This window comes from Leguminivora glycinivorella, chromosome 9 (assembly GCF_023078275.1).
Source record: "Leguminivora glycinivorella isolate SPB_JAAS2020 chromosome 9, LegGlyc_1.1, whole genome shotgun sequence".
Lineage (NCBI taxonomy): Eukaryota > Metazoa > Arthropoda > Insecta > Lepidoptera > Tortricidae > Leguminivora > Leguminivora glycinivorella.
This window is the reverse complement of record NC_062979.1, coordinates 6651645-7591277: the sequence shown is the minus strand read 5'-3', so window position 1 is coordinate 7591277 and position 939633 is coordinate 6651645. Positions and strand designations below refer to the sequence as shown.

General features: G+C 37.5%; 29 protein-coding genes and 1 non-coding gene across 35 annotated transcripts; 14 read left to right on the top strand and 16 right to left on the bottom strand.

The window, feature by feature from the left end:
* Positions 1-23674: 23674 nt before the first annotated feature.
* LOC125229496 (exostosin-2) lies at positions 23675-117349 on the bottom strand. The gene is made up of 7 exons (XM_048134345.1): positions 116729-117349; positions 115027-115777; positions 62179-62362; positions 33746-33905; positions 26857-26977; positions 25735-25893; positions 23675-24673 (listed from the first exon to the last, which is right to left on the bottom strand). Exons 1-7 carry the CDS (start codon positions 117253-117255, stop codon positions 24455-24457), a joined length of 2121 nt encoding a protein of 706 aa, XP_047990302.1. The 5' UTR covers positions 117256-117349; the 3' UTR covers positions 23675-24454.
* A 5939-nt stretch (positions 117350-123288) lies between these two features.
* LOC125229439 (guanine nucleotide-binding protein subunit beta-like protein 1) lies at positions 123289-125431 on the top strand. Its single transcript, XM_048134275.1, has 2 exons — positions 123289-123561; positions 124067-125431. The coding sequence occupies exons 1-2, from the start codon at positions 123412-123414 to the stop codon at positions 124880-124882; spliced, it is 966 nt and encodes a 321-aa protein (XP_047990232.1). The 5' UTR covers positions 123289-123411; the 3' UTR covers positions 124883-125431.
* Positions 125432-128120: 2689 nt separating this feature from the next.
* On the bottom strand, positions 128121-163523 carry LOC125229806 (sine oculis-binding protein homolog). Its single transcript, XM_048134746.1, has 4 exons — positions 163321-163523; positions 135671-135800; positions 130904-131079; positions 128121-130207 (listed from the first exon to the last, which is right to left on the bottom strand). Exons 1-4 carry the CDS (start codon positions 163390-163392, stop codon positions 128978-128980), a joined length of 1608 nt encoding a protein of 535 aa, XP_047990703.1. The 5' UTR covers positions 163393-163523; the 3' UTR covers positions 128121-128977.
* Positions 163524-203632: 40109 nt separating this feature from the next.
* LOC125229627 (LYR motif-containing protein 2) lies at positions 203633-204957 on the top strand. Its single transcript, XM_048134511.1, has 2 exons — positions 203633-203834; positions 203905-204957. The coding sequence occupies exons 1-2, from the start codon at positions 203793-203795 to the stop codon at positions 204124-204126; spliced, it is 264 nt and encodes an 87-aa protein (XP_047990468.1). The 5' UTR covers positions 203633-203792; the 3' UTR covers positions 204127-204957.
* A 721-nt stretch (positions 204958-205678) lies between these two features.
* Positions 205679-206669, bottom strand: LOC125229624 (membrane-bound transcription factor site-2 protease). Its single transcript, XM_048134509.1, has 2 exons — positions 206449-206669; positions 205679-206369 (listed from the first exon to the last, which is right to left on the bottom strand). Exons 1-2 carry the CDS (start codon positions 206521-206523, stop codon positions 205827-205829), a joined length of 618 nt encoding a protein of 205 aa, XP_047990466.1. The 5' UTR covers positions 206524-206669; the 3' UTR covers positions 205679-205826.
* Positions 206670-207761: 1092 nt separating this feature from the next.
* Positions 207762-218410, top strand: LOC125229618 (transmembrane protein 39A). Its single transcript, XM_048134501.1, has 8 exons — positions 207762-208088; positions 209123-209395; positions 210047-210186; positions 210657-210755; positions 212958-213177; positions 213490-213643; positions 214348-214487; positions 215577-218410. The coding sequence occupies exons 1-8, from the start codon at positions 207846-207848 to the stop codon at positions 215814-215816; spliced, it is 1509 nt and encodes a 502-aa protein (XP_047990458.1). The 5' UTR covers positions 207762-207845; the 3' UTR covers positions 215817-218410.
* A 317-nt stretch (positions 218411-218727) lies between these two features.
* On the bottom strand, positions 218728-220473 carry LOC125229616 (probable cysteine--tRNA ligase, mitochondrial). Its single transcript, XM_048134500.1, has one exon. The coding sequence runs from the start codon at positions 220366-220368 to the stop codon at positions 218839-218841; it is 1530 nt and encodes a 509-aa protein (XP_047990457.1). The 5' UTR covers positions 220369-220473; the 3' UTR covers positions 218728-218838.
* Positions 220474-227521: 7048 nt separating this feature from the next.
* On the top strand, positions 227522-537460 carry LOC125229619 (methionine synthase reductase). The gene is made up of 7 exons (XM_048134502.1): positions 227522-227992; positions 228692-228712; positions 534300-534482; positions 534586-534732; positions 535159-535383; positions 535667-536359; positions 537177-537460. The coding sequence occupies exons 3-7, from the start codon at positions 534360-534362 to the stop codon at positions 537390-537392; spliced, it is 1404 nt and encodes a 467-aa protein (XP_047990459.1). The 5' UTR covers positions 227522-227992; positions 228692-228712; positions 534300-534359; the 3' UTR covers positions 537393-537460.
* LOC125229628 (cytochrome c oxidase assembly factor 5) lies at positions 228735-233252 on the top strand. Of its 2 annotated transcripts, XR_007177426.1 has the most exons (4): positions 228735-228924; positions 229030-229125; positions 229469-231641; positions 231673-233252. XR_007177426.1 is itself a non-coding variant. In XM_048134512.1 (3 exons), exons 1-3 carry the CDS (start codon positions 228817-228819, stop codon positions 229508-229510), a joined length of 246 nt encoding a protein of 81 aa, XP_047990469.1. In that variant the 5' UTR covers positions 228735-228816; the 3' UTR covers positions 229511-233252. The 2 variants fall into 2 exon arrangements, 1 of the variants encoding a protein (XP_047990469.1); XM_048134512.1 differs by having other exon boundaries at positions 229469-233252.
* LOC125229828 lies at positions 237531-421750 on the bottom strand. The gene is made up of 4 exons (XM_048134769.1): positions 421585-421750; positions 240315-240553; positions 239452-239964; positions 237531-238186 (listed from the first exon to the last, which is right to left on the bottom strand). Exons 1-4 carry the CDS (start codon positions 421748-421750, stop codon positions 237914-237916), a joined length of 1191 nt encoding a protein of 396 aa, XP_047990726.1. The 3' UTR covers positions 237531-237913.
* Positions 348285-348368, bottom strand: Trnal-cag. The gene has a single exon. It is a non-coding gene; the product is annotated as a tRNA-Leu (tRNA).
* LOC125229621 (aminoacylase-1-like) lies at positions 350799-375332 on the top strand. Its single transcript, XM_048134506.1, is given in 10 exon segments — positions 350799-350936; positions 356070-356119; positions 356122-356235; positions 358251-358419; positions 359928-360074; positions 366147-366217; positions 370157-370273; positions 374097-374192; positions 374428-374561; positions 375112-375332. Coding segments are annotated over 10 exon segments (1200 nt in total). The 5' UTR covers positions 350799-350839; the 3' UTR covers positions 375317-375332.
* On the bottom strand, positions 437087-460882 carry LOC125229615 (ionotropic receptor 93a). Of its 2 annotated transcripts, XM_048134499.1 has the most exons (20): positions 460315-460882; positions 454606-454755; positions 454423-454518; positions 454125-454292; positions 453381-453598; positions 452974-453141; positions 452029-452187; positions 449545-449649; positions 449146-449252; positions 448715-448775; positions 447122-447224; positions 445715-445821; positions 444796-444958; positions 444305-444432; positions 443960-444052; positions 443665-443752; positions 440993-441112; positions 440574-440652; positions 438339-438499; positions 437087-437277 (listed from the first exon to the last, which is right to left on the bottom strand). In XM_048134499.1, the coding sequence occupies exons 1-20, from the start codon at positions 460397-460399 to the stop codon at positions 437180-437182; spliced, it is 2457 nt and encodes an 818-aa protein (XP_047990456.1). In that variant the 5' UTR covers positions 460400-460882; the 3' UTR covers positions 437087-437179. The 2 variants fall into 2 exon arrangements, with proteins under 2 accessions (XP_047990456.1, XP_047990455.1); XM_048134498.1 differs by lacking the exons at positions 452029-452187; positions 460315-460882 and having other exon boundaries at positions 454606-454626.
* On the top strand, positions 462401-463168 carry LOC125229625 (UDP-N-acetylglucosamine transferase subunit ALG13 homolog). The gene has a single exon (XM_048134510.1). The coding sequence runs from the start codon at positions 462488-462490 to the stop codon at positions 463097-463099; it is 612 nt and encodes a 203-aa protein (XP_047990467.1). The 5' UTR covers positions 462401-462487; the 3' UTR covers positions 463100-463168.
* LOC125229623 (transmembrane emp24 domain-containing protein eca) lies at positions 464852-467373 on the bottom strand. The gene is made up of 4 exons (XM_048134508.1): positions 467183-467373; positions 466827-467050; positions 465848-465991; positions 464852-465226 (listed from the first exon to the last, which is right to left on the bottom strand). The coding sequence occupies exons 1-4, from the start codon at positions 467316-467318 to the stop codon at positions 465077-465079; spliced, it is 654 nt and encodes a 217-aa protein (XP_047990465.1). The 5' UTR covers positions 467319-467373; the 3' UTR covers positions 464852-465076.
* LOC125229827 (DDRGK domain-containing protein 1) lies at positions 467855-476490 on the top strand. Its single transcript, XM_048134768.1, has 6 exons — positions 467855-468147; positions 468250-468339; positions 469146-469258; positions 469736-469867; positions 471243-471293; positions 475759-476490. Exons 1-6 carry the CDS (start codon positions 468054-468056, stop codon positions 476020-476022), a joined length of 744 nt encoding a protein of 247 aa, XP_047990725.1. The 5' UTR covers positions 467855-468053; the 3' UTR covers positions 476023-476490.
* Positions 476456-479136, bottom strand: LOC125229613 (nuclear pore complex protein Nup107). The gene has a single exon (XM_048134496.1). It carries the CDS (start codon positions 479008-479010, stop codon positions 476488-476490), a length of 2523 nt encoding a protein of 840 aa, XP_047990453.1. The 5' UTR covers positions 479011-479136; the 3' UTR covers positions 476456-476487.
* LOC125229614 (KAT8 regulatory NSL complex subunit 1) lies at positions 482657-512020 on the top strand. Its single transcript, XM_048134497.1, has 9 exons — positions 482657-484144; positions 487983-488109; positions 493955-494178; positions 494406-494533; positions 496158-496242; positions 497782-497916; positions 498784-498862; positions 500245-500424; positions 509335-512020. Exons 1-9 carry the CDS (start codon positions 483264-483266, stop codon positions 509560-509562), a joined length of 2067 nt encoding a protein of 688 aa, XP_047990454.1. The 5' UTR covers positions 482657-483263; the 3' UTR covers positions 509563-512020.
* On the bottom strand, positions 513725-533639 carry LOC125229620 (lipoma-preferred partner homolog). 2 transcript variants are annotated; one of them, XM_048134505.1, is made up of 4 exons: positions 533563-533639; positions 521662-522464; positions 519807-520042; positions 513725-516259 (listed from the first exon to the last, which is right to left on the bottom strand). In XM_048134505.1, the coding sequence occupies exons 2-4, from the start codon at positions 522442-522444 to the stop codon at positions 516019-516021; spliced, it is 1260 nt and encodes a 419-aa protein (XP_047990462.1). In that variant the 5' UTR covers positions 522445-522464; positions 533563-533639; the 3' UTR covers positions 513725-516018. The 2 variants fall into 2 exon arrangements, with proteins under 2 accessions (XP_047990462.1, XP_047990461.1); XM_048134504.1 differs by lacking the exon at positions 533563-533639 and having other exon boundaries at positions 521662-522578.
* On the top strand, positions 531055-534044 carry LOC125229622. The gene is made up of 11 exons (XM_048134507.1): positions 531055-531275; positions 531353-531398; positions 531485-531519; positions 531697-531717; positions 531806-531964; positions 532331-532511; positions 532610-532716; positions 532863-533006; positions 533168-533326; positions 533645-533762; positions 533959-534044. The coding sequence occupies exons 1-11, from the start codon at positions 531228-531230 to the stop codon at positions 533991-533993; spliced, it is 1053 nt and encodes a 350-aa protein (XP_047990464.1). The 5' UTR covers positions 531055-531227; the 3' UTR covers positions 533994-534044.
* A 2871-nt stretch (positions 537461-540331) lies between the features above and the next one.
* LOC125229580 (serine/threonine-protein kinase PAK 3) lies at positions 540332-547390 on the bottom strand. The gene is made up of 2 exons (XM_048134456.1): positions 546668-547390; positions 540332-542124 (listed from the first exon to the last, which is right to left on the bottom strand). Exons 1-2 carry the CDS (start codon positions 547362-547364, stop codon positions 541331-541333), a joined length of 1491 nt encoding a protein of 496 aa, XP_047990413.1. The 5' UTR covers positions 547365-547390; the 3' UTR covers positions 540332-541330.
* Positions 547391-553383: 5993 nt separating this feature from the next.
* On the top strand, positions 553384-768952 carry LOC125229281 (axoneme-associated protein mst101(2)-like). The gene is given in 24 exon segments (XM_048134076.1): positions 553384-553628; positions 574059-574524; positions 578521-578634; positions 582980-583060; positions 700178-700234; positions 728561-728629; positions 730790-730864; positions 740493-740639; positions 753882-754265; positions 754547-754664; positions 754667-755067; positions 755371-755477; positions 756052-756184; positions 758739-758843; positions 759729-759877; positions 760694-760904; positions 762022-762231; positions 762862-763098; positions 763543-763728; positions 764565-765092; positions 765501-765686; positions 766009-766077; positions 767008-767086; positions 768263-768952. Coding segments are annotated over 22 exon segments (3987 nt in total). The 5' UTR covers positions 553384-553628; positions 574059-574161; the 3' UTR covers positions 767065-767086; positions 768263-768952.
* Positions 575111-577439, bottom strand: LOC125229282. Its single transcript, XM_048134077.1, is given in 3 exon segments — positions 575111-575862; positions 576122-576300; positions 576303-577439. Coding segments are annotated over 3 exon segments (1881 nt in total). The 5' UTR covers positions 577369-577439; the 3' UTR covers positions 575111-575226.
* A 3030-nt stretch (positions 768953-771982) lies between the features above and the next one.
* LOC125229298 (hemolymph lipopolysaccharide-binding protein-like) lies at positions 771983-775918 on the top strand. Its single transcript, XM_048134098.1, has 5 exons — positions 771983-772064; positions 772741-772863; positions 774192-774329; positions 774590-774790; positions 775676-775918. The coding sequence occupies exons 1-5, from the start codon at positions 772019-772021 to the stop codon at positions 775798-775800; spliced, it is 633 nt and encodes a 210-aa protein (XP_047990055.1). The 5' UTR covers positions 771983-772018; the 3' UTR covers positions 775801-775918.
* A 5575-nt stretch (positions 775919-781493) lies between these two features.
* LOC125229299 lies at positions 781494-874462 on the bottom strand. 2 transcript variants are annotated; one of them, XM_048134099.1, is made up of 7 exons: positions 874362-874420; positions 818310-818374; positions 806033-806136; positions 799362-799478; positions 786010-786248; positions 785031-785252; positions 781494-784603 (listed from the first exon to the last, which is right to left on the bottom strand). In XM_048134099.1, exons 2-7 carry the CDS (start codon positions 818320-818322, stop codon positions 784432-784434), a joined length of 867 nt encoding a protein of 288 aa, XP_047990056.1. In that variant the 5' UTR covers positions 818323-818374; positions 874362-874420; the 3' UTR covers positions 781494-784431. The 2 variants fall into 2 exon arrangements, with proteins under 2 accessions (XP_047990056.1, XP_047990057.1); XM_048134100.1 differs by lacking the exon at positions 818310-818374 and having other exon boundaries at positions 874362-874462.
* Positions 800464-801604, top strand: LOC125229301 (glycine-rich cell wall structural protein 2-like). Its single transcript, XM_048134101.1, has 2 exons — positions 800464-800565; positions 800796-801604. The coding sequence occupies exons 1-2, from the start codon at positions 800554-800556 to the stop codon at positions 801513-801515; spliced, it is 732 nt and encodes a 243-aa protein (XP_047990058.1). The 5' UTR covers positions 800464-800553; the 3' UTR covers positions 801516-801604.
* Positions 874463-875788: 1326 nt separating the features above from the next.
* Positions 875789-882591, top strand: LOC125229592 (transmembrane protein 230). 2 transcript variants are annotated; one of them, XM_048134467.1, is made up of 3 exons: positions 875789-875849; positions 880329-880441; positions 881392-882591. In XM_048134467.1, the coding sequence occupies exons 2-3, from the start codon at positions 880420-880422 to the stop codon at positions 881751-881753; spliced, it is 384 nt and encodes a 127-aa protein (XP_047990424.1). In that variant the 5' UTR covers positions 875789-875849; positions 880329-880419; the 3' UTR covers positions 881754-882591. The 2 variants fall into 2 exon arrangements, with proteins under 2 accessions (XP_047990424.1, XP_047990425.1); XM_048134468.1 differs by lacking the exons at positions 875789-875849; positions 880329-880441 and adding an exon at positions 880880-881016.
* Positions 882592-883330: 739 nt separating this feature from the next.
* LOC125229492 (dnaJ homolog subfamily C member 21) lies at positions 883331-894392 on the bottom strand. The gene is made up of 7 exons (XM_048134340.1): positions 893975-894392; positions 892086-892230; positions 891642-891789; positions 890603-890817; positions 889506-889730; positions 884699-885043; positions 883331-884028 (listed from the first exon to the last, which is right to left on the bottom strand). The coding sequence occupies exons 1-7, from the start codon at positions 894163-894165 to the stop codon at positions 883483-883485; spliced, it is 1815 nt and encodes a 604-aa protein (XP_047990297.1). The 5' UTR covers positions 894166-894392; the 3' UTR covers positions 883331-883482.
* A 7647-nt stretch (positions 894393-902039) lies between these two features.
* LOC125229493 (MORN repeat-containing protein 5-like) lies at positions 902040-931508 on the bottom strand. Its single transcript, XM_048134341.1, has 9 exons — positions 931374-931508; positions 930211-930274; positions 923386-923438; positions 921635-921706; positions 918479-918603; positions 912266-912452; positions 907102-907269; positions 905331-905538; positions 902040-902324 (listed from the first exon to the last, which is right to left on the bottom strand). Exons 2-9 carry the CDS (start codon positions 930220-930222, stop codon positions 902265-902267), a joined length of 885 nt encoding a protein of 294 aa, XP_047990298.1. The 5' UTR covers positions 930223-930274; positions 931374-931508; the 3' UTR covers positions 902040-902264.
* A 1286-nt stretch (positions 931509-932794) lies between these two features.
* On the bottom strand, positions 932795-934424 carry LOC125229912. Its single transcript, XM_048134852.1, has 2 exons — positions 934277-934424; positions 932795-934189 (listed from the first exon to the last, which is right to left on the bottom strand). Exons 1-2 carry the CDS (start codon positions 934277-934279, stop codon positions 933755-933757), a joined length of 438 nt encoding a protein of 145 aa, XP_047990809.1. The 5' UTR covers positions 934280-934424; the 3' UTR covers positions 932795-933754.
* Positions 934425-939633: the final 5209 nt, after the last annotated feature.

The window sequence follows — 939633 nt, the reverse complement described above, 5'->3', positions numbered from 1 at the left end:
TTCAATTGTTCAATATTCTACCAATTTTGTAACCGATTGGTCAAAAATGAAAATCTTTGTCTATTACCTAGGTACTGGCTACTGTACCTACATCGAAGATAATACATTTGGCCACGCTAGTTGTAAGACTTTCAGAAGTTCTAGAGTTTTTTTTTTCTGAATACTCATACGACCCCAGCGATTTTAGATTTTTTTTGCGAAAGTAATTAATACCCGTACCGTAATAAATACAAAAGTCTTGGCAAAGAGTACTATTTTGTACCTTTTGGCGTAGAAAACTAGAAAGTCTAGGTCCATGGGGTCCCAGCGCGAACAAGTTTTTCACATATATCGCGATTCGCGAAGCGTCTGGTTGAGGTAACTGGGTGCATAGCCGAATGGCACAAACGCTCACGAAACGCTCACGAAACGAAACGCTAGTAGATCGCTGTATCGCTCTTGCGTATTGGCGCGACAGAGCCAGACTACCTTTCGCGGCGTTTCGTTTTCGTTTCGCGTCGGAGAAATGCCATTCGGCTACGGGGCCTGGTGACCGAAGAGCTGGCGACTTCCTCGCACAACGTATCAGCATTGCGATACAGCGAGGAAATGTCGCCAGTATCCTTGGCACAATGCCTCAAGGGCTTTTAGACATTAGCTAGCTTTTAAGTTTAGTTATAATAATTATGTAAATATGAACAGTATCTATATCCATAAGTACCTATAAAACCTGTGACATCGGCATCACTACGAGTAACATACGATATATCGTTCGGAAAGTAACAGTAGCTTTCTAGGCAAATAAAATGAGCTGGTGGCGCATTCCTTGCCAAATGCGGCGGACCGGGGATGGAGCGTTGACGCAACGCTATTCTACGTGTGAGTGGCTATGCTTCACACTTTTTACAGGATATGGTCCACTCTGTCCACTTTTGATACTTGATATTTTCTTGTTTTTTACTTTTTCTATTCGAAAAAATAGCAAAATTGCATTTTATATGAATATGATGAGCTGATAGAATTTTCTATAATTGATGATTTGGATAAAGGTACATTTTTTAGTTTCATGTTTTATAAACTAAAAATTGTGAGATGTATGGCAACGCTCAAGACTTTTTCTTTAGATTAGTAGCAGCAAAAGTGCAGCGCGAATCTATCTATGAGTTCATTCATCATTTCTCCATGCAATTCCGCGACTCGCTAACTAGGTACGTTTATAGTGTTACCTAATGTGTGTTACCTAGTGTTACCTAATGTTGAGCATGTAAAGTTTTGCTTTCGGTAAGTTTCGGGAAAACATCATCATCATCATCATCTGCAGTTAAACTTACAAGATTTATATTTGGTATCTAGTCCTGACCAACAAGCGCTTGGATTTCTGATTCAGATTGAAAACTGATTCATATTTCACATAAGACTCAGATACATTACAACCAAAAGTAGGATCAAACCAAACCTTCGGTTTTGATGTTAAAAAATTCTGATTTCGGCCCTATAATATCGTGGTGGTATTTGTCTATTGCTGCAATGTCCACATTATCGCACAAAAGGAATATAAAACCTCTTTTAAATTATCTCTATGAATCGCAACGTGGTAGTACACATTATATGGCCAAACGTTATAAATCAAACTTATATTGATCAGGATATAGATTAGATTTTATTGAGGTCCCGATATTTCGACGCAGTTGCATGCATGACATGCATCATGTTCTATATCCGACGACCACGACGACGACGATTTGACGACCGGTCTGGCGCAGTCGGTAGAGACCCTGCCTGCTACACCGCGGTCCCGGGTTCGAATCCCATTATGTGTCTCTGTCTAAACCCCAAATTGCCTTTGTAAAGGAAGGAAGACATATCCCAAATAAAAAAGTGTCATGGACACCACACGCACAAGCTAGGCCTCAGGGTGTGGGGTCAAACACCTTCGGACTTTGATTCTGTCATAAGTATTGCGAATACATACACAATTATACATTTAATTATGTGGGTACTCTTTGTTTCGATTCATATTAATTAGGTATGATGTTATTTTAGCAATTCAATACCCTTCTTTATATGGAGAGTCACGTTAGGTATTCGAGGATATTATTTCAGCCTTGTACTTTGATGTAGGAGAGGCCAAAGTATTGTCAGCATTAAAAATACTAGATGAAACAACGCAACGCACTAAAAGTATCAAACACCCTTGAATAATTTTCCAAGATGGAATAGGAAATAACTAGGTGTACTATTTCGACTCTTGGTAGTTTACATAAAAGTTACTTTTTTCGGGTTTTAGATTATATCTCTGACTATGCGCATTATGCCTAAACTTAAAAATTACTTAAACAAAATAAGCTGACCTAAAGCAGTGACGGGACGTCGATACAACTCGATTCCCTACGGGTTCCCTAAAATTCTCCAGTATCTGTAGAAGTTCATACAAAGCAGATCCCGAAAACCTCTCCGGCTTTATCAACGAAAATTTTCACGCCACGCCACTGATCTAAAGTAGGTACCTACTTATTGAAAATTCGTGTAGTAATTAATCATAACAACTCACCCTCAAAGTTACATTGAACCTTTATAGTTTAGGTACAGTATTGCTTTACCTACAATAACAAAGAACCTGCAATCTTCTGCATCGTGAAAATAATTCATGGGTCTATTTAATTCCATCTAGCTGCAAACAAAGTCTGTTAATTAAAATCAAAAGCTGTCAAATAATTTAGTTTTCCACGGATATCCATTAGCCCGCTGCATTGAATGCTGAATAGGGCATTGAGATTTTTAAATGAAGTCGCGAGCGAATATTCTGGGATTCTTGTATAATACAATGCCAGATAGGCCGCCGGACAATCGGCTGGATATCTGAGGTATCCGCGAGACAAGCGAATGCCCGGCATTGCCAGAATATCGTCATCTAGTCGCCAATTATTAAGGCATGCACAAATGGCCAGTCCAAACCCTCGGAATCTGGCAACACACTTTATGTCTCTATTCATTAAAATCCCTCGTTTCTAATTAAAATTGTTTGAGTTCGGTTACGCGTAAATAAATCGCGGCGGGGCTTGTTCGCGGTTTTGCTTTTGTTAGTCGCTACATATTTGTGGGAGCCGACATTAACACCTCGGGACGCTGGGTAGCTACAATGCGTCGGTAGGAGGCACAAAGGCTGAGTGTTGGGACGATTTGCGGGAGCTACAAGCGTTAAATATATCGCGTCGTGCACAATGCCATAGTAGAGTCGTAAGTAACGCGGCCGATATATGGACGCCCTGAGCTTTGTTCGCGCGATTACATCTTTTCCTGCTAATAGAATAGGTTTGTTTCGACGGTGATTGTTGGTATTTATTGTTTGTATTCAAGTGTAACGAATTGATGGTTCTAAGGTTGAATGGAAGCGTTAGATGCGGGAGAGAACATGCTTTTATTGTATGACTGTAAGTAAACTTTGTACGGCGGCTACCTAACTAGGCGCTACGCGGTCGCGCCTGGGTGGTTTTCATACTTATCGTATATTCAGCCACCTGCTAAGAGTAGTAGCCGAGAAGGGAAAGAAGTTTCCTTTTCTGTATGTAGATAATGTAGCTACGAGCTTAAATTGATTCTTTCAGTAGACTCATAAGCAGGTTAAGGGCGGTTACGTTAACCTATAAATGTTTTCTTCTCTTTCGGAGCTTTTTCCGACATACATTTTTTTTATCACAATAATTTTTGAAAATGACTAGCTACTTAACACTTTCGAAACCGGGCTCTACGCGGCGCTACGACATTTTCGCTACATACGGGGAAACCCATGTAATCGGCTACGCTTCTACGAGCGGTGTACCCGACAGTCGGGTTCTTGGTAGCGAAAGTGTTAATTACAGATGTAGTGCAAAAAGGGTTTCCTTCGGAAACGTTCGTATTTGTCATGCTAGTTCAGTCAATGTCAGTATTTCTTGTACTGACACTGACTGAAATAGCATGACACGTTCGTACGTTTCCGTAACAACTCTGTTAAAAGATATTGCGAAAAAAGCTTTCAAATCGAGGTTCCGCTCTCGACTGTTTCCTCCTTCTAAACTTAATCAATCGTAACGAAATTTGAGAATCTGAATAACAATGAAATAATTTGTGTCGGACCGTTTAGGTTTTTGGCTAATTGTTACCAATTCGAAGGCAAATCTTTTCGCACTGCATCTGTAGTTATGTATTTATGAAAAACCTATTCAAATGCCATCCCACATCCTGAAAACGAATGTCGACCCAACCATATAAATAAATAATAATTCCGTGCCAGATAAGTTTGGCGGCCTTCTTCTTTCTTCTACATTATTGCGGGTGACTATACCAAAAAATGTTTTTCTTAGTTTTTGATTGAGGTAGATACCATTTTGTATATTTTTAGGGTTCCGTAGTCAACTTATAGTTTCGCCATGTCTGTCTGTCCGTCCGTCCGTCCGTCCGTCCGTCCGTCCGTCCGTCCGTCCGTCCGTCCGTCCGTCCGCGGATAATCTCAGTAATCGTTAGCACTAGAAAGCTGAAATTTGGTACCAATATGTATATCAATCACGCCGACAAAGTGGTAAAATAAAAAGTGGATTTTTTTTTTGTTAGGGTACCCCCCCTATATGTAAAGTGGGGACTGATTTTTTTTTCATTCCAACCCCAACGTCTGATATATTGTTGGATAGGTATTTAAAAATGAATACTTAAGGGTTTACTAAAATCGTTTTTTGATAATATTAATATTTTCGGAAATAATCGCTCCTAAAGGAAAAAAAAGTGTGCCCCCCCTCTCTAACTTTTGAACCATATGTTTAAAAAATATAAAAAAAATCACAAAAGTAGAACTTTATAAAGACTTTCTAGGAAAATTGTTTTGAACTTGATAGGTACAGTAGTTTTTGAGAAAAATACGGAAAACTACGGAACCCTACACTGAGCGTGGCCCGACACGCTCTTGGCCGGTTTTTTTATTTAGACTCATAATATAGGTATAATTGCGATGCTGCAGCTTTCTAACAATAATAACGATCTTTGTGTAAAACCGCGGACAGTCGGACAAACTCAGGACTTGGATAGCTAATCGACGGAACCCTAAATTGATACTACGATTATATATGGGCAAGTGGTAGTCCACTATTCTCTTAACCATAAATTCCAAATTTGATTTTAGTCACGTAATTTTGACCGAGGAAGTAACCGCCAATTTACCGATGAGCCAAAATGTATGAAACAACCAATATTTTTTGCGGTTAGTTGGTCCCATTCCACAATTACAGTAAAATCGAATCCGATTATACAATTTAAATCCACAACGTAGACCCGTGTGGGGCATGCATTAACGCCGTAAAGTGAATTTTATGACAGGTAACGCCATCTAGTGATACCTATCTTCGTACCGCTAGGTAATTTAGAAAAGTTAGGGTGATTTCCTGTCGATTATGTGTTTAACTAAGTAGGAACAATAATTAACAAACTGAAATTTTATAGCCATTCTCGCGCGGGATCATCTGATATAAATATTTAGGACTTACTTAAACCAGTTGTTCTTTATCACACACGGCCACCGTTTGCCCATATTTAAATGTAAACCATTGGCCCCTATTTAAAAATAAATTTGAAAATGTAAACGTAGGTGTAGTGACGGGTTAAGAATTTCACCACCCCCTTTCTTCCCGTAGGTGTCGTAGAAGTCGAGGCGAGAGGCTGGCAACTCTGTCACTGCAATGTCACAATTTGGATTTTTTTCAACCTCTAAATCTAATGTCAATCTCTTATTTTGTTGTAATGAGTTTCTTCCTCCACTCGACCCTATCACTCGCATTTCCCCACCAGTTGGGATAAATTTTTTCCAGGTCGTCGCACCATTTCCTTTTTGGTCTGCCTGAACCCCGACCTACACCATCTATGGTAGTCCGTGGGTCCCACTCGGTAACCATTTTGGCCCACCTTTCAGGATGCATGCGGCAGACGTGTCCAGCCCAGTCCCACTTAAGCTTAGCGGTCTTGGCACCCACATCTACTACTCGAGTTCTGGAGCGCAGTTCCGTGTTTCTGATTCGATCAGTTCTCCGAACACCCAGTATACTGCGATCCATCGCCCGCTGGCAAACCTTGAGTTTGGACTTTAAAGCCTCCGTTAACGACCACGTTTGAGCACCATAGATTAGGATAGACAAGATACACATGTCGATAAGTTTGCGCTTGAGACACAGGGGAAGGTTGCCCTTCAATAGCGCTTTCATGGACCAGAAGCTCTTCCAGGCGTTTTCGATGCGTCTATCGACTTCTAGAGTTTGCCTGTTTTCGAAGGATGTTATTTGGCCTAAGTGGAAGTGCAAGTGGAGTGGGAAGAAAGGGGAGGCCTTTGCCCAGCAGTGGGACACTATAGCAGGCTAATAAAAAAAAAAAGAGTTTCTTATTTTTTCGATGTATTTTTATCAAATTTTTATACTGTCTTCCATATTTATTTATTTTTACAGTTATGCTGTATGACGTATTTGAATAAAAAATAAATAAACCTTCCATATTTTTAGATCAATAGATCTTATTTGCAGCCACTTATTAGTCTTACTACAGGAACCCTATAATGTTCCAATACTGCCCCCCGAAGTATTCGCGCCGCGCGCATACCGCCGCGCTAATATGGCCGCACGCGCACGCGCAAAACGACTACACGCATAGCGGAGCCTTCAAATATTTGAGGCGACGGACGATTTTTAACTTTGTGCGGTCGGGTAAAGGCAGTTAAGGCGGAACTTGAGTAGAATTTAATGTTATGGTTTAAGACTTGTTATAGGCCAGGCCACGATATAAATTAGGTTTAAAAAAACCGGCCAAGAGCGTGTCGGGCCACGCTCAGTGTAGGGTTCCGTAGTTTTCCGTATTTTTCTCAAAAACTACTGAACCTATCAAGTTCAAAATAATTTTCCTAGAAAGTCTTTAGTTCTACTTTTGTGATTTTTTTCATATTTTTTAAACATATGGTTCAAAAGTTAAAGGGGGGGGGGGGGGGGACGCACTTTTTTTCCTTTAGGAGCGATTATTTCCGAAAATATTAATATTATCAAAAAACGATCTTAGTAAACCCTTATTCATTTTTAAATACCTATCCAACAATTTATCACACGTTGGGGTTGCAATGAAAAAAAATATCAGCCCCCACTTTACATGTAGGGGGGGTACCCTAATAAAACATTTTTTTCCAATTTTTATTTTTGCACTTTGTTGGCGTGATTGATATACATATTACATATTGGTACCAAATTTCAGCTTTCTAGTGCTAACGGTTACTGAGATTATCCGCGGACGGACGGACGGACGGACAGACAGACATGGCGAAACTATTAAGGGTTCCTAGTTGACTACGGAACCCTAAAAAAAACCGGCCAAGAGCGTGTCGGCCGTCGGGCCACGCTCAGTGTAGGGTTCCGTAGTTTTCCGTAATTTTCTCAAAAACTACTGAACCTATCAAGTTCAAAACAATTTTCCTAGAAAGTCTTTATAAAGTTCTACTTTTGTGATTTTTTTCATATTTTTTAAACTTATGGTTCAAAAGTTGAGGGGGGAGACGCACTTTTTTTTCCTTTAGGAGCGATTATTTCCGAAAATATTAATATTATCAAAAAACGATCTTAGTAAACCCTTATTCATTTTTAAATACCTATCCAACAACATATCACACGTTGGGGTTGGAATGAAAAAAAAAATCAGCCCCCACTTTACATGTAGGAGGGGTACCCTAAGAAAACATTTTTTTCCATTTTTTGTTTTTGCACTTTGTTGGCGTGATTGATATACATATTAGTACCAAATTTCAGCTTTCTAGTGCTTACGGTTACTGAGATTATCCGCGGACGGACGGACGGACGGACGGACGGACAGACAGACATGGCGAAACTATAAGGGTTCCTAGTTGACTACGGAACCCTAAAAACTGGTATAATATGCTGTGTCACAGAAAAAGTTTATTATAGTCTGTATCTTTTAGTTTAACCCTTAAATGCATGAATTTTTCTTTTGACGAGATATTATATGTGATAGACAATGGTTTTCTGACTCTGGGAAAAATAATAAAAAAAATATTTAAGATCGATTTTTATACCAAATCAGTGTTAGAAGTTAAATAGGCCAAATCTTATTTACATAAATATATCGTAATTGGTAAGTTTTATTTAAATAAATTAATAGTTTAAAAAACACTATAAAACACGCTTTTATAAATGCACGTAAAAGCCAAAAATAAATTATGGATCGTTCAAGTTGTCTCTATTTGTGAGCTGAAGTTTAAAAACTATGTGCTTTTAATTATAATATTTGATTGTAAAAGCGTGGGGCGCTGGAACAGGAAAGACGTTTTGTATAACTTGCTGATAAATCAAATTATGCTATGCTACGGGAAGGAGGTTACACAGATTGACGCGCTAACTGGAGTTGCAGCATGACTAGTAGGTTCTACATTAAACAGTCAAATCAATTAAAAGTCAGTGTTCAAAGTAGGTACCAGTTTGTCGAACTCAGACAAAATATGCGCTAGTAGCGAGGAGAGTCGACAGTCACCGACACTTAGAACGCCGCTTTTTTCCGGTAATCAAAGTACAAAAGGGGAAAGTGTCTACAGTGACAGGATGCAGAGTTCTTGTTCGTGGACGAGATATCTTTGGTTCTTTTTGGTAACCCTTAGGCGGCATATGTAAACGTTATGTTCTTATGCAACTTCATTCGCCAGGAAGTTCGGATTAGTATTTGTTTACAAGAAAGTCTTTCCTGTTCCAGCGCCCCACGCTTTTACAATCAAATATTATAATTAAAAGCACATAGTTTTTAAACTTCAGCTCACAACTAGAGACAACTTGAACGATCCATAATTTATTTTTGGCTTTTACGTGCATTTATAAAAGCGTGTTTTATAGTGTTTTTTAAACTATTAATTTATTTTATACTTTTTAGTCATTAATAATGAAATACTTTTAACATTTATACATAAATTTATTTCAAGTAGGCGGATTTTACATGCCATTTGTGGCTTAACGTGTACTTATTGCTAATTGCTACTTAATAATAACCAGCGGCTACCTTCTTATTACGGTATTATCATAAAAATGTTTATACCTAGTAAGTTATCCGTAAAAGATAGACCCCTTTATTTGCTCTTAAGGGTCACAGGAAAACCATTACCCAACTTATTTTAAATACAACGTTGATCTTTCTTTCGTGCGGGGGCTTCGCCCCCGAGGCCCCCTTTTCTTTACACTTAAGGATCACAAGAAAACTTTTTTTTTGTTTTTTTTTTTCGTGGGGAATGCGTTTACGCATACCGCCGGGTCTGAGGTGGTGGGCGACCCGGTCGGTTATGTGGGGCTCGAGGCTGTAAAGAGTCCCCCTACCCACTAAACCCCACGGTGTCCTCTCACCGCTTTGTGTGCGGAGTCCCGGGAAGCTGTAAAGTGCATTCGCGGCCCCACAGCGGCCATCCTGGATCAGAATCCCTCGCAGGTCAGGCGATGAGCCGACCGGTCCTCACTGTGGGAGCGCTTCCTGGACACAAGGGTCGCACTATCCAACTCGAGAGCCAGCGTATTGGGCGGGGGCGCTCTCATGCATCCCTCGCCCGCTGGCTGTCTTTAGGGTGGCAGGTTCCGCTCGTGAGCGGCACGTCTGCGACCTATGCATCACAAGAAAACCTTAACCAAACTTATTTTAAAAACAACGTTGATCTTTCTTTTATGCGGGGGCTTCGCCCCCCGAGCCCCCCTTTGTTTGCTCTGAAAGGTCACAAGAAAACGCTATCCCAACTTATTTTAAATACTACGTTAATCTTTCTTTTATGCGGGGGGCATCGCCCCCCGAGCTCCCCTTTGTTTGCTCTTAAAGGTCACAAGAAAACGCTAACCCAACTTATCTTAAATACTACGTTGATCTTTCTTTCATGCGGGGGCTTCGCCCCCGAGCCCCCTTTGTTTGCTCTTAAAGGTCACAAGAAAACGCTAAACCAATTTATTCTAAATACTACGTTGATCTTTCTTTCATGCGGGGGCTTCGCCCCCCGAGCCCCCCTTTGTTTGCTCTTAAAGGTCACAAGAAAACGCTAACCCAACTTATTTTAAATACAACGTTGATCTTTCTTTCATGCGGGGGCTTCGCCCCCCGAGCCCCCCTTTGTTTGCTCTTAAAGGTCACAAGAAAACCTTAACCCAACTTATTTTAAATACAACGTTGATCTTTCTTTTATGCGGGGGCTTCGCCCCCCGAGCCCCCTTTGTTTGCTCTGAAATGTCACAAGAAAACGTTAACCCAACTTATTTTAAATACTACGTTAATCTTTCTTTTATGCGGGGGGCTTCGCCCCCCGAGCCCCCCTTTGTTTGCTCTTAAAGGTCACAAGAAAACGCTAACCCAACTGATCTAAAGTACTACATTGATCTTTCATTCATGCGGGGGGCTTCGCCCCCCGAGCCCCCCTTTGTTTGCTCTTAAAGGTCACAAGAAAACGCTAAACCAATTTATTCTAAATACTATGTTGATCTTTCTTTCATGCGGGGGGCTTCGCCCCCCGAGCCCCCCTTTGTTTGCTCTTAGAGGTCACAAGAAAACGCTAACCCAACTTATTTTAAATACTACGTTAATCTTTCTTTTATGCGGGGGGCTTCGCCCCCCAAGCTCCCCTTTGTTTACTCTGAAAGGTCACAAGAAAACGCTTACCCAACTTATTTTAAATACTACGTTAATCTTTATTTTATGCGGGGGGCTTCGCCCCCCGAGCCCCCCTTTGTTTGCTCTTAAAGGTCACAAGAAAACACTAACCCAACTTATCTTAAATACTACGTTGATCTTTCTTTCATGCGGGGGGCTTCGCCCCCCGAGCCCCCCTTTGTTTGCTCTTAAAGGTCACAAGAAAACGCTAAACCAATTTATTCTAAATACTACGTTGATCTTTCTTTCATGCGGGGGGCTTCGCCCCCCGAGCCCCCCTTAAAGGTCACAAGAAAACGCTAACCCAACTTATTTTAAATACAACGTTGATCTTTCTTTTATGCGGGGGGCTTCGCCCCCCAAGTCCCCCTTTGTTTACTCTGAAAGGTCACAAGAAAACGCTTACCCAACTTATTTTAAATACTACTTTAATCTTTATTTTATGCGGGGGGCTTCGCCCCCGAGCCCCCTTTGTTTGCTCTTAAAGGTCACAAGAAAACGCTAACCCAACTGATCTTAAATACTACGTTGATCTTTCTTTCATGCGGGGGCTTCGCCCCCGAGCCCCCTTTGTTTGCTCTTAAAGCTCACAAGAAAACGCTAACCCAACTGATCTTAAATACTACGTTGATCTTTCTTTCATGCGGGGGCTTCGCCCCTGAGCCCCCTTTGTTTGCTCTTAAAGGTCACAAGAAAACGCTAACCCAACTTATTCTAAATACTACGTTGATCTTTCTTTCATGCGGGGGCTTCGCCCCCGAGCCCCCCTTTGTTTGCTCTTAAAGGTCACAAGAAAACGGTAACCCAACTTATCTTAAATACTACGTTGATCTTTCTTTCATGCAGGGGGCTTCGCCCCCCGAGCCCCCCTTCGTTTGCTCTTAAAGGTCACAAGAAAACGCTAAACCAATTTATTCTAAATACTACGTTGATCTTTCTTTCATGCGGGGGGCTTCGCCCCCCGAGCCCCCCTTTGTTTGCTTTTAAAAGTCACAAGAAAACGCTAACCCAACTTATTTTAAATACAACGTTGATCTTTCTTTTATGCGGGGGCTTCGCCCCCGTGCCCCCTTTGTTTACTCTGAAAGGTCACAAGAAAACGCTTACCCAACTTATTTTAAATACTACGTTAATCTTTCTTTTATGCGGGGGCTTCGCCCTCCGAGCCCCCTTTGTTTGCTCTTAAAGGTCACAAGAAAACGCTAACCCAACTTATCTTAAATACAACGTTGATCTTTCTTTTATGCACGGGGCTTCGTCCCCCGAGCCCCCTTTGTTTGCTCTTAAAGGTCACAAGAAAACGCTATCCCAACTTATTCTAAATACTACGTTGATCTTTCTTTCATGCGGGGAGCTTCGCCCCCTGAGGCCCCCTTTTCTTTACTCTAAAGGATCACAAGAAAACCTTTTTCTTTTTTTTTTTTTTTTTTTCGTGGGGAATGCGTTTACGCATACCGCCGGGTCTGAGGTGGTGGGCGACCCGGTCGGTTATGTGGGGCTCGAGGCTGTAAAGAGTCCCCCTACCCACTAAACCCCACGGTGTCCTCTCACCGCTTTGTGTGCGGGGTCCCGGGAAGCTGTAAAGTGCATCCGCGGCCCCGCAGCGGCCATCCTGGATCAGAATCCCTCGCTGATCGGGCCATGAGCCGACCGGTCCTCACTGTGGGAGCGCTTCCCGGACACAAGGGTCGCACTCTCCAACTCGAGAGCCAGCATATTGGGCGGGGGCGCTCTCATGCATCCCTCGCCCGCTGGCTGTCTTTAGGGTGGCAGGTTCCGCTCGTGAGCGGCACGTCTGCAACCTGTGCGGCGGCGGCGCATCGGGGGTGCCTCGGCCTGGGCTTCCCGTTCGCGCTCCGCCGCCTCTTTCTCGTTGAGGACGTGCTCGCTAAAAGAGAGCAGAATCACAAGAAAACCTTAACCCAACTTATCTTAAATACTACGTTGATCTTACTTTCATGCGGGTGGCTTCGCCCCCCGAGCCCCCCTTTCTTTGTTCTGAAAGGTCACAAGAAAACGCTAACCCAACTTATTTTAAATACTACGTTGATCTTTCTTTTATGCGGGGGGCTTCGCCCCCCGAGCCCCCTTTGTTTGCTCTTAAAGGTCACAAGAAAACGCTAACCCAACTTATCTTAAATACAACGTTGATCTTTCTTTTATGCGGGGGCTTCGCCCCCGAGCCCCCTTTGTTTGCTCTGAAATGTCACAAGAAAACGCTAACCCAACTTATTTTAAATACTACGTTAATCTTTTTTTTATGCGGGGGGCTTCGCCCCCCGAGCCCCCCTTTGTTTGCTCTTAAAGGTCACAAGAAAACGCTAACCCAACTGATCTTAAATACTACGTTGATCTTTCTTTCATGCGGGGGGCTTCACCCCCCCAAGCCCCCCTTTGTTTGCTCGTAAAGGTCACAAGAAAACGCTAACCCAACTTATTCTAAATACTTCGTTGATCTTTCTTTCATGCGAGGGGCTTCTCCCCCCGAGGCCCCCTTTTCTTTACTCTTAAGGATCACAAGAAAACTTAACCCAACTTATTTTAAATACAACGTTGATCTTTCTTTTATGAGGGGGGCCTGGCCCCCCGAGCCCCCCTTTGTTTGCTCTGAAAGGTCACAAGAAAACGCTATCCCAACTTATTTTAAATACTACGTTAATCTTTCTTTCATGCGGTGGGCTTCGCCCCCCGAGCCCCCCTTTGTTTGCTCTGAAATGTCACAAGAAAACGCTAACCCAACTTATTTTAAATACTACGTTAATCTTTTTTTTATGCGGGGGGCTTCGCCCCCCGAGCCCCCTTTGTTTGCTCTTAAAGGTCACAAGAAAACGCTAACCCAACTGATCTTAAATACTGCGTTGATCTTTCTTTCATGCGGGGGGCTTCACCCCCCCAAGCCCCCCTTTGTTTGCTCGTAAAGGTCACAAGAAAACGCTAACCCAACTTATTCTAAATACTTCGTTGATCTTTCTTTCATGCGAGGGGCTTCTCCCCCCGAGGCCCCCTTTTCTTTACTCTTAAGGATCACAAGAAAACTTAACCCAACTTATTTTAAATACAACGTTGATCTTTCTTTTATGAGGGGGCCTGGCCCCCGAGCCCCTTTGTTTGCTCTGAAAGGTCACAAGAAAACGCTATCCCAACTTATTTTAAATACTACGTTAATCTTTCTTTCATGCGGTGGGCTTCGCCCCCCGAGCCCCCCTTTGTTTGCTCTGAAAGGTCACAAGAAAACGCTATCCCAACTTATTTTAAATACTACTTTAATCTTTCTTTTATACGGGGGGCTTCGCCCCCGAGCCCCCCTTTGTTTGCTCTTAAAGGTCACAAGAAAACGCTAACCCAACTTATCTTAAATACTACGTTGATCTTTCTTTCATGAGGGGGCTTCGCCCCCGAGCCCCCTTTGTTTGCTCTGAAAGGTCACAAGAAAACGCTATCCCTACTTATTCTAAATACTACGTTGATCTTTCTTTCATGCGGGGGGCTTCGCCCCCCGAGCCCCCCTTTTCTTTGCTCTTAAGGATCACAAGAAAACCTTAACCCAACTTATTTAAATACAACGTTTATCTTTCTTTCTTGCGGGGGCTTCGCCCCCGAGCCCCCCCTTTGTTTGCTCTGAAAGGTCACAAGAAAACGCTAACCCAACTTTTTTAAATACTACGTTGATCTTTCTTTCATGCTTTCCCCCTCGAGCCCCCCCCCCCCCCCCCTTTTCTGTTCTTATCTTCCGGCACCATCATCAGGCCTTGAAACCTAATCGTAGTCATAGTTCATTACAAGACTTTTCTAAGAAGCCCAAAAACAGCTATGATACGATGTTCCATCATGTAGTTCCAGTTCATATCTTCCGGCTCCATCATCAGACCTTGAAACCTAATCGTAGTCAAAGTTCATTACAAGACTTTCTTAAGAAGCCCAAAAACAGCTATGATACGATGTTCCATCATGTAGTTCCAGTTCATATCTTTCGGCTTCATCATCAGACCTTGAAACCTAATTGTAGTCAAAGTTCATTACAAGACTTTTCTAAGAAACCCAAAAACGGCTATGATACGATGTTCCATCATGTAGTTCCAGTTCATATCTTCCGACTCCATCATCAGATCAGCTCAACAGTACCATATTATTGTATTGTCATCGGAACTACATATAGCTGCCAATTTTCATTACGCTACGATCCTTGGAAGATGGTTAAATTAGCCTCCGCAGATTCCATTACATAGTTAGTTACATACACGACGACCTAATAAAAGCGTGTTAATTAAAAATAGCGGCCATAGCGTTTATACGGGAGTTGAGGCATAAGCTGAGAGAGAGGACCTCCGATCTCCGATGCTCGTGCGGGCTCGTACCTGGTGCAAAGGTTGTCCTGTCCACTGCCATCCAACGTGGCAATGCGGCAAGTTTGATGGGCACCTTTGCACCCGGTACAAGAGGTCTTTTTGATTAGTTTATACTTTTAATTTAGATTTAAAAAAATTTTAATTTTTATAGATGTTTAAGATTGTACATACTAGTTGATACTAGTAACTTTTTATTTATTGAATAAATTTCTTTGTTTAAAAAAAATACTACTATTAAAAAGGTACCTACACTATTTGTAAAACCTTAATGACAAAATGTATATATGTCGCAGTAAGATAGATAAAGCCGTTATATAGTTATAACCCTAGGGATATAATTATACGTCGTAACATAGTTAAACGAAAGCAATTTATTGCTATCTTACTAGGAATATAACTATAATACGTTACTAGTTTAGTCAAATAATTATATGACTGGATTCAGTTTAGTGAAATGATTGTAGACAGGAGTGTGGCGGTGCGGCGGAGGTATAGTTATAACCCTAGGGATATAATTATATGCGTTAAACAAACAAACCACAGTGAAGAATTGTTTAGGGCAAGAATTTGTTAATTATTTCCAATTCAATGTGCTTATTCTCTCTAAACACACAGACGGATGGACAGAGTCGCGACATAAGGGTTCCTTTTGATTTTTTTTGGTATAGAACTATAAAGAACCGGGACTTCCGGTTCCAGTCCCACTTAGAGACGTATTATAATTATATCCCTAGATTAAGTTTAATCCAGTGATATAATTATATAACTAAACTAGTACCTACCGTATTATAATTATATTCCTAGTAAGATGGTTATGAATCGCTTTTGTTTAGCTATGTTACGGCATATAATTATATCCCTAGGGTTATAACTATACCTCTGCCGCACCGTCGCACTCCTACCTACAATCATTTCACTAGACTGAATCCAGTCATATAACTATATGACTAAACTAGTAACGTATTATAGTTATATTCCTAGTAAGATAGCAATTAATCGCTTTCGTTTAACTATGTTACGACGTATAATTATATTCCTAGGGTTATAACTATATAACGGTTTTATCTATCTTACTGCGACATATACATCACCATGCATTTAAGGGTTAAATAAATACAAACAAAATCTACCCTCAAAAATGCTCCTTGTGCCAGTTGAGGGTGGGGATAAATGACAATAGTACACGACCAAATAAGAAAGTTAAAGATAGGCTCAGTGACAGATACGCTTGGTTTTTGTATTCGGTTGGTTAACCGACAAGTGTAACTACCCACAAATGTATAAATAATTTTTTGCGTTATTTTAAATACCTGAAAGTAGTGCATAGGCTAGACTAATCTGTGGTTAGATAGGATCAGATTATTTAAGGTACAGTCAACCAATTTGAATCCTAGGTCACTGTAGAATTTTACAGTCAACGAACGTCAAAAGTGGCATCTATGCACGGTGTCAATAAGACAGATTCTAGATTCTAGAGTGGCCTATGATTCAAATTGGTTGACCGTATGTTGACAACGAATTTGATAAGGCAGACTTTATTTGGCAAAACAAATGTACTTATAACTTACAAGTACAAAGAAGGGGTAAGAGAAATTGTAAGTCTTTATATTTATATATGACTGCAGGCTAAATTAAAGGGAAGGGCTTAGGAGAAATAATGAATAGAAACCACCATACATACAAATTGATATGTCTTCTTTTATTTACAATATATAGTATTTACAAGTTGTACATAAAACAAATTTAATGTCTATTAAGTACTTAAGCTATAATTTCCACATAAAAACATATACTTAAGACAACAACGAACATACAAAATCAGCTTTTGCGATTGCTTAGTATTTAGTTGATGATTGATTTAAAACTGCGGATCTGTAAGTTGCAGAAAGTTTCAATTTGGAAATTGAAGTTCTTGTTTATGCATCAATGAAAAGTTTCGAAAATGATATCAAGAAGAAAAGTCGCAATTTCAGAAACTTTCTGACGGCATATCAGGATAACTGTCGGTGTAAGACTGAGGCCATATTTTGTCTTAGTTTATTATATTATTATTTGATAAAAATATACAAAATTTAACTTTAGTCAATTAATATTATTACCGTATGACTGTTAGACTTATGATAGTTTTCAGTCTCATTCTTACAAGTGCAGAAAAGTGAAAAAGGTATTTTATATTTGACATAAAATACTTTACAAAAAAACAATAGTTATTTGTTATACAAGGGGGCAAAGTTGTATTTTAACGCCGAGTGTGGAATTGAAAAACGAGCAAGTGAAAGGATTCTATAGTTGAACCACGAGCGAAGCGAGTGGTTCGAGAATAGAATCCTGAACTTGCGAGGTTTTTAACACACGAGAAGTAAAATACATTTGCACCCGAGTGTAACACAAAACTTTTCCCCTCACTATAGCGAGGAAACTACAACGCAAAAAATGCATTTATCACTGCTTCCAGTAGTTCCACAGGTGGTAAATCATCTTTATTACTAGATTCACCTACTTTTATCAACTTTAAAGCAGTTAATTTGACTTTATTCAAGGTCAAATTACTTTACCCACTAGTGGATAAAATGCGTTTTTACCCGCTGGTATTAAAGGACAAAACACGTGTTTCCGAGCTAGTGAGGGGAAAACATTATTTTAACAACTTTTTGCACTGGTTAGAAATGAAAACTGTATGGCCAATAGTCGTTAGTGATTGTTTGCATGGGTTAATTATTACAATATTAAAATATTATGGTAAACCACTTATTACAAAAATGCAGACTGGACAAAATAAATAATCCATATGAAATTAATCCCTAATAATAGTTTATAATTAAATATAAAATTAAATTACTATTGAACAGCTGCACAAAAACAATGCAACTATCAAATTAAATGTCGAAATATAAAAATAAAATGCCAAAGATAAAACGGATAAAAATATCCCATGCAAAATAAAGATAACAAAAAACAAAGGTAGCAATAATTTCATTGCAAAAAAAATACAAACTTAAATCTCTTCATATCATCAAGTTATTATTATTTATCTACTGTACTCGATCTTCTCTCAGCCTTCAAAAATGTAACATTTAGTAGGTAGGTACTAAAGTAATTTTCAAACACTTCTTAAGACTCAGACTCAGACTCAGACATTTATTGGTAAAAAGTAATACATTTTTATCATTAGATTCCATTTACTTGTGATTGTTGATAATTTTAATACATATACAACAACAGACAATAACACAATAAGTATATTTCTATACATATTATAGTAATGCACATTGCGAAGAGTAGGTACAGATTCAGGTAAAAAAAAAAACATCATACAAAAAACGTATGTCAAAAATCTGAAATCATACTGTTTTCTTCTTGAAAAAAAAAACTAAAATTGTATACGAGTTCGCGCGCCGTCTAAAAGGCCCTTTATGGAAACGCGCGCGAGAAAGGAAGCTATAATAGACAGCCTGGTGTTGTAGATATCCATGAGCAATGATAATTCAAAACAGAAAAATAAGAAAGGCTTTAGAGAAAGATCGAAGGTACACAGTTCTACGCCACCTATCTAACTAGACTAGACTAGCATACGCCTAGCCGTAACCAAGTCGTCAGTCTGTAGTTTGATATACCTGGTAACTCCACTCCGACTCCCCCGGTACAGGTAACGGTAAAGTAAAAGATATGTAGGTATGGTCATCCTATTTAAATCCTAGGCCACTCTAGAACCTTGTCTTATTGACACCGTGTTTTATTTGCCATAGAAGGCACTTAGACGTTTACTGTGAAAGCACAGTATAATAAAGAGTACTATCGTACAGTATGGTTACCTCTCGGTTACCTGACAGTTACCGCCTGTCAAAAACGCGAACAATCGACCTGTCAATATCTCACTCATACAAGAAAAGTTCATGGTACGCGTTCACCTACAACTGAGCTTAGACTTTTGTCTATTGAACGCGCCTCTTTCATATATTTGATCGCCAGTGTCCGAGATGTGGTGAAAGGGAGACACTGGCCAAGGATTAAAATTGGTTGACTGTTCAGTTAAGTATGAGCCTACGCAAAAGTACTCAAATTAATTCATTCATTATAGCTCTTAATTCGCTGACTAATTATGTGTAAAATTTTGCACTTGGCTGTACCTACAAGGGATTGAAATAACAGATCTCATGGGATGGCGTAAGGAAACAAGGTATATTTTAGAGGGCCCAAATAGATTTCGGTTAAAAGATATGAAAGAAGTGAAAAGGTTTAGATGTAATACCTTTTTGTATATGAAATATGTTATGCGTATTTCGTATCAGCAAAAATATATGTCTATCAAAGAAATGAATCAATCAAAGCCTAATGATAAATTAAAGAGACTACAAAACTAAAAAAAAAGTATAATGGCATTATTATTTCGATGTCTTTTACTTTACCGGTACCATATACGATACAAATACAGTAAATGCGAAATAAACGTCGAGACTAGTCTAAAAGTTCTTTGGCTACGATTAAAAAAACTACAAAGTACAAACGAATGTCTCAAAAAACTCATAAAAAATAATTTAATAAAATTAAATTCATAAATAGAAAAAAATGGCGAATAAATTACAAAATGTACTTACACGATTGGCTCAAACATTAAATTACATTGTAATAATAATAAAGAAAATGGAGTTACTTTACATAAAATCGACTGAAATTCCATACGCTTAAAATATAGTTCAGTCATCGCAATTCAACTAGTGACGTGACGTTCCCGGGAATTTTCCCTCCGAATGGGAATTTCCCCAGAAAGGAATATTCCCATCACAAGGAATTTTCACTACTTTCCCAAATTCCTTGAAACGGCACATCACTAATCGTAATAAAATACAAAAGATATATGTTTAAAATTATGCCATTGATACGTCCATATTTAACTATACACTGTCCATTACAATATTAATTCATATAACTAGGTACGTAGGAATTAACCTCGACGCAAGCACCGATATGTCAAGATGGACTATTTTCTCTAACACTATCATTTCATTATTCTTTAGAATATTTTCTTTATTCTAGGGACAGACGGCATTTTACAGTTGCTAAGGGTTTGGCTGATCATTGTTAAGAATACTTCATATTTAATTACAAAAATATAACCACTTCAAATGTTCAAATCATATTGGCGACATGTTTCGAGTCATATGGTGATCCATCATCATCATCAGGCATGAGTGCTCGCAGTGGTTAGACTCTTTGCACTGTGTTTTAAAGTCTAATATAGTTACCAATTCGTAGTTTGTGTACAACTGTAAAGTCACCTTCAACAATTATGTCGCTCAACAAATGCCGGAATATATCGGACAAGACCATATGAATAAATAAATAAATAACACAACATATGGAGATATGATATATGTAGAAACATAAGAACGTGTCAAATATTTTTTCAAAGACTAACAACATACGTCTCAAATGTTTGTTTTAACAAATGATTTCACAAATTGAATCCGTACCTTATTGTATTCTAAACAATGACCAACCAAAACATTTATCAAGAGAGAATTGACATGAAACCTATCAGGGTCGTTGGAACAACTTATTGTCGTACAAAATTATTTATCAACTATACAGTGGCAAGGTTCACGAATATTCGTTCACAATTAGACCGTTTATTTAAGGCCTCTACAGACGTTACGATTTGCTATCATTGACTTCTTACTACGAGAGAATTAAGTTTTTTTTTATTATTATAAATGGGCTTACTCTTGGCCACAGACTAGCCGAAGGCAAAGACGTGGCCTACGATGGAGTGAGCTCGCCCAGAAGATGCCTGTTCATCCTTGATTTCACCCAAGGTGAAACGAAAGCTTGTGTTTGTTGTCAAATCGCAATTTGGAATTTATAATCACTATTAAATAGTGCGTAAAATGTAAAGGATCGTTTTTACGAAGCATAATAATAAGTCATTGGCATTGACGATAAATTGCGTTATTTTGTAGAACAATCTGAAATCGCATACAATTTGCTGTAAAGTCTGTAGAAGTCTTAAGAGATAGGATAGATCCCCATGGGATGTGACTTGGGGCATTATTGTATCTTAATTAAAAGATATGAAGAATAAAATTAACATATTCAACCCTTGAATATGCCGGAGTTAATATTACCTGATTGTAAGCGAAATTAACATTAATTTGATGTCTAATGAGACTGTACTGACACAAGTTTTTCCAAATGTTGTTGTTACACTTTTTTTTTACTTTGAACGTGTACTTTTAAGTAAAAATAGTAAACTGACCCATCTATCATAGGGACGTAGTAAGGTAAAAAGGACCCAACCCACAAAAACATGTTAATTTAATTTAAACTTTTTGCCAATATGTAAAGTCATTTATTTCAATGGCATTTTTTTTTGGGTTGGATCCTTTTTCCTGAACTACGTACGTATCATTATCGTTTCTATTAGAACATACAAAAGAACAAGTATGACATGAGAACTATTGAAGTATGTTACTAGTACTTCAGATAGTCTCAATAGATGGCGTTAATATTAATTTAGCTTACCATAAACACTTTGGTGTCTCCTAAACGCTAACACAGAAGCTCATTGTAAACAATAAATACATCCTACATCTAGAATTGACTCCGAAAACGACAAAACAACGATACACAACACAAATGGTTTCTCTAAAAAAATATATCGATAACTAATATTTGCTCAAATGATACTTATACGAAGCGTCTATTTATTTTTGCTTAATTTACAGTGTTTTTTGATAATGTATAGTAAAGGTAACTGTTTGCTTTACAACAGTGAAATTATTCGAATGCTTAATTTTAAATATGGCGTCTATAGACTGTCATCTTCTACAGCTTGGCAAAAAAATAGTACGGTCAGCCAAGAAAGTGGTTTACCACTTTTCGACTCTATTTTAAACACATAAGGTCGAAAAGTGGTAAACCACTTTTTTGGATGACTGTACAAATTAAAAAATGACAACATAATAATGCCGGTTTTCTCACACATATATATTCGAATGGGATGATACTACAATGTTGTCACTTTTTAATTTTTATTATATTCTGCGAGGCTGTATACAGCTACCAAGATTTAACTATTGACTTTTAAGGGCCAGTTGCATCAAACCACCTGTCACCGATTAAGCGTTCGTTAAATTTTATTGTATGGGAAGTTCCATAGACTGCTGCGTGACGATGACGTGTCTGTCAAATGTGGTTGATGCAACTGGCCCTAATGCTACTAGCGACTGCGTCAGACTCTATCGCAGTCCATCTCGCTCGCACTCTATTGATACTGAATCGGCGCCGCTAGTAAATGGCAAATACCATCTCACGATACCCGTGCTGAACTAAAATAACCAATAGATAAGTAGAATAAAACATTACAAATGAGAACTAGACAATAAATAAGTACCTAGTGTTTTTTTTAATTTATTGGGCGGGATAATTAGAAATTAAATTTCAATACACGAAGATATGGCGTAAAACTTATCTCTAAAACGTATAAAAGATGGCACAGCAATAAGTTAGTAACCTTTACTATGCATTATCAGTTATTTATTTATACACTAGATGTCTTCACTGAGCAATGTTACATCAACTTACACTACAACAACGTGACAACAAACAATGTTAGCAGCCATTTCGATTCTTTAGTACATAAGTAACAAATTATGTCGTTAAAATAAAAATAAATAATATTAATAAGGAAATTGTGATTAACTAGGAAATTTCGACCCATGCCAACGTGATGAGTGATGACCGAGATGTATAGGCAGGACGTTGGTTCGATACCAACTATGAACATCTTTCATAAATGACATTTATTAATGACTCACCATCATGAATATGGACATTATGGACTCAATCAGAAGTCCGTATAACCATAATTTATGTGAATCGAAAAGATATTTCGTAAAACTTTATTGAGATTTTTAAATACTAATTTATTTAACTCAAATACAAACGTCATCCGCCACATATGTATTTCGTTCGTCGTTATTGAGATTGGTTTATTACCGTTTAGCTTAACATTTTTTAAAGATAAAACAGCTGCTGCCGTCAATTATTAAGCTATCTTCAAAAGTCTCACTAACGACATCTAGTGTTAAACAAAAACAAATCAACTCGTGGCAGTTAAAACTACTTACCCTGGGTATTGGGGACGTATTCCCATTTCTCTAATCTCATACAGCCTTCATACACTTTATTGTCCGTCCTTCTCTAGCTCTCAACCTTTCCTATGCTACCTATAGTATAGCGTTATTTGATAATCTTGGCATCACATAACTCTAGGTTAACAAATTCACTGCCAACAACACAAACTTAGTATTCATCTTCGTACAAAATCATACCTCAATGGTCCATCCAATATTTCATTAGACTTATATTGACCGAGATATAGACCGTGATTACCTTTTAACTATCAAATATTAATAATAATATTTTTAACTATCAAATGTATGGAATCCAGTGATTTGTTTGTGTAAAAAACCGGTGAAGAATTGAACAAACGTAGTGAAACTGTGAGTGTAGTGTGTTTGGACAGACCATCGAGTGTGAATGCGACCAGTGGTAACGCTGAAAGTGAATGCAGCCGACGCACGCGTAGCTGCGCGCTGTCTACGCAACTTTGACATCCACCCGCCTTCGTCAGTTTTCCGTGATCATGATGCATGCAACTGCGTCGAAATATCGGGAGCTCGACAAAAATCAAAAAGGTAATCACGGTCTATATCCCGGTCAATAAAAGTCTAATTAAAATAACCGTGAATCATTCAAAACTCTCATCCAATATTTATTCGTTTTTTCCTTCCACATTTGTGACGTTCTCACGCAAAAGATACAACAATATCGCATACCATAAGAACGAAATTTACCCGTATATTTATACGGTGTAACCTGTCAAAGCGACTTTATGACAAGCGAAAACTTAGTAACATTTTTCGGGAACGTCACATTTGCATGTCTTAAGCATGATACAATAAGCAACTATACCTTACGGTACAAAGTTTTAACCCATTGAAATTAAACATTTGTTATAAATTCAGTAAATATTGAATGGACCACATAATCTCATCGTCATCATGACGTCATAAACCATAGTTTTCCATGTCCTGCAAAGGATCAGCCCTAAATTCTGCTGATTTCAAGGCCATGTGTGAAGCATTGCACACATGAGATACGCGGTCTTCGGCGTATTTGACCTTTTTACCTGGTTTATAGCATATATTCCTATGTGTGTGGTATTCCAGAATTTTCCATATACCTACTAAAGTGGATCGGCTCTAAACTCCACAGATTTCAAGGCCATATTTCATATATTATGCGTGAAGCATTGCATACAGATTATGTTTTCCTGAGTTACAACGCCATCACTTATTCCAGAATTTTCCATATAAATGGCTCTGCTCAGAATCTCAGATTTAAAGGCCATATGGCCATATATTTGCGTAAAGGGATTTTTAAACGTTGCCCCTTGATTAAAGCATTCCAATATCAGGATACATATGTGGTATTCCAGAATTTTCCATATACTGAAGTGGATCGGCTCTAAATTCCACAGATTTCAAAGCCATGTGTCCGTATATCTGCGTAAAGCGTTGTATGCAGGCGGAGCGCTGGGTCATGTGGCGAGCGTCGGCGGAGAGCATTTCGGTGTTGGTGCACTCGGGGCATTTGAACTTCTTGCGGGGGGTCACCTGCAATAAGAGAGTTTAGGATTAGTTATTTGGTTGAAATGTTTTTTTTGTGATTAATCCGGGGCGCCAGAAATGCTGTGGCCATTTTACCCACAATATGAAAACAAATGAATAGCTATTTCGAAAAGATCATTTAATTTATAACGACATCCAGGGACTTCGGCTTCGCCTGGGGCCTCCTATTCATACTTCTTACTTATGGATTCTAAACCGATACATCGTTAGCGCGATCTAGGATTCGCGTCATCCAGTACAGTGACATCTACCGGACGATGTGAACAACTTTACCTTGCCTGATTACTAAATTATACTTCCTACTTATGGATTCTACGTCGACACATCGTTAGCGCGTTGTAGGATTCGCGCCAACCGGCACAACGACATCTAGCGAACGATTCGGTAAACTTTACCTTAATCGGCGGCTTGCCCGTAACGTTGGCAACCAGGAAATTCATAGCGATGTCCTCGCAGTTGAAATTGTCGTCGACCCACGAGCGCACGGCGGCTGGCATGCGGTACGTGTAGTACCACGACCAGACCTTGTAGTGGAACGGTTTTTTTTTTTAATACTTTGCTCTACGGCATCCCTAAGGATTTTGCCGGGGGTCGTAGCTGTGCATGGGAGGGCTCCCGTGGGGCCTAACCGACGCAGCGAAGATTTGAAGTTTCACGAGCACTCTTAGTGCGCGGGCACTACGAGCTATGAGGCAGTGTTCGGTGATTTAATAATTACTGTAATTATTTGTCTTTTTCTGCAATTGTGTATACAGAGATATAGACACCCGGTAGCTATATACACCGGGCAGCTATGTGTCATCATGTACGGTACTATCATACTTCCTACTTATGGATTCTACGTCGACACATCGTTAGCGCGATCTAGGATTCGCGTCATCCAGTACAGTGACATCTACCGGAGGACGATGTGAACAACTTTACCTTGCCTGATTACTAAATTATACTTCCTACTTATCGATTCTACGTCGACACATCGTTAGCGCGTTGTAGGATTAGCGCCAACCGACACAGCGACATCTAGCGATCGATTCGACCAACTTTACCTTAATAGGCGGCTTGCCAGTGACATTAGCGACGAGGAAGTTCATAGCGATGTCCTCACAGTTGAAGTTGTCGTCAACCCACGAGCGCACGGCGGCTGGCATGCGGTACGTGTAGTACCACGACCAGATCTTATGGTGGAACGCGGCGCCGGTTAAAACCTGGAACGAGACATGAATGTGTTAATGTATTTGTCCAAAAAAGTTTTTATACAAGCATTAATGGTGGCCGGTTGCCGCCTGCAGCGAGGCAGTCCCCAGCTGCCGGTATCCGGTAGGCAGGACCGCAGAGAGAGGCACCGACATACTTTACAATTACTGCCTTCTGCATTACCTACTGCCTACCCTGGATCCATCCAGCAACTTGGCGAAGATGGAATTTAATACTCGCTATAAATCAATCGTATTTATCTGAAAAGATTTATCCGTGTAAAGCACGCATAGGCGAAAGTAAAACTTTTACTTAATTCTTGTATTATATCGAATTTAGTATATTAAATTAATCATTATCATTAGGTAATACATTATAGAGTACCTATTACTGAAATGATCTGCCACCACCAATCGTGTGTATTCACTTGTTAATAGAAACTATTGTACCACTCCCGGGATATTGTATTGGGTCGACCCATTCGTTTTCGTTCATTAATATTTCGTCACTTTCATCGGTGACAATATGTATTTTCCTTTTATCTACCCACGGTGCTGTCAGAATACGTCACACATCTAAACTCTTAGGACTAGTTCCTACAGACTATCGTACAGTCACTACAATATGACTGCAAAAATAAACACGCTAAAATAACTCTAAAAATAAGATCCAGTCAGATATTTTTTCAGCCTTCAAAAAGTAATATTATCAATATCTTATTGCAGGTGACTGTACTCTGACTTACCATGGAAATCTGATTGGTCCTCGCTGTGGTATCTCGACGGGAGGGGAATCCCAAGATCCGGTCAGGACATACCACAAATCTAAACTGAAACTACTTAACCTTTCAACGGTACTATAAGTAGAAAACAGGGCTGAATTTCTTTTGCTTACCTTGGAAATATGATTCGCCTCCCCAGGAGACTCAGGCCACACGTTCAGTCTTAATAACTAGAGACTATTTTCTGACTCACCATGGAAATCTGATTGGTCCACTCGCTGTGGTATCGCCAGGAGTGAGTCCCGTTATCCCAGACGTGGAGGCGGGACGGGAACCCCACGATCCGGTCGGGAAACTCACGCCACACGTCGAAACTGAAATTAGAATGATAACCATTTATACAAAATGATAATCTAAATCATTAATACAAAAAGAAATGAAATGCGTTTACGCGTCCATGAAGGAAGATTTTTGAACTTAGGTACCTAGTTTATCTACCTATTACTTAGCAGGATACGTTTTTCTAGCCGCAAGCTAAATGTAATTTTGAGTCGTTGAGCCAACAGAGTAAGTACGAGGGAATAAGTCATGCTTTACACAAATTATTCCTATAGAATCTTCATGAAAATTTACATGTAAGGTCTTCTTAGCAAACTCTCTGAGTCTACAAACCATACGATACATAACAAATGCCAAATACGGGAATACGGAACGTCTATCCGGGTACTTTCACCGCGACGCAAAGCGGTTTTAGCAGTTTTTACGCGAGCCTTACAAAGTTGCATACAGAGATACCGCATTCCAGTTTCAACATAAATCGAGTGAGACTTTTACGAAGGCGAATGCGTTAGTACACTTAATAAAATGAAGGGTTAACCCTCGGGTTAACCCTTCATTTTCGTTGGTGCAAGTGGCCCTTAATAGAACAAAATATCCAAACACGACTCTGATAGTATGAGCAGAAAAGCGTGTATAGATATTCATGTACGCGTAAAGCGTATAGTTCTCATTGAAAACAAGTGTACATAGTAAGAAATAAATTGATGTTGGATGCACTGACAATTAGCAGACTAATTATCGTTTTTTAGGAGGAGTGAATTGAGTGATAGTCTTGAAAATGTGATCAGATCAAACAGTGATTTTTTCCTGACACGCTTTCGTAGTAATGTGTCAGAATTGCAGAAATGTTACTGGATCGTTTGTGTTTTTAATTAAGGTGAAATTATTTCTTTGCTAAAAGGGATTATACCTATGAGAAAACCGTTAAATTGTATAACACCTTTAAAAGATAAGTACCTACTTACGCTCAAATTCCTATTAACCGCATTATATTTCTATGTTGTGGATTTAGTTGATCATTTTTTATTCAATTTTAAAGTAATCACACATTTAATCAGAGACCATATTCTCAAATCCGCAACGCAGGCTTCGTCAACTGAATACAAAATCCGTTATTAGCTACAAGCTTCGTCAAAAAGTAAGACAATGGAAAATCCGCAACATGCATCGTCAATAAACTAAACCTAAAAGTACATACTTAAAAAAAAAACACACACACACACACACACCTACAACTCAAAAACACCCTGCAAGTCGCCACCAACAGGCAGCGTGCCCAAAAGGCTGGCCGCATTGCCTCGCTGAATGGCGATGCTTATTCTCTGAGCAAAATACTGGCCAGCCCTTTTGTCACCCGTCACATCTACCAAACGAGACGCCAAATCTTTATAGAGGCGCCGAGCCCCGGGTCCCCAAGGTCCCATCGTTTCGACCGCAAACGCCTCAAAAATATACCCACTGCCCAGCGTATCGTACTTGCGACGTTTACGGTTGGTGTTGTGGATTGTAGAACTTTGAAGACATTTTATATTAATTTTTTATTCTACAGGATTGAATATAAGGTTGGTACGTAAGTATATTTAACTGCTTCCGCACGAAGTCGTGAAAGACAGCTAATATAATACAAGAATATTTTATAATTATTAATTTTATAGGTGCTTACTCATATTGTTTACATCACATAGCTATTTCTGTTTACGAGACATACTTATCTATTAATTGATTACTGACCATAACCCGCCAGAGAAATGACATGTTATTTAAAACTTTATCGTAACATATAAACTTAGTCAACTGGTGTTATATCAAGGGAGAGGTCAAGAGAGGCTATCTCGTCGACCGGCTGTAAGGTAACGCAGTCGATATCAAGGTACAATAGTATATTATATAACGGTAACGTTATGAAGGCTATAAAAGTTGAGTACCGCGGTTAGGCCACGAAGGCTTGCCGAGTGGCCTAAGTAAGGTACGAGACTTTTATAGCCTTCATAATGTTACGATTGTATACTATACTTTTTCTACGACAGCCACATAAATACCTATTCAAGAATAATAAAATGGGTTAGTTACTTACTTCATATAATGAATGGGAATATTTGTGTGGATCGTCGTAGCATTGAGTATTCTGTCCACAAAATGTTGATGGTGAGATATTGTTGCACAATTCTTCAAAATATGCCAACAATGCGATTTCAGAGAAAGTTGAAACATTTTTTTGCAATTTCCATGTCATAAAACAATCATAACATTTTTGCTACGCTGTATCCGACTTTTCATGTAACAAATTGTCAGTCACTTTGAGCGCCATAGCCTTTATTTCTTGGGGAGTATATTGTTCACCAGAATCACTCATAATTACTTAAGTTTTTGCACAACGTCGACTTAAAATAAAGTATAAAACACTAAAATAGTTCAAATAATTTTTTAAAAAGTTTACAAATGCGGGAACCAATAATGCACAGCCAGAGAATGCTCAACCCAAGAATTTACGACCCAGGAATTGGCGTCCATGATGTACGAGAGTTCTTGGGCCGTGAATTGATGTGTTGGGCATTCTCGGGCTGTACACGTTTGGTCCGGGCGATAATTCGAAGCCACTTTTTTTACAGGGCGGCAGTATTATACGACCCCGTAATTCGCGTCCAAAAAAGTGGACGCCGATTTTGGGCTGTACATTTCTGGGTCGTACATTAACCGAACTCTTCATGCCATAGACAAGAGAAATAGAAAATAAGCCGGTTTTCAATTACGAAAAATGTGGTTGCGTTCAAAAATATTTAAATGTCAAATGTAAAATTATTTGATAAACTTATGATTTTTACCTTTGTTTTGCAATATTTAATATGTAGAGTAGAAAAATTTATTAACAAAACTGCCGTGCGATACTGACTTATTAAACTTGTATAATTGGGTCACTCCACTCACGTAAAAATTGTCGAAGATCGCTCGCTCGTTCGTTCAATGAGCGCTCATTGAATATGCTCGTTACGGAGCGAAACATATTGAGCGATCTTCGACAATTTGAGTGTCCCGATTTTACGAGTTTAATAAGTCAGTGTCCTACGGCAGTTTTGCTATTTAAATTTTACCTTGATATCGACTGCGTTCATACATACAAATTGGTGTGCGGATTGCTCCGCGCGGACAGTCCGCGTGACACTAAAACCAGCTATAACAGACACTTCAACGTCATGCAGCAGAAGTCTATGGAAATTAATAAATAAATACATAAATAAATATTATAGGACGTTCTTACACAGATTGACCGAGTCCCACGGTGAAGCTCAAGAAGGCGAAGGTGTTGTAGGTACTCAAACAACGATATATATAATATACAAATACTTAAGAGTTTTGAATGATTCACGGTTATTTTCATTAGACTTATATTGACCGGGATATAGACCGTGATTACCTTTTTGATTTTTGTCGAGCTCCCGATATTTCAAAAAGGTAATCACGGTCTATATCCCGGTCAATATAAGTCTTACAAATACTTATATACATAGAAAACATCCATGACAGATATTTGTTCCTGTCGCGGTCCCGGGTTCGAATCCCGGTAAGGGCATTTATTTGTGTAATGAGCACAGATATTTGTTCCTGTGCTCATCACACAAATAAATGCCCTTACCGGGATTCGAACCCGGGATCGCGGCTTAGCAGGCAGGGTCACTACACGCTAGGCCAGACCGGTCGTCCCAATTCCCATACAAAAAAAAATTGCGAACCCTAGATTCGGTAACAGACATCAAACGATGCAACCGACCCTAACTGCCAAAGACAGAGCTATATCATCGAGCGTACTCATAAACTATGGGCCCAATTAATGTATTCCATGCATTCCGATAAGGCGCACCCACCCTAGCTATCATGCGTGCAACGGTCCGTTGGATGCATCTCGAATCTGATCACATGATATCATTAAACAAATCATTGGACACTGGACAGGTATGCAATACACGTATGGTTGCCAAATCGAATTACCCTAATAGGAAAGTTTTCTGAGTGTTTTTTTTTCAGAATATGTAAAATAAAATCAAATGAAAGATTCTTCCAACCCTTTACTTGTTTCTGAGATTAAAAATTGGCATTTTCGTTTCGTTACACAACAAAATCTAATAAAATTATATGTTACCAAGTGTAAATTTTACTTGGCAGTCCTGAACTGTGCGTTTGTCCAGAAACTTCCTGCCTCGCCTGTGTATTTCATATACAACCTTCAAACCTTCAAGAAAAGAGCGTACACCTATCTAAAAGGCCGACTACGCACCTGGCACCCTTCTAGTGTTTCGGGGTATACAAGGGCGGGAGTGATCGCTTAGTATCAAGCGACCTATCTGCTTGTTTGCCTCCTGCCGTATAAAATACAAAGTTTGATGTTAAGCGATATCATTGCCTTTAAGATGAAGCACTTCATCAAATCATCACTTAAGTTAAGACCATCCACCACGCAAGTCAATCAGACGTCACTGTCAATAATTTAATCGACAGACTTGAATTGCTTAAGTAGACAAATCATTGCGACGCATGCAAGTAGGCACTTAATGCAGATAAATAGGAGAAATGGGTACTTATAATGATAATTCATAAGAATCGTAAGTGATTGCGCCAGAAAGTTCATAAATTAATCGGAATATTATAGTGGGATGCGATATGGTCTATTGCTTTTATTGCACGGTTGGTTTATCCCGCATTGCAGTATTAGGGACTATCCACACTCAGGCGACGCACGTCGTAAGACGCGGAACGGACATCAGCGCCGCGCCGCCGAGTGTAATTTAAAAAACGTCTCCTAAGTACATTTTGTATAGGAAGGACGTAAGACGCACCCCAAGCGACGCCAGCTAACGTCCGTTCCGCGTCTTACGACGTGCGTCGCCTGAGTGTGGGTTGCCGCTTAAGAAGAATGAGAATGACCATCGCGAAATCACCCTGTCATAGAAACAAAGGTCTTGTTTTCAATTTCATAGAAACGAAGGCCTTTTTTTCTTCATCATCATCATCATATCAGCCCTTTATCGCCGACTGCTAACCTTAGTACCCTCCTGGAGAGTATCGTTTATTTATTAAACTTTATTGCACTAAAGAACTCTTATAGTACCTATATACAAAAGGCGGACTTAATGCCAAAAGTCAATGTCTACCAGTAAACCAGGCAAAGCTTGATAATGTTTTGGTACAATTTTTAGTTTGTAATATTTTCAAATTTTGTAAGTAGATTTTCGGTTACTATGTAAGTAACTATGGTAGGAAGAGCGGGATCTCCTTCTACAAGTATAAATTTACTTGGAGATTCCAACCATGTCTTGTATAACACGTTTATATTGTAACCAAAAAATTTATTTTCATTTTTTCATTTCATTTTCAATTTTATGTATATTAATTATTAACCGCAGCTATATTTAATTAGTTAAAAGTTCGTATGAAATCATTTTTTTCAAAAAAACGACAAAAGTATTAAATTAATTTTACAATAATCTATTGTTGCGACATGTTTCGGGCCAATTCGGAGGCCCCTCTTCAGGCGTATAGCCGTCTAAAAACGACAATGGTCACAGTATCATAGATATGATTAATATAGTTACATCAAATAATGTATATATCCAGAGAGGAAAATGACGACAAGGTTTTTATGGAGTAACAGTAACCCCTTTCCTCTGCAAGTGATTTTATTTCACATTAATCAGCTCTATACCTATATATAGGCCGGAGATAAACATCCATTCTTACTTTTTCTCCAAGTTATGGTAATGATTATATGAAGACGCAACTTGGATACGCACTGCTGTGCACATTTTTTGCGACGGACGCAATGGAATTGAAGGATGAAATTTTTGCAAATTTACTTTTGACGTATGTATATTCATTATCAAGATGATGTGCTTCAGTCACAGCTTTTGACTTTTGAGTCATGAGATTTTTTGACTAAGTATGTAGGTTAACTTTTAACAACTTCTAAAGTAATTATTTTTAAAATCGGGATTTAATCGCGTATGACTACATATTAAACTGACCTCCAACGTTTCAGGGACGGCGTTGTCCCCGTGGTCTCGGAAAAGACTGGCTTGAAATGACATCAACACTTTCTGACAGCCGCGCGAATTTTTCGAACTTCTCGCACTTGGTTTTGATTATCAACTTGAACTGTTTCCGCACTAGGGTTACTCTGTCGACACACAATACTAACGACATTCGATTTAACGACTATCAATATTATTTTTTTATTTTTTTAATGACATCCATGTGGATGAGATCCTAAAACCTTCGTCCCGATTGAAATTGCAATGTTTTTTTTATTTCAACTTCTAAAGCAAAAGAGGGCTCCAAGACCTCCGAGTAGGCTCAAATAAATACAGGATGATGCTTTTTTGACATGCAAATGTTGTTTTATAGCTCCTGATTTGTCTAGCACATAATGATACATGTGTATGAAAATCTGAATTTCGCAAAAATATCAGAGAATTGAGCATTATTCTGTAATCTAAGTTGGACAGTTTGTCCTTTTTGGTCTAAGTACGTGCGACTTTCGTTCTGGAGGTCGCGGGTTCGAACCCCGGCTCGCACCAATGAGTTTTTCAAAATTTATGTGCGCTATTCGGTGAAGGAAACATGAGGAAACCGGACTAATTCCAATAAGGTCTAGTTTATCCTTCGGGTTGGAAGGTCAGATGGCAGTCGCTTTCGTAAAAACTAGTGCCTACGTCAAATCTTGGGATAAGTTGTCAAAGCGGACCCCAGGCTCCCATGAGCCGTGGCAAATGCCGGGATAACGCGATAAAATAATGACAGCGAAAAATACTCACCCAAACTCTAATTCGTCGGGCGTCAACATGACAATATCATCGTCGATGGTCAGCTGGCATTCCGTCTCGATCTCGTCGTACGGGAAGAAACGATTGGACAGTTTGTTCTCTTTGGTCCGTATCACTTTCAGCGGTTTGTTGATCACTGGCCATTCGGACGCTGGAAAAAAAAAGAAAATGTTTTCAATATTGTTTTTGATTATACACAAACAAGGGAACAAAGTTACCCACTGCATTCGCATATTGTCGAAAGAAGCATCAACGAAGACCGATATAGGTCGAGTATGAAATGGACATTATGCCTGATTGGTATTTATTTATTTAAACTTTGTTGTACAAGCTTGAAAGCTTCACTTGAAAGCTTCAAAACTTTACTAAAGAATCATTACCTATCTCTGCCTTAATTTGCTGCTGTGTATGTTATGTTATGTATGTATGTTTGTGTGTATGCATTTGTGTATGTATTAATACTTATATGTGTATGTTTGTGTACATGATATTTTATTTTTATTTATTTATTTTTATATTTTATTTTTAATATTGGTGTATATAATTATTTAACTTAGTGTAACATGTGTAATTTTCCTATTCCTTTAATTATTTCTTGCACTACCATTTTCAAATGTCTATTCTTTATTTCCTGCTACCCTAAGGTTGTCTGGTAGAGATCGCTTACAGCGATAAGACCGCCTGTTGCTACCTACGTTTAATGTCTGCTATTTGTAATCTGTTATCCTTGTGGTGCAATAAAGAATATTTACTTGTTTACTTACTTACAAGTAAATAAAAATGTAAAAATGTACAAAACTTAACGCCAAAAGGCATTTTATACCAGTCAATCATTGGGTCAAACAAATCATATAAATGTATATTGGGTGCAGGAGAAATTAACAACTATGTAGGTTAGGTAAAAAAGAAACAGAATCATGACAAAGGTTAATTAATAATTACATATATAACTCTGATTTTATTTCGACTGCGACGAAATGTGCCATAATACTAAATATACTCCGCTCTGTTTCTTTAATAACATAAACGAAGTAGAATATTTCAAAAAGTCAAAGAATGCAATTACTAACGAGAGTTATTGAAAGTAACGTGACCAAACCATTATTTCTTATTAATTTTTATCATAAAAACGCATAATTTCTTATGAAAAAACCGGCCATGAGCGTGTCGGGCCACGCTCAGTGTAGGGTTCCGTAGTTTTCCGTATTTTTCTCAAAAACTACTGAACCTATCAAGTTCAAAACAATTTTCCTAGAAAGTTTTTATAAAGATCTACTATTGTGATTTTTTTCATATTTTTTGAACATAGGGTTTAAAAGTTAGAGGGGGGGGACGCACTTTTTTTTCCTTTAGAAGCGATTATTTCCGAAAATATTGATATTATCAAAAAAATTATCTTAGTAAACCCTTCTTCATTTTTAAATACCTATCCAACAATATATCACACGTTGGGGTTGGAATGAAAAAAAAATATCCGCCCCCACTTTACATGTAGGGGGGGTACCCTAATAAAACATTTTTTTCCATTTTTTATTTTTGCACTTTGTTGGCGTGATTGATATACATATTGGTACCAAATTTCAGCTTTCTAGTGCTTACAGTTACTGAGATTATCCGCGGACGGACGGACGGACGGACGGACAGACAGACATGGCGAAACTATAAGGGTTCCTAGTTGACTACGGAACCCTAAAAACTGGTATTATATTCGTTAATTAGCGTGCTTCGGTAATAAAGGTAATTAAATGATTTTATTGTTGTCTTAAGACATTAATATTCTGAACAGTTATTGCTGTTTTGCTCAAAGTTAACACAGTAGCATCAGTAGAATGTGTATGTGAAGCAGTTTATTTCATATACTTATTTCATATAATATTTACAGATTTTTATGTCCTTGATTTAAGAGGGCTTTCGTGTGAAAAACATTGAAATCGCAACCGAGCGCTTGATCATACCGTGTATGGTATCAAATTTGCGAGTAGTTTACAAATATATATCACATTATAGGACTTCTTCTACTTGGTCTAACAAAATATGAGAAAATGTCCAAAAGTGGTAATAATTGTACCGGTGAAGGCTCGTTTTCAAAAAATTGCCAAAAATAAATAATAGCAATTTATAATCAATTAATCACTAAGGCATAAGAGCAATTTAAGTAAACGTTGCAGATTCATTAAATACAAACATTATTTCGATGTGATGTAAATTTTCAAAGAAATTGTCACTTAATTTTAGGTAATTTCTGAAAAAAAATGATTTCGTCTTAGCCTCGTTTACCTACTCTTTTTTAAAACCTTACAATAAAAATGTAGTCTGAGAAGTTTGTAGTACAGGGTATACGAATTATAAATTTACCTGTTTTAGTAATCAAATTGTCCAAATTTTACAAATAAGATCGACTAATTCAGCTCTATACGTGAGTTTTTCTAAACGTGCTTTAGAGAAAAAATCATAATTAATTTAGTGACTTGGTTTTCAAAAATCCAGTCTTATAAAAATCAAGATAATAAGATGCTCTAACTGAAATTTGAATTAAATAAATCTATTGGATAACGGAAAATGTAGTATTTCACCGACTAAAACTACCAATTTTACATTATTTTGACGTTTTTTTTTAAAGCAGCCTTAAAGGCACAGAAGTTTGTTAGTTTTTATAAGGCCTAACTTACTAGGTACTACTAAAATATTCGTTTTAGTTTCAAAGGTTAACTGGAAGAAATCCCTTAAAGGGATAAGTTCGCCTTTGTACTGTTCTTTACAGTAATTACTGTGTTTTTTGTTATTACATAATTGTACAATAAAGAGTTTACTACTACTACCACTAAAATATAGGTACATAGTATAAAATTTATCAATCAATCAAATCATCATCATATCGTCACTACTTTTAAAAAATCAGGTCGCTTTTCACATTATAATCACGATTTACTCTGCTCGTAATCTCCACTATCAAAATAGTTGTTTGTAATTAATTACGTCAGTATATCCGATGCGATTTTTGTTGATATGTAAATTAAACACAGCCAGTACTAATTGACAATGACCGCAGGTAAGTCCATTGTAGTCCATTTTATTGTCGTGTTTAATTACTTTTTGCGATGTATTTTTTGCAATGTCATTGAATGAGGCGTTTTCTGTTTTAATAGGAACAATTGGGTTAGAGTCGGACCAACATATTATATGTTGGCAACGATTTTGATATGTAGCTGTCTCAGCAAGGGTTAAGAAAATGACAGCACTTCATCGAAGTTTAGCGTTTAAAATAACATTTTTTACAGAATACGTTCTTTACACAATACACCTTGTGCACGACGGTCACAAAAGGATTACCGACCCTTTCTATTGTTCGATCTGGACTCGGCGCTAGACCATTGTTACCCTACCCAGCTACCTGGCAGTGTCATGCACACCTTTTCCTTGTGTCTCATACTGATAGGTATTTTATAATTAATTTTTAGTATAACTTTGTAATCATATGGATTGCGATTCTAACCTAACCTAACCTAATTAAAATACCTAACTTTTCCATTCGTAACCTAACCAAATTTAATTAAAACCTACTCTTAGTTAACCTAAGTAGTCTAGACTTACCTTTATGAAACCTAACTGAGTTTCACCTACTTTTACTTTTATTTCTATAAATGTAGGTATTTATGAAATGTATTATAATTACGTTTTAACTTAAGAACTTCTGAGTTACATTTAAGTTTATCCAAATACCTAAACTTAACGATCCTATCTAGCGTATCTTTCTTTTTCTCGAATATTTATGATATCTTATACCTATTTCTATCATACATCTCTTTGTTGTATTACCAAATTTGTACATATGATTAATAAGTCAATTTTTGATTACGTCTTAATAAAAGTTAATTTCCCATCTTATCAACCTTTTTTTTTTTTACATATATTTCAATGTTTTGTATCTGAATAAACCTCGGTAATTTTGTGAAGTTGCGTTTTTGCTTAATTGCTTTATTTATTGTACCTTCTTTGAATAATTTACTTACCTATGTCTATTATTATTTTTTATGACTTGTGTATTGTTTAAGAGAATGCATACTTTCAATAAACTTGTTACGACGTGAGAAACTGAGAACCGGTTAAAACATGTTTAAGGCTAATTCTATGTGAATAAAAATGTCTTTTGTGCATTTTTAAAGATAATATATATTTATTGTTTCCGCTTATTTGAATAATTCGGGTTTTGGGTAAAGAGATCCTTCGACGAACATGTCAAGGCATGATACTTTCTATTCATATTTAACAAAGAGCATTAACTGGTGTAAACATGTTTTAGACTAACGCACCGGTAATTCTTGTGACTTGAATTTATTATTGTAACAACTTAGTTGCTTTATTATAGATGTTTATTGTATTGTAAAATGACAAAAAGTTTATTGTTTGCGTTCAGGTATAAGATGAACTGGTTGAAACAAGATTTATGGTACGTTCCCCTGCTCTCTACCATATTACGAGTATAAAAGCCAAAGAGAGTCGAGGCTGAATAAGTATTCCTGTAGAGGCAGCCTTCTGTACCAGAGCTCCTTGTATCTAGTGTGGTATATAGAGAAGTGGAGTGTGCGTTCAAAAGTGAAGTGTTTATAGACAGATCCAACAATGGACGTGAGTATGTTTTTCTTTTTAAATTACTGTAACCCATATTGCCTTTTTATAATATTGTTTCGTCTAGTGTTCTTTGTATTTAATTAATAGAATTGTTAATAGTGTTTAAAATATTGTCTTTCATTGTTTCAGTTCTCTGAAAATACTTTCAAGAACTATTACTACCCGGAAAATCAGGGTGATTCAACCGATGAGGAAGGTACAGCTGGTTTCAAAGTTAAGCAAGCCCTCGCAAAGAAACGTCCTGGAAATAATATTGACAGCTTCTTTGAACGACCTAAAAAGCAGTGTAAAACCTTGAAACGGTCTTCGAATGTAAGCAAAAGTTCGCCAGAAGGCGTGGCTAATTTATCATCTGGACAAGATGATGGGGCGTATTCATCTCACTTAATTAAAATAGAGATATATGATATGCAAACAATCAAAAACATCCCATCCACGGAACACTGGAAGCACGCGGACGTCAGACTGAAGTATTTTGCGTTGGAAGACGACTTGGAATTACAAAATACGCGAAATATTGTATATAATATTACAAAACAATTAGCTTCTAAGGACACATGTGTAAAATATTTTATAGATAATAAGAAACAGTGATAAATATAATTTTTAACGATAGCAGTAGGATAGTGTTAAAGTGTTTCACATTTCTTATCTTTCCTTTTTATGATTTAAGTAAATTTCCTTGTAAGATATTCTTTTGCATTGTTTCACATTCCAAACAAAATAAATAAGAAATAAAATGGTGTCAAATGTCTGTAGTTTTATAAAGGTTACTATGTGAGAATTCAAAATAAAAATCATTATTACCAGTACACGTATTTTTATTTATTTCACAAAAAAGGTCTTAAACATATTTCGTAATACTAGATCATTACATAAAGAATTATCAGAAAACAAGTTAAGCATATGTTTCATAGATTTTCCATGAAACTTAAAATACAAATAAACTAAACAATATTCACCACAAACAGAAGTGAAATGGTTTTGAAGTGATTTATTATTGTAAAACCACCGTCTCGTATTTCTATCTAGAAATGACTTATGATAACCGGAAGGTTTCCTGCCAAAGGAGTCAAAATATTCACCTACACCATTTACATCAATGTGTATAGCAACCCAATGGGAACCCGGTTTTGAATCAGGGTCCAAATTACTGACAATAAAGGTAGGTAGATTAACCCGAATAGGTATTTTGTTGGCAGCAAAAACATTTGAATTAAACAATGGGTTTAGTTTCCTCATACAAAATTGAATTTCTTTAGTATCCATAGTTAAGTAACATATACAAATTATTGATGATCATGCAAACAATGATGAATTCCAAATAAAATAAATTAAAGAGAACGGGGTATTTATATGTTTCTTAACTATTGTAATCTACAGATACATCACGATTTTTATTTATTTCAATTATATTATCAAATTCTGCATACACAATACAATTAATGGTACTAGTTAGAGCGGAATCAAAACGTACTTCTATCCGAACGCTACCATGTCTAACAAGATTCCAGTGTGAAGTTGAATTAGCAGATAAATCAGGAGTTAAATCAAAACACAATAAACAATAACCTTGACCAAAATCTGTTCTGCTTATTCCATTACCCTCGTTATGGAAATGAATACCAGTTCCAGAAAATAGAGTGTGATATGCTGCTGCTATTGTACCAGAACTAAATGAAGGTTGTAATGTTTTAGAAGGAACTTCATGACCATCTACGAACAAACTAAATGAATTCATATTATAATGTTGAAAATTAAACGGATTTAATGCTAAATTACCATTAAAACCTGAATTTGATACAAATCCAATAATACATCTTTTAGGAATTTGTCCGAGAAATATATTATCTAATGTTTTACCCTGAACCCCCGTTGGTATTGTGAGAACCTTAACTTCTGCCCTCGTAATGGGGTACTTCGCAGTTGTTGTGGCTAATACTTTTTGATGGGCTAACAAAACACTAGGATTGATTCTCGTTCTCCTTACAATGAGGCTGGCATCCATTATTTGTACTTTGAATTTTTTATCTTGGTGGCAAATAAGATTGAATGATTCTTTTGAGCGAACTAACTTAATACGTAGTTCTACACCATTTATTAAGAATTTCTCTTGATTAAATATATCACCATGTAAATGACCAATCATTTCTACTTCCTTACTCTCCTTGATAAATTCCAGCCTTTTGTTAAACCCTTTGTTGTTAACGTCAACAGTATCCATATAGCCCGGCGTATCTTCATACCACAATCCACAAGTAAGATGAGTTGTTTTGGCTGCTGGTCCATAGTTGAGAAGATTTTCCATATAAGCACGGTAGGCATATGTATTGTTTGGTGGTGATATGAGTTTTTGATTTAAATATACATCAAGTTGATTAAAAGAGAATGTAACCAGTTATTGGTGGGTCCAACTGCAGCATCTGCTTTTAATTTAGTACCATCTTGGTTCAACACTTTAGCAGTAATGTGTATCATTGTGTGTGATAGATCTATGTAGTCATCACCTGATCCAGGTACTTGAAATTCGATTGGACCGTCATCGCTTAAAGATGAAATTGGTTTATAATGAATCCACTGTCCGCTTTCAATGCTTGTTTGAGTTGATGGAAGGGCAAATATATCTAATTCAGATTTCGCACACTCACATGAATGATTATGTAAAAATGACATTATTTAGTTTGAAAATATATCGTTATTTATATCTTTTTTTTTTTTTACTTCCTCTTCGTCGCGATGCTTTTAGAGCAATGAGCGGTTCCCTTCTTTTATTGGACATTTTATACCCAGATCCTGACATAAGGGAATCAATTTTTTCATCGGCCTTTCTTTTCAGGTTTGCACTTGCTTCCTTGAATCGTGATCGTATGGAACTGTCTATAGGGCGAGCATTTACCATATCAGATAAGAGTCCAACTCCTGCTCCTAAAGTTTCTTTTCCAATGGTTCTTAAACCACTAGATAATAAAGGGAGTACGGATCTAAATAGTCCTCCCAAAAAACTGCCTATACCATGTCCTCTTTGATATGGAACTCCCTTATAGACAATTCCTACACCAGAGCCGGCTTGGTGTGAATAATAATGTTCGTAAGGACAAGAGGTTGATGATCTGTTATACATCATTTTACACGTTGAAAGTGTAGTTTCACGCAAGAAGACCCAAATTGAAATGGTACTCTGACACCGGTTGTTGTTCTTATATCTATTTCAATTGTATCAAACTCTCTTCGTAAAACTGGTACATAGTGAGCAGGTGAGAAAATATGTGTTTTATAAGCTCCATAAATGAACTTAGTTGGATCTAAAGGTATTATTCTAAGTAACGATGTTATAACATCTCCAACTACTTGTGGATGAATGATATCTGTATAAACAAATATTTGAGATGGTAAACCTAAATATAAATTTGCTGGGTTTTTTCCCAATGTGATTTGTTTCAAATTTGTTCTTGGTTTAAAACCCATTTGAAGACTTAGTATTGGAGTTGTTATGATAGAAGTGATATCTTTATTTGATGTTGTTACTCCTATCATTTTTGTTAGTTCATCATAACGAAATTTAACATTATTTTTTAACTGAGGGTTTTCATTAAACGCTTGAAGAAAGTGATCTATATTATCGTAAGTAGTGGCTGGTATATGAGCTTTTATATCCACAATTTTTGAAGTCTTGTCAGCAGGCGAAAACACTTTTTCTTTATATAAATTATGTTTTCATGCTCTTGTACATTATACATAGAACAAGGGTATTGAAATTCCACCAAACCAACTACCCATTCTCCATCCAATTTAATGGTCTTTGGTAATTTTGTTAAAAAATGTGCAGTCGTATTATCTGTGTAATAATCGGATGAACTATTACTTAACAAAGTTAAATAAAAGCTATTATCACTCATATTTTCTTTAAGCTTGATTCAGGTATCCAAGAATTAAATTTATTAGGATAACCTTGCCACTTCACTAGTATTTCCTTTCTGCCAGCAACTCGACGTGAACGTAATATTTTATCAATTTTATACTCGTTGGAGGGGAGGTAAGTTACTGTTTGTATTTCTTTTGAATAAAACGTCCCAATTATGCGTTCGCCTTCCAAATCCCTTAGTGTATAAACAATCCGAGGAGATCTTTTAATAATTGAATTAATTATAAATATTTCATCACTCCAATTACTTTCGTAACCTTTTTGAAATATATGTTTGTATTTAGTGATTCTAACATGATCTCCTACGTTTAGTTTTGCAGTTTCTGGTGAGATTTGTCTATCTGTATTGCGATCATATAAATTACACCAAACAGTCATAATATTATTAGAGTTAACATCAACTGGACACATTTTTATGCTTGAATGATAGCTGTGGTTGTAAGAATAAAGAAGATCTTGTAGAACATTTATGTAATTATATGTATTCTTATGAGTGAAGTAACGCCACATTTTCGTTTTAAGAGTTCTCTGGAACCTCTCTACTATACTTGCTTTAATATCAGGGTTATTAGTGGTATAATAATTAATATTTTTACTTTTGAAATAATCTCTTACCACCTTTGAAACGAATTCCGTACCTTTATCAGATTGGATATGACGAGGAACTGAGTTGGCTTCAGTAAATATGCTTTCAAAACAATGTTTAACTGTTGCTGAATCCTTCTTCTTCATGGCTCTTGCAAAAGCATATTTACTGAATACATCGATAACACAAAGAATATATTTGTAACCATCATTAAATTGACTATATGTACTCATGTCACTCAAATCAGCTTGCCAAAGTTCATTAAAGTTAGATAGAATGTATCTATTTCTAGTAAACCGCCTATGAACAGGTTTATGTAGTGTATACGTGTCTTGAGATTGTAACCATTTTTTTACATCTTCTTTATTCATTTGACCTTTCATTTCCTTTGTTAAATTATTTAAACTGCTATAACCAGCGGGATGAGAGATATCATAGTAGATTCTGTTAATATCTAATAAGGAGTCCATCTTTCCCAATTTATAGTTTTTGCAGATGATTTTTGTACTCGTGTAGTAAGAGGAGTAGATGTGTTGTTTTCTTTATCTAACGAGGCTCGTGTTCTTATAGAAGTAGAGGGGGTAAAGGGCTCAATCAAAGGAGTGTCATTAATAAATGCTAAATTTGTAGGATTACCTATGCATGACTTAGGAACTTTGATATCTTTTAAAAGTAAAGCAAACACTTCCCAGCCAATTGGTTTAGGACGTTTAAGACATCTAACCGTGTCGCTCACCAAATCAGTAATATTGCTATTTTGAATAGTCTGGTTGTTTATAACAACTTCACCAGTCTGCTTCCACCAAATTTTAGGTTTACTTAAAACAATGTAATCTAATAGCGTTCTAGCTTTTTTTTCATAAGATTTAGGTAATATCTCTATTATTTTTGATGGACTGATCGGCATTGATTCTTGATTTATTTCACCAGGTGTCGTGTTAAACAAAGATGGTGCAGCTATCTCAGTTACATCACCTTTCGCTGATTCCTTATATCCTGTCTCCTCCTTTTTGGGTATCTTTGAATTTATGATATCATTACTTTCTTTGTTGAATTGATCGAACCCCTCCATTACTATAGGTATCTTAAACGGTTTTCGATCTGTTTCAATAAAATGTAGAAACCGCTGCAATGCTTGAGAATAAAGCATCCATTTTTCACGATCGTTCATTTTACTTTTGAGAATTTTTTGCATCTCTTCATCTAGCCGAGATGAGGAATTTTCAGGAGGGTTCTCGTTGCGTTTCAATCAATCAATCAATCAATCAATCAAAACATTTATTCGTAATAAACTACACATTATGCATGAAATGGCTAAGAACTACAAAAGTATAAGGGATGGACAAGTTTATTACGAAATGGTCCCGTCTCAGCATGATGCCGACCCGGAGGACAGCGCTGATCTTCCGACGAGACCATTTGCGAGACACGAACGCAGCCGCGCGGTACGGCCCTACCGTAAGTTGAACGCGTCCTTACTGAAGGCGCCATTTTGTCTATTGTCTATTCTAGAGGTGTAAATTGACATTTGCACAGACTAATAAGTTTGCATTACTTACAATATGGCCATATCGCACAGCACAACAATAATAAATTATTACATTACGCTATGGCATAAATAGTTCAACAATAAATATTGGTGGTAAATCATTATAATATAAACAAGTGATTAAAAAACAGTACAATAAAAATTGGTATTAGAAAATATATGGTTTGTAAACAACACAACGTACCATGGAGACTTTATATGTACTTTGATAAATATGTACCTTGTGAAAGTTTAAGTAAGAAAATTAAGTGGTGATCATATCGAGTTTAAAATAATGCACACTACGGAAGGTATAAAGAGAACAAAACACAGCTTTGAAGACAATTACAGGATAGAAACATAACCTCAAATGTGGCACAGAAGACACAAACTAATCACAACTATGATAGCACACGAACATTTACATTACATTTGATAGTGAGGAAAGGACAGAAAAACAGGTATGCACTATTTAATATGTTAACATTTCAACTTTTCAATAAAGTCCGATTCAACTAATAACATTTTTTTCGTGTTTTCCATTTTGTTTATTTATGATAAAGAGTTAACTAAGGCACTTAGAACTGCTCCTAAAATAATAGGTAAAAAGGCACCTCCTTTTTGAATTATAACCGTTTTTCTTAATTTATGTTTACCTTTTGAAACTAATTTCCTTAATATGTCTTTGTACTTTTTTAACTTTGTTTTTTCCTTTTTTTCTAAAGGAATTTTCCCATTCAGAACGTTATAAATGCACTCGCATATAATGTTGATCTCTTCATCATCACAAGATTTAAGTAATGCAGTACGATATTTGGGTTTAAGCAAGTGCAATGCTTCTAATAAATGTTTATATGTGTTTACTCTTGCATGCATCATGTAGAACTGACTAAAATTTGTTGATTTTTATCATATTTAAATCCTTTTTTGGGTACATACACTGTGCAATGTCCATCAAATGGAAATATTTTTGTTTTAAAACGACATATGTCATTTGTATTTTGTTTCAGATCAATCATAAGGTAACCATGAGCATCCTTTGTAGCATCTTTGTAGGCTTCATCCACGAATTTTGAGTTTTCAGGACAAACTTGTCGTGACAGGTATCGTATTTGAGTTTTATCTCTAGGGTTCTTAAAAAATACAATGTAGCTTGTGTTCAGTGAAATATCACGTTGACCTCTTCCTTGATGAAATATGTTTTGTGTTATATAAAAAACACTTAAATTTCTATGATGACTTCCTTTAGTAAAAATATCAACAACTCGTCCATCTGATTCTCTCATTAAATCATCTATTATTAGAAGTTTAGGTTTTTCCCATCGAAAGTTGAAAAATCTGGTATTCCTTGACTATAATTTACATTTTCTAGATTATAAAGAGGTTGCATTTCATCATAACACCAAATAATTTCATCAAATTCTATGTTACATATCTCTTTAGTATTATTCAAAAAATTTGTAACAAATTGAGTTTTGCCACACCCACTGGGACCTGCGACAATGGTAGTGAAAGGATGATAAAAATGAATCATCTTTGAATGCTGTAATATGTTTAACAGTGTTGATATGAATGCGGATAGACATTAAATGGTGCTATTCAATAAACATATTACTATTTAAACTAAAGTAGAGTAAAAAAAAACTGATAAAAAATATGTATATTTATTCTGATATTAACACTTTTCTTTATAATCTATTGTTACATTTTATATACCCAACCACCAATTTAAATTTAAACATAAAAAACAATAAATCTATGTTTACAATATTCTTATGCCAAAACACGAATAAATGTTAAATTAAACAATTAATTAAAATATAATTTACAATTAAATTTAAGTTAACTATTCAAATTTACATACAAAATATATATTACAAACAATAATTCGAATTTGAATGTTCTGTCATTTACATGACAAAATTTAAATTATTTTTTTATTTTACAATGTCCCCACGCAAGGGTGTCACAAGTGTTTTCTAATAAGTAACGTTTTGTATCATCATGAGATAATGATATTTTATTAATTTTTTGAGTGAATATTACATGTTTTATAGATTTAAATCTTAGCATTTGAGCACGTTGCACATTTTTGTTAAATAAACATGTTTTGAAATTATTTAGAGTAAATTTCTTTGTAACACATACATTGACTCCTTTAGCTTTTGATAAAACACCATATTTACCTTTTTTGTCATCATTCTCATCATATTTTTCAACATCTAAGGCATACATTTTAGATTTTAGACCAACGAACTCTTTTAAAATTCTACCATTATTTTCATCTTTGAAAAATCCTAATCGCTTTTTATTTATAAGTGGGAAATTATATTTATTGATAGGAGGATAGTCAGATGTATCAAAATAGAAATTAAGATCTTTTTTTATATCTGTATAAAAATTTTCAGTGAAAATTTGATAAATTAAACTATCCGTATCTGTATAAAGAAGTTTGAGTTTGTTAGGATATTTGATTTTCATGTAGTTGTAGTGAAAGTCATACATTAAAGTTTTTGATATATCTAATACACAAAACCCCAAATAAATCGGTTTATTATAAAAGACTTTAGTTTTTTTCAATTGAACAGCTACTAAATTCTCTGAGAATATGGATAGACTGTGGAACTCAGGTCTAGCTATCAAAGACTGAACCCCTTGCGATTTCCCTCGATTTTCCCAGTGATTTAATAATTTGACGTTTACACGTTTTGCAACATTTTCCATAGTCTTACCGAACACTGAATTGTTCATTAGTTTAAAAAATCTTTTTCAAAATCAGATGATGCCAGCGATCTCATGTGGGTATTTAAATCTATGTAACTTTTTAACCACATAGACTGCTGAAATTTAAGAATGCGATGTATTTTACTTAATACCAAACCATTCTTCAAACACTGTTTTAGATTTCGATAATGAATTACATAATTAGTTTTTCTATTTAAATTAGGAATCAGTTTTTTTCTTTACAATTACCCAAACAAACGTTTTCAGGACAGAATGGTAAATCTGAATGTGAGTCATGAATTTCGTTAGGGTATTCGAGGTCAACTTCTAATATGAAACCATGATCAGCGTCATCGGCTATATTGAAGTCTGTATCTACATGAACCCATTCAAATTTACCTGTAGGGAGACATTGAGACATAGCCCATCCGTAAAGGTTGTTTGCATCAAAATACATAAGATAGGACGATGGTATGTTTGAATCAAAATCATCCATAAATTTATTATTAGCTTTCGCATATCTGTTACTACATTGCGATATGCCACCTCGAATATTTTTTGCAATGAATGATATTTTATCTATATCAGTTAGGAGTTCTAATTTTATTTTTGTAGTAAATAACATTGCATCCCAACTTAATCCTGGAGCAGTATAATAATGAGCGGGATCTAAACCATACGTCTTAAGACAAAGGTTTCTAAAATTTTCAAATACGTCAGCCAGTAACAAAACATCTGTTTTTAGGTATAAATCGGAGTAATCGCCCATATTTTTGCAACGAAAATGGGACCAAACATCTTTTGCATGATTATAATCATCTTCTGAGATGTGACTATCAGTCAAAGAACTAAAAAAATTGTCTTTAGAGGGAAGATCAGTTAACTTTAAAGAATCGTATGATGTCATGTATTCATACGGATACACACCCTTTCGTAATAAGCGTTTAAAATCGTCCTCACAAGTGAAATTCAATTTTAATTCATGAAATTGTTTAGGAAACAAGTTTTTTGCTAGTTTATCAAGACTGCTGGGCATAAATTTAAGTGAATCTACAAACCTCAATTTGATTGTGCGATTATTTATTTGTAACTTCTTAGAAAATGAAATGTATTTTTCTTTGTTCTGTGGAATCAATTCAATGTCCCCTTCCACCAAACCAAGTCCATGTACTATGAAATGACTATCATAGTTACTCAAATTATGAAAAAATACAGGTATAAATTGAGGTGCTTTGTATTTTTCAGAACAAAATGTATGCGCTACGCCTTCGTAAAGACCAGTATGGAAATTGTAGGAAATGATAGAATCACTATTTAAATTTCTATCACAAATGTAACATGTCCTACTCTGAGCAATATGTTTATTATTTTCAATGGATAAAGGCAATGGAGTTTTTCCGAAAGTATTCCTCTTACAAATGCTTTTTAAATCTTTTTCTATGTACTTCATAAATACCTGGGTGCAATCTTTACCTTTGTATGTTCTATACACAGACAATTTATCATTATAAGAACACTTAATATAATATCCAAAACTATATACCTCATGTTTTTGAATATTTGTAGTAGAAGATGTTGTAGGGTTATTTGACTGTGTTGCTATTGGGTTTAAAAAGGCTTCAAAATCAGCATAAACAACAAAAGGCACCCTTAATTTACGTTCGTAATTATCGAAGGTAACTTCATTGGTGGGAACGTTTTCATTGAACCAGTTTTTCTTTTTATCTTGTTCTGAAGGTAAATGTGTGCAAACATGGAAACAATCGTTTTTTTGATGTTTCATTAAATTTTCGTGAGTTGTGAAGTTGGATAAGCATCCATCGCAAATATGAACAGCATGCTGTGTATTTGATAATTGCTTAGATACTAATCTAGATAAGTTTTTGATAAAGCAATAATGTCCGTTACTATTTTTGGATATATACAATAAGTTCAAATGGATATCTTTTCTACACTTTGTTAAATGCAATGGTCCTACTATATCATGTTTTTTATTTTGAGAATTGTATTCAATTCCAAAAACGTTTATGCTCATATTATTATTATTTTCAAATTTTGGAATATCCCCCAATTTTATTGGAAAAGTTAAATCTCTAAAATTCAATTTATTTTTATGAACAATATACGATTTAGTACAGTTTGAACGATGGTTTGTTGGGGGGTATAATCCTGACAATACTGCCCATCTAAAACATTCTTGATCACTATTTTTTACATTAGTAACTGCTTTTTTATTTTGAATATCTCTTGGTAACTCAATATAAGAAGAACCGCGCAACGGATTAAATTTGTTAACATTAACATCTAGATAGTTAAATTTTACTAAACCCCACCCACTGTCTTTTCTTTCAAAGTTAGATAATTTTGTTAATATATCCTTAATCACGGACTCGAAAATTTCATCCTTGTCGCTACTAGTATCAATAATATTGTTACATAATTGGAAATCAAAAGTATTATTGATTTGTTTGCTCTCTTGTGTAAAATCGGCATTTAGAATAAAGTTAACTTTCAATGCAAAATGATTACTAAGGGAACGATCCAATAATGCAAAGATTTTATCTCTATTATTTTGTAAAATAGTTTCAGGTGTAAAAGGTTGGTAAACTTTTTCATTAAGTAGTATTCTATAAGTGGCCACCCTATTCTTAAACGCATTCTCAATTAATTGAACATCAATCCATTCTAAGTCAGATCTTATAACATTATTTTTATGAAGATTACTGTTTAAATGATTTTTAAAATATCTTTTAGACACTAACTTTTTACATACAGAACATTCAATTTCAGCATTATTATTTGTACTTACAATGACAGAAGGGGTTGGTTTAGATGACGTTGATGATGTAGGCTCAACAGCTAGGCGACTTTTCTTAACAGATACTTCTTCTTCTGTCTCTAAAACTGTAGCCGACCTTTTCAATCCACCTCCTATTTGAGAAGATCTAAAACAACGAAAACATATACATTTATAAATACTCTGATGCGAGATATAATTAAAAATATTTAAATGTTACTTCATTTATACTAACTCAAATCTTTTCGACACTGCTGACAATAGGCTTGCATCATTAAAACACCGTCAATTACATCTTCAGATACAGTTTTCTTCTTGGAATCGTTGATATAATGACCACTACATGGTGTAAAGTATGGTTTAATATCAAAATCTTCCACTAATGTAGAAGGTAACTTATTTTCTGTGTACCAGAGCCTTATACTGTTATGGAAACATTTTAAAATAAATTCTTTACTTAATTGTGCAATCTTGTCACGAGGTAAAGTGGGACCAATATGATAGTAAGTAAAAACCATTTTGGAAATGAACGTCACAAATAAGTATTACAATTATTGAAGCACGGTGGTAAAACACTGAATGATAACAATCTCAGATACCCCGTTTATATATGTGGGCTCTCCCACCTCACCATCAACGTAACAATAAGATCAAGTATCGCCTCGTTAAAAAACTATCCTATTGTTCAGCAGGTAATAGAATAATCGCTACAAGTAGAAACAAGATCCGGTCATAACAAGTTAAAACTCAACATGAAGCAGGTATTCGTTAAATGGTTTGAACATGCAGGAACATGAATATTTTAAGTGGAAATAACTTACGTCTCTCCGTGACATTGGCTCACAAGTCGGGCGGCTTCATATAACTCTTCATCTAGTTCGATTACTTCACAGAGTCTTATAAGTTCCGCATCATAAACATCACAGTTCAGAGAATCCATTGTCAAACGAAACCGCCTCCCCACATTGAGTTTCTGCGTTAAGTAATTCAATAAAGAGTATACATTTTATAAAACAAAGAGGGTTATTACATATTAACAAATGTAGTGGACCGACTTAACACTTTTCGTCATTTTTAATGTGAAACCACAGAATATATAATAGTACAAGTACAGAAGGCCCACTGCTTTGATGTTCACGACATGCCGCCTTTTTAAATGCCTACAAAATTCTTACAAAGAAACGAGCCGCACGTGCGCGGGGCCCGGCGATAGGGTTGCCTATGGATTAAAACGAATTACTACTCAGATAAAATATTATACTATTATATTCAAGTCTTGGGTACTTTCTAGGTATATCTATAGTATTTATATATTTTTGTTTAAATTCCAACATCACAAGCCTTATTGAACCTTTCCGGGGTACTTATTAATAGTAGATCTGTGTAAAAATATCCTATGGTATTTGTTTTATTCATGATATCTATTTAACTAAGCATTATTAGCCATTTCACAAGGGGACATCGCATAAGAACCTTAAAAAAACTCGCGACGTAAAGTAACAATAGAACGTGCGAACGTGCGTTCCGTGAGAACGCGCGCCACCCCTGATTAGGCCGCGAACTCGCGGCCGCAAGCATGTACTTGCAGCGCGGCGATAGAAACGCGGAGTGAGCCGCCCCTGGTGAAACAATGCAAAAGAATATCTTACAAGGAAATTTACTTAAATCATAAAAAGGAAAGATAAGAAATGTGAAACACTTTAACACTATCCTACTGCTATCGTTAAAAATTATATTTATCACTGTTTCTTATTATCTATAAAATATTTTACACATGTGTCCTTAGAAGCTAATTGTTTTGTAATATTATATACAATATTTCGCGTATTTTGTAATTCCAAGTCGTCTTCCAACGCAAAATACTTCAGTCTGACGTCCGCGTGCTTCCAGTGTTCCGTGGATGGGATGTTTTTGATTGTTTGCATATCATATATCTCTATTTTAATTAAGTGAGATGAATACGCCCCATCATCTTGTCCAGATGATAAATTAGCCACGCCTTCTGGCGAACTTTTGCTTACATTCGAAGACCGTTTCAAGGTTTTACACTGCTTTTTAGGTCGTTCAAAGAAGCTGTCAATATTATTTCCAGGACGTTTCTTTGCGAGGGCTTGCTTAACTTTGAAACCAGCTGTACCTTCCTCATCGGTTGAATCACCCTGATTTTCCGGGTAGTAATAGTTCTTGAAAGTATTTTCAGAGAACTGAAACAATGAAAGACAATATTTTAAACACTATTAACAATTCTATTAATTAAATACAAAGAACACTAGACGAAACAATATTATAAAAAGGCAATATGGGTTACAGTAATTTAAAAAGAAAAACATACTCACGTCCATTGTTGGATCTGTCTATAAACACTTCACTTTTGAACGCACACTCCACTTCTCTATATACCACACTAGATACAAGGAGCTCTGGTACAGAAGGCTGCCTCTACAGGAATACTTATTCAGCCTCGACTCTCTTTGGCTTTTATACTCGTAATATGGTAGAGAGCAGGGGAACGTACCATAAATCTTGTTTCAACCAGTTCATCTTATACCTGAACGCAAACAATAAACTTTTTGTCATTTTACAATACAATAAACATCTATAATAAAGCAACTAAGTTGTTACAATAATAAATTCAAGTCACAAGAATTACCGGTGCGTTAGTCTAAAACATGTTTACACCAGTTAATGCTCTTTGTTAAATATGAATAGAAAGTATCATGCCTTGACATGTTCGTCGAAGGATCTCTTTACCCAAAACCCGAATTATTCAAATAAGCGGAAACAATAAATATATATTATCTTTAAAAATGCACAAAAGACATTTTTATTCACATAGAATTAGCCTTAAACATGTTTTAACCGGTTCTCAGTTTCTCACGTCGTAACAAGTTTATTGAAAGTATGCATTCTCTTAAACAATACACAAGTCATAAAAAATAATAATAGACATAGGTAAGTAAATTATTCAAAGAAGGTACAATAAATAAAGCAATTAAGCAAAAACGCAACTTCACAAAATTACCGAGGTTTATTCAGATACAAAACATTGAAATATATGTAAAAAAAAAGGTTGATAAGATGGGAAATTAACTTTTATTAAGACGTAATCAAAAATTGACTTATTAATCATATGTACAAATTTGGTAATACAACAAAGAGATGTATGATAGAAATAGGTATAAGATATCATAAATATTCGAGAAAAAGAAAGATACGCTAGATAGGATCGTTAAGTTTAGGTATTTGGATAAACTTAAATGTAACTCAGAAGTTCTTAAGTTAAAACGTAATTATAATACATTTCATAAATACCTACATTTATAGAAATAAAAGTAAAAGTAGGTGAAACTCAGTTAGGTTTCATAAAGGTAAGTCTAGACTACTTAGGTTAACTAAGAGTAGGTTTTAATTAAATTTGGTTAGGTTACGAATGGAAAAGTTAGGTATTTTAATTAGGTTAGGTTAGGTTAGAATCGCAATCCATATGATTACAAAGTTATACTAAAAATTAATTATAAAATACCTATCAGTATGAGACACAAGGAAAAGGTGTGCATGACACTGCCAGGTAGCTGGGTAGGGTAACAATGGTCTAGCGCCGAGTCCAGATCGAACAATAGAAAGGGTCGGTAATCCTTTTGTGACCGTCGTGCACAAGGTGTATTGTGTAAAGAACGTATTCTGTAAATACTAGAAGGAGGCTTCTGAGAGCGTCGAGACCCAGCGCAATGAATCTAAATGGGGGGCTATTAGTTTTTTTTTTTTTTTTTTTTTTTTTTTTTTTTTTTTTTTTTTTTTTTTTTTTTTTTTTTTAGGTTTAGCAAGACCATGGATGGGCGGTGGTGGGGTCCTGGGAGCAGGCCCCAGACCCGGGCTGGTAACGGGGGTACCCTACTACTAACGCAACAGTATGAAGATTGAGTAGATTGATGATTCTGTAGACTTGGGTGTAATTCTTAATTTCGGATACTTGGCGTTAAAGAAAGCAAAACAAATGATCTAAGACACAAAGCTGCTTTATTACTCCTTAAAAGAAACCTAATTATCTTCTTAAACTAATACAAATCTGCTTTGTTACTACTTAAACTAAAACACAACAGAAAACGTATTAAACGTAAATTAACGTATCAATTTAATTAGAGTCCCAAACAAACATCGATCGCGGCGAAATGCGTCTACGGTAACATACTACACAAAAAATTTAATTCTACAATTTAATTATACTAATGTCAAAAGCTACGCGAAAAAGTCGATCACGGCGAAATGCGTCTACGGTAACATACTATACAAAAAATGTAATACTACAATTTAATTCTACTAATGTCAAAAGCTACACGAAAAAGTGCGTCAAGTAAAAAAATCTAGTGATATCTTTTTCATTCAAGGTGAAATGCGATTCGGTGAATTACTACAACAATTTTATGCTTTTGGGGTACAGGTCTAACAAATCTTGCACCGGCATGCATATATGAGCTTCCTGTATCGTACACCCTAAATAAATTTAGGATAAACTACCGCCCACCATACGAGTACCTAGGTATCAAGACCGATACGATTTTCAAACATTCAAGATAAGATCTATTCAGTGTCAAGAATGAGGGATTTCTGAATCGTTTTTTTTTTCGCCAGGCGGCGATACTGATGCGCCAAAGTACCTAGCCAAATGCTCAAACGCTCACGATAAAATCTATTTCGTAGTAATCTCTATCGCTCTTGCCTATTGGCATTGGCGCGATGGAGCCAGACTGCATTTCTGTCGGCGTCTGGCGTCGACGATTACCATTCGACTACGCCGGCAGATCTTTCTGACAGTAAACTTCAAAATCCACCAATCAAATAATTGTCGATTTAATATGTCTGTTTGCCCTTTGTTCATCTAGACTTCTAGAGCTACCTATCAAACCTAACCCACCTATTGTTTTGCACCTGCAACGAGTTTGCTACAAAAGATAAAAACTCTTCTATTGCAACTAGATTCGTACAAAAGTATTAAAATTGTTCGATCGCAAATGGTTAATGGTTATACCAACTGGCGGCGGTAGAGGCTCTGTAGCACCTTGTCACATCCATATAAATGTAGGGTAAAGAGCGATGCACGTCTAATAAATCGCTTGAACTAGCGTGGCACGGTTCCATGTTAGCATTTTTCCGATTGCACCCTCAGCTATTCGGCGCTCGGCTAGGTTTGTCTTGTTCTTCAGTTAGATATTATTTGAAAATGTCGAATAATTGCTGCAACTTTTCATTTGGACTTGTTTTAGAACGAAGATGAAGGGATGAAATCTATAAATAAAATGAGAGAGTGAAAAATCAGCTAAGTATTGTTAATATTGTCTCTATTGTGTGACGTGTCTCATGTACTAAGAACATAACATTGATAGAACATGGTTATCATTTTTTGTAACAAACACAGCAAAGAATTTATGTTAAGCCTACTTCTACTCTACACATTAATTAAATTAGTATTACATTGTTACTAAACACAAGTACCAATGTTAAAACAACCCGTACACACTATTTCTAAATATATAAAAGAAGAAACTGACTGACTGACTGACATATCAACGCACAGCCCAAACCGCTGGTCCTAGAGATTCCAAAATTGGCACGTAGGTTCCTTGAAAGGTATAGAGGAGCACTAAGAAAGGATTTTTCAAAATTCACCTTCTAAGAGGGTGAAATGGGGGTCCCAAAGTTTACACATACATACAACATACATACAATCACGCCTGTATCCCATAAAGGGTTAGGCAGAACACATGAAACTACTAAAGCTTCAGTGCCACTCTTGGCAAATAAGGGGCCCAAAGTTTGTATGGGAAAATAGATGACTACGCGGGCGAAGCCGCGGGAAACGGCTAGTAATGTATAAACAAGCCCTTTATTAGGTACAAGTGCTCAAATCTATCAGCACCCTTACAAAGTTGCGTGCAGGTTAGCAATTAGTTAGTGTCATCTGCGGATGACAGAATCTTCCACACTTTTCACAAACAATCTGCGAGATGTCATTCAATTCTCTCCCACTATTGTTCAAACTCCAACCATTATCTACAATTAAAACGAATCTAAACTGTTTCTTCTTGGATTCATTGCGGCAAGTCACACAGATCACCTCAACTACTAGACGGAGCATTCAAACCTACTCTCATCTTTCTCTTTCACAAACACCCGTGTTAAGGACAGGGTTGGGTGATATCCTTTTCTGATTTGAGTCATAGGCGGCATCTCAAAGTCACCAAACATATTATATTATCATGTAGTAATTTAGTATGGTAACGCAACAGCTTGATCCAGTAGTGTAGATTTGGAAAATTTATAAAAAAAAATAGTTGTAGAGTTCAACCTGGACTGTTATACTATGTAATGGTGTAAGATGTTATGCTACTCAATTGCATTGCTCAAATCGTTTTATTTTACCAACAAAATCCATACTAATAGTATAAATGGGAAAGTGTATGTGTCTTGTCCGTCTTTCACGGCAAAACGGAGCGACGAATTGTCGTGAATTTTTAAGTGGAGATAGTTGAAGAGATGGAGAGTGACATATGCTACTTTTTGTCTCTTTCTAACGCGAGCGAAGCCGTGGGCAAAAGCTAGTTGTACATAAGTATATGTCCACGCGCTCTTTATGAAGGTCTGTGTGCGGTGTCTGTGTAGTTTGCATCGGTACGTAACCAATCGATGAGTAATAACATATTAATTAACACTGCTGAACGAACTATTAAAGCAAACTAAACTTTAAACTAGCCCGAAAAAGCACATTTTACAATAACAAGTTTAGTAGGCCTATAAAATGCTCAAACACACGTTTTAAATTTGTAATATGAACTAAAACTTCGTGATTTACGAGTTCAATTTTATTCGATCAACTTGAAAGCTAAGAGTTTTTATTGTTATGGTGTTTTGATAAGCTAACATCTGTTTTATTGAAGATGAGTTCATTTGAAATCTATTGTACTATATTTTTATTAATAAACATTTTTATTGAATAAATAAGCAGTAAATAATAAGTACAAACAAAAATCCACAGCACAGGCTTCGTCAAATATAGTATCTATGTCATGTCAAGTAGGTTATTAACATATATATATATATATATATAAAAAGGAACACAACATACACCTAAATCTAAAATAACCCTCCCTGGATCGTACCTGGCTCAAACGTCCCCATTATACCCGCCGCATTTCCCCGCTGAACTGCAATGGAGACCTGTTGGACCAGATACGACCCAGAACGAGGATCGCAGCCCCTCTCCCGCAAACGACGCCCTAATTCCCTGAAAAAGGAGTGAGCCTCTGAACCCCAAGGCCCCGCTGTCTCAATTGCCACCGGCACAAAGTCATAAGCGGTTTCCAACGCGGAGTACTTTGTGTGCTTAGACTTTGCCGCGGACTCCGCCGCTGAGCCAGCACAACTTGTAGTCTGCCTCAAATGGGATGCAGCGTAAGTGCTGACACAAGTTGCATCCCACACGAGACAGCGCCCCCTTCGCCACGGAACCAAGGTCAGTCCGTCTGGCCGTTTGCCGTCTGTGCGACTCAACCCCGGTGGCTCCAAGACGCAAGGCACATTGGCAGAGACCAACGCGCGACGCACGATCTCGTTAATTGAGTGATGCCTCGGGAACCGCCCAGCACACCTTTGGCAACTAAGGCCGTGGTGCCCATCTTCCTCAACCATCACTCCACAGCGGCAACGGTGAGCCGCACACACCCTTGCCCCCAGCCTAAGAGCCGCTGAAATTCGTAACGAATCATTATCTAACAGCGTACCAAGCTGAGGCGAAGGCAAGGCATGTAACCACGCCCCAGATTCAGCCCGTTCGAGGGCTTTAAGGCGCGCCAGATCAACGCCCGATGCACCACCCACCAGCGAATCATATACCCGCTTGCTCAATATGTCATCCCACTGTTTTTGGATAACAGGGTTGTCAGGCCGCTTACCGCAGGGGATTGTGTCCGACCACTGTGCAAGTGCATCAGAAACGTACGAGACTGGAAAATTGCCGCCATATTCAGGGTAAATGCGAGCGACAAGATCCGCAGCCCCGTGAGCTGATGCAAGAAATGCAACTAGTCCCAACCCCTCAACCGCGCGTATCCCTAGACCCCCATATCTTATGGGAAGAGCAGCCTGAACCCACTGGGTGTTGCTCAGTTCCACGTTCAACACCATCTCCAAAGTCACCCTGAGCTCACGATCGATTTCCTTAGCCTCGTTAACAAATTTCCACGTTGGGGATGTTCTGAGGATGTAAGTCATCCGAGGCGTGGCAAAACAGTTCCGTAACAGCGTCAAAGCGACATGGGATGACAAATTGAGCAAATGGTCCCTAACATTAACGAGAGCATCCTTCTTCATCCGTAAAGCCGCGCTGACCCCCTCAAGAAAAATAGGCGCCCCCAATAATGATAACCCCGTCTTGTCAACCATTTTAATCCCAGGCAATAGAGACTCCAAATTATCCAAATGAAATTTCGACACTGGCCCGCACGTGAAAAGCTCGCACTTTGTTGGGTTCACCTCTAAACCCACATTTTTCAAGGCTGGTATCAATAGCTGTAAGTCCTCCATGACTTCACCCGGCTTACCCCCGATAGTACCATCGTCAAGATACCACGCGTTAAGCGGAGACTTGAGCTTAACAATGGTCTGCTGTATAGCCAGGCAGAAAATCAGGGGACCTAGAGGATCACCTTGTTGTGCTCCAACCTGAGAACTAATCAATTCGTCCTTTAGGTAAAGGTTAGACGAGGCGGAATAACATTGATACAAAAAGGGGTAGAGAGACGGCACACGCTCCAAGACCTGCTGCAACATAACGTCCCTGTTAAGGCAATTAAAGGCGTTTCTCAAATCTACCTTGACAAGGACACTGTCCGTGTTATCGCGTTCCAAAACAAAAGTCCTGGTAGCATGTATAGCCGCCTCGCAACCCCTTGTCGTACCAAACCCGATCTGGTGCGGCTGTAAGTATTGTGACATAACGTCTCTCACTGCTTGACATCCCAGCTTTGCTGTAAGACGCCGAATCACACTGCCCACAGCGATCGGCCTTATACCCCCATCTTTTTTGGAAAGGGCACACAACGATGCTCCGTACAAATAAGGCGTCACCTGTAAATTAAGCATCCCTTTTAGAAGGAAATTGCACAAGCAGGTTAATGATTCCAACAAACGTGGCCCGTTACTGCCTGCGGATGAGGACGTCAGTTCCTTAAGATGCTGCGGGCTCAGACCATCTAACCCCGAAGCGGACCCGTTATGGAATGAGCCCAACGCCTTAGCCACCTCAGCTGATGCTACCGACAAATGAACACTATGTCGGTCCGGCTCTGGTGGGAAAGACGGTGGTTTAGAAGGGGACGGATGCTTTTCACGCATTGCTCCTAACGTGTCTTCATTTATAGGCGCCAATGATGATTCCGACATAAGCAAACGAACCGCACCTCTTAAATCGCCGTCATAGACTTTAGCCTCTATTGCGCGATATTTAGAGCTCGACTTATGACCTACACAGCCATCGGGCAGGAATAGCTCTGAATTTTCAATATTTTCCTTGACAAGACTTGTAAGGGATTTGTTAGACCTACTCTCCGGAACCCTTAGAGCCGAAAAAGAAAAAGAAAGTAACGCTAACCAATCTTCGGTCTCATTTGTACGCAGCGCCTCGTTTATCACGTCACATAGTTTACCGGCAGCGAGACTTCGCGCTCCCTTTGGGATATGTCTCAAAACGCGTACGCTCGATTTCAAGGACGGCAAAACCTCCAAGCTATGTCCCGGAGCCGTCGGCGTAACCGTTATTGTCGGAACGGGCTGTGGCAAAGCAAGGTTTGAATTAGGAGTGCTCGGACTAGCTCCCGGATCAGGATTGGCCACATCCCGGTGCATTTTAGTAATGTGAACATGAAGTCCCCGAGGCACCACGTACAACTTAGGTGATCCCGGACAGTAAGGGCATGTTGCTTTGGTGGGGCTGCTCATGTTAACTAATTAAGTAAATATCAAAACATAATAAAATATTTTGAACAAACAAAAAAAATATATCAATAATCACAGTAACAGCCGACAAAAATTAAAAATATACTAAATAATCAAAATAAACTTGTAAAACATTTTAAAATAATAGTGTAAATAATTCAATATGCTTAATTATAACTATAACTATTAAATTAACTAGCAATACATAACTTAGCATTAAACCGTATAAACAACTCCATCTAATTTCGCCGAGATAAATAAAACCAGCAGTGCAGCCGTAGCAGATGCAGCAATAACTCGCACAACTCGTAGTCTCGAAGTATGTACACCCCGTAGTGGATTTCGTCTCTCAGTAGCTATATTGTACTATATTGTATTAGAACTCTCAAGAACTGAATCCCATCGAATATCACAGAATGTATAGGGTACCATACATTTCTCTTTAAGGCACGTCTCTTCTCTTTCTGAGCAGACTAAGAGAGACCTAGTCCGTTATTTACATCTATTGGATCATCAATAAGGAGTCCTGAACTATTAGAATGTGATATACTTACCTGTAATGATATAGGAACATCGTTCGTCATTATCTCAGGACTGATGATAATATTTATAAAACATGATCTCGCTCTCGACTGTTATTTCAAATGAACCTATTCTAATCTCGTTAGTACTCGGGCCACGAGTGCCATTTCCCTACGTTTTACTGGATATTTTTTAACGGGATAACAATTGGAAGCGTGTGATGAATAATTAACTATCAGTACGATTCAAATTTTATATACGCCGAAAATAAGTTATCGATACGATATGGATCGGATGTCAACTAATAAAGTGAAGTTTGAAAAAACGTCAGTTAAGACCGAGACTGATATAGGTAGAACTAATAAAGTGAAGTTTGAATAAACGTCAGTTAAGACCGAGACTGACATAGGTAGGTATCAAATCCAAACCATATCGTAGGTAGTCGTATACGTATAATTATATCACGCTATATTTTAGTATACGTCCGTCGTAATAAAATAATACATCTTTGTGAGAAAGCATTTTTTGACTTTGGTCTGTGCATTACGCGCTAATATTAATATTTGACATTTTAACACATATCAAGCTAACAATATGGGCCCAATTGTCAAGATTGAGGTTCAAAAGTTTTAAGCTTGTGTCGAGAGATGGCAGTCTATGCACTATGATTACACATTTTACTTTGACAGTAACTCTCTATAAAACTCGATCCTCTTTTGATGCATAGTAATACATAGATATCTACTACAAGACTTGTAAGGTTGCAGCTCCTACTGTCAGTAAGTTTACATCTCTCACTTTGGATGGACAGGTTTCAGTAACATAACAGCCACTGGAAGGGAGCAGAAGTTTACATGGAGGCGGCGCTTTCCGTTGATTAATCCATACGCGCGAATCTTCGCCAAGCTGGGTGTGCGCACCAGTTTCCGCACTAGCGTGAAAAGGCTGTCCCTCGGCTGTCCACTCGGTCATAGGTCAGTATGACCGCGATGAAGTCTAGGCCTTTTCTAGTCACTGAATGGAAACAGAAATTTACTTACAAGGAGGCGGCGCTTTCCGTTGATTAATCCATACGCGCGAATCTTCGCTAAGTTGGGTGCGCACTAGCGTAAAAAAGCTGTTCACTCGATCATAGGTCAGTATGACCGCGGTGAAGTCCAAGCCTTTTCTAGTCACTAAATGGAAACAGAACTTTACTTACATGGAGGCGGCGCTTTCCTTTGATTATTCCATACTACGAGGATCTCCGTTAAGCTGGGTGTGCGTACCAGTTTCCGCACTAGCGTGAAAAGGCTGTCCACTCGGTCATAGGCTAGTATGACCGCGGTGAAGTCCAGGCCTTTTCTAGTCACTGAATGGAAACAGAACTTTACTTACATGGAGGCGGCGCTTTCCTTTGATTATTCCATACTACGAGGATCTCCGTTAAGCTGGGTGTGCGTACCAGTTTCCGCACTAGCGTGAAAAGGCTGTCCACTCGGTCATAGGCTAGTATGACCGCGGTGAAGTCCAGGCCTTTTCTAGTCACTGAATGGAAACAGAAATTTACTTACATGGAGGCGGCGTTTTCCTTTGCTTATTCCATACTACTAGGATCTTTGCTATACTGGGTGTGCGCACCAGTTTCCGCACTAGCGTAAAAAGGCTGTTCACTCGATCATAGGTCAGTATGACCGCGGTGAAGTCTAAGGCTTTTCTAGTCACTAAATGGAAACAGAACTTTACTTACATGGCGGCGGCGCTTTCCTTTGATTATTCCATACTACGAGGATCTTCGCTAAGCTGGGTGTGCGCACCAGTTTCCGCACTAGAGTGAAGAGGCTGTCCACTCGGTCATAGGTCAGTATGACCGCGGTGAAGCCCGGGCCCTTTGGTGCGGTCACTGGCAGGAAGAGCGGGTTCACGGGACCGTACTGAAAGGGAAAAAAGGATATAAAGTAAAACTATAAAATAATCATTAAAAAAATTAGACTATAGACACCTCGGACAATGGCGATCAAATATATGAAAGAGGCGCGTTCCTACGCACACAGTCTAAGTTCGTGTAGGTAAACGCGTACCTATCAGAGAGATGTGACAGGTCGACTGGTCGCGTTTTTGACAGGCGGTAACTGTGAGGTAACCGAGAGCGGGTGGCCGGGACTTTCAGCGGGGAGCGGGAGTGACCATACTGTACGATAGAAGTACTCTTTATTATACTGTACTAGAGATGGCATTACATTAATTAAGAGCTGATTTACACGGTGCGAGTGTGCATTTGATCGGTCGACTAAATTGGATGCAAACTCATTATGTAGTCCGCAAATTTAAAATCGCATGCAAGTTCGAGCGCCGTCTAAATGAGCCGTAACTCGTGGATAGATTATATGTAACTACAAAATTACTTATAAATTATTTAGTTTGATGTACCCTCGGTTTTAACCACGTAATATTAATGCTAATAGAAAAGTTAAAGGACCCTGACAGACCCCTATGTAAATATGTGGCTTACTTGGGTGCTTTCAAAAGTTTTACTAATATTAGAGGATTTGTTTCTTGTTTGTCCGAGTGATATAGGCTATAGTACCTATATTGTGCAGCAAGGGAGGTAAGGGGGATTTTATCAACGAGTGTTGTTAATAACTCGCGACAGCCGCAGGCTGGAGAGAGTTATAGACACGAGTTTACAAAATCCTTACCTCCTGAGTTACACACAATATTTTTCATCAAATTTGAGAGGAAAACACAGAAAAAAAATCATAAGGCAAAACCTTCAATGAATGGCGGTGTTGTACTGCCCGTTGCTATGGCAAGGCGGTTAAGCGCAAATCGAGATGCAGTCACAATTTCCTGCCAGATTGCAAATTATAACGATTTATGATTTCTCTACGTGAAATTTACAACATAAATGTAAAACACACTGAAATAATTGTAAAACATAAAAAATGCATTTTTCATACCGTGTAATATTTTTTTATAGCTTAATAGTCAAATTTTAGTTGTGCAAAAAAAATCCTTGGCTGATTGAAAAATCCTTTGCCTGAAGTATTTTATCGATTGTATTAATTATTAAAACTAAATCCATAACTCCCTTGGGAATAAAATAGTACATTATTCTTCAGTACACGTAGATGCAATGAGGCCTTTAAACAGCAAATGTGATGAAAAATATTTTACCAAACAAAAAGGTGATGTTATTAAAAGTGCGGAAATAGATTAGTATTTTCTACATAACATTACCCATAAGGTCATTATGTAAGGAGTCAAGGTTTGTTTTGAAATAGTAATTTGCACTGATTTAGTAGGAAAGTAGTATCCATACTAATATTATAAATGGGAAAGTGTGTGTGTGTCTGTTTGCATGTCCGTCTTTCACGGCCAAACGGAGCGACAAATTGACGTGTTTTTTTAAGTAGAGAAGTAACCAATGCAATGTCACAGTTTGAAAAGAAAATGTCTTTCAACCCCTTACTTGCCAAGAGTGGCACTGAAGCTTTAATAGTTTCATGTGCTCTGCCTACCCTTTATGGGATACAGGCGTGATTGTATGTTGTAGAAGTAACCTTACTTTTTGCCTCTCTCTCCATCCCTTCAACTATCTCTACTTAAAAAAACACGTCAATTTCTAACTCCCCACTTCCCTAAAATGGGGGTGGAAGTTTGTATGGAGCATTCCGCAATTTTAGAATTTAACGCGAGCGAAGCCGCAGGCAAAAGCCAGTAAGGTATATAATATCTGTAGTTGCGTTTTCACACAAAAGTTCATCCAAAACTCGTTCTGCAACCAGCAACACCGAAAAAGAAAACCTAGCTTCCTCACACAACTCTTATCTAGCCTCTTGTACGAGAGTAAAAAGTACAGCAGCAACACATGTAGCTGACGTGGTGAAATTATTGCTCAAAACGAACACAAAGGAAATAGAGCATATTTTTTGCTGGCCTCATGGAAAAATATAATCAACTATAATAACTTCTTGGTCTTTCTATTACGCAAAAACATATTTTATACATCTTTAGCACAATCACATTTGCCGAGTCATAAGAGCGAATAAAATTGTGTATTTGCTCCATCGTGCAAGACGTTATTGAAAGTGACTGAATCTAAACTAGCAGAGTATTTTCATATGGTATGAATTGGCAACATCCTCAAATTAAAAGTGATCTGTAACGTCCGCAAATGTTTTATTTTAATTCCTCTATCTATACTACACACAAAATACAGACTATGAATTGAAACAATACGATGGGCAATTAAATTCTAATGATTACAACCAGATGTACAAGATAAACACTCTAAAAACATCTACGTACACATGTGCACTGTTTGTTAGTACTCAAACACAAAAGCTTTTACAGCTCAACCACATATATGTATGCTTTCCTCTTTCAAGTGATGCACTGGTTTTTTACGGGGACAAAGTGAAACTTAACATAAGACGAAAAGCACAGATTTTTGTCACTCACATAACTCTCAAATGGTGCTCCCACACTGACTGTTATAAATGTTATAAGTATAACATTGTCAGGGACAGCGAGATGGCATTGTCCTTGTCACGCAGTGTTATATAACATCTATAACAGCTAGTCAGCAACCTATGGTGCTCTTTATAGGTAAATTTTATGCCGCTGGTTTTTGTATGTCAAGTATCTCTAACTTCTCTAAGGTATTTGAATGGATCGCTTTGAGCTGTCTTGAATGTGGATCGTTCTGCACTGATACAGATTCATGGTCAAGTCATTGTACAACTATTCATCCTATTACGCGTACTAACAGCAAACTTCTGACCACCGGTGGACTTAATCTGGTTGCATTTATGTTCACGAATGGTCATTACTCTGGACAGTATTCAAAGCAGACTCCACTGCCGACGAGACGTGACATCGTAAAATAATAAAGGCAAACGAAATGCAAATACCTCAGATATATGCGTTATCCCGGTTTTACTACGTAAAGAGGGACAAGACAGGAAAATAGCGAATTGCGAGTTTAAGGAGAGCACGATTTCTCGGCATTATATTGCCCATTTTGCTTAGAACGATAAAAAGAAAATCCACGTATAAAGAGAGATATTCTGAAAAAGTTCGTGCATCACGAGTTAGGAATTAAAGAACACATGTTCGAAGAGTCATCGCTACACGTACACGCGTGAGAACTAGAAAAATGGTTTGTGCGTGACCTAAAGGAGAATCTAACTTAAATAACAAGTATTAAAGCCACCTACCATTTCATTGTACCTATTATACCTCTATGTAAACTTAATTGTTTAAGCGATTTCTTAGTAGTTTATAAGAAATAAGAATCGAACAATTTAGAAGCAATTTAATTCGATTATCTAACTTCGCCACCCGATGCAAGCTGGCATTGACTCATCTGCTTGCCGAACGCTGCTCGTAGAATAGACCGCTTAGGTTTAACTTCTTAAAACTATCACGTTTCAAATATCGATTAGGAAAGAAACCAAAAGAAATAAATTGGTTCGAACCTTAGGTACTTTTGAAGTAATGTTAACTTAGTAAAGACAGTTAGAAATGAAAAGATTATTTATTAAATGAATAAAACAAAACCTTAAAATTAATCTAGTCGATATTTAACACATCCACACTTCGTCTAATTGTTATTTAAACATGTAAAATATATTACATAAAACAAACATATTTTGCTATCTTACAAATAGAAGCGGGAAATGCTAGTAAATATATTCAGAAGGCACTGATCTTTTAATACTTCAACTAGATTCTGCTTGATTTAATTCTTCAAATGGCAACGCTCGGGAAAGTTCGCATAAAATTTCTCACGTAGCCTGTATAAGTGCCTCTTTATGCACACTCCCTGGGACGGAGATTAAAGTTGAACTATTGATTATGTTGCAGGGGAGGGGACCTACTAACCTTTATTACAAATGGCAACCATTTTAATCTCAAACATTATATTTTAAACGAAATTATTGAATGTTGTTGCTACATATTCTGATACCACATGTGACAATTGTCGCCCAGCAATGATAATACTTCCCCGTACATTGCTTGTCGATTAACCAACAAGTCAATTTGTGTCGCTTAACTTCAAACTCTGGTAAATCTATTCTGCTATAAGGTTGATTCTTTTTCAGATTATATATATTTTTATACATAATCAACCTTAAATCAGAATGGATTTACCCTAGTTTGAAGTTAAGCGTCACATTTAATATTGACACTGAAATGGGCACCACATTACCGGGTTCAACTGCCAACGTGGCAAGTGTCAATGTTACCGTCATAAAACAGGCCACAGAGAGATATCCAGAATTACGCTAAATAATTACTGTGCTAAACGAAAGCAATCACATATACTTATATATTATGAACATTTCATGAGGGCGAAAGCGACGAGGCAACAAATTATAGAACGTGACCACTTTTAGTAGTCTGAGGCCGCCAACTGTCCGCCACTACTAAAACGTATACCTAAGGACTGGAAAATCCGAAAACCTACGGTCAGACAATATTTTGGGTGGTATATTTCATAATCGTTTGTTTCTAAAGAAAATAATTTACATCATTTTGATTATATTCTTGGTTCTATATGATTCTCTAGAATGTACTAATGTCAAGCGCAACTTGGTTACGGGTCGTTCTATCTTTTCGTGCCGATTTGGTGTTTGAGCTCGGATCAAGCGTTAAGATGACTCTCATGTACAAGTGGTTATTTTTAAAAGTTGTATTTTAAGTTTTAAACATAAGGCGAGCATGTTGGAAATTTGCTAGCTCTTATAGTTTTTTTTATAAAAATAAAAAACATGCGAAATCTTCATTTCCCTCTTACCAAAAATGGCGTACCATGAAGTTCAAAATTACAAAACTCCCATAATTTACAGACAAACCCCGGTTTTCTTTATTGATTATAAGTAAGTATATAACTAATACTATATAAGTGCATATTCAGCTTAGCTAGCGTGCATCTTTGATAGAGAGAACGCACTTTTTAATTTTGGGCCTTTTTGTAACCTTAGCAAACTTACACGCGCGCAATTTCATTTCCAGTCGAAAAAATTGTCAGACTTGTCCAGTTTGAACGCGCCTTTATTTACAAACACCCGTGATCCCCGCGTGTCTCTGCCGCCTCAGCCTGTCACGATTTGTCAATGGGGAAGGACGCACGTTAATGGTTTACCAACAATTTCGATTCTCCTCATCAAAATCCAGTTTCGTCCTGGGTAAGTACTCATTACCATCCGGTTATTATTTTGACATTATGTAGTGAAAGAAATTGCTTGTCAAGTTAATTTATTATCATTTAGGTATGTCTTCATTTGGCTTGCTTGGTGGCCTTGAAGTCCGAGAGACGGCGAAGATATTTGAAATAAACGTTAAAACTTCATTCCGCTCCAATTCATTTCCGTCCATTTCCTTCCAATTTTGGCGTGGAAGGGAATGAATCAGTTTGGAAGGAAATGATAATAATGGGGCTACAGAGGGCGGGACCTGGCTATCCGCGTACCGTTTCAGATGCTACGTCTGTTTCAGGCACTTGAGCCATCCACCACCGTGTCGGACCAACGGCTATCGGATCAGGTGCGCGTCATTCAGCAGTCAAAGCGGCTGGATGACGCCACACTTGATTGGCTTCGCTAGGTGGCTCTCCCTGCTCGCGCGGACTTCGCTTCTCCTTCTCCGCGGAACTTCTGGCTGGCAACGCAATTTTAACAAGCCAAGCGCAAGATCTTGGATCCAACTGGTGTTACTTTCCTGCTGTATAAGTCCGGTAGTAATACGGAAGCAAAAAACTATCTTAGACCCATTACGTGCTTGCCTAATGCCTGCACTATACAAGCTCTTTCCATCTATTTTGAGAGCAAACGTTAACGCCAACATTACCTCTAACAATATTTTGGCTTCCGCTCAAAATGTCTTTGGTAGGGTTGGGTCACGCGGTACTAAAGAGCTCCTATTCTAATCTATACGCCAACAAGTTCAGCGGAACAAAAGGCCATCTTGGCCGCTTGGATTGACTATAAGAAGGCACAAATTCGGTGCCTCACATATGGCTGAGACGGATATTGGAGCTGTATAAACTTAATGCAGTTTTAATATCCGTCCTGGCCGCATGTAGGTATGAGGCAGTGGACCACAGTCCTTCGTCAGACAGGACACAGGGATGACCCCTTTGGCCCGCCGGACTTCATAATGAAATATTCCAGGGTGACATTTGAGTCCATAGTGGTTCTGCCAAGCTCTGAATCCTCTCGGCACGCTGCTGAAGGATTCTGGGCTAGGTTGCCAGCTTCAGAGAGAGGGTGAAGTCATTTCTCACCTTCTGTACTTGGAGGATCTCAAACAATTTTCACCGAACACCCAAGATCTGATGGTGCTATTGAAAACCACAGAAGTTTTCAGTACCGCCATCAAAATGGAATTTGGTGTCGATAAGTGTGCGGATATGCATGTATAGCGGGGGAAGGTAGTACTTAAATTCAGAAAATTTACACTTTTCTGAGACAATGTGTCGTTCAGATCTATCTCTAAATCAGAAACCTATAAGTACCTACCTTGGTATGCCACAGTCGTTGGGTATTGAGGATGATGACATTAAATGGTAGGTGAAGGAGCGCTTTTTCAGTCGGCTCACAAAAGTCCTTAACAGTATTTTGTCAGGAGGCAACAAAGTGCGCGTCTTTAATGTCTGGTTAATGCCCCTACTCATAATTATACTCTTTTGGCATACTTAAATGGACCCAGACCGAGCTGGACGCCCTGGATCGAAGGGTCCGCCTACTGCTCACCACACATCGTATGTTACAGTCATGAGATTGTACATCCCACGGAAGTGCGGAAGTCGAGGCCTCCTAAACGCCAAAAATCTGCTCGCATCATTGAACTAGTTAAGATTCGGGGACCTCTATGGAGAAACGGAGGGTTTTGCCTGTGCAATTGCGGATGAAGTTATGATAAATAAATAAATAAATAAATATTATAGGATATTGTTACACAGATTGACTGAGTCCCACGGTAAGCTCAAGGCTATATAATATATAATATATAAATAGGTACTTATATACATAGAAAACATCCATGACTCAGGAACAAACGAACAACTACCGGAAATATATCCTGAAGGACGGTACGGTCGACATTTGTCGGGCATGCTGCCGTCCCGGAGAGTCACTCAGGCATATCATCTATCATCTCGGGTTGTTCTCATCTTGCTAACGGTGAGTACTTGTACAGTCATAATCTTGAGCCAGGATTATTCACCAGCAGTTTGCTCTTCAATACGGTCTTGTGGACCGCGAAGTACCATACTGCCGTCCTTAGTGACTGCGCCAGTTATCGAAATCGGTCATGCCACGCTCCTGCGATACGCCTGCGATGCGCCAGCCAATACGGCTGACATTGTGGTAATAGATCGACCGCAACGCCGGGCCGTGCTCGTTGACATCACCATCCCCCATGATGAGAATCTCGTGAAAGCCGAGGACAAGTCCAGTATGAACCTAAACTTGGCTCACGAAAATTTGTAAAATATCGAACAGTTGATTATTATATTCTCTTCTTCTTTACATCCTGTTATCCTCTGCTGGGGTGTAGGGCTCGAATCATATTTCTCCATTTACTCCTGTCTTGGGCAGTTTGGGTGACCTCTTCCCACCCCATGCCTAGCACCCTGAGCTCCTGCTGAACCGAACGACGCCAGGTCGATTTAGGGCGGCATGGTTTGCGCTTTCCGGGTACATTCCAGGTGAGGGCCATTTTGGATAGGTGGGTATCAGGTTTTCTGAGGATGTGTTCAATCCAATGCCATTTCCGCGTCTGTATTTCTTCTTGTACGGGTGCTTGTCCAGTTATTCTCCATAAGTGGGCGTTTGTGATCCAGTTAGGCCAAAAGATACGCAGGATCTGCCTCAAGCATTATTATATTATAAGACAGGTATTTACTCGTTTTATTTTAAGTCTCCATCTATGAAAATATAATCAATTTCATTTCCATCCTTACGTGGTTCATTACCTTCCCATGGATTTTCATTTCCATCTACGCCTTCATTACAATCCTTACTTTTTCTTAGAAAGTAAAACTAGTATAAAGGTGCCTTTCACTGAAACATAATTACTATGTGTATCTACATTCGCAATATCAAAATAACGACCATACCTTTAAAAAAAAAAAGTTATCACAAAAAACGCCAAATCGGCACGAAAAGATAGAACGACCCAACCATATTGTCGCTCGATTAACGAGCAAAGCCATACGCTAGTCTGTATTTCCATATAAATAGAGCCGTTTAGTCAAGTGTAGTTTACTAGTGTCGGCTGATCAGCATGTACATAAGGAAGCGGCTAAGTACCCCGAGAAATAATTAATGAGTTCCCACTGCGGTATCGGGTTCCAAAATTAAACACGAAGTAAACCGGTAACGATTTCTGCTAAAACTAGGATTCCAACTCTTTTTATCTTGATATTGATTAAACTCCCGCAGTGTATCTCGCTGATATTTAATAAAATACTGTAAGTAAGTTTTTAAAAGGGCTTTTAAAAATCAGTTTTACGATTACTTCCGATTTCACCCAAAAACTGAAGGCCGTTTTGAAATTTCACAGGCTGCATGGACTCATCATGTACCTATAAGTAAGTGTATCAGTAGCCAATAATATATACCAGTGACCCATTTCTTAAAACTGACAGTTACAAGTTACAAGCGGAAGTCTCTTTCCAACTTGTCACAAGTAGGTATTAGACAGTGACTACCACTTGTAAATTGCAACTTGTTACAATTGAATCTTGATTATCTTGAATCGTGAATGTCATATACAAGTACAAACTAGAAAAAAAAAGAATGTGAGCAATATCCAATCAAAATCAGCTTTTTAACGCTTCTGCTCTACGATCACTCGTATTTAACGATATTCGGTTCTTGTTTAAAAAATGTTAAATGGTAATGAACTTGAGTTTTTACGGCCTGAATATTTTAACGACTTTTCAGACATGGCCAAGGACTGAGAAAATCAATGTTTCAGCTGAATGATATTTAGCTTGGACGCTCTTACCGTCGCTAACAGAGTTAGTCGGTAACATAGGTGAAACGGTATACCTACCCAGTTCACTGGGGCTTGGTCAAAAGTATTCAATAAACAATGGCGTGATGTCTCTTGTGTGCTTAGTGCTACGGTATGAAAAATTAGTCAGCAAGACTGAGTCCCACGGTAAGCTCAAGAAGGCTTGTGGTGGGTACTCAGACAACGATATATTTAATATACAAATACTTATAGGTATACATAGAAAACATCCATGACTCAGGAACAAATATCTGTGCTCATCACACAAATGAATGCCCTTACCGGGATTCGAACCCGGGACCGCGGCTTAGCAGGCAGGGTCACTACCCGCTAGGCTAGACCGGTCGTCAAAGTACTAAACCAAGAGAACCTAAAGTATTGATATTGATCCTTTAATGGGATATCGGTACTCGCTTTACCATATTTAGCGATATACGCCAACCAAAAACTGAATCCAGTGTGGGTTTTTTCGGTATCCGTATTTGGTAGCCCTTCTTGTTTAAACCCGAATCCAGAGCCGCATTAATTCAGATTTTGTAACCTTAGCAAACTTACTAAATTGCCTTACTAAAGCATATCTCAAGCCAATTACTTACAGAACCCGAATATATATTACTTACAGAAATTCATTTACTGCGTCTACCAAAAATCGAAGATTTGATCATCGCATCGAGACATGGATACGTTTTCAGTTAAGAAAGGTAATACTTTTTACTTTAAGCAACTCCCTCTTTAACTATAAAACTCCCGTGAGACTCATACATATTTAAAAATATTTTAAGCGGGTTACCCACGTATTAAGTCGATATAGCGTTCGACATGTTTCGGTTCAATTTCGAGAATCTTTCTCAAGAGTAGCGACACCCCGCCTTTACATGTCGAGAGCGCGACGCATACTCATGAGTATATCGTCGTATATCGACTTAATACGTGAGTAACCCGCTTAAAATATTTTTAAACTCCCTCTTTTTCAAGAATACACCAATTGTTGATTCTCCTTAGAGTGAGCCAAGAATCTTTTTAACGAAATTATATGATTTACCCTTTAATATGAAAGTCTGAATCCAAACCAGTAAAAATTAACAAAATCAACCCCGTTCCCGGCTCAACCATCACGAGTGGACTTAGGCGCTTTTTCTTTAATGTACCGATGATATGGATGTCTATTTCAGTTTCTAACAAAACTACTAGATACTCTCAAGTCTCACGTCACATCTCAAGAGTCGATTGCCCTGGACGCAATAGTAAATACGCGACCAGGGGGCCGATTTTTGAATCTCACGGCGTTCGAATTCAGAAAATTGTCACTGAAAATAGTAGGCAATTCACCGTTTCCAACCGGTATTTTAGTGACAGTGAGACTCAAAAATCGGCTCCCTGGTATGTGTATTGTCAGGTAATTGGGATTGAAGGTCGTTTTCACACCAGGACTATGTTACCTACATAATATAGGTGTAGTAAACATATCACTCGTATCAGTATACGTGAGTAAATAGTTTATTCGTTCATTAGCCAATTAGCTTTCGATTGACTTTGGGGAACCATTTCGATCGATTGGCAAATGATAAGAGTAAAAATAATGAAGAATAAGACATTTAATTTGCTTAACATGTCCTTAGTCTTTATTCAAGTGGTTGTACTTGACAGTCATCTTACTTAACAAATCTCCTTTTGTTGTCTAAGATAACGCTGACGTCTAAATACAAGACTATATACATATTCTAATTACGAAACAGACAATAGACTGTTATATACCCCTGTCTGGAGCAGCTTGTCGTGAGTTTACTTAAGAATTTAGTTAATCTAGGAACGTAGCAATTACCTAACATACACAATAATGTAGATCGTGATATAAACCCACATCTGAATGAGGCAGTAGATATCAGTGATATCACAAAAGCGACTAAATACCATGTGACTTTGCATTTCAATCCGAAGAAGACGCAAAGTGAAGAGTTTCATTATAAACGTCATACTTCCACCATTATTTATGTAATCATAATTAATAATCAAAACTTCACATTCATAAATCATAGTTCTGTGACGGGACCCTCTAAAGCCCCACATATCAAATGGAATGACGTATCAGTAACTTAAGCCAAACTTGTAATCAATACAAAACAGTCACGATTCGAAGAAACTCGATTCCTGGAGGCTTGCTTTTTGCAGAACACCGAAACAGTTTTCGAGGAATAAGTTTAAAAGCCTCCGCTAGTTCTCCGTTTTGGAGTTACAAGATTCTAAGGGTTTAAAAATATAGCTTGGTAGAATATTACACCTCTGTTTCGTGCGAGGTACTTAAACAGGCATTAATTAATAATTCGTGTCTGTCTGTCTGTCTATTTGTCTGTTTCTCTGTCTGTCTGTCTCTGTGTGTGTCTGTCTGTGGCATCGTAGCTCCCGAACGGATGAACCGATTTAGATTTAGTTTTTTTTTTGTTTGAAAGCTGAGTTAGTCGGGAGTGGCGACCGGTCTGGCTCAGTCGGTAGTGACCCTGCCTGCTGAGCCGCGGTCCTGGGTTCGAATCCCGGTAAGGGCATTTATTTGTGTGATGAGCACAGATATTTGTTCCCGAGTCATGGATGTTTTCTATGTATAGGAGTGTTCTTAGCCATGTTTCATGAAAATCGGTCCACTTATCCACTATGTCGGGGGTTTTTTCAAAATTTTAATATTTTGGTTAGGTTATTCAATAATTTATTTTATCTCTGTTACTGTTACTGAAAGTTACGCAAACATTAGCGTATGTAGACGTACTAGATCCGTCACAACATCATCCTCGTAATCAACATTCGTTATTTTTAACGAGCACGAACTAAAGTCAAAGACAAACATAACATTACGCTTCGAATTTGAAGCCCCCAGATCACCTTAACTAATAGACAAAGCATTCAAGCCAACTCAAAATCACAAATTAGTATGGGAACATTGCATGGGAACGCAACGCTTGGTCCAGTTTTGTCAACGTTCACAACCAGCATTTGTGTCGTTAAGAATATTTATAAAACAATAGTTTTAGGGTTGAACTTGAACTGTCACTATGTACCTAATGGTGTAAGATGCTACCTACCCATTAGCGCTGCTCAGATCGTGGTATTTTACCTGTAAAAATTGTCATATGTCGTGACCACGCGCTCTTTGTATTGCGGTGTCTGGGAAGTCTGTGAGTTCGCCCCACACTCCTCATTTCACTAAAGTAAACCGTACCGGTATCGATATCGAAAACTCTGTACTAACAAGATATAATTTATGCTCGAAGTTGTAAGTACACCTGAATGATATTTAACTGACTCCTACTCGTATTCGGAGTTCAGTTTACTTTAAGTTTAAGATCAGACTTAGTTTAGAAAGGCAAACAACTATTAGAATATAACCTTTTAGGCAAATTTTAGATAATAGAATGATACGGTTTGCTAGATCGGCCCTTTTATTGCCTCCAGATTTCGATTAAACATGAGGGTTAGGTAAAGTTCTCTCTCTCTATATAGGTGAGAGACCAACTAGATGAGGAGATGATATCACCAAAGCTGCCCAAGATCGGAGTTAGTGGAATACCACTAATGCTCCGAGCAGAGGGTAACATAGTAAAAAGAAGATAATACTACGACATGAGAATTTTGTGACTCGGCAGAAATATACCTAGGTACCAGTGGCGGGGCGTCGATACAACTCGATTCCCAAAATTCCCAAAATTTCAAAAAATTTCAAAATAAACTTACTTAAAAACAATATCTCTAACTGATAATGATAATGGTTTATTTTACGTACGGAAATTATTAAGTACTTAATGCACTATTCAGGTAAAAACGCTTGCATCAGTTGGAGTACAACTAGCTACTTTAATCTAATCCCGTAAGTGCATTACTACGTACAACACGGACAATCGAAATTCGCTTGCAGATAGGGTTTCCTTGATGACGTTCTTGTTATCATTTTATTAGACACTGAAATGTGTGTAGTGACATAATTTAGTTAATATTTAAGACAACCTAAGTGCATTATAAGCCATAGGCCTTACAGGTTTGAAAGATTCAAACGAATTATCTGCCAAGTGGGTCATGAATCAATTGGTTCGATAGTACATAATAAAACTTACTTTGTTTAGCATAGTATGGCAAAGAATGTTAATAGTCGTACGCGTAATTATTACAATATATGCAGCAACCATTTTATCGTCCATTTGCGTGCTACGTTTGATTTCTAGGCGACATGTCCATGACTCAGTGGTGTCGAAGTAATGATATAGTTAGCGGCAGGCCAGGGCCATAATGTTCATTGTATGAGGGCGTATTTTAATGGAGAATAACCTAAAAACCTTTACTTTTATGATTGTAGTGGTATAATTGTACTATGTGGTTTTTTAATGTGTTATCTGTCGAAGCATCACCAAATGGGCCCTACAGAAGACCAGCACTGGCTAATGGCTACATGGCTTGGCTAGCATTATTCTGAGTTGGGTCCATTATTTCCTGATGATCACTTTTGTTTTTCTTGTTATTGTATCCGATGTCTTTGCATGTAATAACTGTCATAAGAGAAGAGTTAGAGGTGCGTTACTGGCCTTTAAGATATGTGTACGCTCTTTTTTTGAAGGTTATAAGTATGGTATGTTTATTGGACAATACTTTGTTCAATGATAACTTTCTTGATACGATGATAAAGATGACTATATATATGTGTTTGCTTACTGGCATGAACTTACAATAAGGCAACAAGTTTCGCGGAAGGAGAAAGGATCATTTTCAGGTACTTACATCATAGGCGTCATCCATATATTACGTCACAGTGTAAGGGGGAGGGGGGGGTCATACTAAATGTGACAATCCCTGTTAAAGGGATACAAAAAAGCGTGACATAGGGGGGGGGAGGGGTCCAAAAACCTGAAATTTGGTGTGACGTAATATGTGGATGATCCCAATTACCTACATGGCAGATATCCGATGGACCGTGTTTATAACTAAAAATATATATAGAAGGTTTTGTCTAACAAATATCCCGTCGCTGCTAGAGGTATCATAACCTGGGACCGTAATGGTCACGTACTGTGGGGTTTTAGAGAAATGTCCTCCCGTGAATTCTCCACCGGCTTTTCCTGTAATGAGTTCCCTGCCGAGGTTTTAATTCTCGAGAGCGTTATTGAAAAAGCGTTCGGTATAAAGCTTTTGAAAAAGTCGGCGACGCACTTGTGAATGCTTTAGCGGCCATAGGTAACGGTAAACGCTTACTATCAGACTGGCATTATGCATGATTGGTCGTTTTGTTTATCAAATGGCTCCCTTTTTTATTTTGTTTTTTATTTTTTTAGCATATTTTCAGGAGGCGAAGACTATTCTTGAAATAACCTTTTGTCATTCAAAAATAAACTTCTACAAATACTTCGCTTCAGAGGGTATTCCTGAAAGTTCTCGTTAGTACGAGACATTATGAACAAATTCATGGAATGCTCCAAATACAAGTTCCATTTCATGGTAGGTAAGGTACTTATACGAGAAACTCCGATCAATTTACCTCTTTAGAAACTATTCGATTACCTACAACACAGGACAAATTTCCAGAACTAGAATCAAATAATCTTGAATAATGGCAAAGGTTTTTCATGAGAATTTGTTAAAAGGTGCTTTTTCTACGAATTCTCTTAATTCAGCAACTTGCAATTTATTTTATACCAACCCCGACTTAACCGCATCACGTTATAGTACTAATTCTCTTTCACAGCTAGAGGAATATTAAAATGAAAAAGAAGATAGATTTTTTTAAATTCTACTTAACCCTTTAACGGCCTAGATAATTGAAATCCATATTCAATTCAATTGATAAGAAATAAAACACAGACAGATGTTGGGTGTATGGCATTATTTTTACCTTATTGAGTAAGTAAGAGTTTATACTTTTGATTTATAACTGAGTATGTACTTAATTATGTACAGTTACATACGCTAAGATGTAAGATCATGTAAATGACAATTCGATGGAGTCATAGAGGTCTGCCGGACTAGCTAAAGTATATCACTGATAACTACGAGGGGCGTTCAATAAATTCTCGGTATGAGAATGAAAACAAACAGGTACGAAAAGTCTGATATTTTTTATTTTTCAATATACTCCCCCCCTATGTTAATACACTTAAAAGATCGATCAATTATTTTTTTTAATCCCTCAAAAAAATATTTTTTATCTTTGGTGAAAAAATGCTCCTCCACTGCTGCCTTCAATGCTTCATCATCAGAAAACCGATTTCCACGCAGATCCTTTTTGAGATTGGGGAACAAAAAGAAGTCGCTGGGGGCTAAGTCCGGACTGTACGGTGGATGGGTAATAGTTTCAAACCCACATTCAGCTATAGCTGCCTTGGCAATATGAGCAGTATGGACAGGGGCGTTGTCATGCAGAAACAAAACACCTTTGGTTAACTTTCCTCGCCTCTTTTCTTTGATTGCATCCCTTAATTGACGTAGAAGGTTGGCGTAGTACTGTCCTGTGATATTGACACCTTTTTCTTTATAATCGATTAGTAAAACACCTTCACAATCCCAAAATATTGTGGCCATGACCTTGCCAGCTGAAGGCATGACCTTGAACTTCTTGGGATGAGCTGAACCCTTAATGTGCCACTGCATGGACTCTTGTTTACTCTCTGGGTCATAATGATGAACCCAAGTTTCATCTCCAGTAACAATCTTTTGCAGGACCTCATCAGGATTTTCACCGCACAGGTCAATAAAATCGGAACAACAAGCGGCACGCATATCTTTTTGAAGCCGAGTCAGCATTCGCGGAACCCATCTTGCACTTACTTTTGACATATTAAGATGGTCATGGATAATATCATGTATGGTACCAATAGAAAGATTGGTTACTTTAGCTATTGATTTTATCTTAATTCGCCCATCTTCCAATATAAGTTTTTCCACCTTCTCAATATTTTCTTGTGAAGTGGCGACTACAGGCCGACCAGGCCTAGGGTCATCTTCAATACTCTCCCTTCCACGTTTGAATTCGCTTGACCACTTTTGAATAGTAGATAAAGAAGGAGAAGACTCACGGTAAACACAATCCATCTCCTCTTTTATGGTTTTTTGATTTTTACCCTGTTTAGTCAAGAATTTTATAACAGATCGATGTTCTAATTTCGTTAACATTGATAATTCGCTCATGGTGTGCGTGTTTGTTTGGCAATTGCAGAAAAACAAAAGAAAATCTCGGTTCGAATTATACTTTTTTTTAATGTCAACGAATGAACCTTAGTGGCCAGTAACAAAAGAAATTGTAAAAGAGGTTGTAAGATATCAATACCGACAATATATTGAACGCCCCTCGTAAAAGCGTTTCGATCGCTACGGACTGAGCGTAAGCGGTTGTGACGTCGGTTAGACACCCTGAACTGAACCTCTCCTAGTATACATAATTTGTTCCCGATTCGGGCAAAATTCCATACCAACAAAATGAGGCTTACGTTTGCGTTACGCCACCTTTGCGAATCAAAATTTACAATACATGTTCAGAACACGTTTCCCAGCTAATTGTCCGTTTGGGACAATGAAGGATACAGCACGTACAAACCATTTTCACAAATAAAAAAATATTCATCCGCAAATCAAATTAATTCGGTAAGTGTACGCGCGCACTCATTAACATTATCAAACCGATAAGATCTTTTCGATTTTAACCAAATTGAGTTCGTTTCATGCTCGTATTTTGTTACGAATCAGATATGTTCATTTATTTATTTAATGTTATATTTCGATTCAGGTAAAGTTTGTATTGTAAACAGAGCGAAATTACATGACATAATTAATGGGATTCTATGCACTTTTGCAGTCGTGTGGTTTCATGTAAATGGAAAAATTGGGAGGGCATCATTTTGATTCATATGCGATGGCGTTAAAGTAGATTATGGCGATAACTTGTGGACAAACTTAATAGTAGGTAGCTAGAATTGTGATTCGGAATGACCTGGCTCTAATGTAAAGTACTTGTCTTTCATTTCATGTACTTATGTATGTTCAAACACAATGTATATTGTTATTTAATAAAAATACTATGACTATGACTATGACTACTGACTCTACTGAGGTAGAATGTTTTTTTTAGTTGGTAGTTGGTAGGTACGTTTCTTTGGTAAGTTAGGGGCTAAATTCCGAGTAATATTCAAAAATATGGCAATATTCCGATAACAAGCATAATAGAACTTGTAAAATTAAATTTTCCAAGTCGCTGGATATATGTTGGCTGAATCTGAAATCTATATCGTCGTTCTAGAATGCTAATGACCCAATTTTCTCTAGGATCGTTAACTATGAGATGCGAAACTGAAGTTTCTGAACAACTGGATTGCAACTCAAAACTAGCTTATTCACTAGGTTCACGAGTTTCACGACTGGTGCTGCCCTCATTTGGTCGGCTTTAATGTGTTAAATATTATAGAGTAATATTAGTTTCAACGCCACTAATGTATCACCTGTATATGTGACAACCAGCACCACTCCTCTATGTGATGCTGTATATAGGCGGGTAAGATAAGACTAACCTTATTGCATCTAAACGTTTATGACAACCAAATCCAGTTAACAATGTTGCATTTAGTGGCAGTGAATGTGTTAAACGTTATCAGACCTAAAATACAGTCAACTACACAAACATTAAACCAACTTCAGAAGATACCTATATAACTGAACCGCGATTAGCTTGGGATTGAGACAGCTGTCACCTCATACAAACTTTGACGTACGTACTGTACGATATGGGAACATTGGGAACCCGTCATCGCTAATCCCAGTCCCATCAGTCATCACTATAGAGTTATTATTCTCACCTGACTTATCCTACTCCTCCAAGTTCTGAAGCATTTGTACATTTTGAATTTGGAACCTTTTGCTAGACAATAAAAGTTCAAAATACATTTTGGAATATGAACAAATGTGTGTACACGAAGACTTAATATCGGTTTTATTACTATTTCTCACAGTACTTAAATACAGCATACAAGCGATTATACATACAAGCGATTGATTTTATAATACAACCTACGTAGAGGTCATAATGCTTGGTTCGGGCGTTGCTAGACGGTTTCTTTTTCGTTTTTACCTGCAATGGAAGGGCAGTGACTAAGAGCGGGGAATAATTAAGTGCTACACTGCATAAAAAGATGCAATGCAGACTATATTTCCGCAGCATTTATACAGCGTTGGATTTTTAATGCAGTAATAGATTTTGGTATAGTATTAAAAGTGTCAGTGCTATTTATTTATGCTCTTGATAAATGGTATAAACTTAATGGCTTTAATTTAGTTTTACCTGCCTTGTCTGTCTGCGAGTCTATAATGAAATCTTGCAAGTTCAATTTGACCCACTTTCCGGTTTCCGATTGAGCTAAAATTTTGCACGTCTGCTAGGCGTGTGATACCTAATGCAATGGTGCCATCGAGCTGAACAAAAACTTGAAGTTAACTTTACAATTAAACTGTTACAGTTAATTTCTTACCCGCCTCTTTCAGTGAGTAAGATTCATCGGTAACATTTGCACTCAGTATATTCGTCTGAATTTTCCTCATACATGTTGACACCCCATTTCACCCCCTTAGGGGTTGATTTGTGAAAAATCCTTTCCTTGTTTGTGGGATATTTCTTTTTCTATACCCACTGATATGTGAACTTCGTGTCTTGTCAGCGCGATGTTTGTTTCTTACGTAACTTTGTCAGGAAATAAGACATTGAATTGACTTGATCTTGAAGGTACCTATATCTAAAATGAGCGTTCCACTGTCAAGAAATATGATGTCAAAAGGTATAGACACACAGTCAGTCAGTCACTCATTAGATAAGTTTTGATTACGAGAGTAACATCAGTGTGACGTGATCATGATCAATATGATCACTGTCAGAGCTTCTACCATTAGTCTTAAATTTACTTCAATTATATAATACTTATGTATATAATTGTGTTTACCATTGAATAAACTATTGAATCTGAATCTAAATGTAATGTATGTAATTTTTGTTTCTGGGAAGTAACAGTTTGGGGGCGCTGTTCAATTTCTCTCATGGTAAAGACACTGACGATATATTCAGTTTTAGTAGTTCTTGAAGATCGATTACGTAGTCTGGTGAAATTTGAAATACAATGAAAATAAAGTAAGGCGTACTAAAAATCACCAGTATTAAAACAAAATAAAATTCGTAGCAATTGGTCAAATCAAAAATAGCTCCTAAATGATTTGATGCTCTTTTCTGATGGCGGCGCTTTTTGATCGTAGAGCACATACCTACCTTCGTGATTTTCGTAAAATGTAAATGCAGCACCATATTAAGTTAGGGACTCGTCCCATCCAAAAGATATTCTCTGTGTTCGTACGTGAATGGAATAATAAAATTTGACTGTAAATTTTACTGTCAGTGTTTGATAGCTTTGCATGGACCGATTGGTTCTTAACTGTAAAATCAGTTGAAGATGTAGGAGATATATCGATATTTTGAATTCTAATTTCCAATACTCTGGTTACAACAGTATTATTTGCCGTATTTAACTAAAATATATTGACTTTTGCAGTAATAAGATTAATAGATATAAAGAGAAAACCGCTTCGGCAGTATGATAGTGAACTTTGAACGTAAAATTCGATATTAAGCCACGTACGAATCTTAAATAAACAGCCGCTCTCTAAATGAAGGTCCGTTTGGCCTTAAATTATCAAATTAACTTAGACTTAATAATAAAATATTAAGAGCTTTTAACGAGACAGCCTAATTTGTTGTAAAAACTTTATTAGGACTCAAACAGAGCCAGCCTTATTTCTATAGAACATAAAATTACTAAAGAATTAATTTATATGTCAATGGCAGAAGGGCGAATGAAGGTATAATCAGGATGTCGACCTTAATAACGAATGCTTAAGGTAATGAGTCTATTATAATGATTTATTAGATTTGTCTTCCTGGAACCTTCTGGATGACCCAAAAAGTGTCACCCCGGATTTAATTTATCTTCATACTTAAGATGTGCTAAAGACAGAGAATGAATCCTTATTCCAGGGCCCGATTCAAAATTTAATATGCGACAAATATAAGATACGAGTTGGAGAGGTTATGTGAGTGTCGTGTCGTCACTGTCGTTAGGGTATTGTTTAACTTTTTACACCCATAAATTGGTATCAAATCACGATGACATGTTACTGATTTGGAAACATTGAGAAAATTTTGTCAGTCTGAGAATGTTTTGTTACATTTTCATACTGAACATTGAAACAATCTCGGTCACAAGTAGCAGGCCATGATTGCAAGCAAGTAGACGACCGTCCCAAACCGCCTTTTCATACAATTGTATGTAGGTAGGTATCCTAAGTACTACTATTTTTCTCTATGTACATTGGATTTTTTCTTAATTATGTATATGAAAAGCAACATTCTGAAATGAGTTCTACTATTTTATGTAGAACAGTTCGTCCCCTTTCTCTTAATTACGTAAACTTGTTGCTATCTAGGTCTAGTTGTCAGTTACAGACGTCAGCAATATTGGCTATCAACAATATCCGTCTGGAAATGGATCGGAAGGCAGGTTCTAGGATTCTTGCAGACAAGCTTGCAAACAGATTCCCCGTACGATATCTCGTGATTCCTTACAAAAGTTGTTTATTTATCATCAAATCCATGAAATCAACGAAGAATAAATGAAACTAATGTAAGTATTACACTTTAAAGCATGATCGATGAGAACATCCGGACATACGAAAGCATTTTACCGATTCCACTGTTCCTAAGTAAAATCTTTCAGTTTTGCAAAATCGAATTTCGATTAAAAGTATATTTTTCAACTCATTGTATAAATCAAACATTCCTCTTTCCTCGAAGTAGTGTAGCTAGGTGAAATTTTTGACGTTCCCACTAAAGCACAGAACTTTACTATAATATCTAGGCATCCTTTATTGTTATGTAGATATTTGTGCGCAGAATTACCGGGATGTCCCACAACCCACAACTCGTCTATTGTAGCCAAAATTTTCCATGTGAATAGACATGCAAGTTTTCTCACTAGTTTTAAGAACATACCTATTTTTTTTCCTAAAATCTACTCATGCTTTGATTACAAAAATTGTAATACATGAAATAAAACTAAGGGAACGAGTGATTGCGCTTACAATGAAATTATAGCAAATTCTGAAGTTAACGAACACTTTACAACTCTTTACAGCGTTGATGATGTTTTGTTGCAACTGGGATGTAGACTAATGTAGAGTTAGCTTGGTCCAGCTCTAGTAGAAAACCTTTTCTGCTATATAAAGCGTAGCTTTTTCGGACCAAATAAAACGGTCCGTTTCTAGGTCAACCTTGAAGCGGGACCATAAATTATAGGGACAAAGTCCACTATTCATCTGAATTACGGCACAGGATATAATGGGAAGCGTGAATGGTAAATGACATTACTTGTTCTATATTAGAGCAGAAACTTGCCCGGGTTTATGAGATAATAGCGTGACCTTCGCCATGTTTTGCTCAGACCTATTTCAGTCACACGGGACAGTATAAGAAATGGAACTGACAGGTTTTACCTACAAGCCTTGTTTGGGTGAACTAGCAATAAATCTTGCTACAATGTAGATAAAGGGTTTAGCTGTAGCTGTTTTATTTTGCGAACATTGATGCTATTGTACGACTACGGACTATACATACTGATCTGTGCTTATTTAACAGTTAGTACAGTTATAGGCCGTGGGTCAGGCTTTCGTCAAAATTTCGTCAATCATCGCGTTCGCGTACCCTGCGAGCTCGCGACACTGCGTGCGATGACTGAACTGAATTTACTTTTAATTTACGAGTTTCGGTGCCTGCAAATATTTGCCAAAGCGGACCCCAGGCTCCCACGAGCAGTGGCAAATGCCGGGGTAACGCAAGGAGGATGATGATGGTTTGATGGTGCCTGCTACATATTTCTCATCCCACCAAAATGTTCATCTTCGTTCGTTCACCCAAATCTCTGCAACATTCGTTCAAACCCCACAACAGCCATTTCTCGCCGTTTAAATGCAACCCCTCTGAATCCGAATCCATCGATTGCCTAAGTTCGTTATCCGATAAGTAGTTCTGGAACTGGGGTGCGAGATCTGTCGGCGATAAACATCGCGGACTTGGACACCTGAGTACGTAGCCAAATGCACAATCGTTATCACAGCTATCTCTATCGCTCTTCTGTATGGGCGCGACAAAGCCACATTGCGTCTCGATCGGCGCCTACCGTCAAATGAAGGGTGATCGACAATTAAATCAATTTATTATCTAATTACTGGCTCAGTGACCCAAAAAGAATCAAACTTCTTCGACATCAGAGCACGCCACTCTCCCCTATTCTGAAAACCGATTAATGATGAAACCGGATTAATCCCAATAAGGCCTAGTTTACCGTTGTCGGGTTGAAAGGTCAGGTGGCAGTCGCTATAGTAAAAACTAATGCCTACATTTCCTAAGTCAATTTTAATTTGTCTCCCATGAGCTGTGGCAATATGCCGGGATAACACAAGGATGATGATGATTAATATTTTTGTACTTTATTATAGAGGGATTCTACTCCATACATCCATGCTGCCATCGATGTTTACGTAGTACTTTATGTGACGCCATTTGTAACTTTGTAAGTTACTTTGAAATTGCTAGTGTTTTACATCTCAAAGATTTAGCCTCTGAGATGTAAAACACGCTAGCAATAGCAGTGAAAGTGTGCGTATTGCTTTTTTTATAGAGTCAGTACAGAACAGAAGTTGCAAGGACAACGAAATAGTGACTATAGGGACCTGCGAATCCAGTAAATATTTTCTTTTTTACGTCAACGTATTTAAAATGAGGTGAGACAGAGGAAGACACAAGGCGGACCGCCCAAAACTTACCATGAAAGGTTCGATAGAAACTACAATTTTGCATTAGCCCTCAACCGGCTTACCCATCAGTTTAACCTTTAAGACACCTCATGAAAATGCAAAGTTTACGGGTTACCCCATCACAAAGTCAAAAGGTGAGATCCACGACCGATGGTCCCCTGGGAGGGACGTTTCGTCCCCAACTGGGGCAAGGGTTAATGCTACTTTGGGTGAGTTCCCGAACTATGGGCATCACAAATTGCAAGTTTGCTCGTTGGTTTCTGTCCGTCGATTCCGTAAGTTCGCTCGAGAGTACTTCTATAAGCGGGGTGAAGTGCAGACCCGATAAAACTCGATGAAACTTCTCACCTGGAGGTGAATTTTGAGCGTTTAAAGATTATTGGGGCTTTATGGTCTTTGTAAAGGCGGTATATTTTTGGTCTGTAGGAACTGTAATTGTGGCAGGCAGTAAGAGAGCTAATTTGTCATTATATGTATTAACCTTTTATACTCGAATGAAATATGTATTAGACATTTCTAATTAGACCATTCCTTACATTTGTAATCACTTTGGCTGCTTCAGCTAAGTTTTAAAGAGGCTATATAAAAAGGGAAGTATAAGATTAATCCAAAAATGCATCAGAAATAAATCATGCAGATGAAGCGATTTCAGTTACAGAATCTGGCTGACCACATTTGGCCTGTTTAAACAACGATTTGTGTTTATTACGAGTCCATACATTTTCAACTAAACGCGTGTAGCATATTTGGTAATGTATGAACTTTCAAAAGCACCTGTGTTTAACTAATGAGTAAAAAGATCAGCCACTATTCCCCTTATTGACCTTAGGTACATCATTTGGCCGGCATAAAAACTTTTTATGTGGACGAAATGATCTCATAAAACTCATAAGGCTCGCGAATGGCGAGTTGACGGCCCCTGAACAAGCACTAATGAAATCATTCATTATTTTCATATTTCACTAGAAACATGAATTACTTCCTGTAATCCACTGGCCCGATCACGTTATTTCCAACAAGCGTCATTCCGACCCACGGCCTGGCACGAACGAGTTGAAAATTTCAACCAGTATCCGAGCGATGTACATTTGTACAATGCACGCTTTATTACAGGCTTTTATTATCTTGCCGTGTTTGATGTTTTACATTTGAGCCATGTCCTGAATGCCAATAAAGATGAAATTTTGCATAGACAGTTAGACAGGACTGTAAATCGAATCTGATGATGAAGACAAAAGATAACCATGGGAAGTATGTGAAACAAAACAACGCAACCATGGTCCACTTGATGGTCTCATCAGAAGATCAGTGCTGAAAGCAACACACTGATGCATGAGATGAGACTATTTCGTAGCACTTTATTTCTTCTTTATATTTTTCTGTGTGTAATTGGTCAAGTCTGTGTATTTACGAATAAAAAGTATTAAATGTTCATATACATCCTTTAAGTAGTCTAGGTTTTAGGTAAATTAAACGGCGTAAGAGGAAAGTCAGTGTCAGTTACTTTCGCGTTAATATTTGTAGGGATTGAGATGGCCATAAAGGTCGATTTACACTGGTCCGCCCAATTGACGATTGAACGAGAAAATAGAAGGAAATGTTAATGGGGGTTTCGTGCTCAAAATTGGTCAGTGACGTACTCGTAATCTACGCATCTGGTTCGGTTGACGTCTGATGGCGGTCTGATTGTGAGTTCCTGCTTATTAAATATTAATAAAAGTGTTAAAGAGCACTTGAGCAGTATAAATACTTAAGCTTGTTATTTAAATAGTTTTAGAGTACAGTCGCCATCAAATACGCCGTGAGCTGTCAAGGCGTAAAATGTGTGTTCGTTTATAAGTATTAGAGCATCTCGGCAGCTTCGGTGACTGTACCAACCCATGATCAGTTGATCACGTACTATTGCTAAACTTGATTAGTGATTACTAACCCATTGAAAAACATATATTTACTACGATGATGGCTACAATGCTTTAATTGTGAAATTTTCTGTACAAAGAAATTGTTTTATTCCCTCATACCCGATACAACACCGTAGTGACAGTGACCGGAAAGGGTGCAGGCCGGGGTTCAGGCAGACCAAAAACGAGATGGCGTGATGCCTTGGATGCATTCTACCCGGCATGGCACGGTCACACTAATGACAGGGTTGAATGGAAGAAGCGGAAGAGGCCTTTTCCCAGCAATTATACTCGTGCACCAGGCCAGCTAAGTATTTACCAGACCACATTATTTAGTATATCAATAGAACTAAATGCCGATAAACAAGATCGTTCAATCCGATACTCGTGTAAGCGTAAAAGGGAGATTAGGGAGGAAAACCACAGATATGGATCATTTAATGATTAAATGTACGAAGACGCCCGGTTTAACTCGTATTATCATGCTGTTAAACGATAGATTTGACTAATCTAAGCGTCATCATTCATGACTAGAACTATCCATAAGGGAAAATATTCTTCCAAATATAAGATATGAAAAGCATAAAGATATTTGCTCGTGGAAATTTAATTATAAGGATAATAGTGAAGTTATTACATTACACTAAGCTTAAAGCTACATATGTCTATAAGTGGAAAATTCTTGAGCTAAGTCTTGAGTGTGTTGGTATCATGTCTAGACATGATAATAGTTTAAGATTTCATTTCAGCTATGTCGAAGAAAACCACAGTACATACACATTGTATACTTAGCATGTTAGCAAAATATATTTTCAGCTCTTAGTAATCTGATGGTACATAAATCATAAATCATAAATCATATTTTATTTGTAAACATAGGTACATATAGATCTTACATGGAGTTGTGTCAGTGTCGCTATGCTTTGCCTGTAGGCATACAAATATTTTTTGTCGATTCATGCAGCAAATATTAAACAAATAAGACCTGAGACTTAATCTTAATGATATTCTACAATTCAGAATCGGAGAGAAATTCTTTAATAGAATAGTAGGCTTTCCTTGCCAAAAATTTAAATAGACTTTTTTTTGACTTTGTACCAAAGAGTTATTCTACAATCTCTACTTATTTTTCGAGTTTCAGCAGATCATAACACTAGGTTTAGTTTTATCCTGAGAGTGGCGAATTCTAAGTTCGTTTCCACATTATTCGATCCGATATCGGATGTAGGATCGATATCCCATACATTCAAGCCGCCATCTTTGATTTTTGCCTTTGAAACCCTTCCGACATCCTATATCGGATCGGATAATGTGAAAACGCACTAAGGGACATTAACTTCATTCCATCATCATCAATCATCAGAATATTCATTAATTTTTCATTATTTAGGGCCGATATAGACGAACTGTGTAGTTTCCAATATGTATTGGAAACTACACACCGACGTTGCAGTTGGCAAAATTATGGATTCATGAAAGTACGTCAAAATATGAGCCATATAAAAATTTCACGACTCTTTACTTAGTGGTTTAGTATAGAAGTAATACAGGCTACAGGCTTTATGAAGGTAAATACATAGTAAAGGTAATAACGTTCTATTTTAATGATTACATTATAGTAAATGAGGACAGCGTGCTGCAAAAATTATGTTCTTCAAAGAGTGCGCCTTTTTTTACACACAAATGCGGGTTTACTAAAGGATAAAGGAACAATAGCAAACAGTAATGTTTAACAACTGGGTCATTACCGCCCCACTGCATTTTTCTGAACTGTGAGAGTACAATTTTCAGGTATTTTGTTTTCTTCCTTTTTGGTCGCTCATTTCTGAGGATCGTGACTACATGTCCTAGCAGGATAGCAAGTCCTGTTAATGTCGCCAATAGTTTCCATCTCCCGTAACCCTCACCGCTTGGAGCTTGTCTCAGGTGGCCCTTTTAACTGGGTCGAAATAGTTGGTTTCGCTTTCGCTTGCCAGTTTTCCGAGCACGATCACGTTTTCAAGTTTTACTAGATTTCATCGCCGCTGCGCATAACATGTCCAACGTAAGAAAACAGCCGATGTTAGCATACATATGATGGATAGCTACTACGATAGTTTTGACGTATTCAAAAGTTTGAACTATGCTTATGAACCGCGTGAGACTTGTACATTTTTTATGTAATTTTTAAAGTCGTGTGTAGGTCACAGACTAAAACTTGCTTACTCGACACGCCAAAATTATGGGTACCAGCAAGCGAATATATTATTCAACATCTCTATGTTTACGCCATAACACTCCACTACGGTTTTCACATTGACTACTATAACATTTTATAAGTAAATATTTTAGCTGTTTATAAAGCTGTGTCTCCTCTCGTACAATCCACACGTTTTTTTTTCTCTCAGAAAATATTAACCTTTTCCTGACACTGGCAATAACAAATACAGCATAGAATAGCCAAATTGATCCAACCGTTCACGCATGATGCTGCAACACCCGAACCTACGGGGAAAAAAGCGAAGGTGGAAGAAGTAACGTTTGTATTAAGAATATTATATTATATTTATATATTTTATATACAGAATTATGTCAAGAAGCATTTCGCAACGTCATATTTCATTTCACAGTTTTAAAGGTTAAGCTAAGCCTTACAAATAGGTAAGGTACACGCGTTTGACGGAGAAAGGGCCTTCTTTGTCAAAAGTAAGATAAGATAATATATCAACAAGTAACTTTCACAATCTCATATTATTACGAAAGTTGGAATTTCTGCTGAAGACTAACGACGTAAAGTTCAAAATACTTTATCACCGCACTGTCATTACTAAGGCTTGCGAACATATTTCTTTACCTCATTGCGTGTATTCTTATAGCTTAGCGCAACCAAGACGAACGCTCACTTTTTAAAGTAATATCAAGTATCAACAATCAACATAATATTGATCATCATCATACCAACCGAAAGGGTTCCCTCTATTTGGCATAACTTTAATTGTCCGAAACGATTTTCGCATAACAGACTTCGCATAATCGATTTTCGCCGAATGCTAATTTGGCAGAAAACTTATTTGTCATAATCGAAAATAATACGAATAACACATTGTCCGAAAATAAGTTCGCATAATTCTGTTTACGCCGATTGTTTTTATGAATAAAATTAATTCGCATTATTGTATTTGGCATATTTCTTAAAATCAGAATATCCACCCATACTAAATGCTGTTAAGAGAGTCGGTTTGGTTAGGTAAGAACTGCGACCTCAACAAATAAAACATTTTGTCAAGAATTTCGGTTAGGTTAGGTTAGAACTGCAACATTAATATAGTAGTATTACCTATGATAAAAATTCTGCGTAGTAAATTTTCACTAAACCATGTTATGCAGAAATAATTTATGCATAAAAACCATTCAGCGAATAACCTTTATGCATGAAATGTATTCGGACAAACAAAAATATGCCTAGACAAATTATGCGTAACTATACTATGCCATAACAGATTATGCGAAAGGTGAATTATGCCAATATAGATTATGCCAAAAAGAATTCTCGATTGTAAAATTATGCCAAAACAAGGGGAACCCAACCGAAAGCCTGCCTCACGTAAGGACATAAGTATACAATGGAGCGACTGGTCATGTGCTGAATTCATTTTACAGTTCTTTTGACCCGACCGATTTGGCTATTTCTGGCTGGAATCGCAACTATTCAGGAACAATATTTGCTTGCTCTGTAGTGTATGGCGATAATAAGAGCACTGTCCGCCTACGGCCACTTTAGTCATCGCCTCTCTCTAAGCTAAATCGACTCATTTCAAAATCGATATCGCAGAGATTCTCCATCGCTCTATTACGAATATGCATAATCGAAAAGTGAACCCAGCGACTCGTCTGCACTTTATCAGCGATTTGAACACTCCTTGACATGCAAAATCGCAGACCCTACCAGGTGAGCTCGCTTATCACAAGACCACGATAACGACTTACACATCAAAGCTCTTACAGCATTGTCAAACGGTTCATTATTGGCTGGGTAAAACGTATTAGGTTCTTGGCGTTACGCACCGCGCTCCTTCTAGGGAAAAGATAACGCGTTCCAGTTTCGGAGTTCCTTATTCCGCGATAATACAATAATATTGATGGAGCTAACTCGGCCCATTAATAATAGATTTGGCAAATAACAGTGACGAGGCAACTATTACACTCGATTCCCGTGAGCCAGTCCTGTAAGCCATTTAAGTTTCATATTTGATACGATTTTACTCCAAAATATGTTAAACTTCAGCCATTATCTCTAACATATTGTATATACATATCGTTAACCTAGATAACTTTTCTCAAACTGAAAACAGTTCACTAGTAAAAAGAGATTCAAAAATATCTCAAAAGCCCTCTTTTTTACGACAAAAGAAGGGCAATTTTAGTATAGATAGGATGTTAATCTTCCAAACGGTTGGACCGATTTCAATAATTCTTTCAAGATTCCAGATAAAAGTACCCGACGAGACATACTTATTGGAACCTCTTATTTTCTTAGGATAAGACCCTAAGAAAATAAGTGGCCCCAATATTTTTTACAAAATCTTCATGCTTTTTAATGGGTATTAACTTGTCAAAGAACAAAACAGTCGCGATAGCCCTAACATCTATCAAGTTATCGGTCACTCGACGTTATCTTGACAAAACTGAGAAAATATGGGCATAACGACATTTATAAATGACGAAGTCAAAGAGGATGGGCCGCCTAAATCAATAACATACTGGTTTCCTGATGGATGTTCGAGAATATATACCCAGAATACCGAAGACAGGAAGATGCTGATGTAATTATAAGTATAATGACATAAAGACTCGCATACAACCCCGATACCAATAATATACCTAATGCGAAAATGGTTGGATGAGTGCACAACATGCAGTGAAAGTCGATGGTTAAAAAAAGTGAACAAGAAATCTACAGTCTTCTTCACTGATTTTTCTTTCGTTTAGTGCTCATCCCAGTATCTGCATTTTTAGCTATTAATATTCTGTTTTGGAACCCAGCGTCCGTTAGTTCGTACACCTTCGTAAAACGTTCAAAAATGCATCAAACTTGATTCTGAATTTAATCAAAAACAATGCTTACCTTAACCTTTCTTATAATTGAACAATTAAGAAATTTAATGTTGTCTAACCCAGAATGCCGAGTTTACATTGAAACTCCAAAATTAAACCCTTATTAAAACATTTCACAAATTTTCGAATACCTTTCATTGCCTTCAGCACTACACGAACAAATTAAATTAAGCCAACCGTTTTTTGGCAAAATAATGGAAGTCCCTTGTAATGTTAAACGTATATACCTGTTCGTTTCAAGCCGCGAGGGAAAAATGGGCCAAGTGTCCTTGATGTGAGATTAGCGAGGAGGAAGATTCTAAAGGACGGGACATGTATTTATAAGATAAATATATGGTTAAAGTGCCCGTGCGATACCCGTGCAAAAGTTTTAAGGGCCACGTTCCGTTGCGACCAATTAGTGTGGACTTTTTCATGGCAACGTTAGATGTTACAATATTCCGTAGTTCCAAATCGAGTTTAAATTAAAGAACATTTGGACCATTTTAGTTTTGGCGTAACTTCATTATTTTCAAATTGTACAGGTACTCAATTTTAAAAAGCTGGTGCGTATAGTGGTAAATAGTCATGGATTATAAATGTATGCCAAGAGACAATTTTAATAAGGAGTACAGTGAGCTGCAAAAGTGCATTTATCAATGTGTTCATTCATAATTTCTGCATGCAATTTCACTCACTGTATATAGAATCAAAATGATGTATCGATCAGAAGCGCATTCGCCACTAGACATATAAGCATCGTAGAACTTGTAGAACAAACGAGGTGCTTTACCGGCGAAATCTATTATTCGTAGATAGTGGAGGAGAGGAGGTATACGTACTTAAAATACTGTTTGCGAGATGTAGATTTTTTTTTTGCAAAGGTGGTAATTGAAGGCAGTAGGACTAGTAGGTACGGGGACCTGCAAAAGTGCATAGAAAATTTATTAATGAATTCATTCATAATTTCTTCATGCAATTTGGCAGTTTGTGCTAGATCTACCAAGTGTATTATCTACTATATTACTAATATTACTGCAATAAATGTTGTGTAAATTTCCATACTATCGTATTAGGATGCCCTGTTATTGATAGTTTATGTGTATGTATAATAATATACTAGCTCATAAAACAAAATAACTCAATAAGAGTTTTATAGAAAGATAAATCAACAAAACTGCGACATATTTTTGATCAAAACAATAAAAAACTATGGACTCCAATGTTCACGAGTCCGATTGAAATTGCTGAATAAATCGTCATTGTAAAAAGGCAATTTTGCGAGAGTCGTGCCCAAAGTGATTTTTAAAGGACATATTGTGAATAAAAGCCTGCATAGGTAATAAACGTTTTTTTTAACATGAAAAAAGTAAAATCTAACATATTCGTTAAATAATTTGGTTTAAATTTCAATGGCTCAAACAAAATGTGGTGGGCAGGGCGGGGAAATGTTTTGTTTTCTTGAATAAGGAAACACTTTTAGCCATCGGCAACGTCAGCATCTCCTGTCGGAAAAACATTCCGATAGCAAATGTACAATTTAGTCTAAAAAAAAAGTAAAGGAAGGAGCTTTCGAGGAAAAACTGTAGGATAATCTATTGTTTTTGAAGAGTTCCTTCTAATTCTCAACCTGGATCATGTGACAAAAAAATCAACTTTTAGGTGTTCAGTCGCATTCACATTTTTTGGAGGTCGAAGTAAGTACTTAAAATATCTGAACACGCACTATATCGCCTTGCCAATAGACACGTGTTCGGATATTTATGAGCCGTGGCTGTTCCATATATCTGATGGTGACTGTACGTATGTACTGAGGTGACGAAACATAGTGGCACTAACCGATATGCAAAGGTAAAGGAACTGCAAAAGTGCATGGCCAATTTATCAATGAATTCATAGTGATGTATATATGCATCATCTATTTTTGACTCTATTGACAACATGCCAAAATTCAAATTTGAATAAATCTTTGTCAAAGTCATGCATTTAAGGGTTAATATTTCTCCATGTACTTTTGCAGGTGATAGTAGACCTTATACCCCCTACTTTATACCCCCTAGAGGCCGCAGAAAATTGCTAGTCATTTTTAGTTTTCATGATCCTGTAGCTGCCGTGGCCATATTTTTAGCGTTGTATAGCTCGTTTATTATGCGTAGGGCGGAATGCAAAACGAAAAGGTGGTCGTTGCATATTTAAATTCTGACAAAAGTTTGGTATCAGTTCACCAAAGCGAGAGCACGTTTTTCCTAAACCATGAAAAGGGTGACAAGACATTGCGACATTTTCGGGACAAGACTTGTCTGGACTATGATTTTTAAACTAATGTCTACAAATAAGTGGAGGTCACTGAATAAAATCTAATTGTGGTTATATGTTTACTGATTTTAATAAGACTATATTCCTTATATTCCAAATTATCTAATTGGCAAAGATCATCAAAGAAACATTCATAAACTATGTGTGTTCATTATTTCTCGTCTCAATTACAATATAACACCGTAATCTAATGCTCATTTCAAATGTATGTAAACTAGGTAAGTATTAGATTTTAAGCAAACACAACATCAGGATTACAATTTACAACTATGTCCCGAATTCAGCCCTAATCCCCTCATTTTTAATGTGTCTGTCCCGCAAATTCGGAGCGGTGGACCTGGTAACCGTAATCGCGAGAGACCTGTCAACCGTACATGTGACGCTGACGGACCCTGAGGGCACTGGATCAGCCTGTACATATGTAAGACAATAATTGTACTTTCCCAACAGTATATAATTTACCTTAAAATCAGATTTGGTATACAATTTGTAAATAAAACACAAAATGCGAATTTTTCGTTATGTGGGGGCTTGTGAAATAAAAGAAACAGCCTTACCAGAAAGAGCAACAATTAGAAGGCGGCAACACTGTACTGTCGTCTCTTTCAAATCAATTAATGTGAGAAAACAGGACAACACTACAATGTTGCCACTCTTTAATTTCTACTCGTTATTTGCCAGCCTGTAACATTACTCCTTATATACTTATTTTTTAACCCCCGACGCAAAAACGACGGGTTTGTTATAAGTTTGACGTGTCTGTCTGTCCATCTGTCTGTCTGTCTGTCTGTGTGTCTGTATGTTTGTCTGTCTGTGCGTGTGTCTGTCTGTGGCATCGTAGCTCCCGAACGGATGAACCGATTTAGATTTAGTTTTTTTTGTCTGAAAGCTGAGTTAGTCGGGAGTGTTCTTAGCCATGTTTCATAAAAATCGGTCTACTATGTCGCAGTCGGGGTTTTTTTCAGAATTTTAATTTTGTGGTTAGGTTATTTTAAACCATCGATTGATATTTATAGGCCTTATGTGCATGACACTAGTGTGATGTCATAGCTAGGGTTTGCTCCCGGGAAATACCGGTACCGAAAGTACCGGGAATTCCCGAACCGAAGAACCGAGAAATCAACTTGAAAAATCCCGGTACTTTCGGGAAATATTTTTAGTGACATTTTTTGCTACAACATTTATTTATTTCTGTTTATATTATTTAAACAGTTAAAAAATAGGCGTAGGTACAGTAACACGCGCTTAATCACTATTTAATAGCGTGTGGCAGTGGCAGCCTGGCAGCCGTAGCCACCGCGATACCCTAGCTAGCCCCACTAGCCAGTTCAGTAGTCGAGTTTTGTATTTTTGGTGAAGGTTTGTTATATTCAGTTGTGTTTTCTCTCTCAATCTCATTTGACTCATTTCTCTGCATGTTATAAAACCGTGTTCGCAAATTTTGCGATAGACTCAAAAACTACCAAACGGATATTTATGCGTTTTTCACCTATATATAAAGAGAGTGATTCTTGAGGAATGTTTAAGGTTTTCTTATTATAAATTAATTATTAAAACATGACATATGTGCTAAAAGTCGGTGAAAATCACGCTGCTAAGAGCTTCAATCGAAAACCCTGCCCGCACGTACCGATCGACTTATAACAAAATAATGTATGGTGGAATTGTCGCTCTGATACATAAATGTAGGTCTAGAAAAAAATTCGGCAATGGCTTATGTCTAACTTTTAATGATAACTGCTATAAACATCGCTTAGCACCCATAGTAAAGGCTTTGCTTAGTTTGGGGCTAAGTTGATCTGTGTAAGATGTCCCCAATATTTATTTATTTATTTAAACATGCTTAACTTTTAAAAAGATGTTTAGATATATTGTGATATTACGGTATTCCATAGAAATTTTCTCGAGAACGATCCCTCTGACTAGCAAAAAAATAGTGCACCATCTCAAATGTTTTGTTTCCTGGAGTTTATATTCTTTGATTCAAATAACATGTTTGGGGAATTTTGTGAGGTTTTACTACCGGTCGATAATAAATTATTATATTTCTTTAATAGTATTTGTCTTATTTCTTTTACTAAGCGATTAAACATCTCCCAGTAATGGCAGATCGCTTAATCGGAGCAATGTATTGCAACGGTAACCATTGGTGCCTGCCTATGGTAGCCAGATAGTAGTAGTAGTAGGTTGCAGAATTCTTCACGATTTTTTGTGGTTGTTGCACGGTATAATCTCACTATGAAAATGACTATGAAATAAAAAAGGCAGATAAAATAATACGCCGAGCGAAGCCGGTGCGGTTCAGTTATGGTAATATATCAATAAAAGATAAAAAATGCCAAAAAATATGTTGATATATTTGAAAAAGCGAAAAAATTAGACCAGTCCCGAAAGTACCGAAAATCCCGGGAAATCCCGGTTCCATATTGCTTCGATACCGAAAATCCCGGTTCTTTAAAACAGTACCGGTACTGCAATCCCTAGTCATAGCCAAATACGTGATCTTATATCGTGATATTTGAAGTTCTTTATTCCTTTAGGTTAAATATCAGAATGGTTTTCCATCAAAAAAAGGTTTTATGCTAATTTACCTACAAATACAAATTTAATTTAAGAACCTTTGTGCCAAAATTTGTGTAAATAAAATTACTGTGGTCCAAGTATTTCCAGAATTTCCTTGAGCTTAATTTCGTCCATGTTATTATATTATTTTATTTCAACTATACTCACCGCTCTCATTGTGAAAATACATTCATATATTTAGCACAAGGTATAAACTATTGTGAAATAAAAGTAGGACGCAATATCAGGTGAAATTTATGATTTTAATTTCACAATGCTTTCACCGAGACCATTATTTCAAAACTTCAACAAGTGTAAGTCCTTTCTAAATATTTATATTTCCCTGTTACCTACGAGGGTGGGTTGAAATAGACTTTATAATGTAGCTGTGTTTTTTATGAATACTTCTTAACAACAACTACGAGACGCGAGTACGTGATCTTATCATGGGAGTTTTTTCAGCATTTTCTTCATGTGTTTAGTTGAAAAAACTCTCATGATAAGATCACGTACTCACGTCTCGTAGTTGTTAAAAAGTATACACATCACACCTGTTTTGCATAAAGGGGTAGGCAGAGTACATGAAACTACTCAAGTTCCAGCGTCACTCTTGGCAAACAAGGGGTTGCAAGAAAACGAAAATTGTGATATTGCAGTAACAGGTTGCCAGCCTCTCGCCTACGCCACAATTTAATCCATTAGACGTTAAAATAGGATCCATGGCACTGGTTTTTAGGGGAGACACAGTCAGCTGCAGAGAAAAGGAATTACATAGATATGACTACTACCAAGCAACAATGGAGCAAAGTGGGTCAAACATCCCGAGACACCCTGGCTTGAGAGGAGCGCTATTTGATCAAAAGCACAGCGACACATTACCCTCATTCAACAATTTGTCAAGGACCTCTCAATCAGGGAAAGAGCCGTAGGCAAGTACCCGCCACGACTGCCTAGAAACGAATATTTTGAAGCACCTTTTACTATTGCAGATAGAATTTACGGATCAACATTTTTTATACCTGTACGGCGTGAGCCAGGAAAGACCATGAGGAGGAGGAAGCTATACTCGATACACGTCCATATGCATTTATAAAAAAAATTGTTCATTTATGCATGTATTATGTACTAAACGAAAACAGTTTTTCGTTGTTGAATAAAACAGTAAGAACATCAATATTGTTATGTAAATACATTCATCAAATACCAAAAGCATTTTCCCAGAAAATTACCCAACCAGCTCCCTTTAAATATGCTAAAATTAAATATTTATAACCAACTTCCAACGATCCTGTTCTACGTTCAGAGTCAGACAAATGATCCGAGAAATTTACAATTCCCTAATACCTATTCCGATATTCCCGAGTCCATCTTCAACGGATATTTATCAAGAAATATTACTCCGAAATCCCGAAGAGGAGTCAATCTGGCGAATGCAAAGAAAAGAAATCGAACTAAAAATGTGGAGGCCTCTTGAGAAATACCTAAATGATATCAGGGGCGGCTCATTCATGTTCCATTAACTTCGATACTTAGTAATATAAATGTGAGGGACGATTTTTACAGATCGGCAGGCTGTTATGTTACTTGGGAATTAGGAGGTGTATTTGGGAAATTATCACATACCTTCCGATATAAAGGAATATTACCTTGTGCGGTTTTACTTTGCAGATGTGTTGAAAATGTTAAATTGGATATCTGATTTGCGTAGAAACACCTAAACATATTGGGATTTCTGGGACAATCAGGTTTCTGTTGAAACACAGTGAGGAAGGTTATGTTATGGCAAAAGTTACAAGTTATCGACCGAAGTGAAAAAACCCTTTGCCTACAACATTTTTATCTAGTCATAACAAGTACCTTATTACGTTGCCTTAACTAGTAGATACGTACAGCATTGTGGAAAATGAAGCAAGGAGAAAATGAACGCCACAAAGGGTACTTTAGTAATGGCAAATAAATAATGGAAATGAATTCCGCCCATTGAAGGGTCTTCCGTAAATCGAGAACTAAGTAGAACTTTACAATGTTTGCATTGAACGAAAAATCGTTGTTGAATGTAAAGCAAGCATATTACTAAAATTCAATCAGGATTCTTGTCTTAGACAAACAAGAGAAACAATTTACCAAAAAAAAGAAATGTCCAAAATTCCAAGGCGAAAAACTGAAAATTATACAAAAAAAATAACCGCACAAGGCGTGCAGCTAAAACCTTAAGTTTTCGTAAAATTCTTGCAATATTTCTCACAAACAAACTGGCCGCAGCCGGTGCTAGATAACAAATGACTTCGGGAAATTTGGGTTTCCGACCGGCTTACCAGAACTCGCTTACCGAACTTCCAACTCAGATCACCAACCGACAATGATCCGCGGTAATCAAGGACTGCTTAGAAGGAAAAGATCACAGATAAGTTGGTGGTTGGATAATGTTTGGAAGTGATCAGTATAAAGGGAAAGTACTCATCTATCACGATAATCGACGATTTGACGTTTTTGCAGCGACACCGTAGGCGCTGAAAGTGATAGCGGGGTGATGCCGCGAGTTTATTTTTTAGTATCTCAAAAAACAAATCAGTTCACCTATTTTCAATGAGAGCGTATTCAGTCACTGTGGATTCAGATGATTTAGAAAACAAATTATTTTTAAATGAAGTCCTAAAGTATTCCTTAAAAAACGTGTGAGAAACTTGTATTTCATCCACATACTTAAGTGACGAAGTAATTGGATGCACATTTTGAGTTGTTTCCTCATGTTCGCTGGTAGAATTGACTTTTAAATGATAACTAACGATAAATATTTAATAGCGTTCTCTGGAACTGTAATGTTTGCCAGTTAATGTTTTCCTCGCGTTGGTTGGTATGTAGATAATGTTGTTTTTCCCTCAGGATTCCAATAACACTCATACTTTCTACGCTCGTGGTTCAATTTTGGCAACTATCGCTGACGACGCTGACTCGAGATATTGTGTATTAAGTAATACGAAGGGTCTTTTTCAAAGCCTAACTTTCCTTGTTACCAATGAAACTTGTTACTAATAAAGACAAAGATGCCCTTAATTCACGAACTTTGGAATACTCAGCTGTGCCTTCTTCTAAAACAAATAACTATTAATCAAACAAAATTCAATATCAAAGTCAGAAAAGACAAAAATCTTTTAGGCTTAGATATAAAAGCAAATGTGTGTTTGACATTTAATCTCAGAACAATGCTCTCAGCATCTTGGCGATTATTGTATGAGCGGAGGATCTTACACGCTTATCTCTTCTTTCTTTCTGTGATACAGTGGATTATCGGTATTATAGCCGCTATCCCTAGCTTGCAAACTTTTCTTACTTATTATATTACAACGGATGAAGTAGGTAGGTATGGAAGCTTAGTTATTTTTCTAACAGAACTCGACATACTAGCGGATTACATAGCACGTACTGAAATTAAAGAGCAGGCGAAACGCCAGGAAAATAGGGTGCGTGTGCAGAATGCAATTAAATGCATCTTTCTCTGTCACTCTAACTACACCTTAATTGGAAGAAGGAGTATGATTCCCGTTTTTCCAAACGTTCACTGTTTTCGGGTTGGCCCTACGAAGGGTTCAAAAAACCAGGCGCCTCAGGAAAGAAATGCGTACCGCGCGAATGCGAACATAGTGTGGCTTATGATATGACTTTTTACTGAAAATATAATTTTTAAGGATAACATATTGCAGGTCAGATTCCTTACCGAAAACACTAAGGACTGTTCAATTTACTAAGCGGACACACTAAAACATCTTTAAAATTTTTAATTTAAAAACAATTGATAAACAGTTGACGGTGACGACATTAGAAAAGCTATCAACGTTAATCGCTATTCGCTACATAGTTATTCTTCCATAGTTAATTATATTCCACGATGCAGCGTATTACTTTGAACGATCACAAAGCAATCTTGCACAAATGGTGTACTGGAAAGTGTTCTCCGCAAAAAATCGAAAATATGTACAATTTTTCAAAATCAGCGGTGTTCCAAATCGTTACAAAATTTGAAGAGCATCATAAGCTTGAGGATTTACCGAAATCTAGGCATAGAAGCGGTCCGGCAAATCCTCAAGTCAAGGATAAAGTTAGGCGCTTGTTAAAATCGTAAAATTATCTATCGGTTCACCAAATTGTAAAAAAAGTAGGCATTCGCGTAGGTACTGTTCAAAATATAAAAAAGTAAATAATATAAAGACTTATAAGAAGCAGAAAATGCAGAAGAGAAGTGCAGATAACAAATTGCGATCCAAAAAATGGTGCGGAAAATTGTATAAAATGTTGCTAAAGAATAAATCTCGTTGCATTTTAATGAACGACAAAACGTGCGTCAAATTTGACTGTAGTACATTACCAGGACCCCAGTCCCACAATGACGTCGTATAATGAGAGTATGTGCTAGATGAGGAGAAAACCATAAAAATGGATAAATTCTGGAAAAAAGTACTTACTTGTTTAGCAGGCAATAATATGTTCCTGTTGCTTTAAGAGTGTATCTTATTTTGCTACTGGTACTATTGGTGGCGAAATTTACAGAAAAGAATGCATTCAAATACGATTTTTTGTCATCTATTCCAGCCATTCTCAAAGTGTGCTCCGCGGACCCCTAGGGCTCCGTAAAGCCTCTCTGGGGGCTCCGTGTGAATTTTGGGTACCTGATATGCAACTTCAACTCTCTTCCATAAAACCAAATATTCACCAATTGATAAAAAATAAAAAACAGTTTCATGTAATACCTCACATTAGAATCTAGTGATTAGATTTTACTATCATGATTGCTTATTAAAATAAAGATTGCAATAAAAAAAAATTAAGGGTTCCGTCAGATATTTTACTTTCTAAAAGGGTTCCATGGGAAAATAAGTTTGAGAACCGCTGATCTATTCGATACATTATATTTCTCCTTTGTTTGGGCCTGAATTAGCAAGTGCTCACTATGCTGGTCAGACAGTTGAGCTACTAAAACCAAAAAAACATGGAATTTGTTAAAAAAGAAGCCAATCACCAAATTGTCCAGATCTCTGACCTATCGAGCGGTACTGGACCAATGTTGAGACATACTTACGAAAGAATGTCTGAGAAGATATATTTCTTAATGAATTCAAACGAATATGGACTGCAACTTGCCGAAAAGTAGCAAGAAGTTATGTGCAGGCACTCATGCGTAGTATCGGTATAAAAGTCCGAAATTTTTACCGATGTAGTTAATTAAGTTGTTTTTTCATATTAAATATTATCTATTACGTTTGTTGTCGTTTTAATAACATTCAGCTAAATGAGATGTTATACTATGCAGAAAAAAAAATGCTTTTTTAAGTGTCCGCTTAATAAATTGAACAGTCCTTATTCCATACTTACTCATAAAGTAATACTTCTATGATAACCATTCCTGGATAAAACCAATGATTATTTTTTTCAAATGAATTGTGGCGTTCACTCATAAAAGCTTGTGAAAAAAATCAGTTTTATAAGAATTTCGCTCGTAACGCAAAGGACCATATTGCACTTGAAGCATAAGGGCCCTTCTGGGTTGAAAAGCCACATATTTATTCACAATATAGGCGCCAATAGGCCGAGCCACACGAACATCGAAATTGCGTTGTCGCGTTGTCATCGGAAACAGCAAACTTTAATTTGATGGCAAACTTGAATTACTAGGTGACTAGGGCGAAAGCGGCGTACGAAACTAATTTCACAACCAATTTCAATTTCAGCTTAAATCCGGTGTTGTAATTAAATGTTAAATCAAAATCAATTTTGTTTTAAGCATAGACGTTTGGAAACGATTAGCAAAATTCTTAGAAATTATAGAAAACTCACTCCCCGATAGCAAGAAAATCAATTAGCTCGAGAGCTTTCTTTATTCATAAGAATTAATCAATTATTGTTTACACATTCGCATTAATCATCCAAAGAGGGCGAAAAAGCCTTTTAGAAGATAATTTTAGTATAATTACTTAGGTTTGACTCTGTAGAACATACAACGTAGCGTGCATAGCTGGGCATTAACTCGTTAATCCGTTAATCGTAAATTAACGAAGTTAACATTTCGATTAACGGATTAACTTTTAAGTTAACTTTAAAAAATGTTAACGGATTCGTTAACTTCCGTTAAATTTATCCTAGTCCATTAATCGTTAATCTAGCATGGCAGGCGCCAGCGGCGCAGCGAAAAACACGTTGTGAACGCTACTGAAAAAACCCGATGTCGATCGTTAAAAATACGAAATTATATATAAGCTAGTATTGTTCTCTTTGCTTTGCTTTTTACCCGTGGCGATTGTGTCAGGGCCGCTAATTGGAGTACAATTTATGACCACATTCACTTCAAAACGATATTTGTGAGTGTACACTGGAAAACGTCTCACTTTGTTGATTGCTATAAAGCCACTTCGTCAGTATATTCATATAAATATACAAGTAAATCTCGCCTTAATGGTAACCGACAAAGTGGGACGTTTTAATAAACACACTCACATTTGTTAACATTTCGGGATTTGACCTAGGCATCCCTTTAGGGATGTTTTGAGAGGCTTTGCTGTACTGTACAGTAACATAATACAATATAATGGATTATTGATGCAAGTAAAATTCAATTTTTATTACGTGTTAACGGATTATCGATTAACTTTAACTTCCGTTAAGTTTGTCGAAATGTATCGGATTAACGATTAACGAAGTTAACTTTTTTAGTAACGGATTAACGATTATCGAAGTTAACTATTTGATTAACGGTGCCCAGCTATGGTAGCGTGTGCCATAGCGCGCTGTGCACGTATAATAAAAGAAAGTGACATACAAGATGGAGCCGTGGTAATATACACTGATAGCCAAGCGGCGCTAAAGGCTCTGAAGAGAATATCGGTGACCTCGTCCCTGGTGAAAGAATGTAGGGAAGAGCTCAACTCGATAAGCAAGGATAGAAGTGTAACGGTTGCGTGGGTACCGGGACACCAGGGAGTTACAGGTAATGAGAAAGCGGACGAGTTGGCAAGGGCGGGGGCGGAGACGGAATTCTTGGGTCCGGAACCGGCTCTGCCGATGTCAGCTGACGTCACGAAAGGAGTCATTGAGAAGATAAAAGAGATGGAAGCACAAAGAGACTGGGAAAAAGAGACCAGTTGTAGACAAACGAAGATGATGATAGAAGGTAGAGACCAAAGGAGAACTAGGTATCTTTTGAAACTAGGTAAGAATAGTCTAAGAATGTTGACCGGCATCGTAACGGGACACAACACTCTCAACTGAACGCAGCGATCGACAGCCCGTGTATCCGGCCAGGCGCATGGTAGACATTGGTGTTAAAGTATTTGTCTTTGTATTTCCATAAAGCTTTTTGTATCAAATTTATCACGATGACTGATTTTATTTCTGGGTCTTTTTTGCAATTAGTGACTAAGTTTCTTCAATTAATGTACGCAAAAACCTGATTTTATGAGGTAATTGACATTTCTCAAAACGGCATAGGTATATGACTTTATTTTTAAATGCTAATGTACTCCTGTATATGGGATAGATATACATATATGCCGCCAATGATGTTCCATCTAACATTCCTTTCTGGACGTGTGCGGAATTAACTACATATAAGAATCTGCAGAGACTTAAATCCAAATCGGCCATAGAGGGTAAGTCGGAAACTTTAGCACTTAAGACAATACAGGAGGGGTCAATTCTCCATACAAACGCTCTCGACTATTTCCTTCCTGGTTTTTGAAGATTGAGCAATGACTTTTTCAACTCAGATTATTATTATTTTTATCTGTGTCGGACCATTATGTTTTTTTTTTAATTCTTATTTTTAAAGATTCTTATTTTCCAATACATTGATTATGGCGCAAATAAAGGTGTGGCATTTAAAATTGGTAACAATTAGCCAAAAAAACTAAACGGTCCGGCGGATAGATTATTTCATTGATATTCAGATTCTCAAATTTCGTCACGATTGATTAAATTTTGATGGAGGAACAGTCGAGAGCGGAACCTCGATTTAAAGATTTTTTCGCAATATCTTTTATTAACTGAGTTGTTCTGAATGGATTTTTTTTCTATAAGTCTAGTTAATAACACCAATATATTTAACTAAAATTCCAAAATCGAAAGGGGCTCCTTTCCATTTTACTCGTAGCATTTTTTCTCTTGTAGTTTTTCTCGTTCTAGATATATGAGGCTGTTTTTGGATATAAAAGACAACTCAGTATCAGACATTTCAATGTTCGAGGTTCAAGTTCCGGATCGTTTATAAAAATGTTTTATTTTTCCAAAAAAAAACAGACATTAAGAAAAAGAGAGAGAATTAAATTAAGGAACAACAATCCGTTCAAAAAAGTTATTAGAATATCGTATTCCGCAACTTTCTCATTTTCATTTATACATGAACCTATAGGTCCAACAGCACGACCAAAATGTATAGACTTCAATGAATCTGTTTTGGGCGACAGCAGTGGCCGCGTGTGTCCAGTCCGCACCTTACACTCGTAAAGTGTACTAGTATACTATTCCAACAATATCCTGCTTTGTAGAAGAAAGTAACTACAAACAGAGATATCAATGATAGTATCATAAGCGACTCAGTGCATGCCATACGAATAAATAAATAACTACAAACAGAAAACTCGGCGAGCAGGTTCTCGGCACTCAATGAATTGAGACATTTTGAAACACAACACTCCAATCAATAAAGTTATTCAGACTATCGCTTTCCGCAACTTTCTCTTTTTCATGTAGGTAGTTCTAGTTTTAGCAATATGAGTAAAAATCAGACAACATCAACAAAACTATGATAAACGCTGAACGTACAAGGGGGGGTAAATCGAAAGCTTGTGAACAAGGTGATTAGAGACAAGACGCCAATCTTATACTATTCGTAGCACATCGTAGTTTTCGCATTTTATTTCTCTCATTCGGTCTTTCCTGCTTGAATCCGAGACCGTTGTGTTTCGTTCGCCGTGTAAGCTTTAACTATTGGCATCTTGTCTACGCAGCCTGCTCTATTATCCCTCGTATTATCTTTTATGGGGCATTCCGGAGCATCGTATAATAATGAATATCTTTATTATACGTATTATAAGTAATCCCTTTGAGCCGACCAATCGAAGGGTGTAATGAGTTGTGCTTTTGGTGTCGACATATGATTGAATTAATCTTCATTTCGATTGTTATGTGATATGGATAATTAAGTCAAAAAGTATAGATACAATACCTACGAGTAAAACCACGTTTAGATTAGACAACTGCAGGTAGTCCTAGGATTGCTATAGTCGCCATCAGAGCGCGCAAGGCGCTCAGAAATATCTAAATAACAAAGCGTAAAAGTGTATGTTCCGATATTTGTGACCACTTCGCCCCCTCTGATAAATCAGAAACTATAGCTAGCAGCATAAAAGTGGGAGTGGGAGCATAGTGCAGTAGGTATGCACGGAAGAGTCTCGGCAGTATACAAGCCTCAAGATGACTAGCCCGTCTTTTTCTCACTGTATTAATAAATAAGGCGAAAGCAGGAATTGCAAAGCAGACTAGCGGATCCGCCGGACCAGATTGCAAAATTTGCTACCCGTAGGCGCAAATTCCAATGCGATCGGCTAACATAGGTAGGAAGAGAAGCGGACATATAGGTCAGCACTACAGGTACTTTTCTCTTAAAATACAAATAAAAATTTAACCTCCGTTTTCGGTTTCGGCAAAAATCATGATTCAGTCGAACACTAATGAGATAACCTAACCACAAAATTAAAATTTTGAAATAAAAACCCCGACAGTGGACCGTTTTTCATGAAACATGGCTAAGAACACCCCCAACTAACTCAGCTTTCATACAAAAAAAAACTAAATCTAAATCGGTTCGTCCGTTCGGGAGCACGTCAAACATAACACCCCGTCGTTTTTGAGTCGGGGGTTAAAAACCAATACATTGTATTAAACAACTCTTCTCTGTCAGCACATATTACCAATTTTAATTTTCGCGGTAGGCTCCCATAATGCTAGAATAACTGTTTTATGGTAGAAGGAATATTACATTTTATCTTTGTTTTGTATCAAGAAATCCTCAGTCGGGTCAGATTTAAAATTTATGCAGCAGAAATAACAGAAACCGAATAAGAGAAGAAAAACTTCCAACAGAGAAACAAACTTAAAGTTTCAACAGGTTCTATTTTTAAAGAGAATACGCGAGTGGAGTGGAGTTATGTTTAGTAAAATTGCTAATTAATGAAAATGTTTGCTACAATTGCAATGTTATTATTATTTTCAACAAGCCTTCTAACTACTAATCATTCTGGAAAAATTTAAAGTTGATCTTTATCCACAACAAGCTTGGCAAAGTGTGTTGATTGTTGGTGTGAATGATGATTGTCCCATGTTAAATTGCCTAGTCGTAATAAGTACCGAGTAACCGAACTACGGATATAATATTTTGATTTGATTTGCCATTAGGATTTCATTTATAATTATTTGGGTTTGAGTACGGTAGCTAACTAGCTAAGGGCCAGTTGCATCAACCACATTTGACAGACACATCATCGTCACGCAGCAGACGTCTATGAAACTTCCCATATAACAAAATTTAACGAACGCTTTAACGGTGACAGGCAGTTTGGTGCAACCGGCCCTAAACCCTTAAATATAACCTTCGCAACAAGTTAATTCTTTCAATATTTCGCTTGTTCGAATCAATAACTATACGTATAGGACAAGGAAGAATTCTGCCTCCTTTTAAAACAAATAACTATTGATATTCAGCATTTTGATAGAACGATGGCATAAATATCTATTGTTAGTCAGTTTGGTGAGTGTTTAAAAAACCAATCACAGGGATGCCGGAATATATCACGAAAACTGAATTTCTAGTTTCTATACGACGCACAGCGACGTACATGAAATTTTGAATATCGAACGTGAATTCCTCAATTTCAGCGGAATACTGGTTTTAAGGGCTTTTACCGTCAATACTACAGTAGCTGGGTTAAAATAAGAGATGCACAAAGAGATGGGTAGTGAGTAAATACTCAAGAGTAAATATCGAGTAAATACTCAGTATTTACTCAAAATACCCGTATTTACTCGTTTTTACTCAAATTGGTGGGTATAAACTATTTAGCGTGCTGAAATGGAAATACAAATTAGAAATATTGGTGTATTTTGTTATCGGCTACTAAGTTAAGTAATCAAATTTATATGAATTTTATTTTAAAGACGTGCTCTCCATACATGTAACTATTTTTCACAAAAATAAAATTCAGAAATTACCAGTGTATTATACATCATCTGATAGGTCTTTAAAAACTAATTGAATGTTTCTAAAAAAGTTTTTTAATAATATGAACAGTTTTGGAATAAAACGATAATTAAGGCCGAAATAATGTTTATACCTTTATAACTTTCGAATTCGTTGTTGGAAAAATATCCAGAAACCGTCAAATTATTGCCCATATTATACAAAACACAAAACTAGTACTTTAAACGTCATCAGCTGAGCCATTTTTGAGTTTTCTTTAGAAAACCCTTAATAAAAGGTCGTAAGTGCCACATTAACAATCACTTCCGAACGTCATGCCGTTATCTAGAACATCAATTTAATTTAAGTCTCATACTTTTACTGTAAATACCTGCTTTTTTAAAACAAAACTGCTAACTAAACATTATCACTATTTTTTCTCACAATGTTGACCTCTTTTTCGACAAACTAAGACTCCCATAAGCTTCTAATAATATAAATCTCATTTAAACATGTCCACACAGTTAAAATAAACACGACTAAATACTTAAATCTCATTTTTTAAATTATTTTTAGGTAACAGTTTCTACTCACCCAAATGAGTAAATACGAGTATTTACTCGGTGCTTTGAGTAAATTACGGGTAAATACTCAGTATTTACTCACCCCTACCCATCTCTGCACAACACTTAGTCACTTACGAGTGCATATGTTACGAGTAGAGCAACAGAGAAATAGACTAAGGGCCAGTTGCATCAACCACAGTTAACAGATACGTACCTACATCAACATCACGCAGCAAATCTGAAAATTCACATTAAAAAAAAATTGCGAACGCTAAATTTGGTTTGTTGCAAGCGACCCTAAATACGAGTGTGATTCGATTCGATAAATGAATAAAGATAAAAATCTATGATCCCCAAAAGATATTACGCGATCCCAACGGCATCCATGAATTGCTTAAAAGTCGAGGCGTCACAAAGCTATATTATTGTAAGTTTGCAACTGGGGGCGGCCTACTTAGCCAAACTTCGTAGCCGTTCAGCCGACTAAAATACCCATTTTGGAAGTTAGGTGGCCGTGGCCGCGGGATTATATTCCCGGGATTTTTTTCTCTATTTTGTAACGCCTGGCCGGAAACAGGCGAGCTGTCGATCACATGAAGCAGCATGAAGCGTTCATCAGTGATTTTGTAACCAAAGTATAACATAATTTATTTATACGCTGCGCTGTAATTATCACAAGACTACATTACCTATTGTAAGTTTGAAACTCAGGCGGGTTTCCTACTCTTAGCACAACTTTGTAGCCGTCTAAAATACCCATTTCGGGGAAATGGCCAAGGGAATATGTTCGAAGTTCTGAGAATATTAAGACGCTACAGGAGCGAAAATGCTAAAATGGAAAGGAGCCCCCCTTTCAATTGAGAATTTTAGTTAAATATACTAAAAAAATTGTCCATTAAGAACAACTCAGTTAAAAGATATTGCGAAAAATTTTTTAAAATCGAGGTTCCGCTCTCGACTGTTTCCTCCTTCAAAACTTAATCAATCGGAACGAAATTTGAAAATCTGAATAACAATGAAGTAATCTGTGTCGGACCATTTAGTTTTTTGGCTAATTGTTACTTGTTACCAATCTTTTTTTGCGCCATAATGTAAAAGGCCGTTTTTGGAAATTTTTGATGGGATCTAGCGTATTTAAAAATAAGAATATCAAAAATGAAAATGAAATGAAAATGAAAATGAAAAAATCAAAACGGTCCGACACAGATAAAAATAATAATAATGTGTGTTGAAAAAATCATTGCTCTATCTTCAAAAACCAGGGAGGAAATAGTCGAGAGCGTTTGTATGGAGAATTGACCCCTCCTGTATCGTCTTAAACCGCTTTTGTGGCGATAAAGGTTAAAATTGAAACTATTGTCACATCGTGAATCGTGAGTCATAATTACAATGAATTTTAAGATGAACTTGTCAAGTTTTATTAGTCATTTGCACGACATGTTTCTGTCATGTTGTTCAGGTTATTCTAGAACAATTTTGGACCACTATTAAGAATGCTGGACTGTCCTGTGATATATTACCCTTATAACTTATAACTAATCCTTTTTTTCACCTTTTCGCTGTATATGTATATGCAATGATCATTATTTACGATTGCACGCATGATTGCATCCTTATTTTTTCATCTTTCTTAAGCTTAAACGGTGAAAATCATCTTCACGGTCAACGGCTACAATACCTAAAGGTCTGAAAGAAAAATTGCACAGGGAAATACACCGGGCAAATATCGCGGCACACCACGTCACTATTCTCACTAAAAGGGACCGCAAGTCCGGCGGAGTACTTGCGACTTTCGAAACTGCGGCTGCCCCTGAATGCCTGAATGCAAGAAATCCCGGGCAAATCCCGCGGCACACCACGTCACTATTCTCACTAACAGGGACCGCAAGTCCGGCGGAGTACTTGCGACTTTCGAAACTGCGGCTGCCCCTGAATGCAAGAAATCCCGGGCAAATCCCGCGGCACACCACGTCACTATTCTCACTAACAGGGGCCGCAAGTCCGGCGGAGTACGTGCGACTTTCGGCACTGCGGCTATCTAAACCTATCAAGTTTGCGGAACACGGGCCATTCTCGTCCCCAGTGGCAGTTGCGGCTATTATTAGCTTTAGGGACACTAACGGTATCCGATTTATTGCAACTACTTCGGTTGTTCGACTGTCTATTCTGCAAAGTACCTTGTTACAAAGGATATTAGAAATAAGTGTAAGAACCTTCAATTTATATTAACCACTATACAATATGTTTTTCTTAATAAGTAACTACATAGCATAGTACAGATGTAGTGCGAAAAGCTTTTCCTTCGTATTTTTATGGAAACGTTCGTTTTTGTAACGCTAGTTCAATGTCAGCACGTCTTGTACTGAGACTGACTGAAATAGCATGAGACGTTCGTACATTTCCGTAAAAATACGAAGAAAAATCTTTTACCACCACATCTGTAGAGGACGTAGAGGTACACTTACCTATGATATGGTTTTTACGCGCTACTCGTATTCGTATTATGCTAACATGTGTACTTTGCTATTATACTCGATTATTTAATTTGTCTATTTTCGTAATAGACCCAGAGCCCAGGCCCGCCAGACCTTCCTCAAATTCTCAAGGATGGAACTTTGGGACAATGTAGAGTTCATATCGGCGGTTAATGTGTGCACATTTTCTAGTTCGGCCCATCGGCCAATTTTTTGCTATCAAGGTGAAAAAAAAAGTGCTTACTTTCCTTAAATTCTCAAGGCTGATTTTTATATATGTATTAGAGGACGTTGTTAGAAATTGGTTATCATCAATGCCAGACCGTTTCCGCCAGCCATAACTTTTACCAGACGCGACAAAGTTGGCAAAAAACTACTCTAACTTACCTCATTTTCTCAAGCCTGATTTTGATATATGATACGCAGGGACCTGTAACTAGACCGTTTGTAAGCAGCCAGACCAATCGGATGGACCCAACCATCCGCCAGACCGACTTAAAGTTTCGATATGAGCATTAGTAGAATTGAAATATTCCGGGTCTATAAAAGCTAAAAACTTGAATTTTCTACATTAAGCTACGTGTATATTGTATACTTGACGTAATAAGCGACTTTCAAAAATTTTACTTCTAAGGAAATAAAAAAATGAAAGTTTATATGTGGTGCAAGATTAATTTTAAGCTATGAATTTTATTTACACTGCGTAAGTACATGTGTATTTTATTATAAATATTGGTTGGGTCCATCCGATTGGTCTGGCTGCTTACAAACGGTCTGGTTACGGGTCCCTGCGTATCATATACCAAAATCAGGCTTGAGAAAATGAGGTAAGTTAGAGTCGTTTTTTGCCAACTTTGTCGCGTCTGGTAAAAGTTATATTTATAATAAAATACACATGTACTTACGCAGTGTAAATAAAATTCATAGCTTAAAATTAATCTTGCACCACATATAAACTTTCATTTTTTTATTTCCTTAGAAGTACATTTTTTGAAAGTCGCTTATTACGTCAAGTATACAATATGTCTCTTCTCAGTCGTTCCCTCATGGCTGAGGATCGTGACCAACAGTGATTTCTCTCCACTTGACGCGGTCTAGGGCCATATGGACTGCCATCTGCATGGAACCACAAGCTTTCTTCACGGTCTCAGCCCACCTTAGCGGTATTCCACCCCTGGAGCGTCGGCCTTCGACTTTGCCGAGGATAATGTTCCTTTCGAGAGTGTGCTGTTTAGAACGCATGATATGCCCGAAGAACCTGAGTATTCTCTCCACAATATGCACACGATGCAATATGTACACGTAGCTTAATGTAGAAAATTCAAGTTTTTAGCTTTTATAGACCCGGAATATTTCAATTCTACTAATGCTCATATCGAAACTTTAAATCGGTCTGGCGGATGGTTGGGTCCATCCGATTGGTCTGGCTGCTTACAAACGGTCTAGTTATAGGTCCCTGCGTATCATATATCAAAATCAGGCTTGAGAAAATGAGGTAAGTTAGAGTCGTTTTTTGCCAACTTTGTCGCGTCTGGTAAAAGTTATGGCCGGCGGAAACGGTCTGGCACTGATGATAACCAATTTCTAACAACGTGCTCTAACACATATATAAAAATCAGCCTTGAGAATTTAAGGCAAGTAAGCACTTTTTTTTCTCCTTCATCACTTGATAGCAAAAAATTGGCCGATGGGCCGAACTAGAAAATATGCACACATTAAACGCCGATGTGAACTCTACATTGTCCCAAAGTTTCATCCTTGAGAATTTGAGGAAGGTCTGGCGGGCCTGGGCTCTTGATCTATAAGATAATGTTAGTACGAGGGATAAGGTATTTTTCAGCAGTTCCCTGGGAATCTGTCGAATCCTACGACGTTTTCCTTTTTGACGCACCGTAATTTATTTAATCCGCACATTAATAAAACGTTGGCAATAATCGTCAGTGCGCGTCGAGCCTAAACGGGCAACAATATTTTTGACAACGAGAAGCGATACAAATCCTCAGCGAATTGTGTTGTGGATTGTTTCAGTGTATTTTCAAACAAAATTGCCTGAAATGTGAAATTTATGCCCGCGGCCAGATTTGCGGTCCTATTTATGATTACGACTGAGTAGCGGTAATATTTAATGAAAACGGGAAACCGTTTAATAAAGGTAGCTCACTGCAAACCTGTTTAACTTTCGCTTTGTGTCATTCACGAAGACGCGTGCGTCCTATTGGCGTCCCATTAAAGGTAGATTTGTCAAATTTGCGCGTTATCTAAGACGCAACAGGATGGGTCAATTTTCCATACAAACGCTCTCCACTATTTCCTCCCTGGTTTTTGAAGCTAGAGCAATGATTTATTCAACACAGATTTTTATTGGTTTTATCTGTGACCGTTTTTATTTTTATGATATTTTGATTTCAAAGACGCCAGAGCCCATCAAAAATTTCCAAAAACGGCCTTTTTCATTATGGCGCAAAAAAAGGTGTGACATTCAAAATTGGTAACAATTAGCCAAAAAAACTAAACGGCTCGACACAGATTATTTCATTGTTATTCAGATTGTCAAATTTCGTTCCGACTGATCTAAGTTTTGGAGGAGGAAACAGTCGAGAGCAGTATATTTAACATTTTTTCGCAATACCATTTAACATTTTTACGACCGGTCTGGCGCAGTCGGTAGTGACTCTGCCTGCTGCGCCGCGGTCCCGGGTTCGAATCCCGGTAAGGGCATTTATTTGTGTGATGAGCACAGATATTTGTTCCTGAGTCATGGATGTTTTCTATGTATATAAGTATTTATATATTATATATATCTTTGTCTGAGTACCCACAACACAAGCCTTCTTGAGCACCGTGGGCCTCAGTCAATCTGTGTAAGAATGTCCTATAATATTTATTATTTATTTTTATTATTATTTATTAATATCTTTTAACTGATTTGTTCATAATGGACCATTATTTTTCGATAAATACATACACACATACATACATACAATCACGCCTGTTTCCCAGAGGGGTAGGCAGAAATCACGGATTTCCATTTACTACGATCCTGACAAATCACTTTTCGATAAATCTAGTTAATAAAACGAGTATAACTTAAATTCCCAAATTTAAAGGGGAGCTCCTTTCCATTTTAGCATTTTCGCTGCTGTTGCGTCTACTAGGCTCGTCGAATCTTCGATTTCACTACGATTCGATTTTTCGATTTACTATGGCACTGCATCCATTGGCGTCATAGTAAAGGTATAGAAGGCGAATTTTTGTGATTTGATTGGGCCGGTTTGTTTGAGTGGACGCTAGCCTTTATGATAATTGACTATCTATATCAGCAAGTAAGAGACACCACGCCATCATTTTAGGATGTTGATGGGAAATAGGTATTGATGTTTTAATGTTCGCTCCGATTTATCCAGGACAAAATAAAATCAGAAAAATTGGTTTCGAAAAGAACTCGTTTTCGGGTTGTTTCGGTCAGACATTATTAAAATTAGCCTATGTCACATGGGACGTAAATCTTCCCACTGCTCATCATCATCACATTGAAGTAACAACCAATGAAGTTCTAACCTGAAAATGATAAAATTTATCAACTAAACTCACCAAATGCTCTGGCATGTTCCAATCCTCGTAACTCCTAGCTGCCAACGGGAACACCTTCTCGTTAATAATCTCCAACATAGTCATAGTTATCTTCTGTATACTCGAAAAGTATCTCTCGTACACCCATCTCTGCTGCCAATACAACTCCCCACGCCTCTCTTGACTCACTGCGTGCACTATCTTCAAAACATTCTTCAAATTCTCTTCAGGTACAAATATTGCTATTTTATTCCAATCCACATGCGAATTAAAAGGCATCACTATCGAATCTGCCACTATTATAGGAATACACTGAGATGCTATCATATCCATTAACATAGCTTGTGATAATCTTGCACTCCGTATGACTAAACAAAACATCCCGTTTTTTAATACTTCCGGGTAGTTGAATATCCTACCCGTTACATACTCACAGCGCTTACTGTGATCCGCACTTTTACACCTATCTAAAAGTATGAGATCGTTCGATGACGATGCTATATTCTGTAATATAGATAAGTAATCTCTTGGGATGTTTAGTTGTGTGGATAATATTAAGGATTTCTTGTCATCTGGTTGTGTGCCGTCTATGTGAGCAGCTAGAGGGCTGTAGACGGGGATGGCCACATCGAAGCCATACCGGAAGGACCAGGTGTCAAACCCGGCCCCTGCTATGATGGCCTTGCCAGTTTTGAGATCGAGGACAGTCTCATAGTTGGGTGCTGATCCGGGCAGCATGTTAAATATAAGGTGGTTTTCTCCATTGTTCCAGCTGTAAGAAAAAGAATATTAAGTATCTCTTGAAACTATATTACGTAACATATTGATTTATAATATTTTATAGACTGATTTATAATTATTTATTATTACAATTTTTAGTATGGCTAACATTTAATTAAATCTTTCCAGTACATAGGTATATGCCAAATGTAGAGAATAAAAAGCAAATTTATATTAATGCATCATTACATTCACAATAGAATATAACTCAGTTTTTTAACTCTCAGTTCATAATAGAAATTGAAGCTTCTTTGATTTTGTGTCTGGGTCCATACTAAAAAAAGTACACCTACTACATTAAATAATCAGTATTTAAAAACCCATTTAGATAACATAAGTAAGAGTGACTCAAAATTACACTTTCTATACTCAATAATTACTACGACTGTATATTGTATAATTACTAGAATGTTTGTAAACTTGACCTATGTTATACATACAACAATGTATGTTTGAGGAAATTCAATCTTAATGTATAGGCAATAGAGTTACACTTTTTTTCAGAAGTCAATAGAGTAAAAGATTTTCGTTACATGAAAATAGACTGTACAGTTGCAAAAGTAGTTATTATTAACGAAAAAAAATTAAACTTATAAAGTATACCTTAAATTAAATATCTGTATTCTAATTTGTTACTGTACTTGTACCTATTTTTCTTTATCTAGGTATATGTAAAAGGTTTGATTAATGGAAAAAATCAATTAAATTAAATGTCCGCGCCGTCGCTCCATACAACATATTACCTCTTAACTTAGAATAATCTGTATGTGAAAGCTTTGATTAATGGAAAAAATCAATTAAATTATTTATACTAAAAACTTATGCTACTCTCTTCATTAACTAATAAATGAAACAGTGGCATTGATTATTTAATAACAGACTGCTATTTACTATTAATAAAATTATAGAACATTTATTAAATATTAAACCATTGTCTACTTACTGTGAAAGACTGTAGAAAGCCTGTGACACATGTTTGCTTAAAAAACTACGTTGATTTAGAGTGTCTATACTAGGTATTAGCAAGCACGCCTCCTCAGGATTCGCTGTATAATATTTACTATGCCTTATAGTATCTAAAATTACGTAAAATTCTCTAGAAAATTTTGATATAGGACCCTCTGGCGTGTGGAAGTCCGTTCTCGGGTATATGTATATTGTTATCTTATTGTGGCCGCCTCTGCCGCACCGGTACACGTTAAAGCACTCCCAGTATGTGCAGTTTGCATCCCTGGGCTGCGCTGTAGCTGCATCTTGCCCCAACTTCACCACAACACTGCGGTCCAAATTCACTGCTTCGTGCACAACTGTCCGCGGCGAACTACTCGACAGAGCATTAAACAACACAGTAATCGCTAAAGTCACCAATATAAACAACAGCAACCCAACGAAAAACCTATGATACAATATTTTTCTATACGATATATACTTCGAGTGTTTCCCCGTTTTTAATAGCGAATCCGCAGCCATTTGTGAACGCCGCGATCGAAGTAATCTTCATAATTTACTTATATCACCCATTATACAGGCAAGATTGATTAAATTCTCATTCATAAAAGTAGCAAATTTGTAAATGCTGCACCACTTTCGGTGGTCTGAAATTGTGATTTGATTTGACAACTGGCCTGTCAAATAGGGGCAGTGGTGGTATGAGGGAGGGGTACGACGATGCGGGGCTCACTAGCGCCACTCGTTAAACCGTGTTTACACCTCCACACCATTCTGGCATTATCAAATTAAAATGTAAATATTACTGATAGCAAAGAGGATCGAGTATTAAAGAGCGTTACTGTCAAAGCAAAATGTGTAATCACAGTGCATAGACTGCCATCTCTCCACACAGGCTTAAAACTTTTGAACCTCAGTTTTGACAATTTGGCCCATATTCTGAGCTTGATATGTTTTAAAATGTCAAATTTTAATATTAGCGCCATCTAGCTGAGCCTACCCCAAAGGTGTAACGCCATCTAGGTCACCACTGCTTTATCTATATGGTACTGAGGTACGTTTTTTTCTTAGACTTTATCCGTCTAGATGGAGTTATATAGGTCTTTGGTCTTTGCTGATAGTAAATAAATACACCTCATCTAATTTTGTGGGTGAAATCATCTGAGACTTACAAGTGACGCAAAGCTGGGCGATGTCACTCAATAATAAAATAAAGAGATGTTTCCGATTCCATTTGACTCCAGGCAGGCAATTAGAGACTCACCACGATAAGTTATTTTAAACGTCAAACTTTGATGAAATTGTTGTTATGTCGTTGCTTATGTCCATGGGCGGCGATGACTGCTTTCCATCAGGCGGCTCGTCTGCTCGTTTGCTGCCTATTTCATAAAAAAAAAAAAATTATGACGTTTACTTAACCCTTGCAGAGGCTGGGCTATTAAAATCTATTCAGACTTATCGTGGGACGATTCTATGGTCGCGCGATAAATGATATAACATCTGGCCGTCCCTATCGCACTTACTAATAGTGCGATAGGGACGGCCTGATATTTTATCGTCTATCGCGTGGCCACGCTACCCGTGCAGGGTCAAGCTAGGAACATACTACGCGGACGTCCGTCGTAAATCGACCGTTACCGCGACCGATCAGTGTGCACGGTCACCAAAACATCCAGCGAGCCAGATTTCGATCGGACGTCCATGCGCTCAAGGCCACGTCCACGTCCGTCGACCGATAGTTTGCACGGTTATAAGTGTATTTCCATTGTCCTGATTCCCGTACGCGTAGGGCTGCCATCTCGAATTTTGCCAAACCCGGACAAAGATACAAAAAACCCCGGACATTTGGCGTAAATCGCATTTTTTCCCCGGACGAGTCAGAATTTATATTTATTTACTTTTTCATTTCACACCATGTGTAATTTGGGCATTTTCGCAAAAAGAACCACTGTTTTTCCTACTCAAAATCACGAGGCCTTTCGATCTAGGAAAAAAACCGGAGACAAAAAAGTGGTCACAAAATTGTCTATTATTTTGCGTACTTTCTACTTTAGTTTTTTACATACCGAATAACTTTATTTCGGTATCATGATTCCTTTTAAGATAATTACATTATGTATAAGGTAAGGAATAATATTTAGAATACCTAAAATATGACAAATTTGCATTCTATTCAAATCAGTACGAGTATACTTCACGGAGTCCAAAACTATACGCAAATCAGAAGTCCAAAACTAGAGAAATATAGATAGAGACTATAGAGAGCGATTGCGGGCGCCGGTCGGCTCGAGCGCGAGTACTTGCGCCGCCGGCGTACGCGTCTGTGTGCGTGCGCCACGCGCACACACAACTTTACTATACAGGGCCTCTCTGTGGGTTCCGCCCCCGTCAACGCGACGGCGATAAAGACCTAAAAATCTGAATTCGTGCTTGCCTCCTGTATCGTCTTAATCCTTTAATGATTCCGTTAACGTGAAACTTTAAGTAGACAGGTTTTATGAAGACAATTGGCCGGTGAGCCCTACAATTTTAAAATTTGCCGCCCTTTATACATGGTGTATATTCTATGCTGTTTCTTCCTATCCTAATAGTTTCAATATCAAGCATACACTATCACTGCACGTTCGCTGTTTATACGCCGAAAGTTGCAACTCAAGTAAATGAAGTAAACAAAACAAACAACCTACCTTCACCTTCATTGCCGGCCGCGGCCGGCCGGCTAACCGAAACAGAAATATACATGAACTTCCTGTGAAAAAGAGACAGCGAAAGGCGGCTCGTGCGTCGGCGAAAACGCTCGGCTCCGGCGCTCGCTACAGTCGCTATACCTACTCCCGCGCGGCTCGGAACGAAATAATATTGGTTTTAGGAACGCTAAAATTCTGTTCGTTCATTTAAACGTTACTGTAAGGAACTGTTCTTTGAGGGAACGAAATAAGAACCGAAACCGAAATTATTTTGTTCCCACTGAACAAAATTTATAATGAACCGTTCGTTTAGGGAACGATATAAGAACCGTAACCGAAATTATTTTGTTCCCATTGAACAAAATTTATAGGTAACGGTTTAAGAACGATATCAAATGGTATTTGGGAACGGGTTCCGATCCCTGGTTGCAAGTGTTGCAACACCAAAACTTTTTCGCTGTATACGTAACGTAAGGCCCTCTGGCTAAGAACGTCTACCCGAGAGTCCCAAGTGTAACTGGAATAGAGTCACGAAGTCATCAAAGATAAGAGGTGAAAATTATTAGAGAGAAAGATCATTCAGCCTTATTATTTAACAAAGCTAAATGGTGTTTGTAATATGTCATAGTTCTTTTTGCATTTGAATAAATCGGCAATGAAATCCTCGTAAATGCAATCTGATATCTAAACAAGGAGTAGGTCTAACAAGGTAATATTCGATCTAAACGATCACAACATGACGTTTTGCCTCATATGGCAATCAGATTATGTCTCTAGCATTAAAATTCATTAATATCAAATATTAGTCAAAATTACATAAAAATAAAATCATATATCTTATGAGCAACTGAAGTCATTTCATAAAAAAGGCAAGAATGAAATAACTAAGTAACCTAACCTAACATTAAGGTTACGAACAACAGCTGAAGCCTGATTATAAAATAACAATTTCCTACGGCGTTTTTTTCATATCGTAGTACATAATTATGTTACTAAATATGAGATTTATTAAATAAAATAAAAAATATTCGAAATATCCGTTTTATCCGAATATCCGAATTTTCAAATATCGAGTCGAATCATCCGGATTTCGAATTGGACGGATAATTGCAAGCCCTAACACCGAACCACTGGGCAGAGTTTCAGTATTTAGGTTTATGAAGGTTTAGTATAGGTAAGTAAGTTTTACTCAGTGGCTCATTCTGTGCATCGATCAAGTCATAAATATCATCATTAGTGCCCCTTTCACTCGCAGCAGTATAAGAACATTGAATGAATTGGGATTCTTCGAGTTCTGGGACACGGGAGTCTTGAATACTAAAAACAATTTATTTTTGTGACTAATTGCACATTGTCTTATCTTTAATTGTGACGTTTGTAGACTAAAGGTCCATTGTTGATAGTAGCTGATGTAATTTCTATGGTAATTGACTATCTACAGTACCAACAATGAGAGTCCTTTTAATTTAAAACGTCACAATTAATGGGAAAGTAGTGTATATTACACACACACACACACACATTATATATATATATGCTGTAGAAATGTAGTCTGGCTGTGAGCGTTTGTGCATTCAACTACGCACACAGATGAGATGACCGTACCAAGGTCAAATAAGGACGCTGCTATTTGTTAGAAATGTTAGAATGAGAAAGTTATTTAACTCTCACGCTCTTGCTAATAGCGGCGTCGCGTCCTTATTTGACCTTGAAAGGTACGGCCATTGCAACAGAACCGCTTTGCTCGGAAGTCCATCTCACAAAAGTGCTTACAGATGGGATGACCGTACCAAACCAAGGTCAAATAAGGACGCTGATGTTTGTTAGAATGAGAAAGTTATTCAGATCTCTCGCTCTTGCTAATAGCGGCGTCGCGTCCTTATTTGATCTTGGACTGTACGATTGCCTGTAAATAAATAAATACTTAAGCGTCGTGACATTACTTAAATTTTAAAATCGGTAAAATTGAAAGCACTAAATTAAAAAAAAACAAACTTACTTCATTGTGGTTGTGGTGCAGAATGTTTTCGACGTATTAGTTTCGTTCGACGCCACGTTTACTCACCGCTAGTCTCAAATCAAACAAGTTACTAAAGTGATGGCCGTGGCCGACACCGCTTGCGCATGGTTCCCCCCCACTGTTCGTTCAAATTCTTGGAAATAGAAAAACCGAAATAATTTCGTTCCTGCGAACTGTTCTTTAAAGAACGTATCATTTAATTCCGTTCCCGCGAACTGTTCTTTAAAGAACGTATCATTTAATTCTGTTCTTCGGAACAGTTCTCACTCATAAACGTTCGTTCACTGAACGAAAAAGAATACCGGTTAATGGAACCAGAAACGCTAAAATAAAGTTCTCGGGTCAACGTACGGAACCGTTCCGAAAAAAATACCGGTATCCGATCCCTGACTCGTAGGATCGAAAGGGCTCGTGATTCTGAGTAGGAAAAACATTAAATTTACCTCTTTTACAAAAAAAGTTTTTGAATCTTTTTTCGCGAAAATGCCCAATTGCAATAAACAATAACAAAAACAAAACAATTTTTCTTACAAAAAAATTAAATTTGTCTTTTTTTAGGTTAAATTTGTCTTTTTTTACTAAGTTACTAGGTTAAATGGGGGTATCGTTAGAAAGAGCTCAAATTGCACATAATTATCAAAACTATTTCTTATAATTTTTTTTACAGAAAAAAAAAAGAATTTTGAAGGAAAATGTTAAAAAATACCGCTCTCAACGAAAAATTGTGAAAATTTTACGAAACATTGGCTTTATGCTAAAAATTACAGGAAAAAATAAATTGAGTGTGTATCTTAGAAACTGTTTTTTAATTGACAAAAAACTTTTCAATTTCAACTTTTAATTTTACCACCCTTGCATATACATGTTATACTTCCATATCATATTTCAAAATTATACGAGATTTTACCTAAAACATTATCTTTCAAATAAAGTAAAAATTGTCGAAATCGGTTAACATTATAAATAATTATCCCTGAAAAACCATCGTATAATACAGGTCGCGTAAATTAGAGAATTCACCGAGAGATGGCACTATAATATTATACACAATAATGCTCATTAGTTAGTTACGTGGTTACGTGAAAAGTGTCCGGGTTTTCCCCGGACACTTCTTGACTCCCCGCCCGGACGGCCCCCGGACGGCCTCCAAACTAGGACAAATCCGGGGAAACCCGGACGGATGGCAGCCCTACGTACGCGGTCAATTTACGACGGACGTCCGCGTAGTATGTTCCTAGCTTCAAGCTAGGAACATACTACGCGGACGTCCGTCGTAAAACGACCGCGACCGCGACCTATCAGTGTGCACGGAACAAAACATCCAGAGAGCCAGATTTCGATCGGACGTCCGTGCGCTCAAGGCCACGTCCGCGTCCGTCGACCGATAGTTTGCACGGTTATGTGTATTTCCATTGTCCAGATTCCCGTCCGCGGTCGATTTACAACGGACGTCCGCGTAGTGTGTTCCTAGCTTAAAAGTGTATTTCCATTGTCCTGATTCCCGTACGCGGTCAATTTACGACGGACGTCCGCGTAGTATGTTCCTAGCTTCAGTTAAGTGAAAAATATCGGATAGTGTGAAACAGGTGTTTAAGAACCCAATTGTCATAAAAGTTTGTTCAAAAGCATTTCTTGTTTTATCAACGGCTCACATACATTTTAGTATTTTTTAGAATACAGCTATCACTGCACTGTTATAATAAAAAAATATATAATTTTTTAGAAAATCTATTGAAGAAGATATAACAAAAACTCAATTTAACTTAATATTTTGCATATTTCACTAAGATTTATACTACTGAAGTATATGTTCTGAACATATCAGTGCCGACGTTGAAACTTTTTTTTATATATTTTTGTGTCAGTTTTGTGTTGTGCGTAGTTATGGTTCAGTTACTGATGGCTTGATTAATTTATTATTATTTTGTTTTTAAATTCCGACCACGTATTTCGATTTGAGCTTGACCAAAAATGGCATTATTACCTCCCGACCCGGTTTACACTATTCGTAACGTTGACAACACGCCAGTATATTCACTGGCATTTAGCTTTCTTCCTGGCGGTCTGGAGAGGTTACTAGCCGGTTCGAAAAATGGTTATGTTTATGCATTCAACCTTCAGGTAAGATCTTGTATTCCAAGGATGCTGTGAGCATTGTTCATGGCGCTTGTAACTGCGTAAAACACTGACGCCGCATGCCTCTCTGTTATGCGCAATTCCTTTGTTTACTACCCTCATTTTCTGACCTAGAAAAGTGAATCACATTGCCCTACAGTGTGGCCAGTGTGGGTAACCCAATTTCTATGCCATCTGCTTTTATTATTATCATACTTCACTTTATATTTCCATGATGTCTATATTTGGGTTTATTTTTTAAAATCTACAAAGTTATTTATGAAATTATAATAAATACAAATTGTAGTAACTGCTACTCTGTTTTAGATCCAAAGTATTAACTTATTGCGCCATTTTAGTGGAATTTGTTGTAGCATTTCATATTATTACTAGCATATAGCAAACCTAAAACAGTCATGATTTGATAGGAAGCTAGCTAAAATCTAAAGTGGCAAAATAGAAATATTAATAAGATGTATGAATATTGAATAATGACTTTTATAATTTTCAGACTAACCGAGTGCAGCAGAAGATCCAAGTCGGTCAAGCTCCCATCCTTCACCTCATGCACACTGACAGTCAGCTCATTACCCAAGAAAAAGGCGGCAAGTACAAAGTCTTTACTCTCACCAACACCGGCTACAAAGAAGATGCCATTATCGACATAGACTATCCTGGCTTTTGTAGATTTGACGCCAACACAAAACTCGAAACACTCTACGTACCTGATAAAGATTCAAAAGTTTCCATTTATAGTTTTGCCGGAGAAAAAATTGGTTGCTTGGAACCAGAGAGCTCGCCCAAGCTAGGAGACCCAATGTGTTTGAAATATATTGAGTTATCAAGTGACAAGCATTGCCTCCTAGCGGGTTACGAAAACGGCTGGCTCCTCCTTTGGGATCTCAAGACTAGTCAATGCATCAGCAAGTTGCAAACGAAAGAATGTCCCATGTCCGTGGACTTCCATGTTGAACAGCAAAGAGGCATAATCGGCAATGCCTCAGATGTGATACAGATTTTTAGTATAGGGAGAAAAGACTCAAGCTTGGCCCACAAGACGGACATCACTATCAAGAATGCAGGAGTTAATAAAGTACAGTCTCGCATGGACGGAAAGGTGTTTGTGTCAGGCGGATGGGACGGGCACATCCGCATATTTTCCTGGTTTTCTTTGAGACCATTAGTTGTGCTCACGGAACATAGACAAGCCATACAAGATGTCTGCTATTCTTCTCAAAAGGTCTCTTTCTGGAATGCTAACATCATGGCAGCAGGAGGCTTGGATGGTGCCATCACACTGTGGGACTTATACAATAATAAACATTAATTCAATGCATTTATCAACGAAATTTCTCAATAAAATAGATTAGATTGTCTGTCTGACTCTGATGCAAAACCTTATAACTAAATAAATAATATTTCATAAACAATGTTTATAGAATACTTTGGATATTACTTTTAACACTTGACATGTATTCTATGAAACTTGAGTATGAACTTGTGCCAGAATTGCCTTTGAATTAGATAATAAATGTGATGTTTTCATACAAAAGGTAGCTCTTTGTTGCTAAGGACAATTTCTAATTAGATTTTCATCATGCGAAGCAACCACCAAAAAGGTACATTTTGTCTGAGAACTTAATTAATTTTGTTAATGCTTTAATGATTTGGATTTAATATTGAATGCAGTATCATGTTATTGTAAAAAATGAATTGGATCTCATGAGTACAAATGCCGGTAGAGGCGAACTTAACCACCTTGCGCGGCCGAGCTGTTAGTAAATTAAGTTTAAATGTTTGAAAGATATTTTCCAATGGTTTTTAGTGATTGTTTTCTCAGTAAATTGAGGAAATAAACAATTTGAATTTTTGAAAATTTTCTTTTATTTGACTTTCACAATCACCCATTTCCAATACCCAAATACAAAAAGGGATAGTTTATTTAAAAATAAAATTTGATAACTATTTACAAGAGCGACTAATATAAAGTAGGCCACTAATTGACCTACAATAAAAATACCTACATATTTTCATTTTATTAGGTATAAGTATGTATTTTAACCGTATTTTTTAAGCCATGGCGCGGTTTCTTAAACCTTGTCCGAATGAATTAAGGTTGATTTTGGTTAGTATGTTCGCCAGAAGGCCTACCAGAAAATCTATTCGAATAATTCGAACGATAGCAAGAAATAGCAGTAACGATTTTTATACTATTTATTTAGCTTGAAAAAAACAAGTGTTTTAAATTCAAAACAAGTTGTCAAACTATTCTCAGCAGCAACAACTATCAAAACATGTTGTTATGAAATGAACATAACACGTTGTTTGGCCAACGTTTGGCAAACTTGTTTTGTTTAGGAAGCCAGGTATTACCAACGCGTTTGATAACTTTAGATACTGTTTTGTTTTGGTGGAGAGGCCACTAACTGCTAATCTTATCCAGTCATGATACAATTATGTCTATGTGTGAATATCAAGGATGATTTATATAGGATTTACAATCTTCATACTAAGAATCGTAACGTACCGTGCGTACCTCAAGTGTATTGACGTGATATCATGATATTAAAATAAAGAAGCATGTAATTTGTTCTCATAAAAAATAAAAACTCGCAAAAATATTTCGGGGAAAATATGATTTATCCTCTTCCAGGCTGCGAAACAGTGCCATCTAGTTTTAAGCCCATACATTACAGGGGTAGGTACGCGTTTTTGTATTGGCTTTGTCTGTCCCGGTATTATATCGTCCTTGGTGAATATCAAATAAAAATACTTAGATCTTGTTTAGTGCATGCGATGCGTATTGCTATTTACGTAGTATTTATTCTAATCTTTTAGCAGGCAATGACGTATTTAGTTCTTATCATAGGTTATGAGACTTATGAGGTCAATTCATCCTGAACGAGTTGGTAACTAGTAGGAATAACCCCCTCACCCCGTACCCGTTATAGCATCACACAATCTTTAAATTTAACTTTATGGGCATTTTCAAAATTTGGGTCCCCCCAATTATACGTAGCGTAAGTTGTTAACAAAAATTAACTCGCTGTCAGTTTTGTTAAGCATAAAATCTGTCTAAAAATTTTCTTTTTTCACATTCTGAATGTAGATTATCGCTTCAAGTTTATGTAATCAACACAAAACAATATTTTTATTGAAATTTCATGCTTAGTTATAGTCAGATCGACACAAAACTGGCAGTGAGTTAATTTTTGTTAACAAGTTACGCTAATTGGGGGGTCCCAAATTCTGAAAATACCCTTATATCTATGCTTTAATAAAATTAACTCGTTGTTAGTTACATACAATAAACACACCTGTTAAAAACATTCTAAATACCTATATGTAGAGAATGACTCATAGAATGAGTCATAGGTTTCTTGTGTAAAATCAATATTGCTACAGCTGCGTACCTATTCATTGTATACCATAATCAAATTCTTATTGACACCAATATTTAAGACTGGGAGGAAAACAATTCTCAGTAGCTACGACTGATATTTATGTAACTACAAGGTGGTAAGTCAGGTAGGGTACTAACTACTAACTAGTGAGAATAACCAATAATTACCTATAGATTTAGTGAAATTGGCCAGTCGAAATATTTTCTACATGGCGCCACAGAATATAATTATAATAGTACAAGTACAGAAGGCTTACTCCTTTGATATTCACAAAATGCCGCCATTCAACATTATTACCTACATTAACGAACGGACCGCACACGAGCAGCCGACATTGAGTTCTGAATTTGTGATGCGCGGCGCTGAGGTCGTCACCACTGAATGGGCCGCGAATTCGCGGCCGCCAGCATGTACTTGTAGCTCGGCGAAAGAATCGCGGAGTGAGCCGCCCCTGATGGCGCCAAAATACCTCGCCCTGTCGATTCTTAGATTTGTGTCAAGTTCTTATCATCTCAATACTTAAGTTGGTGCCAGCTTTTCAAGTCAAATGTCATATAACACAATACAATTAAGAACAAGCAACCTATGACGGCTCACATCTACTATTATCATTCGCTAGCCCTGATCGCAGTGATTAGTGGCCGTCGTATTAGCATGTCTTCCTCTTCCATACCTCTATCGTCCGACCTCCTCATTGACTTGTTTTCGTTTTATATCATCTCTCACACAGTCGTCCCACCATTTCCTCGGGTTTCCTCTCCTGTTACTGTCTTTTCTATCTAATACAAACTTTTAATAGTAGTCAACCGCATTTGTTGATTTCCAACATCGTTTTTGAATTAAACTAAACATTTCATAATGAGATTTTATTTCCATTTATACATTACAGTTAATAAGTTACTAATATCACATTTACAGTGCGTTTATTATTATCTAGCGTATAGATCTTAGAGCTACATCACATCTTACAGCTAAGACTAGCAATTTAAATTGTTTTGAATACTATATTTCATTATTAGAGGTGTCAGAGTCACGAAAAGTCAATAGATGGCGTCACTTCTGATCAAGCGCGGATCCAGCTTCGTGCCCAGGGGGGTCACGTAGTAAAGGCCCGGGGCCCCAGGGGGGTCACGTGGTCATTTGATGGCCAACCTCCATGACCCCCCCATTACCCCCCCCCCACCCCTGTATCCGCGCATGCTTCTGATTCTGACTCTTTATAAGAAACTTTTAAGAGCTTTCTAAATAGGAAACGTTATGTATTTAGAAGTCTGTTTACAGGCAAGGGACTCCTAATATAATATCAACAGCAAAGTACTAGTAGTCAAAACGGTGAAAAAACAACAGAAACATATTTAATCTGATTCACTGCAAGCAACCCGCAAGGCAGACGCTCTGGCTCTGTCGTAATCGTTTTTCGCTAATCGCTACATACAAGTTTCCTGACCGTATTCTTCGATTCCTATGCTCGAAGCGTGTACGCTTTTTTATACTAAATTTATCAATGGATCTGTTTATCTAAGAATTCTAAGATTACAGTCACAGTTGAATTTAATTGCAGGAATTATTAATCAAGAGGTGTTATTGTATTAGCTCTAACTCGTACAATTCATTTAGGAACTCACTTGGACTTGTATTGCCAAGAGTGACAGCATTTTGTCTAGTATTGATACTTTAGTCAAAATGCCGTAAGTATCTCATTATATATTGGTATCTTAGTTCTGAAGTGGACGCTTTGTTCCTATAGAACGAAATGAAGTTAGGTATGAGCATAACCTAAAATGTCTTCAACTAGGCAATTTAGCTTAGAGTGGTCGGTGTCTTTTCCTATTTGTAGCTAATGGACTAGCAAAGAATACTTAAGACATTGGAACATAAACGTATAGGTAAATCCGATATTTGGTGGGGGCCAATCTACTGATATTCCGTTTTTCAGAACACCTTATAAGTATGAATTTGTGATATGTATTTAAAAATGGTATTATATTAATTTGAGAATAATGTGTCTACTATGAAATTTAAACTTGCACTATTTTCCTCGTCTTCGGGATTAGAGGGTCGTCTTCCGTCGCTACTTCAACAAGTCTCCGCCGTTTTCTGAGAGGCCTGGAAGCTTCTGAAGGTTCCCGGGCTTTTGTTACTATCTTCGCCATTTTATTTCCTAATCGCGTTATTTTGAATTTGGGTAGAGTCTGCTCTGCGTTACTAGTCTCACTATTAGATTCCGTTTCTTGCTTTTCTTCACTTCGATCCTCGCTATGATTTGAGTTCTTGTCTGATTCTGTGTTTTCATTCTTATTTTCTTTAGATTCTTCGTCCTTGTTTTTGTCGCTGTTCATTGTGAAATCTAACGGGCCTTCGGCATCGTCCGTTGATTCAGTTTTGACTTTGTTAGCGCAGTGTGCTTGAAGGAAAGACGCGAACGGTATCGGGATAGGGATAGGCAAGGGTATTGGAAGTACGACAGGATAAGGAACTAGGACTGTAACTGGAGGTGTTTGGCCTAGTGGTGGAAAGTTTAGAGGAGGCGGAATGCGAGGTCTTTCTTGATGCATAGGGATACCTGGTCGTGGTAAAAAGCCAAACCGGGGAGGAAACATATTTGGTCTATGCTCATGATTATCCATGAATACTGGAGGAGGCATACCGTACATTGGATTAGCGAATTGAGGAGGAGGTACAATAGGATGAGGATTTATCGGATGCGGTGGTGAGTGTATCGTACTGTTGCCAACTGTAGATGCTGGCGATGATCCCTCCATAGATGGACTCCGCATTCTTAGATCCTGGGGTTTGGGAGTTGGCGTGTGTTTTACCGTTTGTGAAGTGACTGTAGCGGAGCATTTGGATGTTCTCCGCTTCCTCAAATTCATCTTTAACCTGGATTCTTTTTTAGTTTCTGGTGATTTTTGCACGCGTTCTTCAGGTGTTTTTGGTTTCATTAATTTTGCTGAAGGAGCAATTGTTATTAAAGGTAAGGGTGATTTCCTAGCAGTTCTGTTCTCTTTTTCTTTTTCAGGTGGCTTGGTGACCTCGGTGGGTGATCCTGAGCGGTCAGACGCTGGTGAGGCAGATCTACTTTTGCAGTTTTTGAGCCAGAGTTCAGGAGTTATCAGGTTTGAGGTGGAGGAGGCGTTCACCAGGTGGGGGTTGAGATCGAGGTGCGCCTGCGTCTCTCGGCAGAAGATGTGCATCTTGTATTGGTTCAGGCATTTGTCGGAGCAGAACTGCAACTGCGTGGCTCCATCCTGGAATTTGAAAAACATGGAATTAACTCTACTATCCCGAACTTTTCTTGAATGAATATATTCAGGCTCACTAGTATTAAAAGATGTTTTGTATAGAACACACAGAACCATAAATGCTAGAGGATACAGGAAGCAAAAGTGACTTGATTTTTAAATACGTTGTTCATAACAGAATTACCTATTTTGGAGTAAAATCTAAAAAAATTACCAATGATATTTGGCTAGGGTTGTAAATAGAAAAAAACCAAATGTTTTTTTTTCAGAGAAAAAAAAAAGAGCACCATGGTTTTTTTTCTCATCTAAGACAAAAAATTCCATAGTTCTAAACAAAAGACCGCCTGTCTTGTGCACCTAATATCAATGATAATTTTGTTGCCAGAAAGATTCCTCAGGGATATCGTACTTTAGAAAAAAAACATACTCCAGAAAAAAACCTGTTTTTTGTCGAGGTTTTTTTCATGTTTTTTTTAAAGCAGAAAAAAAACCGGTTTTTTGCAACCCTAGATATGGCATCACGTGCCGGCACAAGTCACAGGTCTTTGCTCGCTTGAAATTGGCGCGCCATGATTGGCTGAAGTACAGCTCTGATCAAAACTGCCTCGGCCTGTTGAAGCGCGCCATTACTCTTGTAGGAGATGGAGAAATCAGGACACTGTCTGTCCTACTCTTATCTTCTAAGAGAGAAAGAGAACCAACCTGGAAGTCCACATAAGCCACGGTGTGTCGCACATGCCGGCACCAGTCACAGGTCTTGGCTCGCTTGAAGTTGGCGCGCCGTGATTGGCTGAAGCACAGCTCGGAACAAAACACTGCCCCGGCCTGTTGAAGCGCCCCGCTGTCCGTGATACTTTTGTTGCACCAGGAACATTCATCTGGAATATGGAAAACACGGATTTATTTGTCAACTCATGGTTGATGATTGAGCTGTAATAAAAGAAAGGGATTAACGACATAGAAAGGTACATACACACATAATTCTCATAAAGCCTGCGTCACATATACCACATGCACAACTAGCATGCCAGCCGCGTACAAACTTACTGGCCTGGCATGCAAGCATTTTGTATGCAGTGTAGGTAAGTATATCGCAGGTGTAAGTGAACAAGACCAATAAAGGAAATTAAGGGCCTGACAACACCCAACTGCGCGAAATTGATGTTACTTGGGCAGTTTTTTAAAACAAACTATTAGTTTTAGTAAGGCAAGTAAACTATACACCGTGTCCAATAAGTTTGAATACAGCACAAATAGTCAATAAAACAAAATGAACAAATAGTTACTACATTATTATTATATTTTATGAATGGCACTCTTATTTACTACATTCACAACAAATGTTTTGGAATAACTCCAGCATTAACTTGTTTACCAGCCTCAAACGCTTCTCAAACGGATCACACGCGGCACGCACCGTTTTCTTCACATTTCATCCCAAATACTCTCGATAACCTTTTTGAAATGATCTAGGTTTATGATTTTATAAAAATTTAGTCTTCAAAGCATGTATGACCATACAAAATAGTCTAATACGCCTAAACCTGGAGGCCTGGGTGGCCACTCATGTTTCGGATAAAAAACTGCCAAATTAGTCTGAAACTACGCTAGAATACCATTTGCCGAATGTGCTGGAGGTGCGTCCTGTTGGGACACATGATACTCATTCCCAAGCATCCTTTTTAACTTTAAGGCATTTTTTTTCCAAAACCTTGGTTTTAAAGAAAAAAACGTTGATTTTAACGCTTTTATCTGTAAGTACTGAAGGTAGTTTACCTCGCTTACATACTGCATCCCACACCTGGGCCGATGGTGAGCTTTGGAACCTAGGCACATTTTTCTAGTTGCCCGGAACGTTATCTATCCTCAGTACCCATAATAGTTTATTTTGGACACGTGGCGTCTGTTTTATCACATACAGATTCTCCTTATAAAAAATAACTCGTCACCTGCGTGCCGAGCAAGTATTTTGTTGGCACTTTACCTCTTTGTTTTTCTTAGACACTTCGGAAATTCCATGTACTTTGTGCTTGTATTTTATTAAGAGGAATATACTCTTTAGTTTAAATAAGAATTTGATGGCCTGTGATCCCTATATCTTTAGAACTGAGGTAAAATGTGAGTATTCGGACTTATTGGACACGGTGTATGTTATTATTCATTATATTTCAACGAACATAGCCGTACTCGATACACGATTTAACGAAATCGGCTCGATAGAAAAAAATTGCAAAGATTGGTCTCGAGTTCGTCATTTATAAAAACCCATCACAGATTTTTCTGAGCCACTAGCTATCGGAAAACATTCGTATAAACTTTTTCTAAAAGTAGCAGTGAATGATCGAGCGATGTATCGGATAACCCGGCGGATAGGATTCGTTAGAGCCACGTAAATTAATAAGGCGAGCCGGCGTAATGAGAGCGGTGTTCGGTTCCCGACTAAATGTTGCTTGTTTTTTGTTTTCTGGGAATTTTGATATTAGTGCGACCCCTAGTAAAAGGTACCTACAGTAGGTGTACTTACGCACTAAATGATTCGAACTTGAGTAGGTATACTACGTCAAAAATTAGTTTATATGTCAGGAGGCCGATTTTTGAGTCTCACGGCGTTCGAATTCAGAAAATTGTCACTGTAAATAATAGGCAATTCACCGTTTTCAACCGGTATTTTAGTGATAGTGAGACTCAAAAATCGGCCCCCTGTATCAAAACTATCAAACCTGACTTCAATACGAACGTCATTTCATTATGGACACTAAAATATCGGATCCATGTCGTATGTAGAGCTAATTTCTGATGTTCGAATCGGGCAATTAGACCGTTCGATCGAGAGAGAGAGGATCAAGCAAAGTAATTTGAAAAGAATTGATTTTGACCAATCCCGGTAATCCCGGTTTCGTTTAAATTTTTTTAAATGTTGGTAATATAAAAACTAGATCCTACTTATCATAAATACATCGCATATTTTTGAGGTTTGCATCCAAGATTTATAAAATTAATTGGAGAAGGATATCTGAGATTGGAGCTCACATTTTGTTTTTCAACTTGTTATATTCGTATGTAGCTACCGGATACTTCCATATTAATTATTTCCAGTTCTTTTAGTAAATATCTATTCGTATTTTGAGCGCGGCTAACAGAAAATATTGTGGTTTAATTAAAAAATGTTTGCACACATTTTTGTGCACCCAAAAAATTCACCGGAAAGGTTAATAATTTTTTACGAAAGGCGGATTAAATGTTACTTTACTACAAGAATATTTTTATATATAGTTTTACTTTAATAAATTCAGAAGAAATACGAAATCCATTTTTTAAACAGTTTCTATCTACCCAACCTTACAAAAACACGATTTTTACACGATTTTTTTTCGTAATTTTACGAAACCGAATATTACGTACTGACGTACAGTCACCGGCATAAATAAGTGATGATTTATGTACCTTGTCATATTAACGTCTTGTTTGAAATGTCATAGGAAATTGTCAACAATTTAACCCTTAAATGCATGACCTTGACAAAGATTTATTCAAATTTGAACTTTGACATGCTGTCAATAGAGTCAAAAATGCATGATGCATATGTACATCACTATGCATTTAAGGGTTAAAGCGACAAGATAAAGAAATCATCACTTTATGCCGGTGACTGTACCTACTCTTTCTTTTTATGGATTAGATATGTTTTAGGTACATATGGTGTATTGGTGTAATAATAGCCCCTCTCGACGCTCAAGGCACTCTATTCGCTTCTGTTTCCATAGTTACGTTTTGCGGTTTATGCACTCAAATTTTATTTCCGCAACGTAACTTATAAAACCGCAATACCTACATGTGCACCAAAAGAACTTCTAACTTTAGAAAGCGACCGCGTTTCAAAATATTCTGTGTTCATTAGAAATAGTAAGCCCGCGTATCATATTCATATTAACATCCTGAGCCCCGAGTTTCACGTTAATGTACTTAAAATCGGTAAATATCGCGTTGCAAAGAATTTGAGCTGAATTCTCATTAGTGCTAGTATACCTCTAGTATCACATGGAATATAAAAGAATGTGTAGTGAGACGATGTATGTTCTCATGTTGCATTGGTTTGTACCTTTATTCATATTTTTGAAACATTGAATTATCGCATAGTTTCTGTAAGAATATTCTACAAATGCTTCATTGATTTATTAATTACTAGCTTTTTCCCGCGGCTTCGCTCGCCTTAGAAAGAGACAAAAATTAGCCTATGTCACTCTCCATCCCTTCAACTACACTTAAAAAAATCACATCAATTCGTCGCTCCGTTTTGCCGTGAAAGACGGACAAACAAACAGACACACACACTTTCCCATTTATAATATTAGTATGGATTTTGTAATTCAACTGTGAAAACAAATGAAAGTAGCATTAGATTTGTAATTGAAAGAAACTTATGATACTAATGAAAACGGTCATGTCATTGTGACACTAGAAAACATTCTCGTTCTTCTTTGTTTTGATGTTGTGTAAAAAAACATCAGCTATATGACAAGTTAACACTACCCCATAATATTTACCTGTAAATTGATAACATGTACACCCCTAATACCAAGAATGATCGGTCAATCAAATGAAATAGCGGGAATCAGATTGTAATCGCCGGGACCCCTGCACATTTCCCGCCTTTTTCCCCGTCAACGTCAAAAACGAACGGGTGCGTTCACTTCGTCATGTTTCAAAGAAATACAGCTGCGGCAATGGGGGTTTTTCGGAGAAAAGTAATTCGTTAAAATATGATTTAATCCATCTAGGATCGGTGTAATTTATTTACCTAAGATTTTATCATCTGATAAACGACGATCGCTGGATTAGGTTCAAACAACGGTTTGTGGAAACATCATGAGTAGGACATACTTAAAGAACACACTTTAAAAAAACACAAATATAGCGGGTCAGTCAATGTCTAATATGACAAGTTGGAAATTGGAAAGAGACTTCCGCTTGTAACTTTCTGTTTTGAGAAATGGGCCCCAGTTGGTTAAATAAAATCTTACCTATATATATATATACCCAATATACCCATTAGACCAATCTACGTTATCTCAGGTAAATATCAGGTAAATAACCCTTGCCCGCAAATGCGCAGAGGCAAAATTCTCGACGAGCTTTAGAGTAAACGTCAGGGCCCCTGGACCACTACAGATATTTTGGATGTTTAGTACATACTAAAATTTAGTACCTATTTGATACATATTACCAGAATAGTGTACCACTTCAGCACGGGAAGCATGGTCGTGCGATAGACGATAAAATATCAGGCCATCCCTATCGCACTTACAAATAGTGCGATAGGGACGGCCTGCTATTTTATCGTCTATCGCGCGACCATGCTTCCCGTGCAGGTGACAATTATTTATGTCACAACTGCCTGTCTCGCATTGTTCCGGCGATGTTGGAATTGAATGAAAGACAGTGTCGACGCGCTCAATGTCAATTACTTACCTTTGTTCTTATGCTCGCTGGCCTGCTCAGGGCTGGCCCCGCGCGCCCGTGACGCGGCCCATCGCCGCAGTTCAAGACGCTCGTAACCGTACCAGCCTAGCAGTTCATTCATGGCTGTCTCCGCGAACTCCTGAAACAACCGAATTAGTGTTTAAGTAATGGTAAACAGGTAAAGCAAGAAGCGCTAATAATGTTGGTACTTAACAATCATTAATCTTTACCTAGCTAAAAACCGGTCGGTCAATAACATACACACATCACACATCATCATCTTCCTTGCGTTATCCCGGCATTTGCCACGGCTCATGGCAGCTTGGGGAGCTTTTGACAACTAATCCCAAGATTTGACATAGATATATAAATTGCTACATAAATTACACTATTACACATAAACAACAACACAACAAACATATACAATATTGGTACATAAATTATTGCTCCAACTACATTTTCGTACGTAAGGTACCGGCCACATCAGAGCGTCGCGTGTCTCGGGGCGCGCAACGGACGTCCGCGCCACGCCACCTGAGTGTAATTCAAAAAGCGTCTCCTCAGTACATTTTGTATAGGAAGGACGTAAGGCGTCCCGAGACACGCGACGCTCTGGTGTGGCCGGTCACTAAGGGTTCCTTTTGTACCTTTTTGGTACGGAACCCTAAAAACGAAATTTTAGTGACTTGCACTACTTATTGCAGTGTCTATCGCCACATCACAATTGAACCCATATCCTGCTTTCGACTTCTCCGACACCCATAGGGGAAAGTGTTAACTTGTAACACCACAAATATGTAGGTATGTAAAATATTGCCAGAATTACTTATTTTAGAGAATTATTGGTTTTATGTTAATATTACCGGAACCACGTTACGTATAGTCCTGTCTGAATAATAATGTTGATATAATAGATTCATCCGTTTTGGTTCCACGAATTCCCTATGAACACTGTTATTTAATATTGAACCGTATTTTCTAATATAGTCTGCCGGTCGAAACAGGATTTGAAAGCGTTAGAGAGGTACAAATACAAACCCTAAATAGTTATTTGTTTCACAAGGGGGCAAAATTGTTGTTTAACCACACGTGCCAATATTGATACCCGAGCTAGCCAAAAATTCCAAAAAGTGGAATCTTGAGCGTTGCAAGTGTTTCATTCAAGGCAGAAGGTAAAAAAACTTTGCCACCGAGTGAAACACAAAATTTTTCACCACACCAACACGAACAAAATACTGACTATACATGAAGCTAAATCAAGTCCATCAATCTATTCAATATTTATGTTTCAAAATCATCATTTATAGATACATTCTACCAGCCAGCTAAAGATATCAAGTTACAATTTGTATACTTTGCATTTTTGTGTTTTCGAATAGCAAAGTAAGCCTTTACCAGTTAGTGTGGTGAAAAATATTTTTTCGTCAAATATCAAAGTAGTAGACCGGTACTTTTCTGTTAACTCGTATGTTGCCATATGAAATATTACCTAAAGCTTGCCTAAAGCGAAAAAAATAATCTACAGATAATAAAATCGATTTCGACGATTTTTTTATCGATTAAGTGCCTACTAGAGTCTGTTTGTAAAGTGAAGAGTCGTGGAATGCATTGGACCCTATACGTTTCACGACTCTTTTCTTTGGTGAATATTTTGGAAAATCAGATTTTCAATAAATTTAAAAGTGGAAAATGTCTGCCTTGGGTGAGACTTGAACTCACGGCCTCTGGATCGATACTCCAGCGCTCTGCCAACTGAGCCACCAAGACTTCAACCAAGCCAGCGAAATTTTCCCCCACTTAGGTCAATGGCAAGACACCCAAGGCAGACATTTTCCACTTTTAAATTTATTCTAAGCCTAACGGCATCGATTGCAGACGTTTCTGCTAATCAGAAGTTAAAAATCAGATTTTCCTCAGAGAGATACTTAGAGGGGTTAAAAAAGTATCTACGCATTCTACACTGATATTGTCGGTCATATACATCTTTACCTTTCCCCTTCACTGTCTTCATGTTGACATTTTTTGTGACCATCGGACATTGAACTGTTATTTTAGACGTTTATTTTAAAATAAAAAAGCTATTTATTCAAATAAATGGCGCCACGATGACCTCCTTACGTTTAAGCGCCGCCGATCGCAATAAATTCGTAAGAATATAAACCGTGATTCAACGCGTGTAACTCAAGAAATATTTGTGCCAGCGAAAAATAAATGGTTATGAGAAACCGGTGTTATATTAGTTAGTAATACCAAAGACATATATAACTCCGTATAGACAGATAAAGTCTAAGAAAAAAACGTACCTCAGTACCATACAGAAAAAGGTACGGTGGCCTATAGATGGCATTACACCTTTGGGGTAGCTCAGCTAGATGGCGCTAATATTAATATTTGACATTTTAACACATATCAAGCTAAGAATATGGGCCAAATTGTCAAAACTGAGGTTCAAAAGTTTTAAGCCTATGTCAAGAGATGGCAGTCTAAGCACTGTGATTATACATTTTACTTCGACAGTAACTCTCTATAATACTCGATCCTCTTTGGTAATACGTTGATAGGACTTGTTACAATTGTGATACATTTGGCACTGGCACAATGAAAACTACCTTGAACTTTCAAGAAATTTGACAAATATTGCTACAAATATGATACATTTGAAGTGGCTGGAACGCCTATCCATTCTATTACTTACCTACTACATAAAAAAATCCGGCCAAGTGCGAGTCGGACTCGCCCACCGAGGGTTCCGTACCCGTACAAACTATCATTAGTTAAAATAATCTCATGTTTCTCATGTTACTCATGTAACTCTAAAGATTTGACTAGAAGTATACGTATAGCGCCATCTCTCGGTGAAATCGCTATGTTGGTTTTTACAGGTACCTACAGGTACAATAGCATAAGTAGTTCTCGAGATATTTAGGAATGTGACAGACAGACAGACGGACAGAGTAGCGCCATAAGGGTTCCTTTCCTTTTGTACCTTTTTGGTACGGAACCCTAAAAACAAAGTGTCGGACTTCTTGGCCAGGATCATGTAAGATCATGCTGCCTGTCGAGTCGTCGAAAACTGAGTAATTAAAGGATAATAATGTTTAAATGACAAAAGCGATTAACTCTAAAATGAGACTAATTATGAATTTAAAATATAGCTAATAATGTACACGCGTAGCCACCGAAAAATGAGTTTTTACCCGAGAAATTTTCTTAAAAGCAAAATGAAAGTAATAACGTTTCTAGAGGTTCATTAGATACCTTCTGATACAAGATATGTCGCTCGCAAACAAAGGGAGCTTTTACATATGTAAACTTTGCTGGGGAACCGTCCTTAGACACCTTCATTATGGCAGCTAGTAACAGTAGCTTCTTTGTCATACGAGCGCCTAAATAACCTTATTTAATTATGTCGTGTGCAGGCTGTGGACAGACAGGTTATATTTCAGACAAGATGGCCACTGGGCGTCTAATTGGTCTCGGATTTCACAAAGAGTTACAGGGAAAGTATTAATATATTTAGCTTTTAAAATGAAGGTCCCTCATTATCTATTTATTTAGCCTTCTTTATTTAATATGGCCCAGAAAAATGCTTTGAAAAACTTCTTACTTCGTATAATTATGTAGATTTGCTAATGGTCAAGGAACTTTGGTCAAACTGTTTGTTAAAATGCTCATGATTTCATGTCAACAAATAAGTAGATATAGATAGATAAATTAAAAACTCCACCGATTAGAGATACAAGCTAATAATATTGTTTAATGAGTTCCTGGTATTATTAACCGCTAAGCACCACCTGAAACCGTTCAAGTAGATAAAGTCAGAGATGATGTATTAATAGGCTATAAATCGATATAGGTTCGTGGTTTAATTAAAGAACATGAGCGAACGTGCATTACTCGTCCACACAAACCTGATACGTATTCTAATGGGCTCCACGGACGGACAGAGGCCGCTTGCACTCCGGCAGCTCGTTTTAATTCACCACAGTGTTGCCAGTGTAGTGTTGCGTAATAATTATCACTGAAAACACGATATCCTGAACGCACCGCAGCGAAGGCGTTGGTCTGACGTAAAACTCGTAGCCATTATTCAGCTTTTGCTCGATCAAACTGCAGCCGAAATTAAAAATAGGTACGTCGGTAGCCAGTGGGCTGATAATTAATATCGAGGTTTATCCATAATTAATGGTGCAACTGGGTTCAATTGTGAATTTCGAATGAGAAATGTATTATTTAAATAATATGACGGTAAATTAATTTGCTTTAATATTATGATGATTTTAAAGTTAAAACTCACGTGTATTTAGTCACGTGATATGTTTCGAAGAGCCTGGTCTCCGTTTTCACGTTTAATTGTGTGGTTTAATTCAAGTTTTTCAATATTATATACAGAAACGTGTTTAATAATTACGTACGTTTTCTCAAAAAATTTTTGATATAGGTACGGTACATAGGGTGCCTAGGCTGCCTACTTAATCGTTTGAATACTTCTAAGTCTAAGCGAGCTGTAGCCGACGTGTCCGTCCACTACAATATTTTTAGATTATAAATATAGAATAATTTAGTAATAAACTAAAACAATACTTTACAGGAACCTAACGAGTAAACAATAGACGACCGTAGCGGTCGTGGATTACGCAATAAAATAAATGTAACTTTATGGCTATACAATAAATGACCGTGTACGGGTCCAACTTGCTAACCTAACTGTTGCTTATTTACCTGAATGTTTAATTTATTTATTACTAAATTATTCTATATTTATAATCTAAAAATATTGTAGTGGACGGACACGTCGGCTACATGGCTCCCTCCTCAGCGAAGCGTACGGGTGGACGAGTGATGCGTCCGCTGCGGGTCATCCTTGGTTGTCCCGAATCTGATGATGCGGAGGTATTTTTAGACGATGTTGCAGGTATCCTCCTTGTATCAGCTGTAGTCACCGGTAGTGGTTTCGACGGCCTTGGAATTGGCGTCGGCGTCGGTGTCGGTGTCGGCGTTTGCGGCGTCTGAGGAGTCGGTGATGGCGACGTCGGTGTAAATCTGAGCTTGATTACAGAGCGTTGGATCTGCACCGGGTTGGCTTCTGCATTTTCGTTTATAATGTATGCAGGCTTCAGACGATCTATTGATATGTTTGTTTCGCGTGTCGGTAACTGAATAGTGAAAACCTTGTCGGTTCGTTTCAGTACTTTGTAGGGACCGTCGTATGGTGCTTGCAGTGGCTTCCTAACTAACTGCGTCGACTCGAACAAACACGTAGTCACACGTAGTCAGATCGCGGTGAATGAAGATAGACCGTTTGTTGCTGTGTGGTTGACTCGGTACAGGTTTCAGTTTTTGAATGGTTTCTCTCAGTTGTTCGACGTAGGAATTGTCCATTATGACGTCATTGCTTGTTGTGTTGGTTAGAAACTCACCGGGTAGACGGATGTTGCATCCATGTTTTCACTCGCTCACTCACTGACTCGTCGTCATTCGTTGTTCCGACACACGCGTTTGCTCAGTCAATATCTCTGTATAGTACTGTTACGCTAGTTGAGCCAAACCGTGTTGCTCCTAGCCGTGCTACTGTGAGCTCCTAGCCGCGCTACTGTGAATAAACGATTTACAACTCTACAAGATATCTTCTTAGGGAATATACCTATCGCTACTCAGCATCCATAACTTTTTTTTTTTTTTTTTTTTTAATACTACGTCGGTGGCAAACAAGTATACGGTCCGCCTGATGGAAAGCGGTCACCGTAACCTATGGACGCCTGCAACTCAAACAGTGTCACATGCGCGTTGCCACCCATTAGAAACTTGTACATTCCCTTTTGCTGTGTTAAGTAAGTACACAGCAAAAAGGAGTGTACAAGTTCCAAGGAGGGTTCGGGTTGCCGACGACTCAAAGGACAATACACGGAACAAGTTAGTCCCGTAAGTCCTCCCGTCATCAGCACACCGCACCCTCGTTGAGCTCTGGCAGCCTTACTCACCGGCAGGAACACAACACTATGAGTAGGGTCTAGTGCTATTTGGCTGCGGTCTTCTGTAAGGCGGAGGTACTACCCCAGTTGGGCTCTGCTCTAGATTCGAGCGAGACGATATCCGCTGTGCTGTGCCCTACCACACAAAGCGGAATATCATTCGCTATGCCCTACCTCCTACGTACTATACCTCCTACGTACTATATATCCTCCTACCTACTATAACGACCATAACCCTAAAGAGCCAATAGATGAGTTTTTTTTGTGTGTAGCATACTCTAATAGTAGAACCATTTTATTTAGCATTACCTTGGCATTACCTACTCTTACACATAGTTTTATTAAAATTAAACAAGAAGTAACTGGTTCGCCCTCAGTCAAATCTAAACACCCCTAAATTAAATTTGCAGTAATGATTAATATTAATACTACCATAGTTACCTTACCTAGACCGGTTTCAAAGAAGCGGTCAAAGCTTGTAACATAAGCTGTAGTCGATAATATTGTGATATCCAATATAACAAATGCTTTTAATGTCAGCTAGCAAGGTAAATTTAGGAGCGTTCGCAACATGACACCACGCGACCTACGCACGGCTACAGTTCAGTGTTGCCAATGTAAAATAAACGGACTAAACGGTGGCTATGGGAAATTATAGCTTCTACACTTTAGTATCATTGGTATCATTACAAGGCACAGTTTAGTTGGTTATATTTGGAAAACTTTCGCGGTTTATTGATGATATTTTTTACGAATGTTCGAGGTTTTTTTTTATTTCATTGGTTCACCAACAGTTATTTACACTGAAAAGTGAAGTTATACATTGAAAGAAGTATTTTCTAAGTGTAATAACCACTTATAGGTAAACAATTTAAACAAGCTAAACTTTAACCCAATATTAAGACTGAGGACCACTTCAAAGAGTCTTTTGTTGTGATAGACATTCACGGACACATTTTTTGAATATGCGTAGCGAATCAAAGTGCACATCCGTTGCATGACTTCATTTATTCAGAGTTTTACCACGCAATACTCTAAGATGCTACGTACAAGACTATTAAACATAAACATAAACATAAAACATATTTATTCAACTTTACAAATTCATATACAATTAAAAAGTATTATCTTTGTTGGTTTTGGTAATTTAAGAAGGCAAACTTTAGTTAGTATGTTGATGGTTACGTCCTTTAATTTTTTTCGTTTTTATTACATCTTTATGTATCGAAGTTCGCTTATTCAAAATTTAAGAAATGCCTGAGGCAATAAAAAGAAACGAGTGCCAGAAAGACGGGTAACTAAAAAACTTTGGGGGTAAAACATGTGTGTTTAAAAATATTGATCTCTTAGGGAAGGATTTCATTAGTCCTCTTAACTAGCGATTCTTGCCTTCTTTAAACTTGCTTGAAAGTGTCCAATTCATTCAACCATCCGAAAACTTACAGTTACAACACATAATAAATACGCATCTAAAAATTGTTGACTATGTATCATATACGATACATTATCTTATCTTAAATCTGCAGGGTTACGGATACACTTCGACCCATCGGGATCTTTTGTGCAATTACCCCCTATCGATCCTAAGATCCTTCAGCTATTCAGGAGCTTCTCGACCATCTCCACGTATCGGATGATGAGGCTCATGGGTAGCTCTCTGAAGTCCTTCGGTGCCAGGTAGCCTGCTCCAAAGTTCTTCATTCTTTGTCTGGCGAGGGCGTGACATTCACACATTAAATGTCTGACGGTCTCTTCCTCTTCGCCACACATGCGACAATCAGTGTTGTCGGCGTGTCCCATCTTGGCCAAAATTCCTTTGACCCCATAATGGCCTGTGAACACCCCCGTTATAATTTGGAGTTGTCTTTTGCCTAGCTTACCTAGCTTTTTGCTCCATCCAGAGTCTACCCTCTGCATAAAGAGCTTTGAATGCTTCAGACCAACCAGGGCATACGATACATCCATACTTCCATACTCCATACTAATATTATAAATGCGAAAGTAACTCTGTCTGTCTGTCTGTCTGTCTGTCTGTCTGTCTGTCTGTCTGTTACGCTTTCCCGCTTAAACTACGCAGCCGATTTTGATGAAATTTGGAACAGACAATCTTTAGACCCTGAGACAAAACATAGGCTACTTTTTATTTCGAAAAAAAGGGATGAAGGGGTTGAAAAAGAGGTTGAAAGTTTGTATGGGATTTCCTAATTTTAAAAGATAAAACCATGAAACTTTATATTTTAGCACTTGATAAGAAATCATTAAACATATATTTAAAGTCACATACAGGTCGAACGCGATTAATTAACATTATTTTTACCTTTAAAATAAACATGGTGGGAAATAAACATTAACTAAAAGCGGGTAGATTATATTTATTTGTCTACCCCGAACATTTATATAAATTAATATCGGGTAGTTTTGTGTTGTTTACATCTCCGGTGACATTTTGCTGGGACGTCAGTCTTCCGCGACCACGGCCAGTGCAACCTGGCCGAAACGTTGGGAAAAAAGGTAAAAATAATGTTAATTAATCGCGTTCGACCTGTATGTGACTTTAAATATGTATACAAAGCGCGAGAACTTAAAGTGTTATATCATTAAACATCTTGATAAGGGATAGGGATAGGGATAGCGATAGGGATAGCGATAGGGATAGCGATAGGGATAGCGATAGCGATAGCGATAGCGATAGCGATAGCGATAGCGATAGCGATAGGGATAGGGATACGGATACGGATAATATGGGTATCGTTAGAGGGATACGGATAATCGGTCGGCGGTCTCTTACAATCAATGTGCTCTAAGACGACCGTTGTTTGCTTGCTTGAAGATTACGTTTGCGATAAGTATAAGCAAAATGTAAAAAATTGTAAGGGATAATAGAAAAAAGTACTTTTTACCCACCGATCATAGTGTCGAAATACGGGCTATGTGGGATGTTTATAAAGGTTTCCCCAGCGTATATAGAATTACCTACGCTGTGGTCGATGTGTAATATTTCTACAATCATTGCAAGCAAAAGTATTATGTGCAATCGAAATAATCGCAGATAAATATACCTACAGAGAAACCTAAGGATTCAAATGAAAATCTTAATGAATACTTTTATTACGCGGGCGAAGCCGCGGGTAAAAGCTAGTTAATAATATGTACAATACACCCTCTCTAACTCTCTATTGTATTTTTCCTAACACAATTTTTTGCTTCCTCGGGGGCGTTCGCTGCTTAAACTCACGAAGTTTTTAACTTGCCACCAAAAGGGTTAAAATCGATGATTAAATACGTATAATTATTATTACATTTTAGGCACTGTAAGTAGATTAAACTAGAAAAAAATCACAATTAGGTAGGTACTAGGAAAGAGCCGAACCCACATTAGGAAAATCGGGGTAAAAATAGCCAGTGGATACATTTTAGGACCTACGAGTAGTTAACCGAATTTAGATACCTACCTAAGTAGGTACTATAAATTCGGTATTTGTGAGTGTGCACGGGAAAACTTTTTTCACTTTGTCGATTGCTAAAAAGCCGCTTTGTCAGTTTATTCATATAAAGATACAAGTAAATCTCACCTTAATGGTAACCGACAAAGCGGGACGTTTTACTAAACACACTCACATTTCAAGAACAATCAGTAAATTCAAAAAAGTCACAATTTATAATCACCTAACCTAACTCCATATTAGAAATCAGTGAATACATTTCAGAAACTGTACCTACAGTCAAGTGTAAAAATATGGGTGTACAGGTACACATCTTACTCAAAAATATGTCCTATATAGCATCTTAGTCCGGTGTAATATGAGCGTAGTACCATATTTATGAGACGATTATTTCGTTACGTATTTTTGCACTTGACTGTAAAAAGTAGTTACGAGAAATTAATTTTAAAAACAGACATAACTGTGAACTAGAAAAAAGTTACAATCCCAAGTAAAGAACCGAACCCCACATTAGGAAGATCGGTGTAAAAATAGCCGGTGTAACCCGATCCGCGATACCCGACACTGCGACGGGGCTAAAAGCGACCAAAACACCCAAAGATCAGGTTACACGTGTAAAGGGTATTGAAGTTATGATTCTCATGGCATGAATCTGGTTTTACTGGTTAACGGTGCAGTTGGATATTTGGTTAATTTTGCAGACAATGTAACGTATACACAGTGTTTTTATTTAATTTCGTTAACTTCGGCATATACATATAGTTAGGACCATTATAGGAAACAGAAGAGCATAACAATCATAGTTAGTTTTTTAAAATTCGTAACTTTTTTCTGAAAAACACCCTACACCTGCGATAGTTACATCATCAATTGCTGTTAAGAAACGGGCTTTGTGTGTTCGATATGTGATTGACGTGTCATAGTTTTGACACTTAGTGTGAGCTACTTAATTTTAAAGCCCATTTCTCAATCAGCAATTAAAGTAACATCTATATCAGGTGTATGTTTTTTTTAAATTAACGGAATTCAATAAAAATGTGTATGTTACCTACCAACATACTTGTACGTTCTTATTTGTAGCTCGCTATCTTTTGCTGCAGTAGATATTATTGCTGCAACAAAAGGTATAATTTTAAGCTTTATTTTATCGCAACTTTCCTTCTAGTCAAATGCTTTTTAAGAACTAACAAAAATGAATTTGAACAATTTGCTAAATGGGATTTATATGAAATCGAGTTGAGTGACGTCACGGTCAACTCATTTAATCTTTCTATCCGACTTGTTAAATATAAATTGGGCTTTAAATCTACTGGCCATGCTTTTCTTATTATTTGATGCTTTATTTCGTGCATAGTATGAAATATTTTACCCTACCTTATTCTAGTTTTTTTTTTAATTACACCACGAAACACATTGCAACCTATTTTTATAGCGTGAAAATAATTATTACCATAAAACTTGAATGAAACACGGTGCACCGTAGCTTGATTTCCTCCAAAATTGTCTAAAAACTAATACCTAACAACGTAATAATCTCACGTTTTGGACTAAGGTATATTATTGTGGACGATAGCTAACAAAATTTACTGTAACTAATATTATCCACAGGTACTACTAGTCCTAATATCACATGGTATCGATTAAACCCCAGTATTACCGATTTGCGTAATTATCGCTATGTCCACTGCGTAAAGCATTACACACCCAGGTTGGGTGTCAAGGCGATCCTGTTGCATCTCTGGAACTACACAGCTTATTTATAAACTCTATAGATGCCTGTTACGTTTGTTTAGTACTGTTACTAAATATTCAGTGCGAGTTAAAATAGCAAAAATGAAATGTAGGTAGGGTTAGGGTTGCAAAACAACGTTTTTTTTTCGGCGTGAAAAAAAACATGAAAATAAAAACAGTTTTTTTCTGGAATATGTTTTTTCTAAAGTCCTGAATCTCAAAATTTATACGGTTTTTAGACTTTATGTCAACTATTAAACGAATTTAATTCAATAACTTTAATTTCTGATTTTATAAAACTAACATTTACGAAATCTATAGTTAGTTGTTATCGCTATTTACTGTTGGCAACACCACCGCTCTCCACGCCGCATCGGGGATTCCCCAATAAACGTTTGTATACTGAATGTTTATCGAATTAAAATGTACGTTATTGTTAAATAACAATATCGTATTAAAATGTAGCGTTTTCACAATCGCTAAGTGTAACACAGGCTTTACAGCCGGTGCTGAAACTTGACTTATTACCTTTAGTGTTACTTAGTAACCGTGTCACCTAAGTCTCACATTATAGCTGCGGCGTAACTTTACAAAGGCGGGCTCCGGTGTTGCCATTTAAAACAATTCGCTGAAAGTGGGCGCAAAGCCAACAGGGTTGCTTGGTAAATACGTCACTAAATAATTGATGAGTAGATTTTATAAATTTCATTAGGGTTCAGTTAGGGTTGTAAATAGAAAAAAAACCAAATGTTTTTTTTTCAGAATTATGAAAAGAAACATGAAATAAAACCGAGTACCTTGGTTTTTTTTCTAAATATGGTTTTTTTTCAGATGAACAAATAATACGACAATAACGGTTTTTCGTGAGTTGTAACGTGTTTCAATAACAATAACGTACATTTTAATTCAGTATACAAACGTTTATTGGGGAATCCCCGATGCGGCGTGTAGCGTGGAGAGGCGGTGGTGTTGCCAACAGTAAATAGTGACAACTACAAACTACAGATTTCGTAAATGTTACTTTTATAAGACCAGCACGGGAAGCATGGTCGCGCGATAGACGATAAAGGCGTCATCCATATATTACGTCACAGTGTAAGGGGGGGGGGTCATACTAAATGTGACAATCCCTGTTAAAGGGATACAAAAAAGCGTGACATAGGGGGGGGGGAGGGGTCCAAAAACCTGAAATTTGGTGTGACGTAATATGTGGATGATCCCAAAATAGCAGGCCGTCCCTATCGCACTATTTGTAAGTGCGATAGGGACGGCCTGATATTTTATCGTCTATCGCGCGACCATGCTTCCCGTGCAGAAATTAAAGTTATTTGATTAAATTCGTTTAATAGTTAACATTAAGTCTAAAAAACCGTATAAAAGTATTAACTACTTTGCAAATTTTGAGATTTCGTACTTTAGAAAAAAAAACATACTCCAGAAAAAAACTGTTTTTTTTTTCACGGTTTTTTTTCATGTTTTTGTTTCAAGCCAGAAAAAAAACCGTTTTTTTACAACCCTAGGTTCAGTACGTTCCTACATACATATGTAAGAAAATAATTCAAATCCATACTTACGGTAGCTCGAACAAAATTAGGTCTGTAACTCAAAATACGTATTCAACTAATTCGCGTCGCGTCAAATTCGTCAAAAAACGAAACGCGAACGATTATCGTCATCATCATCATCATTGGCCACAGCATATTTACAGATGATAGTTGCAATGACTAAAGTAAGGACTGTGGAGGCAGTCTACAGCCTACATCGGTTGTGATGACTTTTAAATTAAGGAAGAAATTAGGTGCCATGAATGAAAAATACACACAACTACCCTTGCCAAAATCATTGAAATGCTGTCATAGTACCTACATAGGTTCCCCGAAGAAGACAACAGTTTCCTCACATTTGTAAGAAGTTGATGATCATCATTTGCTTCCCCTAATCTCAATTAGGTACTTGGGGTACCTCTCTATCGGATGTCGTCTCATCACATTTGCAAGAAGTACCTACGAGTAATAAACAGAGCAGAACCCAGCTCTATATCAATAATACACGCCATATTTCACCTAGCAACCCTACAGTTTTCCCGCCAAAAACACTATAATGTTGCCAGCGTACAAAGTTTCCCCGAAAGTGCGGGCTCGCATGACCGAACCGGTGAAGAGTAATGCACTGAAACTCGACCCACGCTTTGTTTCCACAGACTGTTATAATGAGAAGCATGTGAAACATAATCGATTGGCAACCGGAGACGTAACAGAACTCTCGGGCCTTTTGTGTTCTATCCTAGATGGAGTTAGTTTCGCGTTTGAGCCAGTCGATGCTATGCATTTTGTTACCTTTTGTTGAGCTTCACGTGTTTTCTGAGGTTCATTTTCATTTTGTTTTGTACTTTGGTCTGAAGCTCGCGTTTGTCATGATAACGTTGTATGATATTGTTACATGACTTACACGAGTTATTTTTATTTAAAATTTTGTTGCTTCCTTTTCTTTGGTATATTTTAGATGTTTCTTTGATTTCTTTTAAGTCTTGCCTTTGTCTGGATCATGGGACGCTCGCAGATGCAGCATCCGCCAGGGTGTAAATACTAATGCAAGTAGATTGAATCTTAAATCAAATAGGGATTCGGCGAAGACCATAAGCTAAGTACTGGTCATCTAATCAAATCTAACACCTGCCGAATAAAACGGCAATGGAATAAAATTACTCGGACTGCCCCTGCACCGCCACAAGATGGGCCCTTGTACTAGAAAAGTGACATCTAAGATGGCTCTTTAGCATAGCATTATTTTAGGATTACCCTTTGGCAATACCGGTGTGCGAGAGCTAAGGGTAGAGCGGCGATTGGTACAATCATCATTGGCCTTTATCTTTATTGGCGTCTATTGCAGACGATTTATGGTGTAACTTTCGTTCATTCGAGAACCTTTTCTGATGACTCAATATACCGATGCGAGACTGACATAGTCTACCGCAGAACTGACAAGAAAAGTTTGCGGAAATTGGCGCTGAAACACCTTGGCTTCGCTTCTTCGCAAACCATGACTCATCACAAATATTGCGACCCTCTACAATACATTGGTGGTTCTGGTTCAATATTATAATTATAAGTAGACAATGTCGCCTGATCAAAAGATGTCTCCTATTTGTCATTTCAGGAGATCCCTTGACCCAGTGACCGTAAGTTGCGTCAACTATCGCCATTCATTAGCCGCCGGCAAACATATCGGGTGGCGCCAGCGGAGCTTATAATTCACCTAATGCCGTGTAAGTCGATCCCGGTACGTAATGTACGGAAACAAATATGTAGGAGCGGCTTTGGTTTCGTGTGGCGCGGGTATTTTGGGATTTTATGGAATTATGGATACCTTTTACGTTTAGCGGTATGTCGTTTTCTATTGATAACTGCCTGGCAAGGCACGGAAGAGAAGGTTTTCCTAAATTGCGAATCTTTTCATGGAAAGCTGTCTGTATTGTTCTTCGCACATTTATTGCCATGTTTTAGGGTTAATTTACATGACATTTGATGAGTTAATAATAAATGCCAGTGCGTAACTAAAACATCAAATTAAGCGATAGTCAACTGTTGAGAACATTGCTTAATACATCCTAAGATTCCTTTTTTTCTCAATGGCAACTTGCATGATAATTTTTGTCAGGGAAATTTCCAGTAATTTAAGATTACTGAGAGAATTCATAAATAATAATAGTATCTCTTCCTAATAAGGGGCTCTTCCTATTCTAGTAGGTAATCAAGAAGATTTGAGGAACAGAGTCTCGCACTGAGCACTTCATGAGTTCATGACATATGGAACTTGATAGGTACAGTAAGTAACTACACAAACAACTGTTCTCACTATAAACATTGCAAATAAGTTTTGACTTTTAACATTCGACATGAAATGGTCATGAGACGGAAATGTGGCCGAAGTAACCTGATCGCCGTAACGTGAGCCGGAACTAAAAGCGGCCAAAACAGCCGCAGTACGGTCCACGTGTAAGACACTTACTTTTTATGACTCTCGTCAGCCCTTTATTACTTTTACAGGAAACTATTATATTACGTAGGTAGTAGGTACACAAATTACCTACGCAATCGTGTAATGTTCACGTTGAAAAATCATCATTCATCATTTCAGCCGTTAATCGCCCACTGCTGAGCATAGGCCTCCCTTCGTGTTCGCCACTTATCCCTTACGCTGGTCTCATCCAGAGATGCCCCGCAGTTTTTCGAATGTCGTCCACCCAATGAGCCAACGGATGCCAGGCACTACTTACATCCGATAGCGGTCACCATTCTGCCAAAATTTTGGTCCACGTGGAAACATAGTTTTTCAACACCACCGCCAAATGAACGCCAATCAAAAGCGTAGGTAGATTAAATACGTGTCGATTGCCCCATTTTCATTACCGCTATATCGGCTCTATGAAGTGGACCTTCGAACCAATAATCAGGTCGAGGTTCCAATAAAAGAAGCTTCTCCGATTTAAGAATACAAACTGTATGTAGGTAGATTCTACATAATTATTCTTCTTTGTCAAGTCCTCACATCATAATGACTGACGAACCTACCACGGATACCCCTTAACAGGGCAAGCTACCATAAATTGTAAGTCTGACGTCATTCTTCATCGCTTCTGTACATTCATGCTAAATCTGTGTTGGACGCCTTAGATCAGCGCTAGTTTCTGCTAAGACACGCCTCGTTTCCATTACCAATTTACTCAAGGAATTGGGTCCAAAGACCAGGAGCTCATAAGATATAAGGTCCGTCTACCTTATGACTGTATGCCATGACGTCGGTGCATTTTCAACCGGTCTCACTACACTCTAGCTAAGCCATCATTCTTTCTTGGCGCTGTATTTGCTAGCCTATATCTTGGCTTTATTGTCTACACATAATTACATTATACACACATAACTATGTTACATTCTATATATAATCTGTACTGTACTCGTTCTTTGTCGTATCCGACAAAGGCGACTCCATCAACAATAATTATTGTCCGGATGATGGAATGCTCTGATTTGGCTTGCAAACCCAAATTTGGTCTTAAAGACGCGGTCACACGTCGCAGAGTGGAGTTGTCCAGACGAATTACGAGTGCGAATTGTGAGTGTAGGAGGGCTTAGTATATGCGTCTTTCGGATATGACATTATATAATCTGTATGAAGTATTTATTAATAAAATTTTATCCCCTTTGCGCGTAATTTTCCATTAAATCCCTCCGTTTAATTAGGACGTAGTACCTACTGAGAAATTCCAAAATTCTCAAAGATTATACAGTGTAAAAAGCAGACGGGTCTGGTTCCAGCAAAATTAACGGAGTGACGCAGCGTCGGGTGGCGCGAGACGGGCGTAATTATAAGGATCGGGTTGCACTGGGCGTGAGCGTGGCGCTTACTAATACTTTGAGTTATCCTATGTTAGTCGAGATTTAGTTCACCCAAACCTTTTTCAGTGCTCTCGAGTCTCCATGGACTTCTTCTTCTTCCTCGTTCCCTCAATGCTGAGGATCGCGACCACAAGTAGCGTGTCTCCACTGAACGCGGTCATAAGCCATGTGGACTGCACGATATAGGCTGCCGCCAGTCGACTTCTTCACACAGTCAGACCATCTCTTACGAGCCCCACCCCAAGCGCGTTTACCATTCATTCGCCCCAGGATGATACACTTCTCCATATTATGCATTGGTGATCTCATGATGTGACTACAGTGCCAGGATATTAATGGTATAATTATTATGATCGGGTTACACTGGCTTGGGCATAGCGTTTATTAATAGCAATAATAGGTACTTTAAGTTATCCTATGTTAACCGAGATTTAGTTTAAGCTGTCTCTTTTTTTTACTACTCTATGATACCAGCATATGGCTCATTGAATAGCAAGCAGAGACTGTAGCCTACGCCAGCTCCAGTCTGGAGATATCGTGCGCGTTGCCAACCCTATCACACCCCATCTTCTATGAGTTCATATGGTCTAGTGTTCTTTGGCTGTGGTTTTGTGCAAGATGTAGGAACTTCCGCGGTCATGCACTTTTGAAGCTGCGTGATAGCAAAAAGTACCCTATTTCCTAAAAAGTAGTATATTGATGTCGTTCGGTGGACATGAAAGCTTTATTTAAAAAGTTAGTAAGTGCCTAAGTTTAATTAATGATTTTTTTTTTATAAAACAGTACTTAACACTACTCCCATGCGAAAATTCATCCGCAACGCAGGCTTCGTTCTTCACAAGTTAACATTTTAATTTATGTAAGTACACGTCTTTGTAATGGAAAACCTAACTACCAAGAAATGACCTCACGTGCGCAAAGGCAAACTTTACGCCGTTCGCACTAGGGATTGCAGTACCGGTATTGTTCTAAAGAACCGGGATTTTCGGTACCGAAGCAATATGGAACCGGGATTTCCCGGGATTTTCGGTACTTTCGGGACTGGTCAAATTTTTTCGCTTTTTCAAATATATCAACATAATTTTTGTCATTTTTCATCTTTTATTGATATATTACCATAACCGAACCGCACCGGCTTCGCTCGGCGTATTGCTTTATCTGCCTTTTTTTATTTCATAGTCATTTTCATAGTGAGATTATACCGTGCAACAACAAAAAAAAATCGTGAAGAATTCTGCAACCTACTACTACTTCTATCTGGCTACCATATGTACCAATGGATAACGTTGCAATACATTGCTCCGATTAAGCGATCTGCCATTACTGGGAGATGTTTATCGCTTAGTAAAATAAATAAGACAAATACTATTAAAGAAATATAATAATTTATTATCAACCGGCAGTAAAACCTCACAAAATTCCCCAAACATGTTATTTGAATCATAGAATATAAACTCCAGGAAACAAAACATTTGAGATGGTGCACATTTTTTTGCTAGTCAGAGGGATCGTTCTCGAGAAAAATTCTATGTAATACCGTAAGATGACAATATATCTAAACATCTATTTAAAAGTTACGCATGTTTACAGCAGTTATCATTAAAAGTTAGACATAAGCCGTTGCCGAATTTTTTTCTAGACCTACATTTATGTATCAGAGCGACAGTTCCACCATACATTATATTGTTAGTCGATCGGTACGTACGGGTAGGGTTTTCGATTGAAGCTCTTAGCAGCGTGATTTTCACCGACTTTTAGCACATATGTCATGTTTTAATAATTAATTTATAATAAGAAAACCTTAAACATTCCTCAAGAATCACTCTATTCATACATAGGTGAAAAACGCATAAATATCCGTTTGGTAGTTTTTGAGTCTATCACAAAATTCGCGAACACGGTTTTATAACATGCAGAGAAATGAGTCAAATGAGATTGAGAGAGAAAACATAAATACCCAACTTAATATAACAAACCTTCACCAAAAATACAAAACTCGACTACTGAACTGGCTAGTGGGGCTAGCTAGGGTATCGCGGTGGCTACGGCTGCCAAGATGCCACTGCCACACGCTATTTAATAGTGATTAAGCGCGTGTTACTGTACCTACGCCTATTTTTTAACTGTTTAAATAATATAAACAGAAATCAATAAATTTTGTAGCAAAAAATGTCACTAAAAAATATTTCCCGAAAGTACCGGGATTTTTCAAGTTGATTTCCCGGTTCTTTGCTTGGCCAAAAATCCCGGGAATTCCCGGTACTTTCGGTACCGGTATTTCCCGGGAGCAAACCCTAGTTCGCACGGATATCAACGTTTTATTGCACGGACAAACAGCTTATAATGCTATTTATTTTGTCACCCGACACCGATCAAACTGGCGCAAATATGCGTCCTCTCGAATTATTATAAACACGGTCCACTGGGACTACCAATAACCTAACCACAAAATTTAAATTTTGAAAAATAGTAGACCGCAACATAGTAGACCGATTTTCATGAAACATGGCTAAGAACACTCCCGAGTCCCGACTAACTCAGCTTTCAGACAAAAAAAACTAAATCTAAATCGGTTCATCCGTTCGGGAGCTACGATGCCACAGACAGACAGACAGACAGACAGACAGACACACACACAGGCAGACACGTCAAACTTATAACACCCCGTCGTTTTTGCGTCGGGGGTTAAAAACCTAGACTTAACTAAAATAAATATTAGCTACTAATCATTATGGGTTATATCATAATATGACATGACTAATAAGAAAGAGCCTATAAAGTGTTAGTGTATGTACTTGGCAGACTTATTTATCACGTAACATAATAAATCTCATCTAACATTGTTTAAATACATTGAAATGAATGTTGATGCATTTGTTGACAATAAATCGGGCAGATGACACTGCAAAGGCTAGTCGTCAGAAAATGATTTATCTTTAGCCAAAAATGTAACAGATATTTAGGGATGGGAATATTGGGAATAAGGCAGCGTCCCCACTTAGGCATCGCGTGTCTCGCGGCGCGCCACGCCGCCTGGAGCGCGTCTTACGTCCTTCCTATACAAAATGTACTGAGGAGAGTTTTTTGAATTACATTCAGGCGGCGTGGCGGAGATATCCGTTGCGCGCCGTAAGACATGCGTCTTATGAGTGTGGATGGTCCCTAATAGTGACCAAATCAAAGCTAGTTTCGTTGGCCACAGACAACGAAAGCTCGGAATGAGCTATGACGTGAGGTTTAAGAGTCTTACAATGACCTCTGCAAAATGTAAGTATTACAATAGAACTAGTCTCTAGGCGGGGTTTTCTTTTTATAACTTTTTTTTCTTATTCATATTTTAGTATTTTTTAATTATAAGTTCATTCTTAAATAGTACTTGTATATAGAAAGGAACCTTCCTACAAAACTGAAGTTTGACAACCATTATGGGTCGAATCGAATCATATCGTCCTTTTTTATGATGATAATGACTTTCCTTTTGACTATTTAGGGTTGCACAAAAATCAAGTAATTATCAGCGCAAAAGGAACGGTGCTGGAATAGGCCGATCAGTGGTGTAAGAAAATAGAAGAAACCTCAAGAAGAACGCATGTTACCGTGCGACAAAACGCTTTACGAATAGTCAACTCGTGAACTTGGCCGAAATCTCAGCCGCTAAAAATACGCGTGTAACTGTCAGTCACCGGAGATGTTATATCACTGGCACTGGGACTGAATTGCCCATTCAAAGTATTCAAACCAGTCTGGGTCATATTTAGTCTACTCTAATGTCTATTCTTTACCCAAGAGCTAAGAATATTGATGATGTAATTGTAAGTGTCAACTGTCAATATTACGACCTCATGAAAGACTCCGTAACTTTTCGTTGGGCAAGAAGAGTGCTCGGCGATGTATGTAGTATCCCTTCTGGGTTAGCTTTTCTATGATGTGTTTATAAGTAATTATTGTTTTGTACGTGTTTAAATTTAATTTTGTACCTATTAGCTAAAATTGCAAACGGAACTTAATCACCACGACCACTAATACTCTTTATTATACTGTGACCACGGGGACAACGCCGTTCTTTAACGTCGGAGGTTATAGTTTCAAACCTTAGTTTAAACGCGATAAAGTCCCGTTTTCAATTTTAAGTATGTGTAAAATTCGTGAAAGCTTATGTCAGTGTGTCTAATGAATACATCAAATTAATAAATTATTAAAATTTTGACTATAGGAGTCCTATAATAGGACCAACACTGACAAACTAAGTATGTATTTTATTGTCACAACACAAGCCTTCTTGAGCTTACCGTGGGCCTCAGTCAATCTGTGTAAGAATGTCCTATAATAATAATATTTATTTATTTATTGTAGGTACCTAGTTGTAATATGCTGCAAAGAGCGTCGTGTAAATTCTTTTCCCAGCTTCGTTTAATCCCCAGATATTTTTAATTACATAATTCGAGCCGGGGGTTCGATTGCCGTTTTAATTATTCTAAGTTGCCGATACCCGACGCGGTATCGTCGTTAATTTTAGTGTAAGAGGAGCCGCGGTATCCCATGCCGCCCGTCTAAATATTATGCCAGTATTGTGACTTGAGGAAAAAACGTTAAAAAACGAAGAAATAAACTTATTGCGAGTGTAATTTTCGTAAAGCGGTTCATTTTAATGATGATTAAATTTGTGAGATTCTGATTAGAAAGTAGAATTTAACTGATTTATGTAAGTACGACGCGCGTGTATGAGAAACGTTATGAAAGTGTGTGAAGCGAAAGTGGTTTGTCAGGATCGTAGTAAATGGAAATCCGCGATCTCTGCCTACCCCTCTGAGAAACAGCCGTGATTGTATGTACGTATGTTATATAAGTTAGGTACTATCATTATTTTATTTTCGTAGCTAAGTTTTTTTTTGTAGCTCAAGTTTTGCTCTTGATACAAAAACTACTGACCGTGCCTACTGATAGTAGCCTAATCGCCTGTTCGTTGTACTTTCGAGAAACGCGAAAAACTATTTATCCCCAAACGCCGGCATCCAGTCTGCTTGTGTTTGACTTGATACAACATTTTCCTTAGTGCGAGATGCCGACGTTCAAGATGCCAGCGTGTAGCCTGCCTGTTACTCAAGTCAAAGTACTGCCTTTATAGTGCCACCGTACTCCACCAGCCTGTTTATGCAGGAATAATTAATTTTCTACAGATACGAAACATGAGGTTACGTACTTCTAAGTATTTCCCGAAATTACGCGGCGTATCGGGTGGCTTTGTTAAAATTTAATTATTTTCTGGGTTGCGTGAGAAAAATGAGCGGTGTACGTTTCGAGGTGTTGGTTACTCTCGCAGGTACGCGATATTGCTATTGATTCCGTAAAAATCACGGCTAGATACTTACTTTGTATATTATAAATTATAATGTTCGCTTAGTTTGCTAGGGAACACGATCAAAACTAGTCTTAAGAATAATAGAATCATTTTCAAACTATTTTCGTAGACATTCTTAGAAAAAACCCACAAAAAAATTTTACTGATAAATCAAATAGGTACTATGATGTTTTAAAAATTAAAGACTCGGTAGCATTGGAAGTTTGATCCCTTGTACATCTGTCCGTCTCCCCACTGTCACCCGAGCCGAGTCACCCGATCCGTCATTATTGAGACAAAACTTAGTGTCAAGTCAACTGTCAGCTCACCGCAACATACAGAAACACCCTTTATAGTGTATCTACGGGAGGATTAAAGCTGATTATTTTGATTGTATTGTATAATAATGTCAGACTGTGAAATATCGTCTTTTAACAACAGTGACACTTGGTTTGGTATTGGAGGATTTCAGTAAAAGTGGTTTTATTTGATCAGGGATAAGTAAATACCGTTTAGACTCCACCAGCAAAAGCAACATCTGACCAAGTTTGCAGACATCAAAAAATTCAAAGCCCAATTGTTACTTTTTGCAAGCAAGTGCCATTTTGAAAATTAAAATAAATAATTTGCAAAAGCGTTTCAACACTTTCAACTGTTTTAACACAGTATTTTTCTTTGATAAGTTTAATGGTTGTGGCTTGTGGCAATATAGATTTTTAAGTTTTTACACTTCTTTCCCTCCCCCACCATTGTTCGGTCTACACGACCTATCCCGATTCTTATCAGGAAACAGTAGCCGCACAGCAGCACTTGACAACTCTCAACATATCGCGAGCATCCCCGTTGTCACCCGATAGCCCGTTGTAACCGATCCCGATGCGTTGCATTGTACATCTTGCCGAGAGTAGCGACGGAGACTGGACAAGGGATATGTAGACCTAGACGCCCAGATATAATGGAGAGCAGCATTTTAAATGTCACAAGGAGGCATTGCATCGAGACAACTACATCTTTTTGGTCTAAAACAAGTGCTGTTTCTATTTGCCTGTGCAGTGGCCAAATAGCAGCAAACACTTGACAACTCTGAACATATCGGAAACTGGACAAAAGATATGTAGCCATGACGATCAGGTATTATTTTGAGTTCTTAAGCTCTTGCTTGGCGAGAAATGGAGCACAGTTTTTTAACTTTCAGTCACAAAGTTGACAAGGATGAATCTCACTACAGAGGTTACGAAAGCACAGCTACCATAGGGGGGAAACAACAGACCCAGAAATACAGACCCTGTATATCTGTATCAATCATAGTAAGACTGACCGTGAGGCACGATTGCGATCGAGTATCACTGAAGATATAAAACAAAATTTCCGTTTATTATTTTACTTTCTTTTAAGATAAAGGAATCTTCTATAATTTAAATGTACCTGTTCTTCAATTACACGTTGAATCTGTAATAGAATCGAATTATTTTATTATGCATACAACTTAAAAAAATAAACAACAATTAACATTGAAAGAGATTGTGTACAAGAACGATATACGATACGGTTGCAAGTGCAACGAATTCCTGTGAGTTAGTGTTGATGCATTCTTTTTAAAGAGTAGCGATGAAAGCAGAAAGGCTGAAATGGAAATAAATAATACCAAAAGGACAAGATTATGATGATTATAAAGATTTAGACAGAGATATTCATCGAAAACATAAAATTGGAAATCAAAACACTTAATTGAAGAAAATAATCCTAGAGAAGTATACGAGTAAAACAACTAAGAGATCATGATCTACATTGAGAGCACCTACCTATCTGTTTAAGAGAATAGAGCTAGTAATATACCCTTGATCGTATATCCTGTATCCTTTTTAAAAGCGTTAACACCACTACACCGCCAACGTAACCTCTCATGTTACTCCAATCGGTCAAAAGAGTTACACCTCTGCGTTCTCCCTCCAATCTATACAAGGGGGGTGAATAAACAACACCTCCATCAGGAGGCGTGCATGCAAGTATCGTGTGACCATATCGGTTTCAACTGACACGGCCTTTGTGGCCCTTCCTCGGTTGACATAACGGCTATATTGTCCTGACAACCGCTGGACAATCAATCTGGCTGAGTAGCTTTAGAATTCATTTTGTGGAAAAATGTGCCGCAAAAATGCGTGGTGTGAAAACGAAGTGTCGGTGTTTCTGTGCAAAAAAATCACGATGATTCGATTGCCTCGAAATCTAACAGAACCATTTTGGCTAATTAATTAATTAATTCTATAACAAAATCATTATGTACCTCTATATACTTACCGTCTTTAAATACTTATACAGTTTGTAGGTAAGATACCTATTACTGTTACTCCCGGAAGTAAAAAAAATTGAAGATGAGGCCTCTGATAAACCAATAACGTTTTTCGGCGTCTGTTTTTTTTTCAGATGAGATGCACTCAACTACAGCATATCAGATATTCCTAGGATTATTAGAAAAATAATGATTGCCTTAAAACTTTAAAACGCATGAAAAAAAAACAACTGGCGATTTATAATTCCATGGGTCTGGTGACTGCAGGTAACACTGTCCGTCAATGAAGTCTGGTAAATCTGCAGCTTTACCAGGACGACCTAGAAGCACGATGAAGAATTGTAGATCATGTAGACATCCACAATAAATTATAATTAAAGGGACAAAGCGACCATTCATACAGACATTACTACAATCGGGCGGAGTTGCGAGACGCTGCGTGCGTCCATTATGTCAGCTCAGAATAATTCAACGCATGCACGGTCAAAACTTTGGCACTTGGTTTTGAGCTGCGTCCGTCACAAGGAACAAAAACTCAACATGATGGCGATGCTACTCGTTTATCATTGGTCAGTTGAGTAAAAACATGCCAAAATCCACACCCCCGGCAGGACTCGAATCTGTGACCCGTTCCTGAACCAGGAGGGGAAAAATTTTTTTTTTTTATTAAAAAAAACGCCAGATTTCGATAAAATTTTAAAGTTAGAACTGGGCGGAATAAAAGGAACAATCACGTAAGTAGTATCGTATCGCTACCTGACAGGGGCATTTCTGTTTGATACGTATTTATTAACACTCTCGTTGAAACATTAAGAAGAAAATCCATCATAGATATCTAATGTAGGTACTTTACAGTCTTCCTATTAGAGAAGCGTACACAATACCGTTAATACCACCTGTAAACTATTTTGCTCCAGTTTTCAGTTATTAGTAGGTACTTATAACAAAAAAGTCAATATACTAGTTCGATCAAGCTTAAATGACTGAAATGGTGCTCCTTTAATTAAATTATGTCTCATGACCGTGCCACAAGTTACTGCAAGTTCAAATGTTGTGACAGTATTGTAATTCAATTTTTTTGCCCTTAATATCTTTACGAAGTAAATTTGTGACCTCCATACAATCTGTCCAAAACACTAGTTATAATCATCAATAAAGCCAATTCCACCAGTAAAAAAAAAACAATATTTAAAAAATGAAAGTGCCAGAAAATTATAAAAAATTCTAATTTCGCGCATTTTTCTACTATGGACGAAGTTGTTGTTTGTTTGAAAAGCTTAAATAAAATCAATTCAATTTTTTATATAATAAATTATTTTTTTGACAATTTTGACAGACTATGCAAAATTATAGGCTAAATATATAAGTTAAGATACTGACAATATTGTAACTGCGTCACAGCCCCCAATAAAATGCGTGCGAGCATGTATCACATGTATGTTGCACCTGCATCGGTTTTAGGGACACCCGGTATATTATCTCTTTTCAGCCCAACCACGAACCTACACAGGTTCATGGTTGGTAGGGGTTAAGAATTTCACCACTCCTCTTCCTGTTGGTGTCGTAGAGGAAGCACAGATGAAAACTGCGTTTGGATGTTGAACATTTTTAAGTGGTGAAATTTTCTGCAGTTTGCTTTTAGTCTCAAAGTTTCCTGCTTCTATAGGGCTAAGGGAATCTATGGGATCTAGATCTTGGTGATGGAAATGCGTTTCAAGTTCATTCGTGGAGTAATTGTGTGAAATAAGGATCGATCTAATCTCTAATAATGTCGTACATGTTCATGCGAACTTGTTATTATTTTCAACATGCATTTTGCATGCCCGCTTCGACTCATGCACGAGACGTCCGACAATTTGAAATTTGCATTTAGAACGAAAACGATATCATTTCGTATATTCCTACCGTAATCTGGATAATTTAAACGGCATTTTAACCGTATTACATCAAGATTGGTTCTGACATGAACCGTTTAGATATATTGACTTTTGATGAATTTGTCAAATTTGTTTTGTGAATATTTTGCTGAACAAAAGATTTGTTTAATAACTAAAATCCCAGTTATTTTGAATAAGTATTTTTGCGGAGCAGCCAGGAAATATCAGGGGCAAATGTAAAGTGTCCTTTTAAATATCGTAGGTAAGTACTTGCTATGGGACAATAAATAAAATCCATACTAATATTATAAATGGGAAAGTGTGTGTGTCTGTTTGTTTGTCCGTCTTTCACTACAAAACGGAGAGACGAATTGACGTGATTTTTTAAGTGGAGATAGTTGAAGGGATGGAGAGTGACATAGGCTACTTTTTGTCTCTTTCTAACGCGAGCGAAGCCGCGGGAAATGGCTAGTAATATATAAACTGTAAATAGTTTAGGGGCATAGATATCTCGCAGAAAATTTGAATTGCTACAAATCAATGCTCAAAGTTCAAAATATCACCCAAAAATAAAAGTAAGTAGTATAAATTCATTCGGAACATAATACGTTTACGTTTCACGTCTGTTTTGTACTTGTCCGTAAATACTATACGAAAAGTCATTGTTAAATGAGAAAAAGTGACGAGTTCCGATTACGCCGCTTCAGAATGACGCAAGCGCAACCCTAGCCGCTTTATAACCGGGAAACAAGGAAATTTAGACGAACACGAGCAGCTTGCCAATCCAGCATTACACCTAAATATACCTCAAGAGTCTGCCATTACTATTGCTAGTGCTACCACGCAATAACACAGATACAAAATGTAGAATTTTTTTAAATAAGACGATCATTAATTTGAGACATAATTACCCACAAGAATAATGATAGGAGTGGGCGATAAATCCAATTGACCCCAAACTTTAAGAAATCGCGCAGTACCCGTGACGTCACAACGCGTGGACACCGCCAATGAGGTTATTGACATGTCAAACTATTTCTGCGGCGCCAAAATAAATGCGCGAGAACAGCGGGGGCGGCCATAGACAACAATCGCAACTTTTAATATGTTTACGCAATTATACAGTGTGATTATCAGATGAAAACAATAAATTGAAGCGTCGACTTGCGGCCTGGGACGGTCTCGGGTTACGTTTTGAGCAAAGGAACGTCTAAAATTACCCCGCACGCACACACGCCCCGGCCGGTGTCGGTACACACGCAGACAGAAGCGCCGCCTATATCTATTATCAAAACATCCAACGGCTCCGGTTACAGCGATCCGAGCGCGCTTCAGAGATCGTGTTACACACTTTAATGGCTGGAAAAGGCCTCGAAAACGTGATATTACACGAGTTTTATTGTGTATCGCAAATTGTAATTAATATTGTAACCGTACACTTCATAATTTATTCGGCGTAACCCCGCGCTTTTGTAGAGGTCCCCTTGACGTGGGCATATCGAATTTAAAAATACGACTCGCCGTCTCCTCTTACACGATCGCGCTGCCAAAGCCAACTCGGGAACAACGGAAACTCACATCAATGTCGGAATACAAATATAAAATTTCATACCTTGATTTCTTCTTCGTTTTCCTTTTTTATGGGTTTCGGCGGGGAGGGAGGTTTGCTTGTGCCGGAGTCCATTTTTTAAAGTTCCACTTTGTTTCGCACTATAGGAACAGTCATAAAATTGTATTTAAAAGTTTTCGTCGCGTAAGTTTAGCGCACGCGTAAACATATCGCAGCGTAAGACACACGTGTCACGCGGCCGACGGTTGCCCCGCGACTGGCGTGCCGTGATTGGCCGCTGTGCGGGAGTGTGCCGGAAAAAGCACATTTTTCGCGCGCTCGCCGGTGGGCGGGGCTTCAGCGCGCGTGCGTGAGCTTTCGTGAGCGCGTGTAATCTGTGCTTTCAGCTTTTTCACCTGTTCCATAATATTACAGTATACAGCGTGTTTAGGGTTGTAAATAGAAAAAAAACCAAATGTTTTTTTTACAGAATTGTGAAAAAAAACATGAAAAAAAACAGAGCACCATGGTTTTTTTTCTAAATATGGTTTTTTTTCAGATGAACAAAAAATACTACAATAACGGTTTTTCGTGAGTTGTAACGTGTTTCAATAACAATAACGTACATTTTATTTAAATTAACATTCAGTATACAAACGTTTATTGGGGAATTCCCGATGCTGCGTGTAGCGTGGAGAGGCGAATAGTGATAACTACCAACTACAGATTTCGTAAATGTTTCTTTTTTAAGACCAGAAATTAAAATTATTTGATTAAATTCGTTTAATAGTTAACATTAAGTCTAAAAAACCGTATAAAAGTATTGACTACTTTGCAAATTTTGAGATTTCGTACTTTAGAAAAAAAACATACTCCAGAAAAAAAAACTGTTTTTTTTTCATGTTTTTTTTTTCAAGCCAGAAAGAAAACCGTTTTTTTGCAACCCTAAGCGTGTTACCACCATACGGGCAATTATTAAAACTTATAATAATGTGATTCATTGGCATTTGGCAATCGTTTTATCAGAAAATCATAGTTATTTAAATTAATTACAAAATTAATTTTACGAAATCCGCACGTTCAATGTACTGCATGCACTTCGTAACTGTCGTTACTTACTTCGCTGACACTTATGAGCTGTCATTGCCCTTACTTAACGGTAACAGCGTCTAGACAGCAATTCGCTGGCAATACATTTTTGTAAGAAAGTTTATTTAAAGTATAGGCATGGCTAAGTTAAAAAAAAAACTATTTCAGACTACGCTCCTTTACAAAAAGCTCAATTTCTGGTAACACGATGTGTAGCGAAGACGGAGAGAAAACATTAAAATAAACATTAAAATAAATAGAAGGTATGTCTGTGCGCATATTCCCGTCTAATTGAGCATTTTAATTTGAGTTATTTCTTTTTTATTTCTCAAGAAGGAAAACCTGTTACAAATTACCAACTGCAGTAACCAAATTATAACTGAAATCAAAGGTACTTTATTCTGTAAAAAAAAATAATGCGCGGAAGAAGTTCGTAACATAATCTTATAAACATTCCGTCAAGTGACTGTCACGTTTTTGCGTTTAGTAACTGGGACACACTGTATAAAGATAGTTAGATACTATCACTTATTTAGGTAAGTAGGTACCTGCACCTTATATTATAAAGCAAAGTCACCCGCCGCATCTGTCTGTGTGTGCGTTCGCGATTAACTCCAAAAATTTTCATACGGTTAGATAAAGAATTTTAATTCTTGGAAATATACATGTATTAAAATTCCAAGAATTAAAATTCTTTATGTATAATCAGGGGCGGCTCACTCCGCGATTCTATCACCGCGCTACAAGTACATCCTGGCGGCCGCGAGTTCGCGGCCTACTCAGGGGTGGCGCGCGTTCTCACGGAATGAACGTTTGCACTTTGGGTCCATATCGGGTCGCATATATTTTTTTGTAATATCTTCTATGCCTATTTTTTTGTAATATCAGTCTCGTCGTACGCGCCATTGCGATCGGTCGTGTGTAAATTGCGAGTACCGTGCGAGGCAAAATGACCTCTAAAGTGGTGAAATGTCCAATGTGCAATATAGTGATAAACGAAGTTCTTGCGTTTGTGAGTAACAAGATTGATGTGGTATTAGAGGAAACAATCAGCCGTGTTTGTATCAGTGCTTTCTCGGAGTCTGACATCCTAGAGGCAAAAAACCTACTATTTGATGCCATACCTACGGTAAAGCGAAATATCTCTAGGAAAGGGAGTGGAAAGACACTACGTGAGATTGATGATATCATTTGGGTTTTTAAAAACACAATAGCCGAGGAGAGACCCATATTTGTGGCCAGAGACCTTCAAAAACTACCGCCTCTGTTGTTTGATCATCTTGATGTGACAAAATTATTAAAAGATATTTTGAAGTTACAACAGGACGTATCATCATTAAAAGAACAATCTGCCACAGTTACGCAGCTAAATTTGCTTAGGTCGGAGGTAGATTTAATTAAAAAACGGCCTCAGGCGGATTTGTCAAATATATCTATGCAACGAAATGTGAATAAAAAACGAGGAGCTTTTGTTAGAGATTTCGAGTTAAATAGCGGTCCCATAGGTCTGCCACCGATGTCCCAAGACGGTCAGATTGCTAGTAATGTCGACGTATCCTTATCTGATTGCAACAACCAAAATACCTATCGTGACATTGTACAACCGTCTTCATACTTACTCGAAGCGGAAAATACATCAAATATGGAATCGACATCAATATCGCCTCGCCCGCTACGAAATCAATCAGCTGAGAGTAGTCGAATTTTATCAACTTGTGAGGTGGATCGCGAAAAAAGTATTATGAATCATAAAGTAACCGTCCGCTCGCCTGCGCCGGCCGTTATGACGTCGTCGCTCGGGAGTGCGCATGCGCCGGGCGCCTCAGCCCCTCCCCCGCTCCCCGCGCAGGCGCCCACTGACAGTACTGCGTCGACCGCAGCGCATACACATGCATTACCAGCTGATCTAATCACCGACACGGAGATAAGCGGATGTAAACAAACAATAAAAGTAACTTCCATGGCTGATGTTGTGCGTGGAGGTGAATTTAAGCAGGAAACTTGTTCTAATGATTGGATATTAGTTCAGAAAAAGAGATTGAGAAACCGTTTCGTTGGAAATAGAGGGAATGCTATTCTGAGTAACGGGGAGAAACTTAAAGCCGCTGATATTAAAATACCTATTTATATATACGAAGTGGCAAAGGATGTTTCAACAAAAGATGTATCGGATTATGTTAAAAATAAATCTGGATTTGACGTTAATGTGGTTCAAATGAAAATGAAAATACAAAAAGAATACAATGCATTTAAAATCTTTGTGCCTAAGCACAAATTAAGCTTATTTTTAAGTGATGATTTTTGGCCAGAAAATATTGCTTATCGTCGTTTTATTGATTTTGGGCACAAAAAGCCAAATACTGCGAACGAATCCATAATGAGGCACCACACCAATATTTCAAATGAATAGTTTCACCAACACAAAGTTAATTACGTTTAACTGTAAAAATGTTGTGAGGTCAATCGACTGTGTGAGAAGATTATGTAACATGGCGGATGTGATCGCTCTGCAGGAGACCTGGTTACTTCCTCATGACCTAGCGTTCCTGGGAAACATAGACGACCGCTTCGCGGCGACAGGTACGTCGGCCGTTGACACGTCTGCCGGAGTGCTGCGCGGGCGTCCCTATGGCGGGGTCGGCCTCAGTGTTGCCAGATGGGTTTGACGTTCCGTTACGCACACTTCTTAAAAATAGTACGCCAGTTCAAGTTTGGGTACACGAAAATGACAAAAATCAAAATGTATAGTCTACCAAGAAATACATAACTCATGATAAAAAAAAAACAATATCTTTTCATACAGAGATTGCAAAGAAAGTAATACAGCCATTTGTGTTTGTTTTTAGTAAAAGGTACCACTTTATCGATAAGGTTAGTTTATAGACGAATCTTTATGGCATTAGCGCCTTGTCGGCAACCGGAAAAACGGTAAGGCTCCTCTACATATTCGCGCAAAATGGGCCTACAAACGGGACGCAGCTTTTTTAGAGGAGGACGCAGCAGTTAGAGGGAGTTCGCAATACTGATATCTCGCTCTGTTATATAGCTGCGTCCCGTATGTTGGCCTGTGCTGGGCTAATATGAAGAGGGGCACGTACGTTTTACTAGAACAAACACATATTATATTATGGCCGCTGTACACACATGGCCAACAGTTCCACCAACCCCTTGGCCATGTGTGTAGAGGGCTACTTGGCCGTAAGTTAGCAGTTGGCGCTTGCGCTTGCCGGCCAACCGATTCGTGTCGGTTTTTTGTCCACACATCAAAGGATCTTGGCGCCAATGGCCAACTGCGTTTACACGTTGGCGCTTCATTCAGTTGCTCGTCAGCCGTCAGAGAGGACAGTAGTGAAATATTTACGAAAATAATAAGTTTATCTATGCCAATAATAGTGTAGATTTTAGGAAATAAAATAACCTTGCAAATGTTTAATGTATTTCCTAAAAAAGATAAATGTTCTTATCAGAATATTCAAAAAATTGTTAATATTTCAAATAATTTAATTTTACTACGGGGTTATTATTTTTTAATCAATTTTTTCTGACAACGTCTATGACCTAGAATTTTCTAGACTTTTCCATTCCACGTCCATCTTTCATGAAGAGCCAATGCCAAGTGATTGGTTCGCCAATGTGTAAACAGCGGCTCTTATCTTGGCCAAGGGGTTTCACAAAGGGCTGGTGGAACCGTTGGCCATGTGTGTACAGGGGCCATAAAACACATTTATGATCGACTTTTGTTCAGCGTTATTAGTTCATATCATATATTTCTATGTAGATGGCTTTTAAGCAATAAAAATGCAATAAAACCACTTTTCCTTGAGGTGAAAACTATATGAATCCATATTACCTCCATATCCATAGTAAGGTAAAATACCCCATAATAGACGGTGATGCCATTATGGACAAAAAAATACAAATTCTTAAAAATAAGTATCTAAAATAAGTTTCTAAAAACTGACGGCTATGTACCATAAACTAGAGTGGTAGAGCTGTTTAATTTTGAAGTTTCAATTGATTCGGTTATTTCTGAAGGATTTGGAGACAAGATAAAATTCACCAGTTTACTGAAAAAAATATCAAGACGAATTCTTAGTACTTAATGTTGCTAAGAGAGATGAGTTCATGTATAAAATAATAAAAAAATAACGCACGGTGTAATCTTGAATGCGTTTTACTTACTGCATTAAGCATGAGATAAGGTATAAAATATACTAGTTTGTTGCTCCAAAGATATAAAGAAATGACGTTATTTTGCGAGTGTCCATTACTGGACCCGAAAAACTGCCTACCTCCTATGATGGACAAGGAACAATTTACAAAACCAAAATTTACAAGAAACAATCCTATGTTAAAATAACCCAAACTAATTTTATTTATGGTGTATAAAATTGACTCATTGCGTATCAGTTGGCTTTAAAAGTAAGATTTTAAACTTATTTCACTGTCCATGATGGGGGATCCATTACTGGAGAACTGCCGTCCATAATTGGAGAAAAAACACCTAGTTTTAATTTGTTAAAACCTAAAAAAACCTAACCTGGAAAAGCTAGCACCTAACACGTACACTTTCGTGAGTGACGCACATGGTTGTCAGCGGTGGCTAGACCACTGTTTAGTTACCTGTGCTGCGCGGCAAACAGTGCACGGCGTGTCAGTGTTATGTGATACATACTGGTCTGACCATTACCCCCTTCTTGTTGAATGTAATCTTACCATTATAAAACCTAAGATTGTGAAGCATATTGTAATTAATAATAAGATCGCGTGGGGGGAGGTAGGTATTAGAGCTCCTGGTCGTGACCGTGTTTCGTGTACCCGTAGCCGAATCTCCGTTGCCGTGTTACTCGGCAACGGAGATCCGCTCCGTTTGCTCCGTGTGATTCGGCTACGTGTAATTAAGATACGTAGCTACGTGTACACGGAGATACGTATCTTATTTATACGTAGATCGGATCCAGTCGTGACCGTGACGTTTAGTTAAGTGTAGATTTTATGCGTGTCACTAAGACCCCCGAATGTAATGCAAGGGGCGAGTTTTTAATTTCAGTTTCCATATTTTTGCATTTTAAATAAAGTTTTAAGAGTGATCAAAAATAATAAGATGCAAATATTATCATCATCATCATCATCATCATCATCATATCAGCCGAAAGACGTCCACTGCTGGACATAGGCCTCCCCCAAAGATTGCCACAATGACCTGTCCTGCGCCACCCGCATCCAGCGGACTCCTGCGACCTTCACCAGGTCATCAGTCCACCTTGTTGGGGGCCTACCCACGCTTCGCCTTCCGGTACGCGGTCGCCACTCGAGAACCTTTCCGCCCCAACGGCCATCGGTTCTACGTGCAAATATTATTTTGGAGGCAAAAATAATAGACCAGTACAAATTGTAAAAGATGTGTATCAAAAGAATTCGCGTATAATCAACATATAAAAAAATAGGTAAAATTCTAATTTTCATTCACATGACACAGACTATAATTAATCAACTTTTTTTAAATAATCTAACATGTACAGTCAGCGTCTTATAGTTGGTAGTATCCGAAGTAGTCAAATAGTTTGTTATTTTTGCTTTCACTTAACTTCACAAACAATAGGAACACATGGTACTTAATAACAGGTAAATCCCAAAGCCTTGAAGGTAATTATTATCAATGGCCCGCAAACTATTGTTTGTTATCTTTATCTGCACGTGCAACTATTTCTTAGTATTTTCACCGACGAAAGACGGTTGTCCAGCCAGTAATAATATTTATGAACAGTGTATATTATTATTTCACTTAAAATACTTTTAAATTGTTGCATTGGTCTACCTGTAGCATTTCTTACTAGGGAGTAAATATTAATTAGAGATATTAATATATTTATTTGGATGGACTTTCATATTCATCGACATCCCCAAGTAGGTACCTAGTACCTACCTGAGGTGCGATTTTTGATTCTCATCGGGTGGCTTATTTCGTACTAAATAGTCATCGGCTGCATACAAAACAAGGCACCGGTGAGATTCAAAAATCCCACCAATACCACCTCTGGTTTTTTTTGTACAAACTCATAATGTCTGGTTATCAGAGAACAGAATAATACCAATATGTAATTACTTAAAAAACATCTGGAATCAAATCAATGCAAAGACCACGAGTATAACACATAATGCGAAGGGTCCGTTCGACACTTACAAGCTCTCTTTCAACAACCGAGCGGAGCGGAGCCGAAGCCGAGATTCGCGGGAACGTAGCCGAATCCAGAAACGGATACGTATCTTTGACGTGACCGTGTAGTACGGGATCTTAGCACCGCCGGTACTAAGGCTACGTAGCTACGGTTCCGCGTGTAACACGTATATCACAAGCCCTAGTAGGTAATTTTAATAAAGATTTTGGAAAGTTTTGGAAATCCACCAACAAGCTTAACCCAAGGTCTGGGCTTCCCGTGAGCGTCGCGGGTGTGACTGATCCCTCCGAAATAGCGGACTTATTCAAAAGTAATTTTAAGGTAGAATCGCCACTGGGTCCGGCGTCACGGGTGTTTACCAGGGTTTGCTCCCGGGAAATACCGGTACCGAAAGTACCGGGAATTCCCGGGATTTTTGACCAACCAAAGAACCGGGAAATCAACTTGAAAAATCCCGGTACTTTCGGTACTTTCGGGAAATATTTTTTAGTGACATTTTTGCTACAAAATTTATTTATTTCTGTTTATATTATTTAAACTGTTAAAAAATAGGCGTAGGTACAGGAACACGCGCTTAATCACTATTTAATAGCGTTTGGCAGGCAACCTGGCAGCCGTAGCCACCGCGATACCCTAACTAGCACCACTAGCCAGTTCAGTAGTCGAGTTTTGTATTTTTGGTGGCTTGTTATATTAATTTGTGTATTTATTTTTTCTCTCTCAATCTCATTTGACTCATTTCTCTGCATGTTATAAAACTGTGTTCGCGAATTTTGCGATAGACTCAAAAACTACTAAAGGGATATTTATGCGGTTTTTACCTATGTATGAATAGAGTGATTCTTGAGGAATGTTTAAGGTTTTCTTATTATAAATTGATTATTAAAACATGACTGTGTATATATTTGTGCTAAAGTCGGTAAAAATCACGCTGCTTAAGAGCTTCAATCAAAAACCCTGCCCGTACCTGCCCGTGACTTATAAGAAAATAATGTATGGTGGAATTGTCGCTCTGATACATAAATGTAGGTCTAGAAAAAAAGTCGGCAATGGCTTATTTCTAACTTTTAATGATAACTGCTATAAACTCGCTTAACTTTTAAAAAATGTTTACATATATTGTGATATTACGATATTCTACAGAAATTTTCAGAAAATGACTAATTTTCTCGAGAACGTTCCCTCTGACTAGCAAAAAAATAGTGCACAATTTCAAATGTTTTGTGTAATTAGTTTACATTCTTTGATTCAAATTACATGTTTGGGGAATTTTGTGAGGTTTTACTGCCGGTCTATAATCAATTATTGTATGTATTTCTTTAATAGTATTTGTCTTATTTCTTTTACTAAGCGATTAAACTTCCCCCAGTAATGGCAGATCGCCTAATCGGAGCAATGTATTGGAACGGTGCCATTGGTGCCTATGGTTGCCAGATAGTCGGGTTTAGGCAGAATTCTTCACGATTTTTTTGTTGTTGTTGCACGGTATAATCTCACTATGAAAATGACTACGAAATAAAAAAAGGCAGATAAAATAATACGCCGAGCTAATCCGGTGCGATTCGGTTATGGTAATATAATAATAAAAGACGTAAAATGCAAAAGAATATGTTGTTTTACTTGAAAAAGCGAAAAAATTAGACCAGTCCCGAAAGTACCGAAAATCCCGGGAAATCCCGGTTCCATGTTGCTTCGGTACCGAAAATCCCGGTTCTTAAAAACAGTACCGGTACTGCAATCCCTAGTGTTTACTGCTGAGGACTTTCCCGTCGAGTTGAGTGTCACTTTTACTGCCAAACAAGTGGAAACAGTGATTAATAATATGGTCAGAGGTAAATCGCCGGGACATGACGGACTCAGCATTGAACACCTGAAGCATGCTGGAAAGCATCTGCCTAGAGTACTCGCCATGTTTTTTACACTTTGTCTGAGTCATTGCCACCTGCCTGACGAACTAATGCAGACGGTTGTAGTCCCAATCGTCAAAAATAAAACGGGTGATGCCTCAGATCTGTCGAACTATAGGCCGATATCCTTGGCTACCACTATTGCCAAAGTACTGGACGGTCTACTTGATGCGCAGTTGGATGAGCATATCAAGTTAAATGATGCACAATTTGGATTTCGGCGGGGATTTTCCACAGAGAGTGCGATCATGGCCCTCAAGAATACCGTGCAGTACTATACCAGCAGGAGTACACCGGTTTATGGTGTGTTCCTGGACCTATCAAAGGCATTCGACCTTGTAGCCTATGACATCCTTTGGGCCAAGTTACGTAATGAGACTAGTGTACCTAAGGAAGTGACAGCCCTGTTTAAATATTGGTACTTACATCAAAGCAACTTTGTAAGATGGGGGAATGCAATGTCACCGGGTTATAAATTGATGTGTGGGGTGAGACAGGGTGGGCTGTCCTCACCAAAGCTGTTTAATTTGTATGTCAACCTTCTCATTGAGGAGCTAAGCAGTACCTATGCCGGATGTCACATTGACGGAGTCGCCACAAATAATTTCAGTTACGCGGATGACATGGTGCTGCTTGGGCCCTCAATGGATGCAATGAGAAGGCTGTTGAAAATATGCGAGTCCTATGCAGTGGCTCATGGACTCAGGTACAATGTTAAAAAAAGCGAGGTGATGATTTTTAAGGCCGGTAGAAAAACGTATCCTGCGGTACCTTTAGTGACACTCTACGGTATCCCTTTAAACTTCGTCACCAAGTTCAAGTACCTGGGTCACTGGGTGACTGACAACCTGAGTGATGACCTGGACGTGGAGAGGGAGCGTAGGTCGTTGGCCGTCCGATGTAACATGTTGGCCCGCAGGTTTGCGAAATGTACTGCACAAGTAAAGGTTACACTTTTCAAAGCGTACTGTCAGTCATTCTATACTTGCAGCCTGTGGACCAACTTTACGCAGAAGGCGTACAACGGCCTGCGCGTCCAATATAATAATGCGTTCCGGGTGTTGATGGGGCTGCCGCGTTTTTGCAGTGCCTCTGGTATGTTCGCAGAGGCCAACGTGGACAGTTTCGCGGCAATAATGCGCAAAAGGTGCGCCTCACTAATGCGTCGCCTGCGCGGCAGCCCCAACAGCATCTTGAACGTATTTATAGAGCGTGAAAATGGCCCCATGCTCAACCGATGGCAAATGCTGCACGCTGTCGCCATGTCTAGGTTTTAAGTGTGAATTGTTTTAGTTTTTTAAGTCTTAGCATTAGGTAAATGTCTTACTAACACTAATATTAGTTTTTTTTAGAGTTGTAATGTTCTACTAACCATCTATGGACCCTGAGTCTGAAATAAATGATTTTTATTTATTTTATTTTATTATTTTTATGCGCATAACAACTTATGGCATCATCATCAATGTGCATACATATAGGAAATCATATTATTTTATGTCATACTTCTTTTGCTCTAATAATTAGTGTCATACTTAATAGATGTCATATACTCCTTATTCATACAAACTTAGATTATAATAATCAAATGTCATACTAAAATGTCATAAATGTAATTAAAAAAGGGTTTATTTTGAGAATAAACGATTTTTTTTTTTTTTTTTTTTACTAACTATCAGCACACTTATCAGGTTTGATAATTGTTTTATGCATAATGATTTTTAGCATATTTATTATCAGTAGTTCACTATATCCCCTTGAAACATTTAATTTTTTTTTGTTTTAATTAAGTACAATTTACTACGCATAATATTACTACAAATATGAATTTTTCTAAAATTTTACAATTTGTAAATTATTTGTTTGGTCACAGTTCTAACCTAACCTAAACCTAATTTAAAAGCGGTTCGTTGTTGTGTAGGATCGCAGTTCTAACCTAACCTAAACCTACTCTGTATGCCGTTTGTTTCTGTGTGATCACAGTTCTAACCTAACCCAAACCTACTCTGTAAGCCGTTTGTTTCTGTGTGGTCACAGTTCTAACCTAACCTAAACCTACCCTGTAATACGTTTGCTTCTGTGTAAATCAAAGGTCTAACCTAACCTAAACCTACTCTGTAAACTATTTGTTTTTGTGTGTGGTCACAGTTCTAACATAATCTAAACCTAATATAAAAGCCATTCGTTGTTGTGTAGGTCGCAGTTCTAACCTAACCTAAACCTACTCAGTAAGCCGTTTATCACAGTTCTAACCTAACCTAAACCTACTATGTAAGCTGGTCGTTTTTGTGTGTGGTCACAGTTCTAACCTAACCCATACCTACTCTGTAAGGAGTTTGTTTCTGTGTGGTCACAGTTCTAACCTAACCTAAACCTACCCTGTAATACGTTTGCTTCTGTGTAAATCACAGGTCTAACGTAACCTAAACCTACTCTGTAAACTGTTTGTTTGTCGATGAAATTGTCGTCGTCGCACCTAACTGGGCTATGTCATATGAGATTTGTGTTACTTATTAGTACATTAAATTCGAGCCTAAACAGAGTTATAAATGAAACGTATTATGATTTCTAAATATATGACTTCTTTTTTGTATACAATATTAATACTATGCATAGTATACATCGAAATAAACACAATTATGCTCAGCAAACTTATGACTTAAAATTTAATAAACATAAAAAATATTGCAATAAAAAATATGACATAACACAGCTATGGCGTAAAACAGCTATGTTCAAAAATTATTCTGACTTCCAAGTTTTATGACATACAATGTTATGTAAATAGTGCTCTGACAAGTGAAAATATGACAATAGTTTATAGGCCACCAGAATGTAACCCTTGCACTTTCTATTGTTACTTTACGTCGCGAGGTTTTTGTCCGCGTGTGGAATGCGGTTGTCTATTGTTTGCCCGACAGTAATTTAACATAATATTCATATGCCCGAATCTAACTTGCCTGAATTTCATTTGTCCGAATGATTTGTTTACCATAATAATTGTATGACATACTGGTTGTGTATCCGAACATTACCTTCCATAATCATACAGTGCCATACTATTTGTTAGCCATATTGTTACGCAATAAGAAATTATTGCCATATTAATTGTTGCCCATATTATTAAGTGCAATAATATTTGTTAATGGGATATTCAAACGCCATAAGGAATTGTCAATTGTTTCGGTTTTAGGAGGTCACAGTTCTAACCTAACCTAACCTACTTACCAAGCAGTTTCATCTTGTGGGGGTCACAGTTCTAACCTAACCTAACCTATTTTCCAGTAGGAGTTTCATTTTGTGGGGGATCACAGTTCTAACCTAACTTACTTTCTAATAGCAGTTTCATTTTGTGGGGGTCACAGTTCTAACCTAACCTACTTTGCAAGCAGTTTCATTTTCCAGGGGGTCACAGTTCTAACCTAACCTACTTTCTGATAGCAGTTTTATTCTCTAGTGATGTCATCTTTGTGATAATTACGCATTTCAATGATTCTATGCCCAGAGTGGCACTGAAACTTGAGTAGTTTCATGTGCTCTGCCTACCCCTTCATGGGATACAGGCGTGATTGTATGTATGTATGTATGTATGTATTTTCAATGATTCTGACAAATCACATTATGGAAATTGACTTTTCTGGTAGCTAATTTGGATGACAAATGATGTTATGGAATGTAGTAATTACGGATTTCGATGATTCTGACAAATGACATTATGGAAACTGACTTTATGGGAAACAAAGTTTCTGGCACATGATTTATATAGTAAACAATGGTTATGGCATAAGACGTTATGAGAAACAATATTATGGTTGTTGAATAGGATGACAAATAAAATTATGGCAAATGAAATTCTGGCAAATGGGGGTATCCCGTGGAATGCTAATAATATTTAGTTAAATAGACACATTGAATAAAATAAATACCACAGGACATTCTTACACAGATCTACTACTCATATGCGCATTGTAATATGCCTACTTGAAAAATAAATATTTCATTTTCATTTTCATTTACTGATTAAGTCCCACGGAAAAGTTCAATAAGGCTTGTGATGTTGGAACTTGAACAAAAATATAGAAATACAGTATATATACCTAGAAAGTACCCAAGACTTGAATATAATAGTATAACATTTTATGTGAGTACTAATTCGTTTGAATCCATTGTTAACCCTATCACCGGACGCCGTGCACGTGCAGCTCGTTTCTTTGTAAGAATTCTGTAGGTATTTAAAAAGGCGGCATTTCGTGAACATCAAAGCAGTGGGCCTTCTGTACTTGTACTATTATATATTCTGTGGTATAATCAGAAATTTAATAATAATTCCTACAACTAGTGCAATCACCAAAGAAAAATTCAGCTTCCTCACTTGGATACAAAGTGTAAAATAGTTACCAACCTTAAATTTTGCGTTGAAACTTTATCAAGCTTTGATTTCGAAGGTACCTGAAACCTGAAAAACAAATTACAACCAATTTCAAGGACTGTTTTTACAATAAGGGTGCGCGCCCACACGGGGGCAACAGTTGCTCGGCGACTTTCGTATTTGTATGAAAAGTTGCGTCGCCTCGCGTGCGCACTTTCATACTAAAAAGTCGCCGGCAACAGTTGCCCGTGTGCGCGCTCTCTAAGGAAGCTCAATAATTTTTTCGGTGCTTGCACTTGTTGTAGGAATTAGGCCCCGCTCAGACGGGCGACGCAAAAATCCGCTTACATGGGGTACCTATATTGAAATAGCTCGCGATGCGAGGCATCTAAAAAAAAATTTGGTCCTTAGGGTTTGGACCATTATTATTATCTTATACTTTTAAACGAGCAATTCTTGTATATTTAGATTTATTTATTTATACATACCGACGATCTCGGAAACCGCTCTAACGATTTCGCTGAAATTTGTTATGTGGGGGTTTTCGGAGGTGAAAAATCGATCTAACTTATCCTTAGGTCCCGGAAAACTCGAATTTTCGAGTTTTCATGCGTTTTTCTTCGCGCGCCATCTCGTGTGCAGTAGTTGTATTATTAAGACAGAATTATTTCGGTCGATGTAAGTACTATTTGCAGGAGGAGGCGTGGAGGAATGGAGAGGAGGCCTATGTCCGAAGACGGGCGCTTTAGAGGCTGCTATAGATAGATAGATAGAAGTACTATTTATTATAAAGACGATGGCGACACAGATCAAGGCGTCGTATACGAAACAACAAACATTAAGTTACTTATAATTCGCGGGCGAGGTGTTATAATATTTTCAAGTCATTTCATATTAATGAAAAGAATACTTAACACGAATAGAAAAATTCACTATTTGAGCTTTTGTAGTGTAACGCGCGCCATCTCGTCTGGAATAGTTGTGTTGTTAAGACAGAATTCTTTCGGTCAATGTAAGTACTATTTATGATAAAACTAGATGGCGACACATGTCAAGGATACAAAATAACAAACATTGACTAACTTATGAATTTTATGATTCGCGGGTGATAACACTTACGTATTCATCAAGTGTTTTAGTTATTTTTACGAATTTTAAGCTTCTTGTATCATCTCAGTACTATTTTAAAACTCAATACTTCAAACAGATGTGCTATTACATTCTAGAATTATCCGGAAATAATAGGCACAATACCGCCATCTCTTAGGGTTGCCAACTTTTTTTTAGGGAAATATAGTATTTTAGAAAATTCCATCTATAAAATATAGTACACCGAAATAAAATATAGTACAGTACAGATAATCGATAACCGAGTCGTGAAAATCGTTTTTTCTGCCCACTTTGAGGGGCTCCACTCGGTTTTCATCGATTTTCGGCAAGTTTTGTGTTGTTTTATTCTCTTATTTTATCGTCGAAAGTTGTACGGCTGAACATCACTTCCCAAGTCAAGTTTCGCGGAATTTTATGCCGCCGAATGTTCATTTCCCAACTTATCATATTGTTTTCACCACACCAACTAATAAAGGCTTACTTTGCTATTCGAAAACAGATAGCAAAATTGCATTTTATCCACAAGAGTGCAAAGTAATTTCATACAAATTTTTACTTGATGTCTTTAGCTGGCTGGTAGAATTTACCAACAAATGATGATTTTGAATCATAAATATTGAATAGATTGATGGATTTGATTTAGTTTGATGTTTTAGAGTCAGTATTTTGTTCGTGTTGGTGTGGTGAAAAGTTTTGTGTTTCACTCGGTGGCAAAGTTTGTTTAACCTCCGTGCCTTGATACCCTCGCAACGCTCAAGATTCCACTTTTTGAACCACTCGCTACACTCGCGGTTCAATATTGGAATCTTTCGCTTGCTCGGGTATCAATATTGGCACGTGCGGTTAAACAACAACTTTGCCCCCTTGTAAAACAAATAACTATTTATTTGCCAAGCTCACGTTTACCAACTTAACATTTGGACTTTTTTTAAAAAGTAAATTTGCATGTTGTCGAATGTTTTACTTGGCGGAATATACAACTAGTTGTGGATGATGTTAGAAATTATTTGTAACTTGCCTAATGTTTCGTTGCGAAACGTTATTAATTTGCCCAAGAGTTGTTCGAGTAAGTGAAACATTTGAAAAATGACAAGTATGCCAAAAGTCTATATGGATTTTAATAACCTGCTTTACAATAATTCTACCAATTGAAAAGTTGCCATACAAAAAGTTGCTAAGCGTTAGTTGTTAAAATGAAACTTCGGCGAAATGTTGGTTGGCAAATGAAACTCGGCCAAAAATAGTTGCGAAAAGGTAAAACACCCTATTTGTAAGACCCATATAAAAGAAATGTACATGTACTTATTTTTTTATAAACTTTGACATTGTCTTAAAAACATTTATGGAACTTTTGTTTTAGTGAAGGGTCTTACATATATGAAATCTAGACTTTTTTTTCTTGCATTTTTATGCAAGAGCGATTTTAATTTGAAACTAATAACCAGTTTTGGTCCTAGAATAGTTCAACTTTGATGCTAAATATCACAGAATCAATGAGCTGTGAAGTAATTATGGGATACTAGTTTGCTTAAAGACGATGCTGTTAATATGATAGGCTTTAGATACTATTATAATACCAATGGATTCAAATCGAAGCTCATCGGAGTACAGAATCCCCTTAAGAAATGCCGTTATTTAATATATCGTGGAAAAAATACAAATGTTTGCAAGCAACGGTGGCTTTATATATTTGTAACTGTAATAATTTCATGTTAGAACGAAGTAATGAAATGTACAATGGAGGCCAAATAGAAATGACAGCGCGAGCGTAGCGAGCGCGAAATTTTTTTCATTATAAAAACGCCGCCCCTGGCGGTTCGACTCTAGTGTAAATTCGCCACTGGCAAGGACCCCAAAAATATAGTACTTTTACGTACTATATTTTTGTCATATAGAATATAGTACGCTCGGCCAAAATATAGTACAATACTATATTATATAGTACGGTTGGCAACCCTATCTCTACTTACTGGGGACGCTATTGCTATGTCTTGTATGGGAACCCTGCATTTTATGATTAAGCACTGAGACTTGGCACAGTTGTTCATTGGGTGGCCCTGAGTAGATAAAGATCGGGAGGCATCGAGAGCCCCCCTTAATTTAGGAGGGAGGAGGGGGGGAAGGCTGGCGCCTTCGCGCTTCTTTTGAAACTATATTTCTCTAAAACTATACAAAATAGGGCATGCGATATATCATTTTCGGATAAGTGAAGAACGAGGAATTCATTTTTGGAACAAAAAAAATGTATTTTAGAACAAAAATACAAAATAAAATGGGAAATTCTGAAAACGAGATTTTTTTTATACATATTATTGCACATTTTATGAAAACTGTAATAGTTTTTTCTAAATAAAAAATATTATTTAATAGCTACATTTATCTAGTTTTAGAAAATGTATAATTTGTTATAGAAATATATTATAGGACGAGTGATAAAAAATAATTTACATCGCCCGATAGGGTGATTTGAATGCTCATTTCAATAAGTTTTGTCAATGATTTCAGGTATAATCACAATTTTTAACACAAGAAAGCCGTAATCATTGTATTTTATGGCTATTTTAGTGATTAATGTACTTAAAATAAAAAAAAATACAAAAATTAAAAAAAAATTAAATGTGATAAGTTTTTTATAACATTATCCTATTTTGTTCTTTCTATACAATATATATGTAAAAGCAATAAATATGAATGAAAAGCCACATTTATGTAGTTTATAAAAATATATAGTTTGTTATATAAATATATTACGAAACGCGAGATAAAAAATAATGAAAGTGACGTGGCAGGGCGATCTTGATGTACGGTACGGGTCAGCTTGTATGATTCGATGAGGTGAGGTAAAGGTACTCAAAGCTCTCAAAAAGTGTAGTTATTTAGAGTACTTCAAATTAAACAACATACTCCTATATAGTCTGAATTTAACTATTTATATTACATGAAATGATCGATTGATATGATAGGTCAGATATATACATCTGATCCTAATACATCTTGTGAACTAGTAGTTATCTATATGATTTGCATAATTTATGGATAATTCTTACTTGACATATTTATTATTCCAGATCTGCGTCCTGTACTTTGGTTAACGAGTGCCGAAAATAGTTATTAACCAAAAAAGACCGCCAAATTAACAGCATTTCACCGACAAAAGCTGCCTTGCACCATTTTTGTATGAGGTCAACTAAACCCAATTCAAAATTTGCCATTATTTGCTACTTGTGGCTGCACGAAAGTCTGTAATAATTGGGATTTGGGAACCTACTTGCCCGCAACGTTGCCTGTTGCTGCAGAAACATGCCTCGAAATTGTCGGATGCAGGTGTAATAAAAAACAGTGCCGCGTAAGGTGCAACCGTAAAAAAAGACTTTTTAAATTAAATGTTCGGAGCTGATGTGCTTATGCAGTGGATATTGTGATATACACATAATTAAATTCAGACTATTCATGTTGTTTTATTTGAATAACTCAAAATAGCTACACTTTTTGAGAGCCTTGAGTACTAGCCTCGATACACATGTTTTCGTCTAGTCAGACCATTTTTTGAGGTTCTCCTTTGTACAAAAGCGATGTCTTAGTTCAAAAATCATTAATGTTTAATGCTAATACGAATCTAGTTTATTTTTATGGCACTATTGCGCAATAACTATCATTGATACTGAAAGGAAGAATATGACTATTTTTATTTTATCTTTTATGGATGGGTAAAACCGATTTAAGGGGGCCCAAAGGAAGTAACTAAATTCTGCTAGTAAACTAAAAAATCTTCAAGCCTATGCATGCAGAACTGCTTTAGGAGAGGAGAACGTGATTAAGACATTTTTTTTGCAATATAAGTCACATGCAATTTTATTTTACAATCAAAATAAACTATATTATAGGACTTTTACAATTTTCTGTACTGGGTCGTGATATACCTACATGTGTAAACGTTATTAGAATAAGTATATTTCTGTATTACTAGACGAACTCCACTGCATAGCGGGTAGTAAGTACCTTTACCTCACCTCATCGAATAATGCAAGCTGACCCGTACATTAAAATTTTCATTTTCGTTATTTTTTATCTCGCGTTTCGTAATATATTTATATAACAATCTATATATTTTTATAAACTGTATAAATGTGGCTTTTTATTGATATTTATTGCTTTTAGATATATATTGTGTAGAAAGAACAAAATAGGATAATGTTAAAAAAAATTATCACATTTTTAATATTTTTTAAAATTTTTGTATTTTTTTTATTTTAAGTACATTAATCACTAAAATAGCCATAAACTACAATGATTACGGCTTTCGTGTGTTAAAAATAGTGATTATACCTGAAATCATTGACAAAACTTATTGAAATGAGCATTCAAATCACCCTATCGGGCGATGTAAATTATTTTTTATCACTCGTCCTATAATATATTTCTATAACAAATTATACATTTTATAAAACTAGATAAATGTAGCTATTAAATAATATTTTTTATTTAGAAAAAACCATTACAGTTTTCATAAAATGTGCAATAATATGTATAAAAAAAAATCTCGTTTTAAGATTTTCACATTTTATTTTGTACTTTTGTTCTAAAATACATTTTTTTTATTCCAAAAATGAATTCCTCGTCCTTCATTTATCCGAAAATGATATATCGCATGCCCTATTTTGTATAGTTTTAGATAAATATGGTTTCAAAGGAAGCGCGGCGGCGCCAGCCTTCCCCCCCTCTTCCCTCCTAAATTAAGGGGGGCTCTCGATGCCTCCCGATCTTTATCTACTCAGGGCCACCCAAGGAACAACCTGTGCCAAGTCTCAGTGCTTAATCATAAAATGCAGGGTGTTGTGCAATAGCGTCCCCAGTAACTTGAGCTTTCGTGGCAAAACGCGTGCCATCTCGTGTGAAGTAGTTGAGTTGTTAAGACAGAATTCTTTCGCTCGATGTAAGTGGGTCGTTCTATCTTTTCGTGCCGATTTGGCGTTTTTTGTGATAACTTTTTTTTTTAAAGGTATGGTCGTTATTTTGATATTGCGAATGTATATACACATAGTAACTATGTTTTAGTGAAAGGCACCTTTATACTAGTTTTACTTTCTAAGAAAAAGTAAGGATTGTAATGAAGGCGTAGATGGAAATGAAAATCCATGGGAAGGTAATGTCCACGTAAGGATGGAAATGAAATTGATTATATTTTAAAAGATGGAGGCTTAAAATAAAACGATTTAATACCTGTTTTATAATATAATAATCAACTGTTTGATATTTTCCAAATTTTCGTGAGCCAAGTTTAGGTACATCATACTGGACTTGTCCTCGGCTTACACGAGATTCTCATCATGGGGGATGGTGATGTCAACGAGCACGGCCCGGCGTTGTGGTCGATCTATTACCACAATGTCAGGCTTATTGGCTACAATAGTCCTGTCAGTGATAATAGATTGATCCCAACCCAATAGAGTGAGCGTGGCATAACCGATTTCGATAACTGGCGCAGTTACTAAGGACGGCAGTGTAGTATGGTACTTCGCGGTCCACAAGACCGTATTGAAGATCAAACTGCTGGTGAATAATCCTGGCTACAAGATTATGACTGTACAAGTACTCACCGTTAGCAAGATGAGAACAACCCGAGATGATAGATGATATGCCTGAGTGACTCTCCGGGACGGCAGTAGTGATGGGTAGGACATCAATTTCAAATGAGTTTGTATGAGTACCTCATTTCCAAAAATGAGGTGTTACAATGTCTTACTTCAAATGAGGTGAGGTACTGATCTGTATATATATATAATTTCTAGCATCGGCTGTTTGACAAAATCCATCGGCAACAAAAACTAGTATGTGTAGTTGTGTACTAGGTAAATATCCTTTATACATACTAAATTTCATTAGTCATAATGAGTACTTGAACATTTAACAAGAGAAAATAGATAAAATTAAAAAATATTTCAAGGACTGTCATAGACGCCTGCATAACAACTTAATTTGATGTTTTTATGGAACTGGGTCTAATTTTGCCATTGAATAATATTATTTACAGTTTGTTCCATTTAAATTACTGCTACAAATTACAGTGGTTTCATATTATTAACAGCTTAATAATAACATACTTTGATTAGCATAGTTACCATAAAACTGCATGTTTTAAAACAAACTAAAGTTCGTATTGTTTTATAATTAGTACCACTTTTACATAAAAATAACAAACTTACCACTCCATGTGTTTTAAAAGCAATATGATAGTAATTAAAAACACCATCAACATTCGCGACGCCGGTAAGTCTTTTCAGTTCAGTTTCACTATTTTTTTGCACACAACACACAAATGACACTAAGGCAGAATCACAGGTATATTTGATTATGTAAAAGTTGTCACCATTATTACATTTTGGCTCATTTATTAGTATTATCACTGTAGGACATAACTAAACTTTATGCAAATACACACAAACTAACTTTTCTTCTGTAAACTGTCATTACTGTTATCACAGGGTGCCTTATTGGTAAATAAACTTAAAGCTCCGGCTGTACAAAATTAAGGACACAAGTGATAATAATAAAAAAAAATACAGAAACTGAAAATAACAAAAACGGTGTCGAAATAAGCTTGCTAGGGGAAGTATATGGTGGAGATAAATAATTTAAGATTGTCTATATTTTATAACATTTATTTATATGGAAAATTCTTGCCAAAATGTGTTTGTTCAGTTGGTTCTTAATTTAGTTACTTACTGCGCTAACCGTGTGAAAACTGACCTATAATTCTCTTGTTCGACACCAATGAAATGTACAGAGCTCAGCGGGAAGCTAGGTCGCTTAAAAGGGTTCTAAGTAAATTTTCACACAAGTTATCTTAATTTTTAACTAGAAATTATACTACTAAAATACCTAGGTACCAGTTCTCAAAAATATTTGCTTGCTCTAAATTACTGACTCTATGAATTTAATCTAACTAAATTTCAGCTGACGCAGTTGCCCTGACCATTAGAAGGATAAATTGGACCGACCTCTAAGATGGTGAACCTTCGGGAAAGCTGTGGAAGGTGGCACGGGACCTCCCGGGGAATGTTGGCTGCACTGCGGAGACTTTTCAACCCGGAACGCGTGCCACGTGGACACCGAGACAAATGCGGCAGAGGCAGGCCGTCTTCCAGCAAACAGGACTCAGAACTTGCGCCGGTCACAAGGATTTCCAGAGTTAATAATATATATATCTATAAATATCCCGGCTCCGCTGAAGGTCAAAGAAATTTCCTAGCGGAGCACTCCCAATCCCACAGCAGAAGACAGATCATCCTCAATCCGAGGATTATTGCAGGCCTTCTGCTTCCACCGTTTTGACCACCATGCGGTATGGTCTTGTGGAGAAAGTGCGTGTGCACCCAAAAGGGTCAAAAAAGGAAATGGACCACCCAAGATCATTAACCTCTTTGCATATGGAGCAATCAAGGACATAGGGTGACAAACCCAGGAAGACATAATATATCGAATTAATATATTATATTTATTTGAGACTCCTTCAGAGTCATGAAAGATTTACTATGATGTACATAGCAAGATTGTCACTCCAGACAGGCCTCTTATTTAGAGTATTAATATTACAGTATTTTGTTATGTATTTAAGATAATTTTCTGCATTATTTCTATATAATTATATTAATTTAATTTATAAAAATGTACTGGAGTAACAATTAAAAAATCTCATACAACGCGTTATTTTTAGCTATCTGGCAACCCGTGCACAGATTATGCAGAAAAGTGCATACATGCGTGGATGCAAGTATTTTTGCACTAAGACAGGATTTAAAACAAAATAAAATTAAAGAAATTTCGATTTTAGATTTATAAAAAAAATATTAATTACGACCAAGAAAATGTACTACGTTACACTGTCAACGTCAACCGCCTGTGAATTACGTTTCGTGTCGGATTTATTTATCATTCTATTGAATTAAGAAATGAATTATTCTTTCTTATTACTGATTAAATACTTAATTAAACTACCATGCTTCACATAATTTATATTATATTTCGGTCAGTAATCTTGTACTAATTGTTTTTAAGCAAGCTTCGTAAACGCATCTTCTCAGTGGTTGGCCCTCTGTGTTGGTATGCTTGGTATTCCGAATATTCAAAACACTTGAGTTACTATTTCAACGCCCAGTCTAAGAGAGCTCCCTGATTACACATAACAATAGCCATACAAACTCTATTGCTGCGGTAGATCACGTTATACTGGTCATTGTGTTAGCACAATAATAGCTATCAAAAAATTCAAAAATGAAGACCTGCCGCGAAATACAACATTTTGCATCTCAGCTGCATTTATTCATGACTTCACAAATGCGACAGAGACAAAAGATGTGGTTCACGCGAAATCGTCTGATTTTTCGCGCGATTTTTGCGAGCAAGTTAACTATCCTGGGATCAAAAAGGCGTAAAATGTATGAAAACTTGCGGCGCATAAGATTGTTTTCTTTCGAGTCATGTGTAACGTATTTTTGGTGAGGCAAATTTGAAGCCCGCGTGTGTCTGTCTCACTCCCTCTTATGGTAAACGTAACTATCTGTTTCACTTTGAAAGGATTTTTGAAGTGTTGTTGTCACAGTGCCTCTTCTGTCTTTCCGGTACAAAGCGATTTCCGGTACAAACGAGTCAAACGATACATTTTATTTTATCGGTGGACCTTTTGTCCCGGCCATAAGGTCTGTAGTTCGGTAACTGAACGTGTGGTTGATCACTTCATTTGAGGTGTCGACTCTCGCGACGGAGTTTGAGGGCCGCGTCTGCCGCGAGGCGCGCGAGTGGATGATGAGTTTTTGACGTTTTGTGACATTTGAAGTATGTGCATGATCTGTGAGGAATGAGGTGTTTGTGTTGCGAGCGAGTATTTGAGGGCCGCGAGGCGCGCGTGTGGATGATGAGTTTTGACGTTTTTGTGACATTTGAAGTACGTGAATGCTTTGTGAGGCGTGAGGTGTTTGTGTTGCGACTGTCACAAGCGAGTAAAATGAGGTGCGGTGAGTTGAAGTGTGATGCAATACATTTTTGCCGTGTGAAGTACTGCGACAAATTAACAATATGAGTGGTACAAATGAGGTGCCTCACGAGTGAGGAACTCAACACTAGATGGCAGCATGCCCGACAAATGTCGACCGTACCGTCCTTCAGGATATATTTCCGGTAGTTGTTCGTCATCATAACTTCATCCGCAATTGCACAGGCAAAACAGGTTTCTCCATAGTGGTCCCCGAATCTTAACTAGTTCAATGATGCGAGCAGGTTTACATCTGGTCCCGTGAGGGCCTTGTAGAACCACCCTTGTAGCGGCTTGCTCTCCCATACCGCCTTGCGGTCCGCAGTACTTAGTACCACAGGTTTGCGCCAGTTTTCTTTCGCCAAGGAGAGTGGCGTGAGGTTTCTGTCTACTGCCAACACATCACGATGCATCCCACACTCGTTGTTAAGTAATTCCTGAGGTTGTCGAGATTTTTGTCGTTTAGGAAGCCTCGACTTCCGCACTTCCGTGCGATGTACAATCTCATGAGTGTAACATTCGATGTGTGGTGAGTAGTAGGCGGACCCTTCGATCCAGGGCGTCCAGCTCGGTCTGGGTCCACTTTAGTATGCCAAAAGAGTATAATCATGAGTAGGGGCATTTACCAGGCATTAAAGACGCGCACTTTGTTGCCTCCTGACAAAATACTGTTAAGGACTTTTGTGAGCCGACTGAAAAAGCGCTCCTTCACCGACCATTTAATGTCATCATCCTCAATACCCAACGACTGTGGCATACCAAGGTAGGTACTTATAGGTTTCTGATTTAGAGATAGATCTGAACGACACATTGTCTCAGAAAAGTGTAAATTTTCTGAATTTACTACCTTCCCCCGCTACTTATACATGCATATCCGCACACTTATCGACACCAAATTCCATTTTGATGGCGGCGATGGCTATTGAAAACCACAGAAAACTTCTGTGGTTTTTAATATCACCATCAGATCTTGGGTGTTCGGTAAAAATAGTTTGAGATCCTCCAAGTACAGAAGGTGAGAAATAACTTCACCCTCTCTCTGAAGCTGGCAACCTAGCCCAGAATCCTTCAGCAGAGTGCCGAGAGGATTCAGAGCTTGGCAGAACCACTATGGACTCAAATGTCACCCTGGAATATTTCATTATGAAGTCCGGCGGGCCAAGGGGGTCATCCCTGTCTCCTGTCTGACGAAGGACTGTGGTCCACTGCCTCATACCTACATGCGGCCAGGACGGATATTAAAACTGCATCAAGTTTATACAGCTCCAATATCCGTCTCAGCCATAAGTGAGGCACCGAATCTGTGCCTTCTTATAGTCAATCCAAGCGGCCGAGATGGCCTTTTGTTCCGCTGAACTTGTTGGCAGATGGTCATGTCTAATAGGAGCTCTTTAGTACCGCGGGACCCAACCCTACCAAAGACATTTTGAGCGGAAGCCAAAATATTGTTAGAGGTAATGTTCGCGTTAACGTTTGCTCTCAAAATAGATGGAAAGAGCTTGTATAGTGCAGGCATTAGGCAAGCACGTAATGGGTCTATAGTTTTTTGCTTCCGTGTTACTACCGGACTTATACAGCAGGAAAGTAAGACCAGTTGGATCCAAGATCTTGCGCTTGGCTTGTTGAAATTGCGTTGCCAGCCAGAAGTTCCGCGGAGAAGGAGAAGCGGAGTCCGCGCGAGCAGCGAGAGCCACCTAGCGAAGCCAATCAAGTGTGGCGTCATCCAGCCGCTTTGACTGCTGAATGACGCGCACCTGATCCGATAACCGTTGGTCCGACACGGTGGTGGATGGCTCAAGTGCCTGAAACAGACGTAGCATCTGAAACGGTACGCGAATAGCCAGGTCCCGCCCTCTGTAGCCCCATTATTATCATTTCCTTCCAAACTGATTCATTCCCTTCCACGCCAAAATTGGAAGGAAATGGACGGAAATGAATTGGAGCGGAATGAAGTTTTAACGTTTATTTCAAATATCTTCGCCGTCTCTCGGACTTCAAGGCCACCAAGCAAGCCAAATGAAGACATACCTAAATGATAATAAATTAACTTGACAAGCAATTTCTTTCACTACATAATGTCAAAATAATAACCAGATGGCAATGAGTACTTACCCAGGACGAAACTGGATTTTGATGAGGAGAATCGAAATTGTTGGTAAACCATTAACGTGCGTCCTTCTCCATTGACAAATCGTGGCAGGCTGAGGCGGCAGAGACACGCGGGGATCACGGGTGTTTGTAAATAAAGGCGCGTTCAAACTGGACAAGTCTGACAATTTTTTCGACTGGAAATGAAATTGCGCGCGTGACAAAATTAAAAAGTGCGTTCTCTCTATCAAAGATGCACGCTAGCTAAGCTGAATATGCACTTATATAGTATTAGTTATATACTTACTTATAATCAATAAAGAAAACTGGGGTTTGTCTGTAAATTATGGGAGTTTTGTAATTTTGAACTTCATGGTACGCCATTTTTGGTAAGAGGGAAATGAAGATTTCGCATGTTTTTTATTTTTATAAAAAAAACTATAAGAGCTAGCAAATTTCCAACATGCTCGCCTTATGTTTAAAACTTAAAATACAACTTTTAAAAATAACCACTTGTACATGAGAGTCATCTTAACGCTTGATCCGAGCTCAAACACCAAATCGGCACGAAAAGATAGAACGACCCAAGTACTATTTATGATAAAACTAGATGGCAACACAGGTCAAGGATACGAAACAAACATTGACTAACTTATGAATCTTATGACACGGTGTTTTCAGTCAAAGGAAATAGTAAATCCGATGTACTTTGGATATGTTTAGGAAAATTACCGATAGAGGGCGTGAAAACCAATTTTATGCCGTAGTGCAAGTTGTTCGCTAGATGTCACTGTTATCCCCGCAAACTGGGTAATGATTGTTATCGTAAAATGTTTAAGTATTTTTTGATGTCCAAAATTTTCGCTAGATGTCGCTGTACCACCCGCAAACTAGCGAACGGCATTCTATGGCCAGTTACATGTATTAAATTGTAAATTTTATTAACGTCCTCACGTCCTGTTTTATTGGCAAATAGGTTAGCGTTTAAATATTTATTAATTAATGTGACTGGTAGATGAAGGACCTATTTAGAAATCCTGCCATAAATATGTGGCATTCCATTTTAAGAGGGTCCACATCAAAGAATATAAATAATACTCACTAGGAGGTCCACATGCTTTATGTTCTTAAATCCTTTAGGCATGGAAAGTCACATGAAAAGTTGTCGTAACTTAATAATAGATGGCGCTTCATTCGAAAATCTTGACTGATAACTCTATACCATACTATTCAATATACTCTATGTCTTATGATTCGCGGGTGATAAAACTTACGTATTCATTAAGTGTTTTAATTATTATTATGAATTTTAAGCTTCTTCCGTTATCTCAGTACTATTTTATAACTCAATACTTCAAACAGAAGTGCTATTACATTCTAGAATTATCCGGAAATAATAGGCACATACCGCCATCTCTATTTGAGCTTTTGTAGCGAAACGCGCGCCATCTCGTGTGGAGTAGTTGTGTTGCTAAGACACAGTGGCGTAGCGAGGGGGGGGCCGGGGGGGCCATGGCCCCGGGCGGCACATGACAGGGGGCGGCAAAATCGGCAATTAAAAATTATAACATACATAGAGACAGAGTCGCACCATAAGTGTTCCTTTGTACCTTTTTGTTACGGAACCTAATAAATAAAATCTTATCTTATACTTTTAAACGAGCAATTCTTGTATATTTATTTATTTATTTATTTATATATATATACTTTTAAACGAGCAATTCTTGTATATTTATTTATTTATATATATATTTATTTACACTGACGATCTCGGAAACCGCTCTAACGATTTCGCAGAAATTTGTTATGTGGGGGTTTTTGGGGGTGAAAAATCGGTCTAACTTATCCTTAGGTCCCGGAAAACGCGAATTTTCGAGTTTTCGTGCGTTTTTCTTCGCGCGCCATCTCATGTGCAGTAGTTGTACTGTTAAGACAGAATTCTTTCGGTCGATGTAAGTACTATTTATTGCAAACACTAGATGGCGACACAGGTCAAGGCTAAAACGAATAGAATAAAATACGAAACAGAAGCTCGGTTGCCCAGATTTTTGTTAATTATGAGACCAACATTTTTCAAATCGCGCTGAGAAACGCGCCAATTCTCTGTTTTGTGCTGGCGCCGAATGCACCACGGCTGCGAGGGACGCGGGGCGGGGGCGCGAGCGGCCGCGCGCTGCCGAGCAGCCGCCGAGCTTCCACGAACTATATAGCTGGGGAGTTTATTGCAAAACCTTAAATTTTTTGACCAAAGCATGAAACTTGGCACAGTTGTTCCTTATATCAAAATAAGCCGATTAAGATCGGGAGCCTTCGGGAGCCTCCCCCCTGGGGCCCGGGAGGGGGGGTTAAAGTACCGCTTCACCCGGCTTGGTTTGAAAAATTCTAACTTACCCCGTTTAGTTAATAGGTCATGTTTGGTATCGTTTTCGAGTAAATTAATAACGTATAATTCGTTTTTAGTACTAAAATTATAATTTAATGGTAAATAAAATAAAAAAAAATAAAAAAATTGAAATTTTCATCCATGATTTACAAATTCTGGTCATCATAAATAACAAACTGTTTGCTTTTTCTATAAATAAAAAATAAGACATGATAGCCTATTTAATATAGATTATAAAAAATATAACTCTTATCCACCTTTACTAACGTTAAGTTCCACAAAAAAATTACTTTAAGACGCGCGGCGTCGGGACGCCGCGAGCGTAATTTTAAAATGCCTTTATTTTAGAAACTCTATTAGACCCCGTTTAGCTATTAGGTCATGTTTGATATCGTTTTCGAGTAAATCAATAACGTAGAATTCATTTTTGGTACTAAAATTATAATTTAATGGTAAGTAAAATTAAAAAAAAATTAAAAATTTGAAATTTTCATCCATGATTTACAAATTCAAGTCATCATAAATGACAAACTGTTTGCTTTTTCTATAAATAAAAAAATATGATATGAAAGCCTATTTAATATAGATTATAAAAAATATAACTTTTATCCACCTTCACAAACGTTAAGTTCCACAAAAAAAATACTTTAAGACGCGCGGCGTCGGGACGCCGCGAGCGTAATTTTAAAATACCTCTATTTTAAAAACTCTATTAGACCCGGTTTAGCTATTAGGTCATGTTTGATATAGTTTTCGAGTAAATTAATAACAAAGAATTTATTTTTGGTACTACAATTATAATTTAATGGTAAATAAATAAAAAAAATATTCATCTATGATTTGCAAATTCAAGTCAACAAAAATGTCAACTGTTTGCTTTTTCTTTAAATAAAAAATATGATGTAAAAGCCTATGCGTATGTCACCAAACACCCAGACAAGTTTGGTGGAAACTTTCTTCACGAACTGCTTGGTGTCTGATGACCATGGTCCAAATGTTTCAAATGCAATTGCCGCAAATATGTAGTTGTTTTTTAAAAATGCATATTTGCGCGTTTAAACTGGGCGTTTTGCAGCAGCAGTCCCTGGTTTCTGGGCCGAACGTTAGACGTTGGACGGAGCCAAGGTATCCACACAGGTCACGCGCCAAGGGTCGTCCCAGAAACCAAGGCAAAAGCGAGCAACCATCAGGCCGCTTTCCGTCTGCTGCTGACAAGCCGACAGGTTCGAGGGTTGTCGGTATGTTCGCTGTGCCGAGAGCCTTGCGGATTAAATCGTTAAGTGCAGCGTGTCACAAAATTCGGCCAGCACTAGACTGGCAGTGGAGTCCGTGGTGTCCTAATGCGTCGGCAGCAAGGGTGTGGTTGGCATGTCTTTAGCCCCAGTCTTAGACAAATGGCAGTATATGATGAAGTAAGGCAGCCTCGGAAGGAGGTATGTTTTCCAAGTGTCGATCTTTTCTAGTAAAGAAGTTCTTCCGGCACTCATTCACTGCTGCGTAAGGACCCTTGATCTGAAACAATATGTGCATTGTCATTTTATTTAAACAGATTCTGCAACTATCAAATTACAACATTTTGGTGGATCACCTTCACTATTACACACTTACCTTAATTACAAACGTTAGTAGAATCTGATTAGCCTATCTATGATATTGCTCCATCTCGTAATAGTTTGAAGCCTTGGGGGGCCATGTTTCTCCCTTGTTGATCGTTTCAAGCTGCGTTTATCGTACCTATCCCATACTATGTCTAATCTAGAAACGTTTTCTTTTGGCTTTGAAGCTTAGCCAGGCCACCCAAGGTGTCAAATTATTACAAGATGGAGCAATATCAGAGGCAAATCAGATTCTACTAAAGTTTGTAATAATTTTCTATGATACGTAACATAAGTGGGTAATACTGAAGGTTACGTGATCCACCAAAAAGTTGTAATTTGATAGTTGTAGACTCTAAAATGATAATGCACATATTGTTTCAGACCAAGTCGTTGCGTAACGGTGAATGAGTGGTCGAAGTACCTACCTCTTTAGGTACCAGAAAAGATCGACAATTGGAGAACATACCTCCTTCAGAGGCTGCCTTGCATCAGCATATACTGCGCACAGTGTACCAGGGGCCCATTTCTCGAAGCTACAAGTTACAATTTTCAACTGGTTGTCAATGTCTAATATGACAAGTTGCAAAGAGACTTCCGCTTGTAACTTGTAACTTTCAGTTTTAAGAAATGGGACTCAGGGCGTTCTTGTTTGGAGTCAGGCGTTGGTGCCACACCAAAATTTGCCAAGTCCGTCTTCTTGGGGATGGAAGGAAGAAGAAGACGAATGGGTAGTGTGGTACCCATTCGTCTCCTTCCTTCCATCCCAGTCAGGCAACACTGAAGTGGCCAGTATATGCTTAGAAGTTAAAAGATGTAAATGTAAATCAGGTTGCAAACACCAATGCAACTGCATAAAGAGGGTAGAGCCTTCTTTATGCAGTTCTATATGTACCCAGCTATGTCTCTGTGAAGGGAATGTATAGTATGAGTATGAGTAATCTGTCAATTAGGACACCACAGACTTAACTATAAGTGCTAACTTTTCAGTGTTGGATACTCTATGGCAGTTTCGACTCAATTATAATAAGCTCATTATAATTGACTTTAGTTAACTATAATAATTTCAAAAATAGAACTTCATACAATTTCTATACTAATTTGCGATATCTGGCAAATTTCCCTGCATCTGAAATACATTTTTTTTATCTGTCGCGTTATCGGCCAATCAGAGACGGTTATTACAAACAATTGGTTGCTAGGTAATTCGATGTTGATACAACGGTGAACGACTCTATTGACATTAATTTTAACTTGCATGAATGGTGATATTTCCGTCCATTGATGATGAAGATGATGACTCGTAGAAAAAGTATTGTATACAATAGTGATATAATTAAGCTTTTCACTCTCGTACCGTACTACACATGGTACTCGACTGAAAAGTTTTGTATTATATCACGATTGTATAAAATACTATTATATAAATTTCTTACAGGATTCACTACAATGAATAAATAACAGGTGCAGTCGGTCTTTAGATCGTGTGGTCGGACCCGAGTGTTGCCGTTGTCGACACCGGAGTCAATAATAATGAATCTTTTTCTATTTATGCATTAACACACCTCTGACACTGGCGATCAAATATATGAAAGAGGCGCGTTCCCCGCACACAGTCTAAGCTCGCGTAGGTGAACGCGTACTATCCTTTGTGAATAGGCTTTAATATCATATTTTTATATTTATAGAAAAAGCAAACCGTTTGACATTTATGGTGACTTGAATTTGCAACTCACAGTTTTTTTTTTTTTTTTCATTTCATTTAACATTAAATGGTCATTTTAGTACCAAAACTAAATTCTTCGTTATATATTTACTCGAAAACGATACTAAACATGACCTAATAGCTAAACGGGTTCTAATAGTTTTCTAAAATAAAGACATTTTAAAATTACGCTCGCGGCGTCCCGACGCCGCGCGGCTTAAAGGTTTTTTTTTCTAAAACTTAACGTTAGTAAAGGTGGGTAAAAGTTATATTATTCATAATCTATATTAAATAGGCTTTCATATCATATTTTTTATTTGTAGAAAAAGCAAACAGTTTGACATTTATGATGACTTGAATTTGTAAATCATAGATGAAAATTTCAAACTTTTCATTTTTTTTTATTTTATTTACCATTAAATTATAATTTTAGTACCAAAAATGAATTCTACGTTATTGATTTACTCGAAAACGATACCAAACATGACATATGAACTAAACGGGGTATGTTAGAATTTTTCAAAGCAAGCCGGGTGAAGCGGTACTTTGACCCCCCCTCCCGAGCCCCAGGGGGGAGGCTCCCGAAGGCTCCCGATCTTAATCGGCTTATTTTGATATAAGGAACAACTGTGCCAAGTTTCATGCTTTGGTCAAGAAAAAAAAGGTTTGGCCTCTTTTTGTCGATAAACGTCCCCACTAATAGGCGAATGTTCGAAAAACTATGGCGAAAGAGCTTAAGCGGCAGCTATATTACACGATGAAACACCTTATCTTCATACTGTTAAGCCTTACTTTGTAATGAATGGAGTTTTACATTTTTGTACTTACGACAGATGAATACTTGAGTTGAGCAAACAAAATTCGTCATTTTGTTCCGAAGTTTCGATTTTAAAAACTGCAATTACTTCTTAGTGCTAAGTTTAATTATAATAGGAAAATATTACATTTGATTTGTGGATTGATATTCAATTCACTTATTGTCAAATTGGGTAAGTGTCTATTTTAAGTATTTTTGAATTTGAATTGAATGTTGAATAGTTTTGTTCCAAGTTTGAAATATTTCTCGTATGTTATGTGCGTAAGTAAACAATAATATTTTAGCTTTGTGCTAAGGCCACCGAGTAATATTAGACGGTCAACCAAATTTTAGCACTAAAAAAATCGGCAAAGTGCGAGTCGGACTCGCCCACCGAGGGTTCCGTACAAACTTTCAGTAGTTGAATCATCAAATGTTATTCATATAACTCTACAAACTTGACTAAATCCCTCAAGACTCAATTCCCACATAAGTAATATTTGAATATACAATTTTATTGTTAGACAACGTCCAAAGAAAATCACAATTCAACTTCAATAGTTTACGACATGTAAGGACGCTCCTGAAGCGACCTCATTATATCAGGATAAATGCGATGTAGGAAATGAGCGTTCAACGTACAGCGATATCTTTCGGCAAATTAAGTAAATTAATGTGGGCGAGCTAGTATGGAGGATGATTTTTATGGGATAATTGTTTATTGTGTGAACCGATTTTAACCATGTTTCCTCTCTTTGAAAGCAAAAACTTTCATTTTTATTCTGTAAAAAATACAGGTACAATAAACACCCGCAAGAGTGTTCAAATTGAAAATGTAAATCTGGAAGGATTTTTTATAAAGTAAAAAAAAGTTCTTTTTTTTTTTCAAAAACATTTTTTTCCACAATAAAAAAATTATGAAAAAAATAGTTTTGATATGTATAGTTTGAGTTTTCTCTAACGATACCCCACTTGCCCGAGTAAATTTGAAATTTATAGTTTTCCCCCTTTTATTTTGGCCATTTTCTGTAATTAATATTAATACATTTCAAAATATATACTTTCAATTTGTAGAGATTAACGATGTTCATAAGTATTGCATATTTCAAAGCGATAGCATAAGTAGTTCTCGAGATATTAAATAGTGTGACAGACAGACAAACAGACGGACAGAGTCGCACCATATAAGGGCCTTTTATTTGTACCTTTTTGGTAAGGAATCCTAAAAAGGCGCGAAATTTAAATTTTATATGAGAATTTAACCTTCGCCCCTATATTTTCAATATTTTTTTGAAGTTTTAAAATATGGTTCGTCGATGATTCCGCCAACGCCAAGGTTTAGGAAGGCACGCGTTTCAAGAAATTAACTAGGCGCTGAGCCGTCTATTTTTAAATTTGCCGTTTTTTTAGTACAAGATTTGGTTGACCGTCTTCTTTAGTAGGAACAAAAGACAAAAGCTATTGGTTTGGATTACCTCAAAAAGGAAAAACGGATCCCTATAGGATCACTCGTGCGTCTGTCTGTCCGTCTGTCACAGCCAATTTTCTCCAAAACTACTGAACCGATTAACTTGAAATTTGGCACACATATGTCCTGTGACCAAAGACGGACAAGCAATTTAAATTAAGAAAATTTAATTGTAGGGGTCACTTTTGGTTGGTAAAAATTAAAATTAAAAATTAAAGTTTTTTAAACTCTATTATCATATCAAATGAAAGAGCTTTTTATAAGTATTTCAAAAATATTTTCTCAAATAATTATAAGTCAAGTAATTTAAGAAAATAGGTAAAAAATTCACAGAAAAAATACACGAGATAGCCTTCAATCTATGGATTACACAGGAAAGCCTATTATAAATCTAGTCAAGCGTAAGTCGGACTTAAAAGAAAGAAAACTCAAATTTCACTCTCTGCCGCTGAAAGGAGTTACCAAATCTCTTGAAATCTACCTAAATTATTCTCAAAAATGATTTAAGTGCCTTCAAAAAACGAGGCGCTTAAGCCTTCTTGTGGTGTACGGAGCCCTTACAACGATAGCACAACTCGCACTTATAATGACCAAATAATCTAGATATGTTGATCACAAGAGGGGCGGCATATCGGCAAAATGGGTGATCGGCCCCGGGCGGCAATCACAGACGCTACGCGGCTGCTAAGACAGAATTCTTTCGCTCGATGTAAGTACTATTTATGATAAAACTAGATGGCGACACAGGTCAAGGATACGAAACATCAAACATTGACTAACTTATGAATATTATGATTCGCGGGTGACAAAAGTTACGTATTCATTAAGTGTTTTAATTATTATTACAAATTTTAAGCTTCTTCCGTTATCTCAGTACTATTTAAAACTCAATACTTCAAACAGAAGTGCTATTATGCGTTACCTATGTTGATTGTGTTAACTGTCAGATAATTATGTTTAACATAAAATAAAGTACCTATACAACTTTAGTGTATCAATTATTTGTTTATTTAAGTGATTTAATGTTGATTTTTTCATACAAATTGGAAGTGGTAGGTCTGTCATGTAAAAAACACAAGAAGTATAATAAAATAGAACACCGAGCGAAGCTCGGCGGCCCAGGTACTGTTGTATAATATATAGCATTCATACCTCGCTTCCATGGACTGGTTGGTGGACTTGATGGCTGTAATCTTTCTGATGTGGTTTTATGTTCCTTATTCCTTTATTTATCCTTTAATGGCTTCTATTTCCTTCCAAAACCCGTATGATCTGTAGTTTCAGATTTTCACTTATAACACTTGATTCTAAATTCTCCTACATGTACTAAATACGGCCCTGAACCGCTGCGAATCTTACCTTGGTTATTTATCTAATTATCTCTGAAAATATTATAAAATCAAATAAATTGGTCAGAGTCTAGCAGAAGGGGCTCGATTCTGGGACTTAGAAAAAATTGTGTAAAATATTTTTTTTTGCGTTTTTTCATGTTTTTTTGTTCTTATTTGAAAGAATGCATTAAAATAAGCATCTTTTATAAATTAATGTTTTTTTAAAAACCTACTAATTTAGGAGTTAGAGTGGTGCAAAGCTGCAAAATTTTCCCATAGCATTACTAAGGCGCCAGAGAGAAAAATTAGTGAAAAAATATGTATATTTTCGAGTTTTTCCACATTTTTGTATTTTTATTTGAAAGAATGCATTAAAATAAGCATATTTTAAAGAATGAAGTTTTATGAAAAACCTACTAATTTAGGAGTTGAAGAGGTGCAAGAAGTTGCAAATTTACCCATAAGTAGTTTTACTAAGACGTCGGAGAATTAACCAAAAGTGAAAAATGTATAGGAATCATAACTTTAAAGCGATATCGATGGAGCCCCGCTTACGCGGGGCTCCTAATCTGTGCAGTTTGAAGATACCTAACGAACCTAACCTATACCTATATAAAAGTGGTCATTTTGTGTCCTAGACCTTTATTAAAGTGCTAGTGCCATTTAAAATTACTAATCTTAGAACCCTAATATCTCAGTAAATGTTAATGGAAGAGACAGAACATCCTTATTTAAACGTGTTCTATATGATTTATCAATATAACATAGGTTATATTGGTAAAAAAAATTCGTCGTAATTTTTTTGTCTCTGGCGCCTTAGTAATACTATGGGAAAATTCGCAACTTCGCACCGCTCTAACTCCTAAATAAGTAGGTTTTTCAAACAACTTCATTCTATAAAAGATGCTTATTTTAATGCAATCTTTCATGTTTTTAAATTACAAACACTCAAAAATCGGGCGCCTTTTGCTATACCCTATATTTATTTTAATTTGACATGTAATGTTTATTTATTGACTGACGCGTCAATCAGTGTTCTTCCGAAGTTTTAATCAAGTTTTAATCTGATCAAAGATTTATACTTTTAATGTAGGATTTATTTTATTATTTTTAATTTAGATTTTAGACCATATTTTGTAATTTAGTTCACAATTTTTTCAAGCTCGGGTATAAACTACCACTGTAATCTGTTCAGTAGACCGACGCAGTTACGACGTTTTACAGTTTTAACGAGGATACTAGGTCCTGCACAAAGAATATAATACTCCTGCATGTTACTCCAGTTCTAGCGAATCCAGGCCGTTTCTGGCCAGGTGCAAAGAGACAAGGGCTAGATGAAAGAATGCATTAAAATAAGCATCTTTTATAAATTAATGTTTTTTTAAAAACCTACTAATTTAGGAGTTAGAGTGGTGCAAAGCTGCAAAATTTTCCCATAGCATTACTAAGGCGCCAGAGAGAAAAATTAGTGAAAAAATATGTATATTTTCGAGTTTTTACACATTTTTGTATTTTTATTTGAAAGAATGCATTAAAATAAGCATATTTTAAAGAATGAAGTTTTATGAAAAACCTACTAATTTAGGAGTTGAAGAGGTGCAAGAAGTTGCAAATTTACCCATAAGTAGTTTTACTAAGACGTCGGAGAATTAACCAAAAGTGAAAAATGTATAGGAATCATAACTTTAAAGCGATATCGATGGAGCCCCGCTTACGCGGGGCTCCTAATCTGTGCAGTTTGAAGATACCTAACGAACCTAACCTATACCTATATAAAAGTGGTCATTTTGTGTCCTAGACCTTTATTAAAGTGCTAGTGCCATTTAAAATTACTAATCTTAGAACCCTAATATCTCAGTAAATGTTAATGGAAGAGACAGAACATCCTTATTTAAACGTGTTCTATATGATTTATCAATATAACATAGGTTATATTGGTAAAAAAATTCGTCGTAATTTTTTTGTCTCTGGCGCCTTAGTAATACTATGGGAAAATTCGCAACTTCGCACCGCTCTAACTCCTAAATAAGTAGGTTTTTCAAACAACTTCATTCTATAAAAGATGCTTATTTTAATGCAATCTTTCATGTTTTTAAATTACAAACACTCAAAAATCGGGCGCCTTTTGCTATACCCTATATTTATTTTAATTTGACATGTAATGTTTATTTATTGACTGACGCGTCAATCAGTGTTCTTCCGAAGTTTTAATCAAGTTTTAATCTGATCAAAGATTTATACTTTTAATGTAGGATTTATTTTATTATTTTTAATTTAGATTTCAGACCATATTTTGTAATTTAGTTCACAATTTTTTCAAGCTCGGGTATAAACTACCACTGTAATCTGTTCAGTAGACCGACGCAGTTACGACGTTTTACAGTTTTAACGAGGATACTAGGTCCTGCACAAAGAATATAATACTCCTGCATGTTACTCCAGTTCTAGCGAATCCAGGCCGTTTCTGGCCAGGTGCAAAGAGACAAGGGCTAGATGAAAGAATGCATTAAAATAAGCATCTTTTATAAATTAATGTTTTTTTAAAAACCTACTAATTTAGGAGTTAGAGTGGTGCAAAGCTGCAAAATTTTCCCATAGCATTACTAAGGCGCCAGAGAGAAAAATTTGTGAACAAATATGTATATTTTCGAGTTTTTACACATTTTTGTATTTTTATTTGAAAGAATGCATTAAAATAAGCATATTTTAAAGAATGAAGTTTTATGAAAAACCTACTAATTTAGGAGTTGAAGAGGTGCAAGAAGTTGCAAATTTACCCATAAGTAGTTTTACTAAGACGTCGGAGAATTAACCAAAAGTGAAAAATGTATAGGAATCATAACTTTACAGCGATATCGATGGAGCCCCGCTTACGCGGGGCTCCTAATCTGTGCAGTTTGAAGATACCTAACGAACCTAACCTATACCTATATAAAAGTGGTCATTTTGTGTCCTAGACCTTTATTAAAGTGCTAGTGCCATTTAAAATTACTAATCTTAGAACCCTAATATCTCAGTAAATGTTAATGGAAGAGACAGAACATCCTTATTTAAACGTGTTCTATATGATTTATCAATATAACATAGGTTATATTGGTAAAAAAAATTCGTCGTAATTTTTTTGTCTCTGGCGCCTTAGTAATACTATGGGAAAATTCGCAACTTCGCACCGCTCTAACTCCTAAATAAGTAGGTTTTTCAAACAACTTCATTCTATAAAAGATGCTTATTTTAATGCAATCTTTCATGTTTTTAAATTACAAACACTCAAAAATCGGGCGCCTTTTGCTATACCCTATATTTATTTTAATTTGACATGTAATGTTTATTTATTGACTGACGCGTCAATCAGTGTTCTTCCGAAGTTTTAATCAAGTTTTAATCTGATCAAAGATTTATACTTTTAATGTAGGATTTATTTTATTATTTTTAATTTTTTAACGAGGATACTAGGTCCTGCACAAAGAATATAATACTCCTGCATGTTACTCCAGTTCTAGCGAATCCAGGCCGTTTCTGGCCAGGTGCAAAGAGACAAGGGCTAGATGAAAGAATGCATTAAAATAAGCATCTTTATAAATTAAATGTTTTTTTAAAACCTACTAATTTAGGAGTTAGAGTGGTGCAAAAGTTGCTAAATTTTCCCATAGCATTACTAAGGCGCCAGAGACAGAAAAATTAGTGAACAAATATATTTTCGAGTTTTTCCACATTTTTGTATTTTTATTTGAAAGAATGCATTAAAATAAGCATATTTTAAAGAATGAAGTTTTTTGAAAAACCTACTAATTTAGGAGTTGAAGAGGTTCAAGAAGTTGCAAATTTACCCATAAGTAGTTTTACTAAGACGTCGGAGAATTAACCAAAAGTGAAAAATGTATAGGAATCATAACTTTAAAGCGATATCGACGGAGCCCCGCTTACGGGGGGCTCCTATTCTGTGCAGTTTGGCCTTCGGCCGTTTAAATATACCTAACGAACCTAACCTATACCTATATAAAAGTAGTCATTTTGTGTCCTAGACCTTTATTAAAGTGCTATAGTGCCATTTAAAATTACTAATCTTAGAACCCTAATATCTCAGTAAATATTAATGGAAAAGAAAAAGTTTATATAACAAAACATCCTTATTTAAACGCGTTCTATATGATTTATCAATATAACATAGATTATATTATTGGTAAAAAAAATTCGTCGTAAATTTTTTGTCTCTGGCGCCTTAGTAATACGTATGGGAAAATTCGCAACTTCGCACCGCTCTAACTCCTAAATAATTAGGTTTTTCAAACAACTTCATTCTATAAAAGATGCTTATTTTAATGCAATCTTTCATGTTTTTTAATTACAAACACTCAAAAATAAGAAAAATTGTCAAAAATTTTGTGTCCTAAAATCGGGCGCCTTTTGCTATACCCAATACCCTATATTTATTTTAATTTGACATGTTTATTTATTGACTGACGCGTCAATCAATGTTCTTCCGAAGTTTTAATCAAGTTTTAATCTGATCAAAGATTTATACTTTTAATGTAGGATTTATTTTATTATTTTTAATTTAGACCATATTTTGTAATTTAGTTCACAAATTTTTCAAGCTCGGGTATAACTACCAAGTACTGTAATCTGTTCAGTAGACCGACGCAGTTACGACGTTTTACAGTTTTAACGAGGATACTAGGTCCTGCACAAAGAATATAATACTCCTGCATGTTACTCCAGTTCTAGCGAATCCAGGCCGTTTCTGGCCAGGTGCAAAGGACAGAGACAAGGGCTAGATAAAATTGTGAGAAAAATACTGCTGTCTTCGTAAACTGAAAGAATCTCAAAATAAAACGCCCAAACAAAGGTGCTGGGTCCATAACCTGAACGATCTGGGAGTAAAAAGGAAATGGTCATCTGCAATAGGGGTCTCGCTCAGTCTGCGGTGTTGCTTTATAGTCATCCTGAGCTCTCCTCGAGCTATTTATTGTCCGTCCAAACCCCTTTGCCCCAAAGCATTGGCATGCCTCTCTTTATTGGAACTACAACGCCATCTTTCGATTATTCACTCGGCTTTGCCATGTCTATTTCTACGTTCGCCGCGACTCATTTCATAATTTAGTACCACTTTAGTACGAAGATTGAGTACATAATTAATCTGTGTACGGAATAAAACTGTTTTACTATGAGGGCCATTTACGAGAGTTACTTATGGTTTTTGTAAATAACTTGATATAAATATATTATGTAGTCTTAATTTCTTACTGGAACTGCGTAGAATAAAACGGTGTCACTTAAGAATATCCCAAAATGTACCCACTGGTCCTGCACTGGTCAGTCGAGTCGCTGACAGTGACATCAATCATAATTGTCACTTCTGTCAGTGTCACTGTCTCACTCGTCTCGTTGTTGATACTTTGATAGTAACATTCGTAGATTTCCTATTCTACATAAAACCAAGCTAAGGATGTTCATAAATTTACCATAAAACACATAAACAATATATTTAAAATGTCGTCTAAGCTACCGAAAGCGGCACTGAGTCTCAAGCAGGTAAAACCATTACAATCTACATAAACTACTTGGGAGTTGATTTGTGTTTATAATTGTCTTAAATTTACAGTTTATGTTGCGCCAAGAAGTTTTGAAGCTGTACAGGGATATCTTTAGAACACTAAGGCATGTATCTGACGAATCGACGCGCCAAGAACTGAAGGAATGGGCCAGGGCAGATTTTAGGAACAACAAACATCATACTGACGAAGCGACTATAAAATCTATGTTGTTTCACGGGAAAAAATCGTTGCAAGATCTAGAAAAATCACTAGCTTTAAGTAGATCATGAAAATAAATTTAGATTCTTAAATTCTACATTAGTTGGTACCAAATGAAGTGACAACACCACATAATTTTTTTACATATAAAATAAAGAGTTAGGTGTGTCAAATAAATATAATACTTCTATTTAAACACTGTATTTCATTTATCATGAGATTTATTTTTCCAATTTGTTCATGATTATAACATTGGATCTGCATTGCTACCCAGTTATGGCAATCTGTATCTACATCTACTGGCATGTTTGACATAACAAGGCAGATAGGTTTACAAACAACCTTCAGGACATTTTGTAATCACATTAATGATGTAAACATTAATAGTTTTGGAACTTAGATATGATGATACAGCTGGATAAATTATTATTACTATAAATGTAAAAGAATTAAAATTATTTTTTTAATTTTACACTATCTACACTATGTACAATAAATAAATTGTGCTGTCCAGAATTATACATATATAATGACTAATACATTCTGTAAAATTTGAAATGAGAATATATTTATATATGTTCTCTGATTGCTTCATATATGTAAGCAGTGTCTTATTCCTCTCACTCTCAACAGCTTAAAAACATAGCAACTAAGGTGTACAGTCTTCAATACTTAATATAACTACCACATTTCACTTTTAAAACTATAGTCTTATAATTATAACTGACAGGTAATGCAACTTGTTTGAACTAAACAATTTGTAGTAATTTTACTAAAAGTATAAATTGATTATAAACAATTGCAGCTTAATTCAATTATTCAAGGCTACACACATCAGACTTGTCACATTAAAAATTAAACAAATTCTAATCATTATGCCATGCAGACTTTGAATCTATTTAATATTTATCTACAAAAACTGCTTGATAGAATAGATACATCAAAATGGGAATTGTCATCCCAGTACCAATAACAATAGTAAACACATGAAAAAATGTGACAAAATCACCACTTTTGTTCAAGTACCTAGCCAAAATAGTGACCAAGTCCTTAGCTATGAAAGAACCATCAGTTCCATAGCAAGGCAATATATTCAAAAATGCTAAACCCATTGAAAGCATAAATATATACTTCAGGAGCTTCTCAGCCTGTGTGGGAGAGAATAATGAAAATATTGGACTTCTGGGGAAATACTGATCTACAAATACAGTTTTATGCAATTCATATGGCAATCCTAAAAACAGGACCGCATTATTATCTTTACGCTCAATGACCATTAAATAAGTGTGGTTGTTAAGGGACGGCCGGAGGCAGTGCATGCTACGTGGACATGAGTACCCACCGACTTCTGTACATTTTTTGAATGTGTTCTTCACCATGTCCCTTGGTTTGAGGCACGAATATTGTCCTGGCAAGACTGAGTCAGCACCTACTTTTGGTTCCATGTACTCAAAACAGAAACTGTAAATGTCATCTTTTCTGCAGCATTCCACAACATCATTCTCCTTAATTGATTCCATCATGATTTCATCATTTTGAGCTACAAATTCAGCACTTGTACATATCCCATATCGCTCATGGGCCATTTGGAGACATATAACCCAATCTTTGGAGTTTTTAACAACACAGTTGTTCACAGAAGTAACAATGTCACCTATTTCTAAACCCCTTACATCTTTTAAAACTGAATCATGAGTGAATCCCACAACTTTAACTCCTAAGTCAGTGTCGTAAGCGACACTGAATAAAATAGGAGTAGCCATAAAAATTGCTAATGCAAAAAAGCTAGGGCTAGGTTATGCCACACTCCGGCACAGAATATTCTTAATCGTTTAGTTACAGGGAGAGCCACTACATGGTCTCCATTTAGCTGGACAAATGCTATTGGGATAATAGCAAAAACAGAAATCCCTACCGACAATAGTTGCACATCATGTTGGCAAGCTGTCAGGGCATGCCCTAACTCATGGAAAATACTACTTATAGACATAGCTAAAAAGTACGCCCCGAAATCTGATGCAGGTATGTTAAATCCAGGTAAAATTGCTTTTACTTCTGGAGCAGTGCTCAGGTGAATACTTTCATGAAAATGTTGATAAATAAAATTGATTAATGTCCATAAGGAAAATGGTAGTAGAATCCAGATGCTTACAATGTAGCCGAAACCAAACCATTTGTTTAGAAGGTGGGTCAGATTCTTGCTCCAGCGATACAGGAACCTGTTAAATGCAGTTGTGGCCCATGAGAAATTCAAAATTCCCACTTTTAAGCCAGTGCCTTCCAGGAATGCGTAGTACGGATAGTGCATACAACTCTGTGGAAGGAATTGTTATGTTTAAGAACAATGGAACACTTTTTGCAGCATTTTTAAATAACAGTACCGAAAAACATACCTTGAAGAACGAATCGAAAAACCATATTACAACATAGAAGGCCACAACAAAAGTACACAGCACTGTGAAAGACATTTTGCAGAAGAAATGTTTTGTATGACTTTAAATCATTGTCGAGTTATTAATTAAATTCTCTGCTATCCTGTTGTTATTATTTTTCTTCTCTTGACCGGCTCTCGGCGATCTTTAGCAAATGCCGCAAATGGCACAGCTCCTGTCAAATCAAATCTGTCGTTGATAATGTTTTGCCAACCAATCACCAAAGCGCGCTTGTTTGAACATAATGAAGGGTAAGAATATGATTGGTTCTCAAACGATTTCAGAAAAGAAAAAAATTTGACAGGAAAGACTTTGACAGAAGTATTCCACTTAGCTATCAATGCAAATGAATAAAAATATACCCATAGATTTAGAATTATTAAACTAGATTGTGGAGTTAGGTCAAAAAGTGTGTCCACATGAGAGGTAATTGTTTGGGCTGGTGTCCCTCTCGCACTTACTGACAATGTCAACATTATTCAGTGACGTCATCACTGTCATAAATTGGGGATACCAGTCAATTTTCAAAGTTACTATCAAATCTACTAATACCCAATTGAAGGTACCTTTTTTAATTATACAAATCTTTGATTTATTGGCATCGTTTAAATAAGGATGTTTTGTTATATAAAAAATATATTATATATTAGGGTTTATAATTAGTTTCCAATTTTATAAAATATATCGAAACCCTAGTTTGAATATAACACTAAAATAATATAAGAAGTTATAAAGTCAGGTAATATACAGATAAAAATACTACTACTATGGGAACCTCATTAACACTGGCAACACGTGCGAGAGGGACACCAGCCCAAACAATGCCCTCTCATGTGGACCGTTTTCGCTAGTCTGATACGATCGACTTTCTGTTTCACTAATAAGGTTCAATTTCGTATGGCAAAAAATGTGATTGAGCTGTCCCCTGTAAAGGTCTTTGAATATACCTCATTATTTCATCTTTATCATTGATTGGAACGCAAACATATCTTGCCAGTATTAAATAATATTGATCCGTTTTTTTTATAAAGCAATCGATTGCTTCTAACATTCAATTCGCAATTTCTAATAATTCTAATCACCGACAAAATCATTTTTATTGTACCCTCGATCAAAGCATATCTTTTTTTGTTTTGTTTACATTGATAGTTCACAATATTTAAGTTTAATGTCATCCAAAGAACGTAATTCGATTATCGATTGCAATACCATTCGTTGCGATCCATTTTTCGTCACAACTTGGTAACACTGAATTCGATCTCCGATTTGACGTTTTCAATTTACGTACGTGCTTTGATGTATGTGTATCGCAAACAAATTAATCGTGACACTTTATAAAACATTTTAACATGTGAGTGATGAGTTGTACCGAAAATGAAAGTGGACCTTTTGTCGTATTCTTCCTGCCAGCGGTCGTCGGCTGCTTGACTATACTCCTGGCGAGGCGTTGGGCATACGCGCAAGTGAACAACACTTCTTCTACAGCGATCTCCAGGCGACGGAAAATCATCAAAGACCCTCTCGTGAAGCGGCCCTTGCCGCCGATCACCTGTAAAATGACGCCGCCAGGGCCTAAAAAGTCTTCTGGTGTCAGTAAAAAGGTATATACACCATGAAACAACTTGTAGTTGAAAACTTTTTGGTCGATGTTACATTCGATTTTTTCAGTGAGATCCAGCAATAACAAATGTATCTAAATTCAAAGATTGTTTAGCTTTGAGTTCTAACTACCTAGCAAATATTTGTCATACACATTCAACTCACTAAAATTACCAAAATACAAACCTTACCAGGAATTGTAGGTAATACCAAAGACATATATAACTCCGTATAGACAGATAAAGTCTAAGAAAAAAACGTACGTCAGTACCATACAGAAAAAGGTACGGTGGGCTAGATGGCATTGCACCTTTAGGGTACGCTCAGCTAGATGGCGCTAATATTAATATTTGACATTTTCACACATATCGAGCTAAGAATATGGACCAAATTGTCAAAACTGAGGTTCAAAAGTTTTAAGCCTGTGTCAAGAGATGGCAGTCTATGCACTGTGATTACACATTTTACTTCAAAAGTAACTCTCTATGAAACTCAATCCTCTTTGGTAATACTGACCTTAATAGTGTTTACATAGGCTATATCTATTAGAAACCACTGCATCTTGCCAAATCATCATACCTGCTGTTACAGGAGAAGAATTCTGAGGCAAACCATTCTTCTGTATTATAAAATTCTTCTTCTGCTTCATGAAACCTCATGACTGAGGGTCGTGACCACCATAAGTCGCTGTATGTTGCAGTGCTCTCCACTCAGGTCTATCTTTAAAGGATCCCTGGAGCGCAACGCGTGAGACCTTCATGATTGTGCTTGTACTAGACTATGTACAATCCAACCAAAAAGAGAAGAAATTAAAAAGTGGCAACATCATAGTGTCGTCTCGTTTTCTCACACATATTGGTTTGAAAGGGATGACACTACAAAGTTGCTACTTTTAATTTCTATTTTTTTTGGTCAGACTGTAACTACTAAAAACAACTGTTTTTGTATAGTAAAGGAATAAACATCCTATGTCAAAATATCCTATTTCCTATTTTTCAAACGTTCCTTCAGATTTATAAGATTAAATGTCTTTAAGGGTACATCATCACCTCAAGAGGAGGATGTAACCAGCAATGGAAAGCGAGTGGGACGTGTCCGCCTATCGCCCGCTCCCGCTACTCTTGAAACCAAGCTAGTGGACGGTCCGTCCCCTCCCAAGCATATACCGTTCCCGTACATACCACATGACCCGGAGCTGCTGTTTGAGGCCATGACGTTTGTGTTTACGGTCGTGGCTACGGGACTTCAGTTCCTCAATCTGTACAGGACGGCCTGGTGGCTTCCACATTCGTACACCAACCAATCTATGGTGAGTAGCATTGTAATATTTTCTTGTTTATGGTAATCTACATTTATGCATTGTGTTATATATGCCATAGTTGTGTTTTTAATCAATCATAATAAATTAAGTAAGTACCTAACAGCAGCGGCTGGTCGATACAAGCTGATTCCCACCGGTTTGCCTAAAATTGATTACTAGTAAAGTACCTAATGTTAAGGTAGGTATCTTTTTGCTCAGTGTTGCCTAGCATAAATTTTCACCAGCCGCCACTGGTACCTAACTCCTAAGTAAACTAATTGACCCACAAAGATAAAATATACAAGACATCAAATATAAAAAAGAAAGAAGAAATTAAACCCTTTTTTATTTCCAATTGCAAAAAGTTTTTAGAACAGTGAAACTTATTATCTGCCAAAAAGAGAAAATGGATATTAGCTTCCAACACTAAAGACTACTTTTCTGTCCAAAGCCTATATCTGTCCAGGGTGCGTCGCCGAATGGCACAAACGCTCACGAAACGCTCGTAGATATCTATCTCTATCGCTCTTGCGTATTGGCACGACAGAGCCAGACTACCTTTCGCGGCGTTTCGTTTTCGTTTCGCGTCGGAGAAATGGCTACCATTCGGCTACGGCACCTGTCCTGTATACAGTAAATCTTGAATAATTTTTGTTGCAGAACTTCTACCTGATAGATCCTCACCTCGTGGCGTTCATAGTGACGTTGCTGTCTCGTCGTCTGCTGCTGAGTCTCGTGGTTCAGCTGCTCAATGCTACGCTAGCACCACCGGCGTTACCCCATGGAATTGTAGCTGCTAGGTAAGGGTAGTAACGGTTTAGTGCTGTTTTTACTATAAATCGCTCCTTGCAAATTTGGTTTGCTAATTCTGGTTATGTCATCTCTCCATCATGTGTGTGGTAACTAATAGGCCTTAAATATTGGGATTACACCGGTTTCCTCACAATATTTTCCTTCACCGAAAAGCGACTGGCAAATATCAAATGACATTTCGTACATGCGATCCGAAAAACTCATTAGTACGAGCCGGGATTCGAACCCGCGACCTCCGGATTGAAGGTCACACGCTCTTACCGCTAAGCCATTAGTGCTTGTTTGTTATTATTATTATTTATTATTATTTGCTAATGCACACGCAGCTTAAAGCTGATACGTGCACGTGAATGTCCTGATGCACTTGTGTTTTGTCCATTCAAAAAATATTTGTCGAGTCTGTTTTTAAAAGAGTTCACTGTAGTGCAGTTGTGTTGAAGTTGTGTTTATGTTGTAGGATGTTCATCCTGGGAATGGTGATAGGTGCGCTCGCGTGGTGCGCCTACTTCATCGCCCTCAAATATCCCATCCTCAAAATCTTTTACCTCTGTTATCCGTAAGTATTATAACTTAGATATTTATGCCTAAAATGTTCATTTTAATATACGAATACAAAGGAATGTGGAAGGAGGAAGTGGGAGAGTGAACCGAAGACAGAGTGGATGGACTGTGTGAGAGATAATATGAAACGCATGCAAATGATCAATGAGATAAAGTCTTATGACCTATGGAAGAAAAAAACATGCTGCGCCATCCCCAATGATATTTATGCGATAGGCCCAAATTTTGAAGAACGACGTATTATTTTAAGCAATAATATAATTTATTGAAATTAATTTCCATAGAGTACCTAGTCTGTTCATATTCTTTGATGAATACTTTTGCATGTTAAATTGTATCTTGTTATTTAATGCATGTTAATTATAAGATGTAATGTTTTGAAAAGAAGTTGCCCGCCGAGTTTCTTGCCGGTCCCATAGTGGATACCCCCCTCCCAACTGAGGGGGGACTGAAATCTTCTCGAGGCTGAGGCGTAGGGTTAAAGCCGGCGTAGCTTTATTTGACGTTCATATGCGCATTGTAATATGCCTACTTGAAAAATAAATATTTCATTTCATTTTCATTTTGGCACCTTTTTGCCCGTTAAGGGTCTAAAAATACGTTAAAGAACTGTTAAATAATAAGAAACAATTAAATCTAACTATTGTAGAATCAATTGACATCAAACTCTATAGTTATCTATTCTAAACCTTAAAATGCCGCACAAGGGGCTGTTTCGACACCTGTTATATATTTTTATGTGTACAGTCGAGTCCATAAATATGTGTACATTTCTTCACCTTAACTCAATTCAATTCAATTCAAAATATCTTTATTCATGTAGGCCTAGTTACAAGCTCTTATGAATAGTTCATTACATATATATTATGATCTTAATCTAACCTAATTATCAGAGCAATTTATTGTTGTAAATTATTGTTCATAATAATATTGAGTCTATAATAATATATAATTAGGTATATGTATATATAAAAATACATGTCTAGAATATTTCTAGGAAAAATCCAATGTCCAAAAAAATACAATATTAATTTCATCAACAATAATAATATTAAAAAACGTAAAAAATAAGAAACCATTTCGAATAACAATTAATCCCACGTTGTTTTATCATTCATGTAGTCTTGTGTTGTATAATAAGCTTTGGAAATGAGTACACGCTTTACATGATTCTTAAATTTATTAATTGACAATTCAGTAATATGATTCGGAAGTTTATTATAAAATCGAACACAATTACCCATGAATGATTTTTTAATTTTACAGAGCCGTGTGAAGGGCACCGCGAGTTTATGTTTATTTCTAGTATTTATATTATGTACATCACAGTTTTTCTTAAAATTACAAATGTTTTTATGTACATACATAATATTCTCATAAATATATTGACAATGCACTGTCATTATATTAATGTCCTTAAATTTATCTCTAAGTGAGTCTCTATGGTTCATTTTATATATTGCTCGAATAGCCCTCTTCTGCAGAATAAATATGGTATTTATCTCTGAAGCACTGCCCCAAAGTAAAATACCATATGACATAATGCTGTGAAAGTAACTAAAATAAACTAATCGAGCTGTTTTCACGTCTGTTAACTGACGGATCTTGCTCACTGCAAAAGCTGCAGAACTAAGTCTATTCGAGAGGTTAACAATATGGGGACCCCACTGAAGTTTAGAATCTAAAGTTATACCAAGAAAAACTGTACTATCTACCAGTTCCAATTCCTCATCCTTCACAACGACACTTGTTTGCTCATTCCTTACGTTACTATTAGTGACAAACTTAATACATTTAGTCTTTTTTTCATTTAATAATAAATTATTAGCATTGAACCAGTTCACTACTTTAGAGATAGCATTGTTTACATCACTGTGAGCTTGTTGCTGTCGTTTGAGTTTGAAAATAAGTGAGGTGTCGTCTGCAAACAATACTATATCATGGTGGGTCTTTACAAGGAATGGCAAGTCATTTATGTAGATAAGGAACAGGAAAGGCCCCAATATTGATCCCTATATTGATCCCTATATTGAACTCTTTGCAATAAGGTGAATAAATGTACACATATTTATGAACTCGACTGTACTTTATACTAAATGGAACTATAGGTCTTTCTGTAATCTAAGAACTTAAACACTTTTGTAACATGTGACTGTTTGTGTCCTAAATAAAAGAAAAAAAAAACATTTGCTTACAGTGCGGTGGTATACTTCATACTCTTCGGGTTTCAATCGAGCCCCTTCCTAGAGCTTAGCAACTCGGACACCCCGCTCCACTGTTGCTCACACGACCCGGAACAAATCAGAGCTGAGGTGGACACTCTTCGGCAGGACTTCAATCTACGAGTGAAGAAGATTATATTCAACGCTGTGGTCGGGGCGTACTATTCTAGTTTAATACCGTGCTGTTTTGCACAAGTAAGTCGATTTTTATTGGTTTAGTGCTTCTTTTCTATACAAGATAATCCTTTAGCGAAAAGCGCCTACGAATTGAGAACTTGTCTATCGCATATCCAAAGTATCAACTGTAAAGACAACTTTTGATAAGGTTTAGGGTCCCCCCACATCTAGCTGTATGGAAAAAGACGCGCGCCTGACGCTGCGTCGACGTCACGCAGCATCAGTTTGCCATACACTTGGCCCGACGCTACGCTCGCGAGACGCTAGATGTGGGTGACCCTTTGGGCTGCACCATTAGTGCAGGAAACTGATTATTATTATTATTTTCAGTCGTACGTGTACTACGACGTGTATCTGGCGTCACAACAAACAGCCTGCGTATGCGGCGCGCTCGCGGCGCGGTTAGCCGCGCAGTTACTGCCCGGCGCGTATGTCGATACGCATCACCGCGCCGCACGGCACCTGGGCCGGTGGACGCAGGACGGTACGTTACTCTATACAACGTCATCGCAACAGACAGTGTGCGTGTGCGGTGCGCTCGCGGCGCGGTTATCCGCACAGTTACTGCCCGGCGCGTATGTCGATATGCACCACCGCGCCGCACGGCACCTGGGCCGGTGGACGCAGGACGGTACGTTACTCTAATCACTCTACACTACGATGTGTACCTCGCGTCACAAGTGTCACAACAGACTGATTGACTGTTGCCACCTGGGTCGCTGGAATCGTGGTGATAAGTTTCATTCAACGCTATGGTTGGAGCGCTGTGTCGTAAGCGTCTTCTTAGTCGTTGTGTAATGACGATCCTACCGACTGTGCCAGTGAAGTGAAATGAAATGAAATATATATTTTCCAAGTAGGCATATTACAATGCGCATATGAACGTCAAATAAAGCTACGCCGGCTCTAACCCTACGCCTCAGCCTCGAGAAGATTAGATCGAGAGTAGATTTCAGTCATTAACAGACTTAGGTACTCTATGGAAACTAATTTCAATAAATTATACAAAGTACAAAGTTTACAAGGTAAATGGTTTTGTTAAAAAGTCAACCAACTCGAATAATCATAACGTAATTAAAAATTCACACGCAATTGTATTTTGGTTTTTCGTTCATTTTGTCTCTGGTCCTTCTGAGCTATTAAGAACAACGAGCATCTCAGAAAATCAAATTAAACTGTTAATTCCAGACGCGAGCCCAGCCAACGAGTGGAGTCCGTTGAAACTATACCAGCGAGGAGCAGTTGTGTCACTCGACGGCGCCACGTATACTTGCGTCACGTCCGCAGCGGCCGCGCGGCCGAGCAGAACGGAGCACGCGCGGTTCTATGTGAGTTTAGTCGATGTCTTTAGGATACACGTTGTGTTCAAGCTGAACATTATCGGAAAGAAAATATTTATGGTTTGGCCATCTCAAGGCAATGTGATCGGATAGATGGCCTAGACGCTCATACGATCGACTAGAGGAACCTGCTCCTCTAGCACAACTTGCCTTGTCGCGCGCGAGTGCATACATCAAGAGCGACTTCAAGTATGGTATACTAAAGAGTCAGGTTGGCTACTTACCCTGATTTATACAAATGCTTTTGGAGCTCAACTCGAAAGTTCATTCCTGATTTTCAGAAGTCTGGGGGGCGTTCATGATTGACAAACTAGTATATTTAATGTGCAATTCAGATCTGTCTTCAATAAGCAATAACAAAAACGTCCCATACTAACGTCATCGCACACTGAGAGAAAATACAACCAGTTTTCATGTTCGTTCAACAAGTTTTTTGGTTAAAATAGCGCCTACGTGCTCTTTGGTTCAAACAACAAGCTACTTGTCATTTGAATCGGCAATATATTTGAATCAACAAGTCGATTTTATAAAAACAACCTGACACATATTGTTTTAAACATACGTTTGGCTGATTCAAACGGATAAACCGCAACAAGTCGAACTTGTTAAATTCACAATGCAAATTTCTCTCAGTGCATTGACGTCTAATCTAGTAGCAGTAGTCACAGTCGACTAACTGCACAGCGGCGCCATTTTCCCAAGCGTTTGATCGACGCTCAAAAGACGTTAGCAAAGGATATCAATACTATATATTGATTTAGACTGACACGATTTGCACTCATAATTTTAGAACAAAACGGGACTTAATCGCGTAAACACTTACATTTATATTTGGCCCGACGTTCCGAACATCACATTATGTTCGTGGTCACGGGTAGACTGGCGAGGAATAGCATCAACATCTTCTAGCCGCGCGAGTTTCTCGAACTACCCGCACTTGTTCTTGATTATTCACTTTTGCGCTAGGGTTGTCACCTTGCCTACACACAACACTCACGACATCAGCCGGTGTGTCCCTCGGTGTTTTTTAGGATATCAATACTACCAAATAATGAAACAATCCCGTATCTTCCACAGACCGTCTTCTCCAACCCCTCAACACTGCTCTGCCTACTCCTGTGCCTGCAGCTGTCCCTAATAGTGCTCCAGCTAGGCCTCCTCTACAGCTCGGCGCCGTGGCACAACTTCCTGGCCACCATACTGCTGCTCTTCATCAACTATTACACTCTGTTCAAGATGGCCAGGGACTATCTGGTGTCGTGGAAGGTTTATAAGGCGGAGAATATGATACAGGATAAGAACTCTGCTGTCAATTAAATTCAAACGTGTTACTGACGCCATTTAGATATCAGCCGGCATAGACTAAGGTTTTAGTGTCACGCGGAGCGATCCGCACTACCAATTTATATGGAGTTGATGTCGTCCGCGCGGATCCGTCCGATTTAAGCTAGGAACAAATGGGACGCGTCCGCGGACGCGCGTCATCTGCCGCGCGTCCACTGCCGCGATCTAGATAATGAATATACACTGAATTGTGCAAACTATCGGACGTAAGCCGTGGACGTGGCCTTGAGCGCACGGACGTCCGGACGTCAACTGGCGCGCTGGATGTTTTAAGACTGTACACTTGACAGTCGCGGTCGTCAGCCGCGTCCCTTAATTTGTTCCTAGCTTTACTCTAAAACGCTCCCCGAACTTAAAACATATTAGTCAGGTGCGAATCGCTCCGCGCGGTCGACCCGCGTGACTAAAACCGACCTAAGTGACAATCGTTGACGCTACTTGGCGACCGAGACGTAACTATCTCTGTCGCGCCAATACGGAAGATTGTGAGAGCTAGCTACGATACGCCTATGAAGCGTAAGCGATTGTGACGTTGGCTAGGAACAGTCAGCATCAAAAGTAACTACCATTCCGTAACCGCTAAACGGAAAGAGATGTGTGTCTCCACATACAACGAATAAGTTTTGATATTTCTAACCGCGAACTGTACAGATTTATCTCAGAAAAGTTATTCAGGATGTCAGATACTTTTGGTGCGTTGTTTCATCCGCGTAATATTGATGTTGACTGTACCATGACAGCCTGAGGTGGCCAAAAATGTTTGCGCTTTGAAAATAATGGCGTTTACACATTTGTGAGCACATTGACTGCTCCCGTATATCTAATGGCGACTGTAAGTATCCTTACTGGCCTCAGTGGACGCTCAGAGCGGAGCGTTCGGCGGGGCGGCGAGCGTGCGTCCACTCAGGACACTTGTACGAGTTTCGATTGTTTGACATGCACGCCGCACGCCCCGCTCCGCTTGTCGCCCAATATGAGCGCTCAGGCCTTAGGCCGATACTCTACTATCATATGTTTATCATAGAAATATGATCATAGGTCTGTATGCCTCCCTTTTTCTCCAACGTGAAGAAAAAGGACGGCACGTTGCCTGTGATCATATTTCTATGATAAACATATGATAGTCGACTATCGACCTTACACTAAGTTCTCACGCGCGCGTCCATACTTCACAAGACGTATGCATTCGCTTGAGAAAGCAAAGCGTGCGAGCTCTGATGAAAGTCATTCCGTATGTCCTATGTTAGGAGCAGCCACATTGGTTGGTAATAAAGTAATGTTTATTTTTCTTGTAGTGAGTTTTATTTAAGTTAAGATTGACTCACGATTTAGAATCTTCAGTTAGGTTAACTTTAAGTAGCGTTATTTACTGTTGAAAATTGTCTCGCATTAAGTCTTATTGAATTCCTATAGTTTTGTACTTAATCTTCAATTTCTTAGATTTGGAACACAATTTTTGTATTGAAAATAATTTGTGGAACTTTAAGACTGACTTTGACTGGCACATTCTTCCACTTACTTCACTTTGAATCAATATATTACCTAAAATTATTTCGCAGATAAAAACTCTGTAAACCAAACAATTTTTTGTCGAAACTTCAAAGTATAATGTGTACCATTGATAGTTATTTAGTAGGTACATTACAATAGGCTATTTTACTAACCATTAAAATCGATATGAATCTTCGAAACTCTTTTCGGGTAACTAAAACGTTTTAAAAGAAAATACAGTAAACTAGCCTATTGTAGACTTCATTTGAAACCTCAAGTTTCACTAAGTTAAGAATCACTGGGCCATTCTGGTAAGGTGTATCACTGACATAAGATATTAAATATTAACCACAAATATTAATTATCGTACATACTCCGAAAGCTGAAAGACAAAATTTTGTAACTAAGTATAACATTAATTTACTCAATGTGGGCACATATAACTATATTTTGTCGCTTCCTTTGTCTAAAACTGCCAGAGATTTGTACAAGCTGGTCAATCTGGGAATTGGGCGTCGTTAAGTTTGTAATTAGGATTTAGTTTTGTAACAATGGGGGTGACATTATCAAGTATGATAAAACCCATTTTTTATTAAATAAAGATTAAAAAAAAATCGTGCATACAATTTGTAAAATATAGATTGCCTGGGCACATAGGACGAAATGTGGCTCTTTTAAATAGTAGGCCCTCTATGGTTACCTTTGGATGAAACTAGCCTAGGACCATATTAAGTGGCGTACACGAAGGGAGGCCTAAGGCCTATGCTTGCGATGCAATGGTTACAAATGAAAACAACTGGCAACATAGGTAGTTAACTGACCTTTATTTATTTATCACAAGTTTACGTTTATATTATAAATACGATTGGAAACTAATATGTTATGTCGGTGATAACACGGTTACTATCTCTGGTCATTCACATTGCTCAACATCACAAACCATCTATTTATACTATTGTATCCGCCAGTCTGTTTGTATTTCATTCTCGTGCTCTTGATATAGGTAACAATGACTTTGCTTAGTGCAAAAAAAGTTCATATGACTCTGGTAAACAATTATATGATTACTTGCCATATTTTGTGTATTTATTTATATAACATCTGCATTACATTAAACCCTGTAGATGCCAAGAATCCTTATGATATCTTTGTTATGGATAACATTCTATCTTTCAGGCTACGAATTGAAGGTTGATATTGGCCTGTTTGTGCTAACAATGTGGGAGCCTGGGGGCATTTTAAAATTGAAAAATAAATCTTGGATAATCTATTACGTACTACTACCAAACAGCTTGATGTTCTATGACTCTTGTGATAATAATATTTTATCAATAATAAAGGAGTGGGGATTAACATGCATTTAAGTGATACTTAATGAAAACTCTTATCAAAGATTATAACTAGTATAATTATCTTAAGTCAATAAATTGCACTGTTATCTTATAAAATGTAATACACAATATACATGGTATATCCTGTTAGAGAGAAGGATAGAATTTGGATATTATTTCATTACCCAGGAAGGTGTTTTTTCACTATCATTAATTTGTACTTTTATTGCTTTCATTTTATCTCTGACGACGTCACAAGCGTTCAGCAACTCTTTGTCTTTCCTATTTAATGCATTTAACCTCACAGTATGTCTGAACTCCACCAGGGTGTCAATGAGATTGTTTGGTACCACATCATCTGTGCTTTCTTGTAGTTTGAGCCCAAATTTAGTCCATACATTAGTTATATACTCAGCTATCAGTAAAACTGGGATTGGATAAAAATCTGCATTCTCCAGCTTCATCACCCTGTTTGTTTTAATAACTAAGTTTAGCAAGTTATTAATACAGCTTGCTGTATCAAAGTCTGACCGGAGAGCTTCAAAATTTAACTCTTCAACATTTTGCAAGCTATCAAGGATTTGATATTTGTAGTCACCATTTTCTGTTGCATTGTTGTTAACATAGTTGTACGCATCTTTGAGAAAGAATTTGAATTTGTTTAGGACACTTTCAGCAGTTTTCATCAACTCGTCACTGTATTCCATTGGATACCTGTAGTTTGACATGAGGCAAGCCATCCTGAATGTGTCCGCACTGTGTTGAGACAGCATCTGTGGTATGCTGACAGTATTTTTCAAGGATTTAGACATTTTGTTGTCACCTTTCAGTTGCAAGTGCCCTATGTGTACCCAGTAGTTGGCCCACTGCCTGGTGTTGTGGAAGGAGCAGGACTGGGCTTCCTCATTCTCGTGGTGGGGGAACTGCAAGTCAATCCCTCCGGAATGAAAGTCTAATTGAGAACCAAAGAACTTGCTCACCATGGCTGAGCACTCTATGTGCCAGCCGGGCCTCCCTTCACCCCATGAGGCCTTCCAAGATGGCTCCCCAGGCTTGTGTGCTTTCCACAGAGCAAAGTCCATCTTGTTTCTTTTGTACTGATCTGCTGGTTCACCTGCATCTTGCATTTTCTGCAACTTACCATAAGCATTGTATTTTTCTGTGTCAAAATACACTGAACCATCTTTGGTAACATAAGCCATTCCAGATTCAATTATTTTTTGTATAAAGGTTTCAATGGAGTTAATATGGTCTGAAACCCTCGCAACTATGAGTGGTTTTTCAACATTTAGACTGGCCATGTCCAGCCAGAACTCATGCTCATACTGTTTTGCTACAGCTCTAAAGTCCGATTTAGTCTCTTTTGCCTTTTTAATTATTTTATCGTCGATATCCGTGACACCCATCGCAGTGACGAGTTTTATTTTAAAGAATTCCTTAAGTATTCGCTGTAGGATGTCTATTTTAACGTAGCAACTTGCGTGGCCAAGGTGGGCGGAGTCGTAGACGGTGGGGCCGCAGGAGTACCACGTCGCGATGTTGGGGTCGTTGAGGATCACAGGCACTTTCTGGTCGGCTACACAGTTGTAAACGTACGCCCCGATCGGATTCCCATTCGGCATCATCCATTTCGTCTCTTTATAAGGTTTTAAGGAGCAAACATGGGACAGTTTCCTGGAGAATACTGGTATGATCTTTCTCATTGTTAAATTGTGTACAATCTCGGCGATCACGAGTAAACAAAGTCTTATTATTAAAGCAATTAATATATAAGTTCATTGCTATGCAAGCGACCTTGATTGAACAAATTAAATAATGTGTCAGCTGTCATTATACAGCTGATTGGACTAATTGGATTTTTTTTTTTTTATAATTTATGGCCTGGATGCGAGTCCTTTAAGCCAAGTCTTTGTTTTATTATGTTTAAAGCACTTCATTTAAACAGTTTTATGGCATATTATGCACTAATAATTTGTTTTAAAACACTTCACTTGTTTAAATCTTCAGCGCGGTATTTTTAATATACTTGTACAACGGAACGTAACTGTCAATGTTTTTGAGAATGTCCAAGCCCCCCTAATAAAAATTCGTGTAAAATGCATATACTCATCCTTGACTTCCTTATGACTTAGATAATGTATTGAAAAAGGATGGATATATGCTAGTTATTTCTCTTTTTGGTAGGTGGTCCCTGGTTTTGTGTTAGCTAGGGATGTTACTTTGTCGATTCAATTATCGATAAAATATGCACTTACTTACGTTCTCACCTTAAAAATAATATAAACGTTATATATATAAAAGTAACGAAAACATACAATATTGATATAAACATTTCATTTGGATTATTATGTGGCTTTTTGGCTATGAAAGTCATATATTCATACATTCTTGCCTTCTTGGCTAACCGTACCTACTGATTGCAAATAAATGGCTTGTTTATGTACTTACCTACATAAACGGTCACTTCTCTTCTCTTACCAAGTCCTAATATTACATTATCATACCTATATCTCTGATCATAGGTCTGTATGCCTCCCTTTTTCTGTAACGTGAATAAAAAGGACGGCATGTTGTCTATGACTATATTTCTATGATAGTGTAATATCGGCCTAAATAGTTTGTAAAAAATAGAAGATGGGAGATACGAGTATAAAACAAATAAATACATTCTTCTCTTCTCCTTACGCAAAGACCTAAGTAATTTAATTCGTGTAGCATCCCTCTATTAATTTCTAGTCCACCACTCAAGAATCTACTTATACTTACCTCAACAATATTTTCTCTATCAAATAAAATAAAACAAAACGGCAGTGTAGGTACCAAAATTTATTATTTCAATAGTTTCACCTATTTTTAGTTTCTTTTTAATAATGTTTGAGAATTTCTGGAAAACTAAAAAATACTATGAGTTTAATTCACTAGAAATGTTACATTACCATTTACCCAGTCTGTGATACCTGATCATCATTAATCATTTTTATGTCCTTTTCAATGCAAGAATGTCAATAGAGTTAATGTCGGGACGTCGATAAAAATGACACATCACTAGTACAAAAACATAACCTAAAAACAGTTTGAAGAAACTTCAGAACAGAATTTAACATGGTAGTAGTTATTATATAAACTATGAAAAGATCGTATTTTATGCTTTGTTTAGATCCTACAAATAATAGTATCAATAACTGACCGAAATTCACTAATGAAACACAGCAGGTTCTTGGGAGTTTTCTTTTCTCCATGTACGTGAATTACAGTCCTTAATCACACAAGCCATAATCACACAAGGAACTTGAACACATCACAAATAAGAATTTAGCAGGATCATCAACTATCTATCAGGAATAAACACAATTAAATTAAAAATCGGCCAGACGACCGCCGAGATATTTGATCTAATATAATACGATTATGTACAATTGTCAAAGGTAGACACCTGGGGAGACATCTGGGGGCCTGCTCCATTTCAGCTTCTTGGCCTTCTTTTTGGTGGAGTTTTGGGAGTAAAGGAACCGCGAGCATCGCACCTTGAACTTCGTGTTTCCGGTCTTCTTCTTCGGAAATCTAAGAAATTTATATAAAGTTGAATTTGTAAAATAGCTAAATAACAAGAGAATCATAACAAAGAACAATAATCATTGATGGCGTTTTTAAGGTATGAATATTGATAGGTTATTATTGCAAGGTCGATAAAACACATCACATCACTATGCTAAAAAACATAACCTTTCCGAGTTTGAGAAAACTTCCAAAAAATATGCAAAAATCTATACAGAATTGAATAAGATTTGAATTGTATAAACTACTAATATGTACATTTATATTTCTGCCAGGTCGTATCAATAAATATTATCAAAAACTCAAGAAACTTACCGATGAAATGATATAACCTCTTGCGTGTTTTCTTTTCTTCCTGAATGTGATTTGCAACACTTGATCACACAAGCCATAGTCAGAAATGAAACTTGGAACTATCACAAATATACACTGAGCTATTTTTTCCACGATCTATCAGAAATCCTCACAAAATAAATAAATATCGTCAAGACGACCATTGAAGTCGCGCTAAAAACTCGAACCAATATAATACGACTATGTACAGTTGTCAAAGATGGAGACCGAGTGTGAAATGACAAACGTATATTTAATTTTGCCGTATAATAAATGGACCCCAGGTCCGTTTTGACATCAGCATTTAGGGACAACCTTCGAGAAAACGAAAGAAGTTGTGGAATATTGTCTCATTCGCTCATATAAAAAAGGTAATAGTGTGGTGTGAGTAAGATACATGTCACCGAGCTCTTATTTTAGCATGGCTTCCATGCTTTAGTTATACTTCCGTGAGAATGTCGCAAGAATTTTATATATATCTCTGGATAGTGCGTGCCGACCAATGAGTTGAAGCCAGGTTCATTCACCTTTACTCCTATGTTCTATCTCATTCCAACACTGTGATGTATTGCCAGATAAGTTAATAAAAAAAACGTATAAAACATTCTTCAATCAAATTGACTTACTTTTCTTTGTATTATACAAAAAAAAACTCAATCAAAAACCTTATTTCTCCGGTATTTACCTCCTGCGTACTATGGGAACACTAATAATAAAAAAATATGCCCGATATGTCAGAATTGTCAAAATTCATTCACCGATTCAGAGATTTATTTTGCAAAATAAACGTTTTTCGACGATTTACTTAAGTTCTGAGCTATGTATTGCATAGTGAACCATTGTGGAAGTAAATGGAAACCGAAATCCGACGTAAAATTTCACAAGTAAGTACTTATTTTACCAAAATGTTCATAAACCTCACTGGCAATAAATTTTCTTCTATTTTGCTTGTAATCTTGGTTAGTTCTTATCATTATATTGTTTTCATTGTCTCAAATTATATCAAAATTCCCACGAATAGGTTTAGAACGATAAATATGACCTTTAAAGAAAAATAATGCTATGTGTGGTTTTACGACTAGGGTGACCAATCTTTTATCTTGCATAGTATTTACTCTTATTGAATGGAGCTAAATCTATCAACTTGGTACGGTTTCTATGTTCATAGTTCATATCACAGTATACTTAATAATACCAACTTTTTATAATTTATGTCTTTACAATTAACATGAATAATATTAAACTTTTCAGTGTTCCAAAAGATGAAGGAAGGAGGCAGCATTGGCTGTTGGCTGTCGATTGTACCGATAAAAGGAAATGTTTCAGAGCGTTTGACAATTTGCAGATTTGCACTTTAAGCCTGAAGATTATGACACAGAAAGAAATTTTAAAAATCAGTCCAGTAACGACGGATATATCGTGGCATAAACATTAAATTGAGATACATATATTATATACATGCGAAGAGAATTGAAATACGTACGAATTGAGAACCACCTTCCTTGAGATTTGGGGCGGCGCTTAAAAATAAAGATACTGTTTTAAAACGTCCTAGTATTTCATTATTTCCCCATTGACAAATACTTCCCTTATATTTTTGTGGCTATTCCCACTAGTTACCACCAAGTTTTTACCTGTCCTAACTACTGGGATTTCCCCCACATTGTTAATTACCACATCGGGGGTTGATAGCTACTGGGATTAGTTTTCCCAGTAGTTACTACCAAAATATTATTGTGATGGTTTAAAGTGACCAAAACACTAAAATAGGTATATATTCCATTGCATGCTTTAATAAACACAGGTGTCAGTTAGTAAAAGACAAATACTTATGTAACTCCGTATAGACAGATAAAGTCTAAGAAAAAAACGTACCTCAAAACTATACAGAAAAAGGTACGGTGTGTCGCGGACTCCCGCGATGTGTACATATTACAACAGGCAACACATATGACAGCTTCAAATTAGTCTATGGTAAGCTAGACGTTTCCTTTTCCTTTTTGATTGCGCCATCTTTATGTCAAAGTTAGTTTGGGAACGTGCGATGTAAAAGTTATAAAGTGCCTCGTGAAAGCCTCATGCATCTTCCCTTCGGCTCTCCAAAAGCTAAGTATAATATGAATATAAAAGATATAAAAGAGGACGTGTTGATCCCACTCATATATTTATTTATTTGGAGCTCGAGATGCATACCATGTTTAATACTTGAGTCATGTTTGAATCATGTATCTTATTTGAGACTGAAATATGCTTACCGATCACTGTGATTAATGTGTTGAGACTGTTGACTTAATACAGAAAGATGTTCATGAGATTAGTGAGAGAACTGAGAGAGAATGATATCGTTTGTGCGTGAATTGAGTGTTGCGCACGTTTTGTTTATGTTACTAGTGAAATATTAAGAATGACTGAAATACCTTGTTGCGACAGGTATGCTTAACCTTTAAGAGGAATTTGAGACCTTACACAGCTAGAGACATCATGGCCTGGGCGAGATTGCGCCACATAGAGAAATGTATACTTACTTTATGAATGAGACTTGTCACCTTACTGTAGCTAGCAGACTTGTTAACTGATTATGGTTAAGTAGATTAGATGCCTGTGACTAGATCTACTAACAACTTTTATTGTGAATTCCACATGACATGACTTACTTAAGCCTTGAGAAGTCTTACCTGACAAATGTGCTTCCAGACTAAGCTTCAATGACACATGATGCAATGTATTGTTTATTTATGAGTATATAAAGGATGGTTGCGACCAGGTCCTCATGACTATTTACTATTTGATGAAGTATTAGAGGCTGCGGCCTGACTGCGGTCAACTTGTATAAGAGGCTGCGGCCTGACTGCGGTCAACCTGTATTAGAGGCTGAGGCCTATAAGGTGAAAAAGGATGGTTGCGACCAGGTCCTCATGACTATTTACTATTAGAGGCTGAGGCCTATAAAGTACGGTTATCGAACGAATGCGTAACGTTGTGTTGCAACCTGTGCAATTACTTATGTGTTGACATACAAATATGATCATATTATGCGTTATAACCAATCTTAATAAATCCAATATATGGATATATCTTACAATGTTTTACAAGCCATATTATTATTATTATTTTAAACCCAGATCGGTTCATACGATGAACTAGCAGCTATACTAATATAATTCTACAATATAAATACATTCATATATATCATAATTCTCATATGGATAAGGAATAATAAGGACCAAGTCCTCAGGATTGTTTCCCAATTGATTGAGACAGTAAAAACAATGGCAATCATAATACTTCAATATATTCTTGATATTACTATAATAATAATTGTTCATGTTATAAATACATAGGTTGTGTACCTTAGTGACCCATGGTCATAAAACTATTTTCTATACAGGTGGTGGCATATAATCCGGTGGAAGCTATCAGCTGTGCTGAGAGCTTATGGGCGAGAGAGCCACCGAGGACATATCTTCAGCTCAAGGTATGAATCATTTCCTTCTCAGTGTAACCAACCTCTTATCTCAACAATATTAGCGAAGCAGATGATGTTGATTTGTTATGTTACTAAAATGATGCACATATCAGGTTAAAGGTAGAATTGTACCTCATTATTTAGGACTGAAATTGTCCTCATAAACTCACAAACAAATGAGAGCTCAGGCAAGGAACTCATAGAAACGTTTTGTATCAGAGTCGATACACGGTGAGCTAGATGGCGATACACCTTTGGGGTAGGTACGCTCAGATAGATGGCGCTAATATTAATATTTGACATTTTAACACATATCAAGCTGAGAATATTGTCAAAACGGAGGTTCAAAGGTTTTAAGCCTGTGTCGAGAGATGTAATACGTCAAATTCCGCGGGATGTCCCTAATGTATGCTTAATCATGGACACCCTAAAGAAAGAGATGCAAGACCGGCGTGACGTAATTCAAGGTCAAATTTTCTGGCTTCAAAGTAATGTTCGGCGTGCAACATCCATGTATATAAGATTCTTGGGTGCTCCACATCTGCAATACTACCATTCTGGCAGTGAGGACATGTACCATCGGCTATTATTGAAAATCTGGCTAAGTGCGCTGGTGCACGATTGTGACCAAACCTTAATCTGTTTATGGTGGTTATAAAACTTCGACTTCCCATCTTCATCTTCTCATACCAAGGTTTTCCAGGTAATTCAGATTGAATACTAGCATACCATCTTCCTTTTGTTTCCCTGTCTCTGGTCCATAATTCCATCCATATATCAACAACATCAGTTTTAACAGAGGCCTGAGGACTAATTGGACTTTAGAACCTTAGGAAAGTACACACGAGCGCTTTTTAGTGGCCGTTAAAAAAAAACAGACGGAGGATGGTCCGCATTCGATTTAACCAAATACTATGTAAACTCTACGAGTTAATACGTGCAGCTCAGTGCCGAAGTTGGCAACATGCACACTAGCGCTCCTAGCGGCATGAGTTGATCAAAATAGTTTAGTTTTATACAGCATAAAATTAAAAAATGTCACAAATTCTTATTTTTTGTTTTATTCCGTCTAAAAATGTTAAAGTAGATCAAGTAATAGCATTTTCCATTTTAATTTACTAAAATAAAAGTCTGAACAACTACTTTGATCAACTCGAACCGCTATATGGCGCTAGTAAAATTGTTGCCGCTCAATTGTATGGGAAACGTTAGAAGCTGCACGTATTAACTCTAGAGTTTATATAGTATTTGATTTAACGTCCAACGCTTAAAATCAAACAGTGCTCGGTAAAAAACGCCTCGGTTTAAAACCACCTTCTCATGAATGAATACACGGTTTTAAATTTGTTTCATTTAAACGTTTTTTTAACGGATGCAAAAAATACGCTCGTGCGTATTATCTTTTGCATATTTCACATATTGTTAAAAACGCCCGTTTCGTAGCTTCTTCGGATAATAATGGTCTTAAACATACAATTTGATAACACAACTGTCAGATGCAGGGTTGCCAACCGTACGAGGTTCCTCGTACAAATACGAGATTTATGGTCTTACGTACGAGGTACGAGGATACTATTAACCTCGTACAAATATGTACGAGATTTTGATAATATGGCCAATGGCCAATTGGATATATATTATTAGCATTTTGCATATTTTACACCATTTACGCGATTATTGTCTATGGCAGCTATCGCTTCAACAACAACACCGCACCGCACCATAGAATGTTTTCACGAAAGTGAGAGCGAGAAAGTGTTATTTTTTTATCGCTATCACTTACGTGAAAAAAAATCCACAGACGCGGTGCGGTGCGATCATTTCTTAGGTACTTTACGGAGTGGTCCCGATAGTATAATATGCTTAATTTTGTTTTAAACACGTTTTCGATGCATAATAATAATATTTTTTATATGTACGAGGTTTGAAAGTCTAAATACGAGAATTTTAGCTGAAACGTACGAGGAAGTTTTGCTTTAAGCTAGGAACACACTGCGCGGACGTCCGTCGTGAATCGACCGCGGACGGGAATCTGGACAATGACATTACACATAACCGTGCAAACTATCGGTCGACGGACGCGGACGTGGCCTTGAGCGCACGGACGTCCGATCGAAATCTGGCTCTCTGGATGTTTTGTTCCGTGCACACTGTTCGGTCGCGGTCGCGGTCGTTTTACGACGGACGTCCGCGTAGTATGTTCCTAGCTTTAAGCTCGGAACACACTACGCGGACGTCCGTCGTAAAACGACCGCGACCGCGACCTATCAGTGTGCACGGAACAATAGATCCAGCGAGCCAGATTTCGATCGGACGTCCATGCGCTCAAGGCCACGTCCGCGTCCGTCGACCGATAGTTTGCACGGTGAAGCTAGGAACATACTACGCGGACGTCCGTCGTAAATCGACCGCGACCGCGACCGATCAGTGTGCACGGAACAAAACATCCAGCGAGCCAGATTTCGATCGGACGTCCACGCGCTCAAGGCCACGTCCACGTCCGTCGACCGATAGTTTGCACGGTTATATGTATTTCCATTGTCCAGATTCCCGTCCGCGGTCGATTCACGACGGACGTCCGCGTAGTGTGTTCCTAGCTTTATGTGTATTTCCATTGTCCAGATTCCCGTCCGCGGTCGTTTTACGACGGACGTCCGCGTAGTGTGTTCCGAGCTTTACGGTTGGCAACCCTGGTCAGATGTGACGTTAGAAATGTTAGAATATTATTGAAAATTGAGGAAAGAAATCAACAAATAAGAAAATTCTTCCTAATTTAATTGTAAACGAATACAGAAAAATGGTTGTTTTCGCTCCAGATGAAATAGGACTAGCCGACAAGTCTCCCTGTGCTGGCATCAGAGCTGATCTCAAGATGTGTTTGTTAAATACGGATTGCTGCAAAAAGGTTAGGATTCGTATTTTGTTTTATTACATTCTATTTAAAAATGTATCAAATATTACTTATCTGATTTAATGTGGATTATTATAAGAACTTTATTTACATTTCCAGGGCAAAAAAACACCGCGAGAATGTTTAAAGTCAGGGGACGTCGGAGACGAATGCCTGCAACTGCGACAGGCCTTCTTTGAGTGCAAACGATCCTTAGTAAGTACTAAATAAAGATTATATATGTTTGAACTTTTTATGTAATATAAAACTTAATAATAATACTTAGTTTTTTAAATGGTCTTTTCTGGATTTAGGAAAACACCTAATTTTGACACCAATACAAACCTGTGTCTAGAGGGTCAGTTGTTGACCGCAATAGGTAACAGTAATGAATAACATGCAACCGGTAATCTGTGGGTCCCCTTAAACTAGATTTTTTTGGCTCATTTCTCTTTCTATGTCTGTTCATGCTGGCTTTACTTTGATATTTATTGAGAAATATATTTAACTACAAATAAAATATAATTATATTAATTTGAAATTTGTTTGAATATTTCAGCTGGACAATAGAAGACGATTTCGAGGGCACCGAGGATACTGAAGCTATGTATGTCCATTTGTTATAGAAGTTTAGTTTAATATTTTATTTTAAAACAACAAATGTAGTATTAACTATTAATTCTTGTTTTCCAATAAAGTTACCAAAAATGCTAAAAGAAAGTTTTTTTTTGTAAAAATAATTGGTCTTTTGTTACATCTATGATAAGTAAACATATTGTAGGTGACAAATTTGTACTTGTGGGCTGTTTATGCTGCTCTGGTTAAGTTGAATATTAGCAATTTTCGAAATTACCTCCCTTTCAAATTGTGAAATCTCAATGTAAAATGATGCCTAGTAACTTCTTTGTTTCTAATGTATCAGCATTCTCACACACCTTATGCACTACGAACTTGTATAATGTATATATTTGTGTGGAAGACCACAACTCATGCTAGTAGGTCAGTTGTGGTAAGAAGTTAAATTACATAAAGGACAAAATAAAACCATTTTACGTTTTAAATTTTATTACAAAAATAATTGAAATTTCTTCAATTTGCTAATCATCTATTTTGCTTTCCAAGCATTTGTTCAACACATTTTTTTCATTAGAGATTTTTAAGAAGGTACAAAATATCTATTCAGCAGAAAAATATCTAAGATATTGTTGCTAACTGAAAATAACGGGATGTGAATTATAATATAGCCAGCCGGTCAAACAAGTTGGTCACTAGAAAAAGGCGCGAAATTGAATTTTTTGATGAGACAATAAATATTGGCGCTTACGTTATTTAAATTTGCCATATTTTTCTAGTGACAAATGTAGCTTGGCAGACTTTATTTTTTAAATTTAATAATAAAAACGAATGATTTCTATTTGGAAGTCAGCAATTTTAAAATTTCTTTGAGAAGGTAAATGTTAACTTCTAAGGGATAAATCTATAACTATCTAATGTTTTATTTAATTCAAATTGTTTCAGAATGTCCAAATCCTTCTCACACTAATTATTTAATTGGCAAAAGTTAAATTGTACTATTCTTACCCAAACAATCTTACTATAAGGTGGACCACTTAACCTGTGGTTAAGTAGTAGTCCTCTGATAATTATAAAAAGCAATAACTACCCTAGATAATTAACAAATGCAAGCCTTTATTGCTTCCTACGTATCAACTAGATTTAGCACCATAGCAAAAATAATCGTGCCTTGAAAATAACCAGTAGGTATTTAATTTTTTCATAAAACTTTCCATGCAATTTTGTTTCGAGTAAGTACAGTCGCCATCAGATATACCGAAGAGGTCGGAGCTTTCAAAAATATCTGAACACGGCTTAATGCCTTGACAATAAATGCGTGTTCAGATATTTGTGAGCACCCTGACCGCTCCAGTATAACTGATGGTGACTGTACCTAATAGGTTTAAGCCATCCTGTTTTGAGCACTTGAATGTAACCTCTACCTATTTTTGTTATTATTGATCACAATATTTCATACGTTTTTTGTCATTGCCCAAAAATGATTTCATAACAGTATAATAGTGTTTTTTTTTCTGTTAAAATGGAAAGCTGCCTGCACCAATATCAACCAACTATATTGTAAACTCTTATTGTTTATAAGTATTTATTCCCTAGTTTTCTTTTCAAATAATCGAGTCAGTTTTAAAACATCCAATAAAACATCAGCATCACTTTATAAAATATATGAAGACAAACAAAAAATAGACAAAATATTATAAATATTGATTTAAATAAATATAAATGTCAAAGTTCTGTATTATTTTAGCCACAAACAATATGGTAATTGACAAAGATAAAATAGAACAATTTACTTATAATTAAATAACAAAATAATTTAATACGTAATATATCTGAACACTTAATTAATTTATTATTTGTGCATTACAGCATTGAAGCGTATCTATTTATTTTAATAATTCAAGAGCTAAAATATTTTACATATAATAACTTGTTTGATTCCATAAATTTCCAGCTTTGCACATTATAGTGACTTATCCTAATCTTAAGTATATTATATTTGAAAATATGGATAAATTGGGAGGAAAATCTTTGCCATTGTGTACCTATTCATATGCGAAGGAAAGAGTTTTTTTAAATAAAAATTAAATCTTCTTGATTTGGTTAACGAACACCGAAGTACCTTAACAATGTAAATTCAAATATTTTTGGCATCCCAGGTAATCAATTATTACCTATTAACTTGCACAGGATGAGATACGCGAGAAACGCCTTTTCTAATATATTTAATCAATACTTTTATACATTGAAGGTGTAGTTTAAAACTAAAATGTACAGTCCATCGGCAATAACATCGTACAACGGTATTTTCAAAAATTGGGACCCATAATTAGTGAAAGTTGTTAACAAAAAGTAACTCGATGTCAGTTTTGTGACGACAATTAAGGACGAATAAAAATATTGCTTTTGTGTTAATTACATTAAAATATAAGCAATAATCTACATTTAGAATATGAACAAAGTTGGTTTTTAGACAATTTTCTTAATTGTCGTGACAAAACTGACATAGAGTTAATTTTTAACAATTGTCACTAATTTTGGGTCCCAATTTATGAAAATGCCCACAAAAGAAGGCTGCATAAATTATATCTTAGTTCTGACACACTAACATTGTGTCAGATATTTTATCGACCTTTTTTGTGCGATGTTCCTGCGGGTGACTGTATCTATTCGCAGAGCTGTGTGTAAAACAGTCATAAAATAATAATGGCTGCAAATGCCATGAGTACAATTATAGATATGTGTCTCAAAAATGATTTAGCAGGTCTTTTGTATTGTCTCATACAGAAGCTAAGTCAGTTCAAAATTAGGTATGTTTTTTTTGCAAGCTTAATAATCGAAATGCTCTCAATTCTATATTATAAATATCAATTAAATCCACGTCTAAAAAGTCGAAAATAGCTTGTGTTACCGGCCTCGAGAAAAGCTAAGTGGTCTAAAAAAAATACAACGTTATTATAGGAAACACAACTGATCAAATTGTGGCCAGTTAAAAAAATATTGCACAGAATATTCTACAATATATTGATCAAAAATTTGCCAAAATATTGCATTCTGAATCATTTTTTTACGTATGTCGGATACCTGTCTAAAGTTCTTACTATTAGGTTAATTATTTTTCGCATAGGTAAGTTTGTTACAATTATAATGGATAAAAACCAGTTGTGTTCCTGAAAACAGCTCGCTTAAAGGCCAAACCTCGACAAATGTGTAAACGCACGTGTTCTTTTGTGATGTGCTTTTCCGGGAAAATTCCACACGCAGGGAATATTCCTTATGTAAGGAATTTTCCCGGGAACGTAAATTGACTGTAGGTAAGTATTACGCGCCCGTTCTCCGTAAGCATTTGGCGTAACTGGGTCTTTAATAGGCTTCTACAGTTCTATGTTTCTTACATGATATGTTGTAGGATATGTGAGGAACTATAAGAGTGAGAAATATCATAATACCATCCTTCTAATTCCAATACTTTCGGGTCTTTGGAAGACGAGTTTTGATTCAGGGTTTCTTACTCTGTTTTACCTCCTATCCCTCGTCTACCAGCTAAGCGTGTAATCATTCGCAGCTTGATATCGTAGAAGAAGTTTTAGATGCATAAGTAATTTCATAGCTAATTCTAGTTTCCACATAATAACTTTTGCACTATTATTGTTCTTATTAGACAGTTACTGTTAGGCTGGTTTTAGTGTCACGCGGACAACCCGCGCGGAGCGATCCGCACTGGACTAATAATGTGTTAAGACGATACAGGAGCCAAAATGATAAAATGGAAAGGAGCCCCCCTTTCAATTTGGGAATTTCAGTTAAATATACTACTGTTATTAACTAGATTTATCGAAAAAAATAATAACTGTCCATTAGGAACAACTCAGTTAAAAGATAGGTATTGCGAAAAAATGCGAAAAATCGAGGTTCCGCTCTCGACTGTTTCCTCTTTCAAAATTTAATCAATCGTAACGAAATTTGAGAATCTGAACAGCAATGAAATAATCTGTGTCGGACCGTTTAGTTTTTTTGGCTAATTGTTACCAATCTTGAGTATCACACCTTTTTTGCGCCATAATGAAAAAGGCTGTTTTTGGAGAATTTTGATTGGCTCTAGCGTCTTTAAAAATAAAAATATCAAAAAAATCAAAACGGTCCGACACAGATAAAAATAATAGTAATCTGTGTTGAAAAAATAATTTCTCTATCTTCAAAAACCAGGAAGGTAATAGTCGAGAGCGTTTGTATAGAGAATTGACCCCTCCTGTATCGTCTTAACTTTTTGAGTGGTTCGCGCGGACGAAAACATCAACTTCATACAAATTGGTCGCGCGGATCGCTCCGCACGGACGGTCCGCGTGACACTAAAACCAGCCTCAACCCTTTCGCCGCCGACAACTTGAACTCAAGTTCATCGATGTAGCCACCCACCTGCCAGCAATACGAGGGTCATGCCAAAAGAAATTATATACTCAAGATTTACATACTTTATTCTTTATTACAGCTATCTATTTTTTCGAAGTATTCACCGTGAACACGTATACACTTTTCCATCCGTCTAAACCACTTAGAAAATACCGATGACCACTCTTCTTTAGACACCTCAGAAATTTCATAATTATACGTAGCCAGGGCATCTTCTTTGTTCTCAAATCGCTTTCCTTTTAATTTTTCTTTAATTTTAGGAAAAAGGTAAACATCACAGGGGGCTAGGTCAGAGGAATATGGGGGGTGGGGCAGAATAGTCACGTTTTTTGAGCTGAAATAGTCAAGTGTTCTAGCGGAAGTGTGCGGGGCAGCGTTGTCGTGGTGCCAGAGCAGGTGCCGGGTTCCTGACTTCGGCCGCTTGTCACACCAAGCTGACAGTACTCTTGGGGCACAAACTGTCACATACCATTCTGAATTAACTGTCTTTTGATCTTCTAGCACTATTTTAGCAATATGTCCCGTCTTGCAGAAAAATGAGGCAACCATTTGTTTTTGTGTGCTTCGGGTTCGGCGACATTTTGTTGGCGTCGGCTCATATTCAAAACACCATACTGTGGACTGTCGCTTTGTTTCGGGATCGTAGTTATATAGCCATGTTTCGTCACCTGTAAGTATATCATATACGTTTTTTTTCTCGCCTGCGTGGAATTTATCTATCATAAATTTGCACCAATCCACGCGACGGCCTTTCTGTAAATCGGTGAGCTTGTGCGGCACCCATCTTGAACAACGCTTATGAAGAGACAGATTACTATGAATTATAGTTTGCAATGCTGCTGATCCAATGCCCAGTTCACGCTCGAGCTCTACATATGTAATTCGTCGGTTCGCACGAATATTTTTTTCCACAGCCTGTACATTTTCTTCAGTGACTGCGGTTGGCGGCCATCTGGTCTTCGCCTCATCTTCAAAGCTCTCCCATCCTCTTTTAAATTTAGAAAACCAATTAAAAACAGTTGCACGTGAACACGCAAACTCTCCAAAAGTCGAAACTAAAAGTTCAAAACACTCATGAGGTTGTAAACCTTTTTTAAAGTCATAATATATCATAACACGAAAATCACGTCGAGTAAGCTCCATTGTTGCAGAAAATTCCCGCCAAAATTATTTAGAAAAAAAATAATTAAAAAAAGAATCCTAAGAATTTCCAAGTGTTCCATTTTTAAATTTATAAGCAAAAAACCTACCTTTAAAATGGTGTATAACTGGCCAGTATCGATCAAATGACCATGGAGTATCTAACTTCTTTTGGCATGACCCTCGTAATAGACAATTCTGATATTTCTGATATAGAACTTGCGTGGCGTGGGGCTGCAACATTCCTTGGCGGCGAAAAAGGTTAATTATGTATTTCCACAGAGAACCTGCTATAGAGTAGCAATCTTGTATATTTTGTTCGCGATACGAGTCACCAGTGTTTGGGGTGCGAGGAGCGGGCGGGGAATGTGTTAAGCGCGCTGTGATTGGCCGTTTCAAGGACGGCGGGCAGTCGCGCCAGATGAAAAGGGACAGAAGTATGACTGTCCCTCTACTGACGCGTAAGTGGCCAATGTAAGTTGACCTATGCCGGCTCTGAATAAATTATAAATATGACTTATTTGTGGAATGTAATGCCGTCTGTTTTTAAATTTGAGCTTCTTGTTACCTTTCCGCACCATTTCACACTACAGGTGGACATCTTTAAGGCATCAAAATACCCTTTTCCAATTTCTGCTTTCGGGTCTGTTACTTGGTCGATACTGATCGGGCACGGCGAGCGCCCGCGCTTATATCAGTGCAAATACTAGGAAGGCTGGCGACCGCGAGTCGTCTTGTAATGGATGTCTATAGGGGTTGGTCTGTGTGTATTTCGCTTAGCTGGTCGACGATTCTTAGACTGCTTTTCCATCAGAGTTCAGATCGATCGATTCGATTTTTATGAAAAGATTGCTTAGATCTGATCGAAAAGCATTATTCTCTTGATACATGTCACCCTCAAACCCCTCTAGGAACCTAAGGCCGGTTTTCTAACAGTACCTATTTGTGCATTTATAAGTTTAAAAATGTATTTTAATGTCTAACTCAAGATATTGACAAAACGACTTATTGAACACTTTGAAATTTTATCAGAATGTTATAGAAATAGGGTACAGCACGAGTTTTCTTGTAGAAGGTAATCTAATCCCAAGAAATCAGACAGCGATGTAACAAACGACCTCGTCTTACTAGATAATAAGAAAAGATAAAAAAAAACGTTAAAGCAATATATTTGGTATTCAGCAATCAAGGAATGAACTCACCGTCTCGGAAAATACTTTACATTTGTACTTGGTACCTACACGTACATACTAGTACTGATTGGGTCTTAACTTTGCTACTTCTTTACTCGGTCGCGTTGAATTATACCTATATACCTACCATTTCATCTCGTAAAGTAAGTAGATACGGTGCCCAGCTGCCTAGCATCTTAGTAAATATCAAGGATTATTTATATAGGATTTAGATACGTACTTCATACTAAGAATCGTACCTCGATTTTTAGCGCCACCTATTAAATACTATCATAACTACACTGATGATGCCTACAATTTTTTTAAAAATGTGTATTGACGTGATATCATGATTTTAAAGATATATAAAGAAATATGTTTTCTTTGTTCTTATTTACTGACAGACTTGTTTGACAGAGTACCTATATGTCATTTGTTATTATAAGAAATAAAACCACGCAAAAATATTTTGATTTTTTTTTCAGGTTGCGAACAGCGCCATCTAGTTTTAAGACTAAAAGGCCCATACATTTCAGGGGTACGCTTTTTTGTTTGGGCTTTGTCAGTACAGGGGGCCGATTTTTGAGTCTCACTGTCACTAAAATACCGGTTGAAAACGGTGAATTGCCTATTATTTTCAGTGACAATTTTCTGAATTCGAACGCCGCGCCGTGAGACTCAAAAATCGGCCCCCAGTATTATATCGATCTTGGTAATATCTATTTAAACTGTTACTAGCCTAGCCTCGTTGTTTACTTAGGTGTAAGTAAATATTAATTCTCTTCTTGTCCGTGTTTCAGTTCATGCTGCACCCTATTTTTAATGTGAACACGTTATATCCTCAGCTGTTAATAATACTTTGGTCCAATCAGGAGCATCTTAGGACGAGCAATCTTATACGCCTTTAGAAATTAATGCAAGCTCAAGAACTGTTTTAAATGACACAACTCGAATACACGTGACACGAATATATTAAGGAACTTAGAAATCCTTGCGTGGAAATGTAGTTAGTTTTCAAGGATATTTTTAGGCTTTAGTAAAAATAAAAATAGCTGAAATTTTAATGCCAACGCTTAATGTCACATCCTGGAGTTTCCATCTCCAGATACTTATGTATATTCTTGACTGCCACTGATTTGATATAGGTCAGCAATTCCCGAATAGTTTGTACATTTGGATCACGTCTCCGATTTTGATAAAAAGTGGTAGGTTTCCCAAAATGTCCTAGGTTGTTTGTATGAAACTTTCCTGTTTTGTTATCAGATTTCTATACATTTTCGGTAGTGGATCTTGCTCAGCATCATGGACTCTATCAGCCTACCAATTTTTATCAAAATCGGGGACGTGATCCAAATGTACAATCTATTCGGGAATTGCTCAGGTAGGTAAATAAAAATGTTCATTTGAGGTCCGATTAGATATTTTACTACAGTGGTGGTCGCTTTCAAAAGTCACTCGCTCAACTAATTATACAAATTTTTATCTATACTTGGCGTGCTAGCATAGCTTGCGTTGTCGCGCGCGAGTCCATACATCTAGCGCTTGAACTTTGAAACATGAACTCGCGCGCGAGAGCGCGTTGTGCTAAACCGCTTGATGTTGAATCAAGTTATGTCATTTAACAGATTTCAATATCTCACAAAATAGGTTCCAATAGCCTTTTACTCTAGCATATACTAAACATCAGGGCTTACCGCCCCGTCTCTCTGCTAGAAAGTCTGTATGGGCCTGTACAGCCCCGTGTATCCGCACAGGCGCGCGCGCAGCGCCGTGATCAGCATGGCCGCGCCCGACAGGTCGTCCAACAAGTTGGCACATTCGCACACCAGCAGGTACATCTTGTCGCCGTGGCTGGCGACGGACTTGTGGAGCGCTATCTTCCTCATCCCGACCGAGTGAGGGAGATGGCGGTAGAGCATGCGCGCGCCGGTCCAGTATAGCCAGTTGCGCTCGAAACGCTCGCCGTCGTCGCCTTCGAATACCTGGAAGATGATTAAGAGGCTCTTAAAGCAGTTAACGGGATGCGTCCCTCCAGCTCATCTCAATACCTCGATCTGGTCTGGTCAAGATCGTCGAAAGTGGGTAAGTACGTCAGGGTGCATAAACAAAGTTGCAAATCGTTCATGCTCTGTATCGTAGTTCCTTTTCTATCGCCCTTCCGTATTGGCGCAACAGAGCCAGCAAGCAGGCGAACGATTTTTACTTTGGCTAGGCCTGAAGAAGTACCTAATCAGTAATCAGTATGTTTATTGCTTTCATAGGTTATACAGGTGGTACATTATATTTGGTCTGCTATGAAACCCTGTAGGGCACTGCAATTATAACTTATATCTAACTTAACTGCTATAATGATATCTTCGTCCAATCGCTTTAAGCTACCCTGCTAACGTACTCTAAACGTTAAATTTGAATTTCAGTTGTCTTCGGTTAACACCAATGGTAATAATAGTTGAAAGTTAGAACGCTACCGAGCTTGAATTTATATTTCAAAATTATTCTTATAGGCCGTTTAGGGATAAATGACACATTAAACCCGTGACTTAGAAAACTTTCGTCCTAAAAATCTGTTTCAAACAACACTTTTACTCGTTCAAAAGTAGGCGCTTTTATTTTATCGTCTACTTCAATGCACCGTCTTTAAAGACGATCCAAGAGTCGCAGTTGGTGAAATCCCCCTGCCAAGACGGTTCCATACGGCTGTTTTAATAGGGCGGAAATGAGGAAAGTGGCAGATCACTTTTCTTAAGTGCTCCATTTGGTTTCCTTCCAAAAATCTTGGCACGCTCCCTTAAGATTCAAGGTGTATCTACTTAGTACAAGTTTGATTAAGAACTGGAGCCAAATTATAATGATGTCGTGTTTGTGCAAAGTTACGTTAATGTGATGTGATAACTTGATAAGCTGATGTAAATATGCGGAGCAGCGTAAGTATATTGGGTACAAATCACCGTCTGTTCAGACGAGTATAAAGTTCAGCATACTTATTAGGTAGTTTTGTTATATCAAGCGTTTAAATTCTCTATTATGTAATACGCTTCTCTTTTCTTATTCTAATAGACACAATTTACCAAAATAATACAGGGTCTCTCTTGAGGAGAGAGTAAAAAAAATGACGTCTATGTATATTATATAAAGACTCCTTTCTTTGCAATTGAAGGATTTTTAATGGATATTCTAATCTGGCTAGACCGCCAGCTTATTGAGTCGTACCTATATGGACTCAAAACTAGGTTTTTGAAGTACTGACCTTATAAACACTAATAATGAATCCAGTAGTCGGCGTGTGTGACTTCTTCGGCCCACCAGCTAAGTCCGTGAAGGGCGGCCGGCAGATCATCGCCACCTCGCTATACAGGTCCAGCGTATGCGCCGCCGAGTACCGGATCGCCTTCGGATCAAACTTGTTCAGTGAAGCACACCGCATGTTATTGTAGAAAAGCAAAGGATCAGTTTGCGTAGTATTTATCACATAGTATGATATGAATGGGAATTCTGCGTTCCGTTCCATATTAGCGAGTAGCATCCCTCCTACAGCTGTGTTAGCCTGAGCTACTTCTGTTAAAAGTTCCCCTGCCGCAGCCTTCTGTTTGATCAAGGGCTTAGCCATTGGTGATTCCAGTATTGGCTCTATAGGCTCGAGGGGGCTCATCAGGTGGGCCAAAATGCATAGCTTGGGATCGGCGACCTCCAGGATACTGAGCGAGTTTTGGGCAGTCTTCGTTGTTTGGCCTTTCTCTGGTGTTGGAGGGGGGACTGGAAGCTGGAATGAGAAAATGGAAATTTTAAACTTTTTTAGGGTACACATTATTAGGTATACCTACTCGTATTCATGAAGATGTTCGCAGAATTCACTGATGGGGAACTAAGTAGAGTTGTAATTTAGTAATTGTATGTCTTCCACTTATATTAAAGAACTCTCTTCTCCCTTTCTCAAGTTTTGTTGCGGCAGTTGCACGCAGTCTCACATCTCTCCTCCTACGACTCTTAGTACCATCAGTTTCAAACACAGGTTATTGCCTTTGCATGGGCAAAGGGCGAACTCCAACGATGATCAATAAGACCAAGATGAGAAAATATCGACCTCATGCAAAGTAAAGGAAGAAGACTTACAGGGACGCCATCAGGCAGGAACCTATCCAGCGCGTGCGCCGGTATGACGAAGCAGTCGCGCTCGAGCGTGGCGAGCGAGACGGGCTCTGTCCGCGTCTCCCTCCGGACCCGCTCCGCCGCGCGGGTGTCCGCGGGCCGGTCCCAGCGCAGCAGCGACACGCCCGGCTCGCGCGTGACCAGCGGCTGCGGGGGCTCCGGCTCCGGCCCGGATCCGCCGCCGAGCACTGGCCCGCATCGTTCTGGAACAATAGTCAATATTTAGGGACTTTGTATTCTGGCATGTTCGAGTCATGCGAATCATGCTCATTACAGTTCTTCCGCATTTGGTGCAGTGGGTGTAATTGTAGTTCCCAGTGTTCTAATAATCTACTTTCAACTACACCGAACAGCATACTTCTAAAGATGTATTGTTGTTTAGCATCTAAGTAATGCAGCTATGAAGGTACATCAGCTATCGCATTTAGGTACTCGACGGACTAACGGTAATTTCAAATTAGTATTTTTATGGCGTAAGTCTCTATTCCTAACCGACATAATTACAAAAGAGAATAATCAAATGGAAAACTATTTAACGAGGGTATGCCACAATTTGATCATGAATCAGTCCGTCAAAGTGTCAAAGTCAGCAAAAATCTCAGATTGAATGGAACTACGAAATGAAAATGTCGAGGAGTCATTAATTTGAGAGCATGACTGGCGATAATGCAACTCACACACTTGTATCCGCCGCCATCGCAGAACTTGCCGCTAGACGAGTGTTTTGTAATGCTGCGTTTTGGCCTCGCCGAAAATAGCCGGGAAGCGTTTACAGCCAAAACGGTCAGTTTGAGCCGGTTTGAGCTGGTTATAGGGATTGCACTCGCGGAACTGATGGGAAAGAACCAGCTCCGAAATAGGGATACGATAGCGGCAGTAGAAAATGTTTAGGTACAGTCTGTGAAAAGTTGATTGATCAAAACTTCACATTGATTGATTCTTCATTCTAGAGATGGGCCGAATATTGGTATTCGGCATATTCAGCAAGTCTTTCAATGTTCGTATTCGGCCGACTAGTTCAGTTACATTGCCGAACAATTACCGAATTTAAACAAAGTAAATAGCGTAAGTTGTTTCGTAATTCATCGGATAATGACATCGTATGTCAGCATTCTAAGGATGGTTCCCAATAATTTTGTAAAAAAGTAAAAATAACGTAGCTTAAGAAACAAAAACCAAAACATTCTTATGACCTAAATTATAGGAACATTAAGGGCCTTAGCAATATAAATGTACTTACCCATTACTAATCGTAATCATTCAAAAGTTTTTAACTCTAAGCCAGGATTTAAAACATGGCGCAACCGAATATTCGGCCGAATGTTCGGTTCGGTAACAGCTGAACCGAACGTTCGGCTGAATATTCGTGTTCGGCAAAGTCCGTATTCGGCCCATCTCTAATTTATTCCTTTAGTTTAGGCATTTTTGCCGTCAACATACTCGTATCGGTGCCGCCGGCCGATCAACGCATGATCTGTACTTACATAGGTAGGTCTGTTCTGATAGCAAGGACAAAAGTTAACGCGAATCGTACAGTTCACAGGCTTGCACAACAAATTGGACACCTAGCTAATTTACTGAAAATCTAGCTACTGTTTCCAAACGTAAATGATACCTGCAGTAGCTAGGTAGTGATTTCTTAAGTCAACATTATCTACGATTGCTCCAAATAAAATAAATCCTCAATATTAACTCGAAATTAGTCGACAGTGGACATTTGTTTCGCCAATTATTTACCTACTATGAAGTTCTTAATGTTCTTATTCACCTTTTGCGAATACCTAGTTAGAAAAGGCCAATTAGGCCGGCAACAGACAGTCTTAAAATCTTAAAAAAATACTAAATATTTCATTTTCATTTTCATTTACTTGTATAAAATCTGTCAGATCAATCTAAAAATTCATAATCTTAAAAAACAAGAGTGTGTGTGGACAGTCGCGAAATTGTATGGAACTCCGTGCACTCGATCTGATTTTTGTAAGATTATGATTTTTTCAGAATATGAATTTTAAGACTGTCCGTTGCCGGCCTAAGACTGTCTGTTGCTGACCTTAGAACCAGTCGTGGTTTTGACACGTTCGGAAACTGATAATTAAGTAATTATGTAAGTAGGCAGTTACAATATTAGTTATATCCGTCATATTGTAATCTCAAATGTAGCGACTGCCGCGTCAGTGTCGCTGCGTTCATTCAACCAGATGTGACGGCGCGTCACATTGCAGCGTCTGTCCGCTATTTATAACGCGCGATTTGACGCGACGCTGGCATGTTGTTGTTAACGACTAATGCGTCTGATTTTCCTGGAACTTGTTTTAAACTGGGACTAGATTACTAAATAATGGGTTTCTTTTTAACCCCCGACGTAAAAAATACTGTCTGTCTGTGCGTGGCATAATCGTAGCTTTCGAACGGATGAAACGATTAAGATTTCGTTTTTCATGTCATGGGGTTTTTTTTCAAAATCTAAATTTTGTTGGTTAGGTTTTTAACACCTTTGGTATTAATAATGAAAGAATATATCAAACAACGAGACAGATCCATACTGCATAGGATGAAGTTTAGATACTTTAGGTCTAGGTGCGCGCAACTTAAGATGGGTCTCTTTTTTAACACATTCAGCCCTTATTAACAGACATTTAAAAGTGGAAAATATCTGCTTGGATGAGACTTGAACTCACGGCCTCTGAATCGATACTCCAGCGCTCTGCCAACTAAGCCACCAAGACTTCAACCAAGCCAGCGAAATTTTCCACCACCTAGGTAAATAGTCTGTTCGGAAAGAAAAAGAATCCCAGAATGTGATTTTTATGTATTGACTCAAAATGATGAAAAATCACAAGCCATTAAGGTCAGTAGAGAGTCAGAAGACAGTCGAGAAATGTAGCCAGTTAAGATATCCATCGAAAATGCTCGAATTAGAAACATCGTTCAGTGCGTGCCAGTTGCATTCTGCATACCAAAGCGCGCCAACGTGACTGCGAGCACATGTGCAATGAATCATGGTTTGTCCTGCGTGAGCTTATGACGCTTCACGCTTCAAATCTTGTGAAAGAACGCTGTTTTAACACGATGACGTCACGATTCTAACTTTAAGATAATGTTGAGGTATGTCAAACATAAAAACACAGACCCAACACGCCTGTTTCCCAGAGGGGTAGGCAGAGTTCACGGGTTTCCATCTGCTGCGATCTTGAAAAACTACTTTCATAACGTTCCGCATACATGCTCGAAGGTTTCGAGTAACTACTTCTGTTCTGACCTATACATTAACATCAACTCAACTATTCAGTTCCCCCGCACGCCACCCGAATGCAAAACTTGAAAAAGTACCCATAACGCTTGCCCTGTTACCGCGTTGTATAAACTGTGCATGAGGAAGATCCCATCAAATTTTAGATATGGATAGGATATGTCAGTTTTAGAAGTGACGCTTTTGTTTGAAGAAGCTTTCTTGACACTAATAGCGTACCTAGGATAATGGTGCATGTTCTAGGGATCAAATAACTATTATTTTGACAGTAACATCAATATTATTTAATTTTAGACAAGTATACAAGTACATATTTACATAATATTTTAAAGCGCTGGTGGCCTAGCGGTAAGAGCGTGCGACTTTCAATCCGGAGGTCGCGGGTTCGATCCCCGGCTCGTATGTACCAATGAATTTTTCAGGACTTATGTGCGAAATGTCATTTGATATTTGCCAGTCGCTTTTCGGTGAAGGGAAACATCGTGAGGAAACCAGACTAATCCCATCAATAAGGCCTAGTTACCCTTCGGGTTGGAAGGTCAGATGGCAGTCACTTTCGTAAAACTAGTGCCTACGCCAAATCTTGGGATTAGTTGTCAAAGCGGACCCCAGGCTCCCATGAGCCGTGGCAAATGCCGGGATAACGCAAAGAGGATGATGAGTGCCCCGAGTTACCTATGTCTGTACAATATCGCGTTTTGACATTATCTCAAAGTTATAATCGATCCGTAAGTAGTAAATATCTGCAACCCGCTCGACGGGTTCGTAAGAGTCGTTTTCCTCTACAAGGCGGGAAAACGCTGGAATATGGCTATGCGTGTAGCGCTACCAAAAACTTTGGCAATGAAGGCATTAATTTAGTTAAACCTATTTTCGGTAACAATTGAGTTTTAACGATTGTCGACGTAAATAATCGTTATTTTAATATTGAGTATTTATTAACCATTTGTAGATTATGAACTTATTACGTTTAAAACTATAATAAATAACAGTCACATACAGTCATGTCAATTAGTAGATCAATGAAAGTTTAAACTTCGCAGTTTATCGACTTTGGCCGAAATATGTGTAGGTACTGAGTAATACCACTGTTTGTTTGTTTCCAGTTTGAGTCTTTGAGGACAATTAAATTACAACTAGCACGGGACTACAAACATAGAACAACAGCGAAACAAACAAAAACATGGAAACAACAAACCATCTATTAGGTATTTAAGTTTTACCTAGTTTGACGCTACGAAAAAAGTTATCGTTGTACTTACACTAAACTTACCTGTTAAGATTACTTCACAGTTGACATGTTTTGTTTGTATCAAAACACATATTGTACAAAACAAAACTCACACTTTCCGCCTTGACACTTTTACGATGTTCCACAAACTTTTTGAAAACTTCTAGAACTTACTTAGCGAACTTTCGCGCCATTACCTGAGCCCTCGTTGTACTGATTGCTGGCCCTCGGCGCTGAGAAGAAAAGATGCGTCCTGTAGTGAGTGTGTTCCTCCATAGAGGAGTATCGCTCGCGGCGCTTCGCGTTCCGGCCTGCCCCGAGCGCCCCCCGGGCTTTCCCCCCTCCGCCTCCTCCCCCGCCCACCGCGGTCTTCTCCCCGCTGAAGTTCTTCCGAAACATCAGATTCATCTTGGACCGGTGCCACTGCGGTCTCGCTCGCACTAATTAGGAACTAATTAGTCCCGTTTCGTTTCTTGGTTTATGGCTTGTGGAAATAGTATGTTATGGTTGATTTCTTAACAGGTGCAACGTTGCGGTTCGGGTTACGGGTTTTGGTATGGAGATGACATCTTACTATGTCTGTCTTCTTACTATGCCGGGTGTGCTTGCATTTTGAACAAAAGATTAAACTGTTGGCTGCTCTCCTCAATCTAACTTATATCATAAAACTTACAGCTTTATGGATGCCAAACTGAGAGAAAATACAACCAGTTTTCATGTTCGTTCAACATGTTTTTTGGTTAAAATAGCGCCTACGTGCTCTTTGGTTCAAACAACAAGCTACTTGTCATTTGAATCGGCAATATATTTGAATCAACAAGTCGATTTTATAAAAACAACCTGACACATATTGTTTTAAACATACGTTTGGCTGATTCAAACGGATAAACCGCAACAAGTCGAACTTGTTAAATTCACAATGCAAATTTCTCTCAGTGCATACTGTGGCAATAAGTGACAAAGACAATTAAGTAGATACCAAAGACATAATATGTAACTCCGAGATAAAGTCTAAGAAAAAAAATGTACCTCAGTACCATACAGAAAAAGGTACGATGGCCTAGATGGTATTACACCTTTGGGGTACGCTCGACTAGATGGTGCTAATATTAATATTTGACATTTTAAAACATATCAAGCTAAGAATGTGGGCCAAATTGTCAAAACTGAGGTTCAAAAGTTTTAAGCCTATGTCAAGAGATGGCAGTCTATGCACTGTGATTACATATTTTACATGGCGATTCCTATTGATGTAAGCTCGGAAAACGTGCAAATGTGATTTCCATTTCTTATTAAGGAAATATAGAAACCATCTGCGCTTTCCCACAAGAACAAACATAAAACTTCTAGACAATCAGAACAATTCTGTTGGCAACGACTATATTGTTGGATTTTAAGGAATTATACCTACTCAGTTTTAAAACCGAACATATAAGTAGGTACCTACTAAGTATTCCAAAAACAAATTAAAAAAAAGAGCTGTAGTAGCGCAAGTAAATGACAATGCTGGTAATGAAATGCAGAGTGTCTCTATTGCTCTTCTATATTAGTACAACAATGACGGTAGCACTTCGTTAGCTACCATACCCCTGTTCATCTCAGAGGAAAATTTAAACTATGAATTTTTAACCTTTTTATTCAATGCATTTTTCCGTGTTTCCATACTTTTCCGCTTGATGTCTAAAATTCATTAATAGACGCAAATCGTCTCAATGTCAAGCAAAATCGATGGAGTATTCGTGCCGTGAATATTTCAGCAGCGGATCGAACGCGCAACAAGTGCTTTTGCTGACACCACTTGCATGGTTAGCCTCTAAACTCTGCAAGGTAAGTATCCGAATGTTTAGTTTGTTGTCCATTTTTCCTAAAAGATGTCGCTGTCCCAGACGTAAACTGGGTAACGGTAGTTTGTTATAGAACATGTAACAAACTGTCTATGCATATCAGAATGAATGTTAGGTATCGTAGGCTCGTAGCAACGTGCCTTTTTTAGCAAACTGTTCTTCAAGAAGCAGGTATTTAGGGTTCTCAAAGGTCGGCAACGCATAAGTGGCTCCCCTGATGTTGCTTATGTCCATGGGCGGCGATGACTGCTTACCATCACTCAAAAAAAAAAAAAAAAAAAACCTAGAGCGATATGATACTCTTGACGTTTTGAATTTGCTCCAGTGAAAATGCTTCTAAGATGTGAGTAAGATGACATTGCGATGTGACACCGATCTATCAGTGTCAAAACGTAACGTTTGACGGTGACTACTGACTACTTGACACTGAAATATCCGATATAATATATCGAATCTGGATCTAATTTTTGATGTATATTAAAATACGAATTAGACTAAAGTCTAAACATGCTATTTAGGTACTGGAATAGTGTCAATCCAACGTCAACCAAACAGTAAACATTGTAAAGTACCTATTCTAAAACAACTGCACCAAATAATAATAACCTAACTTTGCTTGTGTCTTTGTTTGTGTCTTTGCTTGTGTCTTTGCTTTGCTTGTGTCTTTATGCATCTTTACTCCACAAGTAAGATTTGAGATCAAAACAAGTTGAAAATCGTACCAAATGTTACAAAATCGGGACCATAAATAGTCTTCGTAAATCCTTTACATTGGTACTATTATAACTTACTAAATTTTGCCCGCGGCTTCGCTCGCGTAAGAAAGAGACAAAAAGTAGCCTATGTCACTTTCCACCCCTTCAACTATCTCCACTTAAAAAAAATCAACTCAATTCGTCGCTCCGTTTTGCCGTGAAAGACGGACAAATAAACAGACACACACACTTTCCCATTTATAATATTACTATGGATAATAAGGGCATACAATTAACAACTTACACGTGTAATCAAAGCCCTTGAATAAATGGTCGTTATGGTCGTATGTAACTATAGATTGGTTATACCCTGCTTCGCCCACTATAATTGTCGTAAAATAGTTAGACCACGAGTTTATGTCATTCGTGTCCATTATAATTTACAGCCCGACTAATTCGCCGACATAAAGACGTTTTTACGAGAAAACTAACGATCCGCAATACTCTGCTTTATTGAGCAATCCGCGGGAAATTATGGCTTTTACCGTGTTTATGGTAGTTTTGTGGATTGTTCTTATTGTTTTATGGCTCTGTTAGTCCGTGGTCCTTGTAATGAAGCTTATGATACGCAAAAGACTTTATTTTTAAATTACGTAGTACCTACAAGAAGTACGATTTCTAACACATCTTTTTATGTCAAATCCATACTTAATATTATAATTGGGAAAGTGTGTGTGTCTGTTTGTTTGTCCGTCCTTCACGGCAAAACGGACCGACGAATTGTAGTGATTTTTTAAGTAGAGATAGTTGAAGGGATCGAGAGTGACATAGGCTACTTTTTATCTCTTTCTAACGCGAGCGAAGCCGCGGACAAAAGCTATTTTATATATCAGTGTCAATAGGCTAGTTTCCTATACTTAAAATAAAATATTTTTCCCCTCACTAGCTCGGAAACACGCGTTTTGTCCTTTAATACCAGCGGGTAAAAACGCATTTTATCCACTAGTGGGTAAAGTAATTTGACCTTGAATAAAGTCAAATTAACTGCTTTAAAATTGATAAAAGTAGGTGAATCTAGTAATAAAGATGATTTACCACCTGTGGAACTACTGGAAGCAGTGATAAACGCATTTTTTGCGTTGTAGTTTCCTCGCTATAATGAGGGGAAAAGTTTTGTGTTACACTCGGGTGCAAATGTATTTCACTTCTCGTGTGTTAAAAAACTCGCAAGTTCAGGATTCTATTCTCGAACCACTCTATGCAGTGCACGAAATAAAGCACCACATAATTAGAAGAAAAATATGGACAGTAGTTATGTTTAAACATAATTTCCATTTAATAAGTCAAAGGGAACGATATAAAGTAAATGAATTGACCGTGACGTCACTCCTCAGTATTTCATAGTAACTCCATATTAGCAAATCGTTTTGACAGTTCTTAAAAAGAAGCTGATTTGACTAGTAGGAAACTAGCCTATTCTTAGGTAGTGGAACATAAACGTAAAAGTCCGATAAACCTAAGCTCGCAGCCATTTTATTTAGTTTTTATGAGTCAATTGAACTTTTGTGTTACAATGGCAGTTGAAAACAGGGCTTAGCCTATTTCTACAAGCCCTAACGAATGTTATCATCGTGGCTATCGGTAGAAATGTCGACTGCTTACGCATAAGGTTGACATTTTAATCGCACGCAATCCTATCCTAACGTTATAAATCCCTATTTTCGTTAGAAATGATTAAAATTGTATTTCTAGAAATCGGTTGGGTACCTACATATTATGTGTCATTTTCCAGCAAAACGTCCCATTTTGTCGCTTGCCGTAAGAACGTTTTGACCTCTGGTACAAGTATCATAATCATTCATATAGTTACAGACGATAACTTATTTCCTTTTGGTAGTACTCTATACTAAATAGTTAACCACCTGTTTGTGCTAAGTAGTTAACCCTTCAATTTTTCATTAAATAAACATGGATGTCTTAGAAAGGTGGTTATCGTATAGATAACCACAAAGATGAAAAGAGACAAGCAACAAATAGGGGTCAATATTTTGTAGCTACTCAATTAGTCAAAGAAGCAGAGTTTACTTGATACAGGACTACCTGCGGTTTGTGTTCATGTTTATACTTCCATTTTTCACATCACACCCTTGCTTTGCAGACATAATGGGTTGACGGATTTTAAGGTAGATACATTGTTGTCAGTGTCAGAAGGCATTTTAGTGTATTTTTAAGTTAAATAAATATCGGTTAAATAAATATAATAGGATATTCTTACACACATTGACTGAGCCCCACGGTAAGCTCAAGAAGGCTTGTATTGTGGGTACTCAGACAACGATATACATAATATACAAATACTTATATACATAGAAAACGTCCATGCTCATCACACAAATAAATGCCCTTACCGGGATTCGAACCCAGGACCGCGGCTCAGCAGGCAGGGTCACTACCAACTGACCCAAACCGGTCGTCAAGTTATTCTTCTACTATGTTTATCTTATAATATCTTATAAATCTTCAAAAGTAAGAGTATCTTTAGCCTCATACCTAACAAATATCGAAACTGCAGGGAAGCCCATTTTCAGTGTTTATCAGTATTTATGATGACAGAGCCCCAATGAGCTACTTTATGACCCATTTTTGACCCGAAAACCAATACTGTTAAGTGCTTTTGGCGTTCAAGTCGAGTACACACCGCTTTCCTAGAGAAGAGGCACTTACAGGGGTCCAAGTTAAAAGCTACAGTAGTACCAGAAAACGATTCGATTCGGACTTTAAATTCGTCTAAAATTAACTCTTGATACCATATGTATCGGAATCATATACATATTAGGACAAATAAAACATTTTGAGGACGGTTAGTAGATACAGGGTGTAACAAAAATAGTGGTGATCCCTTTAAGGGCGTATTCAGTATCGTATTCTCATCAGGAAAAAGTAGAAGAAAATTTTTTTTCGCGAAAAAAATGTTTTCTTCTACTTTTTCCTGATCAGAATACGATACTGAATACGCCCTTAAACGGATCACCACCATTTTTGTTACACTCTGTATGTTTGACCACAGTGGGCGTTGGCCGGTCTATATAGATGATTTTTTTAAAGTAAGTAAGTATATTAATTTACGATACATTGCTTCTTAAATATGTTGTACCAAAATGTACTTAGTCATCAATTTTATTGCACCGGGGCTCCAAAATTTTGTGACAAATTTTAATTTTTTATAACGTGTTAATACTGATTTAAAGTTTTAAGATTTTTAGACATATTTAAAATTGTAAACGGGACATAATCGCGTATTAAATTACTATGTTTATTCGGGGACTAAGAATCAACCTCCTGTTGCTTTCGCCCGAGTTTCGCCGCTTTCCACTAGTCGTAAACATCCAAGTTTAGAGCTAAACAGATCATATGAACCGTTGCATTTACTACTGCGAATACTGTGGAATCGGAACATGGCATTATACACGGTACACGGTGTAACATGACCGAAACCGAATAATTTTAACAGCGTATTCTTTATCATATTAGAAGAGTAAAATGTCATATAATTTTTTCTTTATTTCGCCTACTTTCAGAGTTATAAGCATTTAAAAAAATAGCAATTACTTATTACTTATTTCTCAGAACAAAACGCTGTTGTGATGGCGATGATGCCGATATCGGACATAATCTAACTATCCTCGTTGATAGATATCAAGTGACTAATTGTAAAAAAGTATTTTTTTAGACAAAAATGTAATTTTTTATTTTAAGTGCAAGTTATAGGAATAACATTCACTTTTTATGTAAAAATACTCCCAATAAAATAAAATAAAAAACACAAGAAATAAAAAAGTCAGTGCAAAGTTGCATACCTACACCAAAATCTGTCTGGAGTATAGACTCCGATCCCTTGAAAAAACAAGATGACATCGGTAGACAACGCAAATCACAAAATTTTGACGAAATAATTCAATAACACTAGTTCTCAGCCACTATTCGTCAAAGAAACTGTTGCTGTTGACAATAAAAAAAATACTAAGCCGTTTTTCAACTGTTTGATTCAAGTTGTTATCAAAATCAACCCGCAAATCAAAGTAACCCCGGTTTACACTTCCTGTTACAAAGCTAAGCCGTATTTTAAAAAGTGAAATATTTAAAATCAGGTGAAGGCTGTAGCCACGGAAACGATAAAACCATCCATTACTGGCCACCGGAAACGGAAGCCACGCCCGGCGAGCTCGATAAAAAGATCGCTCAAGTGATAATCGATACTCTTGACATACGGTTGACGAAAAAAAAATGAATCCTGTAGAGGAGTTTTGGGAATTTAATAGGGAAATTTTAAATTCAAGGAAGGTAAAAATAAAAGTATGTTATACATATATTGATTTAAACTAACACGATCTTCACTCATATTATTAAATTAAAACGGGACTTAATCGCGTAAAACTTGACTGACGGGTTTGAGTCTACCCGTGACCACGGACGTAATGTCATGTCCGAAACGTCGGGTTAAATATAAACGTAAGTTTTATTTATTTATTTATTTATTTAAACTTTATTGCACAATTAAAAAAGTACAAATGGCGGACTTAATGCTAGCAGGCATTCTCTACCAGTCAACCATGGGCTAAACCGAGAGATCGTGTTGGTGCAGGGTCATAAAACAGTTAAGTAGAATTATATACATATACCTAAATTTGCCTAACTAGTTATATCTACATATACATACATAAATAATGCTAAATATAATAAATATACATAAAATACATATATAAAATAAAATAACCATTGTGAAACATCATGAGGACAACTATTGAACTTTTTCTAACAGGTGCTTGCGTAACATGCGCTTGAAAGACAATTTGCTCTGGGCCTGCCTGATGGAGAGCGGAAGATCATTCCACAGCCGGATCGCCTGCACAGTGAAGGAATTAGACATGAAGCCTGTGCGATGCTGGGGGACGATAAGTTTAAGACTACGGGTGGTTCGGAGATCAGTGCCGGGACGCGGAGAAACAAATTTAAATTTGGAACGAAGATAATCAGGGGTAAAAGGGTCAAATAAAATAGAAAATAAAGTGCAGAGAATACGTAACGACCGTCGTTGTCGAATAGGGAGCCAGTTTAGTTTCTTACGATATGCTGAAATATGGTCGTATTTTCGCAGTCCAAAAACAAACCGGATACAGTTGTTGAGCAATCGATCGAACTTATATAGAGAGGCTTGGGTGAGATTACTGGAAGTCACATCAGCATAATCCATGATGGGCAAAACGAGGGCTTGGACTAGGAGAATCTTGGTGCTAGATGGAAGAAAATGTTTAAATCGATAGAGACCTCTTAAAGTATTAGTCACTCTCCGGCTGACATCAGATACCAGGGGATCCCATGTAAGGCCACTGTCTATAATCAACCCTAGGTTCTTTACTTGCGGAACAAAAGGGATGGCTGTTTGTTCGTACTGGATCGGGGCTATTGTTGCTGCATTTGTCATGGAAAGCAAGCGCGTACTACCCAGTATGATGGCCTGACATTTGGTAGGGTTTACTGCAATGCCGAAACAACGTGACCAGGAAGCTATAAGGTTAAGATCTTCATTTAAGTCGGCGACAGCCCTATCCAGATCGTCAGCACTAGCCTGACTGTAAAGCTGTAGGTCATCAGCATACAGATGGTAAGAGCACTTAATGTTGCTTGTGATTAGATTAATGAAAATGGAAAACAGCAATGGAGACAAGATGCCACCCTGTGGAACCCCAGAAAGTAGTTTGCACCAATCAGAATGAGAGTTATCTGCACGGACTAACTGAAGTCGACCACGAAGGTAGGAAGCAAACCAATCGATGACAGATGAAGAGAGGTTCAGGTTTTTAAGGGAGGCCAGAAGTAAATCGTGATCTACCGCATTGAACGCATTAGAGAAGTCGATAAGGACCAGCACTGTAAGCAGCGAAGAATCCATACCGACCCTCACGTCTTCAATCACCTTGAGCAGCGCGGTAGCGCGGTTTTACGCGATTAAGTCCCGTTTTAATTTAATAATATAAGTTATATTAGATAGGTTTCATCTTAAATGCCTGCGTGACATTATGAACATCACTTGGGAAGATCGTGTCAGGAACACTGCAGTTCTACGCCGTGCTAATGTCAGCGGCATTGAAGCCTATCTGATGCGGCGACAGTTGCGATGGTGTGGTCATGTCTCCCGTATGTCTAATGACAGAGTGGCTAAGCGCATCTTCTACTCAGAGTTGCAAAGTGGCAAGCGGAAACAAGGCGGCCAACTTCTGCGCTACAAAGATGTGCTGAAGCGTCACATGCGGAGATGTGACATTGAACCGTTGCACTGGGAGACTTCGGCGCAAGATCGGCCGAAGTGGAGGCATACAGTGAGAGACAAAGTGCAAGCCTTCGAAGAGCAGAGGCGAGTGGATCTCGATGCGAAACGCGACGAGTTAAAGGCCCGACCAACAGCGGTCATAAATTACAATTACGTTGGAGGGGTGCTGACTTGCAGTGAGTGTGGTCGCACATTCAAGGCAAAAATAGGCTACGCCAGTCACCTGAGAGCTCACGACCGTCGCTCTCACTAACCGGTAAAAACCCAGTCGCCGAGGCCGAAACCGGCAGGGACAGGATGATGATGATAAGTTATACATAACGTTTATTCGATTTATATAAAAATAAGAAAATTTATATTATTATAACTAGGGAACAAATCAAATTATTTTATTGAATATTTTTTGATTTGTTCTGATTTATTCGGGCGGGTGGTCTAGTGGTAATGACGTTAGCCGCGTAAGCTGAAGACCCGGGTTCGATTCCCGGCTGCGCCACCAGTGGGCCTTGTCGTTTTTTTTTCGTGTATGATATCTATTTCAATTTATGAAATTTATATTTCTAGTAAGTCATCCTCTACATAGCTTCGTCAATCATTATAGCCATATTATCTCTTGATAGTCTTGATACTTATAACAAGTACGAGACAAGGTGCTACGCTGGCGTAGCAAATGTATACGAGTAAACCTCTTGTAGCACCCGCTACGTGTTTTCTGCGTAGCTGTTATCAGATGCCTATGCCTATCGGACAACTTCATCTACAATATTCAGACACTATCTGACCCGATCAGAACTGTCTAATATTAGATCGGGATAAGATATGGATTAGATAAGTCTATGACAAAAATGACGTGTTAGTAGAAGAATCCATATCGTATCTAGAGCCAATTTTGAAGTATCTTAAAATTTGAATCGGGCTTTGTAACAATTGTAACTAGTGAAGATTTATTTAAGATACCTATTTGTTTGGAACCAATTTTACTCCATAAGTTTTGACGTAATTAGTCTACAACATTAAGAGGGCAGCACCAGTCGTGTGCCTAGACTCTCTAGCGTGCCAAACACGTAATATAGTCAGATAAATCCTAATTAGATATATAACGGTAAATGCTCCCATCTCATTTCCTAATGGTTATGATAATCCTTGTTATCTTGCTTCGACACGCCTTAGTCACAGATTACTGGACTAATAACGTCATGAGTTTTTTTACGTTTTAAAATACGTTATACGATACCATAAATGTTACGGAAAATTACATTTTCAGTACAGATGGTGTTTTTTTTACGCACTAGTGCGAGAAGTGGTTCATTATATGTCAGGTCCATCTGTACTGAAAAACGTCGTTCGATACACGTGCGGAAAGGAAATTCGTAACTCGTGTCGATTTAAAACACTCCCTTCGGTCGTGTTTTAATTTATCGCCACTCGTTTCTAACTTCCTTTTTTTCGCACTTGTATCGAAATGTACTATTATTGTATGGAGAAAGTGAGCAGCACCTCAAAAATAGAAACAAAATTACGTGTAATATAGAAACAAAATTAATTGATGTTTACGCTATCGAGAGGCTCAGTGTTCCGTTCGTTTGATGAGAAGAAGGATTGTTAAAGTACAACATAAGTACCTGTTCTGGCTGGAAAATTTGTGTAAACGGATTGTTTTCGGCCAAAAAGCGGCAAGTAGTCTTTCATAGTTAAATAAATAAATAAATAAGCCTTTTATTTTTCTCACTTTTTACATGCATTATTAAAATTACTTAATGTACATGCGACAATTTTTGAAAGATAATTAATAATTTTACATTTTAAATTCAGGTACATTTTTAGTGTTACTTTTTATTTTTCTTTCATAGTTATTACCATTTATCTTCTTCATAATGGTCTTACAAAACTATTCCGCGTAATATAACTATCCAATTAGTTGCAGGTTTATTTGTTCACCGAAATTATTTACTGGGGTAATAATTGAACTATACATTTTTCTTTTCTGTACATAGTGTTCGTTTGTCTATCATGTTTTAATTATTTTTCCCCTCACTAGCTCGGAAACACGTGTTTTGTCCTTTAATACCAGCGGGTAAAAACGCATTTTATCCACTAGTGAGTAAAGTAATTTGACCTTGAAAAAAATCAAATTAACAATTAATCTGCTTTAGAATTGATAAAAGTAGGTGATTCTAGTAAATAAGATGATTTACCACCTGTGGAAATACTGGAAGCAGTGATAAACATATTTTTTGCGTTGTAGTTTTCTCGCTATAGTGAGGGGAAAAGTTTTGTGTTACACTCGGGTGCAAATGTATTTTACTTCTCGTGTGTTAAAAAACTCGCAAGTTCAGGATTCTATTCTCGAACCACTCGCTTCGCTCGTGGTTTAACTATAGAATCCTTTCACTTGCTCGTTTTTCAATTCCACACTCGGCGTTAAAATACAACTTTGCCCCCTTGTATAACAAATAACTATTTTCCTCTCAATTAGCTCAAAGGTTGACTGGAAGAGATCCCTTATAGGGATAAGATCGCCTATGAACACCATAACTATACTGTATTTATATGTCCTAACTTGTTTTATGTACAATAAAGTGTTTACATACATATTTTCAGTATTGCGTATTTAAAGTAAGTGATCTGTGCCTTAGCACATTTATTTCACGTGTATTTGTGTTCTTATTGTGCGTAGTTAGCAATAATGGTAAATATGTTCCTGGAATATAATTCATCCATCATCATCCATCAATCCATATAATTCCAGGGAATATTTCCTGATTTGGGAATATAAAAGCAAATAGCCATATTGCTGACTACTGGTGGTTTTCGGTATTAAGAATTTTAGCAACGTATCCTAAAGTGTCTTGTTTCCAAGAATAGGTGTTTAGTTACAGCCATTATGAGATGTGGATTGCACTTGCACTAAATAGTTAGAATTATATTTTTATGTCCCTAATATCTTGTATGACTTTTATGTTTTTTTTTTTTTACTTAATGTTTTTATTGACATTCAAATTAGAATAAGTTTAAAATTGATACTGACGATTAATGTTTAATAATGTTGTACAATTAATGTGTAAGTGTTTTGGTTCAGCACTGTAAACTTGCATGTGATTTATAAATAAATAAATAAATAAATGTGCCATTGTTATTTTACCATGTAAGTCTGTAAACTAATTATGTATCAACCCATGTTTATTATAAATGCGAATTTTAGACCTGAGTTTTAAATCAATATAAAAAAAATGAAACGAGATACATCTATTGCGTGCTGTTTTTTTGAGTAAATTAATTACATGGATCGAAAATAAATACTATTGCTCTATAAATGCGATATAGGGCGTAGACTCCTCTCAGTTGATGCGCTATAAGTAAGTACGGACCAATACCGCTAGATGGCACTATAACTGCCACAAAAGATTATTCTAACTTTAAACTCGATTTTATTCCATTTACATGTTAATTAGTAGACAATTTTGTAATCGAATAATGGTGTCTATATATCTCTTGTTTCACCTATGTTTGCCATTTCATGTCATTGCCATGTTATTTTAAAATTATAACACAGATAGATGAATGTTATCTAAACTTAAATTATGCTTTTGTACAGTCAACCCTCTACAACGATGTCAAAATGACAAGCAGTAAGAGATTTCTTACAAACTGATTTATAACGTCACTATAGCATAGGTTCTACAGTGGCCTAGGGTTCCAATTGGTTGACTTTACGTTGAATATACGTAGGAAATCTAATTACAGCACTCGAGTAAAACTACTACGAAAACAAAAACATTAATCAAGTAAAGGAAGGAAGCTCTGCGTATTTCGTTGCTACATTACATTAAGTTCCTACGATTCTAGCGAAAAAACCACGTGAACGTTGGCTATTTTATTAATACACCCAAGCCCGGACTAAAAACTAACTTGTATTTTGATTTTTATCACCCTTGAAAGTTTTTTCTAAGAGGTAATGTATTGCGAATTCTGTTAAGTCTAAAGTGTGACAGACAACGTCAATGACAACAATAATGGCGTACATTGAAGCTAATATTTATTTTGTATGAAAAATTAAAAATTTAAAGAATTCATGGTCGTGTGGTGACGATTTAAGAATTTCACCACCCCTTTCATCCCGTGGGTGTCGTAGAAGGCGACTGTGGGATATGGGTTAAATTGTGGCGTAGGCGAGAGGCCGGCAACCTGTCCCTGCAATGTCACAGTTTCGTTTTCTTTCAACCCCTTATTTGCCAAGAGTGGCACTGAAACTTGAGTAGCTTCATGTGCTCTGCCTACCCCTTCATGGGATACAGGCGTGATTGTATGTATGTATGTATGTAAAGAATTCATAATTTTTAAAAGTCACTGAACAAATGTTGATCAGTATAAGGAGAATAGCCTACAGTTCAATTCTTCGCCTTTGTTACAGGCCCCACTCTGTATACCCCTGTACAGTCAACCAATTGGAGCCCTAGGCCACTCTACAACCATGTCAGCATGACAATTAAGCATTAACAGATTTCTTCCAATCTGATTTATAACGGCACTATGACATAGTTCTACAGTGGCCTATAGGGTTCCAATTGGTTGACTGTACCTTTTTTTTATGGGATAGGAGGCAAACGAGCAGACAGGTTGCTGATGGTAATTTAAATAAATGTTAACAAAATTTACCCTCAAAAGGTTGAGGCCAACCCGTTAAGGGTAAATGAGAACATTACACGACCAAATAAGAAGGTTAAAGACAGGTCGCTAAGTAACAAATCAGCTTGGTTTTTGTATTGGGTTCGTTAACCGTAAAAAAATTAAACTACGCGAAAATGTAAACAGTGGTCATGTCACACACTTCAAGGACAGGTGGCCGGCCGCATACAATCATGACCTGAATTTATTATTTCTGACTTTTAAGTAAAAAGTTTTTAGTGTTTTTAGTGTAAAAATGATTTAAAAATACATATATATATACAGATATATTTTTAACACGCTTTTATTAGGTCGTCGTGTATGTAACTAACTATGTAATGGAATCTGCGGAGGCTAATTTAACCATCTTCCAAGGATCGTAGCATAATGAAAATTGGCAGCTATATGTAGTTCCGATGACAATACAATAATATGGTACTGTTGAGCTGATCTGATGATGGAGTCGGAAGATATGAACTGGAACTACATGATGGAACATCGTATCATAGCCGTTTTTGGGTTTCTTAGAAAAGTCTTGTAATGAACTTTGACTACAATTAGGTTTCAAGGTCTGATGATGAAGCCGAAAGATATGAACTGGAACTACATGATGGAACATCGTATCATAGCTGTTTTTGGGCTTCTTAGGAAAGTCTTGTAATGAACTTTGACTACAATTAGGTTTCAAGGTCTGATGATGAAGCCGAAAGATATGAACTGGAACTACATGATGGAACATCGTATCATAGCTGTTTTTGGGCTTCTTAGGAAAGTCTTGTAATGAACTTTGACTACAATTAGGTTTCAAGGTCTGATGATGGAGCCGGAAGATATGAGCTGGAACTACATGATGGAACATCGTGTCATAGCTGTTTTTGGGCTTCTTAGAAAAGTCTTGTAATGAACTTTGACAACGATTAGGATTCAAGGTCTGATGATGGAGCCGGAAGATATGAACTGGAACTACATGATGGAACATCGTATCATAGCTGTTTTTGGGCTTCTTAGAAAAGTCTTGTAATGAACTTTGACTACGATTAGGTTTCAAGGTCTGATGATGGAACCGGAAGATATGAACTGGAACTACATGATGGAACATCGTATCATATAGCTGTTTTTGGGCTTCTTAGAAAAGTCTTGTAATGAACTTTGACTACAATTAGGTTTCAAGGTCTGATGATGGAGCCGGAAGATATGAACTGGAACTACATGATGGAACATCGTATCATAGCTGTTTTTGGGCTTCTTAGAAAAGTCTTGTAATGAACTTTGACTACGATTAGGTTTCAAGGTCTGATGATGGAACCGGAAGATATGAACTGGAACTACATGATGGAACATCGTATCATAGCTGTTTTTGGGCTTCTTAGAAAAGTCTTGTAATGAACTATGACTACGATTAGTTTTCAAGGCCTGATGATGGTGCCGGAAGATAAGAACAGAAAAAGGGTGGGGGGTCTCGAGGGGGAAGCATGAAAGAAAGATCAACGTAGTATTAAAAAAAAAGTTGGGTTAGCGTTTTCTCGTGACCTTTCAGAGCAAACAAAGGGGGGCTCGGGGGGCGAAGCCCCCCGCATAAATGAAAGATAAACGTTGTATTTAAAATAAGTCGGGTTGAGGTTTTCTTGTGATCCTTAAGAGCAAAGAAAAGGGGGGCTCGGGGGGCGAAGCCCCCGCATGAAAGAAACGTAGTATTTAGAATAAGTTGGGTTAGCGTTTTCTTGTGACCTTTAAGAGCAAACAAAGGTGGGCTCGGGGGGCGAAGCCCCCCGCATGAAAGAAAGATCAACGTAGTATTTAAGATCAGTTGGGTTAGCGTTTTCTTGTGACCTTTAAGAGCAAACAAAGGGGGGTTCGGGGGGCAAAGCCCCCCGCATAAAAGAAAGATAAACGTTGTATTTAAAATAAGTTATGTTAAGGTTTTCTTGTGATCCTTAAGAGCAAAGAAAAGGGGGGCTCGGGGGGCGAAGCCCCCCGCATGAAAGAAAGATCAACGTAGTATTTAAGATCAGTTGGGTTAGCGTTTTCTTGTGACCTTTAAGAGCAAACAAAGGGGGGTTCGGGGGGCGAAGCCCCCCGCATAAAAGAAAGATAAACGTTGTATTTAAAATAAGTTGGGTTAAGGTTTTCTTGTGATCCTTAAGAGCAAAGAAAAGGAGGGCTCGGGGGGCGAAGCCCCCCGCATGAAAGAAAGATCAACGTAGTATTTAAGATCAGTTGGGTTAGCGTTTTCTTGTGACCTTTAAGAGCAAACAAAGGGGGGTTCGGGGGGCGAAGCCACCCGCATGAAAGAAAGATCAACGTAGTATTTAAGATCAGTTGGGTTAGCGTTTTCTTGTGACCTTTAAGAGCAAACAAAGGGGGGCTCGGGGGGCGAAGCCCCCGCATAAAAGAAAGATTAACGTAGTATTTAAAATAAGTTGGGTTAGCGTTTTCTTGTGACATTTCAGAGCAAACAAAGGGGGGCTCGGGGGGCGAAGCCCCCCGCATAAAAGAAAGATCAACGTTGTATTTAAAATAAGTTGGGTTAAGGTTTTCTTGTGACCTTTAAGAGCAAACAAAGGGGGGCTCGGGGGGCGAAGTCCCCCGCATGAAAGAAAGATCAACGTAGTATTTAAGATAAGTTGGGTTAGCGTTTTCTTGTGACCTTTAAGAGCAAACAAAGGGGGCTCGGGGGCGAAGCCCCCGCATGAAAGAAGGATCAACGTAGTATTTAAGATAAGTTGGGTTAGCGTTTTCTTATGACCTTTAAGAGCAAACAAAGGGGGCTCGGGGGCGAAGCCCCCGCATAAAAGAAAGATCAACGTTGTATTTAAGATAAGTTGGGTTAGCGTTTTCTTGTGACCTTTAAGAGCAAACAAAGGGGGCTCGGGGGCGAAGCCCCCCGCACAAAAGAAAGATTAACGTAGTATTTAAAATAAGTTGGGTTAGCGTTTCCTTGTGACATTTCAGAGCAAACAAAGGGGGCTCGGGGGCGAAGCCCCCCGCATAAAAGAAAGATCAACGTTGTATTTAAAATAAGTTGGGTTAAGGTTTTCTTGTGACCTTTAAGAGCAAAGAAAGGGGGGCTCGGGGGCGAAGCCCCCGCATGAAAGAAGGATCAACGTAGTATTTAAGATAAGTTGGGTTAGCGTTTTCTTATGACCTTTAAGAGCAAACAAAGGGGGGCTCGGGGGGCGAAGCCCCCCGCATAAAAGAAAGATCAACGTTGTATTTAAGATAAGTTGGGTTAGCGTTTTCTTGTGACCTTTAAGAGCAAACAAAGGGGGGCTCGGGGGGCGAAGCCCCCCGCATGAAAGAAAGATCAACGTTGTATTTAAAATAAGTTGGGTAATGGTTTTCCTGTGACCCTTAAGAGCAAATAAAGGGGGTCTATCTTTTACGGATAACTTACTAGGTATAAACATTTTTATGATAATACCGTAATAAGAAGGTAGCCGCTGGTTATTATTAAGTAGCAATTAGCAATAAGTACACGTTAAGCCACAAATGGCATGTAAAATCCGCCTACTTGAAATAAATTTATGTATAAATGTTAAAAGTATTTCATTATTAATGACTAAAAAGTATAAAATAAATTAATAGTTTAAAAAACACTATAAAACACGCTTTTATAAATGCACGTAAAAGCCAAAAATAAATTATGAATCGTTCAAGTTGTCTCTATTTGTGAGCTGAAGTTTAAAAACTATGTGCTTTTAATTATAATATTTGATTGTAAAAGCGTGGGGCGCTGGAACAGGAAAGACTTTCTTGTAAACAAATACTTATCCGAACTTCCTGGCGAATGAAGTTGCATAAGAACATAACGTTTACATATGCCGCCTAAGGGTTACCAAAAAGAACCAAAGATATCTCGTCCACGAACAAGAACTCTGCATCCTGTCACTGTAGACACTTTCCCCTTTTGTACTTTGATTACCGGAAAAAAGCGGCGTTCTAAGTGTCGGTGACTGTCGACTCTCCTCGCTACTAGCGCATATTTTGTCTGAGTTCGACAAACTGGTACCTACTTTGAACACTGACTTTTAATTGATTTGACTGTTTAATGTAGAACCTACTAACTAGTCATGCTGCAACTCCAGTTAGCGCGTCAATCTGTGTAACCTCCTTCCCGTAGCATAGCATAATTTGATTTAGCAGCAAGTTATACAAAAAGTCTTTCCTGTTCCAGCGCCCCACGCTTTTACAATCAAATATTATAATTAAAAGCACATAGTTTTTAAACTTCAGCTCACAAATAGAGACAACTTGAACGATTCATAATTTATTTTTGGCTTTTACGTGCATTTATAAAAGCGTGTTTTATAGTGTTTTTTAAACTATTAATTTATTAGTGAGCTACAACCTCGGCCTTGTCGTCACTTTCCATCAGGTGCGACTAAGGTCAATCACTGGCCAGTTTATAATAATAATAATAAAAAAAAAAATTCAACGGAAACATTCAAATTGTTTGTTGTGCCTACTAAATAGAGTACTGTAATACAAGAAAATAATAAAATGGCTATAATATTGAACAAAATGAAAGTTACGTTTAAGTTAATTGCGGGTTACTGAGCAATGGCGAACACAATTACACGTTAAGTTTTACTTTACCCATTATAGGGCTGAGGGGCAATTTACAAAGCTGTCCGTATTCATTTAATAATTACTAGCAATTAAATAAAAGTACCTATAAATATTTTATTGTTTATCCGGCAACCTGTGACATTATCTGTATATACTTATAGAGCATTTTATAAAAGCAATTTAGTTTAACCTTCTCCATGTTTTGGAGACAATTCACTTTTGAGCTGGTGGTAACATGGACTCTGGGGACGTAGCTAAATACACAAATGCTTACGATAATATCGTTAATTCTATCGCTTTGCCGTATTGGCGCGACAGAGCCAGCCTGCGTTTCGATCGGAGTCTAGCGTCAACGATTGTTATTTTAGCTAGCCTGGCTGGGAAGGGTAGAATCGTTAACGCTTCATGCCGAACGATACGCAAGTGGCTCTGTTGCATGAATACGGTGTAGACTGATAGAGATAACTGGGCATTTTCAGAATTTGGGACCCTCCAATTAGCGTATTGTTAACAAAAATTAACTCACTTTCAGTTTTGTGACGATAATTAAGCATGAAATTGCAGTAAAAATATTGTTTTTGTGTTAATTACATAAACTTTAAGCGCTAATCTACATTCAGAATGTGAAAAAAGTAAATATTTAGACAGATTTTATGCTTAATTGTCGTCACAAAACTGACAGCGAGTTAATTTTTGTTAACAACTTACGCTTGTTAGGGGGGGGGGGGGACTCAAATTCTGAAAATGCCCAACTACGATACGTTGCAGTTGCAAAACGAGAACGATTGTAGTCTTGGCTATAGGCCTGCAAGCGTTATTTGCAAACCGCAACACTGCGATAACTCCTTCCAGAGTGCATGGCCTCCACCACAAGCTTGCCTCATTTACATTCCCACTGACAAGAGTCTGCCAAATTATCCATATCTTGTCTTAGACCCGGGTGCGAGCCAGGGTCTGCACAAGTCGCTATCGGCTGGTGGTGAATTTACTAGGGCCGTTACGTCTGGCGCGTTGCCAGCCCTGAGATATCGTGTATTCTGTGGTCTGTGGTGGGAAGCGGCACATGTTTTGTTTGTTATTGGGGGAAGGAGTTCGGGGAGTTGACACTAGAGTGCGCTACTAGGAAGAAAAGTTACAAGATCTTTGTATTTTTCTATGTGACAGTATTTTTATGATGATGATGATTAATTATGGCCTTAACATTTTAGACGCGGTTTAGTTAGACGATGTTATGTTTGCCAGAGCTCGAGGCCCTATCTTAACATCATACTGTCCCGCTATGAATTTTAAACCTTAAAACATTGTAATAAAACTTACGGTGATACATATCCCCAAGATATGGTTAACTGAACAGTGTGAGCTGAAAACAGTACTAAATTATCGTACAAATTATCATCAAGGCACCTGTGATTCCTCCAATGTTCTATTGTAGATAATTTTTTTTAATACTAAGTCGGTGGCAAACAAGCATATGATCCGCCTGATGGAAAGCGGTCACCGTAACCTATGGACGCCTGCAACTCAAAGAGTGTCACATGCGCGTTGCCACCCCATTAGAAACTAGTTTAACATTTCTAGTTTATGTCGGTTATAGTGCCTGTTAATGCTTAGTCAGCTTTTTTGCCATCATAGTATAATATACAAGATTGTACTCGATTTAATTGCTCGTTTGTTAACCGCGGAATATAGTGGATAAAGGTCATAATCGTTAATCAAATGCGTTAATCACCAAACTTATCAGATCGCGTGTGGTCGCCCTAAATATTGTCCGGGCGAAATTGTTTCACGTCCAGTTATTTGCCACTGTTGTATGGTGTAGCATGAACCGTGACAAACCTTTTTGGTAGGTGAAATTAGGCTATAAAAATTTTTTTGGCTAATTTATATGGCTGGTTTTAGTGTCACGCGGACCGGCCGCGCGGAGAGCGATCCGCACCGCACTAATATGTGGTAAGTTCAAGGAGCGTTTTAGGCACGCCACAGACAGTCTGAAAAATTCATTATCTGAATTGAGTAAATTAATATCGATACCGTAATAGACCCAGAGCCCAGGCCCGCCAGACCTTCCTCAAATTCTCAAGGATGAAACTTTGGGACAATGTAGAGTTCACATCGGCGTTTAATGTGTGCATATTTTCTAGTTCGGCCCATCGGCCAATTTTTTGCTATCAAGTGATGAAGGTGGAAAAAAAAGTGCTTACTTTCCTTAAATTCTCAAGGCTGATTTTTATATATGTGTTAGAGCACGTTGTTAGAAATTGGTTATCATCAATGCCAGACCGTTTCCGCCGGCCATAACTTTTACCAGACGCGACAAAGTTGGCAAAAAACGACTCTAACTTACCTCATTTTCTCAATCCTGATTTTGATATATGATACGCAGGGACCTATAACTAGACCGTTTGTAAGCAGCCAGACCAATCGGATGGACCCAACCATCCGCCAGACCGACTTAAAGTTTCGATATGAGCATTAGTAGAATTGAAATATTCCGGGTCTATAAAAGCTAAAAACTTGAATTTTCTACATCAAGCTACGTGTATATTGTATAATTGACGTAATAAGCGACTTTCAAAAATTTTACTTCTAAGGAAATAAAAAAATGAAAGTTTATATGTGGTGCAAGATTAATTTTAAGCTATGAATTTTATTTACACTGCGTAAGTACATGTGTATTTTATTATAAATTTAACTTTTACCAGACGCGACAAAGTTGGCAAAAAACGACTCTAACTTACCTCATTTTCTCAAGCCTGATTTTGATATATGATACGCAGGGACCTGTAACTAGGCCGTTTGTAAGCAGCCAGACCAATCGGATGGACCCAACCATCCGCCAGACCGACTTAAAGTTTCGATATGAGCATTAGCAGAATTGAAATATTCCGGGTCTATAAAAGCTAAAAACTTGAATTTTCTACATTAAGCTACGTGTATATTGTATACTTGACGTAATTTCAATTCTACTAATGCTCATATCGAAACTTTAAGTCGGTCTGGCGGATGGTTGGGTCCATCCGATTGGTCTGGCTGCTTACAAACGGTCTGGTTACAGGTCCCTGCGTATCATATACCAAAATCAGGCTTGAGAAAATGAGGTAAGTTAGAGTCGTTTTTTGCCAACTTTGTCGCGTCTGGTAAAAGTTATATTTATAATAAAATACACATGTACTTACGCAGTGTAAATTAAATTCATAGCTTAAAATTAATCTTGCACCACATATAAACTTTCATTTTTTTATTTCCTTAGAAGTAAAATTTTTGAAAGTCGCTTATTACGTCAAGTATACAATATACACGTAGATTGATGTAGAAAATTCAAGTTTTTAGCTTTTATAGACCCGGAATATTTCAATCCTACTAATGCTCATATCGAAACTTTAAGTCGGTCTGGCGGATGGTTGGGTCCATCCGATTGGTCTGGCTGCTTACAAACGGTCTAGTTATAGGTCCCTGCGTATCATATATCAAAATCAGGCTTGAGAAAATGAGGTAAGTTAGAGTCGTTTTTTGCCAACTTTGTCGCGTCTGGTAAAAGTTATGGCCGGCGGAAACGGTCTGGCATTGATGATAACCAATTTCTAACAACGTGCTCTAACACATATATAAAAATCAGCCTTGAGAATTTAAGGAAAGTAAGCACTTTTTAACCGTCGCCTCATATCTCAAGAAGGACGGTTATCAAGTCGTCTGTATGTTTTTTATTTTTTATTTTTTATGTTTGTTCCTCGATATCTCCGTCATTACTGGACCGATTTTGAAAATTTTTTTTTTGATTGAATGTATATGCATACAGATTGGTCCCATTTTTCTCAGAACCCTGTTCTGATGATGGGATCCTGGAGAAATCGAGGGAACTCCTCAAATCTGAAAGGCATACATATGGTGATTTTTGTGTTTTTAAAGGAACAGCATGCATTTAGGTACGGAACAGTGACATTTGGTGCAGTGGAACTGCTGATGATGGCCAGAACGGAACTCTTCAAATCTGAACGGCACGCTTATAGTGACTTTGGTATTTTTATACGAACAGCATGCACTTTCGTCCAGAACAGTGACATTTGGTGCAGTGGAATTTCTGATGATGGTCAGAACCGAACTCCTCAAATCTGAACGGCACGCTTATAGTGACTTTGGTATTTTTATAAGAACAGCATGCACTTTCGTCCAGAACAGTGACATTTGGTGCAGTGGAACTGCTGATGATGGCCAGAACCAAACTCCTCAAATCTGAACGGCACGCTTATAGTGACTTTGCCATTTTTATAAGAACAGCATGCACTTACGTCTAGAACAGTGACATTTGGTACAGTGGAACTGCTGATGATAGTCAGAACCAAACTCCTCAAACCTGAACGGCACACTCGTAGTGACTTTGGTATTTTTGTAAGAAAAGCATGCATTTAAGTTCAGAACAGTGACATTTATTTAGTTATGTTTGTTAAGCATATTGAGTTTTGAAGTCAAAGTTTGTCAAGCTTCGATTTCTTATAATATAATCGGATTCATGAGGAATTGAGGAAACTCCTCAAACCTTAACGTTATACGTATATTTATTTGTGTTGCCATCTAATAATTAAAGCATTAAAAGCAGTTTTAAAAAATACTTACACATTTCTACATAATCCAACATTCGCAAGTAGCTTTCACCAGAACCCGAAAGGCGACGGTTTTTTTTTCTTAAAAATTATTTTTTTCACCATCACTTGATAGCAAAAAATTGGCCGATGGGCCGAACTAGAAAATATGCACACATTAAACGCCGATGTGAACTCTACATTGTCCCAAAGTTTCATCCTTGAGAATTTGAGGAAGGTCTGGCGGGCCTGGGCTCTTGATCTATAACCACCATTTCCATACTTAACCGTTTAGTCGTCACCCATTGTAAATCAGTACCTATTTTGAAATATATTATAGTCTACTTCATATTGAAGTTTTAATCAGTAGTCGGCTCCTAATCCTACGGCGGCTACATATGAATTTAGTAAATTAAGATTATGAATTTTTCAGACTGTCTGTGGCGTGCCTTAGAGTAAAGCGGACGAGTCTGCGCGGACGATAACATTAACTGCATACAAATACATAAGAGCTTGTAACTAGGCCTACATGAATAAAGATATTTTGAATTGAATTGAATTGAATTCAATTGAATTGAATATTGGCCGTGCAGATCGCGATAAAATTAAAAAAAAAGTCATACACTAAAGAAAAAAAAACCGAATTCACTGGTGGCCAAACCGAGAATCAAATCTACAGCTTACTCGGCTGAAGTCCTTACCACTAGATCGTTGGTTTGTCCCAAATTCTGACTACTTAAAAACACAAAAAAAATAATTATAAAGTAAATGTTACGTTCCTTACTTGGTTTATTATGTAGTCTACGAGTCGTATGTTTTAGGTTGTCTCTTTAATACTTTTATTGTTGAACTTCAAAGTGTGCAAAACAAAACATCATCATCAAATTATAGTAAATGGCCACTTAAAACAATCGATTGTTCTACAATTTGTGCTGAAAGACAAAGGACTCAGAATTGGAGATACCTACAACAAATGGTCTGCAATTTCAGTCAATCAATTTCGCTGCCATTACACTTGTAATCGTTTTCAATCTATCGGCTTTCTTGACTGAATAAAAAAACACCCTATAAACCTCTTTATATCTCTTTATAAACTGGTTAAAATGCATTCGGTGTTCAACCGATTTGGAGCCCTTCCAACTGTCAGTACAGGCTATGATCTGTCCACGACCTGTATGCCATCTTTTTTCCCGATTTTACCGCGAATGTTTTAACTTATTCACAGCTTACAATTAGAAGACACACTACGACATGAATATCACTATTATCATCAGTAGCCTATTAGGCTTCTAGCTAGAAGTGAATGGTGACCCAAAACTATTTTGATTTGAAATCAAAGTTTCAGGCACTCGTTAGTCAAAATATATGATAAGGTAATGAAATTAATACTCGTAATTAGTAATTAGGTACATCAGGTTTCCAATAAAATACCTGCTATATAAATATGTCTTAACTGTATATAATAAAAGTGTCTTGATGATTCCGTCAAAGGATTCCAAATTCCAAGTAAAAAATCTTGTTCATAATTAGGTATAAATTACTTAAGATATTATTACCAAAATGCGGAGATATATTGGATTTATTTCAAAGTCGTCTGAAGGAAAGAAACCCGTACCTTCATTTGACAACATTTGTATCGAAAACGAATCACTCTAAATTACTTTATACTTTTTGCTTTTTTCATTCATTCATTTATTTATTCTGCGATCAACATAGGAAAATAATTATATTATTAAAATTTAAAATTATAATACATTAAATTAATTAAATTAACATACACTACAGCTCAATTATAATTATCATACTTAAAAATCAACTTAATTAAATTTATTATAGTCCAGAGGACTTTGCTACCAGCATGTGAATCATGTGACAATGGTTCAGATACTGGCAGTCAAACCTCTCCGCCAACGCCCTCAAGATGCTGCTGGAACTAGCCCGCACTCTGCGCACCAGGCCCCGGGATGTCCGACGCCAAACGAAACGATACGCCGCTGGCTCTTCGCGCCAATCGATAGAGATAGATATCTATAGTTTGTGAGCGATTGTGAAACAATGTACAGCGTTTCCTCCTGGCCTCCGCGAACATCCCCGATGCACTACAAAAACGAGGTAGTCCCATCAACAGCAACACCCTAAACCTACCCTTTTTGAAACCTACTGTTAAACTTTATTACAGACACCATTTTATTGTTCCTCGCCAGTATTCACTATGCAGCTTACTGGTAAATTGTCTTAGGATCCACCTAGCATTCCAAATTTTGTCATAGTTTTCTAGCTATACATATTAATGTAAGCTTCATATGCTTTTAGATCTACGAGTATTTATACTATTTATGTCATAAATGCATCTATGGAAAGGTATGTCTGTCTTGATGTCAACTTGTTGTTCCAAATTAGGCACAGGGTTTTGAGCCGCCCCTCCAAATGAAATGGTTCTCGGACATTTAGGCTCTCCTCACTCAAGAAATATAACAAGACAGGGGTCAAACAGTTTGGACGAAAGTGGTCGCGACCAACCATGCGGTAAATGGGATGTCTTTCAGCATTCGCAGTGCCTGCAAGACGGCCCACTTTACCGTACGCAAATCTGTATCTTAAAGGCACATTGATACAAAACTTTTATGTCCTTCATGCAATTATGTCTCTAATTGCCCGTAGCAATTTAGTCTAAAATAGCGCGAAAAGGTGTGCTCTATTATGTCTGTTAGGTTTTCTGTGGAAATAAAAAGGGTATTTGAGTATTATTTGTAATGAAAAAAATGTCTTGGCAGATTTCACGGCAAATCTTTATGAATGTTATCCTATAGTCGTATATTGGATGAGTACCTACTCACCTACCTGTATTCCGAAGCCAGATCTTTTCTGCTCAATGTATTTTAGGTTCCGGATAGGAATATAGGTACATTTATTATGTAGTAAGGAGATATTTTGCCTGATTTTATCGACCTTGTTACTTTCTTGTTTGATATTATCTCTGAAAAATGTTGGTATGATTTGATCATAGAGAAATTCACACGCTAAAGCTGAAGTTTTTTTCTGGCTTATATTTTACCTATGTATAGTATTTCAAGTAAGCTGTTTCATCCTTATCTCCGAACAAAATATTTGAATCAGATTACTCTCAACTTATAAGGGTAGACTGTGAAGTATGATAAGCCATTGTGACTCATTATTCTAGATATAAACTGAATAAAATGGAGAAAAGCCTCGGTTAAAAGCTAGAATACATAATGTACAAAGAGTTGTGTTACTCGTCTTATTAATCTTATTAGCTACGTCCCTTGAGGACGGGTAGAACGAGACAAAGTAGAGATGTGGGTTATTTTATTAACCCCCGACGCACTAACGACGGGGTGTTATAAGTTTGACGTGTGTCTGTCTGTCTGTCTGTTTGTCTGTCTGTGTGTGTCTGTCTGTGGCATCGTAGATCGTAGCTCCCGAACGGATGAACCGATTTCTGATTTTGAAAGCTGAGTTAGTCGGGAGTGTTCTTAGCCATGTTTCATGAAAATCGGTCCATTATGTCGCGGTCGGGGTTTTTTCTAAATTGTAATTTTGTTAGTAACTAAATGTGTTACTAACGCAGTGGTAACAATGATAAGCATTATAATTTGAATACTAGATTTTATATTTTAGAATAAGAGAGCTAAATAAATATCTATATGTACAGATGTAGTGTGAAAAGAATTTCCTTCGTATCTTTACGGAAATGTAAGAACGTGTCATGCTATTTCAGTCAGTCTCAGTACGAGAAGTACTGACACTGTCTGAACTAGCATGACAAATACGAACGTTTCCGGAAAACTACGAAGGAAACGCTTTTGGCACTACATACTTACTAGTATAAGCATGAAAACAAAGAACAACTGTAATTAATTAACACTGGTATTACAATTTTGTGTTAGTAGGTGAATAGGTAGGTTTGAAAGTCTTCTCTTTAGTCGTTCCCTCATGGCTGAGGATCGTGACCAAGGTGATTTCTCTCCACTTGACGCGGTCTAGGGCCATATATGCCATCTGCATGGTTTTCACGGTGTCAGCCCACCTTAGCGGTATTCCACCCCTGGAGCAATCGACTTTGCCGAGCATAATGTTCCTTTAGTGTGTTTAGAACGCATGATATGCCCGAAGAACCTGAGTATTCTCTCCTGACGAATAGGTAAAACGCAGTCTACTGACCATACGAATGAGCAGTTGCTGTCCTGTCAATACAAACAAACTCGATATGTGCTACAGTGATACTCGATTTAATCGCGCTTGCTCATGTGACATGTCACACGCAATGTTGTTTACATGTCGGTAAATAGTAGATCAATGGTTTAATGTGGTATCAAAGGGAATTGGGTATTAAAGTCAATTTTGTAGTCACAGTACATTTACTGCCATCTTTCGATATAAGGTTAAAAATTTAACCCACTACTTGGCCCATATTCGTCCAGTGATATACCTAATGTGTTACTAGGGTTGCTGGATCGAACTATCCCAATATCGGGACAAAAGGTAAATTTTTCGGGATTTTAGGACTTTTGTCGAGAAATATAAAATAATATCAAATTAAAGACTCTTCAGCGCGATACGTTCTTTAATTTGATTTTATTTTTTACTCTTCAGCGCGATATGTTCACGTATTTCCGAGATTAAAAATTGGTCTATAATTTACCTATTATCAAACTACTACAAAAGGATAAAAAAATGTATTAAGTTATTTAGTACCATGAATATGTCTGACTTTTCATTTGTATTTAAAAAAAACCGGTCAAGTGCGAGTCGGACTCGCTCACCGAGGGTTCCGTACAAACTTTCAATAGTTGAATCATCAAAATGTTATTCATAGAACTCTACAGATTTGATTAAATCCCTCAATACTCAATTTCCCACATAACAAGTAATATTTTAATATACAATTTTATTGTTAGACAACATCCAAATAAAATCAAGACTATTCGACTTCAATAGTTTACGACTTACAACATGTCGCAAGGACGCTCCTGAACCGACCTCATTATATCAGGAAAAACGCGATGTAGGAAATGAGCGTTCAACGTACAGCGACATCTATCGGCAAATAGAGTAAACTAATGCGCGCGAGCTAGTATGGAAGATGATTTTTATGGAAAATTGTTTATTGCGTGAACCGATTTTAACCATTTTGCCTCTATTTGAAAGCAGGTAATTTCATTGTTATTTTGTCAAAAAATACAGGTGCAATAAGGGTGTTTATTGCACCTGTATTTGCAAGGGCGTTGAAATTGAAAATGTAAATCTGAAAGGTTTTTTATAAATAAAAAAAAAAGTTTTCAAGATACGTGTACGATTTTATTTTTCCTGTAATATTCATTATAATAGCCATGTTTGGTGAAAATTTCATAAATTTATGTTGGTAAACTTCGGAGATAAGGCGTCATCCATATATTACGTCACAGTGTAAGGGGGGGGGGTCATACTAAATGTGACAATCTCTGTTAAAGGGATACAAAAAAGCGTGACATAGGGGGGGAGGGGTCCAAAAACCTGAAATTTGGTGTGACGTAATATGTGGATGATCCCTAAGGGGGGGGGGGGGGGGGGGGAACGGTATTTTTTTTTACATTTTTCTTAAAAAAACATTTTTTTTCCACAACCAAAAAATTATAAAAAATGGTTTTGATAATATGTACAATTTGAGCTCTCATTTATATTAATTAATTTAAAATAAATATACTTTCACAATGTTTATAAATATTCCAAATTTCATATCGATAGCATAAGTAGTTCTCGAGATATTTAACAATGTGACAGACGGACAGACAGACGGACAGAGTCGCACCATAAGGGTTCCTGTTGTACCTTTTTGGTACGGAACCCTAAAAATGACTTATACATGGGTCGGATGAGCAACGTATCGCTTGTTGTTTTTCGGGATTTTTTTCATTTTGTCGGAAGTCGGGAGGACATGCAAGAATTCTAACCATCTGGCAACCCTAGTTAAAGCTGTTAAATTTCAGTGTCGCCATCAACTCGAGTATAGGTCAATGGAATAGCGCCATCTTTACGAGTGAATTTTATTTTTATTTTCCGAGGTACGTTTCGTTCTTAGACTGTATTTCAGCAGATCAGCAGTTGATCTAATCTTTCGAGTGAGTATAGTTTCATTAGCAAATTTTCTTTTGCTGTTATTCGCACATGAGAATAAAACTCGTCGTTTAGAAGCGTCCGGAATGCATGCCGGATATTTCGGGCTTTCACACGTGGGTGGACACTTACCGGATTGTAGTGTATTTGCTCGTACGTAGTATATGTGTCGTAGCAAAGAAAAACATATTTTTTCGGGAATATGTGCAATTTTCCCAATCTTTGATTAGCTTGTAAATTATATAGCTAATTATTGATTTTGCTTTAATCTCTTTATCATATTTATTTCTTTGAATTTGAATAATATTTAGTCTTGCAAATATTATTCAAATTCAAATTCAAACGTTTAATTTTTTTGTGGTAACTTCACGCTGAGTGGCAAAGATACGGTATTCTAATATGTTTAAAGTAATCAATAATAAAAACCTACATTTTTATACCGATATGTAAGTATACATAGCACGTTTTCACCGCGACTGTACTCGCTTAGTTAATTGGTCCTATTTATAAACGCTAGACATTTATTTCGGCTAAGCGACTCGCGCGATTCGCAACGGCCACGTTAAACGCTGGAACTTTTACGAATAAAGTTGCGGTTGATAGTGGGTTGATACGTAATGCATAAATGCATATGTATTAAAGTTAACTAATTTTTGCATAGCTACTTATATGAACATATTAACATAATTATTAATATTGCATTTAATTTTTTGTTTTGTTATAAAGTATATATATGTATAAACTCTTTTTAGGGTTCCGTAGTCAACTAGGAACCCTTATAGTTTCGCCATGTCCGTCCGTCCGTCCGTCCGTCCGTCCGTCCGTCCGTCCGTCCGTCCATCCGTCCGCGGATAATCTCAGTAACCGTTAGCACTAGAAAGCTGAAATTTGGTACCAATATGTATATCAATCACGCCAACAAAGTGCAAAAATAAAAAATGGAAAAAAATGTTTTATTAGGGTACTCCCCCTACATGTAAAGTGGGGGCTGATATTTTTTTTCATTCCAACCCCAACATGTGATATATTGTTGGATAGGTATTTAAAAATGAATAAGGGTTTACTAAGATCGTTTTTTGATAATATTAATATTTTCGGAAATAATCGCTCCTAAAGGAAAAAAAAGTGCGTCCCCCCCTCTAACTTTTGAACCATATATTTAAAAAATATGAAAAATATCACAAAAGTAGAACTTTATAAAGACTTTCTAGGAAAATTGTTTTGAACTTGATAGGTTCTGTAGTTTTTGAGAAAAATACTGAAAACTACGGAACCCTACACTGAGCGTGGCCCGACACGCTCTTGGCCGGTTTTTTTGTACAAATCACAAAACTTAAAGTCACATTGGTATAAATTCGGTTTATAATGAAGAACATTATGTTATTGTTGGTACCTACTGTTCTAAAGTTGGTAGCTACAAAATGCAAATAAACAATAGGTACCTATGTCCCCTATAGTCACCACGGTAACCACGGTTCTTAAGAGCAAGTTTAACGATACAGAAGTCTATATTGAATGTCCCGGATATAAAGTTTTTTTCTAATAAAATAAAACATGTGGTATTAAAGATAGGTATTCATTCTATGATCTAAAGGACAGTCGTTTTCGTAACATCACCTTAAACTATTACAATGAACAAAATGCCCCATCAAATAATGTCTCAGTGCTAATATAAAGTTATACCCCTACAAATATCTCCGTAACGAGCCAAGAGCCTACCGCGAGCAACAACGTTCACAAATTTGCAAGCATCTATTTCTTTTTCTCCAATTAAAGCGTAACTAAAATAAAAGAGAAGAATGCCCGCAATTTGTGAACCTCGATGTTCGCGGTAGGCCCTTATTAATCCGCTTCCTCACAGTATTGCCAAGACGTAGTGATAAAATGCTCCGTACGAGTATAGCACTAAGGGCGTTGATGCATTAAGAGTCGAAATTCGTCGCTGCGCGTGCAAAATTCGCTATGTGATTTTTAGCGATTTTTCGTTTTCAATGCCATTTTAAACCTTATTTCTAAATACATATGCTCCAAAAACAGCGTCGAGCTCATTTCAGTATTACAGGTTTTATCAAAAGTAGATATGTGATGCCCATACATTGAATGTTCTTCCTATAATCGCTAACTGCAATAAATCACATAACTACATTATCTTCTTATAACAGCAGTTTTGGAATTGCGCCTGCTATGTGAATTATGACACATAGCTATATTTTCGGAAATATTGTATAAAAAGATGTGTTAGATGTTTGTGCCCGATTTGTACAATCTCATACATAGCGATAATTTTGTACTATTTGTAGAAATCGTGAATGTTTCCAGATCGTGTGTTTTGCGTCACATAGCAGGGCTTTTCTTATAAAAAGCTAGCCTACTCTCTTAAAACTTGTTTAAATAGTGTATGGTAGGTGGGTTTGTCGTCAAGTATAACCTCTATAAATGAGGCAGAGAGTGTAGTTTCCCTTTTTATTGAGACTATGTCTGAAAGTACTCACTCTGACCGAATAGTTATTTTTTAATATTTGTTAAAAATAAATCATTTCAAATTGATTTTTAAGATTAACTGGTAGAAATTTATTAGTGTTTAGTATACTGACAAATTTCGTATAGGGTTCAGTACGTACGTACTTATATTACAAAATATTGAAATAAGATAAATTTATGCTAAATAACTCAAAAAAACAGCAAGTGATTTAACATTGCCTTGAAGTGGTAAGACATCGTTTTGTATGAAATTTTGTGTGATAAGATCTATCTATCCTTTCTGGAAACATTTTAAAATAAATTAATGAAAATGAAATGTTTAATAAATGAAAAAACGCTGACTTGAGAAATCACATAAAGTTTTGAATGACAAAGATTTTTTATCTTTTTCGGATCAAAAGGGAAATATGGAACCCTTATACAATTGTGTACTTTGTTGTCAATCCGTTTATCTATTTGGCAATATTCTTTATTTCGGAAAAACCCTATACTCAAGTGTACTGTACTGTACCGTTCCTTGAAGCTGTAAAAAAGCCTCATTTTTAAGTAGGTAAATACAAAATAGGTTAATTGAGTTGAAAAAAATACTACACTCTCTAGGAAGTCAAAATTAATAGGGTACTTCCGGTTGACCTAAACTATGAAATTTGGAAAATAAATCGTATTACACTATACATCAGTACATGATTATTAATATAGTTTTGAGAAAAAAAATAGTAAAATGTACACGTAACCTTCGGTGTTCGAGCCAGACTAGCATTATCCGGTTTTTTCAAGTTAAACATGCATAATGAAAACTTATTCAATACATAAATGTTTACATAATACCGCATTGAGCAACTTTGTAACTGAAATAACCACCATTCATAAAAAATAATGGAATAAATATATTATTATAGTTGTAATATATTGGTAGTAATATATTAATTTAATCGAGTTTTTTATAATGGTTAGTTAATACACAATTTAAGAGTATAGTTCTAATTCGTGGTTTTTCTGAAATAATTAATTCGAAAATGAATTGATAAATTACAAATAAACAACAACATAGTTGATTCAAATCATATGATTAAATAACTATGTGACGATAAAGTGCACAAATTGTATTTTGTTCCTTAAGAATAAAATCTAGTTATGTGATTGTAAGACACATACCGGTTATTTACGACTCAAATTTTAATCGCTATGTAACATATTTATGAAAAAATATTTTTTTAACCTTATAATAACTAAAATATAATTTCAAGTAATTTCTTAATGTATGCAAAAGTGAAAATACTTATTCCATAAAAATATTGATTTGTTTATGTTCAATAATTGCCGAAATAAACAGTTTTTTGTGTCTCCTGTAAAGTAGGTTAAAAACACATAGCGAACTTTGCACGCGCAGCGACGAATATTCATGTGTATTAGGCGGTAGTTCTTTCAGTGTTGGCGAGTTTCCAGTCTTAAGGGGTGTTCACACGCTGTTTAGAAGTGGTACGACGAATATTTTAAATGCAATTCGGATGGAAGCTGTATTTCCGCTCGTTAAAAGTGGAGGAGCTAGAAATAAGCGGCTATACTTAAGTTTGGTTTATATCTAAAAGACTGGCTTACCAAAATGTGAGAAAAGTAGTACGTAGTGGTGCTTACAGTATTTTTACGAAACAGCCCAAAATTTTACTAATGTATGGTATTTTTTTAATGTAAGGGGAAAAATACTACCGGTCTATGAGTTTGAACGTAATATTTTAATGAAGTAGTTAGGTAAGTTGTTATGTACAAATTTTATATTGTCATCAAATTAATTTCGTCAAAAAAACCATGCCAGGCCCGAAGAAGAATCACAAATTGATTTGAGTAGAACAGTGTTTTCATATTAGTTAATTGTGCGCTTATTCCGCACGATGTGTAAATCCGAATCCAGTGTAAAATCGCCTTTAATGGAGAAGTTACAACGGCCTAATTAATTGGTTTTTGTAAAATTGTTCTGTTTATAATAAATTTAAAAGTTGTAAATGTCTGCCTTGGGTGAGACTTGAACTCACGGCCACTGGATCGATACTCCAGCGCTCTGCCAACTGAGCCACCAAGACTTCAACCAAGCCAGCGAAATTTTCCACTACTAAGGTCAATGGGACCCGTAAGCCTAACGGCATCGATTGCAGACGTTTCTGCTAATCAGAAGTTAAAATTTGTTCTGTTTATGTTCGTCTTACGAAGTCTAAGGGGAGAAGCGTGTTATACCCTCGTTACAGTAAATCTTGTATTTATCTTAGCGTCTGGGGTGTTCCACGTATGTTGTTTGTTTACCAGAGTTACAGAGAACTGTAATTCAGGTTATCTGTGAAGACAACTGTATTAATAAACAAACTACATACATAACATAATATTATGATTGCAACTAACGTGCCAATGTTCGATTTTAATTATTTTTGTGTTCTGTTGCATACCGTTATGAAGAACGTAATTGAATAGGTACATATACTGGGATGCCACGTTATTACATTTAACTGATGTGAATGAAATGACGACTGTCTTTTATAAGAAATTGCAAGATATTATTGATACGCATGTACCTGTGACGAAACCAGTAAGTAACAATCGGTATCCTGTGTGGTACACAAAAAATCTTATTACTTTAATTAAAGAGAAAGATAAGTTGCGTAATAAATGGAAACGATTTAAAAATCCCATTGACGAATTGGACTTCAAAAATGCGAGAGTACGTTGTCATAAACAAATAGAAATATGCCATAGGAATTACATGACTTCTATAGAATCCTCTATATCTTCTAACAACATGAAGGTATTTTGGTCCTTCATCAAATCAAAGCGTAAAAATGAAGGGACGATACCGAGTAAGATGCAGTTTGAAGGGTCAACGTTATCATCGCCAGATTTAATATGTGATGCTTTTGCAAAATATTTTTCATCTGTGTACACTGTTGATAAAACTGATAATCCTGTTAATATTACTGACAGGACCCAATCAGACGCAAATTGTGATTGTACAAATAATAGTTTAAGCTCTTTGTCACTCACCCGTGACTGTATTGAATCGTCTCTTAAAAAGATCGACAAGAAAAAGGGACCAGGTCCTGACAAATTACCAGCATTTTTTGTAGGAAATTGTGCTAAAGGTCTATCATATCCACTATCCATTATTTACAATTATTCTATTTTAAGTGGCGTTTTTCCATCAGTATGGAAACATGCCAATGTAATACCTATTCCTAAAAGTGGAGATAAATCAAATATTCAAAATTACAGACCAATTTCATTATTATCTATTCTTGGTAAAGTTTTTGAGTCCTTAGTTAATTCTGTCTTAACCAGCCATATAAAGCCCGTCATTGTTCCCGAACAACATGGCTTTCGTAAAAATATGTCCACGGTCACAAATTTAGCAGTGCATGTCTCTTTTCTAGCGGAAAATATAGACAAGGGCTTACAAATCGATGCTGTTTACACGGACATAAGTAAAGCTTTCGACCGGGTAGACCATGGTTTGCTAATAAACAAATTGTGTAACTTTGGAATACATGGTAAATTGCTGGATTGGTTCTCGTCTTATCTTATCAGAAAGTTGTTATATGTGGACATGAATCTGAAAGTATTAAAGCTTCGTCGGGTGTACCACAGGGGTCACACTTAGGTCCTACATTATTTTTAATCTTTTTAAATGATCTTTCTAAGGAAATTCATCATTCGTCATTCTCATTTTTTGCAGACGACTTAAAGATAAGCAAAGTAGTCAACAACTCATCTGACTCGCAACTGCTACAGGAAGATTTAAATCGTATAACAAACTGGTCATATAGCAACAAGCTGCCTCTGAATATAGCCAAATGCAAGCACATTACATTTACGAAAAAACGATTGCCTTTGAAAACATCGTACGCCATAGACAATACACCATTGGAAGAAGTTGCGTTTATCAGAGATCTTGGGGTGACTTTAGACAAGGAATTATCATTTAACTCGCATCTTGACAATATAATAAAAAAAGCTAATCAACTGCTAGGGTTTATTTGGAGAAATTGCAAGAAATTCAAACACATCGCGGCCTTGAAGACGGTGTATTCAGCGCTAGTGCGCAGTCTGTTGGATTACTGTTCTAACATATGGAATCCATTTTACAAATGTCACGTTGAGCGAATCGAACGAATACAAAAGAGATTCCTATTTTTTCTCACTGTTCATCAGGGGAAATTGCGTTCACTTAACTCATATCGTAAACGGTTAAAGTTTTTTAAAATGATTTCTCTTGAGGACCGCCGTTGGATTTCTGACCAGACGTTGCTACACAAAATAGTCTCAGGAACGCTAGATTGCCCAGAACTTCTGGAAAAAATATATTGGACAGTTCCGCGACAGCATTCTCGGCCAGCTAATTTTCGACCTTTCTTATGTAAAACTTATCGAACAAATGTTGGTTGTCACAGTTTAATACCTAGAATTTGTAGAGAGCATAACATATTGTACAAACAAAATAATATTGACATGTTGAAAATGACACATAATCAGTTAAAAACATATTTACATACACTTAAGACTAAACCGTAAGGCGTAACATACATAATTATATATACGTAAAATACATATTAAAACTTTTTGAAATTAATTACATATTATTATAACTATTTCTACCTCCTTGCTAACTTGATTACTCATAGTATCAGTATTTAAAGTTGTACCTACCTACTTAGTTAATTTAGATGTATACTTCCATTTCAACTTAGTTCCTACTTAGGATTAAGAAAAATTTTGAAACATGCATGTCGTGTTTGCCTGTAATTGGGTGAATACTCGAGCAAGTTTATCTTAACCAATTTCAATGTATAAGTATAATTGTATTACACCTGTTGGTAAACCTAAATAAATAAATAAATAAATACTTATGAGAAGTTTGTATATTACTTAAAATACAGACACATAATTATGTAGGTACTTATTATTATTTCGTAGGACGAAGCAAAATCTAAGCAAGTAGGGCGTACAAAATTATTACTTTGTTTTAGGTCATTTTGTTAAAAAAAAAACGTCATTTTGAACAACCAGTTTTTTCCGCTGCCAACTTACACTTAGTTATAAATCGACATGCTTACATATAATATAACACTCTTCTATACCTCTAATATATATGCGTTCTGTCTCTATCGCCAGAATATGCAAGAGTAATACAGAGGTAGGTAATGGAATTTCGATTTTTTCTATAGGCCCTCTGTTTCGAGCTGTCGCCACCACAATGTTTACTCTTTTGTTTCTAACAGCTCTCGTGCCAAACTATTTTCTAAAAGTGTGCCACGACTGTTATGAAATACGAATCGACTAATTGCTTTCTAAATCTCGCTCCTCATTTGCATCAGTAAGATTCATACGTTAATTTACCTTTTTGATAAACGATAAATATTATTAATTTTAATTTTAAAAGTAAATTGATGATTAAACGATTGCAATACAAAATACATGGCAATGAATCGTGGTTTATAAAGTTAACTTAGGCCGATTTAGATTTTCCGTTTTGGTTTTTTTTAATCCTGTTTCAATACGACCTGGACAATCATTTGCTGATCGCTACTCATCGAATAGGTAGAAAAAGTCGTCATTAAGTTTGTAACAATTTTTTTAATAATAATCACAATTCGTTTCTATTTCATATTACTTGTATTCCATTTTACCTCTAAAACCGTTTACCTTTATCAAAGAGAATATAGTCTTCTAGAGCGCTACGGTCTAAGTCAATTGCGTAACGGACTACGTGAATTGCTTGGCTGTCGCTAGATGACTCTAGCAGTTCTTTTTCATGGAGTTACGTCCTTTTGCCTCAAATCATTTTGATTTTCTGCTGCTTTGACAGTTTCGGAATTCACAAGCATTCATTAAGTTGCGATAGCTTTATAGCCAACTAATTATTGTTAAAATGTCACATCAGATGGCGCTGGACTTGGGTTGTCGACAGATTTCATAGATTAAATAAGTTTTGTTCAATTTGACACAGTGACAATAATTGTCATTCTGGTTTTCAACTTGACATAAATTGTAAAAATGCCGTGTACATGTGCATACGTGAACTGCAAAAATCTATCCGGAGAAATTTTAGTGTTCCGATTCCCGGTTAACGAAGAAGATAGGTTGGCGTTATGGGTGGAAAATTCAGGTACCTACAGCTTCATAAAAAAAAGATTAAGTTGGTAAGCAAATACTTAAATGGTTGAGCATGAAACCCGAAGCACTTCCTGTCTCGAGTCATTAGACGTGATACATTAGGGGCAGGTACCGGTGTTATTTTTAACATTTTATCAAGCGAGCGAGTGCTGAAGAACCATGTTTTTAAATTTGAATCACACGGCTAGGACGCCCAGCACTTCGATGTTTTAAGTTGAACTATAATATTAAATTAACATCTGGGGAAAGTTATATCCAGCAATAAGTTACGTTTCTTCTAATTCAAATAATTATAGTACACTTAATTCTGGAAATTTCATAATTTCAAACGGGTACAATGTTTAGTTTCAGTGTTTGTGTAGGTACACAAATGATGACGTGAATATCTAATAAGAAACTATTCCATAATTCAATAACTCAGTTTTTAGGGTTCCGTACCTCATAAAGGAAAAACGGAACCCTTATAGGATCACTCGTGCGTCTGTCTGTCCGTCTGTAACAGCTAATTTTCTCCAAAACTACTCAACCGATCAACTTGAAATTTTGGCACAGGTATGTTAACCTGTGAGCCAAAGATGGACATGTAATTTAAAAGTGAAAATTAAAAACTGAAGTTTTTTGAAGTATACGTAGGGTAAGGTGGGCAACAGAGAACCAGTGGTACACAAGGAACCAACGGTTTTATTCGAAATGCTAAGGTTCCCCCGCTCGCTCCCCAGTCGGCGGCCGGTCCGCATTGAAATTGCACGTGTAGTGAAGTATTTTGTGATTATGGACAAGAAAACAAAAAAAAGTAAGAATTTAGTTTGTTTATTTTCTTAGAATGTAGTTATGTTTGATTTATCTAATTTATCAGTTGTGCGGAGTGACTATTTCTCTATCTTTTTGACATTCACTGATGCGGCTTTCTTGTGCCGTTTATTTTTTACCGAATTTAAAAAGTGAAAATGTATATATAGCACACATTGAACCACAAGACTAGAGTACTCAATGAACCAGGAGGTTCTCTAGGTAATTCTCTAGTTAGCCTTTGGAAGGTCTATTTTGTACAACTTTTGCCATGTTTAAGAGTTAATATAAATATATCTAATATAACGTTACTATATAGTACAAAAATATATGATAATACATATATTATTTAAGTTTTTTGAAGTGCAAGACTTTATTTTTCATATAACGAAGAATATTGTGACGATTACATTAGTAAACTACTCTTAGTTTAAATAAATAAGCATTTTTGACATTGTAAATGTTGTATTTATTAAATTGCCCCATATTTACCTAAATCAGTTTGTATATTTTGCAATTATTTATCAAAAACTATGAAATTATATAATGGTAGGTTCATTGTGTACTAGGCCGGTTCATTGAATACATAGTACCGGTTCAGTCTGTACCAGAGATTGTACACAATGAGCCATTGTTCATCTTTTAAAAAAACTAAAATATCTCGACTTCTATTCAGTTTTATTAAAAAATAATGATGAAAATTTAGAGCTAGATAAATAACAAATGCACTGAATAAAAAAAATTGAATTTGGACCTATTATGACTGACTTATTAAGATTTAAATTTTTGGTGGCTCATTGTTGGCAACCTCACCCTACCTATTGTGTTACATATCAAATGAAAGAGCGTGAGCGAGATACTAAGTTTCAAAAATATGTTTTTAAATAATTTTTTAACCATTCGAGTCCCAGCGACATCATATGATGTCAGTAAAATATAAGTAAATAGGTACATATAGATGCTTGGGACTCGAAGGGGGAAGCCCTTCTTGTAGTGTACGGAACCCTTGCAACGCGAGTACAACTCGCACTTGGCCGTTTTTAGGGTTCCGTAGTCAACTAGGAACCCTTATAGTTTCGCCATGTCTGTCTGTCCGTCTGTCCGTCCGTCCGTCCGTCCGTCCGTCCGTCCATCCGTCCGTCCGCGGATAATCTCAGTAACCATTAGCACTAGAAAGCAGAAATTTGGTACTAATATGTATATCAATCACGCCAACAAAGTGCAAAAATAAAAAATGGAAAAAAATGTTTTATTAGGGTACCCCCCCCCCCCTACACGTAAAGTGGGGGCTGTTATTTTTTTTCATTCCAACCCCAACGTGTGATATATCGTTGGATAGGTATTTAAAAATGAATAAGAGTTTACTGAGATCGTTTTTTAAAAATATTAATATTTTCGGAAATAATCGCTCCTAAAGGAAAAAAAAGTGCGTCCCCCCCTCTAACTTTTGAACCATAAGTTAAAAAAATATGAAAAAAATCACTAAAGTAGAACATTATAAAGACTTTCTAGGAAAATTGTTTTGAACTTGATAGGTTCATTAGTTTTTGAGAAAAATACGGAAAACTACGGAACCCTACACTGAGCGTGGCCCGACACGCTCTTGGCCGGTTTTTTTTTAACATCTTAGGCACATTTAGACAAGATTCATTTATTTCATAATACAATTTTTTTATACTACGTCGGTGGCAAACAAGCGTACGGTCCGCCTGATGGAAAGCGGTCATCATAACCTATGGACGCCTGCAACTCAAGTACATTCTTGTCACATGCGCGTTGCCACCCCATTAGAAACTTGTACATTCCCTTTTGCTGTGTTAAGTAGGTACACAGCAAAAAGGAGTGTATAAGTTCCAAGGAAGGTTCGGGTTGCCGACGACTCAAAGGACAATAGACGGAACAAGTTAGTTCCGTAAGTCCTCCCGTCATCCAGCACACCGCACCCTCGTTGAGCTCTGGCAGCCTTACTCACCGGCAGGCACTATGAGTAGGGTCTAGTGCTATTTGGCTGCGGACTTCTGTAAGGCGGAGGTACTACCCCAGTTGGGCTCTGCTCTAGATTCGAGCGAGACGATATCCGCTGTGCTGTGCCCTAACACACAAAGCGGAATATCACTCGCTATGATCGTCGATGAATCGTCACGAGAAACGTCAGTTAGAGAAGCTGTTCAGTCTCTCCTCACTTTAAATTATATCTACGATGTCGAACTCCGATAGTGAAGCGATTTTCAAGAAATACAAGGATACTCTACTAGCAGTGAAAATGGAACAAGCAAATACCATCGCGACTGTGAAAGAATTAATGAATAAACTTCAAGACCAACAAAAGCGAATCCAATCACTGTCCGACCAAATCACGAAGTTGGAAACAGCTAAGAAACAGGTAAAGACACCACCTATCAAGCGCGCGGTTACGAGAGCTGCCGTAAAAGCGCTCGCTTCGGCCAATGAGAGAGCGGCACAAATTGCGCCGCCATCCAATGAAGACGAGCGCCCAATCGAATTGGGCACATCTCCTTCGACCTCGCAATTAGGTAGTGTAACATCCCCGTTAGCCGTTACGAACAAAAATCAATTAAATATCACAGAAAAACGTGATGATAAATACACTTCAATCGACACACCCACTAAGGAAATCGATAGCCCCCGAACTCCAGAGCCAAAAAACAGAAGAACCGGCGATCGGAATACACGTAATCGTCGAAACAACACATCTAGGCTATTGATAAAAGGCTCTGCCACAAACACCAATCTGTCCGGAGTAGACCAACTAAAGTTTGTGCACGGATGCTTTTTCAGCGTACAATCGTCCCCACATAATGTTATCGAACACTTGAAAACAATTAAACCTGGTGAGTACTCTGTAGAAGAAATTCCCTCTAAGAGAAACGACTACAAGTCATACAAAATAGGAATCCCATCCTCAGTATTTGAAGATTTTATGTCTCCATCAGCGTGGCCAGTACACGTCAAAATAAATAAATGGCAGCCCTTTCTTTACAAGAAATCTTCAAATCCAAACGACGATCCCGCCGAAAACCACTCCGGAGACAATTGATTCACTACAAGTAGAGCAGCTGACTATTTGTCACCAAAATGTAAGAAGTTTAACAAACAAGATACAGCACATCGAATTTCTACTACGTCAGGAAATGGAATGCGATATCTTATGCATAACTGAGCACTGGCTTAAACTAAGTGAAATCAAAAACATCGTATTTAATTCTTATCAACTCGCATCTGCTTATTGTAGACTAAGTATGGAACACGGTGGGTCTGCTATTTATATTAAAAACAACATCTCTTTCACTGAGCGTACTGATATGTGTAACTTATCAATAGAACATATTTTAGAAGTGTCATGTTTAGAACTACCTAAAAGTAATACATTAATAGTGTGTATCTATCATTCGAATCTTAGTAACTTTCACGACTTCGTAAATGCATTTGAGACTTTATTCTCAAAACTGGCAAATGAGAATAAAAAAATCGTCCTGGTAGGAGATTACAATGTTGACTACTTACAGGATTCTTCCCAGAGGCGTGTTTTGGATGACTTAGTCAGATCGTACAGCTTCACTCAAGTAGTCACTTTCCCAACTCGCCAAATAGGTACATCGAGCACTTGTTTAGATCATGTATATGCCAATAATATTTTAAACACGCACGGTATCACGGTACAGTCCATAAACACCAATCTGTCGGATCACTACGCACAGAAAATATCTTTCTCATTACACTTAAGTAAACCATCACATTCATATACACGGACATTTACACAACAACAAATGGATAACTTTAAACAAATTATGATCTCGATTGACTGGCCCTCTTTATATACTAATAATAATTATAATCCCATAAATCATTTGACATCTATAATTCATATCTTAAATAATGCTAGTGACATTTGTTTCCCGTTAAAAATTAAACCGCATAAGAATAATAAGCCCTGCCCATGGATTACAAATGAAATTGTTATGCAAAAACAATTCCTAACCTCACTTGTTGATCTGTCTACGCGAATACCGACAAATAAACATCTGATTATGTTAACACTTTCTTTATCTTTAAAACTTGAGGAATCACTGACTACAGCCGAGCAATCTTATTACTGTAAGGCCCTTCAACAAAATAATAACCGTCATAAAGCTATGTGGCAAATAGTAAATAATTACACTGGCCGCAAACCTGCGATTAACCAGTGCAGCCTATCCAGCCTTAGAGATAACAGCGGACTGCATTACGAGTCGCAAAACCGGCTCGCGAACGATGTAAACAACTTTTTTCTGGCCGCCGCCGAGACAACACATGCACCTACTGCGGATCCTATCTTATCTAACCAACTCTTGTGCCAGTCGACTGGCCCCAGCAATGTAACTATATATTTAAACAAGTTTTCGGAAACCGAACTTCAAAAAATCATTTCACATGATATTGCTTGTAAAAATACATGCGATATATATAATATTTCCACTAAACTTCTCCGACTTGCTTTACCAATGATTTTGTCACAACTTGTAACAATATTTAATTATTTACTCAAGTTTGGAACATATCCGTCTATTCTCAAAAACGTCAAAGTTGTACCTATCTATAAGGGCAAAGGACCTAAGGACAATCTTTCTAGTTTCAGACCTATTAGTATAATACCTGCGATTGCTAAGGTTTTTGAAAACGGTTTATCTAATCGCATTTCAAGGTTCTTGGAGAACTTTTCTTTATTGAGTAACAAACAATATGCATACAGGAAGCGCAGGTCCTGCATAACAGCTGTGCGCGATATCCTACACAAAATTATGGCAGCCAAGGAGGGTGCGAGCCAAGTTGCCATATTATTGTGCGATATGACACGTGCCTTTGACCTCTGTAATCATGAGGTTCTGGCACAAAAAATTGAGCATTTAGGGATACGAGGTCCAGCGCTCAAATTAATGCTAGACTATTTATCTAGCCGCCGACAAGCGGTAGTTCTTAACAATGGCCAGGTTAAATCTGATTATGGTGGCGTTGAAATAGGCGTTCCGCAGGGATCTTCACTTGCTAATTTGTGTTTCCTAATTCAGGTTAATGACCTCCCTAACGCCGTCTGCGGAGACATGTATATTTTCGCGGACGATGCATGCAACATTATCACGGCTAACACAGTGCAGCAGCTGGAAGCCTTCCTCAGGTCGGACATGGATAGACTGCTCGGCTGGTTCCGCGTAAACGGTTTAGTGTTAAACTTAACCAAAACACAAATCCTCCACATTAACCTTGGTGGGAGACCTCCCGATCCGCTTAACATTGTCATTAATGGCACTACACTACCACAGGTACAACACAGCAAATTTTTAGGCATCACACTGGATTTCGGTCTCAAATGGGACGCTCACATAGATAATTTATGTGGTAAACTATCTGGTGCATGCTATGCCTTGGGTCGACTATCCCGAGTCCTACCCTCCAAAGAACTCCGTTCGTGTTACTACTCACTTTTCCACTCAGTTATGTGTTACGGTTTAGAATTATGGGCTACGGCAGCCGAATGGCGACGCGTCTTCATTCTGCAAAAGCGAGCTGTCCGCATTATATCTTCCGTTCCACCTCGTACTCCGGCTCAAAACCTATTCAAAAAGAACAATATTCTCACACTGCCTTCTCAGTACATTTACGACGTGGCAAAGCACGTCAATGAAAATTTGGACTCTTACCCGTTCAAAAAAATCACTCGCACCAGACAGGGCTCGAAAAATCAACTCCAAACTCATACTACCAAACTGACTAAGTCGTCTAAAATCATGTCTCACATAGGACCTAGAGTCTTCAACAAACTACCAGCAGAAATAAAAAACGCAGGCAGTACCCACCAATTTTTAAAAAAGTTAAGAAGGTGGCTCTTAGAATACTCCTTCTATGACATAAAAGATTTCTTTGACCTACCAAATAACTTATATTAGAATAAAATAATAATTATGTATAAAATCAAATTAACAAATCTAAATGACATATCATATGTAATATAATCAATGAATGCATCTTTCAATTAAAAATTCGAAATTATAACTAGACTGAAATTGTAATAATCTTAATGTAATTGCTGTTAAATAATTTTATTGATGAACGTGTAATATTTATAATATTATTAATAAAATGTCTATGTCTATGTCTATGTCTATGCCCTACCAGCCCTACCTCCTATGATAATTAGACTGTAAATTATTTATTCATAAGCAATACTACATTATGTTTTATACGAAAACTAAAATAAAATTTGCATGACAATCTACGATCGTTTAAGGAATTCATATTATGATCGTCAAGTATAGTACCTACGCTATGTTGTATGTGTTAAATCGTACAGTGACCTGCAAAATTGCATGGAAATATTATAAATTCGCCATCCACTTCTGCAGCTCACTGTGCATAGTTCTTAAAAGTAGGTAAATAATTACAATTCCATACCATTTCTAATAAATCTCCTGGAATGGATCGTCAAATTACAAAGGGTTTATTTATTGGATAGGGTTTCCTCAAACCTATTGGCAAAGCCGATTTCATGGCTTTCACCGACTAAAAATCGATGTCGCGAAAGCATCTATGAAGATGAACTAACGAGCGATTTTTGGTCGGCTAGAGCATATTTCGCGTCGATAGGTTTGGGGAGACCCTTACACATCAATTCACAATGACTACAGTGCTGGACAAAATGCTTCATACACCGGCATATAAAATAAACTTTCGATCATAAGTTACCTTACCTCTTTATACCTAGGTACATATATGTACAATTAATGACAAACAATTAATTTAAAAAGTAAAAAGTTACAAAGGTCATGGATTGACTGTGTCTCAAATACAGAGGTAAATTCCTATACCATTCTAAACAAACAATGAAGTGAATGTAATTTTTCAAATATAGTCTCATTAATAGATACCTCTATTACTGAGACTATATAAAAATACACTCTGTCTCACTAGTAGAGGTAAATGTGACTGTGCAGTCGAAAAAGCTTATCTCAGTTATAGAGGTCTTATTTGTCTCACTAATACAGGTAAAGTAGTGCACTTATAGTGACTTTGGTATTTTTATAAGAACAGCATGCACTTTCGTCCAGAACAGTGACATTTGGTGCAGTGGAACTGCTGATGATGGTTTGAACCGAACTCAAATCTGAACTGCACACTTAAAGTGACTTTGGTATTTTTATAAGAACAGCATGCACTTACGTCCAGAACAGTGACATTTGGTGCAGTGGAACTGCTGATGATGGTTTGAACCGAACTCAAATCTGAACTGCACACTTAAAGTGACTTTGGTATTTTTATAAGAACAGCATGCACTTTCGTCCAGAACAGTGACATTTGGTGCAATGGGACTGCTGAGGATAGTCAAAACCGAACTCCTCAAATCTGAACGGCACGCTTATAGTGACTTTGGTATTTTTGTAAGAATATCATGCACTTACGTCCAGAACAGTGACATTTGGTGCAGTGGAACTGCTGATGATGGTCAGAACAGAACTCCTCAAATCTGAACGGCACACTCATAGTGACTTTGGTATTTTTATAAGAACAGCATGCACTTACGTCCAGAACAGTGACATTTGGTGCAGTGGAACTGCTGATGATGGTTTGAACCGAACTCAAATCTGAACTGCACACTTAAAGTGACTTTGGTATTTTTATAAGAACAGCATGCACTTACGTCCAGAACAGTGACATTTGGTGCAGTGGAACTGCTGATGATGGTTTGAACCGAACTCAAATCTGAACTGCACACTTAAAGTGACTTTGGTATTTTTATAAGAACAGCATGCACTTTCGTCCAGAACAGTGACATTTGGTGCAATGGGACTGCTGATGATGGTCAGAACCGAACTCCTCAAATCTGAACGGCACGCTTATAGTGACTTTGGTATTTTTGTAAGAACATCATGCACTTACGTCCAGAACAGTGACATTTGGTGCAGTGGAACTGCTGATGATGGTCAGAACAGAACTCCTCAAATCTGAACGGCACACTCATAGTGACTTTGGTATTTTTATAAGAACAGCATGCACTTACGTCCAGAACAGTGACATTTGGTGCAGTGGAACTGCTGATGATGGTTTGAACCGAACTCAAATCTGAACTGCACACTTAAAGTGACTTTGGTATTTTTATAAGAACAGCATGCACTTACGTCCAGAACAGTGACATTTGGTGCAGTGGAACTGCTGATGATGGTTTGAACCGAACTCAAATCTGAACTGCACACTTAAAGTGACTTTGGTATTTTTATAAGAACAGCATGCACTTTCGTCCAGAACAGTGACATTTGGTGCAATGGGACTGCTGATGATGGTCAGAACCGAACTCCTCAAATCTGAACGGCACGCTTATAGTGACTTTGGTATTTTTGTAAGAACATCATGCACTTACGTCCAGAACAGTGACATTTGGTGCAGTGGAACTGCTGATGATGGTCAGAACAGAACTCCTCAAATCTGAACGGCACACTCATAGTGACTTTGGTATTTTTATAAGAACAGCATGCACTTACGTCCAGAACAGTGACATTTGGTGCAGTGGAACTGCTGATGATGGTTTGAACCGAACTCAAATCTGAACTGCACACTTAAAGTGACTTTGGTATTTTTATAAGAACAGCATGCACTTACGTCCAGAACAGTGACATTTGGTGCAGTGGAACTGCTGATGATGGTTTGAACCGAACTCAAATCTGAACTGCACACTTAAAGTGACTTTGGTATTTTTATAAGAACAGCATGCACTTTCGTCCAGAACAGTGACATTTGGTGCAATGGGACTGCTGATGATGGTCAGAACCGAACTCCTCAAATCTGAACGGCACGCTTATAGTGACTTTGGTATTTTTGTAAGAACATCATGCACTTACGTCCAGAACAGTGACATTTGGTGCAGTGGAACTGCTGATGATGGTCAGAACAGAACTCCTCAAATCTGAACGGCACACTCATAGTGCGCGTGCGTGTGTGCGTGTGCGTGTGCGTGTGTGTGTGTGGATGAAGTGCCTTGATGTGACCATGTTAAAAGTGTTACTCGCACCGATAGCATGGTCGCGCGATTAACGGTAAAACATTAGGCCGTCCCTATCACACTTACAAATAGTGCGACGGGGCGGCCTGATGTTATATCATTTTATTTTTATTTTTTATTAATCGCGTGAAAATGCTGCAAACGGAGACGGCAAAACTGCCGAATCTTGAAAAAATATTGTTGGTAATTAGAGATAAGAAAGTCTCTCCATAAGTTCCAACCATTCATTATTTATTCTTATTTATTGATCATATTTTTGTTTTTAGGAAATTCCGCCCTGCACTCCCTAACAAAAAAGAAATTGAGCCATAGATTTATATGTGCTGCTCATTTCCATCCTCTCCAAATAGCCAAAGGAAACGAGATGTGCCGCCTTCTTGGTCCACAATCTAAAGTCAAAAAGTTGTTGGGATAATGTTTATTGTGATTTACCCTGGACAATTCCTGACAATCTAAAATCAAAAAGTTGTTGGGATAATGTTTATTGTGATTTACCCTGGACAATTCCTGACAATCTAAAATCAAATAGTTGTTGGGATAATGTTTATTGTGATTCACCCTGGACAATTCCTGACAATCTAAAATCAAAAAGTTGTTGGGATAATGTTTATTGTGATTTACCCTGGACAATTCCTCACAATCTAAAATCAAAAAGTGGTTGGGATAATGTTTATTGTGATTTACCCTGGACAATTCCAGACAATCTAAAGTCAAAAAGTGGTTGGGATAATGTTTATTGTGATTTACCCTGGACAATTCCAGACAATCTAAAGTCAAAAAGTGGTTGGGATAATGTTTATTGTGATTTACCCTAGACAATTCCTGACAATCTAAAATCAAAAAGTTGTTGGGATAATGTTTATTGTGATTTACCCTGGACAATTCCTGACAATCTAAAATCAAAAAGTGGTTGGGATAATGTTTATTGTGATTTACCCTGGACAATTCCAGACAATCTAAAGTCAAAAAGTGGTTGGGATAATATATTGATTTAGACTAACACGATTTGCACTCATAATTTTAGAAAAAATGTAAGTGTTTACGCGATTAAGTCCCGTTTTGTTCTAAAATTATGGTTGGGATAATGTTTATTGTGATTTACCCTGGACAATTCCTGACAATCTAAAATCAAAAAGTGGTTGGGATAATGTTTATTGTGATTTACCCTGGACAATTCCAGACAATCTAAAGTCAAAAAGTTGTTGGGATAATGTTTATTGTGATTTACCCTGGACAATTCCAGACAATCTAAAATCAAAAAGTTGTTGGGATAATGTTTATTGTGATTTACCCTGGACAATTCCAGACAATCTAAAGTCAAAAAGTTGTTGGGATAATGTTTACTGTGATTTATCTTACAATACTCTTCTGAACAACTTTACAGCTCCAGAACACGCGACTCGCGAGGTTTTTGGAGGTTGGAGCCCGGGAAGACGGTTATTGGCTACATGCCCATCTCGCACCCAATACTGGTATTTTCTTGGATTCGACCTCCCTTATACTGGCGACTGGCTTGCGACTCGGAGTTTGGATGGGTATGCCCACAGATTCAAGAAAAATATTTTTTTGCTCTGAGTGTGTGCCATACATATGTATAAGTATGCTCTTGTGGCACAGACGTGGAACGTGGACCAACTGGGACATCATGGATTATCTTGTCAAAAAAGTGCAGGTTAATTTTTAGTCTTAGTTTCTATGGTAGCTATCTCTATCGTTCTTACGTATTGGCGCGACAGAGCCAGACAACCTTTCGCGGCGTTTCGTTTTCATTTCGCGTTACAGAAATGCCATTCGGCTACGGCACCTGTTATTTGTCATTTACAAGGTCGTGCAAAGTTCTTCAAAACCCTACATTAAATATGCCACGATAAGTCTATAGTTAATTTCCCAAATACGTATTGTGTTTTTGGATTTTAACGTACCTATGAAGGACATTACATTGTAAATTGTGATCAACTTATTTAGATAGTAGGAATGTACTATGTTAGCTACGCTTTATATAATTGTTCTGTTGTTGTCTGTTTCATTTTGGTGGTACAATAAAGTGTTTAATTCCATACTTATTTACTTAAAAACCCAGGAACAAACATGTGAACCATAGACGTGTTTTTCAAGCCGTCAAACTTTGTGTCAAAATGCAGGAGCAGTGTCGACTTCAAAGTTATTATAGTCTAGTTTCCTAACCGGAGCTACAGTCCGGTGTGGCAGAAATAAACTAATTCGTGTTGCTATAATGGTCAATTATCTTATCTATTGATTAAAAAAGTAAAGATTACAATAAGTTTCATTTAGGTTCTTAATTTGTCAAATTGCATTAGGTACAGTTTGTTGGCAGCAAACAAGTTTACTCTCCCAAATACTCCTAAATACAATATCGGTAGTGGCAATTGGCGACTTTGATAGTGTGGGCCAAATGAGTACCTATATAATTATTTTGTTCGCCCTGCCTCTGCAATTTAAGGAATTGAATCGCATTTTGATGTTTAAATATCATTTTCATCGGCGAGGCTATCAAAATCGTTGCTAACTTACCTTGGACTGACTCTACCAACGCAGTTAAGTCAACAGCCAGCAAGAGTAGAAATTGAAAAATGGCAACATCGGTGTCGTCCCGTTTTCTTACTACTGATTTGAAATGGACGACACTATGATGTCGCCACATTTTAATATAACTTTTTTGCCAACGTTTAATATCCATGCATGTTTGGATGTGATTCTTTCCTTCCTCAAACGTGACGTTAATTTTTGAAGAGAGAAGTCTACGAGTGGGTAGGTAATAAATACAATAAAATAAAGGCCCTCATTTTCAACAAACAGCGAACACAAGCAACAAACACGAACGTGTGGAATGTGTTTGTTGTTGTTTGTCGGTTTTTTTTCATGAATGAAACTTGCACGTTCTCTAAGCGTGGAGAGTGAGGACGACGGTAATAAAATTATAAGGTAAAGTAAATTAATTGAATAGTGCAAGATTTTTTGTAAGTATTAAAAAAAATGCAGGTATCAAAACGAAATAGGTGTTATGGAACATAATGAGGAGGCACACTGACATTTTATCCCGCCAGGCGGCGCCTGTGCAAGTGTCTAGGCATGTCACTGTCATTCATATGTGTAAGAGAGAAAAAACATAATATATCGTCTTATCGCTCTCTCGTATGGTACTATGGTGGTATGGTAGACAGAGACAGACATAGACTAAGGATTATTCTATTATTTTCGGACTAATACGGTGGCGCTATCTGTCATAACCTTTGAGGTTGCCTCCTCATTGGCTAAACCTAAAGATTTTTGAAGATAGGCAAATAATATTTATTTCTGATATAATACGTTATAACGATTACGCAAAGGTGGCTCTTATATTTCGTATTATTTATTTATTATCTTTTTTAAGTAACTGAAATAAAATGTAATAGCAGTTGAGGTGAAAATACGTGAATGCCTTTGCTCGTGTTGAATTGTAAGAAAAAAAAACACTAGTGACAAAGCTGTCAGTGATGTGGTGATACTTAGCTTTAAGTGACACTGACAATTGACATCGCTTTTTTTTCTAATTTCATATATTGAGCACACGCAAGGCATTGGTCACCTCATCTGCTATTAAATTTCGCAAAGGTCATTTCGGTCATGTAATAAGATAATAAATAAATGATACGAAATAATAATAAAAGAGCCACCTTTTCGTGATCGTTATAACGTGCTATCAGAAAAATATATTATTTGCCAATCTTCAAAAAAATTATCGGTAGTTAAATTTATAAACGTTAAAAAAACAGCTCATTTAAGTAGAGCTCTGATAGTTTGTCCCTTGTCTTAGTGCGTTTTCACATTATCCGTTTCAATATTGGATGTCGGACCAATATCCCATATATTTACGCCGCCATCTTTGATTTTTTTTCTTCGAAAACCTTCCTAAATCCGATATCGGATCGGATAATGTAAAAACGCACTTACTCTCACCCAAAGCTCTCACCACTCAAACAATTCTAATTATATCGCTAACCTTTTTCTGTTTTCATACTTTTTAAAGACCACGATAAGAAACAGGTTATATACCTATAATATACTGATTGATTTAATTGCCATCTATCGACATTTTAATAATTACCACGACAGAGTTGTGCATTTATACAATTTACTGCCATCTATTGACACGGGGTTATAACTTTTAGCACGGTATGTAACCTAAAAATTTAGGTCAAACCCATGGCCTTAAACTGACATGTTTTAAGTCTCAATCAGAGTCGCCATCTAGGTGAGCGCACCCCAAAGGGTGTGGCGCCCTCTGGTTGAGCGTAGCTTTTAACCGGGGTACGTTTTTTTCTTAGACCTTGTACGTCTAGAAGCTATATAGGTCTTTGCCTTTATTTAGAAACGTTTACAACTGTGGTTTACAAATACTTCTAAAACGAGTTAACCGGATATCCGCACTCTTTAAATTCGCGCCATTTTGTCCGCCATTTTGAAAAGAGTTCCACCGCCGAACAGGAAACGGGTAAACGTCACTCATAATGATTTATTGTTTGAATAATGGGAATCGAGACTTACAAAGAAACTGCTCTTTTGTGTTTCGATATTTGTGGAAAAGCTTAGGAATACATTAAAAGGTTGCTTCCACTTCGTTTTCTTTGACATAATTGATATTTTCTTATAACTCATCAATACATATACCTAAGCAGTCTGGATGCGTCAGAATCTTCCAGCGTCAGACGCATCCAGACTGCAGTATATGTTCACCGTTTCATTTTTGAACGTTTTGGAAAAAGCTGACTTTGTTATTGTCTGACCGTCAGACACTCACTTTATTAGTACCTACATAAACAAACCGACATAATATATACTTGTGACTTTGACTCTATAATTATTATTTATATTTAGTCAGCTTTTTCCAAAACGTCCAAAAATTAAACTGCGAATGTTTGACGTCCCAACGAAAATTTAATTTTCCCTCCTCAACCAAAGTGGATGTGCTCGAATTCGGTGTTCTTGTATTTCTAACTTGTTTATGTAACTTATTTGAGAATCGACTGTGAACTTTCACCTCTAGTTACAGAGACATCATTCATCAAACACCTAACCGCGACCGGACCGCTGAACTTTACGATCAAAAGGCTATAAGGTCAAGGCCCAAGTTTTCGTAGTCTCTACGAGCTACGCATTTTTTACGCGGCAGCACGCGGCCTTTGTGGAAATTCTTGAAAGAAGACGCGTGTCTTAATGGGGTAGTCCCTATAAAGCTATCTTGTTGCGATCAGAATGGGAAGGATATAAATATTCCCAAGTTGTAAAAACCAGAAAAAAACACCTAATTTCATCAGCCTGATGGTGCTACCACACTGGCTGTTATATAACGTTACTAGCTTTTAGGCTTGTGTCGTTCACGAACTATGAACTGTTAGGAATAAAATCCCATCAATGACCGAAATGAACTAAATCTTTCCGTGGTCTGAGAATCGGTCTTTGCTCATTTAGTTCAGTATAGGATCGGCGAGCGCGAGCGGTTTGGATCGAGAACAAATGTGTGACGCCGACCGAGAGCGAGAGCTACTTAGCAGAGCAACAAAAAAAGTCAAGTTTTCATATTAAACTTCAGTTACTTACAACCTTTCGGCCCGGAATGTTACTATCTGTGGACTATTCGTGTCACTTTGACACTATTCGGTCCCATTCGTTCTGATCTTTCCGACCGCAGTGTACGCTGGTCTGGCTGAACTAAATGATTCGTTGCTCCGTTTTGCCGTGAAAGACGGACAAACACACACACTTTCCCATTTATAATATTACTAGCTTTTGCCCGCGGCTTCGCTCGCGTTAGAAAGAGACAAAATAGCCTATGTCACTCTCCATCCCTTCAACTATCACCACCTAAAAAAAATCACGTCAATTCGTCGCTCCGTTTTGCCGTGAAAGACGGACAAACAAACAGACACACACACTTTCCCATTTATAATATTAGTATGGATAGTAAGTATAGTATATAGTATATGTATATAGTATATACTATATAGTATGGATTAACCGTCAGTCCGGGAACACCAAAATGGGGTCACTAGGGACGACTATATTTTTCTTTCCACATACATATGTATGTACAAGGCATATATATTACGCAGAAAACAACTCCAGATAACAGTTTTACGAGCAATACCCACAGTAAATGAAATCCCTAGACAAATAAGCCGTAATTCACAAGTCTGAGACGGGATTACGTAAACTTTTATGGTATTATTGGAATCAGAATCGTTAAATGTATATGGTTTTGTCGACCTTGGCATTGAAAACAGGAAAAATTACAGTGGGTTTTCAATTTTTCATAAGCATCAGTCAATATCAAATACGGCTATGGATGATATGGACATTGCGTATTGGAGGTCATTGGTGGTTGTTTGTTGTATCAAAGAGGATCGAGTATTATAGAGAGTTACTGTCAAAGTAAAACGTGTGATCACAGTGCAAAGACTGCCATCTCTCGGCACAAGCTTAAAACTTTTGAACCTCAGTTTTGACAATTTGGCCCATATTGGTAGCTTGATATGTGTTAAAATTTCAAATATGAATATTAGAGCCATCTAGCCGAGCGTTCCCTAAAGGTGTAATACCATCTAGGCCACCGTAACTTTTTCTCTATGGCTTTGAGGTACGTTTTTTTCTTAGACTTTATCCGTCTATACGGAGTTACGTATGTCTTTGGTTGTATCAAATAAATCAGTATAATTGACCAACACATTCAAGTCCCTGAACTGCTGCCCCAGCTAGCCGAACCAATAAGAATACCTGCTTATTACGGAACCCACTTAGAGTAAAAGTGTCCCAAGGTTCATTACATGAGGTCAAGGTGCATGGGGTGTTTACATTGTTTGCTTGGTCTATGGTTGATTTTTTTTTACCTCTTTTACAAAGTTTCGGCCAGGTTGCACTAGCCTCTGTGGTCAAGGAAGACTGATCGGCTGTCCAAAATCAAAACCTAGCAAGGGACATTTTTTGTCAAAATACGTTTTTTTAATCAATCAGCCTCAAATTTTGAGCTGCGTCTAATGCAAAAACACCTGTATTTCTATCTCAATTAGAATCAAAGTTACGGAACCCTCTAAACCTAGCAAGTGCATATCTTACATGCAAATATCAAAATCAAAATCCTAGTAAGTAACATTTACAAGTCCAAAAACCTAGTAAGTGCATGCTATACTAGGTTTCTGAGTTTGTAAACGGAACATACTAGGTTTTTGAATATGGAATTGTCCCATACTAGGTTTTAAATTTTAAAAATTGCCGAAGGGTGGAACAAGGAATTCAAATATGACAATAAATAAAACATAGCAAGTCAGTAATGAGTGAAGTTTGAATTCAAACGGTCGCCGTTTCCGCGCCCCCGCCCGCGTTTGTTCCGTTCGGGATCCGAATTTAGGGAACGAGTTTCAACCTGAAGTTTCTAGTTTGTCATACTTTGCGCTGCTGCGCGGACGCATGATGAATAAAAGTGATCGATGGAGACGAATTTTAGCAGCTGCTTTTAGATAGTCATTCTCATTATGTTCGTTGTTTTAGCCCGTGATATTATACTTATTTAATATTGTGTGTGGCGATCGCAAAAGTGTTTGTGGTGCTGAATTGTGGTTTTTTATTTGTGATGTTTTAATGGGGCTTGGATCGAGGTATTAAAATTCGGAATGCTTTTTAACATTATTTTTGCGATATATTTTACGTAGGTACCTACTTAACCTACTTATATATATTTGACGATGGGAGCAACTTAAAATAGTTCTAACAATTATGCCTTTCCAATCTACCAAAAGGAATAACTGCCAGTAGTACCTAGTGCTTGTAACAGGTTGTTTATGTGCAGTATATGGCGTGTGTTACATATGAAACTATCGTATTAAAAAAAAGACACTCTAGTTGCAAAATTAGTGCCTTTAATGCCAGAAACAAGGCGTGATTTTTGGAGTCGATTGCCAATTTAATGACCTTTCGGATGATCTTTAAACTGGAGGCGAATAGGCTACTAGACTCATATCTAATTTGGCACAATAAATAATTGTCTTCTGTAATATTTTGGGTGCCTATTAAATGTGTACGATGTCTACGTATTTTTAATTCAAAAATGTGAATAAATTTTTTTTGGCCAGCGAAAACTCTGTCGGCCGTGTAGTGACCTCATAGAATTCATGTCAAATCAATCGCTGACATTACATAATACCTTTATGCCTCGTACTTAAATTGTCAGAAAGTGTTGTTTTCGCACTGAATGACTTCATTCACAGAAAATTTATAGATGACATGGCTGATGTTGTTTTTGCCTGAAATATTACGTAAACGTATTCTTTAAAAATATTTTTTTGCGGTTTATAAGCCATAATAAAATATAGTGATATTTTTTTCCGTTAATTAAGTAATGCTATAAGACAAACTATAAAAAGGGTCAAGTAGGCTATTGTTTACCCGATGACTGATTTTTGTTTTATGCATAAAATTTAATTAATTGTCTAATAATGTTGCCTTTTGTTATTATGATCCCATCAAACAAATATTATAATGTGATCAGACACGAAATGACATTTTGATATTTGCTAGTCCCTTTTCGGTGAAGGAAAAAACGTGAGGAAACCGGACTAAGTCCAATAAGGCCTACTTACCCTTCGGGTTGGAAGGTAAGATTGCAGCCGCATTTGTAAAAACTAGTTCCTACGCCAAATCTTGCGATTAGTTGTCAAAGTGGACCCCAGGCTCTCATGAGCCGTGGCAAATGCCGGGATAATGCGAAAATTAACCATTTAAAATACTTAGTAAGACCACTTGCTAGCTTTTTGATTTGTAATTGACGAAACAATACTATTATTTTTTTGTAATTAATTGTTAGTAAGGCACATAAAAGTTCTAAATAGACACATACATTTAGTTTCAACTGTTTGTCTTGTAAAGCAAGTTATACTTCTTTATATAAAACCAAGTCTTGTGAGAAAAAGGTCTTTGGTACTAATTTTTTTTAACAAAATCTTTGTTTGCCTTTCCTGTAAAATTTCGGTAAATGCACTTGCTAGGCTTTGATTTTGGACAGCCGTGATGTCCCAGCAAAGTGTCAACTTTAAAAACTGTGTGAGACTTTGAAAATATGTAGATACAAAACGTGAGAGTTTATTAAGTAGAGTAACCAAGAAATCATAATTTGATATCAAAAACTCCACTGAATAAAGAAGATACATATTCCGATATTTTACATGAAATTTTATAAAAAAATGGCATTGGCGTCAATACACCTAGATTTCATAACGTTCGACCTCCAAACGTCTGTCATTGGTGTACAAGTGCGTAACCGTTTGATCTCGATATCAAAGCAGAGTGGCCAGAATCTCGACGCCATCGTTCGTAAACACTGGATTTACGGCGCTTCTACGCTAATAGGACACGTTGACATCGTGACCTTCGACTAGAACTTACAGACACAAATGTGTAAGAAAATGTACTATGATGGTAACATTAATATAATTTAGTGGCAATAGTGAGGCTGGTCGGAAGACCAGCGCTGGAAGTCGCCAGCAATATACTGAGGTGAGACCATTTTGTGGCATTTGTCATTCGTAATTATTGTTTATTATCTGTGTGCTTAAGCATTAAACTTTATCTATTCTATTCTATTCTAAAAGATGTCGGACGTCTTAATGTCTTTCTTTAAGTACCGATCCGACCGACATTTTTCGTAGAGAAAATAAGCAGACAAATACAGTTTGGTACAAAAATCGAGCGACAAATGTATGATTCCAAAATATTAAGATTTAATTAATACACACATTGTACTCAAATGTTTAAAAAAAATCGATTTCATTCAAGTAATTAATGAAAACGTATTTAAGTTTACATTGTCTACACTAGGTGTACAATAAAAAAAAAAAAGAAACTAAATGTACGAATTAACTAAATAAGTTTTGCAATTCTGCAAAGCTATGAATGGCTAGTCCATTACTATAATTTTGTTTCAAGTTTCCGTATTTTAATTCAAGGAAACAAATATACGACGTCGCATTGCCATATTCCATTTGACCTAATGCATATTAAATTTAGCGTCCTTAACTTCTTCCACGAAGAAATCTCAAGCAGACTGTAACCTCTAGCTGATAAGGTTTACATTTGCAAATTAAAGATTCTTAATGTATTTATAACTTATGAAGAATGATAGGTCGCTACAGAATTAATTTCAGGGATGAGATTTTCTCGAAATTGGAGAAATTTTGCTTTGCACTCGTTTTACCTATGGAAGGATTTCTGAGAAGGCATTTCCAATTGAAAGGAATTTATTCAGATGAGGACTGAGTAAAGTTGATTAGTGGAAAGGATTGCTTTTAAGGAGATTACATTTAAGGTAACAAAACTCTTACTAATTATTACTTATTTCATGAAAATTGTCAAAACATTTTCAAAAAGTTATGAAGATGAAACTAAAATATTGGTTATTATCAGTACACAGGATTGGTAGGTATGTAACTATGTTAGCTCAATGTGAATTTCAAAGGTCATCTAATGCCAAAGTTTAGTTATATTCGAGTACTTAGGCCCTGCTAAGCTACAAACTGTTGTATAAATGCTATATGCTATGCTAGATTAAATTGAGAGGGTAGCAAATGACTATTTCACAAAATAATAATCCTAGAAACAGCGCTCAATTAAGCAAACGCTCATTTAACTTTGTTAAATAATAGGTATTTATCCCTCATTTTTTTTTATAATTAGGGCTAAAAGGATACATTATAAGTGTCTACTTTCAACGTCCCACTTCTAAAACTGTTTTTGTTACAACTAGTTTTAATAAGTTATGTTTGGGCTCGGCGCGGTTTACAAAAACATCGTTAGGGTGTTCCATTGGAGGAAGGGGAAAAGAAACCTTCTTAATTGGAATTGTTGCTGGAACTTGGTTTTGCCACAAAAAAGTAAAGTACACATGTTCGGCAACAGATGACCTTTAGACCGGGATACTATACAATCATTACAAGTAATATAAATAGGTATTTATACCTACATAACTACATATTTAACCAACAATAATACTCGCTTGTAAAAATACGACCCAGCCTTTATCAAGATCACCCACTATTAAGCAGTAGTTCTTCTTACTGAATAATATAAAAGGTAGACATCAGACTTGATGAAATGTTATCAAAAATAAATACTATTTCTCACAGAGCACTATCTACGATTGAACCAACGAATTGATATTGCTCATCTAAAATACTTACCGTTTAATTTTACCGATATCTCAAAAGCTATCAATCGTAGGTTAATATCTACAGTAGTATTTACTCGTAGACTTTACTCAAGAGTAATAACAGTAAAAGCATTGTAGTACTTTCTTAGTCTCTTGATTATTCTTGGCATGACAAGATGCTTAGGTACCTAAGGGCCGATTGAAAAGTCGGTCATTCGTGGGTTCTTACTTCAGTAGCCTTTTTTACCATGAGCAATACAATCAATCAATCATAAGCATTTCTTTGACAACTGAGCTCTTTTACATGGTCTAGTGCATTTCCAGCCTCTTGGCTATTCTCAGTATGACAAGATGCTTACAATATAAGGACCGGTAGATTGAAGAATCGGTCAAATCTTTTTATCCTTATTTTATATTCATGGCAATAAACGGGGCTAGAAAAGATGAGACGCATTGGCATGTTAGGCGTGATTTGAATAGCAATTTTGCGTGTTAAGTAACTACGAAATCCCGAACCCTGGGATAGCTGGGATCTGCCCACGTTTGTCACAATTATGTGAAAAATTTGTGATAAAAACTTTTTAACAAAAAATAAAACCGCCTTCAAAAATAAGCGCGTTACAAAACACGGAGAAACTAAAAAGCCAAAAATAATAAACCTTTCAATTCAGATTTCTTATCGTATTGCAATAAGCTAAACATCCAAATTATAAACAAATCAATTATTTTTGTAGTCGGTACCAGACCTGTTCGTCGCCTTGCTATTGCCTGTTTGCCCCACCCAACCATACACAGGCTGGTACCGACTCCAAAAATAATTGATTTGTTTATAATTTGGATGTTTAGCTTATTGCAATACGATAAGAAATCTGAATTGAAAGGTTTATTATTTTTGGCTTTTTAGTTTCTCCGTGTTTTGTAACGCGCTTATTTTTGAAGGCGGTTTTATTTTTTGTTAAAAAGTTTATTTATTTGTTGATTTTTAGTGGTTCCTAGTGATATTATATGTATCAGTCCGAATACATGTACAGTAGTGAAAGAATTATCCTTTAACTCCTAACCATTGAGGAGTTGACCTTCCATCATCAGCTCAGTTGATTTTTAGTGGTTCCTAGTGATATTATATGTATCAGTCCGAATACATGTACAGTAGTGAAAGAATTATCCTTAAACTCCTAACCATTGAGGAGTTGACCTTCCATCATCAGCTCAGCCACATAAAATTATTACCATCAGACGTAAATACTGGTGTACCTTTGAAAAATAGACTAAAAACATTACATGTGCCTATAACATTTGAAGAGTTCCCTCGATTTCTCCAGGATCCCATCATCAGACCCTGACTTGGTGCCAATGGGACCATCTCGGGGTTATACCGGTTCGATCAAAAAAAAAATTTTGAAAATCGGTCCACGATTCTCGGAGATATCGAGTAACATACATACAAAAAAAAAATAAAAAAAAAAACATTCAGTCGAATTGAGAACCTCCTCCTTTTTTGAAGTCGGTTAAAAAGAGCTGAATAGAATAAAATTGAAGAAGAGCTTTGTATAAAGGCCGCTCTAGATGATGCTAAAATTATAATAATATCGAATTTTCCTGTCTATTTGTCAGTCCAGGGTCCAACTATTCTTAAGCAGCTTAGCGAGCAATTTTTTTTCTTGATCAATTTCTGTTATATTTGATGACTGCTTGCCAACTTTCGTAATGCCAGGCTTCATTTGGCACTTATTAAATGTGGTTAAGTCTGGGTTCGTGAGAGTTGGTTTTATCAAAAATAATTTGAAGATTGAGAGTTTTGAATGATTCACGGTCAATATAAGTCTAATTTGAAGATTGAAATTTGGAGGCCGACTCAGAATTAGGAATTTCTTACGGTTTTGATCACATTTTGATATGACCCTGAAAATCTCGTGTGAGAGGCGGCGAGACGATTATCAAGGTTACATTCAAAATATTCATAAGAAACAAACGTGAAACGTTTTCCACGTGACAAAGTTCCGTAGTAGGTACCTATTGAGTAATAATTAGTGAAAAATTGAAATCAGTGTTTCATTGAAACCGACCCAAAATCTCAAATGACTCAGAGGATTTTTTGCAATTTTAGATTATGTCAGGTTATTTAATAACGGAAATATTTCTAAATATGAACCACCAGCCGCACTATTAGCCAAGTTTAATGTAATAGAAAATGAATTCATTCTCCGAGAACCAACAACCTTTGTTTCCAAGACAAGCCTTGGCAAAACAACGTGATTTCCATTTAGACAGATGAATACAGATCTTTATGAATTATTTACACAGCACAATAGAGTTGAGGTTAAAATTATTTGACTTAACGAGGGATCTATCATAAAATTCAAAACAAACTTTAAATGCTATCCGTTAGTGTTTTTATTCTTAAACCGGATGCTAACTTTAAAGTTTAAGTAAACCATCGTGAATGTATCACAATATAAAAGAGTGATTGTGAGAAATTATGTTTCTTTCCTTACAACGCAAAAGATTGGCATATTAGACAGGCATTTTGATATGGGTCATATACAGAAAAACAAGTCTTCATATTCTTCCTTGCTGCAACTGCATTCATATTATAGATGCCATAACCACTAGACCAACTGGATCACATCAGTACCGATAAAAATAATTCAAAGATTATGGTCCCCGTTGTATTTCCATTAAATAAAAATAATTCAATTTGTTTTGCGTTAGTATTTTTTATATCGTATGCCGAAAGGCACACCATGGACAGACTTATTTATAATGTAAACTGACATCTACTCGTATTGTAACCCATGATGACGAAATAAATGAGTTCGCTCTAATAAGACTTTCGATCCTATGTAGCTCATTAAGCGGTTAGTTATACGATCCAGTTATATTAATATTGACAGTTTAACATACGAGCTCACTCTTCCTGTCATCGTTGGCATGGTTCCCGGCTACACATTATCGTTTTAGCACACCATATATCATCGCAGGGTTATGAGCATAACTATTATGTTTTCACTGTGGCTTCATGCTTCCGCTATCATTGGATACTTGCATATTTTGAGGCCAAATCAAGTATGTACATACAATTTCATTTTAAACAAAATAAAATTGGAATCCAGCAGTACAACTGATAATGGAACAAGCACGACGAAGACTGTGAGGCATTTGTGTTGTATGGTGTTGGACATTTGCAGTTTGTTTTTGTCAATTTTGTGTAGATTAATTGTAACCAAAGACTTATATAACTCCGTATAGACCGATAAAGTCTAAAAAAAAACGTACCTCAAAACCATACAGAAACAGGTACGGTGAGCTAGATGGCGATACACCTTTGGGGTACGCTCGGCTGGTTCACCCTGTTGTGGCATAATTTTTTTATGAATAATTCTATTGTGCATAATCGATTTAGTCATAATTGGCTTTGTGCATAAACTGCTATGGCATAGTCAAGTTTAGCATAATCTGTTTAGGCAGATTGTGATTTGTCCGAATATTCTTTGTACATAAATTTGGTGCTCCGTATCATTTTTACGCATAAATTTTATGTGCATAAACTTAGTGTTCCGATTCAATGTTTTGCCGAATTTATTTTGGCATAACATCAGTATAGGTCGAATCTTACCATTATACATTCTTTTGTATATAATAAAAAAAATGGTTACTACCAGTATAACAACATTATTGGAGCAATAACGATCTAATTCGTCTTTGCTCAGTAATTATCAGGTTAAAATTATAAACGTTATTGTTTTATTTTTGTTTCACTTTTACCTAGCAGTGCGTTTTTGTTGTGGTCGCAGTTGTAACCTAACCTAACCCACTTTTTCCTAGCGGTAATTTTCTGTTGTGGTCGCAGTTCTAACCTAACCCACTTTTCCCTAGTGGTGCTTTTCTGTTGTGGTCGCAGTTCTAACCTAACCTAACCCATTTTTCCCTAGCGGTGCTTTTCTGTTGAGGGCGCAGTTCTAACCTAACCTAACCCATTTTTCCCTAGCGGTGCGTGTTTGTTGTGGTCGCAGTTCTAACCTAACCTAACCCACTTTTCCCTAGCGGTGCTTTTCTGTAATAGTCGCAGCTCTAACCTAACCTAACCCACTTTTCTGGAGCAGTGAGTATCTGTAGAGTTCGCAATTCTAACCTAGTGTAACCATTTTTCCCTAAAAGCGCATTTCTGTTAACGAAAAATGTATGCGAAATAAGTTTCGGATAATGGGATGTATGCCAAAAATATTTATGCTCATCCAATTTCTTCCTAATGACACTCGGCTTCAATAATAGTAGGCCAATATATTTTCGGACAAAATAATATTCGAAATATCGTGAATTATACCAAACAATGTTTATGCTACATTAACATTCGGCAAAAATCGATTATGCCAAATCTGTTATGACAAAACCGTTTCGGACAAATAAATTTATGCCACATAGAGGGAACCCCGCTCGGCTAGATGGCGCTAATATTAATATTTGACATTTTAACACATATCAAGCTAAGAATATGGGCCAAATTGTCAAAACGGAGGTTCAAAAGTTTTAAGCCTGTGTCGAGAGATGGCAGTCTATGCACTGTGATTACACGTTTTACTTTGACAGTAATTCTCTATAATACTCGATCCTCTTTGATTGTAACTGTTTTTTTAACATAGTAATGGTAATTTTTTTGAATATTGTATAACTAGCTTTATTACCAGTGTGTGAACCTGCCTTAGAAATCTATATTATTTATGGTCATATTTCTTGTATCTGGGTAGCTTTTGCACATAGTAATTTTTCCTCAGTCACCCGTTGACCACGAACGCTCTAAAGTATTCGAAACGTCGGGATGAATTGTAAATTCATTATACGCGATTTCCATTAATCCGTTTCCATAGTTTTATTTCATTTAACAAATTAAATTCATTAAAACCGGTGTTTTAACTAGACGATCATTGTTCCAACAATCGCCCGGGACGGTTATATCTAAGTCATAAATGTCAGAATAATGCATTTCTAATAGCAAAGCTTGCAATTACGAAATAATGGACGACTGTCCTTAGATGCTGGGTACTGGGTAGTCTTGCAATTGAAGCAAATCGTTCGTTCCGTGACGTAGTCTCTCATTATCGCTCCTACATATTAGTGTGGTAGATGATGGAGTTTCGTTCGCTATGATGAGCAAGAAGAGAATTCTTATAATTTCGACTGAACATTCTCATTTGATGCTTCTTGGTGGAACGCTACAACGCGATTGGTTAATGAGTTTACATGACACACAGGATTGGACGCATAGACAGCACGCTTGGCACGCATGACACGCATTCGTGCACAGCGTTGTTATTGTTACTGACGCCGCTGTGCTGGCAGGCTGGCACCATTTTAGCGCCTGTATGCCACGTCTTTACGAAGTAATAGTACCTAATATACATGTCAATGGGCAAAGCACCAAGAAGGTAATGCGATCATCACTTAGCGGCGCTCCGCTTTGTTCGAGTCTGCTTATCGACGGTCTTGTGACGAACGCGAGCGGCATAATAGGGGGTGAAGAATCGAACGACGTGGCGGAAGTCACAATGAACGCAAGTCGTATAATAGCAATTTTAAAACGTCGTCGGCAGTGCATGCTGTAGAGAAATACAAAATATTTATTCATTACCTAAGTATATTCAGAAGTGATATAAGTTCTCTTGCGTAGATACTTGCAAGTTGAAGTTGTTTGAAAGAAGCCGTTAAGTAGGTATGGCGCGACAAACAAATATAACTTCGCCAGTTTACCTCGTAAATGTTGAACTACTTTTGAATTCATTCAGCACGTTAAATGACTTGACAAGTGGTGACGACTTTTATTTTGAGCGTTTTTATTTAATACACTCGACTAGGGTTATAATGATGAACAAAACAGTAAAAATAAATGTCTGTGCAGTTAAACCGGTTATAATAAAGACTACAAAATAAAATAATCGTATCGGTATTTAAATTCGCCCGCTTTCAAAATTTCTTAAATATTTATATAATAGATACTTTTGCACTAGAAGATGACATTTACATACTTTTGAATGAGCTTAAAATTAAGTGTCAATGTCAATGTGTCCATCGTTAGTAACTACCATGAAAAAAACTGAAACGTTATATTAAAATTACAACAATAAAAATAATGATGGGCTAACTTAGGTGCCCGTAACTTAGGTACATCAGATTGTATGATTTACTTAAAAGTATATTAAACTATAAAAAAAAAACACCGTAAGTAGTTCTGCCAGTAAACAACTAGTACCTTTATCCCTGTCTGTGATTTGTACAGCCATATAAATATTTAGAAGTCTTTATTTGTAGCTTATTTGTACAAGAAATAGGTCTAAACATGCCCTGTGTAAATAATCTGATTGGAAATTGGTTTTGCCTAAGGGTTCCCAAAACCACGCATTGAAAGTTGTTATTTGTTCTCCCCTCAGGTGGTTTTAACTCGCTAAGTGGAACTTTGGATAAAACATAGTGGTCGATTGTGCCTTAACAGTTTGTGGACATGTTGTTTCATCTACGAATTTCGTATCACAGCGCCATGGGCAACTAGTGTTATGGTGGGCGCTATCAAAAGTACCTTAACACTTTCAAGTCAGGTAACACAGACAGTTATCTTGGCTAGTGAGTAAATTTTTTGCTTATGATGTGAAGAGTTTTCGGTCACGTAGATTGGCTTTCGGCGAATCAGGCCCCGTGCCGAATGGCATTTCTGCGACGCGAAACGAAAACGAAACGCCGCGAAAGGTAGTCTGGCTTTGTCTGCGCCAATACGCAAGAGCGATAGAGATAGATATCTACGAGCGTTTCGTTTCGTGAGCGTTTCTTGAGCATTTGTGCCATTCGGCTACGCACCCAGGAGACGAAAACGAAAGGATACAGTATGTATAATTTGATACCAAATGACGACTAAAGGTAATATAAAAATAAAATAATATAAAATTGTGACTGAATTATCCAAGTCGAAAACTCCTTACCGCTCGCAGTGAATGGAAAAGGATCAAGCATTCACATAATTGTCTGACGAATGAACGAATGAAGTCGTCGTTCTTTGCGCTAACGAGTTTTAGATTTATAAAGGGTATTTGTAAATTGCGAAGTTAGAACGTTGTCTAAGTTTTTATCTCCCATTTACTTTTACGATGAATTCACGTGTACACGAGGAGATAAGCAATAGATAAATAAATCAGAAAAGGTTGCACTAATTATATCGGAACAAAAGCATTGGAGGTGGACCACCCAGTTCCACCGACAGTCATCAATCGACCTTTTTTATCACCCATTCCTACCGGCTTGGCCAAGGCGGCAATCGCTTATTCTACTACTTAAACAACCTATGCAACAATTAGTCATCCATCATTCTTCTAAATGCAACAGTTTCGTTCGATACCGAACGTGAGCGACGGGCATGTAGGCTATGCTGCCTGTCGTATATATGTACAATTGTACATATAGCTTGCTAAGGGTCGGTCGCACCAAACTTTCTCTCACCGTTAAAACGTTCTTTAAATTTTATTGTATGGGAAGTTCCATAGACGTCTGCTGAGTGACGATGATGTGTCTGTCAAATGTGGTTGATGCAACTGGCCCTAAGTCAGTATAAACATTTTACGAGTAAAAAAAGATCAAACCAAAGGATCAAACGATTCTAAATCATTTCGCTTGAAGGGCTGCTTTTGAGGGATGGAAAGCGGTGCTTATTAGTTACAATAGAGCGAAAAAGTCAGTCCAGTCATTTTGCGGTGTACAAATAAACCTTTCACTGAGGATAGACGAAATTAAATTCTATGTCCATAGTAAAAGGACGTTGATATGTGAAAGAGTTTTCTCTTTATCTGTGTTATAAATGTTATAATTATAATATAGTGTAATATACGCTTAGCATGCCAAGGCCTTCTTTTACGCATGTTTAATTTAAGGTTTTAATGAGCAAGGCGTGGCGTAACATGTTATACCGTCATGAAATTCGGATTTTCAGAAAATCTGGTCCGTCTGCCAAAATATTTGTCAATCAAATAGGCTACTTGCCTCCTAGTCAAATCAGCTTCTTTTTAAGAACTGTCAGAACAAATTTCAACGTCTTGCTAACATGGAATTAGGTAATATGAAATCGAATTGAGTGACGTCACAGTCAACTCAGTTACTTTATAGTATATTTCTAAAAAAGGAATTGGATTTTAAAATTTTATTAAAAAGGAATTGGATTTTAAATGTTTTTCTTATATTTATCTGATGCTTTATTTCGTGCATGGTATAAAATATTTTATTTTAAGTACAATCAAGTTCCCAGACGATATGCATAATAATTTAAAAATAAATAACAACAGGCGATTGTTTTCTTCGTGTTTTCAAACAACGTCGCTGAACTATTCGATCCATGTCGTATCTAGAGCTAATATTTGTCGTAACTTCTTAACAGCGTGCGTAGCCGAATGCACAAACGCTCACGATAATATCTCTTTCGTAGCTCTCTATCTCTATCGCTCTTGCGTATTGGTGCGACAGAGCCAGACTACCTTTCTGCGGCGTTTCGGTGGCGTTTCGCGTCGCAGAAATGCCATTCGGCTACGGGGCCTATTTCTTAAACTTTGTTTCGCATCGAAACTAGGTCATAGGACCAGATAGGGAGATCCAATATAGGAGGAAACTAACTTTGACTAGCCAGGTCAAAGCTTGGAAAGTCCTTTGCAGTAAGGCTCATCAAACATTCCAAATACGTCCGCGCGGCTGATTGTTGATGACTCTAATTTTAGATGTTGCTGCACAACCAATATTAATTATAGGGTGAATTAATTAACCTATCAGCTACGGATTTTCAATGCTTAATAGGCTTCTCCCGTAGACTGCGTAAGAGCGATCTCTAGCACACTTTCAGCCACTGACTCCGCGCTAACCTCTCCATGCCTGCCAGTCTATCGGGATCTACTTTCTGGGCTGCATATGGCGTCTATGATCAGTACATAAATATATGGCATTTTTGCTGCTTCAACTGTGCAGTCTTGTGGGCTACGACAGTTCTAGTTCTTCTATCTCGAATAACTAAATTATGTATCATTACTAATCCAAAATTCTGACGTCTCAAAATTTATAAAACGGAGGTAAGTGACCAGTGGCCTTCTGGTCTATTCATGTTTGTGTATATTGGGATATTTGGACGACATGTATAAGTAGGCTAATGGTTTAGTTTGGACAACCTTGACCAGCTATTACAGCTTTGTTTTGAGACAAAAAAGCTCTTCCGGTGCTGGGTAGCTGCTTTGTAGACTATAAATATAAAATGCGAGGGAAAATATTACGGTAGTCAATTCGATGACGTTAGAATGTACTGAATAATATGGATGAAAACGCTTATCGGTAGGGTCACTTTGGAATCTAGGAAAAAGAGTTACATGCGACTTTTTTCAAGCTTTTTCCTACATTAAGTAGATACATAATTTTGTATTGTTATATATTATATGTATGTAGTCAAATCAAACAGTAGTCTAGTTTCGTATAACGACGATAGAATCAGTTCTGCGGTGACAGTTACAGCAAACTACTGCGATGTATCAATTAGAGGCCCATCAGTCACGCCGACAAATTAACGACAAGGGCCGTGTCCAGAATTAATTGCACACTACCAATATAGCTACACTTTTATATCACGAGGAACCGTAAGGCCTGATCCTTATCTTAATCATGGAATAGGGATGACGACTACATAAAAAAATGGCATTCTGTTTAGTCCGATAGTTAGATAGATCGTCCAAAAATACTGAACACATATTTTTCGCTTTTTCTAATTAATGAAAAAATACAAAGATATAGAGCATCAAAGTTCCGGAGTGGGGGCTTGTGACGTCACTTCTAAGTAAAAATTGTACCTAGGCGTGACGTCACGCGAAACTTCAACGCACTGTACCGCCGTCATTGTTCGTTTACGAGAAGAAAGAAAAAATACGTGTCTAAAATTGTTTGATAATCTAACTGTCGGACTAATTCGTTTTTTTTCCCCTCACTAGCTCGGAAACACGTGTTTTGTCCTTTAATACCAGCGGGTAAAAACGCATTTTATCCACTAGTGGGTAAAGTAATTTGACCTTGAATAAAGTCAAAATAACTGCTTTAAAATTGATAAAAGTTGGTGAATCTCGTAATAAAGATGACTTACCACCTGTGGAACTACTGGAAGCAGTGATTAAACGCATTTTTTGCGTTGTGGTTTCCTCGCTATAGTGAGGGGAAAAGTTTTGTGTTACACTCGGGTGCAAATGTATTTTACTTCTCGTGTGTTTTAAAACTCGCAAGTTCAGGATTCTATTCTTGAACCACTCGCTTCGCTCGTGGTTCAACTATAGAATCCTTTCACTTGCTCGTTTTTCAATTCCACACTCGGCGTTAAAATACAACTTTGCCCCCTTGTATAACAAATAACTATTTCGTCCTCTCGCCTATTATCAATGTTACCTATGTTATATCATTTCTACCAAAAACCTCGTCAATAGACCAAAAAACTTAAGTTTAATTTTGAACAGTTATTAAAATGGGCCGGTCTCTGAAAGGTCATAATAGGGTCGAATTTTTTACAGAGGGATTTTTCACATCTTACCTAAATATCAAACTTTGAAAGGTGAACATCACTCCTACCTATGTTTACTCAGAATTACGAACTTTATCTCAGGCATTAATAATAAACGGAATGAAAAAATATTTATGAATACATTATGGACTAAAAAGGTAGCAGTTTTAATGCTATAGTTAAACAGTAAACACGCACGTTAAAACCAAGCCCTTAAATTTTAAAACTTTCTTCTATGTGACCGATTACGTTGTGACCTATTTCCTTCCGTACTGTAGTTATTATATGTAAATGTGACTATATGCTTGAGCTGCGATTTGTTTAAAAATTTAGATCAAGGATGTGAAGGACGTAGGAGCTAAATCGTTGTTGACTTTTTATTTTACTCTCATTTATTTTCAATTACTAAGAATTATAATAATGTGCCTAACGAATGAATTATTATACACAAAATTAATAAAACTAGCATAAACTATTATTTTAGCAAGAGAGTAAAGAACGCAAACCATCATAGTTTAAAATAATGTGCTCTCTTTAGTATTTATTTATTAACGCAAATAGATAATAAAACGCCCAGTTTTACTGCCTCAGAAATTTATTGAAGACAGGAATAAAAGTAATAAAGAACTAATATTTTGTTCCCCTCTTATTTGGCGTAATAGAATGAGACAGTAAATTGTAGGTGAACCCACACTGAACTGGGTACCTAACTGAGTCAAGCTTGAGCTACGATACGACATCGAAACGCTTTGTGTTCCATTAAAGCTCGGCCACACATGCGCGTTTTGAGAGACGCCCCCTTCTACCTGGTGGACCAGCATGACCAAACTCCTAAAAGAGGAAAACCTGCCCGACTCGACAACCCAGGCCCCGTAGCCGAATGGCATTTCCACGACGCGAAACGAAAACGAAACGCCGTGAAAGGTAGTGGCTCTGTCGCGCCAATACGCAAGAGCGATAGAGATAGATATCTACGAGCGTTTCGTTTCGCGAGCGTTACGTGAGTGTTTGAGAATTCGGCTACGCACGCAGGACAGAGCGTCCTGGCGCCGTAGAATTAGGAGAGCCGACCCTACATGAAGTGGGAAGAGGCAAAGAATAAGAAGAAGAACTAATACCCGTTTTAATTTAATTTGATAATAATTCGTATTCCATAGTTAATTTTTATCTTTGTATTTTCATTTAATCGATCAGTGTTTTGCTTCAAAACGTTAATGCTTTATGTTGCGCCCATCGCTGTCGCATCGCATCGCATCGCCGTCGCGGGGCCGTCGCTTACGCAAGACACTCCCATATGAAGACAGCGGTTTGATCGCATCGCGTCGCTTAACAAACGCACGTTCATCGCTAGTTCGTCACGTAACATCGCCGTCGCGTGTCCGTCGCCTACCTAAGACACGTCCATAGAGAGCGAAGATTTGATTTCGTCGCTCACGCAAGACTCGGCGTAAGTGTAAAATGTGTTCCAATTAGGGTATGCAAAAACCGGTTAACTTAAAAAACCGGTTAATAACCGAGACTTTTCCTTCAAAACCGGTTAACCGGTTATTAACCGGTTTTGAGGATTTTTAGTAAATGGCCGTACTACGCAATAATTACCATTACCTTTAAGAATTCTGATGTTAATGATATCGTAGCAGGTATTACTTGCACGATGAAGATCATTTTTAGCCAGTTTTTGGAAATTTGGTAAATGCGGAAATTGCTTGTGTGGTTTGAATTAGAGCTCCTGGTCGTGACCGTGTTTCGTGTACCCGTAGCCGAATCTCCGTTGCCGTGTTACTCGGCAACGGAGATCCGCTCCGTTTGCTCCGTGTGATTCGGCTACGTGTAATTAAGATACGTTGCTACGTGTACACGGAGATACGTATCTTATTTATACGTAGATCGGATCCAGTCGTGACCGTGACGTTTAGTGTAGATTTCATGCGTGTCACTAAGACCCCCGAATGTAATGCTAGGGGCGAGTTTTTAATTTCAGTTTCCATATTTTTGCATTTTAAATAAAGTTTTAAGAGTGATCAAAAATAATAAGATGCAAATATTATGTTGGAGGCAAAAATAATAGACCAGTACAAATTGTAAAAGATGTGTATCAAAAGAATTCGCGTATAATCAACATATAAAAAAATAGGTAAAATTCTAATTTTCATTCACATGACACAGACTATAATTAATCAACTTTTTTTAAATAATCTAACATGTACAGTCAGCGTCTTATAGTTGGTAGTATCCGAAGTAGTCAAATAGTTTGTTATTTTTGCTTTCACTTAACTTGACAAACAGGTAAATCCCAAAGCCTTGAAGGTAATTATTATCAATGGCCCGCAAACTATTGTTTGTTATCTTTATCTGCACGTGCAACTATTTCTTAGTATTTTCACCGACGAAAGACGGTTGTCCAGCCAGTAATGATATTTATGAACAACGGTGTATATTATTATTTCACTTAAAATACTTTTAAATTGTTGCATTTGTCTACCTGTAGCATTTCTTACTAGGGAGTAAATATTAATTAGAGATATTAATATATTTATTTGGATGGACTTTCATATTCATCGACATCCCCAAGTAGGTACCTAGTACCTACCTGAGGTGCGATTTTTGATTCTCATCGGGTGGCTTATTTCGTACTAAATAGTCATCGGCTGCATACAAAACAAGGCACCGGTGAGATTAAAAAATCCCACCAACACCACCTCTGGTTTTTTTGTACAAACTCATAATGTCTGGTTATCAGAGAACAGAATAATACCAATATGTAATTACTTAAAAAAACATCTGGAATCAAATCAATGCAAAGACCACGAGTATAACACATAATGCGAAGGGTCCGTTCGACACTTACAAGCTCTCTTTCAACAACCGAGCGGAGAGGAGCCGAAGCCGAGATTCGCGGGAACGTAGCCGAATCCAGAAACGGATACGTATCTTTGACGTGACCGTGTAGTACGGGATCTTAGCACCGCCGGTGCTAAGGCTACGTAGCTACGGTTCCGCGTGTAACACGTATATCACAAGCCCTAGTTTGAATGTGATTCGACAGTTGCGTTTTCTAGGCATGTCACGAAGGTCTACAGCTCCCATAGCCCCTAGTAATACAAGCAATTGATGTATGAAAACCAAGATCTCCATTTTACCTTTCTTTTAAAAAATATAGTTTGAAATATACGGTAGACTCCGGTTACAACGGCGCTCAAGGGACCGCTGATATTACGTCGTACTAACCAGATGTCGTACAAAACGAATTTCATTTCTTTTAATTAAAAGTTGTCTACATCTCTATTACTAAAACATTTCAATCAATAGGTTTATTTACAGGGTATTATTATCATCATTGTATTAATGCCTTATTTTATTGTGACTTGTTTAGTTAGAAAAGTCCTTTTTAGTATGCGTGCTTGCTCATCATTTGTAAGTAAAGCTAGTTTATACGCAATCGAAAAATACAAATTGGATTCTATTTAGCTTATAAGATTAGACTCGAGGCGAACAAATTGTTAAAATTTTAAATGCAATACTCCAAAAAGTTACGTGGCCACAATGTAATCTTGCTACTTGTTGTAGGCAAGACTGGGGGCCGTGCTCGGGTGTAAGTAGCCTTGTTTCCTCAATTTACTAGTAAAACTGAAAACGTTGTCCTCGTCTTTGCAACCGGACTTGACGGACGGATTCTGTGTAAAATGTGTCGTAAAAAGCGGCTGGTCGTTAAAATCGGAGTCGTAATAAACGGATGTACTTTCATACTATCACATACGAAAACCAAATACCTACCTGTGCTTATGTCGTTGTAAGAGGTTGGACGTTAGGTCTATGCGGAGTCGTAATATACTAACCGGACTCTACTGTATTGTATAAAATGTGTAATTGAGTAGACTCGGGACTAATTTTTAAAATAAAATCATTACAGATAATAATGTTGTCAATGAAAAGTAACAAATAAATCTTTATTATTACAAAACATTAAATAATTACGTATTTTTGAACCTTTTAATGCAAAATTTTCCAAATTTTGAGAAATAAATACGGTTTCGGTTATTAACCGGTTAGAGACTATAAAAACCGGTTTTTAACAGAGGCCAAAAAGTCTCGGTTAACCGGTTTTTCGGTTAACCGGTTAACCGGTTTGCACACCCTAGTTCCAATTTTGTGCCACTTTGGCATTTGGCATTATAAGGTACAATTTGTCATTTGCTTAAATAAATAAACTTGCATATTTACAAACATGCGAATATTCAGGTTCTACAATCTCTTAATCTCTATTGTACATTGAGCGTATTAAAACAGATGGCGGCTTAAATACTAAGCGGATTCTATTAAAAGGTTTTATTTCAGGTAAAGGCTACGTACAAACAGAGCAAGCGCCAATAAAATTATGTTTATTTTCATGAATCGCGATATTGTCGGATTATATCTCGTTACAATTATAATATTTATAATACATCCCGACATTTTTAACTCAATACGCGATATAAACCGTTTCCATAGATATATTCCACGAGTCTTAACTTTATCGCGGGTTCAATAACATCGTGAACCTTAGAATAAATTTAAAAATTGACAATTACTGCCCTGGCTGATACTTGAACTCACGGCCTCTGCATCGATACTCCAGCGCTCTGCCGACTGAGTCACCAAGACTTCAACCAAGCCAGCGAAATGTTCCACCATATTGGTAAATGGGACCTGTAGTGACATCTACCGTAAGAGCATTATACTTAAACGGATTGCAGACGGTTCTGCATGTCAAAAAGTTAAAAGATCGTTATTATCATAATTTCTGTAAGGATATCGGATAAAAGAGGTCCTGTTCATCCGATATCCTCGCATCCGATATTTTTTTTATGGGATAGGAGGCAAACGAGCAGACAGGTCGCCTGATGGTAAGCGATCACTGCTGCCCATGGACACCCGAAACACCAGAGGTGTTGCAGGTGCGTTGCCGGCCTTTAAGATACCGCAGGCGACAATTTATTCCACAGTTTAGCTGTATTGCAATTAAAACATAAGGAACCTTCAGGTACGGAAAGCCACACAATATTACGTATTTATTTTCATTTTCACCTTTACATTTTCATTCGCATACTCTAGCGTCGCCAAGTGCTTGTCACATTTGTTTCCGAATTTATATAAATGCTAATGTTATCCAGGAATAGAGCTGGCTGGTTCGCGAAATAAATCAACTACTCCCAAAATACTACGGAATTACTTCACACGGGACCGATGGACAATAATGTCTTATAATATCCCTGCAATAGGTCTCCGGCATGTCTAATGTCTATGTATACTCGTATTTTACCAAGTATGATTTATTTTCAAATATGCTTAGTGTAAACACCAATAGTTATTTTCCCCTCACTAGCTCGGAAACACGTGTTTTGTCCTTTAATACCAGCGGGTAAAAACGCATTTTATCCACTAGTGGGTAAAGTAATTTGACCTTGAATAAAGTCAAATTAACTGCTCTAATAACAATAGTTATTTGTTATACAAGGGGGCAAAGTTGTATTTTAACGCCGAGTGTGGAATCGAAAAACGAGCAAGTGAAAGGATTCTATAGTTGAACCACGAGCGAAGCGAGTGGTTCGAGAATAGAATCCTGAACTTGCGAGTTTTTAACACACGAGAAGTAAAATACATTTGCACCCGAGTGTAACACAAAACTTTTCCCCTCACTATAGCGATCGAGGAAACTACAACGCAAAAAATGCGTTTATCACTGCTTCCAGTAGTTCCACAGGTGGTAAATCATCTTTATTACTAGATTCACCTACTTTTATCAGTTAATTTGACTTTATTCAAGGTCAAATTACTTTACCCACTAGTGGATAAAATGCGTTTTTACCCGCTGGTATTAAAGGACAAAACACGTGTTTCCGAGCTAGTGAGGGGAAAAGATAATTAATTATATACAATAGGATAAATATATAGGATTTACAATCTTCATACTAAGAATCGTATACCTCCATTTTTTTAGCGCCACCTATTAAATACTATAACTACACTGATGATGCCTACTTTTTGCCTATTCTATTATTGACGTGATATCATGATATTAAAATAAAAAAGCATGTCATTTGTTCTCATAAAAAATAAAAACACGCAAAAATATTTCGGGAAAATATGATTTTGGTCACTTCCAGGCTGCGAAACAGCGCCATCTGGTTTTAAGCCCATACATTTCAGGCGTACCCTTTTTTGTATGGGCATTGTCTGCCCCATATGGTCCTTGATAAACACCATGCGCTTATCGTAGAGAGAATGCTACGGAGTGTTGACGACTATTATAGCATGTTGGCTACGCAGCCTTTTGTAAGATTAGTGCACCGATTCGGTCAAATAATATCTTGACATGGATAAAATAATTATGTTAGTATCGAACAGTTTTGACACTGACAGATCGGTATCAAAGTGTCATCTTACTCACATCTTAGAAGCATTGTTCGAGTATAGAACTACGTCTGCGATCTAAACTTATTGTTACGGTTTACTAGTTTGTTGGTTTCCCTGAATCAGTAAGTGCCTAATATTCTATTAAAATGTACTTTATTTTAGCAATAAAACAAGGGACATCGACGGTCGTAAACATAATCTTACATGTGTATAAACAACTAGCTTTTGCCCGCGGCTTCGCTCGCGTTAGAAAGAGATAGCAATAGCCTAGAGATAGAAGTAGCCTATTTCACTCTCCATCCCTTCAACTATCTCCACTTAAAAAATCACGTCAATTCGTCGCTCCGTTTTGCCGTGAAAGACGGACAAACAAATAGACACACACACTTTCCCATTTTTAATATTAGTATGGATACCGTTAACTCACTAATCGCGTAGAGAAAAGCTTTGTGAATTAAGCAGGAAGGTAGGTATTTACATTTACACGTAAATATACCTCTGTAGCTTAAAAGATTACTCCACATGGGTGCACCCAGACAATGCATTCACGATGCCGATACCGCCAGAAATGCTTATGTTCTTCACGTGGAAACAGCGGCTTTATTTTATGTTGGACTTTGGCTTTTAAATTATACTTGACAATTTTGTGATGGAGCCGTAAAGTGTCGAAAGATGTGTGTTAGTGGAGCTTGTGCAGAAATTAGACTTTTTGAGGCATGATTGACGCGATTTAAATATTTCTTTTACCTATCCTTTATTAAGATACTTTCTGCCGATATAGAAAACAGAAAATATATAATATACCTATTGCTAGTTGAGACAAATCCGATTTAAACATATTTTTCAATTAGATAGGTAATGACAAATGTAAGGGGGACGTAAATGTAATGTTGCGGGGACTAAGTACGCGAATGGCATTTCTCCGACGCCAAACGAAAGCGATTGCTGGAATTTCATTGGAACTAAGTATTTTCTTCATACTATAACTGAACTGTAACTGAGCTGTAGAACTTTTTTCAAGATATGTTCGACACACACACCCTGGGCCAAGGGTGAAATGTATGTCATTAAGTACAAAAACCTTCCGTTTGTGTACTGATTCATGAGTAGGTACCCTTAAAAGGGTTACCTAAGCCGTTTCTCTATTCCGGTACGTCACTGAAAATAGGTTTCGTCGAACGTTATCGTCTAGACGACTAGAGGTTTATTAATGATCATGTGAGTTACCTATTGCATTGATGTGATGCTGATGATGCACAACGCAGTTTAGTTATTTGGTTCTTAAATGAACAGTATTTTTGATTACTTTTAGTTTCAATCAGTATTATATTAAGAGCCACTTGCACCAATGAAAATGGAGGGTTAACCCGAGGGTTATTTTATTTTTATTGTTTACTTTATTTGGAATTTGACAGATAACAGCCCACTAACCCTGAGTTAAGTGGTTGGTGCAAGTGGGCCTAAGGGCATTAGTTACAAGAAACTATTCTACTTATGAAGAACTACATTGATTTATAAGTAAGTATCAAAACCAAATCACCTGGTTTTGATACCTACTAGGAAGTGATTTGGTGAAACGTGGGAAATATTTCATTTTACGGACTACAATGACTAATAAGTAATACCATTATTAAAATAATTTTTTAACAGAATACATGTATAATCGTAGGTATAAAGTATTAAAAACTTTGTTGAACTTGTTCCTACATCTATGGATTTATTAAACACACACTAGGTCATATTATCAAAGATAATGACCGTAAGCCGAGGCTATAGAAATATTTAATGAACCTTTTGAGAAGGTCAGCTGTACTTGTATTCATTGTGTGAATTGTATACGTGCGTATTTTTTAATGAAACTTACTTTAGAACCCAGACATTGCAATCCTGTTAAGAAATCTTACCATAACCTAATATTTGAGCACTTAAATAACACTAACACATCACTTAAAAGTTTTCGCACTCTCACATGCACACGTCAATTTCGCGAAAAAATCAAAACCGTCTGAACACATTTCGTGCGTTCGAATTTAGAACTCCGATTCCGTCATTCGATTTTTTTTATTGTTTTTTTTTTCGGCCGGTGAAGTACTGGCTGTTTACGTCGCGTCGCGTCTATGGTGCTCCCGTGGCGGTAACTTTTCGCCGACTGACGGCGCGTCGTGGTCACTACCTATCGTTGATTTTAATCTTGATTACCACTAACAATCGGGTCAGGGCTCCCGTGCTTATGTTGAGCGAAAATTTACGAAAATTCTTACCCGTGGAAAATTGACATGACGTGGGGCATTGTACTGCCCTTTGGTAATGGCAAAATTATAGTCGTTGAACTTGGCGTGATTGATTCTGTAATGGCATAATTTCATGCCGACATTTGTTCACCCCTGTTCGAATACAAAGGTTTATGCGGCCTTCTGTTATTGCTAAGCTATTCTAACGACTTCACGCGTTTTTTTACATACATTCAATGCAAGAGCGGTGACTCTAATGGCCGCTGTACACATATGGCCAACGGTTCCACCAACCCCCTTGGCCAAGCGTGTAGACTGTAGAGGGCTACTTGACCGTAAGTTGGCAGTTGGCGCTTGCGCTTGCCGGCCAACCGATTGGTGTCGGTTTTTTGTCCACACTTCAAAGGATCTTGGCGCCAATGGCCAACTGCGTTTACACGTTGGCGCTTCATTCAGTTGGTCGTCAGCCGTCAGAGAGGACAGTAGTGAAATATTTACGAAAATAATAAGTTTATCTATGCCAATAATAGTGTAGATTTTAGGAAATAAAATAACCTTGCAAATGTTTAATGTATTTCCTAAAAAAGATAAATGTTCTTATCAGAATATTCAAAAAATTGTTAATATTTCAAATAATTTAATTTTACTACGGGGTTATTATTTTTTAATCAAATTTTTCTGACAATGTCTATGACCTAGAATTTCCTAGACTTTTCCATTCCACGTCCATCTTTCATGAAGAGCCAATGCCAAGTGATTGGTTCGCCAATGTGTAAACAGCGGCTCTTATCTTGGCCAAGGGGTTTCACAAAGGGTTGGTGGAACCGTTGGCCATATGTGTACAGCGGCCATAACCGATCTGGCCCTCTAGCCAAGAGTAGTCCTTCACTATTCTTAGTAGCAAAGACATATATAACTCCGTATAGACAGATAAAGTGTAAGAAAAAAACGTGGCAGATTATGCAGTGTAATCACAGTGCATAATCTGCCATCTCTTGACACAGGCTTAAAACTTTTGAACCTCAGTTTTGACAATTTGGCCCATATTCTTAGCTTGACATGTTTTAAAATGTCAAATATTAATATTAGCGCCATCTAGCTACTAGCGACATCTAGGCCACCGTACCTTTTTCTGTATGGTACTGAGGTACGTTTTTAGGGTTCCGTAGCCAAAATGGCAAAAACGGAACCCTTATAGTTTCGTCATGTCCGTCTGTCCGTCTGTCCGTCTGTCCGTCTGTCCGTCTGTCACAGCCGATTTACTCGGAAACTATAAGTACTACAGTGATGAAATTTGATGGGAATATGTGTTGTATGAACCGCTACAAAATTATGACACTAAATAGTAAAAAAAAAGAATTGGGGGTGGGGCCCCCATACATGTAACTGAGGGATGAAAATTTTTTTTTCGATGTACATACCCGTGTGGGGTATCAATGGAAAGGTCTTTTAAAATGATATAAAGTTTTCTAAAAAACATTTTTCTTAAAGTGAACGGTTTTTGAGATATCAGCTCTCAAAGTCGTAAAAAGTATGTCCCCCCCCCCTCTATTTTTATAACTACGGGGTATAAAATTCTAAAAAAAATAGAGGTGATGCATGCTAATTAACTCTTTCAACGATTTTTGGTTTGATCAAAGTATCTCTTATAGTTTTTGAGATAGGTTGATTTAACTGTAATTTTGGCAGGTGTATAAATTGACATAATAAGTTTATTATATTTGCTGCTACGGAACCCTTTGTGCGCGAGCCCGACTCGCACTTGGCCGGTTTTTTTGTTAGTAGTTACGGAAAGTATGTGAAAATTTTGATTCCAGTAACTCCGTTTGGGGACTGTTTACTATCTCCTTACAATTATAATGTAACTAGCTTTTGCCCGCGGCTTCGCTCGCATTAGTATTGTATTCGAGTATAGAACCACGTCTGCTATCTTAACTTATTTCTACGGTTCACTAGTTTGTTGGTTTCCCTGAATCAGTAAGTGCCAAAGTATTATATTAAAATGTACTTCATTTTAACAATAAAACACGGGACATCGACTGTCGTAAACATGATCTTACCATATAAACAACTAGCTTTTGTCTGCGGCTTCGCTCGCGTTAGAAAGAGACAAAAAGCTTATGTCACTTTCCGTCCCTTCAACTATCTCCACTTAAAAAAAAATCGTGAAGGACGTCAAACCCTTGAATTCGTCCTATCGTCTACACAATCGTTTTGTCGTGAAGGACGACGCCAAACGAAAGCGATACGCCGCTGGCTCTGTCGCGCCAATCCGCTAGAGATGATATCTACTAGCGCTTCGTTTCGTATCTTGTCTCGGCTACAATCAGGTGCCGTAGCCGAATGCCGACGCGAAACGAAAACGAAACGCCGCGAAAGGTAGTCTGGCTCTGTCGCGCCAATACGCAAGAGCGATAGAGATAAATATCTACGAGCGTTTCGTTTCGTGAGCGTTTGTGTCATTCGGCTACGTACCCTGGAGTGACATGATCATATTATGTTTTTTTTTAAGCTAGTAATAATTATCTAAAATTAGGATCTCAGGGTAATTAGAACGATGACACGAGAATCGCGAGATCTTCAAATGCTGCGACTAAAATAAGTCTCTTAAATAATCTCTCTATTCTAGCGCATTTAAAATCACATATTTTGAATAAATAATTCTTAGAGACTGCGCTAAATTGAACCTTATTCCAGTGGCATGGATGACATGTGAAAGCTTTTAAATCTGTCTTTACCTACAGTTAATCATCGTTAAAGTGCGAGAGAGATGAGCTTATGTAACTTATAGTTTTGTCCCTCTTTCGCCACTATTACAGAAAGGAAGGTCGAGGTCGTTGATGTATTTTTAATATTATCAGTTTCTATCTCTGAAATGAATTGTTCCGCGTTTTTATATGTAATTGTGTATTTGGATACGAATATTTAGGTGTATATGAAATGTAGAGTACTTAAGTATATGTACAGGGTGTGGCAAAGTTGCACGATCATGATAAATATTCTAAACTCAAAAGAGTAAAAAAAAAACTCAAAAGTTAGGGACTTTACTAGTAGCTGAACAATGCTAATCATTTTCAGGAGTGCAACCTATGAACAGTTTAATTTATTGTTCATCTTGCATGAATCATTACGTATACTCATATGTAAAACAAGGAAAAATGCCTATAGAAATCGCTGACAAACACTATCATATTGTATTTGTATAAATTGTTAAAATTTTATTCGGCTGCCAGTCACAACACCTACCTCCAAGAGTACGTACATACGTACAACGTCCTTTGACCTGTTATAAGTACATATTATATTCCCAAGAATTTAATATTCCTTTGTGTAGTAATTCCAGTGGCTGCTCAAGTATCTTTGAGGTCTGACTTGTAGAATTCAGTTAGTAATCCAAATATAGGACGAATTCATTGGCTTTTGTAAAAAAAAAAACAATACCTACCTAACCTAAACCGTCCTATTGTCTTTACAGTTTCAAGTATATCACACTATACAGTATACAATACAATTTCTCAACCATGTAGGCGTTTTCGGCGATGTCGAGATCGTCCGTCTTGTTTTATTATAGGTATATATCATGCTTTATGTAACGGGAACGGGAGCAACAACCAACCAATTTAAACTAACCAGCATTTTCAGCGACTTAAAATATAATTCGTTTTATTATAGGTAGATAAATAGCGCTATTTAAAAAAAAAATTTGCGGAATTTGTCACGTTAATAGCGTGACAAGAAAGTTCAATATTTTTAGTTAGTTTACTTAGGTATTTATTTTTAGATTAAGGTTTAGTTTATGATCAGTATTATTGTTTTTATTTTAAGTTCAATTACAACGATGATGTCTTAGCGCGTTTTCACATTATCCGATCCGATAATAGACGTAATGATGATCGACATCCTATACGCATCATCTCTAACGTTTGCCTTTTATATCCTTCCGATAACGGATCAGATACAGTGAAAACGCTCTTTCGTTGAAGCTATTTATTATGAAAAATTTTAGAAATCCACGTATTCACAACATATCATCATTTTAATTATTTGCTCGTGTTACAGAAAACACCTTGTATATATTTTTTATTACCCAGTAAAAACACGGTAACAAAGTCATAATATCTGTAACGCACTTATATTTACAATACCCTTAACAAAGGAGGCGTCACTACGTCTGCTATTCCCTCGCGTGTCCTCCATCAGGACAAGTGTCCTAGTATCCCTTTTATGATATTCAAGTGTCAACGCTCGGAAATGTAATTGAAGTTTTGATTTGTAGCTAGAAGTATTGTTTATTTTTATACTACTGACCGAGTGAAACACAGTAACAAACTCATAAATATTTGTAACGTACTTATATTTAAGATACCCTCAACACTGTGCCTCAAGCCTGTGTGGTGACGGGTTAAGAATTTCACCACCCCCTTTCTTCCCGTGGGTGTCGTAGAAGGCGACTATGGGATATGGGTTAAATTGTGGCGTAGGCGAGAGGTTGGCAACCTGTCAATGCAATGTCACAGTTTCGTTTTCTTTCAACCCCTTATTTGCCAAGAGTGGCACTGAAGCTTTAGTAGTTTCATGTGTTCTGCCTACCCCTTTATGGGATACAGGCGTGATTGTATGTATGTATGTATGTACCTCAACACTGGAGGCGTCACTACGTCTGCTATTCCCTCGCGTGTCCTCCATCAGGAATGTCCTAGTATCCCTTTTGTATTGAAGTGTCGACGCTCAGAAATGTAATTGAAGTTTTGATTTGTAGTTAGAAGTATTGTTTATTTTTATACTACTGATTGTGACCGAGTGAAACACAGTAACAAACTCATAAATATTTGTAACGTACTTATTTAAGATACCCTCAACACTGGAGGCGTCACTACGTCTGCTATTCCCTCGCGTGTCCTCCATCAGGACTAGTGTCCTAGTATCCCTTTTGTGATATTGGAGTGTCAACGCTCGGAAACGTAATTGAAGTTTTGACTTGATACACGGGTTTGAAGCGTTAGCAAACGAAATATGCTTATTTTTGAAGATTATTTAAGCTGCGTTAGAATTTTAGAGATGTGCGAGGGATTTGTCAGTTATGAATTAACTCTCACTAACTTTATGCTGTATTTTATGTGTTCACCTGTATTTTATGCTGGAAATAATTTACGGTTCAATTAAGGTTTATGATTAAGTCTGTACGTATGATCTCCTCACATTCTACATCTCTACTCTTTCCGCAGAGACTTTTTGTGTTATTCTTTCCGCATATTTAGACTTATTTAATATTATTGTTTTTAATTTTAATTTCATTGATTTTCTAATTGTATTGTAATAATTGTATTTACACTTGTACACTTTTCCATTTTTTTTAATGTATAAAATAGCTTTAAGTTAGACATATTTTTTTTGGGAATTGTATTTGAATAATTGTATTTTTTATTTATTTTTCACATAATTGTAACAATGTTTGACAGTGTTGCTCAATAAATGTCAGTTGCTCTAGTCAGCAGCTGTCACCTTTAATTTACTTAATTATTTCGAGCAATTTTTGGTATTTTACTCAGGTTATAACATATCTTTACTGTATTTTTATTTGTTAATAGAAAAAAATCTTTCAGTAATATTTACTTGAGTAGAAAAACCAGTCTTATATCCAATATTGGGCTAAATAAATATACTTAGTATAGTAAATCTTTTATCAAAACGGTTCGCTTTCATTTTGCTCATCTAAATTACGCATTTGAATAATTCAGGACACTGTCTCCACAAAACGCGGGTAGGTATACTAGGTATTGTTGGCGACCTAGTTTTTACACCCGACTTGCCTTGGCTCCTGAGCCGTGAGCCTATTCAGAGAGATAGACAATCGAAATACGAGCTACTTAAACTGTTTTGTGCATTGTGAAGACAAGCTTTACAATATTTAGGTATTTCATTCAGCCAAAACCTAAACTTGAAGTTACATGAGCAAAAAAAAAACAATGACATATATACAAAAGCATTAGTACTTATCTGTATTCGTTACTTTAATTACTTAAGATTATTTGCATTGTGTAACTAACTCAATTACTTCAACTGTAACTGGTTACCCGCGATACAGGCGTAGCGCGTAGCCTAGTGCGGAGATCTCTGTTTTATCTGTTGTACATTTTATGGGCTATAAAGTTATTCTTATTTTTATTATACAATGACTTGAAGTTAACAGACGAAAATAATACTTTAGGTGTAGGTACGAGTAGGTACCTACTATAGGTATTTCAATTTCGTTTACTTCACACATATAAGTTAACAGTAAAGGTCAGTAAAGGTGACGACCGATCTGGCTCAGTCGGTTGTGACCCTGCCTGCTAAGCTGCGGTCCTGGGTTTCGAATTCCGGTAAGGGCATTTACTTATATTTGTGTGATGAGCACAGATATTTGTGAGTCATGGATGTATTTATCTATTTAAGTATGTGTATCGTCGCTTAGCACCCACAGTACAAGCTTTGCTTAGTTTAGAGCTAAGTTGATCTGTGTAATGTGTCCCCAATATTTATTTATTTTTGAAGTCATATACGGTCAACCAAAATCATGGCATTAAAAAAACGCGAACTAAACCTTATGAGAATTAAACCTTCGCCCCTAAAAAATTTCAAGTGTTATGGCTCGCCGATGATTCCGCCGGCGCCGGCGTCAGGGTTTAGAAAGGCACGCGCTTTATTTATAACGGCAATACATTTTTCAAATTTACCGCCTTTTTAGTGCCAAGATTTGGTTGACCGTCTTTAAATACCGAATTCTGTATTTAATTATGTTTACTTTTATTGCTACTTCATTCCATCTTTCACTCGTAAAAGTAATCCAATAAAATTAAGTGTTTTATTCATTAATCAAATAACGCTAATATTCAATGTCAGCCCAGGACCCCAGGCTCCCATGAGCCGTGGCGAATGCCGGGATATCGCAAGGAGGATGATGATTCAATGTCAGCCCAGACTTATAAAAAGTACCTAATTGAAATTGGTTAGCGGTATAAAGGTTTTATTCTTTAGCATTAGCATTAATATATTCAGGGTTTCAAAGTTATTCAGGAGGACACGTAGACGACCTCAAATTCAGTGGCACTCAATCAATTGTACCTCCCTGGCAGACTCTACATGGAGGTCAATTTTAAAAAGAAAAGTTGACGTGGGTTGGGCACTGTACAATTACAGGTATGGCCGATCTTGCTCTTTGAATAATACAAAAAAAAACTACTTGTATTGGAAAGTAAATGCATGATTTACTAATGAAGACTCAAAAAACTCAAACTCCCGTAGGTATTCATAAACGTTCACTAAAGTTTACAGGCCGATAAAAATCGTTTCTCCCTTTCTATCACACCAATACTTACATCGGAAACTTTAGCGAACGTTATGACGCTCAAGATTCCACTTTTTGAACCACTCGGGGAATACATACGTATAAATAAATAAATAAATAAATATTATAGGACATTCTTACACAGATTGACTGAGGCCCACGGTAAGCTCAAGAAGGCTTGTGTTGTAATCAGACAACGATATATATATAATATGTAAAAACACTTATATACATAGAAAACATCCATGACTCAGGAACAAATATCTGTGCTCATCACACAAATAAATGCCCTTACCGGGATTCGAACCCGGGACCGCGGCGCAGCAGGCAGGGTCACTACCGACTGCGCTAGACCGGTCGTCAAACGTATACCTAATATAAGATTTTAAGAGTTCCCTCGATTTCTCCAGGATCCCATCATCAGAACTGGGTTAGTAGTTAGGCGGGCTATCAACATTATTTAGCAGATGCAGTAAAGCAATACATTCCGGCAAAGTGAAATATATCGCGTGTGACGTCACGCCGACGTCAAACATCCTGAAATAAACGCCACTCGTACTTTTGTTCCCAAGTTCACACATTTATAATGCTCTGCCAAAGGCCGGTGTGACGGACGGCGACTTGCAAGTTTCCGGGGGCCTAGCCAAGACGACATTAGTACTATCGATAAAGTTAAACTAAAAAGAATCGAGTAAATCCATACTAATATTATAAATGGGAAAGCGTGTGTGTCTGTTTGTCCGTCTTTCACGGCCAAATAGAGCGGCGAATTGACGTGATTTTTAAAGTGGAGATAGTTGAAGGGATAGAGAGTGACATAAGCTACTTTTTCTCTTTTTCTAACGCATGCGAAGCCGCGGGCAAAAGCTAGTCCTATATAAATCATCCTTGCTACGAAGTATTATAACGTATTGTATGACAAAAGTTGGCGTGACGAACGACGCGGAGTCAAGTTTTCGCGGCCCCGGGGACACCTCCGATATGATATTGCTTTAACTTTATGGCTTGGATATTGAATTAATATTTCGCTATGACAAATTAAAGTGAAGGTAAGTAAAGACGTAAAAAATATAAATATATAGGTAGTATAAACATATTACATTTATGTATGTCTAAAGTAGATGTACATATTGCTTATTATAAAGATGTGAGAGTACGTTTTGCTCAGTTTAGTATCAAGAGTAAAAAGTACCTTCGTACTGAAATATTGTAAACAAATACAATGTACGAGTAAGTTGGTAGTTGATAAACATCAGTCAGTTACTACAATGAGTCAAATAATACGTGAAATTATTGCCATCTGACCGTATTTTATAGTAATAAACACTTTACTGCTTTAGAAAACAAATTTCAACAAGTGAACACCATCTACCGGGTGGGTTTGGAACTTCAGCTGAAAGCTTTCGTTGGGTTTCAGGCTCCGCGTCCATTCGTTAGTTCCACACTGGCTTGTTGACGATGAAAGCCGCTAGGTGGCGGTGATAGGCGTTCACCTTTTGGTTAAACAAAGAAACTGTTCAGCAGACCGAACCTTAGTCCTATTTGTAAGGTTTGGGAAGGTCAGTTATTATTGTATGGATGCACAAATATACTCTCGCGGCAATCATGTGCTAGGCCTACTGTTATACAGGTCTAAACCTAGTTCAGACTCCAGTCTCTCACAAAGGATTATCAACATATTGTCTCACCTATTAAATTGTTAATCTAGTTACCTAATTTTATTGTAAAATTCGGAATCCTTTGTGAGCTGATAAATAAACATTATTTTTTATTTTTATAATTGAGTGGTAGGACACTGTCCATTTCGGGAAATTCGGCTCCATTCGGCTCGCAATGCTACGCAGAAGTTATTAGGGCTGGTACAAAGAGTAGTATAAATATAGTTGGTACGAGTACAAGTTGATGTCCCTTTGCGTGCTACCACAGATGAGATAATTAATCACCTACTTGATTTTGACAGCCCTAACTAATTGAATCACTTAGAGACAAAATATTCGACGTAGGAAGTGTCCTTTCTAAACAACATGACAGTGGTATTATTTATTCTGTAGTAACACTAAGATAAGCCCTGAAACTAAGATAACCTTCTGAAGGGATAAGCTTAGGACTTCACCTTAAATACCACAAAAAAATCACGCCATTCAACAAATTCTTGTACATTTACAATACCCAAGCGGCATTTTATCCAAAGTCTTTCGTGACTTGTGAATGACGGCATCCAAGAATAAATACAGAAAAATTGTATAAATTACCTAATTTCAACTTTTTACTGGTGATTGGTGCAGTTTTGTTCGTACATTTCGTACAGTCGGCTATAAAAATAAATTGATGGAGCGACAGCGTAGGTTTAACTCGATTGGCTTTTTGTATGTCCGGATGTTGAACGCTCTTCAGGTCAAAATCCTCAACCGATTCTCGTAAAATTTTGTGACCAGGAGGTCGATTTTTGAATCTCGCATACGGGATTTTGTCACTAAAATACCGGTTGGAAACGGTGACTGACAGGTGAGTGACAATTTTCTGAATTCGAACGCGTGAGACTCAAAAATCGGCCCGCTGAGGACTGATTTTTGAATCTCGAACGCATGAACTCGCCGTTCGAAAGTCTGTGGAAAACGACGTAATGCTTTTTTTGAAAAAGGACGGCTAGTAATGTTAAATCTAGTGATACCACTCGTTTTTGATCCTATTAGTAGAATTTAAATCGCTAGTAGTATATTATTGTACGAAATTCACGAAATCGAATAGTCGACATAAAAAAATCGGCCCCCTGATTCTATGATGAAATTATTTTTTGGTCGATCCCGTTTTAGGAAATTTTCGATAATGCGGAAATTGCCATAAAGAACTTAAGAGCTAATAGCACAAATATATAATAGTACAAGTACAGAAGGTTCACTCCTTTGATGTTCACAAAATGCCGCCATTCTAAATTCTTACCTAACAAACGGACCGCACGCGAGCAGCCGACATTGAATCTTATTGCGCCGCGTCAAGGTCATTATTACCATTGAATGGGACGCGAACTCGCGGCCGTCGACATGTACTAAACTTGTAGCGCAGCGATAGAATCGCGGAGTTAGCCGCCCCTGCATTAGCAGGTACGATATTATATATCGTACGTGGTGATTAAGACCATTGTGACTTGATTGTGACAATTACATCAAGCACGTATTAACTGTAATAAGTACCTATATTACGCGAACCTACCTACCTAATAAATCTACTTAATACCCTTACAATACACAACTAAGTACTTACTTCGTCGGCTGGTTCATTACTAGGCGGAGTGGAAGCGGTATATCATTACTTTCCATTCGATTTTTAATTATGTCACCACGTATTTTTAGAGTGCACTCTTTTAGAACTTCATTTGAACTCCTGGGTTTTCTATAATTGTATAATTTAATTCGACAAGTAGGTAGCCTGTAATAATATATTAAACAACGAATCCTGCAAACGGGACTTGTAAAGCTATAAGAGAGAGTGGCATATTTTTGCGCCTTTAAAGGGTTTACAGGGTGGCTAGCCGAATGTAGACCAGGAAAAATAGCTTGACCTGGACATAATTCGATAACCGTAATTTTCTTTTTCTGTCGTATAAAGTATCATTAGTGATAGTTAAAATACAAATTATTAATCAAATTAGGGTTCTGATTCAATTTAAAAAAAAATAAAAACGAACTTTGAATATTTTTTGATTTTATAACTAAAGTATTAAATGTAATCCGGAAAAAGTGCTTGTATTATGTTGTGACACCTGCATTTCATATAAAAACATCTAATTTTTATAAATAATTAATACAGAACTATCATTTATAAAGAAGGTTTAGTAAGTTACACATTTTCAGGCGTATTTCACTAGAAAATATTGTTAACCGTAATCCTGCAATTTATTATGAATATAATATTACGTGTGTTGATAAATTATTAAAACTTATACCAATACTTTTGGCGCTTGTTCAAAATCTTAAATATTGATAATTTTAGGAAAGGAAAAATACCTAACTAAATTGAAAGATGGTAAATTTTGCCGTTAATATATTCTTAGTACTATACGAAATCAATTAAACAACAAATATGTAAGATTCATTACTTAATTGATATTTTTCTTACTTGCGCTTTAATATGAACGTTATTACCTGCAGAATAAGGTCGTGCACAGAGTAGGTATAGCTAGTATAGTAGTAGCGGGAACGGGCGGCGAGTCGTCAACACGTGTTTCATATCAAGGGCGCCGCGTTTTCAAAACGCTTCGATAACAAATATTTCACCGTCCAGTATAAGAGTAAGAGTCCGATAGGTCACGTTAAACTGGTCAAGTCGTTAGCTCAATAATAGTACCTATCGAGCTTGACGAGATGCTTGGATCACAACAACGTAATATGTATGAAAGCTTGCGGCGCTTAAGACTGTATTCTTTCGAGTCGTGTGTAACGTATTTTGGCGAGGCAAATTTGAAGCACAGTGCGTGTCTGTCTCACTCACTCTTACGGTAAACCTAATGAACTGTTTCACTTTCAGAGGATTTTTGAAGTAATTTGGGTAATATGACATTGTCGCGGTGAGGTCTTTCCGGTACAAATTTATCGGTGGATCTTTTCGGATTTGTGGATGATGAGCCGATGCGATGTCGCTTCATTTTGAAGTGTCGACTCTCGCGAGGGAGTTCTTAGAGGACCGCGAGGAGCGCGTGTGACTGTTGAGTTTTTGAATGATTTGAAGTTTGTGAATGATTTTATTTTGTGTGTATTTGTGTGGGCATGAGGTGTTTGTGTTGCGAGAGTCAAATCAATAATATGAGTGGTACAAATTTTATTAGGGGGCCTCATGTGTGAGAAACTCAACACTCGAATGCTGCGTAACAATGCGAGCCGAAATCGCCTAATCGGAAGTGTCCGACTTGGTATCGACTAATCTATACACGTTGTAACATGAGAAACCAGAAATCAAAACCTGGTTTCTGGTATCTAGTACCCGGTAACCGGTAACCGGTAACCGGTAACCGGTATCCGGTATCCTGTATCCTGTATCCGGTAACCGGTATCCGGTAAACGGTATCCGGTATCCGGTAACCGGTAACCGGTAACCGGTATCCAGTAACCGGTATCCGGTAACCGGTATCCGGTAACCGGTAACCGGTATCCGGTAACCGGTAACCGGTATCCGGTAACCGGTATCCGGTAACCGGTATCCGGTAACCGGTAACCGGTGACGGGTCTCCGGTATTCGGTGACCGGTAACCGGTAACCAGTAACCAATGACCGTTAACCGGTATCCGGTAAACGGTGACCGGTAACCGGTAGACGGTAACCGGTATCCGGTAAACGGTAGACAGTAACCGGTAACCAGCATCCGATATACGGTATCCGATATCCGGTTTCCCGTGTTCGGTTTCCCGTTTCTGGTTTGGTTTTGGTTTTAGTTTTAGTTCTGTTAGTTTAAACAAAAACAAAACTGAAAACGAAAACGGAAACCGAAACGGGAATGGAAACGAAAACCGAAATCGAAACCGAAACCGACACCGAAACCTACACCAAAACCGACACCGAAACCAAGACCAAAACCGAAACCGAAAAAAATATTTAAGTTCCTAGAAGTAAAGAGTGACAGAGATAGCACTATAATCATTTAAGTTCCTGGTAGTAAAGAGTGACAGAGATAGCACTCATGTTAGTCAAACTCGTGGTATGTGCACTTCCCGTACACAGTAAAGAGTGACAGAGATAGCACTATAATCATTTAAGTTCCTGGTAGTAAAGAGTGACAGAGATAGCACTGTAATAATAAAATTTATGTTCCTGGTAGTAAAGAGTGACAGAGATAGCACTATCATAATTAAAGTTCCTGGTAGTAAAGAGTGATAGAGATAGCACTCATGTTAGTCAAACTCGTGGTATGTGCACTTCCCGCACACAGTAAAGAGTGACAGAGATAGCACTATAATAATTTAAGGTCCTGGTAGTAAAGAGTGACAGAGATAGCACTATAACAATTTAAGTTCCTGACACAGATCAATACAATGGGGTGTTCTGTGAGTTCCTGATAGTAAAGAGTGACAGAGAATAGAGATAGCACTATAATAATTTAAGTTCCTGGTAGTAAAGAGTGACAGAGATAGCATTTTTGTTATTTAAATTTCTGTTAGTAAAGAGTGACAGAGATAGCACTATTGTTATTTAAATTTCTGTTAGTAAAGACGTAAAGAGTGACAGAGATATCACTCACGTTGGTCAAAGACGTGGTTTATGGACTACTATTTGGACCCCCCAATGTCACGCTTTTTTAATCCTTTAACATGGATTGTCACATTTAGTATGACGTAATATATGAATGACGCCTAAAGATTGAGAGAGACAGCAATATTGTTCTTCAAATTCGTGGTAGTGAGAACAGGGTGCGTAGCCGAATGGCACAAACGCTCACGAAACGAAACGCTAGTAGATATCTATCTCTATCGCTCTTGCGTATTGGCGCGACAGAGCCAGACTGCGTTTCGTTTTCGTTTCGCGTCGGAGAAATGGCATTCGGCTACGGGGCCTGAACAGAGACAGCACTATGTATCGCGCGGCCGCCGACTACGCAAGTCGCCGCGTAATTATAATAACCGTTCGGCTCCTTTTTAGATCGTGTACAGTCAACAACACAGCTGGCAAGACAAAGTGCCAAAAATATGTATAGAGTATTTTATTTCCTGTACAAGTGTTGGTACTTGGTACATTAAGGTATGTGTATACATATATTTGGCACTTTATCTGTATTCACAGCTGAGTTGCTGACTGTACCAATAACGATCAACTATGAACTTTTGTGGTTTGTTTTAAATAGTTCTATGCAGATATAGATTAGAATACCTATTCTATCGGTACTTTTTGTATAGGTTATTATAATAACTGGACAAAATAATTATAATCAGTGCCAGCGCACTCCGCGATCACGATTCTTTCGCCGAGCTACAAGGCCTTGATATATAGGATGTATTATTTTATCAGCAACAAAAATATGTGATGATATTGAATTAAGGCAAAACAAGACATATAAACGCTCTCCATTATTTCCTCCCTGGTTTATGAAGCTAGAACAATGATTTTTAACACATACGAAATTCGTACACTGAAATAAAGTGATGATACTATAAATATACTCGACATTCAAAGTCGATAATCTAGTGACGTGAGAAGTTATTGATATAACAGAATTTTGCACAAAATTTTGCAGAATTTTGCCCTTTGATGTTGAAAATGCCGCCACTCTATAAAACAAACAGACCGCACACGAGCAGCCGACATTAAATTCTATTGCACGGCGCGAAGGTCGAAAGCCGCGCCCGCACCTGGGCGTAGGTAGCGAGATCGGGTGCACGTGCGCTTACCTTTGAAATCGCCGACACACAGGTGTCGCCGTTCGCCCTCTCTTTTCATTTATGTTTCTGTTTCAATCGGTTAGCCGTTTGCCGGCCGGCAATAAAGGTTGTTTTTTTAACCGACTTCAAAAAAAGTAGGAGGTTCTCAATTCGACTGAATGTTTTTAGGGTTCCGTAGTCAACTAGGAATCCTTATAGTTTCCCCCTGTCTGTCTGTCTGTCCGTCCGTCCGCGGATAATCTCAGTAACCGTAAGCACTAGAAAGCTGAAATTTGGTACCAATGTATCAATCACGCCAACAAAGTGCAAAAATAAAAAATGGAAAAAAATGTTTTATTAGGGTACCCCCTACATGTAAAGTGGGGGCTGATTTTTTTTTCATTCCAACCCCAACGTATGATATATTGTTGGATAGGTATTTAAAAATGAATAAGGGTTTACTAAGATCGTTTTTTGATAATATTAATATTTTCGGAAATAATCGCTCCTAAAGAAAAAAAAAAAAGTTGCGTCCCCACCCCTCTAACTTTTGAACCATATGTTTAAAAAATATGAAAAAAATCACAAAAGTAGAACTTTATAAAGACTTTCTAGGAAAATTGTTTTGAACTTGATAGGTTCAGTAGTTTTTGAGAAAAATACTGAAAACTACGGAACCCTACACTGAGCGTGGCCCGACACGCTCTTGGCCGGTTTTTGATCATATTAATATTTTCGGAAATAATCGCTCCTAAAGGAAAAAAAAGTGCGTCCCCCCCCTCTATATTTTGAACCTTATGTTTAAAAAAATATGAAAAAAGATCAAAAAAGTAGAACTTTATAAAGACTTTCTAGGAAAATTGTTTTGAGAAAAATACGATAAACTACGGAACCCTACACTGAGCGTGGACCGACACGCTCTTGGTCGGTTTTTTTGTTACTCGATATCTCCGAGAATCGTGGACCGATTTTCAAATTATTTTTTTAATCGAACGGGTATAACCCCGAGATGGTCCTATTGGCACCAAGTCTCAGGCGGCGCGGCGCGCGCCACGCCGCCGCCACGCCGCCTGGGGCGCGTCTTACGTCCTTCCTATACAAAATGTACTGAGGAGACGATTTTTGAATTACACTCAGGTGGCGTGGCGCGGACGTCCGTCCGCGCCCCGAGACACGCGACGCTCTGGTGTGGCCGGTACCTTACGTCCCTAACCTATTAAGACTCCTTATTCCTTAGAGCGCTCATCAATTTCACGAAACGGCCATCGATAGATGGCGTTGGCGCTCGGTACGCGAGCACCGGCAACTCAACGCGCGTTTCAACGCAGACACGAATAATCTTGATAGTTTTGAATTAAATTGCTAATAACATAATTTTCAATTTTATATGGGGACTCTTTATTTAATTTCATATTCATGGTATGGTAGTAGTAAATAAGGTATATGAATGTAGTAAAAGTATAGTATTAGTCTACATGTACATATATAAATTCAGGTTTCCTAATTGATTGATTCAACAACCAACACCGCTGAGCCGAAACTACGAAAGCTAGAAAGTCGAAATTTGTATAGATTGCATTAACAAAATTTCGAAGAGATAAGAATCGATTATGAAAATTTACACCCCTAGTAGAGGGAAAAAGGGGGTGAAAGTTTGTAGCGGGATCAATTTGTTTTTTTTTATTAGGAAAATTTTAGTTAGGAACTTGAAATTAGAGAATAGTTTAATAGTGATTTCTGTTTTTTAGGGTTCCGTAGTCAACTAGGAACTCTTATAGTTTCGCCATGTCTGTCTGTCCATCCGTCCGTCCGTCCGTCCGTCCGTCCGTCAACCGTCCGTCCGTCCGCGGATAATCTCAGTAACCGTAAGCACTAGAAAGCTGAAATTTAGTAACAATATGTATATCAATCACGTCAACAAAGTGCAAAAATAAAAAATGGAAAAAAATGTTTTATTAGGGTACCCCCCCTACATGTAAAGTGGGGGCTGATTTGTTTTTTCATTCCAACCCCAACGTGTGATATATGTTTGGATAGGTATTTAAAAATGAATAAGGGTTTACTAAGATCGTTTTTTGATAATATTAATATTTTCGGAAATTATTACAGTTATAGTGACTTTCATATTTTTATAAGAACAGCATGCACTTACGTCCAGAACAGTGACATTTGGTGCATTGGAACTGCTCATGATGTGTCACTTTTTAACCGTCGCCTCAAATCTGAGAGATTTGAGGCGAGGTTCTCAATTCGTCTGTATGTTTATTTATTTTTTTAATTTTTTTATGTTTGTTCCTCGATATCTCCGTTGTTACTGGACCGATTAAAAAAAAAATTATTGAATGTATATGAATACAGATTGGTCCCATTTTTCTCAGAACCCAGTTCTGATGATGGGATCCTGGACTAATCGAGGGAACTCCTCGAATCTGAAAGGCATACGTATGGTGATTTTTGTGTTTTTAAAGGAACAGCATGCATTTAGGTACGGAACAGTGACATTTGGTGCAGTGGAACTGCTGATGATGGCCAGAACGGAACTTCTCAAATCTGAACGGCACGCTAATAGTGACTTTGGTATTTTTATAAGAACAGCATGCACTTTCGTCCAGAACAGTGACATTTGGTGCAGTGGAACTGCTGATGATGGTCAGATCAGAACCTATCTTCTCAAATCTGAACGGAACACTTATAGTGACTGGTATTCTTATAAGAACATCATGCACTTACGTCCAGTCTAGAACAGTGATATTTGGTGCAGTGGAACTGCTGATGATGGTCAGAACACTCAGAACCAAACTCCTCAAATCTGAACGGCACGCTTATAGTGACTTTGGTATTTTTATAAGAACAGCATGCACTTACGTCCGGAACAGTGACATTTGGTGCAGTGGAACTGCTGATGATGGTCAGAACCGAACTCCTCAAATATGAACGGCACACTCATAGTGACTTTGGTATTTTTGTAAGAAAAGCATGCATTTAAGTTCAGAACAGTGACATTTATTTAGTTATGTTTGTTAAGCATAATTATTGAGTTTTCAAGTCAAAGTTTGTCAAGCTTCGATTTCTTATAATCGGATTCATGAGGAATTGAGAAACTCCTCAAACCTTAGCGTTATACGTATATTGATTTGTGTTGCCATCAAATAATTAAAGCATTAAAAGCAGTTTTAAAAAATACCTACACATTTCTACATAATCCAACTTATCCAACATTCGCAAAGACGGCGGTTTTTTTTTTTCTTAAAAAATATTAAACGTTTTTTTATGGGATAGGAGGCAAACGAGCAGATAGGCTGCCTGATGGTAAGCGATCACTGCCGCCCATGGACACTAGAAGCACCAGAAGTGTTGGAGGTGCGTTGCTGGCCTTTAAGATGGATGTACGCTCTTTTCTTGAAGGTTTGAAGGTCGCATTGGTCCGGAAATACCGCTGGCGACAATTCATTCCACAGTTTAACTGTGCATGACGTGACCAAATTTGCAAAACATTGCGTCTTAGAAACATTTTAAAGGGTGAAAATCAAAATATGTACATGTTCGTTCTAAAAGTAGCTGATCAAGCATCGTCGGTTTGGAAAGCCTGCGGTAAAATTTTTGCTCATTACTATACATATTCGATTTAAAGGGTTTTGAGATTTAGGAAATAAAACAACGCTTCATTAGATTTAATTTAATAGCATTATGTAATTATAATCTCAATGTAAGGGCAAGCAGTCTTATTTACAATAAACTTAAAAGCGGAAAGAAATATATGCAGAAAGAAAAAAAAAGAAGCTGTCTATACTGAATCCCCTAGGGTGGCTATGTATGAATAGCACAGAAAAGTATTAAAATAAAATAAAAATCGGCCAAAAGCGTGTCGGGCCACGCTCAGTGTAGGGTTCCGTAGTTTTCCGTATTTTTCTCAAAAACTAACCTATAAAGTTCAAAATAAATTTTCAAAGAAAGTCTTTGTACAGTTCTACTTTTGTGATTTTTTTCATATTTTTAAACATATGGTTCAAAAGTTATAGCGATTATTTCCGAAAATATGAAAATTATCAAAAATCGATCTTAGTAAAACCACAGAATATATAATAGTACAAGTACAGAAGGCCCACTGCTCTGATGTTTACGACATGCCGCCTTTTTAAATGCCTACAAAATTCTTACAAAGAAACGAGCCGCACGTGCGCGGCGTCCGGCGATAAGGTTGCCTATGGATTAAAACGAATTAATACTCAGATAAAATGTTATACTATTATATTCAAGTCTTGGGTACTTTCTAGGTATATCTATAGTATTTATATATTTTTGCTTAAGTTCCAACATCACAAGCCTTATTGAACCTTTCCGGGGTACTTATTAATAGTAGATCTGTGTAAAAATGTCCTATGGTATTTATTTTATTCATGATATCTATTTAACTAAGCATTATTAGCCATTCCACAAGAGGACATCGCATAAGAACCTTAAAAAAACTCGCGACGTAAAGTAACAATAGAACGTGCGAAAGTGCGTTTCGTGAGAACGCGCGCCACCCCTCATTAGGCCGCGAACTCGCGGCCGCAAGCATGTACTTGCAGCGCGGCGATAGAAACGCGGAGTGAGCCGCCCCTGGTAAAACCTAATTCATTTTTAAATACCTATCTAACAATATATCACACGTTGGGGTTGAAATGAAAAAAAATATCTGCCCCCTCTTTACATGTAGGGGTACCCTAATAAAACATTTATTATTATTAACGACCTTCCACATATTTATAATGAGCCCAAACATGATGGGGTTATGATGAGGAGAATAGCAGTTCTGTTGACCACCTCCTGACTCCATCATGAGAACTTGGACCTCATCTAGTTCGATGGTGCTCGTCAGCCCAAATCTAATGAGCCCGAACATGATGGGGTTATGATGAGGAGAATAGCAGTTCTGTTGGTCACCTCCTGACTCCATCATGAGACCCTGGACCTCATCTAGTTCGATGGTGCTCGTCAGCCCAAATCTAATGAGCCCAAACATGATGGGGTTATGATGAGGAGAATAGCAGTTCTGTTGACCACCTCCTGACTCCATCATGAGACCTTGGACCTCATCTAGTTCGATGGTGCACGTCAGCCCAAATCTAATGAGCCCGAACATGATGGGGTTATGATGAGGAGAATAGCAGTTCTGTTGGCCACCTCCTGACCCCGTCATGAGACCTTGGACCTCATCTAGTTCGATAGTGCTCGTCAGCCCAAATCTAATGAGCCCAAACATGATGGGGTTATGATGAGGAGAATAGCAGTTCTGTTGACCACCTCCTGACTCCATCATGAGACATTGGACCTCATCTAGTTCGATGGTGCTCGTCAGCCCAAATCTAATGAGCCCAAACATGATGGGGTTATGATGAGGAGAATAGCAGTTCTGTTGACCACCTCCTGACTCCATCATGAGACCTTGGACCTCATCTAGTGCGATGGTGCACGTCAGCCCAAATCTAATGAGCCCGAACATGATGGGGTTATGATGAGGAGAATAGCAGTTCTGTTGACCACCTCCTGACTCCATCATGAGACCCTGGACCTCATCTAGTTCGATGGTGCTCGTCAGCCCAAATCTAATGAGCCCAAACATGATGGGGTTATGATGAGGAGAATAGCAGTTCTGTTGACCACCTCCTGACTCCATCATGAGACCTTGGACCTCATCTAGTGCGATGGTGCACGTCAGCCCAAATCTAATGAGCCCGAACATGATGGGGTTATGATGAGGAGAATAGCAGTTCTGTTGACCACCTCCTGACTCCATCATGAGACCTTGGACCTCATCTAGTTCGATGGTGCACGTCAGCCCAAATCTAATGAGCCCGAACATGATGGGGTTATGATGAGGAGAATAGCAGTTCTGTTGGCCACCTCCTGACCCCGTCATGAGACCTTGGACCTCATCTAGTTCGATGGTGCTCGTCAGCCCAAATCTAATGAGCCCAAACATGATGGGGTTATGATGAGGAGAATAGCAGTTCTGTTGACCACCTCCTGACTCCATCATGAGACCTTGGACCTCATCTAGTTCGATGGTGCTCGTCAGCCCAAATCTAATGAGCCCAAACATGATGGGGTTATAATGAGGAGAATAGCAGTTCTGTTGACCACCTCCTGACTCCATCATGAGACCTTGGACCTCATCTAGTTCGATGGTGCTCGTCAGCCCAAATCTAATGAGCCCGAACATGATGGGGTTATGATGAGGAGAATAGCAGTTCTGTTGGCCACCTCCTGACCCCGTCATGAGACCTTGGACCTCATCTAGTTCGATGGTGCTCGTCAGCCCAAATCTAATGAGCCCAAACATGATGGGGTTATGATGAGGAGAATAGCAGTTCTGTTGACCACCTCCTGACTCCATCATGAGACCTTGGACCTCATCTAGATCGATGGTGCTCATCAGCCCAAATCTAATGAGCCCAAACATGGTGGAGTTATGATAAGTAGAATAGCAGTTCTGTTGAACATCTCCTGCCTGACTCCATCATCATGAGAACCAGAACCTCATCCTGGTCCCAAAATATAATAATAATTCAAATTCTCAACAAACTTCACGTATAACTTAAAATCCAAAATCATATGAAAAGCATGTCGAATGCTAAAATTGCATAAGGTGTAAAAAGGATCAAGATTTGTTTAGTCGCAGTTTACGGCACTTCTCGGAACTATCGAGCTGCTTACGAAAGCTAGGTGCGCCGGACGATCAAACGCAGGTCCGTTGTCTTCGAGCGCTCGGCGCAGACTGAGCGGGCTCGCGTTAGCACAGTGTCTTTTATTCGAATTTTAGGTGTTTTAAAAACATATCTATCGACAGAAAGGTATGTCGTATATGTATGATTTTTTTCTTATAGGTCAATAAGAAGTTCTAGTTTAGGATAATATTATTTAAGAGTTACAAAAAATGCAGGAATCGCAGGAAAAATACATAATGTAAACCTCTTTTTATCGAAAAAATGGGGAGGATACGGAAGGTTATTTATCCACCATTTCAAGTAAATCTTAAAATGTCAAAGTATTAGCTAACTCGTACAGGATATAACAAATAGGATTGTGATCATTTATTACCCCAAATAACATTTTTAACAGAACAATCACGATTCTAAACGAGCTATCCCACTATGAAAATTGAAAACGTCTTCCGAAAAAACTGATTTTTCGGAAGTATAACAAGACATATTTTTAAGTAGTACCAATTGACTTTCTAGCTTAAGATATGTACTTTTAGGAACATTATCATTTTTTTAATAATCATTTATAGTTTCTTTATAATTTTGAATGAAAAAGGTTCTATTTTGCAAAAAACGCTCGTCTTTAGGAATAAGGCCTCTTAACCGATCCGCCGCGGTGACGCGGCCGGTGCGCGGCGCGCTCTCCCAGGCCCGCGCCCCGCGCGCTCCCCCCGCCCCGCGACAGCCGCTCTACGACAACTTTGCACCCTTTTAAATTACTGACATTTACAGTTTCTTAAGCGCGACCTTCACAGTATTAATTTTGATAAAATCATGATTATAGTACACAAAAACCTGGTCTTAAGCAAAAAAATCTCAGTTACAATTTATACCTACTGAGAAATTCATGTTTATTTAAGCGTTAAAAATATATGTTTAAGATCGGTGTTAAATGTCTATATATACTTAATACAATGCAAATTGATATATATATCATGGTCACCATTTTTACCTACCTAGATATTCACATTAAATGAAAACGGTAAAAAAAAGTACACAATCAGATTTATTTTCTGTGTAATATCGCTAATAACTGATCGCATCTGAGTGCACCACAAAGTTAATCTAACAAAGTTTTCGGTTAACTATTTTGCTGTTAGCGAAAAGTGGGATAATGTACTTTATCTCATGATTTTTATAAGATATGAATACGATCGTCTTTTTTTTTATCTATGTACATAATTACTATTTGATGCTTAATAATAATACCCAATAAAATATCAAAAAGGACGAGTTATTGAATTATGTCCAGGGTACCGATACGCTCACGAAACGAAGCGCTAGTAGATATCTATCTCTATCGCGCTTGCGTATTGGCGCGACAGAGCCAGCGGCGTATCGCTTTCGTTTGGCGTCGGAGAAATGCCATTCGGCTACGGGGCCTGGTTTTATTAAAGTAGGTACTTACCTTCATTTTATCTAGGCTGGTTGTTTCTAAAGTCCGACCCAGGACAAAAAAAGAAAAAATACATAAAAACTCTAAGAACCGAAAAAGTGGAAGGTTCGCTGCAATATTAAGTCCATTGTTGCCAAGCTTGTACCATGTTTCACTTGCTTGCATATGAATGCGTTGCTGACGTTTCGCAAATTACGATTTGCATTACCATCCGCTCGCTGAAATGTAAACCTTTTTACAATATGGCAGAGACGGGAATGATTTTACCTACGTGTAGTTGCTTCTCAAGATGTCACTCATTTGTTTCCCTTTTCAAATAGGAAGCTCGTTTTCGTCTAAAAACACGGAAATGTACCTACTGAAAAGACGGGTCTGAGAAACGTTGGGGCATGGAAAGGTTGAATATTAAGAAAATACTCCTTATCCATTGCAATGCGATGTAAGTAAAGCCTGACTTTTTAGTTTAACTTGATTGGGATTAAATAGCAAAGTTTCGGTATATCCGTTATTGTGTTTGTTTGAACGGCAAACGTTACTTAATTCTTATTGGTATAAATGCTAGATATATTTTCTACCTATATCTACTTTAGCTTATATGTATTACTTATATTATATTGTAGTATTGCAGTATACTTAGCTATTACTATAATTTGATACATGATAACAACATTTAACACCATTTTCATGCAATCTAACTGGCAAAAACATGAAACAAATGGTAACATGACATGGGGCATGTTGCATCGCGTGGCCCATTAGGATCAGGATAAATCGCGTGTCGTCCCGCCGAATCCGAGCACGAACATACCTATAGATAACATTTAAAAGTGGAAAATGTCTGCCTTGGGTGAGACTTGAACTCACGGCCTCTGGATCGATTGCAGACGTTTCTGCTAATCAGAAGTTTAAATATAGATAACATAATAAATTATATTAAATATACACCGTGTTTTTTTACTCCCGTTATATTCGGACGTCATCATTGTCATCAGCAACATAAAAATAATTTTTAAGAAAAACAAACCGCCGCTTTTGTGGTTCTGGTGCAATGTACTTCTGAATGTTGGATTATGTAGAAATGTGTAGGTATTTTTTTAAACTGCTTTAAATGTAAATCTTTGATTATTTGATGGAAACACAAATGAATATACGTATGTCGTATACCGTTCAGGTTTGAAGAGTTTCCTGAATTCCTCATGAATCCGATATCCGATTATAAGAAATCGAGCTTGACAACATTTTAAAACTCAATATGTAAGCATAACAAAGAGAACAAATCTCCTAACAAATAAATGTGACTGTTCTGAACTTAAATGCATGCCGTTCCTATAAAAATACAAAAGTCACTATAAGTGTGCCGTTCAGATTTGAGGAATTCCGTTCTGATCATCGTCAGAAGTTCCACTGCACTAAATGTCACTGTTCTGGACGTAAGTGCATGCTGTTCCTATAAAAATACCAAAGTCACTATAAGTGTGCCGTTCAGATTTGAGGAGTTCCGTTCTGACCATCATCAGCAGTTCCACTGCACCAAATGTCACTGTTCCGTACGTAAATGCATACTGTTCTTATAAAAACACAAAAATCACCATATGTAAGCCTTTCAGATTTGAGGAGTTCCTTCGATTTCTCCAGGATCCCATCATCAGAACTGGGTTCAGATAAAAATGGGACCAATCTGTATGCATATACATTCAAAAAAAAATTCAAAATCTGTCCAGTAACGCGACGGAGCTATCGTGGAACAAACATAAAAAAAAAAAAAAAAAACATAGACGAATTGGGAACCACCTTGCTTGAGATTTGGGCGGCGGTTAAAAATATATACATAAAAATCCATGCTAATATTTTAAATGGGAAAGTGTGTGCGTCAGTTTGTTTGTCCGTCTTGCACGGCAAAACGGAGCGACGAATCGACGTGATTTTTTAAGTGGAGATATTTGAAGGGATGGAGAGTGCCATAGGCTACTTTTTGTCTCTTTCTATAGCTAGTAATTAATAAGTGTGATGTACCTTAGGATAACAAAAAGTTTTGTGTCAAGTACCTGACGGCACAGGTCAAAATAAATAATTCAATTAGAAAATAATAAAAGTAGTGTCTTACTTGATCACTATTTTTTTTTTCGAATAACTCAATAACAGTAAATAAGAGTTAAGAAAAACTATCTTAGATAAATTAATTGTATTTGATCTAAAGAACCTTTCCTTAAACAGATATAAAAAAAACACGGTGTAAGGTATACGGTTAAAGCAAGGACGCATATTGAGATTATTGAAGGTAAAGACGATGGTGACTTGTAACTAAAACGTCATTTTTACTGTTTAAAACGGTTAAAGGTGATCATGTATTATGAATATTATGATATTTAGGTTATACGCCACGACATCAAAAAAGTTGTTTATTATTTGTAGTAATATCTCTGAAACTAGGCGAAGCCCATTAAAAATTATATGACATTTTAGTTTTGAAATGTGATCAGGAATACAATGTTAAAATTATTCGTTTTCGTCATGTTACACCGTGTATCGTGATATCAATCCCGTGAGACTCAAACTTATGCAACTGATAAAGTTTTATTTCTGTACACTATCTGTTAGATACTTATGTACTAACCTACTATTTACAACCAATGATAAATTGTGGTAAAAGTGGACACGCACTGATAACCTATTGTTATTATAAACGAAATAATTTTACATCAAAGTTTATAATAAACATTACAAATATGCACACATACCATTAATTTAATATTATTTTAAGTATTAGATAGGCAAACAGATCAAGAGCTCACTTACGTTGCGTTTGTTTTAAAAACTTATATCAACAAAGCTTGTGTTGGCACTTGCATCCTTGTGAAACTAAAAAGAAGGTTTTTTGGAAAAACTCAATAATTGGTCCACAGAAATTATTGTTTATTAAAATATAAATTTATAAGACTGTTAGTATCATTTTAATAGAAATAAATAATATATTTGTTTTAATATTGTAGGTACTATTTCTTAAAAATTAAAAAAAATATTGTCAGAAGTGGGATTCGAACCCACGCCCACAGAAGTGGACTGCGACCTGAACGCAGCGCCTTAGACCGCTCGGCCATCCTGACTTGTCATGTGCTGACGAAAATAGCGTACGAGATCGCATTGTCATTTGCCAATGAAACAAAAACATCTACATATTTGATTATGTAATATCTTCAATCGCTATAATAACTGTATGGATCGTTATAATAACCCCTCAAATGTCTTGTCCCGTATCCGTCTCAGACCATTAGGACTTTAATTAACTAATCAAAGGTTATTAATTCCGTAGCAAATTTTTGACATCGGCGTTCCAGGGGTCAACAGGTCAAGAATTTGCTGTATTAAAATATTTAAAATGAGTAGATTTTCACAAATCGGAATTCCAATTGTGTGGTGAACATCCTACTTAAAATATTTTTTCATAATTGTCTTTTAAAAAACAAATTAACATGGGCTAAATTTTGTTTCTCCTTGGAAATTGAGCGCTTTTATAATTTTCTAACGTTTGGAAACCAAGTATTATTATATTAAGTATGAAACGCAAGTGTTTGCCGCAATTTTACTCAATATCCCCAATGCAGTACTTTTACCGCAACCAGTTTAAAAGTATCGAAATGTAAGCCAATATTATATGTCCATTGTATGTTCCATTTCCCACCACCTCGAGAGCGCTATTCCACATTATTATTTAACAATTTGTCACATAGCAAAGAAAAAATGCTGTTATTTAAGAACGTAACTTTTCGATTTATGATTTAATTAAATCGATAGACAATTGAATGTTTGATTCGATGGATAATTATTGCAAAATTGGTCTAAAATATCTTTCGAACGGTTATATGTCTTTAAGATTTGATTTAATAGATGGGTCTGAAATTGAAATCCCAATTTCATAACGTACATTTTCATGTCCGTAAGTAGTATGCTTATTATTTTATTAAACTAGTACACAGTGGTAGCGATATCTCATTTACTCGCATACAAATAGAGAATATATTATGCGCGATTAAGGAGTGCCTCTTCTCTCCTACATTTAAGAGTGGAGCACCTCCCGAAGTATGTAACAAATCAAACTATTTTAATATTTTTTTTTGGACGGTCGAGGTGGTGTAATGGTTTAGCACGTGAGCCGCTATAGCTGGAGACCCGGGTTCGATTCCCGGCTTCGCCACAAGTGGGCTTGATCGTTTTTTCTTTAGTGTATCGTATCTATTCCAGTTTATAAGTTTAGTACATACATACATACATACAATCACGCCTGTATTCCATAAAGGGGTAAGCAGAGCACATGAACTACTAAGTTTCAGTGCCACTCTTGGCAAAAAGGGGTTGAAAGAAATACAAATTGTGACATTGCAGTGACAGGTTGCCAGCCTCTCGCCTACGCTACAATAAGTTTATAAGTTTAGTACCTCTTTAAAACATTTAAAATATGTTTGTCATGTCACGAGATGTTTAAAAAGTTGGAATAATCTACTTACTGTACACACGGCACTACTTTGTGGTCACGATATTCAAATTTTTCAATTCAACACGGTCATAAGTTGCATCCGTGCTTGCACATAAAATAACTCATATATACATATTTAAGTTACCTATAATACATATTATGATATCAAAAAAAGCACACCGTACAGTTAAAATGTTTGTTAAGCAGAAAATGCTATAAAAATTCTAAGATACATATATACATACATACAATCACGCCTGTGTCCCATGAAGGGGTAGGCAGAGCACATGAAACCACTCAGGTTTCAGTGCCACTCTCATTCATAGTGTCATTCTAAGATATAAAGAAATAAATTGTACTTATTACGGTTTCTTTCAACCCGTTAATTGCGAGTGGCACTGAAACTCGAGCAGTCTCATGTGCTCTGCCTACCCCTTTTGGAAATACAGGCGTGAATTTATGTGCGCATAGGTATATAAAAATAGGTAGATGCCTACATCTCAAAAAAGTTCCTTATTTTTAATATTTTACCGCACTTATTTTCATAATTACAGTTTTTAGGGTTCCGTACCAAAAAAGTACAAAAGGAACCCTTATGGTGCGACTCTGTCCGTCTGTCACATTACTAAATATCTCGAGAACTACTAATGCTATCAACTTGAAATTTGGAATAGTTGTAAACAGTGTAAACTTCTACAAATAGAACGTATATATTTTTTTATTTATTAATCTAAATTGTAGGAAATTGCCAAAATGAAAGGGGGGCAAACTGTAAATTTCAAGTTACTAGGTCAAGTGGGGTGTCGTTGGAAAGAGCTCAAATTAAACGTAAATAAAAAAATATACTATACTACTATTCACAATAATGCTTATTAGTACCTATACTTATAGCTTTTTGTTTGCTAGTCAAGTCACTCGGTGAGCGAGTCCGACTCGCACTTGGCCGGTTTTTTTATATTTGTTTTGTTTGTTTAGTGTACGTTGTTCTTATCAAAGTACATAAATGTAGTATATAAATGGTTGCTGTGGTTATGCTTTTATTTCGTTCTGATGTTTATTCTAAACAGCTTCATAATTTAGTAAAACAATTAGGCAGGCTTCGAAATGTCTACTGTAGAAATAGATTATAGTAAGCATGCAGCAGTAATTAATTTGCAAAATTATTTGAGAGTGAAGTGCGTACATCCAGACGTTAATTATGGTAACTACATTATTATTTTTATATAGTACGTTACGATACAAGTGCGTAAAAAAGGAAGTTCGAAACGAGTGGCGATAAATTAAAATACGACCGAAGGGAGTGTTTTAAATCGACACGAGTTGCGAATTTCCTTTTTGCACGTGTATCGTACGACGTTTTTCAGTACAGATGGCCCTCCGAAGTTTCAACCTGACATATAAATTATAATGAACCACTTCTCGTACTAGTGCGTAAAAAAACAACATCTGTACTGAAAAATAACTTACAACATTTTTTTAAATAACAGCTTACCTTAGTAAAAAGATACCTAATAACATAATTACCTACCTTAAAAATTTCCTTTTTGTTTTTAATAAAATTGCTATGTAATGGTATAGTTATGATTTTTGTAATATTTTTCTCACTGCATCCATATTCGAGGTTCTTTTTTGAGGATATATATTATTTTGTGGAGACCAATAAATTATCCTAGATTGTGTCTACATAATTTTTTTAGCATCATTATTACAATTTACAATACACGGGTCGACTACATACTCTTGATTCAATGAGTTTAGAGTCGAAAATTTGAATAAACGCTAAGGTGTTAAGCCAGTGTGGTGACGGGTTAAGAATGTCACCACCCCCTTTCTTCCCGTGGGTGTCGTAGAAGGCGACTATGGGATATGGGTTAAATTGTGGCGTAGGCGAGAGGCTGGCAACCTGTCACTGCAATGTCACAGTTTCGTTTTCTTTCAACCCCTTATTTGCCAAGAGTGGCACTGAAGCTTTAGTAGTTTCATGTGTTCTGTCTACCCCTTTATGGGATACAGGCGTAATTGTATGTATGTATGTATGTGTTAAGCAAATGTTACGAGAGCAAATTGTAGATGCTGCAAGTGGTTGGGATCGATCCCGGTGCAATGCCAGTGAAACTGTTGCATTAGATTCAGTTATTAGTAAGATTATGCCATATTTTGATACGGTTGACTGGTAGAAAATGCTTTTTGGCATTAAGTCCGCAACTTGTACGGTAATCCGTAAAGGTTGGTTAATATCAATCTTTGTATTTGTGTTTCTAGTTGGAATACTCGTGTTATTGGAAAAGTAGTTCCTTATTGAAGTTGAGTTTTTTCGACTCTTATGATGCGATATTGCCGCCAAATTGTTGAATTAATTTATTTTTATTGATTATTGCCGCTGGCAAATTTTTGAAATATTTATTAATGAAATAAATAGTTAGTATAATTTAATAAAACCCATTTGCCTTAATTAAATTATACAAACTAGATTTTTAATAAATATTTTGTAATATTATTTTTAACATTGTAGTATTTTGTGCATTGTGTTTTGTGCAATTTTAAGTCAATAAACATGTTTTGATGTCGTTTTTATCACAATCACGATGTGAATGTATTTCTTTACCGAAACTCGTATTCGAATATTTAATGTCGTAATTAGGCAACCTAAATGACAGTATTACACAAAAGTGATAAGATATTTAAGCTCTGACTTCAAAGCAGTTTTATGTGCTCTGCCTACCCCTTTATGGGAAACAGGCGTGATTCTATGTATTGTAACTAAACTCCCGTTCACCTTTACTTATTTACTTACTTACTTGACTAACCATTAGTATTACTAACCCCCCTTTAAAAATACCCCGTAAATTTGGCCTTGTGATCGTCTAGCGTGAATAAGTAGAACCCTTCGATGTGAACCGCGATAACCTAGATCCTTTAATGGGTATCAGCTGTATTTTTGACTAATTTTTAAAAATTTTATTTATTTATATTTTAAAGAAGAATAAAGGCTATTGTAGCATAATAATATAGTGTTATAGAAGAGTATTTTATCAGATTTAGGCCTAGAAAGTTATGAGAGAGAAAATTAATGACGTGATGAAGGAATTTTAGAATAAAAGTTAGTGAGTGAAACATACATGAAATAAATATTAAAAAATATTTTAGAAAACATCGGCTACGCTCTATTTTCGATTCCGGTTTGGGGTGAGAACTTGCGATACCGTCTGGAATCCTTAGGCCCAATCAAACCACATTATCGGGCATCCTAAGCAAGTAAGCCTGAAGGGCTATCTATCTACAAACTAACCCCTTTTTTATTTTGTTTCTTTTCCCTAGCTAAACCCCCCTTTTCCCCAATACTGCTAATAGACCATAACTTCTCGACCCTTCTAATGTATCATCAAGGCTCCGAGTAGTTGCTACCACTGAGAACGAAGTAAGTAAGTCTAGTAACTCCTTGAAGCTTTTGACTTGTCATCAGTGGACGGCGCTCGCATGCCACTGGGCCCTATAACAAACTTATGCTTTTTATTCCAAAGTATAGTTTGTTTCCCTAACCAACTTGATAGAATTTACCTTGAAAAACTAGTTAGCAACACTCACTGGCTCGATGCTACACGAAGAATCAGAAATTGCTACCACAATTATTAATTTCACTCAAATAAATTAAGTAATAAGAGGTTTTATAAATTACCAGTTTTACCACATATATTAAGATAATAAACACCACATTTAAAGTCCATTTAAACCATATAAATAGTAGTAGTTAAATTATTTCTCCACAATACACGTTGACCAATTATATTCCAAGACCAATCATAAGAGAACTCTACTTTCATAGAAATAGTGTGTGACTCTACCCTACTCCTATCGTTTTCCCTACTCTAGCATATCTGAAACACAGACCATCACTTACCATAGATCTAATGTTCAGAATATGCACAAGTGTATCCCTACTAAAACTGTACAGTTCAGCCAGCGAAGCTGAGATAGGCAACCTATAGGCTTGTGTCGGTCAGATCCCCCCCTCTGCTTTTGCCCGCGGGCTAGGGTAGCAGAGAGTAGATCGCCCTATCCGTGTATATATCCAGTATTCTAGGACACACTAGTACCAGCCACATGGGAGACCCAGCTGCGATCAGACTTTACTTAGATATGGATCGATCACAACCGAAATCCCCAGCGACCAACGCCAGCATGGACTAGAGCACCGAGTAAATAAATATAAATATATATAGGACCCCAGCCTCAAATACTGCCGACTTTAGTGAGCAAGGATTACTCCTAATGCCTTTCGTCAATCGTGAAAGTCCTCACTTCCATCTAACAGTTGGACTCTTTGAGACCGGTGAGAAAATACGCTTTTGTAAGTATAGAAAAGCGTCCAAGCCCTCCACTTGGAACAAAAAGACCCCTAAACGCCTCTTATTTGACACCGTAAGGGAAGAAGCGCCTAGCCGGACAACAGTCTGTCACAAACAATGATCTGGCTTATAACTTTCACAAAATAACCCCATAGAAAATTACTAAATTCAATTTTACTGACCAACTAAACAAACGAGTGAAGTTTCCTTTACGTGCTATAATCTAAGCTTAGTTTTGCAAGAATTACTCCCTACAAAACCAAACACAGACTTATCTCCAAGCACCAGCCATACATCGACCCAGTCTTTGTATTGCTTAACGGCACTCATGAAACAAAGCACAGAAAACTTCACTATACACATCAATTTAAATGTAACACTACACTATAAATAGAACACTAAAATAACCCCACAACTGACGGTAAAGCAATTCCACCATAGGTCTAAGTTCAACTGTACGACGATATTGTCCTCGCACAATCAAACAGAGACTCAATTTCAAAGTTTACAATCACTTAGAATAATTTCCAAGTAAAAACAAACAGAGAAACAATAGCAGAACAACTTCACTCACCAGTATAACACACGAAAGCCAGAGACACTGTTAGTCTTGTAGATATTTTAAGAATGACGCGCGTCGGCTCGCTCCGACCCTTTTATAGATTCTCTATAAGAGACATAATTGGGACACACCTGGGATATAACTGGGACAAACCTGGGATATAACTGGGACAAACCTGGGATATAACTGGGACAAACCTGGGACTTGGGATATAACTGGGACATACCTGGGATATAACTGGGACAAACCTGGGATATAATTGGGACATACCTGGGATATAACTGGGACAAACCTGGGACTTGGGATATAACTGGGACAAAATTGGGACTTGGGATACGATAAGAAAAAAGATCATAACTACTTTGTTTACTAAGCCGTACGCCTTATACATTTAACGTCCATATTCTCTCAGCACGTACGTTTTTGCTTCTCAATAGTAACATCTGCATGATTGCACGTGTTTTAGAGTGAGATGGAGATATCTTTTGTTGAATCCTAGTACGTAATGAAACATTTTATATTGTGGTAAATATAAATATGCAAATATTACTTTATCTAAGGTTTTTAACCAGTGTATGTATGTATGTATGACTTTTCACTTCGAAAGTATTTAATTCCATATTAAAAAAAATTATTTCATATATTCCTTATTAAATTTCTTATGATAAAAATGTTAAAATTTTTTTTTTATCGAAAAGCAAGTGGACAGTATAAGCGAGTATGTAGCAAGTTAGGTCCATGGTAGTTGCAAGAAACTCACAGGAACGAGTGTATGTAATGTAATAAAATAAATCATATATCTTATTTATTCGTATCACATAGACAATTTATTTATTTTACAATATACAAAACTTTATCTCAATGATTAAAATGTTATGTGAAATTAGCTAAAAATAATAATAATAAAGCTACCTACTGGGCCCTGCCCCGCTGCTGGCGGCACCCTAGGGCCTAGGTTAGGTTTTTTTATAATATGTTTATACATATATATTTTTATTGTTTTGTAAGTGGTTTTGTATTTTACTCTTATATTCGTATTATAAATAGCCTAGCCTAAGACTTAAAAGAAATAAAGAACAAAAATAAAGCTACATCAAATACATTTTTAATTGAACCAATGCAAGAGGAATTTTATAGAATGTTATAAAATATTAATGATTCATTAGTCAGCCTGGAATTGTGGACTGAAAAGTAATTTCTGCTGCCGTTGGTTATTATGAGCACTTTTATTCCTCGTTATTAAAAATTAAAAAAAAAATTACGTTACATCCTTTCAGAAACGGCCACTGTAAACATTATTATTTATTAAATATAGCAGTATTATTTATTGAGTTCATTACGTTGAAATATTTAATGGATTTGTGTGTAATTTACATATCAGCTTTAGGATAAAGTACTTAATTTAATTTAAGCCCTATTTTTGCAGATGACACAATCAACTTTCTTACGGCCCAAGCGACGGCCATGGGCTTGCCTGCCAAAAGCATGTTTTATCACCAAACAACCCAGTGCTGCTGATCACCTGGGAAGGTCTGCAGCCAGAGTTACCGTCTATACTGCTCAACTCGCATATGGATACCGTACCAGTGGAGGTCAGTCCGGATCTCAGTGATCCTTATTACTACATGAAAACGTAACCTTCAGAAACGTACAGTCGATTTCATAAATAATGTGTATTACATTTTCACCGTATTGCAACGAGTTAAGGTGATTGTACGAAACGTGTCACCTAATAAGTGTCGTTGGTAGCTGGGCCATTTTTTTCAAAGTTGTACCACCCCACTTTTTTTGTAACGTGGGTATTTTTTACGCGATTCATACTCAGAATTGAGAGCTCTTTCGATCCTGATAGGAGAAAAAAAATGTCCCAAGATTTCCATACAATTTTTTCGAACCTTCCATTCCGTTACCGCCATACAAAATGTATGAAAAAATGGTAACGGAATGGGAAAAAAACCTTGGGACACTTTTTTTCTCCTATTAGGATTAAAAGAGCTCGCGATTCTGAGTGGAAAACACATAAAAATGTCCAAATCCAAAATAAAAGTGGGGTGGACAACTTTGAAAAAAATGGCCCAGCTAGTTATGCTAGAGAGTGTGTTATCAACTATACCGATAAATTCGTAGATATAATTGTGTACGTTCAGTGAGTGTAGCATACTAGTGGGATAAACTTTATCGCATCGGTGTGTCCCTGTCGCACTTACAAATAGTGCGAAAAGGACGGCCTGACGTTGTGCGGTTAGAGGTAAGATAAGACAACATACCTTTAAGATGAAATAGGTCTTGCTAGCATAAAATTGAGGGCTTCAAGCCTCAACTGCTGACTACTGCTATTTTTAACTCTTGATCGGATGAACTCTGACATTGTGTCTGTTAGTAAAATAAGACAAACAATCGAATATATAAATAATTAGAGATACAATGAAAGAATTACCTATACTAAACTAGTGACCAGTTTAATTTCAAGATATATCAGAAAGAAATAAGTAGTTATATTCACGGTAAAGTACAATTCCCTAATGAGTATTCCAGACGCCTGTCTCAAGTAAATTTCGGTACCAAAGTTTCATTTTGTTCTTTTTAATTAATTAAGAATCTACCTACCTACTTGTAATTTTCTTCCTTCTAACTAATTTTACTGCTTTGAAAGGCGATGCCAGAAAATGCAAACACGACGTGATTGAATTAAGGAAATGGGTCCTTAATTTTAAGCATTAAGACGATACAGGAGCGAAAATGCTAAAATGGAAAGGAGTCCCCCTTTCAATTTGGGAATTTCAGTTAAATATACTAGTGTTATTAACTAGATTTATCGAAAAAAAATGTCCATTAAGAACAACTCAGTTAAAAGATATTGCGAAAAAATCTTTAAAATTGAGGTTCTCTCGACTGTTTCCTCCTTCAAAACTTATTTAAACGGAACGAAATTTGAGAATCTGAATAACAATGAAATAATCTGTGTCGGACCGTTTAGATTTTTTGGCTAATTGTTACCGATCTTGAGTATCACACCTTTTTTTGAGCCATATTGAAAAAGGCCGTTTTTAGAAATTTTTGATTGGTAATTTTAGCGTCTTTTAAAATTAAAAATAGCAAAAAAATCAAAACGGTCCGACACAGATAAAAATAATAATAATCTGTGTTGAAAAAATCATTGCTCTATCTTCAAAAACCAGGGAAGAAATAGTCGCGAGCGTTTGAATGGAGAATTGACCTGTATCGTATCGTCTTAATGTCAAATTTGGTATTCATAAGATTGTCTTAGAATCACAATGTGGTTTCAAATATCAGAATTCTAAGTAATAAGGTACATTTTAAATTAATATCAACAAATATCAACAATCTTATTTTAAGTATTTAGTATGCACGAGCAACAGGTACGCTAACAAACAGGAATTACTAACAAAATTGTATTAAAATGGAACTATTAAATCATGCAAATTTTTAGGATACGTTAAGAGAAAAAAAGTTAATTGCAAATTAATTTTTCTTCGTTCTAGCTTTAACAAAAGCAAATATTTTGAAAATATTCGATGAGAAACAAATTTAGCAAATTGAAAATTAGATCAGAATATACACGGCTGAATTCTTGTGCTAATTTTAGGGAACTTGGAAACACGCTCCATTCGCAGCAGAGATAGAAGATGGCAATATCTACGGACGCGGCACACAGGACATGAAATCCGCCTCCATCCAACACCTGGAGGCAGTGAGGGCGCTCATTGCCAAGGGGAAGCGTCTCAAGAGAACGGTTCATCTCTCATTCGTGCCAGGTTTGTAATTTTGCTACTGATCTAAGGTAACTCCCACACTATTGGAATCCAAATAAAGGCTATTTCTACAAAATCCAACATTCGCAAGTACCTTTCACCAGAACCCCAAAAGCGGCGGTTTTTTTTTCTTAAAAATTATTCAATTACGTTTCACAGAAACAACATCAATGCTGATGTTTGTTTCCAGACATTTATTAATTAGCCATCCATTAAGTAAATCTTTAGGTACTTACAAGGTACATTAGCCATTACTATTCTTTCTTCTCTAGCTATCTACCTATCTTGCGCGATAGAAAAATGTTCACCAAGATTCAATTGTGAGCAAACAGCTTCTTACTGTTCATGCATTGTATTTTAAATTTCCGAGGTCGGTTCACGGCTGTGCCGTAATACAGAAATCGCGTGTCTCGAAGGAAATAAATTATTTAGTGAAATAGACACAACAGTGGCCTAGAATCCAGAGTTTTCGCGTCAGCTTCTTATTGTAAATATTTAGGCGCATCCTTTGGAAATATGCAAATCTGAATGTTTAACGTGGTTTAATATTCTGACGGATTACCACGGGTCAAGCCAAATGCGAATGTACGGAAATATTATTTCGTTAGCTTATGAAAATATAACAGGGTATAATATAAGGGTACGGGAACAATAAGATGATAAAAAAATCTGAGTTTAATATTAATCAACAAAATTAAGTTTTAAACGGTTTTATATTATATCACCTACATCAAATAAAATGAAGTAGGGATAGTTATTTCTGTATTTATTTATCAGCCGTTATATTAATTTTTGGTAAATAAAAATAATTAAATGAAATTTAAAACAACGTTTGTTAACAAAATCGACTTACTTAAGAAGTAAAACAAGATTTCGAAGAACTTGAATAAACTTAGTAGTAGGTAGATTTTATAGAGGCTCTAATGCTGTAGGTAAAGGACTTGTAACGACCTGGAACCGGTCGGCGTAAGTGCTTTGATCTTCCTAATGCAGGTACCAACGCTGTAAATTGTGAAACAGTTCTGCTTAAGAAAAAGTAAAGACCTAAAGAAGAAAGTAGATAATTCACTAATGCTTTTAACATATAAAACCCTTAAATGCATGACCTTGACAAAGATTTAATCAAATTTGAATTTTGACATGCTGTCAATAGAGTTAAAAATACATGATGAATATTTACATCACTATGCATTTAAGGGTTAAAACTGAAATAAATAAATTATATATCTACTCGTATATGAAGTAAATCGTGAACAAAGTGTTCAAGCCTCGAAACAAGGCAGTGTACTCCGCAATCGTTGCAGATGCCTGAAAACTGCTCGGCCACAGCGCACAATTCCTTAAAAACTTATGGCGCCCTCAAATACTTTATAAACTCATTAAATAGACATATAGAGTACTTTTGATTTAATATTTACTTCAAGATAGGTAGATAGGTACATACGAGGAAATTCACTTTGCTGGATGTCAACAGCAAAATCGCGAATTAAGTAAGTAATTGCTTTTTTTAGATGAAGAAAAAGGTGGCGAACGAGGTATGCGAGAGTTTGTGAAGACCGAAGCCTTCCGGAGCCTTAACGTGGGGTTCGCACTAGACGAGGGACTGGCCAACGCTGGCGAAGAGTACCTGGTCTTCAGCGGGGAGAAGACCAAGTGGCGTGAGTATTGAGTTCATGAAGCATGACCTATTGCCCCTACGGCTCTATAAGTGGGGTTCATACTGAAGCAGCGGCCAACGCTGGCGAATCTTAAACCTTAAAACCTTAAATCCATTGAAATTAGTTATATATCGTAAATATTGTTGTTAAATAAATAAAGTTGAATTAGTTAATATCCACGTGAAGTAAAATTCTAGATCGTTCCATAATTAATATTATCTCTACTATCTCTCATACATTTATAAAAAATACTAGCTTTTGACCTGGGCTGGCTTCGATCGCATTGGAAAGAGACAAAAAGTAGCCTATATCACTTTCCATCCCTTCAACTATCTCCACTTAAAAAATTACGTCAATTCGTCGCTCCGTTTTGCCGTGAAAGACGGACAAACAAACAGACACACACACTTTTCCATTTATAATATTAGTATGGATATTCCCATTACTGCGGGCGGCGCTTGATTGCGAAATAATTAGTCATTAACACGAAGACAAATAAATAAATATTGGGGACACCTTACACAGATCAACTTAGCCCCAAACTAAGCAAAGCTTATACTATGGGTGCTAAGAGCCGATATACATACTTAAATAGATAAATACATACTTATACAGTGACGTTCACTTGGATAGCCTCACCCTCCAAATGAATTATTTCTTGTGGTATTGTGTTAGTTAATATAAAGGGGGTATCATAAATAAAATACAAAAGACACACCATACATGTTAAAGTAACATATTTAATTATAAGTTAAGAAACAAACAAGAGGTAGCACAAAAACCATAAGAGAGATCGTTCACATGAATAGCCTCATAAAATCAAAAGGTGTCCAACGCTGAAGAAAATTTATTTTAGTATTTTGTAGATCTTCCATTGCATCGTATAACTTCGAAAACACGATTAGTAATTGAATCATATAAAGAACAAATGTATTTAGTCGGCATATTATTCCATGAAGTTTGGATTGCTTGAAACAATTCTTCAGGGCTGTTAAACTGGCGTCCATTGCTATAAATCTTGCGTGTCAACCATCCCCAAACATTCTCTATAATGTTTAAGTCTGGAGAATAGGATGGCCAATCTAAGACTTCAATATTATTATCAGCTAACCAACTTATCACATCGCGTGAAGTATGTATGGGAGCGTTGTCATGTTGCAAAATCCATTTGCGCCCTGATGTAATTTTACAAATTTTTTGTCTCTCATTTTTTATCAATTCTAAATACTTCTGCGCATTTTGTTTTCCCTTCATTATAACAATATCGACAGCACCAAAATAGGAAATCGCCCCCCAAACCATCACAGAACCAACCCTTGAATGATGACGTGATAATAGCTTGGTTTCTTTTCTCAGATCGTGAAAGTAATAGCAAAAACCATCAGGTCCATCCAAATTGAACTTTTTTTCATCGGTAAAAATAACATTTTGCCACTGTGTTGTCCAGGACATGTACTTTTTCGCAAAAGATATTCTGGCTATGATGTGATTGGCGCGCAAAGGAGTTTTAAGTTTTAACTTCTTTCGTTTGAGGTGCGAAGCAGATCTTATAATACGTCGAACTGTTGCGATAGATGCTGTAGTATTTAGTTCACTCGCTATTTGCCTGGCAGTCTTCGTAGAGTTAGAAGCAGCACGTAATATATGTCGACGTTCACGAAGAGTTGTGGCGAATTTTGTTCGGCCCTTATAAAGTTGGCCGTAATTTTCTTTATTTTTCATATAGTTATTTATAACTTTAGGACTACGACCAATTTTCTTAGCTATCTCACGGTTAGACAGCTTTTGAGATGCATAAAAATTTATTTTTTCTATTTCTAAGTCAGAAAGTTTTTTACCGCGACCCATGTCGATATAGCACAATTTTAAGTCACTGTAATCGGTGTAATAAACTACACCAGATCTGTGTTATCAGAGACACTAATTAAAAAAGCACATGATTCACACGATCAGTTATTTCAACGGACGAAACAAGACTGAGGCTATTCATGTGAGCGGCGCGCGCGACCGCTGACTGGCGTAAACCAACCTGTAAGAACAAGTTTGTTCCTGTTTGTCTCCCGTTCGATCACAGATAAAATTTTAAATTCAAACGTTACATAAAATTATATTGCTGTTTGAGGTAATCGTAAAACATTAATATAATTCAGGTGAGGCTATTCAAGTGACCGGCACTGTACATATACATAGAAAACATCCATGACTCAGGAACAAATATCTGTGTTCATCACACAAATAAATGCCCTTACCGGGATTCGAACCCAGGACATAAAACCTGCAGAAGTTTTAAAAAAGTTGGTAAGTTGGTAAGGTTCGAAACTGCTCCTATAAAAGTGCCAAGTAGCGCAAAGCATTGTTTTCACTACAGATAACGGGCCAGCTTATTCCCTAAAGTGAAATAACCGTCTGTTTAGAGGTGCCTCTTTGTCTTGTTAATATAATGGGCAGTTTGCGGCATGACTTTGTGACCAATATTTTATACTCCTTGTCACTTATTGCATTTTAAAAGTTGTTACATGGTTCTTTATTTAGAAAAATGTATGTACATTTGAAATTTAACAAGCAAATTAATTTTAGGTATCTTGTCCTAATTTAACTACAAAGTTTCAGAGCAATTTAAATAGCTAATCGTTCTTAAAATGAAGCTTACCTTTACACTTTTACATAGAGCTTTCAGCAGACTTTTAATTATAAAAGTTATAATAACATGTGCAAACAATACATTTCCGGCCATTACGCCCACAACACAACCGGCCTAGCCGAATGGCAATCGTCGACGCTAGACGCCGACAGAAATGAAGTCTGGCTCTGTCGCGCCAATACGGGAGAGTGATAGAGATAGATAGCTACGATAACGATATTATCGTGAGCGTTTGTGCATTTGGCTTCGTACACAGCCCAGTAATTACGGCTTCCCGTCCGTGACTGTCACCCGTTTACACCTCCTTGGCCTTGCGAGTCACTAAGCCGTTATTATTAACTTTTGCCAACGATTTCCCGGTATGTAAGTAAATATATTTATGGAGTACTTTTTGATTGTAATTTTTTATACAAGTTCACGATTTTTTGCTTGTAAATTCTTCTTATTGTTTTCAATTCTTTGAATAATGAGTTCTTATATCTCTAATTATCGAAGGAAGGGAGAAAACGTAACCCTTATACAGTGTGTTACCACCACCCGGACCTTTATTAAAACCAATAATAATACAGTCATTTAGCAATCGTTTGCGCATATCAGCAAATTATAGTTATTTAAATTAACAGAAAAATATTTTTTTAAAATCCCAACATTCCCAACATTCAATGTAACGCGTGCACTTCTTAATTGTCATTACTCACATCGCTCATACTTATGAGCTGTCATTGCCCTCACTTGACAAGTGTGTGTGCTGTACATTGCTGGCAATATTTTTTTGTTAGAAAGTATATAAAGTTAAAATTTTTAATTATTAATTAAATTAAGTAAAACTATATAAGATTACGTTCCATTAGAAAAAGCCCATTTCTTGGTAACACACTATCTAATCAATCACTCATCTGTTTCAAAGAAATGTTTGTGCAAATATTGCTTTACTTACCTAATACCTATCTCTTTGTGCCTTGAATTCACTGTTCTACAATTTTCAATAAGCTATACAATCATGCTCACACAAATATACTGCAACATTGTCGGCAGCATATATGTCGGAAGCTCTGGTAGCCTAGCGGTAAATGCGTGCGACTTTCGTTCTGGAGGTCGCGGGTTCGAACCCCGGCTCGCACCAATGAGTTTTTCACTTATGTGCGAAATGTCATTTGATATTTGCCAGTCACTTTTCGGTGAAGGAAAACATCGTGAAGAAACCGACTAATTCCAATAAGGTCTAGTTACCCTTCGGGTTGGAAGGTCCGATGGCAGTCGCTTTCGTATAACTAGTGCCTACGCCAAATCTTGGGATTAGTTGTCAAAGCGGACCCCAGGCTCCCATGAGCCGTGGCAAATGCCGGGATAACGCAAGGAGGATGATTGTCGGCAGCATATAAACCCACGTTTCACTCACATAAACTAAATAAAATAGTTATATAAGAAACCGTAACAAGCTGAATAACATTGTGTTATTTCACTGTTATACGATATTCTCCAGCAATCCCACGGCTACGGGCCCAGAATACTAGATCTCATAAAAGTTGTTTTTGCTAAAATATTGTTATTGTGGGATGGTGCTTGCAGCTTTTATTAGGACCCTCATTTCAATGCGTGATTCAAATGTTTCTAGTTTTATTAGCTTCTTTCTAAAAGGATATAAGATTTATTAAAACCATTTCTTAGCTTCAGAGCTTTTAACAAGCACGTACTGCACGCGACATATTTTTTTAACTCAATTTAGTAATTTAACTAATATTATAACACTGACTTATGGACTTGTGAAACGCGATTGTTTTTTTACACGTATCTTAATTAAAAACATAAATATACGATCAAACTCATTTAAAAAAGTTTCAGTCAATTGCCTACCAACGCAAGAGTAAAGAAACGACTAAAGTTTTGTAGTTGATTTTCCTCTGCAGTTTATTTTATTACCATAATTCTGACTCTTAACCCGTCAAGTTTCACCAAGTTCGTGAAAGTACATATAGCCTTCCTGGGGTTTCAGGCAATAATTTACTTTAGCGCACGTAGAACTTTCCAGGAATATAGGTGTTCCCGATACCTAATCTGGGAGGTTGGCTTATAAAGTAATTTATATTGCCAATAGGAAATTCAAATGGGATAACCGATAACATATTTGAAAAAGGAAGCCTAATAACGATAGCGCGTGGTAAAAGCGTGCAAGCTTTTTTGAAAAAAATATCAAACCACAAAAAATGTAGACGATATTTATTACGTTGTTATAAAAATCAAGCGTTATTCTTACGTTTGAGTATTGTTTGAAAAACAATAATGTGGACATTTCAATGCTAGCCTACTCACACATATAGTACTATGTAATGTAACATACAAATATGCTATTTAATTAAAGTAATGAGTAATGCGGAGGCCGCAGTAAGCAGCGCAATGAAGAGCGCATTACATTACTTATTCATCCTACCGGCTGCGCCAGCTACCTTGCCTTGCGAGAGTCAGAGAAGCAAGTTGTGTACTTGAACACTTTAAATATATTGATCTTCTGTTTCTTGAAAGTAAGGGGTTGTTTATTAGTAGCTTTAAAAGACAGGACCCATTTCTCAAAACTGAAAGTTACAAGTTACAAGCAGAAGTCTCTTTCCAACTTGTCATATTAGACATTGACAACCACTTGTAAATTGTAACTTGTAGCTTCGAAAAATGGGCCCTTGATGATAACACTACATGTATATTATGTACAATATAAAATATAAAACTGTACCTACATTAACCGTTTCCCCGCCAACGATGTATATATTGGAACGGGAGGTCCACAGCAATAAACCTAGCCAGCCATAGACTTCAGTGGATACAGCAGATAAAGTCCAATCTCAGTTTCAGTACTTCGGTGTCATAGCGTTTGACCGACAGCGTCCGACATTCGATATGGCATCGAACAGGAAAATATAACTATAAAATCACACTAAAAATAAAATAAATGATTTTATCTTAAATAAATGTGGCAAGGGTAATTTATGTCCGTGGACAAAATAAAACAGGGTTCCAGTTGTTTCTGGTTTGTTAAACTGTCACTCACAGTTGGCCATTTATTTATTTTTATAGCCTGTAAAGACAAGAGTTCTTTACGGGCAAAGGCCCGCTATAAAATGGCGTTAGGTATAAAATAAGCATTATCCAAGCGATCGAGAATCTCTATTTCTGGCCTCGTAGCCTAATGGCATTTCTGCGATGCCGTACGCCGCAGAAATGTAGTCTGGCTCTGTCACGCCAATACGCAAGAGCGATAGAGATAGATACCTACGAAAGAGATATTATCGTCAGCGTTTCGTGAGCGTGCATTCGGCTACGCAGACTGATTAGACAAAATAAAATCGAATGTGTGAATGTTCACCAATTCAATTTGTATGTAAGTTAAAAGCAATGTTCTACGCATTGTCTATAATGCCTCAATTTTATTTTGTTTTCAGAAATGAAAATAGTGTGCACTGGAAAAGCGGGGCATGGGTCTATGTTCCTTCCAGACAACAGCGGCGAAAAGGTAAACTGGCTTAAGAGTAAGATTTAGTTATTATATTTAAAATATATCTTACCCTTCCATTATCCAGTTAACTCTGATTCTACTTTAGCTATAACAGACTAATACGAAACTAGCTATATACCTACTTATTACGAATCCTAGCTGAGTACTTTCAAAATGTTATAGGTATGTAGATACTTAGATAGTTTAAACTCCATAAGATAATAAATTTAAAATGTGTGATTTTTGTTATAACATGATTTTTTTAATCACTGTGTAATGTGTATGTATGTGTACTGACTAATCTCACTATCTCGACACAGAAAGACTTTTTCTGCGCAAGCAGTCGCGGGCTGAAATTACGCTTTCATCACACTCGCTCGTAAACGGTGTTATTACATGCCTGCATACTGATACGTAATGAGCTACTTTACCGCCCTAGGGCGACAACGAATACCTAAATGAATACCTGGGTGGGGCCTTCCACGACCTGTCAAAAATTACAAGATGGCGGACGAATGTTCGAAATATCAGCGTAGGTATTTCAATACATTTAGTTTAAAATTTGGTTATTACTTCGCGAGTGTGATGAAAATCATTGTGTATATCACGGGTGGCTGAAGGATTACAAACTCGAGTTATTAAAGCCAAACAGCCTCTTGTTTGTAATCCTTTACTTTCCGCCCTTAATGCACAATGTACTAACTACTTAAGTATTACGACACGTGTGCTATTTACAAGCAATAATCGAGTCGTATACTAAGTAAGTAATGAAGTCTGAAAGCGCAGTTATTACACTGGCGCGCAGCCAGTCGCGTCTGTGTTATTGTGCCAATGAAGAGAATTATCTCCTACGTGTGTTTATTACGATTTAACCGTACGAGTATGTTTGGGAATAGCTTATTTTTTTTTTAAACTCCTATCAATTTATAACCAAAAAGATCAAGTCCAACGAATGCCGAGTCGGGAATAGAATCTAGGTCTTCGGCTTATAGCCAGTGGACGGTCGCTTTTTCTTTGGTGCATCGTATCTATTTCAGTTTATAATTTAAATAAATAATAAATAAATATTATATGACGTTCTTACACAGATTGACCGAGTCCCACGGTAAACTCAAGAAAGCTTGTGTTGTGGGTACTCAGACAACGATATATTTAATTTACAAATACGTATATACATAGAAAACATCCATGACTCAGGAACAAATATCTGTGCTCATCACACAGATAAATGCCCCTACCGGGATTCGAACCCGGGACCGCGGCTTAGCAGGCAGGGTCACTACACGCTAAAGAAGTGTGAATACTTGAAAAAAAAAACTAATCAAACAATATTTCATAAAATAATTTGTTTTGTTCCTTAGTTGAAACTACCATCAAAATAATGTTATTTGCGTAATTCAAAATCATCAAAAAAGAAAACTATGAAAACGGATAACTCATTACAGCGTTAGTGGTCAACGGGTAACCACGGGTTTCCTACTTCAAAATCATTTATTTTTTATACGTAGGTATAAACAAAAATTACAAAAACTTAAAAAATCTAGTTTCATGGTTATTTACTACAAATAACCACTATACTGGTTTAAATCTAAATGCACTATAATATATACAAATGCACTTCTAACAAGAGCGTGTCAGTGCCGCGTGCCTTCCTATAAATTGTGCCTTTCAGACTGTCCATTCCGTTTTCTAAAAATTCTCGTGACCAATTTACTGTTGTGTTCAGCTGCAGAGAAAAGTAGACCCCTTGCATATAAATTTGTATGCAAGGGGGTGTACTTTGCAGCTGACTGTACATTCGTCCATAACGGCAGGGAGACGACATTTGTTGAACTACTTAGATTCAAAAAGGTGAATAGCTTCCTAGGTAGGCATTTCCGTCCGGTAAACAGAGGATGCTGATTCCAGCAGGAACACTGTATGCCTGGCCTTGGTCACTTTTTCTTTTGTATATGACATTTATTTAATGTTCTAAGTAGACAATTCAAGTTTTCTATGCGATGATAACCATGAATCTCTGCCTACATTTATTAAATATACCGCCTTTCCCATTGACGAAGATGGCTTGATAGACTTCATCAAAATAACTTTTGGGTTATGAAAAGGCCCATCCATGTTAATCGGCCAAAACAACAGTTTTACGTTCCGACATACGAGCATTAGTCCGTTAATAAGACAGCCCCAGCGGCAGAAGGCTAACCGCTAAGCACTGGCCTCAAGGGCTTAGTTCTTGACACGATTATCTCCAGATAACGCTTGACGGACGGTTCTTCCTAAGAGATGGGACATGATTTGCAGCATTATTTAATGACTAAAGAGCTGGAATACTTACCTCTATCGATTATTCGTTATTTCTATATACGCTATGCACGCCTTTGATCCACCTTTCTGTGTACTAGTATACGGCTGGCAAACTCTACTGCTGTAAATCTTTGTGTTTAAGAGTACGTTTGGTTTGACCAGCCACATATCCATCATCAAATTCGATGTGGAGGTATTTGCAGACCCTTCAAAACCGTACTGTTTTTACCCAGTTCAACAAGTTTCAAGCTTGTGATAATGCTGCAGATATTGTGCCAAATCATGGTTAAGAGGTGCTTCTATTTACTTCAAATGCTTAAAAAAATGTAGCCCGTATTATGTACCTGATGCTAAATAAGTAGGTAATAATTCATCCCAAATTACTAAGAGTCAGTAAAAAGGTATCATTATATCTGCATACCCAAAGTACTCAAACTCATTGTGTACGTAACATTTATTAATATGAATTATACCGCTTAAGGTATAACACACAATCTTTACATCTGGACTCGTAATTCCGAGTCAAATTATGTAAGCAACCTTCCCTTACTAATTAGGGTATCTTTAAGGCCGGGTTTATAGCCAAATTATAATATAATCCCAAACTTTGCGTCCATTTGGTACTTAGTAATACAATCGCGAAATTAACTTTGCGCGTGTGGAAAAAAAAGTACTATAGGACATTCTATATTATAGGACATAGGACATTCTTACACAGATTGACTGAGGCCCACGGTAAGCTCAAGAAGGCTTGGCAAGGTGTTGTGGGTACTGAGACAACGATATAAATACTTACTTATATACATAGAAAACATCCATGACTCAGGAACAAATATCTGTGCTCATCACACAAATAAAATGCCCTTACCGGGATGCGAACCCGGGACCGCGGCGTAGCAGGCAGGGTCACCACCGACTGCGCCAGACCGGTCATCTAATTACCTAATATCCATTTCATAATTCTAACCAGACTGTACCTACCGACATTATATGTACGCATTTACGTAATCATAACCATTAATAGGTATTAAGATGTTATAAAAACCGGCCAAGAGCGTGTCGGGCCACGCTCAGTGTAGGGTTCCGTAGTTTTCCGTATTTTTCTCAAAAACTACTGAACTTATCAAGTTCAAAACAATTTTCCTAGAAAGTCTTTATAAAGTTCTACTTTTGTGATTTTTTTCATATTTTTTAAACATACGGTTCAAAAGTTAGAGGGGGGGGGGACGCACTTTTTTTTCCTTTAGGAGCGATTATTTCCGAAAATACTAATATTATCAAAAAACCATCTTAGTAAACCCTTATTAATTTTTAAATACCTATCCAACAATATATCACACGTTGGGGTTAGAATGAAAAAAAATAGCAGCCCCCACTTTACATGTAGGGGGGGTACCCTAATAAAACATTTTTTTCCAGTTTTTATTTTTGCACTTTGTCGGCGTGATTGAAATACATATTGGTACCAAATTTCAGCCTTCTAGTGCTAACGGTTACTGAGATTATCCGCGGACGGACGGACGGACGGACGGACGGACGGACGGACGGACAGACAGACATGGCGAAACTATAAGGGTTCCTAGTTGACTACGGAACCCTAAAAATAAAGCAAAATGAAATATTATTAATAATAAAAACATTATTTTCTGTTTTGAGGTGCGGCACATTATCAACAGATTTATGGAGCTACGGGACAAATACCGCCAGCAACTGGTTGACGACGCAAGCCTTACCATCGGTGACGTTACCACCATCAACCTCACCAAACTAGAAGTTTGTATACCTGCAATATCATTTGCTCGCCGGTGACCCAATTACTTGGGGTCAGCGCAGCATGTATTTTTCTCCCGTATCTCTCTATCGGACGTCATCTCATCATTCTCTTGCATTCGTTTCATATCATCAAGTTTATATCATCATCCTCCTTGCGTTATCCCGGAATTTGAATTTTGTAAAAAGCGCCTACCGACATTCAGTCCGCTGGCTGGACGGCAACAAACTATCTCTTTTGCTTCTGACAGGTTGTTCGCCTTAAAATTTACATTTATCGTAGACAAAAGTCAGGCCCTCAAAAGCACTCAAAACCCAATGCTTTACCGAAAACAAAACAAATTGAAACTCCCTTGAATAATTCAAAAAGTCACTTCACTCTCAAGTATTTCCGTCTGCAATTAAATCGCAATGCATATAGTTTTTACTGAGTACTGAGGTAGTGTTCAGGCACGTGCCAGATAATTGCGGTTAAGTTATGGCGTCTACGCGGAGCTGGCCCTGTAGCCGAAAGGCATTTCTGCTAGGCGAAACGCCGCAGAAATGCAGTCTGGCCCGGTCGCGCCAATACGCAAGAGCGATAGAGATAGATTGCATTTCTGCGGCGTTTCGCATCGCAGAAATGCCATTCGGCTACGGGGCCTGTTTCTACCTGGATAATAGTCGAACTTCGCGAGAAACTGGAATGGTTGCCAGTTCGTTTTACGATGAAGATGTTCTTGTTATATCGATTTTTACTGGAAAGAAAGAGACTTCCATTACCATTTTCTTTCAATATTCCCTATTAAATTTCATTACGTGAATGGTAGTTGTATGGAATTCAAGTATGTAGTTTTAATGTTTTAAGTTCTAAGTACGCGGAATGGAGTGTTATGGCGTAAGATGTCAAGTAACCTTTGAAGTTTCAAGACGCAAAAGAACAAAAGAAGACGAGAAGACTTCATATTATCTCGTTTGTGCCCAAGTGGCGAGTACCCAACATTATCAACAACTGTTGATGATTATATTGAAAAACGGTATATATTCAAGACAGTGGTAAAAAGATAGCATTGTTAAGAGCGTTATAACATTTCGGCGTCGGGCGAAATTAGGTATTTTACCCGCCGCGCGAGCCCAATATGCCGACCCTTTCTAGCACGTCTTATCACTCGCTCGCACTACAATAATGGACAAAACAATCTTGATCCTTCCTATGGAATTTTGATAACAACCACAATCTACTATCTCGATATAAACTTTTGATTTCTAATAAACATTATTTTGTACGAAAAGACTAGAATATAGCGCAAAATAGTATTAATTACGTTAAAATTTATTTAAAAATTTAAAGTAATAATTATAAACTGTGACCATATTTAAGTAGATCCCATCCCAAATGTTTGCTTTTGTTATATGATAAGTATTAGAGTAAAGTATATATTAATATGATGATAAAATAAGTCAAATATAATTCTAATTACTTCAAGGTGTTACTCAAGGTCTGATGATGGAGAGAGATTGTGGTCACCAAAAATCAACTCGCATATTTGAATAACATAAAAAAACGAAGTGGTTCAGTTACATGGGTTTATTGGTACCGGTGACCACCATCTGGCTCCAACATCAGACCCTCAGTACCACCTCTTGTCAAAGGTCTTATTAAGAAGAAGTAAGAACCCAATGAGCCTGATTACTAAATGGTTTAGTTACATGGATCACTGGTACTGGTGACCATCATCTGGCTCCATCATCAGACCATGAGTACCACCTCTTGTCAAAGGTCTTATTGAGACGATCCCAATGAGCCTAAAGACGATGTGGTTTAGTCATATGGTTCATTGGTACTGGTAACCACCATCTGTCTCCATCATCAGACCCTGAGTACCACCTCTTGTCGACGGTCTTGTTGAGACGATTTCAATGAGCCTACATACGAAGTGGTTTAGTTCCATGGTTCATTGGTACTGGTGACCACCATCTGGTCCCATCATCAGACCCTGAGTACCACCTCTTGTTAAAGGTCTTATTGAGATGAACCCAATAAGGCTAAACACAAAGTGGTTTAGTCATATGGTTCATTGGTACTGGTGACAACCATCTGTCTCCATCATCAGACCCTGAGTACCACCTCTTGTCAAAGGTCTTGTTGAGACGAACCCAACGAGCCTAAACACGAAGTCGTTTACTTACATGGTTCACTGGTACTGGTGACCACCTTCTGGCTCCATCATCAGATCCCGAGTACCACCTCTTGTCAAAGGTCTTATTGAGACGATCCCATTGAGCCTAAATACGAAGTGGTTTAGTCATATGGTTCATTGGTACTGGTGACCACCATCTGGCTCCATCATCAGACCCTGAGTACCACCTCTTGTCAAAGGTCTTGTTGAGACGAACCCAACGAACCTAAACACGAAGTCGTTTACTTACATGGTTCACTGGTACTGGTGACCACCTTCTGGCTCCATCATCAGATTCCGAGTACCATCTTGATGTGTCTTATCATCTTGACCGTATTGTAATTTTCGCATATTTATCATCATAACGTTGTAATACTTTAACATTCAAACATAACAAAATATTACAAAAGCAAATATTTACGGATCTAGGATCAAATTCGTTGGTCGCTGTTTACACACACACAATGCGAGGATAGCCCGTGTATAAACAAGGCGTCCGACCCACACAACGATAAATATTCTCGACGTTTGCGATGAAAACTTGGAGAGCGAAGCAACATACGTCTCACCTCCTCGAGCTCCGGCGCGGCACTGAAATCGTAGGCGTCCGTCGCCGGTAAAATAGCGACAGGAAGGCTAGTTTTCAAAAAATTGGCAAAAAATCATGATAAAATATTATAACGACAAATGGATAACAGCAATTTAAGCACATTGTGCAGATTATTTATATACTAAAATAACTTCGATAACATGTAGATTTTCGGAGAAATGATCACTTGTTTCGATGTATTTTCAAGACAAAATTGAGTTCGTTTTACTTTCAATTTCTCAATTTCAAAGGATTAAATGATAAATATTGTTTAATGGGCCTAAAGTACAAGATATTAGGAATTTAAATTTACCGCATTTATGAGAGTGAGCTTATCAAATTGTACATAATAAGAGCTCCGAAATCTGTGCTTCGCGCGGTTTTTCCTAAACGAGCATCAGAAAAAAAATCATTACTAATTGAAAAAGCTTTTTCTTCCATATGTTTTTTAATGAACCGACAGTTAATTAGATTTTCTAACTGAAACAAGTACTTTTACTGTCTTTTAGTATGAGTAAAGTGTACAATTTTGCCGATAAATATTGTACATTTTACAATATATCGCCTTTTTTTGTCATAGCGCTCTTAATAGTTTTCATATTCACAACACAGGTGACAATACACTTATTGTCACCTGATCTGACTTATTGTCACTTATTGTCACTTATTGTCACTTATTGTCAATCTCACTAGATTTAATTGTTTTACTGTACCTACCCACGCGTGAATAAATTACTACATACATTGTCGACATTGGACATTAATTGCAGTAATAAATTTGTCGATACGTAACATTAAAATTATGTGTTACAATTGAAACAAAAGAATACATTTGTCCGCAGGTCTGCTACAATGCATTAATAATTGAACTGTAATATAATTTTGTATTTAAGGTTTCACTTAGGGCGTAATTCGACATGCTAAACTAACAGCATGGGATATAAAGTCACATTTTAACTAAAAGAGAACTAACAAAATATTAGTTTTAGATTTTAACAATAAACCCACGGACTGCTTGTCGACAGATGACGTATTATTCGTAATGTCATTATTATTTATTATATATTTGTACTTTCAGGGAGGAGTTCTTACTAACATTGTGCCAGAGAAGTTCACAGCCACCTTCGATATCCGGCTAGCCACAACGGTCAACCACGAATTATTTGAAAACATGGTAAACATGTCAACATTAGGCGCATGTCCCACGTTGGGCGCCACTGCTACGTTTAAAGCGGAGAGGCAGTAAATTCAACAAATAATGCAACCATACCGCATGGTACCTGTAGACTATACATTATGTTTGCTCTTCTTAATTTTCTAAGTATATTCCTTATATTGATTTTATGTATTGATACCTACTATATTGTATTGTATTATGCAATGTCGGTAAATATTTTTTTCGTTACTAGATAAACAGGTGGTGCAAAGAAGCTGGTAGCGGAGTAACCATCGAATTCGAGTCCAAAGACCCGTACACACCACCCACCAGAATGGACAACAGTAACGCCTACTGGGTCGCCATGAAAGGATCCATTGAGAACATGTAAGGACTCTTATTTTTTTTATAATTGTATTAATCGCTGCTTAGTTCTTAGAAGATTTGCAGGGGATTGAGAGCTCCCCACGACGTTCACGCCTACTGACCAAGAGATTATTTGAACAGAGGACAAAATTGTAGCGAATTTAAAGTGCTCTTATCGTAGTAATTGGTATAATTTAGGTACTTAGCATAACTACACTATCTAAAGCTTAGGGAAGATGACTTTGTAGGGTTTTGCCTGTGAGTTATAAATTATAAATTCACACTGTTTTTAAAAAGCTTATCCCACGCATAGCTGTGTTGACGACAGGCATGACCATCGCACATTTCTCCCCAAGCAGCTATTGGTTCTACGCCTACTTTCTATTCAGCTGGACAACTCTGAGCCAGACCAAGGGGGTTACCATGAAGTGCTAAAGCGGTTCCGTTTATGTTGAGCGAGAGGGACGGAGCTATAAAACTGCTATAGTTGTGTTCCTTTCTCTCGACCTAATCAGAACTTCATGGTAGCCTCCCAGACCTCAGAAATCCTTAGCTACTGACTGTTTTCCAGGGGAATTTCGATAACACAGCGCACATTGCCCGCCACGTCTGACGCGCGGTTCCTGCGCTCACATTGCCCGGTGCTCAATTTTACGCCCATGAGGCGGGTGCCACCGATGCCTCATCAGACTGATGAGCGACTACCGCTACAGGTGTTTGTGGAGGGGATACAAGTATATGAGAATATCTTACAAGCTGTTGGTAACGTTCAATAAACGTATTTCATCCAAATTGTGTGTCAATAACTTGTCCTATTCCACTGTCAATGTTCACGCTCATGGGGCAAGTGCCACCGATGCCTCATCAGACTGACGAGCGGCTGCCGCTACAGGTGTTTGTAGAGGGCATACAATTTAAGTATATGAGAATATTTTACAAGCTGTGAGTAACGTTCAATAAACGTATTTCATCCAAATGTCTTCTGTCATTTCTCCTATCAAGCTGTCAAAGTTGACAACTTAGCACCCTTGAAACGAGTGCCACCAATGAAACATTATAAATAATAATATAGCGTCTACCGATACTGGTTTGTTTAGAGGGCATACAAATGTATGAAAATATTCTGCTGGTGGTAGCTAACGATTAATAATGAGCGGCTGCCGCTACAGGTGTTTGTAGAGGGGATACAAGTTTACGAGAATATTTTACAAGCTGTGACTAACGTTCATTAAATGTATTTCATTACAATATGTGTAATTTTAGTCATCCTATACTGCTGTCAAAGTTGACAACTTCACGGCGATGACGCGGGTGACACCGATGCCTCATCAGACTGATGAGCGACTACCGCTTCAGGTGTTTGTAGAGGGATACAAGTGTATGAGAATATCGTACAAGCTGTGGGCAACGTTCAATAAACGTATTTCATCTGTGTTAGTAATGTCTCTTCTTATCAAAATGACCTGTCAACTTCACGCCCATAAGGCACCCGCCTGCCCACTGCCACCTTCACAGATGCTACATCGGAGTACGTAGCCAAATTCAGAAATGATTATGATAATATCGCTCTTCTGTATTGGCGCGACAGAGCAAAACTGCGTTTTGATCGGCGTCTAGCCTCAACGATTGTCATTTTGGCTAGGCCGGCTGAGCGACGAGAGACTGGTCATTTTGAAAGTTATGGCTCGTTAAATAATAAACGTATTTAAATAAATAATAAATATTATAGGACTTTCTTACACAGATTGACTGTGGCCCACGGTAAGCTCAAAAAGGCTTGTGTTGTGGGTACTCAGACAACGATATATATAATATATAAATACTTATATACATATAGAAAACATCCATGACTCAGGAACAAATGTCTGTGCTCATCACACAAATAAATGCCCTTACCGGGATTCGAACCCGGGACCGCGGCGTAGCAGCCAGGGTCACTACCGATTGCGCCAGACCAGTCGTCAAAAGTATTTCATCTAGATGTGTCAGTAATTTCTCCTATAACCTCACACACACTACAAAATACAGTCATAGATTCAAACATCTGTTTCGAGTCTCTCACTCAGTTACTAAGAATGCCGTAAATAAGAAAATCAACTTTTGAACAAATAAAAATCTTTGAATCTTTGAATCTTTGAATGTTAAAAATGTAAGAATGTAAAATAAATCAAAATGCATCAAACCCAAGCAACCACCATTTACCGATAAGAGGCAAATGGGTGCAACAGGTCCGTAATTCATTGCTGGCAACCTTTGCAAGTTGATGTTTCCTTTTCGCTTAGTTAACGAACTATCGAATTTTCACAAGCAAATTGTTCAGGCATTATACCAGAGGCCGTATTCGACTCACATTAACTGTCAAAAATGCATCATTTCGAAATCAACAGTGGATATTATTGAATGTTAATTTTATCAAGTGTTGATTCGGCAATTGTACAACCTTAATGTAATATAATAATTGTAAAAATAATGTACCTAACAGAATTTTTTAGTGGGTGGTTTTGGTTTGGTGATCACACTTATGACTTAATTGTGGATTGCAAATAACTAATTTTGACAGGTGATTGTACCTAAGGGCCCATTTACACGAAGCGAGAACCCGCATATGAGTTTCACTAGATTGTTTTACCTTAACCTGCCGCAATGTGACTGAAATCGTATGACAGATCGGGCATCGTGTAAATGGGCCCTATTTCGAAAACTTTCAGTTTTATCCGCATCTGCGGAGGATCAATACGATACGTCAGTTTCGGCATGTCGAATAAAGCTTCAGACATTAAAATTTCAGTAACTAGCTATCTCGCGCACTTTATTTACATGAATAAGGACGTTTAAAATAGTGGTTAGTTTAGATAACGAAACTATCAAAGCTTAACTTTTAACATTATTCGTAAGCATGTAGATAGCGCAGTGTAAAATGGAATGAGAACTGCGGGCTTAGCACGCTGGTTTGAAATAGCCTATCGAGTTAGTGCTTCCTTATCGCACCTACCTAGATAGGGACACTTGGAAAGAGATGGAGGAGGCCTTCACCCAATGACGAGTTTATCAAAAGGAGATAAGATACATACAAGAATATACATGTATAGAATATAAATGGCTTTTTTATTTATTTTACTTATTTATTTTTATCGCACCTGCAGATAGTGCGAAAAGAACGCACCGACCCAATAGGCTATATCCCGCGACCGTGCTTGCCCCGTCCTGTACACTGTAGATTACGAACACAGAGAACCTCCTATAGAGTGGCAGTCTTGTCATATTTGGTTCGCGATACGAGTCACCAGTGTTTGGGGTGCGAGGAGCGGGCGGGGAATGTGTTAAGCGCGCTGTGATTGGCCGTTTCAAGGACGGCGGGCAGTCGCGCCAGATGAAAAGGGACAGAAGTATGACTGTCCCTCTACTGACGCGTAAGTGGCCAATGTAAGTTGACCTATGCCGGCTCTGAATAAATTATAAATATGACTTATTTGTGGAATGTAATGCCGTCTGTTTTTAAATTTGAGCTTCTTGTTACCTTTCCACACCATTTCACACTACAGGTGGACATCTTTAAGGCATCAAAATACCCTTTTCCAATTTTTTTGTGCGAAAAACACGCGCTGCTTTCGGGTCTGTTACTTGGTCGATACTGATCGGGCACGGCGAGCGCCCGCGCTTATATCAGTGCAAATACTAGGAAGGCTGGCCACAGCGAGTCGTCTTGTAATAGATGTCTATAGGGGTTGGTCTGTGATTACGAAGTAAAGTAAAAATTCTCGCACATTGAAATTCATGATTTTAGAACTATAATTAAATACTACCTACGAGTACGGTACTTATACTTATACAGCGCGTAAACCTAATAAGGGCGATAAATGAAACCAGGCATATAATTCAATATTGTTATCATTAATTAAGAAGTGTTTTTGAGTTACTCTTAATTTTCACCCCATAATGAGTTTTTGAAAAATTTGCCAGCAGCAATGTACTGTAAACGTGGTTGCGATGACAATCAATGACAACTGTCAACGAGCGTTAAACGCGAGTGTGTTTGCATTACGTTGCGGGCCGAATTAATTTGTATGGATAAAAAAAATATTTAAATTTTAAGTAAAAGTTATCTTATTCCATTTTTGATGTCCTATACTCACCACCGTTAAGAGGTTCGCCCGTATTAGGTTTACACCCTGTATACTTGATATTATGGGCTGTATTTCACCTCTGGGTTTAAATATAATGTCAAATCGACCCCTAAAGCCTGACCTAAATACATGACTACGCGCCATCTTGCGGAATTTCGTTAGAACTATTTTCTTAATACCAAACTGAACTGTCACCCCATACATCAGACAGCGCCCTTCTGACAATAGTCTATATATATATGACGACGATCTGGAAACCGCTCGGTAGTGATTTCGCTGAAATTTTTTATGTGGGGGTTTTCGCGGGGGTGAAAAATCGATCGTAAGGGCATTTAGATGTGAAAACGCGATATATTTTTCGAGTTTTCTAGCGTTTCATATGTTTTCTTTCGCGTTAGTACACGTAAAAAATATGTCGTTAATCGTCGCTTAGTTTCGACCGCTTAGCTCAGTCATTTGTCGGTCTAATGTTGGGGCAGATAGATCAGGTGTCAGGGTTTGAATCCCGGCCAGAAATTTTTTTATTTTTTATTTTTTTTATTTATAAGAGCTTTTTTTTTTGTCTAAAACGTGATATATTATAAGTAGCGGAACCGAGCGGTCGCCCAGATATTTTCCTCCTAATTTGAGCTCGTGTCATGCAGATCCGGATCCGCGTTTTGACGTCGGTGGCCTATTTCACAATAATGACAATTCGACGACAACAACGTATAAGGTACAACCAGCATTTGTTTTTTTTTCAGAAAATTGCACCTTACCCACCAACGTGCAAGGCGCTACCTGCTACAAAAAAAATCGCAGATTTCGCCTTGTACGTTGTTGTCGTCGAATTGTCGCCCGAGAGTGACACATCGCCGTTAATTGCCTGTTCAACAAGGGAAATATTGACGCTGAGTAACAATGCAACATTTATCGACCCAGAAATAGGCACAGAATTGTCAGTGTCAAGTGTCAATGTCACTGTGGTGGAGTAGCCCACAGAAAGGGTCGGAAATTAATCATATACGTAGGTAACATAAGTTAAGAGGTAAATATAGCATTTCCTTTATAGTAAAATTAATTAAAATCGTTATTTGTTTTACAAGGGGGTAGAGTTGCTGTTTAATCGCACGTGCCAATATTGATACCCGAGCAAGCGAAAGGGTCCAATATTAAACCGCGGGCGTAGCGAGTGGTTCAGAATGTGGATCTTGAGCGTTGCGAGGGTTTCAAGGCACGTAGGTTATGCAAATTTTGCCACTCAGTGAAACATAATTTTCACCACATGAACACGAGGATTTTTTTTTAATATTATTATAAATGGACTTTCTGTTGACCACAGACCAGCTAAAGGCAGAATTGGCCTATGATGGAGTGAGCTCGCCCAGAAAATACCTGTTCACTCTTGATTTGAAGGTTGCCGGGTTATATGAGCTCGGAAATACAGCCGCCAGCAAGGAATTCCATTCCTTGACAGTGCGCATAAGAAAAGAAGAAGCAAAGCGCTTCGTGCGAATATACCCACATGTAAGTACCTATGTGTAAAACATGTAACTGTAAAAGATGAAACTAAATCAAATTCATAAATTTATTAACATTTATAATTCAAAATCATCATTTAAACGTCAGTCCTACCAACCATTGCATGTTAATGGTAGTAGGCACACTAGGGTATTTATCACAAATGGGTATTTATCATATATCCCAAAAATGTAGGTAAATGTACCTAAGCACCAACGTCCAGCAAAAACGAATAAAAGGGGTAAATAGAAAGTATTGCTGAGCACTGGGGTTAACTGTCCCACGTTTTTCAGCGAAATAACTTGAGTGTGGAATAAATATTGTATAGATCACAGGTGTAAATATAAAAATGTAACGAACGAAAAGACCAGTGAAATGAAACCTGAAAATGCCTGTTAAGCCGTGGCCCTGAGTTCGAATCCAGGTAAGGGCATTTATTTGTGTGATGAGCACAGATATTTGTTCCTGAGTCATGGATGTTTTCTGTGTAAGTAGCGTAAGTACCTATACACCGTGTTTCACTTAACACTAAAAACCTGAAAACTGTTTGTTCAGAATCGAGAGTAGAATCGATTGAGGTATATCTTGATGGGGGTAATATTTTTGTTTTAATTTGTATTATTAGTTATTGTTTACGTGCCCATTCTACAAATATAAGTATGTATAAATACATGCATTTATCTATTTAAGTAAGTATATCGTCGCTCAGCACCCATAGTACAAGCTTTGCTTAGCTTTAGGACTAAGTTGATCTGTGTAAGGTGTCCCCAATATTTTTTTTGTTAAAAATTGTAACTTGTTTACTTAGTACGTAGGTAGTGTTGTACCAAGCAAAAACAATAAAGTCAGTACGGGTAAGTGTGTCATACGGGGATAAGTGTGATACGTCCCAATTTTTTTTTGCGAAATAACACCATCTAAGTTGAACATTGATTTCATACTTGATTGATTTGGTTTTTCATTTAAATTGCTTTCTGCTACTATAGCCGAAATTCTAGATATCGTCAGCATTATGCAGTAGGCTTGTACAGAAGTCAAGGAAATATAATAATAACAAAACCTATGTCAATATGACAAATAGCCCGCATTATTCGACCTAAGTGTCAATACCTATGTTATAGTAAGTACCTACATTTGCCGACCGAGCCGATGTAACAATAGTTGACGCTGCGTGACCATCGAAACGCTGGCTGACTCTGTCACGCCAATACGAAAAATGAAAGAGAGAGCTAGCTACGATACGCTACGGAGCGTAAGCGACTGTGACGTTAGCTTTACCCTGGCCCCGTAGCCCAATGGCATTTATGCGACGCGAAACGCCATCGAAACGCCGCAGAAATGTAGTAAAGTAAAGTAAAGTAAAGTAAATATTTATTGCGAACCATGGTATGTACAATTGGTGTTACAATATATATAAAAAGAATCACATGGACCCCGGTGGGGTGTAGCAAAGTCCTTATAACTAGGGTTTACAATATAGAGCTTAACTAGGTACCTAGTCTGGCTCTGTCGCGCCAATACGCAAGAGCGATAGAGATAGACAGCTACGAAAGAGCTATAATTATACTATCGTGAGCGTTTCGTGAGCGTCCGTGCATTTGGCTAAGCAAACTGAGCGGAATGTCAATTACCTGCTCTGTAAGCTTCTAGCTATATTTCATTCGGAAAGTATGTACATACCTAATTAAGTATTAGGTTTCAGATGGTTTCAGTAAACTAGTTTTCAATAAACGATAACATATCTACCTATTAATATTCTCAAGCATAACAACTGCTTCACATCTCTGCATGTTTTGAACACCGTTTTGCTAGTTGGTTCGTGGCAGGCACACAAGTTTTGAAGCCGAACGCTAAATTAGGTTAACCAGACATGAACAGAAATTTAACTAGCAATTAATTTCTCAACTTTGTCTAAAACTAACTTATCTAAAATTGATACCAATGTTTAATATTTAGGTATCTAAAATTTATACCATAGTATTTTTTAACCGACTTCAAAAAAGGAGGAGGTTCTCAATTCGACTGAATGTTTTTTTTTTTATTATTTTTTTTATTTTTTTTTTGTATGTATGTTACTCGATATCTCCGAGAATCGTGGACCGATTTTTAAAATTTTTTTTTTGATCGAACCGGTATAACCCCGAGATGGTCCCATTGGCACCAAGTCAGGGTCTGATGATGGGATCCTGGAGAAATCGAGGGAACTCTTCAAATGTTATAGGCACATGTAATGTTTTTAGTCTATCTTTCAAAGGTACACCAGTATTTACGTCTGATGGTAATAATTTTATGTGGCTGAGCTGATGATGGAAGGTCAACTCCTCAATGGTTAGGAGTTTAAGGATAATTCTTTCACTACTGTACATGTATTCGGACAGATACATATAATATCACTAGGAACCACTAAAAATCAACTGAGCTGATGATGGAAGGTCAACTCCTCAATGGTTAGGAGTTAAAGGATAATTCTTTCACTACTGTACATGTATTCGGACTGATACATATAATATCACTAGGAACCACTAAAAATCAACAAATAAATAAACTTTTTAACAAAAAATAAAACCGCCTTTAAAAATAAGCGCGTTACAAAACACGGAGAAACTAAAAAGCCAAAAATAATAAACCTTTCAATTCAGATTTCTTATCGTATTGCAATAAGCTAAACATCCAAATTATAAACAAATCAATTATTTTTAACCGACTTCAAAAAAGGAGGAGGTTCTCAATTCGACTGAATGTTTTTTTTTTTTTTTTTTTTTTTTATTTTTTTTTGTATGTATGTTACTCGATATCTCCGAGAATCGTGGACCGATTTTCAAAATTTTTTTTTTGATCGAACCGGTATAACCCCGAGATGGTCCCATTGGCACCAAGTCAGGGTCTGATGATGGGATCCTGGAGAAATCGAGGGAACTCTTCAAATGTTATAGGCACATGTAATGTTTTTAGTCTATCTTTCAAAGGTACACCAGTATTTACGTCTGATGGTAATAATTTTATGTGGCTGAGCTGATGATGGAAGGTCAACTCCTCAATGGTTAGGAGTTTAAGGATAATTCTTTCACTACTGTACATGTATTCGGACAGATACATATAATATCACTAGGAACCACTAAAAATCAACTGAGCTGATGATGGAAGGTCAACTCCTCAATGGTTAGGAGTTAAAGGATAATTCTTTCACTACTGTACATGTATTCGGACTGATACATATAATATCACTAGGAACCACTAAAAATCAACAAATAAATAAACTTTTTAACAAAAAATAAAACCGCCTTCAAAAATAAGCGCGTTACAAAACACGGAGAAACTAAAAAGCCAAAAATAATAAACCTTTCAATTCAGATTTCTTATCGTATTGCAATAAGCTAAACATCCAAATTATAAACAAATCAATTATTTTTGGAGTCGGTACCAACCTGTGTATGGTTGGGTGGGGCAAACAGGCAATAGCAAGGCGACGAACAGGTCTGGTACCGACTACAAAAATAATTGATTTGCTTATAATTTGGATGTTTAGCTTATTGCAATACGATAAGAAATCTGAATTGAAAGGTTTATTATTTTTGGCTTTTTAGTTTCTCCGTGTTTTGTAACGCGCTTATTTTTGAAGGCGGTTTTATTTTTTTAATTAAAGGAAAAATGGAAAAATTCACACAACCGGCAGGTCACGAACCTGTTCTCTGGCTTTGCCGGGGGCGCCGGGGCCATCGCGCTTCCAACTGCGCCACGGAGGCCTGCTGATTGTGTGCGAATTTATCCATGCCTTCCCTCAATCCTCAGAGGTCTCAGGTTCGAGTCCTGCCGGAGGTGTGAATTTTTTCCATTTTTCCTTTAATTTAAAAATATGTAATATCGCTCGCAGACGTTTCTGCATGATAAAAACAAATTCATACCAAAATACTAAAGAAATAGTAAGTACTAACTAATAATAATAACGTCACTACTTTTAAAAAATCTCGTATCTCACGCTGCTCCACAAAGTTAAAACGCAGTAAGTCTATATGCATTCCATACATACTTACTACAATTTTATTTTCATTGACAGACGAAGATACAAGTTTTTTTTAAAGTAGTGACGATAAGTCCAAGGGTAAGTCGACCGCGCGCCTGGCACGGCTCCGAGCAAATCAATTAAGGATAGTACAGAGATCCTGATGTTTGATATGGCTTGTAAAAATGTAAATGGCAAACAGAGGTACATACAAATAAATTCGAATAACGCCGTTTTTAATATTTTTATTTTGTTGACATTTTTTTCCTTATATTTAGATAACATGTCACTTTTTTCAAGAGCCTTTTCGACAGAACAATAAAAACACGATTTATTCAGTACATACGTACGTTTTCATTTTCGCCATTCTAAATTTTGTTTTTCACTTTGCTGCAAGAGACCTTGTACAGAAATCTAAGATGATCATATTATTTACTCACCGACTCTGGATCCAGAGGCCTCTAATTTTAGTATCACCTTGACAGTATTTTCCACATTTATTTTTAAGTTTTAACACTTTGCCAAACAAACCGAGGCTTCTTAAAACTCGTGAAGCTAATTAGAAATTATTAATATTGTAATACAAAGTACAGTCACCGGCATAACTGTACCTTGTCATATTAACGTCTTATTTGAAATGTCATACGAAATTGTCAAACGATTAAAATCGACAAGGTACAGAAATCATCACTTCTTTATGCCGGTGACTGTACAAACTGCATGTGCAAAATCCATACTAATATTATAAATGGGAAAGTGTGTGTGTCTGTTTGTTTGTCCGTCTTTCACGGCAAAACGGAGCAACGAATTGACGTGATTTTTTAAGTGGAGATAGTTGAAGGGATGGAGAGTGACATAGGCTACTTTTAGTCTCTTTCTAACGCGGGCGAAGCCGCGGACAAAAGCTAGTATTTCATAAAACAATCACAAAGTTCCGCCTACATTAGCATTGTTTTTCCATCAATCTCAAAGTTTCGCAAATCAAAACACATCCAATAGGCATGTGTTTTGATTCACTCCGCGATTCTATCGCCGTGCTACAAGTACATGCCGGCGGCCGCGAGTTCGCGGCCTAATCAGGTGGCGCGCGTTCTCACGGAACGCACGGTCGCACTTTCCATTGTTATTTTACGTCGCGAGTTTTTTAAGGTTCATAAGCGATGTCCGCGTGTGGAATGGCTAACAATGCTAAGTTAAATAGACATGAATAAAATATGTACCATATTTAGGACATTCTTATACAGATCTACTATTGATTAAGTCCCACGGAAAAGTTCAATAAGGCTTGTCATGTTGGAACTTAAACCTTTACTGTATATATACCTCAAGAATTGTATAAAATTTTATCTGAGTAATTAAATCGTTTTAATCCATAGGCAACCCTATCATCCGACGCTGCGCACGTGCGGCTGGTTTCTTTGTAAAAATTATGTAGGCATTTTAAAAGGCGGCATTTCGTGAACATCGAAGCAGTGGGCCTTCTGTACTTGTACTATTATATATTCTGTGGTAGAAGTAGTTTCTCCAATTTCGAGCTCAGCTTTAAATATTCCATGGCAACCCCAGGAACCGAACTTTATTAATTCGAAAGCATATAGAAGCGGCAGTAAAAATTCATAGAATGAATTTTAAAAATTCATCGCAGGCATTGTTAGCGGGCGATTTGTCGACGTACAGAGTTACAGACAATGCCTGCGGAGGCAATTATAAATCGATTAGACGGCCTGGAAATGATTAACTTACTCAATTAGCTTTTAGGCTTTAAAAATAGTTTTAAAACGGAATATACTAATGTTAATCGTATTTTGATAAAGTAAAGTTGCATACATACATACAATCACGACTGTATCCCATAAAGGGTTAGGCAGAGCACATGAAACTACTCCTGAGTTGGAGTTTCAGTGCCACTCTTGGCAAATAAGAGGTTGAAGTTAAAAGAAATTGTGACATTGCAGTGACAGGTTGCCAGCCTCTCGGCTACCCCACAATTTAACCCATATATCCCACAGTCGACTTTTGCTACAGCCACGGGAAGAAAAAAGAAAGTAAAACTGTTTGTAGATATTACACTATTATTAAACAAAGCGTTTTTCGTGCGTGGTTTAGCATATCGTAGTTATCCCTACCGCTATTCCGTATTAGTGTGTAACTAAATCTCCGCTCACCTTACTTATTTACTTACTTACTTGACTAACCAACAGTATAGCTAACCCCCCTTTAAATATATCCCGTAAATTTGGCCTTGTGATCGTCCAGTGTGAGTATGTAGAACCCTTCGATGTGAACCGCGATAACCCAGATCCTGTAATGAGTATCAGCTGTATTTTTGACTAATATTTAAAATTTTATTTATTTATATTTTAAAGAAGAATAAAGGTTATTGTAGCATAATAATATAGTGTTATAGAAGAGTATTTTATCAGATTTAGGCCTAGAAAGTTATATGTGAGAAAATTAATAACGTGATGAAGAAATTTTAGAATAAAAGTTAGTGAGTGAAACATACATGCAATAAATATTAAAAAATATTTTGGTAATCATCGGCTACGCCTTATTAGTGGATTCGAGTTGCAGGACTGCCTTGCGTTGCCGTCTGAATCCCCTAACCTGATCAAACCACTTTATCAGGCATCCTAAGCAAGTAAGCCTGAAGGGCTATCTATCTACGAACTAACCCCCTTTTATTTTGTTTTGTTTCTTTTCCCTAGCTAATCCCCCTTTTCCCCAATACTGTTAATAGACCATAACTTCTCGATCCTTCTAATGTATCATCAAGGCTCCGAGTAGTTGCTACCACTGAGAACGAAGTAAGTAAGTCTAGTAACTCCTTGAAGCTTTTGACTTGTCATCAGTGGACGGCGCTCGCATGCCACTGGGCCCTATAACAAACCTATGCTTTTATTCCAAAGAATAGTTTGTTTCCCTAACCAACTTGATAGAATTTACCTTGAAAACTAGTTAGCAACACTCACTGGCTCGATGCTACATGAAGAATCAGAAATTGCTACCACAATTATTAATTTCACTCAGATAAATTAAGTAATAAGAGATTTTATAAATTACCAGTTTTACCACATATTTTAAGATAGTAAACACCACATTTAAAGTCCATTTAAACCATATAAATAGTAATAGTTAAATTATTTCTCCACAATACACGTTGACCAATTATATTTAAAAGTGACATCCTGCGATTCAGGCATAGCCTTGTGCAGGTGTTACAGGCAACATCTACATTTTAAATAAGTATTTAGCAGTGTTTAACTATAAGTAATACCTACTGTAACATATGTCTAATCATAAGTTTCACTGTATCAATAAACTATTTTCATTTTCATTTTAAGACCAATCATAAAAGAACTCTACTTTCATAGAAATAGTGTGTGACTCTACCCTACTCCTATTGTTTTTCCTATTCTAGCATATCTGAAACACAGACCGTCACTTACCATAGATCTTGTGTTCAAAATATGCACAAGTGTATCCCTACCATAAGCTGTACAGTTCAGCCAGCGAAGCTGAGATAGGCAACCTATAGGCTTGAGTTCTGATCCCCCCCTCTGCTCTTGCCCGCAGGCTAGGGTAGCAGAGAGTAGATCGCCCTATCCGTGTATATATCCAGTATTCTAGGACACACCAGTACCAGCCACATGAGAGACCCAGCTGCGATCAACTTTACTTAGATGTGGATCGATCACAACCGAAATCCCCAGCGACCAACGCCAGCATGGACTAGAGCACCGAGTAAATAATTATAAATATATATAGGACCCCAGCCTCAAATACTGCCGACTTCAGTGAGGAAGGATTACTCCTAATGTCTTTCGTCAATCGTGAAAGTCCTCACTTCCATCTAACAGTTGGACTCTTTGAGACCGGTGAGAAAATACGCTTTTGTAAGTAAATAAAAGCGCCCAAGCCCTCCACTTGGAACAAAAAGACCCCTAAACGCCTCTTATTTGACACCGTAAGGGAAGAAGCGCCTAGCCGGACAACAGTCTGTCACAAACAATGATCTGGCTTATAACTTTCACAAAATAACCCCATAGAAAATTACTAAATTCAATTTTACTGACCAACTAAACAAACGAGTGAAGTTTCCTTTACGTGCTATAATCTAAGCTTAGTTTTGCAAGAATTACTCCCTACAAAACCAAACACAGACTTATCTCCAAGCACCAGCCATACATCGACCCAGTCTTTGTATTGCTTGACGGCACTCAAGAAACAAAGCACAGAAAACTTCACTATACACATCAATTTAAATGTAACACTACACTATAAATAGAACACTAAAATAACCCCACAACTGACAGTAAAGCAATTCCACCATAGGTCTAAGTTCAACTGTACGACGATATTGTCCCCGCACAATCAAACAAAGACACAATTTCAAAGTTTACAATCACTTAGAATAATTTCCAAGTAAAAACAAACAGAGACATAATAGCAGAACAACTTCACTCACCAGTATAACACACGAAAGCCAGAGACACGTTACTGTTAGTCTTGTAGATATTTTAAGAATGACGCGCGTCGGCTCGCTCCGACCCTTTTATAGCCTTTAATCCAGACATAATACGGACTGCAGACGTTTTGCAGACAAACCGCAGACTGCAGACATAATGCAGACGTTTTACAGACATAGCGCGGACTGCAGACGTTTTGCAGACACAATGCAGATGTTTTACAGACATAATGCGGACTGCAGACGTTTTGCAGACACAATGCAGATGTTTTACAGACATAATGCGGACTGCAGACGTTTTGCAGACACAATGCAGATGTTTTACAGACATAATGCGGACTGCAGACGTACCGCAGACACAATATCGACAGAAAGCCATTAACTTGCGCACATAAGAAAAAGATCATAACTGTTTTGTTTACTAAGCCGTATGCCTTAGGCATTATTGTCCAAGACAGCTCAGCACGTACGTTTTTGCTTCTCAATAGTAACATCTGCATGACTGCACGTGTTCCAAAGTGATATAGGAATAATTTTATTGATACCTAGTTAAGCGACGAAGAGTTATGTATTGCGGTTAGTATAGGTATGCAGATATTTTTTTGTTAAAGGGTTTTAATTAGATTTGTAGATCAAATACGCAGTAAAATATCATTTTTGTTTCTAAATGCTACATTAAACACATCCAGAAAGTATAATACTAATCATTATGAACTTTTATGACCTGTGATTGAAATCAAGACATAATATCGGAACGTTACGCAGCTGAAAACTGTCAGTGTCAGTATTCCGTCCATGTGAACGTAGTTTGTTGATAAATACGTTTTTCCAACCTGTTTTGCATCAAATAATAGTGAATTTTATGAGTGAAGACGTGACTATACATGTGATTAAACATCACAGATATTATTTGTTAAAATATCCAATGAAATCCCAAAGAAAATATGCACCAAATAGTTGGTCAAGGAAAAGTTGATTCGCCGTAAGTTTTATATGTAATAACAAGTCAATTTCCTCGTCATAGACGCTTGTTCTGTTACAAGTGCGACAGAAAGACATGGACACGCGACAAGCTACGGATTCTACGGAGTGTGTAAATGGACGAAACTGTCAATTATTCGCGTAAAAGATATGTAGTAGTAGTGTGTATCAGTGGCGGACCGTCGATACAACTCGATTCCCAACGGATTCCCCAAAATTCTCTAGTATCTGTAGAAGTTCATACCAAAACAGATTCCAAAAACCCCTCCGGCTTTACCAACGAAAATTTTCACGCCCCGCCACTGGTGTGTATGTAGTAGGTAAGTACTGGGAAATTATATAACTCAACGTAATAAGGCTATAAGGACTGATTCATGCCTACTAGTATATTACACAAATTGAAGCCAATCCTAACCCTACCCAATCTACCCATAATGCTGCAATATGTAAGTACCATACACTTGACTCGAATCTTTACATACTTGACCTTGTGCCACTATTTATTTGCAACCGATTCGCATTTCGTGCCGTCTTGTGATAGTCGCCTATTAGACTGCATCGCAGTTTGTCATTGCAATTTAATAATAAAGACTGAAAACTTTTGCAAATTCGTACTACCTACTCGGTAAGAAATTTAGTTTTATCCCCTTATCATTCCTTCGGACTGCAGTGAAATTTCCTACAAAAGTTGTGATATTAAAGTACCTAGTCAAAATACTCACCTAACAACAGAGAGATTACAAGTATTACAACCCCTCCGACCGACTATGACCACTTCCTAATTTGTCTCTTTCCAAACATGTTCACTTCCTAACCTGTCTTTCTTGACATGTCCACTTCTAAACTTGACTATTTCCTGACATGTCCACTTCTTAATGTCTTAACTTTGTATCATGTTTAAAAAGACGGAAACACATACCGGGTATTGGGTGTTGGTTTTTCAAACATTTGCTGGGTTCACAAAATCAAATACTTATAGAAGACTATTAGCATTTGCCCGCGGCTTCGCTCGCGTTAGAAAGAGACAAAAGTAGCCTATGTCACTCTCCATGCCTTCAAATATCTTCACTAAAAAATCACGACAATTCGTCTCTCCGTTTTGCCGTGAAAGGCAGACAAACAAACAGACACACACACTTTCCCGTTTATAATATTAGTATGGATTTATCATCATTTTAGAAATATAAGGAGGATTTCAGGATGCCTGAGGGTAAAAGCTACGAGTTCATTCTTGTTTAACAACGAAAAAAGGGTCAGTTTCCATCAGAAAATATGTAAGTATATTTTACACGTTTCTCCGAAATGTCCCTTAGTCGCTAGAGTGTCTTTATTATTTACATGTCTTTTATCGTAGTTTGCTTTCTGAGTCGAAACAATTGGGCTGTTGAATAATATATATTCCAAATCGATTTTCGAGGTTCGTGTGAGGATTTAAAAAGTTATTTTTATATTTGATGACCATTCTTTAGGCTTCGATTGTTGTTGAATAAAGATAAATTTGACAAAAAAATGAGGATACTTAAGACGAGCGGAGACACCACGTCTTAGGTACAGTTGAGTCCATAAATATGTGTAAATTTTTTATCTTATTGCATAGAGTTAAAAGGTAAAGAAATGTACACATATTTATGAACTCGACTGTACATTTACGTCCAATTAAAGGATTCAACTTGCTTTTATACCTATTGGCATTATTGAGGCACGGAAAATATTGTATAATCAATATTAAAGTAAAAGTGCTTTAGTAATTAATGGTCATACTTACTTTGTGAACTACGATACGTATACAACTACATACCTATACCAAATAAATAGCAAAACTATGACATGCCTACATGCTAAATATAGATGTACCTAGGTATTCCATGCAACCAAATTCCCCAGGCTTCCATTACCGCCATTGCCGTATGCTTAAATTAGCCTGAACACGTGCATAGTAATATGTTACCGGCCAAATTTGCCTTCAGGGTAAAGTGCCCTGTAACGGATCGCTCCCAGGTGTCAGTCCAGCAGCTGAGCCTTCGATGCTTAACCAGCAGTTATTTTAACATACAAACTATAGATATAATAGCTGTTGTTGTATATTTAATGCGGGAATAATAGCCGGGGAATATTATACCAGACACATAGTTCGGTCTCAGATCGCTCCGGCAGTCAACCAGCTATGTTACCTTATAACAAATAGCGTATGCAAGAAAATGTCTTCATTTAATTTAAATGTTCGTAAAGAGAGAGAGTAAAATGTTCACAGATTAAATATATTTCAACGGGGTAATGCCGCGAGCGTTATGGGCACTTTTGCACCGGCAAGGAGTGCGGAGCAGTATTGACTGATTACTTTTTGTAATTATTTCTAGTTAAGGTGCTTTTTTTAACACGCTTTTATTAGGTCGTCGTGTATGTAACTAACTATGTAATGGAATCTGCGGAGGCTAATTTAACCATCTTCCAAGGATCGTAGCGTAATGAAAATTGGCAGCTATATGTAGTTCCGATGACAATACAATAATATGGTACTGTTGAGCTGATCTGATGATGGAGTCGGAAGATATGAACTGGAACTACATGATGGAACATCGTATCATAGCCGTTTTGGGTTTCTTAGAAAAGTCTTGTAATGAACTTTAACTACAATTAGGTTTCAAGGTCTGATGATGAAGCCGAAAGATATGAACTGGAACTACATGATGGAACATCGTATCATAGCTGTTTTTGGGCTTCTTGGGACAGTCTTGTAATGAACTTTGACTACAATTAGGTTTCAAGGTCTGATGATGGAGCCGGAAGATATGAGCTGGAACTACATGATGGAACATCGTGTCATAGCTGTTTTTGGGCTTCTTAGAAAAGTCTTGTAATGAACTTTGACTACGATTAGGTTTCAAGGTCTGATGATGGAGCCGGAAGATATGAACTGGAACTACATGATGGAACATCGTATCATAGCTGTTTTTGGGCTTCTTAGAAAAGTCTTGTAATGAACTTTGACTACGATTAGGTTTCAAGGTCTGATGATGGAGCCGGAAGATATGAACTGGAACTACATGATGGAACATCGTATCATAGCTGTTTTTGGGCTTCTTAGAAAAGTCTTGTAATGAACTATGACTACGATTAGGTTTCAAGGCCTGATGATGGTGCCGGAAGATAAGAACAGAAAAAAGGGGGGGTCTCGAGGGGGGAAGCATGAAAGAAAGATCAACGTAGTATTTAAAAAAAGTTGGGTTAGCGTTTTTTTGTGACCTTTCAGAGCAAACAAAGGGGGGCTCGGGGGGCGAACCCGCATAAAAGAAAGATAAACGTTGTATTTAAAATAAGTTGGCTTAAGGTTTTCTTGTGATCCTTAAGAGCAAAGAAAAGGGGGGCTCGGGGGGCGAAGCCCCCCGCATGAAAGAAAGATCAACGTAGTATTTAAGATCAGTTGGGTAAGCGTTTTCTTGTGACCTTTAAGAGCAAATTAACAAAGGGGGGCTCGGGGGGCGAAGCCCCCCGCATAAAAGAAAGACCAACGTTGTATTTAAAATAAGTTGGGTTAAGGTTTTCTTGTGACCTTTAAGAGCAAACAAAGGGGGGCTCGGGGGGCGAAGCCCCCGCATGAAAGAAGGATCAACGTAGTATTTAAGATAAGTTGGGTTAGCGTTTTCTTGTGACCTTTAAGAGCAAACAAAGGGGGGCTCGGGGGGCGAAGCCCCCCGCATAAAAGAAAGATTAACGTAGTATTTAAAATAAGTTGGGATAGCGTTTTCTTGTGACCTTTCAGAGCAAACAAAGGGGAGCTCGGGGGGCGAAGCCCCCCGCATAAAAGAAAGATAAACGTTGTATTTAAAATAAGTTGGGTTAAGGTTTTCTTGTGATCCTTAAGAGCAAAGAAAAGGGGGGCTCGGGGGGCGAAGCGCCGCATGAAAGAAACGTAGCATTTAGAATAAGTTGGGTTAGCGTTTTCTTGTGACCTTTAAGAGCAAACAAAGGGGGGCTTGAAAGAAACGTAGCATTTAGAATAAGTTGGGTTAGCGTTTTCTTGTGACCTTTAAGAGCAAACAAAGGGGGGCTCGGGGGGCGAAGCCCCCGCATGAAAGAAAGATCAACGTAGTATTTAAGATCAGTTGGGTTAGCGTTTTCTTGTGACCTTTAAAAGCAAACAAAGGGGGGCTCGGGGGGCGAAGCCCCCGCATAAAAGAAAGATCAACGTTGTATTTAAAATAAGTTGGGTTAAGGTTTTCTTGTGACCTTTAAGAGCAAACAAAGGGGGGCTCGGGGGGCGAAGCCCCCGCATGAATAAAAAGATCAACGTAGTATTTAAGATAAGTTGGGTTAGCGTTTTCTTGTGACTTTTAAGAGCAAACAAAGGGGGGCTCGGAGGGCGAAGCCCACCTGCATAAAAGAAAGATTAACGTAGTATTTAAAATAAGTTGGGATAGCGTTTTCTTGTGACCTTTCAGAGCAAACAAAGGGGGGCTCGGGGGGCGAAGCCCCCGCATAAAAGAAAGATAAACGTTGTATTTAAAATAAGTTGGGTTAAGGTTTTCTTGTGATCCTTAAGAGCAAAGAAAAGGGGGGCTCGGGGGGCGAAGCGCCGCATGAAAGAAACGTAGCATTTAGAATAAGTTGGGTTAGCGTTTTCTTGTGACCTTTAAGAGCAAACAAAGGGGGGCTCGGGGGGCGAAGCCCCCGCATGAAAAAAAGATCAACGTAGTATTTAAGATCAGTTGGGTTAGCGTTTTCTTGTGACCTTTAAGAGCAAACAAAGGGGGTTCGGGGGCGAAGCCCCCGCATGAAAGAAAGATCAACGTAGTATTTAAGATCAGTTGGGTTAGCGTTTTCTTGTGACCTTTAAGAGCAAACAAAGGGGGCTCGGGGGGCGATGCCCCCCGCATAAAAGAAAGATTAACGTAGTATTTAAAATAAGTTGGGTTAGGATTTTCTTGTGACAGTTCAGAGCAAACAAAGGGGGGCTCGGGCGGCGAAGCCCCCCGCATAAAAGAAAGATCAACGTTGTATTTAAAATAAGTTGGGTTAAGGTTTTCTTGTGACCTTTAAGAGCAAACAAAGGGGGCTCGGGGGCGAAGCCCCCGCATGAAAGAAAGATCAACGTAGTATTTAAGATAAGTTGGGTTAGCGTTTTCTTGTGACCTTTAAGAGCAAACAAAGGGGGCTCGGGGGCGAAGCCCCCCGCATAAAAGAAAGATTAACTTAGTATTTAAAATAAGTTGGGATAGCGTTTTCTTTTGACCTTTCAGAGCAAACAAAGGGGGGCTCGGGGGGCGAGGCCCCCCGCATAAAAGAAAGATTAACGTAGTATTTAAAATAAGTTGGGTTAGCGTTTTCTTGTGACCTTTCAGAGCAAACAAAAAGGGGCTCGGGAGGCGAAGCCCCCCGCATGAAAGTAAGATCAACGTAGTATTTAAGATAAGTTGGGTTAGCGTTTTCTTGTGACCTTTAAGAGCAAGCAAAGTGGGGCTCGGGGGCTCGGGGGGCGAAGCCCCCCGCATAAAAGAAAGATCAACGTTGTATTTAAGATAAGTTGGGTTAGCGTTTTCTTGTGACCTTTAAGAGCAAACAAGGGGGGCTCGGGGGGCTAAGCCCCCCGCATAAAAGAAAGATCAACGTTGTATTTAAAATAAGTTGGGTTAAGGTTTTCTTGTGATCCTTAAGAGTAAAGAAAAGGGGGCCTCGGGGGGTGAAGCCCCCCGCATGAAAGAAAGATCAACGTAGTATTTAGAATAAGTTGGGTTAGCGTTTTCTTGTGACCTTTAAGAGCAAACAAAGGGGGCTCGGGGCGAAGCCCCCGCATAAAAGAAAGATCAACGTAGTATTTAAGATAAGTTGGATTAGCGTTTTCTTGTGACCTTTAAGAGTAAACAAAGGGGGCTCGGGGGCGAAGCCCCCGCACAAAAGAAAGATTAACGTAGTATTTAAAATAAGTTGGGTAAGCGTTTTCTTGTGACCTTTCAGAGCAAACAAAGGGGGGCTCGGTGGGCGAAGCCCCCCGCATAAAAGAAAGATCAACGTTGTATTTAAAATAAGTTGGGTTAGCGTTTTCTTGTGACCTTTAAGAGCAAACAAAGGGGGGCTCGGGGGGCGAAGCCCCCCGCATGAAAGAAAGATCAACGTAGTATTTAGAATAAATTGGTTTAGCGTTTTCTTGTGACCTTTAAGAGGCAAACAAAGGGGGGCTCGTGGGGCGAAGCCCCCCGCATGAAAGAAAGATCAACGTAGTATTTAAGATAAGTCTGGTTAGCGTTTTCTTGTGACCTTTAAGAGCAAACAAAGGGGGGCTCGGGGGGCGAAGCCCCCCGCATAAAAGAAAGATTAACGTAGTATTTAAAATAAGTTGGGATAGCGTTTTCTTGTGACCTTTCAGAGCAAACAAAGAGGGGCTCGGGGGGCAAAGCCCCCCGCATAAAAGAAAGATCAACGTTGTATTTAAAATAAGTTGGGTTAAGGTTTTCTTGTGATCCTTAAGAGTAAAGAAAAGGGGGCCTCGGGGGGCGAAGCCCCTCGCATGAAAGAAAGATCAACGAAGTATTTAGAATAAGTTGGGTTAGCGTTTTCTTGTGACCTTTAAGAGCAAGCAAAGGGGGCTCGGAAGGCGAAGCCCCCCGCATAAAAGAAAGATCAACGTTGTATTTAAGATAAGTTGGGTTAGCGTTTTCTTGTGAACTTTAAGAGCAAACAAAGGGGGGCTCGGGGGGCGAAGCCCCCGCATGAAAGAAAGATCAACGTAGTATTTAAGATAAGTTGGGTTAGCGTTTTCTTGTGACCTTTAAGAACAAACAAAGGGGGCTCGGGGCGAAGCCCCCCGCATAAAAGAAAGATTAACGTAGTATTTAAAATAAGTTGGGATAGCGTTTTCTTGTGACCTTTCAGAGCAAACAAAGGGGAGCTCGGGGGGCGAGGCCCCCCGCATAAAAGAAAGATCAACGTTGTATTTAAAATAAGTTGGGTTAAGGTTTTCTTGTGATCCTTAAGAGTAAAGAAAAGGGGGCCTCGGGGGGCGAAGCCCCTCGCATGAAAGAAAGATCAACGAAGTATTTAGAATAAGTTGGGTTAGCGTTTTCTTGTGACCTTTAAGAGCAAGCAAAGGGGGCTCGGAAGGCGAAGCCCCCCGCATAAAAGAAAGATCAACGTAGTATTTAAGATAAGTTGGGTTAGCGTTTTCTTGTGACCTTTAAGAGCAAACAAAGGGGGGCTCGGGGGGCGAAGCCCCCGCACAAAAGAAAGATTAACGTAGTATTTAAAATAAGTTGGGTAAGCGTTTTCTTGTGACCTTTCAGAGCAAACAAAGAGGGGCTCGGGGGGCGAAGCCCCCCGCATAAAAGAAGGATCAACGTTGTATTTAGAATAAATTGGTTTAGCGTTTTCTTCTGACCTTTAAGAGCAAACAAAGGGGGGCTCGGGGGGCGAAATATCAACGTTGTATTTAAAATAAGTTGGGTTAGCGTTTTCTTGTGACCTTTAAGAGCAAACAAAGGGGGGCTCGGGGGGCGACGCCCCCGCATAAAAGAAAGATCAACGTTGTATTTAAAATAAGTTGGGTTAAGGTTTTCTTGTGATCTTTAAGAGCAAACAAAGGGGGGCTCGGGGGGCGAAGCCCCCCGCATGAATAAAAAGATCAACGTAGTATTTAAGATAAGTTGGGTTAGCGTTTTCTTGTGACTTTTAAGAGCAAACAAAGGGGGCTCGGGGGCGAAGCCCCTGCATAAAAGAAAGATTAACGTAGTATTTAAAATAAGTTGGGATAGCGTTTTCTTGTGACCTTTCAGAGCAAACAAAGGGGGCTCGGGGGCGAAGCCCCCGCATAAAAGAAAGATAAACGTTGTATTTAAAATAAGTTGGGTTAAGGTTTTCTTGTGATCCTTAAGAGCAAAGAAAAGGGGGCTCGGGGGCGAAGCGCCGCATGAAAGAAACGTAGCATTTAGAATAAGTTGGGTTAGCGTTTTCTTGTGACCTTTAAGAGCAAACAAAGGGGGCTCGGGGCGAAGCCCCCGCATAAAAGAAAGATTAACGTAGTATTTAAAATAAGTTGGGATAGCGTTTTCTTGTGACCTTTCAGAGCAAACAAAGGGGGGCTCGGGGGGCGAGGCCCCCCGCATAAAAGAAAGATCAACGTTGTATTTAAAATAAGTTGGGTTAATGTTTTCTTGTGATCCTTAAGAGTAAAGAAAAGGGGGCCTCGGGGGGCGAAGCCCCTCGCATGAAAGAAAGATCAACGAAGTATTTAGAATAAGTTGGGTTAGCGTTTTCTTGTGACCTTTAAGAGCAAGCAAAGGGGGCTCGGAAGGCGAAGCCCCCCGCATAAAAGAAAGATCAACGTTGTATTTAAGATAAGTTGGGTTAGCGTTTTCTTGTGACCTTTAAGAGCAAACAAAGGGGGCTCGGGGGCGAAGCCCCCGCATGAAGGAAAGATCAACGTAGTATTTAAGATAAGTTGGGTTAGCGTTTTCTTGTGACCTTTAAGAGCAAACAAAAAGGGGGCTCGGGGGCGAAGCCCCCGCATAAAAGAAAGATTAACGTAGTATTTAAAATAAGTTGGGATAGCGTTTTCTTGTGACCTTTCAGAGCCAACAAAGGGGGGCTCGAGGGGCGAGGCCCCCCGCATAAAAGAAAGATCAACGTTGTATTTAAAATAAGTTGGGTTAAGGTTTTCTTGTGATCCTTAAGAGTAAAGAAAAGGGGGCCTCGGGGGGCGAAGCCCCTCGCATGAAAGAAAGATCAACGAAGTATTTAGAATAAGTTGGGTTAGCGTTTTCTTGTGACCTTTAAGAGCAAGCAAAGGGGGCTCGGAAGGCGAAGCCCCCCGCATAAAAGAAAGATCAACGTAGTATTTAAGATAAGTCTGGTTAGCGTTTTCTTGTGACCTTTCAGAGCAAACAAAGAGGGGCTCGGGGGGCGAAGCCCCCCGCATAAAAGAAGGATCAACGTTGTATTTAAAATAAGTTGGGTTAGCGTTTTCTTGTGATCTTTAAGAGCAAACAAAGGGGGGCTCGGGGGGCGAAGCCCCCCGCATGAAAGAAAGATCAACGTAGTATTTAGAATAAATTGGTTTAGCGTTTTCTTCTGACCTTTAAGAGCAAACAAAGGGGGGCTCGGGGGGCGAAATATCAACGTTGTATTTAAAATAAGTTGGGTTAGCGTTTTCTTGTGACCTTTAAGAGCAAACAAAGGGGGGCTCGGGGGGCGAAGCCCCCCGCATGAAAGAAAGATCAACGTAGTATTTAGAATAAATTGGTTTAGCGTTTTCTTGTGACCTTTAAGAGCAAACAAAGGGGGGCTCGTGGGGCGAAGCCCCCCGCATGAAAGAAAGATCAACGTAGTATTTAAGATAAGTCTGCATGGTTAGCGTTTTCTTGTGACCTTTAAGAGCAAACAAAGGGGGGCTCGGGAGGCGAAGCCCCCCGCATAAAAGAAAGATTAACGTAGTATTTAAAATAAGTTGGGATAGCGTTTTCTTGTGACCTTTCAGAGCAAACAAAGAGGGGCTCGGGGGGCGAAGCCCCCCGCATAAAAGAATGATCAACGTTGTATTTAAAATAAGTTGGGTTAAGGTTTTCTTGTGATGCCACCCTAAAGACAGCCAGCGGGCGAGGGATGCATGAGAGCGCCCCCGCCCAATACGCTGGCTCTCGAGTTGGAGAGTGCGACCCTTGTGTCCAGGAAGCGCTCCCACAGTGAGGACCGGTCGGCTCATGGCCCGACCAGCGAGGGATTCTGATCCAGGATGGCCGCTGCGGGGCCGCGGATGCACTTTACAGCTTCCCGGGACCCCAGACACAAAGCGGTGAGAGGACACCGTGGGGTTTAGTGGGTAGGGGGGACTCTTTACAGCCTCGAGCCCCACATAACCGACTGGGTCGCCCACCACCTCAGACCCGGCGGTATGCGTAAACGCATTCCCCACGAAAAAAAAAAAGGTTTTCTTGTGATCCTTAAGAGTAAAGAAAAGGGGGGCTCGGGGGGCGAAGCCCCCCGCATAAAAGAAAGATTAACGTAGTATTTAAAATAAGTTGGGTTAGCGTTTTCTTGTGACCTTTCAGAGCAAACAAAGGGGGGCTCGGGGGGCGATGCCCCCCGCATAAAAGAAAGATCAACGTTGTATTTAAAATAAGTTGGGTAATGGTTTTCCTGTGACCCTTAAGAGCAAATAAAGGGGGTCTATCTTTTACGGATAACTTACTAGGTATAAACATTTTTATGATAATACCGTAATAAGAAGGTAGGCGCTGGTTATTATTAAGTAGCAATTAGCAATAAGTACACGTTAAGCCACAAATGGCATGTAAAATCCGCCTACTTGAAATAAATTTATGTATAAATGTTAAAAGTATTTCATTATTAATGAGTAAAAAGTATAAAATAAATTAATAGTTTAAAAAACACTATAAAACACGCTTTTATAAATGCACGTAAAAGCCAAAAATAAATTATGGATCGTTCAAGTTGTCTCTATTTGTGAGCTGAAGTTTAAAAACTATGTGCTTTTAATTATAATATTTGATTGTAAAAGCGTGGGGCGCTGGAACAGGAAAGACTTTCTTGTAAACAAATACTAATCCGAACTTCCTGGCGAATGAAGTTGCATAAGAACATAACGTTTACATATGCCGCCTAAGGGTTACCAAAAAGAACCAAAGATATCTCGTCCACGAACAAGAACTCTGCATCCTGTCACTGTAGACACTTTCCCCTTTTGACTTTGATTACCGGAAAAAAGCGGCGTTCTAAGTGTCGGTGACTGTCGACTCTCCTCGCTACTAGCGCATATTTTGTCTGAGTTCGACAAACTGGTACCTACTTTGAACACTGACTTTTAATTGATTTGACTGTTTAATGTAGAACCTACTAGTCAAGCTGCAACTCCAGTTAGCGTGTCAATCTGTGTAACCTCCTTCCCGTAGCATAGCATAATTTGATTTATCAGCAAGTTATACAAAAAGTCTTTCCTGTTCCAGCGCCCCACGCTTTTACAATCAAATATTATAATTAAAAGCACATAGTTTTTAAACTTCAGCTCACAAATAGAGACAACTTGAACGATCCATAATTTATTTTTGGCTTTTACGTGCATTTATAAAAGCGTGTTTTATAGTGTTTTTTAAACTATTAATTTATTTACAAATTGCTTGATTTGAAGTAAAATGTATGTATGTAAGTAGGCAATTTATCCAGTTATTCATATTTGTAAAAAAAAATTGAAAAAACCCCGATATAGTGGTCTAATTTTCATCAAAAATGGCTAAGAACACTCGCGACTAATTCAGTTTTCAAACAAAAAAATCTGAATGTTCATACGTTCGAAATCTTATATGCCACAAACAGACACACACACTGACAGACTGACAAACTTATAACACCTCGTCATTTATGCGTCGCGTCGGGGTAATATATCGAAATAAAACGCAATCAAATCCACGTTAATAAAAGGCAAACATCGTTTATTTCCTTCAGAAAACGTAGGTATTATTACAATCGACATCTACGTGTTTCCAGTATTTATTTTCCCTGATATTTACCCAGTACCTACCACTAGGTTTCTTTTCCATTTCCTAGTAATATTGGTAGAAAATAAACCAATAGCCATTGATCATGTTCTCAGCTGTCCGGGCACAATATAAATCAAACAGGTTTATGCTGTCTGGAACAAAACCCTCGTTACGGTCAAATTAACCCATTTAGCGCTTTTACGAGGTCAGCAATGCAGATTTTTTTAGTAGGTACACAGCTTGCATTCTGTCATACAACCCTTTGAGGTACAAGACCTTGGAGCGCAAAAAATCTTCTAAAAACATCTTGAAGTCAACGGAAGTCAGTGACGATCTTTAAGATTACAGGTCTGTCACTGTCACACTAGATTACTGCGTGGTCGACGTGACTCTCAAAATCCATACAACTCAAAAACATGCAAAATGAAGATTAATAGTGTGAGCTGCATATTCAAAGTTTCGAGTTCCTTAATTTATAATTTCGTTATTTTTTTTAAATTATGAATTTCCCCGGTAAGTTCGAATTAACCCCTTTCCACGTACCCGTTAACCTATTTAGCTCTTTTGGGCCAAAAATGCAGGTTATTTTCGTGCACTAGCTTGCATTTGTTATTATGAACCGCGCATTCTAAACTTTCTCGACTATGAAGCGTACGCAAACTTACCTCGGCGATGTTTGCCATTGACTACGTGCGGTTTACATTTTCATCTCACTCGCATGAATAATATGGGACAATTCACATGGAAAGGGACTTCATGGTTGTTGGCGTTTACGTCGCGTAGTGCCGTATTAGTATTAGGGCGCCGCTAATAATGGCGTAAGCGCCAACCGCTCCAAGGTTCCTTGCGATATAGACTCACATATACATATAGTATGCAGTACGAGCGAGATGCATCGGAATTGTGAATGGGAAAATTCAAAAATCTAGCGTTTTCTTACTTGCTTGCTTCTTGAAACTCATGCTCATACTGATAAATATTTCACACGTAGTGAATTTGCTTTTGCGTTAACTTATTCTGAAAGCCGTATGCGGCAAAATGGGTACATCTGATCTGATACATCACGCTTGCACTAATGTGCTAAAGACCAGGAAGACTATTAGGACGAGTGAGACCAAAAAGACCAAAAATTATGAAATTTCCAACAAAGGATGTAAGGTTCTCACAGCCGCCTTAATAGACAAACAACAGATTGTTTTATCTGACCACGTTACTGCCCTAAATGATGCTCGCAAAGAGGGCCGCAGAGAAAAAAAAGCCCTTGATGATAAACCTCTAGAAAGTACATTAAATAACTTTAGTACCACTAAGAAAAGAGCAATCGGAAGATCCATTGCTTCTAAAATGAAAACAAAATCCTCAAATTGGCTTTCAGTTATACCCACAAAGAAGGATCATTTCGACCTATCCCCATTGGAGTTCAGAGATGCACTTTCAATACGTTACCATAGATCACCAAACGCTATGCCACAGACGTGCGACGGTTGTGGTAACAACCATTTCAACATCGATCATGCACTCTGTTGTAAAACCGGCGGCCTTATCACACGGCGTCATAACGAGATAAGGGATCTATTCTGCGAACTCTGCCATTACGCTTGGGGCAATGTAACAAAAGAACCAATAATAGCTGAAAACGACTGCGGCATACGTGCAGACCTTTCTTGCCGTGGGGTATGGGATGCTCAGAGGGAGGCGTTATTTGACATCCGTGTTGTTGACACCGACGCTCCTTCTTATATCTCAAGACCCGTATCTTCCATCCTTAAATCAGCCGAAGATGAAAAACATAGAAAATATAATATGCCTGTAAATTACGACATGCAACTTTCACCCCACTCGTAACATCGGTCGACGGTGTCTTTGCTCCGCAAATGTCTTCCTTCATTAAACATATGGCAGAAACCATATCTGGACGCTGGAATCGCTCCTAGGCTGGCTTCGAGCGAGAATTAATGTCGCAGTAATACGCGCTACAAGTATGTGCATTCGAGGCACTCGCCACCGCTTCAAGCCCGCTGCCAGATGGCTTGGTTTCGACGATGGTGCTGCCCTCCCCCACGTTGGCTAACACTTTTTCCGGAACTTTTTTCTAATTTCAAATTATTTAATGTATCGTAATGTACTATTGTATATTTCAGCATTGGTCCCATAATAAATCTAAATTATCGACCAAAAAGTACCTTCTACCTTCCTATAGACGGTCAAACAAATCTTGGCACTAACAAATGGTGCGAAATTCTAAGGTGCCCACCTTCGCCCGTATACATTTCTAATGGCTCGTCGATGATTCCGCCAAGTCAAGTATTAGAAAGGTACGCATTTTATAAATGAAGACGGTGAGCACTACATTTTTCAAATTTGCCACCTTTTCTACTGCCAAGATTTGGTTGGCCGTCTATAATCAGCGCTTCGGCATGCCGTGGCAATATGCTGAGTGGGCTCCCAATTTAACATCTAGATTGTGTTGTATTTATCTCTGTTATATTTGTCCAAACTGATGTTAAATAAAAAATATTCTATTCTATTCTATAAGTTACGCGCACGCTAGTGTGTCTATTTGTCAATATCAAACTCGTGATACTTAAGACGACAAACTAGAGTTTAAGTTACGCTGGTCCACATAAAATTTCCAACCCTCGCTCACGATCTCAGTGGCAATACGAGCAGCTCGTTATGATAGCTTTGATCTCTGAAGTCACTTGTTTTTGTTTCTGCTCATCCTCAGCGCTATGATTAAATACACACAACTTTTAACTTTTTTCGCTGAGCACCAGAAAATAATAGTTTGCTATTCATGCGTATTTTGACATCATGAAAAAACTTACATACCTATTTAAGTAGATTAAGTAATTACAGTTATCCAGGTATTGGAGTGTTTAACTCTATTGATCAGTCGCTCACTCCAGTCTATGTACGTTGCGACTTACGACTCTAATATATTGCATGATTTCATTTGTGGTTGATACTCGTTACAATAATAACAGTCATGTCACAACGTTCCACAAAATTCCATAACTATTAACGAAACTGTTTTTTTCACACTTTACGAGCTTAAACCAATTATTTGCCCCGAGGGTTGCGACCACGAACAATTACTACGAAACTGACACAAACAGGCAATGCGATATCGCATGGGACTGCCACATATATATTTCAATACAAAACGTCATATATCTATGATACTTGTAGGGAGCTAGGGCTTTTTGGAACTGAGGAAGCTTTGTTCTTGTTCCAATCCGAAACGTCGTATGTTCATGAAAGTTTGTGGAAGATATGACCTTTTAGGTTAGGGTGGGTAATAGAGAGGTGAAACCGATTGAAGCATTGGAAGGCTGACGGGTTAACGTTAACAGTGAATGATAATCACTTTAGTGATCGGAGTAACGTCGTTTTATTGTTAACCTTTACTGACACCAAAAAGGATTACCTACTAAGTTGTACTTACTCTGTTGGTTCAAAATCAGACTTGGCCTCCGACACTAATACATATTAATATTATTTGTTGTACGTCTATGCACAAGGTTACTAACGTTACTGTACATGCTACATTTTTTTACTTGTCATAGTTATCGTAAAACTGAAACCTTCTGCTTCCTTCGGTATGGAAAAAATAAAGAAAAAGCGACGAAAACACGAGCACCATTTGCACGTGCAAAATTAATGAGATACAAAAAGTAAAGCAACCTTGACATTACCGTTAATTTAAACTAAAGTAAACACAAGTGAAACTCAGCTTATTTACATTTGTCGTGTGATATATCTTGCGCCACAGAGTATATTGCGTAAAATAATACACTGCCACAATCCATCGTCGATACACTCTGAATGTCTACGGCATGACATCTGACATAGCTAGCAACCGAAGCTAAGCGGGTGAGGGAGTATGAAGATATTCTTTTGCTCTTGATTGTCATTATTCATCATTCCGAATAATTAGTCCATAAGGTTCTAGCAAAAATTTCAGTGAATACGCTTAATGTCGCGTTTGAATGTATGTGTTTAAAGGGAATAAAAAAATATTTCATAAAAAAGTTACGTTGCAAAAACAATTGCAACTAAGTAAATATTTTTAATGATTCATTCTGATAATTCAACAATTTCAACTTTGCCTTAAAACACAACAAACAGTCAATAACCACGCCACCTCCCCTCTTCCATCTCATAAGCCGTGAGCATTTTCAGAATTTAGGACAGATTTTATGCTTAACTGTCGTCACAAAACTGAAAGTGTGTTAATTTTTGTTAACAAGTTACGCTAATTGGGGTGTCCCAAATTCTGAAAATGCCCAGGTACTAAAACGTCAAAAGGCGATCGTCTATAGTTGAACTAACATTAAGTATGTTGGTCCTTTGTCTCGTCGCAAGACATTGCGTGATAGTGCATGAACGTGGCATGAACCTTCTTCATTATCTACGCTGTGTCCGCGCAAGTTTTGTAGCAACGCTACATTGCACATAAATCAGCAGGTACATCCACTGGATATACATGGCTGAAACGTTTCCTTATGCAACTTTTTCTGGTAATACTTCTGTTAGTAGACTAGTTTACAAATCTACATAATATATGTTTGTCAAACACACATAAAAACAGTTGAATATGTATTGTTAGTTTGCTATATGATCTTATTGTAACTTATAATAATGATTGATTATATTCGAATGCCTTTTACAAGTAAATATGAGTGCCCATTTAACCGGATAAAAAGTGATAACGATATAAGTGATATAGTATATGTAAATTGTGAATAAACTTTGTCGTCATCTAAAAAAAACTACTACTTTATTTAAATTTTCTTCGATGTGCTCCCGATATTTCGACACTATTAAATTCTTACTTTGATGCCGAATTAGTTAGCATAAAATCGTACAAAAGAATAAGTTATGTTCAACTCAGCGAACATTTCACATTGTATCACAGAATATATAATAGTACAAGTACAGAAGGCTCACTCCTTTGATGTTCACAAAATGCCGCCTTTTTAAATGCCTACAAAATTCTAACAAAGAAACGAGCCGCACGTGCGCAGCGTCGGATGATAGGGTTGCCTATGATATTAAAACGAATTAATTCTCAGATAAAATGTTATACTATATATTTAAGTCTCGGATACTTTCTAGGTATATATACAGTATTTATGTATTTTTGTTTAAGCCTTCAGCATCACAGGCCTTATTGAACTTTTCCGTGGGACTTAATCAATAAGATCTGTGTAAGATTGTCCTATTTTATTTATGACGTCTATTTAACTAAGCATTATTAGCCATTCCACACGTGGACATCGCATATGAACCTTAAAAAAACTCGCGGCGTAATGTAACAATAGAAAGTGCGAACGTGCGTTCCGTGAGAACGCGCGCCACCCCTGATTAGGCCGCGAACTCGCGGCCGCCAGCATGTACTTGTAGCGCGGCGATAGAATCGCGGAGTGAGCCGCCCCTGATTGTATTTCAGTGCAGCTTTTCGGCATTCTCAGTACTCCCAGTTGCTCGCATTGTTAGTTATCACGACGCAAACATTCAATGTTTTCGTGAGTAATAAAAAGTTTTTTCTCTATCGAGTAACGTACAGTTGTAGTGCGAAAAGGTTTTCCTTCGTATTTTTAACCGTCGCCTCATATCTCAAGAAGGACGGTTATCAAGTCGTCTGGGTTTTTTTTTTTTTTTTTTTTTTAATGTTTGTTCCTCGATATCTCCGTCGTTACTGGACCGATTTTGAAATTTTTTTTTTTAATTGAATGAATATGCATACAGATTGGTCCCATTTTTCTCAGAACCCAGTTCTGATGATGGGATCCTGGAGAAATCGAGGGAACTCCTCGAATCTGAAAGGCATACATATAGTGATTTTTGTGTTTTTAAAGGAACAGCATGCATTTAGGTACGGAACAGTGACATTTGGTGCAGTGGAACTAATGATGATGGCCAGAATAGAACTCTTCAAATCTGAACGGCACGCTTATAGTGACTTTGGTATTTTTATAAGAACAGCATGCACTTTCATCCAGAACAGTGACATTTGGTGCAGCGGAATTGCTGATGATGGTCAGAACCGAACTCCTCAAATCTGAACGGCACGCTTATAGTGACTTTGCCATTTTTATAAGAACAGCATGCGCTTACGTCTAGAACAGTGACATTTGGTACAGTGGAACTGCTGATGGTCAGAACCGAACTCCTCAAATCTGAACGGCACGCTTATAGTGACTTTAGTATTTTTATAAGAACAGCATGCACTTGCGTCCAGAACAGTGACATTTGGTGCAGTGGAACTGCTGATGATAGTCAGAACCGTACTCCTCAAATCTGAACGGCACACTCATAAGTGACTTTGGTATTTTTGCAAGAAAAGCATGCATTTAAGTTCAGAACAGTGACATTTATTTATTTAGTTATGTTTGTTAAGCATATTGAGTTTTCAAGTCAAAGTTTGTCAAGCTTCGATTTCTTATAATATAATATCGGATTCATGAGGAATTGAGGAAACTCCTCAAACCTTAACGTTATACGTATATTCATTTATGTTGCCATCTAATAATTAAAGCATTAAAAGCAGTTTTAAAAAATACCTACACATTTCTACATAATCCAACATTCGCAAGTAACTTTCACCAGAACCCGAAAGGCGACGGTTTTTTTTTCTTAAAAATTATTCCGGAAACGTTCGTATTTTTCATGCTAGTTCAGACAGTGTCAGTTCGTGTTGTACAGAGACTGACTGAAATAGCATGCCACGTTCGTACTCCGTAAAAAATACGAAGAAAGCTATAACTTTGACTTAAGTTCAGCAAACCTAATTATGAATTAATTAAGTTGCGCAAATTAGATTACATTTTTAAAGAGGTCAAAGGGATAGTGTCAATATACTTAATTTATATTCTTGCCTGTGTGGTGACGGGTTAAGAATTTCACCACCACCTTTCTTCCCGTGGGTGTCGTAGAAGGCGACTATGGGATATGTAAATTGTGGTGTAGGCGAGAGGCTGGCAACCTGTCACTGCAATGCCACAGTTTCGTTTTCTTTTAACCCCTTATTTGCCAAGAGTGGCCCTGAAGCTTTAGTACCTTACATTTACATTACCTTACAGGCGTGATTGTATGTTGTATGTTATGTTATATTCTTGCGAAGTTCAAACATAAATATGTTTGAACTTTCTTCTTTTGAACCTTTTCGCACTACATCTGTATTTATTCAAAACTCTGCCACCTAACCTTTATATCTAACATGATTTTGAAGTTAAAATTTCGTGAGACATATTTAAAAATTGGAAAACAATGTTTTTCGTATCAGTCACAACTACGTGTCGATAATATGATAGAGATAAAGGATACGGTTTAGCACGTCAACCGCGATAGCTGATGAAGATCCGGGTCCGGGCTTGATCGCTTTTTCTTTAGTGTATGGTATCTATTTCAGTTTATGATAAAGGAAACGTTAGCGAAACCTTGTTTTCGACAAGATTGTCCTTACAAATTGGCTCATCTCATTGCCCGCCCGTACTAGGTGTAGTACACGTTTTCATCAACGCGGCGTGTCACATAACGGCCACGGCCCGCGGGGGTTGCAATGAAAAACCTCATCTGCGTACATGGGGACTTTACGAGCGTAGCGCTGCTGAATTAGCTCGTTTTGTTTATTTTGGACCGCTTAAATATTATTTGCCGGTGAATGTAGCTGTACTTAATAACTAGGTGCTGCGAGAAAGAAGTCGCAGGTTCTGTTTGTCTCATTCTATAGTCATTTGTTTTACAAGGGGCCAAAGTTGTTGGTTAACGAGCAAGCGAAATATTCCGATATTGAATTCAAAAAGCGAAATCTTGAGCGTTGCGATGGTTTCAAGGCACGAAGGTTAAACAAAGTTTGGCACTGAGTGAAACACAAAATTTTTCACCGCAACAACACAAGCAAAATACTGACTATATAACATCAAACTAAATCCAATCCATCAATTTATTCAATATTTATAATTCAAAATCGTCATTTATAAGTAAAGTCTCCAGCCAGATTAAGACATCAAGTTAAAATTTGTATGAAATTACTTTGCACTCTTGTGGATAAAATGCTATTTTGCTAGCAGATTCAGACATTTATTTTATTTCGCTTGATCTTTATCTGTTTTCGAATAGCAAAGAGAGCCTTTACCAGTTAGTGTGGTGAAAAAATATTTGTAGGGTAATGTGCCAAAGATGCGTCACAATATATGCGTAACTATCGTCATAAGTTGTCTCTTACAGTATTTCGTGTCTCAAAATATGTCACAGTGTTTTATATCGTTTTCCTACCTCAATAAGGCAGACTGTTTATCATGTACTTCACACGAAGCATAAGACAAAGCACCAAAAGGTTTTTAATTGACCGAGACATAGGCGTACCGTACGAACATGTTGACTATGGCCAGGCAATCTGCAATAGATAATATTTTAATTGTCAAATTAACAAGGGTCAGTAGGTCACAAACCCCCTTCATGGTATATTCAAAGTTAATTACACTAAAACTTTGACATAAGATTAGCAAACTTTATTATGAATTAAAGCTGCGCAAATTGAATTGCATTTTTAAAGAGGTCAAAAAGATAACGTCAACGTGATAATTTACATGTCTGTGCAGTTCGTGATCATTATTTTATAAATGTTCAAAATTGTATTTCCCAACGCGAAAACCTTTGGTAGACGTGCGTGGAGCCAAAGTCAACACGCTGAGGCCCTTTCGACATTATAATTAAATGCAATGGGATACTGCCCGTGTTATAGGATGTACGCAATGGCAGCACCCACTAGGCTATACGAACAATATTTGAGAGATGATGAAAGCTGAAATGAAATGAAAAAAAAATATTTCAGGCGTAATCCCATAGATTTGTTAGTAATCTTAAAAAACTATCCCTACTCTATATTAGTCACAATAATAACAAAAATAAATTAAATTACAATATAAATTAAACACTAAAACTTAAATTCAAATAAATCCAACGTAAATTGTATACAATATTATAAAAAAGCATATAGTATATGTGTTTATAATTAATTAATTAGCAAGTAAGCACGCAAGTTGACAGGCAAAACTCGCATGAAAATCGGTTCGCTCCGATTCGTGCGATAATCGCACGTTCGAGAAGAAATGTCATACGAGAACCGGTTTAGACGAGTCGAGAAATGTTATGGAAATATCTCCTGAAAATTCAACTCTCCGTCTAAACTATTTCGCCTGGCGATAATCGCCTGACGAGTATCGCATACGATACTCGTATACGAGTTTTTATTTCTCGCACGAGTGTAAACGTTTTCGTACGATAATCGCCAGGCGATTATCGCATACGATAATGTCATACGAGTTTCTCGACCAAAACGGGCGAGAAACTCGTACCATCTAAATGGGGCTTTATGGTGCACCCAGACGGGACAATGAAATTGGCAATTTGATCGGCTAATCAATATACCAACTTTTTCTGTGATTATTCGAAAATTATATAGATATTTATGATATTACTTGCCATAGCGTGACAGATAATTTATTATCTCTGGACATGGTATTTTATTTTTTACCTACAGGCTCGGAAACCTTTTTATGTTTTAAAACTAGTGGGTAAAAATGCATGGTATCCATCTACTACCTCGAAGATACATAGAACAAACCAAAATGTGTACCCCTTATTTGAAACTCATATATAGACCGTCAACCAAATCTTGTCACTAGAAAAAGGCGGCAAATTTGAAAAATCGCGGGCTAGCAACACTAGTTTTGAAAATCGGTGGAAATTCGCGTGTCATTTGTATCTTATCTGTGGAAATCTCCACCCTACCAAAAAGAGAAATAACTAGCACATATCCGTCCCTTTTTAATACATTATCTAATTCGTAAGGAAGGAGCGAGCCCCTTGAAAAAAAATATCTGTGGCTGTTCGACGTACATTGCTGGTTTTTGTTCGTTTCATAGGGATACCATACTTTAGTTTGATGTACATTGCTACTGCCAAAATTTGGTTGACAGGCTATACTTATTCTTGATTTAAACTTGTCTGTTGTATGTACTTTACAACTTGTCGATATATTGTTACCGACGTATACCCTTCACTATTTTAATTTTGCTGTTCCTGGTATCATTTTACCTGTCAGTCATTTGTCAATTTAGTCCGTAGGATTATGAATTTTACTTTAAATACAATAATAAATAACATTATATGAGATTGTACATCCCACGGAAGTGCGGAGGTCGAGGCTTCCTAAACGCCAAAGATCTCCACAACCGTGAGGTGTACAATCTCAGGAATTACTTCCTTAACAACGAGTGTGGGATGCATCGTGATGTGGTGGCAGTTGACGGAAACCTCACGCCGCTCTCCTTGGCGAAAGAGAACTGGCGCAAACCTGTGGTACTAAGTACTGCGGACCGCAAGGCGGTATAGGAGAGCAAGCAGCTACACGGGCGGTTCTACAAGGCCCTCACGGGACCCGATGTAGACCTGCTCGCATCGGTGAACTGGTTACGATTCGGGGACCTCTTCGGAGAAACCTAGGGTTTTGCCTGTGCAATTGCGGACGAAGTTATGATGACGAACAACTACCGGAAATATATCCTGAAGGACGGTACGGTCGACATTTGTCGGGCATGCCGCCGTCCCGGAGAGTCACTCAGGCATATCATTTCCGGTTGTTCTCATCTTGCTAACGGCGAGTACCTGCACAGACATAATCTCGTAGCCAGGATTATTCACCAGCAACTTGCTCTTCAATACGGCCTTGTGGACCGCGAAGTACCGTACTACAAGTACTTGCCTGCGCCAGTTCTTGAAAATGGTCGTGCCACGCTCTATTGGGATCGATCTATTATCACTGACAGGACTATTGTAGCCAATAAGCCTGACATTGTGATAATAGATCGACCGCAACGCCGGGCCGTGCTCGTTGACATCACCATCCCCCATGATGAGAATCTCGTAAAAGCCGAGAAGGACAAGTCCAGTAAGTACCTAGACTTGGCTCACGAGATAACCGCCATGTGGGATGTTGATTCAACGATCATTGTTCCGATAGTCGTTTCAGCGAACGGTCTCATAGCCAAGAGTCTCGACCAACATCTTAAGAGACTCTCGCTAGGTGGCTGGATCAAGGGCCAGATGCAGAAGGCGGTGATCTTGGACACGGCGCGGATAGTCCGACGGTTCCTCTCTCTGCAGCCCTAACCACCGGCAGCTTGGGCCCTGCCCCGCTGCTGGCGGCACCCTAGGTTAGGTTTTTTATAATGTGTTTATATGTTTTTTATATTGGTTTGTATGTGTTTTTGTATTTTACTTTTATATTCATATTATAAAAAGCTTAACCTAAGAAGCAAAATAAATAAAGGAAATAATAACATTACATACTTAAATTTATTTTACATTATTTTATTGAATTATGTTAAATTATATTATATTAATTTGCTCATGGAGTTTGTTCCAGCGTCTCATGATAGGGCTATCCATCCGGGAGACTAAATGAATGGATGAAAATTTATGGGCTAAAAAACTGAAATAAAACGGTATTCAATTTTATACTAAATTGTATCATTACGACAGCAGCAACAACATTATAACAGGTATTAAGTTTATAAATGGCTAAATATTTTGCGAGGTGTTGAAACGAAATAAATTACCCACTTAGAGTTAGGCCTTATCTTGCCTAGCCCGTCTTGAAAAATGTGTTAATCTCAGAAACGCTTCGTCATGGGTAAGTAAAACGAGTCGAATATTGGGCTTGATATATTTTAAGATATAGCATGACCACGGTAAAGAAACTAAATATAGGGAGTCTTGGCAAAAAATACCTTTTTGTACCTTTTGGCGTAGAAACTCTAGGTCCATGAGGTCTCAGCGCGAACAAGTTGTTCACAGAAATCGCGAAGCGTCTGAGATAACTGGTGAACGAAGAGCTGGCGACTTCCTCGCACAACGTATCAGAATTGCGATAGAGCGAGGAAATGTCGCCAGTATCCTTGGTACAATGCCTCAAGGGCCTATTTTAGACATTAGCTAGCTTTTAAGAAACTAAGACTAAACCAATAAGAGTTTTGAATGATTCACGGTTATTTTCATTAGACTTAAGACTAAACCGTCTTAGTTTGTTATATAATTATGTAAATGTGTTCATGTAAATATACCTCAAATAATTATATCATACTAATATAGGTAGGTATGTGTCTTTCTATAAGAGAAGAGTCCTTATGCTATAGTAGGTAGATTGCATGCCTATGCTAGTAAAACAAGAAATATCTAGACATACATAGGTATCTAATTGTCGACAGAGACGGAACCGAGGTAAAAAAACATATGATCTGGGCATTTCTTATTTAATAGCCAAGGTGTGTACGAACTTGTCATGCTATTTCAGTCAGTCACAGTATAAAAACTACTGACATAGTTTGAAATAGCATGAAAAATACGAACGTTTCCGTAAAAATACGAGGGAAAATCATTTTGCACTACATCTGTATACTATTTCTCTGTTCGACGAAGCCAAGAAGCGGTGACTTCGTTTAGCGCAGCGATCTGAAATTAGACGCTTTTCGGCCGGAGGACAGAAAATAGTATTTTTATAAGAATTCCTGTTTGTATTTCAGGTGAACGTGGGGACTAGGGAGGTCCGGGAAAAGTAATGAAAAATCTTACCTATATATTTTTTGGCACATTACAGGCTTCCCTTTGTTTCATGTAAATAACAAAGAGTCACCAGTAGGCCTAGCACATGATGGCCGCGGGAGTATGTCGCCGCGAGATAGACTACCCGTCCTTATGTCATTAATACAGTTAGAAGAAGACGTGGCATCTATCTCGCGGCGACATACTCCCGCGGCCATCATGTGCTAGGCCTACTGTGGTCAGAAAATAATAAGAGAAAATTAAATATGTTATTCGCCGTCTGCGCCGAATCACGACATTAAAAGCAAACAGCAAATCGAGATCTTTTTAACTTCACCACCCGGGAATCTTGAAAAATAATTAGAAACAACGAAAAAAATAATGAAAAACATAATTTTTCTTATTGTAACGGTGCGGCCACCGTCTGATTTATTCCGCAGAAACATTCTCCTTTTTGTCGGAGAACGAGATCTAGAATGAGAGGTTTTTATAATATACTGTACCTAAATTACCTAAGATAACATAATGATTAGTACAAGGCAGCCGACAGTTCTATATAAGATCATAATATACATATATGTAATGAACTATTCATAAGAGCTTGTATAATATATGGATGTTGTATGTGTTGTGTATTTGTATTGTGAGCTTGTGTAATATTGTCGTCTGTTTTTAATCTGTTTTTTACTATTTATGTGCTATACATATTGTTTTATTTTTTTAGTTTCACAGTGCCTTGGTTTTACTGTTATGCTGTGTAACTTATTTGAATAATAATAAATAAATAATAAATAAGAGCTTGTAGCCTTCAACAATAAGAAACACATTTTCAAATCGAAAATGTGTACTACCACAAAAAAACTTTTTATTAAATCCTATATCTGGAGCATCGCCTTATACGCCTGTGAAACGTGGACAATGACGAAAAGAGACAGAGAGAGATTGGAAAGCTTCGAAATGTGGTGCTGGCGGAGAATGGAAGGGATTAGTTGGACAGAAAAAATATCAAACGTTAGAGTTCTAGATAGGATTAAAGAAAAAAGAAATATATTAAAGACAATAGAAAACAGAAGAGGCGTACTGGTTGGACATCTGCTACGACACGACCTGTTTCTCAAAAATATCGTAGAAGGAAAAGTAGAAGGAAAGAGGGGAAGAGGAAGACCTAGGAGAAACTATTTCACCCAAATTAAAGAAAAGGTTCAGGTCATGTCGTATCAGAAGGTGAAGGAGTTGGCAGAAGACCGCACGAGTTGGAGATTGCTCCACCGACAAGAGCACAGCTCTTAAGTTAAAAAAAAAAAAAAAAAAAAAAAAAAAAAAAAAAAAAAAAAAGAGCTTGTAATTAGGCCTACATGAATAAAGATATTTTTGAGTTTGAGTTTGAAACCTCCTTATTTGGTCGCGTCATCTTTTCATTTACCCTCAACTGGTTTAAGAAGCCTTTTGAGAGTTTTGAGGGTAGATTTTGTTTATCTAAAGATACAGACTACAGTGAGATGCCAAATAGTGTCTTCTATGTACGAGTATGTACAAATGTACATGCTAAACGGCGAAGTCAGTTCCGAAAGCATTATCCTTACAACAATATATAACTATTATCACAGACAAAAGCCTCACTATACATTCTCTCACACATAACATTAGATAATTGGAACCAGGAAGCGGAAATGGGGAAGTTTCATGACATCCTGTTATAGTCCACTTCCGGTTAACTGATATGAGGCGCCAGCTGCCATTTACTGCAATGGCGTCATGATATTAGGGTCCTACATTTTGTCCAAGACAAAGACTGTGTTTACAAGCTTAGAAAATTGTTAGAGCGGTTTCGCTCTACGTTCGAAATGCTCTACATTTTTCGGATGCATAAAGTACCATACAAATAAATGAAATGAAATGAAATGAAATGAAATGAAATGAAATGAAATGAAATGAAATGAAATGAAATGAAATGAAATGAAATGAAATGAAATGAAATGAAATGAAATGAAATGAAATGAAATGAAATGAAATGAAATGAAATGAAATTTTTTATTCGTAACATACAGTTATAAGTCAGTAAATATGATAATTATTTATATTTGTTACAATTTGTATTGAATTAGCTAATTTATATATTTTAATATCATATTAGCGGTAAATTGAAAAAATCTTGATAATTATAAAAATTATTTTCTTCGAGCCACGACTTTAGCCTATATTTAAAAATTTGGGCGGATGCCGCATTTCTCACAGTGCCTGGCAATCGATTGTACACGGAAGGCCCTATGTAATATACGGAAATAGTTCTACGGCACGACTATGACGGATCATTTTTCCACGAATTCGGATCAGATTCCTATCGGACGTAGTGCAAAACTGCTCTTAGGTATATACACAAAAAATAGTTTCTAAGCGGAATATATTTTACAATAAAATTACTTAATTAAATATTTATTAGTTTGGTTAAATAAAGTACGTACCTACTTAATTTTTTTGGTGGCGGAGAGCAGAATCAACTCAAACGGACGTAATGAACGTTTGAGCTCAAAGTGACCACTAAGTGGTCCATCCGGTTACGAACGGACGGCCGCACCGGCGGACGAGTAAACGGAACAGGGTGGCTAGCCGAATGGCACAATCGCTCACGAAACGCTCACGAAACGAAGCGCTAGTAGATATCTATCTCTATCGCGCTTGCATATTGGCGCGACAGAGCCAGCGGCGTATCGCTTTCGTTTGGCGTCGGAGAAATGCCATTCGGCTACGGGGCCTGGTTCTAGGATTTAGAAAAATCCTGAAAAACGGATTTTTCTTTCAATCAAGGAATATTGGGTTATGACAGACTTAACTTTTTACACGCTGCCATCATATCTGGTAAATTCAGGACGAGATACTGCGCTTCAAATACAATCCTTCAAAGACGAAGCACTGTTACTTTGTTAGTTAAAGTAGCCCTTTGAAATGTTTAAATCTGACACCCACCCACGGGGACGACCCTATTAAACTTTCAGGTCTCACGACTAGATAAGGACTACATAGACGTAGACCTGCGTGATTGCGTATTTATGCAGATCTTGCTATTCCAAACTTTGATAACAATTTATTTACATTGTATCAATTCATCATCCTCCTTGCGTTATCCCAGTATTTGCCGCGGCTTATGGGAACCTGGGGTCTGTTGTGACAGCTAATCCCTAGATTTGGCGTAGGCACTAGTTATATCAATTATATCAATTCATTTACTTATAATATAAATGAATAAATATTATAGGATATCTTTGATTGAGGTACTTAAGCTCAAGAAGGCTTGTGTTTTAATGTGGGGGTACTCAGACAACGTATATAGCCTCAGGAACTGTTATCCGCCTGTCGCAGAAATAAATGTCCTTACCGGGATTTGAACCCATGAACCGTCGGCTTAACTGTCAGAGCCACTATCCACTATATGCCAGACCACACCGGTCGCCGTCGTAGTTTATATTATTACTACATCTCGCTAGCATCCATTTCCCTAATTATCTAACTTTCTTCTCTTTTTTTCCCGCACTATACTTAATACATTTTTACGGGGATACCCCCATTTGCCAGAATTTCATTTGCCATAATTTTATTTGCCATCCTATTCAACAATCATAATATTGTTTCTCATAACATCTTATGCCATAATCATTGTTTACTATATTAATCTAGTGCCAGAAACTTTGTTTCCCATAAAGTCAGTTTCCATAATGTCATTTGTCAGAATCATCGAAATCCGTAATTACCACATTCCATACCATCATTTGTCATACAAATTAGCGTCCAGAAAAGTCAATTTCCATAATGTGCTTTGGCAGAATCGAAAACTACTATAATAGGTACTAGAAGGACTAGAGAATGAAACTGCTATCAGAAAGTGGGTTAGGTTAGGTTAGAACTGTGACCCCCTGGAAAATGAAACTGCTATCAGAAAGTAGGTTAGGTTAGGTTAGAACTGTGAACCTCTGGAAAAGGAAACTGCTTGAAAAGTAGGTTAGGTTAGGTTAGAACTGTGACCTCCCGGAAAATGAAAATACTATCAGACAGTAGGTTAGGTTAGGTTAGAACTGCGACCCCCTGGAAAATGAAACTGCTATCAGAAAGTAGGTTAGGTTAGGTTAGAACTGTGACCCCTGGAGAATGAAACTGCTGGAAAAGTAGGTTAGGTTAGGTTAGAACTGTGACCCCTGGAAAATGAAACTGCTATCAGAAAGTAGGTTAGGTTAGGTAATAATATGGGCAACAATTAATATGGCAATAATTGCTTATGGCGTTTGAATATTCTATGAAACCATATTATTGCACTTAATAATATGGCTAACAAATAGTATGGCATTGTATGATTATGGAAGGTAATATTCGGATAAACAACGAGTATGTCATATGATTTTTATGGTAAACAAATCATTCGGACAAATGAAATTCAGGCAAGTGAGATTCGGGCAAATGAATATTATGTTAAATGACTGTCGGGCAAACAATAGACAACCATTTTTACGAAGTAGTTACAGTTTCCCTAGTATTGTATTATTTTATTCCCAAATTACTCATGTAAGTATGTACTCAATTTGATACCGTTTTACTATTTATAGTGGTCACTTAACACCTCGGCGGACACTAAACGCCTAAAGACGTAATCCCATTGTTCTTTTTATTGTGTCTGGAGTAGTGTCCTGCAAGGTGTTAAAATAGTAGCGAAAACAAGGCCCATCAAAATACCGATATATTCGTAAGCCCACATGGTAGTTGGCTCGAAGATAACAAAGCCTGCGACGCAATGCGGATTCCCCATCAGGCTCATTTCATACCCGGCTGCTTTTAAAACGTTCGTGTGGTTTGACTTGCGACATCGGTTTTTGATCGTTTTATTTCATTGCTTTGAATCATGAAATCAATCTTATGACCGCGGTTGAGCCAAATATTAGCTTTTGCTTAAGGTACAGCGGGGCAAATCTCGACTGGGGACAAATGTAACTGGTCCATTTTTCCATGTTTTACAAAGTTTGCATTATTAAATAGAGTGTCCACCGGTTATATATAGTAGGCTTGTTCAGTGGATACATGTAGAACTCAACATCATCAGTGTAATAATGGAAAAAATGGATTACCTTTCATTCAGGACTGCAGAGGATAGATATTTGGAAAACCGTAATGATACTCGTATAGGCAGCTAACGAGCCGCCCAAAGGGAAGCAATCATCGCTGCTCTTGGACATAAGCAACAAGCTAAGATAGAAACATAATCAAAGCTTTAATTTTCTGGCTTGTATCAACTACTAACTAATTACTTACTTAGAACGCTATCAGAAATTAAAATCTGCTCAGCTTACAAGCTTTTAGGCCATCTTAAGGTGGTGGTCAAATTTAATAATTCCTGTATGAAACATTCGCGAAAATGAAAATCCTAAAGTAGATAGATGCGCATATTTTTATTTAGTTATATTGTGTAATGACTTAATAAATGGATGTTGTTTTTTGTATGGAAAGCGAACCACGTTGCAACACCTTACGCCGTGTCTTGCGTGGGCGACGGTCGCGCGACCGTCGCGTCTCATCGCATCGTCTACTTCCATATCGATAAGGTTTGATTTCGTATGCGTCGCATCGCCGTCGCGCGACCATCGCGCGACCGTCGCCCACGCAAGTCACGGCGTTACACATACCGCAGCTTCGGGGGTATACATATTTACCTAGATTGCTTGTTTATGCAAGATGAAATAAAATGTATGCTATGTACATTATATTCGACTTACCTGAATGTAGTAGAAGTTCTTTAGTAGTAGTTGCTCACCTCACTTACACAGTTTTCCTACAGTCTTTTTCACAACAACATTGAATATTTATTTTTATTGACATCTATGATGTTGTTGAACATTTGAAGTGATGAGTGAGTGAGGTGAGTTTTTTTTTTAATTTCAGATATATCTTTGACACGCCAGCGAAAAAGGCGACTGTGTTGCAATAGGTAATGAGGTTGCACTATGAATGAAAGCCGGAAATTAAATAACAATACGAATCAAAATAGCGTTTTCATTAATTTTGCCTAATATTTTCGGTAGCTAAGATTATTGACGTCACTATGATTTCGGTATTTTTCAAATTTTTTTTTTTTTTCAAATTCATAGCTCATATAGTGCTTTTACTCATAATACACAGTAAAATATGTAATTGATTGATTGTCAACCCATGTATTAAGGTATGGGCCAACGGGCAACTTTTTACAAGCTTTTATTTAACTTGCCTTGTTAGTATGTTAGTTTGGGTCAAAACGTAGAAGCTAAATTTGACCCACTTCCCGGTTTCATGATTGATCTGAAATTTGCAGATCAATAAATTATCGTGACAATGCAATATTATGGTATCATGGAGCTGATCTGATGATGAACAGCATGGTATCATGGAGCTGATCGATAAAATGATGGAACTATTTGTAAGTGGTCATAGAAACTCTATTATGAAACGTCGTATCCCCATCGAGTAGGGGGTTTTTAGAAACGTCTCGGAAAGCAGCAGATGACTGTTGACAGAAAGTTACAGTCGGCGATAAAAGCTTGTTCCAAAAATGAAATTTTTGCAAAAAACTTAGCCCATATCCATACTAATATTATAAATGGGAAAGTGTGTGTGTCTGTTTGTTTGTCCGTCTTTCACGGCAAAACGGAGCGACGAATCGACGTGATTTTTTAGGTGGAGATAGTTGAAGGGATGGAGAGTGACATAGGCTACTTTTTGTCTCTTTCTAACGCGAGCGAAGCCGCGGGCAAAAGCTAGTACCAAATAAAAGTTGCCGACGACAAAGTTGCCCGTGGGCGCATACGCATACCCTAAAGTAGAAAAATTCTAATTGTAATCCCGTTTCTGCGACTGTTTATAAACAGGCTGCAAAACCAACTATATAAGGTACAATAATAAGTTACCTATACCTAATTACCTATTAGTTGTATTGAAGTGCAAAAATAGTGCACAACACAACGACGTGCCAAACGACAACTAATTTTATTGGGGTCACTATGCGTGCGTAAGCGCATGATGCTATTATTAGCCCTAGAGATTCAATTGATTAAATAAGATTTATTATTTAGTGGAGTAGAATAATAAACAAGCATACCACCCGTCTTAAGCAGTCACTGTAGCTTACTGACATATGCAACTCCACAGCCAACCCTTCAAAAACTTGTTTCATTCCTTTTTAAAGGTCCCATATTTTTTACCCATAACTACCTATAGTTTCTTTTTTTTACACACCTATTAACAGTTTCGTTTAGGTTAATTTAATTAATGGCATAATATTGTTAAAACTATACAGAGCGTAACAGTTAAACTATAAATTATGAAAGTTGCTTTGAAAGCGGAGAAAATTCTTGTAGTTTCCTTGAAACTCATCTTCATCGCAAGTATTCAGAAAATTAAATTATCAAAGTTTTTCTAGAGCAAAATTGCGCCTGCACCTGTTACTCTAAAATAATATAGAATTCATTGCTGCTATTATAAATACTTTGGAATATTAAACACTAATATTTTAGTGCTCACGTTGGCGGGAAAGGCCGTGACAGCTGATGACACTGACGCCATCTTGGATGGGGCTTTGAAAGTGCTGTCATAACAATCTCCAGCCAAATTAATTACCGGTTTTATTTTGTTTACATTACACGTCGCATGTTATAAAAATAAATGAACCAACTGTCGCGAATGTGAATATCCGCTAGATTATTTTAGCTTGAATACAATCTGTACGCCCAGTGAAATAAAGAATAAAAATCACTTACCTTGTTATTACCGAAAATGGCAATGAGAACTCGCGCACAAACTTTTTCACTGCACTGAAACTTTTCCCGTGTTTTTTTTTAAACCATGGATGCGCGTCATTTGGCCAACTCACCGGATTTCTGTGGTGTTTCGGGCAAGGGCTGCGGCGCGGGCTCCCTGCGGAGCTGTAGGGCGAACTCGGTGCCGACCTCCTCGGACCGGGGGCACGGCACGTACGCGTACTGCTTTTTGGTCGGCGCCGGGGCGGGCGCGACGCGGTGTTTGCCGCGCTCGGCCATGCGGCGTCTGACGGAGCGGCACTGCCGCAGACCGGCTCTTATCGATAAAGGAACTTTTTGGGCCCGTTTTGGCGGTTAGGGGTTAGGGTCATTTTTGTTTGTTTTGTCGCATCGGAGCGGAAACGATTTTACTTTATAATATTTCATTAATTACAGTTCCATATTACTTTCTCCTTGTTCATTCTTTTCTTTTGTTTGGGATACAAATAATAATAACACGTCGTGTTTAACTGCGATCAAACTTTTTAGCTTTTTTTCTAATAGGTAGTTTACAACTGAAAAGTAAAACTTTCACATAATACTTGAATTTATTTTAGGATTAACAGTTGCTCAGAAAAGTCTAGTATAAAAAACCTTACCTACTATCCTCAGACAGTTTTTAAGTAGGTAAAATTAGAAATAGCATAGGTACAAGAACTATAGTTTTTTTTTCAGACCACTTGTTATGAGATATATTTTATTTTTACCTTGCTTGGTTTAGAACTGTGTACCTAAGTAAGTATTTATATTTCTGTACAATTGTGATCATTACCACTTTGTATGGAATATATTTTATTTTTACCTTGCTTGGTTTATAACTGTGTAAGTATTTATATTTCTGTACAATTATGAATTGTTTTTTAGAAAACATACCATCGTCTATATTTATCGTAAAGTATAACCTATGTTCCTCTAGGTTTGGATTTTATTGATCCTTTATTGATCCAAACTGAATTTGACTCTTATTAGTGTATTTTTAACCAATTGTGAGTTAGTTAAAATGCTCTTGTAACGATTAAAAACGTAACGAAAAAGCCAGTAGGTACCGCGAGCAAAAAAACTAAACGTATCGTATGAAACTCTTATCTAACTATCTCCATGCAATATACTCTGAATGAACACAAAAACAAATGAACTATTTGAATTTAGAACACCTCAATTCAAGTTGAAGTGACTTTTTAAAGTTTTTTTTTAGTTATTGCGGTGCTGTGGCGGTATCGCCAGCACTGGCTGTTTGCGCGCGCATTGCCCGTGCCGGGTCGCAGCATCACGGTCGATAGGTATCCCGGACTATTGCGGAAAATTTAAACAATGGAAACTATTTAAAAAAAAATGAAAAAAACTTCACCGATCATCTCTTTCCTATCGACCTAAAAGTTCGAAAAATCCTCTAATCACAATCAGTTTGTGTTAATAAACAACAAAAACTTAAAGTATAGACGAATATTTAATACAAAGAAATCATAATACAAGTTTAATAACGAAATAGCGATGCTTAAGAATAGCAAGTTTCATTGAATTAAACAGAGCGAACGTGAAGCGGCAGGCAAACAAAGGTAGTGAATTATTTATAAGGCTGGATGCTGCGGTATCCACGCACCTCCGAACTACTACAAGCTTATCAACCCGTGTATGAGCTTTCAAAGCTCTTGTAGCTATTAAATCAAGTTTTAATTTCTCTGACATGTAACAAAGAAGATGCTGACGACATCTAGTGTGTTATGAATGCTGCATAAGGTAACAAAATTCTGACTTTCACAAAATAAGTTCTAGTTTGCGCAAAGATTCGATACCCGGGAGACTAGTAACCTGAAGAACTGGTAGACAATATGTTAAGAGAGTTATACATTTCACTAATGATGTCCTTGCTATTGTTTCATAATTTTCACTACAGTGAAAACTCGCGAAAAGTATAGGTACCTGAGAAATTCTGACGTCTCTATCCTCAGAAATATCATCAAGATATTTTGCCACATAGATTGTAAATATTTAGGTTGGTAATTCATGTCAATAGTTTTCTTGTTAAATTGAGGACGACAATGACACTAACATATTCCATCCATTTCGTAAATATAATTTATTATTTACTTAAATTACAATTTTAGAATCGGGCGGTGTGTGAGCGCTACTTTATCAACGCTTAAACCATAGCGTCCTTTTCTGACTATTAAACTTTGTTAAGGTTTGATGTTGTTTTGATACGGCCTTAGTGTTTTTAGTTTCTGTGTGCAAGTCACACTTCATATCATATCAGATTTAAAATTATCTAGTGATTCAGATAGTTCAAAAATTAGTACCGCCAAGTTCGAAGTTGTCGACTTGTTGTTGCGAAAACCATGTTGTTGAGAAATAAGGTAAGGCTTTAGATGACTGATGAAAATGTAATATGTAGTTGTCTACGTGATAAAAACAGCGACCGTCAAAGTAATTGCGTGACGGCTATTTTGTCACGTGGATAAAGTCATTTATTTATTCGTACACTTGCAGGCCATAATTCGTTACGAAAATCTAGGTAGATCCGGAAGGTTACCCCTTAAACGTAGTAGGTAATTATTTCCCATTTTAGGAATATACACACATTTTTCGGTATTACTAACGTTTTATTTTTTCATAATTTTATTTGCCACCATATTATCATAATATTATAAACTGAAATAAATAACAAAGCTGGAAAAATCGCGACGGATACCACCCCATTTGCCAGAATTTCATTTGCCATAATTTTATTTGCCACCATATTCAACAATCATAATATTGTTTCTCATAACATCTTATTCCATAATCATTGTTTACTATATTAATCAAGTGCCAGAAACTTTGTTTCCCATAAAGTCAGTTTCCATAATGTCATTTGTCAGAATCATCGAAATCAGTAATTACCACATTCCATACCATCATTTGTCATCCAAATTAGCGACCAGAAAAGTCAATTTCCATAATGTGATTTGGCAGAATCATCAATATGAATCATAAATTCGTAATTATCACAGAGACGACACTACTAGAAGCACTAGAGAATGAAACTGCTATCAGAAAGTAGGTTAGGTTAGGTAGGAACTGTGACCCCTGGAAAATAAAACTGCTATCAGAAAGTAGGTTAGGTTAGAACTGTGACCCCCTGGAAAATGAAACTGCTTGAAAAGTAGGTTAGGTTAGGTTAGAACTGTGACCCCCTGGAAAATGAAACTGCTATCAGAAAGTAGGTTAGGTTAGGTTAGAACTGTGACCCCTGGAAAATGAAACTGCTTGAAAAGTAGGTTAGGTTAGGTTAGAACTGTGACCCCCTGGAAAATGAAACTGCTTGAAAAGTAGGTTAGGTTAGGTTAGAACTGTGACCCCTGGAAAATGAAACTGCTATCAGAAAGTAGGTTAGGTTAGAACTGTGACCCCCTGGAAAATGAAACTGCTTGAAAAGTAGGTTAGGTTAGGTTAGAACTGTGACCCCTGGAAAATGAAACTGCTATCAAAAAGTAGGTTAGGTAATAATATGGGCAACAATTAATATGGCAATAATTGCTTATGGCGTTTGAATATTATATTAAACCATATTATTGCACTTAATAATATGGCTAACAAATAGTATGGCATTGTATGATTATGGAAGGTAATGTTCGGATAAACAACCAGTATGTCATACAATTTTTATGGTAAACAAATCATTCGGGCAAATGAAATTCAGGCAAGTTAGATTCGGGCATATGAATATTATGTTAAATGACTGTCGGGCAAACAATAGACAACCAACAAAAATATTTCCTTCCAAGGCTTAGGTCTCGTAAATATATCAATTTGCGACCGAACGTGGAATCGTCGACAGGAATATGTTATTTTCTTCTATTTCCCATCAGGCCCCGTAGCCGAATTTACGACAGGAATATGTTATTTTGAGCGATTTCTATTTCCCATCAGCTACTATAAATAGAAAGGTTTAGGGATTTACTCGTATCTGGCAGCAGTATTATTGCCACAGAGTGGCACAGGAACTCAGTTCACGCCTTTTATGGATTAGGTATTATCAGAGGGTCTAGCCAAGAATCAAATCGCATTGGCAATTTGGCAGTGAATGAAATGGTGACCTCTCTCTATCAATCTTTTAAATTAATGTGGCATTTATTCATGGCATGATAGTATTGTTCACTATCGCGTAAGTTATTGTCATTTTAGCACATAGGGCTTCCTTAGTTTTGCAATTAAGCATGATCATTACGGATGGAAACCGAGAATCCACTTTTGGTAAACATACGTACCTACTTAGTTAAACCTACTTAAACCCCTCTTTGACTTTACACCTATGGAATAGATTAAATATACTACTTTTTTTATTTAAACGTTTCCTAAAAGGACATGTATTTTTACAAGCCTTATAACAAACAGATTTCAATTAGGTATTCATATTCAGCATTCCAAAAACTGTTTTACAATGATACTATTCCCACAGCCTTTTCCATAAATAAAACCTATCAAGCCCGGTTCCATATCGCCAAAATCTCCATTTCGACTGCCTCTCCCATCACACACCTTACTTTAAACCGACCATATTTGTACTACAGCAAAACTTAAAATCGAACAGTAGCTACAGAGAAGATAGGACGTAGGGGTAGAAAAAGTTGAAAGTTGATTTGTCCGAACACTAATTGGGACTGCACGGAGAGTACGGGATTGCGACAAAAAGACAGAAATGTTTGGCACGGGTTTGTTTTACTCAGCTGAGACTTTTGCAGGCAAAGCCTTTCTTTGCGTTCGCCGCTTTTTGATGTTCGATTGGATTTCTAAGGCAATTATATCGCAACACAGGCCCTGTAAATAGCCAAGCGTTGTTGTTCCGTGTAGTTTCGTAGTTTTGTCTCCCTATACCTCTTCCATAATATAGGCCCGACAGAGCCAATTTAGTATCGTTTGTCAGGACGCTTCCTTCCTTGTTCCTTAACGCTTGAACAAGTATACGTCTAGCTAGAGACCTTGGTGTGCCCTGTAGCAATGCACCATTTCAGCGCCAAGAGTTGATTTCCCAAAATTTTAATTCCCCGTCTTTTCTGACTGCCAAGTAGGATGTGTTTCAGTACAGTTTGCTATTAACTAAAATTTTTTCTAAGTAAAAACTATTCAGCCAGTGTTTTGTTGAAGATATTGGGTATTGGCTCAGGTAATCCCCTTCAGGTCATAAGTGTCATAACAAAAATTCCTTGCAAATGATGAACCTTTAATCTGTTAATAATGAATACATGATACGTTAGTAAGAAAAACCTACCCCAATGATTATACGAAGAGAAAAAGTATTGTCACAAACACTGCATAAAGTTTCACGACTTTATTGTCGGTAAATTACAAATATTTGGTTAAGTTGGTGACATGATGATGATGCGTGATCCGGCTCAGCAGAAGTGCATATCCGTGAAGTGTTTCTTGTTTTTGAACATCTGGCCAAAGGACCCGTAGTTTTCTTTCTTCTCCTCCTTCTTCGGAGCGGGGGAGGCGAAAGGCTTTCTGAAATGACAAGGAAAAATTGAGTAAAGAAGCTCGTTGTGCTAAAAAAAGAAAGGAGGAAGGAATGGTACCACAGATCCAAAATCTTTTTTTTTCGTGGATAAATGCAAGATCCCGAGATAGACCGAGAACGAGTGTGGAACTTCTCGTCTCATCTCTCCGTTTCCTCTTGTAGAGAAGAGTCTTACTTCGAGAGTGCAGAGCCAACAAAAGATAACTCACGCTAGAACGGTTTGGGTCAGGGCCAGAAGAGGAGATCTGTCATCACGTGATACATTCTACTAAAAACAAAAGTGTTTGGGTGCCTCAGCCCGGACCCAGGCCATTCTAACGTGAGGTGCGAGTGGGGAGCTAAGGCGTTAATTGAATGTTTGTGAGAAGAACTTCAGATACTCACTTCATGGGACCAGTGACATCCAAGTGTTTACACGCGTAGTTAGCCTTGGTGGCAGTCTTGCATTCGTCGCCGCGGGCCATGCTAGCAGCGATCTCTTTCTGTCGTTGTGTAGCGGGAGCCGGTGGAAGCGAGATGGTTGATGAGGGGCGGCCGGTGGGGCAGGGGAGCTAAGGCACGTGCTGGATGTGGGTGAGCACCGCGTGTTCCAGGCGGTTGCCGGTGTTCGCTCGACGGCTACCCTTGCGGGTACACAGGTTTTTAGCAAGCCTGGAATTAAATAAAAGATTTCGATTTAGCCAACTCATCTAAATAATACTTTATGGTAACAGTGAAAAGTCAAACGGTCGGTATTCCTTCATTATATAGCTGGAATAGGTGCAGTCTATGTAATCTATTGCCAAGTAGTGGACGGTACTGATGATATCTACTCGACACTAGTTGTCAACTGTAAAATATTAATGGTTTTCATACGAAAACGAATGTATGGCATGCACATCATTTTCGCTTAGTTCGCTATCGCAAGTCTGTCCGTTATTTTAAATATCGAATACTTGCAATAATTATAATGGTCCTCCAAACCGTATAAAGTATGTATAAATAAATATTATAGGACATTCTTACACAGATATTATTCTTTATTTACATGAACATATTTACATAATTATATAAGTTATTACACAGATTGATATATAAATACATATATATAAATACATATCATTGCTATCATAGTATTGAATATTATATTTTATCAACTAAAATCCTCTACTAGGATCGGTTCAGGATATACCAAAATTTACCTGGACATTTAACATAATCTTTAATTCATATAACTCGTTCTATTCGATAAACAATCCCATTAAAATAGTACCGCTTTTGAAACAACTTAAGTAAATATAGGATCGATGGCGACTCGAGTTGTTTTCTAAATTAGAAATTTGATGTTTATGTAGGTTTACTATAAATCCAAGTTTTCGGATTTGCATACAAACCGGACTGATGGGCTGATGCAACTATTTGCATATTCTCATCAGAATGGAACCTGTTCCTCGTGTCCCGACAACAGAGTTATCTTGCATACCTACTTTGTTTAAGGTGCAGTTAGAGATATTAATTAGGTAGGTACCTACCGATGGTGCAATGACATCTCAATGCCGAGATCAGGCAGTAACAAAGAATCACGGAAACAACTGCTTTAAAGAAGTACGTTTTACTTTTTGCAAATGTGCCTATTTAGAAAATTATTATCAGTAAACTGATAATAATCCACAGTTTATTTTACAGCCAATGAACGTATCAATCACTATAAATCGTAACCGACAAAATTGACAAACAGATGCAAGGTATTTTCGCGCGAGGCTTACGGTAGCTCCAAGAAATGCAATTTTTTATGGTAAAACCTATAAGTAAATAGGTACAGCTAATTGTACATATCATTTTTTATTGGAAGCAATTCATATGTGCCGACAATATTAAAAGGGCTAAATTTAATATCTGTCATAACGTTGACCAACTGGTCGAAAGTTTGGGAAACTATAGATTTACCTGCTATATCTACATAATTGTTTCAAAAACCTGCATTTCCTGCTACTCGCTAAGCGTGACTTACCCATACGGATGACGATAATGGAATTTAAGAATGATTCATTTCCTGAGTTTCTTTGGTTACAGATATTTTCCCGATATACATTTTCCTTAATAATAGCAGTATTCTGCAACATATGAGACACCTAGTGTAGATAGCTAAAATCTTGAAGAAACCGAACTTATCCCAATAGGGTCTAGTTTACCCTCTGGGTTGGATGGTCAGAAGCTTTCGTAAAGACGAATGTCTACGCCAAATCCTGGGATAAGTTCTCTATGTTCTCATAAACCGTAAATGTTATGAATCAAACTGCCAGCAGAGTTAGCACATGATTGCAGTGAGAGTATGTCGCCGCGAGATAGACTACCTGTCCTTATGTCATTGATACAGTTAGAAGAAGACGTGTGATCTATCTCGCGGCGACATACTCTCGCGGTAATCATGTGCTAGGCCTACAGAATAAATAAATTAGATGAAGAATAGTGCTATCACATTATAATGATGTCGATAATAACAAACTTTTTAATTGATACCAATAAAGTCATGTTTAAATGAAGGTTTCTTCCGCCCGTTCCGTTTCCATCCATTATCAAGGGAAACAACCTTCGACGTCAATAGTCCTTAAATAATATTGAATATATTAATGAAATTAATAGAAAAACAAGAGCACGCATGAGACGCCTGATAGTAGCACATTTAAATGGATGGTGACTCAACCGGTTCCGTGGGTTCGGAGTGGTGTGGCACCACTCTGGTTGTATTGTGTAATTCATTGATACCTACCTACTATAAGTAAAGTAAAAGTAAAGTAAATATAAAGTAATAGTACATTACATCACAGGCCGGGAAAATGAGGATTTCCGGCCAAGTGGGTATATACGGATAGGGATACGAGGCCGGGAATCTGTTTTCACGCCGAGGCATGTATAGTGCTTTTCTCAAACATACAATGAAATAAAAAAAATGCTCTAAAGGACAATATTTTATAAAAAAAAGTTACTTTGCAGGCCTAGGCCTAAAAAATAATATGAAATCCCTTTAAAGTCCTCTCGAGTTGTTGCGCCCAAAAAGCGATACTTCCCAGCCCATTTTAAGGAACGTAAAGACAATATTTCATTGCATGTTTGAGAAAAAGTGTATTACAGTGTATGACAATTGGCAATTACAATTAACATAAAGTAAATAAGCAGTACTCTAATAACATGATTGCAAAGATGTACAGAGGTTCCTACGAGGTACGAGTAGATAGAGGTTTCTTAAGTAAGTATTAAGAGCAAAAGGGGAACTTTTTTCTGGGAATAGGTAAACAAAATGTAGTTTGAAATTGTTCACTATTAAATTAGCAAGATCTGGGATTTAGCAACAAAACATCGCGTAGTCATATGGTTTTGATACGACTAGCCTTTTCAATATGGTTTTGACACGACGAACCTTTTCATATATTGTTGTACATACTTATTAGATTTTGATTATTTGTATTCTTGTTGCTCTAATAAAGGACACCTCGGCGGCTTTGGCTACGATAGATAATTAACAAGTAGGTAAATAAATATCTGACTTGACTTGTGTATATATGTCGCAGGGAAATGGCCAAAACAGAGATTTCATCAAATCACTAAGGGATATGATCAAATCACGCAGGATGTCAAAATGGCGAATCCATTTTATCATTTCTCTAGAAAATTTCAGTCATTTGACTAAATCCCTTACTCTGTTTAGTGAAATCATAAAATCGACCAATAGACACGCCACGTTTTGTCATTTCACTAGATTTGTTTAGGGATACGATAAAATCCCTGAACCACGTCAGTAAGTTGACGAAACGAGCTTATAAAGTCAACTAGTTTTATCATTTCGCTAAACAAGTTCAGTGAAAAGACAAAATGTTTTAATAAATATGAAAATAATTTAAAATGAAACATTTTAGCTTTGTTTCTTCATTTATTCTATTTTCTTTTTCTTATTTATAGAAAACCAAAAACTCTTAAAAACGGATTCAATTTTACCATTTCACTAATCTAGTTAAGGATTCAATCAAATCAAGTGACAAAGGCAAGAGTGTAATAAATCTAATTGGATATATTAGATTCTTGGCTTTGTCATTTCACAAAACCAGTTCAGACATTTGATCGAATCACCAGTTGAGACTTTATCATTTCCCTAAATTTGTTTAGGGAAATGTTAAAACTAGTTGACTTTTTAAATTCGTTTCATCAACTCACTGTCGTGGTTCAGGGATTTTATCAAATCCCTAAACAAATCTAGTGAAATGACAAAACGTGGCGTGTCTATTGGCCGATTTTGTGATCTCACTAAACAGGGTCAGGGATTTAGTCAAATGACTGAATTTTTTTAGAGAAATGATGAAATGGATTCGCCATTTTGACATCCTGCGTGATTTGATCAAATCCCTTAGAGATTTGATCAAATCTCTGTTTTGGCCATTTCCCTGCGACGGTGTTTCCGGTATCACTCAAAACCTCAGACACCCCAAATGATTTTTATTTTTTTAAATTCATCTAGAGTATTCATCTTTTAATCTGATCGTTACTTTTTTTAAATTGAATTTTTAATTTTCTGTACAGCTCTACTTGACTTTTAGCTCTACACTCAATAAAATAATTGCTAACTACCATAATAAACCATAACACTATTTATTTGTGTACGTTACTGCAACGACATAAGGTTTACCAATAGACAGCTAAGATGTCACTGTAAAACACTTTAAAGCTTTGTCACTGTAAACCTCAAATTGGACAGGTAATCGCAGTAAGCAAATAAACTCAATATTCAAAATGACAAGGTTGTAATTAGGTACGAGTTCAATTTGTTATGACTTATGATTAAACATTAAGATTAAACTGACAAACAACGACAAACTAGTAGCGGAAAAAATAATCGTCCAAGTAACCGGCCAGTATTAATACCCCTAAATACTGAAAAAAGGTAAACAACCTCTAGCAATGCGATATACACAATGTTGTATTACGAGTACAATAGAATGGGCACGTAAAAAATAATTAATAATACTAATTTAAATAAAAATATTACCCCCATCAAGATATAGCTCAATCGATTCTACTCTCGATTCTGAACAAACTGTTTTCAGGTTTTTAGTGTTAAGTGAAACACGGTGTATATGTATAGGGAATTTGTAACACAAAATACTTTAGGAGAGGCCTTATCTAAACCGCTTATAAACGTCAATATCATATCATTTCAAAATCAACTGTGGATATTATTACAATGAGATTCTATCGATATTACATTGCTTCGATCAACTGTGGATACAGCACTGATCCTAAGGATCAAGGATGGATTTGGAAAGAGGAATCACCAAGATTTTTGATGTAAATTATTAGAACCTAAACTGAACCAAAAAGACTTCGCCAACGGTGAAGCTGTACTAGGTAATTATCTTCTTTTATTTTTATAAAAAAAATTCAATTTTTGATATGGTGAATGGAAGATATAATATTTTACGTTAGGATAAATAAGTAGGTGGGTAGTGTTTGTAGGACTTTTGTAGCCTAACTGTCCATATTTTCTCTTGTTTAGCATTGGCAAAGTTTAGGAAAATAGGAAACAATGAATCCACTTGTTGCAATGGCGCTTGGCACACACCATCAATACTTGTGCCAAATGAGGCTGTACTTGTATCACACATACGGAATTACCGAAGATTTAAGGTATTTATTTAGGTAAGAATTATTATTTATTTAGTGGTAGGTATTTAGCAACAAATACAACCATCAAATTAAGTATTTTCGTTAGCAGGTAAGTACAATAATCTGTGTAAGATGTTATTTTTCGAAAATGTACGAGGATAGGTAGAAGTAGTTTAAAAACCTACGAAGCACATTTTATGTGATATTGTTTTATTGAAAGAGGGCAAGAGCGTCTTCGGTTCGGCTTCGGACGCAGATGAACCAACTTCAAGGAATCAATTATCCATTGTGTTTTTTATTATCTCTCGTTTCACGGAGGCCAAGATTCACTTTGGATCATTGAGCCAAAATAGTTTTTGGTTAGTTTTTAATTATACAACACACATTGTACACATCTTTAGTAAGAAATACAAGTAGGTAGATTACACTTGTACCTACTTCAAAAGGAAAAACCATTTGGCAGTTAAGCAACATTTCTGAAATGAAATACTTAAAAATTAAAGAGAAATCATTATAATATTTTAAAGTATGTTAAAAGCTGTTACAAAGATTTCATTTTCACCATAAAGGAATATCGAGTTTGCATAAAACCTTCACAAAAGTCTATCCTTAAAATCAAGTAAATACTTATATAGGCTTATATGTAGGTATTTATTTAACACTATTTCTATATTTTACTAACCTTGGGAGAAATTTGTCGGTGATCGCGAACTTTCTCTTCGATCTTGTCATTGACACATACAATTTGTATAAAAGTAATAAAAGAAATTCCGAAAGAAACAATTTAGATGGCCGATTGGGGAAACGACGTGGGTCAAACTGTCGCGGCGGCGTCCGCGCCGGTATATATATATATGTGCGGGCACCGGTTCCTCACGTGACGTCACTGCGGTATAAACAACGTGATTGAATTAGTTAAGTATTTATTTTCTGAGTTTTTTCCCAGTTTTTATTTTTCCAATATTTTACTATTTTCCTTTCGTTGTTAAATTCTCTGGGACTCGGGGTAGTCCCCGAAAATAGATATTTCTACCACTAATATTTTTAGAACAGCAGCTAACTAGATATGGTCGGCTAAAGTTAGGGTAGCTAAAATGGGTGGTTGTAAGGAACCTTCGGATGACACCGATCTCCAGCAATTCGACTGCTCCATCACTTTGCATTGACCACGGTGAGTCATAATTGTTGATAATGTTGATACCTACTACCAAATCACGCAGATATCAAGCAAACCAGTGTAAGTCTGGCCCTGAATTGGCATGTTTCTTACTAATATAGAGGTCGAACTTATTTGACTACAAGCCCGTAGTATCCTCCGATCTCCAAGAGTCTTACTTAACCTAGCTCCAATGCGACCTGTTTGAATTTTGCGGTAAACACCCATAATGTACGTGAGTATAGTCACGTCTTTTAAGCTTTGTTTAAGCTTCCTTGTTGACAACAAGCCACATGTGCCACAAGTCCCACAACCTTCAGAGCAGAAAGTTTCATAAGAAAGATTGGGTAAATCGTGAGTTTGGTGGATTTTTAGGAAAGATTGGGTAAATCGGGAGTTTGGTGGGACATTGCGTAACCATGAGATATTTTATTGCAATTCGCATTAAATTAGGAAACTCTTTTCTTTAACAACAGTTCTTCTTTCTGTTACCGTTGCCTCATATTTAACACTTTTAAATTAATCATATTTGACCTATATTTTACCCATCACAATATTTCCTGTCACTTTCTTACCCCTATGTCCAAAGGAGATGTAAAGCCAGACAAGTTCAATGTCTTTCAATTGTCCATCTCCGTACAAAAATCAGGTTTCAATGCGTTCTCTTGGCAACAGTACCAGTATGGTAATTCAGAACATTTTTCCGGTCGACCATCTCACTCCAGACTGGATTTAACCCAATTTAAACTCAATTTTGTGTCTTCTGCGATAAAGATGAGTGTTACATGATATATCTTTAAAGCTAAGTACTATCATGATCACCAACCCACGTGGAGAATAAGCACTAATAGTAAATAGACTTGGTCTACTACTAGTTCTGCAGGATTTGGAGACAAGCTATTTTTACTTTCTGGTTTGAACTGGTTTTGAAATTATGCAATCTAGACTCATCCGCTTAATTGTTGATAGTCACGCTTTTATATCGTGATCTAGTCGGCTAGTTCTATTTTATGCCTATTTTTGAAAATGTCAAACTAGTCACCGTAGGTATAAGTTAGACATGTAAGTAGCAATTAAAATTTAGCCATAGAATTTTGGATGATATCATATAGTTGGCAAACTAGGTACAAATGAAACTGCACTTAACTGCATGGTCACGATTAGGGAATGCAATCTCGTTCTCGCGAGATCTCTTTTGTACGAAATCTCGGTCATTTTTAGCGAGATTGATCTCGGCCGAAAAATCGACGAGATCTCGCGAGATCAACGAGATTGAACTCAAGCCTAAACCGTCGTATTCGAAGCGCGCGAACTGACTAGACACGTTTCGTTCGCAAGTTGTAAGTGATTTATATGGTTTATTTATATCATTTGACTGAACTCGCCAACTCCTCAACTCAGTAGAGATCTAGAGGTTCAACTCTCTTATTTCGCTCAGTAATTCACCTATCTCAGTCAAATGTTCGGAATGACGAATGATAGATTCAGACCGTTTCGAAAGAATTCGGAGGTCAGAGCCAGGGCAATTTGCGTGATTCGCCATAATGGTATTACACTTATGGCTGTGTGTATATAACCATCTATCTTACAAATTTTGGTGCACAGAGTTTTGTGGGATGTCGAGAAATCAGAAGCCTAACGTTTGTCATTTGTTAGGCAACCAATAACAATTTCTATTTTACACTAAAAAAATCAAATTATTTTATTATATTTTTTTTTATTTTTTTTTAAATAGTCACACTAGTATATATAATATGTTATTATTATATATCTTTTGACGACCGGTCTGGCCTAGCACGCAGTGACCCTGCCTGCTACGCCGCGGTGCCGGGTTCGAATCCCGGTAAGGGATTTTATTTGTGTGATGAACACAGTTCCTGAGTCATGGATGTTTTCTATGTATCTAAGTATTTGTATATTATGTATATCGTTGTTTTAACGTGGGAGTCAGTCAATCTGTGTAAGGAAAGTCCTATAATATTTATAAAATAATACTTATATCTGTTTTTGTTTTTCATTTCTATTTTAGTTTCATATTTAACTGTCGGGTTTAAGAAGCGTATTGTATTGGTAGTCTAATATTTTTTTGTAATTGATTAGTAGTCAACTAGTCATAATAGGGTATAGCTAATGATTTTATGTGGGTCTATTTAATGATGGTAGGGATAACCTTTACTTTAATAATGTTAAATTTATATCCTTTCATCAATAAGTTGCGGAATTTTTCTACTGTGTACTGTTCGCGATTGGCATGGCAACGAATTCGAATTTGGCGATTTTGGCACGCTTCGTCTTTTTACTCATTCGTGAATAATAATTTAATTTCATTTTCTTACGTAATAATCTATACTTCAAAGTTTTGAAAAATATATTGCGAAGTAGGTACATAGTTCATGTTAAACAATGTATAATACATAAAAAAAAGAAAACATAGTCAAAATAAATATTTGTTTCATAATATGTTTATCCTTATTCATCGCTATATTGTGATTATTTACAAGAATAAACTCACAAACCGGCCAATCTCGCGAGATCTCGAAATTGGCGAGATCTCGCGAGATTGGCTTTATGATTTCCCGAGATCTCGCCTGGGCTCCAATCTCGTCGAGATTGCATTCCCTAGTCACGATTATCGCACGTGAATCTGAATGTCGCTGACACACATCCCACCTTATTGGGATTGAGTTTTGCATACACGTGTTGGGCCCGAGCGAGGCTTTGGCAACTTTCTGTGGCCGGTCGTCAACCTTAAGGGCAGCGAAATCGTTTACGTTGAGGTGTATCCACATAAGCAAGTTACAATGATATTAAGTATTGCTGTGGCTTAACGACAATCTTTCACTACAGTGTGAGTGTATATTTACTTCTATCATAGGGCATTTTGTGTAGTTCAGTGTAAACAAGCTACACCAATAGCCCGATGTTTTGCAGCCTAAATCAATCGCTATGAAGGTGATTTAATATGGAAAAAAATGTACTCTGCTTCCCTGAAGACCATATGATACAAGTTGCCCTGAGCATACCCACGACAGCTAGAGGAGCTGGGAGACACCAGCCACCGTTGACGACGGCCCAGAATGACTTGAAAGACATAGGAGTGAACAACACCGTAGTCCAGAACCGGAACAGTAGACACGACAGACCGAAAGAGCCAACCTCAAAGAACGGGAAAAGGCTTAGGACATGAACATGAACATTCGTCTGAATGGAAGCCGATCAAGGAATGTGACGAAATCGGCACAGGAATAGTTTTTAAACTTATACACATATCTTTACCAAACAATTAAGCCACATTCATTTATTAATAAATATATTTGAATACACATTAAAATCTCCATTTATACAGAAACAGTCAATTAAAATACTTAAATTCGAGTTCACGTTATTCCACGTAAGGTTTAATGGCGTCATCCTCCTTCTGACTCTTCCTCCTATGGTAGAACCACTCCATCAGCAAAACAGATGATGCCGAGAAAAACCCTGTAAGCAAAAACACTGCATGAATCATTGAATACTTATCTATGAACATGTTTCAAATTGCATACATTTTGTTAAAACGGCATTGGTTTCGAAGACCTCGCTTTGAAGCACAAACACTTGTCAAGGAAAATAGGAAGTGGAAAATTTGATGATAATTTCTTCAGCGCCGTTCTAGTTTACATCTGTTATTACACGTTAAATTTTCGTGAGACATATTCAAATCTGTTATTGTTCAAAATTACTTGGCTTTATAAGTAATAATAACTAATGCTGGCCGGAGGTCTTGAACTCTTGACTCAAAAACGTCAAAACCGAAACAAATGAAGATCGTGAACAGGTTGGCTTAAGAAGCACCAAGTAGAATAGCATTATATAGGCTATTAATATAATTATTTATATGCCCAGATAACGTGTATATAGGTACAGTCACCGGCATAAATAAGTGATGATTTCTGTATCTTGTCGATTTTAATCGTTTGGGAAATTTCGTATGACATTTCAAACAAGATATTAATGTGACAAGGTATATATACATAGAAATCATCACATGTTTATGCCGGTGACTGTAATAGGTACTCGGATGAGTAGATAAAGTGGATTATACGTATACGTCTGTTGTAACCAGTCGGACCTGCATTTGTTGTTTACGCCAATGTTACACGTGCCCTTAACGTCATAGTCGTCGACCTTAGCTTTATAGTCACAGTTTGCATATTGGTTAAAACATTATTAACTAGTAACTTAAAATAACCCCATAGTATAAACTTGTAGCACAGGATTTGAATGAGTATGTTTTATCAACGTAGGAAAAAATAAAAACTCTTCGGCTCAGTGGCCATATAAACATGAAAAGACACGTACCTAAATGACTGAGAAGTTCGGCCATTTCGCTGAGCTTGACTGTACCTATTTGGCCTTATTGATCACGCTCTTCTTAAACTTCTTGCATAACAGAGGACGTTTTCTATCAAGAATCGCTTTGGGCAACCACTTATAGATACCTCCTGCACGACGGCATTGCTTGCTGTTTCAGGAAACACTTGAACAAGACAACCACTTACCGAGAAACAGTACGAAGAATGAGCCCTGCATATCGCTAAGGTTGACAGTATGGTTGTCCACTTCTTGCATGATGGAGGAGGTTTTCCAGCATCGGTCTCGTTTTGGCAGGTACGCTGACAGCCACTTGGTGATGAGCCCCGCTTTCTGTATACGGTTTATCCTAGGCACATTTCAATTTCAATTTCTAAAGTTTCGCCAAACCAAGACTTTTTAAAGTGAGTGATGTTAACTAGAGCTGTAATACTTTCGCCATACGACAAACGCTTGCTTTTGTCAATGTCCGTTTTAAAATAAAATTAAGTATTAATAGTACCTTGCTTCTGGAAAGTTATGTATGAAAATTTTGGCATAATTAATGGGAGATTTTTTTTGATTGGGATATGTACATTATAGGCCGAAATTATTTTTCATCAACCCTCCCCATCCCTCCCCCCTCTGCGTCACCCCTCTTCCCCCCTTTAAATACCCGAAAATGCGGTTTTTCGCGATTTCTGACAAAACCGTTGAAGATACAGAAAAAGCGTGTATGAATAAAGTAATCCTTAATAAATTTACTACAAATCATTCATTGACACTTTGGTTCTAGCACTTATAGTTTTTGCGTGATCCATCACGAAAGTTGATCTTTTGCTGCAATTTTCTTTAGTGAATGGTAAGTTTTCTTCCAATTTACTCACGAAATCTGTTTCATATTACTAAAATATTATAAACTGAAAATGAATTTAAGGGGAAAAAATCACTACCATGGGTGGAACTTGAACTCACGGCTACTGGATTGATACTCCAGGGCTCTACCAACAGCTACCAAAAGCTCATCCTCAGTCATCGATATACTATATGGATCATGAGTTACAATATTTTAGTCATATCAAACAAATTTCGACGATTTCGTAAGCATTTTGGGCGAAAACTTAACATTCATTAAAGAAAATTGCAGCAAAGGACCAACTTTCGTGACGGATCGCGCGAAAACTATAAGTGCTAGAACCAAAGTGTTAATGAATGATTTGTAGTAAATTTATTAAGGATTACTTTGTTTCTACGCGCTTTTTCTGTATCTTCAACATTTTTGTCAGAAATCGAGAAAAACCGCATTTTCGGCACTTTAAGGGAGGGTAGAGGGGTGACGCAGAGGGGGGAGGAGTGGTGAGGGTTGATGAAAAATAACTTCGGTCTATAAGGTACATATTTCAATTAAAAAAACCTTCCATTAATTATGCCGTAATTTTAGCTAATTTCCCCCTACTATAATATCATTTATTTTATTTTATAATTTTATTTTGATTCATGGAAAACCAACAGCGCTAAATTTCTAGCAGGTTTTTTTGCATAATAAATTAGGAAAGAAAGAATGTATGATACATAATAAATTAGGAAAGAAAGAAGGAGAAATCACTTGGTGTCTATCTGTACGTCAGCCGTGTCCTCTATCAGAATGAGACAATGAGTTTATTTTTTATAAGTGGTATGCTATATTCTGCTTTTGCAGTTGACCTCCGTACCTCTAATGAGACTGGGTGCTTAGGACATGTTTCTTCACATTACACTACTAAGTAAATAGGTTCGTTATTGCTTCGTCCAATTAGTTTCTACAGTGATTTATCCGCAAAGAAACAAAAGAAAACCTTAATTTACGGAACATAATATTATTATCATTTAAAGCCACCTCCAAACTTGCGATTGCCGACAAAAGAGCTTTGTTCTTTGTTGTTCAAGCCATTATTCATCGTTTTCACTCGCTTATATTATAAACATAATGTACGAGCCTGGATACTCAATCTAATATCCGTGAAAATGCTCAAGAGGATACCTATATTCTCTTTTAGACATATCCAATTTTGCAGTCGAATAGATGATTTAAGATGCCGCATGTTTTTGTCAGCATATTAATACTCCAATGCCTATGTATCTCAACTCAAGCTCATCTTTTATTAAATATATCCTTTGTATTAGAGTTTGGATGTAAATATGATCTCAAGTAAAGTTGTACCTAAATAAAAATGTACCTAATTGTTCAGGTAAGCAGATAGGTATTTGTTCTTTACGTGTATAACTAAAAATCTACACGAAAGTACGAGTACTTATGGTGTTCCAAAGTTCGGAAAAAGAACGTCAGTCGAAGTTGCTTATTATGTACCTGTTACCTAAAAAAACTTTCAGCATATTTTAACAAATCGGAGTAGCTCGTCTTCCAATTTCAAATTACAGTATTTAATTAGGAATAAGGAGCTTACTCTTTATTGAAAACAGGTAAATAAGGGCTGCCAGCGGGAACTATCATCGCCACCTGCTCGTCCAAGAACTCTTCCGCACCTGCACAATAGTTAGCTTTTAAAACACAACTAACCCAAAATTATATTCATGGACCACGAAAACTTTATTGTATATAGATTTTTTTAAGAAAATTAGGTTGTCTAACTAATACAACAAGCATTGACAACAAGTATGTGGTAACGATCAGTTTTTAAGACGTTACGCGATCAACGAGAACTCCTCAGAAAATGTATGACATTTTTGATTCGTGTAACTGTTCCCGGGTCGTTATTCACTATCTCCCTACAATAAATGTCATTTCATCTATAACATTCTCGATCTCAGGTAATGTATTAAAAATTCATGGTTACACTAGAACAATTCATGGGTTCTTTCTTACTCAGAGCGAAATCGCATTTGTCAGTGACAAGATGCTCCGCCCGCATCAGGTAACTGAGCCGCAGCTTCCAGTCTATAATGACATGTCTGTCTTTACGCACACGGGACAGTAGCGGCGACCCTGAAAGAGTTAAGTATAGGGTTTGAGATCCGGATATCCGGATATCCGAATTATCCGGATATCCGTTGAATTTGAGATCCGGATCCGAGGTCTCATAGGATCCGGATAATACGGATCCGTTAAATATGGGTATCTATCCACGCCAGAAAGAATTTTCGAATGAAATTTATGAATTATTTCCCGTATTTTGTCGCCTAAAATGTTTATTCACATTTATTTAATTCGAATACTCCAGAATATCAACCCTTCAAACGGCCAAATACTTATAAATTATTATTTAAATTTTTTTTTAGAAGTATCCTTGAATTCGGAAGTGTTATCTGGACCGTACAGTACCAAGTCCATATTGACCGTTTAGAGAGGATACAAAAAAAAATCCTAAAATCTTTAAGTTACAGAACCGGTAACTATTTTGATAATTTCACCTTGTCGGCGAAACATTTTGGTATACCCTCCCTTTCTGACCGTAGAATTTATTTAGATGTCATGTTTTTGTTCAAACTTCTTAAAGGTAGTATTAATTGCCCTAATCTGCTAAGTCGAGTTACTTTTAGTTGTCCGCGTCAGCCCTTGCGCCCTCAATCGCTGTTTCACATCAGTTTTTGTGTAAGTAACTTTCTAGACGTACCTTTTTCAGACGAGCTCCTAGCTACTATAATAATCACCTTTTTGATGTTGATTGTTTCTAAAATTCGTTGGCTATTCTAAAAAATATTGTTACACGTAAGTTGTTTTAAAAACAAAATTACGTTAGGTTATGTTATGTTATGTTGTATGCAGTTTAATTTTCTTGTATTACGTTACGTTGTTTTCTTATATTCATTAAGTGAACTTTATTTAGTATACAATTATGAACCTCCAGGTCTTTTGTTACTGTTTTCATTTTTTGCAGTACACTTTTGTATTGCCAATATATAATATGTTTATGTGACTGTTTGGTTTCTGAATTAAAAAAAAAGAATATCAAGCTAGGTTAGGTTTGGTACATTACGCCATGCGCTGAATCCATAAACCGATATGTTAACAAACTAAATAAAATGATCAGTAAACCATTGTTTTTAAAACTGCTTTCGTTTCTAACTGAATGCATCCCACACCCACAGGAATAACGATAAATTATTATTTTTCTATAAATCAGAAACTATTGCCATAGATGTTTTTAAGCTTAATGATGAATTAGAGATCATGGAAGTAATTAATATAATTATATACGTAATTATTTTATAAGCTGAATCCATATCCATTTTTTTTGTATTTAATAAAATGGGAGGCATACTAGCAGACAGTTCGCCTGATGGTAAGCGATCACTCCCGCCTATGGACATCCAAAACACCAGAAGGATTGGAGGTGCGCTGCCAGCCTTAGAGCTTCACTGAAAAGCGACTGGCAAATATCAAATGACATTTTGCACATAAGTTCAGAAAAACAATTGAAAATGGTACATGATAACTAAATATGTGTAACATATTTTACACGTCTAATACGTGTAACGCAATAAAATAATATAATTTTTTTCCTACATCTGCAATTTCGCATGGATGTATTTATTGGCTGTGGTTACGGATAGACGCCCCAGTAAAACGGAGGCATTAGTGAACAACACTAAATTACCCTGCATTAGCTTATGTATGTTGAACAAAAATATTGGCCTACTGTTAAATGTTATATGTTGTACTGTACAATGGAAGTGACATTAATTGTGTCGCTTAACTTCAAGCTCGGGTAAATCCATTCTGCTTTTTTTGTATAATCATCCTTAAAACCGAATCGATTTACGCGAGTTTGAAGTCAAACGACACAATTGTATGTTAAAAGTTCGTCTAAAAAGTTTATGAAGCAATAATAGACTATATTTATGTCGTTTTTCGAGTTTAAATTATTTTATTTCGGTAACAGCAGCTTTTCTTTGACGAAACTTCTATAAAAAGTGACCTTTTCAACACGGATCCGTTTTATCCGAAATATCCGGATATCCGGATCCGGCAAATCTTAAGATCCGAAATATCCGGATCCGAAAAATCGGCGGATCTTGCAAACCCTAGTTAAGTATTTAAGTTTAGAACATCCTGTTACAAAGAAAGAATCATTTTTGGGGTAATGGAATTCATTGATCAGTCATTTGTTTCGTTTCAAATATCGAACGTTTTAAAAGAACTGACATTTAAAATCACTAGTTGACAAATTACCTCTTACCTGAATTTGAAATATATCTGTTCATAAGGACACTTGTCAAGGCCGGCGTTTTACGTAAACAAAAGCATTCTTAGAACAAATTAAATTATCATAGAAAATAATTTAATTTTATATTTTAGTAGACACACTACTATTTATTTATTTCAGTTTATAACAAAAGCATTGCTGAGAATTATTGATAGCGCTTCCCAGTAGACTGACAAGAATCCGTAAAATCATCTTTCATAAGATTGATTTATAATATTTGCCGTGTAAAGCTGACAACGAAATTCTTGTTTCTTTATAATCTTTGGACAACTTATATTAAAAATATTCAATAAGTACATTATTATTTGTAATATATTTTAGCTCAAATTACCTGAAGCAAGATTACCCTCGAGGCCAGAAGAATCTGAAGTGAGTTCGGCGCCCTTCAAAAGCGACACATACTTTGGCTCATCCGAGTTCTACAAGATAAGAAAATAAACTTACTAAATGGATATTCGTTGTCGGTTGTCGTAAGTTGGCGTTATTCACAATTTTAACAAACATCTTATTCTGAAGATGGCCTATAAAAATCTGTTTTGAAACAGCTTAAAAATGCCTTTTCTAGTCTTTATTGTGCTATGTTGTCTAATCTTTGTATTCTTCATTTTAGTGTATTAAATTCAAACCTTTAACTCGAATTCCAAGTAGCTGCCTCTGCTAATAGACCAAGTATAAAGGGCTCGATTCTCTAGCAGCTCCGACACGGTGGTCACGGGCACCTTAAAACAAAGTAGAAGTTGAATAAAAGTGGACCGACATAGGATCCCTGCGCAGCCCGTGACAATTTCTACAAATTCTGATAAAAAAACATGGTTTATAATTTGTTTTCATAGGTATTTTTCATCTTATTTTTTGTAAGTTTTTGCAATAATGATATCTGCTCTAGTTATTATAAACAACATTTCAGCTTTTAAATATGAATTGAGGTAGTCAAAGGCCTATGTAAACCCATTTTATCTGTAGCTAGGTACCTCCTGCTTAGGAAAAGTGAGGAACGCCACCAGATTGCCGGAGTAAGTGGTAACCACCACCAGGACGACCAACCACCACGTGCCGACGACAAGGCGACCGCTATCTGCCCGGGGAAGGTACATACCACCTGAAGAAGAAAATATGAGTATCGCTAAAATGGGTAAAGTGAAAATGCTCGGACACATAAATAATGTTACAGGTCCCACGTTGGGCGCCATTTTTAGTTTGTTTAATTAAGTAAATTTATTGGTGTTGGTGTTGGTTTGTTTGTTATGTTGTTGTAATATTTCATATCTTTTTCATAGTGTGATATAGAATTTCGATGAGCTCATCATGATTTTGGACATTTTAACATTATTCCTAGTACAGGGTATAAGCTGGTTTGAGCTCCTAGAGAGTGATTGAAATCTCTTTTGGCATAATTTCATTTTATTCAAGGTTATGTTTAGGTCAGCATATTTTTGTTGGATCTGATGCTCATTAGAAGTACCTTGTTGCAAGAGAGCACCATAGATGTACCACAGGCAGTTGTGAATGGTAGCCAAGCCTCCTTGCCTCGTGACGCCCATGGCCTCGTAGTAGGGACTGAGACGGTGCACCACGTACAAAGTGGGCCCCATTAAGATAACTGCGAAGCCGAGACACAGCCAAGTCTGCAAGATCGACAGCATGGGTCATTTTGGAATTAATGGAATCTTTTGGACTTTCTAGTACATCACTTGTGCCATGATGGCAGATTCTTTTATTTTCCGAATCTTTTTTACTGGCATCCAACATTTGCATATATATTCAGACTGATCATTACACAGAACTCTATCTTGAACATACAGGTAAGTTCAAGATAGAGTTATTCTTCTACTTAGACTTCGAATGTGCAAAATCTCTGTTTCTAACTTACCTACATAATTAAATCTGCTCTACGGGTTCAATACCATGCAATCCTCAACCAGTCAAGAGAGATATTTGAATCAATTGCTTTGCTTATGAATAGAATCAGACCGGTGCAAGAATATTAACGAACATTTTATTACAAATGGACGAACTAATAACATGGTGACAGAAGAGCGCAATAGTCAAAGTACACAAAAAGATGATATTTGCAAGAGATTACACTTTATGTCAGTCGACATGGAATGCTATGTTGAGGCATTCCACGAGAATGTCGCTTACGACGTGCCTTGTATGGCAACTATTTCAATGAAATCCGTAAAGCTCGATAAAATTTACTAATTTCTTAACCAAGTCACGACAGGCTGTCAGACACAACTTCGCTTTCTTAGCGTCTTCAGAAGTGTCAGAAGAATTGCATGTCGTAGGCGACATTCTCATGGAATGTCCCTGTTCTGTATGCCCTTGTGGCTAATATATACACAGAACGACAACCATGGATTTGTAGAATCTAAACTCACGTCAGTAGTGAAGGGCAGGAGGAACAGCATAGCTCTGCTGAGCTCCCGTGGACGCGCTATAATAAATGCGTACGACTGAGTGCTCACCGGAATCGTGTAGTTTATACCTGTGAAGTAAAACAGAGGATTAGGAACTAGCATTTTTAAGGGTGACCGCTGAATCTAAATTCAGATCTAGTGCAGGCTCCAGGGAGATGCTCTACAGATGTGAGGTAAACGAATACCCCTTGGAGCCTCGTCTAATCCAGACTGTCTATGTACCTATATAGATTGACGGATGTGGAAATCTCAGAGATTTGAATATATTCAGGCAACCCTTCAGATTTATTCGTGGAGGTCCTTTCTACCACTTAACCTACATTAGTGATTTTGGTTTCATGTCGAAAGCAATGAAAACTTAATTGTTCTAATTTATTCCGTCTATTGTCCTTTGAGTCGTCGGCAACCCAAACCCTCCTTGTACGACTTAACACAGCAAAAAGGAGTGTACAAGTTTTAAATGGGTTGGCAACCCGCACGTGATACTCCTTGAGTTGCCGGCGTCCATAGGTGACGGTGACCGCTTTCCATCAGGCGGATCGTATGCTTGTTTGCCACCGACGTAGTATAAAAAAAGTATACATATTATGTACTTTTTGTACATTGGCATTAGTCACCCGGTACTATGGTGCATATAATACATATAGTAATGTGTGTTGGAACATAAACGCTTTCATATATCACAGTATTTTTATGGAGAAGGATTGGAGAGAGTGTTAAATCACGCAGCGGGTGGTATATGTAGGTAATAAGCCTTATGAAGATTGTGAAGGAGCCCAACCAATATGGGGCTAATGTCGCTATAATAAATTCTAGAGTAGGTATTCGGCGGTTTTATGCAACATTAATTAACATTACAACACATTTATAAGGTTCCTCTTGTTTTGGCATGTAGTAGTAGAGTTTTAAGGGCCTATTTACACGGCGCGCGAACTCGCATACGATTTTAGTTACATTGCGGACTGTTGAGGTTAGATACTTTCAGCACACCAATCAAAAACCCGCAATGTATACTGAAACTCATTCAATAAATGTCATATACAAAGAAAAAGTGACCAAGGCCTCCAAGTGTTCCGAGCTGGAATCGAACCAGCGTACTCCGCTAACCGGACGGATGCCTGTAAAACCACTCGGCTATCGGATCACGTAAAAGCAAGTCGAAATTTCCAAGTATATGACACAATTACCGAAGGCTTACGGCGCCCCCACTTGCTTTTATACTGAAACTCGTATACAAGTTCTCGCACCGTGTAAATAAGCCCTTAAGCATAATTTATCTAAGGATATTTCTCTTTTGAAGGGCCATAAAACTTTAGTATTATAATTCCTCTATCGTTATAGGTTTTGTTAGATGGATAAAATAATTACCAGGGTTCCTATCAGACAAGACTGTAAAGGCAGCAGCGGCGAATGCTGCTTGCTGTCTTGCTACGGCCATTATGGTCAACTTGGCACTTTGGCTATACATTTCCTGAAATCGACAAAAATACCAACTACGTACGAAACATAAGGTAAAAGTGGCGTGTAACGGATTCAGGTCCAAATTTTACAGAAGAATTTTTCAGTTAAGAGAAAATTTTAATAGTATTTTATGCAACAGGCGTTTAAAGGAGACCAAAAAAGACGAGTGGATAACAATTTGAGGCGAAGCCGAAAATTGTTAATAAAGACGCCACGAGTATTTTTTGACTCAGTTAAACACCGTTGCATACAATACTTTTTCTACGACTACGCACTTAGTTTTTAATAGTTTTCTAGAACATCAGTTTTCGTGAAATTCACACTGTTTCCTGTATTTTGACGCAAAAGTTTGCACTGTCAGCGCAGCTGCCCAAAACCATCACGCGCGCAGTATCGATATAACAATGCGTTGCCATGGTTACAGAGCCAAACAATGCGTTTTCAGTTTTTTCGTTACTGCACGCATGCGCGGAAAGCTGGCGGACGCTGGTTTTGGGGAATAGACTTTCATGTAGGGTTTTAAAGATCTTTGCACTACCCTGTAAATGACGAATAACAGTTCGGGAGTAAATAGACAAAATTCTTTGGGGCTCGATCCTGCGATTATTGTAATATTTGTAATGCCGCTCGAATAGCTTCTTCCCACAGTTCCGAAACCGACTCTAAAATACGAAAACTGAATGGCTGTAGTCAGACAAAAATCTTTAAGAAACATTCGTTATTTCGGGTAAATTCTTTACTTACAGATAATTTATGAAAATTTACGACGACGACATGTCATCTATGCTACTTTAAATACTCTTCTACGTAAAAACATGAAAATTATAAAAACAAAAAGTCAGTGTTAAAAATGCAACCGCATTGTTACAGCAATGCGCTATTTTCAGAACAAAAACTGTCGCTAGAAATACTTACTCCAACTGTATTCTAGCGTGTAAGTTAGGTAATAAGCCTTCCGGAAAGAAAATCGATAGATTAGCTGAAGATGCGAGTGCAGGTTTCTTTCTTCAGTATCAGGGTAGGTACTGACAAATGGGGTGAATAGGGATGCCGAGGTGAATAGGGACGAGGCTTAAAATGTGATTTGCCCTCCCATTTCTTTAATGACATCTACACAAATTGTATCATTTAATTGTTAAGACACTTTGTGTAAGTAGATATCAGCAGCGGCTGGTCCATAATACAAGCCGATTCCCACCGACTTGCCTAAAATTGAGTACTAGTAAAGTATCTAATGTTAAGGTAGGTTTCTTTTTGCTTTAGTGTTGCCCAGCAGAAATTTTCACCAGCCGCCACTGGTAGATATTTAGTAAATGTCCGGTAAATCACATTTTAAGTCTCGTACCTGTTCACCCCGGCATGCCTATTCACCCCATTTGACTGTACGTAGCCAAATGCACAAGCGTTTACGATAACATTGTTATCGTAGTGGCTATGTCTATCGCTCTTCCGTATTGGCTGGACATGTAATAATCATTAACAAAATTCTTATAAACTTACATTAGTCACAGTTTTGTTAGATAAAACGTCCTTCAAATCCCCAGGAAATATAAGTTTCATTCTGAAACAAAAAAAAAATCGTTAAATTTTCGTACCATTTATGGCATTTATATTTATTTTCAAATCTTCATTTGGATATTCTACATTTAAGCATTTCTTATCTTTATTAGTTGGCTTACTACAGCTTACGGGTAAACCAATTTATAACTGCAAAAGCGGCGGGGCTGGTGCTAGAACAACCTATGCCTAAATAGGACATTCAGGAACATGGGCCGTAAGTTAATATTGCAAACGAGACTATAGTTAAAGACTCAAGATTGCAATATTCTCACGCCATTTTTCATCACACTTGCAATAAAAAAAGTGTATTATGGTACTAGAAATTTCATAACTCCCTACAATTATTACACAGGCACTGAAAAAATACTTACGTAAAATTCTTGTTCTTAGCCAGTTGATCGACGATGTCGAATATGAGACCACTGTAGCTGGATATTGAGCCTGATTCATTGGCCTTCAAAATTGTCCATGGTGGATTCTAAGAGATCAACAGAACAAAAACAAATAAGTCTAGAAATGTGCGAAAAATAAACGAATAAAAACCAGTCCCTGAAAACTAAAGTACCTATAAGTATTTTAAGGTCAAAAGGAGTAAGTACAAACTTAATTGACCAAAGCGTAGGTCTGCACTGCGGTTAATTATTAAGCTTTGTCAATTTGCTTTTTATTTGTATTTCCGGATCCGAAACGATTTTCGTGTAATTTTAAGTTTTAGTTTTTTCTTTCACAGAATCACTAGTTTAATTATGATTATGTGGAGCATATCTTACGTTGTATGTTATGATCGGCAGCACTTTTCCTCTGAAGCCGTGGACGATGTGAGGGAACAGGAAGTCTGTGAATCGTAGGCCGTCGCTGGGACGCCAGTATGCTACCTGAAGAAAATTACTAAATCAATCCGCCGGCGTAGCTTTATTTGACGTTCATATGCGCATTGTAATATGCCTACTTGAAAATAAATATTTCATTTTCATTTTCATTTTCAATGATTATTTATATACTTCATAATAATACCTAAGAATTGTACCTCGATTTTTTAGCGCCACCTATCAAATACTATCATAACTACACTGGTGATGCCTACTATTTTTTTTTCAAAATGTGTAGGTACCTATTGACGTGATTTTAAAATAAAAAAATATGTCATTTGTTCTTATAAAACATAAAAACCGGCCAAGAGCGTGTCGGGCCACGCTCAGTGTAGGGTTCCGTAGTTTTTCGTATTTTTCTCAAAAACTACTGAACCTATCAAGTTCAAAACAATTTTTCTAGAAAGTCTTTGTAAAGTTCTATTTTTGTGATTTTTTTCATATTTTTTAAACATATGGTTCAAAAGTTAGAGGGGGGGGTCGCACTTTTTTTTCCTTTAGGAGCGATCTCGTAAGAACTATGCTAAGCATACTTTTTTCAGACGAGTTCCCAGTTTATATAATAAACTTTTATTCGATATTGATCCCTTTAATAATTCGTTATCTAGTTTAAAATTGCAAGTGAGACGTAAACTTTTTAATAACTTTATTATAGTAAACAATATTCCTTGATGTCTGTATTTATCGATGCTTTTTTAATCGTAATTGTATGTGTTGCATTTCATTTTTGAACTACGTTGTATTTATCTTATTATACTATGTACTACGCTGTTTTATAACTACCTACTGTTTTAAGTTAACTTCATATGTATTTTATGAACCTCCAGGTCTGTTTGTATTACTTTCAGTTTTTTGTAGGTACTCTATGTACTACACCTATGTATGATGTATATTATGACTGTTTGTGTTCTGAATAAAAAAAAAAAAAAAAATTATTTCCGAAGATATTAATATTATCAAAAAACGATCTTAGTAAACCGTTATTCATTTTTAAATACCTATCCAACAATATATCACACGTTGGGGTTGAAATGAAAAAAAAAAACAGCCCCCACTTTACATGTAGGGGGGTACCCTAATAAAACATTTTTTTCCATTTTTTATTTTTGCACTTTGTTGGCGTGATTGATATACATATTGGTACCAAATTTCAGCTTTCTAGTGCTTACGGTTACTGAGATTATCCGCGGACGGACGGACGGACGGACGGACGGACGGACGGACGGACGGACGGACGGACGGACGGACGGACGGACGGACAGACAGACATGGCGAAACTATAAGGGTTATAAACTGAAAAGTTGGCTACGGAACCCTAAAAACACGCAAAAATATTTGAGGAAAATATGATTTTGGCCACTTCCAGGCTGCGAACAGCGCCATCTAGTTTTAATCCTAAAAGGCCCATACATTTCAAAGGTACGCTTTTTGTATGGGCTTTGTCAGTCCCGTATTAAATCGTTCTTGCGCTTACTTATCTTTATCACCGTTCCTTACCTATTGGCGCGACAAAGCCAGACTACGTTTTAGATTGGAGTCTAGACGCTAGCGTCATTTCGTCTAGGTCTTACCTATTGGCAAAAGCTTTTTCAGGTATTCGGTAAGGGGACTTTTTCCTATAGGAAAGGAAAGGGGAATCACAGTGACACATTTCTGTTCTAAATAGGGCAGAATTTATTGATTTAAACTAACACGATCTTCACTCATATTTTTAAATTAAAACGGGACTTAATCGCGTAAAACTTACGTTTTACGTCGGGTTAAATATAAAACGTAAGTTTTACGCGATTAAGTCCCGTTTTAATTTAATAATATGAGGGCAGAATTTGACAAATTATAAACGTGGGCGGTTGGGTGATCAAGCAGTTAATGATGTTAACCACTTAAACTGAAGGCCCGGGTTCTATTCCCGGTTCAGCTACCAGTGGTCTTGATATGTATATGTATGCCATGTAGGTATTGAAAATGAAATGAAAATGAAAATGAAATATTTATTTTTCAAGTAGGCATATTACAATGCGCATATGAACGCCAAATAAAGCTACGCCGGCTCTAACCCTACGCCTCAGCCTCGAGAAGATTTCAGTCCCCCCTCAGTTGGGAGGGGGGTATCCACTATGGGACGGCAAGAAACTCGGCGGGCAACTTCTTTTCAAAACATTATTATTATTATTATTACAAGCCTATATTGTGTCCCACTGCTGGGCAAAGCCCTTAGATTTCCACTCGTCCCGGTTCTGGGCGAAACATTACATCTTATAATTAACATGCATTAAATAACAAGATACAATTTAACATGCAAAAGTATTCATCAAAGAATATGAACAGACTAGGTACTCTATGGAAATTAATTTCAATAAATTATTATTATATTTCAATTCTAACCTGCAATAGTTCTATCTTCTGTATAGCCCCGCTCGTGTCGTTATCAGGAGCAGCCGTGTTGTCCTGCGCGTAGCCGCGGTATGTAGAGCCCCAGGTGTCGGCCGCCATGGCTTGCCAAGTGGAGCAGTTGCCGCATGCACTGTTCACCGCTATATGTTGCTGATTACAAATAAACATACTTGAACTTGAACTTACGTCACTTGAGGATGACTCACGCTAGAACGGAACTGGGCGGGCGGATGTATATTTATTATTTATTTATTTATTTATCCCGTTCCGTTCCGCCCCGCCCCGGTCCATCCCGTCCCGACATCTTATCAGGCAATTCGTTTCATCAAAAAAATACATGACTATATTTTTTGCCTCCGACGTATGGAACTCAAAATGAATCATATGTCCTATACGGCTATTACCTAGGTATTAGGCATGGCCGCTTTAAAGGACCCGCGTTGTGGCCGACGGTCCGATCACATTTAGAGAGTTTCGACAGTTTCGTATCCATGATATCGGTAGTTATTCGACAGTATTGTAAGATGCTACCTACAATAGGAAATATAGACGATGGCACTAAATCCCTCTGTAAATTATTTGGCCATCATTGCTTTTTTTCTGACGAGGATATTGATTGTAATACTGACATCACTAATCTATCTTAGCAAACAGCATCTTGAATCATACTAAAGCAATACTTTCGAAAGCAATACCTACTTACAAAAGAGGTAGAAAAGCGGACCCCGGCAAGGACGTAGTATAGCGGTAGGTAGAAGAAGATTCATCATACCTGCATGTGCTTTAACAGTGTATCCCTCCTCTGTATTTTTGTAAGCCTGATGGCCTCCCATTTTTCGTCAGACACTTGAGCCGCCACGTCAAACTCCTCCTGAACAGCCGAGTCTAATGCTGAGATTAACGATCATCTACTCTTCAAACTTTCAATTGTCATACCTGCATGTGCTTCAACAGTGTATCCCTCCTCTGCATCTTCGTGGGTCTGATGGCTTCCCACTCCTCGTCAGACACCTGAGCTGCCACGTCAAACTCCTCCTGAACGGCCGAGTCCAGAGCTGAGATGAACGCGTTCATCATCTCTTCGGAAAAGCACATTAGCCCGTTCTGAAACAATTTCGTGTAATCAAGAGAACGTTAAAAGACATTAATAAAATACGGGTAGCCCTTATTTGGGCTATCGAAGCTGAAGCTTTCCTTCTTAGTTATATGTATAGAAAATGAGTATGCACTTCTCGGCTAGTACATAAATAAAAAATGTACATAATTGTCAGATGAGTCGAAGCCGATCCGAGACCTTGACTACTTTACTAACTATAGGAACTTAGGAAATATTTAGAGTTCACCTTGCAATTTTCTCTGTCATCAGTGATGTTGTATATATAAGCGATGTTCTCGCCCTCGTACAGCTCGTTGACTAGGCCGGACAGATTGGAATTACGGATGCTGGTGTCTGAGATTACGTAGAGCCACTGCGCTTGAGTGTTCGACATCAACAGGTCTCGGGCAGTTTCCGCCATCGTTGACATCACGTCGGAAGTCACTATTGCTATAAAATTTTCACCTGAAAGTATAAAATTGACTGTGAGGAATGTATTCAGCAGACGATATTAACAGAAATAATCAGAACTCAGAAGTAATATACAGGAAAGGATTTGTACTATACTACGCTATACAATTTGACCACCGGTCTGGCTCAGTCGGTAGTGACCCTGCCTGCTAAGCCGCGGTCCTGGGTTCGAATCCCGGTACGAGCATTTATTTGTGTGATGAGCACAGATTTGTCTATTTCTATTTAAGTATGTATAAATATCGTCGCTTAGCACCCATAGTACAAGCTTTGCTTAGTTTGGGGCGAAGTCGATCTGTGTAAGGTGTCTCCAATATTTATTTATTTATTAATACAGTCCACTGGATTGGAACCTCTGAAACTATCTAAATCTGTTTCAGTCCTCTTGCTTCTTCGTGGGGCATTTCTTGGAGTTTGGATTGAAAACTGTCGGGAGAACACCAATTGCCAACAGACGCAACAGTAGGTATAACATATTAATCTGTTAGTGATGCGCATATCTTCGGCGGTACATACTTACCTATATGTTTCACAGGCAACTTCGACAAGACTCTGTGCATCTCTTTTCGTCTCAGGTATTCGTTGATCTCGTATTTCATCTTGAAGACTGTGACGGATATGGTCGGGACGTCTTCGTCGTCAATCTGAGATGTGAGTGACTGCACCACTCGGGATACCATATCCCGATCTAAGAAAAATATATTTATAAATATAAAACAAATAAATAAGGCTGGGTAAGAATTGAAACTTAAAAGTTCAGGTAAAATCTCAGGTGAAAACAGAAGATTTTATTTATTTTATTGTAAGTATGTACTTACTCAAAGTCTCATCATGCAAGATCACAGCGGACTTCCAGTTAAAAGCTCTTGTGGTCCTCAAATCGAGCAACAGCTGAGGCAATTCCTGGCCTGGATCTGAAGAACCAATGAAACAAATTATAAGCGTGATGTGATTTAAGATATAGAGAGCACTATGCTTAAAAGAGATGCAGGATTTTTGACCTGTATACGTGACGGTTATTGCGGAGTCTGGTGGCAAACGTGGACAGTCGACCTCTGTCAGCGCGAATAACAGCAATTCTTCTTCTTCTGTCCGGGAGAAGAGAGACCAGGTGTCTTGACATGACGCTATGCTGAAGACTGCTATGAACCCTGGAGACCAAGGAAGTTGTAATTTTGAAGGATGGATGGAAGTAGCAAAGGAAAGAGACTTCTATGAATATGATTTCTTATTAGTTCCTTATTATACTTTAGCCATGCTTTAAAGATTGTACCTACATTGTCATAGTAAAATCAGCTGCCTAGTAGGAACTTTTGCTGGCTTCTCCAGAAACCTTGACAAACATTACATACATTTGGAACATTCGCATATCGAGTTGTGGTGAACTAGCCTAGCGAGATAAGTAAAACAAGCTAGTTCCACATTAATAAGTTATATTGTCAAATAACGGCACACAAGAGTCACAAGCACAAGTAGAGAAAATAAGAGTACAAAGCACAGCACAGCATAGAAAAAGAGGAAGTCAGAAATAGCACAGAAGATAGGAAAAGTACATAAAGAAAGCACACATTAAAAGCGTAAGCTTAAAGCATTAAGCGGCGCACAAGCAAACCGAATATTATAATGCAAGCGAGTCGGCGCGTAAGCATTAACCGTTAGCTCGGGCGGCGCGAGCGCATGCGTCCAGCCTCGAGAGTGATAAATTGCCGACTGGCTGGGATTTCCGAGCGCACACGAAAGCGCGCTCGCCCGCCGATCTGCGGCGGAGCGGCCCGAGCGATAAGGCAGTACCTTAACGCCGCGCTTGCGTCGCGCGAAGCGTAACAGCATTTTAAAACATATTATTGTTCAAATATTTATTATTTATTAACAATATATTTAATACGCCCCCGAGACCTTACGGTCGACAACCTAAGGTCGATAATAGTCGGGGAAACGTATATGGCGACCAGAGCGAGACACTTTAGGTTCTGAAGGAACGACAACTGAGCTGGGCGGCACGGTCGATGACGTTTTGGTAGGGCCAGACGATTCCGACAAGATGTAGGCAGGTTTTAACCTATCGACGGAAATAGAAACTTCCCTACCGGCGATGTCAACTCTAAAATATTTATCCGACCTATCAACTACCCTGTAGGGGCCAGCATACGGTGGCTGTAGCGACCTACGAACAAAATCTTGTCTCACAAAGACGTGAGTTGCAGTTGCCAAATCCTTAAAAATAAAAACTTTGCCAGAACCATGGCGAGCTACTATTGTTGGTTGCAACTTTTTCATATGTTGGCGCAAACGCGACAAGAAGTCGGTGTAGTCCGTCAGCTGGTCAGGCGTCGGTTGCAACAAATCGCTGGGAAGTCTTAGCGGCTCGCCGTAAACTAACTCGGCGGTCGAAGCAGACAAGTCTTCCTTCCATGCACTACGGATACCCAAAAGCACTAGTGGAAGGGTTTCAGTCCAGCATTCATCTGCGTGGCACATTATGGCAGCCTTAAAATGACGGTGGAACCTTTCCACGAGCCCATTCGCTGCTGGATGATACGCAGTAGTCTGCAAGTGACGCGATCCAGTCATGGTTGCTATCTGACGGAACAAATTGGAGTCGAATTGCCTGCCTCGATCCGTAGTAATATTCTGCGGGCAACCAAAACGCGCTACCCACGTCGAAATGAAGGCCTTCGCAACACTTTCCGCCGTAATGTCGTACAAAGGAACTGCCTCAGGCCAACGAGTAAACCTATCTACAGCAGTGAGACAGTATTTGAACCCATTCGACACAGGCAAAGGGCCAACCAGGTCGACGTGTACGTGCGAGAACCTACCAGTGGGGGGTTTGAAATCATGCACCGGGGCGTGCACGTGGCGTGAAACTTTAGACCGCTGGCATGGAATACATGCACGCGCCCACATCCTACAATCCTTTTTAATTCCAGGCCACACATATCGCTCAGTCACTAATTTGATAGTGTTCCTAGCGCTAGGGTGACTGAGTCCGTGAACAGCGTCGAATACCTGCTTCCGAAACTCAGATGTAATGAAAGGACGTGGAATCGGCCGGGATACATCACAGAACAGCTTGTCAGATCCAAATGATTTTTTCTGTAAATCCAGAGATGAACCGTCACTAAGTAAACTACGAAGCTCAGTATCTGTAGCTTGCGATAAAGCTAAAGCTTTCAAATCTAGCCCGTCTGTGATGGCATCAATCCGAGATAGTGAGTCCGCGACAACATTCTCCTCGCCCGATATATGCCTGATATCTGACGTAAATTGGGATATAAAATCTAGATACCGGAATTGCCGCGGAGAACACGAATCGAGGGACTTTTTAAAAGCAGAGACTATAGGTTTATGATCAGTGAGTATAAAAAACGGCTTCAACTCAATCATATGCCTAAAATACTTCACTGACTCATAAATAGCTAAAAGTTCGCGATCGTAAGCGCTATACCTCGTCTGAGCAGGTGTCAATTTGCGAGAGAAGAATCCCAACGGTTGCCAATGACCCTCGACCTGCTGCTGTATCACGGAACCAATCGCGAAATCTGAGGCATCTGTAACTACCGCTAATGGAGCGGAAGGGTCTGGATGAGCCAGGAGAGCGGCATTAGCGATGCTTGACTTGCAAGCATCGAAAGCCTCCCCTGCCTCCGGAGTCCAGACCACTGGGCTGTTGCTCTTCACCCCTGGACCACTTAACAGTGCATGGAGAGGAGCCTGTAATTTAGCAGCGCCAGTAATAAACCGCCTGTAGAAATTAAGCGCACCTAGAAAACGCCTCAGATCCTTAATCGTCTTAGGTCTAGGAAAGTCCTGGATAGCCTTAACCCTAGCTCCTATAGGCTTAGTACCCTCCGACGAAACCAAGTAACCTAAAAACTCTACTTCAGGTACCGCAAATACACATTTGTTAGCGTTTAACAAAATACCGTGCTCATTGAAACGCTCAAAAACGGCTCTCAAATGAGCTACATGTTCAGTGTCATCAGCGGAGGCTACTAAAACGTCATCGATGAACGGAAAACAGAAATCAAGACCCCTAAGGACTTCATCCATAAACCGCTGAAATGTTTGCGCTGCGTTGCGCAAACCAAAACTCATAAATGGGAACTCAAAAAGTCCAAAGGGAGTCGTGATCGCCGTCTTTGGAACGTCCTCAGGCGCGACGGGAATCTGATTGTACGCGCGCACTAAATCTAACTTGCTAAAAACCTTGCATTTAAAAAGGTTATGCGAGAAATCAGCGATATGCCGCACTGGGTACCTATCTGGAACAGTCCGTGCGTTAAGAGCGCGATAATCGCCACAAGGACGCCAGCCATTGTCCTTTTTAGGTACCAAGTGCAACGGAGACGACCAAGGACTCTCCGATCGTCGCGCAATACCCGAGCGTACCATATCCTCAAATTCCCGTTTCGCAATTTTGAGGCGATCCGGTGCCAAACGCCGTGGCCTTGAAAACACAGGCGCACCTGGCGTAGTCTTAATAAAGTGCTGCGTCTGGTGTTTACATTTACGCTCTTGAGGATTACCGGCAGGCCTAATAATGTCCGGGTATTCCTCAAGCAGGGCATGAAATGGCACATTGCCAGTAATGACCTTGATTTGCGCGCACTCGCAAGCTGAAGCATCTACAGCGGCTGATGAGAGCAAAGTTATTCCATCGACTAGACGAGCATAGCGAACATCGACAAGCAAACTATAAAACGAGAGAAAATCCACTCCGATAATAGGTTTGCTCACATCAGCAATGACAAAACGCCAACAAAACATACGGCGTAAATTAAAATCAAGCGCTAAAGTTAGCCAGCCATAAGTACTAATAGCAGTGTTATTAGCAGCATAAAGTTCATAATCAGTCTTTTGTAAATGACGACGATGCGCACGCAAAAAACTAACCGGGTAAACACATAAATCGGACCCGGTGTCCACCAAAAACTGCACTTTCGACTTTGCGTCGGTAACAAATAAACGCTTCGACACTGGAACACCATCACTGGTCGCTACAAGCGACCGACTAACTAGTTTTTTGAGTACGCACAGGGGGAAAGGCACTTATCTGCTTTATCCGCGTATTTGTAGTGGTACCAGCATAGGCGCTGGCCGTCGCCGCTGGGCTTGCCCGCCCGCGAACGGCTCCGGGAACGGTTCCGTGGCTTGCCGCGGGACCTCGACCGGGGCGGACCTTGACGGCCCCGGGAGGTGGACATCGCGTCAAGCCTCGACGTCAACGCGTCGATTTTCTGGTGCAACTGGTCGATTACAGAAACTGGAATGCTAGATGCTGAAGCCGCAGCCACCTGATAACCGGGTCCCGGCGGTGTAACCTCATGCACCTTGTCCGCCATCTGGGCTACCGTATCCAAGGGCAAGTTGTCCTGATAAGCGACAATACTCTGTAGCACCGTCGGTAACCGGCTCATCCACAAGTGCCGGATAAAGTCATCCGGATAATCCGCACCCGCTAAACTCCGGATATGCCGCAGGAACTGGCTCGGCTTCCTGTCGCCGAGCTCCTCTTTCGACATCAATTGTTTCAAACGCTCCTGCTTAGAGCTCGACAACCGAGCTATGAGCTCTCTTCTAAGTGTACCATATTTATCACTCGCCGGCGGGTTGGTAATAATATCTTCCACCTCTACCGCGTACTTATATTCCAAAACCGATATGGCGTGATAAAACTTGGTACTGTCGCTCGTAATCTTGGTCAAATTAAACTGGCCGTCGAGCTGCGCGAACCACATAGTCGGCTTATCCGGATAAAACGGCGGCGGTTTTACGCTAATGTGACTCACTGCTGCTTCACCAGCGCCGGCCCCCACCCCAGGGGCCTGCACCGGCCTCCTAGGTGTCTCAACCTCGGTATCAGACATTTTGATATTTAAAATTGTAAAACGTCTATAAAAACTTAAAACTGATCTCAATACTAAATGCTTGTTAAAAGATAAAACGATAAAAATGTCTGTTAAAATTTAAAACTCAAACGTTTGTTATAAATTAAAATTGAAAAATAACCGTTACACGGCAAAATTTAAAAATGTCCGTTATACGGTAAAATCTTAAAACGTCCGTTACACAACCGTCCAATTCAACAGAGGTCACCAAATTATGTGGTGAACTAGCCTAGCGAGATAAGTAAAACAAGCTAGTTCCACATTAATAAGTTATATTGTCAAATAACGGCACACAAGAGTCACAAGCACAAGTAGAGAAAATAAGAGTACAAAGCACAGCACAGTATAGAAAAAGAGGAAGTCAGAAATAGCACAGAAGATAGGAAAAGTACATAAAGAAAGCACACATTAAAAGCGTAAGCTTAAAGCATTAAGCGGCGCACAAGCAAACCGAATATTATAATGCAAGCGAGTCGGCGCGTAAGCATTAACCGTTAGCTCGGGCGGCGCGAGCGCATGCGTCCAGCCTCGAGAGTGATAAATTGCCGACTGGCTGGGATTTCCGAGCGCACACGAAAGCGCGCTCGCCCGCCGATCTGCGGCGGAGCGGCCCGAGCGATAAGGCAGTACCTTAACGCCGCGCTTGCGTCGCGCGAAGCGTAACAGCATTTTAAAACATATTATTGTTCAAATATTTATTATTTATTAACAATATATTTAATACGCCTGTCGCCACACTGAGTGACATTTGATCAGGCAATTTAAACCAAACCTGCCTTTAACTTAGAAGAAAAATGGAAACATTAGAAGTGATCTTACCAATAGAAGCATTTGCTGTTATCAACGAAGGAAAATCCTCTCCTCTTACCCCCACAATACATATCAATACCACCCATATCCGCATTTTGAAACACAAGTGCCCCACAACTGTGCCCTTCCAGAAATGATACCATGGTTTGAACTATAATTTGTAATTATGACAAGTTATTATTAAGGGTTTAATTAGTCGTAATGAGCGCAGGTGGGCATGGTAACATTTCACGCGGAGGACCTACAGACTGAATGGCAGAGGTATCGGCTAAGATATTGAGTAAGGTGTAATACAGGCTGTGTCTAAAAGATTACTTACCTACTATTTTCCCGCTCTAGGAAATTCAGATGTTTCTGAAGTTACAACAAAACAGGTTGACTCGTAGTTATAGTCTAGTATAGAAGACGGGTGTCACCGACGATAATTTGTCAAAACTAATTAATGTATAAATGTCTCAGATATCGGACCCCTCCCAAAATATTTACACTTAACCCCCTAAGGAAAAAAGGTGCTCCGTTTGCTGAAAGATGTCTCAATGATATCAGACTTGTTTGCCACTTCGAGGTGAGTCCAGCTTGTCACCAGCAATAACATGTTACTCTTCCAAGGCCGCAAAAAAAAATAATTATGTGAAACGCTCTTGCAGCGTTTTTCAAACAGTGGGGCGCCCCCCAGGGCGGGTGCACAAGTGCACATACCACACATTACCTGACTAATAGATAGTAGGTAAGGGGAGGTCGAGGGCCTAGACATTTCATTTTTGACGACAGACAACAATGGAAGGCGTGCTTAATAAAACATTGGGAACCTCTGCCTTAGTGGGATTTGAGCATTCTATTAGGTACTTTGATATAAGATAACCAACTCAAGCAGCAAATGTTCAATTAACGGTGTAATTTTGTAGAACATCCCTTATACGGACCACGCCAGCAAAAGGTCAGGCAGCGTTTTAAAAATGCATGGCGAAGATAACACTATTCTCTATGACACGCATGAACGATGTTTCCAAGAAATATTTTACGATAAATAAAAATCTAGGTATTTCGTGGAATATTACGTAATGATGAAAAGAAAATTATTAAGAATATTGCATGTACACATTCACCCATTTTATATGTAAAGGCCGACATCGCTCCTTTAACCCTTCTGGTGTTTCGCTAAATTTAAGCAAAATACCTACTATTAAATTTTTGATCTGATACCTTATTAGTCTTACGAAATATGATTTTTATTTTATGTCCATACTCGGAGACTAGAGTTTTAGGCAAAAAGCCTTGGCCAGTCGGTCACTACTGTCACTAGGTAACGAAATGTTCAGTATTTTGGAGTAAATGGGTTACACGTTACACACGTAACCGCTTAAAGTGTCAATCAGTGGAATCTGGCGCAAGGGCAGGCCGTTTTCAAATGCCAAGGGAATTCGTACTTGACATCACCAAGAGAATCCAGGTTAATAAACTCTATAGGACACATGAGCGTTGCTTATCTTGTTTTTACGATGGCGTTTATTTATGGAGAGTGGCAAGGAAATAACTCTCTTATGGGAAAAGAGCTGCACAATTCCGGTGTAAAAAGGTCAGCAACGGGATGTAACACCTCCAAAGACTTTCATAGGCTACGGTGACTGCTTACCATCAGGTGAGCAGTATACGTGTTTGTCACAGGGGCGATTGCTATTCCATTGCTATTCTATGATTACTTTACTACAATATGGGTCAGTTGGTAGAGGAAGACCTAGGCGAACTTTTCTTGATCAAATCGGGGAAATATTGCAAAGAGGCCAGGTCAGAAGTACTCGAAACCGACGAGCGTGTATGAGAAATGTTATGAAAGTGTGTGAAGCGAAAGTGGTTTGTCAGGATCGTAGTAAATGGAAATCCGTGATCTCTGCCTACCCCTCTGGGAAACAGGCGTGATTGTATGTATGTATGTATGTATGTATGTAATATGCGTAGAAATATATATTTAAATATATATTATATTCTCATAAATATATTCTCGAAAATTTTGAACGAAGTAAAATTCCGACTACAATAGTTCGTAATCAGTATTTTACTTCTGAAAACTTTATAAAATTTGTTTTCCCGCCAACAAGCTTACCTGGGTTATTGGAGTCAATTGCTGCTTTGTCAAATCAAGTTTGTGTCTGGTCGTTTTATTCTACAGCTTGAACGACGTCCCATGACATTAATGACAGCCACGTCAGTGACGTTTATTTTGAGGTTATATTGTTGTTTTTATTTTGCAATTTTCTTGATGTCCGAAATAATGTCCAAAAACTACAGAAAAATATTCGTGACCGTTGGCACAACACGATTCGATAATTTATGCGAGACCATCAATAAGGACTACACTCTCGAAGTATTAAAACGATTGGGATGCAAAGAAGTAACCATGCAGATCGGTTCTAGCGATTTAAAAACAGGCGAATACGTAAAATGCGGGATACGTTTGCAGTTATACAAATATAAAGATTCCTTAGACGAGGACATAAAAAACGCAGACCTAGTTATAAGTCACGCCGGGGCAGGCACGTGCTTAGAAGTTTTAGAATCCAACAAACCGCTTCTAGTCGTCGTGAATGAGGACTTGATGGATAATCATCAACTGGAGCTTGCGGAGCAGCTGCAGGTCGACGGGCATTTGTATTATTGCACGTGTGACACGCTGGAAAACACTTTGCAAGAAGTTGATTTTAGTTTACTCAGACCATTTCCTAAGCCTGATGCTTCATTGTTTGTTAAATTCCTAGATGACGTGTTCAAGGTTAAGCAACCTTTATGCCATAAATAGTATATGCATATAAAAAAACTAATCTTCAAAGGATTTGGAACCTATGATTTATATTATTACATTTTATTGTAAGTACTATGAATCTAGTGTTACGAGTTAAATCTGTATTAGTATTTAAGTTAGTTAAATAATGTTAACATGTTAAGTATGAGATATTCTAGTATTTCTAATTGATGTAATAAAATATTCAAATGTAAGATCTTAAGTTGCAAAAAGGCTATATTTTTAAAATCACCATTATTCAATCACATTCCTCATAATCTTATTTAGTGGGACTTGATTATTGTATATATTCCTTATTTATTTTATACTTTTAGGTATATTAATAAAACAAAACATTTTAACTCATGTTTTTTTTAATCAAAAAATACAGATCACTTGCAAAACACATCAAATATACAGTAGTATATATTACTTCTTTCTAAGACGAAAATCCTAATTATTATTCATACATTTGGAAAACATTTTATTATTTCTATTCTATACCAGAAATTCCCTTAAAAAGTTATCTTGAAACAGTGAAAAAAATCATATTAATCTACTTCCAGCATTTCATATCTCAAATATAAAAGTGTGATGTGAAGAATAGATTGAAAATAAGGGTGAGATATCCACATGTGATATAAATTGATGATTTATAAATTAGGTAGCAAAGGTCATTAACTCTTTGCTGAGTTTAGGTACTTTATCATTTACCCCCAATCCTTTACAGGTTGAGAGAAGATGAACTCAAGGCTGTCTTTCTGTTCTGCAGGAAAACAAGAAGATTTGAGGAGAGAAGTGTGGGAGGGCAGCGGGACAGTAACCTGCAGCTCCAAGTCCAGGGAATTGGCCTGAACGAACACATCAGTGATCGATAGCCACTCCATCTACATCTACCCCCAATCCTTAGAAAGATGGATATGGTTTTGGGTAAATTCACATTGTGAGCTGAAAGTTTAGTGTTAAACTGCTGTTAAATAGACTAAGACCAATTGACTCTAAGACAGTATTTGAACATGATGCCGAACAGGTGGGACCACACAGAATGAGAGCTCATTCTCTGCAAGATTGCTGTAAGACATTCCACCATCTAGCCAAGAACCTGCTGGGCATGGTTATTTTTTTGCGAAACAACTATTTCTGTGCGGGTTCAGCCTAATCACATTAGAAGAATCAAGATAGCAATATTTTAAGTTAATAAACGCAGTTATGTTGATTTGATTTTATAAATCGGAACTACTCAAAAGGGTTGTTTAATACTCCTATTTTAACCATTTGAACACACCAAAGTTTCTTGTAAATAGATTAGCAGATGAATCTAAATTGATTGTAGATCACAGAAGAAAACATTTTAGAATTTTTTTAGGTATAGGAGATTTTTCAGTCACATTCAATAGGCTACTTGACCCTTTTTTAAAGTTTGTGTTATATTATTACTTACTGACCAATTAACCGAAAAAAAATATCACTATATTTTATTATGACTTATAAACCGCAAAAAATATTTTTAAAGAATACTTTTACGTAATCAGGCAAAAACAACATCAGCCATGTCATCTATAGATTTTCTGTGAATCTCTTCTGAAGTCATTCCATCCGAAAACAACACTTTCTGACACTTCGAGGCATAAAGGTCATTATGTCGGTGATTGATTTGACATGAATTCTATGACCCCCCCCTGGAGCCTAAGTTGGCCATACTAGACCACTACACGGCCTTTACCAACAGGATCCGCGCTTTCAGCGTTTTGGCCAAAATTAAAAAAAAATTACTCACATTTTTTAATTAAAAATACGTAGTCAAATATTGGTTTCTTATGTCAAATATTACAGAAGACAATCATTTATTAAGCCAAGTTAGATATGAGTCTAGTAGCCTATTACAATATTTATAAACTTGAAAACAAAATGTTGGAACTGAAAACCATATTGGTGAAGATGTATACTGTATAAGTACTGATGGTGTTCAAAAGGTTAAATCCTAAGGTTTATGGTTTACACTAGCTTCTTAGCCTCGAAGAAGCTCTTGAGATGCCTCATCTGCCAGTAGCCGATGCCGACAAGCACGCCGGTCTGAAGCAAGCTCCACCACAGCACACGCTGGTTGGTGCTTTCTGATGTTTGTCTGAAGCGCTCCTCACGGTGCTGTCAAAAAAAATTTGTATGTGTAAAATTAGAGATGAAATAAAATACTAAAAGAATTAATTACTATAATAATAGGCACAGTAGAAGTGGCAGTGAACAACTTAAATGCTCAAATATTTGCAGATGGCAATTCTGGAAATTGACTGCCTTGGGTGAGACTTGAACTTAACAAGTCTCAATCCAGATGCCGTGAGTTCAAGTCCACTTTTAAATTTATGCTCATCCTGAAGAACTTATCTAAATATAGAAAAATCTGTAGTTTGCAGTCAGAAATGTCTAAGTTTAATTATTTTTTCTATGTTCAGACACACAAATCTTTTTGTTTAGCAGTTATAGCATAGTAAGGTCAATACGGTAAGTGTGTCATAAGAAAAAAAGTTTTTTTTTTTTTATTGATTGAAAACAAAGATTACAGTTATACAGTTTCTAGTATTTCGCCAAACTTACGTTTAATGGCGAAAAGTATGTTTGACCTTCACATTTGGCCTGTTTAAACCAATGATCAGTGTTTATTATTGACCTTAATTACTTCTGAAGCATTATTTGATCTGCCACTTTTGATGCCGAATGTCAGCTGTACCATGGATAGACATGGTTTTATCTACTCTACAAAACACTCACCCGTTGGTAGCTCTGCTCCTTGGTGATCTGGTGCACCTGATCCAGCAGCTGTCGGATGCGTAGCTGCAGCTCGGTCAGCTTGTCCTTCTGAGCCACGTTGGCATAGTCCACGGCATGCTCACCTACTTGGATGTCTAAGTGCACCTGAAATCAGATAAGTTACAGTGAAAAAAGTATTCCACAGTTTGCAAAGACAAGCTGCCAATAAGATTGCAACAGAAAGAAACTTAATGTTTACTGATGTACAATAAAATTGAAAGATAATGAACCTTATATTATATTAGAACATATTAGAACATTACTTTGACATTATTAAATTATTAGATTGAATTGATTGCATGAGATAACCCTGTTTGACTGTTATTGTTTTGATATTTGACTGTGATATTTTAGTTAAGTAGTGTAACTATATTATTAATATATTTGTATGCCAATAGGCACGACATAGTGATACTGAAAACAATTATTGAACATCTTGTAACTTACCTATGTTGAACAAATAAATCTTTGAATCTTATAGCAGAATGGATTTACCCAGTTTTGAAGTTAAGTGACACAATTATGCTTCAGAGTTAAACTGAAACCCCTTGGAGCAAATTCCTATGCAAACAAGTAACCTATAATATTGCTTTGGTTGCTCTCATACAGCATTAAGAAAGTATTTCTTCCCTAATTCAAATTGAAAGGCTACTACTTATGTCAGCCTTTTGCCTTAATGCTTTATATAAAAATTATAATTACATATGTTTAATAAGAAAACTAGTACATAACAAAATGTTAAACTAGAGCTATACTGAAAACTAAGTGTATGTCTGAATAGATTCAAGACAGACAATTGCTCATACAATGTTTACTCAGTTGCTCAGTTATTATATTTGCTCACAAACATTTAATGAGAACAATATACTACAAAATAGTTCTCAGTGACACAGTCAGTGTTGCACACTTAATTTGATCCTAGCCTTTATAAACATCTTACCCGTAACTGAGAGCCGCTGAACCAAGAGGTACTATTAGAGTACATGCAAATGACATGCTCTCCTGGAGTAGTGGATGTGAAGGAGATCTTGCCCTCAGAGGAGTACACACGGGACAACACCACGCCGTCATTGGGATCACGCACTTCTACGTGCATACCAATTCCGGGCGACGAAGGCATGAACCCGCCAGAACGAGGGTCATAAAGCTCCACCTTGTAGTTAACTAAAAAGAAATGTCCATGGTCATTGAATTTTTATTTTTAAATCGATAAGCCGGTATGACAGCGAAATTTAGGAACCAGACATCAATACAAGAAAGTAACAATCAGGAAAGCTAAATGAAAAATTACAATACCCATAACAGTCGTGTCATCCGGTATTTCTTCTATAAAGCATTTTCGCTCCCCTTCTGCTATGTGGAAATATAAAGCGGAGCTGAAATCGAATATTAAGAATAGTGCAAGTAATGAAGAAAGCTTGAATTGATCCATATTTTCGGCCTTTTATAAATCGGCACCTATCGTATTCTATTCCTAATAAAATGACATGACAGACATGACACACGTCACCTAAAAGCCTGTCAATACGTTCAGAATTCCAAATTCCAATCCATACTTCGGAAAAGTTATATAATTAAAGAATGTTTTTGATTTATTATAACTTAATACATGTACTGTATTTTTTATTCAAATTTATATTATTTTATATTTCTATAATATTTTCTTTTATGTCTTGACCACGGACCACAAATTTTGAATATGGCAACACGACAGATATTTTTACTGTTAAGCTTATGTTACGTTCGACGTTCATGCCTTGTGTTACATAAATCAAAATTGTGAAACGTAAGACTTTCACATTCTTTTTTATATTTATATTATATTATACTTGATTTTTCAAATCATATCTAAAATACATATACATTATTTACACTTTTACACTACACACTTATAGCTCAAAATGAAACGTATTTATTATGTAGGAATAGACACAAAATTTTCAATACTGTCAATCTGACAGTTCCCTTCTGACGTAGAACAATTTATTTCATTTACGTGTTTATACGTTTACGAAAACTAAATCTGCCCATGCGTATTGCTGTGGCTATGCCACTAAACAATGTGTACCCGGAAATAAATAATTAGTGCGACTCACAAATTTACACGTACCTAACATAGTACCAATATTCTCTTAACTTAATTTGTTTTAGTAAAAATATTAGCACCATGGATCCCTTTATAATTGCGGCAATTTTGAGTGCAATAGTTATAATAGTTTTATCTGTTGCCTTTCTTCGAGTAGTTAAAGTCAAACCTCAACGTAAGTATTAACGTTTATTGTAATAACTTTAATCGGCTATCTTTTATTCGAGATAATGGTGTGACCTTTCACTTTTGTCAATTAATCTTTATTTATTTGTAGCTGGAGGAGCAAGGCCTGTTCCGCAGAGAGAAGGCGGGCCTGGAAGGGTACAAGCGGTCAGGAATCAAAGGGCGCGCATGAGAGCTAATGGTGAGTTGCTTTCGGAAATTTAGGATACAATATAGAGATAACTACAATTCTATAGCCTGACCACAAATATATGATTATTGTCAGGAGGGCGCTGTCATTCTCATGTATGGGGTCACAGTTCAATTTAGCTTTAGTATGAAGAAAATAGTGATCAAATGAAACTAATGAAATTTCACAACATGGAGGACATATATTTACATAGTCTATAATGTATATATATGTCGCAGGCCAAAACAGAGATTTCATCAAATCACTAAGGGATATGATCAAATCATGCAGGATGTCAAAATGGCCAATCCATTTTATCATTTCTCTAGAAAATTTCAGTCATTTGACTAAATCCCTGACTCTGTTTAGTGAAATCACAAAATCGACCAATAGACACGCCATGTTTTGTCATATCCCTAGATTTGTTTAGGGATTTGATAAAATCCCTGAACCACATCAGTAAGTTGACAAAACGAGCTTATTAATCAAACTAGTTTTATCATTTCGCTAAACAAGTTCAGTGAAAAGACAAAATGTTTTAATAAATATGAAAATAATTTAAAATGAAACATTTTTAGATTAGTTTCTTCAATTATTCTATTTTTTTTCTTATTTATAGAAAACCAAAAACTTATTTGTCTAAATAAGTATACAGCTTAATAATATACAGCTTTTATTTTAGATGGTTTAATAAAGTTCTTCTACAATTACTTCTTTTACTGTTATTACCTAAATCACAGTGTACAAGCCTTATAGATTTTTCGAACAGGTAAACTTGAATGAAATTTTCAAGTATCTATATTCTGATTTGTTTAAAGCTGCCCGGAACCAAGCTGCTCTAGAGGAAGACGAGCCAGCAGTGGCTGATGAAGAACATGACGAAGGCCAAGATGGTCAGAGAGTGGACTTTGATGATAAAATGGGAGCTAAGGTACCTTACTTACTGTTTACTGCTAGCTTTTGGCTGCTGATATTTTGTCTGGTTGCCTTTGGCATAGGCCTCTCTCTCTATATATATTTATTCATGATTCTCTCTCATATGCTTGTCTTCAGGGCTTCAGCTACCTGCTTTAACTCATTTTCCCATGTCATTAACGTAACTATTAAACTATAAGTTGTATACCAACGTATATGAGATGAAGAGGGAGACAGAAGACAGTGTAGTTCTATCTATTTAGCCCCTTTTTCCTGAATTAGAGTATATCTCTTAATTCAGTGTGCCGGTTGGCAAAGGCCTCCTCTAGCTCTTTCCATTGGGGTCTATTTTGGGTCAATCTACCCCACTTCAGGCCCACTGTGAGACTGAGTTCATCCTCCCATCTTGTTTGAGGTTTCTTCTGGCACCTAGTACAAACACAGACGGTGTAGTTAGCAAAACTTAATACTTTGTTGAATACTTCATTTACAGAAAAGAGCTAAGCTGGAAGCCAAGCTCGAAAAGAAGAAAGCGAGAGAAGCTGAGGAGCAAATGCGCGAGATAAAGAAGAAGAAAAATGAAGAACTTGAAGAGGAGAGAAAGAAGATTGAGGAAAAGCAAGAGGTAACATAACAAATAATTTATTTAAAATATCCCTACTATTACTCAAAAAACTGATATTATCTCAAACATCAGCGGGAGAGAATGACCACTCTCGATGGGCCGCTGGATGTTGCTGCTGGAATCAGGTCATCATCATCCTCCTTGCGTTATCCCGCAATTTGCCACGACTCATGGGAGCCTGGGGTCCGCTTTGACAACTAATCCGGAATCCGGATTTGGCGTAGGCACTAGTTTCTACGAAAGCGACTGCCATTGCCATCTGACCTTCTAATCGTAGGGTAAGTAGGTCTTATTGGAATTAGTCTGGTTTCCTCACGATGTTTTCCTTCACCGAAAAGCGACTGGTAAATCTCAAATGACATTTCGTACATAAATTCCGAAAAACTCATTGGTACTATTGGTTGGAATCAGATCACTGGCCCTAAACATTTTAACAGTTACCACGTAACGTTTGGCCACATTATTAATAATTTACTAACGTAACAGATCCACTTGCCCGCAAAACGACAAATACCTACGCTTTATTTAACTAATACTACTAAGTTACTACGTAGAACTCAGAAGAATAGTAGGTACGTGCCACACAGGCGCGTGTGGCACCCCTCGGCCACTTGCGTGTAGGTACAGTCAACCAATTGGAACCCTAGGCCACTCTACAACCATGTCAAAATAACAAGCGGTAAGACCACAGAACTTTATTTATATAGAAGAAACAAGTTCATCTATTTGTATAGGGGCCGAGCGTGTCAAATTTTGTACTGAAGTTGTTTCTTGCCTGTAATTTTAAATATGTCTCAGGCTCTTGATTGTTCATAATTTTTGTGTTGTTGCAATTGAATATCACGTAACGAGGCATTTTTTATGTTTTGATTGACTTCAACTTACAAAAATTGACGCCCGAAAGCTGCAAGCTGCGAGTAAAGACGGACAACTCAGTGGATTTCACTGAGTTCATTTGACACGCTAAGTAGATACGTTTGCTTGATCTATGGTATATATGACATCTGTGGGTAAGACATTTCTTACCATCTGATTTATAACGTCACTAACTCACTATGACATAGTTCTATAGTGGCTTAGGGTTCCAATTGGTTGACTGTACTTAACGCGCGACCCGAGCGAGTGACGTAGCCTGGTTTGGCGCCTTCTACTTAAACCGTCATGAATTATAAGGTCGAACTCTCTTTTAAATAGTAAATGAATGTAGGTAAGCACCTAATTAATAAAACTACCGTGAGACACTAACATATTAAACACTCCGTAACGAGTAGCATTTTCATTGAGCACGCGCGATGCCAATGGTATCCCGATCCCGACGCAGACTGCGTCAAACATGTCGAGCGACCTTCGACAATTTTACGTGAGTTACCGAGAGGAGGAGCAGGAGCGAGAGTCGCTGCTCAAGGACTTTGTTGATCATATCAAGGTATGTGGCAACTAACATCTCGATCACTATCATACACTCTCGGTAATGGGACCTTACTGTGTAGAATTATAAAGCCTTGACGCAGTTGTCGCCTGCCTTCGCTTAGGAGCGACAGCTTTGAGGAGGACGAGGACCGGGAGTCGCTGCTCAAGGACTTTGTTGATCATATCAAGGTATGTGGCAACTAACATCTCGATCACTATCATACACTCTCGGTCATGGGACCTTACTGTGTAGAATTATAAAGCCTTGACGCAGTTGTCGCCTGCCTTCGCTTAGGAGCGACAGCTTTGAGGAGGACGAGGACCGGGAGTCGCTGCTCAAGGACTTTGTTGATCATATCAAGGTATGTGGCAACTGACGACCGGTCTGGCGCAGTCAGTAGTGACCCTGCCTGCTGCGCCGCGGTCCCGGGTTCGAATCCCAGTAAGGGCATTTATTTGTGTGATGAGCACAGATATTTGTTCCTGAGTCATGGATGTTTTCGCTTATGGAGTATTTATATATTATATATATGTTGTCTGAGTACCCGAACACAAGCCTTCTTGAGCTTCGCGTGCCTCAGTCAGGACTGTGTAAGATGTCATATCAAGGTATGTGGCAACTAACATCTCGATCACTATCATACACTCTCGGTCATGGGACCTTACTGTGTAGAATAATAGAATTATAAAGCCTTGACGCAGTTGTCGCCTGCCTTCGCTTAGGAGCGACAGCTTTGAGGAGGACGAGGACCGGGAGTCGCTGCTCAAGGACTTTGTTGATCATATCAAGATATGCTACCAACTTACCACAACTTGGGATGGGGCTTTTTGTGTGGGATTATGAAGCCGTAAAACCTGCCTTCACTTTGGAAAGCGAAAGCTTTGAGGCCGACCGGGATTAGAAGTCGCTGATCAAGGACTTTGTTGATTGATCATATCATAAGGTACCTGTAACTGTGGCAACTTCAAAAACCAGTGTGGAGAAATCTCGGAAAGATCACTACTCATCACATCCGAAGGTATAGCAGTTTTTCATCCTCAAGCCATAAATATCCCCAGGACGAACACTAGTTAACAATAATCTTGATTTGTGTTTCGAACTCGAACATCGAGTTATGGTTCTTCAAATAGAAGCAGTCGGAATATTTATATATTGTATATGTAACGTAGTCTTCATCATCATATTTAAGTTGGTAGAATTGTCATAGAAGTTCTACCCGTTTTTTATTATTTTTGTTTAAGTATGTAGATTTAAATATTTCAAAAGAGAGTAGGGTTTCAAGTTAGTTATTATTTTTATAATCAGCATTACCCAACAGGGACCGTATGGATACCCTTAAAAACGGTTTTGACCGACTATTTTACGGCTACCCGACCGTTAATTGACATTGCTGTCATCATGTAATGGGTATCATCAAATATTTTTTCGGGGGTGCTGATTTAATTTTTTTTTATTATTATTATAAATGGGCTTACTCTTGGCAACAGACTAGCCAAAGGCAAAGACGTGGCCTACGATGGAGTGAGCTCGCCCAGAAGATGCCTGTTCACACTTCACTCTTGATTTGAAGGTTGCCGGGTTATAAGAGCTCATAAATATAGCCGCCTAGTATGAATTAAATACCACTTTGGAATCTGAGATTGCTGACTGTCACTTTGACACAAAAGAGGTCATGGGTGTGGTCAAATAGGTTCTCGGGGGTGATGATTCCAAAATTAATAATCAATCTGGAATTTGACATTGCTGACTGTCACTTGACACAAAAGTCGTCATGAGTGTCGTCAAATAGGTAGGTTTCTGGGGGTGCCAAAATTAATGACCAATTGGAAATCTGACATTGCTGACTGTCACTTTGGCATAAAAGTCGTCATGGGTATCGTCAAATATGTTTTCAGGGGTGCTGATTTCAAAATTAATGACCAATTTGGAATCTGACATTGTTGACTGTCACTTTGACACAAAAGACATCATGGGTGTGGCCAAATAGATTCTCAGGGGTGCTGATACCAAAATTAATAACCAATTTAGAATTTGATTGTGCTGGCTGTCATTTTGACACAAAATTCGCCATGGGTGTCATTAGTCGGTTTTCGGGGGTGCTGATTTATAGTATTTTATGCAACTGGTGGTTAAAAGAGGTCAAAAAAGGTGAGTGGCGTGGGTAACAATTTGAGGCGAAGCCGAAAATTGTTAATAAAGACGCCACGAGCATTTTTTAACTCAGTTAAACACCGTTGCATACAATACTTTTTCTACGACCAAGCACTTATTTTGAAAGAAAATTATAAATCAACAAATACCTACTTTCAGTCATCTTAGTTATCTAGTGGACCGCCTACCATTTTGAATATGCAGTTTCAGTGCAAACATGAAAATAAAACTGTCTATGGAATGGTTCTTTGAAGCCTGGCCACCATTGAGGTATAATGTACTAGAGAGGACACGGCGAACAAAAAGTTTGCGCCACGAACATAAGTCCAGTGGACTTATGTTGCCTCAGCCAGTCTCTGCGCGTGGTGGGAGGAGGTTGTCTCTGACTGCACACAAATAAAATGAAAAAATGCCTTCCTGTGCTATAAGATACTGTTGAAGCCATACGAGAAAATCTAATAAAAGTGACGGTGTCACATTTCATCGGTTAGTAGACAAGCTATTTTGATCTAACTTAATTTAAGTAATTATTATAATGAAGGGACGGGCTCCTTAAACGCGATGCTATGGCCGCCATTTTGACAACTGGAATCATAGATGAATCGCGCAGACATGACATGCAGGTAATAAGGTATAATAATTGTGATCATATTCTGTTTTCAATATATAATATAAAAATATTTATTTCAATTTCTAGTTTTGAATATTGCACGGTTCTAATACGAATTTTAGTCGATAATATTATACAATAAGCATGATTTTGAATTATTTATGAATTATTCTCATTATTGACGAAAAATAGTGACACCAAAACTGAAATAGTATTATAGTATTTAATGCAACCGGTGTTTAAGGGAGGTAAAACAAGGTGAATGGCGCGATTATTATTCTGAGCGACAGAAACTTACAAAAGTAATTTTATTCAAAGGAAATTAAAATTTATGAAAAAAACAATTACTTATTTTTATTTCACTGAGTAGAAATTGAATATAACACAATGTATAATAGTGCTAAAAGTAAACTACTTAGTATTTCACACACAAAGTGTAAAACAAAGGTCTACACTAAAAGTGTCGCGTCTAGGTGGTCAAGTCTTACTCTATGACACGGTTCGCTTCACGCGCATGCGCCTCGCGCTGCCGCCGCTGCCGGTCGGCGCACAGAATATGTTAAGACGAATCGAGCCGAGTTGAATCGAGTTCTCATACATTTGAATGCGATTCGACGCGTCGCCAATGAACGCAGCAGAAAACGAAGGAGTCTCGACTCTGCGAATTGGTTTGTTAAGTTGGTAGCAATGTATTTACTGAACTGTAACAGCTATATCGTGCTACTTCTACTAAATGTTTTCAGGGTATAGACTAGATAGACTTGTCCTGACATCTTTTATGTAGGGTTTTTAAGTTCTATGCACGACCTTGTAACTCACGAATAACAGTACGGGAGTAGAAAAAAAATTAAAGACCACTTTGGAATCTGACATTGCTGACTGTCACTTTAACACAAAAGTGGTCATGGGTTTGGTCAAACAGGTTCTCGGGTGTGCTGGTAGTGATTACAGCAAAACCCAGACATTGCTAAGAAATGTTACCAAACTAATTCACGTACTACCTTTACTTCATAGCAAAGTTTCAAAAACAAATAAGTAGTTGGATTTATATGAGCCTGTAATATCGTGACTAAATTGGACCTGAAAAGAAAAGGTTATGAACCCCATCTACGGGACATATGCCGGTCTTGCCTTATAAATGGAAAAATGCTTATATGTTTAAAATTTCAACGTTATTTTATTAATTATCTAGCACATTCTGCCCTGTTATTACGTAAAATAACAATGATCATGGTTTTGGAACCTAGTCTCATATGAAATTACGCGACAACAAGCACTAGACGGTCTTTCTGTACTCATCGCGGGAGGACGGTCAACCCGCCGGGCCTTAAAAAACGTGATTTTTATGACTTAAAATTACCTTATTTCGCCAAAATACTATAAAAGCTTTGTAAAATATAATATTTGCTATCCCATAGGACCATGCGCATTACGCCAGACTAAATTAATTATAGAGTTTTATCCACTCAAACTTTATTTCAAATAAACTATGCCGGTCTTGCCCGCACTGACCTTAGTTCTAATCTTTACCCCCTTTAGCCTTTTGACCGCCCTAGACGGCTACAACTGTCAACTTTGACAATGCAATAGGGACTTACGCGGGCTTCCGTAAAGTGCAATTGTGCTAATGGCGATCACCTGATCTCCGGGTCAGGCATATTCTATCGCGACAGGCGTTCAAAAATTAATACTTTATACTGACATGAAAACTTTTTACAGTCCCAGAAAGTCGTGTTGCTCGAAGATCTGGCCGCGCACTTCAGGCTAAAGACCCAAGCCGCCATAGACCGGATAACAGACCTGCAGGCGTCCGGCGAACTCACCGGGGTGATCGACGACAGAGGGAAGTTCATTTATATCTCGCAGAAGGAGCTAGAAGATGTGGCCAAGTTCATCAAGCAGAGGGGCAGGGTCTCGATTACGGAGCTAGCGGAAAGCAGTAATGACTTGATCAATTTGAATCCTGTGCCACTGTCTACCTGATTCCAGAGCCATAATTTTAAGAGGATAGGATAACACACTGTATAAGGCCAGCCAGTGCACACTGGTTGCGTATGCGTCTGTGAGATGTGAATATAGCGATCTCTAAGAGTTCTGAATGAGTCACGGTTATTTTCATAGACCGTGATTACCTTTTTGATATTTGTCAAAAAGGTAATCACGGTCTATCTCCTGGTCAATATGTCTAATAGCGATTTCTATAAGAGTCTGCATACTGATTCTGTAATGCTTGCACGGTTCAAAATTTTAGCGCTCGAACGCACACGCAGCCGATGGTCTTTGGGCTTTATTGTGTGTTATCTGCCTAAAAGTTGCATAGTTGTGTATTTTTATGAATTGTTGAGGGAGCTAAAAATTATTTTCATATTTTGTTATACTGTGTACGTACATAGACCATATAAAGAAGACAACAAAGTTCAAAGAAATATTTATTAAAAACTCATGCACTTATTCATTTGTTTCATAACCAAACATATCCTTCCCCTTTTCCAACAACAATAATGAGGATTCCCGGATTCTATCCAAAATTTCCATTAGCTTATCCTTAGTGAATACTTTGTAGAGCCCTCTGTTTTCTCCTGCAATCAAATTGCTGAGCTCCACAGCTTCTTTATGACTTTCTACATCATCACCACTTTGAAGAAGTTTCAGTATCAGAATAGTTGCTTCTGGAATACACAGGCGTCTCAAAGTCTCCAACTGTTTGGACCTTTCAGACTTCTCATCCTCACTGAAGTTTGAAGAGGAAGAGTTGTCAAATTCATCTTGAAGCCATCCTCCAGGGAAGAGCAGAACATTGTACAACAAGCTCTTAGTATGTTTCAATTGATGAAGCACAGCATTCATCCACCTTGCCTTCTGTTGCTCGGCTTGAGCGCATTTTTGCTCATGGTACACCTTATCAGCAAATGACGCGTCAGCTGTTAAAGGATCAACATCTTTAGGCTTCCCGCTGATGAAATGCCTGTACCAAGTTGCAAAGCCTTCTAAAGCTTCAAGGTAAGCCTTCAGGCACAAGTGCTCACGCAGCTCAGAGGAATTTTGAGGGACCTTGTTTACAAAGGATGGCAACAGCTGGTTTACATTTACAATACAGGCCGATGCGGCATCTGTGTTACCAATGAAGATAAAAGTACGTATCATAGCATTGCTCAGCCAGAGAGCCTCCACCACTTGATTGGGGACCAAAGCCAACCATTCTAGGGATGACAGCCCTTTAGTAATCAATGTCTTATCTTTCTCAACTGTGGTTGTTTGGTTGAACATCATGTCAATATTGCCATAGCCTTGTTGAATTTCAGAAATGGCTCTCTTGACAGCAACTCGAGCTGAAGCTGCCACATCTATTCCAGCTGTGGAACCAGCTTTCACAACCTCTTGTCTATTCCCACTATTGCTTACATGGTCCATCAATTCAGCATATAAGATCACTTGGCTGTCTTTTGGCACTGTAGAAGTATAGTAGGCTAGGAGCTCAGGATGATCCACTGCTCCAAGAGTTGTCTTTTCAATGAGCTGTGAGACATATTTCTCTAATATTTTGTCTCCAATGTCATGTTGAGGATCTTTTCCCATTTGCCGGAGTACCAGGATGAGATGAGCTAGGAACCGGATAAATTGTTCATCTCCACTCTCCAGCCATTCCAATGAGTCTTGCATGATAGCTCTGACATGACCCAGCATCAGGTAGCGCTGGCAAGTCTGGTAAGGTGTCTCTTTCTTTCCATCCATGAGGGCATTGACAGCACTGAACACTTGCTGCAAAGGCATCTCCTCAATGTGAAGCTCTGACTGCACTAGTTGTAAGACATCTGGCTCTGTTGTGTTAGCATCAGCTGTGGCATGATGCTCATGCAGAAATCTGTCTACCCTTGCCTCAATTTGTGTTCTCAAGTGAGCCCAGAGCAAATCTTCCCAGTTTCCTTGACATGCTGCAATAGTACTAGGAAGATGTCCACAGAGGATACCCATTGTAGCTCTGTAGTAGATATTCTCAGCAATATTGGTTGCAATCCCCAAGGCACACCATTTCCACAAATCCCGTGATGGATTACCATAAATTTCAAGATTGCTGTTAGGATCTTCTCTCGGAATGTAGTGCATCAGTCTCCACCCCTGCATGGCGGCCCCGCGCCAAGCTTGCCCAGCACTGAGACACAGTGAAACAGCATCTTTAAACTTACCACATCTTACTTCAGTGAAAACACGCTTGCATAGATCGCTGTCATCTTTCTGGTCATCAGTGTGAATAGTCTTCTTCTGCCGTCTTGGTGCATCTGGATCTATACAAGTAACCATGTCCTTGGCTTTCTCCTTGTTAAACAAACTGGATCCAATGAGTAAGTGATGCAGCGTATTGCTCCAGTGAACATTATTTGGAATTACCGGCGCTACATTGGCCGAGGCCTCATCTTGGTATGCAGCCGAAGCTTCCAGCCAGTCCACCAACAGTTGCAACAATCGTAGTTCGGAATTGCTTTGAAATAAGGCACCAACTAAATCTTGCTGCGATAACATAACCTCACTTAACAAACTTTCTAAAGATTCTGGATGTTCCTCAATGGAGTCACCATATAAGCAGTGCAGAAGTTGCCAAGTGTTTGCTTCTTCACCCAACCAATAATTGTGCACATTGTATCGGTTCCATGGCTCTACCTTTTCCAGGGACTCCCGGCACTTTTGACCTAACTTTGCCATTGTTTCCAATACGTTGCTACGGTGACTCGAATGAATAATCTCAAAAAAAGCTTCGCTTAAACCTTCACTGGGGTTGCCGGGGTTGATCAGCACTGAAGATTCATCGAGTACTTGCCTTAAACTTGTGTCATTGAGAGTTTTGAATATGGAGGTATCGTTAAGAATGGGCGACATATTCAGTGTATCATCTCTCGGCAACAAAGCCCTCGTACGTTTGTTCCGTAGCGGCGTATGTTGCGTGGAGTGAAACTGGGCAGATCTGTCGAAACTCATGGCTGGAGATTTTGATAATACTTTAGCTTTTGTATACAAAACAACCGACTTGATTAATTTCCCACTTTCATATTCTGCTCTGACCGCACCGCCGTCGTTAGCCGCTTTGATTTGACAGTTGTTTGACAACTAGTTTTTTTTTTCATATTTTTCGAAAACTGACTTGGGATTCAAGGGACATTACCATGACTACTATAAAAATCAAATAAAAATAAACATTTTAAGCAATAAAAGTAATAGATAAATTTGTAGATGTTTGTTTTAATCATTATAAATTCTAAATTAGTAAGAAAATACTATTTTTCAAATCACAACAAAAAAAACTGACGTACTATCCATCACTCAACTCTGTTCAACTCCCTTCTCTCCTTTACCCCTTGTCGTTGCGTGCGAAGGTGAGGTCGTAGACTCCTAAGATATAAATAAATATTATTTTCAATAATGAGCAATTGTCTAAATCGTATTCTTTATTAGAAATACATTATTATATTTTACTGACTACTTTGCCTAAATTTTGCTTTTACTTACTGAAACTTTTCTGAACTTGCAAAGCCTACTTTGTGAAGATCAAAATTTGAGATTTTCTATAGGATTAAAAGAAGAATGCTGAAAATTTATAATTTTTAATTGTTTGTACCATGTTAAACTTTGTAACAGTCCGGAAATTGGGGGAATCTTAGTAGACCAGGTACCTACTTATCCTAGCTACATAATAAGTAGCTAGAAACTGAACTTCACATTTATTTACTTTAATAAAAACCTCATCTGAAGCCTAAAATAAATCCAGAAATGTTTGTATCATACTTTTAAATAAAGATGCATTAATTTACAAAACCTGCAATACATGATATTTTGAGTAGGTAGTGTTTATAAAATCAAGGATTGATAAAGATTTGGCAACAAACAATCATATGATTCCACTTCTTTCTTATTATGATTTAAAGTAGGTAAGTAATCCTTTAGTAATACCTAATTGTGGAACAACAACTAGGTACTGCTTGATGAAATTGATAAAACAATAATTTATATAAAACTGTGTGTGTAGCTACTATGGTTATGAAAATAACGAATAATGAGTATTTTATTCTAAGACTAAATCAACAGTGTTTGCTTTCCTTTTATAAAATTAAACAATAAAAACTAACAGATTTTGAATTTACAATAGATTCATTTGATTGTTGTGTTATGTTGACCTCAATTATTTTTGATTAAAGAGTTTTAGTTTTGCATATATACAAAATAATAAGACATTACATATTTGCATAAATATTCCTTTTATTTCAGTTGTTCAATAATTTTCATTTAAAAATTGATATTTTATTATTTTGATTATCCCTAGATTGGTCTGGGTATGGGTACAACATTCTATAATTCATTAAATCTTTCCAAATCAAACATAAAAAAATGAATCTTCTACTTACATCATTTAAAGTAGGTATATATTTCTTTTAATTTTATTCAAAATTACCTTATGTAAAGAAATTGTTCAATATAATGAAATGAAATGTGCATTTGTAAAACATTCTATGTTATACTTATATTGCTTGATTTTTTTGATAGGTACTCAGTATTTATATTATCTAAACATAACACATCTATTTCGTTATATTTGATTAACTAATATCACAGACTGCAAGGTACCCATATTTTTTTGTTTATGTTGAGGTAAATCTAGATTTAACAACACCTTCTCGATACAATATTTAAAGAAGTATCTCGATACAATTTAGTAAATATGCCCGTTGTTAGCAAAGTTTACTTAAAGCCTCTAATCACTAATATATGAGATGTTGCAATAAATATTACCAAAGTTATTTAAAATTAATTGATTTGGCTCAAACCATACTAAAAACTTTTAAAAACATGTACCTATGAGGATATTCTACCTATTTTGTTTTCAAACTTTCTGTCAATATTGACATATACTTTGCTGTGTCAAGCATCTGTCATTTCAAGTAAATTGTAGTCAGTCTAAAAGATGATTTAAAATAATATACTATTTAATAAGCACAGTAAGCCTATGTTATAATTGTTTTCTAGGTTGTAGAAACAAGGAAAATCAAAAATGGATATCCAACTAGCTCTGCACTTCATGAACATACTGATCTCTCAACAAATTACTGGGATTATTATTCAGGTGAGATAACAAAGTGTTCTTTACATAATTTTTGTATAAATTGAGTAAATTTTCGTTATTAATTTGTGAAAAACCTATCAATTAGATACATTATTTATTTTTTGTTTTTATAATCTATGGGAGAATCTAAAGCTCCATAAAAATCTATAAGCAAGTTTTAATATAAAAACTTGTATTCTGTTTCAAAATGATATTGATGTAACATAGTCTTATATAAAATTTTCATTTTTTTTACCACAAACTGTTAGAACAGCACAGCTATTTAATTGACTGTTTCATTTGTAAAATTGAATAAAATACTGACAAGATACTGACCATTAAGACAACAGGAGTCAATATTAGATTCTTAAAGCTGCAATAGTTTTTTTTAGTTACCTATTTTAAACTATTTACAGAAGAAATCTTTGGAAGAAATAGGGTATTAGCTACTTTCAAGAGTAAAACCATCTAACCACGGTTTATACACCTTTCTGAATAAATACAAACTAAAACTAAAATTAATTAAATATCCTTTAAATATCTGATCCATCCAATAATTTGTTTTGTGCTTGGTGTAATAAATATTTGTGCAAAGTTCATATTTTATCAATAGGCACAGTAAATAATTGGTATTTGCAGAAACAGACAAACAAGAAATAGAAAATTCCTGAGATTTTGTGATATTTGTGTAGATAAATGTTCAAATTCTATTATAGTAACAAGAATAGCTTGGTGCTCCAACTCAATAGGCAGAGCAGAGTAGCAAGCAGACAGACCATTCAGCGCGGAGCGGTCGAATAAACAAAATGTCACGTGACAGGTCCGTATTAAATGGAACGGAACGTAATTCAATCAGTAGTACCTACCTTACGAAAAACATCTCCGTATAACGGGACGCGGTTTGCGTTTTGATACCAATACTAGATCAATACATTTTTAGAAAAAAAAAATTAAATCGTTTTTTCGCAACCACCAAAAACATTATTTCTATGTTATTTTACGGATTTCATGAAGTTTAAATTCTCTATTTTCTACATAGGTAAATTATTATATCAAATAAATATCTTCTTAAGGTGTTTGAAGAAACGAAACGTTGGAGGCCGGAATTCAAGTAGATTCCTTTTATATTCAGGATTTTATTTAACTAACAAATTTCCAGGTATTTGGTTTTCTAAATTCCGCTTATTTATTAAGAAAATGTGTGGAAGCGAAAGATGAGTTATATTAATTCCTAACATTTCATCATCATTACAAATTTCAAAAGACGTGTCTAGATACAAGAAGCGTGGTTACTCGTTTGTAAAGAAGTTAAAACAACTAACTGCCTATTTAATTACACTGAAACTTTTATTTCAGACTTTTTATGGAAATTGAATATAAAATAAATTAAATTATTTATAGCTTTCATACGATATTATTAATACACGCGACCCAGTTTGTTGGGTTTATTAGATTTGATTTGACTTTACCGCGCAAGTACTAGACTCAAGGACGTAACTAGCCGTCTCTTTTTCACAAGTCTGCCTTTGTACGCTAACCGCGGCGTACGTTTCGTCACTGGAATACGAGGCGGATCGGATTGTTTTCTGTCCTCATTCCGCCATTATTATTTAAAAATTCAGCATTGTTTTATTTTCGTGCTCGGTGTTATTCATTCAACGCCAGAAAGTGATGTTATATCGTGTGACTGTTGTTCGCTGAAGTGTTGAAGTGTTACGTTTCCTGTTCGATTATCATACCGCCCGGACAGAAACAAGCAACTGCGATCAGCTAGCCCACTCTTTATCACGTGGGTCAAAATTCAAATTTTAGAGCTATGTCAGAAGTTATTGTCTCGTATGAGTATCTATGACGCTTGGTATCGATTTTGCATTGGGTACACCTAGAAAAACCGGCTTCTTATCGCATCTAAACGTTGTATATTTCAGGAGTGCGCCGGTCGGGCAGCTCGTTTCGGCCGGGGAACTGTGGAACTGGCGGGCGATTGACGGGAAAGAATGGTCAAATCGGATTGTGCAGTGCAGTGTAGTCAAGTGATTGTGTTTTGAAGTGCTGACTGTGGTATAGAGGAGCTCAGGATTACATAAGGGCGTTATGGGTGAGGATAACGGGGAAGTATAGCCGGGCGACGCGGGTCATGGCCCCGGGTCCCCGGCCACCCGCCGCCATGGACGTCCCGGAGCCGCCGTGCGCGCCGCCCGAGCCCCCCGACCTGCCCGAGCTCTCGGAGCTGACCCTTTCGCTCTCGCAGTGCGATCGAGCACTCGCATCCAGCTCCGATCTCGCCACGATGGACGATGACGATATGGGGATTCAGGAGCAGCCAAATCTCGCCAAAGACTCCCAAGAAATGGAGCAGATCCTCAATGATCTTAATAACACTGATCTGGGACAAGCAGACCTCCTTCAGGCTATCAAAACATTAGAAACAGGTGATGTACTTTCAACAGGAGATGCTGACTCCATATTTCCCTTATCTGGCTTTGATATGGCTGAACCGGTAGATTCAGAAAGTGATGCAAACACAATGGAGGAAAAAATAAAAGCAACACAGCTTCAGCTGGAACGGAGATGTGCATTTTTACTTAGAAGGATGAGGATGTTGCAAGCCAGAACATTAGGCAAAAGAGTGTCAGAGGAGGTGGCTCATACATTTGACAAAGCTATGAAAGGAGCCAGGAAAGATGGTGTAGGTAGACCAATGGGTCTGAAGGCATTTCTAAAGAAAGTTGAGACAACAGCGGCTTTGCAAGCCAGTGCTTCCTCTCGATCTACTTCAGTTCTCGGACCGAAATACTACAAAGCTGGAACCTCTAAAGGTGATGCATCAAAATCAGCATCAATAGCAATTCCGTCAGGGACATTGGCAGGTCTTGAGGACACGGCGGGGGCCCTGAGATCGCATGTGTCAGCTGTAAAGCATGCACTGGATTCTGATGCCACTGCATCTTCATCGGGGGCAGAGAGCAATGATGAGGCAGTGGTCTACAACAATCCTCATCAACAGCACATGCCTATGTAAGTTTTTTATACATTGCTCTGCGAAATTGCTTGTATATTTTCTTAAAACAATGTAATGAAATTTGATTATACCTATATGAGCATGGTTTGTTTATATTGATAAAAGTAAAAGTGCATGTTTATGTAAAAAAGCCCTCTTATGTTAGGATACTAGTACATAGTTTGATTACAACCATCATTGTTTCACTTAGTTTAATTCCTTTACTTAAGTCCTTCCATTATTAATACTTCTACTTCAATCTCAGCCTTTTAGCTGTTATTCATTCTAGGGCTCAAAGACTCCAGCTCATTACAACCTTTTTATACACAATTTCATCAGACTTCCTATATTATTATAGTGTTTCATAACACAGTTAACATACAGAAAGGATACACTACTTATTACAGACAAAATTTTTGTCCATATTATTTTTTAATAGTTAACCAGTTACTTTTATTTGCCACATTTAAATGTTATAGCAAGATTCTCTATGATTAAATGAATTAAATCTGAAGCTCTATACTAACAGCTGTGCCAGAGGTGTGTCATGACTGTTTTAATGTCATTATAACTGACTCATGCTAGATTGTTAGTAAACATGCAAAAGTATTTAAGTGCTTGTTAAATCTGAGTGCCTATCACAAGGATATGATCAACATACAGATTTTACCATTTAATAGTCTGCTTAGTCTAACAAATGTGCTAAGATCCCACAAAGAAATTTAATGGTGATGATACTGATGACACCTAAAACATTAAATTTCAATTCTTACACTATCCATGTCTAAATAAATTGGAAAACTTTTTACTTTTTGGTTTTTCGCAGCAAATATCGAGGAATCTGCACCATTTTTACTAAAATTAAGTTTATTCAAATAAAAAGTTAACTTTTCTCTTTCTCTGCATAAATGTCTTCCTGTAGGCCTAGCACATGATTACCGCGAGAGTATGTCGCTGTAAAATGACTGCTCATCCTATGTCATTGATACAGTTAGAACTGTTAGAAGAAAACTTGTGATCTATCTTGCGGCGACATACTCTCGCGGCAATCATGTGCTAGGCTAGGCCTATTGATAATCATGTCCAGCCATGTTGTGTTAAGGGATTGCACAACTTTCGTAAGATATCAATACTTTGGTCAGTCAAAACTTGACAAAATGCCAGCTTAAGTAGGTTAAGCACATTAACCTATCCCAGCCCTAAATGTGTGAACATTGCCTTATGCTAAGCCATTGAACTGTGAAATAACAGTAGCTAATTATGGCATACCATGCATAATGATATTATAGCACAGTTTAATGACCTTTATAAGGCCCCATGTCTATTGCATAATAGCAAGTAACTTTAAAAATATTTGGTTTGAAAATTCCTAGAACTACAATATTAGAAATTCCTAGAACTAAACTACAATATTAGAAATTTGATGTCTAAGGATTGGCCAGTCATGCTCACAGATTACAAGAATCATTTCTCAATATTTTATCGAATTAAATATAGAAGTTTCATCCAGAGGTAACATATTGCATCACCTTCATCTCTTGTTGTCTACTGTTCCTCTGTTGATCAATATGTTATACCTATTTGTAATAATATGTTCTACTTGTGTGTTCAAATTAAAACACATGGTGTTCAACAGTTCTGTGTCCTGTTGAGACTTGCTATGTTTGTGACCTTGAATGGTATGGTTCTAGTTAAGTAATCTCTAGTACCTTGAATGCCATAGCCTTAGGCATGTTGGATGAGTGAATGCCAGTATATATATTTAAATGGATAATTGGATACATTTGTATTGTATATTAATAAATAATGTCCCTTGTTTTCAAACAAACATTTACAAACAAAAAAATAGAAGTGAACAGTAATGTATGAAATGTAAATTATAATTAAATAATAACAAAGACAAACTTATCCCTTTAAAGGGATCTCTTTTACTTGACATTTGAGAAAAAAACTACTTTTTAGATTCCATTGAGAAAATAAATACCTAAAATTATGCCTAAATTAAATATGTACTTCATATTTTGTGGTTGATAATTTATTTCAAGTTAATACAATAATGATTAAAAGTTAAATTAAGTAACGTACCAAATATAAGTATAAAAACTGAAATTGTGATTATTACCATTACCTATTACCATGTGTTGGATAAAATAGTCGCGGCAATTTCGTGAAGTCATTGCCCCTTCACACATTGTTATCTGTTTACATTATCTGTGCAAGACTCGCCTGAATCATTTCCTTGCATGTTAAGCTAACTTGCCTATACCTATACCTACTAGCATATTTGACCTTTCTACATGATGAACTTGAACATTTTTAGCACTTTGGACTCCCGTAATTATCAACTTTCTACTTACTGTACATGCTTTATCTCATTGTGTTTGTTTTACAATTTATAAGAAGTTAAGAACATTCTTTTACGCATGTATGGAATGAAATACTAGTTTTTGCCCGCAGCTACGCTCGCGTAAAATTCGAAAATTGCGGAATGCTTCATACAAACTCCCAAATTTTAGGGACCATCCACACACAGGCGACGCATGACCTGAGACGCGGAACGGACGCCAGCGCCGCCCCACCCGCATGTAATTTAAAAAACGTCTCCTCAATACATTTTGTATAGGAAGGACGCGCAAGGGACGTCGCTTGGGGCGCGGCGCGTCGCCTAGGGGCGCGTCTTACGTCCTTCTACCTAAAAAAAAAACGTCAATTCGTCTCTCCGTTTTTGGATTGATTTTATGTGAGAAATAACTGGTATTTTTGTACTATTTACAAGAAATGTAGCTATTAATAACTGATTACATTAAACATAAATCTCATAATCATACAAAAACTAGGTCATATCTTTACTACCCTTATCAAGATCGAGTTCGATAACTTGCGTATTTTTGAGTCAGAAATGTCCACTTCTGGGCGCGTAGCTAATCCAAAGAAACAACTGTATTATTTATTTTGCCTGTATCTTCTATTACTCATTGGAGTAGTCATCAGACAGGGATATTTGTTCACACATTTTTAGCTACTTTTTGTTAGTTTTGAATATGTAGTTTGATTTACTGTGTGTAACAGCCAAATTTTGATCGCCAATCATCAATTCATGCGTTAGTTGTTAAAATGTCTCAAGATTCTCAAGTGGTGATCTCTGGGGTGCCACAAAAAGACGCAATTATAGTTTCAAAGATTAGTTTGTCAACCTCTAATTTAGCGAACTATGTAATTATGTATTAATAATGTGTGTATCTGTGTGTGTATATGCGAACATGGTTTGGTATGATATCAGACATAACATAATGTCTCCTTTTCCCATTACATGATAAAAGTGTGCTAAGAAAAATCAGAAGCCAATCTCGCAGATTGTGGACCCATTTTGAGCTACTTTATCAATTACTGTGGTGTAGGCAAGAGATTGACATGGCAACTTGTCACTGCAATGTAATACCTCTGCCACACACTCGACGAGCGGCGTGGGAAGTAGGCAGGCATAGTGTGGCCGCGCTACTCGTCATGCCGCTCGTCATGATCCTCGTCATGCCCACCGTTCCCTGTTTTGTCGAAGGCCGGTAACAACCTAGTGCGATAATCGCGCGAGTAGGGCAGGTGTGTGGCCGGAGAGGGCAACATCGCGGCAGCGCGAGGAGCATAGTGTGGCAGAGGTATCACAATTTCGTTTTCTTTCAACCCCATAATTGCTAAGAGTGGCATATTAGCGTGATTGTAAGACTTCATTCACAACCACCCTCAGCACTGTAACTTCATTTATTTTCCTAGATTTAAGCCTACTTTGATGTTGTTGTAAATGTGTTTCGAATAAAGTCTCATTCATTCATTCAGTAATATTGTTCATGTATGTTTCAGTGAGAAACGCGCGCTGTGGTCGTACCAACGGGCACGCGCTTCCATCGCCGCGCGCTGGTGCTGGCTCCAGGCACAGGTCCAGGAGTTGGAGTACAAGATTCGGCAACACACTGATCTGCATAAACAGGTAAGATTGTATCTTTTGAATACTACTCAGCGTCCACACTCATGAGACGCATGTCTTGCGGCGCGGAACGGACGTCTCCGCCACGCCGCCTGAATGTAATTCAAAAAACGTCTCTTCAGTACATTTTGTATAGGAAGGACGTAAGACGCGCCTCCAGGCGTTGCGGCGCGTGGCGCACGCCGCCACGCGCCGCAACGCCTGGAGCGCCATGAGACACGCGACGCCTGAGTGGGGACGCTGCCTTACAACAGCATAATTTGCGGTCTCTCGCGCGAGTCCATACCACTAGATATCTGGACTCGCTCGCGAAGTTATGTTAAAATCACAACATCCACAATAATTTCTATAGATGCGTCAGTGACTAACTATACAAAGGTGAAGGGCATCACGAATTGCACGAAACGTATTACGAATTTCATACGAATTTTTGTGTGATCATTTTCCGATTTATTATGGTTGGTACTTTATAAGATAAGACCCAATACAAACAGAATTCAACCCAACTGCAACTTTTATTTCAACTACTCGTCAACAGCAGTTGTTTGCAGTCCATCTGTAATTCTGTATCACCCTTTATGAACATGTTCATAAGAAACTTGAATTAATTCAGTTCAATACATACATGATATTTTCCGCATCCATTTTTTTTTATAAACGTTCCTTTTTTTAACATTGTACACTGTAAATTCTAGCTTCCTTTTTATTTACGAATATTTTACGCTTTTACATAACTTCATCATGATCTGTATCATATTATCATTCATATTTTTAGATCAATGTGTAAAGATTCTCTGTATCGTATTTCTTTCTTTGTTTTGAAATCGAGTGCTATATGCAGTGACTCAATTGAAACCACATTCTTGTGGTATGATTAGGTACTTGTAATCGACCCGCGTAATATTATAGGCGTTAAGATATTTAAGATTTAGTCCTTCATGTTTAATGAAGTTAGGTTCTTGTGTTACTTACATTTATTTCGAACTAGCGTTTGCCCGCGGTTTTGCTCACGCTAAATTGTGGAACGCTCCATACAAACTTCTACCTCCTATTTTAGGGAAGTGGGGGGTCAGAAAGGGACAAAAAGTAGCCTATGTCACTTTCCATCCCTTCAATTGTCGCCACTTAAAAAATCACGTCAATTCGTCGCTCGTTTTTGCTGTGAAAGATAGTATGGATACCTATGCCCATTAGGGATCATCCACATATTACGTCACACCAAATTTCAGGTTTTTGGACCCCTCCCCCCCCCCCCCTATGTCACGCTTTTTTGTATCCCTTTAACAGGGCTTGTCACATTTAGTATGACCCCCCCTCCCCCTTACACTGTGACGTAATATATGGATGACGCCTTATTGGTACAAAGATGTTTGTAATTCTTTTTCTTAAGGTGGCTCGCTTAGGTTACCCGAAGTTCAGGCTGCGTTAGATGGCGTTAATCTTCAAATTACCAGTCTTATTTTTTTTGTGGAGTCGTACAGGCATTTATATACTTTCAATTATGCTTCGCGAACATTTAATATTAAAATTGACGTATTACAACAAACATTCAACTTCTCATTGTAACGTTAATCCCCTTAATGTAGATAAATTTACTATTTTACACTATTTCTAAGTACCACTCACACATACAAACAGTGTTTTTGTATTCCTTCTAGTCGATAATTTCACGCGGCGACAGCTTGTTTAAATAGCCTTGCGGTAAATACGTGCCATCGCATGATTTGCATGGAAGTACTGGGTTCGAATCCAGGACTTTTTCTTTTTTTTTTTAATACTACGTCGGTGGCAAATAAGCATACGGTCCGCCTAATGGAAAGCGGTCACCGTAACCTATGGACGCCTGCAACTCAAAGAGTGTCGCATGCGCGTTGCCGCCCCATTAGAAACTTGTACACTCCCCTTTGCTGCGTCTGCACAGCAAAAAGGAGTGTACAAGTTCAAAGGAGGGTTTGGGTTGCCGACGACTCAAAGGACAATAGACGGAACAAATTAGTTCCGTAAGTCCTCCCGTCGTCAGCACCCCGCACCCTCGTTGAGCTCTGGCAGCCTTACTCACCGGCAGGAACACAACACTATGAGACACTATTTTTTGTTTTATTATTATACATAAATGTATATGTACTCGTACAGTAGTTACTGAGCGTTTTCCACAAAAAAGATTAAAAACCTATTCTCTTACATGGTAATAATTTTTGGGTTCGTCGAACTCAGAATTTCTAACATAATTATCCTAATCTGATATTTTTAAAAATTCCAAAAAAGTATAGATAAATTTTAGTTTCTAAACTACCATTCGAATGATTTTTTTTTTCTAATTGTTTATTTTCGATGGAGCAAGGGTATTCAAATCGCTTTTGAAATCTTAAATTAGTAAATGAAAATGCAATAGTTAACTGAGTAACGTAATGCTTTAAAAACTCAAGTGGACTTTTTTAACCGACTTCAAAAAAGGAGGAGGTTCTCAATTCGACTGAATGTTTTTTTTTTTTTTTTTTTTTTTTTGTATGTATGTTACTCGATATCTCCGAGAATCGTGGACCGATTTTCAAAATTTTTTTTTGATCGAACCGGTATAACCCCGAGATGGTCCCATTGGCACCAAGTCAGGGTCTGATGATGGGATCCTGGAGAAATCGAGGGAACTCTTCAAATGTTATAGGCACATGTAATGTTTTTAGTCTATTTTTCAAAGGTACACCAGTATTTACGTCTGATGGTAATAATTTTATGTGGCTGAGCTGATGATGGAAGGTCAACTCCTCAATGGTTAGGAGTTTAAGGATAATTCTTTCACTACTGTACATGTATTCGGACTGATACATATAATATCACTAGGAACCACTAAAAATCAACTGAGCTGATGATGGAAGGTCAACTCCTCAATGGTTAGGAGTTAAAGGATAATTCTTTCACTACTGTACATGTATTCGGACTGATACATATAATATCACTAGGAACCACTAAAAATCAACAAATAAATAAACTTTTTAACAAAAAATAAAACCGCCTTCAAAAATAAGCGCGTTACAAAACACGGAGAAACTAAAAAGCCAAAAATAATAAACCTTTCAATTCAGATTTCTTATCGTATTGCAATAAGCTAAACATCCAAATTATAAACAAATCAATTATTTTTGGAGTCGGTACCAGCCTGTGTATGGTTGGGTGGGGCAAACAGGCAATAGCAAGGCGACGAACAGGTCTGGTACCGACTACAAAAATAATTGATTTGTTTATAATTTGGATGTTTAGCTTATTGCAATACGATAAGAAATCTGAATTGAAAGGTTTATTATTTTTGGCTTTTTAGTTTCTCCGTGTTTTGTAACGCGCTTATTTTTGAAGGCGGTTTTATTTTTTGTTATTTATCTAAGGAGTAATTTCAATAAAATATTATATTTAGCGATGGTATTAAAAGTTGTGTTTTATATCTCAACTTAATAAATAGAAAATCAAAATGACAATAAAAATATCAATAGGTTCTCTAAGATAAAATTGATACCTTCGGCTCTCCATTCTTGCTCGGTCAATAAAAAATACGAAATTTATATCCAAAAAAATACAAAAAGTTAATAGAATCCTGGGAATCGAACGCACCTTCACGGCGTGACAGACGACTGTACACCATCGACGCCATTACATAACACGCTGTTCCCGACGAAATTGGGCTTAATATATAATTAATTAAATATAAATAATAATGTCAAATCCATACTAATATTACAAATGGGAAAGGGTGTGTGTCTGTTTGTTTGTCCGTCTTTCACGGCAAAACCGGAGCGACGAATTGACGTGATTATTTAAGGGGATTTAGTTCAAGGGATGGAGAGTGACATAGGCTACTTTTTGTCTCTTTCTTACGTGAGCGAAGCCGCGGTCAAAAGCTAGTTTATTATAAATGGGAAAAGCTGGTTACTCTATAATCTGAAGTGGAAGAATTCGTTGTTTCACCAAAGATAATGTGTGTTTGTTTGTCCGTCTTTCACGGCCAAACGGAGCGACGGATTGACATGTTTTTTAAGTGGAGATAGTTGAAGGGATGGAGAGTGACATATGCTACTTTTGTCTCTTTCTAACGCAAGCGAAGCCGCGGGCAAAAGCTAGTACAGTACGGGTAGCATGGTCGCGCGATAGACGATAAAATATCAGGCCGTCCCTGTCGCACTATTAGTAAGTGCGATTATAGGGACGGCCAGATGTTTTATCATTTATCGCGCGACCATAATTGCCTGCCTGGACCAGATTATATTGATGATAATTATTATTTGTAACCATTTAGTGAATATTGTCTTCAGTTACCGCGATAGTTACTCATGAAATAAAAACTATGAAAACGGATTAAATCGCGTATAATAAGTTTAAAATTCATCCCGATGTTTCAAACACTTTAAAGCGTTCGTGGTCAACGGGTGACTGAGGAAAAATTACAATGTGCAAAAGCTACTCATATTCTTGTATATAACCATTTAGTTGTTGAAGAAAAACATTCACACAACAATAACATAGGTCAACCAGCTTAGTAAATGCAATACTTTACTAATACTATGCCCACACTATGACCTATGTATAATGTATTATACCAGACGTGTAATATTTTATTTTATCAACAAAGGCATAATAAAGGATTGTATTGTATTTTTGTATGAAAATAAAAAATAGGAAAGCAATATAGTAATAGTCAAATATTCCATTAAAAAAATAAAAAATACTTAATAAATCCATAAAAGTTCAAATGATTAAAAAAAACTTCGGATTAGAACCCACGATCTTCTGCATCATAGTCAGTCGTTTGACCGAGACGCCATTTCGATTTACATTAGCAGTGTCGAAATACACGATATGTATCTTTGTTGACAAAATGCGTCATTATTTCTGAGTCTGCTTGAGTTAACTAAACCAATATCTTTAAATAATTACTTGTCAAGAGCCAAATGTCACTGATGACAATGTCAACTAAAAATGCGCGAAATATGACGGCTCTGTGTCTGTACACAAAATTTGGCACGCACATTTACGTAAAATTAATAAAAAATTCACAAGGATTTGTCCATGATTTCTGTATGAAACAATGTATTTCATTCACTACCGCGACGACGGATAATGTATAGTAGATGTATGCGCATATTTTTATTTAGTTGTAGTGTGCGGTGACTAAATAAATGGTAGATGTTTTTTGTATGGAAAGCGAGCCACCTTAATTTGCTAAACTAAGTGTTATTGCTTGCTAGTTCATAAACTCATAAAACCAGTTCAAACAGTTTGATATCTGATGATGACTAATCGTCACTACTTTAAAAAAATCTCGTATCTCACGCTGTTCCTCAAAGTTAAAACGCAGTAAGTCTATATGCATTCCATACATACTTACTACAATTTTCTTTTCATTGACAGACGAAGATACAAGTTTTTTTTTTTAAGTAGTGACGTAATACTGAATGTATCGATCCCTATTGTATACATAAGTTACGACTTTTCCTGCTGTAATCAGGAAACGAATACTTGTATATTTTTTTGGTTGAACTTCATCAAATCTAACCACATCTTATCAGTCAATATAATGTTGATTGCCACATTATTTGGTTTACAATTATGAACCTCCAGGTCTTTTGTTATTGTTTTTCTTTTTTTGCAGTACATTGTATTGCCAATATGTAATGTGTTTATGTGACTGTTTGGTTTCTGAATAAACTAAAAAAAAAAAAATATTTGCGTGTTTCATTTTATACGCAATTTATATGTATAAAGCCCTACATAATTTATCAAATGAATATTTTGCTTAGTTTTATTAACTGAGACTGCATTTGCACACTTGCGCATTTGGTGTACGCATCTGCAAATTATCCAGGTCCGCGAAGCAAAAGGCCCCGTCCAGTTCGAAGGCGAGCCAGCGCAGCCGTCAGCCTACGAGGGCCTCCTGCCCGGCGCCTCGCTCGCCGACGACGACCCGGCCACCGAGACCTGCGCGCGCCACCGCCCGCTCCGCCGGGACACCTTCAAGAAGAGGAAGCTGCTGCAGATGCATAACCTGCATATAGCCACCAACAAGGCTGCCAAGCCTGCCGATGTCCAGTAAGTATACTGCCACCGAGACCTGCGCGCGCCACCGCCCGCTCCTCAGTAAATAATTCGTATAAGTATAATAGTATAAGTATAGGTAGTAGATATTTCAACAAGCAACCTACATATTTGATTAATGGGATAGTGTTTGGTGTTGTCTTTTCTTTTTTTATTTTGATGTAAATTTGTGAATTGTATTGTATTTTAAGTTCAAGATGTAATGATGATTTGTTTTACAGTTGCAGTTGCGAGCATGGATTGGAGAGCTGCTGTGTGTGCACGGGACGCGCCTCGCCTACACAACCAGCGTCCGAAGGGCTCGCGAGGCTGGACCCTGGCTACCATCCTGTGCTTAGTGACTTTAAGGGTATGTATTGTTAAATTCTACCTATTCAAATATTGTGACGTTCGGCAGTCTTTCGTGACCTCAGTGTAGGTATGTAGAACTCTATGCTAGTGAGAGTACTTTAAATTGTTCTAAGAGTATTTAACCTAGTTTTTTTTTATGGATTTGAGGGTGGTGTTGCTGTTGTCCATAGCCAATTTCGGACCAGGGAGTCGATTTTTGAATGTCGTCCATTCGATTTCGTGAAATTCGTTGAATAATATCTTCACTACTAGCGATTTAAATTCTACCAACAGAATAGAAAACGGGTGGTAATTACCACTAGTTATAAAATTACTAGTCGTCCTTTTTTAAAAATATCATTACGTCGTTTTCCACAGAATTTCTAACAATAGGCTAGTTTCCTATACTTAAAATAAAATATTTTATGCAGGGCATGAAATAAAGCACCACATAATTAGAAGAAAAATATGGACAGTAGTTATGTTTGAATATCATTTCTATTTAATAAGCCAAAGAGAAAGATATAAAGTGAACGAATCGACCGTGACGTCATTCCTCAGTTAGGAAAGTGGCCTATTCGTGCGTTCGAAATTCAAAAATCGATCCCCGGTTGTTTGAATGTGTGTGTTTGGTAATAGCGTAATTCGTATTGCAGACATCTCCCTGGGCGTGCACTGGGGTGCGCTGACGTCGGCGCGGTGGTTCCGCGCGCGCGGCGGGCGCCCGGCGCGGCGCGCAGCCCGCGGGCTCGGCGCCGCCGCCCGCGGCCGCGCCCGCCGGCGAGCCCCGGCCCGAGCGCACGCCGCCCAAGCCGCGCCGTCCCACCAGTACCTACACACTTTATTATTTATTATTATTTATTATTATAAACAGTGATTGACCTTAGTCGCACCTGATGGAAAGTGACAACAAGGCCTTATATCTACTATACCCTGTCAAACGAGTTTGTCAGTAAATACGAACAAACAAAACTATATGCACCCTTTTCTTTAGGGTGCTAGAGAAAAGGATACCTATAGTTATCTTTATTCTTATTTATTGACAGAGTATACATACACGCGACACGACCGCTGGCAATAACGTCGCAAACTAACATACATATATACATAAGTTTTTTGCAAAAATATCATTTTTAGCACGAGCTTTTATCGCCGAACCTTTCTTTCGACAGACATCTACTGCTCTCCGAGACGTTTTTAAAAACCCCTTACTCGATGGGGATACGACGTTTATAACGGAGTCCCTGTGACCACCTTCTGTCCCTGTGATCGGCACCATGATACCATAATATTGCATTGTCACGTGATTTACATATCTGTGCAAAATTTCAGCTCAATCGGAAACTGGGAAGTGGGTCAAAATTAGCTTGTACTTTTTGACCCAAACTAACATACTAACAAGGCAAGTTAAATAAAAGCTTTTAATATAATCACGCCTGTATCCCATAAAGGGGTAAGTAGAGCACATGAACTACTAAGTTTCAGTGCCACTCTTGGCAGAAAGGGGTTGAAAGAAATCAAAAATGGTGTCATTACATACATAGGGAACAGAACGAACATTGGTCCATAAATGATCCTCTAAAGTCTAATACACTGGATAACGATATGACGACATAATCTACATAAAAGGTATTCTATTTCAGGATTGAAAAGAGGCAGACCACCTTTATCAAGAAGAATCAAAGAAAGAAAACAGTCTGAGGAAACTGTAACATCTACTCATGAAAGGTACTATCATACTTATTTAACAAATTACTTATTTTTATTTACCCGCCTAGCGGATTTTTCGGTCTCAGAGCAAACAGTTCTTGGTTACCAGAGTTTTTTTTTTTGTTAAAAATCGCGCAATACGTCAGAAATCGGTCGTAATTTTTATAACTTAGGGTTCTTGGTTGCCAGAGTGTTTATCATTGTGTTTATTAATTTATTTAACAGTCAATACAGATTACACAGGTAAGAATGTCCTATAATATTTATATTATACTAGCTTTTTCCCGCGGCTTCGCTCGCGTTAGAAAGAGACAAAAAGTAATCTATGTCCCTCTCCATCCCTTCAACTATCTCCACTTAAAAAATCACGTCAATTCGTCGCTCCGTTTTGCCGTGAAAGCGGACAAACAAACGGACACACACACTTTCCCATTTATAATATTAGTATGGATATTTAATGAGTTTCATTGTTTACATTCTATTAATATGTTTATCTTACTTTTAGTAGCAAGTGTAAGTCCATTTTCACATTATCCGATCCGATATCGGATGTCGGACGGATTTCAATGGAAAAAATACAAGATGGCGCCTGTAATGTATGGGATATCGGTCCGACATCCGATATCGGATCGGATAATTTGAAAACGCACTAACTGGTATACTGTAACTGTTCTTGTGAATTAATAGTATTTTATGCAACATGCGTTTAAAGGAGGTCAAAAAAGACGAGTGGCGTGGGTAACAATTTGAGGCGAAGCCGAAAATTGTTATTAAGACGCCACGAGTATTTTTTGACTCAGTTAAACACCGTTGCATACAATACTTTTTCTACGACCATGCACTTACTTTTTAATAATAATAGTTTTCTAGAATAACTTTCGTGAAATTCGCACTGTTCCCTGTATTTTGACTTGTCCTCTGTAATGATCCTGCACTCACCCTGTCGCTTGCACTCCCCCGCGCCGCCGTAACCCCGGCGCCCCGTGGCCCACTATATCCCTTAAAGGCTAGGTACCTAACAATGCTTTAAGAGCTATATCGTATGCGCGGGTGCGCGGGGCGCGGGCCGGGGGCCGGCATCTGCCATGTAGGGTTTTAACGATCTATGCACGACCCTGTAAATGACGAATAACAGTTCGAAAATAGCATCTGCAACAGTTGTAACGAGAGTAAGTTAAATCGCGACGGTTTTAACGATCTATGTTACACACGACCCTGTAAATGACGAAATAACTTGGGAGAACGTTCTCACGCTCCGACTGCGAGCAATAGCACATTTAAAGTGCGGGTGTGATGAAATAGTACATTACGATACAAGTGCGTAAAAAAGGAAGTTCGAAACGAGTGGCGATAAATTAAAACACGACCGAAGGAAGTGTTTTAAATCGACACGAGTTACGAATTTCCTTTTCGCACGTGTATAGTACGACGTTTTTCAGTACAGATGGCCATCCGAAGTTTCAACCTGGCATATAATGAACCACTTCTCGCACTAGTGCGTAAAAAAAAAACACCATCTGTACTGAAAAATAAATAATAATGAAGTTGTGTTTATAGGTCGCGCGGCCGCGGCAGCACGGAGGCGCGCGCCCGAGCCGCATCCTTCGACATCGACAACATCGTGATCCCGCAGTCCGTGGCCGCCGCCACGCGCCCGCAGATACTCACCTACAAGGAGATCGTCACGCCCAAGTAACCATACTACTTTAACATTCGTTAGGGCGTAGTAGCTTGAGTCAAACGAAACAGAAACGAATAGTGCAAAATGAGAACGCTACCGGTACAAAACCGTAAACCAGGGTACGTAGTCAAATCTGTCGTAGCTACCTAAGCCAGCGTTCCCACTTAAGCGTCGCTCTCGGGGCGCGCAACGGATCGCCACCTGAGTGTAATTCCAAAAACGTCTCCTCAGTACATTTTGTATCTTAGGAAGGACGTAAGACGTCCGTTGCGCGCCCCGAGACACGCGACGCTCTGATGTGGCCGGTCCCTAACTCTATCGCTCTTCTGTATTACCGCTACAGAGCTAGATTCTATTTCGTTTGGCGTCTAGTCAGTGATTGTTAAAGCTCGGTCACACATGCGCGTTTTGATAGCGTAGGGGGAGTGGTAGCGGAGCGCAACGATAGCGGTGCGCCGGACGAACGCTGGCGTTGCGCCCAGCGGACGCCAGCGGGAACTAGCGAGCGGAATGCGCGCCGATTGCGAGTGGAACGCCGGCGTTCCGCCGGCGCACCGCTATCATTGTGCTTCGCTAACGCTACGCTATCAAAACGCTTTATGTGTGGCGGAGGCTTTAATTCGGCCAGTCCGGCTGGTGTCTCCAAACTTTTTTATCTCAGGGCGTTATTGGTCCTTAAAAAAAATCGGCGGATTGTTTGATGATGATGATATAGGAGGCAAATTGAGTCAGGCTGAATTATAATATAATGCAATAGGCAGCAAATGAGCAGAGTGATCGCTAGGTGGTAGGCAAGTTTTGTAGCCCAAAGTGTCATAAAAGAGGAGTGAAAGTCATTGGTTTGTCGATATTTTATGTTTATACTTTTTTTTTTACAGGTGGCGAGTAATGGAGATGTCGGACATGCGTCTCAATAATGGCGTCTCTAAGATAAGGCGGCTGTCGTTAGAGAGCGAGGTACGTAACATAGTAAATTAATTATTTATATATTTTTTTGAGATTGTCGAGAAGGTCGTCGTGAAATTTGCCCTTACGGACCGGCCACATCAGAGCGTCGCTTAGAACGTCCGCGCCACGCCATGGGGCGCGTCTTACGTCCTATACAAAATGTACTGAGGACGTTTTTTGACTCAGGTGGTGGCGCGGATCAATCGGAATACGATTGACTAGTCCGATCAATTTTTCCTGTTGGCTCGATTAATCGGACTATAAGGACTTCTGAATCTGAAGTTCTGATCTTGTCAGTCCTACTATCGGAGTAATGGGATTCTGGTTCGACCGATCGAGCCACGAGATCTTGAAAAATCCTCTTAATCCGATCACACAATTTTTATTGTTCTTGTTTGTCCAACCGGTAGTTTTATGGTTACTTTTGTAATCTACCAACATCTCAAAAGTATTGTCTCACCTTCGACGCGGAATTTTACTACCACGAAATTGAGATTTCGAGGGAAAGATCTAACAAATAATCTAGACCTTATTCTCTAAAAACCGCTCATGAATTTAGCCTGTTTTCGGTGTGAATTAGAATTAGTAAATTTTATATATTGAAATAATAGGCATATTCCTTGATAATAGTTTATTTTATTTTTACACAAAGGCAGACGCTACAGTGATTTGTGCTAATTGCAGAACACTCTTATATATTTGTACTATCAAGTCTATGAACTGACATGATCAAATAAAATATAGAAAAGTTTATCAAATGCTAGTGTCTAGTAATGAGTTAAGATTAGATTAACCTTTATGTGTCATCTGGACTTAGCAAAATATCAAGCTTACGGTTATGTCCGATCAATCGATCCAACAGGAAAAAAAATATGATCTCATGGTTCTATCGATCGAAGTAGACGAACTTTTAAAATCCCATTAATCCGATGAAGCTTTAGTAGTTTAGGACTGGTAGGATTATGTATGTAAATTAATCCGATAGTAGGACTGGTAGGATTTGAAAAATCTCTAATTCGATCAATCGAGCCAACAGGAAAAAAATATTTGTATTCCGATTGATCGAACTAGTCGGACCGTGCGACCTAAGGGGAAACTTGCGTCTGTACACATACTAAATTAAGGGAAGGTAGGTCGGTGGACCTAGTTCAAAAGTAGGGATGTTATATTGATGAATATGGTTTTATTCATAAGTCTATACCGGTGACACGTTTTAAATCGAATCGATTTATTTAATGTCAGGTCGGCGTTCTCGAGAGATTTATTTCAATACGAGAATTCTCGACGGGTTAACGATAGATTTGTTTTTATGAGCGAATACATTTCAGTTCGTTCTCGTGGTACATTGTAATCGTTGAGTATGTCGTTATGAAACGGATACGGTCTGTCAGGAGGAGGACATATCGGACGCGGCGGTGCTGGCGCGGCACTCGCGCAGCGAGGCGCGCGAGCGCGGCCGCTACCTCAGCGCGCGCCGCCCGCGCCGCGCCACCGCCACCGCCGGCGACGCGGCCTGTGCGCCCGCACCTGCGCTACCAGCCGCACCACAGCCACCACGGGACCCGCACGAGGTAAACATGCAGGAGGAGGACATCTCGCACGCGGCGGTGCTGGCGCGGCACTCGCGCAGCGGCCGCTACCTCAGCGCGCGCCGCCCGCGCCGCGCCACCGCCACCGCCGGCGACGCGGCCTGTGCGCCCGCACCTGCGCTACCAGCCGCACCACAGCCACCACGGGACCCGCACGAGGTAAACATGCAGGAGGAGGACATCTCGCACGCGGCGGTGCTGGCGCGGCACTCGCGCAGCGGCCGCTACCTCAGCGCGCGCCGCCCGCGCCGCGCCACCGCCACCGCCGGCGACGCGGCCTGTGCGCCCGCACCTGCGCTACCAGCCGCACCACAGCCACCACGGGACCCGCACGAGGTAAACATGCAGGAGGAGGACATCTCGCACGCGGCGGTGCTGGCGCGGCACTCGCGCAGCGGCCGCTACCTCAGCGCGCGCCGCCCGCGCCGCGCCACCGCCACCGCCGGCGACGCGGCCTGTGCGCCCGCACCTGCGCTACCAGCCGCACCACAGCCACCACGGGACCCGCACGAGGTAAACATGCAGGAGGAGGACATCTCGCACGCGGCGGTGCTGGCGCGGCACTCGCGCAGCGGCCGCTACCTCAGCGCGCGCCGCCGCGCCGCGCCACCGCCACCGCCGGCGACGCGGCCTGTGCGCCCGCACCTGCGCTACCAGCCGCACCACAGCCACCACGGGACCCGCACGAGGTAAACATGCAGGAGGAGGACATCTCGCACGCGGCGGTGCTGGCGCGGCACTCGCGCAGCGGCCGCTACCTCAGCGCGCGCCGCCCGCGCCGCGCCACCGCCACCGCCGGCGACGCGGCCTGTGCGCCCGCACCTGCGCTACCAGCCGCACCACAGCCACCACGGGACCCGCACGAGGTAAACATGCAGGAGGAGGACATCTCGCACGCGGCGGTGCTGGCGCGGCACTCGCGCAGCGGCCGCTACCTCAGCGCGCGCCGCCCGCGCCGCGCCACCGCCACCGCCGGCGACGCGGCCTGTGCGCCCGCACCTGCGCTACCAGCCGCACCACAGCCACCACGGGACCCGCACGAGGTAAACATGCAGGAGGAGGACATCTCGCACGCGGCGGTGCTGGCGCGGCACTCGCGCAGCGGCCGCTACCTCAGCGCGCGCCGCCCGCGCCGCGCCACCGCCACCGCCGGCGACGCGGCCTGTGCGCCCGCACCTGCGCTACCAGCCGCACCACAGCCACCACGGGACCCGCACGAGGTAAACATGCAGGAGGAGGACATCTCGCACGCGGCGGTGCTGGCGCGGCACTCGCGCAGCGGCCGCTACCTCAGCGCGCGCCGCCCGCGCCGCGCCACCGCCACCGCCGGCGACGCGGCCTGTGCGCCCGCACCTGCGCTACCAGCCGCACCACAGCCACCACGGGACCCGCACGAGGTAAACATGCAGGAGGAGGACATCTCGCACGCGGCGGTGCTGGCGCGGCACTCGCGCAGCGGCCGCTACCTCAGCGCGCGCCGCCCGCGCCGCGCCACCGCCACCGCCGGCGACGCGGCCTGTGCGCCCGCACCTGCGCTACCAGCCGCACCACAGCCACCACGGGACCCGCACGAGGTAAACATGCAGGAGGAGGACATCTCGCACGCGGCGGTGCTGGCGCGGCACTCGCGCAGCGGCCGCTACCTCAGCGCGCGCCGCCCGCGCCGCGCCACCGCCACCGCCGGCGACGCGGCCTGTGCGCCCGCACCTGCGCTACCAGCCGCACCACAGCCACCACGGGACCCGCACGAGGTAAACATGCAGGAGGAGGACATCTCGCACGCGGCGGTGCTGGCGCGGCACTCGCGCAGCGGCCGCTACCTCAGCGCGCGCCGCCCGCGCCGCGCCACCGCCACCGCCGGCGACGCGGCCTGTGCGCCCGCACCTGCGCTACCAGCCGCACCACAGCCACCACGGGACCCGCACGAGGTAAACATGCAGGAGGAGGACATCTCGCACGCGGCGGTGCTGGCGCGGCACTCGCGCAGCGGCCGCTACCTCAGCGCGCGCCGCCCGCGCCGCGCCACCGCCACCGCCGGCGACGCGGCCTGTGCGCCCGCACCTGCGCTACCAGCCGCACCACAGCCACCACGGGACCCGCACGAGGTAAACATGCAGGAGGAGGACATCTCGCACGCGGCGGTGCTGGCGCGGCACTCGCGCAGCGGCCGCTACCTCAGCGCGCGCCGCCCGCGCCGCGCCACCGCCACCGCCGGCGACGCGGCCTGTGCGCCCGCACCTGCGCTACCAGCCGCACCACAGCCACCACTAGTGATGGGTAGGACATCAAATTAAAATGAGTTTGTATGAGTACCTCATTTTCAAAAATGAGGTGTTACAATGTCTTACTTCAAATGAGGTGAGGTACTGGTATATAAAATTTTGCTATCGGCGATTTGATAGACTCAATCGGGCAACAAATTCTAGTATGTATACTATGTAATAACATCCTTTATACCTATTAAATTTTATTTGCAACTAAATGTTAAGAAGAGAACTTGAACAACAGAAGACTGAAATATTATTTAAGAATTCCAATTGCTGTAATATGAAACTACATAAAAAGCAAATTGATTTGATGGTTCTATGAAACTTTTGTTCTATTTTAGCTGTTGATTATTGTTATTTATCGTATGTTAATATTCTTGATATCATTTTATAATGGTTTCATTTATAATTTACAGTTTAATAATAATATATTTCAATTGAAACTGTAACCTTAAAAACTGCATGTTTTTAACAAACGTGAGTTCATATTGTTTTCTAATTACATACCACTTTTACGTAAAAATAACCAACTTACCGCTGTGGATATTCTAACAGCAATATATAGTAAATTAAATGAACACCAACATTCTCGACGCCGTTCATACTTTTGACTATATTTTTGCACGTAAAAGACACTAAGGCAGAGCCACAAGCATATTAAATCATGTATAAAATGTCACCATTATTATATTTTGGTGTATTTATTAGTAATATCACTGTATGACACAAATAAATTAGCCATAGCCATTGAACTTTGGAAACAACAAACAACTGTCACAACACAAGTAACACAACTGACAACTTCAACTGTCTATGAAATGCGTTTCGTTTCACGACTCACGTTTATTATTTGATAATGTTGTCAAAATGTGTACATATTAATAAACATGTTATTAACTGCATATAATATATACTCCGTGTAATAAATGGATATACATTTTTTTGTGGATAATATTAGCCCATATTGTTGTCTTAAGGAAGGCTATAACTATAACGTAAAAACAAAATAGAAATGTCTCTTCTTTATCCGTTGAACATGCTGCAATGCGATATGATGTTAAATATTATCCACCTAAAAATATTTTCAAACTTTTAACTTAGACGAAACAACCAACGAAAATTTAACTGATATATAGAAATAAGTAAAATCTGCAAAAATAAAATAAATATTTGTCACTAATAAAAAGGTGCGAAATTCAAATTTTGTGAGACGCTAACTCTTCGTTCGTACAAAGTTCATATCTGTGGCATTTAAATATATAACAACTACACCTATAATACCAACATACGAATCTAAATAAAAGTACATAAAATAATTTAAAATAATATTTCGGTCATTAATCCTGTACTGTTGTCAAGCTAACTTCATAAATGCACATTTTGAGTTACTCGTCCTTGGTATTCAAAACGCTTCGAAAATAAATATGTCACGACCAGTATAAGAGAGCTCCCTTATTACAAATGACAACAGTCATACAAATCTGTTGGTCCGATAGGTCACGTTAAACTGGTCAAGTCGGTAGCTCAAGTAATAGCATCGAAACTATCGAATGAGAGCGTTGCGGAATTTGCGCGCCAATTTGAAGAGATGCTTGGATCACAACGACGTAATATGTATGAAAGCTTGCGGCGCTTAAGACTGTTTTATTTCGAGTCACGTGTAACGTATTTTGTCGAGGCAAATTTGAAGCATAGCTCGTGTCTGTCTCATTCACTCTTACGGTAAACCTAACTAACTGTTTCACTTTGAAAGGATTTTAGAAGTAATGTTGGTAATGTGATGTGACATTGTCGCGGTGAGGCCTTCCGGTACAAAGCGATTTCCGGTACAAATGTATCGGTGGACCTTTTGTCTCGGCAATAAAGTTTGTAGTTCGGTGACATAGACGATGAGCCGCTTCATTTTGAAGTGTCGACTCTCGCGAGGGAGTTTGAGGACCGCGAGGCGCTCGTGTGACAGATGAGTTTTTGAATGATTTGAAGTTTGTGAATGATTTGTGTGGCATGAGGTGTTTGTGTTGCGAGACTTGCGCGCGAGGTTATGAGTAAAATGAGGTGAGGTGAGTTGAGGTGTGATGTAATACATTTTTTCCGTGTGAAGTGCTGCGACAAATCACCAATATGAGTGGTACAAATGAGGTGCCTCATGAGTGAGGAACTCAACACTAGCCACCACGGGACCCGCACGAGGTAAACATGCAGGAGGAGGACATCTCGCACGCGGCGGTGCTGGCGCGGCACTCGCGCAGCGGCCGCTACCTCAGCGCGCGCCGCCGCGCCGCGCCACCGCCACCGCCGGCGACGCGGCCTGTGCGCCCGCACCTGCGCTACCAGCCGCACCACAGCCACCACGGGACCCGCACGAGGTAAACATGCAGGAGGAGGACATCTCGCACGCGGCGGTGCTGGCGCGGCACTCGCGCAGCGGCCGCTACCTCAGCGCGCGCCGCCCGCGCCGCGCCACCGCCACCGCCGGCGACGCGGCCTGTGCGCCCGCACCTGCGCTACCAGCCGCACCACAGCCACCACGGGACCCGCACGAGGTAAACATGCAGGAGGAGGACATCTCGCACGCGGCGGTGCTGGCGCGGCACTCGCGCAGCGGCCGCTACCTCAGCGCGCGCCGCCCGCGCCGCGCCACCGCCACCGCCGGCGATGCGGCCTGTGCGCCCGCACCTGCGCTACCAGCCGCACCACAGCCACCACGGGACCCGCACGAGGTAAACATGCAGGAGGAGGACATCTCGCACGCGGCGGTGCTGGCGCGGCACTCGCGCAGCGGCCGCTACCTCAGCGCGCGCCGCCCGCGCCGCGCCACCGCCACCGCCGGCGACGCGGCCTGTGCGCCCGCACCTGCGCTACCAGCCGCACCACAGCCACCACGGGACCCGCACGAGGTAAACATGCAGGAGGAGGACATCTCGCACGCGGCGGTGCTGGCGCGGCACTCGCGCAGCGGCCGCTACCTCAGCGCGCGCCGCCCGCGCCGCGCCACCGCCACCGCCGGCGACGCGGCCTGTGCGCCCGCACCTGCGCTACCAGCCGCACCACAGCCACCACGGGACCCGCACGAGGTAAACATGCAGGAGGAGGACATCTCGCACGCGGCGGTGCTGGCGCGGCACTCGCGCAGCGGCCGCTACCTCAGCGCGCGCCGCCGCGCCGCGCCACCGCCACCGCCGGCGACGCGGCCTGTGCGCCCGCACCTGCGCTACCAGCCGCACCACAGCCACCACGGGACCCGCACGAGGTAAACATGCAGGAGGAGGACATCTCGCACGCGGCGGTGCTGGCGCGGCACTCGCGCAGCGGCCGCTACCTCAGCGCGCGCCGCCCGCGCCGCGCCACCGCCACCGCCGGCGACGCGGCCTGTGCGCCCGCACCTGCGCTACCAGCCGCACCACAGCCACCACGGGACCCGCACGAGGTAAACATGCAGGAGGAGGACATCTCGCACGCGGCGGTGCTGGCGCGGCACTCGCGCAGCGGCCGCTACCTCAGCGCGCGCCGCCCGCGCCGCGCCACCGCCACCGCCGGCGACGCGGCCTGTGCGCCCGCACCTGCGCTACCAGCCGCACCACAGCCACCACGGGACCCGCACGAGGTAAACATGCAGGAGGAGGACATCTCGCACGCGGCGGTGCTGGCGCGGCACTCGCGCAGCGGCCGCTACCTCAGCGCGCGCCGCCCGCGCCGCGCCACCGCCACCGCCGGCGACGCGGCCTGTGCGCCCGCACCTGCGCTACCAGCCGCACCACAGCCACCACGGGACCCGCACGAGGTAAACATGCAGGAGGAGGACATCTCGCACGCGGCGGTGCTGGCGCGGCACTCGCGCAGCGGCCGCTACCTCAGCGCGCGCCGCCCGCGCCGCGCCACCGCCACCGCCGGCGACGCGGCCTGTGCGCCCGCACCTGCGCTACCAGCCGCACCACAGCCACCACGGGACCCGCACGAGGTAAACATGCAGGAGGAGGACATCTCGCACGCGGCGGTGCTGGCGCGGCACTCGCGCAGCGGCCGCTACCTCAGCGCGCGCCGCCCGCGCCGCGCCACCGCCACCGCCGGCGACGCGGCCTGTGCGCCCGCACCTGCGCTACCAGCCGCACCACAGCCACCACGGGACCCGCACGAGGTAAACATGCAGGAGGAGGACATCTCGCACGCGGCGGTGCTGGCGCGGCACTCGCGCAGCGGCCGCTACCTCAGCGCGCGCCGCCCGCGCCGCGCCACCGCCACCGCCGGCGACGCGGCCTGTGCGCCCGCACCTGCGCTACCAGCCGCACCACAGCCACCACGGGACCCGCACGAGGTAACATAGATATAGCATTTTCATCACTCGACCAGATATAGAGTTATAAAACGATTATTCTCCCGAAGAAGTTATAGGGTGGGTTGAGATGACAGGCGTTCGAAGCACGTTTAGGGACCATCCCCACTCAGGCGACGCATGTCCTGAGACGCGGAACGGACGTCTTCGCCACGCCGCCTGAATGTAATTCAAAGACGTCTCCTCAGTACATTTTGTATAGGAAGGACGTAAGACGCGCCCCCAGGCGACGCGGCGCTTGGCGCGCACCGCGCCGCCTGGGGCGCGCCAAGCGACGTCCCTTGCGCCGCTTGCGAGTCCTTCCTATACAAAATGTACTGAGGAGACGTTTTTTAAATTACATTCGGGCGGCGTGGCACTGACGGGACGCGGAACGGACGTCAGCGAGGAGTGGGGATGGTCTCTTACAACTACATAGAGTAATATTCAAGCCGTACACATGTTAACGCGCGTAAAACTCACGTTAGCATGTGCGCAGCCTGAATATAAACTCATGTAGTTGTAAACGCTCATTCGATACTAGTCATCTGAACCTACCCATAACATTGCCGGTACCCCCCTTGTTTTTATTTACATATTTTTTACATTGCCCAAGAAACATTGTGTATGATTTGGGATAAAAATATTCCGAACTCGAGTCTTGAAATAGCTCCGGCGAACCGTCGATATTTAACATACTCTCGTTATTAGCAGTTTAACTTCCGCCCACATTGCACAATCTACTTTTTGTGTGACTATTAACAATTACAAATAAAATATCTTGTTTTATACCTAACAATTCTCGGTCTATTATGCTATTCTCGGTCTTATCTTATTTTTGTATTAGATTTTTTTGCAGTTGTCATGTAACTAATATTCATAGTATTCATAGTATTAAGTTTATAAAAAAGTATATTTACATATATGAAACTATAGGTCTATTCTATAAGAAATTCTAGCTTTTAGCATATTTACATACATGTTTTATAAGACTGTTTGTTTCTCAATAAATTAAAAAAAAACAATTATTTCAAACACTCTTATTTCAAATTTTAAGCCGTCTATAAATTCTACTAAATTTAGTAGCAGCAAATAATCTTGAAATCACAGTCTGAGTTTATCAATTTCCAATTGTTTTTTTTTTCTGCAATTTTGTGGTCAATTGTGTGATATATATACACAGATCAATACAACAAGATGGCCCTTACAGGGCGACTCGCGGTCACCAAGCATACGACAAATCAGGTTTATAAAAGTTTGAACGCGTGCGACACCGATCAGTAGCGCCCAAGTATACGACCCGCTAACAGTGTCCGTGTCCGCTCGGGAAAAAATCTTAAATAATCAATTTTGGTTGCAAACAATGGTCTCTTACAGCATAAAGTGGTGTGGCAAGTCTTCTAACACTTCTACATGTAAAAAAGTTGGAACAACATTCCACAGTTAAGTCAAATTAATTATTTTGTTGAATATTGTTTATTGTCCGCGGAGTTCATTTATACTGGTCAATATGGTTGTGCTGAGCGGCGCCGAGGCGCGTCCATCCCTCTTTACCGAGTTAACAATGTGATATGCTATCCCTTTCACGTAAACGACTAGGCATGGGGCCATGTTAGTTTATGTCTGTTGCGGGAACTTCGTACTGCCGTTCGTACCATATATTTCATAAAATGGTAGCACCATTTTATGAAATATAAAAGAAAGCAGATTTGTAATAGTGAATAATTATCTAGAATCTGTAGAGTCTGTAGTGGTATTTAGTTCATTGATTAGTTTAGAATATTTAGTTGGTTATTTAACTTAGTAAACGTAAGTAAAAATGCACAGTTTAGTTATTAGTTACTAGAATGATTTTTATTGAGATGCTATCACAATTATCATCCTCCTTGCGTTATCCCGGCATCGGCATTCGCCACGGCTCATGGGAGCCTGGGGTCCGCTTTGGAAACTACTACCAAGATTTGGCGTAGGCACTAGTTTTATGAAAGCGACTGCCATCTGACCTTCCAACCCGAAGGGTAACTAGGCCTTATTATAATTTAATTATAATATTATAATTTGTTGCAAAACAAATTCACCACAGTACTGGTACCGGTACCATTGTCTATAATAGACATGTCCCATTCCCATCCCTACTGCTAATCATAAAGGCGCGCCATTATTTGAAACGACCAATGGCAGCACCGTGCGCGCCCGCCTCACCCCGCAAGGATTGGTGATTTGCGTCTCGAACAATATCGCTTGCATTTGGCTTCTAGTGGGGTGTTCTGTGTATATATACAATAATCTTGCTGACGTAAGTTTTTTTGTTTCCAGTCGGTGCGACCGTACTCGCCTCGGCGCTTCCCGCTCCCCGAGCACACGTACTCGGACATGCTGGCGAGCATGCCGCGCGGCTACCGCCCGCCCTCCCCGCCCTCCCCCGCCGCGCACAGCCCGCTCTCCCCGCTCTCCCCCGCGCCCTACGAGGGCGACGACCCCGACGACGTCGAGTGGGACCCCAGCCAGGAGAAGCACGACAAGAGGAAGACCACCTTCAGGTGAAAACACACACAACAAGTGCTTTTGTTACACTTTTCCTGTTGATATTGTGCCGATCTTGATTCTATGTCATCCGATACTATTGGATATCGTAGACCCTAGCCAGGAGAAGCGGGACCTTCAGATGAAAACACACACTAAAGGTGCTTGTTAGCTGATACTCTGCTACGGAAATTGTGTCCACTTACAGTCAAATTGTCTGATGCTATTGGATTTACAGTGAGAACGAGGGAGAAAGAACCCAGAACCGCGACAGTAGATGGATAGTCATTATTGTCTAGGCCGGTCATCGAAATGAATGAAATCACAAGTGTATCGCCGGCAGAGAAAATGTGCAAAACACATAAAATCCAGTAGAGCTAGCACATCTGGCTTTATATGTCGCCGGCAGATATACTACCCTTTCCCATGTCATTAATACGTATGATCTATGTCGCAAAATACTATCGCGCAAATCATATGCCCCCCTCTGGACCGTTGCATTGTATCAACGTCGAAAGACGTGCTCAATTAAGTGAAACGGCTACCGAAATCTATTATCTTGAACGCCACGTATGTAGTGTTGCTACTGTTATTGCTCATAAAGTCGCAGTGGTCAAAATTTGCTAAACCTTAAATCGGAAATAGTAAAATATGCAGTGTAAATACGGAAATATAGAACGAAACTGTAAAGCATTTATACAGAACTATCACAGTTTGCACAGGGTTGACAGCTTATCATAAATTACCGTTTTCACATACTACTACACTGATTAGAATAATTCACACGACAATATAATAAAGTAAGTATGTATACATATATTGGTCTCTGTAAATCCTGAATAGTTCACCGTAATTATATATTACGGGCCATTTTAAAATTTGTTGCAATTATTTCCAGTAAAAAATAAGTACACTATACGTTCAGATAAAGTATTAAATACAACAATTCAGAATACACTACTACAAAAGTGAAATTAGTTTGTATGGAAATGCAAGGGATTTTAAAAAGGCCCAATCCTAAAAATGAGTAATCTAATCAATAATTCATGTTGGTAGTTTGATAAAATTGTTTGGCTTCATTTAAATTGTTTAAAAATTGTTTTGGCTTATTCTAATATTTTTATGTAAGTTTGGTACACTATAGATAATTTTAAGAGTCGTTGCTTAGGGTATCGATTGTAAGTATTGTTTTAAATCCAAACTCTTAAAGCTTTATTCACTGTAAGATATATCGGTAATTGTAAATTGTACAGATTTCGTTTGAGTTGATTTCACAACGGAACTAATTTTGAGGCCATTTGGTGCACCCCGAGTCCTCTTACATTCCTTACCGAGTTCAAAATAATTCAGTTGTATTTGTTGGGTGCTTTTAAAAACTTATTTAAGAAAATTCTCATGTTTTGTGTTCTAAAACCAGCAGGCAATGCCCTTTTTAAATAGCTGTAAATAGTCAAAGGGCATAACTGTAACGCGTTTTCTTAAGACTTGTCCAAACGCAAGGCACTGGTGTGTTTCTGTATTAAATGTTACCATAGACAATTGAACTACTAGACATGTGCATTCAGAATTAAACTTGCCGAGCTAAAGTAGCATCACTTTTTTGATTTCGCAAGTGTCTTATTTCAATTGTCTTTGATGTTACGGAACCTGGGTTCCATAGTTAAGCTGCTAGAGTAAGCCTGCCCGTGTGCCGCTAAGCGATATGTAAATATTACGATATAAACAGGGCACTGAATAGTAACTAATAGACTGGCTACAAATTAATTATTTGAATCTCTAAAAGAGAGTACTTTCTGTATCAAAATTCCTTAACATACAAGAAAATGTGATAACATTGGAGATTGCATGGTGTGTGTTGTTGATTCTGCGTGACCCAGGTGGGTATGGAAGGAGGACTGTTTTGTATCTTCTCTCTAAATTGCTCATTTATAACGTTTATAAGCTCAAGAGATGTTTAGCGTGGCTGGCTTGACTAGACATTTCATTTCATACATTTATAACCATAACGTATTACTGGTCAAAATCAATTTACAGTTAAATTGTATCAATATCACGTATGTTTTGTCAATTTGGTGAAAAGTTCCTGCTTCAATTTTATTATATCAAGCCATGTAGGTACAGAAGCTTAGTCCTTCTTCTATTCCATCTCAGTGTAAAATAGTAAAAAAATGCATTTGCTTGTGTCATAATTTTTAAATTGGAATGTTGGTAAATTAATGAATTGTAGGCCGAGTTCGGATATCAAATTGTTTATAAAACTGTATACAAGATGTATTAGTTATTTTGATCGATATTGTGTTTTTACTGATCCGGACTGGGTGTAACTGTAGAGTGATCGTATGTTTTGCAAGGGAAGCCAAAGCCTTCTTCTTAGCTAAGTGTAGTTTTAAGGGACGTCTCCATTCGAGACGAGATGCGCTTGAGAAATACAAAATGTCTTGTATAGTATGAAAAATAAATGTTAAAAATTCACGAGTCACTTTGTTTTTTTATTTCTCACCAAATAAAAGTCGTAACAAGGAGAAATAGTTATTTGTTTTACAAGGGGGCAAAGTTTTTGTTTAACCGCACGTGCCAATATTGATACCCGAGCAAGCGAAAGATTCCAATATTGAACCGCGAGCGTAGCGAGTGGTTCAAAAAGTGTAATCTTGAGCGTTGCGAGGGTATCAAGGCACGAAGGTTAAAACAAACTTTGCCACCGAGTGAAACACAAAATTTTTCCCCTCACTAGCTCGGAAACACGTGTTTTTGTCCTTTAATTCCAGCGGGTAAAAACGCATTTTATCCACTAGTGGGTAAAGTAATTTGACCTTGAATAAAGTCAAATTAACTGCTTTAAAATTTATAAAAGTAGGTGAATCTATAGTAATAAAGATGATTTACCACCTGTGGAACTACTGGAAGCAGTGATAAACACATTTTTTGCGTTGTAGTTTCCTCGCTGTAGTGAGGGGAAAAGTTTTGTGTTACACTCGGGTGCAAATGTATTTTACTTCTCGTGTGTTAAAAAACTCGCAAGTTCAGGATTCTATTCTCGAACCACTCGCTTCGCTCGTGGTTCAAATATAGAATCCTTTCACTTGCTCGTTTTTCAATTCCACACTCGGCGTTAAAATACAACTTTGCCCCCTTGTATAACAAATAACTATTTCCCCTCACTAGCTCGGAAACACGTGTTTTGTCCTTTAATACCAGCGGGTAAAAACGCATTTTATCCACTAGTGGGTAAAGCAATTTGATCTTGAATAAAGTCAAATTAACTGCATTAAAATTGATTAAAGTAGGTGAATCCAGTAATAAAGATGATTTACCACCTGTGGAACTACTGGCAGCAGTGATAAACGAATTTTTTGCGTTGTAGTTTCCTCGCTATAGTGAGGGGAAAAGTTTTGTGTTGTTACACTCGGGTGCAAACTAGTACGGAAAGCCGACTATCCGGCCACTTTTGTCGGCACTTCATTAGTGATAGAAAAGCTGAAAGCTATAGCTGAAAATCATGGTTGTACTATGTACCTATTCGTAATTCCTTTCCTTGTCAAAACAAATATCTATAATCATCACAGAAATAAATTAGGTAGGAACCTAGGATTATCGATTTCATAAGCAGGATCACTACCCACTAAGCCAAGCCGGTTGAAACGGAAAATGTATATAAAATATTGTCATGAACTTTTGAACCTGTAAAAAATCATGCGCGAATGAAGGACCAAAAATAACATTCAAAATGTGAATTTCCTCGAAAATTATGTTTTGTCCCGTGTGGTGACGGGTTAATAATTTCACCACCCCCTTTCTTCCCGTGGGTGTCGTAGAAGTCGACTGTGGGATATGGGTTAAATTGTGGCGTAGGCGAGAGGCTGGCAACCTGTCACTGCAATGTCACAATTTGGATTTCTTTCAACCCCTTTTTGCCAAGAGTGGCACTGAAACTCATTAGTTCATGTGCTCTGCCTACCCCTTTCTGGGATACAGGCGTGATTATATGTATGTATGTATGTATTATGTTTTGGCCGACTAGCCGACTAATCCGCCAGTCCGCCACCCAAGCGCCGACTAGTCGGTAGTCGGCCAAATCAATAGTCGGTACGCCTCTGGTTTGCATCTAACCAGGCATCTTACAGGGGATTAAAGGGGAGGACATGGCACAAATACTAATAAATTAATAATGCTATAGTTTAATCATTACGAATTTTTATTTCGATACATATAACATTGATGTTAAGTATAAATATGCCAAAGTAATAAACATTTTTTGCGACGACGGTTACATAAACGTAGATCTATACATAATAATCATATAAATCTTTAAATGGAGTAAGTACCAATATTTTTAAAGTGTCTTATATTTCTTATAGTATAATACAGTCATGGCGTTCTAGATAACATTAAGTACAACACTAATAAATCCAATAACATACCCTTAGAACTATCGCTGTAAAGAAGCATGTTGTAAATTACAAACTATATTTTTTACAGAATAAACATGGCACTATTTATAAAAGCAGAACCAGTGGGCGAAGCTCGGTCGCGTGATAATATAGCTTATCGCATCGGATTAAAGAGCTCCTGCTGTAGTCCTCCTAGTCATAATTATATATACTGTTGTTTCGGGGCTACCCGTGGATTACATCGATTATCGACAAGTTTTGAGTTATATCTCCTAAATTTAAACTACAGATAGAATTCGTATCTGCCAAATTAAAAAAATAGACGACGGACGACAAGGACGACGCTGTTAATATAATATGCTTTAGAAACTATCATAATACCAATCAAGGACCATATAATACGGGACAGACAAAGCCCATACAAAGCGTACCCCTGAAATGTATGGGGCCTTTTAGGCTTAAAACTAGATGGCGCTGTTTCGCAGCCTGGAAGTGGCCAAAGTCGTATTTTCCTCAAATATGTTTGCGACTTTCTATTATTTATAAGAACAAATGAAATGATTTTAATATCATGATATCACGTCAATATCTACACATTTTGAAAAAAAAAATTTTTAGGTATCATCAGTGTAGTTATGATAGTATTTAATAGATGGCGCTAAAAATGGAGGTACGATTCTGTATGAAGATTGTAAATCCTATATAAATAATCCTTGATACCAATGGATCAAAATTGAAGGTCATTGGCGTAGGGAATCCCCTTAACAGAGTAATATAATTACACAGAGGACAACCAGGAATATATGTGTAGAGAAGCGGTCACATAACTTCTCCCTTCGCGTCTTCCTACAAAAACCTTACATTATAATCACATTTCACGCAACTAATACTGCAATACAATTACTACAAATGGTGAGCACTACACAGCCTTAGACTTAAATATACAAATGCTTATTAGGAATGTTTCAATAATACTACTTCATATGAGGGCGACGTAATGTTTCTATAGTGTATTGTTTCTAAGTATGAACATTTGATTTGAAACTTAGAATTTCTCTGTTTTATTAAATGATCCTGGTCAAATTTTTGCTATGACAGAATATTTTTCGGAAAAGATTTTTTTTCTTAATATAGTACAAACAAGATTTGTACACACGATTTTGACATAACTACCTATACACATATGAAATATTTATTAAACTGTAAACACTTCTAAAAAAAGTGATTATTTTAGCGATCAAAATACATATAGGCCTTAATTCAACAGAGTATAATAATACGAATAACGACGATTATTTCACTTACAACTATACAAATATTGCAATCAATGGGGTCTTATTTCGATTAATATTTAGTAACAACATCACAAAATGGACAAATATAATCAAAACTACACTACTATATACAAATATTGTATTGAAAATTTTTGAAAATGCTGAACAATTTTCCAAATATTTTTATTAATTTAGGTGCCTATATCTAAGAGCTTTAACATACCTAATTTAGTATAATACTCAAGGTGCCTAACATGCTAAATGCAAATACAGTATCTTAAAAACTGCAAAAGTACAGTATAAATTACAGTGCAGACCATTTTTAAGATGATTTACTGCAGTAGGCTGAAATTGGTGCAAGAGTCGAATATATGACATTGAAGTCAATGTAGAGTAGGAGGGAATATCGAAACATGGAAGGAAACTAGTTAGTATTCCTTGACAAGTAAGCGTCAGATTCCCTACAATATGGGTTATCATCAAGCGGATAGCAGCCTCTACTTTCTTGCCTAGAGCACAGTCAAGACCCGCAGTCTTCACACGAATAGCAGGCGATATGGAAGCTCTTCTCTAAAGCTGCTATATTGGCAACAGGTCTATTCAAGAAGCGCACTAGTTGATATTCCGTGACAGGTCCTGTATACGCTTCGCATTGCACTCTCGACAGTACAGATGGTCATCAAGCGGGTAGCAGCCTCTACCTTCTTGTCTCGAGCACAGTGAAGACCCGCAGTCTTCACACAAGTAGCAGGCGATATGGAAGCTCTTCTATAAAGCTGCTATATTGGCAACAGGTCTATTCAAGAAGCGCACTAGTTGATATTCCGTGACAGGTCCTGTATACGCTTCGCATTGCACTCTCGACAGTACAGATGGTCATCAAGCGGGTAGCAGCCTCTACCTTCTTGTCTCGAGCACAGTGAAGACCCGCAGTCTTCGCACGAGTAGCAGGCGATATGAAAGCTCTTGTCTAGCGCGACGATGCGGACGGTCTCTTCGGCACCGCCTTCGGGCACGATCGGCTCGCGGCAACGCGCGCAGCGGGGCGCGTACCTGAAATGGATAATATTTTTGTCGTAATTCATGATTAGGTAAAAGACAAAGAAAGGGAATTTGTTCAATATTTAAGGTAAGTAAATACCACGGATACCAGGCAGGCAAACACGGTCGCGTGATAAACGATATAAACGTAATGCCGTCCTTTTCCGACTATTTGTAAGTGCGATAGGGACGCACCGATACGACAAAGTTTATCCAACTAGTGTGCTAAGCCCGCAGCATGTGGGGCAGTGGAAACTCCTTGAAGAAATTTATTGATGATCATGAATGTTCTATAGAATTGAGAATGATGCTTGTAGATTACCGTTATGAAAATCGTCTATACAATGGATGCGGTTATCCTCTTATGGCACGCCACACTATTTACGCCACGTATTTCAACTCACCTTTTATGAAAGTCATCTATACAATATATGCGGTTAACAGCGTCCACCGTAAAGGGTATCCCGTCCAAGCTCTTATGGCACGCCACACAAGTAAAGCACCGCGGATGGTACGGTTTGTCCCGTAGCCCGAAGAATGCGGTCGCAACACCACAGACGCAATTCTCTAGACCGGCCAGTTGCGCTCGCAAAGGGCCTTGCAGCTTGCACAATATTCAAGAATGGTAATTCGACTCACCTTTTATAGTCATAGGGCTTACGGAAAAAAACTGCATTTTATGCAGAAAGCAAGCCACTTTGCACAGTGATACTAGGGACCAATACAAATGATTTCATCCGAGGAAACACGATTTTCAACCACTAGAATTCAAGATGGCGGACATTTTCCAAAATGGCGGCCGCATATTTTAAAAAAATTATTGAATCGTAACGGCTGCACCGATTTTGATGGTTGAGGTGTCTATCGCATCGTATTGAAGCGTTCATTAATATAAAAAAATAAAGTCATAAAAAAAAATTAAGATGGCGGCCGAATAATAAGAAAAATATGAAAATTTCAAACTATTTTTTTCATTCTCGTGCAATTTACCAATAAAATTTCTACGATATGGCCACATTTTTATGTATTTAAATTAAACCTGATAATATTACCTACATAATAAAATAAAAATAATGAAAATCCGTTAAGTAGTTTTTGAACTATACTCATTTGAAATGGAGCGCGCGGATTTGAAAGAAGTTTTCGCACGTGATGTAAACAATTTTGGAATCATAACGGCTGCACCGATTTTAATGGTTGGGGTAGCTATCAGTTTATATTAAAACATTTATTTATATAAAAATTAAAACCATTTAAAAAATAAAGATGGCGGCCGAATAATAAAAAAAAATATGAAATTTTCATTTTTTTTATTCTCACGAAATTTACAAATAGTTTTTCTACCATATATATGGTCACATTTTTATTTTTTTAAATAAAATCTAATATTAACATCTGCAAAATAAAACAAAAAACATTAAAATCCGTTCAGTAGTTTTTGAACTATACGCATTGAAAATGAAGCCTATGGTCCTAGCCTGTCCAGAAGGACGAAGAAAAAAAAAAAAATTGAAAATGAAGCGCGCGGGTTTGAAAGACGTCTTTGCACTTGATGCATCGTATCGTTTGGTACCGCTATACACGCAAGACTGATTATTTATTTTGGTCACAACTTACTATATTACTATTCAGAATCAATGTTTTTAGTATTTATATACTTACATTATTAGTTTTTTATTCCGAGTTTAGGTATATTTAGATAACCCCCGTAAACTTTACCATCACATAATTTGTATTTTAATACGTAAAAGAACTTAAATGCAGATACAGAACTTAAATACAATTGTTATGTTATGTGCATTTAAGTTCTTTTACGTATTAAAATACAAATTATGGTCAAGTTTACTGGGGTTGTCTAAATATACCTAAACTCGGAATAAAAAACTAATAATGTATATAAATACTAAAAACATTGATTCTGAATAGTAATATAGTAAGTTGTGACCAAAATAAATAATCAGTCTTGCGTGTATAGCGGTACCAAACGATACGATGCATCTCATATCAAGTGCAAAGTCGTCTTTCAAACCCGCGCGCTTCATTTTCGATGCGTATAGTTCAAAAACTACTGAACGGATTTTAATGTTTTCTGTTTTATTTTGTAGACGTTAATATCAGATTTTATTTAAATAAATAAAAATGTGACCATATGGTAGAAAAACTATTTGTAAATTTCGTGAGAATAAAAAAAAATGAAAATTTCATATTTTTTTTATTATTCGGCCGCCATCTTTATTTTTTAAATGATTTTAATTTTTATATAAATAAATGTTTTAATACAAACTGATAGCTACCCCAACCATTAAAATCGGTGCAGCCGTTATGATTCCAAAATTGTTTACATCACGTGCGAAAACGTCTTTCAAATCCGCGCGCTCCATTTCAAATGAGTATAGTTCAAAAATTACTTAACGGATTTTCATGATTTTTATTTTATTATGTAGATGATATTATCCGGTTTATTTTAAATACATAAAAATGTGACCATATCATAGAAAATTTATTGGTAAATTGCAGGAGAATGAAAAAAAAAGTTTGAAATTTTTATATTTTTCTTATTATTCGGCCGCCATCTTAATTTTTTTATGACTTCATTTTTTTATATTAATGAACGCTTCAATACGATGCGATAAACACCCCAACCATCAAAATCGGTGCAGCCGTTACGATTCTATAAAATTTTAAAAATATGCGGCCGCCATTTTGGAAAATGGCCGCCATCTTGAATTCTAGTAGATGAAAATCGTGTTTCCTCGGATGAAAACGTTTGTATTGGTCCCTAGTATCACTGTGCAAAGTGGCTTGCTTTCTGCATAAAGTGCAGCTTTTGACCATAATTTCGCCGTAAGCCTATTATGAAAGTCCTCTATACAATGTATGCGGTTAACAGCGTCCACTGTGAAGGGTATCCTGTGAATCCTGTCCAAGCTCTTATGGCACGCCACACAAGTAAAGCACCGCGGATGGTACGGTTTGTCCCGTAGCCCAAAGAATGCGGTCGCAACACCACAAACGCAATTCTCTAGACCGGCCAGTTGCGCTTGCAAAGGGCCTTGCAGCTTGCACAATATTCAAGAATGGTAATTCGACTCACCTTTTATGAAAGTCCTCTATACAATGTATGCGGTTAACAGCGTCCACTGTGAAGGGTATCCTGTGAATCCTGTCCAAGCTCTTATGGCACGCCACACAAGTAAAGCACCGCGGATGGTACGGTTTGTCCCGTAGCCCAAAGAATGCGGTCGCAACACCACAAACGCAATTCTCTAGACCGGCCAGTTGTGCTAGCAAAGAGCCTTGTCCAATATTGAAGAATAGTATTTCAACTCACCGTTTATGAAAGTCCTCTATACAATGTATGCGGTTAACAGCGTCCACTGTGAAGGGTATCCTGTCCAAGCTCTTATGGCATGCCACACAAGTAAAGCACCGCGGATGGTACGGTTTGTCCCGTAGCCCGAAGAATGCTGTCGCAACACCACACACGCAATTCTCTAGACCGGCCAGTTGTGCTAGCAAAGAGCCTTGTCCAATATTGAAGAATAGTATTTCAACTCACCGTTTATGAAAGTCCTCTATACAATGTATGCGGTTAACAGCGTCCACTGTGAAGGGTATACCGTCCAAGCTCTTATGGCACGCCACACAAGTAAAGCATCGTGGGTGGTAGGGCTTGCCCGTGGCCCGGAGCATGCGGTCGAGGATAGGGTCACCGCAGACGCAGCACTTCTCTAGTGTGGCCAGGTAGTCGCGCTCGCAGAGGGCCTTGCCCTGGACTGCGTAGAATGGTCGGCCCTGAAACAAATTGATATGTAAATTTAGACTAGGTAGTTGGACAGTGAGCTGCAAAATTGCATGGGGAAATTATGGATTCATTAATAAATTCACCATGCACTTTTGCAGCTGATAGTACAATTTCCGTTATGAATAAATTTCCGAGGCAAAGGTTATCCCTTCATGTTTCAAGGTGGTAACGCGGCAGGCATTATGGGTATGTAGTTTTGTTTTTCATCGGGAAGGGGCGCAGGACTTGGCAGGTTCGTGTTTTAGGACTGTGTGTGTTTCTTTTGTACTGTGAGACATTCATTTTATAATGAATTATAGATTTAATAAGTGGTGCTAATTAGTAATATTTTAAATGCAGGGGTTGCGCCCGCAGTTTGCGCCGCGCTTTCGAGGAGTAAAGGCAGGGTTTCAGATTATGGTTTGCCCGCGAAAGGATTGAAATAAAATTACATTTTTGGTGTACAAGGGTTTTCACTAAGGAAATACTACACAAGTTAAGTGTTGCCCAGCGGGCGACAGAAAGAAAACTGGTTGGTTGGAGTCACATTGAGAGACCGTAAAACAATCAGGTGGCTATAGCATGTAAAACCGACTCTTGGAATAAAGACTACTTGAATGGCGACCATGGGGAGAAGAGCGTTGTCAAAAAATACCGCATTTGCGTTGGGCGGACAATATCAAAGAGACTGCTGGGAGGAAGTGGCTCCAGATCGCACAGAACTGTGACGAGTGGCGCATGTTGAAGGAGGCCTACACCCGAAGAGTAAAATCAGGCTTAAGAGAGAGAGAGGTGTAAATCTGGTCTGTCAATGAAAAAATCCTGCCGACCACTGCCTTAACCCAATCAAACTTTTCTGGGACAAATTCGTGACCATAGAGCATGAAAACAAAGTCCCATATCCCATATCTGCAACAGATCTAAGGAGGATATTGCAAGTAGTAAAATTAATCATAAACTGTGCCAAGATTCTGTCTGTCCTGAAATACAAAAAATACCAAAAGAGGAGGGGACAAGCCTTGTATTACAAGTGCGCGAACTGTCTAATCGTATGGGTTGTCATGGAAACACACTTGTAATAGAAGGCTTGTACCTTTCGAGAAATGGGCTCCAGATCTCAGAGTGGATAGTTGTAGATGGTAGATATTTATTGGTACTTTCCATGTATATAATATATGCAAGTTCTTATATGTATATATCATTGTCAGGGTACCCAGAACACAAGCCTTCTTGAGCTTACTGTGGGAATGTGAGACAGTTAATGACGATCTGTCTGGCCTAGCTCATAGTGACACTGCCTGATATGCATGGTCCCGGGTTCGAATCCCGGTAAAGGCATTTGTGTGATGAGCACAGATATTTATTCCAGAGTCGTGGATATTTTCTATGTATATAAGTAATTGTATATTATATATATCATTGTCTGAGTACCCACATCACAAGCCTTCTTGAGCTTACCGTGGGACTCAGTCAATCTGTGTAAGAATGTCCTATAATATTTATTTACTATTTATAATACTTATTTATTTATTTATTGTTTTATATTACATGGGTTAAAAAATTATAAATTCCAAAATTTATTCAAACAATATTATAATCATTTAAGGATTTTAAGGTAATTTCAACTTACCTGTAAATTAATACCACACTGATGACAGCAGAAGCATTTTATGTGATATATCCTCTCCATGGCTGTGCACCCGGTAGTCTCTCCCATGATCTTGCCTCCGCACCGGAAGCAGTTGCCACAGTACAACTCATCGTCCGGCTCCGGTATTGGCTCTGGTGCAGTCCCAACATAACCACCATATAAGGAAGTCCCAGACAACTGACTACACGGCCTAGGATTTATAGGTTCATATAGAGACTCATATGTTGAGGATGTTTGTGAGCCGCCATACGTGGAAAAATCTTGTGCATTAACTGAAGCCGAGGAAGGAGGGTAAGCAGAACCGGGGCGACGTAGCTCACTATAGTTCGACTGTGCACCAACATCGCTTATTCTAGAAACCTCAGACCTCGCGTCTCTGTCGCCGTATATGCTTTCAGGGTTCCGCTGCATGGGGATGTTTGAGTAGACGTGATTAGTCCCACCCGGTGGCAACAAATTGCTGTATAGGAACACATCGCCGCTCTTCACTCGTGCTGTGTTCCTTACGATACAACTCTTTACGGGCACTAGATTGGAGTAGGTTGAGCTTGTACGGCTCCCATACTCTAGTCTCGATGAGTAGGAAGGCTCGCAGGCCGACTTCACCATACAACTCTGAGGTATTTGCGGCTGCGGCACCTTGTTTTTTTTGGGTGGAATCGAAGGTTTCATTTTGGCAGCGTTTATGTCGTCTTGCAGCTTTGCGTCTAGTTCGTTCGCGTAGATCCGTAAGTCTGCCAACTGTTTGTCCAGGGTATTCATTTTGAATAGTTTTTATTCACCTTTATGATATTAGATTATTTTTTTATCGAATGAAAATCGTTACCTCTCGCAAAACACAATGCAAAACTGACAATTCAGGGTGTTGCCATTATAATAATGTACGACTATTAAAGTAATGCTAGACTTTCAGACACTGTTTGTTATCCGGGCGGACCGGTCGAGCATTATCATGCCCTGCCGGCGTATAGCTAGGAACATACTACGCGGACGTCCGTCGTCGCGCGACCGCGGACGGGAATCTGGACAATGGAAATACACATAACCGTGCAAACTATCGGTCGACGGACGTGGACGTGGCCTTGAGCGCATGGACGTCCGATCGAAATCTGGCTCGCTGGATGTTTTGTTCCGTGCACACTGATCGGTCGCGGTCGCGGTCGATTTACGACGGACGTCCGCGTAGTATGTTCCTTCCTAGCTTCAAGCTAGGAACACACTACGCGGACGTCCGTCGTGAATCGACCGCGGACGGGAATCTGGACAATGGAAATACACAACACCGTGCAAACTATCGGTCGACGGACGTGGACGTGGCCTTGAGCGCATGGACGTCCGTTCGAAATCTGGCTCGCTGGATGTTTTGTTCCGTGCACACTGTTCGGTCGCGTCGCGGTCGCGGTCGTTTTACGACGGACGTCCGCGTAGTATGTTCCTAGCTTCATGCTTCCAATTTTATCACTTATCCACGTGGATAAGACAACTGTCACTCTCACGCTGACATACTTGCCAAAGTGTGACGGATGCTTTATCCACGTGGATAAGTGATAAAATTGGAAGCATGATACGCCGGCTGTATTAACATAACCCACATCAAAGAGCATTGAATCACTATGTTTAACATAACCCACATCATAACCAATTTATTCAGACCAATCTTCTTAGTATTTTGTGATTCAGACATAGACTGCAAGTAGGTAGGTCTTGATTTCGGATAGTGTTTGGCAAAAAAACGCGAAGGATCGACCTCAGTGATATGTTAACGAAAAGTTTTGTCGTATGGCCCTTTGTCACTCTCCACTATTCCACATTTTGCATTAGTCATAGGGCTTACGGAAAAAAACTGCATTTTATGCAGAAAGCAAGCCACTTTGCACAGTGATACTAGGGACCAATACAAATGATTTCATCCGAGGAAACACGATTTTCAACCACTAGAATTCAAGATGGCGGACATTTTCCAAAATGGCGGCCGCATATTTTAAAAAAATTATTGAATCGTAACGGCTGCACCGATTTTGATGGTTGAGGTGTCTATCGCATCGTATTGAAGCGTTCATTAATATAAAAAAATAAAGTCATAAAAAAAAATTAAGATGGCGGCCGAATAATAAGAAAAATATGAAAATTTAAAACTATTTTTTTCATTCTCGTGCAATTTACCAATAAAATTTCTACGATATGGCCACATTTTTATGTATTTAAATTAAACCTGATAATATTACCTACATAATAAAATAAAAATAATGAAAATCCGTTAAGTAGTTTTTGAACTATACTCATTTGAAATGGAGCGCGCGGATTTGAAAGAAGTTTTCGCACGTGATGTAAACAATTTTGGAATCATAACGGCTGCACCGATTTTAATGGTTGGGGTAGCTATCAGTTTATATTAAAACATTTATTTATATAAAAATTAAAACCATTTAAAAAATAAAGATGGCGGCCGAATAATAAAAAAAAATATGAAATTTTAATTTTTTTTTATTCTCACGAAATTTACAAATAGTTTTTCTACCATATATATGGTCACATTTTTATTTTTTTAAATAAAATCTAATATTAACATCTGCAAAATAAAACAAAAAACATTAAAATCCGTTCAGTAGTTTTTGAACTATACGCATTGAAAATGAAGCCTATGGTCCTAGCCTGTCCAGAAGGACGAAGAAAAAAAAAAAAATTGAAAATGAAGCGCGCGGGTTTGAAAGACGTCTTTGCACTTGATGCATCGTATCGTTTGGTACCGCTATACACGCAAGACTGATTATTTATTTTGGTCACAACTTACTATATTACTATTCAGAATCAATGTTTTTAGTATTTATATACTTACATTATTAGTTTTTTATTCCGAGTTTAGGTATATTTAGATAACCCCCGTAAACTTTACCATCACATAATTTGTATTTTAATACGTAAAAGAACTTAAATGCAGATACAGAACTTAAATACAATTGTTATGTTATGTGCATTTAAGTTCTTTTACGTATTAAAATACAAATTATGGTCAAGTTTACTGGGGTTGTCTAAATATACCTAAACTCGGAATAAAAAACTAATAATGTATATAAATACTAAAAACATTGATTCTGAATAGTAATATAGTAAGTTGTGACCAAAATAAATAATCAGTCTTGCGTGTATAGCGGTACCAAACGATACGATGCATCTCATATCAAGTGCAAAGTCGTCTTTCAAACCCCGCGCTTCATTTTCGATGCGTATAGTTCAAAAACTACTGAACGGATTTTAATGTTTTCTGTTTTATTTTGTAGACGTTAATATCAGATTTTATTTAAATAAATAAAAATGTCACCATATGGTAGAAAAATTATTTGTAAATTTCGTGAGAATTAAAAAAAATGAAAATTTCATATTTTTTTATTATTCGGCCGTCATCTTTATTTTTTAAATGATTTTAATTTTTATATAAATAAATGTTTTAATACAAACTGATAGCTACCCCAATCATTAAAATCAGTGCAGCCGTTATGATTCCAAAATTGTTTACATCACGTGCGAAAACGTCTTTCAAATCCGCGCGCTCCATTTCAAATGAGTATAGTTCAAAAATTACTTAACGGATTTTCATGATTTTTATTTTATTATGTAGATGATATTATCCGGTTTATTTTAAATACATAAAAATGTGACCATATCATAGAAAATTTATTGGTAAATTGCAGGAGAATGAAAAAAAAGTTTGAAATTTTTATATTTTTCTTATTATTCGGCCGCCATCTTAATTTTTTTATGACTTCATTTTTTTATATTAATGAACGCTTCAATACGATGCGATAAACACCCCAACCATCAAAATCGGTGCAGCCGTTACGATTCTATAAAATTTTAAAAATATGCGGCCGCCATTTTGGAAAATGGCCGCCATCTTGAATTCTAGTAGATGAAAATCGTGTTTCCTCGGATGAAAACGTTTGTATTGGTCCCTAGTATCACTGTGCAAAGTGGCTTGCTTTCTGCATAAAGTGCAGCTTTTGACCATAATTTCGCCGTAAGCCCCATGACTACATCCAAGCAAATAATTGCACAGATTTCACTAGTCACTACAGATTCAAAGACGGAAAGTTTGACGCGTCACTTGAGCACATTATTTTACTTCCAAACGGTCTAGTAATGTAAAAAACGTACGTATTAAATTATTTCTGGATTGGAAATCAGACCGGATTGCAATCCCCTGTTGAGCTACGTTCAAATGTTAGCGTAAATGTTATTTTTTTGCACTATTCTAACATATTAAATTACATTACCGGATCCGGTAGCATGAAAAAAGCACCGGATCCGGCCGGATTACCGGATCCGCCGGACCGGATTGCAATCCCTAGTCGCGACGCTCCTATGCTAAGTTCACTATTTTAATGGAAATAGATACTTCAAATATTAGATCCGATTATTAAATTAACATGGCGTCATTACAGATATTTCGTGAAACAGAAGAAAACCTACCAACTATTCAAAATGAGAATTTCAAGTGGTTATAGATTAAATTTCAAAAAATATAATCGTGTAAGTGTTGAACTTCAGATGTGGTTTATTATAAATGATTATGTTTATCACTACATAGTATAAAACAAAGTCGCTTTCTCTGTCCCTATGTCCCTATGTATGCTTAAATCTTTAAAACTACGCAACGGATTTTGATGCGGTTTTTTTTAATAGATAGAGTGATTCCAGAGGAAGATTTACATGTAGGCATAGTACCCGTGCGAAGCCGGGGCGGGTCGCTAGTATTATATAAATGTATGTACAACATGTTGCTTTTTAGATAGTTTATACTAGCTTAGTTTTATTTACACGTTTTAAAGTAGGTATTGTATTTATTACAGGTCTCAGATCATATCAGTAATTTTATAGCAAACAATACTGTGCTAGAAGAATTGGAAATAGACAATAATGAAGTCATGACTGGTGAATGTTTACTCCATATAAAATCGTCAGCGTTTAAATCACTTATTTTGAACAAATGCACGAAATTGAAAATGCGCAATTTGCTTTCTGCTGCTGGCCAACATAATCTGACGAAACTGGATCTTATTGATGTTCCTTATAAGATATATAAATATATTAATAAAATACTGATTAAATTGTCTAATTTAGAGCAATTCCGTTTGTCGTCTGAGCAAGTTAAAGTTTCTTGTAGTGCAGTATGAAGCCACGGATAAGAATTTAGAAGATGTGACGAGGTGCTGTAAAGATTTAACAGTCTTGGAGCTCGGAGATGTCCAAGTGAGTAAGATAAAATAATTATAAATATTTTATAAAACTTGCCTTAATAATAGGACTAAACAATTAAAACTAAAATTATACCTAAAAGTAGAACTAAGAAACAAACTACATATAAGAATATTAAACTACAGAAATGAATTAAAAATAAAACAGTTAGACAGTTACAAAGAGAAAACCCCTTCCAATAGTTCGGCCTGCGGCATGGACCCAATGACACTGGCGGCGTTACCTCTTTGAGCCACTTTGAGGCTCTCTGTATTGCCAGAGGTACGCGCCAGCCCTACTTATTACCAAAAATCTAAACTTTTTTTGATACTTACTGTGTTAGGGCCCATTTAGATGGTACGAGAACTCGTATACGAGTTTTATTACAATGCGGTATTTGATGGCTGTATAAATTTGTATGTACCCTCAACAGCCCGCAATGTAACTAAAATCGCATGCGAGTTCGCACGTCGTCTAAATCAGGCCTTATTGCAGCCGTGTCATCTCGTGGAATGGAGGCAGTGGCCCGCAACGCGGGAGCGCGTATCATCAGGCTGGGCGTATCAAAGAGCAATTTGCAGAATGATGAAGTGGGCGCTTTCATAAGCCAATGCCCCAAACTAATGGTAACCTGTTACTTATGAAGTATTCTTTCTAGAAATTATTTCACTGTTATGTCTGTTATTATTTCATAGACAATCCGGTTAGAAGGACTACTATGCATTATGGTTTGTTTATTGTATTTTATGTGAAAATATGTGCTTGTTTTCTACTTGTCAAACCGGAAAATATTTTGAAATTTAGTTTCAAACATTTATTTTATATTGAAAGAGGTTGCAGCCCGGCTTGAGGTGGCAGAAACTACTGACCTTGATACTACTGCATGGAGTCCATGATACTAATATGTGAGTGTGTTTAGTAAAACGTCCCACTTTGTCGGTAACCATTAAGGCGAGTTTACCCACTTGTATCTTACAAAACTAACAAAAGGGGCTTTATAGCAATCGACAAAGTGGGTACATACTCACATATTTTAATTTAGAATTATTATATCTGTGTACTTGGAAGCAAATAAATATCTCTATATCTAGAAATATTACGCTGACGTTGTCACCATCAAGCGAAATATGTTATGTTTTATTTTGGTCTCGCGTAGTTCTTGGACCTGACTGGGTGCTGTAATCTGACGGAGGCTATGTTGCGATTTGCTGCCGATGCAAGGCGGCTCATGGGTGCCCAGCGTTCGCTGGAACTGATCGTTGAAGACACGTGCCTCTATCTAGATGAAGATACGGTATTGTGTTTACGTTACTAAGAGAGTATTTTAGTTAAGTATTTTATTTTATTTAGTAATCATAATAAAGATACTGATAATGTAATTTTTAATCAGGTTATACAATCTTCAGTTAATTAATTTTTGACTTTAAATTGTCATCCATAAATTCTGGGATGGAGTAGTAGGTAAGCTGCTTTGAAGTAAAGGCGTTCAATTTTTGAGTATTCGTAATTCTGTTTCGCAATTTGTTGTAAATCTGGATTGCTCGAAAGTATGGACCTTTTCTGTATAGTTCTAAAATGTGTTCGGGAGGGATGAGTTTGTTATTACGACGTTCGCTTTCACAGAAATTGAATAATTGGGTGTTCTTTCTAACAAATATGGATATTAGAACTCTTGAGTTCTATTATATGCAAAAACTCATTAAGTATGTTATACATTTATGATTTGCTAGAAATATTTGCTATTACCGTGTAAGTCTCAGTTAGCTCAGTTGAATGAGCGATGGACTAGTGATCATGAGTTTGAGACTCGCCCCAGATGATGACTTTTTCACTTTCTTTATTTCTGAGCATCGTGGACATGGTGGTATTCGTGGAATCGTTTCCAAAAAAAAAATGTTTCATTATCCCGGCATTTGCTACAGCTCATGGGAGTCTGGGGTCCGCATTTGACCACTAATCCTAAAATTTAAGTAGAAGCAATTTATAATAATTTAGAATTGTTGAATATTACATTTATTATATCTTTGTTCTAGGAACACTACCATAAGCTCAGCGTGAGGTATTAGCTGTCAAATCCACAACCGACTCAAGTTGACTCAACTGCTTCAAAAAAAAACTTTTCACTTTTTTTTGTTGGTCGTTTTATTATTCCGTTACATATAATTATACATACTTATGGCCTTCCCAAATAGGTATCAGTTATAAACAGTTTACTACAGCAGTTTGCGCAGCGAATAAGCATCGCGATCCAGCGCGGCAATGCTACCAGCCTTGGGCACCCTACCATCCGGCGCCGAGCTTGCTCCTGTTTTTTATTTGTAAATATATTTTTTTGTACATATATTTATTCTGTGCTAGATTAAGTTTAATAGTTTAAGTTATTTTTATGCTTTTTTGTTTACTACATAGTATGTACTTCGCTTTGAATGAAAGTTCATTGTGTTACATTATCATGTCTTTCGTAAGCAAACATCGCCAATTTATCTGGTCAGACTAACTATTCATAAATATATAAACACTATTTTTGCTGGTAGTTTAATTTAGATTTTCTGAATATTATAATTTTGACAATATACAGACAAAATTAAATACTACAATTGAATATAGTACTTAAATATTAACACAAGCAGAATCGATCGACTTAGTTGTGATGTGTATTTTATTTAAAAATAATATATTATACTAATGAGACTGATTATTTACATACCGGGTGCCCGGTAATTAATGGACAACCTGATAACCACCAAGAGGGCACCTTATACTGGACCAGAAAATCGACATTACACGACACACTTTTAAAAATTTTAATACTACCTAAAATTTTAAAAAGTGTGAAAATCTCGAAAACCAGGCGACTTTTACTAAACCTTAAAGTCAATTTTCTGGACCAGTATAAGGTGCCCTCTTGGTGGTTAAAAGGTTGTCCATTAATATCCATTGAAATTTTAAAAAGTGTGAAAATCTCGAAAACCAGGCGACTTTTACTAAACCTTAAAGTCAATTTTCTGGACCAGTATAAGGTGCCCTCTTGGTGGTTAAAAGGTTGTCCATTAATATCCATTGAAATTTTAAAAAGTGTGAAAATCTCGAAAACCAGGCGACTTTTACTAAACCTTAAAGTCGATTTTCTGGACCAGTATAAGGTGCCCTCTTGGTGGTTAAAAGGTTGTCCATTAATTACCGGGCATCCTGTATATGAACATCTGGCAACTGCCACCAGTGTGTGGACTTTAAAAACATCCTATTTCTAAAAGGGCTTTCTAATTGCAAAGGCTAATAAAATTGTAAAAGGGCTTTCTCTTTTCCGCCAGTTGGCTATCAAATTGGCACTTTATTTTGCCAGTTACCAGATTTTGAAAAATTTTAAGGTGAAATAATATAATACTTTACAACTTAATAATTTCTTCGCTAGTACCTACGCACACGCACAGGATTCACTCTGAATTTTGTTTTGATGTTCATTGTTCGACGTACGCAAGTCGCAAAATATGTTATTTTTCCCCTCACTAGCTCGGAAACATGTGTTTTGCCCTTTAATACCAGCGGGTAAAAACGCATTTTATCCACTAGTGGGTAAAGTAATTTGACCTTGAATAAAGTCAAATTAACTGCTTTAAAATTGATAAATGTAGGTGAATCTAGTAATAAAGGTGATTTACCACCCGTCGAACTACTGGAAGCAGTAATAAACGCATTTTTTGCGTTTTAGTTTCCTCGCTATAGTGAGGGGAAAAGTTTAGTGTTACACTCGGGTGCAAATGTATTTTACTTCTCGTGTGTTAAAAAAACTCGCAAGTTCAGGATTCTATTCTCGAACCACTCGCTTCGCTCGTGGTTCAACTATAGAATCCTTACACTTGCTCGTTTTTCAATTCCACACTCGGCGTTAAAATACAACTTTGCCCCCTTGTATAACAAATAACTATTGCTCCCTTGTGACACAATGTACTATGTATTGCTCTCTCTTGCAACAATATTGTCAGATCAGCTATCAGGATGGCTGGGCATTAATAGTGTAAGTATGGTACCAATCAACACCTTTGTGCATTGTCGCGAAAATTTAAAAAAAAAAATCTTGAGTTTTATTACTTCTAATTTACGCAATAGCTCCGTAGTCTTTGTCACTAGTCATTCTAGTCACTAGTCATGTTTCCCGTCGTATCGGGAGTTATCGAAACGTTGGCTGGTACCAATTTCTTCAATTAATTTGATTGCCATGTTACTCCATTTTAACGATGCGATAACGCAATTAGTGCAAAATAGTAAATATCAGAGATTTCTTGTTGTGTTAGGTGCTGGTGTTAACGGCAAGAATGTTACAACATTTTAAACAAAAATGGTTTCTAGTTTTAATTCTCCAGGTACCTAAAGAATCGATCAAGATTGTTTACTTAGTTACATTAAATAGTTAATTTAAATAATTATTTGCTTTTTTTAGATCTTAATAGCCCAGCAAAGTAATCAACAAAGTGGCGAAGATGATGGTATGTTGTCGTGATTAATTCTTCACTTCGACTTTTTAAATATACTATTATTTATACATATTATGAATTAAAATAATTATTTTTAGGTTTTATCGCAACTACCGAGCAGGCCGAAGAGGAGGTATAATGAAACTTGTTTAATCCTTTTCATATTTTAAGTTGATTCTCATCCTTCAAGCGCAATTGACAATTAAGTTTGTTTCAGTAGCTTCTAACTTCATATGTTTCTGAATATTACTAGCCTACACAATACGCATAGCTAAAGTTACCTACTTATGTCTTTTTTTTGTAATTTCAGTGGCACATGGATTTCATGCCTGTAAGTAAAAATAGTAAAAAAATAATTATTTAGACTTTGAACTCATTAGACACAACACGATAATATTGTTTTAAACTATGTATTGCAGACTGGATACCTACCCGACAGCGTGTATCGTGAGCTGGCCTGGTACGGCATCCTTCAGATCCAGCCCTTGCACCACAGCTCCAAGTTCAAAGTCGCAGCGCAACTTATATGGCAGCACACACTGGGTCGACCCCATGTTATTATGGAGAACCCTCCACAGGTGAGTCTTTTCTCGGTGGCTTACTGATCTTCCAGTTTCTTAGTACTTAGTAGGCAAATTGCGTTTTAGAACTTATTCGGCTACCGTGCCTTTTATCTACTATGTATTTACAATCTTAGGGTCAAAGTAAGATTATCAAATTTTAAATGTGGCTAGCTAGCCTTAATGAGTCGTATTTACTTGCATGCATTTATATACCTATCACACTGTATTGCTGTTAAAATAAGGTTTGATGCTCCGTAAGCGTAGAGTTAACTTGAAGCTAAATTCATTAAGACAGTCTATATCATTGGTTTCCAAAAGATAAGACCTCTTAAGGTGAAGTGTGATTTGAATCCCTAAGTCCAAAACTCTGTTTTCTTACAGTCCACTCAGGGCCCAGGTAAAGTAAGCCGTCAAATCCTGGCGGAGGAGGCAGCGAAGTGGTCACGAGAGCAGCGCGCGGCACAGGAGGTGCTTATGGAGAACATCAAGAGTGGTGGCAACGGGCTCACCATCCGCACCGTCGTCAGCGCGACACACAGAACCATCTATATTATACAAAATGGTACCTGCGCTGGTTCTTTACTCATTGTTATATGTTATGTTCAATCTGTTATCCATTGGTTGAGATGTTTAAGATGTGCATTTGAAATTCTGTTCAAGGTAATTATTATGAATGTCCACTTGGTTCGGAGCCTGATCAGGACGCATACCGAACGCAAGCGAATATGCATGATCGAAAATGCACTTATGGGAAGGAGGCCGTAAAGGTAAAGAAGTTGTTCCATTCATAATAGCAGACACCAAATTATTGTATCGTACCTATATTTTAATAGTCATTATTTAGTGAGATATTACAAAACATTTTTGGTTTGAGCAATTAAAGGTTTAAATAATAAAACATTTTTATTTACAGATAGATGTTGACCCTTGTATCGAAGCTGAAGTGGCTCCAATTGAATACTCTTTTAATGAAGGTTGGATGTTCTGTCTCGGCAGTGGAGAGAGAGATAACAACTACTTCAAGAATGGGACGCTAGATTGCGGAAATAAAACTAAGGTATACTTTCGAGATATGTGATCTAAGGTGGTTATAGTTATAGAAACATATGGAGTTGTACTAACTTGTACTGTCTTCATCAACATCAGACTAGTTCTGTTTAATATCACAGATTATAAGCAGCTTGAGATAGGGAGTTTATTTATTTTTATTTATGTCAGATATCGATGGACGACTTCCTGAAATTATGCGCGATCGATAACAATGTAGTTATCAGTTTCGACTACTTCGGCGACGAGCCTCGGAAAGATCTTATACGCAACGCAACATTCTGCAACACTTGGGACCCCTGCAAGATTTCATATTTATACCGACTTGAGGTTTGTACAATAATGTATAGTTATCTTCTTTCTTATTGAATTTACAGCCTCCATTGATTTTTCAATTTAATCCACAAAAATTGTATACCTTAATTTTTTTATACTCGCGCTCCCCAACTTTTCGGTATTTAACCACAACACAAATCATCTGTCTGGTAGTTACAAATCAGTTGTAAGCAGATTATAATAAAAAAATGGGAAAAAAGGTAAAATAATGTTAATTAATCGCGTTCGACCTGTAAGTGACTTTAAATTTGTGTACAAAACGCGAGAACTTAAAGTGTTAGATTATAATAAGCTTAACACGATATTTCTCAGGCTCCCCCAGATGAGTTGACCCCGCAATACCCCACGACTACTGAGAACCCATGCGAGACTACTCCATGTGACTTCTGTATGGAGGGCTACACAGAAGATAAGGGACATGAGATTTCACGTAAGTAAGAAAATAATAGTAGTTTAAGTATCTCGTTCCGAGTTGCAAAATTCAAAAGTACTCACTTACTTACTTTTTATTGAACGCCATTTATAAAGTGAGTATAAAGTATTGCAGCTTCCCTGTATATGTTGTATGTTATAATAGATATAAAAATAAGTGTCCAGTGTTTTCTAACCGTATGATTTTATTGCAGTTGATGATGCAGAGGACAAGAAAAAGAAGAAATAAAGCGGACATAGAAGTGTATTGTTTCTTGAATTAAATTTACATTATTCATTATAATTTATTTTCCTTGTATGCTTAACATCATTGAAAATTAGTAGGTACACTAGCTAAAGTATGGATAGAAAAAAAAACAAATTGCTTTGCTCTCTAGATGTTAAATTGCCACTGCGCATTTCTCCAGTTCACCAGTAATTTTTATGCTGTTCATTCGGTGGCGCATCACTTGGCTGTTCATTATAAGGTTTCGATATTTTTGACATTTGTTTGACATACACGTGCATTTCACTTCACACTTGTCATTTCATTTGGCATCATGGCGTTCGCGTGAATCATTGTTTCACTTGTAAAATTTGTTTAAATTTGTGTAAAATGGTGGTTACTTATCATTACCAAGATATGTTCGATGAAGCTTTAAAAGCTGAATGTATTACTTTGCCCACATGGAAAGATACTGGATTAAAACTGGAGTATTTGGAGAATGAAACATGTGATGTAAGTTTTGAAACATTTAAGACATTTACATGGTTTATACCGTTAGCACGAGATTTCTGATTCTCATTTTGCAGTAATTATAATCACACTAATGTGTTTTAAGGTTATCGAGCCAGTCTATAAGGATACGCCACCTGTATTACCCTTTGCGCGTTCAGAAATATATCAAGCTCAAATGTTGTGTTCGCGTCGCTTGACCTCAGTAAACGCTGACTGCAAGCCGGTGTATGAGGTGGCGTTTGATGTAAAGGTAAGTCTTATTCATAGTTTACATAACCAATTAGAGTACCTAGTTATGGTATCAACTTTAATTTTGTTCCAATACTCGTATCCTATTTTCTTTACGCAACATATTGTCATTGAGTTTCTATATAACTTTTTCGCTATATGAGGTTGAACTCTTCTGTGGCAATAAAAAATTTCAATTTCAACTCCAAATTCTTGAGAGGAAAACTTTGTAACATACATTTTTTGCTAATTTTTTTTTCATCTATAAGCCTAGCGTCACGTTTATAGTCAGCTGCAGAAGTTGTTAACATTCTGCAGACAAATGTGTATAAAGCATCTCTTTTAAATTATTTTTAATTCAAGAATTCAAAATTTCCTTGGCAATCCCAAACTGATGCAATGCTCAGTCGAAAATCGGTGTATAAAACTTTCAATATTTAAATTACAGGAAAGTAATTTCGAGTTCAAAGCTGGAGATACAATTGGCATCCTTCCCCAGAATAGTGTTGAAGAAGTGAACACTATTCTAGATCACCTAGGCATAACACAGGGCGACCAGTGGTACAACCTTACTAGCGGGTCAAAGGCTAAGGTGCCTGCGCATGTACCAGTGAGGTCTACATTGAGGCATGTACTTACACATTGTGTAGATTTGAGAGGAGTCATAAAAAAGGTAATTTTGCTTCTTTACAAGACAAAGTTCATCAATTTGTATATTATATGACTTGTGACAGCAGTGATTCACCAAGTATATGATTTGTAATTAATGTGCTTAAATTGTTTTGATAACAAGAGAAAATATAGGACAAGACATTACATTAATATTTTATGACCATACAGAGTGCATTTTTTTATTGGACTATTGTGATATATTTAATAGTCTTCTGATATATTTAATATATTAAATGTACCATTAAATTTAGTATAATGTTTAAATTTAACTTTATATTTTCTAGCTTTTCCTTCTGGCTTTATCTAAGCACACCAAATGTGACACTGAAAGGAAAACTCTAGAATATCTAAGCAGCAAAGAAGGATCAGCAGCATACACTAAACACATATTGAACAGAGGCATATGCATCTTAGACTTATTTACAATTTTCAAAACATGCCGACCACCCATTCCAATACTATTAGCAAATCTTCCCAGGTTGCTACCGAGGCCATACTCCATAGTAAACAGTGGACTGAAAGACTCAAATACATTGAAAATATGCTTTTCAGTCATGGAATTAGATAACAACAGAAAGGGACTGACAACTGGCTGGTTGGAATCAAAAATTATAAATTATACATTTGAAAATAGAATGCAAAATCTCAGTATAACAAGTGACTGTCTAAATAGAGTCCCTATGTATTTAAGAAAGAATATGGCTGAATTTTTTTTGCCATGTAATACTCAAAAACCCCTTTTACTGATAGCTACTGGCACTGGTATAGCGCCATTCATAGGTTTCTTGGAAGAGAGACAGAAACTTAAATCGGAAAATAGTGAAATGGGAGAGTTGTGGCTATTCTTTGGATGTAGAGATCCTAATTTAGATTATTTATATCAAGAGGAATTGGAGCAGTTTGAAGATAACTTGACTTTGACGAAATTAATAACAGCCTTCTCTAGGATACACAAAGAGGAAGCTAGACATGTTCAGGTGAGCAATAATTTGTACAACTAGTAAAAGACTTTAACTAATTTAAATTTTACAAAGTGGACAAAGAGGAAGCTCCTAAAATTCTAAATTTTATTTTGAACTATTATCGAGTAACAAAAGATTCATAAACAAACCAAATACCTCCAGAACTCAGGTGCTTATCTAAAGTTGTATCATCTAGTGTGGCTTTTTCTGTTCACAAGCACCTACCACAACATGACTGCACAACTTTGGATAAAGAGTCTTCATTATTCGGTAGCTTCTGCTAGTTACAACTATAGCAACCAATGATTAGAAAAGGCATCCGTAAAGCATTCCACAATCAGTGCGCGCCCAGACTCAGCCCAAGCCCCGCTCATTGTAATCTTGATGGCTTTGGTCTCAATCTTTAGCCATTGTAAAACCAATGAGACAGAAAAGACGTTTAATAAATTCTCTACATAGTACTACGCCGGCGCAATGAAAGTTGGTATAGTTTTCAGAGAAATTCTGTAGAAATAGTACCCTTTTTCATTGTAATTTTTTTTTACGATTTTATATTGTTATTCATTGTACCTTCTGTTAATATTTCTGTGTAAAGGTTTTATTAACGTCTATTAATAATAATAAACACAAGTTTGCAAGTAAAAACTTGTGTTACTTAATTAAATAAATTATTATACAAATTATTTTAGAACGCGGCAACTTGGGTTCGGCCCGTCACTAGAGCGTGGATATTTGACGATTCTTTAGTAATATGAGGTTGCTATAATGTTATATAAGACTAGGGTTTAAATTTGAACTTTACCTACATCTTTAATTTATATATTTTTTGCAGGATGCCTTAAATGAAAATGGTGGAGATGTGGCCAGGTTAATAGACCAAGGAGCTTCGGTATTTGTGTGTGGAGAAGCAAAAACTATGGTGGCTCAAGTAAAAGACTGTATAACTAGCTACTTAGTTGAATACAGTGGTAAAACTCAAGAAGAAGCCAAGCAGTGTATAGCTCAGATGGAGAAGGACAAACGATATGTAGTTGATCTGTGGAGTTAGTGCAATGTTTAGTATATTGATATTTCTGTACAGAGAGTAATTTATTTAAATTATATATTTATTTAATAGGTCTGAATTTCATTTCGATCAGACAAGAGCTTACCCATATCAATCAAGAACCAATTTGAAATTGAAAATTATTATTGGCAGAAAAAAGGCAGCTCCAAGCTCACCTACCAATCGAAATAATTAAGGTAAATGCACCTAATTATGTCAGTAGATTAGTACTTCAAATAAGAAAAGACATGAGAAATTTTACAAAAATAATTTAATAGGCATATAATAAAAATGCTTCAAAAGTGTCATTGGTGTATAAAACTAATTGCATAGCATCTAGCTCCGAAACAAATTCGTTGTGCGGCTACAGCTAGTCCTAACTGCGATACCTAACTATAGTCTACAAACATAATTATAGACAGTCATATAAACGTTGGCTGTGTGAGAAATGGTGAACTATGTAAATCATGAGAACACCATTTTCGTCTCTTAGCCTAAATGGCTACTGCTACACCAAGACAATATTTATTAATACTTTATTGCACATAAAAAAAGTACAAATGATGGACTTAATGCATTCTCTACCAGTCAACCACCAAAAAAGTCAGGATTCGTTAGTTCAGTCACAGAAATATCGGTTCCTTTAGAAACCAATGTCAGGTCTTAACATGTAACGTAACATCCCTCCCAGCCATTGAGGTATATGTACTACGTACTAGAGGCGACGTTGCCAAGCGAAAACACTGCACATGCTGACAAATGCGCGGGGTGGGGGGAGCGGCCATTTACGCATAGAGTAGGTCTAACATCAGATGTGACACATTATTATATTCTGCCTAATGGGAATTTTACATTTAGTTAAAATACGGCTATTCTAGTCAAAATGATTTATTTATTTATAGTTAGGTTTATCCTATTACTGTATGTGTATTTATTTATTTATTAATTATTTATATATTATTTGCCCATTGTCTTTATGGTACCATGTTGTACAAATTGCGGAATTTGTTACCCTCTTCAAGTTTTCTCTCTCATTTACTCAAAGGTTAACTGGAAGAGATCCCTCAAAGGGATAAGTTCGCCTTTGTACTTCGCATCTCAATGTATGCTTTTTTTTATGTGTTTTTGTACAATAAAGAGTTACTACTACTACTACTACTTATTTACAACTTAAACAATACAAAATAATATAATTGTGCTGTACTTATTTTCTTCTTTAAAATACAATGAATGAACAATATGTGTGTGGTCAGTTGGTCACCAAGTTTCCTCAGCACAATTTTTGGATAAAGCGTATCCATTGTTCCCTTTTTTCATGACCAGGCCAAAGAAAACTGCAAAAAGTGAGCGTGCTACAAATACAATTTCACTCAAAAAATATTAACAATTTATAAACAAATAAACTTTTTTAATATTATAGTAACATAATTCATGAAGTAGTAAGTAGTTACCTAATAATTTTCCAAATAGAAATATATATATTTCAAATATATTAGAGGTGAAACACATTAGTAGGAACAATGTAAATGGCACATCTGCGCGGTTAACTTTTTCTAGTCTATGATTGCGTCACCAAAATGGCGGCAGTCCGCTCCCGCTCGCGTGTTTGTAGAATATTCAATCTTAAAATATTATAGACGAGTTTTTTGTTTAATTTACCGATGAAATGTCACACCTTGACTTTTATTTGATTTTTTCGAGTGATTAGAACAATTTTTAAGCACACAAGAACGCATTATTCACGTGGATTGTAAATGAATCACGGCACGTCACTGCACTGCAAGGGCCTGGAGACGACTGACAACGTTGCGGTCCATGGACCGCAGTGGGGTGTGTTAAAAATTCTCTTAGCAACGTCGCCTCTAGTACGTAGTACATATACCTCAATGCTCCCAGCATACAAATTTCTATGTAGGGGGTCACTTCTCTGCATCTGACTGTACATTTGCCGACAGCTGTGAGTTGCGATTATTTGCAACCTTCGAAAATTGACCTTTTCAAATAAGGAGGATAAGGCAAAATACAGCTTACAATGCTAAATAACAAACTTAATTTTCTTTCCTATACATATCGCCTTGATGTAACAGTATGCCTTCTGTAAAGCAGGCACTCACGGCTGGCGCGCAGGCCATGATACACGAATTAAGCCTTATACACATAAACAAATCACGTGTCCGACCTTAATGCACCTATGTTTTAAGGCCTCTACAAACTTCATCGATATCGCATGCTACTTCTGATAGTGATGGACTTACGATTTCATGCAATGTTTGGTCAATCGTTTGAAGTAGGTATCGCAAATCGAATGAAATATCGATGACGTCTGTGGAATTGTGGATCCCATTATCAGGATGGGTATAAAGTTTGCAAACAATATGCAGAAATATTAACAAATTTCTCTCAATATCAAGACACGTATACTTACAAAATACAAGCTTAGGCCGTTAGAACAAGTGATGTAACCAAAAACTTTTCAAACTACATATTCTATTGGATACTGATAAAAAATAATACTAAAATTACACTTGTCTGCCTTTTGGCATGACATAGTTCATAAAAATCTCAGTTCGATTCACGGAAGAATGCCCTTAGCGATAAGACTTAAGATAGGTAACTATCTAACTGTTGTACATTAATGTACTTTAATACGTGGTTATATGGTCCATATAAGAAAAAAACACTTCGTGTATGGCCCAAGTCTATCGAGAAAACGACAAAAAACAAAATTGTGTGTATATCCGATTATTGCAAGAGTTTTTAGAGCTTAACCTTCTAGTGATACACTATATAAATATTATGTTATGATTCATAAAGGGAAATCCTGCATTCAGTATATTTAGTACATAACATTTTACTATAGGTATGGGACTAATGGGAGTGTGGCATCCTCATTCTGCCAACAGAATAGAGGAAGTAGTAGATATAAACTATAATTAAAATGATCATCAAAACTGTATGTATTCATATTTCTTATGAGTATATGTGGCGACTTTGTTATTGACCTATTTGTGTGTCAAATTGCCAATAATAATTTTGGAACTTTCATATCTAATCGATTCAAGGGAGGTTTAGCTCTCTTTTGGCATCTGTGTTATAAAAATGTGATAAGAAAATAATATATTATTTTAGTCTACCACTATTGCAGTCTCAACATATGTATATTTTTACTTTTTAAGTAAGGTAGTTATTATAATCCAGTCTATTTTTCGATATTTCAGGAATGTGATAAAATGCCGAAATGTATTATCATTTAGGATAAAACAATCAAATCTGGTAGAAAAATATAGAAATCAATGCATACACCGCTTACATTATATGTTTTAAGACTAGCTAAATTCAAATTTTATGTACATTTTTGGTAAATAAATATAAACTTCGCACCAATTCCATTGAATTTGTAACAAAATGCTATCGTTGGACAGATGTCGTATTTTTAAGTATCTAATCAATTACAAAACGTTATCTCCTTAAAGTAAATTTTATAACCCAAATCTAAATAATAATTGTAAATCCATTTATGGCATTTCAGTTGTACATATATAATTTTAAAGTTAATATCATCGGGAAACATCACTCTAGGTACGCTAGTGATGTTACATATCTATATCGGAGGCGATAGCTTATCTGCACCAACGTGACGATAAGACAAAAGCTAAACGAGCCGTAGTATTGTCAAAATAAATAATCTTGTGATTCTACGCCTATTCATCAACGGTTCTTAACGTCTAGAGCATGAACACGCGTATAGTTATAGATACTGGCGTTTCTAATAGTAAATAGTCGTATTGTCGTCGCGCACAATAGTGCAAAAGCCTTTACAATCATAGCGAACCTCTTCAGTCATACACCAATCGAAAAATACCCTTGGCACCTCATTGTACAAATTCTAAAAAAAACTGCTACAAAACTCGATACAAAATAGGGAATGGAAGTTTTCGGGCTCAGTCGAAGTTCTTGTGCAGGATTTTCTGCGCGGCTTTTATAAGCGGCGTCAGTGTTCGCAGCTCCATAGCGCAGCGCAGGAAGGGATGCTCTAGCAACTCCTCGGCTGTCGCTCTAAGGTCCACATCAACTTGAAGGCACTTGTCTAAAAAGTCCTGGAAATTCTCCGACAAATTCTCCCACCTGGGAATCTTTGGCCGCCCCACAGCAGCTATCAAGTATAGCGCTCTCAGCGGAGTTTCCTTCATGTACGGGGGCTCGCCTTCTATCATTTCGATAGCCATGATCCCAAGCGACCAAACGTCAACTTTCTTGCCGTATTGTTTTCTCGTGACTACCTCGGGCGCCATCCAATATGGTGTACCTACCATGGTTTGTCGTTTTTCGTCGCCTACTATATTAGCGCAGAAGCCAAAATCTGTGACTTTGACGCTTCCGTCCATGCCTAGGAGTACGTTGTCAGATTTGATATCTCTATGAATTGTGCCCTTGGAGTGTAGGAAGGCTATAGCTTGGAGGGTCTCGCGGCAGACCGCGGCGATCTGTCCCTCCTTCATCACAACTTCTGTCACTACGTCTGTAAGCGACCCGCCGTCGAGGAGTTCCATAGCAACCCATAGATGGTCATAGCTAAGGAACGCATCAAGGAAGTTAACCAAGTTTTTGTGATTGAAACCTTTGAGCACGTTGATTTCGTTGAGGATGAGATCTTTTCGGGACTGCTTCGTGAGGTCGATGTCTTTGATCGCGACCCGCGATTTGTCCTTACTGTCAATCGCCACAAACACCACACCTGTGGAAGGTAAAAATTGTTTTTAAAGACTGGTTGGTCTTAAGCTGTTCCTATTTGTTAACCCTTAAATGCATGGTGATGTATATATATGCATCATATATTTGATGGCCCGTGGCTCGATATGTAGCTATCCAAAATCACATTTATTGCTTAATTATTATTCATTATTTATTATTATTTAATATACAATGAAATAAATTAAATAATATAATGATTTACTATTTATTATTTCAGGATTAAGATGAAATGGCGGAAAAGTGTGAAAAAACAGGACGATGGCGATTTTAAGTATGTGATTTAGGCTGATTTTTTCGGAGTTAGTAATAAGTTTATGTTTAAACATTTTATTATAAAGGTTTCATAAATAGTGTACCTTTTTAATAGTAGTCATTTTTTTAAAATAAAACTTACCAATTACGATATATTTTTATAAATAAGATTTGGCCTATTTAACTTCTAACACTGATTTAGTATAAAAATCGATCTTAAATATTTTTTTTATTATTTTTCCCAGAGTCAGAAAACCATTGCCTATCACATATATTAATATCTCGTTAAAAGAAAAATTCATGCATTTTGACCTTTTGAACCGTAAAAGAATGGTTTACGCATCACAGGTATTCATGTCTATTGTCTAGGATTGGATTATTTAAAGAATAAAAAAATATGGTAGCAGGTACGATATTTTTATGACCGTTTAGATCATTATAGGTACACAGAATATTTTACGACTATGGCTGCATTTTTCGAATAATACGCAAACGAAGTTCCAGAAAAGATGTGTTCCATATAAACGATGCAAAGGGGGCAATTTAGGTAGGGCACATATAAATCTCAAATATCTGGGCAACCGAGCTTCGCTCGGTTCTGTCGTATCCTTGACATGTGTCGCCATCTAGTTCAAAAATGAATAGTACCTACATCGAGCGAAAGAATTCTCAGCCTTAACAACACAACTACTCCACACGAGATGGCGCGCATTTCGCCACAAAAACTCAAATAGTGTATTTTCTATTCGTTTTAGCCTTGACCTGTGTCGCCATCTAGTGTTTGCAATAAATAGTACTTACATCGACCGAAAGAATTCTGTCTTAACAGTACAACTACTGCACACGAGATGGCGCGCGAAGAAAAACGCATGAAAACTCGAAAATTCGCGTTTTCCGGGACCTAAGGATAAGTTAGACCGATTTTTCACCCCCAAAAACCCCCACATAACAAATTTCTGCGAAATCGTTAGAGCGGTTTCCGAGATCGTCAGTGTAAATAAATATATATATAAATAAATAAATATACAAGAATTGCTCGTTTAAAAGTATAAGATTAATACATTTCCAATAATATTATAATACATACTAACTGCCATGTATGATAATCATGTTGTCCAACTAATAAAGTTGTGTGTACATATTTTTAGCACTTTAGCCGTGTCGATAATTAATACCTTGACTGTACAATTAGCTGTTACTGGTCATTGACCCACATATCTTATTATGGCGCGCATACGCTTGCGTTTAAGCAGATCTGCTCAGAGGGACAAAATCGCATAACACGTTCAAAAATACCACGTGTATAAATGGAATGTAATGTTTTCAATGTCACAATATAATACTAGTGGCAATAGAACCAGTGAGTAATCCTTCAGGTGGACTAGATTAGATAAGTGTCAATTGAGAATCTTTCCAGTCTGGTTGGCGCAAGGCAATTTCTTGGACGGATTTAAATGAATTTATTGCTTGAGATTGCAATAATCCGCTGGCGGGAAATTGATTTGAGATTTTCATTTACTTTTATATCCAGCGGTGATGGAAAGTTATTGTACCATACAGTTGGTAACAGTGAAATGGGAAGATGGCCTTAAGGAATCCGTAATGAAATAAGACAGGCTACAACCACTATGGACTTGTTAAATTGAAATCCTTCATTAAGCAACATTGATAAAAAGCAAATTAGTAATATAGATAAATTGTATGATTAGAAGTTTGTAATTCAAGTCGACCGTTCAGAATTCAGGCCTGTTGCTCTGAACAGTGTGAACTGAACTGAACATCAGCATTATGCACTTAAGTAAGAGACTGATGGAATTCGCTGTGGGGTGGGGACTGTATCGGGTAACAAAGCCAGGGATAATCTAGGCCTTCCAGGATTAGGGTAGGGTGAAGCGGGACGTTGCTGAATTTCGCTCTATGTATATTGCGGTTTCGTCTGAAGCAACGTAAAATCTCTCGACGTGTTGGCGACATGTGTCACGGGACATTTTACCTGTCAGAAGCACGGGCAGTCGGGCATTTGGTCAAAAGGCCCACTGGCCGTACTGCAACCGTCGAAAATGAAACGTCTTTTTATGGTCTTTAACGGTCTTTACATATTATTAGGTATTCGGAAGAAAGATAGAGGCAAATTGACGAACGAACGACGTAGTGGTAGGCTTTCACAATGATCAGATCGATGTTCCGAATTTCGGATTCCGAAAGGTTGCGGCTTAGTAAGTTCAAATTTTACTCGACATAATTTTGCGATCTTTTTGTTCGTCGTCAACGTTCTTGGTACCGTAGCCGAATGGCATTTCTGCGACGCGAAACGAAAACGAAACGCCGCGAAAGGTAGTCTGGCTCTGTCGCGCCAATACGCAAAAGCGATAGAGATAGATATATAAGAGCGTTTCGTTTCGTGAGCGTTTGTGTCATTCGGCTACACATACTGTTTTTATTTAATCTACTTAGTAACAATAACGCGAAGCTATGTACGGATGATGGACAATGTGAGCTGTAACTGCAACTGCTTTGTTTTAATTTTATTTTTAAATAATATTATAAACGGGAAATTCGTACTCTATTATGAAAGCTCAATGAGCCAACAGTAGGTACGTTTGCCGACGTCACTGGACGTCACAGCAGAGGCACTGGCGTCACGGAAAAGATATTCTCTAAATTAATACCAACTTACCTACATAACATGATGTCCAATAAACAGAACATATGGAATTTGCATATCATTACGAGTTGTGACATATTAGTAAAAACATATGAGTATGAAGGAATATAAAAGTAAAAGCAGGAATATAGAAGGAATATAAAAGAATCTGTCTTATTTGGACCTGTTTTGTTTGTCAGTTTATGCAGCACACACTACCAATCTTCTTTTTCAAATTTCATAAGTCAAATGAGTCACCAGTTCAAACTTGAAAGACTAATAGATGGGGATATTAGGGATGAATAAATATAGCCTTGTTTGTAAAAAAATTTTGACAAACAAGTATTTTTTTTTTTATGAAATAGGCAGCAAACGAGCAGACGAGCCGCCTGATGGAAAGCAGTCATCGCCGCCCATGGACATAAGCAACATCAGGGGAGTCATATGCGTTGCCGACCTTTAAGAACCCTAAATACCTGCTTCTTGAAAACCCCATGTCATGAACACAGCTCATTCCACAACTTGCATGTTCTGGGCAAAAATGAGCGAGAGATGATGCTGGGTGACCAAATATTTCTTTCGATTTGATCATCTATAATTAAAATAGGGTCACTCTTCCCAAGCACATGGTTAATGGTTATATTTACATCCCAATTAAAGGTATACATGAATTAAGAACCTCATACAAAGTTTAAACATAATCCCTTCTAAATGCTGAGCAACTCTGAGTGAAATCACAAAGGTGTAAGATGTGGGTATAAATTATTCATATCATATTTATAATTATCACAACATTAACACTTTTACCAAGAAATTATAACACCTGTTACATTTAGCGAAAATGTTTTGTAGAGCCCGGTTTCGAAAGTGTTAATTATAAACCTGTTATTTAGTTTTGTAATCTCACTTCTTTCTTATCTCACCTGCTAAGCAATTGCAAGTAATGGTGATGAACTGATGATAGTAATTGCATAAGAAAACTTATTGCAGTAAAATTGTTGATCTTAACAAATATTCCTCATTAATATTTGAATATCAAAGTTAAAAGCTAAAAAGAAAGTTCAGACTCAATATGTTATGAGATTTGCTCTAATTTAAATTAATAATGTTGAAACTAATTAGGAAGTGAGGAAATAACCATTAAACAGATACACTTAAATGAATGTTTGTACCAGTTCCTGAATAGACAGGAAATAGTCTGAATTTCAAGTTTACAACTAAATAAATAAATCAAATTATCAACAGTTTCTACCTAATGTAGACAATTTTCTTCAAAGCTATCCATTTGAAATGGCTAAATCCACAAAACTAGAGCATGTTGTTGTTTAATCTATTTCAATACGGATGATATTTGAAATTGTCCATAATGACAATTAAACCCAAAACCCAAGCTTCACTTAAAACCAACTGAACCTTTAAATCTATACATAGTATATTGTTTAAACATTTTGTGGTGCAGCTGGCTCAGTAGTTCAAGTTTGTCGAGTAAAATGCTATAAAGAAAACAAAAAAATGTAACCATTCTAAAAATACCTTACTTATGTGAAAAATATATGGAATAAATGGTAAACACTAACACCCAAGCAATTGATAAACTAATGAGAATCTGGTAGGAAAACAAAATATTTACCTGAGGCTCCAGCACCAAGGTCTTTGACCCTTTCGAACCTCATGTAGGGGTCATCTTTATTACAAATCCTCTTCAATTCTTCATATATTTCCTCATCAGTCAGCGTTGCATTTGCAATCTCTTTTTTCCTTAATATAGGGCTCTCTTCCGGCTCATGCCCGATGAGTGTGAGGTCTTCAACTACAGCCGTGAGGTCCATCATGGCATCTTTCTTCTTCATGCTATGCTTGGTAGGTGCCGCTGGCATGGTTTGCCGGATACCATAGGTCTCGTTTTGCACTTCCTCCTCGCTGCTCTGCCCGAAAGACAGGTCAGAATCTTGACTTTGGTGAGCATTTTTCTTATCTAATAACTTTTCTATTTCTAAATCCTCCTCTGTGATCGCTTGCTCCGTTACGAACGGCTTGAAGGGCTCATTTGGCGCTTTTTCTTTTTTGATAGTATATATGTGGAACTTGACCGCGGCGGCTGCCGCGTCTGGGTTTTCATTTTGCTCCGCGGGAGTGATCTGTGTATTCAGCAAGCGCTGCCACGACGTCGGGAGCCCTTCCAGCATCCCCGTCTCCGAATTCTTGCTCACGTGTATGTGTTGTTTAACGTTTGTGGGCATACCAATTTCCGTAGCTCGCTCCTCTTTTGTGGGCTTGTTCTTAGCGAACAGCTTCCCGAACACTCCTCGACTCGAGCGCCCCGTCATCTTGATTCAGTCTTTTTAACACTTATAGACCATTTCCATATAACGTCACTGTCCACTTAATCTAATTTCCTTGCATGATACATTTAAGAAATTACTTAATTTATCAACCAAAGGAGTGGCTTGCAATCACGAATGGTACTTATCACGTATCTGTCAAATGGACAACTGGACAGAGTTGCGTTACACGCAGAACGCATAAACAATTAAATCCATACCGCCGTGTTCCAACTTCTAATTAAAAATATAGAAACAAATTAAATACAATTAATATGTACATTTATATATAATACGAAACAATTTAAGCATTAAGTATTTATAATACTTTTATTTTGCTTTTCTGCGGTGCTGCTTGTTGGCGTTTAATACTAGTAAAGGAACGTTATCATTCCGCAGTGTTGGCATTCCGTTGTGCAGATAAAAACCGGAATCTCAAGATGATTCATCCAATCGATGGTGACCACTGTGCGCGAAAAAAGTATTTGAATCAGCGATATATTTATTTGCTTATTGTAAACAAACATTACATTATAAACGGATATTCTTTACCTGATACATCCGGTACGGACATATGAGGCGCTATAGATATGTACCTAGTTTGTTAACCTTATTTAGAACATACCTACCCATTGAGATATATGTACCTACACATATACCTCAATGCATGTACCTACCTACCAATAAAATTCTGAAAATGTCTTCTAATACTAGTAATACTTCTGGTTTATGAGTTGATCTTTCAAAAGTTCTATAATGAAAGAACAGCGGGCCGATTTTTGAGTCTCACGCGTTCGAATTCAGAAAATTGGCACTGAAAATAATAAGCAAGTCACCGTTTTCAACCGGTATTTTAGTGACAAAATCTTGTATGCGAGATTCAAAAATCGCCCTCCTGATCCTTAAAAGGAAGTCAGTAGAATTGAATCTACTCAAGCACTATTTGATCGTACGATCGTTCGTTTAACTCATACCTAAGTACATGATCACAAACTGCTATCTTCAAATATTGAAGCCGTAATTGGCTCAGCGGAGATTAGCCGATCTTCAGCCGCCTACACCGCGGCCCGATCTGCGGACCAAAGGGTCAATGGCCAATGATAAGCTTAATTTAGCTCTAACAACATCTGTGCGAGACGTTAATACAGTCCGGCTACTTGAAATAGTTAACCGCAAACTTTATTCAAATAAGTACTTACTGTGGCAAATACTGTCCATAAATGTACCTACTACAAACCAAATAACCTAACAAACCATTCAGTTCGTATTTTAAATTTGCAGAATAACTATGTTTAAGTTTACAAATTTTCGCTGTTTTCGCCTTTAGCTGTCTCTCTTTTAGCAAAAACGACGGGGTGTTATAATTTTGACATGTCTGTATGTCTGTCTGTCTGTGTGCGTGTGTCTGTCTGTGGCATCGTAGCTCCCGAACGGATGAACCGGGTCGGGAGTGTTCTTAGCCATGTTTCATGAAATACGGTCCAATATGTCGATGTCGGGGTATTTTTCAAAATCTTAATTTTGTGGTTAGGTTATTTTAAGTTTGCGTCGGTGGCAAAAAAGCATATGGCTCGCCGGATGGTAACCAGTTGCCATAGCCTATGGACGCCTGAAAATCGAAAGATGTTACATGCCCGTTTTTGCCTTTGACATCCTTCTTACAACCGATATAGGATCGGATAATATGAAAACGCTCTAATTTCGCCCAAGGAAATGCAGAGGAGTAAGAAGGTGTTAAATTAAAACAGATGTTTAGTATTAAAAGCAGATTAGATACACAGATTGCGTTATTTTCCTGTTTCTATAAAAAGCTGTTTATTCCGCACATGCACCTGTTCAATATCACTTCAATGCACTCTTGCAATAGATTTAAAGTAGGTACTTGTAGTCACAATTTGAATAACAGGTTAAAATATACTTTGAACGAAAGTGAGAAGGTTTACAGTCAAATGTCAATAACTCGTCTCGAGTGGAAGTGCTTTGCGACCACTTATTTTGTAAATTATTCGTAGTGCGGTGTGCGGTAAAGTTCAGCCGGCCTAGCCGAGGTGACAACCGTTGACGCTACCACGCTACAGCCTACAGCCTGGGAAAAAAGAATATAAAATAATTTTTAAGAAAAAAAAAACCGCCTTCCTTTGGGGTTCTGGTGATAAATACTTTCAAATGTTGGATTATGTTATCAATTCGTCTGTATATTTTTTAATGTTTGTTATTCGATATCTCCGTCATTTCTGAACCAATTTTGAAATCTGGATGATTCTGAAGTACTTACAGATGAGAATGATTATCAGAACGGAACTCTAACCAGGGGCGGCTCACTCTTCATCAGCAGTTCCACTGCACCAAATGTCACTGTTCTGGACGTAAGTGCATGCTGTTCTTATAAAAATACCAAAGTCACTATAAGTGTGCCGTTCAGATTTGAGGAGTTCCGTTCTGACCATCATCAGCAATTCCACTGCACCAAATATCACTGTTCTGGACGTAAGTGCATGCTGTTCTTATAAAAATACCAAAGTCACTATAAGTGTGCCGTTCAGATTTGAGGAGTTCCATTCTGACCATCATCAGGAGTTCCACTGCACCAAATGTCACTGTTCCGTACGTAAATGCATGCTGTTCCTTTAAAAACACAAAAATCACCATATGTATGCCTTTCAGATTTGAGGAGTTCCCTCGATTTCTCCAGGATCCCATCATCAGAACTGGGTTCTGAGAAAAATGGGACCAATCTGTATGCATATACATTCAATCAAAAAAAAAATTTTCAAAATCGGTCTAGTAACGACGGAGATATCGAGGAACAAACATTAAAAAACAAAAAAAAAAAACATACAGACGACTTGATAACCCCTTCCTTCCTTTGAGATTTGGAAGGCGGTTAATAATAGGGGCGCCACCGTCTATGTAAACCGCTTTGCATGTGGCAACTATTTTGACACTTCTGTATGAGAAAAGTAAGTGTTGCTATGATAAAAATAATTAGTTCCATTTCCACTTTTTAACCCCCGACGCAAAAACGACGGGGTGTTATAAGTTTGACGTGTCTGTCTGTTTGTCTGTCTGTCTGTGTGTGTGTCTGTCTGTGGCATCGTAGCTCCCGAACGGATGAACTAATTTCGATTTAGTTTTTTTTTGTTTGAAGGCTGAGTTAGTCGGGAGTGTTCTTAGCCATGTTTCATGAAAATCGGTCCACTATGTCGCGGTTGGGGGTTTTGTCAAAATTTTAATTTTGTGGTTATTTTTTGCAAAGCTGTAAATGGCGATAGAAAAGCATTGAGGGTCTGTCGCGCCACTGCAAAAGAGCGATAGGAAGATATAGCTACGATACGCTTACGACGCGATTGCCACGTTGGCTAGGTACCCGGTTCACCAGCTTTCAAGGAAGCTTCACACGAGTTTACTATTTGCTACGATCCTGTACTTTAAGCGACTGTAATAAGGCTAATTTCACTTTAAAGTTATGGTAAAAAGAGTTTACATGAAAATGTTTGACATGTTTGTTTTGATTTTCTTCTGTATACGCTGAAGTAGCGAGTAGATGTTCTAACTAGTGGTGGGAAAGGGTCTAATGACTATGAGGATCTGTTTCATTTTATAGATTTTTTCATGATGCATTTTTACGCAAGAGATGAAATCTTTTAAGGAAGATAAATATTCTAGTTTCTGTTATTAATATAAGAAACATTTAAAAATTAGGTACTTAAAGTTTAAAAATATAAGATGATTGTAAAATTTTGGGATAAACGTAAGTTACGTTTATCCCAAAATTTTACAATCATCTTACGTAAATCTTTTCGCCCGGAATATTGAACATTTGATATCGCCTGGGCAAATACCCAAGTTTAAGTTAACTCATACACATATAAATAACACTTTGGTATACTTTGGTACATAACATAACACATGGTAGGTACATATTTCTTCTCGAGATTTTTATGACAGGATTGACAGGGATATCCATGTAAGCAGTAAATATGAATTCAAGCGTGTGGTAAACTTATGTATCGAATTTTTATTTAAAAATACTAAGATAAGTATTAACTTAATTACATTACTCAGTGCTTGCGTTCTAAAGTTACATTTGCGCAACGTAGACTTGCTTAAAAATGTTATTAAAGCCGAGTATTTTATAACCAGCTTATTTAGGGAGTGAAAGCATTATAGCAACTTAAAAGCGATATGATAACGCAAAATGGTCGCATGTGGTTTACAATTAAAAGAAACTGGATTAAAAAGGTATTTAATACTCAGTGCGAAATAACAAGTGGTTTACCGTTACGGCTATCATGACTGCGTACAGTCTGCTAAATAAATAAGTTATTCGAGCGAAGTGATGAAGTCCGTGTTTTATAAAAAAAAAATGACGTTATTTCAAGCTTGCGCCTATCTTTATTGCAAGTTAAAAGTGTAGGATAGCACAGAGCGTACAAGTATTGTCTGAAATGTCTTCATTTCATTGAAGTTTTTGCACTTGAAAATATACTTCCACAATGTGATAAATAGATGGTTTAGTTAGTTTGTTCTGTTTCAACTTATCTTAATATCTTAATTTCTATCCTGAATGAAATAATTTAAAGCAGATATGATAGAGTAGCTATTCGTTACGATGTGTTATAATTACTCATTACCCATAAGAGCCACTTTTTTACAACGGACTGTACAGTCAACCAATTGGAACCCTAGGCCATGCCTACAACCATGTCAAAATGACAAGCAGTAAGAGATTTCTCACAATCTGATTTCTAACGTCACTACGACATAGTTCTACAGTGGCCTAGGGTTCCAATTGGTTGACTGTACATAACCGTGCATTTACGTAGGTGCCGAACATAATATTAATAAGCGAGTCCAAAGCTCATACTTATCACGATTGTCCGTTAGTTTAAAAAAATGTAAATGAGTGTGTAATTTGTTTTATTACATAAAAGAACAATTCGATGCTTTTAAAAGGCACCCAGTAACAAACGACTTAAGTAGGTATGTAATACATCACACCACTATACTTTAAGTTTATACACAGAATATATAATAGTACAGTTTGTACTAATTTATAGTGTGATATAAGGAATATAAATTATAGACGGTCAACCAAACCTTGCCACTAAAAAAAGGTGTTAAATTAAAAAATTATATGGACACCAAATCTTCGCCCCTATACATTTTTAATATTTTTTAAGGAGAGAGACGAGTCTTGGATGATTCCGCCAACGTCAAGCAAGCCAAGCGTTTTATGAAGACAATTAAGCCGGCGAGCCCTACATACCATACATTATTTAAATTTGCTGCCATTTTGTAGTGACAAGGTTTGCTTGACCGTCTTTAAGAATACGTGACTATCAATATCGATGTCGATAAATGCACTTCACTAGTTTCACTACTTGTACAGTTTCAACCATAAGCGTTAGTAACAGGCTTGCGCTTGCGCCCGGCGACGAGTAAACAATTCTTTTAGGCGCACGTTATCGTTATTTTTAGTCGATAGCTTTTGAATTCGCTCGTTGGCTGTTTAATACGTGTTGTATGAATGTTGGGACGGTATTATGCAATGGTAAAAATTGACAATAATTATATAAAAGGCTTTTCAAAGTATCTAAATGTAACAAAATTTTAAGCTTGACTACTACACAGCTACTCATAGTCCGAGAGAATTAGTGATAAGTATTCGTCACATTTAAATTTAAATTTTAGTATTATTGGCAACAGGTTTACACGAAAAAGATAATGCTTTTTTTAATGAAATGAAACTAAGGGATATGGGGGCCGATTCTGTTACCATTTTATAGTATAACTATTCTGATGAATTAGATATGACACTTGAAAATCGTATTACAAATAATATCAAACCTTTCCTTAAGTTTAACTAGGGACTAAATATTATGGCTGAAGGAATAATTATAATTTCCGCACCTCTCAAATTACAGCCAGCAACATAGGTAATGCCATATTTTCGTTAGATTGAGCGTTATTGCATGACGCACGCCACTTTCCCGCAGCTAGGCGGCAACCGCCCACTGAAACTCAGTCTCGACGTCTTCTCCGCGCGGTCCGCCTGTCGTTCCCCCAACTAACCCCAACTAACACAACTAAACACGCAAAACGAATCTAGGTACTAATTCCTGTGCGCGGTAAAAGCGCCATTTTGGTTTTCCTTTTTTTTCGAACGGGAAGCGACGCGCGCTAGTGTGTACCTAGTGTTCGAAATTTGAATTTTGAAGTGCGTTTCGGTAGTGCATTTTTAAGGATTGAAAGGATCTTTTTCTTAAGGTTGGTATAATTAATGTTTACTTTTTTATTTACAGGAATTTAGGTTTTGCGCGAGTGACCGGAGCACTGTTCGTAATATTTAATACAAGTTTACTATTGCGATAAAATCTATGATATGCATATTACTAAGCCTGCTTAGTTTTAATGAGCTTGTCTTCTGCATAATATGTATTTACCAGGTATCTACAGTACTGTTACCAGAGCCATTATTCTAACGCCAAAATCATTGTCTACGAATTTGGTATGACAACTTCCTACATAAGTATTATGTTATTGCTACCGTTATGCAAAAGCCATTGATTAACTAAGGACCATTACCAATATTCTACACTCTTTACACGAGGACACAGGTAGCAAGCTTAATGTCACCTGGCGTTCTCTATCAGTCAACCATTGTAAATAGTATTTATCATTTCTAAATGCAACGCATTTGAGGCATGAAAGCGTTTCCCGATATTTATATTATATTTAAGCTAGTTATACACAATGTGATATCACACGAGGAAGATTGTTTTATGACAGGCCATATGTCAGTTTACGTAACTGACAGCTACACTCACTAGAGAAAACATTGTCTGAGTTTTATTGATTAACTGACGGTAAATGTTAATCGTAAACGTTCTTTAAAACATTTTTCTAGAGCACATTATTTTTAGCCCCCGACGCAAAAACGACGGGGTGTTATAAGTTTGACGTGTTTGTCTGTCTGTCTGTGTGTGTTCCGTGTGTCTGTCTGTGGTATCATAGCTCCCGAACGGATGAACCTATCTAGATTGAGTTTTTTTTTGTTTGAAAGCTGAGTTAGTCGGGAGTGTACTTAGCCACGTTTCATGAAAATCGGTCCACTATGTCGGGTTTTTTTTTTCAAAATTTTAATTTTGTGGTTAGGTTATTATTCATACTCATAAACACTGAAAATTAGAACAACGTGAAATTTATTTCATCACGCTCCCAAAGTAAATGTGCTATTGCAAGCAGGCGGAGCGAGAGTTATAGAATAGTCATTCTCCCTAGGGAGTTATAAAATTTATAGTACATCATTCATTCATTCATTCATTCATTCATAGTTTATTTCTAGTACTACTACTACTAGTAATTAGTAGTAAATTCACTTTTCTTTTTCTTTTAATATATTTTTAATATTGCAAGTTTGATCAAAGGCATTTGTGTGTAACTCGGGGCGTAAGAATATTGCAAACTCCAGTCTTTAAATCGTTCCGGTAAGCTGTCGCGATTTAACTTACTCTCGTTAGCAATATTCTTACGGCCCACGTTGCACAATGTACTATTGCTGTTTACAATTAAACGCTCCTAATGTTAAAAGCGTTTGCTTTCCTTCCTAACGAGAGCAGATGACGACCTGGTTTCCTTCTTTGGACATTAACATTTCTAAACATATTTTGACACAATTTCAAAGGCTAGGAAAAAATGGAGTCTAGGTACTTTAGGTAGGTTTGTCCCCTGCTCTATTTTTAAGGAACCAGGCCCCGTAGCCGAAATGCCATTTCTGCGACGCCGAACGCCGCAGAAATGCAAATATATTTCTATTGCTCTTGCGTATTGGCACGACAGAGTCAGACTGCATTTCTGCGGCGTTTGGCGTAGCAGAAATGCCATTCGGCTACGGGGCCTGTCCACAATTCATTTATAGTTCGTAGATTTCACTTTCAGTGGGAGTAGCAAAACACATTTTTCACGCAATTTACTGAAGTTTGTAGCAGAATATACCGATAACTGTGCATATCTGGTAAACCTAAGCAGATTTTGAGGTATTTATTATCTTGTACAACGATGGACGTAAAATCATAGATGATAGACTCTACCAATAAGATTTGGCCATAATTATCCATACAAAATATTATAAATGGGAAAGTGTTTGTTTGTCCTTCTTTCACGGCAAAACGGAGCGACAAATTGACGTGATTTTTTAAATGGAGATAGTTGAAGGAGCGAAGCCGCGGGCAAAAGCTAGTGTATAATATTTTTAAGTTACTTCCTGTGCAAAGCAAAATATTGTTGCAAGTAATTGTACTTAGGTACCTCCCATATAACCATAATCGGTCGCCGTTCCTACGCAAATCCTCCTATTTTGTGTACACACAACACAGGTCTTCGGGTCTCAATGCTTAGTCGCAGTACGGTCGACGTTTAGTCGCGGCGACCCAAATGGGGACGATTGGTAACAGGCACAAATGGTCACAGAAGTGACAGAAGTGTACACTACGCGTGCACACATTGTTACCGTTTGGCGACTACTTTCCCAAAATCATTCGTTCATTTCATTCTTTTCAAATGGCGACTGTCAGAGACGTCAAAGTAAAAAAGAAATAAAATCATTTGACATTAAAATGTAATGGCGTAAGAATTTGTTAAAGATAAATATTGTTTGCATTTGTAATATAATGTGGGCTAATTACCATGGCCAATTAAATTGCTCGAGTGATTTCATAAAATAAGTCTAAATTTATCAACGCGCCATCAATTTACCTCAGTTTAACCAGTAATAATATTATTGACTACTCGGTGTTTGCGTGTTATGTATATTGATTGGTGAAGTTTTAGTGCTCTGGTGCATATACTATACTGAAATAATAAAAATAATGCCTAGAAAACCAATAAAGTTGTTAAAATATGGATTAAGACGGTAATATTCCATGTAAAAAACAGTCGCCAAACGGTCACCAAACGGTCAACAAACGGTCGCAAAATGGTCGCAGCGTACACGCGTGACCGAAAGCAGAATGGCTTCTTGTATTCATTTTTTTCAGGTATCCTCAAACTTTATAAACAATTAAATATGCCGTCGTACTCAGTTGCCCTCACTAAAGAAGATTAAGAGGGCATTCAACGAAAACGTCGTAATAATGTAAAATTGATAGTTTTAGTCGGCAAAATGCTACACTTTCCGTCATCTAAAAGACTTATTAAGTTCAGGATTCGATTAGGACATCTTCTTAACTTACATGTTGTGAGACTGGATTTTTAAAAACTAAGTCACTTAATTAATTATGATTTTTTTTCTGGTGCATGTTTAGGAAAACCCGCGAAAAGTGCTGACTTAGTCCGTCTAATTTGTAAAATTTGGATAGTTTTGAATGCTTCAAGTGGTAAATTTGTATTATGTATATCCTGTACTACAATCTTCTGAGACTACTTCTTTGTTATAAGGCTTTAGAATAGAGTAAATGAGGATATGATGAATCCAATTTGTTTCAGAAATCACCTCAGAATAAGTGTCAATTTCTTCGAAAACTTACGTGTTTTTGAAGTAGTTTTAATATAAAAATAATCTGCAACGCTTACTCAAACAGATTTTAAGCAAACGTTTTCTATTAATTGCAATTTAATATTTTTGACGATTTTTTAAAAATGCCTCCTTAATACCGGTTACGCGCGCTTGCGATGTCAGTACCGCGGCAGAGCTTGTAGAGGCAGGACGTATGTTAGTCCGCTCCGCACGCGGCTCGACGATCGCGAAGTTATTTTGTCATTGTGTGCGGTACCCGCCGTGTCCAAAACCGCACTTGTGTGCGTGTTTGGCTGTACTGTTGCATGTATACTGCGACCGAAAACTTTGATCCTTGGGTTGACGACTTTGGTAACTTGACTAATATTTTTAGTAAGTATTATTTATTTTAGGTTACTGACTCGTCTCAACAAAATCTTTGACAATAGATGGTACTCAGGATCTGATGATGAAGTCAGATGGTAGTCATGAGTTCTCATCAACCAGGTCTTGAAACCATTTCGTGTTTGGGCTCGTTTGATTCACCTCAACAAGATCTTTGACAAGAGGTGATGGTACCCAGGATCTGATGATGAAGCCGGAAGGTAGTCATGAGTTCTCATCAACCAGGTCTTGAAACCATTTCGTGTTTGGGCTCGTTTGATTTGCCTCAACAAGATCTTTGACAAGAGGTGATGGTACCCAGGATCTGATGATGAAGCCGGAAGGTAGTCATGAGTTCTCATCAACCAGGTCTTGAAACCATTTCGTGTTTGGGCTCGTTTGGTTCGTCTCAACAAGATCTTTGACAAGAGATGGTACCCAGGATCTGATGATGAAGCTGGAAGGTAGTCAAGAGAATTCATCAACCAGGTCTTGAAACCACTCCGTGTTTGGGCTCGTTTGGTTCGTCTCAACAAGATCTTTGACAAGAGGTGATGGTACCCAGGATCTGATGATGAAGCCGGAAGGTAGTCATGAGTTCTCATCAACCAGGTCTTGAAACCATTTCGTGTTTGGGCTCGTTTGGTTCGTCTCAACAAGATCTTTGACAAGAGATGGTACCCAGGATCTGATGGTGAAGCCGGAAGGTAGTCAAGAGTATTCAACAACCAGGTCTTGAAACTCTTCTGTGTTTGGGCTCGTTTGATTCGTCTCAACAAGATCTTTGACAAGAGATGGTACCCAGGATCTGATGATGAAGCTGGAAGGTAGTCAAGAGTATTCCACGACCAGGTCTTGAAAACACTTCGTGTTTGGGTTCATTTGATTCGTCTCAACAAGATCTTTGACAAGAGATGGTAATCACTCTTTTATACTCTGGCGCATCCACTGTCTCAGTGTGTCAACAGTCAACTAAAGCAGGTAGGCGTAGCGTAGAGTTGTATTTCCTTACAAAAAACTAATACATAGATGTGGACCTTCCTGTGCTCCATGCAATTAAAACAATAAAAACCGGCCGAGAGCGTGTCGGGTCACGCTCAGTGCCTACACTGAGCGTGGCCCGACACGCTCTCGGCCGGTTTTTAAAGCCGCGTTGGTAAATAGCCGCTCGGCTCTTCCGTAGTTTTCCATATTTTTCAAAAACTACAGAACCTATCAAGTTCAAAACAGTTTTCCTAGAAAGTTTTTAAAGTTTTGTGATTTTTAAATATTTTTTAAATATATGGTTAAAAAGTTAGAGGGGGGGACACACTTTTTTTTCCTTTAGGAGCGATTATTCCCGAAAATATTAATATTATCAAAGAACGATTTCAGTAATTCATTTTTAAATACCTATCCAACAATAAATCATACGTTAGGGTTGAAATGAAAAAAAAAAATCACTCCCTACTTTAGGTGTAGGGGGGGTACCCTAATAAAACATTTTTTCCACTTTTTATTTTTGCACTTTGTCGGCGTGACTGATATACATATTGGTACCAAATTTCAGCTCTCTAGTTCTAACGGTCACTGAGATTATCCGCGGACGGACGGACGGACGGAGGGACAGACAGACAGACATGGCGAAACTATAAGGGTTCCTAGTTGACTACGAAACCCTAAAAACACATATTAAATATAAAAAAAAACTACTTAAAATTAAAGAAAACCGATCTTAGTTCCATTATATATATGTACCTAGAAAACATCATCATCTTCCTTGCGTTATCCCGGCATTTGCCACGGCTCATGGGAGCCTGCGGTCCACTTTGACAACTAATCTCAAGATTTGGCGTAGGCACTAGTTTTTACGAAAGCGACTGCCATCTGACCTTTCAACCCAAAGGGTAAACTAGACCTTATTGGAATAAGTCCGGTTTCCTCACGATGTTTTCCTTCACCGAAAAGAACCTAGAAAACATATCATATACAAAATGAAATAAAACTAAGAAAAAGGATTATATTTATTATACGCGATATAATCTGATTCCATAAATTTATTTCATGAGTAACTATCGCGGTGGCAGAAGACAATATTATATACACAATTTATTATATTATAAAAGTTTTTTAATTTATTTCTTCCAAGGCTACACACGTTTTAATAAAAAAAACTGTGATAAGTTTAATAATTAAACTAAAAGGTCAAGTATTTATGCACGAAATCATGTATGCAAATATGTAATATATATGGTGGTGTTTTTACGCAAGTATCAATAATGGTTAGTCCGCAACGCTACTGACGGCGTGGCGGTACCGACCATGAATGCTATCCCTTTCGCTCTAGCCGCACGTAAGGTTGGTTCGAAGAGGATCGCACGCTATGTCTGTACCGCAGGCTACAATCGTTATGCTTCTGGTTATAGTGTGCGTCTGCACACAGGCGCACGCCAGCGCCGCCGGCGTCGAAATTCGAGCAAGCAGATTTTTTGAAAGCGCTCTTAAGGTCACACAGGTCTTTCTGGACCTTATCGACCCATCGGTACCTGGGCCGGCCGTTTCTCAGCCCTAAAATGTGCTAAAATGTAAACAAATCGATATGTTTAGTTATTTCGGTGCAATCTCGTCACTTGATAGCTGTAAAACGTGGGAATTCATTTGTTTTCAGCGAGCCAATGACCTGGTTTCGATAAAGACTTGGCTTCGGTTTCAAAAGATCCGTCTGTGAAAACAAATAAAACTCTATTACATTGTTTAGTGCCAGCAAGGTGCTAGGAAGATCTGTCGATCCACTAATTAGCGGAGAGAAAGAATTCATTTACACATACCTAACCCATTGGGAAAGGGGACTTTTCTTCTCTACTAGGAGGGATCGAAGTGCCACTTATCTTCTCTGCTAGAAGGGACCAAAGTGCCACTATTCTTCTCTGCTAGGAGGGATCAAAGTGCCACTTATCTTCTCTGCTAGAAGGGACCAAGTTGCCACTTATCTTCTCTGCTAGAAGGGATCAAAGTGCCACTTATCTTCTCTGCTAGAAGGGACCAAAGTGCCACTTATCTTCTCTGCTAGAAGGGACCAAAGTGCCACTTATCTTCTCTGCTAGAAGGGATCAAAGTGCCACTTTTCTTCTCTGATAGGAGGGATCAAAGTGCCACTTATCTTCTCTGCTAGAAGGGACCAAAGTGCCACTTATCTTCTCTGCTAGAAGGGATCAAAGTGCCACTTTTCTTCTCTGCTAGAAGAGATCAAAGTACCACTTTTCTTTTCTGTTAGGAGGGAACCACATATCTACGGGAATGGGTGCAGTTAGAGGGTAGTTCCTACACAAGAAGTAAGTATTTTCAGTTTACTGAGATAAAGTTAAAATGACATTTGGCGTTGGATATAAGCTTTAGGTTTATGTTGAACAATAATCAGCCATTTATTATGAATTTATCATACATACATAAGCAGGTAACTGTAAGAGTAATAGCTAGAAAGTTTAATAGTTCCTATTAAATATTTAATAGAAACTATACTATAGAGCTAAGTATAGAACGTTGCTATGACGTTATAACACAGAATATACAAGTATATGTTATGTTATGAGTAGACTGCAACAACGAAAATCGATTAGCATTCCTTTTGTAAAAATAAACAAAAGCAGTGCTGTAACAAAGTATAGGATAGCTGAAATTATCAATAATAGTAAAGTTGCGTGACGTTTCCTATACAAAACCAATACAGGGCGTCGACCCCTCCTTTTAATTTGTGGGGCGAACTCCCTTAGCCACTACACTCTGACACAGAAAAAAAGGTCAGGGAGAGTAGCCAAGAGTATAAATCGATCACGCTCGTAGCATATCGTAGCTCTTTGTCGCTCTTCCATATTGGCGCGACAGAGCCAGTTGCGTTTCGATCGCCACGTCATGAGCGGATCCGGGGGGGTCATGGGGGTCATGCCCCCCCCTGCAGCCTAGGTTGGCCATACAAATTGACCACGTGACCCCCCCTGGGTACGAAGCTGGATCCGCCCTTGCGCCACGTTAACGATTGTCACTTCGGTTAGGCCAGCAAACTCTGTCGCCTGTCGCCAAGAGCCTCAAGAGGTCAATAGAACAAAGTAGGTACCTATACGATTTGCGGCAACCGATATTCACTTGTTTTTGTCTGTGTCGCACTTTTACGGAAGACCGACAGAGAAAGATAACTACGTTATGCTAGGGGCGTAATCGATTGTACTCTTGGCTACAGGCCCTGAACTTTTTCTGTGTCAAAGAAATGCTGATGGACACGTGGTTAGGATCGCCTTTCAAGGATTTGTAATATTGGATAAGTACTTGTAAAATTGGATAAGTAATGAATCCGGTTAGGAGTTTTTCGTGCGTGTGTTCGTGTAACAATACATTAGCATAGCACGAGTTACGAATGTCCTTTCCGCACGTGTATCGTACGACGTCTTTCAGTACAAATGGCTCTCCGAAGTTTCGACCTGACGTATAGTGAACCACTTCTTAAACTAGTGCGTAAAAAACACCATCTGTACTGAAAGATTAGGTACATTACGATACAAGTGCGAAAAAAAGGAAGATCGACACGAGTTACGAATTTTCTTTTCGCACGTATAACGTACGACGTTTTTCAGTACAGATGGCCCTCCGAAGTTTCGACCTGACATATAATGAACCAATTCTTACACTACTAGTGCCAAAAAAAACCCGATCTGTACTGAAAAACTGTACTGTTTTTTCTTGTTTAAGAAATAAAAACTGTTATACTTATTGGACATGAATATATGAATGATGATTGGATTGTTACGTGAACTGATAAATCTAAAACCACTGATAAACAAAAGAATAACAATATATCTCAGCAATTTGAAATTACGACATACTTTGAGGTAGAGCCGTTGTATAGAGGTACCTACATACACATTCGCTGACTCTATTATTGTCACTTGAAATCCTTAATTATTTTCCCTGTCACACACGCTTAAATAAATGAACGTGTCTGTAAAAACAACGAAGAAACTCAGCCGAAATAAGAAACAATAAGCCAGAAATGCCAGAATGATATCTTTGGATGGAAATAGCTTGACACCACGGTTGACGAGGGTGGTTATTGCGATTTAAATGTTAGCTTTCTGGTTTTTAGGGTTCCGTAGTCAACTAGGAACCCTTATAGTTTCGCCATGTCTGTCTGTCCGTCCGTCCGTCCGTCCGTCCGTCCGTCCGTCCGCGGATAATCTCAGTAACCGTTAGCACTAGAAAGCTGAAATTTGGTACCAATATGTATATCAATCACGCCAACAAAGTGCAAAAATAAAAAATGGAAAAATATGTTTTATTAGGGTACCCCCCCCTACATGTAAAGTGGGGGCTGATATTTTTTTTCATTCCAACCCCAACGTGTGATATATTGTTGGATAGGTATTTAAAAATGAATAAGGGTTTACTAAGATCGTTTTTTGATAATGTTAATATTTTCGGAAATAATCGCTCCTAAAGGAAAAAACCGGCCAAGTGCGAGTCGGACTCGCCCACCGAGGGTTCCGTACCTACAAAACTATTAGGTACTTTTACATTACTCACATAAGTCTAAAGACTGGGCTAGGCTAGAAGTATAGGTTCTCTAATGAGCATAATTGTGTTTAGCGCCACCTCTCGACGAATTCGCGAACTAATTAGCACAGCTTGCGTGAGGTCTTTTATAATGTTAACCAAATTCAAAATTTTTTTATTTTATTTTAAAGTAGATGTTTTATGTAAAATTTCGTAGCTATAAATTTTAACACCTTTATTCATAAACGTACACTAAAGTTATCCAGCCGATAAAGTTCGTTTGTCCCTTTCTATCACACCAATACGTCGGAAAGGGACAACCGAACTTTATCGGCTTGATAACTTAGTGTACGTTTATGAATAACGGGGTGAGTATTACCGTACTGTAAAAATATAATGTATACGGATTAATGAATTTAATATAGATAGGTAATTATTGATATGTGGCAAAACGAAGGAAATTGTTTACACCTTCGCAATAAGTATGTAATGATATTTTTTTAATTTACCATGTTACTTCACGTACCTACTTAGGTACTTATTTTAAAAACTCTAAAAATGTCTATTGAGTTTTTGTCGCAGACCACCATGTGGCTTCTGCATATTCTGCGCTGTGATAGAGTTGCCATAGTAGGTATGTATATATTGTATATAGGCAATAAGAGGCAAAAAACATATTGTGCTAAAATATTTAAAATACCTACAGTCATTTCCGAAACGTGTGAATTCATGTCAATACTTTCTTTTATCAGTATTACACGGAGTAGGTAAACGTTTCGTGGTAGCGGCAGCGCACACTGCAGAGAGCGCACGCGGACACCGGCGCGGCGCCACAGAATATATAATAGCACAAGTAAAGAAGGCCCACTGCTTTGATGTTTCCGAAATGCCGCCTTTTTAAATACCTACAACATTCTTACAAAGAAACGAGCCGCACGTGCGCGGCGTCCGGTGATAGGGTTACCAATGGATCCAAACGAATTGATACTCACATTAAATGTTATATTATTATATTCAAGTCTTGAGTACTTTCTAGGTATATACGCTGTATTTATATATTTTTGTTCAAGGTTCCAACATCACAAGCCTTATTGTACTTTTCCGTGGGACTTAATCAGTAGTAGATCTGTATAAGAATATCTTTTGGTATTTATTTTATTCAATATGTCTATTTAATTAAGTATTATTAGCCATTCCACCCGCGGACATCGCTTAAAAAAAAACTCGCGACGTAAAGTAACAATAGAAAGTGCGAACGTGCATTCCGTGAGAATGTGCGCCACCCCTGAGTAGGCCGCGAACTCGCGGCCACAGCTCGCGGCCGCCAGGATATACTTGTAGCGCGGCGATAGGATAGCGGGTGAGCCGCCCCTGGCGGCGCCAGCGGACGCGTCTGTGTGCGTGAGCTAGGTATGCATACAACTACAACTGCTGTAGCACCGCCCCCCTCAGCGCGTCCTCTGCGGCGCGGCGATAATCACCTAGCCCTAAGGCCCTGGTTTCTCTGGCCCGTCACACGCGCCCGGCGGCGTTTGGATGTGAGCCGCATGTGCCGCTGTGCCACACGCTGTCGGTCGCGGGTGCGTGGGTTTTCTGACCCTTGGTCACCCGTCGTCGGCGACGGAACTCAGAAGCTCTGGTAGACTGATTTTTGAACTGTTGTGTTGTGCTCTGATCAAAATGAATGCAAAAATACTTACATTGTAATTCTTAGAGGAAGAAGATTATACGCGACTTAATCCGTTTCCATATAAATATTGATATTACCTAAAAAAAGAGACAGTCAAACGATATTTTTGTATGAAACCGGCAAAAAGAAAGTGAAATTTTTAACTTGGTACTCAAACACTTGCATTGTAGTAAAGTAAAATTTACATCATATATTCGATTAAGTATATCGAAAACAGTTCACAGAAGTACAATTCATCCATTGAATTACTATGTACTAACATACTAGAAATTACACCCCAAACAAAGTCTGTGCTCCGGCCGGCAGCGCGCGGCGCATGCGTGGGGAGGTACCGTGTCATAGAGTAAGACTTGACCAATGACCACCTAGACGCGACACTCTTAGTGTAGACCTTTTTTTATACTTTTTGTAAAATATTCATTATTCATAAACGCACACTAAAGTTATCAAGCCGATAAAGTTCGTTTGTCCCTTTTCGGCGTATTGGTGTGATAGAAAGGGACAAACGAACTTTATCGGCTTGATAACTTTAGTGAACGTCTATGAATAAGGGGGTAAGTAGTTTAATTTTAGCACTATCATACATTGTGCTATGTTTAAGTTCTACTAAGTGAAACAAAAATACATTATTGATTTTTTTCATATAACTACTTTAATTGCCCTTGAAGAAAATCATAGGTTATTATTGTATGAAAATATCGATTACGACTCGTGTTAGAACTGTGTAGTATTCATAAGTATAACGTGAAATAAATTTAACATTTCTCTTTTATATATTTCAAACAGAATATAATCACAATTACTATACTTCATTACCTACATGTCAAGTCTGTGCGATTATGATGCGATTAATCTATGATTTCGTTCAACAAAATGGCAGCGATAGCTTCGCGTTTGAGGAGCGCGTCCCTTCATTGAAATAATTACTTAAATAAAGATCGATTAACATAGCGTGTATAACCGATGAAATGTGACACGTCAGTTTTATTCGATTTTCTCGTATGGCTTAAACAGCATCTTGTTGCGCAGGAAGGCATTTTTACATTTTATTTGTGTGCAGGCAGAAACATAAGTCCAATGGACTTATGTTTGTAGCGCAAACGTTTTGCTCGCAGTGTCCTCTCTAGTATTACCTCAATGAGTTCATCATTATCTTTCATCATGTCAGTCATTTTCCATATCAAGACGCCACCCGCCGTCCGTTGCTATTGTACAAAACGAATACAGACCGTCGCGTGCGGCGTGTGAACTTCGCCCGTCGAACCACTCGCCGCCGGCGACGTTTCAAAGAAACCACCCTCAAACATTTCCGAACAAAACATTCGAACGTCGTCAGTCGCGGACCCGCGTAAAAAACCACAACACGTTCTATGAACATTGGTCAAGTGCGAGTCGGTTTTCGACTTTTCCATACAAAGAACTCATGAGCGCCTGAACGACTGTGATGGCAAAGTTAACTTTTCGCACTTTCAAGACTTTACGTATATATCTCGGAAACGATAAGAGATAGAGCAAAATGGACTTCAGATTTGGGCTGTCGTTGGCACAAATTCTATGTTTTCGTCAACAGAGACCTTTTTTGGACCGATTTGAACAAAATTTTGCTCAGTCCACTTACAAACGGTCTTAAGCGCCTCCTTTTTAGTAGGAACTTAAGTCATTTTGGCAAATGAAAAAAAAAATTGAACAATTTCTAAAAAGAAAAAGACAGAAATGAATTTCTTTCTACCTTTCCATCACGCTTACAAAATTTTAAGACGTTTAGTAACTGCTTGCAGCGTCAGTGAGTGAAAATCTTAATTTGAGTTTTTTTCTCGTAAGTCCGACTTACGCTTGACTGTAGATTTCTAATAGGTTTTCCTGTAATCTACAGGTAGAGGGCTATCTCGTGTATTTTTTTGAAAATTTTACGCTAAGTAGTTTCGGAGATAAGGGGGGGGGGAATGGTCATTTTTTGTCTATTTTCTTAAATTACTTCTAATGTACCAAAATTAAAAATTAAAAAAAAAATATATTTCAAATGCTCATAAAATGCTCTTTTATTTGATATATAACACAATATAGTTTTAATAACTTTGATTTTTAATTTTCAAGTTTACCCCCCAAAAGTGACCCCTATGATTAAATTTCATTTAATTAAATTACATGTCCGTCTTTGGGCCACAGGTTTACATATGTGTACCAAATTTCAAGTAAATCGGTTCAGTAGTTTCGGAGAAATCGGCTGTAACAGAGGGACAGACAGACACACGAGTGATCCTATAAGGGTTCCGTTTTTCCTCTTTGAGGTACGGAACCCTAAAAAAAGTGCGTCCCCCCCCCCTCTAACTTTTGAACCATATGTTTAAAAAATATGAAAAAAATCACAAAAGTAGAACTTTATAAAGACTTTCTAGGAAAATTGTTTTGAACTTGATAGGTTCAGTAGTTTTTGAGAAAAATACGGAAAACTACGGAACCCTAAAGTAAAATCCATAATCCTACGGACCAAATTGACAAGTAAGTGTGAACGAATGTTGCCACAGTTTGGCCAGTGTCGTTCTTATCGATATTAAAATTATTATTACATCGTAGATTTAAGGTGCACCCAGACGGGACAATGAAATTGGCAATTTGATCGGCTAATCAATATACCATTTTTTTCTGTGATTTCGACAGATCAAAAGGGAATTTTTTTATTACGGTTTTTATTTTGACTAAAGTTGTCTTATGTCTTTTGACATGCATCTTATTCTGTGGTTTGTAGTGATATACACCGTGTTTTTTGTTTCCGCTGAATTCGAACGTCATTATGATGATTGATGGCATGACTGCAACATTGATTGATTTCACAAGAATACTGAAAATCTAAAGCTACCTGTTTTCCCATACAAATAAAACTATGGAAACGGATTATATCGCGTATGAATTTACAATACCAACATCTCGGCGTTGTTAACGGGTGTGAGGTGTCACAACGCAAATTCTTGCAACATTCAGCTGATCCTGAATCTCCTCAAGCTGTTAGAGCAAAGACACTGCTACAAGCTGTTAGACAATGAACTTGAAACTTTTGGAGCTCATTCTCTATTTGCAATTTTGCATTGGCGATCTTTTCGAGAGCTTTCTTGTGCGATAGGTAGGAGTCGAACAAGCAGACAGGTATCCTGATATTAAGACGATCGTTTTGATTTTTTTGCTATTTTTATTTTAAAAGACGCTAGAGCCAATATTTTTTTTCTAAAAACGGCCTTTTTCAATATGGCTCAAAAAAGGTGTGATAATCAAGATCGGTAACAATTAGCCAAAAAATCTAAACGGTCCGACACAGATTATTTCATTGTAATTCAGATTCTCAAACTTCGTTCCGTTTAAATAAGTTTTGAAGGTGGAAACAGTCGAGAGCGGAACCTCGATTTTAAAGAATTTTTCGCAATATCTTTTAACTGAGTTGTTCTTAATGGACATTTTTTTTGATAAATCTAGTCAATAACACTAGTATATTTAACTGAAATTCCCTAATTGAAAGGGCTCCTTTCCATTTTAGCATTTTCGCTCCCGTAGCGTCTTAAGCGATCACTACCGCTCATGGACACCCGAAACACCAGAAGGGTTGTGCACGCTCTTGATCGGTAGACTGACGGAACAAATCCAACTCGTACGCGTACTCTACTCTGCTATAAAGGAAGGAGAATATAAACTTTGATTGACAAGTCCGCATAAAAGTAAAAACATGCATTTGGCGTTTCGCGTGGCCTTGCTCCGACGCTCCGGCTCGTAAATCGACCGCTTTGGCATCCAGCCATAAAATATTTAAAGGAACTTTGAAGGACAGCGCTTCTGTAATGGATTTTTTGGCCTGTGGTACATTAGTGGTGTCAGTACTCTGTACATATGTATAAATCTTATAATATAACACGTAACGATTACGTTGACGACCGGTCTAGCATAGCGCGTAGTGAGCCTGCTAAGCCGAATGCTGGGTTCCCATGTTCGGTTCGAATCCCGCTAAGGGAGATTTATTTGTGTAATGAGCACATGTATTTTATTATTAAAAATCGTTTTTAGTTCTGGCGTAGGTCTGTGTTCAACATAATCGTTGTTCTCACTCATGATAACAGACCTACACTATACTAAATATGTTTAACAGTGATCAAATAACAGTGACGGAATTTGCTCTAAGGCATGCTGACAGTTAAAGAGAACTGCTAAAGTTCTGCTACCATTCCGTCAGGTCTCTGAATTTTATGAATTGGGCATTACGCATAACACAGCCGATATGTTTCAGGGCGCAGTAATACAAAGGCAAATATTCATGTAAAATAAAGAGTTCACCCCACCTTTATACCCTTTTCACTTTACCTTCATAAACCAGCAAGCATCCAGCAAGGAATGTGTTTGTTTAGTTCGGTTGCCTAGAAACAGCAGGGGTCGACGCTCGGCCACAACACTTAATAAAACACCATGTAAATGCGGCCTTTAATCGCTCTAACCCATAGGTGGCTAAGTACTCGCGAGTATGGATACGAACAGAAAACTGGATCATTTTGTTATGAGGACAAGAAAACAGTGCAATAAGCACTGCTTTTTATAAAGTGTAAGTAGCTTGTATGTAGAATATACACTACCGACTAAACACGATTTTTAGTTTCATTTTGAGGAAGACGCTTCATCGATAGGCTACTTGACCGTTTTTTTTTAATCTCTCTTATACACCGTGTTTTTTTTGTTTTCCGTTAATTTCGACACGCAGTTAGGTTCATCATCAGAAACCACCCTGTGTATCAGTTTTTGATAAACTCGAAAAAAAAATTTTTTTTTCATTTCCATACATAATAAATGGATTAATTAGTGTGACAGGACCTTAACCATAACATTAAAGTCATTGTCAAGTGTTTGACGGGACATGTCAAAACAAATAACATTAGGAAGTGGTAAGGGATGCCACACGCGTGTTCAGTAATAATTTTTTTTTTAACAATTTGATAAAACTGTAAGAGTTAAGAGGCTAGTTTCTTAGAGAAATTGATTGTATTTGAAATAAAGAATCTTCCCTTAAAGTTAACGGAATTCAATAAAAACAGGGTGTATTATTAATTACTGTTCAATGAACCGAAAAAAAATATTGCCATATTTTATTATTACTTGAAAACCGCAAAAATATTTTTAAAGAATACTTTTATTTAATGAGGCAATAACATCATCAGCTTTTGTTAGTACATATATAGATTATCTGTGCTTGTCGCCATTCTGTTGGAAAACAACATTTTCTGACATTTAAGATAAGGCACAAATGTCATTTATGATTCGACATATGAGTCCTATGACGTCACTACATCGCCGACAGCGTTTTCAGTGTCCAAAATTTTAAAAAAAAAACATCATTTTTAGTAAAAAATACGTATAGTCATCATGCACTTTTAATACCTCAAAGCTATAAATATCGGTTTTTAAGTCAAATTCTATAGAAAACAATCATTTATTGTGTCAATTTTGATGAGTCTAGTAGCCTATACCGCGAACCGAAACGGCAAAAAAACCTTCATCTTCTGTTGCATTTTTATTAACTTTTAATATTTTGATATAATTACAAACATATTTCTCAGGTTCTAAGTAACTCTTAGTCACTCGAGGTGCAGAATCTTGATCTACGTTTCTTTGCTAAATAGTGCAACATTTTAAGAAATTCTGGCAGTGTCCAAGGACGATGTCAGTGGGTGTTTTCTAGATAAAATTGCACTGGGATCGTCATCCACTCGTCACGGATATTTCGGGACCATTTACGATCCCGTCATAACACACTCATCATTATAAATGCAAGCGGGATACTGAAGGCGTATTCAGAATAGTAAAATAACATAGGTACTTACCAAATAAAAGAGACAATTTATAATTACTCGCCCAGTAGCTATCAAAATACAGTGCTTATCTTTTGTTGGCGATAAAGAGTGGCTAAAAATTAAGTACCTACTAAATACACTCTGGCAAAAGAGTTGCAAAATCGACACAACTAAACGGTGCACGGTGTATAAGTGAGAAAACGGGAGGACACTACGATGTTGCCACTTTTTAATTTCTAGATATAACTACTTTTTTACCAAGCTGTATGTAGTTTAGAGTCACACTAAACCGGGTTCGAATCCCGGTAAGGGCATTTATTTGTGTGATGAGCACAGATATTTGTTCCTGAGTCATGGATGTTTTCTATGTATATAAGTATTTGTATATTATATATATCGTTGTCTGAGTACCCACAACACAAGCCTTCTTGAGCTTACCGTGGGCCTCAGTCAATCTGTGTAAGAATGTCCTATAATATTTATTTATTATTACACTAAGCTCTGAGGCAATTCTGAATATTCTGATAGCAATAACACAGTAGTAAGTTAAGGTAAAGCGGGGGAAATCCCGGGGGCCAATTGTAACTAATCCATTTTTTCCATTTTCCATTTCCATTCCACTATTAAGTTGAGTTCCGAGTATAAATAACCGGTGGACACTATTTAATAATGCAAACATTGTAAAACATGGCAAAAAATGGATCAGTTGCAATTTATTTATATATTTGTTTCAAGCTGATAATCAAATCAAGTTTGATGAATAGGTCTGCCCTGTCTGTAGCTTTTCCCATATTGAATTACAATTATTATATCGATTGAGAGCACACATGCCAAATCACTTTATTGCTGAACTGATATGCATTATCATCAACTAAACCCATTTTAAAATGACACACATACCATGACGGTCATTATTTGATTATTATTATTTGATCTGTGATCATGGCATGACCACAGATCAAATAATAATAATCAAATAATACATATCTAACGTTTTCACTTTCTTAACTGTTTGACCACGTTCTTGTATGTGATTTGTATTTCTTCTGTCTGTTACCCTCCGTGAATCTTTCTCACTTGATGGTCTCATCAGAATGTCAGCGCTGGAAGTCACAAGCAACACGCTGAGATGAGGCCATTTCCCACTTCATTCCTTTCTGTCTTGTTGTTATTATGTGTATTTTGTCTTGCCTGTGTTCACGAATAAATTTTTGCTCTATTCTATTCTATTCTATAGACAGTATATAAGTAGTATAGACACTGTAGGAAGGAAAAGAATGTAAAATTTCTTAAGTTTCAGTGCAACTTTTAGCAATTGCCCTCGTGTGGTGACTCGTGAGAGGCTAAGAATTTCGCCACCTCCTTTCTTCCCGACTTCTTCCCGTAGGGTTAACGGTTAAAAATGATTTTGATATGGTCATCCTCTATATGATTATGGTCATCAATTTGGTAATCCATTCATCCTGTTGGTCGAAATATCGTTGGTTGGTAGACATCCGTGACCTCAACGTCGGCGATTTCAGGGTGCGTAGCTGAATGGCACAAACGCTCACGAAACGCTCACGAAACGAAACGCTAGTAGATCGCTGTATGGCTCTTGCGTATTGGCGCGACAGAGCCAGACTACCTTTCGCGGCGTTTCGTTTTCGTATCGCGTCGGAGAAATGCCATTCGGCGACACCGCTCAAAACGTTTACAAGAGCTACACGAATTATTTTTACAATTCTTGTGATATATTTTATGCATTTAGCTTTCTTGTCCTTATGACGGGTTGTCTCCGTGTTATACCTATCATAGTCACACTTATTTAATTCATCTGACCCTAGCCTCACCATCACAAGTCACAGGCTCACCTCTGTAATTGTTACAATTGCACTCGTCCTTTGCGCTTCCTTATTAAATCCGCTCTAATTCCTGCGCGCGCGCTGCCACTACATGATCACAATATTAGACCGTATTTCACTGCGATAAAATACAATTGTTCACAATGGTTTTAATTGTCTGGATGGATCTTGCGACGAAAATATCTGCTATAATTAGTATGGCACATTGTTGCGGGTTGAGATCTAATTTTGAAGGGCTGATAACACATTAGTATGCGAGGTAGTTATTTAGGGTAAGTTTTCGTTTTCGTTTACCATATAGGACTCACCGAAATCACGATAATTTACATTTTGTATATGGAAAAACCTTCGCATTTTCTAAAGGTACCTCCCTCTGTTGACTTTTAGATGACTAAATGAACTCACTGTAATTATAAAAATCTTGTACATATTTATAAGTATGTAGGTACAGTGTATCAGCTTAGTTTGTATAAATATAATAAGGAATGCTACACTAAGCTTTTCGGTCCTTTCCTCGTGCAGCGTAAACAAATCAGGCTTCGATATTATTTTTAGTAAAAATATAGGATTTATATAACTACTTAGGTACCATATTGACCAAATGCTCATTACTCTACCTACACTATTATTTTAGCAAGTACAATGGCAAACATTGAGACAGGGCGTGACACCAGTCATTTGAGTAATGATGTCACCGAGCGCTCAAATGAGCACTATTTTTATTCGCGACTTTGGATATTTGGGGCAAACTATTGGCGATTTGGGGCAAACCAAAAAGTTACTAATGCAAGGAAATGGTAGCTTCGGTATTGTTTATTTTAGGATTACAATCCTATTTGTTAGAGGCAAACAGTGATAACAGATTACAAACCTAAAACAACACCGACTACCTAGCATGATTATCGTTCTCACGGTGTATAACTTCCCATAATACATATATATTTTTTATATATACATATATGTTTATATTAGGTACATCTGTATCAAGATAGCATACAGCCTATCTAGTGTTATATTTTGGTCTGCGGCTTTTTAGGAGGTACCTCTACCTAATTCTCCTGATAAGTTCTGCTCGGAATGATATCCGCTCACACAAAACGAGATACCTAAACCTAACATTAAATACAATGCCCATACTTATCCCTAGCGACAGCCTAACTTATGCAGGGTTAGATCCTCTGTAGGTTAACTTTGTCTAAATATTTTTGTTTTCATATGAAATTATACACTAATGAATCAATAACCTAGCATTTTGTTTAGGTATCAGTGAAAAACCACATTCATTTTAATTATTGATATCTTGAGCCAATTGAAGCACACCATCAGAACCATCACATATCAATTGTGTTTGAGTCACGACGGGAGCCCACAGTCTTCCTACATTTGCCTCGCCCTGACCCACTTCGTCCGCCATGAACCCGATAATTATGCGATATGTAGAAATATAACCGTGATTTATTGCAAAGGCAACTATTTTAGTCGGAAAAACATGAGCAAATGGCTGTTAAATAAAACGACATGTACGACGTGTAGATACATAAATGTTTTATGACAAGTTTAAGAGATTAGTTACTTACACTTAGGCAAATGTAGCTAGGCAAGTAAATGGGGAAAGTATATAAAATGCCTGATTAATCTACTTAATCAGGCATTTATATACTTTAATACATACATATACATATTTGTATGTAAGCAAGTGTCGGTGGTTTATTTACCAGTCTGGAATTTCATTGATTCTTCATTCGTCTCGTTATTCGCATCTTCTAAGAACTTAACAAGCAAGTTTTTGTTCATATTTTGTGGTACCTACACCTAAACCAAAGGGAGCCCAAATAGGATTTTAGGAACACACCACAGAATTTAGGAGCCCAAATAGGAACACAACACAGAATTGAACATTCAACAAATCATAAATTCCAATTTCGATAAAATTATGTTGTTTTCCAGAATCCCCACCGCAACCGGACCACGCAACGAACGTCACAGTGCCCAAAAGGCATAAACCGCGGACGCTCGAGACGCATCCGACACGACACGGTGACGTCACACCATGGCGTCCACCGACACCTCGACCTCCAGCGGCCCCGCCGCCGACAAGCGGACCGTCGACGAGGCGTTCCTCAATAGGCTCAAGAACCTCGTCGAAAGGCTCCGGCTCGAAAACGCCACCTTGAAGCAGTCCCTCGACACCGAGCGGAGCGGAATCAGAGGACTGAAGGCCCTCCACGAAGCTGCTATCAGAAATTTGAAGACTGAACATAAAAAGAAAGAGGAGTTCCTAGAGAAACAACTCAGAGTACCATCTAAAACAGAGAAGTGTGATGATGGTAACAGATTAGCGGATTGCAAAAGGTTAACCGTCGAAATTCAGTCTTTAAAAGCAGCTAACAAAGGTCTTCAAGAAAAAGTCAAGGTAAAAATAAAGTTTATTAAGTACTTCTAGTTATAATAAAAGTAGTAATTACAGATATCTACTAGCACTTCTACTAAGTACCTACTTTTGCCATTAATTGCTAGTTCGTCACCCTCTGTTGGTTCCGGTACTTCAGACGACCGCCAACAAGTCTTATTGTGCCACTTGTATTGTACCAGTAGCTTATTAAAGACAATTGTACTATGATATATATTATTCATAAACAGTAGACAACATTTCAAAATACATAGCAGGTGAATGTTAAAACTTGAATGAATGAATGTTGATGGGCACAATAAAATAGATTAAAATCACAATATTGTAAGTACACTATCGTCTATTTAGACCAGCGGTTCTCAATCTTATTTTCCCATGGAACCCTTTTAGAAAGCAAAATATCTGACGGAACCCCTAAATTAAATAAAAAAAATAGTTGCAATCTTTATTTTTATAAGTAATCCTATTAGTAAAATCTAATCATTAGATTCAAATTTAATTTCATTAGCTGAAACTGTTTTTTTTATTTTTTAACAATTTGGTGAATATTTGGTTTTATGGAAGAGAGTTGAAGTTGCATATCAGGTAACCAAAATTCACAAGGAGCCCCCAAAGAGGCTTTGCGGAGCCCTAGGGATCCGCGGAGCACACTTTGAGTATGGCTGATTTAGACGATAGAACACGGACATTTGTCCGTGTTGATTATTATTGTAATGGGTGTAACTGCACTTTTGTAGCTTTGTGCAGAAAGAGTTCCACTATAAAAAATATCCCACTAATAACGTAACCTCCGAATAGGACGAAAAATACTTCTTGAAGATTGTGCAAAGTTAACGCCTTCCTTTCTTTATTATCACCTGATAAGGCGTTGCCAATTTTAGTGTTGACCGAGAACTCCTCAGTTTTTACCCACTGCTGTATGATTCCCCCTTGGAACAGATAGTGAAGTTTTTTATTTATGACTGGCAGGTAAGGGCTTCCATAGTGCAGCCCGTAGACTATCGAGCATGGCAAAGGACACTCTAACATTGTATGGAATAGAGGTCTTCCTTCTTTCAAGTTAGATGTTTTTCTGCTTATGTATTTTGCATCGCTTTGTCTTAAGAGAACGGCGTACTGAAATTGGCGTTTGTCAATAAATGCTTTTATTTTCTTATCATTAAATATTTCGATTCGGTTCTGTTTTTCGAGTTGTAGTCTGACTTCCGGAGACAAGCTCGTATTGAAGAGTCGTAGGTGTCTATTGTGAATGCCAAGTGTTAAATTGCTCGCTAGTAGTGCAGCCGACGAGTCTATTTCGGGCTTGTATCGCGGATATGTTATCGCCGATGTTAAGATTCCCTGAAAGCAACACACTCTATTTTAGGACGAAAATATAGAAGTACGTAGATTGCGCTTTATCAGATTTTGTATGAAAACATAATATAATATTTTGACTATTTTGGGCAATGCACCTACGAACAACATTTGTGTGATATTGGTTTTGCAGCACAGATGTCTGAATTTAGTTGCAAATATAGTTTTGACGAAAAGCAGCTATTTGTAGACAAGTTACTGCTTACGGGATATATGTTGTAGTGAAATTATGATGAATACTTACATCAATAGCACAGTCGATTATCAGCGAATATACGATTATGATTAGCACGACTGCTCTGAAGACAGGACCCAAGAATTTGATAACAACTGTCTGTCTTATGAAGCATTTGACTAGTTCAATAACAGTTGTTGCGGATGATTGCGTATCTTTCGGAGCCCACCATCTGACCTCGACTTTAGAACCATCAATGCTATTAACAGCATTACAAATATGTTAAACATGAACATCAAAAACATATCCGTTGAGATCAGTTTCATTGTTGTCATAAATGTTGACTGTGGCCCAGCTTTCTTTAGTAGGAAGCACAGGGAATCTTGAGATAGAGGATAGGTCGTGTCGATGTATCCATAGTACGAATTTTTAAGTATTCGCGAGTTTAGTTCAAGATCTGTGTAACCATCCATGAGGTCGCGGGTAACTCCCGTGGCAGTTCCATTGTCCAGGAGGTCTCCCACCGTGCTTCCGTCGCGAGGTGCTAAAGCTTTGCATGAAGCGTTTAAGATAGTCATCATAGTCGAAGCTAACCTCGAACTGCAATCAATTTGCGCAGATTCGTCATATATGAAAGACTTTCTAAATACGCTCAGACGGAGCTCCCTTCCAAATAGGTTTTCATATTGAAGGGTCAGTAATCTTCCGATATTGCTTTCGTTTGTTACATCTATTATTTGATCAAAAAATGGATTGTAAGTGTACATCCTCAACCGTTCAGACCACAGCACAAGAATTGAGTTGGCTATTCTTTTACTCCAACATAATTGGAAGTGTTCTTTCATTGCATAATTGAAGTAGCTGTCCATGGTCACTTCTATGTTTATTACAAAGATCACTACACTTCGCGGTTTAAATACTCCTGTTCTACGCAGGGTTTGTATTACTATTTCATTGTTTTCTATAGTTAGTTCGTCGGAGGTCACAATATAAGCGGTTCTTCCATGCTTGTCGATTCTGGGTTTCGATTCGCTGTTGTTGCTGCTTGGGCAACCATCTAGGAGCAATACCGGATACCCATCGTTATAATTCTCAGTGTACTTCAGTATTCTGTTCTCAAAATATGTGAACTCGCAGAATATTATAGTGAAAAACCATTGGCGGAAAGCGTTGTATATTTTATCGACGACTTGAAATGCAAAATCGGCCTTTGCGCTCGTATCGCTGTGGTACGCTTGAACTTCTTGAAATAGAATGGATGGATTTACGCATAGTGAATGATTTAGTAGTAAAGCTATACCGAGAACTGTTAGCATTTTACGAGAGCGGGTGCGGCGTGGGGCAGGACACTTGACACTGCAGGTTTTAAGGTCACTTTTGTATTAAAAGGGGCGTTGATATGGTATCATTAAGCGCAATGTCAGCGCTCTGTTCGACAGCATGTCAATTATCGCCGCAAGGAAAATATTGGCTGAGGCAAATTGTGTCACCAACAACAAATTAAAATGTGTAACGTCATCAAAGTTGTAATAAAGTTGCTGTCGATGTGGACGGATAATTACGGCGTGGAGTATAATGGTAGAGATTTTTATGCACTGATTGTAATATCGTTGTGTAAAGGGTAAGTAATTGAAAACCCATATATTATTATTGTTCGTTGTGAGTAGTAGGATTGTTGTATTAATTTACCTTTTAAAATAAAGGCTATGTCGCTGGTGTGGGTAAATCTTACTCAGATATTTGTATGCAAGCCTGCAAGGAATCTACACTGCATCAATATTACTAATGTCTGCCTATCTGCCTGGTAGCCCAAACATTCATCATCTTCCTTGCGTTATCCCGGCATTTGCCGCGGCTCATGGAAGCCTGAGGTTCGATGTGGCAACTAATACCAATAAGATATGGCGTAGCTAGTGCCTTTTACGAAAGCGACTGCCATCTGACCTTCCAACCCAAAGGGTAACTAGACCTTATCGGAATTGGTCCGGTTTCCTCACGATGTTTTCCTTCACCGAAAAGTGACTGGCAAATATCAAATGACATTTTGCACATAAGTTCAGGAAAACTCATTGGTACGAGCCGGGGTTCGAACCCGCGACCTTCGGATTGAAAGTCGCAAGCTCTTACCGCTAGGCCACTAGCGTTGTGCCTGGTAGCCCGGATATAAAAAAAATCTCATGTGTGGTACCTTGATGGAACGCTACAAAGTGATTGGTTGATAAGTTGGAGTGTATGTGGCAGCGGTGTATAAAACGTCTTGATAAGGTAAATTTATTAATTACACTATAAAATAGAGTACAAACACTACAAACAAATGGCCGGACTTAATGCGAACCAAAGAGCAAAAAATAATTTCTCACATTTGGTTACAGTTAGAGAAATATTGCACTATAAGCAATTTACGACAACTATTTAGGTACAATTGTATATATATTATTTATTTATTTAATGGTGTTTTGGTGTTGCAGGTCGTGCAAGCGGCGGAGTGCGCCCGCGCGGCGGAGCTGCGTGCGCAGGCGGCCAAGCACGCGGCGTTAGAGAACGCCGCGCGGAAGGACGCGCGTGCGCAATGCCATAAACTGGTGAGTGTCTAGTGTCTGTGTCTACTCATGAGACAACTATGCTTGACTGTCTGATGTAGGTTGCATATAAGTATATGAGGCGCATAGGCCAGGGGGTCTGCGTAACAGGTCTAGTAAGGGATGGAACTCCGTGCGCAGGTGGCCAAACACGCGGAAGGACGCGCGCGCGCAATGTCATAACTGGTGACTCTGGTGAGTCTACTCATGAGTCTATGCTGGCTTGATTAAGGTCCCAAGGCCAAGAGGTATGAAGGACACTCATATGCAATGGTTGTAAAAGGAGACGGTAGACGAATATTATTTTTGGATTATTGCCGCACAAGTCATACATACAACACAAAGACACCGGACCATCTTTCAAATATTGTTTTTTTGGATAATTATTAAATTCAAATAGCCATACTAATATTATAAATGGGAAAGTGTGTGTGTCGGTTTGTTTTTCCGTCTTTCACAGCAAAACAGAGCGACGAATTGACGTGATTTTTTAAGTGGAGATAGTTGAAAGGATGGAGAGTGACATAGGCTACTTTTTGTCTCTTTCTAACGCGAGCGAAGCCGCGGGCAAAAGCTAGTATAGATATATTAAGTTTGTTCGTTATATTACTTATCGCACCTTTATTTCGGACATATTAAAAATTTATGACAGTTTAAACCGATTTCCATCTGTCTTATGATCAACCGTCATTATGCAGTGACTTGAGTCCTGCCACACCACAACTTTACCCATTTCTCGTATCTATCCTTTCCTCTCTTAAAATATATGCAGTCCATGGAAAGTTCCGTCCACACTCCAGTCGCGGTAAACATCACGGGAGGACTGAAAGCGTGTGGTTCCGGTCGCGGCACAGAATATATAATAGTACAAGTACAGAAGGCCCACTGCTTTGATGTTCACGAAATGCCGCCTTTTAAATGCCTACAAAATTCTAACAAAGAAACGAGCCGCACGTGCGCAGCGTCGGACGATAGGGTTGCCTATGGATTAAAACGAATCAATACTCAGGTGAAATGTTATGCTATTATATTCCAGTCTTGGGTACTTTCTAGTTATATACCTCTATATCTAGTATTTACATATTTTTGTTTAAATCCCAACATCACAACACAAGCCTTATTACACTTTTCCGTGGGACTTAATCAATAGTAGATCTGTGTAAGATGTCCTATTTTATTCATGATGTCTATTTAACTAAGCACCGAAATCGCATATAAAACTTTAAAAAAACTCGCGACGTAAAGTAACAATAGAAAGTGCGAACGTGCGTTCCGTGAGAACGCGCGCCACCCCTGATTAGGCCGCGAACTCGCGGCCGCCAGCATGTACTTGTAGCGCGGCGATAGAATCGCAGAGTGAGCCGCCCCTGGTCGCGGACACAACGAATATTGTTAAGTGTCGTGAGTAAACAGCTGGCCTTTGGTTATACTCTGATCAATGAAGTCTTGTAAAGAGATTTTAGTAAAAGAACGAAAAGAGATTTTTGTAAACGTCGACATCGACAATCGATGCTAAGATTATTAGAGATGAGTTAAAAAAAAATTGATAACACCCCGACATAGTGGACCGATTTTCATCAAACATGGCTAGGAACACTCCCGACTAATTCAGCTTTCAAACAAAAAAAACTAAATCGGTTCATCCGTTTGAAAGCTACGATGGCACAGACAAACATATACACACACAGACAGACAGACAAGTCAAACTTATAATACCCCGTTGTATATGCGTCGGGGGTTAAAAATAGAAAAATTCCCTGTCGTAGTTGGGTTCAAGTCCCACTGAATCGCTAACACGGTGCTGTTCTGTATGAGTTTTTAAGACGCCAAAGTAAATATTTCCACCATATGGGCTTTGGGCCTAAAGGTACCCATGGCGACATCTACCCATCATCATTAATCATCCCAGATATCGCCAACTTGGCTTCAGAAAAATCTAGCGGACTTTTTTTAATACTATGTCGGTGGGAAACAAGCATGCGGTCCGCCTGATGGAAAGCGGTCACCGTAACTTATAGACGTCTGTAACTCAAGGAGTGTCACCCATTGAAAACTTGTACACTCCCTTTTGCTGTGTTAAATACACAGAAAAAGGAGAGTAAAAGTTCTAAGGAGGGTTCGGGTTGCCGACGACTCAATTCCTTTTCAATTTCATTTCAATTTTGGGCAATAATTGTCACAGTTTATATTCTCCGTTGACTAGCGTATTGTGCCTAATTCGTATACACGACCATTTCACGGATAAGCATCGACAGCCATTGATTTATGGTGATTAAGGACTCTGTTACTAATTGCCTGATGCATTTAATGTCATTGCCTGATGCTGATTGATTGTAGACCAGAAAACACGTAATAAATCCTCAGTCATTTAAAAATGGTCGTCAGACCACAGAATATATAATAGTACAAGTACAGAAGGCCCACTGCTTTGATGTTCACGAAATGCCGCCTTTTAAATGCCTACAAAATTCTAACAAAGAAACGAGCCGCACGTGCGCAGCGTCGGACGATAGGGTTGCCTATGGATTAAAACGAATCAATACTCAGGTGAAATGTTATGCTATTATATTCCAGTCTTGGGTACTTTCTAGTTATATACCTCTATATCTAGTATTTACATATTTTTGTTTAAATCCCAACATCACAACACAAGCCTTATTACACTTTTCCGTGGGACTTAATCAATAGTAGATCTGTGTAAGATGTCCTATTTTATTCATGATGTCTATTTAACTAAGCACCGAAATCGCATATAAAACTTTAAAAAAACTCGCGACGTAAAGTAACAATAGAAAGTGCGAACGTGCGTTCCGTGAGAACGCGCGCCACCCCTGATTAGGCCGCGAACTCGCGGCCGCCAGCATGTACTTGTAGCGCGGCGATAGAATCGCAGAGTGAGCCGCCCCTGGTCAGACGATATTAGTTTCATTACCAAGGTTACTCGGTCTAGACAAGGAAATGTAAATGCCATCTCAGGTTCGAACTCACACCGAAATTCTAAATGATGTCATGTAGATTCGTGTATTTTGCTTATGTTATATGTATAACATTAAATTTATAACAGACAGTGTGGGAGCATCATTATTGTACGCACACGTATTGGCGCAGGCGAGAAGCATAATTAAATTAGGTATACACCGTGGGCTTGAATTACCCGAAAGATTTAAACCTCGCATTTTTGATGTAAAAACAAAGAAAAAAATATGTAATACAATATGACTTATATGACTTTTATAATTTTTGGAGATATTTTTTTTTACTTTTTAGAATGTATTTTTATATATTACCATAAAAACTAAATGTTATTCATAATACTGGCACTTAAAATGGGTTTTAACGTTTCTTTTCTAAAAACATTTTTGAAAGGTTTTACTTCTAACTTTTGACATCTATACATGAGATAGTGGGCCATAATAAATGTCAACGCCGTTAAAAAAGCAATAAGAAATGGTAAAACTCTGAAACTAGGCGATATTCAGAAAATTATAGTCTCTAAATGTGGTCAAGAACACACTGTTAAAATATTTCAGGTTATTTAGGCCCACGGTGTATAATTTAGATAAACTTTTCCATGTCTGTGTAGGTCGCAGGTTCGAGACAAACAATTTTTTTGATTAGTATAATTTTTCTTGTATTAAATTTGGTCTTAAATGTCTTAATAAACATTAGAATTGGCTTGCTGGTCACCTCCAATAGTCTATCAAATCGTAAATTATATAATTTACCCAATGTAATGTCGTGGGCAGTTTATAGCCAGACTAAACTGGAGTTGACTTTATGCAAGTTTCCTTACTAAAGGCTGTATATCCTACTCATGGAGCTAGCTAATAGCAAAGAGATATGAGATTGAAAACAATACACTACACCTCTCAGTGAAACATCGGAACATTTCACTTTAAAAAAGCTGTGATCAGATGGATTATTACATCAGATGGACTTGTTTTACAAAATATGATCTTAAAAGAATTTTCACTCAACATTATCTAAATAATAAAGTTTAGGATTAGGTTTTAGTTTGTTTAATAAGAGTAAAATAGTCGATTTTAGTTATATAATGGTAAGTATGCTGGCATCATGCCAGACTCTGGCAGCCAGACAGCCAGAGGCATGTTACGAGAAGTGAAATAGGCCCTTTGACCTTACTACCTAATTTAATTGTTTTAGTGGGAAAAATAAGGTTAGCTCTTATCACCTCTTTGAGTTCTTATTTTAATATAAGTTATGCGAAAGCTCTAAGACCTAGGTAATATATAAATAAGTAACTCCGATAGACCTGAAATCAGACACATTTTCTGTGTTTAATTCTTGCGCCTACCGTAAAACTAATAGCAATGTCGTTTGTACGCAGCTGGAGGAAATCAAATCGAAGGAGCGAGTTATAATGCAGCTGAGGAGAGAGGCAGCGAGGGGAGCCCAGGACAGCACACAGGTCAGTTTTACTAAGATATATTATTTATTTATTTAATCATCATCCTTATCCTGGCATTGTTGCGGTTTATAGGAGTCTGGAGTTCGTTTTGACAGCTAATCCCAGGATTTGGCGTAGGCACTAGTTTTACGAAAGCGACAGTCTTCTGACCTTCCAACCCGAAGGATAACTACTAGTAACTCGGCCTTATTTGAATTAGTCCGGTTTCCTCACTATGTTTTTCTTCACCGAAAAGTGACTGACAAATATCAAAATGACATTTCGCACATTCAGTTCAGAAAAACTCATTGGTACGAGGGTTCGAACCCGCGACCGAAAGTATAAGTATTATTCTGTAATATACTTTTGAAATGAACAGAAAAACTAGGTACACTTGTATTATTCTGTGGTACACTACTAAAGGTGTGTGATAAGTGCGCGACTAAAGCGTGTTAAAGGACATGTTTAGAAATATAAATTGGGAGCCATCGCCATCGTCTAAGAATTTCACGTTTGACAAGCGGTTTCAAAATATTTATGGTGTACAAAAATCGGCAATTAAAAAAAGAATATTTTGTATACATGAATGCAATACATTAATGGAATTTCTAGCATTGGTGGCTCAACGAAACACTTAAAACATAACGGAATATATATAAATTTAGAAAGTAGGAAACCAACTTACTTGATTTTCTTTTCAGCGACTTGGTTAGTGAAAATTTGATATAACGTTAGTAAAAAGATGTAGGTAGGAATACAAAATGAAAACATTAAATTCATTACTTTTTATTAGTCATTGACATCAGTTGGTATTGACATTTTGACATCTTCGATTGTCATGACGATGACGCTCATGACAGTTTACAACAATCTTTTATCGTTGATAGCTAGCAAAGAGAATATAAAACACTAAATGGCCAGCAAACAGGCAAAAACACACCAATCACACCCAATCTTTTTGGGGTAAGTATTATACCTATTTGTTGTATGATATATCGGTAGTGCTTCCATAAGTATGAACATACAAAATACAAGCATTAACTCACTTCCTTCAACCTCCTAAGCCGTGAATACAAATTCAAAGGGCGTTGCATAATTCCATTTTGTCATACACACTTTACGATTTCCAGAAACACTCCAACGCTCTTTATAGTTCTGAGAACTATAAAGAGCGTTGGAGAGCTTTAGCCGTCCTGGATAAGTAGCCAAATGCACAAACGCTCACGATAATATCGTTTTCGTAGCTATCTCTATCGCTCCGTATTGGCGCGGCAGAGCCAGGCTGCGTTTCGAACGGCGTCTAGACTCTAGCGTCGATTGTCATTCGACTAGGCCGGCTGAGAACTGGTTGAGATCCTGCAGGTTATAAACTGAGGTAAATGGCGCGTGACCTTTGTCATCTTGCTCTTTTACAAATGTAGGTACAGTCAAACACGCAGCGGCCAAGATGCTCATAGATCATCTGAACACGCCTATTTTTGAGGCGTTAGTGCGTTTTCCCATTATCCGATCCGATATCGCGTGTCGGAAGGATTTCAAAGGCAAAAATCAAAGATGGCGATTTAAATGTATGGGTTATCGGTCCTACATCCGATATCGGATCGGATAATGTGAAAATGTATGTTGTGTTATTAGATATTATGCCTTCGAGGCAATTTGCTCGTCTGTATTACTTACGAGCTTGTAGCTCTACATAACTAATATTCGAATATTATTTTCTGTATACATAATTATATGCGTTCTATTTGGTGCACACCTAACCACCAATAAGATCTTTAGACAGTGGCATTACCAGAATATAACCATTATTCCTTTTGCATAACCGTAGCCGGGTAAAAATTAAAAAAAATACAGGTCACGTACTTGCCAAGACTTTGAGTCTACATAGTGTAGATAGTATGTAGTACAAGATTTTCCCTACATTTTCAAAGCCAAAAGTGCCAAAACGCTCATCTGGGTACCTAATCATTATCATTGCAGGTTGCAGGTCATCTCATTTTTGAAAATAATCAATTTTTGAACGGAAATATCAATTGAAAGTTTCAACATTCCACCATTCCCTATGGCTTGAATATTATCCCTGATCACGTGTAGTTTCTTCAGATTTTGAGGTCCTTTTAGACTGGTTTAGTTATTTTCAAAGTGTATTTAAAGAGAAATAACTGAACATCTACGCATTCCCAACTCGTGTGAATATGCCCCGGGCTGCGCAGGAGCATAAGAGTTCTTATTTTAAAAATCTTAGTAACTTCTTTACTATTGAAAATCCACTTAACTCCTGAACCTAGCCTAAGTATGGTCGTTACATATTTAGAGGCCTACTTATACTGGTGACGAACTTAAAGACTGTAAAAAGTGTTTTGTGAATAAGGAGGCCTCGGGACAAAACCCTAATCAACTTATTAAATTAAATCATGCTATTTAGGTAAATGTAGGGGTAGCGACATGCAATCTGTTCTAAGATATGGTATTATATTATGTGAGATGTTCAGTTGTTACTTGACCATTAGTTGCGTAGGATAACAACCACTATACGAAAAGTTAGAATGTCTCAAAATGTCTGTGATTTTGGATTAGATTTAGCAAACCCATCGCCATCGACAGTGCGCTCATCCACACACCTTGCAACCTAAATGGTCGCGCACCGTGAGGTTTCAGAGTGGTTTCAGAGGAATTTCCTGCCGCGACCGCTCCGGCTGTGGAATGAGCTCCCTGCCGAGGTATTCCCGATGAACTACAGTGTAAGTATGGGGTTCTTCAAAAAAGGAGTGTACAAGATTCTAATGGATCGGCAACGCGCATGTGACACCCCTTGAGTTGCAGGCGTCCATAGGTTGCGGTAACCGCTTTCCATCAGGCGGGCCGTATACCTGTTTGCCACCGACGTGGCATAAAAAAATGCGAGAATGGAAATAACTGACAGGCATCATGAAATAATCAATATTATCATCCGGCGAACTGAAAATAAGCTATCTATAGCTTACATTCTCTAGAATGTAATGTACTCGTAACAATATCTCACTGTTGGTAAGTTACGTTACATGTTATTAGCGCGTCATCGTGATACTGTTACCACGCTTGCGTGAACTGCCATGCGAGCAGTTAGTTAGCAGTTAGAGAAAAGTACAGTCAGCATTAATATAATATCGTTGCACTCTCGAATAGCTTTATCTACAGGTACAAGTCAAATATATATGTACATGTGTAAAACAATAATAGTGTATGAATACTTTTGAACCAGATTATTTTACAACTTCTTGGAATACATGCCCGTATCAATTCCGTATAAAAATATCCCTTGACTTTGTCGGTCATTCGTCTGTTCAAAAGCGCTCAGTTTTCTTGTGTGGATTTCGTATAGCGATCAACGCAATGCACTGATGCGTCTGCGTCCCCAAAACATGTCTGCAATAAGACGTGGAATAATCGCCGCCAAAAACGTACTGACGTTTTTCCTACGTTAAAACAATATAGGACAACTTTCTTTTTACGCGTAGAAAGAAGTCACACAATACAACCGCAGCGCGATTAAGGTATCTTCGAATTCCATTTTTTTACTTATTAAATAGAGTTGCGATACTTTAGGCGAATTGACCTATTTGCTACTGTTCAAGCTGACTGTACTTTACATTTGGGCGTTGGAAACATCGTTGACCGTGTAGTAGGCGTTGCGTTAAATCACCAAAAAAAAAACGGCCAAGAGCGTGTCGGGCCACGCTCAGTGTAGGGTTCCGTAGTTTTCCGTATTTTTCTCAAAAACTACTGAACCTATCAAGTTTAAAATAATTTTCCTAGAAAGTCTATATACTCGTAATGTTCTACTTTTGTGATTTTTTTCATATTTTTTAAACATATGGTTCAAAAGTTAGAGGGGGTGGGGGGGACGCACTTTTTTTTCCTTTAGGAGCGATTATTGCCGAAAATATTAATATTATCAAAAAACGATCTTAGTAAACCCTTATTCATTTTTAAATACCTATCCAACAATATATCACACGTTGAAGTTAAAATGAAAAAAATTATCAGCCCCCACTTTACATGTACCCTAATAAAACATTTTTTTCCATTTTTTATTTTTGCACTTTGTTGGCGTGATTGATATACATATTGGTACCAAATTTCAGCTAACGGTTACTGAGATTATCCGCGGAAGGACGGACGGACGGACGGACGGACAGACAGACATGGCGAAACTATAAAAGGGTTCCTAGTTGACTACGGAACCCTAAAAAACCGTTGCAGATCGTGTTGGGCTGAGGTGCAAATTTCATAGTTTTGTAACGATTGTTTAAAGTGACTACAGTTAGAGCTGCAGTAACACCACCAATCAACGCAGAATAACTTCTATCTCTGTTATTCTTACGTACTCAGTATCTACCCAATAAAACATAAGATGAGATGACTAGCTACTGATGTGCCGACGGAAAGTTTCCAAAATTCTGAAACTTTCACATAGGAAAACTTCGGAAACTTTCCATACTTTGTATGGATGGAAACTTTCCATTTCATAAATTTAAAGTCCCTTTATTTTTCGTGAAAGTTTCGTAATTTTTCAAGAAATTTAAGACTTTTTTGGAAAGTTTCCGCAACTTGCACATCACTAGAAATGACGAACAAAAAGAAAACAAAAGAAAATATTAAATACCAGACGCCGTCCAATCAGAAACTGAACCAGCTAATTTAACAGAATATTTAATACCTAAATAAAGCTTTGTTCCTTGAACCTACTACTATAAATATTATTAGCCTTATTATGTTTAGGCAATTCTACACAATCCTGGGGTTTCTGGGTAATTGATTATGTTTAGTTTGCGTAATATAATTTGTACCGATTTGCCTACGTGACCAGTGCATAATCAGCCAAACAATTTCCAGATGGACATAATATAATGTAGACTATTTTCAGGCAAGTGCAGTCACCGGCAAGAACATCACACAAAAAAGGCTGCATACGAGTAAATAATTGACACACACTTATGGCTCTAGAAATAATTTAAATAATTTTTACGGCCCTCTTTTTGTGCGATGTTATTGCCGGTGACTGTTCAAGTAGGTACCGAAATAGATACATTCAGAATACATACATACATACAATCATACAATCACGCCTGTATCCCATAAAGGGGTAGGCAGAACACATGAAACTACTAAAGCTTCAGTGCCACTCTTTGCAAATAAGGGGTTGAAAGAAAACGAAACTGTGACATTGCAGTGACAGGTTGCCAGCCTCTCGCCTAGTTACGCCACAATTTAACCCATATCCCATAGTCGCCTTCTACGACACCCACGAGAAGAAAGGGGGTGGTGAAATTCTTAACCCGTCACCACACAGGCAACAAAATACACATTCAGAATTCAGACATTCCGAATAGTATTTTTTAAATTACTTTACGATATTTTTAAATTACTTTCTGCTAAGCTAAATATGTTCGTAGCGTTACGTTGTAGACAAAATGTAGTTTTCCCTGTAGGTAGTGTATCATAGAGTCAACAACTTGTTATTAGCGATTGCGCTGAAAATGTGTTTTGATTATTTTGATTCAACGAGTTCCTCGTCTCTATTGAGCTTGAAGTGTTACCTACATATCATGAAATAGTTGAAAATTTCTGACTAACTCAATAAAGGTCTTTCTAACCAAGAGTCCAACTGTTGACGTTTCGTATCGTGGCGAAAGATACGAAACTGGCTGAGGTGCCGTAGCCGAATGGCATTTACCCGACGCGAAACGAAAACGAAACGCCGCGAAAGGTAGTCTGGCTCTGTCGCGCCAATAGGCAAGAGCGATAGAGACGAGCGCTTCGTTTCGTGAGTGTTTGTGCCATTCGGATACGCACCCTGTTCCATCCGTTCGAAAGACTTCAAAACTTCTTGTACTACGATACGATACCGACCGTCAGTGTACTCTTGACGATAAACTAGGCCCATCATAAGATTTAATTTAAATGTATACAGATGTATATTTAATGGCAGTTACTGGCAGTTGGCTTAAAAGGTAGAAAGTTCATTTGAATAAAAACGTTTCCCTAAGCAACTAAATCCCAAGGCCCAATTAGTTTCTAATAGAGCACGATATTGATAACAAAGCACTTAACGTCAGGACCACACATGGTAATCAAACCCCTCTTCCCAAATCTTAAGCGTGTCTATGGAATAATTAAGAAAAGTTAAATTTGGTCAAGCATGACTCGGTGGTTCCGCGAAGTTTTTTTTTAGTTTAAATTCTTTACAAGTTTTTAATGATTTTATGTAAACATAATTTATAGTGAAGTATATTGTTTGCTTGTTTTTCTTCGTTTATTGTGTTTCTGTAAGTTTCATCACTTTCATCTATACATATTATTAAATTATTTTGTTCAGCACTGAATGATCTGATATCATCTGGTGTTTATATACTCTATAATATATCTCTGAGGTTACTCTATTGTTAATGATTTATTATAGAAGTTGATTTTTTAACAGACTTAAAAAATCTCATTTCGACTGAAAAAGGTATTATTATTTTGCTCTGTTATGAGTGTTAAGATTGTTAATGATTAAAAAACTAAAAAATTAAAAATCTTTGACTTGGTCAAAGGCCAAACTCTTTTATATGACTTATAGAACAAACGAACCGTGTAGGTAGTTCTGATAAAAGCCTGCTAGAGACCCGTGTCGGTTCCCTTTTTCACTGGAACCCAAAAAAGATGAATAAGATGCGGGATAAAAAAGCGTCTGCGTCCCATTATCATCGGTGTGGTCGTGCGCTAACCGTTCCACGTTCAAACCGCCGCTTCCATACGGACTCAAACAGTCGCGGCGCGCGCACGTCGATTCGCTGTCGCCGTTAAGTTGGCATTCCGTGTTCCATTTGATTTGAATTAACGCTCATCTTCTGCGTTGACTCTAATCCAGTGATTTAAAAAGTGTTCTGTGACGATAGTGTTTAGTTTTTTTTAAAGTTTTTATAACTTTGTGACTGTGTACAGCCGTGTAGTCGTGATCTAACGCTGTGAGACTTTATATTTCGGATTTACTTTCTATCTCTGTAAGTACCCGTTTTATTGTTCCTGTTTGTCTTATTTAGAGTTTTCAATACAAAGAGAAAGCATTTTTTGAATCTTTGTAGATTAAGCTGCAGTCTTAATCATCATGTAAATTTCTTATTGGAATCTGCTTGGAATGTTAAGTAGATTTGTAGATAATTCGCTATTTATGCCGGTGTTCTGTTATTTGCTTTAATTTTGTAAATTTGCTCTACATTACAACGTAATTAAAATAGTTTCATATGTGCATGTAGTAATGTAAACATTGCGATTTCGATTGGCTAACATCATTAAAAATAATTACTATCGTCGGCAACAAATCAAATACAGGAACGTTAATATCAACAAAAAACTAGTAAATTAATTTTAGGAAAAATATTACACAGGAAACATTGGTTTGGAGATATCGTAACAAAATAACGGTTAGGTATGTATATGTTACTGGCCAGTAGCGATGTCTTATTGTTGACATAAAAACTTTTTATTCGAACGGTTGTTCCGAATTTAAATTTTGTTTATTTTTTAAATAATGATAGTGTGTGAGAGGACAGTTAGTGGCCAACTTCTTCTGATGGCCGTAGAAGCTCTTAGGCTAACGCTAAATGCTTTTAGGTATAAACCACAGATGTCATATATACCATAGATCAAGCAAACGTATCTACTTAGCGTGTCAAATCAACTCAGTGAAATCCACTGAGTTGTCCGTCTTTAATCGCAGCTTGCAGCTTTCGGGCGTCAATTTTTGTAAGTTGAAGTCAATCAAAACATAAAAAATGCCTCGTTACGTGATATTCAATTGCAACAACACAAAAATTATGAACAATCAAGAGCCTGAGACATATTTAAAATTACAGGCAAGAAACAACTTCAGTACAAAATTTGACACGCTCGGCCCCTATACAAATAGATGAACTTGTTTCTTCTATATAAATAAAGTTCTGTGGTATAAACATATAATTCTTCTCGCAGGATAAAGAAGTTTATAGTGGCAAAGCCACACATTGTTACTGACAAGTACCAAGACGAAATAATCTACAGATAAAAGATTATTTTATCTTACACAATTTTCAGGTCAGTCAAACCTACTTACACCAAATAAAAGTGATGAGGTAAATCAGCGCTTTCTAGGTGACGCCCTTAATGCTCATCATTTGCAAGATTTTCTTTCAGTAACACTGTCACTAAGATTGTCTATTAGAACGTTGATGAGTGTTTTTAGAATTTTTAGCGAAACCACTATGTTCGATTCATGTCATGTGGTTTCATGTAGGTACCTATACGATCGGACATGTATTTACTAATTCTGTATAGGGTGCATTGGGGTAATTTCGAAGCACAGAAATGGTCGGGTAATTTCGAAAGGGGAATCTTATTTATAAATTAGACGACTTTCGAAATTACCCCAATGCACCCTACCTACATTATACGAGGAGATATATGTAATTTATTGCAATTGAATATAAGTTTGTAAGAGTCGCATTTCATAATTATGGTACCTATACACACAACATTTAAGTCAAACTATAACTTTGATAGGTATTTTTCTATTATTATCCATCTAGCCAGCCCACTTTATGCTTGATAATTGAGGACACGTACTGTTATAAGTACACCGATATAATTAGGTATGTTGGGCAAATAACCCTATAAATCACCAAATAACCTTGTTACAATACTTACCGTAATTTTCCCAGTTAATGTTACGTTACAGTTTCGCCACACCATAACTAATAACAAAGGAACGCCTTTTTAATTATAAATATGAGTATAGAGGGCTTGGTTAGGACCTCGCTGCACGAAACCTCCAGCTATTTTGCTGTCTGCAATATACACTACACAGGCTGGCTGAACGGACATTACCTTTGCCTCCTCATCCGTCGGGAGTAATAAAAAGTAACAATTTGTTTATGGCATGAAAGGCCTGTCCAGACGGGACAATTTTTTGCTTAATCTGTTTTAATTGTCAATATTGTCTTACCGATCCCTTTATGAAATAAAATTGTGCATGTAAGTACATATTAATTTCAGTAATCAATTTGAATAATTAATTTCGGGAAATGAGAGCAAAAATTTCAATCAGCTGACTAACGTTATTTCTATCTATGTATAAAGAGTTCAACGTTATTTAATAGGATTATGTACAGCACTTTCTTCTGCGTAACAGTTGTAGGTGTTCTGTTTCGTTGTGCATAACTGCAATGTAATAAATGGTTTAATAAAGAAATTAAATTCTTAATCAAAGTTATAACAAATAAAAACTGCATTTGTTAAACTGACAATCTTACCTACTAGAAACAACGTGTGGACGTTGACATTTGTTTTTTTTTAACGCCGTGTCTGATTTTAATTTGGAGAGATCCTAATTTCCAACTTTCGAGTGGTCGACAATATATCACCAATCACACGATCACTGGAAATCAATGCTGGCACAAAAACATCGTTAGCGGCACCGTCAAAAGAAAAAATGAATGCACAATAATTCGCTCTATTCATGGCTGGAACCTGTACTCGATAAAGGTACAAGTGCACCCATCGGGCGAGTATTCACTATAATAAATAACTGTCATTCACTCCGTCCGTCTGCTCGAACTTTCTACTCGTCCGTTGAATACGCGCCTTGATAATCGTGCTTTCAAAATTTATTGTGTGTTTTGATGTACATTTTATGAAGGGTTGGAAATCATAAGGTAATTAAGAATGGAAATAAAAAATGGAAGAATAAATTTCTGACATGTTATCATCAATGTCTATGTACATTGATGATAACATGTCAGAAATTTATTCTAAGACAGTTTTTAACTCATTATCGTAACCACCGATGTATACATATTTATCTTTCGATATTGATATACAAACATATTCAAATTTTTTCTCAAACATGGTATGAAATATTGATGTTATGTGCCTTATAATTGGCAGCGAAGTATGACGTTGCAGGTGCGGCTAGGACGATTGATAGATAATGGAATTTCATACAAACCTTGCAGGCCAAGGCCGGCAAAGTCCTCTTTTTAACCGACTTCAAAAAAGGAGGAGGTTCTCAATTCGACTGAATGTTTTTTTTTTTTTTTTTTTGTATGTATGTTACTCGATATCTCCGAGAATCGTGGACCGATTTTCAAAATTTTTTTTTGATCGAACGGGTATAACCCCGAGATGGTCCCATTGGCACCAAGTCGGGGTCTGATGATGGGATCTTGGAGAAATCGAGGGAACTCTTCAAATGTTATAGGCACATGTAATGTTTTTAGTGTATTTTTCAAAGGTACACCATTATTTACGCCTGATGGTAATAATTTTATGTGGCTGAGCTGATGATGGAAGGTCAACTCCTCAATGGTTAGGAGTTAAAGGATAATTCTTTCACTACTGTACATATATTCGGACTGATACATATAATATCACTAGGAACCACTAAAAATCAACAAATAAATTAACTTTTTAACAAAAAAATAAAACCGCCTTCAAAAAAAGCCTGTTACAAAACACGGAGAAACTAAAAAGCCAAAAATAATAAACCTTCGAATTCAGATTTCTTATCGGATTGCAATAATCTAAACATCCAAATTATAAACAAATCAATTATTTTTGGAGTCGGGGCCAGCCTGCGTATGGTTGGGTGGGGCAAACAGGATATTAGCAAGGCGACGAACAGGTCTGGTACCGACTACAAAAATAATTGATTTGTTTATAATTTGGATGTTGAGATTATTGCAATCCGATAAGAAATCTGAATTCGAAGGTTTATTATTTTTGGCTTTTTAGTTTCTCCGTGTTTTGTAACAGGCTTTTTTTTAAATTTCCAAACACAGATAATTGTGACATAACATCCAGGTATTTAGCCAATTAAAAAAAAACTATAAGGGGATTTATAGACGTGCCGACTGCAACTGGTACGGGCCCTAGACAATATTTGATTTTGGGTGCGTTTTCATACAAAAAATATTTTTTTCGTTTTTTTTTGAATTTTTTTTTAACTTTTTGTTTTTGCGTATACGGGATATCAAATACGGGATATCAAAGGGGAACGAAAATTCGATTATTTTTGCGCTACGACGCACCGTTTAGGAGATACAGCCATCCAAAGTTACTATTTTCAGTAGACTTTATTTATTTCATACCATGTTTGAGAAAAGCACTATACATACCTCGGCGGGAAATGGCCCCCCTTTGTCCCGGCCTCTGTAGTAATGTACTATTATGCAATTTTCGCCTGGCCGTTGTTGCCTTGACCGTCGGAAATTAAAAAGATAATCGGCGAATATGGATTCTAAATTTAAATTGATGTAAACGCTTTCGATCAAGCACAATCAATTTACTAAAATTATACTACGACCATGACACGCCTTTTTAAAATAGCTTGAGTATGGAAATTACGGTGAATGTTACTTTATAAACGATATGTTTACCAATTGCGAATATTTGGTGGCATTTTGTCCACATCTTGTTAAGAAAACAGGCATCGATTAAAGAACAACAACGATTCTTGAACAATCGAGTTAAATGAAATGCCAAATCGATTGTTTGCGTTAATTCGCTATAAGTAAACGTTTTTCAGTGAAAGTATTAAGACGTTCTTATTTTCTTATCTGCGATGCTGGAATTATTTACAGATAAGATGCACTCAAGAATCTCAAGATAGGTGATATCGCACGTAATAATAGAGGCGAGATAAAGATGCAGTCACGAAACTCGACGTGTGACCATGAACACTTAGCACAATTAAATTACCTTTTTGAAAGTAGAATGATAGGATACACACGTTTTTATTGCCAGGTAGAATAAATAAAGCAATTGTGAATCGATCGACGAACGAACGAACGAATGAAGATTAAATAAAAACTTTTTATCTATGATTTATGTCACTGGAGGTATTTATTTACTACCTACATTTGAAATAAAACTATGGAAACGGATTAAATCGCGTATAATGAATTTAAAATACATCCCGACGTTTCGAACTCTTTACAGCGTTCGTGGTCAACGGGTGACTGAGGAAAAATTAAAATGTGCAAAAGCTACCCACTTACAAGAAATATTAACGAACCATGACCACAAATAATATAGATTTCTAAGGCAGGTTCACACACTATTAATAAAGCCAGTTATACAATATTCAAAAAATTTACCATTACTCTGTTAAAAAAAATAATTAACCAATTAATCTACACAAAATTGACAAAGAAACAAACTGCAAATGTCCAACACCATACAACACAAATGCCTCACAGCCTTCGTCGTGCTTGTTCCATTATCAGATGTACTACTGGATCCCAAGCCGGTGGTAAAGTAAAGCCATCCTCTCTATTAAAGTTTGGATATTTCTTGATCTCAATGGCCTCTCCCAACATTCTGGGTATATATCGCTTCTCCTTAGCGAGAACCAGAGGCTTGTCAAACTTTATAGCATGATTGACTTTATCCATGACATGTTCAGAGACTGCAGACCTTTGCCGACGGTGCTTGACATCCGCTATGTGTTCCTTCACCCGTGTGGAAATGCTTCGTTTCGTCTGTCCCACATATGACAGCCCGCACTCACAGTCTAGCCTGTACACTCCCGCGCTTTGTAGAGGAGTTTGACATTTCACAGGCCTCAGGAATTGGGACATCTTCTTCATAGGCTTGAAATAAGTTCATAGGCTTAGAAATCTATATTATTTGTGGTCATGGTTCGTTAATATTTCTTGTAAGTGGGTAGCTTTTCAATATTACCTACATTTGTTTCAAAACATAAGCATGTATTTATACTTATTCAAAACACCTATAAGTGTAAGAATAATCTGTCCCATCTATTTCCCATTGAACGAATGACTCATTAATGCGTCAAACTTGAAAAAAAAAAAAAACACCTTCACCATTCAGGTCGCCCGTTCACCTATTGACATATGACCTCGTAGTCTATGGAACACAATTGAATGAATGGAAAAAATAATAACTCTATGCATACGTATTATACTGATTGATTGTTTGTTTTGAACTAGATTGCGATCGGACGATCTTCATTCACTAACAAAATGTTTTTAATTACTATTGTTATTGTTTCCATCAACGAAATCGGAATTCCTATTTTCATTTGAAATTGTTGTGCGTATTTGATAACGGTTGCATAAATTTCATTTTATTTAATTGGTTTGAGTTAAAATTTCTTGAGAATATAAATGTACGTAATTAGTTGTTAAATGCGTTTTAGTCGTAAAATATATCTTTGCTTTCACTATTTTCACTCACATTATAAGTTATAACGTGAGTGTTACTTAAAATAATGTTTTTTTTTATTAGAAAAGGCAATAAAGATAAATAACATGAAATTGAATCTTGCTCAATAGGTCATTGATTTATAATCGCCAACAAAAAGACTGTTTTGGGGCAACTTCAGGTGGTTAAGTAAAAAAGTAAATCCTAGCACTTACGCTATGCAACTGAAGTGTATGCAGTAAATAAATTATTAATTAATTATTTTTACGATGATCACGATCAGATTACGATACTTAAAATCAACTTGTTGCTTAGCGACTATAACATGTTTACTACTTAATCGGTCGTAAGGAAATGGGCAGTAAAATAATAAAATACTAGTTTCCAGTTTAAAAGTTTCATATTTATGATTACACCGTACATTGGGTACATACAGTCGCCATCAGATATATCGGAGCTGCCGAGATGGTCAAAAATATCTGAACGCACTCTAACGCCTTGACAATAGAGGCGTGTTCCGTTCCAATATTTGTGAGAGCTTCGGCCGCTTTTATATTTTAGATGGCGATTGCACATAATGTAACTGTATCACTGTAATAACAGCTTGGATCAACGGAAGTGATGTTCGCGAAACTTTGCAACAGCGTATTTGAATCTCAAAACTTATTCGAATATACACTTTATTCTTCAGTTTTTAAAATAAACAATTCAGTGAACTTGCAAATGCAGATGCGATGGTTTTAATTTAGTGCGGCAAAATTGGGCGGCGGAATAAATATCTTCGTGGGTTCTTCGTGTCGTGGCTTAAAAATTAATATTCGAACTAAATTAAATTTATTTTCAGTACACAATTACACATAGTGTTTTTTCCCCTCACTAGTTGTCAGTGTCACTTATTCTAAGAGAAAGATCTGGGCCGTTTCAAAATGTTTCAGAAATTTCAGAATAGACCCCCTGCAGAGATCTTTGCGGCAAAGAAACGACCACAGACGGCAGCACGGTTACTTAAGGAACGACGCGACGATGAGATCGCTACGGTTAAGAAACACAATCGCGATCGGTCGCGCTGTCGCGACATCTTGACATCTGCGCGCTGCGGTCGAAGACCCCTAGTTGTCTATGACAAGTCTTTGAATTAAAAAAAAATACGTTTCATTCACTCATTCGTTCCATTCGTGTCAACTATTTTGAATTGACTTGTACTTGGTGGAGAAGGGTATGTTCATGAGTTGATTTCATTTTGAAATCAAACTAATAAATTAGACCAACAAAGCAGTTTTCAATATCAGGCCAGATAAAAAAAAATAGGACGTTGTTCAACTAACAACAAGATTACGTTGACTCATCATCAACCAATTAAACTTTGGATCTTGATTAGCAAACCGGTTAAAAAGCCTCAACAGGTTAAATGACAATTACAGTACACAAAGCGATACAACAGCTGCACCGATCGAAGATCTAATTTCCTTCGGTATTGAAATGTATACGTCTTCGTACCGTTACGAATGATTCTGAGCGTAATGATACTCGTGACGGCGGGCCGTTTATGGAGAGTGCACGGACCATCTCAACTACTAGATGGAGCATTAAGACGCTACAAAAGCGAAAATGTTTTAAAGGTCCCCTTTTAATTTTAGTTAAATATACTTAGTCGTGAAACGAAGGCTGATATGCATCTTTGTACATATTATTCAATAGCATTATAGCATCTGACATCTATCAATCTTCTCACGCGTCCAAATTGCGACAATTCGTCGCACAGTTTCAATTACAATTTTGAAATTAATCACTACCATTTTTATATAAGCCGAATTTGATAGTTTATGCGCGTTGCGTGATCGCGATTCGTTCGGGTTTCAGTCTCCTTGGCCGGTGTAGAAATCACAAATTACAACGTTTATACGATTCACAATTTCTAACAAGTTCAGATTGTGTTGAATGAGTTACTTAGTCGATCAAGCGAGATGTGAGACTTTTTTGTTACATCTAACGCGGCTTTGGCCTGAAAAACTGTATTGGTACTGATACATCGAGTACTGTTGTTATAATGTTACTTAAGTCGACATGTTTATCTAATGGTTGTAATGCTATATGTTTGCTATGCAAACGCTCATCGAGTTCATCTTCTTGGCTGTCATTTGATTGAAGAAGATGCATTGCACAATCACCAACCTCCTGGCTTGAGCTATGCTAGAATATAGTTAAGGAATTGCACAAATTAGTTTAATGTATCCTGTCCATCTTTCTAGTAATTTAGAATCACTCAACTCAACCAGAAATAAGGCAATGGATGGCGGCTTAAAGTTTCTAGAAGTTGTTTCCAGCGCGTCCTCAAATTGGTCGTTCTTTCAAGTGCCGTCAGTTGCAGATGGATGTGATCCATCCAACGAGATATATGAGGTACTGTGTTGCGTGAAGTGAGGTAAACATTATCCCCTACGTGCTAATAAGGCAATTACTCTGGGCCCACGGCGTCACGACTCACTTTCTCACCACGCTACTTTTACCAACATAGTAATTAAGATTCCAAAAGGGGTCCTTCGTGCTATTTATTATTATTTTACAAATCGTCACAGAAAACAAAGTTCACTTCTTTACGCCGAGAAAACTAACTGACAGCTCGCCTTCGCGCGCGAACTGACTGACAACCCTCTTGGGGTTGCCAACATACAAAAATTATATCAATGTTTGGGTAAAATTATGTGATATTTAACATTGTCTTACAAATATTATATAAATAATTTGTGAAGTTACGAGATTCTTAACAGTCGACCATCCTGACCCAGTGCCTGTCCCAGGCACAAAACATAGATAAAAGGAATCAAACAAGCTTTAACGATTGGTTTTAAAATTAGCTTGTAAGTAATCTACCCAAAAACTTGGAATGAACGTACCCTTGAACCATACTGATATTTAAAAAAACTAGTTCAGATCACTCGAACCCAGCTGGATTAAAATGTTCTACAATCAGTCTAGTATCAGTTATTCACGAATCAAGCCATTTTGTCAGGTGTCATAGTAATTCAATCAGGATGATGTTAGTAGGTAGCGACGAACCACTACCTAATTGTCCAACTCGTTTAGCTGTCAGGCAATTCGTCTATGGAATGCCCTCCTCTGCCTATCAGGCAAGCTCTCTTTTAAAAGCGAGTTGCGTAAGCACTTATTTGCAAACATTCGAAATTGAAGTCTACTTGATGTCTCGCACTAGGTACGTTTATTTATTTATGTATATGTGTATTATGTTTATATATGTGTATTATACTAATGTATATGTAGGTTTATTTGTTATATTTGTGTATGTTTATTTTATAATAGTAGGTATCGATTTGTATTTAATCATCACAATCTCATACTGGCTTTATAATCTTGTGCACCAAACTATCTCTGTTTTGCCCAATGGTTGACTGGTAAAGAATGCCTTAAGGCGTTAAGTCCGCCATTTGTACTTTTTATTGATAATTTGTGCAATAAAGTTTAAATAAATAAATAAACGACAATACAGTGAATAGAAAGAGAAAAAAATATTTGTATATATATGTATATATCTGTACATCCAGTGCCACTCAACTGTAAATACCTCTGGCCCTCTCGGCCATCCTGCTCTGCTAGAATGCCCTCATTCGATGGACATTTCGTAGCCTATAGCGTATTATACCTGCGCTATAGCAGTATAACGACCTTCTTTTGCTGAGCTGAATGAATCCGCAGACATATCTTATAAACTTATTTGGGACATATTAGGTAAATTTATTCTAAAACGAGAAACAACACTCAGCAAAATATATAATAATCATAATAAGCAAACGAATTATATTGCACGGACCATTACTTTGACAGCTAAAATGCTACTTAAAATAACTTACTTACTTAATGTTACTTTAAAACTCGTTAACGTCCCGGCAACGGCTACTATTCCCATCCATCCCCGGCCACTTCTGGTGTGCCACGGGAACCCAATCTAGAACCTCATCTGTTTTCATTTTTGACGTATGTTAAATATCGATCATACATCTCGTATTAATTATAGAAGATCTCTTTACTAACGATTTCTAGCGTGTCCTAAACCATGTCGTAACCTTTTAGTTCCTAGGTTCCTGCTACTTCGAGTGTGTTTTACAGCCTAGCTAACTCGCATAAGTATTTACTTTTTTTCACAATAAGTTTTGTAATGATGTGGACACTCTTATTTAAGTTGTAATAAATTTAGAAGCCGTGCATTTAAATCTATCACATACTCATTTAAGTATGTGATCTCATTTTAGTTTCATTATAGCCTATTTAATATAATTTCTAATTAATCTTGCGCTTCGCAGTTAAAGAAATGTGCATTTAGTCTCATAAATGTACTACAATATCGTGAAATATGCACCCAATTTACATTTTGCTGTCACCTCGACTACAAAAAAAAAATACAATAAGAGAAGTAGTCTAACGGATAGGCGTCTGTCTACAGTTTTGAATAAATATGATGATAAAGTACGATCGCTGTACGTCAAATGTGCCGCGATGCCGATGGGGATTACCGCTCCATAAATGGTTTTCACATGTGCAATAAGCATATTAAAATCGGTATCTTTCTTGACGTCTTCCAACGTGCTAAAGTATTATTTATACAGAACAAGCTGTGTGTATTTACATCCATAGTGAATAATTACAGACATGGGTCGTTAATATCTGCCATAGCTCAAGTATCATAGCCTGTCTTCATTCCGATTCAGTGATCCTAGTAGGATGTAAAATTGTGTAGATTAGCAGATATTATTATTGAAAATTAGAATATTACAACATACGGAATCAGTAAGATGTTGTTCCTAATTTTAATGACTATAATGGGAATGAAGTCTTTACGCTTTACCTATAACTAAAACAGATTCCACTTGTTTCAACGAGGTTGTCACGAGTTAGAACCGTACCTAGTACAGCCAATCGTAGCATAAACACAACATAGATTGACCTTAAGACCCGTTTGTTCATTAGAATCTACGTAGCTTGTACACTTTTTTCTTTAATAAATAGTAAGTTTTATCAAACGCTATGCAAGTGTGGAGAAAGAGTACTAGTGTAAACAAAATCATAATTGTAAGTAAATAAATACATTTTAATTCTATAACAGGCTACAGCTCATCTGAATCAACTGCTAAATTTTGATTAGTTTTAGGTAATAAATAATACAACAACTAAAATATTGCACCGTCCACCAGGTAATATCTACGATTCTGGGAACCTCAGAGTATTCTCAAACAGTTTAGCCCTTTATACAAAATAGATTCTAGTTCAAGATCTTTATAGATGGGTGAATTAGGGACTTTTTTTTGTGAAATATTATTGTAAAAATAAGAATAGTTTATTAATAGGAAATATTTTGAAAAACCATGATATCAATATCCTACGGCTCCACAATTGGCTAACCCTGTCACGTGGCAGCCAGAATCGTATCAATAATCAATATAAAATAGTAATTGTTTAAGATGTTATATATGACTCAAGTCACTTGTATTTTATGAATACACTATAAAGAAGCTAAAACTACATTAGTGCCATAAAATTACGTGCAGATACGCAAAATCATTGTAAATTATAATAACTATGGAGTTAATTAAAATGGTCATAGGTAATACTAGTATTAATTTAATATATTTATGTAAGGTTAATGCGGTAACACCAGTATGTCCCGTAGATGTGGTTCTTCAAGTGTGGTTCAAATTTTGCTTATGTGCCACTCTCAAGCAAAAGGTACCATATTATCGCTTAATCATAGGTAATTTGTATAAAAATACGAGCTGGCTGATACTAGAGCAGTTTTATGCTTACTTATAGTGAATTACGCCTACAATGCAATGCTAAAGCATTGTCATCTGAAAGGCAAATCCCCAAAATGAGCCCAAAAAGCTCACCTATACTTTTCAATCACTTAATTACAAGGAGACAGAAGCTATTCTAAGTAATGGTTTTGTAATGTACGTAAATAATAAAAATTTTGCGAATAACAAATGTCCTGTAAATTGCAAGTTATATTTAAGTACCAAAAGTCAGATCTCCGATAGTATATAGATCTAACTCGCCTCGTTATAATGCCCAAAACTTTATTTCCGTTGTAGATTTTTTTTTTTTTTGCATTTCGCATCTCATATAAAATATTATCATTTCGTCACTACTTCATGACTATGTAAAAGTGTTTTATCTTTGTTCTTTAAATTTACTAGTAATACGAGGTTTTTAAAGGAAATCCCAAATACGAATACCGCAATTTAAAATTAACCTAATAAAAAGACAAAAAAAACAGCAAATTGAGTATCTAAATTTGACATAAAATTTAATTTACTTTAGGAGGTGTACCTCCAAATAATTCTGAAAATAGTTTGTTTCATATGCTAACTTACAGTGAAAAATGACCATACAGTATGCAGCATTCGAATTATAAGGGAAAGACTTAAAACTGCGACTCAGTCGATATTCCTAAATATTGTATTATTAGTCGATATTTCAATATCATAGAATTTAAGCTTGTTATGGACGCAAATTAAAATTGTAGATTATCATACATAAAATAGTACGAAAACGTCCTGCGCTAAGCCAACATGCAGTCTCAGCGTTTACGACCAATGTTTTTTTTTCTTCCCCCCCCTTCAGCCAGCAACTTATACAACTGAACGCTGAATACAAGAAACACAATAGCCCATCGTATCCGCTTGTTTAAGGAAATATCTTGCCGGCTTGTAAGAAAGAAGAAAGACACAAAATAATCATATAACAAATCAGAGACATTATGTTCTGTGCAACGAACGTCTCGTCATGATATGATCAACATTAGTAAGTAACAACTTTCAGGGCTGGACACCACGAGTGCTCTTGCGCAAGCAGTGTTCCAACTTATTTCTAGAAAAATAACAATCTGGCTACCGCTTGTAACCAGCTACTTCAGTCTCCGTCCAGTTAAAACACGAATTTAAGGAAATTTATCGAACCTCCTCGTTAGTTAAATTTCTCTGAAGTAAGGTACTCTTGTGTGCCCATTTTAGGATAGAATAACAAATGTTGCAAAATAGAATTACCTACTAAATAAAATAATAACATATTCGTGGTGTATAATGTCAAAATGACCAAAAATCAAACAAGATGAATACCTAATTAAGCGAGAACATGTCACTTGGTTCAGATCAAGTTCTAAAATGAACATTTATATTATTAAAAGAAACATCATCAAGTTATCCATAAAGATGTTAAATTCTTCAAGAATTTCAAGACGATATGAACTCTGAAATTTCATTCTTGAATATAATACTGATTAGTCTGCTTACCGTTTACCATCACCTCACATGTATAAACCTTTAGGTGTCGTTCAACGTTAACGATAGAATGTCAGACTACCACTTACACAACCGGTGGTGCTGTGGCCTCAGTCCTGTGTTACGGTGAGATGACTGGCTACCGTTTGCGCATGCTTCGGTCTCATCCAGTATGATCTAAATGATCTGGCTAACGCTTGCACACACCAGGTGCTTTGGCCTCGTCCAGTATAAGCTAAATAATCTGGCTACCGCTTGCACACACCAGGTGCTTCGGCCTCGTCCAGTATAAGCTAAATAATCTGGCTACCGCTTGCACACACCAGGTGCTTCGGCCTCGTCCAGTATTATGATGAAATGACTGACTACCGTTTGCCACACAAGGGCTCCGGCCTCGTCCAGCATTATGATGAAATGTCTGGCTACCGTTTGCCACACAAGGGCTCCGGCCTCGTCCAGCATTATGATGAAATGTCTGGCTACCGTTTGCCACACAAGGGCTCCGGCCTCGTCCAGCATTATGATGAAATGTCTGGCTACCGTTTGCCACACAAGGGCTCCGGCCTCGTCCAGCGTTATGATGAAATGACTGGCTACCGCTTGCCACAAAAGGGCTTCGGCCTCATCCAGTACAACTGTAGTGGTGTTATCTGAGATAAATTTCAACAATTATAAGTAGACACAAACATAACAACTTCACAGTTTCACATAAACTTAAGCAGTTCAATATTCAAAACAATATAACAATATAAAAAAAGAACAATCAATTTCCTCAAATTAAAACACATTGTGAACTATATGACGGTGTCGATATTTATGACGTTTATCATGAAAGTCACTACTACTCTCACTACTACTAGATAAATGCTTTCGAGAATTACTTCTCCTTCGACTATAGCGCTCAGACGAACTTGAACGACCTCTACTTGTTTTCACGTATTATTATGGCCCACCCTGTATACGTGCGATAAAAAGAATTGTATTCAGTATAACCATTTGCACTGTGTAGGTCACCATGTATGAACGCATTATGGCCCACCCTGTATACGTGCGATAAAAAAATATTCGTATCAGGTATAAACATGGCACTAAGTGGGTCACCACGTGCAAACGCATCATGGCCCACCCTGTATATACATGATTAAAGAAAAACCTTATTTATTATAGTCATGGGAACTATATGGGTCACCATTTATAAATGAATTATGGCCCACCCTGTTTGTGTGATCAAAAGAAACCTTATTTATTATAGTCATGGGAACTATATGGGTCACCATGTATAAACGCATTATGACCCACCCCGTATATGTGTGATTAACAATTTGTATCAGATTGTTTGGTTGTACTAAAATTTTATTTGACGGGTATAGATTTATTTTAAACTACTTGATGTTAAATCAATTTAACCCTTAGGTACCGCATGCAATAGTTCGTTTATCATTATACATTTATATATATATATTTTTTAATGCAGTTTTGAGAATTTAATAATGTGTAATACCAACAATATGGGTCGACCCGTGGACCGTAGGAATGTGGACATCCAATTTAATAAAGATGGACGAAAACATTATGTATAAGTGAAATTGTTCTGTCTTCGTTTTATTAGAATCTTAATGTCAGAATGTAAAATATATTATTTTTTGTTATTGTTTTGAGTTGAGGATGATAAAACCCAATAAGCACTAGTTATTGAATGTAGTTAGTATAATAAGTACTTGATCAGTTTAATCCACTAAAATATTCTGATGAATAATTCGTAAGTATAACTAGTCACTTTTATTTTAGTTCTATATAAACGTTAAATGTAAAAATTCCTATATATAGAAATAAGTAAATAAATAAAAACTAAAACTAAAAGTCCCTGCGGTAAGGTGTCGCAGGCGCTGGCTACATTACCTCGCTGGACTGTCAAACTGATCCGTATATATTACATGATAATGTCATAAGCTTTTGGCAGAATCACTTAATTGAAACTGTGTGAAGCCACCATTAACAAAACCAAATCAATAACCAACGAGTAAGCCGCTTTCCCGCTATGCTACTGTTTGTAATGGATCGTCTTGCTATATTCCTTCATCTCAAATACTATTTAGGATTTGAAAAATTGTACACTAGCATCTTGACTTCTTGCGGTAGCAATTGCAAGCAAAATTTCATTAGCCCAAATTGGCCCGTTGAATAACCGGATTTCATAAGAACTTATTTATCATTATTGTATTTTTATTATGAAATCATAACAATTTAACCGAAATATATGCTAAAACCCTATAAATATGAGCTCTTTATGCAGCTCTAAAGTTTTTGTAATGACAGTTAAGTAGATAATGTACGCTTGGCACATTGTGCAGGCTACTATGCAGATACAGTTTTTATTATCTATTACAACTCAGAGGACTTCATATTGTGATTTATTTACTCAATATAATTTCATTTGAATTATTTAGAGCATTTTACATTCCTGTTGTTTTATTCATTGACAAATTGTATGGCTGTAATTACAATCATCCAACATTCATCAATGATATTATTAACCATTTTAAAGTAAATCAGTGTGTAAGAATATTACAATTATGGTTTAATAACAAATAAGCTTTGGTACGTAACACTGACTACAAGGCCGTAACTGAAAAGTAGGCTACTACCGAACAACAATATGAAAGGAAAGAACTCTTTGACAAAGCCGGTTATTACCAAGTGTGCTAATGAAAATAAAGTTAAATATAAATCATTGCTAATAGTGACATGATTATTGTTGTATTCACCATGTTTCTCAACATAATGAATAGGTAGAGCACGCTCAGTTCGCTACACATATTATCGATATTCGTGGGTGACTTTTCTACGTAATTTAGTTACTATGCTACGAGAATATCTTAACCCGTAAACAATAACACAAGTTACTTGATCCACCTTATGTTGAATCGAGGCTCTAGTTTGTCCGAGCTAGTAGTAGAACATAACTATTTTCTTGCAAATAACCTCAAATATTACGACATTTTCTGTTTGCTTTCAGGGCACAAAACATGTTATTTATGTTAATTGTTCAGTATATCAGTAACCCCCGATAACTACGATCGATAATTAAGTACGAAATCGTATGAGTAGCAAGCCGGCTCAGATTGAAAAAAAACAATTCTTACATACCAAGTTGTCCTTGATCCTTTACTTACAAAACACAATTCTGTGGGTTTGAGAACTTATGTCACTTCTGAATTTTTACCAACATAGTAATTAAGATTCCAAAAGGGGTCCTTCGTGCTATTTATTATTATTTTACAAATCGTCACAGAAAACAAAGTTCACTTCTTTACGCCGAGAAAACTAACTGACAGCTCGCCTTCGCGCGCGAACTGACTGACAACCCTCTTGGGGTTGCCAACATACAAAAATTATATCAATGTTTGGGTAAAATTATGTGATATTTAACATTGTCTTACAAATATTATATAAATAATTTGTGAAGTTACGAGATTCTTAACACTACATGCTAAATTATTATATTTCGAATTAATATATTATCATGTCAAATATGTTCTGCAGACCAAGGTTTGTTTGAGTTTTTTTCAATTTATTATCTTATTTCCTATTGCATTTTACCTGACGAAATCACATTAGCGATGTGACAAACATAATACGAACAAACACAGTCGCTCCAACGTTTTTGTTTATCTCTTTGAAAATACTGTCTGCAATTTGCAATAAGAATTCATGTCAATATTGTACTAAAGATTAACATGAAATCTCTTCTTAACATAAAAGCATAGAACGTCTCCCATTTTCCAATGCATCGCTGATCGCCATTCGCCAGTGCATCCATTTCCAATCGCGGGGCGTTTTGAAACCGCTAAACGAAAGCGTTTGTCCGTCATTAGAGCGCGTTGTTTCCTGAAGGCAGTATTTGTTTACGGAGAAAGGTGCCACAGACCGATGGACCGGCTAATGAAGGAAGGATGCTCAGTGGTTCATTTAATTAGGTGATTACTGTGCTGACATTCGGTTAGTTGAATAATGAGATATGTGAAAGACTGTAAATATTACGAACTTATGATACGACCCAACCATATACATTGGGGCGTTTATGGTCGATTTTACATCGATGTTGCCAGAAATGTTACTTTTGACGGGGTTCTGAGTGAAACACTTTGCTGTATTTTTTGTCCAACTTGTAGGTTACAATGAGATTGAAATCAGATTTCTGTCCCGTTTATTGTTTTCGGTTCCTATTATAGTAAACAATGTGGGATCTAGTTCCCTGCTCTTATTGCCAAGTGAAACTACCGTTTTCGTACCTTATAACCTATTACATTACATGTACCGATCTTTCAGCTCCGTGTTCTTAGATTAAAAACCATTTAGGGACAGGACGAGGTAACTTATCGTATGCAGGTGCAGGTTTAACTGGCTATTCCTATCACCCCGTTCAATTTTCTTTAAATAATAAATGATAAATGATAAATGATATTTATTTTGCACGATTTTAGGTACGTAAGTACAATTGGGTGTTAAAACAAAAGAAGTGTCCTCTAAAATCTGCCGTTCATGGCATGCACAATTAATTCCTTATAAAATAAGTCTTAACATAATATCTTAAAGTAATATTTACAAAACATGCAATAGAATTAAAATAATATTTAAAGTAAAATTAGGAACATTGATTACGGCATTGAATTAATTTAATAGGAACTATGTCAATAAAAAATAAGATTATTAAAACCATTCACTCAGTTTCAAATGAATCATTGAGATATTCCTTAGTACTATAATAACATTTATTTACTAACATTTTTGTTAACAAAGACTTAAATTTATTTAAATTGGCATCTTTTATTTCAACGGGTAGCTTGTTGTACAGTTTAGGTGCCATGACACATATACTGTGGCCCATTAATGCCGTTTGATATCTCTTTATAGCAATCATCGGCTCCCTGGGTCGTAAATTACCCATAGGATTGGGCTCAGTCATTTTAAATAAAGATGGATTATTTTTTACAAAACTACAGCATTCATAAATGTACAGACAAGGTAGCGTGAGAATCTTTTTAGACTTAAAATACGGTTGGCAGCTCTCCAGTTGATTAAGATTATAAATAGCTCTAATATAGCGCTTTTGGGCTTTAAACATCTGATCTTTATAGGTTGAGTTGCCCCAGAATATGACACCAAAGCGTAAGTTAGAGCTGACAAATCCATGATAGGCCGTCAATACGGTTTTCTGGTCAGAGATCTTCGCTAATTTACCTAACGCATATGAGAATGTGTATAGCCTTTTACATATTTCTAAGGAGTGTGCCTCCCAAGACATGTTGCTATCAATGAATATACCTAGAAATTTGGTGACAGAAGTTTTAGTTATTATCTCTCCGTTATACACCACGTCTAATTTTGGCACAGCTTTTCTCTGAGTGAACTGCATAACATTAGTTTTACTAATATTTATTTTTAAATTATTGTGGTCTAGCCAGCTTATTATATTTGTAATGGTAGAATTAACATTTTGTTCATAATTTGTATTAGTTTCAAGTTCTATAAAAACTGTGCTATCGTCAGCAAAGAGTATCATTGGGTATTGGCTACTTTTTACGATGTCATTGATGTAAATCAAGAACAACAGAGGTCCTAGTACACTCCCCTGAGGCACTCCATATTTTACGTGTCTACGTTCTGATTTATATGTCTTTTCTTCTCTGGAGGAGGTACAAATTTGCGTTAATTCTGTGTATTGTTGTCTGTCATCTAGGTAAGATTTTAATAAATAGTATGCATTTCCTCGGATACCATAGTATTCTAATTTTTTTAATAGCGTATTATGATCGACGTGATCAAATGCTTTCGTCATGTCCATAAATATGGCGCATGACGGATTTCTTGAGTCCAGATTGGTATAAATTTTGCTGACCAAGTCATATATTGCCTTGTTAGTGGTGTTATTTTTCCTAAATCCTTTCTGTTCTTCTATTAATATTTTGTATTTATCAAGAAATGTTAAATTTTGTTGTAAATAATTTTCTCAAACACTTTAGCAAATATAGGTAACAACGTTATTGGTCGGTAGTTTTGCACATTTTGTTTGCACCCTTTCTTATGCAAGGGTTTTACAACTCCTATTTTAAGCTTATTTGGAAATACGCCAGTAGTAAAACTAAGATTAATTATGTGGCTTAATGGTAAGGAAATGGATGCAGCCACATATTTAACTACCTTGGTGCTTATACCATCAAAACCAACGCTATGACTGTTTTTTAGGTTTTTAATAGCGTTTAAAACGTCATTAGGCGAAGTCGGAGCAAGGAAGATAGTATATGGATTACTAGTTATATTGTAATTGTATTGTTGGGAAGCATAAACATTGTTTTGTATTTCATCAATGAAGTAGTCGTTAAATGCTTTTGCAATATTAGTTGGGTCTGTTATCTGTTCATTGTCTACTATTAGTTGATGTATTGGCTCTGGTGGTAAATTACTTTTACATTTATTTATAATTTGCCACGTAGCTTTTGACTTGTTTCTCGAGGTTTTTACATAGAAGTCATTTTGAGATTTTTGAGTAAGCTTAATAACTCTTTTGAGTCTGGCACTGTACGACCTTAAAATATGTAGTGACCTTGCTTTTTCGTTTTTTCCACTAGATCGGTAAGACCATAGCATTTGTCTTTTCTTTTTGCAACATAATTGGATTCCTTTTGACATCCACTTTGGTTTTGCATTCACCTTTTTTTTGAAGCTAAGGTACGGAAAACATAGATCGTATAATAGTTTAAAGGTATTTAAGAAGGAATCATATGCAGAGTTTACATGATTACAATTTTTCACATCGTCAAATGTAATGCTTTTTAGATGTCTACTGAACTTTTCAAGATTTTCTTGACTATAGCAACGGCGCGTGACACGCCAAGACTTAATCAGACATATTTTCTTTACAGGACACTTTAAGATTTGGGCGGCATGATCCGATAGAGCCAATTCCACGACTTCTCCCTGAGACCCCTTTATGTTATGTGCGAAATTATCTATGCAGGTTCCGCTACATAACCTTGTTGGTTGTTTAATTTCAAGTTTTAAATTTCGACTTAAAAGATGGTGTAAGAATTCGTGGCTTTTTGATGTGTTTTTTAATGTATCTATGTTAAAATCCCCATTTATAACGACTTTTTTATTGTTTTTAATATCACATGTAAAGTTGAGCGTTTACCGGTTGTAATGAGCGATTCGACCACAGAGGTGAACGATTCGCTGGTCTGTCGTGTTTCTGTTTAATATTCAAATGTTTCTAGAAAAGGGACTTAATGGTTCTCTCATTACGATTTGAGAAAGTAAAATTTGAATTTCTAATATTCTAAGTAATAATTTAATTATTACTTTAGTGATACGCGTAACCAGTCCGTGCGTAGAAGTAGCAGAAAATTATACAAAATTATGTGATAATATATGGTATTAAGTTAGTGTCTATCTAATCGGAAAACTATCATGTTAAAAGATGCAGTACAAGTTCACAAGCAACACGTCTTTTTACAGTGTAAACATGGAAAGTCTTTATTCCGGAACACAGGTGAAATGACGCATCGTCTTAATCCGTCGTTTAGTATACCTATTAATTTCACTTACACGCGATTTCTTAATATTAAACCGTGAAAGCTTGAACTTGCGATAAAGGTTAAATAAGTGTATTAAGTAAAATAATTATACCTCTATACCTACCATAGTTAAAGAGCTTCTGGCTTTTATCAATGAAGTACCTATCATTTCGTTTCTCTTCTACGTTTATAGGATCGTTAGCTACCTCGTTATCATCGATCGTTGCAAGGTCATCGACGTTGTCTTTGAGTTGTGTTTCTAGATCTTTCCACGCACCTTTATTGTTAGCCACAATAAAAAATATCACCTCTTGTGACGCTCAATATTTACTTGGCCAATATACAGGGAGGGAGAAATTATGCGTTTTGTAGGTTATTTTCTATAATTCCATTGCCGTTATGATTACACTCCTCCCAAAAAGGCATAGGCATATTTCTGATTGAAAACCCCGTCGAATATTGTCTGCGGTGAATCCGCGAAGCGGTGCGGTCACTTTCTCACCGTATGTAGCCCACGGTAATGATTGCACTTGCTTCTTTCGCTTTTAGAGGTCATGTGAACTGTGAACACTGAACTGTGAACAGTGAAGTGTGAGCAAGGGACGTGACAATGGCTGTGGGCAGGGCTTGTGCCATTGCGGATATGGGACGCTTTTTGTTCACTACGAATTAGTAGAAACTATTCGGTGTGAAGAGCTTTTTAGTTAGTTGGCAGAGAAACTAGGGAAAACCCATGCATAATATGCATGCGTATATTCCGATAGTAAAAGATTTTAACAAATGAAACGTGTTATTGAATACTGACAATAAGCCAATTGGTAGGGACCGTGATGCCTAAAGAATCTTTGGATTCTTTGGTATGCAAGTAGGAAGTCTTTAGCCAGGCTCTGAGTCTTTACGTTCTTGATACATATAGTTATTTCAGGTAGTTAACTAGGATACCTTAAGGCCCGTGTGCAAAGTGTGGTAACGTAAAAAACCGGCCAAGAGCGTGTCGGGCCACGCTCAGTGTAGGGTTCCGTAGTTTTCCGTATTTTTCTCAAAAACTACTGAACCTATCAAGTTCAAAACAATTTTCCTAGAAAGTCTTTATAAAGTTCTACTTTTGTGATTTTTTTCATATTTTTTAAACATATGGTTCAAAAGTTAGAGGGGGGGGACGCACTTTTTTTCCTTTAGGAGCGATTATTTCCGAAAATATACATATCATCAAAAAACGATCTTAGCAAACCCTTATTCATTTTTAAATACCTATCCAACAATATATCACACGTTAGGGTTGGAATGAAAAAAAAATTCAGCCCCCACTTTACATGTAGGGGGGGTACCCTAATAAAACATTTTTTTCCATTTTTTATTTTTGCACTTTGTCGGCGTGATTCATATACATATTGGTACCAAATTTCAGCTTTCTAGTGCTAACGGTTACTGAGATTATCCGCGGACGGACGGACGGACGGACGGACGGACGGACGGACAGACAGACATGGCGAAACTATAAGGGTTCCTAGTTGACTACGGAACCCTAAAAAGTCGCTTGTAATCTCAAATAATCTGCATTTAATGCAGTTTTGTTATGAGGGTTGAATTACTTTTACGCACTTCCGAAATAACATTTCCTTATAATATGACAAGCCGAACAAGGTTAACACCACCGTAGCAGCTAATTAAGTTACCAATATTGCATTTTAAGTTACTAACATACAATGGTGCAACCTTTTACCATATTAGCATCGAAACGAAATTCGAATTGCATTGCACAGTTTCTAAAATAGTAGTTACATTGCAGTATTAGTAAGTACAAGAGGAAATCAATCGCTAAGGTCAAGGCAAAGTATTGTTAATGTTACCTACCTTTTCGACTTCAGAAGAAATAATAAAATTGAATCTTACCTGCTTGTAAACAAGGCGTATGTAATCAAATCTGTACACAAAAACATTGCCTACTTCTTCCAGTCGGAACTGTAAAGAGTCGACTGGGCGGAACGAGCGGTCTTATACTTTCGGAAAACGTGTCGTATTTGTAAGTTTGAGTTATATTATTGAACATAATTTTCACACTAAATATTTGATATACGTGATTGCATGATTGTGTCAACTACTCTTGTCTAAAAGTATATAGGACCCTACTGATATATGAATATGTCATGTAGGTTTTCATTTATCTAAATAGTAGATTGAGTTCGGGGAAACTTTTTTTTTTTCTCGAAATTTATCTCTGTATAGCAAATAATCTAACTTATAAGAGTTATTACTATATATAAGCTGTGGTAACTTATGCAGTATGCACTCAATTGTAACTTTTGTACACCAATAAAGTAAGTACTTACTTACCTACTCGTATAATTGGCACTTGATTAAAATACGGTAGTTTCAATTAGATTTACACATGGGTTTTCAAATTGCATTGCAAAATGATTTCGTTAGATACCTAATAATATATTACCTTTATTGCATTGTCAGCAGTTTAGAATTTATTGTTGTCGGTTTAATTTCATTTGTTACGCTCCGTCTTGCGTGAGCGACGGGCGACGCGACGCGACGCGACGCGATGCGACGCGATGCGACGGCGATGGCTCAAGGTCATCGCGTATCCATCGCGCGAAACTTCGGCACTAGCATTTTGGTGATTAGAATCACAAGATTCGCCGTCTTTCACAATGTGCAAATGGTCTAGCGGGTTTGACTTCTAGGTGGAATCGTTTGCGCCATGAGTGTCGTGAGTTCGAATCTCGGCTCACGCAATCTTTTTGCATTTTTATTTACTTTTTTTCTTTTATGTTCTACTAGCTTTTGCCCGCGGCATGGGGTCTCATCTGGAACAGTGCAAAATTATTTCCAAATAGAAATCATAAATGGCGCTAAGTGTCACGATTGACGATTATTATTTTTTTATCAAATAGATTTAAAGGTATTTGAAGCGTCATAAATTAAGTACATTATAAATTAAATACAAACATCGATGACAACACAAATTTAATGCATTATTTTAGAAATTTTCAAAGAAATAATATCACGTAATATATTGCTACTAGATCAAGAGCCCAGGCCCGCCAGACCTTCCTCAAATTCTCAAGGATGAAACTTTGGGACAATGTAGAGTTCACATCGGCGTTTAATGTGTGCATATTTTCTAGTTCGGCCCATCGGCCAATTTTTTGCTATCAAGTGATGAAGGTGAAAAAAAAAAGTGCTTACTTTCCTTAAATTCTCAAGGCTGATTTTTATATATGTGTTAGAGCACGTTGTTAGAAATTGGTTATCATCAATGCCAGACCGTTTCCGCCGGCCATAACGTTTACCAGACGCGACAAAGTTGGCAAAAAACGACTCTAACTTACCTCATTTTCTCAAGCCTGATTTTGATATATGATACGCAGGGACCTATAATTAGACCGTTTGTAAGCAGCCAGACCAATCGGATGGACCCAACCATCCGCCAGACCGACTTAAAGTTTCGATATGAGCATTAGTAGAATTGAAATATTCCGGGTCTATAAAAGCTAAAAACTTGAATTTTCTACATTAATCTACGTGTATATTGTATACTTGACGTAATAAGCGACTTTCAAAAATGTTACTTCTAAGGAAATAAAAAAATGAAAGTTTATATGTGGTGCAAGATTAATTTTAAGCTATGAATTTTATTTACACTGCGTAAGTACATGTGTATTTTATTATAAATATAACTTTTACCAGACGCGACAAAGTTGGCAAAAAACGACTCTAACTTACCTCATTTTCTCAAGCCTGATTTTGGTATATGATACGCAGGGACCTGTAACCAGACCGTTTGTAAGCAGCCAGACCAATCGGATGGACCCAACCATCCGCCAGACCGACTTAAAGTTTCGATATGAGCATTAGTAGAATTGAAATATTCTGGGTCTATAAAAGCTAAAAACTTGAATTTTCTACATTAAGCTACGTGTATATTGTATACTTGACGTAATAAGCGACTTTCAAACATTTTACTTCTAAGGAAATAAAAAAATGAAAGTTTATATGTGGTGCAAGATTAATTTTAAGCTATGAATTTTATTTACACTGCGTAAGTACATGTGTATTTTATTATAAATATAACTTTTACCAGACGCGACAAAGTTGGCAAAAAACGACTCTAACTTACCTCATTTTCTCAAGCCTGATTTTGATATATGATACGCAGGGACCTGTAACTAGACCATTTGTAAGCAGCCAGACCAATCGGATGGACCCAACCATCCGCCAGACCGACTTAAAGTTTCGATATGAGCATTAGTAGAATTGAAATATTCCGGGTCTATAAAAGCTAAAAACTTGACTTGTTGCGTCATAGTCAGTATAGACTGACTATGACGCAACAACGTGAACAACCTGCGCGCGACAGTATCGAGCTACCTACCTAAATTTTATTGCATATTGTCACTAGATGGAGCTGTCACTATCTACAGTATACTGCCAACGAAACGGTGCGATTGTGTGCGTTCCGTTCATTGAGATATATGTACTACGTACTATAGGCGACGTTGCCAGACGGAAACTCTGCACAAGCTGACAAATGCGCGGAGTGCGCGAAGCGGTAATTTACGCGTAGAGTAGTAAGTCCACCATCAGATGTGACACATTATTATATTCCGCCTGTCAAAATTATTTATTTATTTATTTACAACTTAAAAAATACAAAGTAAGCGATCACTGCCGCCCATGGACACCCGAAACACCAGGGGTGTTGGAGGTGCGTTGCCGGCCTTTAAGATGGATGTACGCTCTTTTCTTGAAGATTTATCTTCTTCTTTAAAATACAAATATATACTTATATATAATAATATATATATAGTGCGGTCAGTTTTTTGGACAAAGCGTAGGTATCCATTGTTCTCTTTTTTCATGACCAGGCCAAAGAAAACAGCAAAAAGTGAGCGTGCTAAAAATACAATTTTACTCAATAACTGTTAACAATCAATAAACAAATTAACTTTTTTTTTATATTATAGTAACATAATTCATAAAGTAGTAAGTAGTTACCTAATAATTTTCCAAATTGAAATAAATATATTTCGCAAATCTATTAGAGGTGAAACACATTAGTAGGAACAATGAAAATGGCACATCTGCGCGGTTAACTTTTTAGTCTATGATTGCGTCACCAAAATCGCGCAGCCTCGCTCCCGCTCGCGTGTTCGTAGAATATTCAGCTGTCAGCCGATAATATTTGTTTGTTAAATAATGTAGGTATACGTTTGTAGTAGTGTGCGTGACAAAAATGTCGTCTATTTCTATTAAACAGCTGCCAATGATCGAAATTCAAATTAGTTGAACAATTTCCATTGAAAAAAAAAGTTTGTAATGCATCGGTCCGAATTGTGGATACTAGTTTTATCATCTTTTAGTAGATACAATTGAATGTAAAATTATTTATTTTGCCTGACACTCTTGAGTATTTTTTATGCCGTTATTTTAATTTTACAATATAATATTTGGAATATAGTGCTTATAATTATTAAATATAAAACATTTTTTAAATACTTTTTGATACAAAATCATACTTCATTGATTTGGAACAATGCTTTTTATCGGACCTACAGTCAACCAATTGGAACCCTAGGCCACTGTAGAACTATGTCATAGTAACGTTATAAATCAGATTGTAAGAAACCTCTTACTGCTTGTCATTTTGACATGGTTGTAGAGTGGCCTAGGGTTCCAATTGGTTGACTGTACATCCGACACTATCGGAAGCGTTTATCGGATGTAGGATGTCGATCTGACACCCGATATCGGATCGGATAATGTGAAAACGGCCTAAGCATTAACCGTTAGTGCGTTTTCACATTATCCGATCCGATATCGGATGTAGGACCGATATCCCATACATTGAAGCCGCCATCTTTGATTTTTGACTTTGAAATCCTTCCGACATTTGCTACATGCACGACCGATGCGATGCATGCGAAATCAAACCTTATCGATATGGAAGTATGAGACGCGACGATTGCCGACTGGCTAGGATTTCCGAACGCACACGAATGCGCGCTCGGTCGCCGATTTGCGGCGGAGTGGGCCTAGACCTCGACGCGACGCCGCACTTGCGTCGCGCGAAGCGCAACAGCATTTTAAAATCCCCCCCCCCCCCCCCGACCAAACCAAACCAAAACACACTACATTTTTGCATTTTTCCCCTCGCTAGGTCGGAAACACGCGTTTTGTCCTTCAATACCAGCAGGTAAAAACCCACTAGTGGATAAAGTAATTTGACCTTGAATATAGTCATATAGTGAATCTAGTGATGACGATATGTTTTACCACCTGTGGAACTCCTGGAAGCAGTGATGAACGCGTTTTTTGCGTTGTACTTTCCTCGCTATAGTGAGGGAAAATGTTGTTGTGTATCGTGGTTCAACTATAGAATACTTTCGCTTGCTCGTTTTTCAATTCCACACTCGCCGTTAAAATACTTTGAGTAATTATGTTAACTAGAGAGGGCACCTCAACTTGATTTTGTGTAACAACACTTAGAGCTGATCAGCACAAACGCGCTTAGTCTGTGCCGAACGGCTGTGGTAGATTGACGTATCGCAATGAAAAATATTTCGTCTAAATAATGCCGTCATGTGTAGTGAGGTACTGCACAAACTGCTCAGGAAAATCTAACAAAAGCTAAGGAGTGACTTTTCATACGTAGGTTTACTGCATTTTTGTTTAAACACGCTTACTTTTTAAAAAATGTATCAATATAAACTCATGCCGAAGCGCCATGTTGCGGCGGCCATGTTTCGTTGAAACCAAAGAGTAAAAAATGCAACAAAAGCAGACATGACAATATCGCAAGTTAGTTCAAGTTTCCTATCATACATTAAATTATATAACTTAACACTAAAAACCTGAAAACAGTTTGTTCAGAATCGAGAGTAGAATCGATTGAGCTATATCTTGATGGGGGTAATATTTTTATTTAAATTAGTATTATTAGTTATTTTTTACGTGCCCATTCTATTGTACTCGTAATACAACATTGTGTATATCGCATTGCTAGAGGTTGTTTACCTTTTTTCAGTATTTAGGGGTATTAATACTGGCCGGTTACTTGGACGATTATTTTTTCCGCTACTAGTTTGACGTTGTTTGTCAGTTCAATCTTAATGTTTATCATAAGTCATAACAAATTGAACTCGTACCTAATTACAACCTTGTCATTTTGAATATTGAGTTTATTTGCTTACTGAGATTTCCTGTCCAATTTGAAGTTTACTGTGACAAAGCTTTAAGAGGGCATTCAACTAAAACGTCGCAATAATGTAAAATTGATAGTTTTAGTCGGCAAAATGCTACACTTTCCGTCATCTAAAAGACTTATTAAGTTCAGGATTCGATTAGGACATCTTCTTAACTTACATGTTGTGAGACTGGATTTTTAAAAACTAACTCACTTAATTAATTATGATTTTTTTTCTGGTGCATGTTTAGGAAAACCCGCGAAAAGTGCTGACTTAGTCCGTCTAATTTGTAAAATTTGGATAGTTTTGAATGCTTCAAGTGGTAAATTTGTATTATGTATATCCTGTACTACAATCTTCTGAGACTACTTCTTTGTTATAAGGCTTTAGAATAGAGTAAATGAGGATATGATGAATCCAATTTGTTTCAGAAATTACCTCAGAATAAGTGTCAATTTCTTCGAAAACTTACGTGTTTTTGAAGTAGTTTTAATATAAAAATAATCTGTAACGCTTACTCAAACAGATTTTATGCAAAAGTTTTCTATTAATTGCAATTTAATATTTTTGACGATTTTTTAAAAATGCCTCCCTATTACCGGTTACGCGCGCTTGCGATGTCAGTACCGCGGCAGAGCTTGTAGAGGCAGGACGTATGTTAGTCCGCTCCGCACGCGGCTCGACGATCGCGAAGTTATTTTGTCATTGTGTGCGGCACCCGCCGTGTCCAAAACCGCACTTGTGTGCGTGTTTGGCTGTACTGTTGCATGTATACTGCGACCGAAAACTTTGATCCTTGGGTTGACGACTTTGGTAACTAACTAATTAACTTGACTAATATTTTTAGTAAGTATTATTTATTATTGAATATCATTTTAGGTTACTGACTCGTCTCAACAAAATCTTTGACAATAGATGGTACTCAGGATCTGATGATGAAGTCAGATGGTAGTCATGAGTTCTCATCAACCAGGTCTTGAAACCATTTCGTGTTTGGGCTCGTTTGATTCACCTCAACAAGATCTTTGACAAGAGGTGATGGTACCCAGGATCTGATGATGAAGCCGGAAGGTAGTCATGAGTTCTCATCAACCAGGTCTTGAAACCATTTCGTGTTTGGGCTCGTTTGATTTGCCTCAACAAGATCTTTGACAAGAGGTGATGGTACCCAGGATCTGATGATGAAGCCGGAAGGTAGTCATGAGTTCTCATCAACCAGGTCTTGAAACCATTTCGTGTTTGGGCTCGTTTGGTTCGTCTCAACAAGATCTTTGACAAGAGATGGTACCCAGGATCTGATGGTGAAGCCGGAAGGTAGTCAAGAGTATTCCACGACCAGGTCCTGAAAACACTACGTGTTTGGGTTCGTTTGATTCGTCTCAACAAGATCTTTGACAAGAGATGGTAATCACTCTTTTATACTCTGGCGCATCCACTGTCTCAGTGTGTCAACAGTCAACTAAAGCAGGTAGGCGTAGCGTAGAATTGTATTTCCTTACAAAAAACTAATACATAGATGTGGACCTTCCTGTGCTCCATGCAATTAAAACAACATAATATTTAAAAACCGGGTGCCTACACTGCCTACACTGAGCGTGGCCCGACACGCTCTGGGTCGGTTTTTAAAGCCGCGTTGGTAAATAGCCGCTCGGCTCTTCCGTAGTTTTCCATATTTTTCAAAAACTACAGAACCTATCAAGTTCAAAACAGTTTTCCTAGAAAGTTTATAAAGTTCTACTTGTGTGATTTTTAAATATTTTTTAAATATTATGGTTAAAAAGTTAGAGGGGGGGGGGGGACACACTTTTTTTCCTTTAGGAGCGATTATTCCCGAAAATATTAAGATTATCAAAAAACGATTTCAGTAATTCATTTTTAAATACCTATCCAACAATAAATCATACGTTAGGGTTGAAATGAAACCTAGTATTATAATGTTAACCGAAACGTGGCTGGAACCCGGAGAATCAGGTAATATACACTTGTCTGGGTACATTCTACTGAGCGACTCAGCGCGTGTCATGACGAAGGGAGGTGGAACTGCGATATTTGTTAAGGAGGAATTATTAGAAATGTGTACAGTGGAAAGCATGTCCAAATATTATACAGAAGGAACCTTTGAAGTATCCGCAGTCAGCCTTAAGCCACCTAAGTCCAAAAAAATATACTTTACTGTCTTGTATAGAAGCCCTAATTCTAACTATGCTAACTTTATAAGTTTATTGGATAGATATCTAAGTAGCGTAAAATCTCATAGAATTGTTATTTCTGGCGACTTCAACATTAACTTCGCGGCGGAGGATGATATTAGAACTAAAGAGCTGCTGCAGATGTTACTGGAGCATAACTTAAAACCTACTATTTCGGAATCAACTCGTACTACTGACCATACCTCTTCCACAATAGATAATATAGTAACAAATTATCAAGACATAATTAGTGCCCATGTAGTACCATGTGCTTTTTCAGACCATGATGCTCAAGCACTTGAGCTTTATCTTCCATGCTGTCCACAAAGCCAGCCAAAGCAATTCAGAATGACAAGAGTGTTTATGTTTAAAGAAAGCTCCGTAACTGCTTTTCGACAAGATCTGAATGAAATCGACTGGTATAACAGATTTCAAAATTTGGACTGTAACAAAATGCTACAAATATTTTATGATGTCATTCAAAATTTAACAGATAAACATTTTCCTCTCAGAAAGGTACCCGTCAAAAAAAACGATAAAAAGTGGTTAACAAAGGGTATTAAAATATCAAGTAAGACTAAAAGGAAATTGCTTGTAGCCGCCAGAAACTCAAAAGATGAACCATTAAAATCATACTACATGCAATATAGGAAGACGTATAAAGCTACTCTCGTTACAGCCAAAAAAAATTATATTCGCAACACCATTGCTAATGCTAAATCTAAACCTAGAGCAATATGGAAAATGGTTAACGAAACTACCGGGAAGACTAACAAGGGCAATCAAAATCAAAAAATAATCCTTCAAATTAATAACACGTTGATAGAAGATAATACACTAGTTGCAAATGAACTCAATGATTATTTTATTGATATAGGCAAACCTCCCACAAAACAAAATGACATTACTTATATGGATTTCCTTCGACATTTAAACATCAATAACGTCAATTCTTTATTTCTGAACCCGATAATCGAACCGGAGTTAATCAAAGTCGTAAAAAACCTAAAAATACTAATTCAATGGGACCTGATGAGTTAAACAATACGCTTTTTAAAACTAATATTGATATCTTGTGCATTCCACTTTGCATTATTTTTAATACTAGTTTTTTGCAGGGAACTTTCCCGGATTTACTTAAACGCGCAAGAATTGTAGCTTTACATAAAAAAGGTAGTAAACTAGATTTAAACAATTATCGACCCATCTCAGTTCTTTCTATTATAGCAAAAGTTTTCGAAAAATGTATAGCCAGCAGATTGGAAGCACATTTTTTAAAATACAATCTCTTCTGTAAACATCAGTACGGATTCAGACAGAACAAGAATACAGCGGAAGCCGTAAATAATTTGGTAATGGAGGTATTACAATGCCTAAACCAAGGCTCGAAATGTGGAGGGGTATTCTGCGATCTAACAAAGGCATTTGACTGCGTTGATCACAGAATACTACTCGATAAACTAGAGTACTACGGAATACGTGGTGCAGCACTTGAACTCTTAAAGTCATATCTTTCTGAGCGATCTCAGTTTGTAGAAATAAAAGAACCTTCGAAAAACAGTTTTGTTCGATCTGAAGAAAAAGTAATAAAATATGGAGTTCCTCAAGGATCCGTTTTAGGACCACTCCTCTTCATAATATTCATAAACGACCTACCGAACTGTATTACATGTGGAACGACTTATCTGTACGCGGATGACACCAGCATAATTCTAAATTCTGATTCTGAAGACACGTTTAATGATTTGATGCAGAAGTGCTGGACTGAGCTCACAACTTGGTTCGCAGCAAATGGTCTACGTATCAACTGCAGTAAATGCTTCTATATGATCTTCCGTCGCTGCAGTAATAGCTCTGACTTTGAGTGTAATATTCCTATATCTAAATCTAACTGTGTATGCTTTCTAGGAGTAAATCTTGACCCGTATCTTAGATGGAATATGCAAATTGACAAAGTTAATAAGAAATTGGCTAGTGCATGCTATGCACTAAAAAGTTTGTCCAGTAGTTATGATAAAAATATATTGAAACATGTCTATTTTTCTTATTTTAATAGTATAATAAGCTATTGTATTGAAGTTTGGGGAAATGGTGTCAATATAAACTCTGTCCTTTTGAAACAAAAAAAAGCTCTTAGGATCATAGAAGGCTGCTCTAGAGTACCTGTCACACATAGAGATATGTTCATAGATAATAATATTTTGACTGTAGTATCGCTGTATCTTTACCGTATATGTTTGTATATCCATCGTAATAAAGCATCTTATTCTACGATTGGGGATAGTCAAAATTATAACCTAAGGAACAATGACAAACTAGCTTTACCTGTATCTAGTTATGCACACTTTAACAAAAGTCTAGGTAATAATGCTATCAAGGTATACAATAAGCTGACCAAAGATTTGAGAGACTGTGATGACATTAAATTATTTGACAGAAAAGTGAAAGAATATTTTATAAATAGACCATATTACTCAATTGACGAATATTTTGCTAATTTATTCAATTAATTTGACATTTTTTCTTTTTTTCATCTCAATCTTTTAAATTGTACCTGTGACGTATTTTGAAATCTGTTTAATGTTAATCTGGTTTTTATCTTAAGAATTTTGTTATATTAGTATAAGGATTTTTAAACTGTATTTGCATGCATATACCTGTGCTTTCATTTTAGCAAATAAATCAAATCAAAATCAAATCAAATCAAACAAAAAATCACTCCCTACTTTACGTGTAGGGGGGGTACCCTAATAAAACATTTTTTCCACTTTTTATTTTTGCACTTTGTCGGCGTGACTGATACTGATACATATTGGTACCAAATTTCAGCTCTCTAGTTCTAACGGTCACTGAGATTATCCGCGGACGGACGGACGGACGGAGGGACAGACAGACAGACATGGCGAAACTATAAGGGTTCCTAGTTGACTACGAAACCCTAAAAACACATTTTAAATATAAAAAAAACTACTTAAAATTAAAGAAAACCGATCTTAGTTCCATTATATATATGTACCTAGAAAACATCATCATCTTCCTTGCGTTATCCCGGCATTTGCCACGGCTCATGGGAGCCTGCGGTCCACTTTGACTACTAATCCCAAGATTTGGCGTAGGCACTAGTTTTTACGAAAGCGACTGCCATCTGACCTTTCAACCCAAAGGGTAAACTAGACCTTATTGGAATAAGTCCGGTTTCCTCGCGATGTTTTCCTTCACCGAAAAGAACCTAGAAAACATATCATATACAAAATGAAATAAAACTAAGAAAACGGATTATATTCATTATACGCGATATAATCTGATTCCATAAATTTATTTCATGAGTAACTATCGCGGTGACAGAAGACAATATTATATACACAATTTATTATATTATAAAAGTTTTTTAATTTATTTCTTCCAAGGCTACACACGTTTTAATAAAAAAACTGTGATAAGTTTAATAATTAAACTAAAAGGTCAAGTATTTATGCACGAAATCATGTATGCAAATATGTAATATATATGGTGGTGTTTTTACGCAAGTATCAATAATGGTTAGTCCGCAACGCTACTGACGGCGTGGCGGTACCGACCATGAATGGTATCCCTTTCGCTCTAGCCGCACGTAAGGTTGGTTCGAAGAGGATCGCACGCTATGTCTGTACCGCAGGCTACAATCGTTATGCTTCTGGTTATAGTGTGCGTCTGCACACAGGCGCACGCCAGCGCCGCCGGCGTCGAAATTCGAGCAAGCAGATTTTTTGAAAGCGCTCTTAAAGTGTTTTACAGTGACATCTTAGCTGTCTATTGGTAAACCTTATGTCGTTGCAGTAACGTACACAAATAAATAGTCTTATGGTTTATGATGGTAGTTAGCAATTATTTTATTGAGTGTAGAGCTAAAAGTCTAGTAGAGCTGTACAGAAAATTAAAAATTCAATTAAAAAAAAAGTAACGATCAGATTAAAAGATGAATACTCTAGATGAGTTTAAAAAAATAAAAATCAGTTGGGGTGTCTGAGGTTTTGAGTGATACCGGAAACACCGTGTATATTTATCGACGCAAAAAAGGTTATTTAATTATTATTGTCAGAATTGCACAGTTTTCCGACATGTCGGTCTATAACAGATTCTCAATACGCGTGTCGAATTTCATGTGAGTATGTAAATGTAAGTGCAGTACCTAACCTGCCTGAATGAATTTGGGTAGATAGACGGTCAAGCAAATTATGAGAGTATAAAAACGCGCGAAATTCAAATTTTCTATGGGACGATAAACCCGCGCCCATACATACATGGATGTAGATAAAGTTATATGTGTATAATTAGGCATTAAAACACTCATGTTATCTTATTAACACAACAAAAACAACACTCATCTTTTAATGCCTACCATTATGCAAATGTCACATAAATAACTAATATCCAGTTGCGGCTACGTGTACACATGTACGCTCAGTCCGTATACAGCTTTAAAAAATGTGGGCATTTGAAAAAATTGGAACTCACAGAGTTGTTAAAAAAAGTTAAATCGCTGTCGGTTTTGCAACGATAATTAAGCATGGAATTTCAATAAAAACATCGTGAATTATACTAAGCTATAATCTAAATTCAGAACGTGAAAAAAGTTTAGTTTTAAATACAGATTTCAAGCTTGATTATCATTACAAAACTAACAGCGATTTATGTTTTTTGTTAACAACTCACGCTAATTGAAAGTCATAAATTAAAAAATGCCCATGTAAACCCATGTCACTTCTATACTACGACTTCTAATCTATGCACTCTATGCAGGGCTCATCATCGCGACCGAAAGGTCGTAAGCGCCGAGTAAAATCGTAGCGCTTGCGACGTTACGGAAGCAGGCCATTGGTTCACACCCCGCCCCCTCACCCCGCCTTCAGCTTACAGGCTGTTCGTTCAAACACGTTCGTTGTTTGCTATAGCTCCTCTATACGAAGTAATAATTACTCAATGTTAAAATACAACTTTGCACTCTTGTATAACAAATAACTATGTATTTTATATTTTTGAATATATTTTTTCAGACTGGCACTTAAAAAGAGTTCAAACGTTTTTTTTTTCTAAAAACCTAAATTTTTCAACAAAGGTTTTACTTTTCACTTTTCGACATCTATCAATGAGAAAGGACCTTTTGTAGTAAGAAACAATACGATTTTTAGGGTTCCGTACCAAAAAGGTACAACAGGAACCCTTATGGTGCGACTCTGTCCGTCTGTCTGTCCGTCTGTCACATTCCTAAATATCTCGAGAACTACTAATGCTATCAACTTGAAATTTGGAATAGTTGTGAACATTGTAAACCTCTACAAATAGAAAGTATAATTTTTTTAAATATATTAATTTTAATTGTAAAAAATGGCCAAAATGAAAGGGGGGCAAACTGTAAATTTCAAGTTACTAGGTCAAGTGGGGTATCGTTGGAAAGAGCTCAAATTGAACGTAAATAAACTATTTTTTATAATTTTTTTGTTGTGGAAAAAAAAAGAATTTTGAAGGAAAATGTAAAAAAAAATACCGTTCCCCCCCCCTTATCTCCGAAGTTTACCAACGAAAAATTATGAAAATTTTAGTAAACATTGGTTTTATGCTATATATTACAGGAAAAATATAATCGTGTTTGTATTTTGAATACTTTTTTTTAATTCACAAAAAACTTTTTAAATTTTTACTTTCAATTTACCCACCCTTGCGGATGTATATCGTACTTCAAATTAATAGGAGATGTTACGTAAACCATATTCTGTCCAATAAAGTAAAAACTGTTTAAATCGTTTAACATTATAAAGAATTATCCCTGAAAAACCAGGTCGCGCAAATTAGTTATCAAATTGACCGGGAGATGGCGCTATACACTATAATACTCATTAGTGCCTATACTTTTGTCTTCTAGTCAAGTCATTAGAGTTATATGAAAATATGAGATTATTTTTACTAGGTAGTTTGAAAGAAAGTTTGTACGGAACCCTCGGTGGGCGAGTCCGACTCGCACTTGGCCGGTTTTTTTATGTAAAAACGATAATGTAAAAACGGCCTAAGGGTTACCAAGGCTCGATCGGCGCGCCTAGTGGACGCCAGGCTTAAATTGTCTGGTCTTGGTGTTTTAATAATTTTATGTGTTTATAGTCGTAATTTATTTGCGAAGTATTAATTTTATATCTGTATTTTTAAATTACACTATGTTGTGGTACCGGGAAGCATATTTTAACTTAAAAGGACGTAATGACAACATTTCATACCATGTTTCAGAAAATAAATAGTTTCGGAGTTTAAATTAAGTTTGCAGTGTTTGCACAATTTTATGAATAAAAATATTACTCTCGAAAATGTTTTATCAAATACGTACTTTACATTTTGTTCATTATGTTTACTACATGTACATTCTTAGCTATTATACTTATGTATTTCTTACATAATAATATTCATTTCCATATTTCTAATTAACTACGCGCCTGCTTTAGAGTGCTTTAAATTTTAACAAATCAATGGCCCGGCGCCGTGGTCGCGGGGCGCGGGGCGTGGGGCGCGGGGTGGGGCGCCGCGGATCTCGTTCATTCAATTCCGCTTGCATGTGTTGCGGACAGAGCGAGTATATTATACGTACGCGGCGAGCACACATACAAGCCGCACGGCAACGCCATCTAGTAATGTTCGACTTTAAACGTCCATGTGACGTTATAGGTTTAGTGCGTGAAAGCTAAAACAGATGTCGCAAGATGTTGCAGTTTGATGACTATTTCGACGTAGGATACTGATAAGAGTTTTGTTGGCCACGCGTGGCTACTGGCGCCATCTAGCTCTTTGAGTGTGGATTAAATTTAGCCTACAGGTCTGGAATACTTAGGACGGCGCCCATTTTTAGTATGGGATTAGGTATCTGTACTAGTATTATTTGATCTGTGGCCGGACTATCGAACGTAGGTCCACTGTCTATGAGCGCTGGGCGCAGCGCAGACTGAACTGAGCAGTGAGCGGGCCCGTGTCAGCAGTGTATTTTATTCGAATTTTATGTGCTTTAAAATAGTACATTACGATACAAGTGCGTAAAAAGGAAGTTCGAAACGAGTGGCGATAAATTAAAACACGACCGAAGGGAGTGTTTTAAATCGACACGAGTTACGAATTTCCTTTTCGCACGTGTATCGTACGACGTTTTTCAGTACAGATGAGCCTCCAAAGTTTCGACCTGGCATATAATGAACCACTTCTCGCACTAGTGCGTAAAAAAAACACCATCTGTACTGAAAAATATCTATCGACACAAATGTATGTCTTATATGTATTTTTTTTTAATATGGCAACAAGAAGTTCTGGTTTAGGATTATATCTCAATAAATGCAGGAATCGCAGGAATTACAATGAACGCCCCTTAAAGAGTAGTCTAATTATATTTTTTTTGTATGGGTACCTTTCCTTGTTAGTATAAAAGCCGGAGTTATTAAAAATAAAATAAAAATAAGAATGAAGATTCTTACAGAAAGAAAAAAGTAAACAATCAATTAATAAAAAATAAAAGAAACAAAAATAAAACTGCAAAAGCACGCCTCAGCCGAGGTTCGAACTCACACCGCTGGCGCGGCGTCCAGACGTCGAAACCGCTAGGCTACGAGCCCGTTGTAATAACTAGTTAATTTTGTGATCCTATTCACCAAAGTCAAGTGCTAGTACATATATCGTAAGGTCATCGCACTAGTGTTTCATATTTTTAGTTCACACTTAAATTTTAATATTTTACGCAGACAATCTCGTATCACCGTGTACATAATCAAAGGCTGTCAATACAAGTTACAAAAGTTGTAATTTCCTTACTTTTTAGGCACATTACTCCTTTGGTCAACTTATGTTAATTTGAATATTTTGAATTTTTATTATAAGAAAATATAAAGAATGAAATGTGAGACTAGTAATCAATCGTTATTTCTCTAGTCCGACCTCTCTACGTATTGAATTTGCTTCTAAAAATCAAATAGCTTGATCGCGCGCCCATCGCCATCGCATCGCGTCGCATCGCCGTCGCGGGCCGTCGCGGGCCGTCGCTTACGCAAGACGCTCCCATATGAACACAGCGGTTTGATCGCATCGCGTCGCATCGCGTCGCTTAACATTCGCATGTTCATCGCTAGTTCGTCGCGTCGCATCGCCGTCGCGTTCCGTCGCCCACCTAAGACAAGTCCATAGAGATAGAAGGTTTGATTTCGTCGCATCGCATCGCATCGCGTCGCCGTCGCGGGTTCGTCGCTCACGCAAGACGCGGCGTAGGCTGTTTCCTAAGTTTCGTAACGTTTAGGATATAAACTTAATAGTGCAGTGCTACAAATAATATATTTAAGAACTTAAAATGTAGGCAAATATGTATTTATATAAATATTATTTCTATAAAAGTAAAAATGTTAGAAAAGTTACATTTTAAAATAAAGAAACGACCGTTCAATGAAAAACAAAGTGTAGCTCTTTAACTTAATTTGTATTCAAAGAGTCACATTCCTAACAGCAGTCTACTTACAAATTAACAATTAAAACGTTGCAGAAGTCCTTAATAAATTAGCATTAACGGACTCTACTGGCCACATGTACAAATAGTTGTATTATAGTAAATAAAACATGTCACTTACAACCTTTTAAAATCGTATCTTAAAAGAACAAGCCAATTAACCTACAAATCAATGCAACTACTTGTATTTTAATCTCCTTCCTTACCGAGCAATCACTTCAACATCCATTTAAGTCTGACCTCTACATATATATTGACACAGTAAAATCTAGGCTCATACTTATACTGGTTTCCTATGAGATGAGAACAGACGAAACAGTCTTGACCGTTTGCCTAGCAGGTTTGACATAGCGTTTTCGTCTCAATTAGCATGTATCTACATTTTGACGAGTCGATAGCTCACTTTGAACTTGACATTCGATCCTTTATGGTTGGAGAAACTTGTCTATGGCATGGCTATATCCGTTTGACAATAGTGTGTATCATTATTCAAAATACAATCCAAATATTAGAGATAGAAATGAACTGTACATCGAAGCCCAAATTGGTAATAAACATTATGGACTGATTAAGAGCTCGTAATCGTAACTTATATTTATCTACACTGACAATATAATAAGCATATGAAATAGAACATTATTTACAACACTGGTCAGTGTAAACAGCTTTCCTACTCCATTATAAAACACTATTACTCAATTAACATGACAATGTAACGAGATCCCTGTTACATCAACTTTGTTACAATTTGTAATGTAATGTAATTGAACACCTATTGATTTACACAGGTGTTAAAATTAAAAGGGTAGCTTTTATGCGTTGACCGTATAACGTACTTTATTTTTGCAATGATTGGCTGAATGAAATAAGTGTTTAAAAAAAATGGAATGAAATATTATTTTTCTTTCAAAATCTGTTGACGAATGCAAAATTAAAATTGCACAACAATGCTATTAACAGTTTTAACTCGAAAGACAAATAGTGTTCTTTAAATAAGTGTAGGTACTTAGTTAATTAAATCCGACCATGCTAAATCTAAGCAAAACAAAAACATCTTCTTGATGAAATATCCAAATAAATGAGGTCGGAATATTCTTTTAAATTCTTGTCATATAAAATCAGTCTTTCCTCTACTTCTTCAATTAAAAGACAGATATCAATGTCGTCTTCAGCAATCTGCATTTAAAATTATCTTTTTTTTTCGAATAACTGGTAACATTGACAACCGACCGACGACTGTTTTGTCGCCGTGTGCGCACTTGCATTGAAACCCATAGGGAAGGAGACAGTTGCGTCGCAGGCCTGTCGTCGACCCCTACGACAAAAAAGTTGCGTCGCACCGTGTGCGCACCTTCATACTAGCCCATAGACCGAGCGACGGAGACAAAACTGTTGCGTCGCCCGTCTGCGCCCAGCCTTAATGCTTTAATTATTAGATGGCAACACAAATGACACACGAAATATACGTATAACGTTAAGGTTTGAGGAGTTTCCTTAATGGGGGATGTCTGAAAATTTTAAAATCGCCTGATATTTTTTCTGGTGATAGGAATAAGCATTTCTATTTACAGAAAAAAGTTACAGATTTTTTGGTAGCACCATACATTTTATAAAAATAAAAACGTGTTGCTCGACTGCGCGTACGACTCACTTCGGCAGTTATGAGATTTGTCTTAGTCTTTAAAAAAAATCCATTTTGAATCTGTGCTGGCCACAGACACTGACAGTTGATTGTCAGCTTGACATTTTTCTCGGAGAATTCGTAACCATATCTGGTGAACTATTTATTACTGTTTTCGACTCATTTTCTCTCCCTGGCCTCTGATTTTGCCTCCTTCTACGACTACCTTCGCTCTCGAACCCCGGACCGTGATTTTACTGGCTTAAAACGACGACCTTTGATTTTAAACCCTGGACCTGCGTCTACTTGCATTAACGAAGACGTGTGCTTGCCCTGCTTGCTGCCGACGGCCTTTGCGTTGAACCCCGGACCTGATTACAATTTTTAAGCCCATTGAATTGGGAAAACGTGGATAGGTACTAGCGATTTTGTAAGAGCTAGTTCATCTAATTTGCCAAAATGTGGAACAGCGACAAACACAATGCCTGTGAAGAAGAAATTGATGAAAGATGCAGAGATATTTTGGACAGAGAATGTGTATCCCATTAATTTTGAAAAGTGCAACTACATGTAATAACATGAACTCTAATAAGAGTGTAATAAACATAAATTTGTCTTGATCTATATTAACATTATTACTCATTTTAGCACCCATAAGTACGTTTTCACATTATTCGATCTAATACCAGATGTTGGACCGATATCCCATACATTACAGGCGTCGTCTTGGATTTTTTCCATTGAAATCCTTCCGACATCCGATATTGGATCGGGTAATGTGAAAACAGGCTAACTCCTAGTAGTGATTCATAAGCGCACCTGCCTACAGATGAGAACTAGAGAAGGACCTGTGCCCTAAACAAATAACTTTAGATTGTTGGTTTATTGTCTGCTTTAAGTAGTTAGTGCTCAAAAAGGAAATGAGTTTGCGATGTGACGCCTAATACTGCTTTTCACATCACCCATTCAGAAAGGGTACTTTTCGGCCCTGTTAGGAGGGAATTAAGTGACACTTTTTTGTTCAATAACTTTGTCTGGCCTGTATAAAATATTAACGCCACGGAAAGTGTTTGCACATAAGTAATAATCAGTAATCAGTGATTCTTTATTGCTATCATAGGTACATAAGTTGGTACATTTCAGTAGGTATAGCACAGCTATGAACCCTGTAAGGGCACTGCAAATATAGTTCTTAATAACTAAAAATCTTAATACTTATAATCTTATAAATCTTAATACCTATATTGCTATGAGAACATTTTTATGTTGTAACATATTTTAATATTATGTATAAAAAAATAGTGTCGATTAAGTGCATAATATTTTTACAACAGACCTGATTCATATTTTAGTATTTTGCTTATATGTTGTTGTTGTATGTCCTAAGGCACTCCATAGGTGCATAGGGCCTCCACAAGATCCTTCCACGCCTTTCTATCTTGAGCCACCGCCTTGGCCTCGTTCCAGCTCAGTCCATATTCCCTCAGCTCGTTCTCAATGCTCCGCCTCCAGGTGTGTATGGGGCGTTTGCGGGCCCTCTTTCCTCCTTGAGGCCGCCACTCAAACGCGATACTGGCGCTGTTGGTAGCTCCTCTTCGAAGGGTATGACCGATCCATCTCCATTTCCGCTGAGCCACTTCCTGGGCGATCGGAGGTTGTCGGCACATACTCCACAGGTTCTCATTCCTTATAGTTTTCGGCCAGAAGATACGGAGGATCGACCGGAGGGACTTATTGACAAACACTTGAAGTTTGTGCGTTGTGGTGTGTGTTTGTTTTGCTTATATGATATGAAAAAAAAGTGTCAAATGGTAGCAATAGTAGATTGTGCAACAAGGGAGAAAAATGAGATATATATCTTGAGTGTAGCAAGGTATTCTTAAATTTAATCCTGAGCGTAGTGAGGGATTCAAGTGTTAAGACACAAGGTGGAATTAAATTTGCCACACATATTAACATCAACTTTTAGGAAATTTATATATAATGATATGTTATATGAACATAAAAAATGGTATGTTATGTAACCATGTAAAAAAAATGTGTCCTTGAAGGGAAAAGTATCACTTTGGTCCCTAATAGCAAAGAGGAAAAGTGCCTCTTTGCACCCTCCTCACAGTGCAGGGAAGAAAATAACCCTTTCTTTTCGAATCCCAGTCACTACACTCAGTATTCAATTACATATAGAATACTTCACTTTGTTCACAATTCAATTTATATCCTCGCTATAAATATGCAATTTTGCTCCCTCGTAACACAATCTACTATAGTGCTGTTAACCATGCTTTAACAGTATGGAGGGCCATAGAAGAATATGGAAAGCCATAGCCGACTGAATTTGATAGTAACTTGACAGTAACTCGACACACATGACACACACCTATGTAACTCAGAAGTAAAATAAAACAACACAATAAATCAATTATATTTTATTATAGGACATTGCAAATTATAAAAAAAATGTATTTTACCATATTTTTCCTATTGGTCTATCCAAAAAATACACATTTTATAAAATGCCACCGTGTCAGATATTTCTGGCTTTCTTTTTTATGATATTATTGCCAGCGTGTAACTGCATTTTAAGGTTGGTAAACAAGACACGGTATCTTACACTCAGGTGGTCTTCACAGCAAAATCGCACTCTGGTTGGGCAGTTCCTGCCAACCTATTGACACCAACTTTCCTTCAGCTCCTTTCTTAATATGAACAATTTTAAATCTGGATTTTTCTGGTTGGTTTTAGAACAAGTTGGTATAAAGCATGTTTTGGGATCCTTATATCGTGTTAGTGTTAGTACATACTTGTATTAATTATAACAAATAGTGTCCGGAACTTAAAAGCGATGATCGTCAGGGAAAATCAGAAGTCAGGGAGGCACAACGGATCGTAAACAGTTCAGCAGGATCAGGTCCAGTGTTTAAAAGCAAACGTCTTCGTTAATGCAAGCAGAATCAGGTCCAGAGGAAGGTCGTCGTTTTAAGCCAGTAAAATCAACGTCCGGGGTTCGAGAGCGAAGGTAGTCGTAGAAGGAGGCAAAATCAGAGGCCAGGGAGAGAAAATGAGTCGAAAACAGTAATAAATAGTTCACCAGATATGGTTATGAATTCTCCGAGAAAAATGTCAAGCTGACAATCAACTGTCAGTGTCTGTGGCCAGCACAGATTCAAAATGGAATTTTTTTAAAGACTAAGACAAATCTCATAACTGCCGAAGTGGGTCGTACGCGCAGTCGAGCAACACGTTTTTATTTTTATAAAATGTATGGTGCTACCAAAAAATCTGTAACTTTTTTCTGTAAATAGAAATGCTTATTCCTATCACCAGAAAAAATATCAGGCGATTTTAAAATTTTCAGACATCCCCCATTAGGTAAAAGTTTAACAAAGTAAGCTTCTACTACCTACGTGTTGTTTGCAAGTACGGCTTTGTATAGTAACTGAGATGATCTATAAAATATAATTTTTTGTCGAATGAGTCACGGTGCAGGCCTGACAATAGTGGCTGATCGCTATCAAATCTGGTCGACGCTTCTAAGATCAACGAACCGGTCGAAAAAATATGAAAACGCCTCTTTGACTCTGTTTACGGGGTTCTAGTAACTTTATGAAACTTTTTATGAAATGAGATTGTCCATTGATCAAAAACCTTTAGAAACTAATCTTAAAAACTGTTCTTATTCAATTTTGCTAAAAAAGTCACTTGATCAACACTTGATATTTTAGTTAATGTAAATGGTGATTTTATGTAATGATAGAATCATAACATACCTATCGATTTTATGTTGCGTGATAATTATAGACAGTCAAGCAAATCTTGTCACTAAAAATAGGCGCGAAATAAAGTTTTGCTATGAGGTCATAAACCTGTACCCCCTACATTTTTCGTCCGCCTTTTTTAGGGTTCCGTAGTCAACTAGGAACCCTTATAGTTTCGCCATGTCTGTCTGTCCGTCCGTCCGTCCGCGGATAATCTCAGTAACCGTTAGCACTAGAAAGCTGAAATTTGGTACCAATATGTATATCAATCACGCCGACAAAGTGGTAAAATAAAAAGTGGAAAAAATGTTTCGTTAGGGTACCCCCCCTACATGTAAAGTGGGGACAGATTTTTTTTTCATTCCAACCCCAACGTGTGATGTATTGTTGGATAGGTATTTAAAAAAGAATGAAGGTTTAGGTACTAAAATCGTTTTTGATAACATTAATATTTTCGGAAATAATCGCTCCTAAAGGAAAAATGGGGGGCCTCTAACTTTTGAACCATATGTTTAAAAAATATGAAAAAAATCGCAGAAGTAGAACTTTATAAAGACTTTCTAGGAAAATTGTTTTGAACTTGATAGGTTCAGTAGTTTTTGAGAAAAATACGGAAAACTACGGAACCCTACACTGAGCGTGGCCCGACACGCTCTTGGCCGGTTTTTTGTGACTAGATTTGCTTGATCGTATAAATTTTAGTTTTAGTGCAAATAAAGGTCAGTAAGACGAATAGTTACTTTGATAAACAAAAAAAAATCTATTAATAGAGAAGCCAAGAGTCTGGTAGATTGGTTAAGGTAAAATAGTTTACGCTAAAAGTTTTAGATTGAAAGTGCTATCTATTCGATCTTACTTTATTTGATATCCGTTTATCTGAAAAAATTGTCTAAGCTAACTTTGCATCGATTTGACTATTACTAATGAAGAAATAAAATACAGTAAAATTTTGAAGTTTAGTAAATTAGAAAAATAAAACAGAATTAGTTACATTTTACTTTTTCCTTTTTGAGGGTCCTGGTTCTGCATCTTGATGGCATAACTCCTGTAGTGATAGAAAGTCCACTTGAGTTGTATTTGACCATCAATTGCTGTGGAATAAACTACGGGAACGAAAAGCGACCACGCCAATTATTAAGATACTGGAGAAGTGGTATTCCCAGCAGAAGAACGTAGTAAGATGGAAGTCAACTCTGTCCACAGCCAGCGGGCTAAACTGTGGCGTGAGACAAGGAGGCAGTATGTCTCCGGCTCTCTTCAGCGTGTACATGGATGGGCTGTCGCAGGCTTTGACCAGTACCGAGGTTGGCTGCTCCATCAATGGGCAAATGATAAATCACATCGCATATGCAGACGATATGGTCCTACTAGCACCATCTGTGGGAGCTATGCGTAAGTTACTTGCAGAATGCGAGAGATACGCCAGCCAGCATAACATGAGATACAATCCGGACAAGTCTGAATTTATGCTCATGGAGGCAGCACATATGCCCACACATGTACCACCTCTTTTGCTTGATGGAGATCAATTGTGGAGAGTACACGAAGTCAAATATCTTGGCCACATCTTGTTGTCCAGTTTAAAAGACCAGGAGGACATAGAAAGGCAGAGGCGAGCCACCGCAGTAAGGGCAAACATGTTGGCTAGAAGATTCGCCAAATGTAATGACAGCGTAAAAAGACAGCTGTTCCTCAGTTTTTGTACAAGCGAGTATACCGTCGAGTTATGGTCCGACTACACCTGCGCGGCGGTGAGAGACCTGCGCGTGCAATACAACACATACTATGTATGTACTGATATTTCGTTAAACGGAGAATACTATGATTCGGGCACGTCCACGACAACGCTCGTGAGATTGCATCGATGTTATTGACCCTCAGTGATATGCTTTAAAAACCAGTCCGTATAAGAACAATTTCGGAACAATCTGATTCAATTAATGAGGGTTTTCTACTCGTAAATATTTTTTCCGCCAAGCGGCGATCCTGAGGTCTTTCTGACCGTAAACTTAACTTACTAAATAAATGTTGATTTGATATACGCAAATATGTGTCTGAGTAATACTCGAACAGCCCCCAAATAATAATAATTCGTTCTCCGCTACGCCTCCTGTAAATATATGTAAACTATCCCATTTGGCCATTACCATCCACCGATTATTTCTGATCCAGTTATACTAGCCTTATGATATAATCCTATTTTTTTAAATAACTGGCACTCTTTTGGTCTTAAATGAAAGCTAGTGAAATTTTCTACATTTTTATTTTACATTTCAACATTACAAAGCAACTTTTGACCAAAAATGCATAGTTTTTTAATAAAACGGCAAAAACCAAAAAAAGTCTGATTTTTTTACTTTTTTTTTAGATTACGAAGTTAGCACACCATTTTTTTGCTTGCAAAATATAGTCCTACATTCCCCCAAGGACCCCAAATAACATACCAAAAATGCAGCTTTACATCACACTTTGTTTTTTTATTTCTCTTTTTGACCAGTGTATATAGGAACTTTATAATTTAAAAGGGTTTCTAAAGAAAAAAAAAACATCTACAATAACTGGCCAGTAACAAAGACGTGTTCGAAATTCGAAATGTTTTGTAGCCCTCAATGGAAGTAGATGAAGATATCATTCAATCATTTTCAAAACGTAATAGAACATACCATCGAAATACCAGCCAGTGCTCTCATTAAAATCGCGAGTTGCGCAACAATGAAATTGAAAATCGAAATATCAAAGCATATTGCCATATTGCGGAGAAAGTGGCCGGTAATAAGCGATTTTATTTAAGAGGAGCATTTTATTTGATCATTTGTTACGTATCGTTAATTTAGAAACAATGTTTCATGTAACTTTTTGTTACTTACCGTGATGTCGGTTGTATCATCTATCCTTTGAAACGTTGGAGAACTGATTTTGCCAGAAAAAAAGTGCGAAGTTGAATATAATATTTATGGGAAATTTTCAAATGTGCTTCCTTTTTGTAACGACTAACTTGGCTAGTCAAATCATATCATTTCCACTAGGAATAGGCATTAAACTAAGAAAATAAACACAAATAAAACTAAAGAAAAAACTTTACCGCAAAAGGAATCAGTCTGGCAGTGTAATCTAAGATAGCATAGCGTTGCAATACTAGGCTGTGAATTGTTGCAATTGCAGCGATATCAATTTGACCTGCCATATCTAGATCTGTACATATCAGTAGGTATCTATATCTAAGCAATAATTGCAACCAATAAAGAAATCACGATACTTCATTAGCTTTTAGGTTTTCGCAAGTATAATCGGTTTGTGCTCACAATTTTAATTGCTCTTGCACCACCTATTAAATCAACGTATGGCTATCAATCACGCGCGTAGGTTACATTAATATTCATATATCGTATCACTTTCCATATTGATTACAGATTAGCTTGAAACGAGCTAAGCGGAGTAGGAAAACCAAGACTTTGTTAAGCAAAAGTTGTGTAAGAAAACTGGTAAGGGCGCGCATTCAAAGATTTCCAAAAGTCAATGGGTGGAAGGAAGACAATATGTATAGCACAAAACTCTTATATTAAGTATGCATAGGCATAGAAAAAACAAACTTCGGCAACTTCGCTCCAAAGGGGACATTCGTCCGGAGACAAGACATTCCACTATCGCAATTTTGCCCTGATGAGTATTACCAGTGTCACGCGTATCATTCCTGGTATTTCAAGTCATAGTCGACGGGGCATTTATCCCTATCGCGATCGCTAGAAACTAAGACTGTTTTATCATTTATGAATTTCATAGCATAATGTTAGATAAGTAGATACTTAAGCATAACTTACATGAAAGAGAACATGCCATACATAACTGAAGTGTTTTAATAAGAACTCAACTAGATAATATTTAATTACAGTAAAACCGAACAGACCGGCATGTAAAACTAATTTGTTAATGTTACGTTAGAGTTACTTCACGGCTTGCTCTAAATCATCGACTGATTTGAATACAATGCTTCCCATGATTCAGAGTTGATCGCGATTTTGAAAGCCTCCGTGAAGTAATCGTGAAGCTCGAACAGGTTCCGGAGACAATGACGCTGTCAGTTGACAATTAGAATTTTAATGGTGGTACGCCTGCGGGTTGTGGCGCCATCGCCATCGCCATTGATGTCTATGGTCTATTATATAGGTTTATTTGTAATGTTGGTACGGTACTTACGATTTGCTTTTTAAAGTTTGTCTAGCCATTTCCGTCACTAGAAAAAAGCGGTACTTATATTTAAAACATTTATGCGCGTACCGCCCTAAGTATTTGAATTTCACGCCTTTTTCTAATGACGAACTTGTTTGATCGAAAGCTGTTTCCATTCGCATTTTATTTCATAGTTATCTTAAGTACTTAATATTCTACACGCGTATTGCATCATTGTCTTTTACTATTACGCCTACGAGTATTTTTAGAAAAAAATGTTTTTTAGTGGCTATTAGGTACCTACTTACTTTCAGCCATAATCTAACTAGAGAAACTGACACAATGCAAAGCTCGCTTTTATCTACTCGCTTCTGTCTTATTATTCTCCTTTTACTACATAATCTCGTGTTGTATTGCCAAAGGAAAATCCTGGTATCGCGGCATGACCATTTTAGTGAAGGTCGATGACCCACTTGATAAAGTGTTATTTTACGGCGGTTGACTTCTACTTGTTCCGGTCTTTGCCAAGTTTGATACCAATAATTTATTAAGTTTCCTTGTCATTTGCTCAGTAACTTTATCGTCATTTTATAATAGTTTGCTTTGCTCGATTGTTCATTTAGGTGGGAACCAAGGGACAATGTTTTCGATTCGATTGTTTTTCATGTCACTGGTTTTGATTATATCTATTGTATTTTATGAATATATTTTTGAGGTTATGCGTTTGATGCAAAGACTATAGTATGTTCTCGTATATCATATCATAAGCCTGCGTTCTGTTGCATAACTTTATGTTGTTCTTTTTGTAATTTATACGACAGGGTTAAGGCTATACGTAAAAGTGAGATACAGAATGCAGATATCTCTTCTCCATGGCGTCTCATCTCAGCGTACCTCTTGGCTTTTACGAATTTCGGGAAGGTGGCTTTTATTTACTGGACCAGTTTGTTACTATGATCAAAAATATGTTTTGCGCTTTAAAACTTTGATCTCATTTAAAATCCTCTCTGCACTTTTCTGCCATAGGTTGAAGATTATGAAAGTTATCCCCGGTATAATAGCGAGCATCTCGCTCGCGGCGTTCACCTGAGTTTTTATTGTTTACAATTTCTGGGTCGTCGACCGCACGGAGCTTCGAAAATGTCGCTTCCATTACCATTTAGTAGCTCATCGTGAAAACATCGCTTTTAATGTTTACAGCAACTAGCTTCTAAAAGTTTATTTTCTTACTGTTTCTATAGCCACATAGTACTTAGTACTATAGTACTTAAAATGTAATAAATCTCTACGAAGGACAGATACCTCTGCTTTTAGGGTTTTTAGATAAGATAGATAAGATGACATTACCGGTGGCCGACTGACTTATTTACTTGCTTGGTGGTCGTTTCGAAAAAACTTAAAAGCATTCCTTCTTCGTCCTTCGTCCTTCGTCTTTAAAGCTTTAATGTCAATATCAAAACAGCGACATATTTTATCTCTTCGAACATTCAATCGGTCACTGTAATAATACGGCATTTCGAAATAAGACAAAAATCCATAAAGCACTGAACCGGTTCCACTCAATAAATTTTAAATTTGTGGCCGAACAATGATAATTTAAATTTGGAACATCTTTAAGCACAGATAGCGTTACGGTTATGTTCTCACACCCACAGATACTTTCACCTACCATAGACAATTTGTAGATGGCCAGAGTCACGACTGGACCTTGTTCTATGAGATTTGCTGCGAAGGTTTTATAGGATTTAATTGCAAACGTGTTTTCGCTTCCAAGTTTAAAATTGTTAGCCCATTAATTTTTATTTAATGATTTCTATCCAGTCAATCATGTCTATTTCTTAAAATTTGTATTTCTCATATTATAAGAGTATTTGTTTAAACTTAAAAAATAAATCGACGTTTGTCTATTGTAGTAGAACTTGCTATACTTAATCATAATATCTCTTTTGTATAGCTTTGTCGTACCTGTCTAAAACATAATACAGTGCATTGTATAAAATCTGCATACTATCAGATGGTCTATTGTGATTCCCTTGTTCTCCGAAGGCAGAATGCAGGAAACGCATCCGTGTATTGTGCATGTCTGCCTTGCATCCTGGATAATGTTATTAACTATTGTATCAATGTAAATGGATAAATACATATACTTGTATTTTATTTAGTTGCATTGATTTTACCGTCTGTTGTCGTTGGAATATAATAATAATATACATCTTTTGCTTCGACAAAATATTGTTATCGTGCCTGTAAGCCAGTAAGAACATTTTCAGAATTAAGCGATTAAGCGATAATCTACTATCTAATTAACTTTAAGCGATAATCTACATTCAGAATGTGAAAAAAGTAAATTTTTAGACAGATTTTATTCTTAATTGTCGTCACAAAATTGACAGAGAGTTAGTTTTTGTTAACAACTTTTGCTAATTGGGGGGACCCAAATTTTGAAAATGCCCGTATGGTGGAAGCTCACTATAAAATATCTATTAAAATTATATGGCCTTGTCTTAAGAAGGAACTTATCTTACGACAATAAAAGTACCGAAGGCAATATAAACTTGAATTGAAAAACAAAGTGATCTAGACAATGTAACTGACCTTTATAGAATAGGTATTCTCATAATATAATGTAATGTACCTACAACATGTAATGCGTAATCTTGTACTTATAGCATTTAGAGCTTGACGAGTCCGTTTAATTTATAACTTTCAATTTACAAGCGATCTCATTTTCTCATATTAAACTTAAAGATTAATTACGTTTGCTTAGAAAGAGATATGAATTAACTTTATACGTCAAATTATAGCAGCCGATGGAAAGCGAAATGATTAAGTAAAAAGGTGAAGTCTTTATTATGAGATGATGCTGGTGATTAAAGAGTACATATGAAAAATTTACAGGCGGACATAATGCCTTTAGGCATCCTCTACCAGTCAACCACGGGGTGAAAGAGAAATGCGTCAAAGTGGGTGCATTTTACCAACAAAAAATGAGTCGCTTGAGTTTAAGCTGAACAAAATTTGTATGTATGCATATGATTCCCCTAAACTTATTATTTAGTCCATAGCCCATGTGGATCCCGTACGTTTCACGACTCGACTTCCGAACAAACTCTTCTGATTAACCATAGATAGACACCATGTTTGGGATATCCAACATACCTTGTTCACTAATAACAATGCTGTAATGCAAAGTACAACTCCATTGACAGTCAGTATGATGTATAAATAATTTGTATTTTGGCTGACGGTACCAGTAAACTCGGTGTGAATGATTTAAGGTCCTATTCATCACGAGTTTGTTACAACCGGACTGTCCAGTCTGCATTCTCTATTATCCTTAACAAACTAGTATAAATTCACCTCTAATAACATACGGTTATTAAGGTTTTAAGGTCATTATAATACTGGATGATCTTAAAATTGTCTTGGTAACACAGTATGTGATGGAAGTGACAGCTTCGGCTTAAAACAAAGGCAAGCATTACAATAATTCAAGCCTTGTGAAGTGTGATTGTATTTGGGTTGACTTGTTTAGTTGCAGAGTTATTTACTATTTATTGTTATAGGTTTATGTTAGTAGGATTCGTTTTTCTATGTAATTAAAATTATGGAGTTTGTATTGTTTATAGCGTTTATTTTGATTGTGAAGAACCTGTTTGTATTTTCTCTAACATTTTGTCTCTACACTCTCAACAATTATATTTTTTGTACCGGGTGTGTCCTGTAAGTAATACGTAAAAATTTAGAGATTTTTTTTTTAAATTGGGTTTGGGTAAATCACGATGCCATATTAAATTGGGTACATAATCAGGCAGCACGAATATAATAAATCGATTCCGAATGTCTTTAAGAACATAAATATACCAAAATATTTCATTTGGTCAGTGGGTCAGTCAGTATACAATACGCACTTCAATACCTGTTTAACTTAACGAGAAAACTACCACCACTTCATACTTTAGTGATTTAGAAGTACCTGTTACTAAGTGGCCATTTTCTGTAAGTTTGCATCTCTCGAGTTATTTGACACACACAATGGCTTATTTTCTTTAATAACTGTAAAAGCTTGACATCCATCAGCATTCGTGGAACAGAGCATAGAAGCTCACAAAACTAGGGAATTATCATTATTATAGCGGTGTGGCAGCATTGGGTAAATAGAGCATAGAGAACAATGACTGCGGAGTTTTTTTTAATCATGGCCGACATTGTTTTAATAACTGTTAAGTTGGCAGTGCCATGGGAGAATTTTATTGCGCTAGGTGTTTTTCAACGAAAGATTCTTGATATCGGATGAAATAAAAAAAGTGAAAAGATTAGGTTGACTGTTGACTGCGTTTGTTTGATTTTGAAATGGGGAAGGAAACCGTTTTGACACCTTTTTATTCATTAAGCGAGACCTAGACTAATACTAATTAAAAGTAAAGAAGCGTTTGTACCTGTTAATTGTATAACTAGCCGACATCTGAAGTGGAACAATCACGTACGCGAGCGTTACCAAACGTATTGTTGTAACTAAACTTTAATATGTCGGTAATTAGCTAGATTGGGGACGTGTTACGGCGCTAGACTTGACAGCGACAGGTATTGTTGCTAAATTTTTGGTGTGAACCTGTCTATTTTTGAGTTACGTGACTTTAATTAATTAATCTATATTAGTATCCCACTTCTGAACTGTGTCCTTCCTTCTTTTTCATCATTCGGCCCTGTCGTTTTCCTTATCTCACCGAACTGTGTGTAAAGGCTACTTATTTATTTTTTTGTTTGCATTTGCAGTCAGTTGCTTGTTCAGTCCCACTAGCTGAGTGATGCCAAGCTGAGTAAGCCATTTGCAAACAAACGCAATCAATGATTTTAAAAACGTCTCAGTTTAAGCTTATATTTTGATTTGAAATTGGCAATCCAAATCGTATATTTTTTTCATAGTAGGGTTTAAGTAGGGATTCAAGTTTTTTACTATCATTTCTCTATGAGTCAGTGCCGTCATGCCGTGGTCTACCCATTTACCCATTAAACTTAATAACGATTCGTATCTACAATCGACTAAACGTTTTTTGTTACTATGATAACTCTATCAACAAATCATTGAGTAACTTACAAGTATACAACATACATACAACTTAATCAAAGCCGATTTCAGCGTGCGTGCCACGAATTTGAACCGACATGAACCCTGCCAGTAATTACTATTAGAATCCCAATTATCATCGATAAATCGTAACTAGTAAGCCAGCCTAGTAATGCTATGATGCAACCCACGATGTAACGAGCAGATGCGTCGCAGGAGACAGATGACCGCAGTGACCGCGGAAGTGCACGTGTAATATGTAATCAATCAGTGTGGGTACCTGGGTGCTCATTAGACCACACACCGGTAGACTCTTGGAAAGTTTTTGCATAGACACTTTGCACGACAACATAGCAGTTTGGATTCGTTGCGGAGCGTCTTAGAGAACTAGAATAAGATATAAATATATCAAAAATTAATGAACTTGATTACGATTTTAGTTATTAGCGCGTAAAAAAAACTGCAACTAAAGTACACTTGGCATTTAATGATTTTTTTCTACTCCCGAACTGTTATTCGTCATTTACAGGGTCGTGCACAGATCTTTAAAACCCTACATAAAGGTCTATTCCCCAAAGCCAGCGTCCGCCGGCTTTCCGCGCATGCGCGCAGTATCGAAAAAACTGAAAACGCATTGTTTGGCTCTGTAATAGGGCTCCCGGTCGCGTCCGTGTTTCGTGTACCCGTTGCCGGGTATCCGTTCCCGTGTTACACGAATCCGGATTTCTGGCCCGTTTGGAACGGGTAATTAGGGACCGTGTAATTAAGGTCCGGGTACCCGTGTAGTCCGTGTGTCCGGATCGACGGACTCTAAAAACCCGCGGGTCCGATCCGTTCTCGACGTATAGTGATGCTTGATGATCGTTCGCGTTCTTGGTTCAAGCGAATATTAAAATCAGTTTAAAGAACCAAAAATGATAAAACCTTAATAACTAAAACGAGAAAGGGACAGCGGAGCAATTGTGACTGGGGGACAAATTTTAACTACTCGATTTTTTTCCATGTTTTACATTTTAGGTATTATTATATAGGGCACGCGTTTTCAGTGGCCTAAATTATTATGATGTCAGAAAGCATGAAACTTGGTATGCACATAGCTTTGACGTTCATAAGAATAAATAGAAGTAGAAACACGCCGAGGAGTCAATCTTTTCCCCCCACTATTATATCCCATTTTTAGCGTTTTAAAATTTTCACGAAAACTATTAAAGGTTTTGATAAGTAAATATTACGAGTAGGTACTTACCAGAAATATGTCTAGGAGAAGTACCATGAAATTCTCTACAATATTTCCAACAGTCGCGGCGGTAGTGCTACCCCTACTCATCCCACTAGTAGTTAAACACAAATATTATGCGGGGGACTTAAGCATAATTTGAAAATGATGAGTTAAAGCTATATACCTTAAAAGACAGTATTGTAGAATTTTTTAATGGAGAATATACTTTTCCTAAATATCGTGATTATAGCTTTCACGGTTTTCATGACAATATAAAAAAAACTGAAGATAATGATATAAAAATGAGGGAAAAGAGGGGAAACAATTGACACTTCGGCGTCTGCGTACTTTTATTTTTTCCATTTTTATGTCAAGTCTCATGCTTTTTGTCACACCCTATCCGACTAGCTCAAGTTAAGAACCAGGACTATGGATACATATTCACTTCAAAGTGGTTCCCTCCAAAATAATAAAAAAAAATACCATTCTTAACTAGGTATTTGTAAAACAGCGCGGCTACATCTAGAACTTTTCAAACAAAAGGTTTGTCCATGTCAAAGGGAAGCCGAGTGTGAGGTTTGAGTGTCATTATTATCAGTAAAAATCACCACGGTTATTGTGCCGCCCACAAGACGTTATCCTACCTTTGTCTTCTAATGCGACGTTAATTCTACTAACTTCTTAGATAAAAACTAATAACTCGATAGTTCAAATACATTTCCTTAATTTGAAAGATATTTATGTAATAAAACTGTGGAAACTGAGTGTCACCCGTTGACCAAGGACGCTGTAAAGTGTTCGAAACGTCGGGATGAATAGTAAATTCAGGATACGCGATATAATCCGTTTCCATAGTTATGTATTTATCTATTTAAGTATGTATATCGTCGCTTAGCACCCATAGTACAAGCTTTGCTTAGTTTGGGGCTAAGTCGATCTGTGTAATGTCCCCAATATTTATTTATTTATTTTACAACTATGAGACATAGATATAACTATACTATAGGTGGTATGGTCCCTATAGTAAGGCACCATGAACATTATAAAACAATCAAGTAATATAACTAATATAGTATTTTATTTTTCACACAAACCAATACCCTGTTTAGACTTCTATTAGTTAACCTAGAGACAAATAAAGTCCATGAAACTCTACTTTTCGCAATTGTCTTAAGCAACTTTATTGAAAAAAAAAAAACCAGTAGACTAGTGTGCGGAGTGTGCCTGGCGAATTATGGACCTATAGGAATAGGAATACATTTGTAATATTTGTATCGAATATCACCATATTATCTAATCTGTACGAGTAGCCTACAACGTAACGGGAACAAGTACAAAAAATATAGTTAACACGTTATTGATCAAAATAAAACGAGTATGTATAAAACCAATTCGTATTCGTTCGCTAAATTAATATAAATTTTAAATTTCACCTATTTTTTAAATACAAACCGGCACGGCAATAAGTCGATCGGTCCGCCGGCCGCCTCGTGTGTTCAATACCCGAACGGAGCCGAAGTCCGTGCCTCCGGCCGTCCGGCCCCGAACGCCGATTCGGCACTACACGCGCGAACGGCACTACACGGGAACGGACTTCGGCGGGTTCGGGTAGTTCGGATTCGGACGCTTAGCACCGCCGGGGCTAAGGGGCCGGGCGCACGGATCGGCGGGTAGTAACGAATATCCAGAGCCCTACTCTGTAACCATGGCAACGCCTTATAACGACACTGCGGGCGTGCGCGGGAAGGCTTTGCGCAGCCGAGCTGACAGTGCAAACCTTTGAGTCAAAATACAGGAAACAGTGTGAATTTCACGAAATTTATTCAAGAAAACTATTAAAAACTAAGTGCATGGTCGTAGAAAAAGTATTGTATGCAACGGTGTTTAACTGAGTCAAAAAATACTCGTGGCGTCTCAATAACAATTTTCGGCTTCGCCTCAAATTGTTACTCACGCCACTCGTCTTTTTTGACCTCCTTTAAACGCCTGTTGCATAAAATACTATTTTTAATATGTGGACACTTCAGGTGCAAATAAGATGATTCACAGTCCCACCCCGCTATTAACTCAATATAACTTAACCACAAAATTAAAATTTTGAAAAAACCCCCGACCGCGACATAGTGGACCGATTTTCTATAACAAAAAAACAGCGCAGCAGCACTGCAGTCTTGACAAACAGACAGACAGACAGACACGTCAAACTTATTCGTTTTTGCGTCGGGGGTTAAAAATTAACATTGTAACACTTGCGTACAACTTTTTAACCACAAAAAATACAGGAAAAATCGTTCGGATATAAGATCAGACTTTTTCATACATTCTTGTCACTTTTAGTTCCAGTTTAATGTAATTTCACGCTTTTTTCTGCAAGATTGCCTTAGTTAGCGATAATTAGTTAATTACACCTAAGCTGTGAGATTTCAATCTCGTTAATCATAGGATGTATTCTTATGTCAGAAAATTTCCTTATAGCTTCATCATTATGTAAATAAACTTAATGAACCCATTTTCTACATATAGAGATAGTATCATGAAGTAACCTAACGAATGTTGAACTCTATACAAACTTAATCAGTATGAAATAAGTAATTAAATACGCACAGCGAATCTCAAGCTACACGTACCTACTGACGTTTTTTTAAACCAGAAATGTACACGTTCAAATCAATAATTATTTGATATCTAGGTAGCAAGAAATAACTATTTAAATAAGAGGCTAATAAAATTCATTAAATTTTCATGCCGATGTAGCGGATTCCATGTCTAATTAATTACAAATAAAAAAAATGTAAACTAAGACTCAGCATACAACTTAATAGCTCTAGAGCCTTAAGGATGCTGGCGGCATTTCTTGCATCCTTATAACAAAAAAAATGTTCTGGCTGCGATCAAATTACTTTATGACGTACAAAATGATGACGCGATTGACATCATTTCCATGTCACAATATCTGAATCTGCTAGGGTTAGTAAGCCAGTATGGTAATAAACCTGCGCGGCGGATGCTGCGCCCGCGCCTATTGTTCGGTTCAAACGCTTTGTTATGTCATTTTTATGCTTCACTGCCGTGACTGCATCTAATTTGAGCTCTCATCAAACCTACGATCGCTGACATCCGGTGTTCGTTTGGGTAGGTAACATTTTGACCTAAATTAAGTTAAATATCAAATAATTTTAATGAGTATCTTAGATGAATTGACTTGATAAGTAAAAAGCTTAACACTTTCGCTACCAAGAACCCGACTGTCGGGTACACCGCTCGTAGAAGCGTAGCCGATTACATGGGTTTCCCCGTATGTAGCGAAAATGTCGTAGCGCCGCGTAGAGCCCGGTTTCGAAAGTGTAATTAACAGGTAGATAATTTTCAGACAATAACACTTTTTTTCTTTTTTTTCACAACGAAAAAACTGAGACTGAACTTATCTTGGTACTATTACCATTACTCACGACAGTGTTTATATCAGTAGGTATCCTGTGCTTAAGTATCAATTTTTATTTCCTCAGTTTGTATCATTCATTAATTATTTTTCAATTAGGCCCCTCCCCTACATCCAATACATTCAATTAAAATATATATTAATGCTAATAAGTTAACTTACACACCTCACTATGTTTTGTAATATTTTTGCAGAACTTTTACAGCTATTCTTGTATGCAACTTACACGAATACTTGCGCAGTGTTTCCCGTCACCTTGTCATGTCATATTACAAAAGATAAAACTTTGACCTAATAAATGTCCAAAAGCTTTTATTTCTTTTGCAACCTGACAAGTTGCACTATGTATTTTGCATTGTATTTTAATAATTCGCGACATCTGATTTGTGAGAATTATGTTTTAATATGACAGCAGTTATATAGTAGGTATGTTAGTCCCCATATCACAAGCTATACTCGTATTTAAAAAAAATGTATTTTTAGATATTGCTTGTGCATAATTTGATGAATTTGAAATTTGAGTTTTACGGAAAATAATTTATAAATTTAAATTCAAACATGGACATGGCAATATTTTAACGTAGGTAAGCAAGAGTCATAGAGCCGCCGCTATCTCCTTTCATTAATTTGAATGATCTAGACAGACAATGATATTAAATGAACAATTTCATTGATTTCCATTCCGCTTAGGAAAATTACCCCGATAATATTTTCTCAATCAAGCGTTCTTCCTACTGTTATTAGTAATAATCGTGTAATTGCATATAAAATCCGCTAGATCCGGCAGCCGTTCGGAAACGCTCGCGAACTACTAGAAACCGCGAGTTTGGCAAAAACGTTAGATTTACATGTGCGCATGATTACCAAATAGTACGGGACACGCAAGCGCACGCGCGATTTGGAGCGGAAACGCATCGGGCGGCATTTCTACTGCTCGGGCGAGTCAAAGGCTCACAAGACAGTTCTAAATTACAACTTGCTTACAACTATATCTTGAGGACAAGATGTCATTTGCCGGTAGCTGCATTCACATAAGAAGACGAATCAGTAGCGGCTCGCCCTAAAGTGCGCTTGTGCGGTGCACTCCCAGAAATAATCACAAGTAAATTATAGTAATACATCTGTTATGATACCTCTAATTAATGTATTACTATTTAAGAAAAGTATCGCAAAAAAGTTAAGCTCAATTAAACAATTACTTGTATTTCTTAAAAGTTCATTAATCTGACTATTACTCCGCCAACTCCTTCCTACAATTTCATACGCACCGCGCTCAACGGAGCGCTTTCGATTGCGCTCCTATGGAAAAGATTCAGTACATTCATCAATAGAAAATTCAGTGAGAGTGAAAGAGAAGTTTAGACACAGCTCCGCGCGTGAGACAGACGATTATCTATGAAATATTAGGTAAATCGGGAGCGCCGCACCGACCACAGAACTATATCAAAATAGAAGGAAAAAGTATCCTATTTAGTACTTCGCGTGGCAAAAAGAAGACTCAACGACCTCTTTCCTCGCCGCAAACGACAGTCTGCGTTGTTGCTCTTTTGTTCATTGCAGCTTTAATTTGACGACCTCGACTTGGCGTGCATTCAAAACGAGCGATATCATATATAAACATGAAATAAGTGTCTTAACAATGCGTGTAATGAAAATAATTTAATTTGTTCTTAGATTACGAGCGATGTAAAAATTAGCTATTCAAACTGCGAGTCAACTCATATTCGTGACGTCAAATGTCCGTGCAAAATGTTACACGGTTGGTCTTGTCAACCGCCGAGCTTGTTCCTTCTATCTCGGTATAGGTCTGTGCGTTTGTCCTTGATTACCATCTTGTTGCAACGCGCAGGCGCGATGCGCTTCGCGGTCATCCGCGTACTTATTTCGCGCGCTATTTTGTAAACAAGTTGTACGGCACCCGCGGGAAATACGATTTAGACTTAATTTGAAACCGCATAATTAAATTGTTTTAATTGTAAGTGTAAATAATTTCAGTGTGTGAGAATGGATGGATGCAACGTGACATAAAAGTGTGTGAAAAAACTTTAGCAACCCGATTAGAATTAAAAGTCCAGTGGTTGTGAATGTGACAAAAGTGAAAACTGTTTGGTTTTCCATTTCTTTTATTTGGAACTGGCGCGGACGACGGAGGTGGTGAGTGTGCATGGACCGAAACCCGTCTCAATGATCGGTCGTCAGGAAATATGCAAGGCCTTAGATTCAGCATATCGAAAATCCACACAGGAGTACCGTCATTCTAGGTACATACATGTAGGATCTTCGTGCTCACAATGAGAGTTAGAGTGAACTGAACACCCACATATTATAGCCACGAGCCGCCTCTGAGACGAATGACATTCTTGAGTTATCAGTCTAAGTTAGAATTGGCTTGTATGGCTCAGCGGTCATTTTATGCGGGGTTACTTTAAAATGTAGGGATGACTTTAATTTTTTTTGCCATCTTTTACGGATTTTGATAAAATTCAATTTCAATTTATCCAGTTTTTTTTATTTAACTTATTCAATTCAACATTAGCATTAGGTAACAGTTAAACCTTACATGCAAAAACTTGGATTAAGTAGGTACTTACATTTATGATATTCTATAGGCACAATAATGTTTTATTAATTATAGTTATACTTAACATTATCAATATGATGATATATTGGTGTGATGGAGAAATCTCCTTTTTGACGTACCTATTCTCGGTAAATTCTAGTCTAACAATAGGTCACGTTACACAAGATTTTCCACAAACGTATAGGAACGCGGTGCATGCCGCGCTTGCTGTTGACATAACATTGCGCTACCTGATCACATTAATCCTTAATATACAGCTAATTGTATGTGTTACATCTGTTCAAATAGTTCCAAAGTTCAGGTGTAATTGGAGATATCGTAATATCATTACTGTACGTGCGGTAAGGTACTTTTACCAGTGCTGCTCGACATTGTACTAGTATCCAGATGCCAATTTTAATTTAGGTATCAATAAATGTGACAGAAAAGTGTATCTATTCGGCATTAGCGTATCGAGTATTATACTTAGTTATACTTCTACCTTACCGTATACGCACATAGTTACAGAGAGAAAGAAAAGTTTTGGTTTTTAGACAACTTTAATTTAATTTGCCAACTTTGTTTTTAATTCAGGAACATAAATAAAATAAAGCCAAGTTTAGTTTACATTTATTTGAACTAAACCTAGTACTGAGAACCATAAAAATGTTTCTTACCCATCGTTTCGCAAGTTTTAACGTGCAATGCCGAATATGGAACAATATCAATCAAGAAAGGAAAAAGGACAAATCAAATATCATTAGATATAAATATTTAACAATATGACCGAACTATATATCCGAAGTTACACATATGAAATATATCAATGTCCTGGTTTCAATTTAGTAACTGGTTGGCTATAATTACCCATTCATACCTTTTCTGGTAGCTTGTATCAATTTTGTTTCGGTTGCTTTAGACCTGTATGTGGGCTATGTCATGTCAATTAAGAAGTTGACGAAAACATTTCAGTAGTAGTATTTCTTTATTATATGTACATAATTGATTGACACTTGAAATTACACATATGAGCCAATATATTTGTATATTATATAGATATATACCTAGGTAATTATTCTATAGGTATATATAATTTTAAATCTTAATAGACAAATATTTGCAATTCATTTGTTACTTTTATTCTGCCGCCTTCTAGAGATAAATCAAATTGACAACAATAGAGTAGCCTTTGCACGAGTTAAGTAACCATCATAATTTTATTGAAGTTCAACCCTTTAACGGGCGAGACTCAAAAGTCGTGAATTCAAGGCTCATCGCCATCGGCTACACCTAAAAATTCTGTGCAAGAAAAAATACAAAATAAGTTTTTTTTTTGCAAATTTTGCAAGGCTCAAATTTAGCTTCTACTACTAACAAGGCAAGTCGAATAAAAGCTTGTAAAAATAATCTTTCACGGTAGTCTTTTTTGAGACCAGTGCCCTATAAATGATTAAAATTGCGCAAGCGCAGTCTGATATATCAAAATCGTTGTTAATTTAGCTTGGTCTGGCTACTACAAGAGATCATTGATCGCTATGCGCGTGAGTTGCAAATGTTGCGGTCGTATAAGGTCGTAAATCTTGTAAGCAACGGTGGAAAACGTTTATAGGTAATTATGTTAAAATGCTACGCATTTCAATAGATTTCCAAGAAAATATGCAGGTTTTCATTTATGCTCTATCTCCTGTTTTTCCATTAATTTTAGTATAGTAGGCTAGGTTTGTTAAAACGTTCATAAGAAAATTAAGAGTTGAGAAAAACTAACCATAGTAAATAACTATTAATATTGGGTAATTTTCGTGGCACAGTTTCGTTTTTTTTCAACCCCTTATTTGCCAAGAGTGGCACTGAAGCTTTAGTAGTTTCATGTGCTCTGCCTACCCCTTTATGGGATACAGGCGTGATTGTAATGTATGTATGTAATTTTCGTGATTTTAAGATCAAATTACATCCTGTACAATAGGTGGACGCTGTCCTGTCGCTAGATGTCACTTGACTATGCTTATACAAATAACCCGCATTTACTGATGTATGGAGTTGCAAGTTGCAACTCTTCCCTTACTTATTCCTTTATGGTTTTGGGAGAACGTTCCTCAGACGGCTTTCTTTACTTATTTTGTTAACGCTGATCATCGATTATTTAAGAAATTGAAGCAGAAAATAATTAATCATTCGCTACCGTAACACACGCACTAATACCATAAATAATCTCAAAGCGCGCACGCACTATGATTAAAAAGATAAATACTAGAAATCAGTCAATGACAATTAACTTAGCAACCTGTCCGCCTACTCCGTGTAATCCGCGGCCATTATCATTATGGGTGAGATTTTTGCTCTTAAGGTACTTACCAACAAAAATTACTTGAGCATTCTTAAAGACCTTATCGTCTGAGCAAAAATGAGCAGTCAATAGGCGAGGGAAGAAGGTCGCGAGGCAATACCCTAGCGCGGCAAGCGGCTAATTCAGACATAGGGTTAAAAAAAAAAATTAAAATGCAGTTTGCTATCTGCATTTTACTTTGTTTTACTCGCAACTTTTTTATCACTTTATTTTAAGACTTATCGGAAAGTAATTAAGTAATTTCCTGCTTGAATAACTTGGCCGTATCTTGCAGAAACTGCCTTGTTAATGGTTAATCCATGAGATAAACGAGTAGTTAACTTTAATGATCGTCAGTTAGTATTTAGTACCTACGTAACTACCTATTTATTAGCGGCAAACACTTTTGTAAAAACCTCTGATCAAGGTTTATGTCTTGGTCTTGTTAATTAAGCTTAGGTTTTATGCAAAAGATAAAAATAATTAAGATATAAAAGCAAGAGTATACATTATACAGACAGCGCGCATTTAGTAAATCCTATTACCTATCTAGGACCCGAACATTAAATAGTACACAAAAATAACTCTTTATTACAATCCAATTTTCCGCATGAAACGATTATGAACTAAACTAAAGCGACGATTTAATAATATATCTTGACATCGCAGAAATATACGTCAAATACTGTTACTTAGGTACTTACCATTCACAGTAACACTAACATGTCACATATACCTCCAAACATACGATGAGAACAATATAGAATAAATAGAAGAGGTAGAAGGGAGACCTATGCTCAGCAGTGGGGGATTAATGGCTGAAATGATGATGATGATGAGAATAAATATGAACCCGCTTCCGCAGGGATCTGATTTGGGAAATTTAGGGCATTTAGGGCAACACATTTATTTTATAAGGGAAATTTTAGATATTAGTTAATAAGACTGATTTATCTGTATTTTTATTATTATTTATTGTGTTTATCTTTGTACTGAAATAAATATAGAAGTGTAGATGTAATCATAAGAATGTAGAATTGTAAACATCTATTACTAGAAGCAGTGTCAACAACCGTGTGATAATCATCGCAGCTCATCTCTCATCGCCTTTGTAGTCGCCATCACATATATCTAAGCACCTAACGTGGTCAAAATATTTAAACAAAGCTTTGACAATACAAGCGTGTTCCTATATTTCTGAACACGTGTGCTGCTCACATATATCTGGTGGCGGCTGTATTGCGTCGTGTGTTGAATTTTAATGACTATTATTTTTATTCCATTGCCTACTATTTATAAATCTTTAACAATGGGACGAGTCATCAACATGTAGTAATACATACAAACAATGCTTTAACACGGCTTGTTTAAAAATTAACGGAAAATTTAACACTAACAATTTTTCTGTTGATTTTAAAATTGATATACTTGGTGACATCGATAATACATATTCCCCTATTTAAGAATAAATATCGTAGTATTATTAGGACTGCTGAAAACCGTGCGGAATGAAGAGCTCTGGTGCACAAAATATCGACCTCGTGTGGTGGCGAGCCTCAGTCATGAGGAACCGAGGAAAAAGAAGTGAAATAAGTCAAATAAGACAGACATAGACATAGAAATGCTTTATTCAATATCACATTAGTCACATTACAACATTACGTAGACAAACCTAACCTAATAATGGCAACATAGGTACCTATTTCGATAAGTATTTAATGTTCCTAAAAATGCCAAAGACGGATTAATCCGTCAAAGACCACAGAGCAACTTCGGTCATACAGATAAAATCCAATTTCAATTTTGACACACCGGTGACGACACACGACTGAGCGACAACGTTTGTTTTTGGCACGTCGTCGGAAAGGTTAACTTACAATGTAAAAGGTTTGAAATTTTCTCTATTGAAAGTATCATTTTCCCTTTAATACTTTCATTGAATCCCCGGGTGAAGAGACTGCGTCCACAGTTGGACCGTGCTCAGTACTGGCCTACATCGGACCACCTACTTTTTCTCGTCACCCATTATTGGCTTTCTAGCGTACATTATGCATTTTATCTAGTGCAATATGAATTTTAAAGCATAACTGTGAGTCTAGACTTGTATTCGATGAAAAAACTGAATGTGTTGCTCAGCTCAATGGACTTGAAATGTTGTATGTTCTGTTCGGAAGAATTTTTTCTTACAAAATTAATTTTATAAGGTGCACTAGGGTAATTCCGAAAGTCGTCTAATTTCGGAAGTCGCATAAAAATCACCATTATTTCCATCATATCAAGATGGGGTTTCGGAATTACCAGAGCATTTCTGTCATTCGGAATTACCCTAATGCACCTTATCTAATTTTGCCTGTCTTGTTTTAGTGGTACAAAAAAAATAGTGCGTGGAGTCCCTCCGCGTGGAAGAAGTGAAACTTCGTAATGTATTGTTTTTCAAAATTCGAGTTAGCAACACTGAGCGTTAAACGTTTAACGCTGTCAGTTGGAATTTAGTGAAGCTGCACTTCAATAAAGTGTTTACAAGACTTACAGATGTATTGTATTGCATAATTTTTTTCCATCGTATTTTCTCGGAAATGTTTGTACTTGTCGTACTAGTTCGGCCAACGTTAGTACCTTAGGCCCTCCGCTCACGAGGCTACTCTCAAGCGACGCGATTGCAATGCAATTCATGGTTGCATACTGGTATGCTACTCGTTTCCGCACACAGTGCTACGCAACTGAGACGATTTTTATCATTTTCAGTGCAACATTCGTGCGTACAAGATGATGAAACACGATGAATTTTGAATCGTGACGTTATTTATCACTCACCCCTTCATAGTTTGTAGTAGGTTAATGTAATAATAGTAGGTAAATAAACCCTTCATTTCATAAAAACAAAATATAATACCTATACTGACCTGTCATATTCATTTTTTTGCCAATATCATTCCACGCCTTTTCCACCACATCTTTTCTCATATATTCTGGCAGCTTATAATTATACAAACACGGATAATTTTCCACTTCTTGGACAAATCGAATATTAAACTTTTGATCCACCGCCATTTTTGTTTGCAACGTGCATGCGACTCGAGTAGCGTGCGACCAGCAATGACAGTCGCGTGCGACTGGTAGCATACGGGTCGTAGACGCGTCTCGTCGTGTGCGGAGCGACGTTAATTTGTATGCAGGCTACTCACGAGCGACGCGTATCATACGCGTATGAGACGAAAGTCGCTTGAGAGTAGCCTCGTGAGCGGAGGGCCTTATTAGGCCGACTGAAAAAGTATGACAGGTTCGTGCGTTTTCGTGAAAATACGAAGGAAAAGCATTTAGAACTATGTACATCTGTACTTTGTCTCACTTAGTCTTGTACATATTATAACTGTATATAGAGTTTTTTATAAAAATCTGTGTTATTAATAATTTATAAGGTATCAGTAGGTAATAAATAACGCACTGTCGACTGTTTCCTTTATGTTTAGAATGTTTTTCTTTCAAGAAAGCGCGTAACAATAAGATATTAGAAGCAATAATTGCTTATATAATGGCTATATCAGCCCTGAAATGTCTTGAGAACCGATAAATAACATTAGAAAGAGAAATTGACATTGTAAACAAAAACTGGCTGTATAAGGCTGTGCCTCCCTAGTATTGCCTTATCAATGCCGGTTCTGATAGCGATCGAGCACTTTCGATTGCGGACAGCTTTCCTTGGGTTTGTTTAGTGGATTTGTCTATCTTGGGCTGATGGTTGAACGTTTATTATGTTGGATTTATGTTCAGGGCTTTAAATACAAGTTTGCAACTTTACAAGGTTACAACTCTTCCTGGGGTTCTTTTATTTTGCGTTACTACGATGTTACACTCTCTGGTGCGCCATTAAGTGATTCTCGTAAGATGGTGTATTCCTTTAAACCAGTTTCGGGACAGTCAAAATGTCTGCCAAACGTATCGCTGTCGTGTCAAATGTAGGAGTCCCGTCATTATTGTTGGATAAAAATCCACCCACCCACTTGTACCGTCATAAAATAGCTAATCGCGTATATCGTCGTTAATATCCATTTATACCGAAAGCAGCTTGTGATCAACATCTGTGAACTTACATGAGACATTTGGGCATTTTCGCGAAAAAAGATTCAAAAACTTTTTTTTTTTCTAAAATAAGTAAATTTAATGTTTTTCCTACTCAGAATCACGAGCCCTTTCGATCCTACCAGGCGGGAAAAAGCGTCCCAAATTTAATTTTTCCAATTCGTTACTATTTTCAAAACCTTTTGTAAGTACAGCGGTTACTAAGTAGACGCAAAATAATAGAAAAGTGGACCATTTTTTTGTCTCTAGTTTTATATCCTAGAACGAAAGGGCTCGTGATTCTGAGTAGGAAAAGCATAAAATTTACCTACCTTAATTTTTTTTTGGTGATTCTTCTCGCGAAAATGCCCACTTGCAGTTGTAAATCGTCGAATCCTCCTCCTGTGTCGACTTTTTACGGGCGACTTTGACATGAATACGGGAGAAAGGACTACGATACGCTACGGAACGTAAACAGTTGACAGTTTGGCTAAGTGCTCTGTAGGTAATCATAACGCACTGGTTTCCTGCATAGACTCCATACCTGTCGGCGATTCGATCCGCGACATCGACTCGCCAATCACCAATTACCCAATTAGCGAAAACGCGGTGTTTTGCCGAAAGTGCAATTACGGTGAAAGTGAAACAAGTGGCACAGTTACCCGATGCATGCTGTTTAATTAAAATTATGTACTTCTATTGCACTTTTGTGCTAATTCTTCGAACTAAAGTGCTAAAAGTAATCGGTCATCGGTAAGTCAGTAGCACCTCTGCTATTGCTTTCTAATAGGCGAAAATAAACTTATGACGGCCAGTTGAGGACTTGACGAAACATAGCCTGTGAAAATCTTATATGCATCTTACGAGCTCATAATAAATAATTTAATTAGAATAAGTTTTTAAAAATGTATTTGTTCACTGTATGGACTTTGGTCTGAAATAAAGTTTTTTTTTTATAATGTCATGAAGCTACCTTTCAAGTAGTAATGGCTAGAACTACTCTTCAAGTAATGGGTAGACTTTAACCATTAATGGCTCGGTATTGCTCAGTTTTCTGAAACAGAACAACAAAGACTGATGTTACATTTTTTGTGCTTGGTTTAAAGGACGTCTCTGGCGTCAATTTTGTAGGTAGAATACGTTATCTAGAAAAGAGTATCTGTTTTTTTTAAACCAAAAAATGCCTTAAGTTTGCTCTTCAGCTCTTACACTTTGTATGAGCAAATGTAGTATTCTTATAGTTATCATAATGTATTTGAATTTTATGTTCATTTTCAATAGAGCAAACTATAAACGGCTGTTCAAATAACCGCAAACTAGTCTATAAAGACGAGCGCGAACTGGATTCTGTAGGTACATAATGGGCGATTTCAATACAAATTTACTTGTTTTAGCAACGTTCTTTAGGTACTTACCACAACGTACGTTCTCTACAACCGAACCTTTTTAATAAAATAATATTCTTGTACACCTGCAAAAAAAAAAACAGTGCGTAGATGTGAAACTTCGTACATAACCTCGAAAATATTTTGTCAAGTGACCATCACGTTTTTGCGTTTAGTTTCGTTCATCTTTTTACTGATGCTTTAATTCATTCATTTTGCACTCGATCTAAATTTAAAACACACACATTCCAACCAACCATTGCACCATTCAAAACCATTATGGGCATTTTATTCTGTCACTGACTGAGTGGATAAGTGAATGAATGGAATGAGTGAGTCGCGTTTAGCGCAAAGACACAGACAGAATGTTACTACGCGCTGAGTGAGTCGGTATTTCACGCAACGTAACACTGACTGAGTGTTACGCGTTGTCAGTTGGAAGTCGCATTAGAAGCTTCACTTCAAAAACCGTTAATAAAATTAAGAACGAGATAACGAACTTGTGTACTTGTGTACTTACGTGTTTTCTTCTTTTTTTCCAGGTAAGGGATCTTTTTGTGAAAATGAGCAGTAACCACGCTGAGCATGTGACATAAGGTGAGTACCGATACCTGGTCCAATTTAAACTTTAAGACCTTTTATACGTCAATTATTAACTCTAGATCATCTCCTTCCTTGTCGTATCCGACAAAGGCGACTCCATCAACAATTATTGTCCGGATAACGGAATGTTCAGTGTGTCACGTCAGTCACAAACGCTCACGGCAATATCTCTTTCGTATAGCTATCTATCTCTATCGCTCTTGCGTATTGGCGCGACAGAGCCAGACTACATTTCTGCGGCGTTTCGGTGACGTTTCTCGCCGCAAAAATGCCATTCGGCTACGGGGCCTGATTTGGCTCGCAAATCCAAACTTGGTCTTGAAGATGCGGAAAGCGCTGGTGGCCTAGCGGCGAGCGTGCGACTTTCGATCCGGAGGTCGCGGGTTCGAACCCGGCTCGTACCAATGAGTTTTTCTGAACTTATGTGCGAAATATCATTTGATATTTGCCAGTCGCTTTTCGGTGAAGGAAAACATCGTGAGGAAACCGGACTAATTCCAATAAGGCCTAGTTACCCTTCGGGTTGGAAGACTTGGAAGGCCAGATGGCAGTCGCTTTCGTAAAAACTAGTGCCTACGCCAAATCTTGGGATTAGTTGTCAAAGCAGACCCCAGGCTCCTATGAGCCGTGGCAAATGCCAGATAACGCAAGGAGGATGGTCTTGAAGATGCGGTCACACCTCGCACCGTGGAGCTGTCCCGTCGGGTTGATATCTTTGAAGAATTTGTTGTGTTTTTGAACCTACACTTACCTATTTCATCAAAGTTCAAACAACATTACGGAAAATGTATAAAAAAATTGTAACCCAATCTTAGGTACTTACATAAAAGTAACCATCTAAAATCCTATCAAAATGATTCTCATGCTGTAATTCGATGGAATTAGGTTTAATTGCAGCATTCGTGCATTTCGTATGATTGCATGCATTCCATATTCTTCGCAAACAATTGCCGCTCGCCTTGACTTTTACTGTTATTTTTTTACTGTACATACCTTATAGAATTATTTCGAATATTAAATAATGGAAAGCCCTATGAGCTAGCTTTTGCAATAAAAAAAATCGTTCGACATAATATATTTTTTCCGTCTTCCGTCAAGGGACAACCTTCTTTACGCTGTTGCTGGCCAATGCAATGGAAGCCACTTGGCCAGTAAATTGAGTTCGGTTCACACGACTGTCGGTCGACATCGGGCTTTGCCTCGGCCAATAATTCCTTGTGACCATTGATATTCCTTAATTTGGTGCTAAACTGTATTATTCAGTAAGAGTTATATTTGCTACCAGTTTGAGCTAGGTATTAGCCCCTTAGTAACCCATACGATTTCAAATACCTTGAATCCTACGAGTATTTATGTTGACCCCTGTACTTATTTACGATTATTTCGCAAAGCGTGGAACTAACAAGACCTTTACAAGAAGAAGATACTCAGATACAATTTGATCGAAGCTAATTGTACTTTGTTTTGACATCTTGAATAATCTTGATGCTTTTTATCGATGCTTCTAATGGTGCTCCCACAGTGGGCTGTTATAAATGTTAAATTATTATATAACATGGTGTGACAGGGACAGCGCGCCATCGCGCCACCTTGCTGTCCCTGTTACACCATGTTATATAACATTTATAACAAGCCAGTAGTAAAGAAATTGTCCCATACGATTTTTTCTTATTTTGTTACCACGTACATGTATGGGGTAATAACAAAAATGTGTCCGAACGCTTCAAAGATGAGATTTGATCACGAGTCTCGGATTACAGAAGCGGTTGAGAAATCTTTGGATGCCGTTAATGTACCTTTTGCACTTTGTAGCAATTAGATTGCAATGATGGCTAGATTTTTGCGTCTTTTACCGAATCCTGGAAAATGAAGTGAGACTCGGATGACCTGCGATACCATGAGACCATGACCTGCGGATGACCTCCACTCTAGTGTGATAAAGCCTGTGCGTCCTTTTCGCACTCATAGGAGGTGCGAAAAGGACGGACTGACACTACAGGCCAAATCACGCTTGGCCGCCTGATATTTCTTAGGTAGGTGGGTACAGTAGGTACGTAGGTACTAGTTAGTTAGTTTTAGTTTAGTTTATTCTTCCTCACTCTAGTCATCTTGATTTTTGTTATAGCGGACGAGAACAGCCATGTAAAATCAAACAAATTTAACTGCTATAATTACATGAAAGTGGACGTAAATCATCTCAACCTTAAGCTATCCATTAAACAATTACTGGAGCAATTACAAGCATATACACCGAGACTGCTGATAAAACAGTTTAATTCGAATAATCATAGCGATCAAAACCACAAGAGCAGCGTAGCGTGATCGGATCAAGATTGACTTTGAGAAAAGGTCTTTTCTACAATTAGAAAATGTTAGATTTGAATCTTAAGGCAAGGAAATTCAAGTTAATATTCCTATAAAAGATTATACGTAGATGCAGTTTTTTTAATTAATATAGTTATTGTAACGTCAGATCACAGTCAGATGGTGATAGCTCTATATCGCTTGTCAGTCTTGCTGCGACAGTTTAATGGTATAATAGCTAATCATTTGTGGTGTCGGAATGTTTTAATAGAGCTATGGCTTTCGTTTGGTTTCTCACATTTTTTATTGTGATGTGAGTGTTAGATTGAGTATAGTTTTTTAACCGCCGCCCCAAATCTCTCAAGGAAGGTGGTTCTCAATTCGTGTGTATGTTTTTATTTTTTTTTAAATGTTTAATTGTTCCACGATATCTCCGTCGTTTCTGGACAGATTTTAATTTTTTTTTATTGAATGTATTTGCATACAGATTGGTCCCATTTTTGTCAGTTGTGTTTGCAGTCACATTTATTTGTGTTAGGAGATTTGTTCTCCTTGTTATGTTTACATATTGAGTTTTCAAATTTTCTCAAGCTCGATTTCTTATAATCGGATATTAATCGGATTCATGAAGAATTGAGGAAACTCTTCAAACCTTAATGGTATACGTATATTCATTTGTTTTTCCATAAAATAATCAAAGATTTACATTAAAAGGAGCTTAAAAAAATACCTAGCACATTTCTATATAATCCAACATTCGCAAGTACCTTTCACCAGAACCTCAAAAGTGGCGGTTTTTTTTTCTTAAATATTATGTAATTTACCTTTGTAACCTTAGTCTATAAACGCTATTTTAAACCTTCAAATCTAAACCTTAACATGTTGTAGTTAATTGTCTATTTACAAAACTTTTGGTAAAGTATGAGGGTGTTGAGACATACAAAACATGGGAGCGGCATGTCAAGGGCATTTTACTTTTAGGTTAATAACACCAATATTCAGTACCTAACTGTGAACTGTTATACAAAATTAATTTTGCACCTAATAGCTTGACTATCGTGTAAATTCGACCTAAAGTTTATACGATAAAGCTTTTACATCCACACGTTAATATAAATTGGTCGTTTTCTTTTACGATGGGAAAATTGTTTACGCAAACGCTTATCCTCGAATTAATTTAATTTAATTTTGTGCGTTTATTGTAAGCAATTATGGTATATTTTGCATTGAACTTATGAAAGAGCTATGACATTAGTTATTTTATTGCTGCAAGGGCGCGGCAGACAATTGCGGCTTGACACGACCTTGGGTTTTTTTAATTGGTAATAAGCATTAGTTATTTTTCAACGCTCGTATGGGTAGACAGCTTTGCTAAAATGTCTTTTAAAAGTGAAGAAACACGGTTGTTGTTAGTTTAGATTTTTTGTGTTCCACATTTTTGTGTTACGGTCATATTATGTCTAAATTTAGAAGTTCGTAACATATAAAGATATAAGTTCACAGGTAGGTCAATGCCGTTACTTGGCTTTTGTTTATTTTTATTACCTACATAAATCGAGCCTATAATATTGTTTCTACACTAACCAGACAAATAACCTTGCTTTGCTAGTAGGTACAAGCCATATATTTTGGTTTTATTAAAAATCATGAAGTCAAAATTAAAAATGTCATGTTAAACTAACAGCGTTAATAAATTGAATCTTTAATATGTCTGCCCCTCCTTTACTGTCTCTATCATCAATTTTTATATCCATCGTCAATTAAATTAGTCATCTAATACAAATTAGTATTCAAAACCCGATGACACACATGTCCTTGGCGAAAACATCGCAAAAACTCAATTTATTATTATAGCACGATTACAGGACCATCAGAGGCTTCCAAATGTCATCGACCCAATCAGGACGAGATAATTAATCTACAGCCAAAAATTACAAGCCAGGCCTAGCCGAAGAGACAATCGTTGACGATATGTGGCGATCGAAACGCTTTCTGACTCTGTCGCGTACTACAGAAGAGCGAAAGGGAGAGCTAGCTACGATACGCTTACGAAGCGTAAGCAATTGCGACGTTGGCTAGTCAGATATATTTTATTATCCTGAGTGATCATCATTTGATTCTACACCTTGTATTAAATAGGTCAGAGTAGTTTTTTCATTAACTCTTGATTTACAATTTTGCGGTTCTTTATATGGAGCTGAACTTAAATGGAAACTGGGCTTTGATGTCGATATATCAATACCTATGTCTGGGCATCCGTCTGTGAGGGCACGTGTTCGATTTTGGACTGTATTTCGGTGGCAGTGGGTGTATAATTGATTGGTGTGGTTGACACGCGTCTTTGTTTGGTAAACATTATGGGTTCGTCACGCTTCTAAGGTTTCAAGTTCAACTAATTATAGGTTACTATTAGGTTTGTTGTTGGTACGTCTAGTTTTTTAGTAACAAAAAATAGTAGATTAATAGATAAATTATCTAATACCTAGGTCACAACTTCGTTCACAATCGTACTAATTACGTCGAAAATTGAATACTGAGCATATCGATCAATTAGTAAAAATTGGGCTTAAATATATGTATGTAAAAAGACTACTTAAATCGTAAATTTTACCTATGTATTGAAAGTCTTGTTTGAAACAAAAACTGTGAAAAAATTAAGTTTATTAAATTAAAATATTTAACTATAATAAAATATGTAAGTAGCTGATTAGTGACAAGGTTAGTGACATGTCATAAAAAAAAAACAAAGTACCTATCTCAATAGGTACAACGAAAAAACATTTCTTATAAATAAATTCTGCGGTTGTGGCCCGTTTCTCGAAAGATACAAGCCTTGTATTACAAGTGTGTTTCCGTGTTTCCATGACAACTCATACGATTTGACAGTTCTCGCACTTGTAATACAAGGCTTGTACCTTTCGAGAAACGGGCCAATGGTTGTGTCAATTAAATCAAAATTGAATCAAATCAAGCAGTTCTGAGAACTTTTATGTGCAGTTTCATATCATATCATAGTCATCATACGAGTTATAACGAGGCACAATCGCAGAAGCACTCGTAAATGTCAATCGTGTACCTACCCGTTATAAGCTGACCTTTTGATGCTCGATCACTAATTTATTTACTATTGGCAAAGAGCATCAAGCTTATAGAGAATAATTGTCAAATTAAAATATGTAGTCATAGTGCATAGAGTAACATAAGCTCTGGTAGCCTTAGCGGTAAGTGCGTGCGACTTTCGTTCCAGAGGTCGCGGGTTCGAACCCCGGCTCGTACCAATGAGTCTTTCGGAACTTATGTGCGAAAATGTCATTTGATATTTGCCAGTCGCTTTTCGGTGAAGGAAAACATCGTGAGGAAACCCATCAATAAATTAATGTTTCGCGATCTTTTACAGAAGTATATGTCATTGGTATTGAGAAAATTTTGCAATCACTTCATATGCAGTAATTGGAGTCAATGGCTTTATTTGATGTTATAATGGCTGTAATATAATGTAACATCGGATATGGCAAGTGTTAAAGTATTACTAACGAGGATGTGGCAACTGCAAAGACTTCTCGTAATTGCGTGATATTTACTGAGTTTGGTTGTTCTCTTTATTTACGACTATGATTGTATATATCATGTCCATGGCGTAAGTAGTTTTTCAATCACGATCGACATCGAACTGTTGGACATTTCCTCGCTATATCACGATGCTGATACGTTGTGCGAGGAAGTCGCAAGCTCTTCGATCACCTGTTCTTCGATCACACGTCAACCAGACGCTTCGCGATTTCTGCAAAAAACTCCCACCCCCAGAGCCTAGAGTTTCAGCGCCACAAGGTACATAACCTAACCACAAAATTAAAATTTTGAGAAAACCCCCGACATAGTGGACCGATTTTAATGAAACATGGCTAAAACACTCCCGATTACTCAGCTTTCAAACAAAAAAAAAAACGAAATCTAAATGGGTACATCCGTTTGGGAGCTACGATGTCACAGGCAGACTTATATTTCCGAGCTCTTATAACCCGGCAACCTTCAAATCAAGAGTGAACAGGCATCTTCTGGGCGAGCTCACTCCATCGTAGGCCACGTCTTTGCCTTTGGCTAGTCTGTGGCCAAGAGTAAGCCCGCTACGATGTGACAGGCAGACACACACGTCAAACTTATATTTCCGAGCTCATATAACCCGGAAACCTTTAAATCAAGAGTGAACAGGCATCTTCTGGGCGAGCTCACTCCATCGTAGGCCACGTCTTTGCCTTTGACTAGTCTGTGGCCAAGAGTAAGCCCATTTATAATAAAAAAAAAAATACTCTTTACATGATCATATCTTCCATCCATTGTTAAACTGTACAAATCGGCGTATCCTCTGAACCCTCAATCCGCCGTCGCCAGTTCGTCACGGTTACGCAACCAGCCAACAATGGCTTCATTACTGGCAGATCGCAGAATAAGCCTAAACGGTATTATCGCTATTATCGTAGTCACGACGGTACGGACGAAAACGTAAACACGTATTAAGATGTTAGTTAAGGGCGTAGGCGTAGGTAATAAAGGACAGATGCTTTACTCCATATTTAAAATTTTATATAGGTACTAGCGATTTGAATGCTCTCAACGAGTACGTAGTAGGTCTTTGGTAGTAGTTAATCTTTTTCAGCCTTTAATACTTACGAAGCTAGCAAAATGGAAGTTACCGACATTAAAGGATTGCGTGTTTTATTATACTTCATGTAAGTGAAGCTTAATAATGTTTGCCTGTGTATGTTGTACTCACCTATCGATTCTTAAAGTTGGGCTGATAGGCTGTTCTGTAGGTACGCTTTACTAAGGCCTACTTGAACCAACCACTTAACTCAGGGTTAGTGGGCTGTCAACTGTCAAAATTCATATAAAATGGTACAGTTTCGTTGGTGCAAGTGGTCCTGACAGAATTTATAATCTAACAGGACCATAAAGCTTTTCTGATGAATTCTAAAATCAATCGGCCAAATGAGCTTCATGCGTTTGGTGCTATAGTATTTCAAAGCTTGTCCACTACAAATATAGAACTTTATTTCAGCGTTCAAGTTGAACATTTTTTAGAGGAGAAGAAACTGCTTTACCAGCATCACGGTAGAAAACTTAAGTGGAATGCTTACCGTATGATCATTAGTCGTTAAATGGTACCTCTGTGGTTACCCGAGATGTGGCACAGCGCCGGTGGCGCGATATCATCAGACCGTCGCCGTGGGTGCCTGTTCGATGTCCCGGCGAGATACGCTCATGTTCCGAGAACCTACTGTTTGTGATGCATTTAGGCGTTTAATGTTGACACACTTTGGACTTGTTTAGATGTCGTTCTAGCGTATAAAAGCCTAACAGTCAAGAATTGTAGGGGCCTATAGTTATGATCTAACGCGGCATATCTGGTTCTTTTTACTTATCCATCAGCTGGAACAAACCAGCTGATGAAATTTGGGATTACAGCTAGTCTTTTGCCCGTGTGGTGCGCGTACTGCGAGCTCTGAACCATCACCACCACCACCACCATCGACCATCGAGTGCGCCAACTTCTGGTCGATGGGCGGCGTTTTTCGGACGTGGCAAACTGTCGAATCCGACATACTCGTACGTCGAGACGATTCAACGGTGTAATTTTTACTTTATCACCGAATTGTGTCGTTTTATAAGTTTTAAAAATGCATATTCTTCGAGGTACTCGTATTTACTCTGTAAATAGGCATTTAATACCTATGCTTGATTAAAACTTAAACAAAACAATAATCAAATTATGTCGCGTAACATAGACCGTAAGTATTAAACCTTAACTAATTTACTATCAAATTAGATTGACCATTGTGATCAAACTTTAATTATTGTTATTACTGAGAGTAATTATTGTAAGTTAATCAACAATTAAAAATCGAAATAAGAGTTAATCAACAATTGTTGACAGGAAATTAATAGATTATTAGATGACATTGGCTGCAACTCTGTGATCTATTGTCTGTGTATGTACACTATGTAGGTACAGTACAGTACTTACGAGTGGCAAGGCAACAGGAGTGATGTGCAATTGTGCATTCTGCAAAATAGGCGATGAGATGATAAATTTACACGAGTATAATGTACTTAAGTTGAAAAAGATTTTTTGACAATACTTTTGAGCTGACGCTCTCTTTTTTTCCTGAGGATGAAATAATTTTAAATATTAAATGATTATTCTTAAAAAAATTCACTCCGTTTTGCATGAAAGCGAATGACTTTCCCATTTATAATATTAGTATGGATTATTCAAAATTCACATACGAATGATTTTGCCGACATTATTATTCAACATTATACCAGGCCCCGTAGCCGAATATTCGAACATTATACGATAGAGATAGATATCTATACCAGTTCCGATACCATGTCATTAAAGCGAATAAACTTTTAATCTGTCTATCTCGAAACAAATCAAGTCGTGGGAACAAAAAAACCGTAGCGAATCCGTCTGTCAAACTTTGAACCAATCATAATCCTTATTGCAACGAGAAAAGCTCTATCAAAGGTTAGTTGATATCTAGAGTAACAGAATGACACTTTGCTGAACAGTGACTGGTCTTATATCTTTAAACTAAGGTTTACATTTGTTTAGGTTGGTAGATAGTGGTACAAAAACCAGATGCATCGTGCAGCGTAGCTTAGGCGGTCAAGGCCCGCCGGTTCGGCTATTGTAGTTGATCAGCCGACTGGCGCTGGACGTGATCCGAAGGTTGAGATGAGTGAGAGGTTTGACGAGTTTTGGGCAAGGGCTGGCATAGATTGGGCTACAAGTATTGTACTAGCTTGGCATAATTAGACAAATATTGTTCTCCTTTTTAAGTGTTTAATTAAGACAAAATATCATTAATTTTTTACAGGTTTTTTTTTACCAGTTAAGTAGACGATATTCGGCCCCTCGGATATTCATTAGATGTTTCTAATTTCTTTTATGCTGCTCACTAAACGCTTCTTGTTTGTACTATAAAGCTTCTCATTTATAAAATCTACAATATCACTAAATTCCTTTTCTTACTGAAAAATTATCTTTATTTAAAGACATGAAACTTTGAAAATGGAACAATAATAAAAATAAAATTAAACAATGGATTTGGGCGATGCAGCGTGCGTCTCGTCAGTTATTTGGTTTTGTCTAGCTTTAAATAAACGTACGGATTTTAGGAATTACTGACTTAATGGCTAAAAGAAAACATTTGGTGTTTACGGTATTAGTTGAGGTATTTTTAACCGACTTCAAAAAAGGAGGAGGTTCTCAATTCGACTGAATGTTTTTTTTTTTTTTTTTTTTTTTTGTATGTATGTTATTCGATATCTCCGAGAATCGTGGACCGATTTTCAAAATTTTTTTTTGGTCGAACCGGTATAACCCCGAGATGGTCCCATTGGCACCAAGTCAGGGTCTGATGATGGAATCCTGGAGAAATCGAGGGAACTCTTCAAATGTTATAGGCACATGTAATGTTTTTAGTCTATTTTTCAAAGGTACACCAGTATTTACGTCTGATGGTAATAATTTTATGTGGCTGAGCTGATGATGGAAGGTCAACTCCTCAATGGTTAGGAGTTTAAGGATAATTCTTTCACTACTGTACATGTATTCGGACTGATACATATAATATCACTAGGAACCACTAAAAATCAACAAATAAATAAACTTTTTAACAAAAAATAAAACCGCCTTCAAAAATAAGCGCGTTACAAAACACGGAGAAACTAAAAAGCCAAAAATAATAAACCTTTCAATTCAGATTTCTTATCGTATTGCAATAAGCTAAACATCCAAATTATAAACAAATCAATTATTTTTGGAGTCGGTACCAGCCTGTGTATGGTTGGGTGGGGCAAACAGGCAATAGCAAGGCGACGAACAGGTCTGGTACCGACTACAAAAATAATTGATTTGTTTATAATTTGGATGTTTAGCTTATTGCAATACGATAAGAAATCTGAATTGAAAGGTTTATTATTTTTGGCTTTTTAGTTTCTCCGTGTTTTGTAACGCGCTTATTTTTGAAGGCGGTTTTATTTTTTAACTCTATGATCTATGAGACATTTAGGTTATTGTAATGCTAGAAATGGATTTTCTGTAGGTCATATTTTAATTAATCGTATCGAACAGAATTAATATATCTATCTTGAAAACTTGGTGTAGCCTTCTGTATGAATTCCATATCAATGTTGATGTCTAGATTCTTAACATTATCAACACTAGCTATAATGCTAATGTATGTTTGAATCCAATCTGCAGCTTCAAACTACAAAGAGTTAGATATAACGAAAGGACCGAAATAACGGTCGTATATTTTAGGGAATGCAGTGAGTCTTTCATTGCAAGCAGTATTCAAGTGGCATAAAACGTTTATCTACTGATCACATAACTCCTTTATAAACCTAATTGTCTTACATAACCTCGGCATTGTTTCCATATGCAGTTCCTCCGTAAAGCAGCTTCAAGTAAACCTGAGTCATCAGGCAGGTTGGATCGCATTTTAAGCAGGCGTAGGAATTAATTGACTGTGTGGGGTCGTGCTATTGATTGTAATTAACCTACTTGCTTGATCGATGTTTTCATTAGAGGGTTAAATCCTGGTTGTTACTTAGAGGTGAATTAGAAGTCTGCACGCAAGACGCTAATGCATGGAAACATGCTTGTCATACGTAAGCGTAACGCATGACGAGTTTGATTCCAAGCATACAAATTTCAAGTTCTAATTGTCAATTCTGCGAACTTGGGATCATAGGACATTCAGAGTCAAATTCATGATTCAACTGGCATTCTGTTCTGATGTCAGTCTACTCACGAGACATTTCAAAACCAAATTTGATTACATTATAAAGATACTCGTACTTTGAAAGAATCTTTTGAATACATGGTACAGGGGTCAACAAATTAAGAATGTTGTAGTTATATTGATATGACCCTATTCATGAAATATAATATATTATAGAATTTACATGTTGTCATAACTTAAAAGAGTATATATATTAAGGAGGTTAGCATAATATTGACCATATATTATATATTCATGAAATATATTCGCATAGAAATGAATATGTTGATGGTTATGAACCTATTCATTTCTATGCGTTTGTTGTGTCATAGATTCATAAATCGGCGATTAAAGTCGCTTTTTTTTTTATACTACGTCGGTGGCAAACAAGCATACGGTCCGCCTGATGGAAAGCGGTCACCGTAACCTATGAACGCATGCAACGCAAACAGTGTCACATGCGCGTTGCCACCCCATTAGAAACTTGTACACTCCCTTTTGCTGTGTTAAGTACACAGCAAAAAGGAGTGTACAAGTTCCAAGGAGGGTTCGGGTTGCCGACGACTCTAAAGGACAATATACGGAACAAGTTAGTTCCGTAAGTCCTCCCGGCATCAGCACCGCACCCTCGTTGAGCTCTGGCAGCCTTACTCACCGGCAGGAACACAACACTATGAGTAGGGTCTAGTGCTATTTGGCTGCGGTCTTCTGTAAGGCGGATTAAAGTCGCTACAACAATTTATCAAACGTATTATACCAATCTATATACTTAACATAATGAACGGAAGTATTTATCTATTACTACACATAACGCCGGCGGTGACTGATTTCGAATCAATAAATTCAATAATGATATATCAGTATGCACGTCATTGCACAAAACAAACGACCAATGTTTCTTTCTCAACCTCCTATCTCATTGCGCCTTACAAATGAATTTGAACTTTATATTCTTCAGTATAGTATGTAGCAGGTTGATTATACCTACAGTGATGTAAGTTAAGTAGATAAGTGTTTTGGAAAGTAATAGGTCCTAATAGGTTCCTATACAAACATTAGTCGGCGGTAGGACGTATGTAACAATGCATGTGGGACGCTTTCATCGCCCGTGGCCATGCCATTTTCGGTATCTACGTGCTAAATGAAAACTTTCGAGCATTATAATCAATTTTCATTTACATTCGCAACACATTATACTTAATAGTGGTATTAAGTATTACACTGTATATTTAGTTTCATCACTTTTATTTCACTTTTGATATCTAACTTAGGGAAAGTACCCAGCATACCTTCCTTGAGCTACCTTCTGAGGTGTTCCCCTTGCGCTATGACATGGAGTTCTTCAAGAAGCAGGTATTTAGGGTTCTTAAAGGTCGGCAACGCATAGGTGACTCCCCTGATTTTGCTTATGTTCATGGGCGGCGATGACTGCTTTCCATCAGGCGGCTCGTCTGCTCGTTTGCTGCCTATTTCATTAAAAAAAGGATGTTGTCTGAACATTCAATGTTACTTTCTTAAAGATTATTTATTTTAACAAACAATGTTACTTTGAACTTTCTTGTCTTCATTTATCAATAAAATAATATAAACAATCTAAATTAACACAGTTTTATTTAAGTTTATTTTGTTTGAATCATTATTATCAATCTTTTTTTTTATGCACATTAAATTTGTAATCAATTAATCATTAATATCATCATCAGTATCATCATCATCATATCAGCCCTTTGTAAGTAATGTGTACCCATAGCTGGGCACCGTTAATCAAATAGTTAACTTCGTTAATCGTTAATCCGTTACTAAAAAAGTTAACATCGTTAATCGTTAAAGCGATACATTTCGACAAATTTAACGGAAGTTAAAGTTAATCGATAATCCGTTAACACGTGATAAAAATTAAATTTTACTTTCATCATTTCATCAATCTGGGTGAATTCAAGTCAAGAGTGAATAGGCTGTTACTGAACCAGTGAGCTACAACCTCGGCCTTGTCGTCACTTTCCATCAGGTGCGACTAAGGTCAATCACTGGCCAGTTTATAATAATAATTAAAAAAAAAAACAATAATCCATTATATTGTATTATGTTACTGTTCAGTACAGCAAAGCCTCTTAAAACATCCCTGATGTCAATAGGGCAAAACCCGAAATGTTCACAAATGTAAGCGTGTTTATTAAAACGGTCCCACTTTTACCATTAAGGCGAAATTTACTTGTATATTTATATGAATATGCTGACAAAGTGGGACGTTTTCCAGAGTAGGTACCTCACAAACATCGTTTTGAAGTGAATGTGGTCATAAATTGTGCTCCATATAGCGGCCCTGACACAATCGCCATGATAAAAACCTAGGATTCACTGAGTCAACGTTGGTAAAAAGCGAAGCGAAGAGAACAATAATAGCTTATATATAATTTCGTATTTTTAACGATCGACATCGGGTTTTTTCAGCAGCGTTCACAACGTGTTTTTCGCTGCGCCGCTGGCGCCTGCCATGCTAGATTAACGATTAACGGACTAGGATAAATTTAACGGAAGTTAACGAATCCGTTAACATTTTTTAAAGTTAACTTAAAAGTTAATCCGTTAATCGAAATGTTAACTTCGTTAATTAACGATTAACGGATTAACGAGTTAATGCCCAGCTATGTGTGTACCTCTTTCTACTGCCGCCGCTTATATAGTTGATAGGCCTAGCTAATTAGAAATATGTAACATGAGTATGAGTATGTAACGTGTACACGCCTAGGTCTTGCCTAATTCGATAGCCTAGGCTCATGTGCTATGTATCTAGGCCGGCGCTTGCAAAACTCATGCAAGGACATAATGTCATTCATATCTACAAGTCGATAATTTGGCTAAACAGAAAAATAAATGTAACGTAGGTAAGATCAGCGCTGACACTTTATGCTGAGGCGGGACCATTTCGTGGTAAACCCGATATACTTTTTACATCTTATTTTAGAATTTATACATTACTTATACACATTTACACAGGTGTTACCTAGCTCAGAAGTCAGGGTACTAACTTCTGGCTGTACGGTACTTTTGCTCAATAAAATATTTTATTCTTTTTTTTTCTTTTTTTACTATATAATTGTGTTTACCATGATTCATTTATTGAATCTAAATCTGAATCTAATGTAAGTTAGGTATTTAGGTACGTATTTTGATAGAATCGTGTAATGGTAATGTTATAACCTTGTTAAATTCTAAGATTTTATAGAAAAAATGTGTATTTTGAAATGTTATTCTTAAAGAAAGTTTCTCTGTGACTACATTTAGTGATAGTGTTGTATTGTGATGTGTGGATGACGCATGGGTGCCCTCTATTTCGCCTATCATTAATTCGTATAATTTGAATTCGCATAACAGATTTGGCATAACATAATTGTTCATAACATTAAATACGCATAATATTAAAAATGCATAATTCTTATTTCGCATAATTCAGTTATGCGAATTAATATAGACCCATGACGCATACTATAGTTAATTTAACAAAAGTTGTATAGTTATGTGTGTATCAGAATTTAAAGCTATAATAATACTAAGTTGTTTATGATAATTGTTTCAGGTAATTACCATTGTTATCAGTGAAAATGTAAACTTCATTCGTGTTGGTAAGTATTAATTAACTTTAAATAATACTTATGTAATAATAAATCATCAATTTTAAACCATTATTCTATGCTTATTGGAAACAATTTGGCAAAAGAAGCAAACAAGTGCGCTTGACCACAAGTCGTTGATCAAAAGATGTTGCGACACAATTCGTATTACAATTTTGTCATCAACCTAATGGGCACATGTCAATTGACATTTGACTGGCCGTGGGTCGACAGATAATGATTTTATCGTCAGTCACCTGTGCAATCATGCATTGTCTGCTGACATGTTGTCATTATTGTATGCTAATTTGGATGTCATTATTTTAGGTCCATTAAAAGCTTAATATTACAATAGTTTGGTCACTGTGCTTCACGGTGTCCGAAAAGTAGTTTCAAAAGATACAACTTATCCAACAATATCACAATGTTTAGGAATTAATAAAACTTTAAAGAGTATATGAAGGATATATTATGGGGACTATTCTCTACAATCTAATGTCTGTTGCTAAATATTCGTTACCTCAAACTCTCGATAGGTAAAGCGTCAGATTGGCAATGGTGGTAGCCAAGACTGTAATCGTAAACGTTGACGCTCTGCAGCGTATCTTGAACTCTTGTCTACGGGTCGTGGTATGCCGGAGTCGAGTATGAGTCTCCCCGAATCAGGGTGTTTCTCCTATTATACCTCTCCCTTTTTTAATCCCCGACGCAAAAACGACGAGGTGTTATAAGTTTGACGTGTATGTCTGTCTGTATGTCTGTGGCATCGTAGCTCCCGAACTGATGAACCGATTTAGATTTCGTTTTTTTTTTTGTCTGAAAGCTGAGTTATTTGAATTGGATAAACTTTGTACTCGTGCTTAAAGATACACACACAATACACAGTACACACACAGTCAAACATATATATAGAACTGTTACTTGGCGTGACAAACACAATTTTAAAGTTGCACCTACCTGACCTGCATTGATTTTTTTAGCTGACTAGGAAATAAAACCGTAACTCGGCTAAGTCATTGTCTTGATTAAACAATTGCAGTAACTGCATGCAGTTTTGTTCAACCTTGTGCCAGTTATATTGATTACTAATCAATTATTTGTTAGCGGCGTTAAATTGTGTGTAAATATTTAAATCAGCAAAAAATATGTGTTGGAATTGTTTACTTGCTTTAAAAAATATAACCTGCGGGCGTGTATAACACACTAGTGTGATAAATTGATAATACACTAGTTACAATAGTAACACACTAGTTTGATAATCCTTATTGCGTCGGTGCGTCCTAATCGCACTAAAAATAGTGCGAAAAGGACAGCCTGACTTGATAGGTTTTATCACACGACCGTGATTGTCCGCCTGTAATTGTGTGTGTGTTTTTTAAATAGAGTTAAATAAAAAAAGCTTTAGTTTATCCCAATGAAGAGAGGACAGAGATGTGATCAAAAAATATTATGGCTCCTTTAAATTATTGACTAGTAACAGAAAACTAAAACAAACAAACACACATTATCTCACCCTAAACGTATGTACTCTTCTCCGTGGTATCGTGGGTATTAATATGAGAGAGATTTTTGTACTAACAATACGTATTTATATGAATCAATAAATTAGTCATTCTTACACAAGTTATTAGTCTACCAACACTGCCAACAGCCTAAATAACTCATTACAAGACGTTGCATGCAAGTGTTAGCGAATATTTCAACCGTTTCAAGGAATCATAGAAAGTCAATCGCTCACCAGCCAGAATTAATCGGAATACATTAATGCATTTCCATCGCTAAGGTGCAATGTACGAATTCCAGCCTGAGAAACGAATGCTAAATTATTTAATGGTTACTAGAATCTGTGGTGCGCAGAATGTAGATGTGATTGGATTAAGTTGTTTTTCACTGTGTTGTGGCTATACATAGTATACTTACCTATCCCATAATAATTAGGCCATTCCCTCTAGTCTTACCGCGTAGTTTTACCAGTTGAACCACTGGGAATTTTCTTCCCAATAAACTTACTGATAGTAAGGGCGAAACAATAGGTAGGCAGAAAGCGCAGCGCAGTTGAAAGCGCGATAGGTTTGTTACACTGAGAGAAAATACAACCAGTTTTCATGGCAAGCCTACGTGCTCTTTGGTTCAAACAACAATATAGGTTAGGTTTGTTAGGTACCTATATTGATGATTGATTTGCCCCGCTGTACCTTACATATTTCAATATTTTTATCAACATTAACGATCGAGAATTATATGATTTTCTTTGCAGAAGTGAAGCATTAAAATTGTTACCTAATGGAAAAATCATTAGGATTGCATTAACTGAAAGGACATCCTAGAAAATCTTCCTACGATTACTAAGTTACATAATACAGGCTTCTGTATATTAGTATAAGTATAAGTTTTACATATATTTGATATCGAATGTGTCGCTGTTGCACCGCAAACTAATCTCATGTTACACCTGGTAACACTTTGCTTTGAATAAATGAATACTCTTGTGCTAGTTTTATAAGTTATGCCTGATGTTATGATATTTATACATCTCAAGCTTTACGAGCAATAACGACTATTATTTTGCAGATAGATAAGTTTATCAAGTGACTCGTTTTTAAGTGTCACTTAGGTGTATCAATTGAAAAACGAACTAGAAAAATACCCAAGTGTCTAAATAGCTAATGGGGTAAACCTAGGCTTACTCAATTCGTCTTTATAACTGAGTCATCAGGCATCAGGGGTCAGGCATCTTCTGGGCGAGCTCACTCCATCGTAGGCCACGTCTTTGCCTTTGGCTAGTCTGTGGTCAAGAGTAAGCCCATTTATAATAAAAAAAACCGGCCAAGAGCGTGTCGGGCCACGCTCAGTGTAGGGTTCCGTAGTTTTTGTATTTTTCTCAAAAACTACTGAACCTATCAAGTTCAAAACAATTTTCCTAGAAAGTATTTATAAAGTTCTACTTTTGTGATTTTTTTCATATTTTTTAAACATATGGTTCAAAAGTTAGAGGGGGGACGCACTTTTTTTCCTTTAGGAGCGATTATTTCCGAAAATATTAATATTATCAAAAAACGGTCTTAGTAAACCCTTATTCATTTTTAAATACCTATCCAACAATATATCACACGTTGGGGTTGGAATGAAAAAAAAATATCAGCCCCCACTTTACATGTAGGGGGGGGTACCCTAATAAAACATTTTTTTCCATTTTTTATTTTTGCACTTTGTTGGCGTGATTGATATACGTATTGGTACCAAATTTCAGCTTTCTAGTGCGTACGGTTACTGAGATTATCCGCGGACGGACGGACGGACGGACGGACGGACGGACGGACGGACGGACGGACGGACGGACGGACGGACGGACGGACGGACGGACGGACGGACGGACGGACGGACGGACGGACGGACGGACAGACAGACATGGCGAAACTATAAGGGTTCCTAGTTGACTACGGAACCCTAAAAAAGAGTATATTCTCAAAAAAATTGTATCTTTGGATCACGTCATCGATATTGATAAAAATTGGTAGGCTCATAGAGTCCATGATGCTGAGCAAGATCCATCAGGTTACCCAAAATGTCCCAGGTACCTAGTTTTTATGAAAGATTCCTCGTTTGTTGCCAGATTTCTATACATTTTCGGTGCTCAAAATCTATGCATAACTAAATAAGCTATTTGCTCAATATGACCTATAGGTATTTACATCGTAAATTATCGCAGATGCATGTACCTACACTACATAACATTATTAGATGATTTTATCTAGTTAGTAGCTATCCGCAGAAATAATAAAACTCCAGAAAGTAACATATAACGCGATCCACGCAGGTGTCTCTTGCGCAAGTTGTGTGCGTACAGTGTGAGGTGAATGACAGTGACAGCGCGTGACAGATGGAGGCACGCACGGCTGACATTCGCTTACATTGTCAAAGGGAAAATACAAAATTTCATTACATACAGGGGGAACTTGCAAAACAAGACTGCTCTAACAATGTAGCACAATTTAAATAGAGGATAACCCCATAAGGCGCTTTGCTTATGGACCTCTAGAAAATCTAATCGTCCTTAGCGACGACTTAATTTGTACTTATGAATATTTCTGTTCTTTTATCATACGACTAAATAAAATGCAGCGAACTTACATCCTCACTCTGATACATATCATTCATTCAATTTAGGAGCAGGTCTCTTGTCGGTACAGCTTGATGAATTTGTCTCCAATTTATTAGTTCGACTTGTTGCGGTTTATCCTTTTTGAATCAGCCAAACGATATTTCGACAACAATATTTTTGCATCAACTGCGTCGAAATATCGGGAGCTCGACAAAAATCAAAAAGTAATCTTGTTCTTTGAACCAAAGTCAATATAAGTTTAATGAAAATAACCGTGAATCATTCAAAACTCTTATTGTCTCCAATTTAGTCAATCCAAAGCTATTCTTTTAGAATCCTGATACGGCAAAGTCCCACGCGGGCCGCGTGTTCATTTACTAGGCTCATATAGCTGTGTTGGTTTTCCCCCTCTCTTTCCATTTAATTTTCTTGTAAGATGTTTCTGATGAAGTGGTCGATTAAATACCTAACAAACGGGTGAATATCGCTAATGAAACCTCCGTAGGATTAAAAGATTCAGTAGCTGCTTTAAGTACCTAATGTACTTATTTCTTATATCGGTTGGCCATTCAATCCGAGGTGGTAATTGCAGCTTTTAGACGCACATTTCACACATAGCTGTTGCGTCATAAAACTAACAAGAGAAAAACTACTTCTCTTCAGTCGTCACTACTTACTAGCAAAACTCGGTTGCTAATGAGTAGTTGCGTACACCGCAAAAAGGTGTCAAATGATAATGACGCGTACATTTCCTCCGAAGTGTTAACAACTCGGAAACAAATGAGTGTGATTTTTCATCTCCTGAATTAATCATTAGATGTTAATACTCGTTATGATTGACAACTGAATAACGTGACGATATGTGGAAGCTTCCTTGTAACAGAATTAAGGCACAATAATACTCACTTGTAAACTCCTTTGTAAACTTAGATATTTGTGAATAGTCAAAAACTTTTCCAGGGTTAAGACTAGCTTAAGGGTAGTGGAAAACCAAAAAAACGACAGCAAAATTAAAATTGCAGAGGTATACGCGCTGCGCGAAGATGTTGCAGAAGGAAGGGAAGGCATTTGCAGCAGCAATACAATGTAAAAATTTACTAGTAATTTATCAAGGCAACGTAATCGGTTATTGAAAGGTCATCCCTTTGTTTGGGAGGTCAAATGGCAATCACTTTTAAACTTTTACTTACAACTGGAGTAGCCAAGTGAACCTTTGGTTTTCCTTAAAAACAATCAAACAAAAAGCTGATATAAGGGCAGTCTCCAGTGGGAAAATAATTGATAATGTATTAGGAGGTCAAATATAGCAACCACTTTTACATTTTTGCGTAGGACTTTGGTGTTTCCTTTAAAATAATCAGAAAAAATCTGAGATGAGGGCAGCAGTGGGAAAATGATTGACAATGTAATAGAGAACGTAATGTATCGCGGAAGCTTCCATTTGCCATGAGAAGTGTAATTATGCAACGTTTAGCACAACCGTTTACACGCGGAAAGGGTGGCGGTTCTCAAGCAATTATAACATCTTTAGTTGGATACGACTCATATGAGAAGGCGTGAGATATGTGGAGTTATCATTATCATGGGATACAGAAACTAGAAAGATTTAGGTATTGTATTTAGCGTTTGAATCTATTTAAGTTAATTAGTGTGTCGAAAGATTTAGATTGTCAGCTTAAAATGCACAGTATAAAAATCCTAACGTCATATCATATAAAGCTGTTAAAATAAAGGCAGACGACACACCACGAATTTACTCTACCGATAAAGCCTGGTGTCCATTAGGCTCGCCGAATCGAGCCTCGTTGATTCGCTTTCTGCATTTCTTATGAGACTGCGTTCATTAAGGTGGAATCGGGCTGCGTCGAATCGCATTCAAAATGTATGAGCACTCGATTCGACGCGGCTCGATTCCCCCTTAGTGGACGCCAGGCTTAACAGTTCCACTCTTAAATGTACATGATGATGAGGAAAAGTTCACATTCGTCGTTCATAGTTACTATATAACTTATTGTAAGAATGAGGAGGCACACTGACATTTTATCCCGCCAGGCGGCGCCTGTGCAAGTGTCTAGGCGTGTCACTGTCATTCATATGTGTCAGAGAGAAAAAATATCTTCTTCTCGCTCTCACGTATGAAATTATTTATCTGTGCAATGGACTAATAAGGTGGCGCCATCTATCATAATCTTCGAGTGTGCCTCCTCATTATAAGAATGTTAGGTAATATCCTGTCCAGAAATTGACTTTTATTTGATTTAGGCATAATTTATTACAATATTTTTTCCTTGCAAAAAATAATTCGGCATGTCAAAATAACGTATAGTTTCTATGAACAGTATAACTGTTATTTTACGTACTTTAGAACACCCAGGCCAGTGCGTGAGCTTCCCATAGGTTTTGTCTCTAATTATTAGTTGCGAACAATGTGGTTTTGTAATAACATATTACCGTATCAGCACCTGTATTGTGCGAAAATGCCATTTACTTATTCCATTCATTCCATTCAATGTGCGTTAAGTTGTTAAGTGCGTGGACTCTGAGCAAAGATAATAAAGAAAATTTTTAATAAATTGACCAAAATGAGACAACCAAAGATCGGTGCTTAAATATACAACACCGTAAGATATATCACACGTCTTCTAATCATATTAATGAAATAAGGACGGGTAGTGTAGTGTAGTGTATCTCGCGGCGACATACTCTCGTGCCAATCAGAATGGCTTAGATATATCGATCCCTATGACAAATGCAGTCACGAAAAACGAAATTGAAAAAGGGAAAAATATTGTTTCTTCTTAAGATTCACCATCTTATCGACCAACAAAGAGTCCCACTAATGTTATTTCTATTAAGAATAACAACAAATGAAAGTGCAAACAGGAAATGCCGAGTGAAAACGTTTATGCAAACGAAGCAAACATAGTGTGCGGTCAAACATGGAGGCCATGGAGAGCTATGCATCAGGGATGTTTGCGATAAAGTGGGCAAGTGTCACGTAGATTTTATCACTTTCATCATCATCATCATCATCATACTCTTGCCCTTATCCCAGTCACTTGGGGTCGGCGCAGCATGTCTTTCTCTTCCATGCATCTCTATCACTCGTCATCTCATCATTAACTTGTTTTAGTTCCATATATGTCTAACACAGTCCATCCACCCTCTTCTTCGGTTTTCCTCTCCCGTTACTTCCACCACCTTCCACATTCATTCGTAATATCTTTCTCGTCACATATGCCTTTCATCCCTCCGTATTATGTAATACGGATGACATGTGTCCATACCAAGCTAGTCGATTCGCTCTTACTTTTTCTACTATCGGTGCTACTTTCAGGCTTCCTTTGATATACTCTGAGATTTTATCACTTGATCGCGCTATAAAAAAACACGATATACCATCAATATCGTGTACACGAATGACACGCGACGCGCAAATTTGACAAACCTAATAATCTTCGGTCCTTCAATGATACTCGTAGTGACGATAAACCTTTCATGGCATGTCCACGAAGCACGCGCTGTCGTCAATGATGCGATTACCTCACCGAGCCTAAAAGTTCAACGCCTTTAGGGTACGTAGCCAAATGCACAAACGCTCACGATAATATCTGTTTCGTAGCTATCTATCTTTATCGCTCTTGCGTATAGGAGTGAAAGAGCCAGACTGCATTTCTGTGTCAGCGTCTGGCGTCGACGATTGCCATTCGATTCGACTACGCCGGCTGGTGCATTAGCTTATAGGTAGTGTATTTTTATGTTCTACAATTTGCAAGAGGTTCCAAATCAAAAATGCTCATTACACCAATGGATTACTCGTACATGTTTTGCTTTCTAAATAACTTATTACCAACCTATAGTTTTGGGAATGAAGTAATATTTTCATAAATGTATGTAACTATAAATTTTAATGTGATAATTGATAATAACGGTTATTTTAGATTTTCATTCACGGTACTACTTTTGAGCAATAAGCTATTTATACACTATTGATAAAATCTTGCGATACCGAAGGCTTACCGGTTAACTAATCGATTAAGCTTGAATTTCGAATTCGAACTAAAGCTAACTTACTAAATAGTTGTAATCGCCTAATCGCTAATTTTAAGAGCTAAATATAATTGCGTCAGCGGTGAACTAATAAGATTAGACATCTATTTATACTTATACCATAATAATTGAATAATTACCTTTTCGACAAGAATGGTGTTTTAGGTCACCATTCTCGCAGACGCGAGATTATGTTGTCACGAGATACTACCCATATGTCTTTTTTTTTTAAATACTACGTTGGTGGCAAACAAGCATACGGTCCGCCTGATGGATAGCGGTCACCGTAACCTATGGACGCCTGCAACTCAAGAAATATAATTAGAACATAATCAATATCATTAATATAATTAGAACAAGACGTATCATCTATCGGCGAATATCTCTCAATCATGTGCTAGCCCTGCTGTATTCCTTTACTTGTATACTTTGCAATACAGTGATATATCTTTAAAAAGCCTAGGTTTGTTAACTTCTACGACAAATAAATGTCAAAACTTTTTTGGTCAATAGGTCGATACGATCCATGGTCTCACTTCCTTTGAAGTACTAAAAACGGATCTCACGACTCTCAACAACGGAGTCATTCACCAGTCCCATTCACATTTTAAACTGCTCATGTTTGAAACAACCTAAGTGACATTGATTCAATATTGCCTTGAGAAGAAGCCTGGGGTGCAGTTATGATGAAAATCTGTGATAGAATATGCTCATGTATAATACTGTTTTTTTTTACATATTGTGTAGTTTTAAGTTTATTACGAATAAATATTTTGATTTGATTTGATTTGATTCATAGAAACCTAAATAATCTATGTGAACATATATTTTGGTAAATATTTTTATTCACTAACGGTTTTATTGATATCTTCTTTGTTTTCATTTAATGTTTGTTAGTGTGCGATCATCGTAATCTTGGCAAAACGCGCTTGTAGTATTTTATCGTACAAAACGAACCTTAACACCATCTCATATACCAGTAATTTTGCATCAAACAATAGAAAAAATCTGTACCCGAGTCGTAGTAGAATACAGTCCATACCTTGGTCACAACTGTAGTGAAAATGTCAGCAACTAGGCCAACTAGGTATAAAAAGACTATAGTTAAAAAATATGTTCAATAGAAAAAAAGTAAGTATTCTATAAAATTAAGTTACCCCTCCTGCACATATTGTATAGGTATACTTCTTGCCCGCAAGTCCATATCCATACTTGATGTCGCGCTTGGACTCGCGCGCGAAAACGCAACTTGTGCTACCGCCCGCTAATACATTGTCACGTAGAAATGACCGTCTCCTCTTAAGCCGTTTGGGAGTCGATGGCAGCAATTGACTTACATTCCCTGTAGGTTAAAGTTGTAGAAGGTTAACACTTACGGCTAAGTAGTGGTTGTTTGCCTGTTTGCGTTTCCCACGTCCGGGCCCTTTCCGATTGTTTGCGTATCGCATAAGCATCTGTCCTCTACGCTCTTTAAGTATGCCTCTTAACGTGCGCTTGTTCGAATGGATCCACTTTAAAGCAATTTTCATGACATTACCATGAACTGATATTAGTTTATTTTGACCTGTAAGTATGTATACATGTATTACAATTTCGTAGATTCTACTTCATCATATTGTCCAAACGCTCCTTCTACCCCATTTCACCCTACATTCTCGTAGATATTGTCCATCTTTTTAACTTTTACGAACCCGTTTGCAAGCTTTCCAGTACCTAAATAGTTCTAACTACAAGTATTAGATACTTATATCTGGATTTTGTGTTAAAGGAGATTCCAAAATGTCGATTCAAGGACCGCTGATCTCTTTTTCTAGTCTTGGCAATTTGAAGGCTAGGTTTGCGGCCGCAGTTTAGAAATTGGTGAAGTATACGGACTACATACATTAGAGGAAGAATAAATTATATGAAGAAACAGTTTTTAAATACCTGTAGTACACTGTGGTAGTCAAGTTTTCGAACTAGTAAATGTTGTCGATTTTTCTCATCAATTCTCGACACTACAAAACAAACACACCATCAAACAAGTCAATTCTCGGAAAGGGCTAAACCAGTATGTTCCATGTCAGTCTTCACACCTCCGCGTTCGTGGGGACTCGTAAATTATTAACAAAACAGCACTTCCGCTGCGCCTGAGTGAATGTTAAGGTTTTTTGGCCAGTATTTTAACTCTGTCAGTGTGTCAATATTATTGATACATTTGATTTGCGGCATTACTTCAATAACTCTGTATTGCTTACTGTTTTCGCTGAAATTTAAGATGTGTATCATTCATCATGTAGGTATAATTTTATTATGATGGGAGTTCGTACTATTAGTAGGAATCAATGAGGGCCATAGTAACATTTTTACGCTTTTAATGTCAGGAAAACAAAACCCTTGTGAAATTAATATTGTTTCGTGTCAACTAGAGTATACGAATGTGTGTTATACTATAATTCGAAGAATCATTTAATAATGTGCGTACACGCATAACATTGATCTCATCGACTTTCTAAGGTTAATATACTGACATTACTATATTGCACTTCGGCTTTTCAATAAAACTGAATAATTATTGCTCACTTTGCCCTTTTATAGGACAAGGCAGATTTATTGCCCACTTTCCTTTGAAGCGGTTTCTAAAGACGATATATTGTCACCTCGCGTGATAACTCCCTGCATTATACTTTCTAATTCAATTAGAAATTTATGCTTTTATAAAAGATTCAACCTCCCACATTTATGTTATCTTTGCCGCCGAATACACATGTATTATTATATTAAATATAAATAAATCGAATTTTATAGTCGTGTTTAAAAAACAACATAATTATACACAGGTGCTTCCTCTATAAGTTTTTAATAGTATTAAAGCGACCTAGAAAGCACTTGACCGGAGACTGGCCTATACTTTGTGTAATTCCAAGGTTTTACTCACGTTGACACTTTTATCAAGTGGGCCACTTGAAAAGCGTTATTCACTTTACGTGCTCATAAATGTGGGTCACTCCGCGTATATTTTTTTGTAAAACTTAAGTTTATATCTGTGAATACTTTCAGTTTATTAAATAAGAGGTCTTGAACATTCAGTGAATATGTAGGAGCGGCTTATTTTTTTTGCACAGGTTACACGTGTTGGCTTTGGCTCCGCGCACACCTCCTAAAGTTCCAGAACACGATTGTTCCGTGATGGGAAAACATACTGAAAATGTACACTGATTAGAACAAAGATCAAAATCTGTATTGTTAATAATAGTGAACTCTTTACACGCCTTGTTCTTGAGAATAGCCTATTCTTGATATAACTTCCCAACAATTAGCGCAAACCTTTAAAAAGTGAATAAAATCGAGCAAAAACCCTACAAGTCTAGTTTCCTGCTTTACTCCCTATCGTATTGTTCTCTTCTTGGCCGATTCTCATCGGACACTATCTTACTTAAAAGAAATAAGTCCTAAGTCATTCAACTAAGGAATTCTCAAAGTTTCTTAATAGGACTTAGATAAGGATCAAAGTTGTTTAATCTTTTTATTGGTTTATATCTTTTTGTGTGTGTGTGTGAACTGGTGCACAATGGTCTATTGGGAACTGAGATTAAAAAAGTATCATATTCATTCCGCATTGATCGACTAGACCAGCCTCTTGGGCGTTACTTCTCATTGTTTTTATTGGCTTTAGACATGGTTAAGGTGATATTCGAATTGAGACTGCAGTAAAGTTATTGTCGCAGTTTTAAGGTGATATCTCGGTCAATTTTCTGGATAAATTGCTGCTATATTCATTATTGTTGGGATAGCCCGAAACGTTTAATCTGCCTTTCATTTATTGAGACTGACAGTGGCATTGCTCTGGACAACTTTGCAGCAGTATCCGTTGGAGCAGCATTAGGTGCGACAAAAATCTGTTCACCAGACTTCTCCTTATGCCTAAAGAGAAGAACACACCACATATTTTTGTGGATGCGAGAAGTACCTACTTACAGCGTTATTTCGTGAGACATAAGACCTCAAAACATTAAGATAGAGCCATTAAATAAAGCCGAATTGGCCTCCTGATCTGCCAAACGGTCGTGTGACGTTCGCATTCGCACGGGCATTTCTTAATTACTTTCATTGTTGCATTGTATGCAAGCCTAGTACATTGGCAACTTGAGAACGGCCGTTTGATTGTCTGTTATTTATGGCAGATTGCTGGTTATGGGAGACTGACGAGATCGCAATTGCGGTTACCTCGTTTTGCTGTTTTTATTACTGCCCCTTAGGCAAGGTGTGTACTATCATTAAACCAAAGCTGTGACCAAACTGCCGACCGGAGTAGTAAAATTTCTTCGCACTTACACATAAGAAAGCGAGGGTGAAAAATGACCTTGATGGTTACCCGATAGGACTTAGTTTTTTTTTATGAAATAGGCAGCAGACGAGCCACCTGATGGGAAGCAGTCATCACCGCCCATGGACATAAGCAACATCAGGGGAGCCACTTATGCGTTTGACTATTTATAAAACTGTGAGACCAATAAACCCGTTGCAGTCTGGATACAGACTGAATAGGATAGGGTAGGGCAATGTATGCTCCCGATAACTGAAATATCTAGGTGGTTTTCAGTTCAGGAGTCTCCTTATTCAAATCTTCAAATAACGCATTGGCTTCTTCAAGGGACGTAAACCACTTGCAGTCCTTCGTATTGCGGGTGTCCATTGTACTACGTTGATTACCATGAGATTTGGATGCTCATTCGAAGAATAAATCGAGTCTAAAATCATAAAGGCTATCAAAATTTATCACCTTTGTAGAATTACGATGCATTACAAATTCAGCTAACGTATGGTAACTGTGTAGTTTATGAATGGGAATTTACTCATTTGCCTCATTCGGTATGCTGGGTGTTTGCTTTCGACATAGTCGTATATCGCCGAAACTGGCTACTGATACTCATCTACACGTGCCTGTTGTTTCAACGGTTTTTGTATTTTGAGTAGAAGCGTGATTTTAAAGATTTTAATACTATTTCGATTATAATGTAGTGTGATAGTGTGATATTAATTAGAACGCAATAATTCTAAGTAAACTCGGGCTGATGCCCCAAAACACCATAAAAAATTACTTTGGTTTTTCTCTAGTGAAATACTAATAATACCGAGTAAAATATCTCATAAAATTGCAAATTTGTATATCAATTACACATAGGTAACGTTTATAAAATTATGAACACAGGCTGCGCAGACCATCTATTCTGGTAATGAAAATCTGGTAATCAAAATTCAAAACGAAACGCAGCCGATTCAACTGCCATTGACCCAGCGAAAATTCTAACAGTGGCTTCGGCTAGTGCTTAACGTTTTATTTGATGATAATAATAAACCGATATTTCATTAAAATTACGTATTAGAAGAGCTTGGTTTATCTTTTGATCTTGTCGTTAGCAAAGATGAACAATTTGTGCTTGATAATGATCAGTGATCGGTTTTTTGGATTCGACATGGGGTGAACGACCTCAATCATTATGTTAGTATGGATATGCCCCGGGAATCCGGGCTTAATGTTGTTAGAAAAGGCAAAAAAATATGTACAATGCCAAATGGTGTTATTGCTCAACCAAAAATATAAAGCAACAACATTAACATTATAAACTTAAACTAAAAATAGTACATAACGTAATAGGCCTTACTAACATGCGATTTCATAACCACTATAAATCTCTCCAACTGGTTGCCATGTAAGAGTAAAAAGTTCCTTAGAGATAATTTCGTCGTATCAATATTAACTTTTCTACTTGATATCCCGCGAGGGTGAATCCAAAAAACCGATCACTGATAATGATATATGTTTTACATCAATTATTTAAAGCATTGTTTCAGCGACAATCAATGCGATTGTTGTCAGCATCATGTTTTCAGTAAACTAATATTGCAATTCACGTACATAATAAATATCCACGTAAAATAAGACAATAATAACACTCGCGGTATAACTTCAACGGTAACACGAGTCATGAAACATGACATATTGCACTAGGTCTGTAGAAACCGAAATCGGAATAGAGTCACGTACTACCGTTCTCATGGATCGCATGCCTTGAATCATTAATTGTTTATTGCTAAACGAATGTGCTGAATTTTTATTGGGCCTTAGCATAGCTAGGGCCATGCGTTAGAGCTGGGTTGCATAACAATTGTAGATGGAACTGATATCAGTCAAAATGTTAATCAGGTTCACGATATAAGGTATTTTGCATTCATGCCATTGCAATTTAGCTGTTTTTTTTTAGTTTTAGCAATTTTCATTCCAAATGTTTTTGCGATATTTTTTGTGGTTTCATTATACTGTACCTAATCTTAATTGTGTATTTTATATTTGAGCAGTGGGCCTAGCACACTAATTGTCTTAGGGCCTATCGCGTCGATGTGTCCTTGTCGCGCTTACAAAACGCGAGAAAGTACGCAGCGACGCGATAGGCCATATCACGCGGCCGTGCTTGCCCGCCGGAATACCACTATGGGGCTTACGTGGCGATTAATCTTTTTTATAATATTTATATTTTTATCTTACAGCAATGTTGACAAACAAAGAGATCACCTAAAACACAAAAAATCCAAACACTTTTTCATCCAAATAATTTATCTAAATGGGTCATCCTGTTCTTACGTCTATTTTGTCAAACTGTGCTGATGATAATGTAATAGCCTAGAGTTTAGATCATATGTCATATTAACTAGTACGGTAGGATATACCACAAGTTAATAAACCAATCAAAAAACCAATAACAAACTAACTAGCATTATTACTATCTCGTCCATGTCCGATACAGGATAATCCAGTTTCATAATCAAGTCCTTTACCGGGTTCGAATCTAGTTTTTCCACACAGTGTACAGTTATCGACCATAAGCGCGCGAGACCGTACACAATTTTGGTTACATTGCGCACTGCTGAGGTTATACACAATACAGCCACCGATCACATGCCGCAATGTAATAGAACTCGCACCGTGTACCCTTAGCACCGTGTAAGGAAGGTGGCTAGGATTTCCCGCAACCTGACTCCCTGTGAATGCGAGCTTCCTCGTCTTGAAAGCGATACGGAGTAATATGCGCGTAACTGTACTTGCGGTATTAAGAAATTATATCATGTTGATTAGATTATCGCAGTTGAGTTGACGGAGAATTAAGTGATAAGAAAAAATATTTGTTCGTAGAGTAGTAAAATACTTATACTTCATCGAATCAGATGATAGGAGGGCTTTGTTTCATATATCCTAACAAAACGTACTACTTATACCAACTCTTGAATGTAATCACTGTTGGTCAGGCGAAAGTAGAAAGGGCAAAAAAACAAAGCATCTCGAAATATCCTAAAAATACAAATTGTCCATATATCCTAAAAGATGTCGCAGGCAATGTCAAAGTAGGTAGCTAAAAATGTAATAGGATGTCATCTTGCCGAAAATGTTAAACGCTGAATGGCGATTTAAAATCGATTAGACATCTTTAGAGTTTTGACAGGTTTGGGCAAAAAGACTCCAACAGCTTATTGGTTTGAAGAAAGAAAAAACTATTTTCGTTTATAAACTTTGTTAAGTTTGCTATACGAAAATCTTCTCTCAGCTTTCTGTACAAGGACAGTCAAGGTGTTACAAATACAACGTACCAAAAATATGTATGTTAACGTGTCGAGCAAAAAAGTCGTGTATAGATATTTTTGCCTATCTGTCCGCATCTATATTTAATACCATGCTGTTGATGTAGTACATTACGATGATCTCTGTCATCAACACATCATGCACCATTGTCAATTGTGATGTACGAAAACAAGACAATGTGTCCACTTGTTCAGCTGAATACAAACGATGTCATTATGTAATGCACGTCGTTTACGTCTGTGCCTCAACATGTTACATTGTTGGCGTGAAAAGTGAAAAGGTGGAAAGTTAAGTAACTTTTTAAGTTACAAGTGTAAAGGGTGACCGATGCGTATCTAGGGACTGTTACGTAATGAGGCATTTTAGGAGTCCGTAGCTAAATGAAATGTTCGGTACTTACTCGATTATACACGTGTGAGGTCACCTAGTGCCATACAATAGACAATATTCCATTTATGGTTCTATGTATCTTTATACGAGTATTTATTTTACTCGTTATGGCCCCGATGGAAGATCAGCATTGGCCCTCCCAGGCTAACACCACGTTGAGTCGGGACCATTTCGTGGCAAATATGTGTACCTATCTACCTTTTGTGATGTTATTTATGTGTAATTGTGTAGGTATGTAATTTCTGTTGTTGGTTAAATGGTTATATATCTGTAATTTTTATTTTGTTTTTTCATTTTTCTATGTGCATATGTCAAGAATGTCAAGAAGTTCTATTTCAAAATTGTCTAGAAATAAGTAGTTGTTTTAATGTTCCTTTTTGTCAAATATTCAATTTCCGTTGTGCCAGTTATCTACACATTGTATAAGAAAACATTCAACCAGATATGTCATTCAACCAGATCATGGCAAGCATATCGATTTGAACTATAGGACAGTCTTACGTAAATTTTGCATAATGATGCAATTATCTTGTTTTTTGATCGGATTCCACTGTATCTTGTTACTTTTCTCACCCTTACAAACTTTATTTTAATATCAAAATATTGGCTCAAAACACAATTTTTACAAATTATATTTTTTGGTCGGCCTCGACGTAGTTGTGATCGCTTCGCTGGCTAAGTTTGTTCGCATGTTGTCTAATTATTGCCAAATAAAATGACTAGATGACGTTGGTGGACTAGGAAAATGTCACATCCGTTTCGTTGTTCATTAATATAATATACTTAGTGATAATAAACCTATATGTTGAGCTCAAATACGTTCAACAAAACGCAATCATTGTGCCAACAGATGTGACATCTGACATCCATGTCACATCACAAATGTCATTGTATGATTTATTGAATATTCATAATATATTATGGATATTAAATATTTTAGAATCGCAGCAGCAATGCGAGTAGAGATACAGAATTAATAACTGTATAAATTAATAATTGTATGACCAATGACCTCATACATAAAATTACCAGTTTAGGTGACAGAAGGCGAATCCAATTTGTAAACATTAAATTTGCTAAGGAAAAGAATCTTTCCGATTTTCAACGGGACACGGCTGAAGGGGCGAGCTGGTTTCGACTGCGCCCATGCATCTCAATTGTCCAGAAAGTTCATTCGAAGATCATTTTGCTTATAATAATCTGAGTAATCATAGTGAATGGTTTGACAGTATTTCAGCTAACATGTAGAGACTTGCTAGCTTCGTCGGTCAGGCTTCGTCTTGGACACAACGCGGATAATTAGGCCTCCAGGTGTGGCACTTTGGATTACGTTTTTATAATAAATTAATGATAGTTTGTATTGTTTTGGTAATATATTTTCTACTCGTATACTACTCGTTTGGTACTCGTATAAACATAAACTGAGATAATAAATGAATAAAAGGAAATAATTAGTGAAACTCTGACATAAGTAATAATTAATGAGACTAAATGCGTTTTCACATTATCCGATCCGATATCGGATGTAGGACTGATACCCCATACATTACAGGCGCTATCTTGGATTTTTTCAGTTAAATCCTTCCGACATCCGATATCGGATCGGATAATGTGAAAACGGACTAAGACAATAGATACCTTGTTAGTGTTATATACCTATGCCTATGTATATCCCACCAAAAACATTCTGTAAAAAATAGCCGTCTCGATGGAGCTGCTTGTTTATCTCTAAAAAGTAATGAAATCTACATAAAGTTCCTTACTGCGATTTCTTTATTATTATAGTTAACTAGCCTTTGCCCGCGGCTTCGCTCGCGTTAAATTCGAAAATCTCTCCACAAACTTCCATCCTCCATTCTAAGGAAGTGGGGGATATAAAAAGAGACAAAAAGTAGCCTATGTCACTTTCCATCCCTTCAACTATCTCCACTTAAAAAATCACGTCAATACGTCGCTCCGTTTTGCCGTGAAAGATGGACAAACAAACAGACACACACACTTTCCCATTTATAATATTAGTATGGATGTTGTGTGACTTGGCCGTTGAAGTGTAGCGGTGCTGGTGACAGATTGGTGCAATGGTGTCATGGAGCACCTGGTTATAAACTTCTTTATACCCTTGTGTATAAAGAAGTTTATAAGTTTCATATTCGATGGTCCGAGCTAAGGTTCGTAAAGCCATGAAGCCGAGCTGATAATCATTGTCGCTAAACGCCGATCGAAACGCAGTCTGAAGTGGGTGATAAACGTACGATACGAGCAGGTATGCGTACTTATGGCTCGACGACCTTTTTCGATTGTGTGTCACCGTAAGTACGCGTAAAAACCGCTGCCCATAGTAGTCGACCATCCAACGCGTACTTGCTCGTACGCCTATCACCCACTTGACGTCGCGCCAACACTTTATGGAAAAAGCGGGTTTTCGACAACTACCAATAAGATTTTAGACATTCAAAAATCTTCAATAATACTCAACTGTTTCGGTCGCACTCGTTCAAATATAGGATAGGATTGGTATGAGCGAGACGGTCAGGAGATTGATTGTCAACATGATATCTATCATAAACACCGTTCGAAATCCCTTACATAACGGATGAAAGGGAATGTCTTATAACCTGTGTCAATTATTGGTCAAGTGGTCAAACAGGACTTATCGAAAGAATGCTTTGTTACCATGGTTATAATGACTTAAGACTGTCAGAGGATAAACTCTTTCGTTGCTAGTGCAGTTTGTTGCATTATTTTATTTGCATAAAACAACACGTCACGTCACAAATAGTCACGATTGGATGCAGTTTTCTGTCTGATTCTGATAACATACTATCTGCACAGTCCGTAGACAAAACTACGACGACGAAACGACATTTGCGTTTCGTTTGCCACGGAGCATTGACTACCTACTTGTGTAAAGCACAGGTCGCCCTGCTCTACACGGTTTTCATCGATTTTTGACAAGTTTTGAATTGAAACTATTTAAAACAAAAGTTGTGACCATAAAACTAGTTTCATTGGCGCAGGGAACGCCTTTAAGGTCTACTGTACACTCCGGCGTTTACTGCACATGATCTGGAATATTGGAAGCAGTGGCAGCAGAACTAGAGTGAAGACGATATTCACAAAGTTTCTTTTGTCCGGGCAGTAGGATATAGGGTTTTTAAATATTGATAACACAAAATTTTGGATGTTTTGAGTTCCTTTGGATGTGTCACTGTTCTTCTGTTATTCACATACGTGTCATGTGTTTGTTTGCGGCTTATATATTAAACTATAATAAGACGCACACAAGAACTCAATGAGATAATTATTGAATTGTAATGTTGCAGAACCAGTCTAGGCATCTGTCGGTCACCTGTCTCGGCAGCTGATGCTAGCCGTGTAATTTAGGCTGGTTTTTGTAGGTATATGAAGTGTGCTAGGCTGACCGAAATAACGATGCAGATGTATTAGTTCAATACATCTGTACTATTATTTTAATAAGCTTAGTAGGTCACAGGAAGACCTACTAACCTTTATTATTTTGCGTTCTATTTCTCTATAAATATTGACTAGTAGAACTTATTACCACCTTAAAGCAATTAACTTTACGTAACACTTTAATAAGTAGTATAAACCCACCGCACACGCGAAGTTTAGAACGGAGAACATTAGCAACATTCATCATTTGGTTCATTAATAGTTAGAAATTGATTTTGATGAGGCTACAAATCCAGATAGGTAAGTAGCATAGATTATCTCTAAATAATGCAGTAATCTAGGGATTTAATATACCACCTACATGGCCCGACCACGTCAAAAAGGCCATCTCAGGCAAACTTTAACAATCGGTGAGGGCTACGCAAGTTGAAAAGCGATGGCAAGAACTGCAATTACTGAAAGCCAAGTAATCGCGATCCTCAGGTACCTAATAAGGAATCGATAAAAGAAATAAAAGAGAAGATCTAATTGCCTAGTAAAATCTTCATCACTCCCACCAGATCTCTAATAGTTAGTAAGTATCGTATCACTTACTTTCGTATTTGTTAAAACTGTTTTTTTTTTTACCTAAAATCCATAAACAAGTCTTTTTTGTATAAATAAGTCTTGTTGGACTGATTAAAACAAGAAAATTTACTATTACACAGTGGTTGATTGATAATGTACCATCCGCGGAAGATATAAATGAAAGCACCTGTTGTAACCGCGATGGTCGAATTATTCAAATGAGTGGGGCTGCCGTGAGAAATCTCTTAGACATGATGATTTCAATGTACATAAGTCATAAGATTAGCGATTTTTAATGTACAACAAGAGTGGGCCAGTTAAACTGATTAACTAAAAGCACAACAAACCGGGAGTATCTACTGACCAAGAATTAAATACCTAAATTTTACATATTCCGCGTAGATATTGTTTTGTAGACTATGTATTTTGATCGCGTTTTAAATGTTTCTTGCTTAGTTTGTGACGTTTCCAAGGACAGGGACCTATGACTAGACTTCGACACATACCTATAGGTATCCTATCCTGATATGCAACTAAATATTAGGATGCAGCTGGTTTATTCTACCTAAACAATGTTCTAACCTTCGTCTCTAACCTTCATGCAGGCAAACATGGAATAAGGATGAAAAGCATAATTAAGTCCGGTAACGAACAATAACGAATTTATAACAACAATATACGTTAAAGAAAAAACAAAGACAACTGAAGTAATAGTGGATACAAAAAGTTCATAGGAGAACTTTTCAATGAAAACTGTCTTCGCTTCTAACTTAGAGCATGACATATTTTACGAGAGAAGAAAGATGATCGCAAAAAATGAATAGATATTATTGCAACACGAGATCGCAAGAAATATTTTTATTAACCCAATCAGTTACGCAAGATTGCGTATATATATATATATATATATATATATATATAATATATATATATATATATATATATAGGCAATAAAGGAAATGGAGGAATTCCTTTAGATTTCTATTTAATTTAATTCAAGTTTTAAATGTATAGTTAAACATTTTATTGCAGTCATTGGACTGATAGAAGGATTAATGTTGAAAGCTGATTTAAATGAGAAAAGAGTCTTTGTAATAGGAATTTAAGTACTTATATAAAATCTCATTTTGCAGGTAGATGAGGTAAATTGAGTCCGTATAAGTGAACTGTAGATTTGAGTAATTCATTGTCCTAACAGAAGATAAGGTATTCGTTTAGGCATAAACCGTTTGTCAAATATTCAGCAGTCAATTCCAAATTCAAATTCAGGGATCAAAACCCTTTTTAAAATACTTTCATGATGAGGTTGATGAGATGACAGGCGATAAAGATGTACTTATGGAAGATCAAGACATGCGACACCGACCTCAAATGATTGGGATAAGGGTAAGCAAACGAGGATGACTTTTAGCTTTTCCATGCTATGCTAATATGAATATGAGTAAGTAGCCAAGAATCCACTGAAGCAAAATTATTTAAGTAGGTAGTCTTGATACTGCTTAAATCATATTGACTAGGACTCCATCAATCACTTAACTATCAATAATGGAATTTCACTCTTTATCTACTGCATTATTTAAGGTATAGACATGGTAATTTCCTGTGCTGTATTATCCAAGTTATCAGTAAAAAGTCGTAGGGCGCGCCGCTTTCTTGCTTGCGCAACTCTTGCGTCATGTGACACCCAGGGACTGACAGGGCTCCTGATAAATATTTATGAATTTTCACATTTTCTTTTAGTAAAAGTTTCTGAGCATATACCGGTTAAATAATAATAGAATAGAATAAAATAGAATAGAATAGACACAGTATTATTCGCAACGCAAGCAATAGACAATATTTAAGAATGACATAGAAGAATAAAGTGCCACGAAATGGGCTCACTTCAGCATGTTGCTATAAGTAAACAAAACGAACTAATTTCTGAAAGATGTGAGCCCCTGTAATGAGATTTTGACGTATTATACCTAATACGTAACTTAATAAATAAATAAATATTGTGGGGACACCCTACACAGATCAACTACAAACTAAGCAAAGTTTGTACTATGGGTGCACTTATACAGCTTATGGCTCATTCAAATCGGTCTGTATGGGAAAGTCTCTAACTAGAAGATATACGAAGATCTGTTCTTAGAAACCATATGTCATAGATTTTAATAAAAAGAAAAACTGCATTTATAGATTTGAATAAAAACTGTACCCAGCTGGCGAATCGAACCCGGTTGTTTTGAAAAAATAAACTTACACTTTTTCTATTCTAATATCGATTGTGTAGGTTTTAGCAGTAAATGTCTTGAAACATGATATCTCAAATGTTATTCTTTTGCAATATAGTTAAAGTTATTTTAGTAGATGTAAATTTTGGTTTTAACTAGTTACCGTTTGAGGGGGCTGTCTACCTTTTCCATACCACAAATGTCATTTTCCGTGCCGTTTATTCGGTTTATGCTATCGAATTACGTATATTATGACATCAAAACTCGTGGTAATGGCTTTGATGAATATTAATGCATTTTCACATTTTCTTTTAGTAAAAGCGTTCCATCACTAATAGCATTTGACATTTAATTATGTTAATAGCACTGTTGTTTATTTTTATTTATGATTATGTCTAGTAACAATTAGCGAATGATTTATGATTAAATAATGATATTGCATGCGAATGCTTTGGTTGGATAATTAATTAATTATTATGTGGTTGCTCGTACGGTATAACGTTTTAAATTACGTTTAACGAGGAACGTTGTTACTGAACCTTATAAGATAAGTAATTTTATATTGTAATTAAAATAAGATAGGTAATATAAGTAAACTGATGATTGATATACGTGTTTAATTATACAACTATAAATAACCTCTTTAAGATACCTAATAAGAAATTAATTAGTTATGAATTTTATGAAATTATTAATATAACAAATCATGATTCCATTTTATTAGATGTACCTACTAGTTCATTATTAATTTATTATTACGAAATAAATGTTAAAATTCATATTTATAGTAGATCAGTTCATTTTAGTGAAAGGGAAACGTTTGTTTTCTGATGATTTTTTTTGACAGCTGCTTGTGAAGTTGTGATATTTGGCTCGGCTGTGTATTTAATTTTAGTATAGTTTCCTTTACCACTGACAGATGGCGTTGGCTCTTTCTACATCGCGCTTACAGAGTGTCGGTTCCTATAAATACAACTTCGGAGTTCTGATCTGACCACCTCCTAGTGGACTTTTATCCCTTCCTGGAGGGAGATCTTCATATGTCTCTCTCCACCATTATAGTGACTAAAATTTGAATAATTTTAGAGGCATTCCACGAGAGTGTCCTTTACGAAGTAAGATTCTTCTTATACGCCTGAAAGTGACTTACGATTCAAGGGGCATTCTCGTGGAATGCAGTTTTACAGAGATCGATGCGACAATTAAAAAAATACGATATAGTTAAAACTCAGAGCAGTCAGAATTGATAATTGCATAACCATAACCACATCGCGTGCGCTACGTCGTTCCACCTTTAACGGACTTTCCAATATAATGAATAGTGCCAAGTTCCACGCATCAACTTACGGTTTACTTCGAAGCTTGATTTAAATTAAATGGTTTCAGTTTTGGAAGTTTATTGCTTTTGTGATTAAAGAGCTAAGTTTTTGCAGTGTTTCTTGTAGTTCTTTGAGCAAGCTTTGCATGTTTATTTACAAATTGGCACGTAGGAGCTAGTACAAAATTTAATACCTAAGCAATTATTTTTAGCATGTCGATTAGTAAGTAGTTAATAAATCCGTAATATATGCATCCAATATCCACCATACTAAATTACTTAATATAAATACATGTAAATATCAAGTTACCGTAACCGAACCTAATGGATTACATAACAAAAATACACAAGAGACTAACACAAATATGTATACATATATGTTTTCGATATCGTTCTAGAACACCTGTTACCAAATCTGTCCAGAAATGGCACTTCCATGTTTTTAGACTACACTTGAAAATCAATTTGATTATTCAAATGTTTTCCCTAAGGCTTAATCATCAGTGAAGTCATGTTACCGGCAAAGTGTTCATGGTTCCAATCAAAATGCAGGCCGCATGGCCCGATGCCACACAGTCTGCCGCATCAGCCGGCCTAGCCGAAATGACAATCTTTGACGCTAGACGCCGATCGAAACGCAGTTTGGCTCTGTCGCGCCAATACGGAAGAGAGAGATAGATAGCTACGATAACGATATTATCGTAAGCGTTTGTGTATTTCGCTACGTACCCAGATGTGGTCGCGATTCATTGCCTCCGGCCTTATATGGAGAGATATTAATTATAGCTTGTTGTTGAATTGAATCAGTAGACTGTTTATTCAATTAAATTACCTAGTGTTATTTTATTAAAGCAGATACTAATAGTGAATTGAAACGACAGCGTAAAATACCTGTATATATCCTTCCCTTCATTAACTTTTCAAATGTTTATGTAAAACAGGTGGTTTGTAAACTGTAAATTTTTAATAATCATTGAAGAATTCTAACCAGCATAGACGTCAAAACAACCATAAACCGGGATCAGAAATTAACAATTTCAATGCATATAGAAATGATTTCGCCAGTTTTTTGAATAAATTAATGTAATTATACGCCGCACCAGTGGAATCGAGACACAAAAAATAAAGGTTATTTCTCCTTCCACCTTTCAATTATACTATTAATAGTTCTCCAATTCTGTTAAATGAAGTTATTAATAAACAACATCATCATAAATGATTCAATCAAATTGCTATGACTGTGCTATTTTAAACTAATTATGATAATTTTATCCAACTCACAACGTAACCGAAAGCCGTCGATGTATTCGCAAATCTCTCGATGGCTATAATTGCACATCCTCAGTGCAAAGTCATTTATCATCCAAACGTCACAAGTGTCACAACCATAAGCTAATCGTAGCTAATAGCTCTTTCTATCTCTCTGTAGTGACACGACAGAGACAGACTGCATTTCGACCGCCACGTAGCGTCAAAGATTGTCACTTTGGTTAAGCCGACTGACCATCTTCCGATCTCTTAATCAACTTTAAAGCTTTATAAGTATGGTTTATTATTTCTCGTTGACATTGTTACTGACAATCTTCGTTAATCTGTTGGTGTAAGCGTTGAATCAAGGGATTATGGTTGAAGATAGATGGTGCAGGATGGATGGCCCATAGTTGTGAGTTCCCGGATGCTGGGCACTCATACTCGTTGATTTCCTGTACCCTGCTAGGGTTAATGCGTCTGATGTTACCTTTTTTATAACTTGACTGGTTGAGTACGGATTTTCCGTACTACTTTTAAAGTTAAGTAGGTACGCTTCGAGCTCGTTTTGTCAAGTTATCAAGATGGTTCAAGATTTTTAGAAATCCCTAAACAAGTCTAGTGAAACGACAAATAGTGACTGTTTACGTCGATTTCCCCATCTCACTAAATTGGCATAGGGATTTGTTTTGGGTTATCACCCTATACACTAGCCCAATGCGGATCTGGGACTTCAAATACACCTTTGAATTCCTTCGTAGATGTATGCAGGTTGTTTTCCGTCACCGAAAATTTAGTGTTACTACTTATGAAATGGTATTTCGTACGTAAGCTCCGTAAAACTCATTTGTACGAGCCAAGATTTGAACTACGGATTGATATATAAATAAATAAATAAATATTATACGGACATTCTTAGACAGATTGAGTGAGTCCCACGGTAAGCTCAAGAAGGCTTGTGTTGCAGGTACTCAGACAACGATATATATCATATACAAGTACTTATATACATAGAAAACATCCATGACAGGAACAAATATCTGTGCTCATCACAAACAAATAAATCGACGGCGAAGTAACAAGAACTCCTAAGTACAGTCGACTACAGAGATATGTATCCACTTTTTCACCTTATTGCATTGTAATAAGGTGAAAAAGTTATACATATCTTTGTAATCGACCTGTACTTAGGAGTTCTTGTTACTTCGCCGTCGAAATGCTCTTACCGGGATTCGATAGTTGGACTTCATATCCACTCGCGGCCACCGCTTGTAACTCACAATACTTACTATAAATATTATACTTGCTATATAGTTCTACATGTTTATTTTGCTTTGTTCCAGGCACCAAGAATGGAGTGTGGTGCGGCTGAGCTGAGTAGAAAACTACGAGTAGACCAGGTAACTTTAATGTCTAAATTATGCACGACCGCGTTTATGGTTTCCACGTAACGATACATTTGTATTTGCTCAGCAAAAGTGTTGCTGAGGAGGAAAACTTGACTTTCCCTTTTACAGAAATCTTATATCCACCTAGTTGACAGGTTTTCTAATGGGCACCACCTGGCACTTGCCACCACGACCGAAAATGTAAAGTATTTAAATTTTTTTTTTCAATATTTTATATTTTTGTAAATATGCTCTTACCCTTCACTTTATATCTTCTTTGGTAACGGCATTTAATTTTTCGCGGCAGCCCTACTAATAATACATGTAAGTACATAATTCCTGTCATTCCTTTGTTACTTACCAATTTCCATAATTTTCACTATTTATACACTGTCAATAGCGAGAAGCGCTGGTGGCCTAGCGGTAAGAGCGTGCGACTTTTAATCCGAAGGTCGCGGGTTCGTACCCCGGCTTGAGTAAGTTTACCAATGAGTATTTCGGAACTTATATGCGAAATGTCAATTGATATTTGCCAGTCGCTTTTCGGTGAAGGAAAACATCGTGAGGAAACCGGACTAATTCCAATAAGGCCTAGTTACCCTATGGGTTGGAAGGTCAGATGGCAGTCGCTTTCGTAAAAACTAGTGCCAACGCCAAATTTTGGGATTAGTTGACACAGCGGACCCCAGGTTCCCATGAGCCGCGGCAAATGCCGGGATAACGCGAGGAGGGTGATGGTACACTGTCAATAGCAATGTCTTTGCTCAAAAGTAATGTAATTAATTACTATTGTTTCGCCTATAAGAGTAAGAGCAAAAGCAACGTTACCGTTGCCTTCTGCTATTCCCACCGGCTTGCCCTTTAAGATCCCCGTTACTACAAGATGCACATTCGTTACTCACTTTCTAGTATTCCACTTCTATTTGACACCTGTCAAATTACACCAACTCGACTCGACCGGTTTGCCATCTGTTAAAAAAACAAACATCGTGTGGGCTTTTTACTGATACCAATTAGGCCAGTGCGTTTACCTACTGAATGTTTAATATTATAATTTAAAGTACATGTATTTTAATATCGCTCTTTTAAATTAAACATGACATAATTTAATTTATCTTGAACGATAATTGGACTTACTGTCTTGTAAAAAATAAATTATATAATGAAGTTTGCGAAAGCTTTTTATCAAGAATAATTTATTATCGCATAAAATTTTAAGTCCGTAGGCATGTGATTTTGACTTGCGTTTCAGGATTTTAGTCTTTGTTATACCAATATTGATTAAATTAATTCTTATTTCTCTTCTGTTTCTGCTTTAAAAATAAACAATGACAGTATTTAGTTGTGCCTATACGTGACAGTGCGATAAAATATAGCGTCCATATGGATAAACACTAACACCCGCGGTCGTGACAAGCCGCCCCTTAGACGAGAGATGACATCTGCCAACTAGCTGGCCATAACTGGATGCGGATGGCAAATGACCGACAAGCGTGGAGGAATGGAGAGGAGGCCTATGTCCGAAGACGGGCGCTTTAAAGGTTGCTATAGATGGATAAAACACAAAATATCTTCTAAAATAATCTCCAATAGGACGGTCAGATATATATATTTTGAAAATGTAGGTAAGTGAACACACAGCAGGTGTAAGAACCGAATGAGAATCGATTCGTATCAATCGATAGCCGCGAGCGGTTTATGTAACGGTAACGCGTGAAGTTAAATGTCGAACATCGATTAATCGACTCGTTATCGAATCAAAACAAGATGGTAAACGGTAATCGAAGGAGATCCCAGATTAAGGTTGGATTTTATTAAACTTTTAAGGATAGTTTTTGATTTGACTGTAAGTTGATAAATCACAGGGCAATAAGAATAGTGATTCTTCTACACTGTCTCCAGGCAGGCAAGTATGTTCACGCAATAAATGATAAAACTGGCATGCTCTGCAGAGCATGCTCTGCAGCGGCGCCACAATAAAAGCCCATTATTTCATTTCCCGCTATAGGTACAGTCATAACATTACACGTACATACTGTAAGTCTTACGTACATCATTTTAACATATAATTAGTTGAATTTCATTAAGGTGGCGCCGCCGCAGAGTAGCACACGCCCTTTCTCGCTCTTCTCTCTAATAAACTGTACATTCGTCCTGTGCTGTCTGTGATGTCCTTAACATTAAATGTTTTTTGTTTTAGGTTTCCAGCTCCTTTCCCACCACAAAAATTTTCACCGAACATTCTTATCGTGCGTTGTATGTCTAACGTCGTCATTGGCAAAATCCCTCCTGCCAAAAGAGGGGAAAGCCATAAAAAAAAAATGATAAAACATGATGATGATGATGTTTTATCATTTATCGCGCGACCATAATACTAGCCTGCCTATCTTTGTCTCCTCTCGATTCGTGCTCGTTTTCAAATTATTCGGTTTACAAATAATTGGTAGCATAGTGTGAACCATTATCTCCTCAATACTGACAATGGTGACATCGTGTCCTTTTGTTGAAGACAAAGTTCGTCCACGCCTCTGTTGCTTGCCATTTCAGATAGCACTAAATAATAAATAGTGCATAATAAAACTGCTTAAAATAAACGATATGTAGGTATATCTTCTCTCTTCCTCTTCTTTTCCACTGTCATCCTCATTAACATCAACACTGTCACCGGCGAGGCAGTCAAAATCGTGGCCAACCCATCTTGGACTGACCCTACTCCTTTTCATTAAAGCCATATAAATATTCGTTAAATAGGTACCAACTTGTCCTACTTACTGTTGAAGCATCTCAGCTTAAAAATGTCTCTTTTGTTCATATTTATGCCCTTGTATCCTCATTCGTTGTCCAGTTTCTCTGTCACCGTCCACAGGAGCCATTAAGCCTGTTTAAGATAATCGACTACATTACGCGACCTCCTTTCTACCGACCATCGATTGTTAAAATAATTATCCGGACGATCACTTACGTTGTGTAATGCGATTCTAGTCGATGCGTAAGGTCTTGTTATAATGAGTCGATTATTAGTGACTGTTTGCCTTATCGATTCTGATCATGTCTATGACTAGGCCATGCCACATATTAATAATTATATTCTGAAACTTGACCATCAGGTAAGTTTATGATGCTTGTAATTTTAACACTTATCACGTAGATAAGACATCTGTCACTTTCACACTTGCCAGAACTTGATGGTTATTTTATCTACATAGATAGGTGATACAATTGCAAGCATGATAGGCCTGCAGGATCAAAACACTTAGAAATCAGGATATCACACACGTGGTCGAATGCTTAGACAGATCCTGCGACGAGTTGTCTTCATTCGTTGTTTGTTGATAATTTTAGACGGCAGTCTTTCACTGGTTAGTCCATCTTCCCTGGTTCTCCCGGATTAGGTGGTTTCTGAAAGATTTCTACAAAGTTAATAAAAAATAACAAAGGCTACGTAAATCATACGCCATAGTTTTGTCAGCCAGCATAGTAAATACTTCTAGCCATAACCCTCTATCACCGTTGCTAATAAAAAGCTCAAGAAAGTTATCGTCACCTGTATCTGTATAGAATAACTTTTTCCCCTCACTAGCTCGGAAACACGTGTTTTGTCCTTTAATACCAGCAGGTAAAAACGCATTTTATCCACTAGTGGATAAAGTAATTTGACCTTGAATATAGTAATTGTTTCTGCTTTAAAATTGATAAAAGTGATTGAATCTTGTGATGACGATGTTTTACCACCTGTGGAACTACTGGAACTAGTGATAAACGCGTTTTTTACGTTCTACTTTCCTCGCTATAGTGAGGGGAAAGTTACACTCGGGTGCAAATGTATTTTACTTCTCGTGTGTTAAAAAACTCGCAAATTCAGGTACTCGCTTCGCTCGTGGTTCAACTATAGCATCCTTTCACTTGCTCGTTTTTCAATTCCACACTCGGCGTTAAAATACAACTTTGCACCCTTGTATAACAAATAACTATTCCATTACCTAATGAGCAGCATATTTGTCATTTGCGATCACAAAAAGAATAATGACCGAGCATTTCCTATATTACGAAACAGAAAGTAAAATAAATAACGCATTCATTGCCTCTGGCTCGGGTTCCGAACCGATGATCATCGATATGTGAATCGATTGCACAATCGAGTTAACAATCGATTGATCAGTAGCTTGGGGCTGGGTTGTGTATTATTGCAGGTCGTAAAATTAAACTGATTGCTTAAGGACGAGGCAATGGCTTCATAGAGTCAGAAGTTGATTCCTTAAAATAACAGGGAAAGTAGAAGATGCATAAACCGCAATGTTTTTGTTTACTTCATGTAGAAATGTAGACCGATCCAAGCTTTAGTATTTACGTAGGTGCTTTACTGCTTTTACTGCTTACTAAGAACTGATAAACTAAGATAAGATACCTACTTAAATAATCTTAAAAATTGTAAATCCCAGAGCTTAGATTCTTCTGGTTTGATATTGACTTATCTGACGTCAAGTAAAATGCACAATTTATGTAAATTATATAACTATGGATTAATAGGTTAAGTGATTATTACAGTAAGTTGAATTTCGTTTTCGTCCTCAAAACACATACAAAAACTCGTGTCAAGATAATTTCGAAATAACTCAATAACCATAATAAAATACGTCAAAAAGCCACTCAACCTGCGAATCCATCAAGTTTCACATCGACTGACTCATAACTTCGGACCTAAAAGTGACGCATTTTATTCTGGCAGACACACAGACAGATAAAATACAAGCAAAACACCGATATTGTTTATTGTCTTCTGAAGACTGGGGTTGAGATCTAAGGCACTGGTCCCACCAAAAGCGAGTTAGCTATGATATGAGCTATCGGCTATAAATAGAAACGAACAAAAGATCCCGTTTAAATAAAAAGAGAGAGAGAGAGAGAGAGAGTTTTATAGTTCATAGTTCGGCTACGAACTATATGTCGCTTGCGGCTATCATCGCGTCTCTTTAACTTACACGGGAGCGACTATCTTTTGTTTGTGTCTATAGCTATAGTGCGTGATAAAATATAAGCTCTACTAAGCTTTGTCTAGCGCGATATCAAAACCTAGCAAGGGACGTATATATTCAATGTAAAGGATAATATTTACATAGTACAATGCTCTTTTAAGAGTTTTAAATGATTCACTTAGTTTCATTACACTTATATTGACCGGGATATAGACCGTGATTACCTTTTTGATTTTTATTGAGGTCCCGATATTTCGACGCAGTTGCATGCATCATGATTACGGGAAACTATAAAGAAAAACAATTAAAATCAAAAAGGTAATCACGGTCTATATCCCGGTAATATAAGTAGGTGCTCTTTTGCTTAGCTATTAAGTAATATTTAGGTTAGGTTAGGTTAGTTTTTTATTGATGGCTGAAATAATCGCCAATAAATTATGAAGAACCTGTCGAAGTGTCTACGCGCGCACGCGACAGCGGATGGTCGAGTTTTTGTCGTCTCGCTTCCGCACACTTACCCTTAATCGCATACGAGTTTGTATGTGGAGCACCGGGCATGCGCGATCGGTACAGCGTGCGTAGCCAAATGCGCAAACGCTCACGTTTAGAGGATACGGTAGCGAAAATGCTAAAATGAAAAGGAGCCCGCCTTTACAATTACAATTACACAATTACAAGTATAAAATTACAAGTGTTATTAACTAGATTTATCGAAAAAAATTGTCCATTAAGAACAACTCAGTCAAAAGATATTTAAAAAAAAATCATTAAAATCGAGGTTCAGCTCTCGACTCTTTCCTCCTTCAAAACTTATTCAATCGGAACGAAATTTGAGAATCTGAATAACAATGAAATAATCTATGTCGGACCGTTTAGCTTTTTTGGTTAATTGTTACCAATCTTGAGTATCACACCTTTTTTTGCGCCACAATGAAAAAGGCCGTTTTTGAAATTTTTGATTGGCTCTAGAATCTTTAAAAAGCAGAATAAATATCAAAAAAATCAAAACGGTCCGACACAGATAAAAATAATAACAATCTGTGTTGAAAAAATCATTGCTCTATCTTCAAAAACCAGGGAGGAAATAGTCGAGAGCGTTTGTATGGAGAATTGACCCCTACCGTATCGTCTTAATGTCGTTTTCGTAGCTATCTATCTATATCGCGCTTACGTATTGGCGCGACAGAGCCAGATTGCATTTCTGTCGGCGTCTGGCGTCGACGATTGTCATTCGGCTAGGCCGGCAGCTCTTTCGGAAATTGGTACGTTTTGTCCACTTATGGTATAACTGGTATGGGCGTTCTAGCTGCGTAGACAAGGTACTCTCTTGCACTACGACACTAAAACGCTTTGTGTCTTCTTCAAAGTCACCGTTAGTAGAATTTTCGAAAAATGTAAACCAACCTTGTTAAGCAAGATGTCTTTAATTTCCATTCAAAGTCATCAAATACTGGCTATATTAATGTGTTATTGAATCGACTCATACCACAATATGATCCTAAATCATTATTAGTGCACCAACAACGTTGCGTTTCCATCGCGTCGGAGAATGAAGGATCGGTGTCATCGGTGATCGGTCACTTGTCTAAGGGCCTGATGATTTGTATGTAGCAAAATGATGTGCACCTGCAATAAAATTTTAATACACTACACGATACTCTCTTATTGTTTTGTGTATATCGGTTCGTGATATATATACACATTATGTGTGCATCGGTGTGTAAGGTAATATTGGATTTGACTGTATAACCTGTAACTCTCACTTTTATCACCTTCATGTTGCGATGAGAACTGTCGGTGAGGACCAAATCCGTTTAAGGAATAAAGTTGTATTTTAAATGACACAGTATGTGTTAACTTCGACACACATTTTGGCTCCTGTTAGATTATACATAATGTAATAAATAATGTGTATACTAATATTTCGTTTAAAGAACTGCCACTGCTTGACCATACTCGTACCATAATGTCTGGTTAATCTGACGTACTAAGCCAAATCGAATTTTCGTTGGATTAAGTGACATTTTTGCACACCTATACCTATACCCACGCATACTTAGACAGTGTGCAAAGTTTCGTTTATACTCAGCAACCGTCTGCGATTTAACAATAAAACTGAATCTCACAGTAAAATTGCATCGCGATCGCGACACACTTCCAAACTGTCATATTGTATTTCAACTTGATTTATTACAAAGCTCAACTTTTACTTTAACTTTTCCCACATTTCTTTAAAAAAAAACCAACCTAATTTGTTGGTTTCAGGGCAACCTACGATTAAATTTTAAGTCAATGAATTCTTTGGCTAAATTATAGTTAGTTTTTTGGCCTGAGGGTCCGTGCCGCGGCTGAACCTGTTTCGATGTTCGATGTGATTCATTCAGGAATTTGTAGGGTCGTGGTTTACCTGGAGTTTTTAGAGGCGTGGCTCATTCATATGGGTGTCGTGACATGTTGAGTTTTTGTTACAAAAAATAGTATCATAAAATATAATAGTTTTCTTTTAAAAAATATTGGGGACAATAATGTCAGTTATGAGTATGAGGTGTCTTATTGTTACACCTTTCTATTGGTTTGAAGATATGTTGGTGACGGTTAAATGTGAATTGTTACCTAGATTGATAAAAAACATATACATTTATAAAGTTACAAATAGCGTCAGACTTGGAGTTTAAATGAGCTTTAAAATAACTTTTAGTTTTAGTAATCGATAACAAAACTATTAATTTCATGGCTAGGGTAAAAGTAACAATTTTGAAGCAGACAGTCAATTAAGGTTTCACCTAATTTCAAATAAATTTTACTTCGCTGATTCTCTTAGCTCAATAATGATGCCATGAATTTTAAGCGGTGTTATCAATCTTACGAAATATAAATATAAGTCATACGGAATGTGCATTTTACGAATCACAAGAAAAAATTAATAAGTTAAGCAAGTAAACAAGAGGCTTCATCCTCATTAACACGAGCAATATAACCTTTAATATTTATAAGTCACGTCCCATTTTCTACAAGCAAGAATGCCAAATGTCCCAAGAATGTTGCATCACAGTCACGCATAAAGAGACACGTTGGTTTTTAATTGTTTAATTGGAAAATTACCCCAATCATCGCGAGCTGTCGAGGAAGCGACCGCATTCTCAGGTGCGAGATTTTGCACGTTATGTTATGAATTTTAGGGATCCTTACGTAAATATATGTACATACTTAATTAGCAATTAAACGGTACTGAGTGAAGAATTTTCTCCCGTGGACGCTTCGGCTGTAGAATGAGAAGGGATGTTTTGACAGTCTACAGATTTACATTTACTAGGGTACTGAAAAAAAAGATTGTAATTTGCCAGCCTTCTGGGCAGGTTACCGGCCGCTCTGACATAGGTTCTATTTTTTATTTATAGGGTTTTATTTTATAGGTACATTTAGTTTAGTTATTTGGTTATAGTTTAATTTATTAGTTCGTAGTGTAGTTTTTTATGTGGGTTAGTTTTATATGTATTTTTAACGTGAAATAAATTTTAATAGTACCTACTATTCCAAATTTGTAAACTTTTTACACGATTGCCACGACGCATCAGGTGAGCTGTGTGAAAACAGAATCTGAAATGTAAAGATTTGAAACGGATGACTTTTTAGAAAGATGCCAAGTGTACCAGTGACCAGAGAAAAAGAGAGAGAGATAAGGGTAGAAAAATAAAAAATGGATAAATAATTAATAATTATGGTATAGGATCGAAGGAACTTGTGATTCTAATTAGAAGGGCCATTTTATTCAAAGTTGTCCACCCCGAAAAAAGTTGATATGAAAATGAAACCGATAGAAATTTATTAAAAGCTATTTTTATAGATTCTTTAATAAATAAATTTATATAAAATATAGAAGGTTCACTTGACTTTTAAGTAATTAATGAAAAAAATATGTTTTTGTTGAGTTGAGGGGAAGCGAGTGTTCCGTTCCGCAACCAAATTTAATCGCAGATAATGTTAAATATAAAAGGTATTTTACAATATTTTTATTATTCATTCTAAAATAACAAATGAAGAAATTACACTTTCATTTTCACATAAATGCGGACTACTATTTTTTTAAACCCATATATATATCCGTTCCGTTACTTTCAGTACAAAATAGAGGAGAATTTTTAAGATTACTATACTGTTTCACAAGTTTATAGGATGCCATCACTTGTAATAAATAGTTTAAACGTTACTATTTCAATATAAAATAACGGAAACGTAGTTTAATAATAAATTGTATTTAATTTTTGCAAATAAAACTATTTGAAACATGGGACAGTAACGGATCTGACTGTATGGGTAACGGATGAAAGCTAAGGTCTCGTCTACACTTGAACGTGGGTACCTAAGACCTCCAAAGCATATCGCGAGTAATGACTAAAACAACCGGAGTGTGTAATCCGTAATTGATTACCATATTTTAGATGAGTTAGTTTTAATCCCATACGTTTTTCTTTTATTTCCCGCAATCAAATGAAACTAAAACATCACATTAAAACCACGTGAATACCGCTTTATACTTCCATTCCGATACGTTTTTCTTTCCGCCTATACGAAACCAACGATCTAGTATCGGATCGGAAGTAACGGAACGCTACCTCCGGCGATATTTTACTTAATTATTTATTAAATAATCACAAATCTTGTTTTTAATTGGCTTATTTGGTTTCAATATTAGTACTTTGTTTTAGGAATCGATGTTAAAAGGTTGCATATTACGTATTTACCCGCAAATTTGGTTTCGGGAGGTGGATTGAGAAAATGTTACCCCTGAGTACGAGCTACTTTGATGCGTGTTTGGCGGCAACTGGCAAATGCAAGATGACGGTATTGAGTAGTTTTAAATTAATTTTGCCAAGCTGAATAAAATGCTACCAAATGTTAGGAACTTTCTTTTAATTTTAACAGTCATTCTGCGGTTTCGGAATGGAAAATTCCACAATTACCAGATTCCGTCTCGGCAAATTATACTTAATTTTAAATAGTACGTTTATTTATTAACATGAAATATTTTATAACATAATAGCGTATAACTGAATCTTTTCAAATTATACCGTCATCAATATTTAGTACAATTAGTTATAGAATAAAATCCATAACAAAAACGATATTTGACGTGGGACAGCAAAAAATTGCCCATTTTTTATCACATTATAATTTTTAACAAATACATAATTATAATAAAAATTTAAATGAATATTGTAAATTACTGTCAACTAAATTTGGGTTCGAATAAAAAATAGTCTTCATTAGTTTAGACTCTTTAAATACGCTAAATATTATATCAAAAGTATGGGACAAGCCAAAAACGGGGTGGACAACTTTGAAAAAAATGGCCCAGAAACAACATTTCCCTTTTTCCAGTCTTGGAAAAGTATTTTTGGCAACTTTATCTAATGGTCTAGCAATTCTTATAAAAAACCAGGTTATCTGATACCGACTCGGTCTTGGCCACTTTTTTGCGACCCCGCAGAGATTATTTTTACCTCACGGGCTCATTTTATAATTTCGTTGCCTTGTAAGGGTTCTTAGCGTGAACTTTCTCGCGTAAGCTACTTAATCATTTGTGATGCAATTTTCATATTTAACTTTCTGCCATAAATTACTGATATTTGATTGTAGATTATTTCATTTTGTATTATTGCAAAATTCCGATAATAATTTATGTTGCCATTAATATTAATGGCGTTTACGAATTACGAAACTTAAAAAAGGGTATTAAAAAAACTAGCATTGAAAAAAGTAAATACACGTACACAGCTAATAAAAATTTGACAAACACTCCATGCAACAAACAGATTCTTAAGAAATCACCGTTCGAAAATCAATTGTATTTATTTAGTCTGTGTATTTGCCATACAGTTTTGCACGGACCTACGTATGTTCGTACGAGTAGCGAGACTGGGACTTTTGACCCTGCCTCTCATGACGCAGGGTTGGCAGTTCAAGGACCTACCTCGTAAGATGGCGAAAATATTTAATATGTTGAGGTGACAAGTGTTGCCGATAGTCACGTAACTATTTCCGTACATTACAGATTTCAGGTTTCTGTTGGTTTTTGTTTTATATTAAATTACTTTATTTTGACCAACTGGGATCATACAATTTACAAACGGTACACAGATAAAATATCACAATTAACAACAATAAAATTAGAACAAATACATAAAAAAAAACACAACATAACATAACACATACACATAACAGAGATATTTATTTAACTAGATATTTTTTTTAAAGCCCCTAGCATTATGTTGAAATAGGCGATGTTGGTTTCTAGTTATAACTTGTGAATAAAGATTTTGTTACTTTTTGTCAGTTGATATTTATCTAAATATGATATAAATAAATAACGTGAGAACTACCTACACTCCGTCAGATAAACATTTATGCATATCACCATAGGCATCTAAATTTACTCCAAATTTTTGGATTGCATAATAACTAGTTAGAAACTTAAGCACCTTAATTATTATGACGAACTCGAATTACTCCTTCACTCATTTTAACACTTTGACCAAATGTTACAGTGAATATAAGTATGAGTTAGATTTCGTAATAATCTTACAATTTATAAAATATTTAATCCATTAGTTACTTTTACTTCTAAATAATTTCAAACACTTGTGTAGGTGGACGCCATTTTAAAATCCGACAGTTCTACATTAGCATGAATTGAAATATGAATAGATCGGTTTTCTGAAATCGTTTAGCAATCGAATCAATCAGGCTTATCTCTACGTAATACGTAAGTTTACTACTTAATCCCTTGAGTTACTGGCAATACTGGCAATTAGACACAGTTTACGGCTTTATGTTTAATGTATAGTATATGAATTTTCTGAGATGAATTTTTGGGTTGTGCCGTAATCTGTTAAACAAAAGCCTTTGTTTCTATTATTCACAGCGGTTAGCTCCCGTTTCCACAGCACGTGCTAAAGTCTCAGTGTAGTTAAAAAGCAACAATCTTGATAACAATAAGGTTCAAATCCATAAAAAGCCCTTTCGGAGATAACACGTTTTGTCATCTTCAAAAAAAGTTACCTGCATACTGTAAACTGTTTCATAAATTTGAACCTTATTGTTATCATGATAGTTACTTTTTAACTTCACTGAGAGCACATGCTGTTGAAACGGGAGCTAGCCGCTGTGAATAATAGAAACAAAGGGTTTGTTTAACAGATTACGGCAAAACCCAAAAATTCATCTCACAAAATTCATACTATAACGTAACTGCAATATGTAGGAACCGGAAGGGATACCTACAAGTTTTTATTACGATCTATGCAGTACATATATTAAGCATACCAACATTCAGCATCAACATCAGTGATAATCATCATTTCAGCTATTGATCGCCCACTGCTAGGCATAGGCCTCTCTTCGTGTATGTACGTCACTTATCCCAGTCCTGGGCTAATCTCATCCAGCAGAAGTGCCCCGAAGATTTCGAATGTCGTCCACCCAACGACAGCACTCAGCATATGCATCATGTAACTAACGTATGTAACGTTGTACCCTATTATTGTTGTCCTAAGGCACCCCAGAGGTGCAAATGGCCTTCACAAGCTCGCGTCACGCCGTCCTATCTTCAGCGACCCTCGTGGCCTCACTCTAGCTCAAACCGGCCGCTCGAAGCTCGTTTTAGACGGACCGCTTCCATGAGTGAACAGAGAGATATGATAATAGTGATGAGAGATGAGTGAGAGAGAGCATGTGTGAGTGAGTGTTTATTGCACAGTAAACGAATATCATTCAGATTAAAAAACCCAAAAACTAACTCAATTAGACTTGAGACTGTCAGAATTTCCTGTAGGCCTAGCACATGATTGCCGCGAAAATATGTCGCCGCGAGATAGATCACACGTCTTCTTCTAACTGTATTAATGACATAAGGACGGGTAGTCTGTCTCGCGGCGACATACTCTCGCGACAATCATGTGCTAACCCTGCTGGATTCTACTCTTCACGCCGCATCGGCAATTCTGCATCCAAATCGCAGTTTTTGTGAGTGAAAACGAAATAGTTGACGAAATTAGGTAATTTAACTATACACAGTGTTACCACAGTATATAAATAGTAATACCGTACAGTATGGCCACTCCCGTTCCCCGCTGAAAGTGCCGCCCACTCCTCCTCGGTTATCTCACAGTTATCGCCTGTCAAAAACGCGGACAGTCGACCTGTCATGTTTCACTCATACAAGCATAGTACGCGTTCACCTACACGAGCTTAGAATGTGTGCTAGGAACGCGCCTCTTTCATTAACTATTTGATCGCCAGTGTCCAAGATGTGGTGTTACTTTACACAATTTAACTGCGACCTATGGGAATCATTAGTGGACCGAGTAGTTGTCTTAAAAGTAACCGAATGAAGTAGGGCTCGCGGGCTCGCGTTCATGAATTATTTAATTTGCTCGTCTCTTTCTAAAATATGTCATAATTATCAGAAAGATAGAGAGGCAAAGATGAGAAGAAACGCCTAAGATATTTATTAGGCTTTCGAGTTTAGTGGTAGCCCTACGTGGTTGGAAAGTGGTGAAGTGGGTCGCGCTGTGGGCGGGACACCTGCTCGATGCTCGTGTGACCGACGTCTCTACTTGTACGTTAAAAAGCTTCACTACAGCTTCTACAATAAATGTTTGATGGTTGTGTTACGCGATAGCGTAAAAATCACGGGAATGCCATTAATTGCATGAAGAAAGTGAAAAGCGCCCAAAATGTTTAGTTGCTAGAACCACTAAAACTTATGGTAGACGAAATCGTTTTGGAGGCTTCAGTAAATATACTGTTAAATGGCGGCTCTTGTGTTGTATCTTTATATCAAAGAGGATCGAGTATTAGAGTTACTGTCAAAGTAATATGTGTAATCACAGTGCATAGACTGCCATCTCGCGACACAAGGTTAAAAGTTTTAAACCTCAGTTTTGACAATTTGGCCCATATTATTAGGTTGGTATGTGTTAAAATGTCAAATATTAATATTAGCGCGATCTAGCCGAGCGTCCCCCAAAGGTGTAACGCCATCTTGGCCACCGTACCTTTTTCTATATGGTTCTGAGATACGTTTTTTTCTTAGTCTGGAGCTGTCTATACGGAGTTACATATGTCTTTGTTTATATGAATAAACTGACAAAACGACTCTTTACACACTCACAAATTAGCCTAAGTATACCGCTATTAAAGCGGTGATTCAACCGCAGATGCATAAACATGATAGACAACAAAGATACAAGTATTGTTCTTTTATTATTGTCTCAGTAAACCTGTCAGACGATGCACCTACTTTTACCGGACACGGGCAGAATGCACCGACAATCGGAATCGATTCGGTAACGATTTAACGAATACTTTTCGATTATTCGATTATGTAATGTGAGCGATGGCTTCCTTTTAATACCGGTTGTTGTGCAATTGTTTATTTTAGTTGTTTTCGCGTAAAAGTTATCTTTATAACATCAGGTCAACGTAAACAAATTCCTTATACGTTAATTATGCAAAAATCCGCAGTTTAAAAGGCGTAAAATCAATATGGAGAAGGCCGCATCCATACTTAATATTATAAATGGGAAAGTGTGTGTGTCTGTTTGTTTGTCCATCTTTCACGGTAAAACGGAGCGACGTATTGACGTGATTTTTTAAGTGGAGATAGTTGAAGGGATGGAGAGTGACATAGGCTACTTTTTGTCTCTTTTTAACGTGAGCGAAGCCGCGGGCAAAAGCTAGTAATTATATAATTCGTTCGCTGGAAAGCCGCCGCCAAAGGGTAAGATAAGAACTCTCACAGACATTCAGAGACTAAGAAGAGTTTATTGTACGGTAGAATAATTCCCGAATCGAAAGAATTCCTCTATTTTCCGAAGTGGAATACCTATGAGTAAAGAAGCAGTAGGCCTAGCACATGATGGCCGCGGGAGTATGTCGCCGCGAGATAGATGACACGTCTTTGTCTAATTGTATTCATGACATAAGGACAGGTAGTCTATCTCGCGGCGACATACTCCCGCGGCCATCATGTGAAGCAGGAGTTAGAAGCCACGAAAGAGTTTGAAGACGGTCTTTCCTTATAGACGGTGTTCTCTACAGTAATGCAAGGGAAATATACCCCACATAATGCTTTTGTTGTAAACACAACGCATCCCCGAGAGACGATCATCAAGATTGTATGTTATTACTGTGATCTTCTGCAAGGTAGCATATTGTATGTAGATGGCATTGTCTACAAATGCAATTTCTAAGCCCTGACACATTTATTGTCCGCTGTAACGACATTGATACTACAAAACACTTATTTTCAATATTTATGCAGCACCGGTTTCCAATGGCCATTAGAGTATAGGGCACGGTCGATTCTCCATACAAACGTAGACCTATTTTCCTCCCTGGATATTGATATAATGGAAAATAATTTTACACAGTTTTACTTATTTAAATCATATTAGCTATATCACTAAGTATTTTTTTTCGAATCCAATTATGAAAAATTTCAGAGATCGTAAATCAGTTCTATTGCTTTTTATTTTTATTGCAATAAAAATAAACGTACAAATTTATTTATTGTTATAGGTTAATTATTATTATGGAGAATTTCTTTGGCACACGGTCTATTTAAAAATTCCAAAACAGCTATTTTTCACTCCAACCTAAGTGCGTTTTCACATTATCCGATCCGATATCGGATGTAGGACCGATATCCCATCATCTTTGATTTTTGCCTTTAAAAACTTTCCGATATCTCCGATATACGATGCATAAATTTGACTAAAATACTACTACTAACTCACTGGCTCAGCGACCCAAAAAGGAATTTGGCCTCAAACACAAGAGACCATCACGGCTGTCCAAAATCAAAGCCTAGCAAGTGCATTTACCGAAATTTTACAGGAGAGGCAAACAAAGATTTTGTTAAAAAAAATTAGTACCAAAGACCTTTTTCTCACAAGACTTGGTTTTATATAAAGAAGTATAACTTGCTTTACAAGACAAACTGTTGAAACTAAATGTATGTGAACAATTAATTACCAAAAACTAATAGTATTGTTTCGTCAATTACAAAACAAAAAGCTAGCAAGTGGTCTTACTAAGTATTTTAAATGGTTAATTTTCGCATAATCCCAGCATTTGCCACGGCTCATGAGAGCCTGGGGTCCACTTTGACAACTAATCGCAAGATTTGGCGTAGGAACTAGTTTTTACAAATGCGGCTGCCATCTTACCTTCCAACCTGAAGGGTAAGTAGGCCTTATTGGACTTAGTCCGGTTTCCTCACGTTTTTTCCTTCATCGAAAAGGGACTAGCAAATATCAAAATGTCGTTTCGTGTCTGATCACATTATAATATTTGTTTGATGGGATCATAATAACAAAAGGCAACATTATTAGACAATTTTAACTATAACTATTATTAGACAATTAATTAAATTTTATGCATAAAACAAAAATCAGTCATCGGGTAAACAATAGGCTACTTGACCCTTTTTATAGTTTATCTTATAGCATTACTTACTATCCAATTAACGGAAAAAAAATATCACTATATTTTATTATGGCTTATAAACCGCAAAAAAATATTTTTAAAGAATACGTTTACGTAATATTTCAGGCAAAAACAACATCAGCCATGTCATCTATAAATTTTCTGTGAATGAAGTCATTCAGTGCGAAAACAACACTTTCTGACAATTTAAGTACGAGGCATAAAGGTATTATGTAATGTCAGCGATTGATTTGACATGAATTCTATGAGGTCACTACACGGCCGACAGAGTTTTCGGTGGCCAAAAAAAATTTATTCACATTTTTGAATTAAAAATACGTAGACATCGTACACATTTAATAGGTACCCAAAATATTACAGAAGACAATTATTTATTGTGCCAAATTAGATATGAGTCTAGTAGCCTATTCGCCTCCAGTTTAAAGATCATCCGAAAGGTCATTAATTGGCAATCGACTCCAAAAATCACGCCTTGTTTCTGGCATTAAAGGCACTAATTTTGCAACTAGAGTGTCCTTTTTTTAACACGATAGTTTCATATGTAACACACGCCATATACTGCACATCAACAACCTGTTACAAGCACTAGGTACTACTGGCAGTTATTCCTTTAGGTAGATTGGAAAGGCATAATTGTTAGAACTATTTTAAGTTGCTCCCATCGTCAAATATATATAAGTAGGTTAAGTAGGTACCTACGTAAAATAGATCGCAAAAATAATGTTAAAAAGCATTCCGAATGTTAATACCTCGATCCAAGCCCCATTAAAACATCACAAATAAAAAACCACAATTCAGCACCACAAACACTTTTGCACCACACACAATATTAAATAAGTATAATATCACGGGCTAAAACAACGAACATAATGAGAATGACTATCTAAAAGCAGCTGCTAAAATTCGTCTCCATCGATCACTTTTATTCATCATGCGTCCGCGCAGCAGCGCAAAGTACGACAAACTAGAAACTTCAGGTTGAAACTCGTTCCCTAAATTCGGATCCCGAACGGAACAAACGCGGGCGCGCGGGCGGGGGCGCGGGAACGGCGACCGTTTGAATTCAAACTTCACTCATTACTGACTTGCTATGTTTTATTTATTGTTATATTTGAATTCCTTGTTCAACCCTTTGGCAGTTTTTAAAATTTAAAACCTAGTATGGGACAATTCCATATTCAAAAACCTAGTATGTTCCGTTTACAAACTCAGAAACCTAGTATAGCATGCACTTACTAGGTTTTTGGACTTGAAAATGTTACTTACTAGGATTTTGATTTTGATATTTGCATGTAAGATATGCACTTGCTAGGTTTAGAGGGTTCCGTAACTTTGATTCTAATTGAGATAGAAATACAGGTGTTTTTGCATTAGACGCAGCTCAAAATTTGAGGCTGATTGATTAAAAAAACGTATTTTGACAAAAAATGTCCCTTGCTAGGTTTTGATTTTGGACAGCCGAAATCAGGGAAGGGTGCCATATCCTGTGCCACTTTGATTAAAATAGGTAGGTAGTATATCAAATTGTTTAAAAATGTTTTTATTTCAATATACAAGGAGGAAAATCAGGAGTTTAGGAGTCGTTTGTATGAAAAACCGTCATAAATATTTAATGGTCGGTAACCGCACACATTGTGGTTAATCTTTACGGCCGTCTTCAGCCAATGTCGGGACGTTAATTTGACATGATATGTGGACTATCCTCGAGATGCGTATGCGTTGCGTTTTATTACAAACATTATAATGTAAAGTATAATCAGCTCTCATCAACTCATTTTATGAGGTGCAATGTGCTTGATCTTGCAACTATGTTCGATCGTGTTTTATTCTGTTTCTATGCACGACTAGGAGGTCATACATTATTATTACATTTGTGAAACCCTTGGGTGGCAAACGATTTGTGAGACAATTCAAATAGGTACAGCTTGGCAAAAAAAAGAAGAAATGGAACTAAATTTACAGTGTCAGAATAGTTGCTATATGCAAAACGGATTTGATAGACGCCAAGACGGTGGCGCCCCTATCATTTTCTACTCTTTGATGATCATGGGTCTCCATATGACTCGAAACATGTTGATGTGAGTGCATCCGTAGGTATTTAAATATTGGGTTCCATGTTTTTTTTTACATTCTGAACTATTGAAAACGGTTGTCTCGAACGAAAATTTGTGATTCTTGTTTAGGACTGGTAATGAGGCAATTATGAAACCTACGCTCTTGTTACTCGTAGTTCATAGTATTACTTATTCATAGCTCAGTAAGCATGTCACTTAGTTCGACATTAAATGTACAATATTGACCGATAAGCAGGTAACTTAGAACATAAAGCTAGGAACATACTACGCGGACGTCCGTCGTAAATCGACCGCGACCGCGAGCGATCAGTGTGCACGGAACAAAACATCCAGCGAGCCAGATTTCGATTGGACGTCCATGCGCTCAAGGCCACGTCCACGTCCGTCGACCGATAGTTTGCACGGTTAAGTGTATATTCATTGTCCAGATCCCCGTCCGCGGTAGATTTACGACGGACGTCCGCGTAGTATGTTCCTAGCTTAAGCAATGATTGCTTGGGTCACAGAGTGTGTGACCCTACAGTTTGGCAACTGTGACTCATATGTTGCTTAGTGCGCGAACATTGTCGAGTCTAAGGTGTGTCTCTGTAAACCACGAGTATTCGTGGGTATGCGTCATAATCAATATAATCATACACGCTGAAGATTATTTATTCTGGCTGGGGTCAATTACACTAACTACTAAACAAATAGCTTAGTCGACAGTGATTACTGAGCAAACATCTAGAGTAGAAGATTTAATAAATCTGAATCATTTTTGTTCGGAGATCTTCCTTAGAATATCGGACTATTAGAATGTATGCTTTCTTACTGTCAAATTTAGTGCAAAGTTAAGAACCGGGAGCACAAGAATAGTGACACTATTATGGCAGATCATCATACCTACCTTTACCTCCACCGGTTTGGGAAATCTGATTACAATTCGATGCCTTTCGGTCTACTTAATGGACCGGCCCTGTGTTGTCTAAGGTGTGTCTTCTTACGCATGCGTCACTAACGTGCTTTAGGTCAACCCATGAGATGTGATAGTATTTTATAAGTTTCTATTTACGAAGTTTCACACGTCCCGGAGTCTGTGACTCATTTGCTTTAACTCGTAATTACCCAGTATCGTCATGTTATTGATGATGGATTATGAATTTTGTTATTAAATCATTCTTGGCTTGATCATAAGCTGATGATTGATTCCGAATTTCCTTGCAGTGAAACATAATTTCTTCATTGGCAAGGAAATGCCATACACCCACACTATCATCATCACAGGCCTTTGCGTCTTTTGCAGACGATTTACACATTGCTGTTTAGAGAACGGGTTTTGTGACTGAGGCCGATTTGCGAGCGGCACTACCTGCCACATTGGCAAAGAAAACTCATGCCACCTGAGGTTTATGTCTCGGTTTGCTTACTGCGACACAATTTGCTATCTAAAACATTAATCCCATACTATAATACTGAATAATCTAACCCAAAAATCAAATTTTCAAAAAAACACTGACATAGTGGACCGATTTTCATGAAGCATGGCTAAAAACACTCCCGACTTATAAAGCATTCAAACAAAAAAAAAACTACATCTTAATCGGTTTCTCCGTTCGGGAGCTACGATGCCACAGACAGACACACAGACAAATAGACGGACAGACAGACAGACACGTCTAACTTTTGGGGGTTAAAAACAATAATGCTTTGAGGGCCGGTTGACGATGATAGGGTACTGTATCATCTGAGTAATTGCGGGTCGGACCCCGTCATTAGTTTCGCGTATCATCGCGCTGACCCCAGGTTCAACTTTCCCATGGCAATGGCATTGTTGCCCGGGTCAGAAGGTGTTGATACCGATTGGGGAAAAATAGGCCATTGGTGACTGTTAATGCTGGACTACGTGGTCACGTTTACCATGTGATGGTGTGAAGCATCATTTATTTATATCTCCTTTATTGCACAAAAGAAAACCTACCTAAAGTAACAATGACGGACTTCAACAGTTAACCTTTAGACAAAGTATGATTGTTTGTGGGTAGTGTCTGGATTTAAAAACTGTTTGGGGTTCCATTAGTTCATTATATATCTCTTTTCGTAGTCTTGTCCTATTTCATTGGGTGTCAGCTCTCGTTGGGTTTCAGGGTTGACGAAGGAAGTTTGAATGGGACTTCCTGTGTTTCTTATACTAAATATGTTTCTGGTTTAGTGATTTGTTTCATAATCCTGATGAAGAATGACACCATTGGTATATAATAACTTGTTCACTCAAACGAAAATCTGCACTTGTTCTCATTCGTTCCCGTTACTTTTATTCCTGTCTGAAATTTCATGTATGTAGATGGCTATCACGCATGGATAAAGAAATCAAGATCTCAACACTCAAAGAAAATTGAAGAAGAAATCTAAAGTGATCTTAGTTTTCAAATTCAGAATGTTCTTTCTCCCATATCTATGGTCTGTGGTTGCCAAGTTTTCCAAACCAAAGCAATTTCGTTTATCGCCAAACACTGTGGTAAGTCGCACAATGCGCGAATTTCACATAGAAAGCCCGGATTCCCATCTCTCCGCGCCTCTGATGATGACGCGCGATCAGTGAAATTCTTCCTTTTGATTCTTCACAGTAGGAGCCAAAACACGCGCCTTCATGAATAAAACGCTTTTGATACTTGCTCGGAATATGTTCATTTGTTTGATCACAGTTGGAAGCTGACCAAAATGACTTTCACTGTATTGTACGGTAATTAGAATTCGGAGGAAAGCTGCGAAATCTGAGTATTGTTCATGAGAGTAATCTTGGCGAGGTGATATACATTAATAAGTGTCGTGTGATATTACGAGATTCATGTGGTGAATTGGAAACCGGTGTTGTAATATGCAGTGAAATTTGTAGCCGACAATTTGCTCTAGGACCTGTGAATTTGACTCTGCGATATTGTAGCTGTTTGTCGCATGTTTTCTCTAATGTGCCTTCTAGCATATGAAAAATCGAATAGCCGTAACTATAGTCATACTTTGACTGTATTTTTCATTTATGTCCCCGTAGAGTGTTACATTTTGTTATCTTATGTTTTATTTAAGTAACTATATTAAGTATCGTCAAGGATTTTTAAAGGATTAGAAAGAGACAAAAGGTAGCCTATGTCACTCTCCATCCCTTCAACTATCTCTACTTAAAAATTCACGTCAATTCGTCGCTCCGTTTTGCCGTGAAAGACGGACAAACAAACAGACACACACACTTTCCCATTTATAATATTAGTATGGATATTAAGTATCGTCCAGGATTATTTATAAAGGATTTACAATCATCATACTAAAAATCGTACCTCGATTTTTTAGCGCCACTTATTAAATACTATCATTGAAGATGCCTACAATTTTTTTTTCAAAATGTGTATTGACATGATATGAAAATAAAGAAATATCGTCACTACTTTGAAAAAATCTCGTATCTCACACTTCCTCAAAGTTAAAACGCAGTAAGTCTATATGCATTGCATACATACTTATTACATTTTTCTTTTCATTGACAGAAGAAGTGACGATATGTCATTTGAAAAATAAAAACACGCAAACATATTTGGAGAAATTATGATTTTAACCACTTCCAGGCTGCGAAACAGCGCTTTAAGCCTAAAAAGCCCATACATTTCAGAGGTACGCTTTTTTGTATGGGCTTGTCAGTCCCATATTATATTGTTCTTGGTAATCTTGGTATCGTATTTCATATTTTATCGTCACTGCATACAACCAATAAACATCAAGAAACGGAGTATGCAGTAAAACAATACCGTAAAATTATGACTAGTGCTCTAGTAATGCACTACATTTTATTACCTAGGCTTGGTAATCGGTCAAAACTAGACTAGATTTCGTATTGTTAACGAAATGTAATCAAGTAGACAGCCGGCAGCAGTTAAAATATTATTGACAGTAATGTAACTCTATTGTATTTGTAAGCTAGAGTTATAAATGTCACTTATGATTGCTATGCGACTTTGTTACGAGTATTTGAAGCCTTTGACTAATTTGATCAATAAATGTGACGTTTTCAATAGAAAGGTACGACATTGTCCGTCTCGATAATGTCGAATTTTATAATTGAAGCTATTATGAAAATATTGACAACAGGCCGTAGCCGAATGGCATTTCTACGACACGAAACGAAAATGAAACGCCGCGAAAGGTAGTCTGGCTCTGTCGGGCCAATACGCAAGAGCGATAGAGATAGATATCTACGAGCGTATCGTTTCGTGAGCGTTTGTGCATTCGGCTACGCACGAAGGCCACCTTATTATGGAATTATTATTATTGTATAGGTATCCATGCAATACTTACTTATACTTTGTCAATAGAAAATTAGAACTTAGATGCTCTATGGGCAGTCAGCTCTTTGCGAATTCTTTTTTTTAATTTGCCGACATTTTCTACCTACGAAGTGGGCTGACATATTAACCAATTAGCACAATCATAGACAAATAGATGCATTCCGCTCTAGTTTTGAAAGTCTAGTTAAAGTTAAAATACTGGTTAGCAACAAGCATTGTCCTCGCGGTCCTGCGGCTGTTTGTGCAGCCGACAGCTGCCCCAGTTCCCATGCCCCGCTGGACATTACTGTAATTCGTCTAGTTCTATATGCTATAACTTATACGCCGATTTATAGAACAGTTCCTACCTATAGCCGTAATTCCTGTAGGTGATCGAGATTAGAGTCAAACATTCTGAATCATCATCATATCAGCCCTTTATCGCCCACTGCTGAGCATAGGCATGTCTTCTAGTACGCCACACTGAGAGAAATTTGCATTGTGAATTTAACAAGTTCGACTTGTTGCGGTCTATCCGTTTGAATCAGCCAAACGTATGTTTAAAACAATATGTGTCAGGTTGTTTTTATAAAATCGACTTGTTGATTCAAAAATATTGCCGATTCAAATGACATGTAGCTTGTTGTTTGAACCAAAGAGCACGTAGGCGCTATTTTAACCAAAAAACTTGTTGAACGAACATGAAAACTGGTTGTATTTTCTCTCAGTGCACTTTTCCCGGTCCTGGGCTAATCTCATCCAAACATTCTGAATAGGGTGTGGCTCGCTGTGCTTCTAAATGAGATAAGAGCACCTAAGTGCGAGTATTTAGACTTGAGTTTCGGTGACCCTCAATATAAATTTTATAAAATAATGAGTAAGTCAATAGGGGTTTGTGGAATTGCCAATTTTAACCTCGTAAGGCCCACCATAGTTAGTTTTCCCATTTAGATTTTTAACCTTGTTCTATAAATAAATTGGTAAGAATTTCGTTTGTTTCAAAAATCAATGTAACAAAGTAAAATCTGCTTTATTTGGTTCTTGAAAGATTCAAATTAAATTGCAACAACTATGTACATTGTAATGTACATTGGGCCTTACGAGGCTACGTGGAAGTCGAAGTCATAATAGTAAATACTAGGGAACGGGAACTGATCTCAAATATTTCAACACACAAAGTGGGCCTTTATATTACCAACTCGCTCAATCATACACAAATGGATGCATTTGTTCTAGTTTTTAACCCCCGACGCAAAAACGACTGTCTGTCTGTCTGTTTGTCTGTCTGTCTGTCTGTCTGTGTGTGTGTCTGTCTGTGGCATCGTAGCCCCCGAACGGATGAATCGAGTTAGATTTAGTTTTTTTTTGTCTCAAAGCTGAGTTAGTCGGGAGTGTGTTCTTAGCCATGTTTCATGAAAATCGGTCTACTATGTCGCGGTCGGGGGTTTTTTCAAAATTTTAATTTTGTAGTTAGGTTAGGTTAGGTTATTATCACTACAATTATTGAATTATTTCACTGGTTCTTGAGCATTGGACTCGCTTTACCTACGAACCTACAAATAGAGGTCTAGATTAGATCTAGTAATTTGTTTCCTTGGTAGCGCCGGCCCGACACTTTAATTACGATATCTTGTTTGTTGTAATTTGAACTTTGTTCAGATTTATTACATCTAGTTTAAAATACTGTTTATAAATTCCTAGTGTTCGTTAATTTATACATCTGAGGAAATAACTGTTAATGACGGAAACACGATTTTGTAAAGCTAAAGCATATAAGTCGAATATTTTCGGTGGATTTAAATATAGAATTGTTCAATTTCTGCTTCTACTTTAACAGTTGGACTTGGACAAAGTTACCACGTAATTTTAAAACCCTGTAAAAATGTCGTCATATCTCAAGAGTGTATTGGGATTTGGGATGCTACCACAGATGTCATATATACCATAGATCAAGCAAACGTATCTACTTAGCGTGTCAAATGAACTCAGTGAAATCCACTGAGTTGTCCGTCTTTACTCGCAGCTTGCAGCTTTCGGGCGTCAATTTTTGTAAGTTGAAATCAACCAAAACATAAAAAATGCCTCGTTACGTGATATTCAATTGCAACAACACAAAAATTATGAACAATCAAGAGCCTGAGACATATTTAAAATTACAGGCAAGAATCAACTTCAGTACAAAATTTGACACGCTCGGCCCCTATACAAATATATGAATTTGTTTCTTCTATCTAAATTAAGTTCTGTGGATGCTACTCATGTTACCTCTAAGATGCTCTCAAAGAGTTTGAAAGATACTATTTACCATAAAAAAATAATTTTCAGAAAATTACAGTCCAATATTTTCATCATTCCTACAAGTAAAAAAACTTTCATACTTACGCATTTTTTTAAACTAGGTATTTCTGTAAATTGTATGAGAGTTTGTATACTGGTAGCGAATTTACAAACACGTAAAATGAAATTTAGAGCAAAATCATTCTTGAGATAGAACGCCTAACCTTTTCAAAGAGCAAAATGTAAAACTACTGACCCGTATCTACTGTCCTCTGCCCACCTATTGTCAAATGATGTAACAAACATTACATTGTTATATTACAGTCCTATTACAAACACATTATGCTAAAGGGCCACGGTAAGTGTTACGAAATTTGACCGTATAATTTATGACCGGCCACCAAAGCTAATCGTTGTCTATAAATCAGTAAAGCGGTCGAAAAAGGTGTCGTTTAACGTTACAGTTACAGCATAAATTTGGTTTGTGCCGTATCAAATTTGATCTCGATAGCCATAAATAGGGTAGTTGCCACATGTTTTAATATATTAGAATACAATTTGAACGAGTAAAGAATAAGAACAGTTTATAATTTAGGTACATAATAAAATGGATTTAGAAATCGAGTTACACTAAAGAATACATTAAAGTTTTCATATGGTTGAGCTTTTCCGTGAACTAAAGGAAATCAAATTGAAAGTGACGAGCAAACGACAAAAGGTATAAGGGCGCGCCTATGTTGTCTCCGAAGATATAGTATATTACTGTTTATCCTTATACTTGCAGTCTCTGGGATGAAAGTAAAACATTTTAGGCTACGAGTAGATACTTGCGCCATTCATCATTTATTTTATAAGACATTTTATCTATAATACCTAATAGCGAACATGGGCGCAAATAGGGACTTGTTCAGGTTCACACTTATAAAAAATTGTGGAATGATAAAAAATAAATAAACTTAAGAACTAAGGAAGTGTTTTAAACACATAAATCAGAATTAATGTAGTTCTTATCGACAGTTTTATCGACGCTTTCACAGCACTAGCGAACTAAAAAGGAGTAATTTACAGGTTTTTGACACGAAATATGTTTAGTATTGTATCCGCATTGTGCACGCTGCGTTCAGTTCCTGTTGTTGCTATGGAGTTAGGGAACGTCCACCAACTACGTGAGATATTTTTTGGGGATTCTTGGACACTTCAAAAAAATATTGAGATTGGCTTTTACCTATCCTTACAATCCGAATACAAAAGCGTTATATTTAATAAAAAAAGTTTAAAAAGCATTTGTCACTTTTACTTTTATTAAGACAAATACGACATTTTAAAGGTCTTCGATTTTACGACTATGTGTCTAAAAACATGATTTTACTTGATAAAATAATAATAATATATCTAGGGAACAAATCAAATTATTTTATGAAATATTTTTTTGATTTGATAGTAACACTACTATATATAAATTATAAATGAAATAGATACCATACACTAAAGAAAAAGCGATCAAGCCCACTGGTGGCGAAAATCGAACCCGGGTCTCAGCTCTGACGTGTTCGACCGCTACACCACCCCGACCGCCGAGGTACCCGTCGCAGTGTATATCTCTGAAGGCTTTTTCAACAATTAGTGCTTGCAAAAGTTATGGTATCTATTTCAGTTTATAATAATAATATATTAAATCATCGAATACTGGCAATATTTTTTTCAACTAAAAAGTTAAATGATATTTGCCCAGACCCTTCTCTCTTTCTCTTAATATTTAGTCACATTTGACTGGACTATCCCCCTGAACACCTCACGTAATTTGTGGATGCCTCTTAAAGTCTAACTCCAAACTTAGCTAAAATTTATAACTAGTCGGTCCATGTTTGAACTACAAGTCCGGTTAGGCTTTAAAGTTCAGAACAATAAATAGTGGAACAATAGTGCAATATTTTATACACATCACGCTTATAGCATTTTACTTATTCAAGTTATTGAATCGGTTATTTTAAGGACCTCATATAATTTGATTGTGAAGAGTGATTCCGATAAGTTATGTTTATACATTTTATACCAGCAAGCCTTGAGCTTCGGGTACAAAATATAAAATTAACTTACGAGAATGATGTCGTCATCAATACATCACTAAGTTTTTTTATTAAAGCCACGGTCAACGCCATCTGTCTTTTAATAGTCATTGTCAACCAGGATTTTTCTACTATCATATCCTCCTAAGTCCCTAGTCTATTTCAAAAAAACAAAAGCAAATCTAAAATCGAACTAGTATGAATAAAAAGGTGCCAGAATGAAAATTCCAAAAAATAATCTTAGGCAAGCAGAAAAGTGAGGTACTGACTATCCAACACTTCCGTTCAAAATCTAGGGCTTTTTTATTACACATTTTACACGTACACTATACGAGTACACCTTTGGTAAAATACTTGGCCAAAGCTAAATCTATTGTTTGAAAATAAAAACCTAAGTTTCAAGTACGTTAACCTTTCAATAATTAGAAAACTATGAATGAAATGAAAAGTATCACAGTACAAGAGAGATATTTTTTACAATAATTTATTCAACATGCTCATTAAATCGGACATGCGCAGATCAAACGGAGCCATCTTCGATGTACATCTCGATCGATCCGATTGCGATAAGTCGATAATGTCGATATCGAGCTTTCTATCGACTTTCGCTAGTTCATGGCAGCTCTAGTTTTTTTGCTTTCAGTTTGCTAATTATGGTGAAATACTTAGTTTGCTTTTGAATAAGCCTGGTTGTTTTATTTTTGCTTTTAATTTTAATTAACGGTTTGTATAGATGATTCGCACGTTTTACTTTACAAGAACTTATTTATACCTATTAGCGAAACGAAAAGTTGAACTGTGAGAAAGTTTGAATTTATTTAATTAGGAATAAAGTGTAATTACTTAATTAATTAACAAAATTAAAGTTTACTGAAAAGTTATGTTTTTACCTAGATATTTTTAAAGGCTTTAATTCATGTGTAGATAATGTGTAAAACATTAATAAAATAATGTATATGTAAAGTTAATGTTTTATACAAATGTCACATGTTTGAAAATAAATGGACAACAATAATAAAACGAACCATATTTTAATAGTTTACATAATGTTTTATAATGTGCTTAGGTAAAACTATTATAGAAGATGAATGTCAAGATGTTGTTTGTATGTTTATGCACCTGCTTATTTTTTTTTGTTTTGTTACAGAGTAAAGATAACAGTGACCGTGAAGATTTGAAAACGGACATACAACATAGAAAAGAAACATTTTACAGGGTAAGTTGTTCAATTATGTATTAATAAATAAGTATTATACTTACAGGTTTTGGAATTCCTAAGTGAAGTAAACACTTTTTGTACAAAAATACAATGTCTTTCACTTTAAATTGAATATACATATCATCACTCATATTTTTAACTACTCTATTTCCTCTTGTTCTTTTCCTTCCCTCTGGAAAGATGCAGACGTTATTCCCTTACCCAAAAAATCTAATCCTGCCTCTTTTTCTGACTATCGCCCTATCTCCATCCTCCCATTCCTTTCAAAAGTTCTCGAGCGCCTTGTGCATCACCAACTTACCTCCTTTTTAAACAGACACGAGCTTATGAATCCCCTTCAGTCTGGTTTCCGCTCCGGACACAGCACAGTGACGGCTTTAGTTAAAATTACCGATGATGTTCGTGCCGGTATGGATAACCGTAAGCTCACCGTATTGAGCTTGTTAGATTTCAGCAATGCGTTTAACACTGTTGATTTCGATGTTTTACTTGCGTTAATGTCTGCTGTCAACATATCTCCTGCGACTATTAACTGGTTTCATAGTTATTTAGAATGTCGTCGGCAGAGAGTAAAGGTAGACTCTTCCATTTCTTCTTGGTGTAGCACATTGTCCGGCGTTCCGCAGGGCGGTGTGCTCTCCCTCTTTTATTTTCTATCTTCATTAATCACATAACTACTGATATTTCCTCTTCTTACCACCTTTATGCCGATGACCTCCAAATTTACTCCCAGTGCGTGATTAACGATCTGCCACAGTGTATCGGCTCTATAAACCGGGATTTGGAGCACATTTCCAGTTGGAGCAAACGTCATGGGCTGAAAGTCAATCCATCTAAAACGCAAGCTATAATTTTAGGCAGTTCTCAGCTCATTTCTCGAATTGACTTTCCTAATCTACCCTTCATAGCGTTTGATGGTGTTTCCATTCCATACTCGTACCAGGTAAAGAATCTCGGGATTACATTAGACCGGACACTGTCATGGATACCACAGATAAGTGAGATTGGTAGGAAGATGTTTGCTTCCCTGGGGTCACTACGTAGGCTTCGTAACTTCTTGCCGCTCGCTACCAGAATTGCGCTTGCTCATTCTCTCCTTCTTCCTATATTAGATTATGCGGATATCTGTTACCTTGATCTTTCAGCGGACCAGCTAAATAAACTTGATCGCCTTCAAAATGTCTGCATCAGATTTATATTTGGCTTGCGAAAATATGACCACATTTCTGAATTTCGTACGCAGCTGAAGTGGCTTCCTATTCGCCACCGTCGAAACTCTCACATTCTTGTACTTCTATATAATATTCTTTTTAATCCTTCTTCCCCTCGTTATCTAAAAGAGCGTTTCAACTATCTTTCTTCCATTCGGTGTGCCGAAAAACATCTCCTTGCTCCGCCAACTTCTTCCTCCAAATTTTACGTGAACTCTTTCACCTTTCGTGCTGTTCGGTTGTGGAATGCTTTGCCATTAAACATCAGACTTGCTAAATCCCTCCCCGTTTTTAAATCTCTCTTAAAATCTCATTACTTGTCGCTGCCTTAATCTGCCTTTATTTACTTATTAAATGTAATATATTTATGTATATGTACGTATTTAAGTAGGTATATAGTATTTATATATTATACAGGTATTTATTATTATATATCTTTATGTATGTATTTATGTACTATATTATATATAATACTTTATTCATTGTAATTTATATATATATATCGGCACTACCCGTTTAATGATCTATTTTCATTGTTTCCTGCTACCTAAAGGTTGTCTGGTAGAGATCGCTTCTTAGCGATAAGACCGCCTGTTGTTACCTAGTTATTAAGCGTGATCCATCTTGTGTATTTTTTTTTTTTCTGTATGGTGCACAATAAAGAATATTATTATTATTATTATACATATAAACGAAGCCTTTGAAAAATAACAGATAAAAGTTTAGCTTTCTATAAAAACCAAAAACAATAATAATTATAAATTTTCTTATTTATTTAAAACTTGTGAGGTATGCGTATTCATCATACTGCATTACTTATGGTCAAATACATACCTATTAAATAAAGACTGAAAATAACAGAAATACTGCATACTATTTATAGTTCACTGTCAAAAACCATTATCTTTTGTAGGTTTAATTGCATAAAAAGTTTTTTTTTTTGTAGGAGGCTCCCCCGGCAGACTCGGCGGTTTCGTCCGCGCCTGCCTCCCTCTCGCCGCAACCGCTCGCCGATATGTGGGTGAGTATCTGTTGCTATTCGATTTTATTCAGGCGCTTTTATTTATTATACTTTGTGCATTAGTTTGATGGTGGCATATTATAAGGTAGAATCAAACCGAGGTATGTTAACAAGGATTTTGTAAGGTCAGAATTTATTTTTTAGTAAATGACATTATTTCATATCATCATAATTTCATATACAATTGATCAAAAACCCTCCGGCAGTCTGTGGTGTCAATAATTATGTCAACTTACCTTGATCTGATCCTTTTTTTTGTTTTAAAATTATTTACTAATAACACTTAAATAAAAATTCCATACAATAAATGTCATAAACTAGGCAAACTTTTTTCTTAATTATTAATAACACAGATGCATTAATATTAAGTATAAGTAGGTAGGTATCTTACGTGTTTATTACTTTTGTGTTTGGGAATTTTCTGAATTTAGGACCCCGCCAATTAGCGAAAGTTGTTAACAAAAATTAAGTCACTGTCAGTTTTGTGACGATAATTAAGCATGAAATTTCAATAAAATTATTATTTTTGTGTTAATTACATAAACATTAAGCGATAATCTACATTCAGAATGTGAAAAAAGTATATTTTTAGATGCATTGTCGTCACAAAACTGACAGATAGTTAATTTTTGTTAACAACTTTTGCTAATTGCGGGGGGACCCATATTCTGAAAATTCCCGTTTACAATTTGACAGGTAGAATATATTCCTAATGAGGATGATTGATAATCGTGACAACGAGTAACATAGATTTATGTATCCTCGGCCCCTCGCCACGGTTTGTGTCATGAGTCCTTTTATATCATGACGTGGGTGTCAGATTATGATGTAAATGACGTCATTGTGCACCACATAGACGTCTGTATTCTGTAACGTGGTCACCGTGAGGACAATAATAGAATATTCTCCTACAATACTTGTGGTCACTCTAGTTTGTATTGTGTCCTCAAGGATGTAGTCGCGTTGGTCACGGGTATTGTTTTTTGTGACACTGCTTTTGTTTCTTGACAGGCAGCTTCTGGTTGTCTTAGTATAATACATAGCTGGCGATCTAGCACAGCTTGCACTCTCGACCGCGAGTCCATACTTGAAGTCGTGTTTGATGTATGGACTCGTGCGCGAGAACGCAAGTTGTGCTAAGGTGACCTGACAAGTGGCCATATTTGCAAAATTTTATATGGGATTAAGAGACAGGTATGGCGCTAAAGCCTCAGTAGAGATCGAGATCATGCATTACATTTACATAAAGTGTTTAAGTACATACCTACTATGTTTAATTAATTAAATTCATATGAATAATTACAACATACAATCACGCCTGTATCCCATAAAGGGGTAGGCAGAACACATGAAACTACTAAAGCTTCAGGGTCACTCTTGGCAAATAAGGGGTTGAAAGAAAACGAAACTGTGACATTGCAGTGACAGGTTGCCATCCTCTCGCAGGGGGTAGTGAAATTCTTAACCCGTCACCACACAGGCTAATACAGGTTAATTACTAAGTAAATAAATAACTTTGTAATACTTACCATTATTATAAATATGTGACTTTACTACTTGCTTATCAATTTAAAAAAATCTTGAATATTAACAATACTTTTTAAACGTTAGCCCTCTCTCGCGGTTCTTATCATCCCTCCCTTCGCAAAGCCATTCAATAAATACTTAAATAGACCGCAACAAATTACCATAAGAAATAATGACAATAAAGTGTAAAGCCTCAATTACACATATCAATATGCATGCACACTTAACATAAACGCAGTGATTATATTTTCTTTGCTTAACATATCATACGTTTCATGAGAACCGACTTTATAAGTGTGTGATGCCAACGAAAGTCAATATTACCATTGGTAATATGACTGTGTAGTTGATGTTTCCAACGCAGATTACTTGCTGACTAGACGGGGAACAGTGTAGGTACATACATACATACAATCACGCCTGTATCCCATAAAGGGGTAGGAAGAGCACATGAAACTACTAAAGCTTCAGGGCCACTCTTGGCAAATATAGGGTTAAAAGAAAACGAAACTGTGGCATTGCAGTGACAGGTTGCCAGCCTCTCGCCTACACCACAATTTAACCCATATCCCATAGTCGCCTTTTACTACACCCACGGGAAGAGAGGGGGTGGTGAAATTCTTAACCCGTCACCACACAGGCACAGTGTAGGTAGTGTAGGTAGGTGTAGGTAGGTGTAGGTAGGTAGCCGTAGGAAATTGTGGCTCCATTGGTAGACTTTTTTTATAAGAGCGGGACAATATTTATAAATAGGTATCAATATCAAACATGTAAAATTGGGTAACTCACGTAATTATTGACAAAGGTCGCTCGACATGTTTCGCTCCGTAACGAGGAGCATTTTCATTGAGCACGCGCGATGCCGATGGTATCCCGACGCAGTTACGAAGCGAAACATGTCGAGCGACCTTCGACAATTTTATGTGAGCTACCCGATTTTGCATGTTTAATATGTCAGTGTCTCAAGGTAGTTTTATTATGAAATATTCATGCACAGTACACTTATAACGTACCTACATATCACGAGAACCGACGTTTATAAGTGCGTGATGACAACGGGTCAATAACATTGGTGAATTTGGTGATATGGGTAGTTGACGTTTCTGACACGGTAGGTAGCCGTAGGTAATAGGTACAGGATTCGTGGCCCCGTTGGTAGACTATTATTTTGTTAAGGCACCTTATTGGAAGGGAAAGATTTAAAATCTTGATGGTTGTTTGATGGTTGGTTGTCTTAAGGTAGTGCTTCTCGATTTTACTTATTTGAATGAAAATGAGCAGTTTGTGTTAAAAATAATTATTATCAACTATAAAGAACTTTAAAAACAATTTTATGTGAGCTACCCGATTTTGCATGTTTAATATGTCAGTGTCTCAAGGTAGTTTTATTATGAAATATTCATGCACAGTACACTTATAACGTACCTACATATCACGAGAACCGATGTTTATAAGTGCGTGATGACAACGGGTCAATAACATTGGTGAATTTGGTGATATGGGTAGTTGACGTTTCTGACACGGTAGGTAGCCGTAGGTAATAGGTACAGGATTCGTGGCCCCGTTGGTAGACTATTATTTTGTTAAGGCACCTTATTGGAAGGGAAAGATTTAAAATCTTGATGGTTGTTTGATGGTTGGTTGTCTTAAGGTAGTGCTTCTCGATTTTACTTATTTGAATGAAAATGAGCAGTTTGTGTTAAAAATAATTATTATCAACTATAAAGAACTTTAAAACCGAACGGTGGTTACAATTGAAATTGATACAAAGTACTGTAATACTCGTAAACTGCTGCTAATGCTATTGTTATTGTTGTTGTTGTTATGAGTATATTTTGTGACGCGGAGTCTGTTCAAGGTAATCTATAGTTTGTATACACATAAACGCATATGTTACCTACACTTTTTCACCTTATTCCAACGACACAACGTAGAAAATTGCATACATGTTTAGTTGTTTACATTTCTAACGGATTTTAATACTTAATCGAAGGAAATCGCTACCTATTATTTACGTAGAAATGTGTCGGCAGTGTGTCCGGTAGAAATGCGTGATTTGGCATTCTAGGTACCTAATTACAATCAGTCCGGACAAGACTAACATTCTAATAACTTGACGGAAAGCATAGAGTAATAAATAAGTAAGGGAAGAGTTGTAACTCCATGCATCAGTAAATGCAAGTTATTTGTAGTGACATCTAGCGTCAATCACGCGTCAAATAGCGTAAATTATCAGTACCACTACTCGACACTAGGTGCCAACAGTGTTGCGTCTGCCAAAAATGTAATATGAATGGATTTACCCAAGTTTGAAGTTAAGCGACACAAGTATAGGTGCGTTTGCTTGGTTTATGGACTCTATGGTATATATGAAATCTGTGTCATTTTATTTGCTAACACTACTTGGGTGAGAGTAATATATTCAGTACTATGTTCATTGCACTATGAATTATACCGCATTTAACAATGTATATGAAATATTGCCCGTCACAAATCAAACAATACTCTAAAGCTCCTTTAATATAATATTTATGTAAGTCCAAATGTCATAGGTTACAAAGTTATTATTGTCCTTACATGAGTGACTGGGTACACAACGGAGTAGTTCAAATGTCTTGGTATTGTGAACCCAAACTGGAAGACCTTCGTATATACATGACAGGTCACGAGTCTTTTCTTAGAATGCTGTTTGCCACTATTCTATGTGCAAGTTAACGGCGTATATAATTTATGTAACGCGCTTAAAAATACCTACTAGAGAATAGTTTGTTACGACTACAACGTCCGTAGGTTTCGGGAAAGCCTTATTCTAAATTATAAATAATGTCTCGAAGTTTACTGCCCCGGTCTGAATTATACCTGAAACTGTAATTGAAACATAATAATAATTATTATCAGGGCCCGTAACTTTCATGCCGATGACATCAATTTGACGTTACGCTGCATATAGGATGATCAAATAGTTTTATTGTAGTAATTAATCATTATTCATTAATGAATTTAATCGTGTACAAATGACTTCAAAAGTAAGCTATTCATATGTGGAATAATTAATACCTCATTATTACAATTATTTTGTTTTAATAATTTATTGAAATATAGTTATAAACAAATAATTTAATTTACTTTTCACGTATCAAGTAGGTATTAATTATATCACGCATGAATAGATTAGTTTTAAAGTCATGATTAAAATGATTGATGAATAATGATTAATTATTAAATAAAACTCTTGAATCACCCATAGTGATGTCAAATTTATGTCATCGGCATGAAAGTTACGGGCCCTGATTATTATTATTTATTAATCAGACAGGCAGTTATAACAACTGATAGTTGCCTGTATCCAACTATTCTTTCTTAAGGGATCATCCATTAATTACGTCACACTAAACAACATGATTTTTGACCCCTCCCTCCCTCCTTGTCACAGCTGGTCACATTTGTTAGACTCCCCCCTCCCTAGTGTGACGTCACATATTTTGCAAATTTACACGTAAAAATTATTGAATGAAAACAGCGGTTTTGATTTCAAACCGCTGTTTTCAATTCTTATATCCATTTATGTACTTAAATTATTCTTCACCACACCAGCAGGTAAAGGCTCTCTTGATAAGTACTTCAAAAACGAATGACAAACTTTTATTTTATCTAAAAGAGTGCCAAGTAATTTCATAGAAATTTTAACTTGAGCTGGCTGTGGCTGGTAGAATAAACGATTGAATGATAATTTTGATTCTTAAATGTTAAAAAAAAATATGAATCAAACTAAATTGTTTGATGTTTTACAGTTAATATTTTCCACGTGTTGGTGTGTGTATGTGACAAATTTATTTAACCTACGTGCCTTGAACACACCGAAACGCTCAAGATTCCATATTCTGAATCCGTCGACATAACAATTGGTATCTTATATTTAATTTTATAACCAGATGCAAAGCAAGCAAATGCCGGGATAACGCAAGGAGGATGATGATGATGCAAAGCCGGAAATAGGTGATAGTCTAGGCCATTTAGAACATTTTTAGCTATATGTTTATTTTATTTTATGGCAAGACAAATTTATTTCATGGTATACGATAGACATTTTACAACACGAAATAAAACCAAAATAATTACCTACAGTAACAAGAGTACGCTTATCGATTTAGTCTGAAATTTTGGAGTTTTCCCTGAGAAGTTTAAAAAAAAACGACGAATCAAGTTTTGTCCAAGACATTTGTAGCTAAAGAATTCTCTAAATGGCCTAGACTATTGCCCAATTTCGGCTTTTCGTCCGGTTACCGAACATCCTGTATTTGTATATGTTTATGAGGTTTTCATAAAGTAACAGTTTAAAGTTCTTGTTCTAACCCTTAGATTATGATAGATTTTGAAATGTGACGTCACGAAATTTAGGACACCTCCCTCCCCCTTGTCACACATTGTCACACTTCGTCGACCCTCTCCCTCCCCCTTAATGTGTGACGTAATTAATGGATGATCCCTAAGATGTGTTCTTTAAATTTGTTAAATAGTTATCTAGTCGGTTCTTAAACTGGTTAACATTCAGTGCTGAGATCACGTCCTCTGGTAATTTGTTCCATGTTTTGACCACTCTGTTGCTGAGAAAATGTTTACGAGGGTTGTTTTTAGACAGTTCAGATATTAATTTGTATTGGTGGCCTCGCAGACGGGTGTTATTATTGCGCTTGTACAGGGGGCCGATTTTTGAGTCTCACTGTCACTAAAATACCGGTTGAAAACGGTGACTTGCCTATTATTTTCAGTGACAATTTTCTGAATTAGAACGCATGAGACTCAAAAATCGGCCCGCAGGTCTTGAAACTAGTCTATGTCAATTATGTAGGGGTACTTAATCCACATTTTACATTTAATTTTGACTGTACCGATCTTTGATTATCACACAACAGTCTCCATCCTCGAAAGAAAACTATCCGTTTTCGGGCTAAAGAGTCAATTTTTTTATGTACTGGATACAAAATGATCCCTAATAAACCTCGCTAGCTCGGTACCTAGTACTATAACACCTCCGCTAAGCCGGATTTGGATCAACACGTGCGTAAAATCAGCATATCAAGGATTACCATTACCAAAACTACGTACTACTGAACTTTACTGCCTTCATGAATTACATCTTATGCAACCATACATAAAGGTCATATTAGTTTACTTACGGTTTTCTGGTATCCTTATTATGTAAATAAGATTTTACGCACATACTTTGCTAAAGGAGATTAGGCAATCGTATTTGTTAGCTTTAATTATGTACTTTAGCGGCTTTCATTTGTCTTCGCTCGGGTTCTTTTGTTTTTATAAACGTGTAGTTTCTCTTTAATTGCCTTTAAAAGCGTAATAAGTGGTCGGTTTGTGACGTAATACGTAATATACATTCTACGAAAAACATTTTCATGTAAAACATAAGTCTCGGACTGACATAAGTCTCGGACTGTCAAAAGTTATCAGATCCCATGTCGAGCGAAACTCAATTTGCAGACCCTAGTTTCATAAAGTTCGCTGGGCAGTGTGTATGTGTGTATCTTTTTAATAAACTCAGAAAAAAGTGATCGCAATATTAGCACTAATTGGAGCTTATTAGCAGTAACCTAAGTACCTGCACGATTATATTTTTTACGCATAGTCGTTCATTACCTACACAAGTTTACACCAAAGCAATATACGTCTGTGTAATACTGACTGTGTATACATAAATAGTAGGTACTGTAGGTAGGTACTTAATATGTATTAGCTGACGTTACTGATAACGACGTTGATTGCATAGATTGCTTATCTAATCAGAAGTATAGTGTTTGAATTAGATAAAAAGATTGGCAGACAATAGGGCAGGTTTATCAGCTAAGTTCATCTATCTCGCTTTCTCATCGTGTTTTAGCAATAAAGGCTTCGATTATTTTAAAGGCTTTGCCAATATCCTGGATCTAGACTAGTCACTAGTCAGTCAACGAATGGGGAATTCTTCCCTCCTACTATTACCGACAACAAGGAGGCATGATTTTGCACCTTCATAATTCCCTTGGCACAGTATAATAAACAGTACTATCGTACAATATGGCCACATCCGCTCCCCGCTAAAAATGCCCCCCACCCGCTCTCGGTTACCTCACAGTTACCGCCTGTCAAAAACGAGAACAGTCGACCTATCATAACAGAGTTCCTATGACCACCGTTTTGCTCCATCATCAGATCAGCTCCATGTTGAAATGAAATACCATAATATTGAATTGTCACGTGATTTATATATCTGTGCAATATTTTAGCTCAATCGGAAACCGGGAAGTGGGTCAAATTCAGCTTCTACGTTTTGACGCACACTAACATACTAACAAGGCAAGTTGAATAAAAGCTTGTAAAAATGAAAAATTTGACAGATCTGGGGCCTGTTGCATAACAATTTACAACTTGTATTACAAGTGGAACTCTCTTTCTTATAAAATGAATTGGAGGGGGACTACCGCTTGTAATATGAGTTGTAAATTGTTATGCAATAGGCCCCAGGCCTCGTAGCCGAATGGCATTTCTCCGACGCCAAACGAAAGCGATACGCCGCTGGCTCTGTCGCGCCAATACGCAAGCGCGATAGAGATAGATATCTACTAGCGCTTCGTTTCGTGAGCGTTTCGTGAGCGATTGTGCCATTCGGCTAGCCACCTCAGGTCAAAAAGAAATTGAAATCCAATTATACCCAATTAATTATTACTAATCGCAATAAAACTCCCGGTGTCAATTACAATAACAAGATATTGATGACATTCCAAACTCTGTTTAAACATTCCCGTCCTCATGAAACGCCGGTGTTGACATAAAAATCGAGTGACATGGATCTCAGGAATCCGTCCGGCCTTGAGGTTAATAAATGTCAGCTGATATTGACAAAGCAACAACCTTTATCTCCAAGGTATAAGAGTTATTCTCGCGAGTCGTTGGTTCATCTCAGTTTGCGTTCAGTATTGGCGCTTGCGTCACCTATTGTAATGCCATCTAGATTGCAAGCACGTGAATTGCTATTGATGAGATGAATGCTTGTAATTATGAGAATCTGCAGAGAAAGAATTCCGATATGGATCTCTTTATTGCTTAGGTTAACTATGATAACTTGTCTAACCTATTTGTTATGCTCAAACTTATTTTAAAGCAATGACATCCAATGCATAACACCAATTGGCCTGATTTAGACGGGGTGCGAACTCGCATGCGATTTTAGTTACATTGCGGGCTGTTGAGGTTACATACAATTTTGCATAGCCATCAAATAGCGCAACGTAATAAAACTCATATGCGAGTTCTCGTATTTACCGTCTAAATGAGCTCGAAAGGGACCATACAGATGAACTGGAATGTAACTACAACTGATATCGTAACTGCACGCCGATTTAATGCCAAATGCACCATTTAGTTCTAGTCGTAGTGCCTATAAATTTCAGTTTCTTTGCGTTGCAGTCCGTCAGCCCTAAATCTTAGTATATACAATTCGAATAGTATCGCGTAATGTCTAATTTTATTTGTGGGTCATTGATTAGTCAGGAATCAATATGAATTAATCAATTAATGTGCAAACGTCTGGTGTAGAATGCAAACAATTTGTACGGAAACGATTGTCTTGGTTAATATATTCAGTAGGAAATGGAATATTTCCCACTATTACATCCGACAATAATCGTAGACAACTTGCAAGTTGCACAATGCGCTGGTTTCCATTTCAAGAGGCCCTGTGAAAATAATCCTTACAATGTTGTCCCGCCAGATTAAACTAAGTACATTGTCACAAAATAATAAGCACAGGTCACAGTCACGTTTCCTTGCTAGTCGTTAGTTGAACAGTGCTCTGAAAATGTTCTCCTCGATATGCTAAATCGACTAAATCTCATGACAGTGCAGTTCAATTTGATCAGAACTATAATGTCACAAGGATTGAGCTACATGTTCCCTTTTCTGACATAAGCTAGCTGTTGAATAACGTAGGCTTTCTCTGCTTTGGCTCAGTGATCTACAATTCGATCCTTCGCTATTTTTAGACAATTGGCTGACTAAGGGAATGCGCAGATCACCAATGTATTAAAAATGTTGTTTTCATTGTCAACAGTCATGTGGGCAATGCCGCGCGGCGCAGGAGCGCGCGGCGTCGGCTGCGCGAGAATGCGCGCGGCTGGGCGAGCAACTTCGGGACGCACGCGACCAGCTAGAGCTCATGGAATTCAGATTGTTGGAGCTCGACGCACTGCCGGATAAGGTTAGTTAGAAGATCGTGTGGATGGGTGACAAGATTAGAATGAGGATGAGGTCAGCTTAAAGTCCCGGGGGCCAAGATAAGAGCAGATGAAGTTCAGATTGTTGGAGTTGGATGCACTGTCGGATAAGATAGAATAGAAGATTATTTGAATGGGTGACAAAATTAGAATGAGGATGAAATTAGGTTATAGACCCGAGGGCGAAGATTAGAGCCGATTTAGTTCAGGTTAGTTGATGTGAACCCGGTTACAAGTCATATGTGGTAAAAGAGCGTCGAGCTCTTGGAACAAGAATGAGGACTAGGTTACGTTAGAGACTGGAGGCTAGAGTGGTAGTAGTAGTGAGGGTGCTCCGGCTAGGATTTGGGGAGTTCTGTGATTTGGGGCAACAGCGGTGGAACTGTGTAAGAAATAGTTTATCTGAACGTCTGGTTCTGAGGATCTGCTGAGCTTAGACACTGGACTTCTTGACACTGCCAGAGAGGTTGCAGTAGACTGATAGTCAAAGCATCGATGTATGATGACGAGACATCGATGCTTCGTTAGAAGACGAGATGCAGAATAAAAAAAAAACATATAAATGTACTAATATTAAAAGTAGTATTATGGATAATATTTTAACTTACCAGCTCAGGTATATCGAAAAATAACGAAATAGGAAAATGAATCAGTCATTAATAATGTAAGAAATGCAGAACCAACATGAAACAGGAAATTAGAGGCATGATTACTAATCGTGCTCTTGACCAACGTTTTTTTTATGTTTAACACAGTTTTCCGTCTTTATTAACTAAGTAGACCAAGATAAATCTTAGGAAAAATAATTGAATTGAAAAAATATTCATACGTCATAACCATACAATAAGTATCTTATTGACTGAATGAGTTGACTAGAGACTTATTCATTCAACGTGCAAATTATGTGTTTACCACCGTCTTACTAATATGTTACGACTCATATAGCTACTTATTCTATGACTCATCTCATATAAGCAGGATCATTTAGCTTACTTTACAAGCCTCATAATCGATACTCATTATTGCAAATCTCCGTCTCCTAAAGTGAACTAACACTATTCTAACGATAACAATATACTTATAACAAATTGAGCATTATCTGTGTACTCCATAACCCTGAGTGCGAAGAAGGCCGGCGCCCACACTTTCATACTGTTTACTAGTGAGCGCGGCATCGCAGCCAGCAGCGCACGTGTAGTAATACCTTTATTAGAATTTATTAATTTGATAAATTGAATTTCGGTGTTCACGGGAAAAAAAAGAAAATCGCGTGCTGTCTGTGATGCGTTCGAAATTTGAACAGATTTGAATTTGGAATTGTGTTTTTGTTTCTGCGACTAAGATTGTGTGACGTTTGTTTTGACACCTTATTGGATTGTGATAAGAGTGAATTTGTACAGTACCTATTCAACGGTTCCAAATGTGCTTAATAGTTTAAGTGACAAATTGGATTAATCGAGAGAATGCTTATTGCTTGTGGACCTTGCAACAAAGTAAGGGTTTCAATTTTTTTTAATACTTCGTCGGTGGCAAATAAGCATACGGCCCGCCTGATGGAAAGCGGTCAACGTAACCTATGGACGCCTGCAACTCAAGGAATGTCACATACGCGTTGCCAACCCATTAGAAACCTGTACACTTCCTTTTGCTGTGTTAAGTACACAATGTCAATGTCTTTCTTTTAGTTTCTTTATTTGTTGAATCTGCAGGTAATACTTTCATACGTCATATCAAAACCATATATCAGTTTTGGAAAACATAGATACATATTTGGCCATTCGCAAAAACATACAGAAGATACTTGACAAAAACTGCATATATGAGATAATAATTAATAGTAGAACCACACGTGATGCCTAAATGATCCACAAGGTCTTTAAAGGTCTAAAAATACCTACTAATTTTGAGGCTAATAATAGCCTCAAAATTAAGTTGCGGCTCACAAAAGACGCCATTCTTCAATATTGTTTGATGATATAGGTATAGGTTTTTTTACAAAAGGTCAGTGAAGGACAGACGAACATAACGGAATAATTACGGTTTCCGTTTTTTCTATTGTGTCTACGGCCCCTAAAAATAACGTTACCCTACGACCCAATTTTAATATACGTCAAGTTTAATATTAGCTCTAATATAGGATATGGATTGGATGGATAAAAGTGACGGTTGTGTGTGAAGATAAGTGATTTCCCCTGGATGTCTTTTCCCCGGGATGTCCTTTTCCCCGGGGTGTCCCTTCGGGACATCCCGGCGTTATCTTTTCGATAAAATAGGGCATCGCTCTAAATTCCCATCACTCTTATAAAAAAAAAAGATAAGTGAATGATGAGATGACATCCGATAAAGAGGCATGGAAGAAAAAGACATGCTGCGCCGACCCCAAGTAATAGGGATAAGGGCAAGCGAATGATGATACACTATTTTTGACACTGTCATATCTTATTCATATCGTATCAAGAGCTAATAACTAACGTATCTTAAAATTCGAATGGAGCGTTACTTTGAGAACCAAAAGCAAAGTAATACATTTTCCGCCCACGAAAATTACAATAACACGGTAATAATATATTATCATCATTATTGTGTAGGAATATAATCAAATAAAACGTATTCGGGTGTCATAAAGCGATAGAAGCAGTTATATAAATTGGTTTGAACTTCTAAAATCGTGATCGGCTGCTTATATGGTGTGCGAAGGCCGCGCTATCCTCACATTTCTGATGTCGTACCTAAATATGGGGACACGGAGACTTAGCTAGGAATATTTTCGTGTTGTTTGTCCTAGCTATTTTAGATGTGTACCTGGGAAACATGCTTATTTTATATTGTAGTGTTTTATTAACATTTAGCTAAATAAAAAATAAAATAAATAAATATTGGGGACATCTCACACAGATCAACTTAGCCCCAAACTAAGCAAAGCTTGTACTATGGGTGCTAAGCTACGATAAACATACTTAAATAGATAAATACATACTTATATACATAGAAAACATCCATGACTCAGGAACAAATATCTGTGCTCATCACACAAATAAATGCCCTTACCGGGATTCGAACCCAGGACCGCGGAGCTAGTCAGAAGATGCCAGAATGTTTGCCAAAGGTAGGGCGCGTAGAAAATTGTCTCTATCGCTTTTCCGCATTAGTGCGACAGAGAGTTATAGTTAAGACGATACAGGAGGGGTCAATTCTCCATACAAACGCTCTCGACTATTTCCTTCCTAGTTTTTGAAGATAGAGCAATGATTTTTTCAACACAGATTTTTATTATTTTTATCTGTGTCGGACCGTTTTGATTTTTTTGATATTTTTTTTAAAGACGCCCATCAAAAATTTCCAAAAACGGCCTTTTTCATTATGGTGCAAAAAGGTGTGATACTCAAGATTGGTAACAATTAGCCAAAAAAATAAAAGGTTCGACACAGATTATTTCATTGTTGTTCAAATTCTCAAATTTCGTTACAATTGATTAAATTTTGAAGGAGGAAACAGTCGAAAGCGGAACCTCGATTTTAAAGATTTTTTCGCAATATCTTTTAACTGAATTATTCTTAATGGACAATTTTTTTTTTCGATAAATCTAATTAATAACTCTAGTATGTTTAACTAATTGAAAGGGGGGCTCTTTTCCATGTTAGCATTTTCACTCCTGTAGCGTCTTAACTACGTTTCAATAACACAGGGTTAGTGTCATAGTATTCAAATAGTTTTCCCGTCAGCTCTAGTTAATATTTGCGATCGTAAAATACGTAAACCTTGTAATAGTCGCGAATTGCGTTTTAGCACTTTTAGTCGTTACACAGGTGTTAACAGTTTGCCAAAACATGCAACGTCCTTCGGCATAACTCGGGATATGCATTCAATTCAATGAACACTTTCAATCCATACTAATATTATAAATGGGAAAGTGTGTGTGTCTGTTTGTTTGTCCGTATTTCACGACAAAACGGAGCGACGAATTGACGTGATTTTTTAAGTAGTCGAAGCGATGGAAAATGACATAGGCTACTTTTTGTCTCTTTCTAACGCGAGCGAAGCCGCGGGTAAAAGCTAGTATTTTATAATAGTAGCAATTAAAACAACGCTTCTGCACGGGAAGCATGGTCGCGCGATAGACGATAAAATATCAGGCCGTCCCTATCGCACTTACAAATAGTGCGATAGGGACGGCCTGCTATTTTATCACTTATCGCGCGACCATAATTGCCTGCCTGAAGCTAGATACCGCCCTTCTACGCCATAGCCAAGAGTATAAGCGCAACCGTTGACGCGCCGTTATCGTAGTTCTCTCTATGATAATTGATAACTATAATGAATCTACCAATACGGAAGAACAATATATTGGTTTAGACTAACACGATTTGCACTCATAATTTTAGAACAAAACGGGACTTAATCGCGTAAACACTTACATTTATATTAGGCCCGACGTTCAAGAACAATATTTAAGTACTTCAGTATTGGAGCGACACAGACATTGCGTATCGTTCGCCAACAATCTTGGCTATATCCTGACCCTTTAGCACAACTTGCCTTGTCGCGCGCGAGTCCATACATCAAGCGCGACTTCATGAACTCGCGCGCGACAAGGCAAGTTGTGCTAGAGGGGCTGATCTGCCTTCCACATACAGTTACGAGTATATCGGATATCTATCGATCGTCTCTATAAGAATTTTCCACAATCTAGTTATTCTACATAGGTCTCCTAGACCCATCCTAGACCTTAAACGTTTGAGTGATGCTATTTGAAAATTTTAGATACTTTTCAGGTTTACCTTAGCAATGCACCTGACGCATGTAATTCGATTAGTACTACTGTGAAGCTGAAATGTGTCGCTTAACTTCAAACTAATAAATCGTATCATATCGTAAATCCATTCTGATATAAGGTTGATCTTTCAAATCATATTACATGTTTTTTATATTCAACCTTAAAGCAGAATGGAAATGATAAAGCCATTCTGCTATAAGGTTGATCTTTCAGATCATATTACATTTTTTATATATTCAACCTTAAAGTAGAATGGATTTACCCAAGTCTGAAGTTAAGCGACACAAATATCATCCACAGTTCCATAGTGTGGGGAGAGCATTAACCCCTATTAAAATAAAGTACATTTACATTTAAGAGACAACAAGAAATCTAATACACATTCACATAGGTCCCCTTAAGGTGAGTACCTACTTGAGTATTCGATTAGCGATAGTCAAGTTTGTTTCATAATAACGGATGATAGAATGACTTTTACTGTTTCAAAGATCGTTTAAACTTATACTTTATATCAACGAAATAAAATCTTTGTGTAGGTCTCAAGCGCAAATTAAAGGTACTTTTCACTTTTCGCCCGCATCGAACCCACGTCCTTTCCGAATCGGATTCGATTAACTTACCTAATAATTTTGACGGTCAATCAACTTTCGCTGCTAAGTCAAGTTTGAGACCTGATATAGTTCCCTCTATGAGAATTGAAAGAGATTTTACATCTGTTCTCGATATTGAATGTGACAAAATCAGGAAAGCAGTTGTAGAGCGAAGAGTCTATCAGTCTCTGTATCTCTGTGTCCCCTTGTTCCTCGTAGATAACCAAGTTTGATAACTGGTTTTGTATGAGAGAATAATGGGTTTCTTTGAGGAAAAAAAAACCTATTTAAAAAACCGGGTAAGCTGAGAAGAAAAAAAATCTTGATAGAAAATTGCAAAAAATAATGGTTTTCTACGAGGAAAAAAAATCCATTTCATAACCGGGTAAGCAAAGAAGAAAACAAAATCTTCGTAGAAAACTGCAAAAAATAATGGTTATCTACGAAGAAATAAAAAATCCTCTTTCATAACCCATTTTGCTAAGAAGAATTATTTTTCCTCATACAAAACCAGTTATCAAACTTGGAGGAACAAGGGTCTCTGTCATATTTGCGTTTTCATTTTTCATTTCAATCGTCATGGCTCATGGTTCGATTTTTCATTCATCATTCTCTTCCGTGCGGACCTCATGGCACCGTCTTTATTAAGACTACCTACTGGCACGAATGTCATCCCATAAATATCAAGCATCTCCAGGGCTTTCCCTTGTACCTATTTTGAATTTGATGCTGTATAGTATAGCCCCAGTATAATAAAGAGTACTATCGTACAGTATGGCCACTCCCGCTCCCCGCTGAAAGTGCCGCCTACCCCCTCTCGGTTACCTGACAGTTACCGCCTGTCAAAAACGCGAACAATCGACCTGTCATATCTCACTCATACAAGCATGGTACGCGCTCACCTACACGAGCTTAGAATGTGTGCTAGGAACGCGCCTCTTTCATATATTTGATCGCCAGTGTCCGAGGTGTGGTATAGCCCCCGCGTCGGACGTAACTTTCATCAAATATGACAGGCATATTCTGGGCGAGCTCACTCCATCGTAGGCCACGTCTTTGCCTTTGGCTAGTCTGTGGTCAAGAGTAAGCCCATTCATAAAAAAAAATAAAATAAAGGGTTCCTTTTATACCTTTTTGGTACGGAACTATAAATTAGGTACCTTGCCGCGTCTGTTTGTGTCTTTGCATTTCTATATGTTCTCAATAATGAGCTCAAAAACTACTAAATGAATATTCAAGCCGTTTCTCTGTAGAGTTATTTTTTGATGGAGATTGATTGTTAAAATTTTGTGAATTGGCTGAATTACCTGTGCAAAGCTGATGATGATGATCAGAATCTGATATTGTGAAGATTTCTGTGTAGCTTTCATAAAATTATTAGGTTACTATACGTTGTACACATATTTATTAGCTGTTTCTATTGAACTCCGCTTTGTTATACTTGCTTGATAATATGTTTCCTACTGTGAGACAAGTTTTTATTCAAATCATTGTGTAAAGTGTTTGCATTGCAAAGCACATGCTTGAATTAACATTTATACGTACAAGAAACTGCATAATGCACTAAGACCGCATTTCTACAGAACGCATTATTTTTTACAAAAGAACAATGAATCCCACAAACCACTTAATACATAGTACGCCCCTCTAGCACAACTTGCCTTGTCGCGCGCGAGTCCACACTTGAAGTCCGCTTGATGTATGGAACGCGCGGGACAAGGAAAGTTGTGCTAAAAGGTCTGATATTTACTCAAAAAAAGGCTTGGATTTATAAACGCAATATTTATGCGAATAATGCATTTTATTAGTTTAATAAAATTACAGAATATATAATAGGTAAATTCTGCTTTTATAGCTGATGTTTATAGTGGAAATGAATAGTTATAATCATTCGGGATCAGCTTATTGTGCCAATTTATGGCAATAAAAACTTAAAAGAGATTAGAAGTGCAAACTTGCACATACGAATAACCAATTAGAAATGTATTTTATTGAACTACATAAAATTATTAGGTAGCTTATAAAGACATAAAATAAATAAATAGTATTAAAGGACATGCGTACACAGATTGATTGAGTCCCGCAACAGAATATATACATGTATAAGAAGGCGTGTGTTGTAGGTACTCAGACAACATCAACATGTAATATACAAATACTTATATACATTGAAAACATCCATGACTCAGGAACAAATCTGTGCTCATCACACAAATAAATGGCTCTTACGCTATCGATATTGCTGACACCTCTATATTAGTTACTATAAGTACCTATTCGATGCGTCGTAAACGCCGACCGCCATAAGAACCCTTTTTGCGTAAAACGACACAAATATCCGCAAATCAAATTATCCTGTGCAGTGGTATGGCAACACTATAAATTAGTAGTTTTATCGCAGTTCACTTGATTATTGTTTTAAATTATAGGCTTTGCATATCGATTTATCGTCCATTGAGTCATCAAGCTGGGAAACAGGGGGTAGAGGTGTTCAACCGTGAATGACCACCAGCGAGTGTATGTATTGCGCGTTTCTGCAATATAAGGACTCTTTTTGTTTCTAATGAGGTTCCCCAGAGCAGTGATCCGTATGCCATGATAGAGTGAAAATACGCAAAGTACACCTGCTTTAAGCAGAGATAAGAGACTGCGTCTTTCTTGTTATGGAAAATGTTACTTCTTTTATGAAATTCTATCATGTCTAGCTTATCAGGTAAGAGTCACATTAGGGTACTTTTGGAGGGAGGGGGGTACTTTTGATAATTGCTAATATAAAACTGAATTCTTATTGCCAAAATACGCTACTGTAAAACATTCGCATTTGCTTACTGTATCTATTTGGATCTCATATAAAGTAAAATTTGTTTGTTTTGATAATTCTTCCCAGCTTAGACGACGGAAAACAAATACACGTAAAGTTTTTTGTTTCCAAATTAGACTGTGAAGTATGAACGGAATAGGTGAATTGATAGATGTCCTAGATCTAACACTAATTGATGTATACGTGTTCGTTCATGTGTGGTCGATGAAGACCCTACACTAAGCTTTCGTTTTTTGATAATAGGTTCTTATGGCCACTGTGGCGTCCACAAAGTCAGACTTGGTGTAATTTTAGAAATATTAATCTATCAAGTTATTGTAATCTACAAACTAGTCCAAGTTGACTTACCGTTTTGCAGTGTTAGTAGTTTTTGCTCTGCGTGCAGAAAATTCTATAATAGATCGTTCCGCATTTCTTCTTATTTTGCCATTTCACTTAATGTTTATTTAAGATAATAATAATATTTTTCTATTTATGATATTTTAACTAAATGATTTTTTACAGAAGACACGCGATGACACTAATTATTTTGACAGACTTTTTTTAAGCGTATCGGCCAGCATCCGCGCCTTACCAAAAATAGGATGACAAGTTTTTTTTTTTTTTAAGAATCTGATGCTGCGTTTTCTCTGTCCGTTTCCACATTATCCGATCCGATATCGGAAGAATTTCAATGGAAAAAATCCATGATGGCGCCTGTAATGTATGGGATATTGGTCACATCCGATATCGGATCGGATAATGTGAAAACGCAACTTAGTGTTCTGAGCGAGCATTATTCGTTTGTTCGTGTGCAGATGAAACTGGGTAAGTGTTCTGGGCGAGCTTGAGTCTCATTATATCGATGTTTGATTTCGTGTGCATCGATGACCAACCGTCGCCCACGCAAGCCACGGCGTAAGTACGTAGCCAAATGCGCAAACGCTCACGATAACATCGTTTTCGTGGTTATCTAATCTCATCGCTCTTCCGTAGTGACGCGACAGAGCCAGACCGCCTTTCTGTCGGCATCTGGTGTCGACGATTGCCATTCGGCTACGTCGGCTGTAGAACACTAAGTGGAAACGCAGCTTAACGATAGGAAACAACCAACTTTGTCTTCAAAAGATCAAGTATCATAAAATCATAATGCATAGGAAGGAACTCCACAAATAAGGCGCTGCCCTTCCGTCCCTTCCTGCTAACCTCACTTTTAATTGTCGGCAATAGACGGCACTTTATACGTGCGTATTACATGCATGCTGAACGTGGTTGAACGCGTTTTACCTAATACGTTTAGTAACGTTATGCTGTATTTGTAATCAAGATGGTATCTGATCTAACTTAATTCCATAATTTGCATGTAATTACTTACGTTATGCACGCTACTATGAGAAAAATAACTACCGCAAAACTTCCTATAATCCAATAATGCAAGTTCGAAAAGAATTGAAGTATCATGGTCAATGGTCCTTTGGTTTAGTCCGAGTATTTTCATCATTCATATAATTCGTCAGACTTATTTAGTGCTAGGTAGGTACTAAAAATATAGTAAGAGGCCCAAAATATTTACTGTTAATTTTGGACCGTAGTTGGGAACTTTGGAATTTTACAGAACATTATTTGACGTGGTCGTAAAACCTTTCTTCGTTTTTGGAAACAGCGTAAAAATAAAAGATAAATAATTTCGACATTCACATCAACTTGGAATCGATTTAGGTAACTTAAGTATTCACAATTTTTCTTTCTACGATGCTTGGAGAAATTTTATCTCATGATTTATGTATATATGTATGTAACATAACGGAAATGGACGATATTTCTCACTCACGTCACGGAAATCAACTTTTCCTACTCCTAACATTTCCTACTTTGCCTAGGTGAGTAACATACTATTATGCTCATAACTTTTCTAATAAACAAACTCACAGGTCGTCTAGATTAAGTTAGCATGAAGCAATTAAGATATAACACTGATTACCATGTTCCGCTCTTAGGCACTGGTCCCACCAAACACGAGTAAGCGATATATACGAACAAAAGATAGTCGCAGCGCTCTCTCTTTTATTTATTTACGCCGTGGCTTGCGTGGGCGACGGTCGCGCGATGGTCGCGCGACGGCGATGCGACGCATACGAAATCAAACCTTATCGATATGGAAGTATGAGACGCGACGGCGACGGTCGCCCACGCAAGACACGGCGTTACACAGGAGCAAAGACCTTTTCCCCTCACTAGCTCGGAAACACGTGTTTTGTCCTTTAATACCAGCGGGTAAAAACGCATTTTATCCACTAGTGGGTAAAGTAATTTGACCTTGAATAAAGTCAAATTAACTGCTTTAAAATTGATAAAAGTAGGTGAATCTAGTAATAAAGATGATTTACCACCTGTGGAACTACTGGAAGCAGTGATAAACGCATTTTTTTGTGTTGTAGTTTCCTCGCTATAGTGAGGGGAAAAGTTTTGTGTTACATTCGGGTGCAAATGTATTTTACTTCTCGTGTGTTAAAAAACTCGCAAGTTCAGGATTCTATTCTCGAACCACTCGCTTCGCTCGTGGTTCAACTATAGAATCCTTTCTCTTGCTCGTTTTTCAATTCCACACTCGGCGTTAAAATACAACTTTGCCCCCTTGTATAACAAATAACTATTACAGGGGACAGCGCAATCACCTTATCACTGGGACAGAAAGGTGATCGTATCAGACTAGCGAAAACGGTCCACATGAGAGGGCATTGTTTGGGCTGGTGTCCCTCTCGCACGTGTGGCCAGTGATAATGAGGTTACCATAGTAATAGTATTTTTATCTGTATATTACCTGACTTTATAACTTCTTATATTATTTTAGTGTTATATTCAAAGTAGGGTTTCGATATATTTTAAAGAATTCGCTAATAATTATAATGTAATTATTTTGATGCCAATAAATCAAAGATTTGTATAATTAAAAAACACCTTTAATTGGGTATTAGTAGATTTGGTAGTAACTTTGAAAATTGACTGGTATCCCCAATGTATGACAGTGATGACGTCACTGAATAATGTTGACATTGTCAGTAAGTGCGAGAGGGACGCCAGCCCAAACAATGCCCTCTCATGTGGACACACTTTTTGACCTAACTACTCATTCTGGCTTAACTATAACTCTGTGCACAGGAGCGACTATCGTTTGTTCGTTTCTATGGCCGATAGCTTGATCGCTTACACGGTTTTGGTGGGACCACTGCCTTAGCCTCGTGTTCGCACTCCGTTCGCAATGTTCGCGGGAAGGGCATGTGGAGCAAGTAGCGCGCAATATAACAAGTTTTATCGTAGATATCGGTTATTTAGTACATATTTGTTAGTAAAAAGGCATGTTACTAATATTTTAGGTGTGGCTTATGAGGTGAGGCTTGTAAAGCCTTTGTCGGCGTTTTAAAGACGTGATATTTATTATACTCTAAAGTAGGCCGTTGATAATGTTTACGTCGCAGGGCGAAATAAATGTTAACATATTTATTTTTTTCTCATATGGCTAATATACATAAGCAAGAAAATTTTATTTTATTTATAAATGGCTAAGATACCGCTGAATTTAACAACTACTCGTTTGCCATCCAACCTGGAGGAGACGTCGTCTTATACTACGTCTGACTATTCAATTCAACCCTTAGGCAACATTTTCAATGTTACAAAGAACCATAAAATGTTCCTAATGAACGACTAAATATTATCAATTTAAATTATGAATTCGCGTCAGGGGTAAGGAACCGGACGCTTAACGTCTTGAGTGTTATACGGATCAACATACCGGATATCCGTGTTTAACCTGTTGAGTGTGATACGGTTATAAAAACTGCACAAATAATAAAATACGTATATGATACATACTTACTTGCTCAAATTGCGTTCTCTTCTTTCATCTGTAGAAGGCAACTATGGGATATGGGTTAAATAATCTGGCTGATTTAGGCGAGAGGCTGGAACCTACTCACGCGGATGTCCGTTTCGTTTTCTTTCGACCGCCCGATCAGTTGCCGGAGAAAACATCCTGAGCCAGAGTTTCATCGGTTCTGCCTGCCCTTAAGGCCACGATCCACGGCGTCGACCGATATGTATGTATGGTATGATACATATTTCATTGTCTCAGATTCCCGTCCGCGGTCGATTTATCGTAAAAAAAGACTGTCTATTGCGTAAATAATCTCCTGCTTTAAACGGTACGGTACGAGTTACGAGACGCGGCATTTGATGTGCCTGCTGAGCTGAAGTGGATGTCAAAAGTACACAAAGTATCAAAAGTATAACGGAAGGGTAAAGTTTTGCGGTAGGGTAGTCCACAAAGTATCTAAAATGCCATGCGAATTGCAGGCCGCCTAAATAAGTCTTAAGTTTTGCGGAAGGGTAGGCCAAGTATGCCCATAGTCTCCCAATTTTGTGGACTTTTAAATACTTAGGTAATTGTTCTTGGGTAACTTAATATGTTCTCGTGTGCACATACCAGTTCGCTGAGCGCAGAAGCCGGAGACGTCTAAATCTTCATGGTAATGATCTCTGATACGAACCGCGATAGTTCCGGCAATTGCCATTCGAAACTGCGACCAACTGGAGCCCAACGTTACACTTTACTTGCAAATTTAAACCATCATAAACCTTCTTTCAATGTCTTAAGGATAAGGCTGTATAAAAGTTTGTTCAGTAGATTGGCTAATTTCTTAACGAGATGAAAATGATATTTTATTTGTTTGTACCTACTTATTTTCTACCGTAAACATGTAAAGTTCTTTCATTTCGTATGGTAATTAATGATTTAACTACCCAATCGTAATCGTATGTTAATTGGATAAATGTAAAAACAAACGATGATTTATGTTAAGGATATTAGCTAAGGTAGAAGATACAAATCGAAGTTAACTAGAAGGTAAAAGAAAAGTATAAAAGGTTCAGCCGTATTTTAGTTTTTTGACTCCACCATTTAGATTTTCCGATTCCGATGAAGTGAAACACCCTCTCGTAACAAGTATTTAAAACAATCATAATACACTCATTTCGATATCTAAAGAACAACTTTCTTCCACAGGCAAGGGACAACCTAACGGACTCCGACTCAGGCTGCGTGTCCCCCGGATCCCGCATCAAAGACTCCGCGTCCCCAGAGCTCAAGCGAATGGACTCCGGATACAAGTCCCCCGCCCCCAGCTCGCCCCACCCCCGGCGCCACCTCGCCACCCCCCATGACGACTTTAAAGAAGACTTCGCGAAGGCGCAAGTCCTCGCGGACATCCTGGACCGCACCTCCGAGTCGAGCGACTCGTTGAGAAGTAATCCGGTGAAGGAGCATTTGGAGCAGATGATCTTGAACGCCGGGTCGGTGGAAGATAGGAACTGCTTGGAGCAAGTGCTGATGCTGCTGTATAATCTACAGGCGCTGAGCAGTTCGGTTAGCGAGGATGAGTGCTATCAGGTATGTATTTTCTAGTATACTTGCTCCTCATTTTAGCTTGTGACAGTCGGTTCGGAAGAGATGAGTTGTAGAATGACGTTCCTCACCTTCATACTCGTACTTATAATTTTTTGACACATTTTGCAAAAGTCAAGCTTCGGTGTGATTAATCCTTCATAACATTGTTTGAAATGAAAGAGTGACAGCCTTTTAAAAGTAAATATTTTGACATTGACATTAACTCTCAAAATATATGTAAGTAATGTTTATTTAGAAATCTAAATTAATAATTCCTCTTTCAGATAAAACCAAAAAGAATATGTGACCTGAAAACGAAACCGGATACCGATATCACATCGCAAAAAATTCAAAAAGCAATCGCAACAGTCACCCCATACCAGCAGAAAGGGTACAAGTGCGAGTCCTCGAAAGCCTTTGTAGTGACGAAAGGAAACCGAGCAACGTATTACAAGAAAGCGGGATTTTTGAGGGCGTTGAAACTGAAACGAGGAGCACACAAACAGACGTCAACGACAGTTTTGAATGCTCCGGCGAACTCAACACAGAAATCCAACGACTGAATAGCATTAGGGAGAAGTTAGAGAGACAGGGAGTTAGAAATAGGACGCTTAATAGTAAAGAGGAGGGCGATAGTTTAGAGTGTAGGTGTGTGAAATTGGGGAAGAAACACAAGCAGTATTACGAGAGGAGGCTGAAGTTCTTGGAGGGAAAGATCTCTATATACGAGGCGGCTCAGGACGTGAAGGAAGCTAAACTTGCACAGAGGTTGCAGACGGAGTTCATATTAGAGAATAGGATACAAGTAAGTCATAGTTAAATCTTGAAAGTTGGATGATTTGCCGATCTCAGATATGTTGAGAAATGCGCTATCTGGACTATCTGAGAATAGCATGTACAATGTTATGCGTGCTACACATTGTGATTCGCAAAATATGCGAGAAATTGACGAGCCTGTTGTTACGACCATGCGTTTTTAGTAGATCAGCATCTTAAAGTAAGAGTGTCGGCTATGTTATTTTTGAAATAGGTTTAGAAATCCAGAAAATATATTGTAAATCGAATGCGGGTGACATTATTAAGGTTGTTTGTGTGTTTTATGTTCCAGGAGCTCGAATTACAACTTTCAGAACTTCAAGATAAGTACGAGAGGCTCGAAGAGGAATGTTGTGAATTGGAAGAAATAGAGAATGACACCCGTCTGCACTGGCAACAGTGAGTTGTTTACGTATTCGTCACTTTCCTAACGTGCGTCAGGCTTCATTAAGCAAATTTAACGATGTGGTCGTTTTGTATGATTTCATCGATTATTGGGTGAATAATGAATAATTGAATTAGCTGTTTGTAATCATCGTTTTGTCTGTATATTAAGCTTGTATTGATATATTTATTAACACTAGTCTACTTTGGATGTGTTTTTTTAATATATTTTTCAATTATTGATGAGTAATGCATTGCTTCTTTACTTACCGATGTAACACTATAGTGAAGAACTGCAAATGACGTCAGATCGTGTTAAATGGTATTTGATTGATGACAAAGCAGCCATAAAACTTTAAAAGGAACCACAGATTAGGCACCAGTACGGTGGATGACATCAGCCTTTATTCAGATATTCGCAAGAAATAATAGTGCATAACTGAAAGGCTGGTATTTTTCTGGAACTGCTAATTTGCGGGCCCTTTAAAAGTAAAATTTCTACATGATCTATTATGCCCCACTTTTGGCAAAACTACGTATAAAAGTAATCAATGTTCACTTTGTTTAAAACCTGCGTTTTACTGTGCAGGTTGGAGATGGATTATGAGCTTTGTTCAGCGCAACTACGCGATATGACGGAGCAGAGAGAATGTTCGAGGGCCCAGGCCGAGCGCCTGATGGCCGAACTCAACAGGAACGAGTGCGCATTGAAACACAAACAGGTGAGAGCTGCTGACAAAACTCATTCTATTTGTTATTTTCCATGCGGTGAAGGCAGTTGGCACAGAAAACTATAAGCTCTTTTCGACACAACTATGTGTAACTAACCTAACAACAAAATTAAAATTTTGAAGAAACCCCCAACTGCGACATAGTAGACCGATTTTCATGAAACATGGCTAAGAACACTCCCGACTAACTCAGCTTTCAGACAAATAAAAATCTAAATCGGTTCATCCGTTCGGGAGCTACGATGCCACAGACAGACACACACACAGACAGACAGACAAACAGACAGGTAGACAGACAGACAGACAAACAGACAGACACACACACACACACTGTCTGTCTGTCTGTGTGTGACGAAGCGGCTTTATAGCAATTGACAAAGTGGGACGTTTTCCCGTGCACACTCACAAAGTTCTTACTTTACTACTGCACTGGATTAATTACCAAAGAAAGATTTTGGCCTCTGCTGCTCCAAAGGAGGATCATTCTGTACTGTTCTTATATTATTATATGTGTGGGTTATTGATTATTGAAATTGTGGGTGCAGCCTTGGCGATTCCGTAATAAGCGAATAAAACTTGTTAAAAAAATGTGTGTAGGTTCCTAAGCAAATAGATGAAAGGTTAACTACTCTTTTGCGCTGTTTATTGACATTGAAGAATGTGTTGACAGACAGGCCAAAAATAAGTGATTCCAACAAGTTTTGTTCCACTCTCTTTTCACTTATAAAAATATCATGCATTCTTCACAAAAGGATCCTTTTGATTTAAGTGCATTAAGCCCATTAATCTCAGATTTCAACGAAAATTCTGAAGAATCCTTTAGGTATAAGAATGCTAATATTGTCATCGATCGTGTTAGTGCGTTATTTCGTGACAATAAAACGGATATAATATAACGGGTTTTCAATCCCAGTATTTGTAGCCTTGTTAAGCAATTAACAATGGCGTTTGAAACTGCGATACAATCTAATTAAAACACAATACCTTTGAAATGAGCCGACACCAAATGTTCTAACGACATTCTTCGGTTAAGTGGTCACTTGGTCAGTACCTTTGTTCGCGGAGGAATGAGGACAGAATAGGTACCTACTTGCCGGCCAAGGGCAGCAAGAGCACATGGTACAGTCAACAACACAGCTGATAATACAAAGTGTCAAATATATGTATACACACCTTAATGTGCAGGCAATTGACAGTTGTGTTGTTGACTGTACCAAGCCAACGTCACAGTCGTTTAGGCTTCATAAGCGTATCGTAGCTAGCTTTCCTTATCTCTTCTGTAGTGGTGCGACAGAGCCAGAATGCGTTACAATCGCCGCGTTGCTCACTTCGGCTAGGCTAGTTTGATTGGTGGATTATCGATCGAGGATATCGCTATGTCCTACGTGCTGATGAATTGATTACCTTTAATTGCTTAAGTGGTGAGCTGTCGTATCGCTCTATGATTATAGTTTTTAGACAAGTCGTGGTTTAAGTAATTCCAGTCATGTTCAAGGCTCAAACATTTCAAACAGAACGATGATCTAACATCTGTAATCTAATCCCAACACCGTTTGGGTTCGATGATCCTATCCAAAAAGACGGTGGTTTTTCCGATCCCTGCTGATCACTTGTTTCAAATCAATTTAAGCAGAGCGTGCGCAGACAGAGAGCGGTCTGGAGTTCTGCGTTCCACGTTCAGAGTTCTGCGTTCTTTAGAATGTACCGAGTCTGTAACAACAACGCACACAGCGGGCAGTCTGACCGTGGCGGTCAAAGCGGAACGCCGCGTTCTAGCGTTCTTTTCCCGCCGAGACAGAGAACGCCGGAACGCGGGGATGTTTGAGGTTGCAAACAGAAAAAATAATGAATTGGTTAGGTAAAGGAAGGATTTCTGAGGTCGAATCTACGGATAGTACACGACGAAATGCTGTTATGTTTATTTTAGCCTTAATAAATATTTACAATGCCCTAAAAAACTAGCCAGCCTGTATTTTTCTCAATTAATGAAACTATTCATCGACATGCGAATAAAAATATCGGATCGCTGTTCATCTGTAAGGAGAATTTAATAGGTGGAATTTATTCACGAAAAATACTACAAATTTTGCCTTGTTTTTCTCGCATTGTATTTTTTTTTTTAGAAGCTTGTACCTAAGCTCCACAAGAGCAATTCTTCATAGGAAAACGAACTTTCCAGTGAAATGTTGCATGTACAAAGACACAAACGAAACTAGAACGCGAGAATTTGAACGCCGCCTGTGTGCGTTAGAACTCTTGAGCGGTCAGCGGTCACCAGAAAGCGGAACTCTGCCAGAACGCAGACCGCTCTCTGTCTGCGCACGCTCTTAGGTTTTTTTAGTGTATATTTCAAGATAAACGGAAACTTATTCGTTTTCTTTATGATGTGAGCAGAACAAGAGCAGAACACACTGTAATCTCAATTTGTGTGCAAAGAAATTAGGAACGATTTGAAATAAATAAAATACTTACCTGAACACTGCACGGCGCTGTGTAAGAACACGTGGTACCTACGACTAACGTTGATAAATTTTTCTTGTTGTAGGACGAGCTTCGCTCGAGACTATGTAAGTTGGAGAAGGCTGTGCCCGCCCTGATCGCGTGGAACGTCATCAATGCTGTGGGCGCCTACGTATCACCTAACAAACAGGTAAGTTGCTGAAATCTGAACAACGTTGTACAACTTCATTCTTTGTTTTGTAGCATACAATAATATGTTGTACTTGAATTTAAGCTATGCAATTCACATCATCTTAAAATTATGGAAAAGAATCCTGTTACTTAAGGATACGATCGCCGTTGTACCTACTTGTCGATTTTGTTTTTAAGGCATCTGTAAACAATGTAATGTATGTTTAATAATTATAGTAACAGGTGATATTTTTCAATGATCGGAAGAGGTCTTAAATGTATGTTTAATAATTATATATGATATCATGATATTAAGGAAACGCTCACGGTCGATGTTAATGTAATAAAATTAAGGTATATATGAATCATGAACCTTGAAAAAGGTTCATGATTCATATAGTTCCTAGGCAAACATAGATTCTATTCATATTAGCATAAAAATACCAGCAGACGAGCGTCGTAACCCAGATACTTGGAACTTGCAAAACGATATAGACAAAATTTAGATGCCTCATTTATTTGTGAACTACCTAACCATCTTTGGCAATATACTTATGTAGATCTGTATTCATTACCATGACAACTAATTATAATTATGTACCTTTAGACTCACCCAGATCCCACAGTCAAACTGTGTAAACAGTTTTGGGGGACATTGTATTTACATTTAAGTTCCTATGTAAGATGATAATAGGTAGACTATTGCATGACCACTTGATTAACGAATTAAATCACAAAGCGCCTACACCTTTTTTTTACAGATCTTTGTACAGTCGAGTTCATAAATATGTGTACATTTCTACACCTTAATTCGTTGCAGTACACATACTTACCTATTTATGATTTGTCTGTGTAAGTTATGAAACTGTTTTGTTCATTTGACAATTGTTTGTTGTGCCCTCAGCGTATGCTGTCCAACTGGTGCCCGTACGGCAAAGACACTCGGGCAGTGATCGACCAGGTGCAAAGGGAAAAGAGCTGTGCGGTGGTGAAATACTCCACCTTCCCGGAAGACCTGCCGGGCGTCGTCCAAATGCAGGAGACTGTCTTCAAGTAAGTTTCTTTCTTTTCTTCAATTTAACGTTTTCCCGGCCTAGCGCCTGGATCCGGTTTTCTGCTCAGTCTTCTCCACAGTGGAGACGCCACTTTTCTCGGTCTTCGGCATCCTTAGGTGTGAGATTGTTCAAGTGAGTTTTCTTCTTCTTCAACCTAACGTTTTTCCAGTCTAACGCTTGGGACCACTTTCTTGTTGTCATCTACACTTCGCTTGGTCTCCTTCCTTAGGTGTGAGATTGTTCAAGTTGGACGATTTGAAGTTTGTACCAAAAAAGATTTAACAAACTTAACAGTGAAAATAGTGCTGGGTATTCAGCTACTAAGTTGCCAATAATAGTATTGTTTACAGTAATCCTAACTAAACATAATCGTCTACTGGTCTTGGTCTTGGCACAGTATAATAAAGAGTACTATCATACAGTATGGCCACTCCCGCTCCCCGCTGAAAGTGCCGTCCACCTCCTCTCGATTACCTCACGGTTACCGCCTGTAAAAAACGAGAACAGTCGACCTGTCACATTTCACTCATACAAGCATAGTACGCGTTCACCTACACGAGCTTAGACTGTGTGCTCGGAGCGCGCCTCTTTCATATTTGATCGCCAGTGTCCGAGGTGTGGTCCTGATCAATACATATGTACTTTTTCCTCCCCATTCCTTACATCTAAATCGATCATGTTTTTTGCACCTTATAACGAGAATAACCTTCCACATTGTATATCAAAAGTCACTCAAAACATATAAGAAATACGATCATGCGATAGTAAAAAAATATCAGACACAAAAGCCACTAACTCCCAATGTTTTTTTCAGATTGTTAAAAGAAAAGAAAGAGTTAGAGAGCCAGACGAAGAAAGTGACACAGTCGCTAAAATCCAAAGTGAAAGAGTTGGAAGAAGAGTTAGAATCTACAAGGTTGCAGATCAAAGCCGCTGAGTGTCGCTGTGGTGCCAAGAGCGATCAGATTGCAGGGAAGATTTCTGAGCTGAAGGACAAGATTGACGGAGAGAGAGAGAAGGAAAATGTAAGTTAATTGCTAGAGTGAGATAGTTGTAAGAGGAGCTAGAATCCATTAAGTTGTAGATCAGAGCCTCGGATATTAAGGGAGAGGTCTTCAAAGACAAGGAAGGCAAAGAAGGAGGCAAGTTACTCGCTAGAGTGGGACAGGTGCAAGAGCTAGACAAAAAGTGTCTAAAAAGCGGTCTGACAAAGTGACAGACTGCTCTTTTCGGGATAACATTGAAGGGAGTAACGAAAAATTTACTTCGTAATGACTATTCTGGGTTGCTGAATTGTACTTTAATTTATCAATTAAAACTCTTGATTTACTTGAATTTTTACTTCTTACTGTCTACTGTCTCTAAATAGGTAGTTTATATTTTGATATAAATATCTCAAACGTAAAGTTATAAATACAATACAGCTTGACATAATAGTAAAATTACGACCTTGAACTACATACTTACATAATTTCACCTAACATTGTTATTACCGCACTACTTCCAAATCTCAGATTTCGAGAGCATATTCCACGAAAACGATCTCATTGTTACATCGTTATCAGAGCGAAGGAAAGAATCTAGTACAAAATTCTTAATCACATGTTCTTAGACATCCGGATATGTATCTTATGTAGGAAGTAGTAAGGTTTACCTATATTTATTATCGCTGTCATGAATTATTTTTTAATTGCTTAGTTCTTCGAATTCATTGGAAACTAATCTTTAATCGGTTTTTGTATCTTTATGTTCTAGATTTTATAAGTAGGTGAAAATCTTTATTTTTAAAATATTTAAGTTTAATTTCTCTTGCCAGCTAGAATATGTGAAATGCAACAACTATGCCATCTTAGAATTTCTGTTGATCGTCCATTAGCCCTGGTTAATGATATGAAAATATTTTTATATGTTTTTAAAATTAACTTTGAAATTATTCTTACTTCACTTTATTCTATAGGTAACTTATTCATATGCACAACCACGAGTTCACCCGTTAAAGCGTGTCTAAAATTTAACCCAAAAGATACATTGTTTGTGTCGAGAGATGGCAGTCAATGCCCTGTGACTACAAAATTTTATTTCGGCAATAATCTTCTGTACTCAATTCCTTTTGGTATTAATGAACTACATTACTGTCAACAGCTGCCCGTGGACCCAGAGACACTGAACCAAATCGAATGCCTTCGCCTCGTCGAAAAGGAGTTGAAATCGCGCATCGCCGAGCTCGAGAGGCGAGAACAGGCGTACCTCGAGATGTTGACTCAGGCTGACGATATGTGGGCTGAGATGGAAGGAGGGTATAAGAGAAAGATCGAGGAAGCGCACAAAACTGAGAGCAACTTGAAGGGACAGGTAAGAAATTATAATTTGCTCAACGAAGTGAGAGACCAAAGGTGAAATGGTTTAAGTCTATACCGAGATGCTGACTCAGGCTGACGATATGTGGGCGGAGATGGAAGGAGGGTATAAGAGGAAGATCGAGGAAGCGCACAAAACTGAGAGTAACTAGAAGGGACAGGTAAAATATTTTAGTTTGCTTAACGGAGTTGAGGGACCGGTAGACATTAGGAAAGAGGAAATGGGCTACCTCTAGATGTGGACTCAGGCTGATGATTTGTAGGAGATGGAGGGAAAATATAAAAGGAAGAACGATTAGGAGCACAAGACTAAGAGTAGATTAATGGGACAGATGAGAACGTACCCGTAGAATGAGAAAGGGAAATGTTGAGCTAGGCTGACGATGTTTGGGGTGAGATGGGGAATATGAAATTTTTGTGGTTATTGATAAGTGTGCCTTACGGAGATGTGTCTGGCCATTGTACTTCATACAATGATTACTGTATAAACTCATGATAACATTGATTAAAAAGACCAAATGTGGATGCCACACACTGTTTCGTATTAACCTTAGTCGTTTAGTTCTATTTTATATTACTGCATTTGTAAAATTTAAGACTGATACGGTTATTCTTATATTTCCAGGTGAAAAAACTACAGTGTGAAAGAGATTCATTCAAGAAAATCATCGAACCCCTAAAGAAGACGATCAGAGAACTGGAAGAAGCAGATTCTTTGCTGAAGGTGGCGCTCGAGAAATCGGAACGGGACGCGCAGAAGACTGGCAGCATCAACTTGGACCTTCAGAGGAAGCTCTCGCAAACTGAGACGGATTTGAAGAAGTCTGAGACAGCCTTTAAATCTCTTGAAGCCACGTTTAAGGTAAGATAGTCCGAAAGTTAGCTTCCGAACATGCCAAATATGGAGAGTATAGGTTACTGTTTCAAGGCCTCGCTATCTTATCTACAAATTTCTCCAAGATTAGGTCTTCTTCTCTAACTTGATCAGCGTGATTCTTTTGTTTAAGTTTTGCCGAAATCATTATACCAACACTACACTAAGTTTTATAATGACTGTAAATAAATAAATAAATTATATTTAATTTATAAATTATTTTTTTAATATAATTGTGATCGGCAACAAAGTTAAATAAAATACCGAGCCTTACGATAATTGTCTTCAATAATTAATTACGCCGTAATACTGCATCCACAGATAGGATACTTAGGGTGTTCGATAAATATTCGTCATGGTGTCTCTTTCATTTCAATTGGATAGCTAGAGACGCCATCACGAATATTAACTTCAATAACCTTTATTCTCCAGAGTGAAGTGGATAAGCTCCGCACCATGAACAAGAACATCGATAAAGAAATGAAGAAAATCAAGGAGGCGTCGCAAAGGAATGAACAGAAGTTCTTTAACGAGCTAGAAGCCGTGAGGAAAGAGCTGCAGAGAGCTTGCAAGAGCCACCAGGACCTGGAGGTCACTAACGGGGAACTGAAAGAGGAGGTTAGTGTTTAGTTATGGTACTCATGGTTAACAAAACTTGACAATGATGTGTACGACTAGTAATTTGCATGATGCATTCTGTGGTATTTTTCAAGTTTTAGCCATAATTTTCAATTTAGATCATATTGAGCAAATTTTCCAATGGAATAAATCATGAAATCTCAAAAAAATTGTGTTGGAATACCTATGCATGTATCTTTCTGATGTTGAGGTTTTCTGGAAATATTTTATTTTTGCGACTTATTGGTTGATTCTCATTGGTTTCATCGCTAAGTATGGCCTTATTTACTTGGAAATTTTTGGCTAATTGTTGAAAAAAAAAACACCCTGAATTTGTTATCTATTCCTGTTAAATGATAAAATTTAATATGACAATTCTGATATGATCTGATATTATGATTATAATCGCTAGTCGCACAACATTTTATAATATTCCAACATGCTAATATTTAGTAGTTATGAGGTAGTTTTGCATGTTTTTTCGATGTAAGATGAATCTCTATTATGTTTGGTACCATTCCATATCAGTAAACAATAGTAATGTGCTTAGGTATTATTTTATACAAATTATGAAATATAATTTAGTGTCAATAGCGACGCATCTTACATTGGTTGGATTATGTATATCAAGTATATAATTTATAGATGTAATTTGTCATAGCTTAATATTTGTATGTAGCTTGGCTTTTGCATGTTTTAACGCTTTATTCGTTACCGCTTAACCGTCCACTAACGCGCTGCATCCCCGCTTGCCACGACCGCCGGCGTCTCGCATGGAGTGTCCTGTAAATACCGTGCATGGATCCAAGCCCTTCTAAGAAGACATGTGTTCTCAGGTTGAATCTCTGGAAAAGCAGCTAGCATTAACACAAAAAGCTTTAACCCAGTGCAAGAGGAAGTGCGATGAGAAGATTAAAACTTTAAGTCATGAGCTCTCTATTAAGACTGAGGAGCTAGAAGAATTGAGGAGCGAGACGATGAGACAGTCCTTCCACGCGTCTAGAATAGAACTGAAGCCAGATAGAAGCGAGTATGTGGACGAAGGTTACTCCATATACACTGCCGTACCAAAGAAGACAGACTACGATAGGATGCATCACAGCATGAGCTACATAACTTCAGAGTCGAGGTGTTCCTGCCCGGCTATGCGCAGCCAACTCGTCGGGCAACTGATCGAAGACCTCTTCGACAGAATCCACAACACCGTCGACGACGACCTCACTAGAGTGTGCAAAGAAATTAAAAACCCCGGTAGAGAGATGAGTGCTGAAACCAAAGCGAAAATCACAAATTACCTCTTAATGGCGATATCTAAGGAGCTGGTCCGGTCAATAGGAGACGCGGACGCTAAGACTGACACCGAGGTACGGTATCATTTGTGACTAAACCAGTGTGATAACTGCATTGATTAATATTTCTAATGCGATTAATCCAATCCATATTAATGGTTCTGGTAAATATCATATTTAATATTGTTATTTTACATTCAATTCCTATTATTGTCACATCATCTAAAAACAAAACATCAATCATCATTTTTGATGTCATTATAGTGGGTGCTAGCGTTAGATAAAAATCGCTGAGAGTTAGTTGTACTTATATTCTTGTTTTTCTGATAACTAGAACAAAAGTAAACAACAAAATGTATCTCAACCAAAGGGAACAGTCTCTTCTTACCATAGAATGATCAGCGCGCAAATAGAATTCAGCGATTTCAATTAACCGCTAGCGCCTTCACGGCTCTCCATATTCTAGAAGCTCAATTATTCTAGGAATGGCAACGCGCGGCGTCGACAATGCCACTGCCGTACCGGGACGCGCGCGGTTCGCGGCTAGAAGGGAACGCTGGTGTTCTACAGGGCGCCGCGCGGCTGGCGAGCGTTAGTTGTGCGTGTGCCGCGGCGCGGCTTGCTGCTGCGCTGCCGGATATCGCTGACGGAGTCAAAGTGTGTCAGGAAGTAAGTTTCTGTGTTGAGCGCTTTTCTTATTGTTTAGTACCAATAGCATCGCATTTTAGCCGAATGGCACAAACGCTCACGAAACGAAACGCTCGTAGATATCTATCTCTATCGCTCGTGCGTATTGGCGCGACAGAGCCAGATTAACTTTCGCAGCGTTTCGTTTTCGTTTCGCGTCGCAGAAATGCCATTCGGCTACGGTACGAGGTCCGTCAGTAACTTACTGTCCAGTGCCATACAAAGGTTTTTTTACTAGAGTTTTACTTATTATGCACTTTGAGCTACTGATATGAAATTAAATTGTATGTTTTGTATTTTTCAGGAAGTTCTGGATCACGGTGACGTGAAAATAATGGAGGAGCAGTTGGCCAATGCCATCGAAAGTATTGTTGTAAGTAACAAATTTTGCACTAGTTAACCTCGTAAGGCCCACCATAGTTAGTTTTCCCAGTTTAAATTTGAACCTTATTCTAAAAATAAATTGGTAAGAATTTCGTTTGTTTCGAAAATCAATGTAACAATGGAAATTCGACTTTATTTGGTCCTTGAAAGATTCAAATTAGATTGCAACAACTATGTACATTGTAATGTACATTGGGCCTTAAGAGGTTAAAGCACTCTTATTAGTATTACTTATCTTAAAGTAGCTATCTCCTCAATCTCAATAAAAAACTTTTCAAGTGTTTAACACGTTCACAGCCCAGTGCACCTTAGTCAAAGAATATAATACTCACACTTAGTTAACTCTACAAATGTGTTACGGCAACTCTTATTTTAAATTGGAATCCCGGTAAGGGCATTTATTTGTGAGACGAACACAGATATTCGTTCCTGAGTCATGGATGTTTTCTATGTACTCATTTGCTCGCGGCTTCGCTCGAGTTAAATTCGAAAATTGTTAAAATGCTCCATACAAACTTCCACCCCCCATTTTAGGGAACTGGGGGTAACAAAGAGCCAAAAAGTAGCCTATTTCATTCTCCATCTCTTCAACTATCTCCACTTAAAAAATAACGTCAATTCGTCGCTCCGTTTTTCCGTGAAAGACGGACAAACAAACAGACACACACACTTTTCCATTTATAATACTATATAGTATGGATGTATTTCTCTACATAAGTATGTATATCGTCGCCTAGCACCCATAGTACAGGCTTTGCTTAGTTTGGGGCTAGGTTGAGTTGTGATAAGGTCCCCCAATATTTATTTATTCATTTATTTATGTAAATCTTCGAAATGTTTATAAGTCGATCTGAGAATATGTATGAACCAGGTGATACTCATAATTTTTAACATATTATGCATGTTGTTTTGTTTTCAGAATTGTCCATCTTGTGCGTTGGGTACAAATGCGATAGTTTGGAGCACGGATGTCTAGCCGCCACTCGTGCAATTGTTTAGTAAGTTCCAAACATTTATTATAACAATTATAGTACATTGTGCAAAAAGGGGAGGAAGTTGAATATCACTAACGAGAGTAAGTTAAATCGCGACGGCTTGCCGAAGCGATTTAAAGACTCGAGTTAGTAATATTCATACTTCCCGAGTTACACACAATGTTTTTTATCACACTTGCATTATAAAAAATATGAAAAAAGTTAAAAAAGAGTTCAATACAGTACTAGAAATTTCTTAACTCCCTAGGTGAACGATTTTTCTATAACTCACGCTCCGTCTGCGTGCAATAGCACATTTAGTGTGCGAGTGATGAAAAAGCTATTTATGTATAAAATAACTAGCTGAAAAATGTACAATGCCCGGCGATAATTATTGCACATTGGTTTTTAGTCTTCGTAGAGCGTTGTCTCTTTCTAGCTTACGTGACGTTAATTGTCTCTTTCCAAAGACCGATGTGCATTCTTTATCGCCATTTACTATATCTAGGTAAAATCCTAAGATACTACGTCTTCTGGGTATAAATATCTCAGGCATACCTATTGTATAATCCGCCGTATTACATTACCCCTAGCCGTATTACAAAAGCCGTTTTTCAATACCACAGATCGACAACTAGATAGATAGATAGAATACTCTTTATTGAGACAAAACAAATGATTATAAATAGAGGCAGACAACAGGCGGTCTTATCGCTAAAAATCGATCTCTACCAGACAACCTTTGGGTAACTAGCCTTATTCAAATCGGCCATTTCCAATTCGGCGCCAAACGTTCTCTAAAACAGCTACTCGTAAAAACAGCAAGTCATTAGACGCCTAACTCAGCTTACTCGCCTAAGCAATCTTTGTATTTCTCTTTCTCATCCTAAAGCCTCCGCCACACATAAAGCGTTTTGATAGCGTAGTGTTAGCGGAGCGCAATGATAGCGGCGCGGACGAACGCTGGCGTTCCGCTCGCAATCCGCGCTCGTTAGTTCCCACCGGCGTCCGCTGGGCGCAACGCCAACGTTCGTCCGGCGCACCTCTATCATTGCGCTCCGCTAACGCTCCGCCTACGCTCCGCCTACGCTCTCAAAACGCGCATGTGTGGCCGAACTTTAAAACGTCTAAGCTGACGATATGATCGTACGTCAAATAACTTTTTTTTTTGCAATTCAAATTATATTTAATTTGTTACAGGTTTTAAACCTCCACCGACCTCAATCAGGTGCCTTCAGTAGTTTAGCCAGTATCGTACGAATGTAAATATAGTGTATCATATCACCTACTCGAATACGTATCTACATAGTTAAGCGACATATCGAACAAACTTAATATCGAATAATTTAAGAATACGCTTAGGTACGTAAGATTGTCTCAACGTGTATTTCTTTATTTATCTTTTCAGTGCCAAGTGTTTCTTTTGTGTAAATAATGTTATTTTAATGAGTAATGACGCATGGAACTGTGTAAACAGTGTCTTAACTTGACTGAGAGCTATATAAACCTGACGTATGATGATTTTTAGGTACCTAAAGTACTGCACATTTCATAACTGTAAGTTGGTAGTACATGCTTGTACGTACCTATGTGCTAAAAGTACAGAACTTTGGTTAAAGCCACTAGATCAAAATAAATAAATAATGAAAGTCTATTCCGTGCGTTTTTATTCATAGGTTGACGGTTTCAAAGAAAATATCGATTTGATTTACGACTTTATTAGTAGTCTCAAGTGATTTTTCTTAAAACCGTCATGTTTCGTTTCGTTGTAGACAAAAGTTAATTGATGTAACAAGACTCACAAATTAGCGAATCTATGTCTATTTGTAACAATTGTAATTTTGTTTTTATTTACAAGAATGACGAATTAAAATTATTATTTAAAAGTGATGATGTCTATTATTTTTATTCCCGTCTTTAAGTTTTAAGAATCACCAGCAGCTCAAGGGTCCTGGCCCTGCAGACCTGCCATTGACAAACAACACCTGCCAGCGAATGAATGAAAATATGTAACAATACTTGCCAGCGAATGAATGAAAATGTGTATGAGTGAGAAACCAAGAATCCGCCTGGTGAACTCGTGAACTTTGTTCAGATGCCGTATAACCTAACCACAAAATTAAAAATTTGAAAAACCCCCGACCGCACATCGTAGGCCGATGTTCATGAAACATGGCTAAGAACACTCCCGACTAACTCAGCTTTCAGACAAAAAACGAATTAAACATGTAAAATCGGGTAATTCACGTAAAATGATTGAAGGTCGCTCGACATGTTTCGCTCTGTAATGAGGAGCATTTTCATTGAGCACGTGTGGGCCATAGCTCGCTGAGACCGTTGGCTTGGTAGTTTTATTATTAAAAAAAAAAAAAATCTAAATCTGTTCATCCGTTCGGGAGCTACGATGCCACAGACAGACACACACACAGACAGACACGTCAAACTTATAACACCCCGTCGTTTTTGCGTCGGGGGTTAAAACCCGCTGGGCGTCGTCATACAAGGGGGCTGTTAGGTATGAATTACGATCGATTTCTGACCTAGTGCGTATATCTTTAGGGCCTGTATCCTCTTGTAAACATGAGGAGTCTGAGTAGATATGAGTGAGTAATCTAAGTATGGTTAGTGCATTTGATATTGATACTAAACGCAAGTAGGTACAGTCACGGACTTTAATTGTTGATCCACTTCTACCTCATTTTATACTGCCGGCGTATCATGCTGCCAATTTTATCACTTATCCACGTGGATAAAGCATCCGTCACGCTTTAGCAAGTATGTCAATGTGAGAGTGCCAGATGTCTTATCCACGTGGATAAGTGATAAAATTGGCAGCATGATACGCCGGCTGGACAGTTCATGACTTAACTATGAGATGTCAAATAGGATGCTGATACGCAATAATGTGTTATCCCACATGCATTTTGCAATAAGATGTCAACTTAAAAATTTGACGATTAAAGTTGACATTTTATTGCAAAATTCATGTGGAATAACACATTATTGCGTATCAGCATCCTCATGTCCAGTATACAATGACCTAGAAGTGGATCAACAATTAAAGTCCGTGACCGTACTATAATAAAGTTATTGTGAGTAGTTGTATTTACGATGTTGTCTCATGTATGTATCTAAATATTTAGTTAGAGGTAATTTAACACTGTTGTTTGCTCCAATATTTTTATATTTATTTAAATATCTAAAAAGTGGCAAATGTACAATGTGGTCCTTATATTTATAATTAAAATACCCAGAGAGTATACCTATTACCTACCAGTGGCGGGGCGTCATTACAACTCGATTCCCTACGGGTTCCCTAAAATTCTCTAGTATTTAGTAGTTCATACAAAACAAATCCCGAAAACCCCTCCGGCTTTATCAACGAAAATGTTCACACCACGCCACTGTTACCTACGTCAATATATAGGGAGGAAAACAAGGATATTTTGTATGCAGAATCCATTGTCTCTTTTCCTCCTAATAGATAATTAGTCATAAAATCAACGTCATAAAATCTCATTTTTTAAAGTAATTGCATCAGTCACGTTTTACTAAACATGAGCGCCTATTTTTTACAGAGAAAAAAGGCACAAAAGAAAATTCCTGTTGCAAAAAGTGAAAGTTGGAAGAACTCAACGAAAACTCAAGGTTATGTTTTTTATAGTCTTGTACGTACGACACCTTACCAATACCTATCTATCATGAGGTTATTATAAACTTTGGGAAGATACAGATTGCTTGATTGATTGATTGATAAAACTGGTGTAACACATACAGTAGCGGTCAACATCATAATTATGTAAATATCACATTCATGCTTTTACCTCGTGTACTTAATTATTTTCTCAAATAGATTTTTTGTTATATACCTACTTAGTTAGGTCCATTTTATACGTCCAGATTTTAGGAAACAGAATAGTATAGTTAGTTTTTTTAAATTCGTAACTGTTATCTGAAAAATCCCATATACCTGAGATAGATGTTACATCAATTGCTGTTAAGTAACGGGCTTTGTGTGTTCGATATGCGATTGACATGCTTGCATGATTTTAGTTTTGACAATTACTTAGTGAGTTAATTGTAAAGCCCGTTTCTCAACAGCATTTAAAGTTAACATCTATCGCAGGTGCATGGTTTTTTTAGAAAAAATACAAATTTAAGAAAACTAACTGAGTATTCCATTCTGTTTCATATAATAGACTAAATTGAATATGCCGAAGTTAACGGAATTGAATTAAAACACGGTGTATTCATTTTTACATTTATTACAGCTTTTTTAATAACATTTTGTGTATCCCATTAAACTTAATTTAATACAAACGTAGGTACTACAAAAATATGCAATCTGCAAATAGGTCCTCGGTGTTGAGTAAATCTGATCATGTGACCCGTTTTAATAAAAGCATTTATTTTGTTTCTATTGTTTAAAAGGTAATTGCGGATGAGGTTTCATGTCGATTTTTGTAAAAATATTAAGTTATAATAATACGTTTTTTTAACAAAATACATGGCTTATTATTCTGACAAATACTGGTACGTTGAGAAACAGTTGTTTATTTTACCGAAAACGCAATTCTTGATTCTGCTCGCTCACATCTTCTACATCACCCTGTATTCCTCATGATTCTAAAGAAATACGATCTTATTTGCGCAGGCCGAACATAAAACGATGACATTATGTCTAGCTTTCATAATTATTGTGCAATTGTGCGGTACCTACTAATTAATGTGCCTTATTCTAAGAACTAATTCAATCTCATTATTCACACTGCGAAGTTTCGCTGGCATCTTTATCTAACTTTATATAACAGAAAGAGTAAACATCAATATAATATGAACACGACAAGTCAGTTCAAGAATTGATCCCTTAATTTCCATTTTTGCTTATTCTGCACTGACTGAGCGAAACCTAGAGCATTAGTCCTTAGTGTATCTTTGGATAACATAAGCATAACCATGTTACAGTTAATTTATTTGTGCGTTATTGTTATTGTACACATGGGTAAGTTTCATTGCAGTTATTTTGTTTTTTGGTGTTAGAAACCTAATTTTTAAAATGAATACCTATATTAGTATATCTCGGAACGTACGGGCCGTACCTCGTACCTAGCCGGGACGATTTCAGTGTGCGTAAATTCTTACTGACATAGAGGGTCAACCAAATCTTGGCACTAAATCAAGGCAGCAAATTTGAAAAATGTAGGGCTCACTGACCAATTGTCTTCATAAAACACGTGCCTTCCTTTGGAAAGCGATAGGTTACAACAATAGGCTACTTGCCTCCTAGTCAAATCAGCTTCTTTTTAAGAACTGTCAAAACGACTTTGAACGACTTGCTAATGTGGAATTTATATGAAAATCGAATTGAGTGACGTCACAGTCAACTCAGTTACTTTATATATTTCTACCTGACTGTCCATGTTTTTCTTATAATTATTTGATGCTTTATTTCGTGCACGGTATTATAACATATTTTATTTTAACTACAGTCAAGTTCCCTATTTGATTACAACATTGCAGTCCCGAAATCGAAACTGTATTTTTTTACTTTTGTACTTTCAACTGATCATTCGAACGTTCTACGCACTTTCCGGCCTATTTTTTACCAGCAAATTTGACATCGCCGTTTTTGAGAAAAGTAGTTTTATGAGTGCGCTTTTAAGTGAATTACTTTGCAGTACACTATGCTGTATCCAGTCCAGCAACCAGCTATGTATATAGCTATGAAGAGGACGCATTGTTTCGCTTACACATCATACCTGCCGTCTGGTCGGATGCCGCTTTGCGCTGTCAACTCGAAGGTATACGATAAGGTCAATACGAATACAGGGAAATAAGTCAGGCCCCGTAGCCGAATGGCATTTCTCCGACGCCAAACGAAAGCGATACGCCGCTGGCTCTGTCGCGCCAATACGCAAGCGCAGGGAAATAAGTCTGTTCTTTATAATTACGCTGTTTAAACAATGATCAATGTTTATTGAGAGTTCATAGATTTGCAGCAATAGACAAGGGGAGCTCCTCAATTTTCTCCGTGAATGTAAACATTTTTATAGAAAGTGATGAATTTTATACCAATATAACCACTGTACTAGTTTTAAATTGAAGAGAAAAGAAAAATGACAGCATGTTTCATATAGTTTTTGAAATTATTTTATAATGAACTAAAGTAAAAAAAAACATGCCATGGGCTAGGCATGGTTACGATAGAAAAACATCAAATTGTGCTAAAATTTTTTCACCACACCAACCTGGCAAAAAGCTCTCTTTGCTATTCGAAAACAAATAGCAAAATTGCATTTTATCCACAAGAGTGCAAAGTAATTTCGTACAAATTTTAAGTAGATGTCTTAAGCTGACTGATAGGTTTTACCTATAAATGATGATTCTGAATCCTAATATTAAATAAATTGATGGATTTGATTTATTTTGATGTTTTATAGTCGGTTATGTTGTTCGTGTTGGTACAGAATATATAATAGTACAAGTGTTGGTGTGTCATGTTTCACTCGGTGGTAAAATTTGTTTAACCTTCGTGCCTTGATACCCTCGGAACGATCAAGATTCCGAAGAAGCGATTGCTTCAATATTGGAATCTTCGCTTGCTCGGGTATCAATATTGGCACATGCGGTTAAACAACAACTTTGCCCCTTTGTAAAACAATAGTTATTTGTTATACAAGGGGGCAAAGTTGTATTTTAACGCCGAGTGTGGAATTGAAAAACGTGCAAGTGAAAGGATTCTATAGTTGTACCACGAGCAAAGCGAGTGGTTCGAGAATATAATCCTGAACTTGCGAGTTTTTAAACACACGAGAAGTAAAATACATTTGCACCCGAGTGTGCACAAAGCAAAAAAAATGCGTTTATCACTGCTTCCAGTAGTTCCACAGGTGGTAAATCATCTTAACTACTAGAATTACCTACTTCTATCAATTTTAAAGCAGTTAATTTTACTTTATTGAAGGTCAAATTACTTTACCCACTAGTGGAGAAAATGCGTTTTTACCCGCTGGTATTAAAGGACAAAACACGTTTTTCCGAGCTAGTGAGGGGAAAATAATTATTTAATAATGAAAACCAGTTTAGATCCTAAGTCCCTTGTCTCTCATCTTAAGCCGGTTCTACTCAGGTGGCGTTTTGGCTTCGCCTACAACGCGCGTGATGGCTCAAGCCATGCTGAGCACGATGGAAGCACACAAGCTGACCTCGAGCGTGTTCATCGGAGCCACTGGCATTCTTTCTAAGGGATACTTCAAGTCTGTGGACGGTAACATAGTTTACAGTATACTTAAGGTCTACTTATATCGCACTAGTGCGAGTAGTACATTACTTGTCATATCAAACTTCAAAAGACCATAAATACTATTAAATACCATAAAGGATCATACATACCATAAAAACAGCAACACTCTTAGCTAACTTTATGCCTTTATAATAAGGATTCCAAATGTACAGCTAACAGTGTTGCCGATGGTACTGAAAAAACCATACGATCATAATATATTTCATCTAAAGTGTGTCTGACAGGAACGGACCTAGATAAAACTTCTCTGGAATGGGCTGCACAGGAGCCAAATAATGCCAACAACGATGAAGACTGCTTGGCGATGACCCAAGGAGGCAATCTTGAGGATGTCAGCTGTTCCAGCTTGCTACCTTACTTCTGTCGGAAGGAGAGTATCAAAACATGCAGAGTAGCGCATGCCAAGGCTCTATGTAAAAGCCATGGTAAGTTTTGAGTTGGTCTTTTGCTAGTAGTAGGCACAGTTTTTGGTAATAAAACGGGAACCGTTTCAATTAGGAGTATTTTGTGTTTTTTTTACACTTATGCTGTCTTAGTCTTTAGCCTCCCAGGCCCCGTATCCGAATGGCATTTCTACGACGCGAAACGAAAACGAAACGCCGCGAAAGGTAGTTTGTCTCCGTCACGCCAATATGCAAGGGCGATAGAGATAGATATCTACGAGCTTTTCGTTTCGTGAGCGTTTCGTGAGCGTTTATGTATTCGGCTACGCACGCTGACTTTTAAATAGATATCTTGTTCCGTAGTATTTGAATCACTATTTTGACAAATCAAAATTGCGTTTATCATTCCAAATTTTTATACCTGAGCAGCAAGAGGTAATCTTTTTTTCAGGCCAACTAGCCATTGCATTATAGTTATTTGTTATACAAGGGGGTAAAGTTGTATTTTAACGCCGAGTGTGGAATTGAAAAACGAGCAAGTGAAAGGATTCTATAGTTGAACCACGAGCGAAGCGAGTGGTTCGAGAATAGAATCCTGAACTTGCGAGTTTTTTAACACACGAGAAGTAAAATACATTTGCACCCGAGTGTAACACAAAACTTTTCCCCTCACTATAGCGAGGAAACTACAACGCAAAAAATGCATTTATCACTGCTTCCAGTAGTTCCACAGGTGGTAAATCATCTTTATTACTAGATTCACCTACTTTTATCAATTTTACATCAGTTAATTTGACTTTATTCAAGGTCAAATTACTTTACCCACTAGTGGATAAAATGCGTTTTTACCCGCTGGTATTAAAGGACAAAACACGTGTTTCCGAGCTAGTGAGGGGAAAAGTATATTACAGCAACCTGTGATTTTAGGTTACAAGTGGGAGCCTCAAATCGGCAGCTGCTACAAATTTCATGGTGTCGCCAAAACCTGGCGCGACGCCCTGGCCACCTGTCATTCCGAGGGGGCATCTGGCCATCATCAACAGCGAGAATGAGTCCAAACTGCTTGAGAAGATCTATAAAAAACACGAATCTAATATTGTTGGAGCTGGAGAAAGTAGACATGCTTTAGTTGGCTTCAGAAGATGGGACGATGGCGAGTGGGCGACTATACATGGTAAGGATATTTTGGTTTTTTGTTACTGTGAAGTTTTTTATAAAGCGAAATTTTGAAATTGAAAAGCTTATCGTGTGGCTGCTAGTACGAGTGTTATCCACCTATTCATTATGGCCCACAATGCATGACCAAAACTAGCAAACTAGTGTTAATGGTAAGTACTAGAAGAAGACACGCGAGCCGGCAACGGCGTTTTGATTTTGGGTATGACAGTAGGTACCTAATCTCGGGCAGACATTTTTCTTTCTTTAGAAAATGACCCATGGATCCGACGTGGTTTGTTTTTGTATATAGCTTGGACAGTGTGAGCTGTTTAGGTACCTTATTATTTTACATGTCTCACCTATATCATAATTATTATAAAGCAACCAGGGTGCATACCTATAGTCGAATGCACAAACGTTTCACGAAGCGCTCACGAGTCGTGATCGAATCGTGAAACGTTTGGACATTTGGCTACGCACACAGCTCTCCGAGCTCTCATATAATTTTGTTTTCCCCTCACTAGCTCGGAAACACGTGTTTTAGTGATGGGTCGTCGGTAAAATACTCGTTACCAGTATTTTTCCATTTGGGAATATTACCAGTAAAATACCAATCTTACCGGTAATATTACCAAAACCGGGTAATATACAAAATTTGCGATTTTTATGACACGCGATGGTTATTTTTTTAATTATGTATTACTAAGTCGCCATCATAAAACTTAAAAAAACTCGTAGAGTGCCTCGGGGAGTAAATTACCAATCTTACTAGTAATATTCCCAATAATACCGAGTAAATTACCAGTCTTACTGGAAACATTCCTTTCCTATATTGTCACCAACTGCAAATATACTTCGTATAATTTTGTGGTATCTCGTGGCTTGTGGCAGATATATCTAATATTTGGATATTTTGTCCCTGTTCCATTATATATAAAAACTATTTTACTACTGGGGTTACTTTGATACTTGGGGTTACATTGATAAAAACTTCGTTTTATCTTTAAACGCAAAATTCTACATGTCCCAACGCATCTGTCCATTTTTAGGGTTCCGTACCAAAAAGGTACAACAGGAACCCTTATGGTGTTTTTAACGGCGTTGGCACTATCGATAGTTACTACCATTAGTTGCACTAACGCAGTGAACAAGTATGGTCGTGGGCAGTGCAAATCTCTTGTCAAAATGTAAGTATAGTTTATCGCTATTTATCATGTTCAAATAACTTCTAAACTAACTTAGTGGGTATTAAAGTAAAAGGTTCACAGTGAATATTAGCTTGCCAGAAATATGTTTAGGTATATCATTGTATTGAGTTTTGTGTTAAAATTCAAACTAGGCATTTTATTACTAATTATTTAGTTTGTGGGGTGTCTTTGATCACCTGCATGGGGTAACATTGACCATACTTACACAAAGTTGATTATTGTGTATTATATCAAGGTACTTATTGAGGCTGACAATTTGATCTCTTTTTGTGATAAATATTGAGACAATCTTAAATAAAGTTGATTTTTCGAAGATGTTAATTTATGTCTTTGATCAAAGTAACCCCAAAATAGCATTAAACAGTTGTAACTTTTGAACTTGCGTAACGATTTTTATGTTTCCTTGAGATAAAATACTTCTGTAAGGGGTTACATTCGATTACCAAAAAAATCCTAGTTTTCGTCATTTTTTTTCTCTCCGTACATTATTTTGTTAGCCTTTCTAGATTTTTAGCAGCTAAAGACTAAAAAAAGTTGATGTTCCCATTTTTTTTTATTAAATTTAGAAGTTAGAGAAGTTTAAACTATAAACTGATCAATGTAACCCCAGTTTACGGTACCTATCTATTGTAAGTAATACTTTAACGCAAGTCTGCATTAGGTACCCAATAACTTTGTGTTAACTATGTGTTGTTGTACCGAATAGGTAATGTGAAAAAAAAACACGCCAAGTGCGAGTAGGACGGCCGCTTTTTTCTCTCTCTTTTGTACTCGGAGGTACAGTAAGAAGTGAAACTCCATTATCGGACCATTTTTCTACTATTTACAGTTTAACGAAAATTTGTTAGATGAGATTTAAGCAAAAATGAAATACTACCCTATTAATTTTCTACTATTTAGAATACATAAACTAATCTGTGTGCCTACGGCTGTGTAACCCTGCCTTACCACCTTTCGGTTCTATGGTCCTGGTTCTACTGGTGATAGGAAATATGGAGTATGCAGGAAAATTTCTATTATTTCGCCTTCCGGATCTGCGGCCCTGGTACTACAGGTGATCAAAAATATGGTTTAGCTGGGAAAAATCATAAATGAAAATGTTTATACAGACAGACACGTTGCTACAGATGTAGTGCAAAGCCAGCGGCTGTCTAACCCCGCCTTACCACCTTTCGGTTCTGGAACGGGTTATTTATTGCCTCTTTTCTTAAATTATTTCTAAATTAATTAAAAACAAACATTTTTGAGATGCCTATAATTCTATAATAAGCTCTTTCATGTGATAGTATGTAAGAAACTTTCATTCAAAAATCTTTAATTTTTAATTTTTACATTACCCCCAAAAGTGACCCCTATGATAGAAATGTATTAATGTAAGTTACATGTCCGTCTTCGGGTCACAAGGTTACATACGTCTATCAAATTTCAAGTTATTCGATTCCGTAGTTTCGGAGAAAATTAGCTGTGACTGTGACAGACGGACGGTGATCCTATAAGGGTTCTGTTTTTCCATTAAGGTACGGAACCCTAATATTGGTACGGTACCTTAATACAACAAATTAAAACAGATTTAAAAAAATTCGTTATATTTTCGCCATATTATTCCTTAAAATTATGATTCATTGTAACTTTCATATCATACTACTATAGTAATATTACCAGTAAGATTGGTAAAATACTCGGTAGTATTGGGAATATTACTGGTAATATTGGTAGTTTACTAATTGACGTTAGGTAGGTAATATTTTTTGTTATAATACAGTGCAACATGTATCCTTTGTATCAATAAACACAAAAGAAATATTTTTTATCTATTTTTATGTCTATATTTCTCTAAATTACCGCTAAGTGGTAATATTACTAGTAACATTACTGGTAAAATACTCGTTTTAGTAATATTACCGGTAACGACCCATCACTAGATGTGCCTTAACACACGATGGTATATCATGAGCTGATGTACGATTTTTTGCTTCACTTTCATGTTAACATGCAAATCGGATGAATCGTCACTTGTCTTGTATTTATATGTACGGTCAGCCAAGAAAGTGGTTTACCACTTTTCGATTCTATTTGAAACTCATAAGGTCGAAAAGTGGTAAACCACTTTTATGGCTGACTGTACCAAGCTACCAAATTCTTGTACGTTATGTATGTTTAGACAGATACAAAATAATGTGTGCCTAGGAATACGTATGGTATTAAATGTCAAGATCACTTAACAATTATAAAATTTGACAGGCGGCATACGACCTCGACCTCGTATTCGTAGATATTCCATTATCAAATGTCTCGTCCTGACGTGATCTTCATGACGCTACTTAGTCTAAGTCCGTTTTCACATTATCCGATCCGATATCGGATATCGGAAGGATTTCAATGGAAAAAATCCAAGATGACGCCTGTAATGTATGTGATATCGGTCCGACATCCGATATCGGTTCGGATAATGTGAAAACGCACTAAGGGCCGGTTGCATCGTTCGTTAAATTTTATTGTATGGGAAGTTCCATTAGACGTCTGCTGCTTGCCTATGATGTGTCTGTCGAATGTGGTTGATGCAACTGGCCCTAATAAGTATGCCTTAATCCTTTTGGGCTGTATGCCCCTACTGAAATATGGATTACTGTGTAAACTAAATAAAACAAATTACTTAGTTTTTCATCATTTTATTCATTTGTAATACCTTTGCAAGGTATTTATATGTTACATAGAACGGACACTACATTCTCGTCGCTTCCACGGTCCAAGAAAAGAGGTTTGAAAATATATCGACTGCATTAGGACGGAAATATGTCCTTTAAGAGAGGAGTGTTCAGAAAATCGTCCTTAATTTAATAATTTCAAAATATTAGAAGTAGGTACTAAGGTTGACATTATTATATAGGTACTTAATTAGAAAGTAGGAAAGCCTTTAGCATGATAGTGTTGATGGCTGATAGTTTCATGTAAATACACCAATATTTAGTGAGAATTTTCCAGTTTGTTATCCACACCAAGATTCTTTCATTTTCAGAGATAGCATCACGAGCATTCGCTTTATGCCTACCTGTAAGTAAAAGGCACGCCACAAATATCAAGTCTTAAAAATTCATAACCTTAAAAAAGATTTGTATGCAACCTGTCAGTTCAAACTGACAGAATTTTCAGATTGAACTGACAGATTGCATACAAATAGGCTACTTGCCTCCTAGTCAAATCAGCTTCTTTTTAAGAACTGTCAAAACGATTTTGAACGACTAACTAATATGGAATTTATATGAAATCGAATTGAGTGACGTCACGGTCAACTCAGTTACTTTATATATTTCTACCTGACTAGAAACTGAACTTAAAAATAACTTCTGTTCATGTTTTTCTTATATTTATCGGATGTTTTATTTCGTGCTTGGGATAAAATATTTTATTTTAACTGTCAAGTTCCCTATCTTTTTTAAGATTATGAATTTTTAAGACTGTCTGTGGCGTGCCTAAGATTCGGCTCAGCAAAATAAAGGCACAGTTACACACAGATGTTTATTGAATTTTAAGTATCAAATATGGGGCTATTTTAAAATGCTCCAATGCATCCTGTGGAAATGAGCCCTAATTTAGAATTTGCGTCTTTAGACACCGTTTTATGCGCAAGAGACGATCTTTTCCAAATCTGTAATAAAGTAATGAAACTAAGCACGAATAATGTTGTACATTGACCCGTCGTTTCCTATGTATATCGCTAGTACTTATTTACATTACTTGACCGTTGCTATCATGAGCGAGACAGCATGCAATAGAGAAAGCCGGTGGCGGGTCAATGTACGAAAGTTTTCATGGTGCATTACCTTACTTTATGATGTACATAGTTGCCTTTATTGTAGTATTGGTATGTTTACATGAAACGTTAAAGATGACACACAATGAAAATGTTCATCACGTTGTTCATCGAATCCATTCGGTTTGTTCAAACAATCGCAATAAATTTAAAATTTGGCTTCGTAATTTCGAATATTTATAATTAAGAATAAGGGAAGCTCCTTGTTTTTGAGCAAACATTAATTTTGTCACTCGCTTCTTTATTAAATCATGGAATTCGTCATGTTTATACATTACTGATGACAGAATACAGTTTCAATTATATATCTTGTAGTTTTTGAATGAAAGTTAGAGATCCCTACTTCTCATTAAATTATTAAATAGCAGAATTGAGTCTAACACGAAATAGACTATACCTATAATTGACACCAAAGTATACATATTTACATAATATATTAACTTTTAAATTTATATTTCAAACGTACAAATTTTGGTAACCCAACTAAGCTTCGAAACCTAAGACATAAGGTGAATTTGAAGTACTTAGGTACGATACGGATTTTAATATTCTTTTATCTTTTTGTAAAGATCATTTGGTTGTCTTTTTGTTAAGAATGTATGTACGTAAGCAAGTTACAAACTTTGGTCACAGATTAATAAATAGGTACTTTGGTGTCACTTATTCATATCGTCAGTTTTTAAACAGGCACCCAAAATTGCGATTCTACAAATAAGATATTATTCAGCCAATGAGATTAGGTAAATAAATACTTACACATTCATTAAATAATACCAATCCACTATTGTATATCTAAAATAAAAACCGAACATTCTTGATAGTTTACATACCTGTTCGACCATAGGTACACTCATTAATAAATACGTATTAGAGTAAATTAAATATCGATTCCCTACTCCAAGCCTTGTCAATAAATGTTGGTATAAGTATAGGAAGACCGTAATCTTTAATAATAAGGTCCATTCTAATAAAAATAATTAACATAGGCTTAATAAATTAATTTAAATAGTATCACACGACAGCCGTTATAAAAATTATAAATCGATGATTATTCACATACCCGGCCCTTCCAGCCTACTTACTCGTATAGGGCAGGATACTGTCACTAAGTTCTAAAATATTTTGTTAAATAGTGCCAACATAATCAATTTTCTACCAACTCTATATATGGATGGATTTGTTAGCAATGTAGGATCTTCATTTCGTCACTACTTTGAAAAAATCTCGTATCTCACGCTGCTCCTCAAAGTTAAAACGCAGTAAGTCTATATGAATTCCATACATACTTACTACAATTTTCTTTTCATCGACAGACGAAGATACAAGTTTTTTTTAAAGTAGTGACGTTTTGCTTCTGTGCGATATCGGTTATGTAGCGTGAGTTTTTTGAACTCGACCATTCTCAAGACGCAAGGGTGAATTCTAATTACCGCGACTCATTTGTTTTCAGTGGGATTTCAGTTCTAATTCTAATTCATCACAATTCAAACTCCACTGAAAATAGAAGTAGCGGCAATTAGAATATAGACTAGACGATTGACAATTACCGAACTTCATTATGGGACATATCGTCATTAATTAGTCCCTATTCTGCCATGAAAATTCTAAAGATCACACGCTTTAACATTTCGTTACAGATGTAATGCGAAAAGAGTTTTCTTCATATTTTTTTCGGAAACGTTCGTATTTGTCATGCTAGTTCAGTCAATGTTAGACTGTCAGTACATCTTGTACTGAGACTGACTGAAATAGCATGACATGTTCGTACGTTTCCGTCACAATACGAAGGCAAATCTTTTCTCACTACATTTGTGTATGTGTTGTTATGTTGACACTAGTGTGACACCCAGTAACCTACCCTACTATAATATAAATAGCAAACTTTACCAATACATAGGTCGAAATAGTTGTACATTCCCGTATTAAAATACTAGGTACCTATCTACGTTTCGTATCAAATTTTAAATGTTTTCTCATAACCAACAATGATTTCATTTGGGAAAGTGCTACTTGTACGGACATCCTGTCTAAGATCGAACTATTGTTAGATCAAATTACATAACGCAAAAGCATTCCATTCAAACCTTTGAGATCATTTAATTCGTCAATTCAATTCATATCTACTTACTCTACGAGTATTAAGATCGTTTCTGAATTAGAGTAGATTATTTGGTATAGAGAAGGCACCGCTCACTCATTGACCATTGAGAATCCATCTTAATACTGTATCTACATTACTCGACCTTCATATAAATTAAACTTAAAAGACACGCCTGACCCTTTAGCACAACGCCTTGTCGCGCAGGAGTCCATACTTGACGTCGCGCTTGATGTATGACCTCGCGCGCGACAAGTTGTGCTAAAGGGGCTGATCTTATTTTCGTTAGATTCGGAACTTTTTATGATAAATGTCATGTCGGTGCTATGATATTTTAATCATTTCGAATGAATTGTGCTGGGGTGCGGTCACGGTCTGTTCTTTCTCATGTCCCTTAACTAACTTTCTATCACACAGATCATAACGGGTCCCAATCACCATGAGACAGAATAGTTCCGCCTGTCAACGAGTGGCAATGAAGCGTTCGCCTAGTGGTAACCAATAACCATGTCGCTTGAACTACCTGAGTCCACTGCTCGAGGAGTTAAGATGGAGCCAAAATTATCTGAAGAGTAAAACAGGTTTCTCAATGGACTTCTTGTTGCGTCGCCTTAACATCCTCAGATTTCAGCGTCTTCCGCCTGTATCTCAAAGGAACCAGTGGTTTTGGCAAACTAGCAGCTCCTAAGAGACCACCTTGATCTTGTAACTCTAGAAAAACTTGACTTCAGCCAAGCTTCCTGGCGATGTTCCGGGATTTGAAAGCTCTCATAACTTGACATCCTCCCATTTCCCTATAGTGGGCTATCCTTGTTGCTGCATTTGCAGTTATATCAATATGTTTCAGATAATTTTGGCTCAACAACAGTTCAGGACAGGTTATAACGAATCGTAGTGCGATCAGGTAACTATATGGCGCCAATCGCAGTTCCAGCGACGGCTCTCGTCTTTGGTCGAAGCTAAAGTCTACGCTGGGAAAGGCCATTCGTTGTCTGCACGCGGCCAAGCATGATTCGAAAGGCCAAAGCTGATCCTTAAACCTTTCAAACGCTGATTAAATTCTTAACCTGATCCTGCTCCTCGTGATCCTGAGATCTGATCTACAACACGCATAAACAGCACTATGTAATGTTTGCAAGCAGTTAGCAAGTTTGAGATTTGCGGAGTGCTTGCCAGATTAGAATGCGGCTACTGAAATGCCTGTTGAATTTGGGATGCTCATAATCGAGCTGACGTCTCAACGTTTGGAACGTTTAAAGACTGCCCAAAAAGACGCAAAGCCGAGAGCGCCCGCCGTTCAATCTTAAAGCTACTACTAAAATTCTCTAAGCGATCAAAGATCGCAAGCTAAATTTGATTTCAAAATTGTTAAAAAAATAAAATCTGCTAGTGATTAACGTTTGTCCGGCTAACGGGGGCGGAGCACGGCGCGCACCGTCCGGAAGCGCTTCTCGAAGCCGAGCTTCAGGTAGAGGTTGCGGGACGCGTCGTTTTCCGGCCGGATCACCACGAACGGCTTGTAGCCGCGCGCCGCCACCTCGTTGGTTAGGCGCCGTGCTAGGTAGATTCCGTACCCTTTCCTGGAAAGGAAGAACAATTATTATTATAGCTATCCACCAAGATTATTTTATAAGTCGTCAGCTCCGTGACCAATTTCTCAAAGAACATGGGCTCGTTTCTCGAACGGTACAAGCATTGTATTACAAGTGCGCGAACTGTCAAATCGTATGGGTTGTCATGGAAACACACTTGTATTACAAGGCTAGTACTTTTCGAGAAACGTGCCACAGGTCGTGGCACTGACTGTTTCAGCTTTGAGGACTCAAGGGTCATAAACTGAAGCCATTAGACGCACTTGAGCTTTCGAAGAATCTGGAAAACTGGAGAGAAAGGACGGGAACGAGGTGAGAGGAGTTTACCAAAGGCGTCCTATCACAGAGCATAAGATGGTTACTTAATTCAATATCTTATGTTTTAGAATTTAAGCCTCAAAGAACTGAATTATACCTGCGGAACTCCGGACGAGTCTGCATCGAGAACATTGCGCCGTAATACGATTGCACCATCCACGCCGCCAACTGTCCTTCAACAAAGATGCCATAGGCTGGTAGCTCAGCCACCAGCTTTTCGAAGACCTCGCGACATTCGATGTCGCTGGCCGGGTAGAGGTCGTACACGGCCTTCATGTCTTCGGGCTGCAGGCGGAGGAGCTCCACGTCCGGTGGGAGTCTGGAAGAATTTTTTTAGGGTGAGTAAAGAAGGTAACACTAATTTATAGTGGTACGCAGGGCCAACACTAACACGGCCAAGCGTCAACACTAACACGGAAACACTATAGAGTGAGCTGCGTATCTTTCGTGAGAACTGGCCTGGAAATGCAGTCTGGCTTTGCCGCGCCACTACGCAAGAGCGATAGAGATAGATTACATTTCTGCGGCGTTTAGCGTTGCAGAAATGCCATATGGCTACTGGGCCTGATATTCTTAACCATTTCCCAGGCCTTATTATAATATAGGCCTTATTACTTCCAAGCACCTTATCTTATTTACCAATAGGCGTTAAATAGAATGTTTAAATGACGTTATTTTTTACATCATCCTCACGAAATATATAAAGGCAGTGTATATTGTTCTGTAGTCTGTAATAGATTCATCGGTATTTAGCGTTGGACCTACGCTTCGGATACATCCATCCGTTGGTATTGAATATAATTAAGAGTGACAGAGATAGCACTCACTCATTAACAGTATTACGTCAGAAGGTCGATCAGCTCCGAAGGATGAACACAGCCCATGTACCATTCAATATGGCGTATCAGAGACAGAAATAGTGCGCCAAGAGATACGTTCTATATGCGACGAGCGCATACAGCTAAAAGTAAGTAAATAAATAGCGCTAATGGGTTGCCCTCTAAGTTCTATATGCGTTTCGCGCATACAGCTGTTCATGACAGAGATAGCATTAGCTAGACAGAGACAGCACTCACTCATCAGCAGTATTATCCGGCGGCGGCGTGACGCACGCATACACGTCTCCAGTAATCTTGTCATGGGCCTCGTAGACCCGCTCGAAGCGGTTCACGATGGCCTCGTGCGTGAAGTTCAGGTACAGTGGCTGCGTCAGGTCCAGCAGGACGTCTTCTGACGTCAGGAGGTCGACGAGCTCCGCGCGCTCCGACGGGCAGAATACGGTCACGCTCTCGAATATGTCGTTGGCGATGTTTGGCTGGAAATTGAAAGGGTTAAGGTTAATTTTTATAATAGAAAAATATAGTCAAAATATAATTAGGAGCCCTATTTATCAAATTATATATTTTTAGGTAGGCCTTATATTATAGCAATCGGCCTTATTAAAGTACCTAATTTGAAACAACATTTATATGATCATTTTACGAATACTTAAGTAAGATATTTTCGAACCCTATCGCCGATAGAAGTAATTTTTATTTTATGGATTTATTATATAGATAAATAGCTGTTACGGTTGTAAGTACTTACACGTAATTACGCATATTTACTTAATCGCAAATAATGATTAAACATCGATCGACTTCAAAAACTAACTTCATTTTTGAGTCCCTAAAATTTTAACGACGTCTTATAAAGGGAAAGTGACATTCATTGTACAGTGAGCTGCAAAATTGCATGGAGAAATTATTATTTATTATTTATTTATTATTTATTTATTGGAAAACCAACAGCACATGAAACATGTTAACAGAAACAATAGAAACAAGAGGCCAATTACAGGTTCTCACCGATAGAAATCTTATAGAAATTAACTTCACTAGGTATTAGGTATTACAAGTAGGTATACAAATATGCTTAGACTAGACAAGTACATAAATCTAATGTTAATACAGATGCGAAACAAAAGAAAAAACCGGGAAGATTAAAAAGAAGAAAAATCATCACGCATACGAAATAGAAAAGAAAACAAAAAATAAAAATTAAAAGGCAAGCTCACATAAAGAATTTAAGAGTTAAATTACGCCGTATAGCCTGGGTATTTGCATTAAATACGTCAATATCGTGCTCTCTAGATAGCCTGTTAAGTGTTCTAGCTGCGCGAACGAGGAAACTGTTACGTCTGTAGTTCGAGGACGCAAAGGGAATCGAAATAGGTGGATTGTACCTTTTAACCCTATTGGGAGTGTTGAACATAATACTACCAAGCAGATCAGGGCAATCAACGCTGCCGCTAGTGATTTTTAGGAAATAAGTAGTGTCAGCGATTTCCCGACGGTGATACAAAGGCAACATATGGTGTTTTTTGCATACACTAACATACTGAGATGAGTTATAAGGAGTACTTAATTTAAAACATAAAAACTTAATAAATTTTCTCTGTATCCGCTCGATCCTGTCTATATAAATATTGTAACAGGGGTTCCAGACCTGGGATGCGTACTCAAGTTTGCTTCGTACGAATGAACAATATAGGATTTTCAACGTCTTAGCTTGTTTAAATTCAGAAGAGCTGCGCATTATGAACCCAAGGGACTTGGTAGCGCTCTTCACGATGCTGTCCACGTGAGAATCAAATAGTAACTTAGAATCATGAACTACGCCTAGATCCTTTAGGAAAGATACTCTCAGTAAATTTTGATTATTTAAGGCATAAACAGACATAATCAATGATCGCTGACGAGAGAAAGTAACTACATGACATTTGGAAGGGTTAAGATCTAATTTGTTATCTCTACAAAATATCTCTTCCGTCTTGGTATATATATACCAAGACGGTCAAGATCGGTTTGAACAAGAGCCACTTCCCGAACTGATTTAATCTCAGCAATAATTTTCATATCGTCAGCGAAACAAAGCAACTTAGAAAACCTAAAGCATACAGAGATGTCATCGATAAAAATGTTGAAGAGCAAGGGACCGAGCAAAGATCCTTGTGGAACACCACTTGGAACATTTACCCAACCAGAAACGTAGTTACTCACAACGACTGCTTGGGATCGGTTGTCAATATACGAAGAAAACCACCTCAACAGGTCGCCACTTATACCTATGCGTTGAAGTTTGACAATAAGTAACCTGTGGTCAATACGATCAAACGCTTTACTGTAATCAGTGTAAATGACATCAACCTGATTACCATCGTCCATTGCCCTTGTAACAAAATCGTTTAACAACACTAGGTTAGACACTGTCGATTTGCGTTGCATAAAACCATGTTGATTTTGGTTCAGAGAGTGTTTAATAGCATCATAAACTTGTGCGTATACTATTTTTTCCAAAACTTTTGACAAGATACACAGTTTGGATATAGGTCTATAATTAATTATTTCTAACTTAGACCCTTTTTTGTGCACAGGGGTAATGAATGCGGACTTCCAAATATTCGGAACAACACACTCGCTCAGTGACCGCTTAAACAGTAACTCAATAGGCTTCAATAGTCCTTTAGCGCAGTTTATTAAAAACAGAGCCGGAAGTTCATCAGGACCAGCTGATTTAGAAGGATCAAGATTAAGAAGTAATCGGAAAAGTAAATCAGGATTTACTTCGATATTAAATATTTCGGCTGGTGAGTTAGAATCACTACTAAACGATATTGTGTCTGAACCACTATTGGGTGCGGAAAAGGTTTTGAAGAAGTAGTCAGAGAATGCATTGCAAATATCTATACCACTTGAAATGACTATGTCACCGTATTTTAAAGAACTAGGTATACCATGAGAACTACTACGCGACTTAATGTAGGTCCAGAACTGCTTAGGATTGCGAGTAATATTACATTCAATTCGATGCATATATGACAGATAACATTCCCGCTCGAGTCTTTTAACACGGTCTCTTAAAATACAAAAAGAGTTATAATCTGACTTATTGTTATAAATTTTATACTTTTTCAAATACTTATTTTTTTCCTTAATAACCTTTATTAAAGCAGCTGAGTACCATGGAGGAAAAGTGCTCGCGCTTAAGACCTTATGGGGAATATACTTATCTCTTAGTCTTTTGAAAGTAGAATAAAAAAACTCAACGCACTGGTCAAGCGATCGCCACGAGAATTCGTTAATCCAGTTAACCAGAAGTAACTCATTATTAATAGATATATAATCACCCTTATTGAAATAATATTTAAAGCGCGATGCCGGTCTAATAGATTTTAGCACAGAAAATTGCAATGAAATAATTAATGCTTCATGGTGAGGATCTATTGGTACTAGGGGATCAGAGCAATTCTCAACATACACGATATCGTTCGATAATATTAAATCTAAAGTTTTGTTGTAGCGATTTCGAACCCCATTATACTGGTTCAAGTTAAGCAAATTCAAATCGTCAATAAAACCGCGCTCTTCATGTGTTGTGTAGTTTGCGGGGTTAAGTACGAATCATGGGTCAGCCATTCAATATTACTCATATTAAAATCCCCGGAAATTAGAAACTTGTCATTGGGGTGGTTGAAAACAATATTTTCAAGTTGATTACAAAAATTAGTTAGTTGTTGGGAAAACGTAAGTCCCTCATTTTGTTTACATAAGTACAATACACCCAAATGAACCCTAGTTAATGCATTAGAGTCATCAGATAAAGACAGCGTGACCCACAAGTCCTCAGCTGTGGAGTGGTATTCGGGGCGTGGTATCACGGCCAGGTCCCTGCGAGCAGCAATGAGCACGCCACCGCCACGACCTTGACCGGTCAGTGCTGCGTCACGATCACGTCTCCAAATCATATATCGGTCATCAAATAGCTCATTATCTAGGACCCCGTCCAAAAGCCACGTTTCGGTCAACATAATTATATCGTAGCTAGCTAAGCATAAGTTTCTGTAAAATATCGACGTTTTAGTCCTTAAGCCCCTCACATTTTGGTAGTAAATTATGGGACAGCTTGATTTATTTAACACTTATAAATGTTGTAGTTAAAAATATTTTATTAAAACATGATAATGAACACTTAAAAAGCCCCGTAAATAAGTAGTACAACGTTACCATCCAGAACGATCGATAAACAAGATTATTTAAATTATTATTTATGAATTAATAATTAATTATGAATCAATTCATAATTTCTCCATGCACTTTTTGCAGCTACGGATAAAGCTATTCAATTTATCCGTAGCTGCAAAAAGTGCATGGTGAATTTATGGTTCACTAATGTTTGACCAAAACAATTTTAGCAAATGTTCATTTTACAAAAAACGTTTCATCAATATAGTAATTGGCAAATATGTTATTCCTAATATGTATCATTTTACAAAAACTTACTTGACAAAATAATCATTTAGTAACTAATACATTAGTACAATGTGTTACTTAATAAACTATCAATTGTATATTTTTCATGTTACCTAATAGTATGTTTGACAAATTGATACATTTACCAAATTTTCTAGTATTACTTCGGTTTTGTGAGGGTCACAGTTCTAACCTAAGCTGACCCACTTTTCTTATATCAGTTTTGTGAGGGTCACAGTTCTAACCTAACCTAACCCACATTCCTAGTATTACTCCGGTTTTGTGAGGGTCACAGTACTAACCTAACCTAACCCACTTTTCTAGTATTACTTCGGTTTTGTGAGGGTCACAGTTCTAACCTAACCTAACCCACTTTTCTAGTATTACTTCGGTTTTGTGAGGGTCACAGTTCTAACCTAAGCTAACCCACTTTTCTAGTATTACTTCGGTTTTGTGAGGTTTACAGTTCTAACCAAATCTACTTTGTAGTAGCATTCCAAAAAAACAGGGACTGAGTAAAAAAATATTGTAAAGATTTTCTATGAAACATTTCAATTTGTTATAGGGCAGCTTCCGGGGGAGTCTCTTCCAAACAAAACTCAAAATTCAATTTACAGCACTTATTTATTATACCGTTCAACACCACTAAATATTACAAGGATTTTAAGAGCTAATTAAACAGCTAGACGTTACTCACTAGACTAGACTAATTTTCTTTAAGAATTTGAGGGACTTCGGCTGGGGTAGGGTATATCGTTTTGTTCTTGTATATGTGTATTTTTATGTTTGTATTATGGAAGATAAAGGAAATCATGTTATATATTTTGCTGTAAGAGATTTTTGTGAATGGCTCTGTGAAATCTGATATCGCTAAGTCGGTGAGTGTGGGATTGTTTTGTAAAATGATATCTCGTAAGGACATGAGCAGGTTAAAAATAGATTTATAATTTGTTTCCTCGTAGTGATTTATTTTTGTGAATAAGAAATAGTAAGTCTTTTCATTATTGGGAAATGGCAGTACAGTATAGGGTTCGCGTTCGGAGTTACGTAATTCGCCTTGGTTTGGTAAATTGTTTAATATTTCTTCGAGGTTCGGCATAGAGGGGTCACTACTACTACTATTACTACTACTATTTGATTCGCTATTATATGTTTCATTTGACCCATATTATAAATTACTATTACACATTCACTTGTCAAATAATACATTACAGCAAACATTTTTAGGCTAATGGTAGGTTTATTAGTTAAGTTATTTGTTAAATATTAATTTGTCAAAAATATATCCCTTATAAAATGTTATTTTATAAGTCAAATATTTGGTTATGAGAATAATTTGTCAAAAATGTTTTTGTAAAGTGAAGATTTGCCAAAATATAATTTTCCCAGTAGTTGGTTGTCAAGTGTCAATTTCCTAAACAAGTTTTGGTCAAACGATAGGACACCATCTAGGGTGTATACAAAAACGACACGACAAAAAACCGATAGACCTAATTAAACTCTACAACGAAGATAAACCATAAAAGACAAAATCAAAGTACGAGCTTGAAAAGGTAAAGTTTTCTCGCAAAGCCCACACTCGAGAAAACCCTTGGCGGGAATCTCGCTTGAAAAGACACGACAAGTCGAGAGCTCGCGCATTACCTCTCGCGTATCTCATTTTTAACGGATTAACCTATGCTGTGTTTATTTTAGAACTTCAGACGTCAGTGTTGAGAAATATACTCGTATACGATATAATTTATTTATAGGATTATTGTTAGGCTTTAATTATATCATTTTATAAGCTTGTCTAATATAAAAGAAAGTTCATAAATATATAAATATGTTATTTGTAAACATAAGTACATAATTACAAGATCTTACATGGAGTTGACTTTAGGCATACAAATATTTTTGTAGTGATTGCAGCAAATATAAAACAAATAAGACCTAAGACTAAACCTGATCTAAGTGATACATCTACAATTCAGAATCGGAGAGAAATTCTTTAATATAATAGTAGGCTTTCCTTGCCAAAAAATTAAATAAACTTTTTTAATCTAATATGTCACCTGATTCTAGTATACTTATGTTGTTTGGTAATTTATTGGTGCCATACCGAAAATACTTTTCGCAAAAGACCGTTTATATTGAACTTGTTGTGAAGTTTAATAACGAAAATGGTTACTTTGTTGTAAGTAGGTAGGTACATTACTTTCCAGGTAGGCCTTATTATAGTACAGGCCTTATTACTTGAACCTCCAAAAATCTTATTATCCTTGGAACCCTTGGTTTTAGAATCCCGTTGGAAAAGACGCGACAAATCAAGGGCTTCCATGGATTACCTGTAACATATCTCATTTTTTACGGATTAACTTGTGCTTGTGTTTATAATATAACTTAACACTTTCGCTACCAAGAACCCGACTGTCGGGCACACCGCTCGTAGAAGCGTAGCCGATTACATGGGGAAACCCGTATGTAGCGAAAATGTCGTAGCGCCGCGTAGAGCCCGGTTTCGAAAGTGTTAAGAATAAGAATAAGAATAACTTTATTGCCCATAAAATGTATAACAGATATGACAGAGGTCTCCGCACTAGGCTACGCCTGTATCGCGGGGAACCAGTTACAATTTAAGTACCTACATGCTTTTGAAATGTATAAAAAAAAACAAGATTTAAAGAACATTAACTAAAATATCTTCTGTCTCGGCATAAGTGAGGGAAAGTAAAAATTGAGATAAGAGTTTTTTTTGCTTCTGTCATGGTGCAGTCTTTAATGTTGCAGTGTTTAAGAATGGCGTTGTAAGTAGTTGATCGGATTCGTTCTCCAAAACGCTTCCCAAAAGCGGAACGTACTTCGGGGATTGGTAAGTTAAAGACACGTTTTTTGATTAAAGATCTATAACATGGAATCAGTTTGGAAGATTTGTGTGTTTGTAAGGTTATTTTCATTAAAAATAGTTGGCGCACTGTAAAACTTTTGCTTGAGCAAAGAGATCAATAGTTGGACATGTTCAGGTTGTTTATAAGCGTGAGCGTGACTTTGAAGGTGTTTTTGTACCTAAGTCAAAATTTTCTAAATGACGGACGTTTTCCCGACTCTTGCTAATAATTCATTTCATTTGTTTCTTTTATTGTTGTGTGTATCATTATCATTAATAAGATGACAACTGCTATTTGACAATGATTTGTAAAAGCTTTGCTCTTTATTAATAACTAGCTTTTGCCCGCGGCTTCGCTCACGTTAGAAAGAGACAAAAAGTAGCCTATGTCACTCTCCATCCCTTCAAATATCTCCACTTAAAAAATCACGTCAATTCGTCGCTCCGTTTTGCCGTGCAAAACGGACAAACAAACAGATACACACACTTTCCCATTTATAATATTACTGGATTATGTAAAGGCTAGGTGTTTATAAGTTTCTCGTTAATTTTCTAAAGGAAAACAGCCTGGCATTGAAAGTATTAAACAAGACTGAACAGGAACTTTCTATAACGTTAAATACAGTAACTTCTACTTGATACTTATCTTTTGAAAGTTTCTTGATCCTTGTGGGTCACTTGCGCTGATACAATGAACTTTATCGGAACATTAAGCTTGTAACCTCTGAAGTTTTGAGATTATACTGTTTATTTTATAAGTATTTCTTAATTATTCCTATGCTACTATATAAGATTGATTCCTATAAATATAATGTTTACTAAATTGGATTTAATTATTATTTCAGTCTTGATTCTATTTCAGATAAAAATGTGGTTATATTTCAATTTCAATTTCAATTTTCAATTTATTTATTTCAATATAACAATATACATTGTGTGTGAACTTTACCTATGGATAACTTAACCTATACACATATTTACATCAAATATTAATAAAATAACATTTCTTACATAATAATCATTAAATTAAAAAAAAATACACTAATTACATAATTGACATTAAGGTTTTTACAATAAAATTTACAATTTTTTTTTTTTCGGAATGTCATAAGTGTAAGAATAATATATTAATATCTTGTATCGTCATCCAACATATATTCATCCACAGAATAAAAACATTTACGTAAAAGAAAAGCTTTCAATTTATTTTTAAACAAGTTAGCACTTGTGAGAGACTTCAATTCAATTGGCAATTTATTAAATAAGACAATAGACTGGTAACCTGCTGAGTGTTTAAATACCTTGAGATTGGATTTCACGGTTAGTGGCAAGTCTTTTCTTCTTGAAGAAAGACGAGCCTCCTGTTGCTCTGAACTTTCAATTTCATTTAAGGACTTTACCAAATCACTTAGCACTATAAGAATGTACAGGCCGGGTACAGTCAAAATACGAAACTCTGAGAAGTAGTTCTTACAAGACATTTGCTGCGATATTCGTGCTATGACTCTTATGGCCCTTTTCTGGGCTACAAACGCCGATTGGCAATTGTATTGGTAGCTATTGCCCCAGAACTTAATACTATAACGTAGTCTCGATTCAACTAGCGCATAGTAAACCATAACGAGTTGTGCCAGTTGTAGTTGATCTCTCAAACTTCTAAGTGCGTAGCAGGCTGAACTTATTGAATTTACCACTGACGATAGCTCATCTTTCCAATTTAAGTCTGAATCTATAAATGCGCCTAGAAATTTCACAGATTGCACTTGATGGATGTTAGTCCCATTCGACACCAAGTGCAGCTTATCCTTACTGTTTGCCGTCGTTGTGAATTGCAGGGCATTTGTTTTACTGCAGTTAAGTTTTAATTTATTGGTACTGAACCAAGTGTGAAAAAGCTGTAAGGCCTTATTTACTCTATCATTGAGTTCAGCGACGTTATCAGCTGATATAACCGCATTAGTGTCGTCTGCAAAGATAACAAGTTGACTATCAGGAAGTTTACTGTTCATGTAGTAAATTAAATCATTTGTGAAAATTATAAAGAATATTGGGCCTAGGATGGAGCCCTGTGGAACACCCCTTGTCAATCTAGTCATTCTGGACCTATGAGTACTTTCTATGTTATCTTGAGTCCATTTTATTTCAACAAATTGATACCTATTTTGAAGGTAAGATTGGAACAATGATAACACGTTACCTTTGACTCCATAGAATTCCAGTTTGGCCAATAGGATTTTATGGTCCACTAAGTCAAAAGCAGAGCTCAGGTCCAGAAACAAGCCCGCAACCTTTCGTTTATCGTTTAATTTACAAACTATGTCCTCGACCAGAGTGCCAATGGCATCCTTAGTACCTCTACTTTTTTGATAACCAAACTGCCTTTCAGATAGTATTTTATTTAAATATAGGTGCTTGGTTAACCTGTCCTTCATAATTCTCTCCAGCAATTTGGATAATGTTGGCAGTACAGAGATTGGCCTGTAGTTTTTTGGGTCCACTTTGGAACCTTTTTTAGGGTTCCGTAGTCAACTAGGAACCCTTATAGTTTCGCCATGTCTGTCTGTCCGTCCGTCCGTCCGTCCGTCCGTCCGTCCGTCCGTCCGTCCGTCCGTCCGTCCGCAGATAATCTCAGTAACCGTTAGCACTAGAAAGCTGAAATTTGGTACCAATATGTATATCAATCACGCCAACAAAGTGCAAAAATAAAAAATGGAAAAAAATGTTTTATTAGGGTACCCCCCCTACATGTAAAGTGGGGGCTGATATTTTTTTTCATTCCAACCCCAACGTGTGATATATTGTTGGATAGGTATTTAAAAATGAATAAGGGTTTACTAAGATCGTTTTTTGATAATATTAATATTTTCGGAAATAATTGCTCCTAAAGGAAAAAAAAAAAAGTGCGTCCCCCCTCTAACTTTTGAACCATATGTTTAAAAAATATGAAAAAAATCACAAAAGTAGAACTTTATAAATACTTTCTAGGAAAATTGTTTTGAACTTGATAGGTTCAGTAGTTTTTGAGAAAAATACGGAAAACTACGGAACCCTACACTGAGCGTGGCCCGGCACGCTCTTGGCCGGTTTTTATAGACTGGAATGACCTTCGCTACTTTAAACTGATCTGGAAAGATGCCATTATCTATACATTGATTAAAGAAATATGCTAATGGTTCAGCTAGAATATCAATATTATCTTTGAAAATGGCAATAGGTAATTCATCATATCCACATGAAGTTTTAGGTTTAAGCTGTTTTATAATGGAATGGATTTCCAAAGGATGAACCCTGTCGAACGGCATGTCCTTAACTACTTTTGTAGCATGAGAATTTAGTAGGGACAAGGCGTTGTAAGAAGTATCGATCGTGTCGCTTTTTTGAGTAAACTGATCCAGAAAAACAGAACACACACTATCAGGGTCATTAACCATTTTTGCCAATCCATTATCTGTATCTATTTTTAAACTTAAGTTCTCTTTTTGATTATCTGTACCCTTGTTTCTGGATTTCTGTACGACTTTCCAAATTTCCTTACATGAGTCTTTTGATTTTTCTATTTGTGCCTGTATTGTCAATCTTTTTGCATTTCTTATAACCCGGTTATAAATCTGAATGTACCTTTTTCTGTAGTTCGTTATAGTTACCGATGTCGCATTTTTGTGAGTCACAAGTATACGTTTCATAGCACTCGATACCTTGATACCCTTAGTGATCCAATTTATTTTAGAACATTTATCTAGTGGTACCTTTATTTTCTTTTTTTAAAACAATCCTTAAAAATATGGTTAAACTTGTCTACAAAGCAATTTAAACCCTTGTTTAACCAATCTTCAGAGGCAACTTTTTTTCTGAACTGCAGTTTAGATTTGCAGTTAAACTTTCTGACCGTCTTCCAGAGATATTTTTTGTAAAAAGGTTTACCAGTCACACAGGGGCTTACTTTATTGGAAGTGAACGTGCTTAGAATGGCTGCATGTCCATCAGCCAGACCATTGTGATCCACTAATGGTGTGGGCACACGTTGAGATGGCAAATTGGTCAAAACGTTGTCTAAGCAAGAATTAGTCTCGTTACGTGTAAACGTAACAGTTGATATTAAATTTCTAAAATTATATGAGGCTAGCAAGGACAGAAATTCATCAGTTCTTTTATCCTCCTTTAATATATTGATATTAAAGTCCCCACAAATAATACAATCTTTGTTAAAAAAGTATTCCAACATCTGTTCAAGTCGGCTTATAAAACAATCATAATTTGCATCTATTGGATTCCGGTAACAACATATTATATTGATATTTGATTCACAATCCCTCACACCACACACCTCGAAAGTCTCTTCTTTATACATTTTTTTACATACAGCAAGTTCTTGGTACCTTCTATTTTTGCGCCCTAAGATTAGTGAACCTCCTCTCTTTTTCTTAGTCCTGGTGTTAAAGGATACCAGATTAAACTCTTCTAGGCTAAAAAGAGGAGCCGAGTCAGCGCTAAGGAAATGCTCACTTATGCAAACATAGTGCTGGTCATGCGGTAAAGAATACAAGTATAATTCTAACTCATCCTTTTTGTTAGTAACACCACATAGGTTCTGGTAATAAACTCTTAAGTAAACAGAATCATCAGACGTACTATCTACGGTGTTGTAACTAAAAGAGGTCTGTGGTCTAAAAAATGAGCGATCTCTGATTGAGGTAAATAATACCAATATAATCCTGTAGAGCTTCGAAAATGATTGATAGTGCTTTGTTATTTATATGTCCTGATCGTTTACAGAAGTGTTTCGTTGAGTATTCTAAGCTTTTATTCGAATCTAACAAATATGCATATTCAAATTTCATTATATCTTTATACAATAAGTTATTGAAATGTTCTATACGTTTGTTAAACAAATAGCAATAGTCTTTTAGCAGATAAGTTGGAGTACATATAATTACGTTAGTATGCTTTATTAACAAAAGTTTATCCCTAATTAGTTACGATTTTATGATAGTCCTGTGTCACACTAAAGTCTTCGTTTCCCAATATAACAAAACAAATGTCGTTCATAGTGAAAGAATTAAGCTTATTCTCGATGTCCTCCAGTAGTTGTGAGATGCTTCCGCCGGAAATGAGATAATGACAAATGTCGTAATTATGTAAAGCTTTTTCCGCCGTTTTTAGTACAGAATTTTTATTATTACTACTGATTATACAAAGTTTAGGTGGCAAAAGCATTTCTCTTTTTTGTAAACTGTTTGAGGGAGTTGTAGTTATCGGCGGGTCTTTCAACTCTATAACAGTAGATTTTGGAGTTCTGGTGCATTTATTTTCTTCCAGCATGTTCAATTTATCTGGTGACTGTTGGTTATCCACTGGCTTACAATCTTGTGAATTGGTTGAGAGATTTGTATTGTTCACCACATCAATGGAAGTTATACGCACTTGGGATAGTAGAAATGGAAGTTATCTCACGATCACATGATCACATGAGAGGTCAACAAAAATCCTACAGGTGGAAATTGCCATCAAACATATAATACTAGCTTTTGCCTGCGGGTTCGCTCACGGTAGAAAGAGACAAAAAGTAGCCTATGTCACTTTCCATCCCTTCAACTATCTACACTTAAAAAATTACGACAACTCGTCGCCTCGTTTTCCCGTGAAGGACGGACAAACAAACAGACACACACACTTTCAATTTATAATATTACTAGCTTCGGCCCGCGGCTTCGCTCGCGTTAGAAAGAGAAAAAGTAGCCTATGTCACTCTCCATCCCTTCAACTATCTCCACTTAAAAAATCACGTCAATTCGTCGCTCCGTTTTGCCGTGAAAGACGGCAAACAAACTGACACACACACTTTCCCATTTATAATATTAGTATGGATTATGGAATTATGGATTAAAGATAATATCCCTCTTTAGCACCGGAGATTAAAATACATTTTTCTCAACGTACAATGAAATATTGTCTTTACGTTCCTTAAAATGGGCTGGGAAGTATCGCTTTTTGGGCGCAACAACTCGAGAGGACTGTAAAGGGATTTCATATTATTTTTTAGGCCTAGGCCTGCAAAGTAACTTTTTTTATAAAATATTGTCCTTTAGAGCATTTTTTATTTTATTTCATTGTATGTTTGAGAAAAGCACTATACAGGCCTCAGCGTGAAAACGGATTCCCGGCCTCGTATCCCTATCCGGTATATACCCACTTGGCCGGAAATCCTCATTTTCCCGGCCTCTGATGTAATGTACTATGTTGATGAGATGATGAGAGAATAAAATAATCTTACCGATCCAGTACATCCGGGGAAGTGTAGGCAAATTGGGTCCTCAGGCCAATTCTTCGCGACATAAAAATGGAAGTCCCACACCTTGTTGTTTAGATATGTTTGAATCGTCTGGTGAAACTGTGGACAGAAAACACACTCGTTATTTGCAAGAATCTACTAAGGCACTGGTAACACTAAATACGAGTAAGCGATGGCGAAGCGAGACGCGGTCACGCCGTGGCTTGCGTGGGCGACGGTCGCGCGATGGTCGCGCGACGGCGATGCGACGCATACGAAATCAAACCTTATCGATATGGAAGTAGACGATGCGATGGCGACGGTCCCACGCAAGACACGGCATCATAGCGTGAGCTAGTTATAGTTCGTCGCCGAACGATGAACTAAACCGCTCGCTCTCTCTTTTATTTACACGGGAGCAACTATCTTTTGTTTGTTTCTATGGCCGATCTAGTTCATCGCTTACCCGCGTTTGGTGGGACCAGTGCCTAAAATAGGTAGAAATAAAATCAACTTCATCTGACGTTTAACGTAAAGATTTATTTCGAGTTTTTATAGAATACAATTTTTTAGTTATTTAAAGTAATATAAACAGCCAACTGTACAAATGGCTTGTAATGGCATGTAATAAATTAAACTTGAATAAAACCTACATTTAGGGTTACGGTTAATTTTATATAAAATAGGAACAATTAGAATTAATTTTACATAGTCTAAATGTTTGTAGCAATTTAACTATCTGGTTTACCCAAATTCCAGTTATTAAACAATAGGATATAAAATTGCTTCATCAACAATACGTCTAGACTTTTAAAAGTCTGAAATACTAATGTGCAACGCGGTCTAATATTACTATATCTTGTAATACAATTGCATCGAAACAATGCCGAATACATTTCAAGTAATAATTCTTTTACAAACCGTTAATTAAATAGTCCAAATCTTAATTAGTAAATTCAAGGGCAAGTGTTTGAAATATCACAACATGTTTATTACGAAATCGTTCATAATTAGACATATCATGATAACCGGCAGGCTGATATCTGACTCTAGGTGCAAAAAATTCTCGTCACGGATCGTTAAGATTTTGGATAGCATCTTGACTAACACTGGAGTATTCATCTAAATATACTGCATATAAAAGACGAAGTAACGAACTCAGAAATCATTCGAATCTCAACTGAAAAATAACAACATGTACTCCAAGGTAATAAAACTCTTTTAAAATGTCTTACAGAATAAGGCCTAAAGTTTTAAATGAAAAATAAATTAGTAATTTCAGAGTTTAATATAAGTACCTTAAATTCAGTTTGAAGCAAGTCTAATCCAACTGTTAATTAATCACTTTTGCGTGTTCCTTTTTACCCCTATTTCTAAAGTGACATTAAAATAGGAATCCTTTTAATAGGATTTCAATAATGGATTCTTTGTTAATAGGTCGCCCTGATCGCTTGCCTATTCGGCCTTGCCCGTGCTGGCGGTAACGCAATTGGCCTCTCTGGCTTGGCAGGTCTTGGCTACGCCGGTCATGCAGGACTCGGACGTGGTAACCTGGGACCTAACGGCCTTGTATCGGAATACAAATACAGCATCTCCCAACCTCCCACCGCAAATGCTGGTGTCGGATACGGCGCGGGTCTTGGCTATGCAGCGGGTCTTGGCGGACTTGGCCATGGAACGGGTTTAGGCTACAGCAATGGACTTGGCCTTAGTCATGCCACAGGCCTTGGGTACAGCAACGGACTTGGCGCTGATTTAGCCCATGGCGGTCTTGGATATGGAAACGGATTGGGTTACAGCAATCTTGGCCATGGCGCTAGTCTTGGTTATAACTCTGCTCTCGGCCACGGTAACCTTGGCCGGAACGGCGCTGTGGTGTCAGAGTACCAGGTCAGTGTGGCACATCCTCCCACCGTTAATGCTCATGGCGCGTATGGCGCTGGGGCGTATGGCGCTGGGGCGTATGGCGCTGGGGCGTATGGCGCTGAGGCGTACGGCGCTGGGGCGTATGGCGCTAGGGCGTACGGCGCTGGGGCGTATGGCGCTGGGGCGTACGGCCCCGGGGCGTATGGCTCTGGTGTCTACGGTAATGTCTACAATCAGGGCTCCTACAAAATCGACGCTTACGGTGCCAACTACGCCAACGCTGGCTGGTGAAAACTACCTCAACGAAATAAGTGCAATTTTGTGAATTTGTGTTTTGTGATATTTTGTATTAAAATTCAATAAACGACTTTTGTAAATAACTTTTGTTTCAATGTTTTCATACATGTGTAATATGGATTTTCTAGAATCTGGTACAATAAAAGTAAGATTAAATCATTTTTGGATAAAACCATTTAGACTATGTGGTGTGACGGGTTAAGAATTTCACCGCCCCCTTTCTTCCCGTGGGTGTCGTAGAAGGCGACTGTGGGATATGGGTTAAATTGTGGCGTAGGCGAGAGGCTGGCAACCTGTCACTGCAATGTCACAGTTTCGTTTTCTTTCAACCTCTTATTTGCCAAGAGTGGCACTGAAGCTTTAGTAGTTTCATGTGCTCGGCCTACCCCTTTATGGGATACAGGCGTGATTGTATGTATGTATGTATTTAGACTATCTATTGCTTTAGTGACTCAGTATTTCTTTTATACTACGTCGATGGCAAACAAGTATACGGTCCGGCTGATAGAAAGCGGTCACCGTTACCTATGGGCGCCTGAAACCCATAAGAAACCTGTACGAGTACACTCCTTTTTGCTGCGTTAAGTACCCAGCAAAAAGGAGTGTACAAGTTCCAAGGAGGGTTTGGGTTGCCGACGACTCAAAGGACAATAGACGGAACAAATTAGTTCCGTAGATCCTTCCGTCACCAGCACACCGCACCCTCGTTGAGCTCTAGCAGCCTTACTCACCGACAGGAACACAACACTATGACTAGGGTCTAGTGCTATTTCGCTGTGGTCTTCTGTTAGGCGGAGGTACTTCCCCAGTTGGGCTCTGCTCTAGATTCGATCGAGATGATATCCGCTGTGCTGTCCCACACGAAGCGGAATATCATTCGCTATGCCCTACCTCGTACAAAAAGTCAGTAGAAGTTATGTAAAAGTAGCTAACTACCAAAGGACACAATACATAAGCTCACGGCTCCGTACACATTGTGTAAATGTACACTAGAGGTAGCAGAATTTCAAACGTGTTCCCAGTCCAACTTCTTAGTTTAGCCAGCCAGTCTAATCCCAGCCCAGGAATAATCGATGATAACGAAAGAAGCGGTTATTGGGAGATTTTGGCTGGCGGGCCTGTCATTTCAATCGATTCAAATTCAGATTTTCAGATTCAGACATTTATTGGTAAAAAGTAATACATTTTTACATGTCAATTAGTTATAAATAATTAATAATAAAACATAATCAATATTATTATAACAAAACATAATTAATATTATAAAATTCCATTTTGTTTGCTACTATGAGTGGGGCAATGAAATCCGTTCAAAGTATTCATCGACTGTATAACACGTCATGTTCAGCAAGATGGTTTTTAGTTTATTTTTAAAGACTGCATCACTAGGCGCGTTTATCGTGTCAGCTGGAAGGCAGTTGTATAATTTAGGGCCGAGTACACCGAGTGACCCTCGAACCTTAGCCAGTCTCCGCGCCGGCACGACCAGCAGGTGCTGGCCGCGCGTGCTCCTGCCCGGGGCGTGGTGCTGCGCGCGAGTCGGGTACGATTAATTTGCGTAAAAAGTAAATTAGTGATCGTCTGATCGTGTTTTTAATTAAATAGCATTACGTTCCAGCTTGATTAAAAAGTGAAATTTACGCGAGGTCGATAGAAGCTTTGACGCTTTAAAAACAGTATTTTTCTTAAATTAATATTTAAAAAAAATTCCCTCCTTTTTAGGGTTCCGTAGTCAACTAGGAACCCTTATAGTTTCGCCATGTCTGTCTGTCCGTCTGTCCGTCCGTCCGTCCGCGGATAATCTCTGTAACCGTTAGCACTAGAAAGCTGAAATTTGGTACCAATATGTATATCAATCACGCCAATAAAGTGCAAAAATAAAAAATGGAAAAAAATGTTTTATTAGGGTACCCCCCCTACATGTAAAGTGGGGGCTGATTTTTTTTTTCATTCCAACCCCAACGTGTGATATATTGTTGGATAGGTATTTAAAAATGAATAAGGGTTTACAAAGATCGTTTTTTGATAATATTAATATTTTCGGAAATAATCGCTCCTAAAGGAAAAAAAAGTGCGTCCCCCCCTCTAACTTTTGAACCATATGTTTAAAAAATATGAAAAAGCCACAAAAGTAGAACTTTATAAAGACTTTCTAGGAAAATTATTTTGAACTTGATAAGTTCAGTAGTTTTTGAGAAAAATACGGAAAACTACGGAACCCTACACTGAGCGTGGCCCGACACGCTGCTGGCTCTTGGCCGGTTTTTTTATAATGAATGGGCTTACTCTTGGCTACAGACTACCGAAAGACAAAGAAAAAAAATTAATAAAATCTCATGCTATAAACCGAATTAGAAGTAGAACAATAGAATATATAATACAAGTATTATGTATTCTAGAACTAGTATTTTCAATGACAACTAGTCTTTTGAACAATAAGCCGAAGTCCTATCTTTGTCTTTTACGCTCCATTCCTTACAAGGAATGTAATTTCGGATTCCAAGAGCCTTGAGTTATCTAGAGTTATCTAGATCTCTTATAAATAGTCAGACATTAATTATTTCTGTCCTAGGCTTCTAGCAAAAAGCACAATCGTTTAGTGCGTTTTCACATTATCCGATCCGATATCGGATGTCGGAAGGATTTCAAAGGCAAAAATCAAAAATGGCGACCTAAATGTATGGGACCGATAGTCCTACATCCGATATCGGATCGGATAATATGAAAACGCACTTAGGCTGGTTTTAGTGTCACGCGGACCGACCGCGCGGAGCAATCCGTATCGGACTAATATATAAGTTCAGGCCCCCGTAGCCGAATGGCATTTCAAACGCCGCAGAAATGCAATCTATCGCTCGTGCGAATTGACGCGACAGAGCCAGACAGCATTTCCGCGGCGTTTGGCGTCGCAGAAATGCCATTCGGCTACGGGGCCAGGGAGCGTTTTAGAGTAAAGCCACGGTCCGCGCGGACGACAACATTAACTTCATTCAAATTAGTGTGGATCGTTCCGCGCGGACGGTCTGCGTGACACTAAAACTGCCTCTGGCTCTGTCACACTAAATAATACGAGCGCACAGAGCGATAGAGATAGATAGATAGGTCATAACTACGATACCCCAAGGAGCGTTAATGATTGTGCGTTTGGCTAGAAGGCCGGTTGAGCTTTCGTTCTTTGTCTGGGACTTGTGTAGTTTATCTGTTGATCTCTTTGCTGAAGAAAGGTCTGGAATTTGGGTTAACAGAAAACTTTTCTCAATAGAAGAACTGTGCACTGAATGTTAATTTGTTATACCTACGTCAAAGGAAAACTAGAACACTTACTACCCAATTATGATAAGCTTATCTATTTTCTTCACAATGGAAGTGAAACTACACTTCGTAACATACAGAGTGGGGCCTGTAACAAAGGCGAAGAATTGAACTGTAGGCTATTCTCCTTATACTGATCAACATTTGTTCAGTGACTTTTAAAAATTATGAAGTCTTTAAATTTTTAATTTTTCATACAAAATAAATATTAGCTTCAATGTTTGCCATTATTGTTGTCATTGACGTTGTCTGTCACACTTTAGACGTAACAGAATTCGCAATACATTACCTCTTAGAAAAAACTTTCAAGGGTGATAAAAATCAAAATACAAGTTATTTTTAAAAGTCGCCGAACAAATGTTGATCAGTATAAGGAGAATAGCCTAGAGTTCAATTTTTACAGGCCCCACTCTGTATATAACCTGAGCAATGAGATAATCGCGTTTTAGAATCCGTTACTTTATAGTGTGAACATCAAGAATTTAGAATTTATAAAAAGTGTGTGATACCTTAGGATGGTTTTACTGTCACGCGGACCGACCGCTTGGACCGACCCGCACGACTAATTTATTTGTATGGAGTTGATGTTGTCGTCCGCGGTGCGCGGACCCGTCCGCTTAACTCTAAAATGCTCCCTGAACTAAAACCAGTCCTAAGCAACAGGCATACACTACACGACTTGGCTTTTGGTAGCTCTAGTTACCAGCTGTCACTTTTATTTTACTTGACAATAGAGTCCACTGAAAATTTTAGAGCAATTGAGTGGCTGAGACATCGCCAACCGCCGGTAGTTCGGTTTCCGTTACAAAAGTTCTATATTATTACTTACGCAGTAGGTATTAAAAAAAAATTAAAAGTATAATAAGAACCTGCCGAATCCTACGCTGAGTCAGACGACGCAACGGAGCCACGCTGTTTCGTCGTAAATAGAATGTTGTTTTTTTTTAAGCGCTGTGTTTTATTTCTAAGGTTTACAGTGCCTTGGCAACAACTTGGCACTATGTTTTGTGACAGCTACTGTTAGGCCTGATTTAGACGGCGTGCGAACTCGCATGCGATTTACATTGCGGGCTGTTGTCACATACAATATTGCACAGCTACCACATATCGCCATGTAATAAAACTCGTATGCGAGTTCTCGTACCGTCTAAATGGGCCCTTATTATGTTGTGTAACTTATTTGAATAATAAATAAATACCTTAAGAGATTCAGGCATATACTGCACTAGCACATCGCCAACCGCCGGGAGTTCCTCTTCCGTTACCAATCGAAAGTTCTTCCCCTCGGGCGCGATTTCCATCTCTGCAACAAATGTTGTCGTTAATATTTTTCATTGTAAATACCAACGGTACTCAACTATGGGAACAAATCAAATTATTTAAACAAATATTTTGATTTGTGTTTTTAAGTAGTCACACTACTATATATAAATTAAAAATCGAAATAAGATGTCATATATTAAAGAAAAAATAACGGACACCACCAGTGGCGAAGGCCAGATTCGAACCGGCGTCTTTAGCAATCCGGGCTAACGCCATGAACCCCTAGGCCACCCCGTCACAGCGGCAGCCGTCGATCTCTTCTATATGCCATATTTGTAAGACTAGGCGTCTTTGACCAACTTAAAGGGCAAGCAGTAGGTGCTTGCACCTCCTATACGAAACTTTTACAGGTTTACGTTATAGCTAGAGAGACTGGTGCTGCCATCTATACGCAACTATGGGAACAAATCAAATTATTTTAACAAATATTTAGATTTGTGTTTTTAAGTAGTCACACTACTATATACTTATAAATTAAAAATCGAAATAAGATGTCATATATAAAGAAAAAAATAACGGACACCACTAGTGGCGAGCCAACCACCAACCAACCATTTTTACCAACGGTAAAAATTAATTCGTGGGAAATTATTGCTTAAACCTTTTGGTGTAAAAGTGGTTTATATTTTAGTTGGGTATCTTCAAAAATAACAAACAATGGTGAATAAATAGTGGTAACGTTTGTATTGACAACGCCTAAATGGACTAAGAGCCCAGAACCGCCAGACCTTCCTCATTTTCTCAAGGATGAAACTTTGGGATAACGTAGAATTTGTATCGACGTTTAATGTCTCATATTTCCACCTAGTTCGGCCCATCGGTAATTTATTTGCTATAAGGTTTTCTTTCAAAAACACTAAAATTAATAATAATTTCCTTAAATTCTCAAGGCTAATTTTTATATATGTAACTGTAAGGATTTGATAATCATCATTTCCTGACCATTTCCGCCGGCCGTAACTTTTACCAGACGCTTGAAAGTCTCTCTAACTTACTCTAATTTCTGAAGCTACGGCCGGCGCAATGTCTAGGTCTAGACTGAATAGGCTGCGATAAGCGATAACACTCGGAAGGGATGAAATCCCTCAAGAAATCTTATAACTCTTATAAGGCTGGTTAGCTTAGCTATAACATACCTATATAAACGTATGCTGTTAGTGATTTAGGGCCCCCTCTCACTAGGCGTCTGGCCAACTACACGGAATAAGACTTCAGGATTTGCCATACAGTTGGCCCGACGCTGACGCTCGCGGGACGCTTAGTGAGAGGGAGCCTTTAGTTACGAATAATAACAATCTAGATATTAGAGGAAAATGCAAAGATAAAAGGAATACATTTATTTACAGAAAATAATAAATAATTTACAGAATCGGCTCGCACTAATGAGTTTTTCGGAACTTTATGTGCGAAATGTCATTTGATATTTGCCAGTCGCTTTTCGGTGAAGGAAAACATCGTGAGGAAACCGGACTAATTCCAATAAAGCCTTAGTTACCCTTCGGGTTGGAAGGTCAGATGGCAGAGTCGCTTTCGTAAAACTAGTGCCTACGCCAAATCTTGGGAGTAGTTGTCAAAGTGGACCCCAGGCTCCCGTGAGCCGTGGCAAATGCCGCGATAACGCAAGGAGGATGACTAAGTAGATGGAAGGAAGCAATACCTTATACTGTAGGCTTATGACCATCTGCAAAATTAACCACACAGTATAATCCACATTCAAACACAGAATATATAATAGAACAAGTACAGAAGGCTCACTCTTTTGATGTTCACAAAATGCCGCCATTCTAAATTCTTACCTACATTAACAAATGGACCGCACGCGAGCACTCGACCTTGAATTCTAATGCGCCGCACGAAGGTCGTCACCACTGAATGGGCCGCGAACTCGCGGCCACCGGCATGTACTTGTAGCGCGGCGATAGAATCGCGGAGTGAGCCGCCCCTGATTCAAGCTACCTACTTAAATTTTATGCCCGTATGCTTTTGGAAATAACCATTTGCCTCCATAACGTGGATTATATCGCTTGGAATCACAAAATCTAATAGTTTCGTAAACTAATTTCCATTCTGACCGTTTGCGTTTCGACTTCCGCCAGACGGTTAATACGGAGCTAGATTGGGAGGGATTATTTCTGGGTACGTAGCCAAATGCACAAACGCTCACGATAGTATCGTTATCGTAGCTAGCTATCCTTATCACTTCCATATTGGCGCGACAGAGCCAGACTGCGTTTCCATCGGCGTCCCATGTCAACGATTGTCATTTTGGCTAGGCTGGCTGGCTTGCCTTGCCTCGTTGTTGAATCGGATTTGGCACCACAGAGTCCACAGAAGATAGAATCATTTTAATCATTTATAGCTCAGACAGAAAAATAAATGTTCTTTGTTATACTCGTATTGTCTATGCCGTAGTTTTATTTCAATACATCGCACAGAATAATAATAGTCTTTTACATATTTCATGCCAAGTTTAGTCCACGGGCCTTTCTCGAAGATACAAGTTACAATTTACAAGTGGTAGTCAATACAAGTTGGAAAGAGACTTCCGCGTGTAACTTGTAACTTTCAGTTTTGAGAAACGGGCCTCAGGTGGTAGTTTATAAATAATATTTCTAGAATTGATCGTGTATTTCCCTTTTTTATATGGCGCAGCTGGTAGGATTAAGTATTTGGCAAAATTCATATAAAGGCCTGCCCGGTGCATTTTTTATTTAAAAAAAATTGGGTATTTTAAACCGTGTTCTTTATTAATTATATGTTCTGTTACTTCAACTGTGTAGGATGATGATAAATTATTAATATCTACGTCCATTTTCGTGCCGTTAACTATTTCCATACGTTATTTCATGTAAATTAATTCAGAAATGTTAGAGTGATTAGATTAGATTTTTTGTTTTATGATAAAAAATTCACTACACAATTGACATCTCAAAATTATTTTAATTTTCATTATGAACGTCAAATATCCCATATTAATAACATATACATATTATGATTTATAAAATGAATAAATAATAGATGGAGTAAGGTACTGCGGGGCAAATCTCGACTGGGGGATAATTGTAACTGATCCAATTTTTCCATTATTATACTATGATGTTGAGTTCTACATATATCCACTGAAAACGCCTACCGTATATAACCGGTGGACACTCTATTTAATATTGCAAACATTTAAAACATGGAAAAAATTGCCCCCCAGTCGAGATTTTCCCCGCTGTACCTTAAAGCTCGGGTGCGTATCAATCGATATAACTTTTTTTGATATATTTTTAGTCGTTATAACGATCATTTGATATAATTATTGAATCATATAACAACAAATAATATACTAACAAATTGTATAATTATTATTTAATATAATGATCATTTTTTCGAATAACATTAATTATAACATAGTTTGAGTATAATGCTTATTTCCGATAATAAATACATTGTATAACACAAATTCTTTCTAAAGCACAATTAGAATAAAAAACAATTGTACAATAAATTAGATCCATCATTTACCAGAAAAGTAGATTAGGTTAAAACTGTGACCCCTACACACAACGCACTGCTACCACAAAAATAGGTTAGGTTAGGTTAGAACTGTGACCCTTAAACATATGTACTGCTATCAGAAAAGTAGGTTAGGTTAGGTTAGAACTGTGATCCCTTCAAAAAATAATAAAATTAATTCATGAAATGTTTTATACTGTTTGCTAGTTATATTATACTAGTCGTATATCAATAGATAGTTATACCATATAACGGTTATTGTAAATAAGTGTTATACGAAATAATGATTATACAAAATAAAAGTAGATATTTTGTGGTTATACCAAAAGTTAATTATGTCAAATGAGTGATTATATTCTATAAATATATACGAAATGTTGTTATATCAAGTGTTATTATACCAAAAAAAGTTATACCAATCATTACACACCCCTTAAAGCTCATTCGTTCGCGCGTCCCGAAAGGGTTACATGACCAAAAGCTGGGTAAGCTTCAGTGAAAGGTCATATGTATTTAATAAGCAATTTTCGGGAAATAACTATTACGTAGGTACATTGGGTTTATTACAAAGAGACTGATGATTATTCAACTATTATTAAGTTTAGTGAAAGTTATCGTAGTATTTAATTATTAGGTAAGCGGATTTTACTAACTTATCATCCCTTATTATGAACATCAAATTACCATGTCACTAATGACGTAAGAAAACAGTTTACCATAATTATGATAATTTGCACCTAATTGTATAACACATGCACTCGGTCAAGGCCACACTTGCCGCATGCACGCAATGCAACTAACTCTAGCCTAGTCAGGCTACAAAGCAAATATACTCGAGGCAGTGCGGCTACAACGCGCGAGATTTGGCATGTATCCAAAGTCCTTTAATGGGAATGTGAAATATTAAGTTTATAGTAAAAAAAAATCACATACCGTTTTTCGTTTTCAAAGAAGTGAAATAATCTAAAAAAACCGGCCAAGTGCGAGTCGGACTCGCCCACCGAGGGTTCCGTATCCGTAAAAACTTTAAGCAGTTAAAATAATCGCATGTTTCTTAATATAACTTTAAAGACGTGACCAGAAGTATAGGTATAGCGCCATCTCTCGGTGAATTTACTAACTAATTTGCGCGATTTTCAAGGATAATTCTTTATAATGTTAACCGATTTCGACAATTTTTACTTTATTTGAAAGATAATATTTTACGTAAAATTTCGTATTAATTTGAAGTACGATATATATATGCAAGGGTGATTAAATTAAAAGTTAAAATCTGAAATTTTTTTTTTATTAAAAAAAAGTTTCCAAGATACAGACACGACTTTATTTTTCCTGTAATATTTGGCATAAAACCAATGTTTCGTAAAATTTTCATAATTTTTCGTTGGTAAACTTCGGAGATAAGGGGGGGCGGTATTTTTTTTACATTTTCCTTCATAATTCATTTTTTTTACTAAAAAAAATATATAAAAAAATAGCTTTGATATCTACAGTTTGAGGTCTTTCTAACGATACCCCACTTGACCTAGTAACTTGACATTTAAAGTTTACCCCCCTTGCATATTGGCCATTTTCTATACTTAATATTATTCAATTTAAAAAAATAATACTTTCAACTTGTAGAAGTTAACAATGTTCATAACTATTCCAAATTTTAAGTCGATAGCATAAGTAATTCTGGAGATATTTAGAAATGTGACAGACAGACAGACAGACTGACAGAGCGTCACCATAAGGGTTCCTTTTGTACTTTTTCGGTACGGAACCCTAAAAAGGACACAGGACTAACATTTGCTGTTTCGTTAAAATGTAACCCGGATTCATCACAATATTCTATTCTTCTTATTCTAACATCGCACGATACGTCACTTGTACTAATTCCATATAAAAAACTTTTTTTCTCAAACATGCAATGAAATATTGTCTTTACGTTCCTTAAAATGGGCTGGGAAGTATCGCTTTTTGGGCGCAACAACTCGAGAGGACTGTAAAGGGATTTCATATAATTTTTTAGGCCTACGCCTGCAAAGTAACTTTTTTTTATAAAATATTGTCCTTTAGAGCATTTTTTTTTATTTCATTGTATGTTTGAGAAAAGCACTATACATGCCTCGGCGTGAAAACGGATTCCCGGCCTCGTATCCCTATCCGGTATATACCCACTTGGCCGGAAATCCTCATTTTCCCGGCCTCTGATGTAATGTACTATTCTGCTAGCCGTTAGCAAAAACGTTAATTAAGTATTTTACGTTTTACGCTTCGTATGTTAATGAATGCGTAGACTTCTGTAATATATTTGAGGGTTTTCCAATAATTAATTAATTTAATTGGATTACAATAAAATTATCATTAGGTCAATGTATGTGTGTGCGTACTTATTAGTTATGTGTGCGTATTAGTTATTCAAAGCCTGACCAGAAAAGGGAACGTGACTAGTAAAAATAAAATATTTTATACCATGCACGAAATAAAGCATCAGATAATTATACGAAAAACATAGACAGAAGTTATTTTTAAATCCAATTTCTATTTAATAAGTCAGGTAGAAATATATAAAGTAACTGAATTGACCGTGACGTAACTCAATTCGATTACATATGAATTTCATATTAACAAGTCGTTCAAATTCGTTTTCACAGTTCTTAAAAAGAAGCTGATTAGACTAGAAGGCAAGTAGCCTACGCGCCATGTTGCGGAATTTCATTTCACTATTTTCTTCACACTATACTGAACTGTCACCGCGTACATCAGAATAAAGCGCCCTCATGATAATAGTCATAAATTTCTGGTCACCACCAACCTTCAAAAAATTCAGTTCTAAATAATATTGTAGATAGGGCATAGCGAATGATATTCCGCTTTGTGTGGTAGGGCACAGCACAGCGGATATCGTCTCGCTCGAATCTAGAGCAGAGCCCAACTGGGGTAGTACCTCCGCCTTACAGAAGACCGCAGCCAAATAGCACTAGACCCTACTCATAGTGTTGTGTTCCTGCCGGTGAGTAAGGCTGCCAGAGCTCAACGAGGGTGTGGTGTGCTGATGACGGGAGGACTTACGGAACTAACTTGTTCCGTCTATTGTCCGTCGTCCGTCGGCAACCCGAACCCTCCTTGGAACTTGTACACTCCTTTTTTAACCGACTTCAAAAAAGGTATGTTACTCGATATCTCCGAGAATCGTGGACCGATTTTCAAAATTTTTTTTTTGATCGAACCGGTATAACCCCGAGATGGTCCCATTGGCACCAAGTCAGGGTCTGATGATGGGATCCTGGAGAAATTGAGGGAACTCTTCAAATGTTATAGGCACATGTAATGTTTTTAGTCTATTTTTCAAAGGTACACCAGTATTTACGTCTGATGGTAATAATTTTATGTGGCTGAGCTGATGATGGAAGGTCAACTCCTCAATGGTTAGGAGTTTAAAGATAATTCTTTCACTACTGTACATGTATTCGGACTGATACATATAATATCACTAGGAACCACTAAAAATCAACTGAGCTGATGATGGAAGGTCAACTCCTCAATGGTTAGGAGTTAAAGGATAATTCTTTCACTACTGTACATGTATTCGGACTGATACATATAATATCACTAGGAACCACTAAAAATCAACAAATAAATAAACTTTTTAACAAAAAATAAAACCGCCTTCAAAAATAAGCGCGTTACAAAACACGGAGAAACTAAAAAGCCAAAAATAATAAACCTTTCAATTCAGATTTCTTATCGTATTGCAATAAGCTAAACATCCAAATTATAAACAAATCAATTATTTTTGGAGTCGGTACCAGCCTGTGTATGGTTGGGTGGGGCAAACAGGCAATAGCAAGGCGACGAACAGGTCTGGTACCGACTACAAAAATAATTGATTTGTTTATAATTTGGATGTTTAGCTTATTGCAATACGATAAGAAATCTGAATTGAAAGGTTTATTATTTTTGGCTTTTTAGTTTCTCCGTGTTTTGTAACGCGCTTATTTTTGAAGGCGGTTTTTTCTGTGTACTTAACACAGCAAAAGGGAATGTACAAGCTTCTAATGGGGTGGCAACGCGCATGAGATACTGTTTGAGTTGCAGGCGTCCATAGGTTACGGTGACCGCTTTACGTCAGGCGGGCCGTATGCTTGTTTGCCACCGACGTAGTATAAAAAAAATATTGAAATAAGCAATATAATGTGGTTTTGCTTAAATATGAAATGTATTATACACGTTAAACTTCCGTGAGACATATTCAAATAATTAACTGAAATACGGTTGTACTCACGTTATTATCAGGGCGCGCAGCGGGCGGAGCGGCGAGCGGCGCGTTCAATTTGCGGAGTCTAGCCGTCGCGTGAACTCCTATACGCCTGAAGAGGGGCCTCCGAATTGGCCCGAAACATGTCGCAGCAATAGCGATATAATAACGTGAGTACAACCGTATTTCAATTAATTATATGAAATGTATTACTTACATAAACTACAATCTACAATAGCCTGCTCACAGCCCATTATTTCCCCGGACGGTAACCTAGCAACAGCAGCCAACCACAGAGATGTTGTCTATGCAAATAGCGCACGTGCAAACAACGTGCCGTTCAAGGTCGCTGCAAGCTGTCACGACCACTCGAATGCAGGTTTATCATAGATATGAGCTTTATATGCAAGGTTATGGAGTCAGGTTGTGGGTACTTCTTTTGAATATAATAGAGTCTATCCCCCTTATTTATAAACGTTCACTAAAGTTATCAAGCCAATAAAGTTCGTTTGTCCCTTTCTATCACACCAATACGTCGGAATGGAACAAACGAACTTTATCGGCTTGATAACTTTAGTGTACGTTTATGAATAAGGGGGTAATACTTTTAAACGAGAAATTCACGTATATTTATTTATTGACATATGTACTAGCTTCTGCCCGCGGCTTCGCTCGCGTTAGAAAGAGACAAAAAGTAGCCTATGTCACTCTCCATCCCGTCAATTATCTCCACTTAGAAAATCACGTCAATTTGTCGCTCCGTTTTGCCTTGAAAGACGGAGAAACAAACAGACACACACACTTTCCCATTTTAGTATGGATACCTACGAGTATATACCGGCGGTCTGGGAAACATAAACGATTTCGGTGGTTATGTGGGGGTTTTCCGGAGTGAAAAATCGATCTGGCTTAGTCTTACGTCCTGGGAAACGCGCATTTTAGAATTTTCATCATTTTCCTTTACAATAAAATAGAACGGATTATGCGACGTTCTTGCCAATGTCACTTCTTCCTGTTCGCAATTCTGGACAATCTGAATTCTACGCTACTAGTATTTCACCTCATTCGCTATTGTGCACAGTTATTACTTGTGGACAGTGGCGATTCTTCCTGTTCGCAATTCTGCACATTCTGAATTGCACACGGTAGTTTTTGACCTCATGCGCTATTATGTGCAGTCATTATTTGTGTACAATAGCGATTCTTCCTGTTCGCAATTCTGCACAATCTAAGTTCCACACAATAGGTATTACGTCTCATTCGCTACTGTGCACAGCCATTATTTGTGTACAGAATAGTTTCTTCCTATTCTCAATTCTACGCAATCCGAATTCGACGCAATAGGTATTTCACCTCATTCGTTATTGTGCACAGTCATTATTTGTATACAGTATAGTTTCTTCCTATTCGCAATTCTACACAATTCGAATTCCACACAATAGGTATTTCGCCTCATGCGATATTGTGCACAGTCATTATTTGTGTATAGTATACTTTCTTCCTATCCGCAATTTTACGCAATCTGAATTCAACCCAATAGTATTTCAACTCATTTGATTTTATGCACAGTCATTACTTGTGTACAATCTTGTTTTGCATAATCTCAGCTTCCTCAATCCCCGCAAATACGCACACATAGAAACGCAGAAAGTACCTTCCGCGGCGCACTAGAGTAGGCAAAGCTCCAAATAGCATTATTAATATTAACTACCGTTATACACATTCAGTAAATATAACAGGTGTCAGATGACCTTGTTACAGGCACTGTATTCAATTTTAACACCCAATTTCAATATAAATTAAATCTAATCAATATCTTGTAAGCAAAATGTTAAAATCGAACCTTTGCTGACTATAGGTATAGGCCAATATTTACTAAATAATTACTACTAAAAGTATTTTTCGGGAAACGTTCGTATTTGTCATGCTATAATAGTTCACATTGTGACATTTGATGAAGTAGAACTGCTGATAATAGATCATAACGAAACTCCTCAGCGACGTATAGCTCGTGTAAGGAGATTTCTGCGTTTCTATGTGTACGTGTTTGCGGGGATTGACGAAGCTGAGATTGTGCAGAACGAGATTGTACACAAATAATGACTGTGCATAAAATCGAATGAGGTGAAATACTATTGAGTCGAATTCAGATTGTGTAGAATTGCGAATAGGAAGAAAGTATACTGTACACAAATAATGACTGTGCACAAAAGCGCATGAGACGAAATACCTATTGTGTGGAATTCGAATTGTGTAGAATTGCGAATAGGAAGAAACTATACTGTATACAAATAATGACTGTGCACAATAACGAATGAGGTGAAATACCTATTGCGTCGAATTCGGATTGCGTAGAATTGAGAATAGGAAGAAACTATTCTGTACACAAATAATGGCTGTGCGAATGAGACGTAATACCTATTGTGTGCAATTCAGAATGTGCAGAATTGCGAACAGGAAGAATCGCCACTGTCCACAAGTAATAACTGTGCACAATAGCGAATGAGGTGAAATACTAGTTGCGTAGAATTCAGATTGTCCAGAATTGCGAACAGGAAGAAGTGACATTGGCAAGAACGTCGCATAATCTAATAGAACTTCAAGCAAAGCTCGGTCGCCCAGGTACTGAATAAGAATATTATATATGGGCAAGGTGAATTACATAAACAACAAAAAAAATCTATCATAGAATTGTCAAAGATACCCAAAAAGTGCATATAACAGCCAATGCTTTGTTACCAGTTTCCAAAGTTCTTTTCTGTATCAAAGTTGTTCAGTGTAACCTATAATCCACACCTTTAATGAAGGTTATTAAATAAACATCCAGCGTGAAAAGTTTTTGTTGAAAACAAAAGGTAGACTGGACGCGGCTTGCATTCATTAGCTGATCGATATGATTGCAGCTTGTACGGCTTCTATATTGTCAGACATGTTGTACTTGTTGTGTCGTGTCACTGGGACAACTGGTTGAATGTCACGTTCACTGTGGTGTGTATCTACCTGTCTGTGTTTATGTAGCCGGGAGGGTAGTTTTTTTTATCTTCTAAATATACATATAAACGGCAAAGTTCTGAGTGACTGACTGACTGACTCAAATCAACGCACAGCCCAAACCGCTGGTGCTAAAGATTCCAAATTTGGCACGTAGGTTACTTTTAATTTATTATAAACTGGCCAGTGTTTGACCTTAGTCGCACCTGATGGAAAGAGACAGTAATAGCCTATTCACTCTTGACTTGAATACACCCAGATTGTATTTGGCCGAAAATACAGATTTGGGAGGTTTGGTGGCTATATCGTCACTACTTTGAAAAAATCTCGTATCTCACGCTGCTCCTCAAAGTTAAAAGTAAGTCTATATGCATTCCATACATGCTTACTACAATTTTATTTTCATTGACAGACGAAGATACAAGTTTTTTTAAAAGTAGTGACGATATACCACAAGCTATGAGTGAAATCGTGTTGGTACTAAATGCTAAAAAGAATGTCGCTTGTTTGTCAATATTTTGAACAATGTTTTTAAGACGACACATAAAAGTGTCATATTTGGGCTTCTACACCGTGTTTTTATTGAATTCCGTTAACTTTAAGGTGATTTTTTTAATACTACGTTGGTGGCAAACAAGCATACGGTCCGCCTGATGGAAAACGGTCACCGTCACCTATGGACGCCTGCAACTCAAAGAGTGTCACGTGCGCGTTGCCAACCCACTAGAAACTTGTACACTCCTTTTTTCTGTGTGCACCTTTCCTTGACTTATGGCATTATGGTATGTGTAGATAATAATTTAGAAGTATAGTGTATATAATATAGATTCTTCATTTCTATATTTTTTAATAAAATAACCCGAACGAAGATTGTTTTTTGTTTCAATTCAAATAATTCTGGCAAGGAGTAATATTGAACCTATTTTTTAAACCTTGCATAACTTACAAACCTAAAACTTTCTTGCTCATAAGACAACTTTCAAAGTGTCATCCAAATCCAATTTTGCATCATCATCATATCAGCCCTTTATCGCCCACTGTGCATAGGCCTCTCTTCTAGTACGCCACTTGTCCCGGTCTTGAGCTAGACTCATCCAGTTGTGACCCGCAAATTTTGCTTGCACGCACATAGGGGCTAAAAATATCGCGTGTTGTGATCGAAATAAACTGAAACTATGCGTGACTTAGGAACGGAAGTTGAGGCAAAATTATTGATTTATTACTTCCAATCTACCTTGACACTTTATGAAAGAAAGTGAGTGTTTATGTGCAATAACGTATGTAAAAAAACTTTTACGCCACTTGTTGCTTATAAATTATGTGTTTTCTTAATCTTAATATCTAAAGAGAAAACGGATATCAAAATTTATATAAAGAAGCGGTCATCTCTTTCCTCTTATGGGCAAAAAATTAATTACCTATTAATTTCATATCTCCGCGCGCTGAAGCCAGCTCTACACGTCCTATTCAAAACAAGCCCGATCTGCAAATAAAAGAAAAAGTATCTCATGATACTTGACATTGCTATGCCTAATAACGACACAGTTAACCAGCTATTTTTATACCCCAATTCTGTAGAATAAGGTATAAAAAATCCGGTTAAATGTGAATTAAAATGGGAAAACAAACCCTTGAAATCATGCAATACGTACAAGGGATTTTAGTTGAGTAGTTTATTAGTATTAAACATGCTTGTTAATGTGTATTTGGATTTTAAACATGCTTTGTTAGTACTTAATATTTACTTCACGACGTGAAATAATTATTTTCAGATATGGAAGTTGAAGTACGGTAGGGGTTGTTTTTATTATTAGGTACTGTATATGTATTATGTTCTTAATTATAACAGACTAGCTTTTGCCTGCGGCTTCGCTCGCGTTATAAAGAGACAAAAAGTAGCCTATGTCACTCTCCGTCCCTTCAACTATCTTCACTTAAAAAATCACGTTAATTCGTCGCTCCGTTTTGCCGTGAAAGATGGACAAACAAACAGACACACACACTTTCCCATTTATAATATTATTATGGATAACTACTTCCATTTCTAGAGGTCTTAATGTATATAGAAACTTATATATAGCTAGTAAGCTCGTAACTGTAGCTCAGAAATAACGGCACTAACGGCATACATTTTGATTTTACTCATAAATCCTCAGAAAGTTTTCTACAATTTCTCGAAAATTTTAATTAAAAGTTCAATTTACTTTTTTTCAATAAAGGATATCAGCTTAAGCGTGACATGAAAATGAGCTAGCTCAAACATCTCGCAAGTTACAGATGAAAAAAAAAATGACAAACAGATGTAGTGCGAAAAGATTTTCCTATTTTTACGGAAACGTACGAAGGTGTCATGCTATTTCAGTCAGTCTTAGTACAATATGTACTGACACTGTCTGAACTAGCATGACAAATACGAACGTTTTCGTAATAAAAATATGAAGGAAAATCTCATTTGTAATAAGTATCAGCTTAGCGCCAAGGAACAAATTTCGGCTGTCAGAATTATCATTTGAAGATTAGCGGGTAAGTTCGACTTAGATACAATTCAGCACAAGATTCTGAATATTCTGACCTTGTGACTCTGGCCACTTCGCACTTCGCAAGTTAACTAAAATAGCAATATCTAATCTTGTCTTAGCTAAGATATTGCATCAATATTTGATGACAGCCGTGGGAGGCTGACTGATAAAATATTCATTGCACTCAAAATGTCAATGGCTGTGCGGCATCGTGGCAACCGAAGTCATTAATATGGATTAAGATTTGATACAATCGATGTAGATTTTAGTGAAAATACATTAGAAAATAATTGTTGTGAATAATTTATTTACCTATACTAATTACAGAACAACATTTTTTCCTTAAGTAACCTTTGAAAAATTATCTTTGGTAGAAAACCCTATAAAATAATGCCATATTAACTAAATGCATGACTATTAGGTTTTGTCGCATCTATCATCACGTTACATTCTGCATTTCGTTTGATGTTTATCAACTCAGTAATCTCAGTTACACTATGGTTAAAACTAGATGACGCTTCGGAACGGGTGAATTTATACAGAAACTAGTTTTTGTCCGCGGCTTCGCTCGCGTTAAAAAGAGACAAAAAGTAGCCACTCTATGTCACTCTCCATCCCTTCAACTATCTCTACTTAAAAAATCACGTCAATTCGTAGCTCCGTTTTGCCGTGAAAGACGGGCAAACAAACAGACACACACACACTTTCCCATTTATAATATTAGTATGGATTGACACATCAACCGGTTCAGTTCCGTTCCTTCCTGTCAATCCTGTCCTATCGTAAGTTTATAAAAAATCAAGCCTCATCAATCTACATTATTCAGCGCTAATTTAATCCTATAATTTATTTGCACTATTTCAAAAGGTCACTGGTTCTTCAATATTTTTCCCATCATTAAAAAAACCCCTTACCGCAGCTTAAAACCTTTACCAGAGTGCAGAGTTAAAAGCCACGCCTGAACCATCCGCGGCATTATTCAACAACCCGTAATACGAGCCGGTCACGCGATTGATTCCTCAGTACATTTGATTATCGTGAATTGTTTATGATGTGATACATGTTAATTTGTCATGTTTGTTGATGTGTCCGATTGTACTCGTATGTTTATTGATCTACATTAAGACGACGCAACGTATATTTTAGCGGCAGATATACCGATATATCTCAGTAATTACTAAAATATTACACAACCCATCAGAATATTGACTTACAAATTAAGGATATTGACTACATTATTTTAATCATCGTTACACGTTTATTTAACTTTCATAGCAGAGATTTTCGGATAGTGCGATAGAGACGGCCTGATATTTTATCATTTATCGCGCGACCATGCTTGCCTGCCTGAAAAGCAGTCGTAAATATATGAAACTGTGAAGAGAGTTATTAGAAAAGTCGTTAAAAATTCTTTGATTTGGGGCATTCGAGAATTGTGTCCGATGCTATTTATTAATTTCAGTCAAGCAGATTAATGTCATAATAATTAGTTTTCAATTCAAAAATACAGCTGTAGTTTTTTATAGAATATTAGCACATTAATTGCCAGAGCCTGCTCTGAGGGTAGACCATGGAATGAAATGTAGAAGATAAACTGATAAAAACTAAGTGCCTGGTGAGTTGTTTTCTTACTTAATGCATCAGATAGTTGCCACAGGTGTGACATCCCAGTCATCCCAGACGAAGACCTTTTTGTGAGATGCCCCATTTGTAGATTACAATAGACAGATCTGCCTAAACTGAAACTAAACTCCGGTCGTTGGGTGGACGACATCCGCACACACACACAACCGCGGGTGCGGGTCACAACAGGATGAGACTAGCTCAGGACCGGGATAAATGGCGTACCTACTAGAAGAGAGGCCTATGCTCAGCAGTGGGCGATAAAGGGCTGACATGATGATGATGAAACTGAAACTTTAATAATAATCTCAACTTGTCTGTACTTACACTTCTAAGTAGACTCCTTACTAGTAGTGCCCTTCAACGTTAGTTACCTACAGAAAACTTTGGAGACTGGAAACTTGGTAATTCTTTCTCGATTTTATGAATAATTTCTAACGTTTCAAGTGTCCAATTGCTGACTGACATGAGACGAATTGTAAAAGTTAGGACCAAACTTTTGCTCAGAATTCAATTGATAAAATGAAATAACTTTAATTCATTAAAGACATCAAACTCAAATATAAAATAACTAACAAGTTATCTGCCATAAATTTCGTAAGATTGATATTTAAACTTGATGTTTTTTGGAAGTTTTCGGATTGTGGAATGTGTGGATTGTGTGTGTGATATTACTTAAGTACTTAATTTTTTTTTTTTTTACTTAATATGTAGGTAATATTCGTGATATAAATACGATGAAATAAAACGCTTTTCATTAAAATATGGTTCTATAAAATTGTGTAAATAAAATAATTAAATTAAATTACTGAAGCATGATGGTATAAAAGCTGAAACTCAAGCAAAAATGTATAATTAATTTATCACAATTTTATAAGGTCATATCCGCTACCAGTTAACTTGTCCGAACTTTTGATTGATATCTAAATTAAAAGTTTTATTAATTACTAGCTTTTACCCGCGGCTTCGCCCGCGCAATAAAAGTATTCATTAAGATTTTCATTTGGATCCTTAGGTTTCTCTGTAGGTATATTTATCTGCGATTATTTCGATTGCATATAATACTTTTGCTTGCAATGATTGTAGAAATATTACACATCGACCACAGCGTAGGTAATTCTATATACGCTGGGGAAACCTTTATAAACATCCCACATAGCCCGTATTTCGACACTATGATCGGTGGATAAAAAGTACTTTTTTCTATTATCCCTTACAATTTTTTACATTTTGCTTATACTTATCGCAAACGTAATCTTCAAGCAAGCAAACAACGATCGTCTTAGAGCACATTGATTGTAAGAGACCGCCGACCGATTATCCGTATCCCTCTAACGATACCCATATTATCCGTATCCGTATCCGTATCCGTATCCGTATCCGTATCCCTATCTCTATCCCTATCCCTATCCCTATCGCTATCGCTATCGCTAACGCTATCGCTATCACTATCCCTATCTCTATCCCTATCGCTATCCCTATCGCTATCCCTATCCCTATCCCTATCCCTATCCCTTATCAAGATAACACTTTAAGTTCTCGCGCTTTGTACACATATTTAAAGTCACATACAGCCCATACAGGTCGAACGCGATTAATTAACATTATTTTTACCTTTTTTCCCAACGTTTCGGCCAGGTTGCACTGGCCGTGGTCGCGGAAGACTGACGTCCCAGCAAAATGTCACCGGAGATGTAAACAACACAAAACTACCCGATATTAATTTATATAAATGTTCGGGGTAGACAAATAAATATAATCTACCCGCTTTTAGTTAATGTTTATTTCCCACCGCACGACACACAAAAAAAAAAAGGAAAAAAGGTAAAAATAATGTTAATTAATCGCGTTCGACCTTATCAAGATGTTTAATGATTTCTTATCAAGTGCTAAAATATAAAGTTTCATGGTTTTATCTTTTAAAATTAAGAAATCCCATACAAACTTTCAACCTCTTTTTCAACCCCTTCATCCCTTTTTTTCGAAATAAAAAGTAGCCTATGTTCTGTCTCAGGGTCTAAAGATTGTCTGTTCCAAATTTCATCAAAATCGGTTGCGTGGTTTAAGCGGGAAAGCGTAACAGACAGACAGACAGACAGACAGACAGACAGACAGAGTTACTTTCGCATTTATAATATTACTAGCTTTTACCCGCGGCTTCGCCCGCGTAATAAAAGTATTCATTAAGATTTTCATTTGGATCCGTAGGGACCGTAGGTTTCTCTGTAGGTATATTTATCTGCGATTATTTCGATTGCACATAATACTTTTGCTTGCAATGATTGTAGAAATATTACACATCGACCACAGCGTAGGTAATTCTATATACGCTGGGGAAACCTTTATAAACATCCCACATAGCCCGTATTTCGAGACTATGATCGGTGGGTAAAAAGTACTTTTTTCTATTATCCCTTACAATTTTTTACATTTTGCTTATACTTATCTCAAACGTAATTTTCAAGCAAGTAAACAACGATCGTCTTAGAGCACATTGATTGTAAGAGACCGCCGACCGATTATCCGTATCCCGCTAACGATACCCATATTATCCGTATCCGTATCCGTATCGCTATCGCTATCGCTATCGCTATCGCTATCGCTATCCCTATCGCTATCCCTATCGCTATTCCTATCTATCCCTATCGCTATCCCTATCGCTTTCCCTATCGCTATCCCTATCGCTATCCATATCCCTATCCCTATCCCTATCCCTATCCCTATCCCTTATAAAGATGTTTAATGATATAACACTTTAAGTTCTCGCGCTTTGTACACATATTTAAAGTCACATACAGGTCGAACGCGATTAATTAACATTATTTTTACCTTTTTTCCCAACGTTTCGGCCAGGTTGCACTGGCCGTGGTCGCGGAAGACTGACGTCCCAGCAAAATGTCACCGGAGATGTAAACAACACAAAACTACCCGATATTAATTTATATAAATGTTCGGGGTAGACAAATAAATATAATCTACCCGCTTTTAGTTAATGTTTATTTCCCACCATGTTTATTTTAAAGGTAAAAATAATGTTAATTAATCGCGTTCGACCTGTATGTGACTTTAAATATATGTTTAATGATTTCTTATCAAGTGCTAAAATATAAAGTTTCATGGTTTTATCATTTAAAATTAAGAAATCCCATACAAACTTTCAACCTCTTTTTCAACCCCTTCATCCCTTTTTTTCGAAATAAAAAGTAGCCTATGTTCTGTCTCAGGGTCTAAAGATTGTCTGTTCCAAATTTCATCAAAATCGGTTGCGTGGTTTAAGCGGGAAAGCGGAACAGACAGACAGACAGACAGACAGACAGACAGACAGACAGACAGACAGACAGACAGACAGAGTTACTTTCGCATTTATAATATTAGTATGGATGGATATGGATGGATAGTATAATAGTATATATAGTATATATATATAGTATATAGTATATATAGTACTAGCTTTTACCCGCGGCTTCGCCCGCGTAATAAAAGTATTCATTAAGATTTTCATTTGGATCCTTAGGTTTCTCTGTAGGTATATTTATCTGCGATTATTTCGATTGCACATAATACTTTTGCTTGCAATGATTGTAGAAATATTACACATCGACCACAGCGTAGGTAATTCTATATACGCTGGGGAAACCTTTATAAACATCCCACATAGCCCGTATTTCGACACTATGATCGGTGGGTAAAAAGTACTTTTTTCTATTATCCCTTACAATTTTTTACATTTTGCTTATACTTATCGCAAACGTAATCTTCAAGCAAGCAAACAACGATCGTCTTAGAGCATATTGATTGTAAGAGACCGCCGACCGATTATCCGTATCCCTCTAACGATACCCATATTATCCGTATCCGTATCCCTATCGCTATCGCTATCGCTATCTCTATCCCTATCGCTATCCCTATCCCTATCGCTATCCCTATCGCTATCCTTATCCCTTATCAAGATGTTTAATGATATAACACTTTAAGTTCTCGCGCTTTGTACACATATTTAAAGTCACATACAGGTCGAACGCGATTAATTAACATTATTTTTACCTTTTTTCCCAACGTTTCGGCCAGGTTGCACTGGCCGTGGTCGCGGAAGACTGACGTCCCAGCAAAATGTCACCGGAGATGTAAACAACACAAAACTACCCGATATTAATTTATATAAATGTTCGGGGTAGACAAATAAATATAATCTACCCGCTTTTAGTTAATGTTTATTTCCCACCATGTTTATTTTAAAGGTAAACATAATGTTAATTAATCGCGTTCGACCTGTATGTTACTTTAAATATATATTTAATGATTTCTTATCAAGTGCTAAAATATAAAGTTTCATGGTTTTATCTTTTAAAATTAAGAAATCCCATACAAACTTTCAACCTCTTTTTCAACCCCTTCATCCCTTTTTTTTCGAAATAAAAAGTAGCCTATGTTTTGTCTCAGGGTCTAAAGATTGTCTGTTCCAAATTTCATCGAAATCGGCTGCGTGGTTTAAGCGGGAAAGCGTAACAGACAGACAGACAGACAGACAGACAGACAGACAGACAGACAGACAGACAGAGTTACTTTCGCATTTATAAGTATGGAAGTATGGATAGTATGGATATAGTATATAGTATATATAGTATATATAGTATATATATATATGATTGGATGTTACTTTAACATTTTTTTAGGAAAATAATTGAGTATTAATGATATTACTACTTACGCTTGGCTAATTGATTATGAATTAGCGAAGCCGATAAATATTGGGTGTTTCGTACACATTGGCTGTTTGACCTTTACATTTTCTAATGAAGAGAACGTTTTTGTCGTCATTTTCGGGTTGATCACCTATTAAATCGAAGTAATGTCTTCTTTGAGTTAAATGTTCCATCTATTTAATATTTAAGATACTTTTTCTCCATGTGGCATACTCGTAACGCCTTCACTTTCGTTCATAAAATTAGAAAGAAAAAAAATATCTTTGAATGCAGTTTAAGTACTAAGTTATAAAATAATAAAGCCTTCTGTCAGCAAAATATCCTATCTATGATATTTAAGGTATTTTCCTCTATGTGGCATAGCCGTGGGATGCCCTGTAGGATATTACGATATGGCGCAGTGTGTAGGATTTTATAAGGTTCCTAAAGGGAATCTGACTTCCACGTGACAGGTTACAACCTTTATCATAATTTACTTCAGAAAATATATTCATACAACTAAATAACCATACCGTTGGTAAAATAGCAAACATCGTCTAAAAATCAATGACAGAAACGAATATCTTCATATTAAGTATTACGCCTATAAATAGTACTCTCAATAGATTTCGTGGAAACCGCAAAATTTATCGGCTTTACGTCGGTATGCCGAGAGGTTCAAGTATTTATGATGAGGTATTGTGGTTCGGGTCTAAGTGGAATAACTCTTATTTCTATTAGTCAATGAGTGAGAGTATGTAATAAACTTGCTGCTTTCAAGGGAAGATCACCCATTAATATAATTTTTAGTTACTTGGTGTACAAGGGGGCAAAGTTGTTGATTAACCGCTCGTCTCAATATTGATAGCCGAGCAAGCGAAAGACGCCAAAAGTGAAATATCATAATGTACATTTCATCTGCCAAGTAAATAGTAAATACTATATAAAGCAAATTATTAAAAACAGCTGTATCTAAAATATGACAGCATTTTTATCTGTACTTCAATCACATAATATGTAAAAGTACAAGCAAGTAGTGCTTCAATCTAGGGATAAGATCAGACATTTTCTGCAAAAGCCACATCGGATTTCTTCGGTTCGTTAAACCGTCTAACCTGTTCAGAAAGTTATTTTAGAATATCCTAGAGGTAAGTAAATGTAACGAAATATTTTTCCTACCGTTTTTGCTATAAACGGTTTCCTCCAAGGTTGAGCTAAAAATACACACACTTACTGCCTTATATATTAGCTAAACTTTACCTAACAATTTTCGTTACGCAACTATGGGAACAAATCAAATTTTTTTAACAAATATTTTGATTTGTGTTTTTAAGTAGTCACACTACTATATATAAATTAAAAATCGAAATAAGATGTCATATATATAAAGAAAAAATGACGGACACCACCAGTGGTGAAGGCCGGATGTGACATTTTATTTCGATTTTTAATTTTCGTTACGTTTAGATGTTATCCATTTGAGTTCAATTCCGATGAAAGCATGCATTCTTTCTTATGTTTTATGGGAATATATGCATAAAATCAGTGATTTTGTCATTCTGTGCAGGCCCCGTAGCCGAATGCAGTCTGGCTCTGTTGCACCAATACGTAAGAGCGATAGAGATAGATAGCTACGAAAGAGATGTTATCGTGAGCGTCTGTGCATTCGGCTACGCACGCTGGTAGGTAAAGTTCATAAAAACACCAACGAAAAACTTGCTATCAAAATCGATTCGAACTTAGTTTTAATACCTAAAATTATATGCATAAAATCTTGACCTTAAACAAATTGCAGACGAGAGTTTTCCAATAAGCCTTCATTTTGCAGCGCATACTAGAGCGGGCATTGGAACGAGGAAAAAAGAATAGAATTTTATAACGAAAATTATACGAGCTATTAAATTTAAATTATACATGACATGGCATACAAATATAATTCTTGGCAGGTATAAAAACTCTTTATGTGAGCCTAAATTAAATGCAAAATCTCGTTTAAGCAAATGGTGAACAGGTAAGAATATACATAGCTTATGTAAATGCATTTCAGACAGTCATCTTCTAATTAAGTACACAGTTTATATACGCACGTTCGCCACAAACGCTTTCAAAATGCAAATACAACGACGAGACAAAATATTACGCTACGCCGCTACGCAGAATACGCGCTACGCGCCGTAGGCTGCTACGAAACATTAATGTCTGCGCTTGCACTGATTCATTGAAATAAAAGAAATGGCGATTTTTCATACAGGTACGAACATGCGCGGTGACAGTTACTATTTGGTCCAAATTAATATGTTGGCTATTTTAATGTCCGATTGGGTTGGCCGATGGATCGATTAGGTGCCAGAAAGATCTGTGTGACCTAAATTAAGCGACTGAATAACATAAAATAGCCCACATAACAAGAGTGCCAAGATTTTTTCGGGTTGCTGACCCAGCGCAGTAAGTAAGTAGACATAGTAAGTGAACTGCAGGGTTAGCACATGATTGCCGCGAGAGTATGTCGCCGCGAGATAGACTACCCGTCCTTATGTCATTAATACGGTTAGAAGAAGACGTGTCATCTATCTCGCGGCGACATACTCTCGCGGCAATCATGTGCTAGGCCTACAGATGTAGTGCGAAAAGGTTTTCATTCGTATTTTTCCGGAAACGTTCGTATTTGCCATGCTAGTTCAGACAGGGTCAGTACGTTTTGTACTGGCACTGACTGAAATCGCATGACACGTTCGCACGTTTCCGTAAAAATATAGCATAATTTAAATAAATATATAAATAAATAATTGGGGACACCTTATACAGATCAACTTAGCCCCAAACTAAGCAAAGCTTGTACTGTGGGTGCTAGGCGACGATATACATACTTAAATAGATAAATACATACTTATATACATAGAAAACATCCATGACTCAGGAACAAATATCTGTGCTCATCACACAAATAAATGCCCTTACCGGGATTCGAACCCAGGACCGCGGCTTAGCAGGTAGGGTCGCTACCGACTGAGCCAGACCGGTCGTCATTTAATTTTATGACCTACTATTTTTTATATTTTCAAGAGGAATGTTTCTAAAGCCATTCATTTATTGCACTTAGCGTCTAGCGGAACCTGAGGTAACAAATGGCAACTTAATTTCAAGAAAGACCGGTCGGTTGGTAACCCTAGTGCGTGTGGTTGCCGGGCGGCGCGGCCTTGAGTTGGCAAACCACTGCAGTGCCCATCGATCCGTTTAAAACTATATTTTCTTTTCCGTCTGACTTTTTTTTATTAAGAATAGGTTCCCCGCCTAGACTAAGTAAAAATAAGTTAGTGACGTCTAAATAATTGTAGGTGTGTACATATTACAATTGCCAGACATCAAGAGTATACTGAATTTGATTATGATTCAAGGTTAGTTTCGTTATTACCTCTAGATTGGCCGGTATACTTATAATAGGGACCGTGATTACTTCTCGTTTTTTTTTTCAATATATATTTTGATGTTATTATGTTAGTCATAAAGGCAGGACTTATTAGTTAAGATTAGTAGTTAAGAAAAAACATTTAATTTGTAATTATTTATAGAAATAAACAGTTTTTTTTTTATGTGCCAAAACTTCGTACTTTTATTGCTGACTAAACTAAGAAATTAAACGCCTTCTGCCAGATATAAATTGTAAATTGTTTTACAAGGTAGCAAAGTTGTTGTAAACTGCTCGAGTGCTTATATTCATACATGAAAGTGAAAGATTCCGATATCGAATTCGAAAATAAATAAATTATCTTGTCAAAAAAGTGCAGGCCGTTTTTCGAGACATGCGTCGCTTAATGACATTATCCGTCGGTCCCTTGCAACCATCAATGTGCCTGCTCTCCTTGAGCCGACTGGCATAATCAGAGATGATGGCAAGAGGCCTGATGGAGTGTCCTTGGTCCCTTGGAGTATGGGACGAATGTTAGTGTGGGATGCTACCTGCGCAGACACATTGGCACCGTCTCACCTCCAACGGACCAAGATAAAAGCGGGCGCAGCGGCAGAAAGTGCCGAAATTTTGAAACGTAATAAATACAAAAGTCTTGGCAAAGAATACCTTTTTGTACCCTTTGGTGTAGAAACTCTAGGTCCATGGGGCCCCAGCGCGAACAAGTTGTTCACAGAAATCGCGAAGCGTCTGGTTGAGGTAACTGGTGACCGAAGAGCTGGCGACTTCCTCGCTCAACGTATCAGCATTGCGATACAGCGAGGAAATGTCGCCAGTATCCTTGGTACAATGCCTCAAGGGCCTATTTTAGACATTAGCTAGCTTTTAAGTTTAGTCTTAGTTTCTTATATAATTATGTAAATATGTTCATGTAAATAAAGAGATATTATAATATTGGAAAATATATTCTGGCGGTGTTTAAAACTTTTTTAAACTCTTTTTAAAGCGTAATATAATTTATTGTATCAACTATACATTCGTCGTCGTCATCACCAGTTATCTGGGGTAAGTGAAGTACCGCCTAAAGAATTTCAGCACAATTTACTCTATTGTGCTTAGAGCGACAAGCGTTAGGTAATTTATAAAACATGATCCACGCCCGAGTAGCTACAAGCGCTGTTAACGTAGTCTTTAGCCGTTAAAGAGGTCAATAAATAATTCAAAAATATATGTAAATAATTCAACGTTTAAATTAAAAAAAAATAGCCTCATTTAATCCTGATCAGAGCAGAGCTGTGCTAGTGCTCAAATATCTTAATTCATAAAAATACTAAAGACGGTCGAAGGCATCAACCTTTCTCAAAAGGTGGTGAAAAGGATAAGTAAAAGTATAAGTAGCCCCTAGTATGTTTCCATTCCATATCATATTTATCTTGGATTCGGGCCGCGAGACAAAAAATCTGGACATGGTATGGATCTAATCTTTTCCACGTTTATTCACGTTTATTTATTTAGGGTCCCCCCACATCTGACGTCTCACGAGCGTAGCGTCGGGCCAACTGTATGGCAAACCCTGACGCCGCGTCGACGTCGCGCCGACGCGGCGTCTTTTTCCATACAGTTAGCCCGACGCTACGCTCGCGAGACGCTAGATGTGGGGGGACCCTTAGGGAAGTGGGGGGGTTAGAAAGAGACAAAAGGTAGCCTATGTCACTCTCCATCCCTTCAACTACCTCGACTTAAAAAATAACGTCAATTGATCGCTCCATTTCGCCGTGAAAGACGGACAAACAAACAGACACACACACTTTCCCATTTATAATACGATAATGGTTATAGGTATCACAATGGGTTTGTTCTAAGAATTAGGGTTATTGGTATCTTAAAAAGAATTAAAAGTAGACATTTTTCGCGAGATTTTCTAACGAGGCTATTTTATTTTCTAAAGTCAGACCAGCGTTGGGTGATTTATAAAATATGTCACACGCCCGAGTAGCTGAAAGCGCTGCGAACGTTACAGTCTTCATTTATCAGTTAACGAGGTCGAAGGGAAAGAGTAAAAACATTTTTAACCTCCGACGCAAAAACGACGGGTGTTATAAGTTTGACGTGTCTGTCTGTGTCTGTCTATGTCATCGTAGCTCTCGAACGGATGAACCGCTTTAGAATTAGTTTTTTTTGTTTGAAAGCTGAATTAGTCGAGAGTGTTCTTAGCCATGTTTCATGAAAATCGGTCCACTATATCGGGGTTTTTTCCAAAAAAATAATTTTGTGGTTAGGTTATTATAAAAGCCTTTGAAATAAGTACTAATTAGTATACATCCACAAAATTAAGAAATGCATTTTTTTACCCAGCTAGATCGTAAAGGTTAAAATTTTTTTCAAAATTAAAAACAAATTTTTTTTTTGCGTTACACTCGGTCGCAACGTTTATGATGTGGTAAAACTTAAAAGTTGGTTATAGGTAATAATTTGACCACTAAAAGCTTTAAAGTTTTTAAAGCTGCTACATAAATATGTCCATAAAAATATAATAAACACCCCATGACCTTTCATCGAAGATCACGTGGCATTTTTCTAATAAAACTCTCCACCCTTAAGCTTTTGTTTCAACTTGACCTTTTTTGGGCTTCTAATTTTCCTTTCTAATTTTGAACGGTGGAAAAGTTTGAGAAGGCAGCAAAGTTTTTACTTTGTATGACTACAGGCGTTATTGGCAGGTAAAACTTTACTTGTTACCTGGAAATGTTTTACACCTACCTTAGATGCTAATTTGCTCATTGTATCGATATTTTATTAATTTTTAATTACCTACCTACTCCTCTCTTTCTTAGCCTAACTACATCTCATTTCAGTTGAAAAACAAGGAAGTGTAGTAACTAGGTACTCCATCTACCGTGAAAGTTTTGTATGCGAAGGAAACGTTTCCGCTAATGAGGGTTTTGGCTCGCTAATGGCGGGGAATGAAACAAACCGCACTTTTAAATGGACTTCTGGCTGTGTAAAGTACCATCGTTCACTGTGTGTAACAACTTGTACCTCATTGCAAAGACGTAGGGTCTACATAGCTCTTTTATATCCAAGCCACATCTCGGACACTGGCGATCAAATATATGAAAGAGGCGCGTTCCTAGCACACATTCCAAGCTCGTGTAGGTGAACGCGTACCATGCTTGTATGAGATATGACAGGTCGACTGTTCGCGTTTTTGACAGGCGGTAACTGTGAGCTAACCGAGAGGGGACGGGCGGCGCTTTCAGCGGGGAACGGGAGTGGCCATACTGTACGATAGTACTCTTTATTATACTGTGTCCAAGCCACACATGTCATTTTGACGATTCGAATAGACCTACATTCTATACTGCCTGAGATGTTTACATTTCTTAACCGACGAACTGACGACCGACGGTAGTAACCCAGCTACGGCGCGGTCCCGGGTTCGAATCCCGGTAAGGGCGTTTATTTGTGTGATGAGCACAGATATTTGTTCCTGAGTCATGGTTGTTTTCTATGTATATTAGTATTTGTATATCATATAGCATATCGTTGTCTGAGTACCCACAACACAAGCCTTCTTGATCTTACAGTGGGACTCAGTCAATCTGTGTAAAAATGTCCTATAATATTTATTGATGTATTTATTTATTGTAGTGAGACTTCTAATGCGACTTACAGCTGACAGCGCGTAACACTCAGTCATTGATACTTTGCGTGAAATGCCGCTCACTGAGCGCGCAACATTATGTCGCAACGCGACTCACTCATTCCATTCATTCACTTATTCACTCAGTCAGTGACAGAACAGAATGCCCAGGAATGGTTTTGAATGATGGAATTATTGGTTGGAATGTGTGTGTTTTATATTTAGATCGAGTCTAAAATGAGTTTATCCTCGTAACGCCCATCATACAAACTTTTTGCTAAGGAGTTTTGATTCTAGTTGTACTTGAAATTGAGTTGAGTTTCATTTGTTCGAAAAATTTTAGAAAGAAAAGAAATTATACCTTATTTGTTTACATGAAAGTTAAAATTCAACCAAAACCAAATGTACATATGATTGTAGATTGGGCGGCAAGAGGTTAAGCTTGTTTTTTCAATAATTTGAGCAAATAGCCATGTAAAATATTTAAAACAGTAAAAAGATAGACGTAACTAAACGCAAAAACGTGATGATCACTTGACAAAATGTTTTTGAGGTTATGTTAGGAAGTTTCACTTCCTCTGTTTTTCACTGTTTTTATTCTGAACACATCTTGAGCTGGCTGTAAATGTTGATGCAGCCTCCACGAACATCTCGAATAAAGAAGCGGCAGTAAATTTATGTTAACCTAGAAACGATTGTGGATGCCACTTTAAAATAGCTTCCACGTGTACGGAGGTTAATATTTATTGAGCAATTCAGTTGAATCTGGGGGCCGATTTTTGAGTCTCACGGCGTTCGAATTCAGAAAATTGTCACTGAAAATAATAGGCAATTCACCGTTTTCAACCGGTATTTTAGTGACAGTGAGACTCAAAAATCGGCCCCCTGTTCAAGCAAGCGTAGTTCTAGGTCATGTTGCAGTTAATCAATGGAAAAACTTAAATAAGGGAGAAATTGCGGCATTAAAAATACATAAGAACATAGAGATAATTAAAATTAAAATAAGTTAAATCAGCACTAGAATAGAGAAAAAAGCAATTCCATTGCATAATATTGTTAACAGTTTTTAGAAACATAATGAAGGTTCAAAGTTACTACGGTAAACACAACCATTTTTTATGATCCATTTCATAATTTAATTTTTCGATAAACATTTATTGAATGGACAAATCTCAAGTGCATCAGGACATTGATGTGCACGTATCAGTTTTAAGCTGCCTGTGCATTAACAAATAATAATAATAATAAATACCTGTGTACTAATAAAAAAAACTTGAACAAGTAGCTAGAATTTTTTTAATATAAAAAAATATTGTGTAGGTAGGTAACACATTTTTCACTACAGATGGTGTTTTTTTACGCACTAGTGCGAGAAGTGGTTCATTATATGCCAGGTCGAAACTTCGGAGGCTCATCTGTACTGAAAAACGTCGTACGATACACGTGCGAAAAGGAAATTCGAAACGAGTGGCGATAAATTAAAACACGACCGAAGGGAGTGTTTTAAATCGACACGACACTTCCTTTTTTACGCACTTGTATCGTAATGCACTATTTTAATACAGTCATTTAAAGTAGTGGCGTCTTACCAATGTTACCAACTAAATGCAAGCACGTTCAAAAACCCTAATATGTTACGCGATTTGTCATAATTATTTTATGTTATTTGCAATACTTCCAGGCATAAATGGTCGATTGAATTAAAATGTAGGTATATATTAAACAATCGTCCCAAATTGTAAATGTTTGTGTTTTTATGGCACACAATGAAATAAATAAATTGTGTTGGATGGATAGCAAAATCGAAAATATGAACGCAAGTTTAAAAGCTTCAAAGATAGGTACGTCAATGTCAATGCGAAAATTGGGAGTTCGGATTGTTTATCGTTTTTAGTGTTTTTTCGCAACTGTATTAAAAAACGTCGTTCGTCACACGTGCGAGAATGTCATTCTTCACTCGTCTCAAGTTTTGCCACTCGCGTGCCGCTCGTGGCAAAATGTCTCGGGACTCGTAAGGTAATGACATACCTACTTCTCGCACTTATAACGAAATGTACTATTTCGCACACATGAAAACACTAAATAATTGTTTACCTAATAATTATACAACACATTATTTCAATTGCATCTTAAACCATCCGTGCTATGAGACACATTAGAAAGCATTCTAGTTCTCGATTTTGTTAACAACGGTTTCCCAATGAAAATATTTATTTTGATTGACCAAAAGAGTTCTTTCCCCATCTATTCACCTAACGCTAGAGCTTCCAATCAAAAAACTCCCGGACTGAATATTTATTGAGCTAAAGCTTTTAAAATGGCAAAGAGATTTTTCGGAGACAACACATGGCGGCCATTTTCAGCGAAACTGTCGCAACAAATGCAAACATTTTAGACCTAGCTGACGACTGGACGTAATGGAAAATCCATTATGGCGCATCTCTCTTTTTGCAATTTTAGGCTTAAAAGTATATTAGGAGTGTAAAGTGGATAGTTAAATTATTGTAATTGGTAAAAATCGAATGCTATATGTATAAATTACGATTTAATTTAACTTGAGTTTTGTATTTTTATATAACTTATACGTATTACAATAACGTGAATTAACTAGATGGACCTCCTAAAGTCCTGAAAGCATTTTTTTTGTTTTTAGGAACCTTTTGAACTCTACAAATTCAAAATATTTTTTTGGAATATGTACAAAAGTTTGCACTTAGAAGGATAAAACAAACTGTAGTAAAACACGCAAGCTAGTTCAACACTGATTTTATTATCGGAATGTAGGTAGGTACAGTATTTTACAAATACCCTTAACTAATATACTACATCTTATCCCTTTCGGAAAAACAAAATAAAACAAGAAAAAAAAAACCAAAATCCTTATTAGGTACTTACATAATTTGTACCAACCTGGCGTCTAAAGATTAGTTCGCAATGAGTTTTAATACCTATTAGCACAAAAGTAAAAATAAATCGCTAGTTAAGTTTCTAAGTACTTAGACTACAAAATAAATCCATACTTAATAAACAATAACACATTTTAAAAACAAATCGCTAGTTAAGTTTCCAAGTACCTAGACTACAAATATAAATCTATACTTAATAAGCAATAACACATTTTAAAATGTACATCGCCATCTTAATACAATAATAACAGAAATTATACCGTAATGCCACAAAACCTTATACATATTTTTATCTATAGCTATTCTAATGTCTGAAATGAATTAATCACCAAGATCACCATTGTAATCAGAGTCCTACATTTTAGCAAATAAGGCTCATTATTAAATGATTTAATACTGTAGGTGGTGATAGGTTCATCTCAGACACAGCAAATATCCGTAAATGAAACACGTTTCTTAGGATAGGTACCTAAAGAATACCTTAATAAGCTAATATTTTATTTTGAGCATTTAATTAAATCTTTGACTTTTTGCTATATTACGTTAAAAGAGGTCGTCGATCTTTGCAATATTATATAATGCCTTAGCTTTCGAACGCGTGAGAGGCGGAGCAATGCGAGCTACTCGATCATTTTTAGCCTCCTTTTGGACCGTCTCAGCACTGGGACTGGGATCTGAGTGAGACTGACCTACTTCCGCCTTAACGAGCACCGGCTCCGTACTGGGGCCCGGCGCGGGCTCCGGGGCCGCCGCGGCCGCCGGCGCCGCCCGCGCCGCCTGGCGCGCCACCAGCTGCCGCCGGTTGCGCCGGTATCGCCGCCCCTGGCCGTCCGCTACCACGAATGACCGCGGTTCCGGTGCGCTGCCTATCACTGTAACCGGTTTTTTAACACTCCCGTCGACCAGTGTAGCCCTTTGCCCCGGGCATAGCGGTGACAATAGCTTAGCAGATCGATCATAATTTCTCTTTATGTTTTCCCTCTGTTGTAATAATTTTTCATAATTTAATTTATTATCAACGCGTTCATGTAACAATTCAGTTTTAATCGGTAGTTTTGTTTGTAAACGCCTTCCCATTAAAATTTGCGCGGGCGAATCTAAGTTATACCTAGGAGTTGACCTATAATTCAGTAAGCTCAAATAAAACTCTTCTCCCGTGTCTTGGCACTTTTTTATCATAGTTTTAATTGTCTGTACCGTACGTTCGCTTTTCCCGTTAGATTGGCAATATCGCGGGGATGACGTCACGTGTTCTATTTCCCAATCGCGCAAAAACTTTTTAAATTCGCAAGAGCTGTAAGCGGGGCCGTTATCAGTCACCAATTCCGAAGGTATACCGTGCCGCGAAAACTGTTCCTTCATAAAATTTATGACTACCTTGCTAGTTATATTACTTAGCATTCCCACCTCGACATAGTTTGAAAAATAATCTACTAAGACTATGTAGTATTTTTTTCTGTACTCAAATATGTCAGAAGCCAATTTAGACCATGGCAAATCCGGCAACGTGTGCTGCAGAAGGGGTTCGCGACGCGGCGTCGGTGCATGCAGGGCGCATGAGTCACAAGCGCGTACGCGGCGCTCAACATCGGCGGACATGCCCGGCCAAAACATTACCTCTCGCGCACGACGCTTGCATCTATCTATACCTAGGTGCCCTTCGTGTATTTTACATAACATTTCATCGCGTAAACTGCGGGGAATGTAAACACAATCATTTTTAAATATTAACCCATCTATGACTTGCAACGACTCGCGATATGGCCAAAACATACTAACGCATTTGCTAACATCCCACCTGTATCTTGGCCACCCGTTGCGAATATACTGAATTATCGTTTTACATTCCTCGTCTTTTGCTGTATGTTGTTTAATTACGTTTAGTTTTTTATCACTAACCTGCACACTTTCAATTAAGAAACACGTTTGCAACTCGACCTCGTCGGTGACGCGGTCATGCATCAGTTCTGGAAGCGGCGCGCGCGACAGTGTGTCAGCTATATACATGTACTTACCGGGCGTATATTCAACCTTGAACTCGAACCCCTGGACTCGCATCATCATGCGCTGGAGCCGCGCCGGCACCGCAGATAGAGGTTTCGTGAACAGAGGTTCTAAGGGTTTGTGATCAGTCTGAACTGTCACCTCGCGACGCCCATAAATGTACTGCTTGAACCTCTCCACCGCAAAACAAATGGCCAACATCTCCTTTTCTATCTGAGCATACCGTGTCTGAGTGTCGGTGAGCGTGAGCGAGGCGAACTCCACGGGCCGCCCGCCCTGCAGCAGCACCGCGCCCACCGCCACGCTGCTCGCGTCTACGGATATCACCACCGGGAGCTCTGTCGAGTACAGCGCTAACACTGGAGCTGATGCTATTTTAGCCTTTAATATGTCAACAGCATTCGAATGATTACTATCCCAATTCCATTCAGAGTCTTTTTTCAGCAATCCTCGCAGTATAGCCACCGAATCCGAGTAGTTCTGAATAAACTTTGATAAATAGTTTACTACCCCGAGAAATCTCTCTAAACCCTTCGGATCCTCAGGATAAGGCATTTCCATGATGGCACGAACCTTCGAATCATCTGGGCGCATCCCTTGTTCATCAAATTTATGACCTAAATAGATAATTTCTTTAACAGAAAACTTACATTTTTCTTTGTTGAACCTGATTCCTATTTCCTTTGACCTCCGTAGCAAACTTTCCAGTCGAGCGTCATGTTCCTGTTGTGTACTGCCCCATACAATGACGTCATCGATGAAACTTTCAACACCATCCAAATCCTCTAGATATTGTCTTAACTTGGCGTGAAATACCTCAGGAGCACAATTTACCCCATAGGGCAAACGTAGAAACTGGTACCTACCGAATGGAGTCGCGAATGTGCAGAGGTCAGCGCTGGCGTCGTCCAGCTGCACCATCCAGAAGCCCGAGCGCGCGTCCAGCACGCTGAAGTAGCGCGCGCCGCGCAGGCGCACTGCCAGCTCGCTCACCGTGGGCAGCGAGTACTGCGCGCGCCGCACCGCGCGGTTTAACGGTCGAGGATCTAAGCAAACCCTAAGGTCGCCGTTTTTCTTTGCTACCAAAACAATAGCGTTAACCCATTCGGTAGGGTGCGAGACTTTTCTTACGACGCCAATTTTCTCCATACGCTGTAATTCAGCATGTAACTTGTCACGCATACCTAATGGTATTTTTCTCGTCGGGCATACTACTGGTGGAACATTGACGTCAACTACTATTTTATATTTACCAGGTAATTTTCCTAAACCCTCAAAAAGTTCCCCGTAGCTCTCTAATTGAATTCCATCAACCCTACGAACCAAACCCAGCGTCACACAGCCTCTCAGTCCCAGTACATTTCGACAATCCAAATCCGCAACAATACACTTTAAATCATATTGCTTATTTCTACAAGTTAACAGCAATCTACACTTACCTACGACAGGTATATCGTGTTTTGTATATGAATACGCTCGTTTACGCACCGGTTTCAATTCATTTAACTTTAATCCTAATTTTAAGTACTGGGCTTTCGATATCACATTCAACATAGCCCCCGTATCTAGCTTAAACACTATGCGTTTGTTATTACACGTCATCAATTCTAGCCATTCCTTAGCCGGTTTAGACTCAGAGTTCTGGTTAACTACATCAACATAAAACATACCGTCCTCGTCGTCCGAATCGTCCTCCTCCAGATCACACACCTGGTCCCGCGTCACTTTGCGTTGACGACACACTTTAGCGAAATGCCCTCTTTTATCACACACATAACACATTGCACTGTATGCCGGGCAGTGCTCGCCCTGAGCACACCAGCCGCCACCGCACGTCGCACAGGGCCGGCGCGCCGCCGCCGCCTGGCGCCCGCCGCGCCGCGCCCGCGCCGGCTGGCGGCGCGCCGCCGTCCGCCGGTACCCGCGCGCGCTCCGTCGCGCGTACTCGATCCCCACACGGCGTCGACTCGAACGTCCTTTGTATCTCCGTCGACGCAACGACTTTCCTCGCGCGACATCTCCGCCGCCTGACAAATTTGCACCGCCTTTGTTAACGTCAAATCGTCCGTACGAAATAATCTATCCCTAACGACATTATTATTGATACCGCACACGATTCTATCCCGAATGAAAGTGTCCGTTAACTTATCGAATTCGCAGGTCTGACTTAACACTCGCAGCGCTGTAACCCAATCGTCGATGGATTCACCCTCCTCTTGGTTTCGTACAAAAAACTTGTAGCGAGCCACTGTGATATTCGGCTTCGTTCCGAAGTGTTCATCGAACTTTTTCAAAACAGTATCGATGTCCTCACTCTGCTTTTCTGTCAAGGAAAATGCAGTGTATACTTCGTAGCCGGCCGATCCGATGAGGTTGACTAGCAGACTGGCCTGGACCTCGGCAGTCTCTTTGCTAACTCCGGAGGCTTTCAAAAACACCATGAATTGTTTTTTCCATTTGCGCCACGCCTCGGCCCGCGCGGCCGGGCCGCCTTCTAAAACCAATTCCGCCGGAGGACGCGCGTGTTCCATTGTTCTTACTTTCACAACCACTGATAAACTTAAAACTTGCTAAAATAAACCACAAACATACTAAATGCCAGCAAATTTAAATTAATCAGTGACCACCGCTGTCACCATGTAGTAAAACACGCAAGCTAGTTCAACACTGATTTTATTATCGGAATGTAGGTAGGTACAGTATTTTACAAATACCCTTAACTAATATACTACACAAACCTAGCAAATTATTACACTTTGTCAAATCAGATAGAAAAGTACCAAATTGATATTAAAATACTTTATAGATACTTCCCACACCAATGCCACTGGTTTACAAAATACTTTCATGTAAGTGCGTCAATTATTGTGAAAATGAAATCACTATAATAGTGATTAGTCACTATAATAGTGTTTTTAATAATAATTATTATCTAATTTAATGAATAATTAATTTGTTTTACTCATTAACTAGATGCCCGTATGTGCGTGTGTTTTATATTCAAAATGATTTGAAAAAATAGCAATGTAAAATATTTAAAACAGTATAAAGATGGATGTAAATAAACGCAAAAACGTGATGGTCACTTGACTAAATGTTTTTGAGGTTTTTTATGTAGTTTCACTTCTTCCGCGCGGAGGGACTCCACACTTTTAGGTATTTTATTACATTGTTAGGTATTTTATTGTTGTAAACGTTTCACCTTATTTTTAAAACAAACGCCTAGATACTAATCGCGTGACTTCAAAGGCGGCTAAAGCATTGTAACACCAGTTTTACGGGTCTAATGAAACTTTTCAGCACGCCAGGCGAAATAAAACTTCATTTCAATAGCATAAAAGTTTCGACAAATGCATTCCATTTCACCTGTACGAGTACGAACTTACTTTTTATTACTTTAGTCTTCAGAATGAAAACCTTTGTAGTGTTATTTGACAGCTTGATTGCACTAGCATTTGAAAATGGAATGTGATATTTAAAATACCTACCGTAAAAAACGAGTTTCAAAGTAAAATGTTAACAGTGTGCAAAATAATATACAGCGTGTATGATTGATATTACCACATACTTAAAGGGTCATTAGTAAAAGCCCCACGGAACATATTTTCATATGATTTAATTAAAAAATACAACTTTTATAAAAAATAAATGCAAAATAATTCAGCACGCAATGTATTGCTATTTTATTTTTGTTTAACGACGTGACTTGACGTAAGAACTGTCATCTGTTCCGCGTCTTCCAGATGTCAAATAGGTGCACGCAACACATTATTTTTGGTCAATATTTTTTGCTGCTCAATATTTTTTCAAAGATTAATCCGCTCTAGTACCTAGTTAGGTCCAAACTTATAATTACTTGTTGTATGGGTTCTTAGCACTAAAACCTTGGTCTGGTTAAAGTTTGAGGTAATATTAACATAGGGTAAACAAGCTTTGAAGCACTATTCCGAAAGACGATTTTTGGTTGTTTCACCGAATTAGGCGTGTCACCGAATGAGGCGAGTTTACCCTACACGATGTATGTAGATTTATGTTTTCGTTCTAAAGGAGGCTTAAGTATTAAGCATTATAATGTGTGTAATCCTCACAGATGCGTAAATTAAACCAGACCCAGACATAGAATTCATTAGTTTAGTTTCACCCCATAATTAATTATTGGTAAGTATCTTAGCAGCAATTACTAAAAACTACCGTTAAGATATTCACGCGTATTAGATTTTACACACTGTATTTCCAAATAAAGTATTTTTCCGGTATAATATTTGGGTTGGTTTGCGTTGGTAATACAATCACTTTTTGGCACGCGTTGGTAGTAATCATCAACTTGGTTCTTAGTTATGCTCCTATTCATTTCAATATTTTCAATTTAAAATACCTATATTATACATATATTGCTAACTTGTATATCCTTCTAAAAGGCCGTAGCCATAGTACACAAATGAACGTGATACCTCATACTTACTGTACAAAATCTAATTGTAAATTCTTACCCGAAGCAGCCTAGAAACTGAATTTGCCAGAAATATTCAAGAATAAATGAAGCCTTGAACAATTCAAGTTTTAATCGGTTTCTCCAGGCGTAGGTTTCTGCCTGAAAGTGTTTTTTCACGCAAAAAGCTTGGCTACAGAATGTTCTAGAATTTTGCTTCAAGTATAACCTCTTCGCGTGACAGCTCGAGTGCCTAGAGAGGCTGGGGAGTATAATGGTTTTGCTGGATTAGTTTTGCAGATTTATGCCTTGAACCTTTGGTTTTTATTGATAAAATAAAGCATTTATATTAATTTAGAGGCAACAATGATAATTATTGGCTGTTTAGAATGTCACTGTAACTGTATCGGCCGTGGAAATATTATTATTAAATAGTACTCTGATAAATGAATTAGAGCATTACTTATATATTTAGAAAACCTAAAAAAAATCAGTACAGATGGTGTTTTCGTAACGGTGATTCGTAACTCGTGTCGATTTAAAACACTCCCTTCGGTCGTGTTTTAATTTATCGCCACTCAACGCCACGCCACGCAAATACACAGTATTAGAATATTTTATTCAATTCAGTCAGTCATTATTTTTATCTTAACACATTTTTATTCAAACTTCTTTTAATTAAACTTGAGGAGGCTCGTCATAGACTGTTATTATAGGTACCAATAGAATTTAAGTACTAACAGTATAACATGTATATCGATCGATGTATTGCGAAATGTTTTTATTCGTATTTTTATAGAAACGTATACGAACGAGTCATACTATTTCAGTCAGTCTCAGTACAAGAAGTAATGACATTGATTGAAATAGCATAAAAATACGAACGTTTTCGAGAAAATACGATGGAGAAACACTTCGCACTACATCTGTAACTAAAAGCATACCAGGCCCCGTAGCCGAATGGCATTTCTCCGACGCCAAACGAAAGCGATACGCCGCTGGCTCTGTCGCGCCAATACGCAAGCGCGATAGAGATAGATATCTACTAGCGCTTCGTTTCGTGAGCATTTCGTGAGGATTGTGCCACAGGCCCCGTAGCCGAATGGCATTTCTCCGACGCCAAACGAAAGCGATACGCCGCTGGCTCTGTCGCGCCAATACGCAAGCGCGATAGAGATAGATATCTACTAGCGCTTCGTTTCGTGAGCGATTGTGCCATTCGGCTAGCCACCCAGGCCCCGTAGCCGAATGGCATTTCGGGGCATATTCAGAATTTGGGTCCCCCCAATTAGCGTAAGTTGTTAACAAAAATTAACTCACTGTCGGTTTTGTGACCATAATACGCATGAAATTTCAAAAAAATATTGTTTTGTGTTAGTTACATAAACTTTAAGCGATAATCTACATCTAGAATTTGAAAATTGAATTTATACACATATATGCTCGATTGTCGTCACAAAACTGACAGCGAGTTAATTTTTGTTAACGACTTACGGCTCAGCCACGACATTGGTCTAAGCGCGACAGCGGCGAGCGGCGGCCATACATTGAAGCGAGACACAGCGATGGGACTTTTCATTCGGACATATGGTTGCCGCTCACCGCTGTCGCGCTTAGACCAATGTCGTGGCTGGTCCGTTACGCTAATTGGGGGACCCATATTCTGAAAATGCCCTTCTGCGAAACGAAACCCCATCGAAACGCCGCCGCAGAAATGCAGTCTGGCTCGGGATAATAAACGAGAGCGATAGAGATAGATAGCTACTAAAGAGATATTATCGTGAGCGTTTCGTGAGCGTTCGTGTATTCGGCTACGCACACTGTTGTCCTTGAGTAAACAATAGCTTTTGAAGGCTTTAAACAACTTGAAAGGACCATTACCAGCAGGGTGTAAACGACACCTTTGAGCAGGCATTAGTGAAATATTATACACAAAGGCAACTAAGGTACAACACATGTATGTTGTATTGTATGTAACCCTGTCTGAAAACGTTCTTACTTATAAGGTCCCACGTCCCACATGACCGACCTTGTAAGACATACATACCTACCAGTGGCGACGCGTGAACATTTTTGTTGGTAAAGCTGGGAGGGTTTTTGGGATCTGTTTTGTATGGGCTTCTACAGATACTGCAGAATTTTAGGGAACCCGTTGGGACTCGAGTTGTATCGACGCTACGCCACTGATACCTACATATACTCGTAGTTTATTTCACTCGGTGCAAGAGCAATGGAAGATGATTCTCTTCATCAAGTGGTAGGGGAACGGAACAAAATTATGACAAAGAAACTAGCTGTGCCGTTTTGTAGTAAAACACTTTTTATTTGACGTAAAATTTTGAATTGAACCTATATGCTTTTATCTTATGTGTTTGTACAGTCGACTACAAAGAGACGTATCCACTTTCTCTACTTATTACAATGTGAAGGTGAAAAGTGACGATCGGTCTGGCTCAGTCATGTCATGAACTACGACGTGCTTAATTTAATTTGTGACAATACTGAGTTTTGCGTTTTCCAACTCGAATACGACTTGGTTGATCATAAGTATTTTTCATTGCTATCTGTGTTGCGTACTCTTTTGTCATAATAGATTAATTAACTTAGCAATCAGTGTTTAAAAGTAATATTTATAATTCTTTACGACGACCGACGATTTTGACGACCGGTCTGGCCTAGCGCGTAGTGACCCTGCCTGCTAAGCCGCGGTCCTGGGTTCGAATCCCGGTACGGGCATTTATTTGTGTGATGAGCACAGATATTTGTTCCTGAGTCATGGATGTTTTCTATGTTTATAAGTATGTATTTATCTATTTAAGTATGTATATCGTCGCTTAGCACCTTATAGTACAAGCTTTGCTTAGTTTGGGGCTAAGTTGATCTGTGTAAGGTGTACCCAATATTTATTTATTTATTTATCTCTTTGTAGTCGACTGTACTAAGTAGGCACATGTAATCAATTTACAAAACCGTTAAAACGTAATTAATCAACTGAAGACTAATTAGACAGGTAGGTAATTAATTACGCCTAAAGGTAATAATTCTCTCTTACTCAATTTTACTTTACTGGAGAAATTATCTACGTGCTTATCAAATAGTTTGTGTTCGCAGTTGATTATTAATTAATTTATGTTACAGGGCCCCGGTATAGCCATATTATATCAAAATAACGCCACAGTATACCGATAATATATAAAATTAACGAAGCAACACAACTTGCATGGTTCATAATTAGTTCACAGCCTGCAGCCAAATTGTAGTAAATATATAACTAACTCGATACATCCATATTTGAGTAACCAAGTATATAATAGCTATGATTGAGTTATCCCGTCAGTTTCGAACCCTCAATATCGTTAGACTTGTAGTGTGCTATTCCGACTCCTTCATAGATCAGGGGAAATAGCAAGAATTTTTATTTCCTTTTGAGGAAATGAGTAAGTAACATGTAACTCGTTTGTCTACATAGCGTAGTTTTTTTTCACTTGATGTATTTTAGTAACTAAAATATTGTGCTCAACTGAATTCCCGACGCATCTTGTTGTAGTTGTTGTTCGAACGGGTCGTTAATTGATTTTATTTCAGTTGAGTAAATATAAATTATGGTTATTTATTTACATAGATTCAATTTAATCAAACATAATATTTATAATATGCAAGACTAACAAAGGAGCGTAACAAATAAAAAGTTAATTTATTCATTGCAATATTTAAACAAGTGACACTTTAAAAACTAAGATTTTTTTTCCATTTACCAAAATAAAAATATTCAAAAAATAAGCAGTTGTTAGGTGTTGAGCTGGTGAAGTAGCCGAATGGCATTTTACGACGCGAAACGAAAACGAAACGCCGCGAAAGGTAGTCTGGCTCTGTCGCGCCAATCCGCAAGAGCGATAGAGATAGGTATCTACGAGCGTTTCGTTTCGTGAGTGTTTGTACATTCGGCTACGCACGCTGAGCATGCGCGTGCGCATGTGCGTACTTCTATAACCACAAAATTAAAATTTTGAAAAAAAACCCCGAACGGCGACATAGTGGACCGATTTTCATGAAACATGGCTAAGAACACTGCCGACTAACTCAGCTTTCAAACAAAAAAAAAACTAAATCGAAATCGGTTCATCCGTTCGGGAGCTACGGTGCCACAGACAGACACACACACAGACATACAAACAGACAGACAGACAGACACGTCAAACTTATAACACCCCGTCGTTTTTGCGTCGGGGGCTAAAAACGGGTAAGGAAGTTGCACTTGATGCCCGAAGCTGACTAGCAGATTTGATATTCGAATCATAAATGTTATGGATTTGATTTCGTTTGATGTTTGACAGTAGATATAATGAATCCATACTTCCATACTATACTAATATTATAAATGGGAAAGTGTGTGTGTCTGTTTGTTTGTCCGTCTTTCACGGCAAAACGGAGCGACGAATTGACGTGATTTTTTAAGTGGTGATAGTTGAAGGGATGGAGAGTGACATAGGCTACTTTTTGTCTCTTTCTAACGAGAGCGAAGCCGCGGAGAAAACCTAGTTTACAATACATCCCGAGGTTTTAAACTCTTGATAGCGTTCGTGGTGACATAGTAGACAATATAACGTAGAAAAAAATTTACTGATGTAGGTAACATTCGATAAAATGTAAAAGTTTTACAAACGCGCCAAAAACAAAAACTAATCTACAAACGTTGCATTTCAGACTTTCATTAAAATTCCGTTTATTCAAACAAAAAGCTGAAACTAATCCATTTAATTAAAATGATGCGAACAGCGAAAACTTCTGTTCATAGTTACACAAACTATTTAGGTCATTAATTATCCACAGTAAATTATTCGCCACAGAAACTTTATTAATGTACCTACTAATTTGTGTAAATATTCACAAATGTTGCAAATACTGTGAAACATTCATTTTCAGGTACTTTAGTGGGAACTATTTGTAAATCAAAACAATTAATCAAATATAAATATAAATATTATACATATATCTAAAAACTATGAGGTATGTAGCTTGATAAGTGAATGGGAGCCTCGTCTGCCAACAAACCACAAAGAGCCAAACGGCAGAAGATATGTAATAGGGGTAAGCTTTACGTTCTGAATAAACGTTTTTTTTATGTTGAAATTTCATTTTCAATGTCTGTCATTACTTAATTTGGTATTGAAATTAGATTTTACTCTTTTACATCGCAGGCAGAAACGCAAATACGAGTACCTAGAGCAGTGGTTGGCAAAGTACGGCCTGCGGGCCAATGCGAAAGAATGTTATCCGGCCCTCCACCGGCCCTTCAAAATAGTGTGTGATATGATCAGCACTGTAGTTAGAATGCATTTTTGGTGTAAAACTGGCTCTCCTCTAAAATTTCCTTCAAATTTAGATTACGGTTCGTTACAACCTTTTATAATACCATGTTCTTAGAATGTCGCAATGTTAAAACGGACTAGTGGTAAAATGTCTAAAATTACAAAAATACCAATTTTCAGTACATCAAAATGCCAAAATGACATTAGCCTATTACATCCAATATCCGAAATGTATTAGTCTCATAATAAACAAAATTCAAAATGACACTTTGTCAGAATACATAAAATTTTATTTACAGTGTGCATTATATTTTGTGTTTTATTATTAACTTTAGTATTCATTTAGTTAATTAATGCTAACTATTTATGAAAAACTGTAAAAATACAATTATCATGAATACTGCATTTTAGGCATTTTGAGAAAGTGCAGTTTTGGTTTTAAGTTAATTTACCTTTTTGACATTTTGGGGGAATACGGTAATTTGAGAAGTAGGTTTAAGTCATTTCAAGTTTTAGACATTATGAGACTAATCTGTTTTGGCATTGCGACGTTTTAGGAATATGGTATTATTTAAAAATATTTTAAGCGGGTTACTCACGTATTAAGTCGATATAGCGTTCGACATGTTTCGGTCCAATTTCGAGGACCTTTCTCAAATATGGACCTTTTTCAGTATGCGTCGCGCTCTCGACATGTAAAGGCAGGGTCGCTACTCTTGAGAAAGGTCCTCGAAATTGGACCGAAACATGACGAACGCTATATCGACTTAATACGTGAGTAACCCGCTTAAAATATTTTTAAATATGTATGAGTCTCACGGGAGTTTTATAGTTAAAATATGGTATTATATTATAAAATTTGGTTGTAACGAACCGTAATCCAAATTTTGGCCCCCAATGAAAAAAATTTGCCCACCACTGATCTAGTCGTACGATAATTCTTAATTCCTAATGTCATGTCCGCAGCCGGGAAAACGGCCCACTTTGTATAGGTTAATTAAATATTTAAAAAAATTACCTAAGTACATCATTTGATTACTCGTACACTATAAAATCAAAATAAACGGTATAAATGAAAAGCAAAGGCGTACAATATTAAACAAAGTGCTCCAAGCAACAAGGTTCTTCAGAAAGAGTTCATAAATTCGCAAGTAACTCTTTGTCAAAGGGTCGTTTTCCGGAACTAGGCTACTTCGCTATTATGAAGGCGTAAACTTATTTCTCTAGAGATTCTCTTTAGAATAAAATTGATAAGGTTTACAACAGGGTAAAGTTAATATACCCTCAATAGGGTGATAATTATAAATGACTCCTTTTAGCCCGATTCGAGCATTAATATTTTCTCTGGATAATATGTGGATCGGATAAGTCAATGGCAAAAGTGATTTTATTTTTTAATTAAAAGTTTCTTGTGTTTCAAAGGACACTACTTATAGTAAGTAACTGTTTGGGAGTAATGATTAGGCTTAGGACTTTTTATGGCATACCGTGGTTCTAAAATCCGTGGAGTCGCCATATGAAAAATTTTCAAAGTCAAAGTCAAAGTCCAACAGTATGATGTCACATTAAATATAAATATTTATACACACTGTCACATCGTCACTGAGTTCATTTTAATCGAACGTAGTTGATTTTATCTTAATAGTAATTTTTTGGTATTATTATATAGGATTATGATAAAATTTACTAATAAATAACATTATTAGTTAATATTAACTACGTTCGATTAAAATTAACTAGGTAACGTTGTGACAGTATGTATAAATACTTATATTTAATATGACATCATACTGTTGGACTTTGACTTTGACTTCGAAAATTTTTCATATGTCGACTCCACGGATTTTAGAACCACGGTATGCCATAAAAAGCCCTAAGCCTAATAATGATATTATCGTAAGCGTTAGTGCATTTGGCTAAGTACCCTGTTCACTTTCTCCATACTGATGGATCAATTTGCGTGACGTTTATCATTGAATAACGTAGGTACCTATTTTAAAAACTCAAAAACTCACGATAAAGTTAAGTCTCTGTTGTATTTATTTTATAATTTTATTGCACATAGTAACCCAGGCTCTGTTGAAGTTAAGAAGCCTCCGAGACCGGAAATGAAGCCACAGTAAATACCGAAGCAATATCGAGAACTTTTGCCAATGACAAAGATATTGCCTTTGCTTGAAGTCCTTGAAGCCTTTTAATGGCTCAAAACTTTACCTTGGGAAAGTATAAAAATAAATCATTGATCACTTAGAAGCTAATACTGTTTTTTAAGCCTTTATGAGTCACTTTTCTTTGTTTCGATTAGGTATTTGTTTATCATTAGAAAAACACAGCAGTTTAATAAGGTTTGTAAGTTCAGATTAAGCATACACAAGGAACTAAAAAGGCATATACATCCTGCATAAGTATAGGCATAGGCAACGCTCTGCAACGACGACAAACCGACGTGCAATCATTATCGCCGGGTCATCATCATCCTCCTTGCGTTATCCCAGCACTTGCCACGGCTCATGGGAGCCTGGGGTCCGCTCTGACAACTAATTACAAGATTTGGCGTAGGCACTAGTTTTACGAAAGCGACTACCATCTGACCTTCCAACCCGAAGGGTAACTAGGCCTTATTGGAATTAGTCCGGTTTCCTCACGATGTTTTCCTTCACCGAAAAGCGAGTGGCAAATATCAAATGACATTTCGCACATAAGTTCTGAAAAACTCATTGGTACGAGCCGGGGTTCGAACCCGCGACCTCCGGATCGAAAGTCGCACGCTCTTATCGCCGGTTACTGTATATTATGTTCTAAAATAATGCATTGATGAAATGATGCATCTTATCCACGTCAATTCATCTTGACTGACTGTGTTACTTAGCGACACGTCTGCATGTCCGGGAAAATACACAAACACACGTACCTATAGGTAATCTTACGAACATGTCAAACAAGTTCAAAAATTTTTAAATAACTTCCAAACCTGTAATTTTTTTTTTAGTTTTGCAAATCATAATTCATTATGGAAAAATGTTTTTGGCAGCTGTAAGAATTTCAAAATGAAATGAATAAGAATTTCAAAAACGGACTTATAATGTTTTATTTGGCTCGGTTTTTTATTAATAATATAATTCGCTAAATCTTTATAAGAATTCCAGATACTCATTAGGTATAAACTGTTTACCTATAATTCTAGTGGCGTTCTGCATGATTTCTGCAAAACAAAGAACATGTTTCACTTCATTTTTAAGAAGTTTCACTTCATTTCCAAGAGAGGCCTATAAAGTGAGAGCACCACCAAACGTGGTACCGAATATCAATAAATTCCTCTAAAACAAAAGACGATAAATAAGAGCATAAAAGTCCAAGTTGCAAAACTGCTAACAGTAAATAAGTAAGATGCATCGGTTGTTGGCTATAAGCCGAGGGCCCACTTGGCCTCGGCTTTCGGCCTTCAGCCGGTGCCAAATTACCTGGCGCTGGAGCCAATCAGTCTAGCTAGACTTCTGTTTGACACGCACAACGATATGACCTATGATTTGAAATGGGAAGTAAATGATCAGCCATTTTTAAAACTGGTTGGCAAAAAAATTGTAACTCGCATTGATAGCAATACCAATATTATGAAGTTTACACTGATTTGCGCTGACGTACCTAATTATAAAAAGATGTAAAATGGCTATAGACTTCAAAAGCATATACACCCTGTTTTTATTGAATTCCGTTAACTTTAAGGGAAGGTTCTTTAGATCAAATACAATTAATTTCTCTAAAAAACTAGCGTCTTAACTCTTACGGTTATCGAGTTATTAAAAAAATAAAGATAATTACTGAACACGTGTGTGACAACCTTTACCAATTCCTAATGTTATTTGTTTTGACATAATATGCCGTCAATCACTTGACACTAACTTGAATGTTATTCTTAAGGGTCTCTCACACTAATAAATTCATTTATTATGTATGAAAATGATGAAAAATTTTTTTTGCGAATTTAACTAAAAGTAATACACAGGGTGGTTCCTAATAATGAACCTAGCTACGTGTCGAATTTAACGGAAAACAAAAAAAACACGGTGTATACATCATTTATGTTGTCACTTTGATATTTTTTATCCGTAGGTACCTCATTGTATCTGAAACCATCGTTGTGAAAAATTGTGTCGATTTGCCAAGATATCCTTAAATAAAATTTGTTATTACGTATTAAGGTAACGATGAACTTCCAAATCAAACTGATCAGTGACTAATGTCAAACTTTTTTTTTACATTTTTAAAATAGTAAACTCTGCTATCCCGAGGTGTAAATAACGTAAATGTGACTATCGGTGTAGATACGCCATATTGCCATCGATACCACAGAATACGAGTATTATAGTTCTAAAATACGAGAAGGTAGGTAAGTTCCCATAATTACTTCGACAACGTCCCACCAGAGAGCTTAGCACCGAAGTTCACAAATTATAGGCATCTTTGTCACACTACTTATAATTACGCTTTAATTAGAGTAAAAGAGAATGGCGTCTGCGAATACGAATTTCAGGTGAAAAAATGTCGTAGTTCGAAAAAAATGAGTTTCGATTTTTTCCGCTTAAATAGCAATCATTGTCTTGTCGTATTGGTCTTTTCGGCTGTTGAAGTAAGGTGCATTGGGGTAATTTCGAACGTCGTATAATTTTGAAAGTCACATAAAAATCACCATTATTTCCATCATATCAAGATTCCCCTTTCGAAATTACCCGAGTGTTGGATTTGCCATTATAATGTTTAATAATTGTAACATTTTAAGGTACGTTTCTCTCAAACATTTAAATTTATGGCAATAATGTCGGTAGACAAAGAAACCGGGTCGGTCTGGCAAGTTTACCTGGACTGGTTATAAAAGGGACTGCTCGTCGGCGAGCAGTCACTTTTAGTTCTACCAGCGCCACGAACAGAGATAAGTACCTTAATCTGATTATATAATAATAATAATTGTCTGAATTAGTTTATGAAATTATTTGAAGTACCTTAATCTGATTATTTAATAAATACCTGAATTAATTTATAAATTTATTCAATGAAAATTGTCTGAATTAATTTATGAAATGGATTAATGAAAATGTAATTAAAAAGTTAATGTTTTAGTGTTTCGTTATAAACAACTCTACAACCCTGTTTATGTCTGATTATTTAATAATAATTACCCGTATTTAACTATGAAAATTAATTAATGAAAACTACCTGAATAAATTGATGAAACTGACTAATGAAATTGTAATTAAAAATAAGCATATTTTACTATTTCATTATACGTAACTTAATAGTAACCATGTTTATGATTTTACTCCCTTGTTGAATATTTGATGTGTTTCTAACGAGTAAATATATAATTGGTGTCATTGATTTATAACCAACGCAGTTTTATTATGTCCCATATTTGCCAATTGAATTACATAATTATTTAAATTTATCCCAAAAACAAATTTAATTAGGATCGCTTAAATGGAGAATACAAATAAATGTTTACAATTATTTTATCATAATATTAGTCACTTCAGGTCATATGACATTTGGGTAAAGCTAATTTGTTCTTTGGAAGTTAGTTATTTCATCATATTAGTAGACACTACAGGTCATATGACATTTGAGTAAAGCTAATTTGTTCCTTGGAAGTTAGTTACCTTTCTTGAAGTAAAAACGTTGATTATTATTTTAGACAAAAGGCTGCATATTATACCCCTTTAACATACTCGGTCGCATAATTGAATTGATATGATCTCTCATACAAGTATAAAATAAAAACATTTCATTATATAACTAAAATGCTAAATTCAGAAGTGGAGATACGTTTTACCTAGCCATCTTTTAACACTGTGAATTATTTCAGAGATAACGGATTGAAATCTGCTGACCAACTTTCATACCACCATTCGGAGTGAAGTTTCTTCGGGCTGCCGATACCACAACATTGTGCTTCCTACATTTGGTCCTACTAACAGCGATGATGGGGCTGCACGGCCGACGCATGGTGCACCGATTTCGGGACCTTCTGAAAACCTGAATGGACTGGCGTTGTTATGATCATTAAAGTCGGTAAGGCCCTGAGGGCTCTGCATTATCATGTAAAAAATCTTGCTTTGAAGAAATATTGTTGTACCCACTGTGTTATAAACTGATTTTGTTTACTTATTACGGAACTGCAGTTAATCGAGCTAGTTATTGAAAGAGCTAGTGTTATGATTATGACATTTTGAATAAATAAATTACCTCTTATTAGATCATGTTGTTTAAAAGAAAAACAGTTAAATCCTGAAGAAATGGTATAAAAGTCAGAACTGAACAATACAGGTTTAGAACAATACTGGTTTAGTTTCTTCCTTTGGGAATAAATTATATTTTGTTAATGACATAATCCGGTAAACAAGTTCTTGTTGTAAAGATTGTATTACGACACTACTGATCCGGAGTGATCCTATAACTGCAAAACAATATTTCGATTTTCGTATTGATATAGGGTCTAAATCTCTGTATTGACCAACGTTTATTTTATTTTCCAAAAAATATTTTTAGCTATTTCTCTTGAGAAACACTAATTTGAAAATCACTAATATATTTTTTTTGTTTATGTATTTAGCAAAGTGGCAGTTTTCACTTAATAAATAAAAAATTGATACTAATAAGTGACTCAAGATCGATATTTTCAAGCAAATATGTACGTTTCAAAAATCGTTTTTATTTTTTTTTAATAATACTCGCTTTTCAATTGTCCAATATTTGTTTTCGCTTACATTTTATAATGATTTTTCTCCACTTTGACCAGAATGAGACCTAAGTGGATTGCCATTATAATGAGATACAAAAAAATTGGCAATCGATATGTGATTTACTTTAGGTGGTTTCGTTGTTTATTTAACTATACTATACCAAAAACAAACAAATTAGTAAGTAATTAAACCTGCCTACCTACAAAAATGTCAAATTTAAAAGTAGTATATTAGTGTTTTCTTCAGATAGTGGCATGGCTTCAAAGTGAAAGTTATTGGTTTATTTAAATACAGTAGTTTAGTTACATACTTACCTACATCGTAAAAAAAATAGACACAAAACTTGCTGCTAAAAATGCTGTGCTTATTTTAACCTGTTCCTGCCCACCATGTAGGTACAGTTTGAGGTATTGAAATTTAAACCAAATTATTTAATAAATATGGTAGACTTTCCTTACCTAATTAATAAAAAAAAAATAGATTCAAAACTTGCTACTATAAATGCTGTGCTTATTCTAAGAAACGCTTAAACGTTTGTATCCCGCACTAACGTATTTCAAAATTATTTCACCAATTGCGGACCAATAAAATTTACTTTTAGTACCCAACAGTAATGTTACACACACATCCCTATTGGTTTGAATTCAATTAACATTGAAACTTTTTCCAAGTTGCTGTTACTTCGGACAAATTACTGATCTGATAAATGATAAATCTATTTATCATCATTGCGAGTATGTTTACAATTTTGTCTTCTCTTTTCGTTGAGAAGTAACGATTAAGAAAGTGTCTGAGATTTTAATTCTACTTTCACGTTTGTGTGTCTGTTATCGCATATCTCAGGCTCAAAAACGAATAAAGTTTTATTTATTTATTTGAACTTTATTGCACAAATTAACAATAACAAGTACAAATGGCGAACTTAACGCCTTAAGTCATTTTCTATCAGTCAACCATTGGGCAAAACAGAGATAGTCTGGTGGACGCCATTATAAAGCCAGTATGAGATTTTAATGATTAAATACAAGTTGATTCTATTATAAAATAAACATTAAACATATATAGATACAATAAATGAACTTACATACATATTAATATATACGTAGATAAATAAATGGACCTAGTGCAAATAAAGGCTTACGCAACTTGCTTTATAAAGAGAGTTTACTCTGTGCTTGCCTGGTTTTCGAGTTTGGGTAGATTATTATCTACAAAGAATTTTTATTGATTTCCGTTATTATTAGGGGACGGTTCTTTAGGTAAATTACAATTAATTTCTGTAAGAAAATATTGTCTTTTCTCTTACTGTTATCGAGTTATTCAGGGAATGAATTTAGTGGCTCAGTAAGCGTAGTAATAAAGGCTGCCTTTGTAATTCCTTATCATTATTTATTGTTACATGTGTCGTCATTTACTTGAGACTGACTTTATTGTTTCTACGGGTCTCTCACATGATTAAAAAATTTATAATGTATGAAAACGGTTAGTGATTTGCCGGGTGGTTCCTGATAGGGATCCTGGCGACTGTCAAATTTAACAAAAAAAAAAGTGTTTTCATATCAGCGGGTTCGTTCATACGAACCAAATTAATTTTATTACTAACAAGAAAGTTATTATTAAAAAAAGGAAAGCAAAAAAAAATAAGATTAATAAATTAAATTATGAACAATAATACAAATCTCACAGAACAAGATTCTGCAAAAAAAAAAAGGGTCACTAGGTAGGTACTTATTCATCTTTCATGCTGAGTAGAGTACTTACGGAAAATAGTGTGAATAGATTCAAATAAATAAGATTATTTGGGAAAAGGGACCATTTTCAAAATATAACTGTATAAATAAGTGGGCGATTCTATATGCTTCTTTTCCTGATTATTCGTCACGTTTATGCTTTACTTCTCAATTAGCTCATTACATAGTTAATATGTGATACTGTAATGTTTAATAAATATATTAGGTATACTATTTACTGAAAACTGTTGCTGATAAAGCGATATTTACCATGTAATAAGCTACGAATAAGGGAAGATGAGTTTTCAGTTTGTACGGCATTTGCATCTTACATGACATGTCCTTCATAAAATATTATGTCGTTAGGTCAGACTGGCCGAGCTGTTTGGAAGATATAATAATATTCACACTTGTTGATTGATCGTGAAGTAATCAGAAATAAATATATAGCTCGATTAATTGAAGTCCTAGGATATTGTATCTTTTTACAGTACAGTACAAAGATAAAAACATTTTGTGATAAAACTTGATGAAAGATATACCTATCGATGATGCTATATCTGTAAAGAAAATATAAAATAGTATACAAAATGGTAAATGGCCATATTAAGTGCTGACTATCTTAAAGCATTCCGCAAAAAAAAAACTGGCTATATTTATTGTGTACTTGCTATACTGTTACATTAATTTAAGGTTACAATAAATAACTGAAAAAAAAAGGTAGCTTTTTTGCCGATTGCTTTAAGTCCGGATTAGCCGTGTTGGATATATACATATGTAATAAAATGTGTAATATATATTATATACTATGTATAATTGACAACGTTTCAAAATTTTCAGTGTCCCTAAGTCGAAAACCATTTCGAGATATAATATTAATATAATTTTTTCCCGTATTTTTATGATAACAAAAAATCTTAAAAAATAGTTTAATGGGGAAGTGACCTCAATAGCTGATTTAGAGCTGTCACTATAACAAAAGAAACTTCCAGTTAGGAAGTCACTTGAGTTTGACAGTGACACTTGACAGTCAGACATACCGAACTGTTTAAGCTGAATGTTAAAACTTTTTTTTTTTTTTTGGAAATTATTTTGTCGTTTTCTTAAGTGTATGAATCAACACATGTGAAGTCATAAAGCTGTGTCTTCTTAAGCTCTTTCTACTCGAAGTAGTAATAAGGGACTTTCTCATTAAAATAGCAGTTTTTGGAAAAATAAAAAAAAAATACGTGTATCTTTTAGTATTGAGTTCTTTCAAACCAAACAATAAAAAGTAGTACTCAAAAATATGAAATGTTGTCAATTGTATATATACTGCTGGTCGGTTATGTGTCTGATGATTGCTTGACGTCATGGTGCAGCAGGTGACGGAGCTTTCATGCCAGGGCACATAGCTACAAAAATACTGTTGGTCGGTTGTGTGTCTGATGATTGCTCGACGTCATGTCGCAACAGGTGACGGAGCTTTCATGCCAGGGCCCACAGCTACAAAAATACTGTTGGTCGGTTGTGTGTCTGATGATTGCTCGACGTCATGTCGCAACAGGTGACGGAGCTTTCATGCCAGGGCCCACAGCTACAAAAATACTGTTGGTCGGTTGTGTGTCTGATGATTGCTCGACGTCATGTCGCAACAGGTGACGGAGCTTTCATGCCAAGGCCCACAGCTACAAAAATACTGTTGGTCGGTTGTGTGTCTGATGATTGCTCGACGTCATGTCGCAACAGGTGACGGAGCTTTCATGCCAGGGCCCATAGCTACAAAAATACTGTTGGTCGGTTGTGTGTCTGATGATTGCTCGACGTCATGTCGCAACAGGTGACGGAGCTTTCATGCCAGGGCCCATAGCTACAAAAATACTGTTGGTCGGTTGTGTGTCTGATGATTGCTCGACGTCATGTCGCAACAGGTGACGGAGCTTTCATGCCAGGGCCCACAGCTACAAAAAAATGCTGGTCGGTCACAAGTCTGATGTTTGCCTGGCTTCACGGGCAGCAGGTGATGGGGCTTACATGACAAGGCTTGTGGCTACTTAATATAAGAGTAAGATTAAGATGTATAACTATGTAAATACTTTTGTACTTCGAGATCGAAGTACTTGTCAGTATGGCCGTGTTGGATTTGCCATTATAATGTTTAATAATTGTAACATTTTAAGGTACGTTTCTCTCAAACATTTAAATTTATGGCAATAATGTCGGTAGACAAAGAAACCGGGTCGGTCTGGCAAGTTTACCTGGACTGGTTATAAAAGGGACTGCTCGTCGGCGAGCAGTCACTTTTAGTTCTACCAGCGCCACGAACAGAGATAAGTACCTTAATCTGATTATATAATAATAATAATTGTCTGAATTAGTTTATGAAATTATTTGAAGTACCTTAATCTGATTATTTAATAAATACCTGAATTAATTTATAAATTTATTCAATGAAAATTGTCTGAATTAATTTATGAAATGGATTAATGAAAATGTAATTAAAAAGTTAATGTTTTAGTGTTTCGTTATAAACAACTCTACAACCCTGTTTATGTCTGATTATTTAATAATAATTACCCGTATTTAACTATGAAAATTAATTAATGAAAACTACCTGAATAAATTGATGAAACTGACTAATGAAATTGTAATTAAAAATAAGCATATTTTACTATTTCATTATACGTAACTTAATAGTAACCATGTTTATGATTTTACTCCCTTGTTGAATATTTGATGTGTTTCTAACGAGTAAATATATAATTGGTGTCATTGATTTATAACCAACGCAGTTTTATTATGTCCCATATTTGCCAATTGAATTACATAATTATTTAAATTTATCCCAAAAACAAATTTAATTAGGATCGCTTAAATGGAGAATACAAATAAATGTTTACAATTATTTTATCATAATATTAGTCACTTCAGGTCATATGACATTTGGGTAAAGCTAATTTGTTCTTTGGAAGTTAGTTATTTCATCATATTAGTAGACACTACAGGTCATATGACATTTGAGTAAAGCTAATTTGTTCCTTGGAAGTTAGTTACCTTTCTTGAAGTAAAAACGTTGATTCGAATTTCAGCGTTCACTAAGTCCTCAAATTGGATTTAGCTTACCTGCAGAGGCGTTGCTGAAATGACAATCGTGGTTGCTAGACGCCGATCGAATCGGAGTCTGGCTCTGTCGCGCCAATACGGAATCTGAGGGCCATTTTTTTTTCAAAGTTGTCCACCCCACTTTTTTTTGGATTTGGAAATTTTTATGTGTCGCCATTTTTTAACCCCCGACGCAAAAACGAAGGGGTGTTATAAGTTTGACGTGTATGTCTGTCTGTCTGTTTGTCTGTCTGTCTGTCTGTCTGTCTGTCTGTCTGTGTGTGTGTCTGTCTGTGGCATCGTAGCTCTTGAACGGATGAACCGATTTTGATTTAGTTTTTTTGTCTGAAAGCTGAGTTAGTCTCCCGTGTTCTTAGCCATGTTTCATGAAAATCGGTCAACTGTGTCGCGGTCGGGAGTTTTTTCAAAATTTTAATTTTGTGGTTAGGTTATTTAAAATAGCGATAGAGATAGATAGCGAAAACGATATTATCGTAAGCGTTTGTGCATTTGGCTATATACACTAGCGATAGGTATCATTTTGCACATTTGAATCACGGGATTGAAATGGTTGATTTCGCGGTATTCTCGTGCCCTAATTTGGCTGAAACTGAATTGCGTGGGTGTGCAAAATATGTTATATCGAAAATCAGCGGTTTTACGTAGGTTTCATTGGAAAAGTATCTTGAATACTCATTTAACTATTACTTTTGAGAAAAGATTGACAAAAATAACATAAATATTAATTAATTCTACATTATAATATATTTCAGGCTTCAAAACCTATCATAAATTATTACATATTACAATTATATATTTGAAATCACAAGTCAACTGTCGACCGAAAAATAGACGAGAAAATTATAAAAACATTGGTAATAAAAATGTTAAACTTTCTTTTAAGATTTGAATTAAAATTTAATCGGATCCGTAAAGTAAATACAAAAGTAACAAAGAACCGAAGAAAAATAATGGCGAGGTTTAAGCTAGGAACATACTACGCGGACGTCCGTCGTAAAACGACCGCGACCGCGACCTATCAGTGTGCACGGAACAAAACATCCAGAGAGCCAGATTTCGATCGGACGTCCGTGCGCTCAAGGCCACGTCCGCGTCCGTCGACCGATAGTTTGCACGGTTATGTGTATTTCCATTGTCCAGATTCCCGTCCGCGGTCGATTTACGACGGACGTCCGCGTAGTGTGTTCCTAGCTTTAAGTAGCTTTGTTTGCTAAAGCACTTAACGAGAAGCTTTCGCGATTATTTTTGAATTACAGTGTAATTTTCGTCGTTGCTCGATTTAAGATAACGAAAGGATTTTCGTAAAGTAAACTAAGCGAAGATTAGGAGCGTACAAGAGTAATAACTTTTGGAAAAATCTTCTTGGCAACTCTGTAAACGAAAACCAAAAACTTATTTCAATAATTTAAAAGTGGAAAATGTCTGCCTTGGGTGGTCTCACCCAAGGCAGACATTTTCCACTTTTAAATTTATTCTAAGCCTAGTGGCATCGATTGCAGACGTTTCTGCTAATCAGAAGTTAAAAATTTATTTCAATAATGTTTTATTTAGCTCGGTATTTTGATTAATAATGTGATTCGCTAAATCTTTATAAGAATTCTTGATAAACATTGAAACAAACTGAGATAGAGCCAGGAAAATTTGACTCTTTATATACCTATAGATGGTAGTCGCCGAATTGTATTGATTGTGAAAATCTTTGTAACACCATGGATGAAATAAGTATTTTTTCCCCTCACTAGCTCGGTAACACGTGTTTTGTCCTTTAATACCAGCGGGTAAAAACGCATTTTATCCACTAGTGGATAAAATAATTTGCTTTAAAATTGATAAAAGTGAAGTGAATCTAGTGATGACGATGATTTACCACCTGTGGAACCTCTGGAAGCAGTGATAGACGCGTTTTTTGCGTTGTAGTTTCCTCGCTATAGTGAGGGGAAAAGTTTTGTGTTTCACTGTTACACAAATGTATTTTACTTCTCGTGTGTTAAAAAACTCGCAAGTTCAGGATTCTATTCTCGAAGCACTCGCTTCGCTCGTGGTTCAACTATAGACTCCTTTCACTTGCTCGTTTATCAATACCACACTCGGCGTTAAAATACAACTTTGCACCCTTGTATAACAAATAACTAGTTTAACCTTCGTGCCTTGAAACCCTCTACGCTTGCGGTTCAAAATTGGAATTATTCGCTTGCTCGGGTATCAATTTTGCACGTGCAGTTAAACAACAACTTTGCCCCCTTGTAAAACAAATAACTATTAAGTACCATAGTTTAAAAACTATATGTGACACCACACTAAGCTAAGTCCCATGGCATGGTAATGGAAAAAGTGTGACATTTGCATCGTTCTCGTAAATTGTAATGACACCCCCTCAGATTCGTAAAAATTTTGTTATTGCGTAGTTCAAATTATCCAATGTATTTAATAGTACATTTCGATACAAGTGCGAAAAAGAGGAAGTTCGAAACGAGTGGCGATAAATTAAAACACGACCGAAGTGAAGCGATAATTTAAATCGACACGAGTTACGAATTCCCTTTTCGCCCGTGTATCGAACGACGTTTTTCAGTACAGATGGACCTCCGAAGTTTCGACCTGCCATATAATGAACCACTTCTCGCACTAGTGCGTAAAAAAAACACCATCTGTACTGATATTGTTTAGGTATTGAGCACTAAAAACACATTACAAGATATCTATACAACAGCTTACTGCAGTACCTAACATCTGTGTCACCACGTTTAAGCTATAAAATAAATCCCGCTAACCTTTATTGCAGACCTTATTTTTATTGCAGTTTTCGAACGCTCCAAGGGCAGACGAAGACATTAGACTTATTCGATATCTTCTCGTGGAAACTTTATTTAGAAATTGTTTATAATATTGTCTTCGGTTACCGCGATAGTTACTCATGAAATAAAACAATGGAAACGGATTAAATTGCGTATAATGAATTTCTTTTTTAAACCGTTCGAAACGTCGGGATGAATTTTAAATTCATTATACGCGATTTAATCCGTTTTTCATAGTTTTATTTCATAGAAATTGTTTTTTTTTTCATGACGTCAACTCTGATAATAAAATCTGTGTTGATCTTTAAACTACCCTAGTTTATTGTGTCTTCAGAAGGCGTAAAAAGTTTATGCCTTTGAGTTATTAAGGTACCCATAGGTATGCAGTTGTATTTATGACAAACTCTATACCGAAGCTTCATGACCTCTTCGTAACATATTAAAAAAAATATTTGTAGCGACATTTAACAACGCTCCAGACGATTTCTGCAAACGTTCGTAAACTCGCAAATGTACCGTAGTTGGGTTGCGGTTTCAGAACGACTCTTCTCAAGGGCAGACAATGCGTTTGAGTTATAACACTTAGGCTTCCCACAGACAGTCTTGAAAATTCATAATCTTAAAAAAAACTTTTTTTTTTTTTTTTTTTTTTTTTTTTTTTTTTTTTCATGGCTTTTACTCCTCGCTAATTTAAGCGGGGTGAATTCTGCCAATGTCGAGGTGAAGACTTTTGACTTTTTTTTTATTTTTTAACGAGAGTGTTCGGTGAAATTTTGATAATGTTTTTGGAAGGATAGGTTGGGAACCTAAAACGAAAAAAAAACAACGTTATGGACGACACAGACAAAAACAAAACATATTACATAACACATATGACACTGTACCAACATTAGTGAAAAAATTATATATGATATTTTTAACAATGACTAAGACTGAAGTTTACAGTTTTATGTTATGTACGTGTATATACTTAATTAGAATTGCCGTTAAGGGAGGATCCATAAGAGCGAGAAGTGTATTGAAATTAACAGGACGCGGAATAGTAACAGGTAAAACGTCATACAAAGAGTAATTGAATCTCGAACAAGAAAAGAAAATGTGATCTACCGTGCCTTCGTCCAACCCACATTCGCACAATGAAGTATCCCGGACATGTATCTTAGCAAGGAACACAGGCGTACAAACTGGTCCTAGGCGTAACCGACATATTGTTGAGGTAACCCATTTTGGCTGAGTACGAAATCTGAAAAACCATGGCTTACGAGTAATCTTCTGTTGAATGCGCCCATAATGTTTTCCTACTACCAGTCTGGAAGAATTCCAACGGTTTTGCCATGTGGTGACTAAATCAGTTTGAGCATTGCTAAGAAGGTCAGAACTATATATACTGTTGTAGCCTGGTGATCCCAACTCAATAGCTTTCTTTGCCCATGAGTCTGCAGATTCATTACCGTCAATACCACAATGGCTGGGTATCCATGCAAGAGTAATTTTTAATCCCTTTGTGTCACATTTTCTTAACAAAGCCTTTATTTGCAGAATCAATGGGTACTTTGTCTTCATTTTGAACTGATTGCCCATAATAGCTTGAAGGCAACTCCTGCTATCAGAGAAAATGATCACTTTTTGTATATTATGGGAGTCAGCATATGCTACAGCCTCTAAGATAGCAACAGCTTCACCTGTAAATATCGAGGACTGTGGAGGGCACTTGAACATTAAGACAATGTTATATTTGGGAATCACTACTGCTGATCCAACACAATTTGCGGAATCTATTTTGGAAGCGTCAGTAAACACTGGTAAGTATCCTGGCCATTTTTTTAAGAGGTTGTTGAATTTACTCTGCGCTCCTGGGTCATCCTTGTATATTCCCAGATCCAAAATGATATGAGGGGAGAAAATTAAAGTTTCAAATTTTGATTCATACATGGGGTTTGTTCCTGAGCTGTACATTATAAAAGGGTTTAAATTATTTAATTTAGAAAAACTTATTATGATGTTAGGGAATGGCTTATGCATCCAATATGGGTTTTCAGTGACCGTTAAAGCAAGAGACCGCAAGCGTGGGATCAGCAGGTGATTGGAGTTGGAGAGAGCCTTTATGAGGAACCTATCGGCAAGATACTGTCTACGAAGTGCAAGTGGAGGCTCGACACATTCCACCTGCATGGCGTTCTTTGCAGTTGACTTCATAGCACCAAGTATGATTCTTAGGCATTTAGCCTGTATGAGGTCTAACTTTTCCAGGGGTTTCTTGTTACATGGTTCTAGAATGAATGAGCCGTAGTCCATGTGGCTGCGTATTATTGCATTGTAGAGCAGTTTTTGGCAATAAGGATGAGAACCCCACCAAACTCCTGAAAGTGCTCGCAAAACGTTCACCCCTTTCTCACATTTGTCTCTTATATGTTTAAGGTGTGGTTCTCCTGACATTTTGCGGTCCAAGATGATGCCTAGGAATTTGGTTGACTCATAGTTGGGAATGACTTCATCACCATAACGGACATCCACAATGGGCATTGCCCTTCTGCGACTGAAGGTCACTACACAGCTCTTAGAAGGTGACAAAGACAGGCCATGCTCTTCCAGCCAAACTTTTAAGTAGCTAAGGCCCATATTCAGTCTTGAAGAAGCTGTATCTTCAGATTTTGCCGACGCATAAAGTACAAGGTCATCTGCATATTGAAGAATTTCACAGAAGGGCAACACAGACTGCTCCAAATCGTATGTGTAAATGCTGTAGAGCAAAGGGCTGAGAACTGATCCCTGAGGGAGGCCCTGCCACAGTGTACGTGGAGGGAGATAAGAGTTGCCACTACGTATCTTGATGGACCTTCCCATGAATAAGTTGGAGACAAATTGTACCACCTTCACGGGAATGCTCAGGTGTAGCATCTTTGCTCTGAGCACCGGAAGATGGACATTGTCATAAGCAGCCGAGATGTCAAGAAAACATCCTACTAGTAGATCATTGTTGGAAAGTGCTAGTCTGATGTCTGTAGTAAGAATATTCAAGCTGTCCATGGTGCTCTTACCCTTACGGAATCCAAATTGGGTGTTAGCCAGCAGTCCTCTGCTCTCAACATACCATTCTAGCCTATTTTTAACCAGATGCTCAAGAATCTTGCCCATAGTTGCAGAGAGTGCAATCGGTCGGTACGAGCTGGCATCTTCTGGGTTTTTAGCAGGTTTCAATAACGGGATGATAATTTGGGTCTTCCAATCTTCCGGGATCTCACCTGTATCAAACACCTGATTTAAAATACCCAAAAAGTATTCCAGTGATTGTGAGCTTAATTTTGTCAAAAAGCTGTATGGGATACCATCTTCACCTGGCGAGGTGTTGCGCAGTCCTTCCAAAGCCAACTTGAGCTCAGCATACGAAAATGGTTCATCAAGACTACTTGTCGAAGGGGGAATCGGAGGAATAAAAATACACGACAATTCTGGAACAGTTGACGGGGCCAGTCTGTCAGCAAAGTCTGGTAGCCACAATGAGCTGTCAGCCGAGGATACAGCATCTGGTCTAAAGGATCCTCTGAACCGCTTTATACTTCTCCAAAGCAGGGATGGAGGAGTTCTAGGGGACAAACTCTCACAGAATCCCTTCCATCCCCTTTTCTTTGTTTTAGATAAGAGGCGTTTGGTGCGTGATGATATTTTTTTAAAAGTGATGAAATCCATGATGTCACCAGATGTATTAAACCTCCGCTCCGCGTCATCTCGTTCCTTTACCGCTTTCGTACAGTCAGCATTCCACCATGGTGGAGAAGGGATTTTATCCCTTCTGGGTTTCTTCTGAGGGATATACATGTCCGCTGCTTCCAAAAGTAAGTTTTTGAATTTTGCATATTTTTCTGAAATTATATTCAAATTTGAGTATTCTTTAATCCTTTCTTCGACAAATAGAGAAAATTTCGGCCAGTCCGCTGACTGTAACTTATATTTCAGAAGCGGTTCAGGGGCCGGAGATGGGAGCACAGATGAAGGCTTAGAAATAATAATGGGGAAGTGATCGCTGCCAAAGGACTGACGAAGTACAGTCCAAGATAGTAACGACGCCAAATTAGGAGAGCAGGCGGTCAAGTCCGGGACGGATTGTGGATTTTGTCCTGGATATACTCGATGAGTGGGAGAGCCGTCATTTATCACGCAAACGTTGAGGTCATCAAAAACCTCCAACAGAGATAACGAAAACCTGTCCGAATGGTACGATCCCCAAGAAACATTGTGCGAGTTAAAATCACCTAAAATTATATGAGGAGGCGGGATAGAGGATAGTATAGAAGACAGTTCCGGGATAAGATCGAGGTCTGGATGAGGTATATAGATAGAGACGAAACTAATGCCCATGACCTTAGCGGCAACGACATTAATTCCATCCCCATGGGGTGGAAGAGGAATTTGACAGAAGGGGTAACATTGCTTAACAATCAACGCACACCCAGCGCGCCCGTCATTACGGTCCTCCCGAAGACATGAGAACCCCGGTACCCTAAAAAGAGCCCCAGGACGTAACCATGTCTCCGAAATGGCCGCAACGGACACCGCTTGGTCATTGATCATCTGAGTAAGTTCAGGTTTCTTTGGGATTATACTCCGACTATTCCATTGTAAAAAATTGACCTGGTGACCTATTGTGAAAGGTGAGTCGCTCTGCAAGTGTGACCATTAAAGGCGCAACGTCGTTCGGTAGTATGTCGCTCCATTTCGCGATGATGTTTGTAAGGAGCTTCAAGCACAGCTCCATTAGGTCCTCCTGAGGGGTGACTCTATTGTAAGCACCATTCAGGGCCTGGCCATTGGGGAGCTGTGGTGGGGGAGTTCGGACAATATTATTGTGAGCCTCTCTGTCATAACCCGGGGAAAGAGAGACCCTCGGCCGGGGTGCCCGATATACTGTCTTGCGATAAGAAGTTGTAGACGGAGGTGACGGCATAAATACATTAGGATGGCAGGGTGACTCAGACGACCTAGAGGGGTCTGGAACCTGTTCGAACATGACTCTTGCCACGTCTGAGTATGGCCGACGAACTGCTGAGAACTGAGCGGCTGCCTCTGCATAAGAAATATTCTGTTCGGACATAGCAAGTTTGATAGCTTTCTGCCGACCAAATTCGTTGCATGTTTTATCTGTAGCATAATGTCTGCCCGAACAAAATAGACATCTCACATGTTCCGGAGCAATGTTACATCCATCACCAGGGTGCTTTTGTGAACACTTGTAACACCTAGCATCAGACCGGCACTGTGCTTCGATGTGACCAAACCTGAGGCACTTCCTACATTGGATGATTGGCAGCTGATACACTTCCACAACTAATGAGGTGTAATATGCGAAGATCTTAGACGGTAAGCTTTGTCCCTCAAAAGTCATGACTACCGATTGGGTTGGCACCCAGGATGGGGAGCCATCATCTTTTAACACCTTCCGTTGAAGCCGACGAGCTTTAAGGATTTTCCCTTTACCTTCTCTGATGGTTGTCCCGTTGACCAATTCCTCCATGGACCAATCTGAAGGAACTCCTCGTACCACTCCCATTCGAGATACATGATATGAAGGGATATCAGCGGTAAACTTATTTTTACTTAGAAGCGGGTGTTTCAGGAAGTTATTTGCATCTGCCGCTGTGGAGAAAGTGACTGCTACTCTGTTGCGACCTACTGATTTAATGCCACCGTCCCTTTGGATGTTATTAACATTTGCCTGAGTTAGTAAGAGGCCTACATTTATGGGTTTTAGAGTGGCACTGGAAGCAGGGGCGTCCTCCCTAGAAACATGCACAATGAACGGCCCATCATCGTCGGCACCATACTCTCGTGATTTGCTGTCTAGACTGGGGTGTTTGTATAAATGTGGGTTGGATTCAGTTACGGAACTATTGTTTATTTCAGTTGACTCTATTTGATTGTTCGCGTTTGACTCTACCACATTACTATTACCGGACTCCTCAACTGTAATACTTGTATTAGCCTCCTGTTTTTCGGGCTCTGCCGGACCAATTACTATTTTTTTGGGGGAAGGCTCCAGCTTGGTTGGTGATAAATCAAAGTTACGCTTGCGTGTGGCAGTGTCCCAGCTCATATCATTACCACCACCCTCGTCTGGAGGCTTCTCCTTCTCGTTTCCGTCCATCTATACTAACCTATGGCTTTATTATATTAATAAACCACCACCTGATTAGTAAATAGGGAAAGTTGTTTAATTTACGGGAATATAACCTAAAAACGAACCACTCCTCGCGCTTCTCCTGTCAAAAGTCCTAAAAAAAAAAAACTTGTATGCAATGCAGATTGCATAAAAAAAACTTGTATGCAATCTGACAGTTCAAACTGACACTGACAAGACACTGACAGATCTGTCAGTGTCAATTTGCATACAATTTTTTTTTAAGATTATGAATTTTTAAGACTGTCTGGGGGAAGCCTTAGATAACTGTAACTGCTGATGCGTGTAGTTTTTGCGGTATTTTAAATTATGATGTTACTTGACGTATCTTGTATGATTTCATGATAATAAAAAACATGCAGATTGAAATTTTAATAACTGAATGTAGTATCGTTTGTTTTAGTATTAATAATATGCATAAAATGTCAGATATGTCACTAAAAACGCTCAGAAACCTAGTTGGGTTGTGGTTTCAGAACGACTCTCCCAAGGGCAGAGGATGCGTTTGAGTTATAGCTCTTAGATAACTGTAACTGTTGATACGTGTAGTTTTTGCGGCCTCTTAAATTATGACATTATTAGACTTATCTTTTATGATATAAAAAAATGCAGCCCTGTTTTAATAATTGAATGTAAACTATCAAATTCATCAATCTATGATTTAAAATCATCATTTATACTTGTGGATTAAATGCAATTTTGCTATCTGTTTTCGAATAGCAAAGTAAGCCTTTACCAGTTGGTGCGGTGAAAAATATATTACACATAAAACTTCAGATTATGTCTCTAGAAACGGTCAGAAACCTAGTTGGGTTGTGGTTTGGGAATGACTCTCTCAAGGGCAGACGATGCGTGAATTATAGCTCTTAGATAACTGTAACTACTCATGCGTTTAGTTTTTGCGGTTTCTTAAATTATGACGTTACTAGACTTTTCTTGTATGATATAAAGAATATGCAAGGCAGCTCTTTTAAATAACTGAATGTAAAACCTGTCAATTAGCCGAATGGCATTTTTCCGACGCCATTACGAATTTTTAAGCTGGCTCTGTCGCGCCAATACGCAACGATAGACTGATATCTATAGCGTTTAGTTTCGTTGCGGTTTCTTAAATTATGACGTTACTAGACACCCACTTTTTGCTATGCCGAATAAAGCATATGCAATCGCTCACTTCGCTTCGCTTTCGTTTTAAATAACTGAATGTAAAACCTGACCAGAAATATATATATGACTATTGTCAGGAGGGCGCTGATATTATGAATATTATGATGTATGGGGTGACAGTTCGCTTTAGTATGAAGAATAGTTATTTGTTATACAAGGGGGCAAAGTTGTATTTTAACGCCGAGTGTGGAATTGAAAAACGAGCAAGTGTAAGTATTCTATAGTTGAACCACGAGCGAAGCGAGTGGTTCGAGAATATAATCCTGAACTTGCGAGTTTTTTAACACACGAGAAGTAAAATACATTTGCACCCGAGTGTAACACAAAACTTTTCCCCTGACTATAGCGAGGAAACTACAACGCAAAAAATGCGTTTATTACTGCTTCCAGTAGTTCCACAGGTGGTAAATCAACTTTATTACTAGATTCACCTACTTTTATCAATTTTAAAGAAGTTAATTTGACTTTATTCAAGGTCAAATTACTTTACCCACTAGTGGATAAAATGCGTTTTTACCCGCTGCTATTAAAGGACAAAACACGTGTTTCCGAGCTAGTGAGGGGAAAATATAATAATTCTAATGAAATTCCGCAACATGACCAACTTAGCCCCAAACTAAGCAAAGCGCCTAGTCATATATTTCATCTGGTTAAATAGTACTTATATACAGACCAACTTAGCCCCAAACTAAGCAAAGCTACCGGCTTTACGTTTTATAAATAAATAAATATTAAGCGACGATATACGGAAAGATGGTTAAATAGATAAATACATACTTATATACATAGAAAACATCCATGACTCAGGAACAAATATCTGTGCTCATCACACAAATTAATGCCCTTACCGGGATTCGAACCCAGGAGCGCGGCTTAGCAGGCAGGGTCACTACCAGCTGAGCCAGACCGGTCGTCATTCGTTTATAATATAAAATAATATAATATAAACGAGCAATTCTTGTATAAATTTTCGAGTTTTCATGAGTTTTTCTTTCGCGTTAGTAAACGTAAAATATGGTCGTTAATTTCGCCGCGCGCGCATCGATTCCGCTTAGCTCAGTCGTACGAGGTCGGTCTAATGTACGCAGATAGATCGTAGGTGTCAGGGTTTCGAATCCCGGCCAGAAATTAAGTTTTTGTTTTTTGTCTTTTTCTTTGTTTTTGTATTTATAAGAGTTTTTTTTATCTAAAGACGTGATATATTAAAATAGAACCAGATATAGTATAAAACTTGAGATATGTCCCCTGAAATGCTCAGAAATATACCTAGTTGAGGGGTCCATATTGGCTCATATAAATTTATTTGTTATAAAATTATTGTTTATACCGATTTGTGCTCCGAATGATCATTTCTCATAATTTTACTTATCATAATTTTGTTTCATTATTATCAATAGTACTACTATCACTGTTCATAATAATCATTTAGTCGAAAATTTTTAATCATAAATTCTATACAAATATTTAATAACATTCATAATTTTGTGTTTAAGAAAATCATTCATCATAAAATTATTTAAAAAGTTTTGGGGAAGTTCTATGAAAAACTTGTGCCATTTATAGAAGCGCGCTTGAAGCTTTTACAGTGACATATACAATTTACATTAAAAGTCGTTTCTGGTTCGCTCACGGTCAACCTAACACGCTCCTCCTCGCTACGCTCGTCGTCGCACCTAACTGGACTGTCACATGTGATGTCTCTTCTGTTAACAATAATATAACGATAAATTATATTACTCGCAATCGTTATGATCAATAAGTATATAAACATAAACATTAGTATAAAACGTATTTATGATGAATGACATTATGAACATAAGTCATTCGAAGTAACGATAGTTATTAACATAAAATTGTTATAAATAATGATCGTTATAATGTAAAATTGTATGAGAAACATTTTCGGACTACCAATAATCTATATAACAATTTTATATGAACTTTGGCGCACCCCTAGTTGAGCTGTGGGTTTGGAACGATTTTCCCCAAGGGCAGATCTGCGTTTGAGTTATAGCTGTTAGATAAGTTCCGATACGCGCAGTCCCTTTGCGGTCTTTTATGACGTTAGCGGGCATTTTCGCGAAAAAAGATTCAGACTTTTTTCTAAAATAGGTAAATTTAATGTTTTTTCTACTCAGAATTACGAGCTCTTTTCATCCTACTAGGCGGAAAAAAGCGTCCCGAATTTCTTTTTTGTACCATTTTTAACCCCCGACGCAAAAACGACGGGGTGTTGGTTGTCTATTGTTTGCCCGACAGTCATTTAACATAATATTCATTTGCCCGAATCTAACTTGCCTGAATTTCATTTGCCCGAATGATTTGTTTACCATAAAAATCATATGACATACCCGTTGTTTATCCGAATATTACCTTGCATAATCATACAATGCCATACTATTTGTTAGCCATATTATTAAGTGCAATAATATGGTTTCATAGAATATTCAAACGCCATAAGCAATTATTGCCATATTAATTGTTGCCCAGATTATTACCTAACCTAACCTACTTTCTGATAGCAGTTTCATTTTCCAGGGGTCACAGTTCTAACCTAACCTAACCTACTTTTCCAGCAGTTTCATTCTCCAGGGGGTCACAGTTCTAACCTAACCTAACCTACTTTCTGATAGCAGTTTCATTTTCCAGGGGGTCGCAGTTCTAACCTAACCTAACTTACTGTCTGATAGTATTTTCATTTTCCGGGGGGTCACAGTTCTAACCTAACCTACTTTTCAAGCAGTTTCCAGTACTAGTACCTATTATAGTAGTTTTTGATTCTGCCAAAGCACATTATGGAAATTGACTTTTCTGGACGCTAATTTGTATGACAAATGATGGTATGGAATGTGGTAATTACGGATTTCGATGATTCTGACAAATGACATTATGGAAACTGACTTTATGGGAAACAAAGTTTCTGGCACTACATTAATATAGTAAACAATGATTATGGCATAAGATGTTATGAGAAACAATATTATGATTGTTGAATAGGATGGCAAATAAAATTATGGCAAATGAAATTCTGGCAAATGGGGGTATCCCTTATTATTCAAACACTTTGTACAGCGGTTACAAAGTGGAAAGTATGCAAAATAATAGTAATTTTTAGGACCATTTTTTTGTCAATTGTTTTTTGTCCTATAATGAAAGGGCTCGTGATAGTCGTGATTCTGAGTAGGAAAAACATAAAATTTACCTACCTTACAAAAAATATTTTTGGTGATTGTTCTCGCGAAAATTCCCTAGCACAATCATATTTTACGTCATAAAGATTATGCTAAATCTATGTAACAGGAAGTAACAGGTATATACTTAGCAGCACTTGTTTTAATAATAGTCATAAAACATCACCTAAAAAAGCTGAGTACCCTAGTTGGATTTTGGGTTATGGTTTCGAAACGACCCTTTCCAAGGGCAGGAAACTCAGAAATGTGGTATCATACGACGTTACCAAGATATAGAGATATCTGATCTAGAATTCCCAGTTAAAGAGTACCATTTCTACATATCTTATAAAATTGTCGTTTCAAACAAAGACGTCATATCGTATCCATTTTCGGTTCTAATAGGGCTGATCAATATTTGTAGCTGGCAAAAATGACTGTGAATCCAATTAGGCGCTTGCTACGAGATCACTTACGGTTCGGTGCTACGAAAATTGCCCCGTTTTATAATTTAAAAAAAAATAGATGTCTTATTTATTTGTTTAACTTTAGCAATAATATGTAAATCCGTATTTATTAACATTACAGCTAATTATATGTAATGGATCCCACAGTCAAACTGTGCAAACAGCTACGAGGGACGTTGTTTTTATTTTATGTTCATGTAAAATGCTTGTTCAATAAACAATTCAATTCAATTTATAATCAAACAACGCTACATTTGCGGGAGCAGGCTGCCATAATAATTACGTTATTTACTCACGGTTATAGTTACAAATAAAAATTAAATAAATATTATAAATAAATACTAACAACATAAATAATTATACATAGAAAACATCCATGACTCAGGAACAAATATTTGTGCTCATCACACAAATCAATACCCTTACCGGGATTCGAACCCGGGACCGCGGCTTAGCAGGCAGGGTCACTACGCGCTACGCCAGACCGGTCGTCAAAATCGTCGGTCGTCATAGAATTATAACATTTATTTTTTAATATAGAAAATAATTATAAATATTACTTTTAGACACTGATTGCTAAGTTAATTAATCTATAATGACAAAAGAGTACGCAACACAGATAGCAATGAAAAATAACTATGATGAACACCAAGTCGTATTCGAGTTGTAAAACGCAAAACTCAGTATTGTCACAAATTAAATTAAACACGTCGTAGTTTATGATATTTCTAATAGAGAAGGTGAAAATACAACAACAGATTACGAACTATTGGTCCATTGTTGATTGGCAAGAAGCTTTTCATGGTTAAAAATATGGCTCGATAGTCTATCCCACTGCCGATATTGGTAGAAAGAAAGAACTGACATATTTTGAGACCTGCGGGCCGATTTTTGAGTCGCGTTCGAGTTCAGAAAATTGTCACTGAAAATAATAAGCAAGTCACCGTTTTCAACCGGTATTTTAGTGACAAAATCCCGTATGCGAGATTCAAAAATCGCCCTCCTAAATACGGGATCTATCGCGTCAATAAAATAATATAAATGGAGGTTAGGAAAGAGAACATTAATGCCAATGCCGATTCTCACAAGAAATCAGCCAATATCGATGGTAAAGACTATGCAGTACCTAATAACAACATGTTAACTTGACAGGACATACCGGGTACACTGTTGACGTTTAGTCGAAAATGGATTCAAATAAGTCATTGTCAATTTTAAATAAAGAATATTGTGATGATGACCAGAAGAAACCGCTAGAATAGGACAAATACCATTTTGTACTGAATTTTAAGCTACATATGACAGATGCATATTGGATTGCTACGAAACTAAGTGATAGACTCGTCAATGCAACGCCGGTGCAAATCTAACAGATTTTCTAGTCAAAAATGGAATTCATAACATTTTAAACTAAGGTAAGTTGAAGACTACGGTTATAATGGAATATGATATGATCGTTAAAATATAACAATGATTACCTTTACATGCTAATTCCCAATCTGTGAACGTGTGTTCGCTACGTAAAATTTTCAACTTGAAACGCACAAAACTGGCAAAATTAAAAAATGGAATCCGTTATAAATGGAATGAGGGTTATAGAACAAAAGGTTACCTTTCGATGCTAAACGCCGGAGCCCCGGAGATGCTGTGCGGTGGTGAGTCGGGGCGCCGGCACACTGGGCGAGCGGCCGGGTGACAGCGGGGTGCGCGCGCCTGCGGTTCGCGCATGCGTGTTCAGCGAGGGGATGCCGCAAGCGATTAGTTGCCGGTGTTGCTAGGGGCGGGGGTTGCGGGAATTTCGGGGGTTTTGTGTAGCTGCACGGGGGTTTTAGCACCTTTTGTGTGGACGTGTGTGCGTGCAAAATTGCACATTAGCAATGTCAATGTCTTTTAAATATTGCAGATTTATGGCGTGCAGTCTCATACTGCGAGCTTTCTTTGTGGTTTAGCGTAAATAATAACGAGCGGTGATAGATTCGTTTTATAATTGTTTGTTGAAGCTTTCGTTTTGCGGTTGCGTCAGTCTAGACTAAAGAAGAAAGTTAAAGAAGAAGTAAGGAAGGAAGGCGGGGGGTTTCGGGGATGACTATTCTGACACCGTGAGTTTTCTTTCTGGCTTAGTGTAAGTAACCAACGGTGATCGGTGATATATTTATTTTATGACTTTTTGTTGAAGTTTTCGTTGGGCGGATGCGTCAGTCTAGACTACTATTAATATTACAATAGTTTTTAAACAGGTCACACTCGTAATTAAGGTCAAAATATCAATCGCTCGACATTTTTAACCATAATGAGTCTTAATTACGTTAACTGCAAGAAGTCTAGACTAACGGAGGTTATCTATTTTTAAATTCAATTTGAACACTCAAAAAAATATATGTATATGTAACAATGACATCTTGTTAAAAAAGTCACAGGGTTTATTTAAATACCAGCTCTTTCCCGCGGCTTCGCCTGCGTACTAATCTAATCTTGTTTTCCCATACAAACTTTGAACCCCTATTTCACCCCCTTAGGAGGTGAATTTTGAAAAATCCTTTCTTAGTGCTCCTCTACACCTTATAAGAAACCTTCGTGCCAAATTTGGAATCTCTAGGACCAGCGGTTTCGGCTTTGCGTTGATATGTCAGTCAGTCAGTCAGTTTCTTCTTTTATATATTTAGATGATCTGACTATGCGTTTCAGAAGTGACAATATGTAAAATTACATACATACATACAATCACGCCTGTATCCCATAAAGGGGTAGGCAGAACACATGAAACTACTAAAGCTTCAGTGCCACTCTTGGTAAATAAGGGGTTGAAAGAAAACGAAACGGTGACATTGCAAGAAGGCTTGTGTTGTGGGTATACATAATATACTCATGCAATACATAATATATTTAATATATAAACCAACATTAAACTTATTAAGATACTTAATTCTTCTTTGAACTACCAGCAAAGAAATCACGCACAGATCTCATGATCAGATTCTCTAACATAAGAATTTTACTCATATATTTTACAGTGTACTTGGCAACCCTATTATACGTACACTAAAATCAGCTTAACTACAATACATGTTCTATATTGTTGTGCATTTACATAAATACTAAGGTGAGCGGAGAATTTTATGATCAATTTCATTCCATACCACTTTCTATTTATAGATTTCATTCTTCCATTTCCATTTCTATTTTAAGGGCGTGTATAACCTGTAAATATGTTTCGTAATTAATTATTACGATGGCAACAAACAAAATAACTGTTGAGTCATCAACTATACCTACTTTAAGTATAGGTATCTACCTAAAACAAAAAACTATCATCGTGTAATATAACGGTTCTGTTCCAAATTTAAACCGCCCGTTTTTGATCGTGCGTGATCGTCTTTTGTCATAAGTGGGGTTTGCCAGTGTTTAAATCAGCTGAGCCTATCGATTATTTTCACTTTCGTAGGCTAAATGTTCTTTGTTTTGGCTTTAATCCAAAGATTGTTACTAAGCAGTAAGCGCTAAGTGCCTAGTACTTAACGTATCGTTTTACAGGGGCGTATTTAGATGATTTTTGTGGGGATATTGAATTACTTTTAGGGTTTGACAGCGTTGGGTCCTGTCACAATAACTTATCTACTTTATTATCTGGATTATGTTATATGCCTCCATGGGCTGCTTTACCTATAACCAAGTATAAGATTTTATATATCAGAAGAGAATTGTATTACATTGAAAGGAATCAAAATAAATAAATGGAAGTCACTTTCTCTCATTTCTGTCTCTACTGAGGTAGTTTCTGGATAAGATTAGGATAAAGTGGATTATTAGTGTAGAAACCCTATCATCAAAATGAACTAGTTTCTAAAATGTTTGATCATTTTTTGTTTTTCTGATGAAATTTAAATCAAGGGTGAACAGGAATCTTCTGGGCGAGCTCACTCTACCGTAGGCCACGTCTTTGCCTTTGGCTAGTCTGTGGTCAAGAGTAAGCCCATTCATAATAATAAAAAAAAGTTCGTAGAGTAAGATTAATTAAATGAATATATCATTCTAATATGGACCCATGCGCAAACCTAACAGAAAATATGATGTCGACACTGACAATAACAAATATCTACCTCGTTATTAACTTGGCTCAAACTAAGTATTACTTTCTAACTAGATGTCAACATAAATAGAAGTTTTGATTAATTATGTTGTTTTTTTCTAATACATATATCAAAATATTAGCAGTAAATAACACCACAGACATTATAAGTATGCCTATTCGAATGATAGAAAAAGATTTAGGAGCTAATCGCTAGGTTACCTTTCACAAGAATAAATCATGTCAATCATCCTAAATTCTCGCCTGTAACCGAGAGTTCGTAGAATAAGTATACAATAATTTTTTCCCCTCACTAGCTCGGAAACACGTGTTTTGTCCTTTAATACCAGCGGGTAAAAACACATTTTATCCACTAGTGGGTAAAGTAATTTGACCTTGAATATAGTCAAATTAACTGCTTTAAAATTGATAAAAATAGGTGAATCTAGTAATGAAGATGATTTACCACCTGTGGAACTACTGGAAGCAGTGATAAACGCATTTTTTGCGTTGTAGTTTCCTCGCTATAGTGAGGGGAATAATTTTTAAGAAAAAAAAAACCGCCTTCCTTTGGGGTTTTGGTGATAAACACTTTCAAATGTTGGATTATGTTATCAATTCGTCTGTATATTTTTTAATGTTTGTTATTCGATATCTCCGTCATTTCTGAACCAATTTTGAAATTTGGATGATTCTGAAGTACTTACAGATGATAATGATTATCAAAACGGAACTCTAACCAGGGGCGGCTCACTCTTCATCAGCAGTTCCACTGCACCAAATGTCACTGTTCTGGACGTAAGTGCATGCTGTTCTTATAAAAATACCAAAGTCACTATAGGTGTGCCGTTCAGATTTGAGGAGTTCCGTTCTGACCATCATCAGGAGTTCCACTGCACCAAATGTCACTGTTCCGTACGTAAATGCACGCTGTTCCTTTAAAAACACAAAAATCAGCATATGTATGCCTTTCAGATTTGAGGAGTTCCCTCGATTTCTCCAGGATCCCATCATCAGAACTGGGTTTTGAGAAAAATGGGACCAATCTGTATGCATATACATTCAATCAAAAAATTTTTTTCAAAATCGGTCCAGTAACGACGGAGATATCGAACAAACATTAAAAAAAAAAAAAAAAAAAAAAAAAAAAAAATACAGACGAATTGAGAACCCCTTCCTTTGAGATTTGGAAGGCGGTTAAAAATACAATGCAGAGGAGGCCCATTATCACCATCAGTCATTTATCGCCAACTGCTGATACTACATAGGCCTATTTTACGCCACATATCCAGTGGTATATATTCACCATATATATTCTCATCTATCTTATCCAGAAGTAACATCTCATCTTCCAAATGTCACGTGCTCATCCAAGCCAACGTCACTCCACTTTAAGGCTAAATTTTTATGGCACCCAGGTTTCGAACCCAGAACCTCGTGACTACAAAGCCACAGTGAAATATACGTAGCCTCAACCTAGGTCAAGTGGTCATATTAATCACCTACTAGAAAGCATTACCTAATAATTAATTTTAGTGATTAATTTGTGTCGAATATAGAATTCTTTTAAAACCTGCATTCATTAAAACGCTGACATACAACCTTGAAAATTGCCCAAAACTACAACATTCACACCACCGCATTGAGGCGTTAAAAACAACGCTTGATTTATCCTCCAGTTAGCACTGCAGAGAATTGGGAATATTCCTATCGCTTTCTGAAAACCAGAATAAGTAAAGTCTCGAATGCTGTACACTTTTCACCGACTATCCAGTCACATTATGTTTGTCAAGAAGATATAGCCGGCAAATCCAGAATAACTGAGGTCTCGAATTCCGTACATTAACAGCGAGGTCCAGGTCTTAATATACTAGTCCTGAATACAGTGTTCTGTTACAATTTGGAAGTGTTTTAGGTCAAGGTTTCGAAGCCTGCAGTGTCCTGGGAATGTCCGCCAAAAATTATACGGATTTATTCGCTCATAAAATAAAATATAGCTAGGTGTTGCAGTATATTCCAGATCAACTGATCTCTCCACAGGGCGCTAATACCTTCGTTTTTTACATAAACAACACACAACAACCTAGATAGTAGAATGCGATTAGTCATACATACACCTGTATTCCCATAAAGGGGTAGGCAGAGCACTCGAAACTAGTCAAGTTACAGTGACACTCAATGGTTGAAAGAAAACGAAAATTGTAACATTAGATACAGAATTTTAATTTCAGTGTTATATAAGTAAATATTATGCAGGTACTTAGAAGAAAAGCTGAAATTAATAATATCAAGCCACAGATTGGCCAATGTAAACCTAGTATCCAATAAATCTTCTTCAATTGCACGATAAATATAAATAAGAAGTCGCAGTTGTCACCCCTTTCACGAAAATATCGAGGTCAGAGTGATTTATAGACTCCAAACGATGTTTCGACCTACAGACTGGATCGTTATATCACAACATAAATTATAACGACCGGTCTGGCCTAGCGCGTAGTGACCTTCCCTCTTAAGTCGCGGTCCTGGGTTCGAATCCTGGTAAAAGTGCATTTATTTGTGTGATGAGCACAGATATTTGTTCCTGATTCCTAATTAAGTAGGTCTTACCACTCTTAAGAGTAGGTACCTGAATAAACTAGCAGTAGTTCCCCTTTACCTAGTATTATATGATCTGTGCCTTTACTTACTTACATAAATAATAAAGGTTGTGGATACCCCCTGTTTGAATATCTAAATAGAAACACAATTTGTGATTAAATTAAATTAATAGGACAACGTATATGGTATAATTAAAAAAAAATAATTATAATGGAAAGCTAACATTCCCTAGCTACTTATTAGGTAAGCGTCCGGTTTTTTTTTGGCCCAAAGTCCGTCGATTTCACCCACTACTCAGGTTGCTTTTAGACCATAAGTAATTATATTATATTATGAACTATGAATTATACAACTATCGGATATTCTGATTAGAACATATCGTTCTCCTTTAAAAGAAAGTCGGAAAATTGTAATCGAGATCCTTCAAGCTACGTCCTTTTGTAACCTTGTCGGATCGGACGGGACGATAAGAAAACGTGATTTTTTTGGGCAGTTTTTGGGGATGTTAAACCATATCAAGGACCTTCAGACAAATGTGAATTACATTTCCGATTTTCTTTTACATTCAATACTACGAGCATACCTACAAAAAGTTATAGTTACCGACTATCTGAGCGGGTTTTTGCGGACTAAGTATACAAAAAGATTCGTATTCAAAAAGCAACGAAAACATTCTTCTTCCTTGGTTCCTCATGGCTGAGGGTCGCGATCACATGATTGTTTACCATCAGGCAACTAATCGAAAGGTTCGTCTGCCTCAACTCAAGGCCAGGGCTTGTAGACATGTCGCCAATTGCTAACACTTCGTATCAACGTAACTCATAGCGCCTTAAAAAGACTACTAAAACAACACACGCAACATATTTTATTCACTACCTAATAGTATATACTTAATTATTCCGTTATTGTTCGCAGGTACACAAATCTCCAGGATGGCTGGAACGTGTTAATTCTTCAAATTTTAAACGACTGATCGTAAAGTCGTTACGATCTTGTCAATAGGATAATGCTTTTGAAAAATTTTAAGGGTAAGTAATTTCTAGCGTAGCTACTTAGTTAATATGTATATGATAACGTTCAAATATGCAAAAAGTAAGGCAAGTATATAAGGACATTTTGAAAGGACCTTTATGGTTTTGGCCGGTTTACGCCGAATTTTCAAAAATAGGTACTATAGGTAATTTGGTTCAGGTGTCCCAACAAACCGAACACCTATCAATTGAAAAACGCGCGAAATTCAAAGAAAAACTTAAATATAGAAATCGATTCTTCGCGTCTATCTTTATTTTTTCATTTGCCGGCTTTTGCGTCTAAGAAAATCTGTGCCCTATAGATACTTGTCTTAGCAAATAAAAGTTATAAAAATTCATTTAAAAATCGTGCTATTTTATGTACGCAATTTGGACCGCAAAGTGCAAATGTCAACTGTCACTGTCAGTGTAAACGTCAAAAACCATTTGATTTGTTTAGCTTGGGAAGGAATTTAGAGGAAATTCAATTCAAGGAAATTAGAGGAAATCAAATTTTAATATTCATAGCGATTTGAAAATCAATTCTCAACAGAACAACTAGTAAACGGTGTTTAAAACTAGTTGGATGAAAGGTAAAAATAACCTTAACCTGGCTGATTCTTTAATGGATGAGATGTGCCATGCAAAGCCTTGAGACTTGTTTGTATCATCATTCTCCTTGCGTTATCCCGGCATTTGTCACGGCTCATGGGAGCCTGGGGTTTTTTTTTTTTTTTTTTTTTTTTTTTATTTATTGAACATAGTGCAAGCTTACAGTCTGAACCAATACACCTACACATTAACAATACATGCAATATAATAAAAATAAAACATGCTTAGGTAAAATGTCGTATAAATGTCGAACAAGTCAAACTAATCAAATAAACAATTAAGAGGTAAATTGAAAACTAACCCCACGATTTGGCTGTAGTAATCTTAGAAATTCAACCTTTTTATTTCTGTTACAGAACATATCTTCCAGTTCAAAATGTCGAGATTCCGAGCGAGGAGGCAAAACAATGGTTACTTCCAAGTACCGAGTGATGACAGCGGCTTCTCCGATGCTCAGTTTGAAATTCCTCCACCGAAGGTCCCATGGAAAGCCATAACCTTGGCCACTTTCCTGTTCGTTGTTGGTTCTATACTTTTATTAGTAGGTAGTCTTATAGTTACGGGACATATTGATACCAAGTATTCAGACCGACTGTGGCCTATGATAGTGTTAGGAGGCATTATGTTCTTACCAGGTATTTATCATATAAGGATAGCTTATTATGCCTATAAGGAGTATCCAGGTTATAGCTTCTCTGATATACCAGAGTTTGAATGAGTATTTCTGGATAAGCTAGCCAAGCTGCCATTAGTTGTAATACTTGTATAAATGATGTTTTATGGAGTGTTTCTTGAAAGTTAAAGTGAACTAAGATACATGTAAATATGTAAACTGACATAGTTTTATGGAAAAGGATCTAGAAAAGTCATTTGTATGAGAATTTTCAGAGGATGGAATCTTTTTCCTAAACTTTGTTCTACAGTTTCATCACTGCAAAATGCTTTATATTAATAATGAATATAGATATTGTCTCAATTTTCTTGAGTGAGATTTAGGCCTGATTTAGACGGCGCGCGAACTCGCATGCGATTTTAGTCGATTTTAGTTACATTGCGGACTGTTGAGGTTACATTCAACCTTGCACAGCCCATCAATACCGCAATATAATAAAACTCGCATGCGAGTTCTCGTACCGTGTAAATGGGCCCTTAAGTGTGGGAAAAGGTTGTAAATGAATTTCCTTCATTCCTTGGACCAGGCTTTTATTGTGCAAAGGTATATTTAAGTATTATTTAGTTAAGTAGCATTGTACCAATTGTTATAACATATTATTGCTTATTTCTCACGTATGGGTAAATGGAAAATATAACTAAGTACATATTTGAAAACCAGGGTACATAGCAACCTGTCGTACATTTCTGTCAGTCTATCGTCAATGATTGTCATTCGGCTATGCCGGGTGGACTTCATGACCTGAGCATGATTAAATATGTATTGCAAGATGTCAAGTTTGGTACCTGTCCACCATTGTATTTGAAATTCAATTCTTCACAAAACTATACTCTGTCAAACAAGTCTGTCAGTAAATAAGAATAAAGAAAACTATATGCATCCTTTTCTTTAAGGTGCTAGAGAAAAGGATACCTATAGTTTTCTTGACTTGTTTGACAGAGTGTAACAAATTACAAATATATTAAAACTTTGGTGTGTTTAATTTTAAGTGTTATATTATGTTAAATGTATGAGCATAATGAGAATGCAAACTGTTTTTTTATCATTCCAGCAGGGTTAGGACATGATTCACACGAGAGTATGTCGTCGCGAGATAGACTACCCGTCCTTATGAAAATGAAATATTTATTTTTCAAGTAGGTATATTACAATGCGCATATGAACGTCAAATAAAGCTACGCCAGCTCTAACCCTACGCCTCAGCCTCGAGATGTCAGTCCCCCCTCAGTTGGGAGGGGGGTTCCACTGTGGGACGGCAAGAAACTCGGCGGGCCACTTCTTTTCAAAACATTACATCTTATAGTTAACATGCATTAAATAACAAGATACAATTTAACTGCAAAAGTATTCATCAAAAAAACTTATGTCATTAATACAGTTAGAAGAAGACGTGTCATCTAACTCGCGGCGACATATACATTTGGCACATTGCTAGCACTAACTCTTGACATATACCATACCAGGATTGCTTGATGTACACCCGCAATTCTGACGCTCACGAGTGGTAACATCTGTCCTAATCTTTCAGTGGTGTCTCCTCACTATATTTTTAATTGTTATGTCAAAGACAAAACATAAATTGGTTTGTGATAAGAGGAAGAAGCAGAAATTAAATACTAAACTGTTTTCTTTATGCATATTTTATTGACAGTGATCATAGTTTTAATTTAATAAATATGTAGACTGATAGTCACTTTTAGAGAGTTAAATAAAATCACAATGATTTCCAATGCATTAATTAATACTTTCCACCCTATCTAAATTGATTGCACATTTATCTATTAGAATTAGATCGTTTCCCTTTTTTAGTTTGTGTGAAACTAGTTTGGGGCAGCGGGACAGAGTGCCCTGTCTTTTTGAGGTGCTCGAACAATCTATTCTTAGAGGGGAAGTCTGTTTGGCATACGGCGCATCTGAGGTTGAGTGCGGTGCTTGAGTCTTCTGTCTCTGTTGTTTTGATCCGTACAGGTTTGCGGTCCATTTGTTTCTTGGGTTTGACGTTTCTGGGCATTTTGGGTAGTGTGGGTTTGTCTTGTGGGAGAGTGGTTTCGCCAAGGGCGTCGTCAGTGGGAGTTGTGCTTGAGACTTCGTACAAGTTTTCCGTGGACGTTTGGGACTGGGACCCTTTCTTGAGGTTAGCCTCCTTTTTGGCCTGTATTTGGCTTTTGAGCATGTTGAACTTCTTGTTTTTGCGGCTGCGCGCGGGGCCCTCTATTTCGTTGAAGCTCATTTCGTCGTGGCTGTCGTTGCCTTCGCTCTCTGGCATGGGAATAAATGATTTCTTCTTGTTCTTCTTCTTTTTCTGGCTTTTCGGTAGAGCCTGTAAAAAATAAAATTTTATTAATTTAAATGTCAACCCTATAAACTAAAGGAAGTCGCCTGGTTGATTAGAATAATTATCAGTTTCTAGGTTTTTAATAAATATTATAGGACATTCTTACACAGATTGACTGAGACACAGTAAGCTCAAGAAGGCTTGTGTTGCGGGTACTCAGACAACGATATATATATAATATACAAATACTTAGAAAACATCCATGACTCAGGAACAAATATCTGTGCTTATCACACAAATAAATGCCCTCACCGGTATTCGAACCTAGGACCGTGGCTTAGCTGGCAGGGTTACTACGCGCTAGGACAGACCGGTCGTCAAAAGGTCGTTCGGTTCGGTCAAAATAAGCAGTCGAATTATATTACTAAATGTTGGTAACAAAATAGGATCCTGCTACCTCTACAGGTATTAACCCTTCGTCTGTCTGTCAAAAAAATTGTCATAAAACAATTAACTTTGATATATTTTATTATTTTAAAGTCCAATGCCTTATGTTAGGATCCTTATCAAACAAAGACGAAGGGTTAATTACCCCATAAGCAGCCAGGCAGCGAAGAGATGCATATGATATGACTCAACGTCAGTAAAACCACGCACGTTGTCACTAAACTTACTTGTCCCTAAACAATAGCCATCATAATAAACTGAAGCTTACCTGCACTTTATCAGAATCGTCACTCAAAGTCTCCCTAATATCATTATCCTCAATATCCGAAGTGGAGTTGCCCACATGGTCAATCTCACTCTCAGTCAACCCGTTCATTTCCTTCGGTTCCTCCGTCTCAAGCGGAGGATCATCATCATCAATATTATGTTCATCCGATATCTCAATATCATCGTCTAGGACCATGTTGGAAACATTTTCTTTGTGCTTCTTACTATTTTCGTGGTTTTCGAAGGATTTGACATTCTTGAAGAGTTTGTTGCAAGCTGAACAGTAGAGGTTCTTGATCGCTGCTTTAGATTTTGTTTTGGGCATTGCTTTTGATGCTTCGCTGACCTGTAAATACAGAATGAGTAAAAACGTTAAGAGGATATAGGTATTTAATGTTTGTAAAATAATAAAGAAATAAATAAAAAGTTTACATACTGTGTCATTAATAGGTATTTAAGCACAAAAAATTAACAGCAAAGGTGCAAGAATACCTAATGTGTTTTCGTTCACACTTCAATAAATCCACATATTCATAACATATATAGAAAATAAAAGTACTTTTATAAGCTTTAAAGTAGGTACATATGGCAGTATACTACAGCTCTACCATACCAATGGTGTGCTTTGCTGCCCGTCAGGTGCACGGGTATTTGTAAATAAACTAGGCTATGCGAGTCACATGCGAACACACCAACGAAATGGAAATTAAAACAGACATAACATTGGTATGTCAAAAATTGAAATGACCATAATTGTACTGCAAAACGTCGTACGATAAACGTGCGAAGAGGGAATTAGAAACGAGTGGCGAATTGGCGATAAATTAAAACACGACCGAAGGGAGGGGTTTAAATCGACACGACAGAGTAAAGAATGAAAAGCTATGACAGTTTATTTGCATAAAAGATACATGCAAATCTTGTCCTTATAGCGCTTTCATCTTTATCAAAGACAAATGTCAAAGATGGTGATGATAAGGTTATCAATCCTATATTCATGCACCTCTTAACAAGTTTAAGTTTTTAATGAAAAAAGTCAATTCCCCTAATTGCGACATGTATGGGTCAGTAGAAGATGTTTATCATGTTCTGATAGAGTGCAATAAAAATCGAGCTCTCAGGGAGGCGCTCTTAGACTCAACCAACCTAAATAGTGATGGGTAGGACATCAATTTCAAATGAGTTTGTATGAGTACCTCATTTCCAAAAATGAGGTGTTACAATGTCTTACTTCAAATGAGGTGAGGTACTGATCTGTATATATATATAATTTCTAGCATCGGCTGTTTGACAAAATCCATCGGCAACAAAAACTAGTATGTGTAGTTGTGTACTAGGTAAATATCCTTTATACATACTAAATTTCATTAGTCATAATGAGTACTTGAACATTTAACAAGAGAAAATAGATAAAATTAAAAAATATTTCAAGGACTGTCATAGAGGCCTGCATAACAACTTAATTTGATGTTTTTATGGAACTGGGTCTAATTTTGCCATTGAATAATATTATTTAGTTTGTTCCATTTAAATTACTGCTACAAATTACAGTGGTTTCATATTATTAACAGCTTAATAATAATTAACATACTTTGATTAACATAGTTACCATAAAACTGCATGTTTTAAAACAAACTAAAGTTCGTATTGTTTTATAATTAGTACCACTTATACATAAAAATAACAAACCTACCACTCCATGTGTTTTAAAAGCAATATGATAGTAATTAAAAACACCATCAACATTCGCGACGCCGGTAAGTCTTTTCAGTTCAGTTTCACTATTTTTTTGCACACAAATGACACTAAGGCAGAATCACAGGTATATTTGATTGTGTAAAAGTTGTCACCATTATTACATTTTGGCTCATTTATTAGTATTATCACTGTAGGACAAAACTAAACTTTATGCAAATATTGCTAATGCAACTAAGTACGTACAAACTAACTTTTCTTCTGTAAACTGTCATTACTGTCAACGTCAACCGCCTGTGAATTACGTTTCGTGTCGGATTTATTTATCATTCTATTGAATTAAGAAATGAATTATTCTTTCTATTACTGATTAAATACTTAATTAAACTACCATGCTTCACATAATTTATATTATATTTCGGTCAGTAATCTTGTAATTGTTTTTAAGCAAGCTTCGTAAACGCATCTTCTCAGTGGTTGGCCCTCTGTGTTGGTATGCTTGGTATTCCGAATATTCAAAACACTTGAGTTACCATTTCAACGTCCAGTCTAATGGCCCCTGTACACACATGGCCAACGGTTCCACCAGCCCTTTGTGAAACCCCTTGGCCAAGATAAGAGCCGCTGTTTACACATTGGCGAACCAATCACTTGGCATTGGCTCTTCATGAAAGATGGACGTGGAATGGAAAAGTCTAGGAAATTCTAGATCATAGACATTGACAGAAAAATTTGATTAAAAAATAATAACCCCGTAGTAAAATTTAATTATTTGATATATTAACAATTTTTTTAATATTATGATAAGAACATTTAACTTTTTTAGGAAATACATTAAACATTTGCAAGGTTATTTTATTTCCTAAAATCTACACTATTATTGACATAGATAAACTTATTATTTTCGTAAATATTTCACTACCGTCCTCTCTGACGGCTGATGACCAACTGAATGAAGCGCCAACGTGTAAACGCAGTTGGCAATTGGCGCCAAGATCCTTTGATGTGTGGACAAAAAACCGACACGAATCGGTTGGCCGGCAAGCGCAAGCGCCATAGAGATGTGCCAAACCGAAAATATCGCAAACCGGGCTGAACGGTTTGATTTTCTACGTAAACCGGTTTCAACCCGGTTTGACCAAACCGAGTTGCTACGACGGTCCTTAGCGTATTAATGTAGCGGTTAGGTTTGGCCCGTGTGAAGCGATTCGTCAAAATTGAACACGAATCAACCCGACCGGGTTGAGTCGAGTCAAGTTATGCCCGAAACACATGATATAAACGTGTGTTTTTTTTATTTATTTAAAATTAAAGTTGTGTTTGAACGAGCTAAACTGAAACTAAATTAATGCAAATAAATATATTTTATTTCATTTCATCAAAATATTCGTAACGGAGACAGAATTCACAGAATATCGGCAAGGGCGGCAACGGCAGAATAGCGGGAGCATTTAATTACAGTTGTAAACTGTTATATTTCCCCATTTATTATAATTATTATTAGGAAAAAGAGCACCATCTGTTATAATTGATTTCAAACCAAAGCGAGCACGGTCGGGCGGACCGCGAGCGTGTTTCAGATTCTGGCCGTGGCGCCACTTCCGCGCGAAAGTACAGCTATCCTGCTTGCACTCGCTGGCTTTCAGTTCCGATACCGATATTGCCGGTTTCGTTATCAACATTTTCGAGTTGAGTCATGTGGGAGTGGGACCGATCGGTATGTTCGTTCGGCTGCGTTCCGTCTGCTCGTTGGAACCGGTTTGGTGAACTGTCAAACCGAGTCGGGCCGAGTTGAGCCTAACTCGGTTTGAACCGGGTTGGCAAACCGGGTTGACACATCTCTAGTGAAATATACGATAGACTCCGGTTACAACGACGCTCAAGGGTCCGCTGATATTACGTGGTACTAACCGGATGTCGTACAAAACGAATTTCAGTTCTTTTAATTAAAAGTAATATTTACATCTCTATTACTAAAACATTTCAATCATAGGTTTATTTACTGGGTATTATTATCATAGTATTAATACCTTATTTTATTGTGACTTGTTTAGTTTAGTTAGAAAAGTCCTTTTTAGTATGCGTGCTTGCTCATCATTTGTAAGTAAAGCTAGTTTATACGCAATCGAAAAATACCAATTGGGTACTATTTAGCTTATAAGATTAGACCCGAGGCGAACAAATTGTTAAAATTTTAAAAGCTATACTTCAAAAAGTTACATGGCCACAATGTAATCTTGCTACTTGTCGTAGACAAGACAGGGGGCCGTGCTCGGGTGGAAGTAGCTTTGTTTCCTCAATTTACTAGTAAAACTAAAAACGTTGTCGCTCGTCATTGCAACCGGACTTGACGGACGGATTATGTGTAAAATGTGTCGTAAAAAGCGGCTGGTCGTTAAAATCGGAGTCGTAATAAACGGATGTACTTTCATACTATCACATACGAAAACCAAATAAATACCTGTGCTTATGTCGTTGTAAGAGGTTGGACGTTAGGTCTATGCGGAGTCGTAATATACTAACCGGACTCTACTGTATTGTATAAAATGTGTAATTGAGTAGACTCGGGACTAATTTTTAAAATAAAATCATTACAGATAATAATGTTGTCAATGAAAAGTAATGAATAAATCTTTATTATTACAAAACATTAAATAATTACGCATTTTTGAACCTTTTAATGCCTAATTTTCCAAATTTTAAGAAATAAATACAGTTTCGGTTATTAACCGGTTAGAGACTATAAAAACCGGTTTTTAACAGAGGCCAAAAAGTCTCGGTTAACCGGTTTTTCGGTTAACCGGTTTGCACACCCTACTCACGAGTGAGGAACTCAACACTAAACCTAAACCCATATGACGTTGGCGCCTTTATACACAATTTGAGTAAACCAACATCAGACACAGCGAAATGGTGTATAGGTTGGAGGACGCTATTCTTAATAAGTAATCTTAACAATAATGCAATTTGTGGCCATGAAAAGCAGACTGACAGGGCCAATATGTAATTTTTATAAAGGTCTTTTAAAAAAAAACCTACATCCGATATCGGATCAGATAATGTGGAAACGCACTTACGGTAATCGAGAAATTGGCACAAATAACAACTCTTACCTCTTCAGTTTTCGAGCTCTCCTCATTGCTACTTTCCATGCCTCCCTCACTAATGGTGTCATCATCAGAAGACAGGCCAAACTCTTCGGCAAGCAAAGACTCGATTTCACTCAGCTTTTTCTGGTAATCTTCGCTCTGCATGAAAGAGCTCTCGCCTTCTCGCTTCTTCGCCTCTTCTATCTCTTTCTGTCTTTGAATTATTCTTTCGCGCCTTAGCTGCTCGGCCTGTAATCAGAAGTGTATTTTTCATTAGAACATTGGCATAAATTGTGTAATAAATACATAAGGTACAGCGGGACAAATTTCGACACATTGGTTACATTTGTCCCCCAGTCGAGATTTGCCCCACTGTACCTTACACATAAAGGGAACACTATCTAGACAGTTTTCCTGAGTGTGGCTTAAAAGCAAAAACTAGAACTTGACTTTTCAAGCCAGTAAAGATATCCTATTATGACACGATTCGCTGGTCGTTCGCATGTACACAGATACGGAAATGGTGAGCGTGCGAAATAGCCTAAATAGTGTGTAGGTTTAAAAACTTACGACAGACGTATTTAATACCAATCGCCCGGCTAGCCCGATCTCCTTTCTTCCCTTTTCTGTCAGTTTTACTTTTTCTTCCAAATGTGGGGATTTTTGTACTTTTTCTACTCGTGAATCATGAACTCTTTCGATTCCGCAGGAGAAAAACAATGTCTCACAATTTTTTTCCCACTGACTTACAATTTCTTATACAACTTGTTTGATCGTAACTCAGAGGAAGACAAAAATGTATGAAAATTTTGGGACATTTTTGTCTCCTAGTCGAATCGAAAGACCTCATGATTCCGAGTAGAAAAAGTGCAAAAATTTCCAGAAATAAAAAAACTGAAATCAACAACAAAATAAAAATATGCCCATAAAACTGTAACTAACCTTTTTCTTATCCTCCTCCAATTTCTCCTGCAGTTGAATTGTATATGCTTATAACTTTCTTGTCCTTCCTCCGCACAAAGCTCCTATCTCCGTATCTCCTCATTCCTCTCTTCACCTCACACAGCCACGAGGCCACAGTGAGTAAAGTTCTAGAACAGTGTATAAAACAGCGAACAAACCTTTTTCTTATTCTCCTCCGCTTTCTCCTGAAGCTGCTTCGTATGCTCAATAACTCTCTTGTCCTTCCTCCGCACAAAGCTCGCCAGTCTCCGTATCTCCTCATTCCTCTCCTTACGCGCTCTCTGTCGTATTTTGTTGTTCTCCTTTTCCATCAGCTTTATCACTCGACGGTTGTCACCTTGGGATATCTCGTATTGGTCCAGCCATACGAAACCTGTAAGCATACTATATTAAGCCTTTGAGCCAAAGATGTGACGCACGCGGTATCTAATATCAACGTTAGTCCATCCCTACAAGGTTAACACATTCACTACCAGACAAATAACCTAACCACAAAATTAAAATTTTGAAAAAACGCCCGACCGCGACATAGTGGACCAATTTTCATGAAACATGGCTATTAAGAACACTCTCGACTAACTCAGCTTTCAAACAAAAAAAAACTAAAACGAAATCGGTTCATCCGTTCGGGAGCTACGATGCGACACATACACAGACATACAAACAGACAGACAGACACGTCAAACTTATAACACCCCGTCGTTTTTGCGTCGGGGGTTAAACATGGCGCACTACGTCAGAAACCGGTCGTAATTTATGACAATTATGACCGCTCGCTTGTATAGCGGGTTCTCCGTCACCTGAGCCAAGTTCCCACCAGGCGAGTTCTTGGTGTCGAACGTGTTAACAAATGCGACGCTAACAGCCGTCGCGTTCGTCTGTATTACTTGTCTTGTCTTAATTGCAACAACACATAAATTATGAACACTCAAGGGCCTGAGACATATTTAAAATCACAGGCAAGTAACAATTCCAGTACAAAATCTGACACGCTTGGCCCTCTGTGGTATATACAGTTATCAGCAGCGGCTGGTCCATACAAGCCGATTCCCACCGGCTTGCCTAAAATTGATTACTAGTAAAGTACCTAATGTTAAGGTAGGTTTCTTTTTGCTCAGTGTTGCCTAGCAGAAATTTTCACCAGCCACCACTGACAGTTATACACCTATTACAAGAGTAAATGTAAATGTAACTTACTCTTATTAGTGGAGAATGACATCCAAAAAGCATAGAACTCGTGGACGTCTTCATAAGGTGTAGTGGAGTTGCCAAACTTGGGAATAGTGTTCAATTCCTCTGGGTCATCAAGAAAGTCAGTTTCTTCAGTGGCTAACTTGGAAAATACCTGGAATATTTGGTATGGAAAATAAGTAAGTTTAGGTAGAACATGAAATTAAAACACAAAAAAATAAAATAGATCCTACTAAGATATTAACTAATGAGATAAACATGTATGTAAATGAAGACTCAGAATCAGTAACATTTTTGACAATAAGCTTAAACATATTAGATCCCGAGAATATACTTAGTTTCATAAAAATCATTTTCAGGTTCCTGAAAACTGAAATAGCCAAGTCATTATACCAACAGACCTTGAATTCCACTTCTCAATTTTGCTATGATTAATAAACTAATTCTTACTTCTGAGTAAACTCCATAGAAGCCCTTAGGATTGTCTCCAAAGCCTTTGTAGCAAGACGGACTGAAGTAAGGGTAAACATCGAGGCTGTCATCATTATATGAGCTGCCGGCACCTCGCAGTAGCTGTTCTCTGTGGTTGTCATACCTAAAAATTTTATATGAAAATTAACAGCATCAGTTTTGGCACAGGTTTTTAGAAACTTTAGTACAAAGAAAAGACAAGTATTTGACAAGCAAAGTTAAAGATAGACAAGCGCGGATCCAGCCTTGTGCCCAGGGGGGGGTCACGTGGTAAAGACCCAGGCCCCAGGGGGGGGGGTCACGTGGTCTATTTGTATGGGCAACCTAGGCTCCAGGGGGGGTCATGACCCCCATGACGCCCCCCTGGATCCGCGCATGAAGACAGAAGACTTCTGGTCCCCGTTGCTGCCAGATAGTGTTAAAATTAGACAGTGTGCAACATTGCAGTGCAACTGTGCAAGGCTATTTTTAACCGACTTCGAAAAAGGAGGAGGTTCTCAATTCGACTGAATGTTTTTTTTTTTTTGTATGTATGTTACTCGATATCTCCAAGAATTGTAGACCGATTTTCAAAATTTTTTTTTTTATCGTACGGGTATAACCCCGAGATGGTCCCATTGGCACCAAGTCGGGGTCTGATGATGGGATCCTGGAGAAATCGAGGGAACTCTTCAAATGTTATAGGCACATGTAATGTTTTTAGTGTATTTTTCAAAGGTACACCAGTATTTACGCCTGATGGTAATAATTTTATGTGGCTGAGCTGATGATGGAAGGTCAACTCCTCAATGGTTAGGAGTTAAAGGATAATTCTTTCACTAGTGTGCATATATTCGGACTGATACATATAATATCAATAGGAACCACTAAAAATCAACAAATAAATAAACTTTTTAACAAAAAATAAAACCGCCTTCAAAAATAAGCGCGTTACAAAACAAGGAGAAACTAAAAAGCAAAAAATAATAAACCTTTGAATTCAGATTTCTTATCGTATTGCAATAATCTAAACATCCAAATTATAAACAAATCAATTATTTTTGGAGTCGGTACCAGCCTGTGTATGGTTGGGTGAGGCAAACAGGCAATAGCAAGGCGACGAACAGGCTACAAAAATAATTGATTTGTTTATAATTTGGATGTTTAGATTATTGCAATACGATAAGAAATCTGAATTCAAAGGTTTATTATTTTTTGCTTTTTAGTTTCTCCTTGTTTTGTAACGCGCTTATTTTTGAAGGCGGTTTTATTTTGAGAAGGACAAAAGCTTGTGAAGGGTGTGCTAATGTCCATTGTATTTCTGCAATGCTAATATTCTCAGCATTGAGGGAATTCATGAAAAATAAATGCAAATTGGAAGTACAAATTAGTGTGAATTATATTCAAAATATACATTTCTAGACACAATGAAGATACCAAAGCTAGTACCTCGCTTAGTTTATAGTTTTGATAAAGAAGTTAAACTTATAATTTGCAGCAATGCTTTAAAATCATAATGCCTGTTCCTCATATGAAATTAACAAACAAAAATGTACACATATTGTGAACTAAAGATAGGTTAAACATCTGAAACTTGTGCTACTAGTAATATTAACTTTATTTTTCAGATTATTTGTCAAAATTAACATAAAAATTTGTAATTCAACGAAAAATTTCATTACACATAATTTATTCATGTGAATTATCAATAAATCTGTTATAGTTCAGGAAAACACGCGGAATAAGAAAAAACATGGTATTTATTAGGTAACTAATCCATGTTTGATTATAATAATACAAGGCTATTCTTTTCAAAGATTTAACAATAAAAACACTAAATTTTCAGTCCACATATTTCAGTTTTTGTAATAAAAAGTCGATTCACTTACCACGCTCTTTCCTGAGGATCAGAGAGCACTTCATACGCTGTTTGCACGAGTTGAAACTGCTCTTTCGCCTCCTGAAGGTTGTCCAAGTTTTTGTCAGGGTGCCATTGCAGGGCTAGCTTCCGATAGGCCTTCTTAATTTCTGATGCACTCGCCTCCTTCGCTACATTTAAAACTTCGTAGTGGCACTTCATTTTGAGATCATTCTATTCTACCTTGTTAAGTTCACAGCCTGGTATAAGTAAGGTTAACGATTCGAAACAGAAAATATTTTACTGAATGTTAAAATTGAAAATTAACAGCTAGCGACGATAAACTAACAAACTATTATAAAGGAACTGCATATTCAGTTTTTCCTAGGAAAAACAGTATCGATCTATTTTGAAGAGACGTTTCGATGCATATCACCGAAATTGACGGTATTACCCGACCAATGTTAACTGTTGAGTATTCGTGTGCGCATTCTTATATGTTGTTTGCCTACTTGACACGATAGCGTAATATGAAAAGGTCACCATGTGGGAATTTATGAAGGAACGAAACGTTTACCGTGACGTCAGTAAAATGGTCCGAATTGTACTAGAGAGTATTCGTGTAGCTTTGGGAAAGATCATTAAAAAAAAATATTAGAATGAATTTCTTCTTGCTCCAAAATAAATTTGAGATTTTCGTCTACATAGACGTACGTGGTCTGAGCATGACAGAAAGTCTCAATGGTGAAAGGTACCTTGCGAATGTTGGATTATGTAGACATTAAGTAGAAATGTGGATTGGGCTCATATAGAAAAACGCGTTAATTTTACTTGGAAAGAATCTTCTCGCCTAAACTTGTTTTTATTTTTTTTCCTTTCCTATTGACAAAGTCGTTATGCCAAAGTTATTAAAATTAAACCAGACGAGCGTAGGTACTGGAGTTTCTGGTAACAAAACACTCTACAGGATGGAGGGTTTTAGTCCCTAGGCGGGTAGGAGAAAATCTCTAGCGTAGCCGAGTCAAGCATGCTGTCGAATACCAGGCCGGCATTATTCAATGAGGATTTACTTACCTCCACTTGTGCCAATAAAAAACTGGTTCTTGGTCCGATCTTGTAACGTTCAATCGCGTAGTTGCCGAAGGTGGTTGGAAGGTCAGATGACAGTCGCTTTCGTAAAACTAGTTCCTACGCCAAATCATGGCGGGATTACTTGTCAAAGCGGACCCCAAGTTCCCATGAGCTATCGCGAATGCCGGGATATCGCAAAGAGGATCATGATGACAAAATAAATATTGTAATTTCACTCCTTCTTCACTGACAAAGGAGTTGCTAGAATTTTAATTGTTTTGAAAATGTTGGGCCTGTGGTTGCAAGCAGTACCCTCACCATCCATAGGCACCTTACTTGACAACTCCACCTTCCGACTGGCGACATGTTTGCATCTAGGTATTACAACTAACGTCCCCCATCGCTGCCGCTGTGGTACCATGGTGGATAGCCATGGGCATCATGGGCTCTCCTGTGGCAGAAGCGCCGGTCGCATATCCCGACATGCCGGCATCAACGATATCATCCGAAGGGCCTTTATCAGTGTCAAAGTCCCATCCTGGAGCCAGTCGGTCTGGCAAGGGACAATGGCAAGAGACCCGACGGTATGACTCTGGTGCCTTGGAAGTTGGGACGACCTCTAGTGTGGGATGCCACGTGTGTTGACACACTGCACCGTCCCATCTTCAGGGCACCAGCGGTAGTGCGTCATGCGGCGTCTGTAGCCGAAGACCTCAAACGCCGAAAATATGTCACCCTTGGCAGCAGTTACATTTTTGCGGCGTTTGGCGTGGAAACACTGGGGCCATGGGGGCCAATCGCGTCAGCTATACAAAGAGCTAGCGGCGCGCCTAATTGACATCACAGGTAACCAGAGGGCTGGCCAATATTTTGCTCAACGCATAAGCATTGCCATCCAACGTGGCAATGCGGCCAGCCTTCTGGGCACACTGCCCAGTGGCAGCGACTTGGGTGAGGTTTTTTATTTATAAGTTAATTTAATTTATTTTATTTATTCTTATTTCTAAGTTTATTTATAGTTTTTTTATTGTTTGTTTTTCAATAAAGACCATAAGACTCATAATGTTGGGTTGTCAAAATAATTTGAAACTGAAACTCTCCGGTTGCTAAATTCGTGGCACGGTTCAGGAACCTGTCCACTTACTATTAAAGCAATCAAGGATTGATTATCTAATTAAGAATGATTAAACAAGACGAAACAATCAAATTAGCCTCCAGCTGCCTTGAGATATCTCGGCGTAATTATCTTTTGCAAAATGGATGCAAAATGTGGACCGTCACGACCTGCTGTCACGAGTGGCCCTTTTGTGGCATAATCAGATAAAATGCACCCTCATTTCTCAACCTACGCTGGAGAAAAATCTCATGTTTTATTAGGAGTTTTCAGTAATGCATGGTTACGTAAGGTCGATTGCCTAAATACCTACCTAATAAGTATTCTGACGACCGGTCTGGCCTAGCGCGTAGTGACCCTGCCTGTTACGCCGCGGTCCCGGGTTCGAATCCCGGTAAGGGGCCCATTTATTTGTGAGATAAGCACAGATATTTTTGTTCCTGAGTCATGAATGTTTTCTATGTATTTGTAATGTATATTAATATATTTATATCGTTGTCTGAGTACCTGCAACACGAGCCATCTTGAGCTTACCATGGGACTCAATCTATCTGTGTAAGAATATCCTATAATATTTATTTATTTTTATTTTAATATTTATTAATTCTGGTAATAGGTCAAATTTTGGCTCTCACTTGCCCTCAAAAATGTTTTACTATGTTATATTCATTTTTTAAAGTTTTTAATATGGAGATTAATATATATATTTTGCAATATTCTGCACTGACAAAACATGCTTGCAGGGTATAAAGAATGAGTAGGTACTATCTAAGTATTACATTGATAAAGTATAATAGGCTGTTAGAACGGTTTTTAAAATGGCTCTATAACTTTACTTCTTATCAAACTAATAATCGTTTGTCCCTAAGGCTTTGTAACAAGGGGGTAACTTTATCGTTTGGGTGTTTAGAGAAACAATCAAATCAGAAAAACTTTTAATAGCCAATAACATAGACCGAATCTATTTTTCCTTCTTTATTTCCTGCTCAATTTGTTCAACTGGGAAGTCACTGAAGTGCGACATAAGGCACACGGTGAGATTCCTGTGGGTAGTCGAGGTGGAGGGTATTCTGGTCTTCTCATCCTTCAAGGATACGCCTGTACCCTGTAAAGGAAATGAGCTGAGCAGACTTTTCCGATCGCCAATATCGCCACGTAGTGTCAACGATTGTCACTTCAGGCGCCATAGCCGAATGGCATTTCTGCGGAAACGAAAACGAAACGCCGCGAAAGGTAGTCTGGCTCTGTCGCGCCAATACGCAAGAGCGATAGAGATAGATATCTACGAGCGTTTCGTTTCGTGAGCGTTTGTGCCATTCGGCTACGTATACCCAGATAGACCGGCTGGTAGATAACGCAGATGGGACTTTAGACTGGCAGGTGTAGAAAACGCAGATGGGACCTTCATGGCTATAACGATAACTCCGGATCCGGACCCAGGACTGATTTATCCCTTTAAACCTTTTTCCAGGTATAGGTACCCAGCGAGTACATACGCGCCAATATTTATCTTTAACCTTAGTAGTACAAAAAGCCTCCGCCACACATAAAGCGTTTTGATAGCGTAGCGTTAGCGGAGCGCAATGATAGCGGTGCGCTGCCGGAACGCTGGCGTTTCGCTCGCAATCCGCGCGCATTCCGCTCGCAATCAGCGCTCGTTAGTTTCCGCCGGCGTCCGCTGGGCGCAACGCCAGCGTTCGTCCGGCACACCGCTATCGTTGCGCTCTACTGACGCTCCGCTACCGCTCCGCCTACGCTATCAAAACGCGCATGTGTGGCCGAGCTTTAAGGTCCAAATAAATATTGGTTTGGAGTTTAGAGAAAAGTGAATTGTCATTAAGTAAATCCTTACTAATATTATAAATGGGAAAGTGTGTGTCTGTTTGTTCGTCCGTCTTTCACGGCAAAACGGAGCAACGAATTGACGTGTTTTTAGGGTTCCGTAGTCAACTAGGAACCCTTATAGTTTCGCCATGTCTGTCTGTCCGTCCGTCCGTCCGTCCGTCCGTCCGTCCGTCCGTCCGCGGATAATCTCAGTAACCGTTAGCACTAGAAAGCTGAAATTTGGTACCAATATGTATATCAGTACCACACACCACATAATTGGGCTATCTGAAGTGCGGAGAAGTGGAGACAGCATAATTGAAGATGAAAAATATATATTCTGCTACACAGGCAAGTCTAGAGGACAGCACGGAGTAGGATTTCTTATAAAAAAGGAACTGAAAAATAATATAGAAAACTATACTGGGATATCTGAAAGAGTCTGTCTGCTAAATCTTAAATTTGAAAAAACCAAATTATCACTCATACAAGTATACGCACCCACACTGGTAGCAACAGAGGAAGAAATTGATGCTTTTTACGACCAGATAGAGTATGCAAGAAAACTAGCAACTGGAAAAGAAATAATTATGGGTGACTTCAACGCAAAAATAGGTCAACGTAAACCGGAAGAAAACAAGGCAATGGGACATGCATGCTATGGGAAAAGAAACGAAAGAGGAGAACATCTGGTACAATATGCTATAGAAAACAATTTCACTATCATGAACACCATGTTTAATAAAAAAAACAAAAACCTATGGACATGGATTACACCAGATAAGAAAAACAAAAATCAAATAGACTACATATTAAGCAACAGCCAACAACTCTTTACCAACATAGAAGTGATAAACAATAAACTTTTTCCCAGCGATCACAGGCTTGTAAGAGCCACGATAAAACTAATCCAACGAAAGAAATGTAGAGCAAACTACCACCTGGCACAGAACAACCTACTAAGTGAACATAGCAAAACAGAATACCTCGACACTCTAAATATGAAGATAAAAGAAATTAAATGGGAGCAAAATGACAACATAGAGTCATTCTACCTAAAAATAGAGTCTTCAATACAAGAAAGCCTAAATCAGCACACTACAGGAAAAAATAAGAAAAATATACTATCTCCAGCAACAAAACAGCTACTAGAGAAGCGCTCAACACTTGAACACAAACAACTGAAAACAAAACAAGAAAGACATGAACTAGCAACTCTATACAAAACAACAAATAAAATGTTAAAAAAAGATTATGAAAACTATAGACTACAAATAATAGAAAATAATTTAGCTCAATCTGGAAGTCAAAAGAGGGCATATAAACAGCTAAACACAGAAAAAAAATGGATACCGACCCTGACAACGGAAAAAGCAAGTAAAAAACGCCAAACACGCACAGAACTAGTTGAAGTAGCTACAGATTTCTACAAAAAACTATATAGTAATGAAGACTTAACCAATACACCAAGCGACAACATCGAGCATGAGCAACAACGAGAGGAGTACAGCAATATAAATATTGCTATCTCACCATTTGACGCCCAAGAAATACAGAACAACATAAAACACCTAAAAAATGAGAAAAGCCCAGGAGCGGACAATATATCCAACGAAGCTCTAAAAGTAGGAATATCGATTCTCACAGAACCCCTCACTGTACTGTTTAACAAAATACTTGAAACACAATCAATACCTAAGCATTGGGCTGAAGCACGGATCATCTTACTACATAAGAAGGGCGCCCCAGCGGATATTAATAACTACAGGCCGATTAGCTTATTACCCACAATCTATAAGCTGTTTGCAATGTGCCTCGAAAGAAGGATAGGGCCACAAATAGAAAAACACCAACCGAGCGAACAGGCTGGGTTCAGGCCAGGGTACTCAACCACCGACCATATCTATACTTTGGATCAAGTGATAGAAAAATACCTGGAATTCAACAACCCTCTATATCTGGCCTACATTGATTATGCCAAAGCATTCGACTCAATATCACACAAGAGTATTTGGCAGGCACTAAAACATCAAGGTATTGCTGATACTTACATAAATATAATTAAAGACATCTATAATAAAAGTACGAGCCGTGTCAAACTCGATAGACTAGGACCCATTATAACTATACGAAGAGGCGTCAAACAAGGAGATCCTCTGTCTCCGAAGATTTTCATATCAGTGCTACAGGATATAATGAAGGACCTAAACTGGAAAGAAAAAGGAATTTACATTAATGGTCAATACTTATCAAACCTAAGATTTGCAGATGACATAGTATTGTTCTCAAAAACACCATCTCAACTGGAAAGAATGATAAATGAGCTTTGCACAGTGAGCGAAAATATTGGGCTTCAACTAAACACCTCAAAGACAAAGGTTGCTACAAATAGATCTCAAGTCCCTATATTGGTCAAAGAAACACCGCTTCAATATGTAGACAGTTATATATACTTGGGCAAAGAAATATCCTTTAAGCCATCAAGGCATTTAGATGAAGTACAAAGAAGAATAAATATAACTTGGAAAAAATTCTGGGGTTATAAAGAGATACTGAAATCTAACCTGCCACTCAGACTAAAGAAAAAAGTATTAGACTCATGTTTATTACCCTGCTTAACATATGCCTCACAAACTTGGACGTTTGACAACCATATCAAAAGAAAAATTCAAACATGCCAACGTTCAATGGAAAGGAGTATACTGAACATCAAACTCAGAGATAGACAGAAATGTAAAGACATCAGAAAACGAACAAATATCATAGATGCCCTACAGCATTCCCTTCACCTGAAGTGGATGTGGGCCGGACATGTGGCACGAGCACCAAGAGAAAAGTGGATAAAAAAAGTTTCTACATGGTCGGGCCCAATCAACTACAGGGACAGAGGTCGCCCAAAAGAACGGTGGGCTGACGATATAGAAAGAACAGCAGGACGTAATTGGAAAACAATAGCAGGAGACCGAAAAGCCTGGCAATTATTGGAGGAGGCCTATACCCAGAATGGGACCTTAGCTTAAATAAAAACTTATATATCTAAAATAACTACATGTAAAAAATGCAATTTTCTGTAAGTTAAGGAAATAAAGGCTTATTATTATTATTATTATTATGTATATCAGTCACGCCAACAAAGTGCAAAAATAAAAAATGGAAAAAAATGTTTTATTAGGGTACCCCCCCTACATGTAAAGTGGGGGCTGATATTTTTTTTCATTCCAACCCCAACGTGTGATATATTGTTGGATAGGTATTTAAAAATGAATAAGGGCTTACTAAGATCGTTTTTTGATATTATTAATATTTTCGGAAATAATAGATCCTAAAGGAAAAAAAAGTGCGTCCCCCCCCCTACTTTCTAGGAAAATTGTTTTGAACTTGATAGGTTCAGTAGTTTTTGAGAAAAATACGGAAAACTACGGAACCCTACACTGAGCGTGGCCCGACACGCTCTTGGCCGGTTTTTTAAGTGGAGATAGTTGAAGGGATGGAGAGTGACGTAGGCTACTTTTTGTCTCTTTCTAACGCGAGCGAAGCCGCGGGCAGAAGCTAGTGAATCATAAAACCTGGGATGAATCTGAATATACCTACATATATATTTGCAGTTGGGAAAGCTTGCAGTTGTAGCAAAATAATTAAACAGCCTTTAAAATGAATTCAATATTTATTATATCATAAAATAACAACTGTAGGCACATAATAAAAACTAAAAAAAACATCACACACACACACACTACTACATCGTTAATTAGTTGTATATTATTTCTAATTAGGTATACCTATACCTCGTTAAGGTCGCCTGTTTTAAATTAATCGATAGTCTAATAGTTATGGTATAACAAATACCTCGCATACATTGTAAATTCTAATAAGTTTTATTGTAATAAAATCATTTTTGGCACATGCTTTTATCGCCGACAGTGCCTTTCTTTCAACAGGCATCTACTGGTCTCCGATACGTTTCTAAAAACCCCTTACTCGATGGGGATACGACATTTCATTACAGAGTTCCTATGACCAACTTTCTGCTCCATCACCAGATACCATAATATTGCATTGTCACGTGATCTACATATTATGTGTTCAAAATTTCAACTCAATCGGAAACCGGGAAGTGGGTCAAATTTAACTTCTACGTTTTGACGCACACTATAAACATACTAACAAGGCAAGTTGAATAAAAGCTTGTAAAACAGCATACGCCTATATGACAAATAGGTTTTACAAAACCAAGAAAAGCTTTCTGACTTCGAGAATATAATTAGGTACATGTATAATGTATCCACTAGACAGCCTAAGTAACTACATAAGATTAATCGCTTAAGCTGGATGTCGACGAAGAATCTCCGCGAAGGTGGCCAAACACAGTCACCTGAAATACGTTGGAATATATTTATCATAAATACATTTATCATAAATAAACGGGGACACCTTACACATCAACCTAGCCCCAAACTAAGCAAAACTTGTACTATTGGGCTAGAATAATATATTATACATAGGTACTTTACTTATATAGATAAATACATACTTAATTATATACATAGAAGTCATCCATGACTCAGGAAAAATATCTGTGTTCATCACACAAATAGTTGCCCCCACCGGGATTAGAACTCAGCCTGCCTTAATTAGTAGGCAGGGTAACTATCTACCAACTAACGCCAGTCCGGCTGTCGAGTCGTCATGGCTGACTGCGGCATATTCAGTTTAGTTGTGAGAAATCGAATTTTATATAAGGTACCTACAGAAAAGTCAGAAAATAAGCAATTTTAGGTAATAAGTATTCACTTTAACTATTACTTACTTAGCCTAGAAGATGACTCTGGAAACTAAACGTGCCTTTGTTGACTAATTTCTGATAATTTCACTAATTTCTGATAATTTCAAGAGCTTTTTGGTTTGAAAACTTTTAGACCAGACATAAGGCAGTAGTTTAAAGTAACTTTGAAAGAAAAAAAAAATACGACCATGAAGGGTTCTCATTCATAGCACGTAAAATTGAATCATGGTGCTGAAAGTCTAGAAATATATTGCCAGATTTAGCCAAGAGCAGTTATTATGAATAACGGCTAGAAACTTAGAACATTAAAGTAGCACATAACTTAAAAGACTTTACAACGAAAAGATTTGAAAGTTCGAATTGATATTTGAGACTGTCAGAAAGGAAGGAAATCACTCTATGTACAGTCAAGTGCAAAAATACGTATCGATTTTATCCGCTCAAAAATATGTACCTTAAATGTGTACCTTATTCCGCCGACATAAAGTGCTATGGGACATATTTTTGATAAGTTGTACGCACCCATATTTTTACACTTGACACTCCTTCTGTTAAAGGCACTGGTCCCACCAAAAGCAAGTACCTAAGCTATGAGGTATAGAAACGAACATAATTTTTAAGAAAAAAAAACCGCCGCCTTTGGAGTTCTGGTGAAAGCTACTTGCGAATGTTGGATTATGTAGAAATAGAAATGTGTAGGTAGTTTTTAAAACTGCTTTTAATGCTTTAATTATTTGATGACAACACAAATGAATATACGTATAAAGTTAAGGTTTGAGGAGTTTCCTTAATTCCTCATAAATCCGATTATATTATAAGAAATCGAAGCTTGACAAACTTTGACTTGAAAACTCAAATTGAAAACTTAACAAACATAACTAAATAAATGTCACTGTTCTGAACTTAAATGAATGCTTTTCTTACAAAAATACCAAAGTCACTATGAGCACAGTATAAGGATAAATCAGTAGTTAATCTCCGGCAGCGGCGACGCGGTCGTTACTACTGCGCAAGGTCACGCAGGGTTGTACCTGTGCTACTGTCCTACTCGTAGTAACTGTGTATGGCGCTATGCTAGTACCAACGCTCTTTCTACCTTTTTATCCAATAAAGATTCTTGGATACTTGTTTGTTTCTTAAATAATGACGAAATCGTATTTACATAAAATGTTTGAATAGATGTTTGCACAATATTTAAGTAGGTACCAAACTTTCGATCTAGATAGACCGCAGCATCTACCTAAATGTCGTTACAGATAAATAAATCCTTATTGATTTTAATGTGTCATTCTAGCTTTAAATCTCACTTTTACGCCATTTACGTAAGCAATAATGTACCTAACACTGCAAAAATATAACAACCACTTACTTTTCTGGGTGTCTAGGAATTCTAAAGAACATTCTGACATTGCCGCATTTTGAGAACTGTTCTCCATACACCCATAAACACTACAGTAACGAAAATATGTTTTCGGTGCTGACGTCATTTTCTCCCGAACTCAACACGTCAACACAGCGCGCAAACGCGGCCCCGACTGTCCAGCCCAATACTTACCAGTTTCGCATCTATTCGGTGCATATGGAGAGTAGTTTTCGACACACCGCGCGGAGTGAAGTTTGTTAGAAGAGTTATTACTGCTTTATACTGTGCTATGAGTGTGCCGTTCAGATTTGAGGAATTCGGTTCTGACCATCATCAGGAGTTCCACTGCACCAAATATCACTGTTCTGGACGTAAGTGCATGCTGTTCTTATAAAAATACCAAAGTCACTATAAGCGTGCCGTTCAGATTTGAGGAGTTCCGTTCTGACCATCATCAGCAGTTCCACTGCACCAAATGTCACTGTTCCGTACGTAAATGCATGCTGTTCCTTTAAAAACACAAAAATCGCCATATGTATGCCTTTCAGATTTGAGGAGTTCCCTCGATTTCTCCAGGATCCCATCATCAGAACTGGGTTCTGAGAAAATGGGACTAATCTGTATGCATATACATTCAATCAAAAAAGAAATTTCAAAATCGGTCCAGTAACGACGGAGATATCGAGGAACAAACATAAAAAAAAAATACAGACGAATAGAGAACCACCTTCTTTTGAGAGATTTGAGGCGGCGGTTAAAAAGATAGTCGCTCCCGTGTAAATAAAATAAACGCGATGATAGCGCGAGCGAGCTCTCTTTTTTAACCCCCGACGCCCAAACGACGGGGTGTTATAAGTTTGACGTGTCCGTCTGTCTGTCTGTCTGTCTGTCTGTCTGTCTGTCTGTCTGTCTGTCTGTCTGTCTGTGTGTGTGTCTATCTGTGGCATCGTAGCTCCCTAACGGATGAACCGATTTAGATTTAGTTTTTGTCTGAAAGCTGAGTTAGTCGGGAGTGTTAACAAAAGTAAGAGTACGTAGGTAGAGTGATTCTCTCCCTTTCTGGCAGTCTCTTTTATTTACACGGTAGCGACTATGTTTTGTTCCATCACCGATGGCTCATCGCTTTTTGATGGGACCAGTGCCAAATGGAGTAGTACATCTACTGGTACATGTATGCAAACGATGAAAGTTGACGTTGATGAAAAGATGCCGTTGCAAAAATGGTCACTTACTGACAACCTCTCGTCGACCGCACCGTGCATCTCGGTTCTAGAACAAGTCATGCTCGGCATGTAGGGCATGCCTCTCGTCACAGATTTGTCTGGCTCCTTATTGGGTGAGGACCATTCCTCGTAAAGGTCATTTCTGGGCCCGAGGGGCCTCATGGGATTGGTGCGGCAGTTGTCCATGATCCACTTCTGCTCGCGGTTGCAGGGTTTTCTGAAAGAGCAAAAGGAACTTATACCGATTCCAGATAATATGTGTCCCCGCTAAGTCGAACTAAAAAGCCACACGGCCGTACTTCCTTTCTTGAAGATATTTTTTGAGTTTGAGAGATTAGCTCAATTAATACGGTCTGCCAAATGCCGGACGGCTTGTGGGCTAAGTTAACTATCCTCTAGACAACGATAGTGGAATAACTTGAACTTCTTTTTGATAGGCAGGTTCTAACCTAGATTGACAGAAAAAAAGAGAAGAAAAACAGAGGGCTTATTGCCCAGCAGTGGGACTAAGAAATAAGACCATTGAGTATTAGGTTACAGACATTTAATTAATTTGCTGATAATATGACCCGTATGGCATGGCCAGTTTATTTTCCAACGAAAACGCCAATTTCAAAAGCTTACCTGTGCAACAAGATTTGCATGAATCTATCAAAAAACAATTCCGCGAATCAAATAATGAACCCTCTTATGGTATAATACGTATCGGAAGCAGTCGTTTATATTTACTGAAATAATTCAACAGTATCTAACTCGCGCGTAATAACTCACAATTACTACAAAATACTTAATTAGGGCAAAACGGGCGCAAAATTCCGAGCGGCATAATTTTATCACGTTAGTAACTTCCTGGCCCAGAGCTTCACTTTTCCCCCGAGACCGTAGATAAGGGACGATGTTTACATTAATTACCGAAGAATCGGTTTAGATGGGCCAGTTTATATATGATCTCCGGTTGGGCATGAAGCTACATATGAACGGTCGACATGTAATGTGACAGCACATAAGTTACACCTGTGTTGCCAGCGTCTTAGACTAAAACGGAATGCTGTTTTAGGTACTATCCGGCTTTCAAGATATTTGGTAAGGCACTCGAACTTCTAAGGCTCCTAATTTTACCTAACAATTTACCAGTGCCCTTCGTCATTGCCAGGTTGCCCGGATCCCGAGGTCTATAGCGCCCAAGCTGGGCTATAACCAAGATTGTTTACTATAGGTTACAATGTGAACTTCTTCATAATGATAAGAAGTTGATGCTGTATTAGGTACCTATGTAATCCGTATGCTGCTGGAATCACTTCCCGGTGGTTCACACCGGGCAGTATCCAAAGTATGAGCCACCTCTGACAAAAAAGTGGTAATTTAACTGGTTCCATATAACCGAATGAAGATAGGGTACGCAATAGGAATAATTGCTGAGATACACCGGATACGCGACCTTCACCCGACTCTGTTTTGACAGATCTGTCCCGTGATACTTTATCTATGTGTCTGTCTATGTCTATGTAGGCGCTTAAAATATAATTATATGATGATGAAAACGAAGATAAAGGAAACATTTTAGTCTTCAGGGTGGCTTAATCGTTTTTCAAATTCGACATTAACATTCGAAATTCGAACAACTACGGGGCACCTCTGGTTGATAATAGACTAGGACCAGGATAACTAAGTGGCGATATGGCGTACACGAAGGGATACCTATGTAACGCTCAGCAGTGGGCGATTAACGGCTGAAATGATGATGGTGATCATTGTTCATCATAATACTATTAGAACAAACCTGATAATCCTACTAAAATCATCCGCCGCGAACACAATTTTGCTCTTCGGATCGTAGAAACCGTCTCCCGTGTCATAACATTCTGGTGGGATCTTGCGAGTCGGCTGCTCAGCCGTGAGGTATGAGCGGCCTGCTGGCTCCAGCCCTTCGTCTATCTCTATTGTGAACCTGTAAAAAAAACGAATATAAGCACAAACAATAAATGAAACTTCATACAAAACTGAAACTTGATAGCGATTCATGGACGAATTGTGGTGTCTTATCTAGTGCAGTAACTACGCTATTACTTTAGTCTGTCATGTTGTAAAAAATAAGGCATTTAAATAAATTAGATACAACTGTCAGTGCCTGAGGGTTAGTTATTAAAAAAATGATTCTGCCTAGCTTAGAAAGAGCTTTGATAAAGAGAGACATAATTAATATACCTGATATGCTAGTAGCTGAACACTTTAGGCACTTCATAATAAAGTGTACAGTATAATAAAGAGTACTATCGTACAGTATGGCCACTCCCGTCCCCGCCGAAAGTGCCACCCACCCCTCTCGGCTACCTCACAGTTACCGCCTGTCAAACACGCGACCAGTCGATCTGTCATATCTCACTCATACAAGCTTGGTACGCGCCGTTCACCTACACGAGCTTAGAATGTGTGCTAGGCACGCGTCTCTTTCATATATTTGATCGCCAGTGCCCGAGGTGTAATTTAGGTATTACGAATATTTCGTTTTGAATATGGGTGTTTACTTGTTGGAGAGCGCTGTTGCAAAAAGCTACATGTACGCATTCGATATCAAATAGCGAAGTTAGTATCAAAATCTGGTAGTTCGCCAACTCGCAACTCTCCACAAAAATGGGTACCTACGTAGCCTTCATTACATCCATGGTAGCCTTATCGAATTTGCTTACTACCCATATTTTTCCATTACCAACAAGTGGGCTTTTTTTAAAGGAACGTAATCTTACATAGTTATTTAACAGTTTACTTAACCATGCCCATAATTTAATTAATGATTAAAAAATTTGACTTTTATAAACTTTCTTACAAAAATTTATTGCCAGCAATGTACAGCACACACACTTGTCAAGTGAGGGCAATGCCAGCTCATAAGTATGAGCGATATCAGTAATGACAATTAAGAAGTGCACGCGTTACATTGAATGTTGGGATTTCGGAAAAAAAATCAGTTTATTTAAATAACTATGATTTGCTGATATGCGCAAACTATTGCTAATTGACTGTATTATTATTGGTTTTAATAAATTCCCGGGTGGTTGTAACACACTGTACAAATGGAAAAGTGCCACACTGCACAACAGGCACACACTGTTTGTTTGTCCGTCTTTCACGGTAAAACGGAGCGACGAATTGACGTTTTTTAAGAGGAGATAGTTGAAGGGACCGAAAGTACATCCCCACCTCCCTATAATGGGGGGTGGACGTTTGTATGGAGATTTCCGTAATTTTCGAATGTAAAGCAAGCAAAACCTCTGTTTTGCTCTTACCCTCTGGTAATGGCTAGTAGGTACAGTTATAATTTACATAATATATCTTCACTACTTTTAAAAAAACTTGTATCTTCGTCTGTCAATGAAAAGAAAATTGTAGTAAGTATGTATGGAATGCATATAGACTTACTGCTTTTTAACTTTGAGGAACAGCGTGAGATACGAGATTTTTTAAAAGTAGTGACGATATTTCGATATGAGATAAGGAAGAATACGATTAAGCTGCCAAAATGAAAGTATTATTTGAGTTTTGTTGACATGTTTATTCATTTCGTGGACATAAACTTCGTATCTTTGCAATTACAGTGTCAATGAAGTTATAAACGTAACGGTTACTCGTACTGAATTAACAAACATTGGGGTTGGAATGAAAAAAAATATCAGCCCCCACTTTACATGTATGGGGGGTACCCTAATAAAACGAATATCTGATAAAAAGACGGACGGACGGACGGACGGACGGACGGACAGACAGTCTCTTCTGAGTTGTCTCTTCTGATTGGTATCTTTATTAAAACAAAAATTGCTTACCAACATTTGGGTCTGCAGTTTAGGGGTCCCGTAAAGGTTATAACTAAATTGTGCATTTATGAAAGGATATCGAGAAAATTACGGAATCGTATTATTCCCTACCTTATTTACAGTCCTCCACATCGATTTGGATGACGGCGACCTCGGCAATCACGGGATTTTCCGTTCTTATGTGGCTGACCAGGCCAAACTTGCTCTTAAACACTCTTTTAGATAAGTACTACTCGGAATGCCTGTATTGACTTCCAATCATAGAACTAATTTAATTGTACTGGGCCATCTTCCACATCTTTCTTCTTTCACATTTGTGGAGAACTAGTAAATTAATACCTTAATTTGATATTATTTTTATTTTAATAAGATCAGGGGCCTATTGCAAAACAATTTACAACTTGTATTACAAGTAAATGCTTGCTTGTAAATGCTTGGTCACCTGATACGACACGACGAATTTATTAAAAACATACTAGAAGGAAGAATTGAGGCAAGAAGGCAAAGGGGGTGACCAAGGAGAGCGTATATGACCCAAATAAAGGAAAAAATCAAAGTTGTGTCGTATCAGGAAGTCAAACTCAAAAGGAAGGCAGAAGACCGGCACTCATGGAAGTTGCTCCACCGACAAGAGTCCAACTCTTAAATGATTGATGATGATGATTACAAAGAACTCTCTTTCTTATAAAAGGAATTGGATGGGGACTACCGCTTGTAATATGCGTTGGTACCTTAGGATGTCAGGGTACCAGGATATGATGACACTGATATTAACAGTAGCGCCTGTGCTGGGGTTAACTGAATAATTTCATAGAAATTTGACGTTTAAAATAAAATTTCCATTGAAGGGGCTATCAAAATCGCTGTCAACTCAACAACAGCTTGTTATTATTCAAACACAAAAAAATATTTCTTTAATTATTTCATCATATTTTTCAGACTAAAGGAACCACAAATTCGGACAACTTAAGTTCGTCCCAAGCAATAATTTAGCACAAAACGAGCAAAGAAAATGTTCAATGTTTTGCGGCTTAATTCATACCCGTCCATTTGCGAACAGAATGGCGCGTAATTTTCGGTCCAAGTTTCCACAAAGCGCGGGCATAATAAAGATGGATCACTTGTTTTAGGCGTATGAATGTAATGGCTATAAAAACGAACAAAAGATAATTAAAAGAGACACGGCGATTTTGATAGCTCACCGCTGGGCGAGTCATAAACATCGCCGTGTTATATTTGGAACTTTTTTGTCCTTGTTATATCGTTAGGTTTGTCAACATGATTCGAACTTTTGTCCTTGTTATATCGTTAGGTTTGTCATCATGATTCGAGAAGTCGCGGATAATGAATGTAATTGTTGGATACAGTAAGTAACCATTTTCAGTGACTAGCTTATAGGTAAGGGTTGAGGCTCTACTTCTAGTGTCCATTTTATTAGAATTACTCTTTATCATGTCTCATAAATTGGTGCTGGATTTGGCCAGTATGTCAAGCTCGTTACAGCTCATCTATACAAATTATTTCGAATAAGGTACGTTACTAACGTTTTTGGACAAAAGTTTAACTAGGTGCTCAGTAAGTAAATAATACAATGTTTTCAGTCGGGATAACTCCTCAACATAGCCAGAAAAATGTCTATTTAATAGTTTCTAATACTTAGGTAATATAAATGCAAAAAGAACGAAAATAAAAATTGCCAATACCTAAGCTGGTTATTATAAAACATCTGCGTTTATTTGAATTATTCTCGTTTCGCAGCGTTCTCTGTGACTAACTAAGTAACATCAGGCGTTTTGTTACGCCTAATGGCCGGCCGGGCCCTAGACAATAGGAGGGAAATGCTCATTTTTGAAACTACGATTTATTAAACGCTGGAAAACTAAGATGATGGATTTTAACTAGCTTGTGCTTGCAACCTCGTTTACGGACCAGTGGAGGGCCATCCTAAAAGAGACGGAATACCCACGCGCTGGTTCAGCACTACCAAGGAGGTCACACGCGTTGAGCTTCAGTCCAGGGATCCTTTAGTGGAGAGCACTGCAACGTACAGCAACTTATGGTGGTCACGACCCTCAGTCATGAGGTTTCGACGAAGAAGAAGAAATTTAGATTTATCATCAGCAATAAAAACAAAAACATTCAACATCCTTTTCTGGGACTCGAAGAGTGATACATACACGGATGTACTCCTGTATTCCCACAAGTTGTAAGCAGAGCACATGCAACTGCTCATGTTTCAATCCCATTCTTAGCAATTAAGGGCTTGAATGATAACGAAAACGTAACATCGCAGAACCCATATCTCACAATCATTTTCTACAACACCCACGGGAAGAAACGGAATGGCGAAATTCTTAACTGAATCTGAATATTAATTTTGGAAAGCCACAGAATGAAACAGCATCAAAATGCATACTGATGTGTGAAACCGCGTGTAATGTATAATTACTCACAGCACGAGAAGTCAAATGCAGCGGTCCCTAGAGCCCTAACTCCAAACCAGAACGTGTAGACCCAGATGAATCTCATTACCAATGAGATTCAATTTCCAGAATGTTCCGCGCGAATGCGGCACTTGGCACTTTTGGGAATCGCGTTGTAATCACATTATTTGGTAGCGAGAATACTCAGGAGTTTTGAAAAATATACCTGCCCAATGATACGCTTTTAAGAACAGCCTACCTATCCAAGGTTATAGGACACCTATGTCCGAACTTAGTGGAGATGTCCAACCACTCTTCGAGTTTGCTCGTAGAGTATGACTAAAATGTGATTTTCAGTAATGTATACATTTTGTCTGACATCATGACGGTCAGTTAGCCTCAGTATATATACTTCAGCTCATCTGGTAACATCAATGACCTCACTACCAACTCACTGCGCGCCTACTTAATATTTTGTAAGACATAAATCCTTTAAAACCGCAAAGGTTTTCTAGCGTATACATTGAGTATAACAATATTTTGTGCTTATCGATTTACCTTCTGTTCGGCATCTAGTAAGGCCAGTCACTCTCAGCATACTCCAGCCCATCTAGAAACATCTGTGACCTGTCCATCAGTTCGCTGCACACTCATTAGAGCTCTTGTGGTCCCAGAGTTTATGCGCTGACAATTTTTTTTTTTATAGTTTTACCTCCTATCTGGCATCATACAGTACGGCCAGTCAGCCTCAGCATACTCCAATCCATCCGGGAACACCAGTGTCCTTTCCACCAGTTCGCCGCGTTCCCATCTGCCGTATATCACGGCTCCGCATGGGTAGCGGAGTTCGCCACGGCCGTGGAACGTACCGTCGTCGAATTCACCTTCGTAGATGACTCCTGAAAAATAAAATGTTTGAATTTCTGGCTTTTTATCACTTAGCGGTGGCATATTAGGGTTTATATATTGAAACCGTTTCTGCCAAAATGTGATGTCAACTAATAGCGCAATTACTAATTTTGATTTTCATTGTTAAGATTGATCTGCGGGCCGATTTTTGAGTCTCACGCGTTCGAATTCAGAAAATTGTCACTAAAATAATAAGCAAGTCACCGTATTCAATCGGTATTTTAGTGACAAAATCCCGTATGCGAGATTCTAAAATCGCCCTCCTGCTGTCAATCTTTCTCGCACATTTGATGTAGCGACTATAGTTAAGTAAAAATGAGCGACTCGGCTTTTGATCAGGGCTTTATTTTGTTTGTCTTCGAGCTCCAGCTAGCAGCTTCGAGTCCCAGGTCTGACATCTCTGATGATGAATACAAAAATTGCCCGCTTGGGGCCCATTTCTCGAAGCTACAAGTTACAATTTAATAAAAGTGGTAGTCAATATCTAATATGAGAAGTTGGAAAGAGACTTCCGCTTTTAACTTGTAAGTTTCCGTTTTGAAATGTGCCCCTGGTCAAACTTTATTCAAAAACTCGCAATTATTATTTGGTTGGCATAGTACTCGTAACCCAAATGCACTTATAAATTGTAACAAGCAATTTCTTGGATTTGATAGGTAATTTTATAAATCGTAATCGAAATTGGGTAAACTCTTGTGACTACGAAAACATCACAAAACAAGCATTTCGTGGTAAAATATAAATATTCATTCATCACCTTATCAACGGTGAGAACTAGGCGTCCTATTCCACGACACTTTCGTTATAATGAGTAGGGAAACATTACATTTTCACACTTACAACTTTATGGCATAAGTGAAAAGTAACTACATAATAATTTCTACCGTAAACTGTGATAATAAGGTTCTAGTTTAAAGTAGAGGTGATGGTTACTATGGTTTTTTTTTGAGTAGTAGTGTAAGGTGGTAACGGCCGTGAGACCGGAGATGACCAATATTGGTCACCGCAGAGACAATGTTGCAGACCTTTATAATGCTTGAACTGCATTTGTTATTATAAATTGGACCGAATACTGAGTAGTTATACGGAGAATGTCAAGTTCAAGATTGTTATACTCTTAGAGTGAACCACCATGTTCATTGTCCATGGGCCAATGTGCCCCCTATAATTATGGGTCACTATGGTCACTGTCATACATTATTATCATTTTTATGCGTACCTAAATCTACGTCTTTCTTGCCTCGAAATATCTAAAGCTTATTTATGTGTCTATTGTCTGCAGAAGAAACCTTATACACTTTTACAAAGTTAGGAAAACCCGCGTCTTCCTGTGGAAATTATCTGCAAAATTGCATATTTCTCAGAGTATTTTTAACCTCGTAAGGCCCAATGTACATTACAATGTACATTGCAATCTAATTTGAAGCTTTCAAAACCAAATTAAAGTAGATTTTATTAGTAGTAGTAGTAATACACTTTATTGTACAAAAATAAGAACACATAATAACAGGAAAGAAAAAGAACACACACATCATTTGTACAAAGGCGAACTTATCCCATTAAGGTATTTCCTCCAGTTAACCTTAGAGCAGTTAAAGGAGAATTGGAGAAGGTAGACTTTCCTAAGCTAAGCCTATAACTAACCTACAAACTATAGCAATATAGACGTTATATCATATAAATAAATACGTTATACATATAATACAGTTTTATGACTACCCTACATACATACACAATTACACATACACAAACCTACCTAACCGCAAACATCTTTTAGATTAAGATGCGTCCGAAAGCCATAACTTTTTTAAATTCGCTTTTACATTTCCTTTGTTACATTGATTTTTGAACAAGGTTTTTACTTATGGAACAAGGTTCAAAATCAAAATGGGAAAACTAACTAATGGGGGGCCTTGCGAGGTTAAGTATGAGGTCCGTGAAGAAGTAGCCCAAGCTGTCACTGATAATGTATATTATTAATGTTAATGGTAGTCGTTGGAACAAATTTGACGCCATAAGTTTTTTTTAGATAAGCCCCTTAAAATTAGAGCAGCCAAAGTCGGCCACTACGTCCACACATGTAGATATTCTTACAAAAGTAAGGTATTCAAGTCCATGTAAGTATTTTATATGATGTCCACAAAGAACAGGCATAACATTCACCCAAAAAAGTCTTCCAAGTCATAAAAAAAACTTTTACGCCCATAGGTCCCGAACCCGAAGGAGCAAATTTTGCGGAGAATATTAAAGAGTCAAAGTTGAAGCTCCAGTAATTTGGCTACTATACATTAACAGTAATTAATGATCCGACAACGCTTTATGTGGCCTTGCGGCGTTGCCAAATTAATTACAGAAATAATAGGGAGTAAAGTAATACTACCAGCAGTAAAGATGGGGTGAGTGGACAGGGGAATTTAAATAATGAGCATGTTTTTGTTACAATTTGATTTCATACCAACTGAACACTTTAAAAGTGTGAAAAGTAATGCACAATGTGGAGTGTGGAGGTCTATATTTGTACAGTCAAAATCTTGTAAGCTTTTATTCACTTGGATTCCGATGAAGAGAAATGGTTGCAAACTTGTGTTATCTGTACAGATTTTCAAAGTCGCACACGGGTTGCCATAAAATAACATTAAGTGTGTTTTCACATTATCCGATCCGATATCGGATGTCGGAAGGATTTTAAAGGAAAAAATCAAAGATGGCGGCTTTAATGTATGGGATATCGGTCCTACATCCGATATCGGATCGGATAATGTGAAAACGCACTAATTTTACCTTTTTTCCGACGTTTCAGCGAGCAACATGGCCGAAACGTCGGAGAAAAGGTAAACAATGTTATTTTATAGCGTTCGACCATTGTGTGACTTTTAAATGTGTACAAAATACGAGAATTTAAAGTGTTGTGTTATACAGGTTCTTTATTTTAGGTAGTACTATGCAGTATTTTATTTAAGATTAAACTGTGCAACAAGACCAACCCCGAAACTATGAGAAAAGTGTTGGATACATTTTGGTTATGTCAACTCAATCCCTCAATATATTCAATGTGACTTTTTTTTTCGTGAAAGAAACTTAAAAACGTAAAACGTAGGTTCAGTAGAGCTAGAAGTAAAGTATAGGACACTTTAGTTTAACCCTATTTTCTCTTAAATTCTTTATTACGACTTCATACGAGAGTGTAAAACGTTTAATATGAAATATCGTTCCAGTTTTCCGTACCTACTTGTATGACCTGAAAAAGCTGTAATATCCCAAGGCGCCTTTAAAATATATCCTACATTTATTTATTTTCTTATCAAGCGGGTTACTCGTTTTCGAGTTATGCTTTTGGTAAGGTACATCGGGGCAAATCTCGACTGGGGGGCAATTGTAACTAATCCATTTTTCCCTTATTACACTATGATGTTTTTCCCTTATTACACTATGATGTTGAGTTCTACATGTATCCACTGAACACGCCTACCATATATAACCGGTGGACACTCTATTGAATAATGCAAACATTGTAAAACATGGAAAAAATGGACCAGTTAAAGCTTATTTTTGAAGGCAGTTTTATGGTATCAGTCCGAATATATGTAGTGAAAGAATTATCCTTTAACTCCTAACCATTGAGGAGTTGACCTTCCATCATCAGCTCAGCATAATCAGGGACGAATTTAAAAACTTCACAATAAACGACCCCCCTGCCCGTGTGATGAAGGGTTAAGAATTTTACCACCCCTCTTCCCGTGGGTGTTTAGAAGTCGACTATGGGATTTAGGCTGGCCACCTGTCATAGTTTAGTTTTCTTTCAAGCCTTAAATATATGCCAAGAGTACTGCACTGAAACTTGAGTAGTTTCATGTACCTCTTTATGGGATACAGGCGTTGATTGTATAGTATGTATGTATGTGCACAATTAACGAATGAGATGATCCATGACGATAGCTTAGTTTCCAAATTCAAAATGAAGCTTCGCTTTCTTACATTCGCTGTACGCGATGAGGGAAACACCTAATAATTCACGTCAAAACAGTTTTGATATAAAAATTGTAGGAGACTTGCCAAACAACGCTTGTGTAAAGTATCTACCGCTGGGAAATCTTAGGTCTTGCCTCGCTGAGCCAGACTCGTTTGCCCAAGGGGTGTGTTCATAAACGGTCAATGTGATACCAAACCCATGTTTAGGTACTCTTATACTTAAACGAGGATTTTGTACAGCCACCGGAATAAATAAGTGATGATTTCTGTACCTTGTCGCTTTTAATCATTTGACAACTTCGGATGACATTTCAAACAAGATGTTAATGTGACAAGATACAAAAATCATCAGTTAGGTATATGCCGGTGACTGTATAGGTGTTCCGGGGATCTCAGAAACGGTTTTTAGCGATTTTTTTTAATAAACATTGATACCTACTCGTATATCAGAAGCTAAAGACTTCAAGCAAAGCTTGGTCTGTGATTACACTTACGTCATCTGTTAGTGCTCACAGTGAAAGCTTATTAGCGTTACCAAATGATTTGGCGAATGTGGCACACTGACATTGAAACTTCTTCTTTTCTAACTTAAGAGCTGTGCTCTTGTCGGTGGAGCAATCTCCAACTCGTCCGGTCCTCTGCCAACTCATTTATCTTCTGGTACGACACGACCTGAACCTTTTCTTTAATTTGGGTGAAATAATTTCTCCTAGGCCTTCCTCTTCCCCTCTTTCCTTCTACTTTTCCTTCTACGATGTTTTTGAGAAACAGGTCGTGTCTTAGCAGATGTCCAACTAGTACGCCTCTTCTGTTTTCTATTGTCTTTAATATATTTCTTTTTTCTTTAATCCTATCTAGAAAATTAATTGAAAATACTCGACGATATTATATTTAAAATTTCCGAATGTACCTCCAAACGCGAGATGGGAGAAGCTACTTCAGTGTAAATAATATCATTTAAAATGCATTGTAAAATGTTTAATGGCTTGTGTGTTCCGTCTAATATTTCAACTGTTAACTTTATGAGCACGTCGAGCTTTAGGTTTTTGGGTATAAAGAATATTTTATGAGATTGGAGTCGACAGAAGTTAACTGTAACTATTTTTTTTTAAGTATTTTTTATTATTATTATGGATGAAGCATGTATTAGGTAAGAGCAGAGATAATAGAAGAACAGCCAATCGGTAATGTTTTCTGCGTCTGAATCAGTAGCGCGATATCCAGTGGGAAATTAAAAAAAAGTGGGCCTAAGAATTTGGCACATTTTCTTACTGACAACATAGGAGTGACCGACTATAATTGCGTACTTTTGATGTGAAAATAGTCTTAAGCGCTATACTTGTACGTAAGTATAACGTAAAGGTACAGTCGACCAAAAATGTGCTTTACCAGTTTTACCACCCAACGCACCCGTTGGGTGGTAAAACTGGTAAAGCCACTGGTAAACTGGTAAACCTCACCAGGTTCGTTTAAACGTCATGAGACAACAAGGTCGATTTCCGCTTGCAATAATATTATGTCAGTGACAATCGCTCTGTCTATATATGATGTTTACGTCATGCCATGTGTCAAGTCAACCTTAGAAATCATTAGAGCTCACAGAAACTTTTGTAAAAACTAGTAGACCACTTTCTTGGCCGACTGTACCAGTTGTCAACTTTTTTATTATTATTATGAATGGGCTTACTCTTGACCACAGACTAGCCAAAGGCAAAGACATGGCCTACAATGGAGTGAGCTCGCCCAGAAGATGCCTGTTCACCCTTGATTTGAAAGTGCCTTAACCACGCATCCCGAAATCCCCGAATACATTTCTGACCCTGTACGCGAATGGCATTTCTGCGACGCGAAACGAAAATAAAATGCCACGAAAGGTAGTCTGGCTCTGTCACGCCAATACGCAAGAGCGATATAGATAGATAATGTCTGGTCTCGTATCGTTTCGTGAGCGTTTGTGCATTCAGCTACGCACGCAGGCATAAGAGGAACCAATCGGGAACGTTGTCTCGCTCACACTATATCACGACTATTTATGAGGTTAACATACCATTTGGTAACTTGTAAGTGCCTTGGCCACTCATCCCCAGTATATCCCATGTACCAGTATAAGAGGAACCAGTGGGGAACGTCTTTTCAGTTCGCTTCACCCGCGGGATGTCCAGTGTGACTGTTCTGAAAAGATACAACTGTGTCAATATACTTAAAAATAATGTTCTATCAGCTGCAAAAGTGCATGGTGAATTTATCAATTAATTCATTCATAATTTTTGACGACCGGTCTGGCGCAGTCGGTAGTGACCCTGCCTGCTACGCCGCGGTCCCGGGTTCGAATCCCGGTAAGGTCATTTATTTGTGTGATGAACACATAGATATTTGTTCCTCAGTCATGGATGTTTTCTATGTATATAAGTATTTATATATTATATATATCGTGGTCTGAGTACCTGCAACACAAGCCTTCTTGAGCTTACCGTGGGCCTCAGTCAATCTGTGTAAGAATGTCCTATAATATTTATTTATTTATTTATTTATTATTATATCCATGTCTTTATAATCTATCTACTTAAATTACACTTGAAATAGTAGCTCTTGTTATTCGATTTATTTAAAATTAACGAAAAATCGTTAAAATATATGTTTGTTTACATGTCATTTTTTGACATTGTCCACTTCAAGTTCACATGGTAGTGGGCGTAATTGTCGTGCACGTAGCCAATACTGTTGCACGTTCTATCCGAAGTGGCAATCTTTGACGCTATGTTTCGATCAAAACGCAGTCTGTCTCTGTCGCGCCAATAGAAGAGCGATAGGGAGAGTTATCTACGATACGCTTACGAAGCGTAAGTAATTAAATAAATAAATAAATATTATAGGACATTCTTACACAGATTGACTGAGGCCCACGGTAAGCTCAAGAAGGCTTGTGTTGTGGGTACTCAGACAACGATATATATAATATTTATAAATACTTATATACGTAGAAAACATCCATGACTCAGGAACAAATATCTGTGCTCATCACACAAATAAATGCCCTTACCGGGATTCGAACCCGGGACCGCGGCGCAGCAAGCAGGGTCACTACCGACTGCGCCAGACCGGTCGTCATAATTAATTGTGACGTTGGCTAGGTACCTGAGGCCGTATATCATCTGTCATCTGCCAGGGAAATATTACAGCACTATAAATATTAGTACAGAATAAATAATTAAACATAAAACAAAAAGGCTGTTAATAAAGGACTTCTATCCATTGTTTCTTTATGTCTGTCTTTGCATGTATGCAGGGGTAATACCGATTAAAAATCCTCTCACGTAATTAATGGACATGCCCTAAGTAATTAGGAAATGTCACTAAAACTCACATCTGCTTCGTGCTAATGTAAACGGTAGCGTCTCTATTTCAGAACTCATCAAAAATTTACATCGAACTGTGACGTCACTCTGTTGGTTTAGTGAAGCACTTTCATTTGCCTAGAATCCATGTATTAATAATTAGACTTTAGCTTCGATGGATAAAATATATATGTTTGCAATAAATAAATAAATAATAAATAAATAAATAAATAGTCTGGCAGTGATATTTATCAACTCTTATCATTGTTTTCTAACACTCACACTGTCATTGAAAAAAAATATAAAGAAAGTGCTGCCTTGTATCGTAAAAATGATCATCAGACCAAACTAGCAAACAATTGTGCAGATATAAACGTTTAGAGCCCGAGCCGCCAGGCAGGCAAGCGTGGTCGCGTGATTAAGACGATACGGTAGGAGTCAATTCTCCATACAAACGCTCTCGACTATTTCCTCCCTGGTTTTTGAAGATAGAGAATAGTACATTTCGATACAAGTGCGTAAAAAAGGAAGTTCGAAACGAGTGGCGATAAATTAAAACACGACCGAAGGGAGTGTTTTAAATCGACACGAGTTACGAATTCCCTTTTCGCAAGTGTATCGAACGACGTTTTTCAGTACAGATGGACCTCCGAAGTTTCGACCTGCCATATAATGAACCACTTCTCGCACTAGTGCGTAAAAAAAACACCATCTGTACTGAAAATGATTTTTTCAACACAGATTGTTATTGTTTTTATTTGTGTCGGACCGTTTTAATTTTTTTATATTCTGCTTTTTAAAGACTCTAGAGCCAATCAAAAATTTCCAAAAACGGTCTTTTTCATTGAGGCGCAAAAAAAGGTGTGATACTCAAGATTGGTAACAATTAACCAAAAAAGCTAAACGGTCCGACATAGATTATTTAATTGTTATTCAGATTCTCAAATTTCGTTCCGATTGATTAAGTTTTGAAGGAGGAAAGAGTCGATAGCGGAACCTCGATTTTAAAGATTTTTTTGAAATATATTTTGACTGAGTTGTTCTTAATAGACAATTTTTTTTCGATAAATCTAGTTAATAACACTTGTATATTTAACTAAAATTCCCAAGTTGAAAGGGGGGCTCCTTTTCATTTTAGCATTTTCGTTACCGTATCCTCTTAACGATATAATGTCAGCCCGTCGTTTTCGCACTATTTGTAAGTGCGATAGGGACGCACCAATGTGATAAAGTTTATCGAACTATTTAATTTATCAAGGAAAACTTTGGGATAATGTAAAGTTCGTATTTGTACAATGTCTGCATACACCGTGTTTTTATTGAATTCCCTTAACTTAAAGGAAAGGTTCTTTTGATGAAATACAATTAATTTATCTAAGAAACTAGCGTCTTAACTCTTACGGTTACCGAGTTATTAAAAAATAAAAATATCTAATTACTGAACACGTGTGTGACAGCCTTTACCACATCCTAATGTTATTTGTTTTGACATGGCCGTCAATCACTTGACACTAACTTGAATGTTATCCTTAAAGGTTTCTCACACTGATAAATTTATTTCGATGGCGAAGTGCCATGAACTCAACTAAGTACGAAAACCTAAGTACATAGTTGGGAGTTCATGGTACTTCACCGTCGATTTATTATGTATGAAAACGATGAAAATTTTTTTTTGCTAATTTAACTAAAAGTGATATACAGGGTGGTTCCTGATAATGAACCTAACAACGTGTCGAATTAACGGAAAACAAAAAAAAAACACCGTGTATAGCTAAGTTTGGCCTGTCGGTCATTTTTTTTGCTACGAGGTTTTTCTCTCCCGTCGGAATTTTATAACAGACTTCCTAAAAATAATATCAATTACTTACTTGCATTCGTCTCTGTGAGCTTCTGAGAATTTCCTCATGAGGAGCTCCCACTGCGACACTCGTTTTTCGGAACTAATGAAATTGAATTTATTTAATACGTTTTCATAGTAAAACGGTCGACTAAGAAGGATGTACAATTGTGTCTTCATTTAACCCTTCGTCTGTGTGTGTCAAAAAAATGTCATAAAAAAATTAACTTTGATGTACATTTTTAAAGTCCAACGCCTTATGTTAGGATCCTTATCAAACACAGACGAAGGGTTAATAATGAAAACGAAAAGTATAATATTCAAATTTTAATTGTGACAAATCACGCTGTGGGCTGTGGCTTGTGTGGACGACGGTCACGCGATAGTTGCAGTCGCGTTGCATCGCATCGTGTATCATCGTCTCATTCATAGAGTTCATAGACGTCGTCGACTTAAGCCTGAAAACCGTGTGGAGCCCCACACGATTTTCATCGATTTTTGACAAGTCATGAGTTGAAACTCATAAATTTGATCTACAGATAGAATTATAAGACCAACGGCCATCGATTTTTCAATTTTTAGGGTTCCGTTATCAACTAGGAACCCTTATAGTTTCGCCATGTCTGTCTGTCCGTCGTCCGTCCGTCCGTCCGTCCGTCCGTCCGCGGATAATCTCAGTAACCGTTAGCACTAGAAAGCTGAAATTTGGTACCAATATGTATATCAATCACGCCAACAAAGTGCAAAAATAAAAAATGGAAAAAAATGTTTTATTAGGGTACCTCCCCCTACATGTAAAGTGGGGGCTGATATTTTTTTTCATTCCAACCCCAACGTGTGATATATTATTGGATAGGTATTTAAAAATGAATAAGGGTTTACTAAGATCGTTTTTTGATAATATAAATATTTTTGGAAATAATCACTCCTAAAGGAAAAAAAGTGCGTCCCCCCCCTCTAACTTTTAAACCATATGTTTAAAAAATATGAAAAAAATCACAAAAGTAGAACTTTATAAAGACTTTCTAGGAAAATTATTTTGAACTTGATAGGTTCAGTAGTTTTTGAGAAAAATACGGAAAACTACGGAACCCTACACTGAGCGTGGCTCGACACGCTCTTGGCCGGTTTTTTTATCTCTATTCGTAAGAGCCATATTTTGAATGTATACTTATTATTTTATGATTTTTTAAATCATGATCTAAAAAAACACTTTTATCGAAATTTCTTTTAGTTAAGAGTGTTACATACATGCAATCGACATGTTTGGATTTACCTTTGACTTTTCTAAAAATTAAAGAGACTTTTTAATTTTAAACTAATGAATACAAAAGTTATGACCAAGAAACCAGTTTTTGACCCTAAAATTGTACTTTGATGCCAAATATCACAGAAACTCTGAAGTATTTTGTTTAAATACGATGCTGTTAATATGATAGGCTTTCAAATCGAAGGTCATTGGCGCAGGGAACGCCTAAGACTCTTCCACTGAGATTGAAGGTTCGATTTCGTGGTTCCGCGTCGGGTCGCATCGCCGTCGCGCGACCGTCGTCCGTCCACGCAAACCACGGCGTTAGTGCGTTTTCACATTATCCGATCCGATATCGGATGCCGGACCGATATCCCATACATTGAAGCCGCTATCTTTGATTTTTGCCTTTGAAATCCTTCCGACGTCCGGTATCGGATAGGATAATGTGAAAACGGACTAACCCGGCGTTACGACACGGGATTACGGCGGTCGTATATTATATTTCAAACAATATCAATCTGACAAACTACCTTGCAAGAGACGTCTTTAATGGATCACCACCATCCGGTGCACACGCAGTCTTCTGCAAAATAACCATGAATACATTTTCGGGCCCCATAGCCGAATGGCATTTCTCCGACGCGAAACGAAAACGAAACGCCGCGAAAGCTTGTCTGGCTCTGTCGCACCAATATGCAAGAGCGATAGAGATAGATATCTACTAGCGTTTCGTTTCGTGAGCGTTTGTGCCATTCAGCTACGCACCCTGAGATAAATAATGAATACGGTATTTCACTGAAAGCTCTCGTCAACCACAATAGGCCAAGGAGCCAAGGAGTAGAATGCCCTGCCTGAGTCTGTGTTTCCGCACGAGTACAATCCAGGTCTCTTTAAAGCAAGAGTAAATAGGTATCTCATAGGTAAGCGTGCTCCACCGTAGACCGCATCATCACTTACCATCAGGTGTGATCGTGGTCAAACGTCTACCTATCCATACTAAGAAAAAAAAAAGGCCTAGCAGAAATGATAATCGTTGCCGCTAGACTCCGATCGAAACGTAGTCTGGCTCTGTTGCGCCATTACGGAAGAGCTACAAATATAGCTCAGCAAATCTCGATAAGTTTGTACATTTGGATCACGTCTCCGATTTGGATAACGTCCTCCCGTCGTCTGAGTTTTGGGTAACGGCCTCCAAAATGTCCTAAGTTGATTGTATGAAACTTTCCTTTTTTGTTACCGAAAATGTATAGAAATCTGTTAACAAAAAAGGAAGGTTTCATACAAACTACATAGGACATTTTGGGAAACCTAGTGGATCTTGCTCAGCATCATGGATTCTATCAGCCTACCAATTTTTATCAAAATCGGAGACGTGATCCAGATGTACAAACTTTTCCAGAATTGCACAGCTACGATAGCGATATTACCGTAAGCGTTTGTGAATTTGGTTACGTACCCTGAAGGTCCTGGCATATTGTCTCCGGTATGGGCGGTATGATATGCCGACAATCCCGACATGTCTATATAGCATGGATTAGTACGGAAACATGGAAGAATTCACATCGGCAGGACTCGGACCTGCGATCTATAGCTTTGCCGGAGCCATCGCTCTCACCAACTGAGCCAAGTACGCTAAGGCTACGTACGCTGGATAAATTCGTACACATCCAGCAGACCTCCGTGGCTCAGTTGGTGAGAGAAATGGCTCTGGCAAAGGAGGTGTGAATTTTTTCATTTTTCCTTTAGTTTAAAAATAATGTAGCATCGCTCGCAGACGTTTCTGCATGCTCAAAACTAATTTAGTACGGAAATTCGCAAAAGTTGTTAACAAAAATTAACTCACTGTCAGTTTTGTGACGTTAATTAAGCATAACATTTCTATAAAAATATTGTTTTTGTGTTAATAATAACATAAACTTTAAGGGATAATCTACATTCAGAATGTGAAAAAAGTAAATTTTTAGCAGATTTTATGTTATTTGTCGTCACAAAACGAACAGTGAGTTAATTTTTGTTAACAACTTTCGCTAACTGGGGTGTCCCAAATTCTGAAAATGCCCGTACAATTATCCAAACCCTTTATATAACTATATTTATTTATGCATAGTCTGATAAGTGCATCTAATATCATAATGCCTCATACATAATGCTAAAGCTGAGTTGGCAGTCCCATTTGCAATGGCTGCCGAATCGATCAGTCATCTTTGCATAATTGATTGACATGATAAATCCATCAAGCAGTGACTCTACGACGGGTTTTTAGCGTCATTTATAGATTACTAGCCTTTGCCCGCGGCTACGCTCGCGTTAAATTCGAACATTGCCGAATGCTCCTTACAAACTTCCACCCCCTATTCTATGGAAGTGGGGGGATATTTTTTATTTATTTATTGAAAACAAAGATTACAGTTATACAGTTTCTAGTTTTTTCGCCAAACTTACCTTTAACGGCGAAATGAAGCACTCATTTTCAAAGTTAGTACCTTAAATTATATTAAAAGACTTATTCTAGTGTTAATAGATAAATCTTATCAATTACTAATGGCGCTTTTCACTAACGCTTTAAAAACCTGAATTAGCCAAAAAATCGTTGTCCCTATCTGTCATGTTGACTTATGTATATGCGAGAAAGTGTAACTATTTTAAAAATGCGAGGGTAATTTTTTCATTCATTTTCATTATAAAGAGACAAAAAGTAGCCTATGTCACTGTTTATTCCTTCAACTATCTCCACTTAAAAAATCAAGTCAATACGTCGCTCCGTTTCGCCGTTAAAGATGGACAAACAAACAGACACACACACTTTCCCATTTATAATATTAGTATGGATGTTACTTGATAGCGCCAGCAGCACGAAAAATTTCAGTTATTTTTCGTTCTAGCAAGTAACTGAGGAGAGTATAACCGCCCCGAGCACTCTTGTCTGAGAACAAGTGTCCTAAATGACTCGAACCATGTCACAACAGTCTCACAGCTCAAAAACTGCTGAACGGATTTCATGCGGTTATCACTTTATCAATAGAGTATTCATTGACGAGATATAATTTAATTTGTCAAGGTTTACCTCTGTAAAATACCATTATCTAGATCGCGGCAGTGGACACCCGTCCGCTGAAGCGACCCATAATTTGTTTCCAGCTTAACCCGTGTAAAGCTGAAGTGGGTTGAAAGTTCTACTTGTGGCGTTATCTGGGTAAAGGGAACTTATTGTCGGTGGCGCTTACGTCCTGCGGCGACGTATTTGTATCCAAACATCGCCCAAAACGCCGTAAGTGCCATCGACAATAAGGTCCCTTTACCTAAATAACGCCACAGTTATACTTATAGATTACGACGAAATCCACTTATAAGGGCGTAAATGTATACATGTTGTGTTGTATGTGTACATGTTGTGTTTAAAGGCCTGAACCATTACCATCTCGTGATGAAACACAAATGTTTGGATTACAGAGTGCTCAGACAAAGGCCTAATTAGTGTAATTTCCCTATTCAGAAGGCGGGTTATACAGGGTGTCCCAAGACTATGGGACATGAACGTAAAGTACCTTAAATATCGTAGATAGGGTATTTTGCTAAAAGAAGACTTTATTTTATTTTTAAAATTAAGTAAAACTGCAATCATAGATTTTTAAATAATTACATGGTTAAACCGGGAATCAAACTCGCTACACGAGAAAAAAAAAACATCCTGTAATTTTGTCATACCGATCGATAGGTTTCATCATAAGGATTATTTTTCTCTAAATAACATAGTGTCGGACATAAAAAGAAGACCATGAATTTTAACATTTTACGTGGCATACTCCTTAGCCTTAAATTTTGTCCATACAATATTTCCAAAAAAAATTTAAAATTTTTGAATGCAGTTTTGCCAAGTTTTAAAAATAAAATAAAGTCTTCTTTCAGCAACATATCCTATCTGTGATATTTTAGGTACTTTCCCTTCATGTCCCATGGTCTTGGGACACCCTGTATATTACATAGTGTAGTTTACATCCGATCATTAGTTAATCTGTTATGAGAACTTGATATAATAAGTGAGGAAATTGTTACCACAGTCATTATATAATTATTATTTGTATTCGAAGCTATACTCTGTCAAACAAGTATGTCAGTAAATAAGAACAAAGAAAACTATATTCATCCTTTTCTTTAGGGTGCAAGAGAAAAGGTTACCTATAGTTTTCTTAGTTCTTATTTACTGACAAACTTGTGTGACAGAATATATTAATATTTTTAGGTATATTGGTAAATTAGAGGAGCTCAGAGAGATGGTTTTTGTACTTAGGTACCTAATTAAAAGTGTGTTAGATGATGATACAATTGATATCTTGCTACCTATGAAGATTTAGGCCGGCAACAGATAGTCTGAAAAATTCATAATCTGAAAAAAGATTTGTATGTTAACTGACACTGACAGATCTGTCGGTTAACATACAAATCTTTTTTTAGATTACGAATTTTTAGTGTTGAGTTCCTCACTCGTGAGGCACCTCATTTGTACCACTCATATTGTTAATTTGTCGCAGTACTTCACACGGCAAAAATGTATTGCATCACACTTCAACTCACCGCACCTCATTTTACTCGCTTGTGACAGTCGCAACACAAACACCTCACGCCTCACAAAGCATTCACGTACTTCAAATGTCACAAAAACGTCAAAACTCATCATCCACACGCGCGCCTCGCGGCCCTCAAATACTCGCTCGCAACAGTAGCAACACAAACACCTCATTCCTCACAGATCATGCACATACTTCAAATGTCACAAAACGTCAAAAACTCATCATCCACTCGCGCGCCTCGCGGCAGACGCGGCCCTCAAACTCCGTCGCGAGAGTCGACACCTCAAATGAAGTGATCAACCACACGTTCAGTTATCGAACTACAGACCTTATGGCCGGGACAAAAGGTCCACCGATAAAATAAAATGTATCGTTTGACTCGTTTGTACCGGAAATCGCTTTGTACCGGAAAGACAGAAGAGGCACTGTGACAACAACACTTCAAAAATCCTTTCAAAGTGAAACAGATAGTTACGTTTACCATAAGAGGGAGTGAGACAGACACACGCGGGCTTCAAATTTGCCTCACCAAAAATACGTTACACATGACTCGAAAGAAAACAATCTTATGCGCCGCAAGTTTTCATACATTTTACGCCTTTTTGATCCCAGGATAGTTAACTTGCTCGCAAAAATCGCGCGAAAAATCAGACGATTTCGCGTGAACCACATCTTTTGTCTCTGTCGCATTTGTGAAGTCATGAATAAATGCAGCTGAGATGCAAAATGTTGTTTTTCGCGGCAGGTCTTCATTTTTGAATTTTTTGATAGCTATTATTGTGCTAACACAATGACCAGTATAACGTGATCTACCGCAGCAATAGAGTTTGTATGGCTATTGTTATGTGTAATCAGGGAGCTCTCTTAGACTGGACGTTGAAATGGTAACTCAAGTGTTTTGAATATTCGGAATACCAAGCATACCAACACAGAGGGCCAACCACTGAGAAGATGCGTTTACGAAGCTTGCTTAAAAACAATTACAAGATTACTGACCGAAATATAATATAAATTATGTGAAGCATGGTAGTTTAATTAAGTATTTAATCAGTAATAGAAAGAATAATTCATTTCTTAATTCAATAGAATGATAAATAAATCCGACACGAAACGTAATTCACAGGCGGTTGACGTTGACAGTAATGACAGTTTACAGAAGAAAAGTTAGTTTGTACGTACTTAGTTGCATTAGCAATATTTGCATAAAGTTTAGTTTTGTCCTACAGTGATAATACTAATAAATGAGCCAAAATGTAATAATGGTGACAACTTTTACACAATCAAATATACCTGTGATTCTGCCTTAGTGTCATTTGTGTGCAAAAAAATAGTGAAACTGAACTGAAAAGACTTACCGGCGTCGCGAATGTTGATGGTGTTTTTAATTACTATCATATTGCTTTTAAAACACATGGAGTGGTAGGTTTGTTATTTTTATGTAAAAGTGGTACTAATTATAAAACAATACGAACTTTAGTTTGTTTTAAAACATGCAGTTTTATGGTAACTATGCTAATCAAAGTATGTTATTATTAAGCTGTTAATAATATGAAACCACTGTAATTTGTAGCAGTAATTTAAATGGAACAAACTGTAAATAATATTATTCAATGGCAAAATTAGACCCAGTTCCATAAAAACATCAAATTAAGTTGTTATGCAGGCCTCTATGACAGTCCTTGAAATATTTTTAATTTTATCTATTTTCTCTTGTTAAATGTTCAAGTACTCATTATGACTAATGAAATTTAGTATGTATAAAGGATATTTACCTAGTACACAACTACACATACTAGTTTTTGTTGCCGATGGATTTTGTCAAACAGCCGATGCTAGAAATTATATATATATACAGATCAGTACCTCACCTCATTTGAAGTAAGACATTGTAACACCTCATTTTTGGAAATGAGGTACTCATACAAACTCATTTGAAATTGATGTCCTACCCATCACTTTTTAGAAAAAACTATTGTATGCAACGGTGTTTAACTGAGTCAAAAAATACTCCTGGATATTGAAGCATACCTAAGCCTTGAACATAACAATAAAATATTGTATAGACTTCCTGCTTTTCCTTGTAAAACCTTCAAAGCCATAAACCTTAGAAAGGGAGATTTCTCTGGTCCAGAATAAACAGGGTTTGTCATTCACGGCGCGCGGTCACGGTCAAAACGTACGTGCATGCATTGTGTAGCATCTTGGTGAAATTCTAGTAGCTTGCTTTGAATGAGTGAGTCGATATCATAAATTTATGAACCAAAGATAAACCCATAAAGGGAACCCATATCCAACCCATATTATGCCCAATCCAAGATGATATTGAAGCATCACTTTTTAATAGAAAGCATAGTCTTCATTATCCTTTGAATTTTATACGATTTGATGTCATACTAACTGTAGCTTCCTCTTACTTTGAATTTAGTTTTTTTTCGAGTTTTTTTACACAAAGAACTTTATAAATTTTATTATTTTGTTCTCCAAGATCTTGAATTATTTTTAAGTTTTGTCCCCCTCGGAAAAAGTCTAGATCCGGCACTGGACCAGGATATATTGGTTCTTGAGAACTAGACTCTGCGGTCACTGATTCAATGGGAAATCATATCTTATTCTAAAACAGCGTATCTTCATAATAGTTACTACTTGATTGCGTCATTTTAAAGGAAACGTTGAAACAGAGAAACCTAGTGTAAGGAAGTAGGGCTTTAGGATGTGGTTTAATATACATTTAATTTTGCGGTCTAGTAGTATGTATTGTACCTAGTTGGATATTAGCAGCATACTTACGTTACTGTCCATGTTTTCGCTCTGTTGTAAGATTTATATTCACAAGTTGACTGGCTTGTAACAGCTGTAACAGAATAAGAATGTGCCATTGCAATAAAAAGTGTTTTAATTAACGCCGTGTCTTGCGTGGGCGACGGTCGCGCGACCGTCGCCGTCGCGTCTCATACTTCCATATCGATAAGGTTTGATTTCGTATGCGTCGCATCGCCGTCGCGCGACCATCGCGCGACCGTCGCCCACGCAAGACACGGCGTAAGACTAACCAGAAATATAAGACTACTAGATTTTGCCCGCGGCTTCACTGGCATTAAATTCGAAGGATTCAATCTAAGGGCTGGAGTATCCGCAGTCAGAATCGAATTACTTATGATAGGCAAAGCACCTAATTATACAGGAACATAAGGGCATGGTATAAGCATGGTATTTTGTTTTGTCATCATCATTTCATCCGTTAATCGCTCACTGCTAAGCAATTGAGCATAGGCCTACTTTCGTGTGCACTTATCCCGGTCCAGGGCTATAGTCTCATCCAGAAGTACCCCGCAGTTTTTAGGGTTCCGTACCTCAAGAAGGAAAAACGGAACCCATATTAGGATCACTCGTGTGTCTGTCTGTCCGTCTGTCACAGCCATTTTTCTCCAAAACTACTGAACCGAGAGTTACCAAATCTCTTGAAATTGTGCGAGCGCGTTTGAATATTACTTATAAATTCATTTCTGTTCCGTTTTTTGTAGAAATTGTTCAAAATATCGGTTATTCGCCAAAATGACTTAAGTGCCAACAAAAAAGGAGGCGCTTAAGCCCTTCTTATTGTGTCGGAACCCTTGCAACTCGAGTACAACTCGCACTTGGCCGGTTTTCGATTTCGTTTGTCCACCCGACGAGCCAACGGATGCCAGGCGATTCGGATGTCATAGAAGGCCATAAAGCGGTCAATAGCTTTGGCTCTAAGCCGAAGCAACTCTCTGTACCAATTGCTCTTCCTTATTTGTTGTTACACAGATAGTTGCGGAACTTGCGGAGCGTTAACGAGTGTACTCTTGCATATATATGCCCAAGTGGCGTAGCCGAATGCCAATCGTTGACGCACAACGCCGATCGAAACACCATTACGGAAGAGAAATAGTCACAGCTACGAAAATGATACTATGGTAAGCGCTTACCTTTAAATCGTAAGTTCTCCGTATCTTTTCTATAAAATGTAAATCTTAAAAATTATTATAAAAACTCCGCCACATCCCCGTTCAGACCCTAATTATAATTTTATAACTTATAAAATTATAAATTATAAGCGAAGGGCGCCGTTGACGGTATGTGACAGTTTACATTTGAAGTTTTTTTTTTACCGAATTAGCTGTGACTAGGTTAAGATATTATAGGTTTAACTATTAAAGTCGATTTTATTCATTAGAGCCAAACTGACCTATTTTTGCATCGAAAACCGGTAAATATGTAATTATTATACCCACCTTAATACAAAACTTGTATCTTCGTACAAGTTTCTAATGGTTGGCAAAATTGTAGACATTGAGTTGCATGTCCATAGGTTACGGTGACCGCTTTCCATCTTTGCGGACCGCATGCTTGTTTGCCACGACGTAGTATTAAAAGTACTTGACGCAATTCTAAGCTGTTTATACCCAGGTTGACTGGTAGAGAAAATGATTTCTATTTATTTATTTAATTAAGAAACACAGTCTTATATAGCGTTATACGGTGACACAGGCTTTCCATAAAACTAGACTTACAGTTTGCCAAAGAAAATATTTAAACATCGTGTTCAGTAATAATTGCTACTTACACAAGCAGAGCTATTTGAACAGAGTATAACAACAAAAAAAAAAACATATGATGTTGAAACATATGATATGATGTTGTACTTTTTTGTGTACTTACTTTATTATCAACTAGGTTTTGCCCGTGGCTTCGCTCGCGTTAGAAATAGACAAAAGTAGCCTATTTATGTCACTCTCCATCCCTTCAACTATCTCCACTTAAAAAATCACGTTGCTCCGTTTTGCTGTGAAAGACGGACAAACAAACAGACACACACACTTTCCCATTTATAATATTAGTATAATTATCCAAACTGAACAGTAGGTGATTATTGGGAGTTTCAAATCAAAGATTTGAAAACTCCCAATATCACTTCATATTTAGGACTCGTACTCAGGTTTATTGGTGATTTAAAACTCCCAATAGGTTTTCAGATGATTTAAAACTCCTAATCGGCTTTCTCATGATTTGAAACTCTCAATAGGTTTTCTGATGATTTAAAACTCCTAATCGGCTTTCTCATGATTTGAAACTCTCAATAGGTTTTCAGATAATTTAAAACTCCTAATCGGCTTTCTCATGATTTGAAACTCTCAATAGGTTTTCTGATGGTTTAAAAAGCACACAAGGTTTACGATTGCATATTTAGAATTAGAACTTGTGAACTGTAAAAGCGCAATCAGATTTTTAACTTAACATTTCGGATTCGTTCATTTGATTGAAACAGATGAAGTATGGTGTTCGTTGTTAAATGGTCCATTTAGAAAATGTAAGCCGTAAAGTTAAGTTAGGTATGATATTAAATAGCAAAAGCTTAACGCAACACACTCTCCGAGGTGGCCAATCTCAGATGTGGTCTCTCTCAAGCGTTTGCTCGATTGACAGTGGCGTTTACACACAACGTGTCTGATCAGCTCGTCAGCGTCGCAGAACACGAATGGACCCCCAAAGTGTGAACTCTGGTGTAGTCGCGTTTTACATGCATCGATTGAGTTTGACCCCCTCCGGGTATGGGATTCCATATCTATCGACCGCGTAAATACAGAGATCCCCAAGTCTCGAATTCAACACTACATGCCTCGGTTGGCCAAGCCAAGGAATGGTTTACGTGTTGAGGTTGTCGGTCGTCACAACCCGACATACTACACATCACCATTTTTATTTATATGAAACATTGTAAAAACTTTATAAGTGTGATGTAGACCCAGTTATGCTATTGGCTGTTTCGGATTACGTACTCCCACGTCATATCTACTACGAATTTTGTAATATATGGTTTAAAATAACGTATATAAAATATGATCTTCTTTGACACCCATAACAAAGAGTTCAGTATAAATTAAAGGCTAGCGTATGTCATATACTGCACTTTGCAAAGCAGAACTTTTCATAAAGATATAAGGTTCAAATTTTGATTATATTAAAATCATGACATACATTGAACAGTATGCGAAATTGCAATCACTCATTTAGTTGTAATTTGAGTCAGTTTACCTGGTTGCTCACTCGCTATGTTTATCTTATAAAATGATCACGATTTACATGAATTATAAATGGTTTTGATATAAAATAGATCTCAGTATACATATTTCAACTATATTGTGAGTGGTAAAACTCTAAAAATAATATCGTATTTATTCTCTATGTTTTAGTATGTTAAAAATAAAACAATTAATTTATCATGAAACCATTTTATTTAAGTAATGAGATATATTACAAGCACGACGACTAACTAAAAAGTAAAGTACATTTTATAACATAAAATTTTCTAATAATTACTCACTTCACTCAACTTTTTTACAATTTTTTCTACCAGACCTTCAGTTGCATTTAATAACTCATCATAGTCATCTTGAACAACATATTGTACTGTAACCCCATTAGATTCGATATTTGATTGCTCCAAATCGGATATACTGATTTTAATCAGACGCTTTCCTTTTGTAACCTTTCTGATGACATGGGAATTTAAACCCATTTCTTTTATTTTCCTCTTTCCTTTCTTAGCGATTTTCTTCTGACTTTTTGCTGGTGTACCTGATAATGGAATTTCTAAAGATGGATTCAGGAGCAAATCCTGGTATTTCAGGTACGCATCCATGTCTTGAGAATAATTGAGCGGATCATTCGGTTTTTCACAAACTTGCGAATAAAATGGTGTGGTTTCAGTCATTTCAGCAGCGTGGTTAATAGGTTGCGAGCCCTGTAAAAAAATATCAAGTTAAATATATTTCAACACCAAATAAAAGTACTCAAAGATACCAGAATATAATAAAAGTAAAATACATACCATTCTGATTTTGAAACTGATAATGCACCCGGCTTGAAATCTCGAACTGTTGTAATTTTAATTTATTAAATGCTCTATTTATAACTTCGTAGTAACAAAATATAGTATAGCTATTAGCTATTATAGCTTGCACATTGAACGCGGTCTTAACGCGGTGACATTCGTTTGATTAGTGCCGGAACCTTTATGCGGATCTTGTTTCCGACAAAAGAAATATTACACTTTTGTTTTTCAATAATTAGCTGAGTTGAATATTATATTACAGTGATGATCAACCTTTGTATTATATTGGTTTCTTACTGTATTTTTGCAAATGTTGTAGTTTATGTTAGTTATAATTTGCTTTTAGGTTGTTAACTCATGACTTTACGTCAGTTTCGTTTTATTAATAAAACCCCTGGCTTATTCATTTCCTGTACTATTTTCTAACAAGTGCAAGTGTTACAGTGCGAGTTTTACGTACACGGAGAAATTCACCTTGAAACAATGTTCGTAAGTTTGTAATATTTTATTTAGCTATAAACTATTCTGAATATGGTGTTGAGTGATGTTTGTTCTCGATTAAATTTACCGATAAGTATCCTTCTAAGTAGCAGTTTTATGCGAGTTAAGTGCGTATTGGTATTAACTTAAAATTTATAACCCTCGCTGGAGAGAGGTACAAGTACAACTGTGAAATCTCGTTCGACTGAACATAACAGAATCTTATTTTTTATTTTCAGGTCTGACTTTGAGTACCATGTAATCCAGTCTAAGAAAGACCTCGACTCTGAGGATGAATCTGGATCATTAAAGTATGTATTTTAATTAAATTTAAGATTTTATTGACTTATTATTAATTTTTGTTATTATTAATGATCTGATGGATAATCACTATGTATTGTAGGACTCAGAAGAAAACAACCAAAAGGAAAAACGCTTCTCAGATCCCGAAACGTGACGCGGGCTGGTCGCTGGACAGAAACGTCGTCGAAGAATGTGCTAGTAAAAGGTAATTAATTAAAACTGTGTTTGAAAACTTGTCTACAAATGCGAACTTTTTATTTATTTCTCTTTATTTATGAGAACTGGAAGTAATATAAAGTTTTTAATATTACAGCAAGAAGATCAAACCAAAGAAAACTGTGAAAAAGCACGCATCGTCCGTGTTAATAACTGATACGTTGCAGGACAGTGACACTGACCTTGATGAAGAAGACAAAACTAAAAGGTAATTAATTCAATTCAGTTATTTTATATGTAATACATATATTTACTTAACTAATTGTAATTAGCCTTTGAATCTAAACATTTTAAACCATAGTATTTAAATTCTTAAATGTTAAGTACTTACCTAATTAACTAATTATATTTTGTTGTATTCGATAATATAAATAAGTTTTTAATATTCCAGTACGACAACCAAGTCGAAGAAAGAGACACCTGATTGTAAGCCAGGCTGGTTTTCAAACTGGGGTGACGAAGGACATGTTGAAGCCCAGCGTCGAGCATCCGCTGCCAACTCTCTGTCGTCCGTGCTGATACGTCGCGTCCCAGGCGGCTACGTGCGTCGCACAGCTTCGTTAACCGGTGATCTTTTTATTGATCTTAAACTGTATAACGTAGTAGATATTCAAAACGTTCCATCTGAAGCCCGTTGGGAGAAAGCGCTGGTTAATTTTAAATATCGTGTGGATTCCGTTTCGGATATAGTAGATGGAATAAATAAGATTCTAAAGCGTTGTAAGGACGACTTTACAGATGAAGGAACCTTTTTCCCAGATAAAAAAGCCAATAATCTTTAATCTTTTTTACGTCTAATTTAGTCTATTCCTATGTCAATAGGCAAAATGCCTCATAATAGCTCCATATTTTGTTCAGTGTGTGACATAAGTATTCCAAGTAAAGCCTTTTCTGCTCACTTGCGCACTAACTTGCATAAAAATAATAACTCTGTTCAATTAACTCCTGATATTGAAAAAATAAGCAGCGCTTTCCGTAGTAGAATAGCATCATACAGAGTGCGTGGACCAGAGAGTAGCCTCCATGACTCACCGGTAAAGTTTCTGTGCGCTCTTCGTAGACATATTAAACATATTCTCGAAGCGAGAAGGCTTGCTTTTGGATCTATAAAGGTTAACTTTGAACTGTTTGCTGAATTTGGTTTGCCGAAAAATGAAGCATGTGAAATTAAATCATTCGCTACGCAAAATATCATTTTACATCAGAGTTACGAATTTAAAGAAATATTTTCAACCATTTTGAACACATTGAGCACGAAAATTGATGAATTTCAAGAACGGGACAGTGGCTGGAGCTTTCTACGAAACTTATATCTCGAGATAAACATAAACAAATATAATCCTCTTAGAGCGTCTAGATTTATAGAATTACCAAAGTTAATAAAACATCGAAGAGCTTGTGTAAATATTAAAAACAATGAAAGTAGCACTATCTTCGAATGATGATAAACGAGTAATATTAAAAGACAATATTCACACACTTGCGTGGGGACATGCTTCATTTTTCTAAATATAGTTATATAGTGATATTTTAAAGGAAACTTTGAACTAATTTGTAAACACCTACTTTACTTTTTAAGTTAGCTATGCCAGTATGTATATTATTATTAAATAAACTTTAAAAAAAAACATTAGTTTTTCTTTTTTAAGCCCACCATATTTATGTACAATGTTTAAATCAACTCAGGATACTTATGTTATGATCGTATACCTGTATTATGAGTACAATATCGTATCATGAGTTGATTTAAACATTGTTTTCAGGAGTATAATTTACAGGTTAATAAAATGCGTTTTATTTAGCACATTCATTTATTCAAAGAGGAACGTGATTTTCTAAATACCATTTTTTCATACATATTACATTTTTTAATGCACAAGTTTTTTTATGGTACACACAATTAAAAATACAATCATTAATACAATATTTTTTATACAGTTCTTGTAAATTCGGTGCACCCTTTTCACTTAAATCTATAACAGTACAGTTTGAATATAATTCTTTAATCCATTTAATTTTTTCCATACCTTTAACGAATATTATCTTATCTTTAATATGATTATAAATAAGTCTTCTAAATTCTCTATAATCAACATATCCTTCGTGCCACAAAATACCTAAATGTTTTTCAATCCATTTTGTCTGCCTCTCTTCACTTTCCGTCAATTTAGAAAATCGAAAAGGGGGTTTTATTAAGAAAACTTGAGTGTATTCTAGCGTGCTGTATGCAAATTCTTTGATAATAAATTCGTTTTCTTTTGTTTTAAACCCTTGAAGGTCTACAAATATATGCTGCATTACGATACTTTTTTCGTAATATTACTTAAAGGCTTATATTCAAATACACTATCATTTAAAATCAGACAGTAAGCTGCAGTGTTCTTTGGTATATCAGATTCACAATCCAATTCAACTCTCACATCTACTGAACCGGTTTTTAAGGTTTCGTTTTGACGAGAACAGTTGATAACAAATAAAGGAGCTTTATCTTTAAAATCTTTAGGGCTAAGCAACGGCGCTTGTAGACGATTATAATAAAACTGTTGAAATTTCGCATACTGTTCGTATAATATAGCAAACTTTTCACCCGAAAAACTAACATCAAAACTTTCGTACGGAAAGTAAACTGAATTCAAGAAAACTTTAACATCTCTCAAATTACAGTGATCAAAGTGTGATATGTCTTTATTAGCTTCATTTTTTCGTCCCGTTTTCAATCCAATTATAATATAACGCGGCTTTTCAATTTGCGATGAAGTTTTGATAGACCAAGAATGTTTTGACGTCTCAGGCAAGAGCGGATATTCATACAAATCCCAAGTCCTAAATGCTATCTGAACGGCACGATCTCTTTCTAAACATTTGAGTAAATTTAATCTTTCACGATCAGACACTTTAACATGAGGCATGCGCCATACTATTTTAGATATAGTAATATTGTCTATATATTCATTCGCATTTAATTTAACACTATTCAAATTAGTATTGGATCTTAAAAGAATAAGTTCATGCTTGCAATTAATTATGATTTTGCTGTAATCCTCAGCAAACCCGAGAATCTTGTTTAAAGGTACAGACACAGAAAATGTACCTTCCGTGTTTTTTATACCATTGACATCAAATCCCCATAACTTAGACATGGATGCTTCCAGTCCATTCATAGATACAAGAGATTTCATAGTTGTTGTAACTCCTGCGTTTTTAATTTTGTCAATTTCGATTCCATTTAATTCATATCGAATATCTTGAAATAGATGAAGTATGGGGTTGTTTGTAAGAAGAACACTTTTTACCTCGGCTTTTGTTTCTCTATTGAATGCGGTTATAGTACCTTCTATGTATAAAGAACTTGCTGATGGTAGTACGTAAAGATCTTGTTGGTTTATAGGTATACGTATTTCATCGTTGAAATTGAAACTTGTGACGTACGGTTTATATGAATGATATTCAAAGCTCTCGATAGAATTATCAAAGACAAAAGGTTCTGTTAAGTTTAATATACTCATTTTAATAGGCGTAAGCTTTGGAGGAATTGCTTATTTTGTTTTGTGAGTTTTACTTTAGGTCTTCTTTTCGTGATTGCAGGATGAGTACTGGTAATGTTTTTAAGAGAGACTGAAGTTTTATTGAAGTCTATCATTTTTTTTCTTAAATGTAAATATAACTGAATTTCTTCACCCCGTAAATTAACTAGATTATTGTTAACGTCTAAAATTCTTATCGTTATTGTGTTTAAGCTATTTTGGGTTACAGGGAAATAAATAACGTTTTTTGGTGTTTCTATAATCCGATAACCAGGTGGCACGTTTGGTACAAACTCGTGAATTATATGACTAGGTTTTCCGTTAACGAATGAACCGCTCACTATGTCACATTCGATGCGGACTATGGTTGTTGAGAGAATGGAGACAGGATAAGGGGATTCAGTTAATATATTAGCTTGAATAGATTCTGAACCGAAGCCAAGTATATTACCGATGGAGCCTTCTTTGTCGAAATGAATATTTTCAGAGCATAAAATAGATGTTTTTAAGGTATTATTATTGCATGTTAGTGCAAAAGAGCATCCTTCGATATGTTCTTTAAGGTAATCGTCAATATCTTGAAGTTCATATGATCCTTCAGGAATTTTAATTACTTTGTTTTTACCATAATAGAACTTATTATTTCTGTCGTCTATGTTGGGTATAGAATTAAAAGTTGACATATACAATAGCCCACACTCATATTCACCATCCAGGTGAAAAGCTGGTGAATAGTTTGTTAACAGAGTGGAAGATGTTCCAGTTATAGACAAAGTGAAAGACATTGTGAGAATGATAAACTGATTATTGTGCGATGATATTTAAACGGTT

Coding starts and splice junctions, on each gene's coding strand:
- LOC125229496 (XM_048134345.1), bottom strand. CDS start 117,255: ATGGCTGCGGATTCGCTATTAAAAACGGGGAAACACTCGAAGTATATA. Junction 115,778..116,728: donor GCTTTCTACAGTCTTTCACA/GTAAGTAGACAA, acceptor TTTTTCTTACAG/CTGGAACAATGGAGAAAACC. Junction 25,894..26,856: donor GGACCAATCAGATTTCCATG/GTGAGTCAGAAA, acceptor GTCTCGTTCCAG/GTTTTAACCGGCGCCGCGTT.
- LOC125229439 (XM_048134275.1), top strand. CDS start 123,412: ATGGCATTATTACCTCCCGACCCGGTTTACACTATTCGTAACGTTGAC. Junction 123,562..124,066: donor TTTATGCATTCAACCTTCAG/GTAAGATCTTGT, acceptor TATAATTTTCAG/ACTAACCGAGTGCAGCAGAA.
- LOC125229806 (XM_048134746.1), bottom strand. CDS start 163,392: ATGGACTCCGGCACAAGCAAACCTCCCTCCCCGCCGAAACCCATAAAA. Junction 135,801..163,320: donor AAAACGAAGAAGAAATCAAG/GTATGAAATTTT, acceptor CGGTTGTTTCAG/GAGTTCGCGGAGACAGCCAT. Junction 130,208..130,903: donor TGGCTTATGTGGACTTCCAG/GTTGGTTCTCTT, acceptor TTCAAATTCCAG/GATGGAGCCACGCAGTTGCA.
- LOC125229627 (XM_048134511.1), top strand. CDS start 203,793: ATGTCGTCTAAGCTACCGAAAGCGGCACTGAGTCTCAAGCAG. Junction 203,835..203,904: donor CGGCACTGAGTCTCAAGCAG/GTAAAACCATTA, acceptor TTAAATTTACAG/TTTATGTTGCGCCAAGAAGT.
- LOC125229624 (XM_048134509.1), bottom strand. CDS start 206,523: ATGTCTTTCACAGTGCTGTGTACTTTTGTTGTGGCCTTCTATGTTGTA. Junction 206,370..206,448: donor TTTTCGATTCGTTCTTCAAG/GTATGTTTTTCG, acceptor TTCCTTCCACAG/AGTTGTATGCACTATCCGTA.
- LOC125229618 (XM_048134501.1), top strand. CDS start 207,846: ATGAGTTGTACCGAAAATGAAAGTGGACCTTTTGTCGTATTCTTCCTG. Junction 209,396..210,046: donor CGTACACCAACCAATCTATG/GTGAGTAGCATT, acceptor TTTTTGTTGCAG/AACTTCTACCTGATAGATCC. Junction 210,756..212,957: donor ATCTTTTACCTCTGTTATCC/GTAAGTATTATA, acceptor ATTTGCTTACAG/TGCGGTGGTATACTTCATAC.
- LOC125229616 (XM_048134500.1), bottom strand. CDS start 220,368: ATGAGAAAGATCATACCAGTATTCTCCAGGAAACTGTCCCATGTTTGC.
- LOC125229628 (XM_048134512.1), top strand. CDS start 228,817: ATGGTTGTTTTCGCTCCAGATGAAATAGGACTAGCCGACAAGTCTCCC. Junction 228,925..229,029: donor ATACGGATTGCTGCAAAAAG/GTTAGGATTCGT, acceptor TTACATTTCCAG/GGCAAAAAAACACCGCGAGA. Junction 229,126..229,468: donor TTGAGTGCAAACGATCCTTA/GTAAGTACTAAA, acceptor TGAATATTTCAG/CTGGACAATAGAAGACGATT.
- LOC125229828 (XM_048134769.1), bottom strand. CDS start 421,750: ATGGCCGAGCGCGGCAAACACCGCGTCGCGCCCGCCCCGGCGCCGACC. Junction 240,554..421,584: donor CGAAACACCACAGAAATCCG/GTGAGTTGGCCA, acceptor CTATTGTTCCAG/AACGATGCGGGCCAGTGCTC. Junction 239,965..240,314: donor TCCTGCCTGATGGCGTCCCT/GTAAGTCTTCTT, acceptor TTCTCATTCCAG/CTTCCAGTCCCCCCTCCAAC.
- LOC125229615 (XM_048134499.1), bottom strand. CDS start 460,399: ATGCGGATATGGGTGGTATTGATATGTATTGTGGGGGTAAGAGGAGAG. Junction 449,253..449,544: donor TGCCGATCATAACATACAAC/GTAAGATATGCT, acceptor TTGATCTCTTAG/AATCCACCATGGACAATTTT. Junction 441,113..443,664: donor CGAGGGTAATCTTGCTTCAG/GTAATTTGAGCT, acceptor TAACTCTTTCAG/GGTCGCCGCTACTGTCCCGT.
- LOC125229625 (XM_048134510.1), top strand. CDS start 462,488: ATGACATTAATGACAGCCACGTCAGTGACGTTTATTTTGAGGTTATAT.
- LOC125229623 (XM_048134508.1), bottom strand. CDS start 467,318: ATGGATCAATTCAAGCTTTCTTCATTACTTGCACTATTCTTAATATTC. Junction 467,051..467,182: donor GGATGACACGACTGTTATGG/GTATTGTAATTT, acceptor ATTTCTTTTTAG/TTAACTACAAGGTGGAGCTT. Junction 465,227..465,847: donor AGGAGCAGAGCTACCAACGG/GTGAGTGTTTTG, acceptor TTTTTTTGACAG/CACCGTGAGGAGCGCTTCAG.
- LOC125229827 (XM_048134768.1), top strand. CDS start 468,054: ATGGATCCCTTTATAATTGCGGCAATTTTGAGTGCAATAGTTATAATA. Junction 468,148..468,249: donor AGTTAAAGTCAAACCTCAAC/GTAAGTATTAAC, acceptor ATTTATTTGTAG/CTGGAGGAGCAAGGCCTGTT. Junction 468,340..469,145: donor GGCGCGCATGAGAGCTAATG/GTGAGTTGCTTT, acceptor ATTTGTTTAAAG/CTGCCCGGAACCAAGCTGCT.
- LOC125229613 (XM_048134496.1), bottom strand. CDS start 479,010: ATGAGTTTCGACAGATCTGCCCAGTTTCACTCCACGCAACATACGCCG.
- LOC125229614 (XM_048134497.1), top strand. CDS start 483,264: ATGGCCCCGGGTCCCCGGCCACCCGCCGCCATGGACGTCCCGGAGCCG. Junction 497,917..498,783: donor AAGGAGATCGTCACGCCCAA/GTAACCATACTA, acceptor TTTTTTTTACAG/GTGGCGAGTAATGGAGATGT. Junction 498,863..500,244: donor GGCTGTCGTTAGAGAGCGAG/GTACGTAACATA, acceptor ACGGTCTGTCAG/GAGGAGGACATATCGGACGC.
- LOC125229620 (XM_048134505.1), bottom strand. CDS start 522,444: ATGAATACCCTGGACAAACAGTTGGCAGACTTACGGATCTACGCGAAC. Junction 520,043..521,661: donor AGTGTGGTATTAATTTACAG/GTAAGTTGAAAT, acceptor AATTTGTTTCAG/GGCCGACCATTCTACGCAGT. Junction 516,260..519,806: donor ATAGAGGACTTTCATAAACG/GTGAGTTGAAAT, acceptor TATCCATTTCAG/GTACGCGCCCCGCTGCGCGC.
- LOC125229622 (XM_048134507.1), top strand. CDS start 531,228: ATGTTACAACATTTTAAACAAAAATGGTTTCTAGTTTTAATTCTCCAG. Junction 531,276..531,352: donor TTCTAGTTTTAATTCTCCAG/GTACCTAAAGAA, acceptor TGCTTTTTTTAG/ATCTTAATAGCCCAGCAAAG. Junction 533,763..533,958: donor TAAGGGACATGAGATTTCAC/GTAAGTAAGAAA, acceptor ATTTTATTGCAG/TTGATGATGCAGAGGACAAG.
- LOC125229619 (XM_048134502.1), top strand. CDS start 534,360: ATGGTGGTTACTTATCATTACCAAGATATGTTCGATGAAGCTTTAAAA. Junction 534,733..535,158: donor AGGTGGCGTTTGATGTAAAG/GTAAGTCTTATT, acceptor TTTAAATTACAG/GAAAGTAATTTCGAGTTCAA. Junction 535,384..535,666: donor TGAGAGGAGTCATAAAAAAG/GTAATTTTGCTT, acceptor TATATTTTCTAG/CTTTTCCTTCTGGCTTTATC.
- LOC125229580 (XM_048134456.1), bottom strand. CDS start 547,364: ATGACGGGGCGCTCGAGTCGAGGAGTGTTCGGGAAGCTGTTCGCTAAG. Junction 542,125..546,667: donor CCTTGGTGCTGGAGCCTCAG/GTAAATATTTTG, acceptor TACCTTCCACAG/GTGTGGTGTTTGTGGCGATT.
- LOC125229298 (XM_048134098.1), top strand. CDS start 772,019: ATGTTACAGTTAATTTATTTGTGCGTTATTGTTATTGTACACATGG. Junction 772,065..772,740: donor TATTGTTATTGTACACATGG/GTAAGTTTCATT, acceptor ATTACTTTGCAG/TACACTATGCTGTATCCAGT. Junction 774,791..775,675: donor GGCTCTATGTAAAAGCCATG/GTAAGTTTTGAG, acceptor CTGTGATTTTAG/GTTACAAGTGGGAGCCTCAA.
- LOC125229299 (XM_048134099.1), bottom strand. Junction 785,253..786,009: donor CCGGATAATACTGCTGATGA/GTGAGTGCTGTC, acceptor AAATTCTTCCAG/ACTCCCACCGGACGTGGAGC. Junction 784,604..785,030: donor ACTCGTCCGGAGTTCCGCAG/GTATAATTCAGT, acceptor CTTCCTTTCCAG/GAAAGGGTACGGAATCTACC.
- LOC125229592 (XM_048134467.1), top strand. CDS start 880,420: ATGCTTTTGAAAAATTTTAAGG. Junction 880,442..881,391: donor GCTTTTGAAAAATTTTAAGG/GTAAGTAATTTC, acceptor TTTCTGTTACAG/AACATATCTTCCAGTTCAAA.
- LOC125229492 (XM_048134340.1), bottom strand. CDS start 894,165: ATGAAGTGCCACTACGAAGTTTTAAATGTAGCGAAGGAGGCGAGTGCA. Junction 892,231..893,974: donor GATCCTCAGGAAAGAGCGTG/GTAAGTGAATCG, acceptor TAAAATTTTTAG/GTATGACAACCACAGAGAAC. Junction 889,731..890,602: donor CGGAGGAGAATAAGAAAAAG/GTTTGTTCGCTG, acceptor TTCTGATTACAG/GCCGAGCAGCTAAGGCGCGA.
- LOC125229493 (XM_048134341.1), bottom strand. Junction 918,604..921,634: donor GCTCACAGAGACGAATGCAA/GTAAGTAATTGA, acceptor GTATCTTTTCAG/AACAGTCACACTGGACATCC. Junction 902,325..905,330: donor CGGTCGACGAGAGGTTGTCA/GTAAGTGACCAT, acceptor AACGTATTTCAG/GTGACTGTGTTTGGCCACCT.